The sequence below is a fragment of the Ambystoma mexicanum genome, chromosome 3q, assembly GCF_040938575.1.
Source record: "Ambystoma mexicanum isolate Mex_15411 chromosome 3q, UKY_AmexF1_1, whole genome shotgun sequence".
NCBI classification, from domain to species: Eukaryota; Metazoa; Chordata; class Amphibia; order Caudata; family Ambystomatidae; genus Ambystoma; species Ambystoma mexicanum.
The window spans coordinates 1,005,129,059-1,006,282,491 of NC_090926.1; the positions used below are offsets into that span (position 1 = coordinate 1,005,129,059).

The following is a 1,153,433-nucleotide window of genomic DNA, read 5'->3' on the forward strand; positions in this document are numbered from 1 at the left end:
CCATGTGCATCCAGCTTGTCCCACTCTGGCTTAGGACACATGCACTCTATCAGCCTTAGTACTTATGTGCGTCCAGCTTGTCCTGCTCTGGCTCCTGACACATGTACTTTTATAAGCGCACCGAGGAGCCGTGAGTTTTGAATTGTCCGACTTGCACAATTCTCACACTTCTCTCCTCTACGCCCCTGGTTCCCACTCCATCCATGAGTAGAACCAAAGGCCAAAAAGAAAAGCACCAAAGATCTGTGGATCACTTTGCCTGTCGAGGCTGCAGATTAGATCTATTCACTCCTGCTATTGTATGATCCGTGAATAGTGCCCTTGCATTTCCAGTATCAGGCTCAGTGTCAGCCTGTGACACAATGATGGGCAGCGATGGGCGTCGTGGCAATGATGTAGTTTCTTTCTCTGGTTTTGGTGCATTCGCGAGAACTGGTGGGCGCCAAAGGGGTACACGCGTTGTTTCTGGTCGTGTTTGCAATGCAGGGTTTGTGTCGCTCGGCAGTGATGTTGTTTCCGCTAAGCAACGTTGAGGCACATTCCGCCCTTCCCCCTTACTGGCAGCCTCCTCAGACTGCTTCGAATTTCACTTCTCGTTGGCGCTTTGTTTCAACTTTCACTTCTCGCTCAGGCTGATGCTGTGGCACTGGATTGGCAATAGTTTCTTTCGTTTGCGAGACCGTTTCCTTTCTCTGGTCTTCGGAAGTTGTCAGCAGTCCTGGGAATCTTTTGGCATGTGTCGCATGGATCCATGCCTTCCGTCCGTCCACTCGGATGGCTGTCTGTGTTGCCAAAAGTACTTGATAGGGGCCGCGCCACCTGGGTGCTAGTGCTGTCTTCCGTTCAAAGTTCTTGATTAGCACCCAGCTCCCAGGCTCCAGTGAGTGCCCCAGTCCTGTATATCGCATCGGCAACGCCTCCTGCACTTGCTGATGAATCAAACGCAACTTTTGTATTAAAAGTCCACAGTAAGTGCTTAACATAGGATGCTCGACCTCACATAATCTCTTGGGCTGCGGGGCGCACCATACATTTGCTGGTCTCCCCATTATAATCTCATAGGGGGAGAGCCCAGTCTTCACCTGCACAGACGTGCACATACACAACAGCGCTAGGGGTAATGCATCCACCCAACTCAACTTGCTCCCAGCGCAAATTTTCGCTATGTTTAACTTCAGGATTCCGTTGTGTCTCTCCACAAGCCCGGCAGATCTGGGATGCCTGGAACTGTGGAATTGCTTCTCTATTTGCAGACCTGCACAGATCTGTAGCACTACTGCGCCCACAAAGTGGGGGCCATTGTCTGACCACACGACACGAGGCAACCCAAACCGGGAGAAATACTCCTTCAGCATTACTTTTTCTGTGGACATGGCAGTACAGTCTTTTAAAGGATATGCGTCCACCCACTTGCTGAATGCACAGATTACCAGTAACACGTACTTGTAGTTCTGGCACCTTTCCATTTCTATGAAATCAAAATGGACCACCTCAAACGGCATAGAGGGTGGGCCAAAACTACCTGCTGGAGTCACGGTTCCCTTTCCTACATTGTGTTGCAGGCACGTGATACAATTCTGCACTAGCCTTTCTGCATTCTTTTTTATGTGCTCATTCTTCCATACTGTGGATAAATGCTGTACCATTTTCTTTGCGCAAATGTGGGTAGGGCTATGCGCCATTATAACCATTGCAGTTACATAACAATTTGGCAACATCCAGTTCTTTGTTTCCTTGTCCACCCAACATCCTTCCAAATCTAACTCAGCAGAGCCCTCAGCCCACCCCTGAATCTCTTCGGTCGTGGCCTCAGCCTGCATTTCTTTGACTGTGGCAACTCCATTCTCTATCATACAAGGTACTTCCTCAGTCTGTACTGTCATCATTTTATTCCCCAAATCTGTGGCTGTTTGCTTCGCAATCCTGTCTGCAAACGCGTTTCCCTCTCCCACTCTGCATGTTACTTTCTTATGCGCCTCGCACTTTACTATAGCTAGGCGCTTTGGAGACGTGAGCGCAGACAACAATCGCACAATCAAAGGCCCATGCTGAATCCTGGCTCCATGTGATGTCAAGAAACCCCTCTCAGCCCAAAGTCGGCCAAAATTGTGAACCACGCCAAAGGCGTACTGGCTGTCAGTATAAATATTTATGTTCAGATTCTCAGAGAGTTCACAGGCTCGGGTCAGTGCTATTATTTGTGCGGCTTGTGCCGAATTGTAGGGGATCCTTCTGCTTTCTACAACTCTCTTTAGGGTAGTAATTGCATATGCAGCCGTTGATGTGCCATCAGGTAATTTAAAACAAGAGCCATCGCAAAATAACTCCCCATCTGGCTCTTTTTGTGGGATATCGCTCAAATCAATCCTTCCCTTTGTTCTTCTTCAGTGATCATTAAACAATCATGGGGTGGTGATTTGTTGTCACCAATTTCTGCTATGGGCAGTGGCATTAATTCTGCAGGATTCAAGGCGCTACACCTCATAATTTGGATGTGGGGTGCAAACAAGATGAGCTCATATCTTGTCAGTCTAGCTGAGGTGAGGTGTTGCGTCTGCGTCCTATTTAATAGAACGTCTATAGCATGTGGCACAATCAGAATTAAAGTGTGCCCCAATACCATTCCTTCCGTTTGTTTCACTGACGCAGCAGCCGCTGCGACGGATCGCAAACATCGTGGTAGTGCGCGCGCTACAGGGTCCAACGCGCAAGAAAAATAGCCGCACGGCCTATTTCCTCCACCTTGTTCCTGTGTCAAAACCGCCAATGCACATCCTTCACTCTCACTCACAAATAGTCTGAAGATCTTTTTATAGTTGGGAGTGCCTAAAACTGGCGTAGCACACAATGCAACTTTCAATTGCTCAAACGCTTTCTGACATTCCTCATCCCACTGTAAAGGCATCTCTGCATCCTTTTTAGTCAATTTTATCATCGGCTTCACAATCAATGCAAAATTACTGATCCACTGCCGACAGACAATAAGAGGCTATGCCTATTACAGCTCTCACTCCTTTTTGAGTTTTTGGAATAGGCATACTAAAAATACTTTCTATGCGTTCTGGTGTTAATCTTCTCCCTTCTTTCGAAAGTAGGTATCCCAAATAATCTATGTACTGCAAGAGTATGCAACCTTCGGGTAGTTCTAGCATGTCTAGCTGTTCCTTTAGTGCTCTGTTGTAAATGCTCGGGCTTTCTCTATATCCTTGTGGAATGCGTGTGAATGTGAATGATCGACCTCCTAGAGTGAACGCGAACAGATATCTACTGCTTTTATCCACTGGGATGCTAAAGAATGCATTCTTCAAATCGACTACACTAAAGTATTCTGCAGTGGCCGGTATCATTGTCAGTATTGTTGTGGCATCTGGGACCAAAGGGAATTGTGGGTCTACCACTTTGTTTAATGCGCGCAGATCAATTATGAAACGATAGGGTACCTCATTGCCTCCTTTGTTGTAAACTGGAAGAATCGGGCTGTTGCATGTGCTACCTGCGATTTCCTCAACCACCCCCAATCTCACCAGGTCAGTAACAATGCTTTTCAATCCCTTCTCACCTTCAACATAAATTTTATACTGGGGGATTCGTGGTAGTGTTACACCTTCTTTCAGAGTTATTTTTGCTGGCTCTATTTTCAAGCATCCTACATCATTATCATGCATTGCCCACAGACAGGTTGGTACTCTATTTAGCTCTTCTGGCAACTCTTTTCACATAGATTCCGTCACCGGTGCATTGTGAGGCCACATCGTGAGGAACACCCCGTCTGCCGTACAATGTATGACTGCCCCCAATTTTCTCAACAAATTTAATCCTAGCAAGTCCTCTCCACAATTTTCTGTCAAAAGAAATGGACACTGTTCCGTAAATGGTCCTATTGTAATTGGGACAGCTTCGGACATGGGGTTAATTACTCGTGTACCTGCGAACCCTACAGAAACATTCTTCTACCCTGACAGTGGTATCTCCGGAACCAAGTGGTGGTCTATCGAGCACTTCTGTGCCCCTGTATCTACAAGGAAACGGTGCTCTTTATTCCCGACTCTCATTTCTACGTAGGGTCCTCTCTGATTCACGGGAATAGTCACTGGTTCCGACCCCTGTCGTGGGCTGTCCTATCCCGTAAATAACACATTGTCCGATGTGTAGTCACCGCTACTGCTGTAATACGTGTTTGGTTGTGTATCAAAAATATTCCCATTTCCCCCTCGATGTCCTCCACTCTGATCATTTCTCTGTTGGCCCTGCCCGCCCTGATTTTGGTTCGAAACACTTTGGTTCAATGTCTGGTTCTGTTGTGCTTGGTTTTGGCCATATGATTGGGTTTGAGTACCTCCATTGGTATATCCCTGCTGCTGCTGCATGTTACTTCTGCTTGGGCCGTTCGACCCCTGACGTCCTCTATGAGGCCTTCTCTGACCAAACCCACCTCTATTCTGTAGGTGCGGGCATTGCGCTTGCCAGTGTCCTTCCTCCTTACAGTACGCACATTGATTTAATCCCAATGACACCCCATGCATATTATTCAAATTTCCCCGGCCTTGTGCATCACCTCTACCTCTATTGTATCCAATGACCTGCTGCAGTAACACCCTTGTTTTTAAATTTACTCTATCCTTCACCTCTCTTTCTTTCGCCACATTTACCCTGTTCTCGTAATATTGGGCTATGTGTAATATCTCACTCACTTTTGCTGCCCAGGAACTTTCCGACGTCATTAACATATCTTGAATTGGCGATATTAGTCCCCTCACATATTTGTCAACAAATAGCCTTTTCCCCGACTCTGTGCTCACATCCTGCCCACTGAAGTCTGTGAATGCTCCTTCAAATCTATTGAAATAATCCGTTACTGGCTCATCCTTGCCCTGTACACATGTAGTTAATTTGTCCCACTGAATCCTTTTTTCTGGAATCATTTCCCTCAATCTCCGCATTATCCGTGCTGGTAGATCTGCCATGCGGGTTCCCGGATTTTCCCCTATTTTTCTATTTTTATCCTCCAGTAATAACTCCGCCCATGTGGTGCCAAAAACCCCCGCGTCATCTACCGTCCTCATCTGTTTCCATATATCTGCTGGCAAAATGGCTGGGAAAATCAAATCTATATCGCTCATAGTAAGCACTGCTGATCTCAGGGTTGACTCTACCTCCTTGTAGAACCCTGCTGGATTCTTTCTTATATCGGGAATCGTCTGTTTTATAGTATTCACCTCTTGCCTGGAAAAGGGGACATGCACATACTAGGCGGTGAAATGGGCTGGTGTTACCTGCGCTCCTACTGTTCCCGTCGCAGGGATCTCTACTTTTGGTACAAACGTGGGCGGGACCTCTCTCATTGGAAATGCCCCACTCACGATTCCGCCCCCTTCTCTTAGGTTCAATAGTATTCCTAAATCCAGTGATAGGCCCGTTTCTCCTGTACTTCGCTCGAATGCTCTCCTGTATACCCGGGAGGATAGCTCAGCGGCAGCGTGCGCGTCTTGGAAGCAAGACGACACGAAGCAGCAACAGGTTCGATCCCCGGGTCCGCGCTTAGAAACCTCCGGGTGTTTAAGCGCGTTATAAATACGTAACTAAGACAAAAAAAACACAATTACGCAACTAAGAAAAACAAACAATTCCTGTAACAGCGCCTCGATGCCTGCGGGCTGTGTGAGCGCTTTATAAATGTAAATAAATAAATAAATACCGCTAGTATCTCAGGTGGGCTGGCCTTATTATTTTTTTTATCCTTCTCCATCAAATGTTCAGCCATCGATTGCAGTGCCTTTCTTTTCATTGGTATGGAATAGTCATCAAATATATCATGTATAACCATTGTTGGAATACTAGGATTTGATACCCATTTTACCGCTTCTCGTATACATACTTTCAATTTCTCGCCCTTTTGTACAGATGACGTTGAATGTCTCCGCTCTATGTATGATTCTACCACCCCTCTCCCCTTTCTTCTAATATCCCAACCCCTGTACCCAGGTGCAGCAAACATTTTGGCAAATTCATTATCCAACTCATTTTTAAGATCAAAAAGTCTATCCACATGTTCCTTCACTTCTTCATCTTTTATTCTACAACATGCTAATTGGTTCAAATCTAACAATCGTTGTGGTGGTAATTTGTCAAGCAACTGTTTCCAGTCTCCCACCAAAAATGCCCCCATGCATTCCAACACTACCTGTCTCTCATCTCCTCTTCGGTACCCATACAATAGGCCAATGCTGCCGTCTCATCATTTCCTTCTATGTACATTTCTGCCTCTTGCCGTAATTCAATCTTTCTCTCTTTGCTGATCGCGCTTCGAGTTACCTGTCCAAATCCTGTTCCTTCAGCCCCGCCTCTGGCCTCCCCAGTCTCAATCTCGACTTCGGGAGGGGCGGATGGTGCTGAATCTGTCTCTAGAGCGGGTGGTGCGGATGGGACAAGTGACACAGGTGGCATCTGTGGAGGGCCTTGCTGGGTGCTGGGAAATTATGTGTCCGTGGTCTGCGCTTGTGGGAGTGCTCGTGCTGTGGGCGGGGCTTGGGTTAACGCTTGCGTGAGGGGAAGTGCTCGGGCTGCGGGAGGGGGTATGAGAGCTATTGGTTGTACCCGCGCAGCCACTGCTGGCGTGTTTGGTTTCGATTCTGGTTTTGGGCCTCGACCCGTGTTAGTTAACAAATGTTCCATTAATTCATCTGCTAAGTGTAGTTCCCGCTGCAGGTATATTCTGTCTATGTTCATCTGGTCCCGTCTCCCTTCCCGTCTTAGACTCTCAGTCCACTCCTGCTCTTCCTTCTCTTCTGCTATCTCAAGCTTAGTTTTGTGCCTACGCGCATGCTTCTCTCTGCTCCTTAGTCAGAGCATCGCTTCCCTCCTCCAATCTTTGACGGTCTCAAAAGCTGCAGGTCGCGCTTTCTTTCTAATCAGCACCCTCTCTACGTTATCTATCCTCCCCATCTCAAAACTACCATTAATCGGCCACTGATGGTCGGGTTGCTTTCTAGTTTGCCTATGCCAAATTTCACAAAATATTATCGCACCCACACCATATTTCGCGTACATATCATAAGCCGGCGTTCCCCCAGGCGGTGCACTTTGGCCATATTCCAAGGACTGTCTACCGCAGCTGAAAAGCCCCGCTAAAGTGGACAGTACTCCAGGCATATTTCTTTAACCTTCCCCTTTGGTTAGCCACTTTTACCTGGACGTTTGAGTTTGCAAAATCAACACTCTACCAAAAATCAGGTTTCTCTTTGAATCGGGGAATGACTCACCTGATAAAACAAGTCGCCTGTTCTAACGCAACCTCTCCCCACGTCGTGTCTGCGCTTATCTGGCTTCTGCCTCGTCTCGGGACCCTCGCCTCTTTTGCCCTCTGGCCCGGTACGTCGATCAGGGATCAGATGTATGCAGATCTGCGGAAGGAATCTCTCCTCTCTTCTACAGGGCGCCCCGTACACTTCTTGATCCCGGCTCGACCGTCCGGTCCTCGCCGTTCTTTCGCCTTTACTCTGTTACAATGTATACGATGGGGCAAGTGGGGGAGGGTCCCTATTCGGGCACCATCTTGAAAGGGGCCCCTAGGGGTCCCTCGTGCTATGGAAACAAGGCAATAACCATACACGAAAAGATGCGCCAGACACGAGGTTCAAATACCCATTGCTAGGGTTTATTGCAAGCAAAAGATAGTATCAATTGGCCAATTCTGATCTCACGCAAGAGAGCGAATTATGTACATCAGTTACATATATACATAATGCATATCAGACAATCAGCAAAGTCATGTTCAACACCCCTCTGTATTAAGTTCCTTTGAACTCGGGATGACGATGGACATATCCGACGAGTATGACGATTATAATGCTTTCGATGTCTATTCTAGTAACAATGTGCAATTTAGAAAGTGCAGAGGCATCTTTTAGAACATGGTGGTTCTGTTCTTGGAAGCAATCGGTACACGGGGGAAGAGCCACATTCCAAGCTTTGCTATCTATGAGGTACTATTCGTGTCCTGGGAGCCGACACGTTCTAAAGGGTTTTGCGAAGGGGGGCCGTAAGAGAAGCATAATTCAAGCCTTTAACTGTATTATTCTAACATATTCTACTGGCTGGCAGCTGTGAAGTGATTAAATGCCCTGCAGCTTCCTCCCAAGGCTACAGAGAGGGAGCGTGGGCATTCCTTTCTGGGCTACTCATGAGGAGTTTCAGCAAACTCTTCAGTCCCGCGACGTTGTCCTTTCATATTCAGACAACAATGTTAACAGTTGAGCAGAGTAAGCAGAATTCGCAAGAATTGCAAGCTGCAAAGCAGTTTTAGACAGAAAGCAATGAGCAATGGTTAACAAGCAAAATGGCGATTCTTGCTATATTTAAAATGGCCGCTCGTCGGTCAAGCATAGCAGTTTATATTTTTATAATTTGGTGCATAAAACGGTTGGCCCACGGCCATCAAGTTACGTCTATCATTCAAATGAAGGGTATTCATTTTTCCAGATTGACAATACTACCGATACAGCTTATGCAGTATGAGTAGCTGCCACTGTGGTGTGTTCTTATGCTTGTCAGATTGTCGAGCCACCATCTTGAAGGGGCTGTGAAGCAACAGAGTTCTGAGAAAGTTTATTTCGAATCATCTGTGCCAGTTTACCAGAGGAACCATGGCGCACCTTAAATGAGGCTCCAGGAGGCTTGCTCAGGGTGGAGATCAGTACTCGAGACCCCCTCGGCCATCAGGGCCTACCCCGCTAATAGAGGAATGCTAGGAGCAAGCTCCGGTAAAGGGTCGGTGACCCTGGGGTTGAGGGAGCCTGGTAGATTCCAGTTGCTCAGGCATCACCCTCTGAGGTAAATATACCTCCAGAGGGTAAAAATATGATAGTGGCAGGGGTATTGCTAGGTCTGGAAAGGATCCGGGGCTTTGCTAATTTTGGGCCTGTCAGGACTGGGAGCTAGCTAGCCTTTTTGGCTGTAACCCCTGAGCTTCTATCCGGGGCTACAACCAAAAGACCCAGGGCTATAGCCCCCTCAGACTCGCCCTAGCAACGCCTCTGGCTAGTGGTAATATTGTGGTCCAAGGCCTCAGTGCTTTGCCCCCTTGATTGGAATTCATCATATATTGTGCAGCTCTGGTTGGCAAATGAAACGACAATAGAGTCTCCTTTAAAATGCTTCATGCTTTTCCCCCTCCCAGCCAGTTCTTCTGGCCACCTTAATGTTGTATGGATTTATTGCAGGAGTCTCCAGATTAGTGATTATCCAATGGACCTCCTTATTTATTAAAGCGACAGTAGTTTCCTTCTGACCAGCTCGAAGGCTGGGTACATCTAGAGTAGCCCCAACCAGGGGAAGTGCTGCCGGGGGAAGATTCAGCACTAGGTTATGAGAGGCCACGAGAACATTTGAGGTACTAAGGTTACTGACTCACTTACATTGGCCCACAGTATATGAATCTCTGTGCTTTTTACCTATGAATTAGAACACTCATGTCCAGTAGCTAGAACGAGTATTTGGGTACCTAGTTGTGCCACTGCGTCCATTTTAGAGATGACATCGTCTGGGATGGGTTTCATTGTCTTGTGTGCTGTTTCAGAGAGTTTACATATATTAGTCAATATGTTATTATTCAGTGATCTAATTAGGTCATCAATTAAAAGTAAGCAGTTAAGGACATTGGGCCTCATTATAAGGTAGCCGGTCCGGATACAACGGTACTGGTAAGCTTGCCGGTACCATTGTATCTGGACCGGCAAACTCCGAGTTGTGCTCGCGGGTGCCTTTCCTTCCGCCAGGTCTGACCTGGCTTAAGGAAAGACACCCGTGAGCACAGCAAGCCTGTAGCACCGGCACGGTAATGAACCGTGCCGTTGCTACCGGCATCCCCATTCCCATTGAGCCCTATGTGGCTCAAGTGGGAATGGGGATCTAACAGTTCCGGCACCTGCGAAAGGGCAATTATCGGGTCCGGCGGGGCCAGAATACCCCAGTAATTGCCCATTTGCGGGTGCCTGACCCGGTTGCAAGTTTGGAGGTAGCCTTGCCAGTTTTGCTGGCAAGGCTACCTCCAAACTTGTAATGAGGCCCATTGTTTTTAAAATTGCTGATAAAATCCATGAATGATTTCACATTGCCCATAAGATCTAACATGGTTAGAGAAGTCTCCATCATATATGTAACCATCTTCTCATTGAATATGAGGTCATGCCACACGTTGGTGTCGCTTTGAGTATCCAGGACAGGAGAGGCTGTTAAAACTGTCTGGACTTGTTGCAGTGCCATTGGCGGTGTATTTCAGGTGTTCACAGAGGAAGACACCAATGGAGATGCAGTAATCATGACATCACTCCAGGATGTTTTAATCCCATTTTGCGCGAGGATTGGGAGACTTGAGGGGAAGTACAATTCCTTCTCATTCCAGCTGTACGGGCAAAGCGACCTAGTTTTACGGCTGCATGAGATTTTCATGCAGATGTAAAGTTAATTGGGGGTCTTTTTGAGAGGGATGGAGTGTAACCGTACAGTTTAAGGGCAAGCAGTGTGTTGTTTATGCCATAGTTTTACAAACCAGGGGGTTTTCTGTTCAATTGAAGGAGCAGCGCAAACACCAGATTCAGCATTTGCACTCTAAAGTCCTTCTCCACCTTAAAATGCCTCCTGGCTGGAAGCCTGCATGAGATTTTCATGCATGTGTAAAACGAGTAGATTCCTATACATTTTGCCTGATTTTTGCCTCTGCTAGAAGCATGCGGATTCCAGTGGCATCCAGCTGATTTTAAATGTGGTTTTTCGGGAAGTGCTTACCGGTAATCCTCATCCCTCCGAGTCCAAATCTTCGACCTCATAGTCCTTGAAATATAACTCATAGGAGATCATCTTCAATTGAGCCGTAATGTCAATGAAAGACGTAAAAGTCCTGCAAAAGGCGTGTAGGCCCAGTTCCATTGATGCCACGGCTCATTGGCATTGATTTGTATGGCTGAGCGGAGGGGTGGCACGCAACTTGCGTTTCCGCTGTCTCTCTTTTCTCTCCGCAATGCAAGTGCTCCAGCATTTACATGGATATTGTTGGAGATCCCTGTGGGGCGTGCCTGCTCGGCCTGCTCGTGCTAGTGCACATGAAAACAGGTCCGACAATCGTTCAGTTACAGAAACTCTCACGAGAGAACAGAGCGAGTTGCATTTAAAATGCTGCGTCGTGACATGATTAAGACAACATCAAATCTCTAGTCCAGCATACGGAAACGTATGTATTTTATTAAAACAGTTTTTAATTGATTTCTAAAACAAATAACACACAAACATGCAAATAGCATCAATGATACTTCGTGTTCTACATCTACGCAACTCCCACTCCCCCTCCCCGCCTCCCCTCTCAACCCACAGCCTGTTCCCCCACCAATGTCTAATCGTGTTATGTTAGTCTGCTTGCTCTCATGTCCTACTCGGTGTCCTGCCGTTAGCGGTGTTGCGTGTGTCTGTATGCACGTGTCTTCCTGTGCAGGGGGCAACAAATCTTGTATCATTTGTGCCCAGGCCATCAAGTTTCGGTTCAGCGCTTCCTGGCCGTGCCGAGATGCTTCCCGCCAGACTGTTGTCTCAGCCTGTGACCATTTCTGGAAACATATGTATTTGGTAAAAGCACCTGCTTTTAGATGTCCAGGTCCTCGCACCATTGTGCACCTGCTACAATCAATGGCCACTTAATACCACTATGGCTGTGCCTATCCCATGACTACACACAAGCTCAAATGGTTGGCATTGGCAATGCTTCTTTTCCTTTGCATTGTTGAACTCGGAGGGCAGGACTTAAAATGTGACAAGTAAAACTACAATTGTAGAAGGCAGAAAAAAGAAACATGACTAAGTTTGCAACTAGTGAATTATGGGAGGCAGCGTTTGCAATTACAAATAAAGGCTGCCCCACATGTAAGCATGTCGGACAGCGTTTATTTTTCATTGTGAACACAAATGAAAACTAAAAGCTCTCCGACATGCAGCGTTTAATTGTAATTTTGAACGCTGCTTGTGTTGCAGCAGCGTTTACTTACTTTGCACTGCAGAGTGGAAATGTGAAGGCCAAAAGGTGGCGTACACGCTTGTTCACCACCTTTTTCCCTTTGCATTTGAACCCTGCAGTGCAAATGACGAAAATTTGTCAGCGAACTCCCGCTTACGTTACAGTGTAAACGTAGTGGGTCTCTGCCACCAAATTACGATTTGGAACATGGGCTCCAAAAGGACTACAACAAGAAAGACGGATGAGTAGGTGATAGCCAGATACTTTACCGGTAATCTTCATTGCTCTGAGTCAAAGTTCTTACTCTGTGGGCCTCATTACATGTTTGCTGGTGCGGTATTAACATGTTGGTAATACCGTTTACCGGCACGTTACTGAACCAGCAGACTACAAGTGTGGTGGTTGGGTGACTGGATTTACCTCCAGCTCAGAGCTGCCAGTAATTCCTACACCCCACCACCAAATAATGCTGGTATTACTTTTGTAGTTAACATTTTAAATTATTCATTTATGCGCCATAATTATTTCGTACAAGTTAGCTCTTTTTAAGGCGTCTTTATAAAATAGAGTATTGCTGAACGCCAAACCTAGGGATGAGGGGGTTTAAAAGAAAATACCATGTTGATGAATGTGGGAAGAGGGTGATGGACAGGAGAGGTTGTTTGTCCTGATTTTGCCCCTCTGTTAGGAGTTTTGTGGTTTTGTTTAATTTTAAGGCCTACTCATACAAAACCAGTGAGGTCAAAGCAAAGATAACGAGATAGGCTTTGGATCTTCCAATCGTATCAGTGCTCCTAGTATTTAGTATTGAAAGACAAGGCGAGGACATATGAGGATTATGCTTAAGTGACCTGAGTAATGCAGTACTAAAATGCAAGTGTTATATTACGCCGTGCCTATTGGAGTTTACGTGCTAAACCTGTTTGGCTGCATTCCACTTAAATAAAAGCCAAACCATTTCTTAGTCATTAGAGTTGCTACCTGCAACATGGACTGTCAGAACTAATGCTCTGAATTGTCGAGCAAACCTGAAAACAGGTCTAATAATCTTTCAGTTACAGAAACTGTCATAAGAGAACAGAGCGAGTTACATTTAAAATGCTTTATTGTGACATTAAGGCAACATACAATCTCTAGTCTATCCGGAAACATATGTATTTGGTAAAAGCAATTGATATTAGATGCCCAGGTACTCGCACCACTGTTTTTTTTAATTTAATTTTTTAAAAGCCTTTTAATCCTTCTTAGATCGATAAATGTGAACCAACATAGGTTGGGTGATAGTGTATGCATGTTTGTTCTATAAAAAAAGAGCTTAGGCGTAAGTGCTATACAATAATATTATCATTTGTCCTTGGACGTCTGCTTGGATTCACAGCAATTTAGTGTACTTAGAAACAATGCTATTTGATGCCACTTCCTGTTTTGTCAAGGGGTGAAAGGTTGTGTTTCATCACTTTCACAGGATTTCACTTTGGGATGGGGTCAAACGGCATCACTTCTGGTGACGTCATCAGAGGTCAGGGGTCGTGAGGCGAGGGGTGGGCCACTTTCTTGAGGGGTGGGACACTTTTTTTTGGGTGACCGGGCCTATTTCTTGTCCCAGTCAGACCCTGACTACTGGGCACCTGCTACAATCATTGACCACTTAATACCAATATGGCAGTGCCCATCCAATACCTACACAGAAGCTGAACCTGTAGACATTGGCAATGCTTGTTTCCTTTACATTGTGGAACTTGGAGGACAGGACTTAAAATATCACAAGTATAACTGCAATGGTAGAAGGAAGGAAAAAAGAAACATGACTAAGTTTGCAACTCTCGAATGACATTGAGCATGTTCCCAAGGAACTCTAAGGTGCCATAGAGAAGTACATACAACTAGGCCTTGGGAACAAGTTGAAAGTGTTCCAACATATAGGGGAGGGGGCAGTTGAAGGAGGCAACTGAATGAATGCTCAATGGGCCTTGTAACTTAGTTACTGGCCAATGGAGCAGAACTTTGAGCAGGAAGGACATCATCCGGAAATGACCTCTGCCCTGGAAGAATAGTTAAATTTCGTTGGGATAGTCAATACATGTGTTAAATGTGTTTCCATGTCCAGCACTTACATAGTGTCTCCGAAAGTAAATGCAAAATTGAATCGTGATTTGCTTGTCACCATTGTGGCAGGAAAAAGGAATAATAGTTCTTATCAAATAACCGTGTCATCATTTTTTCACTTTAATAAACTGAAGCATTTGGGGAATTGTAGTCTTCATTAACTTTCAACAGAAGAAATTCGATTTAAGCACCCAGCGCGAATCGTCCCAAAGACTGAAAATGAATCTCCCTGGTGCATGGTGTCATCTCCGCCCCTGGAATCCGAGAGGGTGGGTGTAAGCACACAGACTCATTAGAAACAGGCTGCCAGTGAATAAAGATGCTGCTTGACACATAATTATCTCTGGGTTTCGTGATTTACTATGGTCTGGCTCCAGCAGCATTGGTTGGGTGGCCGCAGAATCGACACAGCTACCCTGACTTTAAATAATCTGGAGACAGCGATCGGTGCAAACCCCTCCCGCGTGTCCTTTTCCGAGACTCATTTTCTACTACTAATTGCAAGCAGCAATTTATCGAAATATCAGGCGTCCAATAAATAAAATGTTGCCTTCATGAATGTTAATGTTTTTGTTTGCAACATTAGCGTCATCGCTTTTAGCAATGTCTTAAATCCTTTATAATGGCATTGAACTGACTGAAAATAAGTTTCCAAAATGGCAGTATTTAAACTGGAAATACAGTCCAAAGTGAGACAAACTCTGGTCTTGGAGATCTGTGTGCATGCAGCGTTCAATCACAACAGTTTTGAATCCAACATGGTTGTCTTAGACCTTAATCCTTCTGAGGCCGTTAAATGGCAAGCATGACCCATTCCACCTGGAGATGCTGATCCACTTCTGGTTTTAAATGTGCATTGTTACATTTGTAGCCCTGGATTTTACAATCATAAAGCCGACGACTGTGAACATATGTGTGGAGAAATGGCAGGCGAGGAGCTGCAGGAGCGCTCTATCCATGACTACTGGCATGCAGGGAAATGCACTCACTCTTTCTGTTTCTTTGGGGCTGCTGCTGGGAGCAGCAGGAGCGCATTACCAACAGCGCCTGGTATGCAGGGGAAATGCTAATGTGCCGCATGAGCAGTGCACATTTTATAAATAACTACAAAATAAACAGCCTGAACTCTCTCTTCTAATGCTGAAATAAAATGGTGCCTGGGTGCAACAAACACAGACTGGAGATCCCATCACATCATAATGACATCAGTAACTGCATATCCAATAACGTACTACTTACAGCAGAAAACACTAGACACCCACCCACAAACAAGTAAATGGACATTTTGAGAGACAATGTAGAACAATACGTAACTATAACAGTAAAATGTTTATTGTTGGTACAAATTACATTAAAATATGTAACATAACTTAAAAGCTGTAGTAACAATGTATTAAAGCATCATTCAAGTCAGATAACTTTTAATTAACATCAGTACATGGTTGCTGCTATTTTGGAAGTAGAAATGGCTGACACATTCAGCACACAGTGCAAATGCAGGTAAAGAGGGGTGTGGTTTAAGGTGGAGACGGATGGAAATGAGAAGAAAATTGTATAGATTTGACTTAGAGATGGGCGTTAAATGGGCAGGACAAATAACCAAACAACACAAATCCAACCTCATATGTCATCTGCATTGAAAAGCATTAGAGACCGCATTCAAAGCCCCTATTTGCAGGTCTTATGTTAAAGCTCTTATTTTAATGACAATAGTTTTGGCTTAAAGGCAGGACATTTAGCGCCACCTAATAGACAAAACTAAAAAAGGGGCACAGAGCACAGATAAGATCTCTGCCATGCTGAGCCCTGTATTGTCAGCGCATTCCATTTTATGCCTGCATGAGATTTTCATGCAGGTATTAAACAAATGGTTTCCTATGGTATCCACCTCCGTTTTGCACTTGCTTAAAGCCAGGCGGATTCTATAGGAATACATTAATAAAAGCCACCTGCAAAGCATAGTTCATAGGCAGTGTTTTATTTATCACAAAGTGTAGAGTAAAGCTATTTACTCTTCACACACTCCACTTTGTGTGTGATTATAATTGCCTTCGGGGGGCCCAACTGCACATAAATGCAAACCCTGCATTCAATTTGCATTTCTTTCAAAATGACCCCCTCAAATGGCATATGCAAAGTGTCATTCGCAGGCAGCATTTACTTTTTTTTTTTATAAAAAGGAAACTTAAATGAAAGAGAAAAGGTTATTTCTACTGTTTTTGCTCTTTCATTTTCTGTTCCGTTTTGTAAAAGAGGAAAACTGCATGCAAGAGAGCCAACAGCACATACTTGCTAACATTGATGGTCTCTTGCATGCAATTACCACTTTTACCAAGAATGCAAAATTGCCACCATGAGGTTGTGGGGAGTAATCAAAGGCCCCAAACCAACGGAACTGAAGGGCCATGTGAACAAGGCCTATGTGTCATTATCAAAGGAAAAACAGCGTTTTAATTCACAAAGACAGAAGAAATTCAAAGGTCCCTTTCACATGAAAGACAGGCTTTTTAAACACTGCCACCAAAATGGCTTTGCATGTGTGTTTGCAAGTTAAATCAAGATATGAGAAAAATGTTCCCCTGTCAACATAAAGATGTCAAAGAAAAGACATGGTGTGTGTGTTGACAAAAAGTAATGTATATTATGCTTCAACTGCAAAATACTAGAAAACATTTGAAAAGAAATGCCCACTTTTTTGCCATGAAAAGTTCCTGTAGGCCAGAGACAGACTATGTGGGTGTCTTTCTGCAGTAGAAATCCAGAGAAAGCTAAAACAAAAATGTAATCCAAGTGCAGATTGGAAAAGGACATCACATTACTGGCTGACAAATACATTCAGCATTTTCACTGCAACTGCCACAGATCAAAAGGTGGTGCACTGTGACAATTCAGACTCACTTTTGAGCAGAAAAATGAACAGCAGATCATTACAGCCCTGTACTTTCAGTGCAAAAGCAAAGTGAACCCTGAAAACACAATGTATGTCAAAGAATTAAGGCTGATAGTAGAATGCAATATGTGAGTTCCTTTCAAACAAGGACAAATGGTGGGCCGCTGGGCAAAATTTACAAAGAACTTCCCCACTGAAAGCCTTGCTTGCATCTCAACTGTTGACAACTGCAATAAAATGTGTCCCAAAGTGTAGCTAAAACCAAGATTCCCTAGACCTGCTGTCTCTGGGGGCAGGTCTGAGAAGGCCAAATGTTCTAGCGAGTGCATGGCAGGAATGTGGGGAGGAGCATCTCTGTGTTGCCAAGGCCCCAGGTTTTTCGACCAGCAGCTTCCAACTTCAAACAACAAAGAGGATGATAAATGAAAAACAAAACCTGTTCACGGCCTCGCCACGGGTGGCAAATGGCACAGAGGAAGGGAAGCTCGTCTTTGCACATATGAAGATTCCACTTAGTTTAAATGGACTGTCAAAATTGTTGATTTTGCTCTGAAACTACAAATGATGCTGTATACATGTATGTATACATGTATGTTATTATTTAGATCATTTCAAGGCGATTTTGGCAATGTAAAATTCCTCCATCTGCAATTTAGGGAATTGTAATGACCAGCTAAAAGGGGTTCCTTGCTGCTCGGAACATGTTCCAAATTTAAGAGTTGGCAAACCGGTGGAGGGTAACATTAGGAAAGTTGGTAATAAATGACATCTTCCTAACTATGATGCTTTTTGTAAAAATGGTGGGAATATGCCAAACGACAGTGCAGCTTGGTGTGGACCCAGCTGTCGTTTTATTTAATTCCCCATGATTAGCTGAATGGAAAATATTTATATTATGGAAGTTACTAGTATATTCTGAAGTTTGGTCACATTACTAATTTTTGCCCAAAAGTTCAATTGAAAACAAAAGGGGATACAAAAGGGAAGTTGCCATATGTCTGTTCCAGACTCCTACACAAATTCTTATAGAGAGGCTGTATTTGGGAGGAGAGAGAAGGGTAACTATCCAATCCTATGTACAAGAACTCTTGCAGGGTACCCCAAGATTGTAAACTTGATGGTGTCATCACTGCTATGTAAAGTGGATGCACTATGAGGAAAGGGAGAAATCCTAAAATTGCCATCAGGAAGAGAGCTGCTAAAACTGACCATCTGACAGTCACAAGGAGATTTTGCAGAGATTGTCTCTCATGGAGCTGTCTATTGCTGGCAAGGCCTAAAAGCTGAATGTGTCCTATGGTGGAGTGATGGGGGCCATCCTTGAGAGTGTAGTGAGAAGACCCCTGCCCTATCTTTCCAGAGGGTCCTGAAATGCAGCTCGCTTTCATGAACTTTAAACAGACGTTTTCAATGTAAGTAGACTTGAGCCTTTTGTAACCAAGAGGTGGGGGAATCTGCTGGCCTTAAATCCTTTACCTTTAAAGTGGGCGGGGGGGAGTCAAAACTGTGTAGATCTTTAGCCTATTTAACTAAAAATATAAATGTAATTAATTCCTCTTGGCAGAACAGCACTAGGTGACTTTTGTTAAAATTCCAAACTAACAAAGCTAATTCCCAGTGTGCACTGAAAACTATAGACTGCAATTTAATTGGGTAATCCTATGTGTCCAGCTTTCCCAATACAGGCCTTTAAGTGGAGGGGGTCTGAAATCCCAAAAACCCAAATCATTCCAATTTTTCTGTCCGACTTACCCAACACACACCAAAGTAGGGGGAGGGGGTGAAAAACAAACGTCTAAATCACCCTGTGTTTATTTTAAGGCAAAATTGAGGGCAAAATAATAATTGTCATATGCTTTTGCACACATTTTGTAAAATTAAACTGCTAGTTACAAAGGAGTGTGAGAGCCCCTCCACTGAGAACGAACATGGGTCAAATACCCTGTTTTATGGAATTTGTTCCACTCAGGAGGGTCTACAACCATGTTTTAGCTCACTGCACCCTTCACAGATGAGAAACTCCATTTGCATATGAGTCTTAATCCCACCCGCAAGGGCAGTCCAGCACCGAAATGCTAGACAAATCTCCTCTGAACAAGAGTATCATCAGCAACCCCAGAAAATGTTTTTCAGCCTAGTCGGGCCTAATCAGTGAGGTGAAGCTGAGCCTCTCTAAAACACAGTGAGCAAGGGGTCCAGGTCTGGATTACTCTGGGTTCTAGATAGATCTTCTGGGTAACCGTTGAGGCCACTGATTCTCTGGGTCTTAGATTTCTTTTGTTCAATCGATGAGAGTGGCGCAAAGACTACCGCTCTCCTTTGGCCTTAGCCACACTTTTCCCCGGAGTGTTTGTTGATCTTGGGAATTGCTAAATGTTTTACCGCTTTTCTTCCATTGTTCTAAATCGTGCCAGGTCCTTCCGTGCTATTGATTGAGTTTGCTTAATGTTAAAGGATAGTTCCGGGACTTTTTTTTTATTGTCCCTACGGTTCGGCCATGTGTTTTTAAGCATAAATCGGTAGATCGTAGAAAACTTTCCTATGGACCTTACCCAACTTTTCGTCCATTAACGCACTCGAAATCAGCCGCCATTTTGTGATAATCCTATCATTTCCCCCCATCGACCTGGCTCACCTGCGTTTGCGGCACTAAATCAAATCCCCCGCCCCTGAGCCTGACATCAGCAGACGCGTACCGCCCACTTCCCAACGCCAAAGCACGTTTCGTGTCAACAATCGCTGCGCCTCAGCTAATGAAGTGTCGCCATGGAAATGGCAGGACGCCTCTTTCCTCAATAAGTATAAACACACCGTTTCACAACACACAGCAGCAGATTTTCGATTCCATTCCTCTCTCTGTGTTACTTTGAGTATTCTGTGACTCGTTTCTGTGCTCTGGTCAGCTACCTTCGCCGCTTCTAGGCCTTATGAACACCTGTACCATCTCTGTAAATTATTTTACTTTCTTTACCACACAATGGCTACAATAATGCCGTATATGTACGAGCCCGAGTACACCGAGGAGGAACTACTGGAAAGGCAAGCACGCGAAAACGATAGGGATTCGGACCGCAGTTGGGAGGACCAGTCAACGGATGAAGAGCCTGGACCATGTCGCATGGACGGCGTCTCCACCTGGTGCACGTGCAATCGGTGCGAGCTAATGCCAACTGAGGAGGAGAACTGCTGCTGCCGTGAAAATTCCGGGTGCTTGGCCTACATTTCGGAAGGCGAGCCAAGTCCGCAATGCATCACCGAGCTGCCAGAGTTCAGGGAAGCCTGCCTCTCACGGACCGTGTTGAGGATGATGATGGTGCTTATGCACGAACTTCGCGGCCTATCGTTGCTTCACTTGGTGGCTTCACGGGAGGCTCGGACACCGCGTTCGGAGAGTAATACCTGCCTGTGCGGTACTTGCCATTAGACAACATTTCCCCAGCGACAGTGGACAATACCGCGGATTTTCCCTGGATGTGCTGCAACCGGAACTTTACAATGTGTAATGTTTATTATTTATGTTCAATTGAAATTAAGATCTAAAATAAAACCCAACATATATTTTAACAATGGTTGTTTTGATTTTTTAAATGAATCTAGTGTGTCTCCATTGAATAGTCTTCCTGTGCCTTGTCTTGTCACACCACATGTCTCCGGCCAGCATCCTCCCTCACGCTGGCCGCCCACCTTCAATCCACATAACCGTTGAACCCATATGCAGCAGACATACATATGTTATTTTGCGGGTTGGCATCAAGCCTCCCGGCCTTGCCTCCTCCCCCAAAAATACTTACCACACCACTTTGTTCAAGCGTTGGCAATAAAAGGCTGTTGGATTTTATTGATACAAAACATGGTTATAGGTAAATAATCAATATGGTTGATCATAATAAATCATCCTTTTGGGCTTCGGGTACAGAGATGACCCCCTCTGGCCCGTGCCGCCTTGCCACCACAGGCCAGCCTGCTGCTGACTAACTGCCTAGGCATCCAGGGTCTCCAGGGTGAACTGCACCCATATATTCTCCTGGGAGGGTGAGGTATTTATAAACTCACCCCCCTGCCTTCCATGTACTAGATCCTGCAGCCTGCCTCTTACATGCAGTTAGATGGCCTCTCCTTGGTGAGGCCCTGCGGCAAACGAGTCTTGTCTGCACGACCACCGCCCCAATCCACCTCCCCGCCCTATCAAAGGCAGTTCGCACCGGGGTACTTGCGCTGGCAAGTGGAGCTGTCAGGGAGCGATAAAGGCCAAGAGGTGCCAAAGACCATGTACACTTCAAAGTGGTCTATAGAGCATGGGTTGTTGTTCCCATGTCTACCTCCAGACCCCGTGTCTCCTGCCAAGCATCCCCCCTCACGCTGGAGGCCCCCCTGCAATCCACATAAGTGTGTCTCCATTCACGAGTCTTCCTGTGTCTTGTCTGCACGACCACCGCCCCAATCCACCCCCCCGCCCTATCAAAGGCAGTTCGCACCGGGGTACTTGTGCTGGCAAGTGGAGCTGTCAGGGAGCGATAAAGGCCAAGAGGTGCCAAAGACCATGTACACTTCAAAGTGGTCTATAGAGCATGGGTTGTTGTTCCCATGTCTACCTCCAGACCCCGTGTCTCCTGCCAAGCATCCCCCCTCACGCTGGACGCCCCCCTGCAATCCACATAAGTGTGTCTCCATTCACGAGTCTTCCTGTGTCTTGTCTGCACGACCACCGCCCCAATCCACCCCCCCGCCCTATCAAAGGCAGTTCGCACCGGGGTACTTGTGCTGGCAAGTGGAGCTGTCAGGGAGCGATAAAGGCCAAGAGGTGCCAAAGACCATGTACACTTCAAAGTGGTCTATAGAGCATGGGTTGTTGTTCCCATGTCTACCTCCAGACCCCGTGTCTCCTGCCAAGCATCCCCCCTCACGCTGGACGCCCCCCTGCAATCCACATAAGTGTGTCTCCATTCACGAGTCTTCCTGTGTCTTGTCTGCACGACCACCGCCCCAATCCACCCCCCCGCCCTATCAAAGGCAGTTCGCACCGGGGTACTTGTGCTGGCAAGTGGAGCTGTCAGGGAGCGATAAAGGCCAAGAGGTGCCAAAGACCATGTACACTTCAAAGTGGTCTATAGAGCATGGGTTGTTGTTCCCATGTCTACCTCCAGACCCCGTGTCTCCTGCCAAGCATCCCCCCTCACGCTGGACGCCCCCCTGCAATCCACATAAGTGTGTCTCCATTCACGAGTCTTCCTGTGTCTTGTCTGCACGACCACCGCCCCAATCCACCCCCCCGCCCTATCAAAGGCAGTTCGCACCGGGGTACTTGTGCTGGCAAGTGGAGCTGTCAGGGAGCGATAAAGGCCAAGAGGTGCCAAAGACCATGTACACTTCAAAGTGGTCTATAGAGCATGGGTTGTTGTTCCCATGTCTACCTCCAGACCCCGTGTCTCCTGCCAAGCATCCCCCCTCACGCTGGACGCCCCCCTGCAATCCACATAAGTGTGTCTCCATTCACGAGTCTTCCTGTGTCTTGTCTGCACGACCACCGCCCCAATCCACCCCCCCGCCCTATCAAAGGCAGTTCGCACCGGGGTACTTGTGCTGGCAAGTGGAGCTGTCAGGGAGCGATAAAGGCCAAGAGGTGCCAAAGACCATGTACACTTCAAAGTGGTCTATAGAGCATGGGTTGTTGTTCCCATGTCTACCTCCAGACCCCGTGTCTCCTGCCAAGCATCCCCCCTCACGCTGGACGCCCCCCTGCAATCCACATAAGTGTGTCTCCATTCACGAGTCTTCCTGTGTCTTGTCTGCACGACCACCGCCCCAATCCACCCCCCCGCCCTATCAAAGGCAGTTCGCACCGGGGTACTTGTGCTGGCAAGTGGAGCTGTCAGGGAGCGATAAAGGCCAAGAGGTGCCAAAGACCATGTACACTTCAAAGTGGTCTATAGAGCATGGGTTGTTGTTCCCATGTCTACCTCCAGACCCCGTGTCTCCTGCCAAGCATCCCCCCTCACGCTGGACGCCCCCCTGCAAACCGCATAATGCCACGACATATACACGTCATTCATTCACAAACACACCCCTGTTTCGAATTCTTTATAACCCACTTCATATTTCTAATGAGAACTTCATTGCGCTTTGCTAGTCAACCCGTGAAGGTGCTGGTTATCTGCTCTTCGTCTCTGTGAACTTCCGTGACCACTTCGAGGAAACTCGTCAGTTTGCAACCTGTGAACTGCTCCCTGTTCTACGACAAGAAACTACTCTGATCCCTGCATCTAACTGTTTGTTCGTCAAGGTAAGGCCATGTACCATAATCATTTTGCGTCCAATTTCTTTTCGTTCAAGACAGTACATGCAAGGAACTAGTCACATGTTCTGAGTTTAGTCAAATTATTTTTCTATTTTTTTTAAGTTATTCAAATACTTATCCGCATGTGAATAACGTGTATAGTTCCAAGAACCAAAACGAACCTTGCATCGAACCTTTTATGTGTCATTTAATTTTTTAACACATTGGTATTCATAGAGAATTGTTGATCTTTACTTTTCAGAACTTTCCACAATGCCTGCCTGTTCCATTGGCGGTTGCCCTTCGAAGACCCATAATAAATCTGAAGGTACTATAATGCATGTTTTCCCTAAGACAATAGATCAGATAAGAGAATGGGTCCGATATTGCGGATATCCACCGTCTGAGCTTGAAAGTAGAGTCCTAGAAGTCTTTGCGGACAAGAGGGGTGATTGATACCGCATCTGCAGCAGGCACTTTAGCTCAGACATGTACTCCACATCATTGCTAATAAAGAAGAACACACCGCGAGCGAGGCGAAAATTGCTCTCAACCGCTATTCCCACTCTATTCGTCCACATCCCTCCACTGGTGAGTCAAGTTTACGTATTTATCTCTCGGCCTTGCGGTAGTGTGTAGCATTAGCTAACAATAATTTCCCCATTTATGTATCCACTCAATATGAAGGCGGAAGATTCTCCATCCGTGTCGTTATTGCAGTCATCAGCCACTTCAAGCGCCTATCGGGTAATCTTACTTAGCTATTCTGCCACTGACTTGTTTTAGGCATGTAAATCAATAGATTTAATTTATCGTGTAATTATTTTACCTAATGGTACACCCTTGTACTCGTCCTCTAGTCTTTGTTTTCAGTTATAATTATTGTTATCCAAAATAATGCAAGTACTGTCTTTCAGGGAGATGCTGAGGAGTCCAACGTATTGACGACAACCGTTGATGTCACTCAGATGCTCGAGGTACGTTTCCGGACAGTTCCATCGATGGAGATCATCAGATCTTGCATTCTTGTAGCGTGATTGTTACACACAATGTTTCTTTCGTTTTTAGCCATTGATATGTCCTTCTGTCGTCGCCCTCCTATGTGTCTTCTTTTTTCAATATTGTGTTCATTACTAATGAAAGTCCTATGTTTCAGGGAGTCAATGGAGCATTAGTCCAAGAAGAAGGGGGAGCATGCAGTTACGGGTCGGCGCAACAGCTTGCAGAAGTGTGCACCGCAGTTACATCGTCCCTTGATGTTCTTATGCATTTCGAGGTATGGATACTGACAGTTCGATCAAGCGAAATCATATGACGTGATTACATCCGCTATACTTCCTTCTTTATTAACGCAAGTACTATGTTTCAGGGAGATGACGTAGCTTCTTCTACAAGAACATCACCCCTAGTAGTTGATGCAGATCTCTGGGTGGTGACACTTCCAACGATCGAGCAAATCGAATCATATTTACATATCCATTATTTATTTTAGACAACTGATCTTTTGTGCAGGTCTATTTAGATGAGCCGTTGACGCCTGCACAAAGTTTATGTTCTTTTTAACAAAATAGAAAACCATACTAATGCAATTACTGTGTTTCAGGGAGTTACTGAAGCATCATCTTCAATAATATCATCAATGGAAGTCTATGAGGAGCCCGAGGTATGGATCTTGACAGTTCCATCTAACTAGATCAACTAAGCGTGAAAAATTGTCGTTTGAATGTTCTACACAAAGCGTTCATTCGTGTTTTGCTATTGAGATGTACGTGGGTATTGGTCCCCAAGTACATTTTGTGTTTTCGATATTATTATACATACTAATGAAAGTTCTATGTTTCAGGGAGTCGATGGAGCGTCAGTGCGTGATGGATGTGCTTATCATGAAAATATAGTCGTTGCAGCGCAAGAGGAAGTGGAGACATGCACACACGAGTCGGAGCAACAGCGTCCTGATGTTGAAGTTCGAGGCAAGAAAGTTTCAAAGAAAAGAAAGCAAAAGAAGGTTAGTGTCCTGGTCACTATATTATGTTGTTTTTCACTGTTAATAGTTCAATACTGTAAGTTGTGTTTAAACTGAACATCCCTTTTCCAATCTGTCCTCTAGTTGCGAGTGGGTGTACGAACTAGATCTACACAGACAGTGAAGCGAACGAGAGATGTTGCTTGTGAAACCTTTTGGCAGGGACTTGAGACTGGAGATGCATCGTGCCAATGGGAAGAATATGAGGTGATTGACAACGGAGCTATACCACCACCAGCCATTGATAGTGAATATCCTCCTGGTAGTTCGGATGCAGTCGGAGATCAATTTACAGAATCCACACCCGCAAAAAGTAAGACCGCGAGAAAGTTGAAGAAATTGTTTTATTCACCCATCGCCGGAGAAGGAACAGATGTTGCAATGGAAGAGAATGAAGTGGACGACAATGAAACACCTTCAATATCACTGAACATAGCGGAAGACGATATCAGAGATTCCACCTTTCATGTGAGTGACATGTCCTCAACGTTACAGGCCGAACTAGCTGGGATGCAGAGTGACAGTATAAGGAAAGAGGCCAAATTCATTGTATTCGATAGTTGTTTGATTGATATTATTATTCGGATGAAATGTGGGCATTCGGTTGATGGGGAAGTATGTGGGGAGCCATTGATTAATGTGACTCGTGCAATTCGAGGCACTAACCTTAAAATACATGCCACCTGTACAAAATATCATCCTTTCTCATGGTCTGCACAACCCATGCTGGGGCAACTGCCAGCAGGCAATCTACTTTGTGCAGCGGCTGCACTTTTTAGTGGTTCAAGTTTTAAAAAGTTAGAGTCTTTCTTTCAGTTTGTGGGAATCCATTTCATGGCGAAAACTCAGTTCTACAAATACCAAACCGATTATCTATTTCCAGCCATTAGCGAAGCTTGGAGAATGGAAAAAATGTCTATTGATAGTACATTCGCGGGCAAACGGTTCAGGCTAGCCGGTGATGGACAGTGCGACAGCCCAGGATTTTCAGCCAAGTACTGCACCTACCACTTTCAGGACATGGAAAGTAAGAAAATTGTGAGTTCGGTGGTCGTGCAGGTGTCACAAAGTACATCCTCAGTGGCCATGGAGAAAGTTGGCTTTGTAGCATCATTGCAAGAACTACAATCGCGGGGAATGGTGATCGACCTGATAGCCACGGACAGACACGTTTCAATTGCCAAGACAATGAGAGAAGAGTACAAAAATATAAATCACCAATTTGACGTATGGCATCTTGCAAAAACAATCAATAAAAAAATGTCGGCTGCAGGTAAAAAAGATATGCAAGGTATTTCACAGTGGTCCAAGTCAATCAGCTCTGGGTAAGTCTCTTGTAACCAGGACTAATGTCTGGCAGAGGGACTCCCAGGACCCCCCTTGTTAATTTGCAAATTTAAGTAACTTTGGGTCTCACCCTAAGTTACTAAGGGAATCCAGACGTGGACCCCTTGCTCACTATTCTTAGAGAGGCACAGATCCACCCTACTGATGAGGTCCAACCAGACCGAAACATGTGTCTGGGGTTTCTGTTGGTACTCTTGTTCAGAGGAGAAGTGCCTAGCATTTCAGTGCTGGACTGCCCCAGGGCAGGACAAAGACTGATATGTTTGGGATATTTCTTCTCTGTGAAAGATAGTGAGCTAAAGACTCTGGGTAAGTCTCTTGTAACCAGGACTAATGTCTGGCAGAGGGACTCCCAGGACCCCCCTTGTTAATTTGCAAATTTAAGTAACTTTGGGTCTCACCCTAAGTTACTAGGGGAATCCAGACGTGGACCCCTTGCTCACTATTCTTAGAGAGGCACAGATCCACCCTACTGATGAGGTCCAACCAGACCGAAACATGTGTCTGGGGTTTCTGTTGGTACTCTTGTTCAGAGGAGAATTGCCTAGCATTTCAGTGCTGGACTGCCCCAGGGCAGGACAAAGACTGATATGTTTGGGATATTTCTTCTCTGTGAAAGATAGTGAGCTAAAGACTCTGGGTAAGTCTCTTGTAACCAGGACTAATGTCTGGCAGAGGGACTCCCAGGACCCCCCTTGTTAATTTGCAAATTTAAGTAACTTTGGGTCTCACCCTAAGTTACTAGGGGAATCCAGACGTGGACCCCTTGCTCACTATTCTTAGAGAGGCACAGATCCACCCTACTGATGAGGTCCAACCAGACCGAAACATGTGTCTGGGGTTTCTGTTGGTACTCTTGTTCAGAGGAGAATTGCCTAGCATTTCAGTGCTGGACTGCCCCAGGGCAGGACAAAGACTGATATGTTTGGGATATTTCTTCTCTGTGAAAGATAGTGAGCTAAAGACTCTGGGCAAGTCTCTTGTAACCAGGACTAATGTCTGGCAGAGGGACTCCCTGGACCCCCCCTTGTTAATTTCCAAGTCAATCAGCAACCATCTTTGGTGGAGCTCAAAAACATGTGAAGGGTCGTTGGAAATTCTACTGGAAAAATGGCGGTCAGTAATGCTACACTGTAGCAACGTTCACCGCTGGACCACAAACCAACATTTCCACAATTGTGAACATGGCCATTTGTCCACAGAGGAGGCACGGAAGAAGAAGTGGTTGATTCCTTCATCACCCACTCACAAAGCCATTGAAAAGATTGTATTTGATAAAACTATAACAAGAGATTTGAGGGGACTCACGGAATTCTGCCACACAGGAGATTTGGAGGTGTTCCACAATATGTGCCTAAAGTACAGGCCAAAACGATTGCATTTTGGCATGGAGGGCATGATAAATCGGACTCTTCTAGCGGTCTTGGCACATAACCATAATGTTGGCCGTCAACAAAGTAGGACGACCGGAACTTTAGGGACGCTTCGCTACAATAAGGCCTTCACTAAAAGAAGTAAACAATGGGTGATCAAACCAGTGTTTGAGGATATGCAATATGAGTTTATTGAGAGACTTATTGTTGATGTCCTAGATAGGCACATACATGGAGTTGTGAACGAACCTGTGCAGGGGACAACTGCATTGCCACCCAACATTGCCTCTGTTCCATGTCCACCTAAAGCAGAGCTCATAGAGAAATACACATCACGGTTTAAATGATTGTAATTTGATTGTCTGTTCTCTCGAGTCTCCTCATGTCGCAGGCCCATTGAATATGTGTAGCTATGTATTGTGTAAATAAAAGTGATTGCTCAGTGTACATGCAATGTGTCTCTCCACCCTTGTTCATTTGCGCATTAAATTAAACCAAACAGTAATATAAATCATTTTTCAAAAAATATAGAATGTCTCCGTATTTATGGTTCGCTGGGGCTGCAAATGCACGCAGACAAAATGCAAAGATGGAGTGTAAATTTCAAGTCCTGTGAGATGGCCCTACACTGAATGTAGCTAACTAGGAATGTGTGCTCGTTCAAAGTGAAGGTCAGCTGCTTTGATTTTTTGCTCGGGTGCCGTAATGGCCCACGACTCAGTATAAGGTTCTATTGTTATTTGACCTTTACAGGCCGGGACCATCCCGAAAGACTTCTTTTTGGGGGTGTGGGGCAATAACGTAAGAAACGATAATGAATATAATTTCAGAAACGAAAGCCATTTAATGTTCGTTCATTAGAAGAAATAACGTCGGCATCATAGAAGGAGTGGTATTTCGGGGCTGCCCTACGCACAGACACAATGGAAAATGCAAATATAATGTAAGTAACTCTTTAGATGAGTTTATACCGCAATTTAATTACTATACAGTTGCTTTAAAGACGGGTTAAGTTGTACTTGTTCGTTCTATGTGGCATATTGTTTTGTACCGCGCACTATCTTGAGGAGAACCATCTCCTTTTACGGAAGCACCTCAAAACCTTCCTCTTTGCTTCTGCTTTCTCTCTCCCTCTCCCCTGCTACAACTGGTCCACTGTCTGCGACCTCGGTCCTGGGCCCTTCCACTCTCCACCTGCACTGCCTCCCTGTCAACCCCTGCACTGGGGGACTGTCTCAGTATCCTACAGCCCCCCCTTGACGTATAATACCCAGTTGCACTGTCCTAGCTATGAAATAATTTCCCGACCTAATATATAAAATGAATAATTTTAATAAAGATCTGATGGTGAGACTAATTTCATTTTTTATGTTTTTAAAACAGGTACATCCTTCATTATTGTATGTGTCACGAGTACCAGACACGGGCGGATGGCTTTTTCAACCGCCAGTTGCTTCTCCGCGTGAACAACGTTACCACCCTGACCATTTTATGGGACGATCGCCAAGTACAAGTATGCCCTTACGCGGTACTAACGGCTAGATGCAACATACAGACCGTTGTGGTGGCCTAGTGCCTCGTTGTTGGAACAGCCATGCGATTATCAGTGCGACCGAAGAGCTTATTTTATCGTAAACCAACACCCTGTGTAATGCACACAAACATCGCCCTAAGACGAACTATTTTGGATCGAGAGCAAAGAAAAATGCAAATCGCTGAATATTCTCTAAACATTTGATGTCCAATAAATGTACTTTGCCAAATGTACAATCTTGCCGTTTGCTTTTAAACCACAGTTTCATATTCCGAATTGTGGCGCTGTATTGTGAGATGATCTAAGACCCTGTGTACAGCAAAGGAACATCGCTTGCCTCAAGACGAACTATTTTGGATCGAGAGCAAAGAAAAATGCAAATCGCTGAATATTCTGTAAACATTTGATGTCAAATAAATGTACTTTACCAAATTTACAATCTTGCGGTTTGATTTAAAAGTACAGTTTCATATTCCGAATTGTGGCGCGCTGTGTTGTGAGCTGATCTGTGTTGGTTTCCGGGTTCTGTGTGGAGTCGCGTAGAAGACGCCTGGGCGCGTTTGCCTACGCAGCACAGTCACGTCACGGATAGAGGCGGGGAATATGAATGTTTTGATAAAGTCTGTTTCAGGGGCGGGGGATTTGATTTAGTGCCGCAAAAGCAGGTGAGCCAGGTCGATGGGGGGAAATGATAGGATTATCAGAAAATGGCGGCTGATTTCGAGTGCGTTAATGGACGAAAAGTCGGGTAAGGTCCATAGGAAAGTTTTCTACGATCTACCGATTTATGCTTAAAAACACATGGCCGAACCGTAGGGACAATAAAAAAAAAGTCCCGGAACTATCCTTTAAGCTTTTCCTTCGAAGGTTTTTGAGGTTGAGTGGCTAGGGCCATTTGGATCTCGATTTCAGTGCATTCTGATCTATTCAATTCTTTCCAATTATCATCATCTTCCATCCTCTCAATTTCTTCAATTAAATCATTGAGGCAAGTATCAGAAAGATCGACTACTTCCTCTAGACTCTATGTAGGAGATGTTGTCAACAAATCACCAACCACTTCTACCAAAAGGAGCATCAGTTCTTTCCTTTTCATGTTTAGATGTAGGCCTGTTATCCGTAGGGGGTGTAGAGAACAGCTTTCTTAAAAAGGTTCTCGAACTATTTGATTTCCTCTTTGTCATAGATGTCCTATTTTTCAATTTTTTTCTTATGTTGCATGTTCTTCTTGTTACCACTTATTGGGTATTTAGTGGTTTCTGGTGGCTTGCTTGATTTGAACATAGAGAAGATGTTTTGCTCTCTGATGGCTTTCAAGGGCTCTGATTTATTTGGCGTGATTATAATCACCTCCTTAGTAGAGATTGTCTCTTTTTCTGTCAATGGCTGGTGAAAGGGAATCCTTTCTACTAGCTTTGGTTGCTTGCATTGGGCTCTCATCCACTTACAGTTAGCTAGTAATGCATCCATCAGCAAGGATGTATCCGCTGGTTCTCTCCTTGCTGGATCACACAAGCATTTTGCCACTTGAGGGATTTTTCCACCTCTTTATCCAATCGTGACTCCACCTTGTTAGCCATAATGTCCAACCCCACCATCTTGTTTGAAATGGATGCGATGAGGGTGGCTTGATCCTATAGTGTATTACACAGTGCTTCATACAATTTTGTAAATGGTGCTAGAGATGCTGATAGGGATGCCATCACTATCTGTTGGAAGTACGCCCGGTCATCTGCTCACAAGGGCCCCTCACCTTCCTGTTGATTCCACCGGGAGCTCTCGGAGGCTTGCTGCGAGGAGGCCGACGAGGGAGTGGAAGGATAGCTTTTCCTGTCCTCCTTAGGAGCCTTGCTATAGGAAGGAGAGCCTCAATCTACTCCCCTTTCATTTTGCATGATTTCTTCCCTACTGGGACAGAGCCCTTCCGGTATCTCCAACTCAGCTTCCCTACTATGTTCCAGCTGCGATTCCAGGTCCCACTGATCTGTTTGTTGTTGAACAGATTTCCGCTCCACAGGCCCCTCATTTTCTCCAAAGGGGAGATCTTCAATCCCATTTACAGGCTCTCATGGGTCAGCCCTTTTGTCAGCCTGTTTCAGGGATTTATATACATGCTGATCCTTCACACAAGATAGACTTTGTCTTTTCTGCTGTGCAATTTTAGTTGTTAGGTCCATTAATTCTCTGGCCAGATGTGCTGCCAGGTCTGAATTCCGAGCTCTCACTGGAGAGCAGGCTGACTCCTCCCCTTGCTCGTTTGAGATACTGGGCTCTTGTGCAGATTGTTCAACCTCATATTGGCTCTTTTGTAGCTTTTGAACCAGATGTCCTGGTTTCACCATCTCTAGGCAGCTCGGGCTACCGCTAGGGCTGATTTATGCGTCTAGCATGATATTAATGCTAGATTCCTGATTCAGCAATATTGCAACTAATTCAATTGTCAATTCGATTGTCTGCATTTTGTCATGTTGTTTTCAGGCAGCCCACCGGGGGCACACTCCTCCCTCTCCGACATTCCCTCTTGTCTTGTTTCAGGCAAACAGGCTTCAGCTGGGGATCAGAACCCTCTTTCCGCTCCCTCTCCCCATTATAGGGTGACTGCTGGCAATCGATCGCACATTCCATCAAAAAGAAAGACAAAATATTGTAATTTGTGTTTTTCCCAACCAATTGATGTGATTTATTTGTGTAAACAGAAGTTCATTGTGAGCCACATAGAAGGTGGCTTGTATAGTTTAGTGTGATTTCTATTACCTATAATTCAAATATATATTCCCGTACAGTGGCCTGTTTCTTGGCTCATTGGTAGCTCGGGAGGAGGGATCGAAGGGGCACGATATGTGGCTGAGATAGGACTGAATGAAAGATCTGACATTAACCGTTTATTGTGTGATACTTAGCTTGGGAGGGAAGGAACTCTCTATGTTGAGGGTGGCCTCTCAATAAATCATTACAAAGAGAGGACGTTCTTCCTTTATTAGTCTAACTGCGCAGCCTAGTAAGGGTAGTAGGGTGACCAGATTTTCAAAACAAAAAACCGGGACAGCCAACAACATAAAAGAGGGACTACCCCATCGCAGCCCACCAATTACCGCCCCTCCCCAACACGCCTCCACAACCACCACCCAACCATATTTCCAGGGGTACACCCCCTTTTGGCGCAGCCGTTTCGCCGCGGGCCGGTTCGGCGCGGCCAGTTGGCCGCAGCGGCCAGTTCGCCGCGCCCATTTCGGCGCGGGAGCCTTTCTGGCGCCGCCGATTTGGCGCGAGGGACGTTTGGACGTGGCTGACATTGCAGCCACATCTAAACTCCCTCACGCCAAATTTAAAAGCATCATTATTTTCAAATGCAGCACGTTGACAGGAACTGTGCCTGACAACTTGTTGCATTTGAAAATAATTTGGGGTCAAGTGACTGGCGTGAAGTGTAGTATTTTTTATTGTGATTTTCCCAAATGCTTTATTACTATTTTCTTTTATTTGACTGTTCAATTATGCGAGTTAATTATGCAACTTTTGCTGCTTCAGGCGCAAGGCCAGTTCGGTCTTGTGGTTAAGTTCCAAGCCTCACAATCTTGCAGGCCATGGTTCGTGGCTGGGATAAAGCTTTTAATGTTATTCTATTTGAAAAAAAAAATAATGTGATATTTTGCAAATAGAATAAAATTAAAAGCTTTAGCCCAGCCACGAACCATGGCCTGCAAGATTGTGAGGCTTGGAACTTAACCACAAGACCAAACTGGCCTTGTGCCTGGGGCAGCAAAATTTACATATTTAACTCCCATCATTGAACAGTCTAAGAATAATAAAGCATTTGATATGATATGATAGTTTATTTATATAGCGCCTATACACAATGTGTTTCATGGCGCTATATAAATAAACTATCATATCATATCAAATGCTGTATTATTTTTTTGGGGCAATTCACAATAAAAAATACTGAACGACGCTAAACAATGACAATTCCCACCCCCCCCCGCGCCCAAATGTCGCAGCGCCGAACTGGGCGCGCCAAATTGGGCGCGCCCAATTGTCTCCTGCGCCGAATCGGTCGTGGCGAATCGGCCCGCGCCGAACTGGCCGCGCCTAATCGTCCTGCTCCGATTTCCAGCACTTCTCCTTTCTATAAACTGTATATAATCTCATTTGTACAGTTTTGTCTGTGAATCGTGGCATGTTAATTCAAAATAAGCGTTAGCTCTAATTGATATTACATGGCTTGCTGTAAAATAATCTCCACGCCAGTCTCTGTGCCACAGTCAGTAAGTGTTCTGACTTGTACCTGAGAGGTTGGGGGTTCAGGACGGGGTTTCAAAAATGAAAAAACTCCCTGGACCCCCGAGACGACTGTCCCGGGAAAATCCTGGTCCCCCGGCCTGTAAGGTAATCATGTCTACAATAACACGTACTTTTTTTTTTCTAGCAACCAAGGTTTCACGATGTTTGGGGCGCAGCTGCATTTATATTAACACATGTTATAGCATCTTTAATTAGGCCCGGGCTTTGTACTCCGAACGATAAAAGCAAACAAAGCCCTTTTTCAGCATAGCACAGCCTGCCAAAGGAGTCTCTTCTCGTTCTTGCGCTGGAGGGAGGGCTTGTGAAGAAGCTGCAGCCCGGCGTCCAATGAACTGGACGTAACTGCAGACGTGTGAGCACACCTTCACCTGGGGCCAAAGGTAGGGACGACCCGGCAGCTCCCGGGCAGTCAGAACACAGCCGAGAAGCGCAGCTCAGCGCCTCTGGACAAGTGGCAGACGGAGCTGGAGTCTCCCGGGGAGCAGTGCTAGATAAGAAGCAAGGTGCCAGAGCAGGGCATGCACAGCTAAGCAGGCAAAGGAAAAGCCAGCAGCTAGGACCCAAACTCTTCTCTCCGGCCCCTGCAGGACCTCTCGGCGGGCATAATGGGCATCTGTGCCCGCTTCAGACTGCGGAGACTGGCCTGCACCTTACTGATCCTGTGCGTCTTCTACGGACTGATGCAGGTGGCGCAGCACAGCAGAGCGCGAGCCTTCACGAGTTTCTTCCCCAGGTGAGCGGCTCTGAAGAAGGCAGAGCGACAACACGTACTGCTGTTGCCGGCGTAGACCTAGTTCATTCGCAAGTTAGGTAACTTGGCGGGTTTAGCACCTGCTGCAGAGTGTGCAACCTACAGGTCAGAAGTTCGAATCTCAATGTCTGACAGTTTCGAAGACAAAACTTTCACCTTTCCCGGCTATTATATGAGCTGACAAACAAGAACGCGTTATTTAAGTGCAGTGTACACATTTTATGTTTGTGAAACTCACTATATTTTTGTTTGTGAAGCTCACTATATTTTGGGGTGTTATATTTGGTCGGCGTAATATTTGTACATTCTCCCATGTAAAACATGGCAGGCACATCCCTCGAACCAAAAGGGAAACCAACATTGTCTCAACCCCATTTCTCTGCACTTAATTTCGGACCAAGGACAGGGCTTTTTTAAATTCATTAACTCACACAAAAGGCCGTATTGCCCTTGGTAGAGGGTAAATGCACCCACTGATGGAAAGCTCCAACAGCTTCTATCAAATGCCTCCTGCAGAGGGGCGATAGCACCCGGGCCTGGCAGCAGACCTCTTTAAAGCACTGCCTGAAAGGATGCTGCCAACAACAGAAACATAGCCTGCAAACGATAGGAACGCAACTGCAAACCCACCTGCCCCCTTAGAAGCCCAATCTTCCAGCCTTTAGAGTAGCTAAACACCCACCTGTCCCTCCAGCATCCTGACCTGCAAGCCCCCTGAATGCAAGTCAAAACCCAGCCACCCACCTAACACCCCAAACTTCCAGCCCTCAACAGGCAATTGTGCCAACCGTAGGGGCATAACTCAGGAGTCAACTTTTCCAAGCAACAATCCATCCAAAACACCCATCTGCTCCCCAGCCATTCATCTTGCCAGCAAGCAGGAAAGAACCCCAGATCCACCTGTTCCATGAGCAACATAAACTGAACGCCACAATGCAGCGCAAGACCCGTGGCTACACCAATTACTACTTAACCTGCCACCCTTCCGAACACAACTCGGTGCATGGTAGGGGCACACATGGATTGTAAAAAAAAAACAGCATAGAAATACGTCCGCCTGTACCCCAAAACAACCGAATCTGCCCGCCCTGTGAAACCAATTAAGGCCCACTTGTTTCCAGGGTCGGACTGGGACAGGAAATAGGCCCGGACACCCAAAAAAAAGTGGCCCACCCCTCACCTCAAAAAAGTGGCCCACCCCTCACTTCAAAAAAGTAGCCCACCCCATGCCTTAAAAAAAGTGGCACTCAAACCATCATCTGACCGTGAATTGTGTCAATTCATGACTTTACAGAAAAACCTACTTATGGAGGGTTTGTGTGTCTGTTACATTACAACACAACTCATAAAATAACATAAAGCTGCATACAGTTCTGTGACAGGGTACACAGCTCTGAGACGCAGGAGTGGCATGAACACGACCCTTCACCCCTTGATAAAACAGGAAGTGGCATCAAATAGCATTGTTCCTAAGTACACTACGAAAAATAAGTTATGATTTCACTAATGTGATATACATTTTATACAAGAATGGATCACCATATGTAGCATTAATATCTGTGTGTATAGATCCATATTGTCAAATTACTGTGAATGCAAGCAGATGTCCAAGGCCAAATGATAATATGTTATTGTATAGCACTTACGCTTAACTCTTTTTTTATAGAACAAATACACATGCAATATCACCCAACCTGTGTTGGTACTCATTTATCGACCATGGAAGGCTGAGATGGTTCGAACCTGCAACCTGCAGATCTCACACTCGTCACAGCAGCGAGTGCTCAACCCAATGAGCTATCATAACGGATATAGTAAAATGAGCAAAGGTCTTGATATTCTGAGGCACCAACAGGCAGAATTAGCCCAAGACTAATCTATACAGAATTTGTTCCATTGATAAGAGAAATGGAGTGGTGGATTGAGACTTCAGGAGCAATGTCATTGTCCTGCTTAACAATGGATCTGACCAATGTCCTGTAGAAAGGGCAACCCAACCCTCAATTACAAGCCTGTGTCACCACACATACAGCACACAACAGGTGTAACTATACACACGGAAATGGCCCCGGTTTCCATATCGTATCTGCATCCAATAACAAAACAAACGGTAAATGTGCTTGCAAGAAATGTGAATAGCAGGTGGCATTGATAAACATACTTATGGAATATGCCTCTTTTTTCATGTACAAAAAACAAACAAGTGGGTATTCAGTTGTGACTCGAGCATCACCACCAGCAATAAAATCCATGAAGGCTGAAATGCATGCAAATTTGCTGCACAGAGGATTTGGAGACAGATGCATACTTTACCACTGCACCCAGCTCCATGCTGAAAAGGCACGAAAGTCCCTCGATTCATAAAGTACCCCTCCGCCTGGATCAAAATAAGCGGCTGTAAGCCTATATATGCGCTGCCCTTCTGACAACAGCATTAAGCAAATAAGCACACATTATTTGTGATGCCAACTATCGCTTAAGAACAGTTATTAAATGCAATCATTTTCAACAATATCCAACAGAAAGCATTGCAGTGGAGGTAGGCCTGGCGCATTGCATATATTTTTGTGGTGTGAATGTGAATGCTCATAAAATCAGTGTAAATCAGAAAATGTGGGCATAGCATAAGTGCTGGTACCAACACACATTTCTGCCAATGCCCTACATTCTGACTTAGAGCACTATCAGGAGGGCCCACGTACAGCTTCTGAAATTCACTGCACTCCTGAACTGAACCTATGCTATTTCAGCACTAAAAATTACACACAATTCTCAGAACAATGACACATCAAATGACACGCTGCAAATGCATCCCAATACTGCTGGCATTACGTCATGCTATTCCAATACTAGGACCTGCACAGCGCTCTGTGAATACACCTCAGCCATGATCTACAGGCTACAGCACTCCCACTAATCCAGTACTGGGACCCAGATAACACAAACATCTGTCAGTGGACATCTATCCCGACCTTTAGCACATGTGTCATCAGGCTCTATTCCACTCACGATGTATAATACACCAGTCCACTATTGTCTTTACTTTGCATTCTGGTATTTGCAGTCCTTGATTTTAGGGCGACTACAAGTTCCAAATTGCAAAGTAAAAACATGCATGCCAACATTATCCATTACATGTGGTCATTCATAGCCTGGTCTTGTTTTAACCTTGATTCTGGGATTTGTAAGGGGGGGGGGAGGGGGCCCTGACTACAAGTCCACAAATGCAAAGTTAAAACCGAGCGGACTAGCATCTCCTGAATGGAATAGATAATGTTTGCACATATGGAAACACTTGCAATAGAATTACAACTTCTGCATGGAATGGGACATATTGTCATGTATGCTTGTATACATCCATTCTAGGACAAAGACTACACACAGCACTGCCAGTGCCCCTCAATCCAAACCTGCAACAGGCCTTGCGATTCCAATTAGGAAAACAACCTCCAATTGAATGAGAAGGTAACAGGAATTGGATGTGAAAGCAGCAGAAACAAACAGGACTCGAAAATATGCTTTTTCCTCTTGTTCCCTGCTGTTAGTTTTTTTGTTTGAATGTATGTTAGCAACAGTCCTTCTCCAATGTACGGCTCCATGGTCCCGCCCCTCCCACAACAACACACGCATACACACGCGCTTAGGCCGCTACCTACTGCGCTGCTCCTTACCTGTCACGGAAGGAGGGCTCTAATGGGGATAAACCCTCAGACCTCCTGCACTCACATACCTCCATGGTCCACGTCGGAGGTCTGCTCGGAAGCAGAGACCCTCATCTAGTAAGTTCTCTAGGGGAGAAGTGCGAGGGGATTCATGCTGTGGAGCACAGGGAAAGGGAGGGGGGTTTACACTGAGGGACTTGACAGTGAGACGGGCTGTGCAGTGAGAGTGGTAGTTATTGTAGGCGGTGGGGCACGCAGGTGCGAGCAGTTGCAGGATGTGTTACTTTTTTGCCAAAAACTGGGAGCGGGCGGGCTGACCTCGGCCTGGCCCGCTCCCAGTGTTTTGTAAAAAAAGTAACACTTCCTTCACTTGCAAAGTGGCGACTGGCGCCATGGTGTCTCTCGTGCCGACTCACTGCCTGCAGGCCCTGCTCATGCAGAGCAGATCAGAGTAGGCAGGGCCTGCAGGCAGCCCTGAGCCGGCGCGTGACTGGCCGTAGGCTGGAAACTGGCCCCTCACCCGACGCCCCGGGCTGATGGGCCTATCCAACCCTGATTATGTCATGCCAAATGATTGTAGTATGTCATGTAAATACTAAACCACATTTTTATAATGATAATTTTTTTTTAAAAAACAGCCCATAATTAAAAACAAAACGGCCCCTCGGGGAAAAAACTGGCCAAAGAGTAAGGACTACAACAAGAAAGACGGATGAGTAGGTGATAGCCAGATACTTTACCGGTAATCTTCATTGCTCTGAGTCAAAGTTCTTACTCTGTGGGCCTCATTACATGTTTGCCGGTGCGGTATTAACATGTTGGTAATACCGTTTACCGGCACGTTACTGAACCAGCAGATTACAAGTGTGGTGGTTGGGTGACTGGATTTACCTCCAGCTCAGAGCTGCCAGTAATTCCTACACCCCACCACCAAATAATGCTGGTATTACTTTTGTAGTTAACATTTTAAATTATTCATTTATGCGCCATAATTATTTCGTACAAGTTAGCTCTTTTTAAGGCGTCTTTATAAAATAGAGTATTGCTGAACGCCAAACCTAGGGATGAGGGGGTTTAAAAGAAAATACCATGTTGATGAATGTGGGAAGAGGGTGATGGACAGGAGAGGTTGTTTGTCCTGATTTTGCCCCTCTGTTAGGAGTTTTGTGGTTTTGTTTAATTTTAAGGCCTACTCATACAAAACCAGTGAGGTCAAAGCAAAGATAACGAGATAGGCTTTGGATCTTCCAATCGTATCAGTGCTCCTAGTATTTAGTATTGAAAGACAAGGCGAGGACAAATGAGGATTATGCTTAAGTGACCTGAGTAATGCAGTACTAAAATGCAAGTGTTATATTACGCCGTGCCTATTGGAGTTTACGTGCTAAACCTGTTTGGCTGCATTCCACTTAAATAAAAGCCAAACCATTTCTTAGTCATTAGAGTTGCTACCTGCAACATGGACTGTCAGAACTAATGCTCTGAATTGTCGAGCAAACCTGAAAACAGGTCTAATAATCTTTCAGTTACAGAAACTGTCATAAGAGAACAGAGCGAGTTACATTTAAAATGCTTTATTGTGACATTAAGGCAACATACAATCTCTAGTCTATCCGGAAACATATGTATTTGGTAAAAGCAATTGCTATTAGATGCCCAGGTACTCGCACCACTGTTTTTTTTTAATTTTATTTTTTTAAAGCCTTTCATCCTTCTTAGGTCGATAAATGTGAACCAACATAGGTTGGGTGATATTGTATGCATGTTTGTTCTATAAAAAAGAGCTTAAGCGTAAGTGCTATACAATAATATTATCATTCGGCCTTGGACGTCTGCTTGGATTCACAGCAATTTAGTGTACTTAGAAACAATGCTATTTGATGCCACTTCCTGTTTTGTCAAGGGGTGAAAGGTCGTGTTTCATCACTTTTACGGGATTTCACTTTGGGATGGGGTCAAACGGCATCACTTCCGGTGACGTCATCAGAGGTCAGCGGTCGTGAGGCGAGGGGTGGCCACTTTCTTGAGGGGTGGGACACTTTTTTTTTGGGTGACCAGGCCTATTTCTTGTCCCAGTCAGACCCTGACCACTGGGCACCTGCTACAATCATTGACCACTTAATACCACTATGGCAGTGCCCATCCAATGCCTACACAGAAGCTGAACCTGTTGACATTGGCAATGCTTGTTTCCTTTACATTATGAAACTTGGAGGACAGGACTTAAAATATCACAAGTATAACTGCAATTGTAGAAGGAAGGAAAAAAGAAACATGACTAAGTTTGCAACTCTCGAATGACATTGAGCATGTTCCCAAGGAACTCTAAGGTGCCATAGAGAAGTAAATACAACTAGGCCTTGGGAACAAGTTGAAAGTGTTCCAACATATAGGGGGGGCAGTTGAAGGAGGCCACTGAATGAATGCTAAATGGGCCTTGTAACTTAGTTACTGGGCAATGGAGCAGAACTTTGAGCAGGAAGGCCATCATCCGGAAATTACCTCTGCCCTGGAAGGAATTGTTCCCGGAAGTGAGGCGTTTAATTCGAGAATAGTTACATTTCGTTGGGATAGTCAATACATGTGTTAAATGTGTTTCTATGTCCAGCACTTACATAGTGTCTCCGAAAGTAAATGCAAAATTGAATCGTGATTTGCTTGTCACTATTGTGGCAGGAAAAAAGAATAATAGTTCTTATCATATAACCATGTCATCATTTTTCCACTTTAATAAACTGAAGCATTTGGGGAATTGTAGTCTTCATTAACTTCAACAGAAGAAATTCGATTTAAGCACCCAGCGCGAATCGTCCCAAAGACTGAAAATGAATCTCCCTGGTGCATGGTGTCATCTCCTCCCCTGGAATCCGAGAGGGTGGGTGAAAGCACTCAGACTCATTAGAAACAGGCTGCCAGTGAATAAAGATGCTGCTTGACACATAATTATCTCTGGGTTTCGTGATTTACTATGGTCTGGCTCCAGCAGCATTGGTTGGGTGGCCGCAGAATCGACACAGCTACCCTGACTTTAAATAATCTGGAGACAGCGATCGGTGCAAACCCCTTCCGCGTGTCCTTTTCCGAGACTCATTTTCTACTACTAATTGCAAGCAGCAATTTATCGAAATATCAGGCGTCCAATAAATAAAATGTTGCCTTCATGAATGTTAATGTTTTTGTTTGCAACATTAGCGTCATCGCTTTTAGCAATGTCTTAAATCCTTTATAATGGCATTGAACTGACTGAAAATAAGTTTCCAAAATGGCAGTATTTAAACTGGAAATACAGTCCAAAGTGAGACAAACTCTGGTCTTGGAGATCTGTGTGCATGCAGCGTTCAATCACAACAGTTTTGAATCCAACATGGTTGTCTTAGACCTTAATCCTTCTGAGGCCGTTAAATGGCAAGCATGACCCATTCCACCTGGAGATGCTGATCCACTTCTGGTATTAAATGTGCATTGTTACATTTGTAGCCCTGGATTTTACAATCATAAAGCCGACGACTGTGAACATATGTGTGGAGAAATGGCAGGCGAGGAGCTGCAGGAGCGCTCTATCCATGACTACTGGCATGCAGGGAAATGCACTCACTCTTTCTGTTTCTTTGGGGCTGCTGCTGGGAGCAGCAGGAGCGCATTACCATCAGCGCCTGGTATGCACGGGAAATGCTAATGTGCCGCATGAGCAGTGCACATTTTATAAATAACTACAAAATAAACAGCCTGAACTCTCTCTTCTAATGCTGAAATAAAATGGTGCCTGGGTGCAACAAACACAGACTGGAGATCCCATCACATCATAATGACATCATTAACTGCATATCCAATAACGCACTACTTACAGTAGAAAACACTAGACACCCACCCACAAACAAGTAAATGGACATTTTGAGAGACAATGTAGAACAATATGTAACTATAACAGTAACATGTTTATTGTTGGTACAAATTACATTAAAATATGTAACATAACTTAAAAGCTGTACTAACAATGTATTAAAGCATCATTCAAGTCAGATAACTTTTAATTAACATCAGTACATGGTTGCTGCTATTTTGGAAGTAGAAATGGCTGACACATTCAGCACACAGTGCAAATGCAGGTAAAGAGGGGTGTGGTTTAAGGTGGAGACGGATGGAAATGAGAAGAAAATTGTATAGATTTGACTTAGAGATGGGCGTTAAATGGGCAGGACAAATAACCAAACAACACAAATCCAACCTCATATGTCATCTGCATTGAAAAGCATTAGAGACCGCATTCAAAGCCCCTATTTGCAGGTCTTATGTTAAAGCTCTTATTTTAATGACAATAGTTTTGGCTTAAAGGCAGGACATTTAGCGCCACCTAATAGACAAAACTAAAAAAGGGGCACAGAGCACAGATAAGATCTCTGCCATGCTGAGCCCTGTATTGTCAGCGCATTCCATTTTATGCCTGCATGAGATTTTCATGCAGGTATTAAACAAATGGTTTCCTATGGTATCCACCTCCGTTTTGCACTTGCTTAAAGCCAGGCGGATTCTATAGGAATACATTAATAAAAGCCACCTGCAAAGCATAGTTCATAGGCAGTGTTTTATTTATCACAAAGTGTAGAGTAAAGCTATTTACTCTTCACACACTCCACTTTGTGTGTGATTATAATTGCCTTCGGGGGGCCCAACTGCACATAAATGCAAACCCTGCATTCAATTTGCATTTCTTTCAAAATGACCCCCTCAAATGGCATATGCAAAGTGTCATTCGCAGGCAGCATTTACTTTTTTTTTTATAAAAAGGAAACTCAAATGAAAGAGAAAAGGTTATTTCTACTGTTTTTGCTCTTTCATTTTCTGTTCCGTTTTGTAAAAGAGGAAAACTGCATGCAAGAGAGCCAACAGCACATACTTGCTAACATTGAAGGTCTCTTGCATGCAATTACCACTTTTAACAAGAATGCAAAATTGCCACCATGAGGTTGTGGGGAGTAATCAAAGGCCCCAAACCAACGGAACTGAAGGGCCATGTGAACAAGGCCTACGTGTCATTATCAAAGGAAAAACAGCGTTTTAATTCACAAAGACAGAAGAAATTCAAAGGTCCCTTTCACATGAAAGACAGGATTTTTAAACACTGCCACCAAAATGGCTTTGCATGTGTGTTTGCAAGTTAAATCAAGATATGAGAAAAATGTTCCCCTGTCAACATAAAGATGTCAAAGAAAAGACATGGTGTGTGTGTTGACAAAAAGTAATGTATATTATGCTTCAACTGCAAAATACTAGAAAACATTTGAAAAGAAACGCCCACTTTTTTGCCATGAAAAGTTCCTGTAGGCCAGAGACAGACTATGTGGGTGTCTTTCTGCAATAGAAATCCAGAGAAAGCTAAAACAAAAATGTAATCCAAGTGCAGATTGGAAAAGGACATCACATTACTGGCTGACAAATACATTCAGCATTTTCACTGCAACTGCCACAGATCAAAAGGTGGTGCACTGTGACAATTCAGACTCACTTTTGAGCAGAAAAATGAACAGCAGATCATTACAGCCCTGTACTTTCAGTGCAAAAGCAAAGTGAACCCTGAAAACACAATGTATGTCAAAGAATTAAGGCTGATAGTAGAATGCAATATGTGAGTTCCTTTCAAACAAGGACAAATGGTGGGCCGCTGGGCAAAATTTACAAAGAACTTCCCCACTGAAAGCCTTGCTTGCATCTCAACTGTTGACAACTGCAATAAAATGTGTCCCAAAGTGTAGCTAAAACCAAGATTCCCTAGACCTGCTGTCTCTGGGGGCAGGTCTGAGAAGGCCAAATGTTCTAGCGAGTGCATGGCAGGAATGTGGGGAGGAGCATCTCTGTGTTGCCAAGGCCCCAGGTTTTTCGACCAGCAGCTTCCAACTTCAAACAACAAAGAGGATGATAAATGAAAAACAAAACCTGTTCACGGCCTCGCCAAGGGTGGCAAATGGCACAGAGGAAGGGAAGCTCGTATTTGCACATATGAAGATTCCCCTTAGTTTAAATGGACTGTCAAAATTGTTGATTTTGCTCTGAAACTACAAATGATGCTGTATACATGTATGTATACATGTATGTTATTATTTAGATCATTTCAAGGCGATTTTGGCGATGTAAAATTCCTCCATCTGCAATTTAGGGAATTGTAATGACCAGCTAAAAGGGGTTCCTTGCTGCTCGGAACATGTTCCAAATTTAAGAGTTGGCGAACCGGTGGAGGGTAACATTAGGAAAGTTGGTAATAAATGACATCTTCCTAACTATGATGCTTTTTGTAAAAATGGTGGGAATATGCCAAACGACAGTGCAGCTTGGTGTGGACCCAGCTGTCGTTTTATTTAATTCCCCATGATTAGCTGAATGGAAAATATTTATATTATGGAAGTTACTAGTATATTCTGAAGTTTGGTCACATTACTAATTTTTGCCCAAAAGTTCAATTGAAAACAAAAGGGGATACAAAAGGGAAGTTGCCATATGTCTGTTCCAGACTCCTACACAAATTCTTATAGAGAGGCTGTATTTGGGAGGAGAGAGAAGGGTAACTATCCAATCCTATGTACAAGAACTCTTGCAGGGTACCCCAAGATTGTAAACTTGATGGTGTCATCACTGCTATGTAAAGTGGATGCACTATGAGGAAAGGGAGAAATCCTAAAATTGCCATCAGGAAGAGAGCTGCTAAAACTGACCATCTAACAGTCACAAGGAGATTTTGCAGAGATTGTCTCTCATGGAGCTGTCTATTGCTGGCAAGGCCTAAAAGCTGAATGTGTCCTATGGTGGAGTGATGGGGGCCATCCTTGAGAGTGTAGTGAGAAGACCCCTGCCCTATCTTTCCAGAGGGTCCTGAAATGCAGCTCACTTTCATGAACTTTAAACAGACGTTTTTAATGTAAGTAGACTTGAGCCTTTTGTAACCAAGAGGTGGGGGAATCTGCTGGCCTTAAATCCTTTACCTTTAAAGTGGGTGGGGGGGGGGGTCAAAACTGTGTAGATCTTTAGCCTATTTACCTAAAAATATAAATGTAATTAATTCCTCTTGGCAGAACAGCACTAGGTGACTTTTGTTAAAATTCCAAACTAACAAAGCTAATTCCCAGTGTGCACTGAAAACTATAGACTGCAATTTAATTGGGTAATCCTATGTGTCCAGCTTTCCCAATACAGGCCTTTAAGTGGAGGGGGTCTGAAATCCCAAAAACCCAAATCATTCCAATTTTTCTGTCCGACTTACCCAACACACACCAAAGTAGGGGAGGGGGTGAAAAACAAACGTCTAAATCACCCTGTGTTTATTTTAAGGCAAAATTGAGGGCAAAATAATAATTGTCATATGCTTTTGCACACATTTTGTAAAATTAAACTGCTAGTTACAAAGGAGTTTGAGAGCCCCTCCACTGAGAACGACCATGGGTCAAATACCCTGTTTTATGGAATTTGTTCCACTCAGGAGGGTCTACAACCATGTTTTAGCTCACTGCACCCTTCACAGATGAGAAACTCCATTTGCATATGAGTCTTAATCCCACCCGCAAGGGCAGTCCAGCACCGAAATGCTAGACAAATCTCCTCTGAACAAGAGTATCATCAGCAACCCCAGAAAATGTTTTTCAGCCTAGTCGGGCCTAATCAGTGAGGTGAAGCTGAGCCTCTCTAAAACACAGTGAGCAAGGGGTCCAGGTCTGGATTACTCTGGGTTCTAGATAGATCTTCTGGGTAACCGTTGAGGCCACTGATTCTCTGGGTCTTAGATTTCTTTTGTTCAATCGATGAGAGTGGCGCAAAGACTACCGCTCTCCTTTGGCCTTAGCCACACTTTTCCCCGGAGTGTTTGTTGATCTTGGGAATTGCTAAATGTTTTACCGCTTTTCTTCCATTGTTCTAAATCGTGCCAGGTCCTTCCGTGCTATTGATTGAGTTTGCTTAATGTTAAGCTTTTCCTTCGAAGGTTTTTGAGGTTGAGTGGCTAGGGCCATTTGGATCTCGATTTCAGTGCATTCTGATCTATTCAATTCTTTCCAATTATCATCATCTTCCATCCTCTCAATTTCTTCAATTAAATCATTGAGGCAAGTATCAGAAAGATCGACTACGTCCTCTAGACTCTCTGTAGGAGATGTTGTCAACAAATCACCAACCACTTCTACCAAAAGGAGCATCAGTTCTTTCCTTTTCATGTTTAGATGTAGGCCTGTTATCCGCAGGGGGTGGAGAGAACAGCTTTCTTAAAAAGGTTCTCGAACTATTTGATTTCCTCTTTGTCATAGATGTCATATTTTTCAATTTTTTTCTTATGTTGCATGTTCTTCTTGTTACCACTTATTGGGTATTTAGTGGTTTCTGGTGGCTTGCTTGATTTGAACATAGAGAAGATGTTTTGCTCTCTGATGGCTTTCAAGGGCTCTGATTTATTTGGCGTGATTATAATCACCTCCTTAGTAGAGATTGTCTCTTTTTCTGTCAATGGCTGGTGAAAGGGAATCCTTTCTACTAGCTATGGTTGCTTGCATTGGGCTCTCATCCACTTACAGTTAGCTAGTAATGCATCCATCAGCAAGGATGTATCCGCTGGTTCTCTCCTTGCTGGATCACACAAGCATTTTGCCACTTGAGGGATTTTTCCACCTCTTTATCCAATCGTGACTCCACCTTGTTAGCCATAATGTCCAACCCCACCATCTTGTTTGAAATGGATGCGATGAGGGTGGCTTGATCCTATAGTGTATTACACAGTGCTTCATACAATTTTGTAAATGGTGCTAGAGATGCTGATATGGATGCCATCACTATCTGTTGGAAGTACGCCCGGTCATCTGCTCACAAGGGCCCCTCACCTTCCTGTTGATTCCACCGGGAGCTCTCGGAGGCTTGCTGCGAGGAGGCCGACGAGGGAGTGGAAGGATAGCTTTTCCTGTCCTCCTTAGGAGCCTTGCTATAGGAAGGAGAGCCCCAATCTACTCCCCTTTCATTTTGCATGATTTCTTCCCTACTGGGACAGAGCCCTTCCGGTATCTCCAACTCAGCTTCTCTACTATGTTCCAGCTGCGATTCCAGGTCCCACTGATCTGTTTGTTGTTGAACAGATTTCCGCTCCACAGGCCCCTCATTTTCTCCAAAGGGGAGATCTTCAATCCCATTTACAGGCTCTCATGGGTCAGCCCTTTTGTCAGCCTGTTTCAGGGATTAATATACATGCTGATCCTTCACACAAGATAGACTTCGTCTTTTCTGCTGTGCAACTTTAGTTGTTAGGTCCATTAATTCTCTGGCCAGATGTGCTGCCAGGTCTGAATTCCGAGCTCTCACTGGAGAGCAGGCTGACTCCTCCCCTTGCTCGTTTGAGATACTGGGCTCTTGTGCAGATTGTTCAACCTCATATTGGCTCTTTTGTAGCTTTTGAACCAGATGTCCTGGTTTCACCATCTCTAGGCAGCTCGGGCTACCGCTAGGGCTGATTTATGCGTCTAGCATGATATTAATGCTAGATTCCTGATTCAGCAATATTGCAACTAATTCAATTGTCAATTCGATTGTCTGCATTTTGTCATGTTGTTTTCAGGCAGCCCACCAGGGGCACACTCCTCCCTCTCCGACATTCCCTCTTGTCTTGTTTCAGGCAAACAGTCTTCAGCTGGGGATCAGAACCCTCTTTCCGCTCCCTCTCCCCATTATAGGGTGACGGCTGGCAATCGATCGCACATTCCATCAAAAAGAAAGACAAAATATTGTAATTTGTGTTTTTCCCAACCAATTGATGTGATTTATTTGTGTAAACAGAAGTTCATTGTGAGCCACATAGAAGGTGGCTTGTATAGTTTAGTGTGATTTCTATTACCTATAATTCAAATATATGTTCCCGTACAGTGGCCTGGTTCTTGGCTCATTGGTAGCTCGGGAGGAGGGATCCAAGGGGCACGATATGTGGCTGAGATAGGACTGAATAAAAGATCTGACATTAACCGTTTATTGTTAGCTTGGGAGGGAAGGAACTCTCTATGTTGAGGGTGGCCTCTCAATAAATCATTACAAAGAGAGGACGTTCTTCCTTTATTAGTCTAACTGCGCAGCCTAGTAAGGGTAGTAGGGTGACCAGATTTTCAAAACAAAAAACCGGGACAGCCAACAACTTAAAAGAGGGACTACCCCATCGCAGCCCACCAATTACCGCCCCTCCCCAACACGCCTCCACAACCACCACCAACCATATTTCCAGCACTTCTCCTTTCTATAAACTGTATATAATCTCATTTTTACAGTTTTGTCTGTGAATCGTGGCATGTTAATTCAAAATAAGCGTTAGCTCTAATTGATATTACATGGCTTGCTGTAAAATAATCTCCACGCCAGTCTCTGTGCCACAGTCAGTAAGTGTTCTGACTTGTACCTGAGAGGTTGGGGGTTCGAGCAAAACCTCCAACTTCAAAATTCCGAAAAATAAGTACGGTTTTAATTAAACCCAGGACGGGGTTTCACAAATGAAAAAACTCCCTGGACCCAGAGACTTAAAAAACTCCCAGGATCACGGAAGGCGTTTTCCCCGGACTGTCCCGGGAAAATCCGGACATCTGGTCCCCCGGCCTGTAAGGTAGTCATGTCTACAATAACACGTACTTTTTTTTTTCTAGCAACCAAGGTTTCACGATGTTTGGGGCGCAGCTGCATTTATATTAACACATGTTATAGCATCTTTAATTAGGCCCGGGCTTTGTACTCCGAACGATAAAAGCAAACAAAGCCCTTTTTCAGCATAGCACGGCCTGCCAAAGGAGTCTCTTCTCGTTCTTGCGCTGGAGGGAGGGCTTGTGAAGAAGCTGCAGCCCGGCGTCCAATGAACTGGACGTAACTGCAGACGTGTGAGCACACCTTCACCTGGGGCCAAAGGTAGGGACGACCCGGCAGCTCCCGGGCAGTCAGAACACAGCCGAGAAGCGCAGCTCAGCGCCTCTGGACAAGTGGCAGACGGAGCTGGAGTCTCCCGGGGAGCAGTGCTAGATAAGAAGCAAGGTGCCAGAGCAGGGCATGCACAGCTAAGCAGGCAAAGGAAAAGCCAGCAGCTAAGACCCAAACTCTCCTCTCCGGCCCCTGCAGGACCTCTCGGCGGGCATAATGGGCATCTGTGCCCGCTTCAGACTGCGGAGACTGGCCTGCACCTTACTGATCCTGTGCGTCTTCTACGGACTGATGCAGGTGGCGCAGCACAGCAGAGCCCAAGCCTTCACAAGTTTCTTCCCCAGGTGAGCGGCTCTGAAGAAGGCAGAGCGACAACACGTACTGCTGTTGCCGGCGTAGACCTAGTTCATTCGCAAGTTAGGTAACTTGGCGGGGGTAGCACCTGCTGCAGAGTGTGCAACCTACAGGTCAGAAGTTCGAATCTCAATGTCTGACAGTTTCGAAGACAAAACTTTCACCTTTCCCGGCTATTATATGAGCTGACAAACAAGAACGCGTTATTTAAGTGCAGTGTACACATTTTTTGTTTGTGAAACTCACTATATTTTTGTTTGAGAAGCTCACTATATTTTGGGGTGTTATATTTGGTCGGCGTAATATTTGTACATTCTCCCATGTAAAACATGGCAGGCACATCCCTCGAACCAAAAGGGAAACCAACATTGTCTCAACCCCATTTCTCTGCACTTAATTTCGGACCAAGGACAGGGCTTTTTTAAATTCATTAACTCACACAAAAGGCCATATTGCCCTTGGTAGAGGGTAAATGCACCCACTGATGGAAAGCTCCAACAGCTTCTATCAAATGCCTCCTGCAGAGGGGCGATAGCACCCGGGCCTGGCAGCAGACCTCTTTAAAGCACTGCCTGAAAGGATGCTGCCAACAACAGAAACATAGCCTGCAAACGATAGGAACGCAACTGCAAACCCACCTGCCCCCTTAGAAGCCCAATCTTCCAGCCTTTAGAGTAGCTAAACACCCACCTGTCCCTCCAGCATCCTGACCTGCAAGCCCCCTGAATGCAAGTCAAAACCCAGCCACCCACCTAACACCCCAAACTTCCAGCCCTCAACAGGCAATTGTGCCAACCGTAGGGGCATAACTCAGGAGTCAACTTTTCCAAGCAACAATCCAACCTTTCGAGCCTTCAGAGCAGCATCCAAAACACCCATCTGCTCCCCAGCAATTCATCTTGCCAGCAATCAGGATAGAACCCCAGATCCACCTGTTCCATGAGCAACATAAACTGAACGCCACAATGCAGCGCAAGACCCGTGGCTACACCAATTACTACTTAACCTGCCACCCTTCCGAACACCACTCGGTGCATGGTAGGGGCACACATGGACTGTAAAAAAAAAACAGCATAGAAATACGTCCGCCTGTACCCCAAAACAACCGAATCTGCCCGCCCTGTGAAACCAATTAAGGCCCACCTGTTTCCAGGGTCGGACTTGGACAGGAAATAGGCCCGGACACCCAAAAAAAAGTGGCCCACCCCTCACCTCAAAAAAGTGGCCCACCTCTCGCTTCACAGCAGCGAGTGCTCAACCCAATGAGCTATCATAACGGATATAGTAAAATGAGCAAAGGTCTTGATATTCTGAGGCACCAACAGGCAGAATTAGCCCAAGACTAATCTATACAGAATTTGTTCCATTGATAAGAGAAATGGAGTGGTGGATTGAGACTTCAGGAGCAATGTCATTGTCTTGCTTAACAATGGATCTGACCAATGTCCTGTAGAAAGGGCAACCCAACCCTCAATTACAAGCCTGTGTCACCACACATACAGCACACAACAGGTGTAACTATACACACGGAAATGGCCCCGGTTTCCATATCGTATCTGCATCCAATAACAAAACAAACGGTAAATGTGCTTGCAAGAAATGTGAATAGCAGGTGGCATTGATAAACATACTTATGGAATATGCCTCTTTTTTCATGTACAAAAAACAAACAAGTGGGTATTCAGTTGTGACTCGAGCATCACCACCAGCAATAAAATCCATGAAGGCTGAAATGCATGCAAATTTGCTGCACAGAGGATTTGGAGACAGATGCATACTTTACCACTGCACCCAGCTCCATGCTGAAAAGGCACGAAAGTCCCTCGATTCATAAAGTACCCCTCCGCCTGGATCAAAATAAGCGGCGGTAAGCCTATATATGCGCTGCCCTTCTGACAACAGCATTAAGCAAATAAGCACACATTATTTGTGATGCCAACTATCGCTTAAGAACAGTTATTAAATGCAATCATTTTCAACAATATCCAACAGAAAGCATTGCAGTGGAGGTAGGCCTGGCGCATTGCATATATTTTTGTGGTGTGAATGTGAATGCTCATAAAATCAGTGTAAATCAGAAAATGTGGGCATAGCATAAGTGCTGGTACCAACACACATTTCTGCCAATGCCCTACATTCTGACTTAGAGCACTATCAGGAGGGCCCACGTACAGCTTCTGAAATTCACTGCACTCCTGAACTGAACCTATGCTATTTCAGCACTAAAAATTACACACAATTCTCAGAACAATGACACATCAAATGACACGCTGCAAATGCATCCCAATACTGCTGGCATTACGTCATGCTATTCCAATACTAGGACCTGCACAGCGCTCTGTGAATACACCTCAGCCATGATATACAGGCTACAGCACTCCCACTAGATAACACAAACATCTGTCAGTGCACCTCCATCCCGACCTTTAGCACATGTGTCATCAGGCTCTATTCCACTCACGATGTATAATACACCAGTCCACTATTGTCTTTACTTTGCATTCTGGTATTTGCAGTCCTTGATTTTAGGGCGACTACAAGTTCCAAATTGCAAAGTAAAAACATGCATGCCAACATTATCCATTACATGTGGTCATTCATAGCCTGGTCTTGTTTTAACCTTGATTCTGGGATTTGTAAGGGGGTGGAGGGGGCCCTGACTACAAGTCCACGAATGCAAAGTTAAAACCGAGCGGACTAGCATCTCCTGAATGGAATAGATAATGTTTGCACATATGGAAACACTTGCAATAGAATTACAACTTCTGCATGGAATGGGACATATTGTCATGTATGCTTGTATACATCCATTCTAGGACAAAGACTACACACAGCACTGCCAGTGCCCCTCAATCCAAACCTGCAACAGGCCTTGCGATTCCAATTAGGAAAACAACCTCCAATTGAATGAGAAGGTAACAGGAATTGGATGTGAAAGCAGCAGAAACAAACAGGACTCGAAAATATGCTTTTTCCTCTTGTTCCCTGCTGTTAGTTTTTTTGTTTGAATGTATGTTAGCAACAGTCCTTCTCCAATGTACGGCTCCATGGTCCCGCCCCTCCCACAACAACACACGCATACACACGCGCTTAGGCCGCTACCTACTGCGCTGCTCCTTACCTGTCACGGAAGGAGGGCTCTAATGGGGATAAACCCTCAGACCTCCTGCACTCACATACCCCCATGGTCCACGTCGGAGGTCTGCTCGGAAGCAGAGACCCTCATCTAGTAAGTTCTCTAGGGGAGAAGTGCGAGGGGATTCATGCTGTGGAGCACAGGGAAAGGGAGGGGGGTTTACACTGAGGGACTTGACAGTGAGACGGGCTGTGCAGTGAGAGGGGTAGTTATTGTAGGCGGTGGGGCACTCAGGTGCGAGCAGTTGCAGGATGTGTTACTTTTTTGCCAAAAACTGGGAGCGGGCGGGCTGACCTCTGCCTGGCCCGCTCCCAGTGTTTTGTAAAAAAAGTAACACTTCCTTCACTTGCAAAGTGGCGACTGGCGCCATGGTGTCTCTCGTGCCGACTCACTGCCTGCAGGCCCTGCTCATGCAGAGCAGATCAGAGTAGGCAGGGCCTGCAGGCAGCCCTGAGCCGGCGCGTGACTGGCCGTAGGCTGGAAACTGGCCCCTCACCCGACGCCCCGGGCTGATGGGCCTATCCAACCCTGATTATGTCATGCCAAATGATTGTAGTATGTCATGTAAATACTAAACCACATTTTCATAATGATAATTTTTTTTTAAAAAACAGCCCATAATTAAAAACAAAACGGCCCCTCTGGGAAAAAACTGGCCCCCAGTTCCCAAAGGTCATCGGCCTTGGAGTTGGTATAGCAAGCTCAGGCCTCGCAAATTCTGGAAAATCTTGCTAGACCTGAAGGTCAAATAACTTAGTTTGCCTACTCTACCTCGAGCCATGGCAAACGGGGACACAAATGTGCTGGTGCTTTCTGTAAAATAGCACATGTCAACATCAGTGCTCTTTGGGTTCGGCATACTGCCTCACCCAGAGGAGAGCCACGCAAAGTGAAAGGTTATTTCTATTTTACTTCAGTGAAAGTTGCTTTACAGTAAATGTCAAATAAAAGCTTAAAGCACCTTAGAATGCCATTGTACTCCCCAGAAAGTTCAATTACCATGCAAAAGGTGCTCAACCATCATAAAAATGCGTGTGGCTGAGTAGATTTTTCAGTGCCTGAAACTTCCATTACACACAGCAGGGGTAGTGAAAGCTTCCACTGCACACATAAAATGGGAACGTCAGAGGCAGAAGAATTACAGTCTTCTGTCACACCTGTCCAGGGGCAGCATAAGTGCAAGCTTGCATTACACACATAGAAAATGCACAGCAAAGGTAGAAGCAGTGCAAGCTTCCATTAAACACAATGAATGGGGACTTCAGAGACAGCGGCAGCGCATGCTTCCATTAAACACAGTACATGGGTACTTCAGAGACAACAGTAGTGTAAGCTTCCATTAAACACAATGAATGGGGACCGCAGAGGCAGCGGCAGCGCAAGCTTCCATTAAACAAAGTGAATGGGGACCGCAGAGACAGCGGCAGCGCAAGCTTCCATTAAACAAAGTGAATGGGGACCGCAGAGACAGCGGCAGCGCAAGCTTCCATTAAACAAAGTGAATGGGGACTTCAAAGACAGCAGCAGCGCAAGCTTCCATTAAACACAATGAATGGGGACTTCAGAGACAGCAGCCGTGCAAGCTTCCATTAAACACAGTGAATGGGGACTTCAGAGACAGCAGCCGCGCAAGCTTCCATTAAACACAGTGAATGGGGACTTCAGAGACAGCAGCCGCGCAAGCTTCCATTAAGCACAGTGAATGGGGACTTCAGAGACAGAAGCAGCACATGCTTCCATTAAACACAATGAATGGGGACTTCAGAGACAGCAGCCGTGCAAACTTCCATTAAACACAGTGAATGGGGACTTCAGAGACAGCAGCCGTGCAAGCTTCCATTAAACACAGTGAATGGGGACTTCAGAGACAGCAGCCGTGCAAGCTTCCATTAAACACAATGAATTGGGACTTCGGAGACAGAAGCAGCACATGCTTCCATTAAACACAATGAATGGGGACTTCAGAGACAGCGGCAGCGCAAGCTTCCATTAAACACAGTGAATGGGGACTTCAGAGACAGCAGCCGTGCAAGCTTCCATTAAACACAGTGAATGGGGACTACGGAGACAGGAGCAGCGCAAGCTTCCATTAAACACAATGAATTGGGACTTCAGAGACAGCGGCAGCGCAAGCTTCCATTAAACACAGTGAATGGGGACTACAGAGACAGCAGCAGCGCAAGCTTCCATTAAACACAATGAATTGGGACCACAGACAGCGGCAGCGCAATCTTCCATTAAACACAGTGAATGGGGACTGCAGAGACAGCGGCAGCGCAAGCTTCCATTAAACACAATGAATTGGGACTTCAGAGACAGCGGCAGCGCAAGCTTCCATTAAACACAGTGAATGGGGACTACAGAGACAGCAGCAGCGCAAGCTTCCATTAAACACAATGAATTGGGACTTCAGAGACAGCGGCAGCGTAAGCTTCCATTAAACACAGTGAATGGGGACTTCAAAGACAGCAGCAGCGCAAGCTTCCATTAAACACAGTGAATGGGGACTGCAGAGACAGCGGCAGCGCAAGCTTCCATTAAACACAATGAATTGGGACTTCAGAGACAGCGGCAGGGCAAGCTTCCATTAAACACAGTGAATGGGGACTACAGAGACAGCAGCAGCGCAAGCTTCCATTAAACACAATGAATTGGGACTTCAGAGACAGCGGCAGCGCAAGCTTCCATTAAACACAGGGAATGAGGACTTCAGAGACAGCAGCAGCACAAGCTTCCATTAAACGCAGTGAATGGGGACTTCACAGACAGCGGCAGCGCAATCTTCCATTAAACACAATGAAAGGGGACTTCAGAGACAGCAGCAGCGTAAGCTTCCATTAAACACAGTGAATGGGGACTTCAAAGACAGCAGCAGCGCAAGCTTCCATTAAACACAATGAATTGGGACTTCAGAGACAGCGGCAGCGCAAGCTTCCATTAAACACAGGGAATGAGGACTTCAGAGACAGCAGCAGCACAAGCTTCCATTAAACGCAGTGAATGGGGACTTCACAGACAGCGGCAGCGCAATCTTCCATTAAACACAATGAAAGGGGACTTCAGAGACAGCAGCAGCGTAAGCTTCCATTAAACACAGTGAATGGGGACTTCAAAGACAGCAGCAGCGCAAGCTTCCATTAAACACAGTGAATTTGGGACTGCAGAGACAGCAGCCGTGCAAGCTTCCATTAAACACAGTACATGGGTACTTCAGAGAAAACAGTAGTGTAAGCTTCCATTAAACACAATGAATGGGGACCGCAGAGACAGCGGCGACAGCGGCAGCGCAAGCTTCCATTAAACAAAGTGAATGGGGACTTCAGAGACAGCAGCAGCGCAAGCTTCTATTAAAGACAGTAAATGGGGACTGCAGAGACAGCAGCAGTGCAAGTTTCCATTAAACACAATGAATAGGGACTTCAGAGACAGAGGCAGTGCAAGCTTCCATTAAACACCATGAGTGGGTACTTCAGAGACAGAGGCAGTGCAAGCCTCCATGACAGCGGCAGTGCAAGTTTCCATTAAACACAATGAATCAGGACTTCAGAAATAGCAGCAGCGCAAGCTTCTATTAAAGACAGTGAATGGGCACTTCAGAGACAGCATCAGTGCAAGCTTCCATTAAACACAATGAAAGGGGACTTCATAAACAGAGGCAGTGCAAGCTTCCATGACAGCGGCAGTGCAAGCTTCCATTAAACACAATGAATGGGGACCGCAGAGACAGTAGCAGAGTAAGCTTCCATTAAACACAGTGAATGGGCACTTCAGAGACAGCAGCAGCGCAAGCTTCTATTAAAGACAGTAAATGGGGACCGCAGAGACAGCGGCAGTGCAAGCTTCCATTAAACACAGTGAATGGGGACTTCAGAGACAGCAGCAGCGCAAGCTTCCATTAAACACAGTGAATGGGGACTTCACAGACAGTGGCAGCGCAATCTTCCATTAAACACCATGAGTGGGTACTTCAGAGACAGAGGCAGTGCAAGCCTCCATGACAGCGGCAGTGCAAGTTTCCATTAAACACAATGAATCAGGACTTCAGAAATAGCAGCAGCGTAAGCTTCCATTAAACACAGTGAATAGGGACTTCTGAGACAGCGGCAGCGCAAGCTTCCATGACAGCGGCAGTGCAAGCTTCCATTAAATACAATGAATGGGGACTTCAGAGACAGAGGCAGTGCAAGCTTCCATGACAGCGGCAGTGCAAGCTTCCATTAAATACAATGAATGGAGACCGCAGGGACCGCAGCAGCGTAAGCTTCCATTAAACACAGTGAATAGGGACTTCTGAGACAGCGGCAGCGCAAGCTTCCATTAAAAACAGTGAATGGGGACTTCAGAGACAGCAGCAGCGCAAGCTTCCATTAAACACAATGAATGGGGACTTCAGAGACAGCAGCAATGCAAGCTTCTATTAAAGACAGTAAATGGGGACTGCAGAGACAGCAGCAGTGCAAGCTTCCATTAAACACAATGAATGGGGACTTCAGAGACAGAGGCAGTGCAAGCTTCCATGACAGCGGCAGTGCAAGCTTCCATTAAACACAATGAATGGAGACTGCAGAGACAGCAGCAGCGTAAGCTTCCATTAAACACAATGAATGGGGACTTCAGAGACAGCAGCAGTGCAAGCTTCTATTAAAGACAGTAAATGGGGACTGCAGAGACAGCAGCAGTGCAAGCTTCCATTAAACACAATGAATGGGGACTTCAGAGACAGAGGCAGTGCAAGCTTCCATGACAGCGGCAGTGCAAGCTTCCATTAAACACAATGAATGGAGACTGCAGAGACAGCAGCAGCGTAAGCTTCCATTAAACACAGTGAATGGGTACTTCAGAGGCAGCGGCAGTGCAAGCTTCCATTAAACACAATGGATGGGGGCTTCAGAGACAGTGCAAGCTTCCATCATATCCATTCGGAAGCAGCGTCCCTGAAAGCTTCCATTTCACACATAGAACCCGGATAGCAGAGGCAGCTGGGTCTCTTTTTCAGCACACATACCAGACACAACAGCCGGACAAACCTTAAACAAACATAAGTAGAATACATCACAGAAGGGAATGCTAACCCTATAATTACTCGCACAGAAAATGTACAGCACGGGCTGCTGCAGGCAAATGTCCTTCACACACAGAACAGGTACAAATGGACCAGAAGCAGCACAGACTGCCCCCCCAGACAAAATAAAGGGCTAATGTGTGTGTGTTAATGATATAATGTCCCAGCCAGTGAGGGTTGGAGTGTGCTCCCTTCATCACTGCCAAGGTACTCTAACCTTCAACCCATTCCTGCCGAGGAACTCCTGTTTTTACCTCCATCAGTTCCAAGTAACACCCTCCTTTCCCTGTCAGTGTGAAGGTGGTCCTTACACATCTCCAACAGCGGCCTGTTACTACACCCTTCCACTGTAGCATAGGTTTCTGCCCCACCATCCATCAGTTCCAAGTAACACCCTCCTTTCCCTGTCAGTGTGAAGGTGGTCCTTCCACATCTCCAACAGCGGCCTGTTACTACACCCTTCCACTGTAGCATAGGTTTCTGCCCCACCATCCATCAGTTCCAAGTAACACCCTCCTTTCCCTGTCAGTGTGAAGGTGGTCCTTCCACATCTCCAACAGAGGCCTGTTACTACACCCTTCCACTGTAGCATAGGTTTCTGCCCCACCATCCATCAGTTACAAGTAACACCCTACTTTCCCTGTCAGTGTGAAGGTGGTCCTTACACATCTCCAACAGCGGCCTGTTACTACACCCTTCCACTGTAGCATAGGTTTCTGCCCCACCATCCATCAGTTACAAGTAACACCCTCCTTTCCCTGTCAGTGTGAAGGTGGTCCTTCCACATCTCCAACAGCAGCCTGTTACTACACCCTTCCACTGTAGCATAGGTTTCTGCCCCACCATCCATCAGTTCCAAGTAACACCCTCCTTTCCCTGTCAGTGTGAAGGTGGTCCTTCCACATCTCCAACAGCGGCCTGTTACTACACCCTTCCACTGTAGCATAGGTTTCTGCCCCACCATCCATCAGTTACAAGTAACACCCTACTTTCCCTGTCAGTGTGAAGGTGGTCCTTACACATCTCCAACAGCGGCCTGTTACTACACCCTTCCACTGTAGCATAGGTTTCTGCCCCACCATCCATCAGTTACAAGTAACACGCTACTTTCCCTGTCAGTGTGAAGGTGGTCCTTACACATCTCCAACAGCGGCATGTTACTACACCCTTCCACTGTAGCATAGGTTTCTGCCCCACCATCCATCACTTCCAAGTAACACCCTCCTTTCCCTGTCAGTGTTAAGGTGGTCCTTCCACATCTCCAACAGCGGCATGTTACTACACCCTTCCACTCTAGCTAAGTGTCTGCCCCACCATCCATCAGTTCCATAGTTCCCGCTACTCTACTCCATCCATGCCAAGGATCTATTTGTTTGTTTATTTATTCATAATGCGTGCCTCACCCGCAGGAATCTGGGCACAGTACAAGATAATGCAGTTTCTTAGTTACACATAAAGAAGTAAAGGTACAACAAATTATCTAACACATGTAAATGAGCAATTTCAAAATTAATCACAATTACAAAAAACAAGGTAGTATAGAGAGAGTAACATAAATAAATACAATGGGAGCAGAGAATATTACATATGTACATGGTAAGGCCAGGAAGTATCCCTTCTACCATTAGTACCAGAGTATTCCTTACTTCTCTTTCAGTGCCACGCGCGCTTGGCTCCTGTAGCGAGCATTCTGCTTCCTTGTTCCCTTGCTTCCATTGTAGCTCCCGCAAACACCTCTTCACCCTGCTTATTCTTGGTTCTGTCCTGTCTGACAGTTGGTATGGAATTCCCAGATGATTTAACTGGGATTTACGGGAGGCGCCTAAAAAACAGAAACTCCATCTGACACGTCTGGCTTCCCAAGCATATGTTGGGGCCCTTCACACAGCCATGCTTTTGCTAATTCTGGTACATCTGCCACAGTACCAGAAACCGCCATCATTGGAAAAAGCTTGTTTTCACAGGTTTTCTTGCTTTCCCTCTTTCTAGATCAGCATTACTCCTGATCCACTGCCTACCATTACACACATATGCACACACACACACACGCATACACACACGCACACCTAACACTCACCCTGCTTATACATTTATATACCCTCACAATTTCATTATATCTTCCCAATTTCTTATTTCTCTGTCTCTCTATCCTATTTCTGCTTCTCTCTGCCCCATGTATTGCCCCGTTGACCTTTCTTTTTCCTTCACAGACCCGGGTGGAGGCACAATGCACCATTTTCTCAGACAAGATACTGACACCATAAGACCACTGCAGTGGTGAATGGTGCAGTGTAAAAGCCTCATAACATAACATGTCCCGCTCTTTGGTGCCAAAGTAATGTTTCAATAATTCCATTAGTGCACAGTACTTCCTCTCCCCTCTATCACTGGTGGGTTTCTCCCTCCACCCAGCAGTAATAGCAAGGCTCCTCCCTCCTTCTTTTCATCGGGGCCATGGTTATGTTATGTTAGATAGTCTTACAAAGCGCACCTACACCAGAAGGCGCCTAGAGAAATCCAGAGAGGCAGGTCATCAAAAGAGTAGTCGCGTTTAGTGAAATAAAAGAGTGCTCAGATGATGCCAAAAGTTCAGGAGATTGGAAGTACTTTGAAGCTCTACAGAATGGCAGCGGCAATGGAGAAAGCTCGGCCGACCAACCTAGCTCGATGAAATCTAGGCACTAAAACCCTGAAATCCGTAAGAGAACAGAGCTGGCGTGCTGGCACATAGCGGGAAAATTTGTGTTTTAAGTAATCAGGTCCACCAGAAGCCAATGCAAACCACGCCACCTGCCAAAATATGATTGTGAAAGGAAAGACCAGGGACAACTCAAACTGAGTTTTGATTTGCAGTATCTGCAGCCAGTCCAGCAGATAAGCTGGTTGAGCGAAATACAGGGCAGTTCAGTAGTCCACAGAGCTAAAAATGAGAGAGGCAACCACCGGGGCCCTCAACCCAACCGGCAAGAATGGAAGTACTTTGGACACAACGTTGAGATTAAAATGGCCTGTTTCGCAGACTGCATTAACCTGAGCCTCCATCGAAAGGGATTACAGTATCTTGACACCCACCCATATTTTTTGCCATCAATACTGATTGAGGAAAGGAACCCAAAGAAGGAGGCCTGTAGTCAGGAGTCCAGGAGTGGATGGCTGAAGATGGTCAGACAATTCAATTTAAGCCAATTTAGGCCCATCCAGTCCCCGACTGCATTAAGGCAGGCCCTAAGGTTGGCCGACCAAGACAAATTATCCAAACTAAGTGGAACTATTATCTGGGTATCATCAGCATAGATATGGCAGCGCAGACCATAGGACTGGATCATGTGGGCAAAGGGCTGGACATACACATTGAACAGGATGGGCGAAAGTGCAGCCCCTGAGGGATACCAGATGACAAAGCCTGATAAGATGACAGGAATGGCCGCAGCAACACAGATTAAGAGCGGTTGGCCAAGAAAGACCGAAACCACTCCAACACAGTACATCCTCTTACTAGAAATCAGTATTCAGGCATCCTCTGCTTCCCCGAAATGAATGTCCTGGTATTCTTTGCTTTACTCTCTTTTCCATATATCACAACCCCTCACCCCTCCATTAGTGCCAATGTACTCCATGTGCCCTATCGGTGCCAGGCAACTCTTTCTAAGTTTCCATCATGGCAAAGACATTCCACTTTTGCTATTTTAAAGGCAAGGCCTTCCACCCCCTTCCATTATTACGAAAGTACTTCAACTTCAGTAGTTAATGGAGCCCCCTTTCCACATCAAATAGATGTTGATAGGTGGACATGCCCCCTGCTCCCGGCTTTAGTCCCGCCTTCCTTTTGATATGTTTTTTATATCAATTTAATATACATTTTATATAAAAAAAAGATATCAAAATCTTTTGATATCGATTTTATATAAAACGTATATTTGATATCAAGTGGGTATAATTTATATCAGTTTTGATATAAAGTGATTATATGTTTTATATAAAAACGATGTAAACATGGGAGCAGTGTGGTGTGGTGGTGATTGGTCAACTATGGAGGACGAAGTAAGCTCTGAAGACAGGGACTGTGAACTAAGGGTTTTGCTGAATGACGCGGCAATGACGCGGGATTGGGTTTGGCCTTTAATGTTATAAGAAGCAGCTATAAATTGTATAGAGAGTATAGATGATGTCATGATTTTATAATTTTAATGAAACATGCTACAGAGTATAGACGTATATAGATTTGATATAAAATGATAGAGCTATACATAGGTTTTGGACAGTTCTAGTATTTTAATGTGAATAAAATTGAATAAAAATGTATGTTTTAAGTGTTAATAAAAATCATTTATAATATCTGGTTGCAGCTGTATGTTTAACAGTTATGGGCAAACATGCTGAAGCTGTCCAAAATATATAATGACAAAGGGTGTTAAGAGCTTGTAGCATCATCTAGGAAAATAAAAAAATGTCAACATCTGGAACAACAACAGAGTTTTACTGTGTGTTTTAATTTACACAGTATGATTAAAAACATAGAAACTTCTGGGCTATAGCTTCAACGGCTAGTAACATTAAACTTGATATAGTGTAAATAGAGTTTGGCAGGGTAGCCCTATGTAAATATAAATATACACTTAACATAATAAAAGGCAAATGGTTCTCAATATTTTTTTAAAAAAAGAAGCATTTTTCAAAGGCAATAGTTTGGGAACTTTTATATGGACTCTGTGAAACACACTTTGCCTATTTACATAGGGCTAGCGTGCCACCCTCTTTTACCACTATAGCAAATGAAGTTTAATGTTACTAGCCGTTGAAGCTATGTCCATGTCAAGTGCACTTTGCTTATTTATATAGGGCTACCCTGCCAACTTCTAATTACACAATACCAGGTTTAATGTTACTAGCTGTTGTAGCTATCGCCCGGCAGTTTCTACATTTTTTATTACACTGTGTAAGTTAAAACAGAAAGTAAAACTGTGTTGTTGTTCCATATGTTGATTTTTTTTTATTTTCCCAGATGATGCTACAAGCACTTAACACCCTTTGTCATCATATATTTCCGACAGCTTAAACATGTTTGCCCTTAACTGTTAAACATAGAGTCACAAGCAGATATTATATGCCATTTTGTATTAACAATTAAAACATACATTTTCATTCAATTTTATTTGCATTAAAATACTAGAACTGTGCCAAACCTATTTATAGCTCGATCATTTTGATTAAGCCTGTGTCATTAAAATTATACAATCATGATGTCATCTATACTCTCTATACAATTTGTAGAAGCTTCCTATAAAATTAAAGGCCAAACCCACTCCTGCTTCATCACTGCATCACTTTGCAAAACCCTAATTTCACTGTCCCTGTCTTCCAAGCTCACTTCGCACTTCATAGTCGACCAAGAACCACCACCATGTTGCTCCCATGTTTACATCATTTTTATATAGAATGTATATTCACTTTATATCAACACTGATATAAATTATTCCCACTTGGTATCAAATATATATTTGATATAAAATCGATATAAAGAAAACATGCTTATATCTTTTTTATATAAACTTTATATTAAATTGATATAAAAAGCATATCAAAAGGATGGTGGGACTAAGGCCCGGAAGCAGGGGCTGTGTCCATCAGTCAAAAAGTACTTGATGTGGAGAGGGGGCCCATTAACTACTAAGTTCTCCTAAATCAGTAAGCAGGTTCTCTGCTCTTTCTTACATCATTAGCAGGAAAACAATCCCTCCTCCCCATCAGTGCCAAATAACTTCTTTCTCCCTTTATTCAACGCCAAGGCACACCTCACCTTGCACTGGGGCAACATACCTCACTCCACGAAAGCTACGGTAGTATCCCCACAACCGGTATCCAAGGTATTTTCAAAAAATAGCACTGGAGGGGGCCGCGAACATTAGCACTTTTAAGTCGCCTCCATGCAAATTTCATAATTACTATTCGAAAGTGCAAAACAAAGATGTCAATAAAAAGGAAATCACCTTTACACTATTTTTCCAACATTTCCACAAACAAATTAATATCAATTCCTGCCACAATTAACACTGACTCGGACATGAGGGGTTTCTTTGCTTTGCTCTGTCAGGGTGACCTCTTTGTGCCCCTATACTGGGTTCCCATCCTCTCAGTATAAGATGAAAATCTCATGCAAGAGGTAAACCTGGAGGATGGCCAGCTGGAGCGGAAGGTGTGAGGACATTTAACATCTGCCCCATTGCCCAAATCCAACTAGCAAAGCATGCAAAATCCCACTCATCTGTAAAAGTGGACGTAATCATTACCAACACTTTGGCTGCACGCTTATTTATTGACTTTTTTTATTTTACTGTTATCCTATGAACTGCACTGCCCCCTCCCCTTTCCCCCTGCACTTTTCCCCTCCCCACTGCACTTGCACGATCTCAATGTCACCTGGCCTAGTAGCATTGTTGTCTCTGTCTTCCCCCTGTTTCCCCTCCCTGGCCTTGTCGCGCCTTGAAACACTTGTGTATAGGCGCGTTATAAATGCCATATCATATCATCATATCATACCATATCACTTTCTGCCGATTCAGAGATTTAGAAAATGACGCCCCACCTGTAACTAACAATGATATTGTACTCAACTCTTAACTCCACCTCAGCACATATTGGAGCTTATTCTGCTCCAATTTGTAATTTGGCGGTGGGGACCCGGTAGGTTTTCACTCAGGCATAGCCAGGTCCCCACCGGAAACTGTTGTTATTTGCACAACAAAGTGCAAACGTGCAGGGGAAAAGGCGACACAGACACATGTACAACCCCTGTTGTCCTGAACATTTGCACTCTGCCATGCAGATGTGTAAACGCTGCCTACCATGCTCGCAAAGAAAAGGACACTGAAGGCGTGCTCAAAGGATAACCACTGCAAAAGAATGCAGTGCCTGAGCGATGCACTCCTGAAGAAGCAAACGACACATCTGACAAATAGAGAAATGAAAGCTAGAACGGAGAGAGGCAAGCCAATAAGTGGGTAAACCAAGAAGAAGAGAAGACAATAATCAATACGTGAAACAATAATACCAGAAACCAAGAGTTTAGTTACTCTACAGGTTCAAAATGAATGTGCCTTGCAGATATTAAACAGCTGAAAGCGACAGATACGAGCAATAGATGCGGTTTGAGAAGAGAATTAAAAAGAAGAATCAAATATAACAGAGGTTACGCGCTGTGGTTGAAAGAGATAGATGCAATGGAGGGAAATTAATTGAGGATGGTGAAGTTGGGGCAGGAATTTGAGAAGAAAGGGATTCTTGAGAAGGATTTCAGCGGTCCTGGAGTAATGAGATGGTATAGATGATTTATATGTGGTAGAGCAGTTAAGTGAGGTTTCTTTTTCATAATGGGAATTAAAGTAGTATGTTAAAAGGTAGAGGGAAACGTCTGTGTACAGTAAGAAGATAAAAGAGGGTAGACTTAAGGAATGAGATGAGAGTTATGGGATAAAAAAGGTGCTGCAGTCGGATTGACAGGGGCAACAAAGGTAGCTGTGCCCATATCAGTAAACAAGGAACACGAAGATGGCCAATGAAGACCAGAAAAGGAAGCAGCAGGTTCTGTAGCCTCTAAGGAACTAGGCGAGCAAACTACACAAAATGTAGCCACTTAGAAGTGAAAAAAGGGAGAAACGCATCAGACAATAGTGAGGATGACAAAGAAGGATCCAATGAGGATGTGGCAAGGCGACAATGAAGTTCTTGCAATAGTCTACTAGAATGCGGAAACCAGAATAGCATTGTTGTTTCCCCAGTAAAAGTGAGTTGACATAAAGGGCACAGAAATAAGAGAGAGATGCCAGATCAAAAGTAGAATTGGATCAATTTCATCAGATCTCGATACAATAGCGAACAGACCGTAGGAGGCAAAGAGCAGGTGCAGGAACTAGTGTCTAATCAGCACTAAATGGTGCATTTTTTTGTGTTGGCAGCTGCCAGCATGGACATGCTATGGTTGTAATGTGGTGTGGCATTGGCTTTTTTTCACTTGCTAGTTCACGTCGCTTGTCCAACTGAATTGTACCATGATCAATGTAAGAATGAGAGGTACTGCAGTTGGAGTATTTTTGAGGTGTCAGTGGGCAATCAGAAGATCAGTCCTGGGTACCTGACTACAAACTATGTGCCCTGAATGTGTGCCATGGCATCATGCCACCTGATGAAGCATCACCAAGCCTAAAATCACATAATATGGCCTAACAAGGCATAAAAGCTGAAGGAATAATATTGTGGGTGAATATAAAAAATAAAATTGAAAAACTGCGATCTTTCCAGAAGGAAGAAAGTGATCCCAAGTTGTTATCGAGAGGCCTCTTGAGAAAAGTATGGTAAAAAATACCCACCTCAAAATCATTCATTCTCCCACCCTAACTAATGACACATCTGGACACACAAACCCAGCAACAAAATAACACATGTTAAACAATGTAACTTGCACTACGCGAAGACAAGCATCGACACTACATTTCCACCACACTCACCAGCTGCAGATACACCAACATAACTCTCCACACGCCTTAAACACCAATTTGAGAAATACCAAAGACAACAGCACAAAGAACTCTAGCCTTATAGTTCTGCACAGATCAACATTGCAACAATTTAACTCTGACCTTGTCCCCCAGCTCCTACATTAGTCCCCTAACCCAACTCTAGCAGATCCTGAAGCTCCAAGAAACTGAAAATGGCAAGTGTGCTAGTGTGCTATGCAAGACTCAATAACACAGCAAAGCAGGGGGGGGGAGCAGAGGTTCCCTCATTCTCCCGTGGAGCAGCACTCTGAACGCCCAAGTAGCTGGGAAGATTGGCAGCAACGGGGAGGAAATGAATGTTGCTTCTTCTTCTGCAGTCAGTACAATACACTGGTTTCTCCTGTGCCCTGACTGGCTGGTGAGACTTCGTGCCAGATTCTGAAACCTTTTTTTGGCGCAAGTGAGGAGATGTGCTACTGAAGCCCAATTCAAAAAGAGCATCTGAATGAGCGCATCTTAAATGCACTCATTCAGATGCTCTTTCCGCCATTGCGCATTTGCACAAATAAGAGGGTGTTTCTGGGCATTGATATAAAATCGACATCAAAACTTGCTTATATCTTTTTTATATAAACTTTATATTAAATTGATATAAAAAGCATATCAAAAGGATGGTGGGACTAAGGCCCGGAAGCAGGGGCTGTGTCCAGCAGTCAAAAAGTGCTTGATGTGGAGAGGGGGCCCATTAACTACTAACTTCTCCTAAATCAGTAAGCAGGTACTCTGCCCTTTCTTACATCATTAGCAGGAAAACAATCCCTCCTCCCCATCAGTGCCAAATAACTTCTTTCTCCCTTAAAGCACTTCCCAAATTCACAAATGGGATGCGCTCTAAAACGCTCAGAAACAAGGGTCACCCCCCTGCGCCTTTTGAAACAGGCGCAAGGGGAGTCACTGCGCCTTTTGAAACAGGCGCAAGGGGAGTCACAAGTCACGGCGGCAACAAACAGGGATGTGCCCTTTAAAGGTCTGTCTGGGAGAAATGCGCAGGAGCCTGTCATACATTAGTGTCGGGAGCGCGCTGCCGAAGAGAATGCACGCCGGGGGGTTGGGCATCACATCTGTGCGCTGCTGTCCAGCCCCTCCAGAAATGCTCAGGGCACATTTGTGAATAAGGCGATCTGTGCATTTCTGAAAGCAGTGCAAATGAAATGAGTGCATTCTCTGCACTCCTTTCATTTGCACTGTTTTTTTGCGACTCTTGCCCTGTGTATATGTGTCTCTCAAATCAAGTGATATGTGACTGAGGGATGGACAGATGACTATAGTTCATGCAGTTAATTCACAGTGAAATTAATGTATTTGCTCAAGTGCACATTTTGGTTAAAGAGTGAAGTTGGGATTTTAACCCAATCTGCAATTTGAAGTCCTCACCACATATCTTCCAAGTTCTACTTGTTACACATATTTACATGTAGGCTTTCAAGGACTACAATAATACTGTCATATACAGTGTACTCATATAGGGTGAACTTGCAAAGTACACCCATTGCACAATGAAGCAACCTAACACTAATCAAATCCTTATATAAGCATGTTAAGGGAAATTAATATCATTGTACCTTGGTTTCTCACAATCTGAATGGAAAACCACAAGTTCCAGAATGCAAATTGATGTGTGCCCGATAAATTCCCTGTTTTACAACAATGCACTTTCAACACTTTAAGACACACACTAAAATAAATTGTGTAGTAATGTCACCTGGCTATAGGGTTTATGTGTGTCAAACTCCCAGCTTTCTGTTATGCATGATGTAAAGAACATTTGACTATTCACATAAAAGCACTTTCTTTGCATGTCGAGATAATAGACATGGGTATGAACTCATCTTTTAAAGGTAGCTTTATTGCATTACTCATTTCAGTTGTCATGTACATAGACATAGATTTGCTAGGTAATTGGAGCTATGTGGGGTATTTCAGTTGGAAATGTCCAATTACAGTGAAAATTGCCTAAATCATTACGCATTAGAAAGGAGCTGCTGATAACAAAAGAAATATCTTTATTGTGAAGACATTGTTAAGCTTCTGGTTGGTAGCTCCAGATGCTGTTGTTTATGATTTGCATTTTGTCCCACCCATGACAGCTGTGATGGTAAACAGGTTTATTCAACAATAGCCCAGAATATTATGGGGGACTAACGCCTCAGCCAAGGGTGGTGTGTGACTGCATGCGACAGACAGCCCAAAACACCATTCCCCCTCCACCTAATCCATTAGTACCTTTTCCATGTTGTTGTGTTTTTACCATGTGACCATACAAAAGATCCTCCCACTTGAATCATGACATGGTGTTTTCTCTGTCTCTGGGAGCAGGATTATCTAGCCTTTTCCCACAAGACAGATAGGAATTTCATGTGAAGTAGTGATTCCTGTGTATGTATTCCTTTCCCCTAAGTGGGTCTTGCTGGGCTCCCTGCTGTATAGGGTTGGGTCATAGGCTATGTGATTAAATGACTACTAATCTGCAGGAGTAGAGGGATTAATCTGCCCGCTCTGCCCCACACCACTAGTAGGCCAGCAGAAATCCCAATCATAAAGGTGATTCAGGCACAGCCCCACAGGTTAACCTGCTTTGTCTCTTCTGGTAGGACAGGCCATGGGCACACTATCCCTTTGGGTGGGTTGTGACAGTTGCAACACAAACAACAATAATATGGTGGTACTAAATAAAAAGGAATGTCAAATCAAAGCTATAGAAAACAGAAACTTTAATAAAGCTATCAATGCACACAATTCATTAAAAACACAAAATGTACGGTGGTGCTTAAGCATTTAATACTCAGATTACCTCGATATCTTTTCTGTAGAAGGTTTAAACAAAATGTACAAGTATCTGTGTGGATTCACTGTGAAGGGTAAGGTAGTACATTCTAAAAGACCAAAATATATCTATGATGCTAGCATTGCAGCAGCTAGAGGTTTGAAGAGAGCCCAGTTGAAAGAGATTGGACGTCGTCCTGACCTTGATTTTGTCACGATTTGCTCCCTTCGCTCCCATTCCCACCACTTGGGGGCATGATTTGGTGTTTATTCCCTACTGGACTTTCTTTCCGAACCTTATGCTACAGTGCTGTGGTGAATTGGGAGATCCTTATTTTCCATGCTACTTCCCTTCCGGAGCCATTCCAGGTGTTTGGCAGCCAGCATGAGGCTTTAATCAAAAGACCATGCTTTCCAGAATGCCTGGCTCACTGCTTCATCTCCAACCTTGCAGGACAAGGTTGGGTGGTGGATAAGCAACACCTGTGGCTGTCAGGTGCAGCAAGCAGCACACCTGAGGCGTGTGCTCGTTAAGCAGCTTTAAAAAGCGTCAGTTTGCTTCAGTCCACTTCTGGTCATTCATGCAGCGTTGCTGTTTGTGACTGGTCCCTTGTTCCTGGTTCTTAGCTTAGTGTCTAGTTCCTAGTTTCTATTGTCTTGTTCCTTTTCCGTGGATTTCAAATGTAATGTGCTTATTAGTCATTTCTGCTTCCTGGTTTCCCTTTCTGTCTTCCTCTGTTTTGCAGGCAGCATTTCCCAGTGCTTTCGTTTTTCTGTGCAGCCCAGTGTGCCTGTGTTCTATATTTGTTTGACTTTGCCCTATTTGCTGTGAAACCTTGATCCTTTAGTCTATCCCCGTTTATAGATTTAGCATTTTGACTTTTTTCCCTGGATGGGGAGGGGGAGGATATGCCTTTGTAATTTCGTTTTCCCTGCTCTTCTTCCTTTATTTTCTCTTGGAATCTATTTCAGGTTGTCCCTTGCACTTCCCCTTTTGTTTACTATTGATTATTAGGTGTGGGGTGCTGTTGTAGCTAGCTCCTGTTTGAATGCCTATGCTTTCCTCACTATTCTGTAATCACTAGTCCTACTTGACCCTTGTCATGAGTCTTATATATTAAGTTATCCTCCCATTGCTGTTATAGCATTTCTGGGTCCCTGTTTGATCAACAGGGTTTGTGGGCTTCACTGAAATTTCAGGTGGTATTTCTCGTCCTCCTGAGTATTATCTTTAAGTTACATTATATAATACCATCAAGGGTGTTAGCTCACAGATCCTGTTGCTGCTTGCACTGTATGTGGGCTTAGCGCTGTCAGTACCTGTAACAGTAATTGTGGTTAAGGAGCTTGCCAACTTTCTTTGTAATCATAAGGAGCTTCTAAGTGCTTCTAAGTGCTTACCCAACATTCCTTTTCATATATTTGTATTGTTATCCCACTTTACTTGCACATCCTGGGCTTTGGTGTACATGTGTCTTGGTTCCTGAGTGCATGTTGTTTGACTCAGAGCTATTAACTGTATGATATTGTGCACATTTCCCTTGCCATATTCAGTGCCTTTGTCCTCTCATGACAGATTTAGAGGAAGCAAGGATACTTAAACAAAAGACCTTGCAAAGTCATAGAAATTATATTAAGAGTTTAAAATAGCAACTGTATATAAATCAAAATCAGCATACTTTGGAGCTTTTAAATAATGTGAACATCTCTCAATTCGGATGTATACGATTTGGTCATGGCAGAAATTTTCACGGCCGAATTGACTGGGGTCAATTTTGTCATGAAAACAATTTTACCACGGCCAAATCTGGCAAAACTTAAACACAGACAGCCCCCAATACACCCCCCCACCCACCGCCTACTTACCTTTTTGGCGTCTGCTTTTCTTCTGACCCTGTGATGTCAGTTCCGTCCCTCCTACATGGGTCAGATCCGACACTGCAGGGGCTGCTTTTCTTCTATTTGTTTTTTTTCATCCCCCGCCTCCAAACCTCCAGAAGCTGGGGTCACCCCTGCAACTCCCACTCCCGATGTTTGGTAGTGATTACCCAATCTGATTGTTTCATCGGCCAGATGTACCATACAATCAATTCGAAATGATCAGATTGGGTAATACTCTCAATTCTGGGATCTAACTAATATGACAATTGGAAACCAGGTGGTGGAAGATTTGAGCTGAATACATGAGGGCACTTGGGTCCAATTTTTATGAGGACATGTATGCCAGCCTTCCCAATGAGCCAGTTATACTCTTCCTTAATACATCTTATACACAAATATCACAGTCTTTGGCCTCAAGACAATGTTTACTCAGTTATTACCAAGATTAAACTTTCAAGGGCTCCAGGCCCTTATTATTTAGCACTGTGTACCAAATTGTTTAGGGAAATTATGATAACGCATTTATTTCCTTCCACCTGGAAAACATCTATAATAATCCCCATTTACAAGAAGGGGGAGTGCTTGAATCCCGAGAACAATAGGCCTCTCGCCATTCACAACGCCGCAAGCAAGATTTTTGCAGCTATGCTTTTGATAGATTTGAAAAAATGTGTGGACCAGTTGGGTATTTTATCTCTCTTCCAGGTAGGTTTTAGACAGTACCTAGGATCGTCCCTAAATGGAACAATTGTATCCCACATACTTTCTCAAATAAAAAGTAGAGCCATCAGAACAACTTACATCGCTTCCATGGATATGTCTAACGGTTTTGACCTTGTAAGTAGGGCCAAACTATGGAATACGTTTTGAGGTGGAATATTCTCGCTCCCTTGATTAAAATGTTATCCCGCTTACATAAATTTACTTTGATTAATGTAAGGCTTACTAAAGAATGTGTGTTGTCTAGAGCGATTGACACATTTACAGGCTTGAGAGAAGGCTGTGTTTTAGCACCAATGCTTTTTATTCTTTATCTGGCCAATATTGATCATTTATGGTTGTCTGCGGCCACATATCCCATAAAACTGTGCTCAATCAAATTGAACTGGCTGGCATTTGCTGATTACCTTTTGTTTTTCGATCAATCCCTGATCGGTCTATGGATAAAATTGCCCTTGTTTTTGGCATACCACATTGAGAATATTTTGTTAGTCAATGACTCAAAATTTAAAATTGTGATCTATACTAAAAAGTGTAAGCCAAAAACAATGGTATGGTTGGTGGGAGACGATTGCTTCGAAAAAGTACCATCTTTGAGATATCTGGCCTGTAATGTATGTGACAATGTATCGATCTCTGATGCAAAACAAATACTAAATGCTAAGACACAGACTTTGCTGGCTCAGATAAGGCGGGTCATGACTAGGATGTGTAAATACTCTTTGCTTTCAATTTTATGTTTTTTGTAATGCCAAAATGATTCCCTCTTTAACTTATGGGCTTGATGTACATTTGTAGGATTTGGGGCCCTATTTGAATACCAAGAAAGGTATAACATGACCATGCAAAAAGACATTGGGGTTATCGTTATCATTTCCAAACACGTTTTTAAGACATCTTTGGAAACAATTGTTCTTTGGAAGCAATTCAGTATCTACACTAAAATAATTGTCCCCCTAAGAACTCGCTATACATAGATCTGAATCTGACAATGTTGTCCATTCTATTGATACGTTAATGAGAAGATGTGTGAAATTTTAAACAAAATTGATTCTGGTGTAGATGAATTGATAGGGGACCCATGTAAAACAAAAAGAAAGCACTATAAAACAGATTGGAGAAAGACTATAGAGCAATTGACTAAAGAGTATGCAAGTCTTATTAAGAAAAAACTAATTTGTCAAAATACACTTATCTCTTTCCGTGTAATCAAATGAGCGCTCTCTATTTAATATTTAAATTGAATATTTTACCTACATTGGAGTGTCAAAGACCTAGACTGGGGCTGGAACAATCTTTGCGCTATTGTCTACTTTGTAAGAAGAAAGAAGAAAAAGAAAATGTATTGATATTTTGTGTATTCACTGGCACTTGAAGGAAACAACATTTTAGCTAATATGGTTATGTTCATTCAGACCACTCTGGAGAAATCCTATGGAAGCACCTGTTGGAAGGTCATAGTATTGCCCTTACATTAGCATTATACAGGTTGCTGAAACAAGTCTTTGTTATGATTCATATACAACTATGATTGGAGCTACCAAATGTAAGGTATTGCACACAAGCACTTTGCATGCTGGGGGTTAATTACATTACAGTTATTATTGTTGGTCCTTATGATTATCAAATTTCTTCGAGACAGGGTCCTCGTGTTCTTATGTTCTTATTATAGATAATAACTTGTATGAACTTTTGCTAGTTTTAGATTCTACAGAATGTTTAAAGGCTGGTCATTTTATTTGTATGATTCTATAAAATGTATTCTGTAACCATATCACAAAGAAAACCCACTAAAGACCCACCCATGTAAAGGCAACACAGATAATCTAGACTTTACAAAGAATAGGCAACTCTGGTTGAAACCAGGGGTGCAGGCAAATGATGCGAACAACAATGTTCAATGTACAAGGATATATCTTTAAAAGGCGACCAAAGGGGTCTTAAAAGGTACTAATTTCCTGTAAGTCGGACTAGGGGGACAAGTCCTCTTCAAATACCCTTGTCTCTTATGTTTATGGCTTGAAGGCATTGAGCTGGTCATTTTGATGCTTTTGTTGGGTCAAGATGACATTGAGCAGTTTCGGTGCTCCCAGTTATTGCAGGTGTAGGGAGCAGTTGACTCAACTCAAAGTGGTACAACGCTGTGATGTGTTCTCTACAGTGATGATCAGCTTGATTGGCTGAAGCACAGGAAAAGTGATTCTTCAAGTCGGCATCTGGAATCAGTTGAGTCGTCTCAAGGCGATCCAACAACCAATTGTGAAGCTTCGGCGGTGATCGGATCAAATGTGCTGGAGCACATACAGGAATGTGTTGAGTCAGAGGCTTGATGGCTCAACAACAGATCAGGAAGTAGCGAGTGTTAAAAACAGCCCCCCTTGCTCAAAGCAGCTCAGAAAGTATCTTGAATTGGTAGAGGTGGCTCGAAAAAGGATTGACCTGGGAAACAGGCTCTCAAGCTGCTCCTTGACTTCTCGATGCTGGCGAGACTCAATCCTGGATCCCCACAGGCCAGGTGAGTCCTTTTTATCTGCACCTTTTGGCCCGAAGGGTTGTATGCACACTTACAGGGTTATGTCATCTACAGTGAACAGTGTCCTTGTAACCTGTGTCTCAGTTGCAGTAGGCCTGGTACAGCAAGCTGGTCACTACAAAGGTGCACGTGGGATGGCAAGGGAGTAGTGCTTACTTCTGCCTTATAGCTTTCTGGCATCACCTATGAGGCAGAGGACTCCGGAATAGACTCTTCCCCCAACAGTGGTCCAGTGTATCCTTCTTCTTCTGGGAGTCCAAACATGCAAAACTATGCAGCGCATTGATTCAAAGTTGACCTGCTATCAGGAGTTCAATCAAGACAGCATTAACAAGTGACCTCTTCCTTCTGACATCACAACCAGAGTGGTTTGTCAATAGGACGTGGGGCAGGAAGTGTAGTACCACATGCCTGTTGTGCAGACACTCAGGTCAGACAGCTAATGCATGTCATACTGACAAATGGAAGATGTCTTCAACAGTTTCTAAACTGTTGAAGACATCTTCCACCAACATATCTTGCGAGTGTGAGGAAAGTTCCACACCTGTTTTTGTCCTGAAGAATGTCACAACTATCTTGGGCTATAATTTCTGGCCTAGTGCTAACCGACCGAAACATATGTAGACGCAGACTATAAGCAATGCCATTGGACTTATATGCACACCATCAGGAATCAAGGGTGTAATAGAAAGAATATATTGTTTTGTTTACGGATACAAGAAAGACCTCAATGGTTGCTGGATTTTCCTGTGTATTGATTGTACTTTGTTTGACATTGGATGTGTGATAGTTTGAATTAGTATGAAAGGTGGGAATTGGTAGATGTCTAAGAACATGCTTGATTATGTATATTATTTGTGTGGCTTTTAAATTTGTGATATAATATTTGAATTAAACTGATATATTTGTACTGAATTTTGTGTGTACTGTGTTGCTCCAACCTCACCACCAAGATTCATTTGTTTGAATACAATTGTATTATTTACCTGAAGGATCGTTTGGTTGACAGGTACCCTTATTATTTACACGGGCGTATTAGTCTGACATGTGACTGACTTTGCAAAGCTGAATAGGCTTTTAGGGAGAAATTAACAATGCCAAACTGCTGGTCGTTCAATTTTTAACACTGTCTAGATGCAGGGAAAGAATTTGCAAAAGAGGACTGATAGTTTAATTGTATCTTGCTGGTCTACGATGTGGGAGAAGGTTGGGTTCCCGTGTTCTCTCCTGTTATTTATTTTTTAAGTTTGACAATTAATGAGAATTACAGTTCCTTGATACAGCTGAGTTCCTATGAAAACTGCAACAACACTGTGAAAAATAATTTTTTAAAAATTTGTTTTCATTAATTGAAACACCTTTCGCAATTCCGTGGAATATTTTTTAGGAACAACTGTCCGTGGTGCAAATGATGTGTTATTTTACTTACCCACTTTGCGCGCACATGATCATAGAATCTTACTTTCAAAATGCTTGCCAAAGAACGATAGTGCGGATTATATGATGTGATATGATGTGACAATTATAACGCGCCTGTACAAAAGTGTTTCTAGGCGTGGCTAGACAAGGCGAGGGAAACAGCGGGAGGAGAACACAATGATCTTACTAGGCCAAGTGACATTCAGATTGCGCAAGTGCAGGGAAGTGGAAGCGGAGAAGTGCCAAGGGGGGTGGGCGGGAGCAGTGTAGGTAATCAAAAAATGCAGACAGCGGGTGGTTCAGTGCAGGCCAGGACACTCGCGCAGTACAAGTGAACATGTGCAATGCATTCGGCATGTGTTGCTCTAGACCAAGGTGTACCCTTTTACCAGCTGCCGAAAAGTGCTTTTTATGTGTCATGTTTCAGGTCGCCTTTTACTGTTTGATCAATGGCAACCCATGGTTAGGCCTTCTAGGGGTTCTCTATAGTTGGCTATTGACCATAGCTTTCCTTACGTTATGTACCTGGTGTGTGTCAGAGACATGCGTCACGCAGTTTGTATTGCTTTTACAAAAAGGAGACATGTCAGATTTGGGAGTGGTAACTAAAGAACCACACCCTTTCATTTTTTACTAACCCACTCACACAAAGAAAACTACTTTAGATTAGATTTTTTATAATGTTAGAAACTTGATATTTTGTACCAGACTCTTCTTCGAAAAGCATCGGGTTGCATGAGGTAAGTATGGCGAAAATGCTGTATGATTCTAGGTGAAAAAAGGTGTGAATGTCCAGTGACATGAGTTGAAACTTTAGTGTGCTGATACTACTCACATGGGGTACCCATGCACACTTATAACCAATGTGTGTGCCTGCATTTCTAGTATGGTTGCCTGGCATGCACATCAACTGTCCTCAAAATCTATGGGAACTGAAGCAATTAGGTAATCACAAAAAAGGCAGAGCTCAAAAGTTAAAACTTCCAAAGCACTGTGGCTCTAAATACCAAAAAGTGAACAGATGTAATGGTTTTGTTCTACAATTTAATAATCCTACCTTTATCTCTTTTAAGAAAAGCAGAGACATGGGTTGGGGGTGGTGTCTGGGGACGGGAGCAGAGAAAAGAAGGAGGGCATGTATTTTGTTGGGCCTGGGGCAGAAGAAATCCTAAATACGCCACTGGTTATAACCAGACATGATTTATATTTACCGGCTGACTAGTGTAAAGAATTATTATGTTTTAAATCAGAGGTTCAGCTGATTAAAAAAATACCTCTGCCCGTTGGAACTTTGTGTACCAACAGCTGTCAGGAATGCCCATGACTCCATTCACCCTACCCTGCTGCCACGGTAGGGCTGGGGCTAGGGTTATCAGGTGACTGGCTCAGCAAAGACGCATGAGTGCAACATGATTTTGGCATGGAGCATTATGGAAGCGGAAACTGATCTGATTATCAGTCTGCATTTCAGAAACAGAAATACCAGTATCACTGTATACAAATTTATTAAAAAAATGTTAGGCTATCCAGCCCTCACCAGGTGGCATTCTTTCTCAGGGTACTGCTGAGAAGACCTGGGCACCATTCCCTTTTTTCACCATTGGAATGTGACTCACCAGCTCCAGACCTCTCTCCATACCCACATTCTCCATGTTGGGCCGGTTCTCTGGGGGCAGAGAGGGGTCACATCCTCTCACAAGAATGTGGTTACTAGGTAACCATTTTTAGATTCCAGACACGTAAGGTTGGCTAGTTTCACGATGGAACGAGAAGCCTGATGCAAGTGCCAAAAGAAGCTGGAGGATCAAGAGGTGCTTGAGTATGTACCACAGCTCCGCTTCCTTCTCTGCCTAGGCCTGCAGCCTAACCAGCAATGGTTGTGCTGGTGAAAGAAAGCTTCCAAAGACTAATTCCAGTAGCAGCTGCAATTAAAGAGCCTGAAGCCTTTGCTGCTGCCTTAATAGTAAATGAGTCTGCAACCCTGGAAATCGTGGGAGTTCACAGAAGAAAGTATGATACCACCAGAAGAAAAATGTAGCAGAAGCATTGTAGCATAACAGGGAATTGCTACATTGTCCAGAGTTAATCACCCCATCTGGAGGAGGATGACTTATTAGGTGGTTATATTGGTAGCTCACCAGGGGAGTACCAATGCCTCAGTCAGTGTGCACTCTCCTTCTTAATGAATGGAAGGATAGTGATCACCCTGTGCTGTCCCACCTTGTGGTATGCCATTATCCACTGGTGGATTTCAACTTAGTTTCTCCCTATGCCTGAGGTGGGCTCTCTCATTTGCAATCTATCAGCGAAGACATTGGTGCCCTCAAAATGGGCTACCTCTAGAAATCCCAGAGACAAAATAAATCACAGTGGATTATTTTCAGCCTCAGACCTTTGGATCAGAGAGGATACTTATGCAGCATATGTCACTCAGACATTGCCTAGGGACTTTAAACAAGTGTTTGAGTTACTTCGGGAGCAGGAGGACCCATCTTCCTTACTGATGGACATGGATTTCCAATGTAAATTACTGTCAAAAGTCACGTTTGATGAACTATGTCCATCAGTCACTCCAGCAAATTCATCTCTGGCAGGATGTCAATAACTTTGGTTGTTATACTGGAAATTGGATTTGGCTCAACAGAATATTCTTGCCCACCTCCTATTTCATGGATCAAAGCTTTTTGATCCTGAAATGGAAGAGCTGATAAAATAACAGCAAAGGATTGTAATATCAACATTCATACACACCCAATTGCATACAGGACATTTCGGGCTAAAAGACTTGCCAAAAGACCACTGTCGTATTCTCAAGGACTCCAAACATGGACGTAGAAATACATTTGTGTATAAGGACAGGGCTCCAGCAATGAGCCAATGGCTGAGACTATTGGTCTTCCTGGTGGTTTTTCCTCTGGGATGCAATAAAATGCTGGTGTGACCGGGTGTTCTTTAATTAGGGAAGACTTCTCGTCTTTGTCTATCCATCCTTGTGTGGTGCATACAGCATCAGGCTTTTGATTTCTTCAGAGATGCGTGTTGTGGGGTTGTTGTCTAATTTCTTGTAAAAACGGTTGTCATTCAGTACTTCTTCTTCATATACTGCTTTTCCCCAAAGGACTATGCCACCTCCTTTGTCGGCTGGTTTGACTAGGAAAATATTGTTGGTTTCTAGAATTTGTAAGGCCTTTCTTCCTGTCTTTGAGAGATTATCTATGTAATTGTTCTTTGTTTTAAAGATGGTTTCCATTTCTCTTAGGATTTTGTTTTCAAATATTAGTATTTCTGGGCATACCATGGATGTTGTAGGGGTAAATGTAGATTTGGGTTTGAGTCTCGTCGTGGTGTGGTCGACATTTTTTTCTCATGTGGAATTTCGGAAGAAGTATCGTAGACGTATCAATCTGAAGAACTTTCTGATTTCCACCTCAGTATTGAAACAATCTGCTTTATTTTTGGGTACAAAGCTAAGTCCTTTGCTTAAAACTTCGAAGTCTTCTGTTGTGAGGAAGTATTCGCTTAAGTTGAAAATTGGAATCAGCAGGATTGCTGTTGTGGTTGCATTGTCCACTGTGGGATGTTTTTACCCATGCATCCAAGCCCTACCATAAAACTGTGCAGTACTGGCATGGAAAACATCATGATGGCCAGAACTCTCCAGAGAGTGCACAGGGAAAACATGAAGAATAGGCTGCCACCCATTTTTGCCTACGTTGTGAGCACAGGAGGGCACTGCCTAAAACCACCATTGGGCTACACACAGTAGCCTGAAACCATTGGGAATGGCAATGCTTATTGCCAAAAAGCAACTCAGAACTGTGGGGAATTCATTTTCTTAATCCCAAAAATGGTTGCAATACCGGTACTTACCACTATCAGAAAGCCGGCGTTTTAAAACCACCAGACTTTTGTGTAAAACTGAACAAATGAAACAAAACCAGACCAAGGAAAGGCTTGCTAAGAGGTGGATACAATGTAAAACTATATTCTGAAATGACTTGAAGGAAGTAATTATTTAATGTATAGGTAAAAATTGTCAGTTTGATTTGAATGTAGAAAACTGGGAACAAAAAGTGACATTTAGCTGAAACCTGGCTTAATGAAACTGAATTCTGCCTGACAACTACCCCCGACAGGAGTTGAAACTGGATCAACAGCCACTCTGCATCCTGCCGCCCCTTGCCAAAAAGAGTTGTCACCTCTCTGATTAGATTAGGGGTGGGGCACCTGGGAACTGGAAGGGACAGAACAATGCAACTTCCTTGACTCTGGCAAATGTTATATTGGGGGCGTCGTAAAATAGCTTCCTCTTGGGAGAAACTGGGGGGCAGCTGTGCCTCTGTGAACAACCTGGCTTGGGGGAAGTGGATAAACCAGTTATTCCACCCTGTGAAGTGGGAAGGCACACCCCTTTTTGACCAGAGAATAATTTTAAAAAGATAGATAACTCATAGTGCGGACTTGCCAGAATTATATAAGTAATATCATTATTTTTATGATTTTTCTGTGAACATTTTAAGAGGCATTAGGACCCTGTGGTGTATTCTGGGGGGTTGCTAGCGGAAAATAGGGTCTCACTCCAAATGTATGCATGTTAAAAATCTGACACTTTATCATCTGTAACCCATATCCCTGGTGCACATTTGTGTAAAATCTGGAAAGGTTTAGAGGTCGTTATCTGGATGAAAAGGGAAGAATTCTGTCATCAGTGGACACGACATCGTACAAAGATAGGGATCGGATGGTTTGGTGCTACAGAAAATATGTTAACTGGACCTATAATATTAGAAAATTTGTACATAGATAAATATGTATTTGGGTCAGAAATAGATTTGTGTGCAATCTGACAAGGGGAGGTTCCTCTGACCATAAAACCTACAGCATCACTCTGACTCACATTTCCTTCCCCCAATCAAGGGAGAGAGGAGAATTGGGCCAATGACAAGTAGAGAAGGGCAGGCTTAGCTAGGCCCAAGCACACACCCATTTTCAAAACACATAAAAAGAGACTGCTGGGACAGGTAGAGACATTAAATTCCATTTGCTGCGGAGCATGCTGACCGACGACTTCACATCCAGAGATCCAGACTTTAAATCCATCAATCTCCAGAACCTGTAGCAGAAAGTAACTCCAGAATTTGTAGCAGAGAGGCCTGAATCCACCAGCTGAATCCTCTTCAGCAGGCCTCAAAACTAACCAAACTATTCAACAGCCGGGCGAGCTGTTTGAAGTTTTGCCCGAGAATTTTTGCAAGAACCTGTAGCAGTACCCAGAAAGCAGTGTTACATCCAGAATCCAGAGAGGCTAGACCAGCAGAGGAGAGCTGACCCAGATCGCTGTGAGCAGAACCGGTGCCTGAATGACCCGCCGAGCAGACAGAACCGCAGCCGGACGTGTTGACCAGATCCGTGACGAGGCCTAGTTCAAATTTATATTGTGAGTACCTAGCAGAACTGTGCAGAACCAATCTCTTAGTTAAAATAATCTAATCCAAACTATTTTAACCCAAGTAGAACTGCCTCCTAGAAATCGTGTCATCTGTCATTTTTAAAGCTGCACAACTGTCACCTGTCACTTCTGCAGCTGCAAGCTGTCACCTGTCATTTTGAGTTTACTTTAAATCCGAAAAACTATCTATATTTAATCGTCCGTATCTCTGGAACCGTTTGGGCTAGGAACGAAATTTAACTTTCATCTGAAAGCTTAGAATCTAGGCATTCCAACGAACCTAGAACCGATTCCTACTCCTTATACCTTTTCGCAATCACGATTTACGCACTAGCGAAATTTACCGCGATTTGCGATTTTGGCTCAATTTCTCCACTTGTCAAAATAGCAGCTCCATTCTTTCTTTTGTTAAAATCCGTTTGTAACTTGGTAATAACTCATAGAGCATTGCTAAAGTGAGCCTGAACTAATGCCAACAGGCATCTCCCACTCACCCTGAATCTCTAGAGGGAATTAAAATCAGTTGGCACATTTTCCCATCCATTGCCATCACATTTAAAAAGCATTTTAGGCCTGTGTTTCAAACTCCTACCTGTTTCCTCTAAGCTTGCTGGGGGGAACTGAATTTCATATTGTATTTGATTGCATTTCTGAGAACTGTGTGCTCCTCTTTCCATCTCCTTCCATTTCTTACATTGCATGGGGGAGGGGGGTGAATTGCCAGAGAAAAAGTGATTATCTTATCTTTTGCTAAAATCATATCAAGTATTTCTGTACTGCATTTTATTCCTCATTGCTTTTCCCTTGAAACCATAAAAGTATTTTTGCTACTTTTTCCATCCTATACTAACTCCTCATTGATTGTAAAGAAGTGTGCTAGTGCCAGATTACCCATTGTTGATCAACATCATATGTCTAAGTGTACTATCAGATATTAATTTATTATAAAAGTGTGATATATATATATTGTTTAATTTTTCAAATAAACCTTTTAATTTGCAAAACAAACCTACTTCTTGGCTCAGTGTGGTCAGGGGGATTCTAAGAGGGGGTGTTATACAAGGGTTGTCATCCAGAGTACTGAACTGGATATAAAAATACATCAATAAGGGTTTTCCTCAGCATCCCAGACTAGGCATTGACTTAGCTGTAGTGTTGATTGAATATCGCTTACAAAAGTGGGGGCTCGAGCCGGAATATTCTGGGTTAGATTTACCACTTGTGCAGATTAATACAGTGTGCCAACTGACCAGATACACATATCCGGTTAGATCACCACGCTGTGTTACACTGTGAAAGCATCCCTCAAAGGAACGCTCTAAGGAAACGGTCTGTTTTGCAAAATAAAATACAAACTTCTGTAAGTCAGGAAGGCACTCAAATTCCAGAATGACGACCTTGGTAGATATGAAAATAGCCAGAGAGCACTTCTTACATAAGCTATTTGTGAGAAGTGAGTGGACTCATCAGGACCAAACGGTCTGGTTGCAGGCAATCGCGCAACAGGTCACTGAAACAGGGTCAGATATATGGGGAGATCAGGGTCCCCTACATGTGGCCCTGAGTGAACTATATATGGCCCCTAAAGCCAAAGATGAACATAATAAGATTGCCAGGATAGCGGCATATTTGTATCTATATATGGGAGCCATGCAGGACAAATGTGCTGAAGGCCAAGATCTGGCAAATAGGCAACAGATGGCGTTAGAGAAGGCCCAATCTGATCTGGAAACTTCTGAGCAGAGGCTGCTCAGGAGCCAGGAGTCAGAAAAGGACAGCATACAGTACATCACTAAAATAAAGGAGGATATGGATGTGCTGCAACAGGTAAAGGCGGACCAGGATACCAGATTTCTGGCCTTGTAGAAGGAGTACCAAGAAGGTTTGGACTCCCTACTGCAGAGCCAGAAAAAGCTGGAGCAACAATTAGATTTCAATAGGGCATGTGCCGAGCAGGTAGTCACCCTGCAAAGCCACCTAGATAGGGAGAAGGCAGAGAGCAATAAACTGATTTTGAAAGACCTGGATACCCAGGCAGAGTTTGACCAGGAGCGCCAGAAAGCTGGTGCCTTCCAAAGGCAAAGGGACGACCTGGCGGCACAGATGCAGGTTCCTAGTCAGGAAAGGGAAACCTTAGGCCAGGAAGTCTGCCACTTAAAAAGGAAAATGGAAGAAAATCACCTGGCCCTCCAGGGACTGGGTGACCTCCAAAAAGAACACCAGAACTTGTTAGAGCACACCAGGAGGGTGGAGGATGCTCTGGCAAGAAAGGAGCAGGCCAATAGGGACACAGCTCAGGAGGTAACCCTCCTGCAGCAGAGACTGGCCCAGTACTCCAGGACCAATCAGGAGGCACAGAGAGAAAATGAGGCTCTCTGTCAGCACAATGATAGGCTCCAGCAACAGGTAGCGATGCAGGAGAGACTGATTGAGTCTAGTAAGGCTCTTGCATTGCAACAGGGAGCAGGGGCTGATAGAGACGAGGTGCACTGGGAAAGGGAAACGTCTGAGCATAACCTCAGGAGCCCTGGTACCAGAGGCCTTCATCTCTCCCAGTCCCTGGACTCTGTCACCCCATGTCCCCTCGCGCACATGAGCCCAGGGCCACGGAGATGGCAGATTACTATCCAGCTAGAAGTATGGGGCTCATAGGCCAGTACCTCCCAGGAATGGATGGGCGGGCATCCAGGTATGGGCACCCAAGCACAGTGCAATTTAGTGGGGAACCCTAGGAGAGTAGGCCCATTAAGGGCATCCTGAAAACCTCTGCCCAGTTAGGTCAGTGGGGGGGGTACCCATCAAATCCTGGCAGCAAGGAGGGGTCTGAAGACTCCTCTGAGCATTACAGGACACAGGAGACCAGGTCCCCACATTCTGCCAGCCATTCCCAGGCTCAGACAGGCACCTCTGGGAGCAGCGCTTCTGAGTCGGAGGATGAATGGACCAGGGTTACCCGAACCAAAAAGGCCAATAAGGCAAAAAGGGCCTTGCTTAAGGACCCATTGAAACAAATAAAGGCAATAAGGAGTGTCATCACGCCTTATCATAAGAACGCCAAGTATTCTGTTTGGGAACACTTGGAGCTCTATGAGCAAATGATGGAGACTTTCCATTTGAAGGACAGCCAAAGCTGTATTCAATATGTAAAGTGGACCTTCTCACCAGAATACTCCAGTTTCTTTGCGGGGCTGGAGGATCAAAACCATTCAAGGTGGTCCACATTCAGGGCGGCCATCTTGAAACATTTTTCTGTGCACAGAAATCCTCAAGAGACTCGCAAGGCAGCCTACAATTTGCAATGTGGGGAGTATCAGGCCCCACAAGAGTTGTGCAAGAATTAAAGCGTGCTTTTACGCAGACCACCAGAAGGGTGCGCACGGATAGCAGAGAATTTATCAATACGTTTTTCCATGCCTTACCCAAATACATAATGACCCAGTTCGTGAGAGATTTTCATGAGAAAAGATCTTTAGACTGGGTCATTGAACAGGCTACCCCGATCTATGAGGTGCAGAAGCCCATCGAAAATAAAAATAATGCGCCGAAAAACCCCAAAACCAACAGCACCCCTGCTGCTGCCAAGGTGGCAGAGGTAAAGGTTGCCCCCGTTTTAGATTTGGAGATGGGGGGGCCTAAAAACCTGCCTGCACCAAATAATTCACAGCCCAGAAGGCCCTCGGGCCAGTCACAGACAGGGAGTCGAGGAGGTAGTCCCACAAATGGTGTCCCCCGCCCCCCTGACTATGTAAATCCCCGCTACAAGGGAAACCGACCAATCCTGGGTTATGTGTGGACTCCTCCAGCCCAAGGGGGGGGTCCAGCCAAGCACCTGACCCGGAGAACGTCCCTCCTAACTTCCCCCAGGAGGGCAGAAATTCACCAAATCCTGGGCAGAACTTTTTCCCCAGGTATCCACCCACTTTCCAGCCCCAAAATCGTCCATCCTTCTTTCCCCAATTCCCTGAGCCCAGACAACCTAATCCGGGAGAGGGGAGGCCAAGGGTGGAGGGGTACCAAAATCTTCCCAACCAGGGGTACTACCAGAGAAGGGATAGCTACCCTTCCCGGGATCAGCCCAGGGGAGAAAATAGAGCCCCGTATCAGCCTGAGCGGGTTTCACAACTTCAGCGCCAGGTCGAAAATATGGCACGAGATCTGGGTCACATACTGAGGGCTCAACAGAACCCTCAGATGAGCATGCCACCGCAGAATGCCCCAAACTCTGGACCTGGTGCTCCAGAACAATGACGGGGGCAGCACCCCGATAACCCACCGGTTCCCAGGGAGGAGGCACAAGGAGAAGGGGTGTGTAAAGCCTTGGAGGAAGCTTCCTTCCCAACTTGTAAACAGCCCCTGGAAAAACAGGAACCGGAAACAAAATCTCCTGCCCCTGAAATCCTGCCTCCCAAGGAGCAGAGGGGAGTAGGAGAAACAAAGGACCCAAACAGACCCACTTTGTGGAGGAGGTACAGGTCTTCCAATTTGAGGGAGAGGGATCCTCAGAAGATCCTTGGAAAAGGATCTTCTCCTTCAGAGATGGGGGAACTCCTCCCAAAAAAAAATGGATCCCAAGGGATTCCAATCCAGACTTGGGAGATGTGGAGACTGAGCTACCGCCGCCCATCATCTCATCCCAGAACCGACAATACCAAAATCCCAAGGGTCAAACCCATCCTGATGACTGCCTCCAAAAAGGGCGGGGCGGCCCAGAACCGGAACCAGGGGAACCCACAATGGCTCTGATCTCCAGTTGCCAACTTTTTCTTTCAGATTCCCAAGGCTCTCCACAGAATTCTGCCCAAATCTCTTCGCTAGCAATGTCCAAAACCAGAAAGTTAGCCCACCAGTTGTCTAAAAATGTGCATTATCTGTGCCCCCTTGAGGAGAAGGAGGGAAGATACTATGCCCCAGTACAAGTACAGGGGCAGGGTACAATTTTGGCACTGGTGGATACTGGATCCCAAGCTACCCTTCTGTCCAAAAGGGCCTTTGAGGAACTAAATGCAGGAAGGGGGGAGAATTACCGAATTCCTCTCACCTCTCTTCCTGGACAACTGCAGAACTTTGACGGGATGGAAATTCCCGTTGAGGAGACTGCAGACTTGGATATTAAAATTGGGCGACACAAGGTAAAACACCCGGTCATAGTAGTGACTCCAGAGGGCACCCCTTGTTTACTAGGGAATGACCTCCTGAGAAGGTTGTCACCCCTAATAGATTGTGTAAACAAGGTCCTCTGGACCCAGACTAGCCGACCAATAAAATTAAAACAGAGTGTCAACCATGTTAGTTTTTTTTTTTTTTTTTAAAACCTTTATTTTTGGTTTTTGTATTATTCTATAAAGACATAAGAACAAATACACACCCACATTAGGGTGGACTTAACTCTGCGCCATGTCCCACCACCCAACCTCCCTCCCCCCCCACCCCCCGGCTCGGCCCATAGTTCAACTGTTTGTGCCGTCCTGATTCCAGGTCGATGTAGCATGGAAATGGTGCTGCTAGTTCTGTGCCTTCACTGTGACCTTTCTCCTGTGTCTGAGGCATCTGGTTGGCTGGTAGAGTCCTCCTCTGATTCTTTTAGCAAGAATGTTATCAGCGGACCCCAGATGTCTGGAGGCCGGGCATGTAGGGGAAGTTGTTTGACAAAGTCTGTTTCTACATCCTGGCAATAAAGGATGTCTTTGTGCCAGGCGATAAACGATGGGGGGGGGGCCTCGGCCCCAGGACATGGCCACTCTCCTCCGGGCCAGTGTCAGCAGAAGTCCCGTCAGTTTCCTTGTCGGGGCAGAGAGCAGCCTAGTCATACCCAACAAGGCCGCTGTCCGGCTTGGTTGTATCGCCTCTACCACTATTGCTGCCGTTGTCTCCAAGACATGATTCCAGAACGGTGTTGTTTCGGGGCAGTCCCATGCCAAATGGACGAAGTCTGCTGAATGTTCTCCACATCTTTCACATTTTGCAGCTGTTTCAGGGCGATGCTTGTTTGCTTTCGCAGGTGTGTAATAGGTCTGGTGTAGAAAGTTAAAATGGATTAGTTTAAAGCGTGAGTTGAGGGCGATTTTTTGAGTCTGCTTCAGGATGTAGGTCCAGTCCTCCTCTGATATTGTACTGTGCAGGGACCTTTCCCATCTGATCTTTGCTTGGTAGAGTTTAGGTGATGTATCAGTAATAATAGCTTTGTAGATTTGTGACACCAGCTTGCCTTCACCCTGTGCTTGAATGGCGTTGTGTAGTAATTGCCAGGTCTGTGGCTGACGTTGGAAGTCTGGCAGGAGCGCTTGAAACGTGTATCGGGTCCTAAAATAGAGGAATACATCGAGTGCGGTGTTACCGTCTTTCGATTTTGCTTGTTGCGGCGTTATAAAGCCGTCCTCTGTGAAGAGATCCCCCAGAGTCTCAATTTTCAGTTTTTCGGCCCACTGATGAAATACTTTTTCAGACATAAGCGGAACTCCTGGAATGAATTTAACGGGCAAAAGGGGAGAGTATCTCGTTTTTACCCTGTACCTTTGGGCAATCTCAGCCAAACTCTATATGTTGACAGCATTACGTTCATGGTGGAGTTGGGGACGGGAATTTGACTGAAGATGACTGCGGTTAACAGGTTCGGTGTTGCTAGCGCCCGTTCCACCTGAACGTGAGGTCTGATTGTGTGGGAGGCATACCAGTGACTGAGAAATTGCGCTTGCGCTGCCCAAAAGTACTTTTCCAGGTCTGGGAGGGCGAGGCCACCGCTCGCCACTGGAAGTGTTAGTGTTGCATATGCCACTCTGGCCGGTTTGTCTGCCCATAGTAGTTCGAGGACCATGCTTTTTAGTCTCTTCAGATAAGTTTGAGGAAGGAATATTGGAATATTGGTAAACAGGTAGAGTAATTTTGGTAGGATCACCATCTTGACCAGGGAAGCTCTTCCCCAGAGCGTTAGTGGTAGGGTCTTCCATCTTGTCACTTTTTCCTGGAGGGACTTGGTCACCTCTTCGTAATTGTCGCGGAACACCTCGTGGTAGCTCAGGGACATTTGGATTCCCAGGTATCGGACATTGGACGTTTTCCATGTGAATTGGAAGTCATCTTCGAAGGGTTTGGTGGCTGGGGTCAGCGGGAATATGATGGACTTTGATTGATTGATTTTCAGGCCGGAGGCTGCCCCAAATTTGATAACTTCCCTCATGACTGGGTTCAGGTTCTCTTCGGGATCGCGAACGAACAGGACCACGTCGTCCGCGTAGAGGGATATGATGAGCTTGTGTGGTCCAATAACGAGTCCTCTTCATTGTCGATGTTCTCTTAGGATGGAGGCCAGCGGTTCCATCACCAGGGCGAAGATCAATGCTGAGAGTGGACAGCCTTGTCTGGTGCCCCGCTGGAGTATCACTGGAGCCGATTTTGCCGTACCTATGATGATGTTGGAGCGCGGCTCGTTGTACAATAGTGATACTAGTTTGATAAAGCGGGCTCCCAGACCCATTCTGGTGAGTACAGCTAACATAAACGGCCATTCCACCGAGTCGAATGCCTTTTCGGCGTCGAGGAGGACCGCTATTGCTTGAGTTGAGGGGTCTAGTGCTTCAATGACGCTGAACAGCCTCCTGATGCCGAAGGTCGTGTTGCGGCCTGGGATGAAGCCTGCCTGATCAGCCAGGACGAGGGTGGGCATCAATGGTAGTAGCCTGTTGGTAAGCACCTTTGCGAGTATTTTGTTGTCGAGATTGAGGAGGGAAATGGGCCTGTACGATGCACAGTCCTCTGGTGGCTTGCCTGGTTTATGCAGGAGGATGACGTTGGCTTCACGGGAGGAGTGGGGGAGTGTCGCTTTTTCTAGTGCCTCGGCGTATACTGCCGTCAGAAGGGGGGTGAGGGTGGTGGCGAAGGCTTTGTAAAATTCCCCCGTTAGGCCATCTGGGCCAGGAGCTTTTGAGCTTGGGAGGGTTTTGATAGCTTCTGTGATCTCTTGAGTGATTAGGTCGTTCAGTGGTTCCCGCAGAGAGTGCTCGACCCAGTACAACTCTGCATCTTCGAGGTACTCCAACGCGACTTGTGGGTCGTTGTTGTGACTGCTGCTGTATAGGTCCTGATAGAAGAGCCTGAATTCCTCCGCTATGTCTTCGTCCGTGTGGACGAAGTGTCCTTGCCTGGACCGAATCCTTTCTATTGGCGATTGATTGTTGTGTGCCTTGACCAGGTTTGCCAGGAGGGCGCCCGGTCTTTGACCTTCGCCGTATTGTCTGACTAGACTGTTGCGATTTAGAAATTTCACTTCCCGATCCGCTGCGTTTCTGAATTTTTGTAGCTCTTCCCTCAGGGCGACTGGTATGTCCGGGTTGGTTGTGTTGGAGCGCTGGAGTTCAAGTTGTTTTAGTTTCTCTTCACAAGTCGTCAGCTCCCGCCGTATGAGTTTCAATATGCCATTTTCTTTGGCGTGGCAGACCCCTCTGACGAAACACTTTAGAGTTTCCCACAGTGTGCTGGGTGAGGCCACAGATCCTGTGTTGACTTCGAGGAACAACGCGATCTCTTCTCTTAGTTCGGCAGCGAATACCTCATCACGCATTGAGCCGGTTTTGAAACGCCACCGTTGTAGGGGGGGTTTGGGGTGTGCTGGGTTTAGAACGAGAGTTACCGGGGAGTGGTCTGAGAGAGTTCTTGGATGGATATCGCATGGGCCGCCGATCCATGGGCCGTTCATGGAGGTGAACAGATAGTCGATCCTGGAACTCGAGTTGTGTACGGCGGAGTGGAAAGTGTATTCACGCAGCTCCCCTTTAGACGTTCTCCAGGCATCCATCAGATTGAATGCCTTACAGATTTCTTTTATTTGGAGGCTGGCTTTGGATGGAGGTTGTGGAGTTGCTCTTGATCTGTCTCTCACCGGGTCCAGCACTGTATTCATGTCTCCGCCCCAGATTATGGTCGCAGGTTCTTGGGATGATAGACGGGATAGTACCCAGCTGAAGTTGTCGGGGCCGTCTATGTTTGGTGCGTATGAGTTAACAAAGGTGATTTTCTGGCCTGCTATAATGCCGCTCACAAGAAGAGTTCTCCCTACGTTGTCTTTTGTGGTGTGGACAAGCCGGAAGCTGATCCTCTTGTGTATTAAGATCGTGACTCCTCTGGAGTAAGATGAGTACGAGGAGAAGTATCTATGGCAACCCCAGCTCTTGGCCCACTGATGATCCTTCCCTGGGAGTAAGTGAGTTTCTTGAAGCATGGCAACGTCGACTTCGTGTCTTCTAAGGTACTGGAGGATTTTCCTGGTTTTAGATGGGATGTTGCCTCCTCTTATGTTCCAGGTTATGATTCTGAATGGAACGGGTCAGGGTCTACATTGATTCGTTTTTTGTTCCCTTTGGTCTTGCCAGGAGGTTCGGTGGATGGACGGTGAGGTAGAGGTGGTGGCGAGCGGAGGGGATGCAGGGTCGGAGGACGGCGTGGAACTGGTGGCGCACAACTTGGCCGCTCATCACGGCTAAACGAAGGTGAGGATGCGCACCTCAACTGGAGGTGGTGTGGTAACTGTGACTTCCCTCCCCCGCGCGGGTAACCCCCAACTGACCCGCGAGGTTCCCTCTTCATAACTAAACTATAAGGGTTGCTGTGCTTGGGGCACTTGTGCCTCCCGAGAGGGGCGGGTGGCTCTCCAACGCATTGGGAGTGAGTCTCTGCGGTATTAGGTTTATGCATTGGTGCCGGGGGTATGAATCCTGTTCCCTTGGATGCCTGGGTCGAACATTATGGCGGTTCTCTGCGTCTTTGGTGTTCACGCTGCGGTCTGGGGTTATTAGCGGCGGATCTGCAGCCGGCGTGATCAAGGTAGTCGCTGGCTTCCTCAGGTGTGTGGAAGAAGAGGGCTTTCCCTTCGTGTTGAATGCGAAGCTTTGCTGGGTAGAGCATTGAGTAAAGTATCTGGTTGTCTTGCAGCCTTCTCTTAACTGTCGTGAAGGAGCGCCTCAGTGTTTGAACGGTAGGGGAGAAATCTGGGAAGAACTGGATTGGGTCTCCGTCATATTGCAGTTTCCCTTTTTCTCTGGCTGCCTTGAGTATCGCATCTCTATCTTTATAGTTTAATAGTTTTGCAATAATCGGCCGTGGATTTGCGCCTGGGATTGGTCTGGTGTTCGGAATTCTGTGGGCTCGTTCAACTACAAACAATTTGGAGAGAAGCTCTTGCCCGAAGAGGTCTATGCAGATCTGTTCGACATGGTCCTCCATTTTCGTTCGGAGTTGTTGTTCTCTGATTCCGATGATTCTGATGTTATTCCTTCGTGAGCGACCCTCTAAGTCTTCATTCTTGGCGCAGACTGCTTTCATCTGGGACTCAAGGGCGGTGACTCTTGTGGTAAGGCCTGTTGCGCCATCATCCAGGTCGGATACTCGTTGCTCCACTGTATCTAACCTATCGGCGTGCTTGTCGAGGCGATGTTGGAGCTGGTCTACTTTAGATGATAGGTTGTCGAGTTTACTGCCTAAGTTGCCAATTCCAGCTTTGAGGTCCATCAGAATTTCCCTGATATCGAAACTTGGTAATTGCTCTTCTCGCAGGGACATAGTGGGTGTTGGTGACGCTGCTCCGCTCGCCTCGGACTGCGGTTTGCTGGTGGAGCCAGACCCAAAGTTCAGTTTCTTTTGGGATTTGTCTAATTTCCCCATTTTAAACTATCTTCTGCTTCCAAGCACTCGAAAATGGAACAGGCGGATAACTAGTGGTTAAACACTGGTGATCGAGTGACGCCTATTGCTTTCGTTAAGGTGGCTACGTTAGGGTAGTAGCTGCGTCGGCGTCGGGTTGCTATTTGGGGGAGGTTTGGAGTGAATTCCTGGTGAGGCGGCTTTTTTCCCCTTGATATGCAGAGCAGGCTCTAGCAGTCTACTCCTTTTACTGCAGAGGCACTTGAGTATGGGGTTAGCTCGGGGGTTAGGAGCGTCTGCCTCTACTAGAGGGTTTGTAGCGCCGGGTTGCGGAGGCGTCCTCTGAGGTTCTCAGACGGGGTCGCTGTGCTCCTCAGGCTGCAGGTATTCTGGTTGTGAGCTGCCGGGCTTTTTCCGGGCCTCGGTGTGAGGAGTTGTGTCGCCGATCGGCGGGACCCGTATGGCCTTGTGTCGTAGCCAAACCCCTAGAAGTGATACTGTTAGTCCGGGTCTCCTATGCCTGCCGTTCTGCTGTATGCTATGGGGTGCTGAGGGTGTCTGATCTGGGCACTGTTTCTCGGCGGCCGTGGGGTTTGACAGTGTTGGCCTCGGCCAAATGGGCTGATCGCTGTGGCTTTCGCTGTGGCTGCGGGGAATGATGGTGATATCCCCCTGTCGCTGCGTGTTCCGCTCCGCTCCGCCTTGGGTCGGGTGCGGCCCTCGTACGGAGGGGAGGCAGCCGGTTGGGCGTTGGGGACGGTTGCTGGTGAGGCGTATCCTGCTGTGCCTCCCTCGTTCACCGATGAGTTTGACGGAAGCGCAGGGCGTCCGTAGACAGACGGATCGGGGAGGCAGCTTGCTCACGCTGGGGGGAGCTCCTACCTGGGTGCTCGGCGAGAGCACCGCTGCTCGTCGCACTTCTTTTTGGGCTTCGGCCGGGCTGTTGCAGGGACGGAGACTGTGTGTCTCTTGGCGCCACCGGCGCGCACGTCTACCCGCTGCTTGCAGCTCTACACTCCCCACGGGTCTCCGCTGGCTCTGGGTGTCGGGTGTTACACCGACGCCGCCGCTCGAGCTTTGATGGGGAGCTCTTGCACCTCTCTCTCGATCCCCTCCTCCGTCCGAGGCTCACTGCCGGCGTGAACGGCAGGCCTTGCTGGCCAGGCCGGGACTCGGCCGCTGCTCTGCCGCCAAAGACGATTTTGGGCTTAAAATGTTCGTCGGCACCTCCTGAATGCGCCTGGCTGTAGTTGTGGGAGAAACGGACACCGCAGAGGGAAGGATGTCGCAGGATTAATGGAGAGCCACACAGAGCTCTCTAGGAGGCAGCCATCTTGGATGGCTCTCTAGCGCCCTCTAACCATGTTAGTTTAAACGGCACCTGCCACATGGTTGAACAAAAATCTGACCAAATAGAATTTCACTTCCAGAACAACCAAACTCTAGACGTGACAGTAATAGCAGTAGGACAACAGACTGGTGATGGGGGGTCCTCTCTATTTCTGAAAATCAACCTTCCTTCCAGTTTAAGGTGGTATTCCACACTGGAAGGAAACACCCTGAAATTCTTTACTAATCCACAATCAGAAACTCCCACTCCTATAGTCCAGAAAGATGTGAAATCAGCTCAGAGCCTGGCTGATATTCAGCAAATTGGAGAACAGTTGTTCATCCCTGTTCAGTTAAATGATGGTAAGGACTCTGTTCTCGCTCGAGTGTGTGTGAACAACGGTAAGAGCTTCATCAGCGAAGCCATGTTCCGCCAACTCCCAAAGGAAGCACCTAATTCCAAACATCTCCTGCCAAGCAGGTGTATGCTCAAAATCTCCATTGGCAACAAGAGCATAGTCCATAATTGTTGGGTCGTGCGAGACGTCATTGCCGCCTTTTACTTAGGCAGTGACATTCTCAATCGCTTTGCCATTAGTTTGGACCTAATAAACTTCAAAGCTTGGTCCCGGTTAGCGGATAATCCCATGGGCTTTTATGATCCAGAAAAAGCATTTAGGTCAGCTCAATTGCTACCTTATGCAGTTGAAATTCAGATCAAAGAGGAAGTCACCATCCCAGAAAGGACCCGACAATTCTCCCTGGAAGTGAAAGTTAAAAGAGGACAAAAATTGAAAAACCCTAATGCTTATATCCATCTAAATGTTTCTCTCCAACAGCAGGGGTTAGGGGTAAACCCAACACCATTAGTCAACATAGAACATGACACCATTCCAATAGAGGTGGATAACAGCGACTTAAAGAGTATTACTCTAGCCGCAGGCACCATTATTGGAATGGCGATTGATGACCGCCATTTCTCCATTGATTTAGGAAATGAACTGTTAGGACCAATCCCCAAGGACTGTTTTGACAGTGACAGTGAGGACAATACAACACCAGACAGGATTTTCACCCGGCATGGGGGGAACTTCCTGGTGTACACTTCTTGCCCTTATGGTAAGGAAGATGTGACTTGTGACTTCAGGAGGGATGAGGTGATTTTCCAGGTCCATGAGGGCTGCCTTTCCCACCTGAAGCCTCCAGTCCAAATCAGCACTCTGACCAGGGACTTCTCCACCCAGCTGGAGGAGGCCGCTGAGATAGCCAAACCAGAAGTCTTTCCAGGCTTCAGGCAGATGGTGGAAGAGAGAGTCAACCTAGCTGATGCCTGTGTGACTCTGGAACAGAAGCAAAAGTGGAAACAAGTTTTCTTGGATTTCCAAGATCTCTTTGAGGTAGACTCATATGACTGTGGTCGCACCGACATCCACACCACAACAATTCCCACGGACCCTGGAATGACTCCAGTGTTTGTGAAGCAATATCGCTTGCCTCTCGCATCCATGGAGTCCCTTACTGAAATAATTAAGAACCTTGAGTCCCGGGGAATAATCCGTCCAGTCCACAGCACTTTCAATAATCCGGTGCTGGGAATATTGAAGCCAAACGGCCAGTGGAGACTCTGCACCGACCTTAGGGAGCTCAACAAACGGGTCCATACTTCCCGATGGCCTCTGCCCTACATTGACTAAGGGCTGGCCCAGATTCAGGGGTCACAGGTATTCACAGCAATAGACCTGACCAATGGATACTGGACCGTGCCTGTCAGTAGGGAGGACCAATACAAACTGGCTTTTACCTTTGGGGGCCAGCAGTACACATGGACCCGGACTCCCTTCGGATACCTCAACTCCGGCAATTAATTCAACATTTTCCTACATAAGGCCATGCCCAACCTGGGTGCGAGGGGTAACCTGGCTTATGTAGATGATATCCTCATCAAAAGTTCATCTGTGGAGGAACACATAGCGGAGATCCGTTATGTTCTGACACAGTTGAGGGCCGCCGGAGCAAAACTTTCCTTTCAGAAAGCACAGTGGTATAGAACCCGTGTTAATTTCTTGGGGCATGAGATTACTCCTCAGGGTCTCTGTCCCCAAGAAAAGAAAGTGGAAGCACTCCGGAAACTGAAAGACCCCACAACTCTGCGGGAACTAAGGAGGCTCCTTGGACTGACTAATTACAGCAGAAAGTTCATTGAAGGCTACGCAGAGATCACTAGACCCCTGATTCATCTCTTGAAGGGGGGCTTAAGTGGGAATGGGGTCCAGAACAATCCGAGGTGGTAAGACAACTCAAAAGAAGCCTCTCACAAGCGCCTTGCCTAGCTTACCCTGTCAGAAACAAGGAGTTCTTCCTGGAGACGGGGTTCTCTAATACGTGCTTGACGGCAGTATTATACCAAAAGCATGACAAGGTCAATAAAGTAATCTCCTATGCGAGCAAAACTTTATCCTCTGTGGAGGAAAAATTCAACGATTGTGAGAAGGCACTCCTGGCAACGGTGTGGGCATTGAAGAATTACCGCCCGTTTATCCAGGGGGAACACATCATAGTGGACACTCCACACCAGCCTCTGCAATATCTCCAAAGTGACAGAATCCGGGCCGGAAATGTGAGTAATTCCCAAATTACTTCCTGGATTCTGTCAATGCAAGGCTTTCCTGTGGAGGTCAGATATGGCCAAAACAAGAAGAGTCCCCTCGCACAAGGTCTGGCTGCCTTGCATGATTGTGCCAGAGAAAACTGTCTCGAGGACGAAAGTCTAAAAATCAAGGACAACATGGAGGCATACCTTAATTCCCCACACAAAGTCTTTGAAGAAGACAAGTGTGAGGGAATGCCCACTGTCTATGTGGATGGATGCTCTTACCATGTTGACAACGACGGGGAGAAATAACTGGTGGCTGGCGTAGGGAATGCATGGGTGAAGGAGTTCCCAGAACCCTCCGCTGGATACAGAATTGGTCCCCGAAGTAGTCAGGTGGCAGAATTGATGGCTGTGCATCAGGCCATCCTCACTGCTGTCCAGCATCAACTCCACGAACTGGTCATAATCACAGATTCGGATTATGTACGGAACGGGTTCGTGGAGCACCTGGTCAACTGGAAAACCAGAGGCATGTTATGCGCTAATAACAAACCCCTGAAACATGGGAAGTTAATCCAAAATATTGATGATCTGGTCACATCGAATGGGATGACCATCTACTGGAAAAAGATCAAGGGTCATTCCAAAGTAGAGGGACCAGACAAAACTGGAAATGACTTAGCTGATCAGGAAGGGACTGACAAGGGCAGTCAGCAGTACCAGCACGCTGTGCTGGTGATCGAGTATTTTTTCCAGTTTCATCATTGGAGGCGTGTGCTCAGAGGTGTGTCCCGAGCCCTCGACTCTACATACCCTCAGTCTTCCGCAAAGCGGACCGCGAAGGGACTGACAAGGGCAGTCAGCAGTACCAGCACGCTGTGCTGGTGATCGAGTATTTTTTCCAGTTTCATCATTGGAGGCGTGTGCTCAGAGGCGTGTCCCGAGCCCTCCACTCTACATACCCTCAGTCTTCCGCGAAGCGGACCGCGAAGGGACTGACAAGGGCAGTCAGCAGTCCGCGGGCCCGCGTGACCGCGTGTTGATTCAACTCTGAGACATTTTCTACAAAGACCCACTGTTCCTCAGGCCCGGCGGATGGCAGCCCCGGACGAATCCGTAAAGCGGAAATCTGGGTTGGAAGACCTGGACAAGCGCTTGCTAAGAAACGGTAAACCTCGCCAGCCGCCGACCTATAACAAGGACCATGTAACCTCGCCGGAAAGCGTGGAGCAGTTGGCTACTCAGAGGCTTCAACGGATTTCCCGCATTAAACACGCGAGCAAAGTGATTCAGGCAAATACAAATCGCCCAGCTGAGCTTAACGAAGTAAGTGACTTCATGTTTCCCCCGATTGAATCCCTGGGCTTGGAGGGCACACCGTCTCTGACGGTGCCAATTGCAGAACACGATCAAACTATCCCTCAAGAGGCCATCTCAATAACGACGTGTCCCGCGTCTACCCACACACTTCCCTCACCTCTACCCAATACGGAGGTCCAAGGTCCAGAAACAGGGAGGGGAAGCCCGATAAACCCGGAGTTGATCCCACTGTGTGGCGAGGGAGCGCAAGAGGCCACGCCCGAGCAGCCCACGACCCCCACACGGGACGTGGAGGGGGGGGGAGCCAGACACCGTCCTGCATTTTGGACTCCCCCGTGGAGCAAGCAACGCGCACGGGCGACAGGAAAATACCCCGGATAGACCCAATCCCGCTCTCACTCCCGGGGGAGCCAGTAGTGATCATGATACACAATACAGAGGGAGTGGCGGCAGTGGAGGATTTACGAACACCACCAGGACTAGTCGTCCCACTTTCCTCTCCCCAATCGCTGTTCGAACTTGCTGGTGAGGAGGGAAGGGACGAACACCGGGGGCTGGAGATCGTGGGGACTGCTCTGGAAGAGGGGGGTACCCAAGTCATTGCTCCCCGTTCTCAGTTGGGAATTCCGAAGCCCAGCTCCTGCCCAGCGAAAAAACTTCCATTTTTACCCAGTATACCCCCCCCACCCTTACTCGATGCGGTTGATGCAACAGCAAATGCCGAGATTCTGAGCAACTTGCCGAAACTTTCGGGAGGCTCTCAAAAGATGTCCTCTCGTAGAACGGTGAGGGCCAAACCCCCGTACAAAAGAGGACAGGTGAGGGGTAAAAAACATCTTATCCCTCACTGTATGTCAACTCTGAAAGAGTTTTTTGGGAAAAAAATACGAACGGAGGGCGAAGGATACCAAGACGTATCAGATGCAGAGCTTTTGGCCATAGTTGAAGATAGAGCCATACTCCCCTCAACCCTGAACTTCCCTGTTAAGATGACCGCATCGTTAGAGAAAGCGGTTAATAGTGCTTCACACTCAACCGCTCAAGGGAGTCGGAGTCTCAATTTAATAAACACGGGATCAGAAGCTGTAACAGGGAGGGACATAATACAACCGGTTAATGGTGCTGGAACTTGTGACCTGTTGGACAAGACGATTGTTTCAACTCAGCCGTATACCGAGTTAACAGACGCAGGAAGGGGGACCTTGGGAAGTGCCACCTTGATTACTGGCACCCCACGCTCCATTAATAAACAAGTAGAGGGAATGGGGCTGTCAGGAACCCCAGTGGGAGAGACACACCTGCCCCTGGCTCTGGTTAATGGCCCCCCTGCGCTGCCCAAAGTGACCGTCCCCTTTTATGCTCGACCTCTGGAGTCCAGCTTGAAACCGCACATTAGAGGGGTGGGCCCTCCGTATGAGGAAAGTCCGAGCCACCCCAAAGAACGGGGCTCTTCGATGCCCCTCAGATGTCAAGGCGAATCTCCTTCTAGCCAAGTGACTGAAATTCCCTCGCAAAAAGAGGATCTTATGTCTATTCTAGCTACAGTCACTATCGCGCTGGCACCATTCGGGAAATTATATGAAGCCATCAGCGATACTTTAAAAGATCAAACCACTCTGATCGCACATATGCACACCAAACTGAATTTCATAGAGGGGTTCATTACTGCTTTTCAACAGCACAAAGGCGATGACATGGAAGGTTCGAGTGTGGGGAGCAAATCCCTGTCAGTGGACCAGTTACCAACCGACCACTCGAGCTCTGGAAACAGGCCAGGAAACGCTCAGGGGACACAACCGACCGAACGGCCTTGCTCGAGAGAATCCCCTGAGATGAACCAAGGTCTCGAGTCTGGCCGGGAGATAGAGGTGGGCACTTGGCCCACTGATAGACCACTACCTTTGGCGAAATGTGCAACACAGACGGAACTCCGCTCAAAGGGGGGTCTGTCTTCGAATGAATCGACTGGCAAACCAGGAAGGAAAAATGGATCAGTGGCATTTGCCCTCCCAGAAAGTGCAGCGATCCAATCAGTCGCGAAACCAATAGACTTCTCCAAAATGAAAATCCCGTCTACCTTTGAAATATTCCAACACAAAGGCCAAAGTGAACCGGTCTGTAAGGGCAAAAAGGCTTCGAAACATAAGCCCCCTCAACAGCCCGCACAAAAAGATAAAACAGAGAGCAGAGGTCAAAGTAACCAAGAGAAACCTACTCCACCAACACAAAATCGTCAAGTTTTCAAATTAAAACCCTCGGATAAGACGCGGAAGGCCCTACGGAGTCTAGAGAGGTCGCAAGAGGATTCTTGGAACTCACTTGACCTAATGAACATGAGTACATACACGGTCGAGGATTCAGAATCAGAAATTCCGCAAGCGCTGAATCAAAAAAGAAAAAAACCGGAAAGTCGCGATAACAGAGAAGCAGATGAACCGAAATCAAAGGCTCTGCTCCTTGATTCTCCCTCGACCTCGCCGCGAGCTTTGGAAAAAACTACTTTGCCACAAAAAAGAGCAAGTAGGAACTTGGGACAATTGCGGGGTAAGGGGCATCAGGGGAGAAATCAAGGTGAAGTCCACCCCCGAGACCCTCAGCAAAGATCGTGCTCTCCAGAAAAAAGGATAGGAGCCCAGCAATGGTCAAACCTAAATGCCACTATAGAACCAGGGCTCATGCTCCGTCGGGATCATCAGGCCGGCGGGTCGATGGAGCCACCCGTTCTAACCGCTCTCCTCCGCCTAGACAAAGGAAAACGACGACAAGAACTTTTAATTTGCAAAGAATACATGAAAGACAGGACAGTTGGACACTGAACCGTAAAGCTCTACTCAAACTGTTTCAGGAGAGTCGGTTGTCTCATATCGATGTCACAAAAGACATAAAAATCTTGGAACCGAATCCTAACGGAAGAAAAGACAGTTCGTTCCTACACATAGGATCGAATTATATTCAAGAACAAATCTGGAAAGCAAGAGACAAATTGTACAATCTTGGCTTCGATCTGTCAAATGCGGGGGAGGGCAAAACATCGTCTGTGCCCCCGCAGGAGCGGTCTTACTATCGATCTAGACAGCAGGAACCTGATCGAGGCTCTCTGCCGCACAAGATTCCTACCGGGGAACAAGCTCTCAGTAAATATGTCGAAAACCGGATCCGGCGCGAATCTAACATTCTGAACACTCGACGGGATGTGAATAGGAGAGTGAGTTTGGAGAGGGATCTCTCACCGGCATCACACCCGACACGTAATGTAACTCACAGAATCTTTCAACGCATTGATCAAACAGATGAGACAATGAAGCACGGTAGAAGCTTATCGGGAAAAATTGACCCGGTTGTGGAGGGAACGATTTACAGCAGGCACTCCCCGAAATCCCAAGTTAGAAGGCAGTAGCCACCAGAGGGTCCTTCCGGCGATTCCTTCAGGAAGGCATGGGCTTCTATGGAACCCCCAGAAATATCGTTGAAACTGGGATCGTGGAATACCAGAGGTTTTGCTCACTTAACTGTCACATCAGACGTCAACTTTGGGAGCTTCGACGCCTTATGTCTGCAGGAAACATGGCTAATCGAGCCACCCACTTTGGACGGTTTCCAAATGGCACATTCACCGGCTCAAAGAAGCGAGAGGGGCAGACCGAGATCTGGCCTTATTACTGCCATAAGAGTGGGCTCCGGCTTATCACTGTCAAAGACACTTTTGGCCTCGGAATTCATTCTGGCGACGCTCTTGGAGTGGGAAAGGACGGAAGGTTCTCCGGAGCCTAATCAAAGTGCAGAGATTCTTTTGATCAACGCCTACTGGAACCCAAAGCGAGTGACCAACGACTACTTTCTCGCTCAAATTGAGACTCTAATAGATGACTTTCTGATAACATCTAACTCCAGCGACGTGATTATCGCCGGAGACCTGAATACTGATCTAACCCTTCACTCCAAAGTGCTCCAAAGTAGAAACAATATGTGGCACAACCTTCTAAACGCAAGAGAGATGTACATCCTCAAGCAAAAGGACGTGAAGAAGCTCAAAGCCATCCCAACTTGGGAGAGAGAGGATCAAGCGGCAATAATAGACTACATACAGGTTTCGAGGAGCCTACTGCCATTGCTCACATCCTTTACAATTACCAGGACGCAACATAGCGACCATAACTTGCTTACCTTCTCGTGGCATTCACGGAGAAGAGAGGCGGTTTATGACGCTCAGAACCTGGAAGTAAATCAGAGCGGGATAAGGCTGAGACTGTCAGAAGTAGCCATTGCCAATATAACCACCCAATATAAGGCACGTACGCTGGTTGACCATTTATGCCCGGAAGGACGGATCGAATACTCGCCCCTTCTGACAGTGTACCATCGGAAAAAAGGAGCGTTGAAGCAAGAAAACAAGGTCCCACTCCACACTTACAATGAACAGCTGGTTGCCCGAAGAAAGGGGGTCAGAAAATTGCAACGGGAGGCCGCAAAAACAACGTCCTTAAGTAAGAAGGATGAAGCTATTAAGGCAGCAAAAACCTATAAAGCCTGGCTGAAGTCAACAAAAGCAAATAGGTCCCAAGCTGACGCGGAGAATATGCTGCGCGCTATCAGTGGTCATAAGGCACGCGACTTCTGGTCACTGATTAAGGGTAATTCTAAAGTAGTGAACCAGGCACTGCAAAATTCAATTGGTGAAAAAACATGGCTATCCCACTTCGAAAAACTTTACGGAGTCCTAGATAAAGAAAAAGAGAGCAAGGCCCCCAGCTCTGGGGATCGGTGGGAAATCCCTCTGGACCTGAATACAATCAAAGGGAAAATAACACATCTCAATGGATCCAGAGCGGCAGGCCCCGACGGAATAACCAATTTTGATATAAAAAACAAATTGGAATTCTGGGCACTCTTCATCAAGGAGGTTTTCTCAAACTGCGTCAGACTCTCGACCATTCCATCATCATGGAAAAAAGCGATTCTGGTCCCCATTTTCAAAAAGGGAGCTAAAGACAACCCTTCACACTACCGCCCTATCGCTCTACTTGATTCCATAGGAAAGCTCTTTGGTGCCCTAATCCTGGATAATTTTAGTAATTGGATCTCCGTGACTGGCCTGTCGGATCCTTTCCAGGCGGGTTTCGGGAAAAACGTCGGAACTACGGTTAACATCTTGGCGGTGAGCACACTCAAAGCTAAAGTGTTCGAGGGCAGCCCGAAGATCTACATGGCATTCATCGACCTGGTGCAGGCCTTTGATCGGGTAGACAGGCAACGTCTCTGGGTAAAATTACAACTTCACGCCTGTCCCCCAAGGATCCTGGAGCCCATAAAGGCCTTGTACACGGAAACCACAATATGTGTTCGGTTAAACAACCAAGGCCTTTTATCTTCCTGGATGAAGACGGAAAGAGGGGTAAAGCAGGGATGTCCCTTAGCCCCCGCCCTGTACAACGCATACACGGCCGATTTCAAAGAGCATGAAACCAGAGTCCGGATGTTCCCTCCAACACTGGGATCCAGCAAAATCTCACGCTTATTATATGCGGACGATATAATACTCTTTGATGTTACTCCGATCGGCCTCCAGAGGCAGATAAATAACCTCGACTCCTATCTGAAGGAAAACAACCTCTTGATGAATTTGGAAAAGACTAAGATCATGACTTTGGGCGGAAACGAAAGGAAGTTGGAGAAATTCACATGGGCGGTAAATAACACCAAAATTGAACTGGTGGATAGCTTCAAATACCTGGGCGTTATTATCAACAAGAACAGTAAGGAAACAATGATGCAGGAGAGCATCATGTCCAAAGCGAGACTGCTCATTTCACAATCCCGGGCAGTACTGAAAAAATATGGAAAATTCACTATGGCGCCAGTGGTGACTTTCTACAAGTCTAAAGTGATCCCAACGCTCACCTACGGGGCAGAGGCTCTACCAAACCTTCCAACATCCTTTTGGTCAAAACTGGAAGGATTCTATTGGAGAAAGGTCCTTAACCTTCCTGACTCGCTACCAATGGTGTTAATAAGAAGGGAACTCTCTCTACAATCGCTGACCTCCATTGTGACCCGTAACGAAGCCATGCTATTCCGAAAGTCTTTACTTCCAAGCCCTCCTCTGATTATGCAAGAAATCCAGCAAGAAATTCAGTCGGGATCATGCAAAATGTTAACAAAATGGGCGGCAAAGATCGACGCAATTCTAGAGGGTGTTGGAAGCTCTAAAGACGAATTAATTCACAACCCTTCTAAGGTCAAACTGCGTCTACTACACCAAGATTGGATTGATACATTGGAAAAAGCAGCCGCATCGAAATTGTTCACAGATCTGCCTCCACAACTGACTAAAGTGAACGAACTTAAGCCTTACTTGGTAAAAGTGCCGGACTCGAATCTCAGGGTGAACTTCTTAAGAATCCGCCTGAACATTCTTCACACAAGGGAAGTTCTATTCCGAAGAAAATTGGTTTCGGATGAAACCTGCAGATTCTGTAGAAAGTTAGAGATGGCAGAAACCATAAGATACCTCCTGTTAAACTGCTTAGGAGTCACGGGCCCCCGCCTGAGACATCTGGGACACTTGTTTAAAAATCTATATATCTATGATGAAGAGGAATGGTGGTGTCGGCTTCTAAGTGGGGAAAAGACTACTTGGGTGATTGCGGTGGTGGGCTTCTTCCGAGAGATAAAACTGCTTACCTGATGGCAGTTAAGAGTGGGCTGGATCGCCAGCTGGGCGTCCTTACCTCAACTTCTCCTGGGGGGAAGCCAAATCTGACTCTGATTCTGAATCTGAACTCGAACCGAAAAATAATTGATCTGACGGAGCCTCCCGGGTGAGATGTTTGGGGCTCAGGACAAAGAATGACTGTGGGGAATCTGGAACAGTTAACGTGGAGATTTCTCTCTTTTTATCTCTTCAACTTTGTAAAAATTGTTCTATACAATTAAATCAAATAAAAAAAAAAAAAAAAAAAGAAGTCCCCTCGCACAAGGTCTGGCTGCCTTGCATGATTGTGCCAGAGAAAACTGTCTCGAGGACGAAAGTCTAAAAATCAAGGACAACATGGAGGCATACCTTAATTCCCCACACAAAGTCTTTGAAGAAGACAAGTGTGAGGGAATGCCCACTGTCTATGTGGATGGATGCTCTTACCATGTTGACAACGACGGGGAGAAATAACTGGTGGCTGGCGTAGGGAATGCATGGGTGAAGGAGTTCCCAGAACCCTCCGCTGGATACAGAATTGGTCCCCGAAGTAGTCAGGTGGCAGAATTGATGGCTGTGCATCAGGCCATCCTCACTGCTGTCCAGCATCAACTCCACGAACTGGTCATAATCACAGATTCGGATTATGTACGGAACGGGTTCGTGGAGCACCTGGTCAACTGGAAAACCAGAGGCATGTTATGCGCTAATAACAAACCCCTGAAACATGGGAAGTTAATCCAAAATATTGATGATCTGGTCACATCGAATGGGATGACCATCTACTGGAAAAAGATCAAGGGTCATTCCAAAGTAGAGGGACCAGACAAAACTGGAAATGACTTAGCTGATCAGCTGGCCAAAACCGGGGCCATCCAAGGGGATCTAATAGAAATAGAGTTCCTGTTGGGGAAAATCCAGGTCACTGCGATCACTAGGTCCCAGACAAATGCTCACAATGATCTTTCAACTGCCCAATGGAGCAAGGAGCCGCCTGATGCTGATTTGATTACAGCTCAGAAGGGGGATCCAATCATTGGTAAGTTTTACCAACACCTTGAGGACCTTGAGAACTTTCCCCTGACGGACACAGATTACATTGGGAAAGAGGACCTAAGAGTGTTGATGAAATGTCCAAAAATGTTCCGAATCCAAGACGGTTTGTTGGTAAGGAAATCCCAAGCTGGCCATGATCAGTGGGTGGTTCCTACCTCATTCCGAAGCCTGATGTTAAGTCACGCCCATGATGCGGCCACCGCCGGTCATAGGGGGTTTCACACAACACTGGAAATCTTAAGAGAGGTTGCATACTGGCCACACATGGGGCAGGACCTCGACCAATACTTGAAGGGGTGTCTTGTGTGTGCACAATTTCAGCCATCATCCCTCACACACTGTGCGCCTCTCCAAAAGAGGGGGATGACACTGCCATGGTCAGATTTGCAAATCGACTTTGTAGGCCCTGTGATTCGCTCGTCTAGAGGAAACAAGTACATGTTGACCGTTACACGCTTGTTTACCAAGTGGGTGGAATGTCTCCCAGCCCCAAATTGCAAGGCAGAAACAGCAGCTGCCCTGATGATTAACCACATCTTTTCCCGTTTTGGCCTACCTCAAAGGATTGAGTCAGACAGGGGTGGCCACTTCACTAGTGAAGTAATGACAAAGATGTGGGAGATACTGGGGGTTAAAAGGAAGCTACACATTGCTTACAGGCCAGCTTCTTCTGGAGCAGTGGAAAGATATAACCGAACCATTGTGGGCATCTTAAAAAAGTTTGTGGCAGATTCTGGGCCAAGTTGGGATATCCGATTACCTCTGGTCCTAATGGCCATCAGATCTACCCCTTCATCTGCAACCAAAATGTCACCATTTGAGTTGATGACTGGGCGCAAGATGGTGCTTCCCCAGCATTTGCTCTACAGGACCCAGGAGCAAACGTTGATAAATGCCTCCACAACTCATGAGTATGTGGAGAATTTAAGGAAACACCTTCAGCATGCTTTTGCCTATGCTCAGCGGAATCTAGAAAGATCAGCTGAGAGTATGAAAACCCACTATGATTTGAAAACTTCCCGAAAGGAATATAAGGTGGGTGATCGGGTCTATCTATACAATTTCCAAAGGAACCAGGCCAAACAGCGAAAATTCTTGCCTACATGGAAGGGACCATTTGAAATTATAGACAAGATCTCCCCTGTTGCCTATAAGATCTGCATCCCCAAAGGCAGTCTGGCGGAAGGGGAAGACAAGTGGGTACATATAAATCAGGTAAAGTGTTGCCATCCCAGGCACACTCTGCAACAACTGGAGGAATCCACTGGAATCCTAAAGGGGGCCGCTCCAGAGTAATTCAGTTCCAACCCTAAAATATTCCACATATAGCATATACAATTCTGTGATCCTTGTATATATATATGTTCTTGTCTCCTAATTTAAAAAAGAAAATGTATATGTTCATATCTTCTGATTCATAAAATGTATATGTTCGCCACACCATTAATAGTGGTGAAGAAATGTCTATGAATAGGTATTGCCGCTTTGCTTTATCATCCTAGGAGAGATGAAACCATGTAGACTGACCAAGGAGGACGACCGGGGACCGGGAGCAGAGACCCAAGGGGCCCGGGGTACCGCCCAATCCTCCCATCAGGACCAGCAAAGAGAACTGATTGATCGACTGGAGGGAGGAAAAGATGCTGAACTGTGCCATCCATGGAATTGGAAGAAGAGGAGGCGAACATCCCAGATCTTGAGAGTTCCATCAGCGAAAGGACAGAATGGCCATCGCAAGAGGGGGGGCTTGTGGGATGTTTTTACCCATGCATCCAAGCCCTACCATAAAACTGTGCATTACTGGCATGGAAAACATCATGATGGCCGGAACTCCCCAGAGAGTGCACAGGGAAAACATGAAGAATAGGCTGCCACCCATTTTTGCCTATGTTGTGAGCACAGGAGGGCACTCCCTAAAACCACCATTGGGCTACACACACAGTAGCCTGAAACCATTGGGAATGGCAATGCTGATTGCCAAAAAGCAACTCAGAACTGTGGGGAATTCATTTTCTTAATCCCAAAAATGGTTGCAATACCTGTACTCACCACTAACAGAAAGCCGGTGTTTTAAAACCACCAGACTTTTGTGTAAAACTGAACAAATGAAACAAAACCAGACCAAGGAAAGACTTGCTAAGAGGTGGATACAATGTAAAACTATATTCTGAAATGACTTGAAGAAAGTAATTATTTAATGTATAGGTAAAAATTGTCAGTTTGATTTGAATGTAGAAAACTGGGAACAAAAAGTGACATTTATCTGAAACCTGGCTTAATGAAACTGAATTCTGCCTGACAACTACCCCCGACAGGAGTTGAAACTGGATCAACAGCCACTCTTCCCAGGCCTAGCTGCATCCTGCCGCCCCTTGCCAAAAGGAGTTGTCACCTCTCTGATTAGATTAGGGGTGGAGCACCTGGGAACTGGAAGGGACAGAACAATGCAACTTCCTTGACTCAGGCAAATGTTATATTGGGGGTGTCGTAAAATAGCTTCCTCTTGGGAGAAACTGGGGGGCAGCTGTGCCTCTGTGAACAACCTGGCTTGGGGGAAGTGGATAAACCAGTTATTCCACCCTGTGATGTGGGAAGCCACACCCCTTTTTGACCAGAGCATAATTTTAAAAAGATAGATAACTCATAGTGCGGACTTGTCAGAATTATATAAGTAATATCATTATTTTTGGGATTTTTCTGTGAACATTTTAAGAGGCGTTAGGACCCTGTGGTGTATTCTGGGGGGTTGCTAGCAGAAAATAGGGTCTCACTCCAAATGTATGCATGTTAAAAATCTGACACTTTATCATCTGTAACCCATATCCCTGGTGCACATTTGTGTAAAATCTGGAAAGGTTTAGAGGTCGTTATCTGGATGAAAAGGGGAGAATTCTGTCATCAGTGGACACGACATCGTACAAAGACAGGGATCGGATGGTTTGGTGCTACAGAAAATATGTTAACTGGACCTATAATATTAGAAAAATGGTACATATATAAATATGTATTTGGGTCAGAAATAGATTTGTGGCAATCTGACAAGGGGAGGTTCCTCTGACCATAAAACCTACAGCATCATTCTGACTCACATTTCCTTCCCCCAATCAAGGGAGAGAGGAGAATTGGGCCAATGACAAGTAGAGAGGGGCAGGCTTAGCTAGGCCCAGGCACACACCCATTTTCAAAACACATAAAAAGAGATTGCTGGGACAGGTAGAGACATTCAATTCCATTTGCTGTGGAGCATGCTGACCGACGACTTCACATCCAGAGATCCAGACTTCAAATCCATCAATCTCCAGAACCTGTAGCAGAAATTAACTCCAGAATTTGTAGCAGAGAGGCATGAATCCACCAGCTGAATCCTCTTCAGCAGGCCTCAAAACTAACCAAACTATTCAACAGCCGGGCTTTCATCTGAAAGCTTAGAATCTAGGCATTCCAATGAACCTAGAACCGACTTCCTACTCCTTATACTTTTTCCGCAATCACGATTTACGCACTCACGAAATTTAACGCGATTTGCGATTTTGGCTCAATTTCTCCACTTGTCAAAATAGCAGCTCCATTCTTTCTTTTGTTAAAATCCGTTTGCAACTTGGTAATAACTCATAGAGCATTGCTAAAGTGAGCCTGAACTAATACCAACACTCATCTCCCACTCACCCTGAATCTCTAGAGGGAATTAAAATCAGTTGGCACATTTTCCCATCCATTGCTATCACATTTAAAAAGCATTTTGGGCCTGTGTTTCAAACTCCTACCTATTTCCTCTAAGCTTGCTGGGGGGGAACTGAATTTCGTATTGTATTTGATTGCATTCCTGAGAACTGTGTGCTCCTCTTTCCATCTCCTTCCATTTCTTACATTGCATAGGGGATGGGGGTGAATTGCCAGAGAAAAAGTGATTATCTTATCTTTTGCTAAAATCATATCAAGTATTTCTTACTGCATTTTATTCCTCATTGCTTTTCCCTTGAAACCATAAAAGTATTTTTGCTACTTTATCCATCCTATACTAACTCCTCATTGATTGTAAAGAAGTGTGCTAGTGCCAGATTACCCATTGTTGATCAACATCATATGTCTAAGTGTACTATCAAATATTAATTTATTATAAAAGTGTGATATATATATATTGTTTAATTTTTCAAATAAACCTTTTAATTTGCAAAACAAACCTACTTCTTGGCTCAGTGGGGTCAGGGGGATTCTAAGAGTGGGGTGTTATACAAGGGTTGTCATCCAGAGTACTGAACTGGATATAAAAATACATCAATAAGGGTTTTCCTCAGCATCCCAGACTAGGCATTGACTTAGCTGTAGTGTTGATTGAATATCGCTTACACCACTGGCGTGTCTGCATGCCATTTTATCCCTGTTGTCATGGTCTGCCTTGTTTTCCCCGTCCTTGAAAAATGTGTTGTCCCCTTGTTTTGATTCCTCCTGTTGATGTTGTGGAAGATCCACTTGTTTTAGATCTGAATCGCTATTTGAGATGTTTGAAAAGGACACAAATGTCCTTGAAGGCCTCTGTTGGTTGTATGAACCTCCCCTGTTGGTGTTGCTGCTGTTTTGTTTTTGGTAGAAGCTGGGCACTAGATAGGGATTTGTTTTTTCTTCTTTGTAGAACACAAACAATTGGCTCAGGTAGGATATTTTCCAACAGCCTATAGAGAGACACCAATTTTCTAATTTTAATCTCCCGTTTTTAGATTCAAAACCTACGGGGCAACATAAGTGACACACCGCAGTCCACCTTATCAGTCCTGAAGACGCACTAGAACATCCAATCAACCAGTTCTTGCTGGAAACACCAAAAGTGTCGACTAGACAGATGTTTGGTTATGAGAAACACATTCTAAGTCACCACCAGTACTAACTTACACTGTGCAAAGACTCAATTGCAAATTGTTATTATATGAATGTCTAATATGATAACATTTGTACAAACACACATAATTTATGTGGTTAAACATGGCAACAACATGGCAACACATGTATAACTGCCTGAGTAGATTTTTGTTATTTGAAAATAAAAATGTCATGTATGTAAATGCAATTTTGGTGATCTCTAACTCATGTACGGACCAAATCAGATGATCTGTTAATTTGTGTTGTGAAATACTACCGGCAAGTGCCAGACAGGTGAGGTAGCCTAAGTCCTCTTGCCATAAATACTGTTTCACACCCTCATGACATAGGCCCCCCAGATCAAAGTAGAGGGTCCCATACACCCCCTATATTTCTAAGACGTCTAAACATTTCAATACATCAAACCAACAAATCATTTTTTTTGAGGTTTGCATAAAACGAGACTCACTTCAAAATGATGGTAAACCCATGTGGATTGCTTTCAGATACCATGGTCTTCACACATGTCCTGGCCCCAGTAGTAGAGCCTTTGCAGGAACAAAATATCAGTACCTTATCAGATCTAGATGACTAATTTCAGCTTCCACTTTTTTAAAGAGTGGGAAGGATGTAGAGACTGTCTGCAAAACCCTCCAGCAATTTGGTTTCCTGGTCAACTGGAAGACGTGTCATCTCCAACCAACCAAGTCACTGAAATCCATTGGAGCCTTGGTCAACACCATACAATCCAGTGTCTTACTCCCATACAACAGAATGACCAAGCTTTAATCCATGTCATTGGACAATCTCTGGCATTGTGGGAGAATATTATCCAACAATTAATAAGTCGTTGATGGGCAGGAAGAGATGTCAGCCATACCTCATGAGGTTCCCTGGGTCTAGGCTCACCTAACACCGTTAATCCATCACATTGTACCTCAGTGGTCCCCCGTCTTGCTTATTTACGAGACAACAATCCTTTGGGTGCCACCATTCGGAGAAGAGCTGCGTTTGTGTATGAATCTGTATCATCTTCTGAAGGGGGTTCCCCTATTGCCTCCAGCCCCATTAATCCTAACTACAGATGCAAGCTCCCAGGTGGGGAGCGACCTTTCAATCCCCACAACAGAGGATAAATGGTCAAGAACGGAGATGAGTCATTCATGAAATTGGCATAAGCTTGTTGCAATTCAGATAGCTTGTGTTCACTTCTCACCTTTCGAGGATCATACCATCGTGGCCAACATAGACAATCAGGTTGATTAATCTTATTTGATTTGCCAGGTGGGAACTCGGTTCTGTGCATTCGGGCTTTCAGCCGGCAATATATTCAGATGAGCATAGGAGAACCTAGAGGTACTGACAGCAGTGTATCTTCCAGCAAGAAAGAATACACTTGCAGTAAGCGTTTCCCCTCCTCAGTTTATCACATCAGCACCTCAGCATTCTATCAGCTATGCCTACAACATGGGATGGACCTGACTAGTGTCTTTACTTCCGGCCAGCACCTTCAACACCCGACCTTTGAGTCACAGGGTACTTCAATGCAAGCATGAAGAGTGCGTGCTCTCTTGTTCAAGTGGCCACGCGGTGGCTTTATGCATTTTGACAATTCCCTTGATTCCACAGGTTTTCTAGAAAATTCAGAAGGACAGGGCATTAAACAAGGTACCGTCTTCTTCCTACTCCGACCCAGCAAGATCTGTGGTTTGTTCACCTAACTCCATCACCTCTGCTGTTCACCCCTCCTCCAGTTTCAGCCGTTGCCGAACCCCCACTTTTGCAACCTCTTATCGGCTTAGAGTTTAAGTGGTTAGAGCTTCAGGAATTACGATATCCAAAGGAGTGGCTTTGTGCAACCAGGCAACAAGGGCCATTACACTCTACAGCATACCAACACCAGTGGGAGTCTTTTGAGGTTTGATGTATTCAGAAAGAATTACCATCTCCAAGCAGATTGCGTAAATATTATAGACTTTCTAATGGATCAATGTGTGTTGGTCCTGACAATTTCGACTCTTAAGTGTCATTGAGCAGCTATCAATGTAATCAGAGTTAATTGGGAAGCATTACAGAGGTGCGGCTGCTGGCCATCATGTTATGATATGATATGATAAGTCATTTATAATGCGCCTGTACACAAGTATTTCTAGGCGCGACAAGACAAGGGAGGGAGGACAAAACAAACAATCCTATGAGTCCTTGTGCCATTCAGATCATGGAAGTGTGACAATGCAAAGTGCAGGGGAACAGAGAGGGGGAGTTGTTGGGAGAGGAAGGGGGAAGTTCAATCAGGGCAACATTGCTCTAAGTGCAGTCAAGGCGGCACAGCTCTGTGTAAGTGCAAGGTGGCAGGGGGATGTATGGGTTACAGATACAGAGGAGAGAGATCTGCCCACCCACTCTCTACCTGGAGAAGCGTCCGACCCAGAGAGTTGGAGGTAGCTGAGCAAAGGGCTCGAGAAGGAAGGTATTTTGGAAGAGAGAGAGTTGGATGGAGTGCGGTCCCTGGCCCCAGAAAACCTTGTGGACAATGCAGATGGCCTTGAACTTGATCCTTGCAGCCACAGGGAGCCAGTGGAGAGGTTTCAGGGCTTGAGATATAGGGTTCTTTGGACTTGAGGCCTGCCAAGGATAAGTCTTGTAGTACTGTTCTGGATTAGTTGCAGAGGGCAAAGAGTAGAGGAAGGCAGATTGAGAAAATTGTTGCAATAGTCCAGCCTATAGAGAACCAGGGCTCTGGAGACAGTGAGCTTCTGGGGTAAAGTGAGAAAAGGAAGAACACCTCTTAGGAGGTGCAGCTGGTAGTGGGCCTTCTTGGGCAGGTCAGTGATATGAGGAGAGAAGGAGAGAGTGAAGTCGAAGATGACACCAAGGTTTTTTGCCGCACAGGAAGGAAAAGGTAGAGGGCCAAAGGAGGGCAGCCAGAGTGAGAGAGGAAAAGCGGGACCAGGGATCCCAATGAGAAGGATCTCAGTCTTAGTGGCATTATGCCAGAGATTGTTGGAGGTGCACCGATCCTGAATCAGTCAGGAATGAGCAAGAGAGGAGAGTAGGCTGAGAGGAGCCTGAAAGAGAGCTGAGTGTCATCTGCATAACACTGAAAGTTAGAGGAGAAGCTAGAGATCAGGTGGGCCAAAGGGGCAGAGTAGACATTGATTAGCCAGAGTGAGAGGTTAGAGCCCTGGGGAGCACCACATGTGGAGAGGGAGGTGGTGGAGAGAAAGGACCCAAGTTGGACCACGCCTGGGCCTGATCTGTTATTCCCAGGTTCCACCGAAGTCGTTTGATCAGGATGGCGTGATTGACTGTGTCAAAATCAAAGTAAAGGTCCAGGAGAATAAGGACAGAAGGAAGGCTTGAATCGAGATTAGTGAGCAGGTCTTCATGGGTGTTCAGGAGAGCAGTTTCCATGCCTCTGACTGCTCTGAAGCCAGACCGATGGTCATGGAGACATTCAACAGATTCGGTGTGGAGAGTGGGCTGGGAGATGGTCAGCTTTTTCAGGAGTTTGCCCAGGAAAGGAGTGATGGAGATCGGGCAATAGAGAGAGGGGTGTTGCTATATTATAATCCTTATTTGCAATTTTTTCCAGATAGGGTTGTTTTGAGGCACCTTTCTTCTTTTCACCCGAAAGTGGTTTTGTAGTTTCATTTTGTAGTTTCATTTAGCCATTCTGCCAAGAAATCCCATGAGTATTATGGACTCCCAAAATGGCGATTTACACCGTCCTACAACCGCTTGAAATCCTGTGGTAAACCCAAGAACAACTGGTGGTAACGATTAACGAATTTGGTGGTAATTACTGTCAAACTCATAATGAGGCCAATAGAGTTAAAGATAGAGAGGAATAGAGAGAGAGAGATAGAGAGAGACAGTGAGAGAGAGAGAGAGAGAGTGAGAGAGAGAGAGAGAGAGAGAGAGAGAGAGAGAGAGATCTAGGGTGGCATATGATATGCACGGTACATCAAGCATTGCCATATTTCAATTGCTGTCAATAAAGTATTTCCTCCATTTATGTGGGAGATAAACAATGCTCGCACAACTGATTGAACTTCTGATTGAGGAATAGGCTATTTAATCGTTCTTGAGTTGAGCTTTCTTTGCAATATGTTGTTTAACTGAAAAGAATGTATCAATGAGAGACCACTGGGATTTGGCACATAACATCAATCGCATCGTGAAAACACTTTTCATGCAGGACTGACATCCAACAATGAATGAATGCATGTCCGTTCCTTTTTGCTAAGAGCAGAGATTCCCTCTTTGCTCAATTCAACTTCAGCGGCGCCAAGTTCACACATGGCTTTATGCATGAGAGACAACTCCTCAGGAGTTCACATACTTTGCCAATGACACCTTAAGTTGAAACCGTATGTCATTGGCATGCTGGTGGGCTATCAGTGGATCCCCTAGGGGCTCCCAGTATGTAAGTAAAATCATGGGAGGCTCAATGCTTCTATGTCATTTCATCGCCAGTCAGTTTTACGAATACATTTTTCTGAAAGAAGTCATCAAAATGTTTTTTTGGGGGGTTCACCACCAAGCTACCCCTCCCCCACCTATTTTTAACTATTCCCGACACACCCAACCGCTTATCTGCCCTCCTCCCCACAAAAAATGTAGATGAATGGTTTCAGCAAAGTGTACTCGTAAAAAAAACAGCCGTTAAAAACGACTGTAGATGAAACAACAGTATACCAGTGTTATGTACGCCTGACGTTCCGCTAACGTGCTGATGTCAGGCCCTATTAATAAAAGCCCCGCCCCTCCACGAGTAGAGGCAGTTCCGGGCGAGAGCAGCACAATGGTGATCTGTGTGATTCTTTACAATCAGCAGCTGGGCCTCTCCCACATGGCCTCACACGTTCTCTCTTACACCGGCATACCGGCATGAGAGAATTATACAACCGGCTCAGTTGACCCCTGGATATCGCTGCATCGCTGGGGGGAAGGAAGCCTGGAGCAATCTGTAAAAATTTACTTTGATGGGAAAGAAAATAGTTAAGAAAAATTGGGACAACCTCTCCAATCCCATGAGCTTTGCCAAGAAGGCTATTAGGTTCCAATGGTAAACCGAGTCAAAAGCTGCTGAGAAATCCCACAGTGGAAGCAGATGGGCGTCCACTACACACCACCTGACAAGTGTCTGTCTCTCTGCTGCAATGAGGCCTAAGCCAAAACGGATACGACATCTTAGGCCATTGTGGTATATGTGCTCCTGAACTGGTACATAGTCTACGCGCAACTAAGCTCAGCTCCTCACTCCATCATCTTCCCAATAAATGGATGGTAAGAGGGTTCAAGTTTGCACATTTTTCTGCATCTATACAGGGCATTTTTTAGCAATAATAGAATATGATCCAAACACGATTAGAAGGAAGTACACAATGAGTCAGATAAGTCATTCTCAATTGTCAATAATGGGTTCCATTCTTCCAGTAAACATTTCACAAAAACTGAACATTTAGGGAAAGGTGTGGAAAGGGCTGCTTTAGGTTTTGGCACCTTTGGGGTCTTCTGGGGCATTAAAAAGGAGCATGTTTACTACTTCTGGCATAGCAGAAGGCAAGATGGGGAATCGCCAATGCAGACCCAGGGATCTAACTGTGCAGCTTGGAAGGCCACAGCATTGGGAAGGGACACACATATAGCTTCAAAAGGCGCACCTCTCTGGAACCTCTCTGGACAAGTCTGGGCCATCATAACCCCGCTCACCTTTCTCCCCTGCTTATCACACTGTGACCAATGGTACTCTTAATATTCTTTCCAATCAAATCAATGGTATTGCATCCTATTACTGTAGTACTCGGTCCTACACAAGCTCTGTTACCTTCCAGCTAGGGTGGCAATGAAGAAACCCCAACACATACATAAAACAAGCATCGGTAATGTGAACAGTTTGGGCAATTGTGTAGGCATTCGAAAGGCATTTGCCAGGCACTGCCGTAGTGGTATTAATTGGCCATTGATGGTAGTAGGTGCAAAATGGTGCAGGTTCCTGGGCATCTAATAGAAGTGCCTGGCAAATACCTAGTAATTATTCACAAGTCAAACCTTTTGGCTTTTTCAATGCTTGTTTTTAACAGAACGTCAGTGAAGGGCTCGCATAGTGCTTATAAATCGAGTAGCTGAAGGCAGACCTGGTTATGACATTTTTATTACACCAATAGCGGTTTTACAGCTTCAATAAGCTCTTACAAAACTGCTTTGAAAAACACTGGCAGGGAAGTAGAGTGGAAAGTTTGATGGTAAGGCTTGATTATAGTATGCTCAAAGAGTTCCCATGATGGGGTGTTTGGGCGGGCAGGGGCAGGTAGTGGGTTGGAATGGCCATAGGGATAAGCATGGCCATGGGCAGTCAATGGGTGGGCAAATAACCAAAGAACACCTACAAGCTGTGTGCCCCTCTTCATATGCCATTCTGCCCTATCTGTAATCTACTGCGATAGTTTTGACTTAAAGGGGGCACAAGCGCCAACTGATAGATGACTCTAGGCTAGTGATCCCTAAGATGCACATCACAGACACCTTTAGGGACCTGTTATGATCCAAGATAGGAGATTTTGCAAAAAAATTGTTAGATCCTGAAGATGATCTAAAAAAGCTAGATGACGTGGCAGACCATGTATGTTTGGTAACATATTTGGACACCTTTCTTTTCTATAAGCAAAGCATAAGCGAGCATTCCCCTGTTCCCTTACTGAATCCAGCACCAGAGTTTAAGGCACAATTCCCTTACGTACCAAAGCCCAAGGTGAAGGGAGAGCGTATAGCACAACATTTATATATATTCCCACACCTCCGACAGATGTCTAGTTTATGTGGTCAACACATTGGGGGTCATTACGACCCTGGCGCTAAGGGGTTAACGGCGCCGTAAAAGGCTGCGGCGCTGTTAACCCCTTAGCACCTTACTACACGGTCCCTTTGCGGGACCCGACCTGAACGGCTGGTCTGGACCAGCCGTGAAAGTAGGGACCCGCAAAGGGACCTTGATGGCAATTACGGTACCGCAATTTGTAGTACCATAATTGCCGCCTTCCCCATTCCCATTGAGCCCTATGGGGCAATAATGGGAATGGGGAAGGGCCATGGAGAAAGGGGGAATTACTGCCCCACCACCTATGGAATGGGGTGGTAATTCCCCCTTTCTCCATGCCTAACAGCACCATGGTTTAGCGCCGGAATCCTAATTAGAGCCGTATGATAAAACATTCTATGACACATGGCAAGACACAGTCCACCTTAACATGTCATGGGGGGTGAACATTGGCAAGCACATGGAACAGACACTCTACACTTAGCACATAGAAATCCACATTTGATGTATTTCCTCAATCCCACTAATTATGCTGTAATGTGTAGTTCAACTAATTTAACAACATATCCAGATTGGAAAGCCAAAGAGGGTGGCTTTTGGTGGACAACTGCACAACATAATAAAGCAATAAAGGATAGGAAATATGAACATATTACAAATGCCTCAGTAGACTGGAAACTTGGCAGCAATGAATGTCATAAAAGGTAAATAGGTTTAAGATTAGGGTCTTACACAGCTTGGGCTTCACAAAACATTTTACAAACCTATGCTATTTCCATAGGCAAAGCATGCCAACTAATAGCAAATCAAGCAGCTTTACATGAAGGTGTTAGTAAAATCGACACATGGGGAAGGTTAGGCAATGTGTCAACAATTCTAGACAGAATAGGCCACCTAGAAAAGTTTAGAGCCAAAAGGGAGGCAAAATAAGCTGAATTTACCTGGAAGCAAGTGGTCCTGAGAATTCAAGGGCTGGCTGAACTGCCCATCGAGATGAGCTATTTTGTAGCTGATGACAACTTTAATCATCTATAAGCTGAGAGTCGAGGTAGTGGATATGGTGCAGATCATCCAGGACTTGCAAACCTAACAGGATGAACAACATACAGTTGTTGAACTTCTGAAGATCACAGGCATCCTGGGCGCACTCTCTACAGGTGTTCCAGAATGGTCTACCATCTCATGGCCAGAGCAGCTGACAGAACTTAATCTATCAAGACATGCTCAAAGACAGGCCATTTCAAAGTCCACCCACACTTTGCTGAGTGTACTCAAGAAAGCATTCTATGGAGTACTGGCGTGGGACCAAGATTCATTGTCATGGACACTGCATGGGAACCTGAACATTCCCGTGCCAGCAGAAACCGCACTGTTGTATAAGGATCTGCAGTCCTGGTGCACCATGCACCAAGCAGACAAGCAATGGATACAAACTATCTGTGAGGTGCCCTCTACCCATGCCTATGTGACTCATGAGGACTCTACTGTATTCCCTGATGCACTGCAAGATCAGCTCATGTGAACAGAATTCGAACTCAACCAGATGCACACTGAGTGCAATTTGAATGGATATTTTCAGTAGCAAGGTTCAACTACTACCTAATGTATCCAATGTTGTGCAGTGTAATGTTTTATGCTATGGTGTGCCTGTAGGGATTACCAGCGTGATCACAGTCTCAAAGGCGGCAAGAATGGAAGACTCAACCATAGGACAAGGTTAACTGTCTTTATTATCAATCAACATGACAGGGATCACATTAGAACAGCATCTCGTTCCAGAAGTTCTCGTCCTTCAAACATGGGTTACACCATTTTAAAGGCTGGTGACATCATAAAACAAGTTACATCTAATAAAAAATACCAGGGATGGCAATTAGTTAGTCAAGGAAAACTATATACGTAATACATAGGGGTTAGTCCGGTTATTGGATCAGCATATCTGGTGGCTCCTCATAGGACCACCTCTAAATGTTACTATTACAAAGTTGCAGGTTAACAGGGAAGTGCAAACATAGACTTTGCAACATAGTGTGCTTAACGTGAAAGGTAGCTAAGGATTGGACCGAATGGGTCTTCTGAGCCTTGGGACCTTGGCTGAGTGAAACTATTCAAGACGATGGGAACGATCATGAAGGTGCTGTGTGTTCCCCATAAGTTGCCATCTCTGATCTCCTAAGCCCTGAGAGCATGTATCCAGCTTTTAACCTGTGTAGTAATTGTGTCTTTCCACCTCTAGTTTGATGGGAACAACTTTCCTCCATCTGCTTCGAATGAATAGGCACTGTTCTATCTTTTCAACTCACGTGTGTATGGACCCTGAAATGAAGCTCTCCTGCTTGTAATTATGAGGATTTTAAGCTATATTTCTTACAGATGTCTTAACGCCTTGGTAAACTGGAAACATTCTGTCTCTACTTGTCCTTGGCTAGGATGTGCACTGTATCTGCGCTGAGAGCTCACTCGCTCCATGTATTTGAAGTTCATCTTGCTTTCCCCATTCACTTCAATGCATCTATGGCTTCCATCTTTGTTCTTTTGACCGCTCATGTTAGTCGCAATTAGGCATAAGCAAGATGATTGTATGTATGCTTGGCATCTTGCTGTTTTTGCATAGCTAAAAATGTACTGATGTAAGTGTGTCAGTCCTCTAATTACTGAGTTATAAGCATTTGTTTCGTGTCTATCTGCAATAAACTAAACATGTTTGAGTAGGTTCATGAATGGATACCAATATGCTTCATGTCTCACACATCTACATTATGACGTCAGTGGTGACGTCATCAGCTTTTTGGGGTTATAGTCAGTCAACTTGTTTGATCGTAGTCAGCTGTATCGCTTCCATATTGTTAATCGGGAATGGTTTGAATGGCTGTCTGAGCGAATACCATTTCTCACATCTGCGATACATCACTGATGGCGATGAAGGGCCTAGGAGTGATGTACATCTCTCATTTCTCTGCCTTCAGGCTGCAAGCCGGGTGGGGTTGAGAGGGCTATGTTTGTATCTTCTACTTCAATCCCCCCTCTGGGCAACAAGTCAACCACTCTCCCCAATAACCTTCCCTATTCACATACAGTTTCGGAACCCAGACCTTTGTCACTCCTCCTAGATGTCCATGGTAATTCGCGTGGCCATCCAAACTCCACGACATATAGCTGCAATCTCCACCAGAGTTTCACCATACTCAATAGTCACGTGAGTTGAAAGGAAACTCGAACACTGTGACTGGCGGGAACAGTGGGCATTGTGTCAGCTGTGACCTCAGTGCAGGATGAGTCTTTGTTTCCTCATCTTATTCTGTCTCTAAGTCCTTTAATACCTTCATCCCTGTAGTCATTTCAGTAGTCTTCCTGCATTGTGATATTGCTACACTGATGACGCAAAAGGTGAATAACACTAGTATCAATGCTACTACCAATACTTTCAGTCCATTGGCCATCCATGATGGTATCCAGGAAAAGATGTATGACAATTAGTCGTCACCACACCTATATCATTCTTCTCTGCCTCCATTTCAGCATGCAGGTCTGATAGTTGAGTGATAGCTTCTGTTAGGGTCCCATATTCTTCATCCTGGGCAGGAATGTATGTATGCAGGAAGGCCCAATCTTGGCGTAAACGGCTGCTTCAATAGCTGTGAGAAGGTCTAGAACATATTGGTTCTATAGGGCCATTAATCTGACAGCCCTCAATTCTTTTTTGATAGCGTTGAACCCCTTAATGGTTGAGTTTATCATCTGCATCACCTCCGATTGTGTGATCTGCAGCCATTTGGCATTCACATTTGCTTGAACTGCAGGAACAATGGACACAAAGAACATTGTGGTCCTGCTGAACAGCCTATGCTATGGTGAAATTGCGTCCAGCGCATCTTCCATCTTTGATGATGCATAGATTCCTCTCTTCAGCCTTGTCAGCACTACAGTTCTCTTCTTCCTCTGATGAGCATCCCTCTAAGGGATTCCATCTACTTTTTTGTCCTTCTGGGGTACCACTAGTGCTGGTGTGTTTAGCTGTACTAGAGAGCATATTCCCCCCTCCCCCAGTTTGGCAGCAGTTTCATGTATGCCTTCGACCCACAGGCCCAGTAGTGGTCCATTAGCACTGCAGCACCGACCTTCATGCCAGGTGTCTTCGATATTCGCTTGCATCCTTCATTCTCTCCAAACTTCACTGAACAAACAGAATGTGCCACTCTTGAGTGGTAAAATTGGCATAGGGCCAGCTTCATTCTCCACTCAGGTGAACAACTGTGCACTCACTTCCCATTCCTTGAGGCAATCGTCGTTTTCCTTCTGTACTACTTTTACTGGAACTGTTAGGAGAGCATGCACTTTGCTCCACACCATTACCTCTTTCCATCCTTCATTTGTATATACTTGTCCATATACTAGTAACTGAGGTCTTTCCCAGCATGCTGGCATTCCTCCTATATCCTTTTGTCCTGTCTTGGGGCATTGTAATTCCTTTTGTGTCACTATTTTGGCTTCTCCTTTATGTGGGCCATCAGGAATGTACTCTATTGACTTGTCAGTGCGCCAGTAGTCATCTATCATCTCTTGAGTCTTGATATAACTGTCTTCATTTGGGAACGTCTTCCTGCATCCATCTTAATGCAGCCCATTTCCCTTGAAACCGTCCTCTGGTTGTGCAGAGCGACAAGTGCATGAGGCATTGTGCTCTGGCGGTTGGAATTTTAGTTGCTATACATGTTCTGGATGTACTCATGGCATAGGGGATAAGGGAACATACATAGCTCTCCTTCCTAGTTTCTTTCCCCACCTTGGTCATGTGCTTGTTCCACATGTTGTTAAACACATGGGCCGAATCAGTTAGATACAAATATACCTGTTCAAAGTCTATGTTTGCACTTCGTTTTTTAATTATTTTTGCTTCTCTGACAGCATTAGTCATCTGCCCAGATATGGCCTCCGTAAAAGCATGAATAGGGATTGCGTTAGCAGGATTCAAGGCATGTGCATGCAACAATAAAATCCTGTGTAATGCAAAGAGGGTAAAGAGGTAGAGACAACAGGAGGCGCAAAACAGTTTGAATTACAGTTCCCATATTTTGTAGTACCGGAGGTCCTATGTGTTGTTCTGACAGTCCTTAAAGCCACCTAAAAAGCCTCAAAAACCTGATATTATAGTTTTAGTGTGTTAGTTAAGCTCTTCTTCTGTAATATTGGGCAAGAGCTGTGAGAAATAATCATTCCAACACCAAGCGAGTTCTGGCACTGCTTAATAACATGATGACGGATGGATCTTGGTGGGTCAGAAGTGGATATGTTTGTGCCACGTAAAGCAGAAAAGAATGAAAAAACAATCTAGGTGGGATCATCCATTTGGTCCCAATTACATATCTAATAATGTACTCCTCAAAGGGTGTGTGAAGGTATGGAACCATGTATTCAAAGCAGTCTTTTTACTTTCACAATGAATACCTAGTGTGAGAAAAGATAGCGTGCCTAATCTAGCTCTGCGTATTGTCCTTCCCTAACACTGGTCATAGAACTAGTCAATCTTTGTTGTGGTGCTTCTCCTTTGTCTTGTTCCTCTTCTTGCATCAAATCGTCTTCGAACTGGCGGGAATGTAGTTCCAGGCTTTTTTACCATTCAATTTCACAGCACAATCAGTGGCCTGTTCTACGTCAAAAGGTCCCTCAAACATAGGTTTGAACCAAAGCCTTACCAATGTTCGTAAATACAGAGCGTCCCTTGGATAAAGCAGTGGCTGCTTGAGTAGCTTCAGTTTGTTTCTGATGTGCTGTCTTCCTCAATCTTCTTCAACCTCTCCCGCCGGGACTGTAGCTGCCGAGAGATAAAAGAGGCACGAGCCATCATCGAAGCAAGGTAATCATGCATTTCATCAACTAAAACAACAGCAGAACTATGGTCAACCGTCAGTGCTCTAGTGGGAGTAGCAAGTGGGAGTTGCATGTGTCGCCCTGTCACCACCTCATGAGGGGTTAAATGGTGGTCAGATCCAGGTTGATTATGCAATGCGAACAAAGCTAGGGGCAGGCAGTGAAGCCATTCCTTCTTCGCTATGGCTTTCACTTTGGCTATTTTCTCTTTCAGTAGGCCATAGAGGCACTCACAAATTCCATTTGCTTGTGAATGATAAGCACAGGAAAACACATGCTTTATCCCCAGTAGGGCTGTTTTGTGTTCAAAAGTCTTGTTTACAAAATGAGGTCCATTGTCAGACCGCAGGACCTCGCAACCCACCTCACCCCCGTTGTGGGAACACCTCTCTAATGAGGAATTTGGCCACCCTGAGGGCATCAGGGTGTGCACAGGGACTGGCTTCAATCCACTCTGAAAATGGGCATACAACTACGATCAAATACCGGTAGCCTTGGCAGACGTGGATCATGTCTACATAATCTACATAGAGATGTTGGAAAGGACCAATTTAGTGGGGTATTGCTCCTTGCACTACTCGCAACGTATGGCCCGCATTCTATTTCTTGCATTTAGTAATATTTTCCATGAACGCAGCAATATGATCTGCCATATTTGGACAGAACCACTCTTCCCAATGTGTGCGGCAAGTACGACCCTACTTAAATGAGTGGGATGATGCAATTGTGTGAGTACAATTTGAAATAATGCTATTGGAATCACTAACTTGCCTGTGCTCTCCTGTCGCCATAATGCATCCGTAGGGGATATCGAACAACCCTTCTTACCCATAATTCCTTTTCCTCAAATGGTGCCTTTCTCTGCAACTCCATTATCTGCCTGGCAGGTAATGAAATATTCCCTTTGTGGGGCTTGGGGAAAGGGAACCGTGAGAGGCCTAACAAAGTGGAATACCTATTATTTTGTGATATTGAAGAAATTGAAGCTTGGGGAAGAAGGGCCTAAACTTGGGGAAGGGAAGCCGGAGAGGCCTAACGAAGTTGAACACTTATTGGTTTTGATGCTAAAGGAGTTAATGAATGAATGAATTAATTATAAGCAAGGGAGGGGGAACAAGGGAGGAGAAGACAAACAATCTTACTAGGCCTAGTGTCACTTAGATCGTGCAAGTGCAGGAGCAAGGGAAGGTTAGCTGGGGAGAGGAAGAGAGAAGGAAGAGGAGAAAGGGAAGGTCTTGGGGAGCATCCGGAACTTAAGGAGATCCAGCTCAAGGCAGAGAGAGGCAGGGAGGCCATTCCAGAGGGAGACACCTGCAAAGGAGAGAGATCTACCCCTAATCTCTGCTTGGAGAAGCGGCTCACCTGCAGAGAATTAGAGGTAGAGGAGCAGAGGGCTCTAGTAGGAAGGTACTTAGGAAGAGAGAGTTGGAGATAGCCAGGGCCCCGGCCCCAGAAAGCCTTCTTGACGATGCAGAGGGTCTTGAACTTGATCCTTGCAGCCACTGGGAGCCAGTTCAGGGCTGCAGAGATGCGGTCCCTGGGCTTGAGGTCCAGGATAAGTCCCGCTGTCCTGTTCTGGATGAGTTGTAGAGGGCTGGGAGTAGAGTTAGGCAGATTGAGACAGAGGCTGTTGCAGTAGTCCAGCCTAGAGAAAACCAGGGCTCTGAGACAGTGAGCTTCTGCGGGTAGGTGAGAAAAGGGAGAATAACTCTAAGGAGGTGCAGCTGCAAATGAGCCTTTGTGGCAAGGTCTGTGATGTGTGGAAAGATGGAGAGAGTGGAGCCGAAATGGAGCTAAAGATGACCCCAAGGTTTTCTGCCTCACAAGTGGGTGAGGACAGAGGGCCCAGGGAGGCCGGCCATAGTGAGAGGGGAAAGGCTGGAGCAGGGTTCCCAATGAGGAGGATCTCAGTCTTACTGGCATTAAGGAAGAGATCATTAGAGGCTCCCCATGCCTGAATAGGGGATAGACAATCAGGGATGAGCGTGAAGGAGGAGGAGGTCAAGGGTAGCATGAAAGAGAGCTGCATGTCATCCGCATAACACAGAAAGTTTGGGGATAAGGTAGAGATCAGGAAGGCCAAAGAGGCCAGGTATACATTGAAAATCCTGGGCGAGAGAATTGAGCCCTGAGGAACACCACATGTGAAGAGAGAGGTGGTGGAGAGGAAGGACCCAAGTTGAACCTGGGAAGGTCAGTCCAAGAGGAGAAAGAACAGCCATGCCAGAGCCTGATCCGTGATGCCCAATGTATTGTGGAGACAAGTGATCAGGATGTTGTGGTTCACTGTGTCGAAAGCACAGGATAGGTTGAGGAGGACAGAGGGAGTGCTAGAATCAAGATAATAGAGCAGATCTTCACGGATGTTCAGGAGAGCGGTTTCCATGCCTCTGGCTGCTCTGAAGCCAGACTGATAGTCATGAAGACAACCAACAGCTTCTGAGTGGAGGGTTAGCTGGGAGAGCGCCAACAATAATTTAAGAATAATAATAATAATTTAATATTTATATAGCGCTACGAACCCTCAGGTATCTGAGCGCTGCTTATTATTACCCACAGTGTGTGGTGCTCATTTATCGACCTCGGAAGGATGAAAGGCTGAGTTTGGCCCCGCCAGGATTCGAACCTGCGTCTGCAGACTCTGCATAGATGTCAAAGTGAGCGCTCTACTCGCTGTGCTATCGGACTGGCCAACGTCTCCAGGAGTTTGCCCAGGAAAGGCGTGAAAGAGCTTTGGCGATAGTTTGCTGGAATAGAGCTGTCGGAAGAAGGCTTTTTTAGTAGGTGGTGCACAAGGGAATGCTTGGGAGGAGAGAGGGAAACTCCAGTGGCGAAAGAGTGATTGCAGAAATCGGCCAACACTGGAACGAGAGAACCAATGTCGTCCTTAAAGGTTCTGGAGGAGTAGGGGGTAACCTGCTTGGATGAGACTTTCATAGACAGGACTTGTCTGGAAAAATCTTGTCTGGAGAGAGGTATAGGGTGAGTATGGGAAGAGGAGGAGAGTGCAGAGAAGATGCCTAGGGTTTTAGAGGCCAGGGCCATGCAGAGGGCGTGTGTAGGTGCAGAAGAGGAAGATACTGCAATAGGATTGGCCAGCTCCTTGCAGATTTTGAATAGTTCGGCTGTGTTGTTAGAGGCCGCAGAGATGCAGGCTTGAATATGGACCTCCTTTTTAGAGAAGATGGAGAGTCTATATTGCCTTTGGAGTTGGCGGCAGGCAAGTTTGTCAAAGGGCAAACCCGAAGCTCCCTATTTCCATTCAGCTGCTCTGCAATTGCGTTTCACAGCGGCCAAATTGGAGTTGTACCTAGAGTTGCACTTTTTGGCAGGCTTCATGTGGATCCTTATGACAGGCGGAAGGATGTCCAAAGGGTTAGAGATAGAAAGGTGAAGGTTGGAAAGGGCTGTGTTAGGAGGGGAGTCAGCCACAGGAGTAGGCAGCAGAGATAACGTGGAGGTAAGGGTGACCACTAACACTTGCTTCATAGGTCGAATGACCGCGAAGGAAGGTGGCAGTGCTGGGTGGGCATTTGCCAAGGAGACTGGAAGCTTTGAGTGAGAAAAAAAAGAGAGTGATTATTCCACAAGAGAGGCGTAGTGAGTATTTGAGAGGGGGATGTCTGCAGAGATGAGAGCATCCAAGGTGTGCCCAGCAGAGTGAGTCAGACTAGAGGGTAGAATGGAAATGGACAAAGAGTCACATAGGTTCCAGCAAAGCCCTGAGGAGTCTGGAGAGTCCAGGTGGATGTTGAAATCTCCAAGGAAGAGAAGCTGGGAGCTAGAAGAAAGGAGAAGGAAGTGAGGTCAGCCTATTGAGAGAGGAAGAGGGTAACCTGGCCAGGTGGCCTGTAGAAGATAATCATGGTCAGAGAGAAGCCAGGAGAGATAGCTAGCCTGCAGACTATGCATTCAAAGGAGGAGTAGGTCTGAGTGGGGATGATGGGCCTGGACTCGGAGAGGATCTTATAGCCCTCAGGGAGGAGTGTGTCAAAACTTGAGACAGAGCTGGCCTTAAACCATATTTCGGTAAGAGCAAGTACATCTAGGTCCAGGAGCTCAAGTAGGTGGCAGATGTCAGAGGAGTGTTTGACAGCAGAGCGAGAGTTTAGAGTAGTAATGTGGAGCAGGTTGCAACTTTTGAAAGACTTCCGTGGAGGAGTACAGAGAAGAGAGGTACCTATCGGAAATGGCAGTGCTACCTGAGAGGTAAAGGGAGGAGGTGGCAGAGGAGCGAAAGAGATAGTGGATGACAAGGGAGCCAGAGAGGTGGAGGCAGAGGGTGGCAAGGGAGCCAAAGGAGAGGCAAATGGCAAGGGAGCCAGAGAGTTGTAGGACGTGGGTGACTGAGGGGCCAGAGAGGTGGTCGATAGCAGAGAAGCCGGGATGTTAAAGGAAGGAGGTGAAGGCGGAGCCAGAGAGGTGGTAGATGGCAGATGAGCCGGAATGGTAGAAGAAGGAGGTGGAGGAGGAGCCAGAGAAGTGGTAGCAGGAATAGCAAATAGTTGGAGGTTGGGCTGAGGCCCTTGGACCATGATGGTACCATTTAGAAAAACATTAATGATGACTCTGGAGGACGGAAGGAGGCAAATAGGACCTCCCATAAGGTGCCACCATTAATGGGTGAAGAGGAAAAAGGACAGAGAAGAGCGACCATATGAAGGGTCCTTAGGTTGTGTGAAGGAACAACAAAGAGGATGTTGGTGAGAGGCTCTCTGGAGGAAGCACTGACATAGGTGTCAGTGATGGGAAGGCCTAGGTTGGAGACTAGGGTGTCCTTCTTAAGCTCCATCCTACCAGTCTTAGTGAGAAGTGTAGGATAGGAGATAGAAAAACAGTTAGAAAAGATGGGGAAATAGAGAGCGCCATAGTGGGTGTGATGGAGGGAGGAGAAGGTAGGCGATAGAGGGAGAAGCGAAAGGAACATTGTATAGAGCAATGCCTCACAGGGTGCACAGGAAGGGGATGAGGAGGGAGTGGAGACAAGGGGAAAAACAACAGGTTACAATAGACCACAGAGAAAAGTAAACAAGGCAGCAACAAGCAGTGAGAAACAGCAGTGGGAGCTGGGTCAGAACACCCTGGGGGGGAAGAAAGGTCTGGAGGGCAATACAATCACCTAGAGGGAAAAAACAAACAGTAATTGCAGCAGAAATGCAGAGACAGTGAGAAAAACATTCACCTAGAGAGAAAACTGCAGAGAAATGCAAGAGAAATGCAAGAAAACATTCAGAGATGCAGAAAGCAGAGTACGGCTACCCGGGGGATGGTCTAGTATTTTGTATGTGGAAGAATTGCAATTCTTACTTTTTGTAGGTGTCGGGAAAAAAACTGGAATGAAGAACAGAAATAATTTTGCTGAGAGTGCAGTTTTTGTAACCAACCAGGTATGTATACTTCAGAGTCCAATTTTGATGTTCCAGCCATTGTTTGTGTTAATGCCAATAAGCAAGACACCTGATCTATAGGCATGAACCCATTGCTTGAATTCTTCATATCTGATAATATGAGTAATGTAAATCTCAGCAGAGCAGTCAATTTATTTAGTGTGCTGTACAAAACATCTCTTTCCCACAAAGGTGTTTCATTTCTCTGTAGTCTGCATATTTCTAATTCTTCACCAATCCTTTGTCCTTTGCTAAATGGACATGGATACATTTGCGTGCAACAACCGCATATGGAACACCACCGTATAAAATGGGTGAGTCATGATGAAAATGTATTTATTCACAATAAATTATTGATTTAGGATCCACATGTAAATACTATTTGTCGAAGTTCTTTTTTGATAAGTGATAACATTTGATTTGCTGTTCTCTTCAAGTTCGAAAAGTTCTTTCTGCAATTGTTGTAATGAGCAATACACCTGTACTGCTGGAGATTCACAAACACTCTCAGTATTCGGAAGTGCTGCAGTTTTGAAGGCATGTAAACCCTGCTTGATCTGCAATGAATAATCTTTTATTTTGTCTTGTTGAATCAGAGATCTAATTGCAATCTGGGACATGACAGCATTTTCAGGTTTTTATTTCCATAAAGTTGGTTCGTAAACCAAATTTGCTTTGTAAGGGAGGAATACGCATGCTCATCTGCTCGATGTCACAAAACTATCTCACAATTTGCCTTCCCTCTCGTGCAAAGATGACGACCTTGGTGAAGGGAACCCCAAGTAGTTTGGAGAGGAAATGTGTATAATTCTTTTGATTGTGTTTTGGAACTTGGAAGAGCTAAATGAACAGCCTTTTTTTTCATTGAACTCATTTTTGTGAAGCTGGCCGCCCCACACCTGGTGAGAAAGTCCCCTGAAACCAACGTTGGTTTCCTATTTTCTATTGAATCACTATTTTTCCTTTTTAAAGACCTCCAAAAATGTTTTTGTAAAGAGTGAGGGCAAGCAAAAGTTTAGACACAGATGGATTATTGTTTTGGACTTTCAGACATCGATGGCCCTTAGAAACATCAGTTATGGGATCCATCCCTTTATAGTTAGGGCCAGTTAAGCATTACACCAACCCAGGCCAAATCGGAATACACTGTATTCTCCTTGTCCTTGTGTGCTTCTAATGCCATTATAAGAGTCACTAATTCTGCTGCCTGTGCAGAAAAATGTAAAGGCAATCTCGCACTTGCTACTACTTCAACGGTCCCGTCTAAGTTCATGCTCACCACTGCTGTCCCAGTATGCCTTTCTCCCGTTGCCTGGTCTATAGTTGATGACCTGTCAATAAACAGTATTTCTCCCCCCTCAAGGGCATTCTCCCCCACTTTAGGGATGTCATCATACTGTTTCATGTACATAGTACAGTCATGTACATAGTCTCCTTCCTTCACTGGTTCAGCTATAAATGTCACTGGGTTTACAATTCTGCATCTCACTACCTTGCCGGATTCGAGATAATCACCTTGTATCCAGATGCTCTCTGGGTAGTCAATGTGCTTTTGGACTTTTCGAGGTTCGCAAAGAGGGTATGTTCCACCTAAAGTGTGGTGCTGCACCCCATAGTGATTCTCGCCAACTTTTCTACTGCGAATGCAGCAGCAGCCAAAGCTTGTTCTGAAGTGTAATGTCCGTCATCACTGGGTCTAAACATCCACTATAGTAGGCCATTGGTTTGTGTTCTAAGGTTGTCTTCTGTGTGAGCACTGCAACCATCACTACTCCATTGGAGTGGGAGAACAAGTAGAATTCATCACTTTAATTGGGGATCCCTAGCACTGGAGCTGTGCATATCGCCTTATTCAGCTCCTCAAATGCTTCAGTCATTTCGTGTGTCCATGACAGGTCCCCATCCTCTCTCTGTGTCTAATGAAACTCACTTAATAGTGGTCTCGTGTATGTGCTGTGATCGAATACCCAGGATCTGCAATAATTATAGAGGCCCAAGAATTGTTGCATCTCCCCCAATGTCCATGGCATTGACGTTCTAAAGATTGCCTCTGCTATCTCTGGAGCTACCCTTTGGCCTTCCTGTGATATCAACTGTACAATGTACAACACCTCCCCCTGCCAGTATTATAGTTTCACCTTGTCCACCATGTAACCCTTGTCTGCTAAAACAGTCAACAACTGCACTGAGTCATTTCAACACTGCTCTTCAGACCTGCTGCAAATCAAAATGTCATCTACATACTGAATGACGGTACTCTCCAACTGTACGTTGCCTAGGTCCATTTGAAGCACCCTATTGAAGATAGAGGGTGATTCCCAGTACCCTTATGGTAATCTCATGTGTTTCCACTTCCGGTTTCTATATAGGAAGGTAGTCAAGTCCTGTGACTCTATGTGGAGTGGCAGGATGCTACATAGAATGGTCACTGGATTTCTGCTTCAACAATTTGAATGAAAGGACGTAGTTCTCGAATAAAATGCCATGATCCTCCCGTCGCCTTCTTCACCGGGTACTCAGCTGTATTACACTGTGACTCCGAAGGGACTAGAATGCCTTGCTTTAATTAAAGCGGAAATCGTTTCATAAATGTCTTCGTCTGCTTCTCTAGATAGGGGATGTTGTCTTACCCTTGGTAAGATAGCCCTTGGCTTGAGCTTAATTTTGGCAGCTCCTACTCCTTTTAACAGGCCAACGTCATATGGACTGCTAGTCCATAGAACACTGGTTACTTGCACTAAGTCTTCCTCGAGAAATGGTGGTAGTGCCTTTTTTACAGCAAAACCAATCTCTGTGGTACTTCCCTGTAATGTATCCTCACCCAATGGGTAATGCCCATGACAAACACTGTCGCGTGATCGGAGCGATCGTCTCAGAAACAGTTCCTCATCTGTCAAGTCATTGAGTCTGTGCCCTTCCCCTACCATGATTACTGTCCTCCATGCTCATCCTGTGTAGTCAGTCCCATGCAATACTACTCTTTCATCCCATACTATAACTGTCTCCAGTTCTATTGGTATCACCTGCCCTCCCCTCTCATCTAGGGGAACCTCTGGTCTGAACAAAAACTTGTGTATACGTAGCAGTTTGCCATGTATCCCTAGAAGCCATGCTATCATCACTTCCACTCCCTACTGAAATAGCCCAAGGTTTGCTGGCACCCCCTCTGTACAGTCGGCCCGCAATATGCCTGAATGAGTTCCCTCACGTTCATGTAGGGAATTCCTGGATTTGAACATACTATCCCCTGATCAGTGAATGAGATGGTCATGTTACGTCGGCTAATCATGTCCCTACTCATTATGTTTACTGGTGTCTATTGGGAATATAACAATGGCATATTCAAGCCATGTTCTCCTATGGAAATTGTAAGTTTGTTAGTAAAAGGAACCAAATTTGTAGCCCCAGAGATTCCCTGTGCATTCATGGCAATGCCAGAAATTGGGTTCTCCCCTCTCTAATACAGGATCGAGTTGCCCACATATTCCCAAGTAAAGAGAAAGTATTTTCACCTATTGTCACCCCTATTTGAGGTTCCTCGCTCGGGTTGGGTGTAACGGATAGGATTGAATACATTAGTTTTGTCTGTGGGTTGTCCTATTGTGGCTACAATGTCATCCCTGTCCCGGTAAAAGGATTGCGCCCCACAACAGTCACCTCTCCCGATTTCTGTACAGGAGTCTGCATCGTGGAGTTTTTGTGTGTCGTGGCTACAGTGTTCTGCTGCACCAGTGCTTGCTGTGCTGGTTGAAGTGGATGTGCATGTTCCTGTGCTTAAGGTGCATGTGTCATGGGCTGATATGGTTGCACCTGCATGATCTGTGTGTGCGTCGGTTGTGGTGCGTATGCCAGCGCGTGCATGTTATCTTGGGCATAATAGTCGGCTTGCTCTGTCTGGTATTTTGGCTGGTGTGCCATTCCCCCGTTCTGTTGTATTACGCCCCTGTCTCTGCATATTTGAGATATTTGACCTATTCTTCCACATAGCCAGCATTGTATTGGACCCCTCATTGGTCTTGGCTGTCCCCCATTAAATCCATCTCCACCCTGTTGCACAGGTTATCCAAACCCTCTTCCCCGGGGCACTCCTCCTCTTCCCCATGGCCAATGGTTTGTGTCACCCCTTCCTACACAGCCTCCTACTGTCTGCGGTCTATTTTGCATATTCTGGGGAACGATTCCCTCAGCACTCGTGAACAGCATCCCTTGCATTCTGCACTAACTTTGCCTCTTCCTGCTTTCTCTCCTCACGCTTCTTTCTTGCATTCTCCTGCATTAACTGACAATAGTGCAAACTGACCATGGTTTAGCTTCCATCCCAACTAATTTTTTCAGTGCTTCTGCACCTGTTCTGGGAACCCTTGACATAATATGTGGTAAAATAACACCACTGTTTTATCCCACTGTTCTCTCGTCTCAAGACACTAACGCTCTTGAATCTCCTGAATGTATTGTAGTGGGTTCTCGTCCTCACGTGTTTTGAATGCCATAATCGCGCTTATGTCAGACGTGTCTGAGTACTGTACTCTTAGAGTTGCTATACGGCTGCTTGGCAGTTATTCAATGGTGCACCATTCTGTGCCGTATTCTGTGCTACACTTTTCCAGATGTCTTCCACTACGTCCCCGAGAATGGCTGAGAGTAAACTCTTCATGTTCCCACTGCCAGTTTGGTCCCTGCTGTCAATCGTTCTATCTCATAAATCCATTTCCTAGCCCCTGCAGTCAATGAGTGTAAACGAAGCTCATGATTGGTTGCCCTGCTATTCTTCAAGGCAGTTGGAAGCCGGCAGGTGAGGAAAGCCGTCCCCCAGCAAAGGCCCACACAAAAGGCCCCTGTCTGAACCTGTCTCCGCATGAAGGGACAACTCTCCTTATAAATACTTTTCAAACTTTTACAACTTATGATTTCATGGAACTCCCACTCACCTTAGTAAACTGTCATGAGGCACAACACTCCATACTATTAACCTGAACACTATCCCTATTTCTATTACTGTTGCGTGCCTTTTGCCCTCTTCCCATCTATATCTTCCTATCAACCACTCCCAATAACACCACTATGTTATGCATGCTTTAAAGTGCACTGTCAAAGGCTTAGAATGCCTTGTCTGGAAAAATCAAATTTAGGTATTCTTACATCTGTGCAATCATTTTCTTTTTTGTGCTCAAGGTGCCTTTAGAGTGACTTTCATGTTGGTGAGACCTTCTTCCTATGCTCACTGCTTATTTTCACTTACTTACAGAGTCCTTACTGTGTGGCAGCCTTTTTGTTGTTACCCCTATCTCCATGTCTGTATAATCATACATATCTCACTCATATGCTGCCTGATGTAGCCCCCTGTAACATGAGGTGAGGCTTTGCCGGTCTGTGTAATCGTACCTATTTAACTCATATGCTTCCTGATGTAGCCCCCTTTCACATGAGGTGAGGTTTTGCCAGTCTGTGTAATTGGACCTATTTAACTCATATGCTGCCTAATGTAGCCCCCTGTAACATGAGGTGAGGCTTTGCCAGTCTGTGTAATCGTAACAATTTGACTCATAAACTGACTGATCTAGTCCCATGTAACATGAGGTGAGGCCTTGCCTGTCTGTGTACACACACCATGTTTGTCTGTATCCTTATGCTTACTCTTGCACTTCACCAATTTCCCATGAACTTTTGTAGCTAGTGCCTAGTAGCCTTAAGGCTTTGTGAGCTGAAATAAATGCTAAAAATAAAAGAATAAAAGAAATAAGTAGCTTACACATTAAATTATGGCTATCCATCTGTTGACATGGTATATACCCTGGTTGTTCGTCACCCTTCTCTAATAAGAGAAACTTTGTCAATCTCATTCCTCTGTCGTGTCTCCCCATGTCTTTAGTGACTGTGAATGCCCTTGTCATCTCTGTCCATCCTGGCAGGGCTCTGAGCCTCTGCGCATATGGAGTAATTTCATCCGAACTATGCAACCTGTCCCTAGGACGCTGCAGTAGTCCCTGGGTTCTCACTCATCTCTTCCCATATCTTCCCCTTCTCTGTCAGGGCTTACTTCCCTGGAGTGGCGTTGAGACCTCCCCACTTGTAATTGTCACTTTCCTCTCAATCTTCATCTGACCCCATGGTCCAAATGCTATCATCAATGTCTCCTTCTCATCTGGTTATTGGATCGCCATATCTGGTGGCTCCTCCTAGGACCACCTCTAAATGTTACAATTACAAAGTTGCAGGTTAACAGGGAAACTATTGGCCATTGCATTAGTGAGCTTTACGTGAAAGGTAGCTAAGGACTGGATAGAACGGGTCTTCTCAGCCTTGGGACCTTGGACAACTACCAGGCTGAGTCAAACTATTCAAAGCAATGGGAACGAGCATGAAGGTGCTGTTTGTTCCCAATAAGTTGCCATCTCTGTACGCCTGAGCCCTGAGAGCATACATCCAGCTTTGAATCTGTGTAGTAACTGTATTTTGCCACCTCTGGTTTGATGGGAATAGCTTTCCTCCATCTGCCTCGAATGAATATTCACTGTCCTATTCTTTCAGATCACCTGTGCATGGACCATGAAATGAAGCTCTCCTGCTTGTAATTATGAGGATTTTAAGCGTCATTCCCTGCAGTTGTCTCATCACCTTGGTGAACTGCAAAGCTTCTTTCTCTTCTTGTCCTTGGCTAGGATGTGCACGGTGTCTGCGCTGAGAGCTCTGTCTGTCTACCTTCAGCTGAATCAGGCGGTCAGCCTCTCCATGTATTCAAAGTTCATCTTACTTTCCCCATTCACTTCAATCCTATGGTTTCCATCTTCGTTCTTATGGCCGTTCATGTTAGTCACAGTAAAGCATAAACAAGCTGATTATACATATTCTCGGCATCTTGCTGTTTTCGCATAGCTAAAGATTTACTGGTGTAAGTGTGTCAGTCCTCTAACTACAATGAGTCATAAGCATTTGTTTTGTGTCTATCTGCAATAAAGTAAAACTGTGTAGCTTCATGCATGGATGCCTATATGCTTCATGTCTAACGCATCTGCGTCATGATGTCAGTGGTGACGTCATCAGCTTTTCGGGGTTATAGTCAGTGTAACTTGTTCTATCAATGGCAGCTGTATCTCTTCCATATTGTGAGTCAGGAACGGTTTGAATGGCTGTCTGAGTGAATAATGTTTCTTACATCTGTGATACCTGACTGGCGGCGATGAAGGGCCTAGGAGTGATGTACTTCTCTAATTTCACTGCCTTCGGGCTGCAAGTCAGGTGGGGGCTACGAGGGCAACATTTAGCTCTTCCACTTCAATTCCATCCTGGGATTCTTTATGAACTGGCTGATGAATACAATCTTTTCTTTCAATCCAGAAACATAGGCTCAGGGATTACACCTGTGTTCTAAATTTTTGTAGCTGAGTTCTTCCTGATCATCTTTTTTTTTCATTGTGACACGTGTTCAATGCAGCACAGCTGAATCCTAACTAACAGAAGAGAACTGTTTAGAAGTTTTCATGTGATGAACATCTATCCATCTCTGATTCATCAGCAACTGGAAATTCTCTGTGGACCAGAACCTGCTGCAGCCTGTTCTTCTCAAGAAGATATATATTTATGTTTTAATGTTTAGTAACCAGTGAAGATCCTGGGTGAACACTTATTAGTGAATAAGTATTATGTTATGTTCTACATGCTCTTCTGTCTGTTCACTCTTATTTCCATGATTCCTATGATGTCTCCATGGCTCGTTCTATGGTTAATGGGGTGGGGTGCAACATGTAGACATATAGACTTATAGAATAATAAAAACAGAACATTTGAGTGGTATTCTCAAGCTGCAAACACTTCCTTCAATGAAAGTACAAAGTCATACTTATTAAACGTGAACATTGTTTTAGAAATGCACAAGGCAGAGAAATGTGTTCGCTTGGAAGTCTTGGATGGGCACCGTTGTTTTGGAACATTTAGAACATAATTGTAAACAATGGGCCTCATTACGAGGCTGGCGGTAGCCGTACCTGTAATACAGGCACGGCTGCCTCCAGTATTCATTTTTTTTCGGCACCCAGAAATGGGAAATTACCGGGTCATTACGGCGTTGCCGGTCCTGGCATCTTCCCCATTCCCATTGAGCCGTATAGGGCTCAATGGGAATGCAGAAGCCGGATGGACAGGCATCATTTATAACAGTGCCTGTGCATCCGACATGCTGTCCTCACAGTGCCTTTCATTCCACCATGTCAGACCTGGTTGAATGAAAGGCACCACGAGCACAACTCGGAGTTTGCCGGTCCAGATACAACGATACCGGCAAGCTTACTGGTACCGTTGTATCCGGACCGGCAAGCTTGTAATGAGGCCCAATGTCTCTAAGAGTCACTATAGATTTTCAGGGAAGTGTTCTTGCCCGAAGAATGCAGTGTAAACAATGGGCCTCATTCGGAGGTCAGCAGTAACATGCCGGTGCAGCCGGCAGGTTGCCGCTGACCTCATAACACCATTTCCGCCACCTGACATCCCGGTGCCACCAGGATATTATGGCTGGCATTGGACCGGGATGTCAAGCAGTGGAAACGGTAAGTCCCCATTCCCAGGAAATGGGGACACAGAAGCACCGGCATCATTGCTAACGGTGCCAGTGCTTCTGTGAAAACCATGCCTGGAGGGGCTGGTACTCCCGGCAGGTCAGACCTGCCAGGAGATCTGGCACATGAAGGCAATCTTGTAGTCTGGTGGGGAGACCGGAAAGGATGCCAGTATGTTGCTATCGGCACCCTTATTTCTGGACTGCCAGACTTGGAATGAGGCCCAATGTCATCCCCGTAATAGTAGTTATTTAAGAAACTACAATGAATTAATGAACTACAACACTTCCGGTGCAGCACGCTATGATCGAAGTGGCAGTTTATTGCTTTTAATGCTCTGATTGGTAGAAAATGGCAGGTGACCTCAGAAGCTTATTGATTTTAATGCTGATTGCTAGACAATGACAGGTGACCTCAGCAGCTTATGCTTTTAATGTTCGGATTGGTAGAAAATGACAGGTGACCTCAGCAACCTATTGCTTTTAATGCTCTGATTGGTAGAAAATAACAGGTGAGCTCAGCAGCCTTTAGCAGCTGGCTCGAATTGTTGAGAAGACACCCAAGTACTACTTAAGGACTGGGTCCAGAGGGTTGGGACAGAAGATGAGCTGCACTGTGAGCAGACCTGAAGACTGGCAGAATAGGCAGAAGAGGGCTGGAGGATTGAAGCAGACTGGAAGCTCCTTTCATGCAAACCAACGCAGGGTGCAGGGAGGAATCTACCTCATTTTTACTCGCAGGAATTTTAAGCCCCTGGAATCGCATTATTTGGCTTTTCGAGTCTCAGAAAGACACTACTGTTCAATTTTTGAATAGGCCTACTACTTGTTCAGAAGAACTACATTTTGCAGACTGTGAAGACTACAGGAGTCTGGGTTCCCGCCTCCATTCATCGCCTTACCTTCGATCTTCTAGGGCATTGTGGATATAAATGTTTTACCCATTTTTAATATCACATTGGGAAAGAGGAGAGGTATAGAGGGTAGAGCATTCTATTAATTGCATAGTGAGATCTGAGTAGATATGGAGGCAGTGGGACGATAATTAATGTGCCGATAATTCTGTTTACTGGCTTGTTACCGCACTGGCCAACTCTGTGTTTGCTGGTGGGGTGGCTGGAATTACCTCCAGATTGGAGCACGAGGTAAATCCCGCACCACACCAGCAAATATTGCCAGTATTACCACCGCCAGTAATACCGACAACTTCAAGGGAAGGCTCTGGAGGTAGAGGTGATAAAACTCACGTCAATACAAGGAGCAAGAGCAAGGGTGCCTCTCCAGGTGTCTATGTGAAGGACACTCTAATAGCAATAGTATTCACCTCAATTGTTGACAGATGTTAGATATATAAATTAGTAGGTATGCTAAGAGCACGGCATGCAGTTTGTTTATAAGCAGATATACAAGAACTCTATTAAATCTATAAACTTAAACTATTGCTTAAATCAGACTTTCAATAAAGGTACATGTGCCACCTGTGGATCTGGTTTCATGTAGTTGTTTTCCAGCTATGCAGCTTCATTTACTGTGCGGTAGAAGGTGGAAAGCATGCAATACTGATTAAGTAATTGACATTCTAACACTGATCTTTGTATGGTGCGGCATACTAATTGTGCCTCTCTGTGATTCCTTTAATATCAAAGATACGTACCTAAAACTAGGAAGTATAACTAATCTTCTGGTATCATAGTGACAGCTATTCTTTGCATATAGAAACTTTTATGGTATTTTATAAATGATAGACTGATGAAGGATGTGTAATGATGAAGCAAGGATATTCATCCAGGCAGCATCAGGATTTGGATGTGAGGATAAAATGGCTAAAGACATCTGTGATTCCTTTGGAGTCACACAGGCTGATTCATGGAATTAATGTGTGCCGAAAAAACGGCGCACGCGTGCGAAAACGTGCGATTCGCAGTGAAATAGCAAAAATCGCAGTGCAAGGGCGATTATCGCACAGAAAACATCGCACATCTATTCATGGAAGTCCGTGCATGTGCAAAATGTGGGATGTGCACTGAAAAAGTGTGCGGCGCACGCTGGCGTACGCTGGCGCACAGGCCATCGAACGCCGTGCGATAAGGCCACAGCGAATTCGCACATAGCGCGGCGCACATAACAAAAGTAGGCGTAACACGGGGCGTCACACGCAGAATGGGGAACAACTCGTGAAAATGTGGGCGTCACGGGGGAAGTACAGGAGGCAAGTGCGCAGAACGCCCACACGCTCGCCTACAACACGTATTCATGGAATCGAATAGGGAAAAACAGCGCACGGCCAAAAAACGTGCACAGGCCCATACATGTCCGCCACACGAAAGCAGGCGGTAGCGTCCCTGTGCAGGAAAAAAATGTGCGCCAAAGTTCTACACGTGCGAGAAGGCCCACACGCGATCGGGCCTGGGGGAGCGTGTGCGTGTATCTCAGAGGTGCGCAAGAAGTTTCACACGCGATCGGGCCTGGGGGAGCGTGTGCGTGTATTTCAGAGGTGTGCGAGAAGTTCCACACGCGATTGGCCTGGGCGCGTGTAATTCAGGGGTGGGCGAGAAGTTCCACACGCGATCGGGCCCGGGGGAGCGTGTGCGTGTATTTCAGAGGTGCGTGAGAAGTTTCACACGCGATTGGCCTGGGCGCGTGTATTTCAGAGGTGCGCGAGAAGTTTCACACGCGATTGGCCTGGGCGCGTGTATTTCAGGGGTGCGCGAGAAGTTCCACACACGATTGGCCTGGGCGCGTGTATTTCAGAGGTGCGCGAGAAGTTCCACATGCGATTGGCCTGGGCGCGTGTATTTCAGGGGTGCGCGAGAAGTTCCACACACGATTGGCCTGGGCGCGTGTATTTCAGAGGTGCGCCAGAAGTTCCACACGCGATTGGCCTGGGCGCGTGTATTTCAGGGGTGCGCGAGAAGTTCCACACGCGATCGGGCCTGGGGGAGCGTGTGCGTGTATTTCAGAGGTGCGCGAGAAGTTCCACACGCGATTGTCCTGGGCGCGTGTATTTCAGGGGTGCGCGAGAAGTTCCACACGCGATTGGGCCTGGGGGAGCGTGTGTGTGTATTTCAGAGGTGCGCGAGAAGTTCCACACGCGATTGGCCTGGGCGCGTGTATTTCAGAGGTGCGCGAGAAGTTCCACACGCGATTGGCCTGGGTGCGTGTATTTCAGAGGTGCGCGAGAAGTTCCACACGCGATTGGCCTGGGTGTGTGCATTTCAGGGGTGCGCGAGAAGTTCCACACGCGATTGACCTGGGCGCGTGTATTTTAGAGGTGCGCAAGAAGTTCCACACGCGATTGGCCTGTGTACGCGATTCCATTGGACCAAAGGCCCTGACAGCGCAGGCGCGTCTGTGACGTGACACGCGCGGGCGTGTCCCTGTACCCGGGGGAATGTTACAAGACCAAAAACTGCACGTCCGAGTGTCAGCCCGCGTAATTGGAGGATAGTGCCTCAGTGCGTATACGCGGAAGTGACGTTGGACGTGTGGTGCGGTTTAAAAGGTGCGTGTAGTACGTCATTTCCTTGTACGTGCTTCCCGTGGAGAGCGAGTGGGTGAAATCTGTACTTCTTGTCGGTTCACACGCGATTTACTTTACAGCGTTTCTAGTTCGTACTCCCTGTTACCTCTGTCAGTATTTTTCTGATTTTCTCTTCGACCTGTTTCCTCAAACAGCGTTGACTTCTCCTTTTGTCCTGTCTCCTCAGACAGTGTACAATTCTTCTTTTGGCGGGGGTGTTGCCAACGCACACACGCGCATATTTTTCACGCTCTTTTCCCAGGCAGACGCTCTTTTACCAACTGTGCTAGCCCCGTGTGTAGCGTACCCCTTCAGAGGTCATTGTAGACTGCGTGTGACACGCATACGTTCATTTTTGTGTTTCTGGGTGCCACAGCGTAGTGCAGGTTCCTTTTCCCACGCACGTGGTCTACGAGGGGTCGCGTGCACGTCATTTTCTGTTTTAGGGGTGCCTGTGCGTTGCGTGACCCGTCATCTTTCCCCAGGGGTTCCATACAGCCTTGCTAGAGCACTTGGGTACGAATTCCATCTAGTACCCTACCCCTTTGACCCCCAATTGCCCAGGACAATTGTCCACTGCAACTCCCATACGCACAAATCCATCAGTGCCATGGCTGGGAGGCGAGCAAGTGGTAAGGGTGGCAAAGGTGGCCGAGCCTCAAGAGGTGGGCGTGGTGGGTGCGGTAGGGGACATGGCCAGGATTTGCAGACTCCCCCTAGCCCCCCACGTGTGGAGGACCAGTCAGGGACACACATCCCCCCCCCCATGGTTGAGGGAAACGTGGCTGACACCATCCCTGCTCAGCCCTTGTTGGACCGGCCCGTTGTGGCACCTGACCTAGCACAGGGTGACTCCCAGGCTGACTTCCAGGTCGCCAAGTCTAGGCCACGGGTGGCGGCGCAAGCCACTGTCACCAGGCCACGTGGTACAGGGGCAGCCATGTCATCTGCTGCCCCGAGTAGGCGGGGTGGGGAGGCTGCAGGGGCAGCTGCAGCTCCGTCCACCCCAGCTCTAACTCTCCCAGCAAGGACAGTGTTGGTCCCGGTACATCAGACTGAGGTTCCCTCTGCCATCATCACACTTCAGCTAATGCCTGCAGAAAGTCATGTGGTCAGTGTGCCATCGCACACTACTACTACACAGTCCACCGGTGCTCCTGCCTCTAGTGTCCAGAGCGGCGTAGGGCACTCCGGATCCCCACCACCCACAAAAAGAAAGAGGAAGAGTGCTCGTCCAGTACAGGCTGATGACCCCGACACGGCTACATGGTCCGGCACGCCAAGGAAGCCTAGCTTCAATGATGCCGAACTGGATGCACTTGTGCAGTATGTGTCCGAACATGCCGCTGAAATGTTGGTCACTTCAGGGTGTAGGATTACACCTGCTCGACGTCAGGCACACTGGCAGTCCATCGCGGACAGCATAAGTGCCCTTGGGTTTATGAGGCGCACAGCTGTTGAGTGCTACAAGCGCTGGAACGACCTTAAGCGTAGGGCAAAGAAAAGGCTGGCCTCAAGTCATGTCGCAACTCTGGTGACTGGAGGTGGGTCTCCACAAGAGGACATTGAACTCACTCTACATGAGCATGTTGCTGGGACCTACGTCACAGAGGAGCAGATCCAAGGTGTGGGAGAACTGCCAGATTACGAGGCATTGTCCGGTGAGTGCACATGCATGTGTGTGTGATCCATGTGTATGTTGTTTGTGGGAGGGGTTCTGGTTGAGTGCCAGGTCAGGGTGTGTGTGCCTGAGTGTTTTGGGCCACCCATGTGCTTCATCCAATGCATTCGGCGCCCCGGGATTTGGGTATTACAGTATCCCTTCTGGCCACAGTAGGCGTTTTGCACTACATCGCGCCAGTTGCCCTTGAAGTGGCATCTTGCTACAACATTGTTCCGTATTTAGCTGTGTTCATTCAGGCTGATTGTAGAAATTCACCTGGTTCTACTGCGCATCACTCTGCCCTATTGTCAAATATATGACATGCCTATGGTACATGCCATCTGTGTGATGGCATGTGTCATGTATGTGTATTGGATATGCCAGTTGATGTGTTGCTCTCCCATCTTGGTGTCATCAGTGTCTGACATTTTCCTCCCCTTCCAACTCATGGACAGTGCATGCATGGGAGGGTTATAGTCATGTGGGACATGTGTGAATCAAGTACTGGTACTGTAGCTTGTCTGGCCTGATAGCGTGCCATGGTGCTAATGCCTGTTTCCATTTTTTGTCTTTCATGTTTTTGCAGAGGATGACGCACCTGATGCTGTTGAGGGAGAGGAGATGGTGCAGGCCCAGGAGGGATCTGAAGCACGACCAGGCACCAGTGGGGGACGTGGTTTGGTGGTGGGGGAGAACCCTCTCTTGCTGCAGGCCATACTGTCCAGGGGTGTCCCTGGCTGCACCTCCCCAGAACTCTTTTCAGGTGTTGATTCGGATGAGGCCTATGTGGATTCGCAGGTATGTGTTCATGGAAGGGATACTGTTCTGTCCGACCCACCTGCACCAGGGGTAGAGCCCACTATGGGGATGTCAGTGTTGGTAGGTGCGCCTGTGGTGGTTACGGATGCAGGGCCACACTCCGCAACATCTGATCCTGTTCCTGGGCCAGCAGTTCAGAGGGGAAATGCAGTCCTGCAGCCTCAGGCAGTGCCGACACAGCAAGGCGCAGTTCGCCTTGCCCCAGACATGTGTGGTGCCCGCCAACGCGGTGGCCATCCGCCACCGGGCAATACCGCATGGGAGCAATCCATTTATGGTATGGCCAACCAACAGGCAGCATCATCAGAAATGATTGCTCAAGCCATGGAGAGGGTGGCCACTTCCATTGTCCCCCCAGAAAGGCAGATGGAGCTACTACAGCAGGCTACAGACTCCATTTGCCAATCAGTCAGGGAGGACATGTTGGCGTCCAACAGGGACAGACAGGCGGCCCTGGACAATCTGAGGGAATCAATTTCTATAGATGCCCAGGGACAGAGGGAAGCCCTGAGGGGAGAGTTCCGGCACCTCAGGCAGACTCTTGTGGACCTTGAGGCTTCCACTGTCACCAGGACGGAACAGCTGCTGGAGCTCGTCACCCGTACGCTCTCAGCAGAGATGCAGGCAACTCGGGCGGAGGTCCGGGCAACACGTCGGGTGTTGCATGGGGATCTCCGCACCATATCCCTCCAGAACGAGGCCTTCCACACCCGCATGCTTGCTGCCATGGAGGACCAAACTAGGGCTTTGCATGGGCTGCCTCCCATAGCACCACCACCTCCTGTGGCAGCAGCAGCAGAGGTTGAGGAGAGCGAATCCAGCAGTGAATCTCCCACAATTTAGTAGTCGTGCAGGCCATGAGCCCATGGAGGTGGTTTTTTTCGCAACATTCACGCAGGTGGCTGTTGGTGGGCACCCTGTCCTCGGACCTCCTGGGTGGCCTCCCCCACCCCCCTGGCCCACACATGGCCATTTTTGATTTTTGATTTTTTGTTGCAGTGTGTTGCCTTGTGTGGCTCCCGTGGGCATCCACTGTATTCCGGCTGGGCACATGCAGGCTTGTCCTGAGTTTGGGTTAGATGCTTGGGTTCATGAGACACACACCCCTCCTGCTTCCCGTTTCCATGGGCTTGCTAAGGGTGTGCCCAAGTGACAGTGACTTACACAGTGACGTTGTACTCCCATGAGCTGTGTGGGCAGTCTGTAGTCAATGCTGTGTATACATTCCTAGTGCATATTGTTGTTGTAGTGTGCACTGCATGGTGTATTGATGTGTGCTTGTGCATCCATGTCTCCCTCCTAATTTGCAGGTTTATTCCTCATGTCTTCACAAGGCCGTCCACTTTGGAGATGGAGCTCATGTTGTGAGCAGTGGACTTCCAGATGTGCGTGGCAACAACACTGTACAGTTGGAGGTGGTGGATGTGCTGGCATTCTCATGTTGTAAGACTACCTATCCTTTGCCTTAGTACTGTCATGTTTATGCTATGTCGATTGTATTGTGGTAAGTATTTGGTCATGTGTGTTGTTGTTTCTACATTTATGTGGGCATATTGTGTGTGGCCAGTTTCCATTAGGGACACTGTACTTTGTGACACGTGTCATGTTTGGGGGATGACTTTGTTTGCTCTCACATGGCATGTCATGCCATGGTGTGTTGGGTGGCGGTGCTGGGGAGGGGTTGGGTGACATGGCACTGTTGTCATGTTGTGTCTTGCCAGGCGGTAATGATTTTAGCAGCATAGAAGTGTGCCTTTTGAACACAGCATTGGTGGTGTTTGTGTAGGTAGGGGAGCACACAATGGAACACTTCCAGATGTACAATCTCAGGCTGGCATGGTTGTGACAGTTGACTGTCCATTGACACATCATAATTGTCAGTTACAATCATCATTGTCAGCTGGTATGTGCCAGGGCTGTGTGCACTCCACAGGGGTGTGATTTTATGTGAAGTAATTAGCCACGAGCTGCGTACGGGCTGCCTCACCCCGTGCCCTTTCCCCTCCCATGCGCAGTGGGCATGCATGTGCTTGGGGATGTGGGGGCACCACCATGTCCACGGCCAGGCCCCGGCGTGTTGCAACGTTGTGCAGGACACATGCTGCCACTATGATCCTGCACACTACTGGGGGAGCGTATAACAGCTGCCCGCCAGAACGGTCAAGGGAGCGGAAAGCGTGACTTGAGCACTCCGAATGTGCGCTCCACGATGCCCCGGGTTGCAATGTGGGCTGTGTTGTATCTTACCTGGGGTGGCGTGGTGGGGTTCTGAATTGTCGTCATCATGTGGGTGCTGAGAGGGTAGGCACTGTCCCCTGGGGAGGTGGTGATGGGTATCATTAGTGGGGTTGTGACATTACTCAGTATCTGACATGCATGCATGCGCAGTGGCATTTATACTCACCGAGCAGCCATGTATCACCATGCCGCCCAGCTTCTATGTCCCGGTTTAGGGTAGACATTCTGTAGATGAAACTCTCATGGGTGGAGCCTGGATAGTTTGCGTATACTGAGGTGATGATTCCCTTGGCATCACATACTACCTGGGCGTTGATGGAATGCCAGTGCTTGCGGTTTCTATAGATGTGCTCAGTTGCCCTGGGGGGACGTAGAGCCACATGGGTGCAATCAATGGCACTTAGCACTTTGGGGAATTGTGCCACCCTGTAGAAATCCTGGGCAACAGCCTGCCTTTCTGCAGGTGTTCTGGGCAGGTATATGTGCCTGCGGACTGATGGGCATGCAGTGATGATGGCCAAGACCTGGTGTAGGCAGCGTGACTGCGTGGCCTGTGACACCTGCCCCCCACTATGGCACTTGTCCGCTGAAATGATCCAGTGGCCAGGAAGTGCAGTACATTGAGGACCTTCTCCAGGGGGCTGAGTGCTTGGGAGCACAGGGTGGTTGATGTGAGGTCATCCTCCCACTCACTGACCAGGTCGAGTATTATGTGAGGTGGAAACCTGTACCTCTCATACACATGGTCATCAGGCATCCCAAAAAGGCTGGTTCTCGGTGTAAAAATTCTGGCCCGGACTATCCTCCTCCTCCTCCTGCGGTATCCCACGGCCACTGCTGCTAGGAACGGTATGTTCATCTTGGCGTCTGAGCTTGTTTGTTGTTTGCGTGCACTTTTATGCTGTGCGGGTGGACGTATGCCTACTTCCTGCTGGCGTACATGTTTCCGGATTGGCCACGTTCGATTCCATGAATACGAGTTGTAGGCGAGCGTGTAAAACTTCCCGCGCAGCCCTGGAATACCCGCACCCAGCCCAATCGCGTGTGGAACTTCTCACGCACCCCTGAAATACACGTACCCCGCTCCCCCAGGCCCGATCGCGTGTACAACCACCCGCGAGCCCCTGAAATACACGTACCCCGCTCACCCAGGCCCGATCGCGTGTAAAACCACCTGCGAGCCCCTGAAATACACGTACCCCGCTCCCCCAGGCCCGATCGCGTGTGAAACTTCTCGCGCACCTCTGAAATACACGCACACGCTCCCCCAGGCCCGATCGCGTGTGGAACTTCTCGCGCACCTCTGAAATACACGCACGCGCTCCCCCAGGCCCGATCGCGTGTGGAACGTCTCGCGCACCCCTGAAATACACACTCCCAGGCCAATCGCGTGTGGAACTTCTCACGCACCCCTGAAATACATGCACACGCTCCCCCAGGCCCGATCGCGTGTGGAACTTCTCGCGCACCTCTGAAATACACGCACACGCTCCCCCAGGCCCGATCGCATGTGGAACTTCTCGCGCACCGCTGAAATACACGCACACACTCCCCCTGGCCCGATCGCGTGTGGAACTTCTTGCGCACCCCTGAAATACACACACACGCTCCCCCAGGCCCGATTGTGTGTGGAACTTCTCGCGCACCTCTGGACTACACGCGCCCAGGCCATTCGCGTGTGGGACTTCTCGCGCACCCCTGAAATACACGCACCCAGGCCATTCGCATATTGAACTTCTCGCGCACCCCTGAAATACACGCACACGCTCCCCCAGGCCAGATCACGTGTGAAACTTCTAGCGCACGCGTGTTCCCGAAACCCGTAATACGCGTTCCCCGCTTTGCGTTTGCTGTTTGCCAGTCCCGTAAACTGGTACAGGGTTGGCACGGCCCTTTGCGATGGTTTTGCGATCTTGATGGCTTTTCCTTGCGCAAGGGCGTTCTTGGGGGCGTAACTGGCGCTGCTGCAGGGTCGCTGCGCCACTCTGCGCCACGTCTGCTTTTGGAGGCGAGAATCCATGAATACGCTGTGCGCGGAAATAGATTTTATCGCACGCGGCTGGCGCAGACATTCGCACGGGCACGCTGTGCGCCAGCCGCCTGCGACACTTTTGTGAGGAATTACATGAATCGGCCTGACAGTGTCCTCCTGCACCTTGCTGCGTTTTAAAAGAGGGCGTTGCTCCCTCTCCAGGCCTAGGAGTAGGGCGGAGAGGTGTCTCACGTGGAGCATGTTTCAGATCATCTAGAGATCAGGAATGGGATAGAGGCTTTTCAATAATGTAGAACTAATGGGGAATTGCATCTCTATTGTGTGATAGTTAACAGTATACAGAGTTTATCACCTTTCTGACGAAATAGTACAGCTTAAGTGTGTGTCGTTAAATGACCAGGGGCTTAATTCCCCTATGAAGTGGAAGAGCATTCTGTGTAAGATTCCGAATTCTGGGGCCGATGTTGCCTTCCTGCAGGAAACCCACCTTCTCAGGAAGGACTCTCAATGGCTTACTTCCTGGTGATTCCCCCACTTCGGGATACAACAAGAAAAACGGGGTTGCTATCCTCGTAAGCAAAAACCTACTCTTTAGGAAATTATATGAAATTAAGCACGAGCAAGGCAGATTCTGGGTTTGAATATACATTGGGAGAGGGAGGGACCCTTACACTGTTTTCGAATTATGGACCAAATACAGAGCAGGAGGGCTTTTGCACCAACATATTTCCACACATAGCTCATTTTCAGAAAGGGGAGTTAATTTTAGCTGGGGACTTTAACCCAGTGTTACAATCTGAAGTAGCCAAATCACCATCCCTACTTAGGGCAATGACAGATTTACATTTAATAGACATTTGGAAGCATTTCCACCCAACCACTAGGCATTACATGTTTTATCCCCATGTCCATAAAGGTTATTCAGGAATGGATTACTTCCTGGCATCACACCCTTTCGTCCCTCTCATTTCCTCCACTTTGATTGATTTGGCCGTGGTCTCAGATCACCCACTAGATTCCCTAGTTTTAGAACTTGAGGAATTCCATCTATATAAAACCCTGCAATGGAGGGTGAATGACGCCATGCTGAAGGAGCAAGCAGTGCAAACCTCGATTGAATCCAGGTTAACCCTATATTTTGAAGAAAATATGTTAACCAATACATCAGTGGAAGCAAGATGGGAGGCACTGAAATCAACTATAAGGGGGGAATTAATAAGTCTTGCATCCAATCGTAAAAAGGTCCTGTCTACAAACCGTGTAGAGGTGGAAAACCGTATCAACGACTATTGACATATAAGCTTAAGACCAAATAAGCCTTGAATGCGATTGTGCAACTTCGGGACTTGGAGGGGGCAATTACACACAGCAAAGCAAAACAAATTGAGAATTCTCCCCAAATATTACTCTGAGCTATATGCTACTGCCCAATTGGGGGAAGGACCTCACAAATTATACCTGATTAGCTCTCGGCTTGCATTTGTCTTTTGTCTGGCTGAAATGGCACAATTGGAGGGTCCGAGAACACTGAAAGGGGTTGATCACGTCATATGCAATCTTCCCATGAATACATCGCCAGTCCAGGATGGGCTGTCAGCCCTATTCTATAAACAGTTAAAAACCATCCTCATCCCACACTTAGCCGAGTTATATGATGGATTTCTGGTGTACAGGGCAGTGATACCCTCGACGGGTGAATCCGCATTAACATTACTTACAAAACAAGGAAAAGACAATACTAGATGTGAATCCTATCACGGTATTGAATTATGATGCCAGAAAATATTCCAAGATTTTAGCAAATCACTTATCAGTAATTCTGCCAACTATAATTCAAGCTGACCAAATGGGCTTTATTACAGGTCGTGAAATGCATGACAATGCAGGATGGTGGATGTGATCAACTATGCCAAGCTCACTAAGAAATGATTGGCACTAATCATTGGTGCTACTTTCATTTATTTATTTATTTGAACGCTTATATAGCACACAAAACTAAGAGGTATCTAGGCGCTTACAATTTATGCGATTGGTTACAGGCATACATTTCTCCTTGATCACAGAGGCATATGTAGAGGTTACAGGGTATAGTACATGTATGGTTTGCATTATTTACCAGGAAAGCAAATTTACACAAGTAGCACAGGTAGCAGTATAGTTGCTAGATATGGCAAGCATCTTGTTTGGACATCATCTGTCTTTAGTTTTTTTCGGAAGGACCATAGGGACATGTCCATTTTTAGTGAAGGGGGCAGAGTGTTTCAAAGTTGGGCAGCAACCACCGGGAGGCTAGATCCGCCGGCCTTCTGTCTCCTGAATCTAGGCGTAGAGATTAGGCTGGTGAGGGATGATCGGGTAGGTCTGCTGGATTGGGTTTTTGTGATTTGATTGCAAAGGTAGGCTGGGGCATTGTTCGAGAGGCATTTATGGGTTAGTGAGAGGACTTTGAATTGGATTCTGGCCCTCATTCCGAGTATGGTGGTAGTCATGGCGCTATTTGTGCCATGACTGCCTCCCATACCGGTACCGACTCCGGTTTGGTTCAATGGGGATTTACCGGTCCATTCCGACCTTGGAGGAACCGGTAAGTCCCCATTTACCAAACCATTCCCCATTCCCATTTGAAACCCCATAGGGCTCAATGGGAATGGAAAGGGCGCAAATAACGGGCCCGCGTATGCCAAGCCCGTTATTTGCACCCAGGTCCCTTAACGGGTCCCGTCCATAACACCTGGTCAGACCAGGCTTTAAGGAAGGGACCCGCTAAGGGACCTCGTAGTAGGGCGGTAAGGGATTACTGGCACCGGTCTCCTTACCAGTGCCCGGTATCCCTTACCGCCCTACTCGGAATGAGGGCCTCTGTCTCTTAATGGAAGCCAATGAATGTTGCGTCGTGTTGAATAGATGTGTTTGTGTTTGTCGAGGGCAGCTAAAATTGCGTTATTTTGCACAACTTGAAGTTTGCTGATGTTTCTGGAGTTGGATCCTGCATAGAGTGAGTTACAGTAGTCGATCCTTGAGAGGATGAGTGCTCTGGCCAAGTAATGGAATTGTCAGGTGAGAGGAAAGCTCTGATAGCTTTAATTAGGTTTAAGGTATATGCCGATGAGGAGATAGTGGAATTGACTTGTCTTGTTAAGGATAGGGTTGAGTCAATTTAGACGCCTAAGGTTTTTATTTCTTTGGCCACATTAATAGTGTTGCCATCAATGCTGAAAGAGTTGTATTGTTGTGGGAGGTTTTTTAGTTTGGCCTTGCTGCCTATGATGAGTAGTTCCGGCTTCTCGTCATTCAGACATAGTTCATTTTGAGCCATCCAAGCTTGAATGATGAGGTACATTTTGTTGATGGTGTCTGAGTCAGTGTCGTAGGAGCCTGTGTTTGGGAGGAGTATTTGGGTGTCGTCCGCATAATTAGTATATGTGACACCCAAATTGTCTAGTATGTCAAAGAGTAGTTTGTTAAAGGCATTATATAGTGTGGGTGATACACACGAGCCTTGTGGTACACCACAAGAGACTAAAGCTTGGGTAGCAGCTGCAGAGGTTGAGAAGACCCTCATGGTGTGGTTGGAGAGAAACGATTTGATCCAATTTATGGCTTCCAGGGAAAAATGGGCAGCCATTTCGAGATGATGACACAGGATTTTGTGGTTGACCAAATCGAATCCTGCGGACCGGTCAAGCAGGAAGAGGATTCATAGGTCCCCTCTGTCCTTAATCTGATCAATTTGTGTTTTTAGATCCAAGAGAGCTGTTTCTCTGTTCCATGACTTGGGCGGAAGCCAGACTGTCTAAGGTCTAGGAGATTGTTTGATTCAAGAAAGCTTGGAATCTGTAGATAAGCTACTCGGTCTAATGTTTTTAGTAGGAATGCCACTGTGGTGAGGGTACGGAAATTGGTTGGGATATCTGGGTCCAACGTGTTTTTCTTTAGAAGTGGTAATAGCCAAGCTTCTTTTAAGTCAACTGGTACTTTGCCTTAAGCAAAGGAGCTGTTGATGAGTGAGGTAATGAATGGAGCCAGTTTGTTAGCACACTCCTTAATGAATGTCGGAGGGCAGGTGTCCCCTTTGCATCTTGAGGGTTTAAGTCCTTTGATAATTTTGATGGTTTCTGAGGTATTCAGAGGAGTGAAGGCAAATGTGTGTGTATTTATCTGGTTTATGGGCGGAATGTCTTCCGGGGTCTGGTCCTAGTTAAGTATCATTTTTCTGGTTTACATTTTATTTTGTAGGAGGGTGATCTTGTCCGCCAGTGAATTTTGGACGTTCGAACACCATTGCTGGTCCTTGATGCAGTGGTCAGAGGTAGGGGCAGGTGATTCTAGCTCGCGAAGTATGGTGAAGAGTTCTCTGGAGCTAGATAGGGCATTCTGGACTCTCAGATTATATGACTCTCCTTTGGCTTTAATGGTGGATGCTTTATATTTCTTAGTTAGGGCAAGGAAGTGGGCCTTATTCTCCAGTGATGGTGTTTTCTCCCAGTTGCATTCAGCTGTCCTTTTGGCCACCCGTAGCATTTGTAGGTCTGCTGAAAACCAGGGGTTGGCATGTGCCAAAGGTTTCGCTTTCTGGACAGTTAATTGTGCTACTTTGTTAATAGCTGCTAAAATGGTTGTGTTGTAGATGGTGGCTTTGGAGGAGGGGTCTGAATGATGGTGTGGAGTGTTAGTTATTGGGAGTAAGAGGGTTAGCATATTGTCTTCGTTGATGTTTTTCTGATTTCTTGCCAGAAGTGATGACGTGAGTAGAGTGGGTTTAGCTGGTTTAGAGGTTATAGCTGTCGTGAAGAGGATGGTGTTATGGTCAGATCACAGACACAAGGTATTGGCCAGGATATCGGTGGCACAATTGAAGTCCACAAGCCAGTCTAAGGTGCGTCCTTTTTCATGGGTAGGGTTGGCTATGCAATGTTTGAACCCTTGCGCTGTCATTGAGTTGGCAGTTCACTGTGCTTGTGAGTCAAGGAGGTCATTCAGGCTAAGGTTAAAGTCACCCATGATGATGATCTTCGATAAGGGTTTGGAGCTGGAGGCTAGCAGGTTAGTAATGTCATCTTCGAAGGGGGAAATTGGACCAGGGAGTCTGTACATTATGTTGGGAGTGAGGGTGCAGGTGTGTGTAAGGCCCATTTTCATAGTAATTGCTTCCCCTGATGGGAATGGATGTTCTGACGAGATCCTAAGTACAAAGGAGTTCTTTTTGCAATGAGAGCTACTTCTCCTTTAGTAGTCATTCTATCTTTCTTGTATATAGTGTAGCTTATTGGGATGGCTAGGGAGATGGCCAGACCTGAGGCTGTATGGAGCCAGGTTTCCATGATAGCAAGGATGTCTAGCTTGTTGGTTGTAATGAGGTCTGCAATGCCTAGAGCATGGGTTTGGAGCATTTTAGCTTCGATAAGAGCTCCTTTCCTGTGAATCAGGGAATCGATGCATTTGGTATCATTGTGGTTAGGTGTGAGAGCTTTCTGTTCTTTTTGTTTGTTAGTTGAGTGAGAGTGTTGTCCTGAGGGGAGGTTTCCTTGACCTCGGTGGTATTAGCACAGTTAACTTTTTGGTGATTTGAGCAGGGTTTTTTTTTTGGTCTCTATGAAAGAGTGTAAACTTGCTGTTTCTAATGGGTAGGGTGCGTGTCGGAGGCTCTTTGGGGTGCAGGTACATGCCGATAGTCGTAGGTCCTCAGGGAACTAGTTCAGGGGGCCTAGAGTGTCATTGGCTGATTGCATTGGTGTTCTGAGGTGGACCCTTTAGCAGAATGCAAGGGCAAGAATGGAGGTGATTTAGGTAGGAAGTGAGTAGGAGGAATATTGAGTGGGTTTGGAAGTACAGTGGCCATTTGAAGTCATTTTTGAGATTGGTAGGCTTCCTGACTGGGTTGTAGTCATCTTCAACAGATGTGCTATGTGTAGGGCGAGAAAAGGCACAGGATTTATCCTGTGAGAATCAGTGGACAATTTCTAAGTGTTTAGGGCGGGCAAAAGCACATAATATAGTGCAAGCAAGCAACAAGATGCAATAGTCAGGCAGAGGCCTAAAGGCTAAATAATTCTGGTGCATACAAGCAGCAAGATGCAATAGACAGGTAGAGGGCTAAAGGCTAAATAATTCTGGTGCATAAAAGCAATAGGATGTGATAGTCATGCAGTGGCCTAGAGGCTAAATAAATCTGGTGTATAAAAGCAATAGGATGCAATAATCAGGCAGAGGCCTAGATGCTAAATAAGCACAGAGAGCGTGGACCACTCAACTTACTTGCTGAATGATCAAAGGATTGTGGTCACGGTCACTCGGTCGCCACGGACATCCACAGTCATGGGCCTTTGGTGGGGGGCCGGCCTTCGCCTGCCGGCTCTGATTGGCTACCTTTAGGGATGTGGATGGCCAATCACGGCAGCAGCCTGCTGCAGTTAGGAAGTTAATAGGGCACTTCTGTGCAGCAAGGAGAAGCAGACATTTTTGAGGGGACACGCTTTGTTATATCAGTGTGAGCTCGGCACGGAAAGCGGTGCACAGAAAAGAATGCTCATTCCTATGAACTGGTTTGGGTGCAGAGTAATGCCGCCGAAGTGAGTAAATTCAGCTGTGGATTCCGGTCGCTTCAGAAGATTTCTGGAATTTCATGCTCAGGCAGCAGTTACGACGCTTGTAGCCCCAGTGGGCTTACCTAATGGAAGGAAGGTGTCGGGGAACATCTGTTGCCATCCTTCTCCATCAGTAGCGATGAAAAGCAAACAACTTCCATGGACGATGGAAAGGCAGGAGTGAGCTAGGCTCGTCACAGGGCCTGAGTGTGGGCCTTTGTTGGTGGGGCTGGCGTTCCCCTGCCGGCTCCCGATTGGCTACGTGTAGGTATGTGGATGGCCAATCACAGCAATTAATCTGTCTGTCTTCCCGATGTCCGTGCTATTCAGTCCGCACCCGGACTGAATGCACAGACATCGAGAGGACAGATTAAGGCTGGGATTGAACCCGTGACTCATTTTGCATGCTGAAAGACTCACTTTTATTTGTCAAGACGATAAAATTGGCCCTGATTTGAAAAAGACCGTCGAAACATGTGTCATCTTAAAGGGCAATTTCACTAAAAATATATCATTTTTCATTTCCAAATTCAGTCAAGTTTCATTTCTTTGGTTTCATTTGGCGCACGAGCAAAATTAAGTGTAACCACTACTACAAATTATCTTTTCAAAAAACGGAGTGGAGGAACCACAAGTTCTCCGTTGTTACCAGCCTCATGCGACACGGATAATAACCTATATGAAAAAGAAGGGCGCTGAGGTCCAGAAATTAGTGTCGACTGAAGAGGTTCCTCAGTAAAAAAGATTTAAGGAGACCTTCGATCCTAATCATTGGAAATGTTATTTTCGAAGGACCTCAGTTAGCGTCTTCAGTTGGTAAGAACACAAGCCGTGATAATGGAATTACACCACTTTTACACAGCATCAAATTGGCACTTTCACAAGTAAAACTCATCAACACCGTCTAGCTTCATGTAGAGGAAATGACCGCCACAAAGACTTATTACAGCGCGCTATAATATCACTCCCCATGGAGTCCTACGGCACAACAAAATGAGAAGTAACGGAAAGGGTCATTAATGGTACCACGACTTTGGCGCCATTTTCACAGAAAATACTGCAAACCCAAAAAGAGGGCCCTTACCCGAGGAATCAAAGTGAAGACAAACCTGCATGTTTGCTTAAGTGTACCCTTTTCGTCTACCCCTGCACCTTTTTGCTTGTTTACCACGCTCCACAACATGTTACATGCTCTCCTCCCATTAACTCTTTGTTCCCTGAAGTAGTCATGCACATTTTAAATCACACATGAATATACGGCCTCTCACGCCACATTTTGCTTGAGAAGGTCCAAGATCCGGTTTGTTATGAAGCAGATTTGGCCATCGCCTCGGCACCACCTGGCAGAAGTTCCCCTGCTTCATTCACACGCGTATTTAATCTACTTAGTGTGGCTTTGTAGGCGCAGGGTGAAACCTAATGTGACTGCAGTAGGATTAAGGTTAGTCCTAGGGATCCATAGCATGCAGTAGTTGGATGGTGTTTGGATACATTGTAACAGCATGCACAGTGTATTATCAGTTAGTAATGACAGAGAGTGAGCATCCTCTTCTCCTCCTTTTGTTACAGTTTCCTCTATTATTATTATTACCTTTATGGTATTTATTGAGCGCAGACCTAGCTTTGGGGACCAATGGAGCCCTTTACAATTATAGGGGGAAGAACACAGTGATGGAAGAAGAGAAAATAGGAAGCGGTGGAGCTACAAGCAAGGGAGGGAAGTAATTGGCAGTATGGGATCTACAAGCAGCTTGGGGAGGAAACTTTGGGGAGCAGATGGCCAAGTCTCAGTTAGGGTGGGGAGATGGAGGGTGTGTGGACCTAGATGTTAGGGAGGAGCCATTCCTTGAGGATGTAGGACTTGTGCTCATTCCTGAACTGAAGAAGTGATGGGGTGAGTCTGATGTTGATGGGGAGGAGGTTCCAGATTCTTGGGGCATAGATAGAGAAGGCCTGTCTTCTAGTGGCTTTCCTCCCGGCACCGGCAGATTTCAAATCTGCACATGTACTTACTCTGGGTGGATCACAGACCTCCAGAGATGCTGAGTTTCTCAGTGAGGTAGCTTGGGAATTTCAGGGTGATAGCCTTATAGATGATGCAACATGGACTGAAAATGATGCAGGCTTGCAGTGGGAGCCAGTGCGTTTTTTGATGAGTCATACTTCTGCATGCAGAACTCATCTCAAAGGTGCAAGGGTAGTCGCCGGAAGGCCTTCCAAAAAGGCATTTGCCCCATCCAGATGGGAGAGAACCAAATCTTGGACAGTGGATCTGAAGTTGTTTTCCTGGATGAAGGGCTTGATTTTCCCTAGAGGAGAAAGTTTGAATCAAGCCATGGGTGTCTCCTTTGCTATGTGCTGTTTGAAGTTGAGGTGTCTGTGAATGTCAAACCCAAGGGACCTGGTGCAAGTGGCCAGCAAGGACCTTTTCAATTCATTGCATGTACCCAGGTCTGGATATCAGGGTGTTTGGTGTTCTTAGTCAGCATAGGAATTTAGTCTTGGAGGGGTTGAGCTTCAGGTAATCACTGGACATCAAATTCTGGCTCAGTAAGAGGTAGGCCTTGAGCCTGTGGATGGCTTTGATAGAGAATATCTTGTGGTAGATCTGCGTGTCATCTGCGTATTGGTGGATGTGAATGTTGGGGAGCAAGGAGGATTCCAAGCAGTTCTATGTAAAGATTGTAGATGATTGGGGACAGAATGGATCCTTGCATGGCTCCACAGATGATTGGATGAAGTTGGATGATCTGGAGGAATACTTTTGTATGAATTGCTGGCAATTAGCAAGGTAGGATTTGAACCAGCTGAGGTCAATCACATTGATCTCCATGCGACAATGTAGATTGTCAGCGAGTGTCTGGTGCTCTACTGTGTCAAAGGCTGCTGAGGTCAAGGAGGACCAGGAGGCAAGGATGGCCACCATCGAGAAGTTTTAAGGCATTGTCGATCACCTTGATTGTAGCTGTTTCTGTGCGACATCTTGGTCGAAAGCCAGATTAATAGGACTGAAGGAGGGTATTGGGTTTGATTTGTTGGAGGAGCTACATGGTTACTGCATTCTCAAGGATCTTACCTAGGAAGGGAAGATTGGTGATGGTGCAATAGTTACTGAGGTCTTCATGGTTCAGTGTTGGTTTCTTGAGAAGCATGAGGATTTGTCCGGTCTCGAGGGTTGAGGGGAAGGTGCAGTTGTTGATGATTGTCAGGTAATGGAGGAGTGCTTCAGTCGGAAGGGTCTTGAGTACAGAGGTAGCGAGGATGTTGCCCACAATGTGGCTTAGGCGATGCTAGGGTGACAGTGAGGCCTTCCATAGTTAGTGCCTCATTTGTCCAGGTAGTTGTGGTTTTGCGTGATGGGATCTTTAGTGTTCTGTCAGTTGTAGCATTGGTGTCTGTGTGTTGGCTGATCATGCTGATCAAGGGCACTAGGAATACTGATACTGCAAAGCGTATGGTGTCAGGGGTTCCTGTGGTGTCAAGTCTAGACCCTTAGCCAATCATCTGCCCAGAATCTGAAAATGGTATGGGTATTCACCTTTCACCAGCACTAAACATACTTGTTAAGGACAAAAACATTTTTCAAATTTAATAAAAAGTGAACTCCATAAAGAAGGGCTTGGTTTGAAAAGGATAGCTGCTGCTCACACCTGAAACCGCATGGCTATCATGCCCTGCCCCTACTGCCTTTAGAAAGAACAGTAACATGCATACACAGAACTTTAAGGGGGAAACCTGCCCAATTTCAATTTAATTATTGAAGAACACGCAACATACCTTCAAAATTAGAGTTTGGGTTAGTTATCCACAGGTTTTCTAGTATGAATGGATGTATATCACCACACTCATGTTTTATGTTGCACATTTGCATCATCTATGAGATAGTAACGAAGAAACAGAGTATGTGTAATTGTTAAGACTATTGGATCTAGTACATCATTTTCAAAAGGTCTGAAGACGCTCACAATGGGTAGGTCAATAGTAAGTCCAGACCCATTTTGTGAAATGCGTGACGGACAGGTTTTGTGCTGATCTTACAGTTGTAACTACGGAAATTATTATTTTTCCTTGGCAAGGACAAGACCATTTTCCACATTTGTATATAAGATTATTTGATAATATTATAAAATGTAAAGTGCAGAGAACAAAAGTTAGATTGTGCTTTTGGAAACCTGCTTGCATCAAATTATTGTCTTGCCACTTTTGTTCTTATTTGCACCCAACTATGCAGATTATTATTATAGTACGGATTCAGAAATCATTATAGAAATAGTTGCCATACCCTATAGTATGAGAATATCAATAATTTATGCGCCCCATTCCTTCCCCTCTCCAGAGCACATTCCATGCAGCCTAGCGAACTGTGTATACTTGCTTTGTCATTTCTCTACCACTGCAACTAAGCAACCTTCCTCTGCCATTATACCCATTGCATGTGCCACTGTAACCAGACCCACTGTCTGTATTACTGGCCCTCATTACGACCCTGGCGGAAATCGAAAAACGATGGCGGAAATGCAATACCGCCATCGAATAGCGCTCGGTGCGATTATGACCCGTCACCGTAAAGTACGATGCCATTAGCGACACCGTAGTGAACGCCAACGCTAACTGCACCAAGTACGTGCACGCGCGCCATGCAAAACCGTAATTACCACCATGGCGCAACGGTACGCGAATTCTGACCCTAGCGGACATTTACCTAACGCCATCAAGCATGGCGGAAAGTACCATTCCGCCATGGTGAGAAGTACGGCATCGCGAACCAACCGTAAATGGCCCTACTGAGTGCCTGTACACCACTCCCTGGCCACATTGCACAACTCCTCGTAGGTGCAATGAAGTCACACAATGCAACCAGTGAAATGTACAAGTCACCCATGCATGCCAACGAACAAATGAATGTAGGGGCTCCAAGTGCCTTGTGAGTGGCCATCCATGTTTGCCATGTCACCATTGCCGTACTGATGCAGCACAGGCATGTGAAGGTTCAAGTACAGCAATATGAACTGAAATATGAGACAAAACAACAACAGGCCCCCATCGCTTGACACCAGTGCAAGGCAACATTCAAAGCAGTATCCTGAGGGAGACTGCACCAGCCCTGTACTCTTGCCAGTAAACAAACCAACCATCAGCATAAGCATGTACCACACAAGTTGGCAGAGTGACTGAGCAGCCAGGCTCATCTCAAGAGGGGCCAATGAGAGCTGCAGGGCACAGATGGCACGAATACAGAAGCTATTCCAATGGACATGACCTCAGTCTCCCTCCAAGAAACGCACGCAAACACAGGCACCTGTGACCAGCCATATTCTGATAATCACATCATTCCACCAATCCACCTGGCTGACCGGCATCTGTTACACAAAAGCTAATCCCCCGCCCCTGAGCATGACATCATTAAAACAGTCATAATGGCAGCCCCTCTCCCTGACCTCAGTGGGCTTTGTAGGCAAACGCGCCCAGTACAGTACCACGCAACTATACTCAGAAGCCGGAACCCAATGCAGATCTTCTCACAATACATCGCTCCACAAATATGAATATGCTACATTACTTACAAAGAATAACGCTACACGGTTAATATCATAATAGAAATTTAATGCACAACAAAATCACCAAGCCCATACAGCTATTAGGTCATGAACTCCAAAATATATTTCATTATTGTGGGCTGCATCCGCAATAAATGACCAGCTTCTTCTTGTGTGACGCCCTGTTCCTTCATGGTACACAGGGGCTACATTCACGTTCAAAAAGGCAACATGGAAGCGCCTAGAACCGCAGGGCCGTCCCATTAGGTAGGCACTAGTCCAGCTGAAAGGTCGATATGTTGCTCCTAGCCACTAGTACTGCGTAAGGGCATGTGGCCCATTGGCGATCGTCCCATAAGATCGTAATGGTGCTCCACTGATTAACACGAAGCAGCAGGTGTCGGGAGTAAAAGCCATCTGCAGGAGTGGCATACAGATGGCAGCGGCAAAAGGGGAGGAGATACCTGTCACCCAAATGAAATGGAAAAGAATAGTGTGGGCATCAGAACTTCATTTGAATTACTCACTTCAATGATCACACTAAATCTACAGCCATATGCATGCTAGCCCACTCAAAAGGATTATTCCCACCCAAAAATCACTTGCGAATCATAACTATATAAATCGAGGTGAAAACACTATTACAAACGAGTCTTTGTGTGCATGCGTCTGTTAAAACAGAATCCATTAGATGGGATTAGTAACGTGCATAGACACAAGTGTTTGAAGGCGCGTCGAGACAGGGAGGGTTCAACAAGGGCAGATAGACGATGGTCCCACTATGGCAGCTCTGCATCACATAGCGCAGGGGAAGTGGATAGATTCCAAAAAGCCATGTACATGGCAAACTCTCTATTAAATCATCTGTCCATGCATCCATACATCATTCCCTCATCCCGGTATGAAAACGCCTGATTATTTACTCACATAACATGTGAAATTTCCATTGAGTCTGTGCGTAATGCAGTCTGCAAAATCCACTGTGCTCCAGCCCGGAATTCCAGTGTTATGAAGTAACATGTATTTGGGAACGTCCGGCCTTATCGTCCACTACGCTATTGCGCATCCCATACTATTCATATCAATCAATGCATTCTCGCCATGGCCCCTGTCCGAAGGACATTAAACAATAGAACTTTATATCTGCAGTCAGACCTGTGGGCGTCTCCTCGCCGCTAGCTGAAAACCGAAAGCGCTGTCCTTCGAATTCCTCATTTGCAACATCACGTCGAAAAGGCATCTGTGACCGCTTGAAATCACAAATTCATCCATGTAGTGCGGCAGTGTGTGAAAATGGCAACTGGCTTCACTCACAAATGGGACGCCCCGCCCGTCGGTGAACCTCGGTACAGTGCTGCATGAGGGTCCACCGTTAATCGAGTATTACATTCCACTGACCCTTCACAAGTTTGTTCGCGACTGTAAAGATAGTATGTGAAACAATGGGACCATAGCAGAATGAACATATGAACCAATATTTCACTGCCATCGGGATTAAATACATGATTGTAATAGCAAGATGCCATGCGTCAAATTGCAGCGTTGTGTGCGGGACGTGCTCGCCCAAAGGGGATTGCAGCTTGCACAGGTGGAATGAATCACCACAGGTGGAGGCTATACTGTCTGAAAACACATAAATTGCACACCCAACCCCCTCCCACAACCACACCCACTCCAAAATGCTACCGGCAGGACTAGCGATGTTGGCCCTGGGGGACCTGATAGCACTGCAAGTACTCCAACTTCAAGAAGAAGACGAACACCAACTACTACAACAACCGGCCGCACAGAGGAGACGCAGGAGGAGGAGGAGGGCAAGGCAGGGCCAGCGAGGCCCACCAGCACAGCCACTACCACCACGCAGGCAGCCCGCAATCCCACGCCTCCGAGCTCATCCGTTCAACCTCACTGATGAGCAGATCCACACCCTCTACCGTTTGGACCGGGACACCATAACCGCCATTGTGGACATGACACACGCTGACCTTGTCAGCATGATAGATAGCCCAACCGCCATCCCACCCCTACTGAAGGTGATGTCTGTACTACACTTCCTGGCCACAGGCACCTGCCAGCACACAATCGGACAGTTGCATGGCATTTCACAGCCACTGTTGTCACGGACACTATTGCAAGTGCTCGATGCCATCCTGAAGCACGCAGACGACTACATCTCTCTACCACGCTCGGAGCAGGAAATTACGAACACAAAAGTGGGATTCCATGCACTTGCCGGCATACCGGGTTGCATTGGTGCCATCGACTGCACCCATGTGGAATTGGTTGTCCCACATGCCATGGAGGTCCAGTACCGCAACCGAAAACAATATCATTCTCTTAATGTACAAATGGTGTGTGACTCCAACAGGATCATTACACATTGTTGTGCCCGATTTCCTGGATCAACCCATGATTCTATGGTCTTGAGGAACTCTACAATACCACGCTACATGGAGCGACACGCAGGGAACAGATCCTGGCTACTCGGTGAATCTCATTTCATGCATGATAATGTGGGGTATGTGATGCGGCAATGACCTGGCAGGAAGGGGGGGGGGATGCGCACGTAGCAATGTCATTCCACAAACATCCTTTATTGTCCACATACAGGTGATGCCGGGTATCCACTGAAGAGATAGCTCCTTACACCACTCCGGAACCCACAGAACCAGCATGAGGAGGACTACAACCATGCCCACTCACGTACCCGTGTAGTCATAGAACAGGCATTCGGCCTACTGAAGGCTCGTTTCCGCTGCCTCAGCAGGTCTGGCGGGGCACTCCTGTACCGCCATGAGAAGGTTGCAAAGATGGTCATGGCATGTGTCATGCTACACAACATGTGCGTACGTAGAAATGTGCCCATGCCCCCTGACGCAGAACTGCAAGCACCTGAAGATGGTCATGATGAGGGTGGGGATGTGGCAGCACCTCAAGGAGTCCGCGAGGCACAGGAGGGCCGTGAAATTCGTCAGATTATCATAGATTCATGCTTCTAGCACTCACGCCTGGTGGCTGATACATGGACACGGGACTTGTGGCACTGTGTGTGTCTGGAACATGCACAATATGGACTGTACGCCTATAAAGGCCTCGTACACAAAGATCAATGTCCACACATCTCATTGGATGATTGTGAAATGTTTATAGCATATGTGAAATTATGTTACACACCCCATCGACCCGCCACCCAAGAAAGCCCAACACACCCCCTCCACCCTCCTTCCTCCCCCCCGAACACCAGTGTCCAAAGATGCTCATTGTCAGTGGGCAGACGCTATTGCAAGCCCCCTCTCCGGGTATCAGGGGCACCCCTGCCTGTGGAGCGCAGGTTCCTCCCAGATCTACGTTGGGGGCTGCCTTGGACGGAACTTGCAACGGATGATGTCTCTGCCTGCTCACGTCCATGCATGTCCCTAAGGGTTTGTGAGAGCTCAGTGAGCACACGGCGCACAGCGGCAAGTTCAGCACATACATCTTTGGACGTCGCATGCAGTTCCCCCCTCAGGCTCTCAGTGCTTCTCTCCATTTGTACCCTCAGGCTCTCGGTGCTTCTCTCCATTTGTGCCCTTAGTGTCTCTGTACTTCTCTCCATTTCTGCCCTAAGTGTCTCAGTAGATGTTTCTATGGCTGCCTTAGTACCCCCACATTCATCAGCATGCTCCTTGAGGAGCGTGGCCAGTTGCTGCTGTTGCACGATCACCTGGTCGAGGGACTGTTGCCTCTGCTGGGCCATGCCCATTTGCGGTGGTGTCACAGAGGGGCTGATCACCTCATGTTGCCTTGCCACAGGGCTTGTGGGGGATGGCCAGTCGTCGTCTTGTGGGTGCCCCTGCGTGGTATCCTCATGGTGTACAGGATGAAACAAACAGGGGGATTGAGACAGGTCATGGATGGATCCTACATCGACAGCACCGTTTTCTGTGTCGGAGCATGCTGCCATTAATGCAGTGTCACCTATGGTGCTGCTGCCACCAGAAGCAGTGCCTTCTGTGGCATCCATTGGGGGGACCTGTGGTGCTGCTGTTGTGGGCATGCTGGCTGCTGGGGTGCCTGTTGAAGTCCCCTCCTGTGTGCTGCCACTTGATTTGTGCTGCTGCCGTGTCTTGATCCGTGCAGCTGAGGTGGAGGGTCTTTGGCCGTTGGTCTTGGCCCTCTTTGCAGGTGTGCTGGTAGGGGTGTCCTGAAGCTCGTCGTTTGAATCGGACCCTGTGTTGGAGTAAAGGAGGGCGAGCGTTATTTATGGGTCTGTGGAAATTGGAATGGCAATGTATCACATGCATTGGGGTGGTACCTGAGGGTGATTTGGGTCAGGGCCTTGGAGGTGGTTTCATTTTTGTGTGGATTGAGGATGCAGTTGTCTTGCAGCCTGCAGTTAGGGTGTGCATGCTGCACGTGTAGAGGGTGTTTTTAGGATTTTTAATTATTTATGTATTTAATGTGACTTTTAAAGTGCGCTATCAGGCCAATGTATGTGGACGTTCTCCTGGACCTGTGTTTCTGTTGCACTATGTGGACACATGGTACTTCACATGATTGGACATTGTGGATTTAGCATTGTTTTATTTGGCCCACCTACCTGATTCTTCGGATGTCTGCACTCCTTTCTCCATCCCTCCGACTCCCTCTATACTCTCCATTCCAATGGTGGAGGCACAGATTTCTTCCCAGGGGGTCAACTTGATGGGTGATTCCGATCCTCCCCCGGTAGCTGTGGCAATGTTACGGTTGGCTGATAGTATGCTCCGTACGCGTATCCGCAAGTCGTCCCATCGCTTTCTGCATTGCTGTGGGTTGCGGGGTGCGGTCCCCACCGCACTTACCCTCTGTGCCACCAGGGCCCATATGGCCTTCTTGTTCGCAAGTGCCGTCCTGGTCATTTGCGTCGAGAAGACGACGGCAGCATTCTCCTGGAGGGTCTCTGTGAGCATGGTGAGTTCCTCATGGGAGAAGTGGACCTGCCGCTTGCGGTCGCACGCTTTTTTCGCAACTTTTCCCATTTTTATTGTTTTCACTAGGGTGGCTAACGGGTTGGGATGTGTCTCAGGGTAGGATTTTTAATGGTTGTGTTGGGATTCTGATTTTATAGGTGTACGGCGTGCTGTTTCCCGTTCCGGGCCCATGTTTTTACTTCCGTTTCCGTATATTTACGGTCACCGTATTTTGCGATTGCCGCTCATTACGGTGACCGCTATGATGGGTGGCGGAATTGCACCTAGGGTGCCGTACGACGGCGGTGAGGGGCGTTTTGGGGACATTTCCGCCATCGCGACTTTGCACTTCCGCCATGGCGTAGTCCTCGTGCCCGATGGGTCAGAATTAGCCGCACTTTACTCCGTCGTGCAATGGCGGAAACGCTATTTACGCTATGGCGGTCAGGTCAGTTACTTTCCGCCAGGGTCGTAATGAGGGCCACTGTAACTAAGCAACATACCTACCTCTGTAACAGCACCACGGTGCTGACAGGCTGTTTGGCGCTAGACAAATGAAAATATAAAATAAAATAAATAAATAAATATAGTGGACTATAATGCACTTATCTGTAACACTGCAGACATTGCTTTGCTCTATCAAGTGCTCCTAAACTGGAAGCAAAACAACTGAACATATTGTATTTGTGACACGTCAGGCATCATCATTCAGCCATCAACAAGTCTATTAAAAACCCTCGGTGTCCCCTGTTGGCACGTGTGCATCATTTGAGCTAGAAAAGGTTTCTGTGCGTGTCACTTGATGCCACTGGCTCAACTCTGGGGCTGGTCGTAGTCCGAAAGCCCATGGATAATGAAAGGTACTGGCTGCTCCCAGAGAGTATTTAGAGGGGGACGGGATAACGGAAGGTTCTGGAGGCTAGCAGGGCCCCAGTGGCACCTCCACCTGGGCACTGGCGTGTCTCTCCTCGTTTGCATTTAGCGCTGAATGTTTGGTGCGAACCAGTATGGCGAAGGCACCTTCCCATAGCACGGCAATGGCAGCCACCCCCTTTCCTGCAAAGGAATATGTATGTGTGTAACACCTGAATGCATTAGAACACGTGGAATGGGGGTTTTGCTGTGCTGTGAGGAAGCACACGCTAATGTGGGCATCGTCTTGCCATGTCTTGAAACGTGCCCGTTTTCTAACTATCTGAAGTTCTTTCTATTTATTTAGAACACGGTTTGTCCAGCAGAAACTCACGGGTAAAGTACTAAAAATGACCCATCAAACAAAATGGGATATGACGTCTCCATAAATTAGCATATCAAGGTGAAGTGTGCACATTTCATTAAATTGGCTTTGCATACCCACTCAAATTGCACACGACGAAAGGCATTTGCCTTTCATAAAATCAACACACCCACAAAACCAAGAGAGGACGTTTTCTTCTAATAGTGTTTTTGAAAACGTTAGAACCAATACAAATGTTTTCCCTGGAACTTGCAGTACAGAAATGGGACATTTCACCTTTAGTTGTTTGTTATTTTTCATCTGGTTATAAAGTGCAGTGGTAAACTGCTGCCTGGCCTGCAAACCTGAAGACTTGAGGTTCGATCCCTGACTCGGGTCCGCATGAATTCGGAGAGGACATTCGCTGTTTCTCATTTTAGGTGTGGGGACTGAGTCCACCCTCTGAAAAAAGAGGGGGGACTCCGTTCACCCGCTTGTACCCTCCAAATGTGTGCCTTGAAGCTACCTGCTTTGCATATGGCGCATTAAACATCAAATATACAGAAATAAACAATGCAGAATGGCCGATGAAGCATGTGATCAGGAGTTGGGAGGACAGAGAGGAGTGCCAACCCTTGTTAAAGAGAGGGGCGCGAGTACTGGGGTGTCTGTGTCAGTGCAATGATGATGAGCGGTTCTGGGGCAGTAAGGCAGTTACAGGGTGGTCTGGAGAAATCTGCCCCAGTGCCCTGCCACATCTCGTATGGTGAATAAAAATCACTGCAAATGCCCACAATATCGAATGTCTGCACTTATTCGCACAAATAAATGCACAGGGAGAGACCGCCTGCAGTCCACCCCTCTCCAATCCCCATTCCTAATTAATACCCCTACCCCACAACCCATCTATATTTGTGACAATAAGTGCAAACACGTGATTAAAAAATGTCCGTGTTTTCGGCCTCGCAGCGATGGAGATTCAACCTGTTTGCATGATGCCGGTATCATCTATGCTTTCAGTCTGCACCTGGTAGGATATCTGAGTGGCCAAAAAGTCGATTCGGGCATAATGCCAGCTTCTTGTTTCAGAGGTCGGTAAATCAAGTGATCTTAAATTGGGTAATGATAGTACGCACCTATTGTTAAAGCGCTTAGAAGCGGGAATCATCCGGCACGAGGCACTATATGAAAATGTGGCATTATTACTCCTCTGACCTGCATTTGAATGGAAGCAAACATCTTGTCTAGGGCATCATCTGTGACTTGTTGTGACCACAATCCAGATGCATTGCTGCATCAATGCATTTCTGCGAATGCCTGACCTGCAATGACTGCATGGATACCTTGGCATGGTATTGGTCTGTGCGCCTCCCTATGACCGAAGAACGCATGGCTTCAGATGTTATGGCCAGTGTATTAATCAGAGACCACTCAAATGGCCTACTCTCTCTGCTGGCCCTTGCTATCGTTCTGTGCATGGTCATGTGACATGTGATTGCCATCTTTTGCTGACCCTTGATATCGTTCTGTGCATGGTCATGTGACATGTGATTGCCATCTTGCCAGGGAGGTGCGCTCATGTGTACATATCCGTGTGAACAACTATTGTTTCACGCTGCTGTCGTGCCAAGCAAGGTACTATTCTTCTGCACATTTGTGACCTGCCGCAGCCCCGCTTGCCTGTGTGACCTGGTTCACGCTTTTTGTAAACAAGCTTCCTTTACCTCGGGCACATTTTGCCTATTGCATTCTGGACCCTTATAAAGAGTTTACTCTGTCGTCCATCGACTAACTTGCCAAGGCCCCTAGCTGGGACTTGCAGCTCATCTGGGCTCTTGTACATTTCTGGGATCTTTATATAACTGGATTCCTGGAGCATCCTCTGTTGAATTTAAAATAAAAAAACAAAAGGCCCAATACGCAAAACAATGGTGCAATAAAAACGCTGCAAATAATATTGAACATTTAGACAGCACGCACCAGAAACTAAATCGTAACTTAGTGCTGATGGTAGTTGTTATTGTTACCCGACCGAACAGAACTCAATTTATCAACCTCTGTAAGAGGAACAGCTGAGTAGACCCTACTGGGATTTGAAAAATTCCACTCTTCTTACACGTCTGAAAAACCACTTGGGCTTTAAAGACTCACATTCATACACAAAAACTAAATATTGCAAAAGAATTGAAAGAAAACAACACATTTCACTTGGTGTGATGAGCACAACAATATGGATGGCTATTGGTTGTAATTCAAAAATCCATGCAAGACCAGGGGCCTCATTACGAGGCTGGCGTTAACCAGTGGCTCTATTAGCGCCATTGGTTAACGCAGTAATTTACCGGATCCGCCATGGTGACATGGGGAATTACCGCCCCATTCCAAGGTTGGCGGGGCAGTAATTCCCCATTTACCACTGGCCTTCCCCATTCCCATTTTTGCCCCATAGGGCTCAATGGGAATGGGGAAGGCGGTAATTACGGTACCGCAAAATGCGGTACCGTAATCACAAGTCAGGCGTTAAGGGTTTAACGGCGCCGTCGGCGCCATTAACCCTTAACGCCTGATTCACACTTTAACGCCTGCTTTTTGCAGGCGTTAAAGTCCAAGGCGCTAAGCGACCTTGGTGCTAATTACGGCACCGTAATTTATGGTGCCGTAATTAGCGCCTTCCCCATCCCCATTATGCCCTATGGGGAAAAATCCAATCCCCATCCCAAAACACCTGCTTCAGCTTCCGCTTTTGCTCCTCGGTCTAATCGGCATCAATCAGCGAGGTTGATTTGTTCCTCAACCATTTGCTTGAAGCCGGGAAATAACTCTGGTTTTGGAATTTCTGCGGCATCCTGCAGTTGTATGGAGAGATCTCTTGTTATGGTGTTTGCCTGGACAGGAGGTTTCACGGAAGGGAGGCAGTCACTGTTGACTTGAAATACCACCTCATCCTTCCTGATGTCGCAGGTTACCTCTTCCCTCCCATAAGGGCAAGAAGAGTACACCAAGAAATTCCCCCCTTGCCGGGTGAAATTCTTTTCTGGAGGTATGTCGTCGTCACAGTGTTAACATCCATTTGGAATTTGTCCCATGATCTCATTATCTAAGTCAATGGAAAAATGTTGGGCATCAAACGCCATTCCAATAAAGGTGTCTGCGCCCAGAGTGATACTCCTAGGGTCGCTGTTATCCACCAATATTCGAATGGTGTCATGTTCTAGGTCAACTAGTGGTGTCGGGTTCAAATACAATCCTTGCTGCTGGAGGTAATAATTTAAATTTATATAAGCGTCCGGGTTTTGGAGGTTCTGTCCTCGCTTTATTTTTAGGGGAATAGTGAAATGTCGAACCAATCCTTGGATGGTGACCTCTTCTTGTGTTTGAACTTCAACTGCATACGGCAGCAATTTGGCTGACCAAAATGCTTTCTCAGGATTGTCAAAGCCCATGGGGTTCCCCCCCAGTCGTGATCAGACTTTGTAATTAATTAGGTACAAATTAATTGCGAGATTGAGAATGTCACTGCCTAAGTAAAATGCAGAGGGGACATTTCTCCCAACCCAACAATTATGATCTATGCTTTTGCCACCAATGGAAATGTTAAGCATGCACCTGCTATGCAGGAGATGTTTGGATTTTGGAGTTTCCAGGCCCATTTCCTACTTGTTAATCAACTTAAATGTGGGAAAGGTTTGATCTTTTGGGAGTTTCCTGAATAACGCTTCGCTGATGAAGCTTTTTCCATTATTCAGGCATACTCTGACGAGAACAGGCTCCCCCCATCATTTACCTGAATTGGGAGAAACAACTGTTCACCCTTCTTCTGGAAATCAGCCAAGCTTTGAGCTGGTTTGTCATCATCTTTTGTCAGGTGATTTGGGTTCTCTTCAAATTGTGAATCGGTATAAAATTTCAGGGTATTTCCTTCCAGTATGGAATGCCACTTGAAACTGGGATGAAGGTTGATTTTCAAAAATGGAGAAGGGTTCCCATCACCAGTTTGTTTTCCTACAGAGATTAAAGTGATGTCAGGGGCTTGATTGTTTCTAAAGTAGAATTCGATTTTGGCAGACTGCTGTTCAATCATGTGGCATGTGCTATTTAGACTTCCATAGTTTGTGCTTTGTTTTAGTTTTATTGGCCAGTTAGTCTGTGTCCATAGGACCTTATTCAAACAGTCGACCATGGATGTCAACCTCCGGAGGAGGTAATTTCCCAGGAGACAAGGGGCCTCATTACACGGAAGGCGGTGAGCCATGGCGCTATTAGCGCCATGGCTCATGCCGGTAAAATACCGGCACCGCCTTGGCGGAAAGGGGATTTACCGCCCCATTCCAAGGTTGGAGGGGCGGTAAATCCCCCTTCCGCCATTGCCCTTCCCCATTCCCATTTCTGCCCCATAGGGCTCTATGGGAATGGGGAAGGCGCTAATTACGGCACCGCAATTTTGCGGTGCCGTAATTAGCTCCGAAGTCCCTTAGCGGGTTGGTTTTTAACGCCTGCAAAAAGCAGGCGTTAAAGCACCAACCCGCAAAGGGACCTCGTAGTACGGTGGTAAGGGTTAACGGTCACCGTTGCCATTAACGGTGACCGTTAACCTTTACCGCCTTCCGTGTAATGAGGCCCAAGGTGTGCCCTCTGGAGTGAAGACTATCACTTTGTGTTTCACCCTATGTCACCCAATTTTGATCTCCAGATCCGCAGTCCCCTCGATGGAAATGTCATTTCCGTCGATGTTTTGGAGTTGTCCAGCAAGAGGTGTGAGGGGAATTCTGTGACTCTTCCCCCTTCCTGAATTCATTTGGTCAAATGCCTTTTTGGACAGAAGGGTGGCTTGGGAACCAGTATTCACCAGCGCTGAAAATGCACCTTCGCCCTGGACCTTGACGGAGGCATAAAACCTGCCTTCTCTCTCCTCAAGGGGGCAAACGAAATGTGCCTTTTGGGCTAATCAGGCAGTTAATTTCTTTATTTTGAACTCGGACACAGTGTGATCTTGGGCAGTTTTCTGTGTCGGAGTCCGGAAATCTGTAAAAAAATGAATTTGCCACCCAGATATTCATGGGATTTGGGAATCCCCTTCTCCCCCTGATTCTTTGCTTTCCCCCTTTTCCTGGAGACAGTCACTTGAACCAGTTTAAGGGCAGGATCCCTCATTTATTGCAGAGTCATCTGGGTGACGTGGTTGGGGTTCAGGAATTGGTTCTTCTGGGTCAGTCCCCATACGTACCCCGTCTGAGTTCGGGTCTTATGGGACCCATTTTTCCTTGGGAGGAATCCCCCCATCCCTGAAAGTGAAGATTTTCTTCCCTGAATCCTCCAGGGAGTCTTCCCCTTCGAACTGGATGACGTGGACTTCCTCCACGAATTGGGTTATCTTTGTCCCTTGATTTCTCCTACTTACCCTCTGTTCTCTAGGTTCCAGCTTTTCAGGGGTAGGAGATTTGAGTTCAGGTTCAGAGGTTTCTAGGGGGTTTTCACGGGTGAGAAAGACTTTTACCTCTAGGGCTTTGCATCTCCCTTCCCCTGGGCCTCCTCCTCTGGAACCTGTTGGTTGTCAGGGTCTTCACCCCGTCATTGCTCCGGGGTATCAGACCCTGGGTTTGAGCTGTTCTGGGCAGCCATGCTTTTTTGAGGGGCCTGCTGAGCCCTCAACTTGCGGATCAGGTCTTGGGTCAGACTTTGGAGCTGGCGCTGCAGCTGCGACATCCTCTCTGGTTGGTATGGGGGTCTAGAGTCATCCCTTTGCTGCTCTCGGGAAGGGTAGCTGGCCCTTCTCCCAGAGTAGCCTCGGTATTGAGGGTTTCCCGTGTAGCCCTCCATCCTTGGTCTCCCTTCTCCCCGATTTGGGGGTCTAGAATCTGGAAAGCGGGGAGAGAAAGGAGGATTATTCTGGAAGTTGGGGTTTGGGGGCACCTAGGGAAGAAACTTAAATTGGAGGATGGAATATTCCTTTCTTCCAGAGGGAAGTTCTGTGGGACGTTTTGTGGGAAGTTTGGAGGGAAGTTTTGAGGGACCGCACTTACCTGATTCGATCCCCCCACCCCTTGTGCCGGGGTAGTCCATACATAACCCAAAATGGGTCTGTTGCCCTTGTACCTCAGACTAATATAGGAGGCAGAGTAGGTGACACGTTTGTTGGATACCCTGCCTGGCTACCACCCGCTTGGGATTGATCAGAGGGTCTTCTCTGCCTCTCATTTGGCTTATTAGAGGGAGGAGTGTTTTTAGGCTCCCCCATTTCTAAATCCAGAATGGGGGTATTCTTCACCTCCGCCACCTTGGCAGCAGCTGGGGTGTTGGATGGTTTGAGGTTTTTGGGATTGTTTTTGTTTTCAACAGGCTTTTGGACCTCATAGATCCGGGTAGCTTGTTCTATTACCCAATCCAGGGTCCTTTGATCATGGAAGACCCTAACCAGTTGTGTCATGATGAGGGAGGACATGAGGGGGGCGTGGCCTTAGCTCATGGTGTGAGGCTGCATTCGAACAGAGCTCCTGCCGAGATCCTTCAATGATCCTACAAAACTCACAGAAAAAAGACAACTTGAGCAGCTACAAGCATACCTGTGGGCACTGCGACCGATTCCCTGACCACCGGGCGAAACATGGCTAAAAATCGGAAGACAGCTGCTGGGTGAGACGACGAAGAAGTGGGCCCCCTGTGAATCCAAGATGGCGGACACTGCGTCCCGGCAAGCGGAGACGCGAGACGACGCTGAGTGCCCCAGCACAGAAGACTGGCGGTGGCTGGAGGCAATGTTCCGCACACAGGATGGAACGAGGAAGCAAGACACCCAGCGCACGGAGCCCAGCGCCACGGCTGTCGGGTCGCCTCACATATTGAGGCGGATCAGACCCAGGAGATGGAGCAACAGAGGCGGACGTGCAGACTTGAAGTCGAACGCGCAGTAACTAGAAGTCTGGTAGGCGAAGGCAGCAACACGGATCAGCAGGCAGCCCCAACAAGCTGAAAGTTCACAGAAGTGGAAAGGTGAAGGCAACGGCAAACCAGCGTGGGAAACGGGCGCCGGGCGGAGATAGAGCTTGAGGAAAGGGATTACCAGGGGAGCACAGAGAACAAGGCGAGCAAGGCGGTGGAAGCACAGGCCTGGAAGCACACGATTGTCACAGCAGGGACCCGAAGAGGGCTCTGACACTGGCGGAAGGTGAGCCGAGGCACTTAACGGTGCAGAGACACAAAACGATGAGGCTGCAGAGAAAGCTCCCCACAAATTACATTAACTTTTGCCAGGGGACAAGAGGCCGGGCCACAACATCAGGGAATCGATAACTTTGCCAAGGCCCGTGGGAAAGCAGCGAATAGCTGGGAAGACCCAAGCTTAAGTGGGGGGCTGGGGAAACGAGACAAGAAAAGCAGACCACAGTGGTGATGGATGAACGTAGCAGCAGCTCCACACTGCTACTTGGACATCAGCTCAAGGGCATAGCTCGGACGTGTGGAGTGCTGGGCACAAAAAGTGACACTGCTTGTGTCCAGGAAAGGGAAACTACAACCCACCACGCCCTGGTAATTGCAACACAAGCAAGGTATAGAGGAGAACTCATATAACGCCAAGATACGCCGCAACTACACACAGTAGGGCCGAGCCCCCATAGGCTGCGGCTAGAAGCAAGGAAACATAGAACCAAAAAAACACAAATAAGAAGCCTGGTGGCAAAGCGCTGAACAGATCTGAGGGACCCCTACACGGGAGAGACATCAATACAAAATCAGTGGTGCGTTCACCACACGGACTGCACTCACTGAATAGCCAGGCGCCAGCAAAGACATGCCCTCAACGAAAAACAAAAAGGAACGAACGATCATAGATTCCTTCAATGCTGCCAAACATAAAGGGCAACCACAAAATGCCCCAGAAACACAAATTGCGCAGTCATACAAGGAGGACACCACTAAAGAGGATCAAGTCCTGCAAGCTATTGCATCTCTAAGATCCTTCATAGATACAAAAATAGTAGAGGTCAAATCTGATGTGCAGCTGATGAGGCAGGATGTCCACAACCTTATAGAGAGCGTCACAACGGCTAAAACTAGCTAAAAATGACGGCAGAAACCAACAAAAACCTGGAAAAGAGGTTGCAGAGCTAGAAAGAAGGAATGCGACACTAGAGGCCCAGGTGGAGGTCGCTGAAGGGTGCATCAGGCGCAACAACGTGCGCTTCCTGGGAGTCCCGGAGGGAATGGCAGGATCCAATCCAACGGACTTTGTTGAAAAGGAAAAGAGGCAGTGACATGAGGAGCGGCCGGCTCAGAAAGGGAATGGGGTGAAGAAGGGACACGCCAACAGAAGGGCCTGCGAATGAGCAACTCGGAACAGGAGTGAGGTAGGAACCTCGATCAGAGCGAACAGACACACCCCACCAATTGTTAGGCATTGGCCAGTTGCTGACACAGTACAGCCCGCACGCTGAAGCCCGGATGGGCCAAGCAGATGTGGGGCTCTCGAGCGCCACAATCGGAAAAAGGCTGCTGAGCGCAGTTTTCTAGTTTTGGTTTGGTTTGGAGTTAGTAATGTTCTGAATCCTACACAAGGTGAGGTATGGGCCAGGAAGTGTGCGTATGTGGTTTTGTGTGATTGGAAATGGGGGGCTACTTGAAGTGTGGAGCATTTAGGGAGGTTTAAATGTGAATTTGAGACCAGAGGGGCTGGAGAGCTGGTGGGACCCACATGTTGCAATGGCCAACGAAATTAAAGTATTGACATGGAATGTTCTGGGCCTGGGAACATATATGCACAGGAATCGGATGAAATCCTTTATCAACAGGAAAAAGGTGGCCATTGCGCTGCTGCAGGAGACCCACCTGATGCAGCAAACTATGGCTGCGGTAACGGAACACTGGGATGGGCAATGCTATGGTTCTCCCTACTCAAAATATGCCCGGGGGGTGCTCATCTGGATAGGTCCAGCTGTTCCCTTCAAACTACTGATTTGGGAGGCAGATCCAGAAGGCCGGTACCTGATAGTAAAGGGATGTGTTGAGCAGGTGGAAGTTTGTATAATAAACTCGTATTTCCCCAGCCATGGGATCCCAAAACATCTAGACGCACTGGGGGCCAAACTAGCCCAATGGCGAGAACGTTTTTTTATATGGGGAGGAGACCTCAATTGTGTTAGAGATTGGGAGCTGGACAGGTCTAAACCGACAGCAACCAGAAATGAGGCAGCAACGGGGGCACTAAACGCGCTGGTAGATGCCCTGGACCTGGTGGATGTGTGGCGGGAGCTCCATTCTACAGTTAAGGGTTACTCATACTTCTCCTTGCCACACTCCGTGCACACAAGAATTAAATATTTGTTTGTGGCTAAAAGACATCAAACACAAATAGAATCGGCACAGTACTTGGGTATGTCAATATCAGACCACTCACCACTGCTGATGTCTTGGAAAACATGGTGCCCTAGACCATCCAAACTGTTGCGGTGCAAAGCACCAGATGCCCTAACTGACCAGGCTTTCACGGGAGAGCTGCGAGGCAAACTGGCGGAATATGTAGAGAGAAACATAGGTAGCGTGGAAAGATGGGGCACAGTTTGGGAGGCAATGAAAGTGGTGGTGAGGGGAGAGGCCATGAGCGGGGGGCATACGGAAAACACTAAGAGTGGAACTGGAGAAATTGGATGGAGGATGAGATAAAACAGAAAGGGCCTCATTACAAGATGTGCGGAATGGGTTTAACGGCGCCGGTAATGGTGCCAGTGCCGTTAAACCCACTCCGCCCTATTATGAGGTTCCCTCGCGGGACCCTATGTGGACGTCTGGTTTATCCAGACGTCCATAGCGGGTCCCCCGGGAGGGAACCAGGAAGCTAACAACGGGCCCATTATGAGTGAGCCCATTGTTAGCTCCGTCTTCATTCCCATTGAGCCCTATGGGTCCTCAAATGGGAATGGGGAAGGACCAGGCCCGGGTTTCCTGAAGGAGGAATTACCGGGCCCTCCAAAGTCAGAATGGCCCGGTAATGGCCCATTCAGGGAACCCGGACACGATTTTGGAGGCAGCCATGGCACTAATAGCATCATGGCTACCTCCAAAGTCGTAATGAGGCCCAAAGAGTCCAACGCACGGGGGACACGGGAGGAGGAGATATAGCTGTCACAGTTGCGAGAGAACTGCCAGGAAACATGGGGAGGCTCTCCAAATTCGACTACTCAGTGAAAACCGCTAAAGCACATGCAGAGGACGACAGGCCAGGCAGACTACTAGCCTGGATGTGTAGAAGGGAACACCCACGACTTCAAACCACGGAGGTCAAAGACACAACAGGCACAGTGCACAAGACACAACAGGAGATTGTGCAAAGGTCAATTCGGAACCTTGACTTTCGGTCAATTAGGTAATTCGAACAATTGTGTTCGAACAATTTGGGTAATACCGATATTGCGGAGGCGATAAGATCACTTGCCTCTAGTAAAACACCAGGCAGTGACGGACTCCCACCAGAGTTCTACAAAACATATGACGCAGTCCTGACTCTGGTGTTGCTTAGTTGTACCAATACCTAACCCAGGGAAACCAATGGATGAATGCGATTCTTGCCGCACACTGGCGATGCTGAATTACGATGTCAAGATTCTGACCACGATACTAGCTAAGCACCTGAGAAGGATAATGGGGGGGCCTAATACATAGTGACCAAAATGGTTTCATACCGGGGCGCAGCACTGCGCTGAACTTACGCAGATTGCAACACATCCTTGCGCAAACAGCAGGATCCCAAAAAGAATATGCTATACTTTCCCTAGACGCTATAAAGGCATTTGATTCAATATATTGGGAGTGGCTGGTGGCGACATTAAAAGAATTTGGATTTGGGGAGGGATTCATCCGATGGGTGTGAATACTGTATATAAACCCAAAAGCTAGGGTAAAAACTGGTAGGTTGGTGTCAGCAATCTGGGACATAAGCAGAGGGACCAGACAAGGCTGCCCGCTGTGCCCAATGCTATATGTGCTGGGCCTTGAGCCAATAGCAATATACCTCAGGAAACAATACCTAGATGCTGGCATCTGGGTCGGAGGAGTGGGAAACTTGCTATCGCTCTACACAGATGACGTGCTGCTATGTGTAAGAGACCCACATCTAAATTTCCCTGTGATCTTAGATATACTTAATAATTATGCTAAAGTGTCGGGAATCAGTTTCAGCAGAACCAAATCTTGTATATTCCCGATAGCTGGGCTGAGGGGGAGGAGTGTCAGTGAACTACCAGCGTTGGGACTCAATTGGGAGGTCTTGTTCGTTCAAATACCTAGGGGTAAGCATACAACATACACCAGAACAGATGCATGAACACAGCACAGCGAAGATGATGCTGGGTTTGAGGAAGTCCAAGAAATACTGGTCTAAGCTGCTGCTATCGATGTTAGGTAGGGTAGCCATCACCAAAATGATTATCCTGCCGAGATTCTTGTACTTCTTCAACAATGTGCACTGCTATGTTATGGCGTCTATTTTCCGATCATTAGAAGTGCTGCTCTGGAAATTTTTGTGGGGCGCTACCCGCCACAGACTTTCGCTAGCAACGCTATATTTACCATACGATAAAGGAGGGGTGAAATTACCAAACCTGGAGAGTCCACCTCAGAAACTGGCTTACTGCAACATTTGGTGGCTCCCATTAAACTAAAAGAAATACTGTGGGTAACACAGGAAGGCCTGGAACACACCCCAATGGTGGTGGCACTGGGAAGGAAGGTATGGAGGAGAGCACAAGCCTTGCTGAAACTTTTAAGCACAGACATGGCGGTGGTGAGAAGATGGGAGGTATGGGGAATATATACATGGGGAGATGTATATGAAGACAGGGTCTTCAAGGAGTTTGATTCATTGCAAGAAAAAGAATAGGTGCCGGGCGGGTCGTTTCTCTGGTACCAAAGAGTCCGGAAGGTGGCCGGAGGAAACACAGGCGGACCCACTACTGACCCTGATGTATAATCTGAACGATGGCTGGCGGCCGATTTTCCGGCTGTACAGCATGCTAATAGAGACACCCAACCCCAAGGGCATAGTATTGAAAGAGCAATGGGAGAAAGATATGGGTATAGATATAACAGAGAAGGAATGGGAGAGAATACTGGGCTTCCTCAAAGCTGTATCGAGTAACCATCCCTTCAAATTAATACAATGGAACGTGCTGTATCGCATGTACAAGACCCCGCTGTCATGATCTCTGCTTCCAAAAGGTCAGGGTTTCCCCAACTCCCTTGGAAGCAGATCCATAACCCAGGTCCCGAGTGCCAACTAGTCCCAATTGGGACCTTTTGTACCCAGTCCTGGCGCCAGTGGCACCAGGCTCATAAATATGCCCAGTCCCAGCGCTGGAAGCGCCGGGCTCATAATGCTTGAGTGGATTTACCTGCAGCAGACCATGCTGCTTACTTGCCTGCCAGTTGAGCCTCTGATCCTCTTCTGTTTGGAACTACTTTTCCTGTTGGGTGGGGCAGGAGCCACTCCCTAGATTCAGAACACTGGAACTCTTCTGGAAAGCAGGAACTCTTTTCTTACCTAGGCGTGGCTGTGGAAGGAGACACCTAAGCACTACAGGAGGCTATTTAAACCACACCCGATGGATGAATCTTGCTTTGCGTTATTCTGCATCCTCTGCAGCAGAACGCTCATCGTGTCTTCTGCATCTGATCCTGGGCCTAAGGAAAAAGGCTTACCTTTTCCTTAGGCCCAGGCTTATAGGTGTTGCTGAATCCAGTCTTCAGCAACACCTATAAAGACAAGAAAGAACAGGTTAGCATTACGGTCTTCAGTGACAGCTCTTCACTTACCTGGTCCATCGGCTGTCACCAACGCCTCGCGCTGCATTCCGGCATCTGAAAGACAAAAGCTTACCAACTCTTCGCACGCTCCGGAGGCCTTCGGCGCTGCATCCCGCATCTGAAAGACAAAAGCTTACCAACTCTTCGCACGCTCCGGAGGCCTTCGGCGCTGCATCCCGCATCTGAAAGACAAAACAAGGTGCGTTTAAAGACATTGGGGAACTTTAATACTCACGTGCCATTACTCCTTTCCACATCTAACCCAGTGGGTATTCCGGCACCCTGCAGCCGCTCCGAACTTGTACCTGCAAAATAAAAAGACAGTTAGAGCGCATCGTGAAGCAGGCAACAAGCGCTTACTTACGTGCTTCCAGGCGCTTCTATTCATCACACGGGCTCCATCTTCAACTCACTTCAGCCCGTCATCCGCCATCGCCGGAACCCTGCAAAACAAGAAACATCATTACTAAAGACTTTAAAGACATTAGAATTACTCGAAACTTACCGTTCGTGCAGTAAACGACGGACAGCAGTCCTCTGAAGTCAAGAGGCCTGCTCCCCTTATCCAGTGAAGAAACTGGTTAAAGCACCCTGGCCCGAGGCAGATGGAGAGCACGGCGTTCACTTACCCAAGGTGAGAGCGTTAACCTTTGGGGTTCTACAGGAGAAGAGAAAGGGAAGAAGAGAGAGACATTCAATAACCCAGTTCCTTAATCCCATATTTTCTATCTGCAGACATTTTACCCTTCGAGTCAGACATGCAGTGCACAGAGGTCCAGCCCAAAGAGCCAGCCGTGTGTTACACATCACCTTTGAGGATACGGTATACGCCCAGTCAAGACCGGCGCCTCTACGGGAATCAGGTGAGCGTTACAGAACGGAAAGCCTACCACAAAACTCCCGTCCAGGCGCTATGGAAACCTCGGATACCGACCAGCTAGCCCAGTTACTTGGGGAACGAAGGGCAGAAGTGCATGCAGCCCGTCAGGAAACGAACGCTCTAAGAAGGGAACTGATTATTTCCAAGGAGCGAACAGATGATCTCGCTAGACAATTGCTACAGTCACAAGCCGGACAGACCCCGTTACCCGCATCTGGGGGAAATCTTCCTTCTACATCCTCTATGAATCCAGTGCAGATCAACCTACCTGGGAATGTACCTCTGGCTCCGCCCGAACGATTTTCTGGTGACCCAAAGAGGTTTGCAGTATTTATCAATCAGTGCCGGTTGCATTTCTTATGCCGGCCAGCAGCCTTTCCAACTGATCAAGCTAAAGTAGCTTTCGTGCTTTCATACCTTAGTGGCAATGCGGCAGACTGGTTGATCCCTCTAGTAAATCAAGATGATTTGGTCCTCCATGATTTTCAAGCTTTTCAGCTCAGTATGGAAAAACTGTTCGCAAGACATTCACAGGGGCAGGCCTTGGACAATGAGCTTCTTTCGTTGCGACAAGGTAATCAAGACCTTTTGGCTTATATTGCGTCTTTCAACAGACTGATAGTGGAAACTCAATGGCCTGAGGACAAAAGGATTACGCTGTTTTATAGAGGTCTACGTGGAGAGCTCAAAGATGTGTTAGCCCAAGTAGTGAATCCCCCACAAGATTGTTCGGACTATATAGACTTAGTCGTTCAAATAGATCACAGACTGCAGAACAGGAAGGCCGATCGTTCCAAGTTTGATGCTCGAGTATTTTCCAAACCGCCAACTCCTTCCAAAGGAGTAGACTCCGGGGAACCCATGCAAATAGGGGGTCTGAAAGGTCCTCTAACACAAAAGGAGCGGGAAAGGAGAAAACAGTTGCAATTATGCCTCTATTGCGGAAACTCAGGGCACTTTCTTCGAGACTGTCCGGTGAAACCTGCCAAGAAGGCAGTAGGAGCTGCAGTTACCAAAGTTACAAACTCTGAGCAGGGAAACGACCTCGCCCGACAAGAATAGAGGTCCTCTTGCCGAGCGTGAAAACCAGTTCCGTGACCTCGCATTTCGTGATACCTATGGTCCTCATTAGACCTGATAATCCAGATCGATTACATGCAATTGAAGCTTACGTCGACAGCGGTGCCATCGGCAATTATGTGGATCATGAAATGGTTTTGAGGATGAATCTAACTCTTTGTCCCAAGGCTGTAAAGGACGTCATTACTACGGTGGATGGTACGGAGATAGCCTCCGGGCCAGTAACGCATACCACTCAAGAGGTGACGCTAGTAAGTCAAGATGGACACCATGAGAAGATCGTGTTCGATGTGATCAAGGCCCCTCAGTTTCAGATTATTCTAGGAATACCTTGGTTAGAGAAACACAATCCTCTGATCGATTGGCGAGCAAGAACGGTCCAGTTTCCAGAATGTGTCTCTGCTTGCCACCCTCCACCTGGTGTTGCACTGGCAGCAATTTCTTCAGAGACTCCCCAGTTACCTCCCGAATACCTAGAATACCAAGATGTTTTCCGGAAGGATCAGGCTAACTCTCTACCTCCTCATAGGTCTTATGACTGCCAGATAGACCTGATACCTGGATCTACTCCTCCTTGTAGTAGAATTTATGCCCTCACCGAGCCTGAGAACCTTCACCTTCGACAATACCTGGATCAATACCTGGCAAATGGGTTTATTCGTCCTTCCAAGTCCCCTGCTTCTTCAGCTTTGTTCTTCGTTCCAAAAAAGGAAGGAGACCTTAGAACTTGTATAGATTATCCCTCCCTGAACCAGATCACCGTTAAGAATAGATATCCGTTACCTTTGATCCCTGAACTCCTGGACCAAGTCAGAAAAGCATGCATATACACAAAGCTGGATCTTAGAGGAGCTTACCACTCGGTACGAGTAAAAGAGGGCGATGAATGGAAGACGGCCTTCCGCACCAAGTATGGGCTATTTGAATATCAGGTCATGCCCTTCGGACTTTGCAATGCCCCGGCCGCCTTTCAATATTTTATGAACGATGTCCTCAGAGAGCTCATAGATGTGTGTGTTGTTGTTTACATTGACGAAATCCTCGTTTATTCTTCATCGGAATCTGAACATCGGAAATACGTGAAAATGGTCCTCGAAAGATTGCGTCAACACAAACTTTTCGCTAAGTTGGAAAAATGTGTTTTCAACGTGACTGAAGTTGAATTCTTGGGATTCATATTATCACCTGGCGGAGTGCGTATGGATTCAAAGAAGGTCAATGCAGTTCTCAAATGGCCATCACCATCCTCCGTAAAAGGTTTGCAAAGCATGTTAGGCTTCGCTAACTTTTACCGCAGGTTTATCCCCGAATTCTCTCGAATAGTCCAGCCCATCACTGCCTTGTTAAAGAAAAACAAACGTTTTGAATGGTCTACCGAGGCGGAACAAGCTTTCCAGGATTTGAAGACTAAATTTATCTCTGCACCAATCTTAAAACACCCTCGCCCCGAACTCCCCTACATCGTGGAAACTGATGCTTCAAGCCTTGCCATGGGGGCAGTTCTATCACAAAAGGACCCGGTAACCAATCAGTTGCATCCCGTGGCATTTTGGTCCCGCAAATTCTCACCTCCTGAAATCAATTACACGATTACTGACAAGGAACCTCTGGCTATCAAGTCTGCCTTTAAGGCTTGGCGGCATTATCTGGTGGGGGCCCGACACACCGTTACTGTGATTACGGATCACCGAAACCTGCAATATTTGAAAACCGCAAAAGCCCAATCCTCTAGACAACTCCGTTGGGCATTATTCTTTGCCGAGTTTGACTTCATAATTACCTATCGACCTGGTACAAACAACGGTAAAGCTGATGCCCTTTCTCGGATGGGAGTGGAAGAACACTTGATCAACCCTAGACCTGTACCAATCATTCCCGAACAAAGAATTCTGGGTGTAATCGCCACAGAATCCATAGAGGAAGTTAAGGATAAAGCCAGGCAACTTGTAACTCCAGCAGACATACAGAATTGGCATCTGCAGGGAAAGGACTTTGCAGTAAAGGACAACTTATTGTATTTCCAAGAGCAATTATACCTACCCAGCACAGATTTACAGAAAAAAGTAATCTCTTGTTATCACGATTCTTTAATGGAAGGACATCCCGGTATGGCCAAGACCTCAGAAAAGATCAAGCGCTACTTCTGGTGGGCGTCTTGGAAAAAAGATATCAGAGACTTTATAATGTCCTGTGGAGTATGCGCCCAAAACAAGAGTCAAATGGAAAGACCAGCAGGCCTCTTACGCCCTATTGACATCCCACCTCGCCCTTGGCATACGCTTTCTATGGACTTCATCACCGATCTACCTCCATGCTCCGGATACAATACGATTCTAGTAATCGTGGACTTATTCTCCAAGATGGCGCATTTCATTCCGCTCAAAGGCTTGCCAACAGCAGCAACTCTGGCCCGAGAATTTCTCAAAAACATCGTCCGACTGCACGGTTTTCCTTCGGTTCTAATTTCGGATCGAGGTAGTCAATTTATTTCTCATTTTTGGCGAAGTTGCTGTCGGTCGGCTCAAATTGATGTGAGACTATCGACCAGTCACCACCCTCAGACCGGCGGACAAACCGAGAGGACCAATCAAACTCTGGAACAGTATTTACGCTGCATGCTGCAACAAACTGAAAAAACTTGGAAAGACATCCTTTGGATAGCCGAATATGCCTACAATAACTCTGTCCATTCGGGAACTGGGAAAACCCCGTTTTTTCTTTTGTACGGCAGTCACCCTCGAACCTCGGAGTTGGATCCCCTCCAAGATCTTGAAACACCAGCAGTAGACTACCTGCATTCTACAATCACCCAAGCCTTTAAGGAAGCTGTTTCTCACCTTCAAAGGGCTAAAGAACAATACAAGAAAGGAGCAGATCAACATCGGAAGGAAGCCCCTCAATATCAAGTAGGGGATCAAGTCTGGTTATCCACCAAATATCTACCTCTAAAAGGGCCACGCACATTCAACCCAAGATACCTTGGTCCCTATTCCATCACTACCATAGTAAACCCAGTAGCGGTCAAGTTGGACTTGCCCCCGCACATGAAGATACATCCGGTCTTCCACGTCTCTCTATTAAAACCCGTGCAGCCTCAAACCCGACTAACTAAATCTCCAAAACCTATCCTAGTTGATGGAGAACTCGAGTTTGAAGTCAAAAGCATTCTGGACTCCAAGATCTCCAAATCTAAACTATTTTACCTAATTGACTGGAAAGGCTACGGCCCCCAAGAGAGATCCTGGGAACCTGCTGAATATGTCCACGCTCCTCGCCTAATCAAAAGATTTCACCGAACATTTCCTGACAAGCCAAAACCCCCGGAGAAGCACGGTTTGGGAGTGGCCTTGAGGGGGGGTACTGTCATGATCTCTGCTTCCAAAAGGTCAGGGTTTTCCCAACTCCCTTGGAAGCAGATCCATAACCCAGGTTCCGAGTGCCAACCAGTCCCAATTGGGACCTTTTGGACCCAGTCCTGGCGCCAGTGGCACCAGGCTCATAAATATGCCCAGTCCCAGCGCTGGAAGCGCCGGGCTCATAATGCTTGGGTGGACTTACCTGCAGCAGACCATGCTGCTTACTTGCCTGCCAGTTGAGCCTCTGATCCTCTTCTGTTTGGAACTACTTTTCCTGTTGGGTGGGGCAGGAGCCACTCCCTAGATTCAGAACACTGGAACTCTTCTGGAAAGCAGGAACTCTTTTCTTACCTAGGCGTGGCTATGGAAGGAGACACCTAAGCACTACAGGAGGCTATTTAAACCACACCCGATGGATGAATCTTGCTTTGCGTTATTCTGCATCCTCTGCAGCAGAACGCTCATCGTGTCTTCTGCATCTGATCCTGGGCCTAAGGAAAAAGGCTTACCATCCTGAATCCAGTCTTCAGCAACACCTATAAAGACAAGAAAGAACAGGTTAGCATTACGGTCTTCAGTGACAGCTCTTCACTTATCTGGTCCATCGGCTGTCACCAACACCTCGCGCTGCATTCTGGCATCTGAAAGACAAAGGCTTACATACTCCTCGTGCGCTCCGGAGGTCTTCACACTGCATTCCGGCATCTGAAAGACAAAAGCTTACCAACTCTTCGCACGCTCCGGAGGCCTTCGGCGCTGCATCCCGCATCTGAAAGACAAAACAAGGTGCGTTTAAAGACATTGGGGAACTTTAATACTCACGTGCCATTACTCCTTTCCACATCTAACCCAGTGGGTATTCCGGCACCCTGCAGCCGCTCCGAACTTGTACCTGCAAAATAAAAAGACAGTTAGAGCGCATCGTGAAGCAGGCAACAAGCGCTTACTTACGTGCTTCCAGGCGCTTCTATTCATCACACGGGCTCCATCTTCAACTCACTTCAGCCCGTCATCCGCCATCGCCGGAACCCTGCAAAACAAGAAACATCATTACTAAAGACTTTAAAGACATTAGAATTACTCGAAACTTACCGTTCGTGCAGTAAACGACGGACAGCAGTCCTCTGAAGTCAAGAGGCCTGCTCCCCTTATCCAGTGAAGAAACTGGTTACAGCACCCTGCCACGAGGCAGATGGAGAGCACGGCGTTCACTTACCTAAGGTGAGAGCGTTAACCTTTGGGGTTCTACAGGAGAAGAGAAAGGGAAGAAGAGAGAGACATTCAATAACCCAGTTCCTTAATCCCATATTTTCTATCTGCAGACATTTTACCCTTCGAGTCAGACATACAGTGCACAGAGGTCCAGCCCAAAGAGCCAGCTGTGTGTTACACATCACCTTTGAAGATACGGTATACGCCCAGTCAAGACCGACGCCTCTACGGGAATCAGGTGAGCGTTACACCCGCACAGGATAACCACATTCAACAAGGACGCAAGTTCACAATGGCCATGGTGTGGAGGCGAGGGAGATGATCTAATTCACTTTTTGTGGGTGTGTGTGCGAGTGCAAGGTTTTTGGGCATGCATAGAGCAAGCCTGCAGGGAGGCTGGAGTAGCAAGGTATGAGTGCTCACCGAAAGAATGCCTGCATGGTGCCTACCCCAAAATCAGCAAACACAAGCATGTGGTTAGGTTTATGGATATGGCTTGCATATTGGCCAAGAGAACCATTGCCATGTCCTGGAAAACTGATGGGGGGCCACAATACGGAAAATGGCACAGGGAATTTGAAAGGTGGGCAGAGACCAAGGTGTGGATGGAAGGGGCTAACAGGTCAGAGCCTGACGGCAATGATAAGTGGATTGCATGGAAGGCGCTGGTATGGGACATGTTCCACCCATCTGACGACAAACCCCCCTGAGCGTGCCAATCAGGGCAAGAGACATTCACTTCTTGTCCGGACAGTCACCCTATCGCACCCAACTGACAATGACCAACCATGAGATCTGAAGAGTGAAAGGAAGAGTTGAGTCCCAGACGCTGAGGCGCTTGCCCCAACGGACATTACAAAACAATGTATGGCACATATAGGAAGTTGTTTGTTTGTTGTTATTTGTTGTTATAAAAACACTGGTGTAAATCCATGGCATGAATAGAAAGTCAAATATTGAAATGCGTGGCTGAACCTATACAAATGCCAATAAAAATATATTATAATTAAATTAGGGAGGGCATGAAAATAAGTATTGATAAACTCCCTACTATTTGTGCGCACCTGTCTAGGCAAATGCCAGCTTCAGTTCCTGTACAAACTCCCTAGGTGCCAGATCCTCTCTACACTGCAGGTTATAGGCTGCCTTGCGAGCCCCCTGAGGGTTCCTGTGCACAGAGAAGTGTTTCAGGATGGCCACCTTGTAAGTAGGCCATCTTGAATCATCTTGATCCCTCAGCCCAGCAAAGAAGCTGGAATATTCCGGGGAAAATGTCCTCTTGAAAAACTCCATGGAATTTCGATAATTTTTAATTCCAAACAACGTCATCATCTGGTCATACAGCTCCAGATGCACCCACACTGAGTATTTTGCATTTTTGTGGTATGGGGTCATGAAGCTTCTGATGGCTTTTATTTACCATTCGCCCTCACACTCGGAGCTGCTACTATTTGTGGTCCACTCCCTGTCCTCTAGGCACTCCCTGATTCTTTGAGACTGGGAAACCCTCCCAGAATGACAAAGTCTAGTCTCTTCTCCCCTGCTGTATTGTGGGCTCTCTGGGTCACTTCCCCTGGGTTGCCCCTTTTGCACCAGGGAGTACTTAACCTGCTCCTCCCTTCTTCCGAGCGTGGCGGGGAACTCCCCCCACCTCACTGAATGGATGGAGGTTTTCAAGATGCTTTTTTGAGGCCTGAACTCTGATTCTTCTTTATCTGCAAAGTGGACCAGATAGTCCCTTTGTAACCTGTGTTGCTGTCAATCTAACTCACCGATTTTCTCACTTGTGTATAGGCGCGTTATAAATCCAATATCATATCATAGGAGTCCTCCTGGTCAGATGTATTTGCCAAGATATTTTTAAACCTAATTACCAAACCACGTCCATCAATATCTGCTAGGGACTGGCCTTCCAGCCCAGTTATACATGGCCTAATTGAGTCCAGCTGCTTCATGGTTCCCTGTTCTTGTGAACTGATAGACATGAAATGTACAGCTTCTTGCACATATAATGTGGCGAGTTTGCTTGAGGCCCCTGGTAAAGAGGGCATTGCACCGTGGTAGGGGGTACCCTTCCATACCCTGATTACTCAAGGCCTTAGTCTAGCCATTTGCTTCTCCAATCTCTCTGCTTTATCTTTCTCAGCCCCGATCTCTTGGTGGTAGATAGAGGCCTCGATTTTGAGCTCTGCTACCAGAGCTTTAGTCACTTCTATAATCTTGCTTTGTGCCACTACTTGTCCATGCAGTCCCTTGTGTTCCTCACAAAGGGACTCATTTTCTTTCTGTGAATCTTGTATTATCTGGAAATACACCTCTTCTTTTTCAGGAGAATAATCTCCTCACTCTGTGCATTTGGCCTGTATTGTCTGCTCTAAGTCCAGTTCTACTTGCCTTATATGTCCCATTAATCTTTCATTTTTTACCCTCACGTGAGTCAGATCCTGAAAATATGTCTCACTTGACTCTCGTTATCAATTCATTTGTTGCTGTGCCACTAACTCATCCTTCAGCTATTGAATGATGTCTCTTAATTTTAACTCAGAATTCTGGCTCTGTAGCACTTTCTCCTCTACCTGCCTTATCTCCCTCTGTGCTTGATCCAATAACTCAGTGTGATTTGTCTCAGAGGCCACACTCTCCTTGTATCTTTCTTCCATGATCATCATATGCGAGTGCATATATGCAATGAGCTGGACCATTTAAATGTGCTCATCTCTGGTGGTCTGCGTCATATAAAAATATTTCAGGGCTTGATCTAACAAGCCACTATCCTGCCACACATCCATATATATGGAGGTCACCTGTTGCATCATTCTAAAGCGCGGGGGTACATGTTCCTGTTCGGCGCATTGAAATGAAATTAAATTAAATGAAGTTATATTTTATTTATATCGCACTCATACACAAGTGTTTCAGAGCGCGACCAGGCAAGGGGAGGGAAACAAGAGAGAACATAAACAACGATCTTACTAAGGCCCAGTGACTTTGAGAACGTGCAAGTGCGTGGGAAAGGGAAAAGGTGAAAGTGCATGGAAGGGGGGAGAGGTGGAAAGTGCGGAACAGAGGAGAGGCAGAATTAATAATAATAAGTAAAATAAATAGATAAATAAGGCGATAAACAGTGGTAGTGCAGCCAGCAAGTGGCAAGTGCTATGTTAAGCAGATTGGGTATATGTGATAAGTGCAGAAGAAAAGTGGGTGGGTGACTGTATGGGTACAGATACAGACCCAAGTGCAAGGGGTGGCTCGGAGGCAGTGCAGGAAGATATTAATGGCAGAGGGTGGCCAGGTACACAATGACTGAGAGAGAAAATAGATCAGCAGGGAGAAGAGGTAGAAAGGCTGAAGAGAAAAGGAAGGTCTTGAGGTGCTTCTGGAACCGGGGATGGTTCTCCTCAAGTTTCAAGGTGGTAGGGAGGCTGTTCCAAAGGGAGGCCGCAACCGAAGACAGAGATCTACCCCCAGCTTGTTTCTTTGAAAAACGACTGACCCTGAGGGAATTAGAAGTAAAGGAGCAAAGGGCTCGAGAGGGGAGATATTTACAGAGGGATAGTTGAAGATATTTTTGGATCACCTTTACTGAACAATTCACCTTTATTGAACAATTTGGATAGAAGATGCTTCCTAGCCATGTTAATTTCTACGATGCTCCTTGTAAAATGTGTTCTGCAACTGATGGGTTCTCTATGCCAAAGCAAAATCACAACCCTGCTCCTGCCTAGTTTTTATTCACAATCTTTTATTTAGACACACAGCCATGACACCCAGGGTACAATTTTGGCTGGCGCCTTCACAATGTAATCAGCTTTCTATCCACTAAATGTAACAATACCTTGAATGTGCTAGTCTGCTTTGCTACACTATTAGGGGTGAAAACACTTCCTCAATTCTGGACTACGAGCCCCCACTTTGTCACTGTTTATTATATGGCACATGCAAGCCTGGGAACTCCTTCCCCTACAATGAATGTGGCGCAAAATAAAACACTTTTTTTTTGTATACTACGGATTATTTTTGAGTAGGCCTCCAACCCGTCTCGCACCCAACCTCCACAAACACCCCATGTCACAATGGACCAGGAACCAGGCCGGTGTGTATCAATAAGATATTTATTAATTTATTATTTAATGTTAAAGGAAAATCAACAAATTACAACAGCCACCAATGTTGTGGCAACACAAAATGCAATAATCTCAACAAAACATCCAGGTTAAGATATACTGTCACAGTTACTTCCTTTTTTTTTATCAATGGCAGAACAGAAAAAGAACAATTCAACACAATGATAGCACTCTCCCTGCAACACTCAACCCCCCAAACACCAATTGGACTTGATTCCTTTGAATGGAAGGCAGTGGGAGGGAGTAATAATACAGTGGGGAAATCGGTTTTAGTGTGCTGCCCACAGAAACAAGATGAGAGCCAGCAAAGCAAAGCTGGGGAAAATCCGTTTTTTGGAGCACAAATGGAAGAATTTTATTTCTCACTAATGCTATGGGAAAGGGATGGAAAAACAGGGAAGCCGCTTGCTTATGTTTAGAAAGACAGGCAGAGCGTTTAGGGAATAATAATCAGCACACAAGGAGAAAATCTATTTTTAGAATACACAGCACATGGGCAATGGAAAGGGAAATGCAAATGAAAAAACGTCTTGAACAAACAATAGGGAAAGAGGAACAAAGGCGGAAAATCGTTTTTTAGGATGTTAAGCTTAATTTCAATGGAAAAGAAGATGCAAATGGATTTGTTTTTTTCTGAGGCTGCAAATGACAGGTGTCCTCTGGCAAAGGGGTTAGCTCACAACAGGGAAACCAGTTTTGGGTTAGGATAGCAAATGCAAAGGGAAAATACAGTGGCAAATGGAAATTCATTTAGCAGTGCACAATTTAACACAGGGACAAATTCGTTTCTCAGATCATAATGGGGTTAATTCCTTTGGGCAACACTTTATAACTATAACTTTTTTTGATGATTTAGTTTTATATAAAACTCTTCATCTATTTTTCTAATACACATTTGTCATTTCTATTATTACACTAGTTCTTATGTTGCTCATTTCATTCTTGATTGAATGTATTCAATCATGTCTGTTCAGTATATGGGCCCATGATGTGTTCTATAAATTGGATGTTTTTGATTACAGTGTTGCTGTGTTCTCCTGCCAGCAAGTAGGCCCATTTTCATTTGATTCAAGCATCAGTTTTTGCCTGGTCATCATGTCTCTGAAGAGGTTTAGTTTCTCTGTTAACTTCGGACACTCCATGATGATGTGGTATAGTGACTCCTTTATCTCCTTCTCTTCACAGAACCAACAGTGTTTTAGGGTTTGTGGTATTTGTCTTGATTTTGCCAAGACTTTCCGTGTTGGAATAGGGTTAAGTCTCAGTCTCAAGAATTGATTTCTAATCCTTTGATCCGGAAATCTTGACAAATATTGTGGCAGTCTGTTGAGTGGTCTTATATCCCTATCGCAGTTGATATTCAGTTGATACAGTTCCTTTGCCTTAATTGTCTCCATCCAGTCCAGTAGTTGAATGTGTTTCTTTGCATGTTGGGGTCTGTTTTTCAGCATCTCCAAAGTGATTTCAAATTGTTTTAATTTCATCACAGCTACTTGTTTTCATATATTGAGTGCTGTGTCAGTTTTGTGAATGTTTTCCTTTCGTAGTATTTCTATTGCTGGGATGTCATCATCATTACATGTTTTCCTAAATAGGTCTAAGTGCTTCCAAGGGGCAATTGATCTGAGAGACTGAGTTTCTATTTCGTCTCTGATTCGAGGCATGGGGAACGCTAATGCAAGGTTCAAGATTTTTCACCAATATATGCCTTCAAGAATCTGCCATATCGCTTGGTCGATATTTATCATGGCTTCACTGGATTAGGTAAGAATGGCTATGACATTTGCCTATAAAAAGTGATTGCAGGTTGTAATGAGTATTTTCCAAATTTACGGTGAAGGTGGCCAGCCACCGTGCTTTTGTTTTCAGGCAGTTTGTCCACTGTGTCTCCGTTTCCGAATGACCAATCCAAACACCAAGGTATTTGATCTCTGTTTCGTGTATCAATTTTACTCTATTGATGGTAAAGCTTTTTATTTTTATTTTTTGTCCAGGGATCTTAGCTAGAGTCATGTTTTTTTGTTTTGGGTGTGTTAGTTTGTAGGTTGTTGATGTCCATATATTGTTGCAATTTTGATAGACTTCTTTGTAGGCCAATAGGCGTTCAGTCCAATAACAGTATGTCATTAGCATATGACATGTGCGGAATCAGTGTGCCGTTCAATTTATGGGGATTGGCTGTTGTGAATCTGTCTTCCTCTGCAATATCGGAGATGTACAGGTTAAATATGGTTGCACTAAGCAGGCAACCCTGTTTCAACCAGTTATTCGTACGTAGAGAGGCTGAAACTATGCCGTCTTTTGAGAGTCTTCTTTTTATACTGGTGTTTGAATATAATTGCTTGATCGGATTAAGAATCTCTGGAGGGCAATTCCAGTGCGCAAGTTTCTCCCATAATAAATGCAGCACTGACTGGACTTTTTTGTCTGATGAATTCTTGTTTGATCAGATTTAATAAGATCAGGTTGATGTTAGTTCCAGTCCTTTTAACAAAACCAGTTTGTCTGGTATCAAATCTGCTAGTGTTTCTGATCCATGATGTTAGTTGTTTGAGGAGGAGTGTGGCAAATATCTTGCCAAGGGATCCAGAAGAGCAATGGGCTTATAATTGCTCTGAAGTTTGCAATCACCTTGTTTGAAAATTGGGATCAACATTGCTGTTTGCCACGTAAACGGTATTTGTTGCTGCTCTTCAATAGTTGTAAAGAGTTGAGCACATATGTCTGCCCATGTGTCAGGATTTTGCTTTATGATGGCATTGCATAAGACATCTGGCCCGGGGGCTCGTGAGGTGTTCATCTTTGTTATTATCTCGCGGATGTCGTTTATGCCGCTCATGGGTGGCCAGTTATTTTAAGTTGTTTCTTAGGTGATGTTTTGTGGATTGTCTCAGAGGTCGACGTGTTGTATAATAAACTGAAGTGCTCTAACCATGTCACCTCTGGGATATCATGTGTCAGGTGGTCAAGATTTGTGGCTTGCGGGTTTAGTAACTTCCACAGGTCTCACGTGTTGTTGTTTTTTAAGGCCTTTAGCATTGTTTTGGCATCATTTTGTATCCTGAATGATCTCGTCGCTTTTATCCAATTTTTATATTGTTGTTTTACCTTTTTAATCTGCTGTAAGAAGATGGAGTCTCCTCTTCTGGATTCTTTTCAGGTATCTTCTTAGCTTTCTTTTCTTTTCTATTAATTCATAGCTATAGGCATGTGTATGTGGCTTTTTCATGTCATGTAGTATGATCGATTTCTGTTGGAATGGCTGGAGCATCCGCTCATAATTAAGATTGTCCGACCCAGTCCATCTCGTGGTGTGTAGGGATTGTAAGATTGTGGCAAGCTGTTTCTCGTTGATTCTCAGCATGGTCAGGCCTGTGTTGATTTCCATCTGAGGCAGTAGAATTTTTGCTTTATGGGTGCATGACACAGTCCACTGGATACTGATGATATTATGATCACTATTCTGTGTTGTTTTATTCTGCGGTTTCACATTCTGCTTTGTTATTTCCCGGGAAACATAGATGTAGTCCAACACGGCGATGGATGTGCTCGTGTCCAGGTCAGATTATTTCTGAAGGGACTTATTTGAGATGTTGTCATTAGGTAACATTTCTGTAAGTCATTTCTTTATTCCAACGTTGAGCTTTGGGCGTTTGGTTGTGATGAGTTAGTGGCTCTCTGCACGAATCAAATAAGTGACTATTTAAATCTCTGCATACAATCAGTTGTAATTGATGATAATTATCCATTGTATTGTTGATTGTTGTGAACACTGTGTCCATGAAATTGTCATCAATGATGGCAAATGGATTCCAGTACAGCTTCATAATTCCCATATTGATTTTGGTGGTTTCTGGGTTGTCAATATGTACTGTATGTCGTGATTGGTGGTGGTATTGACAGATTTTATATTGCACCCATCGGTTAAGATTCTGGGTTTCTAGTATTTTCAAATGTAAGTCTTTTTTTATGAGTGTCAGCTGTCCTGTGGATGGTCGTCCTTTGGTGTGCTGAAGAGCTGGATTCATGAATGTGTGGTATCCATCACAACTTGGTAATTCAGATATCCAGGTTTCTTGTAAACAGATGAAGTGGAAATTGGCTAGCTCATTTTTATTTTCATTAAAGAGGTGTGTGAAGCCTTGTGTGTTCCATAACTATAACAATTAATAAAAACACTGGGAAAAAGATTGCTGGTTTCGAATTCCACCAATCCCGATCCCATGAAATTCAATGGGGGGATTAATTGATTCACTTACAAAAATACAGTAGGGATTTACACAGACAAATGAGGTTTTTTCAATGGGGATTCACTAACATACACAGGCAGACAAGAGATTCTTCTATGGGGAGATGACTGAACTACACAGGCAAACAAAGGATTCTTCAATAGGGAGATGACTAAAATGCATTGGTAATTGGGGGTTTCAATTGGGAGTTTTCAATGGGAGAAATATTGGATGTAATTCCACAAGAATGAAGGGCTTATGCAATTTAGGGCTGCAGTGATTGCTACTTACATAGCAAGCCTTTGTTTAAGGTTCAGGAAATCCAGCTGCCTCCCAGGACACTATGGAAAGATAGGGCAGCCTTCTATCCATCCTCCTATTTCTGTCTCCCTGGTTTTTGTATGTCTCAGTCCTAGTGCAGTCCGCCTTATACAGCAGAAATTACATCACCAATTTTACAATCTAGGGGAAGTACCCTGCAATAATCCCTGCCATTAGGATTGGACAGTTACCCTCTCTCTCTACGGACCCAGTCAGGATTGGCTTTAGGAGTTTGGAGCAACATCTGCCTTTTCCCATTTGTCATCATCGTTTGTTCTTTCAATTTTTTGGCAAAAACTAGTTATGTATCACAACTTCATAATTGTAGTAACAACTGCCATACTAAACATATTTTCTGTTTTAGTTGATCATGGGGAATTACATAAGGCGACCGCCAAATCCGTACTATGTAGCATGGCCATATGTTACATTTTTGTTGTTTCCATAAAATGCACAACAGTTTTGAAGATGTAAGTTATTAAGCATACCCCTAATTTCATTTTCCACCTTTCCACCAACTCTCACATTTGTAACATGTTCAGATCAGCCAGAAACCTAGTCTAACTGGCCATTACAGTTCCCAGAGTCACAGGTAGATGCATTTTACATCCCCAAAACCGCCTGGAAAGTATATAAATAATTGTATAAAAATTAAATCAATCCACAGTATGGATGCTGCACAAAATGCTAAATGAAAATAGTATTTTAAATTAATTGTGATTATTCCTGTTCAGCAAATGGGATGGCTGCTTCATCCCGCACAGCCATCTGTCCCCCCGGGCCAGCCTGTGACCAGAGGTTTTTATATATCGCTTTGAAGTTAGTGTGTGCTCTTTGAAATGGGTGCAACAAGGATTCACACCTTTTAGTCATATTCCAGCCAAGGGTGGCTTTCTTTTGAAGTCCATGCTTTCCTAGTCAGCATGTCTGGAGGATACTGAATTTAGCAGGACCACATTTTATTGCAGGGTTATTAGATTGGATATGTAAGATCCAGCTGGAAGTGGGATTTCCCTTTGTGAAGTTTTGCCCCCAGCCAGAAACAGGTTTTTCCTGAACACCAAGGACCTGATTCATGGAACGTTTTCCTATGGGATTGCACCATTATAGATCACTTCCATGAATCAGGCCCTAAGCGTCTCTTCAAATGTCACTGGAGTTTTGTGGGTGAAACATAATATACATTGCTTTGGTCAACCCACCCATCATGTTTTTCTTTCCTGACATTTTTCTGTGAGCAGTGGTATATTTCCCATTTTGGCTTTTTAAAGCTGTTTTTATTTGCAAACACATGTGCAGGCCGTTTTTGCTTTCAATGTTGAAAAATCCTGTTTTCCATGTTACAGGAGTCTTTCATTCCTCCTTCTTTTGTAAATCAAACTGCTGCTTGTCCATTGGGTAATGATAGGTAGGCCCCTTTCCACATGGCTCTTCAACTTTACATGGAAAACATAAGCAAAAGCCAGGCCGTTTTGTTGCATTGTTTGAATGCCTGACATTTATGTGAAAGGCAAAAGCAAAAGCCAGTCCGTTTTTGTTGCAGGGTTTAAATGCCTATTATTCATGTGGAAGGGACTTCTGTTTGGGGCCTTTAAATGCACCCCACAGAGCCAAAACTGTTGACTTTGTCAATGCTTGTTTTAACATGAATTCAGTTCAAGGAAGAGACGTACGGGCACACATACAGCTTATAAATCCAGTTGCTGATTGTACACTTCCTTAAGACATTTGCATTACATCGGAAGCTGGTTTATAGTTGCAATTAACCCATTACCTTTCAGAAGGCTGACCAGAAAACACAGAGCTAGGCTCTCAGTGATCTGAGGGGATGTATGTTGGCATGGAGGGGCAGGTAGTGTGTGGAAATGACCATAAGTACCAGCATGGTCGTGGGCGGTCAAGGGGTGGCTAAATGATCATGTCTCATCTCTAGTCAACCTTCACTTCCTATTACAATAGTTTTGGTTTTGGGCAGTGCTTTCAAAGCCAACAAATAACTAAAGCGAAAAAATTAGCTCTCCTGTAAATTCCATTTTATATTTATGACACAGGGTAAGATGAATGTGTCCAGGGTTGTACGCATTGCATTTGATGTATTACATTTGATTGAAGGGTCTTCCAGTGATAAACTGGCCTGGGTGACCTGTTACATGTTCCATTTTCCATGTGAATCTTTTATTTTTTTGATAGTTAAGTAGTTATGAGCACACATCGAGTACACATTAAAAAAGCATTGGCAATGCCAACAGTTTGGGCTTTTGTCGGCATCTAATAGCAGTGCCTGCGAAATGCCTAATGCTTTATCCACATGGTCAATCAATGGGTGGGCAAATAACCAAACACCTACAAGCGTTGTGTCGTCTCCAACATACGGTATTTGTATTTGTATTTATTTTATTTGTATAGAGCAGACCAGGCCCGGAGGCTACCGGGCGCATTTCTTAAGGCAATGGTTACATACGTTGCATACAATGATGATATATCAACAATAAGTAAGGCATAGAAATAGACATGTGTAGGTGGTACATGGAGAGTCAAGTAATGCATCCTTACTGATGTTATTACAGCACGTTTTAGTAAGAATCTTAGGCATTGGAGGAGGCGAGCCAACATTTGGCTTTGTGTTTGAAAAGGTTGAAGGAGGGGAGGTTTCTGATAGTCAAGGGGACAGTATTCCACAGTTTGGCTGCCAGGACTGGGAAGCTAGACCCACCGGCTGTTTGGAGCTTGTATCTGGGTATCGTTAGGCTCTGATTCAGGGTAGATCTAAGTGATCGTACTGGAGTGTACATCGTGAATCGTGAGGAGAGATATGTGGGGGCCAGATTGTTCAGGCATTTGTAGGTAATGGCAAGCGATTTTAGTGAGATCCTTTGGGTGACTGACAACCGGTACTCAGACAATCTGAAGAGATGCAACAAAATGCACCAAAACGGAAGCACCTGCAACTACAAGAAATCAGTTCTAGGCTCCGTTTGGCTGCAAGCTAAGCCAGCAACCAAAAGAGCATTTGCTGCTGCGCCTGCAAGAAAAACATAGGTTTCAACTGCGCTATTAAAAAGAAAATAAATATCTGGAAATGTGATTGTCCTAATTCTGGTCAGTCACAGATGGATGAAATCCTGATTCCACTTCAATGGGATTCAAACATGTGACCTACAGATTGCATACTATGCTCAGTCAGCAGCATTCACTCAGCCCAGCCTTCTATCCTAGCTAGCAAAGCTAACATATTTCCCTCGCCTCTAACCTGCCTCTGTCTCTCACTTCCTCTGACTCCACTCTAACACTTCACCCATCTAGGTCACATCCTAGGCGCAGCTGGCCGTACTGCCTACCTGCACTTAATGTCCAATGTTGGTTGTCCTTAATCATTGTATGCCCATTTATCGTGGTGCAGAGATAGTGTGGGGCATTCCTGTGTTGGTTTGAAGTGAGTTGTACATGAGCCGAAAAGGCAGGCAAACCTCCAGATTGGCCAGCGATTGCCTGCTGACTTGAATAAAAGCATCCCTGAGATCCCGAGTGTTCTTCTGCCAAGGAGAAAACAAGATGCATGCAGCGTCCTTTCCAGGAAAGTGTTACACCAGAGACCACTGCTGCACAAGCAAGCCAATAAGATTGGGGGACGGGGGCATTTGGAGACGCGCAAGTCTCACCGCAGTTTGTTAGTGCAGGGTACCGGAATAAAGCCTAGTTTCATCACAGAATGGCCAAGTAACTACCTTTGGTTGACCGGGAAACACTTTCTGGGAACTGAGCCTGCACACTTAATGGCATTCTGTTCTACTGTCCCGTGGAGGGTATTGGAGGAGAGTTCAAGTCTCCTGTGTCTTCAGGTGAAGACATAACAAGAGTTCAACCTCATGTCTTCGTCAGTTTCTCAGAGTCACCTGCGGAGTGGGGGACACAACTTGCTTACCGGCTGGACAGGGGAAGATGAACATTTAAGCTCTATTACGTTTCAATCAAGGAGGTGGCTAATCAATGATGCACAAAATCAAGCGTAACTCGCAAACATATCCCGGGACTGTCTTGCCCTACTTGCAATACTCCTCAGCTACACCTTGCATTTCTGTAATGTGGTCTTTGCGCTTCAGAACAGGTGAAAAGCCGCCCTATTGGGCAGATTCGCTTGCTGAGAAATGGGGAGCCACCCAGCAAGGTTGAAATTGCCCTAAACCAACATAAATGCTTGCTTACTATTTCTCAAGCAGGTGAAATGTTTAAATGACAGTTCCCGAGCAGTTAATTTATTCTGGAAGCATTGACATTTATTTCCCCATTGGGCCTGATTCATGGAACGTTTTCCTATGGAACTGCGCCATTGTAAAACACTTCCATGAATCAGGCCCATAATGTTTACTAACAGATAGCACTTCCACAGTCAACACGCGGGTTGCCAGGGGGAAGAATCCTTACAGGACACCCCATCCAATAAAGGATGATATAATGCAAATGACGAAGATATACGGAGATGAACACTTCACAAGAGAGAACATTTAAGCAATTAGAGCCACTAAAGAAGATGCTAGTACACCAGTTCTAAAAATTATCCAGCCTCATTCAAACATTACTCAACCTTTAATGGGAAAAAACAATTTGCTGCTAATACCTTGAGAAAGACTTTTGTCTCAAAGCATGTGACGGCTGTGATCGGAGGAAATCAATATTCAACAAATCCGATTTTAAAACTGCACTGTGTGTACTGACTAAATTGTTTATCATATCTGTATATGATGGAAATGTTACTGGCAAGCGCAACTCACTAGTATGATTTGTTATCAGGATTGCCACACAGTTTTGGTTTTGTGTGTTTTTATGACTTGATTGAAAAGCTGCACAATGCATAGAAGATTTTTTTAGGCTGCTATCATTTTTCATTCATATACTTGTATTCTTCCATTCGAAATAGGGAAAACAAAGTTACTGTCATACTATTTTTGGTTCACATGAGTATTTATATATTTGTCATTTCAGTTTACAATGTGATTTGTGTACAAAATCTCACAAACACACGAAGAACAGTGCTCAAAATCCGTGAGCACTGTCCTCTGTGTGTTCGCTGGATTTTGCTTGCACTTCAGATTTCTATCTCCCTGCTGCCATGTTGCCGGAAGCAGGGAGCTTGAAATCCAAAGTGCGTGCAAAATCCTGTGAACACATAGAGGACATTGCTCACGTGAGCACTGTCTTCTGTGTATTTGCAGGATTTTGTTCGCACTTTGTTTTTCTAGCTCCACGCTGTCGGTAACGTGGCACATGCCGTCAGCGGGGAGCTAGAAATCCTAATGCAAGCAAAATCTCATGGACACACAGAGGACAGTGCTCACGTCGGCGAGGATCTCGGGGCTAAAGACCTGTGGGGTTTCATGTCTTATTGCAAGTTTCTTAGTTTAACACTTTACAGTTGTTTTAAAAGCGGTGAGGAAGGGCAACAACAGAAAGGGAATGCATCGAACGACAAAAATAGAGGTGGGGTGAAATTACAATTTACGTGTGAAGTCGAACACAAACAGTCAGGTTGCGCGACCATGCTGGGCAAGCATCTGCATGACCCTTCTCAACTAACAGTGGCACTCATTGAGCCGGTAAGGGTTTGAGCATTACATGACATGTTATGTTATGTTATACACATGTATAATGCGCCAGAGCCCACAGCCATCAGGATGCAGAAGAGACAGACAGAGGTGGAGTGACAGAAAGGAAAGAAACAATATTGGCAGTTTATTCAAAGATACTGGTTTTCAACCCTTTCCTAAATTTCAATAAGTCTATTTCTAAGCGCAATTCTTTGGGAAGTTATATCACAACATTGCCTATTTTGTGTTGTAAGACATTGATACATATTACATTTGAAAAAGGATGAACAACAGCCCTAAACTGTTTTAAAAAAACAAAGAAATTAAACACAGAAAGGACAGATATAATAAGTGCGGTGGACAGTATTGTAAATTACTTTAGCTATTATAAAAATATTATATTCACATGATTCAATATATCATTTTATTTGGAAGATGCATGGTATCTTTCCTATTCAAAGATGGCCGCTAGTTTCGGCTTGTTTCCAGAGAGCTTCCTTAGAGACAGTCACCCCAGATGGCTGCCTTCATGGAAGAGCTCAAAGAGTTCAGAGATGGGCAGGAATGGTTGGGATTATCCATAGGGATTAGCATGGCTAGGAGCAGTGACTAGGGCAAAATATGAAGCAAAATGGTTTTGCTCTTTTCGTGCTGGATATATAGTAAGGAATGGAGTCAACAAGTGATTCTTGACTTGTGAAAGATGGAACCAAAATCCGCCACCTCCCTTGTTTGAACCAAAATCCATTTGTTCAATATTTGCCCTACTACAGATATCTTAAATAGTATGTAATGCGGTTGAATTCTTTTGTTTACGTCCCACATTCAACACATTTTTCCCCAGTTTAACAACTGTGCATTCATTAGGTAATATGGCAGTAGTATACATATAGTGATAGTACTCGTGCAGAGCTGTTATAGAGGGGCAGTTGTGAGTGATATAACACAATGGGACAATTCTCTGTGGTATTAAGTTGGGGGCAGTATGGGTAGTTGCCACTGACCCACCCTGCCCAACAGGTATGAACTGCTCTAGGCTGCTCTCTTATGCCTTGTATCTATATTTAAGGAATGATGCTGACTCCCACATGGCTGCATATACAAGCCAACAACCATTGCAAACGTCAACCATAAGGTAACCAGGCAATAGCTCCTCCGTCAAAACAGTAGCTATCAATGGTTTTGCTATAAAGAAGTAGCAAAAATCTGGCCTACTCAGGTGCTTATTTCATGCCGTGAACAGTTCACAAAGGAAATATGCAGCCTTCTACCTACAACTTTCCTACTTTTGTGGTTCTGGTGTGAAGAAAAGCCACAGGAATCCATGTGTTGTCAACTTCTTGTTCCCTTTTGACCCCAAACCTGTAAAGAAGTGGTACTTGTATGGTGACAGATGCCAGAGTTGGACTGGGCATGTAGCAGTCCGGGCCTTCGCCCGCTGGGCCAGCTGCATCAAAGCAGCCAGGGCTGCCTCCTTGTGTGTGGCCACTACCCTCTCCCACTCCTCCCAAGCCACAGGCCGCGGCGTCAACAGAAACAAAAGCACATATTAGCACAATTGGAGGGATTCTGAGATTTTATCGAGCAACTCCATCCTATGGCCATCATCTGCATCTTTAAGGTCTGAGTTCCCTCGAGGACAGATAGTGGACACGCAGCAGATACACTGTTCAAGTCCAGGAAGGGTCTGAGGACGGGCAGTTGGAAGCCTCCCAGGCTGGCCCTGGCTGCCATTGCAATGAATCAAACCTCCCTGCCCATGGGTCACTCTGCCCATATCAAATGAGTGGAGCCGCAGGTGGGTTCTTCTACAGAGCGGGGATATAGGGCAGGAGCATTTTCCGCTCTGTGGTGGCTTCCCACCCAGAAAACCCATAGCAAAAGGGAAATGATCGTAGAAAACCGACGGGGAACTTGGATCTGTCCGGGTTGTAGGATCAATATCACTGTGCACTGGATTTAAAAGGAGGCTGGTTGAGGAGAAACGGTTTTCCGCTCTATGCAGGAAATCAGTTACAAAATGGAAGAATGCCAAAAAACAGGAGGCAAGCTTATCTGGCGTTTTTTTTTTTTAATCTGTGCTTTTTTGCACTAGATATTATTGCGGCTACTTGTCACCTTACACTCTGGAACTTCAGGGATGTTTTCTGAATCATAATGCGCCACCATTATTTTATCACAACTGACCAATCCATTTTTTGATCTTTATGTAGGTGTCTTTCTCTGCATTTACTTTCTGTCATCTCCTAAAACATCTTATAGATTTCTGTTGTACCAGCTCTCAGATAATCACTTGAAAGTAGATGGCTGCCATGTCAGGTGTGTGGCTTCCGTGTCTTTTCTAGTAGCTCTGAAATCCCTACGCAAGATATTTGACTTCACTTCCTGTGAAATGACAGCAGCGACACATTACTGTTGCACTGCCATTAATGCTCTCTGATTGGTAATGACATTGTTCTTGGTATTCCGGTGGTAGATAACACCAGTGGAAACTACCACCCGTGCTAAAAGTTTCGGGGGCAGGAAAACAGTTGTTTGAAGCACCATACGATTGCTAGCCAGAGCATCTGCACATTTCAGCAGGTGGAGTAGGACAAACTAACACCCCAATGATTAATAGCCTGGCAGTGATATGTAACACCACATTATGCATGTTATTTAGTTTTTAAGAACAACTCTAGGTCTTATTTTGAGTGGTAATATAAACAATGTCAAGATGTCATTTTCTAGTAAGTTGAATTGCTTATCTTAACAAGATGTAATGCATAACAGATGCTAAGATAGGCGCCCGTAATCTACAATGCTATCGTATAGAGGGGTGTAGAACTCAGATTTCTGTATGTGCAGTTGTTACCTTAAACACTTGAGTAGATCACACTGGTTCCAAAATGTATATATGTATGTAAGTGCTATCTAAGTATATAAAGGTGTAGTAAAGCCACTGTAATGAAGAAATGCACCAGCAGGCGGAACGGAATGCACAATTGAGTGATTCTCATCCAAGTACTTTCTTTTTGGACTCACCCAGGGAATCCATTCTTCTGAAATAACTCATAGCTCCTGGACTCAATCAATGCAACATGTGTACTCATGATGTGGTAAAAGGTTGCCAGATTCTGACTCTTGGAATACATCAACATCGTTGTGGTATTTTGAGGGCACATTTCCCCAGCAGACCTATGCATGGGCAGCGCTTATGGCCTATAGGTCAGCCAGGATACCATCTGTGACCCGTTAGTGGAGTGGATAGTTGCAATTTAGAGTCAATGGCCGCTGCGGGGAGTATACTCGGCTGGGAAGGGCTGGCTAGCCGAAGGTTATAAATCAGAGTAAAGCAATGGCCTTCACCAGGGGATTAGGGCCATTGCCGTCCATTAAAATCACTTGCGGCCGCCATTAAGCAGGATACAGGTTCCTTAGGGGCGCAGTCTAAAAAGTAGCAGTAACACTTGCCAATGGAAGGAAGAAGTCAGAGGGGCACAAGATCAGGATGGACAAGGGTAGAGAACCCACTAGCCTATCAGGAAGTATCCATGAGGAGCACTGTGAGAAAGATGGCAGCAAGCGCAGAAGTCGAAATATAGGCATGTACTACTGGATTCCACCCACGCTCCTTGCTCGATGATTGGCTCTAGAGCATTCCAAGGGTACAAATACAGCATTAAAAACTAGCATTTGTGCTGTCCACTTAATATAAGGTTAATGCTGTTCCAGCAAAAGGAGACCAGGAATTAAGTGGGATTGATGTACTTCTAGGATGCGAAACATCACCTGTTCATGATGGCGTGGAGAAGAGCTGCTAAGGGGACCATGCGGACTATGTCAGCTTCTGTTTCTCTTCAAAGGGGACGGCTTTCCTTCCACCCACACTGATGCGTTCATAAACCACCGGAGTCGATGAAGGTGGATATCATGAGAGGCACAATATCTTGCCATGAGGCTGGCACAATGAGCATAAGGCGTGTTTCCCCTTTGGAAGGAGGCGATGGATGAACAAGAGGGAGAGCAAGTAGCAATCAGAGGTTCGGAGGATTAGCCCGCTGCTTTTCCTATATCGGAGGCGGCCCGGATGGAATGGACACTGTTTCACTAGGTGCCCTTTCTTCCCTCAATAAAAACAAAGGCCCAATCTCTCTTCCTCTGGAAAGGGGCTACGTGCTGTTCCTAACTACTTGGAGGGAAGCTCTTGTGAAGAACGTGCGTTAGAAACATATTAAAGGATTCCTTCCAAAAGTATTGTTTCCCAGTGAAGAAAGAGGAAAGAATCTTACTCTAGCAGGCAATGGAAAGCAAAGGCAGACTTCTAAGCTCTAATGAATGGGCCAAATCAAAACAGACATATATCCTCTCAAAGAAACCCTAGAAACCGAGGAATATCTTCTGCTATCTATAATCGTAGATTGCTAAAGAGAGACAACAGAGCAGTCTGCGCTTCATAATAAACTAATAATAATATCACATTCTTCAATGGTGCTTCATGCCAAATTCCTCTCTCTTCAAGACACTGTAATACTAGGCGTTACTCCACTTTGGAAGGATAAAAGGTTGAGTTGATTTGAACAAGCGACTTCAGACTGCTCATAGAGGTTAGAGACTGCTTTTTAACTCGTTGAGCTGCCTCTATGGCCGAGCGATTTTGCCACGAAGCGGACTGTCCACTAGAGCCACCATGGACGTTAATGCCCTCTTTGATAAAGGGATATACTCATAGTAACAGTTAAGAATACTTTCAATTGCACTCTAGCCTTATAAGTGCATGCGTTATTTATGAGGACAAGACTTAACAGAGGTCAGAGTCTTCCCTGGAACAGCTGCTTTACACGAGAGACAGGAGTAGCAGTGTAGGCTCTACCTGGGGATGGGGTGCAGCAAGTTGCACACAATGAGGGCGAAGACAACATGACAAGTATTGTGCACAGTCTTTACAACCGTAACGATAGCAATGTATATACATAGATAAATATATGTATATGACCCTAATCTGACGTGTTGCCAGCTCATTGTGAACCATTATTACAGCACATCCTCTTGGTCTTATCATACAGTAAATGATATGAGGTCTTTGTGGCCAGACTCGCCCACTCTTATCAACCAACCCATTAAGAGCAGTGATTAGCTTCCTTGTGGCTCGTTGGTGTAGGTGACAGAGAAAAGTCAGTGATAGAATCCCTTGTACCTCAGTGTTATCTTTGATTCCGCGCTCTCCTTGTCTCATCACATTTCCTCTACCGCCCTCATCTATCATTTTCACATCTTTAACTGCCCATGCAATATCAGGCAATTTCTTTCTTCTCATGCTACTAAGCTCATCATTTTCTCTTCTGTTTTTGCAGATCTTGACTATTGCTGAGCCCTATCTGTGGGCCGTCCTTCCTATCATCTCACCGCTCTTCGTTCTGTCTATAATCCCGCAGACCGCACTGTGTTCCTATTGCCTACCGGCCCCAGCCTTAAGCCTTCTCTTCTCTCAGTTTCCCTTCTTCCTTTGGATTCCCGAATTTTTTGTCACTTTCTTTCCATTGTTTTCAAATGCTATCCTGATCTTGCTCCTCCTTATCTTTCCTCCCGGAAATCACCTTACATTCCTTCACGCTGTCGCCATTGGCAGCATCTTCACCTTCTCACTTCTTTCCAGCCTCTCTGTGCCCCTTCGCGGTTTCGTTCATTCTCTCTTCTTGCTCCTAAATTATGGATCAACCTCCCTCCTGACATCAGTGCTTACCCCTCCCTTCATATCTTCTGCTCCTGTCTCAAAGCCCACTTTCTTCTGACTAAACTGTCCCTGATCATATGAACATTTACTTGGAATTGTTTTTTTTAAATGATATTGTAAAGCTATTTGGAGGCGTCACTCAATAAATACAATTAGTAACCGACGAGGGCGCAATCAGAATGAAAGGACCATTCTGATTGGCCCTCACCGGGGCATTACCTAGACAGGAATCCCTGGATTGCAAGCCTTTGTCCCTGGTGGGGGGCATGGCAGCCCCTCAGTCAATGAGGAGGCTCGAAGCGGGGCAATACCCGCTCCGAGCCTCCGCACGGCTGGAGGCCACCTTCGTTCCCTGTCGGGGATTCCGGTACGTTTTTTATTTATTTTGTCCTCCTCTCTCCCTGTCCCCCTATACCTTCTGCCTGCTTTGTCCCCAGTGGGGGACGATGGCAGCCTCCAGCTGTCTGGAGACTCGAAGCAGGGACATCCCTGCTCCAAGCCTCCACACGACTGGAGGCTTCCATCCTCCCCCACCAGGGACCCAGGTACGTTCTTTTTTTTTTTCTCCCTCCCATCCGCCCTCCCAACCCCACTTACCTTCTTGTCTGATGTCTTTCAGGAATGGATGTGCTGGGAACACTTCTGTTCCCTGCGCGTCCGCTCCTGATGGCTGCCATGGAAAGGGAAATGGACTCTGTTTTTTCACAGATATCTTGTGGGCTGGGGTACTAATAGCTATATGCTTGAATAAAATAACCACCCTGCGATCCCTGCTGTTGGCAATCGCCCCAAGCTCCTCCAAGAAACACACGCCACACCACAGACTCCAACCGGCATTAACATATCCCACGCATTAGCGTGAGCAACAAAGCACAGCATGGGAGCCCTTAGTAATGGAACAGGGTTCAGAGGAGCAAGGGGGGATTCCTGTCCCTCAGAAAATGTTTAGAAAATTGTGTTGAATTGGTGCATTTTATAGCACCATTTTCGAGAAAAATGGGGTAAAAAGCCATACAATTTACAAATGGTTCTCTATTCAAAATATATGAAAAAATCCAGTAGATGACATGTTACCACCAGTACACATGAGCATTTGAAAACAGGTTCAAGATGTCTGGGTCCACAACATGTACTAGAATATCCATTGTATTTTACTTTCATGCAGCTGCGCTCATGATGTATGCCATCATTGCCACTGCACATCATTTCATGAAGCTCCCCCCTATTATTCACCAGCATTCCTAATGTAAATCATTTTGAATTTGCGATGAGAATTCATGCAAGAATAGTCACTCTAAATCACTTTTCTGAGCCTGTGGCTACATTCCATTACAGAATCCCCAGTATAGCACTTTGAATAATGTTGCACAAACATAAAAATCCAACATGGGCCCTCATTACAACACTGGCGCTAAGCCATGGCGCTATTAGCACCATGGTTGTTGCCGGTGTTGTAACGAGTCCGCCATGGTGAAATGGGGAAATACCGCCCCATTCCAAGGTTGGCGGGGCGGTATTTCCCCATTTCACCATGGCACTTCCCCATTCCCATTTTTGCCCCATAGGGCTCAATGGGAATGGGGAAGGCGGCAATTACGTTACCGCAAATTGCAGTACCGTAATTGCCTGCGAGTTCCACTTGCGGGTCCCTACTTTAACGGCTGGTCCAGACCAGCCGTTCAGGTCGGGTCCCGCAAAGGGACCTCGTAGTAAGGCGCTAAGTGGTTAACGGCGCCACAGCCTTTTATGGCGCTGTTACCCACTTAACGCCTGGGTCGTAGGTCATTATAAATAACTTTCATGATGCAGGTCTCACTGTCAAAAACATGCACACATTATTCTTGCACAGATACAGACACACACACACACACAGACACACAATTTTGCACACTTTCCTTGTAATACCTTCAAGCATGTATGCATGCAAAGACTTTTTTTGCTTTAACGTAGCTTCAAGTTCTCATGACTCCGTCGTCTCCTCTCAGTCCAGGTGAGGCAATAACAGTTCTATGGAACAAGGTCGGCGCCTCGGTTGGTGACCGTAGATGGTGTCAGAGTGCCCTATGGACAGTGTGGCAAGCAACACAAACCTGTGTTACTATACACTGGCGTAACAGGGGCCCTCGCAGCCCCGCGGTGCGGGGGGCCCTGCCAGCACATGTCCTGGGAGGGGGCCCCACTAAAAGAAATATATATCATTTTTCTAAAAAAAAAAAAGTTTCTTTTGACATTCACTCTACATTCATAAAGAACATTTCTGTAACAGAAATCATTTCTTTATGAAGGCAGAGTGACTACTAAAAGAAACTTTCTTTTTGAAGTTCGAGGGCCCCTTTACCCCATGAAATGGAAGACCCTAGGCTGGAGGCCTCCATGTCATGGGGCGGGGGGGGAGCCCTTTGACTTTAAAAAGAAATAGTTTGTTTTTGAAGTCATAAAGAAATTATTTTGGTTATGGTTCGTCCTTAACTGAAATAATTTCTTAATGAAGTTATAGTGACTTAAAAAAGAAACAATAGGCCCATTCTGACCATGCCGGTCCGGAAACAACGGTGCTGGTAAGCTTACAGGCACTGTTGTTTCCGGACCGGCATATTACAGGTCTGCCTGCTGGGGCTGCCGTGCCCGACAGGTCTGACCCTGCCAGGCACAGCAGCCACGGTAGGCAGACCCATAACGGAAGCACCGGAAGCACCGGCACCGTTAACAATGGTGCCGGTGCTTCCGTGTCCCCATTCCCGTGGAGTCTGGGGATTAACGAAATTACCAGCGCCTGATTTCCCAGCTGCCGGACTTGAAATAGCACGGTGGCACTGGGAAGTCAGGCGCTAGTAATTTTTTACGGGTCTGGCGGCAACGCGACGGTAGCACCGGCACGGTTACCGCTGGACCCGTAATGGCTGCCTGTGTGAGTGTATGGTGAAAGGGTGCACAGTTAAATGTACGGGTGGCTGCCTGAGTGTGCCTGTATGGTGAAAGGGTGCACACTTAAATGTATGGATGGCTGAGTGTGTATATGGTGAATGGTGTGTGTGCTTGTGTACAGGTGCCCAACAAAACCTTTATTTCGGGCAGCGGGCTAACCCTTCAAATGTTGGGAGAGGTGCTAACTTCACAGGCGGTGGGGAGGGGGAAACTTATTTGTGTGGGGGCATCCAACTTATTTATGCATTTTAATGAGACTATTCTAGTGCAGATTCAATTTTACAAGCAGTTAACTCTCTCCTTTAAGTCTCCTGTTCCCTCTCTACCATTCCAATCACTCCCCTGGCATGCAAGTATTAAACCCACATCATGATTTCAATTGCCTAAACAATGTGGCATTTGAATGCAGGTACTAACAGTGAAATGCTTTACGTTGGTAATTGCTGGGTTCTTGTTAACAACAAAAACCAGGTGCCGTTTAACATCTGTGTCCTGTTTGGTCTGGCAACTGCTCTAAAGGTTAGCCAGGTCGAGTCAATATAGCCCAAATTTCAGGCGGGGTAGTGCTGAAGCCCAGTCCACTCAATGGTGTTGCGCAACTACTTGTGTTTAATGCCTTGCTTACTCCTAGCCATATTCTTCCTCGTCCCAGTACTTATGTATGAGGCAGTACTTGTGTGTGAGGCAGTCTGCCTCATACACAAGTACTGGGAAAAGGTAGAGGTACATGGCGGTAATACCTGATTTAGCTACCTGTAATCTTCATCACTCCTAGTCCCGCTGTTCCTCATCCCAGTACTTACCTATAAGACAAGGAGCCTCATACGTAAGCTCTGGGACAAGGAAGAGGGATGTGGAGGTAATTCTGGGCCAAGGAGCTGATTGTGGAGGTTGGGGTAGAGGATGGTAGGGAGAGGGGATGTGTGGGGGGGGCGGGATTGTGTGATAAATCATAATGGTTGTCCATGTCCAGGCTAAGCAGGCATGATATGTGGTATTAGTGGCTAGAGAGGCATTTTGTTGCAACCAGTCTAGTCATTCCTCAGTTTGGTATGACTTTCTTTCAACTGGACATTTCTGATAAAGCAGTCCTGCTAACTTTAATTACCTGGCTAGATTGGCATTTATAATAATAAATTGATTGTGAATTAGTTCAAATTTGAACTTTACACAAACAATACAAAATACCAATATATCCAATAACTTAATACATACAATTTCCACATAAATTAAAATAAAGTAAAAATTAACATATACATCTAAATGCAATACATAAATAGAATATACAAAACATCATATACAACCCAAAGCACAAAACACAAAACACGTAGCACTCAGCACTAAACACAGGGACCAGTACCTGGGAGGCCCAATAACTTGGGACCTGCAGAGTATGACACAAACAGCACATTCAGTGGATAATAATTTTGGGATAAGCTCAAGCAGTTACATTTACATCCTTCAAATTAGTGTCAATTTCAGGTAATGATGGAATTGCCTCCTGCTCCAACTCCACTCTACGTTCAGCTACAGCAGGATGATTTAATAATAAACTTTTAACTCTAACCCATACCCTGTATTATGCCATCTGTGTTCCAATAGAGTCTGAGTTCAAACAGTAATCCCAGAAGGACTCTCCCTTGATGGTATCATAGTTACTTACCAACTTACCCAACAGGCACATATACAGTGGGCCCAAACGAGGGCACACGGTTAAAACGTGCCTAGTTGTTTCTAAATGTTCTCCCATCTCACAGATACGACAATACCTATCCTTTGGTAAAATGCCCAGCCGTGGTCCAACAACCACTAGCACCTGAAGCTGATTCGTCCGCAGCTTTAGCATGAATTGACGTACCTCTGGATCAGGGCAGAGTCTCAAGTATTGTTGAGTCTTTCTGTATTTATGGATTACATGTGTAACAGCCTCGTACCCCTTCAAAGGTGGACAGTGGGTGTAATTCTGGGTCCAGTCCCATCTGTTCATTTTTTGTATGAACAATTTTTTTAAGTGCATGAATGGCATTGTTCTCTTCTTGTCATAAGACCAGTCTATATCGGCAAAAAGGGACTCGTTTAACTGTTTCTAACTATAGCCCTTGGAAGACTTTTCGTCATCAAAGTTGTTACCAGGCAAGCTAAGCAATTTGCATGAAAGGGTGGAAATAGCTTTCAGGTAAAACACACCTCGTGCCCGCAAGGCCATGCCTTTAAGTGATGTTAGACCCAATTCCAGCTTTAAATATTGAACAGAGCAAACTGGGCCCATACCAAGTACTGCACGCCAGTACTGGCCCTCTAATATATTGAGCCAGTTCACATCTTGTATTGCTAATGCCTCCAGGCCATACAAAATGGCCGGGACAAAGCACTGCTGGTAAAGTTTAAAAATCCCCACAATGCTATACCCTGCTGTTCCTTTAGCAAATTTACAGGCCTGCAATATGAGTTTTGCCCGCCTCTTTTTTTGAGAAATGATCAGATTGTAATTAGGTTGGATATCGAATTCTAACCCCAAATATGGGTAAGATTGATCGATACTTATTCTACCCAAACTTGGAGACATTTCTGATAAAGCAGTCCTGCTAACTTTAATTACCTGGCTAGATTGGCATTTGGGTGCTGCCAGTCTAGCCATGTCTTACTGCGGCATTGTATATTTTTCTGGGCATCTGTGATAAAATGATATGATATGATACAAGTCATTTATAACGCGCCTGTACACAAGTGTACACAAGGGAGGAAAGATAGAGGGAGGACAAGACAAATGATCTCACTAGGCCTTGTGTCATTGCGAGAACGAGAAGTGCAAGGAGAAAGGGAGAGGGGGAAGTGCAAATGAGAGGGGAGGGGAAAACAGGGCAGCAATGCCCTGAGTAAGTGCAGCCAGGGCAGAACAGCTATTGGTTGTGCAAGGAGAACAAGGGACTGCAGGGTTACAGTTACAGCCCCTATGTGCATGGTAGGCCCGGAGGCAGTGCAAGCGTAACTGATCAAGAAAGAGCTTGGTCTCAGAGAGACTCTGAGGGTAGCCAAGCAGCCAGTCGGTACAGCTTCAGGTTGTCCGGCTCAAGTTAGAGAGAGACAGGGAGTCCATTCCAGAGGGAGGCACCAGCAGAGAGGAGAGGTCTACCCCCACTCTCTGCCTGGAGAAACCTCTAAGCCTTAGAGAGTTGGAGGTAGCTGAGTGAAGGGCTCGAGAATGAAGGTATTTTGGAAGAGAGCATTGCATTTAGTGTGGGCCCGGCCCCAGAAAGCCTTGTGGACAATGCAAAGGTTCTTGAACTTGATCCTTGCAGCAATCGGGAGCCAGTGGAGAGATTTCAGGACTGGAGAAATACGATCCCAGGGCTTGAGGCCAAGGGTAAGTCTTGCAGTGCTGTTCTGGATCAGTTGCAGATGACGGAGACTAGAGGAAAGCAGATTGAGAAAGTGGCTGTTGCAGTAGTCCAGCCTAGAGAGAACCAGGGCTCTGGAGACAGTGAGCCTCTTGTGGAAAGTGAGAAAGGGAAGAGTCCCTTTGAGGAGGGGCAGCTGGTAGTGAGACTTCTTGGCGATGTCCGAGATGTGAGGAGAGAAAGAGAGTGTGGCGTTGAAGATGACACCAAGGTTTTTTGCCTCGCAGGAAGGTGAAGGAAGAGGACCCACGGCGGTCGGCTATAGTGAGAGAGGAAACGCAGAGGCAAGGGTCCCAATGAGAAGGATCTCCGTCTTACTGGCATTAAGGCAGAGATCGTTGGAGGCGCACCAATCCTGAGTCGTGGATAGGCAGCCAGGAATGAGCAAGAGAGGAGAGGAGGCTGAGGGGAGCATGAAGGAAAGCTGAGATATCCGTATAACTCTGAAAGTTAGAGGAGAAGGTAGAGATCAGGGAGGCCAAAGTGGCCAAGTAGAGATTGAGAAACCAGGGTGAGAGGATAGAGCCCTGGGGAATGCCACAGGTAGAGAGAGGTGGAGGAGAGAACGGGACCAAGATGGACCTGGGAGCGGAGGGGAGGTCCAAGTGGAAGGAGGGCAGTCACTCTAGGGTCTGATCCGTAATGCCCAGGTTCTCATAGAGTCGATTGATCAGGATGGCGACGTTGACCCTGTCGAAAGCAGAGGAAGGATGAAGAATGAGAACAGAAGGAATGCTGGAATCAAGGTTAGAGAGCAGATCTTCACGGGTGTTAAGGAGAGCAGTTTCCATGCCTCTGGCAGCTCTGAAGCCAGACTCATGATCATGGAGACAACCAACAGATTCAGTGTGGAGAGTAAGCTGGGAGATGGCAAGCTTTTCCAAGAGTTTGCTCAGCAAAGGGGTGATGGAGATTGAATGATAGTTTGCCGGGCAGGTAGGATCGGCAGACTGCTTCTTGAGGAGTGGGTGCCCAAGGGAGTGCTTAAAGGGAGAGGGGAACGTTGCAGTGGCGAAAGAGTGATTACAGAAATCGGCCAAGGCTGGAGCGAGGGTGTCAATATGGTCTTTGATGGTTCTGGAGGAGCAGCGGAGCACCTGTTTGGACCACACTTTCATAGGTCGGACTTGTCTAGAAACCTTGTCAGGTGTTGCCAGAGAGAAAGAGGAAAAAGGAGGAGGAGAGGTAGAGATGGCCAAATGGGGCCGAGAGAGGAAGAGGAGATAGAGGACAGGATGTCCTGAGATTTAGCAGAAAAGTGAGAGGCCAGAGCTGTACAGAGGGCATGGGAGGGAACAGGAGAGGTATAGACCACAACAGGATTCACCAGTTCCTTGCAGATTTTAAAGAGTTTGGCCGTGTTGTTAGAGGCCGCAGAGACACACGCTTTAATGTGTGCTCTCTTCTTGATGAGTGTTATTGCTTCGACTGGCAGTTTGGTGCAACCAGTCTAGGTATGTCTAAATGTAGCCTGGCATGCTTTACTAAAATGTTATTACGTGTTTACACTGGTCTACATTGTGCAGCCAGTTGGACATGTTTTCATTGTGGCATGGCATTTTTAATAGCAAAGCATTAATGTTCCTGTGCACTGTTGGTGACTTGCATGTATTGGATTGTGTTACCCTACAAAACAATTGCAAACACTCTAGCTTTATAGCCAATTTATCTCAGAAAGTGTGCTGTACAATGCATTAAAACACATATTTATATCTTTCTCCTAGTGCAGTGTGCAGCATACCCCTTCAGCAGCACGTTCATGCATATTGCGCAAGTGTGACAATCTAGGCCGTCCCAGAGTGTGGTGCGACCCGTGATTTGTTGCTGAGTTGGGGGGCCCCCTCAGCATGGCTCGCAGGGGGGCCCCTACATTTTGTGTAACGCCACTGTTACTATAAAAAATGTGCTGCCAGTCCAGTTCAATGGGGGCAGGCAGGGAGGGCACATCAGGCGTGGAGGAGGGGCCCAAGGCAATCAACTGACCCCTCACTCATCCTCCAGCACCAGCAGTGGCGATTGTGGATTAATTACGGTGAGTTCTTTAAGTGGGATGCGATAACGAGGGGCAGGGACGTCATTTCTTCAAAATGCCAGGGTAGCAGACGTGACATCACATGACCCTTGACCTCTGATGACATCACAGGAAGTGAGATCATTTGACCTCACCCCAAACTGACATTGCGGGAAGCGATGGAACATGACCTTTCATGCTTTGACAAAACAGGAAGTGACATCACAAAGCAGTGTTCCTAAGTACATTACGAAAAATATGGTTACGATATCACTATAATGTGTATACATTTCATACAAGCATTGATCACCATATGTTTCATTAATATCAGTGTGTAAAGACCCATATTACCAAATTACTGTGAATGGAAGCAGAAGTCCAAGGCCAAATGATAATGAAATTATTATAAAGCACTTACCCTTAAGCGCTTCATTTAGAACAACTATTCATATAATATCACCAAACCTGTGTTGGTACTCATTTATCGACCTCAAAAGGATGAAAGGCTGAGTTGAGGTGTTTAAGAACAGACTAAATCAGTGACTCATCCCCTGAAGTGTGCCTGAAATAAACCTTTAATGAATCTAGCAATTATTGTATCGAATTCTAGAAAGACAAATTATTTGTTATTCCTATTCTATTTTATCTAGGATCAAAGTGTTTACACTTATGGAACGCCTTGTTATGTTAAGAGACCGGAACAAAAAAGCCAGCCACTCCAGAAACAAAGAGCCACACAGCACTGGCCACAGCCTAGGAGGTTACATGTAAAAAGAAAAAATGAAGAAAAAAAACCCTTTCCCTTTTCTTTTTTTTTTTCAGGGTAGCAAGGGAGACCACTTGGGTAGCCCGGGACCCCCAATTGACATCCCTGATGAGGGGTACCTTAACAAGGGGAGATGGCCTTTTGAGTAATATGTGTTGCCTAAAAGGGGATGTTGTCTGCCCTAAAAAGTAAATCATGAGGCCCTGAAAACATATATTTTGGTTCACTTAGCATTGTTTTTTTGTGGTCAAGCTTGAAGCGACTCTGCGTATTGCAAATACATCTCTCTGCTAACTAAAAAATGGGCTCAATCATGGTACAAACAGGTCAAACAGTGAATAACTCACCATAATTCTAGACACCCTAGAGACCAGTTTGTTGGTTATTTTGGAAAGAATGATAGAACCACCTCACCTCTACCTATACCGTTAGTGAAAAATCAGTGGAATATGTGAGAGTCTCATGATATATCTCATCCCGGTTCTTTCCCAATTCTTGACTATGAAGAACCTGGACAAAGACCAGTCATATTCACCTTGCACATTGGAAGGGTATATGAGAAACATGAAGGTGTCTCACACGCTAGTCCTTGGGAATCTGTCATCCAGGTGGCCAGGACATGGCCATCGCTTTTAGATCCAGTCCTAGGGTGGACCAGTGCGGGAGGATCACCTGGATGAGGGGTCTTCGGGGAGTGGAAGTGAGGCACCGGATGGTGAGACGCGGTATCTCCTAATCTGTAACACCTTTTCCCATTCTACCAGGTAGGATACCTAGGAACTAAACCCCACCCCCTTTCCCGACACATGCACTTTTTCAAGGACAGTTCACTGTGAACGACAACGGACTAACACCAGAGCTGTATACCTGACATGTCCCAATACCATGGTCAGACAAGGTCAGGCAATTACTGATCATTACACACACCTGACTTCCATCACACTTCCCCACACAGATAAAAGGCAGAGCATGAAAGCACACTCTGAGCGAGGAAAGACACACAAGGAAACATCAGTTCCAAGATGGCAGTTTAATACAAGGAGAAAGACAGAGAGACCAGAGAGGGCTGCAAGGAAGGAAGTGCCCTTGACCCTTAAAGACTGTTACCTTCGCGGACCTTGGAAAGTAAGAAGCCTAAGACCGGGAATTAAAGCTGAACAAACCTACACAGTGCAGCGAAGGTACCCGGGGCTCTCCTGCACCGATAACCAAGGCTGCCAGGAGCGATTGCCACCATGGTATGGTCATTGGCCCCTACAACAAAGCAGCATCAGTAAAGACAGCAAAGCCGTTAAGTCGGTGAGACTGATACCAAGCCAGCTTGTGTTTGAACCAAGGTTGCAAGCAGCAACATTGTATGAGGAAATCCCAAGAGGACAGTGTGAGAAACACATGTTGAACTTAAGTAGTTGATCACTTTCAAAAGTATATCCTAGAGAACATTATCTATAATGGTATTAGCACAAAGGAGTTGCCCAACTTCGCAACTCCTCTCTGCACCAATCACATTCACAATAAATAAAACCATGCACCTGTGTTAATGAACCCCTGCCAGTATTTGCTTTGCAATTTGATGGACTTGTTACCTTGGACTGGGACGGCACTTTTTCTTTGCAATACTTATAAATGCTCCCTCTTATCAGCTTGTGTTTGAACCAAGGTTGCAAGCGGCAACATTGTATGAGGAAATCCAAAGAGGACTGTGTGAGAAACATATGCTGAACTTAAGTAGTTGATCACTTTCAAAAGTATATCCTAGAGAACATTATCGATAATGGTATTAGCATGAAGGAGTTGTCCGACTTCGCCACTCCTCTCTGCGATGAGTGGCGCGAATATAATTGGAAACCAAAGGAGTGACTGAACTTTGGGAGACTAAGTAAGATACCGTATAGAGAGTGGTGTGGCGCCACATGGGTGCTCACTTCAAGGTCTCTGTTAGGTATCCAACTGAATGGCAACTGTATTGTAAAACAGAATTTTGTATTGAAGTGGTCCTGCAAGTCAAATCCTGTGCACATTTGAAAGTCTTCTATAAACCAAGGTGAACTATAAATTGGTCCAAGCCCAGCTGAGGGAGACTAATTGAAAAGGGGAAGAATCTGAGCCTGGGTGAGGGGGAATCTGGGGTGAACCATGAAATCCAGGGTGAAGTACCTGTGTTGAATATGTGTAGGAAGAAAAGAACAGTGTGTCTTATTTTTTTATATCAGGCCCTCTGGATCAAGAGACTTTGAAAATAGACTTCGGCACAGCAGGCCCTGTTGCAGGAAATAGAACTGTATCCTCATTTTGAATAAGCCGGAGTGTGTGCTTTGTTCGAGAAAACCACATTGTCCCATGCTGAAAACGTGGGGAAGGGAGGCCAACGGCCCGATGATCCTGACATATCATTTTTTTCACACTTCATGAAACATCTCTTCGATCCAAAAGTACCTCTGGAGATTGTCTAGCCAATTCTCCAATATCGCAATCAAGTGATGAGTATCTCGGGCACAAGTTAAACGAGAATCAATTATACTCGATCACCCAGCAACATCTGCACATGAGTAACAATTTAAATATTTTGTTAAAATTTTGTTAAACAACCTTTTTAGACAGTGAATATCCCTGACAGCGTTACAAATGAGATATGTCATGACCAGCATTTCCCCTGCTTCCTGAAGATTGCTGAACGTATTCCTTTTCAACAGCACACACAACATCAGAATGAGATATGTCATGACCAGCATTTCCCCTGCTTCCTGAAGATTGCTGAACGTATTCCTTTTCAACAGCACACACAACATCAGAATGAGATATGTCATGACCAGCATTTCCCCTGCTTCCTGAAGATTGCTGAACGTATTGCTTTTCAACAGCACACACAACATCAGAGTAGATGATTAGGTCGTACCCACCAGCTAAATGACCTGTTTGGTCCCACATGGCTCCTACCCGTACCCCCGCTCCCCCGATCCCTACTCCTGCATGTAACAGCAATGACAATATGGATGGGGCAAAACAGCATACGCTTAACAGGCCCAAGACCGAGATTCTGATTTCTCCCAAAAACATGAACTCACTTTGCCCACCACTGTCATTCTTTGGAAAGACAGTCATTATCAAATTCAAGGTCATAAATCTCGTGTAGGAACTGTCTTCAAATCAGTCTTCCTCCAAATGTAGCTGCTCAGGAAGATCCCCACTCCCCCAATATATCCTGGTTGCAAAAACAGTCACAAAGTGGGGTAATAAGTAACTCATTTTAAGAAGCATACAATGGCTGCAAATCAAGGAGTGTATAGCTATCAGGCAGGATAGGATTACAAACTCTGTGCCTGACATATAAGCGCTGTGATCATCACTCACATAGCTCTAGAGGACAATAACATGCTATCATCCGTAAACCCTCTTTATATCAGAGCAGAACGCCATTCCCCAAGACCCAGAATAGGCTGCATCAACTGGGGGGACCGACTCTTCTCTGACACTGAACCCACACCCTAGGGGAAGATACCCCTGGACATTAGAAAAGCAGCAACCTTCACACAGTTTGGGGCAGAACCCCAGACTCGCCTCTTCTAGCCAACACCAGACCCAAGTCTCAAACCACCGGAACACGACCCTAGCATCACGGATGCAAAATCATTGTTGTAATTAGCATTGCCATTCAAACCTCAAAAGGCGTCACTGTACTAACATGGAAATACCATCCACATCGCAATAAGCAAAGAGCCACTCCCAGCTGCTTCCAAGCGCCAAGCTGCAATGAAAGTCAACGGTGGGTGTGCTCTGCAAGAGCAATAAAGATACAGTGCACACCTGCTCTGGGCATAGGTAGAGCTCCAGCTGCTATGCTGGCAACTCCCACTGATAAGAGGGAGCATTTATAAGTATTGCAAAGAAAGGGTGCCGTCCTGGTCCAAGGTAACGAGTCCCTCAAATTGCAAAGCAAATACTGGCAGGGGTTCATCAACACAGGTGCATGGTTTTATTTATTGTGGGTGTGTTTGGCGCAGAGAGGATTGGTGAAGTCGGACAACTCCTTTGTGCTAATACCATTATCGATAATGTTCTCTAGGATATACTTTTGAAAGTGATCAACTTCTTAAGTTCAGCACGCTTAGTCATGCGCCCTTGTTCAAATGCTGTGCAGAATGGCCCTTGGTGGTTCCTGCTGTTAGGTCTAACAAGAACACTGCAAGGCCTAGAACTGAGAACACTCCTCCTTTCATACATTCTGCCATGGTCTGTCTTATATGGGCACACTTGTTAGAGCAACGCTAGCCTTGTCTGTTCAACCTGATGCCCGACACAGGATGGTTTCATGGTGTGTACATTTTAAATCGTATATGAAAAGTGGGAATTGCATACCACGTGAATGATGTATTAACTTTTAGTGTGTGTACGTACTGTTTTTTTATGTTAGTATGATAAATTAATGTTATCTGTATTTAATTTAAAATGTTTTTAAAGATAGTGTGGAAAGTGCATTAATTAAACTGTAACACACTTTAAATTCATATTTGGGCACCCTCATTAACATGCTCTCCCCAAGGGCGAGGTCATCACACTCTGGAACAAAATGGACTAAAATGTCACCTAAGGCCCCCTAGAAGGCAGCTTAGTTTTCTGCACATTGGGAGGGAATACTGTCATGGGAAGTCTGCAGTAGAGGGCACACACACATTATTATTTTGAGAAAAACACACCAGAGCCCACACTTCTTTGCGCCAAAATAAATGAATAAACAATTCCAAACAACCGTTGTTTCTGGTGTGAGTAATTCTTGATTTTATTTGTTTGAAAAGGTTCCGCCCTTCTTGGATGACACGTATTTCGGTGTCTCTACTGCGCCTTTTTCAGATCCGGGCCTTTTAGTACTGTTGCGGTTCAACCTCTGTAAAGTAAAATTTCTGTCCTATTTTTGTAGGTGGGATTGAACCCAGGAACTTTAAAGGCAAAAATAGGCAAAAAAAATATGGGGAGGTGCCTATATGGTTTAATGTCACCTGTCCTGAGATGGGGACTAAGTGAGGGTGACCTGGGGATTCTCCCCAGTCCCCCCCATTCATTGGCTAGCTTGTCTAGACATTTCACCTCCTTAGTCTCCCATAGGAGGTCCCATTTTTAAGCCAGATGGCAATTTCCATAAACATGGAAATTCAAAACCTTGTTGGTTTACTGTCTTAATCTCTTGTAATTGAGCCCCTAAAAATTGTAAGGCATGTACCTAATGCAATAGCTTTCATGAGCTTCTCTTAGCCTAGATAGACATAATGTAAAAAAGTAATACAAATGAAACTCGCAACTCTTCAGCTTGAGAAACAGTTCACCTGTCTGTGCTACACAGGCACACATCTATTTTGCAAAACCTCATAAGTCCAAAGGTTACATTTCCAATAAATCAATGGGCATATTATGATACACACTCATAACTTTAATCAGCTTGTCTCAGCTCCTGTGGAGCGAACACATATTCAGCCTGCCTCAAATCAGCACGGACTGTGCCTCTGTCAAACAGCCAGTGCTGCCACGCTCTTTTGACCCACATCTTCATTTTACATGCTTGCCTGCTTCTATCTGACCCTCCCCATCTCCAGGCCCTGTCTGTGCCTTGCCAGCTTCCACTTGTTCCTTTCTGCTCCGGCCCCCCCCATTGATCCTCTATCTTATTGTACGTCTTCTTTCCTGCAGCCTGGTAGTCCAGGAATTGGACTATAAATGGTTGCAAGGACCAAATGTTTTAAAAATGCTACCACCAAAGGTTCGAACACCAAAAGTTCAAACCTTTGGTGATAGCATTGCGCTGGTAAATTAAAAAAAAAAAAAAAAGACTGCGGGGGCTCTGGGTGTGTCCCCTGCAACTCCCCGCTCACTATACTGTGTGATATAGTGAGCGGGGTGTTGCGGGGGACACCCCCGCAGCACACCCGCAAAAAGAAATATTAAAACAAAAAAAAAACGGGGGCTGTCCCCCGCAACACTCCGCTCACTATACTTCACAGTATAGGGAGCAGGGATTGTGGGGGACACCCCTGCAGCCCCCATAGAATGTACGTGTGTTCGCATGGGAACTCGAGCTTCCCTCAAACCCAATACCTAACACACACAGAGCTTCTCTCCTAATTCATTATTCACTGAAACTCCAAAATATGTGTAGCTGGTTGCCTGGCAGCATTTAAACATGGATCCTGAAATGCAGGACTTGTACTGGGCAGCTGCAGTTGAAACCTGGCCTTCAAGATAGTCTCATAGAGGGGTTGGTCGCACTGCATCTTTTTGCAGTAGGTCAGGCTAACTGGAAGGACTGAAATATCACATGGAAATCGAACGTGCATAGTGAAGATTTCCGGTCCCATGTTCATGGCAACTCTGCCAGCTCAGACATTCATTGTCTGTGACAATGGGATAAAGATGACATTGCAGAGCCAGTGGCTCACGGTTCTCTGTCTTCCAGCAAAGCTTAAGATGAACACGGCTGTGGCTACTTCCTATCGCGAGATCGCACGGATGCGATCACGCAAAAACAGCTGAGAGAATCGCGAGGGAACGTGCGCCGATCAGAAGCTAGTAATAGAGAGCAGTGAGAGGACAGCCCCCGCGCTCCTCCTGAAGCACGAGCTAGCAGGCCTCCAGGCCTGTGCATCCAGAACACACACACCAGAGCGTAACCCCATGGCTGAGGACAGCCTCCTGGGGGCTCTGGTGTGAATTGTGTGCCTCATCAAGGGGACTTGCAAGCAGCAGTAGAGCAGCTGCTGGAATAGGACTACAGGAGTGTGAGTACAGTTATGCCTGTGGTGTCGTCACTGTTTAGTTGATAAGAGGATTGCTTAGTGGGCTGTGTCCCACGTGTTGTAGATGGGCGGGGTTACCGCTCAAACAGGCAGTTCGAGCCTGATATTCGTTTGATTAAAGACGTGTTGCACCCCAGCTCCTGTGTCGGGGTATCCTTGCATGTGTGAGAGGATACTCGCGTGGCTGCGTGAGGAGGCCCACCATCACGATATCACATTGGCGACGAGGCGGACACGTGTCTCCACCGTGCCCGCCACCTCAAGTCCAAAGCGCTTGTGGCGTGCAATCAGGCGCCACTGGAGCCGCAGGACTTCTCCCGGTCGAGGACTCCCGGTGACTAGTGGGTCGGAGTGAGAAGGCTCCCCACTGTTGAAAAGAGCCCTGCAGCCCGGCACGAGCTCTGAAGAGTCTCCCATGCGCACATACTGCGGGTGGAGCACCCGTAGCAGCTCCAAGTGTGACATACATCCGGGTGGGGGGAGGAATAATCTCTCCCGCCAGCGACGCCGGCAGGCGCACTCAATTCACCCGCGGGTGGAGCAGCGGCTCCCTGCGCCCATCTCCGGGCAGTCGAGGAGCACTGGCCTCCCGCCGTCGGCAACAGCTGGATACAAGCTCCAGCGCCTCTCCGGGCGGTTGAGGAGCACTGGACTCCCGCCGACGGCAATGAGGGACAAGGAACTCCGAGGAGAGCGGTGGAGACACGACCCTCCCGTGTTTCTACACATATACACAAGGGTAAGCTCACGCGCCCCAACGCGAACCGCAGACAAAGCCTGCAACGCAGCGCCCTCCCCAACTTGAACACGTGAATCAAATTCAAGGCCTGCAAGGCTGTCCACACGTGGCGCAGCATCTCTTTCCGGCACAACACGTGCAAGGAAAATCTTCCGGACTCCCGAGCCACAAGGCATCGGGCTACACCACGGAAACAAGGCCCCACAAACCTGTCACCATGTGGCCCAGCGCCCCCTCTTGGCGCACGCAAACTGCTGTGCACAAGACAATGGGCCTTCGCATACACACGCCCAGTGCAGCGGCCCGCCAGAAACGAAAGTGTTTCGCCACAACCAGAGAAAAGGAAGCCCCACCCTGCACAGCCAGCGCAAAGAGAAACACCTAAAATCAGCTCATGAGTAGATTGGAAGGGGAATCATTGATATTCCCTGTGACTCCGGCTCAGCCCCTGAGTAGCTCAGAAGAGGAGCCACTGACAGTCCCTGTGACTCCAGCCAGAACAGAGCACAGAAAGATGACAGACAGCCTCCTAGCCCAATCGCGAGCAAACTTCGGCCTTACTGACACTGGCACCCTCGGATCAAGGTGGAAAAGATGGCTGAGGGACTTTGAAGTATGCTTAAAAGCGGCCGGACCACTAGAGGATGAACAGAAACTAAATCTCTTAAACCATGCTGTAGGATCCAACGTGAGAGACATCCTCGACGAAATACCGGAAAACACCGTAGACACCTATGCCGAATTAAAGACAAGGCTCATGGAATACTTCACGCCCCACACAAATGTAGACTATGAACGACATGTATTCCACACCACCAAGCAGATCAAGGGAGAAATCATAGATGCATTTGTCATGAGGCTACGGGCAAAAATGAAACACTGTGATTTCAACAACTACTCCAATGAGGAGGCCCTCAGGTCGCAAATCATTGTGGGATGTGAAAGCGCTGATTTTCGCAAACGATTGCTGCAACAACCGAGAAGTTTGGACGAAATTCTGCATCTGGCCCGATCAGATGCTGCGCTCGCAGCGCAAGTAGAGAGCCTGGATGAAATAAAAATCACGCACAGAAAGCACGAAAGTCTCAACAAGTTAGAAGGGATGTCGAGAAGCAACAGTGACCCGTTCTGCTATCGATGTGGACACGAATACTCTGCATGTGGTGGTGACAATCACTACAAGGCTATGTGTTTGATATTCCGCAGCAAGTTGAAGGGGGCAGGGAGAAGTGGGAAACCCACGAATGAACTGGAACAAAACCCACCCACCCAACATCACCGGGTCACCCACCAAACCCATGAACAAGGACGTCACAGATACCTCGACGAACAAATAGAAAGAAGACAAGACACAAGGGATTGGAGAGAGAGCAAAACTACACCACACCAGACAAGGAGAAGACCCAGGAGGTACGTGCTGTGCCTCATAGAACAGTCACAATCAGAAAGCGTGTCAAGTGCATCCTCGGAAGAGAGAGCCCGCAGACCGGAAAATCACCAGGAAACACCGAGAAGAAAGGGGTACCTATATGCCCTTGGAAACAACACGGCAAAAGAACACAGCCCAATTCTGAGAATACAAGTCAACCAATCTACGTCTGAATTTTTGATAGACACAGGAGCCACCGTGAATGTAATCAGTGAGGAGGTCTATAAAAGCATACCAAATGCCCCTCACCTACAGCCAGCACGAGGTCTCATCAACCCATACAGCTCAAAAACACCACTGGCATGCAAAGGATTCTTCATGGCTTCATGTCGATACAAGGAACATGAGAAGGACATCCCCATGCATGTGCTAGAGGCTGCCACTGAGAGCGGGTTCATTCTAAGCTATCAAGCAGCCATTGAGATGGGACTCATTCACATCTTATATCGCCTCATGGTGCACAAGTACTAAGACCCAACGGCGAGCATCGACCAAGTCTTCCCAGCACTGTTCAAAGGCTTCGGAAAACTGAAGGACAGGCACATTGAATTTCACATCAACGCCAGCGTCCCACCAGTAGCACAACACTACAGGGGTATCCCCATCAATATTCAATAGCAAGTTGCAAATGAACTGACCAAACTGCTCGAGGCAGACATTATTGAGCCAGCAGAAGGCCCCACACCGTGGGTCTCCCCTATAGTGCCGGTGCCCAAGAGAGACTCCCCCGACATCAGGATATGTGTAGATATGAGGAGACCAAATGAGGCCGTCCTGAGGGAACGACATCAAGCTCTGCGAATAACAGACATAGTACACCTTTTGAATGGAGCGACTGTGTTCTCCAAGCTGGACCTAAACAAAGGCTACCACCAGCTGGAACTCAGCAAAAACTCCCGGTATATAACAACGTTTGCCTCCCACCTAGGCCTATTCCGTTACAAACGGTTGAGTTTTGGAGTGTCCTCCCCGGCAGAAATCTTCCAAGGAGAAATTCACAATGTCATCAAACACGTGCCCAACTGTTTGAACTATAGCGACGACATCTTAGTCTTTGGCCAAACTCAAGAGCAACACGATGACACGCTAATGAGGGTCTGCATGGCCCTAGAAGAAGCCCAGCTAACATTAAACAAAGAAAAGTGTGAGTTTCGCAAGAAGACACTCAGGTTCTTTGGACACTTATTTTCTGAGAAGGGAATGACACCAGACCCCGAAAAAGTAAGCACACTCCGTGAAGCTGACCCACCCGCGACAACCTCAGACCTCAGATCCTTCCTAGGGCTTGCAAGCTATTGCACAAGATACATACGAGACTTCGCATCCATCAGAAAACCTCTCAGAGCCCTCACCAAGCTAAACACCGAATTCGTCTGGTCCCCCAGATGCCAAAAAGCATTCCAAATCATTAAGGACCGCATCTCTGATGCCCGCAACATGGCCTATTTTGACCCCAAGAAGACCACAGAACTCATCGTTGAGGCCAGTCCCGTAGGATTGGGTGCCATTCTCACGCAATTGGACAACAGAGAGGGCAGTGGGCGGCACATAGTATCCTACGCCAGTCGAAGCCTCTCCAAAACTGAACAAGCCTACTCGCAAGCGGAGAAGGTAGGACTAGCGGTCGTCTGGGCCTGCGAGCATTTTCATCTTTTTCTATACGGAAAACCATTTGTAGTGGTAACAGACCACCAGGCACTCGTTTTCATTTATGGCAACCCTCAGGCAAAAATGCCACCAAGAATAGCCAGGTGGGCACTTCGATTACAGGACTGCCAATTCACCATCATACACAGGCCGGGGAAGGAACAAAACCCCACGGACTTTCTCTCCCACCACCCAAGAGAAAACAGTGGACCAGAACCATCCATTGCTGATCAGTATATAAGATACGTCATTGCACACCACAAGGGCTTGACATGGAACAAATAACAAGGGAATCTAACACAGACCAAGGAATACAAATCATCCTAAGATGCCTGGAAACAGGGAGATGGAAACACGCAAAGCAGATCCGCGAAACAATGAATGAGGACGCAAAACAAGACATCATATGGTTCTTAGCAGTAAAAGAAGAACTCGCAAAGTCAGAGGAAGGACTACTGCTAAAAGGGACTAAGCTCGTAATCCCGAGAAGCTTACGACAGAAGGTGCTAGAACTAGCACACGAAGGACAGAGGGGCATTGTATCCACAAAAAGGATGCTAAGACAAAAACTTTGGTTTCCCCAACTGGACACATCAGTGGAAGAACTACTGAAGAACTGTCCCACCTGCGCCGTCATAAAGCCGCACACATTCCCTGAACCGCTAAGCATGACTGCGCTGCCTGAAGGAACCTGGGAAGAAATAGCCATCGACCATTTCGGACCCATGGAAGGGGGTGAATACATATTAGTAGCTGTGGACGAATACTCAAGGTATCCGGACCTGCCTCTGCACATCACACTATCCCAGCACTGGATAGGATGTTCGCAACCTACGGAATACCCAAAGTAGTCAAGTCTGACAACGGAGCCCCATTCACTGGACAAGACTTCCAGAGATTCGCAGAATACATGGGTTTTCGCCACAGAAAAGTAACACCTTTGTGGCCTCAGGCAAACGGTACAGTAGAACGGTTCATGAGTAGCATCAAGCGCATGACACAAATTGCTCGCCAACTCCTGCGAAACTACAGGAATACCCCACACAGCACCACTGGGAAGTCACCATCAGAAGTGATGTTCGGTCGAATGATTAGAACACGACTACCTCATGTAGCCGCTAATGAAGACCAATACGAGGACGACGCTGAGATGAGGATAAGAAACACTCTCATGAAGGAGAACATGAAACAAGCTGTCGACGTCACTCGCCGGGCCAAAGGAAGTGACCTGACACCAGGGGACATGGTAGTGGTCCGACAACCTCAACAGCGCAAAAATGTAGCTCCTTTCAATGAGGAGCCACTCATCATTGTCAGGAAGAAAGGATCACTCATCACCGCGGAAGGGGACCGCCGGTCCATAACTCGAAACTCTTCTCATTTCAGAAGGATGCCTGGCACTCAGTACGCAGGTGACACAAGCATGAATGACACGTTCTCTCAGTGGGACGCTCCCTATGAGGGAGACAGGGAAGACTCTGGAAACGACATGGCACCTGAAGAACGGGCAGAGCCATCTGCGAGAGTGGACTATCGACCACAGAGAACAAGAAAAAAACCTCAGCGCCTCATTGAAGAAATAGACTGAGGGCGTAACTAAATGTTTAGTAACGGGAGGGTGTGGTGTCGTCACTGTTTAGTTGATAAGAGGATGAGTCCTCTTTCTATTACCATTGCTTAGTGGGCTGCGTCCCACGTGCTGTAGATGGGCGGCGTTACCGCTCAAACAGCCAGTTTGAGCCTGATATTCGTTTGATTAAAGACGTGTTGCACCCCAGCTCCTGTGTCGGGGTATCCTTGCATGTGTGAGAAGATACTCGCGTGGCTGCATGAGGAGGTCCACCATCACGATATCACAATGCCCCTGCCACACCATATTTCCAAGTTGACCCTCAACACTATATCCCCAGTTTATCAGTTCATCTTTGGTGTCCAATAAATACCACAGTTACCACATGCAGTGTCCTGTGTTCATTAAGGCCACCAGAACGGCTTCTGCATTTTCAAAACAATATAGCTAGGATTCCTCTTAATGAGTTCTTGCAGCCTGCGTTTGGTTGTGCAGATTAAAGTGTACTTTCTTTCTTAAAAGATGTCTAAATAATGTGTGTTCGCATAGACTACTTCACTAAATCTAAAGTTTTAAAGTTGTAATACTCTTGATTGTGTATGTGGCGTAAGTGCAATACATTTGTAAACACAAGTCTTTTTAGCTTGGATACAGTGCCGAGAAATACACTCAGCAAATGTAGGTGCTATGATTTCAGCTTGTGCAATACTACAGAGTCTGGAATCACAATGGAGCAGTATTTCCTCAAGTGAAAGCTTTTGCTGTGCAGTAAACATGAATGCAATTGATTGAAAATCCGCCAGTGCGATTTCTTAGGGGGAAATCATGTCGCCAAGCTGTTCACCATCTAAAATAGGCTTTAAGCGGAAACATATGACAAATCCACTCAAGCCTACTTCTCCCGCCCATCTAACCTCCTCTGCTACAGCTGAGTCTTCCTTGTGATCCCTCTGGGTGCTTCCCCTATGTACAGCGCTCTGTTGCTTCCTCATGCTTTATAAATCTCATGCATGCATACATACAGAGACAAATGACTTCCTCCTTGTCCCCAACTGTCTTTGCATTTCCTTTTGTGTAGCGAACGAGCTCTGACCCAGATAGTGAAGCAAAAGGATAATCTACTACCCGCACATGTTCTCCCTTTCCTGGGAGCACAGAGCACTACCACGAAGGTTCCTCAAGAGTTGTGACCCCAGTGTACTCTTCTGCTGGGCTCCCTGTAAACCTTGCTAACCTGGAGCTAAGAGCTCGAGGGGGTCTAGGTCCGGTTCCTGCCGAAATAGTGGTATCTGCCGGTCAGTGCCACCGAGGCCAATAATATTTTGGGTGGCACACTGAATCATGTCCATGGCGTCACGTGGATTCTTCCATGGTGACCTGCTGCTCTTCACCTGTAGGGCCCTCTCCAGTGCCGGCTTCAGCCTCCCATACCTGAATTCTGAAGTCATTTCAGCTTTTGCCACATGGCCGGTTAACTCTTCCAGTTTAGATTGCACTGTCGATGGTTTAGTCTCCAAAGCATCTACTGTACGACAGTATCTCTCCAGATGCCAACTCCTGCCCTACAATTCTTTCCATGTTTTGGCCCCACCGAAGGCTCTGCCTTGACTTAAAGAAGCAAGGCACACGATCCCAGCCTCAAGGACTTTTCCAAACCTTAGGCCGGGAGGGAGCAAATTCCACAGAGTAGCAGCAGAGTTGGGAAAGCTGGATCCTCAGGTTTTGGAACGCTTGAATCTGGGAATGGTCAAGCGGTTGCAATAGGCGGCCCCTGTAGGTCTGGTGGAGGAGGGTCTAGATAGACTCTGGGCCAGGTTCCTTGGAACAGTGTTTGCCAGGCAACGGTGTGTAATGAGGAGGATTTTGAACTTCATTCTTTCTCTGATGGGGAGCCAGTGAGCATCTTTTTTAGCAACAGAGATATGGTCATATGACCAGAGGGCATTATTCTGTATAGATTGCAGTTTTTTAAATATTTTTCTCTGAAGTAACCCCCAGAAGTGGGTTGCAATAGTCCAATTTGTAGCCGATGATAGCGCAAGCGATGCTGAGACAGTTATCCGTGGATAAAAAGGGTCTTCAGGCATTGATGAGTTTTGTGGCATACGCAGCAGAGGAGGCAATGGCGGTGACGTGGCGCGACATTTTCAGTGTGGCGTCACTGTAATAGTGGTGTGGAGGCACGCCATGTCAATTAGGGTATGAGGCTGGAATGTTAGCTGGTAACTAGTATTGGCTTTTGGCAAGGCAATACTACAGATTGTTTCCAAATATCTGGTCCGGAAGTGCATGATAAATAACATTGAGCATAGAGTAAGATATTGAAGGATAGTAAATATTTGACACATTTTTAGTTTGCAAATGGCCAGTAACATAACATTGCATGCAAAACAGTATAAAGTTGGTTGAATATAGAATGCTATCCCGTCCTATTTATCTGTCAGCATGGCAATGATCTGCTTGCTTTTTGTATTGTTGCAATGTGGAATGTGGCTAGCCCACTGTGCATGCTTGGCAGCAGTGTATTGTCACCTTGTAAGGCTGAATGGGACTGCAATTGGAATATTTGTGAGGTGTCAGTGGGCAGTCGTTAAGCATGCTACAACTAATTGAATGCAAATTGTGGGTTCAGATTTTGAACCCTGGCTTAGCATAAAGTGAAATAGCATGACATATAGTCTACTTAAATACGATACATCCTAACACTCAACATGAAACATAGCATGAGTACGAACTAATGGGAGACAAGCCTTCACCGTTATTCTCAAAATAAAACTACCCAACTCAACTATCTTAGTACGTGTTTCTTGTTTCCTTAATCAGGGTCTTCATGAAGATCATGCGCCTGAGACTGAGTTTGTTTAATGAGAGATGATTCCACTGAAAGGCAGCGCCTAAAGGTCCCAAGATCTTATCTGCAGATTTGGGGTAGCAGAACTGTATGAGCTTTTTGAAAGCTGGTTTCTGAGGCTTGCTGCGCGAGCTGAACATTTAGGTCCTCTTGTGCCATTATACTTAGAGACAGCTGCCTAGCTTGACAGGATCAACACGGTGTCCTCTTTCTGCAAAGAAACAGCCCCTTGCCAGACACACCTCACAGGCAATTCCAAATGCGTTTCTGAGTTGAACAGTCTTGCTCCGGTGTAACCTTATCACAGCCGAGCCTACAGCATCACTACACTTATTGTGTAAGGAGGGATGTGCCAAATCAACATAAAGGGGGCACTCGGAGGTGGCTTTGCATCTTTCCAGGTCTGATTATCTCAAGCTCAAATATCTTTATTCCGATTTCTCCATTAAAGCAAGATCAATAATTACACATTGCAGTTTTAAAATTGGTCCAAGAATCCCTACATCCCAATTAACTCAACATAAAAAATATAGGGCATTTCTAAAAACCCCTTAAAATCCAGGATCCATCTAAAATTACTAGTTACAATATTTCATTAAAACATTCCTAATGATGAAAGCTTCTCGTACATACTCGCAAAAGTTAAAAATAAAATCCTCATTATTACAATGCATTATAAAAAAATAGTGCCTCTTTGAACATTCTGATTTTAGCCTTTAGCAAGTGGGGCATAAGCCACCTTTTCCACTGATCATAAAAGTTCAGACAATTTAGCAGAAAGTACCCCAGATCTTCCTTGTCCCCCATTCCACAATTGCATTTTGTGGAAACCACCCCCCTTTTGCAGGTGTGTCGAGCGTTTAATGGAAGTACGTTAAGTCTAATCATCAACGTACATCGCCTATATTCAGGGGATTGAATCTTACAATTCCAATCTTACTGATGATCAATAGACAGCGGCAAGTAAAGTGGCATTGTTCAAGGATGCTTATTTTACAAGACACAAAAATAAGCAATTTCTGTTATCTGATGTCATGGAGTGGGTGAGGAAGTAAGCCAAAACAAAGGTCAAATCTCGTAGCACGTGGTTCGCACTCCTTACCTTTTACATCTGGCTATTGGTGGAAAAATGTCACTCAGAGTCTTTAGGGGTTTAGGTAGCGCATGCATTTTTATTGGCTCAATATGGTGTTTCTATTCCCAGAATGCTGCCTGTCTTCTTCTCAAAGAATGTGTATAAATGAAAAGTTTAGAAATAAACTATAACATTTAAAAAAAAAATGTTAAAAGAAATGAGGCACAACCACCACTGGTGCCTTGTGTTATTTGAACGCGGTTCAGGTGTTAGAGTCTTTTGCTTGTGTCGGACTCCTGGGCTTCTCAGATTTAATGCCTTCTGCAGGTTGTTAGCCACTCCCCTGGATGCTGCTCGTCCACCCACCTAGAATTTGTCCAAGAATGATGAAGACATCAATCAATTCCTTGTGCTCTTGATCCTGTGGGCACCTACTCTCTATGTAGTTGACTCTTCTCTTATCCTCTTCAGTGTTCCACCATGCTTTAAATATGTCTTCCCTCATTTCACTCTGTGTTTCATCTTCTTACTACCCTCTTAATTCTGATGTTCTCTACTTCTCTTCATCCTCCTTATCCCTCGTTCTCTTTTCACTCATCTTCCCTTCTTCCTACTCCATCTGTCTTCCATAGGGTCTTCCTCCTCCTCTTCCAAATCACTCCCTTCCCCCTCCTGATCACTCATTGTCACCCCTTCACCAACTCATTCAACTCTCTCCCTTTCTTACTCTGGTCACTGCTCGATATCTCTGCCTCCGCTTTCAACTCTATCCTCTCCTCCTTTCCACTCTACCACACATTAATATTTGCCTCCTGCTACATACTCATAACCCTCAAATTCCTCACTTCCCTCTTTATGTTACCACAGGCCAAACCATGTCAGCTAGTTAAATCATGTGAGCTAGCCTTATGATTGGTGCGAACACCATAGATCTATAAATAAGAAAAGGCACCACCTCGGATTTTCGATGATCTGCTTCAGTGTCCAACGGCATCGACATTGTCGAGTCCTTGTTTTCCTAGCAGCTCGCTAGGAGTGACACATTTGACTCGACTCTGCAGAAGTACAAGGATCAGTAGGGATAAAATGGGCCGTCAACCCTCACACTTCTACAAACCAAATCCCAATGCATTCATAAAGCTACAACAGAGTACCTCCTTTGCCTCTTGTGGTAATGTGGGCCAAGGGAAGGCTTTGCTCTTAAGAGGGGTGTGAATGTGATCCAGTAGTGACCCAAACAACACAGTATTATTGTCATGATCTCTGCTTCCAAAAGGTCAGGGTTTTCCCAACTCCCTTGGAAGCAGATCCATAACCCAGGTTCCGAGTGCCAACCAGTCCCAATTGGGACCTTTTGGACCCAGTCCTGGCGCCAGTGGCACCAGGCTCATAAATATGCCCAGTCCCAGCGCTGGAAGCGCCGGGCTCATAATGCTTGGGTGGACTTACCTGCAGCAGACCATGCTGCTTACTTGCCTGCCAGTTGAGCCTCTGATCCTCTTCTGTTTGTAACTACTTTTCCTGTTGGGTGGGGCAGGAGCCACTCCCTAGGTTCAGAACACTGGAACTCTTCTGGAAAGCAGGAACTCTTTTCTTACCTAGGCGTGGCTGTGGAAGGAGACACCTAAGCACTACAGGAGGCTATTTAAACCACACCCGATGGATGAATCTTGCTTTGCGTTATTCTGCATCCTCTGCAGCAGAACGCTCATCGTGTCTTCTGCATCTGATCCTGGGCCTAAGGAAAAAGGCTTACCATCTTGAATCCAGTCTTCAGCAACACCTATAAATACTGCAAACCTCTTTGGGTCACCAGAAAATCGTTCGGGCGGAGCCAGAGGTACATTCCCAGGTAGGTTGCTCTGTACTGGATTCATAGAGGATGTAGAAGGAAGATTTCCCCCAGATGCGGGTAATGGGGTCTGTCCGGCTTGTGACTGTAGCAATTGTCTAGCGAGATCATCTGTTCGCTCCTTGGAAATAATCAGTTCCCTTCTTAGAGCGTTCGTTTCCTGACGGGCTGCATGCACTTCTGCCCTTAGTTCCCCAAGTAACTGGGCTAGCTGGTCGGTATCCGAGGTTTCCATAGCGCCTGGACGGGAGTTTTGCGGTAGGCTTTGCGTTCGGTAACGCTCACCTGATTCCCGTAGAGGCGCCGGTCTTGACTGGGCGTATACCGTATCTTCAAAGGTGATGTGTAACACACGGCTGGCTCTTTGGGCTGGACCTCTGTGCACTGTATGTCTGACTCGAAGGGTAAGATGTCTTAGGTAAGTGAACGCCGTGCTCTCCATCTGCCTCGGGGCAGGGTGCTGTAACCAGTTTCTTCACTGGATAAGGGGAGCAGGCCTCTTGACTACAGAGGACTGCTGTCCGTCGTTTACTGCACGAACGGTAAGTTTCGAGTAATTCTAATGTCTTTAAAAGTCTTTAGTAATGATGTCTCTTGTTTTGCAGGGTTCCGGCGATGGCGGATGACGGGCTGAAGTGAGTTGAAGATGGAGCCCGTGTGATGAATAGAAGCGCCTGGAAGCACGTAAGTAAGCGCTTGTTGCCTGCTTCACGATGCGCTCTAACTGTCTTTTTATTTTGCAGGTACAAGTTCGGAGCGGCTGCAGGGTGCCGGAATACCCACTGGGTTAGATGTGGAAAGGAGTAATGGCACGTGAGTATTAAAGTTCCCCAATGTCTTTAAACGCACCTTGTTTTGTCTTTCAGATGCGGGATGCAGCGCCGAAGGCCTCCGGAGCGTGCGAAGAGTTGGTAAGCTTTTGTCTTTCAGATGCCAGAATGCAGTGCGAAGACCTCCGGAGCGCACGAAGAGTAGGTAAGCAGTGCCGGTTGCATTTCTTATGCCGGCCAGCAGCCTTTCCAACTGATCAAGCTAAAGTAGCTTTCGTGCTTTCGTACCTTAGTGGCAATGCGGCAGACTGGTCGATCCCTCTAGTAAATCAAGATGATCCGGTCCTCCAGGATTTTCAAGCTTTTCAGCTCAGTATGGAAAAACTGTTCGCAAGACATTCACAGGGGCAGGCCTTGGACAATGAGCTTCTTTCGTTGCGACAAGGTAATCAAGACCTTTTGGCTTATATTGCGTCTTTCAACAGACTGATAGTGGAAACTCAATGGCCTGAGGACAAAAGGATTACGCTGTTTTATAGAGGTCTACGTGGAGAGCTCAAAGATGTGTTAGCCCAAGTAGTGAATCCCCCACAAGATTGTTCAGACTATATAGACTTAGTCGTTCAAATAGATCACAGACTGCAGAACAGGAAGGCCGATCGTTCCAAGTTTGATGCTCGAGTATTTTCCAAACCGCCAACTCCTTCCAAAGGAGTAGACTCCGGGGAACCCATGCAAATAGGGGGCCTGAAAGGTCCTCTAACACAAAAGGAGCGGGAAAGGAGAAAACAGTTGCAATTATGCCTCTATTGCGGAAACGCAGGGCACTTTCTTCGAGACTGTCCGGTGAAACCTGCCAAGAAGGCAGTAGGAGCTGCAGTTACCAAAGTTACAAACTCTGAGCAGGGAAACGACCTCGCCCGACAAGAATAGAGGTCCTCTTGCCGAGCGTGAAAACCAGTTCCGTGACCTCGCATTTCGTGATACCTATGGTCCTCATTAGCCCTAATAATCCGGATCGATTACATGCAATTGAAGCTTACGTCGACAGCGGTGCCATCGGCAATTATGTGGATCATGAAATGGTTTTGAGGATGAATCTAACTCTTTGTCCCAAGGCTGTAAAGGACGTCATTACTACGGTGGATGGAACGGAGATAGCCTCCGGACCAGTAACGCATACCACTCAAGAAGTGACGCTAGTAAGTCAAGATGGACACCATGAGAAGATCGTGTTCGATGTGATCAAGGCTCCTCAGTTTCAGATTATTCTAGGAATACCTTGGTTAGAGAAACACAATCCTCTGATCGATTGGCAAGCAAGAACGGTCCAGTTTCCAGAATGTATCTCTACTTGTCACCCTCCACCTGGTGTTGCACTGGCAGCAATTTCTTCAGAGACTCCCCAGTTACCTCCCGAATACCTAGAATACCAAGATGTTTTCCGGAAGGATCAGGCTAACTCTCTACCTCCTCATAGGTCTTATGACTGCCAGATAGACCTGATACCTGGATCTACTCCTCCTTGTAGTAGAATTTATGCCCTCACCGAGCCTGAGAACCTTCACCTTCGACAATACCTGGATCAATACTTGGCAAATGGGTTTATTCGTCCTTCCAAGTCCCCTGCTTCTTCAGCTTTGTTCTTCGTTCCAAAAAAGGAAGGAGACCTTAGAACTTGTATAGATTATCGCTCCCTGAACCAGATCACCGTCAAGAATAGATATCCGTTACCTTTGATCCCTGAACTCCTGGACCAAGTCAGAAAAGCATGCATATATACAAAGCTGGATCTTAGAGGAGCCTACCACTTGGTACGAGTAAAAGAGGGCGATGAATGGAAGACGGCCTTCCGCACCAAATATGGGCTATTTGAATATCAGGTCATGCCCTTCGGACTTTTCAATGCCCCGGCCGCCTTTCAATATTTTATGAACGATGTCCTCAGAGAGCTCATAGATGTGTGTGTTGTTGTTTACATTGACGACATCCTCGTTTATTCTTCATCGGAATCTGAACATCGGAAACACGTGAAAATGGTCCTCGAAAGATTGCGTCAACACAAACTTTTCGCTAAGTTGGAAAAATGTGTTTTCAACGTGACTGAAGTTGAATTCTTGGGATTCATATTATCACCTAGCGGAGTGCGTATGGATTCAAAGAAGGTCGATGCAGTTCTCAAATGGCCATCACCATCCTCCGTAAAAGGTGTGCAAAGCATGTTAGGCTTCGCTAACTTTTACCGCAGGTTTATCCCCGAATTTTCTCGAATAGGCCAGCCCATCACTGCCTTGTTAAAGAAAAACAAACATTTTGAATGGTCTACCGAGGCGGAACAAGCTTTCCAGGATTTGAAGACTAAATTTATCTCTGCACCAATCTTAAAACACCCTCGCCCCAAACTCCCCTACATCGTGGAAACTGATGCTTCAAGCCTTGCCATGGGGGCAGTTCTATCACAAAAGGACCCGGTAACCAATCAGTTGCATCCCGTGGCATTTTGGTCCCGCAAATTCTTGCCTCCAGAAATCAATTACACGATTACTGACAAGGAACTTCTGGCTATCAAGTCTGCCTTTAAGGCTTGGCGGCATTATCTGCTGGGGGCCCGACACACCGTTACTGTGATTACGGATCACCGAAACCTGCAATATTTGAAAACCGCAAAAGCCCAATCCTCTAGACAACTCCGTTGGGCATTATTCTTTGCCGAGTTTGACTTCATAATTACCTATCGACCTGGTACAAAAAACGGTAAAGCTGATGCCCTTTCTCGGATGGGAGTGGAAGAACACTTGATCAACCCTAAACCTGTACCAATCATTCCCGAACAAAGAATTCTGGGTGTAATCGCCACACAATCCATAGAGGAAGTTAAGGATAAAGCCAGGCAACTTGTAACTCCAGCAGACATACAGAATTGGCATCTGCAGGGAAAGGACTTTGCAGTAAAGGACAACTTATTGTATTTCCAAGAACGATTATACCTGCCCAGCACAGATTTACAGAAAAAAGTAATCTCTTGTTATCACGATTCTTTAATGGAAGGACATCCCGGTATGGCCAAGACCTCAGAAAAGATCAAGCGCTACTTCTGGTGGCCGTCTTGGAAAAAAGATATCAGAGACTTTCAATGTCCTGTGGAGTATGCGCCCAAAACAAGAGTCAAAAGGAAAGACCAGCAGGCCTCTTACGCCCTATTGACATCCCACCTCGCCCTTGGCATACGCTTTCTATGGACTTCATCACCGATCTACCTCCATGCTCCGGATACAATACGATTCTAGTAATCGTGGACTTATTCTCCAAGATGGCGCATTTCATTCCGCTCAAAGGCTTGCCAACAGCAGCAACTCTGGCCCGAGAATTTCTCGAAAACATCGTCCGACTGCACGGTTTTCCTTCGGTTCTATTTTCGGATCGAGGTAGTCAATTTATTTCTCATTTTTGGCGAAGTTGCTGTCGGTCGGCTCAAATTGATGTGAGACTATCGACCAGTCACCACCCTCAGACCGACGGACAAACCGAGAGGACCGATCAAACTCTGGAACAGTATTTACGCTGCATGCTGCAACAAACTGAAAAAACTTGGAAAGACATCCTTTGGATAGCCGAATATGCCTACAGTAACTCTGTCCATTCGGGAACTGGGAAAACCCCGTTTTTTCTTTTATACGGCAGTCACCCTCGAACCTCGGAGTTGGATCCCCTCCAAGATCTTGAAACACCAGCAGTAGACTACCTGCATTCTACAATCACCCAAGCCTTTAAGGAAGCTGTTTCTCACCTTCAAAGGGCTAAAGAACAATACAAGAAAGGAGCAGATCAACATCGGAAGGAAGCCCCTCAATATCAAGTAGGGGATCAAGTCTGGTTATCCACCAAATATCTACCTCTAAAAGGGCCACGCACATTCAACCCAAGATACCTTGGTCCCTATTCCATCACTACCATAGTAAACCCAGTAGCGGTCAAGTTGGACTTGCCCCCGCACATGAAGATACATCCGGTCTTCCACGTCTCTCTATTAAAACCCGTGCAACCTCAAACCTGACTAACGAAATCTCCAAAACCCATCCTAGTTGATGGAGAGCTCGAGTTTGAAGTCAAAAGCATTCTGGACTCCAAGATCTCCAAATCTAAACTATTTTACCTAATTGACTGGAAAGGCTACGGCCCCCAAGAGAGATCCTGGGAACCTGCTGAATATGTCCACGCTCCTCGCCTAATCAAAAGATTTCACCGAACATTTCCTGACAAGCCAAAACCCCCAGAGAAGCCCGGTTTGGGAGGGGCCTTGAGGGGGGGTACTGTCATGATCTCTGCTTCCAAAAGGTCGGGGTTTTCCCAACTCCCTTGGAAGCAGATCCATAACCCAGGTTCCGAGTGCCAACCAGTCCCAATTGGGACCTTTTGGACCCAGTCCTGGCGCCAGTGGCACCAGGCTCATAAATATGCCCAGTCCCAGCGCTGGAAGCGCCGGGCTCATAATGCTTGGGTGGACTTACCTGCAGCAGACCATGCTGCTTACTTGCCTGCCAGTTGAGCCTCTGATCCTCTTCTGTTTGGAACTACTTTTCCTGTTGGGTGGGGCAGGAGCCACTCCCTAGGTTCAGAACACTGGAACTCTTCTGGAAAGCAGGAACTCTTTTCTTACCTAGGCGTGGCTGTGGAAGGAGACACCTAAGCACTACAGGAGGCTATTTAAACCACACCCGATGGATGAATCTTGCTTTGCGTTATTCTGCATCCTCTGCAGCAGAACGCTCATCGTGTCTTCTGCATCTGATCCTGGGCCTAAGGAAAAAGGCTTACCATCCTGAATCCAGTCTTCAGCAACACCTATAAAGACAAGAAAGAACAGGTTAGCATTACGGTCTTCAGTGACAGCGCTTCACTTACCTGGTCCATCGGCTGTCACCAACGCCTCGCGCTGCATTCCGGCATCTGAAAGACAAAGGCTTACCTACTCTTCGTGCGCTCCGGAGGTCTTCGCACTGCATTCCGGCATCTGAAAGACAAAAGCTTATCAACTCTTCGCACGCTCCGGAGGCCTTCGGCGCTGCATCCCGCATCTGAAAGACAAAACAAGGTGCGTTTAAAGACATCGGGGAACTTTAATACTCACGTGCCATTACTCCTTTCCACATCTAACCCAGTGGGTATTTCGGCACCCTGCAGCCGCTCCGAACTTGTACTTGCAAAATAAAAAGACAGTTAGAGCGCATCGTGAAGCAGGCAACAAGTGCTTACTTACGTGCTTCCAGGCGCTTCTATTCATCACACGGGCTCCATCTTCAACTCACTTCAGCCCGTCATCCGCCATCGCCGGAACCCTGCAAAACAAGAGACATCATTACTAAAGACTTTTAAAGACATTAGAATTACTCGAAACTTACCGTTCGTGCAGTAAACGACGGACAGCAGTCCTCTGAAGTCAAGAGGCCTGCTCCCCTTATCCAGTGAAGAAACTGGTTACAGCACCCTGCCCCGAGGCACCTAAGACATCTTACCCTTCGAGTCAGACATACAGTGCACAGAGGTCCAGCCCAAAGAGCCAGCCGTGTGTTACACATCACCTTTGAAGATACGGTATACGCCCAGTCAAGACCGGCGCCTCTACGGGAATCAGGTGAGCGTTACAATTATACTGCAAAATAAAGGGAATGTCCAATCAAGGTTCTATAAAAATGTATATATACTTTAATTAAACACACCATCTGCAAAGTAGAAAAAACTGTACAAACCCCCACCTCAGTGGAAGAACAGAGAAGAAGCAACAGACTGAAGAAAGTAACCCTCTGAGTACAGTACTGATAAGCAAATACCAACGATGGAAAAGGATATGTCTTGGTGAAAGAAGGTGCTGAGGTGACCTAACCAGTCTCTAGGGTCTCAGTGGACCGAGGGGGCAGTTTGTGGTCAACAGTTCCAGGTTTCGGTTCTTTGATGGATTGATGGTGTTGAGCCTGGTGTCGAATGGCGATGCGAGCGGATCAAGCTCTGTTCAGACGAATGCGGCCGCACTGTGCAGTCGAAGGGGGGCTCTCTGTGATGCAGGTTGGGGCAGTCCCAGGATCTCTTTGCAGTTGGGCCTTTCAAGCTTTACCTGCTGGTAGAGGTCAATGTGTGGCACTCTATCGGTTTGAGTCGGCCGACAATGTTCATCAAAATGGTGATCTTGGGGGCTTCAAAGGGCATGTCGATGAGGTGGCCATTCCCGGGCTAGCCTGGTCCAGCCGTGGTAGAAACCCCTGGCCAGAGTCAATGGTTCAGATCAGGTCCCAGTGTCGAGCAGTAGTTTCCGGCCTAGCAAGGGACAGGCTCAGCAAGGGCACAATGCAGAGTTGAGTTGTTTCAAAGTGCAAGCAATTGTTCGGACTGGTGGAGGAGTGCGAAAGCCAGTACCACAGTTTTCCCCTTCATTCAAGGTGTGGTTAACCCGGTGTGACTGGTTTGGTGGGCCAGAACTGTCACCTGCAGCTGGTCTGGTCCTCCAGTCGCTGTGACTGGAGGACACCAGGACAGGATTATTTCATTCAGAGCTGCTCTCCCAGCTTTCAGAGATTCTTGGGCACAGTGGCAGGTTCTGATCCACAGCAAAGGTTCACCCCCAATGTGCTCTGGGAGTGGGTAGGAGGCAGATCTCTCTTGTGCCTTGGACGGCTCTTGCTCCACCTTAGGCTGAGGACTTTGGAAAGTAAGACTGTCCCAAAGGTGGTCCAGTGTGTTCTCCTCAGGTGTAGTTCTGCAGTGAATCTGCTGAAGGGACGAGAGACCCCTTCTATTAAAGTCAAAATTCCCCATGTAATTGGACTAAAGCTAGCCTACCTTAGTTGTCCAATCCCTGCCCTTCAAGGAAGGGGACTTTGCCCTTCTGACATCATGCCCAAAATGCTTTTCTCCAGAGGAAGTAGAGGGGGCAGGAAGGAGAGAGACAAGCAGAGAGAAACAAAATGGTGCAAGTTTCCTTCTCATGAACATAGCCTTCCTGCCAATTCTAATCTAGCCCCTTCCATTCCCGCTAGGGACAAAGATCTTTAGAGATGAATCACTGTGGTGTGAGGCTACTCCTTTTGAATGGGTGGGCTCTTTTGATGCCTGGGCCCAGGACAGTGGCCTGCTATGTGTCTGTCTCAGGTGGAGGGTGTTACCTGCCCCCACAAAGGGATCAAAGAAGAGGAATGATCATTCAGGTTCTTGTCCTGATATTTGGCAATCTCAACCTGTCTGACCAGAATACACATCACCTTCCACAGCAGAGCTGACTTACAGGATCTGACACATGCGTGATATCAGTTTGGATGTGGCGGTCAGGATCATAAGTAGCACCATGCACTATGCCTAAACTCAGGCATAGCTTTATTTTAGAGTGTATCCTGCCACTATCATGGGTTACTTAAGATCATCATAGTTTGAGTGCATAGGAGGCCTATCTTAAATGCTGGCCTGTGCTGCAGAGACTTGGCTGTCGCTGCGGGTGTTGTGGAGACACATGTGTCCTCTAACCCTGCTCTGTGCCATGCTAGACAAGACGCTGAGGACCAGGCTACGGATGCAGCAGAGCACAAGCAAACTATGCTTTTAACATTGGAACCTATGAAAGGGGATCTAATGAGCATATTACCCTTTCGGAGATGGAATTACCCATTTCATGGGCTCTGCACCCTTGGCAGATGGCAATTCCTCACACTAAGCGTTCAATTTATTGATGCAAACAGGACTTTGTGAGCCCTGCCAGATAGGGCTTGCGGCCATGTGCACATTTGGGAGTTGCTAGCTTCTCAAATTAATCATCTGCTCTCATAGAATGGGCTTCGCAGACACCCGTGTTTGCGTTCTGTGGCCCACAGGGATAGATCAGCTAATTTTATTTTGGTGTTTAAATGGACAATTTTTCATAATGAAATCAGGTTTTCTAGCTGTCATGTGGAACTGAGGCATAAGAGGTCAGGGCTGGGGTGAGGAGCCTAAGAGAGGCCAAAATACCTCCTTTGGGGCCAAATACACAGTTGGATGGTGATCACTAGCACTTATATCCCATTCTCTGGCCACAGACATGGGACTTTGTCACAAACAGCCCTTGGAGTATTGCAATGGGTTGTGGTGGCAAAGAGGATGTACCAAAATGCCATCGGTGCCAAGAATGTTGACAACGGCCAAATTAATTTCTTTAGCTTTTAGTGACATTTTAACAGGAGCGGGGCAGAGAGACCATTTTTAAAAATGTGTTTTGTATACAATTTTATTTACATTATATACACCTTAAAACATTTGATGTAATTAAATTCACCTATCTCTTCATTTCTTTGAATTATACATCATTTTGATTGAAAAACTTGTTTTGATTAAAAATATTTTCTCATGCACCCAGTCTTTAATGCAGGGCATTCCTTTTGCTTCCTATACCTATGGTTCTCTTTGCCATTAAAGCAGTACTTCCACCTAGCGTGCACTACCTCCCTCTCTAGAGCTCATTTCACTGGCCACGCAGTTGCAAAATATAAACTCAGGAATTGCCATTGTCACTTTCTAACTTGGTAAGGCGTGGTCAGGTTGGGGTTGTCTAGGGTTGGCCAGAGTCTTCAATATTTGAAACGTGTTTATATCATTGTGTTCACTGAGCGGATTGATAAGATATGGACTACAGTTGCTCTAAGCACCTAGATGGCATTTGATTGGATAGAAATTCCTTCTCTTTGGGAGCCATTGAGATCTCAGAATGTATAATTTTGAAAACAGTTATTTGGGCTGTTAACATATGTGTTTTCGCCAACAGTTCCATGATCAAGTGCCACAAAGTGTTTAATGGTGTCAAAATCAGCAAGGTGGAGGCTATGTTGAAGCATATAGGGAGGATGTTTAGCAGTAGTCCAAATGAGACATTGCATGCCTTTAAGAGGTTTTGCTACATTTTGAGAGTATTAATTGAACAAGGATAATCCTGAGGTGTTTCCACTAATAAGGTCCACTTTTAGAGCATCGCTTTCAGATGTGGTCTGGTGTGGCCAGGTGAGCGGATGAAGTATTCAGCTATCCCTTGACTGTATGACCTAGTCTTTCCTGTAATTAACATTTAAAGGATTGCATGAAAAAGGTCAGCTGTCTGATAGGAAGTTGGCCAGCTCTTAAGACTACATGGTGGGGAAGTCTGTAGACAATAAAGATGGCTGCTCAATCCACTGTCCATATTGACCCTTTCAATCTCAATGTATATACTCACAGATGATTATAATAATGCAGAGGGAATTTCTGTGAGCTGAGGAAAGGGGAAAGATCCCTCCAGCAAGGCTAGCAAGGGGCAAAGAGACTGGGGATGGGAAGGGTGTTTCATTTAATCATAAATATCACAGTGCCATGACTTTGCAATAAATTCATTACTGGCTTAAGCACATTCATGATTAGGAGAAACCCCACAGAGTTATGAGTAGAACATGTATGTATTTCCCTTTTTGCTATCATTGCTGTGCTCTATGACTATGTTGAATTTAATTGAATGGTGTATTGTGCATAGAACAATTACAATACATCTATTTGGAGAAGTAATTAAACTATCTGAAATGGGAGATTATTGAACTTGACTTCTGAGGGTGAGGATGGTGGTGTCATTGGTTCAAATTATGTGCAGAGGGGTCATCAAAGTCTTGGACGTATTATCTATTCGATTTGGGGAGGATCATACTGAGTTCCAGAGGCATTAATGGTTGGAAACTATTTGTCAAATAGCTGCTCAGCCATGGATGCATTGGCTTTGTGTTTGAAGGTTAGTCCTGCTAGACCACCAGGAATGCACAGACCCAACTGTATGGTGAGGAAATTACTGATTAACGTTCCTAGGATGCCTCACTGGAGGAGTATTGAGGAACGGACATTGATGCAGACATGTCAAAGTCACTATGAGCAAAAGGCCCTCTCTGCCAGCTTCTGCCGACACGACACAGCTCTTACTTCTTCCAGTTGAACCGATCACTATTAACATAACTTTTAGACTAATCTTATGTGTGCTGCCTTGCAAACTGTAAACGTTACTTGCCAACATACGTCCTTTGCAGGCACTTATACGAACAAGTTCTGGCACTGATTGTGGTGAACCATCCCTAAAGTAACTAATGTGGTGCTTACCTCACCATGAGACAAGGCAACTGGGGACTGTTTACAACATTTACAAATATAGGTGGTTCACTAAGAATGATCAGTATTAATCTTAATGATACAATCTGCACTCCTTAATTTGTTTTAACTCATTTTGTCAGTCACATAGACATGCAAAAACAAACTGCATTTGTTAGTGCTTTCCTAATGGAATTTAGTACCCTTTCCAGATAAGATGCAAGCCAAGGCCATTTACTATTGTAGTGCACGACAACCTGGTTCACCAATAAGTACAATTCCGGAAAAAAGCTCCTGGAGAATCTGAGTGTGAAGTCCCCACTGGTGTTTACCTGCTTCTAAAATGATAAGGGAATTGGCCTCTTTGTTTGACTCCCCCGATAGGTAGAGACTGAAGGCAAATTTCATGTGCGATGGCCCAATTCCACATGTCCACAGCCAACATTGTGATCTCCGTGACTTGGCACCCCACCTGCTTGTTGAAGTAGAACATGACTGCAGTGTTGTCAGTCACAATCTCCATTAACCGGGCCATCATGTTCGGCCGGAAAAGCTTTCAGGTCATTGAAGGTTGCCCGAAGCTGCAGAATATTGATAAGCCACTTCTGCTGTTGAGGGGACAAAATATTGTGATTCTGATGTTCTCAGGGAGGCTGCCCTCCTCTGAATCCCCACCCCAGCAAGGAGAAACCAGTGGGGATGAAATCAGATGGAGTATATGGTTAGTGCCCCTACAAAAAAGGCTGGAGTTGTCGTCCCACCACACACGTTCTAACATAACAGGTCTGCAACATCTCTTTTCTCTGGTTATGGTACTTCATCCATCTCCTGGCCTTAATGTGGCACTCTCTGCCTTTGCTCATAAGCCTTTTGAACCCATGTCATTAAGGGTATCAGCCTGATTGGTGGGTAAACTGCATTCCTGGTTCTGAAAAAATCGGATCATCAAAGAGCGGGGATGATGAACTTAACACTACAGGTTTGCCAAATAGAGTAGCTCTCTTCTCATGTTTAAACATGCATGAGGGATTGACTGCGCGCAAGAGGCCATGAGTCCCAGATGTCTCTGGAACTTCCATTCTGAGGGCCACCTGTGTTTTAAAACGAACTGGCAAGCTGCCATAATGTCCAGAATCCTCTCCTATGTGGGGTATAGATGAGCCGTTGCCGTGTTCCAGCCGGAACCCATCCGTTCAGAGTCAGATCAGAATATGGGAAGTAGTCAAGGAAGATTTCCTCATATATATTGACATAGTCGGGTGAAAAAAGAGATTCAAAATGCACTGAAGAGACCCACCAATCTGCTTAGGGCTGGACACACAAACTAATCAGTTGTCAACATAAGGTGTTATATGACCCAAATATGAGCTGCCACTGATACCATCATTTTTATAAAGATAAAAAAAGTGCCCATTTCAGCTGCACATGGTAGAGTAGCTTCCTGCTGCCCAAGGAGAAATGAGGGGCGTGCTGGCGAGACTTCCAAATGCGGGCATGGGAATTCCTTCCTATCCACCACGCAAGGCCAGTCTCTTTGAGTAGGAGCGGACCACGTCTGTGCTAGTGAGATGATCTTCAGTCTCTCTAATGATAAGGAAATGAGCCAGGGACACATCCAGGATGGTTTTCGGGCCTGCCTAGTTCAGTTATGGCATCATACATATCCCGTAAAAGAAATTTGACTCCCTCAACCTGGCAGGAAGATCTCATCTACAGATCTCAAGCCTACCAACTTTCCTAACTCCTGAGCTAGGCTGGTAGAGTGGTGGGAAGGGAGAGGTGATAGCCCCATCTCGCCACCATAAGGATCCAAGTGAAGGAGATGCCCCCCCATACTGTGGTAGCATGAGGACAATCAAGCTCGTCATTGCTTGGGATGTAGAGATGGACCTGTGAAAGAACCTATGTTGATAGCTATCCGTTCCTTGTTTTGCTGACGAAAGGGTGAGAGGTCGGCTTTCCTGGCTGTCCCAACCTGAACCCCTTCAAAGTCACAAAAATTAATAAAGTAAACCCCTGTGTTCTCATAAAGAACGGAAAAGTCTCATGCACCAGTTTTCTCAGGAAAGGTAGCAACTTTGCAGTCCAAGTAATGTTTTTTTCTCCATTAACTCATCGTCCGCGGAAGAATTAAAAAGGTCGCTGTCATCGACCAGGAAGTGCAGAATGTTCTCCTGAATTACTGCATTAAATTTGGAGGGCCTCTTCCAAACCTAGTGGTCCCAACCAACATGCCCCTGGTAGCTATGATAATAGGATAAAAGTTTACTTTCATCACGTTCTGCGCTATTTGTCGGGCTTCTGAGAGCACAGCACAGAAAAGCTAATACTTGCCCTTGGCGGGAAATACACCTGCAGTCAGCCAGCTCCTGCAAGTCTTGTTCAATGCAACTAGTACGGCATCATCACCCTGTCTCAAATGCAGGAATACCTTCTGGTATATTTAATTTTTAATATTATCCAAAAGCTTGTCCACTTTTCCCAGAGCCTAACAGGCTGAACTGCCGGCCGAGCTCGTGGTGGCTACCACTGAGATATAAGACTGAAGGCGAGACCCAAGACAGACCTTATGAGACAATAAGGACAGACAGCACACATTTACTCTCCCGCTAACTGCAGTCGTGAAATGGGGCCTCCAGCTGAAGCTTTAACGCTTAGAACCACTAGAGGCTACTACAACAGACAACGCACCTGATTCCAACTGAGGGGGAATCTCTTACAGGAATGTCGGGGAGGACTAGGAAGGCATTGATGAGCAACTTCAACCCCACGCTAGAGCGACAGCTCTGGAAAAGACCTGGATTTAAGCCTTGACTAACCCTCAGAATGACCGCCTAGGGTCTGAGATACAATGCTGAGTTTGGTGAGCTGTAGGAACCAAGTTGCCTCGCTGGAGAGGGAGGCATGTGAGAAAGCATGTTGCTACTTGTTGACAATAATGAATTTCAAAGAACTCCACTGTAGGGTGCTGAGGAAAGATCACATACGAGGGGGTCCACCTGAAGAGAAGAGAGCGGAGTGAAAACGACTGACTGGAAGCACTGCCCGGACAGAAATGGCTGCCAGGGACAATGTAAGCACAGTGGGTAGGGGTCTGAAACTAACAAAGATCTTCTAATAATAAGACCCTGAATGCGTGCGCAGGATCCAGAGAAAAGAAAAAAGTGTAGGAGTGATGGAAAGCATTCCATGCCGCGGCTGAAAGGGACTGCTGGTTGGGGCTGCAGACGTACTTGGAAGACTTCTCGGTGGGCCTGGTCGCGCCTGCGAGGCCGTGCAGCAGGCTCAGGTCACATGCACAAAGGACGGACTAAGCTGAACGTATGGAGGGAAGGGGACAGGGCGTGGGAGTGTAGGTGCGCTCAGCTTTATTTCTCCTGTTTTCTATCGACGACACACCATGCCAATGCTGACTCTTACAAAAAATGTTACAAGCGCGAGGCGATCCGTCATGAAGAGCTGGCATTCCGGAACGTTGCAGCTGGTGCAGTGCAAACACATTAAATGACCTTGTGCTTTGCTGTGTGCATGGCATCTAATTTAATTTGTTTCAACTGCAATTCCTAAGAAAGTACACGGGATACATTTGAAGCACTAGGACAATTCAAACAATAGGAGGGCAGATCAAATATTAGCACAGGTGTTACAACTTTCATCAAAATTAGCATTGCTTAAAATAAAGGTGCAAGATAAAAGGTGGCTATGGAAACAGACTGACAGAGGAAAGAGCGGTTAACGCAATACATATCCGCCCTGACGTCCTGTCACATCCCCATACATCATATCCTCTGTGCAGAGTACAGGACTGAGGGGAGAGGTGGATACTGGAGATGTACAATGGGAGTGGCTGAAACCTTGTACTCTAAACGTTTCTAAACTCCGAGGGTGCCCTCGCTATGCACCGTCTGTGGTACTGGCCATGGGTAGGGGGTATAGGTGCTGCAGGATTCAATATTATGCAAATGCCATGACTGTACGTGGCCTTTTATAGTGCCCTTCTCTCACCCTTGTTGACTTCACTACACCTATGCATATACAGTCCAATGCAACACAATGAATACACATACAGTACTGATTATGTTTTGCATAGAATCAACCTTTTACACGCGTTGTTTAGTACATGCCACTTGACATACATGTGCCACGCGCGTATAGAGGAACCTTGCTTTTTCTGACAGGCAAGTCACATCTTTTGGTAAATAGATCATAAAGGGTTCATTAGATTTAGATATTTTCTAAATGCAGTTTCAGCAAAACCACTCAGCACCTGCTTCAAATCCCCAAAGCCTTAAAGCTGGGATGGGGGCTCATGATATACATTGCAATATTTTGGTATGAACCTGATTTGTTCAGAATCCTTCATCATTTCCTCTGGCAAATGATCCCTTCTTACCAGAAAACTGTCATCGCCGGCTCCATTGCATCCGTAGAATGCGGCGAGAAGCATAGTGAGCTTCTTGTATATGACAATCACCTTGCAGAGAAGATTCAACATGTCATATTGCTAAGTGTGGTGGATTCTTAAATTAAGAGGGTCAGAGAAAAAGTAGAGTTGGAAAGTTTCATCCTTCGCAAGGGTTACCTTGTGATCCGTAAATCTAATATCCGTTTGTTTAGCCATAGTGCGTATGTCCCGTCTCCCTCGAAAGTCAGTTGCACTTATGTGTTGTCTGGTATTTTTAACTACAGTTTCCTGCATTCAGTGTGTCTCACTTTAGTCTCTTGTCAAGTAATACAAGAACCGTTGACTCCAAGTCCTAGACGTCAATGTTTCTCCTTTGAGGGTCTTGTCAAGTGGCCACCGTCATTCAGTTCTTCTCCTTTCAGCCTCTTTGTGAGGTGCACAAACCCTAATAACGCTGGAGCCCTTACCCTCCGGATCTACTGCTCGAGACCACTAGCTTGGGCGCCAATCACTGAGGCTACAGTTATGGTTCATTGGTGAATGCTTCTCAGTTCAATTGCTTTCTGAAATGGAAGGGCCGGTCATGTATGTTCTGGATGGCATGATGGTCGCCCTGTGCTTATGGAATCGAGGGATGCAAACAGATGAAGATGGGCCAGCAAGGTTACTTAACTTCTGACGAGGAAGCCTAGGAGTCCAGCCTTGGCCAGCTCTGAGGTGGATTATTTCAGGACTGGAATCCTGGCAAGCTGCTGGCTATGTTTAGCTGTTGAACAATGAATGCCCTTCATGTATATGTACCAACATATGCCACCATAGTGAAATGACAAATCATCAGCCCTGATGGTACTGGTTCACTTCATGAAAAGGTGGCTAAGCCTTCACTTCCAAATATGTTTCCAAGAGCAAAACATGTTCTTTCATAGCAATTCTTCTTTGTGCTGCTAGCAGGACCCGGCCCTGCCTTTGGATAAAGGAATCAGAACATATTTCAGTGGTGATGCCTGGGAGTCAGTGGGGGGCTGGCCATGTACACATTGACTTTATAGTACGGCTAATTGTCCTCAATTGTATGGCATAGAGAAGGGGTGGAACGCAACTTGTGTTTCCGCCGCCTCCCTCCCTCTCCACCATAGAAATGCTCCAGCATGCCACCGGCATGCATTTGTATGCCATTTGCAAAGGCTAGGGATCCCTATAATGATAATGATGTGTTATTTATATAGCGCCTTTATCCAAAGCGCTTTACAGAGCACATATTTACATACAATATCACCCAAAAGAAATTGGTACTCATTTATCGACCTCGCATGGATGAAAGGCTGAGTTGGCCTTGTCGGGATTCGAACCTGTGACCTGTATCAATTGCTTCTTTCAAAATATCTCCTGCGTCTGTGGATTGCATACTACCAATTAAAACAAGGGTGTACAATGGCGCCAACATTCTTTAATTTCTACGTGCCGGATCTCAAATAAACATTGAATAGTTTCCAGAACTTCCCTCCCAAGATGGGAAATAATGCAGCGGGTGGCTTGCATATGCAGATGATACAGTTATATTCCACCAGACATCCATTGGATTGCAGCATAGGTTGGCGGCGATATATGAACAGTCTAAATTGAATGATTTGGTAATCAATTTGAAAAAAAACAAAAATAACGATTGTGAATCGAAGACCTGAAAACAAATCCAAGAAATGTACTTGGAAAATTAATGATATTCCCATTGAGATAGTAAAAAAGTACAAATACTTGGGAATAGAGATGCACAACATTCTTGATTTCAAATTGATGACGAGATGTAATTGCTATAGCCACAAAGAAATGCAACTCTGTTAGACAACGCGCTGGATACTCCATGGAGAGCCTGATGAAACGTTTTACAACTTGTACTGTACCCAGTACTTTATATGGATTGGACGTTCTGACAAACAAAGAAACAATATGGCTGAGAGGGTAAATGATGGCAAAAATATATATATTTTTTTCTTTGTGCACCTATGGAGGATCTAAACTGCGAAATTGAGACTTGTTGTTATGGAGACTGGAAGTAAGATTCGCAGAAGTGTCTTTTTTATGCAAGTTGAAGAACAAAGCGAAAGGTTGGATAATATTTATAGCTGTTATAAAGGTTTGTGAAACCTGGAAACTCCCATTGGTGTTATGCAAAAATGGCCAATAGACAGGAAATATCATGAAGACATAGGTTTTAGTGCAGAGACACCCAGTAATGGAGGATTGGCAGTCAAGCAAATCAAAAAAAGGCACAAGAATGGGATCGTATGAATAATATTGAGTATTTATTAAAGAAATAACATTCTGTAAATATGTACTGCAAGGTTTTTAGTAAGGATATTCCTTTTGATTATATTTATAAGGTACGCCATGGTAGGGTAAACGTTTTGTCACAAAATTATGTTTCGACCAATTGCCTTCTCTGGAAAGACAGGGTCCTTGGGCTAATATCCCCTGCAATCAACGTCTTTGTCGAATATATAAAGAGGAGGTAGAATCTACATAACATTTGCATACCTTCTGCCCAATACTGACTGAAATGTACTGGAAAGGCTATAGCAATATTGAAACTGAATTTAATAGCATCGTTACTGATCAATTTTGGTCACACATTTATTTAGTCACAAACTTTAAGTTGAACTATGCAGCCTACCATATTTGGCAGCTGGTAGAGGTGAATTTTAGTAAAAGAAATGAACAGATTGACAATTGTATAGGAAATGTTAGAAATGCGTTCTTAGATATTAATTAATGATTCAATATTAATTTGCTTTAAAGTAGTGATTGTAGTATATGAAATGTATTTTGGCAGAGTATATGAAATGTGATTTGTTAAGTTGATTTAATTATGATGGTTTTGTGTAATATGTTACTAATATAAGGTTAATTGTATTTTTACCAATACACCTAATACAAAAGAAATAATGTTATTACCCATTTCATGTATACTCAAATGTGTGGTAAGCTGCGTGTTTGGAGTTTCAAGCGATAAGTGTGTTCTTTAGACCCACCTTCCATTATATAGTTTGAAACTTAAATTTGTAAGTCCTTAAAACACAGTAGTTTTCTGCTGCTTTTGTGCTACATATATTAAAACATCACTATGTGGTATCACCAGGTGGTAATGGCCTGTAGCAGTACTGTTTCTTTTGTTTATAGCTGTGATTTGAAATATAAGAAACAGTAAGAAAATGTTTGCCATGGTTGCATTGACCTACTTCTACTGGATTCCCATTTTGCTGCAATGGTCAAGGACATGCCCCTGAAACCACAGTAGACTGTATTCTGCTTTTGATGGTCTGTTATTGCTGTAGCAGGTTGACATATTTCACAGTGACTTTGTTCCTGTTGAGGTCTTGGACTTCTGTAGCCATTTAGACTTATAGTTTTTGTTATTAGGGGAACTATGAACTCTGTAAATGTGTTTAATTGGGTAAGAGGGTAAGCAATGTCATGTCCAAGGTCATGAACAATGTACATGTGTGCTTTTCTGTGATGTTGATCTAGGGTCACTGAAGGGGGAAGCTGGGTGATTGTTCATTAGAGACTGTTATCTGTTCCAGTGGCTCTGTGACTCTTCCCTACACACACACACACACACACACACACACATGCACGCATTTGACTTCCTCTGAGCACCTGAGCTGCGGGGTAAGATGAGGAAAGCTAGGATCAAGTTGGCCCCCAGGTGAGTGTCGGTCTGGATGATGCCGGATGATGACCTTTTCATCTTGTGCTAGGTACAGTCTACATCTTGAGGTGTTGCAGATTGATGCCGAAGCACTTGCATGGATGGATCCCATAGACTAGCCCGATCTGCTGGAAGTAATAGCTGAGAGGGTGCATTCTTAGGCATCAGACCAACTGAGAGCAGCAAAGAATTCAGTGACAGCAATAAACCATTAGATTAGAGAGTGCCCTAGTCAGAAAAAAGGTGAGTCTTCAAATGTCTTTGGAATCTTAGGAAGACCGCAACCGATTGAAAGCGTAAGGGAGAGTAGTCCCCAAGAAACAAGCCCTGAATGGGGACAGTCAGGCCTCTGATTCCCTTCTATTTTGTGAGTGTGCAGTCAGTCCTGCTTGGTCAATCTCACACATGTTAGTGTGTGGTACTGCTCAAATAATTTGGAGAGCTGTCCTAAGGGGGCAGCCCTGGAGAGCCTCAGGAATCAAGGAGAGGGTCTTGAGATGCACTCTAATCCAAATGACTCCTGAGCAAAATTCCAAACTGGAATCAAACTTCTTATTGTCTGCCGACTTGCACTTCGCTTTGTAGTCCTTGCGTATTAAAAGACCTTTGTATTTCTGAATGATTAGCCAGAATCCTAAATTCAAATGTCAGAAAATGTTTACATTTTTGCACGTTTTACAATTTAAGAGGCACCATCATGTTTGTGGGTTTTCGCTATTGGAATCCTCCCAACCCTAAATATAAGTTGGAGATTTGAAACCACAACTGAAATTCTGACTTTTATTTTCTTAGGGGTCTCAATATGCAAGAGCTACGCAACGCCTTAGCATATCAGATGGAGGGTCAGGCATCAAGGTCAAATGGAAACATCAAGGGACTGCCACCCAGCACAGCACCGGTGAAGACGGCCATGCTGAAGTACACTATTCCCTCTGACTTTGATGCTACGTATATTGGGGATACGTATCTCCAGGAAGATGAACCTTACCGGATCAACGTAAGTGCCACTCCACTTTCCATTCAATGCCTTTGCTAGTCAACATTATCTGATGTAGTGTACTCTGTGACAATAAACACATCTGCATTGAAGGGGAAGCAGTAAGAGCTGTAGGACATCGAGCACCTAGGCCATCACGTCGACCCCACGCCACCTGACTCACTTGCTGCAGTCCACCCCTCTCCTACCTCCCACTCCGTACAGCTGTGTCCCTCTGTATCCTAACTCCCGCAATATATCTGTTCTGTTGATGCCTCTGAGAAGCGCTCTGCTATGTATCTGTATTGTTGTATACCGCTGTAAAGCGCTTCAATGATTCTCAAAGCTATGTCTGTGCTCAATAAATACAATAATAATAATAAGAAGAAGAATTGAACATGAGATGCACAACAGCTCTTGAGGGATGCAAATTTGAACCAAAGGCAAATAAACCTCACTTACATTAAACCCATGGTGAAATATCAGTGAAATCTGTTGCAATGTAAACTCCTCTATAACCAATAGCACATCAAATGCCCCACACTTGGCATGAAAAACACCTCAAGGTTGAACCTAGCACAGGGTTTATAGCTCCGCGAACGCTGCCAGAGCTCAGTATTGAAGACAAACACTGTTTTTTGTCTCTTCTAGTAGACTGTTGTTTTGTAATACAAAACTTGAAAATGTCTTCTTTTTGTGGACTGATGTTATGGAATTACAACTCTATACATTACCCAGTTGGTCAAGTACCTATCATTGTGATTCTGGACACAAGAAGGACAAGAACTTTTATTGATTGTTGTTCGATGTTTTGTATGATGCTTTCACTGGGATGATATAGGTGAAGCACATGGCATTCACAAATTGTGTTTGTCATTTTGGGACCAATATTGTTTGAATGCATTTAGTTATACATGCATGAAATCAGTTTAGTTAGGGAACTGCCGTATTTTTGAGGTTTGGGATAGAAAGAATATGTTTTTGTCTACAATGTGTTATGTGATTAATTTCTTGTTACCCTTAGATAGACTTTTGTGTAACTACTATGAAAATCACCTCGACAGGAGCCCTGGCTCAAATGTGACTTTGCAAAAACCATAAAAGTGCTTTAAAGGGACCGCTGAATAAATGAGCTTTGCCCTCATGTCTCATGAAATTATACCCATACTGAAGATAAAAAATGTTCTAACAAGGGAGAGATACGGTTGCCTTTAATGAGCATGCATTGCCCCATCAATCAGGATGAAGCGCTCTACATCTAAGCAATGGCCTTCCCCCTCAATCAGGACAAGTTTACATTTCCTACACACACTTTATGACAACGCTATCGTAGGAAACATAATATTGCCTTCTCGCAACAATAAATGGACAACCACTTACAAGAACTTTGCATAAAGAGGTCTGGGAAACCCACTACCGGCACGAACACGGCCCATTGATCTGTTCTTGGGTGTATGGCCCCAGGGAGAGTTTCAACCACGCTTTAGCTCACTATGCTTTTAACAGAGGAGAAATGTCCATACACATATCAGTCTTTGTTCCACCTATAGGTAGTCCAGCACCGAAATGTAGGCAATTCTCCTCTGAACAAGAGTACCAACAGCAACCCCAGAAACGTTTTTCGGCCTTGTCGGGCCTCATCAGTGAGGTGGAGCTGTGCCTCTCTAAGCAAAGTGAGCAAGGGGTTCTCATCTGGATTCCCCTGGTAACTTAGGCTGAGAATCCAAAGTACCCATAATTTGCATAAAGAGGTTTGGGAAACCCTCTATCTGCACAAACACAGCCCATTGACCTGTTCTTGGGTGGATGGCCCCTGGGAGGGTCTCAACCACGCTTTAGCTCACTATGCTTTTCACAGAGGAGACATTTCCATACGCATATCAGTCTTTGTCCCACCTGTAGGTAGTCCAGCACCGAAATGGTAGGCAATTCTTCTCTGATCAAGAGTACCAACAGCAAAACCAGACACGTGTTTTGGCCTAGTCGGGCCTCATCAGTGAGGTGGAGCTGTGCCTCTCTAAGCAAAGTGAGCAAGGGGTCCACGTCTGGATTCCCCTGCTAACTTAGGGTGAGAACCCAAAGTACCCAAAATGTGCATAAAGAGGTCTGGGAAACCATGGAAGATCCTAGTCTGTGGCCAGCGCATTCCGGCTCTTTATTTCTGGGGTGGCTGGCTTACAAGTTCATGCCTCTTTAAAAAAAAATAGGGGGTTCCACAAGTGTAAGCAGTGACCCTAAATAAGAATAGGAATAACAAATAATTTGTCTTCCTGGAATGCTATACAATAATTCCTAGACTCATTAAACGTGTATTTCAGCACACTTAAGAGGACGAGTCACTGGTTTAGGCTGTTCTTAAACACCTCAAATTCACAATGCAGACAAAAACTTTTCAAAAACATTTAGAGTAGAATAAGCATCCATTTCAGAATATGTATTTTGCTTTTCGCAAGTTGAAGTTATAGCATGTTTTTTTCTGCCATTGTCTCTGTTACAATCATCACGAGATATTCCATCAGAGGCATTGATAGGGGCGGGCTAAGGCGGCTATAGCCCGGGTCTTTTGGCTGTAGCCCCGGATAGAAGTTCAGGAGCTCCAACCAAAAGGATATAGCTAGCCCCGAATCCCGCCAGTCCCGACATTAGCTTAGCCCCTGATCTTTTCCAGACCTAGCAACACCCCTGCATTGCATCTCAGTGTCCTCGGTCACTTGACAAAATCCTTGTGCCTAGAAGCTTGTGTAAAGTGTAGAAATGTTTAATCACAGCACATAAAGTGGCCCTTTTTTTCATTGTGCCATAATGAATGCTTTGTTTTAATGTGTCTATCTTTCCTATCTCCCTGACATGCTGTTCAGGATTGTTGTTTGCATGTATGAGGTAGCAAGTGCCCACAGGACGCCGTGTGAGTGCCTTGCTTTCCCTGCGCTACTCTTTAATGCACAGTTATGCACCCTCCCCCAATGGTATGTATTTATCCAACCTCTGAAGCCTGAAAAGTACATGCACGCAGGCTAGACATCTGGCCAACTTTGCACCAGACCTGCAGAAGAACTGGCCTGCTGTTAAATCCCAGTTGCCAGTTTAATGGTATCCACTACAGTGGATTTGTTTTCTGACTTTGAGAACTTTCAGTCATTTAATTGTTCCTTTTACTATAGCTGGTTAGATAGCTATAGCCGGTAAGATTACTCAGTGGGTTGAGCGCTCGCTGCTGTGATGTGTGTGTGATCTGCAGGTTCGAATCTCGGCAAGGCCAACTAGCCTTTCATCCTCTGAGGTTGATAAATGAGAACCAACACAGGTTGGGTGATATCGTACGTTTATTTGTTCTCTATAAAGCGCTTAAGCGTAAGTGCTGTATAATAACACACCATTATCATTTGGGCTTGGGCGTCTGCTTGCATTCACAGTAATTTGGTAATATGGGCCTATACACACTGAGATTAACGATACATATGGTGATCCTTTCTTGTATGAATTGTATATCACATTGCAGTGATATTGTAACCATATTTTTTGTAGTGTACTTAGGAACAATGATATATGACGCCACTTGCTCAAGGGGTGAAAGGTTGTGTTCCATCACTTCATATGATGTCACTTCAGGGTTGGGTCAAATGACATCACTTCCTGTTATGTCATCAGACATTAAGGGTCGTGTGATGTCACTTCCGCTACACCTGGCATTTTGGTGAAATGACGTCCGTGTTTCCACCCATTTGCGGCACTATTACCCCGACGTCCCGACGTAAATTGCCCACCCAGAATGCCCCACAGAGTCCTATGGACTTACAGCCTTACCGCAATTCGGGATCCGGTGTTAATAGCGCCAGACTGAGTTGCAGTAAGGCTATTTGTGTTGTCGGTATTCCAGATACCACCAAGCTTCTGATGAGGCCCATGATGTCCTCACTGGACACAATACATATGAATCTCCTTATCTAATTCCAAGTGACTGCATCATTATTTTTGATATTTTGTATTTTATTGTTTAAGGCAAGGACCTAGTTCAAGAGCAGTGGAGTGCTGTACAGAGTGTGGGTAGCCGGCATGTAGGCCAGCATCTTTTAACAGTAGCACAGTAATGTGAGGTCTGTGCATTGGTATGTGTGTCCATTGGAATTAGTCCTTGATCAGGTGTTGTTGAAAGAGCCATGTTTTAAGAGATTCTTGAAATTGGAGAATTGTGAGGGTATTCCCAGCTGACACCGGGATCGAGTGCCAGAGGGTGGGTGCATGCAAGAGAAGGAAAGTTTGCAGGTCCTCCCTTTGTGCACGAGTTGTGATTCAAGACGGTTGGCCTATTGGCTGCGCGAGGAGCCTGTGCCACCATATATGTGCATCTTAGCCACCAGGTATGCTGGTGTGCTACTCGTAACTGCTTTGTAGAGGATACATGCAGTCTTGAACAGTATCCTGGCTTGGTGTGGAAGCCAATGTAATTTGCCTAGGATGGGGTAGTTCGGTCACATTTTATAACTATTTATTCCTGTAATGGGTTCAATAAGAGATCTTCCTAGAGGTTTCCAGGACCTGGAGATAGCTTAACAAGCAACACATAAAAGCAAACCCCTACTCCTCGGGAAGCCATGGAGTAAACTGAGTTAGGGTGCAAAGAAGGATCTTCCATTCTTCCCTTGATATAACTTCCTAGAGTTGAGGGTCAGGGGGTAGGGGTCAAAGCCACATTGTTGCCATTACAAAAATTAAGCAATTTACATTTGTCCTCAAAGTCGAAGAACATTTTGTTTTCTCTAGTTTCAGAATAAAAGTGTAGACTCTTTCAGATAAGAGTTTGGCATTTTGACAACATATGATGTGTATGCCAGTCTTGCATAATTCTTGTAGTTGGCAAACATGTCCACTGTACAAAAGATCCAAGACATAAGAATGATGAAGAGATTCCCTTTGGATCGCTGACTCAGAAAGGACTTTCAAGGAGTCAATCAGTGAATAAAGTACATAATAAGAACAAGAAATAAATACAGAGAGTACCCCTTAGGTCATCCACCTTCATGATGAGGCCCCCCACAATATGACATGTCACAAGGTAGAAATCCGAAGAGATTGCCCATTTTCAGATGTCCATATCACCAGCTGGCAGTGAGAAGAGGCGTGAGTGTTGTCCTGCTCTATATCTAGTATAGAGAATGTTTATTGTCCACATTCACAACAACCACCTTTGCTTTTCTCACTGGAATGTAATTGCTTGATTTTAAATACTGCTCATTGCTGTGGAGGCAGACATTTTGTTAAGCCACATTAGGATGGGGAGAAGGTTTTTGTAATGTGCCCTTGTGTAAATTCTGAAGATGCTTTCTTAACTGCTACCTGTAAACCAATAGGTAGTAGGATGGCTGGGCGGGAATGCCAACAAAAGAATAATCGCATGAGCCCATCATTGGAAGGACATCAAGAGTGCTCATTGGACCAAAAGGACATGTGTCTGGGGGCCGAGGTCAGACCCAGAACTTTTCTAGATGAAGATGGAGCAGCAAAATCCCAAGTCTGTCATGTCTCTTCTATCAATAGGCTAACATCTGAGAGAAAGTGTTATTGTCTCTCAAATGGCTAAAACCTTCTTTTGGAGACAGAGGGCCTTCACCAAGTATGTGTCCAGGATGAAGACTAGGAGCTGATTCCACCTGGGCAGGGATAGACACAACTTCGGAATCTTTTCTGAAATTCCCATTGAAACTCTGCAGCCCCAGAGCAGCCCTCTTGGACGACAGGCTTGATCCTATTTCGTCTTGAAAGAGAGCCCTTATCAAACATTTATTCAAACCTGGTAGCTGCTGCCCTTCTGTAAGTCAAAGAAGCTGTGATCAACGCTGGTCTCTTGGTAAAGTAACATCAGCCAGAGAATGTTCCATACTGAAAAGATAATAGTCTCTGAAAATAAACTTTAGATTCTGTCTAGGATCTTGATGGGCGGACACCTGAAAAAGGCATCCTGCAATTCTTATGAACAGAAACAATTGCCATACCAGATATTCATGAGGACTTGAGCCAATGTCCACATCCTGAACTTCTAGAGCACTAGGAAGCAGATGAGCTGATATAAAAAGGATTGAGGAGGTTTGTCAGAAAAGAAGTACAGGAGGTGGATAGCCCTCCGGCTCTCTTGAAGAAGAGCCACCTCTGCAGCTATTAATAGAAGATCAGATCAGATCTGGAGGTGCTGTCTGAGGGCTCAGAAGACTAGTGGGAGGAGCATGCAGGAGCTGCACTATTGAAAGAAGATCAGATCTGGAGGTGCTGTCTGAGGGCTCAGAGGACTAGCGGGTGGAGCATGCAGGAGCTGCAGCTATTGATAGAAGATCCGATCTGAAGGTGCTGTCTGGGGGCTCAGAGGACTAGCGGGTGGAGCATGCAGGACCTTCAGCTATTGATTGAAGATCAGATCTGGAGGTGCTGTCTGAGGGCTCAAAGAACTAGCGGGTGGAGCATGCCAGAACTGCAGCTATTGATAGAAGATCAGAACTGGAGGTGCTGTCTGAGGGCTCAGAGGACTAGCGGGTAGAACATGCCAGAGCTGCAGCTATTGATAGAAGATCAGATCTGGAGGTGCTGTCTGAGGGCTGAAAGCACTAGCGGGTGGAGCATGCCAGAGCGGCAGCTATTGATAGAAGATCAGATCTGTAGGTTCTGTCTGAGGGCTCAGAGGACTAGCGGGTAGAGCATGCCAGAGCTGCAGCTATTAATAGAAGATCAGATCTAGAGGTGGTGTCTGAGGGCTCAGAGGCCTAGCGGGAGGAGCATGCAGGAGCTGCGGCTATTGAAAGAAGATAAGATCTGGAGGTGCTGTCTGAGGGCTCAGAGGCCTAGCGGGTGGAGCATGCCGGAGCTGCAGTTATTGATAGAAGATAAGATCTGGAGGTGCCGTCTGAGGGCTCAGAGGACTAGCGGGTGGAGCATGAAGGAGCTGCAGATATTGACAGAAGATCAGATCAGAAGGTGCTGTCTGGGGGTTCAGAGGACTAGCGGGTGGAGCATGCAGGAGCTGCAGCTATTGATAGAAGATCAGATCTGAAGGTGCTGTCTGGGGGCTCAGAGGACTAGCGGGTGGAGTATGCAGGACCTTCAGCTATTGATAGAAGATCAGATCTAGAGGTGGTGTCTGAGGGTTCAGAGGACTAGCGGGTGGAGCATGCCAGAGCTGCAGCTATTGAAAGAAGATAAGATCTCGAGTGGCTGTCTGAGTGCTCAGAGGCCTAGCGAGTGGAGCATGCCAGAGCTGCATTTATTGATAGAAGATAAGATCTGGAGGTGCCGTCTGAGGGCTCAGAGGACTAGCGGGTGGAGCATGAAGGAGCTGCAGCTATTGATAGAAGATCAGATCTGGAGGGGCTGTCTGAGGGCTCAGAGGACTAGCGGGTGGAGCATGCAGGAGGTGCAGCTATTGATAGAAGATCAGATCTGAAGGTGCTGTCTGGGGGCTCAGAGCACTAGCGGGGGGAGCATGCCGGAGCTGCAGCTATTGATAGAAGATCAGATCTGGAGGTGCCATCTGAGGGCTCAGAGGACTAGCGGGGGCAGCATGCCGGAGCTGCAGCTATTGATAGAAGATCAGATCTGGAGGTGCTGTCTGAGGTCTCAGAGGACTAGCGGGAAGAGCATGCCGGAGCTGCAGCTATTGATAGAAGATCAGATCTGAAGGTGCTGTCTGGGGGCTCAGAGGACTAGCGGGGGGAGCATGCCGGAGCTGCAGCTATTGATAGAAGATCAGATCTGGAGGTGCTATCTGAGGGCTCAGAGGACTAGCGGGGGGAGCATGCCGGAGCTGCAGCTATTGATAGAAGATCAGATCTGGAGGTGCTGTCTGAGGTCTCAGAGGGCTAGCGGGAGGAGCATGCCGGAGCTGCAGCTATTGATAGAAGATCTGATCTGGAGGTGGTGTCTGAGGGCTCAGAGGGCTAGCGGGAGGAGCATGCAGGAGCTGCAGCTATTGAAAGAAGATCAGATCTGGAGGTGCTGTCTGAGGGCTCAGAGGCCTAGCAGGTGGAGCATGCAGGAGCTGCAGCTATTGATAGAAGATCAGATCTGAAGGTGCTGTCCGAGGGCTCAGAGGACTAGCGGAAAGAGTATGCCGGAGCTGCAGCTATTGATAGAAGATCAGATCTGAAGGTGCTCTCCGAGGGCTCAGAGGACTAGCGGGAAGAGCATGCCGGAGCTGCAGCTATTGATAGAAGATCAGATCTGAAGGTGCTGTCCGAGGGCTCAGAAGACTAGCGGGAAGAGCATGCCGGAGCTGCAGCTATTGATAGAAGATCATCAGATCAGGAGGTGCCATCTGAGGGCTCAGAGGGCTAGCGGGAGGAGCATGCAGGAGCTGCAGCTATTGAAAGAAGATCAGATCTGGAGGTCCTGTCTGAGGGCTCAGAGGCCTAGCAGGTGGAGCATGCAGGAGCTGCAGCTATTGATAGAAGATCAGATCTGAAGGTGCTGTCTGAGGGCTCAGAGGACCAGCAGGCGGAGCATGCCGGAGCTGCAGCTATTGATAGAAGATCAGATCTGGAGGTACCGTCCGAGGGCTCAGAGGACTAGCGGGAAGAGCATGCCGGAGCTGCAGCTATTGATAGAAGATCAGATCAGGAGGTGCCATCGGAGGGCTCAGAGGACTAGCGGGTGGAGCATGCCAGAGCTGCAGCTATTGATAGAAGGTCAGATCTGTAGGTGCTGTCTGAGGGCTCAGAGGACTAACGGGTAGAGCATGCCAGAGCTGCAGCTATTGATAGAAGATCAGATCTGAAGGTGCTGTCTGAGGGCTCAGAGGACCAGCAGGCGGAGCATGCCGGAGCTGCAGCTATTGATAGAAGATCAGATCTGGAGGTACCGTCCGAGGGCTCAGAGGACTAGCGGGAAGAGCATGCCGGAGCTGCAGCTATTGATAGAAGATCAGATCAGGAGGTGCCATCGGAGGGCTCAGAGGACTAGCGGGTGGAGCATGCCAGAGCTACAGCTATTGATAGAAGATCAGATCTGGAGGTGCCATCTGAGGGCTCAGAGGACTAGCGGGAGGAGCATGCAGGAGCTGCAGCTATTGATAGAAGATCAGATCTGGAGGTGCTGTCTGAGGTCTCAGAGGACTAGCGGGAAGAGCATGCCGGAGCTGCAGCTATTGATAGAAGATCAGATCTGAAGGTGCTGTCTGGGGGCTCAGAGGACTAGCGGGGGGAGCATGCCGGAGCTGCAGCTATTGATAGAAGATCAGATCTGGAGGTGCTATCTGAGGGCTCAGAGGACTAGCGGGGGGAGCATGCCGGAGCTGCAGCTATTGATAGAAGATCAGATCTGGAGGTGCTGTCTGAGGTCTCAGAGGGCTAGCGGGAGGAGCATGCCGGAGCTGCAGCTATTGATAGAAGATCAGATCTGGAGGTGGTGTCTGAGGGCTCAGAGGGCTAGCGGGAGGAGCATGCAGGAGCTGCAGCTATTGAAAGAAGATCAGATCTGGAGGTGCTGTCTGAGGGCTCAGAGGCCTAGCAGGTGGAGCATGCAGGAGCTGCAGCTATTGATAGAAGATCAGATCTGAAGGTGCTGTCCGAGGGCTCAGAGGACTAGCGGAAAGAGCATGCCGGAGCTGCAGCTATTGATAGAAGATCAGATCTGAAGGTGCTCTCCGAGGGCTCAGAGGACTAGCGGGAAGAGCATGCCGGAGCTGCAGCTATTGATAGAAGATCAGATCTGAAGGTGCTGTCCGAGGGCTCAGAAGACTAGCGGGAAGAGCATGCCGGAGCTGCAGCTATTGATAGAAGATCATCAGATCAGGAGGTGCCATCTGAGGGCTCAGAGGGCTAGCGGGAGGAGCATGCAGGAGCTGCAGCTATTGAAAGAAGATCAGATCTGGAGGTGCTGTCTGAGGGCTCAGAGGCCTAGCAGGTGGAGCATGCAGGAGCTGCAGCTATTGATAGAAGATCAGATCTGAAGGTGCTGTCTGAGGGCTCAGAGGACCAGCAGGCGGAGCATGCCGGAGCTGCAACTATTGATAGAAGATCAGATCTGGAGGTACCGTCAGAGGGCTCAGAGGACTAGCGGGAAGAGCATGCCGGAGCTGCAGCTATTGATAGAAGATCAGATCAGGAGGTGCCATCGGAGGGCTCAGAGGACTAGCGGGTGGAGCATGCCAGAGCTGCAGCTATTGATAGAAGGTCAGATCTGTAGGTGCTGTCTGAGGGCTCAGAGGACTAACGGGTAGAGCATGCCAGAGCTGCAGCTATTGATAGAAGATCAGATCTGAAGGTGCTGTCTGAGGGCTCAGAGGACCAGTAGGCGGAGCATGCCGGAGCTGCAGCTATTGATAGAAGATCAGATCTGGAGGTACCGTCCGAGGGCTCAGAGGACTAGCGGGAAGAGCATGCCGGAGCTGCAGCTATTGATAGAAGATCAGATCAGGAGGTGCCATCGGAGGGCTCAGAGGACTAGCGGGTGGAGCATGCCAGAGCTGCAGCTATTGATAGAAGGTCAGATCTGTAGGTGCTGTCTGAGGGCTCAGAGGACTAACGGGTAGAGCATGCGAGAGCTGCAGCTATTGATAGAAGATAAGATCTGGAGGTGCCATCTGAGGGCTCAGAGGACTAGCGGGTGGAGCATGAAGGAGCTGCAGCTATTGATAGAAGATCAGATCTGGAGGTGCTATCTGAGGGCTCAGAGGACTAGCGGGGGCAGCATGCCGGAGCTGCAGCTATTGATAGAAGATCAGATCTGGAGGTGCTGTCTGAGGTCTCAGAGGGCTAGCGGGAGGAGCATGCCAGAGCTGCAGCTATTGATAGAAGATCAGATCTGGAGGTGGTGTCTGAGGGCTCAGAGGGCTAGCGGGAGGAGCATGCAGGAGCTGCAGCTATTGAAAGAAGATCAGATCTGGAGGTGCTGTCTGAGGGCTCAGAGGCCTAGCAGGTGGAGCATGCAGGAGCTGCAGCTATTGATAGAAGATCAGATCTGAAGGTGCTGTCCGAGGGCTCAGAGGACTAGCGGAAAGAGCATGCTGGAGCTGCAGCTATTGATAGAAGATCAGATCTGAAGGTGCTCTCCGAGGGCTCAGAGGACTAGCGGGAAGAGCATGCCGGAGCTGCAGCTATTGATAGAAGATCAGATCTGAAGGTGCTGTCTGGGGGCTCAGAGGACTAGCGGGGGAGCATGCCAGAGCTGCAGCTATTGATAGAAGATCAGATCTGGAGGTGCTATCTGAGGGCTCAGAGGACTAGCGGGGGGAGCATGCCGGAGCTGCAGCTATTGATAGAAGATCAGATCTGGAGGTGCTGTCTGAGGTCTCAGAGGGCTAGCGGGAGGAGCATGCCGGAGCTGCAGCTATTGATAGAAGATCAGATCTGGAGGTGGTGTCTGAGGGCTGAGAGGGCTAGCGGGAGGAGCATGCAGGAACTGCAGCTATTGAAAGAAGATCAGATCTGGAGGTGCTGTCTGAGGGCTCAGAGGCCTAGCAGGTGGAGCATGCAGGAGCTGCAGCTATTGATAGAAGATCAGATCTGAAGGTGCTGTCCGAGGGCTCAGAGGACTAGCGGAAAGAGCATGCCGGAGCTGCAGCTATTGATAGAAGATCAGATCTGAAGGTGCTCTCCGAGGGCTCAGAGGACTAGCGGGAAGAGCATGCCGGAGCTGCAGCTATTGATAGAAGATCAGATCTGAAGGTGCTCTCCGAGGGCTCAGAAGACTAGCGGGAAGAGCATGCCGGAGCTGCAGCTATTGATAGAAGATCAGATCAGGAGGTGCCATCTGAGGGCTCAGAGGGCTAGCGGGAGGAGCATGCAGGAGCTGCAGCTATTGTAAGAAGATCAGATCTGGAGGTGCTGTCCGAGGGCTCAGAGGACCAGCAGGCGGAGCATGCCGGAGCTGCAGCTATTGATAGAAGATCAGATCTGGAGGTGCCGTCCGAGGGCTCAGAGGACTAGCGGGAAGAGCATGCCGGAGCTGCAGCTATTGATAGAAGATCAGATCAGGAGGTGCCATCTGAGGGCTCAGAGGACTAGCGGGTGGAGCATGCCAGAGCAGCAGCTATTGATAGAAGATCAGATCTGTAGGTGCTGTCTGAGGGCTCAGAGGACTAACGGGAGGAGCATGCAGGAGCTGCAGCTATTGAAAGAAAATAAGATCTGGAGGTGCTGTCTGAGGGCTCAGAGGCCTAGCGGGTAGAGCATGCCGGAGCTGCAGTTATTGATAGAAGATAAGATCTGGAGGTGCTGTCTGAGGTCTCAGAGGGCTAGCGGGAGGAGCATGCCGGAGATGCAGCTATTGATAGAAGATCAGATCTTGAGGTGGTGTCTGAGGGCTCAGAGGGCTAGCGGGAGGAGCATGCAGGAGCTGCAGCTATTGAAAGAAGATTAGATCTGGAGTTGCTGTCTGAGGGCTCATAGGGCTAGCAGGTGGCGCATGCAGGAGCTGCAGCTATTGATAGAAGATCAGATCTGAAGGTGCTGTCCGAGGGCTCAGAAGACTAGCGGGAAGAGCATGCCGGAGCTGCAGCTATTGATAGAAGATCAGATCAGGAGGTGCCATCTGAGGGATCAGAGGGCTAGCGGGAGGAGCATGCAGGAGCTGCAGCTATTGAAAGAAGATCAGATCTGGAGGTGCTGTCTGAGGGCTCAGAGGCCTAGCAGGCGGAGCATGCCGGAGCTCCAGCTATTGATAAAAGATCAGATCTGGAGGTGGTGTCTGAGGGCTCAGAGGGCTAGCGGGAGGAGCATGCAGGAGCTGCAGCTATTGAAAGAAGATCAGATCTGGAGGTGCTGTCTGAGGGCTCTGAGGCCTAGCAGGTGGAGCATGCAGGAGCTGCAGCTATTGATAGAAGATCAGATCCGAAGGTGCTGTCCGAGGGCTCAGAAGAATAGCGGGAAGAGCATGCCGGAGCTGCAGCTATTGATAGAAGATCAGATCTGAAGGTGCTGTCCGAGGGCTCAGAGGACTAGCGGGAAGAGCATGCCGGAGCAGCAGCTATTGATAGAAGATCAGATCTGAAGGTGCTGTCTGAGGGCTCAGAGGCCTAGCAGGTGGAGCATGCAGGAGCTGCAGCTATTGATAGAAGATCAGATCTGAAGGTGCTGTCCGAGGGCTCAGAAGACTAGCGGGAAGAGCATGCTGGAGCTGCAGCTATTGATAGAAGATCAGATCTGGAGGTGGTGTCTGAGGGCTCAGAGGGCTAGCGGGAGGAGCATGCAGGAGCTGCAGCTATTGAAAGAAGATCAGATCTGGAGGTGCTGTCTGAGGGCTCAGAGGCCTAGCAGGTGGAGCATGCAGGAGCTGCAGCTATTGATAGAAGATCAGATCTGAAGGTGCTGTCCGAGGGCTCAGAGGACTAGCGGAAAGAGCATGCCGGAGCTGTAGCTATTGATAGAAGATCAGATCTGAAGGTGCTCTCCGAGGGCTCAGAGGACTAGCGGGAAGAGCATGCCGGAGCTGCAGCTATTGATAGAAGATCAGATCTGAATGTGCTGTCTGGGGGCTCAGAGGACTAGCGGGGGGAGCATGCCGGAGCTGCAGCTATTGATAGAAGATCAGATCTGGAGGTGCTATCTGAGGGCTCAGAGGACTAGCGGGGGGAGCATGCCGGAGCTGCAGCTATTGATAGAAGATCAGATCTGGAGGTGCTGTCTGAGGTCTCAGAGGGCTAGCGGGAGGAGCATGCCGGAGCTGCAGCTATTGATAGAAGATCAGATCTGGAGGTGGTGTCTGAGGGCTCAGAGGGCTAGCGGGAGGAGCATGCAGGAGCTGCAGCTATTGAAAGAAGATCAGATCTGGAGGTGCTGTCTGAGGGCTCAGAGGCCTAGCAGGTGGAGCATGCAGGAGCTGCAGCTATTGATAGAAGATCAGATCTGAAGGTGCTGTCCGAGGGCTCAGAGGACTAGCGGAAAGAGCATGCCGGAGCTGCAGCTATTGATAGAAGATCAGATCTGAAGGTGCTCTCCGAGGGCTCAGTGGACTAGCGGGAAGAGCATGCCGGAGCTGCAGCTATTGATAGAAGATCAGATCTGAAGGTGCTGTCCGAGGGCTCAGAAGACTAGCGGGAAGAGCATGCCGGAGCTGCAGCTATTGATAGAAGATCATCAGATCAGGAGGTGCCATCTGAGGGCTCAGAGGGCTAGCGGGAGGAGCATGCAGGAGCTGCAGCTATTGAAAGAAGATCAGATCTGGAGGTCCTGTCTGAGGGCTCAGAGGCCTAGCAGGTGGAGCATGCAGGAGCTGCAGCTATTGATAGAAGATCAGATCTGAAGGTGCTGTCTGAGGGCTCAGAGGACCAGCAGGCGGAGCATGCCGGAGCTGCAGCTATTGATAGAAGATCAGATCTGGAGGTACCGTCCGAGGGCTCAGAGGACTAGCGGGAAGAGCATGCCGGAGCTGCAGCTATTGATAGAAGATCAGATCAGGAGGTGCCATCGGAGGGCTCAGAGGACTAGCGGGTGGAGCATGCCAGAGCTGCAGCTATTGATAGAAGGTCAGATCTGTAGGTGCTGTCTGAGGGCCCAGAGGACTAACGGGTAGAGCATGCCAGAGCTGCAGCTATTGATAGAAGATCAGAACTGGAGGTGCTGTCTGGGGGCTCAGAGGACTAGCGGGTAGAACATGCCAGAGCTGCAGCTATTGATAGAAGATCAGATCTGGAGGTGCTGTCTGAGGGCTGAAAGCACTAGCGGGTGGAGCATGCCAGAGAGGCAGCTATTGATAGAAGATCAGATCTGTAGGTGCTGTCTGAGGGCTCAGAGGACTAGCGGGTGGAGCATGCCGGAGCTGCAGTTATTAATAGAAGATAAGATCTGGAGGTGCCGTCTGAGGGCTCAGAGGACTAGCGGGTGGAGCATGAAGGAGCTGCAGCTATTGATAGAAGATCAGATCTGAAGGTGCTGTCTGGGGGCTCAGAGGACTAGCGGGTGGAGTATGCAGGACCTTCAGCTATTGATAGAAGATCAGATCTAGAGGTGGTGTCTGAGGGTTCAGAGGACTAGCGGGTGGAGCATGCCAGAGCTGCAGCTATTGAAAGAAGATAAGATCTGGAGTGGCTGTCTGAGTGCTCAGAGGCCTAGCGAGTGGAGCATGCCAGAGCTGCATTTATTGATAGAAGATAAGATCTGGAGGTGCCATCTGAGGGCTCAGAGGACTAGCGGGTGGAGCATGAAGGAGCTGCAGCTATTGATAGAAGATCAGATCTGGAGGGGCTGTCTGAGAGCTCAGAGGACTAGCGGGTGGAGCATGCAGGAGGTGCAGCTATTGATAGAAGATCAGATCTGAAGGTGCTGTCTGGGGGCTCAGAGGACTAGCGGGGGGAGCATGCCGTAGCTGCAGCTATTGATAGAAGATCAGATCTGGAGGTGCTATCAGAGGACTAGCGGGGGCAGCATGCCGGAGCTGCAGCTATTGATAGAAGATCAGATCTGGAGGTGCTGTCTGAGGTCTCAGAGGGCTAGCGGGAGGAGCATGCAGGAGGTGCAGCTATTGAAAGAAGATCAGATCTGGAGGTGCTGTCTGAGGGCTCAGAGGCCTAGCAGGTGGAGCTTGCAGGAGCTGCAGCTATTGATAGAAGATCAGATCTGAAGGTGCTGTCCGAGGGCTCAGAGGACTAGCGGAAAGAGCATGCCGGAGCTGCAGCTATTGATAGAAGATCAGATCTGAATGTGCTCTCCGATGGCTCAGAGGACTAGCGGGAAGAGCATGCCGGAGCTGCAGCTATTGATAGAAGATCAGATCTGAAGGTGCTGTCTGGGGGCTCAGAGGACTAGCGGGGGAGCATGCCAGAGCTGCAGCTATTGATAGAAGATCAGATCTGGAGGTGCTATCTGAGGGCTCAGAGGACTAGCGGGGGGAGCATGCCGGAGCTGCAGCTATTGATAGAAGATCAGATCTGGAGGTGCTGTCTGAGGTCTCAGAGGGCTAGCGGGAAGAGCATGCCGGAGCTGCAGCTATTGATAGAAGATCAGATCTGGAGGTGGTGTCTGAGGGCTGAGAGGGCTAGCGGGAGGAGCATGCAGGAACTGCAGCTATTGAAAGAAGATCAGATCTGGAGGTGCTGTCTGAGGGCTCAGAGGCCTAGCAGGTGGAGCATGCAGGAGCTGCAGCTATTGATAGAAGATCAGATCTGAAGGTGCTCTCCGAGGGCTCAGAGGACTAGCAGGAAGAGCATGCCGGAGCTGCAGCTATTGATAGAAGATCAGATCTGAAGGTGCTCTCCGAGGGCTCAGAAGACTAGCGGGAAGAGCATGCCGGAGCTGCAGCTATTGATAGAAGATCAGATCAGGAGGTGCCATCTGAGGGCTCAGAGGGCTAGCGGGAGGAGCATGCAGGAGCTGCAGCTATTGTAAGAAGATCAGATCTGGAGGTGCTGTCCGAGGGCTCAGAGGACCAGCAGGCGGAGCATGCCGGAGCTGCAGCTATTGATAGAAGATCAGATCTGGAGGTGCCGTCCGAGGGCTCAGAGGACTAGCGGGAAGAGCATGCCGGAGCTGCAGCTATTGATAGAAGATCAGATCAGGAGGTGCCATCTGAGGGCTCAGAGGACTAGCGGGTGGAGCATGCCAGAGCTGCAGCTATTGATAGAAGATCAGATCTGTAGGTGCTGTCTGAGGGCTCAGAGGACTAACGGGAGGAGCATGCAGGAGCTGCAGCTATTGAAAGAAGATAAGATCTGGAGGTGCTGTCTGAGGGCTCAGAGGCCTAGCGGGTAGAGCATGCCGGAGCTGCAGTTATTGATAGAAGATAAGATCTGGAGGTGCTGTCTGAGGTCTCAGAGGGCTAGCGGGAGGAGCATGCCGGAGATGCAGCTATTGATAGAAGATCAGATCTTGAGGTGGTGTCTGAGGGCTCAGAGGGCTAGCGGGAGGAGCATGCAGGAGCTGCAGCTATTGAAAGAAGATTAGATCTGGAGGTGCTGTCTGAGGGCTCATAGGGCTAGCAGGTGGCGCATGCAGGAGCTGCAGCTATTGATAGAAGATCAGATCTGAAGGTGCTGTCCGAGGGCTCAGAAGACTAGCGGGAAGAGCATGCCGGAGCTGCAGCTATTGATAGAAGATCAGATCAGGAGGTGCCATCTGAGGGCTAGCGGGAGGAGCATGCAGGAGCTGCAGCTATTGAAAGAAGATCAGATCTGGAGGTGCTGTCTGAGCCCTCAGAGGCCTAGCAGGCGGAGCATGCCGGAGCTCCAGCTATTGATAGAATATCAGATCTGGAGGTGGTGTCTGAGGGCTCAGAGGGCTAGCGGGAGGAGCATGCAGGAGCTGCAGCTATTGAAAGAAGATCAGATCTGGAGGTGCTGTCTGAGGGCTCTGAGGCCTAACAGGTGGAGCATGCAGGAGCTGCAGCTATTTATAGAAGATCAGATCCGAAGGTGCTGTCCGAGGGCTCAGAGGAATAGCGGGAAGAGCATGCCGGAGCTGCAGCTATTGATAGAAGATCAGATCTGAAGGTGCTGTCCGAGGGCTCAGAGGACTAGCGGGAAGAGCATGCCGGAGCTGCAGCTATTGATAGAAGATCAGATCTGAAGGTGCTGTCTGAGGGCTCAGAGGCCTAGCAGGTGGAGCATGCAGGAGCTGCAGCTATTGATAGAAGATCAGATCTGAAGGTGCTGTCCGAGGGCTCAGAAGACTAGCGGGAAGAGCATGCTGGAGCTGCAGCTATTGATAGAAGATCAGATCAGGAGGTGCCATCTGAGGGCTCAGAGGACTAGCGGGAAGAGCATGCCGGAGCTGCAGCTATTGATAGAAGATCAGATCTGAAGGTGCTCTCCGAGGGCTCAGAAGACTAGCGGGAAGAGCATGCCGGAGCTGCAGCTATTGATAGAAGATCAGATCAGGAGGTGCCATCTGAGGGCTCAGAGGGCTAGCGGGAGGAGCATGCAGGAGCTGCAGCTATTGTAAGAAGATCAGATCTGGAGGTGCTGTCCGAGGGCTCAGAGGACCAGCAGGCGGAGCTTGCCGGAGCTGCAGCTATTGATAGAAGATCAGATCTGGAGGTGCCGTCCGAGGGCTCAGAGGACTAGCGGGAAGAGCATGCCGGAGCTGCAGCTATTGATGGAAGATCAGATCAGGAGGTGCCATCTGAGGGCTCAGAGGACTAGCGGGTGGAGCATGCCACAGCTGCAGCTATTGATAGAAGATCAGATCTGTAGGTGCTGTCTGAGGGCTCAGAGGACTAACGGGAGGAGCATGCAGGAGCTGCAGCTATTGAAAGAAGATAAGATCTGGAGGTGCTGTCTGAGGGCTCAGAGGCCTAGCGGGTAGAGCATGCCGGAGCTGCAGTTATTGATAGAAGATAAGATCTGGAGGTGCTGTCTGAGGTCTCAGAGGGCTAGCGGGAGGAGCATGCCGGAGATGCAGCTATTGATAGAAGATCAGATCTTGAGGTGGTGTCTGAGGGCTCAGAGGGCTAGCGGGAGGAGCATGCAGGAGCTGCAGCTATTGAAAGAAGATTAGATCTGGAGGTGCTGTCTGAGGGCTCATAGGGCTAGCAGGTGGCGCATGCAGGAGCTGCAGCTATTGATAGAAGATCAGATCTGAAGGTGCTGTCCAAGGGCTCAGAAGACTAGCGGGAAGAGCATGCCGGAGCTGCAGCTATTGATAGAAGATCAGATCAGGAGGTGCCATCTGAGGGCTCAGAGGGCTAGCGGGAGGAGCATGCAGGAGCTGCAGCTATTGAAAGAAGATCAGATCTGGAGGTGCTGTCTGAGGGCTCAGAGGCCTAGCAGGCGGAGCATGCCGGAGCTCCAGCTATTGATAGAAGATCAGATCTGGAGGTGGTGTCTGAGGGCTCAGAGGGCTAGCGGGAGGAGCATGCAGGAGCTGCAGCTATTGAAAGAAGATCAGATCTGGAGGTGCTGTCTGAGGGCTCTGAGGCCTAGCAGGTGGAGCATGCAGGAGCTGCAGCTATTGATAGAAGATCAGATCCAAAGGTGCTGTCCGAGGGCTCAGAGGAATAGCGGGAAGAGCATGCCGGAGCTGCAGCTATTGATAGAAGATCAGATCTGAAGGTGCTGTCCGAGGGCTCAGAGGACTAGCGGGAAGAGCATGCCGGAGCTGCAGCTATTGATAGAAGATCAGATCTGAAGGTGCTGTCTGAGGGCTCAGAGGCCTAGCAGGTGGAGCATGCAGGAGCTGCAGCTATTGATAGAAGATCAGATCTGAAGGTGCTGTCCGAGGGCTCAGAAGACTAGCGGGAAGAGCATGCTGGAGCTGCAGCTATTGATAGAAGATCAGATCAGGAGGTGCCATCTGAGGGCTCAGAGGGCTAACGGGAGGAGCATGCAGGAGCTGCAGCTATTGAAAGAAGATCAAATCTGGAGATGCTGTCTGAGGGCTCAGAGGACCAGCAGGCAGAGCATGCCGGAGCTGCAGCTATTGATAGAAGATCAGATCTGGAGGTGCCGTCCGAGGGCTCAGAGGACTAGCGGGAAGAGCATGCCGGAGCTGCAGCTATTGATAGAAGATCAGATCAGGAGGTGCCATCTGAGGGCTCAGAGGACTAGCGGGTGGAGCATGCCAGAGCTGCAGCTATTGATAGAAGATCAGATCTGTAGGTGCTGTCTGAGGGCTCAGAGGACTAACGGGTAGAGCATGCCAGAGCTGCAGCTATTGATAGAAGATCAGATCTAGAGGTGGTGTCTGAGGGCTCAGAGGTCTAGCGGGTGGAGCATGAAGGAGCTGCAGATATTGATAGAAGATCAGATCTGAAGGTGCTGTCTGGGGGTTCAGAGGACTAGCGGGTGGAGTATGCAGGACCTTCAGCTATTGATAGAAGATCAGATCTAGAGGTGGTGTCTGATGGCTCTGAGGACTAGCGGGAAGAGCATTCCAGAGCTGCAGCTATTGAAAGAAGATAAGATCTGGAGTGGCTGTCTGAGTGCTCAGAGGCCTAGCGAGTGGAGCATGCCGGAGTTGCAGTTATTGATAGAAGATAAGATCTGGAGGTGCCGTCTGAGGGCTCAGAGGACTAGCGGGTGGAGCATGAAGGAGCTGCAGCTATTGATAGAAGATCAGATCTGGAGGGGCTGTCTGAGGGCTCAGAGGACTAGCGGGTGGAGCATGCAGGAGGTGCAGCTATTGATAGAAGATCAGATCTGAAGGTGCTGTCTGGGGGCTCAGAGGACTAGCGGGAGGAGCATGCAGGAGCTGCAGCTATTGAAAGAAGATCAGATCTGGAGGTGCTGTCTGAGGGCTCAGAAGCCTAGCAGGCAGAGCATGCCGGAGCTCCAGCTATTGATAGAAGATCAGATCTGGAGGTGGTGTCTGAGGGCTCAGAGGGCTAGCGGGAGGAGCATGCAGGAGCTGCAGCTATTGAAAGAAGATCAGATCTGGAGGTGCTGTCTGAGGGCTCTGAGGCCTAGCAGGTGGAGCATGCAGGAGCTGCAGCTATTGATAGAAGATCAGATCCGAACGTGCTGTCCGAGGGCTCAGAGGAATAGCGGGAAGAGCATGCCGGAGCTGCAGCTATTGATAGAAGATCAGATCTGAAGGTGCTGTCCGAGGGCTCAGAGGACTAGCGGGAAGAGCATGCCGGAGCTGCAGCTATTGATAGAAGATCAGATCTGAAGGTGCTGTCTGAGGGCTCAGAGGCCTAGCAGGTGGAGCATGCAGGAGCTGCAGCTATTGATAGAAGATCAGATCTGAAGGTGCTGTCCGAGGGCTCAGAAGACTAGCGGGAAGAGCATGCTGGAGCTGCAGCTATTGATAGAAGATCAGATCAGGAGGTGCCATCTGAGGGCTCAGAGTGCTAACGGGAGGAGCATGCAGGAGCTGCAGCTATTGAAAGAAGATCAAATCTGGAGATGCTGTCTGAGGGCTCAGAGGACCAGCAGGCAGAGCATGCCGGAGCTGCAGCTATTGATAGAAGATCAGATCTGGAGGTGCCGTCCGAGGGCTCAGAGGACTAGCGGGAAGAGCATGCCGGAGCTGCAGCTATTGATAGAAGATCAGATCAGGAGGTGCCATCTGAGGGCTCAGAGGACTAGCGGGTGGAGCTTGCCAGAGCTGCAGCTATTGATAGAAGATCAGATCTGTAGGTGCTGTCTGAGGGCTCAGAGGACTAACGGGTAGAGCATGCCAGAGCTGCAGCTATTGATAGAAGATCAGATCTAGAGGTGGTGTCTGAGGGCTCAGAGGTCTAGCGGGTGGAGCATGAAGGAGCTGCAGATATTGATAGAAGATCAGATCTGAAGGTGCTGTCTGGGGGTTCAGAGGACTAGCGGGTGGAGTATGCAGGACCTTCAGCTATTGATAGAAGATCAGATCTAGAGGTGGTGTCTGAGGGCTCTGAGGACTAGCGGGAAGAGCATTCCAGAGCTGCAGCTATTGAAAGAAGATAAGATCTGGAGTGGCTGTCTGAGTGCTCAGAGGCCTAGCGAGTGGAGCATGCCGGAGTTGCAGTTATTGATAGAAGATAAGATCTGGAGGTGCCGTCTGAGGGCTCAGAGGACTAGCGGGTGGAGCATGAAGGAGCTGCAGCTATTGATAGAAGATCAGATCTGGAGGGGCTGTCTGAGGGCTCAGAGGACTAGCGGGTGGAGCATGCAGGAGGTGCAGCTATTGATAGAAGATCAGATCTGAAGGTGCTGTCTGGGGGCTCAGAGGACTAGCGGGGGGAGCATGCCGGAGCTGCAGCTATTGATAGAAGATCAGATCTGGAGGTGCTATCTGAGGGCTCAGAGGACTATCGGGGGGAGCATGCCGGAACTGCAGCTATTGATAGAAGATCAGATCTGGAGGTGCTGTCTGAGGTCTCAGAGGGCTAGCGGGAGGAGCATGCCGGAGATGCAGCTATTGATAGAAGATCAGATCTGGAGGTGCTGTCTGAGGGCTCAGAGGGCTAGCGGGAGGAGCATGCAGGAGCTGCAGCTATTGAAAGAAGATAAGATCTGGAGTGGCTGTCTGAGTGCTCAGAGGCCTAGCGAGTGGAGCATGCCGGAGTTGCAGTTATTGATAGAAGATAAGATCTGGAGGTGCCGTCTGAGGGCTCAGAGGACTAGCGGGTGGAACATGAAGGAGCTGCAGTTATTGATAGAAGATCAGATCTGGAGGTGCTGTCTGAGGGCTCAGAGGCCTAGCAGGTGGAGCATGCAGGAGCTGCAGCTATTGATAGAAGATCAGATCTGAAGGTGCTGTCCGAGGGCTCAGAGGACTAGCGGGAAAAGCATGCCTGAGCTGCAGCTATTGATAGAATATCAGATCTGAAGGTGCTGTCTGAGGGCTCAGAGGCCTAGCAGGTGGAGCATGCAGGAGCTGCAGCTATTGATAGAAGATCAGATCTGAAGGTGCTGTCCGAGGGCTCAGAAGACTAGCGGGAAGAGCATGCCGGAGCTGCAGCTATTGATAGAAGATCAGATCAGGAAGTGCCATCTGAGGGCTCAGAGGGCTAGCTGGAGGAGCATGCAGGAGCTGCAGCTATTGAAAGAAGATCAGATCTGGAGGTGCTGTCTGAAGGCTCAGAGGCCTATCAGGCCGAGCATGCCGGAGCTGCAGCTATTGATAGAAGATCAGATCAGGAGGTGCCATCTGAGGGCTCAGAGGCCTAGCAGGTGGAGCATGCAGGAGCTGCAGCTATTGATAGAAGATCAGATCTGAAGGTGCTGTCCGAGGGCTCAGAGGACCAGCAGGAGGAACATGCCTGACCTGCAGCTATTGATAGAAGATCAGATCTGGAGGTGTCATCTGAGGGCTCAGAGGACAAGCGGGAGGAGCATGCCTGAGCTGCAGCTATTGATAGAAGATCAGATCTGGAGGTGGTGTCTGAGGGCTCAGAGGGCTAGCGGGAGGAGCATGCAGGAGCTGCAGCTATTGAAAGAAGATAAGATCTGGAGTGGCTGTCTGAGTGCTCAGAGGCCTAGCGAGTGGAGCATGCCGGAGTTGCAGTTATTGATAGAAGATAAGATCTGGAGGTGCCGTCTGAGGGCTCAGAGGACTAGCGGGTGGAGCATGAAGGAGCTGCAGCTATTGATAGAAGATCAGATCTGGAGGTGCTGTCTGAGGGCTCAGAGGCCTAGCAGGTGGAGCATGCAGGAGCTGCAGCTATTGATAGAAGATCAGATCTGAAGGTGCTGTCCGAGGGCTCAGAGGACTAGCGGGAAAAGCATGCCTGAGCTGCAGCTATTGATAGAATATCAGATCTGAAGGTGCTGTCTGAGGGCTCAGAGGCCTAGCAGGTGGAGCATGCAGGAGCTGCAGCTATTGATAGAAGATCAGATCTGAAGGTGCTGTCAGAGGGCTCAGAAGACTAGCGGGAAGAGCATGCCGGAGCTGCAGCTATTGATAGAAGATCAGATCAGGAAGTGCCATCTGAGGGCTCAGAGGGCTAGCGGGAGGAGCATGCAGGAGCTGCAGCTATTGAAAGAAGATCAGATCTGGAGGTGCTGTCTGAGGGCTCAGAGGCCTAGCAGGCCGAGCATGCCGGAGCTGCAGCTATTGATAGAAGATCAGATCAGGAGGTGCCATCTGAGGGCTCAGAGGCCTAGCAGGTGGAGCATGCAGGAGCTGCAGCTATTGATAGAAGATCAGATCTGAAGGTGCTGTCCGAGGGCTCAGAGGACCAGCAGGAGGAGCATGCCTGACCTGCAGCTATTGATAGAAGATCAGATCTGGAGGTGTCATCTGAGGGCTCAGAGGACAAGCGGGAGGAGCATGCCTGAGCTGCAGCTATTGATAGAAGATCAGATCTGGAGGTGCCGTCCTAGGGCTCAGAGGACTAGCGGGTGGAGCATGCCGGAGCTGCAGCTATTGATAGAAGATCAGATCTGGAGGTGCTATCCGAGAGCTCAGAGGACTATCGGGTGGAGCATGCTGGAGCCGCAGCTATTGATAGAAGATCAGATCTGAAGGTTCTGTCCGAGGGCTCAGAGGACTAGCGGGTGGAGCATGCCGGAGTTGCAGCTATTGATAGAAGATCAGATCTGAAGGTGCTGTCCGACAAGTGGGTGGAGCATGCCGGAGCTGCAGCTATTGATAGAAGATCAGATCTGGAGGCGCTGTCCGAGGGCTCAGTGGACTAGCGGGTGGAGCATGCCGGAGCTGCAGCTATTGATAGAAGATCAGATCTGAAGGTGCTGTCCGAGGGCTCAGAAGACTAGCGGGAAGAGCATGCCGGAGCTGCAGCTATTGATAGAAGATCAGATCAGGAGGTGCCATCTGAGGGCTAGCGGGAGGAGCATGCAGGAGCTGCAGCTATTGAAAGAAGATCAGATCTGGAGGTGCTGTCTGAGCCCTCAGAGGCCTAGCAGGCGGAGCATGCCGGAGCTCCAGCTATTGATAGAAGATCAGATCTGGAGGTGGTGTCTGAGGGCTCAGAGGGCTAGCGGGAGGAGCATGCAGGAGCTGCAGCTATTGAAAGAAGATCAGATCTGGAGGTGCTGTCTGAGGGCTCTGAGGCCTAACAGGTGGAGCATGCAGGAGCTGCAGCTATTTATAGAAGATCAGATCCGAAGGTGCTGTCCGAGGGCTCAGAGGAATAGCGGGAAGAGCATGCCGGAGCTGCAGCTATTGATAGAAGATCAGATCTGAAGGTGCTGTCCGAGGGCTCAGAGGACTAGCGGGAAGAGCATGCCGGAGCTGCAGCTATTGATAGAAGATCAGATCTGAAGGTGCTGTCTGAGGGCTCAGAGGCCTAGCAGGTGGAGCATGCAGGAGCTGCAGCTATTGATAGAAGATCAGATCTGAAGGTGCTGTCCGAGGGCTCAGAAGACTAGCGAGAAGAGCATGCTGGAGCTGCAGCTATTGATAGAAGATCAGATCAGGAGGTGCCATCTGAGGGCTCAGAGGACTAGCGGGAAGAGCATGCCGGAGCTGCAGCTATTGATAGAAGATCAGATCTGAAGGTGCTCTCCGAGGGCTCAGAAGACTAGCGGGAAGAGCATGCCGGAGCTGCAGCTATTGATAGAAGATCAGATCAGGAGGTGCCATCTGAGGGCTCAGAGGGCTAGCGGGAGGAGCATGCAGGAGCTGCAGCTATTGTAAGAAGATCAGATCTGGAGGTGCTGTCCGAGGGCTCAGAGGACCAGCAGGCAGAGCTTGCCGGAGCTGCAGCTATTGATAGAAGATCAGATCTGGAGGTGCCGTCCGAGGGCTCAGAGGACTAGCGGGAAGAGCATGCCGGAGCTGCAGCTATTGATAGAAGATCAGATCAGGAGGTGCCATCTGAGGGCTCAGAGGACTAGCGGGTGGAGCATGCCAGAGCTGCAGCTATTGAAAGAAGATCAGATCTGTAGGTGCTGTGTGAGGTCTCAGAGGACTAACGGGAGGAGCATGCAGGAGCTGCAGCTATTGAAAGAAGATAAGATCTGGAGGTGCTGTCTGAGGGCTCAGAGGCCTAGCGGGTAGAGCATGCCGGAGCTGCAGTTATTGATAGAAGATAAGATCTGGAGGTGCTGTCTGAGGTCTCAGAGGGCTAGCGGGAGGAGCATGCCGGAGATGCAGCTATTGATAAAAGATCAGATCTTGAGGTGGTGTCTGAGGGCTCAGAGGGCTAGCGGGAGGAGCATGCAGGAGCTGCAGCTATTGAAAGAAGATTAGATCTGGAGGTGCTGTCTGAGGGCTCATAGGGCTAGCAGGTGGCGCATGCAGGAGCTGCAGCTATTGATAGAAGATCAGATCTGAAGGTGCTGTCCAAGGGCTCAGAAGACTAGCGGGAAGAGCATGCCGGAGCTGCAGCTATTGATAGAAGATCAGATCAGGAGGTGCCATCTGAGGGCTCAGAGGGCTAGCGGGAGGAGCATGCAGGAGCTGCAGCTATTGAAAGAAGATCAGATCTGGAGGTGCTGTCTGAGGGCTCAGAGGCCTAGCAGGCGGAGCATGCCGGAGCTCCAGCTATTGATAGAAGATCAGATCTGGAGGTGGTGTCTGAGGGCTCAGAGGGCTAGCGGGAGGAGCATGCAGGAGCTGCAGCTATTGAAAGAAGATCAGATCTGGAGGTGCTGTCTGAGGGCTCTGAGGCCTAGCAGGTGGAGCATGCAGGAGCTGCAGCTATTGATAGAAGATCAGATCCGAAGGTGCTGTCCGAGGGCTCAGAGGAATAGCGGGAAGAGCATGCCGGAGCTGCAGCTATTGATAGAAGATCAGATCTGAAGGTGCTGTCCGAGGGCTCAGAGGACTAGCGGGAAGAGCATGCCGGAGCTGCAGCTATTGATAGAAGATCAGATCTGAAGGTGCTGTCTGAGGGCTCAGAGGCCTAGCAGGTGGAGCATGCAGGAGCTGCAGCTATTGATAGAAGATCAGATCTGAAGGTGCTGTCCGAGGGCTCAGAAGACTAGCGGGAAGAGCATGCTGGAGCTGCAGCTATTGATAGAAGATCAGATCAGGAGGTGCCATCTGAGGGCTCAGAGGGCTAACGGGAGGAGCATGCAGGAGCTGCAGCTATTGAAAGAAGATCAAATCTGGAGATGCTGTCTGAGGGCTCAGAGGACCAGCAGGCAGAGCATGCCGGAGCTGCAGCTATTGATAGAAGATCAGATCTGGAGGTGCCGTCCGAGGGCTCAGAGGACTAGCGGGAAGAGCATGCCGGAGCTGCAGCTATTGATAGAAGATCAGATCAGGAGGTGCCATCTGAGGGCTCAGAGGACTAGCGGGTGGAGCATGCCAGAGCTGCAGCTATTGATAGAAGATCAGATCTGTAGGTGCTGTCTGAGGGCTCAGAGGACTAACGGGTAGAGCATGCCAGAGCTGCAGCTATTGATAGAAGATCAGATCTAGAGGTGGTGTCTGAGGGCTCAGAGGTCTAGCGGGTGGAGCATGAAGGAGCTGCAGATATTGATAGAAGATCAGATCTGAAGGTGCTGTCTGGGGGTTCAGAGGACTAGCGGGTGGAGTATGCAGGACCTTCAGCTATTGATAGAAGATCAGATCTAGAGGTGGTGTCTGAGGGCTCTGAGGACTAGCGGGAAGAGCATTCCAGAGCTGCAGCTATTGAAAGAAGATAAGATCTGGAGTGGCTGTCTGAGTGCTCAGAGGCCTAGCAAGTGGAGCATGCCGGAGTTGCAGTTATTGATAGAAGATAAGATCTGGAGGTGCCGTCTGAGGGCTCAGAGGACTAGCGGGTGGAGCATGAAGGAGCTGCAGCTATTGATAGAAGATCAGATCTGGAGGGGCTGTCTGAGGGCTCAGAGGACTAGCGGGTGGAGCATGCAGGAGGTGCAGCTATTGATAGAAGATCAGATCTGAAGGTGCTGTCTGGGGGCTCAGAGGACTAGCGGGAGGAGCATGCAGGAGCTGCAGCTATTGAAAGAAGATCAGATCTGGAGGTGCTGTCTGAGGGCTCAGAAGCCTAGCAGGCGGAGCATGCCGGAGCTCCAGCTATTGATAGAAGATCAGATCTGGAGGTGGTGTCTGAGGGCTCAGAGGGCTAGCGGGAGGAGCATGCAGGAGCTGCAGCTATTGAAAGAAGATCAGATCTGGAGGTGCTGTCTGAGGGCTCTGAGGCCTAGCAGGTGGAGCATGCAGGAGCTGCAGCTATTGATAGAAGATCAGATCCGAACGTGCTGTCCGAGGGCTCAGAGGAATAGCGGGAAGAGCATGCCGGAGCTGCAGCTATTGATAGAAGATCAGATCTGAAGGTGCTGTCCGAGGGCTCAGAGGACTAGCGGGAAGAGCATGCCGGAGCTGCAGCTATTGATAGAAGATCAGATCTGAAGGTGCTGTCTGAGGGCTCAGAGGCCTAGCAGGTGGAGCATGCAGGAGCTGCAGCTATTGATAGAAGATCAGATCTGAAGGTGCTGTCCGAGGGCTCAGAAGACTAGCGGGAAGAGCATGCTGGAGCTGCAGCTATTGATAGAAGATCAGATCAGGAGGTGCCATCTGAGGGCTAAGAGGGCTAACGGGAGGAGCATGCAGGAGCTGCAGCTATTGAAAGAAGATCAAATCTGGAGATGCTGTCTGAGGGCTCAGAGGACCAGCAGGCAGAGCATGCCGGAGCTGCAGCTATTGATAGAAGATCAGATCTGGAGGTGCCGTCCGAGGGCTCAGAGGACTAGCGGGAAGAGCATGCCGGAGCTGCAGCTATTGATAGAAGATCAGATCAGGAGGTGCCATCTGAGGGCTCAGAGGACTAGCGGGTGGAGCATGCCAGAGCTGCAGCTATTGATAGAAGATCAGATCTGTAGGTGCTGTCTGAGGGCTCAGAGGCCTAACGGGTAGAGCATGCCAGAGCTGCAGCTATTGATAGAAGATCAGATCTAGAGGTGGTGTCTGAGGGCTCAGAGGTCTAGCGGGTGGAGCATGAAGGAGCTGCAGATATTGATAGAAGATCAGATCTGAAGGTGCTGTCTGGGGGTTCAGAGGACTAGCGGGTGGAGTATGCAGGACCTTCAGCTATTGATAGAAGATCAGATCTAGAGGTGGTGTCTGAGGGCTCTGAGGACTAGCGGGAAGAGCATTCCAGAGCTGCAGCTATTGAAAGAAGATAAGATCTGGAGTGGCTGTCTGAGTGCTCAGAGGCCTAGCGAGTGGAGCATGCCGGAGTTGCAGTTATTGATAGAAGATAAGATCTGGAGGTGCCGTCTGAGGGCTCAGAGGACTAGCGGGTGGAGCATGAAGGAGCTGCAGCTATTGATAGAAGATCAGATCTGGAGGGGCTGTCTGAGGGCTCAGAGGACTAGCGGGTGGAGCATGCAGGAGGTGCAGCTATTGATAGAAGATCAGATCTGAAGGTGCTGTCTGGGGGCTCAGAGGACTAGCGGGGGGAGCATGCCGGAGTTGCAGCTATTGATAGAAGATCAGATCTGGAGGTGCTGTCTGAGGGCTCAGAGGACTATCGGGGGGAGCATGCCGGAACTGCAGCTATTGATAGAAGATCAGATCTGGAGGTGCTGTCTGAGGTCTCAGAGGGCTAGCGGGAGGAGCATGCCGGAGATGCAGCTATTGATAGAAGATCAGATCTGGAGGTGCTGTCTGAGGGCTCAGAGGGCTAGCGGGAGGAGCATGCAGGAGCTGCAGCTATTGAAAGAAGATAAGATCTGGAGTGGCTGTCTGAGTGCTCAGAGGCCTAGCGAGTGGAGCATGCCGGAGTTGCAGTTATTGATAGAAGATAAGATCTGGAGGTGCCGTCTGAGGGCTCAGAGGACTAGCGGGTGGAACATGAAGGAGCTGCAGCTATTGATAGAAGATCAGATCTGGAGGTGCTGTCTGAGGGCTCAGAGGCCTAGCAGGTGGAGCATGCAGGAGCTGCAGCTATTGATAGAAGATCAGATCTGAAGGTGCTGTCCGAGGGCTCAGAGGACTAGCGGGAAAAGCATGCCTGAGCTGCATCTATTGATAGAATATCAGATCTGAAGGTGCTGTCTGAGGGCTCAGAGGCCTAGCAGGTGGAGCATGCAGGAGCTGCAGCTATTGATAGAAGATCAGATCTGAAGGTGCTGTCCGAGGGCTCAGAAGACTAGCGGGAAGAGCATGCCGGAGCTGCAGCTATTGATAGAAGATCAGATCAGGAAGTGCCATCTGAGGGCTCAGAGGGCTAGCGGGAGGAGCATGCAGGAGCTGCAGCTATTGAAAGAAGATCAGATCTGGAGGTGCTGTCTGAAGGCTCAGAGGCCTATCAGGCCGAGCATGCCGGAGCTGCAGCTATTGATAGAAGATCAGATCAGGAGGTGCCATCTGAGGGCTCAGAGGCCTAGCAGGTGGAGCATGCAGGAGCTGCAGCTATTGATAGAAGATCAGATCTGAAGGTGCTGTCCGAGGGCTCAGAGGACCAGCAGGAGGAACATGCCTGACCTGCAGCTATTGATAGAAGATCAGATCTGGAGGTGTCATCTGAGGGCTCAGAGGACAAGCGGGAGGAGCATGCCTGAGCTGCAGCTATTGATAGAAGATCAGATCTGGAGGTGGTGTCTGAGGGCTCAGAGGGCTAGCGGGAGGAGCATGCAGGAGCTGCAGCTATTGAAAGAAGATAAGATCTGGAGTGGCTGTCTGAGTGCTCAGAGGCCTAGCGAGTGGAGCATGCCGGAGTTGCAGTTATTGATAGAAGATAAGATCTGGAGGTGCCGTCTGAGGGCTCAGAGGACTAGCGGGTGGAGCATGAAGGAGCTGCAGCTATTGATAGAAGATCAGATCTGGAGGTGCTGTCTGAGGGCTCAGAGGCCTAGCAGGTGGAGCATGCAGGAGCTGCAGCTATTGATAGAAGATCAGATCTGAAGGTGCTGTCCGAGGGCTCAGAGGACTAGCGGGAAAAGCATGCCTGAGCTGCAGCTATTGATAGAATATCAGATCTGAAGGTGCTGTCTGAGGGCTCAGAGGCCTAGCAGGTGGAGCATGCAGGAGCTGCAGCTATTGATAGAAGATCAGATCTGAAGGTGCTGTCAGAGGGCTCAGAAGACTAGCGGGAACAGCATGCCGGAGCTGCAGCTATTGATAGAAGATCAGATCAGGAAGTGGCATCTGAGGGCTCAGAGGGCTAGCGGGAGGAGCATGCAGGAGCTGCAGCTATTGAAAGAAGATCAGATCTGGAGGTGCTGTCTGAGGGCTCAGAGGCCTAGCAGGCCGAGCATGCCGGAGCTGCAGCTATTGATAGAAGATCAGATCAGGAGGTGCCATCTGAGGGCTCAGAGGCCTAGCAGGTGGAGCATGCAGGAGCTGCAGCTATTGATAGAAGATCAGATCTGAAGGTGCTGTCCGAGGGCTCAGAGGACCAGCAGGAGGAGCATGCCTGACCTGCAGCTATTGATAGAAGATCAGATCTGGAGGTGTCATCTGAGGGCTCAGAGGACAAGCGGGAGGAGCATGCCTGAGCTGCAGCTATTGATAGAAGATCAGATCTGGAGGTGCCGTCCTAGGGCTCAGAGGACTAGCGGGTGGAGCATGCCGGAGCTGCAGCTATTGATAGAAGATCAGATCTGGAGGTGCTATCCGAGAGCTCAGAGGACTATCGGGTGGAGCATGCTGGAGCCGCAGCTATTGATAGAAGATCAGATCTGAAGGTTCTGTCCGAGGGCTCAGAGGACTAGCGGGTGGAGCATGCCGGAGTTGCAGCTATTGATAGAAGATCAGATCTGAAGGTGCTGTCCGACAAGCGGGTGGAGCATGCCGGAGCTGCAGCTATTGATAGAAGATCAGATCTGGAGGCGCTGTCCGAGGGCTCAGTGGACTAGCGGGTGGAGCATGCCGGAGCTGCAGCTATTGATAGAAGATCAGATCTAGAGGTGGTGTCTGAGGACTCAGAGGACTAGCGGGAGGAGCATGCAGGAGCTGGAGCTATTGAAAGAAGATCAGATCTGGAGGTGCTGTCTGAGGGCTCAGAGACCTTACGGGTGGAGCATGCAGGAGCTGCAGCTATTGATAGAAGATCAGATCTGGAGGTGCTGTCTGAAGGCTCAGAGGACAAGCGGGTGGAGCATGCCTGAGCTGCAGCTATTGATAGAAGATCAGATCAGGTGGTTCTGTCTGAGGGCTCAGAGGACTAGCGGGTGGAGCATGCCGGAGCTGCAGCTATTGATAGAAGTTCAGATCTGGAGGCGCTGTCCGAGGGCTCAGTGGACTAGCGGGTGGAGCATGCCGGAGCTGCAGCTATTGATAGAAGATCAGATCTAGAGGTGGTGTCTGAGGACTCAGAGGACTAGCGGGAGGAGCATGCAGGAGCTGGAGCTATTGAAAGAAGATCAGATCTGGAGGTGCTGTTTGAGGGCTCAGAGACCTTACGGGTGGAGCATGCAGGAGCTGCAGCTATTGATAGAAGATCAGATCTGGAGGTGCTGTCTGAAGGCTCAGAGGGCAAGCGGGTTGAGCATGCCTGAGCTGCAGCTATTGATAGAAGATCAGATCAGGTGGTCCCGTCTCAGAGGACTAGCGGGAGGAGCATGCCGAAGCTGCAGCTATTGATAGAAATGTGCTGTCCGAGATCTCAGAGGACTTGCGGGCAACTATTATCATTGATTCATGATATCCCCTTTGTTTTAGCGGAGGGAAAGCTTTCCCCTGGTGGCATGGATTGCCCTGCTAGAGGTGGTGTGTCAAAAAGTGAAACTTTCATTGGGTCATTTGTCCCTGAGCCCTTCTATCGTTGCACCTTGGCTTCAGTGGATGCCCTTGACATGGATGTGAATACAGAAAGCCTGGGACAGAAAGGGGTCCAACCTTAAACATCTGGAAATCTTTGACTGACCAGAAGCAATTTGTTGTTAGTCATAGTCAAATGATGTTATTTAGGGACTAGCCATTCATCCACTTGTACTGCAGTTCTGGGTCTGTTGTGTCCCTGGAATCTGTACAATGTATTCCCCATCAGCAACTGGTCAATTGATCACTGCCTGTTTCGCTAATACAAAGCACCTGGCTCAGGACTGCCCTGTTTTTTGTAAAATTGTTCTAATTGAAACACCATGTGCTTTCAATAAATGTAAAAAATACAACAAATAGTTCAGCCGTTGATGGATCATTTAGGCGTTTGCTGTCAGACATAGGTCAATCACTTTTTTCTGAGTGTTGATTGAGCTCAGAGGCTTGCCTCTTTATTCACAGGTGCAAGTTCATGGTGTGTACATCAGTATTTGTTCTGTTCTGTTATTTATACCATGCACCATTGCCATTTCCATGGTTTCCAGCTGCTCTGACAGTTCTGTAAAGGAAGGAGGGCTGGGATGGGTTAGTTAGTGGGGTAGAGAGGAAAATCGCTATCGAGCTTTCATCATTATTAAGCTTTTATTTGACTTTCGTCATTTGCCAATAAATACATAATAGACGTCATAAAACATTTAACAATGTAAAATGTGGCATGATTTGCAAGATAAACGATACTATCGCTGTAGCAGCAATTATGGAACATGAAGTATTAAGAAGACATGGGCTTACAATTATTCCAAAATAGGTTAAGCAAATTTAAGAGGGAGCTATCTGAGCCTGGAAATGTACTCAGATTCAAAAAGCTCCCATTGATCACCCTCAATGTGATCTAAGCCACAAGACATATGCATAGCCTTCATTAGTGCAACTGGAAGTGGAATCCAATTGATCATGCAGATCATACTAAATCGAAAGACCCTCAGCAGATTTCGATCTGCCCTTATTAGCAGGGAAAAAAGATGTTAACAAAGGTAGATACATAAGGCATCATGAAAAATTAGAAGATGAGTTCCCTGTTTCCATACTCATCAGGAGTCTAGAGCTTATAGACCACATCTGATGAATACAGCTAGATTCACAATATAGGATGTCCAAGTCATTAGATTGCTTAAACCAAGGTCGACCAACATACGGCCCGTGGGCCACAATACGGCCCTCCAAGCCATTTCATGTGGCCCGCGAGGCTGAACAGAAAACATTGAACAAAAATAAATAAACCAGAGGCAGTAACAGGCCATGGCCTTGTTTATTTGCTTATTTGCCCAATATTTTTAGGGTCTGTGGACCCGATTCATTTATTTATTTCTGCAATGGTGGTTGAACCAACATTGCAGAAATAAATAAATGAATGTGGTCCACGAACCTGACAAACATTGAACAAATAAATATATAAACCGGGCGGAGGACTGTTACTGCACCAGAGGCAGTTACAGGCCACGGCCCGGTTTCAGGGGCGCCGAGTACGCGGGTGCTCCGGGGCCCGGCAATCCGCTGGCAGAATGAAGTCGGGCTGTGCCCCCCCACCCCGGCCAGAGAAAAGAGACGCAATATGGATGACCCTTTGTTCCATCCATACTGTATCTCTCTCTGGCGGCCCGGGTAAAAAATAATGTTTAAAAATTGAGGGACAGATGCAAAGCAAGATGCTCTTGTTTTGCAACTGTCCCTCAATTTCTAAAAATCGTTTTGTTTTGGGTATACTTCTACATCTGTGCACCCAGTCTTTGGAAGAGGGGTACACAAATGTAGAAGTAGTAGAAGTACACCCAACCCAAAACGATTTCTAGACATCAAGGCACATATGCAAAGCAAGTCTGTCCCTCAATTTCTAAAAATCGTTTTGGGTTGGGTGTATTTGTACATCTGTGCACCCCTCTTTGGAAGAGGGTGCACAGATGTAGAGGTACACCCAACCCAAAACGATTTTTAGAAATGGAGGCACAGATGCAAAGCAAGTCTGGCCCTCAATTTCAAAAAATCTTTTTGGGTTGGATGTATTTGTACATCTGTGCACCCCTCTTGCATTGCATCTGCAGAGGAAGGTGGCAGGGAGAGGGCAAATTAGACTTTTAGCATGTCTCTGAGTGTGTACGTGGTGAGGGTGAATTCTATGCTATGGGCGGGGAACGGAGGAGCTCAGGGAGGTAACTCCCCTGAATTCTAAGGAAGGTAACAGCTTGGGAGAGGGTGGGAGTGGGGGGTGAGGTGGGATCACCTTCTTGGGGGGTTTAGCGGGGGCGGGTGGGCAGTAGAATGTGATAATTCGGCCTTTTGACCACACAAATCAGCCGTATAAATCGGTCTTTTTTGTATTTGTTCTTCAAAATGCAGAATTATCACATTGAACCTAGTATGGGCCTTGCCATACTGTTGACCTTGTTCAGTGTAATAGTATTCAATGGGACAGTACTTGCAGGGTCTAATGGTGCAGGGCTAATTGGTTACTATATTTTTAAAGAGACAGTAACAGCACTTCTCAGCAGGGCTGTGTAATCTATTTTCTACTAGAGCTGCCGTATTTGAAATGGGGCAATGCTGATACTCCTCAGTTAGCCCGCTAAACAAGGCTTCAATAATTGTAATACTATGCTTTTGTTGAAGCAATGCTAGTTCTTCTTAGTGGGGCTGCTATACCTTTGATGGGACAACATCAGCACTTCTCAGTTGAGCTGCTACACTTTTATTGACAAGGCCCTAGCACTTCACAGCAGATTTATTTATTTTTATTGGTTATTTATAATGCGCATAACATACCCAGAGGGATCGAACCTCTGTTGCTCCATGTCGTCTTGCTTCCAAGGCGAGCACGTTGCCCCTGAGCTATCCTCCCGAGACTCTGAAGATCTGAAGTACATTTAATGATACAGAATCATAACTATTGAGCAAGTCTAACATCATCTTCATCATCATCATCAGAATAACTCAACACTGTTGTGGTCATACAAGAGCTAATATATTTAAAGGGATGGAATTACTCACAATGTAACAGCACTGTTCAATATCCCAAAGTGCTTAAGCATAGTTAATGTGAAGATACAACACTTCTCACCATTGGGACAGTACTGTCTTGGCCAGAGTTTCACACTGAAGAAGTGAGCAAGTAATCCGGGGTCTGCAGCCCACACACACGCATGGGATTCCCATTGACCCACTTGCGAGATTTGCACCAAATTAGTGAGATTGTGCTCCAAGGTAGGAGGCCCATGCACAGTCTTTGCTCTGAGGTTTGATACACTCACAGGATGGGATGGCATTTTGTTCTCCCATCCTAGTTTTGTTGCTCTGCCTTTTGAGGGCTACTAAAACCTGGACGATTATAGAGGGGTGGAGTAGGGGCAGTGTTGGCCTACTGGAATGCAACTGGAAGGCTTAAACCTCCTTTTTACTTGACTTTAGTATATGCAGTACATGCTAGCCAATGGTTCCACTGTTCTGCACCCCCCGCACCAAGTTGGCCACTACGTGCAAATGCGGTCATATAACTGCAGGTGATGTCACTTCCTATATTTGGACACCCCCCGGGAAATTCATAAGTCGGCTCCCCTGCCCGGTTTATTTATTTGTTCAATGTTTGTCGGGTCCATGGACACGATTCATTTATTTATTTCTGTAATGTTGTGTCCGACCAATAAACCGGACCGTGGCAGAGGACTTTTAATGCCTCAGGTGCCCCCTGGAATTAGATTATGCTTCTTTCATTATCACAGAAGTAATTAAGGTGTATTACAGAGATAAACTGGCATATGTATTGGGCACACTGCACATGCTCAGGCAGCATCAATCATGCTTTGTAGAGGACAATGCTGGCCTAAATTGTGAACAGCCAGCATAGACATGTTGCTACAGAGGCATATTTTGGACACAACCAGCATGCCAATGTGTTACATCAGTGATAGTGCTGTCTTACACTGTGGAAACATTGATCATTAAAATGTGTTGTGTTCTACAATGTTCTTGTCTCCTGTTGGTGTTACACTCATCTGATATCCACGGGGGCGCCACTCAGACCTGGCTGGAAGATTAGCACTCTCGAACCCTCTCCCTTCATAGTGTGTTGGACATGGATAGCGCCTGCAATACAGGAGAACTGGATATAAGGACTAAATGTCTCTCTTGGATTGATTCCCACCTCCCTCAGCCTCCAATTCATCCCTTAAGTCTAGTCTCTCTCGTCACCTAAATATTAGGTATGGTGTGCTCTCCGTCCTGTGTCTCTGTGCAGGGGCGCGTAGGAGGTGTGGGCGTTCGGCGACCTAGTTGCTTCACTGGACCGTGGTCAGGTCCAGGCCTGCTGTGACTCTGATTTGCTCGATGAGGTAGGCACTACTATTTTACAGTTTTTTATCTTCCCCTTTTCCTCTTTAGCCTTTTTGTTGTTATTAATGTCTCTAGTTTCTTTCCCTCAGATGAGTTGGTTAGTTTTGGCGTTGCCGTGCTGTATAGGATGAGAATCCCAGCAAGTTATGTAAATGCGTGGTGAGCAGCGCTTTCTTGCCTTTTCTTTTGCTAACCTGTGCATGCGCCGCTTCCTTTGCAGGTCGATATGATGTTCCGGGCCGCTGTGATGTTCCGAGATCAAGGAGAGACCGCACCGGGTAAGTGTTTTCAGTGTCCTTGCGTGGCCGCTCACTAATAATGTCTCTCTTTGTCTTTTTCAGGTTGCTGCAGCGTCGTGATGAAGAATCCCCGGATTGCGTGTATTCAGGTGAGGAGCTGGTGGTTGTTTGAAGATGGAAGATTCAAGACCAAGGCCAGGCTGCTTCTTAATGGTAAGCGCTGAATAATGGTGTTCTTCTTCTTCCAGATACAGGATTCCGCATGTGGCAGGATGCAAGAAACACTGGAGATCAGAACTGGACATGGTGAGCGTTACGCTGCTAACTGCAGAATAACGCGAAGCATGTGCTTCTGTTTGGGTGTGGCTTATATAGCCCAGGTAAAGTAGTTCCAGGTAAAGTAGTCCCAGGCCTAGCCACACCCGAAACACTAGACCGCATAGCTCAGTTCTTTGGAACTGACCTATGTGAGTGCCTCTATGTTAACTGAAGTCCCAATCCAAATGTTGTCCTTCACATAACAGTATGAGCCTGGCGCCAATGGAAGCCTGTAACCTGGCCCCAGCCGAAAGGCTGGTTTGGCCATGATGACCAGGGGCATGAATCATGACAGCACCCCCCCACCCCCAAGGCCCCTCTCACAGTAGTTCTTCTGCCTGGCCCTGGTTTAGTTGGATGATTTTGATGGAAACGTTTTACCAAGCGTGGTACGTGGATGTTCTCACTTGGTTCCCATGTTCTATCCTGAGGACCATATCCTTTCCAATCTACTAAATAATATAGTTTAGATCTAGTGTATTTTGAATCCAGGATGTCTTTAACTTCAAACTCCGGTTCTCCGTCTATCAGTACTGGTTTTGGTGGTATTGTAACTCGAGTTCCAGGTTGCACAGGTTTTAGGAGTGATACATGGAATACAGGATGGATCTGCATGTTTGGTGGCAGGGTTAGTTTAACAGCTACTGGGTTTATTATAGACTCAATGGTGAAAGGTCCTAGATATCATGGACAAAAGGTCGGGGTTCCTTTTATTGGCACATGTTTTGACGCTAAAAAGACTTCATCTCCAACTCGGTAATCAAGAGCTTTTCTGCGATGTTGATCAGAGAATTTCTTTTGTCTTTCTTTAGCTTGAAGTAAATGTCCAGTTGCCTCTTTGAAGGCTCGAGTAATGGTTGTATGTAAGGTTTTCACCGCTGGCATCTCCATAGCCCTGGGAGCATCTAATTCAGAGGTACGTGGATGCCTACCATATAGGGTATAGAAAGGAGTTTGTCCCGTGCTGGTATGCAGGGAATTATTATAGGCCTCTTCTGTTATCCATGGTAATTCCTTCCAACCTTCTTCAACTTGGTGTAACATACAACGTAGGTATTGTTCGAGTGTCTAGTTTGTCCTTTCCGTTTGACCATCCGTTTGGGGATGATGGCTGGTGGATAATCAAATATTGATTTGGGCCATTGAGCAGCACTTCTTCCAGAAGCTATATACAAATTGACTACCTCGATCTGAAATCATGACAGAAGGAAAACCGTATATTCATATTATATGTTCTACAAACACCTTCGCCAGACTGGATGCATTTGGAAGACATTTAAATGGAAAGAAGTGTGCCATCCTAGAAAATAAATCTACAACCACTAGGATGGTGTTGAATCCTTGACTGGGACATGATCAAATCGAGAGAAAGTGTATGCCAATGTGCGGGTGGAATTTCCGAAGGCTGTAGGAGACCAGCTGGTTTTTGCTTTTGAGATTTATTTTGTGCATACACACCACAGGAAAGGATGAAGTGAATATTGTCTTTGCGCCATGTTGGCCACCAATAGTTTCCTTTAAGTTTGGCTAAGGTTTTGGCAATTCCTGAATGACCTTCCATCAAAGAGTCATGATAACCGGAGATGACCTGCTCTTGTAATTCTTTACTTGGCAGATATAAATGATCTTTGAAATATGGTAGCTGATCCTTAATTATGTGATGTTCGTTTTGAGTAGTCCATTTTTGTAAGGTCTCGGGATTCATTAAGAGTTGGATCTTGTTATGGAGTTCACTTTGGGTTAGTGTTGTTGTCAGGCCTAGTAATTTGTCATTCGGAATGATAGCTACTGGATCTGGGGTTTTGTATACTTTTTCATCAATATCCATATGGGATAAAGCATCAGCATTTCTGTTTCGGACTCCCCGTTGATATGTGATCACGTAGTTATATTCTGAAAAGAAAGGTGCCCATCACAGCTGACGTAAAGTTTGAGCTTTTGCAGTTTTTAAGTATTGAAGATCTCGATGATCAGTAATCACAGAGATGGTATGCCTGGCCGGTATCGGGATCCCTTTGTGAAAGAACTGCTCCCATTGCCATGCTAGAGGTGTCCGTTTCGACCACATAAGGGAGACCTGGGCAAGTGTGTCGAAGAATTGGTGTGGAAGTAAATCTTTTCTTGAGTTCCAGAAAAGCCCTTTCTGCTTCTTCTGTCCATTGGAATTTCTTATTGTTTTTTCGTAACAATGACGTGATCGGGTGCACTATCTGAGAAAATCTTGGGATGAATCGGTGATAAAAGTTTGCAAAGCCCAGCATGCTCTGGATTCCCTTGAAGTTGGCGACGGCCAATTAAGAATGGCATCTACTTTGTGCAGGCTGAGTGTAGAGAGCCCATGAATGTGTAGGGCCAATGAGTATGGAGAGCGAATAAGTGTAAAGAGCGGACCAGTGTAGAGAGCAAACGAGTACGAAGAGCGGATGAGTCTAAAAACGGATGAGTATGTAGAGCAGATGAGTGTATAGAGCGGATGAGCGTGTATAGCGGATGAGGGTGTAGAGCGGACGAGTATGGTCGAGTGCAGAGGAATAATGCGGTTGGCGGACGAGTGTGGAGGGCCGATGAGTGTGGAGGCTGATGAGTATGGAGAACAGATGAGTATAGAAAGCGAATGTGTATGGAGAGCAGATGGATGCGAAGAGGGGATGAGTGTGGAGAGCGGACAAGTGTGGAGAGCGGACGAGTGTGGAGAGCGGACGAGTGTGGAGAGCGGATGAGTGGAGAGCGGATGATGATGGAGGAGCGACTGAGTGTGGAGGAGCGGCTGAATGTGCAGGAGCGGCTGAGTATGTGACCGAATATGTAAAGCGGATGAGTATATGAAGCGGACGAGTGAGCGGTGCAGATGAGTAGGTGAGGCAGACGTGTGTGCGGTGCGGACGAATATGTGGAATAGATGAGGGTGGAGAGCGGATGAGTGTGGAGAGCGGACGAGTGTGGAGAGCGGACGAGTGTGGAGAGCGGATGAGTGTGGAGAGCGGATGAGTGTGGAAAGCGGCTGAATGTGAAGGAGCGGTTGACTATGTGACTGAATATGTAAAGCAGATGAGTATGTGAAGCGGACGAGTGAGCGGTCCAGATGAGAAGGTGAAGCAGACCTGTGTGTGGTGCGGACGAATATGTGGAATAGATGTATGCATAGAACGAACCCGACCGCTCTGAATTGCATAACGTTCGTATTATGCCTTGGAATGCATAGAACCTTTGAAAGAACATACCTCATATCACACCCCATGCTTACTCTCTCCTTACACCACCACTCAACTAGAACACAGGGATACTATGACACCATTCGGTATAACTGTTCTCATATCAACATCTACCGCTCACTACCCATCACTCTAAGTAAACATTGCTGGTCTCACACCCCCAGCCAGGCGTTCTCCTCAGGCCTAACGCAGCAACTCTCGATCTGGATAACTCCAGCCAGATCGAACACATAACCCTGATCCCTCAGCCACCACACCTACCGCTAAGAAGCAGCTACCACAGGAACTCCGCACCAGCTGCACACATACCTGGTGCACACACGCACCTTTGGACTCTTGCTAATCCCTCTACTGACCAGAACTCCGGTTCCCAAGGGCGTTCAACCTACCAGCACCTTCAGACCATACCAATGGTATATAAGGCGCTATATAAGTGCAAAATAACATAACATAACATAACATATCCATCCTGATCCCTTTTGGAGTGAGATTAAAACAGTGGAATTCAACTTCGTTAACATGAAATGAACATTTTTCAAGTTTAGCATACAGTTGATGTTGACAGAGTTTTGCCAGAACTGAACGCACATGTTTGACATGATCTTGTTTTGAAGAGGAGTATACTAAGATGTCATCAATATAAACCAAAGTGCACACGTCGATTAGTTTCTGTAAGACATCATTCATAAAATACTGGAATGCAGCGGGAGCATAGCAAATTCCAAAGGGCATTACCTGATATTCATAGAGGCCATACTTGGTACGAAAGGCAGTTTTCCATTTGTCTCTTTCCTTAACACGAACAAGATGGTATGCTCCCCTAAGGTCCAATTTAGTGTAGATCTGGGCATCCTTAACTTGATCTAGCAGTTCCGTAATTAGAGGCAGTGGATAGCGTTTTTTTACTGTGATTTGGTTCAGTGCACGATAGTCAATGCAAGTTCTCAAGTCCCCTTCCTTCTTTGGAACAAAGAATAAGGGACTGACTGCCGGTGATTTAGACGGGCAGATAAACCCATTAGCCAGGTACTGATCTAAATAAGATTTCAACTGGATGTTTTTTGGTTCTGTGAGTGGATATATTTGAACACAAGGAACTTGTGCACCGGTTATGAGATCAATCTGACAAACATAAGGCCTATGCGGTGGTAGGGTATTGGCTTGTTCTTTTTTAAAAACATCTTGAAAATCTTGGTATTCGCTTGGTAGAGTAGCTGTAACCACCAGTACTACTGTTGCTGTTCCCCGAACAGATGTCTGTGAATCCGTTTTCTGCTTTTCTCTGTGGTAGCAAGTGAGAGCACAGTCGTCGGAAAAGGCCAACTTCTTTGCACGCCAGTCTTTTTGAGGATTGTGAGCTACTAACCATGGCATCCCTAAAATCAACCAGACCTGAGGAGCCTTGATGAGGTCGAAAGCAATAGATTCTCAGTGTCCATCCTGGCACAGAAGGGTTAATACTGCTGTACATTGGGTTACTGGACCAGAAGCTATTTCAGTACCATCAACAGTGGTGACCCTTTCAATAGTCTGCTTTTTGCTTAGGGGAAGCCCTATCCCTGCTTCCAGATCTTGGTCTATGCAGTTTCCAACTGCCCCACTGTCTATGTATGCTTCTACGGCATGCATCCGCGATGGTTGTTGGTGATGGATCAAAATCACAGGTAATGCAAAGTGTGAGGACTGTGGCTCATTCTCCTCGCTCGACAAATGGACCACTACGCTTGCCGGGCGTGGTAGTTTTCCATCTCCTTGTTGTCGCCTTCCTTTTCTGTAGCTCCAACAGTTCTCCTCGGAGGGTTTATTGGACATTCTTTCAGGAAATGGCCTGACTTTCTGCAGTATAGACATAATAGCTGTTGCCTTCTTTTGTCTCTTTCAGCCTTAGTTAAGGGAGACCGTACCCCTCTGATTTGCATGGGTTCTACAGTGTTCTCCGCTGAACATGAGACATGTCCTTTGACCGGACATTCATGGCACGAGTGTCCAATCTCATCCGATCGGCTTTTTGGTCCTGTAGCCTATGATCTAACTGAACAACAAGATTGATGAGCTCTGCACAGTCTCTTGGTGGATTAACCACTTGTGCTAGGACGTCCTTTAATTCTCCCCATAGACCCCGGTGGAATGATGTGGTCCTTTTACCTTCAGGCCATCCCGTTTCAACAACTAACCTATTGAAGGTCGCTATATATGATAGAAAGTCTTGATTTCCTTGACGGAGGGACAAAAGTTCATCATCCAATGCTTGTCCTTCGGTATGTCGAGCAAACAGTTTCTCCATTTCCTGCTGGAAACCTCTAAAGTCACATAGCAGTGGATCATCCTGACTTACTAATGGTACCGACCAATTTGCAGCTCTGCCACTCAGATATGATAAAACAAAGGCAACCCGTGACTGGTCTTTAGGGAAAGCCCCAGTTCTATAAAGGAAATGAAGACTACATTGGTTCATGAACGTTGCTTACTTTTTTGTATCCCCCGCCAACCGTTCTGGTGGAGCTAAAGGAATTGTCCCAGGAAGAGTTATTTGTACCGGACTGGCTGGTGTTGTCACTGGCGGAACGCTTCCAGGTAAGGGGGCACTCCTGCCTGTGATTGGAGTAATTGTCTACTCAATTCCTCAGTACGATCTTTAGTGACTATCATTTCTCTCCTAAGAGCGTTGGTTTCTTGCCTGGCTGAATGTACTTCGGCACGTAGCTGCCCCAATAACTGGGCTAATTGGTCGGTTTCTGATGTTTCCATGACGTCCAGGTGGATAGTTATATGAGGCTTTGCGTTCTGTTACGCTTACCTGATATCCACGGGGACGCCACTCAGCCCTGGCTGGAAGATTAGCACTCTCGAACCCTCTCCCTTGATAGTGTGTTGGATGTGGATAGCGCCTGCAATACAGGAGAACTGGAAATAAGGCTTAAATGTCTCTCTTGGTTTGATTCCCACCTCCCTCAGCCTCAAATTCCTCCCTTAAGTCTAGTCTCTCTCCTCACCTTAATATTAGGTATTGTATGCTCTCCGTCCTGTGTATATTCAGGTGAGGAGCTGGTGGTAGTTTGAAGATGGAAGATTCAAGACCAAAGCCAGGCTGCTACTTACAGGTAAGCACTGAATAATGGTGTTCTTCTTCTTCCAGATACAGGATTCAGCATGTGGCAGGATGCAAGAAACACTGGAGATCAGAACTGGACACGGTGAGCGTTACGCTGCTAACTGCAGAATAACGTGAAGCATGTGCTGCTGTTTGGGTGTGGCTTATATAGCCAAGGTAAAGTAGTTCCAGGTAAAGTGGCCCCAGGCCCATCCACACCCGAAACACTAGACCGCATAGCTCAGTTCTTTGGAACTGAGCTATGTGAGTGCCTCCATGTTAACTGAAGTCCCAATCCAAATGTTGTCCATAACAGTATGATGCTGGCGCCAAAGGGCGCCAGGACTGGCTCCAAGAGAGACCCTGATGGTGTTTTGTGGCCTTTGAGGCCACAATGGAAGTCCTTAACCTGGCCCCAGCCAAAAGGCTTTTTTGGCCATGATGACCAGGGGTATGAATCATGGCAGTTGGTGACATGGAATGTACATGTTCCCCTATAGAACTGATTGTAAACTCATGGCTTTTTGGTCACTTTTCCTGCTGTAAAATGCACAATTTCAGCCCCATATTTGGAAAAGAAATCTTGGGGGGGCGACCCCCCCAGATCTTGCGTAGATCATTATAGCTCCCTCGCTACGCTCGGTCGCCCCCACTATGTCAGAGAAATATCAACACATATGCACTGGAATAAATCACAAGCAACTAATCTTTGATCACTGCCCCTGAAACCAAAAGCTATCTTTGGGACTGCATGGATATGCCAGTGATGCTATTGTGTCAAAGGTCACACACCATCGCTTTTGAATATACTGCTTTGGGTGAGGGTGTTGACTTTTGGCTCGCCGGCCCACCGGGTGATAAAAAGTTAATGATTCAGTCCCACATTCAAAAAGGTTGGACAAGCCTGGCTTAAACAGTAAAAATGCTTGGTATACAGGTCGTACACTGTGTGCATTACAGACCGTGCTCAAATACCTACATCTGGCCACTCGGTAACCCTGGCAAAAGAACAAAAAGTGGCTTATTGACTCCCTGGCCGAGCCACAGACTAAGCATAGGTCACTTCCAGTTGGAGACCATTTACTTAAACAACACGTCAAGTTCTGTAAATTTAACCTAAATTTCATATACAGGCAACGTGCCAAGGGAGGATTTACCACATCTAAATATGTTTTGAGTCCCAGAGAGTACTTGCCAGTCAGATATGACTCTCCCATTACTAGCCCACTTCAAGAATTAAGACGTTCTAGTTCAGCTGCCTCACGAGAGGCTCTCTTTACCAGTTCTGCGCTTCCCTTTGTGATACCCAAAGTGTTATACCATAGGTCACCTAGGTTTAAATCAATCCAACATTGTTTAACATGCACAAACTAAGGTTGAGACCTACCACCCTCATGATATGTGCAACCACCTAGCAATAAGTTGCGCATTCAGTCACTGTTTACACTCCGAGCCAGTATAGGACTTTAATCGGCCTCAGGCCCAGCTCCAGATAAAGAGGGGGCTTGAGGAAGGCTCAACAGGCCTTTAAGAAAGGTTCTTTCAGCCAACCCCCAATTGCTAACTGCTGCATGCCCCCAGGTTTCCACTCCATACAGAGCTTCGGATTTTTCTAATACAGCATACATATTCTCACCTTTTATCTGCAAAAGGTGATACAGGTCTTAACCTATGGTGCGGAAACCTTGCCCAATCTAAGTAAAAAAACATGCCCATGATGGAAGGCCACTTTTGGCACAAGGTCTTAAGACGCCCTAACTCCTTACCTATAGCTAAAATTCAGCATGAGTTACGATTACCCTCAATGGCCTCCATAGTTCTATGGAAGGAAATTTCTCTTTACCAGTAATGTACTACGGTGAAGGACCCCCCGGCCACTCCCCTGGACCCCATTTGCCATTCTGAGAGCTGCTCATAGGCTAAATGAAAGATTCTTGAACCAGTGGTTTGAGATAATGAATGAGACACTCGATAACATATTTATTTATTTATTTATTCGTATTTTTAAAGCACACAATCAGCCCGTGGGCATCGTGGCGCTGTTACATATAGATCATTGGCTGGTTACAAAGGAAGGTTGATCATGATTACAAGTCATTTTGTTTTTCAGTAGCATTTTTTAGTTACATAAACTGGCAGTACAGGCATTGGGCCTCATTACAAGTCAGGCGTTAAGGGTTTAACGGCGCCGTTGCCGCCGTTAACCCTTAAGGCCTGATTCACACTAACGCCTGCTTTTTGCAGGCGTTAAAGTCCAAGGCGCTAAGCGACCTTGGTGCTAATTACGGCACCGTAATTTACAGTGCCGTAATTAGCGCCTTCCCCATCCCCATTATGCCCTATGGGGCAAAAATGGGAATGGGGAAGGGCAAATGGTGAATGGGGAATTACCGCCCCACTCACCTTGGAATGGGGCGGTAATTCCGCCATCCACCATGGCGGAATCCGGCATGGACCATGGTGCTAATAGCACCATTGTCCACCACCTGACTTGTAATGAGGGCCATTGTATTACAGTAGCATTTTTTAGATACATAGGGCCTCATTACGACCCTGGCGCTAATGGGTTAACAGCGCCGTAAAAGGCTGCGGTGCCATTAACCCATTAGTGCCTGATTACGAGGTCCCTTTGCGGGACCCTACCTTAACGGCTGGTCTACACCAGCCGTTAAAGTAGGGACCCGCAAAGGGACCTTGGTGCTAAGTACGGTACCGCAGTTTGCGGTACCGTACTTAGCGCCTTCCCCATTCCCATTGAGCCCTATGGGGCAAAAATGGGAATGGGGAAGGGCCATGGAGGAAGGGGGAATTACCGCCCCGCCAACCTTGTAATGGGGTGGTAATTCCCCCTTTCTCCATGGCGGAGTCGGTAAGTTACCGGCATGGACCATGGTACTATTAGCACCATGGTTTTCCGCCTGGGTCGTAATGAGGCCCATAATCTGGCGGTACAGGCATCATAACGTTAAGGTACAGTTCATGTCAGGGGGGGAGTGTAGATTATGTAAAAAGGGTAGTTTTGACGGATTTACGAAAGGAGTACAGAGAGGGTTCGGCTCTGAGAGAGTTGGGGAGGTTGTTCCTGAGCTTGGGTGCTATGTGAGGGAAGCCAATGCCTCCAGCTTTAGCTCTTCTTATGGTGGGGACTTGGAATTGGTTGGCATGGTGGCTTCTTTTAGGACGGAGGGAAGATTTCCTGGTTATGGTTTCTGATAAGTAGGAAGGAGCATTGTGATTTATGCATTTGTGTGTAAGGGTGAGTATTTTGAAATTGATTCTTTCCTTGACTGGGAGCCAGTGAGCATTTCTTCGGGCCTGTGATACATGGTCATATTTGGGGATGTGCAGAGCAGCACAGAGCGCATTGTTTTGCACTATTTGGAGCTTGTATACATTTTCTGATGATGTGCCGTCTAGGAGGGAGTTGCAATAATCTAGTCTGGCTCCTATGGTGGCTCTAGCGATGGAGAGGCAGTTGGAAGTGGTTAGGTAGGGTTTTATGGCATAGATGAGTTTAGTCGTCAGTGCGGATGAGGAGTAGATGGCGCTGACTTGTCTTGTCATAGAGAGTGTAGTATCTAGATAGACTCCTAGGGTCTTCACGGCAGTGGAGACAGGTATATTAATGTTGTCAATGGTCATGTGTGAGTAGTCTTGGCAGAGCTTGGATAGAATTTCGCTGGGGGCCAGGACGATGATCTCTGTTTTGTTGCCATTAAGGCAAAGACCATTGGTAGCCATCCATGTTTGGATCGTGGTGTAGATGTTGAGAAGCGCTTCTGTATCGTGGACATAGTCTCCAGTGAGGGGGAGGAGGACTTGTGTGTCATCAGCATAGTTTGTGAAGGCTATGCCGAGAGAATCCCGTAAATCAAAGCGGTGTTTAGTGAAGAGGTTGTAGAGGGTCGGTGCAGTGCATGACCCTTGTGGGACTCCACAGCTTATGGTGGTTGGGGGAGCATTGGCCTGGTCAGAGTACACTTTCATGGCTCTACGTTCTAGAAATGAAGTGATCCAAGTAGTTACTTTGTGGGAGTAGTGAGCTGCATTGAATAGGTGAGATGTGAGGATGCCATGGTCCACTAAGTCAAATGCTGCGGAGAGATCGAGTAGTAGGAGGAGAGCAGGCTTGCCTGTGTCCATTATTTTGGTGATTTGATTCTTTAAATCTAGGAGGGCAGTTTCAGTCACATGGCCTTTGTGGAATCCCTGATTGTCTTCTGCCTTGGATAGCATGGGTTTCACGGTATTACTGGATTTGGTTATGTTTGGGCTTTGTCTAGTATTTTGAGAAGGAAGGGGTCAGTGGTGATGGGGCGATAGTTGTTTGGGGAGGTGGGATCTAGAGAAGTTTTTTTTAGGAGCGGGCAAACCCAGGCCTCTTTTAGGCATTGGGGTACAGTTCCGGATGAGAAGGAGGCATTGATGAATGCTGTGATGATAGGGGTGAGTGCTTTTGTGCACTCTTTGATGATGGTGGGTGGGCATATATCCCCTTTGCATGTGGAGGGTTTGATATTTTTGAGTAGGGCGGAAACTTCTAGCTCTGTGACTCCTCTAAAGGCAAAGAGGGGTATTCACGGGAGAGGGTTGTGAGGGGGGATTGAGGGGGGCATGGGAAGGGTGTTGAGAGCTTTACGTGGGATGCTATTTTGTTTTGGAGCGTTTTAACTTTATTAAGGAGGGCTGTCTGGATGCCTGTGCACCATGCTTCATCCTTGATGATTTCGTCAGGGCTGGACTCGGGAGTGGTGAGTTCTTTGAATATAGAGAATATTTCTCTAGATTTGGAGCTGGCTTTGGTAATTCTCTGATTATATGATTCGGATTTGGCTTTGAATATGGCATTTTTGTAGGTCCGTGAGGTTTCTTTGAACTCGTTGAGAGAGAATTGGTTGGGAGTTTATTGCCAGTTGGATAGGGCTTTTCGTTTCTTGATACGCAATGCAGATAGTTCTTCTGAAAACCGGGAGTTGGAGTGCATGGATTTTTTACTTTTTTATCTTCCAGTGGGGCGATTGAGTCAGTGGTTTGGGCGAGGGCATTGCTGTAGATGTTGGCGAGAGAGGTGGGATCTTGGTTAAAAGGATGCTTGAGTTCAGGGATATCAAGAAGGGGAGTGAGGTTGGTAGCAGTGAGTTTTATGGAGCTTCTGACTTTAGTGGGGGGCATGAGTAAGGGTTTTCAGAGTGGGTGTGGTTGGGATGGAAAATTGGATGAGATAGTGATCCGTCCATGGAAGGGCTGAGATGGAGGTGATGGTCGATGAGCAGTTGTGATCTGCTATCCAGTCTATGGACCGACCTTTGCAGTGGGTTGGTCTGGTGATTTTGTGTTGGAACCCCATGTGGGAAAGATCCTTGGCTAAGTGTGCGGCAGTCTTATCCTTGAGGTCATCTAAACCCAGGTTTAGGTCACCGAGTAGAATGGTTTTAGTGGAGCTCTTTATGTTGCTGCCTATGATTTGGAGGAGTTGCTTTTGCTAGTCAGGGGGAGAGCCTTGTGGTCTGTATGTGACTATGAAGTTAATGGTGCAGTTAGGGGAGAGAGCTAGTTTAGGTCCAAGCTAGGTCAGCGTTGTTGTCCCTTTGTTGGTTACACAGTCTAATGGCAAGGGAATTTTTATAGATGAGGGTGACGCCCCCACCTTTAGACATTTTGCGGTCATGTCTAAGGATGGTGTAATAAAGAGGGAGGGCGAGGTGTATGGATGGGTTCGATGCTTCATGGAGCCATGTTTCGGATATGGCTAGTATGTCTAGTTTGTGGGTGGTGATGAGGCCATTGATCTCAATAGCATGGGCATGGATGGAGCGTGCATTAATGAGTGCGCATTTGAGGGTCAGATTGGCTTGTGATGGATCATGAACGCTGGTGTTCGGGGTTGGCGAGGCGGTGGGTGCACTTATGAGTGAGGGAGGTTGGGGTGTGGGTTTGGACGCAGGGTGGTGGGGGATGTGAACATGGACAGGTAGGTGTGTGTGTGAGAATGTTGAGTGGGTGCGATAGCTAAGCTTGTGGTTCCTGCTGTGAGTGGGTGGTGGAGCGCTGCGGAGCTAGAAGGTTGGTTTAGTGCGGGTTCTTAGTCTATAACGCCTAAGGAGGTGTCCAGGTGGGTTGAAGGCACAGTGGCTAAGTGTGTTGTGTAGTGTTGTGGATGAGGAAGAGAGCATGGTGCGTGGTGGTGGTGTAATAAGGCCTGGGTTTGCAGGGAGCAAGCTGCGGGTGGCCTAGAGAGAGAGAGTAATGGGGAAAATGGAGGAAGGGGAGAGGAGAGGTGTAGGCGCTGTAAGGTGGGTGACTGAGGAATGCTTTTGCAGACAAATGCTGACTAGTGCTTGAGCGGGATTAGTTGGGCAAGTCCACTAGTATGGTATCAGTGGCATACACAATCAAGAGGCTGCTAGGGGCTGGCTAAAGGCATACACAGTCAAGAGGCCGCTAGGGGCTGGTAAAAAGGCATACACAATCAAGAGGCCGTTAGGTGCTGGCAAAAAAGGCATATACAATCAGGAGGCCGCTAGTGGCTGGAAAAAGGCATACACAATCAGGAGGCCGCTAGGGGCTGGCAATACAGGCATACACAGTCAAGAGGCCACTAGGACTGGCAATAGGCATACACAATCAGGAGGCCAGTAGGGGCTGGCAAGGGTCAATAACATTTGGAGGCCGCATTTGGGGTGTATGGTATCATAAGTTAGGATCTTGGCGAAGTTTCTTGCTTTTAGGGTTTTTTAGCTCTCATCTAGGACTTAAGGTGGAGAAATTAGTGTGCGGGCAGCATAGCGGCTCCTAGCTCCTGTGCACTCTGTCAGCTCGGTCAGTGTAAGGCCTTCTTTCCTGACCTTACTTCGCTGGCCGGCTAATAGCCTGCCGGCTATTGGATGGCAGTATTAGGCGCTTCTTGCCCAATCCGGGCCAAGGGGAAGCCAGGCAGAGCAAAAGGACAACATCAGACAGAGGGCTATGATTGGGAGGCGGCCATCTTGGAATGGGGTAGCCTCGTGTGTGTCCCAGATGATACGGCAGTGGATGGCTCCGAGAATCAGCAAATGGAGCATTTTAAAAGAAAGTAAGCAGCCGGATTGTGGGTGCTCCTGAATCCACGGCAGATTGTGTGATTCATGCAGGGAACAGTAAAAATACAAGGCAGCGGGAAAATGCCTGAGCTTACCTCCGTGGTTAGAAGAATCCAGACAGGGTGACGGTGGTGGGCAGCCCTAGTGAGCTCCTGCTCAACGTAGGTGGGGGAACATCCACCTATTGAGGGAAAACCCGATAAAGTAAAGACAATTTTGGAAAGGGCGGACTGGATCAACACCTGTGAAACCAGACCTATCGCCCCCCCCCCTAACTTTTAGATGGTGGAAGGAAAAAAAGGGTCTTCATGATCCTCCCTTATATCTCTGTAAATTCCCCTCAGCATTCTACAGGGACCTCCTTTTACGCTGCCGTTTGAATATCATGCCCACATGTGAAGTTCAGTTTAAACGGCTTCAGCGAGGGGTGGAGAATAATATTTGTCACATCTGTAAGAAAGCTGATCAGGTGGAATCATTGTTTCACATTGCAATGGAATGTGAGATACTTCAGGTGGAAGGAGTACATTTTATGGGAAGCTATATGGAGGGAAGTCTGACCCTGGAAGATCTTTGGGACTGGCTATTAATGGGACAGAAAATAGAGCAAATCCTGGCTTTGCTTAAATTTATAGACTCAGTAATTGGCTTGAATTCTGAACGAGTTTGAGGATTAGGCAACTGATGGAAACCATTGATTTGGAATTTTCGCCACTGAAGTCTGATATCTTTTATGCTGTTTTTTGATTTTTTGTCTGTTGGTTTTAATTTGGATCTAACTAAGGAAACAACCTGTTTTTGTAATTAGAATGGATGGATTTTGTTTTCTTGTTATCTTAAACTGTTAAAGGTTTCTCTTGCTATTACATTGTTTTTAGTTTTGAAACCAATCAAATAAAAAAGATACAGCATACATATTAAGGGCAGGGGTGATAGCTCCTCTCCCGTGTCCATCAACACATTTCCAAATAGCCCCATCATATTTGCCAAGAGCTGAGCAAGATTTAACCATTTGCGATGTCCATTGGCCCTAGTCATCGAGTCTGACGCCCGGGTAATCATAACAGCAAACCTGTTCTAAGGCAAAGAGCTTTCATGTGCTGTTGGCCGCTTCAGTTTGGAAAAACCTCTCACTGTGTACTGGGTTTATTTTTAGTTGATAAGGTTTAGGTGATGTCTGTTGCACGAGTGTGCGTGGGATGATTTGTTTGTAACTGGTTTCGTTTTCTGTAGTGTGTTGTGTCTAGGTGTGTGTCGCTGAGTGTAAGCATTCTGTGGTGGGTGTAGGTTTCGGCTTTGATAGAGGTATGTGCATGTTGTGTGTGTTTTGCATGGTGTTTGACAGTAATTATGTTGGATAGTGGAATGTTTTTAGTAGGGTTAGTTAGTGATGTTAGTAGTGATGTTAGTAGTCTGTGCTCTTCTTTAAGGAGGTTATGTTGGTTTGGCATATTCTTGTGTGGTGGTTTGTGTTAAAATGCTTTATTTTGTTGAGTATTCACGTTTCGGTTTTGTGAAGGTTTCATTTGCTTTGGGTGTTTCTCTTGGGTTGTGCTGGCTGTTTTCCTTTGACAGTGTTTCCTGTTTAGCTTGGTGAGTTTATAGCAATTTTCTTAAATTTCTGAATTGGTCAACTTGCTGAATTGATATTCTGTTGAGCGTAATTTCTTTGGCAATGAGGAAGTTTTAAGGTTTCAGAAATAAAGACCTTATGTTTGACAGCTTCCTTGCTGGGGGAGAACATAAAACTATACTCTGATTAAAACTCTGTTTGGAAAAAGAAGAACACACCCACCAAACAAGGGTTACAGGTAAAAACCATAGCTAGCCATTATGGGTTTGGAATTTGATACTATTTGTGAGCGTAACAAAGTAACTTGTCTTCCGACCTCATCAATTGGCACCCTTCTTGATTTGATTCTTTATTCATATGCGGATAGAACGCATTGCCTTTAGGATTATCCTCCATTACCACCTTTGTTTGAGATGGCAGATTCCTTTACAATAACAAAATTGGCTTATACAAGGATTCTGTGCACTTGTCCTCCAAGGACCTCAACAAAGATGACCCAGTGTGAGCCTTCTTCTATTTCTCTCAGGCCTCTATGGGAACTTGCAGCAACACGTGGGGCACTCAATTTCACTGTTGCAGCGTATCAAGGGAACAAAGCAAATATAACCAGTTGTGCACCTATTGTGCCAATGTGTACGGTATGAAGAATGTTTTAACCAAGACAAGTGCTTCTCTCTGTGGCGTTGGTCTTCAGCATCTATCCACTTGTGTATGGGTTAGGAGGCAGCATCTAATGCCTTGATCTCTAGGGCAGTGGGATTGTTAAAACGGTGTTACCCGTAGGATATATCAAGGTGGACCCCAAAGACATCTGAGGGTGCTGAACCAGAGTATCTTTGTCTGTTAGTCTACTTATGCGAGCACTGAAGAAGTTCTGAGAATCAAAAAGATGACAGATTTCTGAATATTCCACTTCACAGCCCCACTGGTTCAGTGGCACTGGGGCCTGAAGAGTTCCTATGAATCTTGCTGTTCGGGACGGAAGAACCACCCACTAGAGTAACGTGCAGCATCTGGGCAACAAGATAATCGTGGGCCAAAGGGTCCATAAGTCAGCTATACGATTTAGGGCCCGAATTAGTCAAAGTTGCATCCATGCACTACTCTTTGTCCTTCAGGATTTGTAGAGGGGGGCCACAGAGGTGTTCTGTCATTCACATTATGGACTGAAGTCATTGAAGAATCTATTACTGACCACAGGAAGTATATTGTTGATTATATGTCTAAGGCATGGATCACTAGTGAATAAGACAAATTGCTCCTCTTTTTCTTATGCCTCTTGGGTGCCGATGGCAGGGCACAGCACTAGTTGCTCAGGGGCCAATGCCCACTCCTTTTTTACTTACCTGTAACAGTTTTTTCTAGCTTTGGTATCTTTCATAGCTTCAAGAAATTCCCTGTTGTCATAATGGGAATCCTCTGTATTTTAAAATTAATCCATATAAGAAAACTTTTGCAATAGGGAAAGCAATATAGATTGCCCATTATGCCTGAAAAAGCACTCTCTATGTAGTTCCTCCAACTCATGTTGGTCCTTTATGACCCCGACCAATGAGGTGGCAGGGCTTAACCTCCACCCAAGGCAGCCATCTTCAGATTCTGACCCGTATGAGACTCCATATATCATGACTGCCTGGCCTTGGAGCAACCTACATAGGGGAGGTGGGTGAGCGCATGTGATTCTATGAAACATTCCAGTGCTGGAGAAATACAGTTACAGCTAAGTAACAAAGACTTCTTCAGCATTGGATCTTTCATAGATTTGCAAGCTTGAATAGAATACCAAGCAGTGGAAGCATGCGACTTACTTACTGAAACACACATACGTCACACACTGTACCCTAAAGAGTACATAACCCCTATACATGCTTGAACATGAAGGGAAAGAGGGATGCACAATGGCTGTTCCTACCTTAAGAAAACAAGTGGCACAGGACCGCTTGTCCGACTGCTGACTCCTTACTGAACTGACATCCTCCTTTAGGCAACAGTGATTGGTGAACGTGTGCAGCGTGCTCCAGGTCACCGCCCTGCAGATGATTCCTCTGGTGGAGTGTGCTGCAACTGGACAAGGGAGTGTATCGCCTTTGGATTGGTGGTATTGAATGATGCAGTTAGCTACCCAGTGGGTGAGGCCCTGTTTGGAATTGCTTTGCTCTTTGGTGTGCCCTTCGAAGGCGACAAACAAGTCTGGAGGAGGTACAAAAAGTGTTGGTACGTTGTAGATAGAATTTTAGGACCTGTGAAAGGTCTAAGGAGTGAAGAGCACATTTGGCGCTTGTGGAGTGCTTGCCGAAAAAAGTCGGGAGTACTATGCGCTCTCATAGGGTCATTTCTGATACCACCTTAGGAATTAATTTGGGGTGTGGTCTAAGTACCACACGATCCTTATGGAAGACCATGAAACTGGGTTCTACAGAAAGGGATTGGAGTTCATTGATTCGTCTTGCTGACGTAATGGCCACCAAAAATTCGACCTTCAAACAGAGGAATAACAAATTACACCTATGAAATAGCTTGTAGGGAGGAGCCATCAGTGCCGATAAAACAATGTTTAGGCTCCAGCTGGGATCCGGGGTGAGTAGCGGTGGGAAGGTGGGCAATAGTCCCTTGAGAAATGTCTTAACTTCTGGGTCAGTAACAAATGACATGTGTTGTGGACCTCTAGAATAGGATGAGATTGCCAAGAGATGACCTTTGATGGAGGACAGTGATAAACCCGCCTTGGCCAAATGTAACAGGTAGGACAGCAGCTGGTTTAAGAAAATCGACAACGGAAAAAGCTGTGATGCCACAGCATACCATGTGGTGAAGTGCTTCCATTTTCTGGCATAGGTTAAGTGAGTGGAGTGTGCCCTGGATGCACGGATGATGTCCAATCATTTGCAGCGTAGTGTTAAATTGGAGTGTTTTTGCCGTTCAGGAACCATGCCCTGCGTGAGAGAGCCGCTGAGTCATGATGAATAATCTTCCCCACCTGCTGAGTTAGCAAGAACTGGTGAGCCCTGAGGCAACGGCTTGTCTTGCGTCAGTTCTAGTAGGGTTGGGCACCAAACTTGCTGATCCCATTCTGCCGCTATGAGAATCATCCAACAAGGCTGTATTTTCACCCTCCTCAGTACCCGGGCGAGTGGTGATTTCGGTCAGAATGCTCAGAGAAGCTGTCCTGTTCATGTTAGGGAGAATGCATCCCCAGTGAGTTCTTCTCTGGATACCTGGAGGCGAAGCAATTACATTTTGCATTGCTGCGGTCGCAAACAGGTCGATCTGAGGGTGACTCCATCTGTGAAGGATTCAATTGATCTCACCTTTGTCGAGCTCCCATTCGTGGGAGGAAAAGAAATCCCTGCTTAACTTGTTCACTAGGACAAGATGTGTACCTTGTGCTTGAGGACCTATTCCCAGAGCTTCTGCACTTTTGCAGAGAGAATCGCCGACCTTGTACCCCCTTGTTTTTTGGTGTAGTGCATGGAGGTCATATTGTCCACCTGAATGGTGACCACCTGCCCAGTTAGGATTGGTTTTTAGGATTGCAGAGCCCACCAGATGGCTCTGTGCTCCAGCACATTGATGTGGAGTAGCGTTTCTTGCTCTGACCACATGCCTCTTGTCTGAAGCTCTCCCAGATGGGCTCCCCATCATGATAGGGACATTTCCATCCTGTGAAGCAATGTGGAGGTTTCTGCTTGAAAAGGCATGCCTTGATTGGGGTCCCCCTCCTTCTTCCACCACTTCAGCCCCGCGTGAAAGGGAGGTGAGGGAAAAACAAGATCTTCTCATGAACCTGCAGTTTGCCCCCATTGATGGTCTATCGTCTCCTGGATTGGCCTCATTCTCAATCTGCAGTTGAGGATCAGAAATATACCAGAGGACATCATGCCCAGGAAGGATTTGAATCGACATACTGTAGAGGAGATTTCTATGATAAACCAGTTGACTAGTTGCAACATTGCCGCTATTCTCTCAGAGAATGGCCATAATCGTGGATTGCGAGTGTCTAGTACTGCACAGAGGAAGAGAGCGGTTTGCGCTGGTGAGAGCGCTCACTTGGCATTGTTGATGGAGCAACCTACGCTTTTTACTGCTACTTCCATTTGTTTGACAGCCTTAGCTGTCTGCTTCTTTGACTTTGCCTTTATCAGCAGTCGTCCACGTATGGGAATACCTCTATTCCGGCTCTGGTGTGCCGCCACCAGAGCTAGACACTTTGTAAAAACCCTTGGGGCTGACCTTAATCCCAATGGGAACACACAGAACTGGAAGTGCATGTCTCCCACTGCGAACCTGAGGTAGTGCCTGTGTTCTGATGTATGGGGATATGAAAATTTGCATCGTCCAAATCGAGTGTAGCCAGAAAGTTGTCTTTGTTCAGCCATGTTAAGACCTGCTGGAGTGAGGTCGTCTTGAATTGTATGCATTTCATGAACTTATTCAAAGAGCCTGTAGGTCTACTATTGGGCGCCACTGTCTATTTTTCTTTCTAACTAGAAAATCAAGAATAAATCCATTCTCCTCTAGGCCTATCGGTCCCACTTTTATGGCCGCCTTTTATAGAAGTTTGCCTATCTCCCACTTGAGTTGTGTCAAGTAGTGGACGTTTTATAGTTGTGGAGGTGATGTTGGAGGATGGTCCATGAATTCGATGGTGTGGCCATTTCGTACGACCTGAAGCACCCATTTTGTCTGAAATTATATTTATTCATGTATTGCACACTAAACCAATAGGTATCAAGGCGCAGCTTGTGGGAGAAGTTGGACAAACCGGAGACAAACATGAGACTGAGGGTACAAGACAGGTACAGGACAAGTTGCTTAGTCAAGAGTCAGGAGGTAAGTGGTACATTAGGTGAAGAGCCAAGTTTTCAGAGATCTACGGAAGATCCAGAATGATTGTTGCGCCCTCAGTGTCGGGGGAAAGATTTCCACAGTTTTACTGCAATGACTGGGAAGCTCACACCGCTAGCTCTGGACAGTCTAAATTTGGGCATGATGAGCCTGTTGGTATAAGCAGTTCTGGATTGTCTGGTGGACATCACTCTTCCAAATTTTTGAGCAAGGTTAGGGGGCCATCTTAGAGAGGCACCTATGGTTTATTGACAGTGAAAATTATTCTTTCTTGTATTGGGAGCCAGTGTACCCTTCTTCTTCCATCAGTGATGTGGTCTCATTTGGGAATGTTTAATGCTGATCTGAGGGCATTATTTTGGATAACTTGCAGTTTGTGAATGTTATGTTAGGCAGTGCCAGGGTATTGGGTGTTGCAGTAGTCAAGTCTTGCACCTATGACGGCCCGGGCAATGATGAGGCAGCTGATGGTCTGCAGGATAGGTTTGGTGGTATGGGCTACCGCGCAAGAGATAGCATTGACTTGTTGTATGAGTGAGAGTGAGGCATCTAGATGTAATCCTAGAGTTTTTACTGATTCAGAGACCGGGATGTTATTTCCGTCAATGGAGGAGGCATAATGCTGGTTGAGGTTGTTAAGCACCGTAGGCAAGCCGACAATAGGTAACTCTTTTTTCCAGTCATTGAGACATAAGAAGTTAGTGGCCATCCAGGTTTGGATTGTCTGGTAGATAATGTCTAGCTTCTCAAAGTCTTGGTGGTAGTTTCCAGTGATGGGGAGGAGAATCTGGGTATCATCAGCGTAGTTAGTGTATAAAACACCCATGGAGTCTAGGAGATCGAAGAGAGGTTTTGTGAAGATTTTATATAGTGTTGGCGAGACAAAGGACCCTGAGGGATGCCGCATGAGATGGGTGCAGGGGGGGTGCTCACAGTATCAGAGAAGGCTCCGATCCTTTAGAAAGGAGGCGACCCAGCTGGATGCCTCTGGTGAGAAGGTGGTGGATGAAGTCAAACACTGCCAAGAGGTCTAGGAGAAGTAGGAGAGCTGATTTTCCAACCTCTTTAATTTCATCAAGCTGGTTCTTCAGGTCAAGCCCACCTGATTCCGTTACATTACCTGAGCAAAACCCATAAAGGGGTATTCCTAGGATGTGTTTGGCCTCCAAGTACTGCTGGATCTGTATATATGCTGCTCTATCCAAGTTCTTTAAAAGGAAAGAGCCTGTTATAATAGGAAGGTAGTTTGTGGGAGTGGCAGGGAACAGTGTAGCTTACTTTAGGCGCGGGAGGACACATGCCTCTTTCAGGCTGGAAGGGATTCAGCAAGAGGCGAAACAGGAGTTGATAACAGAGGTAATGAATGGTCCAAGGGCATCAGCAAAGTCCTTGATGATTGTAGTTGGACATGTGTCTCCTTTGCACCTGAAGGGCCTCAGTCCTTTAAACAAGGAATTGAGCTTGCATTCTGAGATGGGGTTAAAATAGAAAGGAAGGACATCGGGCTGGCTAGTTGGGATTGGAGAGGTCAGATGTTGTAGACTGTTAGGGGTGATGATGGCCTGTTTCAGTGTGATCCTTGTGTGTATTAAAGTATTTTTGTCCAAAAGGGCATTTTGGATCTTGGTGCACTCAGCTCCATCTTTGGGGAAGTCCAGTGAGAGGATAGTAGGCGTTTCAGGTTCTTTGAGAATGATAGATTTCGCAAGTGTTTGATTTTGCAGTGGCAAGTCTCATGTTGTAGGTATTTGATTTGGCTCTCAGAATGGCTCTCTTGCATGTTTGGCAGCAGTGGTGAAGTTGGCTTTGAGAGGGGTATAAGGGCTCTTTCACCATTTAGCTTCTGCTTCATGTTTTTGGTTCAGAGTTCTAGGTGGGCAGACGTAAACCATGAGTTGAGGTGTGTAGTAGGTTTGGATTTTCGTGGCACAAGTGGCGCAATTGTGTCAACTGCTTGCAGGAGCGTGTTGGAAAGCTGGTTGGCAAGGATGTCGGGGTCAGGGTAGGGTAGGTGTTCCGGTTGTAGCATGTCTAGCAAGGGCAGGATGCAGTATTTAGTAAGATTCCTCGAGCTACAAGCAATATTAGGTGGCACTGGAGTGGTACTGTGGGCTGGAGGGCTGCTGAGCGAGATGGGAAATGTTATGATGTGGTGGTCTATCCAGGGGCAAGGGAGGTTGTAGAGTACAGAGACTTGGCAATTGAGGATGGTTAACCAGTACAAGGAGCGGCTTTTTTAGTGTGTGGGTACTATGATACAGTCTTCAAGAACTAGGTTGACGTCACCCAGGATGAGAGTCCTTGAGGGGGATTTAATGTTAGTGCTGAGCAGGTGGAGGATATTCTGCTCAGAGGAGTTCAGGGGGCCAGGAGGTTGATAAATTGCATGCATGGAGATAATGCCAGTGTGTGTGAGGGGTATTTTGAAGAGAGCAGTTTACTATCATTATAACTATTTAATGTTTAAAATGCGCAACATGTCCGAAGCCCTCAGTGTGCAGAACGACAAAGCCTGGTCAAGAAAAAGAAGAGAGATCAGACCGGGGTTCAAGCAGGAAAAGAGAAGAGCTAGTCGCTCGATTAAACATGTATGTTTCTAATGCTTTCTTGAAGCTAGTGATGCTTGGAAGGTTCCCGATTTGTACAGGAAGGGAATTCCACAGAGTTGGGGCATAAACTTGAAATCAAGTGCCACCAAAATATTTCAGGCTATGTCTGAGTACAAAAGGTTTATTAGCCCTACTGGAGCGAAGGGTGTGCCTCGTAGGGGCCTTAGATAGCCGGTTCGTAAGGTATTGAGGAGCCCTGTCAGTCATGCATTTGTACGTAAGAGTAAGTATTTTATGGGAGATTCAATGGCAAACTGGAAGCCAATGGAACGATCTTCCTGGGTCTGAAACGTGATCCTGTGGACCCACATTACAAACAGCTATGACTGCCCCAATCTGGGCTGTTTGGAGGCTTTTCAGAATGTGTTTAGATGTGCCTGCTAGGAGACTGTTACAGTAATCGCACCCAGAGTTAACAAGCACTGTAGTTTAAGAGGAGAGGTGATGGGAAGATAAGTATAGTTTAATTTGTCTGAGCTGTTTATTAACACAGCACAGGACGTTTTAACATAGCTAACATGTTGTTTCATAGTGAGTCCGGAGTCTTAGGTGACACCAAGTGTTTCGACGGAGGGGCTTACTGCAATGGCACAACCAGAGATAGTAAAGTGGCTGTATATAACATCTAACCTTTTAATTCTCTGGCTTGAACCAACAATCTTCACCTGTGTTTTTTCCATATTCAATGCTAAAGAGTTAACTGACATGCAGTCTTTGATCGAGTTGTGTAAGTGTTATTGATGAGAACAGAATCCGTGTCAAAATCTCCTGAGAGATGGAAGATGAGCTGGGTGTCATCGGAGTAATTGGTATATTTGATGCTGACCCTGTCCAGTTGGTCACAAAGGGACTGCATGTACACGTTTAACAGTAAAGGAGAGAGGCAGTCACCCTGTGGAATGCCACAGGATGAAAACTCTAGGTGGACTTGAAATCCACTCATGGCAACTCTTGCTGATCTGGGTGCAGGAAATGAAGCAAGCCATGCGATGGTTGATTCTGAGCAATTAATGCGTTTATGCAGGCTCTCTGGCAATAAAATGTCATCAACCAGCTCAAACGCGGCAGAGAGGTCTAGTGACATGAGAAGTGCGACCCTGGCACCATCGACAATTTCCACCAGGTTGGCTCCCTACTGCAGCATTGATGTTTCCGTGCCATGCATCGTGCGGTAAATGGACTGATGTATACTAAGCAGGTTGCTTTTTCCCACGTGCTCTTGGAGCTGTAGGTACACAACCATATCAAGGATTTTCACTAAATATGGGACGTTGGTAATAGGTCTATACCTGCCGACAGCCTCTGGATCTAGAGTAGCTTTTTTCAGTACCATGAGGCTCTCTGGGACACATGAGCAGGTTAGGGATGAGTTGTCAATACTGATGATTAACGGAGATAAGCATGAGATAGAATGCCTGATGATTATTGCAGGGTATTTATCACCAACACATACTGTGGGTTTAAGCCCATTAACAACATCAATCAAAGATTCTTGAGTAATGGGACTCAGGCAGAATTCTCGAGCAGGGTTACTCAGGTTGGTCGTTACGACCTCCTTCTTAGAAGTACACCCACTAGTGTCAGCCACAGTATAATCTGTAGTTGGTTATAGCAGATTGTTGGTTCTTTATTTTGGCTGAACAATTATCTTGGATTTCTTGACACCAAGCGTCACTAAAATGGGCTTTGTTGACTATATTTTTGCTGCCATACAGTTCTCGTAAAATGAAAACAGTTATTTTTTGGCAGATTTGGCATTATTCTACCCTGTCCCCCGCCCCCATCTAGCCCACTTCTGCAGGAGTCTGTCCGGATACATTCTGGCTTCACCATCGCCGTCTTGTGGCCAATGCTGAATTTGACTTTTACGGACTTCATTGATTCACGGTGCGTCACTCTTTCTCAACTCCTATGCTGAACTTTCTTTGCATCTTGTACTCATGATGGTCCTGAATCATGCTGTTCCCATCTTCATCTTGTATCCTGGCTTGCAACATTATGTGTTACTACTGACTTCTGCAATTGTATTCGCTCTCCCCTTTTGCTGCTCCACTCTTTCTGACTGCTTACTCTCTATTCTCTCCTCCTCTCCCTTTCTCCCTTTTCCTATCTCCTCCTCTTACTTTCTTCTTTGCACTTACTCTATCAGAATTGTCCCTGGACCTCGCATGATAGCAACCTCGTCTGTCTCCTCTTCCCTCCCCTTATTTGTGCCCCCCCCCCGCACCCTTCCAGCACTATCTGAAATATCATCAGGCCTAGTACGATAGTAGCTTGTTTTGTTTTTCCCTTCCCTTTCTGCACCCCACTTCATCACGTTTTGTTTTTCTCCGGCTCAACCAGAAATGTCGTCAGGCCTAGTACGGTAGTTGCCTGTCTGTTTCCATTTCCTTCCCACTCTCCCCCTCCCTTCCTTATCTATGTCTTAGCTCATGCACTATCTGAAATGTCGTCAGGCCGAGTATGATAGTTAATATCATATCTTTACTGTTCATGGCCTATAGGAATGTCATTGTATTTTCCCTTGCTTCCTCCCTTGCCTTGAAGCGCTTTGAAAGACATTGTGTATAGGCGCGATATAAATAAACTATCATATCATATCATATCATATCATATCATAGATTCTGTTTTCATAATTAACCTTTTTTGCTGCTAAAATGGCTTTTTTATAGTCAGCAGCAACCGAACAATAAGTTGCAAGAGACGTGGGGCATGGATCTTTCCTCCGTTGTCTTTCAGTGGTTCTGTTACATTTTCTGTGATTTATTATATCAGTGGAAAACCATGATCTTCCCATGGCTCCTGTTTTTACTTTCTTGACAGTGATCAGTGCTAGTTTATTTATAACTAAAACTGTCCGTCTAGTAAATTCCTGCACTGTCTAAAGCATTTGTATCGATCAGTGCAAGGGAGGGAGGAAGCAATGGGAGAAGAAAGTCAGAAAAGGCTGAGCTAGAAACTCTATTGAGCTTTCTATTTTTTATTTCAAGATGTAGTTGCACACAGGCCATTTTATATAGAGCATTAAGGATAAGGTCAAAAAGGATGAGAAAGTGGTCAGTCCATGGACATTGGGTAATGTGGAGGGAGGATATCTGGAGGTTATGGGTTAGGACCCAATCCAAAGTATGCCCATCCTATGGGTAGGGTATTTTATGAGTTGGTGGAGTCCAATAACCTGCAGAAAGTAGTAAGAGAAGCAGTAGCAGAGTCTGTACTGTCATTGGTGCCAAGCAATGTAAGTAATTGCTCTTCAAATAGAGGCATACTGGAGGGTGGCCGATAGATGATTATACTATTGATAGCAGTGCTGTCATTTAACCATTTTTTTTTAATGGAGCGATGTACACAGCTATCAAGAGCTTGCCGTTTTCAAGCTGTGTAGAGCTACTCAATGTGACTGGGAGACAGTCCTGTGCTATCAAGACAACTCCCCTCCTCTGGGGTCGAGTCTGTTGTAGCAGAAGATGGTGTTGTTCTGTGGAACAGCAATGGATAGGCTGGTGCCAGTGGCAGGGCTGTGCCATGTTTCGGAGACTTCTAGCATCTCTAGATTATTGGACATGATGAGGTCAATGGGGTGGGTGTGAATGGATCTAGCATTGACTACAGCAAAGTTCAATGTGGTTGTGTTGACATTCAGTTTCGGTGTGGACGTGGAAGTGGTCCTTTTAAGTTTGGAGGGGTCCTTAACAGGGTAGTGCTGGGAGGCTGCTATGCTAGTACTGTTCACCATTGGTGAAGATATTGGCTGATCCTTCCTCCCACAGGGGTGCGATGTAGGGGACGAATCGCTCTCTTGACAATTTCTCGTTTAGCCCGATCCATGCTTGCCTCTCTGCGTGTTATACCTGGTAGATGATTGCTGGTACCTGTTTCCTGACAGAAACGAAGAAGACGAGGACATCTGCAAGGTGTGTGTTCTGTTGTATAGTTTGAAGATGAGCCCGAAAAGTGAGAAAAGGGCACTGATCCATAGCTTTATCCTTTAGGGAGCTAATAGGTCTTGCCGTGTCTGTGTCAGTCTTTACTCCTTTGAGATGGTCGTCCACTTTCTTGCCGAACAGCTCCTGCCCATCAAACATCATATAGAGATTTTGGGCTTGGACCTCTGACCTAAAATGTGCCCCTTTCATCCAAGTGTGCCGCTTTAGAACAGTGCCGTGGGCCATCTGCTTGAAACCAAACTCAGCCACAACTACAACTGTATCCATTTTGTGGTCTGAGGTGGCTTCACTGTCTGATATGATTGACCTTGCTTCCTCTTGAAACTTCAGAGGGAGGAGCTTTGTGAACTTGGACACCTTGTGCCAAAGTTCTCTGTCATATCTTGCCGACATTTCTAGAGCGTTCAACATTTAAAGACGAGATTATAACTCTTGCTCCACATCCTTGTGCAACCCGTTCAACCCGTCCAAACACAAAGAGAAAAGAGATGGCTACCGAAACATAAGGGATGTGGGATAAATGTAGCTCTATTGTACAACATGCTTGAGGAATCCCTGCTCTCGATGCTGCCACCTTCATGACAAGCAAGGATTGTCCTCCAAAGAGCTCCAGAGGGTACATGACTGTACAATTCGGCAATGCAGCCATGAAAACAAGGGATTACTTGCAGACATTTCCCTAGGCCTGCAGTGGATAACTTCTATGCGGGAAGATGCTGAATCCAGAAAGGGATGTCTTGATATGACAGTGGGCTTAGATGTACTCAACATTGTACATAGATTTCGATTTATAATACTTACTTCCTGCTAGAAAAACAAAAAATGATATCCTAGTATATTGGAAAACTCTGAGCAAGAATGAAGTATGTTCAACTTGTCGTTAACTGGTAGCAAAGAGAAGCTTCAGTGGGAGTGCACCAGCCGGTGTAAGGGTAGGGGGCCTGGTACCATGCTGAATATGCAGGTATGAGAGGCGGCAGAATGCGCATGGTTAACAGGCATGTAGAGCAGTTTCTGATGTAAGAGTAAAGGCACCGAGAAATTGGTCCTAAAATGGGTAGTTGCGCACACACTAGTGGTTAAATGCTAATATTATGATGTAGAGGGGTTGCAACAGTAGCAGAGCGTAGAAGGGTAAATTCTTGGTACCCCTTCTATGTAAGCAAGGTAGATAGAATGGTAAAGGCCTGCCAGTCTGCGCTCCCCAATGGAGGTGTAGGTCTGAAGTTTATTTTTACAACCTGTTAGTCCAATACCAGTGTGAGGTGGGTTATAATGTGATTATTTATTCACAAAAGAATACACTACACACCAACAAGTGTTTCAGCCCTCTCTGGGCCGTCCTCAGGGCGTATTAATATCAATATAATTCTTCCCCCCCCACCCCTTTTTTGTCTCCCACTCCACTCCTCCTCTGTACGCTATGTTCCACATGGTCCATGTAACTTTTTTCATATTATGACTGCGAAACCATGTTGTAACATTTTGTATAACACACCAATGTGCTTCATATTTTATTGGCTGCAATGCACATGTATTTTTATTATTTTCTGACAGTTACGCATTATATTGATATTAATACGCCCTGAGGACGGCCCAGAGAGGGCTGAAACACGTGTTGGCGTGTAGTGTATTCTTTTGTGAATAAATAATCACATTATAACCCACCTCACACTCGTATTGGACTAACTGGTTGTAAAAATAAACTTCAGACCTACACCTCCATTGGGGAGCGCAGACTGGCAGGCCTTTACCATTCTATCTACAGTTTCTGATGTAGTTAGTGGTTGCCAGGGTACTGTGGCAGACCAACAGGACATGTGACACAAAAAAGGGGTTTCAAGTGTTTAACTTTGTTTGTCCGGATGGGAATACATAAAATGCCTGTACCTACTGGGGGATATCTAAACTGAAGAAGATACACCAGTCTCAGAACAATAAAGAGCAAGGGTGTAGAATGGGGAGAAATGAAGGTGCATGCGGGTTTCAAATCGAATAGGAATACTGTTCTCCCTAAAGAAGCTTCAGGGATACAACGCTCAGCATGCGGCTTAGCACAGTCTCAGGGATGAAGTCCTCTGCATGCTTCTTGACTCTCCAACAGCCTCAGGAATATAGTACCAAGCTGGCTTCTTAGCCCCAAAACACAGTTTCAGGGATATAGCTCCCATTTTATAAATCTTCCAGACATATAATGCCGAGCTCAAATTTGTAAGCTGACGTCTTGGATATAGTTCCCAGCTCCCTTCTGTAGGAGTAAAGTGCTCCTCTCACTTAGTTGCAGTTCCAGGGTGTCTAGCTCTTGCAGTGACAGGTGTGAAACCAAATATCCTAATGGTACACAGGGTTCCAACCAAAGGTAGACCAAAGTCTCTAAAGTGGTGGCTATGGCAGGGCAGTGAGGCTTCACGTAAGGGAGGTGAGGCGACGTGCAGGTAGGTACAGTTAGGTTCATAAGAGACACCACAAGAAAGTACACTACATTGATATAAAATATATATGTTTTATGGAATGATTACATAAAAAAACATATTTCGAATAGATAAGAACTTGAGATGTAATACAGCAGAGCAGTGGGGATAAATAAAATGAGTAAAAGGGCGCCTAGACAGACCCTTCCCACTCTTAAAGTCAAATCTATTACTTGGACCTAGTGGTAAACTAAGGGTTGGGGAGAAGAAGGGGATCCATAGACACAAGCAGCTCACTCATGTTCAGACCCACATATACCACACATGGATAAACAGAGTGCATTTCCTCAACCTATTGCCCATTTTAAAATCACTTTTACACATGTAAATCATATACTCAATGTAAGGCCTAAAGAAAGGGAAGGGGTTAGTGACTCCCAACAGGACACAGAGGACCGCCATCTATCCGCATAGACTTGGTCTTACGGTAAGAGACCTACTGGTCGCATTACACTCCTAGACATATTTTAGACACACAATACTCGCAGTTATACTAGCAGTTATACAGAGTATTCCTGTACATTTCCATAGTCGGGAATGAAATGCATTGGTTTAAAAGTCAGTGGAATTCAGATATACGATCTAGAATTGTAGGTTCTAGTAGTAAACTCAAGGAGCCCAAGGAGGAACCCAGAAGAAATGTCTCTGTTTAGGTACATACTTTACAAAGTCACTTTATAGTAGTTCAGAATGTGTAGAAGGTTCTCAGTTGTAAGTAGCATGACACATGTAAGAGATAGAACAATGGTTATGGAATAAAATCTGGTAAGTCTGCGGTGGACCCCATGGGTGTGAAGAAAAGTGCAACCAGTCACAGAGGACTTAAGAGGAGACCTGCGCGAAGAGTTCCAGTTCTTAGTTGGTGGCCCAGAAGACCCATGTAAAAAGCAAGCAAAGCAGGATTAAGAGCAACGTTAACCAATGCGAGACAGTGTAGGAGAACTGGACCACAGAGAACCATGCAGGTCTGTATCTCAAAGCACTCACCACCTCAAAGCCCAGAGGTAAGTACTCAGCGTGCAGAACCTGAAAACATGGCTCAGCAACAAAGAAACAACATGATGAGTAGAAATATGTTATGCAGGTTGATTAAAGGACTTGGTTATCAATAGGCCTGAAATCGGGACCAAAGACAATTCGGATTACCAAACAGAAGAACAATCAGCCTTACCTGGAACGAGACCCATGAGTCAGGAGTGAAAACAATGCTGAAGATAGCTCCAGGAAGACAGAGGAACCTGGCCAGAGGTATCAGGGCAGCTCAGATGGAGAGCATGCAGAGTTTTGATAGATTTTAGGAGAGTTCTCTCCCTCCTCCGGTCAGGATCACATCCTTTATCCTAGTTTAGTTAGCCCGGCCTTCCTTTTTTCCTGCTCCTATCCTTGGAACTCCCTGTCTTTACCTCTCCGCCCCCTCCTCCTACCCATCCTCCTTCCTGGTCTCCCACCATCCACCAAGCCACTTGTGTTGCATACATGCCAACATTCTGTGACCAAAAATCTGTAGGAATCTTAAAGTTTCAAAAATAGTCCGGCGAGGAGGTAATGATAGGAATAGGGCGTGTCAGCAGCCCATTGTCATTGAATGATCCCGCCGCCGCGCGTGCATTCAATGACAATGAGGCGCCTGCCACGCCTTCTGCCATCACGCCAGCTCGGGGGAGTCCTTGAAAGACTCACCTGAGTTGACGTGGTGGGGGGCTAATGGCGCCTTTTGTGAACGGCACTCGCGGCGGAGGGGCGCCCTTAGCCCACCGCCGTGGGCGCCTTTTACATCAAAGGCCTGCATGCTGCACCTTCTCCCGCTACGCCAGCTCGGGGAAGTCCTTGAAAGACTCCCCCAAGCTGGCGTGGTGGGGGGCTAATGGCACCTTTGGCCAAAGGCACCCGTGGTGGAGGGGCGCTTTTAGCCCACCGCCGTGGGTGCCTTTGACATTAAAAGCCTGCATGCTGCGCCTTCTCCCGCTATGCCAACTCGGGGAAGTCCTTGAAAGAATCCCCCGAGTTGGCATGGTGGGGGGCTAATGGTGCCTTTTGCCAAAGGCACCCGCGGCGGAGGGGCGCTGTTAGCCCAACGCCGTGGGTGCCTTTGACATTAACAGCCTGCATGCCGCGCCTTCTCCCGCTGCGCCAGCTCGGGGAAGTCCTAGAAAGACTCCCCCGAGTTGGCGTGGTGGGGGGCTAATGGCGCCTTTTGCCAAAGGCACCCGCGGCGGAGGGGCTCTTTTAGCCCACTGCCGTGGGTGCCTTTGACATTAAAAGCCTGCATGCCGTGCATTCTCCCGGTACGCCAGCTCGGGGGAGCCCTTGAAAGACTCCCCCGAGCTGGCGTGAAAAAAAAATGTAAAAAAAATATATATTTTTTTTTTTTACAAAAAAATCGGTATTTGGGGTCAAAAAATCGGAAGGCGGTAGGACTGCTTAAAAAGCGGTATCCTACCGCCTAAATCGGTAGGGTTGGCAAGTATGGTGTTGTTTACTTCTCTAGTACAGTTCACTTTTTGTGTACTTTCTTCTTAGGCAACACCAACTGTTGTCTCTTGGACCAAAGCACTTAGTCACTTACTAACCCCTGTCATTATTTGCACAAAACATAAAAATTCGGGATTTGTCTTTAAACTTTTTATGAATTTAAGAGTGGTGATGCCTTGTGGAAATCATACACTACATAATTTTGTATTGAATTGAATTGAAATTTGGATAAATGAACTAGATAATTTATCCTTTTTCCTTTCCTATGACTACCTCACAAGGTAGACTAAAAGAGCGGTAATTGAGCAGCTGTGTTCTTATTCTAAATATTGTACAAGTGGTCCCGATACTGCTCAATCCCTCTACAACAAAAAACCTCGGGACTTACCCATTTTTCCTTTCCAAGGTTCTAACCAGTCTTGATTGTTGCTCCACACCTACACTCACCCACTAAAATTCTTTCATTTCCAAATTACGAGGTATCAAGCCCATGGTGCTGTCTTTCACTAGGTGCTACCAGCAGGTCCTTGACGGGGCTCCAATCTGTTCAGCTCATCTGCTGGCCTCCATTGCTGCAACCTGCTTTCATCAAGGTCCCAGTCTGATCCTGTTAGGTTGCAAGTCTTGGCCACTGATATCTGGTCCCTATTCTGAAGCTGCATCCTTCACACAACCACCAACCCTCTTGAGAGAAAAGCACTGTCATGGGCACACAGATCAATACTTGCCACCATCTCCATTACATTCGTGCCTTGAACCCCTGGTGTATAGGCGCATTATTAATGCCATATCATATCATATCCCTCCACAGTGAAACCTAGAAGGGCACACCCAGTGCATCAGTACGTCTTCCATGCTGCCACACGGCCATAGCCAGTGGCACTAATGGGCACACAAATGGTCTCTATCTCAAGTATTCAGGAAAATTATCACACTAGTGCCTATTATACCCATATAGTGGTCCCAGCTCTGGGAGCCTAGAAGAAAGAAATCATCGGCTGGGCCAAACCCGTCTACTGCCTTAATCTGTTTTTTGTAAAAGAAATACCAAATAAAATAAGAAAGTATTGTTAAGTAATAATATAGATTCATATTTTACCATATTGTATCCGGCAGAAGCCATTCCTCCTACCCACAGTGTTCAGAATCAAGGAGCAATCTTCAGTCCTGTTGTTCACCAAAATTGAAAAGAGGGAAAGTAAGCCACTTAAGCAAAATACCCTGTCCAGATTAGAAAGATGCAGAATAGATGTCTTACTAGTGATTTGCCATTTTCCTGAGGAAGCAGAACCATATGGTGGACCTCTTTATGGGAGATCTCAGAAATAGATCAAATTCTCTGCCGACCCAGGCACACAATAACATTATAAAAAGTTGTAATGATTCCATTGTCATTCATCAAACTCCTGTCCATGGAAGCTCTCATCCCTTGTCTCAACGTAATTAACAATGCCTAATGTGCACAAGGTATCTCTTGAGAGGCACCGTAACAGGGAAAGTCCTTGTGGAGAAACCCATTGGACAACCTAGCAAACTACTGACCAATCAGACTTCTGCTATTTCTAGGGAAGATAATTGAAAAAGCAGTCACTATCCAACTACAAGATCACATCTATCACCTTCTTTAGGACTATCAGCCAGACCTTTGAGAGGAAGCTCTGGAACAGTAATCGTCCAGGTGTGCGACGCGTTTTAAATCGCAGTAGGAATAAACGCACCTCATATGCAGATGCTATGGTAGTATGGCATCTGGCAGCAATTGGTTTACACCAGTTTGATGCCCGGCGTGTCCTACTGTCTGAAGAAGCGCCATGAAAGTAGATGTTAACAACAAGAAAATATATGGATTGACGTTCCGTCTCTTTTCATACATTGTTTTGCGCATGCAGCGTCACTTAGGGAAGGGGGAGTGGAAAGGGAAGCTTTCATGTCAAAGTTATTAGATGATATTTGATGACAAATAAACAGGAAATAGACAGCGCGGTAGACTTTACAGTAAAGAAGAGCTTTTCATAGCTTTCCTGAATTTAAAGTGGGTTACTCCAATGTTCCAGTGGCAGTTTTTCCCAAAGTTCGGGACCCTTCACAGCAATTCACTTTCCTCCACCATTCTTCACGTTTGGGCTATCGTAGGAGCTGATTTGCCAATGACAGACAAAGGTTCCTCAATAGTTCCAGAGGTGCCACGAATTGCAATTTGTGCAATTCAACACATATCTGGAGGTTTTCTGAGCGCCTACTCTTTCTTGCAAACTGAGTACGGGAAGACAGTCTTGAAATCTGAAATGGAAATTAAATGGAAATGGATATCTGCTAGAAGAGATTACACAACCTCAAAGATACTCTTGTGGTGAATGTGCTTAAATAAATACAATGGCTGACGGCTCCTGTTTGGCAGCCTCTGACAAACATGTGATCGTACGCAAGTCTGTGGCAACGAGCACGTTTTTAATCCAAGCAATCAGAGATGACAACATTTCAGGTTCTAATGTTCACAAAAGATTAGCCAAGTCAATATTTGGTGTTATTATTACGCATTAGAACTTTGGGGAAATGTGTAACTTTTCAAGTCTGTGTAACTTTGCACACTACAAGCTCTCTTGGAAATGTGACAGGGCCCTGGAATTTCTCCAGATCTGGGGATTGGTATTGGAGACTCAAAAGTCCCTCATTTGGAATATTGGCGACTAAGACATATGGAAACACAAAAGAGCCCCTCCAATCAACCAATCAAGCATTGTTGATATATACATGCATCTCAAGTTGATTGAATAGTCACCTCTAGACCATTGATATTACGAAGGTTACACATTGTATTCAATATATATCATCAGAAAAGCTTAAATCATTTGTCACAAGTATACACATTTAAAGACATGAAATTATATAGAATGTATTGAAGAATAGCAACAAATACAAAACATGCACAACAAATGCGAGAGAAAATCAAAGTACAGACGAGGATCGCCACAACAGATATCTGAATCTTGAAAAATACTAAATGTTCAATGATGAGTACATAAAAAACGTATATCACAAATTACCCATCACCCTTTTGTGTGGCAACCTATTTTATTTTCAAATGTTCTCATAGGAAAATGGTTTGACTTGCTGAAAATGTGTCATTTGTGGCAACTTATTTCTAAGGCCTCTTTCGGTTCCCAGTCCTCCATTGGGTTGTAGTAGAGAGGGTGGAGGTAGAGAGAGTGGGGTTAGAGAGAGTGGGGGTAGGGTGGGTGGGTGTTGGTAGAGAGAGTGAGGGGAGGGTGGGTCTTGGTAGATGTTCCAGTGGAAGGTTGGGTGGGTGTTGGTACAGAGTGGGGGTAGGGTGGGTGAGGTGAAGAGTGGAGGTAGGGTGGGTGTAGATTAGAGTTCGGTAGGGTGGCCAGGTGTGGGAAAAGAGAGTTGAGTTAGAGTGGTTGGTAGATTAGGGGTAGAGCGAATGGAGGTAGGGTGAGTGGGTGGGGTAGAGAGAATTGGGTTTGGGTGGGTGAGTGAGGGTAGCGAGAGTGGAGGTAGGGTGGGTGGGGTTAGAGAGACTGTGTGTATGGGGGTAGAGAGTGTGGAGGTAGGGTGGGTGGGGCTAGAGAGACTGCGTGTATGGGGGTAGAGAGTGTGGAGGTAGGGTGGGTGGGGCTAGAGAGACTGCGTGTATGGGAGTAGAGAGTGTGGAGGTAGGGTGGGTCGGTGGTGGCAGGGGTGGACTCACCTATAGGAACCTCTTGGGGATTTCCAGTTGGCCTCTGCACCCTAGGCCCCAAATGTTCTCATAGGAAAAGGGTTGGGCTTGCTGAAAAATAGTAATTTGTGGCCACTTATTTCCAGGACCTCTTTTGGTTCCCAGTTCACCCCTGGGTGGTGGCAGATAGAGTGGAGGTCGAGTGGGTGGGGGGGTAGAGAGAGTGGGAGGTAGGGTGGATGGGTGGTTGATGGTAGAGAGTGGGGGTAAGGTGGGTGGGGGTATGTACAGAGAATGGAGGTAGGGTGGGGGTTAGAGAGAGTGGTGATTGCATGAGTGGGTGGGGGCTAGAGAGAGTGGGGATAGGGTGGGTGGAAGTAGAGAGAGGTGGGTGGGAGGGGGTAGAGAGTGTGAGGGTTGGGTAGGTGGGTAGGGAGGGGGGTGCAGGGTGGGTGTAGACAGAGTAGGGGTATGGTAGATGGGTAAGAGTAGATATGGTGGGGGTAGGGTAGATGGTTTGGGGTAGAGCGGGTGGGGTAGGGTAGATGGTTGGGGGCAGAGTAGGTGAGGTAGATAGAGTTTGAGTTGGGTTGGTGGTGTAAAGAGAGTGGGGATAGGGTGGGTGGGTTTTGGAGAGAGTGGGGCAGGGTGGGTGGGATATGTAGAAAGAGGGAAAGTAGGGGTTGTGGGGGTAGAGGGAGAGTGGGGATTGCCTGGATGGGGTAGACTGAGTGGTGGGAGGGTGGGAGAGAAGAGAGAGTGGGGTAAGGTGGGAGGGCATGGTAAAGAGAGTGGGGGTAGGGTGTGTGGGTGGGTGCAGAGAGAGTGGGGATAGCATAGGTGAGGTTAAGAGAATAGGGGTACGGTGGGTGGCACAGGAGTAGAGAGAGTGGGGGTAGGGTTGGTGAGGTACAGAGAGTGAGGTTAGTGTGGGTGGATGTAGAGAACTGGAGTAGGATGGGTGGGTTGGGGTAGAGAGAGTGGTGAGAGGGTGAGTGAGAAGAGAGAGTGGGGTAGGGTGGGACGGCATAGTAAAGAGAGAGGGGGTATGGTAGTGATAGGCTGAGTGGGTGTGAGAGAGAGGGGGGATTTTCTGGGTGGGTGGGGGTAGAGAGAGAGTGGGGGAGAGGGTGGGAGGTAGAGAGAGTGGGGTGGGGCGGGTGTCGGTAGAGAACAAGGGAGTAGGGTGGAGGGTTGGGGTAGAGAAGGTGAGGTTAGCATGGGTGGGGATAGAGAGAGTCGGGGTAGGGTGGGTAGGGTAAGCGAGTGGGGATTGGGAGGTTAGGGGTAGAGCGAATGGGGGTAGGGTGGGTGGGAGTAAGAAGAGCTGCTGGAGGGTTGGTGAGTTGGGGTAGAAAGAGTGGAGTAACATGAATGGGGGTATAGAGAGTGTGAGTAGGGTGAATGGGGTTGAGATGTTGTGGTAGACACAGTGGGAGATCAGATGGGTGGCTGTGGTTTGAGAGAGTGGGGATTGGTTGGCTGAGGGTAGAGAGGTTGGAGATTGGGTGGGGGTAGAGAGAGTGGTGTAGAATGGGTGGGTGGGGGTAGAGAGAAATGGGGTAGGGTGGTTGAGCGGGGGTAGAGAGAGTGGGGGTAGGGTGGGTGGCAGTAGAGAGCTGAGTAGGCAGAGTGGGTTTTTTGTAGAGAGAGTGAGGGTAGGGTGGGTGGGGATAGATAGGGTGGATGTAGGGGTGGTGATAGACAGGTTGGAGTTAGGGAGGATGGAGTACAGAGAGTAGGGATTGGGTGGGTGAGACTAGAGAGGGAGGTGGTAGGGTGAGAGGGTGCAGGTGGGTAGGTGTGGGTGAGTGAGTTGGTTTAAAGAGCGTGGGTGTGGGTGGTTGGCTGATGGTAGTTGGTTGGGGGCAAAAACATGAAGAACAAAGCAGCCTAGGAAGGACTTGTCAAAAGAAGCCCGGGATAGCTCACTGTAAGGGTGCAGAAGAAGGAGGCTGGCACAAAGGTGGCCTTTTTTGGGCTAAAGACTTTATTTAAAAAATAAAGCAAGAGAAAACCTATCTATCACTATTGCTAAGAGGGATTTATCTGCCTCAACTAAACATAAGGTATCTGTCAGGATTGTCAACGAAAAAGTGTCTACCGTCCGGTATCAAGAAAAACGTACATCCTGCCTTTACACTACAAACTAAAGAATAAGGCAGTACTGTTCTGGCCCCAGGAGAATGACTCCCTTCTCCAGGGCTATCGTTCCTTGTCTGTTGAAACAGTTTCCAAATCTTAGAACAGTTTTGTGTCTCACATGTTGTCAAGAAGAATGGCTCCCTTCCCCGAAAGTACAATACTTTCTTTGTAGGTGACAATGTCCCCCTTTTCCTAACATCTAGTCCCAGATTGCCCAAGGGAATGACTCCTCTGCCCATGTCTTTTGGACCTTACTGCCGGTCCGTGTTACCAAGAGATGACTCCCTACTCCTGGTATCTTGTTGTCAGTTCCTTAATACCAGGGGGAATGACGCCCTTACCCATGCCTTCTTTTTGTTAGGCTTCACACCTACAACACCCAACTCGTGTTAGGAGGGTCTGCAACCCTGGCTTCTTTTCTTCTTTGATTTGCCCCACTTGGTTCACTTCCCTGCCAAGTACTGTCACAAGGAAGATGACCCGTATTACTTTCTTGCTTTGGGTCCCAGACACTGGTTTCTCTTCTTCTTTGAACTGGCCCTCTTGTTTCACTCCCCTGTCAAGTACTGCCACAAATCTTGTTTTGGGCCCCTGACCATCTTTTGACTGTCATTGGGTTTATCCCCACCACTGTTGTGAGGTACTCTCCCTCTCAAGTTCTCTTTATTGTACTTGGTGTCCTCGACCCTTCCCTGGTGGGCAAAGGGCTTTGTTCCACCACTACAATGAGGAGGAGATGGTTTGTAGGATTTCAGCCCCTGCCGTGCCATCCAAGCGTTATTGTTGCAAAGGGGCCTATGGACAACTGCATGCACCCTCTTGATACGCTGCTATCCGTCCGCTCTGGGTCTCCTGTGCCCCCCTTTACCTTGTTGAAGGTTTTGGCATGTCGCCGGGACTTCCTGAAATGGTGGGCATTCCATTCAGCTTCTGCAGCATCTTGCTTTTCCTATGGTTGTGCGACAGTGTTCCCGGCTGTCTTCTGCGTTCCTTCCTCCTCTCTACACTGCTTTACACTAACCTGCTCCTGCAGACCTCCCGATCATCAGACGTGGCAGACTGCCAGCGTCCTTGGAGCTCTCTCCCTCTGGATCAGCGACGCAGGTTTGAAGCACACCTTTCGTGCTCCGTGGCTGCCTGAGACACAGTGTTTAGTCCATTGTCGATTTATATACAATGTTGCCAGCAGTGTCTGAGCCCATTGAATAAGTCCTTCTTCTCTTTCACATGTTTCATCTTCATTGCTCCGTGGGGCCAACTCGTCCTATTACTTGGATTACCTAGGTTCCTGTTGTTCTTCTTCGTCTCAGGAGTTTCCAGAACCTTAAGGTACTCTGCCTTATAACAGTACATAGGTTTACTGTTTACAAAGAGGTTCGTAGAGGAAGGAGAGGCTAAAGTATGTGGGGTGTGATGTTCTCCTAAGGGATGTACCCTAGATGGCCATCCTTATCCCCAGAGCGGGAGTCCCTCCCCATGAGATCCTCCCACGTTATACCATCCCCAGGGGCACTATCAGGTAGGGGCCTCACCCCCCCAGGCCTCATGGGAAAGGGCTAGCCCTTGAGAAGTGGCGACATCTAGTGAATCATCACACCACACAAAACCCTACTAGCACACGTAATAGGGTGGGCTGGTGGGGTATAGAGTGTGGAAGTGGGGTGGTTGGGTGTAGATAGAATCGGCTTGGGGTGGGTAGATGTAGAAAGGCAACACCAGGAGGAAAAAAAAACAAGCTGATCTGCTGTGTGTCCACAAAAATTGGCCAAAGTAGCCCAATGTGAAATCACTGTGCGACTGGGAAGGCACCAATTTACAAAGCTGCTCATTGGAGCAAATATTGTTCAGAAACTTCTCATTGGGTAGTACGGCAGAGGAGTATGGAAAAAGATTTTAGTGAGTTGTCAGTTTCATGCCATGGCATTGCCCTTGCTAGCCAACCAGCTATTCTCAGTTCAGAACCCCCATTCCTTATCGAAACCAATATACTATAGTAGGGTCATTAGAGGCAAAAGAGAGGGCAGTCTGGCCACAGCACTGACGCTCTGCAGAGTGTCGGATCAGGACAAGAATGAGACCTGACGAAAGAGAAATAGGGCCCCAAGAGCTGTGCTTCTAGTCGGCTACACTTCAGGCATAAAGCAGGAATGAAGGAGCCGGAAGCACAATAATCAAGGCACGGAAAAGATATAGGACTCGATTCACAGAGTGTTTACCAATGGGATTGTGCCATTATAAAACGCTTTTGTGAACCAGGCCCACAGTCTCTCAAACGATACCTGAGTTCAGGGGTGTTGCTAGGTCTGGAAAAGATCCGGGGCTACACTAATGTCAGGACTGTCGGGACTCTGGGCTAGCTAGCCTTTTGGTTGTAGACCCTGAGATTCTATCAGGGGCTACAACCAAAAGACCCTGGGCTATAGCCCCCTAAGACCTCTCCTAGCAACGCCTCTGCCTAAGTTGAAAAGCACTTAGACCTTGGCTGACAGTTTCATGCTTTGTAGAGTTGCAGCCAAGCCAATATGTAGCAGGGGTCAAGTCATAAAAATAAAAGTGGGGGGACTCATCAACAAACGCAACGGGATGTGACGTCGCCAGAAATTAGAATATCAAGGTGGAATATGCACATTTCATTAAATTGGCTTTGCATAACCACCCAAATTGCACATGACAAATTGCATTTGCCTTTCTTAAAATCCACACACACACAAAACCAAGAGAGGATATTTTTTTTAAACAGTGTTTTTGAAAACGTTAAAGGGTGTGCAAGTGAGCCTTTACCTCCACCGCCGCAAGGGAAAGTGAGCAATGTGTTATCAAAGCATGAATACATCTGTTATGGTAATCCAAAGGGAGAATGATTGGGGAATTGCCTTACATGCAATGAATCTCGCATTATCTACAAAGTCTAGAGCTATCGAAGCATGTGAACAGAAATTAATTTGGCAGGAGGGCTGTATGGAGACAATAATGAAAGGGCAATTCACCAATGACGAATTCTTAGCTAAAATATGGCAGAAATATGGGTCACCAAAAGTGTTGAAGCCACCTATGAATAATGTAGCTGCGCAGACAGAGAATGATGTTGAGCCGAGTATACAAGTGGGGGGTGTCACAAATGTGATCCCAATACCAAAGGTGGTGGAATCTGTGATCCCGTGTTTTGTGGAAGTCATCTATGAAAATTCAAAAGGTGGGGGTGGTCACAGGGTGGAGGGGGTTGAGTGTGTAAAGCCTCCACCCGCTATAGTGGAAGAAATGGTGGTGGAGAAACCAAACCCTAATATGGTAGATGTAGTGCCTCTGGGGGAAAAGCAAACAACAAACCCAGAGAATCCCGTATTAAAACCCATCAAATTGGCTGCAAAAAAGCTCCCAAAGAATCAACAATTACCCAAGTCGGTGGGGAAATCTTCGGTCAAACACTTCTTCCAGGTTATCTCGGTACGACGTGGCAGCCTCTGAGGCTATCAAACAAAAATACATATCCCGAGCCCTGGATAAAAGAAAAGGGGCACTTAGCTTCTGCCCCCGCCAGCCCTTAGAGTACCCGCCTTTGGATAACCTTGTAGAGGAATTGTCAGAGACACGTGATGGTCCTGAGCAGGCGCCACCCCAGCAGAAATCTAAAACAGTCATAAACCACCCGAAAGACACTGTAAATGAGGGGGGGGGCATCCCTAAGGTCGACCAGTATCGGGCAGAGATCAGGAAAGCGGTGGATGAGTATATGTCAAAGACTCGTCCTACTCCTCTTCCGCCTCCTGTTAAACCATCTGGTCCCAACCAGTCCGTCTTTACACATAAAGAAAAAGCTACAGCCGGCTTGGATAGTGAGGTCCAAGCTGTATCTTTCTGCCCAAACAGTGACTCCCGGGTAAATCCAATGCAGGCGAAGGATTCTCGGAGGGCCCCCCAATGGAGTGGTGAAGTGGAGGGTCCGCATACAGTAGATTATGAGAGCCACCCGATAGGGGCCAGGGTCCTGATTGACAACACTGGAGATTTAACACAGATAACAGGGCCAATTATCTCTTTAATAGAGCAGGCTTTGAAGAAGATGCAGAGCCCGAATATGCGTTTGGAAGAGGTGCCCCCTGAGAGTAATAGCAATCACCCTAAGGGTAAGCAACACAAGCCCCCAGTGAGAAACAGGATGGTAGAGTTTCCCCTGCTTTTCTCATGCAGAAGACCACCCTGCACACAATATGATCTCAACAGGCGAGCGATCTTAGCAATCTTCTCAGAGATCCCCAATTTACGAGATGTGGTGTCTGCTGACTTGTCCCAAGTAGAATTCTTAAACACATCTAATTTGAATGCAGTAATCCTGTGGGTAAAATCAAGAGTCGTCCAGAATGTAATTTGGCAAGAAAGAGAGGAGTTGTTCGCCTTAGGGTTCGTTCTCGAGCCTTTAAGTGATAGAGCATTAACTCCCCAGCAATTGCCCCGGTATCCCAATGATGTGAGGAGTGAGATTGTGAGAAATCCCAACGAGCAACTGCACCGTGAGGTCCATTCGCATGGTGTAAGGCCTGGTACAAATATGATGAAGTAATATGCGAATGGGGGGAGGGAGGTGCAGATGTCATTGGCTAGTTGGAACACCAGGGGATTCTCGCACCTTTTGAATAGTGACCAGAATGATTTGAATAAATATGACATTGTCTTTTTACAAGAGACCTGGCTCACGGATGCGCCTCTTTGGGATGACCACGAAATCCTCCTAAACCCAGCTGTGAAACCAGCCTTGGGACACCCAATGTCAGGGTTGGTCATAGTTGTTAAAAAGGGGAGTGGTATGACAACTGAGCTCTGGGCAATGCCTAACAGTTATATGTTATTGGGCAAGCTAATGGCACTGTCAGAAGTGTACGCTTTGTTAAATATATACTGGAACCCAATTGCTATGTCGGACGACACCTTTTTCAATGACTTAATAACATCCTTGACCTAGTGGTCTTGAGCCCCAGGATAACTGGCCTGGTCTTAGCGGGTGATTTAAACCTAAAGTGCATGAGCAAAGGTACATGTAAAAATAAAAAGAGATGGACAAGATGGGACTCTCTTGTTAAAGCCAGAGGGTTGGTTATGCTCAATGGAGCCTTTAAAGCAGATATTCCGCCAGTTCCGACATGGCAAAAAGGGGCCAGTGAGTCAATCATAGATTTTATCTATGTGAATGAGGGTCTCTGGCCAGCAGTAGTCCAATTTAATGTCACAAAATCAGACTCTAGTGATCACAATATTTTAGAAACCCATTGGAAGTGCGCTCCATTAAGTGGGCCAAAGGATAGGCAGTATGTAAAAGCTTCTTGTGTTGTATATGCTGGTGGTAAAAAGCTATGATGGTCGGAGAAGGAGGTAATCTCCCTTAATCATGATTTAGACAGATGTCATGTTGATTATTCTTTGTTGTTAAGAGGAGACAAAGTTGAACGGCCTAATCAAATTCAGGTATGCCGGAAACAAGGACCGGATGGTAAGAATCCTTCTCAGCATTTACATGTATTTGACAAAGAAGTGAAAGAGAAGAAAGCGAGATTACGCAGGGATCTTAGAGCGGTCCACTGTGGTGCTTTAGGGGATAGGTCGACCAAAGCCACTAGACTGAAAACCGCTTACAGAAATTGGGTAAGACAGCACCAGGCGAAGATGTTTCGGGAAGATGGGGCAACTATGCTGAAAGCATTAGCAGGGAAAAATATAGCAAAAATGTGGTCATTGATGAATTATGCTACTTTGGGTTCTCAGTTAAGTTATCAAGTTATAGGAGTCCAAACTCAAAAATGGATTGACCACTTTACTCTGTTGTATGCTCGAGATGCTTCGGGTAGTAGCTGGGTTGAGCCTGGTCCTCTGGGTCAGTTTCATCTGAATTTTGAGCTCGAGGACATTGTCGAGCTCATTAAATCTGCCTCGAATTCTAAAGCCTGTGGCCCAGATGGGCTGTCTAATTTTGAACTTAAAAAATTCCCTGAGGTGTGGGCGGCGGTTTTATATAAAATCTTTAAGACCGTAAATGAAACGCAGCGCCTCCCCTCTACGTGGACTCAAGCGATAACAATCCCGATCTATAAGAAGGGATAGACTGGAAGCTATAGACCCATATCACTGCTTGATGTTCCAGGAAAGTTGTACTGCCGTCTAATCCTGCGGGAACTTCAAGCATGGGCGAGCCAAATGAAACTGGCAGACCCCTTACAGGCGGGTTTTGTGAAGGGGTTGGGAACAATCCCCAATATTGTGCTACTCAGGGTCATTAAGACACAGCAAGCGGAGAGAGCACAGCCCCTATATATGGGATTTATCGACTTTAAGGCTGCTTTCGACTCTGTTGACCGAGAGTTGCTGTTTCGAAAACTGAAGGCCTATGATTGTCCTGTGTCACTGTTGTCTCTGATCATCCTGTTCCACACTAAGACATCCATGCGTGTACGCATTAGCTTGGATGGAAAATTGTCACCCGAAATTGCAACACAACATGGCCTTAAACAAGGCTGCGCGTTAGCAGCTTTTTTGTTTAATTTTTTCATTCTCGATATGGGGAAGGAATTTGCTAACTGTAATGGGGATCCTCCGAGGCTGGGCCTTCACCAAATCCCATATATGTTTTATGTGGATGATTTGGTGCTACTGTCACAAACACCTCAGGGGCTACAGCGCATGTTGGAGAAGTTGGGGAACTATGCCTGCAAAAACGGCCTGAGTATTAATGTGAGTAAATCCCAGGTATTAACATGTAAACCTTCGATAACTAGTAAGAGGTTTCAAGTCAATCACAAATGGTCAATCCAAGACATAACGTTGGAAAATGTCGTAGAGTATAAATATCTGGGAAACCTAATCATGGATAGTCAACGTAAGGGGGACGATTGTGCAAGGTCTCTGCGGAAGTTATCGCAGCTGATCTCACAGACCGGAATAATAATTAAAAAGTATGGGAAATTCACGTTAAAACATGCACTTGACTTTTATAAAATGAAAGTGTCCCCGATCTTGTTGTATGGGGTGGAAGGAATGGTACTAAATAAATCTCACCCATGGAACGCTCTTGAATCCAAATATCGGAAAGAGACCTTATCAGTACCAAAGGCAGTTCCGATTGCACTGATTAGGTATGAGCTGGGCCTGTTGTCCCTCCACGCCCAGGCAAGTTGGAGACAATGTGCCTTATTGCGAAAATGCTTATTGGGGGTCAACATGAGTACCATCTTAGAAGTGTTAGCCTCTGCCCTGCTGAAATTAAGAATTAAATTTGCGAGAGAATGGCTCAATTGTGTGTTAAATTGTCTGGCCAAGGCGGAGGTATCACTTGAATTGTTACTGCTGAATCTGGACCGGGCTAAAAGAAAGATATATTACGTAGACTGGGCTGAGACGCTTGCTACTTGCAACCTTTATAAAGACTTTGATATCTGGTCTTTTGGCATAAAACCTTATGGGAGAATGGTGTTGTACCTGGTAAAATGTCCATCACCCGAGACCAGGGCTGAATTTCTAAGGTTCAGACTTAATCTGTGGGGCACGCGTGAGGTATTGGCCCGGCGAAAAGTCATAACTGCAGCACAGAACTACTGTAGATATTGCTTAGATACTTCACAAAAGGAAACCCGTCAGCATCTTTTAATTGACTGCCCGGCTTTAAGGGAGGTCCGGAATAGATGCTTCCTTAATATTCTCACTTTTCACATTCATACCCCAAGTGAGAGTAGATGGCAAATAATATTTTCATCTTCAAGAGAACGTGTCCAAATTGCAGTGGTACAATTCTTTAGAGTGATTCTCCCGAAAGTTGAAGCCACAGGGGTTCAAATTAACATAATGCTTCCTTAAACTCACAAGTCATAAAGTCCGCTGTGAGATAGGATGTTGGTTCCATTTTAGGAGGTTTGAGTGAATTTTATGTTAAGAGGATTGGTTGGACCCTAATATTCCTTTGGCCTAATGGAACGGGAATAGTTTAAATTGTTAGAGGGAATACGTTTTTATCAGGTTTTTTTTATATTTGTTATGCAATTTGGATTAATTTGTTATTTGTATATTTGTTGTTTTAGGAAAACATTTGTGTTGTATGAATTGTGTAATTGTTGTATAAATGGTGATAAAATATTTGAAAAGTTGTTATGCAACTAAAACAAATTAAATAAAAATTTAAAAAACGTTGTGCTTGTTTTAAACTCCAAAAACCAATACAAATGTTTTCCCTGGAACTTGCAGTACCGAAATGGGACACTTCACCTTTAGTTCTTTCTTATTTGTCATCAGGCAGGTTAAATAGTGCAGTGGTGAAGTATCTGACCTGCAAACCTAAGACTGCAGTTCGATCCTGAGCTCGGCTTTAATAGAAACATTTAAGGAACACTTTAAAGGTTTCTCATTTTAGCTTGGGGCGTGTGGGGGGCTGAGTCCAACTTCTGAATAAAAAAGGCGCCGGCCACCCGCGTGTAACTTCGACTTTAGCCCTGAGACAATATAGCGCCCAGGGATATGTAAACTAGAATCCGCCCATAGCCACACACTCTGCACTGCCACCCAGCCGCAACCGCATTAAATAATTGCAATGTAAACAAAAAGTGGAGTTATTCGTTTGCAGTTAAAGCACCTATATTACATGAGTAATGAGTTGACACAGCAAAGTAAACAACCACAGAGCAAAGAAGATATTTCTTTCATTATCTCTAACATGTTCATTGTCTGAAGTGCACTTCCCTAGACGTTGATGTAGCACGAGCCTTTATTTCTGCTGCATGTTCTAATTTTCTATCAATAGAGCCACTGGACTCGACCATTAAGTAAATATATTTATATAATTTTAAATTAACTGAAACTCCACGCAACTATTAGAAACAACAGTAGTAGCCAAGATCCTCCAGGCCAGCCACGCGTCTGTAAACAATCCATATTTATTTGTATGGTCTGAAAGTTGCAACAAAGAAAACGTTTTCACTATCCAAAACTGTCAATTCCACACTATAGTCCAGTAAACCATGAGTTATGCGTTTTTTGAAGTGCTTATACTCCGAACTGAATAATTTCTAGCAACTGCCCATTTTGAAAGCTGTGTCACTGTAAGAGTAAATGATTTGTCCCAGATCACACAGTTCGATTAAGTGTACAGCCAGGATTTGAGCCCAGTCTTTAATTCAGGCATGTTCCCAAATATCTTCTCAGCTGCAGATGGTAGAACTATGTTAATCTTGGCTCCTCAGAGACAATATTTTATTTTATACAGTGGACTTGAAAGGTACACAAATCACCAAATGAACCAACCTAGCAAAATATATATCTCACCTTTATAGAAACATCTTGATCAAACAGAGTATAATTAAAGTTTTATTTTGCCACTTTTAAAGAGATTCAGGGGGTCATCAAGAGGTGGGCAGAATGGTAAGATGCAGCAGTAATGCTATTACCTCTGCATTTACGGCGGCGCCCAATCTCGAGTTGGGCAGAAAGTGGGAGTTTTACATCCAGCTTTTTTCTGGAGGTAAACATCTCCCCTTTCCGCCCATTTTCAGCGCAATTAGCGTAGTACTAATTGCTCCGGCGCTAATAACGCCAAGTCCATGCAAAACTGGCGCTCACCACACATGCCCATAACGCAGGAGGTAAAGCGAGTGACAACACTAAAAAACAAGCAGCAGGGCTTGCCGGAGGATTGGGCTAAGCTGGGCAAAGCACAAGAGACAAAAGAAGCGCAGCAATCCAGGATCAGAGTGACGAGCAGTGACCCCGGCGTTGCTGAGAAGCAACTGGGAGAGGACTGGGGCGGACGAAGGCACCTGAATATAGAGCGAACAAGCAAACTGCACTGACAAGACGTGACGGACTAAGGGCACAATACCGCCTAGGCGGGGGGCTGGAAGATCATAAAACCCGAGACTGTGCGGTCTCTCTCTTCTACGCACCTAAACACAACCCAGGTACTGCTGTAAGGGTCGGACTGCAACAGCTGGGTGACCCATTCCATCACACCCAGAGGAAACATGCCATCCACCAAGAATAAAGAGAAGCCAAAAACAACAATAATGGATTCATTCACAGCACTGAAAACGACGCCAGCGTCACAGAAAGGGGAGACTGCCCCAGAAACCCACAAAACGACAGAAGCAGACAATCGAGATGGGCAGGTGCTCGAAGCCATAGCAGCACTAAGAACCTTCATAGACACAAAAATTGATGAAGTAAAGACGGACATACAACTAATGAGGCAAGATGCAAGGAATTTGGCGGAGAGGGTGGCCACAACTGAGGCTGGATTACAGGAAACCACGGAAACCACGATGGACCTGAAACCCAAAGTAAATGAACTGGAAAGAAAAGTCGAAATACTGGAAGCAAGGGCCGAGGAGGCGGAAGGGTGGGCCAGACGCAGTAACATCAGACTGCTTGGAATACCAGAAGGAACAGAGGGCCTAAACCCGACCAGATACGCGGAGTCCATACTTGAACAGGAAATTGGCGCAGGCAAGCTATCGCAAGGCTTCGCGGTGGAAGGAGCCCACCGGGCCATCCAAAAGAAACCACCACCAGGCTCATACCCTTGTCCGATGATCGCGAAAATCCATTTTCAGGACCGGGAGACTATACTTAAGTACTCGAGAGAAGGAGGGGTGATAGAGCGGGGGGACTAAAAAATAACCATATACCCCAACTACAAGTAAGCTGTACAAAGAGCAAGGAACTCCTACGTCCCAATTAAAGCAAGGCTTGGGCAGCTGAACTTGAAATATATGCTGTTATACTCCTCCAGGCTGAAGGTGATATATAAGGGGCGAGCCATATTCCCAGAGACACCGGCTGCAGCCAACATTTGGCTGGAGCACAACAACATTGCAGAAGGGAAAGAAAAGGACGCCTGACACGAGCCATCGCTGAGGAGGGGACATCCAGGAGAAACGAGACCACACCAAAGAAGCCATCAGCGGAACAAATGTTTTGCCACCGATCACAAAAGCATCAATTAAACGGCTGGAGGAGACCCTGGCCGCTCACCCTAGGTGCAACGCCCTAACCCCTGGAATGACCAAAGCTGGCCGGTTTCCGGCACTACCACATTCCCACTGGAAGCCCTGGAAGGGGCCAGACAGCACAGAAGCACCTGAGCACAACACCGGTTGTGATGCTGCTGGGAGCAACATTTGAATTCGTTCTTGTTGTTGTTGTTTTTTTTAATTTGTATTAGAGTCTTCCTGCACTGTTAGAAAGGAAATGGGTGGCCAACGAGTTACTGACACGACAAATGGGGAGAGGGAGGAGGAAGGAGTCCCGATGACAAAAACATGGAATTGGAAAAGCGGGGAGGGAGAGGGGATCTGGAAACATCACACCACCAACCATGGCGACACAATTTAAGATACTAAAATGGAATGTGCGCGGGATGGGATCATATCTACGCAGAAACAGGATCAGGTCCTACCAACGCAGAAAGAAGATTGATATTGCACTGCTCCAAGAGACCCACCTCACAACAGAAACACAGGCCAAGATACAGGAGTACAGGGACAGGGAAAAGGGCATGGGGCCCCCTACTCCAAGTATGCGAGGGGAGTGTACACGTGGATCAACCCTGAGGTGCCCTTCCAACCAATGGGGGTTGAGGCAGATGCAGAAGGGAGGTACCTGATACTATGGGGTGCACTTGAGCAGGTAGAGATCTGCATAGTAAACACATACTTCCCCAACCAAGGCATACCAGCATACCTTGGCAAGCTGAAACCCAAATTAACCGTGCACAGAGAGGATCTTTACATCTAGGGGGGCAATCTCAACTGTGTGAGGGACTTGGGACTGGACAGATCTGAGCCCCCACAGAATTGGGCAGAACAGACCTCAACCACATTGAACAACGCACTAGAACACCTAGACCTTGTTGATGCAAGGAGACAGCACCACCTCACAGACAGGGTCTTACTCATACTACTCACCACCGCATGGCCTTTACACACAAATAGACTACCTGTTCATCGACAGAGCACACCTAGCACAGGTGGAGTCCGTACAATATATGGGCAGAACAATTTCAGACCACTCGCCCCTGCTAATGCACTGGGCAATGAATGGCCCTTGACCTCCCATACCACTATGGCGAATGCTTACAGAGGGGCTAACGGACCAGATCTTCAGAGAAGAGCTTGGGGACAAGCTTACAGAATACATCACGATCAACAGTGGCAGTGTGGACCGCTGGGGTACAATGTGGGAAGCCCTGAAGGTGGTGATGAGGGGAGAGATCATAGCCGGGGCAGGAGGAACCAGGAAAATGCTGAGGAGGGAGCTAGAGGGAGCTAGAGGAGAAGGAGAAGGAAGAAGAAATAAAGTGAATGGAAACCAAACATTCGGGGTCCAGGGCAAAGGAGGAAGGCCTACTAGCAGCAAGGACGACCTGTCAACTGGCGTGGGGACGGCTGGCCAAATTTGACTATATAACACACACCACTAGGACACACATAAATGGGGGTAGACTGCTGGCATGGCTCTGCAAAAGAGAGCATCCGAAATGCCTGACGACCAAGCTTAAAGACGAAGTGGGGGAAACGAAAAGGACACAGAGCTCAATAAATGACAACTTTGCAACCTTCTACTCCAAACTATATGCCCACAACACCCCAGTGCCACTAACAGACATACATGAAGTCCTAGAAGAAATGGAACTTCCCAAACTGAACGAGCAACAGCGAGAGACGCTAGAAGAGGCAATCACGTTAGAGGACATTACAGAGGCCATCAGGACCCTGGCCATGTGCAAAACCCCGGGAACGGATGGGTTTCCCCCAGAGTTTTATAGGGCATATGAAAAGACACTGGCCCCAGTGCTATATGAGGTGTACCAGGAAGCCTACGAGATAGGAACCCTACCTAAGAGCATGTGGGAAACATTAATAGTCCCAATACCCAAGCCACACAAACCAACAGATGAATGCGACTCCTATCGACCCCTGGCAATGTTAAATTATGACAGCAAAATACTGACCACAATACTGGCCGAAAAACGACAGCTAATCTACGCAGGCTGCAACACGTCATAGCACAGACAGAGGGGGACCAGGAACACATGGCTGTGATGTCTTTAGATGCTATCAAGGCATTCAATTCTATCTATTGGGAGTGGCTGATAGAGGTGCTACGAGAATTCGGACTTGGGGAAAGTTTTGTTAGATGGATCAAAATACTATGCAAGGGTCCCACGGCAAGGGTAAAAACGGGCAAAATGGTATTGCGAGTTTGGGAAATACAGAGGGGAACCAGGCAGGGCTGTCCCCTATCACCTTTGCTCTATATTCTGGCGCTTGAACCAATTGCGATTTACATAAGAAAGCAGTTCTGGGATGCGGGTGGGACAGAGGTATCACATCATATCGCTGTACGCAGATGATGTCCTATTATACCTGAGGGACCCACAGAACAATGCCCCAACAATCCTAGAAGTACTCAGGGATACACTTCAGCAGGCAAAAATCCTGCATGTTCCCACTAGCGGATTTAAGGGGGGAAAAGATAGAAAACCTACCTGAGGTCGGGATACAGTGGCCACTAGACACATTCAAGTACCTGGGAGTAAAGATCAGGCACACACCGGAACTCACACACGAGTATAATACGGAGGCGGTAACACAGGGATTCCGCAACTCAACGAAGTTCTGGTCCAGGCTCCCGCTGTCAATGATGGGGAGAGCATCAATAGTTAAAATGATTATCCTACCAAGGTATTTATATTTTTTCCAAAATGTCTGCCACTATGAGCGACCAACCTTTTTCTGAAATCTAGATGCCTTGAACAGATTTTTCATATGTGGAAAAACGCGTCATAAAATAGCACTAACCACCCTGAGCCTACCACACAGAGTTGGAGGCATACAGCTCCCAGACTTTGAAAAGATACTATTAGGCGGCCCAGCTAAGCCACGTCAATAGATGGCTTTCAGATGACGTCACAAACGAAACAGGCCTCCTGCGAGACCTGATCAAACCCGCAACCCTGAAAGAAATGCTGTGGACACGAAGAGGCCATACCCACAACACACCAATTCTAGCTAACTTTGGCAGGCAAATATGGGGAGAGCCAAAGCCATCACACACCTGGTAAACCCTTATTCACCTGAGATGCCAATCATGGCAGAGATGGGAACAACACAAACTGACCTCAACACCGCCAGACAGTGGGAAAGAAAGGGCATATACACCTGGGGAGACATGTATGAGGAGGGGGAATTCAGAACATTGGAATCGCTGCATGAGAGGGAAGGGATACCAATGGGACAATTTTTGTAGCATCAGAAACTGAAGCAAGTGGCCAGGAAAAAGTGGGGAGACTGGCCAGAAGAGCCGACAACAAATCCTCTAGTGATGGAAATGTACAATCTGAGCGATGGATGGAAGCCAGTGTCAAGACTCTACGCTCAATTAAATGACAGACCCAGCCCTCGCAGCACAGCACTAAAAAATAAATGGGAAATGGACATTGGAGAAGACATCATGGCCAATGAGTGGGAAAGAGCAATGAAACACCCTAAAGAAGTGTTCAGAAACACTAGATCCAAGTTAATACAAACTAACATTCTATACAGAACATATATGACCCCCAAAAAGGTAGCAAGCTTTGGAAAGCAGACAGAGGTGCAATGCCCATGGTGCAGCCATGTAGAAGCTGACTTGATGGGGATGTGAGAAAGCGAGACACCTCTGGATGAAAATAGAACAGGCATGTAGGAAAGGTGGACTCCAGCGCTACAATTGGGCCCCAAAGTAATGCCTCGTAGGCACATAGTGCAAGTAATGGACATGGCATGCATATTGGCAAAAAGAGAGATAGCAATGTCTTGGAAAATAAGAAGGGGCCCAAAATGTGCACATTGGAGTAAGAAAATGGAACAATGGGCAGCTGCAGAAACAGAAGCATGGGGCACAGGGACTGCTAGGGGAAGGGATGACATCAATGCCAAATTCAAGGCATGGAAAGCAATATTTAGAGACATGTTCCTCCCGTCTGATGACATGCCACCATGAGGAGACGCACCAGATATGAAGCAAGGGTTGCACCGCAGAAAGAGCACAAACACTGACTCGCCCTCACAACCACTACTATAATGGGCACTGCAATGCCACCGAACCACACATGGACCGCAGAATAGACTGCAAACTGTTAAATGCATGAAGACTGTTCATGGTTGTTATTTGTTCTATAATGTTAACTTAACATGTACTGCGATTTAAATATGCAGATAAACAGCAAGAAAAATCAATTATTATACTATGTATGAATAAAGAAATGCCAATAAACACATGTTAAAAAAAAAAAGAAAAATAAATGTTACACCCTGGGTAAAGGATCTGTGCTTTCAGAAAAACCTCTTTTCTGTGGCCACTTGTCTCCTCTTCAATGTTGGTCGGCTGACATGTAAACAATCGAAACTTACCAGGAGATGTATTTCATGACATTGGTCATTTCAGTCAAGTACTTTTTCATTTCTGCTTCTAGAACCTCTATCTTAAGGTTAGCATCCACAATCGAATGTTCAGGAGGGACAGGCACATGCATTCTCCTAGCAGTTACAATTGCATGCACAGTCAAGCGATGATCCGCACTGGGTGATTTGCGAAGAGCAAAAAGTGGTAATGGGAAGCAATAAAGCCAATTTTGCCACAATGAGGAAGTTAGCTTTGCTAAGCATTCTTTAAGCAAGTCGTTTAGTCTCTCGACAATCCCGTTCCCCTGCAGTCGGTACACTGTGCATAGCCTACGTTTTATTCCCAGGAGGTGCGTTCATTCCTTAAAAAGGTCTTTGGCAAAATGCTGCCCATTGTCTCATCACAAACCCCCTACCTTGGAAACACCTCCCTTACTAGGGACTTTGGGGCTGACTTTGTGTCATTTTTTGCATGGCTCAACCTAATGTGAGAATGGACAGACAACAACGATCATGTCCCTATAGGAGGCACATCTGCCTTGCATATCACGTAGTCAATATGCAAGTGCCGCAGGGCATTTAAAAAAGAAACTGTATTTGTTGATTTGTAAGTGGCACCGTAAGCCAACAAAAACACAATGGGACAATATATATAGAATGGACTAGTGGGCGGTATGATATTTGGAGGGGTATTTAATGGAAGAGTAGCATTTTTAGAAGTCTTCAGAAGGTGTTACGTTTCTTCACTGATGTAAGGTCAGGGGGCAGCGAGTTCCAGGTCGCTGTATTGTTCCCTTCATGGTCCATAAAGTATGACCAGACAAAAACTGCTGACAGACCACACAGTTTCCCATAAATCCAGCCTTAGTAAATTTGGTACATACCACTCTTCATTTATTTCTGCTACTATGTACTTTGGGTATCTGAGCAGGAAAGTGCAGTTGTTCTAGAGCTACCCCAAGCACCTTTCTGGGCATCACAGGCCTCCATGTTCTATTCTGCCGCCAAATTAGGTTGGTTGGTCAGAGGGAACATCTTCTCTGTATCCATGGGTCTTTTTCCTCCTTTGGGGCCTCTCCTTACAGCTCTATAATCTGAAAAATGGTATTGAATTGAAACTCTCCTCCTTCTCTTTCTCCTTAACCGTTCTTTTTTCTGCGGCCATCATTTGTGTCTTTCCTTCCACCTATGGGTATAGCCTCATGCTTCCCTCAGGTAAGTAGGCCGATTCTTGGGCTGCTCTGTTGGCCATTTCGCCCCCTAAAGATATTTGGTCTGGTTTACCTGTATGGGCAGCGCACTTTATTATGGCCACCTCCACTGGGAGTTTCAATGCTTCAATCAGTTGCCCAAGCAGTTCAGCATGCTGTACCAGGAACCTGTCACTTCTCCTGAACCCATTCTCTCCCACTGTGTCAACGCTATATGTGTTATGGATGTTACATAGGCGGGATCTGAAATATGTTAGCTGAATGCTCTGCTGTCATGTTTAATGCACTGATCATTGCTACTATCTCTGCTGCCTGTGCCGAATAATGTGACGGTAATCACTGTTGGGGCGCTATTACATATTCCCTGTTCTTGTAGCATACTACTGCATCCCCAGTATGTCTCCTTCCTGTGTCGTGGTCTATACTTGATGACCTGTCAATATAAACCATGTCTGCCCCTTCTATTTCTTCCTCTTTGACCTGTATGTTCCCTTTCATTCTGTCGATATGTGCTGCACAATCATGCATATAGTCCCCTTTTTCTGCTGGTTCTGCTATGAATGCTGCCGGGTTTACCACACAACACCTCACTACCTCAATGGTTGGGTTTATCAGTATCAAATCATACCCCAATGCCCTTTGTGTCGTCACTGTGCTTTTTGATTTTTCCAAGATAGCTAATAGTGAGTGCTCCATGTACAGTACTACGGGAACCCCATGGTGATTGTTGCTGCCTTCTCTATTGCAAATGTTCCATCTGCGAGCGCTTGTTGGCAGGGGAACTGCCCCTGCATCATTGGGTCCAAAGTCCCACTACAGTATGCCAATGGCTCATGTCCCTGTGGCTTCTTTTGCATGAGGACCGCCATCATCACTGAGCCATCGGAGCGTGAGAAGAGAACAAGTAAACATTTTCTCTATAGTTCAATACTGGCGCATGGTCCAATGCTTCTTTTAGTTCTGTGGAACTTTCCTCCATTTCTGAAGTCCAGTCTAACTCTCTCTTCTCCTTCTGTGCTTCCTTATGGGCCTGCAGTAAGGGTTTCATGTATGTGGAGTAGTCAAAAACCCACGCTCTGCAGTAATTGCATAACCCCAAACACATTTGCATTTCCTTTACTGTGTGTGTGTGTGTATGTGTGTGTGTGCGGGCTGTTAAGTGAATTTCCTATACCCTCTCTTGTGTTATCCTGTGCCCCTCAATGGATATTATTTGTCCCAGGTATACATCCTCCTCCTGGAAGTATTGTAGTTTTGCTTTGTCCACCTTGTACCCCTTCTCTGCTAGTAGTGTTAAGAGGTATACGGAATCGGCCCTACACTCTTCCTCTGTCTCAATACACATTAGCAAATCGTCAACATACCGGATCACTGTGCTTGGCATTAGTAAATTACTTAGGTGATTTGGATCACTCTATTCAAAATGCTAGGTGACTCACAGTACCCCCCGGGGAGTGTAGTGTGTTCAAATCTGGTTCCCAATATATAAACGCTATCAGGCATCTTGAGTCAGGGTGCAATGGAATGGATAAGAAGGCTTTCTTTAGGTCGATGACTGTGAAGTACTTTGCCTTAGCTGGGATATTGCACGGTATTGTAGCAGGGTTCGGTACCATGAAAATTCTGCCTCGACTACATCGTTTAGACGGCATAAATCCTGTCTAAATCTCCTTGACCCACTCTTTGATTTCTTTATCGCGTATATAGCCATGTTGTATGGCAAGGAGGATGACTGTAAAATGCCCTGCTGCCATGATGTGTGTAGGGTAGAGTATATTCCCTCATTCTCTTCTCTGGAAAATGGGTACTGTTTTGCTAGGGGTAACAGTGCCCCTTCCTTTTATCCTCACTGCCCCTACTCCTTTCAATACCCCTACATTGTGGGAGTCTTTAAGCCATAATTTCTCTGGCACCCTTTTGAGATGTTCGTCTGTGTGCTTGCTCCTTTTTCTCACCAATTGTGTCAGTAATGGCCCATATTTTCTACTAGTTTGACTGGACAAGGTATCTGCAACTAGAATACCATCTCTCCCCCTTCCTCCTCATCAGAGAACAGTTGTCCATCAGTTACTTCTGTTACAGTCAGTGTTGGGTCGATGTACAGCACTGTGCGCCATTCCATGTTGTCATTGTCTGTCCTGCATAGGATCACCATGTCTTTGCGTATCACTACCTCCTATAACTGCTATACGATGGTGGTTCCTTTTATGTCATCCTTCTGGTACTGTGGTCTGAACAGGAATTCTGATGCCAGTCGGAACACCTTCCCTCGTATTCCTGGGAACCATCCTAGAAGTATCTCGTCCCAGTACAAAAACATGCTCGGTACATGGGTTAGCCCTTTAGTGTGCTCTGAGCGTGTGCCGCAAGAAGGAGAGCAGCCACTCGTGTGTAGTAAATGCCTGGTGTTGTGCACACCATCCCTTTCTCCATGAATGATAGTGTGGCATTTAGCTTGCTAAGCAAGTCTCTCCCCAGTATATTGATAGGGGTGTCTTTGGAATACAGTAGTGGCGCTATGATGAGCTGCATCCATATTGTTAATAGTAAATCTTGTGTTACTGGAACCATCACCACCACCCCAGAGAAGTCCTGCGTATCCATCACCTTGTTTCACAGTGGGTATCCCCCTTCCCGTATAAAGGATTTATGAGAAATTATTATTCTCTTGGTCCTATTTTCACTGCTACCTCGGGTTCCTCTTCAGGGCTGTCAGTTACACACTCTGGCTTTCTGCAGGCCCCTGTATTGCTGCAGCCTGCCCTGTGGGAAAGGAAAAGGACTTCCCACAACACTACCCTCCGTGTAGTGGGGACCAATGTTCTGTCCTAATAAAACTGTACTACATGCGGCTATGGCTGGTGTTTGTGAATCAACTGGGGACACTATTCCACCGATAGTCAGCCCTCCATGCTTTTGTGGTTGTCCCTGCTGCAGATGCATCTGTCCTTACTGCAGCGGGGCTGGGAGAGGCTGCTTCTTCTTCTGCTCTGGCTGTGCTGTGGCCAACCCTTGTTGCTGTGCCAGTTTTACTGCCTGTGCCTGAGCTTGTTGCACAAAGGTACAGGTGCGAGCGAGGTGCACCATGTTCTAGCACATGAAACATGGCCCAAATACCCTTTATCCTGTCCCTCTATAACCCCCTCCTCTTCCATGTTGCTGGTACCCTCTCCCCATTGGCAGAAATCCCCCATGCATGTCACTCCCCTTCCATAGGGCTCTCCACTGCGGCATATACTGATGCTGCATGCAACCGAACTGCTGTGGCATTTTACACATGGGAAATCCACCCTGTTGGGCAGGAGATGATGCAGCAGAATAATGCACAAGAATTGCCCATTCCATTATATACTTAGCCAGTTTAGTTTATACCCGTTTGTTTTCTGCTTTTGCAGCATTTTCGGCCACCTGCCTGTTTCGTTTGCAGTAGTGTGCTTTCATTGCCTGTATCTCTAGCCACCCTTTTGCTTCTATTCCCACAATCTTGTATAATGATGCCTGGACATCTGTCGGCAGACCCTTGACCAATATGTGGTAGAACAAGGGTATGCACTTGTCCCAGAACCTCTGTGTCCATTGATCCTGCACCTGTTTTATATAGTTTGCAGAGTCATCATAATTCTTAATTTTATGAGCCATCCCTATTTCCAGATCGTAGCTATCGGGTTACATGCTTCTCAGAACTTCTGACACACTTGCTCCATCGTGGATATTAGTGCTCAATTCCACCCCCTTTTAGCCCACCTGCTCCCATATTTTGTCCCTTTGCGCCCATATTATGGTCGCAAATAAACCTGTTATGTACCCTATGTTCAATGTTACCGCTGATTCCTTTTTCCTGGATCCATTCGCTGGCCCTTGCCACAAGGGAGGGCAGGTTGATCATTAGATTGTGTTGGTCCATTGTCTGCTATGGTATGTAATGTGCATCACCTCTCCCCTTCGGTAGCAGCAGCATTTGCCTCGTCCTGTGCCCTATTCCCCCTGCCCCTTTGGTGGCCTGGGTCAGACCCATTTTTTTTATCCCACTCTACTGCAGAGGGAAGTTCACCAGACCCTTCCATTCTTGTCGCTGTCCTGTCATCTTTTTTGTTTTCTGACGCTTCTCCTGTCTATGTCAGGTGTCTAATCATCACCTTCTCCATCACTCCACTCTTCCCCCAACTGCTCCCTTAATCTGAGGCTGTGCTACCCTCGTCCCCTCCTTCTGACTCCCCCTCTTTCCCTTCCTCCTCATCGTCATCCAGTCTGAATTGTATACTCCCTGATAGAAATTCCCCCTTTTCCCCTTCATGTTTCCTCTGCACCTCTTCTATCACCCTCTCTGCTTCGTTGAATAATGCATCCTCCTGCTCTTGTGTATTATTTGCAATGTCTGCTAAGTATTTCCTCTACCCCCTTTGTGGATCTCCTACCTCCGCGCATCTCGGTCCCTCTTTTCCTCAGTTGTCTCTTTGTCCCCTCCCGAGTTTTCCCGCTGTGGGTTTGGATAACTCACTGCAGGTCATAAGCTCTGATAGACAATATAGGGTGGGGTCAGAGAGCCTGGTCTGCCCCCTTCCATTGTCATCTCTCGCTCTTTCTTCACTTGTTTCCCTTTTGTTTCTTCGTACAATTTCCAGAGGCCCAATATATTTGGCCTACTTTTCAACTTGATATTTTGTCAACAAATATGAGAACATGTTTTCTATTATTTTACTATTGAACGTTCCTTCTCCTGGCCATGCATGGAAATACTGTCCTGCAGTCTCCTGGACTCACTGAAACGTATACTTTAATATTTTATCGTGATACTGGGGGAATTTTCTGCACATGTGATCTAGGAGGCTATCTAGATAGGCCATTGTCTTCCTCCCTCTTGCTTACCTTCCTCTGGGTCCCAATTACCGTAGGCACCCCTCCCACTTCTCTTTGTATCCTCTTTTCCCCGCAGCAACTACACTCACCCCTGATCACTCACCTCGCCCTTGTTTCACTCTGGCCCTCTCCACAGGCCCACCCACACACTCTCACTCGTCACAATGGCCTTCTCCTCAGGCCCGTCCACTCACTCTGTGTTAGTGACCAATGTCCCTCTCCACAGGCTCACCTTCCCTGTATGTTAGTAAAGACAAGCGCTGAGTCACTTCCACTTCTCACACTTGCTTGCTGCTAAAAATGGCAAGTGCACTATTATACATAAGGTACCTCTTGGTGCTGATCCTTCCACCATGAGTCCACACCACGTAACAATACGAGCAACACTACCTACTCCATGTGTGTCCCTCTTTGCACCCCTAAAACAACGATAACATGACACTCATTTTCCCTAAATGACGAAACTATACAATCGCCGGTGCTACGTGCAACTCGCGTCTAACGGGGACCGCCTCTTACTATGCATCCTTCCTGCTTTAACGCAGGTGTGCCACTCCCACATCCACTACGTATAGGGTGATGCGTGCTAAAACCTAATACTATTACGGCCAATCGTCCACCCACCACGAGGATGCATCCTATAGACCTTAAAATTATGTCCCTCTCCCACCGTGGGCATGCAACTATGCTAGTTATATTAGTAACTATGAACAGAACCGAGCAGTTAGTTAGTTCATAGTTAGTAACTATGAACATAACCAAGCAGTTGGCAAATCGACCCCGGGTCTGCTTGGGCACCGACCTTCATAAAAGGAGACAAAAGCAGGCTATGCCAAAGGGCATTTGTGAACCGCGAACAGCTAATGACTGCTTCTGAGAAGTTTTGAAGAAAATGGAGACACACTAGTGTGCCGGCTTGGAAACGGGTTGTATGATATGATATGGCATTTATGACGCTCCTATACACAAGTGTTGCAGCCTTCATCGGACTGCTGAGCCAAAGATACTAGAATCACTATTTAAAACCTCACCCTAGGGAGTTGCTGGGAGTGATGCAAATAAAATTAAAGGTGAAAGGGGGACTGAGAAAAGTGTGACAGTAGTGAGGTCCATTTCCTTCCGCCTGCCCTATCCCTCTGCCCGTAAGTAAAATGCATGCACGACAACATGATAGTGTTAATGCATTGGATTCCTGTGAAAGGTGCTTAAAGACGGTGGATTCCATTAGATCCCATTGTAGCCTTTCTCCCACAATAATGTACAGCAGGAGGCATTTATAGTCTTTGCAAAGTGTAAAACAAACGGCTTAGCTAGAATCTGCCAGATCCGGCATTTTTTTGTTTGCACTTGGTATTGGAAATGTTACAAACTGCACGCAGGGGTCTGATTATAATGGAAGTTCAAATGTACTCTTTAACATGAGTCCCATTGTATTGTGGTGTTTGTTCGCAGTTTTTCAGCAATTGTGTGTTCTCGATGCTGCCCAGCAATAAACGAAAGGCGAGCAGTGTTCCTTAAACTATATAGTAATTTTGCATTGGCAGGGCACTGCAAAAGTACATGTATTTTTTTCAAAGTTGAGCAAACTCTGGCAGTACTGTGGAAGCCAGTATGTGGCTCTGACATGCCATTGAATACATGTTCTTTTGGTGCACAATATTTTATTTGGTAAGGCAGTTTAGGCTCATTGACGAATGTGCTGGTTAAAAGTCTCGGGTGGATAGCTCTGGGGCAACGTGCTCGTCTTGGAAGCAAGAAGATATACACCACCACAGGTTCGATTCCCCATGGCTGTGCTTAGAAACCTCTGGGTATTAAGAGCATTATAAATGACCTTTCATATCAAAGTCCAGCATTTCAAGACATGGTTCCTTTCCTTTTTTTACTGTCTTGACAGTTCTGGTTTGCGCTCCATTGCATTTGTCCTTCATGGTGACCGCCCTATGATCTCATTCTGTGTTGGTTTACAAGTGTTAAAGTGTCTCACGATGTGAACACTCAAGTGCCTTTCTAGCTTTGGCTATTACTTGCTACCTAAGCGCCACCTACAAGCCGTAACTATTGCATTGCATTGCAGCTAGAGGGAAATGTATATGTAAGGAGGGACGCAAAGCCTGTGGGTGTTGTTTGGTTATTTACCCACTAAATCACTACCCATGGCTGTGGCCATTCCCACCCACTACGGGCCCCTCCCACCCCAAAAGACATTATTATTATTATTATTACTATTATTATTATTGTTATTATTATTATTATTATTATCGTTATTACTATTATTATTATTATTATTGCTATTACTATTATTATTATTATTATTATTATTGTTATTGTTATGGTATTTATTACTATTATTATTATTATTATTATTATTATTATTATTATTATTGTTATTTTTATTATTATTATCATTATTACTATTACTATTATTATTATTATTATTATTATTATTATTATTATTATTATTATTGTTGTTATTACTATTATTATTATTGTTATTGTTATGGTATTTATTACTAATGTTATTATTATTGTTATTATTATTATTATTATCGTTATTACTATTATTATTATTATTATTGTTATTATTGTTATTACTATTATTATTATTGTTATTGTTATGGTATTTATTGAGTGTGGACCTAGCTTCGGGGGGCAACAGAGTGCATTACAAACATAGGGAAAGTTTGGGGAGCAGAGAAACAAGGGAGTGGGGATCTATCAACAGGGGAGGGAGGGCAATTGTTAGCAATGGGTCTACAATTAACCAGGGGAGGAAACAGTGGGGATCAGATCATCCAGTTTCCGGTATGGTGGGGAGTGGAATGTTGGATGGACCTAGGTGTTATGAAGGAGCCATTTCTTGAAGAGTTCTAAAGCACCTTCCGGAACTGTGGAAGCGAGGAAGCAAGTCGGAAGTTGATGGGAGGGTTCCAGGTCCTTGGGGTGTAGACAGAGAAGGCCTGTCTTCTGGATTATTCATTCCTGCACCGGCCGTGTTCAAGTCTGCACATGTCCTTACTTCTGGTGTATTGTAGGCCTCTGGAGATGCTGAGTTTGTCAGTGAGGTATCTTGGGGGCTTCAGGGTGACAGCCTTGTAGATGGTGAAGCAGGATTTTAAGATGATACAGGCTTGCAGCTGGAGCTAGTGCAGTTTGATGCGGGTCGGGTTGATGCTGCCGAATTTGCAGAGTCCTTTGATGAGTTGTGATGAAGCCTGCAGCTCCCATCTCAGGGGAGTCAGTGGAGTCATCAGAAGGCCATCCAATACGCCATGGCTTCCATCCAGGTGGGAGAGACCCAAGTCTTGTACAACAGATCTGAAGTTTTTTTCTGGGATCAAGGGCTGACTTTTCCTCAGGGGAGAAAGTTGGTGACAAACTGTGTCTTCCTTGCTATGTACTGTTTGAAGGAGAGGTGTCTGTCGATGTCAAACCCAAGGGACATGGCTCAAGTGGCCAGCTAGGGTGTGAAGCCTTCAAGGTACCTAGCAGAGAGGCAGGTCTGGGTGTCTGGTTGTTGGTTTAATGATAGGGCTATGAGATCTACCTCTCAGGCAAGTGTCCCGTGTTGTTATTCTAATCATGATCTGGCAGTTCATTGTGTCACAAACTACCTCCTCTGGGCGTGGAGGAGAAGAACAGGCTTTCTTAAAGAATGCTCCTGAAAGTGTATCTATGAAATGTTTACATTCTTGCATCCTTTGCACTTATTTGCACTATTGGCTTCACTAGCACATTGCTCTGTTTATATCTTGTGTATTTTAAGTAGTTACGGCTATGCTGTTTTTTAATATTCTAGCGTTCCATAAAATGTCGTGACAACTGTGAAGTCATGATTGGAATTGTATTATCTGTGTAATGTCAATTTATGAATTCGATTCCTTTTTACATTCTTAAAAGATTCTGTATTTGTTGATATATGGGGCCTCATCAGGGGTAAGGAAGAGCGGCAAAAATGCCACGGTAACGCTATTATCGCTCTGCCCAATCCCGAGTTTGGACGCGAAATTGGAGATTTACCTCCCGCTTTTTGCTGGAGGTAAAACTCTCCACTTTCCACCCATTTGCAGCGCTATTACCGCAGGGCAAATAAGGTAATAGCGCCCAGCATTCCCCATAGAGTCTACAACACAGTATTCTGGCACTAACAGCACCGGACCGAGTTGCAGTAACGCTATTTGCTTTGGCGGTATCCCCTGCAGACTTACCGCTGCTATACTGCCAAGCTTCTGATGAGGCATGTAATATCTTATTTATATAAATATGTTGTAGTTTTCCTTTTTTGGTCCTTGGACTGAAATAAAGCTGCATCATATCATATTGTTGGTCAGCAGTAGGAACTCAGTCTTCGAGGGGTTGAGCTTCAGATAAGCGCTTTCCCTCGACATCTGAACCAATGTGAGAGGCATGTCTTGAGCCTGTGGATGCCTTTGATGGAGGATATCTTGAGGTAGAGCTGCATATCATCTGTGTATTGGTGGATGTGGATGTTGTGTGGAGCGCGGAGGGTTCAAAGCGGTTCCATGTAAATATTGAAGATCACGGGGGAGACAATGGATTCTTGCGGGTCTCCAAAGGAGATTATTGATTGATTGTTTATTTATTATGTGCTTATAGACAAGTGTTTCAAAGAGATGGGTAGAGTTGGTGATCTGGAGAAATCAATATGTACAAACTGGTGAACCACAATGACCGCAAAGATTGTGTTGGAGGTGGCTGATATGTGTGGCTGATACGTTTCACTGCGGATTGATGCGTGTGGTGCAAGGACGTTGGAGGATCCTTTACTCTAGTGTCCTGGGTCTCTAAGTCTCAGCACAGTGTCTAGTAATTCATCCAACATTTCAGCTGGAGCTTCTCTTTGTTTTTGGGAGAGCAGCCTGAGAGCAGTCGAAGCCCTGCTGATTGGCAGGGAGTACAGCATGTCTGCAAGGCCTGGAGGAAAGTGAGCCGACCTGGAAGTGAGCTATGGAGGGGTGTGCCTCTGGTGTGGTTCCAATGTTCCACACAGCGTCACTATAAGATATGGTGCAATAGTTGAAATATCATCAAAACCCTGCTGGTGTTGTGTTGCAACTAACTCCGGGTATATAGCCATGAGTTTGGAGTGTTGAGGCGAGTATGGTCAACCGCACTCGGCTTCATCAAGCTTCATTCAGTTGGCTGGCAGTTGTGACACAATCCCAGCTTCTTGTGTCAGTGTGAGTGACGGAATGCTAAACACTGATGGTAACCATAAAGCTGGTGGTAGAAGATCCCACCATCCAGTCTCCGTAGCTTTACATAGCCCTCCACAGCCCATTGCAGCTCATTGTAGCTGGCTGCAGGGTGGCTAGACGATGCTGAATAGGGGGGGTATTCATCCTTGTACTTTTGCAGAAGAGTACAGAGTGGAGAGTGGCGGATAGTGGTTGGCCGTGGTTTGCAGTGGGCTTCGCAGAGGACAGAGCCTGACAGGTGTCTAGGGGGTTGTTGAACTCATTCTCATCAATGATGACAGAGGCACAGAGTGGAGCAGGGATGTATAATTTGTGCAGTAAGCAAGGCGCTGCAGTAGAGAGCAAGCTGGAGAAAGCAGTACTGGTCTGCTCCCACAGCGAGTGGCAATGGAGCTGGACTCAACTCCTATGGTAGTAGCCCAAGTGGAGTGGTATATGTCACCTTCAACGGCCCCACACTAGACTCTGCTTCCTCCGTGGCTCGATTACACTGTCACGGCTACAAACATAAAGAAATAAATCACAGACTTTTTCAGAGACTGGAGTCTTAGCTTAGGTGATTACCAAAGAGACTTAGTTCTTGTCGGAAGGTGGGCTGAAAAAGGGGAAGAGTTGCAGCCCCAGGTGCCATCTAATCCAATGAGTGACCTAAAGTTGTCCGCTCTATGAAGGTCTCCTCCAAACAGGTGCACTCCTGCTCCTCTAGAACCATTAAGGACAACATCTCTTCTCTCACCCTGGCTCTTGTCGACTTCTGTAACTTCTCATTTTACACTGGCTCATTCCCTCTATCCCTCAAGCACTCCCTTGTGCACCCTCTCTTAAAAAAGCCATCCGCTGACCCTTCCTGACCCCTCCTGCCTGGCTAACAATCATCCTGGGTAAACTCTTTGAGAAGCTGTTCCTCCCTCAACTGACTCTCCACACTGAACTTGTTGGTTGCCTCCATGACTATCAATCTGGATTCCGGGCATCCAGAGGCACAGAAACTGCTCTCCTGAATACCCTATGAAGACATGCTCGCAAATCTTGACTCTAACTCTCTTGCTGTTCTCATTCTCCTCGATCTACTCTGCCTTTGACACGGTCAACCATTTTATCCCCATAAAAGAACTCTGTGATACCCTGAGCATCATGTACCAGGAACTGGAATGGTTAACCTCTTTCCTCACTAACTGCCCTTCCTAGTTGCAGCTGGGACATGTCTCCTCCTCCACCACACTATCTACTTGCAGAGTCCCCCAGGGTCTATCCTATCACAGTGGCTCTTCAATGCCTATCTCACCCCTCTTGCTCACCTGATCTACTCCTTCTCTCCTCATTTTCAATGTTATGCTGATGACACACAACTTTCCTTCAAACCTTTCCCTCCTTTTCCTCCTCTCTCATTCCTGATTGTCTGACCGCCATCCACATATGGTGTGCAGCCAATGATCTCTGTCTTAATGCCAGTAAGACAGAGATCCTTCTCATTGGGACGTGTGCCCTGTTTTCCCCCTACAATCTGGCCCTCCCCCTTTCCTCACCTTCCCCCAGAAGCTCAATGTCTCCAGAGCTCTGGTGCTCTCTAGGCTGCACTACTGCAACAGCCTCTTCCTCAATCTCCCGCTTTTCGACCTACACCCTCCTAAGGTAATCCAGAATAGGGCTGAAACACTTATCCTTGGCCTCAAGCCCACAACCCGTATCGTTCCAGCCCTAAAATCTCTCCACTGGCTCTCAGTGTCTGTGAGGATCAAATTCAAGACCCTCTGCATCATCCACAAGGCTTTCTGGGATCACGCTATCTCCAACTTTACCTCCCTAAATATTCCCCAGCTAGTGCCCACTGCTCCTCTAACTCCAACTCTCTGCTTGTCACACACTTTCCCTAGCAAAGAGTGGGGGGGCAGGTCTTTCTCTTCAGCTGGTGCCTCCCTCTGGAACAGCCTTGCTGCCCCTCTCACATTTGTACAGGACCTCCTTAAGTTCCGGAAACTTCTCAAAACTCTGCTTTTGTCTACCTCTTTCCTTTCGTTACTAATCACTCCCTGCTGCTGAGACTGGTGGCTTGGTCCTCATGAATCTCACAGGATACCAGGCTCTCTACCCAGTGAACATCAGCACCCTCCCCTTCCTCAGCATTGCTCCCTGCGGGCACCCTGCCTGGCAGCTGTGCATCCCACCCTTGGGATTCGTCTGCCGTAGCACTTACCTTCAGGCTGTCCCTTGGCTCCCCTTTGCACATCCCTCTAGGGCCCCCACTAGCACTTGTCCATTCCTCGCTCTCTCCCCCACCCCACCCATCCTTATCCCCTGCACTTCTCTTCACTGCATTTGCACGTCCGTATGTCACAAGCCCTAGTAGGAACACGATTGTATATTTCCTGTTTTTGCCATTGTTTTTTACTCCCCTTGTTCCCTCCCCACTTTACCTTGTGGCTCCTAGAAACACCATTCTGTTGTATAGGCCCCTAACAAGTGCTCAATAAATAAATAAATAAATAAATAAAACAGTGTGGAATAAGTGAAAAGAGCTCAATACCAGCTTTATTGGGAAAAAATACTAGAGAGTGTGACTAATAAGGCATGGGGTAACTATCGGAAGCTGTTAAAAGAACACAAAAACCTCCAAGTTCAGGTCCAATCATATCAGATTCAGGCAGTGACCTGTTAGAATCATTTTCAAGCACTATATTGACTCATACCTAGTGAAGTCAAAGTAGAATGCCCCCAGAGTGCCCTGGGAGATTTCCTTTGATCAGGATGATGTATGTCTGAGAATCATGAAAAGTAACAACTGCTGGGCTCCGGGGCTGGTCTTGTGTAACCGAATCTTTAATGCAGAGCCCGAACAATGGGCAAACATTTTGTTCTTTCTCTTTAAGAACATCCTAAGGGAACAAAGGTTCCCAAGCACTTGGCACCAGGGGCATGTCGTAACAATTTGTAAGACGGGGTGTAGATTGGACCCTCTTAATTACGGGACCATTATGCTATTAGATGCTAAACAAAAGATTTTTGTGTGCCTGATTTTAAGGGATCTCGCACAGTTGGCAGAGAGTAACTCTATCCTCAAACCTCACTCAGAAGGATTTAGACGTAGCACGTGGATAACTCTGCCTGGACCAGTCATGGATTTGTTACAGCATGGTGAGGGATGCGAGGGAGGGAAGGTGGTACATGTGGCCAGTATTGACTTGTCCCTCGTGTTCAGTACCATAAGCCGTGACTGACTATGGTGTAAGTTACAGCAGATGGACGTTCCACCAGTCTTGTTCAGTATTTTGATCTGTCTGCATGAAGATTCTTCCATCATGGTACGGCTCAACATGAGAGGTGACCTTACCAAACCAATACAACAGAGAGGGGTTTACGGCAGGGGTCATTTTGGCAACCTGCTGTTTAACCTCTACATGGCAGATTTGGGAGACTTCCTATACGAGGCCTCATTGATCTCTCCATGGGTTTTTTTGGAAACAGGGTCCTGTAAGGAAGGCATAGTATCGAATTAAAGACAGACACAAGTGATCACAGTTTGAAGGTATTTATTAAACTGTGTAATGAGTGAGATAAATACCTAATTTAAATCTAAATCTAAGATGGGAGCAAGCTACGACCATCAAATAATAAGAATGTTGTTCTAGTGGTCAAATATAAAGGAACCTATTGCCAATCCTTACTGCTATGCTACAAAATAATGTGGGATAATGTTCACAAGAAAAGAAAGAAGTGCTCTCAAAATGATAAGTCAGGATGGCATAGCTGGGGTCTCCCTTCTCTAGGTTTTTAGCATGGAACAAGGTGGGACTTCTGAGCACAGCACACTCCTGGGTCTCTCCAGCACGAGGTTACAGTTCCCTCCAATGATACCAGGACCTTATGGAGCCAAATCTCTTTTATGTAAAGTCTCTTGCCTTAGAAGGCCTGATGGACCATAAACAACAAACAAACAAAAGTTCCTTCGGTAATCTTTTATGTTGGGCGATTACTATTTGCCCCTTGGATCCTCCCTCAGTTGGGCTCTGAACCTTCTTTCAACAATAGCCTCCCTCACTCTGGTTCATTACAGCCTTCCTTTCAAATCTCAGCAACTTGTAACATTCAAGAGTCTCAATGTCTTTTTAAACAATCATTCACTGTGGACATCCCTCAGTCGGGTTCACTCTTGTCGACACAATGTTCATGGGTGTATCATAGTTCACCTTGGTTCGTAGGCATCCATCAGCCGGGTTCACATTTGCCAAATATACAGTTCACTTTCCTTTATCACAATGCGAGATTCACTTCCCTTAGCTTTCCTCTTGGCATCACTGCATCGGGTTCACATAGCCATTCTAACACAGTTCATGTTTCTATCATCTCATCAAAAAGCGGGGTTCCCTTTCCCTAGCTTTCTCTTTTCATCCCACCTTTGGGTTCACACTTGCCAACGTTCACTACCCCCCTTAGGTTCTTTTCTTCCCTAAGTCTGGGTCCCAGCCCCCAATCAGGCTCCACAAACTTCTATTCACACTATGTTCTTTTGCTTCCTTAAATGTGTCAAAGACTTTCAACTGTACAAGGGGTTTTGCTGAACCTTCGTATGACCACTTTGACAACTCATGCCGGCCTTTCCTAGGGCCTCTTGATCTTTGTAGTTTCAACAAAGGGGACCTGTCAGAGTCCACCGAATGAGCGCCCAAGTGCCCAAGTGGCGCCTGGCCACTCTGCAGCTGGTCCTTCATTGGGCTTGTTTCAAAGTTCAAACATGCACACGTTCTTTGTTCACAAGTCCTTTGGTTCATACAAATGTTGCCGTTTGCAACCTTGGGCTCAACACAGTCCAGTTTACTATCAGCTTTCTCCAACTCACTGGCTGTGCTGAACCCTTCAGCGTTTCTTGTCTCTGGAGTCAAGGATGGTACCACGGTAGCAAGTGCATCTCCCCGCCTTGGCTATCAGTGCAGGAGGGCCCAGTGCACCATTTACATTTGACACCCCACACGCCAGCTGTAGTTCCCGGTCTTTTGATTCCTTTCAGGTAGGCTTTGCGAGTCTGGGTTGGAAAGGGCAAGGGCACTTCCCTCCTTGTCGTCCTTTCGAGTCTCACCCGCTTTCTCCTCCATCTGAACTGCCATCCTGGAATAGCTGCTTCCTTGTGCTGTTGGCCTTGCTCAGAGTGTACTCTCATGCTCTGCCTTTTATCGCTGTGGGGAACGGTAAGGGCCGTCAGGTGTGTGTAGTTGTTGTCAATTTCCTGACTCTGCCTGACCCTTGTGTTGGGACATGTCAGGTAAACGGCTTTGGTGTTAGTCCATTGTCTTTCACGGTGTAAGAAAGTGTTCATGTCGGAAAAGGGGGGGGGGTAGAGCTTCTTAATATCCTACGGGGTAGGATGGGGAAAAGGTTTTATAAGGAAGGGGGTACCGCATCTCACCCTTCGGTGTCCCACTTCCACTCCTCAAAGACCCATCATCCAGGTGATGCTCCCTGCACTGGTCCACCCCCAGGAACTGGATCCAACAGTACAGGACTACCTGAAATTCTACCACCTGGTTACCGATTCCTTGCCTGTCCTTGTCTTGTCCTCTTCTTGTGTGCTCCGAGGACCATGGGCATGTGGCGTGTTATAAATATTAAAATAATTAAATAAATAACTAGCAATGGCCGTTTCCTGGCCACCTGGATGACAGATCTCCAGGGTCTAGCGGGTGAGACACCTTCAGGTTTCTCACAGTCCCTTTGATCCTTTATGCAGATGATACCATTTTGAAGTAAAGTACTTTTCTGGGCAAACTAAATGGAAGAACATTGTGTGGCAAACTGCTGGGAGAAAACGCGAGAAGGTTGAAAATTGGCCATACTTGGGTTTCCAATTGTTGATTCATCCTTATCACCAAACCTTGGTCGACAAGATAAAGGTGAAGGCAAGAGCGTTTGGTTTCTAGGTTTTCTGAGGAGGTTTCGTAGTTGCTGTGCTCATCTAAAGAGTGGAAAGGTACCACTCAATAAGTCAATTTGACTTCATAATATTTGAAGGACTTGTCTGGAAAGCAGCATTAAACCGCCGATGAGTGTTCCCATGGTGGCACTACGTTTCAAATTGGCTTTAGCTTCCTTAAATATGTACATCCTTTGGAAATGCTTGCTGTTGTGTGAGAAATTCATTATTGTGCCAACTCAGTCCCTGTTTGGATGAATTGGGGAAAGAGCACGGGGGAGGAAAATCCTTTTGTAAAGGTCTGTGTAAAAGCCATGCAACAGAGAGGCATCGACCTGGCAGAGGGTATCCGGTACCTCCGTGCCCTTAAACAAAAGTTGTTTTCACTAGATTGGTGTGATTCGATTGGATCAATGTGCATGTATAAATGCCTGAAGAGCTTGGCTAGTATGCACACAAATTGTGGGATGCCCTCACTCTATTTGAAAAAGTTCCCTTCCCCTATTGCACAAGAGGTGAGTGTGCTTTCGTCTGAATTTGCTAAAAACAAGGTATAATCCAATAATAAGGGGAAATGAGCCAGGAGCTCCGACCTGCTGTAGGTTTTGTATGTTGGAACCAGACACATTAAAACATGTTATCCTAAACTGTCAATGCCTAGATGGAAAAAGAATTCTGATCTTTGTTAACTCTACTACTATTGTTCTAAACGAAGCATTATAGGATTGTTTTTAATACTCCATCATCAGCTCTGATTATCACACAGCTGCTTTTTATGGGGGCTATTGGCCTTACTGAAAGAGCCTGAAGGGTCTTTGGCTCATGTTATTGTACAGTTGCATATCTATGAATTGAGGTCTTTATGGTCTTGTAGGATGAATGGACAGCCGTTTCTAAGATGTTTAAGTGATTGTGGATTATATGATTTTTTAAATGTTCTAAATGTTTGATTTTATTTTGTGTAAGGTTTGTATAGATCCAAATTGTTTGCACACACAAAACAAAACCCAAAACTGGTGATGATTAGCAAGGTACGATTTGAACCAGGTGCGGACGAATTTGCTGATCGCCATGCAGCAATGTAGATTGTCGGTGAGTGTCTGGTGGTCTACTTTGTGAAATGCTAATGAGAGGTCAAGGAGAACCATAAGGCAAGGATGACCATCAGTAAAGATCTCAAGGCCATTGTTGATCGCCTTGATGGAAGCCGTTTCTGTGCTGCATCTGGGTCTGAATCTAGGTAGGAGTGAAGGAGGTTGTTGGCTTCGATGTGTTGGAGAAGTTGGGTGGTGGGGTCATATTCAGGGTTCAGTGTTGGTTTCTTGAAAGCAGGAGGATTTGTCTGGTCTTGAGGGAAAGGTGCCTTGAGTTAGGGAGCTGTTGATGATTGTCAGGTAAAGGAGGAGTGCGTCAGTCTGAAGTGTCTTGAGAACGTAGGTAGGAAGGATGTCCTATTCATACAATGTGGTCTTAAGGGATGCTAGAATGGCAGTGTGGTCTTCCATAGTGAGTGTCTTGAAAGTTGTCCAGGTAGTTGTGATTTTGTGAGATGGGATGTGTAGTGTGCTGTCAGTTGTAGTGTGTGTGTTTATGTGTTGGTGGATCATGCTGATCTTATTGATAAAGCAAGAGGTGATGGTGGTGGATTTGTCAATGGAGTGTGCTACACGTGGGTCGGGCAGTGTTGGCCTTGGCTATGGTGTTTTGGTAGTAAATGGCCTTGGTGATCAGTCGTCTGCTTGTAGCACAGAGTACCTTGAGCAGGGCGAGGTTGGATGCACTGCAGGATTTTCGCCAAGTCTTCTCCTGCATTTGTTTGTTGAACTTGAGTACTTCACTGTACCAGGTTGTGGAAGGTTTAGGCATGAGTGTGTGTTGTTTCACCGGGGCATGGCAGTTGCTGTTGGTTGTGAGGGTGATGATGAGTTCTTGCAAGAGAGAGTTTCAGTTCTGGTTCATCAGAGGTAAAGCAACTCATGTGAAGCAGAGTTTGGTGAGGTCTTCCATGAGAGCCTCCACTGGGAAGTTCCTGAATGATCTGAAGGCTTGTTTGTAGGGTTCCTGATGGATTTGCTTGACTAGTCTTGTGTGACAAATGTCAAAGGGGATTGCTAGATGGTTTAACTAGTCGAGCAGGATTGGAGAGCTGTGATAGAGTGGTGGGCAGTGCAGTGATGATGAGGACGAGAATATTACCTTTTCTGTAAGTTGGGGGATCCTCTTGAACAAGCTCTATCAAGCAGTAACATCTAACTTTAGCCTGCCAGTGTCATTTCTAAACAGTCTGATGAGTGTTAACAGATTCATTTTAACAGTAAAGGCACTACTGGTATAATGAAAATGTCTCAACCGAGTGTGCCTTCAGCCACTTCATTTATATTGATGTCTTGCACTGAAGTCATGTTAATAACATACATTGACAAAGCCAACAATTTTGATTTGTGTATCGGTAGTAGAAGGGCATTGGCCAGGCACTATCATATGTCAAAGTAATCACACCACTTTAATCCTGTTGCCTTCTTATGGCCAGGTGGTAGGACCATTATCTGCTTTTTCCATGCCTAAATAAAATCCAAAATGATTGGCATTGCCAATGCCTATTTTCATGTTTCCAGTGGATGGACATAAGAGAAAAAACAAGTTTACCTCAGGAAGAGGAAACAAAATATGTATATTCTGTATGTACATAATGCGACTCTATTAAATGCATGGAGCGCAAATGGCACCCTTTTTTCCCATTAATTTTTCATTGAATGTGTACTTTGTGAAAAAAAACAGCTACTGCTCTCATAATCCCCACCATTTCTCCACCTCTACCCATTCTCCACTAATAGTTAATTCATTCATTCATTTTGTCATTTGTATAGCACCTTTCTGTTTTAAAAATGTGTTCTTGGTTTATTACAAACCTTTCATATTTCTACAATCCTTACAACACCATAACATTTCATTACAAATCCCCTTACACAATTCCCATTGCAGTCATTTTAAAATTAAACCAATCAAATGAAATGCCTAAAATTCACTCTATTCCAACATTAAGACTTTTTCATGATTGCAAAAATCATACTCGGATTGCCTCCAATTAGGAACCTGTTCCACCACTCCTTGTCGACAACATGTTAACATCCTTAACAAAGCTCACAAATACCAAGTTCTCACATTTGTGAGACCCTTACAAGCCACCAGCAGATGGTTTAATGATTTGATAACCACCATCTTTTCACAGTGCCTCTAGTCCGATAGGTCTTCTCTATCTGCTTGCAAAGTGTTAGGACTTCTCTACAAAGAAGAATGTTCAACCGGAATCTCATAAATAGATCCCGGTAGTGGGAAGAGGGGCACTTGGACAGATACGCAGGAAGTTCATTTATGGCTCTCATTTTGCCCCCAAAGGTGAGAACATCAGGAACCATTGCCATCATGATCCCTTGATCCCATCTGGCAAGACAGGAAGGGATACTGGAGCAAAGGATTTATAGGAAGAATGAGATCCCCACAGATGTTCTTCAGTTAGCTGCCAGTCTATAATATGATAATTTATTTATATCACACTCGTACACAAGTGTTTCAGAGCGCAACAAGGCAAGGGAGGGGAACAGGGGAGAACAAAAACGATCTTACTAGGCCCAGGGACATTGGGAACGAGCAAGTGCATGTTAAAGGGAAAGGGGAAAAGTGCATGGAAGGGGGAGAGTGGAAAGGGCAGAGCAGAGAAGAACATATAAAAAAATAATAAATAGATAATAGAGGTAATAAACAGTGGTAGTGCAGCCAGAAAGTGCTGTGTTTAAGGCAGCAGACTGGGTAAGTCTGATAAGTGCAGAAAAAAAAAGAAAATGGGGGTGTGGGGAACTGTATGGGTATAGATACAGTCCCCAGTGCAAGGGGTGGCCAGGAGGCAGTGCAGGAGGGTGGCAGGGTGAGCAGGTACCTGGGCCCAGGGGCCAGAGGGTGGCCGGGTGCAAAGTGCCAAGAGAGCAGTTCAGCAGGGGAGAGAGGGAGTGAAGGCGGAAACAAATCTATCATAATTCCTTAAATATTTGGGATCGGAAAAGGGAAAACTCAATAATACAGAAGTAGTTTTAGGCCATTTCCATAGATCAGATGCCCTGCCCTGGGGAGTAAAGGCTCCACCCGTAAGATCGGCTGGAGAGCCACAGCGTGGCTGATAGTGACGTCAGCGAAAGATGCGTATTATAAGGCCAATTCTCCAACAGGGTGAAAAGCATGTTGACATCCCCACCTGAGAATACGTAGGGATCGGGAAGGATCTATCCGAACGGCCATCATTAAAAACATCCATACACCCATGACAAACAGGAATGGCCAATCAATGTCAGCTAACAGCCTCTGCCAGTGTTTGTATAAGGGCAGATGCAGTGCCAACAGCAAGGCCCTGAAGTGAGCCGGGCTTAGCTGGAACCCCTGTGAGGGCGGCCTACAATAGAACCCCCACGAGGGTGGATCTGGCACGACTGAATCCTTATGGTATGACATGATATGATATGGCATTTATAACGCGCCTATACACAGGTGTTTCAAGGCGTGAAATATGGTCCTTTAATATCCCTATTATCGAATGCATTGAAGGGTGTGAATACGGTTTGTTATTTGGAGCAGCAAAAGCTCGTTGCTTTGAGAGTAAACTATGATAGAACACTTCCATGGCGGGAATTAACAACGCAACCAGTTAGTTTGTCAACAAAAACAGCGGTGGGCTATCCCAGCCTCATCTTGTTTGTTATTTGGTTCATTACAATTTTGTTTTTGGAATGATCGGTGCGTTTTCTATGTCCATGATGTAATGCGCCTCAATATAAACCATCAGCGACCTTTTGCTATTAAATGCACGATGCAGCATTATTTCCTATGTCAGATTGAAGAATGAAAGGCCACTCTCTCGAGCCATTTTATGATGTTATTGGCACTTGTATTCTGAAGAGGCCGATTTACGCTTGCAACCTACCGAGGTCCATATCACCTATTAATGCATGACTTACATGATGGAAGAATTCGGCACGAAGCGCTGTAAAAGAACACACATTGTTATGCTTCATGCTGCAAAAGCGCATACACCTACTGCATGACTCCTTTCCTATGCATCATGCTGCAAAAGCGAATACACATACTGCATGACTGCTTTCCTATGCATCATGCTGCAAAAGCGAATACACCTACTGCATGACTGCTTTCCTATGCTTCATGCTGCAAAAGCAAATACACCCACCATAGGACTGCTTTCTTATGCTTCATGCTGCAAAAGCGAATACACCTACTGCATGACTGCTTTCTTATGCTTCATGCTGCAAAAGCAAATACACAATACACTGTTACTGCATGACTGCTTTATTATGCTTCATGCTGCAAAAGCGAATACACCTACTGCATGACTGCTTTCTTATGCTTCATGCTGCAAAAGCGAATACACCTACTGCATGACTGCTTTCTTATGCTTCATGCTGCAAAAGCAAATACACAATACACTGTTACTGCATGACTGCTTTATTATGCTTCATGCTGCAAAAGCGAATACACCTACTGCATGACTGCTTTCTTATGCTTCATGCTGCAAAAGCAAATACACAATACACTGTTACTGCATGACTGCTTTATTATGCTTCATGCTGCAAAAGCGAATACACCTACTGTATGACTGTTTTCCTATGGTTCATGCTGCAAAAGCGAATACACCTACTGCCAACCAGTTCTGGCCTTTCCCGGTTCCGGGTTTGAGGGGCAGTTGCCTATCTCTGGCTCCAGTCTGTGGTCACATAGTCTGCATGTGTTGAATATGTAATGGCCTTCTGCTCCACGGACAAGTATTCCGCACATTGTGGTCTCATTCACGTGTTCCGGAACATTCTAGTTTGCTGTAGTGCGCAAGCTGTGTTTGCCAGCCTCGCCACCGTGTCACCATAGAAGGAAGCAATACTATCTTTCTAAAGCAGCAATAACGTTTGGAAGAAAGTAAACAAGAGTTAAGGCAGGGTTTGTGCACCACGCCCAGACAGATGTCAGAGTCCAGGTGGAGTCGCCTGTGTGATCTGCGGAGGCAGGCATTGTTAGAACATTTCCTGGTGGAGGTGACGCAATCCACAACCTTCTGAATTCTATTAGATCGTTTTGGCCAAAGTGACTGCTCCGTATTTGCGTCTTAAAATAAACTCTCTTTTCTATGGCCGACTAGAGAAATCTTATGTAGACGAGCTCTTTGGGCGACTCATGTGAACGTTTGTCGGTTTTGTAAATTTACTGAACATTCTGAAACACTGAAACATATTGTTGCTTTCTGTACTAGAGTTCACACTCAACGCTGTAAATATTTTGGTCACCCCTTAATATCTTGAGGTGTATGGATAATGATGAATGATGCTAGACAGATGACCTTAAGAGTAGACACTATTGCTTTTTTGCTGGAGTTAGGACTGAATGATATTGAAGATTAAGTGGCATTACTGTCCTTTGCTGCTCTTTTCGGCGTGCTCCCTAGCATGAAGCAGAATTGTGCTTTTTAGTCTGGGAGGAAGTGCCAACCAGTTCTGGCCTTTCCCAGCTGCAGGTTTGATGGGCAGTTGCCTATCTCTGGCTCCAGTCTGGGGTCACATAGTCTGCATGTGTTGCAGATGACCATAAGAATAGCCACTATTGGTTTTTTGCTGGAGTTAGGACTGAATGATATTGAAGATTAAGTGGGATTACTGTCCTTGACATGTGGCGATGAAGTTACCAGTTAAAATGTTATTGCACATTATTTTTTATTTCGAATTTGGAACTGCTTTTATTGTATATATTCAACTTTAAGTTGAATTCGATATATGTATTAATGTGTATTTGTATGAAATGTATCTGGACACTGTTGTCTTTTAGAAATTGAAAGGTTGATTGATCAGCCAATCAATAAAAAAGAAATATATAACCTCTCTGTATGCCCCATAGATGAAATGGTGTTCAGCGGCTTCCGTCACCCGTTTTGATGATAAGGTATAATCTCCTGGACAGTCACACTTCGCAGGAAATCTGTATTTTTTAAATATTTCTGGCATTGTGCCCAAAAAGGGATGGGTACATACAGTCCGCTGGACACCCAAACGTCAGATGTCAAGGCGCGGGGACAAGGCACAGTAACACATTCACAGCTAGCAGTTCTGTTATGCATACAGGTAAACAAACATGCACAATGGTGATATTGATGACGAATCGTAGTAACAGGAAGAGTTTTCAAACTTTGCACACAAGAACTATCGTTCATTAACCTCAGTTATAGAGATATTTCTCTGTTTTGGCAAAGTGCCACCAACCACCAAGGGAGCACTTGCTTAGCACACGAAAAGCAAATGGGAAAATGAATTGGAATCGACCTTCCACAGACTCAGGGAGTAAGTATTCACATCAGTAAGGTGCATGAGAGGAAGTGGGGAAAAGTGGTCAGTGATTTGAGGCATGAGAGCAGTATATCACAGGTGCAACCAGAAAATCAGCCTTCAGGCTACCCTCGTCCACCTCCTCTACCTCGCTCATATCTGACAGTCCGCAATTCAGACAATGTGTGCTGCAAACAACCTCTGCCTCAATGCCAGTAAGAGTGAGATTGTGCGCATTGGGACTCCTGCACCCTCCTTCCCACTCTCACTCTGGCCGGCCTCCTTTGGCCCTGCGCCCACATGCACCTGCGAGACAAAAAACCTTGGGGTCATCTTCGACTCCACTCTCTCCTTCTCTACACACATTTCAGACATCTGTAAAAAAAATCAAAACTACCAGCTACACCTCCTCAGAGGGACTCTTCCTTTTCTCAATTTGCTCCAGCGGCTCACTGTCTCCAGAGCCCTGGTTCTCTGTAGGCTGGACTATTGCAACAGCCTCTTTCTCAAACTCATCCAGAACAGAACAGCAAGACTTTTCCTTGGCTTCAAGCCAAAGGACCACATCTCTCTGGCGCTGAAAGTCCTCCACTAGTTCCTCATGGCTGAAAGGATCAAGTTCAAGACCCTCTGCATTGTCCACAAGGCTTTCTGTGGCCTGGAACCTACCTATCTGCAATGATGCCTACCTAAATACTCTCCTTTCCGAGCCCTCTGCTCATCTACCTCCAACCATTTGCGATTGAGACGGTTCTCCAAGCAGAGATTTGGTGGGAGATCTTTATCCTCTGTAGAGGCCTCCCTCTGGACTAGCATCTGTCTTGAGCCTGATCTCATTTAGTTCCGGAAACTCCTTAAGACATTCCTCCTCTTCTCTTCCTTCTCCCTCCCTCTTCCCTGCTAACCTTTCTCTCCGCTCTATCCCTCTCTCCCACCTTTTCCGCACATCCTTCTGATTAGCCGCCTGGTGTACCTCAGAGTCTCAGAGGTCCTTGGCACCCTCATCAGTCCTCTCTCACTTGCCTCCAGGCCTGCACTTGCCTCATCGTTACTGCACTTGGTAGTTGTATCTCTCAGCACTTACCCGAGCTTCTAACTGACTGGGTGCACTTGATTCCTCTCACCCCTCTGCACTTGTCCCCCCACCACCTATCCTGCACTGGTCTGCGCACTTGCTCGATCTGAATACACCATGCCTTTAAGTTTGTCAACAAAAACAGCGTTGGGCTATCCCAGCCTCATCTTTGTTGTTATTTGGTTCATTACAATTGTGTTTTTAGAATGATCGGTGCGTTTTCTATGTCCATGATGTTATGCGCCTCCATATAAACCATCAGCGACCTTTTGATATTAAATGCACGATGCAGCATTATTTCCTATGTCAGATTGACGAATGAAAGGCCACTCTCTCGAGCCATTTTATGATGTTGTTGGCAGTTGTATTCTGAAGAAGCCGACTTACGCTTGCAACCTACCGAGGTCCATATCAATGCATGACTTACATGATGGAAGAATTCGGCACGAAGCGCTGTAAAAGAACACACATTGTTATGCTTCATGCTGCAAAAGCACATACACCTACCACATGACTCCTTTCCTATGCTTCATGCTGCAAAAGCGAATACACCTACTGCATGACTGCTTTCCTATGTTTCATGCTGCAAAAACGAATACACATACTGCATGGCTGCTTTCCTATGCTTCATGCTGCAAAAGCGAATACACCTACTGCATGACTGCTTTCCTATGCTTCATGCTGCAAAAGCGAATACACCTACCGCAGGACTGCTTTCCTATGCTTCATGTTGCAAAAGCGAATACACCTACTGCATGACTGCTTTCTTATGCTTCATGCTGCAGAAGTGAATACACTGTTACTGCATGACTGCTTTCTTATGCTTCATGCTGCAAAAGTGAATACGCCTACTGCATGGCTGCTTTCATATGCTTCATGCTGCAAAAGCAAATACACCTACTGCATGACTGCTTTCTTATGCTTCATGCTGCAAAAGCGAATACACTGTTACTGCATGACTGCTTTATTATGCTTCATGCAGCAAAAGCAAATACACCTACTGCATGACTGCTTTCTTATGCTTCATGCTGCAAAAGCGAATACACCTACCGCAGGACTGCCTTCTTATGCTTCATGCTGCAAAAGCGAATACACCTACTGCATGACTGCTTTCTTATGCTTCATGCTGCAAAAGCGAATATACTGTTACTGCATGACTGCTTTATTATGCTTCATGCTGCAAAAGCGAATACACCTACTGCATGACTGCTTTCCTATGGTTCATGCTGCAAAAGCGAATACACCTACTGCATGGCTGCTTTCTTATGCTTCATGCTGCAAAAGCGAATACACCTACCGCAGGACTGCTTTCTTATGCATCTTGCTGCAAAAGCGAATACACCTACTGCATGACTGCTTTCTTATGCTTCATGCTGCAAAAGCGAATACACTGTTACTGCATGACTGCTTTCTTATGCTTCATGCTGCAAAAGCAAATACACCTACTGCCTGACTGTGTTCTTATGCTTCATGCTGCAAAAGCGAATACACCTACCCCAGGACTACTTTCATATGCTTCATGCTCCAAAAGCTAATACACCTACTGCAGGACTGCTTTCTTATGCTTCATGCTGCAAAAGCACATACACCGCTACTGCATGACTGCTTTCTTATGCTTCATGCTGCAAACTCGAATACACCTACTGCATGACTGCTTTCCTAGGCTTCATGCTGCAAAAGCACATACACCTATCACATGACTGCTTTCTGATGCTTCATGGTGAAAAAGCGAATACACATACCGCAGGACTGCTTTCTTATGCTTCATGCTGCAAAAGTGAATACACCCACTGCAGGACTGCTTTCTTATGCTTCATGCTGCAAAAGCGAATACACCTACCGCAGGACTGCTTTCTTATGCTTCATGCTGCAAAAGCGAATACACCTACCGCAGGACTGCTTTCTTTTGCTTCATGCTGCAAAAGCGAATACACATACCGCAGGACTGCTTTCTTATGCTTCATGCTTCAAAAGCGAATACACCTACAGCAGGACTGCTTTCTTATGCTTCATGCTGCAAAAATCGAATACACCTACGCATGACTGCTTTCCTATGCTTCATGCTGCAAAAGCGAATACACCGCTACTGCATGACTGCTTTCCTATGCTTGCATGACTGCTTTCCTATGCTTCATGCAGCAAGAGCGAATACACCGCTACTGCATGACTGCTTTCCTATGCTTCATGCTGCAAAAGCGAATTCACCGCTACTGCATGACTGCTTTCCTATGCTTCATGCTGCAAGAGCGAATACACCTACTGCATGGCTGTTTTCCTATGCTTCATGCTGCAAGAGCGAATACACCTACTGCATCACTGCTTTCCTATGCTTCATGCTGCAAAAGCGAATACACCACTACTGCATGACTGCTTTTCTATGCTTCATGCTGCAAGAGCGAATACACCGCTACTGCATGACTGCTTTCCTATGCTTCATTTTGCAAGAGCGAATACACCGCTACTGCATGACTGCTTTCCTATGCTTCATGCTGCAAGAGCGAATACACCTCTACTGCATGACTGCTTTCCTATGCTTCATTCTGCAAGAGCGAATACACCGCTACTGCACGACTGCTTTCCTATGCTTCATTCTGCAAGAGCGAATACACCTACTGCATCACTGCTTTCCTATGCTTCATGCTGCAAAAGCGAATACACCACTACTGCATGACTGCTTTCCTATGCTTCATGCTGCAAGAGCGAATACACCGCTACTGCATGACTGCTTTCCTATGCTTCATTTTGCAAGAGCGAATACACCGCTACTGCATGACTGCTTTCCTATGCTTCATGCTGCAAGAGCGAATACACCTCTACTGCATGACTGCTTTCCTATGCTTCATGCTGCAAGAGCGAATACACCTCTACTGCATGACTGCTTTCCTATGCTTCATTCTGCAAGAGCGAATACACCGCTACTGCATGACTGCTTTCTGTGAGGACGCTCTTCCTAATGCAGAGAATGTATAGAGTGTAAGGGCTTGGTGCTGTCCCAGCTGATTAAGATGCCGGCACTGCTACTGGTCCTAGTAGTTTCTCAGTGAGTTCTGCACTGTCTTGCGTAGTTGTAAGCATTTATTGCACTGTCCTTGGCACGGGTTGGGCACCACTGGGTGTGTGTCCTGCAAACTGCCAGCTTTGCCAGTTGGTGATGTGCTTGTGTGTCTTCTGAAAAGGAAGCCAAAGGGTGTTACACCCTTTAATTAGGGGGTGATCTGGGGAGGAAGACAGGTTTTCTTACCATCAGTAAGGAAGTAGTGTTGAGGGGCCTCATGGATGCATACCCAACACTTTTGCACCAGTCATCCATAAAGATTATCCGAAAAGCCTTCACTCTTTAAACTCTTTAAACATTGCAGAAATAAAACGGTGCAGTACTTTACTGCTTTGACACACCCCTACATGTAGTATTTGTTATGCTCTTCGACTTGCTCCCCACCCTTCTTCTTAACTTATCCAAATGTTTCCAAAGCATGTGAAAGACCAAATGCCCTGTCTCCCCTCTCTTTGCTTGTGAGGAACTACAAAGCAACTGGTTCTATGTTTTAAAATCGCAGCAAGGAGTGCAGTTTACACAAAAAATCGTGGCAAAAAGGCTGTGGTTTTGTAATGGGTTCAGGGATCACCCCCACAGCTCCCGGGCCCATTACTGGGTCAAATCACATTTTTTCCACGCTTTTCTGTGCAGATGCCATTTTTGCCACGCTTTTCTGTGCAGATGACATTTTTGCCACGCTTTTCTGTGCAGATGCCATTTTTGCCACGCTTTTCTGTGCAGATGCCATTTTTGCCACGCTTTTCTGTGCAGATGCCATTTTTGCCACGCTTTTTTTTACTGCATACCAAAGAAACCGTACTCGCCGTCGGCGCCTTACAAAACTTCACTCAATAAATGCAATACAATGACGATTGCTAAGTGAGTAAATGCATAAAAGGTATTTCTTTGCATTGACCTCACAGGTATTTGGATTGTACTTGAGAGCGATAGTTGTACATATCCATCTTTGCTTATAGTGCGCAACTGCCATTTTTGCCGATATATACGATTGTGGCACCAATATATCGCCAATACAGTCAGACACTGCCTTCTGAGGTGCTGTTATTTTGCCCCTAGGTTGATCCTAGTCATCGTGCATTATAGGCTGTGCAGTTTACATTGAGCGCCATACTGTGGAGAGGAGGATAGCTCAGGGGCAACGTGCTCGCATCACAGGTTCGATCCTGGGGACCGCGCTTAGAAACCTCTGGGTATTAAGCGCGCATAACCCATTACATTACAATTACAAAAGATGGGAGAGGTATGGTAACTTTCTCTTCAGGAGCAAGGAGAAGCGCTCCCCAGAGGCCGCTTGCAAAGTCAGAGAGACATGTATCAGGGTAGGGTCAGACTGGGCCATACAATTGTCTCTGGCACCAATGAAAAAGTTGGCCACAGTTGCAAATGGCTATTCATTCCTTTTGTGATACTGAATAGTACCCAAGGGAGAGTTTTAAAAAAAATGTGATGCAACTTGTGCATTTTAAAGAATATGTATTCAGCAACACTGGTCAAAACTACTAGCCGCATAGTGAAGTAACTCATCAAAATGGCCAACATTGGCCAAAAAGGTGGCCCACTTTCACCAAAAATACTGCCCCATACCAGCATTTTGTGTTTGTGGGCCTATTGCCCTGTTAGCCAGCCCAAGCCTGGTAAAGGGCGCATTGTGTGTGGCACAACATGTCAAATGTCCATGGCAAGTACTGTGTGTAAAAGGCTGAACGTTTCTGTGGCTTGTCTCTTCTGGTGGCACTCATAGCCATACTTTGCTGCTCTTTTCGGCGTGCTCCCAAGCATGAAGCATAATTGTGCTTTTTAGTCTGGGAGGAAGTGCCCACCAGTTCTTGCCTTTCCCGGTTCCGGGTTTGATGGGCAGTTGCCTATCTCTGGCTCCAGTCTGTGGTCACATAGTCTGCATGTGTTGAATATGTAACGGCCTTCTGCTCCACGGACAAGTATTCCGCACATTGTGGTCTCATTCACGTGTTCCGGAACATTCTAGTTTGCTGTAGTGTGCAAGCTGTGTTTGCCATCCCCGCCACCGTGTCACCATAGAAGGAAGCAATACTATCTTTCTAAAGCAGCGATAACGTTTGGAAGAAAGTAAACAAGAGTTAATGCAGGGTTTGTGCACCACGCCCAGACAGATGTCAGAGTCCAGGTGGAGTCGCCTGTGTGATGTGCGTAGGCAGGCATTGTTAGAATATTTCCTGGTGGAGGTGACGCAATCCACAACCTTCTGAATTCTTTTTTTTTTTTATTTATTGCATCAATTAGTTACCAAAGGAAACTTTAAATGCATTGTGGAGATAAAAGAGAAAGAATTGAAAAAGGAGAAGGAGAAAGAAAAAACACAATTACATCAATTATGTATATATAGGGGGGAAACAGCATAACTCAAGAAAAATAACTAAATGTCCAGAATTGTAAAAGTTTCTCTCATAAAGTTCAACAAAGCCAGGGTCATAGATACTTTTTCCCCCCTTCTCAGAATTAGCCACCTGTCCTGCAAGGTTAAAGTACTTAAATTTGAAAGGTGCGTCCCCAACCATTTCTCTTTGGACTTAGTTAAGGTAACACAGTTCATCACTAGATGCTGTAGGGTTTCAGCCTCTTGCCCACAGCCTCGACACAGTAAACTGGGTTTTTCCTCTTTTTTGTTTCTTCTCCCTAGAATTTCTCTTGTGTGGAAGAGGTTTAGTCTAAATTTTAAGAACCGCTGTCTTTCCGTATTTGAGGGAAATTTGTCCAAGTAAGGGTGGACGGTGCCTCTGCAATAGTGCTCGTCCATACCTTGGGTGATTGATGGCAAAGCACTAAGCCTGTCCAGGGTGGCTATCCAGTCCCAGTCCAAGAGTTTCCTCTTTACCATGAGCGGATTTGACATGAGATTGTCTGGTTTTAGTGCTATGGTATTCAGGATTTCTAAACAAATTATTTGCCACTTGGTTAGGACCGGAATCAATTGTCTTTTGATTGCTTCATTAATTGCCACAAATCCACTTCTTTTCTGGGGGTGCAGACATTTGCCAAGGAGTGTCAGGGATTTCCAGACCGTAGATATGAAAAGGGACGATAGGCCTAGTTCCTTACGCAGACTTTCCATTGGAATTGATGTCGGTAGGCCCAATACTCTTTTCCAGAATAGTCCCTCCAACAGTTTCCAAATATCTGAGTTGATAAAGAAATTCGCCTCTGCTGCGTAAGTGAGAATTGGCACAACTTTCAGTTTGTAGAAATCTATCAGAGGACGAAGGGAAAAAGAACAGTATCGTCGCTTGATTAACAAAGCTTGTGAAGCTAAATTCATAACTTTACTTCTAAGCCTGCAGATACCTGGACCATCTTGGATGCTGTTGTTTAAGGTTACTCCAAGGTATATCATGGATGAAACCACTGGTATTTCTTCCCCGGAAAGGTACCACCTTAGATTTTTCATGCCGATGATAGGTCCTAGCCTCAAGATCTTTGATTTTTTTGGATTTATACGGAGGCCGTTTCCTTGTGTGTACGACTCGAGTGCCTTTAGTTGCCGCTGAAGTCCGATGGCCATTTGATCTAGCAACAGAAGATCGTCCGCAAATAACAGCCTTCCCACGGCGATCTCTGCGATTTTTGGGGGGAAACACCTCACTGCTTCGAAAGCTTCCTGCATGTCGGATATAAAGAGGCAAAAAACAGCGGGAGCCAACCGACAGCCCTGTTTCAGACCGTTCCTGGCCACCACATTGTTTGAGAGGTTGCCCTGTCTATCCAACCTTACTTTAAGGGTTGTCCCCGTGTGTAGTGCTTCGAGAGGTTCTCTCAGGTTGGTCGGACATCCCCATTTCCTTAATTTATGCCATAGCATTCCGCGATCAACAGAATCGAATGCCTGTTCCCAGTCTATTGACGCAATATAGATGTTCTTATATTTCTTGGCCTTAACCATGCATTTGATTATATTGATGAGTAGCACATTTAAGGATGTTCCAATGCCCCTTCGAAAGCCTGATTGCCAAGGGTCCAGATGGTCTGCCAGCCGACTCCAATCATTTAGATGTTTGTGGGCACGGACCTATCTCCCTTCTTAAAAATCGGCACAATTATGGACGTCGTCCAAGATTTAGGTAACTTTTTTAGTCTTGTTATGTTGTTATACAAATCCAGCATGAACGAAGCCCATTTTTCCGGGTCCCTTTTGAGGATGTCCCTGTGCCGAGGGATATCGTTCGCAGCGTCCACAGGAGCAGGAGCTCCTTTCTCCTGGCTGCCGGAGCAGCCCACAGCCAACGTGCTCGCATCTCATTCCAGAGATCTGATCGCTGAATGCCCGCATGCCACAGCACCCCGATGCCGACCAGAAGAGCACACAACGCCAACATGGCCGCCATGATCGCACCGCAGCACGGTTGCTGATCGCTGACCTGATTGGTCCTCCCCGCCCAGCGTATCCACTTCTCTGATCCTGTGGGACCAGCAGGCGTGAGCCGGCCCACAACAAGGCGCACACTAAGGCGCCTGTCCTGTGCCGAGGGATATCGTTCGCAGCGTCCACAGGAGCAGGAGCTCCTTTCTCCTGGCTGCCGGAGCAGCCCACAGCCAACATGCTCGCATCCCATTCCAGAGATCTGATCCGCTGAATGCCCGCATGCCACAGCACCCCGATGCCGACCAGAAGAGCACACAACGCCAACATGGCCGCCATGATCGCACCGCAGCACGGTTGCTGATCGCTGACCTGATTGGTCCTCCCCGCCCAGCGTATCCACTTCTCTGATCCTGTGGGACCGGCAGGCGTGAGCCGCCTCACAACAAGGCGCACACTAAGGCGCCTGTCCTGTGCCGAGGGATATCGTTCGCAGCGTCCACAGGAGCAGGAGCTCCTTTCTCCTGGCTGCCGGAGCAGCCCACAGCCAACGTGCTCGCATCCCATTCCAGAGATCTGATCCGCTGAATGCCCGCATGCCACAGCACCCCGATGCCGACCAGAAGAGCACACAACGCCAACATGGCCGCCATGATCGCACCGCAGCACGGTTGCTGATTGCTGACCTGATTGGTCCTCCCCGCCCAGCGTATCCACTTCTCTGATCGTGTGGGACCGGCAGGCGTGAGCCGGCCCACAACAAGGCGCACACTAAGGCGCCTGTCCTGTGCCTGTCCCTGCCCGAACACTGCCCACTGGCCAGGAACTCTGCCCGTCAGCCACTGCACCGAAGGTACTGTACAAACTGTTTCCTGATCACCTACTATGTCGACCTCCATCCAGCCTGACCTGCAAACTTCCTCATAACACTAATTCTAAACGTGCGCGCTATAGCGCCTCGTGTACTTATGCATGTACTATCCTAATCCCACTCGCATTTGCTGACTCCCCCTGTGCATTCGCATACTGTGCTCCAGCCACCCCTTGCAAAATTCGAATCTACCCACTATTTAATATTCTGTTATGCCTATGGTCCCATCCCTAGTTGTGCCTCAGATCTTGCCCCACCTGTATTTATGATTCTATTGTGCCGTGATTTTGCTGCCCACACTGCATTCTGATTCTAGTTGTGCCTCAGATCTTGCCCCATCTGTATTTATGATTCTATTGTGCCGTGATTTTGCTGCCCACACTGCATTCTGATTCTAGTTGTGCCTCAGATCTTGCCCCATCTGTATTTATGATTCCATTGTGCCGTGATTTTGCTGCCCACACTGCACTTTGATTCTATTTGTGCCGTGTTGAACGATACCCTCGCCATGCCTCATCCCCAATCCACCAGCTCACCAGCTGCCCCACTGGCATTCCTCTCCAACATTCCTCCTACTTACTTCCTACCATCATTCTTCACTGAAAGCATCCCCACAGCACGTCATCCTCCACCCAACATAACCTCCTACACTAGACCCATCCACATCAGGAACCAACTCCTAGGTCTCCGTTCTAGATACCCTAGACTCACCCACCAAGCACCTCCCATCACTCTTAACACGCCTAATACGCCAGCCCTTACAGTCAAATCACCCTTACCTAAACCCGCCATGCCGCACCCCATCCCGGCGGCACCACTCAACACCACCCCTACCTCAGCCCAACACACACACAACCTACAGTGTGCCCTCATTAATGCTAGATCCATCCCTGCCCATGCCACTGAAATTCACGAACTCCTAATTAACTTGGACCTCGACATCCTAGCCATCACCAAGACATGGCTGCACAGCGCTGCAGGGCCAGCCCTCAACCTTACTATCCCACAGGGATACGCCATTATCCGGCAAGACTGCCTCTCCTCAGTAGGTGGTGGGGTAGCATTCATCCTGAAAGATCACCTCGAGGCCAGACAAATCACCTCCAATCTAGGTGACACCATAGACTCTCTAGCTATAAAAATTTCCCTCTCCCCTAACTCCACCATCACCTTCAACCTAGTCTACCGCCCGCCCGGCCCACTAATAGAGTTCCATGAGAACCTTGTACACCGCCTAACAGAAAACCTAAAACTCACCTCCAAAAGCATCCTTCTAGGTGACCTTAACCTGGGGTATAACGACAAAAAGGACAAGCCAGCTAAATCTCTTGCACTAGCCTTAAAAGAACTGGGCTTCGACCAAAAAATAACCTCACCCACACACAACAAAGGCCGTATCCTGGACTGGATAGCCGACCACAACTGTCACATCGACATTAGCTCCATCACCCCGACTCCTTGGTCAGATCACCACCTCATTCACTTCTTCATTCCCGCCGTATCTAACACAAACAAACCTAACCCCATCCCCCCAGCACTGGCAAGATGTGCAAAAAATCTCACTAAAGAGAAAATTACACCCCACCTTCACATCCTCTCCACAGACCTCAAGTCATCTGACCCGTCAGAATTAGCAGATATCTACAAGAGCACCATTAGCACCGCCATTGATGCCATTGCCCCCTTGCAGACCAAAAAAGCCAAAACTATCAAACACTGAAATACCTGGTTCTCCACTGAACTCAAAGAACTCCGCTCACAGAAAAGAAAAGCACTAAACACCTGGCAGAAATCGCCTTCCCCAGCCACCCTATCCTCCTACAAAAAAATCACTGCCCAATACAAAAAAGCCATAATCACAGCTAAATCAGTCTCTTATAATGATAGAATTGCTAATGCAAGCTCCGAATCTAAAGAACTCTTCGCCATTTTCAACGAACTCACCACACCGGCCACCAAATCACAAGACATTGTTAAAGACCAAATCTGATGCAACTCCATACAATCTGCCCTGTTAAATAAAATTGAACTCCTACAAACAAAAATTAAGGAGCACCACAAAAACCTATCACTGCACCTCAAATCTCCCACCACCACGAGCCACATGCCCACCCCTAGCTCGGGGACCCCATCCACCAAAGCCCCCACCACCCCGTTCAAATTCAGGGAAGTCACAGAGCACAAAGTTATTGGGATAATGAACAAGATCAAACCATCCAATTGTAAAGGAGATCCCTGCCCCGCCAGTCTGATCAAAGACTGCACTGAAACACTCGCCCCCTTCCTTAAATCATTCATTAATGCCTCTTTCAATACCAATACTGTCCCTGACAGTCTAAAAGAAGCCTGGGTGCGCCCGCTTCTAAAAAAACCTACCCTCGACCCAGAAGTAGCTACCAACTACAGGCCCATCACCACTGTGCCTTTCCTGCTCAAGATTCTGGATAAAATTGCCTACACACAAATCCAGGATTATCTCGAAACCAACCATATCCTAGGCAAAAGACAGTCAGGCTTCCGACCAGGTCACGGAACAGAGTCAGCCCTACTTGATCTGAAAATACAACTTGCAGACACTATGGATAAAGGCAAACCGGCACTCCTTCTCCTACTGGATCTATCTGCCGCCTTTGACCTTGTCAACCACGATATCCTAGGCATGCACCTAAAAAATGAAGCACACTTCTCCCCGGAAGCCATTGCATGGGTGGCCTCATTCCTAAATGGCAGACTCATGAAAGTCTTCTCAGACACTGCCTCGGCAACCCCTACTACCATCCACTGCGGCGTCCCCCAAGGTTCCTGCACCGCCCCCACTCTCTACAATATATTCACCCTTCCTCTCTTCAATGACCTCGACTGTCGTAACATAGCATACACCAACTACGCAGACGATACTCAGGTACTACTCCCGCTAACTGGGACCTACGAAGAAGATGCAACAGCATTAACCAAAATCTACACAGCCATCCAAACTTGGATGGCGGCCAACGGCCTCTGCTTAAACGGGGACAAAACCGAAATCCTCATAGTAGGGACCAATGAAATTCTCAACAAACTCCCCCCCCCAATACAAATCCTTCAACATCGACAACTCCACCATCACAGTCTCCAAGACTGTTAAAACCTTAGGTGTTCACCTAGATGCCTCACTATCTATGTCTCGCCAGGTCAACGCCATAGCCTCTTCCTCAGCACTCACCACCAACGTGATAAATGCTGTCAAGCCTTTTCTCTCCACTAAAAACTGCCTGTCCATCGCCAGAACCACTATAGGTACAAAACTAGACTACTGTAATGCCCTGTTCCTAGGCACCTCCGCCCACAACCTAAAATAACTCCAAATCACGCAAAACAACGCGCTCCGGGCAGCGTTGTCCATTCCAAAAAGAGAACACATCTCGCAAGCAAGGAAAGATGCTCACTGGCTACCCGTGAAAGAACGCATACTTTTCAAAGCCATGACCATCACCCATAGATGCCTCTCCCTGGATGCCCCACCCTATCTCGCAGAAAGAATCACACCGAAAGCCTCCATCAGACCCACCAGAGCTCACCGCACCAACATGATTGATGTCCCCACGTTTCAAAGATCCAGGGCGGGAGGAACCAGCTTCCAACACCTCGCACCTAAAAACTGGAACTCCTTACCTACCTCACTAAGGAACGAAAAATCATACCACACCTTCCGTAAAAACCTCAAAACCCTCCTATTCCGCTAAAGTCCTCCACATGCACATTCATGCTTGCATTGTAACCACAGCATAGCATAACCTCTAAGCTCAATGTTTATTACCAATGTGAAATGTACTCTGTAACTCGGTTTTCATCTGTAAACATATTCCTATGTTTGTGTTCAAGACTAAGTCTGCTGTAACAGCGCCACGATGCCCCAGGGCAGTTTTGTGCGCTTTATAAATGCAAATAAATAGATAAATAAATAAATAAATAAATAAATAAATAAATAAAGTCCATCAGGTCCTGCAGCCCTTGAAGAATTGGACTGTTTAATAAGGTCTAGAATATCTTGTTTTCCAAATTTAAAGTCCCAAGGCTCATTCGATGGTAAGAATGGGGCAGGACCATAGATTTTCCCCATAGAGTAAAGGTTCCGAAAGTGAGTTTCCCAAACTTCTGAGGCTATTGGATTTACCATTTTTGAGTCGGAAGGGATGTTTATTTCATTGATCAACTTCCAAATACCAGTGGTGTTTTTAATAGATAGTAGGTGAAGCATCTTCTCACTGTCTTGTTGCATTATTTGATGTTTGTGTTTCTTAAGCCAGTTCCTGTAGGTGTTTCTAGCTTTAGTATACCGGACTAAGTCAGCTGGTGCACTGGTTTTAACATATAACCTCCTGGCTTTTTTTACCAGTTTTTTTTTGTCACTACTTGGTGATCATAGTGGTGTCGCTTGCATTGGTGAATTTCCTTGGCGACTACTTCTGGGCGAAAGATCTTCAGTGTTTCAGCATATTCTATCAAGTTGGGACCTTGGTCCTTGATTAAGGAATCCAGCACCAGGGCCATCTCTTTTCTTCCCATGCGTAGTCTATTGCCACCAGGAGTTGACTCAAGAAACTTGTTTGGTAGATGTTTACCTGGTACAGACGAGAGCTTGTTCCAGGCCTCAGATTTGAGTTCCAGGATGTTGTGATCACTCAGGATCGTGGGGATCACTTCCAACGATATTAATTTGCCAAAGAGGTTTTCTGATACAAAAATATAGTCCAACGTACTTGTTTGGGCACCCCGTTTCCATGTGCGGACGGCTGGTTTGTCGCCCGCCAAGTTTCCGTTTACCAAGTGTATATTTCTGGCAAGCAGTTCCTTCTCCATGGCCACGCCTCTCGTTATATTTTTTAAGGCGTTCAAAGGCAGGAACTCTATTTTCCTCTGCTTTTTGTCGTAACATTCCATGTTCAAGTCACCACATAGCAGAATTTCGAATAGTGGGCATTCAATCCTGGCGTCGTCTATGGCTTCCAGTAGTACTTCCATGAGGTTGTCCTCATCTCGGGCTGTTGGGCCCCAGTATACGTTGCATATAAGCCTTCTGAATTCTATTAGATCGTTTTGGCCAAAGTGACTGCTCCGTATTTGCCTGTCTTAAAATAAACTCTCTTTTCTATGGCCGACTAGAGAAATCTTATGTAGACGAGCTCTTTGGGCGACTCATGTGAACGTTTGTCGGTTTTGTAAATTTACTGAACATTCTGAAACACTGAAACATATTGTTGCTTTCTGTACTAGAGTTCACACTCAACGCTGTAAATATTTTGGTCACCCCTTAATATCTTGAGGTGTATGGATAATGATGAATGATGCTAGACAGATGACCTTAAGAGTAGACACTATTGCTTTTTTGCTGGAGTTAGGACTGAATGATATTGAAGATTAAGTGGCATTACTGTCCTTTGCTGCTCTTTTCGGCGTGCTCCCTAGCATGAAGCAGAAGTGTGCTTTTTAGTCTGGGAGGAAGTGCCCACCAGTTCTGGCCTTTCCCAGCTGCAGGTTTGATGGGCAGTTGCCTATCTCTGGCTCCAGTCTGGGGTCACATAGTCTGCATGTGTTGCAGATGACCATAAGAATAGCCACTATTGGTTTTTTGCTGGAGTTAGGACTGAATGATATTGAAGATTAAGTGGGATTACCGTCCTTGACATGTGGCGATGAAGTTACCAGTTAAAATGTTATTGCACATTATTTTTTATTTCGAATTTGGAACTGCTTTTATTGTATATATTCAACTTTAAGTTGAATTCGATATATGTATTAATGTGTATTTGTATGAACACTTGTCTTTCAGAAATTGAAAAGTTGATTCATCAGCCAATCAATACAAATAAATAATAATAAAAAAACTCTCTGTATGCCCCATAGATGAAATAGTGTTCAGCGGCTTCCGTCACCCGTTTTGATGATGAGGTATAATCTCCTGGACAGTCACACTTTGCAGGAAATCTGTATTTTTTAAATATTTCTGGCATTGTGCCCAAAAAGGGATGGGTACATACAGTCCGCTGGACACCCAAACGTCAGATGTCAAGGCGCGGGGACAAGGCACAGTAACACATTCACAGCTAGCAGTTCTGTTATGCATACAGGTAAACAAACATGCACAATGGTGATACTGATGACGAATCCTAGTAACAGGAAGGGTTTTCAAACTTTGCACACAAGAACTATCGTTCATTAACCTCAGTTATAGAGATATTTCTCCGTTTTGGCAAAGTGCCACCAACCACCAAGGGAGCACTTGCTTAGCACACGAAAAGCAAATGGGAAAATGAATTGGAATCGACCTTCCACAGACTCAGGGAGTAAGTATTCACATCAGTAAGGTGCATGAGAGGAAGTGGGGAAAAGTGGTCAGTGATTTGAGGCATGATTGCAGTATATCACAGGTGCAACCAGAAAATCAGCCTTCAGGCTACCCTCAGCCACCTCCTCTGCCTCGCTCATATCTGACAGTCCGCAATTCAGACAATGTGTGCTGCAAACAACCTCTGCCTCAATGCCAGTAAGACTGAGATTGTTCACATTGGGACTCCTGCACCCGCCTTCCCACTCTCACTCTGGCCTGCCTCCTTTGGCCCTGCGCCCACACGCACCTGCGAGACAAAAAACCTTGGGGTCACCTTCGATTCCACTCTCTCCTTCTCCATTGACATTTCTAAAAAATCCATCTACCAACTACACCTCCTCAGAGGTATTCTTCCTTTTCTCAATTTGCTCCAGCGGCTCACTGTCTCCAAAGCCCTGGTTCTCTCTAGGCTGCACTATTGCAACAGCCTCTTTCTCAACGTCCCTGCCTCTGCTCTGTGCCCTCTGCAACTCATCCAGAACTGAACCGCAACACTTACCCTTGGCCTCAAGCCAAGGGACTGCATCTCTCTGGCGCTGAAATCCCTTCACTGGCTTCCTGTGGCTGCAAGAATCAAGTTCAGGACCCTCTGCATTGTCCACAAGGCTTTCTGAGGCCTGGGAACTATCTATCTGCAACAATGCCTACCTAATTACTCTCATTTCCGAGCCCTCCGCTCCTCTACCTCCAACCTTCTGCGATTGAGCCGGTTCTACCCCCTTACCCACTTACCTTGTTCCCGGAATAAGGACTTACCGGGTCATTCCGACCTTGGAGGACCCGGTAAATCCCCATTCCGGGGACCATTCCCATTCGAGCCCCCAAAGGGCTAGACGCAATGATACAAACGGTTATCATTCCAGCGCACTCTGCCCCTGTAATGGTAGATCTCTGGATGATCCAACTCATTTTTGTTGCCCTCTTTCTCATGCTTTAAGCACAAGGTATTTGATCGCATTGTTAAGAAAGTTCAACTACAGGACAATTGCTGATGCAAAAAAGAAATACTTGATTCTGTGCCGGATAAACGAGCGGCCTGTGATGTATATCTCAGAGGGAGCTCAATTATTGAATGGTTAGTACTTGCAGCATAACTAATTGGTTTTATGCCCATTTTTAATTTTCTGCATGGGTTTTATTATTTTTATTTCTATATTTTGATTGCATTATTACTCTTTTATGATGATTTTTAACCGTCGAAGTAAAGATTCACTAACTGACTGTCAATGTGCTATTTAGAGCTGCAGGTTTTTTTTTCAGTCCTTGGACACACGTTGCCACCCGCAGTGGGTTGACATTCCCCGTATTGTGCAGATGATCCATGCATGGGACTATACCAGCGCAGGCCTTTGCCATGTCCAGGTGGTAGGCGGGGCATCATGATACTCATGGAACCCTTCACTCTATCCAGAATTGGGGGAAATCCTATCAAACCATTCACCCACCCACAACTCTCTGATCAGGGCCCTAGCATTCAGGAAGAAATTGATAACCTAGCTGCCTCAACGGATTGTCCACTAATCCGAGTATGCCGCTATGTCAGTGTTATTCGGTCCTGCAATGTCCTGAGTGGCCAATATGAATGGCAAATATCCCCAAATGCCATCAATCCACACTGTGCCCAGGATTTCCTTAACTGTGTCCTTTGGCTTCCCCAACAGGACTGTCCAACTGCTATCAGGAAGAGAATCATGTCCACCGATTTCAGGCACATCTACCTGGGGAAGATTCCCATTCTAGTGTGGAAGAACCATGCAATAGCCGAGGAGTACGAGAGGCTGCGGATATACAACGGCTGCTTTGGATGGAATCACACCAGCTGGGACAGTGAGTATTCTCTTTCTTCTTGGTTGTCGAGGGGAAAAAGTCTAGCAATCAAAGCCATTTGGTTAAGTAAAGGAAGTACTGAATTGAGAAATGTGCTATGGGTCAAGCACAGGCGCAGAGGCAGGGCTAAGGGGCACATTTGGCTGTCGGAGTAATAGGTCTGTATCGTTATATGTGTATAGGGCTCTTGTGGCTTCTACTTGAGAGGCTGTTCATTCAGGTGGCTCCTGCAGAGGGAGGTATTGCTGATAGGTGGCATTGGGGAGGGCACGGGAAGGGGACTTGCGGCCTGTTGTGTGAAGCTCGGTGGAGCGGCCGGAGTCTTCACATTATAAATGTTCATCGATCGTGCACTGTATTGTTGTAATATCAGGGGGTAGGTCCGAAAGGCCCCACCTCAGTGGAGGTAATTCAGTGTATCCCTTCTCACGTGTATTTACCAGGGGCACAGATATGAAGAGGTATGGGGCTCTGAGTCTGGGCCACATGGCAAGGTGAGATGTGTTGCTCTTTTGAAATGTCCATTTAATTGTTCAAAGCAAGGCCAGCTTGAGCTTATTAAGCTACTTCACAAAGGTCGTATATGAGGGGATAGAGGTGAGGTAGTCAGGTGAGAGTTTCTGAGGGCAAAGTCCCTCCATTGGGAAGCTGCACGGCTTGCTATTCCTCATCAACCAACAGAAGCCTGCTTGGACTACTTCCCTCAACTCAGGATTTCACAGCTTGCGGGTAGACAGGGTTTCAGCAACCTCGCACTAGCCATCACAGAAAGTGAGACAAGTAAAGGAGGTCAAGTATTCCTTCAGGGTATTAGCCAGGCTGGTCAACCTTTCACCTCCTCAGTCCAGGCTATATTTCCAAGACCCTTGTACTACAAAGCTTTAAAGCGGTTGAAGATCCATCATCTGCAAAAGGGTTTGTCATACTCCCACGTGGTCCCCTTGGATTCGGAGGCATCAACAGAGCTTGTCTTGTGGCTGGAGAACTTGGAGCCCTGGAACAGGAGCGCAGTGTTTGGCTGCTGAACCTGCTGTTAGAGGTAGATGCAAGTGGTACTGGCTGGGCTGCCAGATGTGGCTCTGGGCCAACCAAACTGGTAACTGGACCTCCTTATTACATTCCCTGGAGTCCTTGGCTGAAGAGTTCGTTATAAGAGCTCTGAGCAAGAGACACACGAATGTATGGTTCCTGAAGAAGATGGACACCATTTCTGTGGTGCATGAGCCGGTACAAAATCCAGGATGCTGGCAGAACTTGCCAAATACTTCTCCTTAAAGAGGAAGTTGGCGGTGACTGCAGAATACCTTGCCAATCTCTCCAATGCAGTGTCGGATTGGCATTCCGAGATTTCAATGATTTGCAATTTGCCTCCCACCTGTTTTTGAGGCTTCAGGAAGTCTGATGCCCATTTTAGACATACCTGTGTGCAAGATTCATGCTCTGCGGATGTGCGACAGATGTGCTTCCTCACCCTTGTGGTCAAAGACACTAATAGTGGGGTTCCTAACAAAGGTTCAGAGAGAAGATCCACTGGTATTAGTGGCGACTACATGGCAAGTGCAAGCTTGGTATCCAGCTCTTTTGGAATTTTCATCTGAGTCTCCACTCTCATTTCCCGTGATCCCAACTCAAGGCTGGAGGAGAACCTGCATTTCAAGGCCTGGAAGGTTTCATGTCATGCCGGAACGTCCGTCCCTGGCATTTCGGCATCGCCTGCGCCTCTCAGAGATCTTGGGCTCCCTCCGTCTCTAAGACGTAAGAGGTGCCGATGTACATTTGGTAGGGCTGGTGTGATGAACAGGTTGTGTAAATCCTGTGTCCGCTTCGTTATACCCTACATGTATATGATAGGTATGATAGGATAGGTTATTTATAACAAGAGGTTTCTAAGTCCGGACCCGGGGATCGAACCTGTGCGGCTCTGCGTCGTTTTGCTTCCAAGGCAAGCACTTGCTGCAGCAGAGCTATCCTCCCGAGACGATATCAGTTGGCCAGTTCTGCCAGTCATGAACACGGGTGAGAATCCTCTGGTTTGCCATCAGATGAAGTGTGCCTCTTTTCTTAGACCATCTGCACCCAGTTATACTTCTCTTTGGAATGTACATGCATCCCTGCGGCCTCTTAGGCACTGCCGGCACAATACACTGCTCGCACTGAAAGCAGCAGTAGTGAGCAACAGTTTGGACACCAGAAGAGCTGAAGAGAGTGGGAACATCGCTAAGACCTTAGAGAGGGGGAGAAGGGGGAGCTCAGTAGCTGGAGCTTGGTGGAAGGTCAATAGAGCAGCATATGCAGTAGTTGGTGAGCAGCAGTGGGGAGATAGCATGCCCTTTCCCCTCCTGTACAACGACTGCCCTAACCCACTAGCAGCTCTCAAAAGTCCCTTGTGCACAGCATTTGGTACTCAGCTACACAACACAGTGCACAGAGTGGTCACCAAGCATTAGTTTGGTCACATACAATGTTTCCCGGGTTGGCGTTGTCAGAAAGAGATGTACTTGAGGTGGTTATGAATTGTTCGTCGTTCTCTACTTGTGGTTTAATTCCCCGGCTGTTTGAAAAAAAAGTAAAGATCTGAGCTGGTCAGATAGCATCCGCACAGATCCTGCCAATGCAGGTTCGAATCCTGGTAACCCAGGTCGATAAATGAGCACCACACAGGACTGTATGCTACTGCATTTATGTCCCATTGTGTAATCACGTGGGTTTAGGACCTGATTATATGTTCAAGCTACTGAATGAGCTGCAGCATTTTCCTGCAAAGAGATATTTTTATTAGGACATCACAGCAGTGTATTTTTACAGGCGACTGGGTGATTTATATGATTGTCACTCGCCTATGGAATAACTCCCAGATTTTCGGCCATTGTATATTTTTATTTGCAGTCATTGCCTGGAATGAACACTCAGAATTCACTGAAACCAAAGTACCCGAGTGGTGGCAAGAGGGGGAAATGGATGCCTCCCAAGTCATTCAGATGGTCACTCCCACCGCCTATATTATGAACATTGTTATTGCTGGTAGAATTGGTGAACTGATGAATTGTTGAATTGAAGATCTGTGATTTAACCAGGCTAAAGAGCTGAGTGTTCACAACAGGGGATGCCGTTTTCTATTGGGTGGCAAAAAGGGAAGGCATTAACTCCTGAATGGAAAATATGCCTTCAAATATAAATGCACCGATAGGCCTCTTAGATCATTATTTAAAATAAAATAGGGGAATTAAAAGTCCAAGATATTACTGCGGAATCCAAGTTTCCCCCGCTACCACCATAGGAAGCATTGTCGAATGCCCTAAGGAAGAGCTCAATTAACCTGGAGATGCTGATTCTGGCTAGGCCTCTTCACACCTAGTTGTAAATGTTATTGAAACAGAAAAACACTTGAGGTCATTAATTATAGAAAGACTGATTACCGACCCATGACAGCATCCAATGTAAAAGGCCCCAATGGACAGAGGGAAAAAAGACGAGTGAAGGCCTGTTTAACAAAGCGGCCGTTGGCCAGACTAAACAGCAGAATATATTTAGGCCAAATGACCACCGGAAACTAGGTATGGTGGTAAAGGATATGGCAACCTACTATATCAGAACGAATGAGGGATGGGCTGCCTCTGGAATCGTGTATCCTGAAATAATGGGGCCTGACTACTTCAACGATTCTACCCTCACCTGAAAGTGTTGATGACAATCAAGCTACTCTAATTGACCAAGATTCCGCTAATCTCCCAGACAGAAGGGGAGAGGACACTCAGGCAGAAAAGCACCAAAATAAATGCCCTTAGGTCTATGATACAGGGTTAGAAAATAATCATCTTCCTGTTTGTGAGGTGAATCCACGAGAAACAGGATGTGTTATTCATCAGACAGGGGAACATAAGACATTGTATACTCCCATGAATGTTCTCAAGATGGCGTCCAGACCACAGGCCAGGCATTGCCCCATGTGAAAGCCCTAAAGTCAACAACCAAACACTGCCTAGTATTAGGGTTACCGCCCTCTGGTTGGGGCTTATTACAGGTCCTGAAGTGGCTCCTAAGATCGAAAATAAGAACACTATGACTGGATTTAAACGAGTGTCAGCGGTCATTTGTTCAATCCTTGGAATGTCTTTAGCTATACATGAAATATCTTTGAAGGGAACTGTAACACTACCAGTAATTCAGAGCTGCTCCCTCCATGTCCAATAGATCCCAAGCCATTCATGCTCATTGACTCCTCGATCTACTTGCTTCCTTTTCGACCTCTTAAAGAGGTAGAGGCCGTCGCGGCACACATAATGTCGCTGAATCCCATTATAAGATCAAGGGTAGCAGGGGTTGCGCGGGTGTCTCCAGCTCCCCTTGAACGTATAATGGGGTCCGGGCTGCAGGGGTGTCCCCGGCTTCCACTACATGGAATGAGGGGGACAATACACAACGAAATGCCATAACGACAGCATCTTAACCACTGCCTTTTCCCAGTGATAATTTGTAATGATTGTGTATTTATCAGGAACATATTCACATGGAACCGGTTAAATCACCTCCACATATTCCCTCTTATTAAAATTGGTAAAATAAGGAAAAGGCCTGGAAGAGGAACTATTTGGCTATGAAGGTCCTATAGCTTTGGGGAATCTTTATATTTGATATATAGCAGGGCAGACTATCAGGGATTACTTTTTCTTGGTTATGGCATGAATGGGGAATAAGGGTCTTGCAAGCCGAATTTCCTATGGCCTGCTGGGCAAGTTTACTTTTAGTGGCCAGCAAGGCAAATTCACTATTGACTACTTCTGTCCCACAGTGTCTCATTGGAACTGCACTAGAACCTTCCAAATAATCCATAGAGTAATACAGTTTACACGACCTGGTGGTGGGGGGAGGGGGATCATGGGCTGTAGCAGCCTTCCAGCCCAAGCATAGGTAGACCCAAGCAAGGCTAAGGGCTTCAGCTCTGGCTGTAGGCCATTAAAGCCCATGTCCGCCCCCCCCTCCCTTCAGGGCTTGAAAGCTATTCCCAGCCTGGGATTGCAGATAGTTTCTTTCTTTTTTTTTATCCGACGGGAGATCAACTCAGCATGAGCCCATCTCCCGTCAGAGGAAAGAAAATGGTTTCTGTAATTAAAACGGAAAAGTGACTATGTCCCTTTTTGGATGACGGCGGCCATAAGAAACATGTTCCAAAATGGCCACCGTCATCCCAAAAGGGACCTACTCCCTTTTCAATTTTAATGGCGGCGGTGCAGGCAGTGATTAGAGCATCATGCCAGGGAAAGACAGATTTTCATTGGTCAATCTGTCTTTCCCGGGTGCAAAATAGCAATCACTTGGGCCTCTTTCTTAATACAAATACCGCTTTTAAATTTTGACTCCCATCCCAGAAAATGCGGGGGGGGGAGTGTGTCCAGTAATAGAAGAAGTATCAGGTGGGAATAACTGCATCACAATATCTTAATCCACCAGATCTTCTCAGCCAACTTGGTAACTATATCGTACAGCTTGTTTGAACAGGCTGACTCAGAGAGGCTGCCAGAGTAATATCTTCAATTAATGGTAGGATTTAGGGAGTTAGTGACATGTGAATTGAAATCCCCTGAAGGGACACTTCAGAGCAATCAAGTGTAGCCACCTGGTTAAGCCAAGATGGAATTGCTATGCTTTTCTCTTTTAAATGTTGAGGCAGCCTTTCAGTCATTAAAGAATAATTAATTTTCAGGGCTGGGCTGTGTGCCTGCTAACATTCAAATACATAATCCAGAAATATGGTTCCAACTACTGTGTAACATGTTCAAGAACCTTCTCAAAATGCACAGGTTTCCAGACTCTTAGAGGAGGGATGTTATATTTCCAATATATTTCCAATATACAAAAAGGGAGACAGAGCAGTCCCTGAACAGCAAAAGACCAATATCCTTATTCAATTAAGCTATTCAGAAAGATACATTTGATCTGGATACAGGGTGCAGAACATGAACATAGTAGCCAGGAAGGTCTGGACACCTTACACCATGGCCTGAACCTCTACCTGATTGAAGCAAACTCTGCTTTATCAAACATGAACTGCTGTAGTGTAGTCTGCCTATATGGACTTGGTCACTGCCTTTGATTTCATCAGTCGGGAGCTGCTGTTTGACCATGGCATCTCAATTGTCCTATTCAAGATGGGTGAGGGTGGTTACTCTTCATACGAACAATACCGAATATATATGTTTTGTTAGAAAGAGTGAGGTGACAAATCTAGTGTGCATTGATTGTAGGGTGCATGTGGGATGAATAGTTATCCTGTCCTCTTTAACCTGTTCACAAACTCTCTTTGTTTGGGTCTGACTGATTAAAGGACAATGTTTCACATATGGGCAACTTGGTCATCCACATGCCAGCATACAGAGATTACATAGTTGTTTTAGTGCAAACTCTGCAGGCACTAAACAAATTAATGATCTGCGACACCCTCAGGCCAATCTCCTCCTCACTGATAGGCACTTCCCTCGCCTCATCAATTTCCTTTCATCTCCTGCTACCACCTCTTCTCCCCCGCCCTTGGCTACCTTGCCCTCTCTTCCGTCCTCGGGTGTGATGCTGGAAATGCATTGGAGGGACAGGGCCTCCCTGTCCTTGTCCTGTAGTCCTTTTTCAGTTGCGTTCTGTATTGTCTTCTGCCCAGGAGTCCATGTGGGACTCCTGACAGTGCAGCTCTTCCTGTTTTTGATTTGGTGTACAGACCCATGGGATACCCTTATGGCACCCATGGGTGGGGGTATAACCCTGTGCCCCTAGTGTATGTTTTTGGGCACCTGTGGGTGGCCCACAGAGCAGGGTATGGGCTGGTGGCAGCTCCATGCTGAATTTGACAGGTGCTCTGAGTATCCTCCATTTTGGGATACCCAGGCCCTGCCATTGGAATCAGTTGATTCCTGATAGAAATGAAGATGGCCCCTGTGGCCTCTTGCTTTCTAATGCCTGTTACCTTGTTTTCCCAAAGTCCTGGGAAGCCCCGACTCTGTCCCTTCCTCCTGACTGGCTGTTGGGTGGAAGTTCCATATATGGTGTTGTTGTGAAGTCCAGTCCAGACTGGCTGGAGCCTTCCAAGTGACTGTATGTTGTGGGTACACCCTGTGGGTGGGACCTGGGTGAATGGAGTGTCACCAATATGCACTCCTTGTTGTGGCTGTCTGGATTCTGGTATGAAAGACAAAGACTGAGACAGCCCTGCCCGAAACTTGCCTGAATGCAGTGTGTAGTGTTGAATGGCTGGATACTTGTCCCAATCCACATTCCTTGTTTTGAGTGTCTGAGAGGGAGGAGGATGGCCTGAATGCACTGTATGCCTGGTTGGCTGACTGACTGCATGAATGCCCTTCTGTATGATTGGCTGCTGAGTGTGACCCAGCAGTGCGGATGAGAGACAGAATAGTATATCTGGGGACCTCTCACCACTGGAAATTGTTGAGAAGCAGTGTCTACACTTGAAGAGTAACTGGAACTGCTGATCCTCGACGCCCAGCTGGAAGAAGAAGACTTGCTGTTGCATTTGCTTCGACATGATCTGAAAGCTGCCGAATTCGTTGAAGACTGATCTGAGAGAGGACCTGGTAAGGCGCCCTCTTCCCATGCTCCGAGGGACCATCGAGCACCGCTAACCTTTGCCGAAGCTCCCTGGAAGTCAGACCCTCAAAAGTCTGCCGACCGGAGACGGGGATCGCAGAGAAGAACAAAGTGAAGCACCCGGCCTTCGCCGCCGTCGAAGTCCATTGTCGTCGACCAGGGTTTGCAGGTTTGTGTAACCGCTGGAGGCCTGTCGAAGTTGTGTTGCCCCAGAAGAGGGGGCCGCTTGATGCCGTGCCGCCGACGACCGGAGCCGCCCGCTCCTTTGCCTAAGTACTGAATCGAAGGACTCCCTTGTCCGCACCGACGACCGCTTTATCCTGCCGGAGAGAGTTGAGGCCGCCAACGCGCCGAGGAGAATCTGCCCGTGGGTTTCCCGCCACCTGAAGGCCACAAAGACTTTGATGACTCGACACCCTTGCTGGGCCACCGTTCATCTGAAACTCTTTGCGGTCCAGAACTATCAGAGGCTGAAGTGCTCCGCACACCTCATCCTCACAGGACGTCACCGACGAGCACCGCCTGGATCGACGCTGTGGTCTCAGCACCCTCGAACTTCTCTTCGTCGACGCCAAGTTCACCTTCTTCGATGCCTCTCGACAATCCATAAGGATCCATCGACGCTTCTACGAAGAACTCTGCTCCACCAGGTACATTGGGGGGTAAAAACATTAGAAGAGGAAATAAGACTATTGAACAATATATGGACTGGGCTTGTGCTATATCTTTATTTTACAGGCTGCCCAGGTGGGGGGATCTCTACAAAGAACTGTGTTTAGGTAACTGACTCAGTATTCTGCCTATTGTTTCACCCATCTTGCTTTCCCTCCTCTCTCTATTGCTTGTTTCCTTTTTATTGATCTGTGTGACATTTTAACAGTATAGTTGATGCACTTTAATGAGATCTGATAATATTGGTGGTACCACTTTAGAATTGTATATATTTGCCATTGTTGACTTCTGAGTACTAAGTGAGTTATTGTGATAGTGTACATATCTTTGAATATTAATGATATAAAGACTGTGTTTTCAGTAATACAGTGTGTGGACATTCCTTTGTGGGGCCTTGGGGACTACACTGTACTTAAGAACCAGCCTGCATCACCTCCCGAGAAGCTAGGCCTTGATTGCTCGACCACGTTTACCAATAATAGAGAATCTTGGCTGGGGTCCTCTGTGCCTCTCCTCTACCATATAGAGAGTGGAAGTACAGACCCCCCCTCAGGTCTTTACATCGGGCTCCTTCTTCACCTCTGCAGGGCGTACCTCTGATATGTACCCCCCTCCCCGGAAGGCCTTTAAGGCTGGCAACCTTCTTCATCTTGACACTCTCAACTCCTTCTCTGCTGTCAAACACTTCTCTGACATCTGCCACCCCTTGGAAAACTTGACCTCGATGTCCTCGGTCTTACTGAGACATGGGTCACAAGCTCTGTCACGAGCTTTGACTCTCCTCCCTGTTGACTACAAGATCCTATCTGCACCCTGATCCACCAGGACCGGACGGGGTGTAGCCCTGATTTTTCCTGAGTGGATTCTTGCCTCTATCAATCCCACACAGACATACTCCTCTGTGCATACTTCTTGTCTGCAGGCTTTCTCTCTCTCCTAGCCACTCCCTTACAGTGGATACTATCTACAGGCCTCCTGGTCAGATCACCTCATTTCTCTCTGAGTGGGCGGACCTCTCCTCCTCCCTTCTGGCCTCAACTGCCCAACTCCTCCTTCTTGGTGACCTCAATATCCATCTAGACTCTCAATGTTCCTCCTCTGTACTCTTCCGTGACCTCTGTGATTCCCTCTCCCTTTCTATCCTTCCCTCTGGCCCGACTCACTCTGCAGGGCACACACTTGATGTCTTGATCTCCTCAGACCTCCCCCTCTCCAATCCCCTGACGACTCCGCTCTCCTGGAGTGATCACTCCCTCCTCTCCTCTCATCTCTCCCTCTCTTCCGCCTAGGCCAAGCCTACCCCAACACTGCCGCCTACCTTCTTGGACATCCAGCCCATGAAGCATGTGTCAGTTGAGGCTTTCGCCACCGCCTTCTTTCCCCCCTCCTCCACCTTTGTCTGACTCACATCCTGACACAGCCCTGTCTATGCTCTACTAGTCTATTTCGAATACTGTTGATGCTCTTGTCCCTGTCATGAGGATCCATTCGAAGCCCAAAGCCAAGTGCAATTCTTGGTATGAGTCTCATCTAGCTACACTTAAATGTAAGTGTAGTGTGGCTGAGAGGAAATGGAGGGCTTCTTGTTCATCTTCTGACCAACTGGCCTGTCGTCTGCTCCAAAGGCAATACCGACTCTCTGTCCACACTAAGAAGAGAGCCCACATCCAAGCGTGTGTCTCTGTGGCATCTAACAACTCTGCTGAACTCTTTAAAATCTGCAAGGAGCTGGCCAACCCTTTTGCAGTCTCTACCTCTCATGTTGCCTCCCAGGCCCTTTGCATGGCCCTTGCCTCTCACTTCATCTAAAGAAAAAAAACAGGATATCCTGTCCATCCTCTCGTCCCCTCCCACCTCTTCTGCCCTCTCCTTCTGTGAACTCTGGGCCTCCTATAGCCACCCCAACACCCACTTTCTTGTCCTTTTCTATTTTCTCCCCTGACAAGGTCTCTAGAAAGTCCGATATAAGATGGTCTCCTCAAATCAGGTTCCTCCCTGTTCTCCCAAAACCATCAAGTACCACATTGACACCCTCACTCCTGCCCTGGATGATTTATGCAACCTCTATTTCGCCTCAGTAACCTTCCCCTCCCCCCTGAAGCACTCTCTTGTGCAGCCTCTTCTCAAGAAACCCACAGCTGACCCTTCTTGCCCGGCCATCTATCGCCCAATCTCCATCACTCCTTTTATGGGCAAACTCTTGGAAAATCTGGCCATCTCGCAGCTTAACCTTCACTCTGATTCTGTTGGTTGTCTCCACAACCATCAGTCTGGCTTTAGAGCTGCTAGAAGCACGGAAACTGCTCTCCTGAAAATCTGTGAAAATTTGCTGTCCAGCCTTGACTCTATCGTCCCCTCTGTCCTCATCCTACTCAATCTCTCTTCTGCCTTCGACACAGTCAACCATACCATCCTGCTCAATCATCTCCATGACAACCTGGGTATTACTGATCAGGCTCTGGTCTGGCTAACTTCTTTCATCATGATCGACCCTCCCAGGTCCAACTTAGGTCCTTGCTTTCACTATCTCCCTTTCTACCTGCAGTGTTCCCCAGGGTCTAACCTCTCACCCTGGCTTTTCAACCAATACTTAGCAACTCTCGCCCAGTGCATTGCCATTTTCTGTTCCAATTTTCAGTGCTATTCGGATGACACTCAGCTCATTTTCAGGTTTCACTCGGCCACCACTTCTCCTTCTCTCATCTCTGATTGCCTATCTGCCATTCAGGATTGGTGTGCCGCCACCAATCTCTTCCTGAACGCCAGTAAAATGGAGATCCTCCTTATTGACACACCTTCACCCTCCTTTCCTGTCACTCAATGGCCGGCCTCCCTTGGCCCTCCTCCTACCCCCAACTGCGAGGCTAAGAACCTCTGGGTCATCTTTGACTCCACACTTTCCTTCACTGCCCACATCTCTGATGTATCTAAAAAGTCAAGCTTCCTACTGCACCTCCTCAGAGCCTTTCCTCTTCTTCGCCCAGAAGCTCACTGTCTCTCGAGCCCTGGTTCTCTCTAGGTTGGACTATTGCAACAGCCTCTTTCTAAATCTACCTGTTTCTACTCTCCGCCCTTTGAAACGTATCCAGAACAGGACTTAAAGATTTGTCCTTGGCATCAAGCCCTGGGATCATATCCCTCCAGCCCTGAAATCTCTCCACTGCCTCCCAGTGTCTGCAAGGAATAAATTCAAGACCCTTTGTATTGTCCACATGGCTTTCTGGGGCTTGGGTCCAAAATACCTTCAGCGGTCCCTCCGTAAATACCTTCCCTCCCGAGCTCTTCACTCCTCCACCTCTAACTCCCTCAGGGTCAGTCGTTTTTCAAATAAACAAGCTGGAGGTAGATCATTGTCTTCCGCTGGGGTCTGCCTTGGGAACAGCCTCCCTGCCACTATGAAACTTGAGGAGAATCATCTCTGGTTCCGGAAGCACCTTAAGACCTTCCTCATTGCTTCAGCCTTTGCTCCTCCTCTCCCCTGCTAATCTGTTCTGTCTCGGCATTGTGCATCTGGTTACCCTCTGACTTTTGGGCCCAGATATCCACTCACCCTGCCACCCACCCACACTGCCTCCTGGAAATCCCTTGCACTGGGGTATCCTGTAAACCTACAGCTCCCGCACCCCTTTGTTGTCTGCACTTATCAGACACACCCTGTCTGTTGCCTTTAACCTAGCACTTGCCACTAGCTGGCTGCACTACCACTGTTTGTTGCTTTTATTTATTTATTTATTTATTTATTTGTATTCCTTTGCTCAGCACTTGCCACTTCTCCCCTCTCTCCCATGCACTTTCCCCTTCCCCTCTCCCATGCACGTTCTCAATGTCAGTAGGCCTAGTAAGATTGTTCTTTTGTTCTTCATTGTTCCCTTCCCTTGCCTCGTCGCACTCTGAAACACTTGTGTATGAGCGCGATACACATAAAATATCATTATCAAAATTGTTAAATGTTATATATAGTTGCCTTTTATTCTTATTCACTTTTTGCCAACTGTCACATGAGTACAAAGCTTGTGCTCTTTTGTAGCAAAAAACAATGAAATAAGCAAGCTTTCTCGCTTCTTGAGTCAGTATGCTGTTTGTTGTCTGTGAGACGATACTCGCGCATGCGCGATGATCGTTTGTCACATAGGTCAGGCACCTCTTTAGATGTGGAGACCTTGTGCATGTGCTAAATGTAGCTCACGCATGCACAATGCTCTTCAGTCGCGAAGGTCAGGCTCCGTTTGGACTTGGATGTTTTGCGCATGCGCTATGCTTCTGCTTCTGTCCGATACAATGCGTACTGACGGCGATCCCCTTCCCAGCTGCACTTACTTGGTGTTAGGTTGCTTGGCGATCTCCACCATGGCTACTCTAGCTTGGGGATATTCCACAGGAGCCTGTCTGATTCAACGCTGGTAGGCTGAGCGGATCAAATTGAGCCTCTCTCAGATCATGGAGGGACGCAGTCTGCACAAGCCGGGGGACCACTTTCTTCTAAGGTTCAGTGATCCTCGTCGCCGTTGATATGATGATGGCTTGGAAACACGGATTGGCTTTTGGCATACGATTTAAGTTAAATCATTAACAGACCCTTAGCACAGCCTCTCCCTTCCAGCTCATTCTCCAACTGCTGTGTCTAGATAATACATTCCACATGGAGTGTCCACTACCTCACACTCAACGTGGTAAGAATACATTACAACATGTACCTATCCAATAGAGTTTATTTTCCTCCATAACTCTTAAAGACATCAATATTTTACTATTGCATAGCACACAGCTCCTTAAGGGCAGTGCTGCTGGGGACCCTTAGGGTCCTCCTTTGAGATTCTTTTCTTTATCCTAGGGTAACTACAGCTCGTACTTAATATATCTCCTAAAACCTTATGGTCTGAGAGATTGGCACACACCACCTTAAGTGGAGTGTCAAAGTGACACTTAGTATCCCCCTTCTCTCTGCTCCTGTTATGTTACATAGACAATCTGCAAGTTATGGCTGGTGGCAGTAGACAAGTTATACCAACCATTGCATAACTTTATTACTGCAGGCTATGTCCATAGACCCGGTAGTATACATTAGCGGCACCCAAGTATTAACTTGAGGGCCTCCCTTCTTTTTTCACCATTACTAGCATGGTTGTTCCTTGTCAGCCCTTCCACTACCATTCTAGGAGGGGCGGGCCTGTGTGTGTGCTTTGCCTTTTGCAGGAACTCTTGGGTGTCCCTGCTTAGGCTCCAGAGTGTCTTGGCAGGCAGGAAGTGGGGGAGGAGTTTTCCACCCCCCTGGACTGGACCAGCTCTCACTGGGGTCTGGCTGCCCTGATTAGACAGCCAAACGCCCCTTTCTGTAAACTGCTGAGGAAGATTGCAGAGGAGTGAGTGCAGGAACTGTATAAAAGGTGAGGCTCCTGGAGTGAAAAGCAGGTCGACCACTGGAAGCTGAAGTAATTTAAGAAGAAGACAACCAGAGACATCTGCAGACCCTTCCAAACACCAGAAGTGACCTCTTCTGTCCAGAGCGCGTTTTCTGTGCAACAGAAGAACTCCCCAGAGGATGACTCCTTCCCTTTGACTGGTGGGAACAACAAATCCCAAGACACGTTTTGTTTTGAGCCATCTCTTGAGGTCCTGTGAGATTCCAGAGCTCCACAACCCCAATACCAGGAGACCTGCTGCACATTTTGAGTGCATCATTGTGGAAAGGCCGAACCCATCCATGCCTTTGCTGAACACTCAAGGTTACTCCAGATACCCAATCCAATTCATCGAGACATCCTCATCAGAGTGCAAGACTGCAGTAACCGAAGAAAAGTGACTGGGCAAATCGAGTCCTTTGTTGGTGCTGCAGAAAAGGTGCCAAAACCACAGAGTGACCAAAGAAGTTGATGAAACTCATGCCAGAGGTCCTCCTGTGAGACTGCTGCGGAGAAATCTCGTCCATTGCCCTGGCTGTCATCAGACCAAGAAATCCATAGGTTGGGTCCAGAGCTGCAACATCACAGAGCATCCATCACACACAAACGTTTTCTTCAAACCTAAGGTACTATGGGGAAAGGGCATTGCTTACCTTTCTCCAGAATGTCTCTCCAGAGCATTGGAGTGCAAATAGAGGTTTCCAGAGCAACCCCCTCTAACCTCTGACTCAAGCCGCTGCTGGTGACCCTCTAGCGAGTCCTTTAACAGGGTCTCCAACATTGGTTATCTTCTTGTATATTCTTTCCTAGAGACCAGAAAGTATCCACAGGAACATTTGAGTTCTGCTGCTTTGCAAGACTTTAAGATTTTCTGAAGTTCCTTTTAGCTAGGGTTGTATTTTGGACTTTGAAAGACATGTTGTGCAGGGAAATGTTCTCTAGATACTGTAGCTTTATTAGGATAACACTAACCAACTGTTTTCCTTCCCAAAAAGCACTATCTTAGATTTGTATACTGACTAAATTCTAAGTACTTTGTGGGTGCACGTTATTACCGATAATACGGTAGACCTTGCAGACTCTTGTAACAATTGTACACTTTCAGCAACTATCAACTAAGAAGTGGCCTTTTGAAAGTATTGAAAAGTATTACTATGTGAGTTGGTTTCTTGTGCTAAGTATTTAACACTGACTCTTATGTAAATATAATAAATATATATTTTAATATGAATGTATGTGTAAGTGCTTCTTTGATGTGCACTAATAACTGGGTTCAGTGTACTTACCTACAGCTTACATCTTTCTCTTAAGATAAGACTTACTGCTCTGCCACTCTACCAGGGTTCCTGAGTAGTACAGCCTGATACTAAGAGTTGGGGATCTACAAACCACTGGGATAGCTTACTAAAGTCTTACCTCCAAGTGGGACTTTAGGAAAACTCCCCTAACATTGGTGTTACAGCTGGTGGGATTTGTGTAGGTTGGATTACATTGACTCCTGGTGGTATTGTATGTCAAAGAATTCATCCTTAAGGCTACTATATTGTAAAGTACTAAATATGGAAAACTCTAAGCGGAGGAGAGATAGATCAGGGGCAACCGGTTTGTCTTGGAAGCAAGTCAATGCAGTGCAACAAAGGTTCAAAACCCATTTCTGCGCTTAGAAACCACTCATTGGTATAAAGCGTGTTATAAATTAACAATTATAATAACAATTATAATAAAGCAGAAGCTCTAGTAACTCTTATTGTTGAAAAAAAGAAAGACATGTGTAAGGATAAATGTCTTAGTACGAAAGGAAAAACGCAGAGTTAATCCAAAACTTGCTGGATTACCAAGCTATGAGTAGGCCTGTAACCCCTACTACCAGAATTGATCTGGAAAATAATGATGGTCAAAGTTTAACCCTCAGCCCTCAACTTCCAGAAAGTGAGGGAGATGAAAATATGGAAGTTAATGTGATTCTTGATCCACCTTCCAATCCACTGACCTCACCCCTCGCTATGTCTAACATGTGAGCTGGGCTGGTTCTAGAGATACAGAAAATGGAAATGGAGCTTGAATTTATAAAACTGGAGGAGGCCCTCATTCCGAGTTTGGAGGTAGCCATGGCGCTATTAGCGCCATGGCTGCCTCCAAAATCGGTCTGACTCCGGTCTGGTGAAGGGAGTAATTACCAGTCCAGTCCGAGGTTGGCGGGACCGGTAATTCCCCATTCACCAGAGCCATTCCCCATTCCCATTTGAGCCCCCATAGGGCTCAATGGGAAGGCGGCAATGACGGTACCGTAAATTACGGTACTGTTATTGACCCCGGTATCCCGTTGCGGGTCCCGTCCTTAACGCCTGCTAAAACCAGGCGTTAAGGAAGGACCCGCAAAGGGACCTCAGAATAGGGCGCAAAGGGATTACTGGCACCGGTGTCATTACCAGTCCCCGGTATCCCTTTGCGCCCAGCTTGTAATGAGGGCCTCAGTCTGAAATGAGAGACAATAAAATGAGGAAGGAACTGCAACTCAGGGAAAAAGAAATCCAGGGGGTCTTCTCTCAGAAAGTCAACCGAGATCCTTTGTTCAGGTGCCCAGGGAAGGGCCATCACCCTTAGATGCCAAATCAGGTGTGGGACATGTGACGACGGATAACCTGGGCAGGGGATCCTTGGGGACTGTGGAGGGAACACCCTCGACCGAGATACGGTATCCCCCTTCTACCAGTTACCCACAATAACACACACCCTCTCTCTTTCTAGGGTATTTTCAAAAACACATCACCCCACCCCCCATTTTCACACAATACCAAGAAAAAGAAGAGGCAATCTAGAGGAGTAAAGATTTCCAACAAGAAACACAGTAAGAGACAGAGGACAGAATCTCTTATTCTGACAGCAGGTTGTCCGGTTAATGAGAACAGACAAGGTTGGGCAGACCCAACCCTGACCAAACACCTGCAGACAATTAACCTCTCCCAGGTGTACAAAAATAAACTGCAGGGGAAAGGGAGTCAGTTGCTCTTTGTAAGCCAGGAGGAAGGCTGCAAAGCTGAGTCCGGCAGAGGATCCCTACCTATATCCCAAGCATTCAGACAGCAGCAGTGGGGCTGGAAGAAGGGAGTCTGTTTTGTGCAACCCAGCAAGGGAATCTTTCTAAAACCCAGCCTGAATTGTTATCTGGAACAACAGAGAGCAGCACGCTGAAACGCTGGCCCGGGGTGTCTGAAGGGTTGCAGCAGGTTGAGGGAGCTGTGTCTCCAGAGAACCAGAACATGGAGAGCTGCTCAACATGGGCCATGTCCAGCCCAGTGCTCATTCCTCTGGGGCATTGAGGAGCAGATGAAGATGTGCATGCTGGGAACTGTAGTGCACTGCCTCCCAGGTGAACAACGGAGTTGGGGAGGACCAACATTCCCAGAGGCATTCATTTCCCTCCCGGGTGAATGAAGGAGTTGGAGAGAAAAGAGGGGCAGGCGGCGAGATCCTGACCTCAATCAAGAGATCCCCAAGAAGTTGCTTACCAGCACCACGCCAGCCAGGTGAGTCTCGTGACAAGAAAGAGATGAAACCCGGTGAACGTATGTGTGTTTGGAGCAGGAAGCTGAATAATGAATTGAAATATGAAACAAAGTGAAAAGTGACTGTTTTATGAGTCTGGCAGTTTCAGAATCTCAAAGTTGAAGGTTGCACGTGTGCTAATGAGATACCAAAGAAAGTAAACCAATAGTAAACTTCAAACGTACTGATAACTGTGAAGCCAGCTATACAGAGGAGCGGAGTGATTCGGCGAAAGGAAGTAGCCCACTCGAAAGTCTCCGCCTAATATGTGATGTCTTGTTATAAAGTGATAAAGTGAATGAACTCTGAAATGCCCAATGGTCAAGATTAATCCAGACGAAAGGGGAAGTTAAATGCTAATGCTTTAAAGAGAAAGATTTCTTTGACCCTTGCTGGTTGCGATATGGAACTACCAAGACCAAGAGACACTGGGGTAAATAACAAAAAGGAGAGCAAAAGTGAAAGTCGAACTGGTCCTGCAGAGTTCTATGAAAATATCTTGCACACTTGAAAGTCTTCAACATCAATAAAAGGTCCGAACCCGGCTGAAGGAGACCTAGAATGTGAAGCAAGTTAGGAGAAGGGAACCCCTAATGAATGTGAATGAAGCTTGGGGAAGGGAACTCCTGCAAGGGCTGTGATTGTAAGGTATGAGCCGGGCTGAGGTGTGATCTACTTTGAATAAGGTATTTTTTAGTGAAAGGTCCGAACCAGACTGAGGAGAGCTAGAATGTGAAATAAGTTAGGGGAAGGGAACCCCTAACATATGTGTATGAAGCTTGGGGAAGGGAACCCTTGCAAGTGCTGGGATTGCGAGTCCGAGCCCAGCTGACAGAGATCTACGTTGTATCTGGTACTTTCTTTTGAGAGGTCTGAGCCCGACTGAGGGAGACCGAAGTGAACTGTTGATGCCTTGAGGGGTCCGAGCCCGACAGAGGGAGATCTACGTGAACTTTCGTTGAATTGTGATATAACTTTTGCTGAACTGAAAACAAGTGACTTTAATGCGGCAGACCAAGTGGGCTCCGACCCACGTTTTGAACTGCCTTTTGGTGTCTTGAGCCAGAGTAGGTCATCCTGTCTACGTGTGCTGCCTTAACCCGTGCTATCCAAAGTGGGGTAGAGAGCTGATTTAACCACCTTGATTATTTATGTTATAACACTGACTTTCCTTTGTATACACATTTCCCTTCACATATTTTTGCATAGGCTTAGGGCAGGCAATAGGTTTCTTAGTTTAACTATTATTGTTTTTGGATTAAGACTATCTAGGACTGTTTTTCTTTATTTTTAATGATCGAGTTTACTCCCATGTTAGTATTAGTGCAAGTTAGGACGTCTCCAACACATTTTAAAGTCTATAATAAACACCATTGAACAATAAACACCATTGAACAAGATCTTTTGTGTTGTGTCCTTACTTGTGATACCATGAGTTCATCACAGTACCTTGAATCTATTTCAATGCAAACTGTTACTGCTCAGGCAATAGCTAAGGCCCTACTTGGTATTTTTTACCAGAGTAGAATTTCCTAAGGAGGTTGTATCTGACAGGGGGTCAAATGTTATGTCCCACTACATGCAGGCCATGTTGAAAACATGTGGGATCACCTACAAGTTCTCAACTGCCTACCACACTCAGACAAATGGATTGGTAGAGAAGTTTAAAAGAACAATGAAGAGCATGATGGGAGCTTTTGAAGACCCACTTAGAAGAAAGTGCCTTCTTTTTGCCTATGGAGAAGTTCCTCAAGCTGGAGTGGGCTTTAGCCGCTTTGAGTGACTTTATTGTCATGCTCTCAGAGGCCCTTTGGCCCTGATTAAGGAGGGTCTGGAGAGTGCTCCTTCCCTCAAGCCAGTAAGGATTACTGATTATGTGCTAGACCACAGACAGAGGATCATGGCACAAAGGATGAGAGAGGTTTCAGAGAATTTGAAAGCTAGTCAAGCTCTGGTCAAGCATTGGCATGACCAGAAGGCTAACATGGTGCAATTTACTCCAGACCAACAAGCAGGCTCTCATCATGGTTCTAGTAGCCAGAGGGTCTTACGGGACAAGTGGTCAGGACCCTTCAAAGTTAGACTTTGGCAACCCCAAGGAGACCCCTAGGGTCTTTCATATCAACCATCTAAAGGCCTGTATTCCCGAGCAGCGATAGCAGCTTTGCTTTTAGCCTCTGCTCAAGAAGAGGAGGAGAGTTAACCTCTCCCAGATCTTCTAAGGGGAAACCTTTCCCTGCAGGTGGATCAGTAGAAGGAGTACAACTCTCACTAATCTGACAATGCAGCAGCAGCAGCAGCAGCAGCAGGAGTGCAAATATGTGTTAACTCACTTTGCCCCTCTGTTCTCACTTACACCAGGCTTGACACCTTGGGGTCAACATGACATTGACACTGGCTATAGTGTATCTGTTAAAAGCAGGGGCTACAGGATGTCACATAATGTGAGGAATCACATAAACGATGAGGTCAACAAGATTCTTGACCTTGGAGTGATTGTACATTCCCCAAGTACATGGGCTAGGCCAGTTGTGTTGGTCCCAAATGCAGGAACTAAGGAACCTAGATTCTGTGTGGACTATAGGAAACTAAATGCAGTTACCAAGACTGATGCCCATCCCTTGCCCAGGACAGATGAACTAGTGGATAAGCTGGGCTCAGCAAAACTTCTCAGTAATTTTGACCTGACAAGTGGTTATTGGCAGATTGTCATGACTGACCAGTCCAGAGAGCAGATAGCATTCTCAACCCCAGAAGGCACATGTCATTTCAAGGTCTTGCCCTTTGGATTAAAAAATGCACCTGCTACATTCCAGAGAATGGTTAACAACGTTCTTAATAGGTTATAGAACCTTTGAATGGCATACTTGGATGACATTGCAGTGTTCCGCCCTACCTGGGAAGAACATCTTGACCACCTGGGACATGTGTTGTAGGCCGACCAACAGGCCGATCTGACCAACAAAGCAAGTAAATGCCAAGTTAGTCAGAGTAAAGTGGTCTACCCTGGTCATGAGGTAGGAGGAAGGGGGATTAAGCCCTTACCCAGCAAAGCACATGCTGTGCAAGACTGGGCCACTCCAACTACTGAAACTCAAGTAAGAGCCTTCTTTGCATGCACTGGTTACTATAGGAACGTCATTTAGAACTATGGGGCCAGAGCCTCTCCTCTGTTTGTTGTATCCTCTCCGAAGTACACTAAAAAGGTCAAGTAGAATGAGGACTGTGAAAAAGCCTTTGAGGGGCTGAAAAATGCCCTCTGTAAAGCTCCAGTGCTGAGAGCTCCAGATTGTACTTAGGCCCTCTTAGCCAGACTGATGCTTCCAACACAGAGATAGGAGCAGTCATGAGTCAATTTGATAGCAAAGGCAGGGAGCTCCGTATTTGCGTTATTAGTAGAAAGCTAAAAGATAGGGAAACCAGGTGGGCCGCAATTGGACGTGAGTTTTTCTCTATTGTATGGGTCCTGAATAAATTCAGACAATACCTATGGAACTACTTTCAGGATTCAAACTGACCACCAACCCTTAAGGTGGCTAATGCAGATGAAAGGAGAAAAACGAACAATGCTCAGGTGGTCCATAAGTCTACAAAGCTTTGACTTCACTATTAAGCATAGGTCAACATGAGAATGGCGATGGTCTCTCCAGAAAGAATGACCAACTGGATCAAGAGATTCATCCAAGAGTGGATTAGATCCTCTTGTCCCTAGTCTGGTGGGGAAAAGTGTTAGGGAGATTTATCATTGTTTTGCTATATCCAATCTCCTAGTGAAACCCCCTGCACATTCTTCTGGACTTCTGGACCTTTTTCGGACATCCTGAATGAGTGGAGCCTTTTTCCACTCATCCATTCGTATGGGCTATGTCTTTTGGAACTCTCTTCTTTGTATTGGATCTATCCTGTGGAGTCTATTTTCATCCATAACTTTTAAAGGCATCTGTGTTTTACTATTTCAGCACGCAGCTTCTTATGGGCAATGTTGCTGGGGACCTTAAGGGTCCTCCTTTGAGATTATTTTCTTTATCCTAGAGTAACTAGAGTTCTTAAGGATATAGTGATACTTAATATCTCTCCTAAAACCTTATGGTCCGAGGGATTGGCACACAGCATCTTAAGTGGAATGCCAAAGGAATACCTAGTGTCCCCCTTCTCTCTGCTCTTCTGAACTTTTAGTCACATAGAACATTTCCTAGTTATGGCTGGTGGCGGTGGATGTGTTCTACCAACGATTGTGTAATTTGTCTACCCAAGGCTATGTCCATAGCCCCAGTAGTGCACAATAGGGGCACCCAAGTACTACCTTGGGGCCTCCCTTCTTTTTTTGCCGTTACTAGCATGGTTCTTCTTTGTCAGCCCATCTTCTACCTTTCTGGGAGGAGGAGCCATGTGTGTGTGTTTGCCTTTTGCAGAAACTCTTGGGTGTCCCTGCCTAGGCTCTAGAGTGATCGGGCAGGCAGGAAGTGGGAGGAGTTTGTCACCCCGCCCCTGTCCTTTGTCTGGCAGAGTGCCTGAACGGGACCAGCTCCCACTGGGGTTCCGGCTGTTCTGATTTGACAGCCAAATGCCCCTTTCTGTAAACTGCTGAGAAATATTGCAGAGGAGTGAGTGCTGGAACGGTATGCAAGGTGAGGCTCCTGGAGTGAAAAGCAAGTCAACCACTAGAAACTGAAGTAACCAAAGAAGAAGACAACTAGCATGCCTGCAGAACCTTCGAAACACCATGAAGTGACCACTGCTGTCCTGATCCCGTTTTCTGTGTGACAGAAGAACTCTGAAGAGGATGACTCCTTCCCTTTGACTAGTGGGAATAACGAGTCCAAAGACAAATTGTGTTTTGAGCCATCTACCGAGGTTCTGTGAGTTTCCAGAGCGGCGGACCCCAATACCAGGAGACATGCTACCCATTTTGAGTGCATCGTGGAAAGGCTAATTAGTCCAAGTCTTTGCTGAGGCCTCAAAGATACTCCAGAGACCCAATCCAACTCATCCAGACCCCTGCATCAAAGTGCCGCACTGAAGGAACCGAAGAAAATTGACCAGGCAAATGGCGTCCTTTGTTTGTGCTGCAGAAAAGACACCAAAACCACATAGTAACCAAAGAAGTTGATGAAAGCCATGCCGGAGATCCTCCCTCGAGACTGCTGCTGAGAGATGACCTCCATTGTCCTGGCTTCAGTCATCAGACCAAGGAATCCGGAGGTCAGGTCCAGAGTTGCAACATCGCAGAGCTTCCACCACAAAGGTTTTCTTCAGACTTAAGGTACTGAGAGGGAAAGTGTATTGCATACCTTCTTCCAGAAAGTCTCTCCAGAGCGTTGGAGTACACGTAGAGGCATCCAGAGCAACCCCCTCTAACCTCTGACTTAAGCCACTGCTTAAGTCCTTTTAGAGAGTCCTTTAACATGGTCTCCAACGTTGATCAAGTATTCTTGTATCTTCTTTCCTAGAGACTAGAAAGTATCCACAGGAACTTTTGACTTCTGCTGCTTTGCAAGACTTGAAGCTTCTCTAAACTGCCTTTTAGCTAGGGGTGTGTTTTGGACTTTGAAAGACATGCTGTGTTTTCCTTTCCAAAAAGCACCATCTTAGATGTGTATGCTGACTAAATGCAATTACCGTATTACTTTGTGGGTGCACGTTATTACCAATAATACAGTAGACCTGTCAAACTCTTGTAACAATTATACATGCTCAGCAACTACCAACTAAGAAGAGGCCTTTTGAAAGTATTGCATACCTATGTGTGTTGGGTTACTTTGCTAAGTATTTAACAGTGACTCTTGTGTAAAAATAATAAATCTATATTTTAATATAAATGTATGTGTAATGTTTCTTTGATGTGCATTGCTAATGGGGTTCAGTGTACTAACCTACAGCTCATATCTTCCTCTTAAGATAAGCCTGACTGCTCTGCCACTCTAACAATGTTCCTGAGTAGTGCAGACTGATACTAAGAGTTGAGGATCTACAAATCATTGGGATATCTTACTAAATGTGTCTGTGTCCAAAACCTATCCTTGCTCTCACAACTAAGCTAAACAATGGACTTCATTATGAGTCGGGCGGTAGCCGTGCTGGAAAAAAATGGCAGACTGCCACCGGAACTGGAATGAATTACCACCTCCGTGATTGCCGGAATCACCGGGGCATTACAACCCCAGTGACCCGTTAATTCCGGAGGCATTATTCCGTTGATCCCCATTCCCATGGAGTCCCATAGGACTCCATGGGGATGGGGATAATGGAAACACCGGCACCGTAAATAACGGTGCTGGTGTTTCCACTTCCATCTGCAGGCGGGTGACATAACTCCCGCCAGGTCAGACCTGGTGGGAGTGACACCACCCACCTTCAGAACTCGTAGTCTGCCGGTCCGGAGACAACAGTGGCGGCGGGTTTACCGCCACCATTGTTTCCAGACCAGCAGGCTTGTAATTAGGCCAAATGTGTAGGGATGTCAGCACCCAAAGAAACAGCGTTCAAAATGAACGTTCTGAGCTTCCTCCAGCTCAAAGCTTTCTTTCAGCCCCCTTCCCCTAGTATAAACCAGTTCCATAAAAGGTCTCAACATTCCCTTTCTAAAGTCCGAGGTTAAAAAGTTGTAAACAATACCAAGGGTTCCCTAGCCCAGGTTTTAGGCAACCCAATTCAAACAAAAGGGTTGTGATGCTCCGTGCTCAAGACAGCAAATGTAGCTCCTCAAGTTTCAGGGTTACCTTCCCAAGCCTTTCATCTTTTTGTAACAAATTGGTGGGCCTTTTGGCTACTTTCTCTTTTTCCTTGGCCCATAATTACTCTGTTGTCAAGTTCTGTTAATTCCATCTCCCATAAATTGGAATATTCCATTAAATTCAGATTTCACCATGTAATGGTTTTTGCTTGGATTCAAAAGTTCCATTCAATTCGACATTCAGCATGCAGTAATTTTGCTTACATTTAAAGGTCCCTTCACTTTGGGATTCAACAAGTGTAAAGTTCTGCTTAATAGTTACATTTTTATTCAGTTCGGTATTCAATAGGTATTGCGTTTGCTTTACATTTCAGTTTCATTCAGCCCGCTGTTCAAGATTTGTTGCCTTCACTTTAATTGAAATGCCCAGCACTCTAAGACTTTCGAAAACATTCTTTTCAAGATACACAACTACTCAGATACAAAGTTTTTCTCACGCTTCAACATTCAACAATGTAATTGACTCTATACCGCAGACCTTTGAAACCATTCTTCTTAAGACACGCAACCACTCCGATACAAAGTGTTCTGTAACAATGGCAAAGTTCATTTCATTCCCATACCAGGTTTCTCAACAGGTAGAAACTCACTGGCCTCTGAAATAGTTCTTCCAGTAGCACATGAACTCCTGCTTCTGTTTTCAGGGGTTCAACTCATGCCCCTTAGCCACTCATGTGCGTGCTCATTGATGCAGTGGAACAAGCACTTCTGAAAAAAGTGAAAGGGACAGCCTGGTTGTACGGCTCACTTCTCTGCCTTCAGTCCGGAGCATGGAGACTGAGCTCCCATGCCACACTTTCTCAGATCTCTTCTCCTAGTAGTCCCCTGCATCTCGGGTTGCTGAGCGCAACAGACCATCCCACAGCAGTTCCCTCCAGCGGCTCGCTTCTCTCCCAACTAGGTTCCCAGCTGATTACACAGGCCTCACTGCTGTTCCTCTCTGTGTTGCTTTTCCCTCCTCTTTTTTATACATCTGTTATACACCTGCAGTCCTCTAACAGGTTGCAGGTATATTTTCTCAATTAGTTTTGCCTGACCATGATTAGGCGACATGCCTGACCTTCACAACACATTGCAGGCATCTTCTTCATCACAGTACAAAGTGGGGAAATCGTCCTCATCTCAGTACTGTCAAGTGTCACAAAAGGGGAAATGAAGGAAGCTGACTTACAATAACCCATAAAGGTCAGGGAAGGGTTAAGTTGATCGTTAATAGGAAAAGGGGAATACCATGTCTCGCCTGATGGAACCCCACTCCCAATCCTCAAGGACCCTCTACCCAGGTAATCCTCCCTCGCTTTTCCGCCCCCAGGGTCAGGATCCAAAAGTGATGGCCTTTCCCTGGCCACCTGCAAAGAGGATTCTAGGGGAGTAGGAGTGAGAATACCCTCGGGTTTCTCACATACCTTTCCCCAATGAGGGTTAGACCCAGGTCCTTGACAGGGAAACTGGGAGAGGAAGTCCATGTTTCCTTGCACTAAGCCTTTTCGTGTTCAACTGTGAAGCAATATGGCTGATGGTTCAAAAACCACTGCATTACCCGAGGATTGGACTCTTTCCTTTGACTAATCCAAACTAGAAGAGAATGGCCTGTTATCAAGCAATACTTGTGACCCAGGAGGAAATACGTTTGATTAATTATTGCCTACTTGATTGCCAATGCCTCTAACTCAATGACTGAATAATTATTCTCTCTGGGAAAGAGCTTTCTGCTGATGTATGGAACTGGGGATTCAAAATCATCATAGTTGTGTGACAGAACACCCCCTAGTCCCATTAAGGAGGCATCAGTCTGAAGGATGAATTCTTTGGAGAAATCTGCCATGCTCAGAACATGACTCTGGCATAGGGTTTGTTTCAAGGTTGTATAACATATTACATCCTCTTCTTCCCACCTGATCTTTTGGGACTTGGCATTTTTCATTTTGTCTGTTAGTCTGGATGTCCTTCTAGAGAAACTTGGAATAAATCTGTGGTAGTCCCTGGCCTTATACATCATCGGGGCCTTGAACTTCCACACCGATTATCTCGCTCCTGTCGTTCCGCAGCACTTGCCTCTGCACTCACTCCACGCTAGAGACTCGCACTTACACCTTCCACAGCCCAAGCCGTGCAGCACTCCACATTCCTAGAACTTTGTCCATGGCTCTCCTACGGGCTAGGACTCCACAGCACTTACCCCTCTTCCCTTTCTGCACTTGCACATGCTGAATACACAAAAGGCATAGTAGGTTTGTCCCCCCTCCCTCCTTTCCCCTCTGCTCTTACATTTTGTATTACAACTGATGAAATGTATTCCCTCTCTACCTCCCTGCCCTGTGGGTGCTTTGAAACAGTATATTCTTATTGTATAAGCGCCTAACAGGCAAACAATAATTCAATAAATAAATAAAACCTTGAATCCCCATATCTGTGCTCTCTTCCCATATTTTCATTAAGCCTAGGGCGCATTGCTTTTTCAAGTACCCCTTGAGCAACCGTTCCCACTGATGAATTTGAAATGGGTCCTTTCCATGTTTCTGTAGCAATACCTTAACATCACCTCTAATGTCTGGGTCTATTACACCAGTCAATACAACAATTCCAAACCTCCATGCCAACCCTGACTTGGGTGCTAGTCTAATATAGGTATCAATGGATGGGATTAATACCAAGTCTGTGGGTATCAACCTCCTCTCACATGGAGGAATTGTCTCATCTCTACTACTACAGATATCAAACCCAACAGAGCCATTGGTGGCTACTGTGGGGACTGATGCTCTGGCACTTAATTTTTCAAATATAATGGTGCCCCAACTTGTAACAGTTAAACTGCATCCCACGCCTGACACCATCTGTGAAGGCATCATGAAGCAAGACACAGAAAACAGATTTAAAGTTCAAAATACACTGTTTTATTAGAAGAAATGTCAGGATGGTAAAAAGCCTAACTTGTCCTATCCTAAGGTGACATTTTCCTACCTGAATGAAACTAAGGTAAATATGAGTCCAAGAGTTCAACTTAAGAACCTGTCTGTATCAAAAACATATGCCTGCCCTCACAACTAAGGCAAACAATGTGTATGGGGTGTCAGCAACCAAAGAAACAGTGTTCAAAATTAATGTTCTGAGCTTCTTCCAGTTCACAGCTTTCTCTCAGCTCCCTTCCCAAGTATAAACCGGTTCCAGAATAAGTCTCAATTTTACCTTTCTTAAGTTTCAGGTTTTCCTTCACCAAGTGTTAGGCAACACAATTAAAACACAAAAGGGTCTTGAGGCTCTATGCTCAAGACAACAAATAAAGATCCTTAAGTCTCAGGGTTCCCTTCCCCAAGTCTTACATCTTTTTGTCACAAATAGGTGTGCCTCTTGGCTACTACCTGTCTTTCCTTGGCCCATAATTACTCTGGTGTAAAGGTCTGTTAATTCAATCTTCCTTAAGTTTGAAAGTTCCATTAAATTCAGAATTCAGCATGTAACGGTTTTTGCTCAGATTCAAAAGTTCCATTCACTATGACATTTAACATGCAGTAATTTTGCTTAATTTTAAAGTTCCCTTCACTTCAGAATTTCGACAAGCGTAGAGTTCTGCTTAATAGTTACGTTTTTATTCAGTTCGATATTCAATAGGTTTTGCTTTAGCTTTACAGTTCAGTTTCATTGAGCCCGCTGTTTGAGATTTGTTTGTTTCACTTTAATTGAAATGGCCAGCACTCAGAGACTTTCCAAAACATGATTTTTAAGATACGCAACCACTCTGATACAAATTTTTCTCACGCTGCTGAAACAAAGTATTCTGTAACAATGGCAAAGTTCAGTCATTCGTGCACAGAGTTTCTCATCAGGTTCAAACTCACTGGTCTATGCAATAGTTCTTCAAGCAGTGCGAAGCACATGAACTCCTGCTTCTGTTCTCAGGGGTCCAACTCCTGCCCCTTAGGCATTCCCGTGACGGCTCTTTGACTCAGGGAAACAAGCATTTTAAAAAAAGGGAAAGGGACAGCCTCTCTGCACAGCTCCCTTCTCTGCCTTCAGTCCCCAGCATGGAGCCCCAGCTCCCATGCCACGCTTTCTCAGACCACTTCTCCTTGTAGTCCCCAGAGTCTCGGTGTGCTGAACACAACAGACCATTCCTCAGCAGTTCCCTCCAGCGGCTCGCTTGCCTCCCAACAAGGTTCCCTGTGGATCACACAGTCCGCCCTGATTTTCCTCACTGTGTTGCTTTTCCCTCCTCCTTTTATACACCTGCAGCCCTCTAACAGGTTCCAGGTGTGTTTTCTCTATTTGTTTTGCCTGACCATGATTAAGGGGACATGCCTGATCTTCAAAACACATTGCAAGCATCTTCTTTGTTCCAGTTCCAAAGTGGGGAAATGGCCATCTTCTTCATTCCAATTCTAAAGTGGGGAGATGGGATAGTGCTCATTACTCTGTTTCCTCTTCCTCATCTCAGTACTGTAAGGTGTCACAAGAGGGGAAATGACGGCAGCTGACTTACAATAACGAATAAAGGTTGTGGGAGGGTTGGGTTGGTTGTTAATGGGACAAGGGGACACCATGTCTCAACTGAGGGCACCTCACTCCTAATCCTCAATGACCCTCCACCCAGGTGATCGTCCCTTGCTTCTCCGCCCCCAGGGTCAGGATCCAAACACAATGGCCCTTGTCTGGCCACCTGCATTGAGGATCCAAGGGGAGTAGGAGTGAGAATACCCTCAGGTTTCTCACATATCCTACCCAATGATGGCTAAGGAATACTCTCAACGTTTAATCGTATAGCTTCTCTTCTTTGCTGGTGTGCCATTATCGTGCTGCTTCTTCTGCCACCCTGTTAGCAACATTTCTTTCTGTTTATTTGGTTGCATCCTCTGCCGCCCTGGTGGTGACAATATTTTCTATTTCCAATCACTGATCCTACGTCTTTGGAATGATGACTACTTCATGCGTGTCATCCCAGGTTTTTGCAAGCTGCTGGTCACCTTTTTCATTCCTGGGACTGGTACTTTGGACCAGTGATCGATCTGACACTTTCTGGAACTTCCTGAGTGCAGTCAGAGGTTTCCTTAAACGTGTACTTCGCCCCAAAGAAAGAGGAGATTGGCTAGAAAGCAAATAAGGTCACCCGAGAACAGTTTCTGCTTGATTGGGCTACTGGACCATGTGACTTGAAACGTATTTTGTTGCAAGAAAATACCACAAGCTCTCAGTGCTTATGCAAAATGTAGTTTTTGTTAGGCCAACTTTGTTGCTGAAAGTTGTAGTTAAGATTGATTAGCATAAAACTTGTCTCTGTGTCAGTGATAGAATTAGTGACCCCCTTTATAATACAAAGTATCTGTAATCTATCTTATGCTTGCATCATTTTGAAATATAGCGCCAGTCCCTGACATTTCTGAAAATGCTTAATGAATATGTGGTAATGAAGAATGTCCGCCCTCATAAGTATGTTCCATACACCTTTATTACCATGTCATATGTAAGCTCTGTGCGAGAAACACTGGCGTCCCATCCAGGCAGTATGGATCTCTCTCTCACTCTCCTAACAGCTCCTCCAGAGCACTCATACGCCATTCACGCACTCAACATTCCAACAGCTCTCTCCCCTGATGTTAAAATCGCAAAGTCCAGGATCGAACACCTTCAGGGCACTTAACCTATCATCGCAGAGCTGGCAGAACGCCCGATCCCAGCTGACTTCTTCCCCGCAGACAGCACGCGATCGCAGACATGGCCTCTTCCCAAAGGCCTGCGAGTGACTCTCCAGCATCTTCCTCTCAGAAACTCTCCTGCTATCAGGTACACAGGTACATGTCACACACTGACTCCCTGACGATTGCACACCACCTCTTGGTGCGTCCGAACTGGAACCAAACGCAAACGACTTGACTCCGACTTCGCGTTCTTTGGCATCACGTCCATCAACGCTTCCTGCATTCCCCTCTTCACTGCAAGCAACGTCATCATTGGGGTCTTGGACCCCGAGGGAGCAGCAGGCTGGTGCTCGAAGCAACTGTCACCATGAGAGCATTCCACCTGCCGATGCTGCTGCTGCCGCTCAACATCCCCCATGACACAAAACACAGCAGGTAGGGAAAGTCCGCCCAAGTCCTTGGTTATAGCTCCAGGGTTGTCGACCGACAAGGCACAACCAGTTCTCTTCTGGCCGCACAGCACACCACCCGCTGTGCCACAACACCTGCACCATGAGCTGCACTGTTACCCCTTCCGACACTGACCCCAGGGAAAAGACCAACCCTGCTACAGTGTCCACCGGGGCATTCACTTACTCATAGCTCTCAACTCACACGCTTTTGGTGGGTGTCACCCGCCTTGTAAAGGGCTGACTCACCCACCAAGCCTCCTGCACGGTCATTCATTCCAATGGGCGTCTCACCCGCCAAAAACAAAATCGGGTGAAATCACCGCCTTGGCAACACAAATGGTGGAGAGCTATGCATATAGAGGTCCTACGCCAGTTCACACATACGAGGCAGGGTCCTCCGTACTTCTTTGCTAGTGCGCTGATGACGCAGGGCCCGCACACAGCGTCACAGGGCCCGCTACTGCGTCTTCTTGCTTGCAAGCTACGACACCACTCCTGGCGCTGGCCCCAGACCTTTTCAGGGCCCGCATCAGCGTCCTCTTGCTCGCCACCTACGACACCACTCCTGGCGCTCGCCCTGGACCCGATCAGGGACTGCTTCAGCATCCACTGGCTCTCCACCTCCAACACCAAACCCCTCGTCCGGGGCTAGCAAAGGTGTCAGACTGATGCGAGGCACGCCACTTCAACTAAGGCGCCTGCCTGCATTCACACCTTGGTACTGCTCGATGGGACGGCACTCGGGAGGGCGATGTCCTCACACATTCCGCAGCCCCCTACACAGCGGCAATCCCATCCTCGTCGCCAGTGTGGTAATGAAGAATGTCAGCTCTCATAAGTATGTTCCATACACCTTTATTACCATGTCATATGTAAGCTCTGTGCGAGAAACACTGGCGTCCCATCCAGGCAGTATGGATCTCTCTCTCTCTCTCCTAAAGGCTCCTCCAGAACACTCATACACCATTCACGCACTCAACATTCCAACAGCTCTCTCTCACGAGGACAAGTATACATCACTACAGAATACGCTACACACTACATTGGGGACCTTTTACATGCTACTGTAAATTAATCAATATTGTGAAAAAAGGTAAAAATAAGGTAAAATAATAATGAAAAATTAACTGGACACAAGTGAATTTGATAAAAATGTAATCGCACGGATATCCCACAGCGAGATACAATACTTGACATGGCCTGAACATGAGTGATAAAGTATTTATCGACGTGTTTAATGATTTACTGACAAATTAAAGCAATGATAAGGGCTACTAGTAGGAAGGTGGATTGTTTACATCACAGTAAGGAGATAATTGTGGTTTTATGACCACCTTGCGTGTTTACATCACAGTAAGGAGATAATTGTGGTTTTATGACCACCTTGCGCTCTGCAGCCTCTTTCAACATCTTGCCTCTGGCACATGTGTGATCTCTGGTCGGCATTTATGACCTGCATCATCTCAGTTCTCTACATTCAATTCTGTCTCTTATTTGTTTCTAGTTCTGAACCAAACCTTGGCTCTGCTGAACACCTCCGCCAATGGCTACATCTTCAGTGACTGGAACCGGAAAGCCACGGCCGCGTCGCCATGCATACGCTGCGCCGCCGTGGGCAATGGCGGCATCCTGAATGGGTCCAAGATGGGGAAAGAAATAGACCAACATGACTATGTGTTCAGGTGAGCGAGACTCTCTCAGTATCTAACTTGCTATCTTTCTCCCTCTGTCTCTTTCTCTCTCTCTCTCTTTGTCTCCCTCTCATTCTTTCCCTTTAGATATGTATTTTTCCTTGTCTTCCTTTTATTCTCTGCAAGGTCCTTTATTGCACAATTGCCCATCGTCTCTCCTTTTACAGCACTTTTTCCACAATTGCACGTGCTTTCCTGCTCTGTCCGATCCTTTCTTAGACACTGACACAGGTTCTATTTGTTAGCGTCTCTCTTTACACACTTGTGCAAGACCCTCCCCTTCACTCCCCGAACACTCCTTATAGTTGTGTACCACAGACTTATGTATCACAAGAGGGACAATTTTCTCGAAAGCCAAGATAGAGAGATTATGTGGCCCTGTGGCAACTTATAGGGTAATGTACAAAAAGATCGTATATAAAAGACTGAGGGCCTCATTACGACCCAGGCAGAAAACCATTGTGCTACTAGCACCATGGTCCATGCCGTTAACTTACCTGCTCCGCCATGGAGAAAGGGGGAATTACCACCCCATTACAAGGTTGGCGGGGCGGTAATTCCCCCTTCCTCCATGGCCCTTCCCCATTCCCATTTTTGCCCCATAGGGCTCAATGGGAATGGGGAAGGCGCTAAGTACGGTACCGCAAATTGCGGTACCGTAGTTAGCACCAAGGTCCCTTTGCGGGTCCCTACTTTAACGGCTGGTTTAGACCAGCCGTTAAGGTCGGGTCCTGAAAAGGGACCTCGTAATCAGGCGCTAATGGGTTCACGGCGCCGCAGCCTTTTACGGCGTCTTTAACCCATTAGCGCCAGGGTCGTAATGAGGCCCTGAATATACAAACAGTGTGCATTCGGTCTAGCATAAAATACCTACTACCAAAATACCGAACTAGAGGAGCGGAGGTTGCAGGGGTGTCACCCGCTGCCCTAGTTTGGTATTATGGTCTGTAGGGATTGCAAGGGTTTCCTCCGCATACAATACATGTGTTGCGGGGGACCACAAACAAACCCCAAAAGTTCCAATTACAAAATGCGGACTAGTAGTGTCCGTAATTTTGTAATTCGATCTTTTCGTTTATGGTTTTTTAACGTACATCCATTTATAGGGCACTTATTTGGAAGCGATGAATGCATTATTTAACTGCACCTGTAATTCTACAGCAATGGTAGGTTTCATAGTTTCATACCCCTGGGTGTCCCTCATTGGATCTCTCTCTCGGTCTGTCTATCTCACACAGACACAGATTTTAAAAGAATTACATGTTATTCAATATAACAAGTCTACAAACATGCAGAAGGCCAACGTTCAAGTACAATCACTTGGTGCATATACAAAATGTCAATTCTGCAAAGATTTTGAATACCAATTGTAAGGTGCCAGCACGTGCTAATTCGTGTATGTAAGCAAAGTACAATACACAAAAAAATGAATCGAAATCCGCAATGCATCACTCTGTGTAACTATCGCACTGAGTGTTGTGAAGGACTGGTGCAGTGCGAGTTAAGGTTCAATGTGTAGTGCCTCGGACTTCCTTGGATTACAGAATTAGTACAGTTGGACAGACTGGTAATACAGTGCCTTCCTTTGCAATCTTGGAAAATCTTGGAAAAAATATTCACATTATTGGCCCTTGAATGAAATAAACAATGAGCCTAACCTATCAGCTCAAGGAACTATGGGTATTTTCTTGTCGCTTGAGATGATGTGCATGGTGTCAGGAGCAGAGCGTGGCAGTGACAGAGTTGAGATTCTAGAGAATCTGTGAGGTTTTGTTTTGCACTGCAACACAAATCCCTCTAACCAAAGTCTTTCATTTAATCTCAAAGTTATTTCAGATAATCTTTACCAAAACTTACCTTTAACCAAAGATATACGCTAATTTACATATCGGTCTTGCCCCGTGGGCACTTTGCCTGTGTCATGGCATTTGGTCATACCCAGGGCACGTCAAGCTACCCATTGTATACAGTGCAATGGAGTGCACACTGAACCCAGAGTGCAGCTAGGTACCTTCTAGCCTTTTGCTGTGTCCTATTTCTGTGTCCACTGGTTATGGGATGGTATTTATCTTTATTTCAAATGTCAAAAACCATCATGTAAGAAGTAAAACAATTTTTATTTAAAAAAAAATACAAAAATGGAAATCCATACAAAATATAGGAAATACAATAAATGAGTTACACTGGGAATACTCATCGTTCAATAACGAGGCTCCTTTGATAAAAGAACATACATCATAAGCAACTCGTTTGTCCAGCACAGAACACAAGTATTTTTTGCATCAACTATTGTTCTGAATTTGAACTTTCTTAGCAGTGGAATTAAATACCTTTTGCTAAAGGCATGTGAAAGAAGGCAAAAAAAATAGGAAATTAGTCAATTCACGCAGAGATCTGCCATCACATGGGCAGAGTGTGCCCGAATGATAACCATTTGTAACAACAAGTCTACTCAACACAGTAGGTATTGTTGATAGACAATTGGCCTATAAACTGAACAGCACACGCCACTGATGCAGACGTGTGAACCATTCAACATAGTTAGCTTTTGCCTGATGACATTCAAGTGTGAAGTGTTGAGAGACTGATATTGTTCATATACCAGCACTATGATGCAGGTTCCCTCTCTGTCCCATGAACCTGGAGAAAATTAATATGGTGTCTGGTCTAGATATGTTAGAAAAAGATATAAAGAATTCTGACAGCCAAAGGAGATGAATTCCTTTTTTTATGTAATTTAACCAAGGAATTTTTGTGCAAACATCCAAAGTTAGCAGTTCCTTAATGAAGACATGTGTCAGGTGTAGCTTTGTGTTTGACCAGAGTCTGATCCAAAATAGTAATGGTTTAGGACTAAGTAGGTCGCTTATACATTCGAGGCAAGCTTCATGATATAACAAATAGGACAAGGCACATTTTTCACTCCAATGACACTGCATAGAATATGTGCTCTTTAATTTGGATTGGGAACAAAGTACAAAATCCCCAAACTTTAGCACTTAAAGCAGTGATTGCGGTTAACCTAGCATGATAAATGGGGATGATTTAATTAAAAGTTAAGCCACCCATGTCCCTGCCAAAGTTAATAAATAATAGCGCCATTAGCCACAGCAACTATAGTAGCAGAGCAATTTATACATACACTCCAATGTATTACAATATTACAAGGTTTGTGAATTTAGTAACCCACTTTAGTATATAACCGCATGTCATAATACAAGGTAAGCTACCAGTGGCCTTGCCCACATACATTAAGTTGGCTTTTTGTGCGTTCAGGACCAGATCTCCAGCATCCATTTATCTGACGTACCCACTGACAAGTTTCTGCAAAGCACTTAGGGTACGGGCCATTAGGATAATATGATCCATGTAAGACAGAAGACAAATATTTTTGCCTGGCAAAGATATACAAACAAGCAATACTTCTAGCAAAATGGTCCACTTACAACACCAGAATTGTCAAAGCTAACTCAAGTGCGAGGGAGCTCTTTGCAATTCTACATGAGCTAGAATCGCTTGCACCCCCTGCATCTAACCATTCCAAAGATAGCACCTGGTGTTCTAACATTGAAAATGCCTTGCTAGACAACATTACTTGCTTCAAAACAAGATATTATAGAAGAAAAATGCACTGAGCAATGATCCCCTACAGTATTCTGTGCTGGAGTCTCCAGCACTACCCTCAAACTCTCAGACTTCAATTTCAAAGCAATCTCTGAGTTGGAGGTCATGCAAATTATCAAAGTTCTTAAACCTTCTAGATGTCAAGGAGAGGTCTGCCAGGCCACAGTCATTAAGGACTGTGCTGAAGCACTCCCTCCCTTCATCTCCACCCTCATCAACTCCATGCTCGCGTCTGGTTCAGTACCAACCAACCTAAAAAAATCTTTGCTTGACCCAGCCATCCCTACTAATTATTGCCTATCCCATTCCTGCTTGACAACCTGGACCGCGTAGAATACCTTCAGATTCAGTTGCACCTGGAATCTAACAACCTCCTCGTCCTGTGCCAATCAGGATTTCGACCAGGTCATGGTACTGAAACAGTGCTCCTAGACTTAAAAAAATCAGCTGGACGAAATAATAGATACTGGTAAGACTGCCCTACTCCTCCTTCTGGACTTGTCAGCTGTTGTTTATCTCATGGACCACCAAATCCTATGCCAACACCTCCAATCTGTGGCACATTTATCCACTAAAGCTGTGGCCTGGATTTCCTCTTTTCTATCAAACAGAACTATGAGAGTTTTCTCAGCCACTGCTTCTGCCCCCCCCCAAGCCTCTGTTACCTGTGGTGTGTGTCAAGGTTCATGTATGTCACCCACCTTGTACAATGTCTTCAATAAACCCCTCTTTGACCTCCAAGACTCCAGGGGTATATCATACGCTAATTACGCAGAGGATACACAACTACTCCTATCCATCAGAGGCAACTACACCAAAGACATCAACACGCTGAACGCAGTCTAGCAAACCATCCAGGCATGGATGGCCTCCCATATGCTATGCCATAATGACAATAAAACAGACATTATTATGATATTCTCACAAACCCATCTAAGCAAACTGGATGGATCATTCAATTCATTTACCATTGACTGCTTTACCATCTCAGTATTAAAGGATGTTAAGACTCCAGGGGCCTCATTACACGGTAGGCGGAGAACCATGGTGCTGTTAGCGCCATGGTTCATGCTGGTAAAATACCGGCACCGCCTTGGTGGAAAGGGGAATTACTGCCCCATTCCAAGGTTGGCGGGGCGGTAATTCCCCCTTCCACCATTGCCCTTCCCCATTCCCATTTTTGCCCCATAGGGCATAATGGGAATGGAGAAGGCACTAATTACGGCACTGCAAATTGCGGTACCGTAATTAGCTCCCTGGGTCCCTTTGAGGGTTAGTTTTTAACGCCTGCAAAAAGCAGGCGTTAAATACCCCAACCCGCAAAGGGACCTCGTAGTAAGGCGGTAAGGATTTACCAGTACCAGTAAAATACCGGTACCGGTAAAACCTTACCGCCTACCGTGTAATGAGGCCCCAGGTCTCTACCTAAATTCCACCCTGTCCCTAACGAGACAAACCAATGCCATTGGGCCTCATTACGACCCTGGCGGACAGCCGTGCCTGTATTACAGGCACAGCTGCCGCCGGTGTCCCGGAAAAAAATTCTTCCCCATTCCCATTTGGGACCAATAGGGCTCAATGGGAATGGGGAAGTCGCATGCACTGGCACCATTCGTGAATTTTGCCGGTGCATGCGGCATGCTGAGCTTGCGGGTACCGCTCTGCCTGCCCAGTACGATCTGGCGGGCAGAAAGGCACCCGCAAGCACAACTCGTAGTTTGCCGGTCTGGGATCTACGGTACTGGCAAGCTTACCGGTACCGTAGTTCCCAGACCGGAAAACTTGTAATGAGGCCCATTGTCTCACTAGTGGCATACTCTACCAAGCTAATGAATGCTTGCAGACTCTTTCTTTCTACAGACAGTTGCCTCACCATTGCCTGTGCGCTCATTGGATACAGATTGGACTACTGCAATATCTTATTTGCAGCGACGTCTGCTCGAAACATCAGCAAGTTGCAGGTTATACAGAACAATGCACTTAGAGCGGCCTTGAACATCCCCAAACGAGAGCATATCTCAGCCACTAGAAGAAGTGTCCACTGGCTCACAGTTCGCGAGCGCATCATTTTGAAAACGCTATCATGCATAAATGCCTCTCAAACGCTGCCCCAAGATTCTTGTCACAAAAGCCCTCTAAAGTGAATTGGGCAAGACCCACCCTTACCTCGAACACTCATTGTCTTACCACACCAAGATTCACATGGGAGGGTTGGGGGCGGGGGTGGTGAGCTTCCCAGTCCCAGCCACCAAGAACTGGAATGCTCTACCTCTGGCCTCAAGATCGGAACAATCATACGTGGTCTTCGGCAAGCACCCCAAGACTCTACTATTCGACCAGGATTCGACCTGTGCGGAAACTCATACTTTCGAAACAAACTACCTTACTTGTTTTCTTATGCTGGTGTAAGTAGCGCTGTGATGCCTATGGGTTTAGTGTGCTTCATAAATGAACAATTAAAACATAAATACTAACATCCTACTTTATCTTTTCTTCCTCCTCTTTGGCTCCCCCTCCACAACCTTTCCCTCCTTAACTTCATGAATGCTGATCACCTGAGGGTTTTCCTCTTCAATTGTCCACTTCTGTGTCTTCCTCCATACCTTCCATCTTCTCCCACTCTTCATCATTATGATGATGCTTACGGATGTTTGGAAATGTATCTAAGGTTTTCACCTTAAACACTGCAGATGACATGTTTAAATGCTGTAAAATGATATTGTCCTTCTTCACTGATAGCTTTCTTTATGACGTATCCCTCTTTCTTGGTGTAGCGCTCTGATGCCCTACCATGTCTGGTTCATGCTTTCTTAAGTCATACAAATAAATAAAATATGCATAATTTCTTATTGTAAATCCTTCATGTAAAGGGGACTCTAGGTGCCATCATGACATTCAAAAAGCCCAATGTGAGTTTGAGATGATAGGATCAAAGGTGCCCAGGAGCCACACTGTTAATGCTAGCATGTCCTGTAGACAGTTTCCTTAACTCCCTCGGTTTCATAGATATTGGGAAGCATGTCCATGAACCTCCTGATCCATAGAAAAGAGAAGTCTCCTCCTCCGAGGACTTTTCCCAGAAACAGCTGGCAAAGAGTTAGCACACTGTGTTGCAGAGAGGCCTATTATCGGTATCCTCCATCTGCTAAAGTTCTGCTAAAGCTGCTGTTCATTTAGTTTCCCCAAATATGACGTAAAGGAGTCTTTCCTTTACACATTGATTCTCCAGTGAAGATGCTGGGCTTGGAGGAAAGTATCCTGTTTAAGGGCCCATGACCACAATTGCTGTGAGTCCTTGAAGAGGAGAGGGGATCTCGTACCTCAATGAGTGGCTGCATAGTGCATGGACACTGTGTTTGCCATCGGAACTATCAAAGTCATGCTCTTGGTAACAGACAGAAATGACTTGAGAGCCCATTTGACAGCCCTTATTTCCAAATTGTTTGTCAAGCAGTGACTCCTACTTCTCCTACAAGAGCCCTTTGATAGCCAGTAGATTGAGGTGGGGGCCTCACCACTACAGCAAAGCGTTCATCTGCAGAACAAAGGAAGTCTTTGATGACCGAATGGGCAGGAACGTAAGGAGGTTGCTTTGTTTCCCCTGGCATTGAAGGAATTTGATCAGTTGCTGGCTGAATGGAGAGGATGTCCTCCAAAGATCCTAACACTTGAGCCCATTCTCTATCGATGGCCTACGAGTGTCATCCCCAGCCTGCAATGCAGGAATCGAGCGATACACACTTACATCTTGTCCTGGAGGGATATCAATGTCCTGCTTCCACAGACATTTGGTCTTGAAGACTTGGGAATCAAAGAGTCAAGCTAATTCAGCATCTCTTAGAATGCTCTGACCATTGGATCAGTTGTGCTGAAGTCCACTGAAGTCCACTCCCAGAGACTGGGATCAGAGGGCAGGTCCAAGGGATGACTTTGGGAAGTTTAAGGATCCAGTGTTCCCTTTAAGCTGCATGTGTGAGTGCGTGCCCACTCGTCCTTTCCTTGCCATACACATGGCATGTGGGTGCACACACAAACAACACATGCACAGGAAATGGTCATGACTTCCGTTATAGAGAGCATAGCACTTAAGCCCTTTTGAGATAATGTTCCTTTCCATTAATATCAATCGGATCCATAGTTGGGTAAATGATATTGGTTTCCACCCACTAAACACCCTTCCCAACTTATTATAGGACTGGTGCAATTATATAGCATGGATCCGCTATGAGTTGGGCCTAATCTCTTTGGTAGCGCAATATCACTGGCGCATGTGCACTTTATTCAGAAAATGTCTTCTGTGCATTGATGACAGAACTCTCCTAAGAATATTGTCATCTTATTTGTTGCAGTCTGAACATGGGTTTGCCAAAAAGATGTTACAAAGCGTAGGTCATATATTAGCTGCTGCAAATGTTACAATTGAATTGCTTGTTAGAAATCCAGCTAAAGTAAAATGGCAGATCTTTACTAAAGACTGGATTCAAGCAAGAGAACGATGCATGATTACACACACTTTGATGGCGACTGCATGATAGACAAAAAATGTCGATTTATGTCGCCTTATTTAGTGAGAAGCCCTTCCTTGGCTGTGAGATCAGCAATTATGCCCCTAAGGTTCAACTTATGGCCCACGAGGGCATTTCTAGCCGAAAGGTGCATAATTCAAGAATCAGATAATATTTGTCTGTTTTGTAAGCTAATTGATGTGGGGGAAACACTGAAACATCTCATCACTGAATGCCCCACGCTGGTATCTGTAAAAATGACACACTTTGCAGATTTGCATGCTTTTTTGGCTGATGTGAATCAAGAATTACGTTGGAAAATAATTGTATCAGCACATTTAGTGAGAATTAGAATTGCAACTGTCAATTTTTTGAATGCTTTAAACCTCTAGTACCCATGTGAGAGAGATCAAATTGACTTCCACGATGATGAGGAATGAGAAATTAATCGAGAGCAGTAACAATTAATTGTATGGTACATTGCGCTCGAATTATTCAGTATTTAGTGTTGCAATTCTTCCTGTACTCCTTTCTCCCAATTTTGTAATTTTTGTGTTTTCAAATTTTAATTTTGTATTCTGCTCGTTGTACTTGTACTTCAATTCTTGAAACTGCGAAGTGTGTTTCTTAACCTTCCACTTTCAATTTTTAACTGTGTTCTCAATTCTTAATTGTTAAATTCTTGTAACTTTAAGCCTTGTAGAAAAAAATGACTATGTAAATTTCATTTATTTTGTATAAAATATTGTAAAAGTTAATTAATTAACTAAATACAATTAAAAAAAAGAAAAAAATTATATAAACAATACAGAATACATGAGGAAAGTGTCGGAGAGTGGCTGATAAAAAATATCGTTTACCCAACTATGTTTGATTTAAGCACTCAAAACGCTGCATACCCAGCAATTATATCAGCATCTATTCTCCAAAACCTCTCCCCCAGAATATGAGGGTACAGACAAAAGGACCACAGCCTATTGAGGATGTGTGGGGGCTCCCTTGCCCCATTTTATTATTATTATTATTATTATTATTATTATTATTATTATTATTATTTCCAAATGATGTTTGTTGCCACTCTTGCTAACAGCTGGGAAAACATGCATAAAGCAACTTTGAGAGTAAATGCAATTTCACGTGAATAAACATTCGTTTTCTCCTTCACAAGAGAGTAAAAATTATATGACGCTGCATGCAAAAGGTTAACACTGTATGGGAACAATCTCACATGATAGCAGTGCACAATGTGACAAATCAGGTTTCGCTCACAATTAGCAGCTGAAGCATAGAGCGTAGTATCACAAGCACCGTCTCACCAGTGGGATGATTAGATCGAAGACTCTGAGCTTATCTAGCAGGGCAAAATGGCGCTGGGTGGGGAGCGCACTTAGCCTGGCATTCTTCAGGGGCTGGTAAATTATTGACTAAGGCAATAATAATCACACTGCTTAGACGACTGCTTGACCCACTACAATCACTGAAATACCTGCCTGGATTACCTTTACTGGGACATGTCCTGCTTACCTTTCGTAATCATCATTTTTGTTTGTTTTGTCAAATGCGCTTGCATATATCGGAGAGTCAGGGTTTGAATGTTTGCATTGTAATCTTGAAGTTCGGAAAGAGGCTGGGACACCTGTGATTGGCGTAATGGCAATCACTCAAACTTGAGCAACGGCCCTGCTTCCGCTGACCATTTATAGTAACATTTACCGCACTGGCTCCAAGTTAAGGTTGGTGGATGTTTAAACTAGACATTCCATCCCCACCAATGCCTCAGATAAGGTTTTGGAGTGGAAGTATTTTGCAAACATTTTATAATTAGTGTAAATTAAATTGGAAGAGTACAACGGATTAGCCTGCAAAATTAGTGCAAAATGTATATGGCAGGCAACCAAAACATGAATAAACTTCAAACAATGCATTATATTTGTGAAAAGCTTTCTCTTGCACACTAATGTGAATGAACACACCCTATAGATGCAGGCTGATGATAAATGTGCACAACGCCAGAACCCAGAAAAATATTTTAGAGCAATGGAAGCATGGAGTATTAACTAAAAAACGAATTTCTGGAGACCACCAGGGGGCGCAGACGTGATGGTTGCATAAACCACTGTCTCCTTCTTCGAGCCTGAAAAACGTTGGCTTTTAAAGTGGTGCGAGGAGAATAAACCGATTGAAAAAGCAGCAGGCTGCTTTGGAAGATGATTGTGCACCACCAGAGGCAGCGGCATTGAGAATCGTGCAGCCACAAGGGAGAAATCAGCATTGCCGAGAGGCCCACCAGGGCTGTGCAAATGAAGAGTGAAGGCCGGGGATGAAAAATGGCGCCCGCGGCTCATACTTTTGTGAATGTGACGGATCCCACATTGAAGAAAATCCAAATGACACCCGGAGCGAGCGCAGTGGGAAATTGGACACTGAGCGAGAGATTGGTCCGACTCCTAATAGAATACAACAGCAGGAACGTGAAGGCACGGATTCCGCCCTGGACTGACACCTCCCTCCCCTTGCAGGCCAAGTGAAGCGCTGGCCAGAGACACAGGCGTTGGAGCAGGCAGCCCACTGGAGGTAAGCTCACCGCAGAGACAAGAGCACGGCCCCTCTCCTGCCCACTACCGGCCCCTGCCTGGGCACCCCCATCATCGAAGCTGCTCTGTGCTCCCCTCCAGCGGGGTGACATGCACGGGAGCGAGCTCCTCTACCACTCCACTCCTTGAGCCAGCGGTGTGCGAGCCGAGTGGCGCGTCCATCCATACCTAGACATGCCGGTTCCCACCGCCAGGGCTGTCCTGCCCTCACAACCCCTAGAGACTGCAACAGCGCGACGAGGCAAGGCACAGTCCTGACTAAATAAGTGCAAGGCGGCTTCTTGTCTCAAGAGAACGCAATCCCATTCTGAGCAGGAAGAAAGGGCCCATCCTCTCATATATTTACATCTCGGGATCTACACCCCGGGCCCCAGGCAACACCAGCAACTGGTCGGATCGGAAGGGGATCAACTACTGTGACCAGGGGGAGAAAAAAACTTTATGTGACACAGGGAAACACAGGTACAATCATAAGAGCCCTGTGCCCAGTCTCCATACCACTTCCTGAAAATTGCCCTCAACCCCTCCCCGAGATGGATACACACCAGCCTTTTATAAAGTCAACTCCAATACACTTTTCCCATTCCTCGCTAAACTGTTCAATTCAATCTTGGCATCTGGACAGGCCCCCAGATCCTTTACCGAATCTATAATTATAGTCATCCCCAAGGAAGGCAAGGATTCCTCAGAATGCACTTCATACCGGCCAATATCCCTAATAAATGTGGATGCTAAAATCTACTCCAGCATCCTGGCCGCCCGGCTGGCTCTGGTTCTTCCCAACAAGTCCACTCTGACCAAGTAGGATATGTAAGAGGTTAAGCAAAGGGTGGATAACATCAGAAAGACCCTAGATCTCATTGCTACACTCCAAGAAGCGGGAGATTATCCTCTTTTATTATCAGTACATGCAGAAAAGGCATTCAACGTGTAGAATGGCCATTCCTAAGAGCGGTCCTGAAGTGGGTAGGGCTGGGGCCGCGTGGATACAAGGAGAGAAAGAACTTTACCAATTGGCCCAAGTCAAGGTTTCTATTAATGGAGTCTCCTCAAACCTTTTCAACCTCATCCGAGGCACAAGGCAGTGCTGCCCGCTCTCACCCCTGATCTATGCCCTGATGGTGGAGCCTTTTGCTCAAGCCATTCTACCTACCTCCACGATTAGAGGCATCCCCAGAGGAGGTAAAGAATATAAGTTGGCTATGTTTGCCGATGATATCCTCCTATGTCTCACCCGACCATCGAGTTCCATCCCCGCCTTCTTCAGAGGATTATTACGCTACGGTGCCCTCTCAGGCTTTCGGGCTAATCTCCAGAAAACTATAGCAGTCCCTCTGAAAAAGAATGATGAGCTATTGGAGCTTTTAAAAACAAAATGGAGCTTCCAAGTACAAACCGACTTCGTCCGGTATTTGGGAGTGAACATTACAGTCTCTCTACCGGACCTCTTCGAGGCCAACTACATCCCTCTGTGGAAAGCTGTTCAGACAGAGACCATTAGATGGCTTAAACTGTCCAAGTCCTGGCCGGCGTGGTTTACCACAATAAAGATGAACGTCCTGCCACGGTTCCTATTTCTGTCTCAATCCCTCCCTATAATTGTTCCAGAAATTTCCTAGCAGAGGTAAAGCGTACACTACTGAAATTCCTATGGGCCGATAGAAGACCAAGAGTCCCATACTCCACATTAATTCAGCCGAAAGAGGAGGGAAACATGGGTTTTCCAGACCGGGAAGAGTACTATAGAGCAACACAATTTCGGTACTTCCAGATCACTTGTGGGAAAATCAGGAAAAACAGTGGGTTGCAATAGAAAACAATATTTCTCACCGGTCATGCTGGGAGAATGGCTGTGGGTCCCACTTTCGGCCATGACGCAAAGAGTTAAAGAACATCCCATCCTTAAAGTGTTCTGGTCCCTCTGGCAGTCAGAATTCACAAAAACCAATTGCAGACATTCAATCAAAATATTCATATTGTTTTACTGATGGTGATTTTCAGTGTTTCACAAAATAATTAGAATAAACTTATTTTCAATGTTTACATGAGTTCTTTTCACTCAGTAAGTGAATTCAGTATAACAGTTCAAAGTAACACTCTTAGAAAATTCAAAAACAAAAGTTTACTAATTAGCTCGACACGTTTCAAGAGATTTCCCTCTCTTCTTCAAGAGCAACAAATAATTTCTAATTGATACAGCTCCAAATAGTTTCAACAATTCTTCATTCCAACATTACAAAATTAAAAATTTCTTTTGACAATTATGTTCCAAAATGTTCCTCATTGTTTTATTCCAACTGTTCCGTTGTGAAATCATGGAAACGTCATCTATTCCTGTTGTCACCAGTTCATTAATGGCAGTCTGTGGATAATGTGAGATGTGTTAATAATTTACTGAATAAATGCACTTATTTTAATGCTTCTACCTCCCATAAATTCAAAACAGTACCTGTGTATTCATGTATTCATCAGTCTGTATGATAAGCCTGTTCCAGATTTCAAAAATAATTTCCAGTATATGTAGTCTTGGAAGTGGGTAGCCTGAAAGGTAAGTGTGCATACTCTAATTAACTGTGTTTGCGCAATGTTTTACACTCTTTTCAGTTTACAATAAGTGCAAGTTTGCTTCCTGCTTTTACCTGTGTTATGGCCGCATCCGCCGTCTATATTAGTCTCTTGTTTCCTTCTTTCTCTTGTGGACATGATTTCAATCGGCGCATACAGCGCACGGAAGTGTATTCCTGGTTTTTTCCTGTTTCAATAATACAGTGTCTTCTACTTCCAGCTTTCTCCTGGTGAAAAATCGTTTCTTGGCGATTTTGCTATATATTGTCATGTGATCAAGCCATGTGATATTTAGGGATTGTGGGAGTTGTAGTTCCACTCCTCTATCTATCTGAATGTTTATTTTCTCGTGAGATTCTGACACTCTGTAAAACATATTTCGGGAATTTCAATCTATGTCTAGCTTCACTGCTGCCTGATCGCTTTTATATTTGTTGAAGATACAGTTTAAAAATCGTAATGTGCGCAATTCTAATTGCACTGTTTTTTTACCTCATTCACATCATTGTATCATGTGAACAAGTCATGTGATATATAGGCCTTGTGGGAGTCGTAGTTCCCATCCTCTGCATGTGTATTTTCTCATGGGGTCTTGACATTCTGTAAAACAGAGTTCAGGCACTTAAGTCTGTATATAACTTCACTGGCTATGTGATCGCGTTTGTGTTAGTTAGGAAGTACAATTTGAAAATCATGACATGCGCAATTCTAATTGCACTGTTTTGAAGGATTAATGATAGTAGTGATCCTAATTCACGTTGTTGTGTAATTAAACTGCATTAATTCCACCATCATTGTACTAATGTTTATTGTGCAATGTTCTATTGTCAAATTATAATGTGCCTGTGGTTGATGATCATTCTGGGAAGTACACTGCCTGTAGATTATCTTTCCATCAAGTCACAATGTAATTTACATACTATTTTCATTCTCTCATTTGCAAAGAATTCATATTGATTTGCCTAAGACATTCAATTTTTATAAATGATGAGAGCAACTTCAATAAGCATCATTAGTATCTGCATGTAAATAAAAAATATTTTGCCCACTGCTGCTCTTCTTCATAGAAATGCACTCAGACAGTATTCTTCATTCATTCCTCTAGACTCCAGAGCCTCTAGCTTCTGGACCCAAAACATCTCTCTGCATGTCAATATTTGTTGTAAGTTGCCTCCTCTAGCAGGTCGTGTTATTGTCTCCAGAATCACAAATTTTAGTTGTGAAATTGTGTGATGTTGCGCTTTAAAATGCCTGGCTACTGGCGATTTCATGTTGCCAGTTCTGATGTTCGATTTGTGTTCTGAAATGCGATCTTTTGCACGTCGTATTGTTTGGCCAACATAGTATTTGCCACATGGACAAATCAGGCCATATATTAAGCATTTTCTCTCACATGTTGCATAATGTTGTAAGGTAATTTTTTTGTCCTGTGTATGGGGGCCTAATAATTGGACCGTTCTGCACATTATTGCATTGGCTACAATTCAGGCAGGGGAAAGTTCCCTTTTTAGGTTTTGAAAGAAATCGTTGTTGCACTGTGCTGGCTCTCTCTGCTTTAACTAGTGAGTCACGTAAATTTCTTCCTCTGTTATAGGCCATTAATGGTGGTTTTGGTTGCGGGTCTAGCCTTGTGATTTTCCAGTTTTTTGTAGTGACCTTTTGATCTGTGCACTTTTCGTGGAGTATTGTGATAAGTAAATCAACAGAGGATTATCTCTATCTTGCCTTGGTTGTTGTATTAGCAGGTCAGTCCTTTTCTTCAGTTGAAATTTTACTTTAGCTTGAGATAAGATAGATTGTGGGAATCCTCTTTCTTCAAACCGTGCGATTTGTTCCTTCTCCATGTCTTTGTATGAATCTTCCTTAGAGATTATCCGTTTGATCCTTTGCAGTTGACTCAATGGTAAATTCTTTTTTAGATGATGTGGATGATGACTCGTAAAGAACAAACTATTGTTAACATCCGTGGGTTTCCTAAAAACAGTTGTATGTGTTTCCCTTCTTCTGGATAAATCTTCACATCTAGAAAATTGACTGATGGATTACCTATTTCTAAAGTGAACTTTATACGATTATTGCATCCATTTAGGTATTCTAAAAAAGATTCCAGCTCCTGCCTAGTTCCTTTCCAAATCGCAAAAATGTCATCTATGTAACGTCTCCACATAGCCAAATGTTTTGACCATGTGGAGTTTTCCAATATGTACAAAGTTTCAAAATGGAACATGAACATGAAAAAAAATCTTTTTCGATATCCAGATAAAACAAATATATTGAAATAGTGAAAACACTAAGTTTTGTTTGGAAAGTCATCTTTCCACTATTGAATGGTGTGCAGGGGACGGGAGTTCCTATTACCGATAGGACCTTCGTTTCTTCTATATCCTTGTTGACTTATTGATACCAGAGTCAGTTCTTTTTCTCCCCGGCAACCAAGAAAAACTGATCAGTACAAGAGCCAGTGGAGCTGTGAATTTAGGAATATATTGAACTTGTATGTAGACATATATAAGAAAGGGTGTGCTTGCCCTCCTTCTTTTGTTTGTGGTCCCTCTGGCACCCAGCACGAGCTATGCAAGGTGTAACATCCTGGCCTTCCCGCCTTAGCTGCATTTCCGAGATTTCCTGAGTGAAGTTCAGCGGTTCCAGCCTTGGTATGAAGCTAGACGCATCCGCGTGGGACAGCTGTGGAAAAAGGGTGTATTGCCGCTATGGAAGAACTGAAGTGTGACCTGCAGGGGGTAGATGTACCCCACTTGCTTTTCCTTCAATTAAGAAGTGCCGTGAACGACGCCCATTGGGGCGATTCCCTGAAGCACACCCTTACGCCCTTTGAACAATTACTGAGCATCCCCCAAATTACGAGAGGACTCATATCACAAATGTACAAATCATTGCTCATAAGAGGTCACCTCCAGCTGTCGTCATTGTTTGTTAAGTGGGAGGCGGAGCTGGCAATAGCATCTCAGCCAGAGATATGGAAGGGGATACACAGGGTGGTATGGTCATCATCTATCTCTATGAAATATAAAATGCACAATGCACGCCTATTGATGAGACGACATTACACTCCCTCGAGGCTGTCTAAGATGCTCCCGGGCACCTCTCCCTATTGCCGGAGAGGCTGTGGAGAACGCTGTGATTATTGGCACCAATGGTGGAAATGCTGTAAGGTACAGGTGTACTGGAAGGAGGTGCTGGGTTGTATCCAGGCCATAGATGGGGTTTCCAGGGAACTAACATCGGTGCTTGTGTTGTTTGGGGTGGAGTCGGATGGGGAAGAATCGTATGAATCATTAACACACATGCCACACAATCTGTTACTAGCGGCTACAGTGTGCTTAACATTAAGTGGAAGTCAACAGCGCTCCCGTCAAAGAAATGGAGAACCTCACAGCCGCAGTGCTCGAATCCCGTAGAAATATAGAAATTATTTGGTTGCCTTTCTTTCTTAGAATATTACACAGCATTCTGGGAACCCACAGACTAGCCGATTAAACCCAGTTCGAGAATCATCGAGCCAAGCTAAAGGCATAGCCCCATAATGTCTGACATTGGTTAATCTTGAGTTGTATATTTAGGTTGCTCATGGAAGCGCAAAAGGCGTTAGTGATAACCAGCGCAGAATTAAGTTTGGAAATTCAGCCCGTATATTATTCACTTATATGTTGCATCTGACTTGCGAAATGAGATGAATGTGGAAGAGGGGGGAGGAGGGTGGGAGGGGAGGGAAGGGCTAAAAGCTGAAGTTTCGAGTTTACTACTGTTTCAAAATTCCAAGTAATTGTAACAAATGGAAACCATAGAAAGGTACTGTGAATTTAACATGTATCAAAATTGACTTGTTAAAATAATTAATAAAAATATATTTTAAAAAAAGTAAGTTCTTTGTTACACTTCCCATGTGTTACTAAGTTTTCAATCGTATTACTGACAGGACACTAATCTGCAATCAGAATAAATATACATGCACATTTCTCTCGATGAGCATCTAGATCAGGCTTGTCCAACCTTTTTGAATGTGGGGCCGAAGCATTAACCTTGTCACCCAATGGGCCGGCGAGCCAAAATTCAATGACCTCACCGAAATCAGTATCGCATTCGAAAGCAATATTATGTGACTTTTGACACAACAGCATCACAGGCAGTGATGTACCATCCAGTCCCAAAGATTGCCTTTGGTGTCAGTGGCAGTGAGTACCTAAGGTGACCCTGCTATCATACATGTTCAAAGATCAGTGGCTTGTGATTTCTTTCAGTGGGTGTAAGTGTTAATATTCTCTAGAAATAGTGGGAGCTATAAATATCTAGAGAGGGTTTGGGGGGGTGTTACCCCACCCCAAAATCTTTTTCTCAAATATGGGGTTGAAAAGGTGTATTTTACAGCAGAAAAACATGCACAGCCAGCATGAAAGAGTTATATACTGGCATATGTTGTGGTCAAAGGCATAATGAAAATGCGCTGGAAAGTGGTCCTGCTGGTAACCATACAAAATGGATTTCAAACTCATGCTGAACATGCCAGGCAGCCAGACCACTCGCACGTTGTTTTTTTGCTTCCAGCACGACGCTAATCCGGCTCTATAGGTGTACCTTACATAGTCACACAACCCTGCATTGGTTTATCTTCTCCCTTTAGCACACAGGTTTCCACACCATCAACCTGTTGGAAAGAGTCCTTGCGCCGCTCTGTTCATATTACAAGCATACCCAGAGGGTGTTCACTAATGGTGAAAGGCACTATACAAGTGACACACTACTACTACCAAGATCAGCAAAGTACATGCAGTCCAGCTTGGACCATATCACAAAAACCAAATTTTGATGGACCGGGAGGGATATGTAAGGGTGAAAATACCAAACCTCATGCTCTACTTCTTTTTTACACATTTATATGAAGTACAATTATAAAGTGAGGCACAGCACTATGAAATCATTTACACAGAATCATGCCAATATATGCATTCTGATCTGAGAACTAACCCAGAGAACATAATATGTAAGCTTACCTTAAAATGCAAGCAGCACTGCATAAATAGAGTTATTAAAAAAGACTAATATTATTATGAAAATGGCATGGCAGCCATATGGCTTCATTACGACCCAGGCGGTAAGTTACCGCCTGGGCCGTGACTTTACCACCATGGCGTAAACTAAGTTTACGCCATGGTGGTTGGCGGACTTACCGCCCCATTCCGACCTTGGCGGGGCGGTAAGTCCCCAATCCCCATTTACCCTTCCCCATTCCCATTTTTGCCCCATGGGGCATAATGGGAGTGGGGAAGGCGTTAATCACGCCACCGTAAATTACGGTGGCGTAATTAACTCCATGGTCCCTTAGAGCCATGGATTTTAACACCTGCTAAAAGCAGGTGTTAAGTCCGCCATGGCGCTAAGGGACTTCGTACTCAGGCGGTAAGGGTCGGCGCTGTTAACGCCGCCGTAAAACCCTTACCGCCTGAGTCGTAATGAGGCCCATAGTATTTTAATTTTAAAAAGAATGGCATCACATTGCAAAGCAAGTGTCTTACATTTCGCCTGGCATGAAAGAAAGTGAAGGCAAGTTAGGTGGGAATAATTAATTATTCATGTTTGCATTGAAGGAAAGTTACACATAACCATGGGGCAGGCTCAAGCAGGACACCTGCCAATCACAGCGGGATGTAAACAAATTAAGAAGGCATGCACCTGTCCTGCAACATTGGGCCCTTTGTCTTTTTTATTATGGCCAATTATAGTTTGCAGAAAGTGAAATGGATCTCAAAGCAGGTGGAGCGCGCATTTCAGCATAGCGTGCATATGTATGCCGGCCCATGGAAGTGTGCCCCTCTGAATGCAGCAACATGTCTTCCACTTCTGTGTGTATCCCAGACCTGTAATTAATGCATAGCGAATGACTGAATGAAGGATGAGTGGATGCCAGCACAATAGAATTTTTGTAGGTAAAGCCATTGAGCAGTGGGACACAGAAAATGGCTTGGCGACCCATATTGGGGCCTGCGGGACGTATGTTGGACAAGCCTGCTCTAGACGCAAAACACAGCAGAACTTATACAAAAGGAACCATTTGTTACCTTACTGTCTGCTGTGTCTTTCAGTAAAGCTTGTTCAACACAGTTAAGAGAGCAATTATCTTGTTTTCAAACTGCTTCCCTACAGGCCAGTGATTTCATCCAGGCAGATAACAATCAAGATGTTCTGGTTTCTGTAAAGTCACCTGCCCTCTGGTCTGCAATAGTGTGTAAATAAATACACACAGAAAGATAAAATCCTAGTACAACACTTATCTGGAGACCTGCCTCCACTCACTCTGACTGTATTGCCAGAATCTTTCTCCACAATCTTCATCCTTGAGTATTTAGTCTTGCACTTCCTTTCTTTCCTTGGCAGCAAAATGTCCATTTCGCCTTGTGCAAAAACAGTATTTTTGGATCCATGCTTGAGATCATACCACATTTTAGCCACCTCTCCATGCTGCCTTATCTGATCTCTATTTTTATTTTATTGGTTCAGCTGAATTAAATCAACTTTTCAATATACAAACTTTTTATTTAAAACAATCAAGTAAAATAACAGAAAAATAAAATAACATAGTTAATGAAGCAAACATAGGCTTAATAAGTTCATTTCACAGCAGAAAGAACATTTACAATTGCTATTTGTAAAGAAACATTAGAAGTGCACAGCAGTGTAGACCATCTTTGTGTAGAATCCAGCATTCCGAGATGATTACAATGATTGGAAAAGAACTTCAATCGTTCACAAATCAAGGCTCGACATAGGGAGATTACATGATCCATGGTTTCCATAACTTTAATGTCTGAACAAAATCGACAAAAGGCCAAATCTGGCTCAATAAGATTACACTTGGAGAGTAGCTCACGGGTGTGCCACAAATTGAGGCGCATTCATAAGATTCCCGAGTGTATTTCTTTGGAGGGAAATTTAAGAAGGTATGGTTCCATTGAGCCAATAATTTTAAGTTTGAATCTATTTGTAAAGGCAGATTTGTATTGGAAACATTTATGTCTGGTGTTAACCCAATCCTGGCGATAGATTAAGCTTTTCGCTTTATCAGGGTTAGTGAGTAGAACATCAATGGTTACTTCTGCTTGTGCCATGATGGTATAGGTGCCATGCAGCCAGTATTTGACAAAGTTATGACTGGTTTTTGGATACATAGTCAGATAGATATTGTCCTTGTTGGTTGCCATTAGACATTTGCGAAATAGAGCACACACTTTACAATTATATTGTGCATGCATGGAGGTTAAACCTAATTCATAGCGTAACCCCGCCCCTGGGATGCATTGGGGCTAGTGAAGTATTGCCTTCCAAAATTTGGCCTTTACTTTATCTAGGATTTTTGTAGGCCAAAATGATTGGGATTCAAGACCATATAAAATGCACAGAGTCACTTTTTGCTTCCAATAGATGACAGCTGGCTTCAAAGTAAAGGTACCAAAGCGATGCAGTATAACCTTAGTCTGAGAGATGGCTGTGTCCAACTTTTGGTATACAACATCAAGGTGGCCAGAAATTGAGGCATTGGTCCTCATTACACGGATGGCGGTAAGGATTTACCGGTACCGGTAAAATACCGGTACCGGTAAATCCTTACCGCCTTACTACGAGGTCCCTTTGCAGGTCGGGGGATTTAACGCCTGCTTTTTGCAGACGTTAAAAACCAACCCGCAAAGGGACCCAGGGAGCTAATTACGGTACCGCAATTTGCGTTACCGTAATTAGCGCCTTCCCCATTCCCATTAAGCCCTATGGGGCAAAAATGGGAATGGGGAAGGGCAATGGGGGAAGGGTGAATTGCCGCCCTGCCAACCTTGGAATGGGGCGGTAATTCCCCTTTCCGCCAAGGCGGTGCCGGTATTTTACCGGCATGAACCATGGCGCTAACAACGCCATGGTTCTCCGCCTACCGTGTAATGAGGCCCCTGGAGTCTTAACATCCTTTAATACTGAGATGGTAAAGCAGTCAATGGTAAATTAATTGAATGATCCATCCAGTTTGCTTAGATGGGTTTGTGAGAATATCATAATAATGTCTGTTTTATTGTCATTATGGCATAGCATATGGGAGGCCATCCATGCCTGGATGGTTTGCTAGACTGCGTTCTCCGCCATCTGTGTAATGAGGCCTATTGCCATCAAATATCATTCCCAAATATGTATAACTCGGTACTGTACTGTCAGCAAATTAATTTGATTAATTGTCCATATAGATTTATTTCTGGACAGGTGCTTCGGACTATAGATGACAATTTGAGTTTTAGTGGTGTTAATTCGAAGTTCATTCTTCTATATATAGATGTTAAATTCATCAAGTAGTTTTTGCAGGCCACTTGGGGTTTTGGAAATAAGCACCAGGTCGTCAGCATACATGAGAGACTGGATTTGGATGTTGTTTAATTTGGGAGAATCTGATGGCACTGTCTCAAAAACCTGTCGTACATCATGCATGAAATAATAGAAAATCGCAGAGGTAAGTAGGCATTCTTGTTTGAGGCCACGGGCAGTTGGAATTGCCATTGACAACAACCCTTCCAAGGATAATCTAACACGAACAGAAGTTTCGCAATGTAGGGATTGAATGATTTGAAATTATGTATGATGGCAGCTGTCTCTTTTTAATTTGGAAAACAGGAGATGGCGGGAAATGGCATCAAAAGCCGTATGGCGGTCGACAAAGACAAAATAAATTGACTGTTTAGATGCCTGTTCTTGAGATTTAACTGCATTAAGACAGAGCAAATTGATATTGGTGCCCATGCCAGCCAAGAATCCCGTCTGGAATGGATCTCTTCTGTTAGTCGACCTTGTCCAGGCGTTAAAGTCACGAAGGATTAATTTCGCAAACAGCTTCCCAGGCGTGTCAAGAAGCGCAATAGGTCTATAATTATGAGGCAGGGTACGGTCACCTTTTTTATGAATAGGGACTATTATGGTTGTTTTCCATGAAAGGCGGATAGAGCGTGAAGCAATAATCTGTTGAAATAAAGCATTCAAAATGTGTGCCCAACCGGAGGGTTTGGATTTGAACATAAAGTTGCTAAGGCCATCAGGGCCCATGGCTCTTGATGAACTAATATGCCTGATGTATTCTTCTAGGATGGTAACAGAGCAGTCCAATGTCAATTTGTCTTGGCCTTCTGGTCGATTATCAAGGTTGGAAAAACTAGAATCTGCATATAGATTTGCATAATGCTGCATCCATTGTGCCTCAGTGACGTTGTTAGCCTGCATTAAAGGATGGGACTGTTGAGTACACTCATTAAATATGGCCCAGGTCTCAGCTGTGTTTTTATTTGCAATTAATCTAAGCATGTTTTCACTGTCATGCTGTATAATTTGGGCTTGATATTGTCACATCCAGTTGTGCTATCTGCATTTTGCAGTTCTCAACTGTTGGTTCGAAGACGGGTGATTCATTTTACAAATAAGTTTCCTTTCCTCTTTGATACTCATTCTTTCTGGCTTTGACTAAAGGATTGAAAGAGTGAAAATGTGAAAGCCCTCCGCGACTAGTGGATTTCGTTGGATTCTTAAATGAAATTAGTAAATTTGAGTACTGGATTGGAGTCGCAGAATGGATATTGCAATTAACCAAGTTAGAGAGGGCTAGTAGATTGGTAAGCGGGTTTTAGCATCTTTGACTAATTGATCCTGAGGGAGTCTTAATGTATTCCTTAGTTCACAAGGCCAATTGATTTGTAACACTAGCAGATTATGGTTGCTATACAATTGAGATATTACTTCAAAAGAATGTGCTATGCCACTCAGGTTGGTGTGGATATACATATAGTCAATGATGCTGCTCGAAACCTCTCTACGCCATGTTGGACGGGCAGGAATATCACCACATATAGAGCCATTGACCATGTGAAAATTGCATTCTAACATGAACGAGGACCAGCGATTCGCTTTAGCAACATTATTTTTGCCTTTGGGATGGAAACAGTGAAGATTAAGGTCCTCAACAATGATTGTATCTGTTACTTTGGGAGTGATTATAATAAGGTCAAGAAGTCTAGACATACCAGCATAAAAAGCAGCATCTGTCAACCCAAGAGGGTTGTGATAGATGTTAATCAGTGCTAGTACATGAGGTGGATATGAACTTTTTACAAGCTGTATATAAGCAGAAACTAAATCCCATTGCACAAAGGAATACCCTTAGACATGCTGACCCCCCACAAGGAGGCACGAAGAAGGTTGACCTTTAGTTTCAGTAATAGCTGGCAACAAAACAATTTCATAATTATTCCACACAGGTGATTGTGTAAGCCAGGTTTCCTGGAGCACTATAACATCACATTCTATAGGAAACTTGGCGATAGAGACCTGCAGGTGGAGTGGCCCCGTGTAGTCCAGCTCGCAAGGGTAAAGCAGCACTCAGTAGGTTTCTCTAATGGTTACGACATGCAATGATAAACAAAATTAGCTGTTCTTGTGATTGTTTCTTTCTTGTATGTATTGGGAGCTGCTAGATTTGAATCATTTCTTGCATGCATACGCGCGGGATCTTGTGGCAAAAGGAAACCCATGTTGAAAAGCTGCATTTTTGACTTCCAGATTGTATTTAGAATTATTACAGAGGGAATCCACAGGCGCACCACCGAGCATGTGGTGTCAGAAATAAACTCAGTCTGCTCAATATCGCTGGACGAGATATCCTCTAATTCCACTAACTCTAAGAAGATGTTCAGCACACTGCGTCTGTTGAGATCATAGATTCCGAAGCTACCTTCTCTGCACTTTAAAATGAAAGAGTGACATTTCAGAGTATTTGACGAGTGATGTCTGGATAACATCGCGGGGGCACCTGGCGTATTGTGATTAGTGGTCGAGTTGTCAGATTTTCGAGCAGGGTGTTTCACATTCATGGGCCGCGGTACATAGGGATAACCACTATTACTGAGCGGGGGTCGATATTGAGAATCACATACATGCGTTGGAGCAGCACTCGGGAGAAGCCATTGTTGCAGTTGGGGATCTAACCCACTGGTTGCTTGGGTAGGGACAACTGCAACTGGCTGATTCCGTAGTGCTAAGTAGGAGTCCACTGCCTTCCGTATTTGATCAATTGCAAGAGCAGGGACCTCGTTTGTGCTCGCTGTAGTGCAGGCAATGGGATGATTATTTTTGCCTCTCGACACAGATATGAGTTTAACAGGTTTGGCTGCTTTGAGTGAGTCTGGGCCGTCCAGTTCTCAAATGAAGGCATCTAGAGGTGGATAGGGCGTAGGGAGATTGGAAGCAGCTACTGGAGGGATCACCAGACCTTGCAGCGCTGAAGTGGGCTTTCTTAAGCCATCTCTGGGTGGTGGGTGGTCAACGCTTCTTTATTTGTAACTTGGTTGGCAAGGGTTACTTCTTCGATGGACTTATTTTTATCTGACATTGGTTGTAAAGTATGAAAAAAGGATTTCATGGTTTGTGTAGGAAGTATCAACGTGATGTGATTTTTGTTCTTCTTACTTGGAGGGTGGGCCGGCCTGGTACTTTTTTTGACTGGAACAGTTGGATGAGGAATTGAAGTCACTGCCTCGATTGAACTCGCTGCCGGTAAAGGGGGTATGGACGAAGAAGGTTCACTGGACACCGGCGTAGAAGGCAAACTAATCCAGTAATCATGGGAAGGTGATACACAGCGCCATCCTCCTCTGTCTCAGAAATGATAACATCCTTGAATAAGGGTAGGGCAGGGGCATGAAGAGGTTGCTGAGGCATAGAGGAGCCTATGGTGATGATTGAAACGTTGTCTATGGGCACACAACCTTCATTTATGTCATCTTGAGGGGTGAACTTGGAAGGACGTACTAAAGTTTCAAGTAGGGACAATGCCTGTCGGGTTAGAGTGGATTGATCAGCGATTTTGGCATCTAGCCCTTCATATAACTTAATAAGACTCTGCAAATTGAGGTTCATGGCCGCCAGTGTAACATCAAGTGTGGGGGAGTACTGAGGAGGGGCCAGGATTGGAGGGACTGAAGCATGAGGTGCTGGAGCGTGTCTTCTCCGTGGGGTAGGGTAGACAAAAGAGACTGTTGGAGAGCCTGCAGTGGAGGCAGAGTCTGGCACATTTGTCTGGGCACAAGGCGAGTCGACAAACATAGAGGTTGACGACTTGCATTGGCTCGCATATATTGAAAGATCTGGATCGGAACAGGGGGAAGAAGTCTGAGGCACCGCAGGTTTTATCGTGTGAAGAGAAAATCGGGGAAGAGGCGTATGGAGCATGGTGTGATCAGAGAGGGGTGAGAAGAAAAATGTACACCGCACATAGATTGTGATGAATCTGCTAGTGCTATGGGAATAGAAGTCCTTGGTGGATTATCATTTGAAAAGGACACAACTGGCATGGGACACCCCTTCATGGTAGACACTAAATTGACTGGGGTTAATGTTATAGATTTGTGCGAAGTGCATAAAGCGTGAGTAAGCGGGGTCACCATTTCATTTTGCGGAGCATTCGTGATCACAGGCATACCAGATTTTAAAGAGTACGTCATTCAAGCGTGCCTGAATAAACATGTAAAAATAGGAGGATAAAAAAGGTTAAACTACTCCCTACACAGTACTGACAGAGGCAGAAATATGCTTTGCCGATTACTCATGCAAGAAATAACTGTGAGCGTTCCCCGCGCCCACTGGCCGTGCAGCTAAGCAGCCAAGCAGTACTTAACCAGTACTTGCGCCGATTACGCACGCGCAAGTGCGCGTGCGTGCTGGTTATATGAAATTGACCAATCTTGTCGCGAGGGGAGAGCTCTGCAAGAGGATAGAGAGAGTTGAAAATCAAAACAAAGTCCAAACAAGTCCGTGGACTAGAGTCCAAACAAGTTCCATTTACACTGAACACTCAAACAGATTGTGTCACCTTCTCGATGGATTTGAGCTTCTCCACACAGTTTCACACAGTTTCCCCACGGAGCCGATGGGCAGGAGGAACGCCAAGTCAGCCAAGCAGTACTTAACCAGTACTTGCTCGTAGTGCGCGCGCGCCAGTGCACGCGCGCGCTGCTTGTATGAAATTGACCAATCTGGTCGCGAGGGGAGGCGGAACTCTTCTCGAGGGATTTGAGCTCCTCCACAAAGTTTCACACAGTTTCCACACGGAGCCGAGGAGCAGCTCTCTGATCTCTAATATGTCCAAAGTCAGGGACTACCATCCTCGACAAGCACAGCCAACCTGACGTTAAAAACATGTTCGTCGGCATCCCCTGAACATTCCAAATGGAGACACACCAGTCATGCTGTGAGGGATAATTCTGTACTGAAATACTCACCTTATGAGTGCACTCATCAATCATCATTCCTACTGACCGACATTCAAATTCTAGTCATTGTTCTATGAAATCTCTTGACTCAGCCATTACTCTGTGAATGATAAAGAGCAGTTCTCTTATGCTCAATTCCCATACTCTTCAACCACTCCTGAAATTCCCTAGAAGTAATTGCGGCCCATTGTCACTCACTAGCTCATAAGGCAATCCCTCTTGCTAAAACACACCTTCCAAACATGTCATGATACTAACAGATATGTGTGACTTCATGAAGAATTCTTACCTCCAGCCACTTGGACAAAATATATATCGCAACAATATTATACCTGTCCTGCACCCTTGAAAGATTCAGCGAACCTAAAATGTCCACAGCTATGGCCTCCCATGGCATCTTTGGTGCTTTCGTAACTTCCATAGGAGATTCTCTAGTTTTCAACACTTTATCACTATCTTGACAGGGTACGAAATCCCTCACTTGTTGCTCATTAAAAACATCAATTTCCAGCCACCAGAAATCTGTTCTGATTACAGATTTGGTTCTGGATACCTCCATATGCCTGTATATCTTAACATCACCACCTCCTCTCGCATTCCTTCAGGGACTAACAGTATTTTCGCCTTGTACACTCAACTCATCCTAGACTTTCTTCAAACGTCTTAAACTCTTGAGCAAATAAGTTCTCTTCATCACCATTCTCACACCATTTGGTTAGAACCTGTTTCTTAACCTCTTGCTATAGTGCATCTTGCTCACATGCCTTGTTCCAATCCTCCTCCTTCAGACACCCTAAAACACTAAAAATATTCTTGAGGTCCTCACACAAATTCCAACTCTTGTAATCTTGTCACCCATTTCGCAATTCTACTGGACATGCCCTCTGATCCTCTCTTTCTGAAGATTGCAACCAGTGGCTTGTGATCAGTTCTTACTACAAATGGCCTGCCATACAGGTAGACTGTGCACTTCATAATTGCCCAGCCTACAGCTAGAGCCTCTTGCTCTGTCACCGAATATCATTTCTCAACATTCTTAAGCATCCTGGACGAAAATGCCACTGTATGCTCACTGCCAGCATCCTCTTGCATTGAAACCACACCCGAATCTTACTCACAGGCATCAGTGTAAACCAACGTTTAGAGTTTCTCTCTAAAAGCAGTCAGTGTAAGAGACTTCATAATATCCTCCTTCACTCTCATGAACTCACTATCACACTCTCTCCTCCAGAGAAACTTCTGTCCCTTTACTGGTAAGTCCTCTCATAAAACAAGTCTTGCTCAACAAGCCCTTAAATTTGGCATAATACTCTATGAGTCCAAGAAACTATGAAACTTCCATTTTGGTCTTAGGAACAGTCATATCTGCTATGGCTCTGACATGCAAAGTTTGCGTTTCCCTAGTGTTAACGTAAGTCCTGACTCTCCCAACCTATTTAAAACCAAGCGCAATCTGTGATAATGCTCCACCTGATCACTACCACTAATCAATGTATCAGTTAAACACCATCAAGCTTTCCAAGAATACTATGCATCACTTTTTGAAAGACACTCGCAGATAATATTAAAACAAATGGCATCCTCACGCACTTTAACATTCCCATGTGTGTGATGAAAGTCATGACGTCCAAAGACTCTAGATGTAATCTGACCTGACGGTATGCTAACTTGAGATCAAGAAGCGAGAAGATTCATGCTGCAGATAAATCAGTGAGAAGTGTTAGGCAAAATTATATGCAATACCCTTTGGGAACACCACACACAATTAAAACTACAAGTGCAAGTACAAATTCACCTTTGGTACAAGCCTGTACTACACAGTAAATTGGTAGCGATGGCTGAGCAGCCAGACTTATCTCAAGAGTAAAGTGAGCAGTATCAACAGTTATACAAAGGACAGCAATTGCTATTGTTCAAACAAACACTGACTCAAGGTTTCTGAGTAAAAGAATATACATGTATTTACACATCAGTTGTAAAGCAGTTCACTAAGTAAAGCAGCAGAAAAATCACACTCTTAATATACTACACAACACCCAATGAATTCTGGACAAGTTACGCTCAAAATGAAGCGTGAGCAAATTGGCACTCCAGCAATTTAAAAGGGAGGGAAAGACAAGGTTATACAAAATTAAGCAGCACCAACAAGTAAGTAGGCAGGGCAATCGAGAAAAGGCTTGCTACAATGAGGATTCAAATCAATGGGCCTGGGCCAATGTTGATGGTTCAGAGTCTTTGCAGAGGATCACACAGTTCAGAGTAGTTTGCAGTTAAGTTTTTGCCGACAGTTCTAAATTAAGTTGGTCGAAAGAAAGGTTACTTAAAAGAGTAGAGAAGGACAAGCCCTCGGATTGGTGAAAGATTTCAAACACTTTCACCACGGTCAGACGGAACGAACAACCGGGTTAGAACAGTACCTTAAATGAAGAAGGCTGTAGCTGAGGCAGAAATTCCTGGCAGATCTTGCAGGCTCACGGTTCCTGAAGTGACTGTCGGACTGACACAAAGTAGGAAGACTGGAGGGTCCTGCACTGCCCAAGGAAGAAACCAGCAGCAGAGCAAAACAACAAATAAAAAGTGCGCTCCTTAAAACCCAAACAAGGACCGGTCCTCCTGGCTATCCGGTTCACTGCAGCAATGCACAGCAAATTCGACCAGGGGAGAGAGGCCTTGCTTGGTGTTTGGCAAACTGGTTGGTCCCACCAGCCCAAGAGAAGAAGATTCCTTGCAGTTCCTCTCTGTCGTCGGAGTTTGGAGATTCGGACCCACAGCAGGGCGGTACAGTCGTGGTGGTGGTCCTCTTCTTTCAGCTTCTCTTCAGTTCTCTCGATCCAGTGGCGACTCTGCCTTCCTAGTCCCAGAGACCTGCTTTTTATGGAGATTTTCCCCATTCACACAGCCTGGCTGTCAATCACACAGCAGGGTGGCTGTCCTGTCAGGACAGTCACCTAGCCAATCAAACCAGAGTGTGACTTGGGTTTCCAAGGGAACCCTGTGCAGGGGGCCTAAAACCCCTCCCTCACATCCTGTCCCCCCAGACTCTCAGGCGCCTAAGGAGGGCTTCTGTGCAGAAGCCTGCCAAAGGACGGCGAACAAAGGAACCAAACCTGGTTTGGCGCGCAGAGTAAAACACGAGAAAGGCCTTTACAAAAAGAAATGGCAAATAAACCCAGCCACAACCAAATAAAAGTAAATGGGGTCCAGCAGACTTAGGTTTGAGGCTACTAAGATAGCTTAAAACAGTACCAAGGCTATTTACATAGACCGCAGTAGGATAAATATGGTAAATACCACTGCCACCAGCCAAATCTTAAAGAAAGCGGAACGAAATAATGTTCCATGAGAGACATACAAAAAGGGATAACTGTTAACCCTTTCTACTCTATGGGCCTTATTACGAGAATCCCGCTAAAAACGGGCCCATTACCGGCATGGAGTAACATAATCCATTGTAATCCTCCCAAACCACCAGTGCTGCATAGGAGAGACCAGGGCCACTGAATAGAACATGTCTAAGGCAACCTGAAAAACCCACCCCCGCCTGCGCAAGAAGAGGGTTTCTCAGATCAGGAATTGAACATGTTGGCAGATACCCTTGCTGCCCATGCCGATGAGGTCTTCCCCCATAACCTCAAAGGGAGGTGCAGCAGAGGAAGAAGGAGATATGGGAGGAAGTAGCCCTCAAGGTGTCTGCAGTTGGCACCACCCCACGTACAGTCAAAGACTGCAAGAAAAGGTGGGACGACCTCCGTCTCAGGGTCCGCAACATACTGGCCAGCAATCGTCGGGAGGCCATGACCACAGGCGGGGGTGCCAACTCCCCGGTCAAACTCATGTACTGGGAGGAGACATGTTGCACAGCCATCCAGATGGAGTCAATCGAGGGCTTTGGGGAGATGGAGACGGGTGCCGCAACATCTAGAGATGGAGGTGAGTGACCCTGCAAACCCCAGTAGGGCAAACCATGATGTAGCACAAGTGATGTGGAATACAGCCTAGGCAAGGCAATACATGGCCCATCACACACACATCAACATATCCATGTCCAGATAGAGGCCCAAACCCTGCCACACTGAAATGCATGCTGAGTGCCATTCCCATTACCAACATACAGTTACCAACCCCAATACAACGGCATTCCACCTGGCATGCATCATTGCCGAATTGAGACGTCACAGCTAATGCCAAAATGCCCCCCCCTTCAAGCTACCCTGTGTGACACACCTGTAAGATATAAATGCATGAGAAATGAAAATCTCGACAGCACCATCTCATGCATCTTGCATGTAACACCATCACTGATGTCCTGCATCTCTTCTTCCCCCAGGCATCGATGGAGAAAATGGCAGTCAAGACACAGCCACAAGGCCATCCACGTCCCGGGCCAAACCACCTGGCACTGGCAAAACCACCTCCGGGGCAGCATCGCGGCCCACAGTAAAAACCTGGGCGAGTGCACAGGCCATGCCGGCACATGAGGGCCCCACAGCAGCAGATGAGACTGCAACCACAGAGCTGCCAACAACAGTGGAAGAGGAGGCCAGTGGCACCCATTCCGCTGCAACAAGTTCAGTGGGTGAGGCAGCAGCCACAGCCCCACTCAGTGACGTTGACATAGGAGCGGAGGAGTACGTGGACCAAGATGGCGCAATCCATGTGGCATGTCCACACTCCCCAAGCCCCCCATCACGCCCCCAACACGCCACTCAGGCCTCACTCTCCAGCCCCATGCTGGATTCTGCAGTTCTGCTGCACAGCCCCGAACTCAGTACCACCCCAGAGGCCAGCCCTGCAAAGGCACGCCCTGCCGCAACACCATCAAGCCCTGCTGCTCCCACTGACTTGGAGGCACGGCTGTCAAGGGTGGAGGCAAGACAGGACACCATGATTGACATTTTTTGCCAATATGTGGCTGACGGGGAGGAGGCAAGGCAGGAGATCCGACAGGCCATGGCTGGGAACACTGCTGCAATCAATGTTTGTGCTGCAATGATCCGTGACAGTTTGGGGGCAGTCACGCAGGTCCTGACCGGCATACTGCAACACATAAAGCAACAACAACCTGCGCCAGACGTGCCAATCCCTACGCATCCACCCCATCCTCCATACCCGCATCCTCCGCACCCTACAGCCCTGTGCAACTGACAAGGCGGAGTGCAAAGCAGTTCGAAATGCTGCCCCCGGACACAAAGAAAGCACGCAAATAGTGTGGGACAACAATGGGGGAGGTGGTGTTGGTGGTGTATAGGGGATTAAGGGGGGGTTCATTGGGGAGTATGGGGAGTTCATTGGGGGGTATGGGGTGTTCATTGGGGATATGGGGAGTTCATTGGGGGTATGGGGAGTTCATTGGGGGTATGGGGAGTTCATTGGGGGGTATGGGAAGTTCATTGGGGGGCATGGGGAGTTTGGGTGTGTTGGGAGGGAGGAGGGAGGGGTGAGGCACTTTTCTGTAGTTTTCATTAATACACCCGTTGTGTAAAAAATCATTTAATGCCTGGACATTGTTCATTTCGTGTGTATTAAATTTATTCATGACAGTGCACAGTGTCCAACTCCCCACATACCCTGTGTGCATGTCCACATGGACCCAGTGCTCAGTGTAGCACTGACACATATCCATCAACGTCCCTGTGGTTCAGAAGTATTCGTCAATCAGTGATTGGCGTACAGCACGGCCATCTTGTGCATCTCATACTGGCAGGGGTGCTGCTTCTCCTCCATCATCATCCTCATCATCCTCACCCGGTGCATACATGTCAATGTCAGGTGGCAGTGGTACATTTCTCCGGATGCACATATTGTGCAGCATGACACAGGCCATGGTGATCTTTGCCACCATCTCAGGCCCATAAAGGAGTGCTCCACCAGACCTGCTTAGGCAGCAGAATGGCGCCTTCAACAGGCCAAAGGTCTGCTCAATCACGACACGGGTACGGATATGAAACCGATTGTACTCCTCTTCATGCCTGTTACGCGGGTTCCGCACAGGGGTAAGTAGCCACAGCTTCAAAGGATATCCTACATCACCTGCATGGGAGTACAAAGAGGTCTGTGTGAGTCATTCTGAGCTGCCACCTTCAGGATTCACGGCCATGGCCGCATCTATTTGGTGTTGGCATGCACATGTCCCTGTACGTATGCACAAAGATTATTTGGATGCATTGTGTACTGCAATATGGTCTGCTAGTCTGGATGGCATTGCACAGATGATGCAGGGTGTTCACTTGCATGCTTATGCGGCTGTACTGTGGATGTTCAACGCTGTCTTGCCTCCCATAATTGCAGTGTATGCTACTCTGCGCCTAATCACACTAGCGACATTGGCACAGTTGTAATCATGTTTAGTCATGCATCACTTGACATACCCATGGTGGCCTGGTTGTGCATCTTGCATGTTGTCATTGATGTCTTGCATTGGTCCAATGTGTGGCAGTGATGTGTCATGTTCGGGTTGGGAGGTTCAGGTCAGAAGTGTTTAGCTCTGAGTGCATTGTCCACTCACTGCCCATTCCCACCCAGGTGGAGTATGCATCCCCCCACCACATTCGCACCCAGGTGGAGTATGCATCCCCCCCCACATTCCCACTCAGGTGGAGTATGCATCCCCCCACATCACAACCCAGATGCACTGCCATGGGCCAGCCAGGCAGATCGTCCAGCATGTCGCTCCATGTGATGGGGTAGCGTGGAGTTACGCAGCACCATGGCATCATGTGTCGATCCGGGATATCGGGCACAACAATGTGTGATGATCTTGCTGGAGTCACATACCATCTGCACATTTATGGAGTGGTATTGCTTGCGATTGCGGTACACCACCTCTATGGCATGAGGGACTACCAATTTCACATGGGTGTAGTTGAGGGCACCGACGCAATTGGGCATGCCTGCCAGTGCATTGAAGCCTACATTAGTGTCGGCAAGCTCCTGGGCAGTCCGTGGTATCGATAATTGGGTGCTAGAATGCTTCAAGAGGGCTTCCAGCATTTGGTCAGCATGCATGAAAAGAGTGGTTGTGATATACCATGCAGCTGGCCCACTGTGTGCTGGTAGGTGCCTGTGGCCAGGAAGCGGAGCACAGACACCACCTTTAGTAGCAGGGGGATGGCAGTGCATATTTCAATGAGGCTGGCGATGTCATCATGTATCATGTCCACAATGGTGGTGATGGTGTCTCGGTTCAACCGGTACAGGGTGTGGATCTGCTCAGCGGTTAGATTGAATGGCCTGGGTCTGATGCGAGGGATTGATGGCTGCCTATGGGGTACTACTGGCTGCAATGGTGGTAATTGCTGAGCCTGTCTCACCCTCCTTCTCCTCCTGTGTCGCCTCTGTGCTGCCTGTTGTTGTGGCTGTAGTTGTTGTTGTAGTTGCTGCTGTTGCTGTAGTAGTAGCAGTACAGGCATGTCCTCCAGCCCCGTGATTACAACAGCTAGTGGTATCATTTTGGTGTGGGAAGGGGTGTGGTGTGTGGGTGTACTCCTTTTATACTGGGACAGGCTCCATTGACTCCACCTGTGGTGATTGTGTGCACCTGTGGCAGTTGCCTTCACTGCAGGTTGCTATTTACGGGTGGTCCGTGATGCCTGTATGGCCGCCGTCATGCAGGCCCTAATTACTGCCTTCGGGATGCCGGTAAGTGCATGCCCGCGTAACTTGTTATGTCCTCCTATTACCAGCATCCCGGTATTTCCTCCGCGAAGGGGCGCATGTACATGCGCATGCTGGTATGAAGCAGCACGGTACGGGTAGTCGCGGTATTGGCGGGTTGTCGGGTCGTAATGGCCCGGACCCGTTAACGATGCCAGTAATACCATTCCGCCTTCCTGTTTTCATTACCTCCATGCTCGTAATGAGGCCCTATGTAAGATAGTTTGTACTGGGTCTGTGAATTTAAAAAGACTAATAAAGTCAATGGCAACTTTATAGGTTCTGAGAGACAGTAGTCAGTCCCAGAATATGGAGTTTAAAGTGGGAAGTCTGAAAAAGACAACCCCGTGTCACTGCATTAAAGGTGCTGTGTAACACAAAGTAAAAAGATGATGCCTATGGAGTAGGTGAAGCTCCACAGTCTATGAACACATAAATGTTAAACACACACAGCAAAACACATGTAAGAGTGGGAAATAAGGCTCACACCCTTAGCAGGTGAAACAAATAAATCATAGAAATACAGCAAAGCTGCTGAGGAACTCAGTAGGCAAGGGGAATTAGACATTTTGGAGAATTCTCCCTAGCAACAAGCTTTTCAATCCTAGGCAACAAAAACCACTCTGCAATCATACACTTGTTGACCTCCCTCCAATCTAAGCAGATTCTAACCACCCCATTGGCTTTCCTTACTATGACAATGAGACCAGCCCACTCCAATGTATCAGTAGGCACTATCACACCTTCATTCGGCATGCGAAGAAGCTCAATTTCCACTTCTTTCTTAAGTGCTAATTGCACTGTCTGAAGCACGACAAAATTACGATTCCCTTGAGTCCTTAGGAAATGTACACATCAGGTGTAAGCTGTAGTCCAAGTCAGCATTGTACAACTGGACCCCATGACAGCCTTTTTCATTGCTTGAGAGCAAGCAAAGGCAAACAAAGAATAAATCAGAAGATAACAAGGAACTGAAGCCAGAGGGAGTAACCCTACAAAAGATTCCCAATCAATGCAAAGCAGCCCCACAAACAGGAAGAAAAACATAATGTAAGCACATGGAAGAGGGTCGGAAAGACATGTAATTTTACTTCACAACTTGTGAGGAATATGATCCTTTACGGCAAGACAGAAAGCTCATATTATGCCTATTTAATGCATTTCAGCTACCACAAGAGTAGGATGAGCCAGTGGCTTCAAAGAAACATTTCAGAACATCAATTTGCTGGACCAATCATCAGCATTAAATGAATAAGGAGGTGTCTATGCTGACAAAGACCACGATCCATCGATGCCACCTGGTAAATGCGGCCAATGAGACTGGGCGGTGGGACTGAGAAGAGAGGTCTGAAATGGGGTCTGTAAAAGTCTATCAAGATTCCCAGCACCCTCTGAAAGACACAGGGATTCAATGTATTCCCTCGGGTGTGACAGTGAACGACTAAGCAGCCTCCCATCTCAAAGAATAAAGGATAACAATTTAAAGGCTTATCTAGAGAGCCAACTTGTGCTTGTTTTATTTAGTTCTGGCTGCTATAGCCACAGTGGCATAGAGGAAAGAGGAGGAGGAATAAAAAAACGGATGCTTTTGGAATGGTGCCTAGTTAAGCCCTTGTGACAGGAACCAAGGTGAGCATCCCCTGCTTTGAATGATCGGGACAAAACCCTTCCTTCTGATGACTCTTTTCATGGTAGACTAGCTTGTCAAATAGGTAGAAGTGGTGACAAATGTACTCAAGAGAAAGACATCTGCTTCTGCATCTGACTGTGCAGTCACAATCTCCCCAGGTTGCGATCAATTTCAGTCAGGAAATAGCCGAAATGGCATTGCTGAGGAGTCAAGTACATTGTTGAACCCAACCTCTGGCTGCCTCTATGCCCATGGGGATCTGGATGATGAAAGATCCTGGGTCCTTGAAAATCTTGAAATTGGGGCCTAACATATCCAAAACTTGACATGCCCTCCAGCCTCCGTCAATGCCTATTTTCCTTTCTTTAGAATCCTTTGCATGAAGGAGGTCCTCTATGGACCAATTTCAGGTGTATTGGAGATGTTTCCCTCAATGGTTAGTCTGAGGCACTTATTGTGGGAAGGCTTATCTAAGCCTTAATGAATCCACAACTATACCTGTTGGGCATTGTGGTCGAACGGCCACCACTTGGAGGAATTGGGGTGGGCAAAATCTCCAGGTGGAGCATAGGGTCACTCGGGTCAACCCCAAAATCAAGGCCTACATGGTCGTGGTCTCAGGTTCGGACTCATGAGGAGTGGGCCTGTGCCACACTGTATGCTGGGGGGTAAGTTCTTTAACCTTGGAGAGGATGGACCATGGGGATATGGGATTCTTCTAATAGATGACTCAGATGACTCACTATAACCATGCATTTGAACCCATTCTTGGCCTGATCACTTGGACCGCTAGAAATCTCCAATTCTAGGTCATAGGGTTATGTGGGACACAACTAAGTCATCAGTCAAAGCCGGGATGATCACTGGGAGTCTCTTTACGCATGTGGAGCGTGTTTTATCATGGAGGGATCTTATCTAGTGTGAAGTAATCCTCATCACACATACAAATAGAAGAGGTTGGATAGGACTATTCTCCCATTTTTAGAGCGAGAGGGACTGGCACCACCACTAGCAGTGAAGGTCAATGGGGGAGAAGGCCGACCATACCTTGAGGGGGATGTCAGGATTCGGGGGGCAGTGAACATGAAAATAAAAAAGTGACAAGTAGAGAAACATGGAGGTCTTCACGTTTTTCGACAATACTGACATCCCTGAAGAGAAGGCTTGCTGCCCTGTTGAGCTTGCCACGTTTTTTGAACTGTGGAATCTACAATCCCAAGGAAATGTCTTCTTATGAAGGCACAGTATCAGAAACTAAATACTGACGGTATGAGTGAATGAAGAGCTGTGGAAAGAGCGCCGACTGCAGCAGTGTATTTAACATGGAGATACAACGGGCATGCATGCACTGAGCTGTGAACCACACCTGCGACTAACTGAGAGGCAACCTGGTCAGAACAGATCACCCATCTAACCCGGAGCACGGGAGCTCTGGCATCAGAGGAGGGGAGCGGGCCCTCTTCAGGAAGCCTCTCGCTGGCAGTCAATGCACTGGAGTAAACGCATGTGGCCTGCATGGGAGGTCTCCCGGAGCCTCAACAAGTTATGCGCTGAGCTGTGAACCACACCTGCGACTAATTTAGAGGCAACCTGGACAGAAGACAGAACAGATCACCCATCTAACCCGGAGCACTGGAGCTCTGGCATCAGTAGAAGGGATGCCGCAGAAAGGTGAGGAGGGGAGCGGGCCCTCTTCGGGAAGCCTCTCGCTGGCAGTCAATGCACTGGAGTAAAGGCATGTGGCCTGCTTGGGAGGTCACCTGCAGCCTCAACAAGTCATTGTAGCAATTGGGCAGAGTCAAGGTAAGAGTCAAGTACCAGTGCTTGAGTATCACATTAGATAAGGTTGCAGTGAAACATCCACAACTAATATTCAAAATAAGTGAAGCAATAATGCAAACATGACAAGAGAAAGATTATACATCAGCTGCTATGAAAAGAAAAGAAAGTGGACTTAGCGGGATCCAGGGGCATAATTGGGAGTGTCACCTGCACTTACTATGACTCCATCTTACACCTGATTGGCCCATTTCCTATAGAATGGTGGGAATCGGAATGGTTTCTTCGAACTTTCGTCAATTCAAATTGTTCATAACTTGTCTACTGTATTTTCCATCAATGAAAGTAAAGCATAATATGGGCCTGCGGTCTTTGTGGGCCGATGTGTGTATGGCCAGCCTTCTCTCCTTCTAAGGGTGAAGTCAGCATGCTTAGTCACACTCACACTACCATTGTGAGAGTCAGGGCAACCTTCAGGGAAACCCTGCATATAAACTATTGGTTCCCCTTCTGAAGCCTTCACAAGAGGGCTTTTTAAAAGCCTTCCTCATACCGTGAATGCAAGGCTTAGTTGCCGGCAGAAGCAGCATGTAGTGACGTCGAAGGTCCCAGAGTGAAAAGTTCCACATTGAGAGACAGCAGGAGTCTAACAACATGAAACCACTGGCTTCCAATGAGCCCAGACCAGGGCGGGGTTTGTTCGCATGGAAGAACTCACTGTGCAACTCATCTGGGAAGGAGAGAAGGGCATACAGTCAACTTCCTTCTGTAGAAATGAGCAAACAAGACGGAAAGTGTTTCATGCCTTTCCACTTAGAAGAAACGATGACACACTTGGATTTCTCAAAGATGTAAATGGAACACAAATCCAGTTTTTCAACTTTGCACGAAAGAATTAATACGTCAGATGGGTGTTATTTGCATGGCTACGTGTGAAGAGGGAAGCAGGATGTTTGCTTAAGAAATGGGTGGGTGTTGTGATTTAAAGGACAGAAATGCCACGCACCAGTGATCCTAAATAGGCTGGGGTCGAAGTGTACGAAAGGAAGTATTGTTTTCTTCTGCTCTCTCACGCACCATACAAACCCCTAAACAGAAGCACCTGCTGTTTAAGGGAACGTAAATATAAGTTGCACTGCTCTCAACCGCTCACGCCCACTTCGACCACTGTCAATAGGACTTTTAGCATAGCCACTTCATAGCACCTCAAAGGCAAGGGGTACATATATCTGATCTCTCGTATGCTTTGGAAACATTTAGAGCAGTGATGTGCAGTTACAGTAATGCAAAATACAATTAAAATATGAAGAGCAAGGAAGGAGGGCAAGGAAAATGTAAGTGCAAGGAGATAATGGCCCTCATTTCAACATTGCTGCTAAAACGCTGATAATTCCGGCATGTCGGTATTACCGTTACCGGCATTGCGACCACCGGAATAACTGGTGCATTAGTGGATCTCGGGCAAGCCCAACCTACCGCCTGAAATGGTAATTTTGGCACAGTGTAATTACCAGCGTCGGCAGCAATGAGCCAGTATTACCAGCAGAAATGTGCCAGTAATAGTAATACCCGCACCCAAACTCTCGCAATTACCAGCGCCACAAGTGGCCATTTTGAAAACTCAATCCACTTTGAATTCCCTTCTCCCAACTGCCATCCACAAGAACTAGAAGTGCCAAAATGTCTGGGGGAAAGAAATCTAGAGTCCCTGACGTCTGGCTAAGGCAGAAGAGGCTGCAGTTGCAGACACATTGGTGCAGCATGCAGAGGCCCTCTTTGGGGCTGGCAATAGAAGGACCAGTCAGAGGAGAAACGGCCATCTGGCAGGAGGTGGAGACATGGTCACAGCCATGGGGACTGTCCTCCGCACCCCAAGGGACTGCCACAAGCAATGGGATGACTTGTGCTTAAGGGTCTGCAACCACCTATCCATACACAGCAGGGAGGAGGGACGGTGGCACCCCTGTCCCTGATGCCCTAGGAGAAGACGTGCAACTCCATCATGCACGTGGAGGGCATAGAGGGAATCAGGACAACAGAGGCAGGAGCTAGGACCCAAAGTGATCATGCTAAGTACAACAAACCATATGTAAATGCAAATGTTGAGTCCAAATACATGCATGCCCAGGCAGAGAAACACCAAATGGGCAAGGGAACCACTCAAACACGTACCAGTCACTGCAAATGGTACGATCACATACACATGCTAGGGGATGTGGGTAGACGTAGCTACGCACAAGCACTGTAGCCAAAATATACAGCCCCACACATAGACACGTGGACATGACAAGTGAGCATGTGTGCCAAGGAAGAGCAGGGCAGGAATCATAGGGATACCGCACACACAACATGCCACTGTGGCAGACCACAAGTCAATCTACACTCCCACCACCCACATGTAGAAGCACATATTAGAGCAAACAGACAAATGAAGCTGCTTGACAAGAGCAGGACACAAACAATGCAGCATATAATGCAAGCCCAGAGATAGGACTCACAGAAGACTGCTAACATGCTCATCTCTCCCCAACAGGCACATCCTCTGACAGCAACGCTCCTGGAGCGTCGACATCAGGCCCAGCAAGTGCAGGCAGATTTGCAAAGACCCCACCAGCACCGGCTGCAGTAGCACCACCAACTGCTAAGGCCCCACCACCACCCACAGCACCACCTCCAGCTGCAGCAGCATCACCACCTCCAGCTGCAGCAGCACAACCACCAACCACTGCTGAAAGTGGCACAGCAGCAGTGTTGCATGTGGCTGCCGGCATCCATACACCCGTGGTCAGCGGCCCACCTGTCCCTCCTCTGCCCTCCACACCCTCACGGGCACAGTAGCCGCCAGGTTCAGCACTGACAAAGAGGATGGCAAAACCCCCTACCTCACCCCGTGTTTCAGCCCTACAACACCACACAGCCCACCTTCACTGCTACAGCCTAGCATCTGGCATCACTTTGATGCATCCATGTGTGCAATTGAGGAGCACCACGCCAAGCTGACTGCACCTCATGAATGAATGCCTGCAAGTCTCCAGCCATGGGAGGGCCTGTTCCAGAGCCCATGACACTGCTGCCCTCCTCACCCTTGCCCAAAGGCTGAGTCAGGGCACTGACATTGCCTCTTCCACAGCGGAGGGCATGGCATATGTCCTGCAGCTAACCCTGGAGCACATGTAGAGCCAGGGGTCTTACCCACGTCATCTGTCAGGACAACTGAGAGTTCATTGCATGCCAACCCAAGGCACCGTCTGCAGAGACTCCGGACCCCAATGGAGTCTGCAAAGGGGGCCCTGAAGAGATTGTAACATTATTGGGTGTTTATCTGGGTGTCTTTGTTGGAGGGGTTGTTTGCTGCATCACTGACTGAACATTCCTTTACTCAAAACAAGTGTTTATTGTGATGGTGTTTGATGACTACAAAGGTGCAAGGAGTGTACAGAGTGGAGCGGAAACTCAAAACAAATTCTCTATCAGTTCTTGGAGGATCATGCACCCATCCCTGGTCTGTATGTGCACATGCATGTGCCTGGCTGGCCTGGCATCATCCTCTGCTGGAGAAATATCCAGATCTGGGGGTAGGGATCTGTTGTGACTCATCCAGATGTAGTCCAACATTGCACAGGCCAGGACTATCTGCCCCACTTTCTCTGGCCTGTACATGAGCGCACCCCTGGGAAGTGTAGGCATCTGAAACGTGCCTTCAAGAGCCTGGAAGCCCGCTCAATGGCCACCATGGTCCTCACATGGGCCCTGTTCTCTGCCACTTCTTGCACCATCTGGGGATTCTTCAGTCTTCTGCACTGGAAGCAGCGGGTATCCAGAGTCACCTACAAGGGGTAAGAACACAGGTGTGAGTAACAATGCTAACCAGTGGTGTTACCTGTGTTGGCGGAATCTCAATGGTCAGTCTGTGCATGCATGTCCCATGTCTCATTGTGCCACACTATTTCACGTTACAGTCCTTGCATGCATATTGCACTGCTCAGGAGTGTGTTGCATTCACCTGTAGTGCATTGCATGTGGATGTCCTGTTGGGTTTGAAATGGCCTGGGCAGTGACTGCTACACTCCTGTGTGTTGTGGCCTGTGAATTGAGGGGTGCGCTGGTGGGTCCTGCATGTGCAGAGTGCCCTCCGGACATGCATTTGTGACATTGTTGCACTCCACTTTGCCGATCACTCACAATGCTAGGTAGATGGAATTATACTCACCCAACATCCAGGTCCTTTGTCCTCTGTGATGCTCCATGTAGGCCGGCAGCGCGCTGTTCTGAAGGACCATTGCATCGTGGGTTGATCTTGGGAATCGGGCACAGCAGTGTGTGATGGTAAGGTCAGAGCCACATGTGACCTGGACATTCAGAGAATGAAATTCCTTCCGGTTCCTGTAGAGCTCCTCTGAGGCATGGGGGGGCCACCAGCTCAACATATGTGCAGTCCAATGCTGCCATACATTGGCCTTATCCACAATTGCATAGAAGTGGGCCTTGGTGGCGTTGAACTGTGCGTAGGTGGTGGGGAGGGTGATGTGTTGGCCCAAATAGCTCAGGAGGGCCTGCAGCACCTGCACCAGCACTCTGGAGAAGGCAGGCTATGAAATGCTGTGCAGCTGGCTCACAGAGTGTGGGAACGTGCCACTGGCCAGAGAGGGCAGGACCGACACCAGCTTTAGCAGCAGTGGTATGGCTGACCTGATGGCGCATTTATTTATTTATTTATTTATTTATTTATTTAAATTCTTAATAACGCGCCATATATGACAGACAGAAGACAGCAAACCGAACAGTAGAACAGCATAAGAATAAGTGTAAACTAGATCTAAGGAGCCCTCAAGAGCACAGTTTTCAACTTCTTTTTGAAGTCAGCAAGAGACAGGGTCATTTTCAGATCCAAGCGGGAAGAGTTCCAGATGGCAGGAGCCATGACATCAAACATCGTCTTCCCAAATCTGGTCAAGCAAAATCTGGGTTGGCTGAGTTTAGCCTGGTGAAGTGACCTAAGAGATTGTGATGGCACATAACGCTCAATGTGCTCAGAAAGATAGACGGGCGCTGCGAGGGTGAGGCTCTTAAAGGTGAGTGTCAAGATCTTAAAGGAAACACAGTGCTTGTCAGCCAGTGCAAGTTTTTTCTGGCTTCGGTGATAGACTGTAGTCTGGGGATGCCTAGCACTGCTCTAACCGCACCGTTTTGTGTGACCTGAAGGGCGCCGAGATTGGATTGAGCCATGCCAGCCAGAAGACTATTACGATAGTGGAGCCTCGAGTTGACCAAGGCGGAGGCTAGGATGGATATGTTTTCCACAAAAAGGAACAGACACAGATAACCCTGCGGTTTATTAATCCAGCCACAAGAGGCACATGCCTTGGCTACATGTTGCCTCATGGTGCTCCCGGATGTGGGTCAGGAGGTCAAGTATGGTACAGGGTTAGTATCTGCCTGTCAGTGAGGGCCGAGGGTTTGGCCTTTGTGCAGGGGATCACTGCACACCTCTGCCTCTCCACCTGAATCTCAATCATCCTCATCTTCATCCTCCCCATCCGCCTTCTGTCCCTGGCCTCCTTTTGCCTCTGCTGGTAATCCGGCCTCTACAGCTATAGAATGGCATGCAGCAACTCCAGCTCCATGTTTGCAGCAATGTGCAGCAGCTTGGTTGTGTTGGAAAGTGTTTTTGAGTTAGGTGTAGCACTTTTGTACTCTTCCTGTGTGCAAAGGATGCACCTTGCTGGATCGGGTGTACCTGTGGCCTTATTTCCTACACCTGTGTCCATTTACTGGCTGCCCTTAGGTGATGTTATTTCCAACTTGGTTTTGCCAGTATTATCTGCAAAAATCTGCCGGTAGTACTTGCAAATCCAATCCTGTGATATGCCGGTGATAACCCTGTGCTGGTATTACCGTCACAGGTTTCTGGCGTTGCCAGTATTTTCGTTGCTGGTATTACCAGCACCAGTAATTCCAGATGAGGTGATATCGGCGTTGATAATTCCAGCAACTGTGTTCTGGCAAACACATACTTTGCAGGACCAGTAAAAGTACAAGTAAACTGTGTTACCTGCACTGTTGCCATGTGCCGGCATAGTTGTAATGAGGGCCAATGTATAGATGGATAGCTTTCAACTAGGGGAAATATTGTTAATAATGTTAATGATGAGCCCGTTGTTAGCATGCTGACCAGACGTCCAGAGCGGGTCCCGTAAGGGAACCTCGTAATGAGGCGGTACGGGGTTAATGGCGCCGGCACCTTTACCGGCACCGTTAACCCCTTACCACCTCACTTGTCACGTCTTTTGAATACTAGAGGGGCTAATACATGAAATAGCTGTTTCCTTTATATACAAATGTATTGGAAACATTGGAGGGTAAAAGAAGCAGAGGAGTCCTGGCATAATGTTTCATAAATGAGATTAGGCTGGTAATTAAAAATTGCATGCAAATTGCTGTGCAAAAGATAGTGAGATTGGAGGTTGAGGCAGAGGAACTAGGACAATAGTGTTCTTTTGGCAAATGAATAGAAACATTAAATGAAAAAGGATTGGTAAAAATAACTAAATGCAACAACATGTTCTAAAAGGAATTCTAGAATTGTATAGGAAGGATGTTATGCCGGATAAAGAACACACTATGGGATACCTGTCTAAGATGAGCTTCCGCACGGCAGAGTGGTTGCACTGTTAGCAGGAATCCCAAATGGAAAGCACCAGGATGGAATCTGTGCTGAGGCATAGAAGCCTCGTAGGGAGATGCCGGAAAGTCTATTTACATAAATGTTTAATTATGTTTTGAGAGCAGATTCCACAGACCACACCTCCTAATAAGCAAGAATTACAGTGATCCTCAAACCAGGAAATATCTGAAGCTATTTCAATCCTATTGGCCAATCGCATTGTCTAATTATGACTCTAGAATGCAGGCTAAATGACTGGCTAAGTGATTTAAGGGATGCGTATAAAACATAAGCATCCCTTAAATGTCTTCTGCCTTTGACACTGTCAACCACACCATCCATGTCTTCTGCCTTTGACACTGTCAACCACACCATCCTGCTCAGCCGTCTCCGTGATAACCTGGGTATCACTGGTCAGGCTCTGGCGTGGCTGACCTCCTTCCTCTCCAATCGACCCTCCCAGGTCCAACTGGGTTCCTTCCTCTCTGACATCTTTTTCTCTACCTGTGGTGTCCCCCAGGGTTCTAACCTCTCCCCCTGGCTGTTCAACCAATATCTGGCACTTCTTGCTCACCGCATAGCCGCTCTCAATCCCTACTTTCAGTACGTTCAGTGCTACGCGGATGATACCCGGCTCATTTTCAGGCTACCCTAGGCCTCCTCTTCCCCTTCACTCATCTCTGACTGTCTCTCTGCTATCCAGGAATGGTGTGCCGCCAATGACCTTTGCCTTAATGCCAGTAAGACTGAGATTCTACTTATCGGCACACCCACTCCCTCCTTCCCTGCAGCTCTTAGGCCGGCCTCCCTTGGCCTTCTTCCTGTGCCTACCTGCAAGGCAAAAAACCTTGGGGTCATCTTCGGCTCCACACTCTCTTTCTCTCCAAAGATATCTGACGTCTCTAAGAAGTCACACTACTAGCTACACCTCGTCAGAGGGATCCTTCCTTTCCTCTCCTTCCCCCAGAAGCTCACTGTCTCCAGAGCCCTGGTTCTCTCAAAGCTGGACTACTGCAACAGCCTCTATCTAAATCTTCCTGCCTCTACTCTTCGCCCTTTGCAACGCATCCAGAACAGGACTGCGAGACTTGTCCTTGGCCTCAAGCCCAAGGACCGTATCTCTCCAGGACTGAAATCACTGCACTGGCTCCCAGTGGCTGTGAGGATTAAGTTCAAAACCCTCTGCATTGTCCACAAGGCCTTCTGGGGCCTTGGGCCAAAATACCTTCAACTCTCTCTACCTAAATATCTTCCTTCTCGAGCTCTTCGCTCATCCACCTCCAACTACCTCAGGGTCAGCCGCTTCTCCAAGCAACGAGCTGGGGGTGGTTCTCTCTCCGCAGCAGGGGCCTCCCTCTGGAACAGCCTTCGTGCCTCCCTGAAAGTTGAGAAGAACCATCTCCGGTTCCGGAAGCATCTCAAAACCTTCCTCTTTGCCTCCGCTTTCTCTCCCTCTCTCCCCTGCTAAAACCACTGAACCTGCACCGAATCTGCTACTGGACCACTCACCGATCTCGGTCCTTGGCCCAGCCACTCTTCCCTTGCACTGCCTACCTGCACCACGGGACTGTCTCTGTATCCCACAGCCCCTTCTCCCGGCACTTACCTTGCACTTGCCACCAGCTGGACCTATTATTTATCTTGTATTCTACTAACCATGTACAGCATTTTCCCCCTCTCCCCTTCCCCCTGAACTTTCCCAGTCCCCTCTACTCTTGCACTTGCGCGGTCTGATTGACACCTGGCCTAGTAGGATCGTTGTCTGTCTCCCCGTGTTCCCCCTCCCTGCCTCGTCGCGCCTTTGAAACACTTGTGAAAAGGCGCGTTACAAATGCCATATCATATCATATCATTATCCGTACTGACATAGCAGGGCATATTGCATGCTGTCACCCATGCAATGTTCACGGTGGTAAGAGCCTGGGGTAATAGCAGTATTGGCAGTCAACAGAGAGAAAGTGTGTGATATAGCATGCTGCAGGTATATCCAGCAGCGATGGCAGAGATGGGTCTAGTAAGAGATGTTTAGGGGCAACTGAAGCACATTACATTAACCCAGTGGGCAGACCCCAATCCTTACCTGAGTTTTCCTCTTATCATTCACTAAAGTGTGAAGATATTTTATAGAGCCTATAAATACTGTGTTAATTGATGAGAGTTTTAGAAATTGGAATACTTGAACTAATCTAAATCTGAAATGTGCAACTATGGTACATATCGATTTTATCCATTATCTGGGAGTCGGGATTCCTCACCATGCAAGGGTCTGTTTACAGTAAGCTTTAAGAGACTGTGAGGTCATTCGAATCTTGAGACCCATATCACTGGAAGAGGTGCACCTGGCAATAATGATCACATGGTGGAGATGTTTTTCTATTTGATAGTATCCCCCTTTACATTGCTGAATCCAACTTCTACAACTGGCAAGGGTTGATGTATTTCTTGTCTACTTGCCCAGGAGGATCCCAGGTGTTAAGCTGGGAAGGAGTCTGCTCAATGTGTCGGCGAGGTTGGGCATTGTATGACTTTCAATGCTACTTGTGAAGTGCTCAATTCATTTCTATTTTTCTATTTTCTCTCTGGCTTCCTGTTAGCCTGAAAATCATCAGCCGTGAATATGACGGATGTCACTAAAGAACATGGGGATCGTATTGTGCCAACAGCCAGATTAAAATGGCTCAAAACCACAAAGCTATTATTAGGTTCTAATAAAAGCGAACTGAGCTATTTTTGAGGATATACAGTTTAAAGAAATGTGTCTGGACCTATAGGCCGAAAGGAAAAGATGTGTCTATTTAGAATTTGAGAAACAAGATCGGGTCTGTGATCAACATAAAGAAAATGTGTATTTTGCAAAAACTTTAAATTAGCAATCAATAATGTGGCCCTGGCAAAGAACAAGAAATGTCCTCGAGCAATGAGAATAGCAATAGGGATAGGAGTGGCTGCTAAAAAACACTATTTCCTGCTAATCTGGAGAATAATCATTATGTTGTGCTCCTTGAACTCTGCCAAAAGCCTTCCAAACTGAATAAGATCTTGCATCTTAGGCAGGCACCATGATATAAAAAAAATAAAAATAAGTAGCAGATTTCCCACATATGGTGTAGATGTCGATAGTACCATGGCAGTATTTTGGGGTTAACTGAGGATAAGCAGGAGCAAATGTGTTTCTTCTGTTTAAATATAATTGCCTGCTTACAAATCAGAAAGTGTTGGATACATGAGAATGCACCAATCTAGTGGGTAGGAATGAGGAGAGGCGCCCTGGTTGTTGTGCGCTGCTGCAGACCTAGGACCCTGCAGAAGCCAGCATATGCAACATATCCCACATCCTCATTACACCGGTGGGGCCGATGCCTAGGGCGAAGCCCATGCAAACGCCACGCCTGGCTATTGTGTGCTGTTAGGCGTGGGTTAGTGCAGTGGCGGGAGCTCATGTGAGACTAGTCGGCCCCACTAATCTCTATTGACTATAGAAGGTATTTTTTCGCATATTCCGGCTTCAGGAAACGTTGCCTTGGAGTTGCTGCTTGTCTTGATCCATGGAATTTATGTATCCCATGAAGGATTTAAGTGGCTTACACATGGTATTGTTATACCCTTCTTGACTCTAGGAAGTGAGGGGGAGGAAACGGACTCTGGCAGCCCCTAAAGCTATCAGGGCGTTCCTCACCTCCCGACTCCCTGGTACTTTAGTCCCTTGCATTTAACCTCGGCCTACAATAGTTTGGCAGTATAATTCCTTACGAGAGGGAGAGAAAGATGCCTTTGGCCAAGTCTCGGGAGGATAGCTCAGGGACAAAGTGGTCGCAGTGGAAGCAAGACGATGCGGAGCAACACAGGTTCAATTCTCAGGTCCGCACTTAGAGACTTCTGGGTATTAAGCGCGTTATAAACAACCTATCGTATCCTATCATTTGCCTAGTCTAAATAGCACTGACAGCTGCTACATCCGCCATTACTTTAATTTTAATTGATTCCATACTTTTTTTAGGAACTTCTCTTGCGAGTCTGGAGTTCATTAGCACCAAGACTCCTCCAACACTCCTTCATATTATTTACTGTAGAGGCGCTCATTTACAGTGGAGGGGGAAAACTCACTATGGATTCCTCAAGCTATCGGGTGTTCCTCTCCCTGGCGTGTTGATGGCATTGGTTTTATGTATTGGTTTTGCCAGATTATCAAATAAAGTACGGCGGGGTAGCAAGGTTTAGCAAGGCCGAGTATCAATCCCCCACTCGCAGCCTGAATTTTAATAGACTATTTGTGAGTACTTTTTTCTAACTATGTTGTTTTTATTTTTCATTTTATTGATTCTAATATTGATTCAAGTGTAAAGTTTGGTCTCTTATTTGGTCTTTTTCGTACTTGCACCCAGCACTTCTCTTATGTAGTTGCTACATAGTCCTCTCTACACTTTCATGTCATAGTGGCCTAATCTCCCCGCACAGCTTCTGCATTTTGCACATATTACCTTCAAAATGTTGAATATTCTGAATTAGACAAGACGTGATCATGATAAAGAGAAAAACGACCACAAGCCTCTCACCACACATTATGGACCAGAAGTATAATAGCATTTTGAAGCCAATACAGGAGGCACCTGATTGAATCAATGAAATTGAGACTGTGTTATGCTCCCTCAATGGGAAGAACCCTAGTAGCACCTAGATAATGGTGTAGTGCTGGAATGAATGACAGCAAAGCACAGGATAATATAAGTAAGACTACTACAGCAAAGGGCAGTAGTAGCTTTCCTGGGAAGAGACTGAGCATTAAATAAACAGGATGCTTCACTTGACAACTAGGAGATCTCTATGACAGAAGAGCAGGAGGGTGGCAGAAATGTTTGCATTCCAGTGGTAATGAATGGTGAATATTGTATAGGAATGCATCAATCTGTTGAGAGGTAGATGAGGGGTTCAAGTAATGTTTCTGATACTGATTGTGCCATCAGAGGGTTAACAGAGTATTGAGGGCCTAGTATTTCGGTAGCAATATCCCTGTCTATTCCTATTTTGAATAGATTTTCTGCCCTAAGCAACCTGCCAGAACCCAGACCAGGCAAATGTATCGATTAATTCCCCAGGGGTTGGAAACTATACCAGCCTGAGCGGGCTCAGCAAACAAATCAGTCTGAGTACCATTCAGAGCCTGGCACTGGGATAGGGACTGAAGTGATCACTAACACCTCAGTGGCTGGATGTCAAGGCTGCAAAAAGATCGTACCGGAGCAAACTACTGCCTGGAATGTAGTCATGGAACTTATCAAGGACACAAACAGTCTTGCAAGAGATGATGGCCATGCGGAGTCCCAGAACCTAGCTAGTAGATGGCCTTTATCCACATCTAAATAGTTATCTCAACCTAGGTCAACTACATCAAAGGCCCTAGCCAGGGGTGTTGCTAGGTCTGGAAAAGATCAGGGGCTAAGCTAATGTCGGGACTGGCGGGACTCAGTTCTAGCGGGACTCGGTTCTAGCTAGCATTATGGTTTTAGCACCTGAGCTTCTATCCGGGGCTACAACCAAACGAGCCGGGGCTAAAGACCCCTGAGCCCCCCAATGGCAGTGTCTCTGGCCCTAGCAACAGTGTACAGCACTAAGATAAAAGCGAGCCGCCTGGAAGGAAAATGTAAGGTGGCATCAGTGCCTCTACCAGGTAAGAAAAACACAGATGATGGTGGATTCGTTACTTCACTCCTTGAGGCAATATAAAAACTTAAAAGCGTAAAGCTGCCACTTTGCCCATATAGGCATGGAAGACATGGGTTGAAGCAGGATCTCAGAATTCCCAGGCAATTAGGACTCATTGTTCACCAACTAGTCTATTGAGAAATATCCCTGAAAGGAACAGGGTATAAATGTCCCTAGCAGAATGTCCCTAGCTTAGCATCTGTTGTTCACAAAGGAAACAAGGCCTTAACTAACCAATGCATCCACTGGCTAAAACAGAGCAGCGGATGGTGGTCGAATATCACATAGGACTTTGTAAGTTGCACAAGAACAGCTGCGCTTGCTGGTGTCCCTGCAGATTTCATTCGGCTGGAGCTGAGGGATCACAGCCTGGGGCAAGGCCTACTGTCAATCAAGTGTAGGAGATATCCACCATTGGTTTCTAATATTACCTTGAGAATTCATTCCCCCATAGGCATTAATGCACAACTGACAAACATGAAAGTGAGACCTACACAGATATTAGGGAGTGGTAAACACAATGAACCCTCATTGGGTATTGACAGCCATCTAGACTACAACCCAAAGATGCATCCCCTGCACTTGCGCACTCTCAATGTCACCTGGCCTAGTAAGATCGTTGTCTCTGTCTTCCCTCTGTTGCCCCTCCCTTGCCTCATCGGGTCTTGAAATTAAATAGGACAAAATTACAGAGGGCAAAAGTCTGAACTCCAACCCCTATTTGTTTGTCAATATATATATAATATATATATATATATATATATATATATATATATATATATATATATATATATATATTATATATATGTGGGGGGGTAAAGTTAATAGAAATGTATAGGGTAAGGTGGGGGGCGTGGGGGGTCTTTTGGGACTTTTGGGACTTTTCCATTCGGTAATTTCACACAGATCCCTTGAAACACTTGTGTATAGGCGCGTTATAAATTCCATATCATATCATTCTCTGTGCAAGAGGGTCGAGGAAAAAAGACAAAGGGCCTCATTACGAGGCGGGCGTAATGGGTTTAACGGCGCCGGTAATGGTGCCGGCGCCATTAAACCCACTCCGCACTATTACGAGGTCCCCTCGCGGGACCCGCTCTGGACGTCTGTTTATTCCAGACGTCCAGGGAGCTAACAACGGGCCCATAATTTACGTAATTTCAAACATAAGACGACTGCAGTCACAGCCCAACATTTGGTAACTTTTTCCCACAAAGTAGCAACAGTTTGTACATTGTGACACAAGCAATCTTTTAATGCTTACTTCCCCAAATAAACTGAGATTCCACCTCTGGAGCAGAATGTAGCAGTGTCGGGGAATGGTATATGGTTTATAGTCATAATGTAGAAAAAAAAATGTCGACTTACAAAAATGTAGAAAAAAAAATGTAGAAAACAATAATGTCGAAAACCTATACATATAATGAAAAGAGTCAATTTTTAGAAAAAAATATGTCGAAAAAGAAAATGTCAATTAGCACTATCAATAAATAAATAAACAAGAAGAGTATCATTTATTAGGGGGGGTCCCCCCTAACCCTCCTCACCCAACACCCCCCGGCCGCCCCCCCCCTCCCCCACCACCCTCTCACCCCTCATACTCAACACATTTGAATTATATATATATATATCTTTTTTTTCGAAAACATTCTAAAAAATGTAGAAAAAATTCGACATTATTGTTTTTCGACATTATTGTTTTCTAAAAAAAAAATTCGACATTTTGACTTTCTACATTATTGCATTCTACATTATGACTGACCACCATGGCATATACTCCAGCCACAAACAAAAGGCTTGAGAGCCCTTTGACCTTTGCCACTAAGATTTTCCCAGACAAGGTGGGAGTTCTGAAGTTCCAATCGGCAATGTTCTGCCTAACCTTTGTCATGCTCCGCACCCAATTGTGAGACCCCCAAAATAGGGTCATCAATCACCTTCAAGCACCAATTTTGAATAGGTTCCTTTTAATTTACATACAAGCACTCACTCTTACTCAAGTACACCCGGGACAAAAAGGACAAAGAAAAGAGATTACACAGCCACACAACCTTCCTCACAGAGCGATTATCAGCGCACAAAATAGAGACATGGTCCATATACAGGGAAACAGTCATCTAAAAATGTGTGCTGCGTGGAGCAATTATTCGCTTAACATCTTTGTCATCCCTACCAGCTGCAGCAAAGGGCTCAACAGCTAAAACAACCTAAAGGAGCAACGGAGGAGGTCCTTGCCTCACCCCTGAAAAAACCCAGAAAGGATTTGTCAAGGTGTCATTCACAGAGACCTTACTATAACCTTACTATAACAGCCAGTTCATTGACAAAAAATAGGGCCAAATTCCATGTGCTGTAACACTGCAAACAAAAATGTATGACTCCTCCTGTCAAACGCCTTCTCCTGGTATAAATTGAGAAGGCAGAGAGGAAGATTGTGAGCCTTAGCATAAGAAAAGACATTTCTATTTAATCAGAGGTTGTCAGATATCTTTCTGCCAGGAATCTTGCCCATCTGATTAGACTCCACCATAGAAGAAACAACAGACTTCAGCAGAAAAATTGAAGCCTTAGAAAGGATTTTGTAGTCCACATTTCAGAGGCTTATTGACTTCCATTTTCAAATGTCTTTTTGATCCCCGTTCTTTTTGTACAAAAGAGGCTCTTTACCACCCCTCAAGGATTCAGGAAGAACACCCACCCTCGGAGACTTCAAAAAACAGAGATGATGTCACGACCCACCAGATCCTAAAGGGCAGCATTAAATTCAACTGGGAAGCCATCAGATCCCGGGTTTTTTCCTTTAGGCAGAGATTTCATAGCCCTTTCCAAATCCTCCAAGAGGTGATCTCTCCCTAAATCCAGCCTAGCCTCCTCAGTTAGCAGTAGCTGCAACCGCTGCAAGAAAATATCCATACATTCTGATTCTGTGTTCGCTATAAAAATCACAAGCACACTGCCTCATTCCATCATTGGGGGATGTTAGGCAGAATGATGTGCAGTTCCCTTAGGGAGCACTACAGAAGATTAGGACTACAGGTGAGAGCAATAAATCCCCTTTTTGTATCAGTCTGTACCACAAAGATTTAGTTAGTAGCTGTGGCTGAGCAGTCAGACTTATCTCAAGAGGGAGATGAGCAGTATTCAGGGTGTACACAATAGGCCGTCAGTACTATGGAACAAGGAAACACTGACCAAAGCTTTGTAGTAAAAGAATATATATATTTATTTTATACATTGCTAGTTAAACACATCTATCACAGTTCTTAAAGCAAGTTAAATTCGGTCAAAGAGTGTATACACAACTCCCTAGTTAAATTGTAGACATGTTTGAGCAAGAATGAAAACTAAGCAAAACGGCACAGTGCAAAATGGCACTCTAGCAATTTCTCACAAGGGAGGGAAAGCACAAGTATACAGAAATTCCTTCTTACACATCCTAGCAATACTTCCCATAAGTTTGTGACCCAGTTTAAGCAAGGCAGTGCATCGGTATAAAAAAAACTTAAATGAAAACTGAGCAAAATGGCATTCACAAGGTTTAAAAGTGGGGAGGAAAGGGTGGTTATAAGAAGCAGGTGCACCAACACATTTCTACTTGAGAAGCAATCTAGAGAAGGCAGTTCTAACAAATTTAGCCAGAGTTAGTAGGCCTGTGCCAGAGTCAGTGGTACAGGGCAAGGGCCCAGGAGCAAAATGTTCTTGTAGCTGCAGTCAAGTCTTTGGTTAACGATTTTGAAAAGGTGGATGCAGAAGTTGAAAGACAATATTTAGAGAGAGGGGTGGCCAACCCAACAGGTAGGTAAAGGATTTAAAACACCTTTAGCACTACCACGCAGAAAGGGCAGCCTGGCGGAACAATGTACTTTATAAATGAAGAACTGTCTCCTGCGGTGGCGGTTGTTCCTGGTAGTTCCTGCAGTTCGGGGATCCAGCAGAGGAAGAGAGGCTTTCGTCTTGGAGGAAGGTTCGAGTTACTGCACTACCCAGGGTTGAAACCAGCTGTGGTGCTGCCTGACGAATAAAAGGTACGCTCCTATAAATCGCGATCCGGGTGGACTGGTGCCTGGCTATCCGGTCTCTGAATACAGGGCACTGGCGATTCAACCAAGGCAGGTCCGGGAAGGCAATTGGCAAACTGGTTGGCCCCACCAGCTCAAAGGAAGAAGGCTCTTGCAGATGAAGATCTTCTCTCGTCATGTGGAGAAAAGTGGTGAGACGCTGCAGTAGGGCTTCACCGGGGGTTCGGTCGTTGCAGATGTCTTTGGCTTCTCTCCTCTTCGGCTTCTTAGTTCCAGTGGGGACATCTTGCTCTTCCAGTCCTCAGGACCCTGCTTTTATGCAAAAAGATCCCCATTCATACAGCTTAGCTGTCACTCACACAGTGGAGTGGTCATCTTGGCGGGAGACCCTCCAGCTTATCAGGACAGAGTGCGACATGGGTTGCTGTGGCAACCCTGTCCAGGGGTCCTACTCCCCCTACTACACAATTGACCCACCTCGGACTCAGTGGCGCTGAAAGGAGGGCTTCTCGGCAGAAGCCCGCCAAAAGGACGAACAAAGGATCCCCGACCTGGGTTAGGAGTTTAGAGAAAGACTCAAGAAAGAAGTTATATTAAAGTTCTGGCAAATAAAACCTACCGGAGTAAAGTTAATATTAAAATACACCGGCGGTATGTTAGAGGCTGTCAGAAAAAGTGGTAGCCTCGAACAATGGGAAAATCCCATAGGAAAATATTTGCGGTTGAATATTTACGGTAGTAACCACTGCCACCAGCCAGAAACTTTTGAGAGAGGGAATGTACGGTACTCTCTCGAAAATGAACATACGGGAAAAACTATTAACCCTTCCCAGTACCTCCATAGTAAAATGGGTTGTACTGGTTTAGTTCACAAACATTGACTAGTAAAGTCAATGGGCACTTTACATGCCCTGGGAGACAGTAGTCAGTCCTAGGGTACGGAGTCTATGTTTGGGGGTCGCTACGACACCCCTGTGTCACTGCACGGAGGGTGCTGCGTAACACATGTGAATAAAGATGGTTCCTAAGGCGGTGAGAGAAACCCCATAGACATTAAACACAAAAATAGCCTAGAACACACATAGCAAAAATGCCTGAGAGTGGGAAAAAGAGTCTCATTCTTCAAATCCAGCAAATTAGCCATAAGATGAGAATTCTCCCTAACAGGGCAGTGCTCCTTCCCAGAGGGGTTCTAAAAGGCCCTCCATTAGATGTGCCTCATTGCTCACCTTCTTGAAAAAATACCTTGAACAGGTGTCATTTTCCTCCAAAAAAGGTTTTGCTGCTGCGCAGGATAATGCCCAATGTGTACTCCTCATATAAGGAAGTCAGAACCTTTTTACAATGCATAAACCCAGATTGTACAGGGAAATCACTATTTTAGAAGGTAGTAGGATTTTGAGGCTTCAACTGATAACAGGACAGAACACTTCTTCTTTCTATTGATTCCCTTCTCCCTTCTCTCATAAAAAAAGAAAGACATTGGCTGTTAGCCTCTTCCCACCATTCCCCTATGGAGGGATGGGGACACTTTAAGGTTTGCACAGTTTGCACAGTGTCACAGTCCTTGAACCTTTAACAAATGTTAACGGTGTTCAATAACCTCACATTCAGCTTCCAAGAAGCTTGCACCCACAAGACCTCACATGCAAGACCAAATCGACTTTCACTAAGCAACGGTCTCAAAAGAAGACGGGTATAAGGACGCTAGAAGAACAAATTACTTACCCCAGGTAATGTTCTTTCTACTGGAGGTTCCTCTCAGAAATGTTTGGAATTTGGTAGGAGAAGGTATGGTTTTTTACTTTGATGGGAAAGTAGGTTTTATCAGGAAAGCACCGTCCCTTTAGACCCACACCAGAAGGCTAGTGTTGTTAAATCACATTATCCTACAAAGATTAATGAGAACGGCGAACCAGATTATGAATTGCACATATAGCTCTAGGCAATGCTCAGTGAGGTGGAATAGCCTCACCGATCATTATAGCCTCACCGTTCATTGCCCGTCCCATCCTGGCTTCCATTCCCCTGCATGACTACAGCATCCGAGCGTGCATGATCCAGTGTGTGAATGGGGGAATCGTTAATTCAGGCTGTGAGGGGAGCGGACATCCCCTATGAGTTGTGCCAAGGTGACGTGACAGTGAAGTTAGCATTTTATGCCACTGCATGAATAAGGGTGTTTCAGTTCAACCCGTCCACTGATGTTTATTCTCCATCCACAGCCTGGACATGAACTTCCGATGCCACGCAGCATAGGAACCCTACTTTAAAAATAATTGTTTAAAGCGTGGACCTAGCTCGAGAGCAGTGGAGCGCTGTGCAGAGTGTGGGAAGGCCACATTTGAGCTGCCATCTTTTAACAGTAGCACTGTACTGTGAGGTCTGTGCACTGGTATGTGTGTCCATTGGAATTAGACCTTGGTTAGGTGTTGTTGAAAGAGCCATTTTTGAGAGATTTGCAAAATTGGAGAATTGTGGGGGCATTCACAGCCGAAACTCAGATTGAGTTCCAGAGGGTGGGTGCATTACAAGATCAGTATTGTTTACAGGTTCTCTCTTTGCAGGCGAGTTGTAATTCAAGCCAGTAGGTAGATTTGCTGCACGAGGAGTGTGTGCCACTACATATGTGGAGCTTAGCCCCCAGGTGTGCTACTTGTCACTGCTTTTAAGATGATACATGCAGTCTTGAACAGTATCCTGGCGTGAAGTGGAAGCTAATGTAGATTCTGTAGGATGGGGTTATTCTGTCAAATTTCCGTGCTCCCGCAAGAAGACATGCTGCAATGTGGTGAACTGCTTCAAGGGGAGCCAAGTGAGCATCTGGGGGCCCTGTCAGGAGAGCATTTCCCCCATCGATGTGCGAGACCAGAAGGGCCTGCATTACAGTTTGGAAGTCCTTCTCTTGCTCTGTGGTTCCAGGATCTATGTCTTTTGCTGACACTTCACCCACCTTACACTGTCCACCATCCCTCTTCACACAGTCTACAGAGCACACCTTCCTTACCACCTAAATTGATGACACTTCTCAGTCACTGGGCTTGCACAACCCTCAACCTTTAAGGGAAAGCTCTTCCCATTTCAGCAGATAGAATCAGGCAAGGAGTTCCTCCCTTACCATTCTCTTTGGCTACACTGGTGCATCACATTAGAAAACTATCTCAAAGTTATGCAGGGATCAAACTTCATACCACTTTGGAAGAAAGCTCTTTTCTGCAATGCTCTAGAAACGGAAGGACAGGGGTTGTTCATTTGTGAACATGAATCTAGGAAATTCGAAGGACGGGTATGTAATATTTCGGACTTTGAATCATTGCAATTTAAGGGCTGATTCATGGAAGTTGTGCGACAAAAAACGGGGATTTGTGTGCCATTCTGCCCGCAAATACCCATTTGTTAAACAGGGATTCGCGGGAAGAATGGTGCACAAATCCCCGTTTTTCGGCGCACAGATTGCTTGAATCAGCCCCTAAGTGTCAAGGTGAACACAGTAATATAGAACCACAAGTTCCGCACATGCAGGCTGTGAACAAATGCATTGATGACCTTGTGTCATAATTCAGAGAACTATTGAGAGAACTGGCTATCATTTGCAGAGGTGTAGACAGGGTCGGGTCTGAGCGGTCAAGGCCCAACCAAAATCTGTAAACACCCACTCAGCAGCACTCTGTGGGCATTTAAATTTGGTAATGTCACTGTGGTGGGCCCAGCAACCTTAGCTTTGGGCCCCACTTGTTAGACAATCCTAGCTACGCCTCTGATCATTCGCCTTTTTAAGGATTCTGGTGAACAACACATCATAGATGAATTTTTCATCCGGTGCAGGGACCCAGAGGTTCGGGGAGGACTGCTGTCGAGGCACAACCTCATATCTGATAACGCAATCGCCTTGCAAAAGTAGTGCAGCACAACTTGCATGAAGGAAGTGCAGTAGTTTGAGCCCAAAGATCAGGTGAATGCAGTTGCCAAAGGTAACGATGATCATGAAAAAAACAAAGAGCAATCAAGGAGCATGACAAATCCCAGGGAATATCTGGGCCAAGACCTCCAAAGAAGGGAGGGGTGCAAAGAGAGTTCTGCATATGTTTCAGTGACAGTCATCTTCCTGACCACAAGTAGGAATAACCCAGAGGAAGAGAACGACTGTAGCCACAGTGTTGCCAGAAGAGAACTACAAGTGTGGAGCTTGTCGAAAATAATGCGGGTTCCAATGACTCTGAAGGCAAGATTAGCCAACTAGTCCTCTACAACATCGGACACAACACCACGAAGAAGCATGCCTTATGGCTGATTCAGGCTCTGACTATGTTTATATTGCAGAAATACCGTATACATCGTCGTTATCCGGAAAGGTCACATTGTTAATTCCCCCAGATTCAGGCCCCAGTGCATACTGCAGACATAAGATCCTCCTACTGGGCTAATGGAAGCGTCCCTTTTCCAGCATGCCCGGGGAAAGATGCGTGTTGCAGAAGAGTGTGGCCCACACACCTTAGGATGCAAAGATCAAGACTCACTGGGCATCAAACAGGACTCTGGAAAGAAGATCCACTCCTGGAGGTACATGAAGAACGGCTGCAAAAGTATGTGGATATGTTCTGCTAAAGCACAAGTTTGTCGAAGAAGCGTGCACACAAGCTCAGGCTGAGGGACGGTGCAAACCCTTTCTAACACAAATCCAGACCCATCCTGCTCCCAATCAGAGACAAGCTCACAGCTTTACTTGACCAGCTATTGCCAAAATAATGATCAAGCCATTCAAGGCATCAGGATGCCTGAGCCCTATCGTCCTTACAAAAATAGTAGATGAAAATAAAATGAGAAGGAAACATAATTTGGGTGGTGGCATTCTCTTGCACACAAACCCACAGGCAGAATGTGTGTAGGCATTCATCTAGCGCCATACTCTGCACCCTGCGGCTCGCCAGATGTGTTTGGACTATGGCTCCCATGATCCCTCACCATGGGGTGATACTGGCTAGGGCCGATGGTAGTTGTAATCCAAAACATCTGGATATTAAAAAGTTGCAGACCTTTGGAAACCCAAAACAAACTGGTGATCGCCGCTAGATGTTGGCCTGTGAGGACATGCCTTCCGAATCTTTTACCAACCATTAGATCATCTCCCACATCCCGATGCAAGACAGAAGAAAGACCCATTGTACAACCCACCCAAAAATGGGCAGGTTTGAAGGAGGCACTACCGGTGTCTCTCAACAACGATAACAACGGTTTGAATTGGTTCAATAAGCAATAGCAGCCCGTAAGCCCCGCACCCACATCCGCTAGAGATGTGAGTCCCTTCCCAACGATGAGAGGTAAAAAGCTTCCCCATCATTGTACCCTTAGTGGTACAATTACAATCGACTTACCACCAAATGTCTTTACCGTTACTGCCACTCAGTCCCGTAGATTGACCATGGGGTTATTTATAAGTGGCAGCCCAATGTGGTAGTCACCATTTTTTGAGTCCGTAGGGGATTTTTAGCAGATTTACAGCGAGCGGTAATTACACATGGTCAATCCAATGAGATGTGGCCACAAGATGGAAGATGTACCTCTAGCTTTTTGCTGGAGGTAAAGCTTCCACCTTACCACCAAAACCCATAGTATGACAGTGCGGTAATGTAGCAGTAACAGAATTACGCTCATATTGCCACCACTTTTTACCTCATCCCAATACTCAAATGATGCCCAAAGTGTGCCCAAAGCAACAAAACCAAGAAGCAGGCTTCAATGCCTCCTGTACCAAAAAACATCATGCCTTTCAAAGAGGAGACTGGGTGAAGGGAACACTGCCCAAAAGGTCCCCAGACGAGGCATTGAAGTACAAACAACGGTCACAAGCAAAATGATCACGCTGGCAAATAGGAAATGAAGGGACATTCATTGCGAAGCACCTGTACCAAAAGGTCTCTCTCGATACCCAAGAGGCAAGGCCAGGTATTTCTCTGTTGGCTACCACAGAGGACGATCATTAAGGAGACTCTGGACTCCTATATCAAGAGAACCCCAGAGGCAGAACCTCAGGCTGATGCATGAACCAAGGTGATAACCAGTCACAAAATAGCAGCTCCTAAGGTCCAAAATCAGAGTTGATAGATAACTCGAAGGTCGCAAACCACAGAGAAGATAGAAAAAAAGATCCCTTATTCATTTTCTTCCAGAAAGAGATGGGATAATATTCCAAACCAGCCCTGTCCAAGCACCGTCTTCCTTCTCGGCCTTCAATCCTGCTCTCCCATCCTGAGCACTGTGACGCAGCCTACGGGAGAGCCATGCACCCACAGCCACTGCTGATGGGTGCACAACCAATTCAGAATGTGGCTGTTTTATTACTGGGCATTTTTGGTATTCACTGAGCGTGATCTTAGCTCCTGGAAACCAAACAGCACTGTACATTAGTAGAAGTTACAGACATTAGTTGGTTTTCTTTTCAGACAGCATTTATTGCCAGCTTATTATCTAGGGTAGTGAGGAGTGGTTAACATTTGCATTTAGCCAGGAACACCTAACTGTGCTAAGGCAGTGACATTGGTGGGTTCCAGGGTGTATCGTATGGGATGGGAGGAAGATGCTCCTTGATTTTCTCGTGGAATTGCATGAGAGTGGGAGAGAATCAGCTGTTGTGTTGATGGGTGCCAGTGTTAGGACTGAGTTTCTATACTTTGGCCAGGGGGGTAGATGTATAGAAGGCCAACCTGTATTGTGACAGGGACAACTCTGGGTGTTGTAGCCAAACCAGTTCAAGGTAGCAGTGGCGAGAGGTCTAGGCTACGCTTCAGGAGGTGGTGAGCTTGTAAAGGGTTCACAATGAGTACATATAATGGGAGTCACAAATGACACTTAGACAGTAGGTATATAAATACAGTTATTTATTTATGGCCAAACAAGTCTATGAAAAAGGACTACTAACAGGTAGACGTATCACACAACACTAATATTAGAATACATATTACATATATGCAGTCACTAACTATAAAAGGGCATGATACAGATCAAACCCCTGCAAAGGAAAACATAGATTAGTATATGCACTACAGGTCCACAGAGAATTACCCCAAGGTTCAAACTTACTTCCCTGAGTTCTCTGAGACCTTATGGCCAAAAGTCCAGAAAAAGTTCTGACACAGTTTGTAACGCTAGAAAAAATGAAGGTAGTGTCTCTGGGGTCTAGTGAAAGCTTCCAAGGGTTAGAGTTATGCTAACTCACAAAAATGTCCCCACCTTTTGGAAGGCTTGCGCAAGCAAGCAATGGCAAAGCCAAAGTATTGCAAAAGTTTTAGAAAAGTTAGCAAAACCTTGAAAGAGACTTTAGGGGCAGATAAGAAGCAATGTAACTCACACCCACCCTCACGGGATTAGGCAGGCCAATGGAAGAAGGTCTGAGGTCAGTTTTCCCACCGTCAGAGTCAGTCCTTGATTCACAGGGGTTGCAGGTTTGAGCAGCTCCCCGGTCTGTGTCCTTAGCTGGTGCAAGAACTGTCAGATTAAGAATGCAGAAAAACATGATGCAGGACCCCTCTCATGACTGGACTCAACTTATGTGAGCTGTTTCGTATGGTGGTCACAGCAGCACGGCGACGCAAAGGGATCAGGCTTTCACTCCTATCTCGGGTACCCTTCATGCTAGGACTCCGGAATTTTGCTGAGGTAAATCTTGTAGGTAAATTGAGGATCCCCCAAGTTCCTGGCCTCAACGCAGAATGGCGACATCAGCAGCACGGTAGCCCAAACTGGTGAGCAACAGGGCAGTCCCGGGGCCCTTCCGAAGGCTCTTCTTCACAGGGTACTGAGCAGACGTCAGGAATGGATGCTCCCTCCCCTCCACCGGTCACAGCTCCCTCACAGGACTGCTGAAGATCGACAGCAAGACAGGGCTCTTCCAGGACAGCAGCGGAAGTTGGTCGCCAGGCCTCCTTCAGATGGGTCTCTTGTCTCCACACGGGTTTCACAGCTGGACAGGAGTCTTAGCTCTTTCAAGTTACTCCAGGATCTCTCCAGAGTGGGTGCAGAGGTCCTCTTTTTATCTCAAAAGCCAGGTAAGAGCTGATACTCGCAGTAGCCAATAGCAGAACAAACCCCACACACACCGCAGAAGTGGTCCAATCAAGGCCACTGGTGGGAGCACTCATGCATAACACTCATACACACTGAAACCAGTTTGTGGATTGGATTGGGACTAAACAGTCCCAGCCCACATCCTGTCAGCAAACACACATAGCCCTCCAGTAGCCCGCCAAAAGCCTCTGCTTTCCTGAGCACTGGAAGTCCATATACGGATTTTCCTAGCCTCACAGGCCAAAAAGAAGGCTAATAAACAAGATGGCCAAAGGACAAGGGAAAAGCCTTGTGGCAGGGACATGTTTGGTCACTAGCCACAGTTAGTAGACAAAGGTGGAAAAGGCAGTAAGGCTGAAACGAAAAGCACAAAAAAAGTGTAATAATTTACTGCTGCCACCGACTTATCCATTTAGGACATCCAGAGTAACCAAAAATTCCATGAGTGTTAGTCTAGGGCAAAAACTAAAATGTACTCCATTGTACTGCATTGTAAGATGGATTGTACGATGATAAAAAGTTACCACAAATAAGTTACTAAAAGTAGGAACTAAGAAACTAGACTAAGGGGAACAATTTTTCCCAGTACTTGCAGCCTGATGGGCATGTCAGTTTCCCCATAGATGAGCAAAAGACAGTGTAGTGAAGCTTAAGTATAGATCAGGATCAAAAATAAAAGCAAAAACTTTTGTGGGTCCATTAAAAATGGAAGGAAAGGTGCATTAAAGAGAAATATGTCCTAACAGTCAGGGTCCGCGGTTCAGTAGATCCACAATGCTTGTTTCCTGGTTCTAGCTGTTTTGAAATTCTGCAGCTCTTATTTTTCCATGCCCTCGCTTCGGGTGATGCAATGGCCCGCCTTGTTCCAGCTTCGCATTGTTATACTGTTCCGCTGGCCATACACATACGCTGCAGACAGAAGACACGGGAGCCATCCTGCTCTCCAACCTTCCCTTTATTCCTCCGTAACATGACTGCCTTCCCTCTTCCCTTGCCCCTCCCTTTCCTCCCGCTTCCCGCTCTCCTCCCATAGTCTCAAGCTCCCCTCTTAAAGGGGCTCTGTCCTTTTTCCCTTGCAACACCTCCCCCTTGCTTAACATGAGACTTCCCAGGTTACATTTGCTCGATGAGCCGTTGGGGTCTCTTTGTGGTTCGATGGGGCCTGCTTGGTTGCACTCTCTCGTTGTGGCATTTCATGAGTCTCCTCTCTCTCCATCTCGATCACCTTCCTTTCCGTTGGTTCATGCTCTTCAAAGTATAACTCGTGGAGGAGGGAGTCATTTGGCGTCCTTTTGCCATAGTTCCTTGTCGTACCTGTCACTTGTTCTTTGTTCTCTGTCGCTAGGGTGGGATCTGCGCTGTTCGTCTGCCCTTTGGCTTTGTTTGTCTCTCCAGCATCTTGCTCGGGCATGTGGTCCTTCTTGTGGGTTACTTTGAATGACCTATAGTGGACGCTGATGAGTGCGTGCTGTAGTGCTGTCCGGTTACTGAGGCGGCTGTCTCCTCTGGCGGGGCTCGGTATCATGTGGATGGTGTTCGGCACTCTGCGTTCTCTTTGGGTTGGATCACGTTGTGGCCATCCTTTCGGCTGCTCTGTCTGTGCTGTCCTCCGTTGGACGGCATGGTCTTGGGGTTCGTCTAGGGGGTATTCTTCCGCCCTTGTCTGGTACTGTTGCCTTGTACTGACGTTTTCTGTGACTTCCATTTCCCCCCCGTACAATATTTCAAAGGGTACTGGGCGGATGCGAAGCTCGCAGTCCTCTCGCAGGACGTGTGGCGTTCGTATGCCAAGTGTCGGTCCGTCCCCTTTGTGGTGGGCAAGCTCAGGGTAGAGGGTGTGTGCCTGCCTGAGACCTCTGGGTGGGCTTAAATTCATGTCCTTGATGTCTTTCTTGATGTCTAGCCGTGCTCTCGGTGTACTCGGGTGTCTTTCCTGGGGTGTGGGTTGGCATGCCGAGCTTGTGGGTGGTCCTGTTCAGCACATTCTCTAAAGGTGACCTTCCTGGCCACAGCGCCAGCATGTTCGTCCAAGGGCTGGGTATGGTTGTCTGTGGGTGTGGTTCCACCCTCACCCGTGGCCTTGCTCTTTGCTCGGGCTTTCTTGCCAGTGTCTACTCAGTTTCCTCCTTCTCCAGGGTCGAGTGGGCTCAGAGTATTGCGGTTGCTCTTCCGTGAGGGTCGCGATGGCGTCGCGTTCACCTTTCCTTTCAATGGCGGCTGCCTGTGCGTCAACTCTCTCGTATGTTTTTGCCATATTGAGTATTTTCGCTAGGGGTAGGGGCTTTATGAGAAGGTGTTTCCTGAACGTTGACGAGGTGCACCCTTCTATGATCCTTAGTCTTATAGCTTCTTCATCATTGAAGTTGGCGAAGTCACAGTCTCCTATCTTCTGCTGGAGACGTATGACGAACTCTCCAATCGATTTGTGTGGATGCTGCCTGTGTTGGTTGAATGCAATGCGTTCGTAGTCTTTGTTGGATCCTACTTTGAGTATGTTGTTTACTGCATCGAGGATACGTTGGTACTTGGTTTTGTCTGTGGCTGGGATTGTCTTGATGATGTACTTTACCTCTTTTCCTACCAAGTTCTTGAATATGCTGAGTTTGTTTGGCGGGTTCTGGTTCCCGATTGCACCTAGAAAGTCTTCGAATTCTTCGACCCATTTCTCCCATCTTGTTCCTTGGTCGTTGTGCGGGATCAAGGCAAATGGGTTGGGTCTTCTCATGACGGCGGCATATGATGTGGGGCACAAGTCTGCTAGGGCTTGCGCACTTGCGTCGGCATCTGCTTGCTCTTGGTCCGCCATGGTGGCCGGTGTTTAGTTTGGTTGTGGAGTCGCTATGCACTTTTGTATGGTCCTTTGGTTTGTATCGGTAGTGCTGCGTTTACTTCCGTTGTTGCCGGTCCTGTCTGGTACAGTTCTTCTCTGCTGCTGGTGCGCATATGTCTGGGCAGCTTTCTAGGTCTGTCTTCTTTTTATTTCCTGTACGGGTCCGTGAGGTGGTGTTTGGCCTGTGTGGGCTTCAGTTTCCTAACCTTCGTATTGCGTTTCGGTGGCTCCAGCTCCAGCTGTTCAGACGGCTTTTAGCCCTTTCCGGTGGGTGTCTTACTCAGCTGTTGGGTGGTGTTGCAGCCGTGGGCCTTGGCTGCTCAGTGCACTACTGCTGTCTTGGGCTTTCTTCTTGGGTCGACCTGTGTCGTGGGTGCTGGTGGCGAGCCCTCCACTGTGTGGTTTCGCTCAACTGTGTGCTGTTTGATAAGCTTTGGCGCGGGCCTGTCCTCATTTAAGATGCAGGTGGCTGTGTGTGTCCTGTCCCTTGGGGTTTGGTTCGTGTAGTGACTGTCACGCCTGTGCTGGCAGCCGTTGGTCTCGACCCCTCTTGGGTGCAGTGGCTCCTCGTGGGAGGCGCAGGGTTAATGCTGCTTGATTGTTGGTGCAGCTTGATCCGGCTATTGTTTTCCTATATGTATATATATATATATATATATATATATATATATTTTTTTTTTTTTGGTATGTTGTCACTTCGTTGGGAGACACAGGGTTTCCCTTTCTTTATTCGTTGGGGTGCCCAGATGAAGTGTCACTTTGCAGGGAGACACGGGGTTAATGCTGCTGGGCCCTGAGTTTTGGCTTTTATTTTCACTGCTTGGGTTTATTATTTTTTTTCAATGTCACGTTGTGGGAGACACAGGGTTAATCTTGGTAGGCTAGTGTTTTGTCGCTTTGCAATGTCACGTTGTGGGAGACACGGGGTTCCTTTCACTCCCAGCCCCCGTCCTAGCTCCTTACTTGAGGTGTTGCGACCGCGGCGGTCGGGTGATTCCTTTCTCCTCTGCGGGTGGGCGGGATGGATCAGCTGGGCAGCCGGGTCTGCAGCGCGGTCGTGGGCGTCGCAGACGTGGTCTTCTCCTCTCCCTCTCTGGCGGCTCCGCAGTTGCTGGGTCTCCTCCCGCACAGCTCCACTTCGGTCCTCAGCTCCTGCGTAGGGCACACGGGCCCTTCTGGAATGCTGGGCACGTAGCCCTCCAGTAGGGCACACAGGCCTCTGCTTAGTTGCAGGGCGCACCGGCCCTCTCGAACTGCTGGGCGCACGGGCCCTTCAGCAGGGCATATGGGCCTCTGCTTTAACACGGACACGGAGACCCACTTAAGATGCTGGGCACACGGACCCATCGACAGGGCACACGGGCCCCTGCTCAGGGCACACAGGCCCACGCGAACTGCTGGGCGCACGGGCCGCCAACAGGGCACACGGGCCCCTGCTCAGGGCACGCAGGCCCACACGAACTGCAGGCTCTCAGGCCCACCGCCTTCTTCACTGCAGGCTCTCAGGCCCTCCGTTACTGCTGGGCGCACGGGCCCCTCTTTTCTGCTGGGCACACAGGCCCTCCATTAATGCTGCAGAGCGTGGGGTCGCATCTGTCTCGTCTCCAGTTGTTATACTGTTCAGCTGGCCATACACATACGCTGCAGACAGAAGACACGGGAGCCATCCTGCACTCCAACCTTCCCTTTATTCCTCCGTAACATGACTGCCTTCCCTCTTCCCTTGCTCCTCCCTTTCCTCCCGCTTCCCGCTCTCCTCCCATAGTCTCAAGCTCCCCTCTTAAAGGGGCTCTGTCCTTTTTCCCTTGCAACACGCATATGATGCAGTGTGGTGCGTCTTTGCAGCAGTAGCAAGCAAAGTTCGATGAGTGCAGCGTTATTTGGTTCTCTTAGGTGCTGGAACGTCAGTAGAGTAGGCTGGTGGGCAGGAGGTTCCCTATATCCCACGTGAGAAAGAGAAAGGGCCTGTATGCTGGATTTGAAGCCGGAATCTGGTAGGAGCAACATGATGTTCCGCTGAAGGGAATAGCTGTTACCAGGCTGGCTGAGTTTTCCTCAGCATGTGTGTTTTGAAGGAGAGGTAACTGTCCGGAGAATGCCCGGCGACTAAAGATGTCCTGGAAGTTAAAGGCGGACAGCCAGTTCTGGATTCGGGGGGGGGGGGGATCTTCGGTGTTGTTATGGAGGAGCAGGAATTCCGTCTTGGTGGGGTAGAGATTGAGGCAGTTGCTGGACATCCAAGTCGCTCGTGTTTGCAGAATTAGGGTCACGGTGTAAACTTGGAGATATTTGGTACTGCCCCATTAATGGGGCTTCCCTTCAACCAATCAGCAAATCCAGATCTGTCTTTACAGACCTCCACAGTGAACTCACACCTCACATTAAGGAAAGCTGAGGCTGGGAGGGAGACCAACAACATAAAAGAGGGACTACCCCATCGCAGCCCACCAATTAGAGCCCCTCGCCCAGCACGCCCCCACAACCACCACCCAATCATATTTCCAGCACTCCTCCTTTTTATAAACTGTATATGATTTTGTGTGTGAAGTTTTGTCTGTGAACCTGGCATGTTAATTCAGAACAAGCGTTTGCTCTAATTGAATGGCCTGCCGTACAGTCGTTTCCCAGCCAATCTCTGTGGCACAGTCAGTAAGAGTTGTGACTTGTACCTGAAAGGTTGGAGCTTCCAGCCAATCCTCCAGCTCCAAAATTCTGAAAGGGTTGTGAAAAATGACAGTTTTAATTACTGCAGCCACCCAACCATGCAAACCCCGGACAGGGCATCTAAAATCTCCTGGGACCCGTGTCGGATGGACTGTCCCGGGACGTCTGCTCACTCTACAAGCAAAAAAAAGACGTGAGCGCGCGTGACAGAAGCTTTCTGATGGCAATCTCCATTTGCCACTGCCGTGGACATACGAAGCAATATGTCTCAAGACGGAATGTGACTCTCCGTGGAATGTCTCGCTAGCCAGGAATGATGACGCGCGTAGCGTACTCAAGATAAACGCAAAACCAGCTTTTCAACTTCGAGCAGCGAGAGAATGAGGAAGATGATACCCCGGGGATACGGAAGGAAGCTTATTTGCAAGTTTACAAGTTTGGTGAGAAGCAGGTTCTTCGCCTGAGAAACGAGTGGGTAGTGCGAGAAGCGAAATGCCAAGTACCAGTGACTCAGAGCAGAGCAGGGCATTTGGGCGCGAGCTGTTCGGTGCCTGACAGTTTGGCGCCGCTGCTTTTGTAGGTCCTCCCCAGCCGCGGCCAGTTGAGCGCAGGGACATCTCTAGGCACAAGCACGTTTCGGCGCAACTAAAATGGCCCAACACTGCCATCTAGTGGACATTTAGTACAGCAGCACGGACTCCGTTTTTACACTGCTTTATTCAATGTGCAAGCTTAGACAGTCACTCCTTAGCATGCATTTCAAGATAGTGGAAATCACTAAAAGATTAAAGTAAAGTGTGTGTAATCCAAGGTACAATAAGAAAAAAGTCTTCTATCAAAACACCCCTGATCCGAGCAGCTGAGCGAGAAGATGGGTCGGTGCAGTCTACGAGTGTGAGTAATGGAGGGCTCTGCATGTTTGGGCAAGATCCCTGAGGTAGGTAAAGTCTCTGGGTAGGTGAAGTCGAATGTGGGGGAGGGGGTCCGTGAGTGGGAGGCCCTGAGATTATTTAATACCCTTGGCCTGGGTAGAGGAGTCATCTATGGGCGCGAGCACGAAGACCCCTTCAAAGGGAAGGAGAGGCAAAGGGCTGACTGGGCTCGTCAGGTGACTCAGGCGCCCTCAAAGAGCAGTACATGGAATGGATGTAAGGGGGTTAAGGCCCTGGGCGCACAGGACGACCATTAAGGGGTTCACAGAGATGGGGCACGGACTGAGATAAAAAGTGATTAGGTTTATAGTGGCAAGATTGGGGTGTCCAAGTGGGGCAAGCAAGGCCTCTGATTTGGAGGCTGAGTGAATACTAGCATGCATGGGGTTTGGGAGAGTGAGCGGGGAGTCCAGGTACATGGGGAATGTGTCAAGAAATGGCAGGTGTGGAAAAGTTCAGGAACGTCAGAGTGGGTAAAAAAGGGGGATGGGGTCTGGTGCAGTTAGTCCTGTCAATGGTTCCCGCATCTCGGTGAGAGGCTTAAGAAAGGGGAGCATGTTGGCTTGCTCTTGAACCGTCAGGTTGTGTGTCCCGTTGCCTCAACGTGTTGGTCTGGGGCCGCAGGACCAAGATCTTATAACCATATATGTAGCCAAGCTCAAGAGAGATGACTAAAACAATGCCCTTATAAAAAAAAAGTTCCTGCAAAAACATAGTGCATCAAGACCCCCTAGAGGCCACATAGCACTGTACATTTAGAGGGAATCAGTTTACAGCAAGCCCGCTTCGCTCCCTTCCAGGTTGATGATTGCATTATTTAAGCAAGTTGTACACACAATATGCAGCTGTCTAACACAGAAGGGGGCCGCAACAGAGCTGTTCCAACCATCCAGGGGAGCATATCATTTTCACATTAATTTCCCCATAACTCGCCATCATGCACAATTAACACAAGTATGACAATGGGCCTCATTACGAGGTAGGAGGTAGCCATGGTGCTATTAGCGCCATGGCTGCCCCCTTACCGCATTCCAGGTATGGGTTCCCGAAATAGGGACTTACCGGGTCACTCCAACCTTGGAGAACCCGGTAAGTCCCCATTCCGGGAACCATTCCCCATTCACATTCGAGCCCCCATAGGGCTCAATGGGATTGGGGAAGTAGCTAATAACGGTACCGCAATTTGTGGTACCGTTATTAGCTCTGAAGTCCCTTAACGGGTCCCTTCCATAACGCCTGGTAGAACCAGGCGTTAAGGAAGGGACCTCGGAATAGGGTGGTAAAGGATTACCGGCACCGGTGTCCTTACCGGTGCCGGTAATCCCTTACCACCTACCTCGTAATATCTGTTGCTATTGCTTGCACCACGCATCTCCGCATGGCTGAGGAATGCAGGCCTGCATTTTTGTCGTCTGTTGCTACCTATCTCTTCACTTTCAGCATCTGACCTATAGCGAACTCTGGAGATTTCCCGGTAAGCCTCTGCACCCTGGGCCTCTTTTGTGTGATAACCTATTTTATTTCCACATTTTCTCATGGGAAATGGAATGGGCTTGTTAAAAATATGTAACATGGGGCCACTTTGAAAATTATTTCCAGGGCCTCTTTTGGTTCCCAGTCCACCCCTGGTCATGCGGCCCACACTTACTGCTGGTCCATTTGCTGCAGTCAATATGAGGACAATGAAAGGCATGTGGCATGATCCTGGTTGCTCCCTGTCTTATCACAATCATACATTCCCTTGCCGTCTTCATCGGAAATGCCTGGCAATGATCATTTTAGCTGGCATCTCTCTAAGTAGCTTGACGCAGTCTAATGTTAAATCTAATTTCAGTTGAAATGCATCAATAGCCCATTAGGATTAATTAAACTGGGAGTCAATAGCTGGCTGTTACTCAGACCATTTGCAGTCGATCGACGCTGAGACAATGTCACAACAATATTCCTGTAGTCAGCATTGTGTCTTTACACTGTGTGTCAAACTGCCGGTTATATTCTACACCGCATCAACGCGCAATGCAGGACGTGGAGAACGAGCCGATGTCGGGACTTCTGGAGAAAATCGCGACCTGGTCTGGCCTCACTTCTTCCAGCACTCCTGTGACGCTTCGACATCCCTGGCCCCTGCACACAAACAGGGGGCAGGATATTGTTGGGGGTGAACCCCAACATAACACTGGCGATGAGCAGGCGTAACGGCGCATGCACCGGAGGAGGAAGCAATCCACAATGACCGCTTCACAGCGCGGCAGTGTCGCTGCGTGAATTACATAATTAAATACGATGGTGGTGGCATCACGGACCAGACAGAAGGCACAACATCTCTTATCCCACACACACATGCTACGCTGGGGTAAGGAAGGCCTGTCTAAGCCACTTAAAACTAAAGGACGTCAGCCACACCGGGCTTGAGCACACCAGTCAGGTGGGGGTCGCCTGGGCATTTTGATGGCCCCTTTAGATTCTTACTCGAAACCATCCACATTGGGTCCCAGATGCGCCATTTGGATACAGAAGTTCCAGATGGCAATGGATTGCAGCGATTTGTCCACGCTACGGGAGATACAGTCCCACTTGCTGCTGAACGTGGGAGACGATGCACTCCACATTTTCAATTCGCTACAGATTGGAGATGGCACAGATGAAGACAAGTCAGCAAAAGACACCGTAACCAACCATTTTATGCCACAGCTTAATCCAGACTATGAGATTTTGAATGTTTGCACAACATTACAAAATGAGACTGAAACTCTCAACACATACCATACATGGCTGTGCCGACTAGCCCTGTCAAGTGACTTCCTGGACAATGACAAGGAGATCAGCCACCACATCATCAATGGCATGCAGTCAGAAAAGCTGAGAAGGATAATATTGAGTAAAAAGGGCATCCTCCTGCCATGAATACTTGAGCATGGGCAACAAAGAGAGCTCTGCCATTCCAGGGCATCCCACATGTACACAACCCTACAGATGCTCCAACTCACCCCAGTGTCCATGATGGCTTTGGTCATCAACCGTTCACAACCAAGGTGGGACCACACAGAGGCCAACTAAACTCTGATTTGGCAATCAAGAATACTAGGCCCGATCGACTACGGTTGGTGCGTCGGGCAACGCCACAGGAAACAAAACTGCCCAGCACACGGAACCATGTGCGGCTCATGTGGCCATCTCGATCATTATGCAAAGTTTTAGCGATCATCAAGGCCACTGAGGGACAACCACCCACCGGCGCCAAGTCTGGCCCCAAAGAAAAACAAACAAGCCAAAGCACGGCAGTTCGAGGCCAAAAACAACTCATCCTCAGATGATTCCGAGGACGAGGGTGACTGAACGGTGGCGGCCGTCAAAACTCAGCAAACAGGGAAAAGAAGTGGAAGAGGGAGACAATAAAAGAAAAGGAGCAGGCCCAGATGAATCATACAAGATGATGTGCAAGACACGAGATTGATCATTGACACCAGAGTCTCTGTGAACGTCATGCCACTCAAGACACGACAACGGATGAAACTGCAACCAATGCTGAAAAACAGAAACATGCTACTATATGCAAATGGCCATAGAAAACCCCTACCCACTGTAGGGTGGTTTCAAACGACACTATGCAGAGGCGGCGCAAAAATCTAATTGAAAATATCTGTTGTTGACGCGGGCATAGAGTGCCTACTCAGCTAGAGCTCAGCGGAGGACCTGGGGTTCATCCAATTCATCTGTGACATTACTGACACTGATGACATAAAGGACCTGCTAGCAAGCCACCCCAAACTACTCCCTGGAATCAGTTGTCTCAGAGGCAAGCTGATCAAGTTGCACATTGACACAACCTAACAACTGAAGGCCGTGCGGCATCGGAGAACACTGTTCCACATGCGAGATATAGTCACAAAGGAACCACATGAGCTGGAAAAGGCAGACAGAATAGAAAAGGTAACAGGCCCCACACCCTGGGTGTCCCCTATGGTAGTGGCCAAGGAGCCCAAGCAACCAGGCAAGGTACAAATATGTATCTATACGTGCCTCCCGAACGCAGCCATCATCCAGTAAAGACACATCACCTCGACACTGGACGAGATTGTAGCAGACCTCACTGGGTACAAGTTCTTCTCAAAGGTGGACCTTAATGCAGGGTACCATCAGCTAAAGCTACATAAAGACTCAAGATATATTACTGATTTTCCCACACACCTGGGACTGAGGAGATACAAAAGGCTGAACTTTGGTATCTCCTCGGCGGCCGAAGTATTCCAGCAAATGATACAAACGGTCCTCCAGGGTCTGCAGGTGTCCAGAATGTCAGTGATGACATCATCATCCAAGCCAAGAAACCAAAGGCAGTCAGTATTGTGGACATTATGGAAGCAACAAATGCCGACAGGTATTGTGGTTTGGTGAAAAATGCAAAACTAGCAGGGGAGTGGAATTAATTTCTACAAAATAACCACAACCGCACAGCAGCAGCCAAGGACTTCTTTCAGGTGTATATACGGTTCGGTACAAATTATCCATCACGAGCGAGGGACTGATATTGAGGGGAGCACGCATTCTCACGCCACTCAGCTTGCAAGAGAGTATTGTCACCCTCACACATGAGGGACACCGAGGCATCATCAAAATGAAAGCACGGATACACAAGAGAGTGTGGTTTCCATAAGTGGATGTCAGAGTAGAGAGTATTGTATCGTCATGTCTCCCGTGCCAAGCCAATGAACATAAAGATGGTGATATGTGTTGATTTGGGAAGATGGATTAAGACATTGGGCCTCATTCCGAGTGCGGTGGTAAGCGGTTAAGGATGCCGGTGCCGTTAACCCCTTACCACCACATTCCAAGGTCCTTTAGCGGGTCCCGCTAAGGGCGCTGGTAAAACCAGCTACCCTTAGCAGGAGCCACTAAAGGACCAGGGAGTAATAACGGGCCCGTAATTAACGGCCCGTTATTAGCTCCCTCCCTATTCCCATTGTGCCCTATGGGGGCTCAGATGGGAACGGGGATGGCTTCCCTGAAGGGGGACTTACAGGGTCCTCCAAGGTTGGAATGACCCGGTAAATCCCCATTCAGGGAACCCGGATTCGAGTTTGGAGGCAGCCATGCCGCAAATAGCGGCATGGCTACCTCCAAACTCGTAATGGTGCCCATAGTAACAAAGTTTCTGTTGTATACAGTTGTTGTGGGAAGAGGAGAGGGATGTTATATTCTACGCCACGTCACTGCGGAACGGCTCAACGTTGAAACCTCCTGTGATGCTCTGACATTACTGGCCCCTGCACACACACAGGTGGCAGGATACTGTTGGTAACAAGCCCCAACATAACAAGGCCCAAGTAAGGCCCCTGCGTGTATTTGAAGAATAAAACCATGAAGAACTCGGCCTTCGGAAAGACTTTAAGAAACATGTAGCATGCAACACTTTTCCCTTTTGAGGTGGACGCAAGGATTGAGGGTGTGGGCAGTAATGTGTAAGCCTGTGTTGGAAGGAGGACTGGGGCGAGCATGACATTTGGTGCAAGGGCTATTTGGGACGAGCTGCTAATTTGCGTTTGGCTGCTGCGCCAAAATAGCCCTCGCGCCAAATGACCGGCGCCGAGTCGGCTGTTGCGCTAGTGCGGCAGGGTCGAAAAGGGCTCTGCAGCCACAGTGGTGTGGCAAAATGGGCCGTGGCAAGAGGATTGCCGAAACGTGGCCGAAACGTGGCATACAAACCCCGCTGAGATGGGACACTATAGAGCAACAGTGTCCTCTTGTGGTCATGCGCGGTCTTGCCCGCAGCATTGTAAAACAGCTAACACGTGGAGAACAGAAGTGACAGGTTTCTGGGAAACCCTCCCATTTGTTCCACGGCACAGGGGGGAAAGGGAGTTACGGGCGGTGCGGGCGGTAGATAAGAATCCTGTTTGAGCAGAACGAGTTTATTACACCCGGGCCCACCCGGATGGGAGGCCCGGGGCCGTAAGATGGGAGGTGGGGGGTTTGTGCTAAGTCCGGTGGGGCAGTGCCTTTTGGCGCTGCCCCACTTAGCATGCACATGGTGGGGTCGGGCTGCTGGGTCCCTTAACAATGGGAACCCAGACAGCGCGTCTCCAAGACAGGAGGGTGAGGTGAGAGGGGCAGGTGACAACCGGCAGTCGCTGCCCCCTGTCACCTTGCCCTCCATACTTCAAAGGCCCCCCTTCCCATCCTGCGGATGCTGAGTGGGGGCCTTTTGAAGTTCAAAGAAAGGGCCGCCTTGCCCCCAGGCCGAAATTTGCCTTTATCTGGCGGGGGCAAGGTGGCCCTTCTCATGCTTCCTCCCCGTCAGCTACGAACAGCAGCAGGACGGCTGCAGGTCTAAAAAACCATCCCTCCCACCCTGCAAATAACTGTAAGGAAAACCTATAGCGAGGGCCAGGTAGAAGATGGAACACAATCATATTATTAGGGGAGGCTAAAACGCCTCACTTCAAAAAATAAACATAAAAATTCAACTCCAAAAAGGGCCTTTTTAAAATACCGGGGGGTCTTTTTGTCTATTAGTTAATATTCTAGGAAAATACAGTTATAGAAGACCCAGGCGCTCAGAATCCACCAGAGAACATCAATACAGGTGGGAGCGCTAGGGGTATAACAAAACTGAAAAGGAGAGAGGAACTTGAGCAGAAACATGTACTAGTAAGCCTCAAGTATCCACCTCCATGCATGCAGAAGGGGGGGTCTCACCACAAGTGGATCAGGAGCAGGGTAAGTTCCTAGTAAGGCTCCGGAACCCACCCCCTCGCATTTTTTATGCAAGATAAGCGCACTGGGGTACGCAAGTGGATCGTGGGCAGGGGAAGTTCCCAGCTAAGCCCTTAGAACCCACCCCAGCAGCGAAATAGTACAACACAAGCACTGAAGGGGTTTCACAACACAAGTGGATCGGGAGCAGGGAACATTCTAGTAAGGCTCTCTTTTTTAACCCATTCCAGCTGTAAAAACAGGCAGCCTTAAGCGCTGAGGGGGTCTCACAGCGCAAGTGGATCGGGAGCAGGGTAAAAACCCAGTAAGGCTCTTTGAACCCACCCCGGCTGTAAAAACAAGCAGCGCTAAGCGCTGAGGGGGTCTCACAAGGCAAGTGGATCGGGAGCAGGGTAAAAACCTAGTAAGGCTCTTTGAACCCACCCCGGCTGTAAAAACAAGCAGCTTTAAGCGCTGAGGGGGTTTCACAATGCAAGTGGATCGGGAGCTGGGTAAAAACCCAGTAAGGCTCTTTGAACCCACCCCGCTGTAAAAACAAGCAGCTTTAAGTGCTGAGGGGTCTCACAATGCAAGTGGATTGGGAGCAGGGTAAAAACCCAATAAGGCTCGTTGAACCCACCCCGGCTGTAAAAACAAGCAGCTCTAAGCGCTGAGGGGGTCTCACAATGCAGTGGATCGGGAGCTGGGTAAAAACCCAGTAAGGCTCTTTGAACCCACCCCGGCTGTAAAAACAAGCAGCGCTAAGCGCTGAGGGGGTCTCACAAGGCAAGTGGATTGGGAGCAGGGTAAAAACCTAGTAAGGTTCTTTGAACACACCCCGGCTGTAAAAACAAGCAGCTTTAAGCGCTGAGGGGGTTTCACAATGCAAGTGGATCGGGAGCTGGGTAAAAACCCAGTAAGGCTCTTTGAACCCACCCCGCTGTAAAAACAAGCAGCTTTAAGCGCAGAGGGGTCTCACAATGCAAGTGGATTGGGAGCAGGGTAAAAACCCAATAAGGCTCGTTGAACCCACCCCGGCTGTAAAAACAAGCAGCTCTAAGCGCTGAGGGGGTCTCACAATGCAAGTGGATCGGGAGCAGGGTAAAAACCCAGTAAGGCTCTTTGAACCCACCCCGGCTGTAAAAACAAGCAGCCTAATGCGCAGAAGGGGTCTCGTAGCACAAGTGGATATGGAGCAGGGAAGACCCTAGTAAGGCTCCTAGAACCCACCCCCGAGGAAACAACCAGCCCGCAAACGGAGCGTGGGGGCTTCAAAAACTCAAGTGGATCATGTGTGGAGAAAGTGCCAAATTCATCTCCAAAGAGTGGACCAAGAGGCTAAAACGCCTCCATCCGTGGAAAAGTACAAAACACATGACCAAAAAATCAAAATGGCTCCAAAAACACATCCCGCGGAGGATCAAGTGAATGGCTTCACAACGCGGGGTTTTGTTTTATCAAGAAATACGGATCAAGAGCCATAACTTCAGCGAAAATCACCCTGTGAGCAAGAGAGGGCGCAAGTGCTAAACCTGGTCAGATTGGACAGCAATGAAAGGCACACAAGCGCACACCTCCCCACCTCACTTGGAAAGGACAAGAGAAAGCAGGATGAACCTGCTCCAAAGACAAGCAATTATGAACATGTCACAGCTCACACGCTGGGGCCAAACAATTGTCACAAGCTTTCATTTGAATGGCGGCGGGGATCAGCCTCGAGCGGGCCCCTAATTGGGATTAGGGCCCCCCGCTCACCTGCTCCCTCTGTCCCCAAAATATAGTATTGTTATCCTTATGTGATGTTATGGCTGGTTTTACTTTTGCACCATGGCTGGTACTAAAATAAAGCTTGTGGCCAAAGTTTTTTCCACCTCACATCCTGGTCGTCAGTCTCCTCATTCCTGCAACTGTCATTCTGTATTGCCTGTCTTGTCACACTTGTTATCCATCCGTGTCACCCGCATGCCACTCCCCAGCACAAAAACACTTCCAGGCTTACAGAGATCACAGTCGGGAGCGAGGCGAGAGGTAGATCAGCTTTCATTTTCTTTGGAACCAGTAAAGATTGTGTTGGATAGGGCTGACGTTACATTTGCATAAACTGTACCAACTTCCCTTGCAGTTCAATAAGAGTTCAAAGCAAATTACACATTACATTTCCAAATGGGCACATATATTCAAGTGGCGTTGTACCCTTTGTCTGTCACTTGGTTCGTTCTGGAAACATTGCGATTTTTATCAATTAGGATTTTCGGGTACGTGCAGATTCTGCTGCCACGTACTGTAACATAGGTCTGCTCATGCACGTGACCGCTGCAATCGAATTGGGTAGTTCCAGTGGCAGGGTTGCTGTCGGGACAGGAGAAACAGGGACCACCACCGTGTTAATGTCCAGATGTATTGTTGGACTCTCTCTTGTGTGGTGCGCCTCATATACATTTGCATGTGACATGCTAATTTGTAAAGCGCGTTCTGCGCAATATGAACAGAATCACTTCTTGGCGCTCCCAGTTTTTGCTCATTACGAATTTATGAACACAAGGCACAGTGAGGAAAAATCATTTGCCCAAATTCACACATTTTAGAACGTGGGGAAGCGGGATTCGAGCCCCGCGCGTCTTGGTGACGGCAATACCACAGTCTCTGGGTGGTGGACAGCTGCAAGGGCTTGATTTTCAAAGCGTTTTTCAATGGGAAGATCCCATTGAAAAATCGCTTTCTAAATCAGGCCCTACGTGTTGTTCATAGTTGCCTACAAAAAGATGCAGCACATTAATAAACTGTGATCCGCAAAGAGGATTAGCAAAGTAAGCAAATCACGTAGGGAGCATTCTGGCAATTTATACGAAATCTGTATATACACATATCAGGCAAACCAAGCCTGGTATGATTCCGTGATCTCAAAAATGTATAAAGAATGAACATATATCGAATATTTTATAATTACTTTTTTTATAGAGAATGCACTTTTTTCCCTTTTTTGGGGGGTCAGGGGTTCCCCCTCAAACCCTTGTTTCCCACCTCTAAAAAACCACCCCAACTGTTTTCCAACATTATTTAACTCTTTGTGACACCCCTAAATGCATGCTAAGCCGGTCGGGTGGCACAGCGAGTAGAGCGCCCGCTGGACATCCGTGCAGAGCCTGCTGATGCAGGTTCGAATCCTGGGCCAAACTCAGCCTTTCATCCTTCCGAGGTCGATAAATGAGCACCACACACCTTGGGTAATAATAAGCAGCACTCAGATACCTGAGGGTTTGTAGCGCTATATAAATGACAAATTATTATTATTATTATTCTCTATAACATTGTTCGGTATAAAATATTCGATATATGTTCATTCGTTATAAAATATTCGCTATAAAGACTGCATACCGAAAGAATGATGCAATACATCATCTGCATGGATTAAACATGCACATGCGTCATGCTTTCCATGAGAACGCTCAATGCAGGTGAAAAGGCGAGCACTACCAGAGCAATACACTGACATAACCAATGGATTGATTGCAAATGCTGACAAACTACAGGACTGGCTTTACTTCCAAACTAGGCAATACAGTCACGTGTGCCCGTGTGGACTCATGCTCGGACACCAGCGACCAGACCTTCCTGTTAAACAATTCCTCAGCAGGAGCCACTCCTGTGGCTGTGTGCAGAGTCATCCTGTAGGCCATCATGAACCTACCTGCTCACGGCTTTCTCACGGGTGTGCCATTTTCATGCACAATCCGCATTAAATCGCAGGCATCGCCGTCTCTCGGCAGTGAAGGACACAAACCTTGCCTCGAGACTTCCTGAGAACGCATCTAGCACAAGGAATAACAGTCTGTTCTTTTGTATAGACCCAAAGTCCATGCTTACGGTGGCCAGGGCACAGAATATCAATGTTCTTTTATAACGCGCTTAACAGCAATGAGTTGCTTCTAAGCGCGGGATCGGGATTCAAACCTGTGTTGCACTGAGATGTCTTGCTTCCAAGACAACCGCGTTGCACCTGAGCTATCCTTCCTCCACAGATGCTTGTAGAGGCAATTAAATCGGGGGAGGCCTCTGAATTTCCTTTGTGGCCTGACACCACTGGCAGTCGACCAATAGGGCTTCAACTTTCTTCTCCAGTTCGGGGAACCAGACTTTCTGTCACAGTCAGGCATTTGTCTTACTGGCCCTTTGGTGTCCTGTGTGGGCAGCATCGATTACTGTTTGAATTAGAGGTGAGGGAATCACAATACGGGTATCCCAAACCAAGACGCCTCCCAACCCATGGCTAGTTCTGAGAGGACCTTCCATAGGCCCTGCATGGGTACCTGAGTCTCTTCTGTCTCATGGCCACTGTTGGCTAGCCAACATTTCTATTGACTCCCCCGCCCCCAGCTGATCGATGACCTTCTGCGGGCTGTCATGTAGCTTCGGCAATGTACTATAAGGACATGGATTTCGGAATAGCCATCAGTGTGACCATTTTCACCAGAGCTTCCACCTTAGCTTCCAATGTCCCAGGCATCAACGTCATCTGCCCCGGATTACGCAAAAAGTACGCTGTGACTGTGGGATTTCACGCACCTGCCTTGAGTAGGAGAGTAAACCTGTAGTCTTGCAATTGCAACAGCAACTGGAGTGGTGGGCGAAGGGCTCATGCTTTGAGAATGGGAGGTAGCGATTTATGGTCAGTCACATAAAGGCTGCGGTCGAATTGGGCGGGAGTGGCTCTGAGCGGTGCTCCTCTACTTCTTTAAATCACGTTTCACCGTTCCTATACTTTTATTATAAAAAAGAAACCGTTCCGGACCGGTTTCGTTTTAAAATAAAAGTGTAGGAAGAAGTTGAAACTTGTACTTTCAGTGCACTGCACAGGACATTTCCTTAAAGAGCAGGCACGTTTGTTTTTGGGTTATTTATTGTGCATGGCAGGGGTCACGGCAATGAGGTCTGTGGGGAGCGGTGCAGGCCAGTAGGAACTTCTTTTCGTACACTTCGATCACTGTATAAAGGTGGAAATGGCGACATCCCCACAGAACAGCAAGCACCTTGCACTCGATTTGTGAATACTTCCCTTCAGTCTGTGTTGTTGCCTTGCTGGCCAATGCGATGGTGAGTCTCACACAGTAATTGTCCATCTGAACTAGCACAGCCCTCAAACCTACCGAACTAGCATCACCAAAAATCTCAGATTCCTAAGGGGTTTGAAGAATGCCATAGTGTTGTTGTCGGCCAGTGCAGCTTTGGAGTCTACAAATGCTTTGGGTGTGATGGTATTCCACACACACTCACTGCCCTTGTGGGTGCAATGACAGAGTGGGTACATTATAGTGGCCAAGTACAGGATGAATCACCCTCAGAAATGTGTCATCCCCTGGAAACTGCGACCCTCAGCCAGGGATGTGGGAGGTGTGAAGTCCTTGATGGCTTCCACCTTCTGGGGATCGGCTGAGATGCCTGGGCCTTGGAAAACAAACCCAAACATGTTGACCTTCGACCGCAGGAAACAGTATTATTTTCATGAAGTGCAAGTTCCTTTTGATGCAATTGAGTGAACACCACTTCTCTTGAGATGTCCTTTCTCAGTCATCAAATGTAGCAGGGCATCGTTGCTCACGTTAATGACTTCTTCTAGGACAGCTAATACACCTCTCACTGTATGTTGATAAACCTCAGCAGCCGGTGACACTCTGAGACTGAGTCGCTTGTATCTAAACAAATCCACATAGGAGGAACAAGTCGTAATTGGGAGCGAATACTTGTGCAAAGGAATCTGATGGTAGCCAGACAGCAACTCAATCATAGAAAATATGTTTGCGTTCTGTAAATCGGCCATGACGTCCTTCAGTGTTGGAGTTGGATGATGCCCTCTTTTTATGGCATTATTGGGTATGCCCGTGTCCACAGAGATGCGGATCACCTCTGTTTCATTGTGCTTTGTTGTAACTGTGATAATTACCAGGGTGGGGGCCTTCACCCTTTTTGATAATGCCCACCGATTCTAGCCATCAAAGTTCTTCTTCCACTTTTGTCTCAAGTGATGTCACAACAGCAGCGGCTGAATATGCAGCTGCATTTCATGACCTTTGAGGCACCCTAGCCCTTGAAGTAGGTCTTGAAATTCTTCTCTCAGTGACATAATGTCAGTCTTGAATCCATTAAAAGTGAAAGTGGACCAGTCCCAGATCCTGAGCCATATTGCAACTGAGCAGGGTATCTTAAGCCTCACTCGTAACATAAAATGTAGTGGGAGAGGAGATTCTGTTCTAAACAACATGAGTATGGAATTCTCCCTCCTGTAGTAGGGGTTGTTTGCCTCTGTATGGGTAGATTCCTATTTTGGGTATTGCTAGGGTTGGTATCGGCCTTAGCCTGTGGGATTGAGTCGAGAGCATTACGTTGGCTGACACCCCTGTGCCGATCAACACCAGAACAGTGCCAGAAAGGATACTACCCGCACACCGGGGTTACCTTTGCTCCCCATGAGGACCCAGTGGTATGGTCAAGATGAAGAACACATTGTCTGTGTTAGACAAGATTGTATGTAGTAACCCTGTGGGAGACAACACCACCCTTGTCCTCTTGGCAATAGGTAACCCAACCTTTGGTATAGGCCTGTACTACACAAGTTGGTCGAGTGACTGAGCATGGCAAAACAGAAAGGTGATGGCTGGAAGATTTTGAATTAATCATAACCATGGGCAAAGTTCTGGGCAACCCTCCAGATCATTGTTTTTCAGCCTGCCAAGCCATTACAGAAGGGGAAAGACCATATGCAAATCAGGCTTGGTCCCACCCCAAAAGGGGTAGTCCAGCCCGAACTGCTAGGTCACACCCCCTCTGCACGAGACCACAAGCATCCCCAAACATGTTTCGGCCTTGTTGAGCCTCATCAGTGAGGAGTAGCTTGAGTCTCTAGGCCCATCAGGCACGGGACCCACATCTGTGCTTACCCATCCCACTCGGGGTGGCAAGGCAAAAACAAAGAGGTGATGGTTGGAAGGTTTAGAATGAATCTTAACCACTGGCATTGCTCTGGACAACCCTCCAGACCATTGTTCTTCGCCTGCCAAGCCATTACAGAAGGGGACTCTTGCACTACGGTTTGAAGATCGGCAGCAGCAATGAGCACAATTCAGATCAGCGGCACTTTGCAGTTAAAGCTACTCACAAATAGCACCAGAGCGGTTCTTGGACACCTTGTGGACTTTCCTTGCTTCTGGGGTCCAGCACTCTATTGAGGTGGCTCAGGCTTGATTAGTCCTGCTTCGAGGGAGTCTTGAAGATCTTCCTAGAGCTTGGTTATGGCTTAAGGGCGATGCACTCGATTCTGGTATTCCTGTCCTCTAACACTCGGTTGCTGCGACAGCAAAGAAGTACAGTCAGCAGCGAGAGGGGTCCTAGGCAAGTTCATCTTGGGGCTGATTGGTCCCACCAACCCAAGAGGAGAAGTCGTCCTTTCCGGGCTTCTCTAGTTGATTAGAAATTCGGAGCTTTAGCACTACAGCAGGGCTTCACAGGGCTTCACAGGGCAAACCAATGGTCCAGGAGGGTGCATCAAGCTTCTCTTCCAGTTTCTTCTTCGGTTCCTTCGTCCAGTGGTCGATTCTCCCTTCCTTGCAGAAGACCTCACCTTTTATGCAAGTTTCTCCCATTAATTCGCAGTTTAGCTGTCACACAGACAGCAGGGTGACTGTCCTCAAAGGACAGTCAGCCAGCCAATTACCTTTGGGTGCATTCCTGTAACCAAGGAGACTAAGCACAGGGAGTTTCGGGAATCTCCCTCGCTTCCTGCTCTGCCAGACACACTGGAGCCAGAGGCGGACTTCACCAGTGAATCCCACCAAATACAAAACAAACAAAGGGACCAAACCTGGTTTGGCACGCAGAGTAAATCTTAAGGACTTTTCCAACAAGAAATGTAAAAAAAAAGAATACCGGGCCATTTTGACAAAATGGGCAATCATGGGTGTAATACTGCAGCTGCGAATGCAGCCTGCGGTAAAAAACCCACAATGGTAGGAAAAAGTAAACCACTGCCACCAGCCATTAATTGGAGAAAGGGTAACATAATAATGTTATCTGCGAAGGTAGACAAAGGGGATACTAAGTAACCCCTCCAGCACTCTATGTAAGATAGTGTGTGCTGGGTCTACAAAGTGAAAAAGATAAGTAAAGTAAACTTCACTTTACTACTCTTGCAAACAGTAGTTTATCCAAAAGAAGGTATTTAAACCTTAGAGAAATTCATAGGACTTCTCTGTGACACTGCACTGAGGGTGCTGTGTGTCACAATACACAAAGATGGTGCCTATGGAGCTGGTCAGCCAAAAAAACCAAAAGAAACACAGGGTTCAAATCAAAGAAAAATACACAAGAGTGTGGAAAAAAGGTCTCACTCTTTCCAGGATAAAAGTGAAAGTCCTAAAGTCCAGCAGAAGAGCTGGGGTTCTCTGAGATAGACTGGAATTAACACAGAATGGAGAATTCTCCCTACCAGTCGGTATTGGACAATTCTTCTGGAGCAGCAACAATTTTCAGAGGCTCCTGCGCAATGTCAGCCAGTCTCAGCTGATGACCACTTATCCGCTATGGCAGTCTTTGAAATGGTTATGGAGGCCATATCGCCTTGCAGATGTTAACAAAGTGATTGAGTTTTTTACAGCAGTCACATTGGTGACAAGGCGCTGGACATTCTTGACCATGTGGACGTGGACCTCCGCAGAGTTCCCATGGTGCTTTCAGCACATCTTGTTGAGGGTGGGTAATGGGCCTACCTTTTGCCCCGCCTCTGCTCCGGCACTCTCTTGTGGGACTTGTTTGTATAGCATGTGCCTCCTCCAGTTTGATTCCATTAATCGGCTCCTCCACGTCTATGGCCGTGGAACTCACAAGCTCCTGCGCTTTTCCCAGTTCTAGAATCATCAGCATGGGTAGAAGAGGCCCCTTCAAGATATGTTTCCTTTTGATGGGGAGAAGCACTTTTGGATTATTTGACCTCGTATCTCCCCCCTCTCATCTGGAAACACACACGTGGAAGCCAGGTGTCTTAACCTTGTGCATAAGGCATCCAATGATTCGGTTGGCGTTTGTTGAGCCTGTTTCATCTGGAAACGCTTGAAGTCAATGTTCACCATTGGGGTGAAGTCGCTTTTTAAAGCTACACCTGTATTAGCAGACAAATCATTGGCCCAAGGAATGGTTTTGAAAAGCTTGCGAAGGTCACTTCCTATGTAAAAGAGATGCCTAGTGATCTTTGTGCCCTCATAGGTCACGCCAGCTGTGGCAAAAGACCTTTCCAGGAGTTCATGTCATAGCGCCCATCTTGGTCACAGTGATGCTGGTGATCTAAGCAGATCAAACTTGGGTACTGAACAGCTGTGGAATGACTGGATGCTGTCTGAGAGGCCCGTGGGCTCCCTCGGGTGAGCCGATCTGTCTTGCTGCCAGGGTGACCTGGAGCAGCACACGCTCTGGACAGAAATCCTGCATAGGGATTGACCCTACCTTTGTGTCTTGCAGTGCCAGTGGCCGGCACTGGATGCTGGAGGGACAGTTGCAACAGCAGGTCCCAGATGCTCCATAGAAGCCAGACGCTATAGGTTAGCCAAGAAGGGTGCGGCGGTGGTCTGTTGTCCCCACCCCTTGTGGGTTCTGTACAGAAGCAGGGCTTCAAACACCACTGGTTATTTATATGTAGCAAAGGAATGCAGGACTCCAGGAACGACACACACATGTTAGATGCTTTGAATAATTGGCCCTGACTTACTCCAGGCCTGCCAGTTTATTTTGTGTACACATCCATCGTTCGTTACATCATGTGGCGAAGGACATCTCACTTACATCATCCAAACAACAAATTGCAGTGGGCACCCTTTCATAATAATTTTTCAAGACACGTTGCACATGGTGGTGCACCAAACTATTTGTGGAGCCTGGTGTCATGTCCTTCCATTGAAATCAGTGCTAATATTAGTGAAAAAGAGCAGTCTGTACACATACTGATTGCAATACTGTATACCCAAGATGTGAATTATGCTTTAAACCCTTCCTACTCTGCCCCCACAGCTACAAGCAATTTCCACAATCACAGAGAGCGTGCAAGAAGTGGGTGCTTTAGTTTGGGAACAGGTTTATTGGCCCTGCTTTAATTATGTGGGAGTGATGTGTTGAGATGTATGTACAAGTTGAGAAAAGCCTATTAGCACGCACTATCATGGAAGCAGACTGAGGTTTGCGAGGCCGAAGGTGAATGTATTGTTTTTAGTTAGGTCTGACACATACTAAATACTCACATATAGCAACACAGAAAGAGTACTGTTGCAGTCGCAGGGGTTATAGAAAGGACAGTATTACAGGTCCTGTGTTTAGTTGTATCCAATGTTTTGGTCTGAAGTGAGATGTGTGGGAAGAGCTGAAACAGATGGAAGATGGAGTCAAACAGGCAATGTGGTAGAAGCGAGGTCAGTGTGTTAACATGGCAGAAGTGTTGCATATTGGATGCTAAGGCCTATTACACAATGAACAGAATAGAATGCTGGCCGTGATGTGGAGCTGTGGCTCTGTGTAGCTCAGTTCCAAAAAGAAATCCCCTTTTTCCGTTGACCCAGGAGAGAAGCTGAGATCAGCTGCACCCACAGTGCAGCGATAAACGCTAATTGTATCCAGCTGCAGGGCCTGAATGTGGTGAAAATGGAATGGGAGCTTCTGGGAGAGCTGATCGGGATGTGCCCTTTGATGGACAAATTCATGAGGATATGGCATAAGGTTTTGTGATGCCAAAGGGTAAGGAGAAGATTTAGAGCACTACTGCCATCACCAAAGAGTGGTCATCTCATTTGAATGGCAATCACACAAACAACCAAATCAAATGCATCCCTGAAATTCTAACTCAAGAGCAATGACCCAATCACTTCATTACTGCGCACCTGGGGTTTGAAGCAGATAAGAGGGGAGCCATGTCTGGAACATTCATTTATTTGGGATAAGAAAAGCAGAGGGATGTCAATACATTTAGTATAAGGCCAGGGAGGCAGCTTGTGTGTGCCACAGCGCCTGATATAATGAGAAGGCCTATTGTTTAATCGAAGCCGAGTTGGCCTCTCCAGTTTACTTTGATCGCGTCTGGATTGGAGGGGTGCACATCACATGGCAGTCTCAATTCATTAATGTGTCAACAAGTGCAAACCATCAATCCCGTATCTGGATTCAATAGCAACGATGTAGTAGAACGTATTTAAGGGATTGGTTTATATAAGGTGTGGCCAATCGATCCAGCACCTAGAGGGGGACATAAACATGTTCTATAGACGGTAGTCAATGAAGGTGCTGGGATAACATTGTAACCTATGTACTCAATTGTTGCAGGTTACCACTGTATAACCTGTAACTTCATGGGAAGTGACAGGTTCTGTGTCAGTTCGTTTCTACAGGACCGCCTGAGACTTTTTGCATGTGATAATGCTTGTCTTGTCTTGCAAAGAGGTGCCGTGGTTATTTGGCCTCTTGGATTATTTTTACCATTGGGGTTTTCGGTTTCTATTTTTCTTTAAAGATGATGCAGGTAAACAAGCAGATCCGCTGTCCAATTATACTGGAAGCAAGAATGCAATTAATGTTTATTTTTTCAGAAGATAGAGCACCATTGAACACACCCCTCGTTACTCCGAGGTCAAATGAGCGCCATTAAATTAAGTACTAACAGCTATTATTATAGCACTTAGAAGTGGGAGGAATTCTGCACAAAGGACTATATGTAAACCTGATGATATTATTTCGGTGGCTTAAAGGTTTTGGTCATCAAAGCGGCTGATAGAGCATCATGTTCATTAATCGTCTAGTCTTTAATAGTCCAAATGTCAAATTTTCTTACTGTAATGTACATGTATCTGTTTACGTTTGCATGAATTCTGTATAAACTCAGCTTGCAAAACCTTTGCAAACTGATAGAAATATGTGTTAATGTATGGTTTTAAGATCTACTATAGCACTCTATTTAAAAGAGAGGACTTAAAAAGCACACACATCACTTTTTAAACCAGCTCGACAAACATATAACACTTGACCTAGTCTTGGTGCACTTCTAATGTGTCTGGCTCAGTGCCATCAAGACTGAGATTCTTTCTATTGGGACTCCTGTTCCTTCTTTCCTCCCTTCACTCTTGCCACTCTCTACGGGCTCTCCCCCTTCTCCTTCATCTGAAGCCAGAAATCTTGGCGTCATCTACAACTCCTCTCTCTCCTTCCTTCCTCACATCCTGGACCTTGCCAAGAAGGCCCATTTCCAACTCTATCTCCTCAGGGACATCCTTCCTGTCCTCAATTTTCCTCAGAAACTCAATGTTTCTAGAGCTCTGGTACTCTCTAGGTTCGACTACTGCAACAGCCTCTTCCTTAATCTACCCTCTTTCTCTCGCCGTCCCTCCAGCTAATCCACAATAGGGCTGCAAGACCTCTCCTTGGCCTCAAGCCCAGGGCCTGCATCTCTCCAGCCATAAAAACTCTCCACTGGCTCCTGGTTGCTGCAAGGATCCCTCTGCATCATCCTGAGACCACACTATCTAAAACTTGCTCTCACCAAATACTCTTCCTCCAGATCTCTCCGATCTTCTGGCTCCAACTCTCTGCTTGACAAATGCTTCTCTAATCAGCAAGCGGATGGCCAATCTCTTTCCTCGGCTGGCTCCCTCCTCTGGAACAGCCTCCTCCTTCCTCTCTGTCTTGAGCCGGATCTCCTCAAATTTCACAAGCTCCTCATGACTTTCCTCTTCTCCTCCTTCCCCCTCTCTGTCCCGTGCTAACCCTCAGTCGCTGAGCTTGGTGGCCTGGGCCCTTATGTGTCCTTCTGGCCCTAGCCTTCTGTCCAATTGCCTGCAACCTTCACCCCCCCCCTGCACATGCCTTTGGGCAACCATTGGCATGTGTTGTCTCAAAGGCCCACACTTCCTGTACCTGCAGGTGACCACTCTCCTACCAAGTGGTCACCACCTTGCATTTACCAGTCCCCTGCAACTGTCTCTCTGGCACTTCCCCCTCTGTGGAACCTCTACCACTTACTCCTGCCCCTTCCCGGTCCCTTCTCTCCCTTGCACTTACAGGCTCCAAATGTTCACAAGGCCTAGTAGGACCGCCTCTGCCTTTTGCTCATCATTGCTATTCTATTAAATTGTCTTGTTCCCTCCCCTCTACCCTGTTTGGGGGGTGGGAGGGGGGTGTGTGTGTGTGTGTGTGTGTGTGCGCGCGCCCGTGTGCGTGCCCGTGTCCGGCTATAATCGCTGCCAGATCAAGCTGAAGCAAGACCTGAGGACAAGAGCAACATCCCCCAGGGCACATTAGACACCACTTGAACAGTGCACGGGCAATGCCAGGTACCCCAGCTAGTGGAAAATAATGTGCTCTGGACCTTCACACTGTACTTTCAAGAATTAAAAACACACAGCAGCAAAAAGCATAATTGCCTGACAAGGTAACATGTTTGTAGTCATTGTTTGACAAAGACATGCAGTTTGTTAGTATGCATGATTTGAAGGAAATGTTAAGTTCTGCAAAAAAGCAAGTATTATTTTGAAATTAACTTGGTGTTGGAAGAATGTACATGTTTTTAAATTAACTGGAGCTGTTCAGTGAGGGCTTTTAGATATGAATGCACCCATGCACCTCTTACCACCTTCAATTAACACTTGCCCTTTCAGACAATTACCTCGCCCTGCTCGCCATCTGCATGCAGTGTATCTCCAGCTCATTTAAGAAGCTTCCCATTCTGAGGCACAGCTGACTACAAAAATACTTGTTGGACATGTATTTGCCACCCCAATAGCAGGTTGTTCTCGGTATCACCCCATACATTTCACTGGAAAAATGACAGGGTCGAAAATGCCAAATCTTTAACTGTTCATTTCTACACAATTATATGTGTGGGGTTGCGGGGGGTGAGTTACGGTAATAAACAATGTATGGGGAGTATGGGAGAGACTGAAGAGGGCTCTGCTCTCTCTGCTTCACACTGAGATTCCTGAGACAATTAAGAATGTTGAGACTCTTGCGGGGGGTCGAAGAGGTGTGTCAGGGAGATAATGCTAAAACCTGTACAGGCAAGCTACACATTTTTACAGGCACGTCCTGCCCGTGCTTCAGCCACAAACTGATTCAAAGAAGTCGATTTGAGGCAAGCTGCCACTTGGCCTGACCCAACCTTTGCCTGGCATACCCACCATTAAAAGACATAGAATGTCCAAAACAGTCTGCCCTACTAATCCCAGAGTCCTGCAGGTTCCACATCACGGCAGTGGTTCTTCAGCTCAGAGTATTAAATGTGCGTGCTCACCTCATGCCAGCAGTGCCTGCCACTCTCCTCCCACCTACTAAATCCAACCTGGCCCATGGGCAGCAAAGTCTCTGCCCCAAACAAGCTTGGTCCAGAGTCTAAGGCCTTTCAGCTAGGGTTTATGCTATGTTATGAAATATTTATACTCTGCCAATCACCCCCATAGCGACCTTAGTTCACTGGTACTTTATCTAAGAAACTGGTTTACGGTGCCCCGCTGGGGCAGTGGATGATCCATACTGTGATCTATGGTGGAAGAATTAAGTATAAAGTAGAAATGTGGAGGGTATGGAGAAGCAGTAATAGGAAAGGGATGCAGAGAGCTCACAGATTTTGAAGATACATTGCGCTTAAGGTTTAGGGAACGTGGCTGTGTAAGTAGGGAGTGTATGTGTAGTTGTAGACAGTGGATGAAACAAAAAACGATCATTAAAGAGGGAAAATAACAAAAATCTTGTTTTAATGAGCAATTGCCCAGTGATGGCAGTTTAAAGTAGCTAGGAAGTATGTACTAGATTTAGTGGAAGTATGGTTGTGTCTCGGTGTCATGTTCCAGTCCAAGTGGCGGTGGTTACCCCGCATACGACTATGCTGCCATTGATTTGTTCCTTCACGTATTATTCTAACGGCTTGCAACGTTCCAGTGTTTCACCATCATGGCCGCCGCTGGGAGTTGCTTACTGTCAGTAATCCCAGCGGTCGGTGCGTTGCAACCGTCAGGTTAGCTTGCTTACTCTTTGCGGTTAACACGCCATTGTTATTTCACTTTTTCCGCTTCATACCGAAGCACTTTCTGTCTATCTCGCACTCCTCTTCCCCTGGCGTCTCTCGCGCCTCGTTCCACTCTCTCTCTTCCTCTTAGTCTCTGGTTCTCGTAATCTTTCCCCATTTTATTTTTCTACCGGCTCGCCGGTCCTACTCTTCCTTGTCGCGCTGTTTCCATTTCTTTCTCTGGTTCCTGATTTTTTCCTTCTTCCATAAGTTACCTCTTTTCCTCTGCTTTTCTCCTTGTTATCTCGTTCCCTGTTTAGTGCCTTGGCCAGTTCTGATTTTCTCCCTTTGGGTTTGCTCGGAACTCAGGTGTTTTCACCTTTGCCTTCCATTTTCACTCAGTTTGAGAGCTACCTTGTGCAAATTCTACGTCTTACCCATCTTCCTACATTTGTCTGGCTGCCTGCAATCTTGTGCGGACTTACCATTGGAGTGTTTCTTCAATCCAGATGTGACACTGAAGTGTGCCCATCTTCGCTCAAGTTTTAGGGTTTTTTTTCTGCCTATGGGCTGTTTCCCCCTCTTCGGATTGCCTGTTCACAGGGCTGGGGCCGTGGTGTGGTAAATTTCCAGCTCCGCCACGGCTTCTACCCGTGACAAGTCCATACCACTGAAGAAGGAGAAGGACTATCTGGCACACCGACACGGCATAGAAGAAACCTCCGACTCAGATTCCACAGGTGATGAGAGTGGTGCTGGGTGTGGGGAGGAGGAGACCCAGAGCCAGGGGAAACAGGAGTCTCCGGAGGAAAATCAGGACAGTTGGCCCAAGATGTGCTTGGGAAGCCCTTGAAGTGTGGAGGCCAGAATTGTCAGGTATCATTTTTTTGGGCAACCCCAGTAAACCCCCAAGAGGCAGCAAGGCCCACCATCATCATAAGTGACTGAGCCATATTTGGTTTGTGTAAAAAAGTTAATGCAGGGAAACCACAGTGAGTGAGAGGGAATTAGAGAAGGAAGTGAAATCCGCCCTGCAATCAGCCATATGTGCAAGGCCTCTCCATGAGAGTGGATTCTCTAATGTGATTTGAATGTGATGTATGTATGGATACTTTTATGGGATTTAAAAAGTGTGAACCCCGCTGGGAAACAAGAGAGCCGCACACAAGAGATGCATCCAGGAGTTACAAGTAGGATGCAGGAGTAGTAGAGGAGCTGGGATGGGATGGGTAGGAGAAGCACAAGGGAGAATCTCCAGAGGGGGACACAGGGTTGAGTGGCACACCACACCATTTGTTCCATCGTCTCAATCCCCAGCGGGGAGACCTACTACAATAGTGGAGAACCAACTTTTCAATGTACGTCCTGGCCTCTCCTGAAAGATTTGCTGGAGATCCTCGAAAGTTCCTGGCCTTTTTGACTCAGTGTCAATTACATTTGTTTGTGTAAGCCAGCTGCTTTTGAAACAACATAGGCCAAGGTAGCCTTCGTCATTTCATACCTCTCTGCTGATGCAGTGGCTTGGGAAATACCGTTGCTCGAAAAGGACGACACATTGTTGTATGATTGTGTTTTGTTCATCGCAATGTTTGTTAGGCTGTTTGATCATAGGAATGTGTCTCCTGAAGAAGACAAAGAACTACTTGCATTACGACAGGGATCAAAAGATTTGGTCACTTAAGTGACAGTTCAATAGACTGTGGAAACAGAATGGCCAGAACCTAGGCAAACGGTCCTGTTCTAGCAAGGGCTCAAAGAAGAATTAAAAGATGCAATCGCTCACGTGGAGCTCCAACCCACTAAATGCCCTGCACTCATTGATTTGGCTTTACGTTTGGACCATAGAATAAGTGAGAGGAAAGGAGAAAAAAGACCAGAAGCTCCTTTTGTCCACCTAGCTGAAGGGAGGGAGACAGGTACACGTCCATTGGAATGCAAGCCTAAGCAAATACGATGTATACAGGGACTCTTGACATCTGATGAAAAGAGAAAAGGCAAAAGGATAACCTCTATTTGTATTGTGGCAATAGGATGGTTTCGAACAAAGAAAGACGGAGGCAGTAAAAGATCAGGCTTGTCAATAGAGGGATCTACATGGCCGAGCCCGACTATGAGTGAGTTCCCAAACAGCATTGCCAATATATTTACATATTGGATATTTACAAGGCACCTTTACAACAGAACAGTGTTTCAAGGCACCATATAGTACAGATTAAGACACTTCACTTATATCTACTTGTGACACTATTCTTTTCTTCTACAAAAGTAACTGTTTCTGGCATGATTGATTCAGGGCCGTCAGGGAACTTCATTGATATCATGTTGGCTGACAAATTGGGACTACCAACCCAATCCAAAGAAGCTACAGAACCTGTACTGTCGGTGGACAGTCCTTTGTTAAAGTCAGGTTCAATATCAACACAATCCCAACCATTATGCAAACTTTGTTTACCTGGACATGTGGAGGTGTTAATGTTTGATCTGATTCCAGCACCTTAGTGTGGATTACTACTAGGTATGCCCTGGCTAGTGTGAGGGTTCAGAAATGTGAGAAGGACAAGTAAATGGTGTTTTATCACAAGTAGCCATTTTATTAAATAATAAGGGTGTGATAAACACCTTGCTCTCTCTAGCATTATAAGGATTTCCATGCCTGTTAAACTAAGACTGAAGGAAAACACTCTAACAAAAGGTATATGTCCCTCACACTTGTACACACAACATAAATCATGCAGAAGTCATATGGCCAGACAAACTCAACAAAATAACAGTTATATTCAAAACATAAACTCTGTAAATAGGTATCCTTGTAACCTGGGTCATATCCCGCTTCCCCAGTATTTTCCCAAATCAAAGTACCAGTCAAGAAAGTCCTTTTCAATAGAAAAGATCTGTTTCAAATGTAACACAATTCAACTCCAAAAGTCTTTCCCTTCGCAGTTGAATTTGCGTAAAAATGGTGTGTCACGCTACAACAAATGATTGTTCAAGGTTTCCCAAAAGATATTCCTTAATTAAACAACAAAAAGGCTTCGTCTTCACATTTCTTCTTAATGAACGATGATGGTTTGTCAGGATAGCTTTCTTCGCAATTTCATTAGAACACAATAATGGACTTGCCACTTTCTCTCCACCACTTACTTTCCACCACAATGCTGTACTTCAATGTCTTCTTCTGGGTCCACTAACCTGCCAGGACTACCACTAAAAAGTCCCTTTCCTGGTATACTTGCCTGCCAGGACAAACTCCTACCACTACTACAAGCACTATGTGGTGCAGCTTGCTTCAAACTTCAGAAAAGTCTTCGTCTTTCAACCACATTAGAATTCACAACTTCTTCCATAAAGGATATAACACACATCGACATTGTTTGTTTCTCTGATTTGTTTGCCACATGAAATGCAGGTTATTTTCCTCTCCCCATTGATGATTGCTACGCGCAAGGCTTCTTTCCTGACACCTTTGAATTCGTCCTACCACACCAGACAACTGCAAGCATTATCTCCAGTTCAAGTTTCTCGCTTTAGGAACACTGTTTCCCTTTTTATTTATAATTGCCCTTTTTTACTTAGGCAATGCTGGTTGTCATCTTGTTCAAATATTGCCCCCTCTTTACTTTGGCAATGGTGGTTATAATCTGTTTCCAATATTTCCCCCTCTTTACTTTGGTCATGATGGTTACAGTCTTCCCCTTCTCGCTTTATCTCAATATGAGTATCAGGACAAAAAATGCTTTATTTCAATAGTTCGGTATTCAAAGCGGTTGTGAGCAGCCAGTGGTATGATACGAAAGCCAACTTAGCAGTCTTTCCCTACGTGTCTGTTCATCCTGCTGCTGCTGCAACTTCTTCTTCCATCAGGTCCTTGGTGTCTGACAGCTCCGGTCACACTCACGCGGCCTGAGCCGTTCACAAAGGGAGCCTCTCTGACTCCTTGCACCCTCTGATGAACAGGACACCAAATAGGAGAGGCTATTTCTCCTATGGGACAGCCAGCAACAGCACTGCTTCCTGCTGCGTGTCCTCTGTACTTCAAAGTCCTCACTTCTACGACTCTCTGGCGCCACTATCAACACAGCGGTGATCCCGCTGTCTTCATCTCTCCATTGCTGCTACTCACACAGATGCAGGTTATTACTTCCACTCTTTCCACTACTCCTCCTTCTCCATTTAATGCCCTGCACCCGAATATGACTTTAAATCTTCAAAAGTCCTGCTCAGGTGTGGGTCATTAGAACATGTAGACCGCGTACCACAGTTTTTAACTTCTGAGCTCATCTTCTTAGTCCTAGTACCTTGAGCATTATGGTACCCAAAGTACCCAATGTTCTTGTTTCTTTTTACATCCTCCAATTCACTGCGTTTAATGTTTTATAACCTATATGTTCTGGAGGTTTTTAAAGGATTCTATCGTTGGTTTTTGACTATATAGTTCAGACCCAAGCGGGAATCATAACTATCAGAAGTAGTAATATTGATTCTCTGACCTTTACATATATCATTCCCCTGTTGGCCATGAGGGTTTTTACCAATACCGTTATGGGTATTGTTGGGAAAGGAAGCCTTACAACAAAGCCTCTGACAACAAGCCATTAGGTATTCCGGTATTATGTAAATATCACCCTCCAAAGAAGTTGAATACTGCGTCTCTCCTAATGGAGCCCTCCTATTTTCGTGTTGGCCTTCTCCTCCCCTGTGATCCACCCAAGGGTTAGGACCAGGTAGAGGCTGCCTTCCCCTGGCCACCTGGGAGGAGACTTTAGGCAGGGATTCTGTGAGGACTCTACACGATTCGACGCAATAGTAACTCACAACCAGACAATTGATTAGGGTGAACGCACCTTGTCCTTTAATGCTAAACTGTGTCAGGAACCCCTACCCGACATGTCAGGTCCCACTACCTTTTTAGTGGAAAGCGCAGTATACCAAAATAGCATTGAGGCAGTAGAGTCAGTACTACTGGACAACTATGCTGGTTATGCTAATAGGAAATATGCACTCACTGAAAAAGAGACTCAACATTTACAACAGTACATTGATGACATGCTAGCATATGGGTTCATATTGCATTCCAAGTCCCCTGTGTCTTCACCTTTGTTTTTCGTGTCAAAAAGGAAGTCACTTTGTGGCCCTGCATTGACTATCAGGCTCTGAGCAAAGTAACAATTAAAAATAGGTTCTCATTAACCTTGATTTCAGTCTTACTGGGTCAAGTTAAATCTGTAGTTGTATACACCAATTTGGACCTAAGAGGGGCTACCCTTTAATCAGAGTAAAAGCTGTAATTGTGTGGAAGACGGCATTCTGAACCAAGTTTAGTTGATTGAGTACTTAGTTAATCCATGTGGATTGTGCAGTGCACCTCCTGCTTTTCAACCTTTCATGCAGGAGGTGTTTGTGATTGTATACATCGATGATTTTTTAATTTATTCTGAGTCAGAGGAGCAACATGTTTGGCATGTCCATGCAGTCTACAACGTCTTCAGGAATGTCAATTATTTGCCAAACCTGAGAAATGTGTTTTTCATGCCTTCAAGGTAGAGTTCCTGGGGTTTATTCTCACACCCGAGAGAGCGGATATGGACAGTAAGAAGGTGCAGGCGGTCACAGATTGGCAATCTCTGCAATGTGAGAAGAACATGGAATCTTTTTTAGGTTTTGCAAACTGTCATTGTAAATTCATTGCCTATTTTTCACGCATTGTTACTCCTATCACTTGTTTGCTCAAAAAAGCGAACCACCTTGCATAGGAAACGGAGGGGGAACCGGCATTACATGACCTAAAGACTGTATTCACCAGGGTGCCTATTTTGCAGCATCCTGATTCGAGAACACTTTTCAAGTGGGAACTGAAGCTTCCAATCAGGCACTGGGAACTTTCTTGTCAGAGAGGGATCAAACAGGTGTCATGCTCCCAGTGGCATTCTATTTGTGCAAACTCACTAGTTTCAAGCAGAACTATTCAATCATTGTGCCTTTTGTCCCATGCATCGGTGTACCTAGTACATGTCAATCAACATACGTTTTCCTTCTGCAGATAGTAAGATTACACAGGTTACCACAAACTATAGTGTCTGGTTTTGGCATGATTTCTGTGAATTGTTGGGAATCACCTGTGAGCTGTCCGTCAGTTAAAACCTGCAAACTGATGGTCAAACCGAGCGTGTCAATCAAATTATGGAACAATTTCTAAGGTGCCTCGTGGTGGATGGAATGGATTTGTGAGTATGAGCTCTTTGGTTAGAGGAATTTACCTACAACAATATTGAATATAACCCACTTGGCATGTCTCCGAATATGTGTTCATATGGCCAAGAACATATCATGTTTCCAGAGCACATACACATACACTAAACACACCAGAAGTTACAGAGTGCAAAGTGGTGGTTTTAGACATCAGACATGGAGAATGTCAAAACCTGGAAAGAGCAAATGAGGTGTGCAAGAAACAACCAGACAAAAAGAGATGTAAGGCTCCTGAATATGTAGCTGGAGATACATTCTGGTTGTTTTCACAGAACACACGTATGATGGGATTAGGTACATTTATGCCTCGATTTATTGGACCATATGAGAATGGGAAATGTGTGGCAGATAACGGTGTAAGATTAAAGCTGCTTCTACCCTGAGAATACATCCAGTGTTTCATGTGTCTTTAATTAAACCTGCCGCAGCGGGTGTCAGAACCAAGAAACTGCTGGTTACCGTGAAGGATGGGTAGTAGGAATATGAAGTGCAATGTATCCGGGATACTAGGAGATATCAGCAGTGGTTGTGGTATTTTGTTCAATGGGTTGGTTATGGACTGTTCTTGGGAGCCAGTTGAGGACATGCATGCACCATGACTCATGAAACAATTCCACAAGAAAAGCCAAAAGAAACCAGGGCTGAGCAGGCTCCCTGAGAAGTGGGGCACTGTCAGGCTTTGTGGTGTTGTGGGGGCACTTAGTGGCCTCTGCCACTGAAGTCATCCACAGTGGGCTAATAAGCCCTCAAGGTGTAGCCTTCTGGGCCCACATTCTACTATTGGGCCACATGTCTCATCATGCATGGTGCGCCTGGTCTAGAAAAACCCATGCCGGGTGCCGATTATTTTACACTTTACGACACAGCTGGTTGCCGTTGCTTACTTTCGCATGTTCCACTGAGACTCAGGAGGATGGCTGTTGTGTTGTATGCTTCTCTGGTGCTCATCAGCACACAAACCCGGATTCACTGCTCACCAGCACTTGATCCTTGCTTCCCTGCTCGGCAGCATACAATCCCTGCTTTGTTGCTCGCTGGCACACAAGCCCTTCCTCACACAAGTCTCATACTCGCCACCTTCCAGCCTTGCCGGGGAGATCCTATGAGGTTCCCTGGGCCTAAGATAAGTCTAGTTTATGTGTTTTTCTCAGTGATGTCACTGAGCGATTATGAATGGCTCGGTTGAATACCAGAGTCTGGGATTCATTGTTTGTGTGCATTGTTTTGTGGGCAAACAGAGTCTTTTGATCCAATCGATTAGAAAAACGTTCATTTGGGGCATGAGGCAGCACTCACAGGTGTGGTGCTGCTTAAGGATATGAACACTATAGGAGAAAGGCAACTTGTTTTTGTATGATATCATTGTGTGTTGCTTCCATTTGTTGCTGTTAGTCATGTATTACGTTATTTTTCATAAGTGTTACACCATCTATGTGCTTAAATTGCAAACATGTTGTTTTCTTCATCAATCCAGGACCATATATTAGGTCAGGACAAGAGGTGTAGGAGGTAATTGCATGAAGCAGGACAGGCATTACTATGTTACACAACAAGTAGGGCCCATGGTGCGGAATCCTAAGTGCACAATATCAAGATGCACAGTATCAAGAGTGTGTAGAGTTTGTTACACAATTTCCCCTTATCAAGTCAAGTATGTTTTCCTAACCCTCTTACCTGTTTATCTACTTCCCTCTTCCCACTCACATCCTCTCCCAAACCCTCTTCACCCCTTTGGCTGCCTTGTAGTGACCTGTTATCTAGAACTCAGGGACACATGGCAACTAAGGTGGGAGGGTCGTACTCCATTCGGCTTCCACGGTTAGGTAAGGGGTCCAGATTCCCCCTCCGGGCCTGACAGCTGGCCTCCAGGGATGGTGAGTTTCTCGGTCAAGTACAGTGGTGGTGTTTCGCTCATGACTGCTTTGTAGGTGGTAATGGTAGTCTTGAACATGAGACCCACTTGAAGCGGTAGCCAGTGCAGCTCTTTGAGGATGGGGTAGTGTCATAGGATGGGCTGGTTAGCTTTCTTAGGGGCCAAGGTGGCATCTGGGACTACTGCGAGTAAGTGATTGCCACCATCCAGGTGGAATATGACGAGGGCTTGGACAGCAGTTCTGAAACTTGGTGCAGAGGAGGACAAGCTGGTACCATGATACTTGCAGCTTCTTGGAAATGTGTTTTTGTAAAAGGCCAGATTCGATATTAAAGCCAAGAGATTTACCACTGAGTGATTTCTGAGGCATGATTCCATTATGTCAGTCAGCCAATTCCAGAACTGGGCATACTTGGTAGGGTTTCACTTATGGACAACACACTTTTTTCTGCTGTCCTTGTCAAAAGTATGTGTACCTCTTTCCTACCTGTTCTGTACTATAAATGCTGCCTTGGTGCTCTTTCTCTGTTTTTCTGACCTTGTCAGAATATAGAACGTAGTCTTCAGACTTAGTTTTGAGTGTCCCCTGATCTTCCCTCATCTATGTCTGCTCTGTCGCTGTCGGCCATTTTTTCTTTCAAAGTCAAGATCTGGAATGCAGACATTGGGTTTAACTATGAATACCCCCAACTTTCCCTTTTACCCCTCCAGCTCACACTTCCACACTGGAAGCAATCTTTAGTTGCAAAGTAGCATGTGAGGGAGCATGAGAAAATCTTGTCCATATGACCCATGCCAAGCTGACATGATTTGTGCGTCAAGCTGACATGATTTGTGCATGCTACACCACACTACTCCGCAACCTTGCTTAAGGATGTGAGGACCGTTCACCTCCAGCCTTGACTGGGACTCCATCCCCCTCCTGTACATTCCACTGGGTGATGGCAATCCCCCATCCGTGGACGCTTTTTTGCCCGCGTTCATGCTTTATTAATGGGAATATGCTTAGATGCTGCTCCAGTTATTGCCAGATTTCATCCAGTTTGAGGCTTGTGAATCAGGTGGAAGGTAGTAGGAGCAAATCAGAGATGCTCACAAGCATCTTTGATTTGATCCAGTGCAAAACATTGTGAATGTGGCCCAATAATTTCACCTGCTAAAACGACAAAAAATTCCCACTACAAAAGTGTCTCCTCCGGATGGAGACAGTACTTCTGAGAGTAGCAGCACATAGAAATAATGAGTGATGTGTGAAGGGCAGAATACCTGAGGAGGAGGGGAACTAGGGGGTCCGTAGCAGTTATGTACTGTTATGTTGATTTATACCACAAACCACGACCACCCAAGGGAAGTCTCCAAGAGCTTACATGGCTGTGCAAGAAAGAGGATGGCTTGGTTAGTGTGGGAAGAGTGATGGATAGGTCCAGAACGAGGAGAAACTGGCATCTCTGTGTATTGGCTTGAAGATGGTTGGTTGTGTGCACTGGCTTATTGCATCTATATGGGTAAGGTCCAATGCTGGGGTTGTTTTTATGCTGCTGTTATGTAGGAGGGTGGCTGTGTGTTTTATGTGTAGATTGATACGATATGATATGGCATTTATAACGCGCCTATACACAAGTGTTTCAAGGCGCGATTGGATGGTATGTCAGGTTGTGCGCACTGGCTTGTATCCGTACGGGTATAGTCCAGTCCCTGGGTTGTTTCTATGTGACTTTTTGTTATGTAGGAGTGTGTCTCTGTGTTTTATGTGTAAATTGGATCGTATTTCAGGTTGTGCACACTGGCTTGTTGTATGTGTACGGATATGGTCCAATGCCTGGGTTGTTTCTATGTGACTGTTATGTAGGTGTGTGTCTGTGTGTTTTATGTATAGATTGGATGGTATTTCAGGTTGTGCACACTGGCTTGTTGTATCCATATGGGTAAGGTCCAGTGTACAGGTTTGTTGTTGTAAGTTTGTGTTACTTGTGTGTTAGTGTATAGGTTGGCTATCCCAGTGGTCATGCATAATGTTTGGTGGTGTATTAGAGAAAACAGGAGCAGGGTGGTTTGTACATTGGCTCCTATCTAAGTTCTTCTATGTGGCTAATCTACACAATACTAAATAGTGATATGCATTTAATAATTCCACAGTGTGACACGTGACTAATCGTCAAGAAAAGTATCTAAAAGTGATGCATGGCTAATCTTCACAAATATATCTAAAAGTTCTGCATGGCTAATCTTCAAAAATGTATCTAAATGTGACATGTGGCTAATCTTCACAACTGTATCTAAAAGTGCTGCATGCCTAGTCTTCACAGATCCATCTAAATGTGATGCGTGGCTAATCTTCACAATCTAAGTGTGACATGTGGCTAAACTTCATCAATCTATGTAAATGTGGCGCGTGGCTAGTTTTCACAATCTAAGTGTGGTGCATGGCTAATCTTCACAAGTCTATCTAGTAGTGCCGCATGGCTAAGCTTCACAAACCAAGTGTGACTCGTGGCTAATCTTCACAATATTGTTTTTTTTATTGTGATATGGTTTTAAAATACAAACCTTTCACAAAGTCAAAAGTATAATTAAAACAGTTCAGGTGACACTTAAGAAGTAATACAAGTAGAACAAATTAAGAAGTGACAATAATAATTTAAGAATAAAAGAAAATATTGGCATGCTTAATTGCGTGATTTTTTATCACCTGTTATTAAGCTTAATACTTCAGCAAGAAATCCAAAATCAGTGATACATTTTCACCCCACATTAAGTTGACCCAAAAAAGATCAACTACAGGGAAGGTCCTCATGTACAGCATTTTTAAAGTAAAAGGTTCTGGTTTTCGTAAGAAAAGGGCAGTCCAGTACTAGATGTTTTAAAGATTTCCTAAACGTCTCTTGTTTGTAAAGTCTGCAAGATAGAGTTTGATTGATGTACTCTGGACGTCTGCCCAATCGTTAAAGAGTTGGCAGTTGATTCTGATTCAGGGGAAAGCGCATCAAGGGGGTACGAAGTTTGTTACACGGAAACAGGTAGATGTATTGTGGCAGTCTGTCTCTTTTCCTAACAAACGTTGCTTATTCCCAGTATGTTTTGTAAGTACTGAGACTTTCAACGGTCTCTACCCAGTCCATATTAAGTCATGTATGTTTAGACTTCCCAGGCTTATTCATCAGTTCCTCTTCTGATCATTGAATAAGAGACAGAAGGTCCTTAATATTGGACCTAATGTGGACAAAGACGATATATAGAGAATTTGGGGGGTGGGGGTTTAAGCATTTTTGCATAGCTGGATAGCTGTCTCCAAGATACTCAGGATTGAAGGGAGATCAACCCCATTTTGTGTCTAACAATTGAATTGGGAATTGAATTTCATAGCCCAAGAGTCTCCTTCCATATGAGGCATGGAACAGTGTTTAGATACTGGCTCAGGTCAAACTGTGTTCTAGCCATATAATAGCGAGGGTTCCACTTAAGTCTGATATAACTTCATTAATGGAAGCAAGGAGTACTTACACAGTTGTTCTCTCTCTGGGTTGTCGGCCGTTTGGTTTTGGAGCTGCAGTTTGTCAAAGTGTAGCCTAGGTATCTAATGGAAGATACCCCTTCTAATCTGTAATCGCCCACCCGTCAGTACATTGTTTTGGTTTTCCTTTTTGTGGTCAAAATGATGATTTTGGATTTCTCTCCGTTCATCAGGAGGTTGTTATGAATGGTGTATTGAAAAAATTGCTCCAGCTTCCTCTGTAAACCCAATGGACTTTGGTTGAAAAATATCAGGTCATCAGCGAAACTCAGCCAATTCAATTGAGTCTTAAGTGGCAAAATTTAACAGCAACTGTTAAGATACCAATGTTTGTCTACGTTGGATATGTAGACATTAAAGAGGGCAGGGGGCAATACAAAACCTTGTTTAAGGCCTACAAAGGTCAGAATTGGTCTTGACGCTGTGTCCTCTTCAGTCAGTCTTACTTTGAGAGCGGTCTTGCTGTGAACAGCTTCTAACAGCTGTGCTAGGTTTAAAGGCACTCCCCAGTTCAGTATTTTGTTTCAGAGCAGTTCCCTTCAGACTCTGTCGAACGCGCTCCTCATGTCTATTCACTGGTAGTAGCAGTTTAGATATGATGGTTGCATTCAAAGCTCTACCCATGCAGGACCTGAATCCGGCTTGGAAGTGTGAAATTATGTCAGAGTGGAATAGGCAGCTATTTAGGTCTCTCAAGAGGAGGCATGCAAAGATTTAGCTCGATCCATCTAGAAGCACTTTGGACCTATAGTTGGTTTGTTTGTGTCACCCTTTATGAAGATTGGGACTACAATAGATTTGAGCCATGTCAGTGGAAGATTGTGTGTTGCAAATATTGATTTGAACAGCATAGTCATTGGGCCTAGCCAGGCCTCAGGATCGCTCTTGATGACCGCAGGGGAAAGCCTGTCAGGGCCCGGGGCTCTGGAAGCCTTGGACTTTGTGATGGCCCAGATGATGTTCTCATTTTCCCAAGTGTAGTCTGCAACTTCTAAAGGCCCAGTTAGTCTTAAGTTTACCTGAACAACCTTTGAGGGTTTAGCATATTTAGTTAGCGAGGGTGTCCCTTTCGTCAGATAGAACTTTATTAACTTACACATTTGGCTGTGGAGTCTTTTCAATTGGTTGACTAAAGGCTGCAGTTAGTCAAAGTGTAGCCCAGGTATCTAATTAAATTTGTTTATTTATTTTGTTGCTTATATAGCACGTCAAGCCCAAGGCCATCAGCGTGCCTTCTTACAGAAAAGTGACAATTGTTACCCAGGTTACATATAAACAGAGGCACAATTGATACAGTTTGAATGCATTATTATACATACAATATTTACATAGTTACATGTGGGAGGACGGGATGTTTGGTAGGGATTTCATGACTTCAGCAGAAGTGGGTTGTGGTATTAAATACCCAGGCCTTGTGTGAAGAGGTAGGCTTTGAGTTGTCTACGGAATAACCAAATGGATTCTTGTGCTCTTAAGTGGACAGGTGGGATGTTCCATTGTTTGCTGGCAATCGTGGGGAAGCTGCTGCCGCCTGCTTTCTGGAGCTTGAATCTAGGGGTTGTGAGGTGTAGATAGGCTGTCCCTGTAGGTATTGTGCGGTGTGGTATTATGATTTTGTCTGATAAATAGGCGAGGGCCAACCGGTGGAGACATTTGTGAGTCAGGGTTAGTGTTTTGAATGTGATTCTATCTTCTACCGGCAGCCAGTGGAGTTTTTGTCTTGTTGAGGAGATATGCGCTGATCTAGGGATGTTGAGCACCGCTCTGAGGGCGTTATGTTGTAGAACTTGGAGTTGACTGATGTTGTGCAACTTGGTGCCGGCATATAATGAGTTGCAAAAATCCAGTCGGGACAGGACTAGGGCTATGGTCACAGTGATACAGCTGTCGGGTGACAGGAAGTGTCTGCAGGCGTTGATGAGTTTACAAGTGTAGGTTGTGGCTGAGGTGGTAGCATTAACTTGTTTTGTGAGGGTCAGTGAGGAGTCCAAATAAAAACATAGTGTTTTCACCTTGTTTGAGACTTTCATGGTGTTACCAAAAAATGTCAAAGGATTTGAAGGCATCAGTAAGTTTGGCAAGTCTGAGTTGGGATCCTATGAGGAGCAACTCAGTCTTGTCATCGTTCAAAGACAGCCGGTGATGAACCATCCAAGCTTGAATGGTGAGGTAAATGGCATTGAGTGTGGCGGAGTCCAAGTCGTGGTACCCGGAGATCAGTATGAGGATCTGGGTGTCATCTGCGTAATTGGTGTAGGTGACACCCAGATCATCAAGTTGGTCAAAGAGTGACTTTGTAAAGATGTTGTACAAAGTTGGGGAGACACACGATCCTTAGGGTACTCCACATGAGACAAAGGTAGGTGGTGCTTCTGCTTTAAGGGAGAAGATTGTCATTGCTCGATCTGTAAGGAATTATTTAATCCATTGGATAGCGTTTGGGGAGAGGCCAGGTGTTTGCACAGGATGTTGTGGTCCACAAGATTGAATGCAGCCGAGAGGTCCAGGAGAAGAAGAAGTGCTAGCTTCCCTTTATCTTTCAGGTCATCCATTTGGATTTTTACATCCAGGAGTGCTGTTTATGTCCCATGTTTCGGGCAGAATCCAGACTGACGTAGTCCAAGGATGTTGTTGGTTTCTAGGTATTTCTGTATTTGGATGTATGCTACTCTGTCCAAAATTTCAGTAGAAATGGTACTGTTGTTATTGGGCGGTAGTTCGTGGGAATGTTAGGGTCAAGGGAGTTTTTTTTTTAAGGTGGTAATACCAAGGCATTCTTGAGGTCTGTCGGGACGCAGTTGTTTTTAAATGAGGCATTGATGAGATTGGTGACGAATGGCGTGAGTTGGGGTGCGAAGTCTTTAATGACTGTTGGCAGGCACGGGTCACCTTGGAACCTTGACGGTTTTTGACTAGAGATGATTTTAAGGACTCCTGAGTTAGTAAACTCAAATTGGGGTACTTACTTGTTGTCAGGGGTAATCTTGTGCTGACTAGTAGGATTTGGTGGTTTAGTTAGACTATTTCTTTTTGCTTCAACTTTAGATTGGCGTTGCGTGATTTTATCTTGGATAGCATTCTGGATGTTTAGACACCGGTTTGCATCTTTGTTACAACTTTCCGCTGGGGGAGTTGGGTTTCTAATTCCCTACGGACTGAGAACAGTTCTTTAGTTTTTGAGTTAGACTTGGTGATTCTGTCATTATATAGCTTTCTTTTAGTGTGGAGCATTTGTTGTTTGTATTCCTGGGCGGCAGAGTCAAATGCATTTTTATTTAGTACTGTCGGAGATCTCTTCCAAAGTGATTCAGCTTTCCTTTTGGCCTGTTAAAGAGCTTTTAAAGAAGGAGTGAACCATCCATTTAAGTGGGCAGGTTGTGTGGCTTTGCGTAAGGCAAGAGGAGCTAGTTTGTTTATGGCTGCAAGTATGGTGTCATTGTATTGTGTAGCCATTTTGGTTGGGTGTGAATTCTCCGAGTCTTGTGTTGCCAGGATGGGTTGCAGTAACGGTGGCCGTGATATTCTGTTTGTTTCGGCCTGACCATGGACAGGGGTCGTTTGAAAAGATGGTCGAGTTGCAGTTAGTATCCACAAGCCAGTCGAGTATTCAACCTTTAGCATGTGTAAGATTTAGGATCCTGTGTGAGAAGCCAAGTACAGTGATAGTGTTGGCCATGGATAAAGTGTTTTTGTCAAGTGGGTAATTGAGGCCTAAATTAAAATTACCCAGTATAATGGTTTGTAATTTAGGTTTGACATTGGTGGAAATGATTTGAGTTACTTCTCGAAGGCTACTATGGGCCCTGGCGGTCTGTAGATAAGGTGTATATTTAAAGTGGCCGTAGCAGATAGAGACATTTTAGCTGAAAGGAGTTCACCTGAAGTGAAGGGGGTGGTGTGGGTCTCTCTCTAGTTCAGGGATGTTTTAGCGATGATGGCTACGCCTCCACCTTTGGCAGTAGGTCTGTCCATCCTACAGATAGAGTAGTTATATGGGACGGCAAGAGAGAGGGCTGGGCCAGCTTTGGCGTGGAGCCAGGATTCTGTTGGCTAGCAAGTCAAGATTATATGATGTGATGATGTCTGTGATGTCTAGAGCATGGGCTGGTAAGGATCTGGAGTTGATGAGGGCTCCTAGAATGTTGTTATTGGGAATCTTGAGGTTGGTGTGGTGGAGGTGGTGTGGGTGCGTGTTGGGAGTGAATTCTGTGTGTAAGGAATGAGTTCCTTCTGATGACGGAAGGGTATTGGAGCAGGGAGTGTGTGTAGTGGGCTTTGTCCCGGATGCTAGGTTGTCGTTTCTAACTGTACGTGAGCAGGGGTGACACATGGTGTGACTGAGGCCTTGTTGTGTTGCCAGTGCTCCAGGAGTGAGCATAATCAGGTTCTTGGACTCTTGGGGAGTCATCTTGTGGTGGCGGTTAGGTGCTACAGATAGGAAGCGGGTCAACTGGATGGAGCTGGAATCAGGTGGGTTGCGGGACATGGGTATGGACTGTGCTAGTCTGCAGCTGGATTGGGTTAAGGCATGACTAGCATGAAGAAGGTTTTTGATAAGTGATATGGACATGATGGTATTAGTGGCAATGGGGGTATGAGGCTATGCCAGAATGTATGGGCAATTGCCTATGTGTTAGGCTAAGGCACTATTATCAGACTAGCGCACATGTATTTGGCTGGGCATGAGCGTGATGATAGGGCACAGGTATCAGGCTAAAGCACAAGTAATAGTTCTGGCACAGGAATCAGGCTAATGAACAGTAATAGTATTTGGCATAGGTATCAGGCTAATGCACAAGTAATAGTATATACCGTTTCTAATCTGCAATCGCCCACCCTCCAGTACAGACTGGATTGTCCATATGATGCTCCTGCTTTGTGATTAGCGAACATTTTGAGGGCCGCTTCCAACCAAGACCAGTCTCCTTACCAATGGTCGTTGTAAGGTTTGTGTTGTTGTCATGCATGGTCTTGTTGTAACCCCTCGATTTGTCCTGGATAGACCGATCCGATGTACCTCCCCTTGTAATAGGCAGTGGAGTAGCTAAGAAGTTAGTTGTTTCTTCAGATGAGTTGTGTTCGTACAAGTTGAATGCCAGGGTTCTTAGAGTAAGCCTTTTGGCTAAAACCAGACATGTTACTATATTGGAGTAAAGGTGGCAAGCCACATGGTCTCCCCATGGTCTTGTAGGACTACATAGTCAATATCACCTGTGTGAAGTGCTCTCAAAACTGATATACTCTGGAAGACCTCAAGTAGCTTGCCTATTTTCAATGTTATCTCACCATTTATGTGTGCAATATTCTCCCAGCCAATAGTCTTGGTTGACAAGCTAGTTTGATTTACTGGTTGGGTTCGGATAGGATTACAGGGCACGGCAAGGTTGGTTGTTGCTAATGAGTGACATTCCTGCTCTTGCTCGATGTGATTTTCTGTCTCCTCTATGTTTAAATCTTGTGGAGGACATTTAGATTCTGGGACGGAACGACACTCTGCTCTCGGTGTGTGTCGTACTCCGTATGTTCCACCGTAAGTCTGGAAAATCACTTGCACCAGATGCCACTGAAGTAATTCAGACTTCCTTCCTGAGAGCACTGCTTGCAGGGTAATATAACCTGTCAGGCCAAGGGCTCAGGCAAAAAGGCGGAACGCACAGCGGAGCTAGAGGGAAGAAACAAACAAGGTAAATATTACGTACCGTTCGTTGATGGCAAAAACCAACCCCTCTACACCCTCCGAGACCCACAAGCTTACCTGTGTATTCCTTTTTCCTGCGGAATACCTACTTGTGATAACACACAAGACCAGATGTGGGCGAGGTTCAGACGGCGACTTACAGAGAGTGCCAAGGTTAGTGTCGCTGATGTCCCAAAGTCCAAAAGAAAGTGATGCAAACAACAGAGCGCCCCAAAAATCCAAAGGAAAGTGATGCAAACAGCAGAGCGTCTCAAAAATCCAAAGGAAAGTGATGCAAACAGCAGAGCGTCCCAAAATCCAAAGGAAAGTGATGCAAACAGCAGAGCGTCCCAAAATCCAAAGGAAAGTGATGCAAACAGCAGAGCGTCCCAAAATCCAAAGGAAAGTGATGAAAACAGCAGAGCGTCCCAAAACCTAAAAACAAAACCAAGCTAGAATGGTAGGTGTAGGCGGTCCGCACTGTTCTTCCCAGTGCAGAAAAACAGGATTCAGGAAGAAAAAGGCGTGGTGTTTCTTTTCTCAAATGCAGGGTATTTTCTTGTTCGTTCGAAGAGCGGGTAACCTGGAGCGGGTAAGGGATACAGGGTTAGGGATCAGAGAAGGAGCCGGGAGCCAGACATGAGAAGCGGAATCCCAAGACAGTCCGGTACGAGTTCCGTGGTCGAGCAGGGGAGGACAGATCAGACAGGCGCCAAAACAGAATCAGAAACCAGGTAACGAGGTCAAAGAGGGTAAACAGAAGTCAGGAACCAGGTATACAACAAGTAGGAAAACTTCTTCCGAGAAGCGCTGCTCGCGTAACACAACGGTTTAGGAGCACTGGCTTTCTGGGGGCGTGGCTAGATATAGGAAGTAAAGAAAAAAGAGGCGTGGAACGCATGAAAAGGAAAAAAACGTTCCAAGGATTCCTGCCAAGTGCAATACCTATCGGGAGATGTAGTTTTTACCGGCGATGATGTCGGCGTTGATGTAATCGCCAGGACAGGTGCCACGGGCTTCTCCCATGGGCATAGGAATGCCGTAGAAATCCGGGGGGCATGACAGTACCCCACCTCAAAGACGGGCTTCCCCCGGGTCGCAATCCACGAGACTGGAGAAACGACCGCAAAAGACGCGGAGCATGAATGTTGGAAGCGGGCTCCCAGGTACGGTCTTCCGGACCATAACCTTTCCAGTCTACTAGATAATGGCGGACACCACGGACCAGTCGTGTATCCAATATGGCCTGCACCTCGTATTCCTCTTCACCCTGAAACGTAATGGGGGTTGGTCGATCGGAGAGTCGCATACCAGCAATGTAAGGATGCAATAGAGAGACATGGAACACGGGGTTTATTTCCCAACTGGGAGGTATGCCCAAGCGATAGGCGACTGCGTTAATGCACTGCGTGATAGGATAGGGACCCACGTAACGAGGGTTTAGTTTACGTTTGCCCGCTATATGAAGATGCACAGTGGAAAGCCAGACCTTATCCCCCGGACGATATCCCGGGGCTGATCGGCGGTGCCTATCAGCATGTGTTTTCATGCGGTCCTGCGCTTGATGTAGATGTTGAAGCACGGCAGTGCGGATAGACAGCAAAGATTGGGCCGTAGCTTGAGCTGCGGGTACCTGTGCCACAGAAGGAAGGGCGGACGGTAAGATCCGCGGATGTTGGCCATACATGGCGTAGAAGGGAGAACAGCCAACCGATGCGTGACAAGCATTGTTGTACGCGAATTCCGCAGCCCCCAATACGGACAGCCAGTCCGACTGGTACTGTAGACACAAACATCGGAGGTACTGCTCCATGGTGGCATTAAGTCGTTCCGTCTGTCCGTCTGTCTGAGGATGGTATGATGATGACAGACGAACGTCAATGCCAAGGAATCGGGTGAGAGCCAACCAAAAGCGTGAGGTGAATTGGGATCCACGGTCCGAGACAAGAATCAATGGAAGACCGAACAGACAAACCACCTGTTCGAAGAATAACTTGGCCAATGCAGGAGCAGAGGGGACGCCTTTACAGGGGACAAACCGAGCCATTCTGGTGAAAGTGTCCACGACCACCAAAATAGTGGTCAAGCCCTGGACCGGTGGAAGCTCTACCACGAAGTCAAGTGACACAGTGTGCCAGGGGCGTGGCGGGATGGGCATTCTTTGGAGAAGCCCTACATGTTTCCCAGGGACCGATTTGCATTGTGTGCATACGGCACATTTCGATACAAAATCAGCCACATCCCGTTTCATATTGGGCCACCAACACCAACGGAGGAGTAGGTCGAGTGTCTTGGTTTGTCCTGGGTGGGCGGCTAAACGAGTATCATGAGACCAGCTTAGGGCTTGCAACCGAGTCCGGACATCAGGGATATACAGGTGTTCCTGTATATATGGCAGTCCTGATATCAAACGTGCTTTCAACCCTTGAAGAACTGTTCCATGGTCTGCTGTCCAATGGCGAATCTGTTCTAATAAGGAACTGGTCGCAGCACAAACACACATAACAGCGTTTTTTGGCAAAACAGGAAGGACTGTCTCTTCGGGGGGTGCATCTACTCCGATGCGAGAAAGTGCATCGGCTTTGCCATGCAAAGGGCCTGGCCGATAAGTGACAACGAAATAGAATTGTGCAAAAAACAAAGGCCACCTGATTTGTCTCGAGTGGGTGCACTTCACCGTAGACAGGGCTTGAAGGTTACGGTGGTCCGTATAAACAGTAACAGAATGCCGTCCCCCCAGTAGATGGTGTCGCCACTCCTTAAAAGCAGCTCGTATAGCCAATAGCTCCCGCTCCATTATGGTGTAATGTTTTTCCGGGGTAGTCAGTTTTCTGGAAAAGAAGGCTACGGGGTGTAGTTGTCGAGTAGTGGGACATTTCTGAGACAAGATAGCCCCAAGGGCAATGGCAGAGGCGTCAGCCTCAACGATGAAAGGCAATAGGGGATCTGGGTGTAGCAGGACTGGGGCCGTAGTAAAAGCCTCTTTCAGGGTCTGGAAGGCGACCTGGGCCTTAGTATCCCAACAAAAGGGAACTGAAGGGCTGGTAAAACGTGTCAATGGGGCTACAATAGACGAAAATGATGCAATAAAGCGTCTATAAAAGTTAGTAAATCCTAAGAAGGATTGCAAACTCTTAAGCGAGGTAGGAGTAGGCCAGTCAAGGACTGCTCGAATCTTTGCATCATGCATGTGAACCCCCTGAGATGATATCACGAAACCCAGAAATTCCACAGAGGAAACGTGAAAGACACACTTTTCGGCTTTCGCATATAAACCGTGTTCACGAAGATGGATTAATACTGTCCGTACATGCTCCTCATGCTGTGATAAAGTTTCAGAGAATATTAATATGTCGTCCAGGTATATCACAACAAAAACATCCAACAGGTCTCGAAAGATGTCGTTGACGAAGTGTTGGAATGTTGCGGGGGCATTACATAGGCCGAACGGCATCACCAGGTATTCAAAGAGGCCGTATTTACACCTAAAAGCCGTCTTCCACTCGTCGCCTGCGCGCACCCTCACCAAATTGTAGGTCCCCCTCAAATCCAATTTCGTAAAGATTTTGGCGGTAGTGAGGCGATCCAGTAATTCCGAAATGAGGGGTAATGGATATTGGTTTTTTATAGTCACCGCGTTGAGTGCACGGTAATCCACACAAGGGCAGAGATCCCCCTCCTTCTTTGGACGAAAAAGATCGGAGACGCAGCTGGAGAACGGGAAGGTCTTATGTGACCAAGTCTCAAAGACTTTTCAATATACCCCTTTAAGTGCTCCTCCTCGGGTCGTGCCAAGGAATATATCCGCCCGTGAGGGAGAATGGCATTGAGTACCAAATCAATCGGACAATCATATTCCCGGTGAGGCGGGAGTTGTTCCGACAGACCCTTGTCAAACACCTCAATCAAATCCTGATATACAGAAGGTATTTCAGGTGCCGCCTTATTGGTTGCATTAACAGTGCGTGTGCTTGATATTAGAGCCAGGCATGGAGAGGGGAGAGGCATCCCCTGACCAGGAAAGCAACCCACCTAACATAAAGGAGAGGAAAAAAGCACTGTTTGTTTCACCCAATCGATGATGGGGTTATGTTTTTGCAACCAAGGGAGGCCCAGAATAATCCCAAACTGAGGTGCAGAGATAAGATCGAAAGACAGGTGTTCAGTATGCCCTTCCGCCGTACTCATCTGCAAAGGTTGCGTTTGTTTTGTGACATGACCCGAAACCAGACAGGAGCCATCTACTGCATAGATAGCTTCTGGTTTATCTTTAGGGTCTACCGGGATTCCATGGGTTTCTGCCACTTGTTCGTCCATATAATTACCGGTAGCCCCGGAATCTATCATGACTGGACTAGAAAAGGTTTGAGAGTTGGGCAATAGAAAGGACATATCCAAGTATATATGTGTGGCAGCTGGACAGAGAAGTGAGCCATTGCAAAACTGACCCGTCACATCGGCTCGATTTAGGGACGGGTCGTGGCGTTTCCCGCCCGTTTAGCAGGGCGTTTAGGACATACGTGAATGAAATGTCCCGTCTGTCCACAATACAGACATAGATTGTGTTGTAGTCTTCTCTCTCTCTCTGCCTTCGAGAGAGGACCTTTTACTGCCCCAATCTGCATGGGTTCTACCTCCCCAGGGACTGGAGAGGGTACCAATTCAGGTTTACCAGGGCGTAGGTCAGGACATCGGCGTTCTCCACGCCTCTGTTGCAGACGAGCATCTACCTGCAACACTAAATCAAGCAAATCAGTAAAGACTGAAGGAACAGAGGGGACAACAGATAATGCGTCCTTAAGTTCGTCTGACAAGCCCCTATAGAAGACTGCTGCCTTTTTCTGTTCAGGCCAAGAAGTTTCTGCAGCCAACTGATTGAACCGGGTTAGGTACGCCAAAAGGGGTTGTTTGCCCTGAGACAGCACCAGAAACTCTAGGTCTGAAGCCTGAGCTTTATATCTGGCATCAAAAACCAGGTTCATTGCTACTAGTAGGGCGTCGAAATCGTACAAAACAGGGTCATCAGACTCCAGTAACGGATTCGCCCAAGCCGCAGCCATACCCCCTAAATGAGAGAGCACAAAGGCTGCTTTTGTTGTGGAATTGGGAAAAGCCAAAGGACGGCATAGAAAATGTAGACGACATTGATTGATGAATGTCCTATACGTTTTGGGGTCTCCCGTGAAGCGTTCTGGTGGGGCCAATGGGAAAGGACCAGGTAGTACCACTGGAGCTAACCCGGCTTGGGGTATCGGAGGAACGGTTGGCGGTACAGGAGCGGGAGCATCCCCAAACTCCTCATCCGCAGGCAAGGGTTGCACAAAGCTTTGCATGACATCCATTCGTTGATGCAGAGAAGCATGTGCTGCTGCCATGTCTGTGCGGAGCGAGGTAAAGGCCTGCATCATAGCAGCCATGGGATCCGCATTAGGATCCATCACAAACAGACAGGCACCAATATTCGGCTCCTAAATCTGTCGTACTCCGTATGTTCCACCGTAAGTCTGGAAAACCACTTGGACCAGATGCCACTGAAGTAATTCAGACTTCCTTCCTGAGAGCACAGCTTGCAGGGTAATATAACCTGTCAGGCCAAGGGCTCAGGCAAAAAGGCGGAACGCACAGCAGAGCTAGAGGGAAGAAACAAACAAGGTAAATATTACATACCGTTCGTTGATGGCAAAAACTAACCCCTCTACACCCTCCGAGACCCACAAGCTTACCTGTGTATTCCTTTTTCCTGCGGAATACCTACTTGTGATAACACACAAGACCAGATGTGGGCGAGGTTCAGACGGCGACTTACAGAGAGTGCCAAGGTTAGTGTCGCTGATGTCCCAAAGTCCAAAAGAAAGTGATGCAAACAACAGAGCGCCCCAAAAATCCAAAGGAAAGTGATGCAAACAGCAGAGCGTCTCAAAAATCCAAAGGAAAGTGATGCAAACAGCAGAGCGTCCCAAAATCCAAAGGAAAGTGATGCAAACAGCAGAGCGTCCCAAAATCCAAAGGAAAGTGATGCAAACAGCAGAGCGTCCCAAAATCCAAAGGAAAGTGATGAAAACAGCAGAGCGTCCCAAAACCTAAAAACAAAACCAAGCTAGAATGGTAGGTGTAGGCGGTCCGCACTGTTCTTCCCAGTGCAGAAAAACAGGATTCAGGAAGAAAAAGGCGTGGTGTTTCTTTTCTCAAATGCAGGGTATTTTCTTGTTCGTTCGAAGAGCGGGTAACCTGGAGCGGGTAAGGGATACAGGGTTAGGGATCAGAGAAGGAGCCGGGAGCCAGACATGAGAAGCGGAATCCCAAGACAGTCCGGTACGAGTTCCGTGGTCGAGCAGGGGAGGACAGATCAGACAGGCGCCAAAACAGAATCAGAAACCAGGTAACGAGGTCAAAGAGGGTAAACAGAAGTCAGGAACCAGGTATACAACAAGTAGGAAAACTTCTTCCGAGAAGCGCTGCTCGCGTAACACAACGGTTTAGGAGCACTGGCTTTCTGGGGGCGTGGCTAGATATAGGAAGTAAAGAAAAAAGAGGCGTGGAACGCATGAAAAGGAAAAAAACGTTCCAAGGATTCCTGCCAAGTGCAATACCTATCGGGAGATGTAGTTTTTACCGGCAATGATGTCGGCGTTGATGTAATCGCCAGGACAGGCGCCACGGGCTTCTCCCATGGGCATAGGAATGCCGTAGAAATCCGGGGGGCATGACAGTACCCCACCTCAAAGACGGGCTTCCCCCGGGTCGCAATCCACGAGACTGGAGAAACGACCGCAAAAGACACGGAGCATGAATGTTGGAAGCGGGCTCCCAGGTACGGTCTTCCGGACCATAACCTTTCCAGTCTACTAGATAATGGCGGACACCACGGACCAGTCGTGTATCCAATATGGCCTGCACCTCGTATTCCTCTTCACCCTGAATCGTAATGGGGGTTGGTCGATCGGAGAGTCGCATACCAGCAATGTAAGGATGCAATAGAGAGACATGGAACACAGGGTTTATTTTCCAACTGGGAGGTATGCCCAAGCGATAGGCGACTGCGTTAATGCACTGCGTGATAGGATAGGGACCCACGTAACGAGGGTTTAGTTTACGTTTGCCTGCTATATGAAGATGCACAGTGGAAAGCCAGACCTTATCCCCCGGACGATATCCCGGGGCTGATCGGCGGTGCCTATCAGCATGTGTTTTCATGCGGTCCTGCGCTTGATGTAGATGTTGAAGCACGGCAGTGCGGATAGACAGCAAAGATTGGGCCGTAGCTTGAGCTGCGGGTACCTGTGCCACAGAAGGAAGGGCGGACGGTAAGATCCACGGATGTTGGCCATACATGGCGTAGAAGGGAGAACAGCCAACCGATGCGTGACAAGCATTGTTGTACGCGAATTCCGCAGCCCCCAATACGGACAGCCAGTCCGACTGGTACTGTAGACACAAACATCGGAGGTACTGCTCCATGGTGGCATTAAGTCGTTCCGTCTGTCCGTCTGTCTGAGGATGGTATGATGATGACAGGCGAACGTCAATGCCAAGGAATCAGGTGAGAGCCAACCAAAAGCGTGAGGTGAATTGGGATACACGGTCCGAGACAAGAATCAATGGAAGACCGAACAGACAAACCACCTGTTCGAAGAATAACTTGGCCAATGCAGGAGCAGAGGGGACGCCTTTACAGGGGACAAACCGAGCCATTCTGGTGAAAGTGTCCACGACCACCAAAATAGTGGTCAAGCCCTGGACCGGTGGAAGCTCTACCACGAAGTCAAGTGACACAGTGTGCCAGGGGCGTGGCGGGATGGGCATTCTTTGGAGAAGCCCTACATGTTTCCCAGGGACCGATTTGCATTGTGTGCATACGGCACATTTCGATACAAAATCAGCCACATCCCGTTTCATATTGGGCCACCAACACCAACGGAGGAGTAGGTCGAGTGTCTTGGTTTGTCCTGGATGGGCGGCTAAACGAGTATCATGAGACCAGCTTAGGGCTTGCAACCGAGTCCGGACATCAGGGATATACAGGTGTTCCTGTATATATGGCAGTCCTGATATCAAACGTGCTTTCAACCCTTGAAGAACTGTTCCATGGTCCGCTGTCCAATGGCGAATCTGTTCTAATAAGGAACTGGTCGCAGCACAAACACACATAACAGCGTTTTTTGGCAAAACAGGAAGGACTGTCTCTTCGGGGGGTGCATCAACTCCGATGCGAGAAAGTGCATCGGCTTTGCCATGCAAAGGGCCTGGCCGATAAGTGACAACGAAATTGAATTGTGCAAAAAACAAATGCCACCTGATTTGTCTCGAGTGGGTGCACTTCACCGTAGACAGGGCTTGAAGGTTACGGTGGTCCGTATAAACAGTAACAGAATGCCGTCCCCCCAGTAGATGGTGTCGCCACTCCTTAAAAGCAGCTCGTATAGCCAATAGCTCCCGCTCCATTATGGTGTAATGTTTTTCCGGGGTAGTCAGTTTTCTGGAAAAGAAGGCTACGGGGTGTAGTTGTCGAGTTGTGGGACATTTCTGAGACAAGATAGCCCCAAGGGCAATGGAAGAGGCGTCAGCCTCAACGATGAAAGGCAATAGGGGATCTGGGTGTAGCAGGACTGGGGCCGTAGTAAAAGCCTCTTTCAGGGTCTGGAAGGCGACCTGGGCCTGAGTATCCCAACAAAAGGGAACTGAAGGGCTGGTAAAACGTGTCAATGGGGCTACAATAGACGAAAATGATGCAATAAAGCGTCTATAAAAGTTAGTAAATCCTAAGAAGGATTGCAAACTCTTAAGCGAGGTAGGAGTAGGCCAGTCAAGGACTGCTCGAATCTTTGCATCATGCATGTGAACCCCCTGAGATGATATCACGAAACCCAGAAATTCCACAGAGGAAACGTGAAAGACACACTATTCGGCTTTCGCATATAAACCGTGTTCACGAAGATGGATTAATACTGTTCGTACATGCTCCTCATGCTGTGATAAAGTTTCAGAGAATATTAATATGTCGTCCAGGTATATCACAACAAAAACATCCAACAGGTCTCGAAAGATGTCGTTGACGAAGTGTTGGAATGTTGCGGGGGCATTACATAGGCCGAACGGCATCACCAGGTATTCAAAGAGGCCGTATTTACACCTAAAGGCCGTCTTCCACTCGTCGCCTGCGCGCACCCTCACCAAATTGTAGGCCCCCCTCAAATCCAATTTCGTAAAGATTTTGGCGGTAGTGAGGCGATCCAGTAATTCCGAAATGAGGGGTAATGGATATTGGTTTTTTATAGTCACCGCGTTGAGTGCACGGTAATCCACACAAGGGCAGAGATCCCCCTCCTTCTTTGGGACGAAAAAGATCGGAGACGCAGCTGGAGAACGGGAAGGTCTTATGTGACCAAGTCTCAAAGACTTTTCAATATACCCCTTTAAGTGCTCCTCCTCGGGTCGTGCCAAGGAATATATCCGCCCGTGAGGGAGAATGGCATTGGGTACCAAATCAATCGGACAATCATATTCCCGGTGAGGCGGGAGTTGTTCCGACAGACCCTTGTCAAACACCTCAATCAAATCCTGATATACAGAAGGTATTTCAGGTGCCGCCTTATTGGTTGCATTAACAGTGCGTGTGCTTGATATTAGAGCCAGGCATGGAGAGGGGAGAGGCATCCCCTGACCAGGAAAGCAACCCACCTAACATAAAGGAGAGGAAAAAAGCACTGTTTGTTTCACCCAATCGATGATGGGGTTATGTTTTTGCAACCAAGGGAGGCCCAGAATAATCCCAAACTGAGGTGCAGAGATAAGATCGAAAGACAGGTGTTCAGTATGCCCTTCCGCCGTACTCATCTGCAAAGGTTGCGTTTGTTTTGTGACATGACCCGAAACCAGACAGGAGCCATCTACTGCATAGATAGCTTCTGGTTTATCTTTAGGGTCTACCGGGATTCCATGGGTTTCTGCCACTTGTTCGTCCATATAATTACCGGTAGCCCCGGAATCTATCATGACTGGACTAGAAAAGGTTTGAGAGTTGGGCAATAGAAAGGACATATCCAAGTATATATGTGTGGCAGCTGGACAGAGAAGTGAGCCATTGCAAAACTGACCCGTCACATCGGCTCGATTTAGGGATGGGTCGTGGCGTTTCCCGCCCGTTTAGCAGGGCGTTTAGGACATACGTGAATGAAATGTCCCGTCTGTCCACAATACAGACATAGATTGTGTTGTAATCTTCTCTCTCTCTCTTCCTTCGAGAGAGGACCTTTTACTGCCCCAATCTGCATGGGTTCTACCTCCCCAGGGACTGGAGAGGGTACCAATTCAGGTTTACCAGGGCGTAGGTCAGGACATCGGCGTTCTCCATGCCTCTGTTGCAGACGAGCATCTACCTGCAACACTAAATCAAGCAAATCAGTAAAGACTGAAGGAACAGAGGGGACAACAGATAATGCGTCCTTAAGTTCGTCTAACAAGCCCCTATAGAAGACTGCTGCCTTTTTCTGTTCAGGCCAAGAAGTTTTTGCAGCCAACTGATTGAACCGGGTTAGGTACGCCAAAGCATGTGCTGCTGCCATGTCTGTGCGGAGCGAGGTAAAGGCCTGCATCATAGCAGCCATGGGATCCGCATTAGGATCCACCACAAACAGACAGGCACCAATATTCGGCTCCTAAATCTGTCGTACTCCGTATGTTCCACCGTAAGTCTGGAAAACCACTTGGACCAGATGCCACTGAAGTAATTCAGACTTCCTTCCTGAGAGCACAGCTTGCAGGGTAATATAACCTGTCAGGCCAAGGGCTCAGGCAAAAAGGCGGAACGCACAGCAGAGCTAGAGGGAAGAAACAAACAAGGTAAATATTACATACCGTTCGTTGATGGCAAAAACCAACCCCTCTACACCCTCCGAGACCCACAAGCTTACCTGTGTATTCCTTTTTCCTGCGGAATACCTACTTGTGATAACACACAAGACCAGATGTGGGCGAGGTTCAGACGGCGACTTACAGAGAGTGCCAAGGTTAGTGTCGCTGATGTCCCAAAGTCCAAAAGAAAGTGATGCAAACAACAGAGCGCCCCAAAAATCCAAAGGAAAGTGATGCAAACAGCAGAGCGTCTCAAAAATCCAAAGGAAAGTGATGCAAACAGCAGAGCGTCCCAAAATCCAAAGGAAAGTGATGCAAACAGCAGAGCGTCCCAAAATCCAAAGGAAAGTGATGCAAACAGCAGAGCGTCCCAAAATCCAAAGGAAAGTGATGAAAACAGCAGAGCGTCCCAAAACCTAAAAACAAAACCAAGCTAGAATGGTAGGTGTAGGCGGTCCGCACTGTTCTTCCCAGTGCAGAAAAACAGGATTCAGGAAGAAAAAGGCGTGGTGTTTCTTTTCTCAAATGCAGGGTATTTTCTTGTTCGTTCGAAGAGCGGGTAACCTGGAGCGGGTAAGGGATACAGGGTTAGGGATCAGAGAAGGAGCCGGGAGCCAGACATGAGAAGCGGAATCCCAAGACAGTCGGGTACGAGTTCCGTGGTCGAGCAGGGGAGGACAGATCAGACAGGCGCCAAAACAGAATCAGAAACCAGGTAACGAGGTCAAAGAGGGTAAACAGAAGTCAGGAACAGGTATACAACAAGTAGGAAAACTTCTTCCGAGAAGCGCTGCTCGCGTAACACAACGGTTTAGGAGCACTGGCTTTCTGGGGGCGTGGCTAGATATAGGAAGTAAAGAAAAAAGAGGCGTGGAACGCATGCAAAGGAAAAAAGCGTTCCAAGGATTCCTGCCAAGTGCAATACCTATTGGGAGATGTAGTTTTTACCGGCGATGATGTCGGCGTTGATGTAATCGCCAGGACAGGCGCCACGGGCTTCTCCCATGGGCATAGGAATGCCGTAGAAATCCGGGGGGCATGACAGTGTGTTCGAGGCTCCAGTTCTCGTAGGTAACATAAAAGTCGTGATTTTACTTTGATTTTATTTTCCCCCTTTGATCAACTTCCGTTGGTAGTTCTTTCACGATGATTAGACCTGTTAGTGAGGTGTTGTTCCATGAACCCTGAGAGTTGAGATAGATATCCCTTATTGGGTAACAAGCGTAAACATTTCTATGAAGATTTCCTTCTGTTACAGTTTAGAGCAGTTTAGAGCTAGTTGCTTTTTAGATTTTTTCTTCTGTTGACATTTGCTTTTTCGAATCTTTGTCTTGGCCCACTAGGTGATGGGGCAATGGAGTTAGTAATTGGGAGTCTTGAGTCATTACAGCCCATTCCTGGTTCCTCTTCCTCTTCTTGAGCTTCGACTGCTGGGGAGTCAAACAATGTTGGATTTGCATTTAGGTTGTTGTGATGCTCCACCAGCGGTGACAGGCTCTTTATTGACTGACTTCATTGGCTGATGGTTAGTCACAGAAGTAATGCTGAGCCATTAGTCATCCGTGTCTAGATTGAAAGGTGCATGGTCCGAGTTTTTTGACATTGTTCTACCCTTTGACTTCTCCAAATGTTCCGAAATTGTCTTGCAGAATGTCCTTGATATTATCATACAGTCTCAGGAGTGATTACAAGACTAAGCGAAGAGCTGAGATTGACGCAGGACCCAAGCAGTCAAGGTTGAGCAGGACATTTGAATCCCGCCTCATGAGTTTTTTTGGGGGGTGTAGAAATCATGGTTATATGTCAATCGAAGTCCCTTGTAGGTTGTTGAATGGGTGACAAGAGTTTCCCTCACCAGGCTGCTTCATTGAAACACTGGTTTTAGTTTCTAGCAAGTCGCCCAACTGCCTGCAGAGGCGCAGAAAGGACTCATCCAAAATTATAGTTATTGCGTTCATTGTTCCTACGCACCTCCTTTTGAGTGTCTGTGTTCGCGCCCTCGGCCACATTAATGAAAGGAATTGTCTCGACTGTAGAGATCTTGACTTGTTTTGCTGCTTTTGTTGGTATTGTTTTCGTTTCTTTAGGTCGCCCACCCACCTGGGCATAGTAATAATAATTATTGTTCTTTTATTGTGCGCTTAATACCGGTGAGTTTTATTCTAAGCACTGGATCGGGATTAAAACCTGTGTTGCGCTGTGTTGTCTTGCTTCCTAGACAAATGCAATGCCCCAGAGCTATCCTCCCTCCCCTAAATATTGCCCGGTGTGATTGTCAGTAGTTGATATTGACTCCGGGATTAAATTAGAAATGACCACAGCTGCAAATGTCTGGTCCCTTCTTTCTGAGCTAATATTGCACTTGCTGCAAAGAGCCGCTGCCACAATGGGGTTGGCACATGACTGGGCGTGAATAGGTAGGTGGAGCAGACAGTGTAGGGTCTCAAGGTCTCAATTGAGTGGTGATAGTGGATAATGTTAGGTGGAAGTCTGCTACCAGCGATGTGCTGGACCGTATAGCTGACAGTCCAATATAGTTTGAAAAACAAAACTTACGCACAGTTATGACGTCGCGTACAAGCGAACAAAAGATGCTAGTGATGCTAGAATAAAGTGGTTTACATAAATTCAGCAGTTCACACTTCACTGTAGCTGTAGCTGAAGGAGTCTGATCCAATTCGGCCTAGCGTCAAGTCTCCTGGAACCGAGGAACATTAAAACACTCGATGCAATCCACGTGCTCCACGGTGGCCGGTGTTTTGTACACAGCTCCTCCTCCTATAATAATGGCAAGTGATGACAGAGTGCATGCTACAGCAGTGATCCGGCAGGCAGACGAAAAACAGATCGAGTGTCACAGCAGACACAGAAACACTTGGTGCACTCCGTGCAATTGCTAAATGCAGAGTGTGGCTACATGACACAGTTGGGCTAATAGCAAAGGAATGTTACCTGACACAATTAAGCTAAAAGCCTTTTGTACTGCTGATATCTGAAAGCACACTCCTGGATGGCCTGCTGCTCAAGGAAGGATCGAAACACAAGGAGCACCCTTTAGTACATCACCAAATTACACTGTGATGCTTTGCCAGTCGATGAAAAGGAACTGACTGCAACGATTAACCCCACCCAATTTGAGTGGGGACAAATTGATCACAGCTTCGGCCCCCGTCCAATGTCCTTGTCTCTCTCAAGTTCCGTACCAAGCCTGAACCTGCACCACTAGATCCAGAAGTGGGAACCCTTTTTCTGCAGTGACCCAAAACTCTCCATAGCATGTGTACCAGAGTTTCATCATCCCAGGACATCAAGCAAGCATCCTGGTTCCATCTCTTCAACATGGAAAGCGCCAAGGGCCGCAGGTGCCCTTTTTACTGCAACCACAATGGCAAACTCACCTCCTTGTCCTTCCATGGCTGGCCCCCTCTGTGGTGTGACTTTGTAAGATAATCTTCAATAGTCCCCATTCCCTGGGTCTTTGCAAGTCGACCTCAGTCTCAGAAGCCAAACCCTGTGCCAAAAGACAATGGAGAAATCAAGGTTCAAAATATGCACTAGCCACTGGCTAGTGAAAATTGACTTGTCGAGTAAGAAATGATGTGCTGTGTCTGTGTAGAATTGAGATGGTCAGTGACTTCATAGATAGTAACCTCAAAACCACCAGCTCCTGGAGAAATCCTGCATCACTGACAGACAACCTAATTATAGTAAACAGGGACTACTCTGGGAGCAGTCGCCAAACCAATCAAGGTAGCATGGAGAGTGTTCAAGGCTAAGTCTCAGTAGTAAGTGTGGTAAGGGATCAACAATGAGCTATCAAGGATTACACTAGACAGATAAGTACAAAAATACTCTATTTAAGACCAAAGAACACTATGAAAAATGACTAATAGCAGGTAGTAATATCACACAATACTAATTAGTAAAATACATACAGACGATCAGTGAGTTAGTCCAAGTGGGAAAAGCCAACCACTTTTACGTCTATGAGCTATGCTTCTAAGCACTTAAAATATTGGGAACAACTGCCCTGTTATTGTCCAGAAAGGACACCCCAGTCAAAGGAATGAACTTAAGTGGGCGTGGGAGCAACACATTACAATTAACACAATATAGGAAATCGGAACCTTTGCAGTTCACTGGGGAGAAAGTCATACCATCTGCCAGAGCTCATTGTTTCTCCATGTAAACTACATAGCTTGACAAGTTTAGAGATGTAGACTTTGAAATTGACCGACAGGGTCTATTTACTGTTGTACTCTGCATTTACATACTTTGCTCTGCCTAGTGGCACGTGTACCCAATCCGTTCAGTGTATGGTGGCAAAGAGGTGGCACTTCTGCACAACTGTGCATAGTGCCATGGCTAAACTGGCGAGCTTAATCTGTTGTATGCATTGCACACGTTTGGGATACAGAGACAACATAATGATGTCATAATCAAATTAGTGTAGAGTGCATATCTCTCACATATCCAATGACTTTTGTCAGTGTCACTGAACCAAAAAAAGGAGTGGACCATGCCTCCCCAAACCCTCTCCCTGCACTCCCTCTCAGATTCTCCATACAGCGTTCACACCTTCACTACCCAATCCACACACCCTACCTGGTGGACTGCCTGCTCTTCAATTATTTATTTATTTATTTATTTGTAAAGCGTCCCTCCTATGGCATACAGACTGGCAGAAATGGGAGGGATTTGTGTGGAAGAAAGTTTTCAATCTTCCCATGAGTGTTTCAATGGGTCTGCTCTGATTCGAACTAGGCTTAAGCTCCTTAAAAACCATTGCAGAATGGAAACTAATGTCTCTCTTTAGGCTTATCTCAGTTGCACAGGAGAACTCTCTATACGGGGACATTAGGGAGCATTATGAGAGGGGTGGTTTGGAGAGATTAAGAAAATTGGAAGAATTGGCCCATGATGAATTATCGAAGGCAAGTACAGATCTGGATACTCTGATACATAATCCCTCAAGGCCAAAAAAAAGCTGGCAGAAATGGATTGGATTACAACAACTGACCTGATGCAGGCTAAAGCAAGATCCAATCAATTCATAGTAGAAGAAAAGAATCTGGGCTTCATTCCAAGCTATTTGGTTAAATTTCCGGACTGGAAAATAAGGAACTATTTCTTCAGAATCCAATTACATATAGCAAGAACTGGTGAAGTCTTGGTCCAAAGAGGTCAAGGTGATCTAGCCTTAAAGTTATGTGATAGATGTTCGAATCCGAAAGCCCAAACTTTGAAACATCTCTTAATGGTCTGTCAAGGAACAGGAGAAGCCAGATCTCGAATGTTCACTAGATTCGGTTTTAAGAGTGCTAATTTCATACCAGAAATGTTCTGGGACTGTCTAATTGCTGGTGTCCACAATCCTCTAACAATTGCAGTTCTGCAGGTGCTCGCCAGCTGCAATATTGTCGATTAACTACTTCTTCAAAATGTCTAAATGCCATGTAGGTCTCTCCTCTTCTGCTTCTTAAAAATTCTTAAATTATCGTTTAGGATTGTTGCTTGAAAACATAGAGTAATGTTATAGTGATTTATAATAATGTTCAGGATTAGGTAAATTTCATAAGAAAAGTTTCTTTTCTTTTTAGCTTTTTTTGCTGCTTAATTTTAAATATTGCTTTGCAACAAATTGTTTTGTGCTCACTAGAGGTATTTTTGTAATGTGTTTGTTGATGGTAATATGTTTTTTTTTTATTTTTGGTATTCTTTCTTTCTCTTGAATATCTCTTTTGCTTGTCTAAAGGACGAATTTAGTTGTGAATCATTTTTGTAAAAGGTTGTTTCAACCATACACAATAATAAAAAATAATTTAAAAAAATGTGTAAAGCGCACCTAATCCAAGGGTATCTGGGTGCAGATCATTCTCCAACACGTTTTTACACCGGTGCTAACAAAACTGAAAGAATGTGCAACCCTCACCCTTCCCATCATTAACCATTCACGCCTCTCAAGGGACCTGCAGAAGACCATAGGCCCTCCCATTAGTCACGCAATCGATCCGCCATCATCAATCGTGCTAAGATGCAAGGTACACTTGAGCAGAGCTCCTGTGAGCTGGGGGGTTAGTCTGCAAGTGCTGGGAATGTCTGGGCACTGTGGGTGCAGTGTTGTGTGGCAGCTCAGGGGTGGGTGTTAATGTCTGAAGCAAGGAAGTGAAATCAAATCAAAGAAAACTCTGTCGGCGAAATAGCAGCGCGAGCTGCGACACCAGTGCATACATTGGCACACACCGGTGCAAGGACGTGCAGGGGGCTGCTTAATACAAAAATGCCTTTCACGTGTGTCCATGAATGCTTCTCAGTCCAAAAAGTAAGGTAACTAGAGTGACTCATTCTTCTGAAAAGTAGGGAACATTGTGTCCTTTATTTCCCCTCATTTTGACCTCTGATGTGTCCTTTTGAAGAATCCCATTACACCGTTCAGATGTTCAGACCTCTCAGACTGCTCCTCAGTCCCCCACTCTTTGTGTACCCCGTATTCCTCCTTGCTGTGAATTCGTAACCCGGTCGCTATCACGCCTCTCCCCCGTCTTGCTCGCAGCCTCTTTGCCCCTCGCTCCCTTTCACTCCCCGCCGCCTCTTGATTTCTCCCCTTTAGTCAAACCTCTCTTTTCTCCTTCTCTCCCGCCTGGTGCCTTGACCCTGCTGCCAGCTCTGCCCTTCTCTCTTGCAGGGTGAATGGAGCCATCCTGGACGGCTTTGAAGAAGATGTTGGCAACCGGACTTCTTTTTACTTCTCCTCCACCAACACCATGATGAATTCTTTGGGTGCCTACGGACGCCATGGATTCCGGCACGTCCCCCAAACAAAGGTATCAGCTGGCCTCTGCCCGCTTCCCCGATAATTGCCAGGCACTATTAATAATAATAACATAATACTAGTAATTACAATGACACTGGATATAGCCCTAACAGTAATAATGAAACGATGGTCTTATTGTTGTTCCTATTATTAATGACATTATTATTAGAAATAATGTTAATAATGCAGTTTTGTGCAACAAAAGCAATCGCCAGTCTATCATGGAACACACTTGCATACAGTGTGGTCATGCTTGTAATGGTAATATTGTTATTATTGTTAATAATTTATATATTTATTTGTTTCGTTTCAAAGCAGTTTTACAAAAAGAAAATATTGTTAATAATAAAAGTAATAATGCTTTATAGAAATAGACCAACTGCCGTGCTAGGTGTCATGGGCCCAGAAGCCCGAGTTCAAGTGCTGAGTGCAGCAAAGGTGTTTAATGAACGTTACAGGCCTACACCTGAGGGGGTTATAAATCTAGTGTCACCTGTATTGCTCTGGATGGAGTGTAGCATAAGTGTAAATGTTAGCACATACTCTGCCTGCACGGTTGCAGCGACATGGCTGCAGGCATGCTACCGTCGGTAGCCTGGGAACAATCTGCGGCCGATACAAGCCAATCAGCAGGCTACACCGGCTCTTCCCACCTGAGTCACTTCCAATGAGAACACCCTTTGAAGTTTCCATGGGTTATAAAAACGCTTTACAGCATGAATGGTGGCATGGTGTCCAATAAACCATGTTAATTGCCCTTGTCGCACTCGGGCCTTTAATTCAGTGTCCAGGGCCAATACAGGCCCGAAAGGCCTCGGGGTGGTGTTTGTAAAACTAGTGTAACACGCTTAGCTCTTGGTAGTTTATAAACGTATATATTAATGCATAATCCGCCAGGCATGGCTGCGCACAGTGCTGTGGGTGGCCCTGGAAGCTGGCATTCCCAATAATCGAAAGTTTGTAAAGTTTCCAAGGGTTATTATAATACTAAAACCACAGTATAATATCTTCTCCACAGGTCCGATATTGGGCTCCACTTGTAAATACTGTCCATTCTCTCGCTACTTCTTTTAATGTGTGCTGTTTTCTGGCAGGAAACAAGCTACGTCTTCGTCTCGGACCACGACCGCGACTACTTATTGGTGAGGGCGGCCATCACCCACCAGGCTGTGGACCAAGGAAAAGACAAGGGTCGCTGGTAAGCCCTTCCTGGTCCTGCAGGGGCCCGTCTTCTTCTTTGATGTATCATTTATTTTATAAAGGGCCAAATAAAGGGCCAACATGCTTTTGAATATTTCTCAATGAGTGCTGTATTTATATTTATAAACCTATGGCCCGACACAGAAAGCTGTTTCCAGGAGTGAGCCTGACTTTCTTCTGGAAAAGTAGTCATTTATGAATTTGCCGTGTATGACAAACTCACTAAATGGTCTCCGTCGATATTTCCTACTGGGAGCTAGGTGTGTTTTGGGGCAGCATGTACACAAAACTGCATGTCCTACTATAATAACAGCAATTGTGGCAGCTCCCATTTATTTATCCTGGAGTTGTGGGTGTGGCAAAGGGGTGTCTGAATTGGGAGGAGTTACACACCCACAAAAGTGTAGCTTTACCCACATTCACACAACTGTTGTAGAAATCTTTGTGAACAGACTTCATTTAAACGCTGGTGCTGCAAGTGTGGCAGGAGAAGTGTAAAGGTGATGTAAATAGTATATGTATGTATGTAGTAAAATTGATATTCGGCAGAAAAATGTTTTGCAATGTAAAACGTGTCAACGTTTTTGTACAATGGAAGATATCTTGCAGCGTGACATGGCGTAGCTTACTCCATATCAGAAGAACAAGTTACTTGCCACTGGTAACGTTATTTTGACTGCATGTTCCTCCCATATATTCTGCATCTTTAGATATCTTCCCTTCCAGCTTTAGCTGCTTCAAAGAAAAAGAATTCAGCAGAGGGTGCTGTGCATTGATGCAGTCGACTTGATGTCCCTCGATGGCTTCCATCTTGGGGTCAACGTCATCACCGGTTTATGTAGCACGCGCAGAGCCTGTTAGCTTCAGTTCTGTTTTTACGCCTTGCTCTCGCAGAATTACTGGCATCAGTGTGACCCAGACAGTATCAGAAAGAGCGTAAGGTGTAATGCATAGAAATTCTACTGCGGGGTAGGCTGGGGGTGGGGGGTGATGAGGAACACGTGGGAGGAACATTCCAGTCGAAAGAACGTTACCAGGGGTAAGTAACTTGTTCTACAAATGGATTGTGTCCTCCCACGTATTCCTCATCTTTAGATAGACTCCCAAAGCAGAGTATAGGTTTTGTAGGAGGGAGTAAGAACTTTCAGATTTTAGATTCCCTGGCCTGAGGACGAATCCAGGCAGTAATGCTTTGCGAATGTGTGAATGGTAGACCTAGTGGCTGCCGCACAAATGTCCTTTACTGGCACCCCTCTCTGCAGGACAGAAGATGTTGCCATGCCCCTTCTGGAATGGGCTCTCAGGCCTTTTGGGGGATCTTTCCCGGCCAATTTGTAGCATTCTGTAATGACCAGTATTATCCATCTGGACAACTTTTGTTTAGTGACGGCTAGTCCCAGTTTGTGACCAGTGCACTCTATGAAACGTTGGTAATCTTGAGGTGTAGAGGTGTAAAAGCTAAGTGCTCACCTTGGATCAAGTCTATGCAGACTTTCCTCTTCCTTGCCAGGATGAGGGGGTGGATACAATGTTTCTAACACAACTCTCTAGGATAAATGAAAATCCGATACAATTTTAGACAGAAAAGAAGGTTTAACTGTAAGAACAACCTTGTCACGTAGAAGGTTGTAAATGGAGGTTTACTAGATAGTGCCTGCAACTTACTCATCCTGGGGGCCGATGTTAATTCAACCAACAAAATGGTCTTAAAAGTTAGTAGTCTCAATGTAGTATATATTGTATGTATGGAGCGAATGGAGCGGCTCAAAAGAAGCGCACATTATACATTTCAACACAAAATTCAGGTTCCAAATAGGTACTTGCAATGGTGTAGGATGGAACACATAAGGGAGCCCTTTAAGAAATTGTGTGATTAACAGCATCTTCAAATATGATACCTCTTCCGATGTGCGCTTAAAGATTGAAAGCGTTGTCAAATACCCTTTGATAGTTCCAATCTGTGGCACCATATTTGCCAAGTGTAATAAGGACAGCACCATAGGTGTATTGCACTGAAGGGGATCCACATTCTTATCCCTGCACCAGCTGCAGAATTTATTCCAACGGCAGCGGTACAAGGCTTTTGTTGCTGGCCTTCTGGCCGAAAGCAATATTTCCATTACGTCATCCGGGAGGTCCCAATCCTTATATCTCAACCTCTCAAAAATTATGCATGAAGGTTGAGTGTCTTGACCTCTGGATGGAGAACCCAAACCTCCTCTCATGAGAGAAGGTCCTCTCTTTGTGGAAGACGCATTGGAGGACAGATGGACATGTCCAGAAGGTCCGGGAACCACGTCCTCCTGGCCCAATCCAGAGCAATTATGATCATAGATTTCCTGGACTTTCTCAACCTCCTGATCACATGAGGAATGGCGGGGACTGGAGGAAACGCATATAGGAGTGGGAACGGCCAGTCTATTATGAACGCGTCCCCTAGAGCTCCTCTTAGGAGATATTCCCTGGAGTAGAACTTTTTGCACTTCCGGTTGACACTGGTTGCGCACAGAACTACCTGATGGGTGAATTCCCCAAAGGGCAAAGATCTCTTGAAGGACTTCCTGATCTATTTCCCACTGGTGGGAGATTGTGCTCTGCCTGCTCAGAGCATTCGCTGCTGTGTTCTCCTCTACGGCTAGGTGAACTAATGATAGGGAGATTCCTTCTTGAATTACCCAGAACCAGAGCTGCATTGCCTCTCTGCACAGTGGTAGTGACCATAGACCTCCTCCCGTGTTGAGGTAGTACTTGACAACTGTGTTGTCTGTCATTATCAGGGCATTGTTTCCCCGTACAGGGGGCAGAAAGGACTTCAGCGCTAGTCTGAATGCCCTCGGCTCCAAAAGGATGATGTGCAGTATGGAATCTGATGGAGATCAATGACCGTTGACGGTCAGAATGTTGGCGTGGTCTTCCCACCCCATGAGTGAGGTGTCCGTAACTGGTGTTATCTCAGCAATGGTTGCCCAAAAGGTTCTCCCTTCAGAATAATGTTCTCTCAGGCACACCACAGGAGATCATGTGTGACCCTGCTTGGAACCTGAAGTAGGTCTGATATCTTGGCCGAGAATTGAGACCACTGCGTCCTGAGAGCCCATTGTAGGGACCTCATTCTCAGAAGAGCCTCTGGCACCAGGAAATTTCCGGATGCCATGAGGCCGAGCAACTTAAAAAGGTTGAAGGCCGGAATATCCTGGACACTTTGGAATTTGGTGACCACCTGCAGAATGTGTTGAGTCCTCACCTCGGTTGGCAAGGCCTTTCCCAAGGATGCATCTGGAGTCTTTGAGATGGTATCATGTGGGACTTCTTGTAATTGAGGGAGAAGCCCAGTCTGTGGAGAGAGTGGCAGGGCTTGTTTGGGATAACCAGCCCTGATCAGCCAATTGTCCAGGAAGGGGAGGACGTGAATCTCCCTCTCCTGAGATTTCATGTTACCACCACCATTAACTTCGGGCAGAGGTCAGCCCGATGGCAGAACTGGAAACTGATAATGAGAACGACCAAGAGCGAACCTCATATACCTTTTGTGCTTCTGATGGACAGGCACATGAAAGTAAGCATCCTGAAGGTCCAATGACACCATCCAATCCTGGAGCTTGAGGGCATGAAGGATCTGAGAAAGGGTGACCATCTTGAACTTGTTCTACCTGAGTACATTTTGCAAGCATTTCAGGTCCAAGATGGGTCTCAATCCTCTGTCCTTCTTGGGGATTAGGAGATAAGGAAAGTGCCACCCTTTGTTCCTCTCCATCACAGGTACTAGTTCTATAGCACCTTTCTCTAGCAGGCTCAGAATTAACTGCAAAAGGAACGGATCCGGAACTTTGAATGAGTGGCTTCCCAGTGGATGACCCTGAGGCCTTTTTAGAGAGGAGAGGCAGTAACCCTGGGCCACTGTTTCCAACACCCACGCATCTGAAGTAATACCCCACCATTCTTGCAGATGCTGTGAGAGTCTGCCTCCCACCAGGGTTTTGTGGGTTAAGGCCTCAGAGAGGTTTGGCATGGCTGAAGCCGCGGCTGATAATAAAGTAGCCGTTGCTTGGGTGGACTTTGCACCTCTCTCGCCCACCACTAGGGAATGTACTTTGGCCCCTTTGACTAGCCAGTCCTCTCGGTCTATCAACTGAGGAATAGAAACAAAAGGACCTACCGCTCCAAGATGATCTGCTAGAGTGAGAGGGTTGTAGCTGTCTGATAGTGGCGCTAAGCCACTGTGCTGCCGCCTTTGAGGTCTGCAGATTCTCCAGGCTTTCCTCAGCTGTGCTGCCAAATAGCTGAGTGCCACCAAAGGGCATGTTGAGGAGTCTGACTGCAAGTCTGGTGCAAAACCTGACTTCCTCAACCACGCAAACCTGCGTATTACTGTGCTCGCCGCCATGGCTCTGCTGATGCTGTCAGCAGAGTCCAGTCCTGCCTGAAGAGACTCACACATAGCCTCCTTTCCATCTCTTACAATATTCAGGAAGCCATCTCTTTCTTCCCCTTCGGGAATATGCTAAGCTGCCCTAGCTATACAGTCCCACAGTAAATTTTGCTAAAGTGCAAGTGGCTTTTGAAAATTTTAGAGGCATGCTCCCAGCAGAAAATACTTTCCTTGCCCAAGCATCGAAATGCTTATCATCCTTTTCTGGTGGGATGGTTGAGTATGCCATCTGTTTTGATGTAGATGTCGCTGCCTGAACTACCAGGCTCTCTGGTGTTGGATGTTTTGATAAGTAGTCAGGATCTCGCTACTTGATGGCCTGTAGGTCTTGGTACGGTTCTTATTTACTGCTAGACTTGTTTCTGGAGCCTCCCAACTCACCTTTACCCTTTTTTGTAGGGCGATATGAAACTGAAGTACTGGATCCTTTTGTGGACCTTTGTCTACTATATCTGTAAGGTTTTCTAGCTCGACGAGAGGAGCAGGCCTACCCCATCCCAAAAAAATCGATTACCCTGGTCATAAGCTGCCTGCGAAAGGCAGCTACATGGTCTGCCGGGTCTGGTTTGCCAAACTCAAGCTCTGGTGATGTGTCTGTACCACTTGCAGACTGAAGGTGTTCATGTTAGTCCTTTATCCTGGACTCTTCTGAAATAAGGGCTTCTGGATATTAGGTGTGCCAAACACAAAACCAAATGGTGGAGTGTCTTTGTCCAATGGTTCGTGCTCCTCATAAATGAAGGATAAAGCTTTGATAGGTAAAAGCATTGTTGGCTTCAAGCCAATTGATGTCTTCCACACCGATGGGGTTGGTGGCTTAGACACCGATAGCATCAATGTTTTTGACAATTTTGACATCGACTGAGCCCTCGAAGGGCTTGTCCCTCGGCTTGATGAAGTTTTGGACAATTCTCAAGGGCAGAACTGGCCTACGTCCTGGGCTCGAGGGTGTGCAATGATTTAGCCTTAGCCCTTTCCTTGTCAGCTTTTAACAGTGCAACGTGTGCATGGCTTTTTTCTTTTTCTTTCGAGGGTGTTCGGGCCTCCTTCTCAAACATTTTAAACATTTCCTCTGCAGAAATCAAGTACTTGGTTGGGCAGGTTACTTTTATTTCTGGAGAGGAATTGGAGGAAGTAGAAGGTGATCTATATCGCCTTTTCTTCATCTTCTTGGATGAAGACGAGAAGTGATTTTACCCATTCCTGGAGCGTCAACACTTTTTTGATCTCTTCCTTTGAGGAGAGTCACCGCTCAACTCACAGGTCGAGCATTTCTTCAACAGAGTCATCAAGGGGGATTTTGTAGGGTGCCTACCCACCACTAATTTTTTCTTACGCGGCACAGTCATCCGTCCTATGCTATATACGCTAAAGCACCATAGACACACTCAATGAGGATGCGTGAGAGACATCTTGGCGCTGCAGTCATGATATTTTTTTAACCCGGTCTTTGGGGTTGATGGTGTCGATGACGAGGCCATCAGATTCGAGTATGTTGCAGTTTTTCAGAAAAAACAAAGCGCACCTTAATTGTCTAAGCGTAGCTATGGCGGAAAAACAGAGCTGAAGCTAATGGTCATTGTGTGTGCTATATATAGCTGCAATAACGTCGACCCGGAGATGGAAGACGTCGAGGGACATTGAGTCCACCACATCGCCGCATAGCGCCCTCTGCTGTTTTCTTTTTCCGAAGCAGCTAAAGCTGGAAGGGAAGATATCTAATGATGAGGAATACGTGGGAGGACACAATCCATTCGAAAGAAGGTTTGCTTATCCAAAATGTGACCTACAGACACCGACAATAGCACAGTGGCAGGGTGGATCTCTGGATTATTTGAAATAGCAATAGCTTTAACCGTAGTAGAGGAAATGGACAGATGAAGAAAATCTTTTGATCTGATCACTGAGAAATGTGCTCTAGTGTATATTAAATAAATGTTTACTTTAATCTTACACTCAACAAATGAGTTTTGCTGATCTACAAGCATTAATGTATAGATAACATTATCACATTTCCCTTTGCTGTCCTAACCCTCTTGTTTTGTTTGAGCCTGAACATTTTGTGCATTCATGTTTGGCAAAGGAAATGCAGTGGGAGTTCCGACCTATTCTGACACAGAAACTTCCAATGTCCCTGCTGCTTACAGAAATAGCATGCAGTGTTCCTTGTTGCATATCTTTTGTGCAATCCCTGTGAGCATCACTCTATCCCCCCCTTTCCTATGACATGTGCAGCTTTTTGGAAGTTTGCTGGTCTCTGCCTACCATATTTGTATTCATATTCCCATTCAGGATAGCCCTCTGTCCAACCGTGGTAGATTCTGAAATTGATGAGCCATTAATTTACATTCTTTCATCTCTTTCTTTTGTTCTTGACAAGAAACACAATGATTCACAACTGCCATAAGCTCTGTGAGGGGCTTGCTCTGCCACCCCATGCAAATTGCCTTCAGCTGTAGCTGAGGTTTTGCCATTAAGCCTTGGACTCCTTGGACTCCTTGACTACAGCCTCGTGAGCCATTCCAGCCTGTTTATTTGTTCCAGAATGCTGGGTGAACACAATTGTCAAACAATCTAGATACTATGCAGAAGACTGATTAATCTTTTGATTGCCATTATTGGTCTTTGCCCATTCAGTCTTTCTAGGACACACCACTGCAAATCTCTGTACCAAATTATCACTTGCATGTACTTTATTCTGCACCGGACCCTGCATCTTCACTTGGCTTACCACACTCATTATTTAGGCATTGGTGTACCTCAGTGGGTATTATTATCCCAATTAACTGGTTAATATCAGCCCAAGAGGGGTTGTAACACTGAATGATAGTACTAAGATCATCAATAACCATTTTAGACTAGTTTCTAAAATGGGGCATGTACCATGTACCATTACTGGATTATCAATGCCATGTGAACCGATCACTTGCGGCAAGGGAGACTGCAGCTGTGCACCTGTTACACTGCGCACAGCGCCTGTGGAAGGTGAGTTAGGGGCTTATGGTAGAGGTGGCAGTGCTCCTCGCTTACCCAGATGGGTGCACCTTTTCCTGTATTAGGTTTATGCCTGTGCACCTGCTGCCAGGTGTTGGGGCTGTGTTTGTTGTGCGACTGTGGCTTGGGGGTGCATCACTGCTGCTATGGAAGTGTGTGTGGCATTACTTTTGAAGCACCTCCTCCTTCTTCTTCCCTATCCTTCTCCCCCTGTTTTATCTTCTAGCGTTTGCTGAGGATACAGGAAAATCACGTGAGACGCTCCCTTCTTCTCTTCTAATTCCATTCCCCTTTTCTTTCTATTTTTCATTTGATGTATTGTGTCCCTCAGTTTATCATTCATATTTTTCAAACCTCTTATTATTGATTCCCAGACCCATTTTGTGACCTGTCAAAACCAATCTAAAAATATTTCCCAATGTTCATTCGCCACCTGCTCCTTCTTTCATTCAAACACTCTTAGTAAATTTAGATAACTCGGCAACTCTAAAGTGCCTCGCACATGGCATTGCTTGTGCTTATTCCCCCGTGTTAAAGAGGCAATTTCTTCAAGAAATCTTCATGCACTAAGATGATGATAGGTGTACATGTAATGTGTCAGAGTTGCCCTTTCTGGAAATCCACATTGTTTCACATATTCTTTTCTCAATTGTACTATTTTTATTGATTTTTAGAACTTTGTATAGTGTGCACCGACCAAATGCAGATGAATTTTTGTATTTTCTTGTATGTAGTTTTACACATTTTTTATTTTTTTTATTTTATTGGACATTTGTATGGCACAGAAAATCCTTTCCCCGTTTTCTTCGGTTACATTCGGTTTTCCCTGTAACCTAGATACATTTCCCTTTTTTGCATCTGCTCTATGCTCCCGTCGATTTTGGCTTGGCCCTAACACCCTTCTGCCTTTTACATCCATTGTAACTATTATTCCTCTTGCGTTGTTTAATTTATAATTTAATTCCCAATCAGATTATCCCCAATTTTCCCAACTGTGTCTGAGACGCTGCCTTTAGTGTCTGACGCGCGCGCTGCCTTTAGATTAAATAAAGAGTGATTTTGTGCAGCCCAAGGAAAGACTCCAACCTTCACGAGCGGATTGCTCTCAAAAACTCTTAAGGGTTTTCCAGTAAGCCTTTTGCACGCACAGGGGTTCAAGTGGTCTGCTCCTCCAATTACCGTCTCAGTTTGCATTAGGAATCTGAGGCGTGACAGCACCAACTGTCGAAAGACCTGCCAATAAATCCAGGCAGTGGCAGCGGGGTCAGGTACATTTGTTTTACACAATGAGGTTCATACAGAAAACAATCTTATACATTTAGTCGGTTACATTAACAATGAGGTCACTAACAGATCTTCTTGTGTCTTTGAGAGGCATGGTTTAACAGCACCAGACATGGGGCCTCATCCCGAGTTGGGCGGTAAGGGTTAACGGTCACTGGTAAGGAACCTGGTGCCAGTAAACCCTTACTTCCCAATTCCGAGTTCCCTTAGCGGGACCCGCAAAGGACGTGTGGTCTGACCACACGTCCTTTGCGGGTCCCGCTAAGGGACCAGGGCACTAATAACGGGCCCGCTATTTGCGGGCCCGTAATTAGCGCCTTCCCCATTCCCATTGAGCCCTATCGGGACTCAAATGGGAATGGGGAATGGTTGGTTGAATGGGGACTTACCGGGTCCGCACAGGTCGGAATGTCCCGATAAGTCCCCATTTAACCAGACCAGACCCGGACCCGGGTTTGGAGGCAACCATGGCGCTAATAGCGCCATGGCTACCTCCAAACTCGGAATGAGGCCCATGGTCTGTATAATTCAGCGTTGCCTGCCTACGTGACACAGTCTCTGCCTGCAGTGGATCTCTCTATCATAAGTAACAGGCACCAGTCCAGTGACAGGCAACCACGTGACCCCTATTCTTGTCAGGCTGTTATACCATGCCCTCATGTGAGACATGCCTCACTGGGCATGCCTTAACCTAGGGCAGAGACTAATGTCACAGCGGGAAGCCTTATGGGCTTATTTATTTCTGTCATCCAATCATGTTACTACGTGGTTTTTGCTGCGTCAAGTCCCGAGTAATGGCTGCGGTGTTGCTCTGTCTTTGATACGTGCACAGCCATTGGTCATAGGAAAACATACAATGCTGTCCTTTTTGACACTGCATGTCACAGTACCAATTTTGCGAGTAAGGGGGTCTTTTTGATGAATAAGATCTCACGTACAGAGCTATTCTATCCATGATCAGTAACACACTGCCAGACATAGGCATAACTAAAGCCACAAACAGGATTCTTTGTGAATTAGTGGATGCGTGTTTTTTCAAATGTCTTAGATATAAAAAAAAAAATAAAAAAAAAACGTGAGGCTGGCAAACATTTACATATCCCCTATATCTCTTTAGGATTCAAAATGTTTATAATTTTTTTCTGACTGCTCTAATAGAACTATTCCCACACAAGAAGAGCAATTCCAGAAAATGATGACTATGACAGGGCCATTCCCATATTCACAGGATGTTCCGTTTGTTGAGTTTGTGGGAGAAATAGATTGCACACAGAGAGCTGTTTCTTTGTCTTACTCCTCCCACACAACGATTTCTTTTTTGTGCCTCACCGAGAGAGAGAGCTATTCCCTTTTCTCATATCAGGGAGATATTCCCTACTCTAACTCTGGGTAGGCTGGTTAGCGGCAGAGGGTGCCTGGCCTCAGTTATGCTCCGAGGCTCGTGCTCGGCTAGCGCAGTCTTTCTTTACTTTCTTCACCTCACTCACATTCAGGGGCAGTCTGTCCGAATTGGCTCTGGTAATATCAAGGGGTTGAAATGTGGTCTACTCACAGACAGCGCAGCGGTCGTGCGCAGCGGGCACACGCCCACAGTGCCGAAGTCACATCAAAGTTAAGCCCATCTGGGCCTGTCCAGGTCGCAGACGGGTCCCGGGGGGTGGGGCGTCTTATTAATAGGCAGTATTCGCGGGAATCTCTTATCGCACTTTGCCCAGCTGGGCGGGTTCTGCTTAACAACATTTCTGTGCAAGAAAATGCCAGAGAAGACAGCTATGGCAACTGGCAAAGAGCCTTTAGCTGCCATACTTATTAATACACAATCGATGGTGGCACATGTCCATTTCATTTATGAGACATTAGCAGAAACATGGCTTGATCTGGTCTTTGTGACAGAGACCTGGCTGACAGAGTCATCTACTCCAATATTCTCTCACGCCCTACCTTACCACTCCAATATTGTCCAACCGGATCAGATTTCTGCCCATCCGGGATTTTAGGGGGGGTTTCAGTGATATTCAGGTCTGCTCTTCATATCTCCACGATACCTTGTGGACCGTACTCAGACCCTCTCAATGCCCCCTTTTCTCTCTGCTCCTTATCACCTCAGTTGTGGAGTGCCCATGGGCTCCTCTCTGTCGCCCATATTGTTTAACATCTACATTTGGCTCCCTTGTGTGTCTCCTCCTCTCCTTCGGCATTATTTGCTACTCCTACGCCGATGACACCCAGATACTGATCAGATTAGACTTTGATCAGTCTGAGGTGTCGTCGTGCCTGCGGGGCTGCCAAACTGCCGTTGGAGATTGGATGAACCACAATGGGCTCAAATTGAATGAGGATAAGACTGATGTGATGGTGGTGGGCTATCCCCCTGATCCCACACTATGAGTGTCCTCCTTCTGGCTTTTTTCCCTGGGACCCCTGCCAATTCCGGTTAAGAAAGTGAAAAACTTGGGTGTGGTTCTATCTGCATCTTTGTCCATGGACCAACAAGTCTCTGCAGTCTATCAGGCTGGCCATTTTCGGCTGAAAATTCTGAGGAGAGTACTACCTCTGATCCCGAACCCATTGCACCCCCCAGTGGTAGCAGCCATGGTTCTATCACGAATAGATTACTGTAACTCCCTGTATCTTGCCCAACCCAAGGGCCTGATTAAACGGCTGCAGCGGCTGCAGAACCTGGCCGCTAGGGTAGCCACAGGTACCCCTTTTGGAGCTCACATCTCCCCTGTGTTACGGAACCTGCACTGGCTTCATGTGGCTCAATGGGTAGAATTTAAGGCATTGTGTATTGTACACCGTGCCCTCCATGGTCAGGGAGCAGAATACCTCCAATCCAAGTTTATGCGTTATCATCCTACTCGTAACATTCGCTCAGCCACTTCCGAACAACTTAAGCATAACATAACAGAGATAGGGTTGGCGGCCGGGCCTTCTCTATTGTTGCCACACTGCTGTGGTATAATCTTCCACTTACCATCAAGAAAACCCCTAACTACTGAAGGCGCGTCAAAACCTGCCTATTTTGAATTTACATGGGGCTGTCTCCATCTCTCCTAGCGCCATGATGCCTCTGTGCGACCGTGTGCTTTATAAGATTTATTAACATAACATAACCTTTAGTTCATAAATTGCAAATGGAAGCATTTCTGGTACACCTGACTGTGTCGGCCTCATTTTCATGGCATTTCCTTGTTATATATCGCCCCCAGGCTCCTTCGTGTCTGTTCTTAACCCCTTCCTAGAGCAAGTTGCTTCCCTTCAGGTTAAATATGGGATCCTGGTGATACTAGGAGATTTTAACATGAGGCTAAATGTTCCCTTGCCCCGGGGATTATTCCAATTTTGTGAGGCTATGCTGGATTTGGGAATGTCACAATTTGTTTGCGAACGACACATGCCCTGGGCGGCATCTTGGATCTTATTTTTTTCATCAATGGCCAGTATCTCTGATGTACAGGGGAAACAGGTACTGTGGTCTGACCACAGGCTTATCTCCTTTGATATCCTGGGGTCAATAGGGCCGGCAAAATCACCTCAGTTGATCATTAGCTGTTATCCGTCGAGATTGTGAATAGCTGTAGGGCTGCAGTGATTATTTTTCTTCGCTTTCAGGCATCCTATTGGATGTCGCAAATCAGGTAGCGCCACTTAAAGTAGTTCAGGCCCGAAAACGCCCTTCTGTGCCTTGGTTTACCAATCAACTTAAAGCTTCTCGCCTGCAAGTTAGACAAGCAGAGCGCAAATGGCGCTGTGCCTATGGAATTGATGAGAAGGCCTCCTTTCGGCATCTTTATCAAATGTATCATCGTGATTTGCTTAAAGCCAAACACACGTATTTCACTGGTATAGCTGAACAAGCTCTTAATCAATACAAAGAACTTTTCTCTGTGGTTAAGTCGTCCTCTTTGGCCACCCGCATCTCCCCCACGCCACCGGCCTCTCCAACACTCTGTGACTATCTGTCAGATTTCTTTTATATTAAGGTAGTGGACCGGAAAAACATTTCATCCAGCAAGCAAACCACATCTATGTGCTTCAACTGCGAAACGGTTGTTACTGACAGTACACGGTGGAATAAGTTCCCTGAATTTTCAGCCTAAGAGGTCCTGCAGGCAGTAGGGTGCCTTAAGTCCACTGCCCCGTCTGACCCCATCCCACTGGCCACTTTTAAAACAGTCATGCCTGCCATGATCCCCTGGGTCGTGCAGGCAGTGAATTCTACCTGTCAAGTGGACACGATTCCCGCCTAACTGAAGCAGGCTATTCTGATTCTGCTATTAAAGAAACTTTCCCTGGATGCGTCAGTGTTGGCTAAATTGCACCCTATTTCTCTTCTCCCTTTCTTTATGAAATTGCTAGTGTCTCAGATAGAGTTTCTGATAGAGTCTCTGATAGCTCCCCTTCTTTACTCTTTTCTGGAATCTTCACTATTTTCTGATTCCTTTCAGTCGGGGTTTCGGGCAGGATGTGGCAACAAGAGTGTCCTGTTGTCGGTGGTCGATGACCTCACCATGCTGGTGGATCAGGACGCAGTGAGTACCTTGATTCTGTTAGACCTGACAGCAGCATTCAACATGATCGACCAATCCATCTTGCTATCCTGTCTGCAGACAGCTGGCCTTTCGGGGCCCATCCTGGAATGGCCTGGGTTGTATCTTTCCTCTCAGTTATGAGTCAGTCACTCTCTCTAACCCCTTTCCTATCTTCTTCTCGTACACTATTTTGTGGTGTCCCGCAGGGTTCAGCCTTGTCCTTCATGATTTTTAACATCTACATTCAGCCGCTGTTTCGCCTCATCCATTCTTTGGCTTTCGCTGTTATTCCTACGCCAATTACACTCCGATCTTGGTCCTCAGATTCAAATCTCTGTGCCTGGTGCACCAGGCCTTTTTCAGACAGGGGCCAGAATATCTCCAGGACAAATTTCCCCCCTTCATCCATCAATGGCCACTTCGTTCAGGTACTGTCAACCTAGTGGCAATCCCGAAGGCTCACCTGGCCCATGTGGGTGGATGAGCATTCTCATATGCAGCCAACAAACTGTGTAATGGGCTACCATCTGCTCTCAGAGGCATTGAAAACCACCTACAGTTCGGCGCGTGCTGAAAACATTCTTGTTTTAGGGCCATTGTAGTGGGCGGTATCCTTGCTTTTCCTCGAGCCAAAGTGCCTCTGGGCGAAAGTGCACCCTATAAATACATAATAATAACATAACACAACTCTTCCGGTCTAGAGATATCTTAGTCTCACTCATATCAGAAAGATATATCCTAGCCTCACTCCTCCCACATAGATCGATTGCTAAGTGTCCCTCCTCCACAGTACTATTTCTTTCTCACTCATCCCAGAGAGGGATGATTTCATATTGTGAGCCATTCTACATGGTGTTATTTTGTAATCCAAATGTCTCATACAGAGAGATATTTCTTAGTCTTACTTATCCCACACAGAGAGATGTCCTAGTTTCTCACCTCCCACACAGAGCTATTTCATAGTTTCACTCCCCTAAATAAATAAATGTTTTAGTCTCAACCATCCCAATGAGAACTATTTCCTAGTTCCACACCTCCCACAGACATCTATTTCATATTCAGAGAAATGTTCACTGATCTTTTTCCAAGTCTAGTCTAATTCCTCCTGCAGAAGGTTACTTCCTACTATAACTCCAGCCACAGATCTATTCCCTATACTAACTCCTCTGGACAAGGCATTCACATTTGTAAGTTAGCCCATAAAATGATTACCAATTTTTGGTTTTGACATAGTCATTCTGCAAGGGTATTATCCCACAAAGCTACTTTCAAATGTAACATCTCTTACAGAGTGATTCACTAGCTCTATTCCTCTCAAAGCGTTAATCTCCCGAGTTACGTATTGATAGTAGCTATTTACAGGGGATCTATCACCTATCCTGACAATGTTTATAGATAACTGTTTCCAATGTTGATCCTGCCACCTATTCTGACTGTGCTGACAGATACTTCTTGCTAGTATCTCTACTCAGAATGCTCAAACCTCAGTGCAAAGATTTAATAATATCACAAGGGGTACCTATAATGTTATAGGTTAATGTTAGAAGTTACCTATAATGTTAGAAGTTAATCTAGAGGTGTTGGAAGATATGCCAGAGCAGGATAGGGAAGGCTTTAAAAAAGTCAAGGAGATAGATGGAGCCCTGTGTACTGCATGGGATAGAAAAAGGTTTGCTCCGAAGTCCCCACATTCCATCTTAATATCCTGAAAGTTTAGCAATGAGAAGGATAATTCCTGAGATGAGTAGTTGATGCATAGAATCCGATATATCTTTGAAGTACAATGAGGTGATTTACACTGTTGCAGGCCACCAAAAGGTCTAGGGCAATGACCTCTACAAAAAAAATTGAGTCTAAGTTCTTGAATAAAACTTCTCTTGTGTCCATAAGGGTAGTTTCCATAAACATTGTGAGGTGACACAAATGATTGTCTTCGAAAAGTAGATGGTACTCACTGTGTTCCGTCTGTTGTTGTTTTATGGCTTATTTATTAATGAGATTAGCTTCTAGAGGGAGGAACGAGATGGAGAATAATTGGATAGAATTGCAGGATCTGCAGCATTTTCTAAAACAGGGTTGGGTATGGTGGCTGTATTCAGGCTGTGCAATATTCTATCCGTGATCAGGAAGTAGCTGCATTGGAATCTCTCCTAGATCTTTGGTCAGTTTGGTCAGTTGGGCTGAGTATTTTATGCACTTTGGAGGTCTTCATGGAATTTAGGGTTTTCAACCACTCCTCTTTCGTGATGGGCCGCAAAGTAAATAGGGCAGTTTTGGGTTGACTGTGCTGAGGTTTGGGAACAGTCATCTGTCTTTGCTGGGTAATGAAGTGTTAGAGGTCTTTAATCTTGGAGGTGAAGGAGGCCAGGCATTGGGAGGATTCCAGATATTGTTGTTTGGGAAAGTGTGGCAAGCTCCTTGTAGAGATAGAATACTTCTTGTGTCCTGTTTTTGGTTGAGTTTATGCCTTGGTGTAGAAATGCTGTCTTTTTACTTTGGATTGTATACCTGTAGTTCCTTGAGCAAAGAAAGCATCAGGCTGTGTACTCCAGCTTGAGTGATTTGACCCAGCCCTCTCCTGTCTAGGTTAGTGCTTAATGGCTGGGAGCAACTCTTTCCTGCCAATGATCTGTCTTGACAGATCCCCAACAGTAACTACCCTCAGGGATTCCCCACCTGGCATTAGAACATTTACTAAGCAATCAGCATAAACCCTCTCAACAGGTTCCAAACAATACTATTCTGTGCAATATCTTTTAAAAATGATTAAAGTATATTATCACCCCGGAGGGGAGTCAGACACACAGCTAATCAGGAGGACTAGACGGCCTACCAGCCAATCAGGGAGCTAGGACGTGGGCTTTACTTGATGGTAAAACCAGCGTTTTGAGTCCCCTGGGCAGTGGGAGGCCACCATTTTCTACACTGGGTATCAGGTAAGTGCTCCCGGCCGGAGCCCTTCCCCTGGCCCCTTCCTAATTTCCACATCACATCAGGATGCATAATGTAATCATCTTTTTGCACAATCAAATGTCCATAATATCCAATAATCACAATGGATTAATATAGTTCACAAATTAATATATAACCATATACATTGCAGAACAATTTATTTAATGTGGGCCAACGAAGGGCCAAACACATTCAGGAATACTGTATAGACACTGTGGTAAGTGGCATCCTATCATTACTTTGCTTAAATTGGTGGATGGGTATACACCACAGAGAATTTCAAAGGAATGACAATCCTGGTATATGGCGAATGACACCCAAGATTGAATTACACAGCGCCATGTGCATATGCATCTTTACTGAATATAGGTAAAAAGAGTAATAATAGGTGCAGGTAACACAGATTAATAGGAGTAGCTTAAGTATAATATGAGCCATGGTAATGGATTGTGCTTGTTTCACGAAGTATCCTAACAAGGCTGACATAACAACTGGTTTGTGCACAAGAAGGTGAAAGAGGTTATGGAAATGGACAATATGGATTGTTTTGGGAGTTGACATTCTCAATATAATTTTCTCTTTGCCTTTTGTTTGACTCTTCTACATTTTCGTCTCCTTTTTTTCTCCTTCCTTTACTACATAATCAACCTAAAAAGAGAGTACGGTCAAATGTCCACATTGTATAACGGATTACCAAGGAACAAGGAAATGACTTATGATCTTATTATGAATCTAATTGATTAAGGATATATCTCAGCCTTGAGAGAGACCACGGTCTAAACACCTGTCGGCTGTCATATACTATAGCTATTGCATCTTTATGCATGCTGTGATTAAGCAATTATGAGTTGTAACTAATGTTACGTTGATACAAGATGTATTGATTGAATTTATGTGCGGTTTTGTGACCAAGTCCATGTCAAGTTGCAGTCTAAAACTGTAATTTGATAGACAGAGGTTTATTTGAAGTCCATATGTGTGTTATTTTATTGTATGGCTAATTTGCAATGTCTTGACAAAGTGTGATTAGAAAATATAGAATCACATATGTTTGCAATTTGGTCGATTTGAATATTGAGGTTTTGACAAGTTGTTGAACAATACAATTCATTTCTAACCAATTTGGAAATGTGGAATTTTCTTGGACAATTATTGATTATCACAGGATCATAGTTATCTTGACGAGAAAAGTCATGTTTGTACATATTTTGCAACCAAAGCTGAATATCCTGTGTTGAGTATTCTTCCTCGAGGCAATGTGGATTGTATCTGTTGTGAAAATAGGAATGCATGTAACTGACTTCTGGATGTGACCAATTGGTTGCCTTATTTTTACACAGAATAGGAACACTTACATTGTCTTGAGGAAAATCTTTGGGTCAAAACATGTGTTGGCTGTAGCTATAAAAATATAAATTTTTTTGAAGGACCTATCTGATTTGTTTCAATATAATTGGAAGCCCTTTGGGCAAAAGTTGTTGAACTCAGAGCGAGTGTTTGGGGTACTTTGAAGCCTATACAAAATGACTTACCCAGCAAAGAAAAGCATCTAATTGGTAAGTACTCTGCTAAAATAATCTCATGATTTCTCTACAGGCCAAACAATTGCACATGGTGGTAAGAGTCTGGTTGCTTGTAATGACAGTGACCACTTACGTACAAGCATTTGAAGTTACTTGATGCATGGTAGATACCATGTGGTTGAATTTGTCACAGCGTTGAAGAAGTGTCTTTTCCCCATGCAGTGCCCTAGTAAAGTGGACTTTTGTATTGAATGAAGCAACTTATTGATAGTTTTGTTGCAATATGTGTTTTATGTCCTATTCTCTCCTCCCATGTACAGGCCTTCAAAATACTTCGGTGAAAACTACACAAGAGAGCAGTTTAAGATTCTGCACCCGGATTTTATGCGCTACCTTAGAAATAGGTAAAGATGATTCAATAACTCTATGTAACAAAAGGTCTGAACCACGTGCAATGCGTATAGAAGACAAAACAAAGTGAATACAAATGGGTACACCTGTGGCTTGAGGGCAGAATGGGTATGGCAAAGCTTTAATGCGCACACCAAGGAATGAATTTGGACTCTGATAAGCTAAAGCACCTTTTTTTAGAATTAATATCATTACTAAGAAGACTAATGTGCACACATTTAAAAGTGTTAATTGCACCGAGAGGAACGACAACATTTGAATTTACATGCCAATCGCTCCACTCAATGTAATTTTCATCAATGTTAATGTTAATGTTAAAGGATATTTATACAGTGGTCCTCTGGCGGCTCTGAAAGGCAAGAGTGTAGGGTGAGTTAGTAGGACAGAGGGGGAGAAAGAGCAAGAGAGCTGTGATGTGCTGTTGGCAGCTTCAGTTCGTATTACACAGTTCGCTGAGCTTAGGTGTATTTTTTCCGGTTGCTTGCCTTCATGTGCTGTTGTGTGAGGCTATGTGTGGTTTGTTTTGTTGTTGCAGCATTGTGTTTTGTTGTGCTTCAGATGTATAGTTGTGTTTTGTTCAGGGTTTGAGAGGTGTAGGCAGAGGGATACGTTTTTTTATTAGTAGGGTGGTTATAGACATTACGATCTAGACGTAACGCATAATGATATCTACAATTCCGTCCAGAAGTGACGCAAGCTAATTTTCACATTCCTGTCTAGATGTGGCAATGTCTAATAGTCACATTCCTCTCTAGATGTGACGTAAACTAATATTCACAATTCCATCTAGGTTTGATGCACGCTAACATAAGCATTTCTGCCTAGATGTGACACAAGCTAATAATCGCAATTCTGTGTATATGTGACACAAGCTAACATTACAATTTCTGTCTAGATGTGACGCAAGATAATAATCACAATTCTCTATATATGTGACGCAAGCTAACATGCTCATTACTGTCTAGATGTGACACAAGCTAATAATCACAATTCTGCGTGGGTGAGATGCAAGCTAACATGCTAATTTCTGTGTAGATGTGACGCAAGCAAATAATCACAATTCTGTGTAGATGCGACACAAGCTAATTTTGAAATATCTGTCTAGATGTGATGCAAGCTAATAACCACAATTCTGTGCAGATGAGATGCAAGCTAACATGCCCATTTCTCTCAAGATGTGACAAAAGCTAATTATCACAATTCTTTGTAGATGTGACGCAAGCTAACATGCTAATTTCTGTGTAGATGTGACACAAGCTAATAATCACAATTCTGTGTAGATGAGACGCAAGCTAATAATCACATTTCAGTCTGGACTAGCTAGCGCAGTTAGAGTACAGTCCACCTATATGTGAGATGTTGCTAACTAACAGTTCTCCTAAATGTGATACATGGCTAGGCAACACAGTTCACAACTCAGTGAGTGTTTATAGGTTGACGGTTGCTAAATAGAAATGAGTATGTGCAGGCGAAAAACTGTGGCTGACTAACACAGTTGGCATGATGCAAAGTGTGGTTACCTTACACAACAAGGCTGGTTTCAGGATGGATACCCCGCACACGTGAGGTAAATACTGACTATGGCTGACAGGCATAGGTAGGCAGATTGCCTGGGGAGCAGGATAATTTGGCGATGTGACAGGTTGGTAGTGGGCAGAGTTATCCAGAATTGTTTACTGACGTAATGGCTTTAGGGCAAGATATGACCACAACACCATCACAGTCCTCGTGCATCAGACTAAAAGTCACTGGTAACAAGAAAGGCGTTCTCCCAGCTTGGATCAGATGTGAGATATTGCCGCTTGGCACAGTTAGAACACAGTGCACCTAGATGTGAGAGGTGGCCAAGCTAGACCATCCGCCCAGATGTGAGAGGCTAACACAGTGTAACTGTATGCAAGCTTTAGGGTGGTGGCAAACTAAGCGATAGGTGGGGCAGTTAAGTGGGGTGCAGTGATTTCTGCGCCCCCTGACCAGACAACACTTACCTTGTCAGTCGCTGCTGGTTGATGGCTGCTGGCTTCTTGCTTTTCCGGCTGATACAGGCAGACATGGTCTGAAGCTGTCCTTTGCCGAGGGGTCCTTTGCCTCGAGGTCCTTCGCTGAGGGGGCTGCACAGGCAGTGGGACTACCCTTGGGGAGTACTAATGAGGAGGTTGGCAGCCAATGGGAGGTGCGGAACAAAAGAAACTGAGAGAGAAAAACAGGACAGGAGGGGGAGAAAGAGCACAGCTGTGAGAAAAATGCAAAGAAACAACCAGGAAAGAAGGATGAAGGAATGGGGTAGAGGGTACACAAGGGAAGGGGGTCACTGTCGCTCACCTGCAACTTCAAGATGGAAATGGAGTGCAGGTGGGTGTTGAAACTTGCAAAAGTGCAAAATGGCGTTCACACTTTTTCCACTACGTTTTGGGAAAAGTGTAAATGGCTCCCGCAATGAATGATTACAAGAGGCCTTTAAATTGGGTTCCTATGGAAGCTGCCTTTTTAGCAGCTGCTGAAAAACAGGCAGATTCTACAGCAATCCATTGGTCTTACGCCAGCATGAAAATAACCACACCTTTTTACAGGCAGAGCAGGCAAGGCATACTTGGCAATATGACCTATTCCAGTCTTTAGGTGCTTATCCAGTCCTGTTTTTTTATTTGCATTCTGGGACTTGTAGTCTGGTTTTATAATGGGAAAAGTGGAACTACAAGTCCCAGATTACAAGAAAAAAAAACAGAATGCATAAGCACATACAGATCGGAATGGGTCAGGTTGACAAGTGTGGCAAGGCAGGAATGCTTATCATGTGCTGCCACTCAGCAGGCACATAACAATGAGAATCCCCCGGGAATGAAACACGGTGAAAGACAGGCATAACACATGAATGCCTGTCTTCAGCACCTTCCTATGAAGATGAGCCACATTGGGTATAACACAAAAAGTTCCCCATCTTTGCAGGTTGTGTGTGGCATGCAAAACCCTATGCACAATTCTGCAAAATGGTAAAGCTTTGCTGATTTAGCCAGCTAAAACAACATTTTAAAAAACACATGCAAAAACAGTCGTCTTCACTTCCCACTTCGTCTTGAAAAGGAACTGGAAGTTTCTTCTGTTTACTGTGTGTCTTCTAACAAGCAGGTCATTTCATAATTCACATGCATTGTTGTTGTCTTTTGATGTCAGGGCTTAACATCGCAAACGTACTTCACCAGTAACTGCAGTTAGAAGAGTCACATGCTCTGACTATTCACTTTGTCAGGCTCGGAGTCCACAAGGCATTTTATACACAGCAGTTTCAAACATTGCAACAATAGCCCACACACCCTCGTGTAGGTTACAGAGTAGCCCTGCCATGTGTGTTGCCCCGTCAAGGGGGTGTATCCCTCCCAAGTGTATTGCCCTTTTAAGATGGGCCAGGATTACGTCATGGCCCCAGCTAATAAAAGGGAGCCCCTGCAGGCACCTGAAACAGGACGGCTGCAGACTCCGTAACAGGAACAAACGGAGTCCGTCTCTCATTATAGCATGCAGGCCCACCCTGTACAATCAGGAAGGCAGGTGGGGTCCGCAAGTAGGTCGATGCCTGCCACCCCTAGAGGCACAGGACCTCATAGGTGCTGGTGTCCCATAGCCACTCAGGGGTGGCTGGTGCGATGTCCATGACCAGCCCCCCACACCCTGTAACAGTGTAGAGCTTTTAAACAGCAGCCTCAAGGTTGAGCCTGTAGCTCTTCCCCAGGAGGTCATACTCGATTCAGTGCATCTTAATAGTGGACGCCTCCCCTGGGAAGTGGGAAAAAGTCACATTTGAATCTTTGAAACGTAGAAAGCAACTTGTATTTTGCAGCTTTTGATTTTCCATAGAGTCTCATGCTGTGAATAACGCAGATTACCAAGCGCTATTTGATCTGGAAATGGGTCCCAGGGTGCTAGGACCCAAGTGAAAAAAGGGCCTTCACCGAGTGCTGGCTCAGAGGCATTGCAGGACAGAGCAACCTCACAAGGCAGCCATTAACGCCATTAGCACCACAGTATTAAATACTGGGTGCTAAAGGGGACTTTACGTTTGTGCGGAAAAAAGACAAGAGTGGGCAGTGCAAGCCACTTCTCTGCATAATCAAGCATTGACAAAGCCAATAGTTTTCGTATGTTGTCATAAGAGAGACATTTTCCAAGCACTGCCATGATGGTGCTATCTGGCCATACCATGGCAACAGCTGGCAAATGGTGTTAGCACATGGTTATGTTATGACAGTGCCTAGCAAATGCCAATGCAATGCCTATGCAAGAGCCAAAACGATTGCTTTGCCATTGCGCGTTATAAATGCCATATCATGTAATATAATTGCTGGTATTTAATAGGGATTTAGTGCAAGGAACAGTTGCAGGGACACAAATGTTGATTATAAATGAAGTGCCTGGAGGCATACTTGTCTGAGAGATTTTTATTACACCAGAAGCTGGTCTATAGTTGCAAATACGCAATTACCTTACAGAAGACTGCTTAGAAATAGCAGTTCACCTTAAAAGCATAGAGCTAGCTCAAAGAGATGCATGTTTTTGATTGGAAGGGGCAGGTAGTGATTGAGAATGATCATAGGGACTAGTATTGCCATGAGTGGTCAATGGGTTGATAAATATCCAAACAATACCCACAGCATGCGTGCCAACCACTCACATCCTATCTCTTTCCTAGCTTCACTTTCCATGCCAATAGTTGGAGCTTTTACACAGTGCTTAAAATGCCACTGAATTGCAAACTTCTGATTCCAGAGCTCTCAAGTTTTAAGTGACCATCTGTGTGAAGGCCATCCAGCCCTATTTTTGTAGTTTTTCTTTCAACTACAAGTCCCAGAATTCCAAGCAAAAACAAGCCTGGATGGCCTTCTCACATCTCACACATAGCCACGGGAATCTTGAGAGCCCTGTAATTTCCGTCTTCTGTCACTTTAAGTGAGTTAAACACCAGGACTGCAATATAGGAGAGCTCCAACGCATTTCAAGGGAGCAGCCTCAGCCAGCAAGCTGGTTAGGGTGGTATTTTGTGATTCTTTCCTGGCCTTTTCCCCCTGCAGTCCCCCATTCCAGTCCCTAAGGGCAAACTGAAAATAAAAATTATCGCTGTTAACATTTTGGGAAAAGATATAGGAAATGTGTGGCCACTCTATAAGCAGCCACAGGGACACGTGTGCGTGGGCTTAGACAAATTAGGAATGGAGCACTCAACATGCAGAAAACATATTTCCAATAAAATATGAAATAATCAAGGACGTGGAACTATTTACCTTTTGAAGGCTATCACAGTGCAAATGTCCCAGTCAGCACAGTAACAACACTGGTTACTAATTAGTAACTCTTTTTGGAAAATCAACGTCATCTGGTTACTAATTAGTAACTCTTTTTGGAAAATCAACGTCATGGCTTTTCTTACTCATCCTCCACAAAAGGTTGGACTCATATCTACCAAAGATATTCAAGTAACGAAGGTCAGGCGTGCATAAAACATTGTGATAGTTCATGGTATACACATTATTTATTGAGAGACAAAGTGACGGCCACTAAATAAATTGTTAGATGTAAAGAATATATTCAGTAAATAAAATGTAATGATGGTATGCAATGGGCACTGCCAGTTTAAAGCTGCTAATGAGCATTCACAAAGGAAAACATTTTCTTGTAGCCAGAAAAAATGTCTGGATCAGCACATTTTCCGGTGAGGAATCTGCCTTGCATAACAGTAAAAAGAAATCGCATTACTTTACAGCTCTCGTACTGCCCCATTTCAGAACAGAATAGTCTGTGAAAGTCAGGCAAAACGTTTGGCTTTATCAGTGCTTGTTTTTAACAGGACTCAGTGCAACATATATATATCAAGGGCTGCAGGCACGCTTGGTTAAAACAGTTTTATTACAACAGTAGCAAATTTTACATCCGCAAGTAATCCATTACCTCTCAGCAGATAGCTTCGAAACAATACCTGCAGATCAAAGTTTGATAAATATAGCTCAAGGAGAGCCAATGGGTATGCCCTTTGGCCGTGGAAGGGCAGATGCTGGATGGAAACGACCATAGGAATTAGAGTGGCCATGGGCAGTAAATGGGTGGGTGAATAAACAAACAACACTTATAAGCTATGTGTCCCTCTCACATGTCGACTTATAGGTGAAGCTGAAACGCTGCCTAATAGGCAAAACTAAAAACATTCAACCATCATGGCCGCCAGCAAATGGGACGAGTAGGTAAAGGATGGGACACTTTTGCATCTTCAAGGGTGTTTGTGGGAACAGGCAGCTGAGATCCATGAGAGGCAGGTCAGTGACAGGTCTGCACAATATTTTTTCAGGTAGGAATAAAGGGGGCGGAGAGAGGAGGATGATCCGTGGAACAGAGGGGACGGGGGACCGTGCTGTGGAGCAGCCATCAGCACACTTGGACAGTATTGTCAGACTCAGCAAGCTGATTGGTTTCCCTTTGTGCCCCGTGCTAATTCTAATTTTAAATAGCATATCTTTATGCAGGAACTTATCAAGGTTTGAGGCAAGCAAAAGCTGAGGGATCTCCCTACAATTTGGGCAGTACCCTCCATCAGGAACTATTAATGGTTTGAGCTCTGGCATAAAGCGCTATAAAAAAAAACTGACATTATAATATACTACAATAATTTCTAATAATTTCATTCAGAAAACCAAATTACCCACACTCTTGGCTCATGTACAATAACTCTGTTATTATCATGAATCATTATAAAGTGTACCTAATAAACCCTTTTCAGACGACTCGTGTATCCCTTCAAACTAACGTTACGAGGCAAGTGTGAGGTGGATCAAGGTTATGCTTTACTAAAGTACTGGAGTACTAAGAGATATATGGAAAGGAAAACAATTCCCATCTTGTTTTCGGGAGAGCCTTAGAAGATCAGCAGTTCCCTCCTCTAGACTCAACCTTACTGATCAATAGTGATGCAGCAATTTCACACAACAGATTTTAATGCATTCATTTAACTGATAGTTTGCAAAGTTTTAGCCTTAACAACTCGTGAATCAAATGAAATTCCCATGCCTACATCTCTTTGCCCTTTCCTTACTTCTGCAGAAAATCAAACGAGCTTTGGGCTCATCACAAATATGCTTGTCAGGTTCTATTTGTTTACAGGGCACATTGTAGGCAATTCGAAAAACTGTTAATCATAGTGCAGACGCTCATGCGTATAGTAATCCCTAGGGACAAGTTTGCAAAAATAATATAAAATGAGCCAACCTCTCTGTTTTAGCTATCAGGTATTGTATCTATGTCTTCGCCCCCCTAGGTCAGCTGACCAACCTGATCTAGTTCAATTTTACAATCGGTTTATAATGTTCATAACATTTGTCAAGCAGAATGGTTATGAGTAATCTTCATTGAGTTTGTCAATAATTAACATTAATATAGACTGCCGAAAGTGCATCAAGAAAGTAATCGAAAGGTCCCAGGGTTCTTACGCTCATCTGCCAAGCCTTTAAGGAGTCCACAGCAAGTGGTACTTCTATAGTCAGAGAAATCATCGACCAAAGGAGAGCACCTCGAAGAGTAAAACTGCTGTACTTCAGAAAGACTTTGGTTCAATTTTTCTCGTGGACACAGCATCCCAGTGGCTCCTTCTTCCAGAAAATCTGCCACTTTGCATGCCAGGGAAGCAAAGGTACTGTGACGAGGAAGGTCATCTTCTAGCCTCATGAGTCATGCAGGGGTCCCATATTTGTCTTGGATCCTATTCTCCTGTGGCCTCGCAGGTACTTTGGGGTGGTAGAACCTATTAAAGAAAGCAGAAGGTTATTGAACATTATTGGACTGGGCTGTAAAAGATACGTTACTCCCTAACTTTCCCATTACAGGTTGCCACAGTGGGGGGGGGGGGTCTTCACACAGAATTGTATACCTAGTCTAAAGAAAGTATTCTGCCACTGTTCATAACTAAACTGCCTATCTTCCCTATTCTATGCGGATACACCTCACTTAAGAACTCTCATGCCTATTTAAAACTGTCTCCGTTAGTGCATCTATTACTGAATTTAAGTATTGTGTGGTACCACATAGAGTGTATGTATTTGGCATTTTTTGGATAAGTATTTCCAAGTACAAAGTGTTATTATTTAAATGTATATATATTCCTGGATCTTATTTTATATAAAGAAGCTATGCTATCGCCTTACATAGTATGTGGACATTTCGTTGTGGGGGCTTGGGGACTAACTGTACTTAAGAACCTGCCTGCATCACCTCCTGAAAGCTTAAGCCGGGCTGCTCGTCCATTGCTTCCAAATTGAGAGCTCTGTCTGGGGTGTTCTGTGCCTTTACCCTACCAAATAGAGGGCAGAAGTACAGACACCCCCTCCGGTCTTTACAGAGAGGAAGCCCCTTATGGGATTAGGGACAACCATTCCCAGAGAAGGCAGTATAGCTCCTCTCTGTTAGACCCTCTCTCTTCCCCATACCAAACCTTCCCTCTTTCTTACCAGTACCAAGACATGCTATTATAAGGTTAACCAACCTATTATATTAGACCTGACTAGCAGCTATGAAAATACCAATATCTTTCCATATTGCTCCAATACAAGTACTGTGAAGAAGAAGATGACCAGGAGTATGAAGATCACTTTAGAGAACTGGAGTGAATTGGCTAGTCACTCACAGTATTTGATTGGTCAAAGGAAATACAAAATCATAGGAGGAAACCAACATGGAGAGAGCCATCCTCCGCCCAGGAAAGCCGGGACACGCCGAGCCTGCAAACAGGTGACCACAGCAGGTGACGCCATGCACGGAGGCAAACGGAAGTGCAAATGTAGTCCAGGGAGAAAGAGCTACTTCACAGGCTGACTGCACAAACCACTGGGCAGATCAAAGCCGAAAAGAAACAGAGGCTGGTGGAAAAGAGAAGAAAAGGAACCCGAAAGTGACTGAAGAGACGCTCCAGCCCAAAGATAAAAAGTTGACAGCTTGGAAGACACAAACCACAGAAATAGGTATGTGGGCGGACCAAGAGGTGCCAGACTTCTGGCAGGTATCAGGGAACAAGTGCAGAAAAGAGAATAAGAGCATCTGGGACCCTCACCAATATGAAAGCCAGAATAAAAGGGTATGGGACCCTGAAAGCAACAGAGACAGATCAGAAGAAAACATATGCTTGGCAGGAGAGTATACCAAGCAGGCATTACACAGCCTTGTGATTCTTGCGAGCCTTGCGAGTCTGGTATGTGCACCCATATGAAAATCTAAGAATACAGGAGATAAGAAAAGAAAAAGGAAACAGTTAAGGAGGAGACGAGCTACTAAATCAGAACCAAAATGAATCCAGGGGAGGAGCTAATCCCTAATCCCTGGAGTAACATATTTTAGAACATTTCTTTTGTCATTTTGACCACCAGAGACATTGGGAACTATTCTGTTGACAAGAACTGTAATTACAATTTAGTTTGGAAAAGAACACCCTTGCACATTATATTTAGGTTATTAGTGTTAGGGTCAGAAGTAGGAGTTTGAGGCACAACAGTGACAGACTATTTGTTTGACATCCTGACAGTTTCATTTATTTTCTTTGAGGCAGGGAAACCCCTCTTAACTTTAGGGACAGAGTGGCAGTTTGCCAACCATTTTACTGGTGAATGAAAGTTCATAACCAACACTATGCCACCTTTGTGTCGGAGCCTTACTTCTGCATCCTTACACTCTGTGATCTGAGCTTCCTGTGATGAATAAGAGATGATTCCCCCAGAAAACCTGGCCTGGGACCCTTCTCATGTGCCCAGGGAAAGGCAGGTGCTTCCTGATCCTGACCCTGGGATGGTGTTCTACGGGTGTATCAAATGGGTGTGGGGAGGAATCAGGCCAGGAGGAATGGAAAAAACCTTTCATTAACTTTCCCAGAGACACTACAATCTTAATGGCCTACTGTAAAATTGAAACTGTGAAAGAAAAGGTTAATTTGAACATTGGCGACTTCAGCTCCCACAATGCTAAAAGTACTGGGACAAAGAAGAGGGATGCAGAGGCACTGGATTGCAAAGTGCAGTCTAGTGGTTCTAATGGCCCACACCTGAGTGGGACTGTTAAGTTAATAAGGCCCCCTCAAGTGCAGACCTTTAGGAGAATTAGAAGGTGGAGTGCCTGTAGAGACTCCACATTGCAGTGGCAGCAGAGGAAGAAGAAGAAAAGCAGACGCTGATATTTCCATAGCAGATGATGGTCCTGAGTGAGTCTTCAACTTTGATGGCCTTGCATGCGGAGGTTGTGCAGCAGAAAGCGTTGCTGTGGAAACCTTCCCCCTTTGATGGTCTTGAATGAAGAGGTTGCACGCATGAAGCATTATTTTGAAAAGCTTTCCCCATTGTAACTTGTGCTCTGGTGGCAGGGGAGCAATGGAGTGTCCCTGGAGCGAGGAATGCTTCACTCCCGACCAGCGTGGGCCACTAAAACAAAGCGGATGAGCAGAAGGCACTGTGGAACTGTGGCAGCGGAGCGAGCAGACGCGTATGCCGCAACCAGTGAGTTTACTACTATTGTGCAACTCTGGAACGCTCCGTAATCACCCGCTAGCCATTAATGATAACTTTGAATACCAAATGGATGTAAATACGTTAAGTGGCAGAATAAGAGTAACTTTGAATACCAAACTGATACAAAGAAGCTAAATTGGCAGAATAAGAGCTTTGGGAACAGTCAGGAAGGTTATAATTGTATTTATAAAAGTCAAAGTAATTGCCAAAGCCAAAAGAAGGCAATACTTTAAAAAAAGTTACCGTGAACCATTATTGCCAACGGCAAGAGAGGGCAATACTAAAGCAAGTTGACTAGAACCATCATTGTCATAGTCAAGAGAGGACAATTCAGAAGAAAGCTAATTGTAACCCCTATTGCCAAAGAGAGAAAGAGGCAATAGTTGGAAAAGATCCAAACAAGCATTGTCTAAGCCAAAGAGGAGAAACTGTGATAGAAAGCAATTATCAGCATTTGGATAATGTAAGAGTGGGAAAACAAGAGTGGCAGGAGAACAGCCCTTCTGATAGAATATGTTCAGAAGGAGATGAGCACAACCTGCATTGCATATGGCAATCACAAGTGTGAAACAAGCAGCACCAATGTGCCTCATGTTTTTCCAGAAGATGTAGTCAATACTTGATGTTGTGAAAGTGAAAAGAATTAGCTTAACCTGCTTGAAGTACACATTACCACAGAAGCACTTGTAGTAGTGTTAGAAGCTTTTAGTCCTGGCAGGTGAGTATACCAGGTCAGGGGCTTTGTAGTGGTAGTCCTTGCAGGTTAGTGAACCAGGAAGAACTTATTGAAGTACTGTGTTGTGGTTAAAGGCTGCGAAGAAGAAGTGGCAAGACCACTAAAGTATTTTGTGAACTGTTGTGGAATCATCTTGACAAAACATTGTTGTTGATACAGATACATTGTAGAAGTGTTTTGTTTCCCAAGAAGACGTTATGTTGGACTCTTTGCTTTAAGTGGATAGATAAAGACTTGTCTAGTTGAACTGTTGTTCGAAATCCAAGTGAGAGTCCTTTTGAGAAGAACTTTATCATTAGAACTTTGTTGCAAGATGGAACTTTACTATTTTGAGCTGTTGATCGAAAATCCTTTGTTAAATCTAGGGAAGGGGATCTCGCCACGTTTACAAGGAGAAACAGTTATTGTGTTTATGTTGTACATTACTGTTATTTCTCTTATATTTGAGTTGCCATATATTCCGTTTATAAGTTTGTTGTAAGTATAGTGTAAGGGACAGATTCCTTTTGTTAGAGTGTTTCCTTTAATTTATTTTGATAGGCAGGGAAGTTTCCTTGAAGGTAGGGACAGTGAGGCCTTTGTCAAACACTTTTGAGTTAATAAAATGGCATCTTATGAAAAACCTTTACCAAGTTGTCTGCCTGGTGGCAGAGTTCGCTGATTTATTGTATGCAAATTCTGTGATTGGAAGAGGTGAGGTCCAATTGTCTGCAGCAGCAGTAGTAAAGCAGCATAAATATTGTACCATTAGACTGCAAATGGTACCCAGAAATAAGGTTATATTTGATACGTAAGGTGTAGCATAACTGCTTCCAGAATCTAGATGTATTCTGCGGGCCACGATCAGTAACAATGCACTTGGGTAAACCATGAAGTCAGACTGCTGTTGGTATCTTCTCTAGAGTCTCAAAATGAGCTATCTTTGTTAACGTATCCACTGTGACCATAATGGCAGTTCTATCTCTTGAGGATGGCAAGACCACAATGAAGTCTGTTGAAATAGATTTCCATGGGCTGGAGACTTTCCATGCTAAATTGACTGGAATTATTGCACTGAGCACAAACCGGACAGGTGAGAACATAGTCGATCATGTCCTTTTCCCAAATGGGGCCACTAAAAATGCTGGGTTACGATGTTGGAAATTGCTTCTCTCCCTCAGTGTCTGGCTGCAGGCCAGTCATGGCTAAGTCGCAGGGCCTGTTGTTGCAAATGTTTAGTAGGGAGAAACAGTACTTTTCCCTAAAACGATAACCGTGATGTTCTTGTAGTTGTTCCATGTCAATACTGAGAGGAATACCCAAACTTGGTCTATAAAACTTGTTGGAAGAAAAGCTGGACCAGAAAAACAAAACTTCTGCCTATTAGCAGAAATTCGGGAGGATTAAGATCAGTATAGCTTCTAGAGGAAGTTTTGTCTTTTCTTGATAAGACTTTGGCCACTTTATTCTTGGATCCAGGGATGTAAATAATATGGAAATTAAATTGTGACAAAAGAAGGCCCACCTGGCCTGTCTGCTGTTTGTACAATCACATTTCTGTAATGCTTGTAGATTTTTATGATCAGTCCTGAATTCCACAGGACGGCAAGCACCAAGCAACATGCGCCGCCACTCCTGACATGCCAATTTCAATGCAAGCAATTCCTTTTCCAATGCGGAATATCACCTTTTGCTGGTAGTCAGTGTCCATGACAAGTATGCAATAGGGTGTTCCAACTGATCGTTCTGTTGTTGAAGAAGAACTGCTCCCATGGCCATGTCTGAGGCATCTGCCTCTAGCACAAAAGGCGTAGTGGTATCAGCTTGTCGAAGTATAGGTGCCTTTGTGAAGGCTACTTTAAGCTGGCAAAATGCCCGATCATCCTCCTCCGTCCAAGAGAATCTGCAAACATAGTTCTTGGTCAGCAATCGTGATATCAGCTGTATCTGTACAGAGAAACCATGGATTAATTTCCTATAGAAATTCCCAAGTCCCAAGAATTGTTTGACCTGTTCACAGTGACAGACATCTGCCAGTGTATAACAGCAGAGATTGTTCGGAGGTCCTTCTCGATACCGTCCGCAGAGAGGGTAAAACCCAGCCCTTACATAAACATACACTTCTCTGGCTTGACCTTCATACTGTGGATCCACAGGCACCAAAGTACGTCCTTCAAATGCAAGATGTGTTATTTGGGGTCTATAGAAAAAAATAGAATATCATCCAGGTAGACGATTAAAGAGCAATATGGCAGGTCAAAAAATATGCGATCTACCAAACATTAGAAGACAGCCATGGTGTTTTTCAAGCCAAATGGCATTGCACAGTATGCAACAAATCAAACAACTGAAAGCCATCTTCCACACATCACCTGCCCTAATCTGGACAAGATTATACATTCCTCCAATATCCAATTTGATAAAGATGGTGGACCCACGGACAGCTAGGAGGCTTTCCGAGATCAAGGGCAGTGGATATTTATCTTTGACCAATATTTTATTCAGGAATCTGTAGTCCAGACAAGTTAATTCATATCTATCTATATATATAAAATTCAAGATTTGTTTGTTTCTGGTGGGATTTGTGGCCAAGCGGTGTTCCTTATGCAATTCTGCACTGTTTCATCAATCTGCACCAAATATTGCATAGTTGCCTGCTAGAACCCTCCGCACATTACTGGCTACATGACGTTTGAAAACCCCACCCCTTTCCCCATATTTCTGCAAAAGTTAACATTTGTTTGTGGGTGTGTGGCAAAGCATTGTTCCTTATACAATTCCACATCGTTTCACCAATCTGCACCACATTTAGCCTAGTTCCTGTTAGGACCCTTCGGACAATAATAGCTACATGACATTTATTTTATTTATTGGGCATTTGTAAGGCATGACATCAATGTGGTCGTAGAAGGACTGGCACCGACACAAGGAACAAAACTGGAGGTTGAGGCCCGAGGATGCACGGTTTCCACCGCAATCCACCACAACTAACTGCACCACGCCAGAGTGAGGCGACAGGTGGGGAGAGAGCACAGAAGGTCCCAGTATGCAGCAGCACACCAGCTCTTGGCTCACTCCCTCATCTGCTCTGCAGTATGTCAGCCAGCCACACATGCCCATTCTCAGTGCAGTTTACTTCACGGTGTAAAGCACATCAATTGATAAGCGAATCAAAACACGACCTAGAGGATCAGTGTTATCATGTCTGTCTACAGAACCCGTTCAGAGAATGGGTACTTCTGCTAGTCTTTCTTATAAAACAAAGAATAGAGACGCACCCCCAGGGCCTGGGACGGAGATAAAATTCCATTCTTGAGGCTTTCGTCAAGTTATTCTCTTAAGGCCTGCTTTTCCAACTGAAAGAATATACATACAACAAAATAGTATAGTGGCATCAGGTCGACGGTGCAATCTTACAATATGTTTTTCATAACATGCTTAATACCAAAGAGGTTTCTAAGCACGGACCTGGGATTCAAACCTGTGTGACCCTGAGTCATCTTGCTTCCAAGATGAGCACGTTGCCACTGAGCTCTCCTCCCTGTGGCAATTCAATGAGGAGGTGATTCGGCTTCTTCGGCTTCCATGAATAAATCACAATATTCCAGGTACTCTGTTGGAACAGTTATGATATTAGCTGCATTAAGGTTATCCTATTGAGTCTTGTCTCAGGGTAGGGGCCTCTTGATGGTGTTTTGTAGTAGAATATATTGAGCCTAATGATAGCGTACCGGCTCTCCAATCAATTAAGGGGTTATGTCTCTTTAGCCACAGCATCTCCAAAATTACAGGATAGTGCACAGTGACAGTGCTGATGAGATCAAATGTTATACTATTGAAATGTTGTCCGATCCTCATGGCCAAAGACTAAGTCTGTTCTGTTACTATCCAGAGCTTAAAGGTTGGCCGTCTACTCTCTCGATGGTCTGAATGACTCGCTCGGGTTATTTCGGTATATGATTTTAGGCAGTGCAATGTCAATCCATAAACAGTCATGTTGCTCCAGCATCAACTAAAGATGGCAGCTGAACCATCACACAGTCACAACGTTTTATCTGGAACTTTAGTACTATCAGAGTAGTGTCTGTCTCAGTAAATTGTTTGGTTAAAGCAGGACTGCCCTTGTTCTCTGGGGCCAGAGGCCCATTTAGGAATGGGAGAGGGTATTTCCCAACCTCTTTCCAAGGGCTATAGGACACCTGTTAAGTCTTCAACCACACCTGACACAAGGTGAGATTTTGACGTATTTATTTCCTATAAAACAGCTCGACTAACAGTCACTCACATAGCCAGCAGAGCCCTTCTTAAGCCATGCACACAATAACGAATGTTAACAGGTTCCTCTGGAGACAGGATAAACAATCCATTACAAACCCATCACGAGTGTGCTGAACCATCTGGAGTGAATTGAAACACACTATGTTATGCACAGCTGTAAATACACCCACAGCAGTCAGATCCACATTAAAATGGAAACACCTAACAACTCTCTTCAACAAGAAGTCCCAGTGCTCCGCAACACTTACATGGACCATGTGTTCTCCACCTTCTCTTTTCCTCCTCTGTGAGCGGGCCTCGTGCCACCCCTATCTGCATTGGTTCTGATGAGTAAATTCTTAGAGTGGACATTGGCATAAGGTTTTCCGGAGTAATTTTTGGAAGGCAGTGTCTCCTACGTTCTGCCTTCCACTCTTGGAGCTTTTTTCTAATTGTAAGACCATTGTTAGAAGGTCTAGGAAGGAAGCAGGCCATGGAACCCAAGCTCGCTTGTCCTTTAAGTCATCCGATAATCTCCTTCTCAATAGAGTAAGCCTTGTCTCCTCAGGCCATCTTGTTCATCTGCTAATTGGCAACAATTCGTCACAAATGTCAAGGCATCAAGTCTTTGTTGGTGAAAATCCAGATTTTCCTGGGTGGTATGGGTGGTCTCTATACGATCAAACACTGCCCCAATGCATTGACAAAGGCGGGGTAACTGTCCAGAACCAGATTTCCAGATGTGACCAAGGATGTCTCCCAAACAAAGCCTTTTGCAGACATGTTTGTAATCATGTAGTCCACTTTGTATCGGTCGGATAGGAACTGGTGGAGGAGGAAGGTAAACTGTATGGTGCAATGGTCAATACATTATGTTAGCTTCTTGGGAGAACCATCATATATTTGTCCAGCTGAGGCAACTCCGGAACCTCCTGTGGTAGGTTTTCCCTGACTGTTACCACCTGCCGCAGGTTAGCATTCTCCAGGCATAGTTCCAGGACCTCAGTAGTCAACTTCTGTATGGTGTCCATGAAGTCCATCAAGGCCTGCATAGGTTAGAAGTCTGTCTCAGGTTGGTGTGGGCATCATAAACTGTCACTGTCACTGTCACCATCAGCAGTTAATATTGTTGGCAACGTGCTGGAGGTAAGAGAAAGTGCCTGTCCCTGTGGTTTAACTCCCTGTTTTAGACAATTGATATTAAAACAGAAACCTTTTGCCATCTTTCTGAGTTGGTTCCATTATTTGGTGTCAGAGTTTTCAAGGATAGACCAAAATGATATTAATTTGTCAAGAGCTGATTTGACCATGGCAAATGCTTCAAGGCTAATGGGACTAGGACAAGCCTAATATACTTACGCACAGGCATAGGCACAAGCAGGAAATGTACTGATTTTCATACACTATGTGCCTTGAAATGTGTTTCATTACAAAAGGTCAGAAATTAGATATTATTATTATTATTATTATTATTATTATTATTATTATTATTATTATTATTATTATTATTATTATTATTATTGTATTTATTGAGCACAGACCTAGCTCCGAGAAGCCATGGAGCACTTAACAGAGGCATACACCAATACAGATAGATGATAGAGTGTTTTATACAGTAGTACAACATTACAGTTGTATAACGGCAGGCTTTTCAGTGGTAACAACAGAACAGATATACAGCGTGGGGTAGGATACAGAGGAGGGGTACTGCTGTACCCGGTGGTAGTGAGGAGGGGGGTGGGTGGCGTCTAGCGAGACAGGTGGTGAGAGGGGCGACATAATGTCCTAGGTGTTGAGGAGGAGAGTATCCTTGAAGAGGTGGGTCATGAGTTATTTTCTGAATTGTTGGAGCGTAGGGACAAGTCTGATGCCAACGGGGAGGATGTTCCATAGTCTTGGGGCGTAGGCAGAGAAGGCTTGTTTTCTGGTCCTTTCCTTTTTGCAGTGGCAGATTTCAAGTCTCCACGTGTCCTGGCTTCTGGTGCTGCACTGTCAGCCAGAGATGCTGAGTTTCTCCATGAGGCAGCTGGGTGACTTGAGGGCGACTGCCTTATAGATGATGCAGCAGGACTTGAATGTGATTCATGCAAGCAGTGGGAGCCAATGAAGGTTGATGAGGGCCAGGGTGATGTGGTTGTCCCCGCATATCTAATCAAGGCTGTGTATACCCTTGATTAGATATGCGGCTGCATGTAGGACACTTATCAGGGGCACAAGGGAGGATAAAGGGAGGGCCTCTGGGAGTGCATTGCCCCCATTCAGGTGGGATAGGACCAGTTTTTGAACAGTGAATCTAAAGCTGTCCAGAGGGAGGAACGGCTTGACCTTTCGCAGGAGGGAGAGCTGATACCAAGCTGTCAGAGTTTTCTTAGCTATGTGTGTCTTGAGGGAGAGGTGTTTTTCGATGTGGAACCCAAGGGACTTGGAGCAGGAGGTGAGCTCAGGTGTGAAGCCCTCAGAGTTCACGGTTGATAACCAGGTCTGTATGTCTAGGTGTTTGGTGTTGTTGGAGAGGAGTAGGAATCTGGTCTTGGAGGGGTTTGGAGGGGCTGAGCTTCAAATATGCACTGGACATCTAAGACGGGATCAGCAAGAGGCAGGTGTTGACTGTATGGATGTCCTTGATGGAGTTGATCTTGAGGTATAGCTGTGTGTCATGGGCGTATTAGTGGATGTGGATGGTGTGCATGGCTAGGAGAGCTCCCAGAAGTTCCATGTATAGATTGAAGATCACTGGGCAGAGGATGGAATGCTGCGGGTCTCCACAGGTGACCGGTAGCATTGGTGATCTAGTGGAGTCCATCTGAACAAACTGCTTGGGGTTTGCAAGGTAGGACTTGAACCAACGTAGGACAAGGTTGCTGATCCCCATGGGCCAATTTAGGGTGTCCATAAGATCCTGGTAGTCTACTGTGTCGAAAGCAGCCGAGAAGTTGAGTACAACCAGGAGGCAGGGGTCGCCATCATGAGGGTTGTTGAGAGCGCTCTGGACCACCTGTATGGTTACTGTCGCCATGCTGCATCTGAGTCTGAATCCAAATTGGTAGGTCTGGAGGAAATTATTTGTGTCGAACAAAACAGAATCGAGTACCAATCAGGAAACATTTGTACTGGTAAATATGAAAGAACAGAAAAGGAATGTGTTATGAAGCATCTCTGCAGTGATGGAATGGAAGGAACGAATGTGTGTGAACAAGAGGGGTTTGCGATTCCATTGCTGGACCAATAGCGCTGTCCTCTTGTGCACCACACCACCTCAAATATTCCCCAAAACATCCTCCAATACACTGCCTCCCATATACTGCAGGGCAAGCCTTCCCTCTGAAACTCAACCACCACCTCACAATTAACTTCCCCTAGCAACCTTGTATTCAGTCCACCTTGACATAATATCCACCAAGACAAGAACAAACATCCCACAACCACTTCCCATGTAAACAGGACCCAACATATCCATGGCTTATTCATCCCAGACCTTGCAGTCGTTATCCACCTTCACCATGGGTTGGGCTCGAGCAATATCTTCCTTACCTGCCTTTCAACACCCCACGCACTTTCTCAAACTTCTATCAATTTCCTGGTCAAATGACAGCTACCAATACTCTCCTCACCTCTCAGGAGGTGTGGTGTGGCGCACAAGAGGATGGTGCTATATCACCCTGAGTGCAATGGGATGATAGAGAGGGTGATCAGCCATGGAGGCAATAAGGATGATAGGTATGAGTGGAAGAGACAAGAAGGTGAGTGGAAGAGGGAGACTGTATGTCCTTCGGATGTTTGCTCATGCAGTTACAGGTCTCAGTACCTTTGAATTAATGAGGGAACGAAAGCTCAATACCAAAGTGACACATCCCTGGCTGGAGAGGGCGAGGGAAACTGATTATGTGGTGGAGGAGTTGCAAAGAAAATTGATCGGAGTAAGGAGGTATGATATGATATGATATGATATGGCATTTATAACCTGCCTATACACAAGTGTTTCAAGGCACGACGAGGCGAGGGAGGGGGAACAGAGGGGAGAATGAGACAAGGATCTTACTAGGCCAGGTGACAAAGAGATTGCGCAAGTGCAGGGAAGGGGGAAAGGGAAAGTGCGTGGGGAAAGGGGAGGGGGAAGTGCAGTACATAGGATAACAGTAAAATAAATACAAACAATAAATGCAATAAATAAGAAGTGCAGCCACGTGGTAGCAAGTGAGCAAGTGAAAGGGTAAGTGCAGACATCAAGTGTCAGGTGCAGGTAGGGGCTGTAGGGACACAGAAACAGCTCCTGAGTGTATGTGTGCAACTGGCAGGGTTGGGACCTGGGCCCGAGAACAGAGTGTATTCAGCTTACCAGTGCAGTTTTGGTTTCAGCCAGGAGGTCAGCAGGGGAGGGGGGAGAAAAAGCAGAGGCAAAGAGAAAGGTTTTGAGGTGCTTCCGGAACTGGAGAGGATTCTCCTAAAGTTTCAGAGAGGCAGGGAGACTGTTCCAGAGGGAGGCCCCAGCCGAAGAAAGAAATCTACCAGCAACTCATTGCTTGGAGAAGCGTCTAACCCCGAGGGACTTGGAGGCGGATGAGCGAAGGGCTCGAGAAGGAAGATATTTAGTAAGAGAGAGTTGAAGGTATTGAGGCCCAACGCCCCAGAGGGCCATGTGGACAATGCAGAGGGTTTTGAACTTAATCCTTGCAGCCACTGGTAGCCAGTGCAGAGATTTCAGTCCTGGAGAGATACAATCCCTGGGCTTGAGGCCAAGGACAAGTCTCGCAGTCCTGTTTTGGATGAGTTGCAGAGGGCGGAGAGTAGAGGCAGGCAGATTAAGTAAGATGATGTTGCAGTAGTCCAGCCTACAGAGAACGAGAGCTCTGGAGACAGTGAGCTTCTGGGGGAAGGAGAGGAAAGGACGAATAACTCGGAGGAGGTGCAGCTGGTAGTGTGACTTTTGAGATGTGAGGAGAGGAGGAGAGTGTGGAGTCGAAGATGACCCAGAGGTTTTTAGCCTCACAGGTGGGAGCAGGAAGAGGGCCAAGTGAGCCCGGCCAAAGAGTGACAGGAAAGGAGGGAGCAGGTGCACTGATGAGGAGAATCGCAGTCTTACTGGCATTAAGGCAGAGATCATTGGTGGCACACCAACCCTGGATATCAGACAGTCAGAGATGAGAGAAGGAGAAGAGGTAGCTGAAGGGAGCCTGAACATGAGCTCAGTGTCATCCGCATAGAGCTGAAAGTTGTGCAGAGAGCAGCAATGCAGTGGGTATGAAGTGCCAGGTATTGGTTGAACAGCCAGGGATAGACGTTAGACCCCTGGGGAACACCACAGGTAGAGGTAGAGGACAGGGAGGACCCACGTTGGACCAGGGAGGGCCGATTGGAGAGGAAAGAAGTCAGTCAAGACAGGGCCTGATTGGTGATACCTAGGTTATCACGGAGGTGGTTGAGAAGGATGGCATGGTTGACCGTGTGAAGGGCAGAAGAGAGATCAAGATGAGAACACAGGGGGTATTGGAATCGTGGTTGGAGAGCAGGTCTTCACGAATGTTCAGGAGAGCAGTTTCCGTGCTCCTGGCAGCTCTGAAGCCAGACTGATGATCATGGAGACAGCCAACAGATTCAGTGTGGAGATTAAGCTACGAGATGGCCAGCTTTTCCAGGAGTTTGCCCAGGAAAGGAGTGATGGAGATTGGGTGATTGTTAGCCAGGCAGGACGGGTCGTCAGATGGTTTCTTAAGAAGAGGGTGCACAAGGGGGTGCTTCAGACGGAAAGGGAAGATTCCAGTGGTGAAGGAGTGGTTGCAGAAGTCATCCAGAGCAGGAGCCAGGGTATAAATGTGGTCCTTGATGGTTTTGGAGGAGCAGGGTGAACCTGCTTAGACAAGACTTTAATAGATCAGACTTGTCTAGAAACCTTGTCGGGGAGAACAGGGGAAAGGCAGAGAAGGAGGGAGGAGAAGTGGCCGAAGAAGGGCCAGAGGAAGCACAGGGAGTAGAGTGAGGAGGAGAGGAAGAGAGAGAGGACAGGATGTCCTGAGGTTTAGAGATGAAATGAGAAGCCAGAGCCCTGCAGAGGGTCTGGGAGGGGACAGGAGAGGTAGAGACTGCAGCAAGATTGGCCAGTTCCTTGCAGATTTTAAAGAGTTTGGCCGAGTTGTTAGATGCCGCAGAGACGCAGGCTTGGATGTGGGTTCTCTTCTTGGTGCGGACAGAGATCCGGTATTGCCTTTGGAGCAGGCGGCAGGCCAGTTTTTCAGAGAATGTACCGGAAGCAAGCCATTTCCTCTCAGCCACCCTGCACTTGCGCTTAAGGGCGATGAGGTCTGAGTCATACCAGGAGTTGAACTTGGCTTTGGGCTTCAAGCGGATCCTCATAACAGGGGAAAGAACATCAAGAGTATCAGATATAGCAGAGTGGAGCATGGAAAGGGCTGTGTCAAGGTTTGAGTCAGCCGAAGCTGTGGAGGAGAGAAAGTAGCAGCGAAAGCATCAACTGACACACGTTTCATGGGTCGGATGACCAAGAAGGTAGGTGGTAGTAATGGAGTTGGCTTGGACTGAGGGGTAGAGTGAGATGGGAAGAAAGGAGAAAGTGATCACTCTTGGAGAGGGGAGTGGTGAGAGGGATAAAAAGGGGAAGGTCTGAAGAGATCAGAACATTCAGTGTGCCCTGCAGAGTGAGTCGGGCAGAGGGGTGGATGGAGAGTGAGAGAGAGTCGCAGAGGTTGTAAAAAAGTCTAGAGGAAGGACAGTAAGCATCCAGGTGGATGTTAAAGTCTCCAAGAAGGAGGAGTTGAGTGGTCGAGACCAAGAGACAGGAGGATAGGTCTGCCCACTCATAGAGGAAGGAGGAGATCTGACCAGGTGGCCGATAGATGGGAGCCACAGTAAGGGAATGGCTAGGAGAGAGACAGCCTGCTGACGAGGCTTTCGAAAGAAGAGTAGGCCTGCGTGGGAATGACAGAGGCAGGAATCCACTCCGGGAAAATCAGGCCTACCCCCCCGCTGGAACGGTTGGATCTGGGCACCGAGAGGAAGGATCTTTTAGTCATAGAGACCGAGGACGTCGAGGTCAAGTTCTTGCAGGAGGCGGCAGATGTCAGAGGAGTGTTTGACAGCTGAGTGAGAGTTGAGAGTGGCAATATGGAGAAGGTTGCCGTCCTTTAAAGACTTCCAGGGAGGGGTACAAATCAGAGGTATGCCCTGTGGAGGTGTAGAAGAAGCCCAAAGGGGGGGGGCAGAGGAGGAAGAAGGAGAGGGCAAGGTAGCCAAGGAGGAGATAGTGGGGGGAGGCAAGGAAGCCAAAGGAGGAGAGGGAACAGCAGGAGTAGAAAGGGAATTGATGAGGCGCTGAAAGCATCTATCAAAGAGGAGAAGGTTGGCCTGAGGGCCTTGGACCAAGACAGTACCATTCAGGTAAACATTAATAATGACCTTAGAGGAATGGAAGGAGGCCAGGAGGGCCTCCCACCGGGTGCCACCGTTAATGTGAGAAGAAGAGAAAGGAGAAAGCAGAGAGACCATATGAAGACTCCATAGGTCTGGCGAAGGCATGACAAAGAGGATGTCGGTGAGGGTTTGCCTGGAGGAGGCACTGGTATAGGTGTCAGCGATAGGGAGGCCTGGGTTGGAGACCAGGATGTCCTTTTTAAATTTCTTCCTACCAGATTTAGGGAGGAGAGCAGGATAGTCGAGAGAGAAGCAGTTAGAAAAGATAGGAGAAACAGAGAGCACCATAGAGTAGGTAGGGAGAGGAGAGAAGAAGAAAAAAGGGGGGTTGAGAGGGGAGGGGGGCAGAGAGAGACAGTAGGGAAGGACACAATAAGGGGTGCAAGCAGACAAAACAAGGAGAGATGAGACAAAGGTAGACAATTGGCCAAAGCAGTACGAGCACAGGTAGTAGTAGTAGTACAGTTTGCTACATGAACGATTTCTGAGAAGACAACCAAGAACAACAAGGATAAAGTAATTAGCAGATGATAACCTGATGGAAGGAAGAGTGCAGCAAAACACAAAGCAGTACACTATAGGACAGGGCAGTCAGTAAGGCAATATACAATACAAAACTAAGGTAGCAACACAGGAGGAACAGTGAAAGCGGACCTAGATGAGGAAAGAAAAAAAACAGGAGGATACAGGCAGTGTAAACAGAACAGGGGGGGAAGAAACAACAGCAATGAAGAGCGAAGACCTAGGTAGGTAAGAAACAGCAGAGAACAGGACAGCAAGACAAACAGGGAACAGGGCAGTAGTACAACAGTGATCAGGAGAGGCAAGGCAGAAACAGAGGGCACTAGGGAGAAGGCGGGGAGGGGATGTGTGGAAGTACTCAGGAACACGAAGAAGTTGCAAGACAAGTGGTAAGGAGCTTGTGAGGACCATGCAGTCAAGGATTGCGAGGGACCACACGGGCACCCGAGGCAGTGCGCGGGTATGCGATGACCACGCAGTCAAGGAATGCGAAGTACCGCACAGGCGAAGCGAGGCAGGGAATACGAGGACACATGAAGGGAGTTGCGAGAAGCCACGCAATCAAGAATTGCGAGGAACCATGTGGTCTGGGAGCGAGGCGAGCATAGAACATGGGGCGTGCAGGCAGGGATCACAGGGGGAGGAAGAAGGAAAAGTGGTCAGGGAGTAGCAAGGAACACGCAATCAAGATTGCGAGGAGCCACGCGGGCTGGGTGTGAGGCAAGCGTGGAGCATGGGGAACGCAAGCATGGATCACGAGAGGAAGCAAGGACACGTGATCAGGAAGTTGCGAGAAACACGCAACCAAGACCCACGTGGGCTGGGAGCGAGGCAAGTGCGGAGCACACGGTCATGAGCGCAGGGAGCTGTGCAATCGAGGATTTTGTGGGAAGGTGGGCTACAGCTCATGCGCAGAGGCAGCAGTCAGCGTAGGGTAGGAGTGCGAGAGGCCACGCAGGTGAGGGGGCAAGAGCACGTGAAAAGCGAGGGTGGAAGGTGCGGGCGGGGCAGTAAGTGCAGAGCAGCAAGCAAACTCTAACTTCTTACCTGGCGGCCGCAGACAGGAGGATGAAACGTCCACTCCAGTCTATGCCGCAGACCCCTTCATCGCCAAATACCTGCGTTTGTCAACACCTCGGCCTTGTCCTGCGAGGGCTGAGAATGAAAATGAAAAGAAAGGGCGTAAAGCCGTGTTGTGCGAAAACGTGATTCACTGGGAGTTGTGAGAAAGAAGAGTGATGCGTTATATTCAGACCCCGTTGAAGTGGGGGATGTTTTGAAGCAAACTGTGCGGGTCAGAGGTGGGCAGGTGTGGAACTTGGGCAAAGTGGTGTTGGTGAGAGGAAGAAGGTGTTGATGGAAGAGAGGGAGATGCGTTATCGGGTGTGTTATGATGTGTCTCCGTGGTGTTGGAATGTGAGGATGGAATGTGTGTGGACGAGGGGTTTGTGATTCCACTGCTGGCCGTTTGGTGGAGATCAGGAGAACTCTGGAGGCTGAAGGCTGGGGGTCGCAGATATACTTAACTTGTGATAAATGTGCACTAACCCCACCTGTGTTGGCGTGGCTTACCTCATTTCAGAATGTTATGGAAAAAGTCAAATTAATATAACAGAGACTAATAAAAAGGAGTAAGCACAGCAGGGAAAATATGGCCCTAGATTTATACATGTTTTGCCGCAGAATAACAAATACATTTTCCTTCAATTTCAGATTTCTTCTGGGAAACTCATTAAGAACAAAACACAGAGATATCTACCGTCCATCCACGGGTGCATCCATGCTGCTGACTGCCATTCATGCGTGTGATGAGGTAAAACATGCCTTTTCAGAACTGCCCAGTCCATGGCCCTAAAAAATGTTTTTCTTTTATTTGCCACGACCAAGCGGTGAGCTTCATCCACTTTCAAAAAGCATCTAACACAGTCAACCATGATTTACTGGAGAGTGGCAAACAATCAGGAGGACTAAAATGGGATTGATTGCTGCAGGAGTGTTCTTCAAGTGGAAAATGGGCCAGCAGGGCTTAGCTTCAAAGTCATGGGTGGAATTACGGTATCGGAATGAAAAGAGGTTAAAAGGAAGACTGAAGTGTTCCTGACCTTGCATTTTGAACATCAAATACATTCTTGAAAAGAGTTCAAGTGTTACTACATCCTGTGTTACCACATATGTGTAAAATTTTCCCTTAAACAATTCACATGCACTTTGATTATCTGGGGGTAACAAGCACACATGGAGACACGCAACCGGTAACACCACAAAACTTTGCATCTGCTACGGACTTTGGCACAAAACTGGCCAGTGATCTGTGATGTCATCATTGTGGTTATAGGCTGTGCAACAGTGGGTGCAAAGTTAAGGTGGCTTCACCAGAATTTCAGGGGTTGTGTTGTATTAAGTTCTCACCTTAACATCCATGCAACTAAAGTTTTTTCCTTGAATTTCAAGGGTTTTGTTATTCCATAGATTTTTAGATCGCTTCCAGACCACTAGCATGGTCTTGGGCCATGGTCAGTGGGCACAGCTAAACACTACCAGACAACTAGCCATGGCTTTCGGCCATGGTAGTTTGGCACGGCCACTCTATATTTTAAATCACTTGCGTCCCATCACTCAAAGACGTTCATCAATCACAAACTGATTCTGTAGTAGCCAGGACCAACCCTGCTTAGCTTCAAAGTGAAGAAAGAGCCTCGCTTATTAAGCACCATGTCCTGAGGAGGCTGACCATTTCCTCGCTTTGAAGCTAAGCAGGGTCGTTTCTGGTTACAGAATGGTTGGGAGACCCGGGTCACCAGTGATTTTTCACACCCGATGTGACTGTAGCTGTACAAATATCTATTTTTTAAAAGTATGTATGTAGAACTCCCAATGAATTTAGTTAATGCCCTGTGCGATTAAATTATTTGCAGAGGATCTCTGACTTTGGTTAAGCAGTGTGCTACAAGCCCCTTGTTGTATGGCTGGTCTCTTGGTGACTGTTGTGATACATCTCACAACCCAATCTAACCGCATTTAGGCAGCACGTCAAATGGAAAAAAATGACCAGCTGCAAAAATAACACATGCCCAGGTACTTTTTCCCCCATCGTGAAAATCAAAAGCTGGCACCCATGAATATATGCACAGCAAGTGAACATATATCTTAAAGTGAAATAGACAAATGTGCTTCAATAGACCTCCTCCTTGGACAAAAGTGTGCAAGACAAAATAGTATTTGACTTTTAAAAAAAGTAATGAACACCAGAAAAATAACCTGAGAGAGGAAATGTTCCAACAAATATGCTGGCAAAGTATAAAAGGTGCTAACCTTCTAAACCAAGCAATCTGCTGTGAATTATTCCCTGAAAAACTAAATCCCAATATGAAACAAGTGATTGTGGTCTTGTGAGTAAGCGTCTGCACTGGGAACATGACAACCTGAGTAAAATACTTGCAGCCAAATACTTGAGCAAGCTTGCTAACCTCAAAAAACCTCAGTTGCATCTGCCCTCTGAAGAAAAGTTACGCTGTCCACCCAACTGTGTCCTTTACTTGTGCCCTGAAAAGCAGCCTCGAATAGGGGAAAATAGCTGCACCAGTGTCCAGGATTTCTAACTCTCTTGCCACATTGTGGGCAAATACTCATGAAGTACTTGCCCTTTCATCATTTCCCCTCCTCACCCCCATGTCTGGCTTCCAACAATACTCTGCTTTATAAAGATAACTTGAAAATTAAACATACCACAGTGTCACTCAAATATATAAATCCTTATAGAACTATGTAAGCCAAAAAGTGTATAAATGTGGGATTATTCCCCCATCTTGACTGGGAGACTACAAATATGTATTTATTTATTTATTTATTGTTTGCTTGTTAGGTGCTCATATAGCAAGTACATTCTGTTTCAAAGCACCCACAGGGCAACAGGGAGGGGACATGGGAATGAGAAACATTAAAATACATAAACAATATTAAATACATTAGGGGGGAACACACCTACTATGCCCTGAGTGTTCAGAATGTGCAAGTGCAGAAGGGAAGGGGGTTAGGAGGTAGGTGCAGTGGTGCTCATGGGTGAGCAACAGGTGAAGTGCAATGTCTGGTAAGTGCGAGCCTCCGGGATCGAGGATGTGTCGAGGCAAGTGCTGAGGATAGGCGGAAGCTGGGGGTGATCTGGTGTGCAATACCAGAAGGCAATTCAGCAAAAGGCCAAAAAATTGTCTCTGAGTGCAAAACATTCAAGGACTGACAGTAGCATGGTTTAAAAAAAATATTGTGGATGCTGTATGTTATGAGATATTTAAAACTAGGAAAACACACAGCATTCAGGACTGTGGACTGTCTCCCATACATGCAGTAACCAGGACTGCCCCAGCTTGGCTTTAAGGTTAGATAGGATCTGGCCCCCTCAGGCCATGTTTCTCTAAGTGGTCTTGTTAGGTGGGCTACTTTATTAGGCAACATGGCCTTAGGGTGCTGACACCTTCGTCTTGTTGCTACTAAATAGGGTTTGTCCCAGTTACTGCAGGGATGAGAAACTCACTTCTGCTGTAGAAATATCTTTCTTTTATTTTTTATTATTGACTAGGAGACTACAAATACTGGAATGCAATACAGCAAAAGGCAAAAAATGGTCTCTTATTGCAAAACCTTCATGGGCTGACAGTAGCATGGTTTAAAAATAAAGAGTAATATGGATGCCAATTCAGTCACCCATATATGCAGTAACCGGGACTGACCCTGCTTAGCTTCAAAGCAGGACTGACCCTGCTTGGCTTAAAAGCAAGGAAAGGGCTGATCTGTTTCTTTAAGTGCTCTTGTAACATTGGCTCATTTATCGGGCAACATGACGTGAGGAGGCAGAGTCCTTTTCTTGCTTTGAAGCTAAGCAGGGTCTGTTCTGGTTACCGCATAAATGGGAGACGAGGATGGCAATAGTGTCACTGACCATGGGCAATGATTTTTCACCACCAGCGCCACAATAGCTGTAAAAATATCTTTACAAAAAAAGAAAACTGTAACCACAGGTTCAGAACTACACATACCCTTGGCTATCAATAGTCCTTTATAGCCTCAAATATCACAGCGACTATCAGAAAAATGCCCAAAAAGAAAATGCTTTCATTCCCACCCAGGCCCTCGCCAAGTGCCCCCTCATTTGTACCAGCTCCCCCCAATCCCCAGATGGTTTCCTCTATCTTCTCCTGCCCTCTCCCTTCTCCCCACAACACATGCTGTTTCCGTGACGCAGTTTGCTTTGAGAAAGCTTAGTTTTGCAAACTCAGTTCGCAGACCCCCTCCAAATTCTAAATTTCACTTGGTGTCCTCTAGCCACACCCTTTGCCCCACCTCTAGCCTGATGGCATTTGCATATTTTGTTTACCTGCAAATAGATTTTTTCCTGCGTTTCATTTTCCCATATCCTCGGCTATAACCTCAAATATCTCTCGCATCGAGAGAAAAACAAGATGACGGCTTTTTCATTTCTGAAAACCGTGATCCTGAAATGCACCATGAAAGCTATAACACCCATTTTTGAGAAGGGGGCACCCCTTCTCAGTCAAATATTTAAATAACTACTGCACGGAATAACCCCAAACCACGCATGGATTGCGAGTCAGCACGTCATGCACAAGTTGTTTCAGACCTGGTCCCAATGTGTCCAGTGGTTTGGGCTGATCGTTTTCGCAAAAATGTACCTTCATTGTCTAGGGGAAAATGAATGGGAAGTAGGCCGCAACTTTAATTTTTTGTCTTCTTAATAATTTTCATATTTTTTAACGTATCTGAACGAGACTTTGCAGGCTGGGGGGGACGAGGGTCCCTAATCACTTCGATAAATCTACCGGGATACCGTCCAATGCAAATTGCATTACCGCAACTCGATCTGGCACTATTAGTGCCTGATCCCGATTTTGGGAGCGAGGCGCTAAATCCCCATTTCCATTGGATTAATTGTACCTAATAGGGCATTTTGGGTGCTAATACGGTGGCGGTAATAGTGACATGGTAATTGCACCGTAAATGGGCGGAAAGTGACCAGATGTACCTCCAGTTCAAAGCTGGAGGTAAATTTCCAACCTTCCTCCTAAACTCAGGATTGCAAAAGGTAAGAACTTGGGGGAAAACTGACGTGACGCGCTCCACTTACTTTAGTCCTGTCAGAATGCGGCAAAGAGTACACAAAGGATTCCCCTCAAAACCCCAGAGTAGAAATCTTTTGGAATATGGAGTGCACTCTACATGCGCAAAATAGACCTAAATTATAATAAGCAATATACTATATCCAACGTAACGACAAAATCATATTACTGGAGAAAGCCATTCAGTGTGTGAGAAGGTGATTTAATCCAAACACAGCCGACACGTGTTTCGACCACTGGGTCGTTATCAAGGCTGTTATTGTTACAATCACAAAATACAATGGATTGGAGTATAGTGTAATGGTTCATTTGTGCATGTTGATGTATACGAGTATGTCACAGAATTAAATCACAAAATGTTGCAAACCGAAACAGTACATTATAGACAGTAATATGAAACACACACAGTATTTTCATACAAAAGAACATTGCAAATCATTAGTGTTCCAACAAATCAAGTATACAAAACATGTATACATACCCAATTTATGAGTAAAAGCAGTCATGGGGGGCAGAAACAGGAGAAGGAGAATAAGAGATAGATTTTTTAGCGCAAGGCAAGGGGCTTGATTAGTAATAAGTAAAATAATCACACGGTTGGTAAAGGTAAGTAAATCCAATGATCTGACTTAATACATAAAACATAAAACATAAATTAGTCAAGTTAATGTCCGCACAGGTATTATAGTTTCAAAGCGTTATTGAGACCCATAACGGTTAGTGTCAATTAGTGTTTATGGAGATAAGCTGAAACTCACCAATATGGTAGTGTTAGGGAAAATGCTTTCTAAATAAAGGAAATATAGGAGGTTATTAGATTAGTAATGAAAAATTGCTTACTACCAATTACTAGCTCTATAACATTATTGAATGTATGAAATTATAAGTCAAGAGTACATGTTCTTACCCTGAAGTGCCTAGAAAAGATGTCAAAAACACTGATTGTATAGCCTGTGGGCAAAAATATATATCAATAAACTAGACAGCATAATGATTGTTGTGATACCTATTGGAGAGGATTGATTCTCACCTGTGTGAATAACAGATGCTGGCACAATAGCCAGTCAGTCAAATACGAAAATCCTTATTAAAGAGGTGCCAATACCAAGAAATCAAATACATATATATATATATATATATATATATATATATATATATATATATATATATATATATATATATATATATATATATATATAATATATCTGATCCCAAGATGGTGAAAGGGTAGAGTATGCATGTTCAAAGATATTAAAAGTAACCAGTGGAAAGGTTAGTGGTGTTGTCCTTACCTCAGAGGCAGAATTTATATGGGAACAATCCCAGAAAGGCAGCCAGCAAAGAGCACGATCGCTCAGCTTCGCTGCCCGAGTAAAATCAAAGCGCTGTGTCCGCGTCTGACATCACACGCATGCGCGTGACGTCACGTGCATCTGCATTGGCTGCATGTGACATCACGCGCATGCGTGCTGCGGCCGCGACGTCACACATATGGTCAAAATCTTAGTTAACAATAAGTATAACAAGTTATTGTTGATGGTGGCAGTAAATAAAAAATATATTTTGATGTGCCATCATTCAAGATGTCTAATAGTAATAGTGAGTAGTACTTGTTGGATCATAGGATAGTTGGATAATACGGGATAAATATTAATGTGATAGCCCTAAGTCACTTTTTTGAATAGACGGTTAAATAAAAGAGGGTATTGATTTGAAAGGTAGCCCTAAAAAATTATTCATGCTGAATGTCTGTACCATAAAATGGAAAACACTTTGAAATCCGGGGATTTCACTTGGTGCCCCAGGCATTGAAAATGAATAGAATATAAACTGGAAAAAAGGGTAACAATAGATAGTAGCATAGGTATCTGCATCCATATCTAGGTAAAAACTTGGGTGAAGAAATGGGTCTCAATAAGGCCTCAATGTTAATGAAAGATGATGATTCAAAGTCAGTTAAGTGTTCTCAAATTGATCCTAATGCAGAACACAGTTACAAAAAAACATGCATCTCATTGTCCGTGTTCAAACCGAGTTGAACACAGCGTAATTTGCATATCATCTTAGCCTCCAATTGCCTTAACTTAAGCTTGAGATTTCCTCCTCTTTTTCCAATAGTAACCTTCTTGAGGCCAACAAATCTAATGTTATCGACATTGTCCATTTGGTGATTTACTTGCCGATGAATGGCCAATGGAGGTAAATGCTCTTGTTTTCTAAGGCTATTCAGATGTTCACGTATACGGGTACGTAATTGTCTAATCGTGCTACCTACGTACACTTTTTGGCACACACACTCGATAGCATAGACTAGGGCGCAAACATTGAAAAATAGACTTTGCCCTTCGTATATAGCTAATCCTAAACCTACACGGTCGGAATGGTTAAAAGCAACCAAAGGTTTCCATAAATGCGGCACTTGTTCTGTTTGCAATTTTGCTTACCCGGACACTACAGAATTTATCACTCAGCAGGGCATCAAAACCACAATCTCGGACTTTATCAACTGCAGGACCAAGTATGTGGTCTAGATGTCATGATTTGTTTCCATACAAAACCAGCATATGGAGTTTTAAGATATGGATCATTCAAGAACTCACACTCCAATAACGCATGTACGATGGTTTCAATAGTGCTCACAGAGTTACAGAACCTACACGGCCTGTGCCTTCGCTCTACCCTCTCACATGCCCCTTAAATGTCTCTCGTCAGAAGCAAATTAAGCCGCTGGCTCAGAAATGGAGATCTCCAAGAGGAGCACAGAAACATATACATATAAGTTGGTAAAACACCCAAAGATCTGACGTCAAGGAGCACTCCAAAAAATGACGTAAGCCTACTTACCTTTTGTATGATAAAAATTCAATCCCACTCCCATATTTTCTTTTTTGCAAGATGGGGGGTAGGCTGCGGTAAAGATAAGTCCCCATCATATTTCACCATAATGTCGTTGCAGTCTACAATCCATTTGTTAAGTGAAGCACAAGCTTTCTCCTCCACGATCTGTTTCAATTCCCACCATAATGTGGGTTTTTCATCTGACATTAATTTAAGGAAGAGACATATTTTCCGCAATAGGCAGAAGGCCCAACTCATATAGTAGCACGGCTGCACGGACCCCAGAAGGCAGTCACAATACCCTTCTCCAAAACCAGCCTTCAAGCTTAAGCCAATTTACCATTGGGTAGAAAGGTAAGGTTTCCTCCCCAAATACAATAACTGGGAGAACTTTCTTGTTATAAAACTCAACCACTGGGGCCATTAAAAAATAACCATATTTTTTGTTAATAAGGGAAGCCCTACGAGCCAAAGAAGTAATCTTGGCCTTTTTGTTGGAGGAAGGATTAATTGTGACTGTGACACTCAAACAAGTAGAATCCCAACACAATTAGGCACCTGTTCTATAATAGAATTTTCCAAAAACCACATGTATTTACTATAATGTCGTTTGATGCCAGCTCTGAATTGGAAAACCTTAGACTGCCGATGTTAATCGTCAATTTATTGCATCTCGTAAACTCTGACAGATCTGCAAGTTGTCTTTGCAGACCAATCGGAGTAAAGTCCAACAGAGCAAGATCATCAGCATATAGAAGGTAATTAGTCCTGCTGGCTGCTAAATAAGGGGGAAGCAACATGTATCTTTAAAAGCATCTGAAATGTCAGAGATGAAAAGATTAAAAAGGAGCAAAGTTAGCATGCAGCCTTGTTTAAGGCTGCCAATACTTTGGATCATGCTTGGCAACGGGCCATTGCTATTCAATCTTATCCTGACAGATGAATTTGTATGCAGAGTGATAATCATACTCAGGAGACCTTTCGGGCAGCCCCAGTTAGAAAGCTTCTGCCACAAAGGTTCCTAATCAACACTACTGAAAGCCGTCTAAAAATCTATACATGAAATAAACACAGGCTCTGACTGTACCCTAGCTTCAAATTTCAAAATGATCTGGACAAAACCATTAGCATTATTCCCAGTTCCCAACGTGAAAACTGTTTGGTGGGCATCTAACCTCCCAGCCCCTTTTGCCCATGAAAGAAATCACGTAACAAAAAAGAGGGAAACATTTTTGGTGTCACATCCAGTAGTGCAATCGGGCAGTATTTAACTGGGTTAGCCTGTGGTCCTTTTTTATGAATAGGGACAAGAATAGAGGTCAGCCATGAGGCAGGTAGCTTATTTCTCACCATGATCTTCCTAAAGGTTTTTAATCGAAAATTTGCCCAAAAAGGCAGATTTCCTTTCAATACCATCACGGACAACACATCCGGTCCAGGCACCTTATAATTAGAACTGCAGGTGATAAAACCAATCAGGTCTTCCTTATTTCTCTTGAAACACCAAAGCTCGCCAAGTATGGTCTCTGTAGGGAACCTATCTTCACACGAACCCCCATATATCTCACTGTATTAGTCCACTCATTAGATTCAGAGACAGGATTTACCTGAAACTTACAGGGTAATTCATAGAATTTCGCAGAAAAGTGTCGCAAGCGGCTGGCGCAGAGTGTCTGCGTGCGATTGACTGCGCCAGGCACGTGCGCTAAAACCGATTTCCGCGCACAGCGTATTCATGGATTTCAGGCTCCCAAACCAGCCGTGGCGCAGAGTATCGCAGCGACCCTGCAGCAGCGCCAGTAACGCCCCCAAGAACGCCCTCGCGCAAGGAAAAGCCATCAAAATCGCTAAATCATCGCAAAGGGCAGCGCTAACCCTGGACCAGTCCACAGGGCTGCCAAACAAGGAACGCAAAGCGGGTAACGTGCATATCAGGGGTACGCGTGAAGTTTTACACGCGATTAGCCAGGGCACGTGTATCACAGGGGTACGCAGGAATTATCACACGCGATTTGGCTGGATACGTATATTACAGGGGTGCGCGGGAATTATCACACGCGATTTGGCTGGGTACGTGTATTACAGGGGTGCGCGGGAATTATCACACGCGATTTAGCTGGGTAGGTGGATTACAGGGGTACACGGGAAGTTCTACACGCGATTCGGCTGGGTACGTGTATTACAGGGGTGCGCGGGAATTCTCACATGCGATTTGGCCAGGTACGTGTATTACAGGGGTGCGTGGGAATTATCACAGGCGATTTGGCTGGGTAGGTGTATTACAGGGGTACACGGGAAGTTCTACACGAGATTCGGCTGGGTACGTGTATTACAGGGGTGCGCGGGAATTCTCACATGCGATTTGGCCAGGTACGTGTATTACAGGGGTGCGTGGGAATTATCACACGCGATTTGGCTTGGTACGTGTATTACAGGGGTGCGTGGGAAGTTCTACACGCGATTGGCCAGGGTACGTGTATTACAGGGGTATGTGGGAATTATCACACGCGATTTGGCTGGGTACGTGTATTACAGGGGTACACGGGAAGTTCTACACGTGATTCGGCTGGGTACGTGTATTACAGGGGTGCGCGGGAATTCTCACATGCGATTTGGCCAGGTACGTGTATTACAGGGGTGTGCGGGAATTATCACACGCAATTAGGCTGGGTGGGTCCTCACAGGTGTTCCCTGTACACCCTCCACAGCCCCTGCAGGCAGCCCACAAAACAGGGGACTACCCTGCACACCTGCTCATGTCCCCCTGCACCCCCACCCCCCAGCAGTGCAGGGGCAGCCTCCACCAGGCCCCCACTCATGTCACCCACCACCCCCATCCCCCAGCCACCAGGGTCACCCTCCACCAGGCCCCCACTCATGTCTCCCACCACCCCCACCCCCCAGCAGTGCAGGGGCAGCCTCCACCAGGCCCCCACTCATGTACCCTATCACCCCCACCCCCCCGCCACCAGGGGCACCCTCCACCAGGCCCCCACTCATGTCTCCCACCACCCCCACCCCCCAGCAGTGCAGGGGCAGCCTCCACCAGGCCCCCACTCATGTCACCCACCACCCCCACCCCCCAGCCACCAGGGGCACCCTCCACCAGGCCCCCACTCATGTCTCCCACCACCCCCACCCCCCAGCAGTGCAGGGGCACCCTCCACCAGGCCCCCACTCATGTCTCCCACCACCCCCACCCCCCAGCCACCAGGGTCACCCTCCACCAGGCCCCCACTCATGTCACCCACCACCCCCACCCCCCAGCCACCAGGGTCACCCTCCACCAGGCCCCCACTCATGTCTCCCACCACCCCCACCCCCCAGCAGTGCAGGGGCAGCCTCCACCAGGCCCCCACTCATGTCACCCACCACCCCCACCCCCCAGCCACCAGGGGCACCCTCCACCAGGCCCCCACTCATGTCTCCCACCACCCCCACCCCCCAGCAGTGCAGGGGCACCCTCCACCAGGCCCCCACTCATGTCTCCCACCACCCCCACCCCCCAGCCACCAGGGTCACCCTCCACCAGGCCCCCACTCATGTCTCCCACCACCCCCACCCCCCAGCAGTGCAGGGGCAGCCTCCACCAGGCCCCCACTCATGTCCCCTATCACCCCCACCCCCCCGCCACCAGGGGCACCCTCCACCAGGCCCCCACTCATGTCTCCCACCACCCCCACCCCCCAGCCACCAGGGTCACCCTCCACCAGGCCCCCACTCATGTCTCCCACCACCCCCACCCCCCAGCAGTGCAGGGGCAGCCTCCACCAGGCCCCCACTCATGTCACCCACCACCCCCACCCCCCAGCCACCAGGGTCACCCTCCACCAGGCCCCCACTCATGTCACCCACCACCCCCACCCCCCATCCACCAGGGTCTCCCTCCACCAGGCCCCCACTCATGTCTCCCACCACCCCCACCCCCCAGCAGTGCAGGGGCAGCCTCCACCAGGCCCCCACTCATGTCCCCTATCACCCCCACCCCCCCGCCACCAGGGGCACCCTCCACCAGGCCCCCACTCATGTCTCCCACCACCCCCACCCCCCAGCAGTGCAGGGGCAGCCTCCACCAGGCCCCCACTCATGTCACCCACCACCCCCAGCCACCAGGGGCACCCTCCACCAGGCCCCCACTCATGTCTCCCACCACCCCCACCCCCCAGCAGTGCAGGGGCACCCTCCACCAGGCCCCCACTCATGTCTCCCACCACCCCCACCCCCCTGCCACCATGTGCAGCCCCCACCAGGTCCTCACAATGTGCGTAATGGTCAGCCTCCACAGCCAAAAAGCCCTACCAAGTAACCCATTCACCCACATGGAAATGGAAATCACATGTTACACCCCCAATGTTCATGAAGCAAATGAACCCATGTCCGTCACACACATATTTTCCAATTGAATGGGAAAACACACAACATGACATGCATGAAACCAATGAGATGAAACCACACAGTGAACAATGTAAAAAAAAATGTATTAGAAAAAAATACGAATGCTAAAGAAAGAAAACTAACTACAATGTAAATGTGAAAAAAGAAGCTGCATGTCCGCATAAAAACACAAAACTAGAAAATCTAATCCAAAAAATTTTGTCCAAAGTGAAATGTCAAAACTCTCCGTGCAACAAAGAACTATGTACAAAAATAACAAGGGTCCATCATCACAACAGAACTAAGGAAACCTCTTAAAAAACCTACCTAAATATCAACTATATACAAAAAGTGGAGCAGTGTCCGTCGACTCCAAATCATAAGAAAAAACAAAGGAAACCTAAAACTAAAGAACTATATACAAAGGCGGCGGGCAAGTCCAGCGGCTCACTCTGTGGTGTTCCGGGCCAGGGCATCATCGAACTCCTGTTCGATGTCCCGGAGGCGGTCCAGTTCCATGGCCCCGAGGGTCCGCAGGGACGACGCCGTGTCCTCCTCCAACCCCCTGCGGATTGCCTCGAGGCACTCGGCCCGCCTCAGGGCCCTCCGCATGGAGTTCTCCGCCCTGACCATTGTGAGCCGCGCCTCTTCCGCCCGCCGCCGCTCCGCACCTATGGCGTGGCCCAACCGCTGCCACACGGAAGACACTCTCTGTCCTGGGTCCTCCTGCCCTCCGGCCGATGCCTGCCCCTCCGATGTCGAAGGCCCCGAGCCTTCATGGCTCCCACCATCTTGCTGCTGCTGCTGCTCTGCCTCTGCCCGTGCACTGCCTCCTGCTGCCTGCACATCCTCCGCCGGCTGGGGTGCAGTTGTTGATGTGGCCACCCCTGCTGGACGTCCGACTCCCGACTGTGGCAGGGATGCCTCCTCCACCAGCCTGGCCGCACTGTCAGAGGCAGCTCCACAGGGCACCCAGGTGACTGATGGGTGGGAAGATGGCACAGAGGACGACTGGCGCGTAGGGGGTCCAGTTGAGGAGGGGGTCGGAACAAGCCCCATCAGACGGAGGAATCCGGTCTGGGTGACCTGTCCCAGCAGGCTGACGTGGTCAACGAGCCATTCGAGATGACGTGCAGTCTCTCCATGAAAAGACTGCAGGTCACCTCGCATGGCCCGTTGACGCAACGCCACACCAGCCAGGACAGGCTCAACCCGGACCTGGATAGCCACGTCCGCAGGCAGAGGAAGGCCAGTTGACGTCAGCTCATCCCCTGCCTGAAAACGGGTCTGGACATAGGCATCCCTGCTGGTGCAAGATGATGCAGGGACAGGATCGGGGACAGGATTGCACACAGGCACCTCCGCGGCCGCCTGTGCTGCCTCCTGTCCCTGGTCCTGGACTGCACCACTAGCACCAGTGGGATCCCCACCTCCAGACCCCGTCTCTGGTGCTTGCACGGCCTCCTCCTCCACCAGACCCCCCACCAACCTGGATGACTCTGTGCCATCTTCCCCTGTTGGGCCCTGTGGGGTCCCAGCTGCCCCTTCTGCTGCCGAGGAGTCCAACTGCAACCTCCGCCTCTTGGACCTCCCCCCGGCAGCTGCGGCCTGGGACGCGGCACCGGACTCCTCACTCCCCGACGAGATGACAACACGGGAGGGGAGCCGGGCCTTGCGTCTCCGGCTGGCGGTCGGATCCCCGCCGCTGTGCTCCACAGCACCTTCTCCGCCCTCTTCATCAGTTGACGCTGCAGACAGGGAGAAACAAAACACAGGCATCAGGGCACTGTACAATGGACACATACACGCATGACAGTTGCACATGAGTGGCATTGGCAAACCTCAGACATGTCATCACAATCCCCAACACACATGTCATTGCAACTGGCACACATGAGCCATACCACAGCCATATCGCAACTGCCACCACCATCCCTACACATACAACAGCATCAGCAGCCAAAGGGGAGCCATACATCACATGCAACACAGGAAGTGCACCACACATGTACACACACCACCACACTTGCATGCATGTCTACACCTCTGCCAAGTGTCGCACTGTTCAGACGGGCATCCATGTCACATCTGCCAATCAGGCTTCCACATACCGCTGTCACATGCATCCATGTAGCATCACTGTTGCACCTTTGACAAATACACACACATGCACATGTACACAGTGCTCATACATGCAGCCGAAAACAACATACATGCCTGACATCACGGACATGTCTACTTACATACACATTCATCCAAACATGTGTGCACGCACAACTGCATTTGCCATGCAAGCCCACACACACAAGCACCATCCATGTCTCACACATTACAGCCCTCGCATGTGTCAGCCCCACGGCCCTGTACACCCCCACCCATACTCCACCCCATACAAACAGATGTGCAACCGGCACAATGGGGAATGATCACCACACGCCCTGCTCACAACCAGGATGCATGTACACTCACCGCTCGACTCCAGACGGCTCTGCTTCTCTAGGACCTGGACGTGGAGCGCTGGGGATATGCGTTCCAGGACCCCCATCTGTTCTTCCGACAAGTGGCCCCGGCGCCCCTTGGCATCCGCTGCCTTCAAGAGGCGCCGGGCCTTGTTCAGGGTCCTGGACCTGAAGTCCTCCCAGCGCTTCCTGACATGTTGTAAGTCCCGGACTGCCACCCCCTCCGCGTTGATGGCAGTCACGATGTCAGTCCAGATCCGAGTCCGTCCTTCCTTGTCGGCGCGGGAACTTCCAAAGAGGGCATCATACTGCCCCAGGACTTGCTCCACCAGGACACCAACTTCGGTGGCACTGAAGCTGGTGCCCCTCTGCCTCTCTGGCCGGGGGTTGTCAGTGGTCACAGATGGTGTTAGCCCCGACATGACAACCCCAGAGGCAGGAGTGGGTGGGCAACTGGGTCCTGGGGCTGGGCTGTGGAGCGATGGAATTCCAGTCGGGAGTCTTCTGTTCCAGCAGGGGTGGACACAGCAACAGCACCCCTGGCTGATGTGCAGGCAGCAAATGGCAGTGCACGTGGGCAGCAGGCAGTCAGGCAGCAGCAGATAGCAGGTGGGAGCGTGCTCGGGGCTCTGGGGGGCAGTAATTCGGCCTTCTGGGCAGGAGCGTGGTCTCCCGTGTGCTCACGCATGGCCAGCTTGGTACGGAGTGAATTGGCACGTGAAAATCCTGCACGTCAGCGTGAAAACCGAGGAAAGGCCCTTAGCGCGTAAGCGCGTCAGCACGCATACGCGATTCCATTGGACCAAAGGCCCTCAGCGCGTAGGCGCGTCTGTGACGTGACCCGCACGGGTGTTTCCCACACAGCACGTGATGACAGAGCACACGTGGAAAGACTGCACGTCAGAGTCTCATTGCGTGTGATTGGTGGAAATGGCCGTACACCGGGATACAGGTGCGCTGACGTACTTGCGTGTGTAAGTGTCCGCGCACACCTCATATACACGTACATAGGCCAATCGCGTGTACACGCACTTTTGTCCAATTACACGCGATGAGACTCTGACGTGCAGTCTTTCCACGTGTGCTCTGTCATCACGTGCTGTGTGGGAAACACCCGTGCGGGTCACGTCACAGACGCGCTTACGCGCTGAGGGCCTTTGGTCCAATGGAATCGCGTATGCGTGCTGACGCGCTTACGCGCTAAGGGCCTTTCCTCGGTTTTCACGCTGACGTGCAGGATTTTCACGTGCCAATTCACTCCGTACCAAGCTGGCCACGCGTGAGCACACGGGAGACCACGCTCCTGCCCAGAAGGCCGAATTACTGCCCCCCAGAGCCCCGAGCACGCTCCCACCTGCTATCTGCTGCTGCCTGACTGCCTGCTGCCCACGTGCACTGCCATTTGCTGCCTGCACATCAGCCAGGGGTGCTGTTGCTGTGACCACCCCTGCTGGAACAGAAGACTCCCGACTGGAATTCCATCGCTCCACAGCCCAGCCCCAGGACCCAGTTGCCCACCCACTCCTGCCTCTGGGGTTGTCATGTCGGGGCTAACACCATCTGTGACCACTGACAACCCCCGGCCAGAGAGGCAGAGGGGCACCAGCTTCAGTGCCACCGAAGTTGGTGTCCTGGTGGAGCAAGTCCTGGGGCAGTATGATGCCCTCTTTGGAAGTTCCCGCGCCGACAAGGAAGGACAGACTCGGATCTGGACTGACATCGTGACTGCCATCAACGCGGAGGGGGTGGCAGTCCGGGACTTACAACATGTCAGGAAGCGCTGGGAGGACTTCAGGTCCAGGACCCTGAACAAGGTCCGGCGCCTCTTGAAGGCAGCGGATGCCAAGGGGCGCCGGGGCCACTTGTCGGAAGAACAGATGGGGGTCCTGGAACGCATATCCCCAGCGCTCCACGTCCAGGTCCTAGAGAAGCAGAGCCGTCTGGAGTCGAGCGGTGAGTGTACATGCATCCTGGTTGTGAGCAGGGCGTGTGGTGATCATTCCCCATTGTGCCGGTTGCACATCTGTTTGTATGGGGTGGAGTATGGGTGGGGGTGTACAGGGCCGTGGGGCTGACACATGCGAGGGCTGTAATGTGTGAGACATGGATGGTGCTTGTGTGTGTGGGCTTGCATGGCAAATGCAGTTGTGCGTGCACACATGTTTGGATGAATGTGTATGTAAGTAGACATGTCCGTGATGTCAGGCATGTATGTTGTTTTCGGCTGCATGTATGAGCACTGTGTACATGTGCATGTGTGTGTATTTGTCAAAGGTGCAACAGTGATGCTACATGGATGCATGTGACATCGGTATGTGGAAGCCTGATTGGCAGATGTGACATGGATGCCCGTCTGAACAGTGCGACACTTGGCAGAGGTGTAGACATGCATGCAAGTGTGGTGGTGTGTGTACATGTGTGGTGCACTTCCTGTGTTGCATGTGATGTATGGCTCCCCTTTGGCTGCTGATGCTGTTGTATGTGTAGGGATGGTGGTGGCAGTTGCGATATGGCTGTGGTATGGCTCATGTGTGCCAGTTGCAATGACATGTGTGTTGGGGATTGTGATGACATGTCTGAGGTTTGCCAATGCCACTCATGTGCAACTGTCATGCGTGTATGTGTCCATTGTACAGTGCCCTGATGCCTGTGTTTTGTTTCTCCCTGTCTGCAGCGTCAACTGATGAAGAGGGCGGAGAAGGTGCTGTGGAGCACAGCGGCGGGGATCCGACCGCCAGCCGGAGACGCAAGGCCCGGCTCCCCTCCCGTGTTGTCATCTCGTCGGGGAGTGAGGAGTCCGGTGCCGCGTCCCAGGCCGCAGCTGCCGGGGGGAGGTCCAAGAGGCGGAGGTTGCAGTTGGACTCCTCGGCAGCAGAAGGGGCAGCTGGGACCCCACAGGGCCCAACAGGGGAAGATGGCACAGAGTCATCCAGGTTGGTGGGGGGTTTGGTGGAGGAGGGGGCCGCGCAAGCACCAGAGACAGGGTCTGGAGGTGGGGATCCCACTGGTGCTAGTGGTGCAGTGCAGGACCAGGGACAGGAGGCAGCACAGGCGGCCGCGGAGGTGCCTGTGTGCAATCCTGTCCCCGATCCTGTCCCTGCATCATCTTGCACCAGCAGGGATGCCTACGTCCAGACCCGTTTTCAAGCAGGGGATGAGCTGACGTCAACTGGCCTTCCTCTGCCTGCGGACGTGGCCATCCAGGTCCGGGTTGAGCCTGTCCTGGCTGGTGTGGCGTTGCGTCAACGGCCCATGCGAGGTGACCTGCAGTCTTTTCATGGAGAGACTGCACGTCATCTCGAATGGCTCGTTGACCACGTCAGCCTGCTGGGACAGGTCACCCAGGCCGGATTCCGCTGTCTGATGGGGCTTGCTCCGACCCCCTCCTCAACTGGACCCCCTACGCGCCAGTCGTCCTCTGTGCCATCTTCCCACCCATCAGTCACCTGGGTGCCCTGTGGAGCTGCCTCTGACAGTGCGGCCAGGCTGGTGGAGGAGGCATCCCTGCCACAGTCGGGAGTCGGACGTCCAGCAGGGGTGGCCACATCAACAGGTGCACCCCAGCCGGCGGAGGATGTGCAGGCAGCAGGAGGCAGTGCACGGGCAGAGGCAGAGCAGCAGCAGCAGCAAGATGGTGGGAGCCATGAAGGCTCGGGGCCTTCGACATCGGAGGGGCAGGCATCGGCCGGAGGGCAGGAGGACCCAGGACAGAGAGTGTCTTCCGTGTGGCAGCGGTTGGGCCACGCCATAGGTGCGGAGCGGCGGCGGGCGGAAGAGGCGCGGCTCACAATGGTCAGGGCGGAGAACTCCATGCGGAGGGCCCTGAGGCGGGCCGAGTGCCTCGAGGCAATCCCCAGGGGGTTGGAGGAGGACACGGCGTCGTCCCTGCGGACCCTCGGGGCCATGGAACTGGACCGCCTCCGGGACATCGAACAGGAGTTCGATGATGCCCTGGCCCGGAACACCACAGAGTGAGCCGCTGGACTTGCCCGCCGCCTTTGTATATAGTTCTTTAGTTTTAGGTTTCCTTTCGTTCTTATTATTATTTGGAGTCGACGGACACTGCTCCACTTTTTGTAAATAGTTGATATTTAGGTAGGTTTTTTAGGAGGTTTCCTTAGTTCAGTTGTGATGATGGACCCTTGTTATTTTTGTACATAGTTCTTTGTTGCATGGAGAGTTCTTACATTTCACTTTGGACATAATTTTTTTGATTTGATTTTCTAGTTTTGTGTTTTTATGCGGACATGCAGCTTATTTTTTCACATTTACATCGTAGTTAGTTTTCTTTCTTTGGCATTTGTATTTTTTTCAATACATTTTTTTTTCCATTGTTCACTGTGTGGTTTCATCTCATTGGTTTCATGCATGTCATGTTGTGTGTTTTCCCATTCAATTCGAAAATATGTGTGTGACGGACATGGGTTCATTTGCTTCATGTACATTGGGGGTGTAACATGTGATTTCCATTTCCATGTGGGTGAATGGGTTACTTGGTAGGGCTTTTTGGCTGTGGAGGCTGACCATTACGCACATGATTGGGGATTGTGAGGACCTGGTGGGGGCTGCACATGGTGGCAGGGGGGTGGGGGTGGTGGGAGACATGAGTGGGGGCCTGGTGGAGGCTGCCCCTGCACTGCCGGGGGGTGGGGGTGCAGGGGGACATGAGTGGGGGCCTGGTGGAGGTTGAGCCTGCACTGCTGGGGGGTGGGGGTGGTGGGAGACATGAGTGGGGGCCTGGTGGAGGCTGCCCCTGGTGGCTGGGGGGTGGGGGTGGTGGGTGACATGAGTGGGGGCCTGGTGGAGGGTGCCCCTGGTGGCTGGGGGGTGGGGGTGGTGGGAGACATGAGTGGGGGCCTGGTGGAGGGTGACCCTGCACTGCTGGGGTGTGGGGGTGATGGGAGACATGAGTGGGGGCCTGGTGGAGGGTGACCCTGGTGGCTGGGGGGTGGGGGTGGTGGGAGACATGAGTTGGACATGGGTGGGGGCCTGCTGGCAGGTGCCCCACAGTGCTGGGGGGTGGGGGTGGTGGGGGACATGAGTTGGACATGGCTGGGGGCCTGCTGGCAGGTGCCCCACAGTGCTGGGGGGTGGGGGTGCAAGGGGACATGAGTTGGTGTTCATTAGTTCAAGGAGACATGTGCCTTTGCTGGGGGGCATGCCCATGGTGGGTGGGCTGTCTGCGGGACATGACCAGGGATGCATGGTAGTCCCCTGTGGTGTGGGCTGCCTGCAGGGGCCGTGGAGGGTGTACAGGGTACACCTGGGAGGACCCACACTGTCAAATCACATGTGGAACTTCCCGCGCACCCCTGAAATACACGCGCCCAGGCTATTCGCGTGTGGGACTTCCCGCGCACCCCTGAAATACACGCGCCCAGGCTATTCGCGTGTGCAACTTCCCGCGCTCCCCTGAAATACACGCGCCCAGGCTATTCGCGTGTGGAACTTCCCGCGCACCCCTGATATACACGCGCCACCAGGCTATTCGCGTGTGGAACTTCCCGCGCACCCCTGAAATACACGCGCCCAGGCTATTCGCGTGTGGAACTTCCCGCGCACCCCTGAAATACACGCGCCCAGGCTATTCGCGTGTGGAACTTCCCGCGCACCCCTGAAATACACGCGCCCCCAGGCTATTCGCGTGTGGAACTTCCCGCGCACCCCTGAAATACACGCGCCCAGGCTATTCGCGTGTGGAACTTCCCGCGCACCCCTGAGATACACGCGCCCAGGCTATTCGCGTGTGGAACTTCCCGCGCACCCCTGAGATACACGCGCCCAGGCTATTCGCGTGTGGAACTTCACGCGCACCCCTGAAATACACGTGCCCCCAGGCTATTCGCGTGTGGAACTTCCCGCGCACCCCTGAAATACACGCGCCCAGGCTATTCGCGTGTGGAACTTCCCGCGCACCCCTGGAATACACGCGCCCCCAGGCTATTCGCGTGTGGAACTTCCCGCGCACCCCTGAAATACACGCGCCCAGGCTATTCGCGTGTGGAACTTCACGCGCACCCCTGGAATACACGTAGCCCGCTCCCCCAGGCCCGATCGCGTGAGGAACTTCACGCGAACCCCTGTAATACACATAGCCCGCTACCCCAGGCCCGATCGCGTGTGGAACTTCCCGCGCACCCCTGAAATACACGCGCCCAGGCTATTCGCGTGTGGAACTTCCCGCGCACCCCTGAAATACACGAGCCCAGGCTATTCGCGTGTGGAACTTCACGCGCACCCCTGAAATACACGTGCCCCCAGGCTATTCGCATGTGGAACTTCCCGCGCACCCCTGAAATACACGCGCCCAGGCTATTCGCGTGTGGAACTTCCCGCACACCCCTGGAATACACGCGCCCCCAGGCTATTCGCGTGTGGAACTTCCCGCGCACCCCTGAAATACACGCGCCCAGGCTATTCGCGTGTGGAACTTCCCGCGCACCCCTGAAATACACGCGCCCAGGCTATTCGCGTGTGGAACTTCACGCGCACCCCTGAAATACACGTGCCCCCAGGCTATTCGCGTGTGGAACTTCCTGCGCACCCCTGAAATACACGCGCCCAGGCTATTGGCGTGTGGAACTTCCCGCGCACCCCTGGAATACACGCGCCCCCAGGCTATTCGCGTGTGGAACTTCCCGCGCACCCCTGAAATACACGCGCCCAGGCTATTCGCGTGTGGAACTTCACGCGCAGCCCTGGAATACACATATCCCGCTCCCCCAGGCCCGATCGCGTGAGGAACTTCACGCGAACCCCTGCAATACAGGTAGCCCGCTACCCCAGGCCCGATCGCGTGAGGAACTTCACGCAAACCCCTGTGATACACGTAGCCCGCTCCCCCAGGCCCGATCGCGTGTGAAACTTCACGCGAACCCCTGAAATACACGTAGCACGCTCCCCCAGGCCCGATCGCGTGAGGAACTTCACGGGAACCCCTGTAATACACATAGCCCGCTACCCCAGGCCCGATCGCGTGTGGAACTTCCCGCGCACCCCTGAAATACACGCGCCCAGGCTATTCGCGTGTGGAACTTCCCGCGCACCCCTGAAATACACGCGCCCAGGCTATTCGCGTGTGGAACTTCACGCGCACCCCTGAAATACACGTGCCCCCAGGCTATTCGCGTGTGGAACTTCCCGCGCACCCCTGAAATACACGCGCCCAGGCTATTCGCGTGTGGAACTTCCCGCACACCCCTGGAATACACGCGCCCCCAGGCTATTCGCGTGTGGAACTTCCCGCGCACCCCTGAAATACACGCGCCCAGGCTATTCGCGTGTGGAACTTCCCGCGCACCCCTGAAATACACGCGCCCAGGCTATTCGCGTGTGGAACTTCACGCGCACCCCTGAAATACACGTGCCCCCAGGCTATTCGCGTGTGGAACTTCCTGCGCACCCCTGAAATACACGCGCCCAGGCTATTCGCGTGTGGAACTTCCCGCGCACCCCTGGAATACACGCGCCCCCAGGCTATTCGCGTGTGGAACTTCCCGCGCACCCCTGAAATACACGCGCCCAGGCTATTCGCGTGTGGAACTTCACGCGCAGCCCTGGAATACACGTAGCCCGCTCCCCCAGGCCCGATCGCGTGAGGAACTTCACGCGAACCCCTGTAATACAGGTAGCCCGCTACCCCAGGCCCGATCGCGTGAGGAACTTCACGCGAACCCCTGTAATACACGTAGCCCGCTCCCCCAGGCCCGATCGCGTGTGAAACTTCACGCGAACCCCTGAAATACACGTAGCACGCTCCCCCAGGCCCGATCGCGTGAGGAACTTCACGGGAACCCCTGTAATACACGTAGCCCGCTCCCCCAGACCCGATCGCGTGTGAAACTTCACGCGAACCCCTGAAATACACATAGCCCGCTCCCCCAGGCCCGATCGCGTGAATAACTTCACGCGAACCCCTGTGATGCACGTACCCTGCTGAAATCGCGTGTTAGACTTCCCGCGCACCCCGGTATACACGCACACGTATTTTTTGTCAGCGGGTGTCCGTGTTTGTGGGTACCCCTTTGCACGTCATTTTTCCTGGAGGGCCACAGTATGGGACATTCATCATGGCAGTATATAGGTGCTATTTGTTGGCGCACCTTTTGGCGCACATTTCTTACAGCCGCAGAGACGCTACCGCCTGCTTTCTTGTGGCGGTCGTGTTTGTGCCTGTGCGCTGGTTTGAGCGTGCGCTTTTTTGCCCTATTCTATTCCATGAATACGTGTTGTAGGCGAGCGTGTGGGCGTTCCGCGCACTTGTGCCCTGTACTTCCCCCGTGACGCCCACGTTTTGACAAGTTGTTCCCCATTCCGAGTGTTACGCCCGTGTTCCGCCTACTTTTGTTGCGTGCGCCGCGCTATGTGCGAATTTCGCTGTGCCCTGTGCGATTTTCGCTGTGACCTGGCGCACGCTGTTATATGGCCTGTGCGCCAACGTGCGCCGCGCACTTTTTTATCGCACGTCCGCTGGTTTACTCGCGCACGGCCTTCCATGAATCGACGTGCGCTGCTTTTCGTGCGATTTTCGCAATTGCACTGCGATTTTCGCTATTCCACTGCGATTCGCACGTTTTTGCCCACTTGCGCCGCGCTAATTATTCCATGAATCGGCCTCTGAGTTTGCAAGTCAAAATTAATTAGGCTCCAAAAGGCTTGTATATCCTTGGTGAACATTACCCTGAGCATTCTCTGAGAATCCTTCAATAACTGGTTGTGCCTGTAATTTCCAAGCCAATTCCTGTAAACAAGTTTAAGACGTCTATCCTCAGTTAAATCCTTTAAAGGAATATAACGCAGAGTTCTGCGTAGAGCCTTTTTATTTCCTTGTATTTATTTGTATTTATTTATTTGCTTTTGTAAAGCGCCTAAGCCCGGAGGCATCAAAGCGCTGTTGCAAACGAGTTGCATGGTACATTTACTTAGAACATTGAGTATTTACATATACTTAGAACATTGCACATTTAACTTTTGGTAGGACAGCGTAAGAGAAGGGCATGAAGTGGACAACAGGAGGGGCTTGTAGATTTCAAAGTCAGAGGTCTGTCATGACAAAGTTAGGCAAAGAGCCACGTTTTTAATGTTTTCCTGAATGCCCAGCAAGTTTTTTTCGGCTTTTAGCGAAGGCGGAAGGGCGTTCCATTGGGATGCCGCTATGGACGGGAAGCTTGCCTCTCCTCCTCTAGCACGCTTTTATTTCAGTGGGATGATCCAGTGGGTGTGGGGGTTCTGACTGTGCTGTGTTTAGAAGGTATTTGTGAGTTATGGTGAGGATTTTGAAGTTAATCCTTTCCTGGATCGGGAGCCAATGCTCCCTTTTTCTTGCTACAATGATATGGTCTCTTTTGGAGATGTTTAGTGCAGAGCGTAGCGCATTGCTCTGGATTGCCTGCATTTTGCATATGTTTTTGTTAGAGGTAACCATGATGAGGGCATCACAATAGTCAAGTCTTGTGAAAAGTTATCGATCCAGCAATGGTGAGACAACTAGCCAGTGTGATTTATTGCCTAGCTGCATTGAGAAGTTTGGCAGTATATGCAGCCGCCGAAGTGATTGCATTAACTTGTTTAGTCAGCGAGAGGGTGGCATCAAGGTACACTCCCAAGGTTTTCACAGAGGGTGAGAGACAGGGATTTTGATGCCGTCAATCAGGAACAATGAATAAGAGGGAGGTAATTTTTTCAGCATTGCCGGAGATCCTACTACCAGTATTTCTGTTTTGTCATCATTTAGGCAGAGATTGTTCATGGCCATCAAGGTCTGGATGGTGAGGTAGATTTCATCGTAGTGTCGCTCTCATGTGCCCCTGACAGGGGGAGGAGGATTTCTGTGTCATCGGCAGAGTAGTTGTAGACTATGCCAAGGTCATCCATATGGTCGAAGAGGGGTTTGTGAAAATGTTGTAAAGAGTAGGGGAGACACATGAGCCTTGTGGGATACCACAAGGTATGGGTTTGGGTGGGGCATTTGCCAGGTCCGAGAAGACTCTCATAGATCTGCCTTCTAGGAACGATGCAACCCAGGTCATGGCTTCCTCTGAGAAATTAGCTGCTCTGAGGTGGTGGCACAGAGTTCTGTGATCCACCAGGTCGAAGGCAGCTGATATGTCAATGAGAAGGAGTAGGGCTGTCTTGCCTTCGTCTCTGAAATTGTCAAGTTGATTTTTCAAGTCTAAAAGTACACATTCGGTACCATTACCAGGTCAGAATCCATATTGGCATTTTCATAGGATTTGGTTTGATTCCAGGAAAGGTTTTATTTGGTTTTACGCTGCCCTGTCCAAGATCTTTAGCAGGAAAGGTTCCTTGCTGATCGACCAATAGTTGTTGGGGGCTGTTGGGTTTAAGTTGGATTTTTTGTGAAGGGGAGGACCCAAGATTCTTTCAGGCTAGTAGGGACACAATTGACTGAAAAGGAGGCATTGATTAAACTGGTGATGAAGGGGGCTAAGATGTGAACGCAACCTTGATAATAGGTGCTGGGCAAATGTCACCTTTGCATCTTGATGGTTTTAGCTTGTGAATAATGTTAGCAGTCTCTTCGACCGAGATCTCTCTCAAGTGGAATGATATGGTGTGCCAACTAATGGTGGGGGGTAAGGGGATACCAGTGGTAGGTGTCTTGGCCTTGATTAGATTTGGTTTGGGGTGATTTCAACTGATGATTTAGCTGCAATAATGGCAAGTTTGTATTCTTTAGCAATCTTGTAGAAAGCCAGTCTATTGATTTGATCTGGTGCTTTTGTCCAAACGGCTTCTGCTTGTCGTTTGTTAATGCGTAGGGCCTGGAGGTCTAGGTAGAACCATGCGTTGATATGTGCGATAGGTTTGGCTTTACGCAAGGTCACTGGGGCTACGGCATTCAGTGCTTTGGTCAAGGTGTCAGAATAGAGGTCTGCTAATACTTTGGGCTCTGAGAAGGTAGTGAGGTGGGGGAGATGGTCTTCCGAGTTATCATTCAAGAACTGCGGGCCACATGGGTGGGAAGGGCTGGGGTGGGGGCTGGGAGGTCTTGGATGGTGGGAAGGTGAATGAGAGGATGTGGTGATATAACCAAGGGCATGGGATGTTGGCAGAGATGTGGACCTTCATATTAAGATCAGCTATCCAATCCAGAGTTCTGCTTTGTTGTGTGTGGGGGCTCTAACGCAGTGTATGGAACTTAGGTCAGTAAATGTGTTGGCGAGGGAGGTGGCGTGGTGGTCAATGGGGTCATTCAGTGCAAGGTTGAAGTCCCATAATATGATTGATCTGGAGGTGAGTTTAATGATATTTCCCATAGAGAGAAGGAGGCCTTCTTCAAAGGTTCCAATGGGGCCTGGTGGGCGGTAGATAATTTGGATATTCACAGAGTCAGTTGGAGAAGAGGTGAATTTCGCTGACAGTATCTCATAGTTATCTGCCTTGGACATTGTGATGGTTCTTATAGGAATGGTGTCTCTGAGGATGAGGGCAACCCCTCCTCCTCTGTCGTCAGACACATCATTTCTCAGGATAGTAAAGCCTTCAGGGATAGCTAGTGCCAGGGCTGGGACGGAGGCTTTATGTAACCATGTTTCCGTAATAGCAAGTAGGTCCAAATGTTGTACAGTGATCAGATCATTGATGTTGAGGCCATGGGCAGGGATGGATCTAGAATTGATGAGGGCTGCTTTAAGAAGGTGGGATCTGCTATCTGATGGGTGGCACAGGTTGGGCTAGCAAGGGCTAGTGGTGGCAGGTTAGCATTTTTCTTGGACTGCAACCCAGGAGCTTGGCCCTGTAATGGAGGAGGTATTAGGTTGCTGTGTATTTAGATTGGGAGCACAGATCGCCTCCCAGGGGAGCGAGTACTGTGAAGGGCTTTGGTAGGTGTCATATGGGGTGTTTGTGCGCTTCTGCGCATGGCCTTAATGACAAGATTAGCTAAGGCAAACGTGTATATGTGGATGGCAATATGGTGCGTAGGTGGGCATTTCGGAAATCCTTGGGGGGTAGGCATGGTGGACTGCTGGCACGCGTCCTGTTGCCTAGCCTGCTATTTCTTGATGCAAGTACTGTTAGGGGGGTAGACGTTTCTTTCATGCTCTGTATGTGTAGGAAGAGGTATGCATGCATGCATGACTTCTGTGTGTGGGACGTTCTGGTCAGCAAATAAGGGGTGGAGTCCGAATGGCTAAGCGAGTGGAGGTTAGGTTTCCGGGCAGAACTGCATGCAAGATTCACAATCCTGTTACTTTTATTGAGGCCGCTGTGCATGAATGCTCCTACAGCTAGAATTCTATGAGGGAGTCATGATTGAGTGACAGTTACTGTGCTAACAGCGCCGGGGAGAGGAGCCCATTGGGGAGGCCTCTGTTCGCTGCGATCATCCGGATCGCTTACCTGGGGTAAGTAGTAGGACTGGGGTTGGGGGCGCAAAAGTTTCTTTAAGGTGGCGATTAATCCTTTTGCTAGAGCTGTTCCTAGTGTTTGCATACGTGTGTGACCGTGATCCCTCTAATTGCGATCGCTGTTGGGGCTGCAAGTGAGTAAGGGGGATTGGTTTTGGCAGCTGACCGATGCAATCCGAATGCACTGCAAGCACTGAAAGCAGTGAGGAACACACTAGCTACCGGCACTGTAACGTACCTGGATTGCAGGTAAACATTAGTACAGCCAGGAGCATACACATTTGATGCAGGTTTACCTTCCAGTATGATGCTAGCGGTGGATTTCTCTGACATGAGGGTTCCACTTGGCAATTGCGGCAAGCAATGGAGAGGCAGAGAGCTCCTGCACCCTTTTACTTCGTCCTTCTACTGAGGCCGGCTCCACCATCCAGTGAACTGGGCTGCTGGTAATAGGTTCATTCATTGGCCAATCGGCTGACTTTTTGTGGGCCATGTGAACCCATGGTTGGTTGTTCATTCCTGTAGAGGCCATCTTACCTTGTGCATGGCTGTTCTTGCTGTACATTGTGCTGTCCCAATGATGTTGCACGGGTCATGGGGTCTCAAGGTGGACCCAGGGTGCAGCAGAGCGGCAGAGAGCTCCTGCACCCTTTTATTTCCCCCTTCTACTGAGGCCAGCTCACAGGATGGTAAACGTGCTTATAGACTACCAGAGCTTTCCGACGAGGCCATATCCGACTAAAAATGGCATTCAACAGTACCACATATGAAACACTTGTTAGTAGATCATACAAATCTTTGTCACAAAATAAACTATATATTAAAAAATATAGGATAGAGTCAGCAATAACGTTACCAAATTCTTTGCTGAGGGGGCTGGGAAGGCATCTTCTGAACGAGAATTAGGACAGAGATTCTTTAATAAAAAATATAATTTCTTCTGGGGACAAGGGTGAAAATCAAACTCCAAGCTAGTGACCTGGTGAGCAGCCTCAAAAGAGTCCAATGATACGTTTCAAGGTTTGAATGTAGCAGATTTTTGGAATGCAATGAATGTCTGAAATGTTGGAAACACAATAATCATTCAAAGCTAATCAATGACATAGAGAAATAAACAAGTAGAATGCACTAAAAAGGGTTGACTACAGATTCGACAATTTGGTATATTTTTCATGGGGCATTATCTGCTTTCAAATTTTTATTGCATTATTAAGAAAATGTTTCTTAGTTCCAAAAATTGCTTTTTTATAATCCCAACGGATAGCTTTAACTTTATTTTATCAAGAGATTCATCTCTTTTAACTGACTTCCAAAACCTTTCTGCTTTCAGTAAGATGTGTTTGATTGACTTTAAGTGTGCCTAATACCCTAAGGAGGTCGGATTGGATGTCTTGCACATTGTAACTCAGATGATATAGTTACACTACAAATAGTATGGAACCAAGATGAACAGTTGGTCTTTTAATCCAGGCCTACGAAACAAAGGTGAGGTCCTCATAAAAATGGAGGTTAGAGTAATTAAAGGGAGCACGCTTTTGGGACACTGCTATAAATGTTCTACCCATTGATGGCTCCTCATGAAAGTTTCCAAAAACAATCAGTTTTGACTATAATTATACAACAGCAATAGTTATAATTCTCCAAAAAAAAGGCTAATCCGGCAGGAATCCAACCTGACCATATACTACAGAGCTGTGGCTGCAAATCTATATTTAAAGTTGCACGACCCTTTGCAGTGGAAAATGCAAACATATGTCCTCTTTCATTTTTGTTTTAATTACCAACTATGGCATGTAAATGATATGGTCAGATCCAAACATCAGATCTGAACTCTCATACCAAATTTTGTACAGCTTTAGTTATATTTTCCAAAGAGCTTAAAATATCATGCTTTCGACTCACATATCTCAAAACTGTCAACTTCAAATTATTAGATGTTTTGCACACGTGTAGCCCTTATCCTTACGTTACGCATGATAACACTGTTTGAAAATCAATTTAGAATAAACTTGAAATATTCACATTTATACTCCCATGCGGATTAGTGACAGCATGGAATGAAGACTATATGACAAATCACACAAAAGCATCTTCAGCCTGCAAGACACACACTCCTATTCAGCCATGTGCAGTGGGGGGAGGAAAAAAAGTATATACAAAATATATCACAAAATGAAAAATATATCGCAAACGCACAACATGACCAAATGATCCAACATGATTTAGTGAGGGTCGGAGGAACAAAACAAAATGAAAACAAAGCACAAACTGAAAAGTATTCTGCAAAATGCACAAGATGATCCACTACATCCAACATGCAAAAGGACTACTGTAAATTTACAACAGGGTCAGAGGTACGAAATAAAACAAATAATATCCATAGCCCCATATGTAAACAATCCTAATAATTCCTTCATATATGCGGTCAGTCTGAGGAAACATAAAATAGATCATATGCCAACATTAAGGTTTAAGCTCCTTTAAAATACTAAACAAAAAATATAAAAATAAATCATAGCCTTAACTCACCCTCACACATAACAAGTCATAGGGAAAATCAGCACATGTGTATATCATTTCAGCATCCACCAAAAACATACCACAAAATGCATACAAAATATTCTGAAGACACACATTGCAATGCAAACAATAGCTTTTATACACATTTAATTAAATAACATAAAAACATAAACCTACCCTTACACAAAGAACTATCTAACAGAACATGTACTCTTATTACCATCGTCATACTGCTTTGTACACAAAACAATAATTAACATTCACCTTCTAAGTACAAACACGCATGCATACATCAGCAATATACATCAGACAATTAAGAAATGAACACATGAACAATGCAAAACAAAAGAGTAAGCTTAAATGTCAACAAGTTTGGTTTTATTTTGTTTAATGTTTATTATTAGGCTAAACCTTGATGTTGGCATTACCAAAGTTTGTAGACTTAACTTTCATAGATAGTAATCTTAACTTGAAAAAAAAGAATGTTCCCATTAATACATTATACTGTAACAATTGTTAGGTTACATGCAAATTTACATTAGGATATGCTTTTCTGTAACTTTTGCTCTCATCAATGAAAGTTCTCAAAATGTGGCATGTAACCAATGTTTCAATACTTTTGCATGGGGCTTTCCACAGAGGCTGAGATCTTAAAATAAAGTGCCTTGCTTATTTATATTATTTTAAACACATATATACCTAGGTTAAAGTAGCACATGCAATCAAATCAACCAAACTCAAGATATTCACTTTTTAAGGGCAGATAAATATATTGTGATTTCTGGACATGCGGATTACACACACACTTTCTACATTTCTGTACATGCACAGAAAGGCCAAAACAGAATGTAAACTATACTGCAAAAGACATAAAAACATGTGCAGTCCCAACAAACATATATACATCGGCCATGTGAAATATAAAATATACAGTGAAATTGACACTGTTCCACAAAACACTGAAGATGATCTGCTACACTCAACACACTGTAGGCGCATCGTATGTGCACAGTAGGATCGAAGAAACAAAATAAAGTGAAAAGTTTCTGCACTTTGATAATGGTCCACAAAATACACAAGATGATGTTCCACACTCAAAATGCAACAGGTCTACTATACATGGGCAGAACAGTCAGAAGCACAACACATTTAAAACATACAGCAAAATGTAAAAAATCCACAAAACACACAAGATGCTTGCCCATGCAAGAATGGTCTGAAGGCCCCGCAAAATTAGAAATGTTCCATGTAACACATAATTAGGGCCACCCCATATGAACAGTAGGGCCATGCTAATTGTGCAGAAGGGAACGAGGATCCAAACAGAGTGAAAATATACCACAAAACATACTAAAACATTCACAGTCCGCAACACACACACACGCCTCTGTTCAGTCATTCTCAGAAGAGTTGGAAGGACACAGAGACTTGAAAAACTGTGGAATTGACAATGTGAATAAAAAAACACAACAGATAGAGTGCAGGAGGGTAAGAAGGACAACATGAAATATACGATTTACTGCTAAATTAAATATATACCACGAAAAACGCAAGATGACATGCTGAACCAAGTAAAAATCTGTCAACAAAATCACATGCAAATCATACAGAAGTCCCTTAAAAAAGACAGTAATCAATGGCAAAAAAACATTAAAAAAAAGGTTACTAGCTGTATGCATTTGAAAGTCGTAATATATTATTTCACGCCAAACATAACAAAGTAAAACAAACGTTAACATTAAACATAACAAAAATATAATCAGCATTGGTGAAATCTTAACTCTCACAAATGACATGTGCACAAATTACATCAGCCCATAGATGTCTCTTTACAGTGCACATCAACAATATACATAAACATGCAATACATTCTAATAACAAACACCATTTAAGTCAATAGAAATAATGTACACCTTACATGACCTCAAACTATACACCCAGGATTTCGCCTTATGTTGAATTACCTCAAAACATAAGCCTACAATCACACTTTATATTATTTAATCTCAACACAAACCTAATTTACTAAAGTCACCAGCGCACAAGAGTATTTACTCTTACTGACATCATCAGACATTAACATGCCAAGTACAAAAAAGAAAATATTCAACAAAATGTCAGTAGAGATACAAAATTTGAAACACTATTAACACATCAACACATTCACGCCACAAAAATGTTTCAGAAATGTTGAATTTATGAAATGTTTTGTATTAATGATGGTTTTACTTTATGTTTCGTTTTTAATAATAGGCTAAACCTTTAAAGATAAAGCACACTACAGACCAGGACTCTTTCTACTAGCCAGGGATGCAGAGCACAATTAAAATGATTTTAAGTTTATTACATTCAAATTATTTTTGAGAAGGCAGCCAACCCGTCTCACACCCCCTCACCATTGTGGTGATAATTACACAAAAGAATGATTGGATACACTTAATTTAACTTTCTGACATCAGGCACAGTAATGCAAATATGAATGAAAACCAGATCACCTTTGGGAATACTTTTAAATGGGACAACTGTTATGCATTTCCCCTGCAACACTCCCTCAAACCCCGGTTAACTAAGCTTTGTGTGGGCGGAGAGAAGAAGCAAGGAGTCAGGTATACAAGGCAAAAATCAGATTGAAAATCCGACCTACCACCCCTGAATGAGAGGCCAAAATCGGATTGTACCCTTGAAAAATGAGCAAAATGGCACTCGGAATTCACTGAATAGTTATTTTACATGTGAGGTTGCATGGATAAGACAGGAATTTGTGTGGCTGTACTAAAGAAGTAAGAAAACTTACAAGCTACACGGCAAGGCACTAAAGAACAGCATACGGGTTAGAAAAATCGACTTTGGGAAGGAAAAACAGTGCAGCAAGAAACACATGTGTCAAAATTGCAATTTATTAGTTTTCACGGGTTTGAAATAGCAAAATAGCTTAGAAAATGAGTTAAACAGACAGAATCGAAAATTAGTTTTACTGATGGGGTACCAAGGCACATAACATGTATGATACTAAAGTGAAAAGATGATTCTGTATGGGTGACAGGATATGATTCTTTATAAGGAAGGAAAATTGGATTTTTAAACGGGAAAAACTTTCATAGGCAACTCGGTTTTGTTTGAAAATGTATTCTACTGCAATTATATTTTAGTGGCTAGATATTGAAAGAAAGACACGGTACGCAAGGAGGTTAATTTGCAAGGTCAACCTATTCATGCCGTGTTCATCTCTATGGGAAATTAATTAATTTATTCAAAATACTACTAAGGACTTACAAAAAGGACTGAAATGATTTGGAAAGAATTGTGCTAGCACATGGAGACTAACACAGATACTTCTAAAGACAGGATACACATATGATTCTGACAATTTAAGAAGTTACTAGGGTACTTATAGGGTTTTTAAAGGGTTGGACCTAATACAAGTTAACAGAGCGATGGTTGCAGCTTTTTGGTTACTGGGGAAGGGTGATACTTGCAAAAAGCACTTGAATTGGGGAGTTTGGACAGCTAACCGGGTATCTGGGCAGAGGGAAAAGGGTCTAGTCACTACACAGCAGCAAGGCAACCGGGGTCTGGTGACAGTGGACAGTGGGGTGCATCAGATGGGCAAAGACAGGTCTGGTCACTCGATTCACCCAAAGGGGTCCGCAGCCTTTCCTCCTTTCTCCCTGAATTATTGGGATTTTTGTAAGGTTTAATTCTGTATCAATGGTGCTGCCTGAATAGGAGGTTCTGCCTGGATAAGAGGTTCTGCCTGAATAAGAGGTCCTGCCTGGATCAGCTACCTTTGGCCTGGCTCTGGCGTCTTGCAGGGTGAATGTGGAATGTTGAATGTCTGGATCTTGAAGGTTGGATTTTTGAATCTCAGATTTTTTAAGGTCCTGCATCTCCCCAGTCCTCCACCTGATATAGGCCGGATGACATCAGAGGATTTTTTACTATATTGGAGGAAATAACCGTGACCTACCTCTAAGATAGGATAGGTCAGACTGTGGATGTCGCTGCCTCCCTGTAAGCAGATTGGACCCAGCAAAGTGACATCAGTTTTAGGGTGTGTGTTTTGTGAGGTGCTTTGTTACATCACAGTTACGTTTGCCAAAATCAGTTATGAAACAAAACGCTTATATTTACAATTGTTATTATCATGAAAATTAAATAGGCAGACCCCAAATTTTACAAAGAATATGCTGTTCCAAAAACCAGGTTTGTGCGATGCTGTTTTGTCCTTCTGGCAATCTTTCACAATTTCTATGGAAAATATTTCCCCTAAAATTAAAAAAATTGATACACAGAAGCATATCAACGTCGGGCATATTTGCATCAAGTTTCGGAACTGTGCCATGTATGCTTTCTTCAGAAATGCCCCTTTAATGACATTCACGTCCCCCCATGCTATGCAGACCCACATCGTCTCCTCTTGTTGATACCAACATTTTATTAAAACCCATCATAATTTCACATTACTGCTTATTCAGATTACTGAAATAAATGTCTTAATATAAAAGGTCTTTTAAATCAAGTGGGCTGGCTTTGTTCTCAAAAGTGGGCAGTCTTTCCAACCCACCAGCAAAATGTTTTTCCCTGGTCACTTGCCCAGAGGTTGCCATGGCTTCTCCTTTGAAGTCCTTCAGTTTGAATGAAGGGAATTTCACACTTCCTAGGTACACACATGATTGGAATCCCCCTTTGTTCTTAGGAGCTTCTCTGCCATGCAGTCTGAGGCACCCTGTAATGATCACACTTGCCAGTCCATTAAACAGGGCCCCTGCCCTTGCTGTATGAAATCACACGAAGTGCAACATTTGGCCTTTGAGCCAAACTGGTCTAACAGGAACACCTGCCTCAGTTAGGCTGTAAAGTTCTTTTTGTGAAGAAAATAAAATACACAGAGTTAAATCTACCAATGTTTTTGCAGCTTTTCTTCCCCAAATGTACAGCTGTGTTTATGGGCATTTTACAGTATTCTTTCCCATTTAGCTGTCATTGTGTCCTTACATTTCTCTGCAAGGCAAAGTAACATGGGTTCATTTTATTTTTATATCCATTTAACAAAATGCGGTTTTCCTCACATTTTTCTGCCTGAAAGCTTTCAGAGCTGGAAACAGGTGTTCAAGAAATTGGTTCTTTGAAACTGACACCAAACAAAGGGAGAGAGAGAGCTTCTTTTGAAGGCTTTACCTGTGTTAGCTTGTTGCAAGAGTAAACGCTGGCCATATGGCCTGAATTTAATTTCTCTGCTCTTCACAGATTTTACTTGACACAACAATGCCTTTCAGGGAGGAATGGCCCTCATTTGATGGTGTTCATCCTGAATATAGATGAGCATGGCTGTGTTTTACTAGAACCAAACTGCGTAATGTTGAAAGATGGAAATAGCACCAGTGCAAAGTCATTTTAAACACAGAACATTTTCTTTTTCAGTTGGAAGTTTTGAGCTGGCAGCATAACAGCGCTGAGCCCGGCTGCCTTTGAATTCTTCTCTTTGGTGCACATAAAGAAAATAAATGCAGCCATTCTCGGGGTGTTCTATGTTCCATCTCAACCCATATGTGCTCAGCAGAGTCAGCGCAGCCATTATTTTTGTAACTGCTAAAAACGCAGTTTCGATTCAAGGGAATATGTGCTCAGCAGACACAGCACAGCCATTATTTTTGTAACTGCTAATATGCAGTTTTGTGATGCAAGGATTTCTGTTAGGCTGGTAAATGCACCCCACAGTAGATTTCAGTTTTTGATTAACAGTAACCTCTTTTTTTTTTTTTTTATTGTTCGCGTTGATATATAGATTTGCTAAAATTGTGATAAAACAGCTACCGAGAACAAATAAAAGGTCCCATGACAAGTTCTAGTGTTTGGCGACAACGCAGGAAAATTTCCAATCACATGTTATCTCACTGTGTCAATCCAGATGAGAAATATCTATTTGCATGTCAGTCCAGTCCTGCCTACAAGGACGGTCCAGCCTGAAATGCTGGCCGATTGCCCTCTTCAAAAGATGCATGTTTCTGTTGGGCTACATCAGTGACATGTGTTTGAGGTGCCTTTCTAGGCACTGCGATTAATCGTCCTACATCTTCATTACCCTTACTACCTTGCAGTGAAAGCCCAGCTGATGTGACATTTGCCAAATGTGTGAAAATCCCTTTACTGACACTAAACTGAGCCCAGAATCCTGCTCTGTATGATGGTGCAAGTCCACAAACATTAGAATCACGCGGTGGTGGTTTTTGCTTTTTTAGCAGAATATAAACTGAGTTAACAAAGCTTGGCTACGGGAAACCAGGCTGAGCCAAAAGGATGTCCTTTTTGGAGGCTAGATAACTGTTTTAATGCACAATCAACTCTTTGTAGACAAAGCATAACATCTTAACATAATTTTCATTGCATGGTGTTCTATAAAGGTGAAGGTGTGTGGCTGTGCGGGGACATGCCCAGAATGTACACATAGCTTTTCAAATTCTTATTTGTTGAAACAATGAACTCACTCACAAGAAAGGGAAAACCCTTAATAGTTGCATTTATTCAGCAGCGAGTAAATATGATGGCAAATGATCCGTACAAACTGAACAGAAATATAGCTTGACAGAAAGGAAAAAATGCATAAGATGACATGAGCACACTTCTTACGTTCCTTTAGGTATGTACACCTTGACTGCACTAGGGATCCTTTGTGGACACTGGGCAGGTAGGCAGGCTGCTCCCCCTCTCTCTTTCCCTCTCTCCACAGGCCAGCACCCAAAGCAGTGCAGATAGGAATTGATGCGTTGCTTTCAGAATGCTTCGCATCTACATAATGCTAGCTCAGCTGGCGAATTCCCACTTTGCTCATATGGGTGCCATGCGGATTGTGCCTGTCAAATATTATGTAGGCCCTTTCTAGAAAGTTCTGCACAAATATGTTTTCAACAGAAGTACAGCACCTGTGTTCAACTCACTTCTGCCCCACCCCCCCTCGACACGGCCGGGGATGACCGCTATGGTATGTCGTCTTCTACAATTGACCAAAGTCAATGTGAACTCTCAGTACCATCTCATGCCTGTTGATGGAAAGCCTTTCAGAGGAAAGCTAAAAGCTAAAATCTGCAAGCCTTTGGTGCGTGCTTTGAAAATCAACTAACCTCTAGCAAGCAAGTTCTTCTGTCCTGCTGGCTATGCTGCTTGTTATATCACTACATGACACATGGTATGATCACCTAAATTCAAAACCCGTGTCACCTTCGCTAGTTTCTGGAATTCTATATGGCTGAACAATTAAGAAGCAAAATATGCTAGACATTAATTTACCTCATCACCCTCCTAATAGCCTTTCTCCTTAACCACTGTGCCTCTTCAACCACATACATTATTAACCCCTGTCCTTGCTAACATCTACAGATTGTGTGCCATTCTTAACAATATAAACAGCTAGAACCATCTCCTCTTGATAAGTTGTAAGTGTCTCTTTTTTCTGACTGTCCACTTGCCAACCCTGGTTATGGGTTTGAAGAACTTTAAGAAGGTTTGATAACGTTAGCCCTATACATTCCACTTTGTCAATAATGATCTTTTTCCTTGCCTCTGGGAGTCTATAGGGTTTTAAGTGAACTACTTTCCCCGGTGGTGTTAGTATATAGTGGTAAATTCTGTGTACCCTCCGTGGTGTCTCACAAAAGAGATCAGGAAATGTGGAAATAAGATTGTTCAAACTTTCTTTCTTATCATTGGGAAGTTCTTAGGGTATAGGTTCTACGATATTAATTTCTTGGGGTGTCAAACAAGAAAATATAGGAGTGTGGGAGGATGCTGGGTTTTCCTTCCACTCCATTAGAAGGTTGACATGGTAGATATGAGTCTTTTGGCGTTTGTCTGTTTTGGGCTACTTTGTAGTTGCATATTCCCATCTGTTGCAATACCTCATAAGGCCCGTACCATTTTGAGATTCATTTATTCTCTGAAGTGGGCAAGAGAACGAGAACTTTTTGACCCACTGAAAATGTTCTTAAATGAAATTGTTTATCATATGAAAGCTTCTGTTGCTATTGAGGTTTCTCCATGTGGGAATAGACTGAAGATCTGACTAGGTTCATATGTTCTTATAACTGATTTGAGGTTTGAGACAGTGGGATTGGGGCCTGCTCCCTCACTTCCCAGGTTTCCCTGAGCATGTCCAAGTCGACCAAAGAAGAACACTGAGAAGAGCCAAACTGCTGCACTTCAGAAAGACTCTGGTTCCAAAGGGGGTGGAGGGGGATCCATCCTCGGAGTGAATCGTCAAGTGAAACCGAGAAACTCAGCCACTTCGCCTGCTAAGGCACCAAAGGTACTGTGATGAGGAAGAGCATCTTCTAGCCTCAGGAGTCATCCGGGGTCCCAGATTCATCTTGCATCCTGTTCTACTGTGGCCTCTCAGTTACTTTGCGGTGGTCGAACCTTTAAAAAGAAAGTACAAGGTTGTTGAACATTATTGGACTGGGTTGTAAAAGACAAGATAAGTTACTCCCTAATATTTCCCTTACAGGTTGGGGGGATCTACACACAGAATTGTGTATCTAGTTAAAATAGAGCATTCTGCTGCTGTTCACAACTAACCTGCCTTTCTTCCCTATTCTATGCTTATACACCTCACTTAAGAATTTACCCGCCATTTAAAACTGTCTGCAGTTAGTGCAGTTAATACTGAATTTATGTATTGTGTGATACCACATAGATTGTATATATTTGCCATTGTCTGAATAAGTATTCCAAGTACAAAGTGTTATTTATTATATGTGTATATATTCCTGAACCCTTATTTTATATAAAGAAGCTTTGTTATCACCTAACATAGTTTGTGAACATAGCGTTGTGGGGGCTCTGGGGAAACACTGGACTTAAGAACCAGTCTGCATCACCTCCTGAAAGCTTAAGCTTGGTTGCACATCCATTGCTACCAAATTGAGAGCCTTGCTAGGGTGTTCTATGCTTTTACCCTACCATATAGAGGGCAGAAGTACAGATACCCAGCCTCCAGTCTTTACAACAGGGTGGGGCTGGAACATCAAATACATTTCACCTGGGTTCACAAATGGCAATTTAGAAATTGTTATAACAAACTGAGTAGAAGTGGATACAATATTTTTGAAATATGTTGTGAAATGGTGCATTTGAAAACCCTTTGGAGCACTAGCATTGACCAGTAGCAGAGGCAGCTTTTGGTGCCGGCCTGCACCGGTATATCTAAGGGCCAATCCGAGACTGCATGAACGGAACGTGTCATAAATGCAGATATAAAACGAATAGTTTCATACTTGTAATCTGACAGGTTTTCTATGTGACTCTGTCTCCCTTCACTCGGTTGTGAAGAGCAAACACTTCTAGTATTTAGGTTCCTGCACTTACACTGTACAAGCTTTAAGTTTTGTGTATTAAAAAGTAGGGATTTCCGGGTGACTTGACCCTACAATTGCTATACAGCTGGGTCTCCTGCACTCATGCAGCAAGCCAAAAGCGTACCTGTGCCTATCTATGTAGGTCACCTACCCTTAAAACACAGTGGCTCGATACCTTCTTCACTGTGAGCCATTGTTTGCTCATTTAAAAATATTTGTACATTGTATTTAGTGCAGCAGGTGACCGAGTCTTGTGTAGTAGGGGCTTTGTGTGACATCATATCCTCTCTTCCTCTGTGTAAAGCTATGGTCTACCGCTCACAAGCATGTCTTTCTACTATTCTATGCCGTGCACTTAACCAAATTAAATTTTCCAAAAGGAACAATTGTCTGTTGGCTAAGAAGTTTAAAACTTAAAAATTGTTCCAAGAACAGCCTTGTCATTCCACTCTTGCGCGATCCCATTCCATGTCTTACCGTTCCTCTACCCTGTCTTACTTTTCCTTAGGTCGACGCTTATGGATTCATCACTCCAGACTATCAAAACTATCCGCATCGCTATTTTGACAAGACAAAAACCAAATTTAATTTTTTAATATTTCATGACTTCGGAATGGAATTAAAACTGTGGCAAAGACTGCACAAGCAGGGAATCATAAAACTGTACACTAGATCTTGAGAAGGATGTGTGTGGCTGAGCAACTGACTGTTTGGCGCAGAACTATGAGGTGGCCAGGCACACTGCATGAGGGCTATCAAAGCTCGTCAAGATGGGAAAAAAGAATGACTGACACTGTTATCATGGTCCCCTCTTCCTTCTTGCTACTGGAGCTCTGTCATTCTGGTCACTGTGATGCAAAAGTGATGTCACTTTAAAGAACCCTTGGGCATCAACTGCTTTCCTGTTTAAATAGAGGCATTTACTGTAATATTTTGTCTAAGGTTTTAGTTGCACCTTTTCAGTATACCCACTTCTTAAACTGCAAGCCCTGACTTTGTTGGAATTCACGTATTCTTCAAAGAAATGCTCAAAATGATCATGTCCCACCTGAACAAGCATAGCTCAGGTGCCAGTACTGTTCGGGTTTAGCCATTACAACCTATACCCCATGGAATGTCAAGATACCCTACGTGAACAATGCCATGGCTAGAAAGAAAATGTCAAACCTTCCACTGCCTGCGCAGCCATGAAGCGGCACTTCCACTGTTCTCACAAAACTACGCCCACTGTTGGAAGCACATAAGCAATGTTTATCGAGGAGGTAGCAATCGCCAGGTCAGAGACTTGTGCAAGAAGGCCAAGTACAGACAATACAACTGTGAAAGAAAATCACTGTAGCTGATAACTTCAAGAACCATCTTCAGGACAACATCTGGATGAGATAACTGTCCTTCCAGGAACAACTTGAAGGTATCCATACTCAGGAAGCAGAAAGCACACATCCTGAAGGGACCTTGAAAAAGCCTATTCCCCAGGACTGATAACTTCACTGAATGAGCCATTTCACTCTATCCATTTAGTTCTCTGACATCAATAAAAAATGCCAAATAGTTCAAATAAATATTTACTACAAAGCAGGTTCCATTTTTCTTGAAAAGTTTATACTATGATGTAAAAGTGAACTAATGATCTTTTTGATCATATTTGTACTTGCGGTGAGGGGGATGAGAACATTTGATTGTACTTTGGGTGGCAAGATTACATATCTAAAATGATAAATAGCTCTGGGCCTCATCACGGGTTGGGTGAAGCGGTGACGGTATTGCTTCTGCATTACCGCTCCGCCCAATCCCAAATTTGGGCAGAAAGTTGCAGATTTACCTTCAGCTTTGGCTAGAGGTAAATCTGCCACTTTCTGCCCATTTGCAGTGCTATTAACGTGGCGCTACTAGCGCCGACAGTAATAACACCCACAATTCCCGACTGGGTCCAATGGACCCAAAGGTAATGGGGAATTAGAACCCCACCACAACTCGGTATCCGGTGCTAGTAGTGCCGGACTGAGTTGCAGTAAAGCTATTTGTTTTGGGTGGTATCCCGGTGGATTTACTGCCTAAATACCGCCCAACTAGTGATGAGACCCTTTGTCGTTAAACAAATATAAGGTGTGCCTCTGCGGTTACCTGATGAGACAAAACATTTGTGCATGTTGACAGATTCTTAAGAATGAATTAAACTCTGGCCCAAGAATATCCATGCTGTTGTGAGCATCTGTCAGTGTTCTAATTTGGGCAACTGCAATGTGCACCTGCCGACCTGTAACCACCTTATGTGGTAACAAGTGGTGGTCCTTACTTGGCTGGTTGTGCAAACTGAACAGTGCTAAAGGCAGACAATAAAGCCAGCTCCTCTTTACAGTTGCACATATTTTAGCCACCTTGTTTTTCAATAAACAATTCAGTCTCTCCACTATCCCGTTGGCTTGTGGTTGGCACACTATGTAGAGCTTGTATTTTATTCCCAGTAATTTTGTAATCTCATTGAAAATCTCATTTGCAAAATGAGGGCTGTTGTCGGACCTCAGGACACTGCATATCCCCATCTTGGAAATACCTCTCTGATAAAAAAAATGATGCAGCAGATTTTGCATCAGCGTGTACACATGGTCCAGCCTCAATCCATTGGGAAACTGGGCATACAATCACAATCATAAAACGATAAGTACTGCACCTGTTCACCATGTCGGTAAAGTCAGCATGGAGTTCCTTGAAAGGCCTTTACGGGCTGGGCAATATTGCCCTTAGTGTTTGCAATGTATATTCAGGGTGTTACATGTGGCAAGTAGTACAATTTTCCACACATGTATCACTTGGTCTGCCAGCTTTGGTACGAACAAATCTTTGCTGGTATCAGCAGCAATGTGCTCCTTAGGTGAACGTGTTGGATGTGGATTTGCTTTAAGGCAACATTTAGTAGTTCCAGAGGCATCACTACTTTACTTGTGCTGTTTTGTCTCCATACCATATCAGTGGCCGATAATGTACATCCTCGTTTTGCCCGTAATGCTTTCTCCTCAGCTGGTGCTCTACATTGTAACTGTTCCTGTTGTACTGCTATGCCAGGTGTTTTGCTTCCCATTGGAAAGGGCATATATGCTGCCGGTTTGCAGGTTTTGACACAAAATTGCATCTTTTCCCTTGGTGTGCGTTGTACACTTCACACTTGCTACATGGAGAGGACATTTCAATGCATTTATTAATCTGGATAATAGTGCAGCATGCTGAACTGGGGACCCATCTTATTTCCTCTACCCTCTCCTTTTCCATCTTGATAGGATAAGATGAATCTGTATATATTGTGATGTCATAATCTGATGACGCTTCAAGTGCTTCTATGAATGCAATGAGTTCTGCTGCTGGTGCTGAGAAGTGTGAAGGTAGTCTTTTTTGCATGATTGTCTGGTATTCTTCCTCTTGTCCCTTCCCATATTTTACAACTGCTGCTCCTGTGTGCCTTTTCCCCATTTTCCTGATTTATCACAGATGACCAATAACATAAAGTACTTCTCCTGTGTCAAGTGCTTCCTCACTCACCCTGTTGCTCTGTTCATGTTCTCCTTCATACACTGCACAGCCATGTACCTGATCTTGTTATTTGACAGGTTTGGCTACAAATGATGGAGCGTTTACAATGTGACACCTGACTATGTCAATGGCTGGGTTGGACAATATGATTAAATTCTCAGAAGCTCTCTGCGTTGGGACGGTAGTCTTGTTTCACTCTTTATATGGTGACCACTGCATGTAATGTCATTGGGCATCCCATTGTGATGTGGCAGATTTACGAATTTCAAATCCGGTGGCTGACAGAGCCTGTTCGCATGGGAAATGACTGTGTCTGACTGGATCCGAGAACCCACTGTAATAGGCTAGGGGTGTATGTTTCTGGAAAGAGTCCAGTGTAAGAATTGCTGTCATTACCTGTCCATTTGTGTATGAAAACAAATAAAATGTCTTATTGTAATCTGGTGCATTGCTTATTGCTGATTTTAGATTGTCAAAACATTCTGTCATCTCGTTTGTCCATTGAAGGGCTCCTTTTTTTCTGGGCATCTCTGAGTGCTTCTAGCAGGGGGTCTAACATATGTTGAATAATCAAAGATCCATGTCCTGAAGTAATGGCACAGTATTAGGAACTGCTGCATATCTTTTACTGTACTGGGATGTGGTGTTTTTCTGACTGCTGTGTTACTCTTCTCACTGCTGAGAATAGTATTTGCCCTAAAAACACTCCTTACTTTTGGCAATACTGTCATTTCTCTTTGTCTGCTTTGTACGCTTTGTCTGTGAGACGTTGCAGGAGTTTGATTGTGTCTTCCCTGCACTACTCTTCTGTGGTGCTACATACTAGCAGATCATCCAGGTACTGCAGCACTGTGCTTGCCATCTGTATATTTCCTAGGTCCATCTGGAGGTCCCTATTGAAGATACCAGGGGACTCACATTACCCCTGTGGTAAACGAGTGTGCTGGTACCTCTGTCCGTGGTGGGAAAATGCAGTAAGGGACTGGGAATCTGGATGCAATGGTACAAAGAAACATGCATGTTTTAGGTCAGTCACTGTAATGTTTACTGCATCTGCTGTGATGTTACAGAGTATTGAAGCTGGGTTGGGCACTAATGGACACTTTGCTTCTACCATACTGTTCAGAGTCCTGAGATCTTATATAAATCTGTATGCAGAGATATTTGCTTTTTCACTGGGTATATAGCCATGGTACTATCATGCCTTGCTCAACTAATGATGTAATGGTGTCATATATACCCTCATCTGCTTCTCTGGATAGTGAGCATACCTTCACTCTGGGAAGTATTGCTCCTGGTTTGGGTTTCATTCTCACTGCTCTTATGCTGTTCAATTATCCAACATCATGGGGGTTGTCTGTACATAGTCGACCGGGCACTTTTAGCAAGTCCTCCTACAGTTGTGATGGTGGTGCTGTTGCAACTAGTATTTTCTGTGATATTTCTCTGTTTTTAATATCATGTGACAATGCATACAGATTTCAAACAGTATTTCCATCTCTGACTCTGTGTCTACAAATAATTGTTTGTCAGTTACTTTGCTTAATGGCAGTGTGAGGTCTATGCTTAATTCTGTGCAACATTCTATTCCCTCTTCATCTGTACTTGTTAGAATGATGGAATCTGTTCTGGTGATCACTGCTTCTATATGTAAAGGGAACATTGTTCCTGGTGCCTTCCCTTGTGGGATTGCTGATCTAAATAGGAATTCCACTGGCAAACAAAATATCATGCTTTGGACTCCTGGGAGCCATCCAATCAGGACTCTCACTGCGTACATGAACATCTGTTCGTGCACTGGTAGTGCTCGAATTGCATTAGTGCTGCATAGTGCTTGTACTACTGTGGCTCCTCTGGTTTAATACATGCCTGGTGTGGATCACACTACTCTTTTGTCTGTGAATGAAATTGTTATATTTGTTTACTCAACAGATCTCAACCCAGTAGGTTTACTGGTGTCTGTGTACTGTTCAATAATGGTGCTAACATTTCTTGTGTACCTATAGTAATGGGTAAATCTTCTGTGAAATGAACCTTTGCTATAGCCCCATAGAATCTGTGTGTTTCCATACCTCTATTGGTCAAAGGAAACCTTCCTTCCTTTACAGAGGACATGGTGGCTCCTGTATCCACCATGAAGGCAATCATCCTGTCTCCTTTGGTCACTCCCACCGGAGGTGCCTTTCCAGGGTCTGGGGTGACTGCTAGAACTGAACACGTCTGGGACTCACTGTGTGCTGTCCTATTGTGAATACATGTATGTCCTCGAGAGCCGGAATACGTTGTATCCCATGACACCTGCTCCTGCATAATGTATTACTGCCAGTAGTAGCAGTGCATTCGACTCCTACAGCAGTGTGGTGGCTTGGGAAGGTGCCTGCTGTGTGACATTCTGTGTGGTATTCGGGTTTGGGTACTGTATGTGTTATCTCTGTGTGGGGGCTGCTATGCGCCTTGGGCCTGGATTCTGTGGCTGTGCAGAACCTCAGCATATGCCCTGTATGCTGGTGCCATGTCTTGTAAGATGACTCATAGGCAGGATACTGGTTTGGGGGGGGGCAAACCCGGATGGTACTGCATGGGCGGTCTGCTTCGACAATCTCGCTCTCAACGCTGCATGACCCACTTTTCCACATGTACAACATGGCCATCAATTCTTGGTCTCAATCCTCCCAATCCCCCTCTTCACCCTATCTGAGAATTATATGTACCCCTCCCACATTTCTTTTATCATTTCCCACATTACCTGCCCATCCCTGCAGTGGATGCTATCCTTGTTTTCTATCACTGCCATTTGTAACCACTGCACCATCCATACTTACCTTTACTAATTTGTTCTGCACTAACTATGCTTCTGATCGCTGTACTTGCTCTTCCTTTTCTCTTTCTTTCCCATGCTTTCACTTGCAGTAATGTACTAGAAGTGCTTGTTTCTCACCCCTGCTTTTGCTTCGATCCCCACTATTTTATCTAGTTCCAAAAGTACCTCTTTGGAGAGACTTCTGTGTAACACATGTGTCACAACCTCTACCTTAATTGCCCCTGCTCCCACCAAGCCAGTAACACATCCACACACACATGCCTCAAGTTTCCCTCATTGGGCTTCACGAAATCTCCTCACAGGATGTTGGAAGAAACCCAGTTGGACCAGGGCATGGCGCTCCTGGAACCAACTGTGTCAACCAACACTGGGCTATCACCCAACATGGAGGGGCCAGCAGCCTAATGAGACATCATGAGCAACAGACTAGTCTCTGCCTAGGCTCTGGGTGTGGCTGCCTATATAGGCCACACCCAGGCAGGATTACACGCTTCGCGTTACACTGCCTAAGGCAGCAGAACACTCACCGTGTCTCAGGAGCATCTACTTCAGCAAGCATCTACTTCGTTTCAGAATCCGACTCCCGCAGTGTCAGCATTGCAGGAAGACCAAGTCAACGGAGCCCCTTCAGCAACCACACTTACCTGTCTTTGGCTCCGAAGCAGCTCTGGCCCCTCCTCGTCCGATCCACCGCCCAGCTGCTCTGGTCTTCGGGCCTTTGGCTTCACCACAGCTTCCAGCTACCGCGGCCTGTCACTCCACGCATCCGGCTCATTCCGAGCCCCGCTCCGCTCCGAACCCTGCAAAAGAAAACACACGTAAGGCGCGCAAGCAAACACCACGATACAGACAACAAAATAGAAAAGGACATAAGCAAGCAAGCAGCAAAAGAAGGCAAGAGGCCTGAAAAGGCACACAGGACATACATATATAAGGAAAGGCAAAGTCAGCAAAGCATAAGGACAGAAGCCTGCAAGAGGATACAAGTAAGCAAGTAAGTAGGAAAGACTTAGCAAACAAGACAGTAAGAAGAGACATACTAACAAAGGCTAACATTCCAAAAGCATAGCAGCATTATCCAAGCAACAGCAGGACTGGTCTGGAAGAAACGTCAGTGAAGTAACTGATGATACTGGACAAACGCGCCCCTGATGAGAACTGAAAGCAGGACGGAGAGCCTACCTTAGAAAAATATGAGGTGAGCACATACACGCACACACAAGGGGTGGGGGAAAAACAAAGAGGAAGTGTGTAGAAACTTATTATCAGTACTTAGTCCCTGGAACTCACTGTAACCTTTCGCTCTTGGCCTCACAGATCAGCCATCCTAGAGAAGGCAACCCGGGCAAGACAACCAGGGGAAGAGTGCCGCATGGAGGTTCCAGATACTCCCACAGAGTTAAGGTGAGCGTAACAACATGATAGAATATTGGTATGGTTGTATCCCATGCTTTGCCTGTTACCCCTCTCCACATTTCCTGAACTGAATGTATATATAATGCTGGATCTTCATCGGCTCGCATTGTGGGTGACATGATTGGTATTATGTCAGGTTTGTCCAGGTACGCTCTTCACAGAGCATTACATACATGGGCTTGACAATTATTAAATGGATCCCCATCGTCTGCATCATTCTCTAGTCGAAACCCGTTTTTTTCCCAAATGGTGTTCATCTGTTCTCCTAATATAGTAGCAAGTAAGCTCTTTGTGTCTCCCACTGCTAATGTGACACCCGCTGTCTGCTTTTAAAGTGCACAGATTCCCACTTTCCCACTCCTACTGTAACAGTGGGTAGTGCCTTCATCAAGTTGTTTTTATTCATATGTGGCCAGTGCATGTATTGGTATCCCATATCCCGTTCTGTATTGATGGAAATTGTGTCCCCTTCTTCCCTTTGCTACACAATTTTGCCCTTTTCTTCTCTCTTGCTGCTGCTATTGAAGGGTGTGTGGTCTACGCCTCTCCCCCCATGGAGTTCTGTCTCTCTGTTTCCCAGTCTTCTGCGTCTTCCTCCTGATTTTAATCACTCCCAGTTATTTCTGACTCATAGTCAAAGTTTTGCTTATTCTGTCCCCTATGGTACATGCTCTCCTCATGTCTCCCTTCTGTCTTCATGTCCTCTTCTGTTTCTATTGTCACATCCTTAAAAACTGCTCTATTCATTTTCAACAATACCTCCCCTGCTGTGAATGTATCAACATTTATCACGGGCATGGTCTCTCTTGTTGCCTTCTCTTTGTTGGCCTTTGAAGCTCCTCATCTGTTTTCTGTATATCTGCTTTTAAATCCCTATGAGCTTGGTTTTCTAGTTTTGTTATGATTGGATGTCAACCTTTGGTATTCTCTGCAGCGCCCCAGGACGCTGTCGGTTCGGAGTATATCCTGAGGCGGGTTTTACAGGATACGTTCCAATTGTGGGTGGATCTGTCAGCTGCACAGGCGCTGGAGCCTGGGCCAAATTGGAGCCTTCTCTAAGTGGGGGCGGGACTGACGACGGCACAGGCGTTACAGTGTTGTCCAGTGTATTTTTCCTCCTACTTCATCCTTGTCTTCTGACTCTCCTTCTACCTCATCATACAATTTACACAATTCCAATATGCCTTGCCTCCTTTTCAGCATTTTACCTTTGTTGGATGATAACAGGTGTGCATACATGTGTTTGATAATCCCGTTATCATGTGTGCCTTCTGCAGGCCACACAGTGATCGATTTCCCCTCGGTTCCCGCTGCCAACTCATCATTATATTTAAGGATTTTCTCCCTGTCTGTTGGGAGCTCCTTGCACATATGTTCTACTCGTGTACACACTTTCAACAATGACAATGGCACGGTGACAATATGAGCCAACACTTAACTACCACAATAAAACAAAAACACCAAAGATAAAGGAAAACATCTCCTGAGGTCAACATCTACAGATCACCATACAAAATACAAAAACATAAATTCAACTCACTGTGCATCTCCACACATGTATAGAGTAACAAAACCCTTACAATTCAAGGAAAGAACTTTAGTTGCAAGGACATTAAGGTGAAGAATACATTGTAACAAAACCTTTGATATTCAAGGAAAATCTCAGAGCACCTGCTCCGCCTCTTTTCTTGCACAGTGTTCCTTCACTTTGAAGAAGCAGCAACTGTCTGCAGTTTTTTTAATTCCTGTCTGCTTCTTTCTAGGTGGTGATGGATTGTTGACCCAAATGATGACAACATCCTCACTGTACCTACTGTCCTGGTTGGACATTTTGGAATGTTCAAGCAATGTGGAAAATATAAAAGAATAAAAATGATGACACGAAAAATACAATGCTGCACAAAATTAAAACGTTTTTAAAAAAAAGAACACAAAAAAAAAATAGACAAACTAAACAAATCACAACATAAAGGAAAATAGTATTAGGGGAAAACTGGGTAAAAAGGATGAAGAGTTTAAAGGGTAAAGTGCCAAAAATGCTTGCAGTTACTCAGAAACCCTTTCACTAGCAAGTACAGAAAGCAATAATTAATGTAAAGTTATTTTTTGTGGTTGTGGTGATTATATGCGGATACAGACTGCCGTCCCATCTGATTGGACAGTCTTGTAGGCGTGGATGTCATCAAATGGCATGGGTGTAGCCATGTCAATACAGCACAACATGTGATTCGATAGTTTGTTGATGCGTATAAAAGTCACGTGTAGGCGCGGAGCCGCAGAGCGTGTTATGATTGGCTAAGGCATTATGCACAAAGATGCGCAGCCATGTAGACAGGAGTTCAACGTCCCATTGGCTTATTTCGCACCTGCAGGGTACCTCAAACAGCATGGAAGTACTTGCGTCAATACATCGCAGAGTATGATTGGATAGTTGATTTAAACGTATAAAAGTCATGTGAAGGTGCAGAGCCGCAGCGTGTGTTGTAATTGGCTGATATATTATGCGCGAAGATGCATCGCCGCATTACAGGATTTCGACGTCCCATTGGCTCATTTTGAATGCGCGGGTTACCTGAAACAGTATGTCCATACTCGCGTTGATATTTTGTAATGTGTGATTGGATCATTTGTTGATGCGCATAACGTGTAGGCATGGAACTGCAGCGTGTGATATCATTGGCTGGCATATTAGGCACGAAGATCCATAGCCGAGTTGGAGGATGTCGACGTGCTATTGGCTCATTTTGCACACACGGGTTACCGCCTCGCCTAGTCATTGCTATAACAACTTAAAAAATATATATATATTTATATCTACATATATATGGGCATTAGTCTTGTAAATATTCATTTTAAAATATATTGACAGTTACTGTAACACTTTAATAACTATTCATGAGCAGTACATATATAAGTACATATGCCAACTAATTTTTTGTAACAACAGGTTTTTTTGGGGGGAATGTGGTTGTCCAATTGCTTTTTATTTGACTTTCAAGACATAATACAGTGTTTTGATTCGCTGAATTGTCTGTATCATTAATGTGAATTATGTATGGAATAACAAAACCTTTGAAATTCAAGGAAACAACTTTAGTTGCAGGGACGTTAAGGTGAGAACTTAATGCAAAAAAAAACCTGGTAATTTCAGCTAAAGCCACCTTAACTTTGCGCCCCCTATTGCGCAGACTATGATCACAATTACCACAATGATGACGTCACAGATCACATCACTGATGACATCGCTAATTACATTACAACAGTAACTGGCATTAAGCATGTGCTTCAGCCATTGTCAGTGTGCATGGCTAAATATATTTGAACACATGAATGTTTAATAGACATGGCCTTCAGTTATAGACAGTTGTCACAACCTTCACTCATGTGCACTGAATATTTTAAAAGAATAACAATCTACCAATCATAGATTTTGGCCATTACAAGTGGATGCAGCTTTCAACAGTGTCAACTGTATATTATATACACTGAACAGGCACTAGCCATGGACTTCAGCTCAATACTGGCCAGTGGCCATTATGTTTAGAACAAATTGGCCTAGAGCACACCTATTGCTTGATGTGGTAAAAATATTTTAAGATCGTGAACCCTGACACTGGGTTGTAACAAATTATGAAAAAACAGCAGGTGTCCACAGTCTTGTGGATCACTCCCATCCCCTGCGCACCCAAACGTTGCAATAACAACCACATACTCTTATAGTTTTATGAGTTAAAACAATGGTGATCTAGTCACCAGTACATTTTATTATCCCAGAATAGGATTATTAAATACAGAAGCAACAGTTCATCATGACAATTATATACACTTATAACCAAAATAATTAGACAATAATCAAATCTTCCTTCACATAATTAGTGGTTCAAATAGTTACTATTTCCTCATAGTTGAATTAAACCAATCCCTCAACATCCTATTAGTAGAGCATGGATAGACATTTGCATCCCGTAGAACTTCAAAGTCCAACTTTTTCTGTTGTATGATGTTTCCAAAAATTTCAAAACAAGTGCAATATCCTTAATGCGTTTCGGGGAAATGTCTCCCCTTCTTCAGAATATGTCTACCCAAGTTTATCTTGTGTCCATTATTCTATAGGAAATCTTAAATAGGAAGTAAACAGTATCTTATTAGTACACTCGACAAAAAACACTTGACAAAAAATATTCACCTGCCATAACTGGAAAATTGTTCATCAATAATCACCTGTTTTAATCTCTCACTTAGTTTAGTGCACTAGTGTCAACTTGATTCATATAGCATTGCCTTTCCTAAAAACGGGTAAAAAAGACTAAGTTTAAGTCTCACTCAGAACAAGAAGGTATTGGTGCTCATATTATAATCACTCAATCGACAAATAATACCTCAAAGGATTAAATAGGAAAATAGATACCCTTGGTTACCTGAAGTATGGATTAAGTGTAGCCGAGTCAGGATCTATAGTATAACTTCAAAAATGTACGCGGCTAAGGATAATCTTCCATCCTTTGAATGATATTGAAGGCTCCTAAATGGGCAGATCTATAACTGTAAAATTCAAAAAGCTTGTATTGCTATTCTTGTATAGTTTAATTCAAATGCCAAAAATTACCATCAAAGTTATATTTGTTTCTGTAGAGGGTTCTCCAAAATGGTGTCCTATTTAAATAAACAAATCTTACCATTTATGCATGGTGTATTCTAATATAGTGTCACTTAGAAGCCTCTGGTTCTCAGTGGATTTATCGTATAGATATTCAAAATCTGCAGAGAAAAGGGTTCTTTATTTAAAAAAAGGAATTTCTAAGGACTTATGTTCAGATCATTGTGTAATGTTAAATGATAGTCTATTGTGTATAATAGTTAAACTCAATAGAGATTACATCATTGTAACGCAGTGGCAACAAACTTACCTATACTATTTCCCTCTCTTCTTTGCAATGACATCTGTAATTATAATGTAATTGCTGAGCCTCCTCAGTTATTCAAACAAGAGTACCTTCTGGTTGCATTAATTTCAGTGCGGATGTCTAAATCCATTCAATCTCAAAAAGATAGGGTTTACCTGAGCGGGAGCTCTCACCTGCAAAAACGTTCAGACGATACTCGAAAACAGAGTTTCAAAAATGGCTGCAGTTATAGTTGCGTGCCGTAATGACGTCATCGTGTAAAAAACGTGATGACGTCCATTTGTTTACATTTCAATAATAAACTGGCTTGGGGGCTCGTGACTAAAGTCTCTAGTGAATATTATAACCCCATAGGTTACATAAAACCCAATCTGTGCTAAATGTAGTGAATATATCAAGGAATATATTAAAGAATATCCATGAATATCCGATGTCTCAAATACTATAATTAATAGGGGGGACTACTGAGTCAAATACCCCATTGGTGATTAATGAGAAAATCCAGTTATGCTCACAACCTAAAATATACCAAGAAGCTTACCCTGTATCAACAATTATTTGTACTTTTGTCACAATATGCTGTTTACAAATCCATTTGATGCTTGGTGGACAAATCTTTATAAAAGGTAGGTTAAGCACCTTAGTTAGATAGAAACAACTTCACTTTAGTCCCCTATTATACTGGTTCCCTCTAGGTATGCCTAAGACCACTTATTCATTTTCACTAAATAATAATAACCCATTTATTTAGTACAAACTTCCTAATGTGCATATCACTATCCACTTGCATGTAACCATGTTTAACTTAGCATAATTCAGATAATAAATCAAATGTCCTTGAATTAGGCATTAGAAAAATACTATATTGAACATATAGGACAATTTTTTTTTTTTTTTTTTGTATTTAATCAAAATTAGATTTTTACAAAAAGAAGAAGAAAAGTCTTTCTTTGTCGTTAACTGAAGAGAAAAAGAAAAGAAAGAAAAAAAAAAGGAAAAAGAAGAGGAGTCTACCGTTTTCTGTGTGCACTGGTTTGCTCATACCGCTGATTGATTGAGAGTTTCGATTGCTGAAAAAAAATTTTTTTTTTGCAGAATTTTCTCCAGAGCAATGTCTATTAGTTTAGAAGCCGCTATTAGCCATCTAGTTTTTGCTCCCGTGATCAGACGATTCCACCAGACATTGTGGTCGATTAAATATGAAGATTTTAGTATAGGGCCAAGAAAGGCCTCTCTTTCGTAGTCAATTGAGGGACAAGTCATCAAAAGATGTTTGATTGTTTCTGTAGATTGAGAATCTCCACACAGTCTGCAGGATTTATCTTTCGATGCGGTCCGAATTGCCAGAACCTCTTGAGTCGGTAGGAGATTTAAACGGGCTTTGAGTAGAGTTCTCATGAGGCGCTTTGACGGATATTTCAAACAGTACTCCATTGGTTGCTTCAATTTGTTATAAATTGGTGGCAGGTGGGTCAGTAGCTTGTTCGCAGTTGAGTTGTCATTGGTTTTTATCCAGTCCAACCATTCCATTTTAGATTTTATTCTCATGGGATTTCGAATTAATTCCTCTTCTGAGCAGGCTATTTCTTGCAGCATACGCTTTTGTTTCTCAGCCCAGTTGGTAACGGATTTGTTGGTTCCCTTCGCTATTTCTTCAGAGATCATTTTATATATTTCCAAGCTGTCTTTGTTCCGCAGTTTCTTATAGAGCTGGATCGAGCTCTTCGCAACTACCACCTCCAGAGAGAGCAGGCCGAGTTCGCGCCTTATAGGAGCCACTGCTGTCGATTTAGGTAAGCCTAGAGTAGTTCTCCAGATGAAACCTTCTAGCTTTGCCCATAGGGTCGTAGGAATGGAGAGATTCGCGTCCATGCCGTAAGTCAAGGCTGGAATTATTTTGGATTTATAGAATTGAATTGCAGGAAGAAGACTAAATTTGACATATTTTCTGTCCACTGCGCGTAATTGTGCTGTTAAGTTTTTGGTTTTACGCCACAGGATTTTCTGCATGCTGAGAGATTTTTTCGAACTATCGATAGTTACACCCAAATATTTGAATGAGGGTACTATCTCGATTTTTGATTGGTTCAAAAACCACTTCAATGATTCTTTTTTCTTACGGTCTTGTTTTTGGAAGATCAATATTTTTGTTTTTGAGTTGTTAATGTCCAGATTGTTCTCCTTTGTGTACTTTTGCAGATTGTCCAGTTGTCGTTGGACACCCACCTGGGTGTGGTCTAAAATGATGAGATCGTCTGCATATAGGAGTCTAGCAACCGTTGTGGATCCTATTTTCGGAGGAAACGATCTGATTGGTTCTTGTGAAGTTTGGAAATCACCGAGAAAAGAAATAAAAAGAGCTGGAGCCAAAGGACAACCTTGTTTGAGTCCTCGATTGGACGATATAGGATTGGAGAGTAGTCCACTGTTGTTTAGCCTGACTGATATGTGAGTATCCGTGTGAAGAGCGATGATTGGGTCAAGAATCTGGCCCGGGCAATTCCAGTTTTTCAGCTTGGCCCACAGTTTGGCTCTATCTACTCGGTCAAAAGCCTGAGACAGGTCCACAAAGGCAAGGAAGATTCTCGGTGCTCCAAGTAAGACTTTTTCTTTTAAGATACTTAGGATCATTAAGTTTGCTGCTGTGCTAGCATTTTTTTGGAAACTGGTTTGGAGAGGGTCCATAGCTGGCGATGTTGTTATCCAGGTCCGAAAGTGGGTCAAGAGGTAGGTGGCAAAAACTTTTCCGATGACAATTAGGAATTGCTTTGTTGATCGTATTGGGTACTATGTATGTATATGTTTGATAGGCATCTCATAGGAAAGAAACCAGATTGTACTCTTCATTCATTCCATTAGGGGCAAGGCTGTTCAATTTCTCGATCCAGTATAGTTCCCTCTGACTCATGTGTCTAGCATGATTACCTCCTCAAGGGTTTTTTTTCACCTCTTCCAGGATAATCACCTTAAGTTGTGCAATTGTGTGTTTATTTTCGGCAAAATGTCTTGCGACTGGAGATTTGATATTTTTGGTACGTATGCTGCTTTTGTGTTCATTCCACCTTTCTTTAGCTTTCCTGACAGTTTGGCCTACGTAGAAAAGACCACAAGGGTAACTTAACCCATATATGACTGATTTTGTGTCACATGTAGTGTAATCCTTCAACTTAATTTTCTGTCCACTTTGGGGATGTCTCACATAGCCTCCTTTCATCACATTGTTACAGTTACAGCAGTTTAAGCACGGTTATGTGCCTGTTTTCTTCTTTTTAAAAGTTCTTTGAGTGTCAATCCTTGTTCTTTCTGCTTTAACTAATTGGTCTTTGAAGTTTCTACCTCCCTTATATGCAATAAGTGGAGGATTTGGGAATAGTTTATCCAGTTGTGGATCCAATTTGATGATTCCCCAGTTCTTCTTAATTATTCTTGTGACATGATGACTTTGTGCTGAATATCTTAAAGCATAAAGAAAAGGAATATCCTTAGATTTTGTCTTGTTGATAAGAAGATCCTTTCTTTCTAGTTGTTCAACTTTGGACTTGGCCTTTTCAATGATATCAATCAGGTACCCTCTTTTTTGATATTTCTCTGTTAATAATTGGTTCTCTTGATGTACTGTTGTTGTATCCGATGTTATTCTTTTTATCCTTAGGAATTAACTATATGGTAAGTTGTTCCTTAGATGGTTTGGATGATGGCTCAAATAATGTAATGAGTTATTAACATCCGTGGGTTTATGATAGATGTTAGTAATTAGTCTGCCTCCTTGTCCAATCTCTAGTTCCACATCCAAGAAGTGCAATTTCGGTTCTTCCACTTCCATTGTGAATGTGATACGATTGTGTAAGTGATTAATGAAGTCCGGAAATGCACTTAGCTCCTCCTTCGATCCCCTCCAACTGTATATTCTGACACATTAATGGGCACTGGCTATGGCCTTTAGCCATGGCCACTGACTACAGATTTCAACATTGCCCACTGTATATTATAAACAGTGACAGGCTACTCGGCATGCCTTTTAACCATGCACATTGGTATTTCTGAACACTAACCACCACTAGCTATGGCCTTTTGTGCTGCCAGTGACCCCAGCCTTTGTCATGGCCAAGTCCACGGCCTAAATTGTTATTAAGGCAATCATAGTTTTCATGAACTAACTCATACATAATGTTATGTCTAATTCCATTGTTGATGTATTCAGTTATATACAATGCAGTTAGTGTTGTCATCAGTGATGTGATTTGTAATGTCATCATTGTTCTCATACAACATGTTATTTGTGATGTCATCAGTGATGTGATCTGTGATGTCATCATTGTGGTCACAGTTTGCAACAGGGGGCATGCAGTTAAGGTGGCTTTAGCTGAATTTCCAGGGTTTTGCTGACCTTAACGTCCCTGCAACTAAAGTTTTTGTCCTTGAATTTCAAAGGTGTTGTTACAATATATTGCTCACCTTAACGCCCCTCAACTAAAGTTTTGTCCTATATATATATATATATATATATATATGTATAGATGCAGTAGCATCCATGTAGTTATGGTTGTTGTGTTTCCATAGGAAGAGCATTTTTTGGGTGGCTTATAACTTCGCTCCCTCTGGACGAATCCTCAACAAACTTTGCAAAAAAAAGTATATGGCCCACTCTGAATTGCAAAGTTTGGAGAGGTTTGGTCCGGGGGGGCAAAGTTATAGGGGGGTCCCATAACTTTTGTTTTTTTCCCATAGACATAATGGGAAAAAACTTTGCGCACGGCTACAGCCCAAACCACTGGACGGATTTACATCCGTCCAGTAGTTTTTTTTAAAATGACCAAAATGTAAGGCAAAAAAATTAGTGATATCTCTGTTCGCTCCGCGGACGGACTTCCCGGTTCGCTCCGCGGACAGTGCCCTGATTGGCCGAGCGGCTTGCGTGATGTCCGTGGACATGCAACGTGTTCGCTGATTGGACGGCGTGGTGCGTGAAGCACGTCAGATTTTCTGTAGCGCCCGCCATCTTGCATTCGCCGACGACCGCAGACAGCGCGGTGAAACTTGGATTAAAAATTGTATTTAGTGGAGTGTGTTGGTGTGTAAGAGTGTTTGGGGAGGGTGGGGGAGTTTGTGATAGGTTCAATGTTCTGTCTTTTTTATGTGCTAGACACTTTTGTTGTGTTCGATTTGTCTGCGGACAACACGGCTGTTCTGAAATTTTCTATATAAACTAAATGGTGGGGTGTTCTGAGGACGGAGTATGTGTCCGTTTTGTTCGCAAGCATGCTAAAATTGAGCTAAGAACACTTGCAGTGTCCTTAAATGTTCGTACATAAACAAAATGGGGGTGTCCTGAGGACACTGTCCGTATTGTACTGTGCAAGTTGAATGTGTTCTAAGAACACTCGCGGGGTCCTGAAATGCTCTGATTACTTACCGGTAATCTTCATTACTCCTAGTCCTACTCTTCCTCGTCACAGTACTGACGACCCTCCTCACACTCCCTGCGGGGAAGGTCCCATGCTCCGGCTTGGTAATATGAAACTGAGTGATGTGGATGTGGGGGAGGAGTTATAAGAATTTAAAGAAATAGAAGAAGGTCCTGTGTCAGAGGCAGGGGCCTCATGAAGTAAGTACTGGGACAAGGAAGAGTGGACGTGGAGGTAATGTTTGCAATTAAACAAAATGGGGGTGTTCTGAGAACGCTGTTCGTATTGTTCGTTGTCAGGTTGAAAGTGTTCTAAGAACCCTCCTTATGTCATTACAATTTCCTATGGGCCTTACCCGACTTTTTGTCCACTAAACAAACGATAAATCAGGCTGCTGTGCGCTGACATGTGATAATCCTATCACTTGCCCCATCGACCTGGCTGACCTGCTTTTGCGACACTAAATCATATCTCCCGCCCCTAAGCCTGACATTATCAAAGCATTCATATTCCCCGTCTCTCTCCGTGACGTTACAGGGCGCGTAGCCAAACGCGCCCAGTCATCTCCAGTCCTACGCGACTTTACACAGAACCCGGAAAACAACACAGATCATCTCACAACACAGCGCTCCACAATTCGGAATATGAAACTGTGATTTAAAAGCAAACAGCAAGATTGTACATTTCGTAAAGTACTTTTATTTGACATCAAATGTTTAGAGAATATTCAGCGATTTGCATTTGTCTTTGCTGTCGATCCGCAAAAGTTCATCTTGAGTCACGCGCTGTTCCTTTGCGGTACACAGGGTGTTGGTTTATGATAAAAGAAGCACTATGGTCGCACTGATAATCGGAAGGCTGTTCCAACAACGAGGCATTAGACCACCATAATGGTTGGTATGTTGCTTCCAGCTGCTAGTACCACGTAAGGCCCAGTCGTCTCCAGTCCTACGCGACTTTACACAGAACCCGGAAAACAACACAGATCATCTCACAACACAGCGTGCCACAATGCGGAATATGAAACTGATTTAAAAGCAAACAGCAAAATTGTACATTTCGTAAAGTACTTTTATTTGACATCAAATGTTTAGAGAATATTCAGAGATTTGCATTTGTCTTTGCTGTCGATCCGCAAAAGTTCATCTTGAGTCACGCGCTGTTCCTTTGCGGTACACAGGGTGATGGTTTATGATAAAAGAAGCACTATGGTGGCACTGATAATCGGAAGGCTGTTCCAACAACGAGGCATTAGACCACCATAATGGTTGGTATGTTGCTTCTAGCCGCTAGTACCGCGTAAGGGCGTATTGGTCCTTGGCGATTGTCCCATAAAATGGTGAGGGTCATGAAGTTGTTTAGAGGTAGCTGCACCTGGCAGTTAAGAAATCCGTCGGCTGGGGTCTGGAAATCGTGGCATTGACAGTAGGGAAGGATGTACCTGTTTTAAAAACATAAATTAGTCTCACGAGCCGATCTTCATTAAGAATATTCATTTTATTTATTAGGGCATGAAACTATTTGCTAGCCAGGATAGTGAAACAGAGTATGTTAACTTATTCCCACTAACCCACCCTCTCTCCTCTGCCTTTTTCAGAGCCGTCTGAGCGCCAGGGGACCACTTCGGTGGTGATAGTGCGCAGTACAAAACAATATGCCACATTGAACGAACAAGTGCTTTAACGCCACGCTATTGTTATTGTATTCCGGTATAAAATAATCTAAAGGGTTACTTACATTATATTGGTATTTTCCATTGTCTACGCGTAATGCAGTTCCTAAATACGACTCTGTCTGTGCCAACGATCTTTCTCATAGTGATATAATATATAAAAGCAGTTTAGTTTCAGGAATTTCATCCTTATCGTCTCATACGTTTTTGCACCCCTCCTTCAAAAGAAGTCTTTTGGCACGATCCCTGACTGTCAAGGTAAAAAAACAATAAAACATTATAGTGCGAGTCGTGGGCCACTCCGGCCCGCGAGCAAAAAATTGAAGCAGCTGACCTTCACTGTGAACAAGCATAAATTCTTACTTGCTTTGCAACATTCTGTGTAAAGCCATCCCTGAGAAATTGCTTTTTACACTCCATCTTTGTATATTGTCTGCGTGCTAATGAAAAAAGTTTGTTAAAGGGAGTTTATGGTTAACTTGCGCTACTAAAAACCTGTGAAATTCAGTAAAAAAGCTTTGTTAACGGGACGTTATGGTTAAGTTGCGCAACTAAAAACCTATGAAATTCAGTGAAAAAACTTTGTTAAAGGGACGTCATGGTTCCAAGTAAAACCGAAAAACCCCTGAAATTTGCCAGTTATGGTAAGCTAAGCAACCATCACTCACGCCACCACCGTGCACTGCTAAGCCTAACACCCGGGACATCAAAGATGACATCACAAATGTCATTGATGACATCACTGATGACATCACTGATTACATCACATGTGCATTTACCTTTCATGAAAAGTCTGTACAAGGGATTCTTAGTGTAATGTTAATAAAAAAAGTGTCAAAGATTATTGGAATACATATCAAGTGCTAATCAGTGCATTATGCTATGCATTGATATAAATAGCATTCTATTATTAACTTCAATCCAGTATACTAAGGTACTCATGTAGAAACATAGGCATTGTGTGCAGCATATATGATGGAGGTGCAATATTCATAAGCTTGCCATGTTGAATAGTGAAATGATAACTGTTTTCATATTAGAGTTTTGTGTACAGTGAAACTTGTGATAAGTAGGTAATAAAACCCACTTACAACATAATTGCATTATTATAGATAAATCACAAAGAGACAACACCACATACAAATATGAATATATACAAGGGAATTGAAGTAAGAAAAAGAAACAGCAATAGTAGCAGAAAGTGTTCATAACCTAATTGATTACATTTATGCAGAGAAATGATTGCTCTGTTTCAAAACTGTTACTTACCCTATCTATATATATCACATGATGTGTCTGGACCCTAAGGAAAATAGTGTGAGTACAACATATAAAAATATGAGCATATACAGGGAAAGTACAGTAATAAAAAAAACATCAAAAGTATCAGAAAGTGCTGATAAATCTACTGATAATTTTAATGCACAAAAAGGATTGCTGTCTTTCAAGGTTGGTTCTTCCCCTATGTATATGTTTCATATGATATGACTGGACCATAAGGGAATCATTCTAAGAACATGCTTGAAAGATAAGTCTACAAATATAGTAATTTACAATTTTTAGTTCCTGACTGTTACTGAAGAAAATCATGTGGCCTAGATATGTCAGGAAAGGATAAAAGGGGGAGTCAGACATGTGATGGCATCAGTGATGTCATCAATGACATTTGTGATGTCATCTTTGATGTCCTGGGTGTTAGGCTTAGCAGTGCACAGTGGTGGCGCGAGTTATGGTTGCTTAGCTTACCATAACTGGTGAATTTCAGGGGTTTTTCGGTTTTACTTGGAACCATAACGTCCCTTTAGCAAAGTTTTTTCACTGAATTTCATAGGTTTTTAGTTGCACAACTTGACCATAACGTCCCGTTAACAATGTTTTTTTACTGAAAATATATATATATATATATATATATATATATATATATATATATATATATATATATATATATATATATATATATATATATATATGTATATATATATATATTACATGGCCACAGTAGTGGCCATGTAGTTATGGTTAAGTTGCTGTTTCCATAGGAAGAGCACTTTTTGGGTGGCTTATAACTTCGCTCTCCCTGGACGGATCCTCACCAAACTTTGCAAAAAAAAGTATTTGGGTCACTCTGAATTGTTTTGCAAAGTTTGGTGAGGATTCGTCCAGGGGGGGCAAAGTTATAGGGGGGTCCCAAAACTTTTTTTTCCCATAGACTGAATGGGATAAAAATTTTGCTCGCGCTTACGGCCCAACCGCTGGATGGATTTCCACCAAATTTGGACCAGGAGCAGCGGCTTGGTCCCGAAAGCATGCTTTTGCAAATTTGGTGCAAATCCGTCCAGAAGTTTTTTTTTAAATGACCAAAAAGTAGGTCAAAAAAAATGTGTGATATCTGTGTTCGGTTCGCGGACACACTTCCCTGTTCGCTCTGCGGACAGTGTCCTGATTGGCCAATCGTCTTGCGTGATGTTCGCGGTCATGCAACGTGTTCGCTGATTGGACGGCGTGGAGCGTGAAGCGCGTCAGATTTTTCGGTAGTGCCCGCCATTTTGGATTCGCGGACGTCCGCGGACAGCACAGTGAAACTTTGTTCAAAATGTGTATTTTGTAGAGTGTGTTGGTGTGTAGAAGTGTTTGGGGAGGGTGGGAGTGTATGAGATAGGATGAAAGTTGTGTTTTTTATGTGTTAGACGTTCTTTTTGTGTTCGATTTGTTTGCGGACATCACGGGTGTTCTGAAATGTTCTAAATAAACTGACTGGGGGGTGTTCTAAGGACTCAATATGTGTCCGTTTTGTTCGCCAGCAAAGTGAAACTGTTCTAAGAACACTCGCTGTGTCCGGGGAGTGTTCGTAGGGGGTGTCCTGAGGACGCTGTCCGTATTGTTCTCTGTCAAGTTGAATGTGTTCTAAGAACACCCGCGGTGTCCTGAAATGTTCGCAAATAAACAAAATGGGGGTGTTCTGAAGACGTTTTTGAGAACACTCCCGGTGTCCTGAAATGTTCGTAGGGGGTGTCCTGAGGACGCTGTCCGTATTGTTCTCTGTCAAGTTGAATGTGTTCTAAGAACACCCGCGGTGTCCTGAAATGTTCGCAAATAAACAAAATGGGGGTGTTCTGAAGACGTTTTTGAGAACACTCCCGGTGTCCTGAAATGTTCGTAGGGGGTGTCCTGAGGACGCTGTCCGTATTGTTCTCTGTCAAGTTGAATGTGTTCTAAGAACACCCGCGGTGTCCTGAAATGTTCGCAAATAAACAAAATGGGGGTGTTCTGAAGACGCTTCTAAGAACACTTGCGGTGTCCGGGGAGTGTTCGTAGGGGGTGTCCTGAGGACGCTGTCCGTATTGTTCTCTGTCAAGTTGAATGTGTCCTAAGAACACTCGGGGTGTCCTGAAATGTTCGCAAATAAACAAGATGGTGGTGTTCGGAAGACGCTTTTAAGAACACTCCCGGTGTCCTGGAATGTTCGTAGGGGGTGTCCTGAGGACGCTGTCTGTATTGTTCTCTGTCAAGTTGAATGTGTTCTAAGAACACCCGCGGTGTCCTGAAATGTTCGCAAATAAACAAAATGGGGGTGTTCTGAAGACGCTTCTAAGAACACTTGCAGTGTCCGGGGAGTGTTCGTAGGGGGTGTCCTGAGGACGCTGTCCGTATTGTTCTCTGTCAAGTTGAATATGTCCTAAGAACACTCGCGGTGTCCTGAAATGTTTGCAAATAAACAAAATGGGGGTGTTCTGAAGACGCTTCTAAGAACACTCGCGGTGTCCGGGGAGTGTTCGTAGGGGGTGTCCTGAGGGCGCTGTCCGTATTGTTCTCTGTCAAGTTGAATGTGTCCTAATAACACTCGCGGTGTCCTGAAATGTTCGCAAATAAACAAGATGGTGGTGTTCTGAAGAAGCTTCTAAGAACACTCCCGGTGTCCTGGAATGTTCGTAGGGGGTGTCCTGAGGACGCTATCCATATTGTTCTCTGTCAAGTTGAATGTGTCCTAAGAACACTCGCGGTGTCCTGAAATGTTCACAAATAAACAAGATGGTGGTGTTCTGAAGACGCTTCTAAGAACACTCGCGGTGTCCGGGGAGTGTTCGTAGGGGGTGTCCTGAGGACGCTGTCCGTATTGTTCTCTGTCAAGTTGAATGTGTTCTAAGAACACCCGCGGTGTCCTGAAATGTTCGCAAATAAACAAAATGGGGGTGTTCTGAAGACGTTTTTTGAGAACACTCCCGGTGTCCTGGAATGTTCGTAGGAGGTGTCCTTAGGACGCTGTCCGTATTGTTCGTTGTTAAGTTCAAAGTGTTCTAAGAACTATCGCGTTGTTCTGAAATGTTCGTAGGGGGTGTCCTGAAAACGGTGTCCGTATTGTTCGCTGGCAAGTTCAAAGTGTTCTAAGAACACTCACATTGTTCGCGGACATTAAAAGTTTCCCATATATCATAGTTGAAATGTTTGACTCTATGGATGTGATATGCTGCGGTGGTTGTTGCCAGGGCATAGAGTCTTGGGTGCATGGCCATTTTGCCATGCACCCAAGACTCTATGCCCTGGCAACAACCACCGCAGCATATCACATTCATATTTGCTTATAACTTTGGGTGAAAAACAAATGTATAAGGAACAAAGGTATTAGATACTATGGATGTGATATGCTGCTATGGTTGTCCTTATTATTGTATACTTACTGTTTGGTCTAGTAATGGGAGTCCATGTTTTTCTTCTTCATTTCTGTAATAAAAGAAAATAGCATGTTAGTATTAGTATTTTGTAATGACTTATTATATTGTATAAGCAATATACTTTTATTTTTTTTCGACCCTCATATTTAGTAGAGTACAAATCAGAGTACTGTGCAATTTGCTCAGTTTCTGTATTTGTTGCTAAAATCATTAGGTCTGTGGGAGAAAAAAAAAATCCATGTTGGATTAAAAAAAAACCTTTTTCTGCTATGCTACAGTTTATTTGTTTGTTTGTTTTCAGTGTTCACTTTTTGTTTCTGGCTAATGCTTTATACTTTGCTTTGTTGTATTTTTTTTGGAGCAGTAAAAGATTCTTCATTTGTTTTGATATTATAAAATTTTGTAGCAGTTAGATACCAATTGGCGTATTCTAACTGTCTATTTTTTTAATATATTTTAGTGGTTTTGATTTATCTATTTGGATATTGTTAAATTTTGGGACAGTTAGATACCAATTAGCGTATTCTTTTTTGGCCTAATTTAGTGGTATTCATTTGTCTGATTAGTTGTTGTAGAATCTTTGAGCTGTTAGATAGCTTTTGGAGTATTCTAACAGTTTATATTATTTTAACACAAATTTATAATTTTGGGACAGTTAGATACGAATTGGCGTATTCTAGCTGTGTATTTTTTGGTCTAATTTAGTGGTATTCATTTGTCTGATTAGTTGTTGTAGAATCTTTGAGCTGTTAGATAGCTTTTGGAGTATTCTAACAGTTTATATTATTTTAACACAAATTTATAATTTTGGGACAGTTAGATACGAATTGGCGTATTCTAGCTGTGTATTTTTTGGCCTAATTTAGTGGTATTCATTTGTCTGATTAGTTGTTGTAGAATCTTTGAGCTGTTAGATAGCTTTTGGAGTATTCTAACAGTTTATATTATTTTAACACAAATTTATAATTTTGGGACAGTTAGATACGAATTGGCGTATTCTAGCTGTGTATTTTTTGGTCTAATTTAGTGGTATTCATTTATCTGATTAGTTGTTGTAGAATCTTTGAGCAGTTAGATAGCTTTTGGAGTATTTTAACAGTTTATATTTTTTAACACAAATTTACTTAAAGGTTTAAATACAGTTTATTTATCAAATTTTGGTTTTAAGAACATCAAATAAGCGTTTGTAAGATTTGCTGGTAATCTCTACTTTAGAGTAATGGTACTATCATTACATTCAAACCATCCACATTTCTTTTTTATATATGCCGTGTAGTGCCCTAAATTGGTTGTGGCTCCTGCGTGGTAGATTATACCTATTGTTGTGAAGGTTTTCTTACCAAGTGATATTTGACTATGTGTGAATCCAGTCAGCTTGCAGTTGTTTTTGGTACCATCTGCATTGTAACGTAGAAGCATTAGTATTACGTATTTACTATGTGTTTGTATTACTAACGTGGAGCGATTATCTGAATTGCAGGTAGAGCATAATCTACCATGGTTTGCATTTTGTACAAGTTGCTGAAATGGAATGGATTCACAATTTGGTATTGATATATATATGAAGTGTTCATTGGGAATTTCTTCTTGTGTCACATTGTTGCACAGAGTGCATGTATGTTTCCACATGTATGAAATCTGGAAGATTTCATTTATAGGTATGTTTTTGTTTTCCAGTACTAATAGTAAGTACATTAGAAATTCTTGTGGATCTTCCTGTGAGTTTATAATGAATTTCACCATTCCAGCACAGTAGTCCAATTGTGGTCTTATTCCAAAAACACTATATGTGTTGTCAGGATTGTTTGCTGCATTTCTGTGAAGTACTAACATTTGCAAACACAAAGGGTCTGTACTGTGTAAGTAAATGTTGTCAACAATTGGTGGTAATTGAAATAGAATATTCATTGTTACATTTGCATAGCAATTTACACCAACTATGTTTGAGAATTTAAATGGTCCAGGTAGTTCTGTATCTAACTGCTTTTTTTGGAGTTTGTCTTCCTTCTTTAAAGAAGTACCTGGTTTACTTTCTCTAATTGATTCTTTTTTGTTTGTGGTACTTGATGAAGTATTAGTTTCTTGTACTCTCTTTGGAGGATTTGCAGTGGCGTCCGTTGCATTTCTGTTTGATTTAGTTTTCTTTTACAACGTTTTAGTTTATGTGGAACAGAATATGCGTTTAGATGGGGAGTGTATATTGAGCGAAGTCTATTATATTCTAAAATGCAAGGAATATCAGCGTTTACTTTACTTGCATCAAAGTAGATTAGAAATAGACCGTCAAGTGTACGTAAGCGTGATAGTGCTACGTAGCTCATGCCTTCTTTAAAGACTGTGTTACCAATATCTATCATTGCTTTGTCTAGGGTAAGACCTTGTGATTTATGAATCGTGACTGCGTATGCAAGAGTTAGAGAAAATTGTTCTCTGCGTACATACATATCTTTGAAGAGAAGGAATCTAGCTGTTGAGCGTCCTATCCGTTTTACTTCTGAAAGTTTGTCAAAGAGTATATTGACAAACTAAATTTTGTTGTCACGTGGGTATGTTTGAAAGCCAACAACTGTACCCAGTGCTCCATTAACTAGTCCTTGGTCCACGTCAAGGTTACGTTTAAGCATTACTCTGCAATTTAAGGATAATTTTAACATCTTTTCTAAGCCTGCTGTGTTTGAGATTGATTTTTCTAAATTATTTAGGTTGTGGCTTGGTCATACCATGTACATCTAGTTTGTCTGTGGCGCTAATTTCCATTATTGGTTGCATTTCTTTACTTAACATTATTTCATTGAATTTGAGACAGCTTGCAAGAGTTGGCATTAAGGCCATACAGTTGACATTTTTGTGGGCTAATTGTTCCATAACATCTGTAGCACATGCATTATCGCCATAAAGTGCATTAATGTGCCGGGTTTTCAATGCTGCTTCTGCTTCTTTAGTAAGTATACCAACTCTCAAACTTTTTAAAATGTTGGCATAAGTTAGATCTGCAGATTGGCGCATGTTTTCTGTTAATTCTCTGTATTGGAAATGTTGCCAAAGGTTGACATTTCCAATGCTGCCAACAGTTTTACGGCAGAGTTTGTGCCCTAATGTTTTAAAAATAGGTTCACCTTTTACTGGTGTTAATTGAAGCAGATCTCCAAAAACAATAATGCGTTTTCCTGCAAAGAGCTCTTCATAGTCTGTTTTGAGTACTTCTTGTAATCTGAGGTGAATCAAAGCTAACATCAGGTTGGAGACCATGCTCACTTCATCTATTAGTAGCATTTTCATTTGTTTCAATACTCTGCATAATTCCATTGCAGCTTCTGCAGAAAGTTTGTAATAGTCTAATTTGTTCTGGTGTTCTACTGGTAATAATAGTAATCGGTGTAATGTAACACCACCTATGTTGTAGGCAGCTAAACCGGTGGGGGCAGTGACAACAGCTGACAGTTTGTTGTTTGGCAATTGTTGAAGGAACTTACTAATGATTTTGATTAGGAATGTTTTGCCAGAACCAGCTTCACCACTTACGTACAGTAGTATAGGTTTATAATTATGGCAGGAACATTCTTTATTTTCATGTTTTATACCATGTGCAAGTTGTTTTGTTACTTCTTGAAAAATGCTACTTTGCTCATTGTTTAGTTTTGATTGTATTATAGTTAAGTCTTCCTTATCTTCATACTGACACATGGTGTTTTCTACTTCTATCATAGCTAATTCTGCCTCATTTGTTATTAGTGGTTCTCCCAGTGGTTCTTGGCTTCCTGTTACAGAAGGTTGACTACTGTCAGGAGTATCCTTATCTAGTTGGGCTTGGAGTTCTTCTTCATGTTGCTGTTCATGGTGCAACATTGTTTTGTACTGTGTAAAGTTTACATCAGTTATAGTGCTTTCATTTGCTTTGAAAGCATCCTCATATGAGTCATAGTTATCTAGTAATTGTTCTTTTCTCCATGGTTTGAAGAGTTGTAGCAGGGACATGTAATATACTTCTTTATGTTGAGGAGTCTTCAATGACAATTTGATATGATTAATTAAATTTGGTTTAGTGAGTTTAACTAAGCTGCCTTCACAGTCTGTCACTCTATATTTACCTTTTTTGTCATCAGGTTTCATATTATTTTTGTATGTGTAGTTTTGGGCTATTTGGTATAGACACATGTTTTCCAAAGTATTACTTCTGTTTGGGTAGTATGTGTCCAATAAATTGTTTTTTTAAATGTCTTGGCTGTTGGGATCATGTTTGGCTATTGTTTCTATATCTTCATATGATTTTAGAACTCTTTTTCTAGATTTAGCTGGACCAAGACTTAGCCATACTATATTTTCAGATTTACCATGCAATGAAGTACCAGTTAAACGATCAGCTGCTTCATAAGATCCACATTCTCTATGGGTGAGCATTTTTATGCCCAAGCTGTATAATTTCTGAGATACTGTTTTATCTGATGACAGGTCATTCCAGAGGTCTTGGAGCTCTGTCTTTTCTGCTTTAGTTAAGTATGCTGTGACATATCGTGCAACTGCAGTAGAATTGTCTGCAATGTACTGCACATCTATGTTTGCATTCCATAAGTGGGCAATGATTGCATTATAATCATTGATATATTTTTCTTCTTCTTTTCTTTTTATGTAATATGTATTTTTAGGTGACTTACCTTTAACTCACTCTATGTCTAACTGGAAGACATGAGGTTGTTTACTTGACCTGTATTTGTAACTGGTCTAGGGAAACCAAATTGGCATTTGGTGTAGTATTTGCCTTTGTTTTTGTATTTGCGACGACAATATTTTCCACATTTGTTTCTTTGAAATTGTAAAATTTGTGCATGAAGATCACTATTTGTGGCATCTGATGGAATTTCACAAGTGACATATTTTTCAATAAACTGTAAAACAGTGGCATCACTGTCTTGACCAAATTTAGGAGCATCTTTAATCCATAAGAGCATGTGGATATGTGGTGCTCCTCTGGCTTGGTATTCTTTTCTCCAAAAGAAGTGTTGTACTTCTCCAAGGGGAGGAACAGTTTTATTACAAATAAAATGTAGCATAGCAATGAAGCGATGGTGAAAATATCTTGAAACATTAACAGGATCCAAAGAACAAAGTTCTCCAGGTGTTAGAATATCTATGTTTGTTTTGTTTTTATTTGATATGCGTAGGAAGTCATGTAAATCTTCCCATGCATATTCTGCACAACTTAATGTAACAAGCCAAGTGGGTGGGCCAAGGTTTCTGATCATACAACGTTCATCTCCATGACGTCGAAACCAGTACTCTTTAGTACCACGCATATTTGCTAATAGATTTGTAATATTTGATTGTAAAACCTCATCCTTTTGTTGCACTTTCTCGAATAATTGTGTAGCTGTCATATTTTGAAAGTGTGATCCTGATTTTAATATGTGTGCAACTCCGTAACATAAAGTTGCTAGTTCACTTTCAAAGAGTAGGTGGAATATGTATTCCACATTTTGTCTAAATCTGGGATCTTCAGAATACATCCGTAATGAGCGGTATTCTGAAGCTGATATTTGAATAGGTCTATCATCATACCTTCCTCCTTTGCCAGTAGGAAAGAGTAGAGGAAAAGCATGTGCTTCTATACTTTTTTCCCATATACTGATTGGCGATCCTTTTGTTTGACGCATTTGGTAAGTTTCCAGTACATCTTGTACGGTGTCATTACAGTGCAAAGGATGAATTGTATAATGGTCTAAAGTATTTGATATTGTAGCAGGATCTAGTAGCTCAAATTGACCAGCTTTTTGTGTTTCTTGAATTATTTCAGTTGTATCTTTCAAGTTTTCTTCAATATTAATTTCTTTGTAATATTCATTATTCTCTTTAAGATATTGGAAGGCTTGTCTAACTTTATCTAAATCTACCAGCTGTTGCCATATTTTTTTGTCTTTTGTAGGTACTCCATTTACTAATATAATTAAAGATTGCTGCATTGGACGTTGCACTCCTAGAGTATGCACATTTTCTTTTAGATTTAATGGTAAATAAACTACTTTTCCACAAATGCCTTTTACCAATTCAGAGGGAGGTAATTTTGCTGTTTTTGGTTGAAGGCGTATTATTGCTTGAAATGGGTGTACTGTTTGAATTATGATGCTCTCATATAAATTAAGTTGTTGTAGAGGTTTTGGTACTGGATATAATTCCAAATTATTTATGATAGAACGTGAAGGAGTTTGGTTGTTGTCAAGTTTTGTAGTGCAATAACTGCAAAGTATTAAGGGCTCAGTTATTTCATATTTGTTTTCTGCTACAAGGTAGAGAGCTAATTCAAACCATTTAGAATCTTCATTGTCTTCTATTTTGTATGATAGGTCCACAGGGTTTGTGTTACTTTTATAAAAAATTCTACGGCAACATACACATACATGGTTTGGTACTTCAGCTGATGTACTTTTAAATTTTAGTATTTCTTTTTTGTATGTGTTTAGCAAAAGGTTGCCATGTGTAGAATTGTTGCTTAATTGGTTTAAAGCTATTTCATTCTGTAAATGGGTTTCACTTCCAAAATATTTTTTCTGGATATAGTGAATTTCTTCAAGTAGGTCTTTTGCTGTACCATGTAGAAGGATGTTATTTAACTTTGCCAGTGCTAGATTTCTTATAGTTGAATGATGTGTTGATATCCTTTTGATATCATGGAAAGTGGTTTTACAAGTAGGTCCTGTAATGCAGGCCAATGAATGTCCTTGTAGTCCTGTGTACTTGCGCACTGGACAGGTATCTATATTTTGCAGTAATTTAATTTTGATTTTGTCTTTGCTTTTTACATATTTATTGAGGAATTGGCGTAAAGATTTGAAACATTTTTTGGGAATGTTACACATTGACGTGCATGGCCATTTGTACACTAGACGTTCTGATTCAGTTGAATGGAGGGGTAATTCTAAGTTTTCAGGGCATATTTTTGTAAGGAGTATTTCTTGTTCTATTATGGTATTATTCACTTTTTCATAACCTCGACCACTGCTATTTATGGCAATTGTATTTGTTTGCTTTTGTTTGTACGCTTCTTCATTAAAATATGGTTCTGTGCTCGTAGTGTGATTCCATTCACCTCCGCAGATACTTAAGAAGTTCTTTCTGTTGACATTTCGCTTATTGAGAAGTCTTTTTTGTAATTTAGTTATTAGTTTTGTTAGTGGTTTCATTTTGTTTAACAGTAAAATAAATAAATTTCTTTTGAGAAGAATTGCACTGTCCATCAATGCTTCTAAGATTAATTTCCTACGATAGGTTTTAAGCTTTGAACCTGATTTCTCTCCTGTTTTTATAAGATTTTAAAGGACTTTGTGACGGTATATTTTGGCTAAAATACTTTTCTTGGTATGCTTACTTTGCACTATATTAAAATTTGAAGAAGTAGTTTTATCTGTACTGATAGCTGATTTTCTGTTAATTGTTTTTTGGTTTGTTTTACATTTTGATAGAGGAAGCGAAGTTGTTGTACTTGAAACTTGTTGTGTTTCACTAAATGATTATATTAGCTGTTTTGTTTCAACTTTTTTTACAAATTCTGCTAGAGATGGATGCTTATGTTGGACACCTTTATTTTCATTTACTCTACTTTTGCGTTGCTTTCTACGGACTTGACTTTTGGTAGGCATTCTTTAGGGTCTGTTGAAAAAAATAAAGAAGATATGGGTTGGGGTGTTCTAGAATGTATGTGTGCTGTGTGCATGAGTGTTTGAGCAAGATGATAAAGATGTATGTAATGGTGTGTGATTGTGCATTGGGAACTAAAACTAGTAGGGATAGGTATTCTTGAATTTATGTGTTACTAAACTGGGGTTCAGATGACAAAAAAAAAGTAAGCTAGTGGTGTGGAAAAGTACAAATAGTAAATCTAATGTATACAATTAAAACAGTTGTTTGTTCTATAATATGAAAATTGTAGTGGTTCAGTTGGGTAATTTGTGTGTCCAAAAATAGAAATTTGTGGGCCATTCTGGCTGTAAATTGCTATTTAAGACATGGAAATTTTTGGACAAAATAGTACAAAATCTCTATTTTTAGAAAGCAAAATAGCTTGTATTAATGTTATAGTATATTTGATTAATAATACAAATATTATGGTGATATTTTACTTACTTTTTTTTAAATGAACAGGTAACTTCTTAGTTTTTCTTTCTTCTTCGAATTCGGCTGCTTCTTTTCAGGAAACTGGTCTTCACTGCAATTGTAAAAGCTTCAAATTAGTAACTTTGTTTGTATATAGCACTGTTTTTAATTTAGATATTGATTTTTTTAATTGAAATCCTCAGTGCCTTCTGTAAAACCATTAAACTAATTTATTTACATAAGATACATTGCATCAGTTCAGTACATATGATATGTTCTTAATGAACAAATTGTATTGAATGACTAACTGTAGCAAAAAAAATATCTTTACTATGTCTTGTGAAATTTATAATATATTAGTGAATACCACTATTTCTGTAAGTAAACTGTTCTAGGTAATAGCGCCTCAATGTCATGTCTAATTTAAAGTAATTAAGTAAATAAATAAATAAAAACAAAAAATATGAAATTGTATAAGTATTTTCATAAAGGTTTAAACATAGATTGTGTTTGCATGCAATTTTGTTTGAATATATGTGGTCTATATATTTCATTTAAAAAATGTTAATTTAACATGATTTTATTGTGTGTGTATAAAGAAAGTAAATAGTATAAAGGTTTATAAGTGATAGTTGATTTTAGGAAATTGAAAAAAGTACAGTAAATTCATTTTACAGATTTTACAAGGTAAAAGTCTGTTTGAAAATGTGATCATCTACTATACAGAAAATATGCATACCTGAAGTTTGTGTTCATGCATATGGATATGCATGGAGCTGCAAGTAGAAATCTTGAAGACTTGTACAGTATTTCTGGTAGATGGTGCTTGCCAATGATATGACACTTGTACTCAGAGAGATTCAGAGTACATTTGCAGTGCTGATCTATGATATGCAGTTAGATGTAGAGGTCTTGAATGTGATTGGTGCATGGTCATGTGATTTTTGAGGTACATCCAATGAGGGAATGGCAGAGAGAGTGTAGTGGAAATGGTAGAAGGGCTGTTCATGTTACGATATGTCCGCGGACATGGCGGTAGTTCGCGGACATCGGGAGTTACATCTGGGGATTTTTGGGTTCAGAAGTCATGCAAATGAGAATAAGCACTGAAAGGGATTGGTCAGGAAAGTTTGGTGGGTGTGTTGTGCCAGGAGAGATTTTCTCAGATACTCTTTGCTGAGAGAACAAAAGATAGCTATGGCTGTGTGTTTCAGAAAACAGATTGTTTGGATTTTAGGAGATTCGTGGATACATTGGTTGAAGGTGCATGCAGAAAGGTGTGGAGTAGCTGTAGATCTTGGATTCCCACATGTGGAAGTACACTGGCATGGAGCATGTGGAATGAAGTGGTTGGACTTGCTACCTCTCTGTGCTACTTTGGAGACAGAGCAACATCCAGACATAATTGTAATTCATTGTGGAGGGAACAGTTTAGGACATGTGACTGGAATTTTTTTGCAATTTGCTATGAAAGTAGGACTTAGGAAGGTTATGGACATGTTTCCTAATTCTCAAGTGATATTTTCACGGATTGCGCAGAGACAAATGTGGCTTCGTTCTTCTTCATTTGGTCCACAAATGGAAAAAGCAAGGCGCAATGTTAATAAGGCTGTTTGTGCCTTTCTAAGAGATTTTGGCATGTCTTCTTTTCACAATGAAAATATTATGTTTTGTAGTACATACATTTTTCGCAGAGATGGAGTCCATCTTACTTATGCTGGCAATCAGATTTTTCTGAGAAATGTACAAAATGCATTGCAACCTTTTTTGGAATTACAACAACGATTTTGAAGTAGATGTTAAGCATTTACAATTTTTCACTTACAAACACCACCCAAAGGCTCTTTTCAGAGCCACCACTTCTTTCCAGAGAAAATTACAATGTTTGTGATGGAGTAGCAACCCAATTTTTTTAATGTTCGCGAACTGTCCGCGGACTTCTAAAAAATACAAAGAGCCCTGCTTCATTTATTTTCACTTCTATTTTTTAACTGGGAAAGGTGGCTCGAAAAGAGCCTTATTTTTTTTTGATTTTTGTAATTTTGTATTTTTTTTGGTTTTTCAGACACGACACACTAGGAGACGAGGGTAAAGGAGGGTAAAAGGGGGGACACCAACCACAGGGATAAGAAAGGGCGAGCTGAGAGAGGAAGATGTAGAGAGGGTTTAATTTGGGTAGTGAGCAGGTCTTCTCGTGCTCTGAGACAATAGTCTCAAAAGCACTCCGAAGTCGCTGCCCCCTGCAGAGTACTGTGTCACAGTACATACATACAACTGTGACCCTCGAAAGATAAGGATCATCATCATTCTGTATGGCCTGTGAGGCAGCTTGAGGAAGACGCTGTCCCACAGAGGTGGTCCTTGTGGTGACAGGATCAGAAACAGAGGATGAAGTAGAGGAAATCAACCTGCTACGTTCTTCGCAAGGTACAACCCTGCGAATAGCCCCAGAGTGAAATGACCTCAGGTGTCGCTTCATAGTAGTGGTCCCAAAGCTGTACTTACCGTGCTTCCCGCGACTGAGTATCATTTTGCACTCATTGCAGGTAACACGGTTCGCACAAGTCTTAGGAACATTACCATGAATGGTAAATAACCGCCACACCCAAGACTCACGCCTAGTGCAGGTAGTAGGGTTTTCCTCTACCTCATTCTCATCATCCTCTTCCTCCTCTGCATCCTCACTCCTGTTCCCCTCTTCAGGCCCTTGGGGAGGTGGTGGTGGTGGAGGGGGTGGGGGTGGTGCTGAAGCAGGTGCAGCACCAAGTGGCAGTTCAGCAGCCAAGGATGCCATCTCGATGATGGTGTAGTCTGCAGGTGGCAGCAAAAATCACTGTCTTCTGAAGAATAGCCAGAAACACAATGGGAATAAGCTCTTGGGCGTGGTCTTTTATAGGGGTGCTTGTGCGCGGTTCCCGGACATGCGCACTGTCCGCGGACAGATCGAACACAAAAAAAGGATTGGAAAGTTTCAAAAGGTATATAGAAACTCAAGATTGCTATGTGGGACTTGTGCCATGGTGAGATTTTATTGAAAAATATTATGGATTAACTGAAAATGTACTTTTAAATTGTTCGGGGACACGAACAGTGTCCGCATTTCAGGACACACGATGAGCGTGGGCGCGGTCATATGATCCGTTCGCGAACTAGTCCGCGAAGGAAGCGCCTGTCCGCAGGACACCAAGTGCAAGGGAGATTGGTTAGCGCATGCGCATTGATGTCCTACGGACACTGTTCGGGTTCTGAAGTAATTAAAAGTGCGTCACACGTGAAACGAACATTTCAGGACACCGCGTGTGTTCTTAGAACAGTTTAAACTTGGTAGCGAACAGTAAGGACAGATATAGGCCCTCATCACGACCCTTGCGGAAATCGACCGACCGGACCGCCATAGCGTAAATAGCGTTTCCGCCATTGCACGACGGAGCAAAGTGCGGCTCATTCCGACCCATCGGGCACGAGCACCACGCCATGGCGGAAGTGCAAAGTCCGCGATGGCGGAAATGTCCCCAAAACGCCCCTCACCGCCGTCGTACGGCGACCTAGGTGCAATACCGCCACCGGACATAGCGGTCACCGCAAATAGCGGCAATCGGAAAATACGGTGACCGTAAATATACGGAAACGGAAGCAAAAACATGGTCCCGGAACGGGAAACAGCACGCCGTACACCTATAAAATCAGAACATTCACACAACCATTAAAAATACTACCCTGAGAGACATCCCAACCCGACATCCACCCTAGTGAAACCAAAACAATGGGAAAAGTAGCGAAAAAAGCGTGCGACCGCAAGCGGCAGGTCCACTTCTCACGTGAGGAACTCACGGTGCTCACAGAGACCCTCCAGGAGAATGCTGCCGTCGTCTTCTCGACGCAAATGACCAGGACGGCACTTGCGAACAAGAAGGCCATATGGGCCCTGGTGGCACAGCGGGTAAGTGCGGTGGGGACCGCACCCCGCAACCCACAGCAATGCAGAAAGCGATGGGACGACCTGCGGATCCGCGTCCGTAGCATACTTTCTGCCAACCGAAACATTGCCACAGCTACCGGGGGAGGATCGGAATCACCCATCAAGCTGACCCCCTGGGAAGAAATCTGTGCCTCCACCATTGGAATGGAGACCATAGAGGGAGTCGGAGGGATGGAGAAAGGAGTGCAGACATCCGAAGAATCAGGTAGGTGGCCCAAATAAAACTATGCTAAAACCACAATGTCCAATCATGTGAAGTACCATGTGTCCACATAGTGCAACAGAAACACATGTCCAGGAGAACGTCCACTTACATTGGCCTGATAGCGGACATTAAAAGTCAAATTAAATAAATAAATAATTAAAATTCCTAAAAACACCCTCTACACGTGCAGCAGGCACCCCCTAACTGCAGGCTGCAATACAACTGCACCCTCAATCCACACAAAAATGAAACTACCTCCAAGGCCCTGACCCAATTCACCCTCAGGTACCACCCCAATGCATGTGATACATTGCCATTCCAATTTCCACAGACCCATTAATAACGCTCACCCTCCTTTACTCCACCACAGGGTCCGATTCAAACGACGAGCTCCAGGACACCCCTACCAGCACACCTGCAAAGAGGGCCAAGACCAACGGCCAAAGACCCTCCACCTCAGCTGCACGCATCAAGACACGGCTGCAGCACAAATCAAGTGGCAGCACACAGGAGGGGACTTCAACAGGCACCCCAGCAGCCAGCATGGCCACAACACCACCACCACCACAGGCCCCCCCAATGGATGCCACAGAAGGCACTGCTTCTGGTGGCAGCAGCACCATAGGTGACACAGCATTAATGGCAGCATGCTCCGACACAGAAAACGGTGATGTCGAAGTACGATCCATCCATGACCTGTCTCAATCCCCCTGTTTGTTTCATCCCGTACAACATGAGGATACCACGCAGGGGCACTCACAAGACGACGACTGGCCATCCCCCACAAGCCCTGTGTCAAGGCAACATGAGGTGATCAGCCCCTCTGTGACACCACCGCAAATGGCCATGGCCCAGCAGAGGCAACAGTCCCTCGACCAGGTGATCGAGCAACAGCAGCAACTGGCCACGCTCCTCAAGGAGCATGCTGATGAATGTGGGGGTACCAAGGCAGCCATAGAAACATGTACAGAGACACTAAGGGCAGAAATGGAGAGAAGCACCGAGAGCCTGAGAGAACAAATGGAGAGAAGCACCGAGAGCCTGAGAGTACAAATGGAGAGAAGCACTGAGAGCCTGAGGGGGGAACTGCATGCGACGTCCAAAGACGTATGTGCTGAACTTGCCGCTGTGCGCCGTGTGCTCACTGAGCTCTCACAAACCCTTAGGGACATGCATGGACGTGAGCAGGCAGAGACATCATCCGTTGCAAGTTCCGTCCAGGGCAGCCCCCAACGTAGATCAGGGAGGAACCTGCGCTCCACAGCCAGGGGTGCCCCTGATACCCGGAGAGGGGGCTTGCAATAGCGACTGCCCACTGACAATGAGCATCTTTGGACACTGGTGTTCGGGGGGGAGGTAGGAGGGTGGAGGGGGTGTGTTGGGCTCACTTGGGTGGCGGGTCGATGGGGTGTGTAACACAATTTCACATATGCTATAAACATTTCACAATCATCCAATGAGATGTGTGGACATTGATCTTTGTGTACGAGGCCATCATAGGCGTACAGTCCATATTGTGCATGTTCCAGACACACACAGTGCCACAACTCCCGTGTCCATGTATCAACCACCAGGCGTGAGTGCTAGAAGCATGAATCTATGATAATCTGACGAATTTCACGGCCCTCCTGTGCCTCGCGGACTCCTTCAGGTTCTGCCACATCCCCACCCACATCATGACCATATTCTGGTGCTTGCAGTTCTGCGTCAGGGGGCATGGGCACATTTCTACGTATGCACATGTTGTGTAGCATGACACATGCCATGACCATTTTAGCAACCTTCTCATGGCGGTACAGAAGTGCCCCGCCAGACCTGCTGAGGCAGCGGAAATGAGCCTTCAGTAGGCCGAATGCCTGTTCTATGACTACACGGGTACGTGAGTGGGCATGGTTGTAGTCCTCCTCATGCTGGTCCTGTGGGTTCCGGAGTGGTGTAAGGAGCCATCTCTTCAGTGGATACCCGGCATCACCTGTATGTGGACAATAAAGGATGTTTGAGGAATGACATTGCTACGTAAGCACCCCCCCCCCTTCCTGGCAGGTCATTGCCGCATCACATACCCCACATTATCATGCATGAAATGAGACTCACCGAGTAGCCGGGATCTGTTCCCTGCATATCGCTCCATGTAGCGTGGTATTGTAGAGTTCCGTAAGACCATGGAATCATGGGTTTATCCAGGAAATCGGGCACAACAATGTGTAATGATCCCGTTTTAGTCACACACCATTTGTACATTAAGAGAATGATATTGTTTTCGGTTGCGGTACTGGGCCTCCATGGCATGTGGGACAACCAATTCCACATGGGTGCAGTCGATGGCACCAATGCAACCCGGTATGCCGGCAAGTGCATGGAATCCCACTTTTGTGTTGGTAATTTCTTGCTCCGAGCGTGGTAGAGAGATGTAGTCGTCTGCGTGCTTCAGAAGGGCATCGAGCACTTGCAATAGTGTCCGTGAGAACAGTGGCTGTGATATGCCATGCAACTGTCCGACTGTGTGCTGGTAGGTGCCTGTGGCCAGGAAGTGGAGTACAGACACCACCTTCAGTAGGGGTGGGATGGCGGTTGGGCTATCTATCATGCTGACAAGGTCAGCGTGTGTCATGTCCACAATGGCGGTTATGGTGTCCCGGTCCAAACGGTAGAGGGTGTGGATCTGCTCATCAGTGAGGTTGAACGGATGTGCTCAGAGGCGTGGGATTGCGGGCTGCCTGCGTGGTGGTAGTGGCTGTGCTGGTGGGCCTTGCTGGCCCTGCCTTGCCCTCCTCCTCCTCCTGCGTCTCCTCTGTGCGGCCGGTTGTTGTAGTAGTTGGTGTTCGTCTTCTTGATGTTGGAGTACTTGCGGTGCTATCAGGCAGGGTCGGACTGGGCCAAGAAATAGGCCCGGACACCCAAAAAAAAGTGGCCCACTCCTCGCCTCAAAAAAGTGGCCCACCCCTCGCCTCAAAAAAGTGCCCCACCCATCACCTCAAAAAAAGTGGCCCTCAAACCATCATCCGTGAATCGAGTCAATTCACGACTTTACAGAAAATGGCTAGCACTACCAACATATAAGAAGCTATACTTGGCATTTTATGGCAGCACGTGGGAAAGTGGGACAGTGTTTAGCATATCATTACTATAGATGGTGTTGAGGGTGGGGGGGCACAGAATTCATAACACTGTGCCAGAGCAGCCCCAAGACAGAGGTTCTGGCCTAGATCTAGAAGACAAACATGAGCCAATTTACCAAAAGAAGCCTGGCACAAAGCACTCTTCCCACCTAGACCTGGCGTCCAGCCTACCCCACCCCAACAACAAAAAGCGTATGCCTGGTCTCTTATCTCACCACCCCACAACCCCTGCTTGATGTCCTATCTCTCCTTCTCTCACTACACAAAACGTACACCTGGCCTCCTGCCTTTCCCGTTGACATGGCAACCCAAGCTTCCATGCCACTGACAAACACTGATAACCTAAACTTATGGCTTGCCATCAAGGATTGAGAGGGAAAATGTATAGAAGCAAGTGGCAATAAACATTATTTGAAGAACGATTTTTGTATACAAATATTTTTTTTAAAATACATCTGTGAAAAAGATGTTCGGGCATGTGCAAAAAATGCATTTAAAATGCCCTAGTGGTGCAGTATAGATGTCGTTGCAACATGTAATTGAGATTTAATTGGTATTCAATTCAAACAGTCACATGGCTCTCCGCTCCACTAGAAAAACGAGCACAATTTATCGTTTGTAATGGCACTCAAACAGGGAGAGTTATCTTTTAACCATTTAATTATATGTATAACTGCAGTGCAAATTCCCAAATGAGCTGTTGCTAGCCTAATCGCTGTGCCAGCTACCCAGAATGAAAAGGATGGCCCCTACAGCCCCCAATAGGCAACAGCTACTAGAGACAACAAACACCACAATATAGACAGCTGCATTCTGCACACCTGACATGACCAAGCAAAGGTGCTGCCACTTAACTGCAACGCAGTCCACCAAAAATAGACAGGCAGAGTGAAATGGGCCTGGGCATGATGATGGCCAATTGATGGAACAAGGGGAGACCGAGACCCCCACCCACCACTAGTCTAGATCAAATCAGGTGGTATGTCGCAGCCCTTAAACAAAAGCGGGCGAATTAAAAAGGTTTCAGGTTTAAACCTCGGAATTTGTCAGAAAGGTAAAACAGGCAGTATTGCACGTTTAAACGCATCATCAAACTCGTTATCAGGTCATACGTGTTTTCTTAATTCTGACTGATCTGGCTTGAGGTGGTAGAAGAGAGAACAGTGTGCCTGGAATGGATTCAACCTTACTGCCCCTTGAAGTTTGAACACACTATCCGACCACGCTTCTTTTCATGGTCGCGACACTCGCCACATTGCTCTCTCTGCTCACACATTTTTTTCCACATCGTTCCCACTCCATCCCTTTCCCATAGCGCTTTGAAGTAATGCTTGTAGGCAATATTAAGGTCTTTAAAAGCAAACTACGCCTGTGCGTTCGTCAAGTAGTCCAATCCCTTATACCAGTGACTGCTTCACCTCCTCTCAAAGGTCACAGACACAGTCTCACACGAAGTGCGACCCGACTGCTTTACACTTTGTTCTGGACCAGACGTGTTTACACAAGTTCCTGCCAGTGTCCCCAGTGCTGCGTGCCCCGCCCGCTTCTTTCCTGTCATTTGCATGCTAAAATTACTGTTGGAGCCCCGGATAATAGGATTGCCTAGTGACGAGCTAGCCACATACAGCGCAGTCTGCGAACGCTCATAGCACAGTTTTGATTTACAGCTGTAGTGATAGTGTTTCTGCGTGGGGGCAAATAAAGCATCAATAAACGGGCAAGGACTGAGTGGCATAGTCATCTTTCTTATGTTAAGCTTTGTGATAGGAATCAGGATAGCATCTCCTCCCACCCCCACGTGCTGAGAGACTGGATGAGGATCCCATGCTCAAGCACATTTGATATCTGCAAACTCTGCATGGAGGGGGCCTCAGCAAAACATGCCAGAGGACGAGAAAGATCCTGCTTTTATGTGTGCATACAGTGATTCGTTCTTACAGGGGCACATATGCTGGCAGACTACTAGGTGCACGGAGGCACCGAGGGCAAAGGTGATGTCCGAGGATCACACGTCGCTGGTGATGTAGGGGAAGCTGGGATTGGAAGGAACCCAGCACTTTGGCTCTAAATTTCACATCTCCTTAGCCACGTTATGGCATAAAAAAAGCAAGTGCCCGAGCAAATAAAAATAAACCCAGTGATCACCCAACACACAATGTAGGTATATACTGCTGCTGTTAACAACTGACATTACTTTCTTATCTTGTGTAGTTGTAGGCCAGAGACAGCGTTTGGCACATATCAATTTAGGGTAGGAGAATTGCTGTTTTGAGGGTGCAAACTTTGGCCGTGGATCTTTCCATGCCTGCAGTCATAATTTTGCTTTACAATACTAGCATCTATAGATTAATAACTGTGCAGACTAGGGACACACAGACAGTGTGTAATAACAAAAAATACAACAGAAGCTTAAACAAATTCCAAATATGACAGTGCCCCCCTGCCTGTGGAAGCAAAGGGCATGGACCATCTCCTACAGAATATGGGTACACAGCTGAATGCAGTGTCCATGGAGCCCTGTTAATAACCAACTGCATGCAGAACAGTGTGCACAGGTCCCTAACTAGAAGCCCCACTCGACTGAACCATGCCAGGTTGCAAGGCTTCTGCCTAGTTAGCTGAATCTCACCAGAGTAAACACGGCTGCTTATCAGGCCCGGCTTTCACACTGCAGGAAAACGCCATTAATGGGCCCATTTCACTTCTGCATCCTCCTCTTATGTGGTGAATGTCCCTGCTACCCCGTAGTTACCATGCCAAACCCCCAATCTACTACCCTAGTCTTATGCCAAGGAGACTTCTGCAACCCATGGGTTCCCGCCAAGCCCCGTTTCCTCCAGTGACTTCGAAGCACCCCGCTTGCTCCCACACAAAATAGCCAACATTTCCTAACCAGCTGGGAGGCGCAGCCGGCCACCTGCAAAGGCCAGTGGCTAGAGCCATTTATTCCTGTCTCTGCCGGTCTCAGCTGGCGAAGCTGTGGAATGCTAGCACCTTGCAAGTCCAGTAACAAGATGCGCCCCGACACCCACTTGCATAAAAGGTAAGTCACGCCCATGCCTCAGATGTATGCACTGGCTTTGCTATGTATGCCTTTTGTCTTTTCCTCCCATCTCGTCTACAGGCTGGGGTGGGCTGGGGTGCCTGCCCTTCTCCTCCAAAGCAGCACACTGCATCCTTCACTGCTCCAACCTACGATAAAGGCCACTCTGCCCCACCTACTATGTTCCCACTTCCCATCCCATGCCCACATATGGCGTATTTACATCCCCCCACCAGTGCAGCACCCACCCATCGCCCAGAGCGTTGCTATTCAGCCGTGGAGGGCATTGGGAGCAGAGCACCTCACCTGGCATTCAGTGCAGTCGGGCGTGGGGCACCCAGACCCACCCAGACCCATTTCAAACACTGTGGTTGGCATTAGCGGCGCTCCACTTCCCTCAGGGATCGGTCGGATGGCTGGCTCAGGCGTCTCTCCCAGAGTCGGCGTTGACCGTCTCCGCCTGCTGCTGTGACGGGCAACGAATGCACCCAGGTGGCAGGGTGAGGTCACTCAATGCTGGGGGGGCCGTGACACTGTCGGCACTGGGCTGGCTGACGCAGTGCCAGTGGTGGCAGTGCAAATTGCCTCTGGCTCTGCCTGTGCCCTCTAGTTGTGTGCCACAGTGACACTGCTGCTGCCTGCAGACAGTGCGTGCCGTACCGGTGCCAATGGCCAGCCTGAGGCGGCAGGCCCACACTCTGCTTAGCAAGCAGCAAAAGCCAAGAACTTTGGTTTTCAGGCAGAGGTCGGGGGGGCGCCGGCACTACCTGCTGCGTACGGTGTGCGGTGAGGACAGTCTGCTGGACCGGCTTGGCTGCTGGGCTGGGTGGCTGGGCTTGCCTGCTGCTGCTTCACTCTGTGTCGACTCGATTGGTGGTGGTGGGCTGGCAGGCTGGCCTTGCTGGCTGTGGCTACAGTGCTGCTGGCTCGAGTCGTCGTCGTGGGCCTGGCCAAAAAAATGTTGCCAGTCAGGGGTCCCCACCTAATATCCTCTCTGGGGCTCTCTCACTTGAGTGAGTCACGTCACTACGTGTCCAATTTGGCAGCATGGAGTCTGTGTCGCCGGCGGCTCTGCTCATCAGCCTCATCCAGCCCCAGTTGCTTTCAACTTTGCAAAGTGCAACAAATTAGTTGTACTTCCTGCAAAGTTGAAAACAACTGTCGGTTACTTCAAGGTGCCACCCAGTGTCTATTGTGCCCGGGGGGCCTCAGCCGCGCCCGGCCCGGCCCCAGCCCTGCAGGCAGGAGGGGCGGCCAGCCTCTCCCCCTGCAGAAGGTGTTATAATATTAACACATCAGAGCGGGCCGGGCGCGGGAGAGGCGAGCAGAGAGCACCGGCCCTCCTGGAGTGATGATGGCTGCAAGCAGGTCGCCGGCCCAGTGGGCGCGGCGGCCCTTTGTGATGCTGCATGAATCTGATCATGCAATTCATGCATAATGCTGCAGGCAGCTGCATGCATACATTGTAAATCATCAAAGCAACTTAGGTAACTAACAACGTGTGTTGTTATGTTACCTTGCTTTGATATGCTGCACTGCCCAGCCAGCCAACAGCCCTGCGCTGGGGAGCCTTGCCCGCCCGCGGGCGGCCCCAGCCTCCTCTGTAGACAGACACAGTGTACAAGCGAGGTGGCAGGCTCTCAGTGTCTGAAAGTGAAACTAGTCACTCTCTGCAATGTCACAATGAAAAAAACAAATGCCCAGCCAGTTTGGGTCGCAGGCGGTACATGCCGCCGGCACGCACACACACACACACTGTGACTGCACTGCAGAGAGCACCACATGACTGTTACCGCCGTTGTTATACACGAACAAACAATTTCATTTTTTTTTTTTAAACGGCCCAGGGGGTGGCTCCATGAAAAATCGGGCCCCCAGTACTCAAGGTCGTTCGGCCACGGGCCGAAAGACCGATAGGGCCAGTCCGACCCTGCTATCAGGTCCCCCAGGGCCAACATCGCAAGTCCTGCCGGCAGCATTTTGGAGTGGGTGTGGTTGTGGGAGGGGGTTGGGTGTGCAATTAATGTGTTTCCAAGCTGTATAGCCTCCACCTGTGGTGATTCATTCCACCTGTGCAAGCTGCAATCCCCTTTGGGCGAGCACGTCCCGCACACAACGCTGCAAATCGACGCATGGCATCTTGCTATTACAATCATGTATTTGATCCCGATGGCAGTGAGATATCGCTTCATATGTTAATTCTGCTATGCTCCCATTGTTTCACATACTATATTCGCTGTCGGGAACAAACTTGTGAAGGGTCAGTGGAATGTAGTACTCGATTAACGGTGGACCCTCATGCAGCTCTGTACCGCGGTTCACCGACGTGCGGGGCGTCCCATTTGTGAGTGTAGCCAGTTGCCATTTTCACACACAGCCGCACTAGATGGATTAATTTGTGATTTCAAGCGGCCACAGATGCCTTTTCGACGTGATGTTGCAAATGAGGAATTCGAAGGACGGCGCTTTCGGTTTTCAGCTAGCGGCGAGGAGATGCCCACAGGTCTGACTGCGAATATAACGTTCTATTGTTCAATGTCCTTGGGACAGGGGCCATGGCGAGGATGCAATGATTGATATGAATAGTATGGGATGCGCAATAGCGAAGTGGGCGATAAGGCCGGACGTTCCCAATTACATGTTGCTTCACAACACTGGAATTACGGGCTGGGGCACAGTGGATTTTGCAGGCTGCATTACGCACAGACTCAATGGAAGTTTCACATGTCATGTGAGTATGGAAGCAGGCGTTTGTGATAGTGTTTTCACCTCGATATAGATAGTTATGATTCGCTAGTGGTTTTTGGTTGGTGATGATCCTTTGGAGTGGGCTAGCATGCATATGGCTGTGGATTTGGTGTGATCATTGAAGTGAGTAATTCAAATGTAGTTCTGATGGCCATACTATTCTTTTTCATTTCGTTTGGGTGACAGGTATCTCCTCCCCTTTTGCCACTGCCATCTGTATGCCACTCCTGCAGATGGATTTTACTCCCGACACCTGCTGCTTCGTGTTAATCAGTGGAGCAGCATTACGATCTTATGGGACGATCGCCAATGGGCCACATGCCCTTACGCAGTACTAGTGGCTAGGAGCAACATTTCGGCCTTTCAGCTGGACTAGTGCCTCCCTATTGGGACGGCCCTGCGGGTCGAGGCGCTTCCATGTTGCCTTTTCGTACGAGAATGTAGCCCCTGTGTGCCATGAGGGTACAGGGCGTCACACAAGAAGTAGCTGGTCATTTATTGCGGATGCAGCCCACAATGGTGAAATGTATTTTGGAGTTCATGGCCTGATGGCTGTATGGGCTTGGTGAATTTGTTGTGCATTTATTCCTATTCTGATATGAACCGTGTAGCGTTCTTCTTTGCAGGTGATGTGTCATATTCCTATTTGGGGAGCGATGTATTGTGAGGAGATCTGCATTGGGTTCCAGCTTCGGAGTATAGTTGCGTGGTACTGTGCTGGGCGCGTTTGCCTACGAAGCCCAGTGAGGTCAGGGATGAGGGCTGCCAATGTGACTGTTTTGGTGATGTGATGCTCAGGGGCGGGGGAATGGCTTTTGTGTAACAGATGCCGGTCAGCCAGTTGGATTGGTGGTATGATGTGATTATCAGAATATGGCTGGTCACAGGTGCCTGTGTTTGCGTGCGTTTCTTGGAGGGAGACTGAGGTCATGTCCATTTGTGTGGCTTCTGTATTCGTGCCATCTGTGCCCTGCAGCTTCCATTGGCCCCTCTTGAGATTCATTTGTTCGTTGGCAGGCATGGATGACTTGTACATTTCACTGGTTGCATTGTGTGGCTTCATTGCACCTACGGGGAGTTGTACAATGTGGCCAGGGAGCGGTGTACAGGCACTCAGTAGGGCCGTTTACGGTTGGTTCGCGATGCCGTACTTCTCACCATGGCGGAATGATACTTTCCGCCGTGCTTGATGGCGTTAGGTGCATGTCCGCTGGGGTCAGAATTCGCGTACCGTTGCGCCATGGTGGTAATTGCGGTTTGGCATGGCGCGCGCGCGCGTACTTGGTGCAGTTAGCGTTGGCGTTCACTGCGGTGTCGCTAATGGCATCGTACTTTGCGGTGACGGGTCATAATCGCACCAAGCGCTATTCGATGGCGGTATTGCATTTCCGCCATCGTTTTTCGATTTCCGCCAGGGTCGTAATGAGGGCCATAGTGTTCTTCAGGACACGTGTAATTTAGTTTATGTACGAACATTTCAGGACACCAATTGTGTTCTTAGAACAGTTTCAATTGGGTAGTGAACACTACGAACAGGTATAGTGTTCTTCAGGACACCTCCATTTTCATTTACGTACGAACATTTCAGGACACCAATAGCGTTCTTAGAACAGTTTGAACTTGCTAGCGAACAGTACTGGACAGGTATAGTGTTCTTTAGGACACTTTAATTTTTGTTTGTTTACGAACAATTCAGGACACCTCGTGTGTTCTTAGTACAGTTTCATGTTTCTAGCGAACACTACGAACAGTTGTACTGTTGTTCTGGACACATCATTTTCGTTTATTTATGAACATTTCAGGACACCAATTGTGTTCTTAGGACAGTTTTAAGTTGATAGCGAACATTACGGACAGATATAGTGTTCTTTAGAACACTTTAATTTTTGTTTCTTTACGAACATTTCAGGACACCACGTGTGTTCTTAGAACAGTTTCAACTTGCTAGCGAACAGTACGAACAGGTGTGGTGTTCTTCAGGACACCTCCATTTTCATTTATGTACGAACATTTCAGAACACTCGCACTGTCCGCGGACACTTTTATTGTTTTTTTTAAAAAAAACGGAAACTATTCACAATACAATATAAAAATTAAACTTTATTTAACATATATTAATAATTTATGACAGAGAAGGTGAGGCAGAAACAGAAACAAAAACAGGAGTTTTTGGGGTTTCAACATGATTGGTATTAGGTGAAGAAGGGATGGAAATCTCATCAAAACGTTTTGGATTATGGAGAGGGTTTGGGGATAATTGACTGGGATATGGTGAGGAGGGACAAGTACATGTGGGGCAATGGTACAAGGTTTTTGGTTTGAAATGATTTTCTACAAAAGTTTTTAAATTATTAAAATTAGCCAACAATACATCCATTTTTTCTTCTATATTGTGAAGACTGTTATCAATAACAGGGTTTTCTGAAGTTTTTTCTATGTTGGTATGCTCTGTACAAAAAAATAATATATGTGTTAAATGTATATAACAAAAATAATAAATAAATGGTTTATATTATAAAGTGTTTACCATTAGTTTCACTATCTTGTGACATTTCCTCATGTGGGAAATTGTCCTCTAGACATTTCTGTGAGAAAAAAAAAAAGATAATATATTTTTGAATCTAATACAGAAAGTTCTAAATATATGAGTAAAATGAAGTACACTTACTATTTCTGGTAAAATAAGTCCTATGTATTCAGTGGGTCTGGTCTTGTTCTCAGTTCTGTTGTGTCTGTGAGGTAATTATGTTGGAAGCCAATTTATCTTCTTGTGGTATATTCCATTTCAGAACATATTGTATTTAAATGAATGGTTAGTGTGTTACATATATGGGTACATTTCTTATGTATTACTATATATAATGTGTTTGTGTGCTGCTTTTTGAATTTGTTAAATGTTCCTATATTATGATATAACAGTCAAACATACCCCCCCACCCTTCTCCCCACAGTTTTTAGGTAGTGGTACTGTTCTCCAAACATGTCCGCGAACATTAAATAAGTTTGCGGACATCAAGTTCATAAGAAGAGATCTAGTCAGTTCCATATGACATGTATATAAAGTCAAAGTAATTATCGTTAAGTTGTGCTACTAAAAAACTATGAAATTCAGTGAAAAAACTTTGTTAAAGGGACGTTATGGTTAAGTTGCGCTACTAAAAACCTATGAAATTCAGTGAAAAAAACTTTGTTAAAGGGACGTTATGTTTAAGTTGCGCTACTAAAAACCTATGAAATTCAGTGAAAAATCTTTGTTAAAGGGACGTTATGGTTCCAAGTAAAACCGAAAAACCCTTGAAATTCGCCAGTTATAGTAAGCTAAGCAACCATAACTCGCGCCACCACCGTGCACTGCTAAGACTAACACCCAGGACATCAAAGATGACATCACAAATGTCATTGATGACATCACTGATGACATCACATGTGTATGTACTTCTCATGAAATATGTTTAGAAGGGATTCTTATTATGTTGCGAAAAAAGTGTCAAGAATCATTGCAAGAAATATACCCTAATAAGTGCATTGAACGATGCATTGATATAAATAGCATCCTATTATGGGGTTCTATCTAGTATACTAAGCTACTCATACAGAAACATAACATTGTGTGCAGCGTACAAGATGAAGGTATGATATTCGTAATGTTAATCTGTTGAATAATGAAATGATAATTGTTTTCTTAATAGATTTTTGTGTACTGTGAAATATGTAATAAGTAGCTAATAAAACCCATGTATTATATATTTGCATTACTATAGACAAAACACAAAGACACAAGAACACATACCAATATGGGTATATACAGGGAAAGTGAAGTTAGCAAAAAAGCACAAGTAGTAGCAGAAACAATTCATAACTTAACTGATTAGTTTCATGCAAATAAATGATTTCTCTGTTTCAAAGCTGCTATTTACCCTATGTATATGTATCACTTGATGTGATTGGACCCTAAGGAAAGTAGTGTGAGTACAATGTATACAAATATGACCATATACAGGGAAAGTACAGCCATAAAAAAAAACAACAAAACTATCAGAAAGTGCTCATAAGTCTAGTGATTATCTTTATGCACAAAAATGATTGCTGTCTTTCAAGCTTGTGTTTTCCCATATGTATATGTTTCATATGATGTGACTGTACTCTCAGGGAATTACTGTAAGAACCTACTAGAAGGATATGTCTACAAATAAAATCGAATTCTTAGTTTCTGACTGTTACTGAAGAAAACCATGTGGCCTAGATATGTCAGCAAAAAAATAGTGAGCCAGACATGTGATGTCATCAGTGATGTCATCAATGACATTTGTGATGTCATCTTTGATGTCCTGGGTGTTAGTCTTAGCAGTGCACAGTGGTGGCGCGAGTTATGGTTGCTTAGCTTACCATAACTGGCGAATTTCAAGGGTTTTTCGGTTTTACTTATAACCATAACGTCCCTTTAACATAGTTTTTTCACTGAATATATATATATATATATATATATATATATATATATATATATATATATATATATATATATATATATATATATATATATATATATATATTACACGGCCACAGTAGTACCACAGTAGTGGCCGTGTAGTTATGGTTAAGTTGCTGTTTCCATAGGAAGAGCACTTTTTGGGTGGCTTATAACTTTGCTCCCCCTGGACGAATCCTCACCAAACTTTGCAAAAAAAGTATATGGGCCACTCTGATTATTTTTGGGTCACAAAACGTCTTTTTTTCCCATAGACTGAATGGGGGAGAAACTTTGCGCATGGCTACAGTTCAAACCGCTGGACGGATTTTCACCAAATTTGCGGCAGGGTTAGCGGATTGGTCCCGAAAGCGTGCTTTTGTAAATTTGGTGACCTTCCGTGCAGTACTTTTATTTGAAATTATCAAAAAGTAGGTCCGAAAAAATTAGTGATATCTATGTCCGCTTCGCGGTCACACTTCCCTGTTCGGTCCACTGACAAGATACCGATTGGCTAAGGGGCTGGCTTCATGACTGCGGACACGCGACGTCTCTGCCCATCAGCTGCTGCGAGACGTGTTCTGCGTCAGATTGTTTGGATGCGCCCGACATCTTGGATCCGCCGAAAGCAGAGCAACAACCAGCGTACACATGCTCTATTTATAAAACTCTTTTGATGTGTCACAGAGCGTTGGGAAAGGTTCAGACAGTAAGACATGGGTGATCAATGCATTTGTTCTGGGGTCGGTCTTCATGCTGTAGTTTCGATGGACACCTTGTACGCACAGAAAATGTGGGGTTTAATAACGATAGCACTTCAGTCCATGCAGTGGACAAAACTTCTAACTGTTGAAAACACATGCGTAGTGGTAGTCAACATTGAAATTGACAACATGCCGTGATTGCATTACTTTTTCCGATGTCTATTATTATATTCATTAGCACGCCGCCATGGGTGTCACATGCTACAGTGGTTGTGGCCAGGGCCTAGAGTCTTGGATGAATGGCCGTCGGCCGAAGGCCTAAGGCCTTCTTTCCAAGACTGTAGGCCCTGGCCACAACCACCGCAACATGTCACACCAATGGATACACTCGTAGTATTGCGTTTCGATTGGCAAATTGTGGGGAGTGCGTACAGTCTTGGGTGCATAGCAGAAGGCCATGTACCCAAGACCAAAGTTATAAGTACTAGACGTGGAAGCCACTGCACACACATCCCATGTAAGATCTATAGACAGACTGCTAGGAGTGAAGCCTCTGGCCAGAAGCACTGAAGGATACCACACCTATAGAAAAACCCCCAGTACCACACATCAATGAGGTGGTTGTGGAGAGACTCTGCACTCTACCCAATAACACAGTTATAATCTCTTTATGATGTATTTCCTATGGCCACCTTGTACGCACAGAAAATTAGGGGTCCAATAAGGACACTATTTCAGTCCGTCCAGTGCACAGGGAACTTGTAACTGTTGTAAGGACCAGCGTAGTGGCAGCAGACATTAAAATTGACAACATGTCGTGATTGCATTACTTTTTCCTATGGCTATTATTATATTCTTTAGTACGCCGCCATGGGTGTCACATGCTATGGTGGTTGTGGCCAGGGCCTAGAGTCTTGGATGCATGGCCGTCGGCCAAAGGCCGAAGGACTTACTTCCAAAACTCTAGGCCCTGGCCACAAATAATTCAGCATGTCACACCCATGGATACCCTTTTACTAATGCCTATCGATTGCCTGGTTATGGGGAGTGTGTGCACTCTTGGGTGCAAGGCTGAAGGCCATGCCCGCAACAACAAAGCTATAACCTTTTCACTTACAAGCCCACATGGGTTTCATGTAGTGCGGTGGTTGTGGACAAGATGTGTACTTTTGAGTGCATGGTTGCAGGCTGTATGCCATACACCCAAGCAGGCACCCAACAGGAAACTGGTAAGCACTGGAGTTATAAACCACTTCACATCCATATATTGAAATGTATGGCAATACACCTAAAATTTTAGGCCCTGCCCACAAACAGTGCAGCATTTCAGACCTACACAGACACCCCTAGTATTGAACATCAGTCAGGTGGCTGTGGGAAGAGTCTGCAGTCATGGGTGCATGGCCACAGGCCATGCACCCAACAGCACAGTTATATGTAGTGTACTTACAAGGTACAGTGGGAACAATATGGTGTGGTAGTGCATCACTCTGTCGTCTGTGGGGAGCGGCTGCAATCATGAGTGCATGGAAGGCCATGCCCCCAAAGGTACATTTGTTCGTAGTGTAGTTATATGCCACAATGAATGTCATATGGTGTGGTAGTAGTGGCCAGGATGCAGAGTACTTGAGATAAGTAATAAGCACTGCAGTTGTAAGTAACTATGCATTTCAAATACTGTATACCCATACATTCATAATGCTATGGCTTCAAACTCACCTCTGTAGCCAGTGGCTACAAACTACTGCACCATATCAGAGCTATTGGTATACTTGTACTATGCAACATCATTAAGATGGTTGTGGGGAGGGGTAGCGTTTTGGCCATGCTCCCAAAACCAAGTGTGTACATAGTAAAATGACAAGGCACCATGGTTCCGATATGCTGTGGTGTTTCTGGCCAGCGCCCAGACTCTTGACTGCATGCCCAAAGACAATGCACCCAAGACTGAAGTCATAAGCAGTGGAGTTACAAGTCAATATGGGTGTGGTGTAATGCTCTAGTTGTGTTGACGCCCTAGTGTCTTAGCTTCATGGCTGCAGACGATGGTCAGAAAAGTAAATTTATAAGTAGCTAATTTACAAGGACCATGGTGTTGATATGCAGCGATGGTTGTGGATGGGAACTATACTCCTTGTACCTTGGTCGTAAGGCGTAGGTGGTACATTACTCACCGAAGATGCAAGGGCCAGCCTACAGGCACTGTGCATATTAATACCATAGATTAGACGTGTAAATCCCCATATGTAGAATATTACTGCCAATATACTTACTCCTTACTTTGTTCAGAATCCACATAACATTTTTGGCTATTGTACTTGGCGGAAGTATCCCTTTTTCCATTTCTGTGATAAAAGAAAAAGGTGTGTTAGTGTTTGCATTTTTTGAAAATGTACTACATTGCAGTTTACCTTTTTTTTTACCCTAATATTTAGTTTACAAACCAGTGTACTGTGCATTACGCTTAGTTTCTGTGTTTGCTTTTCTAATCCTTGGGTCTGGGGAAAAATAAATCCTTGTTGGATTAAAAAAAAACTTTGTTTACTATGGTACTAACTACTTCCTTGTTTCCTTTGCGTGTTTCCTTCATCTTTCTGATCAATGTTATGTTTGTTGCCTTCCTGCCGATTTTTAACAACAGTTAGATACCTGTAGGCGTATTCTACATCTGCATTTGTTTCCAACCATCTGTGATAATCATTTATTTGTGTCATTCTTCCATCCTCTTGGGTAGTTAGATACCTGTGGGTGTATTCTAACTGTTTGTAGTATTTCACATAATTTGTTGACAATCTTGAAGTACACATTATTTCGTAAATTTTGGCTTTAAGAACATTAAATATGCATTTGTTAGATTAGCTGGCAATCTCTGCTTTAGAGTAATGGTGCTATCATTACATTCGAACCATCCACAATTCTTTTTAATATATGCAGTGTAGTGACCTGCATTGGTTGTAGCTCCTGCATGGTAGATTATACCTACTGTTGTAAATGTTTTCTTTCCAAGTGTCACTTGACCGTGTGTGAATCCACTCAGTTTGCAGTTGTTTTTGGTGCCATCTACATTATAACGTAGAAGCATAAGTATTATGTAGGTACTATGTGATTGTATCAGAAAGGTGGAGCGATTGTCTGAATTGCAAATAGTACATAATCTGCCATGGTTTGCATTTTGTACAAGTTGCTGAAATGGAATGCTATCACAATTTCGTTTGGAAACATACACAAATCGCTCATTTGGGATTTCTTCCTGTATCACTTTGCTACGGAGAGTGCATGTATGTTTCTACATGTATGAAATTTGTAAGATTTCATTTACATGTATGCTTTTGTTTTCCAATACTAATAGTATGTACATTAGAAATTCTTGTGGATCCTCTTGTGAGTTCATAGTGAATCTCAACATTCCAGCACAGTCGTCCAATTGTTGCCTTACTCCATGAACACTGTATGTGTTGTCAGGATTGCTTGTTGCATTTCTATGCAGCACTAACATTTGCAAACACAATTGGTCTGTACTGTGCAGGTAAATATTATTAACAATTGGTGGCAATTGAAATAAATTATTCATTGCTACATTTGCATAGCAACTTACCCCACTTTCATTTGCAAATTTGAATGGCCCAGCAAGTTCTGTATCTGAGTGCATTTTTCGGTTTTTCTGTTGCTTCTTTGTCGACGTCCCTGGTTTACATTTCCTAATAGGTTGTTCTATGTTTGCGGCAACTGATGAAACTTTATCTTCTTTTCTTTACGGAATTTGCTGTTGAATTCTGTTGCATTTCTGTTTCATTTACTTTTCTTTTACCTCATTTTACTTTATCTGGAAGAGGGTATTGTTTCAGATGAGGGGTGTATAGTGAACAAAATCTATTGTATTCTAGAATGCAAAGAATATCAGCTTTCACTTTACTTGAATCAAAGTTTATTAGCAATAGACCGTCAAGTGTATGTAAGAGTGATAATGCTACATAGCTCATGCCTTCCTAAAACACTGTGTTTCCTATATCAATCAATGCTTTGTCTAGGGTAAGACTTTGGGATTTTTGAATGGTAACTGCATATGCAAGAGTTAGAGAAAATTGCTCTCTACGTACATACATGTCTTTAAAGAGAAGGAATCGACCAATTGAGTGCCCTATCCTTTTCACTTCTGAAACTTGATCAAAGTGCATATTTACAAACTGAATGTTGCTATCATGTGGGTATGATTGAAAGCCAACAACTGTGCCCAGTGCTCCATTAACTAGCCCTTGCTCTACGTCAAGGTTACGATTAAGCATTACTCTACAATTTAAGAATAATTTCAATATTTTTTCCAAACCAGCAGTGTTGGAGTTTGAATTTTATAAACTATTTAGTCTTGTTGTGGCTTGCTCACACATGGGTACTGTCATAGCATGTACGTCTAGTTTGTCTGTGGCGCTAATTTCTATTATTGGTTGCATTTCTTTCTTTAACATTGTTCCAGTGAATTTGAAACAGCTTGCAAGAGTTGGCATTAAGGCCATACAATTGACATTTTTGTGCGCTATTTGTTCCATAACATCAGTTGCACATGCATTATCGCAATAAAGTGCATGTATATGCCAGTTTGTCAATACAACTTGTGCTTCTTGCAATAATACATCAACTCTAATACTTTTTAAGATGTTGGCATAAGTGAGATCTGCAGATTGCTGCATGTTCTCAGTTAATTCTCTGTGTTGGAAATGTTGCCAAAGGTTAACATTACCTATGCTACCAACAGTTTTCTGGCAGAGTTTGTGGCCTAAGGTTTTAAAAATCGGTTCACCTTTCACTGGTGTCAATTGTAGAAGATCTCCGAAAACGATAATGTGTTTCCCTGCAAAGAATTCTTTGTTGTTATTTTTAAGTACTTATTGCAATCTGAGATGAATCAAAGCCAACATTAGGTTGGAGACCATGCTCACTTCATCTATTAGTAGCATTTTCGTTTGTTTCAATACCTTGTGGGGTTCCATTGCAGCTTCTGCAGAAAGTTTGTAGTAGTATAATTTATTTTGATGCTCTACTGGAAGCAGTAGTAATCGGTGTAAAGTGACACCGCCTATGTTGTAGGCAGCTAAACCTGTGGGGGCCGTTACAACAGCTGACAGTTTGTTGTTTGTCAATTGTTGAAGGAACTTGCTGATGATTTTGATTAAGAATGTTTTCCCTGATCCAGCTTCACCACTGACGTACATCAGTATAGGTTTGTAATTTTGGCAGGTATATTCTTTATTTTCGTGTTGTACACCATGTACAATTTGTTTTGTTTTGTCTTCAAATATGGTGCGCTGATCGTTGTTAAGTTTTGCTTGTTGTACAGTTAAGTCTTCTGTATCTTCTTGATACAAATACATGGTGTTTTCTACTTCTGCCATAGCTACTTCAGCCTCATATGCTATTAGTGGTTGTCCTACTGGTTCTTGACTTCCTGTTACAGAAGGTTGACTACTGTCGGAAGAGAGAGTCTTTATCTAGTTGGGCCTGAAGTTCTTCTTCCTGTTGCTGCTCATTGTGTAACATTGTTTTGTACTGCGTAAAGTTCACACCGGTGGTAGTGCTTTCATTTGCTTTGAAAGCATCTTCATAGAAGTCATAGTTATCTAGTATGTCTTCCTCTTTTCTCCATGGTTTGAAAAGTTGTAACAGAGACATGCAATATATTTCTTTCTGTTGAGGAGTTTTTAATGACAATTTTACATGATTAATTAAGCTTTGTTTGTTAAGTTTCACTAAGCTCCCTTCACAATCGCTCACTCTATATCTATGTTTGCTTTCATCGAGTTTTACATTATTTTTGTATGCACAGTTTTGAGCTATGTGGTGTAGACACATGCTTTCCAGAGTGTTACTCCTGTTCGGATAGTAGGTGTCCAGTAAATTGTTTTTTAGAATGTCTTGGCTGTTGGGATCATTTCTGGCAATTGTTTCTATGTCCTCATATGATTTTAGCACTCTTTTTCTAGATTTTGCAGGACCAAGACTGAGCTATACTATGTTGTCTGATTTTCCATACAAAGCAGTGCCGGTTAAACGATCTGCTGCTTCATAGGCCCCACATTCTCTATGAGAGAGCATCTTTATGCCTAGGCTGTACAATTTCTGTGATAATGTTTTGTCTGATGCTAGGTCATCCCAGAGGTCTGGAAGCTCTGTTCTTTCTGCTTTTGTTAAGTAGGCTGTAACATATCGTGCAACAGCAGTTGAATTGTCTGCAATGTACTGCACATCTATGTTTGCATTCCATATGAGGACAATGATTGCATTGTAATCATTGATATATTTTGATTCTTCCCTTCCTTTTATGTAATACGTGTTCTTAGGTGATTTACCTTTAACCCTATGTCGAACTGAAGACATGAAGTTGTTTACTTCACCTGTTTCTGTAACTGGTCTAGGGAAACCAAAGCGGCATTTGGTGTAGTATTTACCTTTGTTTTTGTATTTGCGGCGACAATATTTGCCACATTTGTGTCTTTGAAATTGTAAAATCTGCCCATGCAGCTCACTATGTGTCTGTTGTGAACAGATTTCACATGTGACATATTTTTGGATAAACTGCAAAACAGTGCTATCACTGTTGTGCCCAAATTTCGGTGCACCTTTGATCCATAACAGCATGTGAATATGTGGTGCTCCTCTCGCTTGATATTCTTTTCTCCAAAAGAAGTGCTGCACTTCTCCTAGGGGAAGAACAGTTTTATTGCAAATAAAGTGTAGCATGGCAATGAAACGATAATGGAAATATCTTGAGACATTAAATGGATCTAGAGAGCAAAGTTCTCCAGGTGTTAATATATCTATGTTGTTTTTGTTGATGTTTGCTATGTGTAGGAACTCATGTAAATCTTCCCATGCATATTCGGCACAACTTAGCGTAACAAACCAAGTCGGTGGTCCAAGGTTTCTGATCACGCAACGCACGTCTCTGTGCCATCTGAACCAGTATTCCTTTGTACCACGCATGTTTGCAAACAAATTTGTTATACTTGATTGTAAAACCTCTTTGTCCTGTACTTTTTGTATTAACTGCGTAGCTGACATATTTTGAAAGTAACTTCTATAGTAACTTCATTCCTAAATCTAACCTTCTAAGGTTTACGTATGTTATTTGAGTTCCAAACACACAGTGATTTGTCAGCCATTCTGCCTGTTATTCTTTGTTCAATAAATGGATATTTGTAGGTAGAATGGTTTAGAAATCAATGTTTGATTTGGTGCCCAAAATAACCAAATAACCCATGCAGCCTCTTTGAGGAGTAGTTACAATATAATGGTAGTACTGTGCTTCCTTTTTTTTGCAAGATGCGCAGGTTTCTTCGGATATGCCGTCTGCAGTGTAGATGTTGTTGATTCTCAGGAGAGCAGTCTTCACTGCGATTGAAAAAAACAAAATCAATTACTTTGTGTGTTTACAGCAGTGATGATACTGCACACATTAATTGTGCTTTTTTCATCAGAGCATTTTACTTTCATATTTCAACCCAGTGCTTGTGTGCACTTCACTTTGTGTTTGCATGGTATTTGCAATATGGTACTTGAAAGTCCTTCAAAATTGCTAAGAATTTTAAGGTATGGAAATGCCTTGTTTTTTACAAGGTGCACTATGCATAGGAGAGAGGTTTGTAAGCGATAGGGCACAGTAGTAGATGGGAAAAATGTTCTACTTGCAAACTAAAAGCACGGTGCTGACACATCAGGAGACCCTCAGAGGGAGATGTCACCACAGCAATCGGGAGCGCTTACTTTTCTCAGTTCCGCCCTAAATAGGCATGCTTGCAACGTATGTACAGGTTATGCGGAAGACAGTAAGCAGTCGTGCGGTTTGTCAATGACAAATTGGACATCCTGCACTTAAAACGGGGAGCGTGTGTATGTATTGCCTATGCAAATTTAGCGGCATTATTTTGTCTAAATTAAATCATAAGGGTTGCACATGTTCTCTGATTAAAATATACATACCTGTACTCTATACTCATGCATGTGCGCATGCATGGAGGTGTACGTAGAAATGTGCAGTACTTGCACAGTAGCTTGTGAAGTAGGTGCTTTGCAATGATATGCGACCTCCATTCAGAATCCTCAACAGTAATTTTTAAGTGCGCAATGTTGATGACGGAGTTAGAATTAGCGATGTTTAATGTGATTGGTGGATGGTTGTGCAACTGCTTACTGTCCAATGAGGGACTCGATTTGTTACCACTGTGGAAAGGGTCGAAGGACTGGGTAAGAGTTACGTGCTGCACGTAGGTAACGCTTGTCCGTAGGTAGGGCATGTCACATATGGGTTTCTACAGCTAATCCTGCATGGAAAGGGGACTGTAGGCATCAGCCAATCAGATGTTCACATTACTTTTTTGTGTCGAAAGATGGTGCGCACACTGAAGATGTCAGAGGTGGAGAGGGTCAGGGTTTTGGTGCTTGGAGACATTTTTGTGCATGGCTTACAACATTATGCCGAGAGTACGCATGTCGCACACCATTTCAATGTCAGAGGAGTGGAGGTCGTGTGGAGTGCACACACTGATGCCAATGCTGTGGCAATTCTGCAAGTTTGCAGAGACATGGGTACAATGACCACTCCTCATGTGGTAATTTTGCACTACGGTGCTTGCCATTTGGGATACGTGAGTTCATGTACTTTGTTGGCCGATTTGGCACAGTTGGTTGAAGCACTCATGACCATCTTCCCAACAACGAAAGTCATTTTTTCTGCTTTACTCCCTAGAGTAAAATGGGGCAACAATTATGTTTTCTATCCGGATCAAAGCATTGGGAGGTGTATCATCAATTGCAGCATGCGTGCATTCATGCTACGAGTTGGTATGTTTTTCGGCAGCCACGATAACATTGCTCCAAGCAATGCAGATTATTTTGAAGCAGATGGTGTTGCGCTATCTTCTTTGAGAAATGCAATGTTCTTTTGGAACGTAAGGCTTGCTTTATAGAAGGTTCTGTAATGGTTGTAGGAGCAAGGGAAGGACAAAAAATACAACAAAAAAAAAATAACAGATGTCTGTACGGTATCTGGCTAAAAATAAAAAAAAAGGTTCCTTTCAAAGCCCACCTTAAAGGGGAAAAGGGGGAATATTACTTTAATGTACCGTTGTCATGCTCTGATCCTATACATGTCCGCGAACATGGCAGTAGTTTGCAGCCTGCGCATATCACCAATGGGGATTCAGGAGTGGAGACTCATGCAAAGGAGAATGAGCAGAGTTAGGGATTTGTCCATAAAGTTCAGTAGATGTGTTCTGACCGGCGCACTTTAGTAAAACCATCTTCTCCCTGACAGAAGACCACACAGCCATGGCTTTCCATGCTCGAAAACAGATTATCTGGATTTTGGGAGACTCATGGATACATTGGTTGAAGGTGCATGCAGAAAGCTGCAGTTTATCTGCAGATCTCGGGTTTCCTCATGTGGAAGTGCACTGGCATGGCGTGCGTGGCATGAGGTGGCTGGACTTGGAATCTCTCTGTGTTACTTCACTGACAGAGCGTCCTCCAAATATACTGATCATTCATTGCGGAGGAAACAGTTTAGGCCATGTCTCTGGAATTTCTTTGCAATTTGCAATGAAGAAAGGGCTTGCGAAGCTCATGGACATGTTTCCAAATTCGCAAATACTTTTTTCCTGTATTGCGCAAAGACAAATATGGCTGTGTTCTTTTGCTTTTGGTCCACAAACGGAGAAAGCGAGACGCAATGTGAATAAGGCTGTTTGTGCCTTTTTAAGAGATATTGGCATGTCCTCTTTCCACAATGAAAACATTTTGTTTCGCAGCTCTTTCATTTTCCGCAGAGATGGAGTCCACCTCACATATGCTGGCAATCATATTTTTCTTCGCAATGTACAAAATGCATTGCGACCTCTTTTGAAATCACACTAACCTATCTGAAAATCCATTTTCTTCAATCCACAGTTTTTGTCCCACACAACACACCACCGAAAGGCTCTTTCCAGAGCCACCACTTACTCTCAGCGTATACTTCATTGTGTTTGCTCTGCTTGCACCCTCCTTTTTTTTCCCCTACGACTGTCTGCAAACTTTTCCACAACACTGCGGGGGTCTACGACCATCATTTCATAGTTCTATTGTTAAACTGAGAAAGGCGGCTCTGAAAAGAGCCTTTTCTGTAATTTTTGTTGTTTTCACGTTTATTGCTTCACAGCACACGACACACTAGGAGAAGAGGCCAAAGGAGGGTAAGGAAGGGACACCAGCCACGGGGATAAGAAAGGCCAAGTGAACAGAGAAATATATAGGGTGAGCTTCATTTAGGTAAGGAGCAGATCTTCTGGTGCAGAGTACTGCGTCACAAAACATACACACTACTGTCACCTTTGAAAGGTAAGGGTCAACAGCATTGAGAATGGCTTGTGAGGCTGCTGGAGGGAGGCGCTCCCCCACAGGAGTGTCTCTTGTGGTGAGAGGATCGGACACGGAGGATGCTGTGGAGGAACTCAATCGACTACGCTCTTCACTTGGCACCACCTTGCGAATGTCTGCAGTGTGGAATGAAGTGAGGTGTCGCTTCATGGTTGTTGTACAGAAGCTGTACGCACCAAGTCTCCCACGACTCAGCACCACCTCACACTGGTTACACTTCACCAGGTTCGCACATGCTTTTGGTACGTTCCCATAAACGCAAAACAACCGCCACACCCACGACTCCCGGCCAGTGCTCCTAGTGCGGAGTTCCTCCACTTCATTCTCTTGCTCCTCTTCTTCCTCGCTCTCTACATCCTCACCCGTATGTCTATCTGCAGGCCCTTGGGGAGGTGGTGGTGGTGGCGGGTTTTGGGTGGTGCAGAGGCTAATGACCCAACAGCAGCCATGGAAGCAATACCGATTAGTTTCCTTCTGGTCACTACAGCAGTAAAGGAAGTACACCTCAATCTGCTACAGCTAGAAGGACAATGAAGATGCGCTCGGGGGTGTGGCCATTTGTAGGGGTGGAGGGGTGTGCCTCGTGACCGTCTTCTTCCCTGCAAAGTGGTACAAAAATTTACACACCAAGTCTTCAGGTCAGCTATTGTCTGGGATATGTGAAATTACATTTTTATACTCTACAATACTTTGCCTTGTGTCTACAAGTTCTTTTGTTCTGCTGCAGAAGCACACAATCTGCGCAAATTAGTCCACACGCTCAGCGTGGGTGCAATCACATGATGACATCCTCAACACATCCGTGTCAGAAATAGGATTCTGCTGGACAGCAAATGCAGATTACCCAACGTGCGCATGCGCGCAAGTGTCCTATGCACAGTGTTCGGGTACTCCAACTAATTCAAAGTACAACACACGTGAGACGGACAGTTAGGGACAGGCGCAATGTTCGCTATACGTACGGTTGTACTGCGCATGTGCACACATGATGTGTTCACTGTACGGACAGTTCCAGTGTCCTGAGGACAACTCCATTTTGTTTGCCTACGAACTTGCCGGCCACCGCCCCTGTTCTACGGACGTCACCATTTTGGCTGCACCCAATACGGACAGGTATACTGTCCTTCACACACTCCCATTTTGCTCATTTACACCCATTCCGGACATCTGGTGTGTTCTACGAACATGTTTCATCTCGTTTGCAAGCGGTACGGCGAGGTATAGTGTCCTTAGGACGCCCCTTTCTGTTTATGTACGCACACCTTCTACAGATGGTGCAGTCAACCATCAAATCCATCTTCCTTGACATCAGTATGGGTAGGTGTACTGCCTTCTTAGCACCCACATTCCATTCCTTGCAGATAGGCCGAACAGGCGTGCAGTTCCCGAACATTTTACGTCTTTTAAAAAAAAATGTTTTACTCAAACTCTTTGACTACAACTACTGTACAAAAACATTCCAAACACACACACACACCCTTCAGTCCAAAGAAATAGCGAGAGAATTGGACACTGACACAAATATGGGGGAATTAAGATTCAACACGGGCTGGTTATAAGGAGAAGATTTGTGAGGGGAAGAAGGGATTGATATTTCGTCAAAACGTCTATTGCCCTCTTGAAGGTTTGGGGAAGGTTCACTAGGGAATGGAGAAGCAGGGCAGGTACAAGTGGGGAAATGGTAATGAACTTTTCCTCTCACACAGTCCTCCACAAATTCCCGTAAACATTTTAAATTTTCGTTCAATATGTCATTAATGATATTTGTGATGTCATCTTTGATGTCCTGGATGTTAGTCTTAGCAATGCACGTAGATGGTAAAAGTTATGGTTGCTTAGCTTACCATAATGGGGGAATATGCAGTGGTGTTTGGCTTCACTGTGAAGTATAACATTCCTTTAACAAAGTTTTTTTTCTGAATGTACATATATATATATGGCAGGGAACGAAAACAAAGGGGCTAAACATGTGATGATAGCAGTGATGTCATCAGTGACATTTAAGGTGACAGTTTTCATGGTCTGGATGTTAGTGTTAGCAGTGCACAGGGGTGGTGGCAGGTTTGGGGGCCTAGTTTACCATAACTGTCAAATTTCAGGGGGTTTTCGGTTGTAAGTTGAAGCATAAAGGGGAGGGTGACACGAAACGCGTCGTTCAGGACACTGTTCTGGCGTCCTGTTTTGTTTTGCTGTGTGTTTTGCTGTGTGTTTTGCTGTGTGTTTTGACCATTTTGTACAAACATTTTTTTACCATATATTAAACTTGTGTTGTTTACTTCACTCGAGTTTTTGGTTATTTCTTTTTTTGGGATTTCCTGACCTCATACATGGAGTGCGGTTTTTTTTCCTCCATGTTTTCATGATATATATATATATTTTACTGGGCCTTGCAAGAAATGTATATGGCTGGCTCTGGTTTATTTTGCAAAGTCTTGTGAGGTTTGGTCAAGGGGGGACAAAGTAATAGTGGTGGTTCCAACATTTCTGGATGGAATTTCACCAAATCTGCAGCAGGAGCAGCGGCTTGGTCTTGAAAGCAAGGTTTTGTAAATTTGTTGGAAATCAGTCCAGTAGTTTTCTTTAAACGTCAAAAAAGTAGGTGCAAAAAACTTCGTGATATCTGGGTCCGCTCCGCGGACACACTTCCTTGTTCGCTGCGCGGACAGGACACCGATTAGTCAATGGACGTGCATCATGTCCACGGATAGGCAACGTGTTTAGTGATTGGTTGGAGTGAAGCGTGAGGAGCGTAACATTTTCTCGATGCGCCCACCATGTTGGATCTGAGCACGGACTGTGCGGCGTGAAACAGAGCTGGAATTCAATTTTGGGGAGTGTGTTGTTGTGTAAGAATGGCTGGAGAGGGTTGGGGAGTGAGAGATGGGTCAAATGCTGTATTTGTTTTGGTGGGAAAAGGCTGTGGTGTGATTGCGGTGTCTGTGGTCACCACAGCTGTTCGTGCACATCTAGGTCTTGTTCATGCTCCCACTGGCTCTTTCTTTTGATGCCCTTTCATAGGCATTGTTTCTCTGGGCTGACATCACCCCTTCCCCTAGATTTTGTTTTGAATCTTTATTGTTCTGAGTTCTCACTTATTGGCCAAACAGGGCAGTGCCTTACATCTAGTCAGTCTCTTTCTCACTCTCTCACTCACATACACACACACTCTCTCTCTCATTCTCTCACACACAGACATTCTCTTTCACTTTCTCTTACACACACACACTTGTCCTGTCTCCTTTCTACTGTTATTTGTTTGTGTGTAAGAGCCGAGTCTCCTTTCTGTTGCTCGTGTTTCAGTGGGCTGTGAGCTACGTGTTAGTTGTGGGTGGGGCTACCACCCGGCACGTCAGTTGGAGTTGGAATAATTAAAGAGTTGGATGCACGTCAAATAGACTCTGTGATTTATTCAAGGCCTTATTACATTGCAAGCTTTGATGAATGTATGCAGAGTATCCTTAACAACACTGTCTCTTTCTCTTTCACTCTCCAGCTTTTATTTCATTGAATTGGGGGGTGGTAAATAGGCTCCAAAGCTTGCTCTCTCAGTTCTGATAAGTTTAACATGTTTCATACTGGCAAACCATTGACTGCACTAATGAGTATTTTATTATGTTCTGATGTATTGGTTTTGGGTAGTTAGTTGAGTATTGGGAGGAGAGGGCATGCATTGAAGAGTTTGTGCATTGGCTGCAAGTACTTAATTAGTATTTCAGGTTAAGTGGATAGGGTTTGAGGTGGTTGTGTTATGTTTTTGAGTTGTGGTGAGTTGGCAGGTGTTGGTTTGCATGGGTGTGTTATGCTGCGGTGGTTGTGGCCAGGGCCTGCACCCACGACTTTAGGCCCTGGTCACAACCACCGCAGCATAACACACCCATGCAAGCAAATATTTAGACTGTGGTATGTGGGCTACATAGGGGGTATGTTTTCAAATGTTTGTGTATTGGTTGCCAGTAGTGTAGTAGTATTGATAGGGCAGTTGACATGGTGTGTGGTAGTTGGGTTGTTGGCCTATGTTTACAATGTTGGTATCTGTTAGGGAGAATTCTCTGTTTAGGCTGAATTTCCCTACCTAGTGAGTCCCCCAGCAGCTTTGCTGGATTTCTGGGGTTTCTTTTTTTCTCCTGCCAAGAGTGAGACTCTTTTACCCTCACTCTTGGGCATGTTGAAGTGTGTTTTCTTGGTTAAACCTTGTGTTGAATGGGCTATGGGGTCTTTTACTCCATAGGGCCTTATGTATTTTTGTGATGTGGGTTACACAGCACCCTCTGTGCCGTGACCCAGGGGTGTCCTAGGGACTCCCCAACATAGACTCCATACCCTGGGACTGACTACTGTCTCCCAGGGCATGTAAAGTCACCAAAGACTTTGCTAGTCTTGAATCCTGAACAGAACCAGTACAAACCATCATATTGTGGACGTACTGGCTGGGGCAATTCGATTGCCCCAGGGTCTGTTAGTCGAGGGGGCACGTCTCCGTCCCCCCTGATCGAGTTTTGGCTGGTGGCAGTGGAAACTACTTTTTATATTCGACCGCGAATATTTCCCTATGGGATTTCCCATTGTTTTAGGCTAACACATTTAATTATTTATTTACGGTAGCCTTAAACATACCGCCGGTTTATATATTTATTATTATAACTCCGGTTGGGACTTTTTGCCAAAACTTGATTCTAAAATGGCGTTGGCGTTCGCCTCTGTAACTCTGACCCAAAGTGGAGCCCTTTGTTCCACTTTTGGCGGGCTTCTCCACAGAAGCCCTCCAAAGTGGTGCCACTCTGTCTGGGGTACTTAGGAGGGGTGGAGGGGGATTTAGGCACCCTGGACTGAGTTACCTTGGTAACTCAAGTCGCACTCCGTCCTAATTGGCCCAAGTGGTGAGCCGGCCGGCTCACCACTTAGCATGTTTGAGTGACAGCTAGGCTGGGTGAATGGGGGTTTGCTGCATAAAAGCAGGGCTTTGGGGACTGGAACTTCAGAAGTCGCCACAGGACCAAGAATCCGACGAGGAAAGAGCTGAGCCGACCTGCTTCGACGACACCACCCGGTGGAGCCCTGCTGAACCGTCTCACCACTTTTTCCAACGACCGAGGAGAACTCTTAACGGAGTGGCTCCTTCCCTTGACTGGTGGGGACAACCAGTTTTCACCTTCTTTCCGCTTCTCGAGGTATCTCGTGGCCGCCTTGCCCGTGCCAAGCACCCCGGCAACCGGAATACCACACTTTTACCCCTAACCGCGAAAGTCGGTACAACCCTTTAACCGGAGGACTCCGCGGCTGGTTTCTTCCCGGGCAGTGCAACGACCTTCTTCTTCTGCTCTTCAGCGAGAACTTCTTCTCCCCTGACCGACGTCGAGCCTTGCTGCCACTGCCTGGAACAACTGCCACCGCTGGAGGATCCTTTCCGCTTAAGGTACCGTGTTCCGCCTGGCTTCCCTTGCCACCGACTGTACGGGGTAGATTTAGCCCCCGGCTTTCGAACCTGGGAGTGCCTGGGACACCCTGGCTAAACTTTCTAAGCCACTCTAAACTCTTTCTAACTCTTTGCAAGACTTTGAATCCCTAATAACAGTGTGATCTTGGGCACATTTTCGCTCCGGCTACTCTAAGAGTGGGCCCTGCCTAGTGACTTTTGCTCACCTGTGACTTTGTACTTCTTTGAGCCTATTGCAAGTGTTCTGGACCTTAGAGTGGTGTGTTTAACCTATTTCTGTTTCTTTTTATCCCTTTCTTGAATCTACTAGAGTGTCCTCTAACGTTAAGCACTCACCTCTGTTCGAATTATGTGGTGTTAACCTAGAGTTGTCTAGATAGGAGTAAGGGTTGAAACTGCTTTCATTATAACTGTGTTTGAAGTGTTTTTACTATATTTTGCTAGAGTGATTTCAACTTATGTGTGTTTAATAAATAAATAACTATATACTTTTGAAACCAAGCTCTGGTCAGTGTTTGCTTGTGCTATTGTATTTGAGTACCTATTGTGTATACTTTACATACTGCCTAACTCTTCTTGAGGGAAGTCTGACTGCTCAGCCACAGCTACCAGGTAAATCTGGGTGGTGCGGACTGCTACCAAGTGGGTTTACTGCTATACCTGTAGTCTTAAATCTTTTGCAGTGTTCCCTAAGGGAACTGCACAGGTTTCTGCCTAACACTGGTGTACAGCGGTGGGATTTGTATTAAGTATACATTTTAGTGTGCTTTAGATACCTTAGTGCAACTAACCACAAAGCTTAGCACTATAAAAGTAAACCTCTAACATGTCAGTTATAGAAAGCTATAGTCAAGAGTCCCTTGCAGCCAAAACTGCTGATTGTTTAAGAGTGCTCTGTAAACATAAGGACCTCCTGACTAAGGGCAAGAAGATGGAGCTGATTGAAAGATTGTTAGCTAACCAAAGTCTGGGTGAGGGTTCAGAGGAACCTACCACTCCAGCAACTGTAGATGACAGTATTGAAATTAACATGGAGCAAAATGTGGATGATTCTGAGGAAGAGTCAGAAGAGGAGGGTGAGGCTGTTGTGACTGTCCCCCCTAGGCCTCTGCCTGCTCTACCTGCTGTACCTACTGGGCCTTTACCAGGTCCCACATTTAGTCCTCAGTACTTTGAACTGGAGAAAATGAAACTAGAATTGGAGTATAAGAAACTGAATGCTCAAACTGACAAGGAACTAAGGCTAAGGGAAATGGAGCTCAAGTATGAGCTAGAAATGAAGAAATTATCTGTTGAGAATGCTTCTCTCTCTGGCTCCTCTAGAAGTTCCAGTCCTAAAAGACCCCGGATGCCTAAAGAATTGGTTGGTATGTATGAGCCTAAGTTGGATGTGTTGGATTGGTTGTCTCTGTTTGAATATAATCATGGGCTCCAGAACATCACAGGAAATGACTTACTCACCTGGTTGTTCTCTAGGCTTCCCCCTGTTGCAACTGATGTGGTAATGGAGATGGGGGAGGAGGATAAGAAGGACTATGAATGTGTGAAACTAGCTTTGATAGCTAGGTTTGGGAAGACCCCTTCCCAGTATCTTAAGAGGTTTAGGAGCCTCAAAAAGCATGATGGTACCCCTTGGGCTACCTGGGTGAGTGAAGGGTTGAAAAACGTAGAGGGATGGATTAAGGGTTACAAGGTGAACACTTATGAAGGTATGAAGAATTTGTTTATGTTGGAGACTATTTATGATGCCTGCTCTCCTGAGCTCAGACAGCACTTGGCTGATTCCAAGGAATTAGATTCCCGGAAACTAGCTAGGGCTGCTGACTTGTGGGTTGCCAACAGGGCCACTCACAAGGATTCTGGGGTAACTCAGAAAAAGGATGGGGAGAGACAGCCTAAAAAGGACTCCAAAGAGAATTCAAATACTACAAATTCCAAAGAGGGCCCCAAACAAAACTATAAGGGTAAGCCACAAGGGAAACCGAATCAGGCTAGTGTACCTTCTGGTCCCAGACCAGAAGGAGGTCAGAACAAGCCTCCATTCCAGCGAGCCTTTGGCTCATGCTTTGTTTGTAAGGCTACTGACCATGTGAAAGGAGATCCCAGATGTAAGGGTAAACCTTCAGGGGTCCAACTTGCCTCCTTAGCCTTCGCTCCAGAAGAGGAAGTACATATGGCAAGTGGAAACTTTCTATTACTGGCTGATGAACCCACTGGAGTCTCAGCTAGTGTTTCTTTAGTCTCTCTGGGGTTGTGGGAACAACAGAATTTAGATGTATATAACTCTATCCCAGATAATACTAAAGAGTATTATAAGGACAGTGTCCAGGTGAATGGCCAGGAGACTCCTGCCATTAGGGACACTGGGGCCAGCATAACTGTGGTGGATGAATCATTTTTCAAGGCAGAGGATGTTGCTAAGGCACCCAAATGCCTCACCAAGTTAGCTGGTGGGCCTGTGCAGATGTGTCCCCAGTTACCAGTTCTCATCCAATGTAATGATATGGCTGTAAAAATACCTGTCAGTGTACAATGTGAAGTGCCAGGTAGGGTTCTGTTGGGTAATGACCTCAAAGCTCTTGGAGTTGTATCTCATACCCCCAGACCCCCTAGCAAAAGGTTACAGGAGCTCACAAAACCTGCAAGAGAGAAAACCCTAGAGGGTTATCTCAGGAGATGATGACAGAAATCACTCCTCTCCCACTGGAACAATTTACTGCAGTAACAACCAGATCAGGAGCAAAGGGGCAACCCAAGACTCCTAGGAAAAAGCCAGCAGCAAGCACTCCAGTGCTTCCAACAAGGACTTCCCCTAGGTTGTCCAAAGTTACACCTGTAACTCCACCTCCAGCTGAGGCTGAGAGGGAGGTACAACCCTGTGTGGTTGAGCTAGACTCTGAGGAAGAGCTAGAGGGAGGCCCAAACCTTATTGGAGATTTGGACCCTGAGGACCATCCTGAGCTGCAGTCTTTACTGGCAGAAGGTGGGCCTAGCAGGGCTGTTTTCCGTAAGGGGCAAAGAGAATGTCCAACTCTGGAAGGTCTCCGCCACCAGGCAGCTTCTCAAGCTGATGGGCAAGAGCCTGGGAAGTATAGGTTGCACTGGGAAGGTGGCCTCTTCTACAGTGAACCCACTGAGTCTGAACCTGGAGACTACAAACGCCTTGTAGTCCCACAAGAGAACAGACAACAGTTCTTACAACTAGCCCATGAGATACCTTTGGCTGGTCACTTGAGTTTCAAGAAGACCAAGGAAAGGCTCTCACTCTACTTTTATTGGCCAAAGATGGGGGCTGAAGTAGATAGATATTGTAAGAGCTGCCATACCTGCCAGACTTCTGGTAAGGTTGGTTCCAAGAATGTGGCACCTTTAGTGCCTCTCCCAGTTGTGGGAGTCCCATTTGAGAGGGTAGGGATTGACATTGTTGGTCCCCTTGATCCTCCAACCTCCTCAGGCAACAGGTTTATACTTGTTGTAGTAGACCATGCTACTAGGTACCCTGAGGCAATTCCTATGAGGACTGTTACAGCTCCGGCTGTGGCTAAGGCCCTCCTTGGTATTTTCACCAGGGTTGGGTTTCCTAAGGAAGTAATCTCTGACAGGGGGTCAAACTTTATGTCCCACTACATGAAAGCCATGTGGAAAACCTGTGGAGTTACTTACAAGTTCTCAACAGCATACCACCCTCAGACAAACGGGTTGGTTGAAAGGTTTAACAGAACCATGAAGAGCATGATAGGTGCTTTAGAGGAACCCCTTAAGAAAAAATGGGACCTTCTACTGCCATGCCTGCTCTTTGCTTATAGAGAAGTCCCTCAGGAGGGAGTAGGTTATTCTCCCTTTGAGCTTCTCTATGGCCATCCGGTCAGAGGTCCATTGGCCCTGATTAAGGAGGGGTTGGAAGGTGCTCCTCCCCTCAAGCCAGTCAGAGTGACTGACTATGTGATAGGTCTCCGGAGGAGAATGTCACACATGATGGCAGAAGCAAGTGACAACTTGAAAGCTGGTCAAGCTCTGGTCAAACATTGGCATGACCAGAAGGCTAACATGGTTGAGTTTACTCAAGACCAGCTAGTTCTAGTTATGCTCCCAACAAGGCAGAGGGCCTTGCAAGACAAGTGGATGGGACCCTTCAAGATTGTGGGAAAGCTTGGAGAGGTCAACTATCTGGTGGATCTGGGCAGACCCAGGGAAGCTCCTAGAGTCTTCCACACCAACAGACTAAAAGCATACATCTCCAGACCTGACGTAGGAGCCTTGCTTCTAGCTTCAGCTGCAGAGGAGGAAGAGAGTGAATCTCTCCCTGATCTCCTCAGAGGGGTGCCTTTAGATGAAAAAGTCGAAGGAGTTAATCTCTCTTCAGACCTGACACCTGAGCAACAAGAGGAGTGCAAATCTATGTTAAATCAGTTTGCCTCCCTGTTCTCACTGTCACCAGGCTTGACCCCTTGGGGCCAGCATGAGATACTCACTGGTGACTGTCTGCCAGTCAAAAGCAGAGGGTACAGAATGTCAGAACATATCAGAACCCACATCAAAGGAGAGGTCAAGAAGATGCTTGATCTCGGGGTAATAGAACCCTCTACTAGTCCATGGTCTAGCCCAGTTGTGTTAGTACCAAAGGCAGGATCCAAAGACTTGAGATTCTATGTGGACTATAGAGCTCTAAATGCAGTCACCAAGACTGATGCCCACCCTTTGCCCAGGACAGATGAGTTGGTGGATAAACTTGGTGCAGCCAAGTACCTCAGCACATTTGACCTTACGTCAGGCTATTGGCAAATAGCCCTGACAGACCATGCCAAGGAGAAGACTGCATTTTCAACCCCAGTTGGCTTGTACCAGTTTAAGGTCATGCCTTTTGGATTAAAAAATGCACCTGCCACATTCCAAAGGATGGTGAACCAAGTTCTGGCTGGGATGGAAGATTTCTGCATGGCATACTTGGATGACATTGCAGTCTTCAGCCACTCCTGGGAGGAACATGTGAACCACCTAGGACATGTGTTGCAGGCTCTGGAACAGGCCCATTTGACAATCAAAGCCAGTAAGTGCCAGATTGGTCAAAGTAAAGTGGTCTACCTTGGGCATGAGGTAGGAGGTGGAGAAATAAGGCCTTTGCTCAGCAAGATTGAAGCTGTGCAAAGATGGACAACACCAACTACTCAAACCCAAGTGAGAGCCTTCCTAGGCCTCACTGGGTATTACAGGAATTTCATTGAGAACTATGGGTCCATAGCTTCTCCACTGAATGTAATCTCCTCTCCTAAATTCCCTAAAAAGGTAAAATGGAATGAGGAGTGCAATCAGGCCTTTGAAAAACTGAAGAGAGCTCTTTGCCAAGCTCCAGTATTGAGAGCTCCTGACTACCACCAAACTTTCATTGTACAAACTGATGCTTCCAATGTAGGTATAGGTGCAGTTCTAAGCCAACTGGATGAGAAGGGTAGGGAGCACCCCATTTGCTTCATCAGTAGAAAACTGAAGGATCCTGAGACAAGGTGGGCAACAATCGAAAGAGAATGCTTTGCTATTGTGTGGGCGCTGAAGAAGTTTAGGCCATACTTGTATGGTTCTACTTTTGTTATTCAGACTGACCACCAACCCTTGAGATGGTTAATGCAAATGAAAGGGGAAAATCCAAAACTATTGAGATGGTCAATCTGCCTGCAAGGGTTTGATTTCACCATTGAGCACAGGTCAGGGTGTCACCATCAAAATGCTGATGGACTCTCTAGGATGTATATCATCGACTAGAGGTATGAGGTTCATCCAGGAGTGGATTAAATCCTCCTGTCCCTTAGTCTGGGGGGGCGAGTGTTAGGGAGAATTCTCTGTTTAGGCTGAATTTCCCTACCTAGTGAGTCCCCCAGCAGCTTTGCTGGATTTCTGGGGTTTCTTTTTTTCTCCTGCCAAGAGTAAGACTCTTTTACCCTCACTCTTGGGCATGTTGAAGTGTGTTTTCTTGGTTAAACCTTGTGTTGAATGGGCTATGGGGTCTTTTACTCCATAGGGCCTTATGTATTTTTGTGATGTGGGTTACACAGCACCCTCTGTGCCGTGACCCAGGGGTGTCCTAGGGACTCCCCAACATAGACTCCATACCCTGGGACTGACTACTGTCTCCCAGGGCATGTAAAGTCACCAAAGACTTTGCTAGTCTTGAATCCTGAACAGAACCAGTACAAACCATCATATTGTGGATGTACTGGCTGGGGCAATTCGATTGCCCCAGGGTCTGTTAGTCGAGGGGGCACGTCTCCGTCCCCCCTGATCGAGTTTTGGCTGGTGGCAGTGGAAACTACTTTTTATATTCGACCGCGAATATTTCCCTATGGGATTTCCCATTGTTTTAGGCTAACACATTTAATTATTTATTTACGGTAGCCTTAAACATACCGCCGGTTTATATATTTATTATTATAACTCCGGTTGGGACTTTTTGCCAAAACTTGATTCTAAAATGGCGTTGGCGTTCGCCTCTGTAATTCTGACCCAAAGTGGAGCCCTTTGTTCCACTTTTGGCGGGCTTCTCCACAGAAGCCCTCCAAAGTGGTGCCACTCTGTCTGGGGTACTTAGGAGGGGTGGAGGGGGATTTAGGCACCCTGGACTGAGTTACCTTGGTAACTCAAGTCGCACTCCGTCCTGATTGGCCCAAGTGGTGAGCCGGCCGGCTCACCACTTAGCATGTTTGAGTGACAGCTAGGCTGGGTGAATGGGGGTTTGCTGCATAAAAGCAGGGCTTTGGGGACTGGAACTTCAGAAGTCGCCACAGGACCAAGAATCCGACGAGGAAAGAGCTGAACCGACCTGCTTCGACGACACCACCCGGTGGAGCCCTGCTGAACCGTCTCACCACTTTTTCCAACGACCGAGGAGAACTCTTAACGGAGTGGCTCCTTCCCTTGACTGGTGGGGACAACCAGTTTTCACCTTCTTTCCGCTTCTCGAGGTATCTCGTGGCCGCCTTGCCCGTGCCAAGCACCCCGGCAACCGGAATACCACACTTTTACCCCTAACCGCGAAAGTCGGTACAACCCTTTAACCGGAGGACTCCGCGGCTGGTTTCTTCCCGGGCAGTGCAACGACCTTCTTCTTCTGCTCTTCTGCGAGAACTTCTTCTCCCCTGACCGACGTCGAGCCTTGCTGCCACTGCCTGGAACAACTGCCACCGCTGAAGGATCCTTTCCGCTTAAGGTACCGTGTTCCGCCTGGCTTCCCTTGCCACCGACTGTACGGGGTAGATTTAGCCCCCGGCTTTCGAACCTGGGAGTGCCTGGGACACCCTGGCTAAACTTTCTAAGCCACTCTAAACTCTTTCTAACTCTTTGCAAGACTTTGAATCCCTAATAACAGTGTGATCTTGGGCACATTTTCGCTCCGGCTACTCTAAGAGTGGGCCCTGCCTACTGACTTTTGCTCACCTGTGACTTTGTACTTCTTTGAGCCTATTGCAAGTGTTCTGGACCTTAGAGTGGTGTGTTTAACCTATTTCTGTTTCTTTTTATCCCTTTCTTGAATCTACTAGAGTGTCCTCTAACGTTAAGCACTCACCTCTGTTCGAATTATGTGGTGTTAACCTAGAGTTGTCTAGATAGGAGTAAGGGTTGAAACTGCTTTCATTATAACTGTGTTTGAAGTGTTTTTACTATATTTTGCTAGAGTGATTTCAACTTATTATGTGTGTTTAATAAATAAATAACTATATACTTTTGAAACCAAGCTCTGGTCAGTGTCTGCTTGTGCTATTGTATTTGAGTACCTATTGTGTATACTTTACATACTGCCTAACTCTTCTTGAGGGAAGTCTGACTGCTCAGCCACAGCTACCAGGTAAATCTGGGTGGTGCGGACTGCTACCAAGTGGGTTTACTGCTATACCTGTAGTCTTAAATCTTTTGCAGTGTTCCCTAAGGGAACTGCACAGGTTTCTGCCTAACAGTATCTAAGACGCTAGGCATTTTGGGTTGTAGTTAGTGGTCAGGTGTTTGCTTGCATGTGAGTGTTATGTTGCGGTGGTTGTGGTTGCAATCATTGTATATTTACCGTTTGCTTTGTTGAGGCTGTATGCAGTGTTTTGTCATGCAATGCACCCAAGACTGTAGGCACTGGTCACATCCATTGCAGTATAAAACACCCATGAAAGCAAGCATTTTGGGGTGTGCTGAGTGGTTAGGTGTTTGCTTTTATGGGTGTGTTATGTTGCAGTCGTTGTGACTCAAATCATTGCATACTTACTGTTTGCTTTGTTGACGTTGTGTGTTGTTTTTTCATGGTATGGGAAATTGGAACACACATTGTTTTTTCATTCTCTGTAATAAAAGAAAATATCACATGTTAGTTAAGGTAGTTTGTTATGGTTTATTGCATTTCATAGCAGACATTTCTGAACTTTGTTGACCCTCTTAGTTAGTGCTTTAGAAGGACTATATTTCAAACCAGTGTACTGTGCAATTTGTCCGGTTCCTGTGTTTATTTGTAAAATCATTGTGCCTATGGGATAAAAAACCCATGAGGATTAAAAACCCTTTCTACATTATGGTTCAATATTTTTCGGTGGTTGATTTCAGTAGGAGGAATTGAATAGGTGTATGGTTTTTGGTGTGGAAGTGGTGGTACTATTGTTGTAATTAGCTACCAGTTGGAGTATTCTAACTGGTTATGTCTTGTTGCATTTTAGCATTATTGTTTTATCTGTTTGGTTGTTGCATAATTGGGGCAGTTAGATACCTGTTGGCGTATGCTAACTGTTGATAGTTTTGAAGTTGTTGAGATTATTTTATACGTAATAAGTGTTGTAGAGTTTCCTTAGAAAAATGTATATTGCAGTTGTCTGTTTGTAGTTAGATACCTGTTGATGTATTCCAACTGTTTATAGTTTTTCACTGTTAGATAGCTGTTGGTATATTCTATTAGTTTGTGGATTTAAAGGTTGTTGAGGACATTTTGTAGATGTTTATACTCAGGTTAGTGAATACATTTTGGTTTTAAGAAAATTAAGCATTTAAAAGATTTGCTGGTAATCTTTGTTTTAGAGAAATTGAAGTATCATTACATTCAAACCATCCACATTTCCTTTTTATGTATGCAGTGTAGTGACCTGCATTGGTTGTGGCTCCTTTGTGGTAGATTATGCCTAGTGTTGTGAAGGTTTTCTTAGCAAGTAATACTTGTCCATGTGTGAATCCAGTCAGCTTGCAGTTGTTTTTGGTACCATCTGCATTGTAACGTAAAAGCATTATTATTATTATTACGTATTCATTATGTGATTGTATTTGTAAAGTGGAACGATTATCAGAATTGCAAGTAGTACATAATCTGCCATGGTTTGCATTTTGTACAAGTTGCTGAAATGAAATGGATTCACAGTTAGGTATGCATACATACACAAAGCATTCATTAGGGATGTGTTCCTGTGTCACATGGTTGCAGAGAGTGCATGTATGTTTCCATATGTATGAAATCTGGAAGATTCAATTTATTGGTTTGTTTTTATTTTCCAGTACTTGTAGTAAGTACATTAGACATTCTTGTGAATCTTCATGTGTGTTTATAGTGAATTCCAGTACAGTAGCCAAATTCCTGTCTTATTACAGAAACACTATAAGTGTTGTCAGGATTGTTGGTTGCATTTCTGTGAAGAACTAACATTTGCAAAAATAATTGGTTTGTCCCGTTTAAGTAAATGTTTTCAATAATTGGTTGGAATAGAATATTGATTTCTACATTTGCATAGCAATTTACACCAGTTGTATTTGAAAATTTAAATGGACCAGACAGTTCTGTGTCTAAGACATTTATTGGAACTGTTTGTTGTTTCTTTGAAGATGTAGTTGGTTTTGTTTCTGTAGTAGATCCTTCTTTGGTTGTGGACATTGATGATGTATTAGCTTCTTTTAATTTCTTTGGAGGTACGGTTGTTAAATCCTGTATAATTTCAGTCTAAACTAGTTTTCTTTTACAAACTTTTGCTTTTTGAGAAACAGGATAGTTTTTGAGATGGAGTGTGTAGAGTGCACGTAGTCTATTGTATTCTAGAATGCAAGGAATATCAGCATTTACTTTACTGCATCAAAGCTGATTAGAAATAGTCCTTCAAGTGTATGGAGATGTGATAGTGCTACATAGCTCATGCCTTCTTTAAACACTGTTCTTCCAATATCTATCAATGCTTGAGCTAAGGTAAGACCTTATGATTTATGAATGGTGACTGTGTATGCTAGAGAGAGAAATGTGTTCTCTGCGTACATACATATCTTTGAAAAGAAGGAATCGTGCAGTTGAGAATCCTATCCTTTTAACTTCTGATTGTTTGTCAAAGTGAATATTGACAAACTGAATGTTGTTGTCATGTTTGAAAGCCCACAACTGTACCAAGTTCTTCATTTACTAGTCCTTGCTCCACTTCAAAGTTACGTTTGAGCATTACTCTACAGTTTAAAGATAATTTTTATATTTTCTCTAAACCAGCTGTGTTAGGGATAGATTTTTCTAAGGTATTTAGTCGTGCTTTGGCTTGTTCACACATGGATAGTGTCATACCATGCACGTCCAGTTTGTCTGTGGAGCAAATTTGAACTATTGGTTGCATTTCTTTTTTCAACATTGTTTCATTGAATTGTGCACAGCTTGCAAGAGTTGGCATCAAGAATATACAGTTTACATTTTTGTGCGCTAATTGTTCCATGACATTAGTAGCACATGAGTTATGACCGTACAAGTCATGGAAGCGTCTGGTATTGGAGATACTTTGTGCTTCTTTAGAAAGAACACCAATCCAAATGCTTTTCAAAATGTTGGCATAGGTGAGGTCTGCAGACTGATGCATGTTTTCAGTTAATTCTTTGTATTGAAAATGTTGCCAAAGATTGACATTTCCTATGCTGCCAAGAGTTTTATAGCATAGTTTGTGCCCTAAGATTTTAAAAATAGGTTCACCTTTAACTGGTGTTAATTGAAGAAGATCTCTGAAAACAATAATGTGTTTTCCACCAAAGAGCTCTTCATAGTCTGTTTTGAGGACTTGTAATCTTAGGTGAATCAAAGCCAACATTAGGTTGGAGACCATGCTCACCTCATCAATTAGTAGCATTTTCATTTGTTTCTAAACTCTGTCTAGTTCTATTGCAGCTTCTGGAGAATGTTTGTAGTAGTCTAATTTGTTTTGGTGTTCTACTGGAAGGAGTAGTAATCGGTGTAAAGTGACACCGCCTATGTTGTAGGAAGCTAAACCTGTGGGGGCAGTTACAACAGCTGACAGTTTGTTATTTGTCAATTGTTAGAGGAACTTGCTGATGATTTTTATTAAGAATGTTTTCCCTGAACCAGCTTGACCACTCAGATATAGCAGTATAGGTTTGTAGTCTTGGCAGGTAAAAGTTTTAGTTTCATGCTGCATACCATGTTCAATTTGTTTTGTTATTTCTAGGAGAATGCTATGCTGTTCATTGTTTAATTGTGATTTGAGTATAGCAAAGTCTTCTGTAGACTCTTCATACTGGTACATGGTGTTTTCTACTTCAGTCATGTCTAATTCAGCCTCATTTGCTATGAGTAGTTGTCCAAGTGGTTCTTGGCTTCCTGTTAGACAATGTTGACTGCTGTCTAGAGTGTCTATATTTAGTTGTGCTTGGAGTTCTTCTTCTTGTTGCTGTTCATTGTCTAACATTGTTTTTTATTGTGAAAAGTTTTTGTCTGTTATAGTGCTTGCATTTGCTATGAAGGAGACATGGGTATCTAATAAATCTTCTTCTTTTCCACATGGTTTAAAAAGTTGTAGTAGAGACATTTAATACAGTTCTTTATGTTGAGGAGTTTTTAATGATAATTTCATATGATTAATTAAGCTTTGTTTGGTAAGTTTCACTAGGCTGCCTTTACAATTTTAGACTTTGTATCTACCTTTCTTCTCATCTGGTTTAATATTATTTTTGTATGTGAAGTTTTGGGCTATGTGGTAAAGACACATGGTTTCCAAAGGGCTACTCCTGTTTGGGAAGTATGTGTCTCGTAAATTGTTTTTCAAAATGTCTTGGTTGTTGGGATCATTTTCTGGATTTGGCAGGTCCAAGGCTTAACCATACTATGTTTTCAGATTCTCCATACAACAGAGTCCCGGGTAAACGGTCTGCAGCTTCGTAGCAGCCACATTCTCTATGGGAGAGCATTTTTATGCATAAACTGCACAATTTCTGTGACAGTGTTTTGTCAGATGATATGTCATCCCAGAGGTCTTTGAGCTCTTTTTTCTGCTTTGGTTAAGTAGGCTGTGACATATCGTGCAACACCAGTGGAATTGTCTGCAATGTATTGCACATCTATATTTGCATTCCATAGGAGGGCAATGATTGCATTGTAATCATTGATGTACTTTGATCCTTCTGCTCTTTTTATGCAGTAAGTCTTCTTAGGTGATTTACCTTTGACACTATGTCTAACTGAAGACATAAAGTTGTTCACTTGACCTGCTGTTGAAACTGGTCTAGGGAAACCAAAGCGACATTTGGTATAGTATTTCCCTTTGTTTTTATATTTGCATTGACAATACTTCCCACAATTGTGTCTTTGAAATTGTAAAATGTGTGCATGTAGGTCGCTATGTGTAATTTGTGAAGGGTTTTCACAAGTGACATATTTCTGAATGGACTGCAAAACAGCGGCATCACTGTCTTGACCAAATTTTCGAGCATCTTTAATTCACAAAAGCATGTGTATGTGTGGTGCTCCTCTGGCTTCCTATTGTTTTCTCCAAAAGAAGTGTTGCACTTCTCCCAGGGGAGGCACTGTTTAATTACAAATGAAGTGTGGCATGGCAATAAAGTGATGATGGAAATATCTTGATGCATTTACAGGATCTAGAGAGCAGAGTTCTCCTGGTGTTTTCATACCTATATTTGTTTTATTTTGTTTGCTATACGTAGGAAATTGTGCAAGTCTTCCCATGCATATTCTGCACAACTTAATATCACAAACCATATCAGTGGGCCAATGTTTCTTATCATACACTGTACTTCTGCATGTCGTCAGAACCAGTATTCTTTTGTACCACGCATATTTGCTATAAGGTTTGTAATGCTCGACTGGAAAACTTCGTCTTTGTCTTGCACTTTTTGTAGCAATTGTCTAGCAGACATATTTTGAACATTGGTACCTGATTTCAATGTTTGTGCAACACCGTAGCATAGAGTTGATAGTTCACTTTCAAAGAGAAGGTGCAATATGTATTCCACGTTTTGTCTGAATCTGGGGTCTTCAGAATACATTCGCAAAGAGCGGTATTCTGATGCTGTTATTTGTGTGGTTCTTTCGTCGTACCTTCCTCCTTTTCCAGTCGGAAAGAGTAGAGGGAATGCTCATGCTTATACACTTTTTTTCCATATGCTGATTCGAGATCCTTTGGCTTGCCACATTTGGCAAGTTTCCAATGCATCATCTATGGTGTCTTTAGAGTGCATTGGGTGAATTGTATAATGGTCTAAAATATTGGATTCTGTCGTAGGATCTAGAAGTTGAAATTGGCCAGTTTCTGATGAGTCTTGAATTATTTCAGTGGTTTCCCTCATGTGTATTTCTTTGTAGTATTCATTGTTGTCTTTTAGATAGTTAGGGCTTTTCTAACTTTATGTAAGTCCACTAGTTGCTGCCAAATTGTTTTGTCTTTTGTAGGTATACCATTGACTAGGATAATCAAAGATTGTTCTATTGGCCGTTGCACCCCCAAAGTGTGTACATTTTCTTTAAGATCTAATGGCAAATAAACTACTTTGCCACAAATGCCTTTTAGTAATTCAGATGGAGGTATTTATGCTGTTTTTGGTTGAAGGCATATTAAGTTATTAGTGATAGCATGTGAAGGTATTTGGTTGTTGTCAAGTTTTGTAGTGCAGTATTTGTAAATTATTGAGGGGTTAGTAATTTCGTATTTGTTTTCTACTATAAGATAGAGATTTAATTGGAACCATTTGTAATCTTCATTGTCTTCTATTTTGTACATTATGTCTACAGTTATTGTGCTATTTTTATAAAAAGTCCTTTCGGCAACACACACACATATGGTTAAGGTACTACAGCGATGTGCTTTTAAACTTTAGTATTTCTTTTTTGTATGTGTGTAGTAGAAGGTTGCCATCTGTAAAGTTGTTGCTAGTCTGTTCTAAAGTTATTGGATTTTGTAAGTGGCTTTCACTTCCAAAATATTTTCTCTGGATGTGCTCTATTTCTTCAAGTAGGTCTTTAGCTGTACCATGTGGAAGATTGTTATTTAAATTGGCCAGTGCTAAAGCAGGACTTTTGGCATAGTACAGTTTATGAATGAGCTTTCTTACAGTTGAATGGTGTGTTGCTATCATTTTGATATGGTGGAAGGCGCTTTTGCAAATAGGTCCAGAAATGCAGGCTAATGAATGTCCTTGTAGTCCTGTGTATTTGCGCACTGGACAGGAGTCCATAGTTTGTAATCATTTTATTTTCATTTTATCTTTGCCTTTCACATACTGATTGAGGAACTGGCATAAAGATGCAAAAGATTTTTTGGCTATGTTACACATTGATGTGCATGGCCATTTGTAGACTGAACGTATTGGTTCAGTGGAATGGAGAGTTCATTGCTAAGATTGCTGGAGATATTTGTGCGAGCAGCATTTCTTGTTCCATGATGGTATTATTAATCTTTTCATACCCTCGTCCACTGCTATGTATGGCAATTGGGTTTGTTTGCCTTTGTTTGTATGCTTCTTCATTGAAATATGGTTCTGTGCTGGTGGTGTGACTCCACTCACCTGCACAGATGTTTGCAAAGCTATCTTTGTTGATATTCTGTTTGTTGAGAAGTCCTTGTTGTAGTTTAGTAGTTCATTTTGTTACTGGTTTCATTCTATTAAAAATTAATATGCATAATTTCCTTTTGAGAAGGATTGCACCGTCTATGAGAGCTTCCTGTATTCGTTTTCTACGGTAGGTTTTAAGGGTTGACCATGATTTCTCTCCTGTTTTTATAAGGTTCTGAAGGACTCTGTGGTAGGCTTACTTGTGGCTACATCAAGATTTATAGGTGCACTAGTGGTAGCTGCCGACTTTTTAACAACTGTTTGTTTAAGTTTACATTTTGAAAGAGGAGTCAAAGTTTCTTTACTGCAAGCTGCTTTAGTTTCTCTTAGTGACTGCATTAGCTGTTTTGTTTGAATTTTTTTAATACATTCTGCTAGAGGTGGGTGCCTATTTTGTACACTTTTATTTTGACTTGCTCTACTTCTGCGTTGCTTACTATGGATTTGTTTTTTGATAGGCATTCTTTGGTGTCTGTTGGAGAAAAAAATAAAGTCTGGGTTGGGATGTTGTGCAATGTCTGTGTGCATTGTGCATGAGTGTCTGAGTATGATGGTAGGTATGTATGTAGAGGAGTGTGATTGTTGAACGGTCTGTTATTTCAGGTTGTGAAGGCTATTCTCATATTTGTGTGTTACTATACTGGTGTTGAGATAACAATACAAAGTGTGCACTTGTTGTGGTATGCTGAATCTAATGCTGTAGGGTTAATTCAATTGTTTGTTCTACAATACTAGAATTCTAAAGTGTTTGAGTAACAGTTAGAACATTATGGCAGTATTACACTTACTTTGTTGGATGCAAAGAGTAGGTTTCTTCTGGGTTCTCTCTTGTACTTCAGACGTTGCTGGTTTTCAGGAGAGTGGTCTCCACTACAATTGTGTAAGAAGGATGTTAGTACATATGTGTGTTAATAGCACTGTTGCTAATGTAGACATGTATTTGTTTTTGCAGTAATTGTGCATAGCATGTCATGCAGTTTCCTTTGTCTAAGTGCATTATGGATATTTTACTTAGAATCTGTCAGTTGAACTTGCCTTAGAAATCATTACAATAGTAAGCACACAGAGCACATGTTAGGAGATGGAAGAAATAACAGTATGCTTTATTTGCTGGTTAAACAGGGCAAATGGCAGGAACTCTGGTCAAAAGCATGCAATGTATGTATTTACAATGTAGGGTGCCTGCTACTTACCCTGTATAACTAGTAAAAATACCATTTCTCTCATCTGCTATGATCAAGTGTCACTTTCAATGGTGTGTGTTTTCCAAGTTTACATTTACCCAAATCACAACATAGAACAGTAAACCATACATTGCATGCATTTGAATATGGTTCTTGCATTTACAATCATCCTGTTATTTCTCCCATCTTTTAACATGAAATGACACTTTGTTAGAAAGCTGTGTGTGCTGTGTCTGATTACTATTGTAATCATTTCTAAGCAAGTTCAAATGATAGATTCTATGTAAAATGGCCAGAATGTACACAGAGGAAACTGTATGTACATCCTATGTACAATAATGCATGAAATGCTATTTTGCTTGAAATGTGGATAAATAGGGGGCAGTGGTAACAAAAATGACAGAATGAATGAAGAGAATAACGGTTTGCACATTACTATCAGTAATATGGGTAAATGAAAATTTGGAAAGCACACAGCACTGCAAGTGACACTTGATCAAAGCAGATGGAAGAAATATCAGTAAGCTTTTTTCAGGTTATACAGGGTAAGTGGCAAGTACCCTGTTCATATGCATTTATAAAAGACTTGAACATGTACTGTGCACAAAATACTCATACCTGTAGTTTGTGTTCATGCCTGTGGATGTGCATGAATCTGCAAGCAGAAATATTAGACAGCTTTATAGTAGTTTTGCAATCACAGTAGACTTGTACTCAGAGTACATATAAAGTGCTGAACGGTGATGACAGACTTAAATGTAGAGTTCTTGTATGTGATTGATGGATGGTTGTGTGACTGCTTAACAGTAGCCAATGATGGAATGGTGCAGAGAGTGAAGTGGAAAAGGATGAAGGGCTGCCCACGTGTTACGCGCTCTGCGGACACTGCGGCTGTTCGCGGACAGGGTGTGCCACATTCGGGGCTTCTCAACATATCTGGCATGGAAATGGGACAGGGGGGGATTAGCCAATCAGGTGCTGAGGGGGTCATTCATAGGGAGAGAGGGTAATCATTGTTTTCATTGCTGTATGCAGTGAAGATGGATGTGGTTGCTGAGATGGACAGAGTTAGAGTGTGGATAGTGGGAGATGATTTTATCAGACAATCTTGGAATGCAGGGAGTGGAGGCTATGTGGTGTGATGTGCCAGGGAGAAATTTGCAAGGTGTGTTTACACTTTGTAGAAATATGGCTAATTTTAACACTCCTGATATCCTGGTGGTAACTTGTGGAGGAATGTATTTGGGCTATCTGAGTGCAATAAGTTTGCAGGGTGGACTGAAGCAGTTGCTAAAGGAACTGATGCACCTATTTCCATCTACAAAGATAATTTTTTCCCATATACCACCTATGACTGCATGGATGCCTTGTCATGTCTTTAATCCTCAACAAGACATAGCAAGATGTCTTGTTAATAGAGGAATATCTTGTTTTATGTATTCTGTAGGCATGTCATCATTCCAAAATGAAAACCTTCTGATGATGGAATGACTTTCACAGATTTTGGTCATGCAATATTTCTTAGTAATATGCAGAACTCAATGAAAAAGTTGTTGTGAAGTCATGCAGCAGACAAAATCTGAAAAAAGCCTCAAAAAGCAAAAAAGAACTCCCCAAACAAAAGGCTCTTTTCAGAGCCAACATCAAGGGAAAAGTGGAGTACACTATTTAAATTTTCATTTCCACACTCTCAGATTTTACGATCTGTCTGCGGACACCAGGACTGTTCGTGGACTTTTAAAAATGCACAGGGGCCTGCAGCATTTCATTGGCACTTCTATTTTAAACTGTGAAAGGCGGCTTTGAAAAAAGCCTTTTTTTTGTTTTTTGTTGTTTTGTATTTTTTTGTTTTTTTTATCAAGACACACAAGGAAAGGAAGGGAAGTGAGGGTAAGGCAGGGGCACCAACCACGGGGATAAGAAAGGGCAGGTGGAGAGAGGAAGATGTTGGGTGGGCCTTGATCAGGTAGGTGGCAGACGTTCTCATGCTCCCGGACCGTAGCCTCGAAAGCACTTAGACGTGTCTCCCCCCCTGCAGAGTACTGCATCCGAGTACATACACAATATTGTGACCCTCGAACGGTAATGGTCTACAGCATCACGTATGGCCTGCAAGGCTGGTTCAGGGATACACTACCCCACAGGAGTGTTTCTTGTGGTGGCAGGAGCAGAAAGGGAGGATGCTGTAGAGGAACTCAACCTACTACTTTTATCACAGGGGACAACCCTCCGAATTGCCCCAGTGTGGAACAATCTTAGGTGTCGTTGCATGGAGGTAGTCCCGTAACTGTACAAACTAGGTTTGCCATGACTGAGCACCATCTGGCACTCATTGCAGTGCACCTTGTGTGCACGAGCTTTGGGTACCCCTCCAACAGTGGCAAAAAACCTCCACACCCAAGTTCTACTGGGGCTACAGGTAGTACGGACTTCCACTACCTCAACCTCGTCATCCTCTTCATTACTCTCTGCATCTTCATGCCTGTTCCCCTCTCCAGGCCCTTGGGTAGGTGGTGGTGGAGGGGGTGGGGTGGTGCTGAGGCACAACTAGCACCAGCAGGAGCAGCAGCAGCCATGGTTGCCATCTTCAATGGTGTCAGGATGCACAGCAAAGTCAGCAATTTGCAGAATATCAATCCAGCAATGTGGAGCAGTGTCTGTCCTGGAACTCCACAAACAGAATGAGAAGTAGGTCTGGGGTGTGGCATTTTATTGGGTTGCTGGTGCACACTCCACAGACAGCCACACTGTCCACGAACACTATGAACACCAAAAAGGGCTCAAAAAGTTCAAAAAAGTATCCAGATTGTTAGGTAGATGGTCTGGGACATGTGCAAGGGTGAAGTTTCACAGTAAAATACCTTGGATTGCTCATAAAAGCACTGTGTGTGTGTGTCCGGGGGCCCAGACTTTGTTCGCTTAGCGTGGGTGCGGTCACATGATGACATTGCGGACACGTTTGAGAATGGGGCGGCTGTGGGGTAGGTAGTACGCATGTGCGCAGGTGTTCTACGGACAGTGTTTGGGTCCCCGAACTAATTAAAAGTGTGACACACGTGCGGCAGACAGTTATGGACAGGCGCAATGTGTGTAGGACCTGATGGTGACATGCGCATGCGCACAAGTGTCCGCCGGACAGGGTTTGGGTCCCCGAACTAATTAAAGGTGCATCATAACTTTGCGGGCATGCAGACGGTCACCTCCATTTTGATTGCAGACAGTGCGAACAGACATAGTGTCCTTAGGACACCCCCATTTTCATTAATTGCAGACATCCCGGAACAACCGCGCTGTCTGCAGATAACCTAAAAGCCTTTTAAAAAAACAGAGAGAAATAAAGGTCCAGTATACATAATGTTTTATTACTGTACAAAAATATAGAAATTATGAAAGAGAGAGGGAAGCAGAAATTGAGACATATACAAGAGAATTACGGTTTTCTACATGTTGGATGGTAGGGGAGGAAGGGATTGAGGTCTCATCATAACGTTTTTGGTGATGGGCATTTTTTGGGGATGGTTGACTGGGACATGGAGAAGGGGTACAGGTGCACGTGAGACAGTGATATTTAATTTTTCCCTTGATATGGTTTTCTACAAAGTTCTTCAAAAGAATGAAAATGGTCATGAATTGATCCATTTTTTGTTCTAAACGCTGTAGATGATTTTCCACAGTGTCTGTTTCAGTATTATTCTTATTTTCTGCATGTTCTGTTGAAGAATAAAAATGTGTTAGGTATATATAAAATAATGTGTATTAATTGGCTTACTTTGAAAACTGCAGTGTCTACCATTAGTATCAATGTTTTCACTCATTTCATCCCGAGGAAACTCTTCTTCAAGCCACTCCAGAGTGCTAGCCATTTCTGTGTAAAAAAAAGATACATTATTTTTTAGTGTGTCCTACTAAAGAAAGTTTATAACTATAGGAATTAATGTAGTGTACTTACCAATTTGTTTTTCAGTTTTCCTGTTGGTGTTTTGTAGGTTGTTGTGCAGTTTCTGTATAAAATGTCAGTGAGGTAATTCTGCTGGCGGCATATGTTATTTTTTTGTTGGTGTGTTGCATTATGTTTCATATGCTATGTAATTGGACTGTAGGTGTCTTACACAGTTTGTACTTATTTATTTTTTAAGGTAATTTTTATTATATGCTGCTCTTTGAACATGTTCATTGTTTTTGGTGTATGATACATCAATGTAAGATACCCCCTGAGCTTTTGGATAGTGTTGATGTTGACCGAGTCCGTCTGCAGACATTCGCATGGTCCGCGGACATAACAGCCACTACCATGGGACAGGGGGTTCAGTATGTTGTATGGTATATCTATATAAACTAAGGGTATTCTAGTAAAAACCTATCAAATTTATGATATCTATATCTATATTCAGTGAAATAAATTTGTTTAAGGGATGTTATGGTTAAATTAGGCTACTAAAACTCTATGAAATTCAGTGAAAAAACATTGCTAAAGGGACGTTATGGTTAAGTTGCGCTACTAAAAACCTATGAAATTCAGTGAAAAACTTTGTTAAAGGGACGTTATGGTTACAAACCAGTTATGTTAAGCTAAGCAATCATAACTTGCCCCACCACTGTGCACTGCTAAGACTAACACCCATGACATCAAAGATAACATCACAAATGTCATTGATGACATAACATGTGCATTTAGTTTTCATGAAAAGCCTCTACAAGGGATTGTCAATATAATGTTGGCAGAAAACTATCAGAGGTCATTGGGAGAGCTATTATGAGATACATAGTTCATTAGGCAATGCATTGCTATAAACACTGTTGCATTACAGAGTTCTTTCCAATGTATGAACCTACTCATGTAGAAACGTAGGCATTGTCTGCAGCATGCACCATAGAGGTGCAATATTCAAAATCTTGCCATGTAAGATAGTAAAATGATGAATGCTTTAGTTTCAGAGTTTTGCGTACTGTGAAAAATGTAATAAGTAGCTAACAATGCCTCATTTACTACCAAATTGTACCACTACACACAAAACATAAAGAGACCACAACGCATACAAATATGAGCATATATAGGGAAAGTAAAGTAAGCAAAAAAGCAGCAGTATTACCAGAAATTGTTCATAACCTAACTGATTATCTTCTTGCACAAAAATGATAGCTGTGTTTCAGGTTTGCTTCTTCCCCTATGTATGTGCATCATAAGATGCAATTGTAGTAGTGTAAGAACATGTGAGAATAGCAAATGTAATACCTTTTGAATTTTAACTTTCTGACTGTCAGTGAATAAACCCACCTGGCCTAGATATGTCAGTGAACAAAAAAGAAGGGGCTAGACATATGATGTCATCAGTGATATCATCAGTGATATTTGTGATGTCATCTTTGATGTACTGGGTGTTAGTCTTAGCAGTGCACAGTGGTGGCGCGAGTTATGGTTGCTTAGCTTACCATAACTGCCGTATTTATATATATTACACGGCCTCGGTAGTGGCCGTGTAGTTATGGTTAAGTTGCTGTTTCCATAGGAAGTGCACTTTTTGGGTGGCTTATAACTCCGCTCCCCCTGGACGAATCCTCACCAAACTTTGCAAAAAAAAAAGTATATGGCCCACTCTGAAATGTTCTGCAAAGTTTGGTGAGGTTTGGTCCGGGGGGGCAAAGTTATAGTGGGGGGGTCGCAAATTTTTTTTTTTTCCCATAGACATAATGGGAAAAAACTTTGCTCACGCCTACAGCCCAAACTGCTGGACGGATTTTCACCAAATTTGCGGGCAGTGTGGCGGCTTGGTCCCGAAAGCGTGCTTTTGTTAGTTTGGTGTAAATCTGTCCAGTTGTTTTTTTTAAAAATGACCAGAACATAAAGCAAAAAAATTAGTGATATCTATGTCTGCTCCGCGGACACACTTCCCTGTTTGCTCCGCGGACAGGACACCGATTGGCAAATTGACTTGCGTCATGTCCGCGGACACCCAACGTGTTTGCTGATTGGTTGGCGTGAAGCGTGAGGTGCGTCAGATTTCGCGGAAATAATCTCTAGGCTGTGAGGGGTGATGAGGATGGGATGGAATATGGCTGCAAGAAGCAAAAAAACTGGTGGTTTTTACTACGAAAGTCCGTTAACAGTTTGGATGTTCGCGAACAGTCCTGAAAAGTTCACGAACACCTCAGCAATACAGGGTTGATGAAATGCAGTTCTTGGATGGCTTATAACTTTGGCGCCTCTTAATGGAACTGCATGAACTTTTGCATGTATATTCCTGGGCTGATTCTTAGTGAGTATGCAAAGTTTAGTGGGATTCTGTCCTGAGGGGGCAAAATAGAGGGGGGTCCAAAAATAATGTAAAGTCTTATAAATGACGAAATGTGACGAATCTACACTTCATTTGGCAAACTGGTAATAGATTAAGATATACATGTGTTTGCGAAGTTTGGTGGGATTCTGTCGAGAGGGAGCAAAATTAGAGTGGGGGTCCCAAAATATTGTAAAGGCTTATAAATGTGGTGCCATTTGACAAATCTACACAAAGGTTTGCAAAAAGATTATAGATCTAGATTCAGATGTTTTCGTAAAGTCTGAATGGATTTTGTCAAGTAGGGGCTAGGTTATATGACGATTGAATGTGCATACATTTGACACTTTTGAAAAAATAAAACATGGGTGGATTTCCAGCAAACTTGCGTAAGGAGCATTGGCAAGGACCTACAAGCATGGTTTTGCAAATGTGCCAGTGTTTTATTATTTGACAAGTGTCATAATGTAGCTACAAAAAATAGCGGTATACCTTTAGTGACTGAGGGGTAGCTTGTGGCCATGGGCAGTGGCCAGATGGTCCGGGTCATGAAATAAGGTCATGATCCAGACAATCTGGCTACTGGCCATGACCACAAGGGACAAAACATAGGATTAAAGTGGCCATGTCCACCTGCGTCTGGCTTTGTGGTAAAGTTATTCGAAATTAGGATAGATTTGAAAGGGAAGAAAAATGTGCTTGTGGTAATATGGTCATAGGGTTCTCTTTTTGCCTTCTGCAGGCTGCTATGGAAATCACACAGGGGACCTGTATGGAACCCTCAACTTCCCTTTCCATGCTGGCCATCCTGGAAAAGGATTTTCCTTCCTACACCTGGACGCAGCAGGCGTCCCGGTGTTGGATGAAAAATCCTACTTTTTAGCACCCCGGGTTCCTGCTTTGGGAACCTATGGTGGTAATGGACTTCATCCCCCATTTCACGGGCTGGAATGGGGGGATAATGGTCCAGAGACCTCGTTATCCACCCTCGCTTCGCTTGGGCTGATAACTTGGGCTGCTGGGTCGGTATCCACCGTTCCATTCCCTGGAACAGAGGATGAACGCCACAATATTCCCATTAGCATAGCACAAAATGCTATGCTAATGGGAATGTTTTTTTCAGTTCTATTTTTTAACTGTGAAAGCTGGTTCCTAAAGGAATATGTTGTTTGTTGTTTTTATATTTTTTTTGGCAGGAGGGCTGAGAACAAAAGGTGGGGAGGGAAATGAGGGAAGAGCAACCAACAAGAATATGGAGGGGTAGGTGGACAAGGGAAAATGTTGTGTGTGTGTTATTTCTAAGTTAGGGGCACTGTTTCTCATGCTCCTTGATTACAGCAGTGGTGGTGGCTCTTGGGGAGGAGGGATGGCATTATCTGATGCCATTTTAAGATAAATAGCAGTTTTGCTAAAAGTATGTACTGTGTACTAACTTGTTAATGGATAATGAGTAGGAATAGGTGTTGGAGCTGTGCAAGGGAAATTTTGAAGTTGGAAGTTCCTAGATCAGTAGAAAATGCAGTTCCGAACTGTCCGCCAAGCAGAGATCTTATCGTGAAGTGCGGACGGGTTCTCAGACACGTCATCATGCCGCGAGCCAATGTATGGTCATGTGGCACTGTCCAGAAGGTCCGCTATGAAGTCAGATGTTCGTAAACGTCTACGGATGTAAAACTACTTGAAATAGTTGCAAGAAGTGTATAGAAGTGTTAAACATTATTCCAGATGGTGTGAAACTTTGGAAATTAGACACAAATATTGCTATATTGGGTAAGTATGATATTAGTAAATTGTAGGAAAATAGCATGCATTGGTAAAAACCTATGAAATTCAATGAAAAACCTTTGTCAAAGGGATGTTATGGTTAAGTTGCACTAATAAAAACCTTTGAAATTAGTTAAAGGGGCTTTATGGTTAAGTTGCACTAATAAAACCTATGAAATTCATTGAAAAAACTTTGTTAAAGGGACGTTATGATTAAGTTGCACTAATAAAAACCTATGAAATTCAATGAAAAAACTGTGTTAAAGGGACGTCATGGTTAAGTTGCACTAATAAAACCTTTGAAATTCAAAGAAAAACATTTGTTATACGGACGTTATGGTTCCAAGTAAAACCGAAAACCCCCCTGGAATTCGCCAGTTATGGTAAACTAAGCAACCATAACTCGCGCCGCCACCGTGCACTGCTAACACTAACATGCAGGACATCAAAGATTACATCACAAATGTCATTGATGACATCACTAGATGTACTCATTTAAACAAAATAATATATTGTAGTGTTGCTGTTAATACAGGAACCTAATCATACATAAATATAGGAAATGGCTGCGGCATGCACCATACAAGTACCAAATATATAATCTTGTAATTTTGGATAGTAAAATAATGAATGCTACCTTATTAGAGTCTTGAGTAATGTTAAACATGTAATAACTAGCTAAAAATTCAAGAATTACTACACACTTATGCTAGTACAAACAATAGATATGAAGACCCACAATGCATGCAAATCAGAGGCATGTACAATCAGAGGCACATACAGGGAAAGTAAAGTAAGGAAGAAAGAAACAGCATCACTAGAAAATGTTAATAACATTAAAGTTCATCTTCATGTACACAAATTAATTTTGTGTTTGAGACCTGCTTGTTGCCCCATGTATGTGCACCATGAGCAGAGACCAGCCCTAAGGAAAGTACTTTAAAAACATATGACAAGGTTAACGTCTAGATATATAGCAACTTTTAAATTTTAATATTCTGATTGTCAGTGAACAAAACCACCTGGTCTAGATATGTCAGTGAACAAAAACAGGTGGCCCAGATATGTGATGTCATCAGTGATGTCATCAGTGACATGTGTGATGCCATCTTTCATGTCCTGGGTGTTAGACTTAGCAGTGCGTGGTGGTGGCCTGAGTTACGATTGCTTAGCTTACCAAAACTGGCGAATTTCGGAGGTTTTCCGGTTTTACTTGTAACCATAACGTACCCAATACAAAGTTTTTTCATTGAATTTCATAGGTTTTTATTAGTGCAGCTTAACCATAACGTCCCTTAACAAAGTTTTCTCAGTGAATTTCATAGGTTTTTACTAGTGCAACTTAACCATAACATCCCTTTAACACATTCTTTTCAGTGAATTTCATGGGTTTTTACCAGAGCATGCTAATTTCATATAACTTGCGAATATATAACTTGCTAAACATCACTCAGCCCATCTTGGCTAAGTGTATGCAAACCCTGATTACTAAAACAACTGACTCCGATGATCCTGAGACACTTATAAATAACTAAAACCAGGAGATCACCAAAATGATTGACAAATCCGCACCAATGAAAGATAAATTGGTTAGAGATTTACCAAATCGCCACAAATGGTTCTCCTCTTCCTTAGCAGAACTCAGAGCGAGTAAAAGACAGGCCGAGCATACCTGGTATAAAGATAGATCCACTATTAACTTGTCAGATTGGAAACAAAAAGGAGAAACAGTACCAAGTAGAAATTATTGAAGCTAAGAAAACCTTCTATAACAACCAAATCAGATCAGCTGGAGATGAGACGAAGGAACTTTTCCGCCTTTTTAGATCCTGGGAGAAACCAACTGCTTGTTGCCTCCCTATAAAACCGACTAATGATGACTGTGAACGGGTACAGAAGGCCTTCGCAGCTAAACTATTAAAAGCCCAAGACAAAGTTAAATTAGAAGCAATAGCAGCCATGTCGTCTGCACAAATGACAATCCCAATACCCGCCGAGACACACCATACTTGCATACAATCGCCCCAAACTCAGTCCGATTCTATATCAAGCAGGGATACTCAACCAGGTCCTGTTTCAGGTTTCATCTTCAGAGAATCCACTGCTGTTGATATTTTGAATATCCTTAAGTCTTTGCTCCCCACTAACTGTCCGGGTGAATTACTTCCATCTAAATTCATCTTGGAACATAAGGAACTTTTCGCACCTTTTCTCTGCAGATTTGCAAACGCTTCCTTCCGAACAGGTGTGATTCCCCAATCAATAAGGAACATAGCAGTCTCACCACTGCTAAAAAAAGCAGGTCTTGATCCCACTGATGCGGCAAACCTAAGGCCTATCACCAACACCCTGTTTTTCTTAAAACCTATTGATAAGATAGCAACCATCCAGCTACAGGCCCATGTCCAGACGGCTGGCATCTTGCATACTAAGCAGTCAGGTTTTAGAAGCCATCATGGCACAGAAAGTGCGCTTCTGGACCTGCAGACATATATGCTCTCTAGACTAGAAGATAGCAAGTCGGGGCTGCTGATGTTGTGAGACTTATCGGCAGCTTTTGACTTGCTAGATCACAAAATCCTACTCGACAGAATGCAGACTGTTGGAGGCCTCTCCGATAATGCCATAACTTGGCTGAGGGCATTCCTGGAAGGTCGTCGGTCACAGGTGCATTGGGGAGACAGTTCCTCTGGGTCACAAACTATAACATGTGGTGTGCCCCAGGGGGCATGTCTTTCCCCACTCTTGTTCAACATCTACATCTTTCCTCTCTGTTACGAATTAATCTTTTCCAGACCTTTTTCTGTAACTATGCAGATGACTTCCAGCTGGTCCTTAACATTACTGGCGATTACGACATAGATCAATGTGCAGTAAACGCGGTTTATCAACTGATAAAACAGTGGATGTCCACCAACTGGTTATGTCTGAACGCTACAAAGACAGAGCTCATGATCTTTGGCCCACGCCAGGCACAAATCAAGCTCGGACTGGAGTACACTGGTTTTACGATAGATGGTAGCTTCATCAACATTGTGCAGAAAGTAAAAACCTTGGGCACATACATGGACAGCAGTGTAGACTGCGAAGCACATGTTGCAGCCATTACTGTTAGCACTAATTACCACCTCAAGTTGCGCCACTAGTTTCGGTCGAAAACCATATCAAGCTCGTGAGAGCTGTTATCTTGCCTCGTATTGATTACTGCAATGCACTCTTAGGTGGTGCAGGTAAAGCAGAAATCCAGGAGTTACAAAAAATTCAAAATAAAGCTATTCACATCATTTTTCAAATGAAGCGTTCAGAACCCACTACTGTAGCCAGAAAAAAATTGCATTGGCTTCCTGTGGAACGCAGAATTCAATTTAAATTGATAACTATATGCCACAAATGCATCATTGGCAGTGCTCCTGCTTACCTTAAGGACGTCATTGGCATTTACCAGCCCAAGAGAAACCTCGGGTCAGCTGAAGGCTATCTTTTGGTACAGCACCGAGTTAAACACTCCCGAGGCTCTGAAAGGGCCTTTCACACCCAGGGAGCTAAGGCATGGCAATGGGCAATGCATTTGCCCATATCCCTGCGCAAGACAACAGATCTTGCTTTTCGAAAACAATTGAAAACGCATCTCTTTTATTAGAGTAATCCCCTGCGGTAGTCTCTGTTAACTGTACTCTGCTCTCTGGGTGCCTGGATGCCTACGGGCTTTGGCGCGGTATAAGCACAATAACAATAACAATCATACGTACCCCAATGTAGCAACATTGTTGTCCAATTTTCAAAGTTTCACCTTAAAACTCTGCCATTTCCCACCTTCTAACATAATTTGTAAGACGTATATACATTTCTTGCACCTTTTACCACTGTTTTCGAGTCCATTGACGTTTGGGAACCTCTGATGTCATTGCAGACCTTCCGGACAGAGTCACATGCCTGCACCCTCATGCGCACATGATGATATGTCCACAAAGGTGTCCTCACTTTGCGATCAGCTCCGTGCTTCACAGACATTTCGGAACTGGACCTTCTAGTGGTCTAGGAACTTTCAAGCTCAACAATGTTCCCCTTGCACAGCTCCTGCACCTATTCTTACTCATTATACATTAACAATCTAGTACACAGTACATATTTGGAAGAATATTAGCAAAATTGCTATTTATCTTATAAATGGCCTCAGCTCTTGCCATCCCTCCTCCCCAAGAACCCCAACCGCCACCACCACTACCACCACCAGCTGGAGGACCAAGAAGGTGAGGTAGAGGAAGTGGTTACATCTAGAACCAAGAAAGAATCATGGGTGCAACGCTGTACTCCGTCTTGAAGTACCTGGACAGTACTCCTACAGGACCACCTCCATGTGCTGCCACACCCAATCCAACACCCAATCCAACCACTTCACCTCATCTTCCTCAAACAGTACTGTAACCACGCAGCCTACCTACTTCTGTTGGACACAAAATCCCACCAGCTACCTTGCAAGGCTGTTGATCCATATCTTTTGAAAACAACAACCCTCTGTATATACTGCAACACACCACTCTGCAGGGGGGAGCAATTTCGAAGTGCTTTTAAAGCTGTAATGAAGGGCATGAGAACACTTCCCCCTACCTTAGATGCAACACACGCGCAACATCTTCTCCTGTCCAACTTCCCCTCCATATTAGTGCGTGATGCATCTTCCCTCATTTCCCTCCCCACCTTACATTCTAATCTCTCCTGCAAAAATAAATAATCGAAAAAACAATAAAACAAAAGGTTTCTTTAGGAACCACCTCTCACAGTTAAGGAATAGAACTAAAAAAAAAATCTTATAGTCTCCATCTACTTTACATTTCTCAGTAAAGTACACAGACTCAATAAGATTTTCCAACATTTCAATTAGCATTTTATGTTATGCTAATGCAAATAATGTGGCGTTCATCCCCACTTCCAGGTACTGGAAGGGGGGATAAGGGCACGCCAGCCCAAGTAATCGGCCCAAGATAAGCAAGGGTGGATAACGAGGGCTCCGGACAATTATCCCCCGTTCCAGCCCCTGCAATGAGAGATGAAGGCCATTAGCACCCGGGGTTTCGAAGCAGTAACTCAGGGTGCTAAAAAAAAGCATTTTTCTTCCTACACCAAGACACGCACAGCATCCCACTGTGGGAGGAAAATCCTTTTCAAATTTGGCCACCATGGAAAGGGAAGGTGGGGCTCCGTACAGGGCCCCTCTTACCTTTCTATGGTAGCCTGCAGAAGGCGAAGAGAGAACCCTATGACCATATTACCACATATTTCTTTCCCTTACAAACCTATCCCAATATCGGAAACCTTTACCACATAGCCGGTCCCTGGTGGACATGGCCACTTTATCCCCATTGGTCGCCCATCGTGCTCATTGCAGATAGCCAGATTGTCCGGGCCATGACCTTGTGCCATGACGCAGACAATCTGATGACTGCCCATGGCCACTGGCTATATCTCAGTCATCAAAGGTATATCACAATTAGTTGTACCTACATTATAACACTTATCAAAAAACAAAACACAAATACCTTTGCAAAACCATGCTTTCAGGTCCTTGCCAATGCTCCTTACACGGGTTTGCTGGAAATCCACCCATGTTTTATTTTTTTTTAAGTGTCAAATGTACGTAAATACAATAGTCATATAACTTAGCCCGCACTTGACAGAATCAATTCAGACTTTGCACAAACATTCAATATTGGGTCAACAAACAGCACCACATTTATAAGCCATTACAATATTTTGGGACCGACCCTTTAATTTAGTTCCTTCTTGACAAACAGCACCACACTTTTCGAAACCATTCAGAATGAGGTCTAGAATGAAATTCCAAAATGTCAAGCAGTTTCATTCAGTCGTGCCAAAGTTATAAGCCACCCAAAAATTGCTTTTTAACAAACCCTTTAATGCACAAATATGCATAGAAGCCCCCGATCATCTAATATGTTCGTGAACATCACAGGACTGTCCTGGACTGTTTGCGGACATCGAGGAAGAAAAATGCCTGATTTTTGTCTTATTAAGGCCTTTTCCCATCCCATACTCATCACCCCTCACCTCCTCAGAGATTGTTTTATTAGTTTGACAAGTGCAATGTTGTGTTTTTTTAAGATGTTTTTAATGTGCTGTTCGCGGATAACGGGCGCTGTCTGCGGATCCAACATGGCAGGCGTTTCCAAAAATCTGACATACCTCATGTTTTGTATTGACAAATCTGGGGGCGCCCCCGATGACCAAAGACATCACTTCGACCCCTCGACCAATCGAATGCCAGCCCGCAGACCGAACAGGGAAGTGAGTCCGCAGAACCGAACACAGATATTATTTTGACTTACTTTTTGATAATTTTTTTAAAAACTACTGGACAGATTTACAGCAAAAGTACAAAGCCACACTTCGAGACCAAGCTGCCGCTCCTGCCACAAATTTGGTGAAAATCCATCCAGCGGTTTGGTCTGTAGACATGAGCAAAATTGTTTTTCGATTGCGTCTGTGGGAAAAAACACACATTTTGGGACCCCACCTGTACCTTTGCCCTTCCCCCGCCTCTTTGACGAAACCTCACCAAACTTCGCAGGATCGATCTGACGGGGCCATCTACTTATTTTGCAAGGTTTCATGAGTATACTTTCATGGGGGGGCAAAGTTATAAGCCACCCAAAAAGTGCTCTTCCTATGGGTTGAGCAACTTACCATAACTACAGAGCCGCTACCACAGGCCATGTAATGAAAGAGATGCTGGGGAAGGTCAAAGACATTTTCTACGGTGGGCTCAAAATAGATGAATCAATGAACTGAAAGCCCCACATATTATCTATCGGACACAAGTTTAACTGCAGCCTGAGACACTGAGCTAAACTCTAGCCTTTTGGAGAGTACCATGGTGTATTTGGCCAGCACCGGGGATGGCTAGCACAGTAGATATCCTCCTGATAGCAGCACAGTGGAATATCTCACTGCACCCAGAGTTTAGTGAGCACACTAGGTTATTTGAGCACTTTAAAGTAACCGGCTATGTGGTGACAGCAACCTTGCATGCATTTAGTACTTCTTATTTGCCATGGAGACATTCTCTAAAGTATTCTGGCCATGATGGCATCTGATGTAAAGAATATTGCATGTGCTTCCCTTTAGAAAAGACTATGGCGTTTCTCCAATTTGACAATTGTGCTGTAAAATGCAGCATTTGAACCCATTATTAGTGTTTTCTGAGAGCGACTTATTTTGGGCGTGGAGTACATTAAATCATGTCAAGGTAAGATCTCCCATCCTTTGTATTCCAGGCAGCAGGCCCAAATCCAGCAAATGCCCGGCTCCTGCCAGACTTCCACTCACACAGTGAGGGCCTCTTAATTCAGACCCCAGAGACTTGTATCTTGCAGGAATCGCAGGGGCAGAACTGAGGGCCTGAATCTCCGCTCAAACCCTTGCTGCCTGACACACTCCTGACAAATGCTGACCTTTTCCCTCATGCAATTTGCCCCTGTTGGCTAAGACAAAGAATGCCCCTTCCGACAGAGGTGTCAGTCTGCTCTCCCTAAGAAAGTAGAAATATGTTCCTGTGTTTTCATATGGAGTGAGTAACTCACCCTGTGTTTTCACTTGTTTTCTGATGTATGTGTTGCATAAAACCACAACTGTGAGACCTGTGCTTATGCTTCTGTTATCTGTCCTAATATAGATGGTCAGCCCTCATGTTTTGTGCACTTTCCACAGTGTTTTCAAATGCATACGTTGCATAAATACACAGCTTTTTATTGATGATTAACAATTTCAGCATAACAAATAAACACACATGTATATTTATGGTAGACCCCAATGCATCAACTGCTTCTTTGTTTAGTGAAGAGAAAAAGGGAAACATGTAATGTGAAAGCCTGTGATCATTGGCACATAAAAAAAAAGTGGGAGAAGTGTGAGAGTAGATGGGAAAGGTGGTGAAGGTTTGAGAGTAGTTGTGTAATGACTTTCCATCATTGGGATAAAGCTATGGGATTAAAAGGGAAGCTAGTTACTTCCTCCCTCATAGCACACACATTTACAACCAGGGAATTGCTGATGCAGACTCAGGGATTCCACGGTGTAGTGAGGAAAGTCATATTGTGTGAAAGTCACAGCAATATAACTTCAAAAGGAGCGCAGCTAATTAACTATGACGGGGTCATCGTTTTATTTCTAACTTAAACCCCCGCCTGTAACACTTTGTATACCCTTTGTATGATTTTCCAAGTGCACCCTTAATAGTCTGTCCTTCTAAGTGCTTGCATATTATTGCACTGAAGGGGTATATCACCTTGTTGTACAGCACGCCGTTGTTTCACAGCTAGTTTTGCACTGTACGAAAACCAGCACATACATATATACATTCATAAGAAGTTCTGTGCTACCAATCCTATCACCGCCAAACATTCGATACAATGTACTGGTGGCACTGATCTTCTTATTTCAGACATTCCTTCAATCATGGATCTAGCATGCCTCGATGATGACAAATTTGAATCTGCAAATTTTGACCTTCTTGATTTTGACATTAATCCCAATTGGGATATCCACACTAAATTAAAGAGCAAATCAAGATTTAACCCACTATTTGCAGTGGGGGGCTGCATTGAGGCATTTCACGATCTATGTGTAAGTGATTTGAGAAGACTACGGGCCTCATTCCGACCCTGGCGTTGGACCATGGTGCAACCACAGGTTGGTTTTAATAGCACCATGGTCCATGCCGGTAATTTACCGACTCCGCCATGGCGGAATGGGGAATTACCGCCCCATTCCGAGGTTGGCGGGGCGGTAATTCCCCATGCCGCCATGGCCCTTCCCCATTCCCATTTTTGCCCCATAGGGCTCAATGGGAATGGGGAAGGCGCTAAGTACGGTGCCGTACTTAGCACCAAGGTCCCTTTGCGGGTTGGTTTTTACGCCTGCAAAAAGCAGGCGTTAAAGTCTCCAACCCGCAAAGGGACCTCGTAATAAGGCGCTAAGGGATTACCGGTACGGGTACCCTTATCGGTACCGGTAATCCCTTAGCGCTAGGGTCCTAATGAGGCCCTACGACATGAAACCAGCATTACCAAGCAGAACCTCACTCCTGCACAACGCTCGGCTATTGGAGAACTCCAACAACTATCCAATATTGTTATCAAACCAGCCGACAAAGGCTTGAATATTGCGATTCAAGACAGAACGAAATATGTGGCCAAGGCCAATCGACAATTACGTGACCGTTTGTGTTACACTGAGCTTTCGAAAGATCCCTTTGTAGGAATAAGAGCAGAACTCACCGCTCTTTGTACCAAGTGGGCATCAGAAGATTTACTAGTGGCTGATCTGATCAAATTCCTCATTCCTGCATGCCATACAATACCCACTATTTACTTTCTTCCCAAAACACATAAATCACTTAAATATCCCCCCGGTACGCCCATTGTTACCTTATGTGGCTCACTATTAGAACATCTGGCTCAATTCATTAACAAAACTCTGTTTCCATTTGTATCAATGCTGCCATCCTACCTCAGGGGTACTAAGGATTTTCTACAACATATCACCAATACACCTTGGGAAGAGGGTCTGATTCTGGCTACACTCGATGTGGTTTCTTTATACACCTCTATTGACCACACTGTTGGCATTAATGCATGCAAATACTATCTGGACACCTGTTCAGTTAATTACTTTGGACACAGCTCAATGATTTTGGATATGCTTTCGTTCTGTCTACACAACAATGTTTTTCTGTTTGAGGGGTCTTTCTTTTGTCAAGTTACGGGGATTGCTATCGGCAGTACATTTGCCCCTCTTATGCCAATCTCACGATGAGGTGGTGGGAGGCTACGTTTCTGTCTGACCTGCTTTCGTCCGGTTTTCCAACACAGATTGTATCTTGGTGGTGGTACATTGACGACGTCTTTATTATTTGGAAGGGAACGGAAAGTGATTGGCTTTCTTTTGTCAGGAATATCAATATGAACAAGGATAACCTCAGCTTTACTGAATGCCACAGTCTCACAGAGATTGTCTATCTGGCTCTCATCGTTGTGCTTGATAGCTCAGGTATCCATACGGCACTCCACAAGGAACCTTCCAACGCTGGTCTGCCCCTTCATGCCAACAGTTGTCACCCTCCGTCATGCAAAAAATCGATTCTGTGTGGTGAATTTATCAGTTTCTGTTGGAACTGCACCAACATTGCCTAGTTTGACCATTATTGTGCGATGGCAGCTGCTGACTTTGTGAAACAAGGGTATGATAAGAGAACGATGGAAATGGCTTATACTAAGGCACGTGGAATGTCTAGAGAGAGACTGTTGTATGATACCAACTCTGTTAAATCTATCACCAACGCTGAACCCAGACTCATTGTCTCGTTTGACACTGCCTCCAATAACATCTGTAAAATTGTTGAGAAACATTGGCGTATGCTCACTTTAGACAACGATCTGAGGCCTATACTGTGGCAATAAGACCCGAGGCGGCGGGCCAATACCGCCCCAGGTAATGCCCCCGGGGCTGTATTTACAGGCCCGAGCGGCTGGAAAAAAAAAAGTACCGCGGTCTCAGGCGGGGGACGATGGGAGCCTCCAGCCGTGTGGAGGCTTGGAGCGGGGATGGAGGTTTTGATCGCCCCCACCAGAGATTGCAGGATAGAAGGTAAGTCGGGTGGGAGGTGTTAGGAGGGAGGAAAGAAAAAAAAATTCTTACTTGAGTCCCGGCGGGGGACGAAAGAAGCCTCCAGCCATGGGGAGGCTCGGAGCAGGGATTGCCCCGTTTCGAGCCTCCTCATTGGCTTAGGGGCTGCCACACCCCTCGCCGGGAACAGAGTAGCCGGCACGCACGGCGTAAAAGGGAATACCGTGTGGTATGGCTCGCAAATGAGCCAATCACCACGCAGTATTCCCGTTGCGCCGCACGTGCCGGGTGCTAATGTCTAACGCCCCACTATGACATATAAATGTGTACCCTCCGTTAGAGACAAACGTGTTTTAAGCTTTCTTTCTCCAGCTGAATAAAATCTGTCTGCTATGACCTGGCTCTCCGCCTCTCCTGTGGGGTTCACTAAATGCATGAAATGCAAAGCTTGCGCACATGCCACTGTGCTGAAATCATTTGTACACCCTGTCACAAAAATCCACCATAAGATAAAATATTCCATCAATTGTGACACCACCTTTGTGGCGTACGTTATCTCATGCCCTTGTATGAGATGGTACATTGGGAGTACCACATGTAAATTGAGAATTCTTCAACATCTCAGAGCCATTAAGAACTCTGACCCTGCGTACTCCATGGCTAAACATTTTAAACAGGAACATGAGAATAATTCTAATCTGCTAACATTCTTTGTAGTGGCACATGTGCCCATTCACCCCAGGGGCGGAGATCGTGTCTTGAAACTAAGACAACTTGAAACAAGATTCATTTTGGACTTTGATACCAAGTATCCTAAGGGGCACAATGTGGATGAGGAATTGTATGCATTTTTGGGCACTTAGTTTCCCCCTTGTTGCGTTCCTCCCATGTTTCGGTTCTGTTTCTCTTCTTTTCTCTTATTCTGTTCTTTCATGATTACTTTCAAACGAAACATTGGATTTTCATTGTTTTATTCCTGTATGGGTTTCTTTAGCCTGGGATTTGATTATCTTATTCCTTATCCTTTTAATATTTATTTTTTCCATTCATGATCTGACTGTTTACTTTTGCAATCTGTGGGGGAGCGGTATTCATATACTCTCTATTTTCATTTTGGGGTTTGTTGTGGCTTTTCTACTTCCAGTGGCCTCGGCCTGCTGTCTTTCTTTCTCTGTCTCTTGGTGGTTGGCCCTGCCTTTCTCATCTAATGAACTTTATATCTGTCAAATGGAATTCTTCAACTTGGGTTTATATGACTATGTGTGTACAGCGACTATTACTATTGCCATTGCTGCTTTTTGTCTGTTTGGACTGTCCAAGTTGCTTTACACTTGCACTTTATTAGGGCCTTGACATTTTGCGGCCTTGCAGATATTACTATTGCCATTGCTGCTTTTTGTCTGTTAGGACTGTTCCAGCTGCTTTGCACTTGCACTTTATTAAGGCCTTGACATTCTGCGGCCTTGCAGATATATGGTTGTTTTGCTGCTTTTTATGCACTTTATCTATGAAACATTTCCTTTAATTGTATTATGCACCACACATAATTTGCCCATATTCCATTATGAAAGCATTCACCTCCTTTTATACCAGCTGCCTTGGCTGCATTTTCTAGTGGAATGACTGTGCATTATTTTATATTATGAGGTGTGCTCTAGTTGTACTATTTCCATTGGTTTTACAGCCTCGTTTACAACTGTGTATGTAGATCCATGTTTTTCTACTTTCAGGTCATTTTGATCTGGTATGTCCTATGCTCAGGTATGGCTGTATTTTTGATTGTGTCTTCGTACTTTGGGTCATTATTTTATTGCCCCCAATGGTGGTGATTTCATCCCCATTCTTTCACTAGCCCTTTAGTCTTTTACATATTTATATAATCATTTGCAATTATCTTACCTCCCTGTGTTCTTTGTGCACCTCCTATGTTGTCTTATTGCTGCATATTGCTCTGTGGATTTTAACATTTAATATTTGTCATTCCTCTATACAGCCAATTTTAAAATGTGGAGTTAATTTTCTGGTCATATAGAACACGTTTATCTGGGGGATTATCATGCCACATTTCGTTGTATACTTACCTTTTACTGATCACTGTGTATATGTGGTACTTTGACATGTTTGACGACTTCAACATTATACGTATTTAACTTATTCTTTTTTTTTAAATCCGTACTGTCATGCATCAGTAGTAGTATATGTGCACTATGCGTTTAGTCTGTGGATTTGCCCACTGTTCCACTTTTGCTTAGGTTTGATTTTAGCTTTCCTTGCTTCTCCATGCTTCCGACTCCTTTCCATCATGGCCGCTAGTATTTCCATCCACTGCCAATGCACTTTCAGAAATTGACTGACAGAGTTGTAGGACTGCTTGTATTGTTGATATGTATACTAGCCCACCCTTTTTCCCCCCACATGATCAAGCGCTCAGTGTAGCGCAAAACGCATTGTGTTGCAGGTCGTGCACCATGGCGTTGTGCCTCTGTCTGTCTTTGTGTTGCTGCTGATGTGCTGTTTAACCTTTTTTCTCTACCATTTTTTAAACATTAAACGCCTGTATTCATTACACAGTGTTTTTCATATTTTGTCTGCCACTTTGGAGTTCGCTACTAGCATTTGGCCCGCGGGAGTGCGGTTCGCCTTTTCCTCCTTCCTTGGGATATATACATTCATATATACATTATTATGAAAATATCTTAGCAGGTGTGGTGAATCGAAAAAACAAATGACACATAGATGGCGCTTTACCACATCATTTCTGGTCATTATGGAGTTGGGATGAATTCCTAGGAGTTTATCCACAACTGAAAAGTGTATCCCTGTCCCAGAACTAACTAAGCACTAGTTGTCATGATGAAGTATCAGGGAAGTCTTCCACATTTGAATACTCCTCTTTCCCTGGATATCTGCCCTCTACTTAGTCTCAGGGATAAAGCACCTGGCAGGCTTCATCACAGTCTTTAGGCAATAACACATATTAGGCTTCTTAAGCATCTTCTGTGTATTAGGGGTTTATCTATAGAGCTAAAAGGGATGAACTAAACTAAATGGGCCTCATTACGACCCAGGCGCTAATTGGATAACGGCGCCGCAAAAGGTTTTACCAGCCGTTAAAGTAGGGACCCGCAAAGGGACCTTGGTGCTAAGTACGGTGCCGCAATTTGCGGCACCGTACTTGGCGCCTTCCCCATTCCCATTGAGCCCTATGGGGCAAACATGGGAATGGGGAAGGGCCATGGCGGCATGGGGAATTACCGCCCCGCCAACCTCGGAATGGGGTGGTAATTCCCCATTCCGCCATGGCTTGGCCTTCTCTATACTCCATCTCCAAGAGGGAGTGAGAATTTGAGCAAATCTCCAGGTTGTTGTTCCAGCTCCCTAATTCCATGCTGTCTGATCCTGACTGTTCTCGTCTACCTAACAGTTTCAGGCATCCCATAGCCCGGGCCTCTCTTGGGCTTCAGCATCGGTTACGCTCTGCTCTCTTCTCTCACGAGCCTTCGGATAGAGTTCAGTAGTTAATTAGGTCATTTGTCCAAGCTGTTGTTTGTCTGCCATCTGTGGTCCATGCAAATTCAAGCCTTCAGCATCATACTGTGCTTTGGTGGTCTATGGCCCTTCTGCAGCTCTGCTACCTCATGTAGCCGTGGTTTCCTCAGTGCTCCTCTGCTTCCTTGTGCAGTGGTGAGTGCCCTGAGGGGACCCCTCCGACACACAGGACCCTGCGAGGTCACATGATTTTCAGCATAGCTGGGGTGACGGCATTATGGATGTTTTAGTCTGCGCTGCTATTTGCAGAAAGTCTTCTTCTGGGCCCCCTTGATGCAGTATGGCATGTTAGAGCATCTCTTGGTGTCCTGGATTTGGGGGTCTCCACTATGGCCCTAGGGATTAATGCTATCCTGCGTCCCAGTTTGATGGTGAGTTGGACACACCTGTTCCGACAAGGTGCTCTGTATATCCATTATAGATTTGTCGGACTAATAGTAGTTTCTCCCGTTCCTGACCTCATGTATAAAATGGAATAGGTATTTGTAAAAAGGGAGGAGATGCCTTCTTATAGCCCGGGTCTTTATAAGCTTGGACATTGTATTTTGGCAAGAGACACAGACGGGAGGTGGATTCTGCGACTCCCACCCAGTATCTCTTCCAGGTAGCACTCAGCTCTGTTACTCAGGCCCTGGTAGGCTGGCTTTCCTGGGTCACGGAATCCCTTCCATATCAGCCACCTGACCTTGTTACAGGGGAGAGTCCACATTTTCAGTGAAGGTCTGGGAGAGGTGCTTGCTTTCCTCCCTCGCTTGTTCAGTCCTAACTGAAGCGGGTGAGGTTTGATGGTGAGTGGGAACCCTCGATGGGCCATCAAAGTGTTTGCGGATCTATTATAATGTTGGCTTGTTTGTTGTACTATTAGTAGTGTGTGTCCCCTTTTCCTGATCTTTGGTAGAAGTCTTTGGAAAAAGAATAGCCCAGTTTTTTAGAGCCTATTTGGATATCTGACAGGGATTAGTGGGGGAATTCAGTCTCTCTTCTAGTAAATGGTTCTGACACTCAGGCCTGCAATGCCAGCTTGTCTGGTACACAGAGTCACCATACAATTTTCCCTCCCTGACCAGGCCGTCTCCGCTTCTCTCCTCTCCAAAGTGCCGCTCCTCTTATGTCCGCTGGCCACCATGGAAAGGAAAGAGGTGTCCCGATTGAAGCCTCACTTCTATTTCCATGGTAGAATGTGTTAGGTTAGTATTTCTTTGAAAGAACTCGTTTCACGCTTGTTGCAACCTGTATTTTCAAATAAATAAATGTCTACTGACATTCCGGCATGTAAACTCAGGTGCTCATACTCACAGTGACGAGTTGCCAGACTGTCCAGGGTAGTAACATCCCAGCACCCTCGTTAAAGGCCCTCGCTTCGCTCTGGCCTGTTAAAACAGGCCGTTTCCACCCGGATCGATTCGGGGAACTCGCCATGATGGCTAAATTAATGAGTTTTATGTGATTTTATCAAAAACATTCCATCGAAGTGGAATTCATCAAATGAATTGTTTTACTGTTTGATTTTGCAGGAAATATATACGGGGGGGAAACTCCCCTATAGCCCTCCTGGCCCATTTAACCACAAACTATTTTATTAGCCTGAGCCCACATTCCTCATATATCAGCGTCAACATCCAGAAAACACTATTTGATGAATTCTTCTTCGATGGAATGCACTGCAGCAAAAACTCCCATTGCCTATTAATGCACGTATAGGAATGAGAGTAAACTATAAAGGATGTTTTCCTTAAAATCCGTTTTTTTTGTGTGCTTGCCCTGTTTTATGGCCGACCCTTTTTGGAAAAAATGACGCACTGAAGAGTCTTCTTAGCAAACATCGCCCCTATTCACAAAAGAAAAATATAGAAGGTGTAAATGTATCCATGCATGAGGTGCCAAGCGCAAGTCATGATCAGGACCTGCTATGGCAACGTGCAGTGTGGAAACATATGTGTTCACCCTGTCACAGAAGGAGAGCAATAACTGTGGGCACGTGTTCCTCTGCTGGAACAATCTAGTCACAAAATCAATCAGTTCCTAAAAACATGCCCCTATTACATGTGTTACTCACACCAGAGTGGAAGGAGGTTACATTATTTGAGGCAAAATTGGCACCCTTCTCTGTCTCACTACACGTGGTGAAAGCTTGATTCTGTGTCCCTCATTTGCACGCCCTGATCTTGGCTATTTGTTTGATCACTCCCCATTACATATGCACATACATTGTCATTAGTGCTCTGCCCCATTCCCACCAACGTGTTTCCACCCATTCGTAGGTTAATATGCCCATGATGTCTGAGTCCAAGGCTTTACAGGACCCAGGTCCTACAAAAGTGAGGGGACTACTCATTTAAGCACACAATAGGAAGTGACGTCACCATAAACATCAAAGTGAAATATGCACATGTGACTCACTTGGCTTTGAATTACGGAAGAATGTGCATAGGACAAATGGGTGTTTGCCTTTCATAATAACACAAGAAAAAGAACCTAAGAAATTATATTTCCTTAAAATGGTGTTGGAGAATGTGCCAGAATGTGTGCATGCTTTATTCAGTAACCAAGTGTTCTCTTGAGAGCAAAGTCCCAATATGAGACATTCTGCGCACAGTTGCGGTTTGCTTTTCGTTCGGTCATACGTTCTGGTGGAGGAGTGTGTTCGAACCTGCCGACCGAGGTTGGAATCACGGCACTGGTGTAAACACGGAGTAAATTGAGAAGAAATCAACCAATCAGAGTCTAGTGACTTGTTTTTAATCCAGGCCTCAAAAATACACAAGCGACAGCGTCCACCCTTTGAAAAAAGTTAGCAGACGCCGTCACACCTGCTCTTTGCTCGTTTTCTGCTCTGTTTTTAATTGTGAATTTCATTACCTGAGCATGCGTAATGTGCCAATTTGGTGCAGTGCACACTACTTGAACTCCTATTGTTTCATGGTGCATGGGGCCTGTAGCTTCAGATTTAGGCCTAAGGTTATTTCTTTGTGTATTTCCATTAATTGCCTTTGTGATCAGGGGAGCCAACATATGAATTTCCCGAGGGGTGCCCAGATAGAAGGAAGTGACATCGCCGGCAGAGATATCACCACATTTGTACTTAGTCGCCAACTTGGTTAATGGAAGGGGCGCAGAACAGTGGAAACATTGGCTAGCATGTTCTGCATAAACTAAAGTCAAGCAAGAAGGAGATGCAAGCCTTCCAGTTGCATTCCAGTAGGCCATCACTGACCAAACTCCCCCCACCCCTGTGATCATCCCGGTTGTAGTAGCCCTCAAAAGTTGGAGCAACACCACTAGGGTGGGAGAACGAGACGACATGATCGCTAAACGGAAGGTTGAGCTGCAAGAAGTACCACCACCACCAAAAAACGTTCTTAATTCAAGGGAAAACAAGAACTAGTAAAGACATTTATTGATGGAAAGGGCAACGTTGCTTTGTCATGATCTGCATCATACGCTGCATGCAGGAACATAACCTTCACCCCAAACGTGGTCTAAATGCCCGCCTGAAGCTATGGCAGGTTTTGCACTGGACCGAGCCAGAAGAAAAGCTGTGGAAAAAGTTGGGTCACTGCACTCTGGTGCAAGAGAAACTACTACCCCTGAGAACCGGGCAGACTTACTATTGTACAGCAATATTGTTTTGGGTCCACCTTCTGTGTGAATTTATGTATTATTCTTATTATTCTTATTACCCTTGTGTTGTGTGTATGATAAACATTAGATACTATAAGTTTCTTCCCTGCGGTTTCAGTAAATCACTTTTTAGAAAATCACCAGAAAACGTGGCCAGCTACCATGGGTTTACCACACTAATCTTATGAATGTTAAAGACCTCAACATGCATGGCAACAGAAACAGGGGTGGACTGCTGATATGGGGCAACTTTGAAAATCATTTCCAGGGACTCTTTTGGTTCTCAGTCACCCCAACTCCCGGTCCCCCTACCCCTTGGCAACAGAACCTGACCAACAGTCAGGTCAAAAACCCTTCCACGTCATTTCTAAACTCTGCAGTAAGTGCCTCCAAGATCAATCCCAGTCAATGCCTCCTAGCATCGGGTGGACATTTGTGTTTTTTTAAAACAAAATTGTGTTATTTCACAAGCAAGCACAGTTCGGCCCATGTTTTAACCAGGCACTGTCTCCAACCTCAAACCAGAGTTTGGCACATGCCCCCCCCCCACAGACCCCCGATCTTGCCTTGCTTCCCCATCTCTACTTTTGAAAAATATAATGGGGTTCATCATTTGCAGGTCAAAACGCATTAGTGATGCTGATAGTAAGTTGCAATTGAGGTGTTATGTTGTTCAGATTCCTAATATTAAATGTTCATTTGATATAAGTATGTGTGTGTGTGTATGTGTATATGTACTTTGGCAAAGCCAGAGTAGGGTGAAACGTGCCTTCAGTAGGGGGCCTACCCTCTGATGTGCTGTTTATGAATAAGGAGGATAATGTTTCTGGAGCTCGGAACATTGTCTGACTTTGTTTTTTGTGATATGTATATATGCCCCCTTTTAAAATGTAACCTAATGTGTGGTGAGCAGGCGAGGGCATAGTTTATAGTACTTACAGGTGCAGCGAGGTGTGCACACTTAGCGGGCCACATAAATGCCAAGGTTTTTGATTTCCAAATGTAGGCGTGTAGGTGAGTATGCAGGTGAGTATGCAGCTTTGCAGTGACCATTTCGTCATTTCCAATTGCACGCCCCTGCTCTCGGTTTTCTTCTCTCAGGCTCAACAGAGGTATTAGGGGGGCTAGTGAGGCTGATTGTTCGATTGTACACCATCCCTTGTGGTTCTCTGGTTTTGTCCACCTCAACATTGGTACTAGTTGTGCTGCCAAGATGTATCTGTCCATTTCTGAAACTCCCAGGATGCCCAGGACCGGGGGGCGCATTTTACACTCTAGCCTGACTGTTCAGTGCTGCAAGCCACCCCGTTACAGAGAGGTCCATTACAGGCTCTCCGTATCATGCAGGATGGTAAGGTTTACCAGAGAGCTTCATGGCAAGGAGGCAAGGTGCCACGAGCAATGCCGCGAGGAGTGCACGCACAGCGGCCACATAAATGTCAGGGTTTTTGATTTTCAAATGTAGGCAAGTCTGTGTGTGTTGGGCAGCTTGCCCCCCAGTGGCTATTTCAATAGCCAGACCATGACATTTGGCAGCGGGACACCACTCCCGTTCGGTCCATCAGGGAGGCCACCCGGCAGGACAATGACGGTGCCGAGCAGCACAGTGTTCCTTCTCAGCACTCTCATTATCCTGGCAGATTTCCTGTTCCACAACTTCATTGTCAATGAGGGTGCAGAATGGGGGAGGTGTCCCTCTGCCTGGAAACTGCCCCGCAGAGCTCCGGCAGCAGAGCAGCTATCCCAGTACCTGACACTTTGCTCTGTGTTTCATCAAAGCACTACAAAGGGAGCCATTAGGCACTGATGGGAGGGGGTAGCAGGGACTATTAGCAGGTAATTTTTCCCTTAAGAAATGTGAATGGGGGTGATCAGAAATGAGAAAGGTGCAAAACGCTGCATGCTTTAGGACATAATTACTATGGGTTTAAAACCCAAGGAGGATTTGTTAGGCTTACATTAATCTGCATGATGCTATTGTGACTTAGCATGCAGGATGGGGAGAATAAAATTAAAGCCATACTATTATTTCTCATATATCTATGGCGATGCATGTAGTGTACACCATATGCAAATTAGGAAGTTTGCATGTATTTTGCCCCACGGTGCCTGAACAGAACTGTAATAGATGATGTTATGTGTCTTGAGGGACCAGGGAAAAACAAAAAATGGGACTGTAGGAAGGCAAAAAAAAAGAGAGTGGCAGTCCGTAGAGCGAGAAGGAAAGTAGGGGGAGAAGGATAAGGAAAGCAGGGGTGGAAGGAAGTAGCGGGCCCAAATAATGAGAGAAATAAAAACGTACCTCCTCCTCGAGCTATCAGGCGGGCTGGCATTGTATCTGCGTGGGCCTACTGGAGGCAGAACTGCCTGCTGCTGCACCTTGCGCGACCCACAAGGTGCAAAAAGTTCCAATGGCCTCTCCCTACGACCTAACCACCAATGGGGGACCTGGTGGAGAGGGCTTAGGTGACACTCCCAGTGTGCCACGGACTAGAGATGGAGACACACAGTACGGAGCCCAACACAAAGGGCCTTGCATACTGGGTCTTCTCTCATCTTCTCTCTGTGCCGGAGGGGGCTCTGCCCCACATTAGTTCTCCCGGTGGGTGCCCCAACCCCAGAGCACTCGCGTATTCGGCGCCCCTGTTTGTGATGTATGGCAAAAGTACATTTTGTGCACCTGTCTCATGGTTCTTTGTGAATGCCAGGCTCATTTGTAATGTACACCAACACAGAGGCGCATTGTACGCCTGAATGCACATGCATGGGGTAATCTGCGAAAAAAATACCTTATCTTCCAGAGTTCAGGAGATTCCCAAAGATGGCCAGATCTAAAGTGAAATATCTTGATGGGGTTTGGAAGGTCGGAGAGTGGGCGGGCAGTAAGCCCGGCTTAATCTAGACCTACGGTAGATTTAGGCAATATACGGTCCCTCAGCCCAACTAATATGTTCACTGTACAATTGACTGAGCGAGCCAAGACATTGCTAATTACCACCATTGATGAATACTGAGAGCCAATGGAAACCCTGCCCTCACTCCATCCCCCATTGTAATCATTCAACTACTGAAATAGATCTATTTCTACAGAATTCATGTTTAAACATTGTCTGTAATCAAACCTTCTGTGGATACACTGTTTTTAAGTTCTCTTTTAAATATGTTCTCGTATTTCTTGTTTGCGTTGATTTTTGAAATGCTAAATAAGTAAGTTTCAACAACAATAAAATAAACTGGATTGTTTAGTAGTTTTAAGTCGCATGGTGCATTTCCTGGCTTTTTGGCTATGCTTAACGTTTCATTTCCTTTTTCCCGTGGCGTGTCCTTTCCAAAAATTAGTGAATAGGTTATGTTGCATGAAAGCTACATATGAGTTATAAACGTTGGTAACAAAAAGGCACATATGTGTCAACCTTCGGTTGCTCTCTTAAAACTCTACAACCCCTGCTGCACGAAGGGAGGGGCCTCATTCAAGGGGCCAATCTCACGGAAGCGCGCAGGGGGCTCTCTTCATTTTCTGGTGGTTCACCAATGAGTCACCAATGTTGCCTTTGTGCACTCTCAGGTGACTTAGAAAACATTGACCAAGTTACAAAACCACATTAATAAATACATACTAAAAATCAAGAGCTCCCAGACCCGGAGAGCAGGTGCCTCTATTATTCCCATACAGCACAGGGCCCCCACTTTTCTACAACAAGCATAAACCTTCCAGTTCAACCCTCAGCAGTTAAAAGAGTTGAACTTCAGCAGTGGAGTAATGGGAATCTGTGTTTCTGTTGACAAGGAATGGTATTTGTCACACATGTGATGCTATGCAAATAGATGCAGAGATCAGCAGCCTCTCAGAGGGTGCTGATCTCTACAAAGGGCTGCCTGGCGGAGTTGCCTGTAGTCCATTGAGCCGGGCGTAGGCCACTCCCCCTTGATGAGGCCACGTCTCCTTTCAGTACACTATGGTTCATTTTGTAGTCATATGTATGTCATTCGTTCACTGAGAATTGTTTTGGATGAGGAGGGTGGTCAGGGTGCGAACGAAAAATAACATGGTGTTGTACTTACCACTATCAGAAGAAAAGGGTCAATTGCGTCTTCTCACTGCAGAAGCCCATAAATATTTTCACCATCAGGGTGCCGAGTCATGACGAAGTAAACGTCTGGCGAAGTTAATCTAGATGAGGTAAGTGCAGACAACGTTTTTTGGGTCAAGTTGCCCGGAGTGGTAACTAGCGGACTTAGTCAACTCTACATGGAGCCAAGTTCTGCTTCACAATTTTAACCTGCATTCAGGGACAAGCTTTGAGAAGCAGTCCGCGCAGGGAACGGGCCGGAGCTGTGCTCCGTCAAACGTTCAGTCTCTCATTGAAGTTTCTTGCTAAATCACTATGAGACATGTTTAACATTTAAAATTGTGGACATTATGATGTTCCCATAATGCTCTTTGCATTTATGCAAATTACTAGAATTGGGTTCTATGAAGAGATACTGTGCTGCACAGCCCGCTGCTCCAAAGAGGTGACAGTTCACCCAGTAAATTAGTTCAATTTTCAGCACAGGGGGCATGCGCGCTCTTGATTCTGGCCGGTCCCTTCATCCATCGATATGTCCGAGCAGCACTGCACCCAGGTTTGCCCCAGCCTGTCTCCATTGTGGTCTCCAGTTAGTGCCTTTTCAGTAGGTGGCTGGGTGATGTCTGGCTTCTGGGTGAAGTGCAGCAGTCAAAGCCACTTTCATGTTCCTGCACGACTGTGCCTGCACGTCTGTGCCTGCACTCACGGGCCTGTGAGTGCCACTTTCCCACAGCACCATGCCGTACAGGTCTTTCTGTCTCTGCTCAGTCCACCGCCTACCCGGGCTGCGATGTAATGCAAAGGACAACCCTAGACAAACTCCCCGTGCCAAACCAGACCCAAACTGTGAATCCGGGTAGGACCCAGCTTTCTGTCCAGCACCCCCTACGGTCCTGGGGACTCCATTGTGCCTCATGCAACCCAGCTCTGAAGAGCGCTCCACCAGACTACCACTGTCGCCGACACATCATGGACAAAGTCATGTCACTGCAAATCTTCCTTTCTCGTTTCATAGATCCACCATAGGGCACAGACCGCCAGCCGTACTCCTGCCCTACCGGCTCTTATGCAGTGATCTGCATCTCTGCTCTGCTATCCTTCTCTTTGATGTGCATCCCCAACCGCCCAATGTATTTTCCAGTTCTCCGTCCCAACTACTCATGGCAGTCCACTGTCTACAGTCATTGTAAGGGTTACCAGACCATTTTCCCACAGAGCCAACATTATGGAGGATCTCCTGTGGAGAAGTAAACAAACACAAGTATAGTGCAAATTAAATAAGGTCGAATTTGCCAATTTAAAAAAGAGTGTCTATTTCATTTCTACCCTTACGGGTGGCATATATGTAATTAAAACCCTTGGAGAGCGAATAGCCCTTTCCAATTGGTCACTTTGTGGGATATACAAGCCAGGATGGGCTTAGAGTTTTCTTATAGCCCGGAATTTTCATATAACCAGCAAATTTGACTTTTGGTTTGGAAAGCCATGCACTAACAGTGCTTCACCCCCTCTACTGGAAATTACATTTTCATACAAATACCGTCCATTTTCCGTTTGTTACTTTAAATTAATGAAAAGAATAATCTATATATATATATTAAATATATATATATATAAAAGGGACATTCGTGGATATGTGTGTGTGTCTGTTTGAAATGTTCAGCATACTACCCAACATGCTACAAACCTGAAACTTGAAATTTGGCATGTGAGTAGGGTCCATGGTGTAGACAATGTAAGAAGTATACAATATAACCCTTTATTATTTTTTAATTTTTTTAAGCGGTCTGCAATGTTTACCCTGCCATATGGCTCTCCACACCGTAGTTCTGCCATAGCTCTACGTTCATTGTTCCTAAAGTTCCGAAGTTCATGAAAACCGCAGCAGTTCATTGTTCCAAACTTTCCACACTATCAGCATTCTAGCTGACATCAGCAGCACTCACTTTTGCAATGATGCGGGTGACACAAAACAGTGCTTTTGTAGTAATGCCGGTGACAGGAAACGGTGCATGTTCTCTTCAGCTGTGTCCGCAACGACGTTGTCTGTCAAATCGTGGAAAATCTCTCATGATAATGACAGGTACTTCATTACGCACGGAAGTTGACGAATGTATGCCATCTCAACAGTACAAAGCTTACATGCCTCAGCCATACACATACAGGTACGGCACTTCAAGCTTACACGCTTCAGCCCTACACGTACGGCACTTATGTTGAGGTCGCAGCTGCCTCGGCTGTAGAACAGGACCCCAATAATGTTGCTACGCAATCTCAATGCTCCAACTCAAAGTAGCTGGAACCAATTTACAGGGTTCATGCTTTTCTTATAGCCAGCTTTATGTGGCTTGCAATTTGTTCACACTAACTCCTACAGGAAACACTAGCAATATTGTCTACAAAGATTGGATTGGTTCATTAAATAAACTTCAGGACTGAAGTAGGAATTACCGTGTGAAGCACGTGTACACCTGCTAGTGTACTATAAATAAGCATGACATATTTTTGTCATGTTATTTTTAATGCTTTTTAAAGGCTTAAATATTCCACATGAATATTCCAAAAAAAATGTAATCATTTGAAAAAGATATATTTTTAAATACACTTTTTTATAAATACACTTTTAAATGTTTGCCCATGAGTTCTAATAGCTTTATAGACTTGCCCTTGGGCAGTACTGTCGTTAGGGGCGGTCATACCTCATTAAAGCCGCTCGCTACGCTCAGGTCTGTAACTCGGTCTTCAGGGCCCATAACTTTCAGTACGGCCCTCGTGCAAGGTCTAAAAAGCTATAATCCTGCCCCATTTTGGGCCAGGGGATGTGTGTGACATGTAGTAAAGTGGCAGATTTAGTAAATCTTTAGTAACAAGCATTTCTGTGGCAGTGTACATTCAGGTATCATGTACATACCGAGAGAGCAGCCATGTCCACTGATGTTGAACTCCCTATAAAATGTGCAGCAGACTGCTTTGGTCCAAGAGCATGAAGTCCTGCGATGACGCAGGGAATTTTGCACACACACAGATGAAAAGCAGGTGCGCATGACAGACAATTTGCACATTGATACTCTGTTTCATGTGCCAGTTACAGAATACCTGTTCTCCATCACTGGGTGGAACCACTAGGGGACTAATGTCATGAAGCCTAGATTCTAAAGCACTGATTGCAGCAGTTATAATGGGAAACATGATGTTGTGGTGCACCTGTCGCATAATGGCCATGGCCTGGGACAGGGTGTATGAAAATCAGGGCTGTGTTATGGTGTGCAACTTACATAAAAGTGCAGGACTGTTAGAGGTTTCACCAGGGGCAAATGGATGTAATGATATCCCCGTTTGGCTCCAAATCACCCTCGACCTCTGCCAGGAGGGGAAGAATAGTGAGCATGTCCCGGAGGGAGGTGGATAGTGTCTGCTGGTCTGTCAGGTCTAGGTGTGACAACCGGGGACTGTAGGTCTTTGACATGTAATCCCTAGTTCTCAGACTCCTGCCACTCTTCTTCAGCTGTTCTGCTGCTGGGAGACTGCTGGGGAGACCGATTAGCTGCCTGATGGGCAGGCTGATATGCCATTTGCTTGGCCCTGTGGGGAGGCTGATATGCTGCCAGCTGGGGCATATTGAGCAGCTGCTACGAGTAATGCCATTTGCCTCAAAGCAAGAAAATGGTGTGCTGCTCCACCCGTGGTGCCGTGTTTTACAGGCTATGACCATTTGTCGTTTTTATGCTTTCAGCACCCCCTCATTTTAATGGTTTCGGTTGTAGGTTTTTACATAGGCTGTTTGGGCTTGTTTAGCTTATATCGAACTGATGTGTGACTCCCTCCTGTTTTCATTTGCTCTGATCAAAAATGGTAGCAGTAAAATTGATGTACTCGCCTATCATTATTCCAGTGGATGGACTATTTGCCTGTTGCATGTGGTGTAACTGCATTCATTTTACATGTGCTTGAACTGCATAGATTATCTTCATTATTACTAGTCCTACTCTTCCATTTCCCAGTACTAATCAGTGAGGTGACCCACCTCCCACAGGAACTCCTGTTCTATCTTTATGGTACTTTAGCACCTCCTCTTCCCTCCTCTGGCAATAACTGCCCGCCTCCCCCGGCCACCACAGTAAATAACAACTGCCCAAAAGGCCCATTCGAGAGAGGGGGAGGGAGAGGTAGAAAAGCCGTACTGGGGCGAGTAAGAGTAGGACTAGTAGCAACAAAGATTTCCATTAAGTAATCCAAGCATTACTTCCACGTCACTCTTCCTCGTCCCAGTACTAATCAAGGAGGCGTGCCAATTTCAGAGAGAATGGGCTGAGAACAAACTACACCAGACCAGACCAGACAGGGATATGCAATCCGACCAACAACATTTTATTGAAGCACACAGTCCAGGACAGCAGCAGCAGCAAGCATGTCACAGAAGAGCCACACTCAAGACCCCAGTCCCGAAGGCACCAGCCTCCCTACGGTGGAGGTTCAGGCGGTAGTGGCAAACAAACGTGTTGGGGTCAGCCCAATTGGCAACACGGCAAATGTCCTGCAAAGCGATATCACGTGCTTCCACCCAAGAAGAAGACATGCCCCGGCTAGACTTGCCCTGCACCCCAGCCTAGCGGGTGGAAACCCACAGATGAATAAGCCAAGGCGATGGCATCCCCCAGCCACCTACTAATTGTGGTTACAGATGCCTTCCTACCAGGAGAGGGGCCCCCAAAAGTGACAAACAGGCTGGAGGAAGAACAAAAGACCCTACGTTGGTCCAAATGAACCAGGACAGCCCTCCTTACATCTAGAGTAGCCCGCGCACCTCTTCCAGGGAGGAGGGAGAGTAGAAGAAGGAAGGAAGGATAATCTCCTGAGAGACGTGAAACTTGGATGCCACTTTAGGAAGGAAGGAGGGGTGACACTTAAGGAACAAGGCATCAGTGGAGGGCACCAATCTCACCCAGCCAACGGGCCGAGGTGATAGCCACCAAGAATACAGTCTTTAGAGTAAAAAACCACAGGTGGACCTCCACCAAGCCCTTACACAGAGAGGACTGCAGAGCCTGCAGGACTAAAGAGAGATCTCAAGGGGGCACCCCAGAAGCAGAGATAGGCCAGGCCAGCGAGAAACTCTCCAGAAGCCTCCCACCAGCCCCAAAAAGGAGAGCGCACCGACCTCAGGGCCCCCAAAAGAGTTGATCCAAAGGGTGGAGAAAGAAAGCCCCATGTTGAACCCTTCCTGGAGAAATTGCAGAACAGGAGCCCCATAGCCCTAGGGAGAGGAACAGCACTACACCAGACACCAGGACATGAAGTGCTTCTGGTGACACTCATAGGCCTTTAAGGTGAAGGGACGCCTGTCCAACTGAATAGAGGAAGCCGCCTCCTCAGAGAGACCCACAGACCTCAGGCGAGCCTTACAGTTTCCAAGCCCCCCAGACCAAGTTCTTTGGGCAGAACACCAAAACCATCTCCTCAGAGAGGGGAAGCATGGGAGAAACTGCCAGCTCCAGTAGGAGTGGGAACCAACAACTGTGGGCCAAAGAGGAGCAACCAGAATCACCTCTGAACGAGAATCCCGAATCCTGAGCAGGACCCTCTGGAGGAGTGGAAAGGGCAGGAACGTGTAGTACAGAAGACCCTCTAGGGAATTCATGGCATCCACCCCTCAAGCCCCTGGTGAGGGAAACCTGGAGAAGAAATGAGGAACCTTAGCAGACAGGGAGAGGCAAACAGGTCCAGAACCGGAAACCCCAGCACCCTGCAGAATCTCCAGAAGGCCCCCTTCCGCAGCACCCAATCCTCTGAAGGAAACACCTGGCCGAGGTGGTCCAACACAGAGTTGTCCCGACCCCTGATGTGACATGCCGCCAAGGCCAAGTGGTGAGCCTCCGTCCAAGTGCCCAGCAGCAGAGCCAGAGACCCCATTGACCTGGAGCATGAGCTACTCTGACGGTTGATACACGCCACAGTGGCAGTAGTGTCCGATTGCAACAGGACTGACCTCCCCTTGAGGACAAGGACCAAGACCTGCAGAACCATGAAGGCTGCCGCCAGCTCCCTCCACTTGGATGAAATGGCCGCCTCCTGGCAGGACCACAGCTCCTGGTGAGTCTGACCCAGCACCACCGCCCCCAACCTCAACTGGCTGGCATCCATGGTAACAAGGATCGCAGAGGTCAGATGGTGCCACCACTGAAGCTGAACCCGCAGGGAAGGTATCACCGGGATTGAGGTGTTGAAGTCCAGAAAAGACTCTTTCCAAAAGTGGGGATGGGAAGCAGGAGCAGGCACAGATGAAGCCTGGCCTAGGGGACAGGGAACACACAGGAAGCCATGAAACCCTGAGCCTGAAGGAAGTTTCTGGTAGGTGTCCCCAACCAGGACGGATGTATACAATTTGGCAGTGGCACAATTATTCGCGGCCAAATTGACGGTGGTCAATTCGGTCGCAAAGCCAGTTTTGCTGCAGACAAATCTGGCCAAACTGAAATACCCCACTCAACCCCGACATTCCTTTCGGCAGCCGCTCATCTTCTGACCCTGCAGCGTCGGATCCGTCCCTCCTACGAGGATCGGCTCTGACACCGCAGGGTCCTCTTTTCTTATATTTTTATTTCTTCTCGTCCCCCACCTCCAAGCCTCCAGAAGCGGGGGACACCCCTGCAACCCCCGGTTCCCACGTTTGGTAGTGATTACCCAAATTGATTGTTTCCAAACGATTGAATGGCACTGGTCGAATTTGGCCAGATTTGCCATACAGTCAATTGGAAACAATCAATTTGGGTACTACTGACGGCGCAGTGAGCAGATCTGAGGCCGAACGGCAGGGCCCTTAACTGTAAGAGGTCCTGGGCCACCGCAAACCGCATGAACCTCTGATGGGAAGACCAGATGGTGATTTGGAAGATATAGGCGTCCTGTAGATCCAGTGAGGCCAGGAAATCCAAGTCCTGCACCAGGAGAATTTACCATTGGAGATATTCCATCTTGACATGCTGAGTAACAAACGTGAAGATTCATGGTTTTAACACCAATGCTTTTAGCCTCTAGTTGATAATCATTTTCACTCGTACAAATACGTTTGGCTGTGAGGAATTTTCATTATGGTATGGACTTTTTTCAAACCATAGAGTGGTGGCTGCTGGCATGGAGGGTGGAGTTTTAGCTGGTCTCTTTTCTATATAAGGTAGACATAAGTTCATTGTTGATTATTTGGAATTTAATGTCCCAGAAAACGAATCCCTTCTCACTGATAGTAGTTGTTAACTGTAAATTCATTTTGTTGTCATTGAGAATCACAATGTATTTGGAAAGGCAATGTTGGGAGCCATCCATTATAATGAAAATATTGTCTAGGTAACAATACCATATCACTATATGTTATACAGCTCCAACTCTTCTCTCCAAACTTTTCCTCCCACCGTCCCATGTATAGGTTTGTATACATAGGAGCCATACACAAGCCCATGGCTGTACCTTATATCTGCCTACATACACAAAATACTTGTGTTCAAGACAGAATTGTAACATCTCCATCAGCATGTGATTATACTGCAGATAGCTTATGGATCTAGTTTCCATAAAGTGTTGGCATGCACACAAACCATATTAATGCCTGATGGATGTGTATAATGACACAACATCAAAGGATACTAGCAAGTATTGGGGTTCCCAATTGACATAAGTAGGTCAGAAGTATCTCGAATATACGAGCTTAAGCTGATGATAAATGTTTGAAAGAAATAGTCCCAAAATGTGAAGGTGTTTTCAAGGAGGCTGCTGATTGAAGACACAATAGGCCTGTCCGGGTGCAGAAGACTATCATGAATTTTAGGATTAAAGTTGATCAACAGGGTCGTAGGATGGTTATTCTTAAGAAAGAAATACTCATCTTCATTAATGAGCCCTCTGTCAAGCCAATTCTTCAGTAATTCAAAATATAACATGGTATCTGTCGGAATGGTGTCTTCTACAACCTCATAACAACTTACATCATTCAATTGTCTTAAATCCTCATTGTATACATAATCTTGTCCATAATGACCACACCACCTCCTTTATCTGATGGTAGAAATACAATATTGCCATCTTCTCTTAAGCTGTTGAGAGCCACAATCCACGCATAGGACACATTTCTGGATCCTGATGCGAGATGTGTGGGCAGTTTCTTTAACTCCTTGATAACTTATTCCTCAAGAACTTCTATAGGATCGCAGGCAATGTTCGGACAAAAAATTGACTTCGGTTTGAATCTCTCCAGATTTTCCTCCAGCCTGCACATACGTTTTTTACATTAATCTACTTCTTCAGAATTGAACAACTGCTCTTCCATATCCTCTATATCTTTCAGAAGTTTGTCTCTATCTAGCTTGGCATATTGCCTCAAGATCTCCATCATTTGGAATGAGCAGGTATTGGTGTGATCAGTCCATTCTTCTATGAGCAGTCGATCCATTCCTTCGAATGTTGGGATAGTGAGAATGCGCAGACCTCTAGGGATCCGGTTGACCTCCAAGTAGGTTTGCAATATCATTGCCTCCCATCATTTGGATATTTCTTTCTTTTTTATTCTTTCCAGGTTGTGCATCTTTTGTTGTCCACTCAAGCTGGCTGGAAAGCTGTTGTCTCCTGCTGCATTCGTAGGTACAATGTCTTTGTTAAAAAGTACTTGTGATGCTGCCCTCAGTTTCGCTTCTACCTGTTCCGCCATTTAAAAAGGCGAAAAAATAAAGCCTTTTAATTGTAGATTGGATGCAAAAACTCAAGTACTAGTTGATGGGATTGTTGAAAACGATTTCCTGATCCACATTCTAAGTCTTTTCAAGAATGCGGAAATCAACCTTAGGATTCTGTTTGTGGTTCAGCCCCTCTTGATTTCACATTCACTGTTATGTTTTAACTTTGACATACTTGAATCGAGCTACTGTGCACTTAGCCATATGTTAAATATCCACAATTAGGAGGAAACTCCAACATGGCGGCCCGCATAGTGGGCTACACTCCATAGCGGTCACATGACCTTTAGACGAGAGGTGGGGCCCAAAAATCAGTTTGATATGTTGGGAAGCGAGGGATAAGTTTTGATGAATTCTAGCATGTTAAAGCTCGCTCGAGTAAAGAGCGGAATGCGGGGCCTTTTTCTACCCTGTAGGGCGAGTGCCTTTCTACTGGTTCACCAAGATTGGCTGTTAGCTATATCTTTTTTATTTCTGTTTTGATGCAATGCATGAAATAAACAAATGTTATCAAGCACGTTCTACAAGTGCTCGGGCCTTTGTTGTTTTCCCTTGTGACCCGCGAGGCTAGTGCCTACACCTGCGTTGCGTGGGAGATTGTTTTTTATATATATATATATATATATATATATATATATGTTTTTAGTTTTTTAAGCACTATTACAATGCCACGTGGTCTTTCACACCCTGCACACTCACCATCACCTCACTCCCCACATGCACACTCGCCTCTTGTCTTTTCCCACAAAGGTGAACTTTCATCTATGCATCCTCCCGAGCACCTCTGATACAGGGTCCTGTCAATGGCCTGCACAATCTGGGAGCAACACCCCACTCCAAGGAGCAGACAGGACTTCTGCCAATACAGCACCTGCAAACCTCTTCAGATCGTGCACAGTAACTGGTCACTGAAGATGGGTGCCGCACCCCGGGATGCGCAGCTGAGACACCCCTACTTCACAGAGAATCTTGGATCACGTTGGTGGTCACCAAAGTGTACGGCAATAGTAATCCAAAAAAGTACGATAAAAATCATCCAAAAGGCCAAATAACCACTGCACCTTTTGGCAAGGGAAAACAAGGTTTATTACGTGCAAAGGTTCTCAGACGGTCCCGTAGAACCATTCTGACATGGAGCTTGTCGCACCCCAAGACGTTCCAGCTTTTATAGCCGGAAAAATGCAAATCTGCAAATAAGGGATACATTGTTATCCCACCACCCTCATTAGCTAACACCTATAGAACATGCTAATGTCCCACTATAGTCCCTGGACTGATTGACCACACATTATCTAAACCCATTCCCCCAACATGTAGTTCCCAACATCGTCCCTGTTGAATCCAGGTACAGGATTGATACACTAATTAACACATTGATGAATTGAGACTGACACGTAATATGCACCCCTGCGTTCCATATGTGATCAAAGTAACTGACCAGGCCAACTCGGCTTTGACATGACAATAGGCCTTCCCATTATACCAGGCGCCTTGGCACAACCAAGCTGCCTCTCCGACCTTGTACTAAATTTATTGGCATCACCTCTGCTCCTCCTTTGCCAAATCAGAGGACGTTCCAGGCATGACTCCCCCTTATCTCCTTCAATCCCAGGCGCCCCGTAGTGACGGGACCGGAACATCACTCTTGAGGCTGAATTTCATGGATTGAATATCTGTTGTACTTGTGTGCTTACCTTTAATTCACATAGGGTGACTGCTGATTGGGGAGGGCAGTAGTACACCAAATCTTTGCTTCACCGCTTGGCGTCACAAAACCTAATGCCCTGCTCAATTGAATTTGCGCATCCCAACCAGCTCACATTCCGTTCCCACTGTGTTCAGTCCCTGCAGCTGGATACAATTACTGTTTATCTGTGCACTACTGGGGCCTCTGACCTAGACTTCTCTCCTGGGGAACGGGAAAGGTGATTTGTTTTTGGAGCTAAGCTACACAGAGCTGCAGCTCCACATCATGGCCTGCGTTCTATTCTATTTATAGTGTACTGGACCTTAAGTTTCAATATGGCGATACTTCTGCCATGTTAACACACTGATCTCGCTTCTATCACAATACCTCTCTAACTCCCTCTTCCTTCCACCTGTCTCTGCTCTTCCCACACACCTCCCTTCGGACCATATCTTTGGATACAACAAATAAACACAGAGCCTACAATACTGCCATATTTGTAACCTCTGCATCTGCAACAACAGTACTTTTCTTGCTCTTTCTGTGTAGCTATAGGTGAGTATCTAATACGTGTCAAACCTAACTAACAACAATACATGTCCTTCTGCTCCGCAAATCTCAGTCTGCTCCCATCATAGTTTGTGCTAATAGGTTTTTCTCAACCTGGACCTTTTTTCCTGACTGGACCCTGTACGTGCATCCCAACACTCTCTACCCACACAGACTACCCTACAACACTTTTCTGTCACTCCTTCATCCTTAATTTAGCACTTGCTTCACCATCCCGTTCCTAGGTTATTCTATCCTGTGCTCACCCCTGGTGTATGTTTCCACATCCACCTGCAATATCTGGTCTTAAAGTTACATCCTCCCACCACATTGTCAAGGAGCCATGTTCTCTGCTCTGTATTCATTGTTAAATTGTGTACGCGTTTTTGCCAAAAATGTATTGCTTTCCACACTTATATAGAATTGTGACTATTAGCATGTCCACACTTAGATAGAATTGTGAAAATTATCCTGCGTCGTTTCTAGATGGAATTGGATTCTGGGCATACCGGGATAGGGTTCTGGACATTGGCCTGTGCCGCATCTAGAGGGGATTGTGAGGGTCGGCAAGTGCCACACTTGGACAGAACTGTGAATGTTAGCATGCTCAAGGTCAGGCAACCCACTAACCAATATAACCTCAAACTCTGCATACCTATCTCACTCAAAAACTCACTCAACCATCTCTCGCACCACAAGCCACAACACTGCAACAACACATAAGCCTGAACAACAGCACGGGGGGCGTGGCCTGGAGCTCATGGCGAGTGGAAGCTGAGTCGCCGTGCTCCGGCCGAGGCGCCGTTTCCAGATCCTTTTCCCTACTTAAAATCGCACCTGAGATAGAAAGAATCGGTTCCGAGGGGAGGGGAACCGACCCCGGACACGCTGCAGAGGTCTTCCCCTGGATCCGGGCCCCCGAGCCCACGGATTCGTCCCGATAACGGTCCCCCCCTTGGCGGGACCCAAGATGGCGGCCATCTTACGAAACTAATGTCGCAGGAGAACGCCGGCCGCTCTTGCAGCCAAACCGACCTATCAACTTCTGCTGCGACTGCATCGGGGGTGAGGAGCCTCTACCTCTATCCGGCCCTGCTGAGTTGAACCAACCAGAGCCCCCGGCCGGGGAAACCAAACCGGGGCTCAGACCCACATCACCGAGCACGGCCCCGGCCATCGACAACAGACGACGGTGGCGGTGGGGAGAGCGCTGGGCATGAGCGCGAACGACCTGATAAATATCCCACTGTACACCCTCTTGAAAGCTTGAGCCTGGACCACCCTGCTTCCGACAAATAACCCCGGCGCCTGTCTTCACACGATTGAGTGGCGCCTCCCAATATGGCGTCCAGGAACAAGACAAAGGCAAGCACCATGGACACCTACGTGTCCGCTAAAGCGAAGACTCCTCCGCAGCCAAGCGCTTCCACTCCTGAACCCCCCCGAGCGCAACCAACAGGTTCCCCAGAAAACCAAGCACAAGTACTGGAGGCGATTGAATCATTGCGTGCGTTCATAGACATGAGAATTGGGGAGTTCAAATCTGAGCTGCAGCTTGTGCGCCAGGACGCCCGCAACTTGACGGAAAGGGTGACCTCCGCCGAATCCACCATTAAAGAGACGTCGGGAGACACAACGGAGCTGAAGGCCAAGGTGACGGACCTAGAACGGAAGGTACTTACACTTGAAGCCAGGGCCGAAGAGGCCGAGGGCCGAGCCAGACGCGCCAACATCCGAATACTGGGGGTACCGGAGGGAAGCGAGGGCCCGAATCCGACGGCCTATGTGGAATCCCTGATACAACAGGAGGTGGGCGCAGGAAAGCTGACGCAGGGATTCTCGATTGAAAGGGCGCACAGATCGCTGCAGAAGAAACCCCCGCCGGGCTCGCGCCCTCGCCCTATAATTGCCAAAGTTCTGAACTTCCGAGATAGGGAGATTATCCTCCGACACTCCAGAGAGGAGGGCCCTATCGAACGCAACGACTCTAAGATCACGATCTACCCTGATTACACCCCGAAAGTTCAACGGGAGAGGAACTCATTCGTGCCGATCAAGGCCCGGCTCAGACAGCTAGACCTAAAATATATGTTGCTCTACCCCTCCAGACTAAAAGTGATCCACAAGGGCAGGGCGATCTTCCTGGAATCCCCGGCAGCGGCGACCATGTGGCTAGAGGACAACAATCTAGCAGCGGACAATGACTCTCAACTTTCCGCAAATTGATGAACCCCCTCGCCCGATGCGAAGATGTCATGCCTCATATACCCAACTCGGACGTTAGGCACACGATCTAAGAAGAAGGTAACATCACCCAACAGTTCGCAAAGATGAAACGGCCCTCGCTCGGCCCCCGCCAGGCACAGGGCCCCACCCCCCACGAACAGTATAGGTCAGGCCAGTTGCCTGCCTGACCTTCCTCGTGCCCGATACCCGGATGGGTCCAGACGGTACGAGAGCGCCTGAGCACCCGCAAGACTCTGTCGTTGCTGGGCGCACCAGTTTTAGTTTCGTTCTTTGTTTTTGTTCACACCACAGCCCTCAGACTACTAATGAAGCAGAAAAATGGGACCGGAGGCTCTTGGGGGCGGCGGACGGGACGTCGCCAGACCCTGAGGGGGATAATGTACCGCCAGGAGGCGGGGGAGGCGTGGAAGACGAGGCTGAAACAATAACTCCATGGCGTCCCAAATCAAGGTGATGACGTGGAATGTGAGGGGCATGGGCACGTACATGAGGAGGAATCGGATCCACTCCTATCTGCGTAGGAAAAAGATATCAATAGCAATGCTCCAAGAAACCCACCTCACGGACGAAGCAACGGCCAAACTCTCCGATAAGTGGGGAGGTACTGGGAAAGGGGCGCCTTATTCCAAATTCGCCAGAGGAGTGTTCACGTGGGTGAGCCCAACTGTCCCCTTCTACCTGTTGGGCCACAAAGCCGATAAGGAGGGCAGATATCTAATATTATGGGGCACCATCGATTCCATACCGGTGTGCCTGGTGAACTCATATTTCCCGCAACAAGGAATACCCTCACACGTCGCAATGCTCACTGCCAAAATCATTCCCAGGAGAGAGAGCGCTTTCATATGGGGCGGCGACTTCAATTCCGTCAGGAACGGCGCTCTGGACAGGTCGGACCCCCCCCGTTCCCTGAACAACCTCGCGTCTAACGCGCTGAACACGGCAATAGAACAGCTCGACCTGGTGGATATCTGGAGGGAACAACATCGCATCGAGAGGAGCTACTCCTATTACTCGGCCCCCCACAAGGTCCACACGAGAATAGACTATATGTTCATTGATCGTGCGCTGGCTCAGCAGGTGGACGACACACTTTACCTAGGCAGAACCATATCTGATCACTCACCGCCGATCATGCAATGGACCCCTAGAGGACCCAGGCCACCAATCCCGCTATGGAGAATGCCACCCGCAGCACTCACGGACCACGCATTCAGGGAGGAACTGGGTACCAAACTTGAAGATTATCTCGACATTAATACAGGTTCAGTGTCATGCTGGAGCACACTTTGGGAGACCATGAAAGTTGTCACAAGAGGCGAAGTTATATCAGGTACCGGAGGTATTCGCAAGCAACTGAGACTGAAACTGGAGAAATTGGAAGACAGGATCACCCACCTTGAATCCGAACTCAATAATGCGCCCGATGCCGAAACAGAGTTGAAGGACATCCGGGAGGAGTGCCTATTGGCATGGAACAGACTGTCCAAATTCGACTACGCGACCTACATAGCCAGAACTCACAAAGAAGCGGGTAAGCCTGGTAGAATGCTTGCCTGGCTGTGTGGGCGCGAGTTTCCAAGACACCTCCCAACCGAAATAACGGATGAAAGGGGGACGACTCACCGGACGCAACGAGATATCAACTCAGCTTTTGCGGCCTTCTATTCCAGGTTGTACGCCCATGACGCCAAAATACCAGTGGACGACATCAGGACCACACTGGCCGAGATTGAGCTCCCAAGTCTGACGGAGGCCCAGAGAGAGTCATTGGATGCAGAGATCACCGCTGAGGACGTGACACATGCGATCCAGTCGCTGACCACTTGTAAAACCCCCGGGAGCGATGGACTCCCGCCCGAATTCTACAAAGCCTACGCAGCGACCCTTGCCCCGACACTCCACAGGGTCTATATGGAGGCATTTGAAACTGGGGCCTTACCTGACTCCATGAAAGAGACAATTATTATCCCTATACTCAAACCTAACAAACCCGCCAACAACTGCGAATCATACCGCCCGATTGCCATGCTGAACTACGACTGTAAAATCCTGACCACAATTTTAGCTAAAAGACTGGCGAGGGTGATTGGAACCTTGATCCATGAAGACCAGAATGGTTTTGTGCCAGGTCGCAACACCACTGCGAACCTGAGGAGGCTCCAACATATCATGGCGGAGACCCACGACCGAGATGAAGACCTCGCTGTACTCTCTCTGGATGCCATAAAAGCTTTTGATTCCATCTATTGGGAGTGGTTGATTGAAGTACTAAAGGAATTCGGCTTTGGAGCGAGCTTCGTGAGGTGGATCGAGGTACTGTACAACACCCCGACAGCGAGGGTGAGGACTGGAACGACGATGTCCGAGGCCTGGCCGATACAGCGCGGCACCCGACAAGGATGCCCACTATCCCCAATGTTATATATACTGGGCCTGGAGCCAGTGGCTGCCTACTTCAGGGCACAACATTTTGACGCGGGCATCGGGCTGGGCAGGGACTATGCCATAATATCCATGTATGCGGACGATGTCCTCCTGTACTTGAATAACCCCCGGCTCAACGCACACGTCGCGCTCGATATCCTCGACAACTACTCCCGATACTCCGGAATAACATTCAGCAAACTGAAGTCTTGTGCGTTCCCGCTGGCGAGACTTAGGGGCCTGGCTGAGTCAGACCTCCCAGACGTCGGGATACGATGGCAACTAGAGCACTTTAAATACCTGGGAATTGACGTGTGCCATACCCCAGCTCTCACACATGACCATAACACGGAAAAAGCTGTTAGGACCGTTCGCAAATCCATGAACTTTTGTTCGAAGCTACCACTGGCGGTAATGGGCAGAGCCGCAATAGTCAAAATGATAATTCTCCCCCGCCTCTTGTACCACTTCACGAACGTATGCTTCTACATCAGGCCGCCTTTCTTCAAAAAACTGGACTCTCTCATCAAGGACTTCATATGGGGGTCCTCCAGACACAAGATCTCCCTCCCCACACTCACGCTCCCGCATAAAGAAGGTGGGATACAACTACCGGATCTGCAAAGGTACTATCTGGCCGCACAGCTCAGTCACACAACGAAATGGCTTTCTGATGAACTTTCGTCGGAAACGAAGCTCCTCCGTAACCCGACTTCCAAGCTGTTCCCCAGGGAGATGCTTTGGAACCCGATGAAACAAGCTTCAGGAGTCCCCATGATTGTCACTTTGGGCCGGCAGGTGTGGGCCATAACCGGCTTTCTCCGACACCTGGAGCACCCCTACAATCCCAGTGCCCCCATCCTGGCTGACGTGTGCAAGACCCACGCAGATTTAGCGACAGCGAGACAATGGGAGAGAGCTGGAATCTACACATGGGGAGATCTGTTCGAAGACGGCATGTTCAGAGAACTCGAATCCTTACAAGCCAACGAAGGCATTTCAAACGCCCAGTTCTTGTGGTACCACCGCCTCAAGCGGACGGCAAAGGCACAATGGCCCGTCTGGCCAGAGGAACCCCCACCGGACCCCCTTCTTCAGGAGATGTATGACCTAGCAGATGGCTGGAGACCGGTCTCCCGCTTATACGCCAAGCTGAACGACAGATCCAACCCAAAAAGCGCGCCCCTGAGACAAAAATGAGAATCCGACCTGGGGGTCCCGCTCACCGACGGCGAATGGGAGCGAATACTTCTATACCCCAAGGAGGTGTCGAGGAATACCAGATTTAAACAAGTCCAGTTAAATGTCCTATACCGGACATACATGACTCCGCTAAGAGTTGCCACCTTCAACAATCGTGCACTCCCGCACTGCCCCTGGTGCGGTAACGACAAGGCGGACTTGATGTTTTGGACCTGCACCAAAACTGCGTACTTCTGGTCCATGGTGGAACGCACATGCACTGAGGCGGGGCTCACAAGATACGAGTGGAACCCAAAGGAATGCCTGCTGGGAGCCCATCCCAGACCCAGCAAACACAAACATCAGGTCAAATTAATGGACCTTGCTTGCATCCTTGCGAAGAGGTCCGTAGCGATGGCATGGAAATCCCCAAGGGGCCCTAGACACGGACGTTGGCTCAAAGACCTGGAAAAGTGGACGGAGGCGGAGACTAGGGCCTGGCAAGATGGTATCCGCTCGAACACTGACGACTCCAATGAAGCTCTGGACTCATGGAAGGCCCTGGTGCGTGACATTCAATTTGCCTCCGACCACAAACCCCCCTGAATTCTCGCTCCTAACAGAATACCGCCTGTGACTGGTTTCCAAGAATGGCGACCCCATACCCAGCCCCCCACGACCACGGATTTGCTGCACACCGACCCCCCCCCTCCGCCCCCCATCACGGACGATACATTGCTCTATGAAGGCTGTGGAAGTTAAGTAGTTAATTAGTTAATTTGTTTTAAGTTGTCTGCTAAGTCACTGTTTGTCGTTTGTTTCGCACTTTTACAAATGCCAATAAAATGTTTTAAAAAAAAAAAGCCTGAACAACAGCACACACGGACTGACACCGATCTAATACCCGCACCAAAACTCAGCACCCGGTGTATACCGAGTTGAAGCTGCCAACAGTACACCACTCCTCTCACTATCCTGCCCCCTCTTCACCTTACTAACCCATCCCACCTTATCGTTTACAGATCCGCCAGAGCGCCTGGAGACCAATTCCGTTGGTGACGGTGCGCTGTACAAATACCTTTAACATTTAACATTTCCCTGTGATTTCTAAATAACTGTATTTCTAAATAAACGTGTTTTACAGCAGTGCCTGCAGCTAACATATAGCGAGAGCAGTTAGTGGTCCCTTGAATGTCTACACAACATTAATTACATCTAAACAACCCCTTAAATGGAAGTGCACCTGCGGACCTGTTTCCCTGATCCCACTACACACAAGGAGCAAACAGAATCTGAAACTAAGATCATGTTAATCAACAGAAACTCTAGATGAAGCAGAAGCCTCTGGGAGTATGCAGAAGCTAGCTGACCGTAGGAGCTGATTGGAGCACAGCCTGCCCTTTAGACAGGAAAGAAGCAAAGGGCACCATTCTTCTCATTGAACCTATTTATTTATTTATTTTACATTTATATAGCGCACATGCAGCCCAAAGGCATCGCAGCACTCTTACTTGTGGCAGTCTTAGTTAAAAAAAGTTACATACATGTAATGAAGAACATAGGATTACAGTTACTTTGTGGGTTTGTGGTACATTCTCATTACATTATATGCGCATTCAGATCAGATTATGATACAGATTCAGATCAGATTATGATCTGTAGCTAATGTCTGTGTTTTTTACGGTGTAAGTAACAAATGATCTTTTGAGAAAAAAATAGTGAAATCCCAAGTATCTAGTTTTTATAGAAGAAATTTTAGAAGAGGAATTTTGAAGTGTATTATCTTTATTGTTCTATTTTTAACTTTAACCTTTGTAATAAATGTTATTAGAAATGTAACATTAACTGAGAAAATGCGTTGTGTTTTATAGAAACATGTTGTGTTATGGGACATTTGTACAAAGCTTTCTATTGTCCTGTACTCTAAACGCTCTTGGTAGTGTAGGAATTCGACAAATAATACGTCAGACATTACATGGTAAGAGAGTAAATTGCATTGCAGAAAAACGTAAATTACAAGATCAACTGCGGGAAATTGATATTTACTTTGGCAAAAATTACTAGTAATGTAACGTTAAGTTTAGCAGTTTTTATATGTTTGGTGTTGGGTGCCATGAATAAATAATTACTACTGCAAGAACCGATTTCTGGTGTGCCAATTTAACATGCTAATGCTGTGCTAACAGGTGGGACAAGCAGAATATATACCCATAACTATCTATTCCTGAAGCAACTGATTGCAGTTGTGTGCTCAGCACTTACAGGTTAAACTGTGCATTGCATTCATATTCGGTAAATGCACAGTACATGGAAAATTACTTGTGATTAAGAAAATTGAAGTCCAAGCAGTTGGCTGCGCACACTGTGAAGAGAAGTCCAATAAATAACAGCAGGAGGAAATATTTTGTTATTTCCTTTTTGGGCATGTTGCGGGATGTGCCATAATTCTGGACATTTAAAATAATCTTTAAAGAGGCGATAGCCTATGCTGTGAAAAGACGTTCTGATTTCCTCCCACAAAGGGGCCTATGCCCCATGGTCTCCAGGAATGTGGACGCTATGTGTGGGTAGAAGCAGACATATAGCACGAAAAAGGAAAACCAGCCAGCACAGCCTAGTTGATGTTGCTTGAGTCATCCACACCAGTGACTATGCGGGTCAGGATCAATGACAGTGCAATTATTGTGCCAATAAACCCCAAGACGGCGGGCCAATACCGCCCCAGGTAATGCCTCCGGGGTCTATAGATACAGGCCCAAGCGTAGTGAGGGCCTTAACGAGGCCCCGGGGTCATTACCTCGGGCGGTATTGGCCCACCGTCTCAGGGCTTATTACCATTAGTATCCCAGCCAGTTAGACCGAGGTACTAATAGCATTTCTTTTCCTCTTACGCATTTCGGAACAAAAAAAAAGTCAAATAAAAGAGCCACCAGGAAAGGGAAAACCTAGTCCGTTTTCCCTTTCCATGGCGGCCATCGGGAGCGGACGCGCTGGGAACAGAAGTGTTCCCAGCTCCTTCTCTCCCGAGAAAAAGAAGAAAAAAGAAGGTAAGTGGGGTTGGGAGGGCGGGGAGGGGATAGTTTGCAGGGGAGGGGACTGAGGAAAAAAAAACATACCTGAGTCCCCGGAGCGGGGCAAAGGCAGCCTCCAGCCTTGGGGAGGCTCGGAGTGGGGATTGCCCCGTTCCGAGCCTCCTCATTGGCTAAGGGGCTGCCACGCCCCCCGCCGGGAACAAACGCAGGCACGTACATGCGTGCGAGGGATTCCCCGGCCGTGTTATACCCCAGCGAGGGCCAATCAGAGTGCTTGTTACATTCTAATTGACCCTCGCCGGGAACTAATGTAAAGCAATCCCTGTAGTTAAGAAGTGCATAGGTCAGTGCTACGTTACCAGAAACCTACAGCTGCTCTTATTACACAACAATAACAACCAGCAGTGCCTAAATCCTAGCTCACATCAATCAACGAGATCTCCAAAAGAGGCAGAAGCCTCTGGGAACATGTAGACTCTGACTACAGTGGGTGACTGTAGTACACTACCCCCTTTATTAGAAAAGCAGCATAGGATCCCATTCTTCTTTTTGAATTCATGAGCCATCAGGAATGTGTGTGCGTTTTGCATTGTGTACTGAGCCATTGTCTATCTGCAAAAAGGTAGAAAGAGAATCGAGAGTAATACCTGTTTCTTTAACCCTCTTTTTAGGTCGATGCTTACGGATTCCTCACTCCAGACTACAAGAACTACTCAGATCACTATTATGACAAGATAAAAACAAGGGTGATGTTTTATGCGAATCATGACTACAACAGGGAAATGAAGCTCTGGCAGAAGCTGAACATGCAAGGGATCATAAGGCTGTACCAAGGTCCGAGAGCAGACTGACCGATGCCTGAGAATCTCCGATCCATGAAGGGGCCAATCACACTGCAAGAGGGATGGCCGTGCGGGGAGGACACAAGCCGCAGCCTACGGTTATAGGATGTCTGCTGTCACCACCTCAGCATAGCTCGCTCTGTTTTTCACTGTCTCATTGAACTCCCCAGCTAGACCAGCCTGGAAGCAAATGCGGGAACAGTTTTCCATGTAGTTACATGTATTTTTCCTTTAAGGGTGATAATTATGCTCAATAATTGAGGTATGGTCGGGACGCCAAGCTTCCAATTCTTTGTGGAATCAGAATGAATAATTACAAATGTATTGGGAAAGCGCTTTCAAAGGATTTAGGCTTACTCGTTCAACTGGTCAAATCTATTTGGCATTCAAACCCTAATTCCGTCAGTTTGTTGGATTGTTTTTTTTTCATTTTGTAAATGCTCAGAAAGCACATGTCCTCATGAGCAAATTGGGCCCAGTCTTAGAATTGGCCAGATTCCGCCACCATGTATACTGTCCAGGGCACTAAAGAGGATACAGATTGGACAGCAACAATGTCTGAAGAATCCCACCCCTGCATCTTGACATCCTGTGCATGGGGTCGGCAAGTACTTCCTCTTCCGGGTTACCAGCTCACCAACAGACTGGCTACCACAAAGGAGCTCATTATTTGATAACATGGCACCAACTGACTGCATCACCAAGTCAATACAGTCAAACACTGCTAACGCACCCGAAATACATTCTTCACTCCATCTGAGACAATCAGGGCACCAACTCGAAGCCAAGAAATGAACAGCAGTAGCTGCACGTCCATAAACGACTGCAGACTTATTGAGATGATATGAAGGATCAGCACAACACAGGCCTCGGACTGGGACCTTTCTGAAAAGATGCCTTCTTTCTTTGGGTACTGCTCCATGAGTTCCATGTGAAAGCATAATACAATTAATACAACCACCCCTCTCGGGGAAGCTGCACTATACATTCAAAATCTGATTGCTAGCACAGTGGCTCAGCTGGGCAGTGAAGCTTGCGAGTGGCCCTATATAATGACTGCTTATAATTGGGGCCCGTGCACTGGGTTTTCTTTCCCTGGCCTGTTTGTCATGTTATATTGTAAATGCCTTTATAAATATGTGAATGCCAGCCAAGGATTATTGATTGCTTTAGCAGGATGTCTTAGATGTTATTTAATTTTAGTATTTGCTTAGTCAATAGACTTGTTTACCTTTCTGAAGAATTTTTGGGATCGCAGCACCAGGAGTATAATTATTAGGTTTTGATCATCCAATTCTGAGATGATAATCCAGTGAAATTGTATTTGTTTTTGTAGTGACTTTTTATGAAGAAAGGAAAAAATGGTAATGTGTCTTCAACATCGCAAACTTTTCCAAGTCAGGTCAGATTTTGTCTGCAAATATCATATCAAGCAAAATGCCCAAAAGAGTGCATTATGTAGTTACAAAATGTTGCTTAAACAGAAAAACAGATACAAGTGTTTGAATATTGCATGTTTCCTCCCCAAGAAAATCAATTGCTTGCCTCCTACGACAACCAATTCCCATGTCCTGTCACAGTCATCTTGTAGCGCTTGTACAGAAGCAATGGCCATGAAGCAAGCTTCGGGTGCTTACCACTGGCAACAAAGAGCCACCGACATGTGAGTGAGCTGTCGAACCATGGACATTCAACATGAAGCGTTCAACTGTACCTTTTGATGAATACATATATGCGTCAGGCCGTTTATTTTTCAATCAAGTTGCAGGAAAATAACTTAAACTCATTTTGACATGCTAAATTGTGCATTACATTTAGTCCATATTAAGGAGCGTGTTCTGGCCATTACAGTTGCAGGGAAATGATAATTGATTTGGTGGAGATGTCCAGAACTGATCTCTCCTGACAAAACACATTAGCTATGACATCAAGAGTAAATGATATTAGCCTTTAAAGTCACTTGGAAATGGCCCCCCTAACTTCCTGGTAATGTGTAATAGAACATAATAATGGTGGGGTAGCTTGATTCTATGTGAAGACCCGGAGGTGAGTATTAGGTTTCAGTTTCTTTACTTAAACTTTCAGCGACAAAGCAAAACTATAGCCAAGACTTTAAGACCACCAGCTGTAAAGGATTCCAATCGGGCGTCACACACCGTACCAGGACACTTGTCCTTAGCCTATGATGTAGCGCTCAATTAGAATACTTTTCTTTATTTTCTACGAATTCGGATTCAGCTGGCACCCAACCCATCCATCTCACATCCCCTTTTATGAATACCCGTGTGCCCATGAACCAGGTCGGTAGGTGGGAATACAATATTTATTTATTTTAAAATTCAAATGAGATCACACCATTTTAATATTGGGCAGCAATCACCAATGGGGGGATAATTACAGAATAAATGATTAACTACACTTAGTTTGACCTTTTGTTATAGCATATCCAAAACACAGATGAATAGGAGAAATGTTACAGTTCGGGTAGATAGCTCCTGAGTCAAGATCTCCCCCTGCAATGCTCCCACACACCCAAATTAATCGAATGTTGAGTGGATAGAAAGGAGCGGCAAGGAGTCAGGGATTTTTTTTTGTTTGTTATGTTTTATTGGTTAATTATCTTTCAACCTTTAACAGACGTTCTTCACACAATCCTTCCCCACATAACTTATATCACATTTTCCATTCCCAATTTAATTTCTCACACAACAACTATTTCCGAAGGTGATCATGTGTCTCTGTGTTCATCAACAGTGCCTCTACCAACTTTAAGGCATCGATCGTACGACCAAGTGTCCTTGCCGTTAGAATGCATTCGCACAGCAGCTCTTTCTCGTTGGCGCCTGCTTCCTGCTCACCAATCAGCATCACGTCCTTCCTTTGCTCGTTTGTAAAGGGGCACGATAACATCAAATGTCTGATTGTTTCTGCAGAATCCACCTCTTTACAGAAGCGACATATTGCATCTTGTAGGGCGATTTGCTTGCTTCGTAGCAGCACTTCTCTTGATGTCAGTATGTTAAGTCTGCATCGCAGTAATAGGTCTCTATAATGGGCCGATGGGAATTTAGTTAAATATAAGGGCAATTCATTTATTTCCTTGCACTCCCATATAATGTATAGCATAGTTTGTTTTTCCCTTCAATTCAACTGTTTCGACCCAGTCTTTTTCTTGCAGTACTTTTTAAACTTTATTTGGGTTTCCTTTTAGAGTTTCCAGATCGATTTTAGAGCTATCTAGAAATTCTTTACAGCGCTCCTCCCACCTCCCAAGGTTTGTGTCTTTTTTTGTCACTGATCCCATTAATATCTCAAATGGTTCAGGTGGGAAATCAAGAACACATTTCCGGTAAAGGGAAACTGTCTTCCACATGACTATCGATGTTAATGATTGCAGTCTAAGCTCGAATATGATTGTGGCTGCTGACAATGAATTAGGTAATCTGAGAATTTTCCTCCAGAAGTAGGCATCACATGTCTCCCAGACTTTTCAGGAGAGATTACTTAGCATCTCTGCTCCATATGTTAGTACTGCTGACACCTTCTGTTTATAGAAGATAATGATAGGGATCAGCGAGAATGTTCCATAACGATGGTGTAATGCTCTGCCTTGATTTGTTAATTTCAATAACTTTTCCCTGATCAACAAATAGTGGCACGATTCATCAATATTTTTGTTAATTCGTATCCCAATGTAAGTTATTGACTCCACTACTTCAAGAGATCGATTATCAATGGTCCAGTTAAAGACTTTTCATTTCTTCAACTTGCTGCATGCTGATTTCAATGATCGGACCTTCGATTTCTCAATATCAATCTTAATGTGATTACCCTGCAGATAGATTTTAAAAGCTTCTAATCGCCTCTGGAGATCTATAGCGGTCTGGTCGATAAAGACCAGGACATCCGCATGTAGGATCTAGGGGATTTCGCCTTCTTCAATCTTAGGGGGGAAGGCCCTCATTTATTTTTGAGAGTTCTTCCAATCTGCCATGTATAGTGCAAATAAAAATGGTGCCAGGGCACAACCCTGTTTAATCCCTCAAAAGGTGTGGATCTTCCTAGTTATAGACCCATCTCTATATAGTTGGATCTGTACTGTCGTATCCGTGTACAGTGCTTGTATTGCCTCTAAAAGATCGTCCGGCCAGTTCCAATGCTTTAACTCGGTCCATAACAAATCGCGGCTTATACCATCAAAAGCTTGCTCTAGGTCTATAAATCCAAAGTAGACTTTACCCTTGGATTCTAATGCTTGCTGTTTCAGGAGATTTAAGATGAATAAGTTCAGGGATGTACCAACTCCACTTATGAAGGCAGTTTGTCGCTTGTCCAGGATGGCCTCCATCGTTACCCAACTTTTAAGGTCTTGTAGGATTGCCGCAAAGATTTTGCCAATAGAGCCGAGCAAGGCTATTGGCCTATAGTTCTTAGGGTCACTGCGGTCCCCTTTTTTAAAGATTGGGACTATGATTGCATCCTTCCATGAGGATGCCACCGATCTTGTTTTCTTCACTTGATTAAACAATGAATATATCAAATCAGCCCAGTTCTCTTTATTTTGCTTTAGCATCTGGTTTCAGATGCCATCAGGGCCTGCAGTCCTTGAGGAGCTCAATTTATTAATTCTCCATAATATTTCTTGATGATCTAGTTCAATTTTCCACTGATGCAGGCTCTGGTTCTTCTCTACAAGGCTTTTAGATATCTTACTTTCAAAGAAGGATGTATAGTGTTTAATCCATCTTTCCTCTGACACTTGGTTGGTAACTGTTGCCGCTTGAAAGTCATGCTCCTTATTTATTATATCCCAGAAGTGTTTTGGGTTATACACCCGTACAGCCGCTAGCATTTTTTCCGCATGGTGCTGGGCTCTTCTGGCTTTTGTGGACTGTATCCAGTTTTTGTACATTTGTTTAGATCTTCTGAATTTTTCCTCTTTCCCTGGTAAATCACACCTTTGTAACTGCCTTATTTCACCTCTATGTTCTCTCTTCTCCAGCAGCTATTTTGTATAGGTATGTTTCCTATTTATCTTCATCACCTTTTTTGAGTCATATTTAAATTCAAAGTCTTTCAGGAGCCATCTATAAACAACCTTCTCTGGATTGTCAGCCACATGAAGATCGTAACATACCGCCAGCTTTGGTAGAACCTTCTGCTGTATTCATAATTTATTTTGTCCCCATGATACTTCAACTGGGGTTATTCTGGTCCTATTTCCTCTCCCACATGGCAAGGCCATTTCAATATCTAGCAGCGCATGGTCACTTACTGATTGTTTTTTCACTGTTAGCGAGTTAATATATTGCATGGTGTTACCTGCCACAAAGCAATAGTCTAGACAGGCGCTGTTTGTCCCAGAGAACCAGGTGTCTGCCCCTTGTAGATCTCCCTTAACTGAGCCATTTAACATCTTCATTGAATGGATTTTCATCTAAGTCTTCCAACGCTGTTCTTTTGCTTCCAGTTGCGATTCTTTCTTTAGCTTGCCCTCCTTATTTAGTAGTTTAATATTCAAGTCGCCACAGAGAAATATTAATTGGTCTGGATCTTCTATCATCGATTGTCAATATTTTCCATGATGTCCTTTATGAACTTGTTAATTTGACAATTCTTTTCATTCCAGTAGATATTAATTAATAAGATCTTTACCTCATTTGTCAGCGAGCCTTTCCTGATTGTAAGTGTCTGTACGATGGGGTTTGAAATACTATGGTCCAGAACTTCTAGATCGCTGTCAATTCTTATCATTGTTAAAAGGCCTGCAAATGGCCTCCCCTTTTCACCTTTCCTTGTGTGGTTTACATAGACCTCGTATTCTTCACACACTAGTTTGTTCCTTATCCAGGTCTCTTGTAGGCAAATGATCTCATATTGCCCTAAGAAACAATTTTCACCAGTGCACAAATGTTTAAAACCCAGAGTGTTCCATGGGGCAATTTGAACTTTCATTCCCTCAGGTACCTTTTCAGTCTATTGCTTCTTCTTTGCTGCCTAGCGCTTTGGCCATCCATGAGCAGTCCACTTCCTTTCCTGTTTTATGCTGTGAAGATTTTGTCGTTCCCAGCGTTTTTCTAGAATTATCTATTGTGAAGCTTATCTTTTTTACTTCAGCTCTTGATGGAGTATCAATTTTTCCAACCACCTCTGCTTTCCTCTGTTGGTTTATTCCCCCATTGTTTTTCTCCATTCTTACTCTCTTCCTATTTTCCTTATCACGCAATTTCTCTGTTGCAGCATGTGTTGTTTCCTTGGCAGCTCTTTCCCTGGCTTCTAAATTTGTTTTGAGTCGATCTTCTTTGAGTGACTTTTCTTGGTCCTTTTTCTTCGATTGGATTAATATTTCACTGTCATGCCTCTTCAGGCCTCTGTGTTCAGTCAGGTCAAAGCCAAGTTGGGCGAACTTATCCTTCATTTCCATTAGTGAATCCATAATCAAACTGGATCACAGGTGCAATATCACCAGATCTAATCTCTTTTCGTTGACAAACTCAACTATTACAATGTCATCTGATGTTATATGACGCAACACTGGGACCTGACATAGGAGCATCATCACCTTTTCACAGTTTAAGAATGTCCTCCTTGAGTCTTTTAACACTTTTTATCATTTAACTTTATAGACCTTCTGGGTCTTTTATTTCTGAGGCTAATTATGAGTAGATTTGTCTTGCCTCTGTTCTGCACTCTTTAAGTTCTTCTCCTTGGTACTGTGCTTTGATCTACTTTCAGTGTAATATCCTTTCCTTTTGTCTTCTAGTGTTCTGAAAATCTCTGCTTTTCTTGTCTCTTCTTTGTCCAAACTATTTTTTTCGACTCTTCCGGCGTCTTTTTTCCCTTGTTTCCTTAATTTTTATTTTTTTGATAGTTCTTGGCAAGGAATGATCAGCTCTTTCCTCTGTAATAGGGCATCCACCTGCTTTTCGATTTCCTGCCAATCGGAGGGGCTGAAACAATCCCATGCCTCTTGCTCATTATCATCTTCCAAGAGCTCAATGAGATCACTCAAGCATGATTCTGAGACCACTGACTCATCGTCGCTTAGGATCCTAATGCTGTTCTCAGAGGCCTCATTTATTAACAAGTCCTGTACATTTCTTTCTAATAACATTTCTCTTCTAGGTTTTTTCGCCACTTGCAGATCGTCTAGATTGGGAGGTGATCTTATGTTCCTTAAAAATGACCTGGAAACATTTTGTTTCCAGGTTTTAGCTTGATGTTTGGATTTTTTCCCCCTCTTCAGTTCCATAGGCCTATCTTCTTTTGGTTTAGCAGGCATGTCAGAGACTTGAAAAATCGGGAAACATGATTTCCCTAAATCATCCTCTAATGTTTGTGGCAGATTTGCGGCTTTGACCTTATCCACAAATTTTCCTCCATTCACCATTTGGATTCGCGTCTTGGGTTTTTAACAATTGAAGTGGGCCAGTTCTCAAAGTACTATTGGAGCTACTTTGGTCACCATGACTAATATTGTCCTTCTTTATGGCTGAGCATCATTTACCAGAACTTTGTTCTTGATTGATATCTCCCTTTTCCGATTTGTGGAGATTTCTCATCCACTTACAATCTTCGATGACCGCTTTCATTAGAAGTGTTTTGTCATTGGCTTCACTTCTAGCCAGGTCGCATAATCTGTTTTGCCATTGACTTGTTTGCTCCGCTTCTAAATCTAGCCTCCGTTCAATTATTTTCACCCAATTATCCAGATTATTTATCTGGTTCTTCAATTTCAAGTTGAGCGTTAGGAGGTCCTGCAGGGAGTCATTTATATTCTGGTATAGTTTGAGAAACGGGGCCATTGCAATGGTTAGTGCTGCCATAACTGTATTTTGTACATGAGATAAGTCAGCTGCCCTCCCATTTTTAAGCCTTTCCTCTAGGTTCAAAGTGGCAGATTTGTCAGCCATGTTTCGATTGTATAGTTTAGTTAGTGGCTTACATTCAAAACTTTTGCTCACTGGAGTATGCATACTTTCGATGTTTACTCTCGCCACCATTTGGGCTTCATCAGCCCATGAGTCAGGCAACGTGACCTTGTCCAAGGCTGAGATCTTATCCTTAATAAAGGATAGACGTTTACATTTCTCTCGCACAATTTTTCCCGTAAGAGCGGAAATGTCTTCAATTAGTTGCCAGGTTTGAATTACTCAGATCTTTTTTATCCAGCTCACGTGGCAGTTTTGTGGTCGTTATAAGAGATTTAATCATATATTGATCATTTCCCTCTTCCAAATCACCACTTGTATCCATGATCTTACAGGTGGAGTCATTGCTTTTACCATCTCCCTATTTGGGGTGTTTATTTCCCCCCCCTGAGCATGCCCCACGGGTGCAGTTTCCTCAAAGACTTCCCAATGAGCCACTTCCTGCCAATTTTTCCTACTATTAGATTCCGTTATTTCCTTGTCCTCTACATTTTGCTCCCTAACTGGGGATTGTGACAATCAATGTACTTCTTCCTGTGCACTACCCACATTTCGCTGTTTCACTTTTTCCTGGGTTTTTTCAACAGTTTCCATCGGATGGTAGTCTCTAAATATCAGACATATTAAAGGCTGATTAAGTAGCTGTTTTGCGAGCCCTTACACACTTTTACCTTCTTTCATTTTCAATTTCATTCAATGCAGCATTTGATTGTATGGAGGCAAACGGATCACTCTCATTTCCCTCTTGCCACTCCCCTCTTGAAGCATTGTCTGTTTGGGGGGAAGTGTATTGGAGTCAACCATTAGCCCAGGAACTGGGGATCGCATAGGATGTTCCTTTTCATCACCCGGTGCACAATAGCCCGGCTTTTCACCTTCAATTAATCCCTCTAAGTCCCCGTCAGTGCCTGGTTCTCTTGCAAGTGCCTCTGCATCAAAGGTAGTGTGTCCTGCACCTTCTCTGTGTGATTTTCTAATGGGACCGTTTGAAGGGGATCAGTGATCGGCCTCAGTGATCCTTTTGCAATACAAACCCCTTGTTCCTCACTTAAATCATCAATAACCCTGTCCCCATGTTCATTACCTTCATTACTTTCCCTCAACGGGCCGACCGCTGAAGTTACAGAAGCTGGCACACCAGTCCTAGTTCCTACTTTGGCGGTTACCTGCAGCCCATCAATGTTCGGCAAGGGAAGATCTTTTATTTTCTGCTTGTTTATTTCTTTAGCAATCCTGCTCTTTGATGACGGCGTTGCAGTAGCAGGCTAGTTCACAAGATCACTCGCAGACTTGTGAGTTCCATAAGGAAGGCGCGTCTCTGCTTTAATGTCGGAATCGTGTTTTGTAGAACAGAGCGTGTGGATGTTTTTGACGGGTGCGAGGCGCAGCACTGCCTCACAAGAAGCCTAGACCGAGAACCTGTTGGTTCACTCAGGGCTTCCTGAAGCTCATCTGTCGGCTTCTTCATCATTGAGCGACGTGCAGCTCCTCAAGGATATAATGGACTTTAGATGGCCAACACGACAGAGACCAGCTCCCACCAGCAAACACCGGACAACACCACTTGCTGACCACTTTCGCGGCTGCTTTCGTGGTGTTGAATGATTTTAAAGGTACCTCCCAGAGTCCAACAGGATACTAGCACCGCCTCCAGGCAGGCTTAAAGCGACAGCAGCAGGGAAACTTCCAGACACTGGACAACACCACTTGCTGACCACTTTCGCAGCTGCTTTCGCAGTGGTGAATTATTTTAAAGGTTTCTCCCAGAGTCCAACCAGACAGGGATATTAGGCAGCAAACAGAATTGAAATCCGACCTTCCCTCACAAAATGGGAGGCAAAATCGAATTTGAAAACCTTTGCAATTGCACAAAATGACACTCAGAATTGGTAAATAATTAATTTAAACATGCGGTTGAATAAAGGAGGTAAATAGGATTATCACAGTATCAGGGACGTAATATCACTAGCCACTACAAGGCAAGGTATCAACAAAGGGCATACAGTTCCAAAATCAACTTGAAAGTAAGAACATAGTGCAGCCAAAATCACACGTTGAAAAGTTGCATTTTACACTTTTTGCAATTTTAAATGTCAAAACATATATTTTCTTAAACGGGTGAAATAGACAGAATCGGAATGCGGTTTTTAGGATGGGTGGTAGATGCACATCACAGGGATAATATAGAAGTGAAAGAGTGACTCTAGCTGAATAACTGGATGAGATTTTCAATGTGGAAGGAGATTTGGTTTTGGGAAAATAAAGCAGTTAAAAGAGAAAAACGGTTTGGAAAGAAGGGACAAGTTTTACTTAAACTAGATTATCAATAAGATAGCGCTGCACATGAAACAGGTTAAGGGGCCTTCTTAACACATTCACGCCGCATGTCTCTTTATGTGGAAATTAATTAAATTATCCAAAATATGACTAAGGATTTATACAAGACAGAAATGAATGGGAGAATGGCGCTACAGCTTGGAGATCAAGGACAGGAGGCATAGAGAATTCTGAGAGTTTTAAAAAAGTTACCAGGGTATGGATAGGATTACTTAGAGAGTAGGACAAAGACAAAGTATCTAGATAGGGTAGGCTATGTGTTGCTATGGGATGGGGAAATACTCACAATCTGCACTTGAGTTTGGGATTTGCGACAGCCAACCGGGTTTCTGGAGTCAAAGGCTCTGGTCACAGCATGGCGGACTCTCCTAACAGAAAACAGCTGGGCCTGTCTGGTCACTGGATAGCAAGGGTACAGCTGACATGCAGGTAGTGGTGCAAAAAGCTGGTCTGGTCACACGATACTCCCAAAAGGGTATTGCAGCTTTTCCCCCAAGTTATTGGAATTTTTAGTGGGGTTTCTGGATCAATGGTCCGGCCTGGATAGGGTCATCTATGCTCTGGCCTGGCAGTGGAATCTGGAAGTTTGCAGCGTGAATGTGGAATATCTGGATACGTAGGCGCTGGAAAATTCAGAAGAGAGTCCCTGTCTCTGTGAGAATCCCCTTTTTATAAAGTGGGTAACCTCACAGGATTTTTTGTTGGGCAGAACGAAGCTAGACCTACCCCATAGAACTGGAGAGGTCAGCCCATGTTGGTCGCCTCCTCAAGGAGGGGACTCAGTGTATGGGGTTGTGTTTTATGAGGTACAAAGCCATCCCACAGTCCTTTACATGTATACAGTTGTGGCACTTTTGCAAAGTACATAAGCAAATTACATATTTCACACAGAGCATGGCAGTCCAACTCCCAAGTTTGTAGGACTTTGTTTCGTCCATCTAATAATTTGTCATCATTTTCAGTGAGAAATATTTTACCTAATATTCTATGACTTTATACATGGCTACATATTATCATAAGGCATGTTAGTATTGAATTTCAAAGTGGCACCATATACACTTTCCTCAGAATATCCAATTGCGCGTGCATTTGAAAACTTGCTTGCCAAGTCGTTTTCTGTTCGCTGAAGATGCTCCTAGACTCTGCTGGACCTGGCCAACCTATACGTGTCTGTCTACAGTTCCTGTTGCTTGGAGGAGGAGCTGTTTAAAGCCTCCAGCAACACGCGAAGCGGTACGCGGAGTTGGTCCGCAGAGTTGAAGCAGTCTACGGCAGTCCGCGGGAAGCCAGGGGAGACATGGACCTGACGGAAGACCTTGGAGTGCTTCTCCCTTATAAAAAAAAGACAGACATGCCGAAAAGCTGCCCCCTCCTGACCAGACCAAGAGTCCATCGGGCCGAGTGCTGAGAAGCCAGTACGCATGAGCAGACCATCCAAATGGACAAGCTAAAGCCCGTGGACATCTGGTCCCAAGAAGGGAGGAAGTGACTGACCCCTTTTTCGGCCTCCACCAGTTTTCAGCTTGCTCATCCTCCATCTGGGGCCAGAGATGAAGACTCGGGACGGATCTGGGCCCCAGATCAGGACCCAGAGGTATGGCGCGAGGCGAGCAAGTTGTTTTCGTATAACACCCCGGCCCCTGCAGCGCCACCCAGTCCCTCGCACCTACCTCCAGGGTTAACTGAAAAAATAACTTCTGCAGGGCATCACGCCTTGAAAACTGGAACGTCTACGGCGGCAGAAGGACGAGCGGAGACAATTTCAACCAGCTGGCAAGCCTCTGCCACGGCGAGTGGGGAAACGACTGGCGGTGTCGAAGGACGCCTCCGCTCTGGCCCCAGCTTTCCGGCCAATTTGGAAACCACGCTCAGAAACTCTGACGAGTTTTGTAGCCATGAGCCACAAAATGCAACAGAAGACCAAACAGAACAAACAACAATTGACAAAGACTCTGCATTAATGACCTCAACTCCATCTTCGAACAAAGCCAGAAATCACGACAATCCAATAATAACACCGCACGCATAAGTACACAAACACCGAACGTGATGGCTTCGGACTTGGACTTGGCTGAGGTAGTAATAGAGGTGGAAGTCGATCTCCACGCAAAATGTTCACCTGAAAACAACATGATTGAACTTTTACCTGGCCTTTCTCCAGTTGACAAAGAGGGAGGCCAAACAGTTACAGCCATAGAGACGGTAACATCACCTCACCTGATAAAACTCCCAAGCAACGAGTTATACGCACACAAAAGAGAAAAAGCAATCGAAATTTTCAAAAAGAAATCTCTGTGTAAAAGAAAAGGAAGAGAGACATCGCAAACATCGAACATCGGAACCCAGCAAAGAAAACATCATGCCATGACCAAAAAGGCAGACTCAGGAAAAATGGCCTTTCCGAATCCTTTAATGTTGCACGCATTAAAAGACTTTTTCACTAAACAAATGAAAAGAAAATTAGAAACCGATTCCGAACTCTCAGATGCCGAAATCCAAGATGCAGTACTGGAAATTCCGTCAGGACCAAAGCAAAGGAAAATGGCTGACAAAACTCTACGAAACCCACATGTAGAAGGTCCAGTACAATTGGAAGTCAGCCCACTGAAAGAGTCGAGCACAGCCCACCAAGCACAGGGAAATCTGGCAATCCTGACTCATCCTTTGTCGGGAGCTATGGAGCCACGAAGGAAATCCACAAAGAGTCCTCTTCAAACTCAGACCCTACAAACATCACAAACGGGGAAAAGATGGAGGTAGTAACCGAACCAGGCTTGCAAAAAATTAAATCCACAGTCTTGGCGGCCTCGCAACAAAGGACGGAAAACAAAGACCACTCCCAACCCTTGAGCAATAACAGGTTGGAAAAAGACTTAAGAGTGACATCAATTCAAGCACAAACCTACGAATCTGAATTAAGGGGTAAACGACCATCACTACCCGACCACCCACTGATGGTACCACCTGGAGGGAAAACAAAGGTTATCGACCTCTCTCCAGGGAACTCGCCATTACACAGCGACTACCAAAAAGAAGAGCCCACGCCAGTAAAAAACAGAAGGTCGAGTGAAATCTTTGCAAGCACCCATAAAGATTCACCAGGAAAAAAAACAGACCTACTAACAGTTATGTCAGCAATAACTATCAGTCTGGCTCCTTTTGTTAAGCTGTATGAATCGATAAATGACACGATGAAAGACTCACTCACATTAGCAGCCATGACAAATTCAAAAGCAATCTTTGTAGAGGGATATATAACGGCTTTGGAACAAAAAAATGCTGATCAGAAATGATATTGGGACTCAAGATTCGTGCTACTAGAAGATCAAATCATATTAAGAAACTTGTCAAATGCTTTGCCAACGCACCATACAAAGGAGGTCATTACGACCCAGGCGATAAGTACACAAACTTTACCACCATGGTCTAAACTATGTTTACACCATGGTGGATGGCGGATTTACCGCCCCATTCCAAGGTGAGTGGGGCGGTAAATCCCCGTTTCCCATTTACCCTTCCCCATTCCCATTTTTGCCCCATAGGGCATAATGGGAGTGGGGAAGGCGCTAATTACGGCACCGTAAACTACGGTGCCGTAATTAGCACCAAGGCAATTTAGCGCCATGGATTTTAATGCCTGCTAAAAGCAGCCGTTAAAATTGGAATCAGGTGTTAAGGGTTAACGACGGCGTTAACCCTTAACGCCTGGGTCGTAATGACCTCCAAAGACATCAAAAGAAACACAAACACTGCTTGTCATTGAACATACTGACCCGGTAGAAAACACCGCCCACCCCTCTCAAACACACGTTGAGATGAGCCAAACACCAACGACAATAGTGACAGGGGCACTGCTGCGGGGCGATTTTGAAAGCCCTACACAGGCTCTTCAAAAATTCCGGCAATATTCAAACCATCAAAATCATCAGTGAAAATTCAAACAAAAGTGACAACGACTAAACCACCTAGTTGGAAATCTACCCCTAAAGAAACCCAACAGATGGAGGCAGAGACAATCGAGTTGGATAAATCACCGGCAACGCCTAAAGACTTCATGGCCAACTCTTCATTAATGAACTTAACTGTTCACAGTGATCAAGTTGAAGATATGGTCATATCCCTCAATCCATCACAGACCTTGGAACCAGTGCTAAACGTAGAGCTACCATCTAGTGCCTCGAAAGAAAAAAAGAAGTCGGAGGCGAGCTCCCCCTTATTTACAAAACCTCATCTGAATTAAACATCAAGGGACCCAAATCTGCCGGCGTATAGGGGGAAATCTAATCTGACCTCACCAACCAAGAAGAGCAAAAAGCCTGAGTTACATAAGTTCTGTGACTCTGTACCTGAGACGGTGAAACAGACAAGCAGCCAACCAGAAAAACAAAAACTACACGTCCCTATGTCGTCACAGCAACCTCAGACAAGCCAAATCCGCATTTTCAAGATAGAGCAACTGGCACCGGGGAAAAACTACCTGGTTTTATACAGAAAATCAGTTATGAAAATACTAACCAAAGTATTGAAGTTGCAAACACTGAAGACTGCAGATTTCATCCTGATTGAGCCATATCATAGGAAGAAAAAAGCTAAAGCATATCTCCACATAAAAACATCAGCGCTGCAGGAAATCAAAGAAGAAGTCTTTACAGATCTTGAGCAACTGGGTTTCTGTTTATCGGAAATACCGAATTCTCCAGCTTTGCCCAGTAAAGCTCTGGTGTCAAAATATACGGAAGGACCACGCTACCATTTCAGATCTAGAACAGAAGAACTCTACAAAAATAAAAGATGGGACAGCGATCAGGAAGAGGGCGGAAAACGACGGCAGAGACCCCAAGGCGCAGACAGACCACGATACGACAGAGCAAATTATCCAGGAAACGAAAATGGGGAAAACACCAAAAGAAGAAGACTTAGATCAGATAGAAATGACGCACTTGACAAACTTGCAAACGAAAGACCAGAGTTGACTCAAAATAAAGAATGTGCGCCAGCAGGACCATGGAAATGGCTGAAAAAAGTTCTGAATCCAAATCAAACAAACTAGCAACGAACTACAGCAGAGTCGCAGTCAACAGGTCAGTCTAACCAACACGTCGACCAGGATACACCTACACTACTAACAATGTGCTCGTGGAACACGAGGGGACATGAACATTTAACAAACATCGAGACACAAGACCTAGGTTTATTCGATATAATTTGTCTCCAAGAGACGTGGCTACTGGAAAAGCCTGCCCTGGACGGATACGAAACAAAAATATCACCAGCGGTAAAAGGCATTCTAGTCCGCCCTTCTTCAGGTTTGCTAACAGCAGTTCGCGCCGGATCAGGAATCACCATCAAAAAGAAGGTGGTGGAGGCCTATGGAATCTTAGCACTCTTAACCTCTTGGTGTCACCCAGAAATGGGTCACATGGGCAAAACGGAAACAAATTTAGCAACTATAAATCTATAATGGAATCCCCAAAGAGTGAACAACTCGGATTTCTGTGACACAGTGATCGAAACAATCGACAACTTTACAACTGAACGAGGAACCAATCACATTATCATCTGTGGTGACTTAAATGCTAAGTGCAAAATATCTGCCAGAAATACCGCAACCACAGTGGCTGCTGAAAGAGGCGTGCTTTGGACGAACCTTATGGACGCAAGAAACTTCCACAACATTGCAGCACTTCGAGGACACCAGCCAGCAATTCCAACTTGGTAACGAGCAAACTCAACAGCCACTTTAGATTACATTTTTGTGTCCCGTGCCCTACTACCATACATCAACTCTTTTGAAGTCTACAGGACAAAAGAAAGTGACCATAATTTGCTAGCTATGTCATGGAAAACCCTAACTGCCCAAAAAGAACTCTACAAAACAAGCATAGAATCCACTACTAATCAGTCTCACCTTAGACTTATGGTGGCCAACATAAGAGACATAACAAACAAATAGACTCTAGATACATGGAACAACACCGAAACCTCAGCCAGACCGAAATACTTGCCACTCCTTCTAAGTTACAGAATAAAACACAGGAAAGCAAACAGCATAAAGAAAAATGGAACCCACGAGTATGACAAAATGTTAGTACAAAAAAGAAGAGAGCTAAGAAAACTGAGGCGAACTTGTAGATTCTCTGACCTGGATGACCATAAAAAAATCCTGAAAGCGGCAACAAGGAGATACAAATCTTGGCTAAAGCAGCACTAGAAACAATGTATCAAAACGACCCAGAACAAATGCTAAAAGTACTAACCTCAAAAAGCTTGAGAGACTGTTGGGCTTTGATAAAGAAAAAAGAACTGCACACGGACAACCATTTGATAAACTCGGTACCTGAAACTGAATGGACAAGATTCTTCTCAAAACAATTTGCCCCTTTGGCACTCACAGCAAACAAGTTTACATTCCCCAAAGATTCAACTTGGGTGGACCTAACAGACTGTGAAGACATCCTAAGAACGATTTCCCAACTTAAATCATCTAGAGCCCCCGGCCCAGATGGGTTAACCAACATAGACCTGAAACAGCACCCCTTGGAATGATCTTCTCTTATAAGAAACATTGTTGAGCAATGCAAATCCACAAAACAAATTCCTAAAACATGGACCGAAGCGGTGGTGGTCCCCATCTTTAAAAAAGGAAACAGAGATGATCCGGCTAATTACCGCCCAATCACTCTACTCGACATCATGGGCAAAATATTTGCAACCCTCCTTTTGGCGAGATTCCAAAAATGGGCAAGAACATCACCTTGTTCAGGTCCACTGCAAACAGGCTTTTTGAAGAACGCTAGCACCAGCGTTAACATCATGATTCTGAAAATTATAAAAGACAACATGAAGACGGGTGCGCCAAGAGTATTTCTTTGTTTCTTAGATTTGTCACAAGTGTTCGAAAAAATTAGCTGACCAAAACTATGGAAAAATTAATCAACTGGAAGTGCCCAATGGAAATCTTGGAGCCAGTGATTGCACTCCACACTGACACCAATATTCGGGTTCGACTTAGCCAGCAGGGCGACTATCAGAACAGATCAAATCGGAAAGTGGAGTGAAACAAGGCTGTCCACCAAAATCAGGGAAAAATGTCACTGGTCATTTAACAACATAAAGATCGAGGTAGTACCTACCATCAAGTATCTGGGAACACTACTCTACGAAAACCGAAAAGCCGACGCAACTGGCACTGTGGAACAAAATAAAAACCTTGACTTCTCAAACAAAACTACTCGATAAGAAATATGGGAAATTCTCTTTTTCACCGGCAATTCAATTCTATAAATCGAAAGTGGTGCCCTCTTTCATCTATGGAATGGGCGGATTAAATTAAACATCCAAGCAACCATCTGGCCGAAACTTGAGGGCTATCTTTGGAAATCCGTTCTCAGGCTCCCAAAATCAACCTCCATATCAGCAATCAGGCGTGAATTAGGCCTTCTATCCTTAGCCGCATCAGTCGAGCAAAGCCAAATGCAGCTGCTTAGAAAAATCGTAATACCAGAGAGCCTTCCCATTTATAAGATTATCCACTTGGAACTCCAGCAAGGCTGATGTAAAGCACTGAATATCTGAGAACAGAACCTGAACAGAAAGCTGACAGAATTAGCTTGTACCCAAGAGGACTTGGTCTACAATCCTGAAAGAGTAAAAACTAAAATTGGACTCCAAGGCTGGATCAAAACATGTGAAAGTGCAACAGTAAACAGATAATTGGTGCACTTGCCTTCCGACGACGAACAAACTGAAACTACCACTGGCTTATTGCTTAAAATCCCCAAACAAGCATTCTCCAAAATTCTTTATGAGAGTCAGGCTAAATTTACTACCAACACAAGAAATTCGGGCAATCCGATCTTTAGCAACCTCTAACATCTGCAGATTATGCGCCAAAGACTCAACGGTGGAATCAGTAAGACATCTGTTGCTGAAATGTCAAAAAACTGTCTACCTGCATGAAGCCTTTCTACTACCGCTCTTTTGTGATACCACGCTCAGAGACAAAGAGACGTGGTGGCGCCGCTTAATTGCAGGAGAAAAATCCAGATGGGCTATAGCAACAGTAAAGATGCTACAAGCTGCGATGAAAATGGCTACAGAGATCCAAAATGTTTGATCTAAGGATCGAGATCCGATGTGCCCAGACTTAACGTGTCCAACATACTTCCACCTAAATACTCACAAACCCGCAAACATCTACGGTCGAACCTATCGGATTCTGCACAAAAGAAAAATATTGTAAAAATCTTTTTGTTCTTTGATTATAAACAAGTAAATAAAAAAATTAAAAATTAAATATCCAATTCTCTGCCATTTCCGTCCCCAATATGCCAGTGAAGGCTACTACGTCTTAATTTAAAGCCACCAAAATTGCATCTAAACTGTGAAACTTTCGTATTACTGCGTTGTCCAATTGCAGAGATAAAAGTCTTAAGGTTTTATTAATAAAATGGTCTTTTGAGCCAGATGGCCAGCATTGTCTTACAAATAAGGGCATCGCTTACAAGGCTGCTGTTGAGCTGGCTTTGAAGCTTCTCAGTTTGAGTGGATGGTAGGTGTCCCTTCCAAAAGTAACACGTAGGTGTCCCAGAATCTATTGTGTCAAGCTGGAGCCCAGACAGAAGTCTGAAGAGCGTTTTGCATTCTCCCCCTTGGTCTTTCAAGGTTTTCAGGGTCAAAAAGAAACACGTAGGTGTCCCAGAAATCCATTGTGTCTCCTGTTGGGCGAAGGCCACTCCTATTGCCAGCACACAAATGTCCTTTGAAGCCCTGCAGGAAACCTGTTTGGCTGGTTCCCCAGTACAGCCAATGCATTTATTTATTTATTTTATTTTATTTAGTTTTCCTGAGCCCAAAAGGCAAGGCTGTTGGAATTTATATTACATTTTAAACCAAACCCCCCTTACATTTCTAGGCAAGGACAGGACCTTATTCAACATTATACTTTTAAAACAGATATTTTTCTTGTTTGCAAAAGGACATTTTGACACATGGCGAATTCCGCTGGGATGTCCCTTTCAAATTCAGTTTTTGCTTCCATCTGGATTCCAAACATTGTTTGCTGCCCTAGTTAGTTTCTCTTACACAGCAATCTATCCACTGAAATTGACATATGCACAGAGAGCTAGGGTTTCCTTTGAAGGTTTTATTTTTGACACTTGGTAGGAAAAAGGCAAGGGTTTTTTCACACGGCTGAGAGTAAAGATTCTGGTGATTTCCCAGATCATGCCTGACACAGCCTGTCATTCAGTGATAATGCTTTCTTTTACTGTAGCTCAATCTGAATGTGGATGGGCACATCAACATTCAGAACTGTGTAAAGTTTGAATAGATGAAAAAAAGCATCAAGGAGCCATCACGTTAAACGCCATATATTTCCTTTTTCAAAATGGAAATGTGGAAGTAGCAGCAAAACAGCGCTGCTTTTTGATTTTCTTCTTGGTGCATGTAAGAAAACACACTGGCAGCCTTTCTCAGTGTGCCCCCTGTTCCATCTTGCCCACTAGGTGCTTGGCAAGACAGTGTAACCATCATTTTGTAGCCGCAAACGCATTGTTGATACGAGGCAATGGTGCTCAATGGAGCCAGCGCAGCCATTCTGCTGGTAACTGCTGGAGTGCAGCTTGGAGATGGAGGGGAATTCTGCTGAGTGGGTAAATGTATCCCACAAATCCCCCTGACTCTTCTGAGACTTCTTGTTGAGAGAGAGTAGTGCAAAGTGGGGTTCATCAGGTGGAGTCCTTCTTCCATCAGGGAGCAATACATCACGATCCTCCCGTTGTCTTTTCCTTCGGTCTTTCTCTGTGGTGTGGAGAGACACCCCCAGATTTCCTTGGGTCTTTCTTTGTGGTGTAGAGCGACACCCCCAGATTTTCCTTCAGTCTTTCCTTTCCAGGTCCCTGGGGGAAATCCTCCTTGGTCTATGAAGGGGCGGAACCAGTACAAATCTAGTTAATAAATAAGAACTGTTTACAACATTTTCCACTGATTGCCTTCCCGGAAAGTTGACAGCAGTGGACAACACATGCATTACGATCATTACAGTATGGAGACAGTAATAACACATAATCCTTCACAAGACACAGATAAATATTGATTTTTACTTGGATTTTTTGGTGATATCCTTTTTGCACTGATAATAAAGAAAAGTACTCCCTGTTAGACAGATATACCTATGAACGTACCTGTTCCCTTCCGCTTCTTCTTTTTTGGGTTCTCATTCTCCAGATGTCTCCTCTATTTGATTTTCTCTGGGCTCATCAATCAGCTGCAAAGTGTGCCTAGAGTGACAACTCTTTAACTGATTAATATGGACCCATTTTTCTGTTATCAGCTCTCCTTTGGGGATGCACAGTTCTGTAGACGTCAGGTGGAATTTTATCTACAGTTTCAAAAGATCTGCGCCAACTGGGGTGAAATTTCCGCCCTTGGTCTGGTTCCTTTGGAAATTGTACAAGTAGACCCTGTCTCCTACTTGGTATTCCTTTTTGGTTGGTTTTTAAGTCATATTGAGTCTTCATCCCCTCTGCTGATTTTTCCAGATTCCGCTGAGCGTACGTATGTTGAAGGTGTTTTCTTAGATTTTCAACATACTCATGTGTTGTGGAGGCATTTATCAGTGTCTGCTCTTGTGTTCTATAGAGCAGATGCTGAGGTAGCACCCTCCTTCGCCCCGTCATTAGCTGAAATGGAGACATCTTGGTCGCAGAGGATGCTGTAGATCTGATGGCCATCCGGACAAGCCAGAATCTGCCACAAACATTTTTAGAAGGCTCACAATTCTCTTATTGTACCTCTCAATTCCCCCATTAGAGGACAGCAGTATGCAATGTGAAGTTTCCTTTCTACCCCAAGTATCTCCCACATCTTTGTCATCACTTTGTTAGTGAAGTGACTACCTCGGTCTGACTCAATCCTTTGGGGTAGGCCAAAACGCGAGAAGATGTGGTTGATCATCAGGGCAGCTGCTGTTTCTGCCTTGCAATTTGGGGCCAGGAGACATTCCATCCATTTGGTAAACAAGCATTTTACTGTTAACATGTTCCCCCTAGAGGAGCGAATCACGTGTCTGATGAAATCTACTTGTATATCTGACCAAGGCAGTGTCATCCCCCTCTTCTGGAGGGGAGCTCGGTGTGTGAGTGAAGTTGGCTGAAATTGTGCACACACAAGACACCCCTTCAAATATTGGTCGAAGTCCTGCCCCATGTGTGACCAGTATGCATCCTCCAGAAAGATTTCTACAGTAGTGTGAAGCCCTTGATGACCGAATGTGGCCGCGTCATGGGCGTGACTTAGCATCAGGCTCTGGAATGAGGTAGGTACCACCCACTGGTCACACCCAGAGATGGATCAACATACCAACATACCGTCTTGGATTCAGAACATGTTACTTCATCAACACCCTAAGGTCCTCTTTCCCAATGTAGACGGTGAACGTCAGAGGAAAGTTCTCAGGGTGCTCAAGGTGTTGATAAAATTTCCCAATAATCGGATCCCCTTTTTGTGCCGTGATTAAATCAGCATCTAGGGTCTCCTTATTCCACTGTGCAGTAGAGAGCTCATTGTGAGCATTTGTCTGGGACCTAGTGACAGCAGTGACCTGGATTTCCCCCAACAGGGACTCGATCTTGAGGAGATCCCCCTGGATGGCTCCAGTTTTGTCCAGCTGATCAGCTAGGTCGTTTCCAGTTTTGTCTGGCTCCTCTATTCAGGAATGACCCTTAATCATTTTCCGATAGATGATGATCCCATTAGAGGTGACCAGATCATCAATATTGTATTAGCTTGCCATGTTTAAGCAGTTTGTTATTAGCACATAGCATGCCTCTGGTTTTCCAATTAACCAGGTGCTCCACGAACCCATTCTGGACATAATCTGAATCAGTGATTATGACCAGTTCGTGGAGTTGGTGTTGGACGGCAGTGAGGATGGCTTGATGAACTTCCATCAACTCTGCCACCTGATTACTATGTGGACCGACTTTGTACACAGCTCCGGGGTATCATTCACCCAGGCATTCCCAACACCAGTTCCTTTTCCCTGTTGTTGTCAACATGGTAGGAGCACCTGTCCACATAAACTGTGGGCATTCGCTCGCACTTGTCTTCTTCATAGGCTTTGTGCAGAGAATTCAAGTACGGCTCCATGTTGTCCTGGGTTTTGAGACTTTCATCCTCGAGACAGTTTTCTCTGGCACAATCATGCAAGTCAGCCAGACCTTGCGCGAGAGAACTCTTCTTGTTTTGGCCCTATCTGACCTCCACAGGAAGGCCGCGCATTGACAGAATCCAGGAAGTAATTCTGGAATTACTCACATTTGCGGCCCGGATTCTGTCACTTTGGAGGTATTGCAAAGGCTGGTGTGGAGTCTCCACTATGATGTGTTCCCCTTGGATAAACAGGAGGTAACTTTTCAATGCCCACTCCGTTGCCAGGAGTGCCTTCTCACAATCGTTGAATTTTTCCTCCACTGAGGATAAAGTCTTAGTTGCATAGGAGATTACTTTATTGACCTTTTCATGCTTTGGATATAATACTGCTGTCAAGCATGTATTCGAGAACCCTGTCTCCAAGAAGAACTCCTTGTTTTTGACAGGGTAAGCTAGACAAGGCGCATGTGAGAGACTTCTCTTGAGTTGTTTTACTGCCTTGGGTTGTTCTGCACCCCACTCCCACTTAACACCCCCTTTCAACAGATGGATCAGGGATCTTTTGACCTCTGTGTAATCCTCAATGAACTTCTTACTTTCATTAGTCAGAAGCCAAGGAGGCTTCTTAGCTCACGCAGAGTTGCGGGGTCCTTTAGTTTTAGGAGTGCTTCAACTTTATTCTCCTCGGGACAGACACCCTCGGGAGTTATTTCATGTCCCAAGAAGTTGACATGGGTCCTGCACCACTGTGCCTTTTTGAAGGGTAGTTTTACTCTGGCAACCCTCAACTGGGTCAGAACATAACGGATTTCTGCTATGTGTTCCTCCACAGTTGAGCTTTTTATCAGGACATCATCCACATAGGCCAGGTTACCCCTCTCACCGAAGTCGAGCATGGCCTTATGTAGGAAGATGTTGAATTTGTTGGCGGAGTTTATGTATCCGAAGGAAGTCCGGGCCCACATGTACTGCTGCCCCCGAAGGTAAAGGCCAGCTTGTATTGGTCCTCCCTACTGACAGGCACGGTCCAATACCCATTTGTCAGGTCAATGGCAGTGTATACCTTTGACCCCTGGGTCTGGCTCAGTCGTTGGTCAATGTACGGGAGAGGCCATCAGGACATGTGAACCCAATGATTGAGCTCCCTAAGGTCTGCGCAGAGTCTCCATTTGACATTTGGTTTTAAAATCCCCAGCACCAGATTACTAAAGGTGCTGTGGACTGGACAAATTATTCCACAGGACTCAAGGTTTTTGATTATTTCCGTCAGGGACTCTATAGATGTGAGAGGCAAGCAATATTACTTCACAAATACTGGAGTCATTCCAGGGTCCGTGGGAATTGTAGCAGTATTAATCTCGGTGCAACCACAGTCGTATGAGTCCACAGCAAAGACATCTTGGAAATCTAAGAACACCTGCTTCAACTTTTGCTTTTGCTCCAGAGTCTCACAGGCATCAGCTAGGTTGACCCGCTCTTCAACCATTTGCCTGAAGCCTGGAAAGACTTCAGGTTTTGCTATCTCAGCGGCCTCCTCCAATTGGGTGGAGAGGTCTCTGGTTAGAGTATTGACCGACCTTGACAGAGAGTGTCAAGTAGGAGAGGCAGTCATAGTGGACCTGGAATATCACCTCATCCTGCCTGATGTCACAAGTCACCTCTTCCTCCCTGTAAGGGCAGGAAAAGTACACCAGGAAATTCCCCCCTTGCCGGGTGAAGATCCTGTCTGGTGGTATGTCATTGTCACAGTGATACACCTGTGGTCGCTGTTATCTATCAATATTGAAATGGTGTTGTGTTCTACATTGACTAATGGTGTTGGGTTTAACCCCAACCCCTGCTGTTGGAGATGGGCATTGAGGAGTACATATGCATCATGATTTTTCAGTTTCTGTCCTCTTTTAATTTTTAATTCAAGTGGGATTTGTCGGGTCCGTCCTGGGATGGTGACCTCCTCTCCAATTTGAACTTCAACCGCATATGGCGGCAATTGGGCTGACTGAAATACTTTCTCAGAATCAATAAAGCCCTTGGGATTGCCCCCTAGTCGTGGCCAGGCCTTGTAATTTATCAGGTCCAAATTAATTGCAAACCGATTGAGAATGTCACTGCCTAAATAGAATGCAGCAGGGACATCTTGCACGACCCAACAATTATGTTATATGCCTTTGTCACCTATAGAAATTTTGAGCATACACCACTTAGGCAGGAGATGTTTGCAATTGGGAGTTTCCAGGCCCATTTCCCACTTATCGATCAATTTAAATGTGGGAATGGCTGGATCTTGTGGGAGCTTTCTGAATATGGCTTAGCTGATGAAGCTTTTTCCATTGTTCACGCACACTCGGGTGAGAACAGACTCCTTCCCCTCATTTAACTGAATAGGGAGAGACAACTGTTCTCTAATTTTGTGAATGTCAGCTAAACTTTGAGCTGGTTACTCATCACTTTTGACTATAGAATTGAGATTTTCAGATTGTGAATCAGTATAAAATTTCAAAGTATTTCCTTCCAGTGTGGAATGCCACTTAAAACTGGAAGGAAGGTTGATTATCAGGAATGGAGAGGAGTTCCCATCACCAGTTTGTTGTCCTACAGCAATTACTGTAATGTAAGGTATTTGATTATTCTGGAAATGAAACTCAATATGATCAGATTTTGTTCAACAATGTGGCATGTGCCATTTAAACTAACATGGTTGACACTCTGTTTTAATTTTATTGGCCTATTAGTATGAGTCCAGAGTACCTTGTTCACACAGTCTATTAGGGGAGACAACCTGCGAAGGATGTCATTCCCTAGTAGACAGGTTATTCCCTCTGGAGTCACAACTATGATCGGGTGTTACACCTTATGTTGCCCAATTTTTATTTCCAAATCTGCAGTCCCCTCGACAGGAATTTAATTCCCGTCGAAGTTCTGGAGTTGTCCAGGAAGAGGTGTCAGAGGAATCTGGTGTCTCTCCCCCCTTCCTGAATTTAGCTGCTCAAAGGCCCTTTTTGATTGAAGAGTGGCTTGGGATCCAGTATCCACCAGTGCAGAAAATGCACATTGCCCTTGCACTCGCACTCGGGCATAAAGTCTCCCCTCCTTCTCCTCAAGCAGATAAAGGTAATGGGCATTTTGGGCAAGCTGGGTGGTCAATTTTTTTATTTTGGACTCAGACACAGTGGCGTTTTGGACAATTTTCTGTTCCAGAGTCTGGGAATCTGTAATAAAAATGTGACATCCTGAAATAGATGGGATTTTGGAATCCCCTTTTTCCCCTAGCTCTGTGCTGCCCCCTTTTACCTGGAGGCAGTCACTAGGGCCAGTTCGTGGGGAGGATCCCTCCTTTACTATTTTTTTTTTCAGAATCGCAATTCTCGGGTTCAGTGATGGGTGACTCTGAATCAGTCACCACACCCACCCAGTCTTCATTCAGGTCTCTTGGGACCCACTTTTCTTTGGGTGGAATTCCCCCGTCCCTGGAGGAGAAGATTTTTCCCCAGAATCCTCTATGGATTCTTCCCCTTCAAACTGGAGGACACTAACTTCCACCACAAAATGGGCCTTCTTGATGTCTTTATTTCTCCTACCCACAATCTGTTCACTGGGTGGCAGATTTTCGGGGGCAAGATATTGTAGTTCCGGTTCCGGGGTGTCCAGGGGCTTTTCACGGGTGAGGAAGGAAGCTTCCTCTAGGGCTTTAAACCCCCTTCCCCCGTGCCTCCTCCTCAGGAACCGGTGAATTATTGGGGTTCTCTCCCCGTCATTGTTCTGGGGTGCCAGACCCTTGGTTTGCGGGGTCCTGAGCTGCCATTTTCATCTGAGGGTTCTGCTGAGCCCTCAACTTGCAACCCAGATCCTGTGTTAAGTTCTGGACCTGGCGTTCCAGTTAGGACACCCGTTCCGGCTGGTACGGGGGTCTTTTTTCATACCTACGGGGTTCACGGGAAGGGTAACTATTCCTTCTCCCGGAGTACCCTGGGTACTGGGGATTTTGGTAACCCTCCACCCCTGGCCTTCCCTCTCCTGGATTGGGTAGTCTGGGCTCCTGAAAGCAGGGAACTCAAGGAGGGTTGTCCTGCAGGTTGGGTTTTTGTGGATACCGGGGAAAGAAGCTTAACCCTGTATTTGGGGGGGGGGATTACTGCCCTCCTGAGGGAAGTTAGGATGGGAAGTTTCCTGTGGGAGTACTTAGCTGATTTGATACCCCCCTTGGGCTGGGGGAGTCCATACATACCCTAAGATAGGCCGGTTGCCATTATATCTAGGACTTATGTAATGAGGAAAGTTAGGGGTCCCATTGGTGGGATTACCTCCCTGACTACCACCTGTAGCTGATTGGCCAGAAGGCCTTCTTTGCCTCTGATTTTGCTGGTTTTGGGAAGGTGCATTTTTAGCCCCCCTATTTCCAGGCCCACAATGGGGGCTACCTTCACCTCTGCCACCTTAGCAACAGCAGGGGTGTTGGTTGGTTTAAGGTTTTTTACCTGGTTTTTATTTTCTGCAGGTTTTTGGACCTCATATATCCAGGTAGCCTGCTCTATTACCCAGTCCAGAGATCTTTTATCATGGAAATCCCTCACCAGCTGGGTCATGATGTATTCTGGGAGTGCATGAAAGTAGGTAGTTATAAACTCTCTGCTGTCCGTGCGCACCCTCCTGGTGGTTTGTGCAAAGGTGCATTTTAGCTCCTGCACAAATTCTTGTGGGGCCTGATCTTCTCCGCATTGTAAATTGTAGGCCGTTTTGCAGGCCTTTTGGGGTTTCTGTGGGCGGAAAAGTGTTTAAAGAAGGCCGCCTTTTAGGTGGACCATCTTGAATGGTTTTGGTCTTTCAGTCCAGCAAAGAAGCTGGTGTACACCAGGGAGAACATCCATTAAGCATAATCTATGCAGTTCTGGCTATCTTTTATGTCAAAAGTGTCCATCATTTGTTCATAGATTTCCAAATGCTCCCAGACAGAATATTTTGCATTTTTATGGTAGTGTTATGAAATTCTAATAGCCTTGATCTGCCTAATGGGGTCTTTCAAAAGCACTCTCTTTAGTTTATTTGCCTTCTTTTGCCGCGTCACCTGAGTCCATCTCCCTCAGACTCAGAGGTGCTAATCTTGGAGGTCCCCTCATGATCTTCTAGGCGCACCCTGATTCTTTGAGCTTGTGAGGGGCTCACAGAATGGTGGGGCCTAGTTTCTTCCCCCCTGTAGCGCACAGGGGAGTAATCTTCTGACTTCTCCCTGCTTCCAGGTTTGGCAGAGGATCCCCCCACTGCCCTGATTGTGTGAAGGTCTACAGAATGCTCTTTTGAGGCGTGATTTCCTGCTGTTTGTGTGAAAATCGAACAAAATGGTCCCTTTAGAGATAACGCTTTTGCAGATCTAATTCCCTCACTTTCTCCTCATAGGAGGCTTCCTGGTCAGAGACATCGACCCAAATATTTTTGTATCTATACAGGGGCGCCCGTCCATCAATTTCTGAGGGGCGCTGATCTGTTAGCTGCATCATGCTAGGCCTATTTAATTTTTATGGCCTCATGGTTTCTGGCTCATGTGAACCAGTAGACGTGAAGTCAGCAGTGCACAAAGTATTAAATGGGTTTGAGTCCCTTAGTAAAGAGGGCCCCACACTGGGATCAGGGTAGCCCTGTCCCTCTCTACTTGTTCAGGGTCCCTCAAGTTTGGGTTTAGCCTTGCATATTCTCTCTCCTTCTCAGCCCCTACCTCTTGATATTAGGCAAAGGTCTGAGCCTTTTGCTCGCCTATCAGGGCTTTACTGGCCTCTATGACCCGCTCTTGATTTGACACCTGCTGGTGGAGCCCATCCTTCTCCTAACAGAAGGCCTCATTATCTTTTTGTGCTGCCTGTATAGTTTGGGAACACTTAGACACTTTTTGTTGCAGGAGATTCACCTCCTGAGTTTGCACATTTTTAGTTTACATTCCATATTCTACTTTGAGTTCATTTAGTTTCTGGAGGCCCAACTCTCTTTCCTGTAAATCTATTTTTAGGTTGCTTACTTCCTGACATAGGGCATCGCATCTTTCTCCTAATTTAGGGCGCCCCTCTGTTCAGCGAGGTCATCCCTTTGTTGGTTAATAGCATTTAATGTCTGCTTGGGAGTGGAGTTCTTTAATGATGAATTTGTTATTCTCCTCTTCCAACTCTTTGATCTGATTTTGTAAGTAACTATCTGCTCTGTGCAGACTGCTATATTGTATTTGTTAATTCAGCTTCTGTTGACTCTCTTCAAGTCCTCTTTTAGGTGTTTGATGTAGTTCTCAACTTGGACCTCAGAATCTTGGCTCTTTTGCAATTTTTGATAAGCTAATTTAAGCTCAGTCTGGATTTGAGTTAAGAGTTCAGATTGATTTAGCACAAGAGTACTATTTTCTTCTTTGCCCGCATCACTCCCATATGGAGATGCATGTAGGCGTGATTCTGACAATTTTAATCTGCGCCTCTTTAATTTTCAGAGTCATGTACAACTCGCTCAAAGCTTGATGTAATAGGCCACCGTCCTGCTACATACCTATGTCCATGGCAGTGATCTGTTGCATCATCTCTTCTAGCCATACCACCTCATCTTGCTGCTGTCATTCCCCTCTGCCAAATAATTTGTGCAGAAGGTGCTTCCAAGCCATGTTGATCTCTACTGTGGCCATTTTTGGAAAGTTTTCTTTCTTTATTAATTTATTTCTATAAGCGTAACCTTTATTCTGTTGCTTTTTGTCTAGTTTGAGGTTGATTTATCTTTAATTTTATACACAGGCCTGATACTTAGGGACTTTGCTTTGGGGGGATTTTTCTACAGTGTAACACAGTGTTCCAACCACACAAAGTATCACTACCTTGATGGCTAGCCTGCTGTGTCGGGTAAATACACAATCCAAATTCCCAGCACGAGCCCCCAAGCTGTAAAGGATTTCAATCGGTCGTCACACACCGGACCAGGACTCTTGCCCTTAGCATATGATGTAGCGCTCAATTAGAATACTTTTTCTTTATTTTCTATGAATCCAGATTGAGCTGGCACCCAACCCGTCTCACATCCCCTTTTACAACTACCCCGGGTCACCATGGACCATGAACCAGGCCGTAGTTGGGAATACAATATTCATTTATTTTAAAATTCAAATGAGATCACACAATTGTAATATTGGGCAGCAATCACCAATGAGGTGATAATTACCCATGATCCCTCTACCTCTTCCATCCTTTCTCCCTCTGACTTTGCTAACTTCTTCTCCTCCAAGATTCTTGCCCTCTGGCAAAAATTCAATTGCTCTTCTTATTCCCCCTTTCCCCTTCTCCCCTCTCCCCCTCATCCTGCATGTCCAACTTCTCGCCTGTCTCCCCTTCTGACGTCTCCATCCTCCTCTCCAAAGCCCACCCCACGTCTGCTCCAACTGACCCTCTCCCCTCCCTTCTCATCGATAAGATCTACCCTCTTCTTATTCCCTACTTAACTTCCTTCTTCAACACCTGCGTTTCCTCAGCTACCTTCCCCTCTGCTTTCAAGCATGCCACTATCATTCCGATTTTGAAGAAACCTTCTGCTGATCCCATTCTCACCTCTAACTTCCGTCCTATCTCTCTTCTCCCATTCTTCTCTAAGCTACTCAAGCGCCTCGCCTACTCTCAGCTCTCAACCTTTGTCACCAATCTCTCTCTCCTTACCCCTCTCAATCTGGCTTCCATCCTAAACACTCTCCTGAAACTGCCCTCACCTACATCCTTAACTCCCTCCTCTCCAGTCAACACTCTAAGCAATCCTCTATCCTTATTCTTCTTGACCTCTCTGCTGCCTTTGACACTGTCAATCACCCCCTTCTTCTCAACACTCTTTCTTCCTTTGGATTCAAAGGCTCTGTTCTTAACTGGCTATCCTCTTACCTCTCCACCCACTCTTTTACTGTTTCCTGGGGAGGCCGGTCCTCCAACCCAGCCTCTGTAATACAGCGTACTCCAAGGTTTGGTGCTTGGCCCTTTCCTTTTCTCACTCTACAACTCCCTCCTTGCCCCTCTTATCTCCTCGTTCGGCATTTCCCACCATTTCTATGCTGACGATACTCAGCTCTTCCTTTCCTTCTCTTCCTTCTCTACCAACCTCCACCTGAAACTCTCTTCCTGTCTTACTGCCATAAAAAACTGGATGTCTTCCCAGTTTCTTTCCCGCAACACTGACAAGACTGAAGTTGTATTCTTCCCCTCCAACTCTCTCCCCTCCCTCTCCTACACCTTTCATTCACTTTCCTCCTTCTAATCTCCCTATCTCTGCCCACGTTCGCAACCTAGGCATTCACTTGGACTCCTCTCTCTCTTTTTGCCACCATATCTCTCTCACCTCACGTGCCTGTTGCTACCACCTCTTTAATATTCGCAAAGTCGCCCCTCTCTCACTTTCCATGCTACCAAACTTTTAATCTCCTCCCTTATCTTCTCTTGCCTCTTCTACTGCTCCCCCTTACTCTTTGGACTGTCTACTTCTCATCTTGCCCCCTCAAATCTATCTACCATTCTGCCGTCCGTACCCTCTGTCTCCTTACCTCCCTTGATTCCATCTCTGCTTCCCTTTCCTCTCTTGGCTGGCTTCCCGTTCACTCCCAACTTAAATTTAATTTTCTCTGCTTAGTCTTTAAATCTCTCCATGGTCTTGCTCCCCCTTATCTCTCCTCCCTCCTCTCTTTCTACACTCCCTCCCGCTCCCTTCGTTCTGCTGACCACTTCCTTCTCACTGTTCCTCCATCCCCTTGTGCCCCCTCCCGTTTCCGCTCCTTCCAGCTCCTAGCCCCCCTGCACTGGAACTCCCTACCTCACTCAATCTGCACTGTTCCTACCTTCTCCTCATTCCGCACTTCACTTAAATCTATCCTTCTCCATTCCCTGCCATGAAACCCCTTCCTCCTTCTTGCTCCCCCTCCTTCCTTTATCTTTTTCCCCTTGATCATCTCCCTCCCCTCCCCCACCACCCCACTCTCACCCTTTTCCCCTTCTATTTCCCTCCTCCTTCTCCTCATCACCCCTCCCTCTCCCTCTGAGTCCTACTGCACTACTCTCCCTCTTCCCTTCAGTTTAATTGCTCTTCCTACTGTTTTGTTGGACTAATTCATAACTGTAATTTGCTTCTACTGTTATGATGTTATATGTATCAATTCGTTAAAATGTTCAGCGTGTTGATGTAAAGCGCTATATAAACAAAATAAATACAAATTCAAAAATTACAGAATAAATGATGCAATACACTTAGTTTGACCTTCTGTTATAACATATCCAAAGCACAGATGAATAGGAGCAAATTTACAGTTCGGGTAGATAGCACCCGAATTAAGATCTCCCCCTGCAATGCTCCCTCACACCCCAATTAATCAAATTTTGAGCGGCAAGGATTCAGGGATATTAGGCAGCAAACAGAATTGAAATCCGGGTTTGAAAACCTTTGCAATTGCATAAAATGACACTTGGAATAGGTAAATAATTAATTTAAACATGCGGTTGAATAAAAGAGGTAAATATGATTTATCACAATATGAGGGACGTAATATTACTAGCAACGACAAGGTTAGGTATCAACAAAGGGCATACAGTTCAAAAAGCAACTTGAAAGTAAGAACACAGTGCAGCCAAAATCACACGTTGAAAAGTTGCATTTTACACTTTTTGCAGTTTTAAATGTCAAAACGTTTTTTTTTCTTAAACGGGTGAAATAGACAGAATCGGAATGCATTTTTTAGGCTGGGTGGTAGATGCACATCACAGGGATAATATAGAAGTGAAAGAGTGACTTTAGCTGAATAACTGGATGAGCTTTTCAATGTGGAAGGAGATTCGGTATTGGGAAAATGAAGCTGTTAAAAGAGAAAAACGGTTTGGAAAGAAAGGACAAGTTTTACTTAAACTAGATTATCAATAAGATAGCACTGCCCATGAAACAGGTTAAGCGACCGTTTTAACGCCTTCACGCCGCGTGTCTCTTTATGTGGAAATTAATTAATGTGTTGCTATGGGATGGGGAAATACTCACAATCCGCACTTGAGTGTGGGATTTGGGACAGCCAACCGGGTTTCTGGGCTCAAAGGCTCTGGTCACAGCACGGTGGGCTCTCCTAACAGCAAACAGCTAGGCCTGTCTGGTCACTGGATAGCAATGGTACAGCGGGCATGTAGGTAGTGGTGCAAAAAGCCGGTCTGGTCACAGGATACTCCCAAAAGGGTACCACAGCTTTTCCCACTAATTATTGGGATTTTTAGTGGGGTTTCTGGATCAATGGTCCGGCCTGGATAGGGTCAGCTATGCTCTGGCCTGGCAGTGAAATCTGGAAACTTGCAGAGTAAATGTGGAATATCTGGATACGCAGGTGCTGGAAAATTCAGAAGAGAGTCCCTGTCTCTGTGAGCTTTCCCTTTTTATAAAGCAGGTGACCTCACAGGATTTATTGTTGGGCAGAACTAAGCTAGTCCTACCCCTTAGAACCGGATAGGTCAGCCTATGTTGGTCGCCTCCTCAAGGAGAGGACTCAGTTTATGGGGTTGTGTTTAATGAGGACAAAGCCATCTGACAGTCCTTTTTGCCAAAAATCAATCTTAACATCAATCACACATTTATACAGCTGTGGCACTTTTGCAAAGTACATAGGGAAATTACATATTACACACAGAGCATGTCAGTCAAACTCCCTAGTTTGTAGGACTTTGTTTCATTCCGTATAATAATTTTTCGTCATCTTCAGTGATAAATGTTTTACCTAAAATTCTATAAATTTATGCATGGGTACATCTTATCATAAGGCATGTTAGTATTGAATTTCAAAGTGGCACCATATACACTTTCCTCAGAATATCCAATTATCTGCCATTTCTGTCCCCAATATGCCAGTGAAGGCTACCACGTCTTCATTTAAAGCCACCAAAATTGCACCTAAACTGTGAAACTTTTGCATTGCTGCATTGTCCAATTGCAGAGATAAAAGTCTTAAAGTTTTATTAATAAAATGGTCTTTTGAGCCAGATGGCCAGCATTGTCTTCCAAATAAGGGCATAGCTTACAAGGCTGCTCTGGAGTTGGCTCTAAGTTTGAGTGGATGGTAGGTATCATTTCCAAAAGTAACACGTAGGTATCACAGAATCTATTGTGTCAAGCTGGAGCCCAGACAGAAGTCTAAAGAGTGTGCTACATTCTCCCCCTTGCTCATTCAAGGTTTCCAGGGGCAAAAAGTAACACATAGGTGTCCCAGAAATCCATTGTGGCTCCTGTTTGGGGAAGGCCACTCCTGTTGCCCGCACACAAATGTCCTTTGGAGCCCTGCAGGAAACCTGTTTGGCTGGTTCCCCAGTACAGCCAGTGCATTTATTTATTTATTTTATTGTATTTAGTTTCCCTGAGACCAAAAAGCAAGGCTGTTGTAATTGATATTAGATTTTTAATCAAACCCCCCTTGCATTTCTAGGCAAGGACAGGGCCTTATTCAACATTACACTTTTAAAAAAGATATATTTCTTGTTTGCAAAAGCACATTTTGATACACAGCGAATTCTGCTGGGATATCCCTTTCAAATTTGGTTTTCTCTTCCATCTAGAATCCAAACATTGCCTGCAGCCCTAGTCAGTTTCTCTTGCACAGCAATCTGTCCAAGGCACAGGTCCACTAAAATTGACATATGCACAGAGAGCTAGGGTTTCTTTTAAAAGGTTTATTTTTGACACTTGGTAGCAAAAAGTCAAGCATGGCTGAGAGTAAAGTTTCTGGTGATTTCGCAGATCATGCCTTACACAGCCTGTCATTCAGTGATAATGCTTTCTTTTATTGTAGCACAATCTGAATGTGGATGGGCACAGCTGGATTTTCCTGGATCAGAACTGTGTAAAGTTGGAATAGATTAAAAAGAGCATCAGGGCGCCATCACTGTAAATGCCAAATATGTCCTTTTTCAAAGTGGAGATGTGGAGCTATCAGCAAAGCAGCGCTGCTTTTTGATTTTCTTATTGGTGCATGTAAGAAAACACACTGGCAGCCTTTCTCACTGTACCCCCTGTTCCATCTTGCCCACTAGGTGCTTGGCAAGACAGTGCAACCATCATTTTGTAGCCACAAATGCTGTGTTGATGCGAGGCAATGGTGCTCAAAGGAGCCAGCGAAGCCATTCTGCTGGTAACTGCTGGAGTGCAGCTTGGAGATCGAGGGTAATTCTGCTGAGTGGGTAAATGTATCCCGCAAAACAAAGGCAGTATTTTTGTTATATAGCTTAACTTTTAAAAAGGCATGGTGCTGACTGGCAAATGCATGTACTTCAGTTCTTTAGACCTGATTTCTTGTCTATTGACCATCCTCTTTCTTTGATGGTCCATAAGTAGCCCTTTTGAGAGCTTGTTTGTTTGTCTAGGTACATATTGCTGTGATTGCATTCTATGATACTTATTAATGCTGCATATCTTCTCATAACTATTTTTGATGATGGTATTTACCCGATGCGGCACCTGTTTCACTATATTGATGAGATACTGTGACATTGGCATTAGTGGCATGTGCTTTACCTGTGTGTGCTATTGCTGGCAATAATATGTATTGCACCGTGATAGGTCGAGCGTTCACTTTAGTTCAGCGGTGTTCCTCGTCCCCTAACCTGATGCTCAGGTTTTCACGCAGGGGCGATGCAGAGGCAGGGAGAGATATCATGCCACTTTTTCTGACAGAGAGCTTCAGTGCTCTGTTAGGTGCCTGCACCCCACACCACGGGGGCACTTGGGCATGCCACCTTTCCTCCCGCATGTGCAAGTCTTCCCAACGACCCGATGCACCACGGTATGAGCAAGAGCTGAGTCATGAGCTGATAGCCCACTTGCCAGTGTATTTCTTTTAATTGTCTGCAGGAAGCCGATGATATTATTGAAAGCAGCTCATGGAACAGAGGCTCTACACACAAGTCCTGATAAGAAGACTACTGTTTAAGCAACAGCTTTCTTAGCTATAGTCCACATGGTCTATAGCCCGCCCAGCTCTCCAGGCACTGCAATATTCATCATGTCCTCTTCTGAGCAATTGACTGAGCCAGAGGTTAAAGGTGGACTAGAACACAGAAAATATGAATATGATGATCACCAGGTTGATCAAGGGCAGGGTTATTTTTAATTTGATCACACTCCGGATTACCTTGACTGTACCCTAGCCGTTTGATTTTAGAGGGATCTATCTAACTCTGTGGACTAAACTTTACAGCTCCTGGCTCTGATGGCATGAAGCCAGCAGAGGCCAGACTCGGAGCAATAGAGGCCCTGTACAGGCATATAGATTCTGTGGAGATTCCTCTTAGACCGAGGTTCTGAGCAACCATCCCTCTCTGTTGTATGATGCTCTATTCGTTTTCCAAAGGGACCTGCTTATTCTACCAGTTTTAGTCGCAATTCTGGTAGCAAAGCAGAACCTGGGCCTACTTCCCGCCACCAGTCAACGTTAATTGGCTGTTTCCTTGTGCAATTCCTTTGTCCCCCACAACCCTCATATTTCCCTCCCAGCAACCCTTCTGCCTTCCTGCCTACCAAAACTGCCACTAGAGCACTTCCATGCTCATTCCGTCCAAAATAGGGCCGGCTTATTTGGCTGAAGTGTTGGTGTGAAAGCAGCAGTTCAACCTGTTTCCCACTGTCAGGTAACTTTAACAGAGCCTTTTCTTGTGCAATTCCTTTGTACCCCACACATTTCACCTCCTGCCACACCTGTTTATACAGTTGAGAGTCACACGACTGGTTACACGACCTTGCCCAAGTGAGACCACTCTTGCACATTCAGCCGACACCAACATGGCTCATTCCACTTCAATTTTGGCGGCAGTGCAGCAACTGCATCTAATTCCCTCCATCAGGTAACTTTAATGGGGCATTTTCTTGTGCAATTCCTTTGTCCCCCACAACCCTCATATTTCCCTCCCAGAAACCCTTCTGCCTTCCTCCCAACTCATCACTTAAAGTATTGGATGCTTGAAGGTCATGTGACCTGGCATAATCTTCTCATAGCTTCAAATCTCAGGCCAGCTTTGCCTGGACAGTCAGCCGAAGGCATAGGCAAAGGGCGATGCTTGTTTTCTTGTCACACTCACTGGCCCTAACACAGACTGCTCTAGGACAAGTTCAGAGACGTTGCCCCATTATAGGGTTAGTCCCTGGTGTTGCATCTTCATTCTTACTATGCTATTATTGTGCCTTTGGCTTGCCCTACATTTATGCTGCCCCTTGGTGCCTCACTGTAATTTGTGCTGTAAGTTGATTTTGCACTGGATGTCCCATAATTACATGGCCCCTTGATGTCCACCGTAATTAGTGCTATACTGTGGTTTTGCCACTTGGTTGGTCCATATTTATGCTACCCCTTGATGCCTTTTTATAGTAAACAAACCCTTGTGGACTGCTTGTATAGATAGAGTCTAAATACTAACAATCACATATGTAAATTGTACTATTTAGATTCTTTTCAAATTTTTTAATATTCATTCAGTAAAATCTTCATGACCCTCCAATTCTCCACAGCACGACAACAAAAACATCTGTACATTTAAAAAGACATATTAAAAACCAAGGTAAACTACAAATGTGCTAGAAAGTGCCATTGTGCTAAAGTGCTACCGATTCTATGAACCGCCCCTTGATGTCCCACTGTAACTTGTGCTGTAATTTGATTTTCCCCCACTGTCAGGATGTTATACCATGCTCACTGATCAGGACTCTGTCCGTTGATATGGTATAACAACCCCCCCCTAGAACTCTCTGATCGCCTCAAATGGGGAGCGTGGCACCTTGGGAATCGTTCCAAGTCAGGCTCATCCGAGTGATTCCATCAAGGACGGCCCTGGGAGTTTTCCCACCTGCCTTTGGGTTTCTGGGTACAATCACGTAGGAAATGACCAGATTGCCCACAAAATAGGCACAAATTATTTTTCTGTCTGTGTTCTTTCCACTCAGCAGTCAAGAGGGGTCAAATTCCTCCTACCTGCATGGGTGTTAGGCAGAATTATATGCAGTACCCTTTGTGAACACCACACACAATTAAGACTACAAGTGACAGTACAAATTCACCTTTGGTGCAAGCCTGTACTACACAGTTAAAGTGATAGCGATGGCTGAGCAGCTAGACTTATCTAAAGAGTAAGTGAGCAGTATCAAAGAGTTACACAAAGGACAGCAATTACTATGTGTCAGGCAAACACTGACTCAAGATTTTCAAGTAAAAGGATATACATTTATTTCACTCTTCAGTTGTATAACATTACACTATTATAAGAAATTAAAATCACACTCTTAATACACCCCACCACTCCCAATACGTTCCAGACAAGTTAAGCTCACACAATGAAGTGGGAGAAAATGGCACTCCAGCAATTTAAAAGGGAGGGGAAAACAAAGTTAATAGAAATTGAACCACACCAACAGGTAAGTACCCAGGACAATTGAGCAAGAGGAACTACAGTGATAGAATCAGGTAGAAAAGGCTTAGGGCCAAAGTCAATGGGTCAAAAGTATTTTGCTCAAGATCATACAGTTCAGAGTAGTTTGCGGTAAAGTTCGTGCCACGGATTCCAGGCGAGGTTGGTTAGCAGAAAAGTTAGTTCAACGAGAAGAGAAGGACAAGCCCTTGGTTTGGAGAAAAATTTCAAACACTTTCACCGCGGCTGAACGAAACGAACAAACGGATTTGCACAGTACCTTAAAACAGAGAAGAAGCTGTAGCTGAGGCGGACGTTCCTGGTAGTTCCTGCAGGCTCACTGTTCCTGAAGCGACTGTCAGACTGGCAAGAAGTAGGAAGACTGCAGGGTCCTGCACTACCCAGGGAAGAAACCAGCAGCAGAGCAAAGCAACTAATAAAAGGTGCGCTCCTTAAAACCCAAGCAGGGTCTGACCTTCCTGGCTATCTGGCCCACTGTAGCTCTGTACAGAGAATTTGACCAGAGAAGGGGTCCTGGCTTGAAGTTTGGCCAAACTGGTTGGTCCCACCAGCTCAAGGGAAGAATTTTCTTGGAGGAACTTCTCTGTCGTCGGATTCTGAAGATTCGGACCTGCAGCATGGCTTCACCGGGCGGTTCAGTCGTTGTAGGGGTCCTCTTCTGTCAGCTCCTCATTGGTTCTTTCATTCCAGTGGCGACTCTGCCTTTCCAGTCCCAGAGACCTGCTTTTTATGCAGTTTTCCCCCATTCACACAGCCTGGCTGTCAATCACACAGCAGGGTGGTTGTCCTGGCAAGGACAGTGACCCAGCCAATCAAACAGGAGTGCGACTTGGGTTACCAAGGGAACCCATGGCAGGGGTTCTAAGACCCCTCCTTCACATCCTGCCTCCCAGACTTTCAGGGTCCTTAAGGAGGGTTTCTGTGCAGAAGCCCGCAAAAAGACGGCGAACAAAGGGACCAAACCTGGTTTGGCGCGCATAGTGAAACACGAGAAAGACTTTAACAAAAAGAAATGGCGATTAAACCCAGCCGGAGCCAAAATAAAATATATTTGGTGAAGCGGGTTTATGTTCGAGGCTAATATAATAGCCTAAAACAATACCATGGTTATATAAGATAACCGCGGTATGAAAAATAGGGTAGTTACCACTGCCACCAGCCAAGTCTTGATGAAAAGGGAGCGAAACAGTGCTCCAAGAGAAACAGACAAAAAGGGATAAGAATTAACCCTTTCAATACTCCATGTAAGATGGGGTGTACTGGGTCTGTGGTTTAAAGAGACTACATAAAGTTAATGGCAACTTTACATGTTTCTGGGAGACAGTAGTCAGTCCCAGAACAAATGGAGTCAGTGGGAAGTCTGAAAGACAACCCTGTGTCACTGCACTGAAGGTGCTGTGTAACACCCATTAAAAAGATGATCATGGAATAGGTGAGGCTCCAGAGCCCAAGATCACACAAATGGTAAATACACACACAGCAAAACACAGCAAACACATGTAAGAGTGGGAAAAAGGCTCACACTCTTACCACCCTAAACATTCAGCAAAACTGCTGAGGCACTCATTAGGTAAGGGAAATCAGCCATTTATGAGAATTCTCCCTAACAATGGGTTCTCACAGGCTCAGAGGAGGGACCCACTGAATGTGTTAACATGCCAGGAACAGACCCAACAGCTAGCTTATCAGCTATAGGTCTCTTTTCACCCCATTGAACAAACATACAGCTGTCTATATGCAATACCAGGTCTAAACATGTCAGGAACGAGGTGGGCAACACTGGCAACGCGGCTAGGGCATTTGTCAGTTCATCTTTTAACCCTCTATAAAAGACTACGGTTTTCTTGTTTTCAGGCCAGTTAGTTTCTGCCGACAGTTGATTGAACTTGGCGATATGCCCAACAAGATCTTCCCGTCCCTGTGTAAGCTAAAGAAATTCTAGGTCTGTGGCTCTTTCCTTATGTCTTGTATCAAACATACGTCCCATGGCAAGGACAGGGCGCTAATGTCATACAGCAGGGTTTCACTGTATTCCAATAAAGGATTGGCCCTGGTTGCTGAAACCTCTCCTAAGTTTCATAACAAAAACGCTGCCTTGGCCGGTGCAGCTGGGAAGGCCGCGGGCCTATAAATAATATAGAGTTTGCACTGATTAACAAAAGTGTGAAATGTATGAGGATCGGGAGTGAACCTTTCAGGTGGAGCCAAAAGAAAGGGATGGGTGGTTATAACGGGCGGCCCCAATGGTTGCATAAGAGCCTCCATAACAACGGCACTGTGTGGGCTCAACAATCTGTCAGCATGTTCTACCATGCTCACCAATCAGGACTGTGTCCGTTGATATGGCCCAACAACCCCCTAGAACTGTCCGATCTCCTCAAACGGGTCAGGGCAGAGGTTCCTAGGAGGGATGCCAGACAGTAACTGGACACAGAATCTAAGGCAAAAGAGAAAGGAACAGGATTCAGAAAAGGACCCCCCCCCGCCCACCACCTTAGGCCCCTTAGAGCAACAAGTACCTGTGATGGAAGTAAGGGAAGAGAGAGAACAGAAAACGCGCCCGACACACCAACGAAAAATCAAAGGAAAATATAAAGGTCCTCTCGAAGGCATGAGGACAAAGCTAATGAGAAACAATCAAAGGAAACAACATCACAAGACAATCCACGTGTTCCAGGCAAGTAGTCCGTCGATAAAGGCAGGATCCGACAGGTGACATAGTTCCAGGGCAAAGGCAGACAATCCGTGGGCAGGCAGGGTCTGGCAACAGGTTAACAAAGGACTGAGGGCAAAAGCAGGTGGTCCGCTGGCAGGCAGGATCTGGCAACAGATCAACAAAGGATACAGAAGGAGTATAACAACTCAGGACTCCCAAAGAAGTTGTTGAGCGCCTGTCTCTCTCGCTTCTCCGTATTTCACCCTTCCACTGCGGTAGTGTCTAGTTCCCATCTGAGAAATGGACCATAGCAACACCCTGTCTACTCTTCTTCACGTGACTTCCGATGTCAACATTGTGATTTTCGTATTTCCCATTAGAGAAACGGCCTTCCAACCTGGAAAAGCAGAAAGGTCCTTGTGTCTAATGGGAACTAGCCTACTCATAATGGTAATGTTAATGGTAATGTTTATTTATATAGCGCCTATATACAGGTAAGTGTTTCAAAGTGCTCAAGGAGGGAAGGAACAAGTGGAAAAACAACAGTCGCTCAGAGCTCTTGAATTTCTGAGACAAAAACAGTCTTCATAGGCAGATTAAGTGAATATTATACATTTAACAGTTTAGATACAGCAAATAGGCCTGTCGGCGATTCTGCGTTTTTTTTTTCAAGTGCACATTAAGGTGTGAATACAAGGAAGAACAGACAGAACGCTCTTCGGGCAGGGCTGTATACAGATTGTGCAAGTGCGGGAGGGCAAGAGAAGTGCAGGGGACCAAGTGCGCCCAGTCAGCAGGGACTGGTGATGGGCTGAGAGAGAGGCTCTCATGGTTTTATTACAAGTGCAGTGGAGTGTAGGGCCTTGCAGCAAGTGCAGAAAGACTGGCAAGGGTGCCTGGTACCTGTGAGACTCTGAGGTACACCAGGCAGCCAGTCAATAATCTGTGTGAAGGAGGGAGAGAAGGAAGATCCGAGAGCTAGGTTAGCAGGGTACGTTGACAGAGAAGGAAGAGGAGAAGAGGAAGGTCTTAAGTTGTTTCCAGAACTTGAGAATTTCAGGCTCGAGACAGAGGGTGGAAGGGAGGCTGTTCCAGAGGGAGGCACCAGCTGAGGAAAGGGATCTCCCTCCAAATCTCTGCTTGGAGAACTGGCTCACTCGCAGAAGGTTGGAGGTAGAAGAGCAAAGGGGTCGAGAGGGACAGTATTTAGGAAGGCAGCGTCGAAGATAGGTAGGTCCCCGGGTCCAGAAAGCCTTGTGGACAATGCAGAGGGTCTTGAATTTGATCCTTGCAACCACACGGAGCCAGTGAAGGGATTTCAGCGCTGGAGAGATGCGGTCCCTGGGCTTGAGGCCAAGGATAAGTCTTGCGGTTCTGTTCTGGGTGAGTTGCAAAGGACGCAGGGCAGAGGCAGGGAGGTTGAGGAAGATGCTGTTGCAGTAGTCCTGCCTGGAGAGAACTAGAGCTCTGGAGACAGCGAGCTGCTGAGGGAAAGTGAGAAAAGGTAGGGTGCCTCTAAGGAGGTGTAATTGATAGACTTTTTTGAAATGTCAGAAATGTGAGAGGAGAAGGAGAGAGTGGAGTCGAAGATGACCCCAAGGTTTTTGGCCTCACAGGTGAGGGTTGGCGCAGAGCCAAGGGAGGCTGACCAGAGTGAGGGGGAATGCGGGAGCAGGTGTCCCAATGCGGACAATCTCAGTTTAACTGGCATAGAGGCAAAGGTCGTTTGCAGCACACCATGACTGAATGGCAGACAGACAGTCCAATATGAGTGAGGAGGAGGAGGCGGCTGAGGGTAGCCTGATGGATAGCTGCGTGTCATACGCATAACACTGGAAATTAGAGGTGAAAGTGGCAATCACACCTGCCAGGGCAGCCTTGTAGACGTTGAAGAACCAGGGGGATAGGTAAAACACTGGCGAACGCCACAGGTTGATGGGGTGATAGCTGTGAGAAAGGCACCAAGTTCGACCTGGGATCGGCGGTCGGAGAGAAAAGAGGTTAACCAGTCCAGAGCCTGACCTGTGATTCTCAAGGTGCCACAAAGTCGTGAGATGAGGTTGTTGTGGTTAACCGTGTCTAACGCCGAGGAGAGATGAAGGAGAATGAGGACAGAGGGAGCGTTAGTGTCAAGATTTGAGAGCAGGTCTTCACAGGTGTTCAGAAGAGCAGTTTCTGTGCCTCTGGATCCTCTAAAGCCAGACTGATGGTTGTGGAAACAACTGATTGATTCCGTGTGGAGGTTTAGCTTAGAGAGCCAGCTTCTCCAGGAGTTTACCCAGGAAAGGAATGATAGATATTGGGCGGTAGTTTGACGGAATGGAAGGGTTGTCAGGATCTAGCTGACACACTCTGAAGAGACACAGAAGAGGTATACTCACAAACTGTAGATCCACGGAAGACCGTCACAACACTCGCCGACCAGTGCTTCGCTAACCCGCAAAAGCCAGGACCCCCTCACTGAGGGAGACCTTCCCAACAATACACCCTACTGCCCTATGGCACAGTAACCTGAGCTAGATGGTTATATTCCTTGAAAGGTTGTGTGACCTGACCACCCTGGATGTACACCAAGCTGTTGTTGAACAAAGGGAAGAGATTTAGGATACTACACGAGGGGGGCAACACAACAGTCTCAGGCTACTATATCCAGTACCAACCTGGTGTGCACAGTGTATTACCCAGGAACTCGTAAAACCAGCTGAGTGACAAGCGTTCCGAAGGTATCCTCAATGGGGTCTTCCACTAAAGAAGGCAATCAGAATACCTTAATGAATCTATACTCTACGGCATACTAGTATCAAAACCAGACACACAGAAAAACGCTGAGGTCTGAAGTCCATGTAAATCCAAATCTCTGTGGAAAGGGGGGGGGGCGACAAGGGAGAGGAAATGTTAGTGAGGAGCTGGCCCGAATGGAACGAGGGATGCACTAGGTACAGGGTGCAGCACACTAGTCTGCAGCAGAGCATCCCAAAGTCCTTGTGTTGTTCTGAGAAGGTGATGTTGGAGGGACATTGAGGGAAGACCAGAGTAGACTGCTTGGTACTGAGTAAGAGTCAGGAGGCAGGACAAAGAACAACAATCCAGTAAGCAGTCAGAGTCAGTACACAGGCGGGAGAGAATACCAACAGAATCAGAATGAAGCCACTCCGGGTACACGTACCGGGTCAAAAACTGTGTGGACAAAACCAAGAACAGGTCGGGAGCCAAGGACAATCCAGTAAGCAGGCAAAAGGGTCGGTAACAGCAGAGGCGTAGGTAGTAGAGGGACGAGCAGATAAAGAATCTGTGGGCAGAAAAACGGTAAGTAACGAGGGTCCAAGGAACCAGATCAGAGATTCACGAAAACCACAACGAGGACCTGTGGATTCCTCAAACAATCAGAAGCACGCTCACGTGAGTCAGCACTTCTTTTATGGTCCAATTGTGAAGTGGCGTAAGCGCCGCGATGAGGAAGCCGGTGTCACGTGGTCTGCCACTGCAGTTATGCGCCTAACAGATGGTGTGCGTCCAACACACCACACAGGTGGAGCGTAACCATGCGGCTCCCAACGTTTCCATGGTGATGTCCAAGACTCTTTCCATGCCACGAACAGGGGGCAGCCACCCCTGTGGGAATTGCACTGGCACTGCCAATACCACGCTGTAGAACTGTAGCGCACGTTGCACTGAGACCTCAGGCCATGACAAGGATCTGCAGAGGGTTTCTTGAGAAGAGGGTGCACAAGAGAGTGCTTGAGAGCAATTGAGAAAACTCCAGTGGAAAAGGAGAGGTTGCAAAGGTCGGCCAAGGCTGGTGCGAGGGAGTCAATGGTTTGGGAGGGGCAGGGATCAACTTGCTTGGATGAGGCCTCCATAGACCGGACTTGCCTGGTGAGCTCATCAGGTGTGACGGGAGACAGGAGAGTGGAAGTGGGGGTGGGGCCAAGGGAGGCACAGGTGCTGGAGCGTACTGTGGTGTGGGGGGAAGGGAGGAGAGGATGTCTTGGGTTTTAGTGGTTAAGTGTGCTGCCAGGGCAGAGCAGAGGTCCTGGTTGAGAGTGACAGAGGAAGAGGCTACTGCAGGATTGGCCAGTTCCTTGCAGACTTTGAAAAGTTCAGCCATGCCGTTTGATGCCACGGAGATGCAGGCTTGAATAAAGACTCTTTTGTTGGAGCGGATGCAAAGTCAATATTGCCTTTGAAGGAGGCTGCAGACCAGTTTGTCAGATGGTCCACCAGATGAATTCCATTTCCGCTCAGCTGCTATGCACTTACGTTTAAGGGCAGCCAGGTCGGAATCGTACCAAGAGAAGCACTTTTTGGAAGGCTTCAGTCGGACCCTCATGACAGGGGCAAGAATATCAAGAGTGTTGGAGATAGAGAGATTAAGGGCAATGAGGGCTGTCTCAGGGTGGGTGTCAGCCACAGAAACGGGAGGCGGAGAGTAGGTGGAGGCAAAAGCAGCCACTGTCACTTATTTAATGGGTCTGGTGATCTTGAATCCCAGTGGCTGTGCCAGGAGAGATGCTGTCAGAGGAGAACATAGCTTCAGGTGAGGTGATAGAAGGGAGTGGACAGTCCAAGAGAGAGAGGTAGTGAGAGCGATAGAGAGTGGGATGTCTGTGGAGATGGGAGCATCCAACGTGTGGCCCGCAGTATGAGTGGAGCCAGAGGGTAGAATAGAGAAAGAGAATCACATAGGTTGCGGAAAGGTCCAGATAAGTCAGGAGAGTCAAGGTGGATGTTGAGGTCACCCAACAAGAGGAGTTGAGAGGAGGAGGAGAGTAGAGAAGAGGTTAGGTCGGCCCTTTTTGAGAGGAAGAGAGTGAGCTGTCCAGGAGGCCGATAGAAAATGACCATGAGGAGAGAAAATGTAGGAGAGAGTGAGAGCCTGCAGACTAGGCACTGAAAAGAGGAGTAGGTCTGAATAGGGATAATAGACACAGGTATCCATTCTGGGAAGATCAGTGCTACTCCACCACCTGCCTTCTTCAGCCTGGGTGCAGAAAGGATTTTGTAGCCTTCAGAGAGGAGAGTGTCAAAGCTTGTGACAGAGCTGTTCTTGAACCATGTTTCAGTGATGGTGAGCACATCGAAATCCATGAGTTCGAGGAGGTTGCAAATATCAGTTGAGTGCTTAACAGCAGAGCGAGTGTTAAGGGTGGCAATGTTGAGTAGCTTGGCATCCTTAAAGGTCTTCCGCAGGAGGGTGCATGGGATAGTGCGCCCCGAGGGTGACAAGAGGGCCAGAGAGATGGTAGTGGACAGAAGAGGAGTAAAGGCCGACAGGGGTGCCGGGACAGAAGGGCAGGGCCCAGGCATCTGGACCGAGGAGGCAGAAGGTGTAGTGGGCAAGGGGGCCTGCGTAAAGGAGGAATGCACAGTTGGCAAGTGAGCCTGGCCGGAGGGGGAGGTAAGATTAGAGAGGCGAGGGAGGAGCCTATCAACGAGGATAAGGTTGGGTTGAGACCCTGAACCTTGATGGTTCCGTTGAGGTAGACATTAATGATGACTCTGGAAATGGTGAAGAGGTCAAGGAGGACCTCCCAGCGAGTGTCACCATTAATGGGAGAAGAGGCGATAGGAGAGAGAAGACCAATGATGTAGCAAGCCCATAGGTCGGGTGAGTTTAAGAAGAAGAGGATGCCAGTGACAGTCTCTCTAACGGAAGCCTTGACATAGGTGTCTGCAATAAGAAGGCCTGAGATGGGGCTCAAGCTGTCCTTACATTTATTCCGGCCAAATTTAGTGATAGGAGAAAGATAGATGATCGTTAAACAGTTGGATAGGACAGGAGAGATAGATAGCGACATGCTAGGCAGAAAGAGGGGTGGGGGGCACTTGCCAGGCTGAGCCCTAATGCACTTGGGGGGTGGAAGGGAGACAGAGGGAGGTGGGCCTTATGGGAGCACAGACAGCCGCAGAACAAACAAAGTCGGATATCCAGCAGGGCAAGTGAAATGCAGTACACTAACAGGCTACATTCAACTTTAAGACAGGGCAGGTGGCACCATCAGCTACTGAGAGGGCTAGATAAGATGAAGAGGGAGAGGTAGCCAGACCTGGTACAGAGGGAGGGATTTGAGAGCTAGTGGAAGGAGCTGACATTCAGAAGAGTTTTCAGAAGTCAATTTGCCACTGTGTGTCCAGGGAACATGGCGTTTTCAACGGCCACCATGTGTATTTTGGGGGGGTGTAAGAGAGGACCGCCAAAGACCCAACAGACCCGGCCAGACAGCAGACAGGAAGCAGACATGGGCTTTCGTTGTGGGCCTTAGTAGCTGGTGCTGCCTCCCGCCTCCCGGTGAACGTGATTGGGTTAAGCGCTGGTGCCACCTCCCGCCTCCCGGCGAACGTGATTGGGTTAAGCGGAAGTCACGGACCCAATCACAAGGGACCAGGCTGCAGTTGAATCAGGCAAGCTACCAAATGGACAAAGTTCCCCTCCACCCCTGAGTTCCGCTCTATCCACTATTCTCCAGTTCTTCCAGGAGGCTTTTGACAAGTGCCTAAAGATCTCCAAGCTTCGCTCCCAATGGGCCGCCATTAAATTCCTCTTGGGGGACTCTGATAGCCACCTGTATGGGGTGGTCTTGTTGGGGAAGTTGCTGCGATGTCTCTCTTTTTCCTGTCCTTGTACTTATAAGCGCCTTCCCCCTTGGGATCGCCCTCTTGTCTTGAGGTCCCTTCAGGGGCCTCCCTTTGAGTCCCTGTCAGAAATTGACATCAAGCACCTTACACTTAAGACTGCTTTCCTGATCGCTATCACGTCTGCCCGCAGGCTGGGAGAGATTGGGGCTCTGTTGTGTCACCCCCCTTTCTTGAGGGCTCTACCGGACTCTCTGGTTTTGCAATGTGATCCGATGTTGCTGCCTAAAGTTGTGTCTCGGTTTCACACCTCTCAGGATCTGGTTCTCCCTGCATTTTTCCAGGATCCACAGACGCTGGATGAGGTGGCTTGGCATGCCATTGATGTGAGGCGGGCGGTTCTGTAGTATTTGGCTCGGACTGCCCCTTTCCGGTAGTCTGATAGTCTCTTGGTTACTTTTGACCCTGCTGGTACGGGACGGAAGGCCTCTGTGGTTTCCATTAGCCGGAGGATCCGTGCTGTTGTCTCCATGGCTTATGTGGCTTCTGGCCTGCCGGTGCCTGCCCACGTCCAGGGGCGCTCTACCAGGGGTTTGGCTGCCTCCTGGGCAGATGCTAGGGGGGTTTCTCTACAGGAGATTAGTAGGGAGGCCACCTGGGCAGATCAGAGCACCTTTGTCAACCACTATTGGGTGAATGTCTCCCACTCTGAGGATGGCTCCTTTGGGGTTGGGGTTTTGCCTGTTGGGATGTGATTTTGGAGTGATGACAAGGTGTGAGTTTTTGTTTTGCAATGTTTGCATGTGTCTCTTTGGGACCTCTCCCCATTGCTGCTATGGTTTGCCTCATGATGTAAGTACTGGGACGAGGAAACGTGGAGGTAAGGCTCTGATTACTTACTGGTAATCTTCATTACTCCTAGTCCTACTCTTCCTTGTCACAGTACTGACGACCCTTCTCTCGCTCTGTGCTGGGGAGGTCCCATGCTCCGACTTGTATATGTTAAACTGGATGACATGGATCAAAGGGAGGAGTTATAAAGAACAAAAGAAATAGAAGAAGGTCCTGTGTCAGAGGCAGGGGCTTCATGATGTAAGTACGATGGCAAGGAAGAGTAAGACTAGGAATAATGAAGATTACTGGTAAGTAATCAGAGCATTCTCAGAATAGTCAGAATGCCCACAAAATGATGCGCAAATTCTGTTTTGGGCATTAAAATCTTTGTATTTTTACAACGTGCAGGCATTTTGTGTCCCTTCCTATGGCATCATTACATGTGAAAATTGGAGGGGTCCCCACACTTACTTTTCGCCCGGGGCTCTGCAAGTTCTAGGGTGTCCCTGGTACCGACCCCTTCACTCAGGGGATGTCCATCCCCTGAAGGGGCCGCTAGAGGGACAGCCTGCATAGCGGACGCCCCTCTGGCCATCCCCTCCTCTTTGCAGGCTTCTCCCTCCTTTCCTCCGGGAGGAAGGGGCGTCACCAGGGTGCTGGAACATCTGGGGCGCCCTGGGGATGACATATAATGCAGAAGCGGAAGTGAGTGCAGCTCAGCCTTTTTCCAGCCCCCCCCCCCCCCACGTTCGTATCTATGTCGAGCGACGGTCGTCAGGAAATCTAAACATGTGGAAAATGTAATGCTTTAGATGTGTGTTATTGGGTAGGCATGCATTAGTTTTTCTTTTTGCTCTTTGTTTTACGTTTGAGTGCTGTGCACAGGCATTATGTGAAAAAGATGTGGGTACTACTAAGCGCGGGCAAGGACTTTTAAGATTTAGAGGTCGGGATCTGCATGTCTCACCTCGAGTATGGGCCCTTGTTGAGAATTGAGGCTATTGTTGAGGGGCTTTTTGATTGACACCCTTTAGATTGTGCCTCGCGACTTTGAATAGTTGTATGATTCTGTTTTCTGAATAGGACATTTTGACTTTTGTCGCATGGGTGTCAGCATCTACGGAGACTAAGAGACCCTCCACTCCGTTGTTAAATCACAGGGCGTGCGCATTTCAATAAGAAGTGTTTCAACTTGGAAGATTTTTGCATTTAGTCATATATGTAAACAATACAGTGTAAAAGTTAATCCGAATGGCTACGATACGATCATGTGGGCTGAACTTTCCTGTCTGCCAGTATTTATATTTTTAAACATGCCACAAAGTGTGCGCATTGAACTAGAAGTGCTCTGGAAGACTTTAGTAAAGAGACAAAACACAATCTATATGGGTGCAACACGGTCATGTGGGTTTAAAAGCAGGAGCTATCTTTCTCTTTTGCTTCGGAAAGCTAGACTTTATACTACCTTGAAACTACAATTCCCATGATTAGTTAGCCCTCTTTTTAGTATTTATGTGCATCGGATATTCCGCCCAGTCTCATTCCCTCTACCTCTGTACGGACACGGTTTTAAACCATCAATCAATGCTCAAATACACACCTTTTCACATTGGATAGCCTCTAATACTCTGTGGTGTTGTAAATATATAATTAATGTTTTTTTCACTATTTACATTTGCTTCTGCAATCACAATACGACTCAACAATCACCTAGGTGTTTTTTTGGGAAGGGTAGATGTGCTGAAATCAACCAAGATTCTTATTATTTTGTATGACATTTTCTTTCTTTGTCCTGTGTCTGTAAAAACTAGCCCGGATTTGAGAAAGGCTAAGTGCCGAAACACATGTCATCCACAAAGGGCTACTAAAGCACTTAATAAAGACTTTTTCTGCACACCCCAAGGACCACTGGAGTTTCTTTTCCTATGAGGAACCCCTGAAGGTCTATTAATAATAGTGACATGATTTGGCGCAACCGAAGCATCAAATTGCCTTGTTGAGAATTGCACTTGCTATTGGCCTCCGCGCCGCGCGAAATGCGTTTTTTCATGCCATATCGATTTAAATTGTATGGTTCACGAATTTACAAGGTGCATTCCAGTGTGATTATGTATTTCCATAACTACTGTCTTTTCTCGGCGAACTGGGCTTTACCAGGTTCTAATAAGAATGAGATATTGGCTGGGGAAGATCGCTACGCGCCTTGCAAATCAACACGTTTTAAATATCCATGGTTACTGAAAAGGTTTTTCCTTTGAAAAAATACATATATAAAAAATGTTTAAAAAAGTATGTTGGGATACGCCCCGCGCAAAGCATTGAAAGTTGGGTGCAACTGCTATAAATACGTTGCCTTTTACAAATATGAGACTGCTTGAGCGTGGGTTCTTGCGGCTCCTGGAGCAACATGGAGGACTAAAACTTGAGTACTTTTGCTGGCCCAGGCAAAGGGAGTATAGAAGCAGTGATTTTTCTTACCGCGCTGCGATTTTGTGTTCAAATAGCGAGCAACCCGCGTGCACGTTTCATGCAGTTTAATTGCAGAAATGATGCACGCACTTAAAATGTATTCCATTGCCGCCACGTGGGGGACGATGTATACTACAGGGACGGATGGTGAGCCCATCTTGCCCACTTTTTTACAGGGTATTTGCTGTGATTGATTTATCTACTTTGTTACAGGGCCCTGTCCCTTTAAGACAGGGCTCCACTAGTAGGTCATGTGTGCGTGTGACGAGGGAAGTAGGAGGAGAGTTCGGAGGAGAACCAGTCTCCATGTGATATTCAAATGAAGAAGACGTGTTTCTAATAAACTGGAATCCGGCCTGCAAGGCTAACAACTGGCGACGAGGCGCATCCGCACACCAGCGCCTCCTCCAGCACACGCCAGCAATCCTGCCACGTGTCCAGCATCCTCACCAGCGATTCCACTGTGCAGCTGCGCTGGCTCAATCCTGCCGCGCGTCCAGCATCTGCACCAGAGATCCTGCTGTGCACGTCCAATATCCGCGCCAGCGATCCCACTGTGCAGCAGCGCCGGCTAGGTCCAGAGCCCATTTCCTCTAATCCTTCCATGGACTCACGGGGAAACCGATCCCAGAACCCGACCTCCTCTCATTGCCTGCCGACTGTAAAACACTCTACACACGGCCCAGACGGCGCAGAAAGGACCACGCGCAGTCCCTATTGCAGTGCAACAGTCTGCCAGCGGCAGGAGTCGCAAGAACGTACTGGCAGTTCCAGGTGAGTGTTGCACCTCCCCACTGGTCCTACCCCCAAACAAGTAACACTGTGCACACGTGGGGTGGAGCAGCCATGACACAATATAATATAGCCGAGAGAAATCTAAGATTACGAGCACGACTACCTAGAATCTTTGATCCTCTTATCAAATATGAAACTAACAACAATCGAACCAAAATGGCCACTGAACCCATTCTTAAACTCAACCCTCATAATCACAAAAGGCATAACAACCCTCAAATAAATAGAGAAAAAAGCTGCACCCCCACAGTATCAATAAACCTTGTCTCACCCCCACCAACAAACACCATACTCAAACTTAAACGAGCCTTAATAAACTCTAGATCTCTAGCCACCCATGCCATAGAAATATCTGAAGTCATCTCTACTGAAGATTACGACTTCCTAGCCATAACAGAAACATGGCTGCATGAGGCATCAGGCCCAGCACTATCCCTAGCTGTTCCCGACAATTACACCATCCTCAGAACGGATAGATGTGGAGCTCGAGGTGGCGGACTAGCCATCATTGGCAAAACTAAGCTTGAGATGAGACTTACTCCTTCACCTACCATTGAATCTTGTGTGATAATGTCTACTAAGACTCCCACAGCCAACTCTCAAACTCTTAACCTCCACTTGATATATTGACCTCCAGGTCCCACCAAGACCTTCATAGAAGATCTATCTACCATCCTCTCAGAAAACCTCAAAGACACCACCCAATCAATATTGCTTGGCGACCTTAATATTAGCTTCAATGATATCAATGACCCACAAGCCATAGCAGCATCCAACATTCTAACTGAACTGGGCTACATCCAAAGAGTGTTTGAGCCCACGCATATCAAAGGGGGAACCCTAGATTGGATTGCTGACCATAACTTCAAAATCTCCACCCCTCTTATCTCACCTCAAATATGGACAGATCACCACCTAATTTCATTCTCATTGGACACTACAACCCCTAAACTGCAACAACCTTGTGCACCTCCTGCACTTACCAGAAACAAAAAAAATATGACACTAGACAAACTACTCCCCAGCATCATGCCCACTTTGAACGCTCTACCTAACAACCTTAACCCGAACAACTTAGCGGAAGAATTCAATAATATTATGAACAAAACCCTTCATGATATCGCTCCGCTTAAGCTCAGAAATAGCAAACCACAGAGCCACCTGAACAACTGGTTCACCCCTCTCCTAAAAAATCTTAGACTAGAAAAATGGAAATGGGAAAATACATGGAAAGCTCACCCCACTCCAGAAAATAAACTGAAATTAATCAACATCTCATCTCAATATAAAAAAGAAATCATCTCAGCTAAACAAGAGACCTACAACAACAGAATTACACAAGCCAACTCAAGTACAAAAGAATTGTTCTCCATACTTAGAGAACTGGAAAACCCCATAAAGCCTCAAGATAACTGCCTCAAAGACAGAAAATGGCGCTCTGAAATCCAGTATGCATTATCCAACAAAGTCCTAAACCTTCAAAAGAAAATAGAACTAAAACGAGAGACCTTAGCCTCTGACACATTATCCCCTACTAAGACGCTCTCCAACCCTAAACTTACCACCCAATTCCACTTCTCCAAAGTCACTATATTAGAGGTGGAGAAAGTAATACTCGGCCTAAAACCGTCCAACTGCAAAGGAGACCTCTGCCCAGCACAACTCATCAAAGATGCTGCACGAGACCTAGCACCGTTTATCACAAAGTTGATTAATGCCTCCTTTACCACGGGCACTATCCCGAGTAACCTAAAAGAGTCCTGGGTGCTCCCACTCCTAAAAAAGGCAACTTTAGACCCAGCCATACCCACCAATTATAGATCGATTACTACCGTACCGTTCCTCTTGAAGATCCTGGACAAGATGGCATATATCCAAATCCAGAACTTCCTGGAACAAAACCAACTACTAGGCTCCCGTCAATCCGGTTTCTGTCCACTGCACGCATCGTCTCATCGGATGTCCTCCCGTCCAACCCCCTCCTACTCCATGGTGCTCTCTATCTCGCCTATCTTCTCTAACTGCTTCTCTATTGACTATCCTTCTCTCCTCACTAAATCTGGTAGGAAAAAGTTTAAAAAGGACATCCTGGTCTCCAACCCAGGCCTCCCTATTGCTGACACCTACACTAGTGCCTGCTCTAAGTAAACTCTCACTGACATCCTCTTTTTCGTGCCTTCGCCTGACCTATGGACCCTTCATATGGTCTCCATGCTCTCTCCTTTTTCCTCTTCTCCCATTAATGGTGGCACCCATTGGGATGTCCTCTTGGCCTCCTTCCACTCCTCTAAGGCCATCATTAATGTCTATGCTAATGGGACCGTCTTGGTCCAAGGCCCTCAGGCCAACCTTCACCTCTTTGATAGACGCTTCCCACGCCTCATCAACTTCCTTTCCTCTCCTGCTGTCCCCCCTCCTCTGTCCTCGTCTACCTTGCCTCTACCCTCCCTCCCTGCCCCCTCACATGCTCCTTCTTCACCTCCTTCTTCTACACCTCTGCAGGGCGTACCTCTGATCTGTACCCCTCCCCGGAAGTCCTTCAAGGTTGGTAACCGCCTCCACATTGCCACTCTTAACTCTCGCTCTGCCATCAAGCATTCCTCTGATATCTGTCGCCTTCTTGAGGAACGGGACCTTGACGTCCTCGGTCTCACTGAGACATGGTTCACAGCCAGCTCTGTCACTAGCTTTGACACACTCCTACCTGATGGTTACATGATCCTCTCCGTGCCCAGGACTAACAGTGCTGGGGGGGGGTGTTGCCCTTATCTTCCCTGAGTGGATTCCTGCCACGGTCATTCCTACGCAGACCTACTCCTCTTTTGAATGTCTTGTCTGCCGACTCTCTCTCTCTCCCAGCAATTCCCTTACCGTGGCTACTATCTATCGGCCACCTAGTCAAATTTCGTCCTTCCTCTCTGAGTGGGCTGACCTCTCCTCCTCACTCCTGTCCACTACCACTCAACTCCTCTTTCTTGGTGACTTCAACATCCACCTGGATGCCTCCTGTCCCCCCACTGGACTCTTTCGTGACCTCTGCGACTCTCTCTCACTCTCTATTCTCCCGTCTGGGCCTACTCATTCTGCAGGGCACACTCTTGATGCTCTGATCTCTTCTGACCTTCCCCTCTCCGTCCCTCTCTCCATTCCTCTCTCCTGGAGTGATCACTTTCTCCTATCCTCCCACCTCACCCTCCCTACCCCTCAGGCAAAGCCACCCTCATCATCGCCACCCACCTTCTCGGCCATCCGACCCATGAAGCGCATGTCAGTTGAGGCTTTCGCTGCCACCTTCTCGCCCCCCCCCTCCCTCTTCGGCTGACTCCCACCCTGACACAGCCCTCTTAATGCTCCACTCTGCTATATCTGATACTCTTGATATCCTTGCCCCTGTCATGAGAATCCACCTGAAGCCCAAAGCCAAATGTAACTCCTGGTATGACTCGGATCTCGTCACCCTTAAACGCAAGTGCAGGGTGGCAGAGTGGAAATGGCGTGCTTCGTGTTCATCCTCTGACAAACTGGCCTGCCACCTGCTCCAAAGGCAATACCTTCTCTCCGTTCTCATCAAGAAGAGAGCCCTTATCCAAGCCCGCATCTCTGCGGCATCTAACAACTCGGCTGAACTCTTTAAAATCTGCAAGGAGCTTGCCAACCCTGCTGCAGTCTCTACCTCTCCTGTCCCCTCCCAGGCCCTCTGCACGGCACTGGCCTCTCACTTCATCTCTAAAACTCAGGACATCCTGTCCTCACTCTCCTCCTATCACCTCCCTCCCTCTCTTCCCGGCTCTTCCTCTGGCCCTTCTGCAGCCACCCCTCCTCCCTCCTTCTCTGCCTTTCCCCTTTTTTCTGCTGACGAGGTCTCCAGACAAGTCCGATCTATGAAAGTCTTGTCTAAACAGGTTCACCCCTGTTCCTCCAAAACTATCAAGGACCACATTGACTCCCTGGACCCCGCCCTGGCTGACTTTTGCAACCACTCCTTTGCCTCTGGAGTCTTCCCATCCCCCCTAAAGCACTCCCTTGTGCACCCTCTTCTTAAGAAACCCTCTTCCGACCCCTCGTGCCCGGCTAACTATCGCCCAATCTCCATCACTCCCTTCCTGGGCAAGCTCCTGGAGAAACTGGCCATCTCCCAGCTTAACCTCCATGCTGAATCTGTTGGTATCCTTCATGACCATCAGTCTGGCTTCAGAGCTGCCAGAAGCACGGAAACTGCTCTCCTGAACATCCGTGAAGACTTGCTCTCCAACCTTGACTCTAACACTCCTTGTGTTCTCATTTTGCTCGATCTCTCTTCTGCCTTTGATACTGTCAACCATGCCATCCTGCTCAACCGTCTCTGTGATAACCTGGGTATCACTGGTCAGGCTCTGGCGTGGCTGACTTCTTTCCTTTCCAATCGACCCTCCCAGGTCCAACTTGGGTCCTTCCTCTCTGACGTCTTCTTCTCCACCTGTGGTGTTCCCCAGGGATCTAATCTCTCTCCCTGGCTTTTCAACCAGTATCTGTCACTCCTTGCCCACTGCATCGCCACCCTCTGCCCCAACTTTCAGTGCTATGCGGACGATACCCAGCTCATTTTCAGACTACCCTCGGCCTCCTCCTCTCCTTCCCTCATCTCTGACTGTCTGTCTGCTATCCAGGAATGGTGTGCCGCCAATGACCTCTGCCTTAATGCCAGTAAGACTGAGATTCTACTCATCGGCACACCCACTCCCTCCTTTCCTGCAGCTCTCTGGCCGGCCTCTCTTGGCCCTCTTCCTGCTCCTACCTGCAAGGCTAAAAACCTCGGGGTCATCTTCGACGCTACACTCTCCTTCTCTCCTCACATATCTGACGTCTCTAAGAAGTCACACTACCAGCTGCACCTCCTCAGAGGTATTCTTCCCTTCCTCTCCTTCCCCCAGAAGCTCACTGTCTCCCGAGCCCTGGTTCTCTCGAAGCTGGACTACTGTAACAGCCTCTATCTTAATCTGCCTGCCTCCACTCTCCGCCCTCTGCAACTCATCCAGAACAGAACTGCGAGACTTGTCCTTGGCCTCAAGCCCAGGGACCGTATCTCTCCAGGACTGAAATCTCTACACTGGCTCCCAGTGGCTGCGAGGATTAAGTTCAAAACCCTCTGCATTATCCACAAGGCCTTCTGGGGCCTGGGGCCAAAATACCTTCAACTCTCTCTTCCTAAATATCTTCCTTCCCGAGCCCTTCGCTCATCCGTCTCCAACTCCCTCAGGGTCAGCCGCTTCTCAAAGCAACGAGCTGGGGGTAGATCTCTCTCCGCATCAGGGGACTCCCTCTGGAACAGCCTTCCTGCCTCCCTGAAACTTGAGGAGAACCATCTCCGGTTCCGGAAGCACCTCAAAACCTTCCTCTTTGCTTCTGCTTTCTCTGTCCCTCTCCCCTGCTAAATTCTACACTGAAATTGCACTGAATCTTTAACTGGGCCACTCTCACCGACCTCGGTCCTGGGCCCAGCCACTCTCCACTTGCACTGCCTCCCTGGCATCCCCTGCATTGCGGGACTGTCTCTGTATCCCTACAGCCCCCCCTTCCCAGCACTTGTCTGCACTTACCTTGCACTTGCCACCAGCTGGCCCTATTTATTTATTTATTTTTATTCTACTTACTTGTACTGCACTTCCCCCTCCCCTTCCCCTTGCACTTTTCCCTTCCCCTACCCCTGCACTTGCGCGGTCTGAATGATACCTGGCCTAGTAGGATCGTTGTCTGTCTTCCCCTTGTTCCCCCCTCCCTGCCTCGTCGTGCCTTGAAACACTTGTGTATAGGCGCGTTACAAATGCCATATCATATCATATCATATCATATCATATCACGGCACAGAAACTGCTTTGATTGACCTAAAAGCCCAAATAGATAAAGTACGAGATTCTGGAAAACCAGCACTTCTCCTGCTATTAGACTTATCTGCCGCATTCGACCTAGTGGATCATAAAGTCTTGTGCAATCACCTAGATACAGCAGCACACTTCTCCACTGAGGCTATAGTGTGGATCCAATCATTCCTTAGTGACCATACCATAAGGGTCTTCTCTCCTATAGCAGCTGCAGACCCCATCCCCATCACCTGTGGCGTGCCACAGGGATCTTGCGTTTCACCAACGCTATATAACATTTTCACTAAGCCCCTGTTTGATGACTTGGATCATCTGGGTATCACGTATACTAACTACGCTGACGATACCCAGATCCTCCTCCCACTCACAGGGGATTACGAAAAGGATTTAGCACTGGTGAACAAAATTTACAGTATCGTTCAGGCATGGATGGCAACCCACGGCTTATGCATGAACGATGATAAAACTGAGCTTCTTATCCTAGGTACCACTCCCCTCATTAATAAACTAAGTACAAACTCCTCTTCCTTTATCATGAGAACTGTATACAAGTAGCCAAAGAAGTAAAAATGTTAGGTATGTACCTTGACTCTACCTTGTCATTCTCCAAACAGGTACATTCCCTGGCCTCATCAACACCTTATACATGTAAATTAATTAGAGCAGGAAAACAATTCTTATCTCAGCACAGTTGTCTAACTTTAGCCAGAGTCCTAATCATCTCCAAACTAGACTACTGTAACGCATTGTACATAGGAGCCACTAAATCCACCATTAACAAAATTCAGATACAGCAAAACAATGCCATCCGGGCTGCTTTGAACATTCCCAAGAGAGAACACATCTCAGAGACAAGAAGGAAACACAAATGGCTCTCCACCTACGAGAAAATCAGACTCAAAACGGCATCCCTTACACACAAATCACTTTATAATAAAGCCCCACAATGCTTGAAGGACAGATGCACCAGAACTCACTCCACAAGACAAACAAGACTAGCCAACACCAATCATCTCCAAGTACCCCGATTTAAACTTGCCACCATAGGTGGAACTAGCTTCCCAGTCAAAGCCGCTCAATTGTGGAATGAACTACCCATCACTATGAGACTAGAACAATCCTTTAACAAATTCAGGCAAAATGTGATAAACTGGTTGACGACAACAAATGTTAAATGAATGTATGAACTTGTTCCCACTGCCTGTTAACTGTCACATGTATCACATCCCTTTAACCGATGACCTTGCAACTTGTAACCTGTAACTGTGCTCTAAACTGTACATTTTCTTACCTTTTGCGCCCTTATACTCCAGGGTCCGGTGCGCATAATAAATAAATACTAAACAAACAAACAAACAATACTCCACTCCCACGAGATAAGGAACGTGCAGTGCTTAACAGGAACACACCCCTGCAACAAGTGTTACCTGGCACGCTAAGGACTGTGTCACCACACAAATGTCCCTCATTTTCACAATCTAGCTGAGAAGTGCCCAAGGCCCATCCCAAGGCCCACCATAACCATGAGCTCACCCCCTAATCAAGGAGTGCAGGCCCCGCCGCCTCCAGGACCCACAACAAGGTCAACTGCTACAGCATGGCGCATCATTGTTTTCAATGACCCTGCAAGCCGACAAAGGGCCTCGGTGGTTGGAATGGCTCGAAGATTTGAACAACTTCATAGCAGCAGCAGGCGAGGAGACATCCCCACGACTATGCAGCATGTTCCTCAATACTGCTGGCACTGAAATTAAAATACTGATTAAAATAATTCTGGCAGCGGAGCACCCTGATTTTGCATCACTACTCACGGCCCTCAACAAGAGACAGGTGATAGAACCCAACAGGGTGTCTGAGAGATATATGTTTAACCAATGTACCCAACGAATAGATGAAACCGTGGACAAATTCATCACCAGACTACAAATCAAAGGTGCGCATTGCCAGTTCAGTGCATTTTCCCTAGATGAGGCTATTCGCCTTAGTGTAATAGAAGGGTGTCTCTCGCCAACTCTTAAGAAACAGCTTCTCAAGAAACCCCTTACCATCGAAGAAGTCAGCGAAACAGCCAGGATGCTCGAAAGAGTAGACAGACAAGCAACGCAAATGACCAGCACCATGAGGCCCAAGCAAGACAGCGGAGACATAATAGCAGCAATCTACGAAAACACCGCGAGAGGGGGAGAGAGAGCCAGTGGATCTACCTACACATCAACCCCAAGGATGCAACGACAATGCTAGCGGTGCGGGATGGCTTTCCCCCACGCTGGTTCTTGCCCCGCCCTCACCCAAAAGTGCGGAAATCGTGGAAGGGAAGGACACTTCCAATCTGTCTGCAGAGAAGGCAGACCTTTCCCCACGCCACGGACACCCCGACACCACAATAAAGATCATATCAAAGGACACCACAAAACCAATCCTTCCAGGTAAGCCCATTCAAACAAGGGCCAAGAAGATATGTGAGAGTTGTTGAAGAACTCTATCCAGAATATGAACCTCAAGAGTTCGAGTCACAAGGCCTGAACCCAGCGACGTCATTTAGGGGTTGCCAGAGTTCGCAATTGCAACCTCTGAGGTCTCCCTTGCGACATCTAAAAAAAGAAAAAAAAGAAAACGTTTTTTTGTTTTTTTTGTAATGCAAGCTCCTGGGCTGCGGCCAGCACCATGTGGCGCTTTACTTCTCGAGTGGCTGGCTTTCTTGTTCAGGCCCCTTAAAAAAAAGAAGAAAAATAAGAACAGGAGTGCCACAAGTTAACACTTTCAGCACTGACCCTAAATAAGAAAGAATAGAAATACCAAATAATGTGTCTTTCTGGAATTCTACACAATAATTGCTGGCTCATTAAAGGTTTATTCCAGGCACACTTCAGGGGGTGAGTCACTGATTTAGTCTGTTCTTAAACACCTCAACTCAGCCTTTCATCCTTCTGAGGTTGATAAATGAATACCAACACAGGTTGGGTGGTATTGGGTGTATATTTTTTTCTATAGAAAGCGCTTAAGCGTAAGTGCTATATAATAACATATCATTATCATTTGGTCCTGGACTTCTGCTTGCATTCACAGTAATTTGGTAATATGGGCCTATACACACACTGATCTTAACGATACATATGGCGATCCATTCTTGTATGAAATGTACATCACATTATAGTGATATCGTAACCATATTTTTCGTAGTGTACAGTGCTATGTGATGCCACTTCCTGTTTTGTGAATAGGTGAAAGGTCGTGTTCCATTGTTTCCCGCGATATCACTTCAGGTGGGGTCAAATGACATCACTTCCGGTGATGTCATTAGGGGTCAAGGGTTGTGAGATGTCACGTCCGTCACCCCTTGTATTTTGGTGAAATGACATCCCTGCCTGAACCCACAAATTTGTGATGAATATGATGGACCACCACCGTCACGTCCAAGCCATCACACCATGCCAAAATACAGCCAAGACTACGAGTGTGAGCAATATGATCTGTATTCACAAGACGAATTTGTGAACCTCATCATGGTCGAGAGCGAGGCAAGAGAAGCACCACGGATACGGTAGACATTTGCAATAGACAATTTTGCTTCCTTATCGACTCAGGGGCCCCCGTGAACATCATGGGGGAGAAGGAGTTTCAACAAATTCAAATCAAACCAACCTTAACACAAGCGTCCTCTAGGATCTTTCAATGGGGCACCGACATCCTACTACACAGCGATGGATCTTTTAAGCGACGGCTTATCCATGGAGACAAGTGGACCACAACGATCATTCACGTAATCCGGAGCCCAACAAAAGGCCGATGCTTACTTCTTACATCCACATGCAAGAAGAAGACACAATTCGTTCGACAGCACCCATATCTGAAGTACAGAGATGTATTTGCAGTATGGAACATAAACCACCATCAAACCCATCACAAAAGACAACATCCTGAAGGAATTCCCAATTCTGTGCCAAGGCCTCGGAAAGATGAAGGGTCCCCCGGTCAAACTGCACATTGACCCATCGGTCCGCCCTATCCCCCTACATCCACGCAGGGTCAGATTTCATCTCCAGGTGGCGGTATTTAATGAACTTAATCAACTACTAAGGAATGACATCATTGATCCGGCCACAGACCCAACCCTGTGGGTCTCACCACTTGTCATCGTTCCGAAGGAAGGAGGTCGCCTAAGACTATGTGTGGACATGAGGATGGCCAACACCGCCATTCAAAGAGAACGGCATCCCGGACCAAGGATAGAGGACATAATAGTCCAACTCAATTAAGCTGTGCTTTTTTTGAAACTCAATCTCAACCAAGGCTACGATCAGATGTTACTCCATCCCGACTCGAGAGTGATCACCACGTTCGTCTCACATGACAGACTTTTCTGATACAAACGGTTGAATTTCATCGGCGTCTGAAATCTTCTATGAAGCCATCAGACAGGTTATCAGGCCTGTAAAGGGAACACTCAATTATAGTGATGACATAGTTGTGTTCGGAAAGTCACGTGAAGAACATGACGTAGCCCTCCGTGCCGCCTGTGCTGCCGTCCAAGAAGCGGGACTGACCCTCAATCTAGAAAAGTGCCGATTTAGCAAGTCAAGGCTCAAATTCTTTGGCCATATCTTCTCAGCTGACGGCATGACGCCTGACCCAGACAAAGTTTCCACCATTTTCAACTTGCAGGAACCCAGCCAAGTAGCTGATGTAAGATCGTTCTTGGGGATGGCGGGATATTGCACCAGGTACGTTCCCCACTTTGCCACCATCACGGAACCACTGCGGCAACTGCTACAAAAAGAGGTTCTGTTCGTTTGGTCCGATGAGTGCCAGGGAGCATTTGACACCATCAAACATGCACTGGCTGAAGCCTGGAGGCTTACCTATTTTGACCCAGACTGGCAGACAGAGATTGTAGTAGACACCAGCCCGGTGGGGCTAGGGGCCATCCTAGCACAAACCAGCGGCCCTGATGCCAACCCGAGTCACATAGTAGCCTACGCTAGCAGAGCACTAGCCCCCCCTCCTGAATCAGCTTATTCACATGCGGAGAAGGAAAGCTTAGCAGCCGTCTGGGCCTGCAAACATTTCCACAATTTCGTGATTGGGAAAAAGTTCACCCTCATCACAGACCACCAGGCTCTGCTGTCCCTCTTTGGGAACCCCAGAACAAAAACGCCCCCCAAAAATTGAATGTTGGTGCATTCGCCTTCAGGAATACGACTTCAAGATCATCCACCGACCAGGTGGTGAAAACAACCTGGCAGACTACCTGTCGAGACACCCAGCTGGCAAGCCAATACCCAAACCGGGAGACACCAAATACATCAGCTACGTTACAGCCAACTCCTTGCCTCCAGTTATCTCGATCGAGTCCATAGCCTGTGCCTCAGCAGCGGACCCCTCATGGCCCTAGCAATAAGCCTTACGGGAAACAACAAGTGGCAGGACTTCCGCCGTACAGTGCTAGGACACCCAGGCGCCTGCAAGGATGAACTCGAGAGATTAGCCAAAGTGCATACAGAACTGGCTGTCCAAGACAAGTCGATTCTGCTCTGGGGTGCTGATTAGTCATTCCAGCCACACTCCAATCGGAGATCATCAAGACCACCCATGAGGGCCATCGGGGAGCTGACAACTCCAAAAGACAACTCAGATGTCATGTCTGGTTCCCATTCCTGGATGACATTGTTGACCAGTGGGTGAAAAACTGTCTAGCCTGCCAATGTACTGCCAAAGCAGAGCCTCCAGCTCTACTCAGGGCAAATAAGATCCCAGAACACCCCTGGGAGCGAATCACTGTAGATTTCTACGGGCCCCTAGAAACAGGCGAGTACTTGTTGCTCTTCATCGACGAACACTCCAGATTCCTGATCGTAAAGAAGGCGAAATCCACAGCACTTGCCTATGTAGCTGCCATCTTTGATGAAGTCATCAAGGAATGGGGGATCCCAGACACCATGAAGTGTGATAATGGTCCACCCTTCAGTGGACATGAGTTTGGAGTATTCGCAAGGGGGTTCAGACACATGGGGTTCAGTCATCAAAAGATAACTCCACGCTGGCCCCAAGCTAACAGGATGGCAGAAAGGTTCATGGCCTCGATTAAGAAGACGTTGCAAAGGGCCCGCATTGAAGGCTCAGATCCACATCAGGCGCTTTGTCGGATGTTGAGAGACTACTGCAACACATCCCATGAGGTCACTAACAGAACCCTGCCAGCACTCATGATGAAATATCAGGTCCGCACCAGAATCATCAGAAACCCAGCAATCCATCCCGAACCAGATCAAGAGGTCATTAAAAGGGATACCGAACAAAAGGGGAAGACTAGAGTCGAGACAGACGAAAGAAGAAGAGCCCGGCCAAAGGAGTTCCACATAGGGGATGAAGTATGGGTTCAACAAAACATGAACAAGAAGTCAGACTCACAGTTTGCCCCCAAGCCTCTTCAAGTGACTGCCGTCAAAGGAACAATGATAACAGAAGCCAACGATGTAAGGGAGGTAACCAGGAAAGGTTCACTATTCAAGCATGCCAATAGAGGAGAGGAGGAGAGACCTCCGCCTCCAGACCCGGACCCTAAGTATCACGATGCCCAAGATGAGTTGTGGGTCCCCCTTGAGCCCCAAGCTCTACGTCAGTTGGATCCGCCTGATAATATTGACGGAGGCTTGGTTCAAGAGCCACAAGGACGCCCACAGTTCATGCATTTATCGGTAACAAACTTTGCACGTGTCAGCTAACGCAATTTGTATAAGAAAAAAACGTGTCTTGGTATGCACAGTTGGTAAGGTGTTTTTCACTCCCGGCATACCCCATTTTGCGCTGTTTCAGCACACCCCAAAATATATATAAATGGCGAGCAACCACATCAGACTTTCACGTGACTGCAGATTGTATTGAGGGAGAACAGCAGGACAGCAGGGTTTTTCTTCCCAATGGTGGCATGTTTCGACCTTTTCCCAGGTTACAGCAAGTAAGAGAGGTACTCTAGGGATTAATTAGTTAAATGGCATTTAGCCAGGGTTCCAGGATGTCTTGTGGGATTTCGGTTGCAATTTAGCTAAACTAAAAAAGCTGGTTTTACCAACAAATAACCAATGTAATACGGTACGCGGGACATACTTTTGCAGCTGAGGCGCCTGATAGCAGTGAGTTTAATCCCTTTGGTAAATTAAAGTTGTTTTTGCGCCTTACGGGGCTGAGTGGGTTTTTCCCTTTATTCACGTACCAGTGGAACCGGAGATTGTTTAGCTTGTTCTATGGCGAATTCCGGTTGTTTCCTATTCCCCATGCGGCCGCCATGCTGCGGGCCGGGGGGAGTAACTTAGAAACATATGCTTCATCCTTTTCACTTGTAAAAAAAGGGTAGTATTTACATTTTATAGTAAAATGTGCTAGCCGTGTACACGGGGCTTTTGGGGAACGATGGGACTGCAGAGTCGGTCGGTGTTGTGGGATCATGCGGCTGCCTTACCGGAAGGTTTGTGCAAACGTGTCATAAGGGGAGAGAAAGAATGTTTAGGCCGTTTTGTTGTGGCCAGCGGTGCAAAGCAAAAGTGTAGTTTGCATTGTTAGGCAGAATCCAGTGCAGTTCCCTTAGGGAGCACTACACCAGATTAGGACTACAGGTGAGAGCAATAAATCCCCAGTCTGTACCACAAAGATTTAGTTGGTAGCTGTGGCTGAGCAGTCAAACTTATCTCAAGAGGGAGATGAGCAGTATTCAGGGTTTACACATTAGGCCCATTAGACTATGGAACAAGGAAACATTGACCAAAGCTTTGTAATTAAAAAGTATATATATATTTATTTTATACACTTCTAATCAAACACATGCATCACAAGTATCAAGCAAGTTAAATGAAGTCAAGGAAAAATATACACACTCCCTATATGAATTGTAGACCAAGTGAACCAGAGTGAAAACCGAGAAAAACGGCACAGTGAAAACTACACACAAGGGATCCTCTAACAATTCCTCACAAGGGAGGGAAAGCACAAGTTATTCAGAAATAGGTTCTTATAAACCCTAGCAACACTTCCCATCACTTGTGAACCAGTTCAGCAAGATAGTGCATCCATATAAGCAATACTTAGAATGAAAACTGAGCAAAATGGCATTTCACAATAATTATGCAGTGGGAAGAAAGAGTAGTTATAAGAAAGGGGTGCACCACACAGTTCGAATGGAGAATCAATCTCGAGAAGGCAGATCTAAAAAATGTGACCAGAGTCAGTAGGCCTGTGCCAGAGTTAGTGGTACAGGGCAAGGGCCCAGGAGCAAAATGTTCTCGTAGCTGCAGTCAAGTCTTTGGCTAACAATATTTGAATTGGTGGTTGCAAAAGTTGAAAAGACAATGTTAAGAGAGAGGGGGCAGCCAACCCAACAGGTAGGTAAAGGATTTATAACACCTTTAGTAATACCGCGAAGAAAGGGCGGCCTGGCGGAACAATGTACCTTAAATGAAGAAGTGGCTCCTCCGGTGGCGGTTGTTCCTGGTAGTTCCTGCAGTTCGGGTGATCCAGCAGAAGAAGAGATGCTCTCATCGTGGAGGAAGGTTCGAGTTACTGCACTTCTCAGGGATGAAACCAGCCGCGGTGCTGCCTGACGAATAAAAGGTACGCTCCTTTAAATCGTGGACCGGGTGGACGGGTGCCTGGCTATCTGGCCTCCGAGTACAGGGTACGGGAGATTCGACCAAGGCAGGTCTGGGAAGGCGATTGCCAAACTGGTTGGCCCCACCAGCTCAAGGGAAGAAGGCTCTTGCAAGTGAAGATCTTCTTTCGTCGTGTGGAGAAAAGTGGTGAGACGCTGCAGCAGTGCTTCACCGGTGGTCCAGTCGTTGCAGATGTCTTTGGCTTCTCTCCTCTTCGGCTTCTTAGTTCCAGTGGTGACGTCTTGCTCTTCCAGTCCTCAGGACCCTGCTTTTATGCAAAAAGAGCCCCATTCATACAGCCTAGCTGTCACTCACACAGTGGAGTGGTCATCTTGGCAGGAGACCATCCAGCCTATCAGGATAGAGTGCGACATGGGTTGAGGAGGCAACACTGTCCAGGGGTCCTACTCCGCCTCCCACAGAATGGACTCTCCCAGACTCAGTAGCGCCGGAAGGAGGGCTTCTGGGCAGAAGCCCGCCAAACGGACGAACAAAGGACCCCCGACCTGCATTAGGATTTTAGATAAAGACATGAGAAAGAAGTTATATTAAAGTTCTGGCAATAAAAACCTACTGGAGCAAAGTTAATATTAAAATGCACCGGCAGTATGTTAGAGGATGTAAGAAAAAGTGGTAGCCTCGAACAATGGGAAAATCCCATAGAGAAATATTCGCAGTTGAATATTTATGGTAGCAACCACTGCCACCAGCTAGAAACTTTTGAGAGAGGGACTTTAGGGTACCCTCTCCAAAATGAACATAGGGGAAAACTATTAACCCCTTCCAGTACCTCCATAGTAAGATGGGTTGTACTGGTTTAGTTCATAGGATTTGACTAGTAAAGTCAATGGGGACTTTACATGCCCTGGGAGACAGTAGTCAGTCCCAGGGAATGGAGTCTATGTTTGGGGGTTTCTATGACACCCCTGTGTCACTGCACGGAGGGTGCTGTGTAACACATGTGCATAAAGATGGTTCCTATGGGGTTGAGAAAGATCCCATAGGCATTAAACACAAAAATAGCCTAGAACACACATAGCAAAAATGCCTAAGAGTGGGGAAAAGAGTCTCACTCTTAGCAGGTAAAAAGAAACAAACCCTTCAAATCCAGCAAAGCTGCTGGGGGACTCTATAGGTAAGGGAAATTAGCCATAGAATGAGAATTCTCCCTAACATGCATGTATTACTATTTGCACGTAGTTGTTCTGGCAAGCTGCAGCCGTGCCGCAAGAACAGTATGGCTTATTTGTAGAGGTTTACAGTGCCGATGCAATATTTCATGGCTTTGTGTGCCCTTGCATGCCGCTGTGCTGCTGGATTGGTTTAGAATAACAGGACATATTAATGTCTATGTTGTCGGGCACGGCCAGAACAAAGTATTGCGGCCCAGTGTCTTGGAGTGGAAATGTGTTGGCGTAATGCACTACACGAGAACCTCGAGGTTCGATCAAGGCCAACTTGTTCACCCGGAAGCGCGTTATAAAAAGCATTACAGGTCATTACACGCACATGTCCGGCAGGAATGAGGAATGATTGTGCTTGAGACAACAAACACAAGTTATTTCCCAGCTGCCCCCAGTTGGATGACACAGGGCAGCTAGGTGATATGGTTACAAGTTGTAAGATAAACGAGGAATAGTACGATATTGACACAAATATGAAATCCGGAAAGGAACATTTTCCTATAAAAGCATGTGAAGGAAAAAATTAAAGGTGAAGGAAATGTGCCAGTATGCTCCACTTCTTGAATAAAAAAGAATACAAATACCAGAATGCAAGTCAGTTGAAGGCGGATCATGGCCTTGAGCGGAAGAGTAATAGAGAGGGACCAGTAATAGGGAGGAGAACATCCATTACTGTATAAAATGAATGATATGGTTGAAGCATTTGTGCCGTTTTATGCTTGCAGGCCATTTGTGAGGCTCTCGTCAGATGTCCGGGTTAGCGGATTGTAAAGTAATTGGTAGTCTTGTGGTTTCTTAAGCAGTGGGGCGGCTTGACCAAGCCCGGCACAGTCAGAGCCAGGTGGGTGTTCCCCGGTAAAGCATCATTTGCACTTTGGTTTAAATGTTTATTTCATGGGCACCATGTAAACAATTTTCTTGGATCCTTATGTTTAATGAAGGACTGTAAGAGAAATTAAAAAGACAAAGAAAAACGGAAAGTTTAAATAAAATAAAACCCACCTCCAATTGCCTGCTTCCAGTGTCCAGGATAGGGCTGGCAGGCCAGTGGGGTCAGACATACCTGCATAGAAGAGTGGATGATAAGGGGCTAGCTTCTACTGAATTGGTGATTTAAAAACGCACAGTGAAAATTGTAGGTATAAATTGCCAAAAACATTTAACAATCTACACCACGTAATTTCGCTGTGACGTGATCACGGCCAGGGTCACTCTCAGGTTCGTTAAAAAACTGAGAGGTTTTGGGAATTGCGTGCTGGCAGCAGCGTCGCAGTTCTCTACCACAGCGGTCCGTTCACCAGCAGCTGGTTTGGCCATGGGAACCTAAGGTTGAGGGACTTAGGTATCCACTGAGGGTTGGTACTTCTCAATAGTACCAGCGGCAGGGACACTGTGCTGCATATTTATGGTGCGAATAACAGTTTTGTGATTTTGTGTTATCATAGGATATGAAAATAAGAGGACATATACGACTACCTCAGCCTGGTCCCAGAGTGTGACCAGGAACGCAGCATAACAATCCTGAAAGGATTGGTAAGAGGTGGGACACTCCCACAATGACATGCCAGTGATAAGACTGGAGGATGGCATAGATGCACGATATGTTTAAATTTCGCTTTAGTTACAACTGGAGGGTCTGTCCAGTAACACGGCTCAATGACCTCCAAAGGTTTGGTAAACTATGGGACCTCCCACAATGTGCATGCACATGGTAAAACTGGATGTTGGCATAAGCTCCTTTATAATTGGAAATGCTGGTTTGGGTGCAAGTTAATGGTCTGGCCAGGAACGCACCATAACGACGCCAAGACATTTTTGAAATGGTAAGCTCTGGGACACTTACACATGGTTCATGCTTGCAGTAAGACTTGATGGTGGCATACATGCACTGATAAGTTGAAATTGCGGTTTACATACAACTTGACGGTCTGGCCGGTAACGCAGCTCTACGACCCTGTGAGGTTGGGTAAGGTGTGGGACACTGGCCCAGGATACATGCCACGGTGAGACCAGAGGTTGGCACAAGTGCACTGATATTTAAAATTGCGGTTTGCAGAAAATTGTGGGGCCTCGGCCAATAGGCCGGTACATGGTTACCAGGTTTGGGGGGCCGCATCGGCCTTCAATAGTACCACTGACTAGGTAGTCCTGGGACACCGGGAGGTTTTGTGGCACTGATAGTCCCAGTACTGATTTCCAAAGGCAACTAAGTGAAAGCATGTTATGGCCAAAGAGACAGTAAGTCAATAGGAGGATTGACATGAAATTGGAGAAAAGTTAGGAGAGATGCGTAAATGTGTGCGTTAAACCACTTTGTCCTGGTGAATCGTTACCAATCTTGAATTAGTAGTTGTCCAGCATTCACATACATGTAAAGAGACACTTATTTATCAGCTCACAGGGTGGGTCAAAAGCACCGGAGCTTCCAAACAATAAATGATTATCGAACCCCCCCCCTGCGCCAAACATCACTTGGTTAACCCATAGGGATTTGATTTGGACACACCTACCAGCCGGGACTTGTCTGTTAACTGCCCGGGAAGTAAGGGGGTACCGACACAGGCTCCGGGAAAGGGGTCTACTCAGTGGTCATTAACTGCCCGGGAAGTAAGGGGGTACCGACACAGGCTCTGGGAAAGGGGTCTACTCAGCGGTCATGCACCAGAGAAGCGGAACATGTGCCAGGATAGCTGGCCACTTTCGGCTGCCACGAATGATCTCCATTAGTCAGCTAAGTGAAATTATTTTATGGCCAAAGGAGGCAGTAGTTCGATAGACATCGAAGTTGAGGACTAATTTAGAAGGGAAGCGTAAAGCGTGAATAAATCCACTTGTGCTTATGAACGGTTACAAAATGAGTGGTGCAAGAATAGAAAGTGGCCAGCGCCCAGTGTGTTTGTGGTGCATAGGGGTGGTAGTGATCGCTTCACCCTGGGGAGGGACCGACTATGGGCCCAGATTCAATTAGGCCTGCACACACGGGCTCTAGAATCACCTGGTATTGAAATCATCTGGCCTAAGGTGGTGTCCAGATTACAAGGGTGCGGGACGACTGTTAAGGAGAATTCTCTGTAAAGACTAATTGAGTCCCACAACAGGTTTGCTGGATTTTTGGGTTTTATTTTTTTCTCCTGCTAAGAGTGAGACTCTTTTTCTCCCACTCTTAGACATGATTTGAGGTGTTCCTTTGACTTTGTATGTGTTCCATGGGCTATGGGGTCCTTTACCCCATAGGGTTTCATGTGTTTTTGATATGTGGGTTTCACAGCACCCTCTGTGCAGTAACCCAGGGGTGTCGTAGTGACCCCCAAACATTGACTCCATACCCTGTGACTGACTAATGTCTCCCAGGGCATGTAAAGTCACCATTGGCTTTACTAGTCTTATATTGTGAACAGAACCAGTACAAACCATCATATTGTGAACGTACTGGTCGGGGCAATTCGATTGCCCTGGGGTCTGTTGTTCGAGGGGGCACTGTCCAGTCCCCCCGACCGAGTTTTGGCTGGTGGCAGTGGATACTACTTTTTATATTCGACCGCAAATATATTCCTATGGGATTTTCCCATTGTTCAAGGCTACCACTTTTTAAAATAGCCTCGAACATACTGCCGGTTTATTAAATTAATATAAATTCACCAGTTGGTATTTTTTGCCGAAACTTGGTTCCAAAATGGCATTTGTGTTCGCTTCTGTGACTCCAACCCAAGTCGAGCCCTTTGTTCCACTTTTAGGCAGGCTTCTCCACAGAAGCCTCCAAAAGTGGTGCCACTCTGTCTGGGTACCACAGGGAGTGTGGGAGGGGGTTTAGGAACCCTGGACTGAGTAGCCTCAGCAACTCAAGTCGCACTCTTGTGTGATTGGCCCAAGTGGTGAGCAGCCCGGCTCACTACTTAGCATGATTGAGTGACAGCAAGGCTGAATGAATGGGGGTTTTATGCATAAAAGCAGGGCTTTGGGGACTGGAACTTCAGAAGTCGCCACAGGACCTAAAGAATCCGAGGAGGGAGAAGCCGAGCCGACCTGCAACGACAACACCACCGGTGGAGCCCTGCTGAACCATCGCACCACTTTTCCCGACGACAGAGGAGATCTCCAGTCCGTAGCGTCTTCTTCCTTTGACTGGTGGGGATAACCAGTTTGCCTGTCTTTTCGCCTTCCTGGGCCATCTTGTGGCCGCCTTGCATGTGCCAAGCACCCCGGCAACCGGAATACCACGGTTTACCACTACCACGAAGAAAAGGGTAGTACCTTGTAACCGGAAAACTCTGCGGCTGGTTTCTTCCCTGGCAGTACAGCGACCTTCATCTTTCCTTCACGTCGAGACCTCCTCTTCCTCTGGACGAAACACTGACTTGCACCCGCTGCCAGGAACAACTGCCCCCGCTGGAGCGTTCTTCCCATTTCAGTTGCTGTGTCCCGCCTGGCTTCCCTTGCGACAGATCGTTCGGGGTGATAGTAAATCCTCGACTTTCTAACCTGGGTTAGCCTGGGACCTGTTAACTAACTTTTCCTGACTTGATCTCAATCTTTTATGAACTATCTACAAAGACTTTTTGGGCATAACCCCACTGTGTGATCCTGGACACATTTCACTTGCTCTCTCTAAGAGTGGGCCTGGCATTTGAACTTCCTTGCTCTCTAGTAGACTTTGCCTAACCTGCCTCACTGTGGTTCTTTGGAAAGTATTGAAATTGTGTGCTTTCATAACTTTGCCTTTCCCCTCCCTTTTTCTATAACTTATTAGAGTGCCATCTTATGTTAAGCGCTCACCTCTGTCTGAAAATAAGTGGTGTTTCTCATTAAGACTTGTCTAATAAGTAATCAGGGTTGTATATATATATATATATAATAGTGACTGTGTGTTGAATTTACTTACCTCTTTTTGTGCTAGTGTAATTTCCAAGTGTGTCTTTAAATAAATAATTATATACTTTTACACCAAAGCTCTGGTCAGTGTTTGCTTGTGCTACTGTATCTCTGTACCTATTGTGTATACTCTATATACTGCCTAACTCATCTTGAGAGAAGTCTGACTGCTCAGCCACAGCTACCAGGTAAATCTGGGTGGTACAGACTGCTACCAATTGGGTTTACTGCCAACTACCTGTAGTCCTAAATCTTTTGCAGTGGTCCCCAAGGGAACTGCATAGGTTTCTGCCTAACAACGACTTCTCACATGGGCATGGAGAAGTCCAGGCGCCGGCTCAACGGAGGGATTGAGAAATGTACAAAGGCTGAGGGCCCGGATTTGTAAGGCATACCTGCCTACTTCGCCCCCTTCCCAATTGGTGTCATGCGTGGTGCTTATATCAGATAAAGGGAAAGACCTGTTCCCCACAGCCATGCTGCGTCCCTCTGAGGACCGGCTGTGTCTGGAGCAATGGTATATTGGAAGCCTTGCATGGGGGCATTGGGGGAAGAGGCGGGGCCACCCCCAAAGCGTGGCTGATTTTGTCGCAATCCTAGTCGGGGAGGAGTGTGACGCAGTGGTTTCAACTGTGGGTGGTTTCCCGATGGCCGCACTCGGGCCAAATTCGGACGATGGGCACTGAGTTCCTTAAGGACAGTTGAGATTCCTCACCAGCAACATTCAGTGGCCCGAGGAAGAAGTACTGCATGCATGACAATCTGTAGCGTATGTGCGCTGCTTTGCTAAATCTGTGTGCAGGCAAGGGGACAGCGTGAACATTCAGAACTTTGCATTGCCCTGCTTATGGGGCCACCTTAGAAGTCTAAGGAAGAAGTACTACGTGCAGTACAATCTGGAGCATATTTCCGGTTCCTTGCGAAAGCCGTGGGCGGCAAGGGGACACCGTGCACATTCAGAATTATAACATTGCCCTACTTTTGGGCCACCTTTAGAAGTGTAGGGTTGTGAACCATGATGTGTTTAGGGTGGGACTGCCCCCTTTATTGTTATGCTCATATAAAATGTGACCTTTTGTTTCTAAATGTATAATTATTGTCGGTCTATTATTTGGGTAGTAAGGGTATGGTCTATAGTCTGATCCCCGCCCCCCCTCCGGAAAGGGGAGGGGGGCCAATGGGGGCTGACACCGCTATGTGTCCTCCTCTGATATACTGTATAATCGTGCATTGGGGCTTCTAATGGGGTTGTCGGAATTCGCAGTGGTCAGCACGCTCCCATTTGGAGGATGTGTTGTAAACAACCATTGTGAAATGCCCATTGACCCGCTCCTTGCGTTCCACACCGCACAGTCACCGGCCTGTGTTCCACACCGCACAGTAACCGTCTGACAGCGATCCACATGTAATTTCATCAATTGCCGCGGTTACACAAAACTGGCAAAAACACTTGAATGTGAAAAAGTTGAGTAAACATCAACGCGCATGAACATTCCCATGCTTGATGTGTAATAATTAATCTAGAAGAAAAAGACATGTATTGCTACCTGCCAAGCCTCAGTGCACTCCAAGGGGAATTCAATTCCAAATGAATTAGTGTAGCTAGTAAGTGGAGTTCAAAGAGAGCCCTACTGCTTGCAGTTATAGATCTGTGTGTCCTACAATTTCTTAATTTAGGGAATTAGAGTACTTAAGTCTGGGGAAGTCAATGGCTATTCCCAGGATTAATGGTAGTTTCACTAAATGGTAATGTGTGTAAACGTTAAGCACTTTTTTAGTTTAGAAATTTGAAGTTTCTCAGATCAACACTGTCAATGAAACCAATTTCGTGACACAAACTATTATGAAAGTAAAAAGTACCCTCTGTGGGTTATTTTAATCAATTAGATTGCACAAATCTTTGTGAATGTTTTTCAAACAAAAGAGAACAGTAAAGCAAGTTAACATCACAGGCTTTGCATTCCAGAACTTCAATTATAAAGCTGAAAGAACAATTTTTACTCAAAGCATAACATAACATTAAGGACGTAACGGCCGCCTTTCTTTGGCTCACGAACAGTGTAACATCCCATGTCAGTGGGAAGTTCTTTGTAGACATAGATGTAAGACACTTTCTTTACACTCTTGGCATATATTTGCAATGTCCAATTTTGGTCATAGAAAAGAAAATAAAGTTCTTTGGTTTAAAATCACCAATCCCAAATAGCATCAGAGTTTTTTACTGTGTTGCCAACGCGTTTCAGGCTTTACAACGGTCCATCTTTAGGGCCAAAGATACTACTGGTTCCAATGTTCACAACTTCAAATGCTAAAGCAAAATGTAGAAAATGACCAGCCATTAGTGCTGTTTATCAGACTCAACGTCAACAATTCTAATTTAGATAATTACACATGACCCCCCTCGTTTTAGTACTGGTAAGATCTCTACTGCCAGTCTTTGGGCACAACCTTGTGTTTGGATGTGACTGCGCATGTACACACTGCTGTGTGACAATCTCCACGTCAAGCAGACTCACTCAGAAAACAATTTCTAGAGTAAAGGCAGAAAGAAGTGTAGATTTAAATGCTATTTATTGGGAGATTCTAGATACACATAACATAACCCCCGGTGACTTATATCTTGTGTTAATCCTTGTGTACATGGATGTCCAAAGTTATCCATCTCACCATACTTAGTTACTAATTAACCCATATTCACTGTGTCAAAACGGTAAATCTAATCTTATATTGTCTCATAAGATAGAATATTAGGTGGATACACATAGGAAGCTAAGGTGAACCAATAACCCAACTCCATGGCTGTGGAGCAGTCATGTGTCAACTTTCTCTGCTGTTACGGCTATGGCTCCTCTATAAGTGTTGGAGCTGTGAGACACGGAGTTCGTGTAACCCATGTAAAAAGATATCAAGATTCCAAGTAAAGGTACGTCTCTTACCTCTGCATGAGAGACGAGCACGATTGGGAAATCCTCTGGCGTCCGGCATGAGAGTGATACGCTGCAGCCCGTATGTTTGTGTTTTAATGCTGCTTGCATCTATTCGCGCATGCGCAAGGCGAGCAGCATGAACCCCAGGATCAGGCCGCTATACACCTGCGCATGCGCAAGGTGAATCGTACGGACCCTGGGCTCGGGCCGCTACTCACCCGTGCATGCGCATATGCGTTGACTGGAGTTCCAACTTGGGGAGGAAGTGTATATTTAATGCGCATGCGTTTATCCACGACTCCGAGTGTAGACGAATGCAATACTGATGATTTACCCCTGACTGGATATCAGGGGAAACAGATACTTGTACGGGAACCTACAGATTTGTATAGTACTTCATTTGCTATATGTATAATCTATACGTGTATGGACCTGGGGTAAAACGAATATTCAAGTAAGAACGTGTTGCTGGTCCCCTTAGACAACGTCTGCTTGGGTCTCCATGTACCCCAGGCTACAGTCGATAAGGGGATACCTTCTTACCCTGTATGTTGTCAAATGAGTAGGGGGCTGAGATATCTCATTAAATATAATTGGTTATGGTATGGTAGGTTCCCATTAATAGCGAGGATTCATGCCACTTGGGCCACTGTCCGGGTGAGTGGGGGCGACGCAGACCAAAGTCTGCTCGGGTCCCCATATACCCCAGGCTGTGGTCCAATTGTAACATAAATGCATGAATAAATTCAAACCTCCATATAGTCGCACCATTTGTTGGTCGTACCTTGTTTGTGATAGGTTGTAAGACTCCCTGTATCTCCTAAGGCAGACTGTGCCATGAACTTTCATATGCCTCTCCTTGGGTGCTCTTTCTATGTACTCACTTCCAGAGATAAACATTGATAGTTGTACATATTCTATTAGTCCCTGCCGTCATATGGGCTCAGAACCCCCTCAGGATGTTAGAAGACATTCACAATCTAGAGCATTTAGTGGCTTAATTGTCTGTCCATCACATTGGGCTTAAACATCATCCCTCAAACACCAGGTACATCTTAAAAAAAAGTAGTGTCCATCTTAAATCTATTTTTAACTTATCAACCATAGGACCTCAGATCAAAGTCTATATTCACATTGGGCTCAGACATCACACATTGAAATAGGATACATCTTGAATCAAATTAAAGGCCACATTTTAACACATCAGACATAGCACATCAAATCAAACTCTATATTCATGCCCCTAGGGCTAAGACAGTCAAGTGCATCGATCCACATTATTTCCCTCTGATGTAAAGTTTTCACAACATCTCCACCTCTAGGGCCGAGTTTCACCTGTTCCAGTATTACACATTTAATTTGTGCTATGGGGTGTCTGGCTTCTGCAAAGTGTATTGCGACTGGTGATTTTTGACTTCATTCTAATATTCGATTTGTGCTCTGGCCACTGTGTTTTGGCCTTTCTAGTGGTCATGCCTATGTAAAATAGGCCACAAGGGCTCTTAAGCCCATAGATGACATTAGATGAATCGCATGTGCAGGAATGCTTAAGGGGGATCATTTTCCCTGTATGTGGGTGTCTGATAGTATTTCCTTTTAGTATGTTACTACAATGCTGGCAATTTAGACATAGAATAGTGCCTTTAAAATTAGATGTTCCAGTTCTTGTGGTGGTTATGTCCGCTCTGATCAAGCTGTTACGTAGAGACTTGTTGTTCCTGTAAGCAAATGTCTGAATTTCCGGAAAAATTTGTAGGAGTTTTGGATCCATTTGTAACATATGCCAATGTTTCTGAATAATTCTTTTTATTCTTTTGCTCTGGGTTGAGTGTGTTGTCACATATACCAATTTTTGTTGATCTTGGATAGGTCTGGGTGTCAGGAGGGTTTCCCTTTGGATAAGGTTCACTTTCTCTTTTACTTCAGAAATCAGATTTCTGTTGTATCCCCTTTCAATGAATTTAGTTTGTAAATAGGATGACTGCCTAGAGTACTCTGTAGCTTCCGAGATGTTCCTTCTGTACCGTAGGAATTGACTTAGCGTTACACTATCCAACGTTCTTTGTGGGTGGAAGCTCGTGGCTAGGAGCAAGCTATTCCTGTCTGTCTTCTTTGTAGAAATGCGTGTTTCCAGTTTCCCGTCTTTCACATAAACCTCAACATCCAAAAAGTGGATTTTAGACTCACTAATGGATGTCGTGAACTTAATTCTTGGGTTCATCTGGTCCATCATGACAAAGAATTGCTGAAGCTCATCCTTTGGGCCCGTCCAGATCCCAAAGATGTCATCAATATATTATGTATAAAGTGACAAGTGGCGTGACCATCTGGGAGATGTTAATACGTGCTCATATTCTAAAAAGAACATAAAGATGTTGGCATAGCATGGGGCATGGCGGCACCCATGCTGGTTCCTGAGATCTGCAAAAAGTAACGCTCTCCAAATTTGAAAAAAGTTATTCATTAGGACTAATTTCAACAAGGTCAAAACAAACACCCGGTCTGCTTTGCAGTCTACTGTTCTTAGTAACATCCATTCCACCGCCTCTAAGCCTGTTTCATGGGTTATGTTGGTATAGAGGGATGTGACGTCCATAGTAAAAAGGACGTCATGATCGTCTATAAAGTGAACGTCTTGTAGTTTCTTTAAAAAGTCTGTTGTATCCTTCAAGTAAGCCTCTGTACCCTGAATCAATGGTTGCAGGATCCGGTCTAGATATTGTGCTAGAGGTTCCAGAATACTGTTTGTTGCTGCGATAATTGGTCACCCTGGAGGTTTCAATAGTCTCTTATGGATTGTAGGCAATATGTACAGGACGGGCGTGATTGGATATTTATTGTTTAGGAAATTGTGTGTTTTCTCAGAGATCTTCCCCATCTGTTCCGCTTCATCAAGGGTTTCTTCAATTAGTGTCATGATGTGGTTAGTGGGGTTAAAATGTATTTCCATGTAAGTTTCTGTGTCTGCCAATTGCCTCTCATTTTCCTCCAAATAATCACTCTTACCCATTAGAACAAGTGCGCGCCCCCCTTCTCCGCTGGTTTGAAAATGATTGTCTGATTGTCTAGTAGATTCTTCAGGGTTTGTCTCTCCCATGTGGAGAAATTGCCATATCCACTGCTTTTGAATTGAAGTTTCTTGAAGTCTTGGAGAATTGTTTTTCAAAAGTGGATAGAACATGGTTCTGGAATTGTGGATTAAAGTGACTTTTAGGGTTAAGTTCAAGGAACTCATGCGATTCATTTAGGTCTTGATCTTCCTCGAGATCATCGAAGAATACCTTCAATTTCATTTTTCTCAGGAGTCCTTGAACAGTGTGCTGTTGCTCTGAGGGACAAAATAATTCATCCTCAAATGATCCTAAAGCGGTGAGGCTTGGATACGGGAAATAAAGCAGCAGACCTCGTTTAGTGTACACCTTTCGCAATTGTGATGGGGTATTTATGATGCGGCGCGTGGACCCGGGGATCGAACCTGTGTTGCTCACATCATATTGTTTCGAAGACGAGCGCATTGCCCCTGAGCTATCCTTCCGAGACTGATTGCTGTTGCATCCCACATAACGTGGCTACTCTTGTAAAGAGACCCAGCAAACTGACCAGGAGGGGCAGGAACAGTGGCCATCAGCTGCACTTTTCTAAAAGGCCATGGGACCGTAACCAACGCACTACACAATTCCCCCACCCCACTGAGACATTCCAGAACTGAACCAGCTGCCTCGCAGATTGAGGGCTATGGGTCTGCGCAGATCTTAAAGAACCAGCCACGAAGAGGTCCCCATTATAGAAAGAGGAGCCTCGAGTCTGGCTGCTGCACAGGTCCTTCTCCCAATGTTCCCAGACATAGGCACCACACACACTCCTTCCCTCACCTGCTCCCAAAGTAACTAAAGTGGCCTAATCAACATGGCATCCCCGGGCCATTACCCTCTGCCCCCACCCCTCTGCCCCCACCCCCATGCCAAGGCTTACACTCCCTTGAAGTGCTCAGACGTTTGACACTTTAAAACCGGGCCTTCAATTCAAACGACAGGGCCCCAAATATAGAGAAAGGCAGGCATGGGGAATAGCGACAAGCCCCAGAAAATGGCGGCCGATTAGCACGTGAATATCTTTGAGGCTGCAGCCCAGCCTGTGAATGCATACAACATTCCTAGGCTAAAAGGGGAGGGGCGCGGGGACCACAACACAAGTCAAGGCAGCCAGGAGCGTTTCTGTATTCGCCTGTGCAAAGAGCAGTGGTCGAAGTGAGTGGCAACGGTCGGGAGCGGTGTTCCACTACTTTTTCTGTTGTTCATTCCTCTACTTTTTACGACCATATTCACCATTCTATATCGAGGATGTGTCCATCCATGTCCCTGTGGAAGGGTAAAGTTGTAATAGGAGCCTTAGTTACTAGTCACTTAGACTATTCAAATGCCCCGGCTACAACACCTTGTCACGTGTTGCACTATGCCTCCACTACCCTCTCCCCTGCCGAGACCACAATTCCACTGCTTTTTTCAGTGCACTTCCACCACTGACTCAGAGGGGATGTGAACGACTGAAAGGCCAGCTTGAGGAGAGAGGAATGCAGGAGACCCCTGCCCCCGAAGCCTCAACTCAGGAATAGAGACGACACAGTCTGCCCAACGCAATCATTCAATCAATCTCAAACGGCAACAGCGATATTATTGATTCTTTGTAAAAATGAGCATCACTACAATGCAAATCAGTTGGCCCATATGACCTGCCCTATTCCACAATATGTTGGAGACATGCCCAACAAAATTCATCACACCTCACACTTAGGCGGGTCAGGGTTAAGCCCGACCCGGCTCACCGTATAAACCTCACAACACAGATCTGTCATCACGACACAGCCTCGCTAATAAGCACTATCAATGCGACCGTCGCGCAACCCACTGAGCAAACTGACAATGGCAACAACATGGGTAACTCCTTCCGAGTTTCCTTTGGATGCTTACCCACATGGAGAGTGGGTGCTGCTCGGCCAAAGTGTGTCTCCTGCACCTGCGAGAAGTGAATGCAGATTTTTTAAATGTATTTATTCCAGCCATACATATCCAAGTATGCAACAACCCCAGCACAGACGTCCCTCCCGCAATGAAAAGGAAAGGAAAACGCGAACACAAAAATGAAAACGGTTTCCCGCCCGCAAGCGTTTCCGCATCTGCATGATAAAGCACCTTGAATTAAGAACGGATGCATCGTCGCAAGGAGCCGATATGAAGAAAAACGCACTCAGGAGTAAACCTACAACACCGCTGGCGTTCGACCAGTCAAAGCGACCTCTAATGAATGATTTAAAGTATCACACAGCAGCAGCACCTTACTGAATGGCTGCTTTGCTGAACAGGAGGAGCTAGAGAGAGAGAACCTTCTTTATCTTGCTGACAGTTTGAATCGTCAGTGGGGGATGTTGGATACCCAGGCTGTCCCTCATTACTCCACTTTCTCTGGTTGAGAGTGTAGTCACGGTCTGAAATGCTTCTTGGTCACAGTAGAGATGGTTTCACAGGGTCAGCTGTGACGGCCGGGTAGCAGTCAAAAGGGTTTGCAGCAATCTAGAAGCTTTGCGTTCTGATCCAGACCTTGGCAGACATTTCTGTGTGGTGATGTCCCCTCTAGGGCTCTAAGTCATGACCACGGCATTACGTGCTCCTCATAAAAGGAGCCTCACGCCGGCTCATGTGGTAGCACAGCTGTGGACTCCATGCTTGGAAGTATCCGTGCTTGGAAGTATCTGTATCTGGCTCATCATTTTGGCAATGCTGGGTGCTCATGGGACTGCGTCTGCTAAGTCTCTGGGAGCACGGCTGTGATCTGACGGGCCTGTGTGATCATGGCATCTAGCCACAACAGCTAGGTTGGGGGTGGACAACAAATTGGGTGACCAGATTTAAAAAGTAAAAAACACCATTTCAGCCAGTGAGTCACTACATATCCATTACAGTATATTGCATTGAACAAATGTACGCTCCCTTCAGCCTTTGCATTGAAATATTGCCAATGTCTCATTTTACTCATCTTTTGATGCAGCAGCAGGACCCCTCTTAGCCTTGCATGGGTATCTCTGGGGAATATGCCAGCTGGTGGGGCCTCCCTCCCAGAGTCCAATGTCATTTATTGATTCTTTTCACCTTTTTGCTGGGCAGGATGGTTTTCAAAAACCCGGAGGAGCGGTTGGTCATATAATAGCTGCCTAGCTGCCTCCCACTCCCACAGCTCTCCTTACTGTGCTTTACAGTTGCTGCAGCTTCGCTCTGGTCTGTCCTTACTCTTACATTGTTGTTGATTTCCGGTGTTCCTCAACGCCAATGTTGTGAACTCTCCAAGTTGTCATTCAAGCTGGCTCAGCACTCAGACACAGAGCAGCTGTGGAGCCATTGTATTGTCCAGGTGGAGTTTTATTATACATATGCACAGTCTGTACATAGACCAGTTCCTCTTGATGTATTTACAGTGGCACATAGAACTGGACAGGAACAGGAATAGGTAAATAGATTACATACAAAGGAGCAGACCCACCGGCCATCCTATCATACCAGCTCAGGCCCCCAACTGACACTCATGGAACATTCACTCACAGACCCACTCAACATTCTCCTGAGCTGCTCATCATTCATGCATCAACATGCTAATAGCAAGCACTCCTGGCCAGTGACAAAACAAGACTTACATTACAGCTGCGACCAGGGTCGGATTGGCCCCTCGGCCATTCGGCCCGTGGCCGGGGCGAAATCGTCCCTGGGCAGTGGGGGCTGGTTTCTGACCATGCCTGGGCTGGTTTGGAAGAAAAAAAAAATCTAAATGTTTTTTAGTTTTTCTTTTTTTTTAAAAAAAAAAGCCTTTCATCCTTCTTAGGTCGATAAATGAGTACCACCACAGGTTGGGTGATATTGTATGCATATTTCTTCTATTAAAAAAAAAGAGCTTAAGCGTAAGTGCTATACAATAACATTATCATTTGGCCTTGAACGTCTGCTTGGATTCACAGTAATTTAGTGGACAATGCTATTTGATGCCACTTCCTGTTTTGTCAAGGGGTGAAAGGTTGTGTTTCATCGCTTCCCAGGATGTCACTGTGGGGTCAAAGGACATCACTTCTGGTGATGTCATCAGAGGTCAAGGGTCGTGAGGCGAGGGGTGGGCCACTTTTTTGAGGCGAGGAGTGGGCCACTTTTTTTTGGGTGACCGGGCCTATTTCTTGTCCCAGTCCGACCCTGGCTGCGACCCTTCCCTTTTCTCCTCTGCAATTCCTGTGGCCCCTCTTTTACGCTGGCTCTCATCTTGCGTCTTTGCTCTACCCCTCTCTAGGCAGCATGTGACCAAGACCACCAGATGTTTAAGACACACTGGGGTGGGGGCTTAGGCCCTCCGCCATGTTAGGCCCATGACAGCTTAACGCCCCCCTCGGCGGCTGTTGCATTTCCTTTTGGTTTGGGTTAAGGTGAGATGGGTCGGCTACGAGGTTTCTTCGCTTTCACTTGCCCCTCACGATTCCCATACCCCTCCCCACCACACACAAACACCACTCCATTGCATAAGGTCACTGACGGTTCAACGGTACAGAAAAAGAAAGCCATCTGAGAAAAGGGTATCACGTATGAGCCGCGACTCCTAATGGTGGTGACATCTAATGTAGTGATGAGCAGAGCAAGGCATGACGAGCACTCTCTACCCACTATATCCGGATCACTAACAGGGGCAACGCAACAAAGCCCCAATGTCAGCGATTAAAATCTCAACATTCCACAGTTAGTTTTTCGGCTAAATATATTTTTTTTATTCAGAAGCTAGAAGGCAGCATTTCTTTCTGTAGTTCCACAACCCTTGAATTTCCATCAGGGCCCAGTTTGCTTAGTGCATTCTCCTTGGACATTCTACGTCAGATGCGAACCAAAATGGCCGAGCAACCTGCCATATACAGCGCATGCCTGCACATGCCCGTGCAGCGAGCCCTTCCTCTAATGAAGGTAATCTGACATTCACAACAAGAAAAACTTTGACTTCCACGAAAAAACTCTACAATCCCACAGTGATCATTCCTGGTAATGTATTTTTGTTTATTTTTAGAGAATCAAGTTTATTTGAACAGGTTTTATACTCTGGTGTCGCTTGTTGCCAGACAGCGACCTCTCGTGTCTTGCCAAGGAATTTAAGTTTTTTGGCCTAGTCTTGAAACACAATACATTTGGCATGTAATGAACACCTTAACGGAAGAGTCACATACTATGATGACAAATAGAATTTGCAAAACTGCCAAACCCGAACGACCAAAGGCAGAGGATCCAATCAAGGGATTCATCCTGTGAAGATCTTAACAGATGCCAGAATACTGGAAACCAATGCTCTCAGTCTTTAAAAACTAGACGCAGGCCTTTAAATAAATAAAAGTTAACTGAAAGCCTGCCTAGTAACTTCAACTCGGTTACACGCATACGCGATAACCCAAAATTCATATCTTTCATCTGCATGAAAACCTTCAACATGTCCTCACCCACACACGGAGCTTTTCTATGTTCTAAATGTATGGGTACCTGGCGCCATCTTGTGGTAAACAGGAATATATCACCTACGTTATTTTCTAGATTATTTTGCAGCATGTGGGAAATACGTCAACGCAGTTGTTTCTAATTTATCTTGCAATAATATCGCCATGGTCTTGAAAAAGTGGTATCTTTTTTTTCATGAAGATCGATTTTAAAATGGCTGCCGCAGTACAACATAGTAGTTAATCGCTTACTCTGCGCGATGTGTTTAATTTAACAAAGACGAGAGTCCCATAGATATGTGCTACTCTCAGAATTATTAAAATCCAAACCGTGATAAAATGAAAACTGTGATATTTCCAGAAGCAATGATTTGGAAAGCATGTGTGAAGGATGCATTTTGCATTGGCGTACTTCAGTTGTGTATCTCAGTGATGAGTTGTTACCATAGGACAGAAAAGTGTGTTTTCTGTTTCGTATCACTTTAACTATGCAATGTCTCCGTTTAAAACACACCCACAATCACAATTACACTACTCCAATAACTCCAGGCATTTTTTGATATCTAACAAAGAATGCAGGGTTAGTTGGTCATCAGATTAATTTCAAGTTACAAACCTGTGCACGTGACCTGCCACAGCACCTTCGATGGCTCCTCGTATGATTTTGGCACGCATGCACTTTTTTTTTCTGGTCTCGCAAAACTCCGGGAAAGTCCTGGTTTCTCTTGTGAGACTGGCACACCAAAAGAAAGCTGTTTAGTTTGACAGAAAGGCCCTCATTATGAGTTTTCCGGAATGATGGCGATGATTCTTTCATGCCGGTAGTACCGTTTCCGGCTACCAGATTGCTGCAATCACCACCCTATTCCAGGTCTGCAGGCATGCACTTCCACCTGAGCTGGAAACGTTACTAGCGGCATGACAGAATCACAGGCATTAACCTGAAAATGCTACTGATTCTGGCAAAGAAATGTGGGTAACAACTATACCGGCACATCTACTGCCGGAATCAAAGGCACCAGGATTACTGATGCTGGAAGCACCAGCGATGGAAAGACCGGCACCGGAACAGTGTCATCGCAGAAACTGGAAGTTTGCTGGTGGCCATTTTGGAAATCCCAATCCATTTCAAATCTGGCACTTCCTGTTGCCAACCTGAAAAAGGTGTTGCCCGGACTAATTCTGCCCTCAACGGGGATAGAAATCTAGACAAATAAGCTCCTGTGGCAGACACATACAACTTCAGTGACTCTGACAATTCAACTCGCATCCTCAATCCTACTCAATACACCAACCTTTCAAAACATATTCCCCCTGTAGGGACATGCCCAAGGACTTCTAACCAACACAATGAGTCTCATTATAAGTTTGCCGGTCCGGAAACTACAGTACTGGTAAGCTTGCTGGAACTATAGTTCCCGGACCGGCAAACTATGAGTTATGCTCATGGGGGCCTTTCTGCCCGCCAGGTCTGACCTGGCGGGCAGTGCGGCACCCGCGAGCACAGCATGTCGGATGCACCGGCACCGATTACAACGGTGCCCGTGCATCCGGCTTCCCCATTCCCATTGAGCCCCATGGGGCTCAAATGGGAAGGGGGAAGAATATTTTCCAACACCCAGAAATGGGCAATTACCAGGTCCGGCAAGGCCGTAATGACCCGGTAATTGCCTACTCCTGGGCACTAGAAAAAAAAATACCGGCAGCAGCCGTGCCTGTATTACAGGCCCAGCTACCGCCAGCCTCCTAATGAGGCCCAATATGTCTGTATTCTAAATTTCAATGTACAAAAATAAATATATACTATATGAAAAAGGAGATAGAAATACAAATAAACCAATAACAGTTTCATGTCCACTGAAGGTAGAATGATCTTTGCATGCAATTTGTGATGGGGTTAGTAGAAGTGACTCATTATACTGGAAAAAGGAGTGTTGTGAACAAAACTGACACAAAATTCACTTCTCTCTTCCACAGATGTGAGTCTGCACTAAGAGTCTAAATTACTTTCACCTATTGCATTATGCAATATTCATAGTCATCTTAGATATTTCCCTTTGACCAAATGGCATCGGGCAAACACATGAAGTATAGGCAGCTGATAAGCTATAGTGTGCTCTGTCTCAGATCTGCATGAATGAACTTGGTGTGCTGTGGAAAAGAAAACAATGTCGACAAACGTTTGTTTCGGCCTTGAGTGTGGGTAGGTTTTGACTTGACCAACCCTAAGTTTATCTAGGCCTTCATCAGGACAAACAATATGCTACAGTCCCCTTGGTGAAACTGTGATGTCTTGCATAAGTGGACTCTTTACTTCTTGAGCTGTTGCTGTTGGGACTCATGATAGATGTCCCTCTCACATGCAACAGATGCCGTTCTGGATATGCTACTATATCATTCAATTTAGATTATCAGTGCTGAATTTTTAATCGCACTGTGTTTTTCAATGACAAAAATGTCTCTGGGAGTTCTAATAGTGGGACTGGATAAACTCAGCCATTGGCTTGTGCATGCTGCTTCTCGTCGTGAGCATTAAATTAACCTCTTCCTTTAGTGAAAGAAATGCATCTGTCAATTGTCCGTCTGGCATCAGAAAATGTAAAGCTCAGACGCTGGTGCTTCGTATCGGCACGTCTTTCCTTGAAAGCGTTCGCTTTGAAGCTGTAAGCCAGGTGCCCAGTGCTTCTAAAAGTAGATTCCAAAAGCATGGGTCGCATTCATGAGTTCATCTATTTTTAGAAGCACTGGGAACGTGTCATACAGCTTCAAAGCAAATGCTGTCAAGGAAAGATGTGCCGAAACTGCCGACACGAAGTGCCAGCATCTGAGCATTACATTTTCTGATGCCAGACGGACAATTGACAGATGCATTTCTTTCACTAAAGAAAGGAGTTCATTTAATGCTTACGGCGAGGAGTAGCATGCACAAGCCAATGGCAGAGTATATCCATTTCCACTATTAGAACTCTCAGAGGCATTTTTGTCTTTAAAAAAAAAAACAGTGCGGGTAGGAATACAGTACTTGATAATCTAAATCAGATGATATAAGAAGCATAGCCAGAACTGCATCTGAGAGCTGAACAGCATGTGAGAGGGAAATCTATAAAGAGTCCCAAGAGCGACAGCTGAAGAAATAAAGAGTCCACTTATGCAAGACATCACAGTTTCGCCAAGGGGACTGTAGCATTTTGTTTTTCCTGATGAAGGCCTCGATAAACTTAGGGTTGGTCAAGTCAAAACCTATCCGCAATCAAGGCCGAAACACACATTTGTCAATATTGTTTTGTTTTGCACAGCACACCAAGTTTATTCATGCAGATCTGAGACGGAGCACCAGCTGTCTATATAACATGCGTTTGCTGATGTCATTTAGTCAAAGGGAAATATCTAAGATGAATATGAATATTGCATAAGGCCAGATAAAAAGAATGTAGGCTCTAAGACCAGACTCACATCTGTGGAAGAGATCAGTGAATTTTGTGTCAGCCTCTGTTCACAACACTCCTGTTTCCAGTATATTGAGTCACTTCTACTAACCCCTTCACAAATTGCTCGTGAAGATTAGTCCACCTTCAGTGGACACGAAACTGCTATTGGTTTATTTGTATTTTTATCTCCTTTTTTTATATAATAAAATAGTTATTTTTGTATATTGGAATGTAGAATACAGACATATTGTGTTGGTTATAAGACCTTGGGCATGGGCCTGCAGGAGGATTACTTCCAATTTCCATCCTCTCCTGAAACCAATGGCAACATGTCTGGGAGAAGATAATCACCCCTGCCAGAGGTCTGGCTTCGCAAGCTATGCTTCACAGAGCAGGACCTCACTGAGCTGATGGATATCATAGCTGATGCCTTCTTTGGAACCGACAATAGATGCACAAGCAAGAGGGGTAAGTCTGCCATGTGGGCAGGAGTTCCCAGATAAGGTCTCAGAAGTGGGTCCGGTCCTCCGCACGCCCTGTGACTGCCACAAGAGGTGTGACGATCTGTGCTTGCGTGTGCGCAACATATTGGCAGCACATCACAGAGAATCCCTGGCCACGGGAGGAGGGACGGCCTCACCCCAGAAACTGATATCGTGGGAAGAAACCTGTAGTTCTATACTGCACATTGAGGGGATGGAGGGAGTCGTTGTGGCAGAGGCCGGAGCAGGGACACAAGGAGATGGCGATGAGTACAACAGGCCACATCTAATGTCAACCATGGGTCAAAGTAAAAAGAAATCCCCCTTCAAATTAGGAATATATGGCCAAGGAAATGGGTACACAACTTTACGGCCACAGCAAAATGGTCCAATCACAAACAAATGCCAAGGGTCGTGGGCAAAGTAAGCCATGCACAAGCACCTTAGGCATCTGACCCCCCTCAAGCACCCAGCTGGCTCTCACCAGAGCAGCCCGAGGCGTCGCTCACAGTGGCTTACAGCAACACCTGGTCATGTCAAGGGCCCTGCCAGCATGAAGCAGAGGAAATGACTCTGATGCACAGGACATGTGACATTTGGGATTCTGGGGTGTGTGGGGACAGGGTGTGTGGGGAGGAGGAGATGGGTGTGTGCAGACAGGGTGTGTGGGGAGATGGGCACAGGATAGTAGTGGTTGTGTAATTTCATTCACTACATCTTTGTTAACACTTGCAACAATGAGTGGACATTCCTTATTTCTATGCAATTATTTATTGAGTGTGCGCATCAATTGGGTTGTGCTTTGTGCAGGGGTACTCAGAAGAAGTTGTCAATGCACCCATCCATGACATCCATGTGCATGCACCTGGCTGGTTCTGCATCGCCTACTTCATCATCTTCATCCTCTGGTGGTAGTATGTCCAGATATGGGGGGAAGGATTAGTTGCATCTTACATAGATGTTATGCAACATTGAACAGTCAAGGACTATCTTCCCTACCTTCTCATGACTGTACATGAGTGCACCCTCAAACCGGTGTAGGCATCTAAATCGTGCCTTCAAGAGCCCTAAGGCCTGCTCTATGGTTGCCCTGGTTTGCACATGTGTCCTGTTTTATGCCACCCCCTCCTGCATCTGGCAATCCCTCAGATGGTTCATCAGCCATGGAAGCGTCGGGTATCCAGAATCACCTGCAAGGGGAATTGCATAAGGTTAGACTTATCTTGCATGTGGCAGGACGGTGTTAATTTCCCATGTCTTTCACTTTGCCCGTCTGTGTCGGTTGGCAATGTCATGCATCTGGTACTATGGTATGGTTGTGCTTTATACTCCCTGCAGCACCCTGAGACAGCCACTGTGTCACCACCTTATTGTGCTGGGTTCTGCTCCCTGGGATGGATTGCTGGGGGTGGGACATGTTTTGCCACTGACTGGCTATAGTGAGGACCCACCAGTCTGTATATGTGCCCTCTCAGGGCGCCGTGGAATCATCCCTTCTGACGGATGCATGTTATCTGGATCCTATGCAGACCTGCTTTTAAGAGCTGCAAGAAAAATCGTAATACGAGGTCTTACTCCTGGGTCTTCCTATTAATCGGACAGACAATGGCTCCACATTGTGAATTTGTCAACACTGGGAACTGCACTAATAACAAGTGGCGCCACGTACAACTTGTTGGATGGCACATTAAGAAGTCTACTGTATGATGACCGGGGGCACCTGTTGAACCACAACATCACCCCTACTTAGGGCTTCTTGCCAATCATATTCTTGGAGCATTGAGGATTCAGTCCACGGTTGACACTACCCCCTTTAGAAGCTTTATAGGAGATTTATGCCGGAAGACATATTCTACCTGATGATATCTCTGGGTTAGGCATTACTTAAGACCTACCCCCATCCTGAAGAAGGTCGAGAAATATCTGGGCAATTAAGATGCCAATGTATAACGATCGAAACATATTTAGATATTGTTAAATAAGCAGAGTGCTATTTGACCTTCACGCATATTCACAAGAGATATAGATGTGAGGCATTGATTTATTGACAAGTTTTTTATGGGTTTAAAGAACCCATGTTTTGTATAGAAGTGTGCATTGGATGTGTTTGAATGGAAAATTTGAATGTATGGTGGAATGAATAGTGTGATGTGTAACATACATGAATGTATGTATCCTTTGGACTTTATGTGCTCTATGAGAAAATAGTGTTAACAATTGCATATATATTTTTTGAATAAAACTGGTTTTGATACTAGTGAATGTAATTTGCTACGTGAGTTTTTTCTCCAGCCTCACCTACCCAGGTCCATTTTGCTTTTGTCTGTATTACTTACCTGCAGGACCTGTGGTATTTCAGGTACCCTTATAATAGAACCTGTATACGTGCCCTCATTGCCTGGTTTGAACATGCACGTGCCTCTTACACATCACTGACTCACACACTTAATGGAACCCCAATGCACACCTACCATTCTATTATATGCATGAACATCACATGACGGATTACATGCCCAGAAGGCCTTGACACCAGGTGACTGGAACAGCAACTCTGAAGCTGGCAACGGCCCATCATAGCCATTTGCTCCTTTCCCTCTCAATCCCACTGACTATCAACCCCAGCACTAATCACATTACAGACCCAACGGAGCATGAAGAGACTACATGAGTGGCATCAGTGTGCTGCAGAGGACCCAATGACATTCACATTGACATGTGTGAGTGATGGTGCACGGCAGTGGTGTGGCCTGTGACAGTGAATACTCAACAGTCAGTGAGTGCATGCATGCACCATGACTCACCAGGACATGCGTCTCATGGCCCTAAGAGGCACAGTGTACTGATACACTTGATTTTGAGGAGTGGCAGTGTTGCATTCTGGTTCCTGTAGTGCATTGCATGCTGTTGTCCTTTTGTATTATGGGATGTATTGGTCATTGATTGATACTTCTCCAGTGTTGTGCTCCTCCTGTTTTTTGTGGTCTGTCAGATGGGCATGCGCTGTTTGGTCCTGAATTTGCGAGGTGGTCGACGGAAATGCATTTTTGGTATTCAGCCCCCCACCCCCTTTGACTGTGACATATGCCATGTGGATGGGTATATACATGTACTCACCCAACACACAGGTCCGTTGTCCTTCATGACATGCCACGTATGCCAGCAGGGTGCTGTCGCCGAGGCCCATGGAGTCGTGGTTTGATTCTGGGAAACGGGCACAGCAATGCGTGATGGTCAGGTCAGCGTCATTGGTAACCTGGGCATTGAGGGAATGGTACTGCTTATTGTTCCTGTAGACCTCCTCTGAGGTCGTAGGGAGCACCAGCTCAACGTGTGTGCAGTCCAGTGATGCCAACAGATTGAGCATGCCCGCAATCTCATAGAAGCAAGCCTTGGTGGTGTTCACCTGTGCCAAGGTGGTTGGGAGGGCGATGTGCAGGCACACATGGTGCAGGAGGGCATCCCGTACCTGCAGTAGCACTCGGGAGAATGCAGGCTGCAATATGCCATGCAGCTGCCTCCTAGAGTCCTGGAACGCACCAGAGGCAAAGAACTGCAGGACCGACACCATCTTCAACAGCGGTGGTATGGCGGTACAAATGCCAATACTGCGCCCAATGTCATCCTGGATTAGACTCAGGAGTTCAATTATTGTCTTCCTGTCTAGGCGGTATGGGGTGTGAATCTGGCTGTCTGTCAGAGACCAGGGTGTTGCCCTTGTGCAGAGAATCACTGCATGCCTCTGCATGCCTCTGCCTTGCCACTGGCATCCCAATCCTCCTCCTCCTCCTTCTGTCCCTGGTGTCGTGTCCCCACTGCTGCTGCTCCAGCTCAATCAGCTGCACTCCAGCGTGCAGCACCTCCATGTCCATTGCAGCGACAATGAGTGACAGCGTGGGTGTTTTGGGAAATATTCTTGGGGTGAGTTTGGGCCTTTAGTACTGTTCCTGCGTAATGGCTGCACCTGCGTGGGTTGGGTGCACCTATGGCCTTATTGCCCCCTCCTGTGCCCATTTACCGGATGCTCTGACGTGGTGGTGTTACCGGCTTGGATTAACCGGTAATAAAGGCTTGTTTCTGCCTCTATTTCCGGCAAGCCCATGCTTGTAATGTGTTAGCGTCATGCCGGTGTTACCAGCAGGCGTCAGCTTGATTGCCGCTGCTACCGTTACCTGTGTTACCGGCACCAGTAGGGTCATGTGTGGTGTTACTGGTGCTGGTGATTGTTGGTCGAGTCAATACCACTATCCTGATTCTAGGTGTGGATGTGGTTTCACCTAGTATTTCTGTCGCCTATAAAGGTCATATGTTCGCTAAAAATAAATAAAGGGATAGGGAACAAGCAGTGTAGAATTCTCCTTAAATACCTGAAGGAGACTGGGAAATGAAACAAGATTTGGAGTAGAAATCCGTTTAGGCAAGGGAGAGGTAAAAGTGAACATCTCTAAAGATGGAGATCGCGGACGCCTAGTCTCCAGGAGCCACCCGAACAAGAAGAACAAGAAGTAAGTCTCTGTTTCTTCTTGCAGATTCGGGACAAGCACTGGTGTTGCTTGAGGTGAAGTCTTCTTCCGAAAAGGTCGACACTGCTTTTTCTCTTTCCCTTTATTTATTGTTGGTCGAGTAAATATCAGTATCCCGATTCCAGGCGTGGATATGGTTTCGCCTAGTACTTCTGCCTCCTATAAATTGAGCATCTTCATAAATTCTTCTCAATCTTCCATTACGCTTTCTCTGATACAGTTCTCACTCGCCTTCCCTAACTTTCGCGGTCTTGTCGCTGCTCTGTAAAACTAGGATACGCTCTCCGTGTTCCATTTGCGTCCAACTTCAGTGCAGATATGGTTGGCACCCTTGTATACCACTCTTACTGGGCCATGAATTCATACGAGGCTACATGATTTTGTGGTTAAGTTTTACTCTCTTCCAACAACACCTTGATGTAACATAGATTCTGGTTATCTTGCAGACACCCCATCGGTATATTGTACTCTGATCATTATTACTACTGCTTAATGACTTGTTAGGTTTTCGCTATCAATATGGCCTATACAGACCTCCATTTCTCCTGCGCTATCTACGCTATTAAAATATATTATTACAATAGCAATAAGTCTCTTTCTTGCACGTCGATTCTTTTAACAGCTCGTTGATCAAAGAGGTCTGCCTTTTTTCACCTTTTTCATCCTCCATAACGCATTTTCCATGTTAACATCTTCCCTCAATGTTGCAAATCAAGTAGGACGCAGTGTTGAGGAAGCCTTCCTGCCTTTCATTATTTGAAACTGGGGTAACCTGCTTATAGCATTTGGTGTTGGCCAATATGCAGCCACACCCTCCATTGTTGTTGGAATACTTTTTAAATATAAATGGGACGTGAGTTTGCTAAAAAAAAAAGTATATACTGTGGTGTTCCCTGCTCTGTTATACAAAAGGTGCAGAGCAGACGCAGCATATTTATTTAATGTAAATAGAAGTTAGTTTAAGTATTCTGGTCAAGCCTGTCAAATGGCACAGTGAGTAGAGGCTTGCTTTGACATCAGAGCAGATCCTGCTAACGAAGGGTCAAAAACCAGGCACGGCCAAGCTCAACCTTTCATCCCAAACTCAGCCTTTCATCCTTCCGAGGTCGATAAATGAGGGTAATAATAAGCAGCGCTCAGATACCTGAGGGTCCTATATAAATGTGAAAATTATTATTATTATTATTCGAACACAGCGTGCTTGGATAAAGAAGCTGAGGAATTTGTCTAGAGGGAGGGAAAGAGTAGCGAGCAAGGCCAAGGAGGGTGAGTGAACAGTAGTCGAGTTTACTGAGCACACCTGAGAAATTAGAGTTTTCGTAGAGTGCTGTGTAAAAATGGCTGAATTTTCTGGATGTTTCGAAAGTTATTACGAGAAGCAGAGGTGATGGTAGTGATGATTCTTTGCAGTCAGAGGTCACTATCAAAGAGGACCCCATGTTTGTGACCCTTGTTAGTGGGACCAAAGTCAAGCAGGAAGGATGTAGGGGAGGGGAGGGATGGCATTGAAAGCAGGGAGAAAGATGACTTCCGTTTTTAAAGGGTTCAGCATGAGGACCCGAGGGCCATCCAGTGACATATTGCAGAGAGTGGTAATCCATTGGAAAATGGAGATGAACAAATGATTTGTGCGTTATCAGCAAAGAGAAAATAGTGAAAGCCCAAGGACGATGTTAGTCTTTCTAGGGCAGAGATATGAAGGGTGAAGAGCATTGGTCCAAACAATGATTCTTGGGAGATGCCAGAAGGAAGAGGGATGCAGGTCGGAGCTTTTCAAGTTCATAGAGATTTTAAAAGAGCAATTTAGCTTGCCATCCAGGTGAGAGCTGATTTGCGAAAACTCAATGTCCTGAAGCGTGAGGAGAGATTGACAGTGTTGAAAGCGGGAGAGATGTTAAAAAGGAAGACTATTGGAGTGGTGGTCATCAGCAAAGTAGGAAGCATGCATGAGTGCATTCTCAGTGGCCCATGCCACTCAGCTGAGAGATTGTCTGTTTGCTGTGTGTTGCTAGATGAGCGACAATTGGCTCAAATTGAATGGGGATAACTCTGGGTTTATGGTTGTTGGCTCTGCTGCAGTCACGTCCCCCTAGACTTTGTCTTTTTGGCCCTTCCCGTTTTGCTCCTTTCCTGTTGCTGTTTCTGCAGTCAAGAATCTTGGTGTTAAGCTGTCTGCCTCCCCTTCAATGTCTTCCCAGATCAGTTCAGTTTGTCAATCTGGTCACTTCCAGTTGAGGATACTTAGAAAGGTTCTGCAGTCTATTCCCTCTCTCCTGCGAGCTCTTGTGGTTTTTGCTTTGGTCCTTAGTCGGATTGATTATTGTAACTCTCTTTATCTGGCCTCGCCTGACTATTTGTTACGCAGTCTTCAAATTCTTCAGAAATCCGTTGCTCGCCTTGCCACGGGTTCCTCCTATCAGGAGTGCATTTCTCCAGTTCTTAATGCTCTGCACTGGTTGCCAGTGATTAAACGTGTGCATTTCAAACCTCCTTGCCTGGTGCACAGGGCTTCTCACGCAGTTGGCCCTGAGTATTTGCAGTTGAAGTTTCGTCCTTATGTTCCTGGCCGTGTGTTACAATCTAAGGAATGCTTCCTTCTTGCTGTGCCTAGGTTTCGCCGTGATAGAATTGGCGACCGCTCATTTTTTGTTAGGGCTGCCATGTTGTGGAACGCCCTTCCCATGCTCTTTGCTCTATAGCCGCCCATTTGCAATTTAGAAGGACTTTGAAAACTTTACTCCTTTAGCCATGTCCTCCTGACTTCAATAGTGTATCCTTAGTTTTAGCGCCAGGTTGCCTTTTGGTGTTGGTTGTGCTGTACATTGGTGTGAACATTTATGACATAATATAACAGTGGTGTGTTTACTATGGAGGCCAGATTGAAGTGGCTCTCCAAGTCATACCCAAGGTACTCAGTGATCCAATTCGAGACCACACATTGAAGAACATTTGACTAAGACCTTGCTGCAGCAAGCACCAGATGCTGCAGACAGCCACAACTGGTAGAAAGGAGGATGCCGGAAGAAGCCATCTTCCTAGGTGACAACAAGAGAACTTCACAGAGCTGCCAAGAAACTCCGGCAAGAGTGTGCAAAATCACTGGGGACAGAAAGGGGAGCAGTACTCACCCGTCTCCAGAGAACCTACCCTGGGGGAGGGTTCCATGTCATTTTACAGACGGTCTCACCCTCCTCCAGAGAACCTACGTTGGAGAGGGTCCCATGTTATTATTCAGATGGTAATTACTTCGAGGTAATAACTTGAATTTCTTTTTTTTATTTCTAGGATCCCTGCCCTTTCCTCCTCTTCCCCTACACTGGTACTCCTACACCTACCCCCTCCAACGCCTTTTAACCCCTTAACCTACAACCCCCTACATAACTCAAAGTGTTTTCGGAGTAATTACTGTCAGAAACCCCCAGGTACCTTGGAGAGACTTGGAACAGGATCCTGAAACACTAACAAGAACTGTGTTCCCAGGCCACCAACTCCACCAAGGAAGAAGGGATAGGATCAAGAGGTGAACAGTAGGATGGGCAAGGTTAGGAATTGGTCAGTGTCAAAGTCAGTAAAAGAAGAAAAGGAAGACCGTTGAGGGGAGGAAGGGGAGAGGTGAGGTACTGGGGAGGATGGTTAATAGATGAGGGATTAGGGGAGAAAGATAAATGCAGATGAGACACCATGTTGTTAAAGTAGTCAGTTAAATCAGTAGAGGACAGAGGAGATAAGAGAAAAGGATCTGGGGGCGAGGTGGAGAGGGTAAGGGTAGAGAAATACTATTTATTTACATTAAGTAGTAGAGAGTCATAAGTGGACTGAAGAACAGAGAGAGCTAGAAGGTTTTTGGAAGATTGTATTTTCTTCCAACAACATTCAACTCTAACAAGTAAGGAACAAGGGAGTAGTAGAGAAGGAGATAGCCATCGTTGAAGAGGTTTTTAGGAGAGGGAGAAGGTGCGTGAAGGATATTGTGAATCAAGGGTAGATAGGATAGTACAAACAAGGTAGCAGGCGCCCCTCTCCAGAAAGAACACAGCATGATAACCTGTTCAGTGGTTTTTACCCACTTTGAGAGTCCGCAGCCATCGCTTTTTGCTCACTGTACTTTTCACAAAGAAGGAATATTCATTTGCATATCAGTCTTTGTCCCGCCCACAAGGGCAGTCCAGCACCGGAATGCCAGGCAATCCTCCTTTGAACAAGAGTACCAACAGGAACATCATGCATGTGTTTTCGCCTTTTTAGGCCTCATGAGTGAGGTGGAGCTGTGCCTCTCTGAGCACAGTGAACAAGGGGTCCACGTCTGGGTTCCCCCAGGTAACTTAGAGTGATCACTTCCAAGTCCCTTTCAAAAATATAAAAAAGGTAGCAGGTGTCCCTCTCCAGAATGAACACGGCATGACAACCTGTTCAGTGGTTTTTACCCACTTTGAGAGTCTGCAGCCATCGCTTTTTGCTCACTGTACTTTTCACAAAGAAGGAATATTCATTTGCATATCAGTCTTTGTCCCGCCCACAAGGGCAGTCCAGCACCGGAATGCCAGGCAATCCTCCTTTGAACAAGAGTACCAACAGGAACATCATGCATGTATTTTCGCCTTTTTAGGCCTCATGAGTGAGGTGGAGCTGTGCCTCTCTGAGCACAGTGAACAAGGGGTCCACGTCTGGGTTACCCCAGGTAACTTAGAGTGACCACTTCCAAGTCCCTTTCAAAAATATAAAAAAGGTAGCAGGTGTCCCTCTCCAGAATGAACATGGCATGACAACCTGTTCAGTGGTTTTTACCCACTTTGAGAGTCTGCAGCCATCGCTTTTTGCTCACTGTACTTTTCACAAAGAAGGAATATTAATTTGCATATAAGTCTTTGTCCCGCCCAAAAGGGCAGTCCAGCACCGAAATGCCAGGCAAACCTCCTTTGAACAAGAGCACCAACTGCAACCTAATAGACGTGTTTCAGCCTTGTTTGGCCTCATCAGTGAGGTGGAGCTGTGCCTCTCTGAGCACAGTGAGGTAGGGGTCCACGTCTGGGTTCCCCCAGGTAACTTAGGGTGACCTCCCAAAAGTCCCTTTCAAAAATGCAAAAAAGGTAGCAGGTGCCCCTCTCCAAAAAGAACATGGCATGATAACCCCGTTCAGTGGTTTTTACCCACTTTGGGAGCCCACAGCCATCACTTTTTGCTCACTGTACTTTTCACAAACAAGGAATAATCATTTGCACAATCGTCTTTGTCCCACCCACAAGGACAGTCCAGCACCGAAATGCCAGGCAAACCTCCTTTGAACAAGTGTACCAACAGGAACCCCATACACGTTTTTCAACCTTATTGAGCCTCATCAGTGAGGTGGAGCTGTGCCTCTCTGAGCACAGTGAGCAAGGGGTCCACGTCTGGGTTCCTGCTTGGAGGGGATTTTAACATGTGGGCAGATCGGGCCATGGACCATAGCGGAGGGCAGGACCCCAGGGGCAGAGGACAGGGGCCACAAGAGGGAGGATTTACGGGATATATGTGAGATCAGGGGCTGGTCGATATGTGGAGGGAATGCCACCCAACGAAAATGGGTTATAACTTCTTCTCCCCAGTTCATGGTTCCCAAACTAGGATTGATTATTGGTTCTTACACCAGCACCACATTGGTAGAGTCATTGACAGTGACCAATCACTGGTTAGCTGGTCAGACCACAACATGGTGGTTGTTGACGTAGCATTGTCAGGTCTGTGGCCCCGGGAATCGCGATGGCGGTGCAACGATGGCCTATTGAGGGATGCTGTGTTTGCGAAAGATATGCAAGAGGCAATTGGGCAGTTTTTCCAGTTGAACGATACGTGGTCGGTGGAGTTGGGTTTGACATCAGATGCAGCTAAAGCAACATGGCCCAGCCTCATTATCCGAGAGGGGGCGGCCAAGAAGAAGATCCGGACACTACAGGCCGAGAAACTAAGGGATAAGATTTGCAGGCTCGAGTTGGTGGAGGGTAAGGGGGTAAGGGAGAGGGAGGAAGACCTGGGATTGGCAAGAGAAAAGCGCCAGGAGCTGAGAGACCTGGAGATAGGGAAGGTGGTGGCTGGTCTGCAATCTTTGAAACAGAAGTACTATGAAAAGGGGGACAAAGCTGATGCCCTACTCACAGCTAGGGTTTGGTGCCAACGAACTGAGAGATGGGTCGATGGGGTCTGGGATCCAGAGGGTCAGCTGTGCTCCCTGGCAGGAGAAGTGGCTCAGGAGTTTGCTGGATTCTATAAACGACTATATGGAAGGGAAAGCGAGTTCAGTGATTAGGACCTGAATAGATACCCGCGGGAGGTGTCCCTGCCGTGTCTTCAATGCCAATAGAAGGTAGAGATGGAAAGGTGCATCACCCGGGAAGAAGTATTAAAAGCTATACCAGGACTCAAACTGGGGTAGGCCCCCGGGGAAGACGGATACACAGTGGAGTTTTATAAGACTTTTGCAGGCTCCCTTGCACAACACATGGCAAAACTATTTAATCATATCCTAACCACAGGGAGGACCCTCCCATCTTTTGGGTAGGTGCTGATAACAGTGATACCAAACGTGGGCAGAGACCCCAGGTGTTGTAAGCCCTATCGCCTCATTTATCTACTCAATGTGGACTTGAAAATCTGCACCAGAATCCTGGCCATGCAGATGGAGGGGATAATGCCAAAATTAGTCGACTGAGACCAGGTAGGGTTTATTCAGGGGAGGCAAGGGGCTGATACAGTGCACAAGACATTGCATTTGGTGGAGGCTTCCTCAGAGAGAGAAGGGAACCCAGTATTGGTAGCCCAAGATGCTGAAAAGGCTTTTGATTGGGTAGATTGGGGCTTTCTATACGGGGTCCTGCAGAAATTTGGATTTGGGGATCAGATCCTGAGAAGGATAAGGGCACTATACGCAGCCCCAGTGACACAGGTGGCAGTAAATCAGAGACTTGCAAGGACTTTTGAGCTATGGTGAGGGACGAGACAGGGTTGCCCGCTCTCTCCCCTCCTATTCGCGCTGACAATGGCGGTGCTGGCTAAGTGTCTAAGGAAGGCTTCACAGGTTGATGGTATCAAGGTGGGTGACAGGGAGTTTAAGTTAGGACTCTACACAGAGCACTCTACTCCCGGCCGCCCTGACAATAATAGAAGAATATGGTCAATTTGCGGGCTCCAAAGTGAATATAGATAAGTCAGTGGTCTTCCCCTTTATGGCCAATAGTCTTAGAGACATGGAGGATCTCAGGCCACTGGGCTTATAGGTGCAGACAGATAATATCATATACATGGGCATCACGATTGTTAGACCAGGGAAAGACTTGGGAGCAGCTAACTACCCCCCCCACCTGTTCGATACACTTTTCTCTGAGATGGTAACATGGGGCATGGGTCAGTTGTCATGGATGGGTTGGCTCACTGCCGCAAAAATGAATCTCCTCCCACGGGTGCTTTACGTGTTTCAGATATTGCCGCTCCGAGCCCCTGAGGTCTACCTGAGGGAAGCTAAATCGCAGATTTTAAGGTTCCTTTAGCAGAACCGGAAAACCAGGGTGAGCTACCCTAAGGTAAGACTCCCAAAGAGAATCAGAGAACAACCATTCCTGGAGGTTTACTGGGAGGTGCTAGAAGCGGGGGGAAGGACAGGGGGATCACTATGTGGCACTCACCGATGAGTAAATAAAGACCTATTGCACATTAATATTGCGGTTAAAAATTATTCATGGGAATTTCAGTAAATTTTCACTCATGCCGGCTATCGATTTTTACACTCTTAAGAACTAATCGATTCTGTTATATCGGTTGGATATGTGCTTGCTTGATATTGACAATGTATTGGATTCTTTACAAGGTGAAGTCTGGAAACAAACCTTGTGAATGGCTAATTCTTTGCCTAATACCATTCTAAGGCATGAGTTGGGCCTTTACTCCTTGTCTTCTTGTTTTCAATGGAGGCAACTGAAAAACTATGCGATAATGCTCAATCCTCCTCGAAATTCTGTTTATGAAGACCTATCGAAGTTGCTTCTTGATGCCTACCCGATCTCTATCTTACGATTTGATACAAGAATGAAACAGCTTTTAAATAAGATAGATGTTTCCTCACAAGCTCTTATCACACATCCAGCTTACACCAAAAAACTATTATATGAACATGACTGGTCTCTCACCATTGACGCATTGGGAGGATACAGTATGCATCAGGAATATGCTCGTTTCAGTAGAAGGAGGGTACTGAGATTGTCGTATCTTTTATGCTTGCCATGTGATAAAGCATAACCAATTTCACACCAACGATCGTATTGAACGTTGGAATGTATGTGCTATCCTAAACTCTGGAACATCTCGTTTCTGTGGGCACAAAGAGCAAACTGAAACCTTAAAACATCTTGTAATATATTGTCCATACTATGAACATGTTAGAATTGGAATCCTGGGTGAACTCAATATTGGGACAAATAGTTTTTCCAGGGAACCTCTTTGGACAAGATGCATGTGGGGGGTCAACCATTCGCTTGTTCTCTCTGTTGTATGCCTTTTAAGTGCAATCAATGTGGAATGAAGTTTTTTTCAAGAGGAAACAGTAGTCGAGTGTTCAGGCATGCCAATGTAAATTGAGAAGCACCTTACCTTCTGAATTGGCATACTGTGACATGTTTTTGGGTTTCTTTCTGCGCAAAATGTTAACCTGTAATCGAGACACGCTAATGGTTTTCAGTCTATGCAAAATGTTAATCTTTAATTGATAAATCACAGCTGTTGGTACTTATTGCAGACGCAATGTTGACGGATACTGTGATGCAATTTAGTTTCAAATTGGCAGCGTAGAAAATGTTTGTGACTTTTGTACACTCTATAAAATTGGAACAATGTGCAAATGATCTCTGCAATGCAAAGCAATGATCTTGCAATTCTCGCATCAATTTTATTTACTTTGTTCAGGATTGCTGCACGTGGAATCACTGCCCGGGTGCATCCTGGAGGGGCAAACTCGTGTGCGGCCAGTCCTGCATGCCTCCTTCAGCCTTGTTGTTCAGAGGTTCATTCATGAGGTGTGTTAGCAACAGTGGCATATTGCAGTAATCCATGTGGTGTAATTTATTAAGGCTCTTGCTCGTTGCTCCGACATTTCTTTCCTTTATCATTGTGCGATTAATGATGAACACGACAGTTATATTTTCATTAGCATGCTGGGTTTACAAGTGACTCACAAGTGTCCATTGGGCCCATTACAAGTGTTGCGGTGCGGCAACAACGTCGCCGTTAGTGCTACCGGCGCCATTGTTACCGTGCTGCAACATTACGAGTTTGCTCACGGGTGCCGCTCTGGACGCCTGGTCAGACCAGACATCCAGAGCGGCACCCGCAAGCAGATCAGGACGCTAACAACGGTCCCGTCATTAACGGGACCGTTGTTAGCATCCTCCCCATTCCCATTGAACCCCATGTGGGCTCAAATGGGAATGGGGACGTACCAGGTCTGGGTCCCAAAAATGGGAATTACCGGTCCCGCAAATTTCTGAATGGCATGGTAATTCCCATTTTTCGGGACCAGGGTTTGGGGGTAACCATGCCGGTAATAATGCATGGCTACTTCCAAACTCATTTATGCCCATTATCTTCCTCCTGTGCTTAATACATTTTGTAGTTGCATTTATTGGTTTATAAAGCACTTTACACCAAAGCACTGTACAATTGAACAACTTAATACATAAAACATAAACAATATAACGGTAGAAGCAAATAATCAGTCAACAAAACAGTAAGAAGAGCAATTAACTGAAGGGAATAGGAAGAATAGTGGAGTAGGACTGGGTGGGAGGGAGGGGTTATGAGGAGTAGGAGGAGGGAAGGGTAAAGGTGAGCGTGGAGAGGGAGGGGAGGGAGATAGTCAAGGGGAAAGATAAAGGAGGGAGGGGAGGCAGGAAGGGGAAGGGGTTTCAAGGAGGAGAGTGGAGAAGGAGAGATTTAAGGGAGGTGCGGAATGAGGAGAAGGTGCGGGTAGAGCGGATTGCAAGAGGTAGGGAGTTCAAGTGCAGGGGGGGGCTAGGAATTGGAAGGAGCGGGAATGGGAGGGAAATTAATTTGGGGCCACACTGACACAGGTGGAGACTACCCACAGAACATTTATTGCAAAACGTAAATAGCAAGCACTTCATGATATTGTATAGGGCGCTGCAGGATCTATGAGCCTGCTGCCTGGCTATTGGTGATATGATATGTTTTGATATGATAGTTTATTTACATAGCGCTTATACACAATGGGCCTCATAACGACCCTGGCGGCTGCGGTATGAATGGTGCCGGTAACTTACCGGCACCATTCATACCGGGCCGCCACATTACGAGTTTGCTCGCGGGTGGCGGTATACATGTCTGGTCTGGCCTGACATGCATACCGGCACCCGCAAGCAGACCAGGATGCTAACAACTGACCCGTAATTAACGGGTCCATTGTTAGCATCCTCCCCATTCCCATTGAGCCAAATGGGAATGAGGACGTACCGGGTCCGGGTCCCGAAAATGGGAATTACCGGGCCCGCAAAAGTCAGAATGGCCCGGTAATTACCTTTTTTCGGGACCCGGACAAGAGTTTGGAGGTAGCGGTAATCAGGGCATGGCTACCTCCAAACTCGCAATGAGGCCCAATGTGAAAAATACAATGACATTCTTACAGGCCATGAACAAAAAGAATGTGAAATTAACTATCGTACTCAGCCTATCGACATTTCAGATAGTGCAGGCTCGAAGACACGGATAGGAAGGAAATGGGAAACAGAGAGGTGACTACCGTATTAGGCCTGACGACATTTCTGGTAGAGCCGGAATAATACAAGAGGTGGGGGAGAGGAGTTGGGAAAGGAGGGAGAGGAACAAAACAAGTGACTATCATACTAGGCCTGACGACATTTCAGATGGTGCTGGATGGGGGCAGTGGGATACAAGTATGGGCTGGTCAGACAAACAATTGTTGCTATCGTACTAAGTCCAAGGACAATTCAGACAGAGTAAGTGCAAAGAAAAAAGGGAGGGAGGAGAAAGGGAGAAACTAGGAGGGAGAGGAGGAGAGAACATAGAGTAAAACAATAAAAAGAGCAGAGAAGCAGAGGGGAGAGTGAAATAAAGTTGCAGAGTTCAATAAAACACAATGTTGCAGGGAACAAAATAAATGTAGACAGGGATTCAGGAAGACGATGGGCACAACATGATTCAGGGCCAACCTGAGTACGAGATCCAGGGAAGTCCAGCATGAGAGTTGAGAAGGTGTGAACCAAAGTCAATGTGTCCATAGAGTTAATACAAGCATTGGCAACGGGTCAGAGATGGTAAACCATAGTGAGTCAAGACAACTCCTTGTAGTGAGTAGGTAAATGGAAGGGGAGGGGGAAGATGAAGCAGGAAGCAGAGAGATGGGAGATGTGGGGGGATGGGGAAGAGGACATAAGGAGGGACCAGAGGTTGGGGGGCACACACACACCATCAAGGGGGACCAGAGGGGGGTAATGGTTACACACACCATCACGGGGGACCAGTGGGGGATGTGGGGCACACACACCATAATGGGGGACAAGAGTGGGGGAAGGGGCCCACACACCATAACGGGGGACCAGAGGGGGGTGGGGGCGCACATATGCTTCACGGGGGACCAGAAGGGGGCTGGCGGCACACATACCATAACTGGGGACCAGAGGGGGTTTGGCAGGCAGACACACGCATCACGGGGGTCCCGAGGGGGCGGTGGCACACACACGCATCACTGGGGCCCAGAGGGGGTGGGGGAACACACACCATAAAAGGGGACCAGAGGGGGGTGGAGGCCCCACACACGCATCAGGGTAAACTAAAGAGGGGGTGGGGGTCACACACACCATAACGGGGGACCATTTGGGGTGGGGGCACACACACACAATTCACAGGGGATCAGCGGGGTGTGGGGGGCACACACACCATAATGGGGGACCAGAGGTGGGTGGGGGCACACATACGCATCACGGGGACCATAGGTGGTGGGGGCACACACACGCATCACGTGGGACCTAAGGGAGTGGGGGGCACACACAGGCATCACGTGGGACCAGAATGGGGGTGGGGGCACACACACCATAAAGGGGGCTCAAAGGGGGTGGGGGGCACATACATCACGGGGGACCAGAGGGGGTGGGGGGCACACACACGCATCATGGGGGACCAGAGGAGGGCACACACACCATCACAGGGGACCAGAGGTGGGTGGGGGGCACACACACACATCACGGGGGACCAGAGAGCGGGTGGGGGCTCACACACCATCACTATGGCCTGAATGACAATGAAGGTCTGAATGCTGTGCTGCTTTCTGTGTTCCCAGTTGTACATGAAGTTAGTGTGCGTTCATAACAACCGTAGCTTTGCAACTTTTTTGGGGGAAAAGTATACATCGATCACATGCATTAACTAAATTTCAAATGCCTATTGACAAGCTTCAGGTCTGCAATGGTTCAGAAGATAGCTTAGCACTTGATATAGAAATCTGTGTTCATTTGTCAGATCTCAGTTTCAAATGCTGTCACAGCAGACTTAGGGCCTCATTACACGGTAGGCTTTAAGGGTTTACCTGTACTGGTAAGGGCACGGGTACCGGTAAACCCTTACGGCCTTACTACGAGGTCCCTTTGCGGGACCCTACCTTAACGGCTGGTTTTACCAGCCGTTAAGGAACGGGCCTGCAAAGGGACCTTGGTGCTAATTACGGTACCGCAATTTGCGGTACCGTAATTAGCTCCTTCCCCATTCCCATTGAGCCCTATGGGGGCAAAAATGGGAATGGGGAAGTACCTTGGTGAATGGGGAATTACCGGTCCTGCTCACCTTGGAGTAGGGCGGTAATTCCGCCATCCACCAAGGTGGACACGGTAAAATACCGGCGGCAACCATGGCGCTAACTGCGCCATGGTTACCGCCTACCGTGTAATGAGGCCCTTAGTCTTTCCTCACTCTGTGGTTGATGAACATAACTGTATGAGCGTCGATTCTAGTTGTGTCTGATAATTCCTGATTTATAAATAAGAGTAGTTGAGGCTCACATTAAAAGATGAATCCATTTAAAAAATAAGACAAAAGTGGAGCAGGATGAACTGAGGGGTATGGCATACCCTTGTCTGCAAGTTTGTCAAATAAAACTAGGAAATACTAATTCTAGTTTAAATTATAAATATTAATGAGACTATTTTAATATGCAATGTAGTTCTCACCTACAGAAGACAAACTGCTCAGAATACATGTCATTATTGTCCAAGATCACAAGTTCGCAATGTAGTGCAGCCCATGCTTTTCTGTTGTCCACACTTGATAGACATTGAATTGCTTTAAAGACATTCTGTTAAGGGTCTGGCTGGAAACATTTTTTATTTTCCCTTCTTTAGTCTGAAGTCTGTTGCTTGACTCAGTCATCCTTCTGCACATCCATTTTCATAGCTGAGGGAGTGGGGACATTGAACAGGGAGCATAGGCAAACGCTGGGGGCTTGGCAAGGGGTGCAGCTGATCTCTGACTCCAGGCTTTGGAGTTGTCACGGGAGGGTTGGCAGCAATGGGGTAGTTGGACATCTGTCACTTAAACACACTGAAGATTTTTGTAAATAAATCGTAAAATTGCATGGAGCAGACACTCTACTTTTACACTTACCTGCATACAGGTCCCCTCTGTGCAATTGTAATCATATGCACTACAAAGTGCAAATCAAGCGTGTAAACGCTGGCAGAATTGCCTGTACACCTTCGTTTTTGAACTTCGCAGTGAAAATAGAGTAACGCTGCCTGACATTTATGCATGGCAGGCAGCGTTTACAATGGATGTCTGTTTTTTGCTAGTGTAAAAAGCAGGTGGACTTCATAGGGAATTTTGAACTTCGCAGTGAAAATAGAGTAACGCTGCCTGACATTTATGCATGGCAGGCAGCGTTTACAATGGATGTCTGTTTTTTGCTAGTGTAAAAAGCAGGTGGATTTCATAGGGATCGATAGGTTTTATGCCAGCATGAAAATGTCATGATGGTGTAAAAGTTATTTTCGGAGGCGCAGCGGACAAGAGAAGCAGAAACGTAACTCCCATTCCAGGCCAACCACAAAAAAGCATCAGAGAATAAATAATATTGTTAAGACTGACATGACACACTAAGTTTAGATTGACTGCAGTGTGTACCTCAGGAAGAGTCCAAATGCTCCTTTTTTAATAATGCAGTTTAAAGATCATCTTTCCGTCTGTACATTGTATCATATTTTTAACTAGGCAGTGTGAATTGTGCAATATTTTAAAAATGAGAAGTCTGACCACCCTTTGGGGGTGGGGCCAAGCCTGATTTGCACATGGTCCTTCCCCTTTCTGTAATGGCTTGGTGGTGAAGAATGAGGATCTTGAGCGTTTCCCAGAGCGATGCCAGAGGTTAAGATTTATTCTGAAGCTGCCAGCCATCACTTCTTTGGTTATGCTGAATGCGAGTGAGCTTTAGAACGGAGTGCCTTGGGGTACACTGCACTGCCCAGTGCGGAAAGGAACGCATGATGTCACAGTCCTCTGACTCACTGCATGTCTTCCACTGTCATCAGCTTGTGGAGTCGCAAAGCGCATTATTTTGAACTGCTCGACCTCTGTACAGTACCTCCAAACCTGTCAATTGATATTTGTACGCAATTTACATTTAAAATTCCTACCATCTCATATATTCATTCTCCCACCATCAATAGTGATGACACTGTATGCGGTGGTGTGAATAGGGCTGGCAACTGTATCATTTAGTGGTGGAAGAGGGCCGCGCCAGCAAATGATAATGGGTGGAGACAAGGATGACACTGTGCGGCACCCACGGAGATAGTGGGCTGCATTCACAGTGAGAAAATGTGGCAGTCTCAATCAACAATTTGGGCCCTGACACTAATTTGCTTACAAATGAAGCACTGGTAAACGCAAATGAAATTCTTAGCGCTCCTTTAATTTGTGCTAATTTATGAGAATCTGGCCCCATTGGTTTAATGGGACTAAGTCAGATAGAAATCCTAAGACAACTACTGTTTGTTTTGTGCCAAGTAATGAGTAGGGGAAGTAGATGAGGGGGAAAAATATGGTTTGATGAGCGATCATTGGTTGATGAGTTGTTCTTTGAAGGACAGGTTCTTCAGGTCCTTTTTGAAAATTGTGGACGTATGGGGCAGTCTTATCTGCATTGGGAAACATTGTTATTGTTTCTCCTCTTACATTTCGTTGTTTCCACTCTGGAAATATGACAGCCTCTGGTGGTGGATTGGAGATGGTGAGTTTCTCAGCCACGTAGTAGAGTGGTGTTTTGGTTGTAACTGCTTTGTAGGTGATGCAGGTTGTCTTGAACATAATCTGTACATGAAGGACAGCTCATTGAGAATAGCAGTGATAGGGTTGTATTTTGCAGTGGTGTGCAGGGTGCTGAATGGCCTTTTGCAGTGGTGTGCAGGGTACTGAATGGCTTTTAGAGGGCAAATATATCTAAAGGGCGCCTGGCGGAGTCCTGATATGCCCAGGAGGGTACATGTATAAATATCAAAAGGAATCAGGGTGAGAGATCCATGTACAGCTGTCTGGTTTTGAAACTATTTATTTTGATCTCAAACCAATTTTTTGCACAGATGATATTTTAGGTATTTACATAACTTTCGATAAGCACGAAAGTGACACAGACAGGTATGGTATTATACATAGGAAATACAGGTATGTATCAACCTCTGTAATATAGAGGTAACATTTCCAGCATGATGCACAAACATAAATTACAATTGGAAACAAGACAAAAAAAGGTGCTGCCCATGACTGTATTAAGTCCGGGGGTAATTAACAAACAGTGTACACAATACTATCTACAAAACATACAACGAGGGTTAAACAGTTGTGTCACAGATCATTGACACTGGAGTGTTTCAGCCATAGGGGGCTGGATTCAAGCCCGCTACTGTGGTGGCCTTCATCAGGATAGGCGCAAAACGTAGTTCTGTCCGTGAGTGTTATCTGTGGGGGAAAGGATAGCTGTCAGGATGTCAGAGTTGTTTGTTTCTATTTAAGGATTACTAAATAACGGCTGGTTGATGCCTGAAAAATACACAGGAATGTATCAAAGTACAGTTTACCGTCTGCTGAGATTTCAGCGGTGAGGCTGTGCTTGCGAGTCCTTAGTTAATGCAAGACTGTAAAGTAACCAATGCACTTGAAACGAGTAGACCATGGGTTCCTGAGTCAGAGGTTTTCATCAGGGTCCCGAAGGCTGAATGTTGGCATGGTGGGTCTAAAATCTATTAGAGGGAAGACCAAATGTCTGTAAGTCCAACCCCATAAACAGATAGTAGTGGCGACAAATGATTGTGCTCGTGCGGGCTAGTTAATATCATCTGTGCAAAAAATTGGTTTGAGATCAAAATAAATAGTTTCAAAACCAGACAGCTGGATCTCTCACCCTGATTCCTTTTGATATTTTTGCATGGCTTTTAGAGGGGCCAAGGTAGAATCTGAAAATGCTGTAAGTAGAGCGCTACCGTTGTCTAGGTAGGAGATGATATGGATTGGACACCTGTTATGAAACTCGGGGGCGTTGAAAGGCTTCACTTTGCTGAGGAGCGCAAGAGCCTGCTGCTAGGGGAGCTACAGTCAGCACTTTGCTGCTGTGGTATTACAGACAGGAGACCCACACTCTGCTTTGTCAGAGTGTCTCAATCCTGCAGCGCCCCATTACAAGTAATTTCTACCAGGACACCTATCTGCCTTACCTTAAACTGAACCCGACCAAGCCTGAATTTGTCTCCATTGGTCCCCCGACCAAACAACAACTCATGCAACAATGGCTGGATAACATGTGCCTAGAAGGATTCACCCCTCAGCTGTCAAACTCAGCCAAATCCCTGGCCTTCATTGTTCACAGTAGCCTTTTCTTCCAAAAGCACAGTCAAAAAGGCACAAACCGCATGGGTACAGATCCACACACTCCGCAATATCAAACCCTTCATTCCCCCAGACGAATTTCCACAGTGGTCCAAGCCATCATTATCTCACCCATCAGTGGGGGAAATACCCTCTTTACTGGGCTTCCAACAACACACCTGCCCCCCCCCCTTCAAGCAGCACACCATGCTGCAGCCTCTCTCGTTACAGGTGCCTGCAAATCCAACCGTATCTCCCCGACGCTGTGCACACTTCCTTGCCAGGATCATATTCAAAACTACACGTGTCACCTACACAGCATTCTGAAAGGGAACAGCAACTTACTTGGTGGCTAAACTGCACACCTCTGGAGCCTTTTGCACCTCGTATATCAAAACTGTGAAAAGGTTGGAACCCAAGCTAGCCCGCAAACACTTGCAAGCAGTCCTTAACCTTCCACGCCCTGAGCATCTGGAACTCAATCCCGGTAGAGGCTCGAAATGCCCTCACAACCATCCAGTTAAAAAAAACACTTAAAACGTGGATCTTTCAACAATACCTGCCAGATGAAGAAAGAAAATCTCTCTCCCTCCACCAACAGTACAGCATTAATGTATAAAATGCCAAGCCCCAGTCTGGCACAATCCTGTTGTAAAGCGCTCCCATGCTCTTGAGCTAGGTTCGCACTATAAGCAATAAGATAAAAAATTAATATCCTAAACGGAAGTCCCCTTCCCCCACTATTCCAGATCTGGGCCCCAATACAGCTCTACCCAAACACCTCAATCAATTTCTCCTTATTATTCTCCTTATTGTATCTCATTATTCCACTAATGAGGCCCACACAAGTATTCCAAACACTCCTGTCCAACTTTGCAAATGCATCTTAATCGTGTTCTGTACAGTACCAGCACCGAGGCCCGCACGGATCTCTGTGAGTGTAAGGCATATCTGTCCTACAGCACCCTCTCGTATTCCAACACTGAATCCTACACACCTCTCTGCCACCAAACAACTTGGGCCAAATGAGCCATGCTCTGCTAATGCGCAGTCAGACCTTGAGCATCTTGTTATTCCAAAACAGAGGCGACCCTAACACACAGCTTTGCCAATGCGCAGCTTGCACCGCAGCCTGTGGTCTGATATACTCTGGACCTTAAGTCTGACCTGTACAGTAAACAGTATTGCTACTCGTACACACTCCCCAGGTCATCCCTGCCTCCCCTAGACACTGCCTGGTGATGCCGAGCCCCAATGGCGCTGCATGCAAAGGTGCAAATCTAACCCAATTTGCAGACGAAAGCACACAGACATGTACGAATGAAGCAAGCAGCGCCACGGCGCGGAATGCTCTGTTGGGAGTGAGGGTGTTACCTGGCAACCACCCATTCCTTTGATAGGCGTCATTTGTTGCTGCGCTGATTGCAGAGTTGCAGCACTGCAGCCTATGCATCAGGCGATGACACGAAAGACTATGTGTCCCCTTCTAGGAGGAAGCAAGAAAACAAAGCGGTCACGAGGCTGGACTCGTTCCCGTTTGGAAGAACATTTTGTTTGAACGGCACAATCAATTCCATTCACAGTAAATCGTGTTGTTCTCGAGCACAGCAGCCGTGCTGCACTGCTACCCGAGCACAACTCTGCACAACTCCAGCCCAGCCTGACGGCCATGGTGTCACCCAGCCGCGCCAAGGTACTATCCTGCAAGAGCTCACTGTCAAAGAGTATCTGCTTCCTGCAGACAAGACTCAGCTTTTCCCCATTTAAAGTCATTGTTTCTGGAAGAAATATCTACTGCTGTGCGATTCAGCTGGGCAGGCCTCCTAGCACTGAAGCAAACTCTGGACAGTCACTTAAAAAAGTCTGGATAAAGGGGCACATTCAAGATGACACACTCAAAAATACATCCAATCGGTGTAAAGTTAAGCAACTATGCATCTGGTGCACTAGTTCTTCGCAAATGAATAAGTAAAGTAATATTTTAGACATTTAAACGAGCATTTTATTTTTGAAACAGTCAAGAATTCTGGTGGCGCTGGTGACTGGCAGCTGCGCTCATTTCTAGGGTGTAAATATTTCCCAGTAGTGACTGCGATTTGGCGTAGAGAAGAACCCCCACCAAATTACGCAGGGCTTGGGGGGATTCTCCCCCTGAGAAATCTTTCAAAGAATTGGGCAAAATGGTGCATTTTACAGCAACTTTTTTGTCAGAAATGTGCTAAAAGCCATGCATTTTACACTATATGCTGGGAGTAAAAACACTACAACAAAATACTGTAGATGTGAGGTACAGTACACAGGAACCTTGTGTAATACATTTGCATGATGCCTGTGCCCAAAATATATGCTTGCATTGCCACTATAGAACTGTAGAAAACACTTCACAATGCCGTATCCACAATATAGGCCATCAATGACAAGCACATGTTCACTAGGCCTGTGCCCACACTATATGCCATCATTACCACTGTAAGAAAACATGTGTGCTGGCTGTGTGGATTCCGGTGGTGGGTTCAGTTTAACAATAATGTATTTAATGTGATACAGTTTACATTAATAAACTTTACACATAATCTCAAATTTAAACATGTACATATGATAGTACAAAAATACCTAAATGACAAATAACTTAAAACAACATACACACAACATACAAAAGTAAATCCTAATGAAGATCCTAAGAGAAATTAATCAGCAGACCAAAAGGTTGGCCAACCTAATAAATACATGTCTCACTACAATATAACAATATAACATTTATAGTAATGTAAGAATCGGATACTGAGTAAAAAGTAGAGTAAAAATGTGGGCATATAAATGAGGAATAGTGGTCATAAAAATGAATAATCAACAAACACACCCAAATTATTCTTCCATCTTGTTTGTATAACTGGACGTACAAATAGATGAGCACAAAGAATGAAAATAAAAAGCGATAATCAACAATGCAGATCAACAGCATATCTGGACACCAAGCATCACCAATTAATGTGCTGAAGATAAATCCATGTGAGTACGGGCAGAAACATATTCAACCGCATAGCAATTGGCAGTTTAAGACCATAATTTATCCCTGCATATGGCAGAAGCACGAGGCTATAGAATGCTACGTCACACATTATTTTCCGGATACTATTCAAATCTTGATACCCAATGTCTCTTCAATCCGTAGCCAGATGTTGTAAAAGGCTGTTAGCGTCCGCAGGCTCTCGGAATTGATGCAGTAGTGCCAAAAAATGTAATCACTAATTGTTGACAAATCGTGGGTAAACAACCCAATATGCCAGTGGATTACATCTATCAAGCCACCTCATTGGGTTAGTAAGGGCCTCATTACAACTCAGGCGTTAAGGGTTAACGCCGTCGTTAACCCTTAACGCCTGATTCCAATTTTAACGGCTGCTTTTAGCAGGCGTTAAAATCCATGGCGCTAAACCGCCTTGGTGCTAATTACGGCACCGTAATTTACGGTGCCGTAATTAGCGCCTTCCCCACTACCATTATGCCCTATGGGGCAAAAATGGGAATGGGGAAGGGTAACTGGGAAATGGGGATTTACCGCCCCACTCACCTTGGAATGGGGCGGTAAAACCGCCATCCACCATGGGGTAAACGTAGTTTACACGATGGTGGTAAAGTTGGTGTACTTACCGCCTGGGTCGTAATGACCCCATAAGTGTCTGGCTGTTTCTAGTTCGTTATCGGCTTTACATACCCTACAAATCCGTTGGTCCCTTGGAATATGTTCTCTTCTGCCCGTGACCATCAGAGTTGGGAGCTGGTCCATCCTAAGTAGCAGTATAAAACGTTGCAACCTTTTAGAGGGGCAAATATTAAGATAAGCCTGTGGTTTCATGAAGGAATAAAGCCTATGCTGTACAAACTAGTAACTTTCAAGGAGTTGAGGTGGCCAAAGTTCTCTAACCAGTCCCCCATATCAACACGCTTATTCAGTGCCTCCTGAACCAGAATTGAGTACACCCCTCCACGCCAAACCCAACCAATATCAGCTAGATGTTTTGACATTTTGGCAAACGAAAAACTAGGGTTCTGATTCTTGCATAGTTCCTGGTACACTGTTGTTAGCAGAGGATTGTCTGTGCCACTACACATCTTCAGGAAAAACCCTAGGCTCTTTTTCATGATAGTGGCATAGAGCGAGGGCACTCCCAATTCCCGGCGTATAATGGCCATAGGGAATTGGGAGACACGTCGCCAAAATTTCCCCTCGATGACCTGAAGCCATCCAAGATCTATGTCAAAGAGTGCATCTAGGCCATAGGTCATCATAGGGGTGAATACTTGCGTATAAAGTTGGCACGTGCCCCATAACGTGAAGCCCCCCTGCTTGTTAGTAAAACTGACCATTAAAGCTGTTACTTGCGCTGCGCGCGTAGTATGGGATTACTTGCATCCCGCATATTCACCATTGGGCTCAAAATCTTTTCCCAAATAGCGATATAGTGGCACGTAAGAGATCTTAACATTGCCCACCATGAGATTTGCCCGAGAAACTCTTTTACTGGTAAATCTCAGCACCTTGGTTTTATCCAAATTAATGGTAAAACCATTGCAGGAGGCATATTCCCAGAGAGCCATGGCAGATCTACGCAGTCCGCTGATGGTATGGTCAAAAATGACCAAATCATCTGCATATGCCAAAACAGAACAGGCCGCCTCCCCAATCTTTGGAGGACAATTGTTAGCGGCATCTATAGCCACCGGAATGTCGTGTACATATAGATTGTATACCAGAGGGGCAGTTACGCAACCTTGTTTAACCCCCCCTATTCTGCTGCACCTTTCCAGCCAGGTGCCCCTCTTGATCTAATTTCAACCTAACTAAGGTGTTAAAGTGGAGCAGTCTAAGGTAGTACAAAAGGCCCACAGGACAGCCCAAGGTGTCTAATTTAGACCATAATCTTTCTCTAGGAACAGAGTCAAAGGCCGCTTTAAAATCAATGTAAAGAGCATACACCGGCAGTTCCTCCCTTCTACGGGCCCTAGATCTCAATAAATTCATGACCATAAGGTTATGGGAAGTTGAATAGCCTCTTCTGAAGCCGCATTGGAATTTAGGCAAAATGTTTGATTTGTCTACCCATATCTGCAACTCATTGAGTAACAGGGACGCAAATAATTTACCTATCGTGTCTAACATAGACAGTAGTCTATAATTATTCGGGTTGAGCCGATTTCCTTTTTTAAAGACAGGGATGAACACTGCAGTCTGCCAAGAACTAGGGATCTTCCCCTGGGCCATAATTTTTCCAAATAGTATGGTCAGTAGACCGGCCCAGAACTCGGGCTGACTTTTGATTACTATGTTGGCCAGTCCTTTGGGTCCCGGAGCCCTAGAAGATTTTAGAGTTTTTATTTTACCAATTATGGACGTATAAGAGATAACAAAAGGGATAGTTGGTGTTATAGCAGTTGGAAGATAACTCTCCTCAGTCAATGTACAGACATTTCTATTCCCCAAAAAAATTTCCCATTCTACTGCATTTAAAGGATTAACCAGTTGACCCTTAACAGTCACTCTAGCTTCACCTAGTAGAGACCAAATGCTACGAGTATTTTTAGTGCAGATGGTTTGTACTATCCTTCAGGGTTTTAGATGATTCCTACCTTGGAGAGATCTCTCGTACTAATTACTTTTGTCTTTTTCCCCTTTTTGCAGGTTCTAGGGAGTTGGAACGCTGACTACGAATGATACGCACTTTTCAGGATGAGTTTTCTTCATGACGAAAGGAACCATGGATGCGGAATGGATGCAGGGATACTCAGGAAGAGAAAACGTAAAAATGTCAGTTTGTATATTCTGAGTAATTGCAACCTTCAAAAGCAAAGAGCAGTGAAAACTGTGAGGTGATAACTTGGTGAAACTTCAGGTACGTAAGTGCATCAAAAAAAGTCTTCTCTTTTGACTCTGTAAAGTTCATTTTTTAAAAATTAAATACCTTTTGTGTTTTCTGCAGGTTTCGGAGTGCTGAGAAAAAACCTCCGGAAGATGATGCAGCTGCAAGTGAAAACTTCTGACTGGAGAGGTGCTGTGACGAAAAAATTATTCTTCTACGAAACAAATGACAGCGTTGAAGGAAAACTTTTGTCAGGTAAGTCTTATCTGTGGTCTATAATGTTCTGTAATCTATTGCAAGACTAATATGTCTCTTTAGTTTCTTTAGATTCTGTGAGGAGAAACGCCGGTAGCGTTACACCCGCTGACACGAAGCGCGCGTTCCAGCGGAGGCAGGGCTTAACAAAAGCTATGACAAATGATAAGTACCATGCTGCTGCTTGTAAATGGACCCTCTAGGCGGCCATCTCATGAATATGGAAATTACTATTGTAACCCATGGAAGTCTACGGAATTGGATGCTGTGAATGGTGTAAATGCCGTATGTGTCAGGCTTACACCCATCTTTGACCTGCTGATTGATGTAATGTGTTCCACCTAGCCTGAATGTCTGAGTCAAGACCATGCGTTCTGACTGGGATCATGACACTGCTGCCGCATTTGCGATTGAGAAGTCAACAAGTATTCCGATGGGCTGTACAATGGTGCTATATGTGGAGCATGTTTTATTTGCCATTTTAAAAAAACTCAAAGGTACGTTGACGTCCCAAAGAGCATCTGCATATGATGTGATGATTTCTAATCCAGCGATTGAAATCATAAAATGCAAAGTAGTGAAGCCAGCCATGTTTGTAGCTGAACCTGTAGAAGAATGTGATCATGTACATGAATGCACTAATTATGTTGAATTCTATTTTGATATACCCCACGTGAAAGAACATGCTTTAGCTGGGAGGAGATTCTCTTTATTTATGGTTGGCGAAAATTGACCAGACTAGTGGGGAAAGGCATTCAGGATCTGCAGTTGTAAGAAACAGATTATATGGTGAATTTGAGGTAGTGGTGAGTGCAAGAATACCGTCCCATTTTGCAGCACCGGCAGCAGAATTGGTGGCGCTTATTGTTGCACTCAAGATACACAAAGGTCAGGAAATGACGGTGTCCAGTGTCTCCGCCTATGTGATGTCAACCGTGCACGCCAGACTGTCTTGCTGCAAAAAGAGGAGTTATCTCTGTGCAGACAGCACTCCAGTGCAATATGCATCACTATTGGACAGGCTTATTAAGGCACTACTACTCCCAGTGGCCATAGTGGTCATAAAATGTGCAGCGCATACTAAACTAACAGACTTTATCTCTCACAGAAACGAAACCGTAGACTTAGAAGCCAAAAGGATTACGTATTCTTCAAAGATTTCGAGATCTGAAACTGATAATGTTAAGGAAGTATTAAACAGAACCATGTTAGTACGAGAGGGGTTTAATATTCTGTCAATTATGCAAAGAATAGAGCTACAGGACCGAGTCCCACAAGAAGAGCAGGAGCTAGGGAGACATAGGGGGTGTTCATTATCCCCCATGAAAGCACTATGGAGACAGGTACGCACTGGAAATCCAGTGATGCTAGCGCCATTACTAAAAGCCGCACTTGAGCAGCTGCATTACCCCACGAACATAACATGAGAAAATTGTACTGCCACTATTGCAGTGGACTAGTTTGTTCCCAATTTATCGGAACATGTTGCACAATTCATTGTGAATTGCATCATATGTCAGAAGTTCACAGCTGGGCATACACTAAGAACAATCAGAGGATTAATACCCCGTCCAAATGGACTGTTTCAGCATTTGCATATTAATTATGTCGATAGGCTGCAGACATGTAACGGACATAGGTTTCTATTTGTGGTGATGTTTCACTTTTTCACGATGGATCGAAGCCCGTCCTTGTACCCACCCTGTTGCCACCCACATGCACAGCGAAGTTTCTAGTGCGCAAAGTATTTCCAAGATGCTGTGTGTGCAAAGTATTAAGGTCTGATAATGGGCCACACTTTGTCAATGAGCTATCTGAACAAATAGGGCTTTTATTGAGCATAAAGCATACATTTTCTCCTGCTTATCACATATAAGCAAACAGCATATGTGAGAAATTCAACAACCTCCTAAAGGAAAGTATAGCAAAAATCAGATTAACTTTGAAAAAGGGATGGCTATATTGCCTACCCTTGCCCTTTTTTAGCCCTTCGAAATCAGCCATGTTCAGACCATCATCTTACACGCCATCAATTGGTAACAGGGTGCTGCATGAGGACGCCTCTTACGCCCCCATCTAAAGTTAGAAGAGCGTAGCACAGACTCTAGGTGATGAGATTCATGACTATTTTAGATGTATGATTACCAGTGTTTCTTTCATTTCAGATCAAGTCAAGCGTCAGAGGGAGGGGTTGAAGAACATGAAAGAGGACGGCTCAGTAATCAATAGGAGTGAATTATTGCCACCACCAAAGTTGTATGTTGGAGAACAAGTGCTTATTAAAAAAATACCTGTAGGTGGCACAAGACAAGGTTTAATGGACCATTCCAAATAGAGGAAGCTTCCTGTACTGCAGTTAGAATGTCTGGAAGGAGAGCGTGGTTACATTTGGGTGACATGAAGATCTACAAAGGCGAGACTCTCCCTCTAGTACCCGCTGACCAAGAAGGAAGACAAGAAGAAGAATTGCCGCGTGTGCAGACTCGATCGATGTCCAGGAAGAAGGACGATAAAACAATGTGTAATTGAAAACATTTCTTTTGGACTGCCATGGCACACGGAGGACCATTCGAAATGAGGTGGGATTGACCCCATGACCTACTGTACGTCATTGCATTATGCTGTCATCAGTTTAAATCAGAATTAGGCCTGGATTTGAAAAGGGCATTTACTGCCGAAACACATGTCATCCACAAAGGCTTTAAAATAAAAGGATTATTCATTGTTTACACTGAACAATATTTTCTCAACTCTTTATTTCACAGCACATGGTCATTTGTATGCTCACCCAAACTAGAATCATTGTAATTGCAATAATCAAGCTAATTGTGCGACTACGAATGTGAGTTGAGTATTTGTATTAAACATGATTCAGGAAGAAGAAAATTCATTTGCAGGAAGGCTAGCGATTCAACGACAAATGGCATGGCACACAAAATGTTTTTCTAGACTCTTAGGCCTGATATACATATGCATGTGCTTTCTCTTTTTGTTTCTGTACCTTACTTTTCGAAGTATCTATCATTCTGATGGTTCAATTGAAAACACAACATGTGTGATTTTTCCCAGTATAAATACAAATGATGATAACGTCTTTGACCTATTAGGGCATAATAGATGCCATAAGAGGGATGCCGAAGAAGATAGCCAGGGGATAAATACCTTTCTTGATAATTCAGCTCACTTGGGTAATAATATGTGGTACCAACATATGAAAAAAGTGGGCGAGAGAGCATCTGATGAGAGCTGCTATGTCTGCTCTCTCATCCCCTGTGCCATGCAGCAAGAACATTCATTTGAAAAAAGATGCGAGCACATGATTCGAAATGCTGCAGCCATCTAACAGCATGTATTACCAGAGTACAGTTCCAAGAGAGCTGGGCAACCCTGCGATTCACGATCAAGGCAGTCAGCGCTCACAGCTGTTGATCTATGGATGAGTGATTGCGACCAGAGGATAGGAAGATGGAAAGATGGGATGATATCCTGTTGTGAGCAATTCGACCATCCGCACAAGGAGAGTGAGCTCCTCTGTGCTATTTGATTTTTTGTTTACTTAAAAGAATGACTGATGGGTGATCATCCTCCGGAAAATATTTGGGGTAATTCCTGCACATATTATCCATGCTTAGCGCACAGCAGAAAAATAGTTATGTATTCTGGGAGGACACAGTTTACCAGTGCTGCCCTCCCTTGTCATGTGTAGCTGACACCTGACAGCTGTGGGTACATCAAAAGCCTCTGGCCATGGGCAGCCTGATTAGCATTTCAAGGCCCCATGGATTTGCATCTCCATCATTACTCCTTGCTAGTGGCGTCGAAAATACAGATGAATGTTAATTAGCAGGCCTCATGGAAGGCCTGGGTGCAGGTAATGACAGACGAACACCTCTTTGTAATGCAATGTGTCAACGTGGTACTAGCACCCCTCCTTGGTATGAAAGGGCAGTGAATGTCCTGCCTGTAACCACTCCTTTGAGAGCAGGGAAGTATGTGAAATGTAGGAGATGAATGTCTGCCTGCAACCCCCTACTTCAAAGGAGACCCATGTTGTGACCAAGTGCCGCACAGGCCTCAGTTAATTTGATGTACAGCAGCCAGGAAGATGGGTGGGACTTACAAGTATATGCTGTCATCCTTCCCCTGTCTGTTGCCAAGGCCCTAGTTCTGACCTGAAGCATCACTGGAGATTGTTGTTGGGGACCCAGGATTGGTCCATTAAGGTGTGCTTAGCCTACAACAATCACCAGGCCCATTTTGGCTTTAAAAGAGGGTTGAACCCCTCACTGATCAGATCATCTGAAGACTTCGAAAGGAGTAAGAGGAAGGCTTCATTTGGACCTGAGCTAAAGGTACAGTCTACCTTACCTCTTCTGCCAGTGAAGGAAGGCCAGGAGTTCCAACAGGGAAGCAAGATCCCTCCCTGAAACATCTCCCAGGGAACAGAGGAAGATACTAGACTCAGAGAACCCATCCAGGAGCTCCAGAACCAGCACCTAGCCAGCACATAGCGTGCCCCTCTAGGTTCTGAAAGTAAGCTTCCTAGGTGGGAAGTGCTGGAGAGTCTCTGGACCAAGGGCAAGGCTGTTGCCTGCTAACACCCTCCTGAGCTTTCGGCCATATGCCTTGAAAGGACACGAGCCCCGCGAAGAAGCTAGGAGGAGTGCCACACAAGCATCATCCAGCTTCCATCTTTTTAAGGACAATTTCAAGACAGTCGAGTCCTCGAATCACATAAGGCTGCACCGCTGACTGTTGTCACACCACAGTCATCAGAGCCGTCCGAGGCGCCTCGACCAGCATTCCAGTGACAACGATTCTTGGCCCCGAGGCACAGGGCCGGACAGCCTTCAGATGTCCGTCCAGCCTTGCATGCCGAACTGCCTGCCGCCTGGTACGCGCAACTGTCTCATGCCACTAACTCTGTCTCACGGGCTGTGAAGCGCCCTGGAACCGCCTCGATGTTGTCGAGCACAAAGAACTTCTTCAGCACCAGGTACATTGTGGTGTTGCCCACCTGGTCCTCTGCGAAGGCCCCTAGAGACAGTTATGACCCTTTGCCCCTTTGGTGTTGAAACCAAATAACCTTGAACAGTAAGACTGATTGCCTTACCAACTACCCTCCTTTCAGTATCCAGAGTGCATCCCTTTCCTTTGTGAAACTGTCTGTCCTCTGTGTTCCTTTATAGTGTGGGTTGTAATTGTAGCATGCTAGAACTGTCTGTTGTACTAATAATAAAGTAGATATTTTTATACAACCTTGACTGGACAGTCCCTTTTATAATTGGGAAATAATTGTATTCTCACTGTGTTGCAACTAAACAACGATCCACGACCAAGCAAAGATAAGCCTGCTGTTCCATCCATGTTACCAAAATTGGACAAGGAGGTCATATAATTGACTTGTTTTCCAATCTGTTCCGATCCCTTCTTGTGTACTAGAGGTGTGGGATTGATTGATGGTTTAGAACCCGATATTCATCCCTGGAACACTGGTGCCCCGGAAGTTGATTTGTCACACCTGTGCAGCTCATCTACTAAGGAAGGAACAAGTGCACGAGGTGCAGAAAGTGAATAATGAGTGCCTAATATCATGGGCCAAGAACTCTAAACTACTGACATGGGTGGAGGACGAATCAGGACCACTGGCTGTGGTCCCATTAAATAATGCGCCAATGTGCTTTCGAAGCAACGGTAAAGACTGAGTTAGAGAGAATAAGGAATGCAAGAACAAAATTGATGTCACAGGAAGGCTGAAGTGTGTAGAAGTGGTCTGTTGTATCTGTGTGTCACTTTTATTAAATCCCTCATCTGCTGGGAATGAGCGACTGCAGTGATACTAACTACGCTGGGCCTTTAAGTGAACTAGTCCAGCCCTCCGGTGACGAGCAGCCTGCAACAAGGAGCTTCCTGACCATAAACCTCACTTCCTGTGAGGCGCGCATGCAGAAGTGAGTAGAAGGGGTCTGTGGTTCCTGTGTGTCACTTTTGCAGGATATCTAAGGCTAAATCCCTCACTTGCTGGGAACGGGTGACGGCAATGATAACTATGCTGGCCTTTACGTGAACTGGTCTGGCCCTCGGGTGACAGGCAGCACTCAGCAAGGAGCTTTCTGACCATAAAACCCCACTTCCTGCATGGAACACAAACTGAAGTGGGTAGAAGTGGTCTGTGGTCCATGGGTCAGTGGGGCTGTGGGAGAGGGACCCAGCCCTCTGGTGGAAGGAGCAGACTGGATGCACATATGGAGGCATGGCAGATGATGGAAATGACTTTGCCCCTGTCTCCCTCTCCCTGCAGGCTATTTAAGACTTTGTGAATAACTTAGCTGATTGGAAGACCTGCTTCATTATGGGGCAGGGGAGAAATAATGGTTGACCTAAAATTTCAGCTTAGCCTACCTACCTAGAACATTTCTACCTGAACTGTGCTACCCTAGGAGGGACAAGCGTCTTGAATCCTCTAAAGAGACATTTCTAAACCCCTCCTTTGGAAGTTTAGTGATCTCCCCGGCATTGGGCAACTAGAGGGAAATGAAGACGCGGGGAAAATGGGCGGGAAGCCAGACTATGAACAAATCGGTTTTATGAACAGTCCCGTGCAGGAAAAAGATTCCCACACTGCCAGTGACGTCAAATATCCTCACTCAGTCAAAGATAAAAACATTTTCTGCACCTACAACGCTATTCCTGGTAGCCCCTACGACTGCAGCGAATACCCAGTTACTTGGTGACTCTGAGTCAGACTTTGCAACATCAATAGATAACAATGGCTCATTGCTGAAACTTTGCCATATGGTAAAAAGGAACTCAATGGCACCGGGAAACTTTGATACAGACAATGTGATGTCCTCAAATCTTTCCCGCACACCTAATTTGGAGAATGTTATAACCACCTCTGAATCTTCCCTCGGGAGAGTGATAGGGAGCAGAGTTTGGAGGAAATCAAAGAGGAGGGTGAGGAAATTGGCCAGCCCATCACCCTAAAGAGAAGAACGTATTGGGGGCACTGGAAGTAAAAATTGAGGCTCTATTCATACTCTGCACTAGCATGACGGAGGAACAGCGGACCCTAAAAGAGGACATGGTTTGAACAGTATGCCTATTAAAACGTGTAAAAGGCATGTTCGACAAGGAAACTGATAAACAAACAGCCACCAACGCGATTAATGCCACATCCTCACCTAGGGTGGAGGAGACTCCTCAAGAAAGGGCATATGTAGTGGCCGAATCAGACAGTGGGGTGATGGAGGCCATGTGCGCCAAACTTTCCATGCTAAAGGTACCAAACTCACTGCCCGCAAAGCCAGGTGGCTAAAGAAGAGGCCAAGAAAGAACAAGGGCCAGATTTGGTGATGCTGGAGAAAAAACTGTTTGCAATGGGTCAGATGAAAAGCCAACAAATGAGCAAGGGGGGGTTTTGTGTGTCAAATATTTTAGCGGAGGGGCAGAGCGGACAGGTGTGCCTTAAAGGTCCCATCGATGACTTGGTCATCAGATCACTGATTAGGAGATCTTTGTCTGGTATACCCAATACGGGACCACCAGTACAGTTGGAAAGGCAACAGAAGTCCAGCAAGCAGTTGTTGTCCGGCCTAGAGCTGACCAAGCCAGGCCCTGCGGGGCCTACAGATGGGGATACCCCAGCAGGGAGGACATCAACAATGCTTGGAGAAGCTATGCAGCCAAGTGGGAGGGGTGATGCCTGAGGGGAATTCGTGCTGACTCTGGCATTACCAGTGCAAGCTGTTGTTCCAAAAGCAAATCCCAGAGGAACCACTGTCCCACAACAAAATGCCCATTCATCGACTCCTGATGTGCAATTAACGTTGGTTGACCGCATTGAACAATTAAGACCCAGGGCCCGGGGTACAGGACCTCCAAAATTGACCCTGTATGGTGTGCTGATCTATTGCGCATTCAGTTCATGGAGAAAACCCCCACAGCGCACAGCCGGTTACTAAATAGGTCTTGGTTGCTTGAGCTTCTGTACATGATTCCTGATCTGGGCATGATTACGATGAAGGATCTTACTAATCTAAAAGTGGCCAAATATAACACTGCTGACAATTGGGTGGTGGCAACGTTTGTGTCCCCTTTGGTGGTGGAACATATATGTAAAAACGTCAGGGCATTAAACCAGCTGGGTTTTGAAAATATCTTTTGGGCCCTAGTGCTCTAAAATCCTCAGGCAAAGGGGCAAAGCTATCCAAGGAACCCCTGATTGGATCCTTGGTAAGTACCGGGGCCTGGAACCTACACGGCAGAGTGGAAGATGGGCTGAGATACCACAGGTACTACAGTGACAGGGAGCAGTGGTAGCCCAAAAGCTCTGAAAATTCTTTCATGGATTTCTAGGGGCCACAGCTCTTTTTTACTGAACCCCAAAATCTTGAAAATACTGATGGGTGCCATGTGTTTTTGTATGCAGGAGACCTGGTTGTGTGACATGTTTGTCCTATTAGGCTACTCCTTAATCTTCCGGTTGGCGGGGGTTTCCCGGAAAGGTAGACCCAAGGGTGGCCTCTGTATTGGAGCTAGAGTTATCACCAACCTCGCAGAGTTCTGTCCAGGTCCGGCTCACCCCAATTTCCTAGAAGCATCCATAAAGAATTTAGGAGATGGCATTGTGCCAACTCTGCTGGCTACCCTGTATGACAACCCCAGGAGGTGCCATGACATCAGAAATACTAGATACCACTGAGGAGACACTTAGAGACTGGGTGTCACACTTCCCGGGAGGAACTTTCATCGCAACTGGGGATTTCAATGTAGATTGTATGATTGAATATGAAGGGCGGGTGGGGCTGGGCAGAAAAGGGGGACAGTCTGCGAGGGCTAGGGAGTGGTTGGGAGTCCTGGCTGAGTTTTAGCTTTCACCATTATGTTAGGGAGAAGGGATAGGCAAGACAACTTGGTGAAATGGTCACACCAGCAGTCGAATTGATTTTATATTCACAAACGACGTCTGGCAGGGCATAACTCTGTGCTGGAGATGAGAAACACCAAGGCAAGTGATTATGCGATATTGCTGATGAATTATGGCAGTATCCAGGAGATAAGTAGAGAAAGTTTGCGATGCAACCCAGAGGTCAATCTTGGGGAAAACAGACTCCACTGGTCAGTGAAAAAGACTGAGCAGCTGAATCTAAGTTTGAGAAATAGTGTACTTGCTGAAAGTGAATTGCCATCACAGTATAATAAAGATTTAAGTAAGCTATACTCCCTGCACGATCAGCTGGAGCATAGACAGGTTGTTAAACAGAACGGCGCTGTAGGGTGACTCCCACTTTGATAGTGCTATCACCAAAAAGAAGCGTGGGTTAAACACCGCCATACGAAATACGAAATATCACTAGAAATAGCACACTGTTGGCTGATGAAAAGAGAAAATGACTAGCTAGACTTAGTGCCAGGTATAAGAACTGGCTCAGAAATCACAGGTTCTCGCAAAATGACACGGCCTGGAGATTCCTAAACAGGCTAATTAGGATAAATGATTCCAGGACATTCTGGCACTGGTTGAGGGGGTCGCACACGAATGCTGCAGACCACAGAGAGCTGGTAGGGGTAACTGAGGATAATTGGGTCAGGTTTATCGAAAGGGCTTTGGATGGTGGGCAAAACTGGGCTTGGGAAGCAAAATCCATGTCAAATTCAATAGTGAGCTTGCACATAAAAAGGGCCGATTTAGAAGCTTATATTATCAAAACTAAGTCCTCGAGCGCAGTAGTCCCTGACGACCTCTCGAATCTGGTTTTGAAAGCAGACACGTCACTATGACCCCATATTCTACAACAACTTTTCACATATATTTGTGAAACACGTATCATTCCAAGAAACTGGAAAACTGTCATTCTAATTCCAGTCCACAAAAAGGGGCCACGTAACCTCCCAAACAACTATTGACTGCTGGCTATGTTCAAAAATATTTGCTAACTTGTTACTAGAACTGCGCACTGCTTGGGTGGTTGAAAAGGGCCTACTAAGCTACTATCAAACAGGTTTTAGAAAGGACTGTGCTACATCCCATTTGGTCCCTAATGACAGCAATGTCGGACACTCAATGTTACCCAGGGACTTCGCTCTATGTCTGCTTCGTAGACTTCTCAGCTGCTTTTGACAGTGTTGAAAGATCAAAAGTGTGGGATATGCTGGAAAACAGGCAAATAGATCCATCCCTGCTTTATTTTATCAAAGCCGTATACAGTGAGAGAGAGGTCAAAATTAGACTCTCCCACGATAGGGACTTATCAGTACACATTCCCACCAAGAGGGGAATAAAACCGGGGTGCTTATTAGCCCCATTGCTCTTTAACCTATACATTTCACAGCTTGCCAAGAGGCTAGGCGAGGTGCTGAATTCTCCCCTACAGTATCGGGAAGAGGAGCTGCCTTGCATGTCATATGCAGATGATTTAATCATATTAGATAGCACAGAATAGGGCTACAGCGTTCAATACAGGCACTCTATGTCTTTGCTACTAACCTAGGCCTGACACCAAATACCAGTAAGACCAGGGTCATGGTCTTTGGTAGGGGGGCCCATGGAAAGAGTTCAAACAATTGGTGGTTAGGGGAGGGAGGAGCTAGAAAGGACTAAGGAGTATAGATTCCTAGGTATCTTTCTGGTACACATGTGGTGGATGATATTACCCATAAAGTCTGGCATAAGTGGCTCACCCTTAAAAAAACGATTGATTCTCAGGGAGGAAGATACATTGAAGCTAAGATTCTGGTATACAAGACCTCAATTGTCCCTACCATGATGTATGCTCTAGAGGTTTTCCCGTGGAGGATGGTGGCTCCCTTAGGTAAGTTAGAGGGAAATATCCTTCGGTCTTTGTTGAACCTACCCCCTTGTATCCCGGTACAAGTGATTAGGCTTGAACTTGGACTACCGTTCTTATCCACAATATAGTCACTGGCAACCTGTAAATTCTGGGCAAGAATACAATACGAAATTGGGGGAGAGGACACTTTGTTGGGCCATTCGGTCCAACATACCCGGAGATTTGTGAGGAGTGTGTGGTTTAAGAATCTAGATGTAAGTCTCAGAAGATACATGGGTGACATCGGGGTGTCCCCAATCCCAGACTCTTAGCTCGGATATAATCTGGCCAAGTGATCAGAGCTCAGACTTTTGATGCGGACCAGGCTCTAAGCCATTTAGGGTCCCTTCGGAAATGTGTGATGTACTCACGCCAAGCTGTTCTTTTGGGAGTACCTTAGACATATTTAGTAAAATGTTGCACCCCGGCCCTTATCAGATTTATCCTCTCGCTGAGGCTACAGACCCTCCCGGTCCTCAAACATACAGGGTCTTGGGGGGGGGGGGGAGTGGGGTGGGTATGCCACACAAAGACAGAATCTGCAGATTGTACGCAAAAAAACATTGAATCCGCACAACATATCCTGACACAATGTGAAGCATTGGACAGGATATATGAGACGGCCTACGCCAAATTTCTTAGGCCATCATCTGACCAATTCTGGAGCAGCGTTTTTGGAGCAGAGTCACTGGTCATTTCGGCTTCTGGCTTTCATGTGTGGGAAATAGCTGCCAGTAAACTTTTGACAGTGCCGGCAGTCCCATGAAATCATTATATGATATTAAATCATATTAATCTGTAATTCTTAGTACATCCCAATATCAAATTTGTATGGTCATGTGTTCATTTTAGTAGAGATTTTAGGTAAAATTAATTTGAAATCGGAAGAAAAGTAAGATACCATATTGTTTTTGTATATGTTTTTATATGTTGTAGTTGTATTTGCACATGATTGATGTTCTTATGCTAGTTTGTTATAGTGTGAAAAGGTTGCAATGTAGAAAAATGCACGTTAAATAAATGTAAAAAAAAAGGAAAGGGACTGCTGTCCTAATGGAACGATACTGGGCCTGTGGATCCAGAGCATAGATGAAGTTGCCCAGGAACTGCGGAGGAGTGTGTTCCATTGTACTCATCCATGTTCTAGCCTTGGTAATTCCTCAGAGCGACCTGAAGATCGAGGGATTTCCACAAGTGGATGAGCACTTGTGAAAAAGAAGGTCACTTGCACTCAGGCGGATGAAAAGAGAGAATTCTTTCTCATTGAAATCAATAAAGGCTTATGAAGACATTCCTGATGAGCTCACGTTGTTCAGTAAGACTGCTATGATAATGACATCGATATTCATGCCTGGACAACAAACAATAGTAAAAGCCAAATGGCTGCAGATCACCAGATGGGAGCTGTTACAGATAATCAATGCTACTATAAAAAGATTTAACGCCGTAGAAAGAGTTGAGGGCCATTAGGTTGATGACCCTCCAGAACAGTTATGTCATTGACATGATTACAGCGATGGAAAGAGGTGTTTGTGCCAAGGTCGGGCCTTCTTGCTGTACTTTCCCACCATCTCATGATGGTGAGAATGGGACTCTGACGGGTGCTATAACCATGTTGACAGAATTGCACATGAAAATGGAGGAGACAGAGACTATTGGAGATGATGATTGGTGCTCGTACCCGTTTTCCTGGATTCCCGACTGGGTGGCGAGTATATTCAAGTTTCTTCGAGCAATATTGGTGATGGTAATGTTCAGATTCTGTGTTATAAGGTTAATAATTGGACAATTCCAGAAAACAGAAAAGAAAGCAGAGGGAATGAATTTCATGATTGATGTGAAAGATGAAACAAAAACCCACCCGCAGACTGAAAGTGCCATTAGACACCGTATAAAATCAAGTACTGTGGCACCTGAAAGAACAAAATTTCAGTATCCAAGAGATCATAAGAATTACGTGGGATATTGGGTCTTCTATATCCCAAGTGGAGAATGCAATAAATGACCTGGGGTGTGGATGAACATATCAAAAGTGCAGGAACCCTGGGGACGATGATATGGATACCAAAGAAACATTTCTTCAAGAGAAAATTCAAAGAGACAGAAAAACATGAGGAGGTGGTCGAGGACTCAAGCAGAGGGGGGAATGTAGAGGAGCAGATGTAGATATCCAAAGGAGATCCTACCACCCTGCATCTCCTTTAGTGGAGGCAGAAGACTGTGCCCTGTCTAACATCAGCTACTGTACCAATGCCGCAGAGAACATATGGAAGACAGTATCCCTTGGGGCGACCATATTGAATGCACCCTCGAGTTCATGACAGCCTATAGGAGGAATTTTCTCGAAGGAATATGAGAAAGGGCTAAGCAAGCAAACTGATGATGTCATAAGAAAGTGTTGTGTACAAGATCCTGAAATACTGAACGAAGAAAATGGGCCTCATTACAAGTGTGCCAGTCTGGAAACAACGGTGCCGGTAAGCCTACCGGCACTGTTGTTTCCAGACTGGCACACTACGGGTTTGCCTGCCAGAGCCACTGTGCCTGATAGGACAGACCCTGCCGGACACAAAGGCCATGGTAAGCAAGCCGTAACGGAAGCACCAGCACCGATATTAATGGTGCTGGTGCTTCAGTGTTCCCCATTCCCATTGAGTCCTATTGGACTCACTGTCCTGTGGGACTCAATGAGAATGGGGGATTACAATTTACCGGCGCCTGACTTTCCAGAACACCAGGGTTGTAATCCCCCGGTGTTACCGGAAAGCCAGGAGCCGGTAAATCTTACAAGTCTGGCGGCAACCTGCCAGTTTTACCTGCACGGTTACCGCCGGACTTGTAATGAGGCCCAATGTATGGATCCTAGAGGAGAAATGACAATGTAAAGAATCAAGTGAACCTTAAAAGTATGAAAGAAGACATACTGCAGAAATCAGACGTTTAATGACCATTTAATGACTGTGATCAAGTCATCGTATAGGCTAGCTACAAGTAGCAAATATAATGCAGGCGGAGCCGCCATTGTAGAGAATCAGGACGTTGGTATCATGAAATAAGTAAGCCAAGAAATCAGGAAGAAAGAATGAAAGGTTGTGTTGTAGTAGAATAACAGGCTGTTGGAAGCTGCGTTTGGAGGCTGTCTGGCCTGAAGTCAAGAACTGAGAAGTCGAGGTCAGATATCTACAATGAGGAGGAACATGTGTGCAGAGGATGAATCTTCTCACGTTAAGGTGCAAGGAAGAACACAAAGGATGCCAAGTCTTAATTAAATTAAAGCATTGCAGAATGAACACAATCATGGTCTCTCATTGCGTGAGTTGAGGATGAGGATGGCAATGTTGTGTTGGGCTAATTGGGTGGTAGGGCAATCCCATGTCCTATCTACTTGCCCCTGTAACTTGGCTTACATTTATTAGTCCATATAATGAAGGACCTTATAGCTTGAGAAACCAATGAAGCACTGTGTAACTGATTTGTCATAATATGACACGTTTGAAGAGGTAGTCTTGAGTTGTTCACCTGCTATCAGGTAACCAATGACAAACTTAGCTCCTATATGATTGTATATCTAGATGTGTCCCTTAACCAATCCCAACCCTTGATAGATTTTTCAATATTGCTACGTAGCATGATGATGTCATTCTGATGCACGCAAAAGGTATATACTTGTTTTTCATGTGGAAATCGCAGAGTGAATGAGCATACATCTGTTGATGTTCATTCTAACCTACCTGTTTTAGATCATTGCTAATAAAACAGTGAATTGCAATATTCCTCAGTTTGCCCTGTTATTTGGAATCAGAATGATTCTGGTGTAATCCCATCCAGCAACATATGCACGTTCCGAGAGCCATAAGTTCAAATCATTGTTGTATCACCACCACATCTTTTGTGAAAATGTGAGGCACCATACTAGTTTTCTTTGCATGAGTAAAGTTGGAAGATCTGTGATGAATCTGGACTATTCATCCCTTCTCCCCTGAGAGGGGCCACCCCCTTTGAAGCTATGGAGGTGAGCCCAGTCAGCAAGACCCACCCTAGCGGCCTGGGAAAGTGCGACCTCACTGGGAGAGACTTCCCTCCAGGTGACAATGACTCGGATTTCTATGAGGAACTCCCTATCAAGAATACATTGTCTGCATATATTGGAATCAAAGGGACTGATGTTGCTTCTGTTTTGGATTCAAATAGCCTTGACATTACTTCAATCACTTTGGCTTCAGGTAATGCTGGACTCCCACCTGAACCCCACAGTGAAAGAGTAGTTATTGCTAGCAAACATAAAAAGACAAAGAACCCTGAATGGAGGAGAGAGAATCCTACGCAGAGGCAAGCCTCCGATGGGGAGACGTCCTGGAGGGGAAGAGCCACGTGAGCCTATGAAGCCATAGGTAGCGTGGAAAGCGAGCAGAGCGCTAGCAAGACGCTGGAAGGCTCGCGTCCCGAGTGGCTGTAAGTGATTTCAACCCAGCACTCCACCTAAGTAAATGCCTAGCGTGTGATGCACAGCTAGAACCCTTAATTATATATTTATGTCTATAAGTTCTTTTATTTCTGAATGATGTGCCCTTATATCATGCCCCTCTCTTTGAATCCCCCCGGGTCTCACTGAACCAAGAAGCAGGTTGTTTTGCAAAGTTAAAAGATTTATATTATGGAACAACATATATATATCACACTATTTAATATATATATACAATAATCACCAATGTGTGATGTTACAATCAACAATCTCTTTAATCAGAAGGAGTAAGGATAAGAAAAATCATGCAGCACAGAATAAAACTTTGTTGGGGTCAGTCAAATGCAATGTCACTCTTTCCCCCTGCACACTACTCAATTCCGCCCAATATGCAATATAGAAACGGAAGGAGAGAACACAGGTTTCTGGGAATACACACTCAACAAATACAATTTCAATCCCAATTTCCCCCAGCAAGCATAGAGAGAAACAGGAATGATTTCAAAACAGGTCAAACGCTTTTGAATGTGGTTTTGAATGAATGGGAAAAACACTGAAAAATGGATTTAATTCTCTAAATTGGATTCAAAACTAGTGGGAGTCACTTTGTATAGTTTCAGGTAAACACTAGCAATGATGATTGAATAACTAGCAGATAGAAACTGAATTCTGAGGTCAATTGCAAAGAATAGCTATTTTACACGTGAGGAAATTGAGCCAAACGAAAAATCTGCGGCAAACTTTTCAGCGCGCGAGAAACGCGATTACAGAAAAAATACAAGGGGTTGGAGTTTAGATTTGTTGGAAAGCTGAGGATGGTAGCTTCAATTTGACACTTAAATTTCGTTTCTAGCATGCACGGTTCAGAGTCAAGATGTTCAAATTAAAGATGTGCTTTTGAATTACAAACAGGATTTTCTTTACACTAGTGAGTCTATGAAGCCACAAGATACACGACAGCATAGCCACTGACCCAGTGACGCCTCCGGATGGTTTCTATCTGCCGAGACGCTTGTTCAGCAAATATATTAGCATAAAGATGATATTATCACTACAATTATCAAAGGACTATATGGATAAGGGAAAGATTCAGGAAAACAAAAGAGATTTTCTACAATGCAGTTCTGGATTTGATAGAATGGGTTGGATAGATTTACTTAAGGATAAGATATTGGCTATGGACAATTCTATGCTATAGATACTCACAACTACTGTTTAGAATAGGCCCATCAGGATCTGGTCAAAAGGTTCTGGACTGGAATTCTGCTAGCTCACCGGACAGGATTCAGGCGCTCGGTTCTGCATTCAGCACAGCACTCTGGACACTGCACTGCCTCTGGACTGGATCTGATGGGTTGGTTCTGGGTTGCAGCTATCTGGTTACAGCTCTGCTCTACTGGTTTGGATCTCTGGATTCTAGCAAGAGTTCTTGGAAAGAAACAGAAACAGCACAGCCCGGCTGTTCTATTTGTGGTGTTCCCCTTGGAAGTCTGGGGTAAATCAGGTTTCAAGATTTTAAAGGGCAGCTGAGAAGGGTTCAGCTTTGGAATTGGGCCTTCTGCTTTCGGAATTCTGGAGTCTTGGATCTGGGTTTCTCCTGCAGAGCGCTTCGCCATTAAATCAGTTGATGGGTGAATCTGTGTGTCTTTAGGTCCTAACCTGTCCCTGTTTATGTATTTCCCTAAGAGGTGGGTAGGCTGAATTATACTAAGCACACCCGCTAGGAATCCTATTGGTTAAGGTCTGTCCTCTCTTCTAATTTGAGAAGGAACACATGGTTTCATGATGAACCCCACCACCGACCAGCCCACGTTGATCATGCCCGCTCCCCTCACTATCATACCGGGCACACCCCGCACTGCAATGATCCACCCCCTGACTTTCCAACAAGCCCCCTCTTTATCCCCCTGACCACACCCTTTCCCCTCCCTAAAAACTGCACGCCTAGCCATAACAAGAACCGAAGCCTCATCCCTCTCCACCTCTGACCCCGTACCCTCTCTCACATTGGAACCAATGCCTGAGAGAGCTCTTGGTGATGTGCTCTGCAGCCGGCTCACGAAGGAAGACACGAATAATACCATGATTTAAAAAGAAGAAAAAACAAGCAATTTACATTATAAAACAATGTTTGCTTGGCATGTGAACTGCAGCAAAAAATATTGAAACATTTTTGTAAAAAAATACACTGTAAAGAAAACCTGTGTTTTATGCTGTGTGATTGGCCTGTATAATGACAACGCTTCATATCGGACAGTCACACTTGGAAGCACTTCCCTGATAACTCGTACATCGCATGCAAGTATAACTCTACAGACTCCGATGGCCAATCGTCTGTGAATCTACCAAGTATATGCTCTGTTCAACAGTTGAAAAAATGGCAATCCTAGTGAATTTCACGCTAACAGAGAAAATAAACGCTTTGCAGATTTGAAAAGTGTGTGTTTGCTGAATTAGGATTGGCATTAAAAGGACTGACTGTCCTGTAAATGTGTTACTTAATTCTCGGTTCTCCGGCAGCCCCGGCAGCAACAAGCCTAATCTCCCAGTAGGGGTTACCTGCTCAATTACTGCTACAAGAGCAGTGAATTAAAAGAAACAGATGAAAACGTTTTTTGCTTATAAAATGAATGCATCCAAGTCATGACTTGGAAACTCATTTTAAGGCATATTTTTCATAGGAACTTTTTAGAAAAATATGTTCCCATATCTCTTTCCTTATGGGGAATATTTTAAAAACCATACAATTGAGTGAACTTCCCCTTTAAATTTAAATTCAACAATAAATTCACCTGCCTAAATATGAAAAGAAGTCAAGCAAACCTCGCCTTTAACAAAAGCTTGACTTAGAAAAGGACAGTGGAGGAAAATGGATACAAAATTATTTTGACATTAACCTTTTAATTTTACAATGGGTGTAAGGTGCCAAAAAGACACCAGTAGGGATAAATAGTCAATTTACAAACTTTAATCGATTCCCTATATGCCGAAGGATGCAAGCAGTTTGTGGTAGCAGAAACCAAAACAAGCACTTATTTTTTCCAGTTTAGCCGGTGTTGCAGTTAGTAGGGGTTTACCACAAATTACAATTCTGGTAGGTCAGAAGTAGATATAAGGAACAGTGAGTGACACACGATAATAGTACTGGCATAGGAGAAGACCTTTGTTCTTAGTTATTGAACGCTAAAGCATCTTGAGCATTCCTAACAAATTTCATAGAAAGTACTTTTACTGTGCCATCCATTCACTTGATAAACTGTGGCAACTGACTTCACAAGCACAGCCGCGTGCTATGGTTTAATTGCCACCAGGGCACTTGACCTTAGTTTGGTAGCGCTGGAAATTACGTAATCACAAGGCGATGGAAGCAGGTGCTGTTCAGGGATACTTATTGTCAGAAATATAAGTTATGCTCCACAAACAAATGAATACATCAATAGATAGTACGAGATGGATATCATTACGAATGGTCAAATTAAACACGTGGAGGAACCTCTCCTTTTAGTACACCCCACCCTCTCCCAACCTCCCATGTTTCTTTTCCAACTGTTCTTCCCTCCAGCCTCCCCCCAACTATTTCTCTGTTGTCCAGTGTCTTTTTGGAGTAGTCTGCCCTGTCCAGAACATTGGAATTGTCATGCATCCACACTCAACCACCACTTGACTGTGCATGCGTCCAGTGGGCATTACTCTGAAAGGTCTCTATTGCCCTGTCCTTGGCCAGCTATGGAAACCTTTGGCGTATGTAGGATTTGAACCTCAATGACTTCCACCTCCCTACTGAATTCATCTCATTCTCCCAATCCTATTGCCGCCCTAATTCATAACAATTGGGCAGTTTTCCTCCCCTACATCCTAATCACCTTTGCTAGCGTCACTGCCAGCCCTTCTAAATTAGCACTGTGAAAGGGGGCCCTTGTAGCGCGTCCTGGTTAAGTAGCAGGTATCCCTGCACCAATGCCCTGACTACTAAATAAGCTATAAGTCTGGTCACAAGGCAGCACAACCTAGTTTGCCCAGAACTACTTCAATATAATTCCAATTGCCATCTTGATCTTCTGTTCTTTGGCGAGATGTGGCCCGCTTCCGTACTAGCATCGCCCCTCCTCAATGCCCTGCTGCTGATAACTGTTTCCACTCCAGGTCTCAATTGGCTTCTTCTAAAAGGCATCTCAATAAACGCAACAGAGCAACCGGAACTCTATCAGCAACCTACCATTGATGTTGGCAGGCTTGCACTTGTACCACCCCCATAGTGTTGTCCGCATCTGAAAGCCTCTCGAGAGGTCCCCTAGTATTGCTTACTTTGTATGGAACCATGTGACCCAGAGCCCATAAATGTGATGGTCCTCTGTCATTTTCCCAAATCATGAATCCCATTGTGCATCTTCCCACTGCATCCACATTCAGGTGCAATGCCTGAAAGATACTGAAACATCCTCTGTGTTCGCGATCCGATCCCTCCATCAATGCCTGCTTGACTAGTCATCTGAATGTTTCATCAATGTCACTATTTCCTAGAGTTTCTACTCAAATGGGCCATCTTGCTCTCAGTCTGTGGGCAAACCAGCCTGAACAGATGTAAATCGATGCATGCCCCGGACCCTGCTCGCTAACAAACAGAATATCCATGGAGTGTGATTTGCCCTCTCTTGGTTCCACCTAAATCCAGACACTTCTAGAATGAGCCAAATTCCTCTACATTGGCACCCGATAGCGAGCAACTTAGTGACATACATGTGTCCATGTAAATGGCCCCGTCTATGCAACATCCGAATAAAGGAAAATTGGCCGGGTGGACCGGAAATAGGGATAAAGCCTCTGCTGTATCCAGTTTAGCCAACAATCGGTCCCACTGTACTATCGGCATTAAGCCCACTATCTTGCCAAATAACTGATAATAATAATAATAATAATAATAATAATAATAATAATAATAGTAATAATAATAATAATAATAATAGATAGTTTACTAACCAGAATTAACTGTTCAAACAGTCATTGACCGGGTTACATTTGCCATATGCCAAGTGGTGAATAGACTAGCATTCCTCCTCCTATTCTTTTTTTGCACTAGCCGTAGTGGGGATGGATATACTTGCCGGGGAGGGGAAGAGGGTCTCCTCACATGGATCTGCAATTCTCCCCAGGATCGTTCTTTGTTTGGCTTATCTTTAAATATGCCAGGGTGCTACTCTGCCGATTTTAAAATTCCCAGCCACCTATTTAAAAATCCATTGTAAAATGGCGTACCAACATTTAATTTCCTGGGTCTCTAAGTAACCCTGCTAGAATTGTCTTTGCATATTGGGGACAGACTTTCAGCAATGCCTGCAGCCTACTCCCCTACCCCTGTAACCAGGGGCAACCGCCTGGGGCGCCATGCTCCCCAGGGCGCTGTTAGCCCCCTGCCACGGCAGCTCGGGGGGAGTCTTTCAAGAGCTTCCCCGAGCTGGCGTAGTAGGAGAAGGCGTGGCAGGCGTCCTTTTGTTATTAAATGCGCCCACGCCGGAGGAGCACATTTAATAATAATAATAATAATAGTAGGGTGCTGATGCTTTGCTTTGCATCAGCACCCTATTCAGATGATTACCTCCCTGCTCTGACGCGGGAGCGAGGCGGTTTACATTGGAATAGGACGCTCATGCACGAGCATGAGCGTCCTACTCCAGTAATTAACTCCCTGCGAGGCGCCGGAGCAGAGAGGTAGAAAAAAAATGTGGCGCATCCTGCACACCCCCTCCCGCCCCCCTGATGACCAGGGGCATGCTGTGGGGGGGGGAGGGGGCGCCAATTTGCCCAGGGCACTGCTGCCGCGAAGGCGAAGGCCGGCCCTGCCTGCAATTCTCCGTCTAGAGCAGTTGCCTGCTAATCATGTGTTTGCCCAGGCTACTATGGCCACTAATTTTGTTGTCCCTATCCCACACAGGCAACATTTTTCTTCCGTAATTGCTGTCCCTACTTTCTAATGCCCGTTCATCATTCCACTTCCATTCCTAATTTGCTGCTGCACACAAAAAGAGGGCTTGCTCATTCGCATGTGCCTCTACCCCCCCCCAAAAGTCCTGCCCGACATTCCTTCCTCTCACACCTGCGCATTTAGCCTTCACATTATGATACTCCACCTAGGGATCCTCCTCCATGTTGTGCCGTATTTGCCAAACCAGGGGCAGGAATGCAAAGATCTCCTGGGCTGATGTGTGGCAGCCTCCAACGGCCACCAGCAGTGTGTGAGCTTTTAGATCTTCCCTGATTTGCTCTCTCTGCCTTCTCATATCAGTCTGTCTTGGTAGATGATGCTTCCATGTGAAAAGCTTGCAGCCAAAAAGGCTGTTTAAAAAATAGATTGCAGCAAAAAAGACTGTGGTCTGGCCCCTGCCATCCCATGTAATGGATGGGGGGACCCCCTTGCAATCCCTGGACCCATTATACCATTCAAGAGGATCTGGGGGACACCCCTGTAATCCACGCTCCCCTTGGGCGGCATAATGGAGACACTTTGACCAGGTCATACCACTGCCTTTTTACCACGATTCTTTGTGAAAACACACTTTTTGGCGGCAACCTTTTCACTGGACACTAGATGATGCAGTGCCTGGAATTATGTGTCCTTTAGCACTGCCCACCAGCCCTTTCAGTACAGCTGGCTTTGCTTCGGGCTTCCATTAATCCACGCTGCACAGCATCTGACATCTGAGCCTCCCTGTGAGTGTGACTACTCGCAATTACATCATAAACTGGTTGAGTCATGGTCTGGTGTGGACTTATTCCAAAACATTGTGGATGGTGCACATTGAAGCTCATTATTAAATCAGCTGGCATCAATTGATAAAAACTGGAGAGCATGACGAAAGCGTATGCCAAGAAAACACAAAGTACTCTTAGGAATTCATCTGCAGCATTTAACCCTATTAACAATAACTGTCCCTTTCCAGACTCTTTTTTTAATTAAAATGTTTGATTTCACTTCAGACAGCAACCTTCAATTTAAAATAAAATGTATACATCTAGTTATGGAAATGTCTACAATCATTCTCATATCAGTTCATTGAAACGCAAAGGTGCATGAGGTATACACTATGCACATGACTATTCACTCTACGCCCAACACAGTGCTACACCAGCTATGTATGAGGAAGCACTCTGCTGGTATGGATCAATGCAAATACCTTCACATTTCAACCACATCAATCATTCACAGGGTGTGTCACCCTAGGTGTTAGGGAGAAGCCATTCCTTGAAGAGCAAAGTCTTGAGCTATTTCCTGAACTATAGAAGTAATGGGGCAAGTCTGAAGTTGACAGGGAGGAGGTTACAGAGTCTTGAAGCGTACACAGGGAAGGCCTGATTCTGGTCATGTCCTTCCTGCACTGTCGTAATTCAAGCCTGCACATTTCCTTACTTCTGGTTTATCGTACGCCTCTGGAGATGCTGAGTTTCCCAGTGAGGTAGCCCGGGGACTTTGGGATGACAGCCTTGTAGATGATGCAACATGATTTGAAGATGATACAGGCTTGCATTGGGAACCAGTGCAGTACGATGAGGGTCGGGGTGATGTGGTCTGATTTAGGGAGTCCTATAATGAGTCTCAGTGCAGCAGGAAGGCCACATTTCAGGCATGCCAAGGTAGGCACTGGAAGGTCCTCGAAAAGGGCATTGCCACCAACCAGGTGGGAGAGAACCAAGACTTGGACAGCTGATCTGTCATTTCTTTCTGGGCTTGAATTTTCATAGGAGTTAAAGTTGGTACCAGGCCGTTTGTCTTCCTTGCTACGTGCAGTTTGAACGTGAGGTGTCTGTCGATGTTGAACTAAAGGGACCTTGCACAAGGAGACAGCTCGGGTGTGAATCCCTCGAGTTTCATAGCAGAGAGCCAGGTCTTGATGTCAGGGTGTTCAGTGTCATTGGTCAGTAGTAAGAATTCATTGTTGGAGGGGTTGAGCTTCAGGTAAGCACTGGAGATCCAGGACTGGATCAATGTGAGGCAAGCCTTGAGCCAGCGGATGTCTTCGATAGAGGATATCTTGAGGTAGATCTGCGATTCATCTGCGTATTGCTCAACATCGGCTTGGCTAAGCCTCAACATCAGGAGACCCAGTGGAAATGTCCATTACGTTACATTCAAACCGTGTTTTAAAATGTACTGTACACAAATTAGTGATTTTGAAAATGGAGTCAGCTGTGTCACAATATTGTCAAATAAGACAGTCAATGAAAACTGAAAATTTCAGCTCCTGACCTCTAGGTTCATGCACTGGAGTACGGGTAAGGTCACATGAGTCTGAGCAGAAGGTCAGGGAACATTTTCTCGACATGCATAGGTGCCAAGTTGCCCTGCGTCATGTGTGACAGTTCGAGCCAGTCCTAGTTTTTCTTTGTATCCTGGAACTTGTAGACCCACACTTACAATTGACAAAACCCAAGACTGACTCAAGGTGTCACACATGAGATATGCCACAATATGCCAAATGGCAACTTTGCTGAATGCATTTTTGCTGCTTTATTTACCACTTTTAATTTTTTAACAACGATGGAAGTAAGGGAAAGGCCTATAGAGGGATGGAAGGAGGTGAAATCAGGGGCTGCAGGGGCTATTCCTCACTTTCTGTAGTACACATTATAATAAAAACAGCAACAAACAAATTCCCTGAAGTTATCTTTAAGCAAAAAATAAATAAAAAACTGCAAAGCTTCATAGATCCAAGCATGACACAGGGCAAATGTATAGCCATGTATACGTTATGTTAACGGTTTGTATACTACGCACTGTCATCACCTGCATTGTCCTTTGGTGCCCTGGCGGATCAGTAAAGGAAGAGGGTAAGGGGGTAAATTAGTAGGACTGAGCAGGAGAAAAGAGCAAGAGAGCTGTAATGTGAGGTTGGCAACTTCAGCTGGGTTTACACCATTCTCTGAGCGTAGGTGTGAATTTCGGCTGGTAGCCGTCATGTGCTCTTTTGCAAGGCTATGTGTGGTGTGTTTCATTGTTGTGTTGTAGTGAAGTGTGTGTGGTTTGTTGTGCTGTAGAGGCATAGCTGTGTTTAGTTTGGAGTTTGAGAGGTGTATGCAGAGTGTGAGTTTTTTTTGTTGGGTTTGTTAGTGGCGGTACCCTATCCTACCCCCACTGTTTTGATTGACTGTGGCCTGTATCCCCTTCCCTGTCATATATCATATATTATGGGGAGTTACACTAGCCACTCCTATGATGTGTGCAGAAGAGTGGTTCCTCAATGGGCTATTCAGTAGCAGTACTTTTCCAAACCCAGTGTTTGGCCCAAGTGCTGCCTCTATCCCTTCCCCCTCTTAGCACACGCTGAGAAACCACCACCCACACCGGCTCCTCTGGGGTTGAGGGGAGGTGCACTCCCTGTGCCCTGCGGTCCATCAGCTCTGAGATCGGGACGCCTCTATCCCCATTTTTCCTCTAATGCTCTCTGTCATTGGTCCAATTAAGTCGGGCCTATCTCTCTCCCCTGTTTCCCGTTTGACCCTGTATAGGGAAGGGTACACCCAAGTCCTTCTCAAGGGAGAAACACCTACATTTGGGGGTCAACAGTAATTGCAGTGACATCTAGATTTGAAACACAGCAGCAAATGAACAAACAGCTTGATTTGAGACCATTCGAGTGTCAACAGTGAATGGAGAAACCTCTTACTTTCAGGAGAGATTGAAAGACTAGTTTATTGGGTGACTAAAATGGGTGTGCTTTTTGGTAAAGTAATAAGAGTGGTAGGACATTGCTGGTATACAGTAATTGCTGTACTCCCCACCCAGACCACACTTACCTTGTCAATCGCTGCTGGTTGACGGCGGATGCCCTCAAATGTGTACAAGAGCAAACACGGAGGGGAGCCACTCCCTCGTGAGTCATCCCCCGCTTCCAGCCCCCAGCCGAGGGCCGCCTGGGCAAGGCTGTCCCGGGAGGGCCTCCCAAACGGATGGGAAAATGCAGAGAGAAACATGGAGATATGGCTACCAGAACAGAGGCAAAGAGACACCTGTCTGGCTTAGCCAATTGCAAAGGGTTGGGTGGGGAAAGGAAAAAAGACAGAAACAAACAAAAGACTACACCACAAAGGCTGGATATTCTAGATACAGATAAGCTACAAGAACGGGGTGGGAGTCAAAGGAAAACACCAAATAAACCCCAAAGAAAACCAACTAGGCAAATAAATGATTGCAAAATGCACACAAATCCCTCCAAAAGGCACCTCAAACAAGCCAAAAGCAGATTCACATCAAAGTAAAACTACTTACATAGCATCAGCCAGCCCCTATGCCTACTTACCAAGTGGTCTTTGTTCAGGATGGATCCAGATTACATTCAGGAAGGGAGGGGCAAAGAGGGGGAAATGGCCGCCAGGTCATAGGCAAAGAGACACCCGATTGACCCAGCCAAACACGAGGCACTGGGTGGGGAAAGGAGAAAAGCCAGAAACAAACTAAAGACCACACCACAAAGGTCAGACACCCCAGATGCAGACAAGCCCATATGCATAGTCATCTAGAGGGGCAGAAGGCAGACTACCCTGTGGCCCTGCTACCTTCTTGGAGGCTAGGGATGGACCAAGCCAGGGCAAACTTGGCACCTGTCAAAGAGCCAGCAGCATAGTGCTTAAAGAAACATCTATAAAATGCCACGGGTTTATGACAGTACAAACAAATGAGCCAAGAAACAGCAGTAGGAAGCTTTGTGTCTGTTGACTGCCCCGTGGCATAATCTCTCACAGTGGTTACAAACATCAGCACTTAAATCATGATTGAGTGTTGGTGCATACAAACCTTTGAGATGCTAAGCAGTGCTTTCTTCCCGTGGTCCAAAGAGTTGTGGCCTCAAAGACTTTCAAATGTAAAATGAGACTATGATTTTAATGGAGAGTGGAGCAGAAAAATGAAAAGTAAATATAGACATTCATGCTTTGAGTCCAACTTCTTAGATGGTTCTCTGTGGCTCTCTGTGGCTCTCTGCGGCTCTGTGTGGCTCTCTATGGCTCTGATTGGCTCCCTGTTGCACTCTGTGGCACTCTATGGCTCCCTGTGGCTCTTTGTGGCTCTCTCTCTATGACTCCCTGTGGCTCTCTCTCTGTGGCTCTCTATGGCTCTATTTGGCTCCCTGTGGCTCTCTGTGGCTCTCTATGGCTTTCTATGGCTCTCTATGGCTCCCTGTGGCTGTCTGTGGCTCTGTGTGGCTCTCTATGGCTCTGTATGGCTCCCTGTGGCACTCTGTGGCACTCTATGGCTCCCTGTGGCTCTTTGTGGCTCTCTCTCTATGACTCCCTGTGGCTCTCTCTCTGTGGCTCTCTGTGGCTCTATTTGGCTCTCTGTAGCTCTCTGTGGCTCTCTATGGCTTTCTATGGCTTTCTATGGCTCTCTCTGGCTCCTTGTGGCCCTCCGTGGTTCTCTATGGCTCCGTGTAGCTCTCTGTGACTCCCTGTGGCTGTCTGTGGCTCTCTATGGCTCGCTGTGGCTCCCTGCTGCTCCCTGTGGCTCTATGTGTCTCTCTGTGGCTCCCTGTGGCTCTTTGGCTCTCTGTGGCTCCCTGTGGCTTTCTATGGCTCTCTATGTGAGGTGCAGTCCTGGTTTTCAGACTAATGATGTGTGCAAATTACTTTTTAATCCACTTTTTAAAAAGCATTATGACCATTTATAATACTTTTTCATTGTGACTTGTCCCTCTGAACAAAAAAAGTCATTCTGTTCAACTCTGTAATGATTGGGAGCATTGTAGGTGTTATTGAAGCGTTATTCCTTGAAATTTTATAAAGAAAATTTCGATTGCAACATATTACTAGTTTGTGTTGTCTTTTTTGTAAACTTCTCCATCTCTGGTTTATCCAAATCCTATATTAACAGTTGCTGTAAGTACCACATTAAAAAAGATACGCATAGGGTGTTTGGCCAAGTGGCGGCAGAGCCGGACGTGCTCGCCTGAACTCCAAGGCGCCCTCCTTCCTGACATCAGTTAGCTGGCAACATTGGACGTTCCGGATGTTGCTAGGTCTGAAAAAGACCCGAGGCTACGCTAATGTCGGGACTGGTGGGACTCGGGGCTAGCTAACCTTTTGGTTGTAGCTCCTGAGATTCTATCCGGGGCTATAACCAAAAGACCAGGGGCTATATCCTTCCTTAGCCCCCTGTCCCGTAGCAATGCCTCTTAGGCTTGCTGGAGAAATGATATCTCCAGGAGGAAATTGATGGGGCTGAAATGATTAAGAATATAAACACATGGCCAGAGCTGATGGATTAGACAAGAGACTTCCGGTGCTGCTGGAAGCGTGGCAGGGCTTGGTCCTTACAGCGAATGACGCACCTAACCTGCAGGTGAAGATGCCTAGGCTGTGGAGGCGCTCTATCTATGGAGCACTGCAGTGCATCGCATAACTGCAGAGCTGGGTGCATGGGCGGCACGAGACAGCAGTCATCACTCTGCTGTGACGCCCAGACCAGTCTCAGATGGCAAGAAGCTGTCACGTTTCTCCCCTCGGGGAGCGGTGTATTTACTTTACTTTTAAACTTACTTTCAAACTTCAAAAGTAAGTAAATACACCACTCTCCAAGGTGAGTAAACATTTGTTAACGTGACCGTGGCATCAGCAAACGTGCAGAGAACAAAAGCCTGCCCAGGAGATGATATCAATAGACCCCCTGTGTGGACGCTACAGGCATAACTGCTGGACTAGTTGGATTAGTGGTTCCATGGCTACGATGGTTAGCGTTGCTTTTTAAAAACTAAATAGCCGGTGAGATCCGGAGGCGTAGGCAGGATAGGGGCTGAGCTGGTCCAGAGGGAAACGGGTAAGAAAAACAGGTTTTAGTTTGTGTGTAGTCATATGTACGTGGATTGCATGCATGCATGTATGAATAAATGCATGCATGTCACGAGTGTGTAAGTGCGTGTAAGTTTGTATGGGAGGGGGTATCTGTAAGCGCATGCATATGAATTAATTTGGTGTGAATGGTGTACATGGGTGCGAGTGCACATGTGAATGAGAATAAAGTGAGCGTGAATGTTCAGGGCGCTCGTGTGAATGACTTTAGCTGAATGCGTCACTGAATGTGTGTGTATCTGTGTGTGTGGGTCTGTAGCTGCATGTGAGTGTGCGCACGTGTGTGCATGTATCTGTGTGTTTATATCTCCTGTATTTCTGTGAGCGTATCTGTGAGGCTGGGGCCTGCGCAGGGGTCATTGGAGCATGAACATTTTTTGCCAAGATCATGACATGTTTTTCTGCTGTTTTTGGCCAAAGCACAGCCAACTTGGGTGTTACTATGTGAATGAGGGGTTGGAGTGGGTGAAGGATACTGCAATGGGGCTTGCTGAGTCCTAACTGTGACATGGATACTGGACTTGCATTAAGGACAACATGATTAGTATTCTTAGATGGGGGAGTGTAGGGCGCATTTCCTTACTGTGGCGTGGCATGGCATTGTTTTACCGGGTTAAGATCAAAGGCAACATGACATGTGTTCTTACAGAGGTGGGGGCCATTTGTGCAGCCCGCAAGGCAATGTTTTCTTACTGTGGCATGACATTGTTTACTGACATTAGGCGGCAAATACAACACGATGAGTTTTCTTATACAGGGGATTTTGTGTAAGGATAATTATTTTTTATAGAGATGTATCCAAAGCACTGTAGGGAGAACATATTTATATAAAATTATCACCCAACTGAAGTTGGTATTCATGTATCTACCTCGGAAGGAGGAAAAGCTGAGCTGACTTGCCGGAATTTGAACCTGTGACCTGCAGATCACTCTCAGACTGCAGTGGCAAGCGTTCAACCTGCTGAGCTATCTTAACAGCTAGCTAGCAAGCACATATTTTCTTACTGTTGCATGGCTTTTTTTTACTGGTATTAAGGCAAAGTGAACAGGAGCGTGTTCTTACTTGGGGACGGGGCATATATTGGCAGAGCCAGCATGAACATGTTTTGTTAGTATCATTACTGGCATTATGGGCAATGCAAACATGAGTATTTTCTTACGTGGGAATACTGGTATATATAGGAGCACCAGAATGGACATGTTTGGGCACAATCAGTATGAACATGTTTTTTACACCTGCAGAGTACTGGCAAACAGTGGGCAGAGGCATCATGAACATGTGTCTGAAAGTACCGTACATTGTTGGTGACTAGGCTTCTAATAGACCTACCGATTGTAAACTGTGTGGCTTTATGCCTAATGTTTCACAGTAAGTGTCCTTTAAAATGCACCATTTTATCCCCTTATTTAAATATTGTTCTCAGATTAGAAGTGGGGAGAACCACTCCAAGCCCACCTTGAGTGGTTTGCTCTCCATCGCTACGCTCGGTAGTACCTGCCGATTCAGCCGGGGGCAGGACAAGCCCACTTCCTTCTGTGGTCTTCAATGCATCTAATGGGCCAAAGGAAGGTGCAATATTTGATTCAGTCTCCTGGGATCGGGGGGATAAGGTGTGGGGTGCAGCTTTCAAAACTGCCATCCAGTACCCCCAAACTATTGTGACTGGCTTTGCCCCAGGCTGGGTGAGACCCCAAACTGTTTCTACCAAGACTGGAACTGGAAGTGGAGCACTGAAAGAGACCTTTCCGTGCCCGAAAAAGCACAGCTAAGAGTGCTCTTGGGGAGAATAATGAATACCACTGCCGTTTCGGTTTTGGGAGAAGAGTACATAAGAAGCGCTGAAACTTATATAGAAGTAGAACTAATTATTTATTTATTTTATTTGGACATTTTTGTAACGCCCAAACTCAGAGGTATCATTTGCAAAGAGTAGTAACAGAATACTAACAGAAAGGCTTCACAAGTCAAGCAGTTAAGGCAAGGTAGGGCAGTTCATACTTAAAGTTAGCCATACTTTTTGAACAACCAAGTTTTGAACAGTTTCTTAAATGCTGGATAGGCCGGAGCCAGGACATCTGAGGAGGCTAGTGAGTACACTAATGTTAGAATGTTACATCAACCCCCCTGTCCACCGTGCACCCATTACAGCAGCAAAATATGTCAAGTGCATCATGCACAACACCAATACAGCCCTGCCTGCAAGAGACCTGCAACCTGGGTACACACCCCTGCATACACCCTCCCCCAAAACCTCACTCATACCACTAATACACCTAGAACATAGCACAGGCACCCTGTACTGCCAACAGCGAAATGTGCGTGTGTTCGCCGTGCTACCCCTAGCATTAAGTCACATCAGTGCTAAGCCCCTTCACCACCCACAAATGACCAACAACACACACCAAGGAAACATGTGACTCCCTCGTCCGAGCCAGTGCGACCCATGAGCAGAAATTGAACCTATCCATGTGAGTGCTACAGGCAGCAGGCACATGGCTACCCCATCTATGGCACACCCCTCTTCAACCCAACATTACACAGCATGTAGGCCACACCCTAACACCCTTCCCAGCAATTGTCAGTACACCATGACAGTATCTCCGGCACACCACCCTACCATGTACGTACATCACACATCCACCCGCACAGTATGCATTACACAATCATGTGTGCACCATGCCATGTCCCCCGCCATTCTTCTGATACAGCAGCATCACAATAAAGACAAAGCATGAATCTGCGTCATAAATCCACACTCATCACTGACAGCCTGCCTTTCTGACTTCCTAAGGCACATCATCTGCAATGAGGAGGCCCATCCAAGCACCTCAAAGGGCACCAGCCGTCAACACCGCCCAACACAATGGACCACCACCTCCACACAGGACTCCACAGCCTCAACAGGCACAACTGCCACTCCGACCCCAGCTGCATCCATCAAGCCACCTCCGGTCCCACCAGTGCAACCAATCTAGCCACCCCAGACCCCACTGGTGCAACCAATCCAGCCACCTCAGGCCCCACTGGTGCAACCAATCCGGCCACCTCAGGCTTCACTGGTGCAACCAATCCAACCACCTTAGGCCCCACCAGTGCAACCAATCCAGCCACCTCATGCCCCACAAGCTGCACCCACCCATCCAGCTGCAGCAGTGCCACCACCACCACCGCAGCCACAAGCCTGTGCACATGCATGCATTGTAGAGGACACAGCTGACAGTGCAGTGGACAAGGGGGATACCACCAACCACAGCATTGACGAGCCCCTGCTATTCAGCCCTATGGGCCCAATTAGCGCACCACGCTCACCCTTCCCCAGTGTGAGGGAAGTAAATGGCCGACTCAGCCGCATGGAACAGCGCCAGGATGCCTTGACAGTTCTGGTGCAGGAGCACCTCCAGGAGGCGCAGCTCATGCGTGAAAGCCTCCAGACCGGTGGACGCCGTAATGCCCAGGTACTTGGCTGCTGTACACATGCTATTGTACAGATGTCCAGGAGGATAATGGAGGGGAACAGTGTATGTCATCTTAGCCGAGAAAATTGTCATGTTCATCCAGGCCTTCCTGGACCCACGACCCACGGCACTCCCCCATGCACCATCCACAAGTACAACGCCTGCTAGTTTGGTGCAGAGCAGCCCAATGAGGCGTTCAATGTGGCTTGCCCGCTCGGCACACATTTGCACACTTGACCCTAAATGGGGACGAAAGTAGGCCATGTACACATATGTGCCCTGTCTCTGACTTGTGCAAGTCAGCATTGCCGAACATGACAGGAGTTGCTTAAAGACAGTTTGGGAGGGATAGCTGGGGAGGGGTAATGGTGAGGGATAGTTGGGGAGGGGGGAATTAGGGAGGGATAGTATTGCCAGTTATTTCGGAAAACACATTTGTTAATATTTTCATAGCACAAATGACAGTTGGTGTTACATAGAAATCAAGACTAGACATTGCTTTTTCAGTGTAAGTGAGTGATTTATTTACTGTGCAGTGCCCAGTGTGCTAACAGGCCTGTGCCACGTGCGTGTGTGTCAAGTGATCAGAAGTAGTGGTGAATAAGTTCCTCTCTTGCAACACAGCCATCCATGCCATCACCGAAGTGCAATTGGCAGATCGCCATCACTCACATCCTACTCTGCCTCTGCTGGGTGCATGTCCATGTCGGGAGTGGAGGGGGCAGTCGGACGTTGCGCCTGATACACATGTTGTGCAACATGGCACAGACAAGAACTATCTTTCCCACCTTCACAGGGCTGTACATAAGTACAACCCCGATCTGCTTAGGCCAAATGTCTGTTCAATTGTACAACGAGTACGGATACGGGAACAGTTGTATCCCTGCTTGTGCTGGCTGTGTGGTTGCCTCACAGGGGTCATCAGAAATAGCATCAGGGGATAACCAGCATCACTTCACGGGAGCAACAAAACGTGTATAATGTCATACTTCAGCCCATGTCATATTGGTACAGTCTGTATAGTGTTCACTAAACAATTCAAAATAGCACATGCAAAATGCTGGTTCATAGCATATGTCCTATTTTGGGTACTAGAAATGCGCATTGTGAATATGCGTAGTGGGTGTGTGGTGTGCTGTGGCTTTGACATGGCCCATTCACAGCCACCATGACCTCTGACCCTTTCACTACAACACAAATGAGACTGATGTCTGTGTTATTATTGTGGTAAAATACAAACAAGCTATTATGGCCAAGTGTCTGAATCATAGATATGTGTGGCTAATCATTTCAACTTCAGATCACATGCATATGTGTATGTGCACTTTAGACAGGCAGCGGACCTGGATAATTGTTGTGAGGGACACTACTGGTATGTAGGTGGGGTGTTCGTATTCATAGGTATTATCACTCTGTACATCAGGTGGTGTGGGTTATGGTGACTGTGTTTGTGCTTGATTTTGTCACTTTGGTGTGATGCATTCTGGTACATGCAGTGCTTCTGATATTGCTGTACGGATTTGATGTTGTTATGCATGCACATGATCAATTTGTTCAATTGAGACAAGCATGTCAAGGCCTCGCACTGAGGCATGCTATTACTGTATTGCACATTGCCTTCCCCCTCTACACTTGCACGTTCAGAACACTCACAAGGCATAGTAGGTTTGTCTCCCCTTCCCTTTATTATCATTACTTGTTGTCCTATTATTTCAATTGTTTATCCTCGCTGTAATTCATTTTGTCTACCTTCCCATTTCCCCACCATGTCTGCCCTGTGGGCACTTTGAAATAAGGGACCAATAACTAAATGAATACATTAATTGCACAAATCCACTGCTGATAGGTGATGTACGTACCCCCAATTCAACAGTTCACATGCCCTGGTAATTACAGTCACCCAGCAGCCAGGTATGCTATGGTGTTTTTCTGCCCCCAATCAATTCAACAGTGCACATCCCCTGGTAGTTACACTCACCCAGCAGCCAGGTACACTTGGGTGTTTTCTACCTCCCCTCCCAATTCAACAGTTCGCATGCCCTGGTAGTGACGCTCACCCAGCAGCCAGGTACAATATGGTGTTTTCTGCCTCTCCTCCCAATTCAACAGTGCACATGCCCTGGTAGTTACGCTCACCCAGCAGCCAGGTATGTTGTCCACTGTGACGTGCCATGTACCCTGGCAGCGTGGAGTTGCACAGCACCATGGAGTAGTGGGTTGAACCCAGAAATCTGGCACAGCAGTGGGGGATGATGTGGCAGGCATCACACACTATCTGCACATTCAATGAGTGGTAGAGTTTTCTGTTCCAGTACACTGCCTGGCCACCAGCTCCACATGTGTACAGTCCAATGCATCTATCACGTTGGGCATGCCTGCAAGGGCATGGAAGCGATTTTAGTGGCATTGACCTGGTCAGCTGTCCCGGGTAGGCTGATGTGATCTCCAACTTGATGCAGGAGTGCATCAATGACCTGAAATAGGACACGTGAGGAACAGGGTTGTGATAGCCCATGCAGTTCACCCACAGTGTGTTGGTATGTGCCCTTGGCTAGAAAGTGTAGCCCATACACTACCTTGAGCAAGGGCGGGATGGCTGTACAGATCTGTATCAGGCTGACCAGTTCATCATGGATCAGGTTCACTGTGGAAGTGGTGGTGTCCCTTGTCTAGCCGGTACAGGGTGTGGATCTGGCTTTAGCTCAGGTTGAAGGGTGTGGGCCTTATGCGTGGTATTGGTGGCTACCTGCAGGCTGGAACCTGCTGTTCATTGTTCTTTTGCTGGGCCATGATGGCCATCCTTCTCCTGAAGTGCCTTCGCTGCATCCTTCGCCTCCCTGCCTCCTCAAGTAGTAGGCCTGCATGCAGGGCCTCCATCTCCAGTACTGCTATTGCTACTGCTAGCATGGTAGTGTTGGGCGGGGTGTTGGAGTTGTCCTTTTGTGCTTTAGCAGTGCTCTTTGGGGCCACCTGGGCTGATTTGGGACACCTGTGACATGTTTCTACACACCTGACTCTACTTAATGCCTGGACTGCGATGCCGGTGTTTCCAGCGCGGTGTTCATTGTGCTACTGGCATGTCCATACTGGTGTTTGCATGTGCGTGTAGCTCAGAATGTGCACTTACTAACACCATGCCAGTGTCTCAGGCATGGCAGACGCGTCTCTCTGCAGATTTCGGGTACGTGGTTGCCGGATACGGTGGGTCACTTGCGGTGACAGTGTTAGCGGCATTGCAACTCAGAGTATGCTGGACTGGAAAAAGGTGCCGGTACAGAGCGACCGGCACCGCTATTTCCGGACGGGCATACTTGTAATGAGGCCCATTGTCTTTGGAATGCATTGGACACCTTCTTTAACACTTTTGTAAAAAAATGTAAGACCTATTTATTTCAATCACTTCTGCTTTTTCATTGTTTTGAGTTGTTGCCCCGGGAACTGAACAACTGTGCCTAGATGCAGGTTTCCGCTTGGCTCCATGTGGATGTGCGCAATATAAATTCCAAATCATCAAATCATCATTCACAAAGAGATAACCTCTGAGTTAGATTGCTGAGAGAAGGTGCAAAGGGACCTGATATTAAGTGCTGTATGTCAAGCTTGTTTGCAATGGTGAAGCTAGCCGATACAATGAATGAGGTAGAGAAAACACAAAGGGGGTAATTCATAGAATTCAGCGCACATGTGGCGCACGCGGCTGGCGCACAGTGTGCGCGTGCGAATCCCTGCGCCAGCCGTGTGCGCTAAAATCCATTTCTGCGCACAGCGTATTCATGGATTCCAGCCACCAAAACCAGCCGTGGCGCACAGTGGCGCAGCGACCCTGCAGCAGCGCCAGTTACGCCCCCAAGAACGCCTCTCGCGCAGGGAAAAGCCATCAAAATCCCCAATCCAGCGTAAAGGGCTGCGCTAACCCTGTACCAGCACAGCAAGTGGGATACGTACATCACTGGGGTGCGCGGGAAGTACCTCACGCGAATGGCCCCGTGCGAGAAGGGTACGCGTATCTCAGGGGTGCGCGGGAAGTTCCACACGCGTTTTCCGCAGGGTACGTGTATTTCAGTGGTGCGTGGGAAGTTCCACACGCGATTTCATCAGGGTACGTGTATCTCGGGGTGCGCGGGAAGTTTCACACGTGACATCAGCAGGGTACGTGTATTTCAGGGTGCGGGGGAAGTTTCACACGCGACATCAGCAGGGTACGTGTATTCCAGGGGTGCGCGGGAAGTTCCACACGCGATTCCATCAGGGTACGTGTATTTCAGGGGTGCGCAGGAAGTTCCACACGCGATTGGCCCCGTGCAAGCAGGGTACGCGTATTTCAGGGGTGCGCGGGAAGTTCCACACGCGATTTCCGCAGGGTACGTGTATTTCAGGGGTGCGCGGGAAGTTCCACACGCGATTTCAGCAGGGTACGTGTATTTCAGGGGTGCGCGGGAAGTTCCACACGCGACTGGCCCCTTGCGAGCGGGGGGCAGCGTATTTCAGGGGTGCGCGGGAAGTTCCACACGCGATTTCCGCAGGGTACATGTATTTCAGGGGTGCGCGGGAAGTTCCACACGCGATTTCCACAGGGTACGTGTATTTCAGGGGTGCGCGGGAAGTTCCACACGCGATTTCTGCAGGGTACGTGTATTTCAGGGGTGCGCGGGAAGTTCCACATGTGACAACAGCAGGGTACGTGTATTCCAGGGGTGCGCGGGAAGTTCCACACGCGTTCCACACGCGATTCCATCAGGGTACGTGTATTTCAGGGGTGCGCGGGAAGTACCACACGCGATTTCATCAGGGTACGTGTATTTCGGGGTATGGGGGAAGTGTCACACGCGACATCAGCAGGGTACGTGTATTCCAGTGGTGCGCGGGAAGTTCCACACGCGATTCCATCAGGGTACGTGTATTACAGGGGTGCGCAGGAAGTTCCACCCTCCACCAGGCCCCCACCCATGTCTCCCACCACCCCCACCACCTAGCACTGTGGGGCACCTGCCAGCAGGCCCCCACCCATGTCTCCCAACCCCCCACCCCCCAGCACTGTGTGGCACCTGCCAGCAGGCCCCCACCCATGTCTCCCACCCTCCCCACTCCCCAGCACTGTGGAGCACCTGCCAGCAGGCCCCCAACCATGTCTCCCACCACCCCCACCCCCCAGCAGTGCAGGGTCACCCTCCACCAGGCCCCCACCCATGTCTCCCACCACCCCACCCCCCAGCACTGTGGGGAACCTGCCAGCAGGCCCCCACCCATGTCTCCCACCACCCCCACCCCCCAGCAGTGCAGGGTCACCCTCCACCAGGCCCCTACCCATGTCTCCCACCACCCCCACCCCCCAGCAGTGCAGGGCCACCCTCCACCAGGCCCCCACCCATGTCTCCCACCACCCCCAGCAGTGCAGGGTCACCCTCCACCAGGCCCCCACCCATGTCTCCCACCACCCCCACCCCCCCAGCAGTGCTGGGTCACCCTCCACCAGGCCCCCACCCATGTCTCCCAACACCCCCACCCCCCAGCAGTGCAGGGTCACCCTCCACCAGGCCCCCACCCATGTCTCCCAACCCCCCACCCCCCAGCACTGTGGGGCACCTGCCAGCAGGCCCCCACCCATGTCTCCCACCCCCCGCCCCCAGCACTGTGGGGCCACTCTCCACCAGGCCCCCACCCATGTCTCCCACCGCCCCCACCCCCAGCAGTGCAGGGTCACCCTCCACCAGGCCCCCACCCATGTCTCCCACCACCCCCACCCCCAGCACTGTGGGGCACCTGCCAGCAGGCCCCCACCCATGTCTCCCACCACCCCCACCCCCCAGCAGTAGAGGGTCACCCTCCACCAGGCCCCCACCCATGTCTCCCACCACCCCCACCCCCCAGCAATGCAGGGTCACCCTCCACCAGGCCCCCACCCATGTCTCCCACCACCCCCACCCCCCAGCAGTGCAGGGTCACCCTCCACCAGGCCCCCACCCATGTCTCCCACCACCCCCACCCCCCAGCAGTGCAGGGTCACCCTCCACCAGGCCCCCACCCATGTCTCCCACCCCCGTCACCCCCCAGCACTGTGGGGCACCTGCCAGCAGGCCCCCACCCATGTCTCCCAAGCACTGTGTCACAACTGCCAGCAGGCCCCCACCCATGTCTCCCACCCTCCCCACCCCCCAGCACTGTGGGGCACCTGCCAGCAGGCCCCCACCCATGTCTCCCACCACCCCCACCCCCCAGCAGTGCAGGGTCACCCTCCACCAGGCCCCCACCCATGTCTACCACCACCCCAACCCCCCAGCAGTGCAGGGTCACACTCCACAAGGCCCCCACCCATGTCTCCCACCACCCCCACCCCCCAGCAGTGCAGGGTCACCCTCCACCAGGCCCCCACCCATGTCTCCCACCACCCCACCCCCAGCACTGTGGGGCACCTGCCAGCAGGCCCCCACCCATGTCGACCACCCCCCCCACCCCCCAGCACTGTGTGGCACCTGCCAGCAGGCCCCCACTCATGTCTCCCACCCTCCCCGACCCCCAGCACTGTGGGGCACCTGCCAGCAGGCCCCCACCCATGTCTCCCACCACCCCCACCCCCCAGCAGTGCAGGGTCACCCTCCACCAGGCCCCCACCCATGTCTCCCACCACCCCCACCCCCCAGCACTGTGGGGAACCTGCCAGCAGGCCCCCACCCATGTCTCCCACCACCCCCACCCCCCAGCTGTGCAGGGTCACCCTCCACCAGGCCCCCACCCATGTCTCCCACCCCCCCACCCCCCAGCACTGTGGGGAACCTGCCAGCAGGCCCCCACCCATGTCTCCCACCACCCCCACCCCCCAGCAGTGCAGGGTCACCCTCCACCAGGCCCCCACCCATGTCTCCCACCCCCCCACCCCCCAGCACTGTGGGGCACCTGCCAGCAGGCCCCCACCCATGTCGACCAACCCCCCACCCCCCAGCACTGTGTGGTACCTGCCAGCAGGCCCCCACCCATGTCTCCCAACCTCCCCACCCCCCAGCACTGTGGGGCACCTGCCAGCAGGCCCCCACCCATGTCTCCCACCACCCCCACCCCCCAGCAGTGCAGGGTCACCCTCCACCAGGCCCCCACCCATGTCTCCCACCACCCCACCCCCCAGCACTGTGGGGAACCTGCCAGCAGGCCCCCACCCATGTCTCCCACCACACCCACCCCCCAGCAGTGCAGGGTCACCCTCCACCAGGCCCCCACCCATGTCTCTCACCACCCCCACCCCCCAGCACTGTGGGGCACCTGCCAGCAGGCCCCCACCCATGTCTCCCAACCCCCACCCCCCAGCACTGTGGGGCGCCTGCCAGCAGGCCCCCACCCATGTCTCCCACCCCCCCAACACCCCAGCAGTGCAGGGTCACCCTCCACCAGGCCCCCACCCATATCTCCCACCACCCCCACCCCCCAGCAGTGCAGGGTCACCCTCCACCAGGACCCCACCCATGTCTCCCACCACCCCCACCCCCCAGCACTGTGGGGCATCTGCCAGCAGGCCCCCACCCATGTCTCCCACCACCCCCACCCCCCAGCACTGTGGGGCACCTGCCAGCAGGCCCCCACCCATGTCTCCCACCCTCCCCACCCCCAGCACTGTGGGGCACCTGCCAGCAGGCCCCCACCCATGTCTCCCACCACCCCCACCCCCCAGCAGTGCAGGGTCACCCTCCACCAGGCCCCCACCCATGTCTCCCACCACCCCACCCCCCAGCAGTGCAGGGTCACCCTCCACCAGGCCCCCACCCATGTCTCCCACCCCCGTCACCCCCCAGCACTGTGGGGCACCTGCCAGCAGGCCCCCACCCATGTCTCCCACCCTCCCACCCCCCAGCACTGTGTCGCAACTGCCAGCAGGCCCCCACCCATGTCTCCCACCCTCCCCACCCCCAGCACTGTGGGGCACCTGCCAGCAGGCCCCCACCCATGTCGACCACCCCCCCCACCCCCAGCACTGTGTGGCACCTGCCAGCAGGCCCCCACTCATGTCTCCCACCCTCCCCACCCCCAGCACTGTGGGGCACCTGCCAGCAGGCCCCCACCCATGTCTCCCACCACCCCCACCCCCCAGCAGTGCAGGGTCACCCTCCACCAGGCCCCCACCCATGTCTCCCACCCCCCCACCCCCCAGCACTGTGGGGCACCTGCCAGCAGGCCCCCACCCATGTCTCCCACCCCCCCACCCCCCAGCACTGTGTGGCACCTGCCAGCAGGCCCCCACCCATGTCTCCCAACCTCCCCAAGCCCCCAGCACTGTGAGGCACCTGCCAGCAGGCCCCCACCCATGTCTCCCACCACCCCCACCCCCCAGCAGTGCAGGGTCACCCTCCACCAGGCCCCGACCCATGTCTCCCACCACCCCACCCCCCAGCACTGTGGGGAACCTGCCAGCAGGCCCCCACCCATGTCTCCCACCACACCCACCCCCCAGCAGTGCAGGGTCACCCTCCACCAGGCCCTCACCCATGTCTCTCACCACCCCCACCCCCCAGCACTGTGGGGCACCTGCCAGCAGGCCCCCACCCATGTCTCCCACCCCCCCATCCCCCAGCACTGTGGGGCGCCTGCCAGCAGGCCCCCACCCATGTCTCCCACCCCCCAACCCCCCAGCAGTGCAGGGTCACCCTCCACCAGGCCCCCACCCATATCTCCCACCACCCCCACCCCCCAGCAGTGCAGGGTCACCCTCATCCAGGCCCCCACCCATGTCTCCCACCACCCCCACCCCCCAGCACTGTGGGGCACCTGCCAGCAGGCCCCCACCCATGTCTCCCACCACCCCCACCCCCCAGCACTGTGGGGCACCTGCCAGCAGGCCCCCACCCATGTCTCCCACCCTCCCCACCCCCAGCACTGTGGGGCACCTGCCAGCAGGCCCCCACCCATGTCTCCCACCACCCCCACCCCCCAGCAGTGCAGGGTCACCCTCCACCAGCCCCCCACCCATGTCTCCCACCACCCCCACCCCCCAGCAGTGCAGGGTCACCCTCCACCAGGCCCCCACCCATGTCTCCCACCACCCCCACCCCCTAGCAGTGCAGGGTCACCCTCCACCAGGCCCCCACCCATGTCTCCCACCACCCCCACACCCCAGCACTGTGGGGCACCGGCCAGCAGGCCCCCACCCATGTCCAACACATGTTCCCCAGCCAACATGTCATCACAATCTAGATCCCTGGTCCCTATGGTCAGCCTCCAAATGCAAAACACCCACCCGAGTATTGCATCCACCCACTCATAATTGGCAATTACATGACAGAACACCAATTGCAAGTTCCGAAACAAACACATTTCCCTCACATACACCCAATGGGTGTCAGTGAATCTCAAAACCCATATCATGATATGCATGAAACCAATGAGATACTACACATTGAAGTTCACTAAAAAAAATGTATTAAAGGAAACATAAATAGAATCATAAATAAACAGAAATGGGAATGTACAAAAATGAAAAGAAGCATGTCCGTGAAAAAAAGCAAAACCAAAAATCATAATCCAAAGTAATGGTGTCCAAAGTCACTGTCCACAAAACAAAATCCAATGGGAAATAAAATTGAAAGCCATTGCTCCATGGTTAAAATGTGAAAGAAAAATACAATCCAACAGTGAACTATGTACATACGAACAAGCCAGGGTCCATTATCCCAACAAAAGAAATGAAACCTATCTAACTACACTAACTAATAAAATAAACTATATACAAAAATGTGGCCAATGTCCAAAAGGTCCAAAATAAATCCAAAAAAAAAGAAACCTAACACTACCTACATAACTATGTACAAGGGCAGCGGGCTAGTTTGACGGCTCACTTTTGGATGTCCCGGGCCAGGGCATCATCGAACTCCTGCTCAATGTCCCAGAGGCGGTCCTCCTCCATGGCCCCGAGGGTCCGCAGGGCCGTCGAGGTGTCCACCTCCAAACCCCTGCGGATTGCTTCGAGGCACTCGGCCCGCCTCAGGGCCCTCCGCATGGAGTTCTCCGCCCTGACCATTGTGAGCCGTGCCTCTTCCGCCCGCTGCCGCTCCGCATCTATGGCGTGGCCCAACCGCTGCCACACGGAAGACACTCTCTGTCCTGGGTCCTCCTGCCCTCCGGCCGATGCCTGCCCCTCCGATGTTGAAGGCCCTGAGCCTTCATGGCTCCCACCATGTTGCTGCTGCTGTGCCTCTGCCCGTGCACTGCCTCCTGCTGCCTGCACCTCGTCCGCCGGCTGGGGTGCAGTCGTTGATGTGGCCACCCCTGCTGGACGTCCGACTCCCGGCTGTGGCAGGGATGCCTCCTCCACCAGCCTGGCCGCACCGTCAGAGGCAGCTCCACAGGGCACCCAGGTGACTGATGGGTGGGAAGATGGCACGGAGGACGACTGGCGCGTAGGGGGTTCAGTTGAGGAGGGGGTCGTAGCAAGCCCCATCATACGGAGGAATCCGGCCTGGGTGACCTGTCCCAGCAGGCTGATGTGGTCAACGAGCCATTCGAGATGACGTGCAGTCTCCTCATGAAAAGACTGCAGGTCACCTCGCATGGCCCGTTGACGCAACGCCACACCACTCAGAACAGGCTCAACCCAGACCCGGATAGCCACGCCCGCAGGCAGAGGAAGGCCAGTTGTCGTGAGCTCATCCCCTGCCTGCAAACGGGTCTGGACGTAGGCATCCCTGCTGGTGCAAGATGATGCAGGGACAGGATCAGGGACAGGATTGCACACAGGCACCTCCGCGGCGGCCTGTGCTGCCTCCTGTCCCTGGTCCTGCACTTCACCACTAGCACCAGTGGGATCCCCACCTCCAGACCCTGTCTCTGTTGCTTGCACGGCCTCCTCCTCCACCAAACCCCACACCAACCTGGATGACTCCGTGCCATCTTCCCCCGTTGGGCCCTGTGGGGTCCCAGCTGCCCCTTCTGCTGCCGAGGAGTCCAACTCCAACCTCTGCCTCTTGGACCTCCCCCCGGCAGCTGCGGCCTGGGACGCGGCACCGGACTCCTCACTCCCCGACGAGATGACAACATGGGAGGGGAGCCGGGCCTTGCGTCTCCGGCTGGCGGTGGGATCCCCGCCGCTGTGCTCCACAGCACCTTCTCCGCCCTCTTCATCAGTTGACGCTGCAGACAGGGAGAAATAAAACACAGGCATCAGGGCACTGTACAATGGACACATACACACATGACAGTTGTACATGAGTGGCATTGGCAAACCTCAGACATGTCATCACAATCCCCAACACACATGTCATTTCAACTCGCACACATGAGCCATACCACAGCCATATCGCAACTGCCAGCACCATCCATACACATACAACAGCATGAGCAGGCAAAGGTGAGCCAGACATCACATGCAACACAGGAAGTGCACCACACATGTACACACACCACCACACTTGCATGCATGTGTACACCTCTGCCAAGTGTTGCAGTGTTCAGTTGGGCATCCATGTCACATCTGCCGATCAAGCTTCCACATACCGTTGTCACATGCATCCATGTTGCATCACTGTTGCACCCTTGTCAAATACACACAGATGCACATGTACACAGTGCTGATACATGCAGCTGAAAACAACATACATGCGTGACATCACAGACATGTCTACTTACATACACATTCATCCAAGCATGTGTGCCCACACAACTGCATTTGGCATGCAAGCCTACACACACAAGCACCATCCATGTCTCACACATTCAAGCCCTTGCATGTGTTAGCCCCACGGCCCTGTACACCCCCACCCATACTCGACCCCATACAAACAGATGTGCAACCTGCACACTACTGAAAAATCACCACACGCACAGCTCACAATCAGGATGCATGTACACTTACCGCTCGACTCCAGACGGGTCTGCCTCTCAAGGACCTGGACGTGGAGCGCTGGGGATATGCGTTCCAGGACCCTCATCTGTTCTTCCGACAAGTGGCCCCGGCGCCCCTTGGCATCCGCTGCCTTCAAGAGGCGCCGGAACTTGTTCAGGGTCCTGGACCTGAAGTCCTCCCAGCGCTTCTTGACATGTTGGAAGTCGCGGACTGCCACCCCCTCCACGTTGATGGCAGTCACGATGTCAGTCCAGATCCGAGTCCGTCCTTCCTTGTCGGCGCGGCAACTTCCAAAGAGGGCATCATACTGCCCCAGGACTTGCTCCACCAGGACACCAACTTCGGTGGCACTGAAGCTGGTGCCCCTCTGCCTCTCTGGCCGGGGGTTGTCAGTGGTCTCAGATGGTGTTTGCCCCGACATGACAACCCCAGAGGCAGGAGTGGGTGGGCAACTGGGTCCTGGGGCTGGGCTGTGGAGCGATGGAATCCCAGTCGGGAGTCTTCGGTTCCAGCATGGGTGGTCACAGCAACAGCACCCCTGGCTGATGTGCAGGCCGCAAATGGCAGGGCACGTGGGCAGCAGGCAGTCAGGCAGCAGCAGATGGCAGGTGGGAGCGTGCTAGGGGCTCTGGAGGGCAGTAGTTCGGCCTTCTGGGCAGGAGCGTGGTCTTCCGTGTGCTTACGCGTGGCCAGCTTGATACGGAGTGATTTGGCACGTGAAAATTCGGCACGTAAGCGTGTAATTCGAGGAAAGGCCCTTAGCGCGTAAGCGCGTCTGCACGCATACGCAATTTCATTGGACAGAAGGCCCCTCAAGCGCAAGCGCCCCTGTGACGTGACGCGTACAGGCGTGCATGGGCATTTCAGCGCGTGTGAAAAACTGCACGTCCGCGTGTAATACGAGGAAAGGGCCCATGCGCGTAAGTGACGTGACGCGCACTTGCGTTTCCCTCAGCACGGGTTAAAGGTGAGCGGGCCCAGCAGTTCGCTGTACTTGCCTTTCGTGGAGACCGACGTGTGTTGCTGCTTCCTGTTGTTTTGCGCGCCATCACAACTTCACAGCTATCAAGGACGTATCTCTTCTTTTGGCGGGGGTATTGGCTACGCGTGTTTTTCTGCATCGTGCTAGTCAGACGGTGAGTCGCACACGCTCTTTTTCCCACTGCGGGTGCCCCTGTGTATCGCACCCATTTTCGATGTCATAGTAGCCTGCATGTCCCACGCGTATGCGTTATTCGTGTTACTGGGTGCCACCGCGTACTGCGGGCGGTTGAATCCACGCACGTAGGCTGCAGGGTTGCGTGCACAGTTTTACTGCAGTTTTGGGGTGCCTGAGCGTTGCGTGACCCGTCACCACATCACCGGGGTCACATACAGCCTTGCAGGTGCAGGGGGGCTGTTAACATCTTGCTTCCCACCCCCTTCACCCCAATTGCCCAGGTCAATTGTGGTGTACACCTCCCATTGGCACCACTCCATCTGTGCCGGCACTACTACATCAGTGCCATGGTTGGGAGGACACCAAAGGTGAGGGGCGCCTCAGCTGGGCGTCCTCCTCGTGGCGGCGTGGTCGGGGACGTGGCCGTGGTGACCAGGGAGTAGGGGGACTCCAGGGTGGCCACAGAGGGGGAAGAGGCAGGGGTGCGCCACTTGAGCACAATGTTGTGCCATTTGTCGGTGCAGTCATGCCACCACCCCCTGTGGTTCCGGGGGATGCAGCTCCTGCATCTGGCACTGGCACCCGTTTGACCCGGCAGTCTGTTCCATCGACTGCCACGGGCCCAAGGGTAGTGGTAGTTGCAGGTGCAGCTGTGGACACCGCCACCCAGGCTCAGGGTCTGCCAGCGCAGGCTGCGTTGGCACTTGAAGAGCCCTTGGTAGATCTCCAACAGGCCAGGGGGGAAACCATAGGGGCAGGCCGTGCTGCTCAGACCAAGACACGTGTCCCTGGGGCAGTCATGTCATCTGCTGCCCCGAACAGCCGGGTGTTGGCAAGTGCAGGGGCAGATGCACCCAACAGCACCCCGGTTGTGAGTCTGCCAACCAGGACCGTTGCGGTCAATGACCCTGCCATAGCTGATGTTGCTGCGCAGGGTCCATTAGTGGGCACCCAGCTGCCACTGACACAAGTCAGGCCTTTGGTCATCCCTCCACCTGCCACTCCCTTGGCTCAATCCACCGAACCCACTGGCCATACTGGTCAGGGCGGCATTAGCCAGCCAGGGTCTGCGCCACAGTCCAAGAGGAGGAAGGGTGCACCTGCAGCACAGGCTGGGACCCCACACACAGCCACGACCTCCTGCACGTCGAGGAAGAAGCCTTTCTGTAAGCAGGAACTGGACTTCCTCGTGGACTACGTGCGGGGCCACAGCCGTGACATGCTAGTGGGTGCCAATAGTCAGACTACGGCTGCTCAACGTGACACCCACTGGAAGCATGTTGCGGAACATGTCAGTTCATTCGGCCTTGAGGTGCACACGGCGCAAGAGTGCAAAAAGCGTTGGAATGACATCAAGCGCAGCACTAAGGCTAAGCATGCCTCTAATTACAACTTGACTCTGGTGACTGGCGGTGGGCCGGCACCAGAGGAGGAAGAGCTCACTCCGCATGAGGCTCTCGTTGCAGAGTTCATACCACCTGAATTGGTCGAAGGAGTGGGAGAGATGCTGGACTTTGATGCGCAGTCCAGTGAGTGTTGATGCGTGTTTGTTGAGGACGTGTGTGTTTCACTTGTGGGATGTGTTGTGCATGATTGCTGCTACATGTGACGTGTACATGGTTCAGATGTGTAAGTAATGCAATGCTTCCGTCATGCATGTCTCCTCTGCCTGCATGCGGGACTCCATGTAGGCATGCTCCCTTGCCCCTCCTCCGCCACTCTGCACCCCAGTTCCACCTTTGCACTGGTCTGCTTCAATCTTGCCAATGTGTACTTTCTTGTTCATGTGTCCTGTGTAGATGCTAACTTCCAGCGTAGAATCTGCCAGACATATGCCGTGTGGTACAGCCTTAGTACTCCATGCAGGGTATCTCACTTGTACTGTGCATGGGTCAGATGTCCCGCAGGGACATGAGTGCCCATTCATGCTCCATGTGCATTGCACGCATGCCCCTATGTGTCCTTGACTGGATGATCACTGTAATAAAAGTCCTTGGTTACATACATTGCCTGCCATCTCATCAGCCTTCCCATATCAACTGTGGCTCATTCCTGCGTTGCACACATGTTTAGGCTCTGACAATCTGTGTGGCTCACAGGCCTCAGCCAGTTCAATGGCCAATGACTCTGTCCAACTCTTGTTGTGTCTTCTTCACACGTGGGCGGCCTCCAGAGTTTTCATCATGTGTCCTGCCTACTGTCCCAGCATCATTTGCAGTGTTGTCATTTGAATCACATTAAGCTGTTGATGCCAGTCAACACTGCCTGTCAATACACAGGTGTATGGTCAGCCTTTTGATACCATGATAGGCATCCCTGCTTTGGTACTGGAGTGGAGGGGTGCTTGGCTTCTAGATATGGTACACATTGAATGCACAATGCACGTGATGTCTGAATTTGACATTGCACTGCCTTCACATTTCCTGGCACACACCATGGAGTCCTTGTACATGTAGGTAGTGAGTGGCGTACACATTTTCTGCACTGCATAGACCCACTTCCATGGAAACTGCCACCTTTCAACAGGTCTGATCACAGAAGCTATTCAAAGTTGACCCAGCATGCATGCCAGGTTATATGTTGTGTGTCACATGTCTGCCTGATGCGTTTGCTGTCAGTGTGTGTGTGTGTTGTGTGCTTCTGACATGTGTAGTGACCTTTTTTCTCTCTATTTTTCAGGTGATGACGCAATGGAGGCGGAGGATGGTGTTGTCATGCCAGACACAGGGTTGGTAACACCACATCAACCTGGCACTAGTGGGGGTCGTGGGGTGGTAGGCCACGAAAACCCCCAAGTGCTGCAGTCCATCTTGTCTCTGGCTGCCTATGAGTCCAGCCTTGATGACGACTCTGACGTCCATGTTGAGTTGGATGAGCATCAAGTCCATGTGTCAGGGGTGAGTGATTCTGATGTGGACACTCCTCTGTCTGCGACCCCTGCACTGAGGGATCAGACAGTCTTGGTTCCTCCGCCCGTGGTGGATCGGGACACAGGGTCACCCTCCACACCAGTCACTGATGTGCCTGGGACATCACGTTGACGGGGGCATGTAGTCGTGCAGCCGCGGGCGGTGCAAACACAGCGAGGACCCCCGGTCCTTGGGTCCCGCAGGGGTCAAGCCCGGAAACGCGGTCGCCGCGCGCAACCGCTGTATACTGAGTGGGAGCAAGACATGACTGCCAATTCCGAACGGCAGGGGGCAGCAATGGAGAACATCGCTGAGAGCATGGAGCGTGTGGCCCGATCTGTGCTCCCCCCTGCTAGGCAGGTGCTTCTCCAGCAGCAGACGGCACGGTCCTCGGCCCGCTCGCTCAGGCTGGGCATAGCGGCCTCAGACAGGGCACGCCAGGCTGAAATGTCGTCTCTGCGTCAAGCAATTGCTGCTCATGCAGAGGCGCACATGGATGCCGTGAGGGAGGAGTATGCTTCCCTCAGATCCACTTTGGGTGTCCTTATGATGTCCCAGAGGCAGCAGGCAGAGGAGAGGTTTGCACAGCTTGAGCGTACCATCTCGGCTGAGCTACAGGCTTGCCAGGAGGTGCAGCGGTTGTCCAGCCAGGCCTTGCAGGAGGAACTCCGTGTTACACGTGCTACCTTGAGAGAGGAAGCACGTGTATCATGTGAGGTTCTGCATGCAGACCTACGTCACATCTACACACAGAACCAGGCTCACCCATCCGGCAGACTTGCTGCCGACGAGGGGCAAGCTGCGGCTAGGCGTGGCCAGGCTACTGTGCCACATCCTCCTTTCCAGGATGAGCCAGACTCGGACGACCATCTATCTCCCACATAGGTCGGGCTGTGCAGGCGTTGAGCCCATGGAGGTTTTTTTTTTGGCTCAGCATCATCGCATGTGGATGTTGAGCAGCACCCTGTACGTCCACCCTTCTGGGTGCCTCCCCTCCCCCCCAGGTCGTATGTGGCCATTTTTGATTTTTCTTTTAGTTTAGTTAGTTAAGTTTCTGTTTGATAGTTAGTTTAATTAGGTAATGTAGGTTTTCCATTGTTAGTTTAATAGTTGATTTAGTTTAAAATTGCTAGTCTATTGTGCTTTCATGTGACGGTGCGGTGCTTTGTGGCTTTTGAAGGCATCCACTGTCTGTTCCAGCTGGGCCCTTCAGGCTTGTCTTGTGTATGTGTTTGCTGCTTGGGGTCCTTGACTCACATATGCCACTCCTGCCTCCCTTATCCATGGGCTCACAAGGATGGTTCGGTGTTACAGAATTTTACACAAGGGCTTTGGACTGTCATATCTGTGGCATTTCTGGTGCTGTGTGACTTGTGTTGACACCCCTAGTGGGGATGATTTTGGTGTTATTGTCCACTGTTCAGCTTTTGCTAGATGGGGTGTGTCATGATTAATGTGTACATTAATTGCTATGCATTGTGTAGTATGTTTCATATCTTTACTGTACACGTGCTTGTTGCAATTCATGCTGTAGATAGTGTTCCACACTTTGGATGTGAAAGACGGACTGATGGTGTGATTTGTGATGTGACTCTCTGACATGGTCAAGTGATGAGATGCCTGATGAGAGACACACAGATGACTTTGAAGCATTAATCATGTGTTTCATGCCCTTTCTGCAGGGGGATGAGCCTCCAGAGCACCTTTGCCAGCAGACATGGCCAATTGGACGACGGAATTCTGGACACGTTTGTTGGTGCCCACATGCACATGTGTGCACAAGCAGAGGCACAGGGATTGCAGACCCACATCCTAGAACTGCTGACATGTTCCAAGGAACTCCAGGCAAGGTGAGCAGCACAGGGGGGCCACGACACAGCAAAGCTTGCACCAGGCGAGTTGCACATGCAGGCTTAGTCACAGCACTGAGGGTGAGCTTAGACGAATATTGGTGTTGAAGCACACAATGCAGCTCAGATGTGTTGGTGGACTGATGGCTGTTGATAGTAGGGTTGTCTGGGACACATGCAGGGGCAGTGGCACATACCCTCCGGTACACCAAGGTCCATTGAGGCACTTGTATCAACCATGTAGCCTTCCGAGACATGGAAAGGGGCAGCTCACAGGGACATACAGCAAGGGACATACTCGGGTGCAGTGCATGTCTTTTCCATGTACTTTATGATAAATGCACTGCCAACTTTGTTTCGGTCATGGTGGTACTCAACTTGCTCAGAAGTCATGGCTTGCTATATGGGTCTGTCTGCTTACCCAGGGAACATTGCATGTTGTGTGAATTGTGACACATTGGTGTTCCATTTGCCACGCACCCACCGGCGGCTGACTTACTGCACTGACTGTGTATGAGCTTTCACAGGGGTGATGTTATATATGGGTACGAAGCATCTACACCAGATTGTCTGTTTGTAGAGTAGTTTGTTGCTATGGGGCATGTTTGGTGTTGTGCTTTTGTGTAATTGGCACGTACAGGTTGTTGACTGTGGCTCTCTTTGCAGCATTGCAGTGCTCATGTAACCGGACCTGAGAGTGCGCAGGCAGGAAGCCAGCACTCAAAACCAGTGTCTTGTTGTTTTTCTTTCGAACTGCTCTGCATAGGCTTTCTGGGGAGTGTACTAATGCATGGATGTATGTGTGGTTCAATTTGGTATGTTTTTTCTCCCTAATCACCCGTAATCCTATGCAATTTTGAACCCTGTACCCTCTACCCAGTGTTCCTGCTTCCCGTACCTATCCAAGCAACGTTCCCTGACCCTCTTTCCCCGCTGGGGTTGCGGATGCCTGTGTAAGCCCCGAACTTGCAGGCGCCAAAACCCTAGAGGGGGTGGTCGGTTTGTACCACTCCTGAGCCTGGACTACAGAAGGCCATGACAATGATGTCCAAGTTTGTTTGGATTGTGTATGTGTTCATGCAGGTAGTACATTTTCGTGCATTCCCTAGTTTCATGTGTCATTCCTCCTCCCCTCTCCTGCCACTCATTCCAGTCATCCAGTGTGTCAACACCTGTCCGACTGCATATCCCTGAACCTCCTTCCCCACCAGGGTCTCAGGGGCCTGTGTGAGTTTGACCTTGCATGCACCCGGGACATGGTGGGGGTGGTTGTTTCATGACACTCCCGCGCCTGTACAGGGGACCTGTGACAGTACACATCCGTTCATGGTGCATCATCCTATGTCATGTACCACACATGTTTCACATCCTGTCGTGACATTGTTTTACTGTGCTACCTTGGTTGTTGCATCATTGTGGTAGTACTTGGCCTTTGTGAGGTACTGCTACGTCAAGTCATCTACTGGAGGGTGTTCTGGTTCGTTTTTCTGGCTTGGATTTTGTGATTTTGGACATGAGTGTGGATTATGAGGGTGCAGGCACCTTTTTACACACAAGGTGGGAGATGGTGACGAAGGGTAAAGGTGATCCTGTGGCCAGGTGGAATTGAGGTTTGAAGGCTCCATTACCCAGGTGCAGTTGTTCAGTGGGTCATGGTCATTTGTGAGGGAGGGTGGGTTGTTGTTGATAGTTGCCTTGCCCTGCAGTGTGATGGGAACTCTGACATTGTAATGGTGGTATCCTATGTACATGTTGTGTTCTGCTGATCAATGCCTGTTCATGTGTTGTGTTTACCTTTCAGGTGCGAGGGGATAGTTGTGGTTTGACATGCTGGAGTGTACACATGGTGAATGTTCACATGTGATGTGTAGAGAACACTAATGGTCACTTGAGTGCACATGCATATGTGGAGTGCATGTCCTTGCAGAACCACACACGTGCACTCTGATGCACTACATGTACTCCCACCCTTGCATATCCACGTGTACACTGTTTGCCTTCTGGTGCCCACTGTGTCCCTGCAGCACATGTTCTGTGACCGATTATGGATCCTGTACATGCCTAATTTGCTGTTTGATGTGGTCTGTCACTTAGATGTGATGCTCAGGGTGTGCATCACACACAATGGCTGTTCACTGTGCTGTGCGCTGAGCAGTGTGTTGCAGGAGTAGGACACAGCACACATGAGCTGCAGTGTTGATTTTGCAATGCACAATGTGCATGTAGACAAGCATTCATTGTTATGTTACGTCTACGACTCTTGTAATGCATTTGGAAATGACTTATTTTGGGTGGGAGATTTTGTTGGTCTGTCATTTCATCTGATTCTGGGTCAGGCATCATTGTCTGATGCCACTGTACATTTAGGACATGGCAATGTGTACCTTATCGTTACTGTGTTGGTGTATGGGTATTGCTTGCCATGTCAAGTTGTGGTTTGGGAGGGTTTGAGTGACATGACAGTGATGGCCATGGCCTGTTTTGCAGGTGTGTGTGATGCACACCTTGCATGTCAGGGTCATCCGCTTCTCAGAGCAACTAGCTGGGGGTAGATCTCTCTCCGCGGCAGGGCCCTCCCTCTGGAACAGCCTTCCTGCCTCACTTGAACTTGAGGGGAACCATCTCCATCCCCTATGGGGGCTCGAATGGGAATGGGGAATGGTTCCCGGAATTGGGACTTACCGGGTCCTCCAAGGTTGGAATGACCTGGTAAATCCCTATTTAGGGAACTCGGACCCGGAATGCGGTAAGGGGGCAGCCATGGCGCTAGTATCGCCAGGGTTACCGCCTGCCGCGTAATGAGGCCCACAGTCTCTGAACCATTCCACGTATATAGAAGAACTAAGTAAGCCTCCTCTTCATGCTAATAATCGAACCATTTGCCCCACACATTAAAGCCATTCTAATAATTTACAGCATTACCTGTGGGCAGGAAATACATAATTAACGTCTCTTCGAGGAAAATGTGATGTTACCACTCAATAGGCCAAGCATATCAGTGCCTGGGGTTATTAAGAAGCTAAAAGCTTTTCGGAAATCTAAGGCTTCCAAGTAAAATGTGTCTAAGTCTTAGGTTCTCAACCGGTCACTTTCAAATGAAAAGGCAAGAACTATATAAGAAAAGCTGGCTTTTTTAAATAGATGTCGAAAGGAAATATCTAGGTATTGTGATGAATCCTGCAGAGTAATCACTGATTCCCCGGTGATTATCTCTCACATGGGCAGGGGACGACAGCCCCTACCTGTTCCTGACCCAGGGGGTGGTATTATGAGGGAGGACTATGTGGAAGGGGACACCTATCAGGAGGAGGTGGTGACTTTTTTTAGGAGAGACACACTATACTTTCCCCCTTTTGAAGAAAACACTCACATCTAAAATGCTAATGGCATACTGTCAACCTGAGCAGAATACCATTACACATAATGCTCACTTCACATCTGCTGTCTCTGATGTTTTTGATTTAAACAAAGATCCAAAACAATATAACTTTAAAAGATAAAAAATGCCTATGTACTCCAACTCCCATAAAACCTCAAGGAAACACCAAGCTAAACGTGCAGACTAGTTGTTACAATAGAAATCAGCTGTGCGGGACCTTTGGAGAAGAGAGATGCCGAGCGGGCAAACAGGAAGAAGAACCAAAGGCAGAATCAGACGCACGGAAATGGACCATGCTGAGAGCATAATCAGACGAATGGAAACGGCTTGTACCGAGAGCGGCAGGTGTTTTCAATTAACTGCTTGTGAGGATAATGTACCAGAGAGGTGTGAGACCGGGAGAAGTGCAGCGGATGCCTTGGAAGGACTGCAGAAAGGCCAACAGCAGAAGCAAGGCTGTTGGGGACGCGGTCTTGTTGAAAAGAAACAGTTCTACCGACAAAAGAACGTGGAGCCGGCGGGAGAACTGAATGAGGACTGCAAAGGAGGGGAAGTCTTCCCAGAGTGAAAACGTTGCTGCATCAACGTGCCACAATCCAAAAACACCATCAAAAGCTGGTGAGTCTACCCAAAGGTGTTGGGGATCCCGGGGCGTGAATACAAGCATATGAACAGTTGAAAACATATTTTGGATACCAACCAAGTAAATTAGAAAGACTGAATTTACCTAAATCCTCATATAAAAGACGTCCATATGGGGAAAGTTGGACTTAATATTACCACCAGCAGATGAACATTAATGAAGACGTTGAGAGGCAAAATCTGTACAAGTCTCCATATATGAGATGTCAATATGAGAGAGGTTCTAACAAGTAGTTGCATACAGTAAATGAAGTATAAACACTGCATAAGTGCAACTGTGTTATACTGAAAGAGAACATTTTAAGAAATCCTGGTCAAAGAAGCACATCAGTTAGTAAGCCTTTGGGAGAAAGCAAACTGACAGAAGAGTCTACCAGGGGATCTACAAAATCCAGAAGTGGATACTTGGCAGGGAATTATACCAGGTAATCCATACTAACCATATGAAAGAAAAAGACATTATGAAAAGATGCCTGGAAGGAGAGTACGTCATGAGATCTAAAGAATCAACTAAAAGATTCCTTGCAGGGGAGTAGACCCGGAAATCATTCTAAGAAGTTGTTGTGTAAAAGAGACACTTGTGTCATTTCTTTCTCTCCAAAATATACTTTTTGCCATCCTGAAGAAAGTGTTGTATGACAGAAACATTTCTGCTACTCTTAAGGAGTCAATGTTTGAAAAGGACACTTCCGCTATCCTACCTGAAACATTCCAGAGGAAGGGAACCACCTTGTGGAATCAAGGATTGTTTGCTGCATTTTCATATTTGATTTTTACACACTTTTTGCAAAATCAAAACAGAGACACTTACCTTATACCTCTGATTGTTCATTTTCAGTATGAAGGTCAGCTATGTTTTGGACACAAGCATAGTTTGCATAATTTTGATGATGAGACACAGACTGATCTTTAGTTTTAGCTTTTTAGGAAGGGAAACTCTCTTTAGGATAGGGACAGAGAGGTATTTATCCAACCCATTTCTTTTAATAAAGATTTCTAATGTTGAAAACATTGCAACTTTGGATCCACCTCTCCTTTCTGACCCCTCACAGCATACAGACAGCTGATAAAATCTCATGGCACTATCACACTAACTATCTGAGTCTCCTTTAGCAAATACAGCAAGACCTTCACAGATGGAAGAGGGGCACATTATGGTTAGCAGGGCACAAAATTGAGATTCAGTGAGCAGGAGTTAAAATCAGCTCTTGGGTGTTGGCATCATCAAGTAGGCAGGTGCTACCACTGGGGAACCAGGAGCTATTTACACATTAGTACCCGGCGAGAGACAATCAGATTGTTTCAAATGATATGATTGTCCTTACCTGCACGACAAGGATCAGCTGACCGCTGCGGCCCTGGGTTTCCTTCCGCGGGTGGCAGCCATGGAAAGGGAGAAGGGACTACATGTAATCCCTTCTCCCTTTCTAAGGTGGCCATTCATGGAAGGAACCCCGGGGACTCCGTGGTCAACTGATCCTTGTCGTGGCAGCCATTTATTTTCTTTTTCAGTTGTAAAACGCTGACAGCGTCTCGCAACTGAAAAAAAGACTATTAGTACTCTGGTTTTACGGGCCAGAGTACTAATAGCAATAAGCCCCTCACAGGGGTGGGGGGCATTACTGCATCAGGTAATGCCCTGGAGCCTGCGTTAAGGCTCTCTAGCTTCTACAGGAGAGGCAAACATGAACGTTTTGCACATTATGTATGATCCATTATGTTGAAACGTGTACTAGATGTGTCCCAATTCTTCTTTATTAACATTCTCAAATTCTAAAAGTTAATTTCACATATGTAGGTTTCTTAGGCACCAATTGGCCTGGGGAGCCAAACATAGCTCCTCCTAGCTTTTGGTTTCAAGCTAACCAGGCTCTCATAGACTAGAAGCAGAGCTAAATAGGTCCAAGCTACCTGTAATTTCGAACCCTGGTTTAGGAAGACTAGCGATGCTGAAGATTAACATTTTTGCCGTACTTTTAATATCTTTTTCAGGCTCTCCCCATATCAATCCTTAGTGCAGTTCTATTAATGTGTCAGAGAATTGCTGTATTATGTTTGCCAAGGAAGGAAACCACAAAAGCATAGCTTGCAGGCCAAGAGACCAAGGTGGATTGGGCTGCCCAAATGTGATAAATTACTTAAAAGCTGTACAGATCCAACTTCTAGGGGAATAGCCACAATGAGCATTAAAAATGCCTTGACTTTTCATGGCACAGATGGTTGCCGGGAGATACATATGGCCATTCAGGGAATGGAAGAAACCAGATTGAAAAGATAGAACGAGGGGGCTGTCATGTGTTAGGCGATCTGTATAACAGTGGCAATAAAAGCTTTCAGGAATGCAAAAAACATTTGGGGTTCTTGACATCGATAGACTGCAATGTCTTCAATTGAGAAACTGGGCAGTCCATTACAACATGAAACCAGAGGGTTCCAGAAAATGAACTCTTTGAGAAATAAATACAGTAGACCTCATTAATGAAAGGTATGATCTCCAACATGTATAGTATTCTTATAACACCTAACAGGCTAACTCCATCCAGATACAGAAAAGCTTGTCAGAAAGATCCAACTAAGACCATCATTACTGAGGACTGGAAGGACGTATGGTAGGATGCACATCAGATGTGACCATCAATACAATTGTTAGAACCCCAGCATAAGCTTATTTATAAATAACACAAGATACAATTCCTATTGAATAAGTGTTACTCGTATAGAGCTCCTCTGCTGGAGGAACTGTGGGGTGGTAGGTGCATTCTTTCATACTTGGTGGGACTGCCCAACCTTGAGAGGGTTCTGGCCAAAGTTAAGGTCAGCTATAACTAAAATCTTGGGTTACCCTATTAAGGCAGACCTGATGTTCTGGTTATTAGAAGTTCCTGTACATCCTCTGTGTGCCTCACTGCTTTCCCGTGTGTCGAGGTGTCTCCGTTATGTGTCCAAGGAAAGTAGGTGTGTTACATCATGCTTCCCTTCCCTGCATGCTTGTATGTGTGAGTGGAACTGTGACAATGGAATGTCCTGCAGGTGCTTATAAAGTCATGGTTTGCCTGCAAGAGTTCCCCCCAAGGCAGTTGGAGACATGTAGCCTGGGTGGTGGGAGGCAGTGGGCTCTCCTGGAGATACTTAAGATCCTGCTCCCTATCTCTAATGCCTGACATCTTGAATGTGACCTGATAAGAACTTAAGGACTTACCATGCTGCCTCCCGAAGTACATCATTATAGTTCCCACTGGAGACATCCATAAACAAACAAGCTCAAATCGCACTGTTCTTTCAATAATCCTAGCAGTTTAATGGTGTATACCTAGATTATCTCGAAAAAATCTGAATCCCCTTCAAAATTAATATGTCTGTCCATGGCCTGAGACAACACTGTGGCCCTCATTACGACCCAGGCGGTAAGTGAAAAACGATGCCGGTAAATGATTACCGGCATCGTTTTCCGCTAGGTCCGATCATGACCCGTGACCGTTAACTACGATACCATTAGCGGCATCGTATTTAACGCTGCCGCTAACTGCACCAAGGACGCGCGCACGCGACCTTCCACACCGCAAATAACGGCATGGCGCAAAGCTACGCGAATGACGACCCAAGCGGACATGCACCTAACGCCATCATCCAGCCCGTTAAGTACCTTACCGCCATGGTGCTAATTACGCCATCGCGAACCAACCGTAAAGGGCCTTGTGCAGTGAATCCAGCTGCCACAGGTGCACAGAATCAGCACAGGTGGAGGCAATACAGAGTCAGGAAGTACAAAAAGAGCACACCCAACCCCTTCCCAGACCCAGTCACACTCCACAATGATTCCAATAGGACTAGCAATGTTGGCACTGGAGGACCTGATAGCAATGCAAGTGCTACAACTTCAACTACAACAACAACAACAATAGGCTGCACAGAGGAGACGCAGGAGGAGAAGGAGGGCAAGGCAGGGCCAGCAAGCCCCACCAGCACAGCCAGTGGCACCACGCAGGCAGCCCACAATCCCACGCATCAGAGCCAGTCCATTCAACCTCACCGCTGAGCAGATCCACACCCTGTACCGTTTGGACCGGGACACCATCACCACCATCGTAGACATGATACACAACGACATTGTCAGCATGATAGAAACACCAACCGCCATCCCACCCCTACTGAAGGTAGTGTCTGTACTCCACTTCCTGGCCACAGGCACCTACCAGCACACAGTGGGACACTTGCATGTCATTTCACAACCATTATTCTCACATACACTGATCCAAGTGCTTGATGCCCTCCTCAAGCACACAGACAACTACATCTCATTACCACGGTCTGCCCAGGAGATTGCAAACACCAAGGTGGGTTTCCATGCACTAGCCGGCATACCTGGTTGCATTGGTGCCATTGACTGCACCCATGTGGAATTGGTGGTGCCACATGCCATGGAGGTACCGTACCGCAACCGTAAACTATTTCACTCAATCAACGTGCAAATGGTCTGTGACTCCAACAGGATCATCACACATTGCTGTGCCCGATTCCCCGGAGCAACCCATGATTCAATGGTCCTTCGGGACTCCACAATACCACGCTACATGCAGCGACATGCAGGGCCAAGATCCTGGCTACTCGGTGAGTCACATGTCATGACCATGGAAATGTGAAGTGGGTAGGTGAACGACGTACCAATGCATACTCCACCCGGCTGAAAGGGGGGGGGGTGATGCATACTCCACCTGGCTGAAAGGGGGGGGAATGATGAATACTCCACCTGGCTGTGAGTAGCAGAGACAACGGAGCCAGATCATACCCTAAAGCAGCACAAACTTCAGCTGACACCACTAAACCTAATGCCCGATGTATGCAGCCCCACCACGTGAATGAAGGTGTGCCCCAACCATGACACAACCATCTGCAAGTGCATTGTACCAATTCACACCACATTGACCTCAACGAAATGCACCTACATGCACATCACCAGACACCATCCACTGAAAGGCCTGTCCCCATAACTGCGCACGAATGAGGCACATGACGGACAGAAACATCAACACACCATCACACAGACATCAAGGCCCACAAAATGTCCCTATCAACATCAGTATTGCTCACTGGGGTCATGATGAGGCTGACAGCAATGTTGCAATGATGTGAGCGTTGACCTCACAGGACACGTGCCAGGCCACCAAAACAAACGGCATGAACGAACACAGTGGATGGACACTCACAAGGCACTTGACCCCCCTGCATACATTGGTTGATGGCATGCACAACATTCCATAAGAGCCATGAGCATATACTGGTCGCATAGTGTGAATCAATTAGTGCATTTAAAAGAGGTCCGAAGTAACAGTTGGATGCAAGCCATGGTGGCACGTCATGTTTTGAAATAGACGTCATGACTGACACATACATTCTCGCCCACATACAGGTGATGCAGGCTATCCCCTGAAGAGGTGGCTCCTTACACCAGTCCGGAACCCACAGAACCAGCACGAGGAGGACTTCAACCGTGCACATACACGTACCCGTGTGGTGATTGAGCAGGCATTGGGCCTATTGAAGGCACGGTTTCGCTGCCTCAGCAGGTCTGGTGGGGCACTCCTGTACCGCCATGAGAAGGTGGCAAAGATCGTCATGGCATGTGTCATGCTACACAATATGTGCGTCAGACGCAATGTGCCCCTGCCCCCTGATGCAGAACTGCAACCACCTGACGATGAGGATGATGAAGGTGGGGATTCGGCAGCACCTCATGGAGGTGGCGATGCACAGGAGGGGCGTGAAATGCGTAGTACTCTGATCAACCAATTATTCTAGCACACGCGAATGGGGGGTGTCACCTGGAGATGACGATTGTGGCACTGTGTGCGTCTGTTATATGGACACTGGGGACTGTTTACTAATAAATCACACATACGCAATGAGCAATGTCCACACATGTGATTTGTGCAAATATGAAAAGTGTATTGTGAAAGTGATTTTGTTGAACACACCCACTCCCCCTGAACTCCCCAACACGCCCACTCCTCCCTCCCCCCTGAACTCCCCAACACACCCACTCCCCCTCCCCCCTGAACTCCCCAACACGCCCACTCCCCCCTCCCCCCTGAACTCCCCAACACACCCACTCCCCCCTCCCCCCTGAACTCCCCAACACACCCACTCCCCCCTCCACCCTCCCCCCTGGAATCCCTACAAAGGTGTGAGTAAGTCTGTGCAGCAGTGTCTGATGTAGGATTTCTCCACTGTCCGGCCACTATTGGCAGCCCCCTCCCCTGGCCCCCAGGGCACCCCTGCCTGTGCTGCGCAGGTTCCTCCCCGATCGGCGGATGGGGCTGCTTGGTGTCGAGCTGGCACCCAAGGAGGTTCCTGCCTGCTCATTTGGACGCATGTCCCGAATTGTCTGCACTAGTTCAGAGATGACGTGCCGCACAGCGGCGAGTTCTGCGCAGATGTCCTTTGTGGAGGACTCTATAGCAGCCTTCACTGTCTCCGCACATTTCTCCATTGCTGCCCTTGACCCCCCACATTCTGCAACATGCTCATTGAGGAGCGAGGATAGTTGCTGCTGCCGCGTGACGATCTCCTCCAGGGTTTGTTGTTTTTTCTGGCCCATGGCTAATGGCAGTGGTATTCCCATTGGGCTGCTCGCCTCCTGCAGCGGGGATGGAGAGCCTGGCCAATCCTCATCCTCTAACTGCCCCTGTGTGGCATCCGCATGCGGGCTGCTTAGGGACAGGTAAGGGGAATGAGGGTGGGCAGTGGGGCTTCCGACATCAATCTCCTCAATGATCCCTGCTTCGCTATCGGAGGAGGCTGCAATGGCAGCAGTTTCCCCAATAGTGCTGCTTGCAGCAGAGCCTGTCCCTTCTGTGGGCACGATTTGGGTAATGTCTGCTGCTGCTGCTGCTTCTGTGCTGCCTGCTGGGGTGGCTGTCAGTGCCCTGTCCTGTTTTCCTGGCATGGATTTTGGCTGCTGTGGGGTTCTCCTCGGGACGGCAGAGGTGGAGGGTTGTGGTGTTGGCACAGTTGTCCTGGCCCTCTTGGTGGGTGTGGAGGCAGTGGTGTCCTCATCCTCAAGGTCGGAATTTGAGCCTGTGGTGGAGCAAAGGAGGGAAAGTGTTATTGATGGGTCTGCGGACATTGGGCGGGCATTGTGACGACTGACATCTTATCAGTTAGTACATGCGGCACATTTGAGGCAGGGGAAAACAGGTTGTCTCCCTTTTGTGTGGAAGTAGCATGGAGGTATGTGGGTGCCTGCAGTTACGGTGTGCATACTGCATGTGTACAGGGTGGAGATCGGATGTATCTGTGGGCAGTCTCCTGCTGATGTGTTGCATTTACACTATGGGGCAACATTGTACTTCACATGAATGGACTTTGGTGAATTTTGCATGGCTTGATTTGAGCCACCTACCTGCATCGCCTGATGTCGGGGCTCCTCTCTCCATTCCTCCTACTCCTTCTATGCTCTCCATTCCGATTGTGGAGGCACAGATTTCCTCCCATGGCTGCAATTTAATAGGGGACTCCGATCCTCCCCCGGTTGCCGTGCCCAGGTTCCTGTTTGCCGATAGTATGCTCCTGACTCTGAGCCGGAGATCGTCCCACCGCTTGCGGCACTGTCTCACATTGCGGGGTATTGTTCCCACGGCACTAACCCGCTGAGCTACCAGTGCCCATATGGCCTTCTTCTTGGCTATGGCCGGTCTGGTCATTTGGTTGGAGAATACCACTGCAGCGTTCTCCTGGAGGGTCTCCGCAAGCATGGTAAGCTCCTCTCTGGTGAAGCGGTCTTGCCGCTGGCGGTCACAGGCTTTTTTAACCACTTTAGGCATTTTCTTGCAGGAAGAAGGTTGCTGATGGTATTTGCCGGGTCTCAGGCTTGGATGTCCAGTGGTTGCGGAGGATGCCAATGGATTGTGTTTTTAAAGATGGCCGCCGTGCTCTTTCCCGTTCCGCCGCGGTGACGCTACTTCCGGTTCCGCTTATCTACGGTCACCGCTAATTGCGGTGACCGCTAACTACGGTCACCGCTATGAACGGTGGTCGGGGTGGCGGTGGTGCACCTTGCGCGGCATACGATGCCGGTAGGTGCCGTTTTGGGGGCATTAACGCCATGGCGCAGTTTACATTACCGGCATGGCGTAATGCTCGTGCACGATGGGTCGTAATGTCCCGCTTTTTACGGCTTTGACCCAGCACGTAAACGTTAGTTACGCCATGCCGGTAATGTTGTATACTTACCGCCTGGGTCGTAATGAGGGCCTGTGTTACAAAAAAAGTACCTATGCTTATTCATGACACTTCATCCGTTTTTTAAAGTCTGGTCCACTTTTTGCCATTTGCATTGAAAAATTGTCTGGGATTCATATGCCATTGAAGATTACAGAAGGTGGGATGGGCGGATCTGTAAAACAGTTTTTGTATTCTACTCCTTCACAATGTAGAAATGCACTGCTGATGTTGGATTAAGCTTTTTAGCAGGACTTCCAAAGGAGTGTGCTGGTAAGGAGGGGAGAGGAGGGCATCTGTGAGGGAGAGGTGGAATGTACTTTCATGTTCCGTTTCATAATTTGATTGGAAGATTTGTATGCTTCACTTATACGTGATGATATGCAAAATGCACATTTAAAAAAATAAAATGAATGGAATATTATCAACCTTTCGGGGGTTGAGGGGATGTTAAAGTTTTTCTTGGTACTGAAGGATTTGAACTCGCGACCTATAAGGTGAATGCAGATCACTGCAGCCCACAGATGGTCACATGACTCACTGCCTTGTGTGTAGGTTATACCTGTCTAGCAAATGTTTCAATCACTGAGTAATACCTCATAATTTTGCGTGGTAGTTCTCAAGTTTGAGTTGAACTGGCTGATGTTAAAAGCTGTCCAGCATAGCCTGTTCCTGTGTGAGTTTAAGGACTTGTTCTTGCCCATTCGCCTTCCATGCTGTTTTATGCTCAATCCACATGGTCGCTAAAATCTGTGGGATCCATGTCAACACAGCGTCCCCCGGATTGTCAGGGAGCATCTCCAAATCGTATTCTACGAGAGCTGCACGCCAAGTCAGGGCCCTTGTCTGGGCTACGCATACTTGCTTACCCCCTTTGGTTCCAATCACAGGATTTGTACTTTCTACCTTGAAGTTAACACTTAAAATAATACCCGCTCTAGGGTGTCTACCATACCAATTACGTAATGTCTCCATGACTGTGCACATTAGGCATTTAGATAACTCTCCACCAGATGGCTCATACATTGTCAGCACTAAAGATGGTTCGGTGACCCATGGGGGGTTTGTAAGAATTGCTGCCAGGAGGTTTTTTCTGCATAGGTCTATCAGCAAACACCACTAGATCATAGCCTGCTTTTGCACCTATACAGAGCACCCCTTTAGGCCAACCCAATTTGACCGGGGCTGCAAGGCTGTGGACCATTCTGTAGCCATCAAGTTGGTAAGGTGAGGTCATCCAGGTTTCCTGCAAAGTGAAGACCTCAGCCCCGGTCAGATGAGCTAGCCATCATGTATTTCCAAAAAACGAGGTGTACCCTTTTGTATTCCAGGACACAACCTTTACTATGGGTGTGTCCTGTGTGGATGAATTTCAACACGTAGCGTGCACTCTAGACCAACTTCCCTCCAATCTCCTTGACATTCCCCCCGCTGCCATATTCTCATGTACCGCAGGGTAGCCAGCAAAAGTACCCAAAGCCCCCTGTCCCCATCCACAGTTGATTACTGGTTGCCATGGGTTGAAAGGCGGTAAATTAAAAGCCCAGGGGCTGAAGTGCTTGGGCGTGCTGGCATATATTCGTTCAGCGAGAATAGGTGAATGAAGAGATGCAATGACCTGATATTGAAAGAAGGTCAGGTATGGTGTGCAAGAGATTCAGGAGACATTTCCTATTAAAGAAAGGACTGCTGGTTGTTGGAAAAAGTTCAACCAGTTTTATGTGGCATACATCTCCGTACTGGATAGAATCTGGGTAGTTAGCAACATTAGAGCTGTGGGAATTCCAAAGGCAATTGTACCAGGGGACTACTGGGGTGGCTATGGCAAGTGGGTCAGACAGTGGTTTCTGTGCAACCTCAAAAGATGTCACGTGTTGTGCACCATTGGTGTCATGCTGTTTTGGGGGGGGGGGCCAAGTTGGTCGATGGGGGTCAATACACAAGTAGCTTGCCCCAGCGAGGTTGTTGCAGAGGCGTATGATAGCTGAACTGCTGTTGTTACCACCCAGTTATCCAGTGGGCCTTGAAGGATTACCTGCCTGACAGCTCCATTTGTTAGTTCATTAACAACCAAGTAAGGCCCAATTGATGTAGTTGTATCTGCAGTGAAGTTAAGATTTAAATTGGTCATAGAGGGGGGCTCTCCTCCGGTTGTATTTTGTGCGTCACCAATGGCTGGTCGCCCCTGGGATGAACCTTAGATTTCTGTTGTTTTGCAAGTGCTGGGGTTAAGGATAGGTTCAGCATGAACTGTACGGTGCGCAGAGCCAATAGGGCTTGTTCCTCCGAGTCAGCAGTGACTCTTACTGAGTCTGTCATGGCCCGCAGTAAGGGCCTTAGGATTAAGTGGTCCCGGGTGCGTCACAGGTTTACTAACGATTGTGTAGGATTATGTCACCCACCCCTGTGGCGATGGTGCAAACTTTGTCTGGTATTTGGGCAGTGTGATGTAAGGTCACCGATTTTGCGGGGGTTCTTGTTTTGTTGCCCCTTCCATTTTCCATTATGACCTTCGTTATCTGTACAACATTCCTTCAGGCTGTCCTCGTGTAGTTTGCCCAGTAATGTTTTTAAGTACCGTTGTTCTTCCGGTATGCCAGAGCAGAGTCCGAATAAGGCCTCTATTTTTCACTCCAAATTGTCCAAATTGCTGGGTTTATCCAGCTCACCCTGATATGATATGATATGATAGTTTATTTATATAGCGTCTATACACAATGTGTTTCAAAGCGCTTCAAGGCTAGGGAGGCAACAAGGGAAAATACAATGACATTCTTACAGGCCATGAACAGTAAGGATGTGAAATTAACTATCGTACTCGGCCTGACGACATTTCAGATAGTGCAAGAGCTAGAACATAGATAAGGAAGGGAGGGAGAGAGTGGGAAGGAAATGGAAACAGACAGTCGACTACCATACTAGGCCTGACAACATTTCTGGTAGAGCTGGAGAAAAACAAAATGTGAGGGAGAAGGGTGCAGAAAGGGAGGGGAGGAACAAAACAAGCGACTATGATACTAGGCCTGACGACATTTCAGATAGTGCTGGAGGGGGGGTGGTGAGGAAAAAAACAGTAATGGGAGGGTGGAGGAAACAGACGAGGTTGCTATCATATTAGGGCCAGGGACAATTCTGATAGAGTAAGTGCATAGAAGAAAGTAAGGAGAGGAGATAGGAAAAGGGAGAAGGGAAAGGAGGAGAGAACAGAGAGTAAGCAGTCAAAAAGAGTGGAGAAGCAAGAGGGGTGAGCGAATACATTTGCAGAAGTCAGTAAGTAACACATAATGTTGCAAGCCAGGATACAAGATGAAGATGGGAACAGCATGATTCAGGGCCACCATGAGTACAAGATTCAAAGAAAGTCCAGCATGAGAGTTGAGAATGAGTGACGCACCGTGAATGAATGAAGTCCATAAAAGCCAAATCCAGCATTGGCCACAAGACGGTGATGGTGAAACCAGAATCCTGCAGAAGTAGGCTGGAAGAGGTTGAGGGGGAGCAGGGTAGAAGAAACAAGCAAAACAGGCAACACCTGTGTGCGAGAAGGTGGGGCACAAGGGAACATGACAGGGGGACCAGAGGGGGTGTGGATGGCCTGTGGGGACAAAGGGGTAACACATGTTGGTGCATGCTTACCTGCTGTCTGAGCAGGGGGTCGGGCCCTGGGTCCTCTTGGTTTGAACAGGTCCAAACAGGAATTGCCCTTTTCTTCGTCTGCCCTTCACTGCAGACGCCTGGGCGAGAGGCGCCCTTGATCTAATAGTTAAGAGCAGGAAGGAAGCGGCAGGGCTAAGAAGGTGGGTGGTGCTTACACCAGGTGACCTAGATCCACTTGCACCTGCTCCCCATCTGCAAAGGAAAAGAGGCTGGAGGGCTCCTTAAGTAGGGAAAAAGAGCGGTAAGTAGGAAGGCACCAGGTGGGCGGGGGCTTGCTAAGTCGTGAAAAAGAGCGGCAAACAAGAAGGCACCAGGTGGGCGGGGCTTACTAAGTGGTGAAAAAGAGCGGCAGGCATGAAGGCACCATGTGGGTGGGGCTTAGGCCAGGTGACCTAGATCCACTTGCACCTGCTCCCCATCTGCAAAGGTAAAAAGGCTGGAGGGCTCCTTAAGTAGGGAAACAGAGCGGCAAGTAGGAAGGCACCAGGTGGGCGGGGGCTTGCTAAGTGGTGAAAAAGAGCGGCAGGCAGGAAGGCACCAGGTGGGCAGGGCTTAGGCCAGGTGATCTAGATCCATTTGCACCTGCTCCCCATCTGCAAAGGAAAAGAGGCTGGAGGGCACCTTAAGTAGGGAAACAGAGCGGCAAGCAGGAAGGCACCAGGTGGGCGGGGCTTGCTAAGTGGTGAAAAAGAGTGGCAAACAGGACGGCACCAAGTGGGCAGGGCTTGCTAAGTGGTGAAAAAGAGTGGCAGGCAGTAAGGCACCAGGTGGGCGGGCCTTAGGCCAGGTGACCTAGATCCACTTGCACCGGCTCCCCATCTGCCCTGCTTTACTGGCATGGGTTCCCCCCTGTTCACAGACTCATAGTCTTCCTCACCATCCTCCATTTAGCTGTTGCTTGATGAAAAGTCTGAGGTGGAGAGGAGATCTTCCAGATCAGGAGTGTTGTACAAGGTGGACCCAATCACATTGTTATATTCCGGTTTAGAAGGACCCAAGGAGTTTCGTTGTAGGTTAAAACAATGGCTTAGTAGTGATCCATTATTATCGATGTCAGAGAAGCCAGGGGAGAGATCTCTTAGAGTGTTTGTGGGTTCCACCACACTGTCCTTACGGCTAGGCAACACAGAAGTGTTTACTGCAGTATTTTCCACTTGCACTGTATGTGCTGCTCTCATGAAGATGGTGATTTTGGGCTGCCTAGAACCTTGTACACCCTAACCAGTCCTTCTTGCCCTTTTTAGTTTTGGGCGAGGCCTCCCAGATCTCGCTTCCCTGCAGTTTGGGTTCTTGGGCATTTGCCCTTTAGCTGCGCACTGCAATGTAAGCCCTATGTGTGTACATTGGTTTTTGGCATTGCGGCAGGATTGGGTTCAAAGTTTATCTAGTGGCCTGAAAGTGGTAGAGCTAAGTTTTATGCTCAATGAATTGGGCCATAGGATCCAAAAGGGCACGATGTTAACAAGCTATGACCACCAGCACTTGCCACTTTCAATTGCTGCTTTCGCGCTAATGGTCACGTCTATGGTATAAGTAGTCACATTCAGCAAACCCAGCCTGCGTATTGTATTATAAAATGCATGCAATGATCAAAGTTGCAAGGTGGTTAGGAAAATAAAAATGCTCGCTTGCCAGCCATGCACAGCAACGCCTGCTACAATCCGCGGTAGACTACTCGAGGCTTTCTCTTGTCAAAACGTGTATAATCCACCCCTGGCAACAAAGCCGTTGGCCTCAGCAGTCTCAACTGCCACCACTGCACTTGGATGCCCTTTGCAGTGCTTCGCGCCTTTGCAGGGGGTTCATGAGAAGTCCCAGCAAAGCCTCCTCCCCCTCGTGCACGGCGATGTAAAAATGGTAGAAGGACTACCAGTACTTCTTGCTGGTTGATGCTAACACACATCGCTGGCACAACGATTCTACGTGCTCACAAGGGTAGAAACTAGGGTTTTACTGGCAGCATCTCCCTGCCATAGCTGCCCTTGGATGCTGTAATGTGCCCGAACGTGGACCGCCTCACGTTCTGCTGTCAGATTCAACTCTCTACACTCTGAAAGAGGACCGACACAGAGCTGGGGTGCAACACATCTTTATTCTTTCACAGCCAGGCTCGAACTGCCTTTTGGGCGGTAACCCCGCCCCTTAACATGTGCGGGTCGCAGCCCGCGAAATAACCATGAACACAAACAGAGGACTTCTGTCCTCAGGAGAAACGAATGAGGACATCACACCCTCCCGTCACTAAACATTAAGTCCGGCTCAGTTCATTTCCTCAATGAGGCGGTGGGGTTTCTTCCTCGTTCTCGTTGGTCGGCACTCGATTTGGGCCGACTGGTTTGTCCAGTCCTCGGGAAGTACTTCTCCTTCTGAGTCTTCTCGGTCTCCTTCATATGGAGCGTCCCAGGTAGTGAGTTCATCACTCGGATGTGCGTCCTCGCGCATTGGGGCCCTCGACACCCGCCTGAAGTGAGATGAGTTTCTCGTTATGGACTTGCGATCTCCTTCTGCAGTGATGAGTGACCCTTTCTTGTGGACGATGATGAGAGGGTTCTCATTGAATGGTGCTATGTTCTTCCAGTGTTGGGGCTGGCGGACTACCACCATGTCTCCTGGCGCCAGATCATTTGTTTTTGCTCGTCGTGTGGTATACGCAGCTCTTTTCATGTTCTCCTTCATGCATCTGTCCTTTTCCCTCATTTCTGCGTCTCTTTCATATTGATCTTCCTCAACGGCCACATGGGGTATGCGTGTTCTTATCGTTCGCCCGAACATCACTTCTGAGGGTGTTTTCCCGGTGGTGCTGTGTGGCGTATTTCTGTAGTCTCGCATGAGTTGGTATAATAGCTTCTCAACAGGTTCTCCCGTAATGCGAGCAATTTGGGTGGTTCGTTTGATGTTGCTCATGAATCGTTCGACGGTTCCATTGGCCTGGGGCCATAGGGGTGTCACCTTCCTGTGCCTGAAACCCATGTATTCGGCGAATCTTTGGAAGTCCTGTCCGGTAAAGGGGGGTCTATTATCGGACTTCACTACCTTGGGTACTCCGTAGATTGCAAACATTCGATCCAGGGCCGGTATGGTGTGATGGGCTGATGTCGACGGCACTATCTGTAGATCAGGGTATCTTGAATATTCATCGACGGCCACCAGAATGTATTCTCCACCCTCTATGGGCCCGAAATGATCCACTGCTATCTCTTCCCATGTCCCCTCGGGTAGTGCAGTCATGTTTAGGGGTTCTAGGAAGGTGTGTGGCTTTACGAGTGCACAGGTGGGGCAGTCTCGTAGTAGTTCCTCTACTGCAGTGTCTAGTTGAGGGAACCATAGTTTCTGCCTCAGCATCCTTTTGGTGGATATGATCCCTCGGTGTCCCTCGTGGGCGAGTTCTAGTACCTTCTGGCGCAGGCTGCGTGGTATCACAAGCTTTGTTCCTTTGAGCAGCATACCTTCATCTGATTTTGCAAGGTCTTCCTTCACGGCTAAGAAACAAGTGATGTCCTGCTTGATGTCTTCGTTCATGGTCTCTCGAATTTGTTTTGCATGTTTCCATCGCCCCGTTTCTAGGCATCTGAGGATGGTTTGTATCCCTTGGTCCGTGTTTGACTCACGGGTTATGTGATCCATGTCTAATCCTTGTGGCGTGTTGCTGTGGATGACATAACGTATGTACTGGTCGGCTATGGATGGTTCTGGCCCACACTCGTCTTTCGGATGTCTCGAGAGGAAGTCGGCGGGGTTCTGCTCCTTTCCTGGTCTGTGGGTGATGGAGAACTGATAGTCTTGCAGTCGGAGAGCCCATCGAGCTATTCGTGGTGGCATTTTTGCCTGAGGGTTGCCAAAGATGAAGACGAGGGCTTGATGGTCCGTTACGACTACAAAATGTTTCCCATATAGGAACAAATGAAAATGTCCACAGGCCCAGACTACAGACAGACCCTCCTTCTCAGCCTGGGAGTAGGCTTGTTCGGTTTTGGAAAGGCTTCGACTGGCATAGGACACGTATTTTCTGCTTTCTTCTCGGTCGTCCAGTTGTGTCAAGATGGCGCCTAGACCGACTGGACTGGCGTCGACGATGAGTTCTGTTGTTCTTTTGGGGTCGAAATATGCCATGTTCCGGGCGTCGGAGATGCAGTCTTTGATTGCTTGAAACGCTTCTTGGCACTGTGGTGTCCATGTGAAGTCAGTGTTGAGCTTGGTGAGCGCTCGGAGTGGTTCGCTGATGGAGGCGAAATCCTTTATGGATCTGGTGCAGTAACTTGCAAGACCCAAGAATGACCTGAGGTCTGATGTGGTGGCAGGCGGCTTGGCTTCTCGGAGTGCGCTGACCTTCTCCGGGTCGGGTGTCATTCCCTTCTCAGAGAATATGTGACCGAAGAAGCAGAGTGTTTTCTTGCGAAATTCGCACTTGTCTTTGTTTAGTGTGAGCCGTGCCTCTTCCAAAGCCATGCACACTCTCATTAGCGTGTCATCATGTTGCTCTTGGTTTTGCCCGAAGACCAGGATGTCGTCGCTGTAGTTCAAGCAGTTGGGCACATGCTTGATGACGTTATGAATTTCTGACTGAAAGATTTTGGCCGCGGATGACACACCAAAACTTAACCGCTTGTAGCGGAAGAGTCCTAGATGGGTGGCGAAAGTGGTTATATATCGGGAGCTTTTGCCGAGTTCCAACTGGTGGTACCCTTTGTTGAGGTCCAGTTTTGAGAACACGGTTGCCCCATTTAACAGGTGTACCATCTCGGTTATTCTAGGGGGCTTGGTGGTGTTCCCTTAGTATGGCCTCATTTGGCCTTCTCATGTCCACACATATTCGGATGTCTTGGGAGTCCTTTTTGGGCACGGGTACAATTGGAGAGATCCATGGGGTGGGCCCTTCCGCCGGCTGAATGATGTCTGCCTCCAGCAGCTTAGTCAGTTCATTTTCCACTTGTTTTTTAATATTGATGGGTATTCCTCGGTAGTGTTGGGCTATGGGTGGGACATTGGTGTCGATGTGGAGCTCTATCTGCCTGTCCTTTAATTTGAAGGCCTTTGAACAGTGATGGGAAGACTTGGTCTATGCTTGCCGTGGGGTCTAGATATTTGTGTACCATGAGGCGGTACAGTATGTGGATTAGTCCCATTTCTATTGCTGCTTGGTAACTCAGTATGCCTCCGTTCTCAGTGGCTGCTTCCAGAACGTGCATGGGGATCTTCTTTTCGTGTTCCTTGCATCGACATGATGCCATGAAGAACCCTTTGCATGCCAGCGGGGTTTTTGATCCATATGGAAAAATGAGTGTTCGAGCTGGTTGCAGGCGGGGGGCATTTGGTATATTTTCATAGACCTCTTCACTGATCACATTTACGGTTGCCCCCGTGTCAATTAGAAATTCTGCTGCTGTCCGATTTACTTGTATTCGGAGTATTGGGCTATGTTGTTTTGCTGTGCTGTTTCCTAGGGCGTATAGGTATCCCTTCTTTCTTGGCGTTTCCCGGTGTCTTTTGAGTTGGTGTACTTTTTCATCGGATGATGCACTTGACAGGCTGTCAGACTGTGACTGTTCGATGAGGCACCTTATGTACCTTCGTGGTCTTCTTCTTGCCTTGGGAAGTGGGGTCTTGTTCTCCCTCCATTCTCTCCTGTCGTGCCTTCTTTCTGTTGGTTCATCGTGGGGTTTGTGGCGCCCTGGTTCATGGGGCTGGCGTGTTCCTCGATGATGGTAGGGTGTTGCTTGACTTTGTTCCGGTTCCGGAATGGACCTGTAGTTCATTCCTGCTCCTCTCATTTTGCTGCGGAAGATCAGGCACACGGCTTTGTAATGGTTTTCTCCACCACACGCGCAGCAGTTCTGGCCCATTGCGGGGCATGTTCCTTCGTGGGGGTACTCGTGTCCGCATCGGTAGCAGAAAGGATCACTGTTTCTTGTGGTCCCCTCCAGTTTGTTGAGGCTCTTGTGTTTTCCATGGGTGATCTTTATGTCATCCAGGCCTTCAACTTGTGCGGCGAGGGCCGCGTCAGATCGCGCCAGTCGTAGGATTTCGTCTAGGTTGCGCGGCTGCTGCAGCAGTCGTTTGCAGAAGTCGGCGCTTTCACACCCCACTATGATTTACGACCTGAGGGACTCCTCATTGGAGTAATTGTTGAAGTCACAGTGTTTCATCTTCGCTCTTAGTCTCATGATGAATGCGTCTAGGGTTTCACCTTTGTGCTGTTTGGTGGTGTGGAACACGTGCCGTTCATAGTCTACATTTGTGTGCGTTGTGAAATATTCGGTGAGCGTTGTTTTTAACTTGACGTATGTGTCTATGTTGCTCTCAGGTATTTCTTCAAGAATGTCTCGCACATTTGACCCTACGGCGTGATTTAGAAGGTTGAGCTTTTGTTCGTCTTCTAAAGTACCTGCCGCTTTGAGACACACTTCGAAGTCTCTCAGCCACCTCTTCCACCTTGAGCCAAGGGTGCCTGTGTCAGTGAGGTCGAAATTGGCTGGCAGCTGGGTTAAAAGGCTGTCCGTCATTTTCCTGTGGCCGGTGCTGACTGGCGTCACTGGAATGGTGAGTGAGTCTTCTTCTGAATTGCTCATGAGAAACAGTTCACACGTGTTATTTTAGCTGACCTGAATGGTGGTTCCCTTTGCCTAGCGCGGTGGGGCCTTGGTGCCAGCAGGGGGCGCTGCAAATGGGTTGCAAGTCTCTGGCATGCTTGTTCTTACCCCTTTGACGTGTTTTGTTGGAGCGGGAGGTTCGTGCCTCCACCGCTCATCTGCGCGTGCTCGACTGCACGTGTTGCCGTTGGCGGGAGGTCAGTGTTCCTCTCCCGCCCGGGAAATGCAAAACGGGGAGTCTCAGCTCCACCCGCTGGTATCTGGAGCGTGTGTCGACTGGGTCTCCCAGACGTTGCCGTCGGCGTTTTCTGTCGCCGGATGACACGCTCTTGCGGGGAGCTGTCACAGCTGCTCCCCGCTGGTTTGTTGCGGCGCTCGCGCCGGTGGGCGTATGATGGGGAGCCTTTGTGCTCCACCCACCTTGGCAGGCCTCCAGGCACCGGAATTCCGAGGCTCCCAGTGGTGTCAGGTGGCACACCACGAGCGGCAGGATCGGAGAGCGCAGGCACAGCGGGACTTCGCGTCCGCCTCGTCGCCAGTGTAATGTGCCCGAACGTGGACCGCCTCACGTTCTGCTGTCAGATTCAACTCTCTATACTCTGAAAGAGGACCGACACAGAGCTGGGGTGCAACACATCTTTATTCTTTCACAGCCAGGCTCGAACTGCCTTTCGGGCGGTAACCCCACCCCTTAACATGCGCGGGTCGCAGCCCGCGAAATAACCATGAACACAAACAGAGGACTTCTGTCCTCAGGAGAAACGAATGAGGACATCACAGATGCCCTCTACAGCTTTTATGGGAAGTCCTCGCAAAGCTTCCTCCCCCTCGAGCTAGGCAATGTTTTTTTTTATTTCTTTTTTTATTTAAAATGGTATAGTTTACAAATTAAACTTTTCATTTTTGTACTTTCTCTTATTTGCTATCTACTTTCAAATGCATCTTGGGACATCGTAATAAAATTCTAACAGCTCTTATTCTCATTAGGAATCAATAACGTCTGTGATGTTATTCCAGAACTGAACAATGGTATAGATCAATTTATTGTCCTTTCCTAGGAGTATCTGCGCCCATCTAGTCTCGGGGTCCATCTGTTTTGAAGATATCTTAAAGTAGTCTCTGAATAGGTTTCTCTTTTCCAACAATGCAGGACACTCCATTATAATATGATGGATTGTTTCTATGGATTCAATTTTGTTACAAAATCTGCAGTGTTGTAGAATTGTCGGAAGTAGTTTCATTTTTGCCAGCCAGTATCTCGTCAGGAGGATATTTAAACGTAATTGTATGTATGTGTCTGGAATCGCTTTGTCTGGGTAGATCAAAGGGTAGTTGGGGAGCAGATTGATTGCTCTTGTCTCAGCTTCGAAATTCAAATTCCAATGATACATGGATTTTTCTTTCAGCGTCTTAATCCATTTGTTGCGTAGGTTCTTACTTTTGGCATACTGCAGACGATTTACCAGCATTTCAAACGATATATCTTCACTTAACAATTTCGCTTCCATGTCAGCTTTCCATGTATTTAATGCTTTAGTAAACATAGCATTTGCATTATTCCGTAGGATTTCAATTGCCGGGATCTCATCATGAGTCATCCATTTGCAATATAGATCTAACTGTCTCCACAAAACCATTGATGCCAGTGATTGGGTTGCTACCTCAAACCTGATTCTAGCAGGAGGTACCAGCAGGATTTTCCACCAGAAAATTGCTTTGAGGTTTTGCCACGTGGTCATAGAGAGTTTGATCATAGTTTCACTCCCATAAATCAGGCTGCACACCACTATTTGTCTATAGAAGGCAGTGCTGGGTTTAAATGAAAATGTCCTACATTTGCAGTGAAGAAATATTCCCTGTCGTGCTAGAGATTGCCTCTTCACTATCAGATAGTCAGAACACTCCTTTCCCATTTTTGACTGATTGATCAGGACTCCAAGATATTTGAACGTTGACACTACTGTAAGTGGTTTTCCTTCAAGAGTTTGTGTTGGCCATCTCGATTTCTTGACTGGCAATTTTGTCAGGAACATCATTTTTGTTTTCGTGGTATTGACTTTTAATTAATTTTTTTCCATGTATCTTTCCATCATCTTCAAGCTTTGTTGTAGGCCACTAATCGTTTTATCCATTAAAACAATATCATCCACTTACATCATCAAGGATAGCATAATAGAGTTGATTTTCGGTGGGTTTAAGCAAGTCGAACACATTTCCTCTTCAAAGTGAGATGTGTACAACTTGAATAGGGTTGCCGTAAGAGGGCAGCCCTGATTTAGACCATTCCAAGTCTCTATAAGGGCTGTTTGTATACTCCTTCTTTGGTCATCCTAACTCTGATCTCACCTTAGAATGTCCTAACTTAGTATTTGAGTATAGCAATTTTATGAGTTAATGATATCTCATGGACACTTCCATCTCAATATTTTGCCCCAAAGCAATTGCCTGTTTACTTCATCGAAGACTAAGTGGAGGTCAACAAATGCTGCCACGACTGATGTTTTTGTCATAATGGCTTCTTGTTTAATGAGATTTAGTAACATTAAATGTATGTTTGTTCCCACTTCTTAGACGAAGCCCGTTTGTCTGACTGCAAATCTCTTATTGGTGTTTGCCCAGCTAGTAAGTTTATTCAGCAGGAAGGTAGCAAACATGTTTCCAAGAGGGTCTAGCAGGGCAATAGGTCTGTAATTGACAGGCTCCTGCCTATCGCCCTGCTTGTAGGTAGGGATGAGAGTTGCTGTATTCCAAGTGTCCAGAATTTGGTTCTGTTCTACGATTAGCCTGAATATTTGGCGGTGACGTCTGTCCACAACTCGGGGGCCTGCTTAATAATTGCCTTGGATAAGCCGTTAGGGCCTGCGGCATGGGACATGTTTAGCTTCTTAATTATCTTCAAAATATCGTCTCGGCCCCAAGCTAAGTTCCATTTTTCACTGGGATTCGAGATGTCATCCGAGTGGGCCGCACTTCTCTTTTGGTATAGGGTAGCAAAATGATCCATCCATTTGGATTCAACTATGTTCAGGATTAAGAGCTTTTGGGCCTTTACAGTTGGATTCAGCAGGCTGCATAACTCTCTTGTATTTCTGTTCTTTAGGGTTTCAAGAATATTTTCAGCATCTGCTTGGAGTAAGGTATGCCTTGTCATTTTTAGCCAGTTGTTGTATCATTGTTTTTCAGGTTTTATCAGCCTGAATCTGTCTTCGTTATTTAACTTCCGATGAATTCTATTTGTTTTCGTAGTTCTTTCTTTTTTTCCATAACTTGAATATTAAAGTCATGCTTATGTATCTTTATCGTCCTCTCTTTGGGATTCACTTTTTGTTGGTATGGACATTGTAGCCATTCGTTGTTCAGTTTTTCGGTCCCTTCCCTATATGTATATTTGTAACTTTCGGGGAGTTTGTCAATTTGATGTTGCTTTAGGCGCAGCCTATTCATAGCGGAGTTTACCTCCATTGGAGGAAGGTGTTGTTTTGTCCTTGGACGGCCTGCGCCTGACCACAAGAATGTCAATTTGTGGTGGCCACTATTGTTTGTGTTGATGTTTTCAGTTTTGTATATCGCATCCAATATGCCAGGGGATACATATATGTGGTCAAGTATTGCTTTTGAATTGCCCCGCGTCCATGTTGGGATCAATTGAAGGTTTTCATCTTGTGATTTGCCTGTTTGAGTCATGTTTCTAATCACCATGTCTTTTTACCATCTTCGAGCTCTGTTGCTCAGTTTGCTTTGTTCCAGTGCACGGCCCTTTGAATCATATAGATGGATGTTCAAGTCACCATAGATAATAAATTCGATATTGCACTATTTGTCAACGGTTATGTCAATAGCCGTGAAGACACAATCAATAAATGTTTTGTCGTTGATGGGCATAGGGTTCCAATAAAGGTTTAGGATTCCCAACAAACTTTTTGATTGTGTTCTCTTTTGCTTGGTATTACTACCTGGGTTGTCATCTATCCTTTCTAAAATGGTACATTGTGCCCAAGCATTCAGATTAGTGGTGGCCATTGTTGTCTAGTTAGAGTCAACTTTAATCATTGTCAACATTCCCGAAGCCAGTCTTCCTTGGCTCAGTTGAATAGCTGGATTCATATGAGTAATGAATCCATGACAGATTGTTTGTTTTGTGATCCATATTTCTTGTAAACATATTATATGGAAATTCTCAAGGTCAGGAGTGGCTTGATGAAATAAATGCCCATGCCCTCTGGTGTACCATGAAAATACCGTCCAGTCACTATTGGTTTGTGGAGTTGATGGTTATGAGAATCTTTTATTATTCGTTGACCATTTTTCAGAGTAGTCATGCATATCTCTCCATATAAAATGTTTCGTAATCTTGGATCTTGCAATGGTTGATCTACTCCGGTTATTTTGATGATCCATAGAGGAGTAGTAAGAATCTTTGTTAATTGATATAGAGGTTCTCACGGTTTCTTCATTTGGCTTTTGGGTAGAATAAGCCTCCTGAGATGCTTGTTTCATGGGGCAATGTCTCTCCTGCTCTATAGTGGAGCTTGTTTGAGCTTTGAAACAATGGAATCCTAATCGTTCAAAATACTGGTCCATTTAAATGGTGTGGTCTACTGCTTTGTCCTCCTCATTGTTGAACCCACATGTGCATTCCAGGCTAGGTTTTGCTAATATGTATATGTGGAAAGAACCTTGCCCAGCTCGTCATGGTACCATGCAATGTTCAATTATTTATTTAAATAAAAGTGAAGTGGGTCCTTAAAAAAAAAACTGGTCCATTTGTATTATTACGTTCAATATTTGCTTATTTGTAATTCAATCTCTACTTTATCCAAAATATCTTCATCCAGGAACAATACCAATTTCATATCTTCAGATTGTATCAAAAGGAACAGCCGTAGCACATTTGTTCTGTTCAGGATCAAACAGTGTTTTCTTATTTCATGTTGTGCTAGGCTAATGATATATTTCTCCTTAGGAATTCATGGATCCTTGAATATCGGGGTTTACAGGTATTCAAGGGTCTTTACAGTATCGCTGGTGGGTAACACACCACCTTTCATGCCCCTCACGTCAATATATCATTCGGGTTTGTGAAAGCGAGGAGAACCCTGCTTGTGATCTCTCAGGTCAATCATTGACTGTTGACTCATTGTGGAGCAGGCTATGTCGCCATCCGAGATATCTTCACAAGAGTGCTCTGTGGAAATTGATTGGAATGAGAGCTCTTCATGATATTGATTTAAGATAATGCTGAGTCATTCGGATCTATCTCCAGTTCGATGGTGGAAATCGCTGGGTTGTCCGTATGTGTCGATAAATTCAAGAGCTCTTCTTGTTGTGCCGCATCTCATGACATTGTGCTTGTCGGGCGTGTATCTGGTTGTCTTTCACGTTGGACGTTGTTGGTTCTGTCTCCTCTTTGCTTGCTTTTGCTCTAGTAGAATCTCTTTTATTAGCTTGATTTGGCCTCATCAACTGTGGAAATGGTAATTTTATGAAAAAACCTTGTGACTCCGTTTGTCTTTTGTTGGATTTTTTTCCCTTTTTCTTTGGGTGGCTTATTTGGCTGAATTAGTCGTTGACCCCATTTGCCTTATAAAGTTCACTTGCGGGGGTGGCATGGATCCCTTTTCCGCCCTCAACATAGGTTTCATTATTAATCAAGCCTGTTGTATCTCTGACCCTAGTCTTTCATGGTCATTAGTATTATCTACTTTAGCCATCATCTGTGTGGGGTACGGTATGGGCCCTTTCATCCAGGCCACCATGGCGGCCGTTATTTGTGTTTTATCGGCCCGATCTGCACTTGCAATGTCAAAAAGCCTTGAATACCTGTCAAAAACACACAATAATGGGGAAGAGATGTCGACACTCTCCCCCGAACCACGGAAGCCGAATGAAGTCGACCCTCCCACCGTGGTTGGCACAGATACCTGGTATAGATTAAACAGGATACCACGTGGCAGCCAGTGGGGGGAAGAGGGTTAGGGAGAGGTTGTGGACAGGATAGGGGAATTGAGGAACACCGGATAGAGGGGGAGAAGAACCTAGTTTGTATAGGAATGGGGAAGTAACAGGGAAGAATCCCTACAACTAACTATACCTAACCACACCTTGAAAAACACTCACTACAATGTGTGTTTTCTCATATAACATAGTCATCCTGATAACACTTAACCTGCGCACTTAACATTCAGTGGATTTGCATAGCATGATTAGTCAGTACATCTTGATACAAGTACCCCTCTCATTTGCTCTTAGAAAGAAAACATATATAGCTAACATGGAAAGCAAATGGAACATAGAATGGGGATTGTCTCCCCACTATGAAAGACAAAGACTCATGGCTCCCTGGGCTGGCGTAAGCATTGCTGACATACAGTGAACATGAACAGAAAAAATGCAACACATATCTGTGCGTCACACATGTAGGCTTGGAATGTAGTTCATTCCAAAACTGCTCCTCTCCCGTTCTCAACACGTGGAGAGGTTAAATGTTGCATCTCTTGTGCAACCATTGACACTACATCTCCGTTTTCAACAACCCTCAAAATAACTCAGTTCTTGACCCCACCAATAGGGCAACCATGCGTATAATACGACGTTCTGTTCGTAATAACCATGCTCATAGGAAACGCATTGTTTTCATAAAGACTCCCGAGCCCAGCCCGCACTTATCTTTGGTCCGGGAGGCTCCTGAGCCCTCCCGGACGTAGTAGCTGTCGCTCGTAGCAGCCTCTCAGGAAACACTCCTCGCGGCTGCTGAAAACATCACGATCGCAATCTCTGAGTCCCGGCAAACGTCCATAAGCGGGCGGCGGCTCCTTTCCTCTTCGTACACAGCAAACCTCCGGAAAACAAAATAAGCCACACCTGCTGTGCGCTGTGGGCCGCCTCATAAACTGTTACTAATCACGATCAGCTAGCCCCACGCGTGCACAGCAATGGACTACATATTTTCTCAAGTCCTACTGGGAATTGTAGTCTTTCTTGTGTTTTTCTTAAATACAGTCTTTTACTTGGTCCCTGTCCTCCGCGCCTGCCCTTATTCCTGACAATACCACATCCGGCTCATCTCTGCTTCGGTTTCTAGGTGCTTCTGGACATGCCTCATAACATTTTCAATATGTATCTGTTTTGTGTGTATTAGAGCCAATAGTGTGGCTTGATCTTTGATAGCATCCATGCTGGCTTCTTGGAACTTTATGAATGGGATCAATGATTGCAAGGTCGTGGCAATCAACAAATTCTGAAGATCAATCATAGTAGTCGGTATATGCTCATGTTTGCGAGCATCTGCCTGTTCGCATTAGCATCTGTTCTCCTTCTGTCCTGAGATTTTTTGTGGTCTATCTTTGTGTTTTCATGTTGCTCGCCTACGCGAGAAAAAGGCACGTATAATCTATCAGTTTTGTCCACACATCTTTTCTGATAAGGAAATTGTATCTTACCATGGTTTCCTCTGTCAAGCGGCGTCAAAGTAGGTTGGGAGTCTTTTGTCGCTGCATCACAAGTCTCTCCAAACGCCTCCCTCCTTTTTCCTGACTGCTCATCAAGGTTTCGATTTCTGTGATATCTAATGATAGACGAGCAGCCCGAGTGTAGGAGGGTTGTTGTATCTGAGGAGTTTTTCCTTCCATTTTGATTTGCTTCACTTGAGTTTGTATCCAGTGTTGCGTCGCCATCAAGCTTTTTCTTTCCTTCACACAACCCCTCTTATCTCAGACCAGCTGGACGGTGGGACTGCAAGTTAACTGATGGCTAATTCTGGTCTGCGAATAGTTTCCGTATTAATTGGAAGGGTTGAGGGTGTTTGGCAGTCCATGAAGATCTTTTCCTGATTATAAGGAGGGGAATTGTGCAGAGAAATGGCAGATTAGATTGTACCATCAGTGGTTCATCACATCGTCGGTCCAAAATTCCCACCTCTATTACTTCATTTTCTCGCAGTTCCGCCTTCTCATCAGCGGTGTCCGTCCTTGATATTAGAAACCATCCAGCAGGCTTCATGTCGATACTCTGACATGGCTGTTCAGAGCTTCCCAGATGGAATGGGAGCATGGGTGTTAGAGTTTGTAACGGTTTGGTGTCTCCTTCCGCCTCATTTCCCCCAAACACGCAGGGAGAGCTGTATTGAACATTTCCTCAAGGATTTAACTTATCAGCCATTTGCTCAAACTGGACGGGTGGGTCAATGGAGGATCTATCCTCTTGGTCATGGTTGATTGCAGCATCATGGGTATGTGGCACTAGTGAGTTAAAAGGAGTTACCAGCTCTGTTACTGTGCTCAACACAACATGTACAGGACGTCTATCTGCTTTCTCCGCCCTGCGGGTTGAGCTATGGGTGGTAACACCATCCCTTCCCACTTGTGCTTCCAGTGCAGAATCACTCACCTTCGTATCGACAGGGTGGTAAGTTGGAGAATGTTCTCTCTTCCGGTGCTGCAGTTTCGACATGGACTGTTCAATCGTTGGTTGTGCTAAGGTCAGTGATGAAATGCACGCCGACAGCGCTCCAACCGCTCCACGTAGTCTTGTTCTGGGGCCCGATGTATTCACCATCTTTGGGCAAGGTGACCATTGGTTGGGGCTGTTGTTTCTTTGATGGCTCGCAGATTTTCTTTATAAGCAGAACCTCCTAATGGAACCTAATCCATCGCGTCACAGATTCACGGCTCTGGAGCCTGCAAGCCCAAAGACCTAAAAGACTTTGCGACCAGGCTCTGCGGCCGCTCCGCAGAGTTTGGGAGTATTTAAGAAAAATGTCAATTGCCACAGAAAGAGCACTGGATACACGGCAGCAGTAACTCCACAGGAAAGCAAACAGAGTCAATGCCCAAAACACTCTGCGACCTGACTTGTTTTGCAGAAATCTAAACTAGGAGCAGCCTGAATCTAAGAACTGTTCATAAATGTTTGTCTTTTTCTCTATTCCTAAAACTGTCTTTTTCTCCATTCCTAAAACCGCCCTATCTATCTTTCCAGCCTGGCAAGACAATGTAAAAATGGTAGAAGCACTACCATTTTTCTTGCTGGTTGCTGCTAACACGCAGCACTGGCACAACGATTCTCTGTGTTCACAAGTGTAGAAACAAGGGTTTTACAGGCAGCCTCTCCCTGCCACAACTGCCCTTGGAGGCCTTTCACGGCGCTTCACGCCTTTGCAGGGGTTTTATGGGAAGTCCCGGCAAAGCTTCCTCCCCCTCGAGCGAGGCGATGTAAAAATGGTAAGACTACCAATAGTTCTTGCTGGTTCCTGCTAAAATGCAGCGTTGGCACAGCGATTCTCTGTGTTAACAAGTGTAGAAACAAGGGTTTTACAGCCAGCCTCTCCCTGCCACAACTGCCCTTCGCCTTCGCTTGTATTGGATTTTTCTACCCACAATTAACCTAATATTTGACGATTCATATAGTGCAAGCTACCATATTCCTGCAGTTTCGTAAGGCTGCAAATAACTTATTATTATCCAATGTATGGAGCTCAATGTATTGACCTCAGAACGATGAATGGCTTAAGCAGCCCCACCATGGAATGGAACCTCTGATGTGCCGGCTGGACCCATGTTTATGGCCAGTACTTTACTCTGTGAGCAAGCCACCTAGTCAAAGACCCCCACAGCATGTCCCGTGCACACTAAGCTGTTACTAGTTTATCAACTGTTTCCTGAGGAGCACATACACCTTCATATTTTAATAGTACTTTTAATGGGGGTCTTGTTTTACTCCCATTTAATTTTATACAGTGCTGTGAGCTGGCTGGCATGGGAGGGGAAGGCCGGAATGAAAGTTGGTGTATATAACATGGGGGCTGTGCTGACTCTTGATGCTACTGTCTATATGATGATGGAGACCCCGGAATGCAGCCATGAGCTTGTGATGAAATTCGGGTGCATGCCCCCATCAAAATTGTGTTTCTTCTGTTTCTAGCCTGCTCTAGTGGATTGTTTGGTGCTTGTTATTTATGATCAGGAGGAGGAGGAGGAAGAAGGGAAGAGGCAGACCTCCTAGAGCAGTGGGCGTGTTTTCTCGGTCTTAATGCCCCTTTCGACCTGTGCTACGAATAGACTGAAAACATACCCCACTACCCTAAGTAGAATTATTTATCGTTGGCTTTGCTTGCTCGAGTACTAACTGACCCAAGTACTAGAAGACGTCATTTCTAAACAGTCCCTAAATGAAAGATAATGGTACCTCCTATTACAGGCTTGCTCTAGCGCAGAGTCAAACACTATGCTAACTTCTATTTCCAATGACGAGCAGAAGTCGCTGAGTTCAAAGGGTGGTCGGTACCACTCAATGTATTCTCATATATTTTCACATGGTCTTACAGAGTGGGCGTATTAGAGCCTCATCAAGAGTTGGATGGTAGCCCATAAATGCGTCGGTTACGCTATTACCGGCGCATTTAAGGGTCTGCCCATTCACGAGTCTGGCAGCATCTACCCGAGCTCTAAACTGGGAGTAAATGCGCCAACTTAACGTCCATTTTCGGGCACAATTAATGCTGCGCTATTATTGTGTGCTAACTGCTCCAAAAATTCTGCATTGGGTCCAATAGATCCAGTGGGGAATAAGGAATACCCATTACCACCCAACCCTTGATCTGGCGCTAATAGCGCTGGACCAGGTGGCGGTAACACTTTTAGCCAAGGCGGTATCCCGGCGGTAATGAGGCCCTAAGTGAGTTGGTTGACTAATTTGTAACCATGTTTTTCTAATTGCGCCGAAAATGCCCCATTGGGTTCAATGGGAAATGGGGAATAACCATTATGTCCAAGCCTTTATCCGTTGCTAATAGCGCCGGACTGGGGCAGTAATGCTAAGTGCCCACAAGTAAATATACAGAAGCTTAGGCACATAAGTTAATAGAGACGAAAGGGATCATAGCATGCAAATACTTATTTTTGTATTCTTTTTGTTGCTGCTTTTAAGTACGTAAATACCTCTAACAAACATCTCACCATGTGCCATAACCCTTGACCTGGTCATCAAAATGCCGGCTCTCAGCCAATAAAACGAAAATCATTTTATTTCCGTCTTCCCTTATGTGACATGAGAAAACTAAAATACGGCTCAGGGTGCCTGTTAGGGAGAATTCTCATAAATGGCTGATTTCCCTTACCTAATGAGTCCCTCAGCAACTTTGCTGGATTTCTAGGATTCATTTTTTTCACCTGGTGAACCTTTTTTTTCCCCACTCTTAAATGTGTTTTGAAATGTGTGTTTTTACCATTTTGTGTGTTCTTGGGCTATGGAGCCTCACCTACTCCATGAGCACCCCTGTCCATGTATGTTACACAGCACCCTCAGTGCAGTAACACAGGGTGTCTTTTAGACTTCCCACTGACTCCATTTTTCTGGGGCTGACTACTGTCCCCCAGAAACATGTAAGTTGCCATTAACTTTATGTAGTCTCTTTTAAACCACAGACCCAGTACACCCCATCTTACATGGAGTATTGGAAAGGGTTCATTTGTATCCCTTTTTGTCTGTGCCTCTTGGAGCCTTGTTTCACTCCCTTACCATTAGGACTTGGCTGGTGGCAGTGGTAACTACCCTAACTTTTCTACCACGATTATCTTATATAAATGTGGTATTGTTTTAGGCTATTATAGTAGCCTCGAACATAAACCTGCTTGACCAAATATATTTTACAGCTGCAATTAAGCCATTATCTCTCAATAGACTGCTTATAAATAATAGTGGCATGCAGTTTAATGTTACTGCTTGAGAGAGCTAGCTCAAAGAGATGTTAGGGGGAGTTGGTCACAGAGTTGTTGCACTCTGGCAGTATCGGTAGCATTGGCAGGGTTTCCACATTTTCTGCACTTCTCATCACGAAGGAGGGGAGGAGCTTAATATCCCTCAGTCTAACACGGATCATTTGCAGAGTTGGACGCAGAGTTGTTGCAGTCTCCACCAGTCTCCAGTTGCTACTGGGGCGAACTTTTGTTCTACTGGGTACCCTGCGGCAGCTCCTTCAAACCAGCTGTAATCACCTCCCGTTTCCTTGTTTCATACGATCAAGGTGAGCGCTGCTCCACCACCTGCTGTACTTCACTATATTTTGCCATATCAACAGCTTTGGGGTGACAGCGGGCCACGTGACTTTGAGCCCTATATTGACGTTTGGTTCCTTGCTGCTTCTCATTCAATCCGGTCTGTGGATATCGGGTTACTGATTTTGTCGTCGATATTGCAGTGCCAAGTGATCTTACGGTCCAGCTGTTCGAGGGGTGTGAGGGGCCACACCCGTAGTACCCGCAGACCTTTCGTTCCACGGCAACTGAGGCACCTTATTCTGACACAGCAAGCACAGAGTGACATACATGGGCTGCTTACCTGGATGTCTACCTTATTCCCCTTTCAACCTGTGGTCTACAGGTGTGGGAAATGACGGCTGCCAAATTATGTAGTGGACGTATGTTGATTACCGAGAAGGGTTTGGCAGCTTTGAAAGAATTAGATGAGAGGGGCACCGATCCGACTTGCCCAGCCCCCAGGATCACTACCAGCATCAGGAGGAGGGGAGGGGTTGAATCGATCAGGCTCTTTCTCCACCCTTTTCCCCTTTTCTTCTAAAATAGTGTGTAGATCTTCTTCCCCTTCCTTTTGTACGGAACCCATGGAAACATTGGCCTTAAGCGCGGGGGCAAATCAGCCGTTATTCAACAAGAAAGTGCATACACAACCAAACCTCTACCCCTCTAAATGCGCTTTGCTCATTGGTACAAGGGAGAAGACAGGGGATGGCCCTGACTTACACCTGGCCCCCATGGGAAATGTAGGCGAATCAATTGTTCTCGATTATTCCATTGAACAATTATGCGAAAATATGGCAGGTATAACAAACAGAATGGAGGAGGGGGGGTTCCCACATTGAAACAAACTGATCTGCCTCCCAGTCATCAAAGAACAAGCTGAGATCAATTCTAAAGCAACTACTGAACACAAATCTCTTTACTCCCTGCAACACTGCAATGAGACGAGATTCTGCACTCATATCACAGATGGACTCTTTGGGGCAAGCATCCACCTCGACATTACATCTTGTGCTGGAATCATCGGTCAGACTTTATGATAATATCATGGACGTTCTGCAGGGAAATGCAAATAAGTTGATGATGCTTGACTCAAATGTTGCTTTACTGCTGGCAGGAACCAAACATTCTAACATCCAGCAACCTACTACGGACACCACTGCAGCAAAACCCGGGGTCTCAAAGGTGACTGTGCATACTTAGCTAGTGGCTCGGCACAGGAGGTACAGGAAAATAGCTTGCTATGCCCAAGCCCTACATCGGATACTCCAACGACCATTCTGGAGGTACACCGTGTGGAAGATGATCAGGGCTTTGAGTTTGTCAAGGCGACCGATACCCATCAAGCAGAAGATCTCAGTGCACTTCTGGACGAGAATGCAGTTGCGTCCTCCAAAAACAGCAACAAGTTATTTCAGCAACAAAACCACAGAAGGCATCGAACGAAAAAGAAGGGACAAGACAAAAAGAAAAGCAAAAATCTGCCAGCAATAAATCACAACAAGCTCAAACGGGTGTAGAAATGTATTGCCAGACTGTCTGACACCGACTCCATTAAAGACTTAGCCCAGGATCACCCCTCCCCAAACAACTCTTGTGCCTCAATAGGCCTGGAGGGAAATATGGTCGAGGCTGTAACCCCAAAATGAAAACCAAGACCAAATAGAGTAAGATCACTACTATTCTGAGGAATCTTATGGTTATTCCATCAACTGATGTGCTGGAACTTGTGGAGGTGCCAGTGTCGGCTCTACTGGTGGAGGACTCATAGAGGCACCCGGGGCAGGTCACGCCAAACGTCCACCATCCAGATGAAGTGTATCACACAGGTTCCCAGCAATAGGTGCCGGGTTTGACGGATCAAAGTGTGCAAAAAAAGCAGGACACAATTCAGAGCACGACTATAGGCTGCGAGATGGTAAAGCAGAGAAAGGACCAACTATTCATGAACAGAAGTCTCAAGATGAAAGGTTTTCAGGCAATTCCATCGCTGAGAGCTCTGCGTTTCGATGACATAGACCAGGTTCTCTTACCAAAACAAGGGGCAATGAGATTGGTGTGTCATTTTACATCTAACATAATAGCGCAAATTGTTTGGCAAGAACGACTCTTGCTCAAATGCTTGGGCTATGAATTATATGACTTACAATCAACACAGGCAATTACTGACTTTTTGGCTTCTATAACTTCTACGTGCAGCACCACTACCTCGCTACTGAACCTAAATGTACCTGAGGGCACACTACAGTCATCACTGGAGGATTGGTCTTGGCTTGAGGTGGCCGTTAAAATGGTCACAATGGTCCAGTCAGCTTGTAAAAACCTCTAGAATGGGGAATTAGCAGTTGTAACATGGAATGTGTGCTCGTTCACAAATTTATCTAGGGGTGCCGAAAATCTGCTTTAATGACGCCAGCCAAGTGTAGTCTTTATTCATGAGTCCATGGCCACTAGTGCTTTTCAGTTGGAAGGTTTCTTTACCTACTGTAAAAGTGCAGACAGAGGCAACAAGGGCCGACGGCTATAGCAATAGACTTGAACTTGGTCTCCTCACACAGCGATGTGGCCACGACATGTAAAGATCTATTGGCTGTAAGAGTCTTGTTTGAGGGAGGTGTTGCTTGTGAATATTTATTGGAACCCTGTAAGATACACACTAATGGCCTTTCACAAAATCTTGTATGGCTGGTTGGAGGGGTGGTTGTAGGAGAACACGCCACAAACCATCATCTTCGGTGGTGATTTCAACGGTTGCTGTGCTGATGTCCTGTTCGAAAAGAGTCATGATGTAGAGGGTTTCAATATTTTTTTCCTTTCACTGTGTGGGACAACTACTTGCGGATTTGGTTGTTTGGAAACATGCCTGCCTAGGGGTCGAGACACTCATTGATCAATACATTTTACGTTTCATTGTCTCTGGCTTCCAGGTGTGGTCCCGTGCAGCGCGACCCACTCCCGAGTATCGATCATTATCCCCTAACGTTTACCTTGAGGTGGCCGCTGTCGATGGGCATGGTTACACCTTTAGCCACTTTCGTCGTGCCAGCGAGCAACGGTTTCGGTTTGTCAGTAAATTGGAATGTAGCCGCATGTAAGAACTTTATAGACATTTGGGGAAGGTGGCATGGAGGGAGTCCACATGGACAAACATTTCTCAGTTGAAATGTTTAGTGAAACTCTCGATAAATGTCTCGACCGATTGGTCAAAAAGGGTGACTTCACCAGTATGAAAAAACACTTACACCTGTACAACGACATGGGGGTGCTGGCAAAGAGAAAGAAAAGTCAAGACTTCAGGGCCCTTAGGAAGTCGGACTTGCCCATTTCACAGTAAACGTCCTTAATGAATACCATTCTGTCTCAATACAAGAGCATTGTTAAACATCTAACATCTAAAAGTAAATGCACATATTGAGGGGAATCAGGCAATTTTACAGGCTTCTGTGGGGAAGAATAGCGCACATTTTTGGTCCCCAATTAAGGGTAAGACAAAGGGCCATGGTACACAGGTGGGATGCTCCACAACGGAGCAGACATGGATAGCCTATTTCAGGAAGAAATGTGCACACCCTGTCGACGAAGTTGACTGTCCAATCCCCCTGACTGATGTGGGTGATCCGGGGTTGTTCCCTTGGGAGGAGAATGATATTCTTTGGGCAATAGAACCAGGGACGTCATTTCACCAAAATGCCAGGGGTAGCGGAAGTGACATCACACAACCCTTGACCCCCTGATGATATCACAGGAAGTGATGTCATTTCATCCCACCCCAAAGTGATATCGCAGGTAGCAATGGAAAACAACCTTTCACCCGTTGTCAAAACAGGAAGTGGAATCATATAGCATTGTACACTATGAAAAATGTCATTACGATATCACTATAATGTGATGTACATTTCATACAAGAATGGATCGCCATATGTATCGTTAAGATCAGTGTGTATAGGCCCATATTACCAAATTACTGTGAATGCAAGCAGACGTCCATGACCAAATGATAATGATGTGTTATTATATAGCACTTACGCTTAAGCGCTTTATATAGAAAAAATATACACATAACATCACCAACCTTTGTTGGTACTCATTTATCGACCTCAGAAGGATGAAAGGCTGAGTTGAGGCATTTAAGAACAGACTAACTCACTGACTCACCACCTGAAGTGTGCCTGAAATAAACCTTTAACGAGCCTAGCAATTATTGTATAGAATTCCAAAAAGACACATTATTTGGTATTCCTAGTCTTTCTTATTTAGGGTCAGTGCTGAAAGTGTTAGACTTGTGGCACTCCTGTTCTTATTTTTCTTCTTTTTTTTAAGGGGCCTGAACAAGAAAGCTAGCCACCCCAAAAGTAAAGAGCCACAGCCCAGGAGCTTGAATTACGACAAAAAAAAAGAAAACTTTTTCTTTTTTTAGAGGTCGCAAGGGAGTCCACCGAGGTCACAAGGGAGACCTCAGAGGCGGCGGTGCGACCTCTGGCGACCCCTAAATGATGTCTCTGAATAGAACACGCAAGGGCCTTTAGAGCGCCTGGGCTAGACAACATCCCACCCATGCTCATAAAGAAATGCTCCCGGGTCTGGGTGGGCCCTCTGTTGACACTTTTCAAGAGTGTCTATGAAACGCATAAAATCCCTACCACGTGGCACCATAATCATACCTATTCATAAACAAGGGGACACTAACGATCTAAGCAACTTCAGGTCAACTGCCTTGCTGGACTCAACTAGTAACATCTGCACCACACTTTACCTTAAAGATTCTAAAAACCAGTTAGAACCTTTAGACCTTCCCTAGCATTATCAAGTGGGTTTCCATTCTGGTATGGGGCTCACCCTGAACGTAACAGTACTTTTGCATGTGCTGGTGGCAGTAAAAAAGGGGTGGTGAGTCCAGTTTACATTGCATCAATATATATGTCAAATGCATTTGACACTGTGAGCCGGAACGCCCTCTGGAGGAAACTCCTTGTGTGAACCATCCCTTTCAAGACGTCCAACCTTTGGCGCTGCTACACAGCAAACAGTGCTAAGGATGAGGCTGACCAGGAGAGGCTGTTTCTGGCCCAGTTACTAAATTGTTGGGCCTCAGACAGGGCTGCATTATGGTCCCTACACGCTGCAATTTGTACATGCCAGACTTGAATGCAGTGTGGGAGTCTTGCGTCATGTTCCCTGTGAAAATTGCCAATATGATACTAAACTGGCTAGCATTTGCCAGTGGCATTATTTTGTTTGAAAAAACACCAGTAGGCCTCCACAGGGAGTTGACTCTCTTCCATCAAAATGCTGTCACTAATAATCTCAAGGTAAATGGGGAAACATCCCAAATTATAATTTTCTCGTCAAAACAGCGTCCTAAGGGCTTCACCTAGAAGGTGGGCTACCAGCCCCTGGAGCGAGTACCGTCCATGAGATACCTGAGTTTAGCCTGACCAATAGTTGCTCCTGGGAAGCCTGGAAAACATTTCTGAAGGGAGGGTTCACTCCACTCCTTGCACAAATGAAAAGAGTGTATTCCCAATTGTGCCGCTACTCCCTTCTCCCTTTGGCGAGCTTCTATCTGCTCAGGTTGAGCCGACCGTTCTGTATGGGTTGGCTATCGTGCCATTTGACATGTGGGCATGCTTGAGCACATTGCAGGGCCAGTTATGGAAGAAAACTCTAGGCCTGGCTAATTCCTGGCCGAAACTTGGTATTAAGGCATGAGCTGGGGCTGGTCTCTGTAGCGGGAAGGGCTGTGTGGAACGAATTGTCAGAGTATGGTAAATTCCTAAACCCACCAAATAACTCACTCTACCCAAATTTTGGAGAGACGTCTGCACTGAAGCCGGCGAATTCAGTAAAAAAATACAGGGAAAAAATGCTTGCATTTAATAGGTTCTTCGATCGAGGAATTGAAGATCACTCCAAACTTGGTGAAGAAAAAGCTATTTGTGATGATTGGTGTGAATCTTGTGACTTGCTGGCCACATACTCCCTTTATGAAGAGTATCCCAAATTTAGAGGCATAGAGGGGAAACCCTACAATATGGCGTCTATCCCTTGTCCAAAGGTTTGTAGGGTGTAAATGCTCTTCCGCCTGAATCAATTTCTAACTCTAGAGCAGAGGAGCAAATGGAACAAATCAATTACCAACACCAACGGTAGGCTATGCCAAGAGCATCCAGTAAAAGAAACACTAAAACATCTTGTTCTGAGTTACGCAACCATCTGAGATGCTTTGGGTCAAACTTATGTGGGGTAATGTGGGGAGACCGATTCTATTCCTCCACGCACTGCTGTGCGTTGTTATAAAGCTGGGAGAGTCTTAGACAATAGTATAGGGTTTCTCAAACAGAAAATTTGAGATACACACGAGAAAGTGGGCTAGATTGGAATTGAAAGCTTGGTTTGAAAATAATTGTGACAATTGATTTTATGTTATGATTGGAATTGTTTTAAACTTCTACTGTCTTGTGAAAAACTATTTTGTATAGGCTGAAACACAATAAAAAATAATAAAAAAACAAAGAAAATTGAAAGAGATCTTAGGAGGCCATGTTTACGGCGGGGGGGGGGCAGGTAGTGGGTGGGAATAGCCATAGGGATTAATATGGCCATGTAAAGACAATGGGTGAGAAAATAACCAAACACCACCATCTAGTTGTGGGTCCGTACTCACATGTCATATTCCCCCTGGCTGGGTACTTTAGTGTGATAGGGTTGGCTAAAAGCCAAAATGAAATATGTCCTATCCAATTTCAGCAACCTGTGGTATAGGCAATAGAACACTAAACAACACCAGGACTACCAACAAAAGAAATAGAAAACCAGAAAGGTAAGGACGTACAGACGCAGGTTTGTCCTTATTCCGCTCCCTGAAGAGGGATACATACATCAGAGTCAAAGCACATTTGTAAATTAAACAGATAAGAGCCTTAAATTTATAGAACCTCGTGTCCTCTGCACACCACCCTACTGAGTAACAATCAATGATTCAATCGGTATGAATAAGTATAAACAAGTATTGGGAAACCAACATAGTCCAAGAACAAAGTGTATTTAATACAAAAAGAGCAAAACTAAATAAATTCAGTTCAGCGAGTTTTGGGTAACACCCCCCCATCAGGAGCAAATATCATAGAATAATTCTTCAGAATCTTAATGTAGTGATCTACAAAACAAAATGAAGTAATGGTAGCAACACATTAGGTAATGGGATTATATAGTACCCAAGAAAGACAAATTGGAGGGGGCGCTGTTGAGCAGCCGTTGGATGCAGTTGTAGCCTCTTACTGCCCCGCCAGGGCTGCCCATATCCTACACTTATCCTGCTGTTTAATGCGAGAAAACCGTGGGGAAAAGATACTGGTGGAGAGGGGAAGGTCCCCACACCACCCTTTTGAAATTTCAGAGGAAATCGGAGTCGCCCTGCACTAATAACACCGTCTGGAAGTTTTCCGCGGCTCGGCATTGAAAGGGCCTGCATCATTTGCAGAGAGGAGGAGCTTCACTGGGCCGACGCAGGCGAAGACCGAGGCTTCCTGTGGGGCCGTGTCACAGGCCCTGCACCCCCTGATCTAACGACCTGCAGCGGTGAGGTGCAACGAGGGGGCCGGACTGAGGGGAACGGAACCGAGTCACCAGCTGGACTGGCGCCATGCTGCCATGATCCTACAGGAGCACACCGCACTGCCCTTGCTGCGTACAGATCGTCCGGTAAGAGAGGCCCAGCATCACTAATTCGTGTGGAGCATTGGAGAGCGTTCCAAGCTTAGCATACCAGGATGGCACAGGCCCACCCCTGGGAAGCTGGTGCGCTGCAGTGAAACACCTTCTCCCCCCCCCATTCCAGAGCGGGAGCAAAGGAAGACAAAGAGAGAGGGCCGCACACTAAGGCAAGCTCTGAGGTACCAGAGGGTGCTACAAAGGCACGTCGGCACAGATCTGTGGGCCGCCATACGAACTACACGCCCCCGGCACGTAACATCCAATGCAAGTAAGTGGGATCTCTTTGGGGCCGGGGGTGCGTGCCGCCTTTAAACACCAAAGACTTCTGGAGATCGAGCACTGTGGCGGACTGGGAGACTGAGTGGTGGTGTACCCCTCCACTCCTCCCTGTTCCTTTCCGCTCTGGGTGTCCACTGAATGGGCGGTCATATCCTGCCGCGGCTGCGCCCAGAGATTCCTCGCACCCACTGGCCGACTGGGGGAGTACGCCCTGGCCAGGCAGCCCATGAGACACCAAATAGATGGCAAAGGACCAGCGCCACTGGTATCTACACTGGATGCACTCACCAAATAAGCAAATAAGGTGATTGCACACCGGCAGAGTCACGGTAGAGATCCAGGACACTATGCTGATGAGACAAAGGCCCCGGGTAGGAACCAATGCACATCCGAGACCAAGGAGAACACACAGGGGTTTATGAATCTGGGCTGAGCTGCTGACCCCATGAATCCCCCCTTCTGGATTCACGCACTGATACTGCCTGGCAAGCCATTGATCATAATTGTGAATCAGGGACCCCGCCCCTCCTGTTCCTGCTAGCGTCCTCAAGACAGCGGGCCTTAGCTGACTCACTTCTGGCCTAGCACTGTGACAACTCATCTACCGGCGTGCCTCCGGGAGTGGCGGCCGCCCACTCAGGCATACAGTTGGGCCACTGACACCAACCCTGTGACGAAAAGGACACTTGGCCCGGTACCAGCCCACTGAACTGACTCTGATGGGGAAAAACATACTTCGCAAAACAAAATTGATAGGTACACTATGAGCACCACGGCAAAGGCCCCTGACTCCATGGACAATGCTGGAAACTGCGCCACAACTCAGGAATCAAGTCCAACCCTGTCCCTCACAGACATTATGGCGCCATCGGCGAGTCCAGGAGTCCACTTGATGGCCTTACCTCTGAAGTCTCCTTCCTCCATCAGGACCTGCAGAATTTTGCATCCCGAGTGGGGGAAACGAAGCAACGGATCTCAGACACCGAGGACACAGTTAAGAAATTAGAAGACCGCCTGGTGCATATGGAGAAGAAGCTCGCCACCCAAGAGGCTAGAGCCGAAGACAGCGAAGGTAGATCCCGTCGCAATAACCTTCGCATCCTAGGGCTACAATAAAGAGAGGAAGGACCGTCCATGGAACTCTTCCTAGAAGGATGGCTATCGGACAACATGGCCTCTAAAAAACTCTCTAACTTCCTCTCCGTTTAGAGGGCACATAGGATCCCAGCTAGCAGGCCAATACCTGGAGCCCCCCAATGCACAGTGATTGCCAGACTTATGAACTATAGGGACCGGGATGCACTCTTCCACATGGTACGGGCAACCGGCCCAATCACATACAATGGGAATCGGATTGGGTTCTTTCCTGATTATCCAAGAGAGGTTCAAAAATCCCACCAATCCTACGACTCAATTAAAAAGAAACTAGCATCTCTGAAGATCAAATATGTACTTTTTTTTCCTGGCCACCCTCAAACTGTACCACAATGACACAGTCCAAGTGTTCCATAACCGGCATGAAGCTTGGGAATGGCTGGAGACACAGGTTCTATCCTCCCCACCCTCGAGGGACCACACACCGCGGAAAGAACATGGCAGAGATACCCTCGGACCGTGGGTACACCCCTGCACCACACATTGACAACACGACGGATAACTCACCCGGCGATGCAGGAAAGATTTAAAGACCAACAATGTACCATGTGACCCGTAATTGTTCTCACCGCTTTTGAGGAGAGTTCTATTCCACTCCTCACCTCTCACCCTCTCCCCAGATGCTACACACTTATTATTGGAAAAACGGAATCCAAAAATGGGCAGCACAGGGCAGAAATGAGGACCACTGGACTAACTCCCATCCAGGTGCTTCTGGCTGGAGGTAAGAACAGGGTGGGGGGAGTTTATGGGGTATAGTTACCCAAAACCAAGGAATAGAAATCTACGGCCTCCTTTAGCCTTGGCGCCAGTTGTGCGAGGACATGGGTCTTAGGGCTCGGTATACTCTGGATGTTCTGGTTTATGTTTTACAGTTGTACGATGGAAATAGGATTGATTGGATGGAAACACAAAGCTTATGTGCATGTACGGTTCAACACTTGAGCTTCAAATTGGGCAAAGGCAAAACAGCACCGGGGATAGCATGGAGCAGGTCCCAGGGTTTGTAATTAAGGTGGGAACCTAGCATAGGGGTAATACCCGAGGCCCACTACACCCTCTTCAGTCGCGCCAAGACAGGAGACACGCAGACATGACACAGATAGAACTGGTCTCCCTAATCACCTGGAATGGTTTTTTTTTTTAATTGAATTTTAACTGAATTTTATCAACTTTTTTCAATTCACAATTACAAACAGTACTTATTTCATTCTACATCATACATTTTAGAAAAGGAAAAAAGAATTAGATTATTTACATAAATAAGGAATCAAAAAGTTAATTGTCAGTATAAAATCAATATAGACAAAACAATTTAAAGCAAAACTATTATTACAATTTTATGGCCATCTTGTGTTTGCAAAATGATGAATTTCTAGATATATTAATTCATACAGCAAATATTTTTCAGCTTGTCAGTAATTCATTATCAATTTCATTCAGATGTAGAGATTTAAGAAAATTCACTGTAGCTATTCTTAAACTCAGATTAGATGAGCTAATAATGAAAGCCCATCTAAGTTTAGGCATCACATTTGCAATTAAAGACATATGCTTCACAAAAAACTTGTTTCTCAAACAAACAAGTGGTGAACATTCTGTGATGATGTGTTCTAAAGTTTCTTTTATTACAGAGTTTTTACAAAATCTACTCTGCATCACTGATTTTCCTACACTGGGCTAGGACATCACACGTAAACCACAGATTAAGTCACAGTCTTAGAATAGCCAAACGTATTTGCGGGGAAGGGGCTTTAGATAGATAAGGCTCAGCAATCCCTATTTTCTTATCACCAAAGCATTGGCTATTAAAATGTTTATATTGAAGGCATATTGCGCGTGTGTTGATCCAATCTTGGAAAAAGATTTTCTTTTTGGCTCTTTCAGGGTTCGGGATTAAGGTTTCTAGAGTGATATCCGCCGTGACCATAAGTTTATAGACATATTTGATCCATTTTTAAATGAACACATGGGTAGTTGAAAACATATAAGATGACAAAACAGCAAGAATGGTTTCTTCCTTAATGTAAACAATACATTTACGAAATAAGGCACATAGTTGCCAATTATATTTTACTTGTAATGAAATAAGACCCAGCTCATATCTCAGCCATGGACCTGGGGTGGATTGTGGGACATTTAAGATATGTCTCCAAAAGGTAGCCTCTAATTTATTAAGACAATCAGATGTAATAATATTGTTCGTTTCCAACCCATATAATAAAGAGGGCGACATTTTTCGTCGCCAGAAAAGTAGAGCTGCATTAATTGTAAATTTGCCATATTTGTATTGAATGAGCCTCGTCTGAGATATGGCTGAGGTGAATTTATTTCGTAAAGTATGAAGCTGTAGTTCGAATGAAGAATTTCCATCGAAAGGTAAGCCTAGATATTTATAATGAGGCACAATGACTAGATTGGTATCTTTTATTCTCCATTCAAATTTGTTTCTGGTGGTACATTTAGGAGTGTAAACTACTATTTGTGATTTTTTTCAGTTCATAGTAAGTTCATTGTCTTCAAAGTATTTGGTTAAAGCAGATAATAACTTTTGTAGCCCTGTCGGAGTTTTTGAAATTAGAACAAGGTCATCTGCATACCATAAGGCTTGAATTGCCACCTTGTTCAGTTTCGGTGAATCAGAGGATATGGTCAAAAAAACTTCTCTTATATCATGAATAACAAAATTGAATAGGGCTGTGGGAAGGATACAGCCTTGCTTCAGCCCTCTTGATGTTTTTATAACTGCTGAGAGTAGGCCCAAGATAGAGAGTCTAACCTGTGTAGAGGTGGAAGAATGTAACATGAAGATGATGTCAATAAGACTTGATGGACATTTTGCTCTGATTAATTTTTCAGTCAATTTAACTCTAGAAACAGAATCAAAGGCAGCATTCAAATCAATGAATACAAAGAACAATGACGTTTTTGTATTGTGTGCTTGTTCTTTCAAGGCGTTAAGTATCATTAAATTGACTGCTGTGCCCATTCCCGCCACAAAGCCTGTTTGATTTCGGTCATGATGATCATTGATTTGTGATCACTTGTTGAAGTCTCTCAGCACTAATCGAGAGAAGATCTTTCCGGGAGAATCCAATAAGGCTATCGGGTGGTAATTTGAAGGTATTCCTCTATCACCCTTCTTAAAAATTGGAACTATAAGAGATGAGCGTCATGAGTCCGGTATCTTTTGAGACCTGAGGATATGTTGGAAGATGTTAGTAAGGATGGCCGCCCACTGCTTTGGATGTTGTTTCAGCATGTAATTTGTAAAGCCATCAGGTCCTCCAGCACGCAAGGATGATGGCTTAAGTATAAATTCCTCTATGATAGTTTCTGAACATTCTAAGAGCCATGGTGAATCGGTTCTAATTTTATATTGATACCGATCAAAGGTCTTGTCAGCATATAGCTCTGAGAAATGTGTTACCCACTGATGTTCTGGGACACCATTTAACTGAGATTGAATTTGATTATGTCATGATTTTTCATTCAGTAATTGCCAAGTTTGTGAGGAACTTTTATTAATTATTGCGGAAAGGAAGGTTTCACCATCTTGCTGAAATATTTTTCCCCTTTGAGCTCTAGACCAGTTTCTATACCAACATTTAATCAATTTATGTGCAAGTATTCTGTCGGCTACAGGAAGTTGATTTGAGCATCTCAGTTCTCTTCAATATGTTCTTTTGGCTTGCTGAATTTGAAAATCGAATACATGTGTATGCTTCTTCATGGTTGAATTATTAGGGACATGTACATTTTTAAACGATGACAAGGCTCCTACATATGATTGAAAGTAAGACCATGATTGTTGCATATTCAAAGTATGATTTAATGATGACAAATTATTAGGAGTCCATCTGAAGTGTGATTTAGTGTTATAGATAACAAGAGATTGGGTCATCCATTGTTGGTTTTGCTCATTCATAAGGTCACTCCAGGACCATGTTATTGTTAACATGTGATGATCGGTTTCTGTTTGTGTTTGTTATTTCAAAATTTGTTGCCAGCATAAATAATTTTTCAGACCGGTATATGTAGTTAATGGTGCTCTTAGAGGAACCCCTGTGCCATGTTGATTGCGATGGAACATCTCCTGGTAAGGATCCATTAGCCATTCTCATATTTAAATCGTTCATAAAATGGTTCCATTTGCTAACTTCTTGCATTTTTTTCCCTTTGGTTAATTCAATACAATCAAGATTTAGATCTCCAACCAAAATTGTTGATGTCATTTCGTGAGATTTTGCAATTAGTTCGAACATAGATAGATCTCTGTAGAAAGTTTTGTCCGAAATAGCAGGGTTTCTATACAAATTGATGAGCGCTTGAACTTCTGAGCCATTTGAAATTCTGACAAGTTGGATGAAATTATTAGGGCACGACCAGGGGTGTAATTTTAGGACTCAGCTGGTTTTGACTGCGACTAACAGCACAGCCATGGGGCGACCTTTCTGGGCTGGTATCGCCGGGAGGAGAGCTATGTCATGGTCATCCCACACTGGAATTACTATTAACCATGTCTCCTGTAAGGCTACTATGTCAGCTTCATTCAGGTTAGAATTCTGTCCCCATTGTAAATGGCTATCACCCCTGGTGTTCCAACTTGTGAGAGTGATGGAAAATGCTTTAGTAGGCTCTTGAAGTAATGGTTATGTTTGTGTAATGATATCGCTTCCCATCTGTATTTTATTTTGTCCCAAATCACAATATGAACATCGACATTCTGTGTAATTAGTTTTGTTTGATATTTGTTGATTGGCTATTTTTACCAAATTCGTGCGTCCAGGATCTTGAGCTAAAAGGAATCATCTTCTAAACAACTCCATTTTCGCTCGTCACAGTGTATTCAAAACCAAACCTGATGTCATCCACAAGCGTACAATTGATAAATTCACATCGCATATAAACTCGACCTGATCGATGTCTGCAGACGTAATGTCCTCTAGTTCATTGATGTCATTAATCATATTTTTGATAAGGGGCTTCGCGACATTTCAATATCAGCGTATGGTGTTGTGCAAATTTATTCTTTTTAAGTTCTGATTTTTGATTTTTATTATTACAATCCTCAGCTAATTTTTGATGATTGAGTTCTTTCATTGGAACAGTTTTTTGTTGGAGCTTCTCTGGTGCAGGTGTTCTCTGTTGCACTTGATGATTACCGGAGGATCCGTGAAATTTTGTATTGACTGCTGTTTGTCCATCATCATTTATAAAAGTTACAGTCTTTGTTTCATTTGCACACCGAAGAAGATAGCTTTCCACTGCCATTTTAATTGAAGTAGTCTGATCATTTGTATTTTGTATGTTTTCATTTTCGTCTGAGATTAAAGATGGAGGATTCATTGAAGTTAGCTGTTTAGATCTCTCTGAACATGCGTTCGGGTTCAATCTTGCTTGACATACAGTGGCATCAGATTCGCAATGACATGAATGCACCACTGTTTGCCCAGATTCTTTTTCTGGGACGACAATCTTTATGTCAGTAGCACGTTGTGAAAGATAAGTTTCTACAGCTGCTTTGATTATGTCAATCTGACCATTTGGATTTCTCGTCACTTTTGGTTGAATAGGGGTCACAACGAGAGGATCAGATGAAGCTATTTGTTGAGATTGCACAGGCAGTACAAGGTGATTTAATCCATCCGGAATATCAATTGTATCGGTCTCCAGTCCAGTTACCAGTTGATTTAAAGGTGAGTGATTCACCGTTGTGGTGGGAGCATTTCCTTTAGTTGTAGAGAACTAGATCCCATCACTACTTTTAATGATGACATAGTTCTTTGATGGTCTGGAGAGGATTTTGTGAGATCAATCACCTGAATACGTGGATGTTGGTTAATTGATTTACTTTATTGCTTGTTTGGTATGGTTTTGTTATAAGGTGTCTTGCCCGTTCTTTGCTACAAGTTTGTTTACTAAAAACGTCATACGACTCTTTGTTCGACTTCTGCGTGTCAGCAGCTGGTTCATTCTCAACTCTTATCCATGATGAGTTGGGGTCCACTGTGATTGGTACCTCACTTTCAATCTGGCGGATAACTTGGTCAAAAGACGGTAAAACTTGGGTTTTCATACTTGTTGCAGATTGCAAAGTCTCTGTAATTGGAATGCCTACATTATTCGTTGAATCGATAGATAGTTTTTGCAATAAGGATGGTGGATGGTGGTGAGGATGAGATTCAGTCCACATCGCTATCTGATCTATTTTAGCAGACTGTTGATTAACTTTTAATTCAAGCCCTTCGAATAATTTGAGTAGGCTATGAATTGTCGAATTTACTGCTACCAGGGTAATTTCAATTAGACCTTGGTTAGCGGGAGGTGTTAATTGTTCTTTAGATGAAGATCGATGTCTTGGAGTTGGTAATATGTAAGATGCAGCAAGAGAGCTGGAAGAGTAAATTGAGCAACGTTGACGATAATCAGGGCACACTGTCTGAGGGGAGGATACCACACCTATGCTACTAGAATGAATAGACATTTCTGAAAATACTTCTTCGTTTTCATTTTCTTCATTTTCCTCGGTTCCAGAGGTCTCTTCGACCTGCAGTCTTTATCTTTTTCAGTTGTCTTTAAAGCTTGCAAAATGATGGTGTCAGACACACGTAATTCTTCAGGCTTCTGGATCTCATCATGACTCACCAACGCTATCTTGGGGGTATCAGATTGTACGACGATGGGCAGAGGATCTTTTTCAGCAATTCTTAGAGGGGGGCAGAATGAACGAATATCTTTGCAGGGAATTGGAGTTCTTAGCCTCGGAGTGAGAGTTATGATTTTGCTTGTAAAAGCTTGTTTTATTTTTCATTTGATTTATACAAATAAGAACTTGAAGGTGTACCTAACGGTGTACCTGATTGCTTAACTATACTAGGCATGCTAGATTTTAATGTATAAGGCAGCATGCTCATTAGCAAACTCACACCCTAGTATGAAGGTTCAAGGATCAATTTAGCAACAAAAATTAACACCTAGAATGAATTGCAATATTTAACAGCACACAGCAATACAAGCAGTTGAAAGGCATTTAGAAGGCACTGTAATCCCACACACACATCAAGTACTTGAGAAATAAACAAAAATGGCCACCTTAAACAGTATGTGCCACAACACGTAATCACAATGTGGTGTGATGATGTCACGTGCCCGATTGTTATGTACACAAAGGCACAACCTCATTCATTTTTACAGTGCATCAAAAGATCTCAGAGGGTGTGCTAAGAACTTAGCTAAATCGTCAGTAATTAATATCAATAGTCTGAACATATTAATTCTCAAAAGTATGCTCAGTCCATCCCTGCAGTGTAAAGCTATGCCATCCCAATGTAGATCACATCTAGTATCATCCATAATATAATTAAGCACTAAGGAGATTTAAGAGAATTAGAGGGGATATAGCCAGTCCAATTGAATGAATACTATTACACCATGTTCACAGTCTTGTGTTCACAATTGACATAAAGAGATGTAATTGTAATTCCTCATGTTCACTGTATTTCCTAGATCAGCAATGTATTTCAACACATTAACACAATAGATTTAGATATGGTGTGTTCCAAACACTAATCGACTTCAATTGGTAATAGGAGACATCACTGTCAGACCTAATGTTAACCGTATTCCCTATATCAGCAATGTATTTCCTTACATTGACAAGGTAGAGTTAGATATGGTGCGTTCCAAACAGCGTTCAACTTTAAAATGGTAACAGGATAACCCCAACTATCCATCTCAAGTCATCAGTATGTTGTCTAGGGCTGATGGAATTGTTTTAGAAAAGGTGTTTCATGGACAACACAAGACCCAAGTTACCCAGACAGATGAAATTCAAAGGTATGCCCCAAGGTAATATTCAGCATCCCTGTTGGGTGAAGGGAATCTAAACTAGATGGCCGAGAACCAAATAAGAACTATGCCCCATCTAAAAGATAGGCCCAAATCATTGAGTGCATTTACTTCCCAAAAGAATTTAGCAGGCTCAGAATGTTTGTGAAATAACGTAACACAGATACAGGCAAGTCTGGGATATCACCACCAGGCATCACCAGTGCAATATTTGTGAATTCCCAGTACGCAAACCAGAGAAAATTGTATTATGAATATATCATCTGTACGGAAAATGTATCTGCAATTTAAATGTGATCTGTATTCAAGTTCCATCTTTACAAAGTGTTTGGAGTGCACAAAAACGTGTGATACATGATCTAGACCCAAACACTGAATCCTTGCATTCAAGATTCAAAGCGATCTGCATGAGATTTGTGTTTGAAGGGTGACATTTTTAAATTGCTTAAAACAGAGAACTAGACATTCTTTGAATATGCTACTTATCATGTCTACCCAGCTCAGGACGACAGAATAACAAAACATGAAGAACTTATATACAAAGGCCCTTAGCCAAGTACAATCCAGTTCTCAAGTGATGTTTGGAAAAAAAACAACAGTCAGCTGAATTGGGCCTTTGAGCTTCAAGGTGCTTGTCATAACTCATCACGCTCCATTCATCCCATAAAAACTGCATTAGCCCATGAAGTAAATGAAAGGTTATGAACAGCAAAACACATCTGCTCTCACACACATTGATATCATGCAGAAGAAGTGTGTAGGCGATGCACCACCACTGCCACCTGCCGGACTACATCAGCCACTTCACACTAACAACATGAATAAATTGTAAAGTGATGGAAATCTGAAATGAAATGTCTAATCACTAAATTGATCACTGTGGACACAAAACACATACATAACATGCCATGTTTTCAATAGGTAAAACATTGTAAAAACCAGCAAGTCCACCAAATTTGATCTCACAGTGATTATTCAAATATCCAAATATGAACATTGATGAACACAAGCTGAAAATATTACTTTTATTAATCTTGCATATTCACATCCAAATCAAGTTGTGAAAACAAAATAGGCTTTTCTTCACCCTTTCCGAATCATGGGACTGGGGAAATCGCATCACTGTCACAAGGCAGAGGAGGAGTTAGAAATATATTGAATTGCATGCAGACATGTCATAAGAAGGTTGATGATGATGGACTATAGGGAGACAAACCCTGAATACATTTTGGACCCATCTGGAGTGGCAGAGCAAAGCTTTAAGGTCTGATTGTGTGAAGATTGGAGACCAGCACATGAATGAAGAATGACCAGTTTGTATTTGGAAATTGATTTCTAAATAACCATCTGATGAGTGGGTTTGCGGAAGGAATGATTCCAGGCAGACAGAGTTCCCAGCTGACTCTCCAAAATCAGAAGCCATATTCAAATGATAAATAAAACCCCAAACAACTGAAAACTGTCCATATAGATTGACCAGAGTAAATCTGAGAAGATAAAGGGTATGGAATTACAGGGAATACAATTTGAGATCAGGAACACAAGTGCTGATATTTTATTTGCCCTGTGTCATCCCAGTTATATGGGACACCAAGTGAGTTACTTCTTTAAAGTCCAATGAACTTTATATTGAAACTGAATGCATTTTGGTGCCACTTTGACATAGGATTGCCTTTATGAAGTAAACTACTATTTAAAATATAATTTGAGGTGTATACCGGTGTATTGCTCGCCCAGAGTGCACGGACAGTCATTAATCACCAGTGCAATTACGGAGCCAATACTTTAAACGCAGGTAGACGCAATAACTTGCAACCACACACACTCTTAGAAAATAAAGAGCACTTATACGGCTATTTATTCAAAGCTTGGAAGCAACAAGTGATAACATAGAAATAAATCACAGAAGAAACAGAGAGTTCAAAAGAAAATACATCACTGTGGGCGTAACTGGATCCCTTAACTCGCCAGAAGTGGCTGGAAGACCCCAATGACAGCCAGGCCGAGAGCACAACAGCCCACAGGTATGCCGGACGAAAGCGTCCTCCCTCCGGCTGAGGTCTCACCTGACCGCTGAGGGGTTCTGCATATATGCACTCTTCAAAAAGGGGTGGAAATTTCTCGAACCATCTGGCAACACACTTGCGCATTGATGAGCAGCCGTTGGTTGCCAGCTGGGTCAACCGACAGTAACCTCAAGGAGCAAAGTGCTTCCCTCCTCTAAAAACAAGCACCACAGAAAACAGTCCCGTAACTCATAACAAGACATAACAAAGCTAGCTTTCCCAGCAGAAATGTCCTTGACTGCATACCAGGTTTGGAATGCATGTTTTCTTCAGCATCGTGAATCTAGCTCTCAGCCAAAATGAGTACAGCTTTTCACTGCGGCATGAAGTAAATATCCATCATGGCTCTGAGTGCTCCCAGAATACACTGCGCACCAGCGCCATGTTTTAGCTCAAGCATAACAACCGGTCTAAAGTCTTCTTGGCTCACAGTGTTGTTGCACAATTCTATTACCTATGGTGAGATCTTGCATTAGGGCAGCCGGGGGAGGCCATAGTCATAGATTCGTTATTTGTGGAGCTCTGCAGCGGAAGTGTGCAGATGTCATGAGGAGAGAGTCTGCCCTTGCTCTCTATTGCTGGATGGGGAGTGTTTTCCTACATTACCTAGGAAACACCGCAGAGTGCGCCATGCAGCTGTGCAGCTGAGGTGTACAGTCGTTCTGAGGAGTGAGTCTGCCCTTGCTTTCTTTTGCTGGAAGGGGAGTGTTTTCCTACATTACCTAGGAAACAGTGCGGAGCGTGCTACGGAGCTGTGCAGCTGAGGTGTGCAGTCATTCTGAGGAGAGCGTCTGCCCTTGCTCTCTATTACTGGAAGGGGAGTGTTTTCCTACATTACCTAGGAAACAGTGCGGAGTGTGCAGCGGATCTGTGCAGCTGAGGTATGCCGTCATTTAGAGGAGAGAGTCTGCCCTTGCCCTCTATTGCTGGAAGGGGAGTGTTTTCCTACATTACCTAGAACACAACGCAGAGTGCACCGTGCAGCTGTGCAGCTGAGGTGTACAGTTGTTCTGAGGCGACAGTCTGCCCTTGCTCTCTATTGCTGGAAGGAGAGTGTTTTCCTACATTACCTAGGACACAGCGCAGAGCACGCTGCGGAACTGTGCAACTGAGGTGTATAGTTGTTCTGAGGAGTGAGTCTGCCCTTGCTCTCTATTGCTGGAAGGGGAGTGTTTTCCTACATAAGCTAGGAAACCGTGCGGAGCGCGCCACAGAGCTTTGCAGCTGAAGTGTGCAGTCGTTCTGAGGAGAGAGTCTGCCCTTGCTCTCTATTGCTCGAAGGGGAGTCTTTTCCTACATTACCTATGACACAAGGTGGAGCGTGCCACAGAGCTGTGCAGATGGGGTGTGCAGTCATTCTGAGGAGAGAGTCTGCCATTGCTCTCTATTGCTGAAAGGGGAGTGTTTTCCTACATTACCTAGGGCACAGCGCAGGGTGCGTCGCGGAGCTGTGCAGCTGAGTTGTGCAGTCGTTCTGAGGAGAGAGTATGCCCTTGCTCTCTATTGCTGGAAGGGGAGTGTTTTCCTACATTAACTAGGACACAGTGGAGAGAGCGCCTTGGAGCTGTGCAGCTGAGGTGGGCAGTCTTTCTGAGGAGGGAGCCTGCCCTTCCTCTCTGTTGTTGGAAGGGGAGTGTTTTCCTACATTACCTAGGACACAGCGTGGAGCAGGCAGCAGCGCTGCGCAGCTGAGGTGTGAATTTGTTGCAGTCTGTGCAGTCTGGGAAGCTGGGGTGAAGCCTGACAGACCACATGCAGCGCTATAACTGGCTTTTCTATTTGTACTGTTGAACCTCAGACTAAAGTAAGAACAAGGCTGGTATACATCAGAAACTTTTAACCGCGCCTGTATACCATTGGCTTCAGTGTTTTTGGCGTCCACCCTCGAGTCTTCACAAGTGGGTGAAGCAATGTGCTACCGACTGGGTCCTGTGCCAGACGGCAGAGGAAGTTACGGGAGGAGATGGTATCCTCCACACTAAATGGCCTGATAGGCTGTCCACCCAGAACACCAAAATGAATGAACTGAATGAACTATAATCTCACGAAAATCAACAAAATGGCAGCGAGAGAGATCAGGGGGAAATTGTCTACCACAACTCACTATCTGGCCAAAAGGCAGCTGCAAGGGGGCCCGACATGAGATCTCCCCAAGAGGGGGGAGTGGATGGGGTAGCTGAGATAATACAGACCCCTTACTCCTAGTTGCCGCCAATTATGTCACTTCTAATCAAACCTGAGGGTCTGGGATCCCATCCTCTTTCCCATCCCCGGACTCCCTCACTATTACCTGTACGAGCCTCGCAGGATAACCCAGATGCTGGGGTGGATCATATGAGAAATGTGGCCATGGAGGACTATGACTACGAGGAAGATTCGTCTTATTTAGAGGTAGAACTCAACCTCCCAGACTCCCCAGAGTATGCCGTACTGCGGCCACCTGAGATTATATCAAAGCCCCCTCTCTTGGATTTTTCTTTTTTGCCGGCAGACATTTCTGGAACGCCAGCACTCTTCTCTGGCAGCACGGTAAACCCAGGACATCGCTCAGCTTAACTCCAAAAGAATAAACCAACGAAGACTGAGTGACTTGGTTACTACCAACTGCTCTACCCCAATCACCACTGAACTCCCCGATGGGGGGGCAGCACATTAGTAAAACCTCATAGCTAGGACACAAACCAGCAAATGTCATAGCATGCATAATATGGAGGTGAATGATTTTAAAAACGCAAAGACGATCTCAAGGGAGAATATTTAAAAAATGGCCCTGTTTCAAGATGTGCCAAATTTAAGTATGGCTAATGAATCGCTTTTATCCTCTTCATCCTCCCTTGAATCCCAAGGGAGCATAATCCCGAGGAGAAATGGACTTGTTAATGTACAGCAAGTGTTGCTTGCCTGAGGCATAGATCGCATCCAAATCCAGAACCTGGTGATGGCAGCCTTGAATGTGACAATCCGTTTATAAAACTGTACGAGACTCTGAATGAAACAATAAAGGGGCAGGCTACTATTTATTTATTTATTTATTTATTTGCATTTATAGAGCGCACAGCAGCCCTTAGGCATCGTGGCACTGTTACAAAGTAGAGACTTGCTGGTTACAAAGAAGGTGGAGATCATAGTGGTTACATGCCGCAGCTTAGCTTAGTGGTTACAGGGTAGCTTTGCTTGTGGTTACAGGACATAGTATATATGGTGGTTACAATGGTTACAGTGCATGTTTAGTTTACATTGGATACAGTAGATGTTGAATACATTCATGGCTTAGTGGTTAATTGGGCAGAGTTACAGAATTTACTAGGAGAGCGAGCAGGGTTAGTTGAACAGAGTAGTCTTGAGAGTTTTACGAAAGATGAGGAGGGGTGGTTCTGCTCTAAGCTCACTGGGAGCATTCCATAGTTTGGGAGATATGTGGGGAAAGCCTAGACCTCTGGCGTTAGCTCTTTTGATGATTGGGACTTGCAGTTGGTTGGCATGTTGACTTCTTTTGGGGAGGGTAGAGCTGATTCTGTTGATAGTATCAGTTTTATAGGTTGCTGCAGTGCGACTCAAGCATTTGTGCGTTATGGTTAGGATTAGGTTAGGCCAGAGAGTGAGGGGAAAGGATGGAGAGGGTGTACCAATGAGGAGGATCTCAGTCTTGTTGGCATTTAAACAGAGATCGTTGGCAGCACACCAATTTTGAATGGCGATGAGACCGTCAGAGTTGAGGGAAGGAGAGGAGGTGGCTGAAGGAAGCCTGAAAATGAGTTGGGTGTCGTCAGCATAGCACTGGAAATTTGAGCAAAAGATGGAAATGCAGTATGCGAATTTGACCCATTCCTCAACGGGTAGCCAGTGAGCAGCTTGCCTGGCATGAGTAATGTGTATTCTTTTGGGAATGCTGAGAGCTGCACGCAGCGCATTTTTCTACACTATTTGGAGCCTGTTGACATTTTTGGCTGAGGTGCCTGCAAGGATGGAATTGCAGTAGTCCAGCTTATGATATGATATGATATGATATTTTGTTTATATCGTGCTCTTACACAGGTGTTTCAGAGCGCGACCAGGCAAAGGGAGGGGAACAGGGGAGAAACAAAAACAACGATCTTACTAGGCCCAGTTACATTGAGAACGCGCAAGTGCATGGGGAAGGGAAAAAGGGGTAAAGTGCATGGGGAAGGGAAAAAGGGGGAAAGTGCAGAGCATAGGAGAGAAACAAAATAAATAGCAAGTACATAAATAATTAAGTAGAGTGTTAGCAGTGGTAGTGCAGCCTGTAAGAGGCAAAGGTGCTAGGTTAGTCAGATAGGGAGTATCTGATAAGTGCAGAAGAAGAGTGGGTGGGGAACTGTATGGGTATAGACACAGGCCCCAGTGCAAGGGGTGGCCCGGAGGCAGTGCAGGAGGATGGCAGGGTGAGCAGGTACCTGGGCCCGAAGGGCAGAAGGTGGCCAGGTGCAGAGTGCTAAGGGAAAAAGGCAGATCAGCAGGGGAGAAGCGGGGTGAAGGCAGAAGCGAAGAGGAAGGTCTTGAGGAGCTTCCGGAACCGTAGATGGTTCTCCTCAAGTTTCAAGGTGGCAGGGAGGCAGTTCCAAAGGGATGCCCCGGCCGAAGACAGAGATCTACCTCCAGCTCGTTTCTTTGAAAAACGACTGACCCTGAGGGAGTTAGAGGCAGAGGAGCAAAGGGCTCGAGAGGGGAGGTATTTACGGAGGGATAGTTGAAGGTATTTTGGACCCAGGCCCCAGAAAGCCTTGTGGACAATGCAAAGGGTTTTAAATGTAATCCTTGCATCCACTGGGAGCCAATGAAGGGATTTCAGAGCTGGAGAGATACGATCCCAGGGCTTGAGGCCAAGGACAAGTCTTTTAGTCCTGTTCTGGATTAGTTGTAAAGGGCGGAGAGTAGAGGCAGGTAGATTTAGAAAGAGGCTGTTACAGTAGTCCAACTTAGAGAGAATCAGAGCTTGGGAGACAGTGAGCTTCTGAGGGAAAGTGAGGAAAGGAAGAGTACCTCTAAGGAGGTGCAATAAGAAGTTTGATTTTTTAGAGACATCAGAGATCTGTGGGGAGAAGGAAAGTGTGGAGTCAAAGATGACCCCGAGGTTCTTAGCTTTGCAGGTAGGGGCAGGAGGAGGGCCAAGGGAGGCTGGCCAGAGAGTGAGGGGAAAGGATGGAGAGGGTGTACCAATGAGGAGGATCTCAGTCTTGTTGGCATTTAAACAGAGATCGTTGGCAGCACACCAATTTTGAATGGCGATGAGACCGTCAGAGTTGAGGGAAGGAGAGGAGGTGGCTGAAGGAAGCCTGAAAATGAGTTGGGTGTCGTCAGCATAGCACTGGAAATTTGAGCAAAAGATGGAAATGCAGTATGCGAGAGTTGCCAGGTATTAGTTGAAAATCCAGGGCGAGAGGTTAGACCCCTGGGGAACAGCACAGGTAGAGAGGGAGCTAGAAGCTAGGAAAGACCCTAGTTGTACCTGGGAGGGTCGATCAGAGAGAAAAGAGGTCAGCCAGGCCAGAGCCTGATCAGTGATACCCAGGTTGTCATGGAGACAATTGAGCAGTGTGGTATGGTTGACTGTGTCGAAAGCAGAGGAGAGATCAAGTAGAATGAGGACAGAGGGAATGTTAGAGTCAAGGTTGGAGAGCAGGTCTTCACAGATGTTCTGGAGAGCAGTTTCCGTGCTGCTGGCTGATCTGAAGCCAGATTGGTGGTCGTGGAGAGAGCCAACAGAGTCAGAATGAAGGTTAAGCTGAGAGATGGCAAGCTTTTCCAGTAGCTTACCCAAAAATGGAGTTATGGAAATTGGGCGATAGTTAGCCGGGCAAGAAGGATCAGCTGTGGGTTTCTTGAGGAGAGGATGCACAAGGGAGTGCTTCAGAAGGGAGGGGAAAGACCCAGAGGCAAAGGAGAGGTTGCAGAAATCAGCAAGGGCCGGAAGAAAGGGTATCGATGTGGTCCTTAAGGGTTTTAGAGGAACAGGGATGGACCTGTTTTGATGAGGCTTTCATGGATCGGACTTGTCTTGCGACCTCATCGGGGGAGAAGAGAGGAAAGGAGAAGAAAGAGGGAGGGTGGTTTGCTGAGGGTGAGTCAGCAATCAGAGAAGAAGGGATAGGAGTGGGAGAGGAGGAGAGAGTGGACAAGATGTCCTGGATTTTCGAGACAAAGTGTGCAGCCAGGGCATTACAAAGAGCCTGAGAGGCGAGAGGAGGGGTGGCTACTGCAGCAGGGTTGGCCAGCTCCTTGCAGATTTTAAAAGAGTTTGGCCAAGTTGTTAGATGCCGCAGAGACACGGGCTTGAATGTGGACTCACTTCTTAGCATTTATTAGCTAATATTAGCTAAATAGAGCATTTATTAGCTCTGATGGTGGCACAGGCAATGTAGAGGTAGTTTTGGGGGGGAGAGGAAAGGTTTGATGGCATTCATGAGTTTGGTGGTGTGGGCTGAGGCTGAAGCAATGGCGCTGACCTGTCGTGTCATAGAGAGGGTCGAGTCAAGGTAGACTCCAAGGGTTTTTACGGAGGTGGAAACAGGGATGATGGTGTTGTCGATAGTGAAGTTGTCATATTTTTTGTTGAGTTTGGGTAAGATTTCTTTAGGACCCAGGTGTATGATCTCGGTTTTGTCCCCATTAAGGCAGAGACCATTGATTGCCTTCCAAGTTTGGATGGTGGTGTATATTTGGAGGAGGGCTGCTGCGTCTTGGTCGTAGTCACCAGAGAGGGGGAGCAGTACTTGTGTGTCATCGGTATAGTTCGTATATGCTATGCTTAATTACTCAAGTAAGTCAAATAGTGGCTTGGTAAACAAGATGTAGAGGGTGGAGGCGGTGCAAGATCCTTGGGGTACTGCGCAGTGAATGGTGCCAGGGGCAGCATTGACCTGGTCGGAGTAGACCTTCATGGCTCTATCCATGAGGTTGTTTCAGTAGAGAAGTGAGCTGCGTTGGAGAGGTGGGAGGTCAGAATGTTGTGATCTACGAAGCAGAAGGACTGGTTTGCCCTTGTCCATGATGTTAGTGATTTGGGTTTTGAGATCCAATAGGGCGGTTTCTGTGCTGTGACCTTTTCGGAAACCAGATTGTCTATTACCCAAGATAGCATTAGTTTCCAGATAGTGTTGGTTTTGGCTGTGGGCAGCTTTGTCAAGGATTTTGAGGAGGAAGGGGACTTTGGTGATGGGACGGTAGTTGTTGGGGCATGAAGGATCAAGAGAGGGTTTCTTTATGAGTGGGCGTACCCACGCTTCTTTTAGGCTTTGAGATCCAATGCTTGAGGAGAAGGAGGCATTGATGAACGCAGTGATGAAAGGGGTAATAGTGTCAGCGCACTCTTTGATGATGGTAGGTGGGCATATGTCACCTTTGCAGGTGGAAGGTTTGATGTGTTGGAGGAGGTCGAGGACTCCTTTTCTGAGACTTCTCTGAAGGAGAAGAGTGGGGTGTTGGGATGGGGTGAGGGGGGATTGTAGGAGGCAAGTTGCCCTGGTTGGGTAAGGCTTTGCGTTGAGAGTGGATTTTTCCTTGAAGAAGTTTAATTTTGTTAAGGAAGGCTGCTTGAATCCTGGGGCACTAGGCTTCATCTTTGGATATTTCATCTGATTTGGTGGGTGGGGTAATGAGATCTTTGAAGATAGAGCACATTTCCTTAGTTTTGGAGTTGGCATTGATTATTCTGAGAGTAAAGGATTCGGATTTAGTTTAAAAAATTGCTTTTTTGTACGTAGTGGAGCATGTTTAGAATTCTGTCAGGGTGTAGGGGGTGGGTGATGATTGCCATTTAGCTACGGCAAGGCGTTTGTTGTTGCGTAGGATTGCTAGTTCTTCTGTGAACCAGGAGTTAGTATGCATAGATTTTTTTTCTTTCTTATCCTCTAGCAGAGCTATGGTCTCAATGGCATTGGTAAGAGTTAGGGAATAGATGTTGGCGAGAACCATAGGGTTGTTGGAAAAGGGAGGTTTGAATTCGGGAATGTCAAGAAAGGGGAGGAGATTGCCTTTGGTGAGTTTTTTGGAGCTTCTGACTGGCTGGTGGGGCGTACGAGAATGCTTTAGTAGTGGGCTTGGTTGGAATACGGGAGGGCTGAATTCTCGGTGATGGTAACTGAGCAGTTATGGTCGGCGACCCAATCAATGGAGCGACCTTTGCAGTGAGTGTGTTGTGAGACTTTATGGGAGAATCCTAGGTCATAGAGGTCTTTGGCGAAAGAGGTGGCTGATTTGCCCTTAGGGTCATGAAGGCCTGGATTGAGGTCTCTGAGTAGGAGAGTTTTTGTGGAACTTTTTAGGTTGTTTCCAAGAATTTGTAGGAGGTGCTTTTGGAAGTCAGGGACTGTGCCAGGTGGTCTGTAGGTGGTAATGATATTTATAGTGCAGTTAGGGGAAAGTGTGAGCTTAGCATAAATAAGGTCTGCGTTGTTTTCCCATTGTTGGTTGCAGAGTCTAATGGAGAGGGATTCCTTAGCAATGAGGGCTACACCTCCACCTTTGGAAGTCTTGCGGTCATGTCTAACTATGTTAGCAATGATTCATACTAAATTAATCTTTCTGGAAGCATTTTCAGGATCAGTACAGTGAAGGCTAGATAAGGAAGCAGAATTGTCAATGCAATGACAAACCAGACTTTCTGATCTAACTAGAGTCAGGGAGGCAGAGAAAACCACTTTACCTCAATTCTAGAAATACTGAAATGGTCAAGACATCAGAAGGGAGTCCATGAGCCGAAGATTATGGGAGTTAGTCGTTGTCACTATGGCACCAACTACAACGGAAACTATGGGGCATCCCCCCACTTGATTCACTATCCCCATCCCATGACTCCAGCTCACAGAAAGTAAGGGAAGGTAGCAGGGAGGACAATGCACAAGTTGGGGTGGGCCGGGACCTACCCAAGATCAGCCTATAATGGTCAGGTCGGAATCAGTGGGTTTAGCCATTGAAGCTGGGAACACCATTATAGTGCCCACAAATACGCAATCTAGTGAGCTTAGAGCAGGAAGCAGGAAGATCTACTCCGTCCTTGGAATCCCGAGTAAGGGCTACCAATGTTTGAAACCGGTCGTGCAGCAACAACAAAAAATTGAAAAATCAGCAGTTGCCCAAAAAAGTTAAATCTAACAGCTCCAGAGCATTTATGAGGAAGCCTACCCTTCCGAGACCTCTGAACTCGGACAAGCGTATCCCCGATGATTCCAGGAAAGCAACCATGCCCCAGTCTATGCCCCAAGAAAAGATGGACATATTCAATGTAATGGATTAGAGCACCCTCCTGTTGATGACTCTTTCAACCTATTTGGAGGAGATGATTGAGGAGGTCGAAGGCCAGAATAATCTAACATTTGAATTGGCCAGAATGTCTATATCAGCGCAAAGGACCGATTCAACTCAAGCCACATCTGCGAACCCTTGGCCCCGCCCACTCAGCTGATTATATCTGAGTGCAGTGGGGGTACCCTCTTTTAAATGCTCGAACAAAAGAGACAATAATTGATGAAGAAAAAGAGTGAGCTATCACGCCTTCCTCTAACGTTATAGGGCACAGAGATGAGGGCAACACAAGGGGTCGTTGAGGGTTTGGGCTCCAGTGCTACTACAGGTTTCATTTGAGAGGCTGAATCCCAGAGAGAGATGGCCTAATCATGAACAGGACACATTTTCTAAAACTACTGCACTGTTCGCCTAAATTCAGATTCATTTGCCCAGATGACATCAAAAGCGTGGCATTTGTGAACGAAAGCCACCTCGATCTGGTGATCCTGCATCTTAACTCAACATTGGTGAGAAATACTCTTTTGGAAGCTTCTTTTGACTTTCTTCCTCTGGGTTTGAGATGGCTCCCAGCTTAAGTTCCGGGTCTCTAGGAAGACAGATGATAGCCAAAGGAAAGGCTCACCGAGCGATACTCTTGTAAACAAACTAGATGTAAGTACTTGGGATGGCTCGAAAGTGTCCCATTTCAGATCAAGGAAGGATTCCAACGACACAGGTTTGGCAGGGGATGTGGTAACAACTTGGAAGGTCACCTTTGATCGTGCGATAGGTCGTGACAGATCAGTGATTATGTTCCAGGAAAGATGTAGGCATAGTGGGGCCAAATCGTCTTGGCTGGTGGGCTCGTTGGTCCAGGCCCAGGGCCTAAAACTATCAGAGCTGCAGGAAGATGTCTCCCTACGCTTGGCCTCATGGAACACTAGAGGCGTCGTGTATCTCTTCAATGAAGAAGGACTGGACTTCTCAACCTATGACATATTATGCATGCAGGAAACCTGGTTGTCTTTTAAGCCGATTCGGGAGGGCTTCGAAGTTTGTCTGAACCCAGACCAGCGTGAAGATCTTTGGCTGGCCTTTTGACACTGGTGAATCTGGGGCAGAACCTTAAGATCTTGGCAACGAAGAACCCAAATCTATTTGTCCAGATGATGATATTGAACTGGGAGAGGGTGTCTGGTATAAGCGCATGGTTACTAGTATTGTTCAACCTGTATTGGAACCCTGCAGGGATAGGTGAAGATTAATTTGTGCGGACTGTTACTCAATTTATAGATGACTGTTGGATGGAACTGAAGAACCCCCACATAGTGATCTGTGGGGATCTTAATCTAAGATGTATGGACAAAATGGGGGCAAGACTGCCAAAGACCTTTTTATCTAAAAAAGCACGGCTATGGGTATCAGAGTTAAAAGAGCGCGACATTTGTATGGTGAATCACCGACTTAAAGGTGCTTATTTTCCAGGTACTACCACATGGTCCCGTGGCTCCCAAAAAGCTCACCTGGACTACTACTTTTGATAAGGTGGTATTTTCAATTGCCTACAGTCTTTAATTATTAAACCAATGTTATGATATGATATGATATGATATGGCATTTGTAACGCGCCTATACAGAAGTGTTTCAAGGCGCGACGAGGCAGGGAAGGGGGGACAAAGGGAGACAGACAACGATCCTACTAGGCCAGGTGTCATTCAGATCGCGCAAGTGCAAGGTTAAGGGGACGGGAAAAGTGCAAGGGGGAAAGGGAGGGGGGAAAGTATAGTACACGGTTAGTAACGATTAAGATAAATAATAAGGGCCAGCTGGTGGCAAGTGCAAGATAAGTGCAGACAAGTGCTGGGCAGAGGGGCTGTAGCGATCCAGAGACAGTCCCGCAGTGCAGGGGTTGCCGGGAAGGCAGTGCAGGGTTGAGTGGCTGGGCCAAGGACCGAGATTGGTGAGTGGCCCAGTTGCTGATTTAGTACAATTTCAGTGATTTAGCAGGGGAGAGAGGAAGAGAAAGCAGAAGCAAAGAGGAGGGTTTTGAGACACTTCCGGAACCGGAGATGGTTCTCCTCAAGTTTTAGGGAGGCAGGAAGGCTGTTCCAGAGGGAGGCCCCTGCAGCAGAGAGAGATCTCCCACCAACTCGTTGCTTAGAGAAGCGGCTGACCCTGAGGGAGTTGGAGGCGGATGAGCGAAGTGCACGAGAAGGAAGATATTTAGGAAGGGAGAGTTGAAGGTATTTTGGCCCCAGGCCCCAGAAGGCCTTGTGGACAATGCAGAGGGTTCTGAACTTAATCCTCGCAGCCACAGGGAGCCAGTGTAGCGATTTCAGTCCTGGAGAGATGCGGTCCTGGGGCTAGAGGCCAAGGACAAGTCTCGCAGTCCTGTTCTGGATGAGTTGCAGAGGGCGGAGAGTAGAGGCAGGCAGATTTAGGTAGAGGCTGTTACAGTAGTCCAGCTTCGAGAGAACCAGGGCTCTGGAGACAGTGAGCCTCTGGGGGAAGGAGAGGAAAGGAAGGATACCTCTGAGGAGGTGCAGCAGGTAGTGTGACTTCTTAGAAACGTCAGAAATGTGAGGCGAGAAGGAGAGAGTGGAGTCGAAGATGACCCCGAGGTTTTTAGCCTTGCTGGTAGGAGCAGGAAGAGGGCCAAGAGAGGCCGGCCAGAGAGCTGCAGGGAAGGAGGGAGTGGGTGTGCCGATGAGTAGAATCACGGTCTTACTGGCATTAAGGAAGAGGTTGTTGGCGGCACACCATTCCTGGATAGCAGAAAGACAGTCAGTAATGAGGGAAGGAGAAGAGGAGGCCGAGGGTAGCCTGAAAATGAGCTGGGTATCATTAGCATAGCACTGAAAGTAGGGGCAGAGAGCAGCGATGCGGTGGGCGAGAAGTGCCAGGTACTGGGTGAACAGCCAGGGAGAGAGGTTAGAACCCTGGGGGACACCACAGGTAGAGAAAAAGATGTCAGACAGGAAAGACCCCAGTTGGACCTGGGAGGGTCGATTTGAGAGGAAAGAGGTCAGCCAAGCCAGAGCCTGACCAGTGATACCCAGGTTATCACGGAGACGGTTGAGCAGCATGGTATGGTTGACAGTATCAAAGGCAGAAGAGAGATCAAGCAAGATGAGAACACAAGGAATGTTAGAGTCAAGGTTCGAGAGCAGGTCCTTACGGATGTTCAGGAGAGCAGTTTCTATGCTTCTGGCAACTCTGAAGCCAGACTGGTGGTCATGAAGGCTTCCAACAGATAAATAGTGACCACTATATTTTAAGACTTACCTTCAAAGGTTTGGAATGGGAAAGTGGTGATCTGAAGGGAGATGAAATGCACATAAATCAGGGTGACAACTGCCTAGGTATACTCCCATGGGAGGTCCGTAAGGTTATGTCCCAGTATAAATCTGCCCTGGAATCTAGAAACTTGGGGGTAGACTGCTCCAGGGTTTTGCTGGGCTTCCGTATGAAATCCAACACGGGTACGAAACAAGAATTCAAGAGATTGCATTACCTAAATAAAGATCTGAGAGAGGTGAAGAAAATTTTTAGAGCCGATCTATGTAGAATAGATCATCTACAGATTGGTGACAAAATTGCCATAAAAAAGTGGCAATAAAAGAATTGGATGATAGCTACTAAAGTCCAACGCTTCCAATCAGATACGGAAATGATCATGAGAATAATCTCTAAAGAGAACACATGAGACCTCTGGGTGCTGCTTAATAATAATGCAACATTCCAATTGGCTGATGCTATTCCAGCAGTCTCTGAGAAGACATGGATTTGATTTTTCACCGATCCGTTTGCCTCTACGCCCCCACCAGGCCTTGGCACCCCGGAAAAGGCTGGCATCCCACGGTCCATTGAGTTAGATCGGCAGGACATAGTAGACTTAATCAAGAAGCCAAGCTCTTCTAGAGCTCCAGGCATGGATGGTCTCAACAACACCTTACTTAAGCGGAACCTGCAGAATTGGGGTGATTTCTGCTGGGTTCTGTTTAACCAAATCCTTCATGCCAGAGAGATCCGGCAGCATTGATTGTCCCTATTTTTAAGAAAGGCGATAGAGATAACCCCAAAAATGATAGGCCCATCACCCTATTAGATACCCTTGGGAAGATCTTTCCGTCCATTTTGTTAGAAATCAAAATAAGTGGGTGAGAGATTCTGGGCAATTTGATAGAAGGCAAGCCTAGTTTGGCTCAGGGGTAGGTACTAACCTCAACCTATTTAAGCTAAACATTTTGAAGCTGAGGGTGATTAAGACTAACAAAAATTATATTTAGCATTTATCGATCTGGAGCAAGCATTCAATAGTATTAGCAGAGATACGCTCTGGGAGAAATTGACAAATTGGCATTGCCCGCGGCACCTGGTGGAGGCAATTAAGGCCCTCTGTTCGTCCACCACAGTACAAATAAGGATGTCTGTCAAGGGTACATTAATGAAAGCAATCTGAACATTTAAGGGTTTGAAAGAGGGTTGCCCCTTGACCCCCAAATTATTCAACCTCTACATGTCGGATATGGAATCTAGTCAAGCGGGAGCTAATGCTTTCCCCCCTAAGCTATATAACCAAGTAATTCAGTGGGTCTTATACGTGGATGATTTGGTCTTGATTGACCGAATGGCGATAGGGCTGCAAAGGAGTTTGAAACAACTAGAAACATACCTAAAAGCAAATGAGTTGAGAATAAACACAGGAAAAACCAAAATGATGGTGCTCCCGAATGCTAGTAGGAAAAAAGAAACCCAAATTCACCTGTGTGGCGGGCTCAGTGAAGATAGAGTGTGTAGAATCTATTGTATACTTAGGTGTCCCATTTAACTGTAGCCTGAATGAGGAACCATGGCTGGAGGGTTTAAGACTAAAAGCCTCTAGATTAGCTACCCAGGCAAAACAGATCCACAAGAGATTTGGATAAATGTACTTTGGCACCAGTGATAATCTTTTACAGACTTAAAGTTACTCCGATCCTCATATATATGGTGCAGAATCAGTCCCCAACCTCCCCCTAGGGTTCTGGGATAAACTGAAGGAATTCTTTTGGAGGAGGGTGCTGGGTCTTCCCAAATCCCTTCCAATCTCCCTGATTAGATTTGAATTGGGTCTTCAATCTTTGTTCTCCATTATTAGGTAGAGTTCTCTGCACCTGTTTCTGAATGTATAGATGGGAACGACCTTCCTCCCTTTTAAATTCTAAGAATTGGGGGTGATAAGGTGTCCGGATGGATTCTGGACACCTGGAAGGCTACCTGTACGGAGTGACTCAAGAATCTCGACCTAACGGAAGACATTTTTGTAACCAATCCTGATAAAGTCAAGCTCCAGATAAAGCGAATGGACTAGATTGATACTCTAGCACAAAGAAGATCTTACAGACTACCGCTGAATCTGGAGTACAAGAGCAGATCAATACATCAACTCCATACGTATCTATTAAAATTACCCATGTCTGAGATACAGGGATCTCTTTATGCGGCTCAGATTGAACATTCTGCCAACTAGGGAAGTCCTTAGAATGAGAAGGCAATTACGAGATAATGATCCATCCTGTAGATTTTGTAGGAAGCAAGACAAGGTGGAAACTTCCCAGCATTTATTGCCAGACTGTAGTGGTCTGGACGCAATATGAATGAGGTGGCAAAACGTTACAACAACCTAATGCTGCAGGAGTAGTGCGATATGTTCATAATAGGAGAAAATAATTAGATGATTTTGGCTGCAATGAAATTTATGGAGGAATTGTTGGATCTTGTGAGTATTCAATGAAATTCTTTGATGTTTACTGCTGTAACAGAGAGAGGCAGTGGTAAAGCCTGTAAATCAATTTTATTAACTGATGGAATGTGATGGATTGTTTTTATGAAAGGTTTGTAATAAACGAAGCATAAAAAAAACATATTAGTTATTTGCACAATCAAAATGCATGCCGAGGGAATTAATTCTATTTAATTAGACTGTGCGAAGTGCAACCCTCTGCATTCCTTTATTTTTACTTGCACATATAGACTCATGTGTAATGTGGAAGGGGTGGGGGTGGACATTGTACATGCCGTTACAAATCGGGCCCCAAAACACATACATGTTGAGAATTACATGTAGACACACATGTTGTGCAGGCATACAGATTGAAACTTGTGCATGCAAATAGGTTCAGAACAGTACACACCCACATGCATATGTGAATTTACAGCTGCCTACTAAGCTGTATTCAAAGTCACACGCATGCACCTATACACTGCAAGTAACACACATATTTAGTGAAGGTCACACATGCATGTTTAGAGAAAGCTGCACCCATGTATTTTGAGACACAGTATGCATGTCGGTACTGAATAGAATTAACAGATCCCTGAGAGTATTATTTCGAGTTCAAGCCTACAGGAGACAAATGCAAGCTGGCCATCATTTGCAGTTAAATGGATTACATGTAGTGTATAACGTGATTATATATGAATACCACACTGTCTATTCCTTGCTCAGCATTGTGGGCTGGGACTGTACAAAGGGGCACATGGGAGTGGCATGTTATACCTATGTGAGCCAAAGATTTTAAACCGCTAAATATTGCTACAGAGCATTATTTTTCGAATCCAAACCTGTGGAGTCATATGCAAGCTGACCACTGTAAATATTGAAATATTGAAATTAGCTGCACATAGGGGAACCAAGTGAGATGTTTTTAATAATTGTTATTTGTTCAAGTAGCAGTTCTCAGATACCATACTTGTTTTGTTACTGGAGAAAATCAAGTGTTTTGAGATACATGACTACACTAGTCAAAATGTGGCAATGTTATCAGTGAAATAAAATGTGTTGTCTAGATAAAAGAACAAATGGAAGGTATGTATTTAAAATGCTCAGTATCTTTCAGAGTATTATATATATATATATATATATATATATATATATATATATATATATATAGACTAGAGATTGAAAATTAAGGCGTGCATGAGTATGAGATTCGATTAGTCAGGGAACATTTATATTTTAAATTCTTTTTGAGTCCATGGGCCTCATTACAAGTTTGCCGGTCCGGAAACAAGGGTGTTGGTAAGCTCACCGGCACCCTTGTTTCTGGACGGGCAAACTAGAAGTCTGTCCGCTGGGGCCGCTGTGCCCGACAGGTCTGACCCTGCCAGGCATAGCGGCCATTTTAGGTAGACCGGTCACGGAAGCACCAGCACCATTAGCAACGGTGCCGGTGCTTCCGTGTCCCACTCCCATTGAGTCCTATGGGACGCTATGGGAATGGGGACTTAAATGTTACCTGCGCCAGACTTCTCGGGCCAGTCAGGCGCTAGTAAAATTTTACGAGTCAGGCAGCAACCCACCAGTAGCGCCGGCAGGGTTAAAGCCGGGCTCGTGATGAGGCCCCGTAACATTGTAGTGATCCTCTTGGTGTGAAACTGGAGATTGCCTTTGTGTGAAGACTATTCTTTTAAATACATTTCAAATTTTGAGAAGCACACTGTTTATTGGCCAGAATTGTGGGTAAGACTGTATGTTACAGGGCATGAAATCAGTTGTGTTGCCGTAGCTGAACCTATACATTAATGCAACTATTTCTTTAGAAATATATCAGTGACACTGGGAATGTAAACGTTACAAAATAAAAGTGCTATGTAACAATATATGGAACTAAGGCTTTCATGGATTTTCAACGAGAAACAGAACACACACATACAAGGGACACTGCACGCCCTGCATGACCGCCGGTTGGAACTATTGCGATGGCAAAGTGGCTGTTTAGTTACCAGGCCAGTTTCAAGGCAAGAGAGGCAGTGTTTAGCACCACGTGTGTATGTATTTCCATCACCACAGGCACCCATGCTGTGGCTAGGATTCCTGAGTGACGACATCAGTTAAATGAGGTCCTCTCAGATGGAAAGACGCACTCATAAAGGATGTTCATCTTAATTGCCTGTTGGTGATTGGGACAGGTACATCAAGACACCAAGTGCAAAGGTGAATCTTGAAGTGGTGCATTTCTGCAGTCACAATATGACGAGCCTTTGTGTGCTTGAATCATTCGTAGTCTCGATGTTTTTGTGGCTTAAATGCAGCAACTATGACTTGTGCAAGGCCACTGTAGTCGGTCTTCTGTAACCCCTAGGAAATTGGACATAGAGGGTATGCTTCTGCGCATTCGGCAAGAGGGCGGAACAACCCCACTTCCCTCCGCAGACACCCATTTAGGTGGACCGTACTACATTAGCTGCAGGCCCCTCTTATTACACAATCCTGGTTACTACGCCACTGTATCACAGATGGTATGAGAATAGGGTGACCAGACGTCCCGGTTTTCCCGGGATAGTCTTGGGAAATCACCCTCCGTCTCAGGGTCCCGGGAGTTTTTTGATTTTGTAAAGCCGTCCTGGGTTTCCAAGGGTGAGTGGCTATGGTCCCGATTTTTGCCGGGACCCGATTTCGAAATCCTGAAATCGGGTCCCTGCACAACTCTTCCTGCGCAAATGGGGGCGTGAAATGCTTTTCATGCACAAATTGTCTCCCCTTCCTCTCCCAGGCGCTTTCCTCCAATGAGAGACGTGTGCCTGTGTGCACATCCCCGTCCCGCCACCGCAACAGGCCAGCAACACAGAAGTAGGACTAAAGTTTTATTTGTATTTACTTTAGTCCTGCTTCCATTTCTATAACCTATCCCGTTCTTTTATTTTTTTATCTGGTTACCGTATGTGAGAAGCTTTATCTGCTGGGGATGGTTCAGGGCCAGTAGCAGTTTGAAACCAAGATTGTTTAATAGCACCACATATTGGACTTCATTATACGTTTGGCAGTCCGGAAATAAGGGTGCCGGCAGCAACGTACCTGCACCAGTTTCCAGACCGCCAAACTACGAGTCTGACGGCAGGAGCACGGAACGCCCGACATGCCTGACCTGCCGGGAGGTCAGGCCCCTACCGGCAGTGATTTCTCTGAAGCACTGGCACTGTTAACAATGGTGCTGGTGCTTCAGTGACCCCATTCCGGTGGGACTCCATGGGAATGGGGATCTACCGTTGTGCTGCCTGTCATGATGTCCCGATATCACCGGGATGCCAGGCGCCTGAAACGTTGTTACGGGTTCAGCGGTAGCCCGCCGCCTACCAGCGGGTTTTACTGCTGACTCCGTAATGAGGCCCATTGTATCTAAACCACTCCCTGTACATCCAATGGTCATTTATTTCACCGCTTTCTCTATACAAACCATAGTCCCTGCTCCCTCAATCAGCGTACCACATCTGACTCCGTACCACTCTTCTTGCTTATTAGGGTAGCACGTGCTAAAATCCAAGAGCACTAGTCCGAGGCTGCCACCTCGTTATGAGATTCGAGAATGTAATCAGATTGCCAGGATATGCGCTTCCTCAAACCTTGCTTGTTGGCTATTCCCAGGTCGTTCAGGTTTGTGCGCAACAGTCTTGGCTGAGAGGCTGGCTCCTAATAGCTTGTATGAAGCAGATGAGGAGTGCCTTTGTTTACGGTTACCCCGGATCCATTTTGTCTGCCTTTGAAGAGCAATGCAATTAAATAGCAATTCCACCACCCATGAGGCAGCGTAGCCTCGGAATAGCAGTGTCCTCGTCCATCTGAGCGCCATTACAGGACAGGAATAGCGGCCTGCACTTCCCCGGCCTTTCCCTGGTGAATATTGATTTCTATGGATCTCCACGTGTGTGCAGAGAAGAGACTCGCCTAGTGCAGGCTCGCGTTAGATGCTCGGGAAGAACTTCTACACACCTACATGTAGCTCAGCCATGTGCGACTGGGAGACCTACCCTTCCTGTGTGTTCCTAAAAATATACAAGCGCTATCGTAATTATTAATGCATGTATAGATCGCTTGCTTTGGACGCTTGTTTTGCTACATGAAAGCGTGGGAGTGAGTAGAAAGTGGAGTGGGCAGGTTGAATTTATCTTGCGTAAATAGGTGGGTGTTTAACTTTCTCAGGTTATTTTTGTACACATTCAAAGGCCCACATACTTGAATAGGTCTGACCGCCTCTGGTGGAAAAGGGGGTTCACAGCCCTACAAAAAATCCCGCAAGTTTTAGGTGTGGACTAGTACATACCTGGATTCCTGCTAATGTTTTCTGGTGCATACTTGCCAACATTCTGTAACCAAAAAGATGTTGGATTTATCAACATTCAAAAATAATAATTCGCATTACAATGACATCACAGGAAAATACAAACCATACATTGTTGGCACCACTGAAGCATCCTAAAATACACAACCCATCAAACAGCACAGCATGGAAATATGTTCAAATGTTAAAAATGTATCATTCTGAATGGTAAGTTAACACCAAATTCAATTTCACAGAAGGTAATCACAGAGAGCTGGTAGGCAACGTTTGCCAATGCTGCGCAGCAGTAGCCTGGAAAATACGCATGTATTCCTACAGTGCAAGTTGAAGACTGAATGACATGGCGACTGATACCGGCCCAGTCTGATAGGCAGATGCTTTATGATAGTGTTACGCTCTGCCACTTGCCTTCACTGGTGGTTCACCTAAGGGTTGTACCAGCAAGAGTGCAGGATAGAGCTGTCAGGTCAGTGGATTGGTCTGGTCCCAATCAAAGTAATCACCTACCAGCCCACTGTGCAGGCAGACTAATTAATGTTTTGCATTCTTTGTCCTGCAGCCTGCCTTAGAGTCACATACATTATCTGCCACTGTAAAAAGCAGTAAGATCTGTCCCCCAAATCTGTAGGCGGTAGGACTGCTTAAAAAGCAGTAGCCTACTGCCTAAATCTGTAGGGTTGGCAAGTGTGCGAGTGGGCCACAAACAGCCCTAGAAAGGTGTTGGTCTACAATTCCCATCACCCCTGCAAGCTTCATAAATAGAGATGCATCATGGAAGTCAAAGGTATAATATGATGTGATAGGTTATTTATAACGAGCTTAATACCCAGAGGTTTCTAAGCGCAGATCCGGGGATCGAACCTGTGTTGGTCCATGTCGTCTTGTTTCCAAGGCGAGCACGTTGCCCCTGACTTATCCTCCCGAGACAAGGGCAAAACATCTGGAGGGCTACAGGTATCCTGCTTGGCTGCCAATGCCATTGCCTTAATCTGCCAATCTCATTGGATGGATTGACAGCATCCTGTCTCTGCCACAGTATAGAGTGGCGCAAAGGCTCAGTTTCCAGTGGACGCCTCCCCCAAAAAGGCTCCTTTACCACCTGTGCCATTCCTGAGTGTGCTGCTTTGCGAGTGAAGACACTCCTTGGCTGCATCTGACTAGCAATGCCCTCTTCCATCTCCTCTACCCCCCTGCTCCTTTTATTCCAATGTGCCCCCCACTTGTCTTATGTCCTGCTGCTGTTCCTCTGCCCCTCGGACCGTCCCACCGCTCTCTCTTCCACAACCACCTCGCTCTTACAAAAAAACACATCACAAAATGGAGGCTCTATTGTCACTTTAAATAAAATGCGGTATTACCCAGCTCAATGGTGCTCAAGTGTGAAACTGAGTTGAGACAGTCACGATTGAAACCTGCGATCAGAAGGTAACACAGGGGTCATCTGCAGTGTCGGAACTCATTGCTCTTTGTAGCAAAACCTCATTCTTAGGCGGGCACTTTCACCTTCTCTCCAGCAAACAATGGGGGTCATCACGAGTTGGGCGGTAGCCCTTAAATCCGGCAGAAACAGTATTAGAGCCGCCAATGCTGCTCCACCGGATTACAACTGTAAATCCTGCCGGCAACCAAACGCGCAATTACTTAGATATCACAAGTACAGCGTTGGCGTACGTAGAGCTGGAAAACCGGCGCTAATACTGCCGAAAATACCCCCGGACAAATGCTGGAGGTAAAATGAGACAGCAATAAGGGCCCAGGTGGAAACAATGTCACAAGAGGCCTACAAAAGACCCACCCATGGCCCACACACCCTCCCCAACACCATGTAGCCATTAGGAGCAGGCAAGAGACAGCAATAAGGGCCCAGGTGACAACAATTCACACAAGAGGCCTACAAAAGACCCACCCATGGCCCACACACATGTTTCCATTTGAAGCCGGGAACCTTAATGTGGACATGTACATGCTGCGTCTGGAGCTACAGAGGCCTGACAACCTGGTCAGGGACCTGGGAGCTCAGAGTGGTGTGGGGGAGGGAGGAGGAGGAGACCAGCACCAGCAAGTCGGCCAGCCATCCCCAAGGTCAGGCCAACACCCTGGTCCCTGACTGATGGGCAGTTGGTGTCTGGGTACAGGCTGGACAGGGCAACCATCACCCAGTTGCTTGACACAATCCAGGATGACATAGGCAGCCGTATAGCCATCAGCACGGCTGTGCCCCCACTTGTGAAGATTATGTCCGTCCTACAGTACCTCGGAACAGGCAGTTTGCAACACAGTTGCCATGATGCATGGTCTGGCCCAGTCCTACTTCAGTGCTGTGCTGGGACGGGTGTTGGATGCACTGCTGCTCCATGTCAATGAGCACATTACATTGCTAGTCACACAGGCACAGGTCAACCAAGTCAAGGCACAGTTCCATGCAGTTGCCCAAGTCCCAAACGTGATTGTAGCCCTGACTGTATACATGTTGCACTTGTAGCACCCCAGGACCATTTGGCAGCCTACAGGAACCGGAAGAGTTTCCATTCCCTCATTGTGCAGATGACATGTAGCCTGACCTAACTTTCAGCTACTGATGCGCCCGCTACCCAGGATCTACCCACGACTCCATGGTACTGCGCAAAAGTATCCTGCCAGCCTACATGGATAGGCACCAAGGACAACACACATGGATATTGGGTGAGTCGAATACCTGCATGAAATGCATGCCAACGTTCACCTGATGGGGGGGGGCAGACACACAGGAATACCTGCATGCCACCAGGATACACAGCCAGCACTAGCAAAGCACCATTTCCATGCATGTGTGCCACACAAGAACCCCTGCACACGTTCCCCACAGCAGAACACACAGAAGTTGAATGCCACACACTTGTGAAAGCACAATCACATGAGGAAACACAACAACCACAATGCATCTTGTCTGTGTTGCAGTGTTGCTACTCACCCTGACACCCAAGAGCATTCTGACCCTGGGCACCACACAGGAATGGCAAGTGAGTCAAATTGTAAGCACACCCACAAAATCACTGTAGATGAGCAGGTGGAGTCACGACCAAGAACATCCCTGAGATAGTGACCCCTGAATGGCCTTTCACATGCCTGGCCAAATGTTGATAAATGTGCAAAGTAGCAAACGGGACACCAGCCATATAGACAGTCAAAACACATCACCTAACAATATATTACGTGAACAGGCAGATATGACGTGAGCCTCATACTGAAGTAAGGGATTCACCACTGTGGCAATGAGACACAGGGGTGGTGTATGCAGTAAGTACCCCCTAAAGGAAATGGCGCACTTTGCAGAGCACACAATGTTATATAAAGACACCCTAATCAAAGTAGTAATGTAATAATGACCGTACTTGTTCAGCATGAGCGTCACACACATAACCATAAACATAGTCTTCGATCCACTGCTGCATATACATGGACACCAAGTGCTTGGAAATTGAACCTGCCACATAACACCTTACTAATTTACACAGGCTGCATATATAGGTCAGCCCATGCATGTCCCTAAAGATGATGGATGAATACCAACATTGCATTGAGATAGCATGTACCTGACCATACTGCTTACTTAAATGACGTGTAACCCTTGCACATCCACTGAACCGAGCAAGACCTAATGTACATGTTTTGTCCCCTGCAGGTGATTCCAGATACCCGCAGTACACATGGCTCATGACCCCTGTGTGTAATCCACAAAGAGCTGGCATATAACATTGCCCATAGGCATACACACGTGTGGAAATGGCATTTGGATTGCTGAAGGCACGTTTCCCGTGCCTAGACTGTATGGGAGGGGCACTGATGTATGTGCCAGAGAAAGTGGGGAAAATTGTAATCACCTGTGCCATACTGCACATCATCTGCTGCCGCAGGCATGTGCCACTGCCCCCGGATGATGATAGCCAATCACCTGGGGATGGGAGTGACGATGAGCCTGTGCCCATAGCCGGGCCAAATGCACACAGGGATGGGGTGAGGAAGGGGAGGTTGGACAGACAGGCGTTGATTGACAATTGATTGGTCATCACTTATAAAATTAAGAGCACGTAAACACAATCATGAATGTCCAAGCCTTCTATGCAGTGTGAACGGGATTTATTTTGCATTGAACAAACCACCCTGCCCCCACCAACACCCCAGCACACATCCCCCCTCCCCCACCAACACCCCAGCACACAATCTCCCCTCCCCCACCAACACCCCAGCACACATTCCCCCTCTCCCCCACATTCCCCCTCTTTCCACCAGCATCCCAGCACACATTCCCCCTTTCTCCCACCAACACCCTTGAAACAGTGCATGTGGGTTCATGTGCCCGGCCCTCAGCCCAACTGTTCTCTGTCCATCTATGAAGGACGTTGACGCTTCCCACATCCGGGTCACTCTGGTGAGCGGCGTTGGGGATGGCGCCGGGAACATCACCTGGGCGAACCCTGTAGGGATCCCTCGTTGGGTGTCGTGGAGGTTGATGGTATTGATTACGCAAACTGCAGCTGCTGGTGGAGGAGATTGTTGGCCTTCTACATCTGCTCTGCATGAGCAGATTGCACCTCATAGAGCTCTGAGCAAATCCAGTGAGGGCTGCAGTGCACCCCTCAACCACTCTACGGGTGCATGCATTGTCCTGCGTCATGGTCTTGGCTGCCCCCCGAATGGCATGGCTAATCGCCTTTATGTGGCGATTGTGTTCACCCGCCAGGGCCACAGTTCTCCTCTGACGTTCCTCAGTGACGTCCAGTCGTCCCATTACTGCAGCTCCCATGACTATGGGTGTGTCAGGTGTGGTGTTCATCGGCCTGCCAGGTCTACGCAGGGTTGTAGGGGAACTGTCGTTGAACATGGCGGCCTGTCTGGTGTGGCTGCCGCAGGTGGAGGGGCTGCCTTCAGGTGACCCATGTGAGGGGTTGTCCACATCGGGCAATGGTATGTGGGCACGACGTCCATATGCAGGGACATGGGGAGTGTGTATTTCTACTGCCATTTTCTCCAGGGTCCCTTGGGGTGTGGCCATTTCGTGATTGCCACTCTGGCTAGGTGAGAACACTGATGCACCATGTTCATCATCAGTGGATGTGTGGCCGTCCTCTGTGTTTATCCCACTGGTAGCAACCTCCCCACCTGCAAACCCCTGGTGGCTTTGGGCGTTTGAGGCAGTGACACCCCGGTGTCTTTGGCCATTTCAGGCGGTGACACCCTGGTGGCTTGGGGACGTTGAGCCGGTCTGACTGGGCTGTGGTGGGGTGAGATGGGGTGTGTCCTAGGTCTTGATTTCTCTGGCCGGTCCCTTTGCGGGTGGTGGTGCTGGTCGAGGCACATCTGGACATGCGTGTGGATGGGCCGGCTTCCTCTTAGTCGACGTTGCCCTGCGATGATCGCTGCGTGCCTCTTGGATACATAGGGTCTGGTATGAGGAGAGGGCAACTTACATTTGTATCATGCATTTCATGCTATACAGGGGATGAGGGTACATTTTGTATCATGCTTGGCCACTACATGTTTCTTATTCACTATGTTGGAATTGCTGAAATGTGCTATAGGGGAGGGACACTGCTCTGACATGTTGGTGTAGCATCTTCAGATATCTGATGTGAATGCACAGCTCCCATGGTGATGTACATGAGTGGGGGCTTTGACACGTACGCACACATCACGTTGCTGTGGCTGGGCCATGGATCTGTTTTCGTTGGGGCTAACATTGATACATTGGAGGTACTTTAGGCTAATCTGAATACCTGGGGGCGCTAGTGTACGGTGGTACAAGGGCCCACTCATGGGTGGCTGCAGTGCATTACATGCATTGCAAACACAAACATTCACACTGGGTATGGAGGGGTGGGACAGACACAATAATGCATTTTAAAAGGTTGGGGGGGGTTCTCATCTGCAACCTCCTGTGTGCCAGTGCCTGCCTCCGCTCCCCCAACTCCCTTAATGCTACCCATGTCAATCAGGGTGGTCAGCTGCTCCTCCCACCGTGTGTGCTCCGGTGGTCGTGGTGGCGGCCCTCCTCCAGTCTTCATGATCTCACTTCAGTGCTGGGCCAAGTGCCCATGGACACGGACCCGCAAGTCGTTGATCCGCTTCCGGCAGTCCTCCCCGTCCCTGGTCACACGGCCCACCGCTGTCACCTTCTGGCTGACTTCTCTACAGATCTATGTGCGGCGCTGTGCGCTGGTCTCTCACTGCTGTGGCTCATACAGCTCATCTTGATGTCCCAGTACCTCCTCCAACAGTATAGTTAGTTCTTGGTCAGAAAACTTGGTTTTTCTGATCCTGCCCGAGGCAGAATTGCCCCTGGTACGCTCCTGGGACATTTTGCAGGATTTGCAATAGTGGATATCTTGCAGGGGCTGCGATTTTCAGCAGATTCTGATTTCCAAAATGGCAGCCGCTTTATTTCCCGTTCCGGCGGTGACGCATTTCCAACGGCACTAATAGTGCACGCTAATAGCATGGCAATCCGACGGTAGCGCAATGCATGCTGGACTTTCTGGTTCCGCCGGGCGCTACGCGTTAACACCAAGGCCGTGTGTGTGTGCACGGCAACTCTTGATCTGGCATTGTTTACGCCACACATAGAGGCGTTAACGCAAATAGCGCTCAGCGTATATAATGCCGGGATACCGCCCAACTCTTGATGACCCCGAATGTCTGCCATATCCAGAGTTCGAAATGGAAAGATGGCAGTGCAGATACTCATTACTAAAGAGGGTATAGCATGAATTATACAGAAAGCACATGAATATATCATCAATTTCAATAAAAAGGGGAGACCTCTATTATTGTGATACGTGTATCTGTAGGTGAGATTGAGTGTGAATATTGATAGTGTATTTAATCTGGACAGAGAGAGAAGGCGCGAGCGATAGAGAGTGTGCACCGGCGAGATGGCGAGCGAGATCCTGTCATCCAAAAATGCTGAGGACCTGGCATGACTTCAAACGGGTCAAAGTTAAATTATAAGTCACAAAATTACAGAATCCTAATATGGCATTCTCTTTTAAAGTGCAAAGATACTGATCGGGAGAGAAGCTATCTGACAATGCATTTATTCGAATAACGTTGGCAGAAATAAAATGTACGATTCCTTCCCAAGGTTTACAGAGCACTTTACTACTTCTGCAGTGAGGTATTTTTTCCTCAGGATTTACAGAATCGTACCTTTTGTCTAAGAAATTCAAATGGCCTTTGTATATATACCTTGTTGAAACACTGCAATATCTTCAATTTATTGAGAATTAAATATTTTGAACAGCCAATTTCAGGTGCTAGGGTAGGTATTTGGATGCATGCTATTACAAAGATCCCTTTTCTTTTATATGTCCCTCAACATGCAAAGTGGAAGCAATATAGTTGCAACTTGTACTTCATCCCTTAAACAGGCCATAGATGCCAACAAAAGACTTTCAGATAATTGCTTTGGGCATGGGTCTGCAACTGTAACGCTCACCTGGTATCCACGGGGACGTCACTCAGCCTGTTCTGACCTCTTACGACCTCTAACCCTTCCCTGGAGTCTACTCGACTGAAGACTGGGCCTGAAAACAGGATTGGTAGAGTTTAACTCCCTATTGTCTCTGTGTGCTTGAACCCCTTCTTCCCCGGGGTCCAACCCTTCCCTTTGATCCACAGCTCACCTTGTTTTCTTGGAAGGTGTGCTCTCCATTCTGCTTTCAGCACAGGGGCACGTTGATTGATGCAGGCTCGTTGCTGCCTAGTTACTTCACTGGCAAGAGTCCGAAAGGTAAGTATAATGAGTCTTTTGAACTGTTCTCTAACTTCGTTCCGTTCCTTCCTTAGATGATGGCCGGCGACCGGGGATGGCGACGTGCTGCTGAGATGAGTAGCGCTGAAGGTGAGTGAGAGCGCGATGCGCAATGCAACCCTTTTGTATTTGTATTGAACTGAGTTCTTTTTCTGTGTCTTTTAGGTGCCGCGACGTTTTCAGCGTGGATGCCGGTTCTGAAGAAGAAATGCAGTGAGTAAGCGCGGTATGCGGCGCCTCTAGATGTTTCCATGCTAACCTGGAGTGTCTTTTCCCTATTGCAGATGAATGAGAAGTTCCAGAGACAGAGTTCCCCCAGAGCGGCTGGGATTCAGGTAATCGTTTGAAGCTCGTACAGTCTTTAAAAATAAGCGAAGATTTGCTGAAGGCCTTTTTTCTGTTCTTTTCCCTTTTCCCTAGGAAGCGGCGTGCCGGGATGGGAATGACACTGCCGAAGACGCCCGCAGAACAGAACGAGCGATGAATGATGGCCAGAAGTGCCGCAAGGTAAGGCTGTTCCTAACAGTGTTATTGTTCTTGTAGGAGCTGAGCACCGAAGAAAGATGCAGGCCTACTGGAGACCGATCCGAACACGGTGAGTGTCACGCTGCAGGTGCAGAAAACACAAAGCATGTTTCTCAGCCTGGGCGTGGCTTAAATAGTCTCTGGGTATTCCAGGTGTCTCTGGGCTGAACCACACCCAAAAGACTAGACTGCACATGCAGTTCTGGGAACCGAAATATGTGGGGGCATCCATCTTGTCCCCATCAATGCACTACAAGTCCAATCCCCAATGTTATCCTATGGGAGTGGGTGAGTCTGGTGCCAGAAGCGCTAAGTCTGACTCCAAGTGGGTTTTTGGAGGGATGGAGAGGCCCTTGAGGGCCATGTAGGTGATTGTGGCCTGGTTCCAGCCTGACATCTTGGAGGACTGGGTACATGAGGGGCAGGAATCATGACAGCATCCTTTGGCTCTCCAGATGTTTTAGACCACAACTATCACTAAGCCCTAGCAAGCAAAGTCAATGGTGAGGGATCATTGGAGTCATAGCCAAAACATCTGGAGAGTCACAGGTTAGGTAATGAGTGTGCTGTTAGAATATCTCCATTAATCAATAGCGAATACAGTTTAAAAGACAATATACAGAGGTAGCACAACTACTCACCCTTCCACCCAGACCCAGAGTGACGATCTGCCATTAACCTTGAACTATGCACTCTGAGGAGCCTACAGTGCTATGAGGCTGTCCAAATAACAGATGTGTGTCATAATTGCCAGTTAGAATATGGCACATTGCAATATTATTTATATTATCCAATTAGTTAATGTCAGTCCATCTTACCTCACTGGTTGTGCTCCATCCGATACTTGGTGAATGCCTGGTGGTTGCACTTTGTCCAATTTGTGGTACACATCTATGCCTTAGAAGGCGGGGAGAACCTGTTTCTGAAGGTACAAATCACAGATGTTTACCTCGCCACCAGTGTGTATACATCGATTCCTCCTAGATCACTAGCTCTACCCATCTCCTGTGAAGTCCTTCAAAGATCCATTCTCTCCTCTGTGATCTTCAATATTTACATGGAACTGCTTGGAACTCTCATTGCTCCAGAGAACATCACCCATAGGCAGATGACACACAGTTATACCTCAAGATATCCTCCATCAGAGATATCCACAGGCTCAAGGCCTGACTCTGATTGATGCATTCGTGGATTTCCAGTGCTTAACTGAAGCTCAAGCCCTCCAAGACTGAATTCTTACTGCCGGCCAACAACACTGAACACCCGAACATTCAGACCTGGCACTTTGCTTGCACCTCAAGGGCTTCACATCCCAGCAGGCCCTCTGCGCCAAGACCTTCGGGTTTGACATTGATGAACACTTCTCCTTCAAACAGTACATAGCAAGGAAGACATAAACGGCTAAGTACCAACTTCCTCTCTGGGGAAAAATCAAATCATTAATCTTAGAAAACAACTTCAGATTTGCTGTCCAAGCCTTGGTCCTCTCCCACCTGGATGGTGGCAATGCCCTTTTGAAAGGCCTTCCAGCAACTACCCAGGCTCCCCTGAGATGTGTAGAGGAGCAGTTGCATACCTCTGCAGGAAATCCCGCCCCCTACCTCCTGTATTTTGGAAGCCCGAGATTGTGCCATGCTTGACACCAGCAGTTGTGACCATACCACAGCGGATATTTGAAAGAAGGTACCCTCTGAGAAAACCTTATCAGATGTATTCCCGAAAGGATGATAATCTGAGGGAGGAACTTCTTGAAGGAATATAAAAATGAGTGAAAGACGAGCTGGTGACCTCACAAGAGACGAGTGTGACGCCCTAAGAATACTGACTGAAGAGAATGCATGGAACTTATAGAAACTGATGACAAAGTTTAGAATCAAATAAACTTTCATATGCAAGAAGAAGATTGCACGTGTGTGATGCACTGCAGAAAATGCAAACCGTTCAATAATTGTACAGATGCACCAATGCAAGTAGATTCAAAAGCAATGCCTTTTTGAAAGGCCTTGCAGCAACTACCCAGGCTCTCCTGAGATGTGTAGAGGAGCAGTTGCATGCCTCCGCAGGAAATCCTGCCCCTACCGCCTATATGTTGGAAGCCTGAGATTGTGCCATGCTTGACACAAGCAGTTGTGACCATACCACAGCGAATATTTGAAAGTAGGTACCCTCTGAGAAAACCCCATCAGATGTATTCCCAAAGAAACGATAATATGAGGGAGGAACTTCCTGAAGGAATATGAAAACGAGTGAAAGAGGAGCTGGTGACGTCACACGAGACGAGTGTGATGCCCTAAGTATACTGACTTAAGAGAATGCATGGACCTTATAGAAACCGATGACAAAGTATAGAATCAAGTAAATTTTCATATGCAAGAAGAAGATTGCACGTATGTGACACACTGCAGAAAATGCAAACCGTTCAATAATTGTACAGATGCAGCAATGCAAGTAGATCAAGTAATTTTAGAAGCTGGCTATATGTAGTGAATAGACTGCAGGCGAAGCCGCCATTGTATAGAAGCTAAACATCGGTGTCGGGAATTTAGTAAGCCCGGACCCATGGAGAGCAAAGGCTGAGAACTGTGTTGTAGCAAGGATTAGCTGAGATCGTGGATACGAAGGGAGAGGCTGTTTGGCCTCGAGTCAAAGTCAAAGCAGCCAAGACGAGTCATCTATTCTTGAAGGTGGTGAACGTGATAAGCTGGATCGCCAAGGACGAGTATGCTCGTCCTTTTTGCAAAGACCTGCATAACAGCCTGGCACTTAAGGGGTTAAGGTGGAAAGAAAGAACACCAGGCATGCAAAGTTTTATTCATTAAAACACATTTAAATGCTGAAAAAGGGAATAGTTTCTTACCTGTAACTCCATTTCTCCAGCATTGGTATCTTTCATGGATTTACATGCTTAGAATATTCCCCGTCGTCAGGCTGGGAATCCTCGGTAAGTTATATAGACATTTTCCATAGGAAACATTCCGACACTTTTGGGTCCTATCTACGTCGTTTTGGGCCGTGCACATACCGGCGCCACTAGGACGTAGAGGTTTATATAGACCCGCCCCCGCGGCTCCCTCAGATTTCGGCCCCCAAAGTAGTATGGGGGGATCTCTGGTTTGCATGCTCAGGGGAGGCAGGCGGGCACATGTGAATCCATGAAAGATACCAATGCTGGAGAAATGGAGTTACAGGTAAGAAACTATTCCCTTCTCCAGCATTGGATCTTTCATGGATTCACATGCTTAGAATAGATTGTATAGCAGTATCCCCCAACATTGGAGGCGTGTATGCAAACCAACATCACAATAATCACAATGCATATTTACCATGGCAACACATTACATTATAGTATGTTAACAGTGAAAGACACAACACTTTAAAGCATAGTTGCCGAAGGGTGTAACCCCCACTTGGGGCTTACCTTATTGGAACAGGTGACGTAGCACTGCACGCCCCATCTGTGTATCTTCAGCATGTTGCTGTGTGAGACAGTAATGCCGGGTAAACGTGTGTGGTACCGACCAGGAAGCCGCCTGGCAGATATCCCCCAGCGGAATTCCGGACCACAAAGCCATCGACGACGATGTAGATCTCGTCGAATGGGCCCTTGGACGCTTTTCTAGCGGTTTTCCGGCCTTGGAATGACAATAAGAAATAGCCGAAGACACCCATCTGGATAGTCCTTGTTTGGAGATCGCCTTACCCTTAGCCGCAGGACCATAAGCTACGAAAAGTTGTCTCGTGTCTCTGAAGCTTTGAGTGCGATGGAGATAAAATTTTAAAGCTCTTTTCACGTCCAATGTATGGAGAGTCTTCTCCGCCACCGAAGACGGTGTTGGAAAAAATGTAGGCAACACTATAGAAGCGTGTTTATGGAACATGGAAGGCACTTTAGGTATGAAATGCGGGTTAGTGGCCAGCACAACTTTATTACTGAAAAAACTCAAATACGGAGGGTCGATCACTAAAGCTTGTTTTCTGACAGACGTCGAGCTGAAGTAATGGCCACCAGGAAAGCCAATTTCCAAGACAAAAATTTTAATGATGTCGACGACATTGGTTCAAAAGGGGGTTTCATCAGGGCTGCCAGAACCAGGTTTAGACTCCAGATCGGAGGAAACTTCTTCGTGGGAGGAAAGGTTCGAAACAACCCTTTAAAGAAGTGTTTATCTAGGCGGTCACTGAACAATGGAGTTGAATGTCTCTTCCGAGTAAATCTCGAGATGGCAGCCAGATGCACCTTTATGGATGAAACAGACAAACCGTTTTTAGCCAGGAGCAACAAGTATGGTAGGAGCTGTTCCGGTGTGATCGTCAGCGGGACCAAACCTGGTTGACCTGTGCACCATATGCAGAACCTTTTCCATTTGTATGAATATGAAGTGTTCATGGAAGGTGCCCTTGCAGCTTGCAAAATGCGACGACAATCCGCTGGAATCGCTAACGCGCCACACTCAGAGTAATCAGGAGCCAGGCTGTCAGACTGAGGCTGTCCGGGTCGTGATGCCAAACGACCCCTTTCTCCTGAGACAGAAGGTTGGGGATCTTCTGGAACATCATTGGTTCTGCCGCTGAAAGGTGAAGTAGATCGGAGAACCACACTTGTCTGGCCCAATACGGGGCCACCAGTATCACCCGACATGGATATCTGTGGATCCATTGCAGAGTCCGACGGATGAGAGGAAATGGGGGGAAGGCATACAGAAACTTGCCCATCCACGGGAAGGAGAACGTGTCCCCTAGCGAGTCTTGTTGTGGCCACCTGCTTGCGTATTGTGAGCATTTCTTGTTGTCTCTCGTCGCAAAGAGATCTAGGGCTGGATGACCCCATTTCACGAAGACACGGTGCAGTTGTTGGTCGTTCAGTTCCCATTCGTGTATACGATTCATCTCCCTGCTGAGAGCGTCTGCTTGCACATTTTTTACTCCTGGTAAGTGGAACGCCAACAGATGTATGTCGTGTTGGAGGGCCCAATGCCAGATCTCCTGGGCTTCCGTCGACAGGATCCTGGAGCGAGTTCCTCCCTGCTTTCGTAGATAAAACATTGTTGTTGTGTTGTCTGCCATGATTCTCACCACTGAGCCCTTCATCTGTGGTAGAAAGGATTTCAGGGCCCAACGCACCGCCCTCAACTCTAGCAGATTGATGTGAAGATGGCAGATTCTTCCGATGACCAACGACCCTGAACCTGTAGGGACTCCAGATGAGCTCCCCACCCAGTTAGAGAAGCATCCGTCACTACTGTCCTCTGGAACGCAGGTTCCAGCAGGGGCATTCCCTTCGTCAGATGTATGGAAATTTTCCACCATTGAAGAGCCTGCACAAGCTGGCTGTTGATGGTCAACTTGTCCGGCCAGCGCCCTTGACTCTGTGCCCATCGATCCGCCAAGAATTCCTGAAGAGGCCTCATGAAGAGGCGACAATTGTCGATCAAGGTTATGCAGGATGACATGGTCCCCAGCAGGGGCATGTACCTTCGCACTGACACTCTGGTGTCGACCTTCCATTCCGATGCCTTTTGTTGCAGTTTGTGAATCCTTTCGAGGGATGGCCTCACCAGCCCTGACTATGTGTGGAACTCTGCCCCCAAAAAGACCAAGGTCCTTGATGGCTTTAATGAGGACTTATCGAAGTTCACTGCGAAGCCCAAACGTTGTAGGAGGGACATGGTGGCATCTAGGCTTTCTTGTGCCCTTTCCGGAGACAATCCCCTCACTAGCCAGTCGTCCAAATAAGGGTACACATGGTGACCTTCCTTTCTTAACCAGGCTGCTATTGGAGCCAGACATTTGGTGAACGTCCTGGGGGACGATTTTAGTCTGAACGGGAGGACCTTGAACTGATAGTGGGCTCGTCCGATGACGAACCGCAGAAATCTTTTGTGTCGTCGACGCATCAGGATATGGAAGTATGCGTCCTGAAGGTCTAGCGACGACAAATAATCTCTGGGTTGTATCGATCGGATCACCTCCTGGAGCGTAAGCATTTTGAATTTTAAATTCTTGAGCAGTTTGTTGAGTGCTCGTAGATCCAGAATGGGACGCCATTTTCCATTTGGTTTCTTGACGACAAAGTAACGGGAGTACAATCCCTGTCCTTTTTCTGCCACCGGGACCAGTTCTATAGCCCCTTTCTGCAGCATAAGCGCCACCTCTAGCAGTAGTATTTGAAGGTGGGGCTGAGCCGAGAACACCGGTGGAATGTGTGGTGGCTTGTCCTTGAACTGTAGAGAGTGGCCCAGATGAATCGTGTCTAAAACCCATTGGTCTGTTGTTATGATCTCCCACTCGTCGACGTGACGAGACACTCGGCTCCCCAGGACGTCCTGAAACATGTCATTGTTGGTTCTTGGCTTGTTTATCTTTCGTCGACGAAGGGTAGGCACCCCGCCGTCTGGAGGTTTGGTAATCTCTGCCTCTACGAGAAGACTGGGCCGCATGTCTGTAGTCTTGGGACGAGTAGGAGAGTCTGTTGAAGCCTCGGTCTCTAGATGACACAAACCGGGAGTTACCAGAAGCCCCTCTGAAAGGACGAAAGGAACAAAAATTCCTACCACTCTGGAGGGCTCCGAGTGACCGCGCTGTGTCAGTATCCTCTTTCATGCCCTTCAAGGCCTCATCAACTTTTTCACCAAACAGTTGTTCCGCTTCACACGGAATATCCAAGACTTTATATTGCACCTCCGGTCTGAACGTAGTCCACTTGAGCCAGGCTTGTCTTCGTAGTACTACGCCATTATTGATTTGCTTAAATCCGGACTCGGCTAGGTCGACAGCAATGTTTATAGCATGGTTGGAGGCCTCTTCTCCTTCCCGTACTAGCAACATGGCAGACTTTCTATGTTCTTCGGGCAAATGTTCCAAGATAGGAGCCAGACGGTGCCATATTTCCCTGTCATACCTAGACATAATCGCCAAGGAGTTGGCTGCTTTAACTGTTGTCGCGCCGACCGACAGCACCTTCTTGCCAAAAGCGTCTTGCCTCCTGGCTTCGTTGTCCTGCGGGGTCGTGCATTTATGTTGAGACCTGGCCTTTCTAGCCGCCGCCGCAGGTACCACCGATTCCAGCAAAGGTTGAGACGTCAAGCACTTGGGAGTCGATTCCGGAGCCTTGAATTTCTTCTCCAAACGACCTTTAACTGCCGGTTTCGAGAAAGGATGACGCATGGTCTTCAGGCCCTCTTGCCAGACATGGTCTAAAATAGGGATGGCGAATATGGATTTCCTTCTCTTGCCCATATGATCAAAAAGAAAACAATCCTTTTTCGTTTCTTCAGGGACTAGGCCAAACTCAGCACACGCCTTACTCATCATGGCATGGAACGCCCCCACGTCGTCAGGTGGTGATGGCTGCGCCAGACTTCTCGGAGCTTCCATTTCCACTTCAGAGTCCCATGTTGGGTCCCTTGAGGGGGATAGTGAGATGTCTGAACCCGACCCTTCGCTGTCTGAATCAGAGTCCGGTAGTTCTCCCTCTTCTTGTGGGCGAGGGCTATCTTCCGCAACTGGGGAAGCGGCAGTAATCCTGGTCGTCGAGCGAGGAGCCAGGCCCGGCTCGTCGACGAGTGGCGTAGACTGTAGCAGTGCCGGGGCACTGGGCTGAGGTATCCGTGTGTCCAAACGCTCTAACAACTTCTGTAGCGTATTTAGCACCTCCAAGGACAGAACTGCCTGGGGGTTCAGTAATGACGAGGTCATAGGGATGGTACCCCCACTCAAAAGCATCACCGCACTGATTGGTTGCAACCCCAGATCGGTTGGGTGCGCGACCGGGCCACGTTCCTCGTCAGCCGACGAGATGGAAAAAGCCGCCTCTGGTTGCAGCAGGGCCTCAGGCGGAACGGGGTCAAAAACCTCCGGTTGCCATCCCATAGACGGAACCACCGTTGACGACGATATGTTTCCTACAGCCGCAGTCTGAACCATGGGAGGAGCCGCCGATGACGCAGGCATTGACGAGCAGGCCGTCGACGAAGCAAGTGGCGCAGGGCCTTAAGGTGTTCCCGCCGCTTTCGGGGCCGACTTGCTGGCCGAGGCCTCTCGACTCAAGGTAGACTTATGACGGTCTCCTGAGGAGGATTTAGATGGTTCTTTTCTCTCCTTTTTAGACGAGGAGGAAGAAGACAACGCCTTGTGTGAAGAGGGGGCCTTTGAATGTTTCTCCAAATGCTTCTCCGAGGGCTGTTTTTCAGCAGAACGCGCCTTCTTCGTCGGGGGTTCTGACTTACTTCTCGAGGCCGTGAAGCCCACCTCTGATGCCGGGTACGCATCCGCCCCGTCATTGAGCCAATCGACAAGGTGTCTTTTTCGGTCTTTGAGGGTCTTCTGGGAGAAGCCCTGACAGATTTCACATGTGTCCGCTGTGTGGTGAGGATGAAGACAGTAAATGCAGTCCATTTGACCATCCCCTTCGTACACCTTCTTAAGACCGTATGTAGCACACGGACGAAACAACGCCTTTCCAGAAATTTACAATTTAACCAAATAGCAGATACGCGAGGTAATCCCACTACTTTAGAAGACGGTTGAAATCTGAGGGAGCCGCGGGGGCGGGGCTATATATACCTCTACGTCCTAGTGGCTTCGGCGTGCGCGGCCCAAAACGATGTAGATAGGACACAAAAGTGTCAGAATTTTTCCTATGGAAAATGTCCATATAACTTACCGAGGATTCCCAGCCTGACGACGGGGAATATTCTAAGCATGTGAATCCATGAAAGATCCAATGCTGGAGAATGGTCCAAATCGTGGTCTCCTGTCACGTGAGCCAAGGATGGAAATAGAGTTGGGCATAGAGTTCCAGGACCACGATAGTGCGTGGTCGCACTCACTTATATTACCAGAGACAAGAATACTCTGCAAGGCCAAGTTCAAAGACAATCTTCATGGCAGAAGGCATGGGTGATGAGAGACGTTGGGCTAGTTGCGTGGGTAGGTAAAGTCAAGTCCACCTCCTGACACCTGGGTATGAGCTTACGTGCTGCTAAGTGAACTGAATGATCCAGATATGGCACGAGCGTGCCAACCAATTGTAGAGGGCCATATAAGGAAGGGCCTTATAGGTTGAAAACCAGTGATATACTGTGTACTTAATATTGTTGAAGATGACATGTTTTAGAGGTAGGCATAAATTGTCCACCCGACAGTAGATATCCAATCACAATCCCACCCCTTATAGAAAGTATACTTAGATGTTCCCCTTGAGCCTATCACAACCCCTCGTAGGTGTTTCTCATTTGCCACATAGTATGACGTCACTTATGATGATTTTTTAGTATATACATGTGTTTTTATGTGAAAAGTACGAGAGAACACAAATAAATGTCCGTTGATGTCCGTTGTAACTCCCTGTTTTAGATAATCGATATTAAAACAGCATCCTTTGCCATCTTCCTGATTTGGTTTGATTATTTGGTGTCAGAGTTATTCTGCACCCCATCCATAACATGCACGTCACCCAAGCTCACGTGGTAGCAGAGGACGGTTTAAGATCCAAACTTGTTTGTCTCCAGAGTTTCGGACAATCCAGTATCCTCCGCCATTAGCCGGAAGGTTGCAGGGTTTCCTGTGGAGAGTGGCCAGACAGAAATAAACTTGCAAGAAGAACCGAGACAGTGGGCAGGTCCCCCTTTGATGAAATCCCTGCCCGGTTTCCATGGACGATCTGCAGACGGAAGGCGAAGTGGTCGTATTGGAGGAGGAATCAATACCGAAGGCCTCGAGTCGATTAACAAACGTATGGTGAGTACACTAAGGGGAATGGCAAATGAAGGGATGGGGTTGTGATAATTTTTAAGTAACAGGAAATATTGTGTGAAGAGAAGATAGCGCCTAGAGTCCTAGCTCAAGGAGCTCAGAAGGAGTTGTCTGAAACTTCAATGGGATTACAGTGAAATATATAACGCATGAACAAGTTCATGTAAGGTGACGTCTCATATCCTGTACAGAGTATAAGTAAAGGCGAGGGAGAAAAAAAGGTGATCACAGTGTTTATTAATGTGTAAAGTTGACAAGTTTATTGTCACAGCCACACTGCTTTTCCCACACACTATGCCTACAGTTTCATCTCGTTGGAATAAAACAGCCTCTTTTTACCAAACTAGCATCTCCCTGTTTCTGCAACACTGGAGGTAGCCTTGGCCACTCTGGGGACGCAACATTCAGAAGCTGCGTTGTGTTTCCGCACGTTTCGCTGCCACAGAAACAGCATGACTATTCAATCACCTGACCAGCCCTGACATTGCGATCCGCCCCTTTCATGTCCCATAAAAACTCAGCTCAGCGCCAGTTCGGGTGGTTCTGATTGAAGTTATGATTCCTAGTTGTCTGACCCTTGACCCTTGCTCTGTTCCCTTGCCACGGACTCCCTCTTCGTATAGTCCTACTTGCTCTTGACTACTCGGTAACAACCCAGACTGTTTCTACTACCTGCCTCTGTCTATCGTTTGTATCTCTGTTGTCGGCCCGCTGCCGAACGCTTGCCTACTGAATACAGACTTCTCCAGCCTCTCCCTTGTGCTTTTATTGCCCGACTCCCTGCATTGGAATATGGACTGATATTTCCTTACGTACTGTACTTTTACTGCCTGCACGCTGCCAACTCATTTTGAACACGTACTGCTTAGCGGATATCCCTCCTGCTTTCAACACAAATGTTCCGTGCACTGAATCAGAGACGCTCTGCAGAACATCCAAGTTCACCACCCCGGCCGTTAGAGTGTCCTCGTGCTGCCCACCCTTTCCTGGTTTTTCGTTTTCATTGCCTTCTGTTGGATTGATGTGGATGTTTCCTCCGACTCCTCCTGCTTAATTCCCTCCTTTCTTCACACCCCGGCTATAGGTAAGAGTCCCAATCCTCTGATACATTTATACTCTGAATCAGTTTGAGTTAATTACCTTATCTCACTTACTTCCGTCTATAGAGAGGTCCGCCCTAGAAGGAATTACCTACGCCAACATAAGACTTTCAGTGAGCCTGTGCCCTGAGACAGAGAGGTCAGAAATCACTTACCCATTTACTCTTTTGGACATAATTCAGTATTCAATACTAATACCTGTTTTTTTCTTGGAGCTGGTGCACACCTGATGGTGTTGGTCTTTTCTTCCTGCTCTTATAGTTCATTAACCCCTCTGTTACTTGCTTTATTACTAATAGAGGGGTGCATTAATAGAAAGGTCTCCCTCTTTGAGGAGACCTAGACCTTCTGGGTCTAGATTTGGTTATTCGGGGACTACTGCCACTGCTGAGTTCCACACTGTCCGGTGTCCATCCACTGGTGAGTCATAACATCTACATGTTGTTTGTTGAGTTAAAATATCGAAGAGCAATATAAGTTGTGAAGTAATTGAATGAAAGTTGAGAATCTATAGTAACTAACCTAGCGAACAGATTGGTACCAATCAAAAGGTAGAGATAGCTAATGTAGGAATTAGAGGTTTAAGCAGCAATTGATGGTGCACGCTTATATTTGTTGTTTTAAAGGCATTGAAAAGTGGTGATTTAAAGTAAAAATATAAAGCTTATTTCATAACTCTGGTAAGTATGGACAGTCAATTGAGACTTGTCATTATGGGAGACACTCCTCTCATACATCTATGCAAGGCACTGCCAAAGCAACAGTATAGTGCAGAATGGGTAAAAGGCACAGCGGATAAAATGTTCATGCCATGACACAAGGGGGATCGCTGTCAAAATCGGCATTGCAACACATGACCACATACTTGCACACTGTGCACACGGGGAAGAAATTAGAGAAAAGGTTAGTCATTCTAGAGCTTTGGAAAATGTATCAGGAGGAGAGGGAAGACCCGCCACCTGAGGAGGGGATGCTTAGTCAGCGCAAGGAGAAAGGTGTTGAGCCCTCAGCTCACCTTACCTCGCCTGTAGTAAAAGACGCTAGTATGGAAGAAATAGGGTTATACCCTTTAAAGGAGTTGAAAGTGGCAGCGGGGTATAGTAATCCGATATACAAACCGCCCTCTTATAGCAGTGATGATAGTTCAGAAGAGAATAAGAGAAAAGAAGAGATCTGTAAGATCATGCAAGACAAAGAAGAAAGGAGTGAGATGTCGATTATGTCAACAGAAATATAAAGGGAGATTACAAGATGGAAAGGAGAGAAGGATAAAGCTGACAAGATAGCGCTTGTGCCAAACGACTGGATGAGAGGACAGATATTAATCAAATTAGGTGGGAAAAGCATAGAGTTTATGGCAAAGAGAAGATAAGAACAAGCAAGAAAGAAGAAATAAAGAACGAGAGAAGAGATTGAAAGAAGATGAGTAGAAAAGGAAAAGGGGGGATCGACGAGAACATGTAACAGGAGGATCAAAAGAAAAAAGAAGAATGGGCAGAAGAGCAAAGAAATTATGACAATAGACAGAGCAATAGAAGATAGGGATAGAAGAGAAAGGAAGAGAGAAGAGGAGGAAGCGCATGAATGGCAGGACAAAAGAATACAGAGACGAAGGGAAGAAGAGGAAAGAAGGGAAGGAGTAAGAAGAAAAGAATGAAGGGAAGAGGAAGAAAGAATTAGAAGGGATGCAAGAAAGCAAATAGAACTAGATGAGGATACCTGTACCTTGCTCCTCGCTCCTTGCTTCCTGAGAGAGTCTTTCTACTGTTTTCCTTGTTGTGGGAGGACCCACAAAACACCACCACCGGCCGCGGAGCAGCCGCAAAGCTGACCACAGAGGTGAGCGCAGTCTTTGCAGTCCTTGACATGACTGTAGGGGTGGAAATGGGGTCTGAAGTTTTCCAGCACGTCCCAAGCACCTCAGCAAAAGGGGTTCTAGATGAAGACGACGAGAGAAGGTGTCTTCGAAATTCATGCCTCCGGTGTGATCTACCTTTACTCCGACCACCTGGCAGAGGACGCCTCTCGTCAGCCCCGGCCATGATCTCCGACTTCACCCAGCTTCCCGAACTACTTGAAACAGTTGCACAGACGAACTTTCAAAACTCAACAAAAACAATTAGTGCAGGGAGTGAGTCTGATCTCCTAAAATCAGCTCTACCGGTTCAGCCCACTTAAGGTATCCATGTTGGCACAGCAATCAGGACAACTATGGACTCCGGTGTTCCCACACAGACCCCCCGTACCCCAGACTCTCTCGGCTCTTCACCTGAGATCAGTGACCCAGTGCCGCTTGTCTTAGGACCAACGGCAAGGGTACCTCCTCCGGGTGCACGAACGGGGCCTAACTTATGGGGTAACATTCTCAGCGGGTCCATACCGTGGGACAGGACTCTATCAGCGACTTTGACTTCAAGAGAACCTCTTCATCCTGGGGAAGCTGAAGCCACATTTGCCTGCATAGAGGAGCAAGTAAAGCTTGATGCGCTGAAAGTGGCAAAGGGCTCACCGCACGCTGTTGCCCCTCCTCAACTCCCAGCTTCGTCGAAGGTTTAGCTAGAGCAGGGCCTGGCCCGGACAAATGGCTCATTCTCTGTCTCAGCGTAGGTGCACACAGATGGAAGCGGAGACCGAGTCTCGCGTCCGCCCGTAGTGGTTGGCTGCTTGGCACTGAGGGGTGCTTAAAGTGAAAATGAAAGTATCTGCGAAAGTGAGAGAGTGGCGGATATGGACTTGCAACCTTCTAGTAAACAAACTGAGGACAAGTGCGAACGCAGAGGAAAGATTTCTGCAGTAAAAAAAATAATAAACTTACCACTAAGTCAGCAGTGTTCCACCGCCAAAAAGAAGTAATGAACGGCCACCCCCGAAAACTGAGGCACCCCAAACTACTAGGCATGGGGGAAAAAACCTCAGAAGACTGCAGGGCAGTAAGAATAAAACAAATCAGAGTGCCTTATTAAAGAAATCTTTTTCTACAACAACGCTTTGTAACTCTCTAAAAAAACATTTAAGAGTCAAGGAAAGCGGAAGCACAACGTCTTAGAGGAATTATCAGACGCGGAGATATTGGAAGCTGTACAAGAACCACCACCAGCTATAAAAATGCGCAAAACAGGAAGAAATCCAGTGGACAATATATTGTTGACTCCATTCCATCCTTCATCTCCGACTCCATTGATAAAAGGGGAAGAGGGGAAGACCGATTATGCCAGCAAACCGCCCAGAATCTGAATGAGAAAAAAACGAATGGTATTCAAACGCCTTTTTGTTCTGCTGGAAATGCAAAACCAAACACAGACGCCTGTTTGCTTTCGAATCCCCTGAATCAAACCGCTCTGTACCACCCAGACAATCCCAAACTTGTCCTTTCTCAAGCCAACATGCCAAGGGATCGGGAGCAGGTTCCTAGGTCCACAAACTCTGCAAATACGAGTGCAACTTCCAACATAAACATTCCTGCGGACTCAAGGCTCCCGCTCTCCCATAAAGATCGGGAAGCTTCTCACTTAAACAAATACAAAGATTCCTTATGCAGTAATCCTCTTTCACCTCAAAACAACATGAGTGAGCCAAAAAATTGTTCCCCTATACGACCTGCCACATATGACTCTCCTTTGAATACGCCTCTGAGAAGCCGTAGACTGAGCGAACTCCCATTCAATGCACCAAAAGAAACGCCATCAAAGAAACCTGATTTGCTAACTATAATGTCTGCAGTCACTATAGCATTGGCTCCATTTGGAAAATGACATGAGGTATTAAATGACACTCTAAAAGACCACACTACTGTATCAGCAATGATGCATTCAAAGCTAATTTTCCTGGAAGGTTACATAACGGCAATGGAGAAAAAAATTAAAGCCCAAAATATAGGGTCAGAATCAATGCGGAGCTTACCAGCAAGCCAAGATCAGCGAAAACTGGCCAAGTCTGGCTCTCTGAAAACAAGAAATAACACAACTACCCAAACTACCCAGAGAATCCTTTCTGTAAACTTACCAGAAACTCAGACAGGCATTGATGGTTAAAATCTGAGTACTCCCTGTTTACTAAATTCTCAACAAGATTGCTTAAAGCCTTCGCCTACGCCCTTGACAGAATCCTTCGGACCCTCACAAACCCCCCAAAGAAACGCATATCAAAAGGTTGGAGGCTCGAATTCAGATGGTCAGATACCACAGACTGAAGATCGCTCGCGCATCATTATTGTGTCTCCTCAAAAAGGCTGTACGCCAAGTAAAAAATCTTCTACTTGTGAAGGAGCAAAATCTGAAATAGCAGCTAAAAAAAAGAAGTCAAGTGACCCTTAAACTTCAAGAAATACCTGTACCCAGAATAGAAAATATCTCTGATATTTTCAAACCTCGTGCGCAAATCCATCCGAAGAACTCCTACAGGGAGGAAGAGCTACTGGTAATCTTAGAGAGTCAGTATCCTCCAACGAAGCAAATCCGGACCCAGGAAACTCTCGCTAAATCACCAACTACTGTCGAGGATTTCCTGGCATACAAGAACTCTATGAATCTCACCCAGCATCTCTCGCCAGAAATCGAGACACCCAAGGAGGAGTTCTCCAACGAAGAAACACATGACTTAGAAAACCCTCACTTAGATCAAATAGAGGGCCTGTCACATAGAATGAACTCCTCGCATCATTCCCATGAAACTTTATCTACGAGTAGAGATCTCGGATTGAGAAAACGGAGGTCTAATAGCATTCGGATCTCTTCACTCTCACCCTCAACCACTCCAGGAAAATCACGAGGTATGTTGAATCACAGGAGGAACCTTGTTACTCCTCCATCAAGAAATCAAAGAGCCGATCACTCGCTTGAGCAAAAGAAATCTCTAAAGAATGAACAAGAAATTCAGAAACCAATTCGCAAAAACTCCAGATCAAGTAGCTTAAAGAAATCAGAGCACCGAACTAAGTATGTGTCAAAGTGCTCCTCACGACAACAAAGTCTCCCTGTCTAGAGAGAGACCCAAATTGTCAACAAAAAGTAACGGAAGGCATCCTACACCTACAAAAATCTTCAAATTGGAGCAAATCCCAGAACATCGTGAGGATCTCGTCTTAAACAGAGGAATGGTCATCAAAATATTTTAAAAAATTCACGAGTTCAGATCGTTGAATGTTAACGACTACATTCTTGTGGAGCATTACCACAAAGACCAAAAAGCGAAAACATACTTTCATATTAGAGCCTCTGCCGTGAGTTTTTTTTCTTAAAGATGTAGAGGAGGGCCTACTAAAACGAGGCTACTATTTAACAGATCTGTCAGAAAATCCGTGTGACGAATGTAATCTAGAACTAACAAGATCACCTCAATCTCTGAGACAGCATTACACGACAGAAACTGAGGCGCTGTATAGAAGCAGAAGGCTGAACCACAAAATCGCTACGGCATCAGCATGTAAATTAAGTAATAGAAACTTAGCATCACAAAGCTTCCTCAATGGCTCACGCATGAGAAAAAGGAGTGGAAATGCCTAGGATTCAACATGTTGAGAAAAATCACAGTCAAACTGTGGACTTTCCGGAACAGTTTAGATATCTCAGTGGTCCAGAGCGTAAGCTATCAAGTGTCGCTCCAAACAGAACAGACGATACTCAAACAAAAGAGCCAACTTCTGCGCCAATGAAACAGCTCTGGGCTTGGCTCCCTAAAGTACTCTCAAGCCTCTCGAAAAAATAGCAACTCGTTGATAGAAGAGGGGCGCCGCTGAATACGGACCTTAAAGCAGCGACTAAAACAACGACTGTAATATTGCAAATGGGCTCCTGGAACACTCGCAGCCATCAACATCTCATAAAAACCAGGGGCATAGACTTAAGCAACTTCGACATACTCTCACTTCAAGAAACCTGGCTGGTGGAAAAACCCTCACTGGATGGTTTTTCCATTGAAATCTCTCTAGCATTGAAACGTCCGTTAGGGTGACCGTCTTCGGCCTACTACTTGCGGTCCGCTCTGGGAGTGGGATCAGTATTCAAAAAATGCTTGCAGCCTCACCAAGCCACCTTTCAGTTTTGGTAAACTCAGACTATTGTGATTTGCAGACAGGGAAACATCTGACCATTCCAATAGCTTGCAGCCTCACCAAGCCACCTTTCAGTTTTGGTAAACTCAGACTATTGTGATTTGCGGACAGGGAAACATCTGACCATTCCAATAGTAATAATCACGACTTATTGGAATCTGAAAACATCGGATAAAAAGTTCTTAATGACAATAGAAAAAGAAATTGATGAGACTTACGTCGAAAAGCAAGTCACTCACATCATCATCTGTGGAGACCTAAATGCAATATGTACCAGCAGTGCTTTAAGTGGGGTAAGAAATTGAGGGGGGGGCCCTCGTTTGGGGGCACGGCATCCACTGTGGGCATGGCCTAAAAGTGTACAAATCATAGTAGGGTGTGCAAACAAATATATAAATGTATGTGAGAATTTATATATTTGTATGCGTACTACTATGGTTTGTGTATTTTTCAAGCCTTCTTTTATAAACATAGCAATGTTTGTATGTTTATAAAAGGTCACTTGTGTGCTTACCTTACTATGGTTTATGTACTTTTCAAGCTACCTTTTATAAACATAGACATTTGTAATATATTTCTATGTTCATAAAAAACGGCTTGAAACGTACAGAATTCAAGCCATCTTTTATAAAGCGTTGAGGACGGACAAAACCCAAGGTGGCTTTGTCCGTCGACAAAGCTTTATAAAAGATGTCTTGAATTGTGCACCTTTCAAGCCGTCTGTTATAAACATAGAAATATTTCTACGTTTATAAAAGATGGCTTGAAACATACACACTTCAAGGCATCTTTTATAAAGATTTGCCAAAGGAGACAGGCACCTCGGTCTCAGTGATCTCTGCTCTGAACAGAGATCACAGAGCCCAAGGTGTCTTTCACCCTCTGGGAACCTGCGGGCTCTGTGATCTAATCTACATATTAGATCATGGAGCCTGTGGGTTCACAGAGGGTCAGTGACCTGGCGAGGGCAAACAAAGGAACTGTAACTTCCCTGATGACCCCTCAGATGAGGGGTCATCAGGGAAGGTACAGTGACTGACAGAAGTGCCAGCCAGCCTCAGCGACGCTGTGGCTAGCTGGCACTTATGTCCGCTTGCCTAACGTTAAACTGGCGGGCGCATCTTCCGTCGCGGCTGCGGTCGTGGTGGGATAATGCGTCCTGCCATGGTGTGGTGGGACTGGCGGGCCCTGGCTGGGCCCCGGCTCAGCCCCACTTTTTGGAGACTGGCGGGGCCCAGCCAAGGCAGGCCCCGGCCCACTTAAAGCACTGTGTACCAGACTAAGACAATCTTCCATCGAGAACCTACCTAAGACTACATCAGAAAAGCGTGGGTTGCTCTGGCAAGCCCTATTGGATTCCTTGAAATTTCACGACATGGATCAGGTTTCTTCCAAGCCAAATCAGATTCCGACGTGGGATAGGGAAAAATCAACGTCTACCATTGATTATATCTATGTGTCAGGAGCTATGTTGAAGCTATTCACCTCTTTTGAGGTTATTCGGACTAAATCTAGCGACCACAACCTTTTGAGAGTACAATGGGCCTCACCAACATTCATGAAACCAACTGTCTCGTTGAATATAGAAAGTAACAAGCAAGGAAACCGCCTTAGACTAACGGCTCAAAGAATTGAGGAACTTACCTCCAATTACAGCAAACAGCTTGAATCTAGTAGAGCTGACGACCCTTCACTGGGAATAGACTACCAGCCACTTTAAATCCCCTACAAAGTTGGGGCCTCTAAACCATACCGACTGGCTCAAACAATAACTCATAAATTTGACAGCATACTGGTTGATAAATGACACCATTTAAGACAAATAAAGAGAAAGGCTGGGATTTCAAAATCAAAGTTTCTACAAACCCAGCTCCTTGAGGAAACCAAGAAATATAAGTCCTGGGTCAAAAATCCAGGTGAAACTTTACCAACAAGACTCAGAAGACATGCTAAAGCAGGTGGCAGGGCACAATGTGTCATGATGCCTACCCCCGGAGCACCGGGCCAGGCCCAGCACCCCCGGGAGCAGGCATCACGCCCCCGGGTAAAAGCCCAGCGGCCCTTTATAGGGGCTCTTTGGACTCTGTCCTGGCGCCGTTGGCGCCAGGCTCATGTTGGACATCAGTCCTGGCGCCATAGGCGCCAGGCTCATAAGGGGAAGTGTTTGGTGCACTTACCTGAAGCAGACCATGCTGCATACTCACCTGATGCAGACCATGCTGCATGAAGAACCAAGCCAAATGAGGCTTAGGAGGGACTATTTTTCTGAAGGAACTATTTTGTTACTTGGGTGGGGCTGTGGAAGAATACTCACCTGGAACTTCTTCTAAGGCTATTTAAGCCACGCCCGGACAGCCACACGTGCTTCGCGTTGTTCTGCATTTCAGCAGCTGAACGCTCACCATGTCTGCTCCTGCACCTGGACTCCAGCCACGCCCGCCTCGAACCTGGAACACCTGTAAGGGAATAAGAGAAGAGAAAGGTGAAAACCAAGAACTATTTCAACCTTCTTATCTGCATCCGGAATCTTCACGCCAGCATTCCTGAAGGAAGACTTCCATTTAAAAGCACCGCGTTGCTCGCTGCAGCGCCGCGCTTCACTCACCTGTTCCCGAGACGCCGCCCGGCTCCATCGCGGCTGTCAGTGCTGGTCGCCACATCTCTGCACCGCACCTAAGGGAGAGAAGAAGAGACAAAAGGTGAGCAAGGGAACACAAGAGGAAAGCCGGATTTTCAGCCATATTACTTACCGGCTATTCTTGGTGAGCCATTCCACATCTTGGGTCGGCGCCACATCTCTGGCAGGTACTGCACCCCGGCCCCTTTGGGGAAAGGACAAAAGACATTACTGGGGAATTATAAAGACATTTAGAGGGGTTGCCCTCATCACTAACTCACCTGATTTTACCCCGGCAATTTAACCCCTCAACGCATCGCCTTTGTTCTGCACCTGAAATAAAGGACAGAAAAAGACAACATGAAAGGAGGCTCACACTTGAACTTTTGCATCTTCATACTTACAGCGTATCGCTCAGTAAAGTCAAGTGGATTTGCCAGCGCCATTCTGAAAACCAATGAAGTAACTGGACGAACACGCGCCCCTGCACCAGAAGCAGGATGGAGAGTTCATCCTTCCAAACCATAAGGTGAGCTTAAACCGGGGGTTTTGGAGGAAGTCAGAGGAGAACGAAGGGGGAAAGGGGGGAGCAAGCACATTATTCAGCAGACAGTTAATCCCCTTTCTCATCTGCAGAAGGATATTCCTACGGGCCAGACAAGCAAGATTTGGGGGTCCTGTTCAATCGGTGGTCCGAATTCTGCGCATCACGCTTGAAGAGGCCATAGCAACTCAGACCAGCGCCTCCGTGGGAGCCAGGTGAGCGTTACAGAACACGAAGCCTTCCTACAAATTCCCACCCAGGCGCTATGGAAACTTCCGAGACTGACCAGTTGGCCCAACTACTGGGGGAATTACGGGCCGAAGTACACGCTGCTCGTCAAGAGACTAATGCCCTCAGGAGGGAAGTGATTGTAACAAAGTAAAGAGCTGATGACCTGGCTAGACAGCTTTTGCAAGGTCAAGCTGGACAAACTCCTTTACCCGGTTCCGGAGGGAACCCCGCTCCTGTGCTTTCCAGTAACCCGGTGCAGATTAATCTACCTGGAAACATGCCGCTGGCCCCACCCGAACGCTTTGCTGGGCACCCCAAACGATTCGCCGTATTCATGAATCAGTGTCGTTTGCATTTCCTGTGCAGACCTGGGGCCTTCCCTAATGACCAGACCAAGGTAGCCTTTGTATTGTCATATCTCAGCGGCAGTGCTGCCGATTGGTCAGTTCCACTGGTAACTCAAGATGACCCGATTCTTCGTGATTTTCAAAGATTTCAAGCAAGCATGGAAAGGTTATTTGCTCGTCACTCCCAGGGGCAGGCTCTAGATGACGAACTTCTATCTCTGCGACAGGGCAATCAAGACCTCCTTTCCTACATTGCAACCTTTAATAGACTAATTGTGGAAACTGGGTGGCCAGAGGATAAAAGAATCACGTTATTTTATCGAGGTCTACGCGGAGAACTTAAAGATGTCCTGGCCCAAGTTGTAAATCCGCCCCAAGAGTGCTCAGAATATATAGACTTAGTGGTCCAATTGGATCACAGACTGCAAAACAGAAAAGCAGATCGATCCAAGTTTGAGACCCGGGTGTTAGTCAAGACCCACGCTAACCTCAAGGGGGCTGAAGCCTCAGAGCCAATGCAAATCGGAGGAGTTAAAGGACCTTTAACGCAAAAGGAACGTGAAAGAAGACGGCAGATGCACTTGTGTCTTTATTGTGGATCCTCTGGACACTTTCTACGAGATTGCCCGGCAAGGCCGCCCAGGAAGGAGGTAGGAGCCGCTGAAAAAATCCATGAAACCTCTGTATCGGGAAACGACCCCGCCCGACAAGCATAGGGGTCCGCTTGCCGAGCTTGAAAACGAACTCACAGACCTCGCATTTCACTGTACCAATGGTCCTCGTAGATCCGGAACAGCCTAAGCGGTTGCATGCAATAAAGGCATACATCGATAGTGGGGCTATAGGAAACTACGTGGATCGTGAATTGGTCTCCAGGATTAACCTTCCCCTGCGTCCTAAAACCAGCAAAGATGTCATCACCACAGTCGATGAAACCGAAATTGCCTCGGGACCGGTAACACATTCCACAGCTGAGGTAACACTTGTAGGTCCGGACGGCCATCGGGAGGCAGTTGTGTTTGATGTAATCAAGGCTCCACAGTTTCAGGTACCTGCTACCCAGAAAATCTGAAGGTCAGTCTAGCATCAGTAACCTCTGTCTCCATGCAACTACCTCCGGAATACCAAGACTTTCAGGACGTCTTCCAAAAGGAACAGGCCAACACGTTACCTCCTCACAGATCGTACGATTGCCAAATCGATCTGGTGCCCGGTGCAAAACCCCCTTGTAGCAGGATTTATGCCCTTACTGAGCCGGAGAATCTGCATTTGAGACAATATTTAGATCAATACCTAGCCAATGGTTTCATTTGCCCGTCAAAGTCTCCGGCATCCTCAGCTTTGTTCTTCGTGCCAAAAAAAGAAGGCGACCTTAGAACTTGTATCGATTACTGAGCATTGAACCAGATAACTGTTAAAAATCATTACCCTCTGCCTTTGATCCCTGAACTCCTTGACCAGGTGAAGGACGCTTGCATATACACCAAGTTAGATCTCCGGGGGGCTTATCATCTGGTACGAGTTAAAGAAGGCGACGAATGGAAAACGGCCTTCCGTACAAAATATGGACTATTCGAATACCAGGTGATGCCTTTCGGGTTGTGCAACGCACCTGCTGCCTTCCAATTCTTCATGATCGATGTCCTTCGGGAACTCATCGACGTCTGTGTGGTTGTGTATATCGATGACATTCTGGTGTACTCCTCTTCGGAATCTGATCACAGAAAACATGTCAGGGCCGTCCTTAAGAAATTGCGCCAACACAAACTGTTTGCAAAGCTGGAAAAATGTGTTTTCCATACCACCGAGGTTGAATTTCTTGGATTCATCCTGACACCTAAAGGGGTCCGAATGGACTCACGGAAAGTGGATGCCATCCTCAAATGGCCATCACCTAGTTCGGTGAAAGGTGTCCAATGCATGCTTGGTTTTGCCAATTTTTATCGCAGGTTTATCCTGGAATTTTCACGGGTGGTGCAACCCATCACTGCACTCTTGTGGAAGAATAAACGTTTTGAATGGACCGAGAAAGCTGAACAGGCCTTTCAGGAATTAAAAGCTAAATTTACGTCCGCACCTATTTTGAAACACCCGCGTCCTGATCTCCCTTATATAGTCGAAACCGACGAATCCAGCTTAGCCATGGGAGCTGTCCTGTCTCAGAGAGACCCCGAAACCAACCAACTGCACCCCGTAGCATTTTGGTCCAGAAAGTTTTCGCCGCCGGAGATAAATTATGCAATCACCGATAAGGAATTATTAGCCATTAAGTCCGCCTTTAAGGCTTGGCGGCATTATCTTCATGGCGCCAGGCATACCATCACCATGATCACTGATCACCGAAATTTACAATATTTAAAAACTGCCAAGGCTCAGTCTTCACGACAGCTCCGTTGGGCTTTATTCTTTGCTGAGTCCGATTTTGTAATCACTTACCATCCCGGCTGTAAGAATGGCAAAGCGGACGCGCTATCTCGAATTGGAATGGGAGAAATGGACACAAACTCAGAATCTGTGCCGATAATTCCCGAACAAAGAATCTTGGGGATAACCACTTTACAAACCCTTGAAGACATTCAAGCACAGGTAAAACTATTCCTGGACTCTTCAGCCTTGCAGGATTGGATCAAAAGGGGGTCTGACTTTTCAATCAACGATGGCTTACCTTACTTCCAACGACGTTTATTTTTGCCAGAAAAGGAATTGCAAGAACTGGTTATTTCCCGTCATCACGATACTCTGATGGAAGGACATCCTGGCATTGCCAAAACAGAGGAAAAAATTAAACGACAATTCTGGTGGCCGTCCTGGCGAAAGGATATTAAATCTTTCGTGATGTCCTGTGGAGTTTGCGCCCAAAACAAAGGTCAAAAAACAAAACCCGCCGGTCTTCTTCAACCCTTAGACATTCCACCAGCACCTTGGCACACCTTGTCACTAGATTTTATCACAGACCTGCCCTCTTGTAATCGATACAATACTATTCTGGTTGTGGTGGATTTATTTTCCAAGATGGCCCATTTTATTCCGTTGAAAGGATTACCTTTAGCTTTTGTTCTTGCCAAGGAATTCCTCGAAAATATCATCCATCTGCATGGATTCCCGTCCATACTAATCTCTGATCGGGGAAGCCAGTTTATTTCTCATTTTTGGAAAAAGTGTTGTCAACTGGCACAAATCGACGTAAGACTCTCAACCAGCCACCACCCACAGACCGATGGTCAGACGGAGAGAACGAACCAGACCCTTGAACAATATCTACGATGTATGTTGCACCAATCGGAGGGTAATTGGAAGGATATCTTATGGGTGGCTGAATATGCATACAATAACTCGAAACACTCTGGAACTGGTCAGAGCCCCTTTTATACCCTATATGGACATCACCCTCGTACTTCAGACTTGGACTCACCTTTGAGCCTCGAAATGCCCGCAGTGGACCATTTGCATTCTACGATTACTCAAGCCTTCAAGGATGCTACTCCACACTTACAACATGCGAAAGGGAAATACAAAAAGAATGCGGATCTGCATCGAAAGGAGGAGCCTCCATACCAAATAGGTGATCAAGTATGGTTGGCTCCCAAACACTTATCGCTCAAGGGACATCGGACTTTTAATCCAAGGTATTTAGGCCCTTACTCGATCAAAGCTATAATTACCCCGTTTTTCATGTGTCGCTTTTGAAACCAGTGCAACCAGGAACCAGATTAATAAAGCCACCAGAACCAATCCAGATAGATGGGGAGCCTGAATTCGAGGTGAAGAACATTTTGGACTCTAAGATCTCGAAATCAAAACTTTTCTATCTAATTGATTGGAAGGGGTACGGGCCTCAGGAAAGATCTTGGGAACCCAGTGACCACGTAGATGCACCTCGGCTAGTAAAAAGGTTCCATCGGAATTTCCCGAACAAACCGAAACCTCCTGAGGGAACGGCCTTGGGAGGGGTCTTGGGGGGGGAGTGCTGTCATGATGCCTACCCCCAGAGCACCAGGCCAGGCCCAGCACCCCCGGGAGCAGGCATCACGCCCCCGGGTAAAAGCCCAGCGGCCCTTTATAGGGTCTCTTTGGACTCTGTCCTGTCGCCGTTGGTGCCAGGCTCATGTTGGACATCAGTCCTGGCACCATAGGTGCCAGGCTCATAAGGGGAAGTCTTTGGTGCACTTACCTGAAGCAGACCATGCTGCATACTCACCTGATGCAGACCATGCTGCATGAAGAACCAAGCCAAATGAGGCTTAGGAGGGACTATTTTTCTGAAGGAACTATTTTGTTACTTGGGTGGGGCTGTGGAAGAATACTCACCTGGAACTTCTTCCAAGGCTATTTACGCCACGCCCAGACAGCCACACGTGCTTCGCGTTGTTCTGCATCTCAGCAGCTGAACGCTCACCGTGTCTGCTCCTGCACCTGGACTCCAGCCACGCCCGCCTCGAACCTGGAACACCTGTAAGGGAATAAGAGAAGAGAAAGGTGAAAACCAAGAACTATTTCAACCTTCTTATCTGCATCCGGAATCTTCACGCCAGCATTCCTGAAGGAAGACTTCCATTTAAAAGCACCCCGTTGCTTGCTGCAGAGCCGCGCTTCACTCACCTGGTCCCGAGATGCCGCCCGGCTCCATCGCGGCTCTCAGTACCGGTCGCCACATCTCTGCACCGCACCTAAGGGAGAGAAGAAGAGACAAAAGGTGAGCAAGGGAACACAAGAGGAAAGCCGGATTTTCAGCCATATTACTTACCGGCTATTCTTGGTGAGCCATTCCACATCTTGGGTCGGCGCCACATCTCTGGCAGGTACCGCACCCCGGCCCCTATGGGGAAAGGACAAAAGACATTACTGGGGAATTATAAAGACATTTAGAGGAGTTGCCCTCATCACTAACTCACCTGATTTTACCCCGGCAATTTAACCCCTCAACGCATCGCTTTTGTTCTGCACCTGAAATAAAGGACAGAAAAAGACAACATAAAAGGAGGCTCACACTTGAACTTTTGCATCTTCATACTTACGGCGTATCGCTCAGTAAAGTCAAGTGGATTTGCCAGCGCCATTCTGAAAACCAGTGAAGTAACTGGACCAACGCGCGCCCCTGCACCAGAAGCAGGATGGAGAGTTCATCCTTCCAAACCATAAGGTGAGCTTAAACCGGGGGTTTTGGAGGAAGTCAGAGGAGAACGAAGGGAGAAAGGGGGGAGCAAGCACATTATTCAGCAGACAGTTAATCCACTTTCTCATCTGCAGAAGGATATTCCTACGGGCCAGACAAGCAAGATTTGGGGGTCCTGTTCAATCGGTGGTCTGAATTCTGCGCATCACGCTTGAAGAGGCCACAGCAACCCAGACCAGACCAGCGCCTCCGTGGGAGCCAGGTGAGCGTTACACAATGCCCGCAAATTCAGGGCCCTAATCAAAACCTCAGGTGCTCAGACTGAACCTACTTTGGCAAATAGTGTCAGTGAAGCAAGATGGCATACCCATTTCTCAACTGTATTCCAACTACCAGCGTAAGACTCACCTTCTCCAATAGGAAGGCCTAAAATGAACTGGGATGACCTTTCTAATAAAGAAAATATTGAATCAACAATACGAAAATTGAAATCATCAAGAGCTCAGGGGCCAGATGGGGTCAAAAACATAGACCTAAAGAACCACCCGATCGAGTGGACGAATTCCATCAGTTTGGTCTTCAGAAAATTCAGACACAAGATCCATCCCAACATCATGGACATCTTCGGTGGTGGTCCCTGGAAACAGGGAAGACCGGAAGACCCCATAAATGATTGCCCGATAGCCCTTCTTGATACCAGTGGGAAAGTCTACGGGTCGTTTTTACTAACAAAATTCCAATCATGGGCAAAGATGTCACCAAGTGGGGACCCCTTCCAAGCTGGCTTCAGAAAAAAATTCTGGCCCCTCAGTCAACATTATGTTGTTGAGTATTATAAAAAGTAAAATCATGGAGGGTAGTGCAAGGGTATTCCTGGCGTTCATCGATCTTACGCATGCCTTTGAACAGGTCGACAGATAAAAACAGTGGACACAACTTCTGGCCTGAAAATGCCCATACGAAATCTTGGAACCAATAAGGGCTTTACACTCCACCTCCATGATAAGAGTGTGACTTAGCCAACAAGGCTTCCTATCGGATGAGATAGTCACCAGAAGGCGGGTAAAACAAGGGTGCCCTTTGGCACCAGCATTATTCATTGCATTTCTTGGCGACTATAAAGAATCATGTTCGGGGATTAGATCATTTCCTCCAAAAATCGGACTGTCCCCAGTGCTGCGTTTACTATAAGCTGATAACATCACACTTTTGGACCAGACTCCGATCGGCCTGCAAAGGCAATTGAACAACCTATCTGACTACATTGGCTTGAATAATCTGGAAATCAACAAGGAGAAAACAAAGATTATGATCCTTGAAAAAAACAACGAAAAGGACAGAAACTTTAAACTGGCACTTGGAGAACATGCAAATTGAAAAAGTCAGAGAATTTAACTAACTAGGAGTAATGATCGACAGCTCCAAATCCAAATTAAAGATGCAAGCATATCTTTGGCAGAAAGCGAGGAAGGTCACGATGCAAGCCTGTATGATGGATAAAAAATGCAGCTGATTTTTTCTCTTTGACCAGTCATAAAGTTTTACAAAACAAAAGTTGTCCCTTCCCTAATCTATGGCGGAGACTCTATGCCAATCATTCCGATGGATATTTGGCAAAAACTGGAAGGTTACTTCTGGAGAGCAGTGTTGAATCTTCCAAAGTTAACCTCGACTCCAGCAATTAGAAGGGAGTTGGCCTTGCTGTCTTTGAAAGCCACAGTTGAATGTAGCAGAATGTCACTCTTCAAAAAAAACTATCCTCCCAGAAAAAAGTCTCCCTCTGAACCAGTTGATCAATAATGAAGTTAAAAACGGTTGCTGTAAAATGCTGACAAAATGGGCTGATCAAAAAAAGATGCAGTTGGAACAAATTGTGTGCACTGAGGAAGACTTGATCCAAAATCCTCAGAGAATTAAAAAGAAAATGGATCACTACCTAAGAAATTGCAGGGAAAAACAAACTCCCGAATCACCTTTGAGTGTACATAAAAAAATGGAATCAAACTTGACAGGTCATCAAGAGATTTCTGAATAAAAGTTTAAGACAAACTTTCCTAAGAGCACATTTAAATGTACTGCCCACAAACGAAATTTTATTTGTGAGAGGGTTAGCCACAACAAACACATGCAGACTATGAGCCATTCCAGTCTGTAAGACATCTACTAATGTCATGTCCCTGGATTCTTCTGATTAGCGGAGAAAAGACATCTTGGACAATTGCAACAGCAAAAACTTTACAAACTACACTGGCCGAATGCAGCAACCAGAAATGAAGCACTTTTGCTTGGGAAACATCTACGTTTTAGAGACTTGACTATAATCGGTATAGTTGAAAAGTCTTCAAATCTTCTTCACTTCAAGTGATTTTATTCTAAAGAGTAAATATCGAAGTCTTATAAAATCAAATAATTTGATATATGCAAGTAAATTAAAAAGAATTAAAAAGATATAGAACAGAGAAGAAGACTGCAGGGTCTTGATACTAGTCTTATTTGTAAGGAACCAGTGGGGCCAAGCCCAGAAATACGATGGGATAGAACTGAAGAGTGCCTTCCGTCAAAGGAAAGAATGGCAACAACATCTAGAGTTGTGTTAGATGAGGAAAGATTTGATGCGGAAAGCATTGGAGAGAGGATCGATAAGGCCTATGAACAGTAGAGCTAAAATAGCTAGCATGAACCTCGAGGGTATGATGTTCGATCCCTAATGCCTCGATCACAAAGAGAGGAGGGAAGCCTGTTCAGTGATGATAATACAGCATTGTCCTTAAGCAGAGTTAACTTAGACAAAGGTGAAGGAGACAATGATTGGATTTCTATTAAAACTAGATCTTTCCTACTCAACAAATACCCAATTATTCCGGTCCTTATGGACTTCCAAAGATACATAAAAATGCACTACATCCACCGTTAAGGCCCATTGTAGCCGGTACGGATAGTATCCTAGACCCTTTGTCTAAATATGTAGACAGGATTCTACAACCTTTAGTCAAATTAATACCGACTTACTTAAGAGACACTACAGATTTTCTTTTAAATGTTAATGAAATTACTTGTATATCTTCAGAGTGAATTCTGTTCTCGATGGACGTATGTAGCTTATACACCTCAATCCCACATCAGGAGGGAATTGAGGCGGTAGAGTGGCTACTGCTGCAATCTGTGAAGTTGAATGGAATTCATTACAATCATTTTACACAACAGTTATTTTTGGTATCAAGATGCTTACTATGCACAAGTGTCCGGTACATCTATGGGGTCGCCGATGGCCCCAGCATATGCTAACATCTATATGTACTGGTTTGAAAAACAGTTTGTTTTGGATAAAGTTGAATGGTCTAGTAGGATCATTGTTTGGAAAAGGTACATCAACGACATATTTGGTGTGTGGTGTGGCTCCAAATGTGAACTTGAAGAGTTCTTTTGTTACCTAAATAATGTACATTCACATATTAAATTTACTCTGGAAATTGATGACCCTAAATTACACTTTTTGGATCTTCAGTTGGAAATCGTCAACAATCAGATCAGAACATCACTCTTTCACAAACCGACAGATGTCAATAATTTATTGCACTATGTGAGTTTCCATCCGAAACCAATGATGGCCAGTCTACCATACAGTCAGATTCTGCGCCTTAAAAGAATTATTACTGATGCTGATGAGTTCAAAAGCGAATGTGAAACACTGTCTCATATGTTTTTAGCAAGAGGGTACCCTAGGCAGCTTTTGAATGAAGCACAGAATAGGGCGCTTCCCATTACAAGGGAACAATTGCTCACACCAAAGTCCAAGAAGGATCCAGCTGCAATGTTGCACATCTCTAAATTTTCTAGACAAAGTTTTCATGTCAAAAGAATTCCACATAAACATTGGTCTATTCTCCATCATGATCCATAGTTGTTGGAGTTGTTTCCAAATCCACCAATGATGGTGTATAGAAGAGGCAAGAATCTTAGAGATAGAGTTGTGAAAGCGGAAAGGGGACCTAAGGAGACACAATTGACATTTGCCACTAGAAAAAAGGGTACGTTTCCCTGTTTGGCATGTAGTCATTGCAATAATGTGGCAAAAGGAGAACTCATTCCACACCCACACACGGGTAAAAAAATCAAACTTAAAGACTTTGACACATGTAGGTCTACAGGGGTTATTTACAGCATTAAGTGCCTGTGTGGCCTAATGTATATTGGACAGACAGCCAGATCAGCCCGTGAAAGGTGGAAAGAGCATAAATCTTATATTCATTGTAAGAATGTAAAATCTCCAGTGGCCAGACATTTCAACATGGCCTGGCATACCATTGCACAGTTAAGATTTAATGTCTCGGAAGTAGTGAAGAAATCCCGTAGAGGGGGAGATTATATGAGGTTATTGGCACAGAGAGAGATGTTCTGGATTGACCTCTTGGACACGAGATCGCCAAGAGGTCTTAATGAGGAATTTTCTTTGAATTGTTTCATCTAAGTAAATTAGTATGGTTTATGTTGTGTTTTTCTGGGAATTTGTGTGTATGGAAGTGGCTTAGGTTCAACAATGTGGTCTGCTTCTTCCCGGTGTTTTCATACTGGGTGACCCCAATTTTTTTCATCTCATATTTTTTATTGCTTCTCTGCACTTGGGTATTTTGAGGAGGGAACTAGGGCAATGTAGGTGAATAGTTTTGTAGGTATACTTTTTAGTTTCTTTATTAAAGTGGGATTTTATCTTTGGTAGTGGGTAGGTCATATTATTTGGGTCGTTTTGAACGCCTGTTACTTGAGATTAAATGTGTTTTTGAATGTGGCTTTAGTATTTTTTTGAAATTATTTGTTTGTATTTTTTTATTTTTAGTCTTTCTTCTGTGTTTACTTTTCCTTTAGTCACTCCGGATTTCAATAAATTTCGTTTAAAAAAAAGAAAAGAAAATCTTTATTATTTTTTTGTATTCGAAGTTTGGTGAGGGTTGATTTTAATTATATAGTCACCTGGAGGTGTATTGGTAAGTTGTTTAGGATTTGATTGTTCTAGTTTGGATGGGGGGTTAGTAACGTTGTTGTTTTTTGAATTGGTGGAGTTCTGCCTTTTTTTCATTTGGGGGAGTTAGGTATTTAAGTATTACTTTCTTTTTAACCCTGTGTTAAGTTTAGATGAGTTTGGTGTTTTTTGTACAAGCATGATTTGATTCATGTGTACCTGTACATATGGGCGTGTTTGAGGGACTCGGTCATGTGTCTTCGACTACCTGTACATATGGGTGTGTTTGAAGGGCTCGGTCATGTGCCTTCGACACGTGACCGCGTACACATTTGCGAGGATTGAGTATATTCGGATTGACTGTTGGATAACCATATCGATATCTAAGGCGAGTTTTTCTTGCCATATGGAAATCTGTGTTGATGTATAATAAGCTGGGAGTTGTGATTGTTAAGTATCCCGTCGTCACGTGATGTTAGCACGTGACCGCATATACCCGGAAATAGTATAAATCGGGTCATTCAATGCACTCGCAATTCAGAGACTGTGCAGTTTCATGTGAGAGGAGACGTTCCGTTTACTTCGAGGAGGATTATAATCTGAATGTAAGTGATATCTTTAGAGCATAGTTTTTAAACACGGGTTGGGTCAGTTTTGTTTTTTTTTCTATGTACTTTAGTTAAGGTGTATTTATATGTGCTGGACCGTGTCTGTTTGGTTTTACAGCTTTCCAGCACGAACATACCAGAGGTTGGATGCCTCATTTATTAAGTGGATTTCTACGTTGTATGAGGAGTCAAAGTTAATTTTCTGGGAAAGGACGATGGGTAAATTGTTTAAGGTAAATGTACAATTTACAGGTGGTCGACTGGTTATGGGTATTCACTCAAAGAGATTTTCACGAGTGTCGGTGATTTGATTATATTGTTTGGAGTATAGGGCACATCACAGGTTTTATTTATAGGTTGGGGTTTTACTTATTGGCCGGCGGTCTTTATTTAGGTTTCTTTGAAGTTTGCGTAACATTTCAGAAGTGATGTGGTTATTTAGGACTGAGGTTGTTTTAGAGTTTGAGTTAAGTATAGATGCCTTGATTTGAATAGTTATTTTTATTTTTTTGGCAGTATAGAGTATCTATCCTGACCTGGCTTAACGGTTTATGACCCTTGGAGATTCCGCATGTACCCGGTTTTCTGTGCACATATTGCACAGAAGTGATATGAATATTCCATACATCAGGTTAGCAACAACCCAATTATAAGGTACATATGAGGGTTTTCTTCCCTTCTTTTGTTTTTCACTTCAAGTTTTAGTTTTTGGAGCCACACCAGTTGTTTAACTGTGATATAGCAGCCACAATGAAACATTTATGATATTCCAGTATGATATTACTGGATCCTTGTTTGTGCTAAACTTGTAGAGAGCAACTCATGTAGGATGTGTTTAAGAATCTTAAACATTTAATGTTCTAATGGGTAATTTATAACTTTGTGTGTATATGTATTTGCAGATCTTTTGCTCCTGAAGAAGGGGGTTTCCCCGAAACGCGTAGAGCTTGAAGTTGCATTTCAACTGCTGAAGAATATCTTCTTCTTTGTTTTATTTTTGTTTTTAATGTTGGCTATATGTAAAGTCTAATATTATTTGGTGTTTGAACAAAACAAATCGATGCTGTTATTTATGTTCTATCATGATATCTGTTTATATAAATGTGAACATTCTATCAAAATATTGACTGATTTATTTCGGCTTGAAAGGTGTGCAGGGGACGGGAGTGTCTTTAAATTTAGACACGTTTTCTTGTTTCAAAGGTGAAGGAGACAATAGTCACAATAGTTGGGGACAAGGCATATCAGATGAGGTAGAAGGGGGTGCGCATGCGCCCATGAAGGAAGCCTGCAAATGGGTAAAGATGTAAGATGAACAGATCTGGAACAACCTGAGGATAGGACGCCAGATCCTATAACATATCCAGAGCGTCCCCGAGAACGACCGTATAGTGAGAAGGGAGAGTCACCGCCATATGTGAGCAGGTTAAGATCGCTACCACCAAGGAGATGAACAGGCAAAATCGTCCCTGCCATGGATAGACTAACGATGGGAACCGACTGAGGGTTGGGGTGTACACAGTTTCCCTTATTGGGTAAAGAGGGAGCAAGGCCACAGTATATTTCATGGCCACAGATGGATAAGGATAATTTAAGGTGTAAGCTCCCGAGTTTGACTTCGGGTGCCGGGAAATGGGTATATAAATTAGAAAAAATGACAGGAGGAAATACACTGGCCATAGGGGACATTAAGGGTCTCCTGGCAGCTATTCTTGGGGAAAGGGCTGTTGACATATGGAGGAGAGCAGGATATTCAAGTGTGACAGCACAAAACACAGTGCATGACGGAGCACCATTTAATAATTGCAGAGAAGACATATTGAGGGCTCTCAGGGTACAGTACCCCAATACATTAGATATGGGTCCCGGGAGGATAGCTCACCGGCAAGGTGTTCGACACGAAGCAACACAGGTTTGATCCCCGGGTCCATGCTTAGAAACCTCTGGGTATATAAGCATGTTATAAATACTCAACTAAGACAAAACAATGAATAAAAATATAACAATTACATCACCATTCCTCTAACAGCGCCTCGATGCCCGCGGGCTGTGTGAGTGCTTTAAAAATGCAAATAAATAAATAAAATGGGCGCAATTATGACAAGCAAGATGAAGGAAGATGAAGACCCTATTGCTTCCATTCAGGACATTCAGGAGGAATGGCAGCTTGAAACCCACGAGCCGTGGGAAGAAACAGTGGCATTATGTTATCACATTTTATGTCAGTGGTTGCCTGAGCCAGTACAGGGGCAGATGAAAAAATCAGTGGGAATGGAAGCAAAGCCATGGGCTGAGATACAGTTGACGATAGTGCAACAGAAGAATAGGAAGAAAGATGAGAATAGGAAAATTGAGGAGGCCAAATTAGTTCATAAAAAAATGACCAGTATGGTGGCCTTGTGGGATGACAGGGCACATTGCACACGTATGTGGGAGCCAAGGGAATGTGCAGAATGGCCAGTTCTCAAGGGGGAGAGCCTATCGTGCACCATATAGTATCACAAACTAGATAAGGGTTCGCCCAAAATCACACTGAACCCACGAATGGGCCCTTTTAAATCAGTAACACGTCATACAAGAATGGGGATGCAGAATAACTCTTACACCAAATAGGAAGACCGACTCAGGAAGTTTGACATCCTCCGACTGTTTGATTTTCAATTGTCTAAAACAGGGAGTTACAACAGACATTAACGGAAGTTCAATCGTGCTCTCAATCATTTTACATAAAAAACACACTTAAGCACCAAAGATTTGCCATAAGTGATGTCATACTACGTGGCAAACTAAGAAAATCTATGTGGAATTGTGATAGGTTCAAGGGGAACATCTACGTATACTTTCTTTAAGAGATTGGATTGTGTTTGGGTCTCTACAGTCAGGTGGGCAACTTATGCCCACCCCTATTGCAAGTCATCTTCATCAGTTATTAAGTACACAGAACATTATTGGCTTTCAAACTATAAGGCCCTTTGTTATATGGCCTTCTACAATTGGTTGACACGCTCGTGCCCTTCTGGAGCATTTGGCTCACTAGCAGCACGTAAGAGGGTACCCCAGGTGATAGTGGGTGGACTTGACCATGTCTCCCCACCCAATTAGCCCTACATCCTTAATCACTCATGCCTTCTGCCATTTCAGATTGTCTTTGAACTTGGCCTTGCAAAGTATCACTGCTCATGAGAATAAAAGGGAGTATAAGCACATCCTTATTGTAGCTCAGGTCCGTTCATTCCCGCCTGTTTTCATCCTCGACTAATGTGGCAGGAAACCATATTTCGACCTTGCAGCATTTAGTTGTCTTCAACTAATAAACTTGGCACTCATGGGGCCTCATTATAAGTCAGGCGGTAAGGGGTTAACGGCGCCGGTAAAGGTGCCGCCGCCGTCAACCCCGTACCGCCTGATTACGAGGTCCCCTCGCGGGACCAGCTCAGCACGTCTGGTTTTACCAGACATGCTGAGCTGGTCCCGCGAGGGGAAGAGGGAGCAAACAACGGGCCGCTCGTAACCGGCCCGTTGTTTGCTCCCTCTCCCATTTCCATTCAGCCCTATGGGGGCTGAAATGGGAATGGGGAAGGTCCGGGCTCGGGTTCCTGAAGGGAGGAATTACCGGGCCCTCCGAACTAGGAATGGCCCGGTAATTCCCCATTCTGCCAACCCTGACCCGATTTTGGCAGAAGCCATGCTGCCAACAGCGGCATGGCTACCGCCAAAATCGTAATGATGGCCCGGGTCTTCTTTCCTGCACCTTAACAAGGGCTGTTTCTGCTTCTCACGTCCACTGTTATTCAAGGATAGATAACTGTTTTTTGGCGGCTCCATCCTTTGACACCAGGCCAGACAACTTATTCCAGGCCTTTCCTCGGTCTTCAGCTGTTTTATTACTGCGACACACAGCCCTCTGATCCTTATTTATCCACGGGTCTGAGCTTACTAAATATGTGACACAGATGTCCAGAATTCTATATAATGGCGGCACCACCTGCAGTCTAATCACTACGCATTGTGTAGCCTTTAAGATTACTTAGTTTACTTGTGTTGTACAGTTATAAAACGGCTTGCATTTCCTACAGTTTTCTTCACACGTGCAATCTTCATTCCGCATATGAAAGTCTTCTCGATCCTTTACTTCGTCATCAGATTCTATAAGGTCTATGCATCTTCTTCTTCGACCATTCTTCTCAGTGCGTCACGTTCATTTCTTGTGACGTCACCAGCCTCTTTTCTTCTCATCTTCATATTCCTTTCGGGGACTTCCTCCAAGAGATTATCATCTCTGCAAGGGTACATCATACAGGGTCTTCTCAACGGATACCTTATCTCAAAGGCTCTTTGTGGTATAGGCACCATCACCGGCATTGTGCATGATGCAATTTCCGGCTTCGAACATACAGGCAGAATGGGGGTTGGACTTCCTACAGAGGCATTCACCTGCTCCTCTACACTCCCCAGTCTGGTTGATTCATCGACTACTCTTTCACCAGTCTCCACATCTTGGTATCCTCACTTGAAAAAGTGCTTCTTTGGAGTCCAGATTTTCACTACTCCCTTTGGGGAACCCGTTCATTTTACATGTTCATCAACACTCCAGATGCGGCTACACTGTCCTTTCAGGCTATAGTAGATACATCACCCCATATACTTCCTGTGATTTCTTGGATGCAGAAACGTTGTTTCCTCAGGTGCTAAGATTCTGGCCTCTATGTATTTTCTGATCTCTTCATCCGTCAACTCCTTGGGTCCAAACCCTAACTCGACATTGATCATGATCTTCATTCCTACTGCTTTCTTTGCAATCTTCTTGCACTATGTGAAAATTATCCTGATCACACAGAATCCAAACAATATCATCACCAATATTGCCCCCAGGAGTTTGAAGATATTCGCTATCCACTGTGCAACCCATGAGAAGATAGATGCGAACCAGCTGTCATCTGTAATATCTTCTGTCTCATCTTCCATCTTGTTATGTAGATTTGTCAGCAACGTTATGGCATCTGTCAAGGTCCCATTCTCATCACCATGAGAATGTTTGAACGTGCAACATGATCTAATTTTGGCGCAAACTCCTCCATCCATTGCTTTGATCATATCAAGGACATATCTGTTCTGGAGGGTCATCAATCTTATTGCCCTTAGTTGTTCCCTGATAGCATTGAATCCCTTTATGGTGGTGTTGATCATCTGAAGGAGCTCCCAGCAAGTGATTTGTAACCACTTTGCATTAGCCGTTGTCTGGATCACTTGCATAAAGATAGTCCTGAAGACCGAGGCAGTCTTGCTGAACAGCCTATGCTCATAAGGAATAACATCAAAGGCTTCTATTGATTTAGCAGAGAAATAATTCTCCCACCTTGTTCGATTGAGGAATTCAAGTGATCTACTTCTCTTCAAATGGGCATCTGCTTTTGAAAAATCTCCAATATTCAGGTCGCTATGAGGAATCACTAACACTGGAACATGAATGAGCACTATAGAACACATCCCTCCCCAATCCTTGGGCAGCTTCATGTAGGCTCTGGACCCACAAGCCCAATAGTGGTCCATTAGAACTACTGTTCCATCCTTCATGCCTGGTACATCAATAATTCGGACCCACTGATGATTTTTTCCAACTTTCCTTGTGCCATTATTTCTGAAACACAAGGATGCACTTGCTAGAGGTACTATCTGCAATGGTCCTCCTTTATCGTCGACCCATGTCAACAACTTCACAATTTGTGACCAATAATTTTGCATTCGTTCTCTGCAGTATCTATAACTGGTTCATAATACCCAGTTAATGCAGTTGCTTACACAAAATCAGGCCCATCCTTCTGGAGTCAGTACTGTTCTTTTGATTTGCAATTGGCCTCTCTCCCAGCATCTCCGTATTTCTTCTTTATTTTTTCCATGACAATCTAGCATCTTTCTTTCTTCCATCCGAATTCCTGCTGCACTCATTCCGGGCTGTTCATATCTGATCACAAGATCCTTTGTTTCTAGCCTCCTTTTTGTCTTCAAATCTTGCACATAGTTATCTTCTCTTTGAGATGTCTTTCTAGTTACCCATATCAGGGATTCTGTCCTGTCTTGGAAATGTCCTCTTGTCTGGCAGAGTGTGACATGTGTCAGGCTATGAGCTCTCTGTACAGGTACTTCTGTAGCTATGAATATCTTAGAGGTTCCCATGGCATAAGGTATGAGTGCACAGGCATAGCAACTCTCCTTATACGTTCTCACTCCAAACCTTTTTCATGTGCTGACACCACCAGTTATTACCAAAGTGTGCTGTACTGTCTAGATATGTGTTGATCCCAGTATCATCTTCCTCTGCAATTCTCCTGTGTCTTCCCCTTAAAATGTTAGCAGCCCATGGAAACAACTCTAAAGCAGCTCTATGCCGGGAAGACAACACAAGGGATCTTGACTCTTTGGTAAGCAGCAAATCTACAAGGGTTCCTGGGGTGGGGAGAATCAAAGGGACTTCTGCCTTTTTTGGATCAAATGTATAGAAAAGGTGAATCATAAGAAACAGAAAGACACATAGCATAACTGTGCATATGTATATCGCAAACCAACATAATAATCCCCACCATCTGTGCAACTCTGGAATTTCTTGAGTTTGCTCATTCTCTGAAATTGTGTTATCCTCAACTTTTCTAATTTTTGCTTCAATTCAAGGAAAGAAAAACCTTTTACTCAGGTAACTGTAATAGATTTGTGCAAGTGCAGTAGTTCCTCTACTACTGCCACAAGTAGCCTCCTAATCATAGGGCCATTCTTAGGATCCTGTAAAAAAGTGTTGATGTCCACATCTCTTCTAACAAGGGCTGGATAAGCTCGAAGAATAAACACAAAAATAGCAAACACGATACGATGCACATTATTTTCAGAGAGAACCATAAACTCAGCAAAACAAATATTCAGTGAGAAACGAATTGGGGTAGTATTCACATTTCTAATTCTTAACCAAGTGTTGTTGTTCATGCATAATCACGATATATAGGCATTTCTCTAAAGTTCATTTTCAAAGATTTCTGTGACTCAAGCAAAAGGTTTGCATGCCTGCTATAATATCTATAAGGAGTGTCCAAGCCACAGGCCAAAATGCAAATCTGCATTTATTAATCCACTGGTTTATTGTCTTTTTTCTTTGTCATCGATCGAGTCTGCACACACTGAAATTCTTCTACTTGCCTTGCTTCTGTATTGATAGCTGGGGGTGTTGCGGCCTTGCCGGTGTAAAGCATAATGTCGTTCAGGTGAATCCAAGCTTGTCTACCTTGAACTTTTACTGCTGATGAAGTAATGTTCTCCACTACATATGGTCCATTGAATATTGGCTTCTGCCACTTCCTAGTGAAGTTTTTTATCAACACAGCATCGCCAGCAAAGAGCTTAGGCACTGATAATACTTCTGAAGATCCGGTTGCTGAATGGTTTTCATAAGTGTTCTGAGACCGACCCCCCTGGCGCTTGAGTTGATCTGAAATGACAGAGACACGAGCGGTTATACATGTCAAGTATTCATTCAATTTCTTTCCTAACATTTTTGCAGTACTCTGGGCATCACTTCTACTCCTTGATGGAGGAGATAAAGGCGTTATAATTCTTTCTCCTGTCACTAGTTTGTGCGGTGTGAGGTGATCGTCCGAACCAGGCTGATTCCTTAGGGCATATAAAGCTAAGGGCAGGCAATATATCCATCCCTTTTTCAGTGTCATGCTTGGCAAACCTTTCCTTAAGGAGGCCGTTGAGTCTCTCCTGTTTTCTTACAGGGGACAAGCAGAAGAAAACTTGTACTTAATGCTCAACAATAAACCTATCTGTTCAAATACTTCATTGACAAAATGTGGCCCATTATCGGATCTCAGCAGATCACACACTCCCCATCTTGGAAAGGTTTCACGTACTAAAAACATCACTGCCCAATTGGCATCAGAGTGTGTACATGGACCTGCTTCGATCCACCTAGAGAAGGGACACACTTCATTTGCAGCATATCAATATAATCAATATGTAAATGCTGAAAAGGACCATTCAGCATTCGATGCAATTTACTACATAAAATGTAACATGTTCTAACAGGTTTGGTACAAACCAGTCTTATGCAATTGCTGCAGCAAGACCCTCCCTTGTTATATGTGCAGGGTAGTGCAGCTGTTCAAGCTCTACCCTTGACAAAGCTGCTGGCATCACTGGCTTTCCAGTGCTGTCCTGTCGCCATAATGCCTCAGTGGGGAAATAAAGAACACCCCCTTCATTTCCACAATTCCTGCTCTTCCTGTGGTTCATTCCCTCGAATCTCCATTAATTCCATTCTCGGTAAATGATGAAATCCTTCTTTCTTTATCATGATCGTGACTACTTTTTCCTTAACATCTGCAGTATTAAAACTTGAAATATTTGGTCAATACACAACCCTTTTGGGCTTCTACATCTGCGGCTTCGTTCCTGCAAGAAATAAAATCAGTTTGCTTAGTTAGCGCTGTGCATTTAACTATCGCTATGGCTACTGGGAGTTGTAGTGCCTTAATGAGCCTATCCAATAAAGATGCCTCCTGCTCTGGAGTGCCATCCACTCGGAGGTAGCCCCTCCTTTTCCAATGTGCTGGTCCTGCATGTACGGTTGACATCACATAGGCGGAATCACTGTACACTGTCACTTCCTGCCCTACATGATTTTCGAGCTTGACAATAAGCGCTACCAATTCTGCTGCTTTTGCCAAATAGTGAGATGGTAGTCTTGCACTTGCTACAACTTCGCACTCACCATTTGCTCTGTGTGTCACTACAGCTGTGTCAGAATGCCTTTCACCACTTATTTGATCAATTTTTGAAGAACCATCAATAAAGAGAAATTCCCCTCCTGACAGTGAGTTCTCCTTTACGAGCGGTATATCGTCATAAAACTCTATTTAATTCATGCAGTCATGCACATGCTCGCCCTCATTACTTCATATGCCGAAGCTCTCTGCGATGTCAATGTACCTTTGGGTTTCTCTAATATGGCAAACAAAGCATGTTCTACAAAAAGTGTCATAGAGCAACCCATTACAATACTTGTGGATTTCTCAATTAAGAACACAGTGGCTGCTAACGACTGTTCGCAAGGGAATTCCCATTCCATAACTGGATCTAAAATCCCAATGTAATATGCTAGAGGTTTGTATCCTAATGTGGTCCTCTGTATAAGCAATGCAGTCATGACTGTCCCATTTGTGTGCGAAAACAAGAAAAACTCCTCTGCATAATTGGGAATTCCTAAAACAGGAGCTGTACAAATTGCTTTTTCAACTCTTCAAACCCTCCCTCCATTTCCTCATTTCATTCTATTTTCTCCTTGTTCACCTGTGCTTTCTTTAAAGCCTGCAAAAGGGGTCTTGTGTATGAACTATAGTCAAACACCCAGCGTCTCACAAAATTACATCGTCCCAAGAACTGTTGCATCTGCTTCACCGTGTGCGGTTTTGCCATCTTCATAATCACCTAAGCTCTTTCAGGCGTTACCCTCTTTCCCTCATGCAAGATCAACTGGCCTATGTACAGTACCTTTTTCTTGACAGTACTGTAACTTCACTTTGTCTACTTTATATCCCTTGTCGGCTAGGATAGTCATCAACTGAATTCGAGTCTTGCCTGTGCTCATCCTCTGTGGTGCAACAAATTAAGATGTCATCTACTTACTGTATCACAGCACTCTTGAAATCAATATTGCCTAGGTCCATCTGCAGGACTCTGTTGAAAATCGATCGGTACTCACAGTATCCTTGGGTCAGCCTAGTGTGTTCCAGACGAGTCTGGTGAAACGTAAATGCAGTCAAATCTTGCTTTGTGCAAGGGGATTGAAAAAAATGCATTTTTCAAATCGATCACTGTAAAATATCGAGCTTCTACTGGGATACTGCATAGTATCGTTGCTGGATTAGGAACTATAAGAAACTCTGCCTCTACTATCTGGTTGATCGTTCTCATGTCTTGTATAAATCTCCACGACCCTCCCTTTGATTTCTTCCACAGAGTACAACACAGTGTCGCACAATGATTCTGACGGTACCCGAATACCTTGTTCCATCAGTCTTAAAAATGCCTTCATCTGCCACTCGAGACATTGGGTACTGTCTTCCTCAAGGTAAAATCACTACCGGGTTCAGCTTTATTTTGACTTCTCCTATCCCGTTCAATAGGCCTATGTTATAAGGGCCCGTAGACCACAAAGCACTTGGCACTTTTTCCAAGTCTTTGTCAAAAAATGCTGGATGCTGCCGTGTTATCACCATTCGCGGTGGCATCTTCCTTTTCTCTATTCTAATCCAATATGTGACGCTCGTGAAGAACACTACTTCATCATCTGTTGGGTCATCTCTAAATATGTCATCATCAGTGACATCAGTCAACCTACACCCTTCTTCAATAGCTATCACTGTTCTGCATGGTTTACCCTCGTCATCTGTTCCTCCAAGCATTGCTATTTCCCCTCGAACTATGGCTGCCTCTAATTCTATTGGGATGGTCTGTCCCCCCTCTTCATCCATGGGTATCTCTGGTCTAAACAAAAATTAATCAGGTATTCTCATAGTCTTTCCCACTAAACCAGGTAGCCATGTCAACAGAATGCTCACCCCATAAAGAAAAAACCTCTGGCTCCATTGGAACTCCTCGCATAGCCATTTGCCCACATTCATATGATGTATCCCAGGAGTAGAACACACTATCCCTTCATCAGTAAAAGAAAATGTCATGTTAGGTATTGTCATCAAATCTCTTCCCAAAATGTTAAATGGTGTCTGCCGTGAATACAACAATACAACAGACATGTCATACTCTCCTATAGAGACTGGTAAGTCATTAGTAAAAGGAACTCAATTCCTAGCTCCAGAGAACCCTTGAGCATTCATGGCTTTTCCCGACATTGGATATTTTCCCTCTCGTATACATGAACAAGTAACCCCTGTGTCTACTAAAAAAGAAAAAGATTTGCATCCTATGGTCACATCAGCCCTTGGTTCCTCTTGGAGGTCTAGTGTCACTGATAGCACTGAACACATCAAATCGCCCTGTGAGCTGTCCTATTGCGGATACATGCATACCCCTGTACTGTATTTCCTCCCACCACAATGGCACCCCCTATTCTAGGTGTCAGTAACTATCCTGTGTTTGCAAGTGCTGTATCTGCATAGGGGCATGCTGCGATTGCCCTTGTGGTGGATTCATCTGTGCTTGCTGTAATTGCTGTGGCTGCTTTGTTTGTTGCATTTGCAGTGTCTGATACATCATCTGATCTTGGGCAAACCCTTCTCTAGCTTGTGAGCTGCATGCTGGAGGGTAAACTGTCCCCCCCTCTTGAGAATTGGCCATTCTGTACATACCCTTGGCTCCAGCATACGCACGCAATGTGCCTTGTAATCCCACAATTCCAACAAACAGAAGGAACTCTTCTTGCTAGTCTCCCTTGGTTGAACCCTCCTTGCACATTCTGATTCTCATTCTGCATGTTCTGAAAACCACCTTGATCTATGTTTGAGACTAAAGGGATTTTCCTCTTTGCTTTTTAATTGGAAGACCAACATGTGATCTCCTTTCTACTACCTTCCCTTAATTCTTGATAGGTTTTATCGATCCTAACTCCGATGCTTCCTATGTCGAAATTCTCTTCTAAGGTTACTCTAGATGGCCCTGACGTTGCTAACTGTAACAGGAGGAACTCTTCTCTGCTGCCCCATTGTATTGCTGGACTTGGTAACATTGGCTCCTTTTGAATGCAATCAATGTCGTGTTCCCACTGTCTTCTCTTTCATTCTAATTCTTCATCTAATTCCCTTTGCTTTCTCGCCTACCATCTAATTCTTTCCTCTTACTGTCTTATCTATTCTTTCCTTGCCTCTACTCTCCTTTCTTCCTCTTCTCTTCATCTTTGTATTCTTCTATCCATTAATTTCTGTGCTTCCTCCTCTTCTCCTTTCTTGTCTATCCCATTCTTTTATTGCTCTCTGCCTGTTGTCATGCTTCCTTTGCTCCTCTGCCCTTTCTTCTTTCTTCTGTTTCTCCTCCTGATACATCTGTTCTTGCTGCTGTCTGTTCTTTCTTTTGCATTCATCATGTTCCTTGTCTTGTCTATCCCTTTCACCCTGATCTTCTCTTTGCCTTACTTCCTAGATGCTCTTCCGATCTAGCTTGAGCCATATCTGTCCTCCCATCCATTCATTCTGTACAAGCGTTACCTCGTCAGCTTTATCCTTCTATCCTTTCGATCTCTTAATCTCTCGTTCTATCTCTGTTGATATATTTGATTGCTCGCTTTTCCCCCCTTTGTCCTGTAAGATCTTAAAGATCTCCTCTTTTCTCTTACTCTCTTCTGGACTATCGTCACTGCTATAAGCAGGCTGTTCGTATAATGGATTATTATACCATGTCATCGCCTTCAGTTCCTTTAAAGGATACAATCCTACATCTTCCGCCGTTTACTTCCGACAATGTAAGGGGAGCAGAAGGCTCAACACCTTCCTCCATACACTGATTAAACCTCCACTCTTCAGGTGACGGATCTTCCCTCTCTTCTTGGTACATCTTCCAAAGAATAGCTACCCTTTTATCTAACTTTCTTCCCGTGTACCCAGCATGCAAGTATGTGGTCATGTGCTGCAATACTGCTTTCGACAGTGATCCCCTTTGTGGCCATGTCATGAACATTTTATTTGCCATGCCTTTCACCCATTCCGCACTATATTGCTTGAGCTTGGGCATGTTCTTTGGCAATGTCTTACATAAATGCATCAAAGGAGTAACGTATCTCATTGTGACAAGTCTAAATTGACTGGCAATAATTACCAGTGTTTACAAGATACCTTTATAAAAACAACATATATGTGCACGCTCCAACAATCACCACTCAAAAGCTACATATCTCCAATTTCTTCTATCTACTTCTGAATCGGTACCAATTACTTCCCTAAATAGACAATATAAATAATAAATAATAATTTAGCATTTATATAGTGCTACAAACCCTCAGGTATCTCAGCGCTGCTTATTATTACCCACAGTGTGTGGTGCTCATTTATCGTTCTCGGAAGGATGAAAGGCTGCGTCGGCAGGCTCTGCACGGATTTCAAAGCGAGCATTCTATCTGTTGTGCTGCTTACCAACGGACAGGGTATTATTACATATAATAATATGTATATTATTATAACTTTTTAACCTCATCTCAATTCTCATACAACAGTTTGCGTCGCTTTTCAACACCTTAATTTCGACACAAATACATAAACAGACAAACAAGTTGACTCTTTACATAAACCTTAGTGATCACTCTTAATCCTGACCCTAATAATACCCTGATCACATAGTTTAGATTGTCTTCTTATGCGGACTTGTCCAGCACGTAACCTAATTTACTCTGACTGGAATGTAAGACAATCTCTTCTAAAAAAACCCTTGGGTTAGGACTCTTAGGCCTTCTCTTCTATCTCTCTCTTTATATACAATATATTCTCCCATTACCCCTGTTACTTTTTCCGTTACTTCCCTGTTACTTTTCCCGCTACTTTCTAGTCTATCACAATTCCATCCCCTCAGTTTGCCATTCCCCTTAGTCTGCTCACCATTCGCTCGTTCGGCTCGAAGCCTTCAGTAGTGACTTCCTCCTCCAATAGAACCCTTTGGCTCCGTCCGCAAAGCACCTGAGGAAACCAGGTAGGGATTTCGTCAAAGAGCCCACCATCTCGATTATACTTGCAAGATTTCTATTCGGCCGCTTTCCGCAGTAAACCTGTGCGATTTTCCAGCTAGGTGGCAAAGGATGTATGATTGTCCGAAACTCTGGAGTCTACAGGTCGATGGGTCTTCTGTTCAACCATCCGACAATGCTACCACGTGAACCCACGAATGGGCCCTTTTAAAGCTGTAACACGTCATACAAGGATGGGGATGCAGAATAACTCTTACACCAAATAAGAAGACTGACTCAGGAATTTTGGCAAAATGCCTCCACTGTAATTGTCTAAAACAGGGAGTTACAACAGACATCAACGGACATTCAATCATGCTCTCAATCATTTTACATAAAAACACACTTAAGTACCAAAAAGTCGTCATAAGTGACGTCATACTACGTGGCAAACTAAGAAAACCTATGTGGAATTGTGATAGGTTTAAGGGGAACATTTAAGTATACTTTCTTTAAGGGATTGGATTGTGATTGGGTCTCTACAGTCAGGTGGACAACTTATGCCCACCCCCGGTGCAAGTCATCTTCATCAGTTATTAAGTACACTGCACATTATTGGCTCTCAAACTATAAGGCCCTTCGTTATATGGCCTTCCACATTTGGTTGGCACGCTCGTGCCCTTCTGGACCATTCAGCTCATTAGCATCACGTATGCTGGAACTCTAGTTTCTGGCGGGTGGATTTGACCATGTCTCCCCACCCAATTAGCCCTACATCTCTCATTGCTCATGCCTTCTGCCATTCAGATGGTCTTTGAACTTGACCTTGCAAAGTATCATTGCTCCTGAGAATAAAAGGGAGTATGGGCACATCCATATCGTAGCTCAGATCTGCACATCCTAGTCTCACATGACAGGAGACCGTATTTCGGCATGTTTTCCAGCATTTAATTGTCTTGAATTAATAAACTTAGCACTCATGGTGTTCTTTCCTGCACATTAACAAAGGATATTTCAGCTACTCACGTCCACTGTTCTTCAAGGATAGATAACCGTTTCTTGGCTTCTCTATACTTTGACACCAGGCCAGACAACTTATTCCAGGCCTTTCCTCTGTCTTCAGCTGTTTTCTTACTGCGACTCACAGCCCTCTAATCCTTCTTTCTTCACGGGTCTGTGCTTACTAAATATGTGAAACCGATGTCCAGAATTCTATATAATGGCGGCACCGCCTGCATTCTATTCACTACGTATAGCTAGCCTTTAAGATGACTTAGTCTACTTACTTTGCTGCAACTGTAGAGTTATAAAACAGCTTGCATTTCCTGCAGTTTTCTTCAAACGTGCAATCTTCATTCTGCATATAAAAGTCTTCTCGATCCTTTACTTCGTCATCAGATTCTATAACGTCTATGCATGTTCTTCTTCGACCATTCTTCTCAGTGCATCACATTCTTTCTTGTGACGTCACCAGCCTCTTTTCTTCTCATCTTCATATTCCTTTGGGGACTTCCTCCAGGAGATTATCATCTTTGCGAGGGTACATCATATAGGGTCTTCTCACCGGGTACCTTGTTTCAAAGGCTCTTTGTGGAATAGGCACCATCACTGTCGTTGCGCATGTCACATTTTCCTGGCTTCCAATGTATAGGCAGAATGGGGGAGGGACTTCATGCAGAGGCATTCACTTGCTCCTTTCCAACACAGTGTATCAGACACAAGTGCTGCGAGTGCAGCAGGTACAGCAGCAAGAGCGAGTGCAAATGAATCCACCACAGTGGCAGTCACAACAAGCCCCTATGCAGACACAGAAGTATGCGAACACAGGACAAATGCTGACTGTGATGCTGGAAATGCATCGGAGGGACAGGGCCTCCGTATCCTTGTCCTTTACTGCTTTTTATCATGTTCTGTCGTGTTTTCCATGCAGGAGTTCATGGGGGACTCCTGGCGGTGCAGCTCTCTTTCTTGGTTTGGTGAACAGACCCATGGGATACCCTTATGGCACCCATGGATAGTGGTGCAACCCTGTGCCGCTAGTGTATGTTTTTGGGAACCTGTGTGTGACCCACAGAGCAGGGTACGGGCTGGTGGCAGCTCCGTGCTGAATTGACTGGTGCACTGAGCGTCCTCCATTTTGGGATGCCCAGACCCTGTCATTGGAATCGGTAGATTCCCGATGGAGACAAAATGGCCCCCATGGCCTCTTGCCTTCCATCGCCTGTTACCTTGATCTTCCTGAAGTCCCGGGAAGCCCTGACTCTGTCCTTTCCCCCCTGACTGGCTGGTGGGTGGAAGTTCCATATATGGTAGTGTGGGGAAGTGCTGACCAGACTGGCTGGAGCTTTCCCAATGACCGTATGTTGTGGGTACGCCTGTGGGTGGGACCTGGGTGAATGGAGTGTGTGACGAATACGCATTCTATGTTGTGGGTGTCTAGTATCTGGTGGTTGACACAATGACTGAGACAGCCCTGCCCGAAACCAGTATGAATGCAGTATGAAGTGTTGAATGGCTCGGTACTTGTCCCAATACACATAACTTGTTGTGAGTGTCTGGAGAGAAGTGAATGGCCTGAATGCACTGTGTACCTGATTGGTTGCCTGCCTGCATGTATGCCCTTTGTAGTGATTGGATGCTTGAGTGTGACCAAGCGAATGAATGGGACATCAAAAGTATATCTGGGGAACTCTCACTGCTAGGAATCGTGTTCAGAAGTGTTCAGAGCTGAAGTCCAAACTACGAAGAGTAACTGGAGTGAAACTGATGCTTGACCTTGAAGCTCCTTCCCAATCTGAAAGCTGATGTGTCTCCAAGGACTGACCCAGAGAGGACCTGGTAAGACGCCCTCTTCCCGAGCTACGAGGGACCATCGTGCACCAGCTGACCTTTGCCAAAGCTTCCTGGTAGACAGACCTTCGACAGGCGGCCGACCCGATATGGGGACTGCTGCGGAACTCCAAAGAGAAGCACCCGGACGGTTGTCTGCCACTGTCGACTACTGCTGTCACCGACCGGAGCCACTGTGCTCCTGTTTGCCTAAGAACTTCATTGATCCAAGGACGCTCTCGTCCTCGTCGCCGCTGTATCCTGCTGGAGAAGGCCTGACCGTTGACACGCAGAGGAGCATCCTCCGGTGGGTTTCCCGCCATCCAAAGACCACAGAGACGCCGACGACTCAACGCCCTTGCTGGGCCACAGTTCTTCAAACTCTTTGTGGTCCAGGACTATTGACACCGAGGTGCCCTGCATGCCTCTTCCTTGCAGGACGTTTATGCTTCCCCATCAACGAGCACCGCTAGGAACGACGCGGCCACTTCACCGTCGTAGTTCGACCTTTTCTCTGTCAGACGTTCGACGTCCCATGACTCCTGCCTGAAAAGGAGGACCCTCAAGAAGGGCCGTCGATTCCCCGACAAGAAACGCTACAACGCCAGTTTGGGGTTGCAGAACTATTGGGTAGTCTAGTGTGAACAATATATGGACTGGGCATGTGATACATCTTTGCTTTACAGGTTGCCCAGGTGGGGGGATCTCCACACAGAACTGTGTACAGGTACCGGGGCCAGTATTCTGCCAATTGTTCAACCCTCTTTCTTTCCTTTCTCTCTCTACTGCTGGTTTCCTCTTTATTCTGATCTGTGTGTCATTCTAACCGTATGCACTTTAATGAGATCTAATAACGTTAGTGGTAAGACTTTAGAACTGTATATATTTACCATTGCTGATTTTCGGAGTACAAAGTGAGTTATCGTGATATTGTATATACCTTTGAATATTAATTATATAAAGACTGTGTTGTAACCGATACAGTGTGTGGACATTCCTTTGTGGGTGCTTGGGGACTACACTGTACCTAAGAACCAGCCCGGATCACCTCCCGAGAAGTTAGGCCTTGATTGCTCGACCATAGCTACCAAATAGAGAATCTTGGCTGGTGTCCTCTGTGCCTCTCCTCTACCATATAGAGAGCGGAAGTACAGACACCCCCCACCGGCAGTCTTTACACTGACACCATGAATAGGAGGTGTCACTGTGATAAGAGGAAACCCTTTCACATGGTCAGGGATGAACCTGTACCCACAATAGGGCACCTCAAAGGGTGACTTGATGTATTCAGTACTATCTGTACACCAGACCCCCAAGAGGAACCAAGGGTCGATGTGACGATAGGAGGCAAAACTTTTTCGTTTCTAGTAGACACTGGAGCAACGTGTTCTTGTATACGAGAGGGAAAATATCCAATGTCGGGAATTGCCATGAATGCCCAAAGGTTCTGTGGAGCCATGAGTCGAGTTCCTATTACTAATGAATTATCAGTTTCTATAGGAGAGTGTGACATGCCTATTCCTTTGTTATATTCACAACAGACACCAGGTAACATTTTAGGAAGAGACTTAATGATGAAACTTAACATGCCGATTTCATTCACTGATCAAGGAATAGTGTGTTCCACTCCAGGAATACACTATTTAAATGTGGGAGAATTTATACTGGCGTTCACAGGGCCAGTGGCTATGTGAGGTGTTCCAGTAGATCCAGAGATTTTTCTATATGGAGTGAGCATTCTTTTGACGTGGCTACCTGGCTTAGTGGGAAAGATTGTGAGGATACCTGATGAGTTTTTATTTAGACCATAAATACCTGTGGACGTAGAGTGGGGCAGACTATCCCTATAGAATTGGAAGCTGCCATAGTACGAACAAAAATGGCAATGCTTTATGGTGTAGCTGATGAGGGTAGACCATGGAGAACAGTAATAGCTCTCGAGGAAGGGTACAGATTGACTGATATAACTGATGACGACATGTTTGTGAAGACCAACCAGATGATGAAGTGATGTTCTTTATGAGCATCAGATACTGGATGAGGATAGAAAAGAGGGAAGTCCCACAGCGAATGGCGATAATGTGGCAGCGTCCAGCATATTTTCAGGAAGACTTGGAGAAGGTGGCAAGTGTCCTGTGGACCACAGGGCCTTATGACGTAGGTTTGTTAAAGGGAATAGAGGAGGTTAAAATAAAGTTGAAGCCAGAAGCAATTTTACCTCAAGAAGACAGTACCCCATGTCTCGAGAGGCAGATGAAGGTATATTTCAAACTATCTCGGCACTGAGGAAACAATGAATTCTGGTGCCATCAGAATCGCTGCATATCACTACAGTGTAGCCAATCAAAAAATTTAAAGTAGATTTATAAAATATATGAGACTGATTAACCAGATTGTAGAGGAAGAGTTTCCTTTAGTTCATAATCCGGCGACAATACTATGCAGTATCCTGGTGCAAGATCGATATTTCACGGTGACCGATTTGAAAAATGCGTTTTTCTCCATTCCGTTGCACAAGGATTCACAAGACTTGAAGTAATTTACGTTCCGCCAAACTCAACTGAAACATACTTGTTTGCCCCGGGGGTACTGTGAGTCCTCATCGATCTTTAACAGAGTCCTACAGATGAATTTAGGCAATATTGATCTTAAGAGTGTGGTGACATAATACGTAGATGACATTTTAATTTGTGCACCACAGAAGATGAGTGCAGACAAGATTTTATTCAGTTGTTGACTATTCTAGCAGACAAGGGATATATGGTAGACAAGGAGAAATTACAATACTGCCAAGAAGAGGTTTTATACATAGGGCAGTTGATTTTGCATGAAGGAAAGAAGGTGACACCTGAAAGAGCTGAGGCGATTATGAGAACCTCGAAGCCAAATACAGTGAAACAGATGCAATATTTTTTAGGGCTATGCAACTATGTTAGAGTCTGAGTGTTTGATTACAGTTCATATACGAGACACCTTTTGCAGGCTTTAAAGAAAGTACAAGTGGATAAAGTAAAAATAGAATGGACTAAGGAAATGGATTTGAGGAGCTGAAAAAAGCAATTTGTACAGCCCCTGTTTTGGGAATTGCCAATTATGCCAAGGAATTTTATCTGTTTTCGCACACAAATAGGACAGTCATGACTGCAGTGCTTACACAGAGAACCAAATTGGGGTACATGTCTTTAGCATATTATAGTGGGATTTTAGTCCCAGTTATGAAAGGACTCTTTCCTTGCGAACAGTCATTGGCAGCTGCTGCATTGGCAATTGAGAAGTCTACAAGTATTGTGATGCACAGCTCTATGACTCTTTTCATGGTGCATGCTCTATTTGCCAATTTAGAGAAACCCAAAGGTACATAGACATCCCAAAGAGCTTCAGCTTATGAGGTAATTATTTCAAACCCAACGATTACAATTGTAAGATGTAAAATAGTGAAGATGGCGATCATGTGCATGACTGTGCTAATTATGTTGAATTTTATATACCCTGTGTGAAGGAAAATGCCTTAGCAAGGTGGAGGGGAGAATTCTCTTTATTGATGGTTCTTCGAAACTTGATCAGACTAGCGGGGAAAGACATTCAGGTGCCGCATTAATAAGACATAAATTAAATGGAGAATTTGTAGCAAGTGCAAGACTACCGTCTCACTTTTCAGCGCAAACAGCAGAATTGGTAGCGCTTATTGTCGCACTCGAGAAACACGAAGGACAGGAAGTGATGGTGTACAGTGACTCCACCTACGTGATGTCAACCATTCACGCAGGGTTAGCACGTTGGAAAAGGAGAGGCTACCTCCATGCAGACAGCACTGCAGTGCAGCACGCATCCTTATTGGACATGCTTATTAAGGCATTAAACTCCTAGTGGCCATAGTGGTTGTTAAATGTGCAGCATACACTAAGCGAACAGATTTTATCTCTTGCAGGAACAAAGCCACAGACGTAGAAGTCAACAGGGTTTGCATATTCCCCAGATATTTTGAGTATTGATATTGACTGCATTAAAGAAAAGGTAGTCACAACCATGTTGATGCAAGAAGGGTTTAATAAATTGTTGATAACCCAACTAATGGAGATTCAAGGGAGTGCACCACAGGAAGAGCAGGAATTATGGAAACAAAGGGGGTGTTCTTTATCCCCCAATGGAGCATTATGGCAACATGATAGCACTGGCAAGCCAGTGATGCCAGTAGGATTATTAAAGGTCATGCGTGAACAGCTGCATACCTCATGTGTGTAACTAGGGAAAGTCTTCCTGCTGTGATTGCAGGAGACTGGTACATTCCGAATTTGTTGGAACATGTTGCACTATTTATGACAAACTGCATTGTGTGTCAGAAGTTTACTGCTAGGCATACATTGAGAACAATTAGAGGGGTAATACCTCGACCGAATGATCAATTTCGGCATTTACATATTGACTATGTCGATATGCTGCAAGTTTGTAATGGATATAGGTATCTATTAGTGGTGGTGTGTCCGTTTTCTAGGTGGATCGAGGTAGGTCCATGCACACACCCTGATGCCACGTGCGCAGCTAGGTTTTTAGTGCACAAGGTCCTTCCATGATGGGTTGTGTGTAAAGTGCTGAGATACAACAATGGGCCACCTTTTGTTAATGAGCTATTTGAACAAATAGGGCTTTTATCGAACATTAAACACAAGTTTTCTTCTGCTTATCACCCGCAAGCAAACAGGATTATGTGAAAGACTCAACAGACTCCTTAAAAGAAAGGATTGACAGGATTAAATTGGCGTTGAAGAAGGGATGGCTATACTGCTCATGCCTAGAGGTATATGCCCTTCAGAATCAGCCAAGATCAGACCATCACCTCACCCCTCATGAGCTAGTGACAGGGCGGTGAATGAGAAAGCCTCTTACACCTCCATCTAGGAGTAGGAGTGATGCTGAAAGTGTAGCTAAGACTTAAGGTGATGAACTGCATGATTATTTGACATGTATAACCACTTGCATCTCTCTCATTTCAGATCAACTGAAGCACCAGGAGGGTCGGTCTCAGAACACAGAGGAAGACAATTCAACAACCAGCCAAACAGAACTTTTCTTAGGAGGATAACTCAGGGGCAACGTGCTCGCCTTGGAAACAGGGCAACACGCTCACCTTGGACACAAAACAATGCAGAGAAACACAGGTTTGATCTCCAGGTCCGTGCTTAGAAACCTCTGGGTATTAAGCGCATTATAAATAACCAATTACAATTGCAGAAGGTTGAGTCTGAATTGTGTTGTACATAGCACCCATGTTGTATGTTGGTGATCTCATGCTAATAAAGAACTTTACCCAAAATAGGCATGAATCACTCTTTAATGGCCCCTTTTGCATTGAAAATATTACCCCCTCAGCTGTGAAGGTCCAAGGAAGATGACCCTGGCTTCACTTGGGTGATGTCAAAGTCTACAAAGGTGAGACCCTCCCTCCTACCGTTGCCGATCCACAAGCAAGACAAGAAGAAGAATTTCAGCGTGTGCAGACTCAATCGATGACGACAAAGCAATGACTTGTGAATGATACAGGTTTAGCTTGAACTAAAATTCAGAGAACACTCCTTATAGATACTTTAGCAGGAGTACAAGGGCTTGCTGAGAATTTTAGTAGGCCAAAAATGAACTTTAGAAATACATTGACATATCAAAGTTATGCCTAAAGGTCAGTTCTTGGTCAGAAATTGGAAACAAGACCAGTATCCAGATACATTGCGTGGTGCATACCGGTTTTAAACAGTTTTTTTAAAACTTTCATTTATAGTTGCACACAGGTAGGACTTACACACATCATGCATTAATTATGAGACATTCACAATACAATCAGTTGCATTTTATATCATTCTGGGTCGTCGGCTGCAGTTTTGTCAGACAGGTATTGTTTATATCTGGCCCATATGTTTCTGGGTCTCAAGGTGGGCTGTACTGAGTCTATGTATAGTTCTTGGGTGTCGCTTGTCCATATCATATCTTTATCCCAGTCCCACTTCGTTGGCGGGCTATTACATTTCCACTTCAGCAGTATGCCTCTCTTGGCTATCAGTAAACTCAAGTTCAGTAGCTTCCTCCAAGTTGGGTTCATCTTCCCTGTAGCACCCAGTAAGCATAGAATTGGTCACCATTCGGTAGGCTGATCAGCCATTTCGTCAAAGGCTGCACAAATCTCCACCCAGTACTCCTTCAGTTTCATGCATGCCCACAGCATGTGGAAAATGTTTGCTTCTTCGGAGTGACATCTTGGGCATGTATCTGCTATTATATGTACCCCAGGCCAAGGTTTATCACTGGCTATGCTGGGAAGTTGGGCCATAGGTTTGCAATGGATGATTTTATGCACATATAGTATAGCATGGTTTGGCCACGTCGCCTACTATATCCTTAAGGTTTTCCCAGGTCGCGAATCGTTTGTCTGGGAACAATTGACCCCACTGGACGATACCCTTGGCGCCTGTTAAGATGGATTTCTGAACTCTGTCCTGGAGGGGCAGAGGTTCAGAAGGCCAGCCTAGTTTCTTGAAACAGGGTAACCTCTGGACAAGCCAGACCAATCAGGGTAGCGATCGCGGTGGTCAATACTAGGTCTCAAGAGGGGTGAGGGTGACTGAAAGCCCGCAATCAGCACACAAAGCAAGGACACTTACAAATTACTCCAAGCAGGTGTTATATTAAAAATATATACACATTTATTACAGGGCCTTTGCAACATTGAACGTAGCGAGAAATCACAATGAAACTCAAGGAAACCAACACATACCAAACCAATACAATATATATACAAATACAAAGGAGTCTAACTAGTTAGACACACGAAATGTGTAGACCACCTAGATGGGGAGGAAAACAGGCAGTGCGAATAATAATTAGACACAGTCTGCCTTCAGAGGCACCTAACTAAAAGGAAGTCCAAGCCCTACGAAGAGTGGAGCCTGGTGCTCAAAAGTACCTGCACACGCTGGTGCCAACGGGCAAAAGGGGAGTCTGTTCGAGGGAATCAGGCAGTTTAGTTTGATGAACAAATGAAGATGAACAGAGCTCCCGACTCAAGCGCAGCCTCCAGTAGGGGCAGAAGCAGAGTGCGAGTACGGAAAGGCGTGCTGTTAGACACAGAGGGGAAAATCTATGGGCTCCTGCAGGAGGGCGACCAGTTCCTAGCGATGCTACTCACCGGTCCCCGATGCAGGCAGACCGAGGCTTCTCCGCGTCAGTTTCAGAGCTGGCAGGTTCAGATACGAGCAGGGGACGTCTCGGCGTCGTGTAGATTCCGCAGCAGCAGATGTTGAGTTGAGGATGTCCCAAAGGCAGTGAACCCGCACAGTTTGTTACCACAGCAGGGCAACGGAGCGGCCGTGTGTATTTCAGCCAAATGTACACTACTCACTTCAGACCTGGGAATGCCAAGTGTACGAATCGTGTGAGAGTGACAAGGACTCGTAATACAACAGAACCTGACGGCGGTTACAGAGCAAGGTTCTGTTGTATTATGTATTATCCTGGGTAGGCTGGTCATTCTGCTGGATGGCCCAGAGACACTTCCGAAGGCTTACGTGCAGGAGATGGTGAAGATGCCGAGAATAGTTGTTCCCACTATTCCAAGGGTCGAAGTACCAGTACAGGCCTTCTCGTTCGATCCGAGGAAGAAAGGGTTTCACAAAGCGACAGCAGTGCAGAGGAGCAGTCCTTCAGCGGGTCACCAGCGATTCCTCAGTTCAGCCATGTGGTTGCAGGATACTTGGCTCCTGTATTGCTTTGTTCGTGAGAACTCAGGAGATCGACATGTTAGTGGCGTTTCCAGCCCCCTCTTATCCACGGTTCCCTTCGCACCAAAATGGAGGGGACCCAATGGGAGATCCGCTCATAAAACAATCACACCATATGTGAACCTATCACGGACCACGGGGGTCCCAGGCATTCACACCACCCTAGACTCTCTGGCACCCAGGATGTGTATTGGGACCAGACATCCTAGCCCCCATCCTGGAGGCACACACAAGGCCTGTAGAAGCCCACGAAAGCATCTGTGTTTCACGGGAAAGTACATGCCCAAATAAGGAAGGCCCCGGGACGGCTCGACCGGGGGGAGATGAAGGGGGCAAGACGGTCAGCGGACAGGACAAAGAGCCTCGTGGTCTGGCCATTTTGGGAGCCAGGCTACCATTTTGGGCTAAGCGCGAGAAACGCGCTTAAAACGCCAAAAGGAGCTCAAAAACACAAGAAACAATCGCTGCCACCAATCCCGTCCGTGATTCACTTGCACCTTTCATTTACAATCCAAAGAGAGTATCTAGGGCCTGTAGAAGACTAGAGACCCAAGAGAGCAGTAACTTAACTTACAGTGCCCTCTTGTGCCATGTTGCGCGAAAGCTGCAACATGATAAAGAAACTACGGAAAACAACGTTTCCCGGTACTGACTGTCTTAAGGGCATGTCAGTTTCCCCGTAAGAATGGAGCAAAAGCCCAGAGGAGTGCGGCAGAAGGCTGCACTTCTCTGGCAAAGTCTAGATCGTGGTGAAAACAACAGCAAAAAGTTTAGGGGTTGCCACATGAAAGGAAAATTAGCCACAATTAAGAAATCTTTCCTAACACTTACCCCTCCCAGACAGACTATGCACAGGGGGAACTAATCCACCCTGGATGAGTCTCGTGTTCAGGTCGGTTAAACATTCTGGACAACCCATCAGCATTGCTATGTTGGACACCTGGTCTATGCTCAATAGTGAAGTCGAAGCCTTGTAGACTTATGGACCAACTAAGCAACTTTGGATTCTCTCCCTTCATGTTCATTAGCCACTTTAAGGGCTTATGGTCAGTTTGCACAGTGAAGTGGGTCCCATAGAGGTAGGGCCTCAGCTTCCATAGGGCCCACAAACAGAGAAACATTCTTTCTCCACTGTGGACCATCTGAGCTCTCTGTCCTTAAGCTGGCGACTAATAAAACCAATAGGGTGTTCCTTACCCTTCTCATCTACTTGCGATAGTACAGCTCCTATCCCAGTGTCAGAGGCGTCCGTCTGCACAATAAAAGGTCTTTGATAATCAGGGGCCCTGAGGACAGGGGCCTGGCACAAGGATTCTTTTAAGCAGTTGAAGGCCTTCTCACACTCGTCGGTCCAAGTTACCTTCTTGGGTTTCTTCGGAGTAGTGAGGGCAGTCAGAGGGGAAGCTATGGTGCCATAGTCTGCCATGAAATTGCGGTAATACCCCGTGAGTCCTAAGAAGGCTCTCACTTGGGTCTGTGTAGTGGGGGTAGGCCAGTCTTGTACTGCTTGTACTTTACTGGGAAGAGGCTGTATCCTCCCTCCACCTACTTCATGTCCAAGGTAAACCACTGAGCCTTGTCCAATCTGGCATTTACTAGCCTTTATGGTCAAGTGTGCTTTCTGAAGAGCCTGGAGCACAATACCGAGGTGTTTCACATGGTCTTCCCAGGTGGCACTGAAAACTGCTATATCATCCAGATATGCAAGACAGAATTTGTCCAACCCATTCAACACATGATTCACAAGCCTCTGGAAAGTGGCAGGTGTATTCTTCAACCCGAACGGCATTACCCTGAATTGGTAAAGGCCGTCTGGAGTAGAAAACGCTGTCTTCTCCTTGGCATGTTCTGCTAAGGCTATTTGCCAATAGCCAGCAGTGAGGTCAAACGTGCTGAGGTACTGGGAGGCACCCAAAGTATCCACCAGCTCATCTGTTCGAGGCAAGGGGTGTGCATCTGTCTTGGTGACAGCATTCAGAGCCCTTTAATCCACGCAGAACCTCAATTCAGAAGTGCCTGCCTTTGGAACCAAAACCACTGGGCTGGACCAAGGACTACTAGAGGGTTCAATCACCCCAAGGTCTAACATCTTGTTGACTTCGGTCTTAATGTAAGACCGTACTTTGTCTGACATCCTGTATCCCCTACTTTTGGTAGGTACACTGTCTCCTGTGTCTATGTTAAGTTTGCACCAAGGTGTCAAACCAGGCGACTGTGAAAACAGGGGGGAAAACTGCCTAAGCAAACTTTTCACCTCAGCCTGCTGATCAGAAGTCAGGTGAGGGGCCACTCGGACACCCTCAAAGGAGCTATCTGAAGGACCGCTTTGGAACAGGTCAGGGAGAGGTTCAGACTCCTCTTCCTCAACATCTGAAGCCAGTAGCAGTGCTGCGATTTCGGCTCTTGGGACGAAAGCCTTCAGCCTATTTACATGGAACACTTTTGGGGCCTGTCCATGCCTTCCAAGGTCCACTAAATAGTTAACCTCACCCAGGGGCTCCACCACTGTGTAAGGGCCTGACCACTTGTCCTGTAAAGCTTGAGGCCTTATGGGATTCATGATCAGGACTTGCTGACCAGGTGTAAAGTTGATGAGGGAAGCTTTCTGGTCGTACCAATGTTTCACCAGCGCTTGTCCTGCCTTCAATTTATCACTAGCCAAACCCATCAGAAGTACCATCTGTTTTCTGAGCCCCAGCACATAATCTACTACGTTGGTAGTAACAGGGGGAGTGGGCATCTCCCATCCCTCTTTGACTATGGCTAAGGGTCCCCGTACAGGATGACCAAACAGAAGTTCGAAGGGGCTGAAGCCAACACCCTCCTGTGGTACCCCTCGCCAGGCAAACAGTAAGCATGGTAAAAGAAGATCCCATTTTCTTCTCTGAGGTTCTTCCAGAGCCCCAATCATAGTCTTTAACGTTCTGTTGAAACGTTCCACCAGACCATTGGTCTGGGGGTGGTATGCAGAAGAGAACTTGTAGGTGACCCCACATTCTTTCCACATAGCCTGCATATACTTTGACATAAAGTTGCTGCCTCTGTCAGACACAACTTCTTTAGGGAAGCCAACCCTAGTAAAGATGCCAAGTAACGCTTTTGCAACTGACTTGGCAATTACAGTTTTCAATGGGATGGCCTCAGGATATCTGGTAGCATAGTCGACTAGCACCAAGATAAACCTATTGTCTGAAGATGTCTGCGGGTCAAAGGGAACAACGATGTCGATCCCTACCCTTTCGAATGGTATTCCCACAACTGTGAGTGATACCAATGGAGCTTGGATTGTTGAGCCACTCTTAACAGATAACTGGCAGGAGGCACAACTCCTGCAGTGACTCTCTACTTGCACCCCCATCTTGGGCCAGTAGAAGTGCATGGAGAACCTTTTCTTGGTCCTCTTAATACCAAGGTGACCAGCAAGGGGTACTTCATGCGCCAACTGCAGGAGGAAGGGTCTTACAGCAAGGGGAACCACAAACCTCCTATGGTCTCCTTCTGTAGACTCTTTGGGCTCACTATACAGGAGTCCACCTTCCCAATAAATCTGATGCGTCCCAGGAGGTTCACCCTCAAGCTGGGAGCAGGCCTGTCTCCTTAGGCCTTCCAGAGATGGGCACTCACGTTGGCCTTTACTGAAATCTTCCCTGTCAGGACCACCTTCTACTAACAAGTCTTTTAGTTCCGGATGGTCGATGGGGTCAAATACTTCAGGCATCGCCACCTCCTCGTCAGGCCCGGGCAATTGACCAACTTCCTCCACCGCAGTGGTAGGCGAGTTCGGGGGAATGCTCGCTTTCCCTCGTCTTGACTTGCTTACTCCTTTCGCCTTCGGTTTCCCCTTCGGCTGGGGCGGCGTATTGGTCTTGGCCAATGTTGCCTGTGTTTGAGACCGTGTGCAGGGTCTGTCGGCAGTGTCTCCTACGAGCCCTAAAGCTCTGAGATCATTGCCTAACAAGACCGTTCCTGGGACGTTTCTCTGAATGCTCACTGGAATCCTGACTGCTGTACCATTTAAAGTAAGATTTACAGGTATTACTGGAAACATGCGAGGTGGGCCGTCAGCCAACTTAGTGGGCATCAGAGTAGCCCTGGCAACTTCCTCTGAGTCTACCAAGATAGAATCCACTACAGTTCGACTGCACCCACTATCCCTAAGAGCTGGAGTACCCACTCCATTGATCAGCACACTGTCTTTAAAGAAGTGCTTGGTATTATCTGGAATCCTAGCATAAGCCTCTGCGACTTTAGGCTCTCAGGAACCCAGGGAAACTAAAACTACCTCAGCTTCTATCCCGCTGGGCAAGGAGTCTGAGGAGAAGGATGCTCCTGTAATCTCTTCTTCCTCGTAGGAGGAGAAGGCCAGATTAGCGGAGTGGACCCCCAAAGGTTTAACCTTACACCGGGGATCCCCCTTCACATGGTCAGTTGCTCCACAAGCAAAACAAGATCCATTGGGTCTGTTTACATAGGGAGGCTTACTGTAACCAGAGTTCTGTTTCGGAGACTGACCTCCACTACCCTGTGAGTTTTCTTGTGTCTTACCCTTATTTTTCTTTTTGTGGCCCTTTTGAGAAGAAGATTTATCAGATTCTCCACCCTCCTTATCTTTGGACTTTTTCCCTTCCTCCTGCTTCCCAGGATGAGTTTTGTCCTTATTGGACACTCGATGTGACACCCATAAATCTGCGGCAATGGCAAGCTTCTTAGGATCTATCTCCTTCGAATCGGCCAATTGCTGCTTAAGCTCCGGAGAAGAAGATGCAAAAATATGTTCCAGCATGACAAGACTTATCATGCCTTCAAAGGTAGAAACCTTATAACCTTCAACCCAGCGAGTCAAGTTTTTTAAGGATTTGGTTCCATAAGATACCCAAGTACCACCTTCTTTTTTCTTATACTCTCTGAATCGTTTTAAATATTGGGCAGGAGTCTTTCCAAACTTTAAAATGAGAGTTTGCTTTAACATTGCGAAATCCGCTCGCTCAGCCTTTGACATTTCCATAATGGCACTACAGCCAGAATGGGGCAGTCTGCTGAGTAACCAAGCAATCTTATCAGTATTCTCAACTTGTTGAACTTCGCATGTATACTGAAACGTATTCAGCTAGTCCATAATGTCATTCTTTTCCTCATACACACTGAGCAGATCTTTTGGAAACTGTGGATGAGAGGAGGACCCAGACCCATGTCCAGGACCCTTGGATCCATTTGCAACCTGAAGCTTGGCCAGTTCCAACTGGTGATCCCTGTCTTTCTGTTTTTCTGCCTGTTCGATTTTTAGTTTGACCCTATTGAACTCAAGCTCTTCCTGTAGTTTGGCTATGTTGAAATCAAGCTCCTTCTGCCTAAACAGCAGCTCTTTCTTCTTGAATTCCAGCATGGCCTCCCCATCGACACTGGCAGAGGAAACATTAGACATCTCATCCTCCCTTTCCTCGTGGTCGCGGTGGGCCAGTGCAGCGGCAGAACTTTCGGTTCTACCAGTGAGAGCAGCAACACCTCCTTCCGCACTGTCCTCAGAAGTTATAGCGTCAAGCTGCGCTTCTTACCACGCCACGATTCTTTGGATCATATCCATTTTGGTGCCTTGAGAGGAGACACCTCTCTCCGCACACATCTTTTTCAATGTTTCGGATTTAGAAGCATTTAAAGTTAACAAGGTATTTGTTTCCATACTGTTAGATAGGACTATGGCCTTTTAAAAGTTATACATGACAATTCACTACGTGTCCTGGTAGGAATAACTTGAAATGCCTTCGCTCGTGCGCAACACTGGATACCTTCAGTCGTATCCCACCGCTGTACACCAATTTGTTAAGATGGATTTCTGAACTCTGTCCTGGAGGGGCAGAGGTTCATAAGGCAAGCCTAGTTTCTTGGAACAGGGTAACCTCTGGACAAGCCAGACCAATCAGGGTAGCGATCGCAGCAGTCAAGACTAGGTCTCAAGAGGGGTGAGGGTGACTGAAAGCCCGCAATGAGCACACAAAGCAAGGACACTTACAAATTACTCCAAGCAAGTGTTATATTACAAATATATATACATTTATTACAAGGCCTTTGTAACATTGACCGTAGCGAGAAATCACAATGAAACTCAAGTAAACCAACACATACCAAACCAATACAATATATATACAAATACAAACGAGTGTAACGAGTTAGACGCACAAAATGTGTAGACCACCTAGATGGGGAGGAAAACAGGCAGTGCGAATAATAATTAGACCCAGTCCGCCTTCAGAGGCACCTAACTAAAAGGAAGTCCAAGCCGTACGAAGAGTGGAGCCTGGTGCTCAAAAGTACCTGCACACGCTGGTGCCAACGGGCAAAAGGGGAGTCTCTTCGAGGGAATCAGGCAGTTTAGTTTGATGAACAAATGAAGATGAACAGAGCTCTGCGACTCAAGCGCAGCCTCCACTGGGGCAGAAGCAGAGCGCGAGTACGGAAAGGCGTGCTGTTAGACACAGCTGGGAAAAGCTATGGGCTCCTGCAGGAGGGCGACCAGTTCCTAGCGATGCTACTCACCGGTCCCCGATGCAGGCAGACCCAGGCTTCTCCGCGTCAGTTTCAGTGCTGGCAGGTTCAGATACGAGCAGGGGACATCTCGGCGTCATGTAGATTCCGCAGCAGCAGAAGTTGAGTTGAGGATGTCCCAAACGCAGTGAACCCGCACAGTTTGTTACCACAGCAGGGCAACGGAACGGCCGTGTGTATTTCAGCCAAATGTACACTACTCACTTCAGACCTGGGAATGCCAAGTGTACGAATTGTGTGAGAGTGACAAGGACTCGTAATACAACACAACCTGACGGCGGTTACAGAGCAAGACTCCTGGGTAAGCTGGTCAGTCTGCTGGATGGCCCAGAGACACTTCCGAAGGCTTACATGCAGGTGATGGTGAAGATGCCGAGAATAGTTGTTCCCACTATTCCAAGGGTCGAAGTACCAGTACAGGCCTTCTCGTTCGATCCGAGGTAGAAAGGGTTTCACAAAGCGACAGCAATGCAGAGGAGCAGTCTTTCAGCGGGTCACCAGCGATTCCTCGGTTCAGCCTCGTGGTTGCAGGATACATGGCTCCTGTATTCCTTTGTTCGTGAGAACTCAGGAGATCGACATGGTAGTGGTGTTTCCAGCCCCCTCGTATCCACGGTTCCCTTTGCGCCAAAACGGAGGGGACCCAATGGGAGATCCGCTCATGAAACAATCAGACCTATCACGGACCACGGGGGTCCCAGGCATTCACACCAGCCTAGACTCTCTGGCGCCCAGGATGTGTATTGGGACCAGACATCCCAGCCCCCATCCTGGAGGCACACACAAGGCCTGTAGAAGCCCGCAAAAGCATCTGTGTTTCGCGGGAAAGTACATGCCCAAATAAGGAAGGCCCTGAGTCGGCTCGACCTGGGGGAGGTGAAGGGGGCAAAGACGGTCAGCGGACAGGACAAGGAGCCTCGTGGTCTGGCCATTTTGGGAGCTAGGCCACCATTTTGGGCTAAGTGCGAGAAAAGCGCTTAAAACGTCAAAAGGAGCTCAAAAACACAACAAACCATCGCTGCCACCAATCCCGTCCGTGATTCACTTGCACCATTCATTTACAATCCAAAGAGAGTATCTAGGGCCTGTAGAAGACTAGAGACCCAAGAGAGCAGTAACTTAGCTTACAGTGCCCTCTTGTGCCATGTTGCGCGAAAGCTGCAACATGATAAAGAAACTACGGAAAACAACGTTTCCCGGTACTGACTGTCTTAAGGGCATGTCAGTTTCCCCGTAAGAATGGAGCGAAAGCCCAGAGGAGTGCGGCAGAAGGCTGCACTTCTCTGGCAAAGTCTAGATCATGGTGAAAACAACAGCAAAAAGTTTAGGGGTTGCCACATGGAAAGAAAATTACCCACAATTAAGAAATCTTTCCTAACAGCACCCCAATGTGCAGCTCATTCCTTGTCTAAGGTGGGTGGTATTTGGGTGTCATATATCTCAGTGATTCTGGCACAAGCTTTGGTTGTGACCTGTTTTGGGTCAATGGAGTTGTGACGTTTGGGATGAGACTTTGTCATATTGTGGAGCAGTGTGGTGGGTTTTGTTGGGTGGTGGTCATTCAAAATGCCCTTGGGATTGAGGAAGTCTATAGCCCATTGGGCAGCATAATGTGCCTGTGCGGCTAAATAATAGGAGTTTGAAATCTGGTGCCACTAGGCCTCCTTGTGGATATGGATTAGTTAGCACCCTCCAACTCAATCTAGAGTGTCCCCCCCCCCCATGTGAATGTGGTACAAGCACTCTTTATTCTGGCGAACAGTGCTCAACCGGGCCATACTGGGAAAGTGGTGAATAGATAGAAGAGTTTAGGAAGGATTATCATTTTGATAAGGGCGATTCTACCCATCAATGAGATAGGTGGGGCGTTCCAGCGTGTCATTTTCGCGCACAATGCGTCGGCCAGGGTGTTATAGTTCAGGGCGCAGGATAATTGTCACGACCCTCATCCCAGATCCCCACTGGCAAGTTTATTCGCCAGGTGGAATCAGGACTCGGATCTCAAATAAGACCTGGCAGCTACTTCCCAGGCCCTCTTGGGGCCAGTCCTGGCGCCTTTGGCACCAGGCTCATAAATCGTGAGAGACATGTGTCCAGGAACTACTTTTTTAGGGCTTCTAGGAACCAAGCTATGTGGTATAGTCTTTTGGGTGTGGAGGCCTAGGGACTACTTTACCTGGACTACTTTGTGGAGGCTATTTAAACCACACCCGGACAAGACCACACGCTTCGTGTTACTTTGCAGTCTGCAACGTGACGCTCACCTTGTCCAGCTACCTCTCGAGCCTGGGAGAACCAGCACCTGCAGAAAGACAAAAGAACATTGATAGCACCAGCATCTTACATGCATTCTCCATCATCAATTAACTCTCAGCTCCTGAACAGCTCCGTTGGATCAGCGCGCCTCCCGTACCGAAGGACCTGAAAGAAGCGAAAAGACAACTTTGAAGGAGGCATTAAAGACATAGCAAGGTACGTGCTATTTGAAAGGCTTACCTGGCTTGTCGTCCACCGGTCGGCATCGCTTCAAGAATCCACACTCGTTGAGAGCATACCGTGTCCTAGAAAAGAAGGAAGAAACAGGTCAGCGTATAAAGACATCACAGCACAGCGGAAAGCGCTTACTTACCACATTGTAGCGCTCGTTGGGCATCATCATTACCGGCGAGATCCAACTTAGCCAGTTCGCCTCACGGACGCTCCGCACACCTAAGGGAGCAGAAACAGAGACATTACCACACAGAAAAAGGCATGCAGGAATAACAACTCATAAAGCGGGTTGCTGTCAGTGAAGTAACTAGGCCGCACTCGCCCACGAAAGACAACACGCCCCTGCCAAGAAAGCAGGACGGAGAGCTCGCCCACTTCTACCACAAGGTGAGGAGAGGGCCCAGAGGGGCTGCGGGCAGGCGGGAGGTGGGGGAAATACTACCTTGGTCAACCCACCCTAAACACAGCCCTCCTGTATTTCCAGGTGGAACTTACACCGCAGACCACACCTGGGAACCGTAGAGAAGGATACCAGCGACCAACTGGCTGGGTGACATCCCCGTGGATTTCAGGTGAGCGTGACAATAATTCAGCCGTCCTAGCTACATATGTTCCTAAATATTGAATACGTATCGGGCTCCAAATGAGCCTGTGATGCTACTCAGTGCAACCGTTGCTTCTGTGAGTGGGAACATTTCGGATTTGTTAGCGTTGAGTCTTAGGCCAGAGAACTTGCCAAAGGTCTTCACCTCTGACAGGACCTTCCCGAGTGTGCGATCTGGGTTTTTAAGGTATAATAAGATGTCATCAGCGTATAGTCTGATGATTTCCAATTTGCCTTCGAGCCACAGCCCATACGTGCTCTAGCGTGCCGTGAGTATATCCGCCAGGGTTTCTATCACCATTGCGAATAGAAGAGGTGATAGTGGGCATCCTTGCCTGGTGCCCCCACGGAGCTCCAGTATGTCTGATAGGGAGCCATTGGTACTTCTCCTGGCGTAGGGGCGTGTGTATAATATTTTGATCCACTTAATGGAATTAGGGCCAAACCCATAGTTATGTAATACCCTGAACAAAAATGGCCAGTACACTGTATCGAATGCTTTTTGCATGTCAAGGAAGTCCGCCACCCCCTGTGTCTCTTCCGGTATTGCTGTCAAAATCTTGTGACAGCGTCTGATATTTCTAGCGGTGGATCTACCGGTGACAAATCCTGCTTGGTCCTCATGAACCATATAGGGCATTAGCGGGGTAGCCGTGTGGCTGGTATTTTCGAAAAGATTTTAGTGTTGGTGTTAATTAATGATAGTGGTCTGTAGAAGCCACAGTCTTCCGATGGCTTCCCTGGCTTAAGGAGCAAGGTGATGACCGCTTCTCTAGTGGTTTCAGGCAATTCCTCTTTTTCTACGGCCTCTGTCCATAATGCGTGTAGCCTGGGTATGAGGAGCTGTGTCGAATTCCTCTGTGATTGGGCTTTCAAAAGTCCCTCTGGTGGCATCTGCTAGTAGTGTTGTGGGTATGCGGAAGAAATATTTGTCTATTTCCACGTCAGTGGCGTTGCTCTGAGGAGAGTATAGCCGCTTATAGAAATCATAAAACGCCCCCATCACCTTTTGTTTGTCCGTGGTCACAGTGCCATCTGTTTGTTTTATGCATGGGAAGGTAGTCGGTCCCCGCTCTCCTCGCCCCATTCTGGCCAATAGTCTCCCAGGGTGCTCACGCTTCCCATAGCGACGTGCTGCTGCAGGCCTATCGAAGTAGTGGATCTCGCGATCAGCCGCTCCTTTGAATTTATCTACTTTGATTTTAATCTCTAGTCCTAGTTGTGGGGACGGTGACTGTGCATACTGAGTTTGTTTATTGGCAATGTCAGCTTCTCGGCGCACTACGGACCCCGAATTCAGTGGGCATTGCAGTGCTTCTGATACAGACTTTAAATGCTTGCCATAATACTGCTTGACTGGACACAGAGCCCTCATTAATTTCGAAGTATTCGCATATATGCTGGGCTAATGTCATTTTATAGACCAAATCCTGGAGGGCAGCTGCTTTAAACCTCCAGGGCGGTCTGTCTCTTTTTACGTCGGGGATGCGCACTGTTAGCTGTATAGGTGAATGGTCGGAGAATGTCCTACGGTATATATGAGCATCAGTAAACAGCTTAATGTGTCATTAGCGATTAGCAACATGTCCATTCTAGAATGCATATCATGCACGGACGAGTAGAACGTGTATGCCCTCTTGGTGGTGTTCAGGGAGCGCCATGCGTCTCTTAAGTTCAAATCAGTCATATGGGTATCATTTGGGCGGATTTAGACAATGAACTTGGTTGATCCGATGTGCGGTCTAGGTGTACATCTAGAATGGTGTTGATATCGCCGCTGCATATCAAATGGGCCGTAGGAAACTTCGCCAGTTTTCCGAATAAAGTGGTAAAGAAGTCAGGGTCGTCTGTGTTGGGGCCGTATATATTAAGTAATACCACCTCCCTGTCAAGAAGAGTGCCATGGACCAGAACATATCTGCTCTCTGTATCACATTCAGAGTGGAGACTTGCAAATGGTAAGGTCTTATGTATGAGGGTCGCCACCCCTCTCGCCTGGTTAGAGTACGATGTGTAGTATTGATGTGTTCCCCAATTTCGGGCGAACTTTCCGGCTTGCTGATGTAGTAAATGTGTTTCCTGCAGGAAGACTATCTTGGGGCCCCATCTATTAATGTATGCTAACATTTTCCATCTCTTAATCTGGCAACCTATTCCCTGGACATTACAGCTTTACATTTTAATATCATCATTTCTTGGTTCAGCCATTTTCCGGATATGTGTGTACTTATGTTCAGCATGTCCCATTTTTAGTGTGCACATGTCCGTGCAAGTGCTCGTTACCTTTGTGCTTTTTATTATAGTATCCTCCTCCCCAAAACTGTACCAAAACAAACTCGCCCCGCTGCCCTCCCCCACCCAAATAGTTCCCCAAACTTTAACTATGCCTGCATGTCCCTCCCTTTCCCCTCCCATTAACTTGTAGTGCACTTGCTACAGGGGGACTATAGTGACATCCCGGGCCGCCAGTTCTAATGTTCTCTTACATCACGGCCAGTTCCGCATGTCGTTGCTCTAACTCATTATGAAGAGAAAGGGTGCTCACATCTCTACCATAGGTGGGCTGAGCTGGCCTTGCCCTTATTTATGGGGCTTGCCCCCAGCAGGAGGGGGCCTCGGTTTTTGTGCCATCGATCCTTCCTCTTGTTTGTTCCTCGTTGTAGGGTTCATAACTTTAAGAGTCCTCTTCAGTTCTCGGTTGGTGAGTTGGTATGGGGATATGAGTCTCAACAAAGTTTGCCGCCTCCTCAGGAAATGTGAAGAAGTAGGTTTTGTTCTGGTGTTGTATTATTAGCCTAGCTGAGTATAGCATGGCATAGGGAATGTGCATAGTAGTTTCTTGACCCCAGTAAATAGATGTCTTTCTTGCTGTACCGCCAATGTGTAGTCTGGGAAAATGCGGACAGTATTTGCCTCCCACCTCAATTCTTGTTTTTCTCTGGCAATTTTCAACACCAAGTCTCTATCTCTGTAGTTCATCAAGCACACTATGATGGGCCTCAGGTATGCTCCAGGCTTGGGTCGTGGCGCCAAGGATCTGTGTGCACGATCCACAATGAACATGGGAGACCATCCAGGATCCCCCAGTAGATACCGGTTTTAAACAGTTAGCCATATGGTACTTACCGATAGTGATGTGCATCAGCTTGTGATTGCTGTTTTTGTATTTATACTTCAAGCTTATCCTGCACTTGTCAGAAGAGACCTTGATATTCGCACATTTTTACAGGATCCTAAATATGGCCCTGTGATAAATTCTACAATTACAGGTGCAAAGGAAATTTGAGGATTGTATTAGAAATGAGAAATTTAGAAGCTGACCAACCAGTACCAGGATGGCGCAAAAGGTGGTTGTCAATGTGTTGGTGCATATTATATACCTGCACTATTACACTCTTTGGCCCTCATTACAACCTTCGCGGAACGGGTTAACGGGCTCCGCTAATGGAGGCGGACCCATTAAACCCGTTCCGCGAAATTACGAGGTCCCCTCATGGGACCCGGTAAGGATGCCTGGTAAAACCAGGTGTCGTTACTGGGTCCCGCGAGGGGAAGAGGGAGCTAACAACGGGCCGGTCGTAATCGCCCCATTGTTAGCTCCCTCTCCCATTCCCATTGAGCCCTATGGGGGCTCAGATGTAGCAAAACTACAAAGGTGGATCTCCAGATTTATATAGAATAAGAGGGCTCCACGGGTAGCTTTGGTTAAGCTAATGACCCCTACAATCAAGGGTGGCTTGGGTCTCCCGAACTTTCTTAAATTTTACCACCCTGCTCAAATTCTTGTCCTGAAAGATTTGTGTGTGGAGGATACTAGGAAACTCTGAGTCCAAATGGAGAGGGTGTTAGGTGGTCCACAGCTTGGAGACAAATTGTGGTTGCCTAAACAGGATTGGCCCCCCAACATGCATAAGAGTTTGATTATGAGCCAGCTTGAAAAGGTTTGGGACACAGCAGTTAAGAAATATCATTTGACAAGTTCCATTTACCCCTCACACCTTTTTATTCACAATTCACTCCACGCCTTCATCCATGTGCATTTGTTGAATGGAAACAAGCAGGCTGTACTATACTGCTGGGCATGTTTATAGGTAATGACCCCAAACCCTTTATACAATGCAAACTAGAATTGGGACTATAGGAACCTGGCCAGTTCCAGTATTTTCAGGTTAGACACTGGATACTCGCTCCCCCAACAAGAAAGCAGCAATTAGAGAGTTAACCCCATTCGAAAAATGTGTAACATACGATCCATGAAACAAGGCCCCTATTGCGAACCTGCATAAAATGAAGGCCGACATTACCCCCAAAATCCCAGCGCAATACAAAGGCCGTTGGCATCAGACACTAGGGGAGCAGATGTCGGATGACGAGTGGGACATATGGTGGAAGACATACCCAAACTCACTCGATCAATTCAGGTCAGAAAATTCTGGTACAAGTTGATGATACAATGGCACTATACACCAGCTCATTTACATGAAATGAGATCATCTATCTCAGATACTTGTTGAAGATAATGCGGAGCGAAAGGGACGCGGGGGCATGTATGGTGAAGTTGCCCTAGCTTGACAAAATACTGGAAAGAAGTGAATACACACATGATACAAATATTGAGTCTACAAAAGCCCAGGTCTCTTAGATCCTGACTCCTGGTTGTTACTGAAGTAGAATTGTGATAGAGCTCCAAACAAATGTGCAAGGCCTTTGTCATACTACAACTAGTGGCTTTATTGGTGATTGCTCAAAAATGGAAATGAAAAGATCCACCACACATCAGTGAATGGCTCTCTAAGGTTTGGAACTTTTTGGCTCTTGAATGGTTTAACTTACTCCATACAGGGGGAAAAAAACAAATTTACAGAGGACTGGGACATAGTGCCGAACTTTCTTCAAAGTGACTATAACATTCCCTTTAGCCCTCAGAAACTCTGTATTCTGGGTATTGTGGTACCCGATAGTCATTGTTCCTTGCACCATGCATGACGTGAAGGGGGGGGGGTGAGGAGGAAAGGGTGATTTTATGTTTATTATTAATCAAAATGCCAATAAAAACAAGTTTAAAAAAATCCATGTCATAAGTATATCATAGCTAACTTTTCTTCAGCATCTGATCACTGCCAACTTCAATGCAATCGATTTCCCATTCAAAATGTTCTTTCAAAAAACATCCAGATCCATGAATCTATATTGTCACACTTTCAGTCAAACCGGGGGCATTACATAGCCTACAATGTCTTAACGATTTTTCAAGGCCATTTCATTCCCTAACAATTTCCAATGTAGGTAGCAAGTTCAAGGGAAATCGCATAAACTTGCTTCTCCAGCTAGAACTTGGACATTTTTCAGGATATGCTTCTGGACATGAGTGAGGCTTTTCACTTTTTGCCACATTACTAAACATGGTTTATTTTCCTACTGCCTCACTTGTTCTTATCCAGTCCCTTTCTAACATAGCCTTTTTCACCTTTAGAGGATCACGGTCCAGAGACTCCAATGATCTATCCAGATCCAGTAAAAGGTTTTCAGTGAGTTTTAATGAACCCTTAAAATGTCCCGAATGTTCATTTATGAGAAAGATGTTTAACTAAGAAGATAAGAAATTCACTTTTGGCAATCTGATTTTTCTAAGAAAGGAAAGGCGCTTCCATTCGAAACAGGATTCCATTGACTGGAGACCCAACTCATACGGTATAACAGAAGCCGGGACACCCTTAGGAAAACCTAGGACATTCCACTAGATAGTTCCTTCTAAAAGAGACCAATTCAGCTCCCCCTAAAACATTTATGTACTCCAATCTAATCTTTTTATTAGGACAGCCATGTATGGTAAATCCCAGATAAAGGTAACTCCCTATGCACTGAATAGGTGAGCTCTTAATTTTCCAAGCAAACTGCATTTTCCTCTTCCTATTCCTATTCCTGCAGACCAGCCTTTCGTTTTAGGACAATTTACCACAAGTCTGTGTGCATCCACAAAGGAAGTTAGTCAAGTAGCAGCTTTTATATGATCCTCTTGGAAACTGATGACATAGATGCTAAGTCAAATGGCATTTCTGTACTGGTAAACACCTCCCAGTGTTTAAAATGCATTATACTGTTTGGATTTTGCATGTAGTCGTACTTAATTGTATGCACTCTTACGATCAAGTTTAGAAAAAAATAATTGCTTCTTTGAGTATTCATAGTAATTCTGTGATATTGGGAAGAGATTGAAAATCTGTTAGGGTGTTGTTCAGATTGTATAGATTGATGGAAAGGCAGTCTATGCCATGATAATCTTGTTTTTCAGGTTAGGTTGATGGGACTCAGTCATTTGGTGGTGTGGGGAGTCAGAAATGAGAGGCGGAGACAAAGGTGTAATATTCTTAACTTCAGAAATCTTTATTAAAACAAAAATGATTGGATAAAGGCCTTTCTGTCCCTATCCTAAAGAAAATTTCCCTACCTAGGAAACTAAAATTAAAGATCAGTCTGTGTCAAGTCGTCAAAAATGTATAAACTGTCCATGTGTCCAAAACATACTAATCTGACCCTAACACTTAAAATGAACAGATAAGGGTGCAAGAGAATATCTTTAACTTATGGTGTTCATAATCAAAAAAAAGAAATAAATCCAACAAAAGTAATTTCTCCCAAGAAGAAATCCTTAGAACCAGAGGGTGGTTCCATTCCCCTGGATAATTAGAAAGTGTCTCTTGTAATTAATTATTTCTTGAGGATGATAAAAGAAAAATAATCTTTCAAACAACAGTTCCTCTGAGATGGCAAGAGTATCTCTTTCATACAAAGGTTCATTTATGATGGTACACATCTCTTTCAAACATTGGTTCCCTTAGAATGGTACACGTGTCTCTTTCCAACAATAATTCCTTGAGTATGGCTAAAGTATCTCTTTCAAACAACAATTTTTCAAGAATGACAGAAGTGTCTCTTTCAAACAAGGAATGTCTTTGGTATACTTCTTTATCATATGATTTGAAAATTAAGTGTGTTTATTTATATAGTTCTGATGGACCTCCTGGTATACTCGTCTGCCAGGAATCCTCTTGTAGACTCTTTATATCCCTTGGTATACTCCCCTGCCAGGTGTCTTGTTATAACTTTCAATTGATTACCTGGTACATTCTCCTGCCAAGAATCCTCTTTTAAGGTAATGCAGATACCCTGGTTTACTTCCCTGCCAGTTATCTTCCTCCCCCAAAAGTTCACTGCCTTTCACAGGACTTCTTCTTATTTACTAATTCAATGTATTTCAACACAACACAGTTGTAATACTTTACTGTGTTTCTATTGACTTGATGTATGACATCTTCCAATTTTCCCCATGCTGATATCCCACATTTGGGCACTTGTTCCAGCTCTACTGGTGTGCTTGTTTCTTTAACATTTATTTGCTTAGGGTTATACTTACTCCAACTTTCCAAATACTGTCATCCCATATATGGGGACTTGTTCAAGTTCTGCTTTTGTACTTCATTTGTTCGGTATTTGAATCTTTGTATCCTTTTTGCAGGCTTACATCACTGTTGGTATGCCCCGGGGTCCACTATGGCTTTGGGCGTACTCACCATTGTTTCGTGGCATTCCTGACCCATGGCACGTCATCGCGGTTCAGCTTCCATTTTGGAAAAGCTTGTTGCTCTGCAGACCTTCCTCTGGCTCTCCTTGCAGCTTCCAACTCAACCGCCGGTTGTTCTCTGCGACCGGGATCAAAGACTGCTACCTTTCAGCTGAACTGCCTATCCGGTAGCCCTGCTGCTGCTGCCGGTGTACTGATCGTCTTCCAGCTATATCTGCAGCATCTCTCCTGATCTTGTGCCACGCTTGTAAGCAGCACTGGCATTCACGAGCTGCTGGGATGAATCCTGCGGAGTCCTCACAAAAACCATACCTAAAGTCTTCTCCCAGGTGGCCAGGGGAAGGCAGCTGCTACCTGACTCCAGCCCTGGCCGTGGTATTAGCCGAGAGGATCACCTGGGAGAGGAGAGTCCCCAAGGGAGCCGGAGGGCTCTGTTGGGAGGCATGCAGTCTTTTTCTGCCTCAGAGGAGGAAGAGTCAGTAATGCCTGAATATGTAATGGCTTGCTGTCAGAGGGAGCTATTCTTTCCCAAAGATATTTCTGTGGATGATGATAAAATCTATTCTCACCAATCCTCTTTTGGGAGTGAGGATCCTCTTCCCAAATGTATGTATAAATGTATAAGTGAAAGCTCCCATGTTCAGCAGGGGAACATTACAATTGAATCTTTAAATGTTAAGTTATTAGACTCTGAGAGATCTACTTCCCCTAAAGAATCAAACTAGTCAGTAAAATATTATGAAACTCCTTTTAAAGGGATAGTTAAGGCTAAAGGTAAATGTGTGAATAATTATCCCTTTAAAAGGAACAACTTGAGCATTGAGGACTTCAAGTCCCATAATTCTAAAAGTACTGGGACGAAGAAAAGAGGCATGAAGAGGCCCTAGCTTGTCAGTTTCAGGTTAATAGAGTTAATGACCTACACCGAGTGAAGCTGGGAGGCATAAAATCCCCCTCAGGAGCAGGCCATTGAGAAAAATAGCAGTGGACGGTGGAGTGGTTACAGGGACTCCACATTACAGAAGTTGCAACTGAAGGAGCGTAGAGACACCAGAACTGCCATGGCTTGCAGTACTGATGCCGGTTCTGAGAGTGTCTTTTCCTTCAGAGACCTCAAGTGTAGCGATCGTGCATCGGGAAGCGTTAACTGTACATGCTTTCCCCTTGAATATAGTGGTTGCAGAGGTGTACCCATTATACCATTTAAGGGGAGCAAGAGTTGCAAGGGGTGTCCCTCGCTCCCCTTAAATGGTAAAATGGATCAAGGAATTGCAGGGATGGCACATACATCCATTACATGGATTGCAGCAGTAAGACCATGGCTTTTTGCTGCAATTTCTTGTGTAAAGGGCCATTTCTCCAGCGTTTTTAACACATGGAACCGATTTTGTTGTATCTGAAATGTTATATGTCGCCTTATTGAGTTTGCTTCATGTACAAGTGTGAGGGACAGAATCCTTTCGTTAGAATGTTTCCTTTAGTTTGCTTTAGGCAGGAAAATCCTCATTAGGGTAGGGACAGTGAGGAGTTTATCAAATCCTTTTTGAGTTTAATAAAATGGCATCCTTTGAAAAACCTTCACAAAGTTGTCTGCCTCACATTTCTCGCCCCTCATGTATTGTGTCACAGGTAGGATTGGAGTAAATTGATATAAATTAAGAACTCACTCAAAATTATTTCTTTTTTTTCTCCCTTGCTGTTGGTTTGGTTGCTCATGAAATTGATAATTTAAACCCTAGATGCAGATGAATATGTCCTACATGTTAGACCACAGGACATAATTTTTAGAATTAAACAATGAATAGTCAATAAAACTGCTTTTCCTCTAGACCAACTAAAGCATTTCTTCCACCAAAAACCCTTATCAAACCTAAAATCAGTATTAGAATATAATTTAAAATTATCTGAACTGGGCTGTTGTTACCTCTTCCAGCGACACACGGGGCACCGAAATGATGGACTGGACCGGACCACCCAGCTTAGCTTGTTTTGCCCGTATGAATATTCTTCTGTAATGGAGAAAAGGGAATTAGCCACCTGCAGGGACTGGGCGCCAACCCCACCTTTCCCCACTCCTGCGATCTCTTCCCACAAATTACTTCAGAACTTTTGCTATGTTCTCGCCTGATAGTTTGGAAAGATGAGCTCTCTATCCTGCCTCGAGCGCAGGGGCGCGTAGATGACCAGTTACTTCACTGGTGTGGGATGTTGGAGAGTTGCAGAACGGTATTGACTCCGTAAGGAAATAGTTTGAAAAAGAGTTCAAAAACGTCTGGCCTTCACTCTGTCCAAATTCCCTAGGTTGCCTTAATAGTTCTTGAGAAGAGTTCCAAGTGGCAAGCAGTAAGATGCAGGTAAGTGTTTATGGATTCTGTTCAGTTCGATAATGAGGACCTGGTCTAACCTGTGACCCTTTCCTTTTGCAGGCGCTGAATCGGAGGAGGTGGAGGTGATTGCGGCCTCAGACAGTAACCAGGTAAGTCTGTAGCGGAATTCGGTTTCCCCTACTTGCACTTTTGTGTTGCTTTAGTTTCCCCTTTGGGGCCGGGGTACGGCGGAGAAGCTGTGGAGGCTGCGCCGACCCGAGATGAGGTAAGTACTCCCTGTGGTATCAGGTAAGTCCTGGGGATTGCCTTTATTGTCTGGGAATGCTGCCTTGCTCAACTTATTGTCTTTATTTCCACAGGTGTTGGAGAGCGGCCGCTGGATGCTGAAAAGCGCAATGGAATGCGGAGGATTGCTTCAGGTGAGTTCCCGCGCGGCGCTGCAGGATGCGAAGCGGCGCACGTCTGATGATTTCTTCCTTCTAGGTCAGAGCCAAGAAGATTCAGGATTCAGGTAAGGATTGCAGGTAAAACTGTGGTTCTAACCTTCCCTCTGCTTTCTTTCAGCTTTTCAGGAGCTCCGGCATCCAGGCGGGCGTGGCTGAAGACTGGAAGCTGCTGCAGGCACGGTGAGCGTTACGCTGCAGGTGCAGAATAACGCGAAGCATGGGTTGCTGTCAGGGCGTGGTTTAAATAGCCTTGGAAGTAGTTCCAAGTAAGTATCCTTCCGCGGCCCCACCCGAGTAAAAAATAGTTCCTAGGGAAAAATAGTCCCTCCTAGGCCTCATTTGACTTCTGGTCACTGGCAGCATGGTCTGCCTCAGGTAAGTTAGCAGCATGGTCTGCCTCAGGTAAGTCCTTGACCATGAGCCTGGCGCTCATGGCGCCAGGACTGATTCTGAATATATGAGCCTGGCGCCATAGGCGCCAGGACTGCACCCAAATAGCCCCTAATTGGGGTTCATGGGCTTGCATTGAATGGCATGATGCCTGCTTCCGGGGTAGCTGGGCCAAACCTGGTTTCCCGGGGGCAGGCATAGTGACACCCCGCTTATGTAATGTTTACTTGATGCATCTTGGCAGATTTGTCCATTGTTAGGACCCTTATTTCTGGAAACAAGTTATTAACTCTAATAATAGGGATCGTCAAATAGCACTGTATAGAGTTTGGAAAGAGGTAGAAAAGTGTATATCTGTGATAGAATAAGTACTGAGTCATCATCCCTCAGATTAATTAGGCACTGTCATTATGCGATCAGTGATGTTATGGATGAGGAATCTTAATTGACATGATTGTCTCTTTCCTATTGGTATGGCTATGTTTTAAAGTTTCGAAAGTTTGAAATGTTTTAGCAAGATAAATTGGGAAGATGAATTAAGTATTCAAATTGGAGTAAACTAAGCAATTGATATAGTAAGACAGAGGATTAACAAATGCACTAGGAAGTGAGGATAACCTGACCTGTGTAGTGTTAACTGAAGCAATGCAATATAATGTAATAATGCAATGTTGCTGTTTATGTCTAATGCACATTCATTGTTATTTGTTATATGTGCTTAATTTATATGCATTGCTTTTTCTTCAACTTTTTCTTTCCTTTCTTTCTTTACCTCATCGAGCTGTATCATTGCTTTTTATGTGTAAAGTTTTATTTTAAAACTAAACCACATTAAATGAAATAAAATAAATGCATAAGTGACAGCTACCATGTTCAGCAGGGTAACATTGAATCTTTAAATGTTGACTTATTAGACTCTGAGAGTTCTACTTCCCCTAGAGAATCAAACTAGTCAGTAAAATCTTGTGGAAATCCTTTTAAAGGGATAATTAAGCATAAATGTAAAGGTGTGAATAATTATCCCCTTAAAAGGTACAACCTGAGAATTGGGAACTTCACGTTCCATAATGCTAAATGTACTGTAGTGGTGGACCTATAATCACCTTAACCTAAGAGAGGATCACCACTTAAGTGGCAAGTACACAGTTGTACATTAAGCAAGTTTATTGTACAAAAGCTGTGGGGAGCAGTTAGATAGTTTTGCAGGAGCAAACTAACCCAGGTCTCAACAATACAACATCAGTTGGCACCTTAGATGCTTTCTGCAACATTCTAAACACTCTCAGATACATTTATTACCCTCCACCCCCCAAATACTATTGGACAAAAACTCTTCAAAGAAATCTCATCTTTCCCCAAATATCCAATTTTCATTGGTCAAGCGTATCTTCATTATTATCTTGAGATCATATTCAATACACACCTCTTCTTGGGATTCATTGTAGTAGGTCCTGACTTCAGTACATGGTTAAACATTGGTATTGAAAACATAATTCATTGCTAGCAATAACTGGCCTAGACCCTTTAACTTTAAGTATGATTGCACATGGTTCTGCTGATGTATTTTGGCAAATAGAGAGAGGTCTGCTTAAACAGGATTTTTCATTGAACCACAGATAGTCATCTTCAATCCACAGACTCCTGGCGCCTTAATCTAATTTATGCAGCCACATGCATCTTCTAATGACCTGGAAAAGTACTTAAAGATCGGACCATGTCCTCGGGCCCTAGGTTTTCTACCACTGACCAAATGACTAATCCCCTCTAAAGATTTTAATACAAAGGTCTAGATTACATCTATTCCCTTGTAAGGACTGCAAACCTTGCCCTGTTTGTACGACCTTATTATTAAGTTACTAATTCTCTTTCCCGTCAAGAATGTCCCTGCAACTTTACAATGCCCATGTAAAAAGCACCCCCCTATATGAGTGTGTGTTTGTGTTGTATTTTCAGTTTTAATATTGTATCTTCCTACATGATTCATATGGATTTGCAACACTATGCCAGTTTTGCTGTCATTCCCCTCCTGACATCAGTATTGTGTGTGCAACATGAATCCCTCGCAATAAAGGAGACCCTCCTTGACCACCCCGACATTCCCCCCTAATACTTTAAGTAACAAATAATCATCCTCTTGGGGAACATCCCTACAACCATCTCTTACCCCTGTCTCAATATGGACATATTGCTCTGCTGAATCAACCCAACTCATCCCCCCAAAATGTCCGCAATCTACCCGCGCTCCACACAAGTATGCCAATTTAGTGGAGGAAACAAAACAGCTTCAGTTTGAGTACTTGTATGGTATGAAGTAGTGGTGCCCTAGTTTTGGACAAGGTTATGATCATCATAGCCACACCTGTTGGTACCTGAGCAGAGCAATAATGCAAAATGATTTGGCAGGAACATAAAAGAATAAGTAAAAAGATAAAAATAGGCATCAGAATCTTCACACCAAGATTTAGCCAGGTAGGTACCCATCTAAACAAAGAGTTTATCCATGAGTTGTTGGTGATCCCAGCCTCAGTTTCCATGAACTCTTTCAGTTTATGCAGAGCAGTCATAGCTCTGGTGAGCGTGCCATTCTCGTTGTCATTTGGAGGGGAAATGTACAGCAGGTACTCCCTATTTTACGCCATACTCTGCCCTCCATTGCTGTCAAGAGGTCAAGTATGTACCAGTTTTGCAAAGTTATGAGCCTCAGTGCCCGTAATTCTTCCTTAATGGCACTAAACGCTGACTCTGAAGTGTTCACAAAGAGAAGGGTTCATACCTGGTGTTAGGCAAGATTGTATGCAGTACCCTTTGGGTGCACTACAACAACCCTGACCTCCTGGCAATAGGAACCAAACCTTTGGTATACGTCTGTACTACACAAGTTGGTAGCATGTTGAGCAGCCAGGCTTATCTCAAGAGGGGTCAATGTGAGCTGTAGGTGAGTTATACAGAGAGTCACAGTGACAAGTATTCAAATAAACTCTTACACACAAGGTTTCTTGATTAAACAATGATTAATTTATTTAACAGTCAGTTAGAGTAAGCCTTCTTCAGAAGGGCCAACATAATAGTAACACACAAATAGACTCCAAAATATACTCTCTGAATATTTCCAAATCAGTAAGTACCCTTTTGGGATGGCCCACAGACACTACCTACACCCACAGATGACTTCAATAGTTAGGGTGCTGGGGACATTAATATAGCACTGTTGCATTTAAAAACGTCTACAGAGGAGTGTCAAAGAAAATAAGTTTTCAGAATAAGACAAGTATTCACACAATTATTCTTAAGCAGGTAAGTACTTTCAAATCAACCCCCCAATGCAAAGTCAGTTAACCCCTTCCTGGAAGGAAGACACAACACCTAAGCGGAGGAGAAAAGAGTAATTCAGGGAGCCAGGCTAGCCACTGTTAAGTTAGCAAAAGTCAAGGTGAACTGAAGCATGTCTTGCAGGTAATTAAAAGTCTTGCACAATGTTTTTAGAAGTCTTTGTAGAAAAGAGGAAATCAAGCGGATTAGGCTTGTGAAGGAAAGAAGCTGACAGCAACTTCACAGATGCAACCAAAATAAGTCTCCAATGAGGACAAGTGATGTTACACAACAAGAGGTAAGTTCTCTTAAACTGTACAGTACCTTTAGGTTGAAGAAATCTGATCCCATCCCTACCCTTCTTATTCCCAAGGTTTACCCCCCTCTTATTTCTTATCTAACCTCCTTCTTCAATATTTGTCTATCTATGGCCATCTTTCCTACTGCCTACAAGCATGCCACTATTATCCCTATCCTTAAGAAGCCTTCTGCTAATCCCCTTCTTAAGTCTAACTTTTGCCCAATCTCACGTCTACCTTTTCTTTCTAAAATACTCGAACACCTAGCCTATTCCCAAATTTCGTCCTTTATCTCTAACCTCTTTCTTCTTCCCCCTCTCAATCTGGCTTCCGCCCCAAACACTCCACTGAATCTGCTCTTACCTATGTCCTTAACTCCCTCCTTACAGCTCGCTATGCTAAGCAATCCTCAATCCTCATCCTTGTTGACCTCTCAGCTGCTTTTGATACTGTCGATCATTCCTTACTTCTCAATACTCTTTCCTCCTTTGGCTTCAAAGTCTCAGTCCTTAACTGGTTCTCCTTTTACCTCTCCCACCACTCATTTGCTGTTTCTTGGAGTGGTCAAACCTTTTCCTCCTTCCCTCTGGTCTATGGCGTTCCCCAAGGCTGCGTCCTGGGACCCTTCTTATTCTCTCTTTATACTTAACTTCTCTCTCCTCTCATCTCCTCTTTCGGAATTTCTCACCACTTCTACGGTGCCACTCTGCTGTGCCTCTCATTTTCTTTGTTCACCCCTGACTTACATATAAATCTCTCCTCCTGTCTTACTGCCATTAAAAACTGGATGTCATCTCATTATCTCTCTCTTAATACTGACAAGACTGAGGTCCTATTCTTCCCTCCTAACACACTTCCTCCTCCGTTTCCCCCTCCTTCTATTCATTTTCCCCCTTCTGATCTTCCGATTTCCACTCACGCCAGGAATCTAGGAATCTACTTTGACTCTTCCCTTTCCTTTACTCATCATATTTCCCTTACTACTCGCATATGTCGCTACCACCTCTTTAATATCTGTAAATTCCGTTCTTCTCTCACTTTCCATGCTACCAAGCTCTTAATCTCTTCCCTCATCTTTTCTCGCCTTTTCTATTGTTCTTCTCTCTTCTTCGGTCTCCCCGCCTCCCATCTTGTCCCCCTTAGATCCCTCTACTACTCTGCCATCCATACCCTCTGTCTTCTCTCACCCCATGACTCCATCTCTAACTCACTTTCCTACCTAGACTGGCTTCCTTTACACTCCCAACTTAAATTTCACTTCCTTTGTCTGGTCTTTAAATCTCTGCATGACCTTGCCCCTCCTTACCTCTCCTCTCTTCTCTCATTCTATACCCTCTCTCGCTCCCTTCTCTCTGCTGATCTCTTCTTACTTTCTTTCCCCCACCTCCTTGTGCCTCTTCTCGTTTGCGCTCCTTTCAGCTCCTTGCCACCCTACATTGGAACTCCCTTCCTTTCACTATCCACTCCACTTCCACCTATTCCTCCTTCCGTTCCTCCTTGAAATCACTCCTTCTTCGCTCCCCTCCCTGACACATCTCCCCTTTCACCTCTCCTTCTCCTCCCAATACCCTCTTCCTTGTTCCTTTATCTTTCCCTGTGTCCCTTTGTTACGATCACCTGACTCCCACGGAGGCGCTGGCCTGGTTCGCGCTGCTGACCTCTTCTAAGGTGATGCGCAGGGTTCGGAAGACGGACTGGACCGGGCACCCAAATGTGGCTTGTCTGGCTCGCAAAAGTATCCTTCTGTAGGTGAAAATAGGGGATTAACTGTCTGCGGGGTAATGCAATTGGCCTCCCACTTTCGCCTCTCACCCTCCTCGAAACCCTTCTGTGATTCCTCGTAGCGTCACACCTTAGGGTCTGGAAGGACAAGCTCTCCATCCTGCTTCTGCTGCAGGGGCGCGTTGGTATCCAGTTACTTCACTGGATTTTCGGATTGGTGAGAACCAAACTTGCTTGGCTTCCAGGTACGTTTTTTGATAAGAGGTTCCCCTTGTGTCCATGCATTACTGTACTAATGCAAGTGTCTTTTTCCCCATAGGGGCCGGGGTACGGAATGCCGAGAGAGGTGAAATCCTTGTAGAAATCAGGTAAGTCTTTAATGAGCGTTTTTTGGTAATGTCTTTTCATTCGCTCATTAACGCTGATGTCTCTTTTTCCCCTTAGGGGCCGGGGTCCGGAAATGCCAGGATGCGGCGCGGACCCGAAATGAAGAGGGAATGAATCAACAGGTAAGTCTTAACATGGAGATTTAGCTTTCCTTATTCCCTTCTCTCTCTCACCTTTTGTTCTGGTCTTTTTCTCCCTAGGCGCTGGGGCGTGACTGCGAATCCGGATGATCGCTGCTGAACATGGAGGCGCCCTGTAAAGGTGAGTGGAATGCGGCGCTGCAGCGATCGACGCGATGAGCTTTTAAATAAAGGTTTTCCTTTTCAGGATTGTCGGCGAGATGTCTCCGGGATGCGGATTTAGCAGGTAAGGACTTTTCCTTCTTCTGTTCTCTTCTTCTCTTCCTTTGCAGGTGATCCAGGATGCTGGCAGGCGTGGCAGAAGTCAGGATGCAGGAGCAGACACGGTGAGCGTCCAGCTGCTAGATGCAGAACAACGCGAATCACGTGTGGCTGTTCGGGTGGGGTTTAAATAGCCTTGGAAGAAGTTCCAGGTATGTATCCTTCCTCCAATCAGATATGTATCCTTCCCCGACCACGCCAGGATGGTAAATTAGTCCCACAGGTAAAGTAGTTCCTTTCAGGCCTCAAGGAGGCCGGGATCCTGCAGCATGGTCTGCATCAGGTAAGTGCACCCAAGCACTCCCATAATGAGCCTGGCGCCTATAGCGCCAGGACACTGTCCAAAGGGCCCCTATATGGGGTTGCTGGGTCCTTCCTTGGGGACTGGATGTCCGCTTTCAGGGACGCAGGGCTTGAACCGGCTCCCCGGGAGCGGGCATCATGACAGCACTCCCCCCCAAGGCCCCTCCCAAGGTTGTTCCCTCCGGGGGTTTTGGTTTGTCTGGGAAGAGTCGGTGGAATTTCCTGACTAATCGAGGTGCATGCACATGGTCGCTGGGTTCCCACGACCTCTCCTGAGGTCCGTACCCCTTCCAATCAATTAGGTAGAACAGTTTTGACCTAAACATTTTTGAGTCTAAAATGTTCTTCACTTCGAATTCGGGCTCCCCATCTATTAGAATAGGTTCTGGAGGTTTGAGTAGTCGGGTTACGGGTACCACTGGTTTCAGAAGTGACACATGAAAAACAGGGTGAATTTGCATACTAGCTGGTAAATCAAGTTTAACAGCCACTGGGTTTATTATTGCCGTAATAGAATAAGGTCCCAGATATTTTGGGTTAAAAGTTCAAGGCCCTTTGAGTGGTAAATGTCTGGTAGCTAACCACACTTGATCCCCAATCTGATACGGAGGTGCTTCACTCCGATGTAGATCAGCATTCTCCTTGTATTTTCTCTTGGCTTGTCGTAAATGCGTAGTTGCTTGTTTGAAGGCTTGGGTAATTGTAGAATGCAGATGTTCTACTGCAGGCATTCCGAGGTTCTGAGGTGAGTCAAGGTTTGAGGTTCGAGGGTGATGCCCAAACAAAGTATAAAAAGGACTGTGGCCAGTTCCAGAGTGTACCGAATTATTATATGCGTATTCGGCTATCCAAAGAATGTCTTTCCAGTTGCTTTCAGATTGCTGTAACATACACCGTAAGTACTGCTCAAGGGTCTGATTTGTCCTCTCGGTCTGACCATCGGTCTGAGGGTGGTGGCTGGTCGATAATCTTACGTCGATCTGCGCCATTAGACAACATTTGCGCCAGAAGTGGGAAATGAAATGGCTTCACCGGTCAGAGATTAGTATAGATGGGAATCCATGTAGCCGAACAATATTTTCGAGGAATTCTTTGGATAGGACAGAAGCTGAAGGTAAACCTTTCAAAGGAATAAAGTGGGCCATTTTGGAAAACAAATCCACAATTACCAGAATAGTATTGTACCCCGAACAAGGAGGCAGGTCCGTAATAAAATCCATTGATAGGGTGTGCCAGGGTACTGGCGGTATGTCTAGAGGTTGAAGGAGACCGGCTGGTCTTTTCCTTTGACTTTTATTTTGGGCGCAAACACCACAGGACATCACAAAAGATTTAACATCTTTTCGCCAAGAGGGCCACCAAAATTGTCGTTTCACCTTTTCCTCTGTCTTGGAAATACCGGGGTGTCCCTCTATTAATGTATCATGATAACCGGAAATAACTAGTTCGTGTAATTCCTTATGTGGCAGGAATAAGCGTCCTTGGAAATAAGGTAAACCATTATCTATGGTAAAGTCTGATCCCTTTTGTATCCATTCCTGTAAGGTTGTAGGGTCCAGGAGTTGTTTCACTCTGGCTTGAATGTCTTTAAGCATCTGTAACGAAGTCATGCCTAGAATCCTCTGTTCGGGAAATATTGGTACTGGTTCTGAGTTTGTATCAGATTCTCCCATTCCAATTCGGGATAAGGCGTCTGCTTTGCCATTCTTGCAGCCAGGTCGATAGGTAATCACGAAATCAAATTCAGCGAAAAACAAAGCCCATCAGAGCTGCCGTGATGACTGAGCCTTGGCGGTTTTCAAATACTGTAAATTCCGGTGATCAGTGATCACTGTGATGGCATGTCGAGCGCCAAGCAGATAATGCCGCCAGGCTTTAAAAGCAGACTTAATGGCTAACAGTTCTTTGTCCGTGATTGCATAATTAACCTTGGGTGCCGAGAATTTTCTGGACCAAAATGCTACGGGATGCAATTGGTTGGTTTTGGGATCTCTTTGGAACAGGACAGCTCCCATGGCTAGACTGGATGTGTCAGTCTCGACGGCATAAGGGAGATCTGGACGCGGGTGTTTCAATATAGGTGCAGAGGTAAACTTAGCTTTTAAATCCTGAAAGGCCTGCTCGGCTTCTTCAGACTATTCAAAACGTTTATTTTTCCTCAAGAGTGCAGTAATGGGTTGTACCACGTGTGAAAATTCCGGGATAAACCTGCGATAGAAATTGGCAAAGCCGAGCATGCTTTGAACCCCTTTTACAGAGCTAGGTGATGGCCATTTGAGGATGGCATCCACCTTTCTTGAGTCCATTCGGACTCCTTTGGGTGTCAGGATGAAACCTAGAAACTCGACTTCTGTGGTATGGAAAACACATTTCTCCAATTTAGCAAATAGTTTGTGTTTGCGCAGTTTTTCAAGTACTGCCCTGACGTGTTTTCTGTGATCAGATTCCGAAGAGGAGTACACCAGAATGTCATCGATATATATGACAACACAAACATCGATGAGTTCCCGAAGGACATCATTCATGAAGTATTGGAAGGCAGCCGGCGCGTTACACAATCCGAAAGGCATCACCTGGTACTCGAATAATCCGTATTTAGTACGGAAGGCAGTTTTCCATTCGTCGCCTTCTTTAACTCGTACCAGATGATAAGCCCCCCGGAGATCTAACTTGGTGTATATGCAAGCGTCCTTCACCTGGTCAAGGAGTTCAGGGATCAGAGGCAGAGGATAACGGTTATTAACCGTTATCTGGTTCAATGCGCGGTAATCGATACAAGTTCTAAGGTCGCCTTCTTTTTTGGGCACGAAGAACAAAGCCGAGGATGCCGGGGACTTTGACGGGCGAATAAAACCATTAGCTAGGTATTGATCCAAACATTGTCTCAAATGCAGATTCTCAGGTTCGGTAAGGGCATAAATCCTGCTACAAGAGGGTTGTGCACAGGGCACCAGATCGATTTGGCAATCATACGATCTGTGAGGAGGTAACGTGTTGGCCTGTTCCTTTTGGAAGACGTCCTGAAAGTCTTGGTATTCCGGAGGTAGTTGCATGGAGGCAGAAGTTACAGATGCTAGATTAATCTTCAGGTTTTCTAGGTAGCAGGTTTGTGTACAATCTGGGAAGGTTATTCTCTTAGCTCGCCAATCAATTCGAGGATTATGTGTCTCTAACCAAGGGATTCCAAGAATAACCTGAAACTGTGGAGCCTTGATTACATCAAACACAACACCCTCCCGATGGCCGTCGGGACCAATAAGAGTCACCTCAGTAGTGGAATGTGTTACCGGTCCAGAGGCAATTTCAGTTCCATCGACTGTGGTGATGACATCTTTGCTGGTTTTAGGACGGAGAGGGAGGTTAATCCTAGAGACCAATTCAAGATCCACATAGTTTCCAATAGCCCCACTATCTATGTATGCCTCTATTGCATGCAACCGCTTAGGCTGTTCTGGATCTACGAGAACCATTGGCACAATGAAATGCGAGGTCTAAGAGTTAGTTTTCAAGCTCGGCAAGCGGACCCCTACACTTGTCGGGCGGAGTCGTTTACCGAAACAGAGTCTTCATGGTTTTTATCAGCGGCTCCTACCACCTTTCGGGGCGGTTTTGCCGGGCAATCTCGTAGAAAGTGTCCAGAATTCCCACAATAAAGACATAATTTTAACTGCCGCCTCCTTTCACGTTCCTTTTGAGATAAGGGTCCTTTAACCCCTCCAATTTGCATAGGCTCAGAGACATCAACTCCCTTGGGGTTAGCATGGGTCTTGACCAACACCCGGGTCTCAAACCTGGACCGATCTGCTTTTCTGTTTTGAAGTCTGTGATCCAATTGGACCACTAAGTCTATATACTCTGTGCATTCTTGGGGCGATTTACAACTTGGCCCAAGACATCTTTAAGTTCTCCGCGTAGGCCTCGATAAAACAACGTGACTCTTTTATCCTCTGGCCATCCCGTTTCCACAATTAGTCTATTAAAGGTTGCAATATAGGATAGGAGGTCCTGATTGCCCTGTCGCAGGGATAGAAGTTCGTCATCCAGAGCCTGCCCCTGAGAGTGTCGAGCAAATAACCTTTCCATGCTTGCTTGAAACCTTTGAAAATCACGGAGAATCGGGTCATCTTGAGTAACCAGTGGAACGGACCAATCGGCAGCGCAGCCGCTGAGATATGATAATACAAAGGCTACCTTGGTCTGATCATTAGGGAAGGCCCCAGGTCTGCATAGGAAGTGCAAACGACACTGATTCAAGAATACGGCGAATCGTTTGGGGTCCCCAGCAAAGCGTTCGGGTGGAGCCAGCGGCATGTTTCCAGGTAGATTAATCTACACAGGGTTACTGGAAACCACAGGAGCGGGATTCCCTCCGGAACCGGGTAGAGGAGTTTGCCCAGCTTGACCTTGCAAAAGCTGTCTGGCCAGGTCATCAGTTCTTTCCTTTGATATTATTAATTCCCTACTGAGGGCATTAGTCTCCTGACGAACGGCATGTACTTCAGCCCGTAATTCCCCCAGTAATTGGGCCAACTGATCAGTCTCAGAACTTTCCATAGCTCCTGGGTGGGAATTTGTAGGAAGGCTTTGCGTTCTGTTACGCTCACCTGACTCCCACGGAGGCGCTGGCCTGGTTCGCGCTGCTGACCTCTTCTAAGGTGATGCGCAGGGTTCGGAAGACGGACTGGACCGGGCCCCCAAATCTGGCTTGTCTGGCTCGCAGAAGTATCCTTCTGTAGGTGAAAATAGGGGATTAACTGTCTGCGGGGTAATGCAATCGGCCTCCCACTTTCCCCTCTCACCCTCCTCGAAACCCTTCTGTGATTCCTCGTAGCGTCTCACCTTAGGGTCTGGAAGGACGAGCTCTCCATCCTGCTTCTGATGCAGGGGCGCGTTGGTATCCAGTTACTTCACTGGATTGGTGAGAACCAAACTTGCTTGGCTTCCAAGTAAGTTTTTTGATAAGAGGTTCCCCTTGTGTCCATGCATTAATGTACTAATGCTAGTGTCTTTTTCCCCATAGGGGCCGGGGTACGGAATGCCGGGGAACAGGCACCGACCGGAGTTGAGAGGTGAAATCCTTGTAGAAATCAGGTAAGTCTTTAATGAGCGTTTTTTGGTAATGTCTTTTCATTCGCTCATTAACGCTGATGTCTCTTTTTCCCCTTAGGGGCCGGGGTCCGGAAATGCCAGGATGCGGCGCGAACCCAAAATGAAGAGGGAATGAATCAACAGGTAAGTCTTAACATGGAGATTTAGCTTTCCTTATTCCCTTCTCTCTCTCACCTTTTGTTCTGGTCTTTTTCTCCCTAGGCGCTGGGGCGTGACTGCGAATCCGGATGATCGCTGCTGAACATGGAGGCGCCCTGTAAAGGTGAGTGGAATGCTGCGCTGCAGCGATCGACGCGATGAGCTTTTAAATAAAAGTTTTCCTTTTCAGGATTGTCAGCGAGATGTCTCCGGGATGCGGATTAGCAGGTAAGGACTTTTCCTTCTTCTGTTCTCTTCTTCTCTTCCTTTGCAGGTGATCCAGGATGCTGGCAAGCGTGGCAGAAGTCAGGATGCAGGAGCAGACACGGTGAGCGTCCAGCTGCTAGATGCAGAACAACGCGAAGCACGTGTGGCTGTTCGGGTGGGGTTTAAATAGCCTTGGAAGAAGTTCCAGGTATGTATCCTTCCTCCAATCAGGTATGTATCCTTCCCCGACCACGCCCGGATGGTAAATTAGTCCCACAGGTAAAGTAGTTCCTTTCAGGCCTCAAGGAGGCCGGGATCCTGCAGCATGGTCTGCATCAGGTAAGTGCACCCAAGCACTCCCATAATGAGCCTGGCGCCTATGGCGCCAGGACTGATGTCTTTTATGAGCCTGGGGCCATAGGCGCCAGGACACTGTCCAAAGGGCCCCTATATGTGGTTGCTGGGTCCTTCCTTGGGGACTGGATGTCCACTTTCGGGGACGCAGGGCTTGAACCGGCTCCCCGGGAGCGGGCATCATGACACCCCTATAATCTTCATCCTCCCTAATACTCCCTTCACTACTTTCTCCCTCTCCCTTCTCTCCTTCCCCGTCCCCTCCTTTTCTCTTCCTTCTCAAATGCAAATTGTTCCACATGCTGTTTTTGCTTCTATGTGAGCTGTTTTCTTGTTATTAAATTGTAAAGCGCTTTAGATTAAGGCGCTATATAAACAATAAAATACAAATACAGATACAAGAAATGTGCAGCAGGTGGCTTCTGTTCCCATGCAGCTCTGCAGATCCTGGTGTTCCAGGGCCTTAGTCTTGGGGACAAGAGGGAAGACTTCTGAGGACTCCTCCACTGTATTGGGACGGTCGCCGACTGCAACTGGCAATCTTCAAACAAGTGGCACTTCGGTGTTCCAGCTCCTCGCGTCTACCGCAAATAGCAACACTGTGGTTCATGGCTGTCGAAATGAGCTTTCCTTGCATCTGGGGTCCAGCACTCTGTTGAGGTGGCTCCGGCTCAGTCAGTCCTGCTTCCTGGGAGTCTGGAGGATCTTCCTGGAGCTCTTGGCCAGCTTAAAAGCAACACACACAATCTGGTGTTCCTCTCCCTGGCTATTCAGTTCTAGCAGCAACTACAGTGGAATTTCAAACAGCTCTGAGAGTATGTCCAGGTGGCTTACTTTGGAGTTGATTGGTCCCACCAACTCAAGGGGAGAAGTTGTCCTTGCAGGGTTTCGCTAGTCGAAATGAAATTGGAGTTTCAGCACAGCAGTAAGGCTTCACCGGGAAAACCAATGGACCAGGAGTTGCAGCAGGCATCCTCTTCAAAATCTTCCTCGGATTCCTTCGTCCAGTGGTTGACTCTGCCTTCGAAGCCAAAAAGCCTCGCCTTTTATGCAGGTTGCTCCCATTTATTCCAGCCTAGCTGTCAGTCACTTAGCAGGGTGGCTGTCCTTGCCGTACAGCCAGCCGGCTAATCACCTAAGAGTGCATTCCTGTCTCCTAGATTAAGCACAGGGAGTTTTGGGCACCTCCCTCGCTTCCTGCCCCTGCCAGACACCCTGGAGCCAGAGGCGGGCTTCACTCGTGAATCCAGCCAAAGGCAAAATGAACAAAGGGACCAAACCTGGTTTGGCACGCAGAGTAAATCTTAAGAAGGACCTTTTCACAAAGAAATGGCGAAAAAAGAAGACCGGGCCATTTTGACAAAAATGGCAGCCTTGGGTGCTTTACTGCAGCTGCGACAGCAGCCCGCGGTAAATGCACACCACGGTAGTTAAAAATAAACCACTGCCACCAGCCATTCATCGAGGAAAGGGTAACATAAAAATGTTACATGAGAAGCTCGACAAAGGGGATACTAAGTAACCCCTGCAGCACCCTATTGTAAAAGAGTGTATGCTAGGTCTAGAAAGTTACAAGTGTAAGTAAAGTCAATGGGCCCCATTAGGAGTTTGGAGGTAACCATGGCGCTATTAGCACCATGGCTGCCTCCAAATCCTTACCAACTCCGCCATGGTGAATGGAGCTATTACCGCCCCATTCCAAGGTTGGCGGGGGCGGTAATTCCCCATTCACCAGGGCCCTTCCCCATTCCCATTTGAGCCCCCATAGGGCTCATTGGGAATGGGGAAGGCGCTAATAACGGTACCGCAAATTGTGGTGCCGTTATTAGCACCAAAGTCCCTTTGCGGGTCCCGTCCTTAACGCCTGGTAAAACCAGGCGTTAAGGGAGGGCCCGCAAAGGGAACTCGTAATAGGGTGGTAAGGGATTACCGGTACTGGTGCCCTTACCGGTACCGGTAATCTCTTACCGCCCACCTCGTAATGAGGCCCAATTTCACTTCACTGCTCTTGGAAACAGTAGTTTATCCAAGAGAAGGTATTTAAACCTTTGGGAAATCTGAAAGACTTCCCTGTGTCACTGCACTGAAGGTGCTGGGCAACACAGTGTAAAAGATGATGCCTGTGACTTCACAACCAAAAAGGAACACAGTGTTCAAAATCACATTAAAAATACATGAGAGAGTTGGAAAAAGGGTCTCACTCTCTCCAGGTTAAAAATTAAAGTTCCCAAAATCCAGCAAAGTTGCTTGGGTTCTCTAAGGTAGAAAGGAATTAGCACATTTCTGAGAATTCTCCCTAGCACTTGGTCACCTGGAGCCATTTGGCATTTGCTGCTGCTTAGATGCCAGGTGCCAGGAGGGAGTTAAAAAAGGTCTCTGTGTGGCTAAACAGCCAACATCGCTCAGGAATGTCTGCTAAGGTCTGTGATGATGCCACTAAGAGGTAGTTGGACCTTTTCCTTCATAATAATTGTCAGGAATTTTCACCATCAAACATAGTCTCCAATTTGTCCTTATACAGTGAGGAAGCGGAGGCAAGGGGCACAGGGGACGAAGTGGTCACAGATGTTATTGCAGTTATTGGATGGGTCAAAGTCAAGCGTTCTCCAGGGATTACCTGGATGGGCACATGAAGGGTAGATAGACTGCACACACCTCGCCAGGCTGGAGGCAACTGCCTGTATGCACACTGTCCACAGATCCAAAGGTTGTTGAGAAGGGTAGCCGTACCTCCAGCCAAATCTGCAATGCGTACAGTGTTACTGCAGTTCCCATTTGTGCCAATTGGTACCGCGCCATCGCCCTTAAAACATAGAGACAAATGTGCAAGTGTCTGTATCCTAACAGGTTTTTCTGGTTCTTTGAGCCACGTCAGATACTGTAAATGATTTCTCCATACTGTCCCACACTCTTTGATTATTTGTGCCACTCTTTCTTCCGAGAATCCCCTCATTCCTCTAGCTCAGCAACTCTTCACCCCTTTCTACCATCGATTTTTAGAAAAAATATCTCCTTCCAAAATCATTTGAACTCTTTGAGTACACCTAATATTTTTATGCTCTGCCTGCTCAGCCTGCTCAGCCTTCATCAGTCCTCATCACTTGCTATAACTGATGCTGTAATTGACTGACCTTAAAAAACTAGCCTCGATCCCTGCACAGGGTTAAGTGCACTTGACATATTGCATCTGCTACCTCCATCTCATTTGGGATAAACACCCAAGGGACGCAACGCCAGAAGCATGGGGGATAAGAGAGCAGATGTAGCAATATCCTATGGATCTCTCTCTCCCCACCTTCCTCATGTGGCCGTACCATACTTTGCCAGCTGCAAAACCATATGCCTTCATTATAGGATTTAAGTTATAACTATTGTTATCGAAAAAATCATTATCAACATTTATTTTTCCCCTTAACATTTTCTCCTCAGACTTCGTAGGATCAGACAATTCTAATTGGTCTCCACTTATATTGTTTGTCATCTTCTGACATGATGACTCAAGGACCAAAAAAAACACAAAACATTCATTGTTACACAATTTACAATCTTAAACATTCCTTTTCTTATACAAACATTATTTAAACTCCAGATGTCCATCCACATCCCCCTTTGCACTGAAATGTACGGTGAATCTCTAGGGTGTACAATCATTGTATGCCTGCTCCTGTGTAGGTGGAGGGCTGTCAGTATCCCTTTGAGTGTCTTTTAGGTGGATCCAACTCTTATTGCCATCCACCTTCACAGCAGTTGGAGTTGTGTAGACTACTGTATGTGTCCCATGGAAAGGCTGCTCGTTCCAGTGATGCACAAAGGTGCAGATGTAGATGAGGGCCCCAGGGAGAAGCTGTGTCTTGTACTGATTGACGGTAGTCTCGCCGTTTTCTCCTGTTGTCTGTTGGTGAGAAGACACAGCCTATCATAATATAACCCTAACACATTTCGTTAATGCAGTAAGATACTCTTTGAACTCCTCTCCTAAAACTGCTCCGGTCTAGTGTGCATCTGATGTCATACGTGTCGGTGAGAGAGGTATATGTAGCCTACGCCCAGTCACAGGTTTGTGAGGGCTTAAATGGTGGGCCTTCCCTGACTGATTTCAGAAGTAAAATAAAGCTAGTGGGAGAAAAATAAACCATGATTTATTTACCTCTGCACACAATTTGGCTAACCGGGCCTTGAGGACCCCATTGAGCCTCTTTACAATCCCGTTGGCCTGTGGGTGGAACACTGAGCATATCCAATGCTTTATTCCTAGCAGTGAAGTGATTCCTTTGAATAATGCATTAACAAAATAGGCTCCGTTGTCGGATTTTAGATCTTCGCTAATTCCCCACCTCGGAAATACCTCTCTCACCAGAAATCTTGCAGCCGATTTAGCATCAGGGTGGACCCAGGTACCAACCTCAAGCCACCAGGAAAATGGACAAGCCACTACAATAATTACTGCACCTCTTTATCATGTCCATAAAATCGATATGGAGCTCCTTCAATGGACCAGAAGGCTTGGGCAAGACCCCCCTCACCGACCTCATGGTATTTCCCGAATTGACCTCTGTGGACACTACACAATTCCCTACGAATTGACTTACCTGTTCTTTTAAGTTAAGGATAAACCAATCCTCTTGGGGCTGTGCTGCAATTTGTCATTGAGAAATACGTGATGGGTAATGTAGTTGCTGTAGAGCCAATAGAGGCAGCTCTACAGGCATTACTTCCGTCCCTGTCACTTCCAGTCTGCAAAGCAAATCTGTGTGTGAGTGAATGCATTCCCTCTTTTTCCAAGCTCCTGTTCTATTCTATGTGCTTTCCCTTGCATTTCTAATATTTGGAGCACCAAGACTGTGGTGTATGGGTCTGGTAACTGTACTTGTTGGGACACAGTGTCCTTTTTCTGGGAATCTGTGAAAGGAAAACACACTGCTTCCTTCGCCACTTTGTCTGCGGCATTATTTGGGAGAGTTATTGAATTAGGGTGGTTAGTGCGGGCAGCGCACACCACTAGACCTATGTGTGCTGACAATGTTAACACTTCAATCAGCCAGGATAGCAGCGCAGCATGCTGGACAGGGGACCCGCCAGAACTCATCAATACCTTGATAACCCAGAGTGGACGGTGGAGGTTACATACGCAGAGTCAGAATAAACAGTGACTGCCTTCCCCTTACACATTTCCAGTACCTCTATGAGTGCCACCAGTTCAGCCACTTGTGCAGATTCATGAGAATGCAACCATTTCTCCTGTCTGACCCGGTACTCCCCTTCCACAAGACCCACGACAGCTGCACCCGTATGCCTCTCTCCCATCTCTTGGTTGATGATTGAAGACCCAGCAAAAACATTCACCTCACCCCCTCCAGGGCAACCTTTTTCACATTTACCCTTTCTTCCTCTTCTCATACATTGTGCAATTGTGGACAATATCCTTAGGCTACACCGGCTATGCTACAAATGTCGCAGAATTTACTAGGTGACATTGCATGGGAAGAATTGATGAATTTGAAAAGATGACCTCATACCCTGACACTTTCTGAGTCGTCAATGTAGATTTAGATGTTTCTAAAATCGCAAAAACCACGTGCTCTGCAAACAATGCCACTGGGCAACCCATTGCAATGTTGAAGACTTTTACATGGTAAAAGTCACTGCCACCAGAGCTTTTTCGCAAGAGCACAGTCCCTGCATCACTGGGTCTAGGAATACCCTGTAATATGCTAAAGGTTTGTGGCCTAGCAATGTTTGCTGTGTCAGGATTGCTGTCATCACCTGCCCATTTGAATGGGAAAATAGAAAGAATGGATTCTTTTAATTTGGGGTTGGGTCACCAGGACTGGAGCATTGCTGATCGCAGCCGTGAGTTCCTGAAAGCATGTCACCATTCTCTCAGACTACTCTACCGGACCTTTAACCTTCTGTGCTTCCTTTAAACCCTGCAATAAGGGACTCACATAACTAAAGAAATGAAAAATCCATGATCTACAATAGTTACAGAGCACCAAAAACAGTTTCATTTGTCTCACTGTGACTGGTTGAGGTGTATTTTAAACTGCAGTGGCTCTCTGGCATTGCCTTACTTCCTGCAGGTGATATTAATTGCCCCACATAAATCACCTCTGTCTGACAGTATTGCAATTTCTCTGTGTCCATTTTATACCCCTTCTCCGCAAGCAGGGTGAGGAGCGTTAGTGAGTCTCCTCAACACTGCACCTCTGAAGTGCTGCAGACTAATAAATCATCCACATACTGAATAACGGTACTGGGCACATGTACATTTCCCAAATCCATCTGAACCACCCTTTTAAAAATACTTGGAGATTTGCAGTACCCCTGTGGCAAACTTATGTGTTGGAATCTCTGACTACGGTACGTAAATGCTGTGATGTACTGGAAATGGGGGTGTAAGTGAACAGAGAAAAATGCATTTTTATAAATCAATCACTGTGAAGTGGGTTGGCCCAGTAAGGATATTACAGAGAATAGTGGCAGGATTCAGTACCACCGGAAATTCCACCTCAACAATATTACTGCGGGGGCGCAAATCCTGGACCATCCTCCAACTGGTCCCCTTCACCTACTTCACAGGATAGATAGCCGTATTGCATTGGGACACAGAGGGTTGTATTATGCCTTGCCTTGACAACATCATAATGGTCTCCTAAATCCCTTCATCTGCCTCCCTAGCCATGGGGTACTGCTTTACCTGTGGTAATATCGCACAGGGTTTCAATGTCATCCTTACTACTCCAACACCTTTTAGCAGCCCCACATCATGAGGATTGCTGGTACACAAATGATTCGGCACTTTCCCAAATCCTCTTTCCAAAATGACGATGTATTCCTAATGATGAGCATGGTCTGTGATACTTCTCTTTGCTTTATCGCTATCTGGCAAAACCTCCTAATTTCAAAGACCATCTCTCCTGTATCTTCAGTGTCTTTGAACGATTGCTCATCAGACATATCCCTTAGCGATATGGTCGGATTGATGCACAGAACTGTGCGCCACTCTCCACCATCCTCATCTGTGCCTGAGAGTAACACCCTGTTCTTCCTAATCACTGCAGCCTCCAAGCGATTTGTAACAATGGTGCTTGACGTTACTTCCTGTGGCACATCAGGCTGAAATAGAAACTCAAATAGTACTAGCTAGGCCTGATTTCTGATTCCCGGGACCCAACGCCAAAAAGCCATCACCCGATAGAGAAACAATGCTGCATGCACGGGAACCCCCTTGATTGCACTGTTGGTACAATAGGTCTGAAAACATGCTGCTTCCCTTACCAGATATAACCCTGGGGTTGAGCATAAAATACCTTCCTCCATGAAGGCAATCAACAGCCGCAACTTGCTCAGGATGTGCCTTCCCAAATGATTTATTGGGGTATCCGTACAATACAACAAAGGGGCTGATACATTTTGATTACCCACCTTAATACAAAGATATTCAGTATATGGAATCGACAGGACAGCCCCAAAGAATCCCTGTGTGTCGATCGATTTTCCCTGACAAGGAGAACTGACCTTCCTTAATACAAGACCTATTAGCTCCTGTGTCAACTATGAATGAAAATGTTTGGTCACCTACCTGCACACCTATTCGGAGTTCTTCTTCCGATGGTGGTAATGAACATGACTGGACACATCAGAGATCCCTGTGGGATGTCCTACTCCTGGTACATATTAGCACCTAGGAGAGAAAAAGGATTTCCTCCAAAACAAACTTGATCCAGTGTAGTGCGCAACTGTCCCTTGTGGTAAAGGATTCTTGTCCCATGTCTGCACTGATGTTTGTGCTGGCATGGTCAGTGGGATCTATGAGAAACCTGAAGGTACTCTCACATCTACTCCCCAGGGATCTTCTGTTCAGGTGGTCAGAGAAGGGCCATCACTTTTGGATCCTGACCCTGGTCATGGATTAGTGCGGGATGATCACCTGGGTAGAGGGTCTTTGGGGATTGGAGGGAGGTTACCTGAAGGTGAGACATGGTATCCCCCTTCACTAACATTGACCTATCAGGCCGTCCCTCAGTCTTTATGTGATATTGTCAGTTCTTTCCAGCTTTTCCCTGTAATATCATATCAAGTACTGAGACGAGGAAGAGGCTACTAAGAGTACTGCACACTTCCTATTGAAAACACTACTATAGTACTGGGACAAAGAAGAGGGAGTCTGAGCACTACAATGCTGAAGGTCAGGCATGTCACAGTAATTGGTTTAGTTGGAATTAGGCAAAACAGGCAAGAGAAGCACACCTGAACACTCTTGATGGGATACATATGTTTAAAAGGGAAAGAAGAGAGCAGCAGAGAAGAAGAAATCAGCAGACAGGAGGAGAGCAGCAGCGAAGCCCAGACAGACTGTTGGGAACTGGAGGAGAGTGGAAAGCGAGAACACTGGAAAGTTGCAGAGCAGGGCGCTCCATGCGGAAGCGTGGCTAGGGAGCCATGTCGCCAGGGAGCCGGTTAGGTCAGAGGAAGAAAGCCGTAGGCAGTGTCGGCCCTTGCTGTTTGGTTCTGCAAGTGCTCATTCCCCTGGGCCGAGGAGGCGGCCCAGGAGTGCCTCAGGGGCAGGTGGTGAGAAATTGACCTCAGTTCGTAAGAAGCCGTGATAGCGGAGGAGCCGCAGCATCAAGTAAAGCGACCAGTGAGTTTCTGTGTGTAAAGAAACCCGGTGCGCAAGAGGAAAAGGAGATACATTGTGACAGAGCGGCCATGTGTCACCAACATACATCCTGGGGTTCCCTTCCACAAGAAGGCAGCTCTTCTAGCTTCCAAAATCACTGTCAATTCAACGTTCTCAGCTTTCAATAATGATTCCAAATTCACTTTGTAACTTTTCACGCTTTTCAACAGTTCATATAACTTGTTCCTTTCTTTAATCACTTTAACACTTGTGAGGCACAACAGCTTCAGTATTTTGACTTCCTTTGGTTCACTTCAAGTAAGGATTAGTTGGTCTAAGCGCAGTTGTCGGACCGCACGGTCAACCCATCACAAGTCATACAACCGATAACCCTTGGTACTTTGTTATGTTCACTTGTTCTCATTGGACTCCCTTGCCAACACAGGCTTCCTCTTTGAACCTGTGACATTAGTACGCTTTCACTGCGATTTCTCCTTGCCAGTCTCTTGACTCTGTCACAACGTGACTTTCACCGAGTTCACTTTGTGGAGTTTATTCGTTGTCACCACCCTGCTTTCACACTTTGCAAAAGTGCTTCTCATTTGCTTTTCAATTGCTTCACAAGCTCTAATTACTGGCTTTCACTTGGCTCGTTCTTTCACATTGTCCATCAATGCTAATTACTTTCTTTTTACTGCATTCATAAATGCACATCATTTTCTTTTCAGTCATGTCGCATTTTGCATATACTGTGCATATTTCTTTGTTAGTTCGGTATTCAATAACTCATAAAGTACTTTGCAGTTTGTTCAGTATTCAATATCCTTCTATTTGGTCTCCAGACCCATTCATTACAAGTTTTCATTCAAGCGGCATCTTCCTCTGCCTAAATCCAGCCCCTAGAGCACCCCGGCTTGAATGTAACCTCTCTGTTACTCACTGCTCTGTGGCCGCTCCCCCAGGTGCCTTTGGTTTCTTCTCTGGCTTTCTCTCACTCCCCCTTCACTTGTCGGGAGCTCTGGCGGGCAGCTCTTGCCTCTTCCGAAACCTGCTGCTGCATTCTGCGTCATCCTGGAGTCTTCTGTGTCCAACAGCTCCGGCTGTGGACACCTGGCACAGGGTTCTGCAGAGCTCTCGACCCTCTCGTTGCTCTTCTGCAATTAGCCCCATTAGTGGGACCTGTCTTACCCTTGTAGTAGTGCTTCGCAGTCATCTTCCTTGTCTCAATACCATAGTGGTGTGCACCAATGGAAGTGTGCAATACTCCCAATTGCCTCTTCCTCATCCCAGTCTTAAAGGAATATGAAAGTGGGACAGTTTGTGTGTGTGAAAGAGGGGCACACTGATAATAACCTACAAAGGCAGGGGGAGTGTAGGGTGCATTCTGACAAGGAAAAGGGGGATACCATGCCTCACCTAAAGACATCCTTTCTCCACTGCCCAAGGTCCCTCCACCCCAGTGATCCACCTTTGCATATCCACCCACAGGGTCGGGATCCAAAATCGATGGCCTTTCCCTGGTCACCTAATAAGAGGACCCAAGGGAAGTAGATGGGTGGATTCCCTCAGGTTCCTCACATGTGTGACGTGGTGGGATCAGAGGTTCTACAACAGAGCATGTGATGGTGGATGTCTGTGCGGACGTGAATGAAAGTCATCGGTTTGATACCGTTATCTCTGTAGTAATTAATAAAAGTTTTGACCAGCGGCAGGAAAGAATGAATGCTCCAGTTCATTACCGGAAACCAATTGGTTGCTCTCTCTCTGTTCTACAATCCCTTCAATGTGCGCGTTCTGCAAGGAAGGTCTTCTGCGCATGCGCAGATGTCAGGTGATTAAGTGCAGATGTTAGGGAGTTGAGGGACGCTGCGGGGGAGGGACGTAATTGAAGATGCTACAGCCCCACTCCTGGAGAATGATGGCAGCAGAGACTTGGTCCCTGTTGCCAGAAAGAACATGTTTTAACTAATTGGATTGTGGGTCATGGGATATAAGTCCACTTCAGTGAGGGGTGGACCCAGGGAGGTAACGTGTAACCCTTGGGACGATTATGGCCCAGCCACGGAGTGTTACATGCTACCCAGGACTAGATGCTAGAAATATACACAAGGCACCAGAAGTGGTTTAAATAGTTTATATAGTGTATGCATGTTTTTACTGTAATACCATTTTAACACAGGAACTACCAAGTTACCTGAAGGGGACCTCATAGAATGTTGAAAAACAACAGGCAGGTATCTGCTGCCAAGGACCCATGTATTGTCCCGAGCCCCTGGAAAACAACAGTTAGAAGAAATGGTTGGAAGAGAGGAGGGGGCGACACAGAGTCAGAGGACCATGAAATTGGGCCTCCTGTTAGGCTGCGGTCACCCACGGTACGGCAAACCCATAAGCCAGGCTATTATGCCAAAGCAGCCTGGCTTGGAGTAAAGCCCCAGATCAAAATTGGGGCAGCTTGTGTGGCGCTGCGGCCTGAAACTGAGGCAGCCTCCCCTGGGGCAAGTCAGGGCGGGCCCAGAGGAAACAGCTGTGCCCCCTCACCGCCTGGATAAGTCAGGACCCAGGTGGGGAGAGAAGGGCTATACACACCCAGATACGTGAGCAGTGGGGCCCGACACAAGATGGTATGGCCTAAGAGGCAAGCCGACCGTCCCGGGACCAGTCGGGATGTGCCGGTGAAATCCAAAGGGACAGTTGGGGTGGGCTGTGTCAGGTGAAGTCCCAGGGTGTGTGCTTGGTGCAGCCCAGGTGAAGAAGAGAGAAGCGGGGCTATGAAGCTGCAGTCAATTGCTGCACCATTGAGACAGCCTGGGTGAGGAGGCCAGTGCTCAGGAACCCATTGTGCCCAAAGACTCATCTGTGCAGATTCTTGATCAGGATATTATTTGGGGGTGCCGCCGCTTGGTTCACTGAATGGAGTAAACAACAGTGAGTCCAGACCAGGGCCACAGTGGTGAATGTGCACTGCACCCCATGGGTAAGGGATGCTGCAGTGAACTAATTAGTCTGTGTTGCAGTGCTAACTGAATGTACTCAAAATTGGATACACTGCCTGTCCCACGCTTAGCAGGAATTGGGTTTGCTGAGGAGATCAGCCCTTCAGAACTGAAGGATTCACAGGGTGCGTCTGTAACCCTTGCAGACCTTAGCATGGCAATCAAGCATGGCGTGTCTCAACTTCCTTTAACAACTACTGTCCCCCCCCCCCCGGTCACTCGTTTCCACCACATACCCCTGTGTTATGCGGCTTAACCCTGAAGGCGCACTCTGAGCTCTGTAGGGAATTATGTATTTTCAGCATCCCCCGCTGATCACCATTATGGAAAACCGATCCTTACTTTACCTAATCCGAATCATTTCCTGCTGCCTATCTCTTAGATCTTTGAAGTTCCAGGACAAATGCTGAAGTTTGCACTTCTGAATACCAGATTGCTAAACAAGCACACACAGGTCCAACCTCATTGTGGACAATGATTTGGGCATACTGTTTCTCACAGAAACATGGGTCACAGACACCAGGGATCCAATGATAGACCGTGCTGTTCCTATGGGCTACTCGATCCTTTGCAGGACTAGAGAGGAAGGACATGGTGAGAGTATAGAAATTATTGCTAGGACCACATTTGATCTTTTTTCCTCCCCCTGTTCTTGTCAGGATACGAGATTGTTCTTGCGTAAAGATTCTTTCTAATCATTCCTGCCTTAATCTGGTACTTGTTTACCGACCACCTAACACTATGCCTGATTTCAATGATAAAATTATTCAAATCCTGAATAACCTTGGTGGTCCAAACCATATGACTCTCCTTTTGGGAGACTTCAACCGATGGCCGGGTAGCATCCTGGACCTCGAAGTTTTGGTTCTAGAAACTGCTATGAACAATATTGACCATCATGTTCAAATAAAGATCCAACGACAGGGAACAACAACATTTGGGACTGGATTGCGACCAAGAACTTTGATGTAAACATTGAGCAGACCAATCCCTGCATATGGTTAGACCACTTCATAATCGGATTTCGCATTTGCCGAATCAAACCTCACATGAAACCCAAAAATCCAACCAATTCTGTCGGTTGTCGGAACTTCAAAAAGGTATCACTGCAGGACTATCAATCGTGTCATGACCAAAACCTCCTCCAGTACGCCGGTTTGAGATCTGGTGGCTGTATTTAATGGACATGTTCAAATTATGCTAAATAAATCTGCCCCATGAAATCAAAAATGTTAAGAGAGAAACTAGGTCATCAAAAATTGTTTACTCCACAACTCACAATGCTGAGAAAGCAAAAACGTAATATTGAATCTTGTTGGCTGAAGCAGCCTACGAAGGAAAACAAAATCGCCTGCAAGAAGATCTATACAATCTATAGACTTTCAATTGAAGATACAAAAAAAGACGTCTTTACTCCCAAATAGGCCACTCAGCCAACCATATCAGCAAACATTTTGAGATCCTTAAGGCACTGGAAAAACCTAAGGCGACGCAAGTCCCATTTCAGCCAATAACCCATGATTGCCTGAGAGTTCAGGAGGCTTTTGAAGCCAAAGTCAATGCTGCCAGACACAAAATAAAAAAACATGCAAGCTCAGGCAATCAAATCCAATCTGGTCAAAGTACCACCTCTGGGACCTGTGAACATGCAAAGTTCAGGCTATCACCTATTTCCAAATCAGAAATGTTAAAAATGAGGAGGCGGGGGCGTGGCTACACAGCCATGCAATAGGACGAGATTCCTGGAGCTCCTGTGATCCTTAAATGATTTTATCCTGAATATCTGGATTATGCAAGCCTAAGAGTCGGTGATCGTAGTACTGGGTGAAGGAAATCGGCAAGCATAGCTGGTCACACTCGAGGACTACAGAAAGCCCTATTTACAATGTTTTCCCCGGTTTGGGACCCGGCTCTGTGAAAAAAAAGAATGAAGATGGTGGCGGGAGACAAAGGAAATGCAGCGGAGTGCTGCAAGCCAGAGGCATCACAAAGCCTTGATGGATACTAAAGCCAACGGACGGTGGCGCAGCGAGAGTGGCACGGGACTGACATTGGGACCAGAAGCGCTGAGTATTGATAACACACCCAGATGCCAGTGCACAGTGAATGGCAGGAAGGGATCGAGCACTGATTAAGTGCTGGGATCCGGGAGGCTCTACTACGGAACGCCGGCACAGACGACCTGAGGGTGGATGGGTGGATTGAAGTAGCGGAGCAGTGCAACTACAAACGGAAGTGCAATATATGTCCAACTTCGCAGCACAGAGTGGCGGGGAGCTGCATCTTAATAAAGGGCATGCACAAGAGAGATAAAAGGCCTCATCAAAGGGGCCGCGTTGCAACAATCCTAGCGGCTGTGCAGGAAGGATGCAAGCAGTGAAAATGGAGCGCACAGGAGAAGTGAAGTCTTGAGACGATCGACCTGCAGGACAGAGTGATGGCAGTATGCAGACCGGCCCATCAGCAGCTCAGCTGTTGACCGGAGGAGAGGGCTGGGTGGAAAGAGGCGCCATGGCAAGAAAGTGGCATGCTGAACAGTGCGCTGAGACCAATCCATTGCACAGGAAGCTGCGATTGATGGTGATAAGGCCCTAGCACAAGCGGGGTCTAGGAAATCGGAAAGGCCGGATATGTGCTGCTGACAAGGCTTATGCTGCAGTGGGTCTGATGGACGGCATTGAACTGGGTGCCCTGATTGATTTCTGCAACAACCCGGTGTGGGATAGTGTGGCGATCGCTTGCTGGTGCACCGGGCATTGCACACCCGACTACGTTCACGGTAAAACCACCCAAGCAAGTGTACTGGGCTGGTTTAATGAGGAGCGCGTCCTGAAGCACGACTCCTAGTGGGCACCCAACCTCCTTGTTGGGATTCACACCTGCACCGTGAGTGTGCGTATAAATAAAAGCACAATCCATCTACTGGAGCGTATTATATATAACACTAGGCCGCTGCTCAGATTGGGCAGACCATAGGGTGAGCTAGCCCTCTACGGATGCCGATTATAGATAACACCATTCCGCCGCTGAGATTGGCCGGACCAGAGGAGGAGCTTGCCCCGGCTGACAAGAGGAGGTGAACCGCTCTGGAAGCAGGCCCTGAGAGCGTGTTGCACGGCTGGGTGGACCGCAATGAAGCCATGCTTCTAATCACAGAAACAAAACAAAAGCAGTACACCGCTCTTGCTACACGGTGTGAACCAAATGGCAAGCTGACCTCCAAAGCACCCTGTAACACATATGAAGTCTGATTGGACCCAAACAAGAAGCCTATGTGGTACTGCTTCACCTGATAGACCAAGCGGCCAGTGAGGAATACAACATTCCAGAGTAAAACGGGCAGCATCCATCAGACCCTTTATTAGAAACCATCCCAGGTTGCAATAAGTGATCCAAGAAGCACAGTTCTAAAGAAAGGTTGTCCCACAATAGAGGAGCTAATTGGGACTTCCGTAATTTGCCAGAGGGTTTCAAGCGCAGTGCTGCTGCCCTGCTACTAACAACATGCCAGTGGAGTGGCACTTTGTGGGAGCCCGTCAAGACTGACTTTGCCGGGTATTGTTCTTTGGGCGGTACTTTCAAACGATTCATCTGCAGACACCGCAAGTCAGAGTGGATGCAGAGCAGTGGGTCCAAGTGGATATGGTCTGAAGATTTGGAGCTTGCCAATACTGGTCGTGAAGCTACAAGTAGCACCTAGCAGGTACGACAAAGTACTCCAGGAAGCAAGCGGCAGGGGTGCAGCAAAACTAGCCTGTACTTATAGACCGGCAAGCCGAGGAATCGACACGCCTGGGAAGCATAATCACTAGCAGGGGCGAAGAGACACTAGATGGCAATAGGTCATGGCATCCAAAACTCAAAAGAGCAAGAGAAAACAGCTCACCTTGGAGGCATGCACCAAGACTGCGCTCCCAGCAGAGAGCTCTGCCCAAGAAACCTCAACACCTCAAAGGGATCAGAAGCTTGTGGAAAGAGATCAACAGATTCTAGCGGCCATAGCATCTCTGAAGGAGTCTCTGGGGGCTAAATTAGACACCAATAGCATCAGCTGAACACATAGGAATGCTTGAAAAGTCAGTGGCGGAGAATACAAGGGGCCTTAAAGAAACCTCTGAAGAAGTCAGGGTACTGCAACAACAAGTGTGTAATCTGGAGGACAGAGCTGAGGATGCAGAAGGCAGGGCTAGACGCAACAACGTAAGAATTATTGAGCTCCCAGAAGGTGAAGAAGGAGCAAACCCGACAGAGTACATAGAGGCCATGATGCAGCAAGAAATTGGTCCAGGTGTCCTCACTCAAGGCTTCACGGTAGAAAGGCTGCATAGGTCGTTGACGAGGAAACCTCCACCGGGAATCCCAACATGGCCAATAATAGCCCGCATTCTGAACTACCGGGATAGGGAAAAGATCCTCAAGCACTTTTGCAAAGGTGGGATAATCCAACAAGCGTCTGCCATGATAACAGCATATCCGGACTATACTATGCAGGTTCTGAAGCAACTAATGAGCAATATAGCGGTCAAGAGGAGACTACGAGCAGCTAATCTGAAGTACATGCTGTTGTATCCGGCTAAACTGAAAGTAATTCACAAAGGCTGCACGATCTTCTTCGATAACCCTGAAGTGGGCATACAAATAAATGGATACGCAGAATTTGCCAACCGTAGCAGAAGCCGATCCAAGTAGTCAGGAGTAATCACATGCAGAAGACCATAACAATTACAGGACTGCAGAAGCCTAGAATCATACGCCTCAGGAAACAAATGTTGCTAAATTCAGGAGCCAACAACGCTGTGCTTATTTTAGATCGCACTACGTCGGAATGTCTTACACCCAAGTTTGCATTAGTTTGCACGGATACTAGCGGTTACGTATCCACCTACTGCGCCTTACGCACCAGGACATGACCCTAGGACGGAGGCGAGAAGTGGGAAGGCCTGAGCACAAGGAACTGAACAGGACTATTGTTGGGGGGGTTGTTGGCGAGAAGTGGGCGAGGGAGTTGGTGTAGTTAAAGGGGAGTTGTGGGTACCCACAGGTTGTGGACCCCTCGCGTCCCCTGCACACTCAAGATTACTGCCAATAGACAGTCAAAAGGTATATATTTTCTATGAAGTACCCTCTCTCTTTCAGTTTTCCTAAACCCACAACCTAGTGTGAGGGTTGTGTCTCTCTCCTCTGCACCTTACTATCAGTCTACAGACTACTAAACGGGTTTATTCCTGAACTAGTTAGGAGTGCACACGTGTTCATCTTTTCTCTGTTGTGTAGTTAAAGGGGAGCACATGGAATATGCTGAACTTGAATGTTTGGCTGATGGTACATGTCAGAATTTTTCAATGCGATGGGGGAACTTCAAATAGTAACCTAGAACATTAGAGGCCTCAGCAGTTACATTAAACATAATAGGATTATGACTTACCTAAGGCGTCAGAAAATTGACATCGCACTCTTGCAAGAAATGCACCTCACGAAAGAGAAACAGTCAGCTCTTGCTAATAAATGGAGAGCCACAACGTTGGGCTCGCCATATTCTGCCTATGCTAGGGGCGTGATAATATGGGTGGCACCATTGGTTCCTTTCAGAGTGCTTGGCACGTTCCAGGATAAAGAGGGAAGGATGTTTGTATTGTGGGGCCGGTCGAGCACAGAGAATTTTGTATCATAAATACATACGCCCCAAACCAAGAGACTGCTGCTTATTTTCGCACGTTATACCTGGTAATAAGTCCACACAGAGATGACACCTTAATATGGGGAGGGAATTTTAATTGTATACCCTACACTAGACAGATCAGATGACAAATTCACACACCCCGCCCCCTCCGCCAAAGGCCCTGTGCACATTATTGCAGGCATTTGAACCCTCAGATATATGGCGGACCCTATACCTGAATGCTCGCAGATATTCACATCATTCCACTCCCCAAGCCCTGTACACAGGTTTAGATTACATGTTCACAGTAGAGGACACCCTGGGTGAATTCGATAAGGCTGAATATAAAACAAATATAAAGATGGGTATTGTCATATCATGCCCCGCTGGTGGTCACATTGCGCGTTTTCCCCCCCGAGAGCACACATCCCAACATGGAGACTGGGGAGTGAGTCTCTGAGGGATGAAGCATTCTGAGAAGAGTTAAGGGAAGGTGTGCAGGATTACTTTAGGTTTAATACAGGAAGTGTGGCGTCAGCGGGCACGTTATGGGAATCGTGCAAGGTGGTGATCAGAGGGACTGCAATCGCCAAGGCGAATGGGGTTCAGGCCGCAATGGAGTACGACTTAAGCAAGGCGGAATCAAAATTAGAAGCCATAAACGGTCAGAGTGGATCCACGCAGCGAGAGCGCCCAAGAGGCTATTACCCTGCGGCACAAATGTTTAGCACACTGGGATAGATAGGGTAAGTTGAGTTACAGGAAATATGTGGAACGACAGCACGCCAAAGGAGACAAACCGTGACGTTTGTTAGCCTGGTTGTACAAAAGTGGGACCTGTGAGACACAACAGGATATAAATAAGGTTTTTATGATTTTTATAAGGAACTATATTTGTTTGTTTGTTTATTCATTTATATTGCGCACCAGACCCAAAGGTATGAGGTCGCAGGAGCAGCAAGGTTATTCTCAGTTTGGTTACAGTGCTGTACAGTAAAGTACAGTGTGTATATGGGTTAAAGCATTTGAGTTGCGATAAATGTAGTGATAAACAGTTTACAAGTATACATATTTAAATAATTTACAAAGGCAAGGTAAGTTATCGGTCATTGTTCTTTATCCACTGAATGTAGTTGCGTCTAAAGTGGGGGTAGGTTTGAGGTGTCCTTAAGGAAGGTGGCAGAGAGTTCCAGTGTTGGCTGCTTTCACCTGGAAGCTGTTGCCGCCCATTTTGGTTAGTTTGAACCTGGGAACTTTGAGCAGGTTTGCATTGGCGGTTCTGGTGGGCCTGTTAGGGGTGTATCTTTTTATTCTGTCAGCTAAGTTGTGGGGGGCTGCATTGTTTAGGCATTTGTGTGTTAAGGAGGCTATTTTGAGCAGGACTTTGCCAGTGGTGGTGAGCCAATTATGGGCTCTCCTGAAGTTGGAAATGTGTTCTCTCTTGGGGATGCTAAGCGCTGCTCTGAGAGCATTGTTTTGCAGAGTCTGGATTTTATTTGTAACATATTTGTTAGCTCCTGCGTAAAGGGCGTTACAATAGTCCAGTTTTGGTAGTACAAGGGCTCTGGTTAGGGTAATGCAGCTCTGGGTGGATAGGAAAGGTTTGGCTGCTCTTATTAGCTTACATGTGTAGGCAGTAGAGGAGGCCATGGAGCTAACCTGTTTGTGGAAGGAGAGGGAAGAGTCTAGGTAGATTCATAGGGTTTTCACTTCCTTGCCTACCTTGATAGAGTTGTCATCTATGATGAAGCTGGTGTGGTTATGATCGAGTTTGTTTAGGTTTGGGGTGGATCCGAGGATGATGAGTTCAGTCTTGACATCATTCGGCCATAGACTGTGGGAGGCCATCCATGCCTGGATGATGAGGTACACCCTGTTCACCAAGGCCAAATCCTTGTTGTAATCTCCCGTCAACGGGATGAGGATCTGGGTATTATCTGTGTAATTAGTGTAGGTGATACCCAGATGGTCGAGATCATCAAACAGGGGCTTTGTGAACACGTTGTATAGAGTGGGGAAGACCCATGATCCCTGAGGGACCCCGCAAGTGATGGAGATGGGGTCAGCGGATCTTGAAGTGGAGAAGACACGCATAGATCTATTACTCAGGAATGACTCAATCCAACCGATGGCTTCTTGAGAGAAATGGGCTGCCGAGTCCAAGTGGTTACATAGAATTTTGTGATCTACTAAATCAAATGCTGCAAAGAGGTCTAGAAGAAGCAGCAAAGCAGTTTTCCCATTATCTCTCAGTTGTCGATTTGAGCCTTAAGATCGATGAGAGCAGTTTCTGTCCCACGTTGGAGTCTAAAGCCTGATTGCCAGATTCCCAGGAGATGGTTTAGTTCAAGGTATTTTTGTATTTGTAGATAGGCTGTCTTATCTAATATTTTGAGCAGGAAGGGGACGGTGGTGATGGGTCTGTAGTTGATGGGTATAGAAGGGTCTAGGGAGGGTTTTTTGAGTAGAGGGAGAACCCAAGACTCTTTGAGATTGTTGGGGATGATGCCTGAAGAGAAGGAGGCGTTAATGAGTTTGGTGATGAATGGTGAGAGGTCTCGTGCCGCACCTTTAATGATTTGTGAAGGCAAGGGTCGTACCTGGCAATTTGACGGTTTGAGGCGGAGGATGATTTTTTCCACTTCTAACGTGGAGACTTTGGAAAAGCTGAAGCGGGTGAGTAGGTTGGGTATAGGTTTCTGGGCTATAGGTCGTGGGGGAGTGTTAGTGGAGTTAGTAGAGTTAGTTAGGGATTCTTTCTTGTTGTTGATTTTGATTTGTAGGCCTGCGACTTTGTTTGAGAGGGTATTTTGAACACTAGTGCACCATTGTTTGTCTTTCACACATGTGTTTGGGACTAGGACAGGTGTTTCCAGCTCTTTGATGATAGTAAACAATTCTTTAGTACTAGATTTGGCTTGTGATATTCTCTGGTTATATGATTCTTGATTGGCAATTATGATTTCTTTTTTGTATGTGGAGGCTATTTTATTGAGCATCAGCTTGTTATTGTCTGTGGGTGATTGTCTACAGGATTGTTCCTTTTTACGTTTCTCTAACCTGAGAGCTTTTAAGTGGGTAGAGAACCAAGTGTTCAAGGGTTTTTTCGGTTTGCATTTTCTCAGTTTTAGCGGTGAAATAGAGTCTTAGGCTGAGCGCATGATTTTGTTGTAACCTTCTACGAGGTGGTGAGGATTGGAGGTAGCTGAGAGTTGGTTCAAAGTCGGGAGAATGAGGGGGATGAGTTTTTCAGCTATGATGTTTTTCTTGTTTCTCGTAGGGATAGCTGTGGCTAATAACTTATTGGTGATGGGGCTTGAGGCTTCGAGGGTGAAGGTGAGGAGATGGTGGTCGGACCATGGTTGAGGGGAGTTGGTGGTGATGGAGGCCACACAGTTATGGTCTGCTACCCAGTCAAGGGTTCTCCGTTTGTTGTGGGTAGGGGTGTTCACTCTTTGGGTAAAGCCTAATTCTGACAGGGTATTGTTAATGAGGGTAGCCTGGGGGTCTTTGAGGTCTTTGAGGCCTAGGTTAGAGGCTCTGGGAGGTATTTTTTACGTTGTTGGTTAGGATGGTAATGAAGTCTTCCTCGAAGGAGCCTAAGGGTCCAGGAGGTCTGTAGAATAAATGAATGGTGATAGTTTGGGAATTGACAGTAGGCAGCTTAGTTGTGAGTGATTTGCATGATGGGAGGTTGTTTGTGGTGTCAAGTCTAATGTTGAGGTGTGTTTTGGCAATTATGGCAAGGCCTCCGCCTCTGGATTCTATTCTGTCCACTCTGAGGATAGTATAGTCGTCAGGGATAGCTAGCGAGAGAGCTGGGCCAGCGGCTGCATGGAACCAGGACTCAGTGATGGCTAGAAAGTCTAGTTTTTCTGCTAGAATGAGGTCTGCTATATCTGTGGCATGGGCTACTACAGATCGCGCATTAATTAAGGCGGGGCGGGGGGATAGTTTTAGAGCGGGTAGGTATGGTGTCTGTATTATGAACCTTATGCTTAGTCGTAGTATTAGTTAGGCTATGCTTGGGTCTGTCCATGGGACGGTTGGTGGGAGTGCCCGTGTGCATAGGTGGGGTCCGGTTAGTCAGTTTAGACTGGGTGAAGTCCCTAGCACGAGGCTCATATAGTTTAGGTAGCCTGAAGATCTGAAGGTAGTCTGAAGAAGTAGGTATATGAAGAGATGTCAGGTACCCATGAGTCAGAGACAGAGGAAGCTTTGGCGCTGATAGATCTTCCGAAGCTAGATGCAGAGGCAGTCAACAAGCTTGAAGCCCCTATAACCAAAGAGGAGCTGGAACACACTATAAAAGGGTTGCTGTCAGGTAAAGCTCCAGGGGCGGACGGACTACCAAGTGAGTTCTACAAAGAATTTGTGGCAGAGATTGCTCCCTCATTGTTGGCTATGCTCAATTAATCATTCGATAAAGGCATCCTGCCGCTGACATTGAGATTATAGTCCCATTGCTGAAGCCTAACAAACCTGATACCGAATGTGGCTCCTACAGAACCCTCTTGTTACTCAATCAAGATGGAAAAATACTGACAGCTCTGATGGCTAGTAGGGTGAAACCTGTAATTCACAAACTCATACACCAAGATCAGTCAGGTTATGTCCCAAATAGGAATATCACTTGTAATCTGTGCGACGATTGCACCATGTCCTCGACCAGACCCAAGACAGCACCCAGCTTATCGCAGTGGCCTTGCTAGATTATTAAATGGGTAAGTTACTGTACAGTAAACCAGTAGCGATGGTCAAAACAGGCACCACAATATCGGAACAATGGAGGTTAAGCAAAGGGACGAGACAAGGCTGTCCGTGGTCCCCTATGTTATTTATACTGGCCTTAGAGCCGCTGGTAGTATAGTAACGGAAAGAATACCACGAGGCAGGCATCAGTATACGGGGTGGCACACACCTGGTCTCCCTATATGCGGATGATATGATTCTTTACCTACAACAACTGGAGACTAAGCTACAATATATATTAGATGTGTTTGAGCGCTATGTGGACCTGTCTGGGATTATAATACATGCACAGAAGTAATGTTTATTCCCCCTCGCAAGGTATAGGAGTAGACCCCGGAGTGCGTTACCAGAATTACAGATTAGATGGGAAATGGACACATTAAGATATCTGGGGGTAGACATCTTCCAGGACCCTAAAGTGGAACATGCACAGAACACGTCAAGGACGGTAAATAAAATAGAGAATTCCATGAAATTCTGGGCCGTTTTCACTAATGGGTAGGGCCGCGCTGCTGAAACTGGTGGTGCTTCCGAAGCTGCTGCATTATTTCCCGAACGTTATATATAATAAACCTAGAGCCTTCTTTAGGACATGAACGCCACATGCCGGAGCTTCCTTTGGCATAACTCGAGATGTAGAATGTCGCTAGAGAAATTACAAAGACCATACGAACAGGGAGGGATAAAAGTACCGGATTTCGAGGGGTATTTTGTAGCGTGCCAATTGCAGTTTACCATGAACTGGCTGTCAGATGAACAGACCCAAGACACTGAGTTACTACAACCGGCATGCACCCCATTCTTTTTGAAAGAGACGGTGTGGACCACAATACCACTTGACCCACAGCACCCTCTGTTGCTGAGGCAAGGCCCTATGATGTGGAAAAGGACATGCCACTTTCTGGGTAAGGAAATGCCCTATTCACCCCAGATCCCTTTGGTAACACTAAAGAGAGAAGACAGGCAACTTGGGCTGAATATCAGGAAGTACTGGGAGCCTAGAGGGGTGGCGACACTAGATGATATATTGCGAGAGGGATGACTGATAACCTTTATTGAAGTCGTTTCGGAGTCAGGAGTACCGGAAGGGCGACACATAACCCACGCCTCACTTCTCCATAGAATTAAAGCAAAGTGGCCAGGACCAGAGAGAATATTGGTAGAAGATGTGACGTTAGACACGTTCTATGACATTTCTGAAGGAGGACACGCGGTATCACGATTATATGAGATGCTGACGCCGAGGCCCAATAACAATCTTATACAGATTAGGCAGAGCTAGGAGGCAGATGTGCAAGAGCAGCTGTTGGATGCAGCTTGGAGCAGGACCATGGGGTATCACAAGAAAGTATCCATGAATGTGACACTACCGCTGATTTAATTATATGTTACTCACAGAGCATATCTAACAACACAGACAATTGCAAAATTTAGTAATGCAAAAGAGCAAGCCTGCCCGAAATGTGGCCTGATGAATGCAGACCTGATACATATGTTTTGGGCCTGTGCTAAAATACGCCGATTTTGGGAGAGAGTGGCCCATGCCTTAACCAAGGTTGGCCTGCTGCCAGATTCGGAAACCCCCAAGGCGTGCTTGCTAGGAATTTTTCTGAGACCAAAACATGAGAGACACGTGAGTAAATTGAAAGACCTGGCATACATCTTGGCGAAGCGTAGGATAGCAATGGGGTGGAAAGCAAGGAATGGCCCAGGGATAGAGGTGTGGTGGCGGGACCTCCGGAAATGGTCTTTGGCAGAAACTGCAGTGTGGCAGGAAGCATCCCATCGAGGACAAGAGGATGAAAATGTAGATTTGGTGGCCTGGAGAAACATATTACAAGAATTGATATCCCCCGCACATGATGATTCCCCGACTCAGGTGCAGGTACCATCACAATCCGTAAAATAGAGATATGTGAAAGTTCAAGCAATTTTACACACCATTGATAGACATGACAAGTGGAATAGGCTGGGAGGGGGAGGAGGAGGGTGGCAGGGAAGTTTGAACAGACATATAACAGGATGTATCAATGGAAATTATGCACAAAGTCTGTATGTTATTTCATGTTCTTGGAAATTAATAAAATTGTTTAAAATAAAAAAAAGAAATGTTAAAAATGCATTCATCGAGGCCACAAGGGGGCGCGGACCATGATGGCCGTGTAAAGTCATCTCTCCGCCACACACTGTTTGGAGAGTGACTTTAGCTCTCCCTCCGGGGAAGCTGGAGATATGGGACGGTACCCCTGAGGTCTCAGGATCTAGGGGGGGGTTGGCATCCAAACTGACCCACCATCCTTGAAGGGCTCTGGCAAGCAAAGTGCTGAGGAGTCCTTCGTCTGCAGGCGAGAGGTGCGGTTTGGGCCCTGCCACCTCACCTGACAAAGATCTCGGTAAAGGGGGCGCGTGCACCTGTCGGAGTGAGTTGGCTCCCTTTCCTGCATTGCGAAGAAGATTACAGAGCCCCCCTATTGTGTAGGGAGAGGGGCGTGTGCATGCGGCCGGGGGTTGGAGCTGACTGCTGGCGCAAGCTCACACCCTTATCCGTGGCCTGAAAGAGATGCTGCAACCCCCCCACGTGCACAAACCTACAGCCGGAGCATGCCTGATCCCCTCCCCGAGGCCCTGTGAGGCCCTGCGTGGCCCTGCTGTGTCGTGTGAGTGGTGTCGGGGCCAGGCTGAACAGTGAGAGACATCAAGGCAGAGATTCAGACCGGATCGGGCTGACAGTCCTCTCTCCCCCGGCGGTGCGGAGGGCCTCAGACCGTGGAGAAGCTGTTGCAGTGCGCCGCCGGGAAAGAGATGAGGATGAGGAAGGGTTAAAGGGGTCCAGCCCGAAGAGCGAGCCAGCCTGTTGCCGAGGCCCCAAGTTGGGCAACAGAGATACAGGAGAAAGGTAGCCCTCCCCCCCCCTGCTGAGTGTTCAACTACCTGAGGCCCTGTGGAGCCTGGGGCGTCGCGGGGAGACGGCTAAAGTGATTGAGGTGGCCTTTGGGACTCCGAAATAAAGAAGATCCAGGCCCAGGGTGGTGAAAACTTTTATGCAAGAGTAAGCAGTGGTCGGCCAGGGAACATCGTAGTGCCATTGTGTACTCGGGCACATGCTGGCCCAGTGTAGTGCATTGCGGACATCCCGTGAATAGGGGCCCAAGAAAGCGTGGACTTGGGTTGGCATCAATGCACAAGGAAGCAGGTCACAGTCCTGATATTGGGTTCCAGAGCTGACGGGGAGACCGGCGGACTTTAGTAACTCTGCCCATTGTGCTACGCATGAGTGCTGGAACAATCTGTGGTAAGCAGGTTGGTCTGAGCCTGGCCACAGACATCAAATTGACTGAAGCAATGTTGAAGTGGGGGATCTCTCACCTCGCCTGGCCCACTAGGGGGGCCTAGAGATATTCAAGTAGAGCTGGGCTTTCGTGAAGGGACCTGGGGGCTCATTGCTGCACTCGAAGGTTGGGCTCGAATCGGCACTGGCGGAGTACGTTGCCCCACACAAAAAAGTGAGTGTCTCACAGGAGAAAGAAACAGCGTGAAGTGGACCCCTCCGGCATTAGAGACAGTACAGAGTGGGCCGGGGAGTTGACACCAGGTGGGGGGCGAAGAGTCTTGAGTGAACAGGTGCTGGACAGAGCCAGAGGAGTGAGTTCTGGTGCACCGTTAAAGCACCGGGGGGCGTGGCTAACTAGCCATGGTGTAGGACGTGCCTTGCTGAGCAGCTCCTGTGGATCCGACAATGATCTGGGAAATTACGCTTGAGAAACGATTTATATGCCTCAGGAATGAAAGCACAGGCGTTTGAACGGGTGCTCTGCAATAACTGCAAATAGCAAGTGAATCGTCTGCAGTACCAGGAAGGAAATGGACTTCGAAGAATACGGCTGTACAGACACAAAGTAGCTAAAATGGCAGACAACAAAGGGATCGCAGCCGGGGCAGCGGGAGCAGCTGAATAGACCCGAGCAGCGGAGGGAAGGGAAGAATGCTGGCCTCTGGGGATCGTGCGGAGCTCTGCCGCTTTGCACGCCTCGACCCTGTCACGGTGAGCAGCGATCGATAACGCGGACATTAAGTCATTATTTGGCAACTAGGAGCGGCGGGTGGATCTGTGCCATGGATACAGTAGCAGCGCGAGTGAAATGCTGAAGACCGGCATTCAGTAATACGGATTACTAGGTTGTGTACGACGGAGCGATCTGCACAAAGGACAGTGGCAACGTGCAGTAAATACTTATTGACAGTGGAACTCCGAGCGTGCATTGAATGTTCTATGTGATCACAGATGTAACCACACGTTAACAGCTGCAAGACAGACCTATTGCCACTTTGCATAATCGATGGAAAGCAGGCCGCACTGTGTGAGGGAATCAGCGTGGCTTGCAGGATACTTTTTCCGTTCGCAGCGGTGTGCGGATGACCAAGTAAGACGACAGCCAGAACGCTGTTCTGCCATCATAACAGAAGGTACATAACGAAGCGCAGCGCTGGTGCATGAAGGGCATTGGGGGCCGGCTGATGGAGCGCTTTCTGTTCTGGCTGGGAGACTTGTGTTCAAAGTCCTAAATTGAAGTGTCCATCCCTAAGAGTAGATGGGACTGGTGCAATTAAGCTGGATACGCTGCTAAGCAAAGGAAAGCATAGGAGGACATTGGCACTATAATAACTGGAAGGTGTCAGAACCCAATTTACCCTGGACAGTTGCTGGATGATGGCATAATAAGAAGGAAGGCGCCAAGCATGCTAAATGCAGATGCTGCAGTAATGTTCCCATTAAGGTGGATACATAGCACTGAACACCACGGAGGCCCGAGGCATACTGGCAGTGGCGAGGAGGGTGCACCTATTGGCCTTCAGGAACACGCGAATGGGATATTGACCACAATACTCAGAGGAGGTACGTGGGTGGACACAGCCCACTCGAAACTTAACTTTTCACGCCACCACATATCGCAGCCCTCTGAGGAAGACGCTCCAGCTCCTGACTGACCTGGGGGAGTCACAATAACACCAAGAAATAGAATTAGCATGATACGGAGGAGCTGGAACTGGATACGCAGGCAGGATTGCATGATGTCAGTGAAAGGAGTGCGGGCTAAGAGCAAACAACCTACAATGGAGACCTTCGCTAAGACACAGCGGACTCCTACGGCCCCGGCACAAAGTGCAGCAGCGGCTTCCGTGGATGGTACCCCATAAGGAGAAAACCACCTGGTCCTAGCAGCTATAACAGAGCTGAGCGCCACACGGGGGACAGCAATGGTGGATCTGTGGACGGCCTTGGAGAATAAAATAGATGCAGTAGGTATCGAAGTCACTCTGCTGCGACAGGACGTTAGAGCGCTGGCAGAAGGGACAAGTGGTCTAGAGAGTGCGGTGAAGATCAACACAGATGTCAGCACAAATATTGCGAAAGAGGTCCACATACTAAAACAGCAGGTGGCTAACCTTGAAAACCGAGCAGAAGAAGCGGAAGGAAGGGCAAGACAAGACAACATCCAGGTAGTCGGCCTGCCGGAGGGAGAAGAGGGCCAGGACCCCAAAGACTATGTGGAGAATATGATCCTGCAAGAGATAGGGACAGACAAGCTCTCACAGGGGTTCACGGTTGAACGTGCACATCGGGCCCTGATGAGGAAACCATGGCCTGAGACCCCACCTCGAGCGTTAATTGCGAACAAATCCTGAACTATAAAGACAGAGAGAAGATCCTGGAGTATTTTCATAAAGGTGAAACGATAGAAAGAGCATCTACCAACATCACGGTGTATCCTGACTATACTATGTTGGTGCAAAGACAACAGTATAGCTATGTGGCGGTCAATAGGAGACTGCGTACGGCTGGTATCAAGTACATGCTTTTGTACCCTGCGAAGCTAAAGGTTTTGCACAAAAGTAGAGCGCTCTTTTTTCATACCCCAGAGGAAGCAGCGACATGGCTGGATTTGCAGGGCTGTCCGGAGCGAGATGAGGAGCAGGATCGCCAGGAGCACGATAAGTGAGGAGCATGTATCGTGAACACTCAGGGGATAAGCGCGAGGGGAGTCCTGGTATGAGACTTTGGAACATTTGAACTCTATTATGTAGCTCTTGGACTCACTGACCCTGTTGGACTGGAATATAGTGAATAAAATGCACAAGTAAACTGGGTAGCACTAGGCGTAGCAAATTTGAAGTAAACAGGAGCAGCAGGATGGAGGCAACCTACCCCCAGGAATTAGTAGTAAGGCAGCCATTAGGGCGACTTCACCCTGCTGAGCCGCGAGTACAGGCTTTTGCCAGAAAGGGCTAGATGCAGGGGTGCCTGAGATCCAGGGATGGAGCTGGGTAACAGTTGGGAGGGTGTTGTTGGGGAAGGGTAGGGAGGTGGTAAGGTTGGAGGGTTTGTTGTGTTTTTAGTTAGGGGGAGTTCAAGTTGGGGAACGAGCCTATATAGACGAGTTAAGCAACTGGAGTTGGACTGCATAGGCGTGAGGAGAAGAGGGACTCAAACATGCATGGGGGATCTTAACATAGTTACTTGGAATGTCAGGGGGCTCAATAGTTACCTGAAGAGAAATAAGGTTATGCTATACTTACTGTAACGCTCACCTGGTATCCACGGGGACGTCACTCAGCCTGTTCTGACCTCTTACGACCTCGAACCCTTCCCTGGAGTATACTCGACTGGAGACTGGGCCTTGTTTTCTTGGCAAGTGTGCTCTCCGTCCTGCTTTCAACGCAGGGGTGCGTTGATTGATGCGGGCTCATTGCTGCCTAGTTACTTCACTGGCAAGAGTCCAACAGGTAAGTATAATGAGTCTTTTGAACAGTTCTCTAACTTCGTTCCTTTCCTTCCTTAGATGATAGCCGGCGTCCGGGGATGGCGATGTGCTGCTGAGATGAGTAGCACTGAAGGTGAGTGAGAGCGCGATGCGTGATGCGACCCTTTCGTATTTGTATTGAACTGAGTTATTTTTCTGTGTCTTTTAGGTGCTGCAACGTTTTCAGCGTGGATGCCGGTTATGAAGAAGAAATGCGGTGAGTAAGTGCGGTATGCAACGCCTCTAGATGTTTCCAGGCTAACCTGGAGTGTCTTTTTCCTCTTGCAGATGGATGAGAAGTTCCAGAGACAGAGTTCCCCCAGAGCAGCTTGGATTCAGGTAAGCGTTTGAAGCTCGTACAGTCTTTAAAAATAAGCGAAGATTTGCTGAATGCTTACTAATGCCTTTTTTCTGTTCTTTTCCTTAGGAAGCGGCGTGCCGGGATGGGAATGACACCGCCGAAGATGCCCGCAGAACAGAAGGAGTGATGAATGATGGGCAGAAGCGCCGCAAGGTAAGGCTGTTCCTAATGGTGTTCTTGTTCTTGCAGGAGCTGAGCGCAGAAGAAAGATGCAGGCTTACTGGAGACCGATCCGAACACGGTGATTGTCATGTTGCAGGTGCAGAAAACACAAAGCATCTTTCTCAGCCTGGGCGTGGCTTAAATAGTCTCTGGGTATCCCAGGTGTCTCTGGGCTGAACCACACCCAAAAGACTAGACTGCACCGCAGTTCTGGGACCCGAAATATGTGGGGGCATCCATCTTGTCCCCATCAATGCCCTACAATTCCGATCCCCAATGTTATCCTATGGGAGTGAGTGAGTTTGGTGCCACAAGCGCCAAGTCTGACTCCAAGTGGGTCTTTGGAGGGATGGAGAGGCCCTTGAGGGCCATGTAGGTGATCGTGGCCTGGATCCAGCCTGACATCTTGGAGGGCTGGGGACATGAGGGGCAGGAATCATGACACTTACGTAGACAGAAGATAGACATAGCTTTAATGCAAGAGACGCACCTGACGCGAGATAAGATGGAGATGATTGGGAAGAAATGGAAGGGAACTGTGGTGGGTTCGTCATATTCGGCTTATGCTAGGGGAGTGATTATCTGGGTGGCGCCACACGTCCCGTTTCAGCTGTTACAGATGCTGGTTGAGACGGACGGCAGGGTGGTCATAGTGAGGGGATTGGTGGAAAATAGGGAGATAAGTGTTGTAAATACGTATGCCCCGAACCAAAATACAGCGGCATATTTTAAAACACTGTGTAACAATCTCAGCATGTGTGTGGGGAGTGCAGTGATTTGGGGGGGGGACTTTAATTGCGTAATAAACCCTAAGGTTGACAGATCAGATGTGAAAATGGATAGACCTGCCCTGTCGGTTAAAGCGTTGCAGACGCTGCTGAATGACTTTGGGTTTGAAGATGCATGGAGGGCGCGACATCCTCAAGAGAGGCAATATTCGCATTATTCTGCCCCCCAGCAATTACATACAAGGCTGGACTATGTCTTTGTCACACCAGAGATAATGACAGAGATCACGCACGTTGAATATAAAGCGAGGATCCTCTCGGACCACTCGCCTCTGATCCTTAGATGGCAATGTCATCCCCCGAGAGCAAGAATTCCGACATGGCGCCTCAGAGCAGAGGTGCTAAGAGACCCCCTTTTTAGGGAGGATATGAGGGAAGAGATTGTTAACTACTTTGAGACGAATACGGGCAGTGTGGACTCGCCCGGCACATTGTGGGAGGCCTTCAAAGTTGTGATTAGAGGAGTGGCTATAGCAAAATCTAAATGACTGCACGGAGGGATCCTGGCGGACCTGCAGGAAACCGAGGGAGAATTTGAAAGGGCACTGAAGGGAGAAAACAGTACCAAGGAAGACACTGAACTGATTCTTAGGCTGCAGCAAAAGTGCGCTGGACACTAGGAAAGACTGTGTAACCTTAACTATAAAAAATATATAGAGAGGCAGCACGCGGTAGGAGATAAACCAGGAAGGATCTTGGCATGGCTATATAAGAGTGAAACCCTTAGACCCCCGATTAGAACGATAACAAGGGAAGATGGAAGGGTGGTTGATACCCAGAGGGAGTTAATCAGGAGTTTGTAGACTATTATGGGCTACAATATGGAGATGATGGGGAGGATAATTGTGCAACGATAGTAGAAACATTGGAGGATATAGGAATGCCGCAGATCAGTGCTGAGGAAAGAGAGGAGCTGGATGCACCGAAAGAGAGGAGCTAGAAGAGATGGTGAGACAGTTGCTAACTAGTAAGACCCCGGGGGCTGATGGACTCCCAAGTGAATTCTATAAAATATTTAAAGAAGAGGTGCTCCTCACGCTGTTAGATATGTTGAATGAGGCATATGAGCTAGGCAGACTGCCAGAGTCACTCAGAGAAGCAGTTATAATACCGCTTCCCAAACCTAATAAGCCCAGGCATAGCTGCAGTTCATACAGACCCCTGTCAATGTTAAATCAAGACAGTAAAATACTGACAGCCGTTTTGGAAAACAGATTGAGGAGGGTCATCAGCAAATGAATACATCCTGACCAGATGGGCTATGTCCCTAATAGAAACATATCCAATAATCTCAGAAGGCTCCACAGAGTCATTGAATATGAAAACGAGAACGAGGGTGAATTGGCAATTTTGTCGCTGGACACAATAAAGGCCTTCGACTCGGTCAAATGGCCATGGTTGTTGGCGTCCCTGGCTGGCTATGGGATGGGTACGGGATATCTACAGTGGGCTAAAATGTTATATAGTGAACCGCTGGCCAGAGTTAAAACAGGGGCAGTAGTATCGGAAAGGTGGAAACTCCGCAGGGGAAACAGACAAGGCTGTCCATGGTCCCCTATGCTCTATATATTGGCCCAGGAACCCCGAGCGATCTACTTAAGGCAACAATATGATACGATAGGCATCGCTGTGGGAGGTGAACGACATCTGATATCCCTATATGCAGATGACATACTATTGTATTTGTGACACCCAGAGGAAAACCTCCAATATATTTTGGAGGTGATGGAAAGATATGCGGGAATGTCTGGTATAGCGGTGATCCCTCAGAAGTCTAGCATGTTCCCATTGGGTGGATATAAAGGGATCCCTTTGAAACAATAACCGGTGTTACAGATACCATGGGCAGTTAGCACATTTCGCTATCTAGGGATAGATATATACCACACGGTGGAAGAGGAGCATAAGCGCAACATAGAGGTAGCCATTAAGAAATTGAGAATTGCATGCGGTTCTGGGTAAAGCTGCCTTTAGCAATGAAAGGACGTGGAGCAATGTTGAAGATGGTGATCCTACCTAGGCTCCTGCACTACTTTGGGAACATCTCACACTTGATACCAAAGAAGTTCTTCAGTAGATTGGACAGCATGTGCAGGGACTTCCTGTGGTATGGTACACGGAACAGAGTGGCCCTCTGGAAGCTACAGAATTTCTATGTGAGAGGAGGTATAAAACTGCCTAATTATGAAGTCTATTATGTTGCAAGCCAGCTGCAATACGTGGCAAAATGGCTCTCAGAGGAGGTAACCTCTGAATCCAGTTTGTTCAGCAGGACTGTGCCCCATTTTATTTAAAAGAGATTATGTGGTTGCCCAAAGCAATAGTGGAAGGGTGTTCAAAGATGATGGTGCTCGGATGGAGGAAGTGGCACAGGGCTTGTCAGTTGATGGAGAACCCATTCCCGTGCTCCCCTCAAGTACCACTGGTTGCACTGGCGGGTGGAGAAGAGCAATTAAGGATGATAATCATAAACCACTGGGAGCCGGTTGGGATAGCGACAATGGGAGATATTTGGCAAGAGGGGACCATAACAGATTTTGAGGTGTTGGGGGCGGAAACTGGGTTACACACTGGCCAGTATATCACGTATCATAGACTGGTGCGAAGTATATAGAGAACGTGGCCCAAACTGGTGCTGGAGGAAGAACCAGATGCTACTATAGACATAATATATGACATAGCAGACGGGGGACATGAGATATCTAGAATATACGAGATGATGATGTCTAAAGTGGGAAAGGAGTTAGTACAACTGAGACAAGAATGGGAAAGGGAAGTGGGAGCCCCGATGGACGATGAGATGTGGGAACGAGCCCAAGGGTATAACAAGAAGGTGTCAAGGAATGCAAGACTAAAGCAGATGCAACTGTACAGTACGCATAGGGCGTATCTGACACCTCAGAGGATAGCCAGGTTCCAAAATGCAGGACGGCAGGTATGCCCTAAATGTGATGAGGAGAATGCGGGTATGGTGCATATGTTTTGGTCATGCCCGGTTATCGAGCGCTTCTGGAGCGAAGTGGCACATAAACTAGCAGAAAGAGGTATTGAGATCGTGGTAGATACAGTGTGGGCCTGCCTGTTAGGGCAGTTCCCTAGGCCACGGAAACTTAGGCATGTAAGCAAACTAAAGGACCTGTCATATGCGCTTGCGAAGAGAAGAATTGCTATGGGATGGAAGACATGCCACAAACCACGATTGGAGGTATGGTGAAACGATTTGCAGAAATGGGCGGAGGCAGAAACCATGGTATACCAAGAAGCTAGCAGTGCTGGGGGGAGGAGGAGACAGAGACCCTGATGGCCTGGAAATTATTAATAGCAGAGCTATTTGGGTCAATGCGAGACCCATCGGAACCCATGGAAAGGAATACCCTATCACAAGATGCAGGAACAGAACATTAGTAGAAGTAGGCTCGTAACAGGGGTGGGATAAGGGAAGCAGTGAACACAATTAAGTGATGTATAATTGAAATGTTATCGTATGCACTGCAAGTTTGGTTTGTATTGTTTATTTAAATAACCAATAAAATGTTTAAAAAAAAAAAAAAAGTCCTGACTGCACTGCCTCCTGATGATCGGTTCCCACCGTCACACTGGAGGAGTCCCAGGGGCACGGTGTGTTTAGTGGTAGTGTGCAGACAGGGATATCATCACTTCAGCGCTTTTGGAGAGGATCGGACAGAGGCCAAAGGGGAGCTCACAAAAACTGTAGTAGGGTGGCTGCGGGAGACGGTGCGCCGGCCCTGACCAGGTGGTATGTAAAGGGCATATTCCAGGAGATGAAAGCGATAAGCACGGATATCCAGACATCCATCTGTGACGTTAAAGGCTGTGTAGATAAACTTGAGGACAAAATGGAGAGGATGGAGGATAATAATTTACAGATGGACCTTATCGACATGAAATATGAAGCACGCTTGACCGATTGGAGATGAGGGAGGAAGAAACGCTCCTGAAACTGGACCACCTGAAAAACAGGGAGCGTAATAATCTACGTATTCTCGGAGTCGGAGAGCAGAAGGGGGGAAACATCGGCTGAGGTGGGAGGAAGGTGCAAGGCCTGATCAATCAGCTTTTTTCAACTTGGAGGGCGGCAAGGTAGTTCAACTGGAAAGGGCCCACAGAGGTGGAGCTGAGGGAGGCAAGGGCCTGAGATCAATAAGAGTTTGCTTCCTGAGGTACAGAGAATAAATGGAGGTCCTGGAGAAAGCCAAGCGTCTGGGGAGCTTCCAATATGAGGGAGACACAATCAGAGTCTTCAGGACCTGTCGGGTCTCACTTTGTCCCGCTGCAGAGACTGCCGCCCCCTCACACAGTGGCTGACTGAAAGAGGCCTTAGGTACCGTTGGTCTTTCCCATTCGCCCTGTCCTTCAAGCAAGGAGAGGCGGACTATCGTGTGACCAGCGGTAAGGAGGCACAGCAGGTGCTCCAGGTCCTTAGAGGAATGGTTCGGTCAACATTTTTTATTGGCCCTATGGGTCGGCCATGTGTTTTGAAGCCTAAGTCGCTCGATTTTAGAAAGATTTCCTATGGATCTTACCCGAGTTTTCGTCCATTAAACACACGCGAAAATAGGCAGTAGGGCGCCGCCATTTTGTGATACTCCTATCAGTTGCCGCATCGCCCTGGCTGACCTGCTTTTGCAGCACTAATTCATATCCCCCGCCCCTGAGCCTGACATTATCAAAACATTCATATTCCCCACCTCTCTCCGTGACGTTACTGTGCTGCGTAGGCAAACGCGCCCAGTTGTCTTCTATGCGACTTCACACAGAACCCGGAAACCAACACAGATCAACTCACAACACAACGCGCCACAATTCGGAATATGAAACTGTACTTTCAAATCAAACAGCGACACGGTACATTTGGTAAAGTACATTTATTTAACATTAAATGTTTATAGAATATTCAGCAATTGGCATATTAAATGCGAACTGGCTTCTCTCCCATCTGCAACAGCTCGCTTGGCCCGTTCTGAGGCCCCCAATTTTGTCCTCGTGGTCCGCGAGCTTTGCAGCCCTAGAGAACCATAACTATGGAGACATTGGGCCTCATTACAAGTACTCCGGTCCGGAATTAACACTGCCGGTAAAACCATACCGGCACCGTTTCCATGTCCGCCCAATCATGACCCGCGGTCCCGGTAATAGCACCACCCTCAACCGCCACTGCGGAAATAGGGGTCCTGTTAAGTCCGTGTGCACGGAAACCCCTCCGTTACCGTCAACAAGAAACACTGTGAGCATCACAACTAGCGCGGACACGGAAATACTGGCAAAATAATGGCGTAAATACTGTGATCACGGTTGCAGAACCGCCGCCACCGCGAACATGGCGTTATACACTGCCTGCTGAACTGAATCAGGGCACAGGTGCACCAAATCAGCCCAGCTGGACCTAGCAGGCCACTGGGAACCTACAAAAGGGCCACACCCAGCCCAACACAACACAGAACCATGCAGGCAGCAGGTCTAGTAGCACTGGGACTGGGCCTACTCAACCAACAGGCAGCACTGCACATGGTGGCAGTAATGGCGCAGAGGAGGAGGAGGAGGCGTAGGCGGAGGAGGCGCAGGCGGCAACCAGCCAACCCTGCAGCTATAGCAAACCCCATTGCCCAGCCAGCCCGACCCCGCCGCCAGCCAGCAATACCACACATCAGGGCCTCACCCTGGAACCTCACCCCAGGACAGATCCACACACTATACCGGCTGGACCGTGCAACAATCCTGCACATCACCGCCATGATTGAGGACAACATCAGCAGCCAAATTGACACCCCCACCGCCACCCCCCCCCCTCTTGAAGGTTGTCTCAGTGCTGCATTTCCTTGGCACTGGCACCTATCAACACACGGTTGGTGAGCTGCACGGCATATCACAACCCTGTTTCTCAAAAATCCTGGTACAGGTACTGGATGCCCTGTTGCGCCATGTGTCGGAACACATAGCCCTACCTGGCACCCTCCCCGAGGTCATTGCCACCAAGTTGGCCTTCCATGCCATAGCAGGCATGCCAAATTGCATAGGCGCAGTTGACTGCACCCACGTTGAGCTGACAGTACCACGTGCAATTGAGGCGGTGTTCCGCAATAGGAAACAGTATCACTCTTTGAATGTCCAGATGGTTTGTGATGCCATGCAACTGATTAAACACTGCTGCGCACGTTTCCCAGGCTCATCACATGACTCAATGGTACTGCGGATTTCCACGTTGCCACGGTACATGGAACGCTATGCCGGACAAAGCACATGGCTATTGGGTGAGTACAGCTGACAATGCTACAACCCTGTCGAAGTGGTGTGTGTGTGTCCAGGCCAATGAGCATTGTGAGTGTGCCGCTTGACCGCACATGCATCACCCCCCTTCCATCTACCAAATACATAGCGGATGCCAAACATCATGAAGGAAGACATGACAGGGCACCACAATGTGCCTGTGCACACGCTGGCACAGCCAACCTCGTCACTGTCCCATGAACCTTGTGCCACTGCAGCCACCCACCCTCAATTGAAACACTGCCTCAAAAGGCACGAGAGGCGTGTAAATGAGACAACGTGTATTTACTACTTCCGTACAGTGGAGTCACTCTGCCATGTGTGGACAGCACTGCACCGTGACATGCACACAATCAAATGTCACCCGCAGGGCACAGTAAACATGCAAGTTAATGTGTAGGCCCATATCCAGTTAGCGACATACATCGTGATGCCCAAAACATACCTCCATACACTGCATGGTACATATGCATGAATCAATGATGATACAAGAATGCACAGCAGCAGATGAGGACATGATGCCACAAACACTGACATGTTCCCCCATCTACATCCCATGTAGGTGATGCGGGATATGCACTCACGCCATGGATGATGACACCTGTACGGAGACCAAGGAACAGGCATGAAGAGGCATACAATAGGGCACATACGCACACGTGGACATTTGGACTGCTGAAGGCCCGTTTCCGCTGTCTGAGCAGATCTGGCGGATCACTGCTTTACAGCCCAGTGAAGACGGGTAAAATCACGCTCGTATGTGCCATGCTGCACAATATATGCCTGCGCAGGAACATACCAATGCCAGCAGACGCAGATGAGGAAGATGGGGATGGGGATGGGGATGGGGATGGAGATGGGGATGGGGATGGGGATGGGGATGGAGATGGGGATGGGATGGCACCGCCTCCCCCTGGGGGACCACATGATGGCCAGAGAGCACGGGATGCCCTGATTCGCATTTACTTTTGAGTCACAGCACATTCACAGAAATGCACGAACATGGTGACGACAATGAATTAATAGTTGCACTGCAAAATAAATGATCAATGTCCACACATGTATGTCTTGATTCGAAATGGTGATGTATTGATGTAATAACAACAGGGAAGGAGGTGCATTGGTTAGGGAAGCTGTACACCCGTGGCCACCCACCACCCAAACGTGCCCACCCCCACCCAGGCCCCATAGTTCAAACCCCCAAAACTACCTACCCCACCACCCAAACGTGCCCACCCCCACCCAGGCCCGATTGTTCAAACCCCCAAAACTACCTACCCCACCACCCAAACGTGCCCACCCCCACCCAGGCCCCATTGATCAAACCCCCAAAACTACCTACCCCACCACCCAAACGTGCCCACCCCCACCCAGGTCCCATTGTTCAAACCCCCAAAACTACCTACCCCACCACCCAAACGTGCCCACCCCCACCCAGGCCACATTGTTCAAACCCCCAAAACTACGAACCCCACCACCCAAACGTGCCCACCCTCTCACACCCTTGTAGTCCACATGTGTCCTGCACTGCCCCACACACATGCCATCACTTCCGTGTGCGCTTCTGTGCCTGTGCAACCTTGCCCGAGGGACCCGTTAGCCTACTCGAGCGCCTCCTTGGACTGGCAGTAGTGGAGCTGGATGTGGTGGTTGTGTTTGATTGCGCAGAATCTGGGATTGAGGGCATCCGTGCCAGATTTGCCTGTTGGCCAACCAACATGGCCTCTACAAGCCCGGAGGTGTGGTCGTTGCCCTCCCGCACATGTCGTGCAAGGGTTACTATAGTGCTTGCAAACCGTCCGATGGACCTCGACAGGCGACGCACTGAGGCGCTGTAGCTCTCCCTCTGCAGCCTGGATTCCTCTAGCTGCCTCTCCACCAGCTGGGTGAGGGTAGCCTGCTGCTCCTCCATCCGCTGCATGCGGGCATTCAGTTCGGCCATGGATGGGGTGGGCGACCTCATGGGACTCCTCAGTGATGTGGGGCTGAACTCCAGCTCATGCAAGGAGCCCAGGTCTTCCAATGTGGGCATCTCCCCCTGTGGCCCCGTTTCCGAGTGCTCTTGCGGGGCACTGTAATCACTGCAGGCCGCCCCCTTTGTAGTGCTGCTGCCTTCGGTGTTGTGTTGGGTGGCCATGAGAGGTTCCCGTGGCACCTGTCTAGACTCAGGCAGTGTGGAGACAGTGGGGATGTCGGTGGTGGTGGTGGGCGGCACATCTGTAGTGGCTGGTAATGTGGCCAGAGGTGCAGAACTGCCGGCAGCATCCTCCTGTGTGGTGGCGGTGGCTTGTGTACTTGCCGGTGCAGATTGGCTGGCCTGTTGTGCAGTATCACTGTCACTTGAAACGGCTGTGGGGACACAAAGGGCATGCAATTAGTGTTGTTGTGGTGGCAGATGGGTGCATCACATGCGTCATTAAGATTGTACATTGAATAGTGTTAGTCACATGCATCTGATTGCTGGTGTATGCATTCTGTGATATTGGTTGCCATACGGATCATGATGGGTCCTTTGGCCCACACATGCACTGCCTGGGAGGGGGGTTGTTAATGGGTCCTTTGGCCCAGTACTCACAACTGCATATTTTCATGTGGCATTCATGTTTGGGCACTTACCGGCATCTGCAGGTGGGCTCACTCCTGCCTCAGCCTCCCTGATCCCATGGATTCCCTCAAGGTGGAGGACGCTGCTGCAACGCTCCTCCCATGCTTGCAGCTTCAGTGGGGAAGGGGGTCCTCCGCCTGTCCCACTGCTGCGTTGGCGGTGCGTGGAAATGAGGTTGTGTACCCTCAGCCTCAGGTCGTCTCACCGCTTGTGGCAGTCCTTCACGCTCCTCACTGTCACGCCCACAGCGGTGCACTTGCGTGCAGCTTTGGCCCACACCTCCTTCCTCCGCTGCTGTGTGGCACGCCGTTGGTCGGCACTGAACAGCATCTCCGCATTGTCCACAATGTGCTCCACCAAGACAGTTAGCTCCGCCTCGCTGAAGCGCTGCTTGCGCTGCCTCTGAGCAGGAATCCTGGCAGACATGCTGGTGGTCCCTTTTGGCTTCTCAGAGTTAGGATTGTGCTTGTGCTGACTCTGGATGGCAATGGATTGTGCTTTTATATGATGGCCGCCTCTCTGTTTCCTGTTTTGGCGATCATGGTATTTCCGGTTCCGTGTCCGTGGTGGCGGAGGCGGACACGGTTTTGCGCCACTTGTGGCTGCGTTATTTCCATTTCCGTGGGGTTTTCCGTGATGGCCGTAACAACGTTTCCGGGTCCGTGTGGTGCGCGCGACCGACAGCGTGTAATCGGACGGTTTTTCCGCATCCTTGCGGACACGGAAACGTTTTTACCGCCGTCACGGATTTTGCACGGTCCCGGACTGGCAGGTTGTAATGAGGCCCATTGACTTTTTGGGGGAAGGTCAGGGAAAGTTTAACGTACCCGAGGAGTTGAGTTGAAAGTGAGATTTATTGTTTGTTTGTTTTATTATTTGCAATACGCAAGCCTCCCCTCGGTTAACAGTGCGCAGCATTTACATGAGATTGCAAAACTTAGTTACAGCAACAAAAATATATACATCCACATATTGACAAGGTCAGCGATATGAGGTGAATAGAGAGAGAAGTCAAAGATGACACCCAGGTTGTTCGCCACCCAGGATGGTGAAGGGAGGGGTTAGGGTTAGCATACTTTGTATGTGCACTGTACAATAACATTTATTTACAAAAAGACTATCATATTACAATTATTTAAACCGGGATTTGTACTTCACAACCAGCTCTGCTTTGGGAGGACATGGCACGGTGGCAATGCATCAGTGCTCTGCACAGAAATGTTCAAAATTCCATATCTGTGCTTCTCGAGTACAGCAACAATAAGGCTTTTTACAAAGTCGAACTCCATTTCCTCATAGACTGGTTTGATCACCCAGTGCTTACTTCTTTTAGAAAACACCTTAGTGTAGCGAGGCATCCTTACATTACCCGTAGTCTTAGATTGTTCACGGCAGAGATTCTCGTTATGGGCCAAGACCGCAAGTAGAGTCCTATGTTTCATGCCCTGTATGCTGAAATGGAAGCGCTTTGGCCTGTACTTTAGGCACATATTGTGGAACACCTACAAACCTCCTGTGTGACAGAATTCTGTCAGTCCCCTCAAATCTCTTGGTTTTGTGTGTCGGTGAAAATGGAATCAACCACTTCTTCTTCCTTGCCTCCTCTGGGGACAAAGGGCCATGTTAACATTGGTGGAAATATAGGTTTTCTGACCAGCGGTGAACGTTGGTACAGTGGTGCATCAGTGACTGCCATTTTTCAAGTAGTATTTCCACTGACCCTTCACAAGTTTTGGAGCTCCACCAAAGATGGTTGCTGATAGACTGGGACCACTGTGAAATACTTTCCAAACCTTTTTTTTCCCTGCAGCCGAGATTTTCTTATTGATTGATTTAGCAAGATGCCATACATCAAATTGATGTTTAATATGTGGGAACTGCTCTCTCATTGTCTTGGCAATTGAAACGTGTCTTTCCGTGGCTACGAGGTCGATGTGCATTCCCCTCGATTGTAGATATTCCACTGATTTTATAAATCCTAGTTTCTCCATGGCCACTGAGGATGTACATTGTGTTACCTGCACGACCACCGAACTCACAATTTTCTTACTATCCATGTCCTGAAAGTGGTAGGTGCAGTACTTGGCAGAAAATCCAGGGCTGTTGCACTGTCCATCGCTGGCTAGCCTGAATCGTTTCCCTTCGAATGTACTTGCTAGAGACAATTGTTCAATTTTCTAAGCATCACTAATGGCCGGAAACAGATAATCATGTTGGTATTTGTAGTACTGCGTTTTAGAAATTAAATGAAGTCCCACAAACTGAAAGAAAGACTCTAACTTTCTAAAACTGGAGCCACTAAAAAGTGATGCAGCTGCACACAGTAGATTGCCTGCTGGCAGTTTCCCCAGCATCGGTTGTGCAGACCATGAGAACGTATGATTTAATCTACGGGCGGCATGTATTGTGACGTTACTGCCTTGTTTTTGACGAGTCACATGAATCAATGGCTTTCCACTTGTTTCGGACTGCATTCTCTGTCATTTCAACATCTGTTACTTCAACATTGATGGGAGAACACAAGAATGTCGACAGCTTTTTTGGTGGCAATTTTTTGGCGGGTGTAGATTGTGTGAATTAATCTGCGACTACTTCCGAGCTATCCTCAATACATCCAGTATCATCTTCTTGTGGTGGTGCAGTCGCACTGTAGCAATGGTCCATTACAACTTTACTGGATTCTCCGGACACATTCATTTCATGTTCTGGCCATTGGATATGAGCATCTCTAGTCTCAACACGCGGCGTCTGAATTAATAGTTCCTCCATAGTGTAAATGGTCTGGCAAGCAACATCTCTCATTCGTTTCACTGTCTGTGTATGTATAGTTCGTACACACACGGGTAACTAGAGGACAGATTGGAAAAGGGATGTTCAGTTTAAACACAAGATAAAGTATAGTACAATTGACTGGAAAAAACATAAAATAGTCCCCAGCACAAAGAAAGTCTAAAGTTATGAACTGTTTGTAACTAACCTTATTTGTGTTTCTTTTCTTTGCAACTTTCTTGACTCGACCTTCAACATCTGCACACTGTAGCTCCGATTCGTTTCCGCATCTCTTCCCTTTCTCTTGCGCTGCAACAACTATAATTTCTGTATCCGCATAGACTGCACGGAATGAGGCTCCATCGACTCCCTGAAACATAGTACTTTCATTACTATGTATCACAATATTGATAACATAAAACACACGTGAGGACGAACACACAGGTACATCTCAATAGCTCAACACAAATTAAATATTGTGTAGAACAATCAAACGACTAGTATTCGAGCTCTGATGACCTAGTTCTATGGAACTGTCAGTATCCGTACCTCTGGCTCTGCATGGACTGCCATGGTTGATTGTATTGGAGAGGAGGCATCAGCAACTCCTTGAAACAAGGTACTTGCGTTAGTATGGTTTTCAATACTGTACACATAACACACACTTGGGGTCGACGGCACATGTACATATAAAGAGATAACCACAAATGATGCATTGTCTAAAAGAATTAAGGAATATTTAAATATGATCAGATTTAATCGACTTATTTCTCCGATTTCTTTACATCTGCATCATCTAAATGGGATCTTGTGAAAGTAGTGGAAGCTCCATCGTCTCCCTGAAACACAGTACTTGCGTTAATAGGGAAGAAAGTATAGCAAATGGAATCACGTTATATGATCACGCTCGATGGAGCTGTCAGTATCCATACCTCGTGCTGCTGAAGAATATCTATGGATGTTGTAAATGTGGTGCGCACTTCCGAAAGCTGTTGCGACGATTCGTATCCGCATGGTCCCGCTTCCACTTCCCCTGGAATTACTTGAATGTCATGCTCTGCATCAAGTGCGTGGGTTGACGCTTCAACAACTGCCTGAAACATAGTATTTGCATTAGTAAGGATTACATTATTGAAAACACAACACACACTTGGGGTCGACCGCACACGTACATATCAATGGCTAACCATGAATAGAACATGGTGTAGAACAATAAAACGACAAGTGTTCCAGTCCTGATGATCACGGTCGATGGAGCTGTCAGTATCCATACCTCGTGATGCTGAAAGTCATCTAGGGCTGTTGTCAATGTGGTGGATGCTTCAGCATCTCCCTGAAAGACAGTACTTGCATTAGTATGGATAACACTAATTATAACTGAAAATAAACACCAGGGGACGACAACTAAGGTGTATATCAATTGGAAAGCACTAACCAAACAATTGGTAAAATAATCACACGATACATAGAAACTATTACTTGACATGCATAAAACAAGTCTGTAGCGGAATAGCCAAGTATGCTTACCTGATACGCGCTAGAAGTGGTTGATAACTGCGGGCACGTCACGGATGTAGAATGTTCTTGCTTCAGATTCAGTGGATAGTCAAGCAGTTGTAAAGGTAAATTATTGTTTGATAATGAAATGCAAATATTAAAAAATGCCCATGTAAACCGACAGAATACTTGAGAATAATGCTATTGAAAATGCGCAATATAGCACAGTTCCCTGTGCCCATGAATAGATTTCCTTTGGGGTTATAAAATCGAAAAATAATGTATTGATAAATGTCATTATTCAAAAAGCTATACACTCATATCAATATCGAAAGTATTACAAGGGACGCAACACCTAAAATATCAATTAATCCATTCAGCTACCTACACACTAGCGCAAGGCCTAAAGCTAAATCTGGACACTTGACTCACCAGTGGCGGAATGTGGACGAATAGAGTTGGAATAGCGTTTGCGAGCAATTTTCATGTCGTTCGCCGTTTATTCTTCTTTGTTACCCAAGATGTGGCATACATGTTCGAGGAAAAGAGCCGGCTGCAGATGCGGTATCGATCACCCCTCTTGTCCTCAAAGACTTGCTGGACTCTACTTTCAAGCTCTGCCGGTGGATATCCGCAATGGCTGACCCATTCTCTTATTCGATCAACAGTGTTAGGGAATACATGCATTGTAGTGCCTTCAGATTTAGCATGGGTCTTCGAAGGGCAACCGCTAATCGAACAGGCAGGCATTGTTGAAAATTCTGAAAAGTAAATATCTAGATTATTATAAAACCTTGATGAATAAAAATGTCATAAAAAAGTAAATGAACCATACCATGTTCAATGCAAGGTTTGTTTTGGTCGCCGGAACTATACCAGTTCATCATCTGCGGCTTAGTATTTGCATAAATTACAGACATTTTTTAAATGATGTGACTAAACTCTGAACATGTGACTCGTCCCTTGGATGTTCTGTCTTGCACGAGAAGGAAACATGCTTACATTATAGACTGGACCCCCGAAGGATGCAATTCGATGACAATTGACACAGATGAAAATAAATAGATATATTGATAGCCTAACAATTGAAACTCAAGTCAATAGCAATGAGACCAATGACCATAGCACTATTGGGTACTGTAATCGCAAATAGATAGAAATGTAAAAATGACCGAAATATGACTAGAATACATGGCCTTACCTTGACCAACAAACAGTTGTATTCAGCAGGCCGAGCAGTATGTTGCAGGAGAACAGGTAGATAGCCACAGGTAGCACACTGACGAGTTTGCTCGAAGCGGTCACAGATAGCACGACGACGAGCAGATTAGCATAAATCTCAGTGCTTCTCAGGTAGAAGGTTCAGGAGTTGACTTGCAAAGCACAAAGATGTTCTCATGAGACATATCAAGCGGTTTATAAAGTATTAGAAACAGGGGTGTGTTTGTGAATGAATGACGTGTATATGTCGTGGTATTATGTGGTTTGCAGCGCGGCGGACTGCCTCGGGGGAGGCCTGCCTGGAGACACGGGGTCTGAGGAGGACATGTGAGCGATGACCCCTGGGCGTGGGATACCTTTTTAAGTGTACATGCTGTATGGCACCTTGGCCGTTTGCGCCCGTGATATCCCCCCATGCCAGCGCTCATCCCCGGGTGCGAACCGCCTTTGATAGAGGGGGGTGGGATGGATGGGCCTGGGGCGTGCAGGCAAGTGTGTGGGAGCGAGGGGCCATCAGGCCCCTCTCATCCTTTACTTCTCAGTAGAAACTCAGACCAAGTGCCTCCAGTAGTGGGTTCGCCCCTTGCCCTTATGTGATGTTAACTTTGGTTCACATTCGCGTAGATGGGACCACTGAGCAGGACACAGGGCATCCATTTTTGTACCCCCTTTCCACTCCATCTTGGTGACCAGGCCTCACTGCGCAGAGCACATGGACCCCACCCTCGTTCCCACTCTGACTGGAAAACTCAAGAGGTATTTGCAACAGCTAATACATGTAACACATCACTCTTCCTCTGAGATCACTATCCTGCATGTGAACCAGCCTGAACTAAGCACATAGCTCGTTCATCTCCACAAACGTGTCCTTACCCACGCACCCTCGCCAGTGGAAACTTACTGCCATTCTGACCCTGTGTCCCTGCAAGGTATTCTCTTCATGTGCCAGACCACTGACCACGCCATGATGCCCACCTAGCAGATCCCCCAACTAACATTAGACCCCTACTGCAGTATATCGTTGCCTATCAATAACAAATGCCACATACCGGAGATTCTTGTGAGCACAGACCCACACTTCAAACAGTGTATTATAGTGGTCAAGACCCTTAACCTAAGACCTGTATAATCCAATGTTAATTGATAGTATAGATATATGTGTGACTTTTATAGAGACATAACCGACTGAAAGACTTTGAACAAGTGTTATTTAGTGCATGCATTATTGAGAATATATTATGTTAGCTTAGATAGTGACCACCCTGCTTCACAGCGACCTGACCTTCACCCATTCGGAGCACAGATGTCTGACGTCCATCCTTGAATTGAGACACACTTGATTCATTTAAAAAATCGAAGCAACCGTTGTTCAAATATATGTGGTGTTTTATTTTGTATCTTATTTTGATGACCCAAAAATACAAGACTTTACACATTGTACAGGTCAGGTTGCAGCACAGCGAGAGAAAATCCCCTGTACTGACCGCTGTCACTTGGGAAAGTTTCTCTTCAGCAGGGTATTACTCTTCGAACGCGGTGTCCAAGCCTCCCGTGAAGCCACCATGTAAAGGAATGATAGGCCACCAACCTGTACCACCTGTGAAAAGGAATGAAACAAACTGTTTTTAAATTACCAAGATAAGTTTAATAAACGTTTGTTGTCAATGACAATTCTTGTAACTAATGGCATTCTGCTCGGTCAAATGCTATCTAGACACTGTACACTATTGAACGACTTTCATGTGTTACAATGATATGTATATGTAATTTTGGATATAGTAGAAGACCATGGAATAGGAGTGGCATGACAAGCAGAGTATACTTACTCGTTACTCGGATTACAAGGACGAACAGTTGCACGAAGTTCGTGCATAAGCACCATCATTATCCTCAACACGGACCATGTGAGGCAGGCTGCCCTGAAGTCTGGCAGCTCGGTGATGCATTGCAGTCGTGGCTTGCCTTCCAAAATGTAGGCCACGCATCCCGAGTTTTCACAGCAGCAGCAGTTCTCATCCTCGGTTGGCATTAGCTTGCACCGATTGCATGTGCACCAGGTGGAAACACCGTCCATGCGACTAGGTCCAGGCTCTTCAGCTGTTGATTCGTCCTCCAAACTGCCGTCCGAAGACCCATCGTTTTCACGTGTTTCCCTTTCCAGTAGTTCCTCCTCGGTATACTCGGGCTCGTACATATAGGGCATTATTGTAGCCATTGTGTGTTAAACAAACTAAAATAATTTATAGCGGTGGTACCGGTATCTATTCACACGGGCTACAAGCAACGAAGGTAGCTGACCAGAGCACAGAAACGACTCCCAAAATACTCAAAGTAACACAGAGAGAGGAATGGAATCAAAAATCTGCTGCTGTGTGTTGTCAAACGGTCTGTTTATACTTAGAGGAAAGCGGCGTCCTGCCATTTCCATGGCGACACATCATTAGCTGAAGCGCATCGAATGTTGACACAAGACGTGCTTTGGCGTTGTGAAATGGGCGGTATGTGTCTGCTGATGACAGGCTCAGGGGCGGGGGATATGATTTAGTGCCGCAAAAGCAGGTCAGCCAGGGCGATGCGGCAAGTGATAGGATTACTACTGCTTGTTTTCGCATGTGTTTAATGGACGAAAACTCGTGTAAGGTCCATAGGAAATTTTTCTAAAATCGAGCGATTTAGGCTTAAAAACACATGGCCGACCCGTAGGGCCAATAAAAAATTTTGACCAAACCATTCCTTTAAGGGTGAGGCACTGAATGAAGGTCAAGAAGGAGCCGAGGCCGCACAGGTGGAACAGCGTGGGATGGTGGGTCCTCAGAGTACAAAGAAGAAGATGCTGGGAGCTCGGAAATTTAAGAAGCTTAACACACTCCCACAGAAGAAGGCTGGAGATTCTTGACTAAGAGAAGGGGGGTGCTAAGTACTGCAGAGAAGGGGATGATGCTGTGCTAGTGTGACACATCCAGGGGTAAGGTGAGGGGGTAAGGGAGATGACAGATGTGGTGGATGATTGCCTCTGGTGGCCCATCGTATGGTGGCCGTCCGGGAAAGGAGCTTGTTCTCTGCTTGGGGAGGGGGGCCTGGTGGGGGGGGAGTTGGGGTTTGGGGTAAAGGGGGCTAAAGTGAATGAAAAGTTGGAGGATACTGCAGCATTATGGGTTGAGTGGACGTGAGGTATCTGGACGCGTCCACTCAACCATCCACTCAGATAGCATATCCTGAGAACGCGGGCCAGGCTGATGCACTTAGGTTGGGGACCCTGAACATTAAGGGCCTGAATTCGCCCATGAAGCGCTCGCTGTTGTGGAGAGAAATGCCTAATCATAACCTCGATGTTCTGTTGGTGCAGGAGACAAGGCTGATTCAAGGGGAGGAAAGGCGGATTCCGGGTGCCCAGGTTGGACAGGCTTATTGGGCCTCAGGGGCCTCCAAGAAGTGATGAGTAGGCATTATTTTCAATCGGAGAACCCGAATGGTGTATCCACTAGTCTGGAGGAGGTCTGGAGAGAGGGCTTTGTGGATCACTGGTACCACTGATGAGGCGCGGGTGTTCATTGCTTCGATATATTGCCCGAATGTAGGACAGATGTAGTTTTTACGGGACACCATGGGGGAGATATTGGAGCATGCAGAGGGATTACTGTTACTGGGGGGCGATTTCAACATGTGGACAGACCAGGCCTTAGACCATAGTGGTGGACAGGTCCTCACGGGAGGTGGGGGGGCGCAGCCTGAGGGAGGAATTATGGCCTATATTTCTGACCAGGGGTTGATAGACGTATGGAGTGAATTTCACCCGTTGGAGAGGGGCTTTACAATCTTCTCCCCTGTTCATGGTTCTCGAACGAGTATTGCTATTGGTTCATATGTCAGAGGTACGCCGGTACGGTCTCCAACAGCGACCACTCTCCGATTAGTTGGTCGGGCATAGTTTTGACGGGACTGAGGCCGTGCAATGACGTTCTGTTGAAGGATGTTGTCTTTGCAAGAGAAATGATGGAGGCAATTGGAGTGTTATTTCACTATAATGACACTGGGGAAGTGGAACTTGGTATAACATGGGATGGGGTAAGGCAACCTGGAGGTGCCTCCTCATTCGGGAGGGCACCTCCAAGAAGAGAGTTAGGAACCTGCTAGCAGAGAAACGTAGAGGGGAGATCCGTAAACTAGAGAAGTTAGAAGGTAGGGGGTAGGACAGAGGGAAGAGGATTTGAGGTTGGCAAGAGAGAAGCGTCAGGAGTTGAAAGACCTAGAGGTGGGGAAGGTGATAGCCGGTCTGCAGTTCCTGAACAGAAATATTATGAGAAGGGGACAAGTCCGACGCCCTGTTGGCGGCCAGGCTCTGGGGTCAACGGGCAGAGAGGTGGGTGTTGGGAGTCAGTGACGAAGACAGGCGGCTACACTCCCAAGCAGACGATGTGGTACAGGAATTTGCCAACTTCTATGAGCATCTCTACTGGTTTGAGGGACAGAAGGAGGATGACGAATTGTATAGGTACACTTTCGGGCTGTGAAAATAGTGCGCTGGAGAAGCAAATCACCCAGGAAGAAATTCTGAAGGTAATCGGGGGGTTACGGTCTGGGAAGGCACCAGGTGAGTCATATTTGGGCCCCCCCTGTAAGGGATAGTATACCGGAGGTTGCGAAGTACCAAGTCATGGTTTGAGGGTGGGCTCGCCAGAGTGGGCCAACTGTGGAAGGGAGAAGAATTTGTAAGCATCCAGGACTTGGAAGGCGCCCTGGGTATAGGTAAATTATCGGTGCTCCTGTACCTTAGGTTAAAGGGAATTTTTACGGCGAAAAAGTGGTAGGAGCGAATACAGAGGGACCTCATGCCAGTGGAAAGGGTCCTGGATGGGCATACGGAAATGAAAGGCCTCATCTCCCGCCTTTACGGGAATTTGATGGAACCAAGGGGTGAGGAGGTACAGGGTCTTCGCCGTAGGTGGGAGAGGGACTTGGGTTTAGAATTGGATGAACACCTATGGCAACAGATATGTAGACTGGCTTTTAAGACCTCCATATCTTGCCAATATAAGCTCCACAGGGTGATATTGCATCGCTGGCAGAATGTCCCAAGGTGCAGGTATATTGGGCCGAGATTTTGGGCTGGATCAAAGATGCTGGGGGAGGGGAGCTCAGACTCGACCCAATGCTGGTTCTATTTGTTCTAGAGAGACGGTGGCACCGGTGGCACACTCCCACTCTGCTGGTGCACTTTCTTCGTTTGGCGGCTCGTGCTTGTCGTGATAGGTATTGGAAGAGGACTGGCCTCCCCATTTTGAGAGAATGGTCTAATACGGCAAAGGAGATATATCTGATGGAAAAGTTTACTGAGGCGATTCATGAAGGAGGAGCGTCCGTAGAGGCCGAGTGGCAACAATTCTGTAACACTTTTGGCTGAGGTTGAGGAGGGCGGAGGGTTTATACAGTGAGACTTGGCCTGGCCCGGACAGTGAACGAACGATAGGTGCATATCATGGGCTGTAGTGGGGTCGACACAGAGATCCCAGGACCACTCAGGCATTGTGTACAATGAGCGCAGTTTGTAATTTCAGACGCAAGCATGTGGATTTACTCAGGGTGGGAGAGGAGACAGGGGAGAGGGCAGGGGGGTTTTGAAGGGAAAGTTGCATCTACATAATTGCTTGTAGAGGGCCTTGCCCTCATGTTGGTTTGAGTTATTGCGATATATTGGGTGTGTTGAAAATTAATAAAATTTAATAAAAAGAAAATGCATTCATCCATGCCATGCGCCCCACCTCTTGTGCTGAAAATCTTCTCCCACCTAAGATTATTTTAGAACACAAAGATCTCTTTGCCCCCTTCTTAACCAGGTTTGTAAACTCTTCTTTTAGGGATAGTCAGGTTCCTGCCTCCTCAGAAACTGTGACGGTTACCCCCCTTTTGAAAAAACCCAATCTGGACCCCAAGGGACCTAGTAATCTCAGACCTATTACGAATTTAAATTTTCTCCTGAAAATCCTTGAAAAGTTTGTCACCTTGCAATTTCAGATTTTTATTGAATCCCATTTCATCTTACATGACATATAATCGGGTTTCCGGCCTTCTTTTAGCACTTAGACTGCTCTGGTGGATTTGCAGATACATCTGCTGCGAATTAGCGATGGGGAAAACCAGGTCTGCTGATGCTGCTCGATTTGTCGTCGGTGTTCGACCTGGTGAACCACGATCTCCTCCTTAACACTCTTGGTGATCTGGGCCAATGCACAGATGAAGCCATTGGATGGTTTCGTTCTTTCCTTACTGATAGAGAGTCATGGGTAAAGTGGGGCCAGGCTTGCTCCCCCCAACTCCCATACTGTGTGGAGTACCACAGGGGGCCTGTCTGTCACTCCTACTGTTTAACTTATACATCAGATCTCTCTGTATACTCCTGGAACACGTGGGTGTGGTGTTTGCAAATTACGCTGACGACACCCAGGTGGTTATTAAGCTAACAGGGAACTACAATCAAGATCAGGACAATCTGACAAGAGTGTATAATCACATAGAATCTTGGATGGTCCCAAATTGGCTCTGCCTAAATGGAAATAAGACCGAGCTCCTGGTGGTGGGTTCTCAGCAGGCCCTCACAAAATTGAGCTCCTGTTATAAAGCCTTTAACCTAGGCCAAAATTCCATTTTGGTTCAGAAACAGGTGAAAACCTTAGGTGTACAGATTGAATCCTCCCTTAGTGCTGATGCCCATGTCAGCTAGCTGTCTCGCACCTGCAGTTATCACTTGCGTCTACTCAGGACCCTGCAGCCTTTTATCTCTGAGAAGAACTGCACCGCTGTTGCCTGAGATTACGTATGGTCTAAATTGGACTATTGTAATTACATGCTGATTGGACCTCCTCGAGCAATCTGAGAAAATGTCAAACATTGCTGAATGATGCTGTTCGCATCACAAAACGGATCTCAAGAAGATCAAGCATCACAGAGCATAGAAGGGTTCTGCACTGGCCTCGAGTGAATGAGCGTATTGTCTTTAAGAGCCTTACCATTGCTCACCGATTTATCTTTGGAACTGCTCCTAATTATCTAAAAGCTTGGATGTCTTTGTGCATCCCAAGAAGAACGTTGCGCTCCTCAACCCTCTCGCTGCTTGATTGTCCAACCTTCAAGCACTCAATGGGCAGAGGTTGATTAGTCCCGGTCAGAGTAGCAAGATCCTGGAACTCCCTGTCTGCTGCCCTTCGACTAGAAGTAAATTTAGGACTGTCAGGAAATCTTCCAAAACCTTCCTGTTCAAGTAGTTCCCAACTGCGCTCGAAATCTCTTTATAACTGTTCTTTGTTGGTCCTGTCTTTGATGGTCGTTCCCTATGTGTAATTGTGTGCCCTGATGCCCGCGGGCTACCATCGTGGTATAAATTAATTAATAAATAAATAAAATGTACAGCATCCCACAGAAGGGACGGGGCATTCCAATGAAGATTGAACCTCCCAGACCATGGCACTTATCTTGACGCCCCCATGGCACAGGGTACTGCAAGGTACAAATGCTTATCTGGGCCAGTAGCGGTGATGAAAGCGCCTAACAACATGCGTGCATGGAAGAGCGTGATGGGCATATGTGGATTGGTGCCAAGCTGCAACACAAAGGTACTGCTCTCTCTGTGGGTCCGAAAGGACAAAGAACCCCTTGGCAAGGGACAACATGGCTGTGTGCAGCAGCTATGTTTGTATAATGGCACACTTGTATGCTTGTATATATTTGTATATGATTATATATATGTATAAATTTATAGCAATGTTTGAAGTTGGAGTATAGAGGATAGAATGATAGGTGGCATGAAGGCTTTGTAGTCACCTGAAGGTTATACAAGGGCTGTCAGGGGGTAGCCTAGTGGTGGTGTTGATGTGCATAGGTGGTGAGTTGCTTAAGGTTTTCCTGGTAGAGGAGTGCACAAAGGAGCTACCTACTAGCCCCTCAGGCATTTGTGTGGCATTGGAAAGGGTTTTATAAGGGGAATGCTCTGCTTTTGTGCCCCAGAGGGTCTTCTTATGATCCCTTTAAGAGTGAGGTGGATAGCATACCTCTCAACATTTTCTGTCCCCAGGGCGTTTGAAAATGGAAGATTAACTTTTTTGGCGGGTGAGAGCCCGTTGAATTGTATGGGCAGGTTAGGAGCTTTGTGGATGTGTGAACATTTTCCATGGTGGATGACACCAAACAAAAACGTGCGAGTTGATAGGTCTGGCAGATAGGTTAAGCAGAACCCAACACGAGGGATACACAATGGTAGATAATAGTGGAGAGGCAAAGGCATCTATGCACAACGTTGTATGTATGTATGTATGTATTGAGAATCATGGCACCAGAACAGCAAACAGAGAGAATTATCAAGTCCAGCCTTGAAACAAATAGGTTTCCAAGGACCGCCTAAATAACACGTGATCCCTGATGCAATGAAGGGACAGAGAAAGCGAGTTCCATAGTTTGGCAGCAGGAACACAGAATGCACAGCTACCAATCTGCACAAACTTGACATGAGGAACCACGGCAAGACAGGCAAGGGCTGAGCTTAAAGCCCAGGACGGGATATAGAGGAGGAATATCAGTTGTAAATATTCCGCATCCAAGCCATAAAAAGCGCGGTGAACCAAACAAAGGGACTTAAAAAGGATGCGTTTGGCCACATGGAGCCAGTAAGGACGGCGGAGTACCAATGTAGTGTGAGAGTAACACGGGGCTGGCGTAGCCACTCTGGCTGCAGAGATCTGTAGAAACTGGAGACAATTAACTAAAGACTAACTAAAGAGTTTCTTATATAGCGCAATCACTCACCCAAAGGTCTCAGGGCAAACAAACAAATAACATAAATTGAAAAAAGAAGAGTAAAAAGAAATAGCCGCGATGGCGACTAACACGTCCTGAGAGATAGCCAGAGATCTTAGGGCATACGATGGCGATTAGACATCAAAAATAAAGGTCTTAAGACGTTTTCTTAATTGTTGCAGTGTGGTGGACTGTTTGAGGTGGAAAGGGATTATGTTCCCTGCTGGTGCTAACGGCGGGTTGCCACCAGACTTGGAATGATTTACCAGTGTCTGACCACCCGGTGCCACTGGCTCATTACGAGTCTGGCGGCAAGGAAGTCAGACGCCGGTATATTTGTTAATCCCTATTCCCATAGAGTCCTGTAGAACTCCATGGGAGTGGGGACACGGAAGCACTGGCACTGTTGCTAACAGTGCTGGTGCTTCCCTGAGCAGTCTGCCTACCGTAGCCGCAGCACCCGGCAGGGTCAGACCTGTCGGGCACAGCGGCTCGACAGGCAGACTCATAGTTTGTTGGTTCGGAAACAAGGCTGCAGGTGAGTTTACCGGCACCCTTGTTTCCAGACCGGCAAACTTGTAATGAGGCCTAATGTTTTTCTTTGCCCCTGCTAACCAGGTGCGATTCGTGCCCTTCTCCTCAGGGCTAACCCCATCATGTGCTCCTATCGACCCTTGATCACAGCACATAGTGAAACTCATAGCTCCCAGTGTTGCTCTATATCTTACTTAACTCGTAAATTCCTCTCTTGACAGTGCCACTTTTCCCTCATCCTACATTTGGGCTACTGTCATTCCTAGCCTTAAGAAACCTGGCCTAGATCCTAAATGTCCTGCCAACATTTGTCCAGACTCTCTTCTACCTCACTATTTCAACATTCCAGAGCATGTCGTTTTCAACCCAACTCACCAAGTTCCTTAACACCCACAACCCCTGGGAATCACTTCAATCTGGCTTCTGAACTCAGCACTCTACTGAGTCAGCTTTCCTCAATGTCAGCAACTACATCTCTTCCGGTCATCATGCTAACTGTTCATCTATTTTTATTCTTCTAGACCTTTCTGCTGCCTTCGATATCATCAACCATTCTGACCTTCTCTCAACACTATCTCTCCTAGGTATCACAAACAAGGCCTTCACTAGCTTTGCTTCATATCTCACCCCAGACCACTTCCAGATGTCTTGGAACAGCCTTACCTCCCCACACACCCCGCTTACTAGAGGGTCAGTCCTCGGTTCATTTCTCTTCACTCTCGATACCTCTGCACTTAGCACATTAATCTCCAATGGCTTCTACTACCAACTCTTTGCTGATGACACGCAGATCTTCTTCTCCTTATTGGACTAGCTACCGTCAAAAATGTTGAACTGACTCTCCACCATCAAATACTTGATGTCATCTTACTCGCTCATGCTCAACTCCACTAAGACTGAAGTTCTCTACTGAAGGGAAATCTAATTCAAAGAAAAGATGCATGCAGATCAACATGATATTTTAAAATCAAGCACGTAAGATGTGGCCTGCGCACAGCAGTTGAAAAATGCATGTGTGATATTTTCAAGTCCTCTCACATCAAAATATAGTGACAAGGCCCAAGATAAAAATTTCAAGTACAAGGAAATATCCTATAGCGTTGATCAAAAGGGAGAACTAATCAATCTGATAAAAAAGAAATCATGGCAACTTAAAGTGACAGCATAAACAGATTTGAGTGTGCATTTTCTGCTGGTGTTTGCGTTTTCCCTTACAGAAATTAAGGGCCATGGTTATGAAACCTACAGATGTTGAAAATGCGGCCCTGTGAGTAGCCAATACAAAGTATAAACTGCCATGTGAGGTGAAAAGGGGAAATCAAGCGAAAAACGAACATGTATATTTAAAAGCGGCAATTGTGAATGAGATCAAATTCAAATGAAACCAGGACTGAATTCTGACATCTGATATTCTGTTCAATTCACCAGCCCCCCAGCAATACAACAACAGAACTGATCTGCCTTTCCGTCTGAAGAAGTTTGAATGTGTCTGAAACTCCGCAATAAAGATAATCATGGTCTCTAGGACTACTTCACAGGGTGGCCGAATTTGCAAATAATTCTAAGGGGGCATTTTTATGGGCTGTATCAGGGTAGTGGTTAACTTCTTAAAATAAAAAATAGGGGGTTCAACTTGACCAGAAGATCTGTTTTCTCCAATCTGGTATATCAATCTTGGAGGCCACCCTGAAGGAAGAAAAAACTACCTGTTTATCTAGAATCTGCAAGACCCATGGCTGGTCCAAGAGGGTCAGGAATGAGAGTCATAAAACTCTAAGCACTGTAAACTTCAAACGACCTTATCAACCGGCAGGCACTGGGTCATAAATTCTATTCTTTCAGCTCTAGATTCACAGGAAAAAATACCAGACATTCTATAGTGGGCAGAAAAATGAATGACTGCATGTAATGTGTGTAAAGTGAGAAATAAATTGGTCTTTTAAATTGGGATGTACTATTTTGCTCATATTTCTTATAGGGAGTGTCGTACAAGGTTAATTCTTCTTTTGAAATGTTCAGTATGAAAATGCCTATTAGATGGACCAATTAATCTAATGTGATTTTTAATTTTGAAAATTAGGCAAATTTACATTTTGTCACGCCATTTCAGCACAAGCCAGTGGTCAGTGAATGATATATCCTAGCGCCCGCAGTGACAAGCCCTTTACTTTTAGATGGGAAAATTATTTGTATATAAATGTAGAAGTGAGTTAAATGGAAAAATCTGAAAGTCAGTCCCCAGTGGTCCTATTATGATGAAAATTGCATTGTTTGATTCATGCTAGAGAGAGAAATCTGGCGAGCCAATTAGTCAAGTGGTCATATGTGTGCCATTTACTATTTCAGAATGTACAATGTTTAACCCAATAACTGATGAGCTTTAATAAAGTTTATGCAAAAATGGCGAGCATACTCGTCTTTAGCACTTAATAGGTTAATGCAAGAAATACCTGAGATGACATCACATTCAATGGGTTGGAAACTGGGTGTAGATGTTACTCCCATCAGACTGCCCCCTTCGCTAATATGCCCAATGACTGCAGAGGGGTATGTCTACTGAGATATCACCTTTGGAACACTATCCAATCACATACATTGACCAATTAGTTTGGGGAGATATTACACACACCACAAAAAAGGTGGGGTTTTTGGTCTTTTAACTATTCAACACACACTCACTAGGGGACAGAGTCACTTGAACACTCACTGACTGATGGAGAATAAGGAGAATTGACAATGGGAAGGAGAAGGAATAGATTGCTCTCCTTTTGGGAACACTTTTGATTATCGCCAAAGCCCTGTAAGTGAGGCTTAGTTGGAGTTAAAGTTCCATGCATATGTCAGAGGGAGAGACAGCAGACAGGCATTGGAGGAAAGCTGATCCCATCTTGCTGACTGATGCCCACCTGTTGATAGAGGGGGAGAATTGAAACCATCCTTAACTGGGTGTCTACCTATCTGTGATACAGCCAAAGAAATACATATGTTAGTATGATCTAATGGGGAAATAATCCTGACTGGAGTAATACTGTAACAGGGAATTGGATTGCATCCTGGTCTCTGTTATTTTTCAGTACTGAGGGGTGTGAATATATACATTGATTGTGTATCCGGAGAAGTTAGGGAAATATATATATATATATATATATTTTATAGACTAGCTCCAATGGCGTGTATACAGTGAGATCCCCTAAATCTTTCTCTGTATAATGAAGTCTAGCACTGAAGAATTATCATGGAGATAAATGGACATATCACTGAATGCATACATAGATAAAGAATATAAATGAAGTAATTTGTGGGTATGCCATCAAGCAGAATACTGTTATTAATTCCGAGTTGATCAAGATAAAAGGGAGAGGGTGATTATTTGCTACCTATTTTTCTTTTTTTTAAGTTGCCCATTGAAAGTGAGAAAGGTACACTTTTACATGGTAATAAAATAGAAACATCACTCACGGGAATCTAGCCTACATACATGTTGAACATACATTTTCCTTTTATACAAGTCATTTAAAAACATGAAGCTACAGTAGTTTGTTGCAATTGAGTTTTTAGAATGTTGTTAAAATTCTGACATGCCTATTGAGAAAGGGGGTGGTATCTATTTTGAATAAATGGGACATAGAGAGAATTGGATAGGCAGTGTGACAAATATTGGATCTCAGCACTTATCCCCAGAGGGTAGCCCTTCCTTGTGAGGCTAGGAGGGTGAGCCGGCTATGCGATATTCCCCCTAGGAGTGGTAGTAAGCGGGACCTCACACGGACAGACTCCCCTCTTGAGGACAAGTACTCCCATTCCAGCAAAGAACTCTGTAACCCCCTTTCGTATGAGCCCCTCAAACCATCAGGACTTCAGAAATATGATCCTGAACAAGTTATTGTTTGCTATTGTGATATCAATCACAAACTTGAAGTCAAAAACACTAATAAGAGGAAGAGTAAACAAAGTATAGAAATTGTCAAATGGTTGGAAGCCAACAATAGTGGGAAGAGAAAGATTAAGTGTGTAACGAGAAAGAAAGAAAGGACTACAGTCCTACACTGGGATAGACCCAGGAAACTCAAGTTAAAAGGGAAGAAGGACTAGCATCCTAAGAACGCGAAGCCTTAGTGTTTCAAAGGAGCGTGAAGAAAGAAGCTTCTGAAACCTGATAGATCCTCAGATCGGAAGAAGAGGTGGCGTGACCCAGGAGAGGTGAAATGTGAAGTCCTTGAACAACGCCGAAGCAGATGCAGTATTGGCTCCACAGAGCCACGAGAACAAACACGAGAAAGAAGGAGTAAACTCCGGTAACAACCACACTCCAGGAGGCATCGCAACCCTGCAGGAAAACTTTTTTCATTAAAATATATTACAACAAAAAATTTTAGAACGAATTACATATACAAAAAATTATTTTCATAACACTTTTTTATAAAGTATGCAAATATAGACAAATGCACATATAGATAATTAAATAAATTGCATTTTTATAAAATGTATATATAATACAATAAAAATTACAATTATATTTATAACAGTTCATTATTATATAGAATAGGTTTAATAAATTAAATTCATTAACTTCTAAATAATTTTAATATTGAATACCAATTTTTAACATGTTATATTAAAATCGTCCAGTGCGTGTCGCTCTATAGTTCTTTTTTTTTACATTAGGATGCACCGGCACCTCAGAGGCCATTTTGGATTTCGTGTTTTGCAGCGGTCGGAGTGCATCTTGGAAGTTTCTTTTCTTGTTGGGATTTTCATGTCTTTTTGGATACCAAGGAATCTGGATTTTTATTGAATGGTTTTAACCTTTTTACGGATTTCCTGGACTGTGGATTTGCTGTTTTCTTGGGGAGTTTTCACCATTTTGTCTGGATTTATGGAACAATTCGATCCGGGACTATGGATTATTGGATTGTTTTCGATTTTGGATTGTTGACGTTTGTTTATTTAGGGTTTGCGATGCTGTTGGATCGTGGATAACTGGAATTTTGTATATAAGAATTTTTGGGGGATTTTTCTTGCTTTTTTGATACTGGGAATTTTCCGTTTCATATTTATTTGGAGTTTGTCCAGGTTTGGGATAGGCGGTCTTTTGGATTTTGACATTTGCAGTGGTAAATTCATTGAACTTTTTTCAATAGTTTATATTGAAAGCAATGCTTTGTAGATATGCATTTTTTTTTAATTTTTTTAAATCAAGTATACAGTCTTTTAGACGTTTTTGGTTGTCTCTGTATTTTTTTCTATGAACTTCTGTTTTTTCCTTTGACAAACATTGGGAAATCTGTTGTTCTTGGAAAGACTGTTCTTTTTTAAGATGTTGTAGAAAGGTCCATAAAGATGGATTGCATATTTTGAATGTTTGTCTGATGCCATTATGCCATCCTTCTAGGTTGTTGTTTGTTTTTGCAGTTTCATTTTTGGCTGCTGTGTAACAGTTCCAAAATTGTTTGCTGAAACGTGGTGGTCTTCTTTTTTCCACTTCTTGCAAGTTGTCCTATACATGTAGAATCAAAGTAGTCTAATAATAGTATGAACATTTTTTCATTTGCCTTAAAAAAAAATCAGTCTGTGTTAATAGTTCATAATATTCCTCAACATGATTTTCGGGTACAAACACTAAAGCAAACAGAAATTTAACATTTGAACTGACATTCTAAATCTTCTGTGGCTCGATTTTGCATTCCATTTGTTTGTACTTTTCTCCATATTGCTTGAGTGACATGAAAAACACACCCTTGTATTTTAGTCTCAGGAAATATATCTGTGATTGCTTTGATATGTTGAATTTTGTAATCCAAAATTATATTTTCCGGTTGTTGTGAAATTTTGTCTCCTACAAATGTATATATTTCCTCGTAATTTTAATGTGATTTTGAAGGCATTAGTGTGAATAATAAAGGAAGCAAAGTGTCATGTATTAGACCGTGGACAGTATAAAATTGTGCAAATGGTTTTGGACACACTTTAAAAGTGGCATGTACTTGCCATTGGGTTGCATATTTTAAGTATTCCATGTTTTTACTGGTTCCAAAATTGAGTACTCTATGTTCCATCTTTTGGTCGTCAAACAATAAAAAAACTTCTGTATTTTTTTAGTTACTAACAATTCCTGAGGTATTTTGACATCCTGAAAGCTTAGTGGTGTTGGAGGAACATTCTCTTTTTTTGTCTGCATTTAAATAACTGTCTTTAGAGACAATTTAACATTTGTCCAGCCACGTAGGATGGTATATCCTTGCATATGTTTTTGATTATAGATCCACTAGGTTCAATTCATTCGAATCCATATATGCTTTAATTTCTGATATTTTCGTTTTTTTTCCACTTTTGTGCTGTCTGGCATGTGGTTGTGGGTTCCCTCACTTAGTAATTTTTCTTCCTGTGTCACTGCTCTTCCTCGACAATTGTGAACGTAGTAATCAAAACTTTTCCAATATATTTTTTGGTTTCTTTCTTTTTCTTTGTTTAAAATAAATCCTTTCGAAATCAATTGTTTTTTTTCCTTTTTTCGATTCACTATATTGCAGTGTTTCACTCATTATGTCAAAGTCTGATTTGATTGAAAAACGTTGTGTTATCAACCGAGATATCTTATCATAGGGCCTCATAATGACCCTGGCATTAGCCGTGCCCTTCTTAAGGGGACGGCTGCCGCCGGTAATGATTTTTTACTGGGGCCCAGAAAAGGGCAATAACTGGGTCATGCAACCTTTGTGGACCCGGTAATTGCCCTTTTCTGGGCTCCGATAAAAATGAATCCCCATTCCCATTTGAGCCCCATAGGCTCTCAATGGGAATGGGGAGGATGCTAACAACGGCCCATTAATGACGGGCCCGTTGTTAGCATTCACGTCTGCTAGCGGGTCCCGCTAAGGACGCCTGGTTTGACCAGTTGTTCCTTAGCAGGACCTGCTGCAGACCTTATAATAGAGCGGCCCGGAATCAACGGTCCCAGTCCCTTACCGGCACAGTTCATTCCGCGGCCGCAGAAGTCCTAATGAGGCCCATAGTCTTTTTTTAACGCACTGTTTTTAAAAAAATATATACATTTAAGTAATGTTTTACCTTACGCACACGTTATAAATCTTACCTCAAAATGGTGCTTTATATGACGTTTTATTTATCTCCCGTTACTGTATTCTTTCTGTTTACCTCAGTGGCTGTCTCGCAATGAACTGTTTTTGAACCGTTGCCTAGATTTAAAAAAACATTTCCTCATTTATGTCCTTTTCTCTGAGTACCTCATTCTCTTTTGATATATGTTGATCTCGTTTTTTAGGTTTGTTATAAGTACTGATTACATGTAATTGGATGTATTTCATTAATTATGTTTTCAGTATATAACATTCGTTGTCACATGGTGTCGACATATTGGATTCGTTTTAAAGACATTTAACTGATGCCAACCCGTAGTGAATAAGGTATCAGGAGCAGCGGGGGGAAGGGGATACAGATAGTCCTCATCCTACTCTTCCCAGTGAATGGTTAAGAGTCGAGCCAAGTGAAGAGCACTTAAGGACTCATTTTACTCATCCCATTGATGGGATAAAGATTAAAGCTAGTGAAGAACCCTTAGGGACCCAGTCTACTCGTCCCAGTGAATAGACAAGAGCCAAGGAAAATGAATGGAGAAAGAACCATATGAATAAGAAAAATAGAGGATCACAGCATTGAAACTGAAGTGAGGAAAGCAGCAAGGAGATACTGCAAGTTGTCATTAAGGATAAGGGTGAAAACCCTAAATTGATAAACCAAGTGACTTTTGTCCAGGAAGAAAAGGGAATACCACGAAGGTGGAAGAGCCCCGTTTCAGAACTGAAAGAACTGATTCAGGAAATGACCAAGAACTATGTAAGAATAGTTTACTGAAGCTGAGAAGACTTGTCCAGGGGAAGGGAGTGCTTTCTGGTAGGGTTAGCATAGATTAGCTTAGGGACGGAAGACAGACTACTGCTTTGGACTACACTGTTGACAACGAGAACTCTAGTTATTTTTGTGTTAGGTAGGACAAACCTTTAGAATAGGGACAGGAAGGTCTTTTCTTATCATTTAAGTAAAGCCATACATTTTGGAAATTTTGACATTTGTCAGTCTCCTTCTCTTGACCTACCACAGCAGCAGGGGAGGGGCGAGCCACGAAAAAAGTCCTGCTACTTTTCCTCCCAAAAGCACCTTGGAAAATGAATGCTAAACTGACACACAATCGTTCCTGCCCCCCAACCTCATATGATGACTTGACTCCTACCCTCTACCTGCAACATTTGAACGAGAGTGGGAAATGGAGCTGGGTGCTCCTGCTCTGCATCTGGCTCTGCCCCTTTTTGGATCTGCAGTGTTGAGGCTAGGAGTGGGACACATAGCATGCTCCTGCTATGCCCATCATTGTGCATGGAGGGTGCAGAGCAGGAGCATAGGTCCATACTGCTGCCGTTGTTCTGCTCCAGATCGCTGTTCTGCAGATATCCAGGTGGAGCAGGAGCACACAGCAACACTACTGTTCCAGACAGAATGCCAAGAAAGAAAGTAATTCTATGGTATGCGTTATTACTTGGCTAGAGTGGCCCATGGGGCAGCCAGTCTAGCCCCTTCTTACTGTGGCATAATGTTTTTATCTGGGTATATATATCTGGATAATATTTAGTGTTTGGCACAATGCAAAAATCACAAGTGCCTAAGGAATCTTTTATTTCTTTTAAAGTGTGTTTGGCCTACTTGCCTGCTTTAAAATATACCTAAATAATTAAGAATCTATTGGAATAAACAGTAGCAGGACATCTTTCCCGTTTGACATCCTCATTGTCATGTCAATGAGGGTGCTCAACGAGAACGGTGTCCTGCTGTCAAATGTCCCAGTGAGACTCTTAAAAGAGGCACTGGGGTGGCAAGCTGCCCCGCCACGCCCATCCTCTTCACTCAGTATGCCTCTGTACAGCAGGGATACTTGAACCTAATTTGTTGTTTTTCCACAATGAAAGATTCTTCCTGGACTTTCATGCATTCAATCTATGGTGCATGAGAAATCAGGGTGAATTACAGGTATAGATGCCTATGGTAATGTGTGCATTACAAATGTCTCTATTTCTGTTATTGTAGCTTTGAAAATTGAGGTGGCTAGTGTGTTCATTATTTTTCATCATAATCAGTTCATGGATGCATAACTGATTCAATTAGTTTTATTTGCTTAATAATTATACCTTCTGTGCCACCCTGTGTGTTTCTTGTCCTGAAAGGGGAGGGAGGCTGTAAGGAATCAATTCTGTTAAATTGGGGGTCACAGATTGTTGGGAACAGAACTAGCCCATCCCACCCCCCTAAGTGCTTTAAGGTGAGATGAGCCCCATTGAAACAACCATTTAGACATTTAGACATAGTGCGCGTAAACAAGTGGACGCCATTTTTGTAGATATTGCATCCATAGTGAAAGCACAGGGCCTGCACGGCCATGCAGTATTTAGTGTGTTAAACACAGGCCGCAAGCCTGAAGGGGAAATCTGGATAGGCCCAAGCGCTGATGAGAGAGGCCCACGCCGCCGAATTCCACAGAAACCCTTCTTTGTTTTAAGGTTGTGGCAAATATGTTTGTTCTAAAAGAATGTGCCCTGCAAGGCCACGAGTACTGGGTGTCCTGGTGTACATATTATCACAAACAGGCCAAAGCAGGCCTCCGACCCCCACCCAGCTAACTACAAGTTATAGCACCTATCTGAAGATACATCAATAGTCATCCAGGAGGCCGACAAGGGCGGAAACATTGTGATTATGGACAGAGAAGATTACTTAAGTATGGCCATGAATCACCTCACATCACCAGGATGTTACAGAGAAGTGAATACAACAGACAGACAACTAATTCTCAATCAAATCGAAGAATCAATAACCAGCTGGCACAGAAAGGACCTCATAACAGATGAAGAGAACTCCTATTTCAGTATGCATAACCCCATAACACCAACAATGTTCTTTTTACCAAAGATTCATAAAAGCTATCGAGCGATACCAGAAGGCCGCCCAATACTAAGCGGTATCGGGTGGATCTCAGAAAATGTATCAGAATATTTGGATGAAATTTTGAAACCACGAGCGACTCAAGTCAGGTCTTACCTACGGGACTCCTCTAATCTTATTCGGATACTCCAATCAGTTGTTTGGCAGAAAACCTACTTACTGGCGACACTTGATGTTAAAGCCTTGTATACATCTATACAACATAAATGGGCATTAGCTTCTATTGATTATACCTTCAAAAATGATTCCGCGTCATATTATGGCCAAATAGAACTGCTAAAAAAAATGCTACAGATAACTTTGGACTCAAATATATTTACCTTTAATAACTGTCTATTTCAACAGCGAAAAGGAGTGGCAATGGGGACGAAGTATGCCCCTCCATTAGCAAATATCTTCATGGGGATGTTGGAGGATTATATTGTATACTCAGATACAGCTTTCCAAGAACATGTTAAACTTTGGACCCGCTACATTGATGACATTTTTTTGATATGGGATGGGTCTGTAAGTACACTACATGAATTCACAGCAAAACTGAACCATAACCAATTTGAGATCGAATTCACAGGAGAATCCAATGCTGAATCTATCAACTTTCTGAATCTTAATATCCATGTTAAGGAAGGTCATTTGGAAACAAGGACATTTCGCAAGCCAACAGAAGTGAATTCGATCCTACATGCACAAAGCTGCCATCAACGCTCCACCATCCACAACATCCCCTTTGGTGAATATATACGGGCAAGACGTAATTGCAAGGATGACCAGACATTCAAACAAGAATGTCAGTTTCTGAGAAGTCGATTCAAACAAAGAGGCTACCCTAACAAATGCCTACAAAAGGCTTTTAAGAAAACAAAGAATCTACGGCAAGAGGATACACTGATCCCTAAAAAACGCTCAGAGGATAAACTAATGAAACTCACGTTTGTAGCCCAATACAACAAGA

The 1,153,433-nt window shown here is 46.0% G+C and overlaps 1 protein-coding gene across 3 annotated transcripts; it reads left to right on the top strand.

The window, feature by feature from the left end:
- Nucleotides 1-34,250: 34,250 nt before the first annotated feature.
- LOC138583174 (alpha-N-acetylgalactosaminide alpha-2,6-sialyltransferase 2-like) lies at nt 34,251-756,496 on the top strand. Of its 3 annotated transcripts, none has more exons than XM_069655168.1 (9): nt 34,251-34,580; nt 250,748-250,952; nt 382,266-382,431; nt 413,958-414,135; nt 539,209-539,347; nt 540,432-540,535; nt 558,575-558,658; nt 583,815-583,914; nt 755,177-756,496. In XM_069655168.1, the coding sequence occupies exons 1-9, from the start codon at nt 34,453-34,455 to the stop codon at nt 755,354-755,356; spliced, it is 1,284 nt and encodes a 427-aa protein (XP_069511269.1). In that variant the 5' UTR covers nt 34,251-34,452; the 3' UTR covers nt 755,357-756,496. The 3 variants fall into 3 exon arrangements, with proteins under 3 accessions (XP_069511269.1, XP_069511271.1, XP_069511270.1); XM_069655170.1 differs by lacking the exon at nt 755,177-756,496 and adding an exon at nt 622,647-623,713 and having other exon boundaries at nt 34,252-34,580; XM_069655169.1 differs by lacking the exon at nt 34,251-34,580 and adding an exon at nt 49,244-49,509 and having other exon boundaries at nt 755,177-755,506.
- Nucleotides 756,497-1,153,433: the final 396,937 nt, after the last annotated feature.

Bases quoted from the DNA above. Each gene is read 5' to 3' on its own strand.
- LOC138583174 (XM_069655168.1), top strand. From the start codon at position 34,453: ATGGGCATCTGTGCCCGCTTCAGACTGCGGAGACTGGCCTGCACCTTA. The intron at 382,432-413,957 runs GTGAGTATTCTC...ATTTGTTTCTAG, and splicing joins GAATCACACCAGCTGGGACA to TTCTGAACCAAACCTTGGCT. The intron at 414,136-539,208 runs GTGAGCGAGACT...TCTCTCTTGCAG, and splicing joins CAACATGACTATGTGTTCAG to GGTGAATGGAGCCATCCTGG.